This window comes from Bos indicus, chromosome 23 (assembly GCF_029378745.1).
Source record: "Bos indicus isolate NIAB-ARS_2022 breed Sahiwal x Tharparkar chromosome 23, NIAB-ARS_B.indTharparkar_mat_pri_1.0, whole genome shotgun sequence".
Lineage (NCBI taxonomy): Eukaryota > Metazoa > Chordata > Mammalia > Artiodactyla > Bovidae > Bos > Bos indicus.
In genome coordinates, this window is record NC_091782.1 from 44,980,059 (window position 1) to 46,133,491 (window position 1,153,433).

Below are 1,153,433 nucleotides of genomic sequence, written 5' to 3' on the forward strand. Positions count from 1 at the left end.
CCCGCCCCCTCGCAGCACCGCCCGCGCGCAGCGTCTCGCGCCGGCCCGGCCCGCCCGCAGGGAAACAGCCGCGAGAGCAGCGGCCGCGGCGGCCGGCACCGCGCTCTCATCCCCCGCCCCGCCTCGCTGCGGCCTCGGCGCCTTGTTCCGGGCCCGCGCTCCGGCTAACGTTCTCTCGCGGGCTCGGGGCCCGCCGCCCACCCACTGCCCCGGCTGCGAGCTCCCCAACCGTCGCGCTCCCTCCGTCTGGGCGCGCGGCCGGCCGCCTGCTTCCGGGGCGGGCGGACTGGGCGCCTGGTGCCGGCGGCCGCCGCCACAGCGCCCCCGGGAAGCGGAGGAGGAAGGAGAGAGGAGGCGAAGGCGGCCGCAGGCTGAGTCGCGGCCGGGATGTCCGGGCAGCCGCCGCCGCCGCCGCCGCCGCAGCCACAACAACAGCAGCAGCAGCAGCTCCCGCCGCCCCCGCCGGCGGCTGCGGCCCCCGTGCCCGGAGTCCTGCCGGCGCCCCCGGCCGTCAGCGCCGGCTCGTCTCCGGCCGGCTCGCCCGGCGGCGGCGGCGGCGGCGGCTTGGGGGCCGCGGCGGCCGCCCTGCTCCTGCACCCGCCGCCACCGCCGCCGCCGCCGCCGCCCCCGGCCACCGCGGCCCCGCCGCCGCCGCCGCCCCCACCCCCGCCGCCACCCGCTTCGGCGGCCGCCCCCGCCGGCGCGCCCCCCGCTCCCCCGGGCCTCTCCGCGGGCCCCGGCCCGGCCGGAGGCGCCCCGGCCCCGGCCCCGGCGGCGGGCGGCAGCGCCGCGGCGCCCTTCCCGCACGGGGACTCGGCCCTGAACGAGCAGGAGAAGGAGCTGCAGCGGCGGCTGAAGCGCCTTTACCCGGCTGTGGACGAGCAGGAGACGCCGCTGCCGCGGTCCTGGAGCCCGAAGGACAAGTTCAGCTACATCGGCCTGTCTCAGAACAACCTGCGGGTGCACTACAAAGGTGCGGGGCGTGCGGCGTGCGCAGGGAGCCGGGGCCCGCGGCCCGCCCGCCGCTCCGGGGCCGGGCTCGGGGTCCGCGGGGGGCGATCGCGGGAAGGGGGTGCTGAGGGTTAAGGCTCCCTGCGTGTAGAGTGGGAGCTGGTAATCCCAGGCCGGGAGCAGGACACCTCGGGGGAATCCAGGATGACAGGACATAACTCGCTTTCTGATTGCCTTTTGAGATAAATCGTCGGGCCGGGATGGAGGAAATCTGTGGGTTCTCAGTTGGGTTTACATTGTTCTCCAGGTGGTGGTGGGTCAGGCGCTGTCCTCTTACGTGGGGGGCAGTGGGAGGGGTGAAGAGAGGCACGATTCTGGGGTATTAATTTCTAATCAAGGGAGAGCAGGGATGTATGGGGGGAGGAGTGATCCGTGGGGGGTTTTGCCCCAAATTAGGCCAGAGATTGTCTAGGGGAGACGACAAAAGGACCGGCGACCGAAGTTTGTGTCCGTGTTATCTCCATAAAAGCAACTGGAGGGTGAGAGAGGTTGAAACCTCAGGAAGACGTGTTGTCTTGGGGGAGCAGAAACGTACCACTACCGATTGGAAAATGCCCTATATTTGTATGTTGGCGTTATATAAAGTCTCGTGGAAAACAGGAATTTTTTTTTTTAACACGTTTTTTAGTGTTTTAAAGAAAATTGGCTTCTGTTTTCCACCTGCAGTTAAAAAAAAAAAAAAAGGCCTTAGGCTAGTGCTCTTGTGTCCCTCCTCCCCTCACCTATCTCTCCTATGTAAAACAAAGCTCTAAGCAGATTAGTTGTATATAAAATTATTAATTGCCATGGGAATTTTTGAAATGTAGCCCAAATTAATAGCATGCATCAAGTTTACATGTCTGGGGGGGGGGGGGGGCGGAAATCAATCCATTATATCAGTCAATCTGAAAACAAATCCAGTTTTTTAGGCCCCAAACCTACTGCTTTTACATTCAAAGCAGCCTCATTTTTGATTGGCTTCAAAGGGAGGGTCTTACTCAGATCCTGGTGACATGGATATAGAGGGTGTAAACACTCATTGTGGTGAAATTCTTAAAGTTTACCGGACTGAAATTTGAGAAGAACCTTGATAAATAAGTTACTATTTAATCAGAAAGGAGAAACAACTACAGAAATCTTCCAAATGATTTGGCAGCAAAGAATATTCACAAAAATAGGCCTTGTTGAATATTTCTTCCTTTTATCCATAGATCCAGAGAAGAACTTTCAATTTTAAATGCTGTCTATGGCTCTTAGTCTAAGTGACTAAAAATTTCAAAATATCAGACCTTTGTTTTTTTATGTTAGGATATTTTATTAATACCCTCCTCTGAAGGCTATTATTTTTGTTTTGTGTGAACATTGCTGTAACGAAGTGTTCACTTCTGATCAGATTACCAGAATGCTTTTTGTTAGACTCGACAGAACTTGAAATTTTATGGTTGATGGTTGATAGTTAGCTTATAAAATCAGAGACAGAAGATACAGGGTATTATTGAACAAAGAATTCTAGCTTTCTGAATCCTGGCACGGTTTGTGATTTTAGGCATATTACCAGACAGGGCCTCAGTTTCTTCCTCTGAGTGGTGAGAGAGTTGAACTAGGGTTGGTAAGGAAATTTCCAGCTCTGAATTTCCATGGTATCTGAGATTTGTGATTATAGTTTATTTAGCACTGTAACATGCCTTGACTAGTTTTACTAACTCCTTTGACATAAAATTGTTGATTCAGGTCAGGGAAAAGTACAGCTTATGTGAAATTGGTTGGAGTTTGGAATATTTATGACACTGCTGTCTCAATTATTTTTCCTGTTGGCCTCTTTATTACTTTCTGTTGTGTAATACTAAGATTCACTTTCTGGAAACTTCACTGTTTTGTAAACATAAACCATTATTTTTGGAAAAAAAGATCTTGCTGTTGGGCATCCTTTGCGCTCCCTTTCTCTCTCTCTCCTTTGTCTCTCCCTCCTCCTTGTCACAAACACAGTCCCTTTCCCCACTCTGTCTCTCCCTTGGTATTTTAACGTGTGCATGTGTGTTTTCCCTGTTGTTTTCGTGTGTGCCTTCTGGGTGGACCACGCGAGAAGTTACTGGGCATCTTAGCAAAGGAGAGGTGTCATAGGCAGTGGTAATCAAACTTCAAGGCACAAAATAACATTGAAAACTACTGTTCATAAAGTATTTTTTGCATGCTGTAAAATTTCAAAAGATTGAACGCAGTTATTTTCCAGAATGGTGAGGATTTTCCCTACCTTTGAAAAAAGAGATTTCTTTTGCTCTGAATGTATTCTGGTTTGAAGATGTAGTTCTTCTCAATAGGAATTAACTCTTTGGAAGCTGTGGGGTTCCTTAAGTGATTTGAGGGAATTGATGTTAAACAATGCCAGCCATGCAAAGTTGATTAGATTGCAGGGGAATTGGGTGTGTTTACTCTTAAAATTTTTAAAAAGACTTCTTGTTTAGCAGTCATACCCCAACTGTTGAAATCCTTAAACATGACCCCTTTTATTTTTAAAATTCTTGTTAGCTTTGAATAAATAAAATATGACAAGTTTAGACCTAGTTATAATGCTACGTTTATTCCAGCTAAAGCATTTTAACAAATACGACAGTAGTTCTGACTGTTCTGGATGTTTCGGTTGCAGGTTGGATTTTTGTATTTGTGACGTTACCACAGTCTGGATACTTTGTGAAGCTTTCTGATACATACACCAAGAGCATCTTACTGGATTTGGGTAGAGTGGTAGAGCTCTCGTTTAATAAGATGCGAGGAAGTGGGAGCACCTGGAGGTGCCGCTGCCCACCACAGGCAGGCCAGGAGTGGAAACTCGTGTTCAGACTCTGAACTCACTGTTCTTCAGTGTGTACGAGACGTAACTGTCTCAACTAGACAAAATCCGGTGATCACATTTAGAGCTTTCTGGAGAACAGTTGACTTTGAAGAATAGTTGATGCTGAAAGTACTTCCTGTGGGGAAAGTGCTGCCGGGAGCACACTAATGCCATGGAAAAGTCCAGACACCTAGATTATACTGATTTAGGGCAGCTTAGAAGAAATGTGAAAGTTGGGAAGAATAGGAAGAAGTGAATAGTGAGTGTCACCTTCTAATTGAAGCGTTATTAACAGTAAGCAAAGTGAACTTTTGGTTGCCCGGCTCCCCTCCCCCTCAGTATCGCCAGTCAGCAGACCTCTAACACTCCCTAAATTTAATCGCCTATCTAATTTCTTGCACTTTAGGTAGAACAAATATCTCAACACATATTGGCTTGCTTCCCAATACAAATGTCTTTTGAGATTTATGGGAGGTGATACAGAAAATGTTCTTTAAAAATCAAGGAATTTAAAAACTGAGTTTTTCTCTCCAAAAAAAAAAAAACTTTCTTTACCAAAATTTTGCTTTAAGAATGCTAGTTGAGGGGACTTCCCTTTCCATTGCAGAGTTGGATCCCTAATCTGGGAGTTAAGATCCCAGATGCCTCAGGGCCAAAAAGCCAAAACATAAAGAGAAGCAACATTGTAACAAATTCAATGAAGACTTTAAAAATAGGTCCACATCAAAGAAAATCTGTTTGTTTTTTTTAAAGAGTACTTGTTGATAACTGCAAGAATTAAGCAATTCTGATAATAATATATATATTTTTTGTAGTGATGATTTATTAAGCAATTGATGTATATAGTGCTTGTTGAGAAGAAAATGGCACCCCACTCCAGTACTCTTGCCTGGAAAATCCCACGGACGGAGGAGCCTGGTGGGCTGCAGTCCATGGGGTTGCGAAAAGTCGGACACGACTGAAGTGACTTAGTAGCAGCAGCAGCAGCAGTGCTTGTCGTGTTTAGTCACTAAGTCATGTCTGACTCTTTTGCGACCCCGTGGACTGTATAACCCACCAGGCTCCTCTGTCCACAAGATTTCCAAGGCAAGAATACTGGAGTGGATTGTCATTTCTTTCTCCAGAACTACCCAACCCAGGGATTGAACCCACATCTCCTGTACTGCAGGCAGATTCTTTACCGCCGACCCACCTGGGAAGCCCAACTGTCTATTTATTTAGCAAGCTTTTAGTGAGTATTTACTTTGTGCCAGGTTCTGAGCACTCGAAGGTGAGTAAGACACCGTCTTTGAATTCAAAGCGCTCAGAGGGCTTTGCGCGGTGTGTATTGGGGACGTGTGTTACCCAGTGCTGTGGAAGATGCGAGGGGGTCCACTGCAGGCTGCATGGGCAGGGGTGAAGCTGGTGGCTGAGGGACAGCCTCTTGAAGGGGATGAGGCCAGTGGTCAGTCTTAAAAGATGGATATGATACAAGGGAGGAGGAGGGGCTGGACATTACAAGGGAAAAGGCATAAACGACAGTGTAGAGGCGAGAATGATTCTAAATGTTTGGATCTGCAAGCAATATGGGGTTGTTGGAATGTAAGTGTGTGACAAGGAACAGCTGGGAAAAGATCCAGCAGGGCCTTACAGAATATTTCATTGAGCTTGGATCTTATTTTGTAGGAGATGAAGAATCATCAGAGGATTTTAAATAGGAAGTGACTGGCTCGTTTTCATCTTTGTCAGATTACACAACTAATTGGAAGATGGATTCAGGGGCCATAAGATTGGAAGTAGCAGACTCATTCAGAAGGCTGTTGCAGACCATAGAAGAAATAAGGACCTGAATTGGTTGGTCAGTGTTGGGTGTAGAGAAAAAAAGACAACATACCTGTGATCTGTATTGAAGTCATCCTGGCAGGATATAATGGAGTGATTAAAAAAAAAAAATCAAGGCCAATGCTGGGTATATGGCCCTATTAGTTTTTTGCAGTGAATCGTGAAGTAAATGATGATGGCAAGGAAATATTACAGTATATTTAGAGATAAGTAAAAATGTGAACCTCAGCCATGTGATCTGACTTCTGCTTAAACCAGCAGAAGCCAAAGAAATAGCATTAAAGAAAGAACAGCTAGTGGTCTTCTGGAGTCAGTGAGGTGCAGTGTAAGCGCACAGCTGGAGCTCATGATTTTTCCCTTGATTGTAATGTTAAGGTGACTCAGCGACAGTGCTAGTTTCTGGTTGTTTTCTTCTTTTCCCTACTAGCTGGTTTATCCTTTTTCCTATTTTAAACTCCCAAGAGCCTTTTCAGGTTGGCCTAGCTAATGGCCCTCATTCCCAGTTGGACAGATCTTTTCATTATATGCTGTGGTGCGAATTGGTGGCCTTCTCGTGGGTGCTTGTCTGTGTTGAGTCACCTGTAGGGGTGTGATGGTTGTTACGAAATGTCCTCCTGGCACAAGGGGAGTGTGGGCCCCCCTTGTTTCAGTAGGGACAGCGTGTGGGGCAGTTTCTCCTCGGAAGGGCTGGCATTACCGCCATGGACGGGATCCTGGGGGAGAGGTCGAGGTCATGACCGACTGGGGAGCCACCGCTGGCTGGTGGTTGGAACTCAAGTGTCTGAGAGAGAAAGTAAAGTGAGAGGAGCAGTGGGCCGAGCGTGGAATCCTGAGCCAACAGCAACATTGAAAACTGGAGGGAGCCCAAGGAGGAGCAGTTAAGAGACACCTGCACAGAGGGGAGGGTTGTGTCACAGAAGCTGAGCAGAGGAGTGGAGTGTCAGAAATGAGGAAGTGAACTTTAGCGTCAAAGGCAACAGACGGGTTTAGTGAAATAGGCACAGGAGAGTTTCCACTGGATTTGGAAGTTAGATCACTGTGACCTTAGGCAGAGCAGTGTGAAGTGGGTGACGGGGGCAGGAATCAGGGTGAATAGAAGGGACCAAGCAGAAAGTATGGTGAATACAAATTATTCTTGAGGAATGTAGACGAGGAAAGAGATTAGGCAGTACCTGGAGGGGAATGGAGGATAGGGCCGATTTTTTGTTTTTTCTTTGTTGTGGCTGATATTGTGGCTCACTGATATTTGAAAATTAGCTTCTAACATCAGCATATACGATGAAAATCCACATAATTAAAATTATCCCTAAGAATCCTTTGGACAGTACTGTGTTAGAGACTACTGTGTCGTTTCTAAGTAGGTCTCATTTTAATCTGGTTGTGGGTATAAAACTGAAGTGACAAGTTAGGTGACAGTAGTAAATGTCTACAGGATTTAATGTGTTTTAACAAATAAGATAAATAGTAACAATACCTGGTATTATTACCTTAAAGTTAGGGGAGTAAGTTCATTATACTGGCCACCAACCCCAGTGCATCACTGACAATGGTTTATAACACAGAGGCATATGGTTTTATGAAACATGTATGCATTTTGGGGTCACTGTGCCCTTATAGCTTGAAGGGAAGGAGAAAGATGAAAATACGAGCTTGGGAGGCTGGCAGAGTGAGGACGTGGAGGGAGGAAAGTGGTTCAGAAGCTGAAGATGCTTGGCCTTGAAGAAGGGAGAAATACGTAGTGGCCCTTCGATAACAGTGAAAGAGGCCACCAGTTAGCAGTAAGGCAGCGGAGAGTAGAACGTAACCACGTATAACGGTGGAGCCCCACTTAAGTCCCGTTTTGTGAGACAGGAGGCGAGGCAGTTTGCTCACTGAATTCAGATAGAGGACTTAAAGCCTAAAGTGAACGGTGAGGGTGTGAGCCATGTCCCTCATTCTGAAGATGTCTGTGTGCTGTGGATATCGGTGGGGGTCCCTGCTGACATCATTTGTTCATAGAGGTGACTATTTGCAAGATGTTTGGACGTGTATTCGGCAAAGGCCAGCCGCCTGGTGCATGAGTGGGGAAGATGGCTTGTAACATTGACTTAGGCTGTGGTTTTGCTGCCTGTGATGGAAGGGTAGGCATGTGAGGGAAATCGAGACATTTGAGCGCTTTAAAATAATTACCATGTATATCGTCCTGAAAGAGGAAAAACAAACAAGGAAGAGTTCAGTGAGCCGAAGTTCCCTGGATTTTGAGTGCAGAAGTGAGTTCCTTAGGAAGGGGAGAGGATAGGAGGCTGTGTCCCGGGGAAGACGTCGACCTTGCCGCTGTAATGCCAGGATTCAGTTGCTGGGAAAACCTCACGTTTTCCACAGAATTGCACACTAAAAGTAACAGGGCTTTTGGGGAAAATAGGGCTGGGGCAGACCACTTAAAACCTGTGGAACTTTGTAACCAGAGCACTACAAAAATAACAGTTGTAATAAAATACAAGCCTGGTTAAATTCCCACTCCCATGTGTGCCTGATGTCACAGGCTGCTGATCCCTCCTGGCGTTCAACCCGTAGGCTTGGTCTTCCCTGTTAGCGATGTAAGTTCCTGTTTAATCAAAAGTAAGCAACTGGGGTTTCCCTGGTGGCTCAGTGGTGAGGAATCTGCCTGCCAATGCAGGAGACACGGGTTTGATCCCTGATCCAGGAAGACCCCACATGCCTTGAAGTAACTAAGCCTGTGCACTGCAACTCCCGAGCCTGTGCTCTGGAGCCCGGGAGCTGCAACTACTGGAGCCCGAATGCTCTGGCACCTGAGCTCAGCAGCAGGAGAAGCCACTGCGGTCAGAGGCCCTCTCACTGCCGTGAAGAGTGGCCCCCGCTCTCCGCAGCTAGGGAAAGCCTGCGCAGCAGTGTGGACCCGGCACAGCCAAAAATAAATAAATAAATAAAATTATCGTTTTTTAAGGTGAACCTTAATACATGCATTCCCCCCAAACCTCCAGTGTTTTATTTTGTACTGGGGTGTAGCCAGTTGACAGCGTTGTGATCGTTTCAGGTGACTGGCAAAGGGACTTGGCTGTCCATACACACGTGTCCATTCTCTCCCACCCCCTCCCATCCAGGCCTGCACGTCACGTTGAGCAGAGTTCCACGTGCTGCACAGGAGGTTCTTACTGGTTATCCGTTTTAAGTATCACAGTGTGTACATGAGCGTCCCGAAGTCCCTAACTATCCCACCCCTCATGCTGCAACCAGAAGTTTGTTTTCTGTCTTTCTGTTTTGTACGTAAGTTCGTTTGTATCATTTCTCTTTAGATTCCACATATAAGGGATGTCATTCAGTATTTCTCCTCCTCTGTTTGACTTACTTCACTTGGTATGACGCTCTTTGGGTCCTTCCATGTTGCTGCAGATGGCATTATTTCATTCTTTTTAATGGCAGAGTAATAGTCCATTGTATATATGTTCCACATCTTCTTTATCCTTTCCTCTGTCGATGGGCATTGAGGTTGCTTCCATGTCTTGGCTGTTGTAAACAGTGCTACAGTGAATACTGGGGTGCATGTTTTTCTTTTGGATCAGGTTTTTCTCTAGATCCATGCCCCTGAGTAGGATTGCAGGTCATATGATAGCTCTATTTAAGGAACTTCCATATTATTCTCCACAGTGGTGATACCAATTTACATTCCCACACAGTAGCAGGAAGGTTCCCTTCTCTCCACACCCTGTCCAGCATTTGTTATTTGTGGATTTTTTGATGTTAGCCATTCTGAGCAGTGTGATGTGATGTCTCATTGTAGTTTTGGTTTAGTACATATTTTTAAAAAATTGCTTGAGAGGAAGGTTGGGGGGATCACAGGATAGAATGTGAAATGTGACTTTAAAGCAGTCTAACTATACTGCAAATATATGAAGCAGTCTCAGGAAAGGAGGGAAAAGGTGCTGACAAGTTCCTGGAAATCAGTGGAGTCTATAAAACTAAAAAAGGTAAATGAAAGTAGATATGCGCCAAATTCTTGTTGATAAGCTGTACCTCGGGGATATGGGTCAACAGTTCTGATACTATTATCCACGTAAACTGGAATTTAACGAGTAAATCAATGGATGGTGGACAGTAGGAGCTAGGTTTCTCAGCATTGAAGTGGTTAGAATGATCCATGTGGTAATGGATTAGAGTTGGTTGTTTAATATTTACACAGATAATTACATAAATTATGTAGATGTGTATAGTGTGTATAGTGAAGTGAAAGTGTTAGTGTCCGACTCTGCGACTCTGTGGACTGTAGCCCGCCAGGCTCCTCGGTTCATGGGATTCTCCAGGCAAGAATACCGGAGTGGGTTGCCATTTCCTTCTCCCGGCGTCTTCCCAACCCAGAGATTGAACCCATGTCTTGCGTCTCCTGCGTTGGCAGGCGGATTCTTTACAATGTGCCTGGGAAGCCCAGTGAGCGTACCTAGTATCTAGACCTCGAGTTCGAATGCCATTTGTCCATAAAAGGAGTCAGGGCTCCTTAGAGAAATGACTGACTGTGGGACTGGGGCAGGAAGTCAGCCAGATGAGCTTCCAGCATCTGCAGAGCCAGAAAATAACAAACAAAAAATAAAAACACACAAATGGAGGTGTATCAGAGTGCCAGAGCAGCCAACTGAAAAAGCGCCCAGTGGCTGAACGGGGCATAGCTGAGTAGCAGAAGACATGAGCTGGCCCTGAACTGTCACCCGAAGTGTAAAATCAGTAGGCATGAGATGCGTGAGTCCATACGGATGTAAACAGGGAAGTATTGTAGCACTTTTGGTCTGTGCTGCTGTTGGATTTTTCCCAGATGGCTTAGTATGGTGGTTAGTATAGCAGTTTCTGAAGCCACCAAGCACCAGGGACAATAGGAATACACTTCTGTAGGAATCCCAGCTCTTTTGATTTAGGCCTTTTGTATATTGCTGAAATTTTCCCTTTAATTCATTAATGTACTGGGGAAAAGCTGTTATGAACCGAATGACTTCTTTATTATGCTGAGATCATTCCCATATTTATCAAGTGTATGTGAGCTAATTTGTATTCAAGAAATGTGTTCAGTAGCAAGACAGACTTTATTAGAATTGGATGTTTCTGCCGTGGAGTAGTTTCAGGTGATGTGTGAATCCAGAGCATGGCTCCAGGAAGAATGGTCAAAATTAGGGTGGAAGTCCATGGGGAAAAAAGAGGTCCAGGAATTGAAATGCAGAAACAATAAAATAATCACATGTGAGTGTTATGTGTGTGGATGTTGTATGGAGGTCCTGTAAACAAGGTTAGACTGAGTCTGAGAGATTAGAGAAAGAACCGTTGAGGAAGTAAAGCTTGAGCTGAGATAGAAAAGCTGAGAAGGAAGGGCACCACTCTCCAGTTTGAGGGAGTTGCCTGGGCACTGCCTGGCCTGGCCAGGGTGGCTGGAGCCAAAAGGAAGAGGTGGGAAACGCAGAGGGAGGGAGAGGTCAGACGGGGTTTTCAGGAAGTTTATCTTTTTCTCGGCTGAAAGGGAGGACGTTAGTTGTACTGGAGGCTAGTGGTTCAAGGAAGACTGAGGTATGTTTTCAGAACGGCACTTGGCTGCTCATTGGAGAGCCGCGGGTTCTAGGGATGGGGGCTTTATTCAGAACTGTCCAGTTAAATGCAGTCAGCAGATGGTGTGCAAGGGAGCCTTAGAATCCTGAAGCAACACATGTGTTTTCTTCTTGAACCATCTAGAAAACACTTAACCTTGAAGACTGTGGTTTTTAAAATGTGCACTTCGGTAGTGTGAGGTTGTATTTTGGTCACCACAAAATTTAAGGTAATATACTTCCGGCCAACAAATGTTATTAGAAACAGGCCCTTTGCTATGGTATTACTAGTCTCACCTAAAAATAGTATGCATCCTTTTAATCTTACATCTCGCCTTTCTCCTGGGTCTTTACCTTTTAAAGTTAATTTTAAAATGAAGCAAATCCTTTTAACCTTTACAGAATTTTTCTATAGTGTCTTGGTAAAACATAATGTACTAGTCTTGGAGACCTAAGATTGTGTAATTCTTTACAGTTATTTTTGCACGGTAGTAAAATGTAGGGGATTTAATTCAGACATGGATTTAATGCATGATTCTACCAATTTGGGGCAAGTTATATTACCTCTGTAAGAATTTCTTCATTTTTAAAAAATGAGGTTGTTGCTGCTGCTGCTGCTGTTGCTTCAGTCGTGTCCGACTCTGTGTGACCCCATAGACGGCAGCCCACCAGGCTCCCCCGTCCCTGGGATTCTCCAGGCAAGAACGCTGAAGTGGGTTGCCATTTCGGTCTCCAATGCATGAAAGTGGAAAGTGAAAGGGAAGTCGCTCAGTCGTCTCCGACTCTTAGCGACCCCATGGACTGCAGCCCACCAGGCTCCTCCGTTCATGGGATTTTCCAGGCAAGAGTATTGGAGTGGGGTGCCATTGCCTTCTCCAAAAATGAGGTTAAATTATACCTATTTCACAGATGTTGACCGAGAAAAAATCTATACAAAAGCACCTGATGCTTTGAGAGATTGTTTACGCTCAAATATTAGTTTTCTTTTTCTTTTCTCATAGAAGTAGCTTAAATAGGAGGTGAGAGTACTTGTGAAGTGATCCCAGAATGCCATGGTAACTAAATCCTTCCTGTGGGTTCAGGGCTCGCTCTGGATCAGGCTTCTTGAATTTAAATCCCAGCACAGATCCTGGTTTGGGACTCTCACTCAGCAGTGAGACCTGAGTTTCTTCCTTTGGCTTCCTCAAGTGTGAAATGGTAATAAATAGTACCTACTTCATGGGTTGTTTTGAATATTAAATGAGCTGATAAACACAGTGCTTTTATTTGCTTATTTACCATTTTCGGAATCGAAGTACAGTTAGTTTACATGGTGTGTGTGTCAGATGCAGCGTGGTAATTCAGTTACACACGCATATGGATTTTCTAGATTCTTTTCCATTGTAAGTTATTACAAGATACTGAGTATAGTTCTCTGTGCTGTGCAGTGGGTCCTTGTTTGTCTGTTTTATGTGCAGTAGTGTGTGTATGTTAATGTCAAACTCCTGACACACCCGCCCCAGCCCCATCCCTTTTGGTAACTGTAAGTTGTTTTCTGTGTCAGTACAGCGCTTTTAGAATGGTGCCTTTACATAGTATTAAATATACGTCATCTATTATCACATACTGTCATTAAGTATAGTTTCAGCTCCCTTATCCCTAAAAGTTTTGAGCACGTCTCTTCAGAAAAGCCAAAACCAAAATAAAGGCTGGTCGATTTAGGACTCCTGGGTTAATTGGGGTTTTCTTTAGATTTATTTTTAGCTGCCTCAATTCTAAAAATGCTTTTCCTTTACATGACCTTTTCCCAGGCAGCTCAATTATTTAAACATAATTTTACTGTAGAAGATGTTTTGCTGAAACCATAATTTATAAAATTTCAGTTTTTAAAAAGGGATTAGCATATCATTCTTCAGATTTGTGCTGTTATGTTTTTCTTCCACTTGAGTTCAGTTCAGTCGCTCAGTCGTGTCCGACTCTTCGCGACCCCATGAATCGCAGCACACCAGGCCTCCCTGTCCATCACCACCTCCTGGAGTTCGCTCAGACTCACGTCCATCGAGTCAGTGATGCCATCCAGCCATCTCATCCTCTGTCGTCCCCTTCTCCTCCTGCCCCCAATCCCTCCCAGCATCAGGGTCTTTTCCAGTGAGTCAACTCTTTGCATGAGGTGGCCAAAGTACTGGAGTTTCAGCTTTAACATCATTCCTTCCAAAGAAATCCCAGGGCTAATCTCCTTCAGAATGGACTGGTTGTGCTGTTACATTTTTCTTGCACTTAGCTCAGTGTAAATATTACCTACTTATGTTAAAGCAGTTTTATCAGCATCTGTACATTGCCACTTCCATTGTTATCTTCCTAGCTAAGTTTATCACCTCTCAGTTGTCCCCTGGGCTGAAAACTTGTGTCCATAATATGTATACTTAAGACCCCTATGAATGGTAGTAGACGAGAGTGGCTGAGTTCATCCAGCTTCTTTTAGGCCATGTGACCAAGTGCTAATTTGCACTGCAAGTGTACACTCAACTGTTTAATGATAGGACATGCATTGATAATTTGACAGAGCATATGGTAAGAAAAGATGTGATCTCATTGATGTGTGATGGTTATTGTATAGCCAATATAGTTTTTGACTTAAAAGAAGGGTTTAATTTTAAAACAATCATGTTAAATTTAAGAAGGGGAATTCTGCTACCCATGAAGGTAGTGGTATAGTGTGACTGAAAGATTAATGACTGTACTGGGTGAGGCATATCTAACTGGAACACCTGAGTAATGACTTAGCGCTTTATTTCTCATCAGCTCTTTTGGGGATTGTGGGGCTTGTCTCATTCACTCTGAGTACTTTCTGACATGCTGCTTCAGCTTCTGTCTGTACTCTTCTGGTGGTTTTATGGGCATATTTGGGCATATTTTGTCTTGCTCACATGGTTTTGTTCACAGGCTAGCTTTCAAGATAATTTGTGTCTTGGGTGATAGACATAGTGGGGGATGTGATATTAGTGAATAAAATTCTCTGTGATTAGATTGAGGAATAGCTAATATGTAAAAGTTTAAAAGCCATTGTCTGGTTTTGTCAGCAATAGTATGGTATATTCATTTCCTTTCTTAAAAAAGAAAAGACAACTGGAGGGCAGATATGCTTCTCGGTAGGCCGTGATTGACCACAGAGCTTTTATGGATCAGCCTCTGTATAGAATTAATGATCAAAATATGTCAAAGAACAGCTTTGTAAATTCTTAAAGTAAGAAAGCTGTTTCACCAATTCAGTCTAATTGTATATGTCAATGATATAGATGCTTCTGGTTTAAAAAGGTCATTTGGCAAAAATGTGTTGTTTAGGAATTTTACAAATGATATGCAAATTTAGATATAATAAAATGAATCTCATTCTCATCATGTTCTTAAAGTGTATCCTTTTGTCTCTTAAAAGTATTGTTTACCTTAAAATATTTTTTTTAATTTGCAAAAAGGATTACTAGGTTCAACGTGCTTATTAGATTCTGAAATTTCACCAAAACTAGTAACTGTGAAGAGTTCCATGTTTAACTTGTGCTGTTTTGCATATTGGATTAATTGTGATTAGTGTGGTACTGAATCTTTGATTATTTGTACTGATGAGAGTAGAAATGCATATATCCTTCAAAAGCTGTGTTCGTTCCTGAGTTAAGATTTTCGTTTGAATATCTGTCTTGATTGTCTTTCTTCCTGTTCCTGATGCAGGTCATGGCAAAACCCCAAAAGATGCGGCGTCAGTTCGTGCCACGCATCCAATACCAGCAGCCTGTGGGATTTATTACTTTGAAGTAAAAATAGTCAGTAAGGGAAGAGATGGGTAAGTGTAAATTTTGGTGGGAAAAATCTGTTTACGGGTAATTATTTTTGTTTTCATTCATAACCGTTTATGATATAATTGAGAAATTTGAATTTTTTGGAAAATTTTGGTAATTGAAAGAGTGGAATCTGAATAGTATAGCAGGTTTTATCTGGTTCTGCTTTAATACTCACTGAAGTTAACACTTGAGTTGATAAAATTACCAGATTTTTCTGGTAGGTTTCTTGTTAAAATGGAGAATTGGAATAAAACAATAGAAAGTTAATGACTCATTTTCCATGCCTTTCTTACACTGCCATTTTCTGAATTCCACTGAGAAGTTAAATCCTCTCAAAGATAGTTAACCAAAACCAAAAGGTGATTCACAGATATTTTATAGGGATAAAGACTCAGAATTTTAGGTTGAGGTCAGGGAAATGTATGTTAGTACACTCTCAGCTAGTTGCAAGGATTAAGATATAGTGTAGAAGGTTCCAGTTGACAACTTCATGTAGCTGCTGGAACTAACTTTTAAAGCCATTGTCTGGTTTTGCTTTTCAGCTTGGGCTCAGTGGTGTGTGGTGTGCACACAGCAGAGTACACACCTGTGATGTGTACACACAGTATACACACCACTCTGTGTGTGTATACACAGCAGAGTCACTTAGGGGACTAATAAAAATACAGTAGTTTGGGTCTTACCCCCAAAATTCCTTAATCAGTATTTTCAGGTGTAGACCTTGGACATGATGGACATTTTGAGGACACTTCACAGGGAATTTCGGTGCTTACCTCTCTCTGAATGAGAGCTGATTATATAGACTCATTGGATTGGTCCTGTGGTATTTCCTGATAAATTCATTGTGGTATCAGAGATCCTTTAAAACATCTCTAGAGTTGTTTGTCCAGCTCTCAAGGTGAAGTTACTAGAATGTGTAACTTTACCTGTATTCGGAGTGAATCATTTCACCCCTTTTAGTGCTTCTTAGGGAGAAGGCAATGGCACCCCACTCCAGTACTCTTGCCTGGAAAATCCCATGGACCGAGGAGCCTGGTAGGCTGCAGTCCATGGGGTCGCTAAGAGTCGGAGACGACTGAGCAACTTCACTTTCACTTTTCACTTTCATGCACTGGAGAAGGAAATGGCAACCCACTCCAGTGTTCTTGCCTGGAGAATCCCAGGGACGGGGGAGCCGGGTGGGCTGCCGTCTATGGGGTCGCACAGAGTTGGACACGACTGAAGTGACTTAGCAGCAGCAGCAGCAGCAGCAGTGCTTCTTAGGGTTTAATTGACTAAATAAGTGTGTTCAGTAGATTATTTTTCTTCATTTGCTGAACATTATCAACGTCAGCAATATGGAAAGTACAAAGTGAAGCCTTGGATTCGACAGTAACTTTTTAACTACTTCAGTTTTCCCAGGGTGATCAGGCCAAAGATAAAATCAGAGAAGCTAAGTGTAAAGTGGTTGAGAAACCCCAGATTGAAATGGCATGTAATGGTAACCATTGCTAGTTCTACTGCTGCATACTCACCCAGTTCTTTTATACTTCAAATTATATCATTAGCTCCGTAACACTGGTATTGCTCAGGATAATTCCCAGAATTCTCTTTACCTTTAATTCTACATACTCTGCATAAGCTTGACCTTATATTTTCATGGCTGCCAGTACCCTGACGAGTCTCAAATCTGAAACTGCATCTCAGGATATTCCCTTGAGCTCTGGACCAGATGTTTGTATTTGAATGTCCCATAGGCATTTAAATTTAGCTTATTTAAAATCTTTTTCTCAACCGTGGCCTGGCTCATGGTTTCACTGTTGCTAGAAACTTGCACATTTCCTGCCTTTAACTTTCTCTGTCCACGTCGACAGTCTCTGCCCGTCAGGTGTCGGTCCTTTGTGCCCTGAGGGACTGAGACGCCCCGGGCGCTCCCTGTTTCGCTCTCACTCCAGTCTATAACTCGTCCACCTTCCTCCTGATACAGAACTGAAGTGTCTGTCCCTCCCTTAAGATTGTTTAATACACTGGTTACTTTGAGAGTAAAATCTAAAACTTCTTAGGATCCTGCATGATGTATGACTAATGCCTTGCTGATTTTTTAGTCTCATCTTTCTGTGGCCAGAATTTCTTTCATTTTTACAACTAGGTATATTTTACATGTAATAAATCTTAAACTGTTTTAGCGTGCAGGTCTATGAGTTTTGACAGATCTGTACAGTCTTGTAACCATCACCACAATCAGTATATAAAACATTTCCATCACCCACCAATACCCAGATTCCTCCATATCCCTTTTCAGGCAACCTTTGCCCATCTCCAGCCCCTGGCAACCACTGATTTGTTTTCTTCCTTTATAGTTTGCTGTTTCTAGGATGGTATATACATGGAGTCATGTAGTGTAAAGAGTATAGTATCCTTTAAAGCCCGACATCTTTCACTTAGTATACTGCATATGAAATTCATCCCTATTGTTGTATGTCTTGGTAGATCGGTTCTTGTTATCGCTGGTTGTATGGAGGAACCAACCACAGTGTCCTTACTCACTCTTCAGTTGAAGGACATCAGATTATTTCCAGTTTTTTTGACAACTAGGAATATAGCCGCTAGAAACATTTATGTATCGGTTTTTGCATAACCGTGAGTTTTCACTTAACTTGGGTAAATACACAGGAATGGGATGGCTGGGTCGTTCGTTAAGTGTCTTTTTAACTTTGTAAGAAACTGCCAGGCTGTTTTGCAGTGTGGCTGTGCTGGCTGCCATGCCCACCAGCAGGGTGTGGAGTCCCGGGGGTGTGCCTCCTCAGAAGCCCTTGGTATTGTCAGGGTCATTTGTTTGTTTGTCTTGAATTTGCTGCCGTTCTAATAGGTACCTAGTGGTTTCTTGTGATTTTAACTGACCTTTCCCTGAGGACCAATGATGTTGAAGAATCACTAATTCTCATCTGCCCTGTTTTTTTTTTTAAACAAACTTAATAATTCTTTTAATTTTAAATTAATTTCTTGTCAACAACTATGGACATGGTTAAGCAAGGACGTAACGTATACTTAAGAATACTGAACTGACGAGCACAATTGAATGCAGTGCTTCTTAGGGCAAGTCTCATTTTAGCCTTCACCCTGATTAAATTTAAGGTCCTTATTTCTCCTCTCTTTCCTGAGCTACGGTGGGGGGGGGCTCAAAGTGGGGCACCCAGTTTCTCTCCATTCCCACTTTCCTGCCAGCTTGGGCTTCGAGAGGCAAGCCCCAGAAGACAGAAAGTAGGGTGTTAAACAGAGCCGAATCAATATAAAGTGACCTGACAGGAGAGGGATGGGATACACTTTAGGTTAGAAAATGTTACCTAACCAAACTGGGGTTCACTTGCCCAGCACCCAGCAATGCCAGACTGCCGACACCGGGTTGTGGTGAAGACCAGTGATGAGTGCGAGCACCAAGCCAGGAGGATGGGCGGCTTACGCCCCAAGACCAAACTCCGCATTGGCTTCCGGGGAGGTTTTCTAAAGGCAGCATTAGAGGTGAGGGCTCAGGGTGTATGCTCAGCCTGCGGGCTTTCTGCAGCTGTGCTGAGATAACGGATGATGCTTTGGGAATCTTAATCATCAGCCTTCTGGTTCCAGCCTGTCCAGGGTCAGCACATAGTCCCCATCCACCTCCTGGGAGGGCTGGGGGAGGTCTTAGTTTCCGCAGAACAACTCAGAGATACTCGTCAGATTGTTGTGTGTATCCCTTGAGGGAGACTGCGGCTCTGTTTTGTCACTGAACTAGCAAGCTGTCATTACTTTTTTTGAATGACCACTTTTTGTTTGTTTCTGCATTCCCTCACTTCCCTAATTAGTAACTGCTTGAATCTGCTCTTCGGAATTCAGGACACATGGAAGGGCTTTCGTGCCCGGGAAGACCTCACAAGGACCTCCTGGGTTTCAGTCTCCCTTTTTCTGATACGTCTCATTCTGGAGGGGAAGTGGGGAGAGAGGAGAAAGGGAATCAAGTTTTGGATAGAGCGGTTAACCATCAACCTGGCGAGAAAGTAAAAAAATGAATTTCTCTTGTCCCTTTCCCCATTTGCCAAGCTTATTAGCTAATTTAGTACTCTTCCGTTCCTAGTTTACAGGTACGTTATTTTGGTGGCACTTTCTCTTTTCCAAAATAAGATCGTGCCTTTATCTTGCTTCCTTTCCTTTGAGGGCAGGCAAGTTATAGGACCTATACTGCTGTAATTGTCACTTATTGATCCAAGGATAAGGGACTGTTTTATATTTCTGTATTCCAGGGCTTTATTTTTAGTGGGCCCTCATATGAATGAACAAATGGATAGATGAGAAACAGCACCTACCGCCTGTATCAGATCATATCAGTCGCTCAGTCGTGTCCGACTCTTCGCGACCCCATGAATCGCAACACACCAGGCCTCCCTGTCCATCACCAACTCCCGGAGTTCACTCAGACTCATGTCCATCAAGTTAGTGATGCCATCCAGCCATCTCATCCTCTGTCATCCCCTTCTCCTCTTGCCCCCAATCCCTCCCAGGATCAGAATCTTTTCCAGTGAGTCAACTCTTCGCATGAGGTGGCCAAAGTACTGGAGTTTCAGCTTTAGCATCATTCCTTCCAAAGAAATCCCAGGGCTGATCTCCTTCAGAAAGGACTGGTTGGATCTCCTTGCAGTCCAAGGGAGGACTCTCAAGAGTCTTCTCCAACACCACAGTTCAAAAGCATCAATTCTTCGGCACTCAGCCTTCTTCACAGTCCAACTCTCACAGCCATACATGACCACAGGAAAAACCATAGCCTTGACTAGATGGACCTTTGTTGGCAAAGTAATGTCTCTGCTTTTGAATATGCTATCTAGGTTGGTCATAACTTTCCTTCCAAGGAGTAAGCGTCTTTTAATTTCATGGCTGCAGTCACCATCTGCAGTGATTTTGGAGCCCAGAAAAATAAAGTCTGACACTGTTTCCACTGTTTCCCCATCTATTTCCCATGAAGTGATGAGACCGGATGCCATGATCTTCGTTTTCTGAATGTTGAGCTTTAAGCCAACTTTTTCACTCTCCACTTTCACTTTCATCAAGAGGCTTTTGAGTTCCTCTTCACTTTCTGCCATAAGGGTGGTGTCATCTGCATATCTGAGGTTATTGATATTTCTCCCAGCAATCTTGATTCCAGCTTGTGTTTCTTCCAGTCCGGCGTTTCTCATGATGTACTCTGCATAGAAGTTAAATAAGCAGGGTGACAATATACAGCCTTGACGTACTCCTTTTCCTATTTGGAACCAGTCTGTTGTTCCATGTCCAGTTCTAACTGTTGCTTCCTGACTTGCATACAGATTTCTCAAGAGGCAGGTCAGGTGGTCTGGTATTCCCATCTCTTTCAGAATTTTCCACAGTTTATTGTAATCCACACAGTCAAAGGCTTTGGCATAGTCAATAAGGCAGAAATAGATGTTTTTCTGGAACTCTCTTGCTTTTTCCATGATCCAGCGGATGTTGGCAATTTGATCTCTGGTTCCTCTGCCTTTTCTAAAACCGGCTTGAACATCAAGAAGTTCACGGTTTACATATTGCTGAAGCCTGGCTTGGAGAATTTTGAGCATTACTTTGCTAGCGTGTGAGATGAGTGCAATGGTGCGGTAGTTTGAGCATTCTTTGGCATTGCCCTTCTTTGGGATTGGAATGAAAACTTACCTTTTCCAGTCCTGTGGCCACTGCTGAGTTTTCCAAATTTGCTGGCATATCAAGTGCAGCACTTTCACAGCATCGTCTTTCAGGATTTGGAATAGCTCAACTGGAATTCCATCACCTCTACTAGCTTTGTTCATAGTGATGCTTTCCAAGGCCCACTTAACTTCATATTCCAGGATGTCTGGCTCTAGGTCAGTGATCACACCATCGTGATTATCTGGGTCGTGAAGATCTTTGTTGTACAGTTCTTCTGTGTATTCTTGCCGTCTCTTCTCAATATCTTCTGCTTCTGTTAGGTCCATACCATTTCTGTTCTTTATCGAGCCCATCTTTGCATGAAATGTTACTTTGGTATATCTGATTTTCTTGAAGAGATCTCTAGTCTTTCCCATTCTGTTGTTTTCCTCTATTTCTTTGCATTGATCGCTGAAGAAGGCTTTCTTATCTCTTCTTCTCCGCGAAAACCATTGGTTTTTTGGTCTGATTTTGTTTATTTCTGGTAATCTTTCTGACTGCAGTTTTAGGTCCAACCCAGTGCTTTTGGAAGCGAAGAACAAACAGTTCATTTATGGAACAAAAGCAAGTCATGTAGCTTATTTTGGCCAAGTAAGGTCTTTCTGGAGATACATTGAACTGTTATCAAGAGATACAAGAATTCCTTCCTAAAATCCTGACATTGTTGTGAAGATTTAACCAGAAAGAGCAGCTGTCAGTTTTCTTTCATTTGCAGTGATTTATGTTCATCTGAGAGTTTATTATATTTAATTTAAAATTGACTTTTTTTAAACAGTGTGTTTATCCAAGATAAATAAGTATTTGGATCCAAGACGGCAGTTTTCTTAAGAAAAATTGTCATTGTAGCAGGTTTTTTCATAAAGTGGCAGGAGTTGGGTATGAATTGCTCTTCGGTTTATTTGTAAAATGCGTGATTTCTAGGTTGCCTTGGAAAATTAGGACTATGACTGTGATGATTATGACTTGTATTTCTTCATTGCCTAAGAAGTGAGGCTTGAAGGAAGCTCCTCTTAGTGAATAAAACAATATGTTTTGCTTTCTGCCTTGGATTTTCATTTATTTTCAATTTCATTTAAATGTTTATTTTCATTTAAACGTAATTTTTTTTGTATGTTCAGCAAAATAAGCTTACTTTATTACGACAAAATCACCAGTCTAGATTGTTTAATTTAAAAATAAATTTCTAACACATTTTGCAACCAGAAAATTAAGTCACATTATCTGCATAAAATCATGTTTTAGGAGACATATTTAAAGGGTATATATTTACTTTATGTTCTTGTTAATTCTTATTGACACTCAAGATGAATTTTAATAGACTTTGTCTCATGAATGTACTTTCAGTTCAGGAATTTCATTCAGGTTTTAAATTATGCATACTAATAGAGGCAGTGGAGATAAAGTTAATTATAAATGTGAGAGATAATAAAATTTTTATTTGGAAATTTTTAGAATAATTTATTATGAGTGTGATATTTTTAGCTCTTCAAACAAAATATTGATGCCATTCTGCCAGTGTGATTCAGGAGAAATCAGCAAGTAATCCAGTCTCTGTTCTGTTCCTAAATTCTGCTGATAATAAAATGTAGTCTTCAGAACATTCCTTCTGTGCTTCCTGACTTTTCTGGATTATTTCCTGGGGGAGTAGAAAAGAAATCAAAGGTCTTTTTTCCCCACCTAGCTTTAAAAGGTCTTTTCTTCTAGTTTCTGTTGGTGATAGCAGTAAAGGGAAACGCAGATGGAAACTGTGAAAAAGACATCAAATGAGCGATATATTTATTAACATAGTGAATTTAATGAATTGGACAAGAGTGATATATGGTGTATCAGGCACTCTCAGCACCTGAGTGAGTTTAAATAAGAACTTATTTGTCTCTGCCTTCTCCCTGGATTCTAGTAGAGAGCCTGGCAGCAGAAGCCCAGTGAATGCCTTAAGTGAACCGAATGTGGGTTCCTGTCCTCAAGGAATACAGAGTTCAGTATATGGAGGGGACAGTGGTGCAGGGCAGGGAGCAGGTATGTGCGAATAACTCTAGATGAAGACATAATATATTAAGTACTTAAGGAATGAGCGACAATATGGGAAAACTGAGGAGATGATGATTCTAGCTCCAGGAAACAGATTTATAAAGGAAATAGTATTTGATAGGCCTTAGAAAATGAGTTAGAATTTGAGACACTTTGTTGGGGAAGAATATTCCAGACTGTGCCAAGTGGGAGGAATGGAACCATTTGGTGTCTTTGGCTGAGGTACCTGACCCAGTGTTGGTGGCGACTTGAGGGCTTATAGTGAAGAGTTTACAGAAGTGTGAGCAGAGTTGAAATCGGGTGTTGGAGAGCCTTGATGATAGCTCTGTGGGCGAATACTCTGTAGATAGAAGGGGGCCTTCAGCCTTCTTGAATCAGGCAGTGATATTTTATCTGTTTAGAAAAACAGTACTGGGTGGGGAGGGGATACAATGTGGAAAAGAGCCAGAGATGGGAGTGAGGCTCTGAGGGTGTTGCCTAGGATTGAATTGTGATAGAGGTTAAAAAAAATAGAGGAAGAAGAGGTAGTTCCCCTTGTTGGGCACCTCTTATGTACCAGCTACTGTGCTAGGAACCTAGGGTTTTCAAGGATGTGTTGGCCGAGACTGGGTCCCTGCCTTCCAGACATGTGTCGGTAAGATGAGAAATGAGCATGGCAACACATTATAACATTATAATAATAGCTGTATGAACAAAGTAGAGAAGTGTGGTGGAGAAAGTGACCAGCTCTGTTGGAAGATGGGGTGGCAATCAAGGAAGCCTCTAGAAAGTGTGCATGTAGTTACGGAAGAGGAAGAAAGCCGAACACAAGTCTCTCTCACTTCCCTGTCCTTCAGCCACCTGCTCACCCTCCTTAGACCGGTTTCCTAGGAATCCCTCCAGAGTTCGTCCCTGAGCAGAGTTTTCGAAGACAAATAGCTGCTTTAGAAGCTGATTTAGTTACTTTTGCTAAAATACAGTGAAGTACTTTGGGATTAGAAAGATGGAGATTTGGATATTGGCTCTGCCACTAACCAGGGCTTCCCTGGTGGCTCAGACAGTAAAGAATGCCTGCAACGTGAGAGGCCTGGGTTCGATCCCTGGGTAGGAAAGATCCCCTGGAGGAGGGCATGGCAACCCACTCTGGCCTGGAGAATCCCATGGACAGAGGAGCCAGCTGGCCTACAGTTAATGGGGTACAGAGGGTTGGATTCGCCTGAGCGACTACATCACTTTCGCTTTTCTGCCACTTACTAGCTCTGTGTCCTTGTACTTTTTGACAAACTTTTTTCCCCTTTTCTGTAAAATGGAAACAGTGCCAACCTCATAGGATTGTAAATAGTTCTGGTAAAGCAGCTATTGCAGTGCCTGCTGCAAATGCTTGATGCTGCTGTTGCCGATGGAGAAAGAGAAACACGAAGGTTTGTGGCAGTTTTAATGGGGAATGATAACGATTGGATTTGCATGTTGGGACAGTTCCTCTGATACAGAAAAGAGAGGTCTGAGAGACACAGGATCAGTTGGGCCATTATGATTTTGAATTGGCTTAATCTGTGTGGTGGCGTTAGTGACAAAAATAAATGGATTTGTTAGCTCTTTAGGACTTTAAAGAAAACGAAAAGGCTTGATTAGGAAGTGGGAATAGTAAGGGTAGCTGTTAAAAAGCAAAGAATGAAGGGTGGTGACTGGGACAGTCAATTAGATAGATGGTGCTGTGACTGAATATAATAAAGAATACTGGAGGGAAATGGAGCTTTGAAATTGCAGATAATGGGAACAGTGTGAGACATCCAGATGATGAATTAATAGTAGGGCTTTGACTAAAAATAAATGGGATTTAGGAGAGAGAAAAGCTGTCAGTGGATTTTGGAGTTATCAGAATGTAGGTTGTTGAAGCCATGAGGATTGATATGATCATCCAAGTATGTGGCGTAAAAAAGAGGAGGTTGGAGGATGGACATCTGAATCACCACATTTATAGGAAATGTAGAAGGGTGTTAATAGCTAAGAATTCTGAATAGGGATGGTCAGAGTCAGAACGAAGGTCGTGGAGAGTCCTGGGTGTTAGAAGCCAAGGAGGTCAGTTAAAAGGAGAACTGAAGTGTCTGCTGGTCGGTCACTGCGAAGGTGCTTAATCCTTGTTCTAGCAAATTCCTTAAAGTTGGGGTGGGAGTGAGTGCAGTGTGTTAGAAAGTTAGAGTATGGGACGGAGTTAATGGAGCCAGAGGGCTGCCTAGCTGTGTGGCTATTATGGGAAATAGTCATTTTCTGTCCCTTCAGAAAAATAGGAAGAAAATTACATCTTGTATAAATTCTATTAATGATTCAACTTGTTTCCTTCCAGTGTTTATATATACACTTTTATTACACAGCTCTAGTCTTCCTTAAACAGTTTTATAGCCTATTTTTATTATTGACTTACTTACTATGTATTTTTTAACCTACTTACAGGTGTAAGCCTTTTGCTATAAGATTAAAAGCTCTGGTCATCTTTCTTCTTTTTGCTTTATTTTTTTCCTGAAGTATCATCTATTTTGAAGTAGAATTAATGTGTCAAAAGAAGGAGTATGTACACTTTTAGATACATGATGCAATGGCCAAATTACTCTCTAGAAAAATGAGTTCAACTTCTGCTTGGGCAGGAGAAGCTTGGTCATATGTGTAAATTAAGGAGAGGGAATCACCGGGGAATCCAAGGCAAGTTGAGGAAACAAGCTCCTTTGCTGATGGAGTGGGGTTGAGGGGTTAAATATAAGTTAGGAATGTGGGCTGGAATATGCAGTTGATTAGAACAGAAACATCTCTGCTTTGGGGAGCCTGTCTTGACAGCCTTTGCACCTCCAAACTAGGTTAGACTCCTCTTTTATCTGATTACATAGCACTTCTACCCCCCGTCATAGCATTTCATCATATTCATAATTATTTATGTAAGGTCTGTCTTCCTTGTCAGAGTGTGGGCTCCACTAGAGCACAGACTTTTGTCTTTTTCACAACTTAATCTCTGTTGTCCCACACATAGTTACTTAGTAAATATACATTGATCAGAGAAGTAAAAATGTTGAACTGTGAGATCTAAAACCATGAATTTGTTGTGACAGCAATTTACATATGTAACATTATTTTTCACTCTGTACTCAGCTGGCCGGGGAGGAAAGTTGAATTGCATGATTGATGCAGAATGGAAAATTACAGTTTAGGAAGTTAGAAGAACAGTTGTAGTAGTTGAGGTTTACTGGTGAAGGAACTTTCAAACTGACAGTTTTAGTTCAGGCTGGGTGAAGGAGAAATGAAATCAGTAAAGAGCCAGCAGAAAAGTAGGCAGGATGGAGACATTTGAGGATTGCTGCTTCTCGTGAAGTTTGAGAAGAGGTGTGGTGGGATTTCTGTGGTGGGATTTCTGCGGTGGCGTTCCTGGAGCTGCCAGGCAGGGTGTGCCAGTGACAAAGGGCCTGCATGAGGAGGGGGAGGAGGGCTTTGGGGATGGTTTTTTCACTCGTGCGTCCTCAGTGCTCAGAACAGTGTCGGGCACAGAACAGGGGCCTGGGTGCAGGCGGCAGGAAGAACAGCTTTTCCTCTGCAGATCCCAGCCCTGTGGCACATGCAGAGTATAGCTGTTGGTGTTTATAAAATGGGACAAGGGGAAGCTTGGGTTTTGGATACTTCTTTCCCTACATTTTGAAACCACCAAAGATGCTTGGGAGCTGCATTTTTGATGGTGAGGAAGAAAGTGTTATTTAACAAGTGCCTAGTGAATGTGGGAAAAGTGCCCGAGAGATATATAACCACCACGTTTCTTAAATTATTCTTGAGTTGGTTATCTGTCTTCAGTGTTGTTGAAATCCCAAGTCAACTCTATGCCTGCTCCATCTCTTATTTTATGTCCAGCAAATGCATGTGGGTTTTTTTAAAGAACATTTTCTCCAGTGGTAAGGTAATGTATTCTTCCAAGGCGTGTGTGTGTGTGTGTGTGTGTGTGTGTGTGTGTGTGTGTATCATTGCATGCAGCATGTGGGATCTTAATTCCCTGATCAGGAATCAGACCTCCTCCTTGCATTGGAAGCCTATTGGAGTCTTAACCAGTGGACCACCAAGGAAGTCCCCTGCTAGTGTATTCTTATGCAAAAGAGAAAATCAGACAAATCCTGTGAAGGAGAAAAAAGCATAACTACTTTAAAGAGCATTTTCAGTCCTACCACTCATACTAAACTACAGTTGATATTTGGGGATATATTCGGATATATTCTGCCTTTTTTCCTTCTATTTAAACAAATTTTAACATTAGTCTAAGAATGAAAATTTGGTTTAAGATATATGCGAATCATGTATACCACTACCTATACTTAATATGAGTTTAATTAAAAATTGAGAGAAAATCCCCTTTTGATAGTGTCTTGAAGACACCCACAGTCTTTCAATATAGCATTAAGGTTGTATTTGTTGTTCGTGTTTGGTCCCTGAATCGTGTCTGACTCTTTGTGGCTCCATGACTGTAGCTCTCCAGGCAAGAACACTGGAGTGGGTTGCCATTTCCTTCTGCAGGGGATCTTCCCTACCCAGGGATCAAACCCAAGTCGCCTGCATTAACAGGCGGATTCTTGAGCACAGAGCCACCAGGGAAGCCTGTTAAGGTAGTATAGCTTTGTCGTAATGAATATGTTATTATTTAGTCATATTTCAGTTATACAGAATCAGAAAACAGTTTGTAACCAGTCCATTTATGTTTATTTCAGATATATTGCATGCTTGCTGTTTGCCTACTGCTGAAATCACTTACATAAAAGTAAATGTTCCAGAATAGAGAGACGTGATGTGTTAGTCTTGGACCTTCTGATTTTCTGTGGGTGATTTGGCACTTGGATAGGTTTTTTAGGAGGGCCAGTTGAGATGTTTAAAGTGATGACAGAGTAGTAACTGTTTGGGATAGAAGCAGAGGCTGGCAAGGAGTTGTCCCTCATCCTAGGGCTGCCCTCTCTGTGATTTAGATGGTGCGGAATCTCAGCAGCTTTCCTTGTGTCAAGAAAAGTTAATACAGTGAACACCCACATGCCACCTTAATTTTAGAGTTAGGATTTTGCTCTATTTGTTTTATCCCAGATCTGTCCATCCAGGAATACTTTTTTTTTTTTTTCCTAAATGCACTTCAAGGTCAGAGTTTCCAAACCAGTTTTAATTCTCCAATTTTACACTTGAATCTCTCTTTTCTTACTCTGAAAATCTTGTTTCTAATCCTATTGACATGATTTGCTTTGTCCTAGAACATAAGTATACATTTCTGAATGAACATACCAATACTGTTACTAAAAGAATGTTGAATACCACGTGGTTTTTTACAGTTTCACACCAACTGACATTTATTAGTTTCACTTGTTTACATTTGTCTTCATTTATAGGGATTGCTTTTTTCTTTTTGATTTTGGTTTAAATAACACATCTGAACATTTACATTGTTTGTTCACAAACTAAAACTGTACAAGAAGGCCCTTCACAGAAGGCCCCTTTACCCTGGTCTTCCCCCATAGGTAACCATTTTCACTGATTCTTGTTTTTTTCTATTATTTCCTTTTGAACTTACAAGCAAATATGCCAGAGAAGACTATGAACGGATCTCACAAGTCACTGGTGACACTAATTGCCTGTAGATATGGGGAAGTGGTTAGGTGGAAATAGGAGTGAAAGGAAACTGTAAACATTTTCGTCACATTTGAATTTTGGTTTTTTTATTATGATGTGGTCTGTTTGCCTTTTTTTTTTTCTTTTAAAGGTGGGGCATTAGTATATTTTTACGTTTAGAAAATTACTTTATAGTAATAGCTGTAGTCTCCTCTTTAAAGATATCCTCTGTTGTGAGCAGTGGTGAGCAGTAATGGAACTAATTACTAGCCTCTTTTGGATCTTCCCTTCCCGCTTTCCTAGAATCTTTTTGTTGAGTTTTTCGGATAACCACCCTTGAGGTTTCTTTGCTGAGGGGCAGGGTGGGAATCTTTCCAGTCCTCCTCTTTATTGATTGAAGTATAGTTGCTTTACAGTATTGTATTAGTTTCAGATGTACAACGTAGTGATGGAGTATTTTTATAGGTTATACTCCATTTAAATTACTATGAAATATTGGCTATACTTCCTCTGCTATACAGTATGTCCATGTGGCTTATTTAGTGTATACATAGTAGTTTATACCTCTTAATCCTCTACCTTTATCTTGTTTTCTGTATCTGTGAGTCTGTTTATGTTTTGTTATATTTATTCCAATAATATTTATGCCAAAGAATGCTCAAACTACCACACAATTGCACTTATCTCACACGCTAGTAAAGTAATGCTCAAAATTCTCCAAGCCAGGCTTCAGCAATATGTAAACCGTGAACTTCCTGATGTTCAAGCTGGTTTTAGAAAAGGCAGAGGAACCAGAGATCAAATTGCCAACATCTGCTGGATCATGGAAAAAGCAAGAGAGTTCCAGAAAAACATCTATTTCTGCCTTATTGACTATGCCAAAGCCTTTGACTGTGTGAATCACAATAAACTGTGGGAAATTCTGAAAGAGATGGAAATACCAGACTGCCTGACCTGCCTCTTGAGAAATCTGTGTGCAGGTCAGGAAGCAACAGTTAGAACTGGACATGGAACAACAGACTGGTTCCAAATAGGAAAAGGAGTACGTCAAGGTTGTATATTGTCACCCTGTTTATTTAACTTCTATGCAGAGTACGTCATGAGAAATGCTGGACTGGAAGAAACACAAGCTGGAATCAAGATTGCCGGGAGAAATATCAATAACCTCAGATATGCAGATGACACCACCCTTACGGCAGAAAGTGAAGAGGAACTCAAAAGCCTCTTGATGAAAGTGAAAGTGGAGAGTGAAAAAGTTGGCTTAAAGCTCAACATTCAGAAAACGAAGATCATGGCATCCAGTCCCATCACTTCATGGGAAATAGATGGGGAAACAGTGGAAACAGTGTCAGACTTTATTTTTCTGGGCTCCAAAATCACTGCAGATGGTGACTGCAGCCATGAAATTAAAAGACGCTTACTCCTTGGAAGGAAAGTTATGACCAACCTAGACAGCATATTCAAAAGCAGAGACATTACTTTGCCAACAAAGGTTCGTCTAGTCAAGGCTATGGTTTTTCCTGTGGTCATGTATGGCTGTGACAGTTGGACTGTGAAGAAGGCTGAGTGCCGAAGAATTGATGCTTTTGAACTGTGGTGTTGGAGAAGACTCTTGAGAGTCCCTTGGACTGCAAGGAGATCCAACCAGTCCTTTCTGAAGGAGATCAGCCCTGGGATTTCTTTGGAAGGAATGGTGCTAAAGCTGAAACTCCAGTACTTTGGCCACCTCATGCAAAGAGTTGACTCATTGGAAAAGACTCAGATGCTGGGAGGGATTGGGGGCAAGAGGAGAAGGGGACGACGGAGGATGAGATGGCTGGATGGCATCACTGACTTGATGGACGTGAGTCTGAGTGAACTCCGGGAGTTGGTGATGGACAGGGAGGCCTGGTGTGCTTGCGATTCATGGGGTCGCAAAAAGTCAGACACGACTGAGCGACTGGTCTGATATTTATTCCTTTTATATTTTAGATTCCATGTATAAGTGTAACATATAGTATTTGTTTTTCTTTGTCTGACTTATTTCGCTGAGCCTACTACTCCGCACGTCCTCCGTGTTGTTGCAAGGGGCAGAATTCTTGGCTGCATAGCGCTGTGTGTGTGTGTGTGAGATCACATCTTCATCTGTTTGTGTGACACTTAAGTTGCTTCCATACCTTGGCTGTTGGAAATAATGCTGCCGTGAACACTAGGGTGCATGTATCTTTTAAAATCAGTGTTTTCATTGTCTTCAGGAGTGGAATTGCTGGATCACATGGTACTCTGTTTTTAGAACTATTTTTAATTGACTACACCAATTTACATTCCCATGAACAGTGTACAAAGGTTCCCTTTGCTCCATGTCTTTGCTAGTATTTGTTATTTGGGGTCTTTGATGAGGGCTGTTCTGACAGGTGTGATGTGATAGCTCACTCTGGTTTTGACTGCTTTTCCCTGATGACTAACAGTGTGAAGAACCAGGTTTTGGGTTTTTTTTTTCCTCAGGTTTCCTGTTTTCAATTTCATTGATTTCTGCTCTGATTTTTATTATTTCTTCTCTTCCTAGGCTTTTATTTTTCTTAATTACTGATTTCCTAAGATAGAAGGATAAATTATTGATTTTAGATTATTATAATGTTCAGTACTATAGATTTTCCTGTAAGTACCTTTTTTAAGCTGCATCCCACAAATGTTGATAAGTTATGTTTTCATTTTTATTTAGTCTAAGATATTTTAAAATTTCTTTTGAGAAATCCTTTGTGACTTTAGCAGTGTGATGCTTCATCACTAAATAATTGGAGATTTTTCAGCTTTTGATATCTTGTTCAACTTCACTATTGGTTTCAGAGTATCCCTTGTATTATTTCAGTTTTTAAAATGTGAATCTGATCTTTCCTGGTCAATGTTTTTTGTGAACTTGAAAAGAATGTGTATTCTGATGTTTCTAGATGTGGATGTCAATGAAATCCAGTTGACTGATGGTGTTCTCTATATCCTTACTGGTTTTCCTCCTGCTGTCTGCCAATTACAGATGTCTCCAGTTATAATAGTGGATTTGACTGTTTTTCTGGGTAATTCTATCAGTTTTTGCCTCACATCTTTTGACATTTTGTTACTGGATGCATCAACATTAAGAATTGTTGTGCCTTCTTCAAGAATTGACACCCCACATAATGCTTCTCTTTATCCCTGATAATTTTCCTGGTTCTGAAATCCGCTTTGTTTGAAACTAGTATAACTAGTCCAGCTGTCCTTTGATTAGTATTAGCACAGTGTACCTCTCTGCATCCCTTCATGTTAATCTATCTGTGTCTTTATTATAAAATAGGTTTCTTGTAGACAGCACTGGTGGGTCTTATTCTCTTACTCAGTCCGTCAGTTTCTTTTGGTTGTTGTATTTAGGCCTCTCATGTTGAAAATGTTGTTATAGTTGGGGTGGTATCAGCCTTTACAGGTGACGCAGATGCTTTCTGACAGATTGTAACCAATCGCTCCTTCTCAGCAGTACCAGCTACGTCACCGCTGCTTTTCTGCTTGCTTCTGAGCACCCTTGACATAACGATACTGTACCCAGAAGCACGACCGTGTTCGCCAGACACATGAACTAACTTACGTGCCTGGACATGTGAACGCACGTTTGCATCTCAAAGTTCGCAGCTTGAAGATTCGTATGTAGGGGGCTTACTGCACATACTACCACTGTAAGCTTCTTGTCCATCGAGTCTTCTCACTCTGTCACTGCTGTTGAGTTTGAGCTTGTTTTTGTATGTCATGCAACACCTCAGACAGCTGCCAGCTGTCCTGGTTCACTCCTGGTTGTGAGCCACAGCTCTGCACATCTGGTGTTGCAAATCTCCCCTGTCCAATAACTCCTTCCACCACTTCGCAACTCACAAGCTTCAGTTCTATTTCACCAACTTCCCCAAGTAACCTTTAGGTCTTTCTAAGTGTAAGGTGCCGTATTTATTATAGTATTTATGTATTTATTGACAATTCAGCATGTGTAAAACCATTGTTATTGAATTTTGGTAGTTTTTAATTGGATTTTTACCTTTTTAAAAAAAGATAGGATGAAGTTTTTGAATGTTGTGCTCTTAAACCCATTTGCTCCTTAAGCACTGTGGTTTTTATTGCATGATGTTGTATACTGCAATGATTTTAAGGAACTCAGATGTCATGATAATAGCAGAACTGACTGTAATTGCTGTATCCCATATCTGCCCATTCCTCTGTCCACCCAGCCATCCATCTTATTTTTTAATGCATTTCGAAGTAAGCAGACTTACGTCCTAATGATTATGGCATGCGTAGCGTTAACTAGAGTTTGATACTTGCTTACTGCTCTTTTAAAAATTATCATAAAAGTTACGTACTGTGAAGTCTGAAGTGTACCATTTGATGAGTAGAAGTGTTTCCTCCTCCTCTTTCCCAGTTAGGCCGTGTCCTCACTGTCTCAGAAGTGCCATTGCTTTCCTTTTGCCAGTTCCAGAGCTTCATATACAGGCAGACTTTGGAGAAATGGCAGGTTCAGTTTCAGACCACCACAGTGAAGCAAATATCACAGTAAAGCAAGTCCCATGAATTTTTTGGTTTCCCAGTACAAATGAGTTATGTTAACATTACACTATCATCTGTTCATTGTGCAATACATAATGTCAAAAAAAAAAGTATATCCCTTAATTTAAAAGTACTTAATTGCTAAAAATGCTAATAATAATGGAAATGGTTGAAATATTACAAGAATTCCCAAAACGTGATAGAGACGCAAAGTGAGCGGATGCTGCTCGAAAGTCGGTGCTGACGGACCTTGTGGACGCAGGGTTGCCACAGACCTTCATTTGGTTGTTTTACAGCTGTATCTGTGAAGCTGAATAAAATGAGGTGTGTCTGCAAAAGGCGTCACAGAGCGTAGACCCTTTTGTCGATTTCTTTGATTCAGGATTGCATTTTTTAGGTCATCCGTGTTGTGTGTATCAGTACTTCATTTTCCATTTTATTTCTGAGTAGAACATGCCAGTTTGTGAATCCGTTCACTTGTTGATAGATACGTGGGCTGTTTGAGTTTTTCCTCTTTTGTGAAGAAAGTTCTCAGGAGCATGGTTAGACAAGTGTCTAGGCGCACGTGTTGCCTTCGTTTCTCTTCTGAGCGGAGCTGCAGGGTCTGGGGGTGAGCATCCACTCAGACGTACGAGAAACTGCCAGTCGTGTTCCCAAGGAGTTGCCCCATTGTACGTTCCCACCAGCAGTGTGTGAAAGTTATCCTTGTGCCAAGTTCTTGGCAGTGCTGGGGTGGCCGGTCTGAAACTGTCACCACCCTGCTGGCTGTGTGCTGGTGCCCCGTGGGGTTTAATTTCCCTTCTGTGGTGACCAGTAGTCACTGCAGTGCAGCGCTTCCACGTGCTTCGTGTTTATTTGCAGTTTTCTGTGATATTTTGTGAAGTGTCTATTGAAATCTTTTGTTCGTTTATAAAAATTAGATTGTCTTATGTCTTTGGGGCGAGTTTAATTTTGCTGATGTCTGACTTACGAGTTTGTTATTTTGTGCTTCTTGCTTTCTGTGTCCTAATAGGTATTTGCTTTATCCCCGTGTAAGTAAGATACTTTTACACGTTTTCTTTTAGAAGCTTTATACATTTAATCTTTGTGTTTAGGACTGTGATTCATTTTCAGTTGAGTTTTATGTATCGTGTGAGGTAGAGATCAATGTTGACTTTTCCAAATGGATACCAGTTCTGTCACTGTTGATGGAAAGACCTTCCTCATTCTTTGGGACTGTTTGGCACTCCTGTAAAAATGTTAAGTGATTGTCTAAGTGTGGGACTCTTTTGGGTCTCTTTCTGAATCCATTGCGTTGGTTTGTTTGTTGATTCTTAATGCCAGTACCACACTGTGGTGATTACTCAGGTTTATGCTAGGTGAATCTTGAGGTCAAATGATGTAAGTCCTCCGTCTGTATTCTCTTTCGTACTTTCTTTTGCACATTTTAGATCCTGTTTATTTCAAACGTTAGAATAAGCCTGTCGGTTTTATAGAAACCTCCTAGCATGAGTATAATTGGATTGCATTGACTCTAGAGATCAATTTGGAGAGAATTGTAGCCTTAATAATATTGAGTCTTCTAGTCCATAAATGTGATGTATCTCTCCATTTATTTACATCTTCTTTAATTTCCCCATCATTGTTTGGTAATTTTCAGCTGAGAAATTCTACATGTCTTTTGTTCAGTTCTTAAATGTTTTATGCTTTCTGGTCCTTTTGTAGATGTAATTGTTTTAAAATTTTATCTTTTTAGTGTTTGCTGCCAGTATATACAAATAGAGTAGATACTTTTATATAGTAATTCTGTATCGTGCACCTGTATTTAAATTCACTTATTAACTTTACTGATTATTTTGTGTTTATCTTTTGTTAAAGTAGTGTTATTTACAGATAAAGTCAGATTTATTTCTTCCCGTTTTTCTTCAATAGGATGTTTTTATTAGATGAATATATTTATGTCTGTATTTAGCTTTTAGCAATAAGCTATGCTGAACTCTAAAAATGTCATACCATTAATGTATGCAATATTTTTTAGTCAAATTAACCATTCATTTATTCATTCATTCGAAAATGTGTGTTGAGCACCTCCTGTGTGCCAGTCCTCCACTCTGCACGGAGAATAAAATGCTAATAGTCACAGTAACACAGTCCTTGTTATAAATTTGGCACACCTCTGAGTTGTTCCTTGTGTGTGAAAGCCAATGAGGTAGGTTTCGTTATCAACAGAATGTTAAAATGAGTAACTTGGCCAGTAAGTTCTCTTTACTCTTGACTAGGGGTCATGTTATACTGTGTCTTTATATGTCAGGTAATTTTGAATTGCATGTTGTAACTGGATTATAATTTTTAAAATTAACAATATTTTTTCAGTAAGTTTAATGACATTTCATAATTTTCTTTGCTAATTGTCATTTCTTTGTCGCACACATTTCCTTCTGGTTTCACTGGACTTCCTACTGAAGTCTGTTCTCAAATAGTTCTTTCGTGAGCATTTGTGGATAGTAGAGTTTTAGCTTTTTATGCCATAGAATGCCTTGTTTTGCCGTCATTCTTGGATGAGGCTTTACCTGGGATTAGGTGCTGGGTTGACAGTTCTTTACTCTAGGTGCTTTGTGCCGTTGTTTACTGTCACCAGCCGCTGCTGGAGAGCAGTCAGCTTTCGTTTTCATTGTCATTCCTTCTGACATGATCTGCCTCTCTCTTGGAAGCTTTTAGGATTTTGTTTGTATCGATAGTCTATAGTGTGTGTGTGGATCTATTTTTACCTTTCTCAGTGTGTGATGTGCACTTTCAACTTAACCAAAATATTTTTTAGTTGTGGGAAATCACTAGCTAAACTATCTCAGTAAATACTGGTGTTCCACTGTACTTTTTAATAATGGTGATTCCATTTTTTTTTCTTTAACATAATCCTAAATGTATGTATTTTTTAAATGCTTTTTTTTTTTAATCGTACTCTCCATTGATGTCTTCTAGAATGAATTCACATTCCAGTTGTGTATTTCGTTGGTCTTATGTACCTTTTTGAGGGGCTTCCTGTGTAGCTCAGCGGGTTAAGAACCTGCCGGTAGTGCAGGGGACTCTGTTTGATTCCTGGGTTGGAAAGTTCCCCTGGAGAAGGGATAGGCTACCCACTCCAGTGTTCTTGGGCTTCCCAGGTGGCTCAGACAGTAAAGAATCTGCCTGCACAAGAATATACAATGGAGAAAAGACAGTCTCTTTAACAAGTGGTGCTGGGAAAACTGGTCAACCACTTGTAAAAGAATGAATCTAGAACACTTTCTAACACCATACACAAAAATAAACTCAAAATGGATTAAAGATCTAAATGTAAGACCAGAAACTATGAAACTCCTAGAGGAAAACATAGGCAAAACACTCTCTGACATAAATCACAGCAGGATCCACCTCCTAAAGTAATAGAAATGAAAGCAAAAATAAACAAATTAAACTTAAAAACTTTTGCACAATGAAGGAAACTATAAGCAAGGTGAAAAGACAGCCTTCAGAATGGGAGAAGATAATAGCAAACGAAGCAACTGACAAAGAATTAATCTCAAAAATATACAGGCAGCTCATGCCGCTCAATTCCAGAAAAATAAATGACCCAATCAAAAAATGGGCCAAAGAACTAAACAGATATTTCTCCAAAGAAGACATACAGATGGCTAACAAACACATGAAAAGATGCTCAACATCACTCATTATCAGAGAAATGCAAATCAAAACCACAATGAGGTACCATCTCATGCCAGTCAGAATGGTTACTATCAAAAAGTCTACAAACAGTAAATGCTGGAGAAGGTGCGGGAGAAAAGGGAACCCTCTTACACTGTTGCTGGGAATGAAAACTAGTACAGCCACTATGGAGAACAGTGTGGAGACACCTTAAAAAACTGGAAATAGAACTGCCATACGACCCAGCAATCCCACTGCTGGGCATATACACTGAGGAAACCAGAATTGAAAGAGACACGTGTACCCCAGTGTTCATCAGAGCACTGTTTATAATAGCCAGGACATGGAAGCAACCAACCTAGATGTCCATCGGCAGACGAATGGATAAGAAAGCAGTGGTACATATACACAATGGAGTATTACTCAGCCATTAAAAAGAATACATTTGAATCAGTTCTAATGAGGTGGATGAAACTGGAGCCTATTATACAGAGTGAAGTAAGCCAGAAAGAGAAACACCAATACAGTATATTAACACATATATTAGAAAGATGGTAATGATGACCCTATATGCAGGACAGCAAAAGAGACACAGATGTAAAGAACAGACTTTTGGACTCTGTGGGAGAAGGAGAGGGTGGGATGATTTGCGAGAATAGCATTGAAACATGTATATTAGCATATATGAAACAGATCGCCAGTCCAGGTTTGATGCATGGAACAGGGTATTCAGGGCCGGTGCACTGGGATGACTCTGAGGGATGAGATGGGGAGGGAGGTGGGAGGGGGGTTCAGGATGGGGAACCCATGGCTGATTGATGTGAATGTATGGCAAAAATCACTACAGTATTGTAATTAGCCTCCAATTAAATAAATTTTCTAAAAAAAGAATCTGCCTGCTTTGTGGGAGACCGGGGTTCAATTCCTGGGTTGGAAAGATACCCTGGAGGAGGGCATGGCAACCCACTCCAGTATGCTTGCCTGGAGAATTCCCATGGACAGAGGAGCCTGGCGGGCTACAGATCATGGGGTCTCAAAGAGTCGGACACAGTCAAACATGGTACATTTTTGGTGTATTTTAGAATTTTGTTTTTGTGGCATTATTTTAATTAGGAAGGTAAACATTTTTCTTCACTTTGTTTATCTAGTTCTATACTTTTCTCTTTATTACAGTTTATAGTTGCTTTCTAACTCCTGGGCCCTCAGTCGAAAGCCTGGTCTGCATTAGGGTTTCCAGGTTCTTTATTCAGGGTGAGTGTTGCAGGGTGAGTCACAGATGGAGTCAGTAACTTTGTCCAGCTCTTAGCTGCTCCTTCTCCCTCCCCCTTAACTAGGCCACAGTGTCAGATGAGCTTTAGCCAAGGCCGCGGGTGGTATCTGTGTTTTCTTCCCTTCAGGAGGGGAGCCTCTTCCCTGTGGGCTCTAAGCAGTGAGCAGGGCTGATGATCCACTGTGGAGCCCTGTTAGCCTCGGTGCCTCAGGAGGAACTCCTCCCCATTCATGGGTGTCCGCAGGCCCAGAGCTGTCCCTGCTTACTTTGTGCTGCTTCTTGGAGGCTCTCTTGTAACTCACTACTTTCTTTAAACATAAATAATTACATTATATGCTGTATTTTCAACAGAGGGGCTGAATCAGAACACCAACTTATCGAGTCTCGACTAGACATCCAACACGTTTCTTCTTGTTTTGTCATTGTTGTGTCCCTGGACACACAACTCTTGTTGGTCATACTGCACTTGTGAATTCCATTATCTGTGAATGGTAATATCTAGTAGGACAGACACTAAGTTATCTTTTATTTAACTTTGTCTTGATCACAATTTTCTATTTTTACATAAGAACTTTAAAATCACCTTGTCTAGTTTTAAAAAGATAGACTCATTTGGAGTCTTATCTTGAACCTCAGTACACATATATATTGATTTTAGAAAGATTGCTATTCTTACACTGTTACGTTATCCAGATACTCAAATACTCGTTTATTATCACTTTTAAGATAGCACTTTTGAGCTTTACTTGAGCTCTTTATTCATACGTGCATGCTAAGTCCCTTCAGTTGTGTCCGACTCTTTGCAACCTTATGGATGTAGCCCGCCAGGCTCCTTTGTCCATTGGATTCTCCAGGCAAGAATTCTAGAGTGGGTTGCCATTTCCTTCTCCAGGGAATATTCCCGACCCAGGGATCGATCCCGTGTCTCTTAAGTCTCCTGCTTTGGCAGGCAGGTTCTTTACCACCAGCATCACCTGGGAAGCCTCCATCCTTAATGATACCCCTGTTTTATAGTGTCTGTGGTTATTATGATTGGTATCTATAGATTCTCCTTCCTTTCTCTAGCTGATTATTACTAGGAAAGAAATTAAAATATTTCTCTTACATTCAGTCATTTTCCAAAAGTGTATTAGTTGCTCAGTTGTGTCTAGCTCTTTGCGACCTCATGGACTGTAGCCTGTCAAGCTCCTCTATCCATGAAATTCTCCAGGCAAGAATACTGGAGTGGGTGTCTATTACCTTCTCCAGGGGGATCTTAAATTTTCCCAAAATACCTAGTTAATTCTAAAAACTTATATTCCATAGTTTCCGAGGTATATAATCAGAGCAACTACAATTAATATAATTTTATATCTTGTAATATTTATACTTATCTAGTTCTCTTATTAAACTAAAACCTCTAAGACAATGTTTAAAAGCTGTAGGCATCTCTGTGCCTGATTTTATCGGAAATGACTTAAGTGTTTCACTGTTGAACACCTTGCTTGTTGCGTTCAGTTCAGTTCAGTTCAGTCGCTCAGTCGTGTCCGACTCTTTGTGACCCCATGAATCGCAGCACGCCAGGCCTCCCTTAGATTTGGCAAAAAGTGTGTCTTATTTAGGTACTTCCCTTTTATTTTTATTTGAATTTTTATTAGGAGTGGTAGCTGAATTCATCAAATACCATTTTAAATCGTGCACAATTAGCAATTTAACTAATTGTTAACTAATGGACTCAGTTTGCTTTTTAAAGTTTTTTAAATGAATTGCATACCTTAATGATTACCTTTTGCTCTAGTATTTCTTTTGTAGAGATAATTTTGTTCTCGTGTTTTATACATTAATAATTAAGGCTTTCATGTTTAAGTCCATATCGTCAGTTTGCCTGAATACTTTCGGAAAACCAATACATAGTTACCCTGTAGCACATACTTTTTAGGATATTTAGGTATTGCAGATGCTCTTATCTGAATTGGATACTTTTTCAAATTTGTCTCCATGTCTTTGTTGAGGGAGGGGAGGAACTAGATTTTTACTGTGTCCTTTTAAAAGCCACATGCCCCGCTGTACTTTTTGTTAGAATTCTTAATTCCAAATATGTATGTGTAGATAAGTTGGAAAGATTTTTATAATTGTAAGAATACATAAGTAATTCTTTGGGTATGTTTATGAATGATGCTATAGGAATGTACTGTCAGTCTGGGTTTTGTTGTTGCTTAATATTGCCCTTTTTGCTTTTTCATGAATTCTAAGAATTTTTTTGTAGCTACCCTGTGCAGTTCATCTTGGGCTTAATTCTGATGATGTTTGGGAGTGTTTGGTAATTTATACATATATATAACTACAATCAGCTTTTCTTTCTTCCTTTTTTTTAAACAGTTACATGGGAATCGGTCTTTCTGCTCAAGGCGTGAACATGAACAGACTACCAGGTACACTTGTAATTGAATTACAGTGCGGTCTTATGGCTAACTCTGGCTAAAATGGCAAGTAATAACTCGAGATATTAAGTACATCAATCTTCTATATTTTTAATCGCTGTATGAGTTCAGAGTTGAAGCTAAATGGTTTTAATAAATTTTATGCTATTTTGCAAAATATGCCATGCCTCGTTTTGTTTTGCTTGTTTTTGTTTTGTGTGTTGGTATTTTGAACTTCTAGTACATAATGATATCAGCTACTTTAGATGTTTTAATTGGTTGGTTCTGTCTCCTACCCAACACATTCCTGACTTCTAGGAATTCCCCATTTTCAGTTGTTTAATACTCTGGGTATCTAGGCTGATGTTAAAAGTAAACGAAGGAGAAAAAAAGCAAAGGAAGGAAGGTGTGAAACACAGTGGTAGACTGTTTTCCTAAAACCATTAATTGTACCAAGTGATTCTTCGATTATATTTTCTGATGTTCTGCTTACTAATGTTAAAAATTAACTTTAGAGGAAACTGCTTGAAAATTGAGAGAAAAATCTTGTGTGTTATTTTAAACTCTGTGTGTGTTAAAACCAAATCAGAGCAAAATTCCTTCGGTCTGTTAGCAAAGGAAATATGCATGAGACTGCGTCTTGCTGTTTGTTTGCTTTTTCTGTTAAGAGTCCTCTCTGAGACATAGTTTAGCGTTCTGTGTGGCAGATTTACTTTTGTTAATGTTGTAAGCAGTGTTTTAATACAGAATTTATGTACTGTGATTGTTGAGAATTTAAATGTACTGTTGGAAATTTTACCTTTGGAAAGGGGAAATTTACAGAGGTTGTACTGTTCTTGCTTGTCTTATTATAAATTTGCTGAATAGTTCTAGTATGGGGCAACCTTACTTTTCACTGTAAATATACTGAAACTTTCTCTTTTAGGCTGGGATAAACATTCGTATGGTTACCATGGTGATGATGGACATTCATTTTGTTCTTCTGGAACGGGACAACCTTATGGACCAACTTTTACAACTGGTGACGTCATTGGCTGTTGTGTCAACCTTATCAACAACACCTGCTTCTACACCAAGAATGGACACAGTTTAGGTACTAAAGTAACCAGATGGGGTGCTTATGTACTTACAGCATGGTAGTAATGGTTATTATGTAATTCTCCTTTATGAGTAGATGCCTCTGGAGATTATTTCTTTGTTCTTTCTAGGTAGAAGCTGAGAAAATGGTGAAAATTTAAATCTGAAGTATTATGTAATGGGCACATATTCAATTAAAAATCTTAATTTTTTACGTTGAAGGCCACATGATATCACACCTGTGGGACTAACTAGAAATAACTGCATGCTCAGATATTTATTCTAATAGTGGAAATGCTGCATGCTTTCTGCTCTGCTTTGAATAAAGCCCTTCACAGTATGATCCAGTTTTCTAGATACCGAGTGCCGAGAAAAAAGCCGTCAGTTTTTAGTATAATATGAGGGTAATGACAGAGCATGGAAAAGCTTATGCTCCCAGCGAAATGAAGGGCATTGACATACTGAAAAATCAGGCCTGCTAACAAAAAATTAACAAAGATTGTAACTACAAGCTAGTTCTGCAAAAGGGAGCAGAACTAAAATGAGCAAATGATAACAAAACTTCTAAAAGACAGCTGGCAAATAGATAGATTAGTGAAAACATGAGAAAATCACTCCGCTGTAAGACTAACAGGAAATTAGGGGTTTTGGTTGAATATCTGTACTACTTCAGATTTAATACTTTTATGCTCCCTTTTCTTAGATTTTTTTTGTCTTTGTTTTGTATTAAAGTAAGTATAAAGGATAGCAAGGTTGATGCTTTAAAAAAAGTTTCATATTTTTAACTGTTTAGAACATTCTTGATTTATAGCAGGTTATTTCTGATGAGATAAAGTGAAAGAAGGCATCAACTAATCCCCAAAGGCAGAAGATTCAGTTTGCTTATAAACAGTATTTAAAAATTAAACTGCAGATAGTATGCTTAGACATATAATAAATATTCTTTAATATAGTGCAAAAACTATTCTGTAATTTAATAGTAGAGAATTCTAAATTTTGGGCTATGTTGGTAATAGTTATTTGGGTTTTTTAGTGTCTCGACATACTCCTTATATAATGTTACTGTCTTAGTCATAGTTAGTTACATTTGGCTTAAAACTTTTCCTTCTGATTATTACTGTTGATTCTGAAGTTCTGTGCTGGCTAACTTAAAAGCTCTCACAAGTCCACAGAGACTCTTAACATTCTTTTCAGTACAAGACTGTTGATAAAGGATGCCATGTATGGTGTGTGTATTTGTGATCTGATTGTTATTGGCAGACTGGTTTCCAGAAGGACACAGCCCTTCTAGTTTGTTGTTGCTCTTCAGGCTCTGTCTGAGTTGTCAAAGCAGTTAACTGGGATAGTCTTCATTGGCTTGGCTGCTTAAGGTATTTAAGATCTTAAACCAGAAGTCTGCCTTCAGGTAGGACCTTTGGTTCAGTAATGCAAAGATGACATTTTTAAAACCAAAATGAATTTTTTTATAGTTTGCAAAAACTTTATTTCAGAGAAGAAATTTTATTTTGGGACTTAAGAAGATCATAGGTGATGTGATATTATTTTTTTTCCTATTAGATTTTCACAAGCATTTACATTGAGATTTTTCTCTTGCGTAAGGAAGTTGTTTTTAAAATATGTTGTTGTTGTTCAGTCCCTAAGTTGTGTCCGACTCTTTGTGACCCCATGAACTGCAGCACATGGGATGCTGTTTAAGAACAAGGGTACTTGATGGAAGCATGTTCTAAAATTGTCAGTTTGAAACAGTTGGCATTATTCATTCATAAACCTAATATGTATTTGTCAAGCACATGGAGGGTCAGGATAGCAGCGGTCAGTATGGGAGTTCAGTTGTCTGGGTTTTTCTCCTGGCTTGGGCTTGTGACCTTAGGCGAGTTACTTACACATCTGTGTGCCTCAGATCATAAAACCAGATCGCTGTAACATGTGCCTGTTGAGGTTGCTGGGGTGGACTGAAGTGATGCACGTGAAGCTAAGTGATTGCCATACACTTAGTGAGTGCTCAGTAAGTGGTGTTCATTGTCGTTTGCCAGACTCTGGCCCAGGTGCTGGGGATGCAGTGAGCAAGAATTATTCCTCTGGAGCAGAGGTCAGCAAGCTATGATGGCCCACGGGCCAGATCAGTCTCGTGTCTGCTTTCTAAGTAAAGTGTCACTGAAACCCAGTCACCACCACCCCTACCCCTGGTTCATTTGCTTTCTGTATGTGGCTGCTGTCCTGCTACTGTAGCAGAATTAAGTAGTTGAAACAAGCCCAGAGAGCTGACCCCTTACAGAGTAATGTGTTTCTCTCTGGACCAGATTCTAGCATCTAGAAGATAAAATATTACTCAGCTACTTTTCCCTTGTATTTCGCAAAATGGATAATTTGTGCCCCAAAGCTTGGTACATGCTTAGTTTCTGTCTCATGGAGGTTTTCAAAATGTATATTTACTTACTGTATAAAGAGAAATGAAGGGGGTTTTGAGGAAATAATTAAAGGAGAAACATTTCAGTATGCAAGTTAATTCATTTGAATTTTTAAATTTTGTTATAATTCTTCAGTAGACAGTTACTTTTCTAAAAGTCTCTTGATAATCAGATTAGGAAATTGGGAAAAAATTGTTTTCTGTGTAAAACTTAAATAATTGTTCAGCTTGTTAAAGTGCCATTTTTGTGGTCTGAATATGTATAGGTTGTGTTTAATATATTTGACAGTGTTCAAAAGTGTTATTCTATAGAATTAAGTTGGATACTTCATTAGAGATTTTGGTAAAGTGAGGAAGGATCTCAGTAATTACTGACAAAAGTAAATTTTTGCTTAAACGATATAAATTTAGACAGTCTTTATCGATAGACATTTTTGAAGGAAAGTGATTAGGCTGCTGTTTTATGAAAGGTGGTAAAATTATATATGGTCATGTTTTATTTATTCTTGCTGTTTTCTTTGTTCTTTTTAGTTTTCTGAAATTTTTAGGATAAATTCTCACATTTGTTTGGCCCACAATCACTTTACTTTCTGTTTATTAATGAAACTAAAGGTAATCTGAACGTTTTCACTTTTGCCAAGTTAACATATGAGTTTACTGGTTTTTAAAAGTCATAAAAACAGTATTTTAATTACAAAGCACTATTTTTACATTTATTTCAAGGCATATATAGTAGAGATTTATAGTCAGTTTGCCTTTTAACTTTATTACTTTAATGAATAGAGTCAGATGTATTTTCTGAAGGCACAGCACAACGGTAGAGCTACAGACTCTCAACTGGGAAGAGACCTTAAAGATGATGTTTCAACAGGAGGGCCCTCATTATTTTAGGTGGTGATCATCACCATAGAGGGCGGGATGCTGGCATGGTTTGACTTTGTCTTAATGTGTGTTTAAACTGAAGAACTGCGATTAGCCAAGTCAGCAGTACCACCCCCTCCCATTATTATAGAGCTCAGTCTTTTTAAACATATGACTGAGGTCCTATAGAAATATCTGGTTTGTTTATTATCTTATTTTCAGCTAAGTAATTTATTTGAATATTTAAAGGGTGATTACATCATCACTTTGGGATGTCAGTAGATTTATTCCAGTGATGTTGCCATTGTTCAAATGTATTTGGTACATAACTGTTGAAATTACTGTCAGAGGGCATTTAAGAGAAATTTTCAACTGTTTGTATCTTTGTCCTTTGAAAGAGGAATTAATTTTGTTTTCTAGAGTAATCAAAACTTTGTATTTTTATGAGAATTTTTTAAAGTAAACAAAGCTACTATATTTTCTATTCACCCCTTTTTGTAACAGAAAATCTTTCCTTTTCCCTTAAAATTATTTAAAAGCTAAATCTAGGTAAGGAAGATTTAAATAACAAGGCCAGATAAAGCAGCTTAGGTGTCAGTCAGAAATTAAATGTAATTATTTTGCAACCAGTTTTCTTTTTCCTCACATAGCTTTGAATATTTATCTGAAACCATTTCAGAAATCCTGGAGGCAACTACCGTACCCCAGAAATAAAATTGGCGTGTCCCTAACAAGGGTCACGAGCTTGACACAGGATGGCATTCACTCAGACCTGCATAAGTGTTATTGAGAGAAAAATTAGTCTTGTTATTTTATATTTAGCTTTTTAATTTTTTCCTTCCTTTGCTGTATTTTCCCTTCTTTTTGGTGAGAAATTCAGCTTGTCACCATACTCTGCCTGAAAAACGACTTCTAACGCCATTTTCCTTTCCTTTTAGGTATCGCTTTCACCGACTTACCGGTAAGACAGACTTTCTTGTAAAAGTAGTTTTGTATTTTTAATTAAAAGAAGTATATAGAAACTAGTACTACTCACGTTTAAAACGCAGTCTTACTGATAATAAGTTTATAAGCCGTGCCGCACGTGCACCAGAGCGCCTTTCATGAGCTGCCATCGGTGCGGACCGGCAGAAAGTAAGCCGAGTTGCACTGGGCCCCGCTGCCCAGGGGAACTTAGCTGTGGCTGAGAACCAAATCGGACATGTTTGTTTAGAAGACACTTTTTAGTATCACTGTGGATTCGTTTGAAATATGTTTCTCTTTTATTGTTGGGCTTTTTAGTAAGTGGCTGTGTGACAGTCATTTACTAATTCAGCGTCTGTTGATGCCACTGTGTGGCGAGTTCTCTGCTTGCTTTTATTCAACAAAACAGATGGAGGTCTCTGTCCTTTCGGAGTATTCAAGTTGAGGACCTTAATAAATAATGCATTAAAAATATTTTTAAAAATTTAAATACTTTTTAAAGGAAGAAAACAGTAGTGCCTGAGAGGACCAAGGACAGAGCCCAGGTGGCACAGTTTGCTCACCGTTGTTCAAGGTAATTGCTGAGCAGAATCTTTGGAGGAAGCGAGGATACGGAGAACAAGAACGTTCCAGGCAGAGGGAGTAGTTAGGGGGCGGGCACTCAGGCAGGAGCGCGTGGGGCGTGTTTGAAGAGCGTGCAGGGAGGTAGAGAGACTGAGGCGGGCGGACTCAGACCCCAGGGTGGGGCGGAGTCAGACCCGAGGGCGGGGGCCGTTGTGAGCACCTGGGCATTGACTCTGAATGAAGGACGCTGACAGTGCAGAGGTTAGCTGTTGTGATACACCGGATGACAGAGAGACGGCAGCTGGGGGAGTAAAGACAGAAACAAGCCAACTGTGAGGGGCTGTTGCAGAAACTCAGGCAGGAGATGCTGGTGACTCAGCCTCTGGAGACGTAAGGAGTGGTTCCATTCCGGACGCCTTACATCCCAAATCTAAGCCTCTGTCAGTTGTAACATGCATCATATATAGCCCTAAAGGGAGTGGGGACTAATAAACTCTGATACAGTGCTTTCTTATCATTTAGGACTGATAGTTTATATTCACTGATCTCTTCAGATATTTAAATCTATTAATAAACTTTTGATCGGTATCACTTATTGTATGCCTGAAACAGAACTTTAAGAAGCAGTGACCAGTGAGTGGGGCAGGAGGAGGACTAAGAATTGGGTGTCCTCCTTCAGAGCCAACTGAAGAAGATCTGTCCGGAAGGAAGGAGAAGCCAGCGTGTCAGATGCCACTGTGATGTATTGCGTCACAGGGGCTGAGGATTGACCAGTGGGCTTATTGTCAGGGTTAGCAGGGTGTCTGCTAGCTGTTGAGAATGATACAGTAGCAAGAAAAACAGGGGATGTTGTATATCCAGAGGGAAAGTAGCCGTGATCCTGCCCTTGAATGGACAGGGGGTGATCCTGTGGGTGAGTGGAAAGGAGAGGCTTTTGAGAAGAGTGTCTGGTGGGGGCGGCTGGGTGTTGGTCCAGGTGCAGATACGAGGGCCCAGGTAGCTCAGTCTTGTTGCAGACGTTTTGCTCAGACTCTCCGAGTCACATGGATTTGGTGAAAGGGCGTATATAGCTGGTTTGATTTTTTTTTTTCTTCTTTCTTTCTTCTCCCAGTTTTTGTGGCTCTAAGCAAGTAAAATCAACTTGTCAGTTAGTAGATTTTGTTCCTTACTGACAGATAGTGGTGATCATTTAAAAAAGGCGTAGCTAGTTTTAGATATGTTGACTGTTTGGGGTTGCCTTCTGATTATTTTTTGTCCCATTTTAGAATCACCAGTTATATTTTTTGCCTTGTCTGTAATTAGCCAAGGGTGATGTTCATTTCTACCTCAGTGGGTAAAGTGGTGGTTAGGGTGGTGGTTGTAAGTTTTCTGTTAATAACACAGTGGTTCTGAGAGCTCTTTATTTTTGTGACTGTGAGATCTTCTGGGACTTCCACACACAACATATCATTCTTCTACTTAAAAAGGAAAGAAAGTTAGTCTTTCTCTTAGAGTCCCCACCACCTGTGATCCTTCACTAGACAGTCACAGCAGTCAGCCTCCGTGGAGGGGATGTTTACAGAAAAAAAGCTTACCTATTATGGAACCAGAGGGTGCTTTACATCTCTGAAAACTGGAGATGTTTTTCAAAATGATCATTCTTCCCCAGCTCACCTCACCATCTTTAGATATGATGATGGTGTTGAGTGTATGGCCTTCTAGATCTGTTTTAAACTTACGTTGGCCAGTGTGTCCGTGACTGTCGGCTGGAGGAAGGTGGGTCGTAGCTGAGGCACTGTTCCGGTAGCTTGCTTTTTTCACTTAGTGATGTGTGTTGTGCCTCTTTCTGCATCAGTGTACACGTTTTTAACGCTTTCTTTTTGCTTGTTTTTATAATATCTTATTGTAAGATGCACTGCAACGATTTAAAGATGTATGTTTTTGTGTATTTGACATTTATGAAAGGGGGTGTATCCTAGAAATCCATGGCCTGTCACAGTTTAATGGACAGTGTTTCTTAGACATGAAATGATGGTAGATCTTATAGTCAGTGCGGGCTGAGCTTCCCTGATTGTGGTATATAATACCACCTGTGAATGGACATTCTTTTTAATTTTTTATTTGCTATTAAAAATAATGCTGCAGGACATATATCTTTGCACATGTTTGTTTTTCTGTAGGATTAATTTCTTACAAGAAAAGGACTAATTATCAGCAAGGAAATTGAATCGGTAATTTCAAAATCAGACAAGAAAAAGAAATAAAAGCAATTCAAATTGGAAAGAAAGAAGTAAAGTAAAATTGTCTTGTCAGTCTTAATAGATTTTGCCAAATATCTTTCTTACAAGGTTATATTGGTTCATATTTCTATGTACAGTGAATGAGAGGGCTTATTTTCTCAGCCTTCATCAACACTGGGTGTTCTCAGCTTTTAAAATCTTAATCTGTTGTGCAAAATAATCTGCTTATTTTAATTTGCATTTAAGAAATTCAATTCATATCTCTTTATATTTTTAATCATCATCTTATGTTTCTTCAAATTGCCTGTGTATCTATTGCCAATTAAATTGTTTTTAACTAGTAATTTTGTTTGTCAGTTTTTTGTTTTGTATCGGGGTATAGCCAATTAGCAATGTTATGATAGTGTCAGGTACACAGCAGAAGGGGCTCAGCCGTACATATCCGTGTATCCTCTCTCCCCCCAAGCTCCCCTCAAATCCAGGCTGCCGCGTAACATTGAGCAGACGAACTAGTAGTCTTTGTTTTCCTATATTCTGAGATTATTTTTTCATATTTAGAATATTGGTCCTTATAATGTGTGGCAAATTTTTTTTTCTATAAATTTCATTTTTCTTGACATAAGAGTTTTTGGCTTAAAATACTTTTGTTTTAAACTATGTCGCAATTTTGTAATGGGCTTTAATGAAAAGAATACTGTCCTCGGAGTAGAGCCATGAGTTTCCCTTTCTGCGTGTCATTAACAAACTGGTGCTTTTGGAGACACTGTGCAAGCTCTTTAAATCTCCGTTTCTCATTGGTGAAATGAGAAGGTTATAATGAGTATCTCACTTGTCTTCACCGTAAAAGTCTATTAACTTGTGAGTTTTGTTGATTATTAAGACTCAGTACACGTGTGGGTGTTGTGTTACCACTTGTTCCCCTAAGCCAACGTGACTGTCTTTCCCAGTATATTACCACAGTACTCCTTCTGTTTCTGATTTGGGTTGTTTGATTGGTCACCTGAGTTTAAAAATACCTTCTTAGCTTTTTGCAGTGAAATCTATCTAAGCATCTTGTATTTACACACATTATATTCTCTTAATCTTTACCTGATTTTGTACTGAAAATACCTGTGATAATCATTAAAGCAAAGCAATAGGCATAAACACAGAGACTGAGGATGAAGTAGGCTTTGGAGTTACAGAAAGGTCCACTGAGCTTAGATTTTGGTGTTAATAAGCCTGTGTCCAGTCCCAGCTCTGCCGTGGTGTAGGACAACTGTGAGCACGTTAATTTACCCCGTCCTCAGTTCCTCTATCTTCATAATGCAGATAATCATAATGATGATGACTTAACAGGGTAATGACAGTGAGTAAACCTGGACCTTTAGAGGACGCTCAGTAACTTACTCTCCCTTCAGATGTGACAACAGTGATTGAGCTGACAGAAGGACTCCTGTATTTTTTGTACAGATTTTTGAAGCTGTTGAACTTGTTTCACCCTCAAGTCTTAGAGTATATCTTAGAGGAAATGCATTTCTTAATGAATTTGAATGTTTAAATCCTTTCTGGAGATGTGTGCATTTTATTTTTATGTAAAGAATCTCTATTCTTAAAGGCACTGTTTTGCTTATAATTAAGTTCTTATACCATTCCTTAATAAAGGCATCCCAGATGTAGAGAGAATAGAAATTAGTAAACTTAACATAGTGTATGCCCAGTTAGGATGTTCTTCTATGGTAATCAGCTTCCACGTGTACTTTCTAGAAGCGCATCGCAGTATCATACTTCAGAGGATAAATATGAGTTATGCTTGAATCTCTCTATTGTATGATATAATCTTTTTTTTTTTTTTCAATTTTTTAATTGAAGGATAATTGCTTTACAGAATTGTGTGGTTTTCTGTCATACATCAACAAGAGTCAGCCATAGGTACACCCATGTCCCCTCCCTCCCAGACCTTCGCCCATCTCCCTCTAGCCCACACTTCAGCCTGTTGAAGAGCCCCTGTTTCAGTTCCCTGCGTCTGTATGACATATTCCTAAGAGCAAGAATTTATTTATTAGAAGTACCTTCATTTATTAGATGTATAATGCCCTATGGTCTGAATAAATAAGTAGCTTAGGTTGCTGTGTATTTTTCTTGATCATTTGCTTTATTTCTTCCTCTATTAGTTTCTGATTGAGATCTTAAAATATTTGTGGAGCAAATTTGCAATTCTGTTATTTTAAAGGTAGCATTTGCAAGAATGAATTTTCTTTTTTAACATAAAAGGGATGGATATTTAGTGAACTGTGTTGTCTTACAGCCAAATTTATATCCTACCGTGGGGCTCCAGACACCAGGAGAAGTTGTTGATGCTAATTTTGGGCAGCACCCTTTCGTGTTCGATATAGAAGATTACATGCGGGAGTGGAGAACGAAGACACAGGCACAGATAGACCGCTTTCCTGTCGGAGACCGAGAGGGAGAGTGGCAGACCATGATCCAGAAGTGAGTGGGGAGGTGCGCAGGGACGTCTTCCAGAGTGCGCTTTTTATAAAACATTTCAGCCTTTCGGTGTGAAAGACTGTTTATCTATTCATATGTGTCCTAATGATCTTAATGTATTAATAATGCTTGATTTGGTGACACACGTCCCGAATTGTGTTTTAGTCTGATTTATTAATTTGCTGGAGGAAATAAAGTGACACTAGATCGCGTAGGTTAATTCATTTGCCAGCCTTAGTAATGGGACTTAACGGTTTCCATGAGTTACTTGATTCAGCTGTTAATAGCGCCAGTGCAGAAGATAAATTGAGAAAGAATTTAGATTGTAGAATTCACGTTGTGGTTTTGGCACATGAACTTCACTGTGTTGTTCAGCAGTGGTATAAACACTTAGGAGAAAAAATAGTTACTGTTCAATAAGAATGAACATCAGAATAACAGTGTATTTTACACCCCGGAATACAGACATGATGTGCTCATGGCACCTTTCAGGATTTAGCTAAATTTTTCCGGTGAATGGGTAACTATGTAAGAATAATATCAGCTATTTTTGTTTACTTGGATCCCTTTTTTTGTCTGACAAAAAATCTCCAGCCTAAAGAATTTTCAGAACTCCATTTACTTATTGTATATTCTGTTAGACATTTAAGAGGAAGTAAAGGGAATACAAATCACAGACAGTGAGTGTGGAGCTTAGATTCCGCAGTGCAGTGTAAATGCTTACGAGTCAGTGTAACAGGTGGACAGGCAGCAGCAGAGCAGATAGCGGGCGTTAGTGAAAGCACTGTACGTGGATGACCTTTGTCTCAGCTCACTCTTTACCCCCAGTTTACAATTTGTTTTATTAGGCAGCTTTTTATGAAAAAGTGGAATTTCAACATGGGAGTCAGCAGGAAAATACAAGCCCTGTGATAGTCACCTATTTTAGACTACGCCTTTGTTTGAAAGGCTCGAGATGACATGTGAATGTCAGTTGTACTGAATAACAGTAGCTCTTAAAACTCCAAATAATGCAGACTTCAAACTAAATACTGTTAAGTTTAAGTAGTCATTTTCACTATCATAATCTAACCCAAGAAAATTCAAGATACCCTCAGTCTGACACAGTTCATCTTAAATGTCTGTATAATTGAACAATCTTAAATTTGCAAATCTCGTAAAACTTGTCATGTTTTTTGGAGGAGATAATTTGGGGCAGGATGATGATTCGAGAACAAGCGTCCTCCCCGGAGCTGTTATCAGTCTCCACACCAGTGTTTCTGTCCTGCACAGTTGGAAGAGTGGTGGCTCTGACTCAGAATCCCCGGGTCACCATGAGTTAGCAGTGCGCGCTGGGCTGGACTGCTCTCTGGGGTCCCGTCCCTTAATGCTCTCCAGTGGTTCCCGCTGAGCATCCTGGCGGGTGGTTCCCGCTGAGCATCCTGGCAGGTGGTTCCCGCTGAGCATCCTGGCGGGTGGCTGTAGAGGAAGCATCACCTGTCTTAGTCCTGCGTCAGGGTTCAGGGAGAGCACCTCCCCTGCCCCATTCCTCACAAAATAGATCCTCACTGGGGGAAGTTCATGTTAAAACGTTCTCCCCTACCCTCTTAATCTAACATTTAGATGAAATAAAATGAAAAAAATCCGTTTGTTAGAAATCTCCCCGTGCCCGCTCAGTCCCCTTCCTGAACCACTGCTTCATACCATTTTCTGTTGGGCCCTTAGTAGCGCCAGATGGAGGCAGGTTCAAGAGTTGAATATTTATAGATATATTGGGTATTTCAGTTAATATTGTGTAGTCAACGGTTTTTCTAACATTTTGTCATTAGATCCAAATACCATACTTGTAAATACCACTTGGTTTTTAAACAATCAGTTTGCTCTTTGGAAGTGTCACTTACTCAGTCATATTTGAGGAATTCCTCTCCTGTGCTCGAACATACTACCTGATTTAGATTAGAAGGCTGACTCCTCACTGATTAATATTATCACCCTCATAGACTTTGTTCCGGAAGATTCTGTCTGTGGGGTCACCTTCGTGTTTTTTGGGTTCACACCTTGTGACCCGTTTTATGTAATTGGTGGACAGAACTGCAAAGAGTTAAACTACAGAGCAGGAAGAGTTAATCTATTTTTAAATTTTTTATTTTACAAAATGCCAGCACTTTACTAGGGTAAGTCATATGATACTGGTAAAATAGAAATTACGGTTAGTACGGTGGAGTAAGGGTGGGAAGCAATAGGGAAGGACCTGGGGATGATGGAGTGCTAAGAATCAAAGTTACTTCGTGTCCTGATTGTCTGGTAATACTTCCTTTTAGGCAGAGTAGACTCACTATAGCATTTGAAGTTATCTTTTTGGAAATAACTCTGTGAATAAGACAAAATGATGTTTTGAACTGATTTTGAACCTGAGGTAATTAAAGCCTTCATTGTTCCCAGGGCATAGATTGGTTTTGTAACATCAGGGTAGACCTTGTGTATGTAAATTGTAGTATGAAGCATGTATTCTCTTGACTAAAAGCTGTGTGTTTCTTCTTTTTAAGAATGGTTTCATCTTATCTAGTCCACCATGGGTACTGTGCCACAGCAGAGGCCTTTGCCAGATCTACAGACCAGACCGTTCTAGAAGAATTAGCTTCCATTAAAAATAGACAAAGTAAGGACCCGTGGTGCATGGCTAACACGTGTTTTCAGATTATAGGCTTGGTTACATTGACTTTTAGAAACCTGATTTTTTCATGAAAGTTTTTTTTTCAAATTTATTAATTTGAAATTATGCCTCTGAAATTGCCTTTTACTGACATTTTTGAAGGTTACCTTAAAAAATTCATGGGACTGTAGTAGTAGTCTGGATGTAGAAAGAATTGTGGTGAAATTTTTGTTAAAATGTTTGCCACTTTTTCTTTAAAAATGTTTTATTGAGCTTTCAGAAAGTAAACATTTAATAAGAAGTGTGTGTGTGTATGTTTTTCAACAGGTAAAGTAGTCCCATGATTATTAGATGTTAGTGGAGATGCTGTGTGAGATGTTTGCACTTAAATTGCTATCTAAATTTAAGATAGTATTGGTCTTAAGTATTTATTGCTTAGGTCCCAATGCTAGTGACCAGTGCTGTGGGGCCTGTTCCAACTGGGGCAAATCCACAGTTAGCTGTCCTCAAATCGGTGCTGTTAGTCCATCAGGGAGAGCGTGGCTTGATGAGGGTGTCAAGACAAAAACAAGACAAGAGGGATGCAAACAGAACTTTCATAGGTCAGATTGTTAGAAAACACTGATGACATTACATTGTAGCTGATGGTATGCTTGTCTTTTCTCACCACGTTGTATAGACTGTAGCAAACAGGAGATGTCTGCTCAATCTTTCCCTGTCCTCATCATCTAACCTTCGGGGCATGCTCATTCAGTGGCTGTTGAATTCAGATCTTACTCAAAGGCTAATTTTCATTTAGTACTGGGTTCAAAAGGCTATATAGTGTTTGATAAGACATTTTGAATATAACTTCTTTCATACCTCCTATGGTCTTTTCTTTAAAAACCACTTTATTGAGGTATGGTTGACATATGAAAAACTATGCCTATTTAGGATATATAGCCTGATGAGTTTGTATATATCCATGAGACCATCACCACAGTGTATATGGCATAATATACCCATCTTTTTCATCTTAGTGTTTAATACATCAGTATTGCTTAACAGCTGTTTTTCCTATATTACTTATATGTTTGAATTTTTTTAGTAGTTTATTAAAGTATTTGTTTTTCTAATAGATTATTTTGTCTGAAAATACTCCTTAAAATAGAAACTGAGTTAGAAAAATAAGTGCAGACTCATCACAATTTAAAGACTTTTTTTTACTAATTTTTTGAGGGTCTACTAAGTTTCCTTTTCTATTCTTAGAAAATTTATCTTTTGCTTTCTTTTTCTAAATAGGAATTCAGAAATTGGTGTTAGCAGGAAGAATGGGAGAAGCCATTGAAACAACACAACAGTTATATCCAAGTTTACTTGAAAGAAATCCCAATCTCCTTTTCACATTAAAGTGAGTTTAATAAATGTTATATTAATTATATATGTCGTTACATAACCAAAATTATTTTCTTGCTTTAATAGTTTTAATTTTTGTTTTACCTCGTTTCAGGTATTTAGATATAATTTTGTAATGAAGCACATTTAAGCAGCAGGTTGAGGAATACACTTTTGTGTTGAGGACTCTTAAGTAGAAGGCATTTTTCTACTTTCTGTTTGCTCTTCTATCATTCTATCCCTGTATTTAAAAAATGTGAAACTCTTACTTAGAAGATGGGTATCTATTTTTTCTCTTGTAAAATACCTTATAGTAAGTTTGCAGCATTTTTTAAAATTGCAGTAAAAATATATGTGAAAGTCGCTCAGTTGTGTCTGACTCTTTGTGACCCCATGGACTGTATAGTCCTGAATTCTCCAGGCCAGAATACTGGAGTGGGTAGCCTTTCCCTTCTCCAGGGATCTTCCCAACCCAGGAATCGAAACGGGGTCTCCCGCATTGCAGGTGGATTCTTTACCAACTGAGCTAACAGGGAAGCCCGGTAAAAATACACATATCATAAAGTCTGCCATTTTTACCTGTACAGTTTTCTGATACTCACTTTGTTTCTGGTACACTCACATTGTTCTTCAGCCACCGCCAGCCATCTGTTTCTAGAGCCTTTTCCATGATCTCAGTCTGAAACTTGGTACCTGTTGAACAGTGACTCTGCATTTCTCTCTCTTCCTCAGCTCCTGGCAACCACCATTCCACTGTCTGTCTCTGTACACTTGAATTGGAGTACTCTGAGTACTTCATGTAAATGGAATCATAAAATGTTTGTCCTTGGTCACCGCCTTACTTCCCTTAGCATCATGGGTGTTCACATCTGTGTCGGAGTTCCTGCTTTCATTCTTTTGCATATATGCTCAGAAGGGGATTGTTGAATATAGGATAATTCTGTGCTTAATTTTTTGAAAATTAGTCCTCACAATTCCATAGCCCTGTACAGTTTTCCATTCCTGCCAACAGTGGCAAGATTCTAGTGTTTCATCCTCACTTACACTTATTGTTTTCTGTTTCTTTCATTTTTTAAAAAATAAATAATAGCTATTTGGCTTTTTCTGTTGGTTGTATGAATCTTTGTTATCTTAAAATTCAGCTGTTATTAAGTTTAAGATTTAAACTTTTTAAGCATCAGAAATGCTAAAAAAATGATCAGAAATTGATCAGAAATGATCATAAAAATTGATCAGAAATGCTAAACCTGATGACAGACCTACTTTGCTTTAGAATAAAAGTTTGAATGTGGCCCGTTTGATTAAGAGGTTGCAGATGGGACTGGGGGTGAGGAAGTGTGGGGAGTAGGCCCTTATTTTGTGTGAAGGTAGGTGTGTACATAAAACTACATCAGGTACTTCTTAGGTACTATTTGATTTGCGTCCAAGTGCAAATATAATTTTGATTATTTTAGGTTAAAAAAAAATGAGGTCCATTTTGGTTTACTATAGCTACAGACAGATTTTCAGTTTCTTAGTAAATCTTGATTAAAGGTGATACAATGTCTTTGCATTATACTCTCATTTTTCAGGAAATTTTTAAATAATATTCTAAGCAGTACAGTATATGGAGCCACATTTAGCATTTTTAGTATACTATCTAAAGGCGAGACTTACTGATAAATGCAAATAACTAACGTATTTCCTGGTAGAAGTCTGTTGCTATTAGGTAACTAAACAGTGATCTGGAGATGATGTAAATACATTTCTGTTTTCTCTTTTTAGAGTGCGTCAGTTTATAGAAATGGTGAATGGTACCGATAGTGAAGTACGGTGTTTGGGAGGCCGAAGTCCGAAGTCTCAAGACAGTTACCCTGTTAGTCCTCGACCTTTCAGTAGTCCAAGTATGAGCCCCAGCCACGGGGTGAATATCCACAGTTTAGCATCGGGCAAAGGAAGTACTGCACATTTTTCTGGTGAGATTCAGTCTTACATTATCTTACAATTTTTACCCTTCTTCATGATTTTGAACAGAAATAAATTTTAGAAAAAATGTAGACATTTCTACCAGCCATTTTGTACATTTGTAATTTGATCTCAAGAGATTCTGAAAGAAAAATTGTGGGCGAGTCAGATTCATGTGTATTTGGTACCAGAAAGTAACTTCAAGATGAGCTGTTTCTAAGAGTGGCTTACTAACAGATCTCCCTAAATGAAGGGCAACGTTCGAGTTTTGTCTCTAGAAGTCAGATCAGAGGTATCTGGTAATGAGAAGGCAATGGTGTGTTTTAGTCAAGTATACATGTAAAGGCAGTGACGTGGCCATGGTGTCTGAAGCCCCCGACCCCACGCCCGGCTCCCGGCCGGGCTGCCTCTCCCTCCTCCCTTCCCAGCCCGGCTGCTGGCAAGAGTCAGGTCTGCCTATCTGCTTCCTCCTGGACTCACTGAGGCTTTTGGTGAGGCTTAATTAAAGTTCTCTCCCTTCTTGGCTTTTATGACATCTTCTGCAGATTTATTTCTGGTCCTTCTCAGTCTTTTTGCTCTGCTTGTCTCTTTCTGTTTTTCCCGAGGTCTTACCTTTCCTCTGTACGTTTAACTTCGTAAAACTCAACTCAAATACTGTTTCCTGTGCTTTCACAGAGTAGAGCAATACCTTTGCTGTTTCTTCCTCAACACAGCACCTTTCTGCGTTGCTGCCTCTCAGCTCGTTCACATCACCATCCTGCACAGCGTGTGGGGGTCTCACGTTTGTGTCCTCAGTCAGCGCCCCTCGGACACCGTGTGTCCTGTCAGGCTGGGACAGATCCTTGGTCTTGCTGTGTACTTACGTAAAACAGGGTTATGGTAACACTGGGCCTCATGGCAGGGATTAAATGAGATGCATAATTAAGCCTTCAATAAATACAGGAGAGGATTACAGCTCACAATTAAGTATCCTGATGTTCTTTCGAAGAAGTTTTCCACTTGTTTTCTATTTAAGTAGTCCACTGACTTTCCTACATTATAAAAGGTTTAAGTACATCATCAGAACATGGTAGATCTGTTGCAGCCTGATTTGTTTCTTTTTTTATAAAGCGTCATTTCTTCTTTTTTCCCCCAGGTTTTGACAACTGTAGTAACGGTGTGATATCTAACAAAGCACATCAGGCGTACTGCCACAGTAAGCACCAGCCGTGTGGTCTGAATGTACCAGAGCTGAACAGCTTAAACACGTCCAGGTCGCAGCAGGTCAGCAGCTTCACCAGGTAATGAGTCCCCTGGCGTTGGCATCACTGTGAGCAACCTCGGTTACGGGTGGCATCGTCTGAAATAATTTGGAAAAATGGAGTTAGATGGCCACAGTGGGGGTCTGCGGGAATGAAGGGGTGAGGAGTCAGTTCCCTGGTGCTGTCCCTTCCTCTGCGCCCCTCTCCCTCTGGAGGGGTGACGAGGGCAGAGCCAGGCTCTCTACTGCCTTCTTGCCAGCGCAGACCCCCACGGTGGCCACAGAAACGTCATTTGTTAATGTTTCCAAGTTAAGTCACTGTAGTGTATTTAAGCTCTGGAGTTGACATATGATACATATACAACTGTTTTTTTCTCAACTATTTTTTTCTCTTTGTGTGGGTTTTTCAGTGTGAGGAGTGTTTACTGAGTTGCAAATAACTAACTTTACATAAAATATTTGTTGATGAGAACCTACCTTTAATTTGAATAGCTTGCATATAGCAGATAGTTAAGTCGTTTAGTAAACATACAGCACAAGGAGAGGATTGAAAACTTGCTGGGTGTCAAACACTCTGCTGCTAGTGTGGTCTCCACTCGAAGAGCTTTGGGAGGAGAGATGTTCCCGTCATGGTACTCTGACATACTCAAGTTTCTATTCATGAAACCTAAAGGTTCATGAAATATAACCATTTGAATTAAATGCTAGTGTGTGAGGGCAAGTTCTTATGGATTTTTATCAATTTGATTGATGTTGGTTTGGTCTTAGAGCATGAATTGATGGGTCACACTGCGTTTTGGGGGAATATGCATCAGTGCAAAATTCTCCCATGGAAGGAGACAGCTCCTAATGTTTACAGTCTCAGTGTAAATATGATTCTGGAGAAGTGCATGTAAAAAATCTGTATTTACAAATTTGGAGATTAATCAGAATTTCCAGGTTATCTATTACAAATGACAAATATGTACTGAAATAATGGTATTATGTGGTACAGTTGTGAAATCCACAAAAATGATCCAAGAACAGCAGTAGGAAAAGGGATTGTCTTGCTGAGGAGGTTAGGGTAGGCAGTGGAGACGCCACACTAAAATATGAAATGAGAATATCATAGTAAAAATTTTGTATGGAGATGTAAACAATTAAGCCTTTAGTTCATCATATACTTTATAGTATTTATTAACAGTATTTTATGATTATTAGACGGTTCTACCATAGTTTGAAGGTAGGATTGCAGTTACTTTGTTGAGTTTTTCACTTAAATATTATGCTCATGGCAGGAAGTTGCTAAAGAGACCTGTAATTACCTGAGTTGAGGGAAGCAAGCTGAACGGAAGGGGTTGATGACATAGCATCCTCTTTTGGGTGCAGCTTAGAAGAAAGTAAGCTCTCAAACTGCCTTAAACTGTTAAGCAGTACCAGTTATTTTCTAGTTGGTAATGGCTTTCCTTGTGACAGTGTTGTGAAGTAGGCAAAGATGTATTAACCGACTATGAAAACCATTTTACAGATGTAGAGCTGAGTGCCAGAGAAGTAAATGGCTTTTTTTAAAGGTGAATAATTAGTAACTAGTAAGTTGCAGAACGATGACTACTTCCCAGGATGTCTGACCTCTAGACTCGCGCTTTCTTCATTAGACTCCCCGTGAGAAATGTTCTTCTTCCCACCTCCTTCTCCTCCATCCCAGATTCTACTCAAGCTGTAAAATTCTACTTCAGTTGTTAACCTCTTCCAGGATGATTTCTTATCAATTCTCAAATTTCATGAATATAACTACACAAGCTTTTCTAACTGACGGAGATGTGCTGGGGCCACGCCCTGTTCTTCTAGATCTCTGAGTGTCCTGTACCTTGATGGTCTTACGGACAGAAGTGTGTATGCACCCACTCACCCAGGCTGGAAACCAGTGGTTGCCTTTGCTGGCATTATGCATAAAGTGCAATTTTTGCTTCTCTGCATTCAATTTTGTTGTTGTTGTTTTCCTACAAATGAATATACATTGCTTTTTTAATGAGAAATAATCATTTTTATTTATTTAAATATTTTCTAAAGTTTCATCAAGTGTTTCCTTCTGGACTGTATAATCATTACCTAGATCTTCATAGGAGAAATCTGGAAGGTTAGATATTGTTGCTCGGGGTGTGGATGGAATGAAGGGCAAACGTTGGCAACCTCAGCGTGGCCACTTAGAGCTGTTGGCACGTGTTATTCATCCAGTCAGTGTGAAATGGCCTTAGGTATCTCCAAAACAGCATTTCAAAAATTCAGATTCTGCAGTATATTTAGAATCTTCAGCCAATAAGAAAGTCTGTCAGAGAAAAGTAGTGTTGGGATCTGAAAAGGGCTGAGGGGATGAGACTGAGTAGTCGTTTCTCGTGTTATCACTTAACCTTCGAGAAGGAGTATAATTTTGAGTAGTAAGGACAAATGCCCAAACGTCATTTGGGCAACACCAATGCCCAAACAAGCAGTCTTGCTCTAAAAGACTGTTAGAGAAAAAGTAGTCTAGAAGCAAGCTGAGTATGAGGGCAGGGAAGGAGGCGAAATGGGGTGGGTCCCAGGAGCAGGTTGTTTGGTCAGGGAGGTTTTTGCCTTACATGCTTGGGGCAGGGAGGGTGGTATTTTAGGGCAGGAGTTGATTAAATGAAGTGCAGATCTAATTCTGAAAGATAATGGGAAATATGTGCTGGAAAATGATTTCTCCATAGTGATAGGAAGTCTTAAAGCCACTGCATTTTAGTACATGTATCTTTTTCCTTCCTTATCTCCAGGACTACAAATTCGTTAAAAGTTAGCTGCATCTTTGGCTTTGAATACATTCAAGATTTAACTAAATACCTTTTTTCCAGATTGCTGTTGCCTTATGAAGTCAGTTTTATAAGTAGGCTCTGTAGTTGAGTACTAATTGATATTAAACTAAGCTGCAAGTGTGCTATTTCTAAAATTAGGTTTGTTTTTTCATTTTCAGTAATGATGTAGACATGGAAACAGATCACTACTCCAATGGAGTTGGAGAAACTTCATCCAATGGTTTCCTAAATGGTAGCTCTAAACATGACCACGAAATGGAAGATTGTGACACCGAAATGGGTCTGCAGTGATATTTCTTACATTTTTAATAAAAAATGATGACTACAAGGTTATGTTTTTACTTGTACTGATTCACAGCTGATGAACATAAATCAGATTTAAAGATGTGTGTGCCATTGGATTTGATAATAACATATTCTCTTAGAAGTCTCTGAGAGTGGATTGCTAGAGAGAGTAGTCTAATTTTTTAGTATCTGGCGTTTTCTTTGCTGAACTGTTTCTGCACAACTGCAGTGCTCTCAGTAGCGCAGCAGTGCGAACTTACTAGTGCTCACTGTCCTTTGAAAGGATTGGTAAGGCTGGAGATACAAAAAGTTTGTGTACCTATTTCAATATAGCCAATATAGATAGGCCACATGGGTAGAGATGATTTAATAAATTCTAATCAAATTTTCTTTAATTCATTTAACCTGAATATATGCGACTATTCATAGTTCAGTGCCTGGCAGGTAGTAGGTGCCTGTTTTGACACCCTCCCTTGGTTCCTTCCCCCTCAAAATTATGTGGCTGAGAAACATATTAGCATGCATAATTTTACTTTGTGGACAACTTGTGTAGTAAATTGTACCATAAAGTTAAATAAGCAGCAAACTTCCCCATCAATTGGAGAGTGAAAATTACTGAAGCTTATAAATTTTTATTTGATTTTATAATATTTTGATATTAAAGGGAATTTATTAAAATTGCTAGAAACTATTTTATAAATGCAAACTTAATATTACTTACACGACCACCTTGTTTAGGATCATGTGTTCCAATGTGTAATTCACTCTTTCAAGCAAGGAGTAGGACTGAAAGGCAGCCTCGTTTTACCCTATCAGATATTAGCAAGCAGCCTCAACATTCCAAGAATAGTTTGTGTCTAGGGATAAAGAGCAGGAGTTCTAGAGCCGGATCACCTGGATTTGAATTCTGCAACTGCCACTTACTAGCTGTGTAACCTTGGGTGAATTACTCAGGAGCTCTTTGCCTCAGTTTCTTCATCTGTAAAATGGGTGTAATGATAACTGCCTGTAAGTGCTTCATAAACATTAACTGTTACCGTCATGATTAGTGATTTATATATTGTTAACTAGTGATGTATACTTTTTGCATTGTTGATCAGTGATTATTGTCAGTCAAGATATATAAACTGAAAATTTTTTCCTAAAAGTAGTGTAATTAACCCTTTTGATTAGGTACAGTATCGTCTGTGTTTTTATTGGAGTCATTTAGATTATCTTACCTTCAAACTGTTCTATGTCAGTTAAAGTAGCCTGGGAAGTAGCTACTTTTTCCTTTTCTTTTTTTGCAGTGTTGCTATATTTTTAGAAAATTGTGCTTAATTTTTCATAACATTTTCTTTGAGACATGTACATCATAACACTGAAAGCTTGTCACCTGACTTTCAACTCCAAGCTAGATAGATATTGGATCCTAGACTCTTGAGCCCTAGAGAAAGTATTCCTTGTAGCTACAAGGTTCCGTATTATAATAAATTAAAAAGAAACCGCATATTTAGGTAAAATATTAGAAAGTAGTTACTATATGAAATGTTCAAAATGTTGTAAGCAATTTATGTTTGTTTCTCCATTGTATCCCAACTGTAAGGTAGTGAAATACCTGTTTGTTTTGCTTACAGAAGTTGATTCAAGCCAGTTAAGACGCCAGTTGTGTGGAGGAAGTCAAGCTGCCATAGAAAGAATGATTCACTTTGGAAGAGAGCTGCAAGCGATGAGTGAACAGCTGAGGAGAGAATGTGGCAAGAACACAGCAAATAAAAAAATGTTGAAGGTAAATTTGTTTTCCCTTGAAAAGCTGTAAATGTGTGGATGAAACTAGAATGTCGCTTTGTGAAACGCTGAGCAGGGCTGGGGTTACTGTTGGGAGGCTTGGACACGAGCCCCTGCCTGGCTTCCTGCCCAGTCGCGGGTGAAAAGGTGCGACGGGGTGAGGCGGCCAGGCTCTGCTGGAGAAAGCGCTGGACTTCAGGAAAACACGTAGGTTAGACCCCGGTTCTGCACTTCCCAGTGTCGTGCGCCTCTTATCAACTTGCTTTCTTAGTTTTATTTTCTCAGCTGTAAAATTGGCAGAGTTATTAGGAGAAATGTGAGAATGCTGATCAAACTATAAATGTGAGATATTTTGATTTTAGGAAACACTGCTTAGGGTTGCAGCCAACTGAAGGTACGATATGTGGCCTTTGTTTTGATGGTGGTTGGCGAAGGCTTGGCTCGTCTTCCACGAAGAGTGAAGACACATTCTCAGGTCTCCTCTGGATTGATGCTGTGCCGGGTGGTGATAACGGGCAAAATGGAAACACTTCAGTTAGCCACAGCTCTGTGTAGCAGCTGAAGATGGAGTTTCGCCTCCCTTAAGGCAGCACTGCAGTCAGCCGGGGATGAGTTTTCCCACAGTCACAGCAGTGCCCCCAGCCCTGTCGGCTGTGAGCAGGAACCTAGCCGTTGTGGCCGTGTGTTTTGTTTTGTTTGCCCTGCATCAGGTTGGGCTCGGTGTCAGTTTGTTAAAACACTTTCTTCTCAGTGTTTTGAAATAAGTCCAGAAACTGAAGGAGAAATGGCACGTGGTGGCCTTGACACCGAGACTTTGGGAACTGAAGGAGAGGGCGAGCCTCGGGGCTCCCGCCATCCCTCCCCGAGCTGAACCGAGAGGGCCGGTGAGCAACCGACTAGCACTAAGTGTGTGTAAAATCAGGGGGAAATAACCGTCCCGGCTTCCTGCACCAAGAGCTTTAGTACAGCACCTGTGTAGGCAGAGTGTACCTGTCTAGGAAGGTTCAAGAAGCCGCTTTTACACTTCTAGTAAAAAGGCACGCATAACTGGATTTATCCAGATTGCAAATTTTCATCAGTCTGTTAGGTTGGTGCAAAAGTAATTGTGGTTTTTCATTGTTGAACTTTGCCATGTAATACTGGAATACATTCTTAAATAAATGTGATTGTTATACATCATTTTAATGCGCATTTCTCACTTTGGTTTTTTTGCTAATTAATGATGTTAGACAAAAAGAAAATTCGAGCGATTTTTTTCTTTGAGTTCAAAATGGGTCATAAAGCAGTGGAAACAACTTGCAACACCAACAACCGCATTTGGCTCAGGAACTGCTCACGAACATACAGTGCAGTGGTGGTTCAAGAAGCCTTGCAAAGAAGACAAGAGCCTTGAAGATGAGGAGTGCAGTGAGCGGCCACTGGAAGTTGACAACGACCAGTTGAGAGCCATCATTGAAGCTGTTCCTCTTAAACTACATGAGAAGTTGCCAAAGAACTCAGCATCGATCATTCTATGTTCATGTGGCATATGAAGCAGATTGGAAAGGTGAAAAAGCTTGAAAAGCAGGTGCCTCTTGAGCTGACCGATAATCATAAAAATTTTCATTTTGAACTGTTGTCTTCTCTTCTTGTATTAAACAACAACGAACCATCTCTCGATCGAATTGTGATGCGACAAAAAGTGGATTTTATATAGGCAGCTGGAGACAACCAGTTCAGCGCTTGGACCAAGAAGAAGCTCCAAAGTGCTTCCGAAAGCCAAACTTGCCCCAGATAAAGGTCCCGGTCACTCTTTGGTGGTCTGCTGCCCATCTGATCCCCTGCAGCTTTCTGAGTCCTGGTGAAACTTACATCTGAGAAGTATGCTCAGCCAGTCGATGAGGTGCCCCAAAACTGCCACACCTGCAGCTGACATTGGTCAGCAGAATGGGCCCGTTCTTCTTGGTCAGCAGAATGGGCCCGTTCTTCTCTGTGACGACACCCGACCGCATGTTGCACAACTTAACACTTCAAAAGTTGAACAAGTTTGGCTACAAAGTTTTGCCTCATCTGCCGTCTTCACCTGACCTCTTGCCAGCCAACTACCGCAGCAAGCACCGCAGAAGCTTGCTGCGGGAAAATGCTTCCACAGCCAGCAGGAGGCAGAAGATGCTGTCCAAGAGTTTGTTGAATCCCAAAGCATGGATTTTTATGCTACAGGAATAAATGGGCTTAATTCTCGTTGGCAAAAATGTGTTGATTGTAGTGGTTCCTACTTTGATTAATAAAGATGTGTTTGAGCCTCGTTACAATGATTTAAAATTCACCATCCGAACCAGCAGTTACTTTTGTATCAACCTAATACAACTTTGTAGAATCTTTTCAGCTATCAACAGTGCTAAGAAACTTACTTCTTAGGCTTTATTATTGCTTCCTATATCCAAAGCTATCCATCTGGGAAACTTGTTTTAGGGCAGTGTTTCTCATCCTTTTTGGTATCTAAACCCTTTAAAACCGATTAAAGATTCCCAAAGGGCTTTTGTTTGTATGAGTTATATTTATTGATTTTTCTGTACTAGAAATTATTACTAAAATTATTAATTCACTTTAAAATAACAAATCATTACATGGGTATTTTTCATAAAAGTGTTACTTAATCTTTCTAAAATAAAACAATGAGAAGAGAGTAGCATTGCTTTACATTTTTGTAAATCTCTTTAATGCCAGGTTTAATAAAAGGTAAGCTGGATTCTCGTCCCTACTTCTGCATTCAGTCTTTTATGAACTCACACATCATGTCACCTCTGGAAAGCCCCACTGGGAGAGTTGTGAGGAAATAGGAGTGAGAAAAGAGCCAGTACTATCTTAGTTTAATATCATGAAAATAGTTTGGACCTCACAAGAGCCCATGAAAGGGTCTTGGACTCTGGTTGTCCCTGGAGAGAACTGATGTTTTAGGAGATATTTTGGAGATAGGAAATGTTTTTTTAAAAAGAACTCGTAGACATTTTTACACTAGGTCATCTGTTTTCTTGTTAAAACTTTATGCTAATTGAGTATCATTTTATGTAGTCCCTTTGAAAATTTAACATTTCACTCCATGGCTTATTCTTGATTGTAATTTGTGTGAAGCACAGAAAAGGGCATTACATGGCCTTTTCTCAGAGATACTCTTTGATTATATGTTGAATGAAGTAAAGAGGTAATTTATCATCTAAGGAACGCGGATGGCTTTGATTTTGCACCTCTGACTTCCGTGCAGATGCTGACTGCTGTCTCAGCGTTCTGAGCTGCTTCTCACCTTCCTCAGGCTTAATCTCCTCCCAGGTAGACGTCGACCCGAGTGACTGACCCAGTGGTGTCTCAGCACCTAGGGGACAGTGCTGGGGGATTAGTGTTGGAGGCGGACACAGAGAGGACTTTTGTTTGCCTTGGTTAAGAAGGATTAGAAATTAGTGCTTTTTTCTTTTATTTTTCACTTCAGGTCATGGGTAGCTGAAGTGGGTTTTTTTATCTTTAATTTTTTTTTTAATTTGCACAGACTTCTGAAGCATATATACGTATGTAGAGAGAGAGACAGTAAAAGCTGAGGTGAGGTTTACCTAAGTGGCATAGGGCCCCTGGTGTTCTGCTTCTCCTCAGTCGTGGAGTAGCAGGCACGTGGCAGACCCTTGGAGCAGCCCACCCCTGGGGCTCGGGCTGGGGGTTCCTGCTGCACCGGGGCTCGCTTGACCTTTTCCTCACTTTCTCAGTCTTCCTTTCCTGTTTTCCTGTTGTCTTTGTTTTTCTTGCTTACCTGCCTGAGTCTGCCAGTGGCTCCCAAGAGAGTGCCCTAAATTGTTCAACAGCTGTGTATTGAACCTTGCAGAGCGGAGGGTCAAGCGGGAGGGCTGGGTGGGTCAGGTTAGAATACTCAGCCCCAGTCTGCAAGTAGCTCTTAAATCTAGTAACTGAAGCAGAAATTGAATCATTTAGGCACATCCTACTGAGAAACTGCTACTGATTTTAAGCCAAATATAAGTACAGTTTGAGAATCCTACCTAAATGTCGTATTTCCCTCAGAAATTATTTCCACTGAGGTAATTTTTTTTTCTAAAATAAAAAGTAACCCATAATACCATGATATTTTACAGGTATTTTCAGTTTCCTGCCTTAAATGCATGGGCATATATTAATATTTTATCTGGTTGGTAATTGTGGTTATCCTATTTCGTGTTGCCCTTACTGTCATAACATGTGTTTCCAGCTCCCAGGTGGTCCTAGTGGTAAAGAACCAGCCTGCCAGTGCAGGAGTCACGGGTTCAGTCCTTGGGTCAGGAAGAGGCCCTGGAGGAGGGCATGGCAAGCCACTCCAGTGTTCTTTCCTGGAGAATCCCAGGGACAGAGGAGCCTGGCAGGCTACAGCCCAGGGGGCCCCAAAGAGTTGGGACACGACTGAGTGACTAACCAACTCCTGTTGCTATACTGGAAAGAATTGAAGTTTTCTAGGGTGTTTTAGGGTCTAAGCTCATACCCACGGCTCCCACCATCCAGGCCTTTTCTTTCCTCTCAGCCTGTGTCTGTGGCTGCTGCCTGTGACACAGCACACTCTGTTAGTAAGCAGTACCCCGCGCGTCACTGCTCACACAAGCTGCCTTCCTCCCAGGACTGCGAGTCCTTGGAACAGTGACGAGGCCCTGGTGATCCCTTTGTCCAGTAAATACTCATTCAACTGTACTGAAAATACGGGGCCAAAATCTTAGACTTTTTTGCTTGTAATATTTAGATTGGTAATTTAAAGAAACTGTTTTTACTAAAAGAAGTACAGGAAGTACTAGCTGTGTTGGTAACCTCTCATGGCCTTAGTTTGCTTCTAAGTGAAGTGAAGTGAAAGTCGTTCAGTCCGACTGTTTGCAACCCCATGGACTGACTGTACAGCTCGTGGAATCCTCCAGGCCAGAATACCGGAATGGGTAGCCTTGCCCTTCTCCAGGGCATCTTCCCAACCCAGGGATCGAACCCAGGTTTCCCACGTTGCAGATGGATTGTTTACCAGCTGAGCCACAAGGGAAGCTTCTGAGCCACAGTTTGCTTCTAAGATGGGCATAAACATCTGGCTCCTAAGGTTACTGTGAGGATTAAATGAGATGGTACACGCTAGCCCTTGAAACACTGCCTTGCACAGTGTTAGCGCACAGTAAGTTACTACCATCATGATCTTTTTCTGTTAATGTTTTAAATACCAGGAGGTGTAGACAGAATGGTCTTGATGGGAGATTTGGGACTGCAGCATCCCACCTTTTGGGGAGCAAGTCAGGATGTAGATTCAGGAGCATAGTCTTGTGCTTAAAGTTTTATGTAGTGATTATTCCTTGGACAGACTCTTTAGTCTTTTAAAATTTATCTGCGCTATAGGGATCGCAAAGATTTAGACACAACTGAGCAACTGAACTGAGCTGAATTGCACTGTAGGGGTGGCATTTCATGAGATGGATGTGGGTGGGGTGAATTAAGTCTTGAGCAAAGCTCGGTCTTTAGAAATAGTGATTGACCAGTTAGCTTCACAGGATAATCAGATATTAGTACTTTCTCCATGAATAAATTTGGATTGGGAGGGAACCAAAAACAATAGTAGCTTTGTGGGATGCAAAAGATACCTTAAGTACTGTGGAGCAGGCCTTGCAATCAACAGGTATGTGAAGCCTTTTTCCCCCCTTTGTATCTAGCACCTTGAGGACTGCAGGGGATCAGAATAGAATAAGTTCTTCAAAAGAACTTTCATTAATAGCCGGGGCAAGAGGTCTAATGTGAGTGAAATGCTCAGCCGTATAGAACAGTGGGTGGGGGAGCCTATGTATTCCTGTTGTCAACCCCAGACCACACAGCTCTGCTCAATGGGCAGTTCTCTAGTCGCCACAACACAGAGGCCAACTCGGATGAGAAAGGACAAGGACACACTTGACCAGGAAGCCTTCTCCCACTCGCAAGATGACTCAAGGGGTGCTGGGGCGGTGTCCCTGGGAAGATAGTATTCTTCAGGAATTTGTCTTCCACGTTTCAGTGACCGGCGTTTTGAGTGTTGTTACCTAATTCACTGATTGAGTTTCCTCAGCACTTGTCCACGTACCCCATGTGAGCCGGGAAGGTGTCCTATGTCTAACTGTCTATATCTGTATCATAATATTATTCTGCATTGGGGTATTGATTTCTGGCAAAACAGTAATTTATCATTCATTGAAAGATTAGCATGAACTGACATGACTGATTTCTTTAGCTCAGTGAGTCCTCATAAACTGAAATAGGACCTCTTAGAATCCCTGTGATGTGGGGGGGGTGCGCTCAGCTGTGTCCGACTCTTTGTGACCCCATGGACTATAGCCCTCCAGGCTCCTCTGTCCTTGCAATTATCCCAGCAAGTATACAGGTTGCCATTTCCTCCAGGGGATCTTCCTGACCCAGGGATTGAACTTGCAGCTTCTGTGGCTCCTGTGCCGGCAAGCGGATTCTTTACCACTGAGCCACCTGGGAAGCCCAATCCCCATTATACAGATAATGAAACCGATGCTTAGGAAGGTGGTTCTTGCCAAAGGCTACACTGGTGATGCAGCTCCACTCGAGGCCAGCGTCTGACACCGTTGTAGTTATATCCTCCCACAGAAGGACAAGAGCCATCAGCTGAAAAGATGCTGTATGTCAGTTACTTCAGGAGGGGCAGTCTGAAGATGGTTCTGAAGGGGAGCTGGTTGTTTTTTTGATCACTGAGTTTGAGAAGACGTCCAGTAAGATGTGTCCAGTTTCCCCCATCTATTTTTTTAAAAATATATGGCAGGTCATATCCTTTTGATGTCACAGTCGTATCAATGGTCATGAATTGTAAAGCATCTGAATGTTTTGTCTTTACCTTAAACAGTAGTAGCCCATTCCACAAGAATGAGTTTTTTCCGTTTTATTTCTGTCCTGTATGTTGTGTAGGTATAAGTGGTGGATGGTGAAAATGGGTGTTTGTAAAAAATAGGAAAACAGATTAGACTTTGCTGCATAATCTAGTTGTTAAAAAAGTCTCATATCACAGGGTAGATGACCTTAAGGGTTAATCCAGTGCCTTAAGGTGTACTCGTAGTCTCTCAAGTTGAAGCCATAGTGAGCACAGACACTGAACTATCTGACTTAATCAAATTGCTGTTTTCAACAGGATGCATTCAGTTTACTAGCCTATTCAGATCCTTGGAACAGCCCAGTTGGAAATCAGCTTGACCCAATTCAGAGAGAACCTGTGTGCTCAGCTCTTAACAGTGCAATATTAGGTAAGTGAAGCCAGAAAGCACAGCTTTAACTAGTCTCTTGAGTATTTGAGACGGTATTTGTGCTGGTATTTATCCTATGGTAAAATCTTAAGGGAAATGTTTTCTACATTAAAAAAAAAAAATTACCTCACAGTATAGAAAAATTCGTGTTATCTCAGTCCCAGATTAAATGGGTTCAGATGGAATAAAAACAGTACATTGGGGTGTATCTTGTGATGTCTAGAAAACAAGTGTCTGTGAGTGTGGACACAGCATTCCTGGCCTGAATTGCCTGTGCCCAAGCTCCCACCACGGTGAAGACACTGGCTCAGGGCCTCCCGGGGGCTCTTCAGTGCCGTCAGCCCCAGCTCTTGGAGACGCAGGCAATGTGCAGTAAAAGTTCAGATTTAACTACATGCCCTTACCAAGTGAAAAGGGGAGGGGAGGGGAGAGCAGCAATACGTAGGCTTAGCCAGGGGGAGCCCAAAGTGGGAGACGGGGACTTGCTGTCCCCTGACTGGTGGCCGTTCCTGTGAGCAGAGTGTGGTGCTTATAAACTGAACAGATGCTCTTTAAGTGAATTCAGTGACTGCACGTTTTATGCATTTATATATAAACTACATAGGGTTGATTATTTACATAAAAGGACATTTTAATATCTGGGCAATTTTTTCCAAAGGGAATTTGGATGAGGGTGACTTTTCACTTTCCATTTTAGAATGTAAGTCCTCAAGAAAAATGGGAGCTACCAGTTTAGTCTGTTGTGTGCTGTGTGGCCGTTCGGCTTGGGAGCTTTGAGGAACATGTGAGACACTCAGATGAGGGCAATGCACACACAGTCAGTGTAGGCCGGAGACTGGAGCGGAGGCAGGGCTTAGATGGCTGGAATGTAAAGGGAGCTATTTAGAGTTCTGACATGGGGGCCTTAATCTGCTTCTTTGCCCTTATAAAGTTCATTATTAATTAATTGTGTTGTGGCTTAATACTGAAGTTTTGGCATAGGAATTGGTATTGCGTTATAATTTTCTCAGATTTAGAATTTGTATATAATACTGTGAATTTTCTTTGGTTAATATGTTGTCTTTGGTTATACAAAATTAATTTAGTTCTACCGGTAAAAAATAAGTATACTCAGTAGCACTGCTAGGATTGTAGGGCAAATTATAGTTTGCTGTAACTGTCTTTTTGAAATGACTATATTATAGGTAATCATGAAGCCCTAATTGCTTTGTATCTGGGTAACACTCAGACTCGGAAAGAATTTTTGAGGAAAAGTGACCAGTTTTCATACGACAGTTAAGAATCTTGCATTCTCCAGGGGAATTAAAATTTCAAGTCAATTGCTTAAGACCATTATCCAGGATATATATATATATAGTGCCCTAAATTATGTGGCTCAACTATAAATAGTGCTTTAATTTATTAAATCTATACAATTCCTGCAAAAGAAAGGACAGGACTTGAACTGCTGTGGGTGTGTGTGTGCATGTTTATAAACACTGTGCTGTATTACAGAGCCTCACGTCTCAGCAGTGCTTCAAGTTAGAGTACTGGCATGTGATGCCTGCAAGTTCTGTATTCCAAAAAAATGTAAAGGACAGTTATAACCGCTGTGCCTTCCGGGGCCAAAATAAAACTGTGACAATGTGCTTACCAACCCAAAGAGCATTCACCACTGTGCCCTGAAGAGGGAGGAGTAGGCGGCCTCTGTTGGGCCGTATCCCCAGAAGAAGAACCCATCAGTGAAATTTCACTGAAAGCCTGGTGCCCTTTTCTCTGACCTTGATCAAACTTCTCTGACCTCTGGTGCCCTTTTGTTTGACCTTGATCAAACAGGAGAGAGACACTAAATGTGCCTTACTCCCCAGTGCAAACATTAGGTAAGCAATTACATCATTCCCATCATAGTAAATATGAAAGTAAAGGTTTTTGAATATCTAACAAAGTCTTAGTTCCGCAAGAACTTATTACTACTTGAAAACCCAGTGAGCACAGTACCTTGTCACAGTAATGTCCAAGGCACTGTTTGCTTAAAAACCACCTTTGCTGCTTAGCTTGTTAAGTACAGTGCAGGCATTGGTAATTTTGTAAGCAATGCAGTACTTTCCTGATTGAGATGCTGTTTAAAATGTCTTGCTAATTGCCATTTCCACTTTCAATCATTTTTCCTCAGAAACCCACAATCTGCCAAAGCAACCTCCACTCGCCCTAGCCATGGGACAGGCCACCCAGTGTCTGGGACTGATGGCTCGATCAGGAATCGGATCCTGTGCTTTTGCCACGGTGGACGACTACCTACATTAGCTATGCATTTTCGGAGCTCACACTTGCATTGTGGCGCATAGACGACATGGAAGTAGACCAGCTCTGCTGATTTGAAACTTAGATTTTTAATTATGTACTGGGGACAGGTTTTTGTCGCTTTACATTGCTTCCTAGTTTACAGCATGATGCAAATCATTTTCTAACTTAGTGTTAGGAGCAATTATTTTCCATCTTTAGCCTCTTAGTTGTCTAAGAGTTAAATATTACTGAATTCCAGACATTCAAATTGATCATCACAAATCCTCTAAAACAATTACCTAAAAGAAACCAAAAAGTCCTGCCTTCTTTGTTGGGGGGAGAGAGGGGGGAAGGAAACGGAACAAGTTGTGTTTGTGTTAGCATGTGGGTGATGTAAACTTCAAACTGGGAGGTATTCTGACCCCCGCTCCCATATAAGCATTCAATCAGTGTAACTTGCAAAATGCATAAACATCTGACAGTTTGAATTTATAGTGTTGATGGAAGAAATCATTTTTAATGTGTACTGTAAAACTTGAAATACTCAGGAGCTGAGTGGATATGTTTGTTGCTACTTACAATCCCGACCTGTTAGTCCCAGTAGTTTTGTTTTAACATGGTCTTTCTCAACTTTGTTTCTGTTTAACTACAGATGACTTCTGTTGTAGACTCACAAGTTGAACTGTTGTATTATAACAGTATTACATGTCAACAGTGTGGTTATGACCTTTATTTATATAAAAACCAAATATTTAGTCAATTTACTGTGTCTTAATTTAATCTTTGTACACCTTCCATTTTTAAGTGCTTAAAATGAGTACTATATTGCAATAAAAATGTAGTGATATAATTAACCAGCCATTAAAAATTTACTTCTACAGATACCAGAGTGTCAATTGAATTTATACATTAGGAACTTGCATACTTATGATTAATGTAAAGTTAGAACAAGTAAAATGAATGGTTGCTACTATAAATCTGAGCTCTGCAACCTAAGACTGCCTGGCATTTACAGGCCTCCCTGGATTAGGGCCAAACCTGATACGATAGGCGATATAGACAGCAGGCAATTAATCTTATTTTCATAATCGTCATGTGGCATGTGACTTGGCCACTTTTAAAGCAAACCCCCAAACTGGTTAAAAGTAAAATAGAAACAAGCTCTTCAATAGAATGACCATATCCTTTGGTTTGGCAAAGGTGTCTGTTGGCTGTACACCAAGTCTTAAGCCTTCTTTTAAAAGAACAGATTATCCACACTTAGACACTGTGCTCTTCCACATATTCTGTGAAATCTCGTCAGTGGCACCAAAACACCAGAGACAGACATATCCAAGAGCTTCAGTGAAGCTTTTACTGCCACACTGCGGGGTTGGGGGGGTGCGGAGGTGCCCTCCTGGTGTGGGTACTGCTTGTGGTCAATAAAATGGAAAAACAGAAAAATAAAGGAAAACAAGTCCTTTTAAACTGCTGCTTCCAGGATGCTCAAAGACTAGGAGGCTTATACGCCAGGTGGATGAAGTGTGACTAGGTGCTGCCCCTAAGAGACTTGAGATTCTTATAATGACTCTTCAGAAGGATTTATAAGTGATTTATTTTTTTTCCATAAAAATTACATTCTTTAAATAACTAAGTTCTATACATACAAAGTACTTGTTCTTCATCTAGCTTTGATTTACGTCTTAGGAGTTTTCATCTTTCTGACCATCCAGCGTTTTGTAAACCTCTTGGCATTTTGTTTTCTCTGAGATCCTAGAATAAAAGGTTTTGGGCAGTTAAGAATAAAGAAATAAAATTCCCAAGAAACAATTCACAGATTTTCTACATCGTTAAAAATTGGTACATGTACACACATACTGGGCTTCCCTGGTGGCTCAATGGTAGAAGAATCTGACTGCAATGCCAGAGACACGAGTTCAATCCCTGGGTCAGGAAGACCCCCTAGAGGAGGGCATAGCAACCCACTCCAGTGTTCTTGCCTGGAGAGTCCCATGGAGAGAGGAGCCTGCTGGGCTACAGGCCCTGGGGTCACAGGAGGTGGACACAGCACATGTGCACATACGTACTACACTGGCCTGCTCTCTGAGCAACTTTCAAACAGTAACAGAGCCACTGAAGAAAAAAAGATACACTATCTCCTTAACAAGAAACATTATTCAATAAGATAAAACTCAGATTCAAGAGAATAAAGCCAAATCTTACCCCAAGTATTATTCAAAAACTGGGCTGCAGCCTTTTTCATCGGTAACCTCTTATTTTCAAGAGACAGGAACTTGTTTACTAGGAAAGAGGATTATTTGTCTTTTTTTTTGTTTAATTCACAGAAAAGAAAGAAAAACAGTCTAAGGAAATTACCAGTAGTTCTGTTGGTTCCAGGACCATATAAACAATTTTGTATGAAGGCTTTGGCAGCTTCTTGCCTTGAATCCCTCAAATCTTGATCTTTTAGCCTTACAGCCATGTAGCTTTTATTCTGGCTGGCGATCAATACAAAAAGAGAAAACGAGGCCACACTTATTTTCAAAATAAAGTATTTCTGTTAGTTGATTCAAATAGTGGAGAAAAACCCCCAAATCCTAATTTTGTATAAGCACAGGTTAGATGATAAAATTATAGGGCTATTTTACAACTAATGTTTACGTTTTAGTAGAGCAAATACTTTTTAATATAAATACCCAAAATGTTCCACAGAGGATCCAATCTGAAACCGCTACTAATTGAGGTAATACCCCCCTCAAAGGTCACCTTTACATCCTACACACAAAGATGACTTCTTACCCAACAGTCTGTACTTTCTGCACTTTAGCTTTCTTAGAATCACTTCCTTTCTCTCGTTCTTCATTTTTCTTTTGCAAATTAACTAAAAAATTGAGTTAATACTTCTCATTAGCATTTGTGCACAAATAAATCAAGAATACATACTGGAGTTTACTTTAAATATCCACTACACATCAATTTGTATGTGATCGTACAAAATAAGCTAAAATTTAAGACTGTGCTCCCAGCGCAGGGGGCTCAGGTTCAATCCCTGCCGGGAGAACCAGATCCCACGTGCCAGAACTAAAGGATGTGCATGCCACAACTAAGACCCGGCAAGCCAGATAAATTATTTTTTTGAAAAAAAGAAACAAGCTAAAGCCCACCAGGCCTGTTTCCATGCTCCTTCTCAAGGGTAACAACATTTGCAAGTATCAGCAAATGCCCTTGACACTTAATGAGAGGTTACGTAAATAGTTCATACCTTCTTTCAACTTTCCCGGTGATTTCTTCACACTAAGGGAAGAAGAAGCAAAACACTGATTGGGATGGCCGAGAGCAACAAAGACTCAGGTTATCACAAAATTTCAGCTGGTTTCACAAATAAGATAACCCCCTTTTACTACCACCATTCTCAATTTTTATTGAGCATCCTTAAAGTCACTCCCCAATGTGCTGTCAACAACTCCCAATCAACAGACTATACTAGGCTAGGAGGATCAGAATTTCAAATCTGGAAGTATATTAGTAGGCTTCCAAAGACGCAGACTGTTGTGGTTGATGGAGTTAAAAGTATTTAAGAATTATGTAATACAGTATTTGAAATACGAAGTGAAAGGTGGTAGGCCTGCCTGCCTCACTTTATGTGGAGAGAGCGGAAAGGATTAATTGAACACTTCAGACACAACAATGGAGACAGACAATGGTAGTCTCAAAAAGTGTGGTCTAATGGAGAGAGAGTCAAAGGCCAGAACACAATGAGATGTCTATACAGAAGTGGAAAAGCTAAACCGCCGGGGCAGTGATGGGATAGAGGGAATAGGAAGGGACAGGTGACAACTTGGTTTTCAAAGATGAAAGGGACTTTGCCACCATGATGTATTCAGAAACTCAAAGAGTATTGAGTAACTCTTTGGAAAAGTTCTTCTACGGAAAAAGAACAACTGTTCTAGCAGGGCTAAGCTAAATTTAAAGCAGTAAGAGAAGACAAAGGGGAACAGGAAAAAAATAGCAAATATTTAATCTAAATTTAGTACAGTATAGAATCCTGATGCCATAGCACAGAGGAGAAAGAGGAGCTTTAAACATACGGTGGATGGCAAAGCTACTAAATGAAAAGAGGAACAAGGAGGGAAAAATTATGTGGCTCAGATGGTAAAGCGTCTGGCTACAATGTGGGAGTCCGGGGTTCGATCCCTGGGTCAGGAAGATGCCCTGGACAAGGAAATGGCAACCCACTCCAGTACTCTTGCCTGGAAAACCCCATGGAAACAGTCCACAGGGTCGCAAAGAGTCAGACAGGACTGAGTGACTTCACTTTAACAAGGAGGGAGAACTAGGTAAGGCAAGCACGGGACAAGCTGAGTTTTAGGAGCCTATGGATAACAGACCAGTACTCCACACCCCACTAAAGGATGAACTTCAAAACACTTTTATTCACACCCTCTATCCTGCCCCTAGTACACTGACAGTGGCCACAGTTTACTGTAGGAACTCACTGAGATCAGCAACTCAGAAGCTAGAGCTACCCATGGGAACAACAAAAATAAGAAACAGCCACAGACGGAAAATAAGTGGAACATTTCCCTCCACCTGTCCCACCAAATTCAAATATCTCCTAGTAGCTTTTTAATTTAGACTTTAAAACTTGAGTTCAGACAAATGTACCAAGACAGCATTAAAACACTGTATGTAAACAAGTAATAAAAGGAGACCCACCACTTACCTAGTTTGTGAAGCTGCAGTTAACTTCTCTAGAATAGTATCTGGAAGGAGTTTTCTTTTCTTTAAAGACGTTAAAAAAAAAATCAATAAAAAGTAAGCAACAGGACAACACGCCCTGAAGTGCTTTTGAAGTTACCATTTTAAGGACAGCCCTACCTCTAGGCAAATAAATGATCCGAACACTGCCCTCCACTACCTGTGAGCTGTGGGAAGACTGGGGCCCAAGCAACTCAGAGCCTACTCCTACTTCACTTGGAAGACGTGAAGGCTGGAAAGGGTGCCCGCTTTATTCCAACCCTCGGGTCACGTTATACACCGAGGGCAGTTCACAGGCACGTCCACCTGCGGCCAATCTCCGGAACAGCAGAGCGCGAACCAAGCATCCTGTGCGCGGCCCTCCGTTTACCCAGCGCTGCCTCCTCACAGAGACCCAGGTTCACATAAACCACCTCCGCCGCGCGTCAGAGGAGGGTCTGGCTCTACTTTACCTCTTTCCAACCCTATTCTAAACTGGTGGACAGCGAGGAACACTAGCACGCCGATGTCAGCGCTGTCGGAAGAGACCACCAGCGGGGCTCTCCTCCACCCCGGACCCCTGCAGCATTGAACTCTTCCCCGAGCCGGCCCGTGAAACGGCCCCCTCTTTGCAAACCTCTAACCTTCTGTTCGATGAACAGTTCCTCGCGCCGCTTCCTCTTCTCCTTCAGAAGCGCTTTGTCCCTGGAAGAGACCGCGACGAGTCAGGGCGGGCGGAAAAGAGAAGGGGGACGGTTAGGCGGCGCTTCTCCCCACCAGCTTGTCCCCCGGGGCTCCGAACCTGCGCACCGTCTCCCGAACTCGCCGCTCCTCCTCTTTTGCTTCGGCCTGGGCGCTGGCGAAAGTCAGCTCCTCCGGGGCCTCGTCGTCGAGCTCGTCGTTCCCCTCCTCGTCTTCCTCCAGCGGCTCGGCGGCCGCGCCGCTGCTGGGCTGCCCGAGCAGGAGCCCGTGCCCCGCCTCCTCTTCGGAAGCGGGCTGGCCCTCGTCCACCATCGCCGAGGCCGACGCCGGGGCGCGGGACGCGCGCGGCCTGAGCTGCACCATGACCCAAGCTGCGGGGACCCGGCGGCCGTCTTGACCTCTGACCCGGAAGCCCCACGCAAGCGGTCAGTGACGCAAAGGGCAGGCGCGGCCGGGGTCTGCCGCCCTCTGCAGGTTCGGAGGCCCCACCGCGCGGTACGAAGGCGCACGCGCAGAGCCGGGAAGTGGGGCGTGGCCTAAGGAAAGCGCCGGGCGTTCCCTTCCACCCTGCCCGGAGCCTGCGAGCCGCGGGCCAGGATGCCCGGTCCCCGCCCACGGTTACGAGAGCCGGTGGACTTGGGGGCTTGTTTCCAGGCAGGGCCGATCCGTGCTGCTGCCGCCTTAGCGGGGATGCCGAGAGCGTTGTTGCTTGGATCCCCGCGCTCCTCGGGGCGGGCTGGTGCGGGTCACGCCTCCCGGTGCCCAAGAACCCGAGGACCTCGAGCCCCTATCGCCCTGTCGCCGCCTCTTTCCGCTCAGAGAGCCGCTCAGTCGTATCCGACTCTGCGACCCCATGGACCGCAGCATGCCAAGCCTCCCTGTCCATCACCAGCTCCCAGAGTTTACTCAAATTCATGTCCATCGAGTCGGTGATGCCATCTAACCATCTCATCCTCTGTCGTCCCCTTCTCCTCCCGCCTTCAATCTTTATCAACATCAGGGTCTTTTCCAAGGAGTCAGTTCTTCGGATCTGGTGGCCAAGGGTAGCCAAAGTATTGAAGTTTCAGCTTCAGGATCAGTCCTTCCAATGAACACTCAGGACTGATTTCCTTTAGGATGGACTGGCTGGATCTCCTTGCAGTCCAAGGGACTCTCAAGAGTCTTCTCCAACACCACAGTTCAAAAGCATCAATTCTTCAGCGCTCAGCTTTCTTTGTGGTTCAACTCTCTCATCCATACACGACTCAGAGAGCCGCTGGGTCGAGCTAATAAATTCGGCTTCCTCCACTCCGCACTCCCTGTAAAAGTACCGTTTCTAAAGGAGGATGTGCGGCATAGCAGCGGGACCCCATGCCTTGCAGTCCTGTTGTCACTGAGGAGAAACAAGGTGGACAGACCCACACGTACATCGATCTTGGCACCAAGCGTGCGGTGTGACAACCTCGGCCGCCCTCTCGCAGGCATCCCTGCCCAGCCCTCGGCCGCTGCCTATTCTTTGTTCGCACAGACTCTCTCCCTCCAGACTGCCCCTCCCCGCCCCCCCCGCCCCGCCCCCCTTTAGAACGTGAGCTCAGTGAGAGCAGGGACCCCCGCTTCCCGCTGTGACCCCAGGATCTTGCCCAGTGACTGCCCGTTGCACCTCCACTAAGTGACCAAAACCCGGGCACCGTGTATTTTTATGCCCCGCTCCGCCCCACTACACCTATTTCATTTCTTAGCCTATGTGGCCATTCAGTAATCTTTGTGTTTATTTTCTCCCACCTGCTCAGCCAGTAAAGAAAACGCCTGCAATGCAGGAGACCCTGGTTTGATCCCTGGATTGGGAAGATCCCCTGGAGGAGGGCTTGGCAACCGACTCCAGTGTTCTTGCCTGGAGAATCCCATGGACAGAGGAGCCTGGTGGGCTACAGTCCATGGGGTCACAGAGTGGAACAGGACTGAGCAACTAAGCACACACCCATTACACAACAGCAAATGATTCATCATTCTCTGAACTGCCGCTGCTGCTAAGTCACTTCAGTAGTGTCTGACTCTGCAACCCCATAGACTGCAGCCCACCAGGCTTCTCTGTCCATGGGATTCTCCAGGGAAGAGTACTGGAGTGGGGTGCCATTGCCTTCTCTGCATTCTCTGAACAAACCAAGCTACTTCATGCTTACCTTGCAGTTGGACATGCTCTTGTACACAGTCCTCACTTGGAACTCCTATTTATAACTGAAAAACCCGCACCCAGGCTGACTTCCTCTCAAAGCCTTTCAAGCACCTTAATGTCCACCCCATCCCTACCCTGCTGCTGCTGCTAAGTCGCTTCAGTCATGTCCGACTCTGTGCGACCCCAGAGACAGCAGCCCACCAGGCTCCCCTGTCCCTGGGATTCTCCAGGCAAGAACACTGGAGTGGGTTGCCATTTCCTTCTCCAGTGTGTGAAAGTGAAGTCGCTCAGTCATGTTCGAGTCCTAGCGACCCCATGGACTGCAGCCTACCAGGCTCCTTCCTGCTACCGCTACTGCTAAGTTGTTCAGTCATGTCTGACTCTTTGCCACCCCATGGACCACAGCCTACCAGGCTCTTCCGTCCATGGGATTTTCCAGGCTAGAGTGCTGGAGTGGGGTGCCAGTGCCTTCTCCCAGGCTCCTCCCTACTCGTCTCTAATTGCGCTCTCCTGTGAATCTTTTGCTGTGACTGTAGCTTCCGTGATGTGTAACAGTTTCTGTGCCAGTGGTCCCAACCAAGTTCTTATGAACTCCTTGAAGGAAGGTCCAGGCCTCTTCTTAATCACTGTATTTCTAATGTCTATCATAGAGTAGATGTTCGATAAATATTAAATTGAATAATCCCTCAATGATTAAATGATCAAATATTAAATGAATAATCCCTACATAAATTTTGCAGTATTTTCAATTTGCTTTTCCTTTTCTCTTGGAAGCATCTCCTAGCTTAAAAACAAGAAGACCAAAACACAAACAAAAAGTATGAAACGGAACCAAAAAAAGCTACGGGAACCAATGGCCTAGTAGGAAGGGGTTTACAAAGGATAGTTCTGAAATATCTGGGCCTTGGTCAGATAGAAATTACAAATTAAAAATACAGTCAGGCTTCCTCCACCAGTGTACTGGCTTCCACCACTGCTAACACCAGGGCAATGTATATAGAATGCTCTTTTGAAAAGCTCAACAACAAACCTATTAGAAGGGAATGATGGTATATTAGGTACAAAGAAGTGTTAACTGTTAGTCGCTCAGTCGTGTCCGACTCTTTGTGACCCCGTGGACTGCAGCCCACCAGGCTCCTCTGTCCATGGGATTCTCCAGGCAAGAATGCTGGAGTGGGTTGCCATTCCCTTCTCCAGGGAATCTCCCCAACGTAGGGATTGAACCCAGGTTTCTTGTGTCTCCTGCATTGCAGGCAGATGGCAACCCACGCCAGTACTCTTGCCTGGAAAATCCCATGGACAGAGGAGCCTGGTAGGCTACAGTCCATGGGGTTGCAAAGGATCGGACACGACTGAGCGACTTCACTTCACTTCACTTCTCTACCATCTGAGTCACCAGAGAAGCCCCATTTTACATACCGAAAATACATTATAAGTCCCCTCCTACCCATGCAAAGGATCCTTGGCATTTATTAAAAGGTGTGACTTGCAAATGCAGCACAAACCTTTATGTCACCATGTGGCTTCTCCGAAAGCCAAGGGTGTGAGAGTAAATGCACTTTTGTAAGGGCCGGAAGTGATGTCACCCAGCTGCATAATCCCTGGGGAGCGCACCTGGTCTAAGGGAGTTAGATCTGTCCGACCTACCCACGCTGGGTACTGACAGCCACTCCCCACATGGGTCTCTGGTGCTTGCTGACAGCGGGGATCCCTGGATCTGCATTAGGTGGGGGGAGTTGAAGGGGGAGCTGTGTTCTTCCTACTTTACACAAAAGGTACTCTGAGCATACACTTTTTAAGTCCCATGGGAAAAACTCCCTTCCAGGTTCCGTGTCTGGGGAAGCTTGGCGGACCCCGCAGGGTGTGTAACAGTGAGATGTCCTTCCGTGTATATGATACTGAGAAGCAGCCCACCATCGTCTCTCCCTTTCCCCTCGGCTCTGCTCCATTTTAGGCAGCTTTAGCCCACCATCGTCTCTCCCTTTCCCCTCAGCTCTGCTCCGTTTTAGGCAGCTTTAGCCCACCATCGTCTCTCCCTTTCCCCTCGGCTCTGCTCCGTTTTAGGCAGCTTTAGCCCACCATCGTCTCTCCCTTTCCCCTCGGCTCTGCTCCGTTTTAGGCAGCTTTAGCCCACCATCGTCTCTCCCTTTCCCCTCGGCTCTGCTCAGTTTTAGGCAGCTTTGTTTGGTGCAGCTATATTTGTGTCATTCTTTTTTCTCATTCTGATTTTCTACCTTGCTGCTCATTCTCTCTTCCATCCTTGCATGAGTTCTTATTGTAAGCTATCCCCACCCCGAACTTGGAGTAAAGCAGTCAAACAGATAAACACTGAAAAGAAAATGTCCCAAACAAAGACAACTCTTGGGCTAACATTTTAGTACAATAAATTACCTGCATAGAGAGTGATTTTATTTTCCACCAAACCTTGCGCAACAATCAGAAATACCCACGTTTTACCCCTCTGTTTCTATCTTTGCCCAAATAGCAGAAACGCAATCAGGAGAATCACTTTGTTTTAGACAGTCTAATCACAAAGTTACCCAGTAACCAACCAAACACATCAGACTTATGTTCAGGATCAAAGAAAATAACAGGAACTGACTTCAGAAGTCCTGTGACTTCTCCTTCTAAACACGGTTACTACTGTTGCTTCCAAGTCCCCATCAACCATCAGCAGTTTGGATTCCAGCCCAGCAATCAAAAGATATTTTCAGACTTTCCAGTATTTGGCTCACCATCCACAAGACTGCCTCCCCTGCTGGTGGCTTGGTACTTAGATGCGCTGAGATTTCTTCCTTCCCCAGGATGGCTATGAAACAGTTTCAGTTTCATGAGGAGCGAGGGCTTCAGGAAGAGTCGTTCCACACGGCCCCTGGAAATGAAACCTGAAACAGAAGGACGAACACAGCAAAGTTATGAGCAAAATGAGCATTCTGCTTCAGCAAGTCAACTTTCTTAGTTACAGCCAGAATAAAATCCAGATTCTCATAGGAGTCTTAGGCATTTTGGAGCCCAGTTCTTTCATCGAGTTTCTGACATCGCCAAATGCAGACACTTCAGTATGGGTTGGCACCCTCATTCCCAAGGGAATTTGGGAAAGCAATTGCTTAGAATTTCAGTTCAGTTCGGTCACTCAGTTGCGTCTGACCCTTTGCGACCCAATGGACTGCGACACTCCAGACTTCCCTGTCCTTTACTATCTCCCAGAGCTTGCTAAAATTCATGTCCATCAAGTCAGTGATGTCATTCAACGATCTCATCCTCTGTCGTCCCCTTCTCCTCCTGCCCTCAATCTTTCCCAGCATCAGGGTCTTTTCCAGTAAATTAGTTCTTTGCATCAGGTGGCCAAAGTATTGGAGTTTCAGCTTCAACATCAGTCCTTCCAATGAATATTCAGGACTGATTTTCTTTAGGATGGACTGGTTGGATCTGCTTGCAGTCCAAGGGACTCTCAATAGTCTTCTCCAACACCACACTTCAAAAGCATCAATTCTTTGGGGCTCAGCTTTCTTTATATTCCAACTCTCACATCCATACATGACTACTGGAAAAACCATAGCTTTGACTAGACGGACCTTTGTTGGCTATGTTATGTCTCTGCTTTTTAATATGCTGTCTAGGTTGGTCATAACTTTCCTTCCAAGGAGTAAATGTCTTTTAATTTCATGGGTGCAGTCACCATCTGCAGTGATTTTGGAGCCCACAAAAATAAAGTCTGCCACTGTTTCCACTGTTTCCCCATCTATTTCCCATGAAGTGATGGGACCGGATGCCATGATCTTAGTTTTCTGAATGTTGGGTTTAGAATTTAGGTGCCTATAAATGAGAATTTTATTTTAAGGAGGAAGGAGAGACATGATTGTATTTTGTGACTGTTTTGCCAAACCCATAACTGTAAGTTTTATAAACTCTTACACAACTACATAAAAGCACCTTCACTGGTACTAAGGACAAGAGAAAATGAACCTCGTACACCAAGCAGACCATAAGGATCTTAACTGAGTCAGCTGGCTCACGCTAATCACTGAAATTCACAACTAGCCCTGACTTGTAGTTAAAAAGTAGGAAAAAGAGAAAGATCAAAGAAAGAAGAGGGAGAGAAAAGACGAAAAACCAATGATTTCTGCTTCCTTCAAGGGAAAATACTTATGACAGGAGGAAACAAAGAAACCAACTAATTCTACTGTGTTATTAATAAATGAAAACCAGCTGAGCATGATTTAAAATTAAAAAAAAAAAAGCATCTGGTCATATTACTTATTCTTGATACAACACAGATCAAGAATGTTCCCTCTGTGCCATGAATGGACGGCCTTGAGCAACTGGCATTTCTGATCCTTCTGCCTCCCCTCCCGCAGCCCCACCCCATCCCCACCACCCCCAGCACGAGGAAGGCTGCCCACTAGAAAGCTCCTCCCAGCACAGTCCCTTGAGGACTTACCAGGAAGCACAGCTAGGCAGAGAGCACTCAGGGACTTCCCTCGACTTGCACCTGTTCTTTTGTGCACCCCTATCCACATTCATCCTCCTCCCATTTACCAAAGCAAGCTGCACCTGACCTCACCCATCCCAAATCTTACATGGTGCCTCTTATCCCAGAATGTGAAAACTTAACCGGCTGCCAAACCAAGGGATGTTTGAAACACTGCTGTGGATCTGAGAAAACAAATGGTTTCTAAAGACTGGGTGATATATACAAACAGGGCCACTTCATTCTTGCTTCCAGTAAAACTGAAAGAGGCTCTTACAGAATTGCCAAACAGATCACTAAAGTTGATTCAGGAGGACTCTGGACATTTCAGCATATAAGATGGAAAGTGGTCCAAAATCTGAGTGGCCAGAACAAAATTCTTTCATGCCCGGGATTTATGTGGCCCAGGTTTCTGAGTATTTTATGTATGGTATTGTTGTTGTTCATTGCCAAGTCGTGTCCAACTCTGCGACCCCATGGACTGCAGCCTGCCAGGCTTCCCTGTCCTTCACCATCTCCCAGAGCCTGCTCAAACTCATGTCCATTGAGTCAGTGACGCCATCCAACCATGTGGTCCTCTGTCGTCCCCTTCTCCTCTTGCCTTCAATCTTTCCCAGCATCAGGGTCTTTTCCAATGAGTCAGCTGTTTGCATCAGGTGGCCGAAGCACCGGAGTTTCAGCTTTAGCATTAGTCCTTCCAATGAATATTCAGGACTGATTTCCTTTAACATGGACTAGTTTGATCCCCTGGCAGTCCAAGGGACTCTCAAGAGTCTTCTCCACACCACAGTTTGAAAGCATCAATTCTTTGGTGCTCTGCCTTCTTTATGGTCCAACTCTCACATCTGTACATGACTACTTAGTTTTTGCTTTTCTCTATAAAAAGAAAAAACTAAGAATTACAGTTGCCATTGAAAAGGTAAGTGTTTAGCTTGGAAAATCTGGGCTGCCACCCCTCAGACCAGAAATAGAGACACAGATACTCAAAACACAATTCCCCCCGCCCCACTCCAGGACAAGCTGCCAGGGTCACAGCAGCTCCCTTCTTCGAGCGACCTCTGCTTTGATGCTCACTAAGGAAGTCTGTCCTCTCAAGTCACATACTATCAGACACTTCACTGTTGGAAATGACGGCAGGAAAGAATGAAAGACTCCCGTGCCTGCAGGACCTCAGTCACTTGGCCACAGAGAAGCAGCCTGACTTCCAGCCCAGGCAAGGGGTGTCCGGGCCCAGTGTTTCACGTCCACCTCCAAGGTCACAGGACCCTGCAACCACATTGCAGCCAGAGTGGATCTAACCCCTCTCCACACACACGCACGCACACCCACACCCACACACACGCACACACACAGTCCTGCTAGCTGCTGAGTTGATCAAAAACGGCTTCACTGAAATTTCACCTAAACTCAACCCTCCTTCCACATCCTACAGTAACTCCATCTTTTCCTCTGTTTGGAACACGCAGCAGGGCTCTCTGGGGTCCCCTGCGCTGCGGTGATCAGGAAACTTGATCTTCCTAGGATACAGGTTTGTTTCCCACGACCACAGGCCTATTAGGGCTGCAGCATCATGAACCCTGCCTCCTTCTAATGCTGCGCAGTACTCAGAGTGGATATGTATATGTCTCTGTTAGTCACTCAGTCGTGTCCAGCTCTTTGCGACCCCGTGGACTGTAAGTCGCCAGGCTCCTCTGTCCACGAGATTTCCCAGGCAGGGATACTGGAGTGGGCTGCCATTCCTTTCTCCAGGGGATCTTCGCAACCCGGTAATCGAACCCAGGTCTCCTGCATTACCAGGCAGATTCTTTACTGTCTGAGCCACCAGGGAACCCAGTGGACACTTGAACTAATTAAAAAACCTCATGCTCCACGCATCTACTAAGAGATGCACTTCCTATAGTTTGACTTTTACGGGATTATTAACCGAAATGTATTATTTGTTGTTTTCAACAACTACAGACGATAAATTATGGCAGTGATAATTCCATCCAGAGGAGCTTTTCCGTGGAACAAGTTTTAAGAAAACTGAGAATAAATAATTCATATACTTTGAAGCAGAAGTATAAAAGGATAGTCAACAAAAGATTTTCAAGCATAAAAATACATTAGTAAAAATTTCTGTGGTAGAAATAGGATGGATGGGGATACAAGTTTAAAGAGAAAAAGAAAAAAATGTGAAGGTTCTCACTGTGAAAAACCCGCTTACATATTTGTTTTCTAAATAATGATGGTGGGTGTCAAGTTGCTGCGTCATTCAGATTCGACAGGATACAATTAAAACCAGGACAACAGCAGCTTTACTTTTAAATGTCGGTATTCTATTTCTAAGGCTTCATTGGTGGCTTAGTGGTAAAGAATCCGCCTGCTAATGCAGGAGACTCAGGATAGATCTTTGGGCCAGGAAGATCCCCTGGAGGACATAGCAACCCACTCCAGTGTTCCTGCCTGGAGAATCCCATGGACAGAGAAGCCTGATGGGCTACAGTCCATGGGGTCGCAAAGTCAGACTCGACAGAGCAACTAAACCACCACCAGCAGGAGGATTATGAGTATGATTTATGCAACAAAGGCGAGCCCCAATCTGCAGATTCCTACTCAAAGGCCTTTGGCTCTATCAAAAAAAAAAAAAAAAAGGAAATGAATGCCCATTTATGCTTTAAATGAAAATGAGATGCTTATGTGTCCTTTTTTCACTATTCTTGCTTTAAGTGACTGTTTCGGTTAAGGGCCAACTGGGGCCCCACTGCATGGACTAACAGGGTCCTACCAGCTACCTGACGATCTAGGCAGGCAGAGCACTGGCCTTCCCCATCAGATGCGGCCAACCGTAAATTACAAGTAACCTCTGCACCCTCTTGAGGAGTACAAACGTAAAGAAGAAACCATCTATGAAGCTGTTTTCTAGCTAAGAGTTCCTGAGACTTCTACACTCCGCCTGCAGGGCGCTGTCTCTGGGGACACGTGCCCCGCACACAGGTGACGTGCCCTCCACACACACTACTGACCACCTCCACCTCCTGGAGCCCCCTCCCCGCCCCTCTCCACACACACTGGCCCCTTGCTGTCCCTCGGGCCTCCTGGGCTGGCTGCCACCTGGGGCCTTTGCCCAGGTGGTCCTGGCACCTGGCAGGCTCTTGGCCCAGAGGTCTCCTCAGCGAACCACTCCTCCTCCTCAGTGTTGCCAGACCTCTTCTCTCTGAAACCCCCACCACCCACTGGATCCCTCGCCCGCCTGCTCCCCCTGCCCACTTCTACCTCTGCTTTTTCCCACAGCCGGATCCCACCTCTCATGGGCCACACAATTTGCATTTATTATCTTATCGTTCACTGTTTGCCCTTTGCGGCTAGGAGGCCATTTCACGTGGTAGGATTTTATTTTGTTTACTAATATATCCTATCCCAAGCACTCAGAACAGTATCAGCGGTAAAGAATCTTCCTGCCGATGCAGGAGACGCAGGTTCAATCCCTGGGTGGGGAAGATCCCTTGGAGAAGGAAATGGCAACCCACTCTAGTATTCCTGCCTGGAAAATTTCATGAACAGAGGAGCCTGAGCCTGGTGGGCGACAGTCCATGGGGTCGCAAAAGAGTTGGACACGTCTGAGTCACTAAACAAGAACAAAGTCTAGGACATAGTAGGTGCTAAATAAACACTTGTGGACTTGGACTAAATTCCAAAGTTTAGAGAAATGGAAAGCTGCACGACTGGGGGTTGCAGGGAGTGGGGGGCCCACTGTCCTTGGAAGGCCTTGCACACCAGTCCTTTGGGCGCACTAATCCCATTTCTGCTTCAACAAATACACAGATCCTTACATGCCAAAGACCCCTGGGGTTGAGAAACAGTCAAAACCCTGATGCCTAAATCCCCAAATACCTAGTCTAATGGTTTCTCAGAAAATCATCCAAGATAACCATCTGGGACAGGGGAAATGACAAAAAACAAAACAGGAACTAATTAACACCTTGAAAATATTAACACATTTCGATGGGAGGCAAATACCATGACTCTGTTTCTAAATTAGAATTGGGGCAAAGAATCCAAACAACTTGGGCAAGGTCGAAGGAGTCTTGCGAAATCCAAATTGAAAATGTAGGCAGAAATAAATAAATACATAAAATGCAGGCATCATTTCCTGCAACCTATTTAGGTAACAAATCAGGTGAAAAGGCAGTATTATTTCAATTTTCATTTTTGCTACTAACCTAGAGCTGGGGCTGGCAAAATGTTTTCTGTAAAGAGTCAGAGACTTAATGTTTCATCTTTGCAGGCCAGACAGTCTCTGCTGCAACTCCTTACTTCCATTGTTTAAGTGCAAAAGCAGCCACAGACAATATAGGAACATGTGGCTGTGGCTGGGTGCCAATAAAACTTTATTTACAAAAATGTAGTGGTTGAGTTCAGAGAAGGCAAAGGCACCCCACTCCAGTACTCTTGCCTGGAAAATCCATGGACAGAGGAGCCTGGTCAGCTACAGTCCACGACGTTGCAAAGAGTCGGACATGACTGAGCAACTTCACTTTCACTTTTCACTTTCATGCATTGGAGAAGGAAATGGCAACCCACTCCAGCGTTCTTGCCTGGAGAATCGCAGGGACGGCGGTGCCTGGTGGGCTGCCATCTGTGGGGTCGCACAGAGTCGGACACAACTGAATCGACTTAGCAGCAGCAGTGGGTGAATCTGGCCTACAGGCAGTACTTTGCTGACCTCTGACCTAGGCTAGAGTTCAGCCAACATCCGTTACATGTGAGATGTGAGAAATTTCGGCCTTTGTTAAGATGCATGTTTAAACCAGCTTCTCAGTCACTCTGGGTTTGGTTCCCTGTTTGAAAACCCAAGTAGGATGAGAAGATGACCACCCACGCCTCTTCTAAATGTCAGCTTTGATGATGCCCAGATAAAAGCATTGCTGGCTTCACTGGTCAGTTATACTCATCTGGGAAAATTCCCAGACGTGGTGGTACAGAGGGTCTTGGCTTCCAAAAAGGTCCACTGAGCATCTGTTGTGGTTCCTGCGGCTGGTGCTGTTCAGATCTGATCAAAGTCTCAGACCAGAAAGAGGCCTGTTTATTTGAACAGAGACACTGCAGGTTTTCAGGATGGGAAGCTGAAGAATTTTTGTTGAAGATGAGTAGCAGCTGAAGCAGGTTTGTGGTTTTGGGAGGCCCAACTTATGAAGTGATATCATTATACTCCAAGAATTTCGTCTGAACTTGCAGGGAAAACTGCCAAGTTCATTATCCTTTCACGTGAAGACGTACACAATGGATGAATATCAGAATCACCCAGGAAGCGTATAAAAGAGGGGGCCCAGGCTACACCTTACACCAGTTACATCAGAATCTCCTGAGTGGTACCGTCATCAGATTTAGAAAAAAAATTTTTTTAAGATTTTTTATATGTGGACCATTCTTAAAGTCTTCATTGAATTTGTTACAATATTGCTTCTGTTATGTTCTGGTTTTATGGCCAAGAGGCATGTGTGATCTCAGCTCCCCGACCAGGGTGGAACCCACACCCGCTGCACTGGAAGGCCAACTCTTAACCTCTGGACCACCAGGGAAGTTCCCAGTCATCAGATTTTTTAAAATACGTAGTTGAGGTAAAAGTCACTGACTTAGGTAATGACAAGATGCTTCAGTAACATTTTACATTTTACTTATTCATATTGATGTATTAGTTCATAGTGTACCTTATTCTGGAAAGGAAATGAGACTATTAAGAATATATAAACTACATTAAAAGGGAAGACAGAAAAGCAGGGGTGAAAAAAAGCAAGTAAAACAAAGGAGATGTAAACTAGAGCCTAGACTGAGACAACATGTGAATATCCTACGATAACCTGTACTTCCCACACAGATTTGCGGGGGCAGGATCAACATCATTAAATGGCCACAGGTACAAACATTCTTGGCAATAAGACCAGAGAGGATTTGCCCAGGGAGCCCCACGGAGAACAGCGGGTGACGGAGTTGTGTGTGGGTGTCTCCCTGGCTTGCGTGCTGAGTCTGCAGCTGACCGGCATCTAAATGCCATTACTATACTTAGCTTCAACGCATGAATAAGAGTAAAGTCTAAAGCATCAAAGAAGAACTTTCAAAATGTGAAAAACAAAAACCCTTTAGCAAACTCCCTGTAAAAAGACATGGCTACCTCAGTCTACAGTTAACGTGCTTTCTTCCATCAATCTACAACTAACACGTTGTTTTCTTCCCTCAAAGCAACTACAGACCAAATAAGAAAACACAAACTCTGTGTTACAAAACCAGGACAGCAGGTAAAATCTGCTTGGATGACCACGTCCAAACCCGCTCAGCGCTGTCCGCCTCCCACCCTGGTAACCCCGTACCTGAATCTTTCGGTGGCCGGGGTGGTTTCCATGTTGAATTCGGCCACTGGCACGCCGCGGGCTGACACTTGGGGGGCAAACATGGCCGCGGGATAGACCACGGAGGAAGTCCCCACCTACCGAGCAAACAGACGGAAGCGGACAAGCGACCACACGGTGGAGAAGCAGCGTCTTTGAAGAAAACCTTAACAGAAACTCAGACCAGTTTGTGGCTGCTGGTGTGAGGGAAGGTAAGCTGGGCGGGATAAATGGAGAATGTCTGGGGGACAAGAGGGGAGGGGGAGGCTCCCCTTTGGCTGATCCCTAGAATTTAGGAAGGATTTTTTTCATGTTTAGTCACCAAGTCATGTCTGATTCTTTGCAACCCCATGGACTGTAGCCCTCCTGTCTCCTCTGTCCATGGAATTTCCCAGCACGAATACTGGAGTGGGTTGCCATTTCCTTCTCCAGGGGATCTTCCCGACTCAGGGATCAAACCCACGTCTCCTGCCTTGGCAGGCAGGTTCTTTACCACCAGTTACCTGGTATGAAAAAGAGAGCTGAGCTCATGGCAAGAGTGGTAAAGAAATGATCTGATCATCACCCAAATTAGTTTTAGTTGTCTCTGCTCTTTGAAAAGATCAGGGAAGGCCGTGACTTACCACTAGACACAGGTCACAGAGGGCCAGCTCTTTGTCCACCTCCTCCAGGATGGCAGGGTCCAGGTTTTCTCCAAACCACACCACGTGAGGTCGCAGCAGGCCCCCACATCCTGCCTCTTCACACCTGTAAGAGTGTCATCCTTAACCCACTCCCAAGACCTACTCTTGAGAAGGCCTGCCTAGGTGGATCAGGGGAAATCATAAAGTCTCTATTGTGTCCGGATGCACTGGGGTGATTTGTTGGCGAATGTGTCTCAGCCAACCTTGAGAGACATAGCTTTCTCTTTCCCAGTTACTTCCTTCCACTCAGGCACAGCCGTGCTCACGGTTAGCTGGACCCAGGAGAACTACTGGACTCAGACTTGCCTTCAACACACAAACCACTTGCTAATGTCATCAATGACCTCCCTCATCTTCTCTCAAATTCACCTCTCTCTTGCCTTGTCGGTAGCCAAGTTCTCCTGTGTCAATTTCCCAAGATCTCTCGTCTTTCACTAGCTACTACCCTAGGTCATCTCTAGTCAACCTATTTATTTACGTTCTAAAATAATCTCCCTCAAACTCCATTTTCATCATATTAATTGCCTAATCAAGTTTATTTTAGATCAAAACTTTAGAATTTAGTCATGAAAACTTACTCTTTTAGGTCAAAACTCTGATTTTAGTAATGAAAATCCTTATTAAGAAAAATTCAAAAGGTTAAGTAAACCAGAGAAACGTTAGCATAATTGCTCCTTAGGGAGTAATAATGTACTTTCACACATTCAGTGCTCTGAGTAGCTCTGCAGCAAAGCAAGATGCTTCAAACTTGGTTCACTCTAGTGGTTCCATATTTATTTGGGCATGTGACATCTTTTTTCTCCGAGTAGTGCCTATCAACATCACGTGGATCTACTGCCTTATGAAACACTTTGGGGAAGGCCATTTTAAGGTCAAGTTTTGAAAAATTGACATAAAAATCTTTCCAGGGTTTTTTGCTATTGCTAATCTGCACAAATTCTGCTCGGTCCCATAACTTTACCTCTGTGAGACCTCCTACGGCCTCCATAGCCCTGGATTAGTAACACTGATGAGGAGGAGAAGGGGAGGAGGACAGTAGCTGAGGCTTCCCGACCAGTTAGGTCCGAGATGCCAGCCACTATGCTTCACACACGCCAGGGGAATGTGTACAGCACAGCAGCTTCTGAAACGTTCCAGACCTCAAATGATCCCACCACAACACAGAGGAGAAAGGGAAGGACAGATGAACTTCTCTTAAGCCTGGTTTGGTTCACCCTTTGTCCTTTCGCCCTTGACCTCATGGGTCAGGGCTGGTTTCTGCATTGGCATGTTTCAGAGGCATCTCACCAAGTGAACTTAGATTTTGACTCCTACTAATTTTCTTTTTTTTTCAAACTGGAGCACCAACACAGATCAAAGTCGTTTTACTCACCGGGGCAGTTTCTCCACTGGGATTCCGGCATCTTGAGTTTGGGGGTCTGGAGCCCTGAAGTAAGTAATATGAGAAAAGAAAAAATGTCACTGGTGTAATCAAAGAACATAGAAATAAAATAACCCATAAGATTGTCTTTGCCCGGCCATGTATGGCACAAAACTCCTGATGAATACACACTGGCTTATAAGAGGATGAGGAGGGTAGACACAAACGATTATCAGTGGTTCTACCTCAAGAGAGGGAATATGTATGGGAGAGCGGGGAGTAATACTGTTGTGCTAAGGAGAGTTTCATGATTTGCATCATATATGTCACTGCAATTTCAATCACCTGCAATGATATTATATTAATAAGTTACTTGTATGACTTATACCAATGGCTAGGTAGAATTTTTCTCAATATTTTGAGTCTACTCTTAATTTTTCCCCCAATTATAATATTTACAATAGTAAATGTTCACCATAGACACTTTGGAAAGTTCAGAAAGATATAAAAAAGAAATCAAAATTGCCATACTACTACTGTCCCTGTTAATATGTTGTTGATTTTCTTCTGGACGTTTATCTATATACAGATACATCAACATGGTGAGGGTGGATGTGTGTTTAAATACAAAGTTGGGATCATAATGTATAGAGTTAGAGCCTGTTATTTTCACTTATTTTAACCTGTGAGCAAAATATTTCCCTTACAATACAGCTGTACTGTCTCTAGCTTTATGTCTCATAAATATACATGGGAGTCATAGATAAATGTTCAATTTCTTCATGTTTATAGTCAACTGAAGAGACAAAACAACACACCTATTCCAGAGTGCAGTATAATTACCCTTTTCCTGATAAGGCTGGACAAATTGGACTCTTATAGTTCTCAGCCACAACTCCACAAGAGGTACATCGAGTTTTAAATAAGCTACCTGAAAAACACAAGTTGAACAAGACCGGAATTTAGTATAATCGGGAGCAACTGACTCCACGTCTAAAAGAATACAAAATGATTTCGTTTCTACACATCACTTTAACAAATGCACCCATCCCAGCTTTCATGGGAAACATCAAGGCATGCAGTGAGATGGAAAAAGCCAGAACACATGCCCTCCTGGACTTCGTAATCTGGAGAGGAGCAGGGACAGGAAGTAAGTTACTGCATGACCAAGGAGCTCTCTGATCACCCCAGTGTTCAGGTGGAATTCAAATGTGCAGCAGGGCAGAAGAAGCCAACCTAAACCTACGGGCAGGATTTCCTGAGAACATGCCTGACAGAGGCTAGTAGCTTGGGATATGTTTTACAAAATCTTAATTTTGACTTAGTAAAGCTTAAATCTTTTCTACAAAAGCAGCTCAATAAATAATCAACTAATAAATGAAGAAAATAATCATTAAAACTAGCAAAGACTTACTGAGCTTAACCCATAAAAGGTGACCTCAGTTCACCACATGGTCACCATGTGCCCAGCGCTGAGCAGGTCACATGGCAGGGGACACATGCTGGTCCATTCTCTCCAGGGCTCCGTCTTTGAGAAACCACCCCCTTCTCTGTCCCACGCCAAGTTGATGGAGCTGTCAGTCACGTTCCCCAAATACAAGCTGGGGCACAAATTCCAGACTGGTCTAAGTGTGGCATCCTGTCCTCCAGCAGGAGTGTTTGGTCAAAAAGGATAATGATGGTCAGGCCATCCAGAGATTTATTTTCTGAGGAGATGGTTAAACTGGAGGAAGGGAGCGTGCAGCCCCACTGGGTCACTGCTTCTGGAAATTCTGCAATTTGAAATGCATTTCTTTGGACTGAATTTTTGTAGAGTATTAAATGGCTTCTATGGATGGCTCAGCAGTAAAGAATTTACCTGCAATGCAGGAGATGCTGGTTCAGTCCCTGGGTCAGGATGATCCCCTAGAGAGGGAAATGGCAACCCATTCCAGTATTCTTGCCTGGGAAAGCCCACAGACAGAGGAGCCTGGTGGGCTACAGTCCAAACAGTAGCAAAGAGTTGGACACAACTGAGCGGCTCAACACAGCATCACAGACTATCAAATGCCCTTGGGAAGAAATTCTGGCATACCCATTTATGCTCTTGTGTAAACAAATTTATTTGATTTTCAGTGAGAAGAGGGAAGAGGAGGGTGTCAGTGAAAGCTGAGAAGGGAAACCAGAGGGACCCCAGACAAGCTCCTCGGTGTCACAGACCCAGTGGGCTCCCAAGAGGGAAGGTCACTAAGCTGGCAGCCCCCTTAAGGCTCCAGGGTGGAGGAGGAACACAGCCAGAGCAGACAGTGCCCATGGTGCAGGGTGGGACAGGGACAGTAAATGGATCTCCCAGGGATGCCAGGCCTTCACAGCCTGAATCCTGCTAGAGCCCCAGCCGTTCAATGGCTCAAACCTCCCACTTCCCGGCGCCCAGGTGGGGGTGGAGTGGGGGCCATCTGGGAGCACAGGGCCCCCTCAACAGGACCCCCAGGGAGGGGAGAGCACGCAGGGATGCAGACCTGCATGGCCAGGTGGTCTGCGCACCAGACCCCGGGGTCCTGGCACCATGCTGCTCTGACTCGGTGGACCCAGCTGGGCCCCAGCAGAACGTGTGTTTTCAAGTCTGGTTTCCCCTTCCCATGGAAGACTGAGGGCCTCTCACCATGGATTTCCAGAAGGTTCTTGGTGCCAGCCTTGCGGTGCAGCTCGTCGATGTTCTGGGTGATGACCACCACCTGTCGGCCCTGCCTGTGCAGCCGGGCCTGGCACTCGGCGATGGCCAGGTGCCCGGCGTTGGGCTCCGTGCTCTGCACCACCTCCCGCCGGTAGTGGTAGAACTCCCACACCTGGGACGGGTTCCGGGCGAAGGCCTGCGGGGTGGCCAGGTCCTGGGGGGCAGGCAGGAGGCGGGGGTCAGGGGGGAAAGAAGGGCTGATGCTCTGAAAGCCGGGCCGTGAGGGCACTGGACTTGGGTGGGAGGACACCCCCGTGCACCCTTGGCTGTGGGCAGGCAGGCACACAGTTCCGGGGGGGTGTCGAGGGAACACGTCCATGTAGGTTCACATGGGCGGGGCCCAGGGCTCCTAAGGAGCCCTGGAGAAATTAGGTTTAATTTCCCCAGCAAGATCGTAACCCGTCCCATCTTCCACTCAGGTGAGCTACAAACATAGAGCAACACATGGGAAGGTAACTTAGGCTGGAAGCCACGTTTTCATGGAGCTCCACGTGACATGATAGCTATCTCATTTATCCAGGAAGAAAAGTAAAATGCAAAACACCCAACTGAGCTATAATGGCCATAGTGGGAAAACTCGGTTTTTATAACTATAATTATAGGCGCACACACACATACAACTACACATTAAAAAAAATATACATTATAGTAATAGGATATATAAAATATACATTTTTAAAAGTACGATTCCTCCAAACTTCCCTGATGGTACAGTAGATAAGAATCCACCTGCCCAATGCAAGGGACATGGGTTTGATCCCTGATGAGGGAACAAAGATCCTGCCTGTGTACAGCGCAGCCAAGATAAATAAATAAAAATAAATACTTGACAAAATAAAGTAAAAAAAAAAAAAAGAAATGTTATACACCTTGACTGTGGTGGCAGTTGTACCACTATATATACATCTGTCAAAACTCACTGAACTGTACACTTAAAATTGGTGATGTTTATTGCATGTATGTCTCAATAAAAATTGAATTTTAAAAACTCCATGCCCCCAGAGAACTTATATTCTAATGACTTTTGTACAAAGTTTTGAGCATCAAGGCCTAAGCCTTTAACAACTCAAGACTGGTTTTCATTTTGAAAGTTCACAGGAACTTTTAAAAAATGTGTAATTCTTAATTTCAACATAAATAGAAAAGTAATGAATTATGCTAACCAAAGTGTCCCGGTTCCACTTTGGTTACCAGAGGAAATCCAATTGTTATCTGAATAAGGATAATCAATACACGCCGAGAAAGAAAGAAAAGAGACGGCTTTGCTGAGGTTTTAACCCTATGGACTTTGTGTCTATGCCAAAAAGAACAGGATAAAAGGGTCACAGTAAATTTCAAAACGTTCCCCTCTGATAGAGATTCTGAGTCAAACTGCTAAAAGGCTTCATTCAGAAAGAGCCTTTCAGAGTTCTGGAAACATTACCAACCTGGGCTTTCCATTTTCTCCAGTAACCTCCTGCTCCTCTGAACGTTGGAACCCCACTCTCAGCACTGATGCCAGCCCCGGAAATGACGACTATGTGCTTGGCTTTTGCAAAACACTTCCGGAAGTCAGCCATATCTAAAGAGAGGAAAGTCTTGGTCAATCCAGGGTTTCATTTGGACATTTACGTCCCAGTTCAAATGCCTGTATTTTGAAACTTGACCTTGCGTGAAATTATACTTTTAAGATAACCAAATAAAAATCTTCCCATGCAATGAAGATGGCCCTGTGCACCTAATATGTGAGAGTACAGTGTTTGCAGAAAGGGGTGGGGGTCTGGGGTGAACAGCCTGAGCTCTGAGCTCCACTCTGCCCACTCCCCCCGCAACCCACCATCTCCCATGAGTGGGATCCTATGTGAACCGCTGACCCTCTGCTGTCTGGGTCTCCTTAGCTGTTACACGTGCACAAGCATGCTTTCCCGAGAGAGCGGGGCTGCTGTGAGAATTAAAAAAGGCTTCCCAGGTGGTACAAAGGTAGAGAACCTGCCTGCCATGCAGGAGACGCAAGAGGCGTGGGTTCAATCCCTGGGTTTGGAAGATCCCCTGGAGAAGGAAATGGCAGCCTGCTCCAGTCTTCTTGGCTGGGAAATCCCATGGACAGAAGAACCTGGCAGGCTACAGTCCATGGGGTCGCAGAGTTGAAACTGACTGAGCGCGCACACGCGCACACACGCGCACACACACACACACACACACACACACACACAATGAGTGGGAATGTATCTTCCTTCTTAAAAGTAAAAGCAAGCTTGTGTGGTGTGAGGGCTGACCTCAGGCCCACTGGACCCCAAAAGTGTCCCTTCCTCCCCAAATTCACTTCCCTTGGAGGATCCTGCTAATTCCAGCTTCCCTCAGCATCACTACCAGGGTGAGGATGAGAGCCCCTCCCCATGAACAAATGCTCCATCCCGCTCTGGACACACTCTCCTTTACAGCTTAAGGGAGACTTGGTCTTTTTAACAAGATGGCCCCAGAGACCTGGGGTAACAGAAGGGGACTGAACGCACAGAATGACACGGCAGCAGGGAGTCGTGGTCACAGCCTGAAGCTTGCGCCCCAGGACACAAGGGCTGGCCCTCCATCTCCAGGCATCCTCCTGCCCAAGCTCAGACCCACAAGGGCGGGAGCTCGCCTTCCATGAGGGCTCCCTGTGTCCAGGCTCTGTGCCAAGCACTTGGGCATCACAAGGTGGCCTGAGCCAAATACCATCATCCCAGGATAAGGATGAAGAGCCAGACTGGGAACTGCAGTTGTCTCTCCTGGCAGCAGAGACTGGGTCCTGGCACAGCCTGTGGCTCCCGCTGTCCCGGGCACTGCAGCTCTGCAGCCCTTGTGCACGGGATAAGGAAAGGTTGTGTCCCAACCAGCCAGGCCTGAGTGGTTCACAAGCTGTGGGAGTCCCCCTCCACTCCCTGAGCCAGGAGAAGCCAGTGTGGACCAGCATTGCCTCTGGCTGGCCCAGACCACCCAGTCAGGGTCTGCCAGGCACAGGCCATCTTCCAGGTGCAGCCAATCTGTGCTAAGGCACTGAAGGTTTGAACAAGACCAGAAGCAGGTTCCTTGGTTGATGGAGCGGGCTCTCTGGTCTCCCCGGGAGACAGTGGCGACCAAGACTAACTAACTCTTGGACAAATCAAGAGCCCCTCAGACATGAAACCAGTGATGGAGAAAAGGAAGGAAGAGAGTGGGCTGCAGAGAGAGGTGATGTCACCATGTATGAAAGACCTACTTGAACTTGGACGAGCCATTGTTAGGCAAATCTTGGTTTGTGTGGAGATTGGAGACTTCAGTCCACAATACAGCTGGGAAAACAATCGGTTCCGGATGATCCAGAGAGGTGGCATCAGGTTTTCTGTGTTGCACTAACAATTGAGATGGACTTTAGAAAAACCACAAAACAAACAGAAACAATCAGAAAACACTCATATTTCTATAAATATATACACACACACACACACACACACACACGGGCTTCCCAGGTGGCACCAGTGGTAAAGAACAGGCCTGCCAATTCAGGAGCTATAAAGAGGTATGGGTTTGATCCCTGGGTCTGGAAGGTCCCTAGAGGAGGGCACAGCAACCCACTCTAGTATTCTTGCCTGGAGAATCCCCATGGACAGAGGAGCCTGGTGGGCTGCAGTCCAGTGGGTCACAAAGAGTCAGCCACAACTGAAGCGACTTAGCATGTGTATACACATACACACATATATAAAAGAATAGCCTTAACAAAAATGTTCAGTAGCAATCTTCATGGTTCACACAAACACCATCTAAACTGGCAATTTACAGTGTGTACTCTTAAGTGTGCTTGATCATGGAAAAAGTAAGAGAGTTCCAGAAAAACATCTATTTCTGCTTTATTGACTATGCCAAAGCCTTTGACTGTGTGGATTACAATAAACTGTGGGAAATTCTGAAAGAGATGGGAATACCAGACCACCTGACCGGCCTATTGAGAAACCTGTATGCAGGTCAGGAAGCAACAGTTAGAACTGGACATGGAACAACAGACTGGTTCCAAATAGGAAAAGGAGTACGTCAAGGGTGTATATTATCACCCTGATTATTTCACTTATATGCAGAGCACATCATGAGAAACACTAGACTGGAAGAAGCACAAGCTGGAATCAAGATTTCTGGGAGAAATATTAATAACCTCAGATATGCAGATGACACCACCCTTATGGCAGAAAGTGAAGAGGAACTCAAAAGCCTCTTGATGAAGGTGAAAGAGGAGAGTGAAAAAGTTGGCTTAAAGCTCAACATTCAGAAAACGAAGATCATGGCATCTGGTCCCATCACTTCATGGGAAATAGATGGGGAAACAGTGTCAGAGTTTATATTTTTGGGCTCCAAAATCACTGCAGATGGTGATTGCAGCCATGAAATTAAAAGACACTTACTCCTTGGAAGGAAAATTATGACCAACCTAGATAGCATATTCAAAACCAGAGATACTACTTTGCGAACAAAGGTCTGTCTAGTCAAGGCTATGGTCTTTCCAGTAGTCATGTATGGATGTGAGAGTTGGACTGTGAAGAAAGGTGAGCGCCGAAGAATTGATGCTTTTGAACTGTGATGTTGGAGAAGACTCTTAAGAGTCCCTTGGACTGCAAGGAGATCCAACCAGTCCATTCTAAACGAGATCAGTCCTGGGTGTTCTTTGGAAGGACTGATGCTAAAGCTGAAACTCCAGTACTTTGGCCACCTCATGCGAAGAGTTGACTCATTGGAAAAGACTCTGATGCTGGGAGGGATTGGGGGCAGGAGGAGAAGGGTATGACAGAGGATGAGATGCTGGATGGCATCACTGACTCGATGGACATGAGTTTGGGTGAACTCTGGGAGTTGGTGATGGACAGGGAGGCCTGGCGTGCTGCAGTTCATGGAGTCACAAAGAGTCGGACACGACTGAGCGACTGAACTGACTGACTGACTGACTGACTCTTAAGTGCTCTAAGGTGCCTGGAACAGTGGTTTACAAAGTATGGTTCCCAGACCAGCATCATCCCGAGATCTCATCAGAAATGTAAAGTCATAGGCTCCACTCCAGACCCACTGAAACAGGAACTCTTCAGGCAGGGCCCCCATCTGTCTCCAGGTGATTTTGATGAACACTCAAGTTTGAGAACCACAGCCTTAGAGGTTTAGGAAGGAGTTAGATGGGAGAATTCATTTGAAAAACAGGTTCTGATACTTTTAAAAAGGTATGAGAGCCACTGGCTTGACTTTGAGTCAAAATACAGTTTCTTTGAGAATGTAAATTCTAACTGAGATCTGAATGAGGCCGGAAAGATATGTATCATAACAACAAATAGGATTAAGATGAGATCATGTCAAAGAAATCTGTGAGTCTTAAAGCACATTGACTAAATCTTTATCTATCCCTAAGGAGTTAGACAGAGATAATGGAGAAAGACAAAGACACAGAGAAAGGCAATATTCAGATCCATGACATCAAAAGGGTAACTGACATATCTGACTTTTACCTAGTAGAAGAATGCAAATTGTTGGAAGAACTCAGGATTAAAGGTCTGTAGGTATAGGAAAAATAGAAAAATAACACATTTCCCAATATTTTACAATCCTTTTGGAGAACAACTTATCAAAATTACACATGCACTTTCCCTTTGACCTAGCAATCCCATCTGGACATTTTTACAACAGTGAGACTTGCACACATCCAACATGACATATCTACAGGGTTGTTCTTTAGACTATTGTGATTAATAGGAAGAGACTAGAACAACCTATGTGACCATCTACGGGGATGAGTTCAATAAACATGGACACATTCACAATGCACAGTGCAGTTGCTGTAAAAAAAGAATGCATGTATGATTCTGCCTGTATGACATTCTAGAGTGCAAAGAGTACTTATTTGCGTGTGTTTTAAAAAAAAATGGAAGAATTCCCAAGACATTAGTAACAAGAATGAGGATGAGAATCAGGATGTATGGAGACGAGAGTGGAAGCAAGGCTTTTCAGTAGCTGTGTTTCTATGCTATTTGCATTGTCCGGTGAAATGTGCTCTCCGGTGAAAGTCTAGGAACACACCTGCAGCTGAGCAAGTGCGAGGACGGAGGAGCTCAGTGAGGAGCTGCAGGCTTATTGGTGACGTTGGTGGTGGTGGCTTAGTTGATAAGTAGTGTGTCTTTTGCAACCTCATGGACTGTAGCCAGCCAGGCCCCTCTCTCCATGGGACTTCCTCGCAAGAATACTAGAGTGGGTTGTCATTTCCTCCTCCAGGGGATCTTTCCAACGTAGGGATGGAACCTGAATCTCCTGCATTGCAGGCACATTCTTTACCAGTGAGTCACCAGGGAAGCCCATCTTGATGAAGTTAGGACTCAGAAAAGGATTTGGGCTTGTGTTGGGTAAGGCTAGGGAGAGTCATGGAAGGAGGCTCTGATCTACGCTGGATGTTGTCTGGGAAGTTTCCTTTTATTGGATATTTCAGTGAACATGCTCTAAAGAGGAAGGAGTGAAGTAAAGCTTGAGCTGGGATTGGTCAAGGGGCAACAGGCCGTCCTATTAGCCAGCATAGGAGGGTGTTTTGTCATTTTTGTGGTTTACAGCAAGTTCTTATTTATATCTGGTTTCAGACCTAATTATGAAGTTGTCTTACTTTTGTCCTGCTTCATCATGATTACAGTGTAGCCTTGTTTGATGTTGGTGTCCTGTGAAATTATTTACGTTCAACAGGCCTAACAGATAGTGGCGGGTCAAAAGCTGGAAGCAAACCAAAGGCCTATCAATTTATGAATGGATAAACAAACTGTGGTTCATCCATAACAGGTATAGCTCATCACTGGATGTGTTTCATCCAGGGAAATACTATTCGGCCTTGTAGCTAAAAACTACAAGTTTAGTTTAACTAAAAGTGTAAGTTTTAGTTCTGTAGTTAAAACTTAAAAAGGTACTAAAACGCTGGAGTATTTCAAACTGCTGCTGACTGTCAACTGGAAATTAGATAAAATTCGAAATTGTAATATTAAATAAAAAACATTTACAAGACAAAAAAATCGAGTTTTTTGTGGGAATTGTTTTGCTAAATTTTCCATTAATTTACAAGATATTCTCCAAGTCTCTCAGTAAATGTGAAAACAAAGGAGAGGTTTAAAAAAAAAACTTTAAAAAAATAAAAAATAAACACCGTTTCAGAACTGTGCCACCTGAAATTTATCTCCACGGTTTGCAAACGCTCAGAAGTCTATTTTCAATATGCTTTGTTGCTGCTGTTTAGTCGCTCAGTCGCGTCTGACTCTTTTCAACCCCGTGGACTATAGCCAGCCGGGCTCCTCTGTCCATGGAATTCTCCAGCCAAGAATACTGGAATGGGCTGCCATTTCCTTCTCCAGGCTATCTTCCCAACCCAGGGATACAGCCAGCGTGTCCCGTATTGGCAGGCGGATTCTTTACCACTGTGCCACCTGGGAAACACTTTCAAGACGCTACTGCAAAGTATTCATCAGAAGAATCCTCTGTGTCAATATTTATGTGCTTTTCTGGGGGATCAGAGTGGGCAGTTCTAGCTGCCACAAACTCACAACCCAATTCAAATGCCAAAGCAAATACCCGGAGGGTAAGAAGGCCCCCGCTGTGCGGAGTCACAGGAGGAGGACATCAGTTTGTATGGTCCAAAAGCCCTCAGGGTGAAAAGTGCCCTGGGTAAAGCCTCCAATTATCCTGCCCTGATTTGACTCTCAGGTGGCAAGTAAGGCCTCAGGGAAGAAAATAAACTCATTCATTGTAGTCATTGGGAGCTTTCTGAGTGCAGAATAGGTTTCCAAACACTGATATTAGTCTGGGTGAATGGCAATCCTCACTTAACCAGGCTTTTTTCGGAAACCTGAAACTCACCTACCCAATTAGAAAGTCAGAAAAATGTCTCTATGTTCCCTGTTGAGAAAGGGGGCACCCCACCAATTCCTAAAAATACAATAATACAATACAATAAATGTAAGGTTATATGAGGAATTCGAGAGAAAAAGCATTTACAAAACATTAATTTAAAGTACATCGCCAGGGAACTACAAAAACTCCCACGGGTGTTCAATAAATACTTTTTGAACACCTATGAGCCAAACAAATGCAAAGTACCAGGCCCCAGCTATCAACACTGGGAGACTTACTTCCTCTCCCCAGTCCACCGCTGGCTCTTGTCTTGGTCACCAGCCGGCTCCACCGTGCTAAACCCAGCGGTCCACCTGGATCAGGTCCAGCCTCTGACCCCTTTGATCACCTCTCGGGGAACCACTCGCTGCTCCCGGTTTTCCTCCTACCTCGCTGGATCGCCCACCCTCCTGGGGCTTCACCACTGCACCCCGCCTCGGATGTCCAACACAAGGCTCCCAGTTCACAGTCAAGCCTCAACTCTTGAACGTTCCCCAAAAGCCTTAGGTCGCCATCCTCCTTGGCCCCCACTTCTCCCTTCGGCTCACGTCTCACACCCATACAACCCGATAAACCCCAGCAACTGTGTCCCAACCCGGCCGCGCCTCCCACGCCCATCACCCGGTCCAGGCCGCCCCATGTGCCACCCGGCCTGAAGCAGGGCCCGGAGGGCCTCTACTCAACGGGTCACCCTGCCCCGAGTCCCCCGGGCCACCCCCTCCTCCACGGCGGCCAGCAGGCCCATCAGCCCCGGGCGCTTGACTTTCCAACCTCGTTTCTGGTCCCCTCCCTCGCCTCTCCGGCCGCAGCTAGGCCCCCGCGCTGTGCCGGGAAGACCCCCGATCTCCGGCCTCCGCACGCATGTCTGCCGGGGGGTTTGGGGGCTGCCAGCTGGATCCACCCGAAGAAACGGGGTCCGCGTCCCCTTCCCTTCCTCGCCCTACCCCCTCGCCCTCCCCGTTCCCCACCCCACCTCCCCTTTCCACCCCCCCTTCCCCTTTGCCCCTTCGCCCCTTCGCCTCCCCCCAACCCTCGCGGACCCCGGAACCGGCCTATGCAATTGACCCGCGCATGCGCGCCGCGGTGGGCCGCCCCCGCCACCCCGCGCCCGCCCCGGGAGCCCCCCTAAACGGCGCCCACCCGGCCCCGCTGTGCTCGATCGCGACCCTCGGAGTCCAAGGAGGCGGCGGAGAGCACGGCCCGGCCTCGGCGCCCACGCACCTGTAGGAGGCGGGGACCGCGGTGGATCCCCGGCGCGGGGGCTGGACAACGAGCCTGGGGGCGGAGCGGCTCGAACCACCTGCTCGGGGCTGCAGCGGCCCCTATCGGAGGCCCACACCTGATCCGGCTCCCGAGCCCTGGAGGCCCTTCCCTGGGCCTGCTCGTCGCACAAGATTGTTTCTTTGCATTTCTTTCTTGGGGGGAGGGGCGGCGGGGGAAGGGACGGGCTGTTGCTTCGTCTTTGTGAGCTTCCCAGACGTGTCGTGAAAGACGTATGAGCTGCTTTCTTCTTTGAGACTGCAGCTGGACCGCACTACTTGGCCACAGAGCATGTGAAATATTGGGGTGGCTTTCCTCGAAACGCTATTTCCAATGAAGGTTAGCAGGGGTTCCCAGGCCTGCCCGCCAATGACGAGCGCTGATGCTGAGATCCTTTCCCTGCGTCGGAAGGGACCAGTTTCCAGGCCTCGAGTACTCTGTGATCTCCGTGGCTCCCCGGGTCTAATCGCCCTTAAAAGCAGTCATCTTTCTTTGTCTTTGATTCTGTCTTACCGCCAGAACTAATTTTCCGAGAATAGAATTGTTTCTGGACTGGCCAGAATCCTAAAGGGAGGTGGTCTGAGAACTTGGGTGCATAGAATGTGATGTTAGCATTTGTTTTTCCAACTCTGACCTCAACCACCCCCCTCAGTGTGACTGGAAGTCCCGTCCGGCAGGCAGGTTATATCAGTCTTCGGGAGCCCTATGGGGTCCAAGAAAATTGGAGAAGGGTCTTATGTCTGGCTGCTACTTTTTCTGTAACATGTATATGGCACTTTGTACCAGACACCTCTAAGTCTTAACCAGTTAAAATCTTCCCCACCCAATAAAAGATATACAGTTATTCCCACTTTATAAATAGGGAAACTGAGGCACAAGGCGGTCAAGTAACTAGTCAAGATAGGCTGTTGAATAGCAGAGCTGGGGTTTGAGCCTAAATGCTTTGGCTCCAGCCGCAGGGGTCTGCACCACTGTCTGTACTGCCTCTCATTGACATGTTAAGCTGCTTTTTGTGGTTTTGATGTTAGTCATCAGGTGTCAATCCTTGTCTTCATTCAGACACTGGGGGGAGGGAGGGCACACTGTTGGGGAAGCCCTGTGCCCATCACTGCAACCTTCCATGGCACCACCCACAGGTTGGATCCCTTCTGGGGCATCACACTCTATCAAGGCCCAGGGGTCACCATCCACAGCTACCCACTACATATCCCTTAAAACCACATACCTTCTTCCAGGCTTAGAAAAGCTGACTCTTCTGCCAATATCAGGCTGCTTTCTCTTCTTGAAACATCAACCACTATCCTTTCCATCCTTAGAGCAACTCAAGCTTAATTTCTTGATGGTCTTGTCCTTCCAAACCAAAGGACCTCTTTCCAGAATATTCGTTTTTCATTCCCTCAGTAGTAATGTTGCAGGGAAAAGTTATTTCTTACTCCATGCTGAGACTGTTTCTTTGATTTGCTTTTCGCTGCTTTTGTAATTGTAATTATACATAATGGGCTGCCTCAGAGAATCCTGCCCCTCTGCTACTGCTAAGTCATTTCAGTCGTGTCTGACTCTGTGCAACCCCAGAGACGGCAGCCCACCAGGCTCCCCCATCCCTGGGATTCTCCAGGCAAGAACACTGGAGTGGGTTGCCATTTCCTTCTCCAATGCATGAAAGTGAAAAGCGAAAGTGAAGTCGCTCAGTCGTGTCTGACCCTCAGCGACCCCATGGACTGCAGCCCACCAGGCTCCTCCATCCATGGGATTTACTGTAAACTAAAGTGCCTTTGTTTGGAACCCTGTCCACCTGTAGACTGCAGGATGGAAGAAATTAACACATCTCCTGCCTGAGGTTAGCCATTCTAGGAGATATTTGCTAGATTTATGGCCTTTTTACTTTGTTCATGCCTCTCCCCTCATCTCTGATCCATAAAAATACCTGGCATCCAGACCCCGTAAAGATGATCATTTTGAAACATTAGTCTACCATCTTCTTGGTCAGCTGAATAAAGTTGTAATTCCTTGCCTCAACACCTCCTCTCCAATCCATTGGCCTGTCGTGCAGCAGGCAGAGCAACCCTGGACCTGGTAACAGTAACTCCTTTCTCACCCTTCCAGTCTCAGCTCAGCCGTCACTTCCTCAAGGAGCCTTCTCTGACCCCATCTCCCCCTGCCTCCACTAGGTAGATCCCTTGTCCTGATGCAGGCTCGTAAAGCACCATAGCAGTTATCCCAATGAAGACTTCAAATGTATTTCTGTTCATTTGATTAAACTTTATCTGCCCACCAGGCTTGAGTTTCCCTGAAGTTTCCCTTTTGTCTCTGTGTGCTCACAGTGGAATTTCCAGTGATATTTCCCTCACGGTGCCTGATAGGAGATGCTCTATTTATGAATTCATTCAATATGTATTCAGTAAAAGAATGAGCAACCTCACAGGAAAAGCAGCCCAGAAGTGAGAGGATAACAGCTTGGCTATCTTTACCAAAATGAAGGTAAAACAAATAAATTTTCTTCCATGCTGCTTATGGGTCCCTAGCAGGACAAAACAATTACAAAAATACAGAAGCAAAAATGTTTATTAATAACTCACCCTATCTATAGAGGGTCTCCTGGCATAACCAGGTAGGAGATGTAAGAGTTTAGGAGCACATATACTGGGAGTTGGTACTGCCTCCTTCCTTTAGTGAAATGCAGACAGGCCAAGCTTTACCTCTGGAAAGACAGTCTCCCCTCCCCCGACTTTTCCCATCCTCTTGGGGCCACTCACTTTGCTGGCTGTCATGCTGCCCCTCGGGAGTGGACTGTCCTCTTTAAGCCTCTGATACAAATATAAACTTGGACATAAACCCCTAGGCTTGATGTCTTTCATTGGTTGATTGATTTTGACACACTAGGAGAAGGCTAAAACTTTCTAAGGGAGAATAAGAAGAAAATAAGAATCAAGATCACAAAACTACAAGAGACACAACACAATCCAGAAATTGTGCAAAAGCCCAGCCCCACTTGGTTCTATTCTATTTCCCAGCTCCAACTTGTGTCCATGAGACCATGCCAAGGTAACATCATCGCCACATGGCCACTCCCAACAACATGTTGGGTCCTTCTTGGAGGAAGGCAAGAGACCAAGGCCCTCTCTGCATAGCCCCGTAGGTTCTTTGGGTTCCAGTATGAGTTCTGATTGGGAAGCTAACACCAAGTGTGATCCTGTCCTAAGAGGGATCCACGCGCACAGCACTGTGGCTTATGGCTTTTACCCCCTGCAGCCGGTCGGTGCATCTGCATAGAATGTGAATGCATATATTACAGCAACCAAGCACACAACTCAGGCTGAAGAAGTAACATTGACAGGAGGAGCTGAACCGAGTGGTGGTTGACAGGAAATGGGGTGGCAGGTGTTTGCAGGTCTGCGGTAAGGAACACAAGGTAGTGAGCCCAAGGCTGCATCAGACAGTCTGGAGCAATGAGAAGGACAGTCTTTCAGGGCTGGAAGGTGGGCTGTGGAGGAGCTCATACCTGTATTCATAACACCCAAGAGTCTCGTCCTTTCTTTTGATGTTTAAACATCCAACATATTGTTGATTTTTTGGTGGGTGCAATAACTTTTATCTTTCTAAAGAAATTGAAAGAGTGACCACACTCATGCAAAGATAATTTCCCCATTGTGTCTTTTCCTTTCCACATTTATCTTAAGATATAGCTCTTCTTTCATGCCTCCATCCATCCTCAATTAGATGTCTGAATTCTCCATACTTATGAGTGCTTACTGCCGAATGGAAGGCTGTTCACACTTGTTGAGTAGGGGGAGGAGAGAGTTGAGTAGAGAAGGTCTGTGCTTGAGGATCTGTCTCTTCGGAGACCCCTCCACATTGCTACTTAGCCTTCTGATTCATTCTTTGTATCACTTCTTCGGTTTTCAAAGTCTGGTGTAGGTGCCTCTGCCTGCCATGCCTCCGTCCTCTAGTTGTCCTTTGGGAAACCAAGTAGCTTTGCATTTTCGCCTTCTGGAGCAAAGGCAAACTCTACCTCCCACCAAAACCTCTAAGGCAGGAGGATTCCCCCAACGTTAGAATGGGAAACAGACGCTGAGTGGCCAGAAAGAATGACACGTCCCCTGTGACAGTGGGTACTGTCTCTTTCAAGTGTTGTCTTAAACTGGCCTCTTTTGGTCTAGAGATGCTTCACATTCCAGTACAGGAAATTCTCCACATTTACTTCACAAGTGTTTCAGTTCAGTTCAGTTCAGTTCAGTCGCTCAGTCGTGTCCGACTCTTTGCGACCCCACAAATTGCAGCATGCCAGGCCTCCCTGTCCATCACCAACTCCCGGAGTTCACTCAGACTCACATCCATCGAGTCGGTGATGCCATCCAGCCATCTCATCCTCTGTCGTCCCCTTCTCCTCCTGCCCCCAATCCCTCCCAGAATCAGGGTCTTTTCCAATGAGTCAACTCTTCGCATGAGGTGGCCAAAGTACTGGAGTTTCAGCTTTAGCATCACAAGTGTTTACTACACGTCAAAACACTAAGATGCTTGACAAGATATTCACTTGTCTGCCCACCTCTTCTGCCACATGCTCCACTACAGTTTCTAGACAAACCTTTGTATGCTCCAAACCTGTTAGCATTTTCTGCTCTGACGTGTTTGAGAATAAAAGCTCTGCATTCTACCTAAACAACCAAAGGCAATGAGGAGGCCCCAGACTGTATGGCACAGAAAAAAGTCTTTGGGTCACGCCAGATCAGTACAGAACAGCCACAGGGAAATATGTAGAAACAAAGTTTGCAAGTGTCCATTACTTTGATCTAACTTCCCTTCGGCAAAAACTTTGTGGTGGAAAAGGTTTATCTTCTTTTGTCTAACTGTCACAGAACACCAGAATGGCACCTAAGTGGTTCATTTCCACTCTGGCAACTGGCTCTCGTGCTCAGCTTATGCTATCCGTATATTACTGCACAAGGGATTTTATAGTGTTTTATACATCCTAAGTGCTCTCCAATCATTAATAAGTTATTCCTTCCTGAATCTTCAGGTCAATGTTAACATCTTCTGTTTTAAGAGCAGCCACCTGGATGTAGAGAGTAAGTGCCTGGCCCAAGGTCAGGGGGTGAGGCACTGTCAAACCTGGGACTGTGTAATTTAATAGAAAAAGAATCCAACACTGTATCATTCATCAGAAGAAGGCTACACTTAACCCAGGCCACTTTAACAGTCAAAGGAGAGATGAATTAAGTGCTGAGCTGGTTTGTTTCAAAGCTTGCTTAGGGGAGTACCAGCCAGGTAAGGGTCACTTTGCTGTGATGGGACTTCTAAATCAATCCAGTTCAGCGCCTCGACCCGCAGACACTAAAACTGTCACTTGTGATGGCTCTCCCCGTGTTTTTAGGTATTCACAGTCATGTTCTAAAAATGACCTTCTGAGGGATTGATGGAAGAGGTGATTTAGATCCAAGGTCACTAAAATTGACAATAAAATATGGAATTTCAGCTTTATGTAGTAGTCATTTCTTAAAGGCTATGGGTAGCTGATATTCTATTTATTTTTTCTTACTAGTAGGGTCAATTTAAAATATATTTGGCAAGAATACTGTACTGTTTTGTAGGACTTTAGAGCAAGGGAAGGTTAAAAGCACTAAAAGGAATCTTCAGGCGTTGCCAGGCAAAATCGATAGCTGCTTCTTCTGGGCTTCAGCTTCAGAGGATTGCCTGTCTTCCAATTTTCCCTTCTTACATTCCTCTGAAAGGCCGAAGGAAAGCTCTAGAAGCGAATTCAAACTCAGTTTCCTTGACTTTCCAGAGATCCCTATAATTAAGCAACTGTGATTTAGTGAGAGAATCTAAGAAAAGGGATTCATTCTTCAGTCTCAGTAGGAAAAGCTTCTGCCTAAACTAACTTCTTTGTTCACTCTTGCCTCCGTCTTCGCAGGTACCTATGGATTGTCTCAGCTCTTCACTGTGAGTTATTTGTGAAGCAGCATGAAGCAGTTTTTCCAGAGAAAGCAAGTATGTGGCTATTTGATCCCGAGAAGGTGGAAACGGAGTCTGATAAGTGAATCACGGGGACCAGGGGGCTGGAAGAGGGTAGTCAGGCAGACTCGGGTCACATGTCCTCCCATGGCCCAGAGAGGTAGATCAGCCCATCTGAGTCACATGTACTAAATAAGAATGGAGGAGGATGACCACCAGCAGAAAATTAAAACGCTATTAGAAATCAAAGGAGAATTAGATGCTGGGCAGACAAAAACAACAGGTGGCACTACGGAAATTCATTTTATATATGAGGAAAATAAGGCTCAGAATGTTTAAGAAACTTAGTTAAGGCCATATAGGTAGTGGTTCATCCAGGCTTCAAACAGCTTTGGAATCAGACATGTTGGCTATGTGGTCTTGGTTAAGTTACTTAATTTTCTCTGAGCCTTGGTTTTTTCTTCTGTAAAGTGGGAATAATAATACATGTTTCATAAAATTAAATAACACATAAAGAATTAGTCAGGGCCCTTTGTACACAGAAAGCTGGTGGTAATAATACTAGTTACAATGTTATTACAATATTATAATTTTGGCCTATCTTCAGAGCCCATAACTATCACAAAATATGAGTAAAGTTTGACAAGAGTTATTAGTAAACTTAGAAATGTATAAATACTAATGTTTAAGGATCCCAAGACTTTTAAAATAAAGGTTAGAAGTTTAATTAATTCTGATTGCATTCTTTCTCCTGTTTTCTTGTGACCATCTTCTGGTGAAAATATTGCATATCTTTTTCCTGATTCCACTTTGAAACCTTTTAAAAACTAGGATCTTACTGCTCTGTTTATAAGCAGCCATAACCCCAGAGTGAAGGCACCGATCTCTTTTTGGCTTCTGTTGGGGATCCCTTTCACCTGTGACCAAGATTTCTGCACAGCTTCTAAGCTCGCTCAGTCTGCCCAGGCGGCTCAGTGGTAAAGAATCTGCTTGCCAATGTTGGAAATGTGGGTTGGATCCCTGGGTCTGGAAGATCCCCTAGAGATGGAAATGTCAACCCACTCCAGTATTCTTGCCGGGGAAATTCCATGGACAGAGGAGCTTGGTGGGCTACCATCCATGGGGTCACGAAGAGTTGGACATGACTGAGCGACTAAATGACAACAGGTTTTGAAACACTGGAAAAAGAAACTTCTGATGATTTAAAATTCAAACCACATACCATCCGTTTTGAAGTAAAACATCGGATGTCAGTCAAGACCCATCTTTTTTCCAATCTGCAGCTCTTTTATTGAAAAATAGTAGCGATAACCTCCACCATCTGACTGTGCTGTGCTGTGCTTAGTTGCCCAGTCATGTCTGACTCTTTGTGACTGTAAGAACTGTAGCCAAGCTTCTCTGTCCATGAGGATTCACCAGGCAAGAATACTGGAGTGGGTTGCCATGCCTTCCTCCAGGGGATCTTCCCAATGCAGTGGTCAAACCCAGGTCTTCCACATTGCGGGTGGGTTCTTTACCATCTGAGCCACAAGGGAAGCCCATCTGACTACTCAAATATAAAGTGACACAGAGACAAAGCTTATGACATGATCATTTTTATTAGTATGATTTTTTTTCTTGAGGGTATTTTAAGGACGGGGAATGCATGCCAGTCTCAGAATATATTTTAATCATTTTGAGAGTTATATAGAGTCATTAGGACACTCTTTACTATATCATCTTGCATCCATGACAAATATTTTCACTGCTTATGACAATCTGTTATTGTTGAAACTGGCTAAAATTCAATTTAATGCCAGCTTGTGAGCCAGACATCCTGGAATGTGAAGTCAAGTGGGCCTTAAGAAGCATCACTACGAACAAAGCTAGTGGAGGTGATGGAATTCCAGTTGAGCTATTTCAAATCCTGAAAGATGATGCTGTGAAAGTGCTGCACTCAATAAGCCAGCAAATTTGGAAAACTCAGCAGTGGCCACAGGACTGGAAAAGGTCAGTTTTCATTCCAATCCCATAGAAAGGCAAGGCCAAAGAATGCTCAAACTACCGCACAATTGCACTCATCTCATATGCTAGTAGAGTAATGCTCAAAATTCTCCAAGTCAGGCTTCAGCAATACATGAACCGTGAACTTCCAGATGTTCAAGCTGGTTTTAGAAAAGGCAGAGGACCCAGAGATCAAATTGCCAACATCTGTTAGATCATCGAAAAAGCAAGAGAGTTCCAGAAAAACATCTACTTCTGCTTTATGGACTGCCAAAGCCTTTGACTGTGTGAATCACCACAAACTGTAGAAAATTCTTCAAGAGGTGGGAGTACCAGACCACCTGACCTGCCTCTTGAGAAATCTGTATGCAGGTCAGGAAGCAACAGTTAGAACTGGACATGGAACAACAGACTGGTTCCAAATACGAAAAGGAGTACGTCAAGGCTGTATATTGTCACCCTGCTTATTTAACTGATATGCAGAGTACATCATGAGAAACACTGGGCTGGATGAAGCACAAGCTGGAATCAAGATTTCTGGGAGAAATATCAATAACCTCAGATATGCAGATGACACCACCCTTATGGCAGAAAGTGAAGAGGAACTCAAAAGCCTCTTGATGAAAGTGAAAGAAGAGAGTGAAAAAGTTGGCTTAAAGCTCAACATTCAGAAAACTAAGATCATGGCATCTGGTCCCATCACTTCATGGCAAATAGATGGGGAAACAGTGGAAACAGTGTCAGACTTAATTTGTGGGGGGGGGGGCTCCAAAATCACTGCAGATGGTGACTGCAGCCATGAAATTAAAAGATGCTTACTCCTTGGAAGGATAGTTATGATCAACCTAGACAGCATATTCAAAAGCAGAGACATTACTTTGCCAACAAAGGTCCGTCTAGTCAAGGCTGTGGTTTTTCCAGTGGTCATGTATGGATGTGAGAGTTGGACTGTGAAGAAAGCTGAGTGCCGAAGAATTGATGCTTTTGAAGTGTGGTGTTGGAGAAGACTCTGGAGAGTCCCTTGGACTGCAAGGAGATCCAACCACTCCATCCTAAAGGAGATCAGTCCTGGGTGTTCATTGGAAGGACTGATGTTGAAGCTGAAACTCCAATACTTTGGTCAACTGATGCAAAGAGCTGACTCATTTGAAAAGACCCTGATGCTGGGAAAGATTGAAGGCAGGAGGAGAAGGGGACGACAGAGGATGAGATGGTTGAATGGCATCACCGACTCAACAGACTTGAGTTTGGGTAAACTCCGGGAGTTGGTGATAGACAGGGAGGCCTGGCGTGCTGCCATCCGTGGGGTCTCAAAGAGTCAGACACGACTGAGCGACTGAAGTGAACTGTGAGCCACAGTTAGTGATTGTTCATGCCCGGCTTTCTTGGACTCGAGGGCTCAGCTCTGTCCCCAGGCAGCCCTGTTCCTTCTGGCCTTACACCTTTGACTTAGCCTGCAACTATGCCAGGGCAGAAAAGGTGCTTAAGGACCGTCTACACCACATCGCTGGGTGAGCCAAACTGCCGGTGAAAGTGCTAGCGGCTCTGAGCCCACCCCTAAGAGCTGTGGGGCAGGGGTGACCCAAGGACACAGACTTTTCTGTCTCAGCTTGGAGACTGTGCTTCAAGAGGGCCGGGAGCTCCCAGAAGGAAGAGACACAGAGATGATACAAGGGGTTAAAAAAAAAAAAAGTTATTAGCTCATTTAACTTGGAGAAAGGAAGCTGAGAATAGTTCTGATTTGTGATGTTAAATATCAGCTTTAACCCAGAAATATTTACCAAGAACCCACCGCACAACTGGGCTGGTGCTACTCCCGAGGAATCCTTGCCTGAAACAGTGTCCCGCTTGTTCTGTCTCCACTGAGGATGGAACAGAGGAAGCGGACCCCGTGGAAGAAGGGTTTCAAAGTAGCTGTGATGGAGCTTTTTGACATCACAAATGCTGCTGCTGCTGCTAAGTCGCTTCAGTCGTGTCCGACTCTGTGTGACCCCGTAGACGGGAGCCCACCGGGCTCCCGCATCCCTGGGATTCTCCAGGCAAGAACACTGGAGTAGGTTGCCATTTCCTTCTCCAATGCATGAAAGTGGAAAGTGAAAGTGAAGTCGCTCAGTCGTGTCTGACCCTCAAGGACCCATGGACTGCAGCCTTCCAGGCTCTTCCATCCATGGGATTTTCCAGGCAAGAGTACTGGAGTCGGGTGCCATTGCCTTCTCCGGACATCACATAATGAGTGTCCATTAAACCCAGGCTGGCTTGCCAGGGGGATGGCAAAGCCCAAAGCATGCCTGGGGCTGGCTTGCATGAATCAGTTCTGGCTCGGTTGAGATGCGAAGTTTACAGCCATCAATTGTCCAAGTAAGGCGAGGGTTGAGATCGGATGGTGTTGTTTTCTCTCTGTGTTATTTTGAAACTTCATTTTTATAAATACTACCAAGAAACCTCTCAGAAGAGTTAAAAACAGGTTACTTGGAGAAAAGAGAAGTGAGTAGCTAAACTTTACATGAAGGATGTTACAATGGAAAACACCCAGAGATTTAAATAAACATTTTCAAGTGTTATGAAAAAGGTATTCAAATGTTAAAGGAAATAGCAATCTGAGGACAATACTGAGACTATGACCAATGACAAAATATTTGCTGTCTAATTGTTCATTGCAATTGGTTAGAAAAAAATTACAACCCCAATAGATAATTGGATTAAAAATTCATTAAAAAGGTTTATATCTGGCCAACAAATGAATGAAAAAAATTTTTGACCTGATTCCTTATAAAGCAAAATTCAATATAAATAATGTACTATAAGTCAACTATAAAATGTACAATGTACTATAAAAAATCAACTATTTTTTCAATAATAATTTCCATTGCTGATGAGAAATTAAGTAGCCCATTTAGACATCAAGGTGACTCTTATAGGCAAGAGCTCCTTTCAAAACATTTTTAGTGGTTCTATTTCCATTTTTGGAAGTCTGTCCTTAAAAACATCTAAATCCAAAAATAGCTTTGCTCAAAGATATTCATTGCCTTATCCATAGTCACAAATAAAAGAAGTTTAGCATTACCCATAACCACAAGAAACTGGACATAACCCAAATGTCCAATGGTAGGTGAATGTTTCGTAAATTGGGATATAGCAACTCATAATGCTGGACAACAATGGAAGAGAAATTTTAAGTAGAGTTTTAACATGGAAAAGATCATGCTCAGTGTTAAGTGGAAACAGTAGGATATACCTTGTTTGGCTGTTTACTATGTGGTGAGTAACAGACTCAGTTTCTCATCCATAAAAGAGTAAGTAACAACAGTTATCTTCTTTGTCAGGTTTTTGACTGTTAAGTGGAATTATGTACATAAAGTGCTTAGCCCAGTGACTAGCAAATAGTAAATGCTCCGTAAATTATAGTTTTTATTTTTTGAACACAAGATATAACCTTGGGTTTAAAGAGTCATCATCACAAGATTTTAAGCCAAAATCTAAGCTTAGAATGAAACCTGGAAAGACATAGGTCAAAAGCAAGGGTCATCTCTGTAAGTATTCAATTATGGGTCAAATATAATTCAATTATTATTTTCTCTCCTTTTTACTTTTTTTGTATTTTGGAGTTCCTCCCCTTGGATATTGCTCCTACTTTTATAATGGATTAAAAAGCCAGTTTTTTTTAAAACTAATAATTTAGTAATGGAATACTACTCCGTCATAAAAAAGACTGAAATATTGCCATTTGGACAACATGGATAGACCTAGAGAATATTATACCAGGTGAAGTAAATCAGACACAGACAAAGATTATACACTATCACATGTATGTGGAATCTAAAAATAATACAGATGAATCTCTATACAAGACAGAAACAGGCTCACAGATAAAGAAAACCAACTTCTGGTTACCAAAGGGGAAAGGGACAGGGGTGGGATAGATTGGGAGTATAGAATTAACAGACACAAGTGAATTGAAGTGAAGTCGCTCAGTCGTGTCCGACTCTTTGCGACCCCATGGACTGTAGCCTACCAGGCTCCTCTGTCCATGGGATTTTCCAGGCAAGAGTACAGGAGTGGGTTTCCATTTCCTTCTCCAGGGACACAGACACAAACTACCATATATAAAATAGATCAGCAACAAGGATTCACTGTGTAGCACAGGGAACTATATTCAACATCTTATTATAATAGACAATGAAAAATATTCTAAAATATATATGTATATACCATATATAACTGAATCTCTTTTGCTGGACACCTAAAGCAAATGCAATATTGTTAATCAACTATACTTCAATTAAATAAATAACTTAGTTTGTAATACTTTCCAGAAAGAAATACAGTAAGTCACTAAAACTCGGAGAGAATTTACAGACATTAAATTTGGCTTTCCTGAACCAAAACTGCATGAATGGCCAGTGGGAACATCAGGTTGCCATTGCCTCCCACCCAGCCCCGCTCCTCAGTCTCCCCATTTTGTTGTTGAGACCATGCTAGGCCACATCTGAAGCTAACCGGTGTTTATAAAACTGTCTACCCGACTCCTCTTCTTATGTTTTGTTTCTTGCATTCTTTTCTCCAGCAATCAGAGAACTGCAAAGACAGATTTTCCATAAAGAGCCAAGTTTTTATACAACCAAAAGCCTGATTCATCTTGCTTGACTTAATGAATACCCGAATGGAGTTTTATTTTTAAATTCTCAAAAAACTCTGTTCTCTCTCCTTGAGTCAGCAATTAGTGGCTTTAAAAAAAAAAAAAAAAGTTTTTTCTATTCCTTAGGTTAAAAGTTAATCTAAGAAAGGAAAAGAACCTACCAGCAGTTTTTTCCCTAGGGACACGGAAGTATGTAATTTGGATGGCTAAGTGTTCGTGTTCTTTCTTTGGTACATACGCCAGCACGTGTGACGCACGGGTCCCTGGGGAGGGAAGGGAATGAGAGCTGGTTGTTGCAGAAGGAGCGATGACCCCTGAATGCTAATGCTCTGGTATTCATTTCAGGGACAACTGTGAATAGGACTCTGGATAAATATCCTCAGATAACCTCCCGCAAATTTATACACATCTCATAACCAGAACCTCCCCAACCCGTGTGCTTCCTTCCTCTCCTGCTCTTTTAAAAGCTGTTTGATTAACAGCCACGTCACACCATCCCCACCTTCTGCTGCCGGCTCCCTCCCATCCCCATCCCTGGGCCCTGCAAAGAAAGAGTCTCTTCATGAGACGTGCAGCTGCGTGGCTCCCAGGCAGGAAGGTGCAAGTCTGGCCTGAATGAGATGGATCGGGGCCCTCGGCACCCCCACCCCCAGCTCCTCAGGGCTGCTTTGTGAGGCTGGCTCTGCACTGGGGCTTTCCCAAAAAGAGGCTCAAGGCACAGCCAGGCCCTCACACATCCCTGAACTGAACATAAATGCTGTCTTATCTTGGCCGGTGCATCCTTGGTCTGCTTGCGAGCTATAGAAGAAAGCGAAGAGGAAAGAATGCTTGCGTCTCTGCTGTGAACGTGGGTAATGGGTCATGCTGAGATGTTAAAAATAAATGAATGTGCTCCCGTTCCGGGCACAGGATGTCAGGCAGGAGTCTTGAGCTTTATTTTCTGGGGAAGCTGAAAGGAAAAGGTTTGCCCTAGAGCAGGATTTCTCAGCCTTGGCACCACTGACTCTTTGGATCAGATAATTCTTTGTGGTGGGAGACTTTCCTGGGCATGTAGGATGTTTAACAGCATCCCTGGCCTCTACCATCCCAGTTGTCACAACCAAAAATGTCTCTAGACGTTGCCAGCACCATCCCCTGGCTGCCACCAGGTTACCAGATAAAATAGAATGCCCAGTGAAATGTGAATTTCAGATAAATAATGCAGTATTTGGAACTGACTTATACTGACAAATTATTTGTTGTTTATCCTGAAGTTCACATTTGACTGGGCACCCTGTGTGTTTAATTCACTAAATCTGGCAACCCTCCCTGGGGAACAAAAATCAAGCCCAGTTGAAAACCACTGCCTTGAAGATACCAGCCACTGGAGGCATAGTCTTGAGGCTTGGGGTTTTCATCAGGAACTGATTACTTGATCAATCTGGGCGCCTGAGAAGGAAATAGAAATCAATTACCACAGCACTCTGTTTACTATGTCAGAGGATAGGGGAGAATTCCACTCTTTCTTTTTAAGAAGTAGCATTAAAAACATCCCTACTTTCTTGCAAAATTAATTTCTCAGTAGAAGCAGTTTCCCAAAGAAACATGCACACAACTCATAGATTCTTGGGATTAACTGGTTCTCTCCCCTGATGAGGTTGACAACAAGACTTTCTCTGGCCTCTTTCAACACTCAGCTGTCGATGTCATCGGCAACATCAACACAATGTTTTCTTAAACATAATTTTTGCCTGGATAACTGCCCTAAGGACCACAGTTTTGCTTGGATTTTTGTGTGTGTTTATTTTTGCTTTGCCAGTGAGTAGGTGTGGGGCCAGGGCCACCCACAGCCTTGCCTCTGGTGAGCGCTTCTGAAAAGTGCTGTGATGGATGATGTTCCGGATATCCTGTAGGAACATAATCACTCCAGGCTGGCATTCCTAGGGAACAAATATCACTCCCATTTGAAAACCACTGCCTTGAAGATACCAGCAACTGGAGGCATAGTCTTGAGGCTTGGAGTTTTCATCGGGGAACTGATTACTTGATCAATCTGAGAGCCTGAGAAAGGAATAGAAATTAATTACCATGGCACTCTGTTTACTATCCTAGGGGGTAGGGGAGAATTCCACTCTTTCTTTTCAAGAAGTAACGTTAAAGACATCCCTACTTTCTTTACAGAAGAGCCATACCATTCCCTGGGAAGTCTGTCCATCTACTCAAGGCACCAAGATTCTCTCCAATTGGACCTGAGTAGAAGAAACTGGGGAAAGACTGTCATTTATTTTAAAATTAACCTAACGAATTTGAATTTCAGGCTTAACTTGAAAGGGCAAAAATATTTGATTAATCCCTTTGAACTTGAATTTTAAAATTTTAGATTTCAACTTCTTTGAGATTTTAACTTTCAGACTTCAGATCCATGGTGGACATTATGATAGGAGGAATGTGTTATTGGCATGTTTTTATCATTATGATACCGTTTGAGCTCATGATGGAGCCTCTAATAGATGACACTGAATGACCTGACTGATGACTTAGGACGGGAACTAGACCAGGGAAAGGAGTTTTTAGCTTTCCAGAATCTTGGAGTTAATTGGAGAGGGGAACAGGAAATGAATCTAGGTTTTATGAGATTCTAGGTTCAAAATCTAGGTTTTTTGATACTTATATAATATGTGACTCTTTTAAGAAAAAGAACAAAATTGTGAATATGAAATTATATGTGAAAGTATATATGTATTTAGAATGAGAAAAGAAATCATAAAAAATTATAATTTTAAAAAGCTTACAGGTACCTCAAATACCACAAATCCAGAAATCAACATTAACATTATTTTTAATCAGTTGCTTGATCCTATATATATATATATATATATAATAATTATTATTTTTTTTGCTACCTACTCTTTGTTTTCTCCACAATGTTTTCTAATATTTTGTGTAGCAAGAACAGAAAAGTAATCCAGTCTTTCTTCTGGCATGGTTAATTAAATTTTCCTCAGTTGCACATTTTTCCTCAGCAGTGAAGCATCATTTGGAGATGTAGAGCTTGACCTTGAATCATATCTAAAAAGGAGAATGCTTTCTGCAGGAACTGGGTTTCCCAAAGAAAAAGGCAAAGGGATGACTTCTAGAGTCACCGATCTGATGAGTGACCGCTCCTCCCCTGAGGATGAATGGGTGAGGGGAGAAATGGAAAAATCCCTCCTCTTAGAACCAGAAAAAATGGCAGTGTAATGAGTATTGTCCCCTACCTTCAGCTTTTTATTCCTGTAACCTGGAGGGCTTAACCATTCAGTCTATGATCACAAAGAGTGGGGTTGGCCCCCTTCAGAGAGAAGACCCAACTGATCAGGGAAGACCCACTCCCACCTTCCTTCCAAACCAATCCTTCCTCTTCTGTAGCTCCTCTGAGCAATGCTGGTGAGCAGCCTTGATTTTGTCCTCAGAAAAGTTCCCAAGTGGCTCAGAAGGGCAGAGGTAGACTGACCTTGAAGCTAACAAGATCTAAGCTCCAGGGTCCATCAGCTGTGCAGGTCTCTCTGGGGTCTCGTGTATTCTGTGGCGTCTGCAGTGGGATCTTTATTTGCCTTCTCAAAAACTAACAAAAATCTGGGCTTTGTATTACCCAAGGCATCTTTTTTGCTTTGGGTAAATTGGAAGATGTTACAGAATTAATAGAAAGACAATGCTTCTGACATGCCAAGTAGGATTATGCTTTGAGATTTCAGCCCTGGGAAGCAGGCTAGGGTCTTAACGGTTGACTTTCTCAGGGCCTTTATCCACCACCCTCTCCCCTCATCCTATGTCTTCTTCCTGCTAAATTCCTAGTGCTTTCATAGGTCCTGAGGTACTGGCTGGCACTCAGAGTGCAGTTGCGCATCAAAGGATACTATCAAGAGAAGGAAAAAACCACCCACAGAACGGGAGGAAATATTTGCAAATCGTGTATCTGATAAGGGATGGACGTCAGAATAATGTGTATAAATAATGTTCACAACAAAAAAGCAAAAGCAAAAAGCTTGCAAATAACTCAGTTAAAAAACGGGCCAAGAGGGAATTCCTTGGCGGTCTAGGACCTTCCAATAAGGGAGTTTGGGTTCAGCTCCTGGTCAGGAGCTGAGATCCCACCTGCCTCAGAACCAAAAAACCAAAACATAAAACAGAAGCAGTGTGGTAACAAATTCAATAAGGATTTTTAAAAAAATGGTTCACATCAAAAAATCTCTAAAAAAAAAAATAGGCAAAAGACTCAAAAAGACCCTAAAGAAGATACAGAAATGGCCAATGAGCAATGAAAAGATGCTCAACATCATTAGCCATTAGGGAAACACAAATCAGAACTACAATGAGACGTTACACCCATTGTGGTGACTATTATCAAAAAGCAAAATAACAAATCTTAGTGTGGTGTGGCGCTATCAGAGCACTCATACAGTGCTGATGGGAATGTGAAATGGTGCAGCCACTGAGGAAAACAAGTTTGCAGGTCTTCAAAGAGTTAAACACAGAATAATCACAGGACCCAGCAATTCTACTTCTGGGTAGATACCAAGAAAAAAAAAATGGAAAGAAGGGACTCAAATAGATATTACTATACCAATGTTCATTGGAGCATCATTCACAATATCTGAAAGATCAAAGCAAGTCAAGTGTTCATCCCCAGAGGAATCAATAAATAGCACAGTGGTGTAAACATACCACGGAACAGTATTCATCCATAATTAGGAAATTCTGGCACATGCTACAGTTTGGATGAACCTTGAATACGTTATACTCAGTGAAACAAACCAGAAACACAAAGGACGAATACTGCCTGAATCCATCAATAGGAGTTATCCAGACAGAGAGATTCCTAGAGACAGGAAGTCGAATACAGGTAATCAGGAGCTGAGGAAGGGGGCAACGGGAACTTGTTCCATGGATGTGGAGTTTCTGTCTGGTGATGATAAAGTTCTGGAGATGGACAGCAGTGATGATTTCACGACAATGTGAATGTACTTAATGCCAGAGAACTACCCACTTAAAATGGTTCAGTTCAGTTCAGTCGCTCAGTCATCTCCAACTCTTTGTGACCCCATGAATCGCAGCACGCCAGGCCTCCCTGTCCATCACCAACTCCCGGAGTTCACTGAGACTCACGTCCATCAGGTCAGTGATGCCATCCAGCCATCTCATCCTCTGTCATCCCCTTCTCCTCCTGCCCCCAATCCCTCCCAGCATCAGAGGCTTTTCCAATGAGTCAACTCTTTGCATGAGGTGGCCAAAGTACTGGAGTTTCAGCTTCAGCATCATTCCTTCCAAAGAAATCCCAGGACTGATCTCCTTCAGAATGGACTGGTTGGATCTCCTTGCAGTCCAAGGGACTCTCAAGAGTCTTCTCCAACACCACAGTTCAAAAGCATCAATTCTTCAGTGCTCAGCCTTCTTCACAGTCCAACTATCACATCCATACATGACCACAGGAAAAACCACAGCCTTGACTAGATGGACCTTTGTTGGCAAAGTAATGTCTTTGCTTTTCAATATGCTATCTAGGTTGGTCATACCTTTCCTTCCAAGGAGTAAGCTTCTTTTAATTTCATGGCTGCAATCACCATCTGCAGTGATTTTGGAGCCCAGAAAAATAAAGTCTGACACTGTTTCCACTATTTCCCCATCTATTTGCCATGAAGTGATGGGACCAGATGCCATGATCTTAGTTTTCTGAATGTTGAGCTTTAAGCCAACTTTTTCACTTTCCACTTTCACTTTCATCAAGAGGCTTTTGAGTTCCTCTTCACTTTCTGCCATAAGGGTGGTGTCATCTGTATATCTGAGGTTATTGAGATTTCTCCTGGCAATCTTGATTCCAGCTTGTGCTTCTTCCAGCCCAGCGTTTCTCATGATGTACTCTGCATATAAGTTAAACATGCAGGGTGACAATATATAGCCTTGACGTACTCCTTTTCCTATTTGGAACCACTCTGTTGTTCCATGTCCAGTTCTAACTGTTGCTTCCTGACCTGCATATAGGTTTCTCAAGAGGCAGGTCAGGTGGTCTGGTATTCCCATCTCTTTCAGAATTTTCCACAGTTTATTGTGATCCACACAGTCAAAGGCTTTGGCATAGTCAATAAAGCAGAAATAGATGTTTTCTGGAACTCTCTTGCTCTTTCCATGATCCAGCGGATGTTGGCAATTTGATCTCTGGTTCCTCTGCCTTTTCTTCCAGCTTGAATGGTTAGTGGTAAATTTCATGTTATGTATGTGTGTGTGCGTGCTAAGTCATTTCAGTCATGTTCTACTCTTTGCAACCCCATGAATTACAGCCCGTCAGGCTTCTCTGTCCAGGGGATTCTACAGGCAAGAATACTGGAGTGGATAGCCATGCCCTCCTCCAGGGGATTTTCCCGGCCCAGGAATCAAATAGGTGTCTCTTACGTCTCCCGAATTAGCAAGCAAGTTATTTACCCCTGAGCCACCTGGAAAGCCCATGTTATGTATATTATACCACAATTTAAAAATGAAAAATAAAAAAGATTCCGGAAGCCATCTGGAAACAAAAATCCAATCCTGTTGGTTCTATTTACGCCTCTTTCAAGTAGATGTGCTTTTTCCTTCCTTAAGGCTGCTGGGAAAGTCCAGCTCCCCCTCGTGTTTACCTAGATTATTGTAGTAGCCTCCTTGTCTGTCGCCAGATGTTCATTCTTACTCTTTCTAATCTGTTCTCCAAGGAGCAGCCACTTATTGTTTGTTGTTCAGTCGCTAAGTTGTGTCCGACTCTTTTGCAACCCCATGGACTGTAGTCTGCCAGGCACCACTGTCCTTGGGATTTCCCAGGCAAGAATACTGAAGACGGTTGCCAGAGGGGCCTTCAAAAGTATAAACCCAACTGGGTCAGCCCCCTGCCTACTAAGCCAGCACACGGGGGAAGGTTGGAGGATTTCAAGCAAAGGGGTACCATAACCACCTTTATACTGTTAAAAAACATTGGCTTCTGTGGCGGGGAAGCTGGATTTGTAAGAATTCAAGAGAAGAGGTTCTCAAACTTGAGGGTCACCAGCTGAAGGGCTTGTTAATACCCAGATAGCTGGGTCCCAGGGTTCTGATTCAGTAGGTCTGGTGTGGGGCATCCCAGGCTAGGGTGAGGAATCTGCATCTCTAATAAGCTTCCAGGTGATGCTCTGATCAAGTTGCTTCTGGTTGATTCCAAACCAGGGAACATACTTTGGGAGCCCCTGGCCTGGAGTGAACAAAGCAGGAGAACAAAGCTCTCTGTGGCCTGGCCCTCCTCTCCCTCAAAGAGACTGCTTATGGAAATTCTTCTATTTTCTTAGATGCCTCGTGTTCAGGACTTCATTCTCACAGTCCCATCTGCCTGGAACATTCTTCCTTTTCTCCCCTTTCCTTTCTCTCGGTACTCCCACTTTCTGCCTGGTTAACCATCATCCATCTTTCAAGAATCTGCTTATACAATGTGCGTGCCTTTTTTTTTTTTTTAAAGCAACTTTGAAATATAATTCACATATCATCTGGTTCACCCAATTAACACACACAGTTCATCAGTTTTTAGTATAGTCACAGATATGTGCAACTATTACCACAGTCAATTTCATTTAATTATTTTTTAACAGTAGAAGCATCCATTTTATTGCATGACAATTATAAAATACAAAATAAAAGAATAAAACCCAAAAATTATTATCATAAAAGTCAGAATAATGACACTTCTGAGAAAGTATGAGAATGTGATCAACATGGACGCAAAGGAGTCCCTAAAGTCCTGATAACATTTCTTTCTTACTGAACTACAGGTGATTTACAATATTGTGTTAGTTTCAGATATATAGTACAGTGATTCAGTTATATATATACCTGAAATACATGCAGCCTATAAGGGAAAATGTTGTAACCTATTACCTATAGGTTATAAGTTATGTTATATAGGTTTTATATATATATATATATATATATATATATATATATATATATATATAGGTTATAAGTTAAACCTATAAGGGAAAAAGGTCTTCCCTGATAGCTCAGTTGGTAAAGAGTCTGCCTGCAATGCAGGAGATCCCCTGGAGAAGAGAAAGGCTACCCATTCCAGTATTCTGGCCTGGAGAATTCCATGGACTAGAGTCCATGGGGTCACAAAGAGTCAGACACGACTGAGTGACTTTCTCTTTCACTATAAGGGAAAAGAATCTGAAAAAGAAATACATATTTATAAATATAAATATATATAATAAAAACAAATATAAATATATATTTTTCTTTTTCAGATTCTTTTCCCTTATAGATTATAACAAAATATTGAGTACAGTTCCCTGTGCTATAGAGTCGGTCCTTGTTTGTTATCTATTTTTATATATAGCAGTGTGTATATGTGAATTTATCCAAATTTATCCCTACCTCCTTACTCTTTGGCAATCATAAGCACGTTTTCTATGTCTGCGAGTCAGTTTTAGACTAAATAGAAATCTTGTACTCTTTAGCTATCACCTCCCTATCTCCCCTTCTTGCCCTCTAACCCCCAGTAGATCCAGGGAGGGGGTCTGGTAATTTGCATTTCCCCTGGGTGATTCTGTTACATAGCAAGTTGAGATTCTCTATTTAAACTAGTCTGTGAAGGCAAGAACCACACTTGTCTCCCCATTATTGTGTCCCTGCACCCAGAAGGGCAGGGCAATGGTACTGTGCATGGATTAACAATCAATGAATTTTGTTGAATAAAGAAGTGATGCAATTTGACCAAGGTCACATAACCAGGAGATGAAAGCTTAGAACCGTTGTGTTTTTGCCTTGTCTGGTTTATCATGTGAGGTTGGTAAGACTATCCCAGTCCATTCAACAAGCATCTGTTGAGGAATTACTACCTACTCAGCATTTTTCAAAATTTGGCCAAATGTTCTAGCTTTGGTAATAATCTGTGAGGCATCCATGGATAGCTCTTAAAGATAATTAGAAGCACTTGGAGTCCAAAAAGAATTGGGGAAAACTGGACTTTATTAAACACCAGGGGGAGCTTTGTTAAGAAAGTACGGAATAGCAGACCACATTGAAGGGCAAGTCACCCCAGCATAAGGCACTTATTATTTTTAAGAATAAATTTGTTCAAAGTTGCCGGTACTGAATTTTTTAATAGACAACCTTTTCCCCCACTAGACTTTATTATCAGGATATTTTCATTTCCTAGGCATAATAAAATCACTTAAGATTGAAACAAGTTTTTAAAGAACACATTTATGGAAAAACAATTTTATAATTTCCTGAAATAATAAAATTCAGTTAATCACAAAACAAATGCATGGTAGCTAGGGCTACTTCCGTTTTGCACAATAGTTTCAAGTTCTAAAAGGGAAAAAGTGAAAGATGAAACAAACACACTGTTCTTCCAGAATTCTGAGTGGTTGTGTGGAGTTCAAGAATTTCTATGTCAAGAATTACTAGAACGGTGATGCTTTTCTGATAAATCTTTGAGAATGTTAGAAGTCTAATCGAAAAAATACTAGGCACAGTAGAAGGAAACCACTCCTGTGAGTTTTATTAGCTTACTTTAGGGAAGGCAAAGGTTATCATTCTAGAGGAAACTGAGTTATGTGGAAGGGAGAACACACTGTTCATGGCCACGTTCATCATCTACTCATAAAGCCTCATTACTAAGGAAAAGCCTTCCTCAGTCATCCAACTTTAATGCAACAACACTACTTTAGTAGAAGTTCACACTCTTCTGCTTTATTGGAAGTAGATCTAATTCTGGGAAAGTGCCAATACTTTGCAGGTGTCCAACAAGCAGCAAATGAATATATGGAATCAGCCACAAGTTTTCTCTTGAACTTTCCAAGAGCTGTAATCGTGTTCAAAGGTTCAAAACCGTGTTCAAAACCTACCTGTTTTGCATGAATTGGTTGCTATTAAAGCAAGAAATGGACATGAGTCTCAGTGAACTCCGGGAGTTGGTGATGGACAGGGAGGCCTGGCATGCTGCGATTCATGGGGTCGCAAAGAGTCGGACATGACTGAGCAACTGATCTGATCTGATCTGAAAGCAAGAAAGATAATACAAAGCGAACACAAATTTAAAGCTACAAATGATGGACTTTCAGATCTAAGCCCAGTGTCCAGCCAGTCATTCTGGAAATATTACACTATTCAATAAGAAAAGGTTATTCTCGAAAATTTTAACTGTAAGTTGTTAATTTAAAAAGAGACTGAATGAATGGATGGATGGACTAAAGTGATTTTAGGCAGATTACTTAGCCCACCCATGCCTGTTCTCTGATTTTGAGCACGCAAATAGTAATAATACTTACCTTGCAAAGTTTCTGAGAGAGTTATGCATGCCCAGAGCTTTGCAGACGTGTGGCAAATATTCACTGTTCAACAAACGTTCATTAATATGTACATACACTTATTTCCTTTGATGTTCCGCTCCACAATCCTTTATCTGCAACTCCGCAAATCTCTGAAAATCCCAAATTTAGTGGTACAACCATGCCTGATGATGAAAGGCTGATCTGAGGCTTCTAGACCCATTTAGTGAAAATATTAATATGTTTCTCTGCTGCTACTATAATGTACATAAGTTTCTAAAATCTCGAAACTTCTCAATTCTAAGCTGCTTAGTCCCTCGAGGTTTCAAGTAAGTGGCTATGAGCCTCAAACATGATGCTAACACAATTCAGAGAAAAACCAACCAACCTCTGATTCACAACCTGGCTTTGAATCCAGGATTGGTCATAACTTTGCATCCTCGGGACAGCTACTTGACTTCTTTAAATCCTCAGTGGTTGGTGGATGGATAATTCCTTTTATTGCACAAGATGTGAAACTCCTCAAATTCCTGCACCTCCCCACTCCACCATGTATCTTTCTCTTTATTCATCCTCATGAACAACCCATTTTTAGAGACTGCTGCATGCCTGAGTTGTTCAAGGCCATCCTCCCCCTACACGCTTCACCAACTGAACCACAGGTGGATGGCATATGAGCCAAATGAGAAAGTTCTATGGAATTTCAAGAATTAAGAGAATGGTTCAGATGAAGGGTCTGGGTTGATTTGTCAGTATTTTTTTTTTTCTATTTGTCCTTCTCTGACCTTCTGCCATTAGCAATTGATGAGTTAACTTCCCAAAGGGCTGCTGAGCTACAGCATAATGCATAAGGGTATAAATGGTATAAATGCATAAAAGTATAAATGTCTAACAGTTTAAGGTGGTGCTGGTTTTACTTCACATATAAATTAGAAGGAGGAAAAAAAGTTTCACCTCCTATCATTATTAGCTCCAGAAATCAGAAATAGAAAGTTGGAGGATGTGGAGGAGGCAAGATTCAAGATGGGTTCATTGTCAATCAACCAACCAACCAACAAGTTTGCCTGAGCTCCGTGTGTTCCGCAGAAGCCAGTTCCCATCAGAGTTACAAATGAGAGTTTAGTAGTGAGCTCCGGTATGTGGGAACAGAGGAGAGGGACATCAAGTCCAGCTGGGGGTCCAGGGCTAGAAAGGTGGGCAAGAAGCCTTTCCAGTAGAGGTCACCGTGAGCTGGGTCCCAAGGTTAAGTGGCAACGAACCACATGAGGGCCTGGGGCATACAAGACAGACATTCTCAGTTAAACACGAAACAACTAGATTGGGAGGGAGGGATGGCTTCTTCCAGGGATTGCAGAACCTGAAATTCAAACCCTGGTTCCATTACTTCTTGACACAGGACCTTGAGAGGGGTAGGTGGGATCACGGCTCCCTAAAGACATCCCTGCTTAATATCTGTGTCCTGTGACTATGTTATCTTACCCGGCAAAAGGGACTTTGCAGATGTGATTAAGTTAAGGATCTTGAGACGGGAGATTATCCCGGATTATCCAGGGGTGCCCAATGTAATCACAAGGGTCCTTAGAAGGGGGAGCAGGAAATCAGAAAAGAGAGAAGGAAAGGTGATGATGGAAACACAGGTCAAGCGATACGGTCAGGAAGCAAGGAACACCGGCAGCCTCTAAAAGGCAGAAGAGGCCAGAAAAAGCAGCACCTCTGGAAAAAACGCTCTGCTCCTGATGTCTTGATTTTAAAACTGATTTTGGACTTCTGTCCTCTAGAAGGGAGGGTAATGAATTTGTGTAGTTTAAACCACTAGGTTTGTGGTAGTGTATTACACATAACAGTGTTTGATTAGCTCAGCTATACCCTTAAGTTAAATAACATAACAGAAAGTGCTTAGAACACTGCCTTGCATGTGACAAGTATTCAATGATTTTTTATCACACTAAGTTATTTTATTCAGTGTGAAATAAGGAGATACAGGAGCATTTTAACCAATAAAATGACATAAGCAGATTCCTATTGTGCGTGCATGATCAGTTGCTTTAGACTCTTTGCAACCCCATGAACTATTGCCCATCAGGCTCCTCTGCCCATGGGATTCCCCAGACAAGAACAGTGGAGTGGGTTACCGTGCCTTTCTCCAGGGGATCTTCCTGACACAGGGATGGAATTCATGACTCCTCCAACTCCTGCATTGCAGGCTGATTCTTTACCGCTGAGCCACCATTGGGGAAGCCCAAGATTTGCATCGTTGGCAGATCCAATGGGACAATGTGAAGAATGGGTTCATGGAGTAGGTGGAGGAGAGGGAAGGTCAGTGGCTGGAGGTCCAGTTAGAAGGATACAACCATAACCCTAGCCAGTGGCAACAAGGTAATATCTAAGGCAGCCTTTCCTCACCCCTCTATCTTGTTACCCCATTTAATTCTGAAATGCTCTTTATATATTGTAATCAACACAGCTAGCTCCCAACCCAGAATTTGCTCCCCTACACTTCCTTCCTGAAAAGAACCCGAATTTTGGTCCAATACATCCTCCCACACACCCCCTTGGGGCAGAGACTCCCTCCTCTTTGATCTAAAGTTAATTCCATTCCTCTCTGCTAGTCTTGGTTCTGGAATAGGCTGGTGACCCAATTATAGCTAATGAGATATGAGCGAAGGTTAGAGGGTGGTGGTTCTAGTGAAGGGTCTCTCTCTCCTTGGAGTGTCACAGGAGAAGAGCACTCTACTTCCTCTGGCTTTGGTAAAATCTGGATGTGGTGCCTGGGGCTGCTACAGTCATCTTGCTTCTGGCTTTAGGATAAAGCGAAATAAGGTGCTGGAGCAGAAAGATGGAAAAATCCCAGGTCCTTGATGACACTTTTGAACTGCCGATCATAAGTCCCTGGAGACTTCTCCAGAACGGAAATTAAGCCAGTTTCTTATACCCAATAGACAAAAACAGTTTGACACGCAGTCTGAGATGACTGTTTATATATTGATTACTGTCTCACCTGATAAGATGGCAAGCTTCTTAATGATGAAGTCCTTATGCCTGCAATCCCCTCCACTACCTCGATTGTGCTGGGCACATCATAGGTATACAATAAATATGTTTTATTTGACTTTTCAGTCAGACTTGGTGATTGTTGGACTATGAGATGTTGGGGAAAGGAGTCCAAGATGACTTCTTGGTTTCAGGCTCATGTAACCAGGCCAAAAGCCCTGCCATGAATAGAGCAATACTGGAAATGGAGCAGCCCAGACTTCTGACACCACTGGGCATTTTTCTAGGGACTTTTTTGGCCTCTACCTCCACCACATCCCTGGCTGTTACCATGGACGCTTTGTGAAAACAGTAAGGGAAAATAGGTAGGACCCCCAAGACCAAAACGAAGAGACACGGCTTGGCCATTTACAGTCCCTCGTCCCTCCTTTCGCCACACCTGTACTTAGGACTCGAGCATGTTTCCGAATGGGTCTTGTCCTGACCTGTCGTTTTGTAGAACCATCCTCCACTGGAGAGACACTCTTATCAAAACTCATCAGGTTTCTGATCTTCCAGGTGCCCTGGGAAAATCTAACAGGGGTAAGAAAACCGCCTTTTTTCACAATTTAAATAAAATCCATCTTCATCATCAAAAAAAGAGATACAATACAAAAACTCCCCTTCCAACCTGCCCTTTCCCATCACCACACAAAGGTTTGTGTTGCCACTCAAGCTTTGAGATTCTGAAATCTCCAAAACAGCTGGACCAGGTACTGGGAGGGCCTTAGGGTCTGGCCCCAAGCACTCCCTCTACAGTGGGTGTTTTGAATTCAGGCCTTGGAGGTTGCTTTCTGCTTTGACGCTTGTTTCTCTCTCCGTTTTCCTGGTTATCAGGAGAAAGTGCCTCCTCTCCTCTTTCCTGGGTAACACTTAGAGCTTCGGGGCCCTCCCACCTTCCCCTCCCTCCTCTCCTTCTCACCAGGAATCCTTAGCAGACTCGTGTCCACAGAGGCAACCAGGGGCCTGATGTCCCACGACGATGTAAACACAGCCAGTCTGGAAACTGATCTGGTCTCTGTTGCTTCCTTTCTCTTGAATTAAATTAAAAAAAATAAAGTGAGAGAGACGCCAAGGGTTAAGAGACAGGCGCAGAGAAGAAAAACAGCTCTTAAATGCTGCTTCGCTCATCCTTGAGAAGGTGGGGGAGACCGGGAAGAACGCTCCTTTGTTTAGGGGAAGCTAGGCTGGAAGACTCTGCTGAATGAACCCCGCGGGCCTGTCCTGGAGAGAAGAAACACAGGAGATGGTGATGCTCCCTTTAATATCTGGTCCACTTAAATAGGTGCGAGTTTTTGGCTGGGTTAAAGAGGCAGCCAACAGTCCCGGGGTGGGCGGGGCCAGACGAGAGCGGGCGGGGCCAGGATGAGACAGTGGGCGGGCCAGAAAATGAGTGGGCGGGGTCATGATGAGACGAGTGGGCGGGCCAGAAAGAGGAGCGGGCAGGGTCAGAATGAGATGAGTGGGCGGGCCAGAAAATGAGTGGGCGGGGTCAGGATGAGACGAGTGGGCGGGGTCAGGACGAGACGAGTGGGTCACTGGCTGATGCTCCTCACCTGTGTCCCCCGCCCCTTCGTCTTCTGCCCTCCTCTGCCGTGTGGTTGGGGGCATCTACAGGGCAGCCTCACCGAGGCCCCTCTGTCCCGGGGCTTCCTGAATTTTCTGCTAAGGGGAGACACCAGCAGGAGATGGAAGGGACCAGGCCGTCTCATGGGTGGCCGCAGCCCCCTCCCCGCCCCAGCGCTCCCTGCCTTCTGTTGACCCGGTCCCTCCACCATCAGCCCGCCAGTCCTAGAGGTGGTGACCGCTTCCGGCATCTGTTGTTTCCGGGGCCTCATCGCCCCACGCTGCTTCCTTTCATCCTGCCTGCCCTTCTGTAAATAGTCCCTCCATTACATTTTTTTCAGCTGAACACTCTGGATTGTGCCATCTGTTTCCTGCCAGGGCCTGGCTGATACTGTCAGTAAACCTTCTCTCCCTTAGGCTTAAAATAAGTTGGTGTGGCCTGTGTACCCAGAGTCAGTAGCTAACACCTGTAGCAACTGATTGCTTGTGGGCTGAATTTTTGGCTGTGCACCCCATCTGGCTCTACCTTTCCCATACTTCCTATTTGGGTCATTATCTGCTGATTAGGTAAAATTGTAGGTAGCTATAGGATAATGTGGTATGGTGTTTGACCTTGGGCAATGATGCAACTCTTTGTGCCTCAGTTTCCCTCATTCCTAAAAATGGGTATAATAATAGCATTGTCTTACAGGGTTTTCATGAGAGTTAACTAAATTTAAGTGAGTATGGCACATACGATAGGGCACAGCACAGAGTAAGTGCTCAATAATTGGGAACTATTTTTATTACCTTATTAGAGAAAGGATTTTACTTGGAATTAAATCATGAGGTTTGAATTCCAGTTCTGTCACTAAGAGGGTGACTTTGAAATGACCACTTAAACTCCTCAAGTTCAAGTTTTGAGTTCAGAGCATGGGATTCACAATAACTGCCTCACTCGATGGGAAAGGTTTTTGTAAACTTGAAAGAACTACACAGATATGAGGTTGTCTCACCACATGGTGGTAGAGGATTCCCTCTGTTATATGTGGGTCTTTGCTCTGGTCCATGGGTTACCGTCTTTCTAGGAGTGTTTCTCCAGAGAAAAATGGGTATTTGTTCCCCATCCAGTACTTGTGGGAACATAGTTTTATCCAGGGCTTCCTGCTGCTGCTGCTGCTAAGTCACTTCAGTTGTGTCTGACTCTGTGTGACCCCAGGGATGGCAGCCCACCCGTCCCTGGGGTTCTCCAGGCAAGAACACTGGAGTGGGTTGCCATTTCCTTCTCCAATGCATGAAAGTGAAAAGTGAAAGTGAAGTCGCTCAGTCGTCTCTGACTCTTAGCGACCCCATGGACTGCAGCCTACCAGGCTCCTCCGTCCATGGGATTTTCCAGGCAGGAGTACTGGAGTGGGGTGCCGTTGCCTTCTCCATCAGGGCTTCCTAGGAGGCCCTAATGATAAAGAACCCACCTGTCAATGCAGGAGACCTAAGAGATGTGGGTTCGATCCCCACGTTGGGAAGATCCCCTGGAGGAGGGCTGGCAACACACTCCAGTATTCTTGCCTGGAGAATCCCATGGACAGAGGAGCCTGGTTGGCTATAGTCCATGGGGTTGCAAAGAGTCGGACATGAGTTATATCTAAGGAAGAGAAGAGAAAGGCAGGGTGATGGTTATGGAGGGAATCTGTAAGGGGTATGGTGGTGTGTGTGTGTGCGCGCATGCGTGCACTCCTGTGGTACTTTTTCTGTTTTTCGAGGAGCCATATTCTTCAGGAGTCCAAGGCCAGCTCTCCTTGGCTAAGACTGAGGATGTGTCTGGAAACCTGAGTGACTAGGAAGGAAAAGGCCCAGAAAAGACATGAAATATTTGGCCATCAGGAGAGAGAGGGTGCAGTCTGGCTGGAATGGATCAGACTACAGGGACCACTGCTGGTTCCCCAAGGGTCCAGCCCAGTGGAACCCTGAGACCCCGTGGAAGCCTCAGGTGGTCACATGACACTGGAGTCTGCACTTTCTCTTCTCTGGGCCTGTCTCTACCAACCAGTCCTGATTTTGGACTCTGCTTAGCAGATAGACCCTGGTGCTGGGAAAGATTGAAGGCAGGAGGAGGGGACAACAGAGGATGAGAGGGTTGGATGGCATCACCGACTCAATGGACATGAGTTTGAGTAAATTCCAGGAGTTGGTGATGGACAGGGAGGCCTGGCGTGCTGCAGACTCTGGGGTCGCAAAGAGCTGGACATGACTGAGCGACTGAACTGAAGTAGCAGATAGATCCTCCCCTCTTCTCCTCAGAGTGGTCCTTTCTTGGTCTCAGGCATTTCTGGTACAAAAGTGCAGAATGATAATCGCTGTTACTTCGTCTGAGGTTGTCCCCTGACTCTGGGCCTGGACCACCTCCATGTAATATGCCCGGTGCTACTTGCTCTCGGTAGTTTCTGGAAAATCCTAGTAGCTCAGCATCAGCAGAGCCTGCATGGCTCCCCTGTGACCTTGCCGCTGCCTGTGGCTTTGCCTGAGGGCCGGCAAACTCCAGAGCTCACAGCCAGCCCTGCTGCCCTGACGCAAACGCTCCCCTGGCGGCAACCCAAAGGCTATTTCTGAGGCTCTCCCGGCATCTGTGTCCTGAGGGCTCATGTGCCAGCCGTTGAAGGACCCGCATTTCTCCGTCTCCAGGCTCTGCTTCCGTCTCCCGTTGTCCTCTTTTTCTGGCAAATGCGCTCGTCTGTGACTTTGACTTGGTCGCCCTGCAGTGATGGGTGTTTCTCTGCCCGGGCTTGGATATTTGTCGATGCTGTCAGACTGACCCACTCCTCCTTTGCAGAGGGTTTTGTTTTTGTTTGTTCAGTTGGCAGAGACTCCCGCAGGCACTGGGGTCCTGTCTCCTCGCTTGTCACGCAGCCCTGTGAGTCTACAGTGTTTGGGCTTCTCTGGTCAGGCCTGGGAGACCCATGGTGCCCACGCCCCTCCCAGCAGCCCAGGTAGACTCACCTGGGACCTTGCGACATCTCAGGGGAAGCTTGACTTTCGCCTTGCCCAGCCCACACCTCTCAGCACAGATAAGGACAGTCAGAGGTCTGGAATTCAGAACTGAAGCATCATATCAGGGCACCAGGTTGAAAAGGCTCTCGTTATCTGTCCAGATTTCCCACCAAACAACTTCCCTAAAAACGTGATTTCTACTTTCACTTAGAAATCATTTTGCTGAGTCCCATTCCTTAGCCTGCTTGGATCCCATTGATGAATTATTCGGGGAACAGAACAGATGGGAATTTCTTCCTTTCTGTCCACTTCAACAGGTTCTCTGACCTAGTTCTGCCTATACTGAAATAAACATAATGAATTTTTTTGTTTGCAGTTTCCAATATACAGTATGAGGTTTCTGAAAATGCCTATTCTTAAAGTATATTTATTATTAGGTGAAAAGGCTCCTGTTATTCTTCAAAAAAAAAAAAAGATCAAAGATCCTAAATACTTTGTTCTGGCTCTTTTTAAAAAAAAACAGATGAAGCCACTTAGCATTCCTTAGCTGAAACAGAAATGTAGTCAGAAGAAGCTGGTTGCAAATATTTGCATTTAGATACAATTTTAGTAGGAAGTATGTGGCTCAGCTGGTAAAGAATCTGCCAGCAATGCAGGAGAGCTGGGTTAGAACCCTAGGTTGGGAAGATACCCTGGAGAAGGGAAAGGCTACCCACTCCAGTATTCTGGCCTGGAGAATTCCATGGGTTGTATAGTCCATGGGGTCACAAATAGTTGGACATGACTGAGCGACTTTAACTTCATTTTATTCTAAACTTTTCCAAAGTGTGAGAACTACAGAAGCTAACAACGATATTGAATACATTTCAAATTTGTAACAGGGATTTACATGATAATGTGGTACATTATCTAGATCATTAGAAGGCAAATCTGAAAAACCTTCTTCAGCTACTGGGCTTTTTCAGTTGCAGGAAACCCTGAATCACATGCTCTGCTGGAGACACAGAATTTTTTTTGACAGCATTCTACCCACCATGTGATATGATGATCATTTTAATGAACTCCATGTCCTTGAGTCATATCTTAATGAGAACTTGCTGGCTAAATATGAAAAAGGAAGCTACAGATTAGAGCTGGACAGAAGTACTTAAAGAATTTCATTGTTAAAACATTCATCTTCCAAAGAATAAAAAGGTGTGTGAATTCTTCCAGTCACTATTGGGTTGGGACTCAGTAGCCTCATGAATATTTCTTTTAAGTAGCTCGTGATAGAAAATTTCAGATAATAATGTAATGAAATCCCACTTCTCCAGCACCTAGTTTCGACAGTTATCAACATTTTGCCAATCATATTTCATCTATCCTCCCTGGATTATTTTTTTAATTAAAAAATTGTTTTCGAGTATTTTAAAGTAAACTCGTTAATATAAAAGCTTGCATGATGATTAATTTTATGTGTCGGCTTAGATGGGTCACTGTATTAGTCTGCTAAGGCTACCATAAGAAAATACCAGAGTGAGTGGCTCAAACAGCAAAAGTTTATTCTCACAGTTGTGGAGGCTGAGTCCAACATCAAGGTGCCAGCAACAGAGGTTTGATGCTGAGGCCTCTTTTCTTGGCTTGCAGGCAGCAACCATCCTCCTGTGTGCTCATGTGACCTCTCCTCTGTGTGCACTTCATAAGGCCTGTAATCCTATTGATCCAGGCTCCACCCTTAATTTAACCGTAATTACCTTCTACAGTCCCTATCTCCAAATCCAGTTATGTTGGGGGTTAGAGTTTCAACATATGAATTTGGAAGATGGAGGATGGAGGACACAGGTCAGCTCCTAACAGCCACTGTACTCAGCACTTTGGTCAGATATTATTCCAGATGTTTCTGTGACTGTATTTTTCTAAACACGAATAGTATTTAAGTCTGCAGACTCAGAGTAAAGCAGATTGCCCTCCATAATGTGGACAGGCCTCATCCAATCAACTGAAGGCTTTAATAGAACAAAAACTGAATTAGAGTTCTTTGTTAAGCCCTGTGTTCTCATTTGGGGCTCAGACTATATGCTCATCTCTTAATAGAATATGGTGCATTGAATGGTCAGCTGGATTATTTGACAGTAGGCTTTGTTCCAATTCTCCTCACCCATTAAGCTTATGGGCATTTGCCTTCCTCTGTGGACCACTTTATAGGGAAGGGAGTACATTGACCAATAGACATGAATATTTCAGTTCTCCAGGCAGTTGCATTACTGACAAAATTATATATAGGCATTTTGATTTATACATCTGTTTTCCATGACTTTGGTCAATGTGAGTCAATCCCCAGAATCTGATTGGCTGAATAAAATGAAAGAAACTGAATTGCTTGATATTCTCAGGTCAAACTCTGGATTAACAACTCCACCAATATCCTGTCATTGAGGGAAGCCCTGCCTGCAAAGCCTGCCTACCTTTTTTCGAAGTAGCATGTTATTTTTGTCCTCTTGGGAAGAGAACCTTTCACCATCAAGAACACTGAAAGGAACATTAGCCTTGTTTTCTTTGATTCTAATCACTTTAACTTTTTCCCCCTCAAAGGCCTCTGCTGTGTGTACTGTGCCTTGCATTCTTCAACCTCATCGCCCCATGGTTCCACCTCAGAGACCCTGCCCTGCTGTTCCTTCAGTCTGGAGCCATCTACCACCTCAACACACCCGAACATAATTACCTTTTATTCGTTTTCCAGATCTCAGCTCAATTATCACCTTCTCGGGGAGATCGTCCCCAGTCCTTAGACTAGGTGATATCCTTCTGTTATATGCTCTCATGGCACACAACACCTTTCTTCCCTAACACCTGTCACTGTTTGTAATTAAACATTTATTTGTATAATTATTAGATTAGCGTTGAGAGATAAGGACCACTTCTGTTGTGCTTACCTTTGCGTCTTCTGTGCCCATCACCGGCCCAGGACAACAGTAGGTGCTGATTACCGACATCAGTGACTAAATGAATGACTGACGTCTCCCCAGGAGAGGACAATGATCCCAGCACTCTAGGAATCCAAGACACTTGGGCGCATATGATGGGTAACCTGCTTCACCCAGACTCCTTTCCTCACCTGCAGCTCAGCATTCCTCAAACCTGGACCAAGGCCAGACATCTACTAACATCCTCAGATTCACCAGTTGGCTTAACCATGGAGTGTAACCCTTCATCCTGGGTTAGTCAGGTGCTGTAGGCTGGTGTGGAGTGTGTTCTTGGGGGTACCCCTCCTCATGCAGTCTTGTATTCACGCCATATTGGTCCTGGTTTCTGACCAACTTCCCTCCTTAAACTCCAATTTTCTTCTGTGATGAGTTCAGTTCATTTCAGTTGCTCAGTCGTGTCCTACTCTTTGTGACCCCATGGACTGCAGCACGCCAGGCCTCCCTGTCCATCACCAACTCCCAGAGTTGTCCATTGAGTAGGTGATGCCATCCAGCCATCTCATCCTCTGTCGTCCCCTCCTTCTCCTGCCTTCAACTCTTCCCAGCATCAGGGTCTTTTCAAAAAAAGCACTCTGTGATGAGTGCTCTGCCCCAAATGCCAGCCCCCTTGATGCTCTGCTTAGCGTCCATAGTTCTGTCCCTCTAGGAGACTGGCCCACTGTCACGGGACTGGCCCATTGTCAAATCTGTCATGTACTGGCTCTGTGACCTTGAACATGCCATATCAGCTCTCTGAGCCTTAGTATCCTTAATGAAAATATGGGCCAACAGCCTGGTCTTCTGCAGTGCTGGAGGAACTAATTAGAAGAATACAGATAGCAATACTTCCTCACCGAAAGTAAAGAAGAGAACCTTGCAAGTCTGGATTTGGGGAGAGCATCTGTAAAAAGGAGACACTTCAGGTGAGATGGGAAGGATAAATAGGAGTTTCTGAAAGATATAAGGTGGCAATGATGACAGATTAATTCATTTCAATGAATATTTTGGGGAGCAATTGCTATTTCTCCAGAATTGGGTTATTAGTTTGGAGAATGCAAAAAAGGCATGATATGCTCCTGACTTGTGTTGCTGACGATTATGTTATGGTGACCACATATTCACACAGACCAGGGACTCTCAACCACAGTATTTTGTCTCTTAAGGAGAAAAATCTGGAGACATTTTTGCTTGTCATGCCTGGAGGAAAGAGATATGCTTATTGGATCTAGTGGGTAGAGGTCAAGGGTGCTGACAGACACCCTATACTGAGTTCACATCCTTGCGAAGGCTCTTAAACAATGGGCCATAAGGCCATTGTTTTTAAGGCCCTGGGGGTGGCTTCAAGGCTGAGATGTGAGATGAATCTTGAAAAATAAGTTGGATTTTAAGAAGTGGAAATGTCTGTAGCCTCCACTTTGGCACCTAGTGATGTGTATCATCGTGTTTTGGATAGTAGCTTTGGTGGGGTCAAACCAGGCACTCAGCGCGATGAAGGTTTGTGGCAATGACTGATCTGGCAGTATAGGCTGGTTAGCAGCACCCTTGACCTTACTGATCTTGGCAAGAAATTGCTTAAGGAACCTAAGGGGCACTGGTGAGTCCATTCTCTTACAGTCCTGCCAGAGAGTGAATTCCAAAAGCCCTGGGAAGAAAGACAGCTCTACTCTGAATAATCAAGTTGGCAGGGGACAGCCCAGTGGGCCTTGTAGTGTCCTTTGAAAAACTTCTTTGGTTTCCAACTTCATTTGTCTGTTTCTGCATGTCTTCAATATCAGGGAGAACAAAAACTCCAAACTCAGAAACTTTTTTTTAATCCTCAAATCTGCCCCACTTCTTGGTGGGGCTATGGCTGTACTGAAAATGTTTGCTTATTTGCTTAAGTTCATGGATGTGATATTGGTTTTGTATGGGGATCCTAGTATCTATTGGTTTTGTTTATTTGCGGGATTTTCCAGGCAATGATACTGGAATGGGTTGCCATTTCCTACTCCAGGGGATCTTCCCAACCGAGAGATGGAACCCACGTCTCCCGTGTCTCCTGCCTTGCAGGCAGGTTCTTTACCCACTGAGCATTCGGGGAAGCCCGTTTTATTGAAAACCCCAGGTCAGTACCAGGTCAGAAGCTGGCCAGCCCAGCTGTGGGTGATTTTGAGTGAGCAGCTGGAATTACTTTTCAGATATTTTGGCAACAGGGAAATCCCAAATGTATTTTGCCCCAAGCACTTTTACACTTATTTAAAAAAACATTTGTAGTGTAGAAATAAATTTAATCTCTGAACCCTTAATTACTTTAAACTTGACTCATTCAAACAGTGTTTATGTTTAAAAAGATGTTTTGTTCCAGGAAACCTGTAAGACATTAAAAATCCTACCCACTCTACTGTTGCCAGAAATAGAAAAAGCGTGACTGCCAAGAATAAATGAAACTGTACAACCACTTCGTAAAACTGTTCGGCATTATTTCACAAAATCGAACATTCATATAACCTATGACCCAGCAATTTATTCTTAGGTGTATACCTAACAGAAATCCCTGAAGGATATGCATTAAAAAAACATGTACCAGAGTGTTCAGATGAGCACAATTTCTAACAACTCCAAACTGTAAGCAGACCCAAATATCCATGAATAGTAGCATGAGCAGATAAATGGTTGTATAGTTATTTAATGGAATATTACACAGCAATCAAATAAGTGAACTACACCCTGGGTAACTCTCCAAGACAACATATTCAATAAAGGAAGTCATACCAAAAAATACACGTTATATTATTCCATTTATATAAAAAATTTTAAAACTAGCAAAACTAATCTTTGTTAGAGGTGAACTGTGGTTAGCTTTGGGGGGTGGGGGAGTGGTGATGGTGATAGAGAGGGTTAGCAGGGCCTTTCTGGGGTGCTGGTAACATTCTACTTATCAACCTGGCGGGTGTTACGTAGACAAGAGTACCTTGGCATAATGCACTACCCACTCTTGAGTAATGAACTTTTTAATACGTTTTTTTTTAAGTAAAAAATGCATTCTAAATCTCATAAGTTTTAATATCTTACAAACACAATCTAAATCTAAGAAAATATATTCTTTTCCCCCAAATCTTATTCCCACTGCTTTACCTAATTAGAAGGTAGTCTCCATTATAAGTAACTAAAGAGCCTCTTGATGAAAGTGAAAGAGGAGAGTAAAAAAGCTGGCTTAAAACTCAACATTCAAAAAACTAAGATCATGGCATCTGGTCCCATCACTTCATGGCAAATAGATGGGGAAATAATGGAAACAGTGAGAGACTTTATTTGGGGAGGCTCCAAAATCACTGCAGATGGTGACCGTAGCCATGAAATTAAAAGTCACTTGCTCCTTGGAAGAAAAGCTATGACCAACCTAGACAGCATATTAAAAAGCAGAGACATTACTTTGCCAACAAAGGTCCATCTAGTCAAAGCTATGGTTTTTGCAGTAGTCATATATGGATGTGAGAGTTGGACTATAAAGAAAGCTGAGTGCCGAAGAATTGATGCTTTTGAACTGTGGTGTTGGAGAAGACTCTTGAGAATCTCTTGGACTGAAAAGAGATCCAACCAGTCCATCTTAAAGGAAATCAGTCCTGACTATTCATTCGAAGGACTGATACTGAAGCTGAAACTCCAATACTTTGGCCAGCTGATGCAAAGAATTGACTTATTGGAAAAGACCCTGTTGCTGGGGAAGATTGAAGGCAGGAGGAGAAGGGAACAACAGAGGATGAGATGGTTAGATGGCATCACTGACTTGATGGGCATGAGTTTGAGCAGGCACTGGGAGTTGGTGAAGGACAGGGAAGCCTGGCGTGGTGTAGTCCATGAGGTTGCAAAGAGTCGAACATGACTGAGTGACTGAACTGAACTGAACTCCATTATAAACAACATAACTTGTATATTTGAATCATTTGGAATACCTAGAATGGATATCAGTATAACAGTTTAGGTTAGAATGAAAATAACCAGTTGGTCTTCTGATTATACAGTAGATAAAGAATCCCATAGGTCTCTTTACAGATAAACCACAGTTTTCTCATAATTCACTAAAAATTTCCATGTCTCTATTAGCTAAAGGAGAAGGCGATGGCAGCCCACTCCAGTACTCTTGCCTGGAAAATCCCATGGACGGAGGAGCCTGGTAGGCTGCAGTCCATGGGGTCGAGAAGAGTCGGACACAACTGAGCAACTTGACTTTCTTTTCACTTTTATGCATTGGAGAAGGAAATGGCAACCCACTCCAGTGTTCTTGCCTGGAGAATCCCAGGGACAGGGTGGGCCTCCTGGGCTGCCGTCTCTGGGGTCGCACAGAGTCGGACACGACTAAAGCGACTTAGCAGCAGCAGCATTAGCTAAAAAGGAAAAAAGGAAAAACGTTTCACTTAAAGAGAGCTCAGCTCTTTTCTAGTGTAATATAGCTTTCTGAATCTTCAAACAATTTTGACATGGGATTCAAACTCAAGCATAGGAACAGAAAACTTTCAAGTACGCAAATGAGCAGGTCAGGAAGCAACAGTTAGAACTGGACATGGAACAACAGACTGGTTCCAAATAGGAAAAGGAGTACGTCAAGGCTGTATATTATCACCCTGCTTATTTAACTTATATGCAGAGCACATCATGAGAAATGCTGGACTGGAAGAAGCACAAGCTGGAATCAAGATTACCAGGAGAAATCTCAATAACCTCAAATATACAGATGACACCACCCTTATGGCAGAAAGTGAAGAGGAACTTAAAAGCCTCTTGATGAAAGTGAAAGTGGAGAGTGATAAAGTTGGCTTAAAGCTCAACATTCAGAAAATGAAGATCATGGCTTCTGGTCCCATCACTTCATGGCAAATAGATGGGGAAACAGTGTCAGAGTTTATATTTTTGGGCTCCAAAATCACTGCAGATGGTGACTGCAGTCATGAAATTAAAAGACGCTTACTCCTTGGAAGGAAAGTTATGACCAACCTAGATAGCATATTCAAAAGCAGAGACATTACTTTGCCAACAAAGGTTCGTCTAGTCAAGGCTATGGTTTTTCCAGTGGTCATGTATGGATGTGAAAGTTGGACTGTGAAGAAGGCTGAGTGCCGAAGAATTGATGCTTTTGAACTGTGGTGTTAGAGAAGACCCTTGAGAGTCCCTTGGACTGCAAGGAGATCCAACCAGTCCATTCTGAAGGAGATCAGCCCTGGGATTTCTTTGGAAGGAAATGATGCTGAAGCTGAAACTCCAGTACGTTGGCCAGCTCATGCAAAGAGCTGACTCATTGGAAAAGCCTCTGATGCTGGGAGGGATTGGGGGCAGGAGGAGAAGGGGACGACAGAGGATGAGATGGCTGGATGGCATCACTGACCTGATGGACGTGAGTGTGAGTGAACTCCGGGAGTTGGTGATGGACAGGGAGGCCTGGTGTGCTGCGATTCATGGGGTTGCAAAGAGTCGGACACGACTGAGAGACTGAACTGAGCTGAACTGAGCTACATGCTCCTGCTTAGAACTGTTTGAGTTCTTTTTGAAAAAAATTATTTTATTAAAGTATAGTTGATTTACAATGTTGTGTTAGTTTATGTGAGTTCTTGAAGGATTAAAGCTACCCAGGTGTTCTTTTCAAAGCTCTATAGCATATTACGAATATTAATGGGATTGGCATGGCATCCATTATGGGCATATTTGGGTATTAGGTTTTCATGAAATGGATGTAACATTGTTCTCAGAGAAAAATGTGGTTGCCGAGTTTTGGAGCCAGTTTTCAAGGAGTGTTCTACTTTACAAAACCTACCCACAGGTATTATAAAGACCACGCTATAGTTAAAGGGAGTCACAGGGAATAAAAGAAAAGGCAGCCTCTGCCTTCTAGATCAGAGAAGGCAATGGCACCCTACTCCAGTACTCTTGCCTGGAAAATCCCATGGACAGAGGAGCCTGGTAGGCTGCAGTCCATGGGGTCGAGAAGAGTCAGACATGACTGAGTGACTTCACTTTCACTTTTCACTTTCATGCATTGGAGGAGGAAATGGCAACCCACTCCACTGTTCTTGCCTGGAGAATCTGAGGGATGGGGGAGCCTGGTGGGCTGCCGTCTATGGGGTCGCACAGAGTCGGACACGACTGAAGTGACTTAGCAGCAGCAGCAGCAGCCTTCTAGATCCTTCTAGATCCAGACTTGGACTGGTCTGTAGTTACACCCAAGTCTACTAACTTGTGTGGGCATTAAAAAAAAAATTCTATTGGACCAGTTACTTTTCAGTTTCTCTTCTTTTCCCCTAAGGCACAAGTACTTCTCCAACAGCCCAGGGCAGTACCTGACAGGCATTGATGGGCTCTTGGAATGAATGGGTACAAGACGACGAATACTATGCAAACTAGAGTGGGACCGTGGTCACTAACACAATCCTCACTTTTCAGAGGAGGCGGCAGTGCGCCCTTGCTGACAGTGACAGGTGGAGAAGACTGCAGGTCCTTCTCCATCTTGTCCCCTCTTTCTTACCCTCTGGCTGGTAAGATAGGGCTGGTCTTTGCTGCTCTGGGTTACAGAGCTTTGGGTAGGGAAGCTGATCTGAGAATTAGAGGCCATAACAGCAGCCTTCTTAAATCTTGTCACCCCACTGCCCACTTGTCCATGGCATAGCTGGCTTTTGAAATCTCTTACCTCCTCTTTCCATTCCCTAGGGCTCTACCCGAGCCTCTATTTCCAAAGCATGACGTTCAAGTTTCCTGATAGGGAAACTTGTTGCCGTCAGAGTCCCACGCTTGGGCTTCCCTGGTGGGCCAGTGGTTAAGAGTCTGCTTTTCGGAGGGATGACTCGAATTCTATTTGGAGGCTTCTTTGGGCTTGCCGGGTAGACATCACAAGCAATGCTCACCCTCCCAAGATGAAGAAATTTATGGACAAGATGTTATCATTGAAATTAAATGGTGGCAGACATGTCCAAGGGATATTGTGGGGACTTGACCCCTTTATGAATCTAATCTGTCTTGCAATGCAGGGGATATGGGTTCAATCCCTGGTCTGGAAAGATCCCACATGCCTCGGAGCAACTAAGCCCATGCGCCACAACTACTAAGCCCATGAGTTGCAAGTACTGAAACCTGAATGCCTAGGCCCCGCCGTGCTCCGCAACATGAGAAGCCACCACAATGAGAAGCTGGCGAGCCACAGCTAGAGAGTAGCAACACGACTGAGAGACTGAACTGAGCTGAACTGAGTACTTTCTCTGCAAGTAGAGAAAAGCCTTGTGCAGAGCAGTGAAGACCCAGTGAGGCCGTAACAAGAAAAAGTCCCACACTCATATCGCTACTGAGAGTCCTAAATAAACACTGGGGTTTCTATTTGACAGCTTATCTATCTCCATTCTTGTGTGTGTTTTCTCCCCAGGGTTGGACAGGTCCTAAGAGGCTTCAGCAGCTCCTCTGAACTATTCTGCTGCTGCTGCTGCTGAGTCGCTTCAGTCGTGTCCGACTCTGTGCGACCCCATAGATGGCAGCCCACCAGGCTCCCCCGTCCCTGGGATTCTCCAGGCAAGAACACTGGAGTGGGTTGTCATTTCCTTCTCCAATGCATGAAAGGGAAAAGTGAAAGTGAAGTCTCTCAGTCGTGTCCGACTCTTTGCGACCCCATGGATTGCAGCCTACCAGGCTCCTCCGTCCATGGGATTCTCCAGGCAAGAGTACTGGAGTGGGGTGCCATTGCTGGCTCTCTTTACAACATTCAACAAAAATGTGACCTCATTTATGTTTCTGCAGTGTAAGCAAGAAGAGGCAGGTTACCTCCTCGGCACTCAGCCCAGGCAAGACTCCTTTGCAAGTGGAAAATAACTGAAAATAAGAGTTAACCACAGAAGGAAGAATAGGTGAATGCCAACTCATTAACAATGAAACTGGTGCCTCTACTTCTGGAGCCTCTTGAGTAACAGGGTAATGCCACCACTGGGCAGACCCTTGCCTCCAGTCTAGGTGCCCAGCGGTCACTGGTTGACGAATCCTGCAGAGGTGGGTTGTGGTAACTTACACTGATGCCACCTTCGAGTCCTGGAGCATCCCGTGACTTCCATGAATGCAGGTCTCATTTCATAAAGGGGCCAGAATCTGGTTAACAGTTCTGGGTATCATCACAGAATATTTGAAATTAAAATATGTGGCTCCCAAGAAAAGAGGAAATTCTGTCCATATAAGGTGAAATAGGACCTGAGGACCACCCATATATATATGGCTTCCCTAGTGGCTTCTCTGGTGGCTCAGATGGGGAAGAATTTGCCTTCGGTTCAGGAAACTTGGGTTCGATTCCTAGGTGGGGAAGATCCCCTGCAGAAGGAAATGGCAACCCGCTCCAATACTCTTACCTGGAGAATTCCATGGACAGAGGAGTCTGGTGGGCTACAGTCCATGGGGTCGCAAAGAATCAGACACGACTGAGTAAATAACATATTCACATTCATATACATATTAATGGTATTCTTGGATTGATCCCTTGATTATTATGTAGTGTCCTTCCTTGTCTCTTGTAATAGTCTTTATTTTAAAGTCTATTTTGTCTGACATGAGTATTGCTACTCTAGCTTTCTTGTGATTTCCAAAACAAGAGGATTGGTTTGTGCCTATGATATACTAGATATTAAATAATTCTGTTGTCATCCCTGGGTGAGTGAATGGCCTTGGTTTCTCTCTACTCCCATTGTGCTTGAGTTGCATGACATGTCCTTTCTGCCATGATTGTCCCAGGCCACACTTTGTCCCTCTGTCTCTCTACCCAAGAACAATCCTTGGGTCTCCCAGCCCTTCAGGCCATGTACCTACAGGGCCAGAGTCTACATTATAGTATCTCTGCCCAGATATGCATTGTTCAAGGGCTTGATTTTTGGGTTCTATGCTCACTCACTAAGTCGTATTCAACTCTCTGTGACCCCATGGACTGTAGCCCACAAGGGTTATCTGCTCATGAGATTTTCCTGGCAAGTATACTGGAGTGGGTTGCCACTTCCTTCTCCATGTTGCCTGTAGTTCAGCTGGTAAAGAATCCACCTGCAATGCAGGTTTGATTCCTGGGTTGGGAAGATACCCTAGAGAAGGGATGGGTTACCTACTCCAGTATTTTTGGGCTTCCCTACTCCAGTAGAATTGCCTGGTGAATTCCATGGACTGAGAAGCCTGGCAGGCTACATACAGTCCATGGGGTCACAGAGAGGCACACACCACTGAGCAACTTTCTCTTTCTTTGATTAACAAATAGGAGAGAGAGGGATGTCCCTGGTGCTCCAGTGGTTAAGACTCCAGACTTCAATAAGCAGGGGGCGTGAGTTCGATCCCTGGTCAGGGAACTAAGATCCCGCATGCTGCGTGATGCAACCAAAAAGTAAAAAATTAAAAAAAAATAAATAGGAAAGACTTCTTTAAAATGAAGCATATATTGCTTTATGTGCTAACCCTTTAAACTAGAAACTGTTCCTAAAATTTGAGTTGCAAAGGCTACATCATTCTTTTCCCAATAGTATTTGCCTTCTGCCAGACTGTTACAAGGGTTATTTTTCTGGAGTGCTAATCTGCATATGTAAGCAGTGTGTTAATGATTTGGGACGATAAATAGTGTTCCTATGAACTTATTGATCTGTCTGGATAAAAGCAAACTGCATTCTTTCTGTTTATTTATGGAGCAATTACACCACCTGCCCCCCATGCCTTCTCATGTTGACCGAGAGAGCAGAAAGTTACACAGAAGGGCATTATTCCAGAGAAATCATGGGTGTGAAGAAGCAAAGGGCCCTGAGGGTTTTTACACATCAAGAAGAAAAGTTCTGTATTTTCCCCTTAACCTTGTGATGCCTAGGCCCCTGGGCATTACTTGAAAGCCATTCCTGCCCTTTAAACCCATTTCCATTCTCCAAGAGACACAGATTTGTTGATGGTGCTTTAAAGGGTGCCTGAGCTTCTCTTGCCTTGGTGAGAGACAAAAATAAGAAATCTGTTGTTTAATCACCTGAGTCACCTATGCTTTTTGGTATTTCAGAGCACTTGTAACTAATTAGACACGTTTAGTCACTTTCACTCACTTTTCAGGCTTCTTCCCTCAGTGAGTTCACTTACTCAGAGTTGGACCTGGAGATGAAAGAAATTTCTGAGCGTGTGACCAGACCTGTTAGGTCATTGAAATGTTTACATATTTTTCTTTTCTTTGTATTTTCCTTTTTTTCTTACCTTTAAAATAGACAGTAGAAAGTAGCAGATTTCTTTTAACTTCATAGGTGATGTCTTCTTAAAAATATGTAGTTGAATGCACAACAATCTGAATGTATTTAATTCCATTGAATTGTATACTTAATGATGGAAATGGAAAATTTTATGTGTATTTTACCCCAATGAAGATGAAGAATATATACATTTGCAGTGCTACTAGATATGCAATATTGTTTTGGCTTTTAAACATAACATTGTGCTATAATCATTTTTCCATGCCACTATATGATATAAGGGCAATGGCATCCCACTCCAGTACTCTTGCCTGGAGAATCCCATGGATGGAGGAGCCTGGTAGGCTGCAGTCCGTGGGGTCGCTAAGAGTTGGACACGACTGAGCGACTTCACTTTCTCTTTTCACTTTCATGCACTGGAGAAGGAAATGGCAACCCTCTCCAGTGTTCTTGCCTGGAGAATCCCAGGGACGGGGGAGCCTGGTGGGCTGCCGTCTATGGGGTTGCACAGAGTCGGACACGACTGAAGCGACTTAGCAGCAGCATATGATATAAGAACATTTTACTATCTATTTGGTTAATCTACTCACTCAACAAAAATTTCTTATGTATCAGTGAGGTACCAAGTACTGTTTAGGTCTTGAAAATATAGCAATAGATGAGACCACCAAGAGCCCTGGACCCCAAGAGTCTATATTCCAGGCAGGAGAGTCACGTAGTGGTCAAGAAAGCAAACTCCAGAAGTCTATGTACGTGGACGGATGGAATTAAGCACAGCAGTGTTGGAAAGCGGGCTTCCCCAAAGGCTCGGTGGTAAAGAATTCATCTGCAATTCAGGAGACACAGGAGATGCGGGTTTGATCCGGTTCAGGAAAATCCCCTGGAGGAGGAAATGGCATCCCACTCCAGTATTCTCCCTGGGAAATCCCATGGACAGAGGAGCCTGGTGGGCTACAGACCATGAGACCGCAGAGTCAGATGCAACTGAACAAGGCCTTTCTTTTCTTTCTCTGATTACTTAACAGATCAGAGGTGTCAAGAGTGGGAGGTTTGGGCCTTCCTGGTGCTATTGTTAGTCACTAAGTAGTGTCTGATTTTTTTGCGACCCCACAGACTGTAGCCCGCCAGGCTCCTCTCTCCATGGGATTTCCCAGGCAAGAATACTGGAGTGGGTTGCCATTTCCTTCTCCAGGGGATCTTCACAACCCAGGGATCAAACCTGCATCTCCTGCTTTGTAGGTGGATTCTTTACCGCTGAGCCACCTGGTCCATTTCAGGAGACCTGGGTTCGATCCCTGATCCAGGAGAATCCACAGGCCTCAGGGCAACTGGACTGGTGCACCACAACTATTGAGCTCGTGCTCTAGAGCCCGGGAACCACCGCCACTGAGCCCCTGAGCCCTAAAGCCCGAGCTCTGCAATAAGAGAAGCCACGGCAGTGAGAAGCCCGTGCAACTAACAAGGAGCTCCTGCTTGCTGAAACTAGAGAAAAGCCCTGGCAGCAATGAAGACCCAGCACGGCCAAAGGGAAATATAAATAAATAAATAAATAATTTTTTAAAGAAGAGGGGGAGAGTCAGTCCTGCTAGGAGGGGACTGTGGGCTTCCTGGGGTGGACAGTCCTGTCCCTGCCCTGCTCCCCAGGAGCAGCAGCGCCATGGGGCACCTCGCTCCTGGCCTGGATGGCAGCACTAGCAAAGCCCTTCTCCGGGGATCACTGGCTCTCTTTTAGGGGAACAGAAGAAAGACATCACCATCTTCTCTAGAGGCCCAAGGGCCCCGTTGTCGGGGGCAAAATAGAGATTGTTGTATTTAACCGTAGTTACAGCCCACCCAGGCTTAGCGGTTCCAATGCTATGATTTGTAGAATCAGGGGGTTTTAGTCAAATGCTCGCCTTTATGACCGCACTCAGGCAAATTACTTTTTTTTGTAGCGGTTTATTTATTTGTAATAATGGGGATAATTTTACTTATCTGAAAAAGCTCTGAGGAGTAAATGCATACAGCATGCTTAGTTTATGCCTCATATATAACAAACACCCAATAAACGGTAGCTATTAACAGTAACAATAGGACTTCCCTGGTGGTCCAGTGACTAAGATTCTCTGCTTCCAAAGCAGGAGGCCTGGATTTGATCCCTGGTCAGGGCATTAGATTCCATATGCTACAGCTAAGACCTGGCACAGCCAAATGAATAAAAATAAATATTTAAAACAATAACAATTCTCCCTCCCCTGAACTGAAAGTATAATGGTGACTAGGCATTTTAAAAGAGTTTACTAATGAAGATAAGTTTGGGAAAAACTTTCACCATGATACATATTAGAACTGTTTAGAATTGCTCTAGAATCGTTGGCGGTCATAACTATGCTAGTTTTTCAACTTGGCAAAGCTCTATTTCCACCAAGTGCAAAAGGATTTCATTCCACAAATACTAAGATTCATAAGGATATTGAGTATTTATGGATAACTCAGCTAAAAATAACCAAAGCCTGTTTCTACTTTGTATCAAAGAAATAAACAGATTTAAATAGCAAGGCTTTCTCTTTTTCATCAAAGTATTTCCAAAATTGTGGAAGTAAATAAACCAAATTATTTACAGGAGCTTTGTAAGGGTAGAGAGATTAAGGTGGATGTCACCCTGTTTCCTGAAATTTCTGTAATGTGTGTAAGTGATTTTTATAATGAAAACTATTTAAACTTATCATTAAAACTAAACTAATATGAGAAAAATTCCATTTCATAATCATGTGAGGGCTGCGAATAAAAAATAAATCCTTTCTATTTTTATTTATAAAAGAAGGTTTAGGATGCTCTGTTTGGAGTCACATGACAATCACGTGAAATTAAAATGGGCCTCAAATCTTCACCCAAATGCAAACAGTAGAGGCTGGCAGGTAATCCACGGATTGAGAGGAAAGAAAATTCTAGGTCTATTTTCAGAACTATTTTAAAATGTCAGGTTGTGTTGGGATTCAGGATCGAGGTGAGAGAGGATTTTGCGAGCAGATATGGAATAGCCAGAAGATGTTTTGGAGGGTATCATGGGTATAAGCATGGAGGTTCAAAGGTCAAAGGTCTGTGTTATCAGAAGCTCAGAATCGATGTGTGACCCTCCCAGCTCAGTACTGATCAAGCCTGCTGAGCTGGTGAGAAACAAACGTCCACCCAGCCTCTCCACTCTCCCAGGACAGGAAGTTGCCCCAACTGCTTCTCACGTACTTCCACATCCAGTTAGCAAGGATGCCCCGGAGATTTCATTCCCTAAGGAAACGGCAACCCACTCCAGTATTCTTGTGTGGGAAATCCCATGGACAGAGGAGCCAGGCAGGCTACAGTCCATGGGGTCACAAAGGAGTCAGACACGACTTAGTGACTAAACAACAATAGCTCCAAGTGCCCGGTTTTATCACAGGCACCTGTGGCTGCATCTCCAGCCCCCTGCCCGCTGCCTTCATTTAATCCCTTCCTTCACTCTCCCATGACTGCAGTGGTCTCCTTGCAGGGCTGTGATGAGTACAATCTACCCTCCACTACAGAGCCTTGAGCAACGGTTCTCAAATGCAATCTGACTGAGCACTGTCTGCTCGAAGTCTTTCAGTACTTCCGCATCACATCTTGGCCTCCTCCACACACCCTCCCATGTTGAGTTAGCTTGTTTTCCACCTCCCTCTGTCTGGAATCTCCTCCCCTCTTTCTTCTAGCTAACTCCAGCAAGTCTTTCAAAGCCTGGGTCCAGCCCACTCCCCTCTCTGCAAGTCTTCCAAGGCTTCCCAATCTGATTTCAAAGCCTTTCTCTGCTCCCAGGTGATCCTCTGTAGGCCCCTACCTTGGCCCTGGTGGCTATATTGCCATGTAATTCATGTTCCCAATCAACAGGCCACCAGGGGCAGGAGCATCACGGTCCTCAGCCTTACTTCCCCAGGGCCTGAACCATTCTTGCACATGGCACTTGGCACAGTTCTAAAGGGTTTATAAATACGAACTTACACAATCCTCATAATAGTACATGGTTATTAGAAGAACCATGAGTAAACATTTGTCCAACAAATATATATTGTCCAGCAGAGGCCAGATACAAATTTTAGGCACTGGGGGATTCAGCAATGAACAAGACACACAAGCTTCTAATCTCAGTGAGTTTAATAGTCTATTGAGACAAATGGATGATAAACAGATAAACAGGGATCTAATACAATGTGAGGTGGTGAGAGGAGCTAGAAAGTAAAATACAGCCAGACAAAGGGATGAAACGTGACAGAGCTCATCTTAGACAGGATGGTCAGGCAAGGCAACCGAGTAGGGGACATCTGAGAAGAGGCCTGGGTAAAGTCAGTGAGTGGGCCACACGGATATGTGGCAGAGTGGGGGGTGTGAGTGGGCAGAGGAATAGTGAATTCAAAGGCCTCGGGAAAGAGGACAGGCTATCTGTGGAGTGCACAGTGAGGCAGCGAGTGTGCTAGGGTGTAGGGTGTGGGGCAGAAACTGGCAGGAGAGAAATGAGGCAGGGGGGTTGGTGGGTGAGTCCGGTAGAGCTTTTCAGGCCATCCTGAGGCCATGGGAGATGTTGAGGCCATGGGAGATGTTAAGCCTGGTGGGAAACGATCTGACTCATCTTTGAAAAGATCACTCTGGCTGCTAAGTGGAGCATACAATGAGGAGCAAGAGCAGAAGCAGGTAGAGCATTGAGGAGGCAGATGGCGTGGTCCAGGTAGTGATGAGGAGGAGGAATCAGGTTCCCCATGATGGCAGAGGTGCGGTCAGACTCTGGAAGTGCTGTGCAAGAAGGGCAGACATGTGCTGATGCTTGGCTGTAGAGCATATAAGAGAGGAGTCCTGAATGGTTCCAAGGCTTTTGGCCAACTGGTGGGCTGGCAGTGCCATTTGTCGAGATGGGGATAATTGAAGGAGCAATAGTTTGGGAGGTGGGTTGGAAACGAAGCCTTCTGTTTTAGACCGTAAGCTTGAGTTGCCACCAGGATTCAGTTTTATCTTCTGTGAAATGGGGGTCGTGTTTATTTTACACGTTTCTTATGAGAATCAAATGTGATCATTTTCTTTTCATATCATGTAGATGGAAGGTTTATTTTTATTCACACGGCAGCTAGGGATAGACTTCCCTTTAAAAGAACAGAATCACAACTCTTTTTTATTGGCTAGATGTTGCTGCTCATGTACAAGCATCTCTCACATCACATCAAGGAACGATGTTGATAAAAGACCCACTCTCCACATTCATTTAACATTTATGTAGCGCTAAGGACTTTATAAAACTAGCTCATATAATCCTCCCAAATCCTTAGCAGTCTATACCATGATTACTCCCATTTCACAGAATCTGGCCCAGAGAGGTGAACTCGTTTGCTTCATAGCTAATTAATAGCCCAGCCAAGTGCCAACCCTATGCTCCAGTTCTGTTTCCAGCCCCAATGCCAAGCCCCATGTCCCCTGTTCCCTATGAGTGGTGCTATCTTTGATGAGTGACCTGGCCTCTGGGTACTGAGCTGCCAGGTCACTTAGTCTGTCTCCTGTCTAACCTCAATGCCTGCCCCTCTGCCCCCCGCCGTAGGCATGCCTGCCTCTGTTCTTGGAAAACCTCTGCTCTCAAGAAGCCTAACAGTATTGATGGCCACACCGCTTTCTGCTCAGCCGCCCCAGCCCTGTGGCCTGCGTGCATTTCTTCTAATGCCCTGAGGTCAGCCTCCTCCCTGCATTGTTACAAGCTTTTTTTTTTTTTTGGTATCCTGCTCTCTCCACCGCGCCCCGCCTCACTGCCAGTTGTTATAAGCTGTTTTTAAAGCTTCCGAGTATTATGCTTTTCACTCATGCGTTCAGGCGGACCTTGTGCCACGTTGAGTGCTGAAGATGAAATTGACAGGATGCCCGACCTTTCCAGAGACTTTGAACTAGAGGCCAGGTCCCATGCCTTTCAGCTTGAGTCAACCCTCCTAGGACCAGGTGGGCGCAAAGCGGGCATTCAGTGAGCATTCATTCATTCATTTACCAAATGTTTATGGAGCTCTTACTACGAGCCAGGCAGGCCGAGTGAGGGGTGTCGAAGATAGGGCAGGAAACCATTCATGCGCAAGGTCCCCACCGCTTGTGGGACGCAGGGTCAGCCTCGGCCTGCCCGCCACGGCTATTCCACGAGGGCTCGGGGAGGCAGCTGAGGGTTGAGGTGGGGGGACAAGCGAGTGGAGGGCCCGGAAAGTGATGGTGAAGGAGCCAAAGCGCAAGGCGAGAGGCTGGCGAGTCCTCTGGCCGAGCGACCCCCTCTTGTTTCCAAACCCAGAAGCGACATACACGTGCCGCAGCCGTTTCGGGGACCCCTTTCTCCACGGCGGGCCGCCGCCCCCCCTGGGAAGCAGAACTTATCAAGACGAGACTGTCTGGGAGGCAGGTGGCTGGACCTTGCGTGCGCGGCCTGGAGAGGGTGGTGCACGATCAGAGGCCCTCTTGGAGAGGAGAACGCCCCCGGCTCGCCGCCCAAGCTCCGGAGCCGGGATTCCAACTCCAGGCCTGTGGTTTACCTGTTGTGCAACCTTGCGCGAGTCCCTGAATCTTCCCAGGACTCAGTTACATCATCGGTTTTATGGGTTTCCCTATAACTTTAGGGTTGGTGTGGGGATTAAGGGAGCATGCGAGGAGAGCTTGTCCAGCGTCGTTCCCGTAGCGGAGGTAGTAATGACTCGCTGCTCACACCTGGCCGCCTCCCCTGGCCTCCCGCCGGGGCCCCGGCGCCCTCTGCTCTTTTCCAAGGCACCGACGACTAGCCTGATGGGGCGTGCCCTGCCTCGATACACTTATTTTGGCTTGTTCGGGGCGGGGTTTGGGAAGAGGCGAGGATAGGGTGAAGGAGGTGGCGGAGGGTGAAGAACGGGGAGATGAGAGAAGCTGGAGGCGAGCGAGGCGGGGCCGGGGAGGAGCCGCGCGGGTGCTGGCCAGGGCGCAGCGCGCACCCCGGGCCCTGGCGGCGCGGGGGCGGGGGCGGCGCGCGGCGGCCAATGGCGAGCGGCGCTGGGGCGGAGGCGGGGCAGGCACCCCCAGGGCCCCGCCTCCCCCGGCCGCTGACAGCCAAACTCACCAACTCCGCCCTCGCGCCCGCGGGAGCCGGGAACCCGGAGCCCGGCCCCGGCCGCCCGGCGAGCGAACATGGCAGCAGCATGAGAAGGCTGGCGCCGGGTAGTGGCCGCCGCCGCTCTGCCGTTCCGCATCCGCGCCCGGCGCCCTCCGAGCCTCCTGCTTAGCCGGCCTCCCGGTGGCCGCCGGTTTATTTCCTTTGGAGCGGCGGGCAGCGAGGACTGGGACCCCTACCCCCCCGCAGCCTGGCCGGTCCGGTCAAGGCTTGTGCGTGCAACTCGCCGGCTGCGGTAAACGACGCGCGCGGGGGAGAGAGCCGGTCCCGGCTGCGGCGGCGCGGGCGCGCGGGGATGAGCCGGCCATGGAGCGGCCTCGGCGGGGCGCACGCAACCGGCCCGCGCTGCCGAGGGGGAGCCGCCTGAGCCCGGGTTCCGCGGGGCTTCGGGGCCTCGGGCGCCCCGGCGGGGTGCCTGCCGCCGCCTCTGGGAAGGATCGGAGCCTCGCGTGGCGGACACTGCAGCGGTCACCGTGCTGAGACGCCCGAGCCCGCTGCTCCTGCAGCTCGGTGCGTTCTTGGGCACCCGGGCGCCCTGCCCAGTGCACGGTGGCTGGCGCACCGCGGCGAGCCGGGTGCCAGACTGTCTAGAGGGGTGTGTGTGTGTGTTTGTGTGTGGTGTGTGCGTGCGCGTGTTTGAACGGAGATCCCGAGCTAACGCCGAACCAGGCGGATCGGAGCAGCCATGCTTCCAGGGGTAGGCGTGTTCGGCACTAGCCTCACGGCCCGTGTCATCATCCCGCTGCTGAAAGACGAGGGCTTCGCGGTGAAGGCGCTGTGGGGCCGCACGCAGGAGGAAGCGGAGGAGCTGGCCAAGGAGATGAGCGTCCCCTTCTACACCAGCCGCATTGACGAAGTGCTGCTGCATCAGGACGTGGACTTGGTGTGCATCAACCTTCCGCCGCCCCTCACCAGGCAGATCGCCGTCAAGACTCTGGGTGAGCGACCCCTCCCCACCTCCCCCCAGCCCCTTCTCGCCTTCCCTCCCCCGCTGCTTTTCTCCCCCTCGCCCCGTCTTCATCCCGGAAGCTTACATGGTACCTACGGCGCCCCCGGGGACCCGAGATCCCACATCCCACTCGGAGCTTTCGCCTCCGTCATCCCTGGCCTTCCCCAAACCTACGCTTCCCTCCTCCCTTCTGGCACCGCTCGGGCGCGCTTTCCCACGTGCGTGGCGCGGAGGCTGGAGGAGGCGCGGGTTCCGGGGAAGTCGATCAGGCGGAGGAAATGCTTAGGACTGGGGATGAGCCGCTCGCAGGAAGACAAAACTAAGTCGCCAGCTGTGTGTGTAGCGCCCGAATGTGTGTGTGTGTGTGCGTGCGCGCCTGCGAGAGGCGGGTGCGCGCCCAGGAACGCCTGAATAAAGGGCCGCACACGTGTCTTGGGTTTTCCTGCGGGCAAATAGATTACCTGATTGTCAGCAGCTGTGGCGCCCTGCTAGCATAGTTTGTTTCTTTCTGCGGCGTTGTTAGTTTAGAGGGAGATTAGAGATGTGACAATCAGAGAATTATTTCGTCTTTGCTAGAATGGTCGGAGTGGTGGGATGGGGGTGGGGCGCGTATCTTTTAGGACGTCTGGGAGTTATTTGATAAAACCAGAAAGACTTAACTTTCAGGTGCTGCTGCCCAATAACTGACTTCTGCGCTGTTTTGGAGTAGGATCTTAGTAATTTAGGGCTTCCCAGCTGGCTCAGTGGTAAAGAATCCGCCTACCTATGCAGGAGACTTGGGTTCCATGGAGGAGGAAATGGCACCCCACTCCAGTATTCTTGCCTGGAAAATCCTTTGGACAGAGGACCCTGGTAGGATGCAGTCATTTCGGTTCAGTCGCTCAGTCGTGTCCGGCTCTTTCCGACCCCATGGACTGCAGCACGCCAGGCCTCCCTGTCCATCACCAACTCTCCGAGCTTGCTCAAATTCACGTCCATCCAGTCGGTGATGCCATCCGACCATCTCATCCTCTGTTGTCCCCTTCTTCTCCCGCCTTCAATCTTTCCTAGCATCAGGGTCTTTTCTAGTGAGTCAGTTCTTCACATCAGGTGGCCAAATCCACGGGATGGCAAAAGAGTCGGACAGGACTTAGCGACTCAACGGTAACAGCTTAGTAATTTAGGGATGAATGAATGCAGTAGTTCCAGAGGCTGCCAGTGTCACGTGGGAACATGCAATGGTCCCTCCTTAATTCCTGGCAAGAGTAGTTCCAGGACCTGGTGACAGGCATGTTGAGGATGAGCTTAACAGCCATCACCGCCGGTTGCCCCCACCTAGTCCAGGCAGACTGGACCATCTGCGAGCAGAGTATCAGAGTCCCTGCCATGCCCAGAGGAAGCAGTGCATGTTTTGTTGTCTATCAGCAGTTCTTACATGCACCTGGATGGTTGCTCACTCCTTGGTTGTTCAGTCGTGGCTGACTCTGTGCTCGCTCCTTCGGGCCTGAGAAAATGTCATTGCCCACCCTTGAAAGTTGGAATTTTTGTTGTTCAGGAAAAGAGACGCAGCTTAGAGCTCAGGACGCCACGTTAGGGAAGAGTTGGAGGAGAAGCCCTGGGAAGGAGCGGAGACAGCATCCAGAGACCAGTGGGAATTTATGCAATCTTGGAAAGAATGTTTTATTTTTAAAAACAGGCATGGACTTAGGGTTGGTGACATGTACATATATTTTAATTTTATCTTTCCAGAACTATGATCAGATGTAGAACACGCTATCCCTAGAAAACCACTTTTATCAGGCCATTCTTTTGTTGTCTCAGATGGTACATCTGATAGGATATCTAAGGAGGCTGTCCACGGCTGTCAGTTTTCACGTAAATTTTATTAAGCTTCTAACTTTTGTTGCCTGGTTTCTTTGGTTTTGAATGTAATGTCGTGGGGTTCTGGCCAATATTTCTTTTCTGTTTGATCTAATATATATGTTGGGTAGCTAGCCTCTGTGCTCACGATGGAGCTGTGCATATTCAACAGATGATAACTGTCTTATAGCATAAATCTGTAAGGGCAATGCATATAAAACAGATCCGTCTTGAGCCCTGTCTCTGCTCAAGGGCTTATGACTGATCACATCAGAAAGACCTTGTTGTAACACTGTTCCCCTGCCCCCCCCACCCCATGGCAGCTCAGCCCTGAAGGTCAGGCCCACAGAGCAACTGCAGAGCATGGCTCCTGGAGGGCAGCAGTTTGGGGAACAGGGATGTTCTGGTTTTCTGGCTTTGAGAGAAGTGGCACAGATGATACATTTCTGGATACTTCTGATCTTATTTTTAAAAATCCCTGTGATTTTTTTTTTCCTTAACAAGACAGACATGGGTTACCTTTTCAGAACGAAGTGTCAGAGGCGAAAGAAATAGACATGGTGTAATCATGCCTAAGGAATAGGGGTTTGTTCATATTTTCATGGTAAGTCTTGGCCATTTAAAATTCCTGATTTCACAGGTAATCAGACCACCTGCTTTTGATTGTAGGCAATGTGGAGACTCTGGATTTAGAGATGACTGGACTTGGGCTCATTCGAGGCTTCATCTTCACCGGAAAATCGCTAGACTTGACTCTTCTTTCCATTGTATCTGCGCATGCCCGATGGGTTGGTCATCTCGGTTTGCTGTGCTGTCACAGTTGGAGATTGAACGCATGCAACACAGGAAGTGACAAACCCCAAACAGTTATGGGGCCGGCCTGGCCATTGAGGGTTTGCAGATATTAGTGTTTGCCTGGAATTGAAACAAGCCAAGCTTGGTTGGTCCTGGCCTCCTCTTGTCCTTCTTTGAGTTGCTTGCCCAGCAATGGCAAGAGATCTGTGCCCTCCATCCATACTGGTCAGAGGTGAGGGGCGGTGGCCAGGATGGAGACACAAAACTTGTGATCGATTGAACCACAGCATCCTCCACTGATTTCCAAAAATGGCCTGAAATCCCTACCTTAGTGAACTTAGCATTTCTCTGTTGGAGACATTTTTCTACAATGTATAATTTCTACAGTGTCCGGGGCACAGTGTCTGGGGCTGCCTCTTGTCACATGCCTACTATGTGCAATGGGGTAGGTGCGGTCTATGACATGTTTTGTTTCATGACTAAAATAATCCTCTAGGATGACTGTTGGCCCTATTTTACAGACGAGGGTGGAGTCGAATTTTTCAAGGACATACAGCTAGAGATGTGAACCTACCGCTGTGCTTCCCCCACCTCCCCGGAAATAGTCATGCCTTCATCTCCCATCCCCTAAATGTGCTCCTTTGCCTCACTTCCTTCCTAGAGAGTGGCACCTTGTACCCCCATCAGGTGAGATGGTTGGCGTTATCCTTTATTTGTGTCTACCCCTCTGATGGAATCAGTTCCTAAATCTGGTTGATGCCGACTCCCCACTGTTCTCATGTCTGTTGCCTTGTCTACGTCATTGCTTCCCCCACAGAAGGAACTAGGCCCTTATCTCATCTGAATTAGGCTCCAGTCTGCCCACCTCCAGCCCTGCCTCTGTCCACCTTCCACGCTGCTGCTGGAATTACCTCGAAGAGTTGCAAACCTGCTCATGTTACTGCTCCCTGCTTTCATCACTTCTAGGAAAAGCCCCAGCTTCTTGGCACAGCAGGCAAGACCTCGCCTCTGTCCAGCCTCATGTCCTGCCGGTGGTTCTGGAACCCCACGCCCTGCAACTAAACCAAACTGCAGGTGTTTCCTGGAAAGACCCTTTTTTGTTCCTGCGTCCACGCCTCTGTCAGGAACTCCCTTCTGCCTCATGTGTGTGATGGATGCCTGTTTCACCCTTCCAGGTTCAGCCCCAGTGGTACCTCCTCCTCAAATCCTGCGCCTTCCTCAATCTTGACCCAACCCCAACTCCCCAAGTCTCAGCACCGTGTACCTCCATCTTTTCTTGCACTCACATTAAAGCATCTGTGTAAAGAGTAGATTTAATTCAGCTATTTTACGTAGGTTATATATTCAGATGGTACAAATTTCAAAAGCTCTAACACATTCAAAATAGTACACAATGAGGAGGAAGTGTCGCCTAGTCCCTGTCAACTGGTGGTAATCATGGTTATAAGTTTTTATGTCCCTTTTGAAGATTTTAAAAGTCTATACTGGACTTCCCAGGTGGCTCAGTGGTAAAGAGTCCACCTGCCAATGTAGAAGACACCAGTTCAGTCCCTGGGTGGGGAAGATCCCCTGGAGTAGGAAATGGCACCCCACTCCAGTATTCTTGCCTGGAAAATTCCATGGACAGAGGAGCCTAGTGGGCCACAGTCTATGGAGTCGCAAAGAGTCCGACACAACTGAGCAACTGAGCGTGCACACATACATACAGGTGTATGTGGAAAACTCAGAAGGTAAAAGTCCTGTTCTTCCTGTTTTTGGCTGCATGGCATTTCACTGTATAGATAAGCCAGAATTTATTTAAGCAGTTCCCCGTGACTCAACATTTCGGTTGTTTCCTACCTTTTGCGTATACAAATTTGTAATGAATAATCTAGCACATACAGCATTTTGCTTGCAGGCCAGTGTGCTCCAAGGATAAATCCATGGATTCTTTGTCAAAGGTGGTGATAATCTCTTTTATGTGTTTGCTTATTCTTCTATTTGCTACTTGTCTCCGCAGTTAGAATGTAAGTTCTTCGAGGTGGTAGGGCCTTTGTCTGCTTGACTCACCGGGTTGCCTTATCTCCCCTAGACAGTGCCAGGCACTGAGTCACATCATAGGCACGCTATAAATATTTCTTGATTGCCAAATGAATGCCTTTCATCGAATGAATGAATGCTCTGCTTATCAACAGGATGTGTCAGTAAATACAGAACATTTTTGTCCGGTGTGCAGTAGCCTGGTACCTTGCAAACATTAATTTGTGGTTGGGGATCTTGTCAAAATGCAGATTCCAGGGTGGGACCCAAGATGCAAAATTTCCATCCAGCTGTCAGGTGGCACATACACTGGAGCAGCCAGACACAGAAGTGTGACGGTTCTCTGCCTCTGGGAAAACAAGGCGTCCCCCACCATGAGTTGTTAAGCTGGCAGGGGAACTGTGTTAAAATACCTGTTGCCTTTATGTGTCACAAGATGACATCTGTGTCCACGGTCCCTGCCCTGATTTTTAGAGAAAACAGTGCAGGCTTCCTTGGGGAGGTCTCCCCCTGGGGTGGATGCTGCTTTGAATAAGGCTGTAGGGTTTCATTGAGCCTTGAACTTGCTTCACTCTGATCTTGCCCCAACTTGTTTGGCATCATTAGCTGTGGACTGGGAGCACTGTGTCCTTTTCTGCCCTACTTCACAGTGTCAGCAAATTGCTCAAGGTTGAGGAGGGCTGCGGGGACAGGCCTGAGAGAGTGGGGAGGAAACAGGGCCCCCTCGGTCACCGTTGCCACACGAGCAGAGATACGGCTGCAGATAACCACACGGTGTACTTGGAGTTGATAGTAACCGTTCTGAAACTCCAGCAAACCCTGCATTTCCTGTTCTTCCTTCAAGGTCTGTTCTCTGTCTATTCCTGTCTGAAGTCTGTAGTAAAGGCAATTGCATTTTTATCTGAGTGTCTGCCCCTGAGCACAGAGAGAAATTATTTCGGTCTATTGATTTGGTGTAGAGTTGAGAAAGCTCTGGGGCTTTATGTAAATGAAAGAAATGACTCTATTTACTGTTAGGAAAAGTCAAGCATCACCAGCCTCATTTCATCTAACTGAAATTAGGTTCAGGTGAATGATTGTTGATGGTATCTGGCTTTGCAAACGTACAAGTCTGCAGAAGTTTATTTTGGAGTGGGAAGAAGCCAAATGAAGAAGTTGGACATTTTGATAGCTGAAACTGGGAAAGAACCACCCCCCAAAAAAAAGTGAAAGTAAATAACGTGTTTTAAAGGTTTCACTGAGAAAGACATAGGCAATTAGTTCTCTATTTTGATTCAAGGACATCCTGATCCATCCAAGAGCCTTATGATTTAAGACGTGGTGATACATAAAAGTAACCAGCGTTGGGAAAGGTTGGCAGGTTGCAACCGTGTGGCTTTGGCAGAGGTAACACCCTTTGTGAGCCTCAGTTTTTTCATCAATAAAATGGAGTTAAGGATACTATCATACACAGTTTAAATGTGGGAGGCAAGATAAAGACCTAGTTCATGCTCACTGCCCCTCCCCACCCTCCTTTGTCTGCATCAGCTCAGTAAATGTTGGTTCTCCCTCTCCCCAGTGTGGTCAGTAATTTAGACAGTCCCAAGTGGTATTTCTGGAGATACTTTCCCCTTCATTTTCTGATGAGATGACTCCTTCCTGCTAGATTCAGAAAGTAGAGTTTGAAGTTTCCTTATTTTAAAAAGGGAATGTGTGTAAACTAGGCTTCCGATGGCGTCCATGCTGAAAATCCAGTCCTGGCTTCATAGATACGCGGTCTCCAAAGTGCTGATGGTGAGTTTCCAGGTACTCACCGTCCTCTGGGAAGATTTAGCATCACCTGTGGGAAGGATGCAGGGCACCTCGTGGAGCTCGGGGCAGGGATGTTGCTGGGTCTCCGTAGGTACCTGGAACCCACGAACTCCTGGAATTTCACCATTTTGAGTTCTGCTTTTCTCCGCGCGTCACCTCTATCAAGCGTCTCTCTCTCAGGCAGCCTCCTCTGCCTCCTGCGCCTGTGTGATGGGCGGAACACTGTCCACATGCAGCTCCCAAACAGAAAAATTACTTGTCTCGCTGCCTGATAAGGGCAGTCCTCCCTGCCCCCAGGTGTTCCTATTCCTGCCTGATGCTTTCTCCTGACCCAGCCTTTTTGGAGGTTCTCTCACAATGTGGGGGATACATCACAAAATGCTGCAGGGACCAGTCTATTGCAGGGCAGAGGTGGAGGGATTAAGAGTGGTCATTCTGAGCCAGTCCACACTGCACACAGGTGCTGATTATAAGAACACAGACTTGGCTAAAGATTTTACAGCTGCAGATATTTCTTGATGATAGAGGTTCTTTATCTACTTTGTGAAATTCCACATTTGGCATTTTGGTGGTGTTGAAATGACCATGGTAAAACAGTAGAGAGAAAAACGTATACGGGGATCAAATGATGCCAACCTTGTCATTATTACTAAATTTAGGAATGCACATGGGTTTTAAGTAGGTAACGGGAGAGTAGATGAACATGACCATCTCCATGGAGTTTTATGTGGGTTTGCAGGTCTTCATGGAGCACCTGTTGCATGATGTCTATCAGCAGAGGACCACCAGGAGGCAGAGACCCTTTGAGTTCAAGTATTAGCTTAAGGCCTCGAAGGAGTCAGGAAAGACTGAGGCCCTCGAGAAAGGAGCACTTCTGCTTTCAGACCGCTTTCCTCCTGGAAATGGCAACATCAGCTCTTCTCCAGTTTCCAGCCTGCTGTCCTGTCCTATAAACTTTAGAACTTGCCAGTCCTCTTCATGGCATGAGCCAATTCCTTAAAATTAAACCTCGCTCTCTATTTATCCATATTCTATTGATCCTGTTTCTCTGGAGAATCCTGACAAGTACAGATTTCGTCTGGACCAAGGCCACGTGGCCAGGGGAGCTGGGCAAGGAGACGCCTTGCAGACCTGGCCAGGACTGTGGGTCTAGAAAGACTAGGAGAAGCCACTCTGGGGGACTCAGCTGATAGGTGTGGGCCCCTGGGGGCTTCTCAGGTGATGCTAGTGGTAAAGAACCCGTTTGCTAATGCAGGGGACATAAAAGATGCAGATTTTATCCCTGGGTCGGAAAGATTCCCTGGAGGACAGCATGGCAACCCACTCCAGTATTCTTGCCTGGAGAGTCCCAGGGACAGAGGAGCCTGGCGGGCTACAGTCCACAGGGTCACAAAGAGTCGGACACGACTGAAGAGACTCAGGACACACGCACTCACTGAGCCTTGCTCGGAAGCTGGAAGATGTTGGGTGGTCATCCACCCACACAAAGGGGGGGTTCCTTTGTGTTTCGGGCTCAACCCAAAGGGAATGCTGTCAAAAGACTTTCCTGCACCCCCGCCTGGGAGTCTCATGGACCCCTCTCCCTGACAGCCCTCGACGTGTCAGCAGGGCTGCGGGGGAACTGGTCTCTCAGGCTTGGGCAAGTCTGGGATGCCTTGGGGTTTAGACTTTATTTAAAAAAGTGTTTATTTATTTGGCTGCACTGGGTCTTGGTTGCGTCATGCAGGATCCAGTTCCCCAACCAGAGATCAAACCCAGGGCTCCCTGCATTGGGAATGTGGAATCTTAGCCACTGGATCACCAGGGAAGCCTCTAGACTTGCCCTGAGAATTGTTAATGAGTATGAAAAATTGCGGAAAAGAAACTTTACATTAAATGATACGAATTGTTTTTTAAATTTCCAATTTCTGACTAGAATAGCCCTTAGGGTACTGAGATGCTCTCTTAGTTAGCTTTAATATCCATAAACTGAAACTATCCAGTTTTGAAGCCCCAAATTAAGTTGGTTTGCAGCTTTAGCATTACTTAAAAAAAAAAAAAGCAAAACAGCTTTACTGAGACATGCTTTATATTTAATCATAAGTTCACCGTTGTGAGTGATTTTATGATTTTTAGTAAACATAGGTGCTTGTGAAACTGTCACCACCAAAGGCTTCAAACACTTCCAACATCCCCCCACATTTCCTCATGCTTGTTTTTGGCCAATCCCCCTTTCCCATCCCTAGCACCAGGCAACCACTGATCTGCTAACACTTTGCCTTTCCTAGGAATTTCATATAAATGTAGTCTTTTAAGCCTGGCTTCTTTCACCTTGCATGTTTTTGATATTCATCATTCTGTTGCATGTATCAGGAGTTCATTGTTTTTTCTAATTGCCGAATGATATTTTATTATATACGTAGAAAACATTTTGTTTTATCCATTCATCATTTGATGGGTATTTGTATTGTTTCTAGTTTTTAGCTATTATAAATAATGCTGCAATGAACATTTGCATACGAGTCTTTTATAGACCCATGTTTTCATTTCTTTTGACTAGATATCTAGGAGTGAAATTTATGGCTTACCTGGTGGCTCAGACAGTAAAGGATCTGCCTGCAATGCAGAAGACCTGTGTTCCACTCCTGGGTCAGGCATATGCCCTGGAGAAGGGAATGGCAACCCCCTCCGGTGTTCTTGCCTGGGAAATCCCATGGACAGAGGAACCTGAAGGGCTGCAGTCCATGGGGTCTCAAAGAGTCAGACACCACTGAGTGTCTGACCAGGCATGCATGCATAGTACGTATATTTAACTTAAGAAACTGCCGAAGTATTTTCCAAGTAGCTGCACTATTTTATATTCCTACCAGCTATGTGGGAGAATTCTAATTTCCGTACATCATCACCAACACTTGATGTTGTCAGTCTTTCCACTTGTCGCTGTTACAGTTAGTGCACAATGGTATCTTGTGATTTTGATTTGCATTTTCCTAATGACTAATAATGCCCGGCACCTTTTCATGTGCTTATTAGTCAGTCATAGATTTTCTTTGGTGAAATGTCTATTCAGATCTCTTGACCATTTTTAAATTGGGTTGTTTGTCATCTTATTATTGAGGTGGAAGCAATGGTTTTATGATTTTCTTGTTAACTTAGGGGTAGGTTTTGGGTTTTAAATGCTACTCTTTATTTTTGATTTTGAAACTAGATACAGATGAACTAATTCTGCAACCCAAGTGAAATTAGCTTTGCCAAATATTCATTGAAATGGTTCATTATTTAAAACAGAGAGACAATCATGTGAGCAGATGCTGATGACAAGGGCTCCTGAGTTGCCCGGGGCCCTGATGGTACTCTAAACATCCTTTGAGGACCCTTCCCAATTCAAAGATTTTTCTTTTTTTTTTTTTTTTTGAGAGGTGCCCCAGGACCTTTCAATCATTTATTTTGCCCATTGTCTGGAGAGAGTCCTTCCCCCTTCCCCATTTCTATTTAATAAATGCCTTTGAATGCCTGTAGGTGTGGTGAGCAATACTCTAGATAGTAAGATACAATCTTTGTTCTTGAGAGAAGATAACCCTTCGCAAGGACACAGAAATGCAACGAAGTATGTGATTAAGTACAGAATGAATCGTTACCCTGCAGCAGCAGGAAGTGTTTGCTTCAGGCCCTTGAGTAACCCCAAAATATCAGCACCGGATTAAGGGCTGGCCACCTGGGTAGCTTGCCAGTGCCAGTCTATAAAGGGTGCTAGAAGAAAGGGGAAAAGCGGAGGAAGTGTTTGAAGAGGATTCTCTTCATAGAAAGTGTGGTGTGGGTGGAATGGGAGATGCGACGGTGAGACTTGGGAGGGACTTCCTCTCATCGGGGATGAAGTCCTGCTGTCTTCTAGAAGCACTGGCCCCAGTTCACTGATGAGCTTTTGTCTGGCTGAGGGAGGAGCTTGAGTTTGAGGTTAGAGATCAAATGCACGGGGCGGTGAGAATAGACCACACTGGTCCCCAGTGCCCTTCCCCTTGGGCAGCCTGGGTCCCCGAGGAGGTGGCCTTGCAGATAATGGATGCTGCCTGAGAGCTGAGAACTGCAGATTATTCCTGAGCGTGAGATGGTTTGGAAGAACCTTTGGAGGAGGTGGGGCTTATACTGGACGAAGAAGAGGGTGTTAGTTGCTCAGTTGTGTCTGACTCTTTGTGACCCCAAGGACTGTAGCCCGCCAGGCTTCTCTGTCCACGGGATTTCCCAGGCAAGAATGCTGGAGTGGGTTGCCATGCCCTCCTCCATGGGATCTTCCCGACCCAGGGATCAAACTGGGCCTCCTGCATTGCAGGCAGATTCATTACCGTCCGATGTAAATAACTAAAAGGAAGTTGTAGAATGCTCCATGATGTAAAATCCTCTTCAAGGAACCGCTTGGCTCTGTAGCAGCACTCTGGGAAAAATTGTTTCCTATGAATCAATTGCCTCGGAGAAAGAGTGGTTTAAAAATGTCCGGAATATAAAAAATTTTCTTACCTAGAATTAAATGTACATATAGTCAGCAAGTCTTCCCCTTGCACTGTCAGCAGTAAGTGCCTCTTGCCTCTGGCCCTCGGATCCCAAATAGTGACAGTCACAGATGATACAGCTCTGGGGGAGGCAGAGGAAGCAGCTTGGGGGGGCGTTGGGAAAAACCCCCTTGAGAGAGACCCAAGGGGTCTTAAGGGGTGTGAAGCCCCCGTAAGGGGTGTGAAGCAGCTGGAAGCCTTGTGAGGCCGGGTGCTCTCAGTGTGATGGGACTCTCTCTGTGATGGAGTGGGGCGGGGCCTTGCCGTGAGGGAGGGGAGGGTCAACAGAGGGGAAGATGGAGCTGGCCGAGCTCATCTTCTGGTTTTGTGCTTGTGTCCGATGGTGATGTCTTTCTTCTTCACTTTTTTTTTTAGCTCTAACTTGCTTTAGTTTTTATTTTTTTTAATTGGTATATAATTGCTGTTAGGGGTTCTGTTAATTTTCTGCTGTACAACCATGTGAATCAGCTGTATGTACACATCTATCCCTTCCCTCTTGACTTTCCCATCCCACCCATGTCCGTCATCACAGAGCACCAGGCTGAGCTCCCTGCACTGTATAGCAGCTTTGCACTAGCTGTGGGTTACACACGTGGTAGGTAGTGTATAGATGTCAGTGTTCTTTCTGCCCCTTATGGTTAAGAGCTTCCCTGGTGGCTCAGATGGTAAACCATCTGCCTACAATGCAGGAGACCCAGGTTCAATCCCTGGCTCGGGAAGATCCCCTGGAGAAGGCAATGGCACCACACTCTAGTACTCTTGCCTGGAAAATCCCATGGATGGAGGAGCCCGATGGGCTACAGTCCATGGAGCTGCAAGAGAGTCGGACATGACTGAGTGACTTCACTTTCTTTCTTTATGGCCCAAGGGGCGAGGCAGGCCTGGGGCTGTGAGTCACTGGGTGAGAAGGGATGAGTGATCTCCTTGGAGAAGGACACTTCAGTGCATGAGAGGTGGACAGGTGTCACAGGCTGTCACCTGTCAGCCTTAGGAGGTGAGAACCTCCTATGATGACCTACATAATGACCAGGCGGCAACTGCAGAGGAGTCGGCTGTCATGGGAGTTGATTTTACGGAGCAGCCCCAGTGGTGGGATGCACTGTTAATTCTTGACTGGGGACCCAGGAGGTCCTTGCTTGGTGGGTGCGCTGTCTGGCTAGGCTCTTAAAAGATGCCCAAATGTGAAACACTGTATATTCATTGCTCCGTTTCAAAAGGAAAAATTCTTTCCTTTTCTAAGTTTCTAAAAAAATCGTTGAATCTGGTGTCATCCTGTAGAAATTAAAGTGAGGTATCGGAATGCTTTTCTCATCAGTGGAAAAGTTGACTAGTTTTTTAAGAGGCTGCCTGTCCTCCTGTGTGGGGTTGAGTCTTGGCTTTTACTACATTTTACATGGCTGGGGCTCCTGCACTTTTCTGAGCCTCCGTTTCTTTATCTGTAAAACAGAGATGATAAACATACCTAACTCAGAAGGTCGTAGACTTAAACAGGGATTTGTTTAAAGTGGGTGCTCAAAAAGCATGGGAATCCTGCTTAATCAGGACTTAGGATGGTGAGTTAGTGTCCATTCATTCTTCCCTTGAGCCAGTCTTTATTGAGCACCAGCTGTATATCAGGTGGGGCTTCCCTGGTGGCTTCAGATGGTAAAGAATCAGCCTGCAATGCAGAAGGCCCAGGTTTGATCCCTGGCTTGGGAAGATCCTCTGGGGAAGGGAATGGCTACTGGCTCCAGTATTCTTGCCTGGAAAATCCCAGAGCTTGGTGGGCTAAGTCTATGGAGTTGCAGAGAATCACACATGACTGAGCAACTAACACTGTATACCAGGCACTCTCCAGATCTTTGCATTACTGTAGTCGCTAATCATACATGGCTCTTTAACTTTGTATAAATTAAAACTAAATAAAATAAAGAATCCGGGTCCTCAATTGCTGTAGCCACGTTTCAAGTGCTCAAAGGCCACCAGTGGTGGGATGCACCGCTGGAGGCTACCATATTGGACACTGCAGCATAGAACATTTCCATCATTGTAGAAACTTCTGTTGGACTGGAAAATTTGGCTGTGAGCAAAGCAGTCATTTATTCTTGATCTGAACAGGGATTTTTGAGAAATCCAAACTTTTGCATGTGTTTCCTTTTCTCCTAGGAATGAGGTGCTAATGATTAGTGGATGTTTAATGATGTGTAGGTACCACCTCCTACATTTGTTAGTAAGGACTCTGTTATTAATAAGAAGTACTGGGGTAAGTCTCCTAAAATCTTCTTTAGAGGTCAGAAATGGGCAACCAGAAGTAAGTGACATAACTCCCAGCCTTGGGGGTCCTCGCGGGGACTTTGGGTGGCAGGTGTCCCCAGAGGAGGCTGAGTGACACCAGAGCAGGAATGCAGGTTCCCCTCGACGCTTCCTTAAGCCTGTCAGCAACCCTCTGAGGTTTTTCTCGCCTTTGGCCAATGAAGAGCCCAAAGCACAAAGAAGCACAGGAGCTTTGGAGTCTGCATCTAGGGGTTGGGGGAGGGGCAAGATTGATGCCCCTCGATCTCGCGAGAACCCTGCGGGCAGGCCTGGGACTGGGTTGGGGAGCATCCTGCCTTCCCCCTCCACAGCCTCTGCTCTGCAGCTCTGGTGGGGACGTGGTTTCTGACTGTTCCTCCTCTCCCTGCTCCCTCTGTCCTATCTTCATCCAAGGGCAAAGGCTACACAAGCACTCAAGCAGATACGCCTCCACGAATAGGTTATTGCTATTTCAGTAATTTTTATTGCTTTCTTCCCCTTTCAAGTCCCATTAACTTTGTGAAAGCAATACCCATCTGTGTGAGCGTTCCTTGGGGAACCGGGACTGTGAAATTCCAACTAATTGGAGCTTGGAGGCAGCAGTGGGTGGCTTTGTGATGTCTCTTGACTCAAGTCAAGGGCGGCATCAGGATTTCAGATGACTTGTCGTTTAAATTTGTCATTGGCAGTGCCTCTCTTCTCCTACCTGACTATGAATAATCAAAAGTGGGTGGTAGGAAATTAGATTGTTTCCCTGCCCTTTTCCAGAGGCACTAGAGGAGAAAACAGGAGCTGTAAACATTTTGGGGGAAAATCCCCCCATGCCACACAGTCCTGTTTGTCTGAACTGTTCTCCTTCCAGCATCACCCACGTGGGACGTTTGTTTACACGGCACAGTGCAGTCTCAGAGAGGCCTGGGGAGAGGCTGAGAGCCCCTGGGGACATGGCCTGTCTGCCTTCACATGCACAGCTGTTCGCATCCACGGCGCAGAGGCAGCCCGGCTTTCCCGGGAGGCGGAGGTCCGTGCTTGTCTGCGGACCTGAGATGTAGCCGCAAGTGCTGGCCCCCGTGCAGCGGGCTGCCGTCCACAGCCTGCCCGCGTGCGGGTTCCATGGGGGATGTGTACCTGCCATCTGCTCTTCTCCTTTCCAGCCCCCATGACCCAGGATGATACCGAGAGACGCGCTCGACACTGACAGGTCCTTGCAGCGGCCACACCCTCCCACAGGGGTGCCGCACGTGGGCATACACCGGCTTTCAAACTAGTTTATGCTGTATTCACTATCCATCTATTGGATGCCTAGAATGTGTACGGCCTTGTTCTACGTCAGGGAGGGCGTTGAGAAGAGGCCGAAGACGTGTGAGATATGCTCGCTGTTCTGAAAAGAACATCTAAGGACTTTTCTAAGAACGTCTAGACTCTATCTAGAACCTACCCTCCCCTTTTGGAACGAGAGGAGGAACTGACATTTTCTCTTTTTGAAATTTAAAATGTTTTGTATTTTTTAAAATTGTGGTAAAGTATGATAACAGATTTGCAGGAGACTTGGAAAATACAGGACAAAGTTACGTATGAGGAGCTAACATGTTCTCAAGTACTTTGGACCAGGTCCAGGGCACAAGCGTCACTTCATTCCCACCTTAAAACCAGGCTTTCCGGTCGGGCATGTAATGTCTCCGTCTTAGAAGTGAGAAGTTGCACGGGAGAGAACTTGAACATCATGCCTCGTTCACTTACCTAGGACACATTTTTTTCCCCACACTTATCATCTAAAATAGGGAACTGACTTATAATTGATGTCAGGTCATAGTTTAATTGGCAGCAGCTTTTCTTTCTTGGTAATAATTAAAATCACCATTGGTCTTCGCGGCAGTGTCTTCGAGTCCGTGAAACAGGCTATTTTGTCAGGTTTCACCCAGCAGAGGAGAAGTGGAATCGCAATTCAGCGTGGGAGCGCCTGACTCCAAAGCTGGCGTATCTACCAACACAATGTGCTACCAAATCCACGTGCCGTATGCGCATAGGCCATAGGGCTTTCACAGACGAAGGATGAAAAGGGGGAAACGGTGACTAAATTGGAGCGCACGTCATCTGATTCCATCACTGTGGGGACAGTAGCTGGGGAGCTGCAGATGTTAAGCAGGATGCTGAGAGCCTGAGAAATGCTGGTTCCATTGTCTTCCCTTCTCTCCTGGTTATTTTTTATTGTTTAAAGAGGACAGAAATAAATGCAAATTCTGGCGTAGACAAGATGCAAACAGGAGTGCGTGGTCCTCCATCGGTTCCGTGTGCTCTGGGCTGAGGGCCATGTTTGCACCTGCGTGGACCCCCTGGGGGTGTGACTAGGGCTCACAGTGGCCTCTGCTGTCCTCGAGATGTCTGATAGGAGACTCGGGCCAGCTCCATCGCCTGCACGGCTGGATTCTGGGAAGCCCCCAAGTGCAGGCCTGTGTGTGTTTACCGTCGACACAGTGCTCTCTGGTCAGCACACTCAGGTATGAAGCGAGGGCTGTCAGAGTCCACGGCTGACCTGGATTCGGCGCCAAGGACTCGGGGGTGGAGGGAGAAACAGCCACTGCAGCTGCCACAGTTTGCAAGGCCCGGGCTTGGACTGCAAGGCCCCTGCCTGTTTAAACAATTCTGATCTCACGATGAGCGTAGACCAGGTCATTCTCCTGAGCAGCTGATGTGAAAAGCAGGGAGACAGGTGGGTGATTTGGTGTCTCCTGGGAGGCCCTGTGGAATGGTGGACAGAGACACTGATAGGCTTGGAGGGACCAATCCCCTAACACTCAAGGGAAACTGAGTCTCAGAGGAGTTGGAGCGGCTGATTGCTATTCTCACGGCTAATCGTTGACAGCTGAGTCAGGATGGAACCGGGGTCCCTAGAGGCTGTTCGTTTTACCTTATCAGACATTTAATCACTCCGGGCCTGTGTTTCTCCAACAATGAAAAAAAAATGGGAGATTGACTTCTGGTAAGCTCTCCGAAGGAAATAACTTCAAATAACAACTCTGAAAAAACCTGCACGCACAATAGGGTTCAGTGAAGCCTTATTTGTGTCATGAAACACTAGGAACAAACATAAATGTCCCAAAGTAGGAGAGCTGTTAGGTAAATATAGTTGATTAAATACTAAATAGCCTTTGGAATTATGTATGGGAAGACTATAGCAGCATGGGGAATTTTTTTGGTACAACCATAGGTAAAGAAAAAGGATATGAAAGTAATTGTATATGATGATGATAGCCTTGCTTAAAATACACACTGGCCCAGAAAATTAAAGCCTGGTAGGTAATCAGCCAAAATCCTAAGGATGGTTATTATGGGCTCATGGGATTGTGGATTTTTATTTCTTCTTTAAATTTTCAGTTTTTCAATGGTCTTAATAGAAAAAACTACATTGATTTTTTTTTTTTTTCTCCCCCCAGAGGAAAGAGACCATAACATGGGGAAGATGTTTGGCTGAATTGACTCTCCAGTTCTTATATTCTGTGATCCTTAAAATTTGGGACAGTTGTCCCCAGGCATGTGCAGACGTTTGTGATGTGTAAAAACTAGTGCAGCATTGTCCAAAGGGGAGAGATGGTCTTCCAGGAAGTGGAAGTGGATTGCTGCGGGCCTAAGAGCTCTGCTGTTGTTCAGGAAGGTAATCGGAAGTGACTCTGAATCTGGGGAGAAGCCACAGGCTCTTGGTTGTAGGGTGATTTCTTTGTAATTCTAACCGTGTGCAGCCAAATCCCAAACACTGTGGGAAAGAGCGGGGGCAGCTCCGTCGTTTTCGTCTTCCTGCTGACCTGGCCCCGGAATGGGAAGTGAAGCTCCTGTTGGCTTCAGCCTTCCAGAGAAACATAGAGGTGGTGCGGTGGAAATATTTCCAGTTTTCACTTCCCCTTTTCTTTGCAGAAGTCATGCCTTTTAGGCAAACCTGAGCTGGTGGAGCTGGTGCACAGCTTCAGAACCTTTGTTCTGGGAGCTTCATCGGGGTCTGTGGGAATCCCTTCTTGGGCTGTGGTTGGAGATGTGAGCAACCAGAGGGTGTTGGCCTGGGGGCCTGGACAGGTGATTCTTATCCCGACAGCACAACTAATTAGCTGTGACCTTAGGCAAGTGACGTCACCTCTCTAGACCTTTCATTACCTTCATGGTAAAATGCAGACGCTGGAGTCAGTTTATTAAATTCCCACCTGCAACACTTGCGTTCTAACAACTCACTGTAAAAGCTTGGCCCTGACCGGACAAAGTGATCTGTATCTGTGTTAGGTGCTCAGTCATGTCCAACTCTTTGTGACCCCATGGACTGCAGCCCTTCAGGTTCCTCTGTCCATGCGATTTCCCAGGCAAGAATACTGGAGTGGGTTGCCATTTCCTTCTCCAGGGGATCTTCCTGACCCAAGGTTCGAACCCGGGTCTCCTGCATTGCAGGCAGATTCTTTACCATCAGAGCCACAGGGAAGCCCAGTGACTTCCTGGTGGAAGTGATCTGGGTCTGGCAGATATTTTTAAGTGCTGTTTTATTCCTACTGTGGTCATGTGGTTGGTTACCCTGACCTGTTGTTGTTTTGTAATCTGTTAGACAAACACAGCTCTCTTTTATACCAGGAAGATAAAGTCTCCCCTTTATCTGCAAAGGAGGAAATGTGTTTTGGGGGGCAAAGTGACCTGACCGGGGTGGCCTAGTGGGAAGGCTATTTGCCTAGGTTTGTGTGTGTGCACGCGTGCGTGCCTGCCTGCCTGCCTGCCCACATGCATTGTGCCGTTGATGGTGTGGTTTTTTGTTTTTTTTTTCCTTTAATACCACTGCTGAGAGCTCATCTGCAGGGGTGGCTGCCACTACCAGCTGTCAAGCTAGTAATGCAGTGGGGTTTGGTATGATTTCTGAGCACAAATTTATCGACACAGTGGGTGTTTGGGGTTAGCTTTGTTTGCAGGTGCCTCATTAAGCAGATTGTCCTCCATGGCACTAAGGAAAGATGTAGTTTTGTGCAAGAAGAACTCTTGCATTGTCAGCAACAGATCAAAGACATATTCCATACTCCATCAAGCAGATTCATGTCTCTTCTCCAAAGACATATTCACTCCAGGTCAGAACTTGTTCGGGGGACAGCTTATAGGAGGCGGTGACAGGGAACGTCACCCTGTCACACGTGAGCAGTCGTCTGGATGCAGCCACTTTTCACGCGAGGGTCTTCCCGGGTTGGTGCCCGCTGCATATTAGGCACCCTTCCTAAAACATAAAGCATGTGATGGGAGTGACCTGGCGGAAAACTTGGTGTAACTGATCATAACCCTGGCAGGGGAGTTAGTGGGCTTTACCTGTTAGCATCAAGTTAAATGCAGAGAGGGTTTGAAAGGAAAAGAGCTCTGTTTACTCCCCCCATCTTTTCTCCCTGTTATCTCCTATCTTCAGATGAAAAATCCGTGCCATGGTAACACTGAGCAGCACAATAATATCAGCTTGTGCCTTCCACAGGAATTACATAAGCAAATAAGCAGGGGCCAGGAGAAGATCAAGGCACCAGTAGAGGTGGAATCTGTGTCCACATCGGACGTTTTGGGGTCACCCTAGCCCACGGTGGCTCCTGTCTTTCCCAGCACTAATTTTACACCTGTTTTCAGTGTTTGACAGTCATTAAAAATGGGAAGGGTTCCTAAGAGCCAGCCTGGACTGAGTGGTTCTTTGTGTTCATAGAACCTGTTCTTGCTGGTTCGCTTTCTAGAGGAGACGCTTGGTGTCGTGACAGCGTTGTCATTGGTTGTGTGTTGGACGACCTAGGTTTCGTTTAAAATTTGCTGAGAGTGCCTATGGATTTTTTCCCCTCTGTCCTTAACATTTTTAGGGACACAGGGAACTTTGGTGGGGTCCGACATTAACTTACTTTGTAGCTTGACCGTCTCTTCACTGGTCTCAATTTCTCTTATAAAATGAGGGGTTCATTTACAATGGTTCTCAAGCTTAGCCACACGGTAAGAACCCTTGGGAAGATTTTAAGCATCCTGATACCCAGCCTGCATCCCAGACCAATTACATCAGAATCTCTGAGGGTGGCAACTGAGTGTTGATATTTTCACAAGCTCCTTGGAGTTCAGGAGCTTTGTTCAGAAACAGTGCTTCTCAAACTTTAATGTGATATGAACCACCTGAGTATCTTTTCAAACTTTCAGATTCCAGTTCCCTAGGTCTGGGATGGGGATGATGCATTTCTTTTTTTTTTTTAAACTTTTCAAATTTGTTTGTTTTTGGTTGTGCTGGGTCTTCACTGCTGTGCCTGGGCTTTCTCTAGTTGCTGCGAGTGGGGGCTACTTTTCATTGCAGGCTTCTCATTGAGGTGGCTTCTCTTGTTGCAGAGCACAGGCTCTAGGCTCTTAGACTTCAGGATTTGTGATTTGTAGGCTCTAGAACACTGTCTCAGTTCAGTTGAGTCGCTCATTCGTGTCTGACTCTTTGCGAGCCCATGGACTGCAGCACACCAGGCCAACTCCTGGAGTTTACTCAAACTCATGTCCATTGAGTCGGTGATGCCATCTAGCCATCTCATCCTCTGTTGTCCCCTCCTCCTCCTGCCTTCAATCTTTCCCACCATCAGGGTATTTGAAATGAGTCAGTTCTTCGCATCAGGTGGCCAAAGTATTGGAGCTTCAGCTTCAACATCAGTCCTTCCAATGAACATTCAGGACTGACCTCCTTTAGGATGGACTGGTTGGATCTCCTTGTAGTCCAAGGGACTCTCAAGCGTCTTCTCCAACACCACAGGTCAAAAGCAAGAGCACTGGCTCAGTCACGTGTTTAGTTGCCCCTCGGCATGTGGCATCTCTCTGGATCAGAAATTGAACCCATGTCCCCTGCATTAGCGGGTGTATTCTTATCCAGGGGACCACCAGGGAAGCCTGGGATTCTGCATTTCTAACAAGTTTCCAGAGGGTGCTGATGCTGCCAGTTCGTGGACCAAACTTTGAATAACAAGATTCAGAACCTAAATCTTAATCATGGTACAAGGCACAAGAATTATGTTTGCAAAAATGTGGCACAAGGAATAGACTACAGAAACGAGCAAAGAAGCAGCAATCATTTTGGCAGAAGAAATCGGGGGTTGCTGCACAGAGGAGGTGGCATTTGAGAGAAGAGAATGCCTTGAACCGTGAGGAGGCTTTCTTGGGTAGAATATGAGTGTATGTTAGTCTGAGAAACTTGTTTCTCTAGAGAAGCAAACAGTAGGATGTGTGTTTGTGTGTGTATGTGCAGTTGCTGCTTGAACATCATGAGGTTTAAGGATAAAACCTCTCCACAGAGTCAAAAAAATCTGCATATAACTTATAGTCGGCCCTCCATATCCACAGTTCCTCTGTATCTACAGTTTTATCTGCATGGATTCAGCCAACAGTGGATTGTGTGGTACTGTAGTAGTGTCTATTGGGAAAAAACACAAAAACTGCCTGTAAGTGGACTCACACAGTTCAAACCTGTGATGATCAAGGGTCAACTGAATGTGTGTATGTATTTATGTATGTGTGTATATTCACATATGTATATATGAATGAGAGAGAGACTGATTTTAAGAAATGATCTTCTGCAGTTGTGAACACTGGTGAGTCTGAAACCTGCAGGGCCGGAGAGCAGGCTGGAGACCCAGAGAATAGCCAGTGTTGCAGTTCAAGTCTGAAGGCCATCTGGCAGAATTCCCTCTTTTTAAGGGGAGATCAATCTTTTTCTAGTAAAGGTCTTCAACTGATTAGACAAGGCCCACCCACATTGTGGAGAATATTGTGCTTTCCTCAGAGTCTGCTGATTTAAAATGTTAATCTCATCTAAAAAGTACCTTCTCAGAAACTTTTAGAATAATGTTTGTTCAGATAACGGGGTGTCGTTTCCTAGCCAAGTTGATGCATAAAGTTCACCACCCTGGTAAGGGAAAGTGAGTCACCCAGTCGTGTCTGACTCTTGCTGGCCCATGGACTGTAGTCCTCCAGGCTCCTCTGTCCATGGAATTCTCCAGGCCAGAATACTGGAGTGGGTTGCCATTTCCATTCTCCAGAGGATCTTCCCAACCCAGGGATTGAACCCAGGCCTCCTACATTGTGGGCAGATTCTTTAACATCTGAGCCACCAGGGAAGTCCAATGAGGGAAAGGGTATTCCAGTTTCTTTTGGCCTCTGGGGACAATAGAACTAACAGCTGAAGCAGGAGGAGTGCGTGGTCCAAGGCAGCAAGGGTGATTTCTGGACATTTCTTCATCTTTACTCTGTTCGGCTCTAGATATAGCAGAGCCAGACTTCACAAGCCACAGAATCAGTGTTGGCCAGGCTGTGGGTCTGTCTGCCCAGCCTCCCCTCTGCCTCTGCCCGTGTGTGGGTCCTGGAGCCCAGACAAGTGTCTCGGTCCTTCCAGTTGCCTGGCTCTGTGCCCAGGGGTAATGAATTAACAGGGAAGAGCACACAGGGGAAACCAGGTGTGCAAGAAAACCCACGTGTGACGCTATGGTGCAGACGCTCGGCCTCACTCCCTCGCGATTTGAGTCATCCTGGAAGAGGGGAAGGTGAGCGGGGGCAAAGACACACACACACAGAGTATCTATAGGCCAGGAGCACGCTCTGGTGCAGAGGGTCTGAGTTTTTCTGACCCTGACAACAGGAAGAAATATGTTGTACCTCATGGTCAAGTAGATACATAACTATGTTGTTCAGTTGCTCAGTCGTGTCCAACTCTTTGCGACCCCATGGACTGCAGCATGCCAGGCTTCCCTGTCCATCATCATCTCCCGGAGTTTGCTCAAACTCATGTCCATCGAGTCAGTGACGCCATCCAACCATCTCATCCTCTGTCGTCCCCTTAGATATGTAACTATAAATATATCGATATAGAGAACATGCGTGTATGTGTCTCAACAAAGTGGAATCAAGTTGAAACAGTTTTATCCCATGACGCTTCCCCTTATGTCACTGGCACATGATATTTTCTATTCTCTGCTGTTTCATGAAGAAGAAAAGCTGGTCTGTCCCACTGACCCAGTTTTACAGCGCTCGATAGAGGCACCTGCAGTAAAAGTGAGACCGAAACCCAGGTGGAATGGAAAGAGCTTGGGGAGTCTTGTGACCCAAAGGGATGCCGTCCAGTAGAGTTTCTGTGCTAATGGAAACATTACGTGCCGTCCCATGCGGCAGATGCTGGCCCCTTATGGCTTTTGAGCACATCAGATGCAGCCAGTGCAAATGAGACACTGAATTTTACATTTTATTCCACTTTAGTTAATTGAAATGAGAGTCGTCTTATGTAGCTGGTGGCTGTGGTGGTGGACAGCACAGATCTGGGGGACTGCCCTGCCCCTGCCTCTCACTAGCTCTGTGGCAGTGAGTCCCCATGGTCACCGTGACCCCAGGACACCCACCCCCACAGGCTGGCCACCTGCACCTTTCTGGAGTCTGGTGGTCAGGAGAGCCTGGCTTGATGGGGGCACACGGTTAATTAAGTGCCCAGGGCGGTGTTACAGATAACATGCTTTGCATTTTTAAATGGTCCTTAAGAGACCTTTCCCTTCTTCCCTTTCAGTTGCTTGATTGCTCACCTGTGTGACTTGTTGGTTTGAAAAGAGAGATGCTTTCTGCTTAATGAAATCTTAGCCCATCTTCACCGACTTGGTGGCATTTGCGACCTGAACACAAGGTGCTTTTCTTTCATTGCTTGCTTGCTTGACTTTCTTCTTCCCAAACAGGTGTAATAGCCCAAAGGAAGAGGCCAGTGGGAATTGGGAGGCAGAGGTTAACCATCAAACTGGGTTCTTTTGCTGTTGTGTGTAGTTTGCAAAGCTGGTGATGACATTTGAGGTTTGGTGGACAGATTTTGTTTAAATTCTAGCAGTTAGAATTGGAAAACATCCATTACTCCACTGACCTCAGGGCTCTGATGGAAAAGATTAGGGGACCCAGGAAAGGATAGGGGAAGGGTGACTTCATCCTCACTCTCCAAAAAGTTCTGGTAATCAGAACCAACTTTGACTGAGCTGGGGTTTGACAGGATACATATGTCAGCTTATTTTACTTCACAGAAACCAGTTTCTTCTCAAGCAGGGCCTCACAGTTGACCAGACTGAAGGTGAGTTGGGTGAGAAGCTCAAGCCTGTTGCTTACTGTTGAACCCAGAAGTGAGCTGAGATGCTCTGCCAATTCATTTTGGCTCCAATGGGAGGGGTACAAAGAGGAATAGAAATTTAAGTGCTAGTTGCTCAGTCGTGTCTGACTCTCTGTGACCCTTTGGACTGTAGCCTGCCAGGCTCCTCTGTCCACGGGATTTCCTAGGCAAGAATCCTGGAGTAGATTGCCATTTTTTTCCTCCAGGAGATCTTACTGACTCAGGGATTGAACCCAGGTCTTCTGCATTGCAGGCAGATTCTTTACTGTCTGAGCCACCATCAGTATAGAAATTCTAGGAAGAGCCTTAACTCAAGACATTTAAAAACTGGGGACAAAATAACCTGCCCCCCAGTTGGAATTATTGTAAATGGCCCAGGCCCCTAAGAGCTTTTATCTTATTTACTTGTTGGTAAATAATATAAATAATGTTTGCATTTTTAAATGGTCCTTAAGAGACCATTTATACAGAGACTCTCTGTATAAATAATGTTAAGAGTTAGTCGCTCAGTTATGTCCAACTCTTTGCGATCCCGTGGACTATTGCCCACAAGGCTCCTCTGTCCATGGAATCCTCCAGGCAAGAATGCTGGAGTGGATTGCCATGCCCTCCTCCAGGGGATCTTCCTGACCCTGGGATTGAACCTGGGTCTCCCCCACTGCACGCAGATTCTTTACCGTCTGAGCCACCAGGGTGTAGATAATGAGAGGAGTTTTAAACGGGTCCAACAATAGCAGTGAAGATGAGCGATGTCAGAATCCACTGCACGGAAATGCAGCCCTTTTTGTTAAAAGTACGTTTGTCATATGCCAGGCATCTCACTTAATTCTTAGCACTGCGTTTTGAAGAAATGATGGTTTTCATTTATAGATGGAGAAACAGAGGGGTTAAGTCACTTGCCCGATGTTACACAGCTAAGAATCGGCAGTCGGCACCTGAATCTGTGGTTGGGGCTTTAAGCTTCAGACCTGACAGGCTGAAGGTGGCCCCGCTGTGTCCCAGAATTTTGGTGACTCATTGGTACACACGGATGCCCCGATGGTGTACAAGAGGTGTCCTGGATGACCATCACTCCTGGAGCTGGCAAGACTGGTCCTCTGCTCACTGGCTGTCTTGGTGGAGACAGCCCGGCTCCCATATGTTTCTGAGAATAGCCGATTCTGGGGCGAGGTGGGGTGATGGACTTCTCTCTAAAGTCAGAGAGAGGGAACGCACAGTGAAGGAGAGCATGCACTCCATGCATACCAGATACGGTGGCGGGAGAGAGCCGCTGGCCCTCGTGGATTCAGCTGACAGGAAGCAACTGCCGAAGGAGGGCTGGCAGTTCGAGGGCAGAGTGGCACTGCCCTGCCCTGGAGGGTGGAAGGTGTGAGCTGACAGGGGATGGAAAAACAAGAGGGGGAGGCGGCCCTGGGTTGCTCACCGACCATGGCTGCGCTGGAGGAATCACAGCTGTGGTGGCTGACTCAGGAGACCCAGGGCGCTTTCCACGGCCTCGTGGCGAGGGTCTGTGACGGCAGGTGCTTCCTGCCCCCTCAGAACCGGGGCGTCCTCCCCCCTCCCCAGCAGCTCTGGCTCGGTGACACAAAGAGATACCAGCCTGCGGGGTGGGGGGCGAAGGGGGCTGCCTGTCGTCATCATCATGGGAGCAGCATTGAAGGAACCTGCCATGTACCTACAAGCTACTCAGCCAGCGGCTGCAAAGGAGACTCAGAGTGGGATGAGATGGAGCCCCTGCTTCCAAAGAACCAAGTTGGGAGATGAAAAATAGACTCTATACAAAAACAAAGGGCTTCCCTCATAGCTCAGTCGGTTGAGTCTGCCGGCAATGCAGGAGACCTGGGTTGGATTCCTGGGTGGGGAAGATCCCCTGGAGAAGGAAATGGCAACCCACTCCAGTATTCTTGCCCCGGAAATCCCATGGACAGAAGAGCCTGGTGGGCTACAGTCCATGGGGTTGCAAGAATCGGACACAACTGAGTGATTAAACCACCAAAACCATCACATACAAAAACAGGACAGAAAAAAAAAAAAGAACAAGACTGAAACTCAGAGACAAAATTTGAACTTGCCCTTTGGCCTCTAACACGGCTCTTCTGAGTTGCCTCTCAGCTTCAAGCATGGCACGTTTGAGGGGACTTGCTGTGCCCGATGGAATTTGTGACTCCTGGTGTACCCCTGACGTCCCTGGAACCCGTAGATGTGGGCGGCATCAGTGTCCCCCATCCAGAGAGGTGGGAAACGAAACCTAAGGCAGATTCTGGGCAAATTCCCAGGACTGATAGAGTTCCAATTTTCTTTCCAAAAACTCTTCATTCAACACTGGTCATCTGTGGCCTCTGGGGAGGCCCACTGGAATTGCTGAAGTTCAGCTCAGCGATAACTCAACAAAGGTTTATTTTGAATCTATTAGAAGCAAGGGAGTGGGGTCCCTGTCCTCCAAGAGCTTGCAGTCTCTTGGCTTCCAGGACGGGGTAGGCTGCTGGGAAGGAGAGAAGCCACCCCCAATTTGAACCACTCACCTCAGTCTGAGCTCCAGGAATCTCATCTGGTGCCTCTGCTGTTGCCTGGATAGAAAATGCGCCTTGCTTTTGACTGAAGGCCGTCGCTAAAGGAGCCCAAGCGGATGGTGCAAGAGCATTGAGGACAGGGCCCGCGAAAGCTCCGAGCTCCCTTTTCTAGCGACAGCCTCTTCCAAAGAACACACGTTGTAGAGTCCAGTTTAGAACTACGTTGAGGATGTCTTGCTGACCTTGAATCACAGCCAGCTGCAAGCATTTGTTACAGATGGTTGTTGACAGTGGGAAATACCTGCTCTCCATCAATAATCAATAATGCTCCTGGCATAAGGGAAGTATCAAGTGTCGCGTCATCCAGGCTCTAGTCCCAGCTCCAGCATTCCCTGGGCTTGTGCCTTTTTCTTTTTCTGTGTTAGTTTCTCAGAGTGTTTCTGTGGATCTGTTGGGGGTGCACGAAGGACTTGTTAAAAGTGGAGACCCTTGGGACTTCCCTGGTGGTTCAGTGGTTAAGAATCTGCCTGCCAGTGCAGTTGGTGTTCAGTTGCTCAGTCGTGTTGGACTCTCTGTGACCCTGTGGACTGCTGCACACCACGCTTCCCTGTCCTTCACCATCTCCCAGAGCTTGCTCAAACTCATGTCCATTGAGTCAATGATGCCATCCAACCATCTCATCCTCTGTCCTCCCCTTTTCCTCCTGCCTTCAGTCTTTCCCAGCATCAGGGTCTTTTCCAATGAGTTGGCTCTTTGCATCAGGTGGCCAAAGTATTGGAACTTCAGCTTCAGCATCAGTCCTTCCAATGAATATTCAGGACTGATTTCTTTTAGGATTGTCTGGTTAGATCTCCTTGAAATCCAAGGAACTCTCAAGAGTCTTCTCCAACACCACAGTTCAAAAGCATCAATTCTTTGGCTCTCAGCCTTTATAGTCCAACTCTCACATCTATATGTGACTACTGGATAAAACATAGCTTTGACTATACAGACCAATGTGCCAATATAGGGCACACACGTTTGATCCCTAGTCTGGGAAGATCCCATATGCCAAGGAGCCACTAAACCCGAGAGTCCCATGGCAGCTGTCCGAAAATGTCCACAGAAGGCTGACCAGGCAGATGTTACACGATGACCATCTGGGGGAGCAGGTGAGGCTGCCTGGGAGAGTCAGGGTCCCTTCCCCATGACAGCAGGTTCCAGTAGGCGGGTGGACAGACGCAGATGTGCAGAAAGGCCACGGGGCAGTTTGACCTCCTGTGCTCTTCCTGATCGAATGTGGTGCTTTGTGTGGGTGTCTGTGCTGAACGCCGGAGAAGGCAATGGCAACCCACTCCAGTACTCTTGCCTGGAAAATCCCAGGGACGGCAGAACCTGGTGGGCTGCCATCTATGGGGTCACACAGAGTTGGACTCGACTGAAGCGACTTAGCAGCAGCAGCTGTGGTGAACACAGCTGAGACGTTTCCGCACAGGCTTCCCTGCTTCCAGCAGGGTGCGAGGTGGCCCAGGCAGGGCCTTGATGACAGGCAGTTAGCGGGACCTCTGGTTTGTCTTGTTAGGGCTGAAGGAGACCTCTTTGTCTTCAGTTTCAGAAATTTCCCGTCAATCTGTGGGGCAGTATCATGAGGGTTTTCTCTTGACAAATAACCTGTGTTATCATCTCTGACATTTCTATAGCAATTTTCAGTCCAGAGACACGGCTGCCTACCTGTGGCAGCCTCACTGCCTGGGACGATTCTCCATGGCTTCTGTGAGCTGGGGCCACAGGAAACAAAACCCTGATGGGCGTCTGGAATTACCACAGTGATGTAGCGATAGGGACCTCTGAGAGAACCAACCCTCAGCATAAAACTCAGTCTGGATGGAGTCAGAAACCTGACCACCATCTCGGGGTGTACTTGCTCACTGCCAAGCTTCCAGAATCCCTAAGGATGCTGGCAGGGGCAGGGGCCTGGGTGGAAGGCGGGGTGGGGTGTGTGTGTGTGTGTGCAGGACCCCAGTGTGATGGGTGCACATGCCCAGAGATTCTGATCAGGGAGCCTCAGATGACTAAACCCTAAACTCCACTGGGAGCTGCAGTATCGGATGGTATAAAATCTCACCCCAGTGCACGGATACTCTACTCGAGGTTTCATGTCGGGGTAGCAGATAGGAGTGGCAACCAGAGAATGAAGCCAGGTCCTGGGGTCTCCCCATCTCCCTCTTCCCCCAACTCTGCTCTGGTGTCCCATGTGGGGGCCACCTCTGTCTCCGCCAGGCAACCCCCAGAGGGACCGGGAGGTGTCAGCATCTGTCCCCAGCTGTCATTTGTCACCTCTGAATCACCGCAGGCCGAGCTCCTTGGGAGGTGGAGAGTGAGGCAGTGTCTTATGCAGTGGCGAGGGAAGAGCTGCTTTGTGGCGGGGGGTGGGTGCGTGGGTGTGTACAACTACATGTGTTCATGGACGGGGTGGGTGTGGGTGAAGGGGTGAGTGTGCTATTGCTCATTCTGGGGAGCGACTGGGTAGCACAGAAATGTCTTCTCTTGGTTTGATTTTAGAAGAAGTAGTCACTGAGCGTCCAGGAAATAGGATTTAGGGACATGCCTGAGAACAAGAAACCCCACGAGCAACCTGTATCTGTTGCTCTCTGGTCCAGCATGCATGCGTCATGGCGTCAGTAACTGTTACTGCAGGACAGTCTCTGAGAACAAGACGTCAGCCTTGCTGGCTCCAGCCTCGTTTTATTAGCTTGATGGGCTTCTATTAGCTTCCCAGACCTGCCCTACCAAGGCTCAGCTGGGCGGTGTAAACAACAGAACGTAATTTTCTCACAGGCCTTAGAGGCTGGAAGGCTGAGATCAAAGGTGCTGGCAGGGCTGGTTGCTTCCAAGGGCCCCGGGGAGCACCCATTCCAGCCCTGTCCCCCAGCTTCTGGTGGGTTGCTGGCCATCTTTGTCATTCCTTGGCTTGGCGAGCATCCACCCATCTCCGCGTTCATGTTCAGCGGTGTTCTCCCTGCATGTGAGTCTGTGTCTAAATGTCCCCCTTTTGATCAGGACGCCAGTCATGTTGGAGTAGGGCCCCATTCAGTTACCCCATTTTAACGTGATGGTCTGTGAAGACCTCCCTCCCCAATAAAGTCACCTTCACAGGTACAGGGTTGGGACTGCGTCTTTTGTGGGTGGGGGGGGACACAGGTCAGCCCATAACAGGGGCAAAAGGGGTTTTGTGCTCACCTTACAGGCGAGGCCATGGGAATGTGTGTTATAGGATTTGATAGCCTGCGATTGACAGCTGCCACTTGGTAGCTGTGTGTTCCTGAGCAAGTTATTGGAGTTATTGGCTTGCTTCCTTTTAGTAAATTGGGCGACTTAAAAAAAAATGGTTGATGGATCAGATAAATTAATACACGTAAGGTTCTTTAAACAAGACTTGGTGCATTTGGTTTTCACTAAATATAAGTTGCTTCTGCTATTACCTCTGCTATTCACTTGCTTGTTTTAAAGTTGCAAGCCTTTTGTGTTTTTGAAGATGTTTTCAAAAGGGTGAATTGAAAGCGTTACAGATGTTAGCACCTGAATTTCTAGGTTCTCACATCTTCAGATGATGAAGTAATTGTCCCCTCCGGGGAGTTTGCAAGGATCCATTGTGTTTTGAATACTGAAAAAAAGCTGTCTTTGAAACTAGGTTTATTCACTTAACAAACATTTATTCAAGCCTTGCTATGCGCAGAACACTTTGCTACGTGCTAAGGTGGATAAAAACATAACTAAGACGCTATCTCTGGGTTTTAAGGAGCTTGTAGCCAGTGAGAGAGACACGGAGCAAGGTAGTCAGGCGGGTGGAGGCCTTCTGCAGAGCACTGTGCCTGGATTAACCAGGTTATCCACCCAGTGAGCTGATGAGGTGGATTCAGGATTATGGTCCCTAATCCTCAATTCTTGGGGGGGGGGGGGGGGGCGGAAAACAAAACCAAAAACTCAACTCCAAAAATCGAATGTTTTCTTCGGTTGGTGTAAACTCTCTTGATTACAGTACCTGAGCTGAACGAGTGTGAAGCAATTTGTTTATTTTCTCACATCATGTGCATATTTGCACGTTTCGCTGCAGGAAAGCATGGGGGTGATATATAACTTCCAGCAAACACATCATAGTACCTTTTTAAAATCTGGGAATCTGGGACCACAGATTTTGGGAAAGGACTGGTGGGCCTGTACAGTCAGACATTTTACAGACAAGGAATGCAGAGGGTTGGTTAACTGCGTGGTCAGGTCTGAAAACTCCAAAGGGATGCCGTCTGTCTTCAGCCTGGCTCCAGCACCCTGAGCTGCGGACCAGGCCCAGGGAGGTGCTGAGGGTAGATGTCTCACCCGACGGGCCCAGCCATCCCTACCCCTGGGTCTCCAGACGCCTTTCATCTGGACCGTTCCCACAGCCTTTCTTTATCATAGTGAAGGAGTGAAGTCTGGTCAGCTACCTGCATTCCTTAAGCCTGTGTTTCTTGCAGGTCCCAGAAACCAGCTCCAGGAGGGGATGTAACGGGGCTGGGGTGGGAGAGCTGTGATTTGGGGATACGGTGTCTGCGGAGCCCCAGACGGAGGGGCCATGGCTCAGTCTTGGGAAGGATTCCAGCCAGGGCCCTAGGGAGCTCTGTCTCATTTCCCATCGGAGCTTCTTTTTTGACTGTTGCTTTTCCTGTTTCCCAGTCTGCACATTAGAAAGCAGCTGCTACCCGAACCTGCCTTTGCTGTGTGGTTTAGTCACTCTGTTGTGTCAGACTTTTTTTGACTTCATGAACTGTAGCCCACCAGGCTCTTTGGTCCATGGAATTTCCCAGGCAAGCATACTGGAGTGGATTGCCGTTTCCTTCTTCAGGGGATCGTCCTGACCCAGGAATCTAACCCACGTCTCCTGCATCTCCTGCATTGCAGGCAGATTCTTTACCACTGAGCCACCATGCAAGTCCAAACCTGCCTTTCTATTACCTCCTCGATTTAAGAGAGTAGCCAGGCAGAGCTAGGGTCTCCTTAGTCTTCCTCACATTCCCATGTGTCTGCTTCTCTTCTGTGGGTGAGAATGAAGAATTGAGGTTTTAAGAAAACAGCACATAGGCGCCCTCCCTCCAGGTGGGTTTGACCTGGGATGATTATCAATGACCTTGGGGGACCACCCCCTGACCTTGCTCCTTACTGCTCCAGTCTAGTGTTGCCAGTCCCGTCGCTGATTTGTATTTCAGCTGCTTTGGGATGACAGTCTGTTTGCTTGGGGCCAAGGGACGCTGCTTGGCCTTTGGTTGCCCTTGACCCCCAAGCTCCTGGCCTCAAGCCGAGGAACCCCTGGAGCTGTCAAACCACTGCCTGCCTGATAGCTGCTTGGAGGGCTCCGCTGATTAAAATCTCAGGACACTTGCAGGCGGGCCTCATGTGGATGGGGATGCACTGGGCTCGATGAGCTGCATGTCCCGTGTTCACCAGGACTGAACTGCTAGGCAGCCATCCCAGACCTCCCCAGGCCCCGTCACACAGCCAGGCCGCTCCCTGGGCCCAGCCCTCCACGTTGCTCATCTGTTTCTCGTCTCTTCAGCCTGTGGGTCGTGGCTGAAGGCCATGGATCAGGGCCTGCTCAGTGTCAGAGGCCAGGAGAGTCTGGCAGAAGAAGACAGAGAGGCAGGCTTATTCTGGGCACTTACCCTCCCTAAGGGTCCCTTTCCTCATCTGTATCCTGAGGGGAATGAAGCAGTGTTCTTTCAGGGCCCTTCTGGTTCTGAGAAATTTTGTGATGTCCATCAAGGACTCTGGCCAGAGCTGCCAAGGCTGCACAAAGAGTGACCATCACAGCTGACGGAGGGGAAGGCCTGTGTGTGGAAGCAGCCGGCCTGCTGGTGTGAACCACATGGACACAAGGAGGGTGGGAACCTTAATAAGGAGGATCCCGGGTTGCTGGGGTCTGGGATGCACGTTCCTTGGGCCAAGTCTTGGTTTACTTGCTGCACAGGCCTGAGTCTGCTCCACGGAGAAGGGCCGGGTTGGGAGATTGACCCTTGGCCGGCATCTGGGAGCTTGACTGGTAAACAGTTCTCTGTGCTGTTATAAAACCTTCCCTAAGAAGTAATCAGAGCCCACTGCCTGTTTGTGCAAACAGTGTGGTTTATACTGAACACCAGCTTGTCTCCTGGAAGTCTGGGATGTTGGCACGTGCCAGGCAGAGGGTGCCTATGTGACCGGTCTCCAATAAAACCCTGCACACCGAGTCTCTGCTGGGTTTTCCTGCCTGTGGTCACAGTTGGCTGCTGGAGGAATCAAGGGCATCCCGTGTGGCTCCCCTGGGAGAGGACTCTTGGAGGCTTGAGCCTGGTGTCCCCCAGACGTCACTCCAAGTGCCTTTGCTTTTTGCTGGTTTTGCTTAGTACTCTTTCCCCGCAGCGGTGGGTATAACTATATGCTGAGCTCTGGGGATCTTCTACCAGTTCACCTCCTTCCAAGCCTGGGAGTGGCCTTGAGGAGTCCTGCACTCATAGACTTTAAAGTGATTGAAAGCCAGTGAAGGCAAGCCCCACACGGCAGTGTCGCCCCCAGTGTTAACTCATGGCATCTGGGTTCTGGGTTCCTCTGCTTGCCCTAAGAGGAGCTTCAGGTAAGTTAAAATCACTGAACATTGCCTCCTTAGCACTGATGTCCCCACCAGCCACACGGAGAATCTGGTCGTCGCCCTGTCCATGGAGAGGCCAGAGCACTTGTAGTCCAGGTGTGAAAAATCAGCTTGACTTTCCAGAATAAAGAGGGAATTTTCTGAAACAATTTGGCTGGCATGCCTGCTCATCGGGGCAACGCTGGCAGCAAGATTCTTTATCAAATAAGGTTATAGATTCTCTGGAGCCAAGTCAGGAAAGCCAGTTAGTCTGATATAAGTGAGAAAAAATTTATGGATGGGGGAAAGATCATTGGCGAGGAAATGCAAGGTCTTAACCTTAACATATTTAGACTGTTTATGTGAACTTTGAATAGAAGCCACATGGCTTTTCCTGAATGCTGTAGGAAAGCATTCTGTTGAGAATAGAGTTCTCTTCTGGGGAGGTCACGTCTTACAGCCTTTGTGGCAAGAACCGTAAGTGGAGGAGAGTATGAACTCTTGTGTTTGGCTGTCGTATCTTTCACGGGCCGTGAGAACCCAAGTCACAGATTTGTTTGTCTAAGCGTCTGTGTTTTCTGCTTGCAGGTGGCCTGGGTTGCCTGGTGGTTGGGTATTTGGCTCCCTAAGGGCAGAAGATCACTCTACCACGTTTCATGTTCCAACATTTAAAATTAGCCCCTGTGTCCAGAGCCCTTTTGGCTCTGTCTCTAGAGGCAGAGTTGGAAGTCAGCAGCTGCAGGCACAGAGTTGTCTCAGGAGGGACTCCAGGCCTCCAGCCCCTGGAGGGCAGTTACTAGAAGCATGGCCATCGGAGGCTGTGCTGAGAGCCTATAAATCCCCTGACAGTTCAGTGGGGTGAGATGCTGCCTTTACCTACATGTGGCCTAAGCGTGTTTCTCCTTATCCTTCAAGAGCCGCTGCAAGGCCCTGAATCCTGCAAAAGGCTGCCACAAATAACATGCGAGTAGGCAGACCTGCTCCTTGCGGCTTTGGTGAGGAAGTCTGAGTGTTGCTATGGCATTTGGAAACTTTTGTTTTCTTTTCAGAATTGTTCACAAGATCCCTCTTTGGTAGAAGACCAATAAGAACACCCTTTCCTTGGGGCTAAAATGGCAGAAAAGAAGGGAAACCGCTGGCCAGTGCTTTAACCGAGCATCTCCTTTGAGTGGAGAACTGGCTGTGTCACGTGCCTGCTGGGGTGGGCGACGGGCTCCGGGGAGACCAGTCTTCTCTGCCTTCTAGGGCTTCCCTTTGGGCTGAGTGAGGGGGCAGCCTTTGCCTGAGTGCAACGATTGGGCACTTGCAAAGCAAAAGTATCAATTAATGGAAAATACCTGTGTATGTGAACGCGTTCCCCTGAGTAGGATGGCTTGTAGCCAGAGTCAGGTGTGGCCAATTAGAAAAGTTGTTAAGAAAGACGTTTTTGAAGGAACCATTAAAACCATACCTTTATTCAGAGGCATCTCCTCTTTCCTGCTAGGCCAGCTTCCTTTCCTGCCTCTGTTCAGTTCAGTTCAGGCGCTCAGTCATGTCTGACTCTCTGTGACCCCATGGACTGCAGTACGCCAGGCCTCCCTGTCCATCACCAACTCCCGGAGTTTACCCAAACTCATGTCCATTGAGTCAGTGATGCCGTCCAACCCTCTGTTGTCCCCTTCTCCTCCCACCTTCAATCTTTCCCAGCATCAGGGTCTTTGCAAATGAGTCAGTTCTTCGCATCAGGTAGCCAAAGTATTGGAATTTCAGCTTCAACATCGGTCCTTTCAATGGCTGTTCAGGACTGATTTCCTTTAGGATGGACTGGTTGGATCTCTTTGCAGTCTAAGGGACTCTCAAGAGTCTTCTCCAACACCACAGTTCAAGTGCATCAATCCTTCGGCACCACAAGCCCCTCGGGCTCACACTCTTGAGACTTGGAAGTCACCCTAGGTATCTCTCTCCCTTATCCCCCCATATCCTACCAGTCACCCCAGAGTTTACTCTTCTATATGCTTCATTCATCTACCACACGTGGATCAACTTTGGTGACTTTAATCATTGATACAGTGCTTTCATCTGCCTCCCATGTCCCAGTTCTGCCAAGGGATCTGGTCGTGTCTCCTGTCTCCCCCACTAAACTGGGTCCAGCTGAGGGTCAGGCACTGCGTTTGGTTGTTATGTCTCTTTAGCCAATGTCAGTTGCAATGTCTGGAACATGGTCAAGCCTTTCTTGGCCTTTTGTGATGTGACATTTTAGAAGAATATGGTTTCTTCATCTTTAAAAAGAATGTCTCTCGTGTGGGGTTTGACTGGGTCTTCTCGTTGTTAAATTCAGGTTACACATTCTCAGTGGAATCAGGTCAGCAGATCTCTGTCCAGAGTTGGTGGTCTTAGTTTTGATCACCCGGTAAATGTGAACCCTGTGCGTTTCTTTGAATAAGGCCACCATACTCGCCTGGGTCCCTGGAGTGGTGCTGTGTTAAGCGATCAGACCTCACTGTGGTGTCCAGCCCGAGAGGCTTAGGAGGGACAAGGATGGACATGCAGACCATGCAACTCAGCCAGACGGACTGTGTCATGTGTGGCCTAAGGCTGCTGGTCTCTTAAAGATGAGACGTGCCGTCATTACATTGGGGCATCCTCTGGGCTGCAGCATTAGAGTGTTTCCTACTGAGTACATCTCTTGATTCTGCCGGAATAAGGGAGAAATGTTACCTTTCTTTTGAAAGCAAACTTGTTAGGGATAACAGAGAGGGCAGACCCAGCGGTCATTCCTGATGGTTCTGTAGGCAGAGGAATCGTCTGTGAGCTTCAGACTGTGGTTTTGAGAGGATCGAACCCAGGCACTGCCAGGGGACATGATCTGCTTGTCTTGGCCTTTGAGAAAAATGTCAAAGGAGAGTTTTGTTTTCCTAAATCGTTTGAATTCTATGGCTATTCTGGCAAGGCAGGTGGGTTTGGAGCTTGGCCATCTTAAATTCAGGGCCTGGTACAAGTGCAGAGCATTACCATAGGGATCAAACAGGGGGTTGTGACCGGGCAGTCTTGAGATCTCATTGAGACGCATATTAGCTCCTCGATATTCACATATGAATAAAGTGGTGCTCCATGAACCTCAGGAGATCTGGCCCTTTAGAGGGATGGTGTGACAAGAGCTTGGATGGCTGCCGGCTGTCTCTTCCACCAGAATTCTGCTTCCCTCCCCAGTCTCCCTCCATTTCGCCTTCTGCCAGAGGCTGAATGGCTTCTCTGCTGTGTTTAGTCCCCTCGCCGAGTGCAGAAGACAGGATGTCAGCACACAGCTGGTGAGATAAACGGGCTGTTCCAGGAGGACTGTTGTTTGTGTTATTAACTTAGTGACCTTTGGGGGAGGACCTCACTCAATAATTAGAGATTGCTTTCTATAGTGGAGCTGAGAAGATTCAAAGGTCAAGTCTTTGCCTCAAGTGTGAAATTGAAGAGAACTCTGAAACACTTGCCCCTTTGTCCTTGGAAACACGTGCATCTGTGATGAGGGCTGGATTTCATTTGAAAGACACCCATCGTTTACAGTGATCTCAGATTTGCTGTTTTCCAAGAAGCTTTTCACCAGAAGCCTCACTGGTTCAGAAAGAGGATGTCGAAGCCTGTAGGATGTGGAGGCAACAGGCATGCCGGGTGGACACAGGAGGAGAGTGGACACCCACGCTGGTGCCCACGGACCGGCGGGGCTGGAGGGGGTCTCGGAGTGCTTCAGGAAACTTGGGCTTTGGGTTCTTAGGTAGCTTGCCTGAGGTCACAGCGGGTAAAAACCTGCAATAGTTGGTGAGATAAACCTGGCTTCTCAGCCCTATGGAGTCTATGACACCATGGGCTTGGCTGGCTCCCCGTGAACAGGGCGCAGCATATGAACCCAGGAACGGGCAGTACTGGTCTGGGCTACATCCCCAACTCACCTCCTCATCCAAGGAGCTGACATCAAATGTGTTTCTCTTCAACACTGAATGCACATTGCTGCCCTCACTCTGGAGGAGGAGGGCTTAATGCTAAATGCTTACCATGCAATGAAATAATATCAACACTGGCCGTCGTGGATCCTGGAAGGACTTCCCTGTGATGGTCTGATTACTTTCTGAATAGCTGATGCAATCATCAGTGCATCAGGCCATATTCCACTCTTTATTCCTGTCCATCTGAAAATCCAGAAGATTGCCATGGTCCCCGTCGTCATATGGGGAAGATCTGTAGAGAGGAGAAGAGGAGAGAATGTTTTAAGAACAGGACCGATGGACGCTGGGACCGGTTTGGCAAAACTGAAGCTTTGTTAGAAGATGACATAAGCGCTTATTTTAAAGTATTTAAAGGGCTTTGCATTTTTTTAAAAAACGAAGTAGAGTTGTTTGGGTAATAACCCAAGGACTGTTGACATAGAAAGCTGTTCTCTAATTTAATAGGAAACAGATCTGGTTTTGATTTTTGAAAACATTTGTTGGTAGAATTGCTTCCAGAAGACCAAGCCAGTCCGGGGATGGGAAGAAGTCTGAGCTCTTGGATTTCTAGAAATGAGAAGAGCTGCCCAGGGAGAGCTCTGAGAGCAGATGTCTGAAGACTGATTGATTCCAGTCTAGGAGGGAGGCATGGTCCCAGGGAACTCATGTTAATCCTTCAGTTGGAAGGCCCAAAGCTGGATGGAAGACGTGGGCAGCCTGGATGGGAAGAGTCGATCTTGTTTAGATTTCTTGTGACGATTATTATTGTTACACATAATGGTCTTCATTTCACCATGGAGGCTTCCCTGGTGACTCAGATGGTAAAGAATCTGCAATGCAGTAGACCTGGGTTCAATCCCTGGGTCAGGAAGATCCCCTGGAGAAGGGAATGGCTACCCACACCAGTATTCTTGCCTGGAGAATGCCATGGACAGTGGAGCCTGATGGGCTGCAGTCCATGGGGTCTCAGAGTCAGACACGACTGAATGACAGACGCTTTCACCGTGGACAGTCCTACAGGAAAACAGGCTCTAGAATCAGAGAGAATGGAGTTTGGATCCTTCCTCCTCCATTTACTTGCCCTGGTGCTGTGGTTCTCAGTCTTGACTGTGTGTTAGAATTGCCTGGGTAGCTCTTAAAATTCTGGATACCCAGGGTACATCCTAGATCATAAATGGGCATGGAACACAGGCACAGATTTTTTTTTTCAAGTGTTCTTCTTCTCCCTGTCGTGGGTAGCCTTGTTGAGAACCATGGCTCAAATAAGACCGTGGAGAAGTTTAGAGCTAAGTAGCTTTGTTTCCTTGCCTATGAAATGGGGCTAACATTATCTAACATATATGGCTCCTGGGAAGATAAAGAGAGATAACACAGCCCAGTGCTCAACATATCACTGGAGCTCAGTAAAGGAAAACTTATATCACTAGCTCAGCCATTCTGCTTGCCAAGAGTACTCTTGAGATGCCGATGTGACATTTCTCGAATCCATAGAGGAAGGCTCAGAATGACAGGTCTTGCACTTATTTGAGACAGGCAGGTGTCCTCTAAGCTGGTAGTGGTCACTGGGGAGGGTTGAGCACCAGAGCCCCCTGGATTAGGTGTGCACAGGACAGCCGTACTTCCGTGGTCTGACTTTCTCAGACCTGCATGCACACCAGCTCCATTTGAAATCACAGAAACCCATATTCTTCTTTTATTTCCCATTGTTTATTCTCTTCCCTCCTCTCTGCCTCGGCATCATGATGACTGCTTAAGAACCAATCTTATGATGCGTTTGACTGGCGTCAGTCTCCAGAAGGCCAAATATGAGGCGAACATCTTAACCTCTTTAAGCGTTAGCTTCCTTAAGTGTGTCAGTCAGGCTGTGACTGTTAAACAGAGTTAAGCTCATACAAGGTTTTAGCGCAATGACTGGAAGTAACTTTTTGAAAAGTTGGAAATCGAGACTCCTTAGGGTGGATGTTCTGATGGGAGGGAGAGGTCCTCTTTGGAGAGGCGAAGGTGGTGGTGGTGGAGTTTGTAGCTATCCTGGAAGGTGATGAACTTAATACACAGGATAACTCTTTTCTGTTCTGCTCTTTGAAGAAAGATGCTCTGTACCAACCCACTCAGTCCATTTCATGACACACTATTGTGTTGTGCTCAGGTCTGGTTCTTCCAGAAAGTTCTGGGCAGAGAGCTGTTTTTAAGAAGCCCAGTGTCTGAGTTAGGGGCCCAGGGCAGCACCTGATTACATTTCTCGCCAAGCTTTTTGTATCAGCAGTACCTGAGTGACTCCAAGATCTTGGCCAGCAGGAAACACCCACCTTTCTGCTTGCTAGGACCATGGACTTTATCCCTTGTAGTGTCTGAAACCTTCCTCCTTTGCATCCCAGAGGCAGTTGGGCAGTTTTTGAAACATCAGCAAGCTAGCTGAATGTCCTGGTTGATGGTATGCGAAGGGACCAGCTCCCGAATGCAGCCACCCTTTCGTGTCGGGGCCATGCAGCCCTTTGGGAGTGCAGCGCCTGCCATGCAGGGATCAGCTTTCCCTACAGCCTTTTTGTCACTTCCCAGCCTAGGCCAGTGACTGGGAGGCGGGTTGTGGCCGGCCAGGGCCTCTCATTTTGCATGGAGATACCCCTGCTTTTGTTTCTTTCCTGGAATGAACAGACCCTCCCTCTGCCTCAGTCCCTCCTGGGTCTTTCCTCCGTGTTTCATTTGTGAAGCACCTGTGAGCACTTCTTTGTAAGGTCACATCTGGGCTCATGTTCTTAGGATCTTGTCTGGGTTTCTACTGAGCTGGCATCCCACACTCTTTACCAACCCACTCAGTCCATTTCATGATGCCCTATAGTGTTGTGCTTGGGTCTGGTTCTTCCAGAAAGTTCTGGGCAGAGAGCTGTTTCTAAGAAGCCCAGTGTCTGAGTGAGGGGCCCAGGGCAGCACCTGACTACATTTCTTCCCAAGTTTTTTGTATCAGCAGTACCCAAGTGGCTCCACCAGGGACCCTGGTGCTCATGAGCATGTTTGTCTCCACGTTTGGGATGATCGAGAAGATGGATGTCTTAACGTGGTGCTTGTGAGCCAGGTCAGGGAAAAAGCAGAGACGTGGACCTTGTGTATTAAGTAAATAATCGGAGAGTCCTCTGCTCCTGATGCTGGACGGCAGGGACCCTTTCAGCTCAGAGCTGTTGGAAGAGGCACGCATAGATGGTGCAGATAATGGAGAGCAGGGCCCCCCTCTCCCTGCCCCGGGAGGAGGCCGGGGGATTCCCTCAGAGAAAGTTCTAGGCACTTCTGTTGGATATACAGAGAGAATTCTGCTGGTTCATCAGCTTCTTGATTTAAACACTTGAGTCTTTTTTTCCTTTTCCTTGAAGTGGTCTCACACGTACTGGGTGTGAAAGGTGGGGGAAAGAAGAAGCCGGCGCTGTCTCCCTGGGTGCTGGAGATCAGAAGGTGACAGGAACGTGACAGCATCAAGTTCGCGCTTCCACCACTGGCCGCGGGCTCGGCACCTCCTCCCCCTCTGCTTTCGCACGCTCCCCACTTCCTCCCCAGCCCCCGGCTTTCACACCGCTCACTGATGAGTGTCACCCCGGACCGGGGCTCACCTTCTAGCCCAGGAGGTACTGAAACCAGAGCCAGGACGTTCAGCTGGGCTCGAGAGCTGGGGAAGGGACCAGCCGTCTACAGAGGCAGGGTGGGCTGGTTGCCTTCTAGCACTAAGACGAAAAGGGAGTTCAGCGCTGAAACTTGGCTGGTAGCAAGGGCAGCGCTCGGCCCGGCCGGAAGCTGTCATCAGCTTTCCATTGGGGACTGGTCATTGTTCTCTCTGGGCAGAGCTGAGCTCCAAGTATCGTGGTCCGTTCCCAGGCTTGGGGGCCGCAGCGTCCTGAGGCTCGTCTGGTGTCCAGAGATGGAGAGGTGCCCATCAAGGCCCCCAGCATCCCCGAGGTGCGTGGTCCAAGGGCTCCTGGCCCAGCAGGTGGTGGCACCTGCCTTCCTTTATTATCAAACGTGATGGTGACATCTGTGAAATGCAAGTAGCTCATGCATGTGTCAACTGAGTGTCCCAAGGACATCAGAGGAGTTTGCTAAGGAACAGTACTTTTTTTGTGTGTTGGAGTATCGCTGATTAACGATGTGATAGTTTCAGGTGAGCAGCGAAGGGACTGAGCCGTATACATGTATCCATTCTTCCCCAAACTCCCCTCCCATCCAGGCTGCCCTGTAACACTGAGCAGAGTGCCACGAGCTGTACAGTGGGTCCTGTTGGTTATCCATTTTAAATATAGCAGCGTGTACATGTCCATCCGAAACTCCCTACCTATCCCTTCCCCTGTTTTTCCCCCGGCAACCACAAGTTCATTCTCTAAGTCTGTCTCTTTCCGGAGTAACAGTACTGTTAAAAATCACGTTTTTAATCTTAGTTCAGTCTGGTCTGTTCACTCCCTTGAGCCTTGCAGTTTGTAATTTGGATTTTTTGCAGTTATCAGGTTTTCTGCATAAATGGCCAAAGCCTCCTCCTTGTACTTCCCAGGCCTGTTTTCTCTTCCAAGGCTTGAGGTTGTGGGAGACCCATGGCCTGGGTCCTGGGCGGCCCCCCAGAATGTAATGTCAGGATGATGAAGGCAAACTGGAGAATCTCCCTGTGCTGTGAGCCCCTGCTGTTGTGAGTGTGTTCTGTGGGTTCCCACATCACATGACGTCAGGGCCATTTCCAGCTTGCTGTGGTTTCAAACCCTGCTTTCCCAGGGTCTGCTCATCACAACAACTGCACAAAGTAAATATTCTCATCCTGCTTTGCAGGGGAGAAACCTGAGGCCCAGAGAGGGTAAATAACCTGCCCTGAGACATGGAATAAAAAGAAATTGTTGAACTTAAACCCCAGTCCCTGGCACCAATCTCCCCAGGAGACTCAGCCGCCATCCCCAGAGCAGGAGAAAGATCCAGAAAACTTGTTGCCTTCGGTGGAGGGCTCTTGGTCCCCTACTCGAGCTTACTTCCAGTCCCGTCAGCCTTGTCAGGTGGGGAGTGGTCCCTCCTGGGTCTGCCGTGCCCGTCCCCCCGGAGCTTTGGGGGCGCTCTCCTGCCTGCTCTGGGCTCTGGCTGTGACCTGCCCTCTTGCATGCCTGCAGGACATGAGCTGGATGTTCATTCAGCATCAAGAGGGGCAGTATGCAGCTTCCCATGCTCTAAAGGGGCAGACAGTGCCCCCGCGATCCTTGGCTGCTTCAGGAAGCCAGAGGAGAGGTGGCAGTCATTTTACTGGGAGCTGGCGGGTCTGTGTCTTACCCCTAGTTGGAGCTTCCTCACCACCTGTCACGCAGAGAACACAGTAGGAGCTGGGGAGGAGAGACCCGGGGTCTGCGGGACCCTGAGCCCCATCTGTGGCCGTTTCTGTGGCTTCCTGGTGCTCGTATCTCCTGTCTTGTAGGAGCAGGCAGGCCGGCCTGAGGCTTGCCTCTGTGTGGGCTTCTTGGTCCAGAACCCTCACACAGGAGGCAGGTGGGTAGGAGCCAGCCCGACTCAGCTGCCCCCCTCATCAGATGGCGCCCCTCAGACTCGGTGCCTGTGCCCACAGCTGTGTGAGTGCGGCGGCCCAGACCCTTTTCCTCATTTCCGAGAAGACGTGGTGAACATGGAGGTCTTTTTCATTTCAATTTCTAGAAGAGCCACATGGAGCCTCTTCCTAGTTGGCTTTCTGTTGGTAGGGGCCAGGGCGGGCGTGCTCAGGTTGGGTGTACTGGTCAGGAGAATGCATGGTGTGGAGATCCGCAAGCTTTCAGACCCAAACGAGGACTGCAGCCTAGTTTCTCTCTCTCGGAGCAGCCCCACAGGCTCACAATCTTCAGATGGTTTTTATCCATTTTGATTTTTTCCCCCAGATATTTTAAAATTGTGGTAAAATATGCATAATGTAAAAATTACCGTCTTAACCGATTTAAGTGTACTGTTCAGTGGTATTCACTACATTCATAATGTTGTACAACCATTACCACCAACCATCTCCAGAACTCTTTCATCTTGTAAAAGTAAAGCTCAGTTCAGTTCAGTTGCTCAGTCATGTCCAACTCTTTGTGACCCCGTGGACTGCAGCACGCCAGGCTTCCCTGTCCATCACCAACTCCCGCAGCTTGCTCAAACTCATATCCATCGAGTTGGTGATGCCATCCAACCATCTCATCTTCTGTCGTCCCCTTCTCCTCCCACCTTCAATCTTTCCCAGCCTCAGGGTCTTTTCCAGTGAGTCAGTTCTTCACATCAGGTGGCCAAAGTGTAGGAATTTCAGCTTCAGCATCAGTCCTTCCAATGAATATTCAGGGCTGATTTCCTTTAGGATTGACTGTTTTGATCTCCTTGCAGTTCAAGGGCCTCTCAAGAGTCTTCTCCAACACCACAGTTGAAAAACATCAATTCTTTGGTGCTCAGCTTTCTTTATAGTCCAACTCTCACATGTGTACATGAAAACCATAGAAACTACTAGAAAAACTATAGCTTTGACTAGACAGACCTTTGTTAACCAAGTAATGTCTCTTTTAATATGCTATCTAGGTTATTAAACTAAAGGTCTGCCCCTAGTAAACAGTAACTCTCCATTTCCCTCTCTCTCCAGCCCCTGGCAACTACCAGTCTACTTTTTCTCTGGTTTTGCCTACTTTAAGCACCTCACATAAGTGGAATTATATAACATTTGTGCTTTTGTGACAGGCTTACTTCACTTAGCAGGATGCCCTCCAGGTGCCTCCATGAGGGCAACTCATGCTGTAGCATGGGTCAGAATTCCATCTCTTTTTCAGACTAAATATTTCAGTGTGTGTATGTGTGTATATCACATTTTTTAATCTATTCAGCTATTGATAGGTATGTAGCTTGCTTGTACGTGCGAAATCAGTCTGTACAAGTCACTTCAGTTGTGTCTGACTCTCTGTGATCCTATAGGCCACAGCCCGCCAGGCTCCTCTGTCCATGGGATTCTCCAGGCAAGAATACTGGAGTGGGTTGCCATTTCCTTCTCCTGAAGAGCAACAGGTTGCTTGTACCTCTTATGAATAATGCTGCAGTGAAAGTCAACACGCAAATACCTCTTCAAGACCTGGTTTTCCATAAATTTGACTGTATACCCAGAAGTGGGTCACATGAGCTTCTGAGCCATTTTCTGCTCCTCTGAATCCTATATTAGCTCAGGTCTGGTGGAACATGAGTCTTAGAGTCATGGCCAACGGTCTGGCCCCTGACACCAGACTGCCTGCATTTTAATCTTGGCCCTGTCTCTTAAGAGTTCTGGGGCTTTTGGCAAGTGACTTAATCTTTCCAACCTCAGTTTTCCCATCTGTAACATGATGACAAGGGTAATATGTAACTCAGAGGGTTGTGAAGAGGACTGAATGTGTTAATATGTATCAAGTCCCAAGAATGCTGCTTGGCCTGTGGTAAGTTATTTAAGTTTTAGAGCTGCTATATTATTGTTATTATGCTTGTTATTAATATTATAATCTTCATACCAGTGTGCTCACAGGTAGTTCCCTAGATTGGATGGTTACATCTAAAACATTTAAAAAAGAAAAACTTTGTAAAACTTCAAAATGATGAAGATATATAAAAGGAAGACATTTTTCTAATGCTCTCTGAATTAATCAGAGGTGATCACAATTTTCCAGCAACTCAATGGTAAAGAATCCACTTGCAATGCAGGACACCCAGGTTTGATCCCTGGGTCGGGAAATACCCGACCTAAGAAATGGCAACCCACTCCAGTACTCTTGCCTGGAAAATCCCATGGACAGAGGAGCCTGGTGGGCTACAGTCCATGGGGCTGCAAAAGAGTCAAGCATGACTTAGGGACTAAAAAAAGGATCATAGTTCTTCTTCGTATTTCCTTCTATACATTTTCAAGACTGCTTTCAGCAGACCTGCTGTGAGGGGAATGGTGGCCCCTCAGACACCACTTTTTTGTGAGAATCACATTTGTTCCCATGCATGTGCTTCATCTAGGAGAATCTATATTTAAAACGGCATTAGATGTAGAGCAAATAGCCAGTTAAAGCAAGTTGAATGTAAACTAGTTCCTTGGGTAAAATCTCCAGTCACACTCATTCACACAGTACGCCCTGCGAGCTGACTGTCCGGAACTGTCAAATCAGGGAACGGTCTTCCCACCAGAGCACCTCCTGTTTCCACCAAGAAGAAAATTCTTGCTAAGAACCCTTGGCCTCTGGTTCTCTGAAGCTTTCAGGAAAGCCTTTTGTTTAAACAAAGGAACCAGCCCACTGGTATCTGGGTGAACACCTGCTTCCTTCTGAGATGGAAATGATCTGAATCGAAAGGAAGGTAGCTTTCTTTTCTCTTTCTGTGTTCACATCCACCTGGAACAGCACGTGACTTCCTTGTGGAAGGTCGCGGTGTAGATCTGGACATGTCGCTGCTTTTGGGGGAGCGTCTGCTTCTGTCCAGGGGAGGCATTTAAACTAAGTTCTGAGCAAGTAGGGAAGTGAGAGGATGAAGGGGGGTGTTTATTGGGTGGCTTCTGGGGTTGGAGCTGGGGAGGACATGGGGACTCTGTGATGTATCTTGGGGACACTGAGCATCACTTGCTAAACCACAGCACCCTCCTCTGTGTTGGGGGGTGGTCTCTCTGGTCCCTTCTAGCTATGACATTCTCTGCTGTCTTTTACGCTTCAGAGCATCTCACCGGGTGGCATGAGTTCCATGGACCTCTGGTTCCACCTGGGCTTTTCACAGCATCACAAACCATACAGATGAACTTAATGTTCTTCTTGTTGTCATTTCAACCTAAGGATTGAATCGCAGCCTTAAGTGCAGGAGGGCATGGTTAGTGAAAGTGGAGACTGTGCGTGTGTGTCTGTGCACTTGTGCGTTCAGCTGTGTGCTTGTGTGTATGTGTGCCGGTGTGTGATTGGCATGTTGGTGAGTAGGTCTCTGTGTATGTGTGCACATGTTCCTGTGTGTATGTGCAGAGGCGACGGAGGAGGGTCCCAGCCAATCCCTAGTTTTCTGAAAGCCTGTTGATTTGTGCTTTTCCTTCCTTGGGCAAGAATACTGGAGTAGGTAGCCATTCCCTTCTCCAGGGGGATCTTCCCAATCCAGGCATTGAACCCAGGTCTCCCACATTGCAGGCGGACTGTTTACCATCTGAACCACTGGGGAAGCCCATTTCTCCTCAAGGAAAGTATACCTTATAATTTCAGATTTTGCCCCCTGATATTTCCCAGAGGAAGAAACCTGTCGTTGATTGTCTCACTGCAGGTTGCTATGTCTGATTGGTTGACAGCCCTGGAGAAAGGCTATACTTACCTAGCAGACCTTCTGGACTCTCACTGGAGACCCTCTGCAGACAGGAAGGGCTTCTGACCCAGTAACCTAAATAGTCGCTCCTGTGACTTTCATCTCAGTAAAGGCACAAATGTGTTAGATGCTGAAAATGCCGATTGAATTGTGGAATGATTTTTTTTTTTAATCTGCCTCTCAGAGGGAAGGCTGAGAAAGACTGATAAGACAGCAGCACAGGTAGAAGGGACAGAGCTTGTGGGGGGACAGCCTTTTGTGCACTTGCAAATCTAGGGCTGGGGGAGGTAGGAGAAGATAGACGGGGCGTCTCTGAAAACACAGATGCATAGACTGTCTCCTGCTGAAGGGTAATTGTCTAGTTTTCTTTTCCTTGGATTTTTATAGGCATGTGACTGCACCAATATGGGGAGGGAAAAGAAAGCTTAAAGTATTCATCCTACAGTGTACCACACTTTATTTACTCACAATAAGATGTTATATATATATATATTCCTTATGGAGCACTTCCTGTGTGCCAGGCACTGGGCTAAGAACTTTTGTTTTTATGATTTTTGAAAAATGTTTCTTTTATATTAGTTAATGGGTGTTTTTATGTGTATTTGGTCACGTCCAACTCTTTAGACCCCATGGACTATGGCCTGCTCGGCAACTCTGTCCATGGGATTCTCCAGGCAAGAATACTGGAGTGGGTTGCCATTCCCTTCTCCAGGGGATCTTCCCAACCCAGGGATCAAACCCATGTCTCCTTTGGTCAGTGCAGGAGCATTCTTTACCAGTGAGTCACCTGGGAAGCCCTATTTTGAATTAGAGTATCATTGATTTACAATATTGTGTTAGTTTCAGGTGTATAGCAGAGTGATTCAGTTAGACATAGATTGTATCTATTCTTTTTCACAAGCTTTCCCCATTTGAGTCATTACAGAATACTGAGCAGAGTTCGCTGTTGGGCTAAGAATTTTATGTGCATTATCAGTCCTAGGTTGTTTCCAGCTTTTTTCTATTATAAATTGTACTTAGATGAATATTTAAGCAAAGAGCTTTTTGCCTGGTTTGTACATCCTGTTTAGAGTGAATTCTTCTAAACGCAATTACTGGGCATGGAATTTAAAAAACTACTCTTAAAACACACTGCTGTGTTGCTGTAGTGCGGTGTCACACTTCCACGTGGAGGAGGGTGGCCCCGTGCCTGCTTCCTCCTAAAGACTCGGAAAGTCAGCCCCTTTGTTGAAGGAGAGGTGTGTCAGCCTGCTGTGTAAACTCCTAAAAGTTTAGATACCTGACCAAGTTTATTCCAGACTTAGAGCGCGCAGCTCTTTAACTCCATTTCTGTGTGATACAAATCAGTGGCACGCGCTTCTCTGGTGGCCCAGTGGTTAAGAAGCTGCCTGCCAGTACAGGAGATGCGGGTTCAGTCCCTGGGTTGGGAAGATCCCCTGGAGAAGGAAATGCAACCTACTCCAGTATGCTTGCCTGGGAAAACCCCATGGACCGAGGTGTCTAGCGGGCTACAGTCCATGGGGTCACAAAGAGTGGACACCACTGAGTGACTGAGCACAGCCACGTTGGGACGAGAAAACACACACACCCTCGCTCTCACGGAGTTGGGATGTTGAGCCCCGGAGGCCCTGCCCCTCTGGGAAGTCAAGGTCCGATCTCACCCCCTTGGCCTCTCCCCTAGGCCTTGCAGCCGTGTTCCCTGCAGCTTGGTTGTGACCCTTCAAACGCAGGGCTGTGTGGGCAGACTGGAGGGTCTTTATTCGGAAACAGGTCTATGAACCCAGAGGATCCAACTGGCCTTGGGTTCTCCAGTAAAAAATGGTCTTTTCTTCATCCAGACCTAGTTTTTTTTTTTTTTTTTTAAAGATGTGGGTTCAGTTCCATGCAGGCCAGTAAGCCTTCTGCATGCTGGCTGCTGTCACTGGAGACGAGACAGCAGACAGACCAAGTCCTGCCCACTTGGAGCTGAGAGCTGCCAGTGGGGGAGGAGGAACCCCGAAGGGGTGATTGCAGCCCCTCAGCTGGGATGGGCGCCTTGTCTGAGATCAGAGCGGGGAGGGGTCAATGATGGGGCCATGGGGACGCGGGTGGGGCTGGCTCCCTTGGGCCCTCTGACCCTCGAGTGGAGATCTTCAGGAAGCCAGACCGGCGACTGCCTGGGTACGTTCACAGGTTGGATGCCGTGGATGGGGCACAGCCAGCACAGAGGGCTGGGAGCCAGTTTCAGATGCTCCGTGACAAGGGAGCCCAGGGGGCAACAAGGGAGAGAGCGGCGGGGAGAGTCAGAGGAAGGGGGTCAGCTCTGGGGGAGGGAGGTACCGTGGACACCCGGGAAGCCATGGCGAGGACTCAGATTCCGTGTTAGACGCGCTGCAAAGCCGCCGGAGGGTCAGGATGGTGATGTGACCTGGTGCCCTGCTTCACACCCTGGGTTAGCTGAGGGCAGGGGCGGAAGCAGGGAGAGTGACCGCTCCTGCCACGGTCCCGGGGCAGAGGATGGTGGCAGAGTGGGACGTGAGGAGTGGTCCCAGGCAGCACACCAAGGAGCGAGTTCAGACGTCACTTGCCTTCACTCCATCCCTCAGAGTAGACCTCCGGAAGCTTTCCCTCCCCGCCCCGGGGAAGAGCAGGAACTTCTAAAACTATCTGTTCCCTCTTCAGAATCATCATCTCCAAGCCTCAGCCACATTCCTTGCCTTTTGGAAGGACACCTTTCTCTCAAATTGTTACGAATCTTTCTTTCCAAGTTCTTTCTTCAACAGGAAATGCAGGAGAAGTCCAACATAGCAGCCCAGGCTTGAGCCTGAACCATCTGTCTGTTTCCCCCCATGCCAAGCCTTCTGCTGGATGGGAACTTAAGAAAACACCCCACAAAACCAGGAACCACCTGCCAGAGCTCCGTAACTATACAGTCCGGCCAGAAAACACACAACAGACAATCGTTGGGACGCATTTTGAATGCCCCGTGAGCTTCAGCACCTGTTGGGCTTCCTCCTAGGGCTCTGCATTATTGATGAGCTTAGTAGAAAGGGCTGAGAAACAGTTCCCGGTATTCAGGAAGATATAGAACAGGGCTCAGGAGACCTTGCTGTTCTTTCCAGCTCTGCCAGATGTGTGCCTTTTGAGCATCATCCTTGCCGGGTCTGCTCCTTCATCTTGAATAGGAGTCCTGGACAGCTTGGTTTCTAAGATACCTTTTGGCTTTAACATCTTTTGATTCCAAGGAAGCTTTGAATAAGAAACAAGAAGCGGTGGTGACTGATGAACCCAGTATTGTGGATTTAGGAGAGAGAGTCCTTCCAGTGGTGGTATGGGTTTGAATTTAGGCAAACTTCTCTGTGCCACTTTTTAGGACGTCCACATTAATAATTTTCAAGATGTCAGGGGCTGCCTGACTTGGCTTATTCTGTTAAAGGAAGGATGAGCAAACTGAAGACAAGGGTTAAAAAAAAATTAAATTTCTTCTGTGCTAGGGGAATCATCCACATGGCTGCATATTCCACAGAAAGACCTAATTTGATCAGCTCTGTGTCAGTCAGACTCTGTGTCTGGGTTGGACTTCTGCATCTCAGAAGAGAAATTAATGAGACAGGGATAATTATCCACCAAGAAGTGACAGTTTCCTGCAGTTCCAGCCTTCATTTTTTTTTTTTTTTCTGTCCATTTCCCTATTTTCTTGTTTATAGTCTTGCCTGTCTCCTGCAGTGGCTTTGGTGTGGATTTTAGAGTAGGTGAGTGGCTGGCTTCTAAAAACGACAGCCTTAGTCCAAGTCTGTGGCTGCAGCCAGATCAGGGAAGCCCGATTGATGCCTTTCTCTCTCCTTGCCTACAGGTCAGACCGTCCTGCCAGGCTCGAGAGGATGGGGGACCCAGGGCATTTGTAGGAAGTCCCTTTCTCTTCTCCCCTTGTTTTCATTTCCTCATTGTGCCTGCTGCTTACTGTTGTGAAATTCACCTGTACGTTGACAAGTGGGGTCCACCTCTTCCCCAACGCATCCTTACTAAAATGAGTGTGTGTGCTCTCCACTGAGGGTAGATTATACTCTTTCAACTTAATCATCTCCCAGCAGGCTCCCGAACCAGACACATGTTATTGTTTCAGCAATGATGTGGTGATGGATGGCATTATTCAAGCTGTGCGGGAAAGTACTCCATGTCCCAGGATTTCTTTACCTGCTGCATTTATGAGAAGCTGTCCCCGGGCTGACGGCTTTGTTGCTGTTTTGAGCTGACGGTGTCCTGGGTCTTTGACGGGCTGAGTATCGCCATCTGTACCAGTGGCATCGCTGAATTGGTAACAGCACTGGTACTTTGCGCCTCTAGGTTTGTCTCCTGGCTTTGTTCTTGGTTGTTGTTGATCAGTCATTAAATCATGTTCAACTCTTTGTGACCCCAAGAACTGCAGCATGCCAGGCTCCCCTGTCCTTCACTATCTCCCAGAGTTTGCTCAAATTCACATCCGTTGAGTCAGTGATGCTATCTAACCATCTCATCCTCTGCTGCCCCCTTCTTCCTTTGCCTTCAATCTTTCCCAGCATCAGGGCCTTTTCTAATGAATTGGTTCTTTTCATGAGGTGGCCAAAGTATTGGAGCTTCAGCATCAGTCCTTTCAATGAATATTCAGAGGTTGATTTCCTTTAGAATTGATTGGTTTGATCTCCTTTCAGTCCAAGGCACTCGCAAGAGTCTTCTCTAGCACTATAGTTCAAAAGCATCAATTCTTTGGCGCTCAGCCTTCTTTGTGGTCCAGCTCTCACATCCATACATGACTACTGGAAAAACAATAGCTTTGACTACATAGACCTTGGTCAGACTTGCTCTTGGAGCTGCCTTAAATCAGTTGGACTACTGGGCAGTTGTCAGGTTGTTTTGGAGACTATTTCTAGCCTCAGCCTTTGGCAGTAGGAATACCCAGCATGGAGTCCTAGAGTACGCTGGCGTGCAGGGTAACCTAGCCATGCTTCTTATTGAATACATTGTCCTTCAGAGTGTCACGTCTATAGTTGGTGCTTTATAAACAAGTTGACTAATTGAGTTAATCTTGTCCTTTGGTTAAATGACAATCGTGGAGATGATAATTACGATCGTGTAAGTCGTTGGAGAACTACTGCAGCGGTTGTGTCTGAGCTGGTTTCTCCCCTGGGCCCCATTCATCCTACCAGAGAAGCCTGACCGCTCTTGACTCTCATGTACATCTCCAGCCTGCCCACCTTTCTGTCCCATGGTACCCATCATTGCCGTGTTGCTTAGACAATGTACGTAAAACTCTTACTGCAAAGCCTGGCACATGTGGAGTACTCAATAATGGAGAGATAGAAATGTTTGCCGTGAATAATTGAAGAAGGTATAATACGGCTATTAAAACCTTTCAGAGCCTTCCCGTCGCCCTTAGGATCAGGACCAAACCTCCTTCTGAGGCCGACAGCTCCATCTGCAGCCCGCTCTCCCCCTTCACTTAGGGACGCTTTTCCTCTGTGATGACTTAACTTATTGGCCAGATTGACCTGTCATGCTTTGGACCTGCCACGCTTCCACACCCCAGGACCACCCTGTGTGCTGTCCCTCTTCTCTCACTTTTTCGCATCCTTAAGATTTTAGCTTAAATGTCACTTCAGCGAGGGCTTCCCTGGTCTCGCTGTTGACAGTACGTCCTCTCTCTTTATACTCTGTCACAAACTGCGTTTGATTACTTCCCAGACCTTCCACGACCTGAAATGCCATCTCTCTCTGTTTACTTGTTTCTCGACTGATGTCTCAGCGAGACCCTAAGTTCCGGGAGGAAGGACAGGCACATGTTTGCCTGGCACATGGCTGATGCTAGACACACAGGGTCAGTGTTTGTCGAATGAATGAATGAATAGAAAACTGAACACTGATCCTAATAAGCGTACAGATAACGATGCGAATGATGGGGTAGGCGAGTGGCCTTCATGTGCCAAACGCTAAACTGCGTGCTTTGTGTTCATCATCTTGTTTAGCCCTTTCCATGGTCCAAAACATCTTTCTTTGCCTGCTGAGGAAGTGAACCGTCAAAGTCACCTTGCCCAGATAGTGAAGCCAAACCACACAGGTTCTGCTCTGTTACTTAAAGCCACATCGTCCCCACTCCACTGTGGTCCCAGACGTGGGCAGATGCCCCGCCTCGAGGGAAGGTGAGGATGGGAAGCTGTCCCGGGTCTGCCTCTGCCTGCAGGGCTGCACCACCCCTGGTGGCATCCAGGTGCTGAGAGCTTTGGGTTGTGTTCTGAGCTTGGGTGGCCAACACGAGGTGGGTGGAGGGGGTGGGCTGACTCCACCATGCTGCCTTCATGTCCAGAGAGAGAACGCCCTCCCGCGGAGGGGATGTCAGGGATGAAGGTTCTCAGTGGGTGGAAGGGCAGGGCAGACAGGCTGCAAAGAAAGGTCACGTTTCCCGTAAGCAGGCATGTGCTAGAGCGATCTCGTGAGGAGACACCTGTGTTCAGGTTCTGGGAAGGGTGGAAGAGGGTTTGGGGATCAACTCTTAAGAGGACATGAGAAGGGAGGGTGTCTGGGTCCAGCCCCTGAGGCGTATTTTAAGTGTCCTTCCCAAGAAGGGCCACAGCGTGGGGGAGTGACCTGAATCCAGGCCGTGAAGAGCGAGTCCTTGTAGTAGACAGGTGGGCTCCTTCCCTGCTGCTGGGTGTCCTGGGACGTCGTCCCAGTGCCCTTTCCCTTCAAGGCTGAGTCTGTTCCCTGCTTGGACGCTGCAGCTGCTGGTCACCCTCGGGCACAGCAGGCGGCCTTCTGCTTCTAACCCTGTGAGCTGGGGTGACAGTGGCCGACACTCTGAGTTTCGGCCTTTTCTGGCTAACACCATATTCGTGGCATTCTAGGGCCTCTCCCTCCCTTGCCTTTTTTTTTTAAAACAAATTGAACTGTAGTTAATTTACAATATTATGTTACTTTCAGGTGTATGGCAAAGTGATTCAGTTATACATATATATTTATTCTTCTCCACAGTAGGTTATTATAAGAGACTGAATATAGTTCCCTGTGCTATTCAGTAGGTCCTTGTTGTTTATTTGATACCTAGTTGTGTGTCTGTTAATCCCAAGCTTCCCGGTTTATCCCTACCCGACTCCCTTTCCCCTCTGGTAACCCTGGTTTATCTTCTTGACTTGGTTTTCTATGTCTGTGAGTCTGTTTCTGTTACATAAATAACCTCCCTCCCTTGTCTTGTTTAAAATTAAAATTCCTTGCTCTTACTGAATCTGTCTCCTGCCTCAGACTGAATATCCTGATTGCTGGCATCAGCTGAGGGACACCGTGTACAAGTCCAGGCCCATGGTCTTGACAGCTGACGTGTATCAGGCACTTCCTGCGTGCCAGGCCCTCTCCACGACCACCAGTGACGTGGATGCTGTTTATCTGTCTCCATGGACAGCTGGGGTTGTGGAGGCCCCGGGGATCCTGTGAGAAGGGCCTGAGGTCACGCACATAGCGAGTGGCGATGCCGGGGTTTGCTCTCAGACTCACTTTCCCCGACCCCGTGCTGGGAAGGGTGTCGGGCCAGAGACAGCCATGACCACCCTGGGCTGCCAAACACCCCTCCCACCCCGTTTCAGAGCAGCAGCTCGGCTGGTCCGCCTGTCCTGTCTCTGCTGGCTAGCTGTGTTTAGCTGGGTGGATGTGCGGCGGGGCTGGCTGACTCGGGCGCTCTCCGAATTCTTAAGCACTGATGCCTGTGTCACGCGATCTGGGCCTCCATCCTGTGTGACCGCACTGCCATCTCCAGTCATTCCCAAATATGCACATGCCTTCTTCCTGTCCACAGGGCAAGATGCTAATGAACAGGGCCATGCTTTGTCTTTCTCTGCTAGTCTCCCTAGAGCCCCTGGCATATTAGAGCGTGCTTAGAAATGCTTCAGTGCCAGTTAGCCTGACCAGGGGACAGAGAAGACTCCTCTTAGGTGGAAGGCTTCTACAGGTAGACAAAAGTTGCATCGGACTGGTGTTAACAAGTCCAGTGGTATTAACAAGTTTTGGGACTGGTATTAACAAGTCCTTCTCTGTTTGTAGAACAAATGTGATTTGCTTTGGCAACTGTTAAGCAGAGGAAAACATCACCTGTAGACCCCAGAACCTGATTTCTGGGATGTTTTAGGGGCTGATCCATCTCATGCCTTCTCTTTTTTTAATTAAAAAAAAAACAAAATACTTATTTGGCCACACTGGGTCTTAGTTGTGGCATGCGAGACCTCATTTCCTGACCAGGGATGGAACCCTGGCCCCTGCATTGGGAGCGTGGAGTCTTAGCCACTAGACCACCAGGAAGGTCCCTCTTAGACCTTTCCTACTGGCCTCTTTGTAGTGAGCATCTTTGAGCTGCGTAATTCCCAAAGGCACTTCTGTTCTCAGTAATCTGTTCGAAAGACAGAGCCGAACTGAACTGGTTTGCTCAGCGGAGTCTTGGGGGCTGATCCGCCAGTTTGTTTGTTCGCTTCTGCAGTGGGTTGGTTCACCCACGTGGTTGTTTGAGGGGAGCGCAGGCTGTTGGACAGGCTGGGCGGTGGGAGCTGGTGTGGCCTTGGTGGGAGGGGACAGTTGCATGCTTCAGAGCGGTGTTTTCCTTCCCACCCCCAGTTTGGCCAAAGAATGCTCAGACATTCTTTTCAGGTTGCCTCACCCTTGGCTTACTTTGGATAACGAGAGTAAAGAGCTGAATTCCTGCCATGTGGGAGCTCCCAGCGCTTCTGGACTCAATGCCTCTGTGGGTACTTCCATTAGAAAATATTTTGATCATTTGTCCTGGACCAGACCTCTTCTTTTGATTATCCTTGGCTGACGAATGCATGGTTGTTACTCTTCATTGTCCTGGCAGATTCTGGCCAGGCTCATGTACCTTGATGGAAGGAGAGTGGAGACCACTGATAGCTAAACAGTCCCCAGCAAGCGGTGACCTACACCCCCCGCCGTCTGTCCCCGGGAAGATTTGTGAGCCTGAAAGTTTGCCTCTGGTTCCCTTCTCCAGTGTGTAAGGGTCAGGGCACCGCAGGCAAATGCCCCACCAAACCATGTGGCCGGAAACCTACGAGAGAGAAACCGTGCCAGGAGACAGCAGAACGTAGTCTCGGGGGCAGACTTTGGGGGAACGTGATGGCCAAGGCTAACGTGATGACAGAGCCTGGGGCGGGGGGGCTGTCAGCCTGGGTGCGCTCGGTGCTCTAGTGCAACTTCTTGCCCAGTTCAGATTTCCCTGGGCTTCTTGTGCCTACAGGGGCTGCCACTGAGGCTGCCAGGACTGACCAGTGCCCAGCAAACAGCGTGCTTGTCATAGCAACTGTGTCACATCCCTCAGATGCTACACTCTCTGAGGCAGACAGGATCCCAAGGGCTTCTCAGATGCGGATTTGGTGGCGGCCTTGCTCGGAGGAGCCCCCTTCACCTCTTCACTGTTGCAACTTTCATGCTTCAAAGAAAGGAGGCAGAAGTACTCAGATGTTGTGGGGCTCTGAGCTGTGTGAGCCCAGAAGAGGGGGTACGATGAGGGGAGTGGAAAGCAGACACGTTCTCGTAGATTGTGCATCCAAAGGCTGATTCTCTCATCCAAGGACTGGCAGCACTGGGATAAGACTAATAAGAGGTGGGGAGGGGCCGAATGTTAAAAATACTTTATATCTGATATCACCAATCAGATGCAATGCTGGCTCTGCTTCCACGTGGATTCACACGAGCTGAACATCAGTTCTGCTAAAATAATAGTCAACCTTTGTGTGTCTTAGTTTGCCAGGGTCGCCATGACAGAGTACCGCAGATGGAGTTGCTTCAGCAACATTTATTTCCTCACGGTCTGACGGCTATAAATCTGAGATCAAGGTGTTGGCATGGTTGGTTTCTTCTGAGGCCTCTGCCCTTGGCTTGTAGACAGCCACCTTCTCCCTGTGTCTTCATGTGGACTTCCTTCTTTACACATCTGTGTCCTAATCGCTCCATCTTTTAAGGGCACCAGTCATGCTGGGTTAGGGCCCACCCCCATGACTAATTACCTCTCAAAAGACCCTGTCTCCAAGTGCAGTCACATTCTGAGGTCCTGGGGGTGAGGACGTCCGTATCTGAATTTGCAGGGACACAGTTTGACCCATAACGCGCATTACGGGCTCCGTGATAATAGTGGTATTAGTGGTCCTTGTGGCCCTTCCTGGGTCCTGGAACTGTGCTCGGCACTCCTTGAGGACCTTCTCCTCTAATCCCTGCAATAGGTCTAAGGTAGCTATGAGTATTCACCCCATTTTACAGAGGAGGAAACAAGGGCACGAAGAACTTGAGAACGCAGCAGAGCCAGAACTGGGCATCCTGGTTCTAAAGTCCGTGTGCTGAGCGTCTCTGTGCGGCCTCGGAAACAAAGGCTTAGCCCACTTCTCTGACCAGAGGCTGTCGGGGGGAAGTCTCACTTTAATTTGTTGGGAGAAGAAAACGCCGAGATGTTCTTTCACCCGCACGCATGGTTCCTCCCGCAGGCTGGGAGGACAAGCCTTTGTCCGTGGGGCCATCTGCCAACCTTTCTGTGCAGCAGGAGGTCAGGGGAGAACCAGCAACCGGGGTGTCTGTGCATCCTCACCCCGTGGAGGACGAGGCGGGCCGACGGCCAGAGGCCAGCCCAGAGCTGCTATTTTCACAGCTGACTTCTCTGGTCCTAGGCGTCCCTTTGCCTGGAACCTTCCCTCTGTTGCTCCTTGTTCCTTCTGGCAGGGCTGGGAGGCAAGGCCAGCGGCTGAGAGGGCTACAGGTGAGCTTGGCTGTTGGGAGGGCCCTAGCTGTGCCTGGTGAGAGCTTGAGGCCTTACTGTGCTAGAGGGTACGAGGCCCTGGTTACTTTGAAAGCATTTCCACTGTCACCTTCAAGTCAAGGTGCTTTGAAGAAAGATGGGCGCTTAGTTGCCCAGACAGAGGGTGATGGGTGGGGTTGGGGGGTAGGTAAGGTTTTGGTTCTCAGTGTCAGGGCAGCCAGACATGTCTTTTCTTCCCACCCTTCTCTTCCTCCTTCACTCTTTCTCTCCTTTTTCACCCAGACTGGTCAGGCCTCCTCCAGTCTCTGCCGGGAGCCCCCTGACACGAATCCTGAGCTTTCACACTGTTCCCCACTTTCCTCCTGCCAGCATCCTTGGTGACCAGCACCCTCCTCTCCACCTTCCTTGTTACTGTCAGAATTTACCAGCACTGCGTACATGCTCCCTTCTTCAGAGGTCAGCTAATCCACCCAAATGCAGGGTGAACCACCCTGGGTATTAGAGCCTAGCCCTGGGGAACTGAATCCAGAGCACGCCTCCCTTATCTCGACCGAAGGGATGTCTCCAGAATGTCAGGGCAAAGAGTTCAGACCTCTTAGGCCCTGGGATTTTACTTGCCTGAGTTAACCTACCTTTTTAAAGATGGCTCAGTGGGTAAAGAATCCGCCTGCAATGCAGGAGACACAGTTTCGATCCCTGGGTCAGGAAGATCCCCTGGAGGAGGAAATGGCAACTCACTCCAGCATTGTGTGGAGAATCCCTTGGATAGAGGATCCTGGCAGACTATAGTCCAAAGGGTCACAAAAGAGTCGGATATGACTGAGTGACTAACCACACACCTGCCTTTCTGACGTCATCTGCCTCAGTTGGCCTTGGACGCCCATCCTGCCTTCAGAATCCTGCCGGGCTCAAAACGTGAATCTTTTCAGGAACTCAGCAGGTTCTGTTTCATTTCAGTTTCTTTCTTATCTGTCGAGTTCCAGTACTGGAATCCTCTTTACTAAAGCTGCTGTATGGTAAACTCACTCTTAAGCTACTTCTTACCTATAAATCTACCCCTCTTCCTACATAAAACCACTGGATAGCGGCCACATAACTTAGTGATGGGTGTTTGATGGGACTCAGAGTTTCATTTTCCTCTTCGGGTTTTTCTGGGCTGTTGACAAAAACAAATTAATAAATATGTGCCATTGCTCCAAAAGGCTTTAGAAAAGCCCCTGATGCTGGGAAAGATTGAAGGCAAAAGGCAATAAAGTCATCCCCAGATAAGCGAACATTTCAGTAAGCACATGTCTCAGCCCAACCGAGGTGGACACTGAAGACGCTGAAGGTGAAGAGCCCAAGGTCTGTGCCGGCCTCACGCTGTCTGCCGTTGATGACATCTCTTGTTTGCTTGTGGCAGGATTTCATTCCAATCCACTGTCCTACTTCCCTTCATTTCCTGAGTTACTCTTCTGAGCTCCTTCTCGTGGCCGCCTTCTCTTTCCTCCCTGCCAGGTTCACATGGGCAGACTCTCACAGGCAAATATAAACCTTTACTGGAAGAAAAAGTAACAGTAGACAAAATACCTTCTCGTCACAATTAACAGTGGTTTTTCTTCTTTTTTTTCTGTAAGCGAAATGTGCCCCTTATCAAACTTCTGCTTCAAACCAGAAGGAGAAACCAGAGGAAGCTGGCTTCGCTGCCCGAGATAAGGTGCTTGCTGTGTTGTGCAGCAGAAAATGTAATTAGGCACAAGCAGATGATGGGCCCTGCCTGCCTCCAGCCCGAGGAGGAAAGGCAGTTAACCTCCGCCTGCCTAACTGGGGCCCAAGGTCATGTTCAATTGTGTTCTGACTGGGCAGCTATTTCCCCAGCTGGAGAGCGAAACTGTCAGTTCAGAAACATTCTCCACCTGGAGACAAACGCTCCTGGGGGGCGCTTGGCGGCTCTCCCTTCTGTGGTGTCGGGTAGCGAAGGGCACGCTTCTCGCATACCTTCGCTGGATCACAGTTTATCTGGGAGCGAAGCCAAGCGCTCCATCCTTTGGGACCTGACCCAAGAAGAGAGCTTCTGTGAACTTCTGCTCTCTGGTTGGGCAATCTTGGAGAGTTGGTTGGGAGGGTGTGAGGAGGGAGGGAGTCGAGTCAGAGTCACCCTATCTATTTCATCACCAGCCACGTTAGACAAAGGGTTTGTGTCTGCAGTCCTCTCCTGGTGGAGGAGCTCAGTGACTCAGGAAAAGCTGTCTGACAAATCCTGTTGCAATAGCTTATCCTCTGAACCCCATTGGTTTCATCATAATTTTCCTCCAAATTAATGTCCTCCCAGTTTTCCTTTTGCTACATAGAGCCTCCTGGCTACACTGAAGGTATTTATACAAAACCCAACTTCTGCTTTGAGAAGGTTTTGATGCTAAGATAAGTCATCTGAACTTGGCCATCTTGGACAGTATTCTCAGCCATTGCAACAGGGTGTTGCAAAGACACTCCAAAGAGAGGAGACAAACGGCTTTGTTTTTAATATGATTCCTTATTCAAGTGTTTAAGTCAGTCTGGCCAAGAAGTGCTGCTCTGTGTCCAGCCTGGAGTAAGCAGCGTATAGAGGGAGGTGGAGACAAAAGTAAGTGAGGGAAAAAGATGTATCTTTGCATCCCAGGAGCCTGTAATCTTGTCAGGGATGTGGGATTCTTCAGCAGTAAGAGGTAGGAAGAGCCAGAGGCTGGCTTCTCAGAATGAGAGCCAAATAGTGGCTGTATGAGGGTTCTCTGGAGAATCAGAACTGATTGGAGATAGATTTATATCTGTGTCTATACCCATCTATATCTCATAGTATGGTGTAATTAGACAACGCCTTGTCTGTTTCCCCATTGACAGGATCACTTATTACACACCACTTTTATCTCCAGCTTCTGGAGATAAAAGCCCTGTCTCAGCCCATGGGTCTCAGCAAATATTATAGGTGTAGCACAGACTCCCGGTTATCCCTCCCCTCCCCCAAGTCAGTTCTCTCCTTCTTCTTTAGTCACAGAACCATCAACTTTTAGCCGGACCCATGGTTGCTGAGAGTTAAAAAAGAGATGGCTCATAGGAGATTAGGATACACAATTACAGAGGCTGAGTCCCAAAGCTGCAGTCAATAAGCTGGAAACCCAGCAGAGCCAATGATGTAGTTACAGTCCAAGTCCAGTGTAAGTTCTAGTCTGAAAGCCAACAGGCTTGAGATTCAAGAAAAGCTGATGATATGTGAGTCCAAAGGCAGGGAATGACTGAGGTCTCAGCTCAGAGAGTCAGGCAGGAGGAGATCCCTTTTATCCAGCATTCAGACTGAGGACTTCAGTTCATTAGATGAGGCCCACGCACATTAGGGAGGACAATCTACTTTGCCCAGTTCAGTTTAGAGGTTAATCTCATCCAGAAACACCGTTCCAGATACCTCAGAATAAACTTTGACCTCATATCTGGGTGCCCTGTGGCCCAGTCAAATTGACACATAAAATAACCATTGCTGTGGGGTTCTCTGTTTTAGGGGTATTGTCCTTTCTTTTCTTCAACAAATCTAAGCATGTAATTTTAGCTGCTGCTGCTGCTGCTAAGCCGTTTCAGTCGTGTCCGACTCTGTGCGACCCCATAGATGGCAGCCCACCAGGCTCCCCCGTCCCTGGGATTCTCCAGACAAGAGTACTGGAGTGGGGTGACATTGCCTTCTCTGGTAATTTTAGCTACCATAACCCAGTTTTCCAAAATAACAGTTTGTTCTTACACAGCAGCCCCTCTGAAAGAGGTCTGATGTTCCACACTGCCTCTGTCTTTTTGCACCACCATCCCTGGGGTGTTGTTTTTGGCTTCGTGGCCCAAGATGGCCTCACCTCTGTCAGTATTCACACAGGAAGGGGAGAGATGGAGAATTGCACCATGGGAAATTTATACTTTACTTCTACTCATATCCTATTGGCTGGAACTTAGTCACATGGCCAAGTTCCAATTTACTGTAAGGGATACTGGGAAACAGTTTTTATTCTTGGCAACAGAGGAGCCTGGCAGGCTACAGTCCATAGGGTTGCAAAGAGTTGGACATGACTAAGCACTGCACACAGGCTTTGCTGAGACCCCTGCTTGGGGCTGGAGATAGAGGGCTGAGTGAGATACAGTCCTGCCAGTGGTCAGTGGGGAGATAGAGCATGTTGTGTATTAAGTCCTGCCACAGGGGTAGACCCAGGCAACCCAGCTAGAACATGGCAGTCGAAGAATGCTTCCTAGTGAGCCGCTGCATGTCATTTTAAAGGGCAATTGTGTTAGGCCCGATGGGTTGAGAGTCCATTTTCTTAAACCCCAATTTCAGATGGATGTGTATTTTTCCCTTCTTTGCCAGTCAGAAGTCTGAATTCAGAAGGTGAGGTTCAGATTTTGGCATGTCATGTCAATGAGGGGATCAGAAATATTCCTGGACCCCCCGCATTGGTTTAGTCTGGGATGAGGGAGTTCTGCAGTCCCAGAAGGAATGCGGGCGTCCTCTCTGTGCATGGGGAGGCTCCTGCTGGCTTTGTGCAAGATGTCCTGTAAAGGGTTTCAGGGTGGGGGCTGGGGTAGGAGTGGTGGGAGTGAGAATTCTTACATAACGTGGTAAACAGACAGCAAGTGGACGCTTTGTTTTCCATTAGCCAGGGAGGCGTTTTGTTTCCACTAGAAATGGGAGCAGACGTGAAAGCAATTAGTGTTAGTGGCTTTACCGTGATGTCCCTGGAGCCAGCACAATCCTGGGGCCAGATGTCTGTGTTTTCCTGATTCCTTGTTCAGAGAACATTCGTGAGTTATTTCCGCCCCTGCCCAGCCCACCTCCTGCCAAAAAGACCCAAAATATCACAGTTGGGAGAACATAATATTCCTTGAAGAGCAGAGGCAGAAGGGCTGCTTTTGGAGCTAGAGAAGGTACCTCAGAAGCTGGGGAGGGGAGGTCAGGATCAGTAGGAAGATCCTCACCCCCGGGCTGTTCAGGCCACTGCTGAGTGGGGCCCCAAGCTTGAAGCAGAGATGGATAATAGGAGTGGTGATCGCTCAGCCTCACCTACTCTTCTTTGCTTTTCTTTCGACCCTGTCCCGTCCCACCCCCAACATGCATGGAGTTGTTTGTTTAGTTGCTAAGTCATCTGTGACTCTTCAGTGACCCTGTGGACTATAGCCTACCAGGCTCCTCTGTCCATGGGATTTCCCAGGCAAGAATACTGGAGTGGGTTACCATTTCCCTTCTCCAGGGGATCTTCCCAACCCAGGGATTGAACCCTGAATTGGCAGGTGGATTTTTTGCCACTGGGTCACCTGGGAAGCCCATGCATGGAGTATGGAGGATGGAAGTAGAAACCATAGCAGAAAAGAAAGCTCTGAATATCCTCTCTTCCCCTGTGCACTGGAATCATATGATCTCAGGTTCACTTCATCTCAAACTTCAACATGACCCTTGTCACCACCGTGACCACCAAAGCCCCCGAATCTGCCACTTAAATAGTTTCTAATGTTGAGGTTCTTTTCCTGTATAACCCCACTTCTTCCTTTAAGGTCTCACAGTGCATGGTTTGTCATTGGTTTTTCCAATTCGCAAGCCAATGACCATGTGTGGCTGCTGACTACTTGAAATGAAGCCATTCCACATGAAGATGTACTATAAATGTAAAATACACACCAGATTTCAGGCACTTCATTTGGAAGAAGAATATAAAACATGTTTCTTTTAAACTTTTTTCATGAGACTATTAGAAAATTTAAAATTCCACAAATGGCTTGCACTTATAACTTGTGTGATACTTCCATTGGGACAGGGCTGGTCTATGTTATCTTTTAAAATATTTCAGAAACATATTTTTAAGTTATTGAAAGTATTAGAACTTTAAAGTCTTCCAAAACTTTAAAAGTCTTTAAAAAAAAAAAAAAAAAGATGAGGCTCTCCAGACATTTGTAAGAAGAAAGTTGGACAGTCACCAAAAATTTCTCTGCATTTGAGATAGAGCATAGAAACTTAATCACCCTGAAGGACCAGACAGTGATGTAAACAAGTGAGATATGCCTGAGGTTGTGCAATAAAGGAGGGCTTCCCAGTGGCGCAGTGGTAAAGACTCGCCCTGTCAATGCAGAGACGCAAGAGATATGGGTTCAATCCCTGGGTCGGGAAGATCCCCTGGAGAAGGAAATGGCACAACCCACTCCAGTATTCTTGCCTGGGAAATCCCATGGACAGAGGAGCCTAGTGGGCTACAGTCTATGGGGTTGCAAAGAGTCAGACACAGCAGAGTGTGCACACACACATACATTAAGGAATGGTGGGGCTTGTGGTTCACTGGGATGAGGTACCTCATGTGAAAACATCCAGACTCAAAAATTGTAAGTGCTGGTTGCTCCATAGGCAATGTCTTCAGGTAGAATTTGGCTCAGAGGGCTCCAGGATGCTATTCTTGGGGCCTTTGAAACAAACTGTTTTACACTACAGATTCCATCAAAATTACCCATTGCGGAGAATTCAAACCAAGTTTTGTAAATTGGAATTTCTTTTTTAAATCTTGAAGTGGCCTTTTACATTTTGCACCCAAGTCCACATGTACACTCAGTAGCTTACATGTTCTTGTACCAAGAACACGGCTGACAGTGAACTCACATGGCCTGAGTTCATGTTTTGGGAGATGCCAGTGTTGCCTCATATAGTTTTTTTTTAACAACCCCATGAGGCTGATTGTATCTTCATTTTCAGTGAAATTCAGCCAAATTAAGCCAGCTGCTTGGCCATAACAAGGAAGTGGCAGAACCAAGGTTTAAGTCCATGGAGTGTGGATGCCATGGTCATATCCTGCTAACACAAGGGTTAGTTTTAGCTTTTATACGTAGGGCTTTGATTCATTTTGAGTTAATTTTTGCATGAGGTTAAAGTCCAACTTCATTCTTTTGGATAAGTATATCTAGTTTCAACATCACTTGTTGAAAAGACTGTTCTTTCCCCATTGAATGATTTTGGCACCATTGTTGAAAACCAGTTAACCATAAGTGTGAGGGTTTATTTCTGAATTCTCAATTCCATTTCATTGATCTGTTTGTCTGTCTTCATGACAGTACCACACCATCATCATTACTATAGTCGTAAGTTTAAAATCAGTGTGTATCTTCCAACTCCTTTTTTAAGATTGTTTTTGCTCTTCTGGGTGTATTTTCATATGAGTTTTAGGATCAGCTTATAAATTTGTAAAAAAAAAAAAAAAGAGGGAGATTTTGATACAAATTGTGTTGAACCTGTACATCAGTTTGAGTAGTATTGCATCTCAGTAATAATAGGTCTTCTGATCCATGAACATAGGATATCTTTCTAATTACATAAGTAATTTCTAATTTCTTTCAGTGTTTTTTTTTTTTTTTTGAGTTTTCAGAGTACAGGTTTTACATTTCTTAAATGTATTTCTAAGTATTTTATCCTTTTCAATGCTATTATTAAGACTTGTTTTTCTAATATAATATTCAGATCGTTCATTTTTCAGTAAAATTTTAACTATTTAAGTAGCATCCAAAGTACTGATATGACAGTCTACCTATAAATACCTAAGTTAGCATCTGTTAGTTCCCTCCTTCCCTCACTTTCCAATTAGCCACCAGGCCACTATTGGACTGATAATAATTAACAAGAATTGCTTGCTCTCATTTACTACACAACCCAGATTGATATTTCTTTGATTCTGTCTAGAACGTCTCCTCATGGCTGGCCTTTTCAAATCAGGATTCAAACAAGTCCTCCCCTTAAGACTGGCAATCGTGTCTTTCAAGTCTCCTTCATTCTCTAATGGCTCCCCTTTTCTCTCTTTCTGGAATTGAGGATTTAAGTCTAATTCAGGCACAGTGAGTCTCTGACCTTATACAAAGCTAACATCTACAGTCAGATGGTTGTTGTTTAGTCACTTACTCACGTCTGACTCTTTGTGACCCCATGGACTGGAGCCCACCAGGCTCCTCAGTCCATGGGAATTTCCCGGGCAAGAATACTGGAGCGAGTTACCATTTCCTTCTCTCAGGAATCTTCTCCACACAGGGATCAAACCTGCATCTCCTGCATTGGCAGGTGGATTCTTTTCCACTGAGCCACCAGGGAAGCCTAACATCTTCAGTCAAATAATCCTCATTAAATGGAATCAGAACCCTCCTGCTTCATTGCAGATAAAGAAATTTGAAACAGAATTATTTCCTCCGGCAGTAGGTCCATGGGTCTGCACAAGTGTGCGATGTTGTTGTTGGCTCTCCAAGCACCTGTTGAGAAATAATCCCCTACTGAAGGTACTGGACATACCACCATTGTTTGCTACCCCTCCCCCCATACTTGAGCAATAAAGACTAACTGTTCTAGGGGGTGATACAGAAGGCTGTTGCTCATCTCACTTTACTTATTAGGATAGAGAGTTAGATTCCCCTGCCCTGGGAAAGAGTTTCCTGCTCAGGGCCTCTTGTGTTCCCACTTCTCCTCCCTAGCCTCCAGTTACCAAATGTGGTTTTCTCTCTGTTCTTCCAAGTTTCTTGCCTTTTCTCATCATTTAAAATATTGGTCTAGAAGGGATTTCCCTGGTGGTCCAGTGGTTAAGAATCTGTCTTCTGATGCAGGTTCAATCCCTGGTCAGGGAACTAAGCTCTCATGTGCTCCGTGGCGTGGCCAAAAAGTAAAAATTAAAATATTGATCTGGGAGTAAGACACAAGTCTGCATTTAGGGTCAAAGCAGGGCTCACAAGTGGAAAAATCCCTTAAGAGTATGGCATGTGGCTAAAAAACCAGAATCCTGCGTTTGTGTTTTTCCATTGGCAGCACTCCATTCTGACCAAACGTGTGTGCTTTTAATCATTGTATGTTGGTGGATTACTCCTGACTCATACCATTCCTGTGGGGGAGCCATTAAAATATTCCCCCATCCAGAGTAGTCAGGCACCAGTCCATCAGCACAGAAGCCACCTTAGAGTTTGGCTGTGGAGCTGCCAAGCCTTCCACTTGCTGGACCTTCAGAAGGTGGGAAAGGGTGTGGTTGGGGAGATACTCAGAAGGTGGGAAAGGCTGCGGATGGGGAGATACTCAGAAATCTCAAGGCAGAGGCTAAATTTGAGTGACTGTGTGCTCAGTCATGTCCGACTCTTTGAGACCCCATGGACTGAAGCCCGCCAGGCTCCTCTGTCCAGGGAATTATCCAGGCAAGAATACTGGAGTGGGTTGCCTGGGGATCTTTCTGACCCAGAGGTCAAACCCTTGTCTCCTGTGTCTCCTGCATTGGTAGGTGGATTCTTTACCACCACACTACTTGGGAAGCCAACTGATAAATACATGTTTTAATTTTTTTCCACCTCTAATTGGCTGTGTACTGGCAAAATATTGGCCCCGGCATCATGGCCACTTCTGTGTCCTAGCTTGCGCTGTGTCTGTTGTAGAGCCTTCACTTTTTATCACGTCTTCACACGCTCTGCAGTACATTAGGAGACCAGAGGTCTCTCCTCTGCATGAAAATCTGCATTCTCACGGTTTCATAGATGATAATGCCTTTAGGGTGAAATTAAGCTTCTTAGTGATTACTTGATTTTCTGTGTAGAGGATTTTAGAAGAAAGAGAAATGATGCCTTGGCCTACCCAACAGGGAAAATGCCGAAGACATCACACACACATCCTTCTCTTTGTCCCTCTCTGTTTCTCTCTTTACTTAATGGATGTGTGCTTTACATTCAATAAAATGCATTCATCTTCAGTGTGTAGTTTGAGTTTTAATAAATGTATGTGCCTATGTAACACCACCCCAGTCTCAGAATATAGAATATTTCCATCACTCCAGAAAGCTTCAAGTGACCGTGGAGTCCATATTCTACCCTCCCAGCCCTAGCCTGGTACCCACTGCTTTGCTTTCTGTCATGCCAGCTTGCTTTGCCGATTGAACAGTCTCAGATAAATAGTCCTAGAGTGTGGACCCTTTTCCATCTAGCTTCTTCCACTCAGCCTAGTGTGTCTGACATTTCTCCATCTTTCTCCATGTCTTGGGAGCTCATTTGTTTTTTTGCTGAGTGGATTCCATTTTATGGGTGTACCACAATTTCTTTATCCATTCAGCCACTAATGGACATTGAGTCGTTTCCAGTTTGGGGCTTTTGTAAATAAAATTGCTATGAACGTTCATGTTCAGGTCTTTTGTGTTGCTAGATGGTTTTATTTCTCTTCGGTACATTCCTGGGAGTGGAGTTGCTGGGCTTTAGGATTGATGTATGTTTTACATTCTTAAAAAATCTGCTTGCTTTCCAAAGTGCCTGTGCAGCCCTTTTCTTTCAGATGCCTGGCATTATTACTCACTGGCTCATGCTTTGCGCTAGAAGAAATAAAGAGAATGAGCAGAGTCGACTAATGTCTGCCGCTTTTTTGTCAATGGAGAGATTTTTTAAAAAGACTCTGAGTCCCTGAATGCCCCTTGATGGTTCTTGTTCTGGGGCGCTGGTCTGAACTCTGGCTCATCTGAACCCTGGCTGGCAGGAAAGTGAGAAGTTTCCATTAACTGAGAAGCTGAAGAGGGCTAATGTTTTATATAGATATATGTGTGTATGTATATTTATATATATGTATATATAAATGCATACATATATATATAATGTATATTATATATAACACATAATATGTAATATTTAATATTATGTGTTATATATACTGTATATATTGGTGTTGGAGAAGACTCTTGAGAGTCCCTTGGACTGCAAGGAGATCCAACCAGTCCATTCTAAAGGAGATCAGCCCTGGGATTTCTTTGGAAGGAATGATGCTAAAGCTGAAACTCCAGTACTTTGGCTACCTCATGCGAAGAGTTAACTCATCGGAAAAGACCCTGATGCTGGGAGGGATTGGGGGCAAGAGGAGAAGGGGACGACAGAGGATGAGATGGCTGGATGGCATCACCGACTCGATGGACATGAGTCTGAGTGAACTCCGGGAGTTGGTGATGGACAGGGAGGCCTGGCGTGCTGCGATTCATGGGGTCGCAAAGAGTCAGACACGACTGAGCGACTGATCTGATCTAATCTGATCTGATATATACTATGTATTATATGTATAATAAATATTATATCACATAATTTATAACAATATAGTAGCTAGCATAATACAGCTAGTGGCTGCCTATGCCAGGAGTCAAACACAGCTGTGAAGACTCTAGTGCTGGCAGGTTTTCCTAAACCCAGCTTCTCGGACTTTCTTTAGAAATGTTTAAGAAAAGGGAATGCATCCTTAAGGAGACAGAGGGAGTACCTGGGGACGTGGTTTCTAGGGAGACATTTCTTCTTCTAAAAATTAATACAAAATGTGTATTTGTTTCCACATGTCTGTGTTTATTTTGATATAAGATATACTTAATATAAAAATGTTCATACCCCACCTCCCCCCACAAACGGTGCAGCCAGAACGCTCCAGGGAGAGGCACATGGGCCAGTGTGTCCTGGCACGTCCCCTGCGGGAGCCGCATCTTCTCGCTATGCGTCCCACTCAGGCTGAGTTGTGCTTTGGCCAAATGTGTTTCCTGTTCCCCACCTGCTCTCCTGGTCTGCCTTGTGGCTTCTGACGCGGCAGATGGAGGCGAACGTTTGCCCTGCCAGGTGCTGTCAAGGCCCGCAGTCTCTCCCAGGTCCCCTCTGGGTTTTGTCATCTGTTCTGCCTCCCAGCCTACAAGCTATGGCAGGGGCTGCCCCGAGATGATGGAGGGCCTGGGAAGTGAGGAAGTGAAAGCAGGCAGTGGCAGGGCGGGTGAATTTCTCACAAGGGGCTGGCTATCCTCCGGTGGAGAGCAGAGAGGCCTGAAGCCGGACGCCCCTCTTTCCCTTCGAGGCCGGCTTCTGCGGGGCCCACAGTCCCCAGTCACCGCTGGCTTCTCCCCTGGGGAATTATTCCTGGTCCGTGCCCCGAGCTGGTGACGTGATGGTCGCAGGCACCCTGGTCCTTGTCTCAGCGCTTTTCTCAGCGGGCCTCTCTGTGCTCTGAAGGTGGGGTCTCCCAGCGGATCACTGCACACCTGTGATCACTGCCCGTCTAGAGCATTTCCCCTCCTTCTGGGAGGTAACTGTCCCTTCCTCTGACATGAAACATCGGGCATGTGCTTCCTAAGGCTGCTGTAACAAAGAGTCCCAGGGACTCAAAACAATACGGAGTTACTCTCAGAAGTGAGACATCTGAATTCCAAGTGCTGACAGGGCTGCGTTCCTTCTAGAAGCTTCGGGGAGAATCCTTTTTTCCAGCTTCTAAATGCTGCCTTGGTCGTATTCTTTGGTAATGACTTTCTCACATCCCTCCAACCTCTTGATTCTGTGACATGTCTCCTACCACGCATTCTGATCTCTTTCCTCCTATGGATAAGGACCCTATGATGACATCAGGCCCACCTGGATAATCCAAGCTAGTTTCCCATCTCTAGATTCTTACCATTGTCCCATCTGTCAAGTCCCTTTTGCCATCCTATAAGGGAATGGTCATAGATGCTGGGGATTCAGATGTTGACCTTCAACCTATCACAACAGGAGACAGCATCTTTGGTACTAACTCCTGGGAAAGGCTACGTGTCCTGCTCCTGGTACACCCTGCAGACTCGCAGTGTGGCATGCACTTTGAGAGGACTGTTTGAAAGCAGGTGGCCACTCAGACTGGAGTTGACATCCTGACCTGTGACCTCTTGCAGGTGAAATAGACTGTCTCTGAGCCTCCACTTGCTCATCTGTAAAATGGAGGCAGTCGCCTAACTTTGCAGGGAAAAGTAAAGATAAGCATCTTTACTGTGGCCAGCAAACAGTAGGTGCTCAATAAAGGATGCTTAAAATCATTTGGAGAATTTCTAGTGAACTGCCTAGAACAGGGACCGATGCTGCTCCTCAGCTTGGTTTGCATGTTGAGGAGTTTCATAGGTGTGTCCGTCTGTGGTCATGAAAAACGTACTAAACATGTAAATGCTGTTCCCCAGGCTCCCGAGTTCTAAATCCACTTCTGCACGTTTGAAGCAGGCAGGCAATGGTGACACCCTAGGATGACCTTCCTGCGTTGCCCTCTGCCCGCCTTTACTCACCCTAGGGTCAGCAGCCGGCACATTTAGTCCCAGAGTCAAATTTTTCTAGAATAAATGAACCCCAAGTTTGGCCTGGAATTGTCCCACCGCACCCGCCCCCCCACCACCCCATGCCCAGATCCCAAGGGATAACGCAAGCCGGAGAGGGCCTGCCCAGGGAAGGTCCCACCACACCCCCACACCCCCACCCCCCCATGCCCAGATCCCGGGGATAACGCAAGCCGGAGAGGGCCTGCCCAGGGAAGGTCCCACCACACCCCCACACCCCCACCCCCCCATGCCCAGATCCCGGGGATAACGCAAGCCGGAGAGGGCCTGCCCAGGGAAGGTCCCACCACACCCCCACACCCCCACCCCCCCATGCCCAGATCCCAAGGGATAACGCAAGCCGGAGAGGGCCTGCCCAGGGAAGGTCCCCAGTTTCCCCTGCTTGTGACTGTGGCCTTGCTCAGCTGGGAGTGGCGCTGGCTGGTATTTACACCCAGAAGTTTCTTTTGGGGGAGCACAGCCTAGGGACCTCAGGATGGCTCCCCGCCATGGTGGTGGCTTCTGGGTTCTTTGTCGCTCATTCATGAGTGAAGACCGGCAGCCGGGCACTTTCCACGACTTATCTTTATTTGCTCCTCGGGGTATTACTGCCTGCATTTTACTGACGAGGAAGCTAAACTCCTGGGAGGCTGACGCTCTTATCTGAGTTTGCACAGCCACTAAAGGGCAGGCCTGGCATCTGCCCAATGCCTAAGCCCGTCAAGCCTGTAACACCGCTTGCAATCTGAATTTCTGGATAACTCCTGAATCTCTTCTATTACAGGGAAGGAAAAACAAAATTCTTCTATCAGAGGCCAGGCCATGATATATGAGTTTTATCAAGTGATTTATAGGCTCCTTATCACATGCCCCGTGCATCTTGGCAGAGGGCCATGCCCAAGGCCACGGCTGTGCCAACTGCTGGTGAGTCCCTATCGAATCTCTCCTGACCCTCCTTCTGGAGCTTAGGCCCCCACCTCCATCCAAAGGATATTGAAAGGGTTATTTTTTTTTTTCCTTTTCAAACAAAAATCCTAATTTTATCTAGTCCTCTTAAAATTTGTGATGCACTTAAAATTCAAAGAGAACAAAAGCCAATACTCTGAGAAGCCACCCTCCCATTTCCTGCCCACAGGCCCCCAGTGTTACTGGTCAGGGTTCCCTTCCAGAGATATTTTACATAAACACAAGCAAATATATATAGTTATCTATGTCTTTCTATACAGATGATATTATACCAGGCATATTTTTCTGCATCTTGTCCTTTTTCTATAACTTTCCATATCCTGCATGAAGAGCTGTCTCATTTTTATGTGAAATATAAAATTTACATAAAAATTGTGAAAAAGATCATGTTTAATGATAAAGTAAGTCTTTTAAAAATAGGCTACATGTTTATCAGTTAGCCAGCTAGCAAAATACCTATATATTATTCCTTTAAGAAACTGGCCAAGGAAATTCATGTACTATTTTGTAGAGTCCAAATTAATTGAATAAGTAATGATGCCCACAACACGAAAAAGTTGTTTTGAATCAATCTTTTTTAAAAAATTTGAAATTCAAGCAGCACAACTTGGTGCTTATTATTAAAAAGAAATGCTTCAGTAAGTTTTAGTGTCATTAGATTCCAGAGAAACAAGAGCGGGAGAAGATGGTGTTTGGGGGAGCCCCATTCTCCACCTGGATGGAGAGCTGTGATGCAGCTGTGTTCCCGCAGGGCTGCACAGGACTGGCCCATGGGGGCCTTTCCACAAGGATGCTGAGCCTTCCACTCTCCTTCCACAAGGACTATGGGCACAGAAAGCCCGTGTTGCTTCTTTTCTTGACTGAAAAGCTCTCTGACTTCTGTTCCTATTGGTGGCTCAGACGGTAAGAATCTACTTGCAATGTGGGAGACCTAGGTTCGATCCTTGGGTCAGGAAGATCCCCTGGAGAAGGAAATGGCAACCCACTCCAGTATTCTGGCCTGGAGAATCCCATGGACAGAGGAGCCTGGCAGGCTACAGTCCACGGGATCACAAAGAGTCAGACACGACTGAGTGACGAACACGCTCACCATTTTATCTACTCACCCCCTCCCCAGTATGAAATGAGTCAATTATCTGAGAGAACCTGGGGCAAAGTGCACTGATCAATGTCCACGCAAACATTAATAGCTCATAGAAGTACTGAATCAGAGAAACCTTTTGCTGATGGAGAGGGTGATTGCAGCTTCTACTTACTGTGTGCAGTGCCTGGGTAACAGGGTGCTTAATGTTTTAAAACCATCAAAACAGAACCACACGGCAGTACATGGGATGAGGGGTGGTGACTGGCACATTGAACCTCTGCTAGGACAGTGGGCAGTGAGGTCTGGGCTGGAGGTGAGGATGGAACACAGGGTTGAAACTGTTTTGTGTTTTTGACAAGCACTTCTTGCCCCTAGAATCCTTTTCTCTTGCTCAGCTTGGACATGAGGCTGAAGCCCCATCCCTCATTTTGTGGATGAGGAAGGAAATGCACAGGGGCTGGGCTGGGGTCTGGGAACAGGATCCACATGAAGTCTCCACCCACTCCTGTCCCCCACCTCGTACCCACAGACACTGACTACTCACCCCTGACAGCAAGGTGTGTGTGGAAGGGGACGCTGCCTGTGAAAGCCATCGGGCAGAGCAGCAGAAGGTGTTCGGTGAGAAGGGCTTTGTGGGGCTGGCACACTGGTGGGGGAGTGTGTGATAGCCCCCAAGAGTGGCTTCTGCCAGGTGAATGATGCTTCTGCTGGCTCTGGGTGGCAGGCGACAGCCCCGTGTCCCCCAAGGAGTACGAGGCTCCTCTGCAGTCTGGCTGGGGCCACTGCAAGTCAGGTCTCCAGACAGTGGCCCTGGAACTGCTGATTCTCTCCAGCACAAACACAATGCAAGTTTGTTTGTCTGAGCTTAAAAATGGGAATTGGGGTGAGATGGAGGCTCCCTGGACATCAACATAATGACCTTTTCGGGCCTGGGAATAAAAGGAGGACAGAGGTCCATAAACACAAAGCTCTTGTTTGAAAAAATTAAGGGATAATTGCGCAAACTCACTACCCTAAGGTAACTGATAAGAGTAGAGGCTTATAAACTGCTGTTTGATGGAAATGGGGCATGAAAAAAATCTAAAGGAGACGTCAGCTGCACAGATAGGGCAGAGATAACTAAGGAGGGAATAGTTCATGACTTTATTCTTGCATATTATTGTTTATTGTTATATTTGTTATTTATTATCATTCTGCCCTATGAGTGCTTTAACTTCACAGAGACCATTCTTCAGGCTTTAAGCCTTTGAAGAGGCTGAGTGGCTCTTGTTTTAGACACAGTTCTTTCCCTGCCCCTCACCTATATGACTCGGCTTAATACAGTTCTTCCCTCTCTTCTCTCACTCACTCACCCCCAACAGAAATTGACCTGCTTTCAAAAGTCACTCACCTGTTCAATGAGCTAACAGGACAGTTCACAAGTTCTACTCAGAAGCCCCTTGATGACTATTGAACCTTAATACACCTAAAGGAAAGAAAAATTCTGTTATTTCCTTTTCCAGCCTGGCAGGAATGCATGATTGGAGACTTCTCTGAGCCCCATCCCGCTATCTTCCTGTCTCTAGCACCAAGCAGGACTTAGCCACCCTTCCTTGTTGCAGAGTGATCGGTCTTAACAGAAGGTCCCCACCATCACCACTTGCCAGTTTTGTTGTTGTTCAGTCACTAAGGTGTGTCCAGCTCTTTGTGACCTTATGGACTGCAGCACGCCAGGCTTCCCTGTTCTTCACTATTTCCTGGTTTTGCTCAAACTCATGTCCATTGAGTCAGTGATGCCATCCAACCATCTCCATTCTCTGTCTCCTTCTCCTGTCCTCAGTCTTTCCCAGCATCAGGGTCTTTTCCAGTGAGTCAGCTCTTTGCATCAGGTGGCCAAAGTATTGGAGCTTCAGCTTTCAACATCTGTCCTTCTAATGAATATCCAGGGTTGATTTCCTTTAGGGTTGACTGGTCTGATCTCCTTGCAGTCCAAGTTTTAAAGACCATTTAAAGATAGTTCCATGCACTCCAAGGGGGCATTTTTAGCTTGCTGATGTCATCCACAGTTAGTTAGGACCAGAATCCTGTGGGAGTGAGTGCCTGGGTGGGTCCTCTCCTGCCGGGCCTCTCTGGAGATGCTGGCACGGGCCTGAGATGAGAATGTCAGGCTCACCGTGGGCCCACGCCTCCACCCCCACCCGTGAAGCGGCTGCAGCTGTTGCTAAGCAACCAGTTTATCTGCGCTGTCCTGGTCAGCAGATACAGAAGCAACTCCTGCTAGAGAGTTCCAGCTGGGAGACACCCAGGCGCTGGAACGTGAACTCTGCTAATGCCTACCACCTCTGACCCTCCCCTCTGTGCTGAGAGCCCCTCCTTCCTGGAGGTATGAGTTTGCCTTTGGAGACTGGAAAAAAAAAATGATCTAGATCATTGATGTGCTAATAGATTCAGCTTAAACTCAGAAGTTTAAAGTGATTTATACCTAAAGTTTATATCTTCATGTGTCTTCAAAACCCTTAAGAGGCAATTGATTGTATTACTCTGCATCAGAGAGTTCAGAAAATTGTGTTTATTCTCTAAGATCAAGAAGGTGCCACGCACGACTCTGCCCACCCCAGCTGGTGGCACCAGCTTGAAGTATCCGTAGCCCCCAGTTCACTCATGGTTCTCTGGACCTCTGTGGATCTTTAAGGGCTTCTTCAGGTCAGGTCCAGATTCTTCAGATTCAAACGTTTATGAGGATCAGGTACTAAAAAGTATCTACAGCGAGCCACTTCTATGCCAAGGAGAAGCCAAAGTATTGATAAGATGGCTTCTGCCTTTAAAGAACTTTTTTTTCCTTTTTCAAACTTTAGACTTCTTATTTTGTATCGGGGTTAGGTGATTAATAATGTAGTGGTTGTTTCAGGTGAACAGCAAAGGGACTCAGCCATGCATATGCGTATATCCATTCTCCCCAAGCCCCGCTCCCATCCGGGCTGCCACATAATACTGAGCAGAGTTCCATGTGCTATCCGGCAGGTCCTTATTGGTTTTCCATTTTGAATATAGCAGAGAACTTCTAATCACGGGTTGAGGAGGGACTATACAGAATGCTCTAGAACAAAAGTTCCCCAACGTTCTCCATTCATGGTGCCCTTAATGTCTCAGTAATTTTTTTCATGGTGCTCCTGGATCTGGCAATTCCATTTAGTAAGTCCAAATAATAAGACAGATTTGTCCCAGATACTTGAAAAAATAGCACCTAAATTGAAGGAATAAAAATATTTGCACTTCATTCTTAAATGATCAGATTCAGTTACACTGGGATCCGAGTGCATCAAACCACAGAAGCAGCTAGAACACTGCACCCTCATTTCCCAGCCTGCCCTGAGTTTTGCCTGATATTTCTGATTGTTTGTTTGGTTTTTATCACCGCGACTGCTGAAAGCCAAGCTTCACAGAGGTGGGAAGCTGTCGAAAGGCAGATAGTGTAATTCAGGATTGAAACTGTGAACCTTCTGAGGAGTAGCTCCCGCAGCGTCCAGCAGATGTCAAGTACCGTTACTGTGTTTTCCTCAAAAATTAAAAATACACTGCCGTTCCCCAGCAAGTTCAGTCTGGGACCACTGGATACCTTGGGTGCCGAGACATTCAGGCTGGGAACTATGGTTCTAAAGCACAGACACTAGTCGTGGAAACTATAAGACCAGGCAGAGCCTGGGCACCTCCTCCCATTGCTTCCTCAGGAAAGCCCTCAGTAAGTGTTCTTGGGTTAAATGAATAATTACATGAGAATCCATGACGACAACTGGATTCCTCTGCAGTCGTGTTTTACTGCCTATGAAGTTGGCTTTAGAATTATAATGTACTTTTGTTTTTCCTTTTTTTTCAGTTTATGAATTTTTTAATGTATTTATTTTAATTGAAGGATCATTGCTTTACACTATTATGCTGGTTTCTGCCATGCATCAACATGAATCAGCCATAGGTAGACATATGTCCCCTGCCTCTTGAAACTCCCTCCCGCTTCCCACCCCATCCCACCCTCTAGGTTGTCAGAGAGCCCAGTTTGAGTTCCCCGCGTCACGCAGCCAGTTCCCGCTGGGTCTTTAATATGTGGTAGTGTGCGTGTTTCTGTGCTACTCTCTCCCCTCCCCCGCCCCCACCTGCCCAGGCCCACGAGTCTGCTCTCTGGGTCTGTATCTCCTCTGCTGCCTGAGAACAGGTTCATCCGTACCATCTTTCTAAATTCCCGGTATGTGCGCTGCTTCTGCTGCTGCTGCTGCTAAGTCGCTTCAGTCGTGTCCGACTCTGTGCGACCCCATAGACAGCAGCCCACCAGGCTCCCCCGTCCCTGCGATTCTCAAGGCAAGAACACTGGAGTGGGTTGCCATTTCCTTCTCCAAAGCATGAAAGTGAAAAGTGAAAGTGAAGTTGCTCAGTCGTGTTGGACTCTTAGTGACCCCATGGACTGCAGCCCACCAGGCTCCTCCGTCCATGGGATTTTCCAGGCAAGAGTGCTGGAGTGGGGTGCCATTGCCCTCTCCGTGTATATGCACTAATATATGATATTTGTTTTTCACCTTCTGACTGACTTCACTCTGTATGTTAGGCTCTAGGTTCATCCACCTCATTAGCACTGACTCAACTGCATTCCTTCTTATGGCTGAGTAATATTCCATTGTATGTATGTACCACAGCTTCTTTATCCATTCATCTGTCGATGGACATCTAAGTTGCTTCCATGTCCTAGCTATTGTAGACAGTGCTGCAGTGAACACTGGGGTACACATGTCTTCTTCTGTTATACAGGGTATATGCCCTGTAAGTAATGGGATTGTTGGGTCATATGGTAGCTTTATTCCTAGTTTTTAAGGAATCTCCATACTGTCTTCCACAGTGGCTATATCAATTTACATTCCCACTAACAATGCAAGAGGGTTCCCTTTTCTCTGCATCCTCTCCCAGCATTTATTGTTTGTAGATTTTTTGGTGATGGCCTTTCTGACAGGTGTGAGGTGATATCTCATGCAATGTACTTTTTCAAGATGAGTCACAGGCACGAGGAGGGAACCAGAATATGGTTTGAATCCTGGCTTTACCACTTACTGGGGTGTGAATTTGGGCATCGACTCTTGAGGGTTTGGCTTTGTGGTTTGTGACATGGTGATGACGGTGACTCTCCAGGGCGTTGGGAGGAACTGACGAGCGCAGCTTCGCCTCACCAGGTGCTTTGTACCTCGTAATCCTTTCAATCAGTACGTGTAGTTGTTTCTATAGTCCTTCTTCCTGGGGTGGACAAGCAGACTTCAGTGTGATCAAGCATGACAAGCTTTTCTCAGGGTGAGGGGGGTGAGACTTGACTTGGAGGAGGGAAGGGAACAACCCACAGCTGTCTGCTCTCTAGGGGTCTTAACGACACCCTGCCCCACTGTGGAAAAGAGCGAACCAAGCCTGGGTCTCTGTCCCTGTTCTCTGTCTGCATCTGGCACATCTTTAGGGCTTCTGCTGTGTCTCAGCATCTGGGCATCCCCCCGCAGTCCGGTACAAGGCTGCTGAGTGGTCAGGTGTTCAGGAGCCCCAGGCCAGGCTTATTCCAGCTCTGTGCCCTGCAGAACCCTCTCTGGGGGTCAGTGAGAGTCCCTTCCACTCAGGAGCATCCACAGGATTATGGAGAGCCTTCAGAGCCTTTATCACCTGTACCCTTGCCTCCTTCAGGGTCTCACAGTGGAAGAGAGAGTATTAAGACTTGACTCAGCCCACTCTTTTTTCTGTAAAGTGAGGTTGTTTCCACCTGACATCACCAGGCAGCCCACGAAACTTCTAGCTTCTCAGGCTTTCAACTAGCATTGCTCAGGCAGACACAGACCCAGACGCACCCAGCTGGAAGTTGCTGCCAACTAGGCTTTTGCCTTTAAAAGAGTCTGCATTGTTTACAAGTTGTTGCCAAAACAAAACAACAAGACCTCCAAAGCTCTAAGACTCACCCTAGCCAGTACCTGGGCCTTTCAGCCACGGTTGGCTAAACCTGCTGAAACCTTCATAGGCTCAGTGCAGGGGGTTGTCGACTGGTCCAGAGATGAAAAATCGAACACTATCTCTTTAAGAGAAAAGGCTGGGGCAGGGAGGATGTGGCTGGCATCTGGGTTGCTCCAGGGTGGCCTGGATCTCTGTGCCCAATTAAGGGCGTTGTAAACTTTCCCCTGCCACCCTCACCCTCTCCAAGTCTTGCCCATTTCTAAGGTTCTGAGCTCTGTGGACAAGACCCTCATCCTAGTGATGATGGGAGCACAGATGCGTCCAAATATCAGCAGCAACCAAGGGTGAGGGGCGGTTCTCAGGAAAGAGGGGTTCTGATCCGCAGCCTAGATCACCGCTGAGCTTCAGTTATTTACAGGAGCAGCTGCTAAGGTGCTCAGCTGAATGTCTCACACTGGTTTTGCCTTTCCGTTTGCCTGTCCTTGCCTCCCTGGGCCTCACACATAGCCAGTAATGCCAGGGGTGTGCCCAGTGTCAAGTGAATCAGCACCCCAGCTGGTGCCTGTCAGCTCTGCCCTTTGTTTTCATTCACGAGAGCGCCCAGCATCCAGCCCCAGGATTCCAGGCAGAGAACGATGCAGCAGATTTGTTTTTTCAGGGGACACTTTTCTACTGCATCTCAGCAGTAACTTCATTCTTGAATTAGGTTTATTTCTTCCTGAAGACTTTCCTAAGTACTATTCATTTCCTATTCTCATCAGTCCTACCAAACTGGAAGGGCCAGATGATTGTTGTTGTTCAGTCACCAAGTCGTGTCCGACTCTTTATGACCCCATGGACTGCAGCACGCCAGGCCTCCCCTTCCCTCACCATCTCCCAAAGTTTGCCCAAGTTCATGGCCATTGAATTGGTGATGCCGTCCAACCATCTCATCATCTGTCACCCTCTTCTCCTTCTGCCTTCAACGGGGCCAGATATCTGCCCCATTTCAAGATGGTTTGCACATGGCATCAGGAACAAAGCCAGACTTAGGACCCATTTTGACTTCAAGTCTTGGCACCTTACGCACCCGCTTTGCTGCCCTGTACTTATCTCCCTGCCCACCCCATCTCTTTCAATTTTTGTTGCTTTCAGAGCTGACATGGGCAGCTTTTATCTGGATGCGTTATTAAATTCAGCTGACATTTATGAGCACTTTTCATGTGTCAGGATAGTACCTATCTGTCATTTCACGCTTAAGGCAGCCTTGTGAAGAAGGCGTGATTATTCCAATTTCATAATAAGGGAACTGAGCTCACTCAGTGTCAGATGGCTTGGGTCACACCGTTCCAAATGCCAGAATCTGAACTTCAGTCTGCATCCCCTGACCCCCATTCCACTTCCTCGCTCCAATAAATCACGTGGGATCTTGGGCTGCTTTATTTATAGATTCTCAGTGCTTCCTCTGCGCTGAAATCAATCTCAGAAAGAAGTCCAGAAAGCTTGTAAACCTGTTGTACTAGAGAAGCATGTTAACTGCCAACCACAGAAACTGCCTGGCTGATTTTATCAGAATGGAATTTTTCAAAAGGACATTAATGCATCACAGAAATGTTCAGGAGCCCGGGGAGACAGCCTTGGAAAACAAGAACAAAGACAGACTTTGGCAGCTGGAGTCGGTCCAGATGACACAGAGGAACCCCGCCAATGTGGATGGGCCTGGTTGCTTGCATTGATGCTGGTCCTGGGCTGCAGGGGCCATCATTGGCGTCACTGTCACTGCTTTGGAAGTTGAGGTTGCTATCCCTCCTGCTGGCCTGGACTCTCCACACTTCAGCTTCTTTGGGTCCCAGGCCCAGGTAGTATCCCTGGCTGGCCAAACCCAAGTGTGCCTGTGCTTTTGCTGCAAAGGCTGCTGGGAAACAACCCCCGGCTTGGCTTCCATAATGGGAAGATGCTCTGCTTCCTGCCAAGACGCCCAAAGTGGGAAATTTCCACGTGGAGCAGGCTGATGTGGGTGCATGACAGCCCCTGAACATCACAAATCTGTACCACTCCGCCCTAAACACACACAAACACCCTAGTTCATTCTAGATTACTTCTCTGTTTCTAATCCTCACTACCCTCCCCACCCCTTGTCACAGACTTGGTCTGAGACCTGGAAGAGTGCTTTGGGAAGTGGTTTGTTAATGATTATGCTGACCTGCTGGTTCTCAGCCCTGGCTCTGGATTGCCTTCTGGCTGTGGGAGGGGTTTCTTATCCTTGGTCCCAAGAGTAGAAACAGGAGCTCTTGAATTAAAGATGGTCCCACAGCTGACTTGTTCCCTCTGCTTCTGGCCGAAGGGTGAGATCCATTGTTTCAGGGTATTGAGCTGCTTTCCTTTCCTGGGCAGCTTTCTGGCTATATTTATTGTTTATTTCTGGAGGTGTTTATTCCTCCAAGGATCTGTGTTCCTGGGCTTCACAGCATGGCGGGAGTGTGGCCCCACAGTGGTTTGGCTGCTGCCTCTGTGTTTCTCAGGGCTGAAGTGTGTGGCAAGGCCCAGTGCTGCCCGGTCCCTCTGCCAAGATGTCAGGTGCTGCGTGCAGAAGGCTGGGGCCCTTTCCTTTGTTCAGTGTGGGAACCCAGTCACCACGTGGCCTGTTCCCTCAGCCTGTCTCCTCCTGATCATATTCCTTCAGTTGCTCTGCGAGTTCACTGCTGTCGACTAAAAAAAAAATAAATGTCCAACTGGAGAGTTGTGAGTTAAGCTTTGTTTGGGGCAAAATGAGGACTGCAGCCTGGGAGGCAGCATCTCAGAGGGCTCCGAGAGCCTGCTCCAAAGTGGCAGTGGGGGAAAGTCAATATATAAGGTTTTGGAGAAGGGGGAGTTCAATACCATGAAGCACTCATTTTACAAAAGGGTTTCTGTTAGTCATGAGGGTCTGATGTCACCATGAAGGGATTTAGTGCTTCTCTAGATATGAGGAGATGCAAGGATTGAGATCATACATCCAACTCTCTGAAGACCTGTGCTATCAGATTCCCTGGAGCACTAGCTCCTCCCTCCACCCTGAACTCCCTCAGGGCTTGTCGAAGGTCAACAGCTGTAGCAGCTGTTCAATCTCCGTAGAGGCAGATGGCAAATGCCTTTGTTGTTCAGTCCTTGGCAATGCTCTTGGTAAGTGCCATTTTGTAGTTGACACTGCCCAGGTGTATCTACCTGTCCAGGATGACAGTGGCTGTGGTCCTCCCAGGCGGGACCTCCAGCCCGCCCCCTCCAAGCAGTAACTGGCTTCTGCCATCCCCCCATTGCCTTTCCTGATGGCTTCTCAGCTCTGTGCTGGGCTCTAGCTGGGCCCAGAGGGCTTGGGCTTCTTTTCTCAACCCACCTGGTGCTCTGAAGTTCAGTCCTATAAAGCTGCTCCCACCCTCCCATTAGTAGCAATTCCCGACATGGAAAATAGAAGACATAGAGCCTTGGGATCACAGAACTGAATTTGCAGGCAGACCTGCCGTCTTTCTATGGTCTTGGGCAATCCCTTTTAGCCTCGGTCCTCTATTCTGGACAAATGGGGATAATGATGCCCGTGTGATGCTTAACTGAGCTGACGGGAAGCCTGAGCACCTGGTGGGTTCATAACTGTTACAGCTCTCCTTCCCTTCCTTGTGCTTTTTCCAGCCCCCCAGAGGCCAAGTCTGCCACCTTCCTGGCACTGTTCCTATTACCGCTGTCTACAGGGAGCCCTGAATTGAGGACACAATCTCCGTGGTAATGAGCAGACTAATAATAGATTGTAAAAAGCCTAGAGTAGCTCACCAAGTCCTATTTGATGAGTAAAAACTACCACAAGAGCATAAAAGCAAAGGGAGGTCTGGAAGGAATGTTGGCACGTGTCTGAAGCCCTTTGCTTGGAAAATACTTGAGAATCTTTCTCTACTTGGGTCTTTCTCGGGCTCGCAGGCAAATGAAGGACCTGGGATGGGGTCATTTGAGTATGACCTTTGCCCTGATCCGGGTGGACCTAATCTCATCACAGGAGTCCTTTAAGGACAGAGTTCCCTCTAGCTGGTGGCAGAAGGGGAAGCCAGAGAGATTCCAAGCGTGGGAAGAATTTCCTTCCACGTGATACTGTTTCTGGCCTGAAGATGGTGCCTCTAGAGGCTGCAAGGAAAGCAGCAGCGACCTCAGGCATGCAGCCCCAAGGAACTGAATTTGGCAGACAATCTGAGCTGGGAAGCCTGTTCTTTCCAGGAGCAGCCTTGTGAAACCCTAAGTAGAGACCCAGCTGCGCCCGCCTGGACTTCTGATCTAGAAAACTGTGAGACAGCAAGTGGGTGCTGCTTTCAGCTGCCACGTGTGTGGCCGTTTTTAGGGCAGCAGTAGAAAGCTAACAGAGCCACGCTGCGGGGACTGGTAGGGACTGTGGTCTATTGCACGTGCACGACCGCTGTTCACTCCAACCGCTTGTTGGTGTGCAGGAGACTCTGGGGGAAGAAATCCAGTGTTTCTGGATCTTTCTATCTTTAAAATAGTGTGAAGTATACTGTTTTTTTAAAGTAAAAAAAATCTGCTGGGTGAATATACCTATGATCCCTTCACTAAAGCATAACTCCTCTTAGATGGAAAGTGTTTGCTACTTTTTTTTTCTTTGAGAAGTTGCCTAGTTTAAAGTCTTGTCTTCCATTCATATACATATTACATATACAGTGAGGACAGTATTTCTCTGTAGTGTTGACTTGCTGTCAACAATTAGGGACTCAGGTTTTGTCGGGGACTCCGGGGGAGGTGGCTTTGGGAGCTAACAGGTATGTCCCACGCTTTTGGGTGTGTGGAGAGAACTCCCGCTATAATTAGGAGGAAGTACAGATTTCTTTATTTCTCTGCAGCTATCCAGATCGCCATTCTAAGCCCCATCTTTAGGGACGAAGGTAGGAAGTAGAATGATAGTGAATCTGGTCATCTCACCCAACCTGATCACTTATATTTTCTTTTAAGTACCTTGGTCTCTTTACACGAGTCTGGTGGCCCAGGAGTTCAGCACTCTGCCCTTTGCCCGCCACTAACTGCAGAATGTGACTGCTTCTATGGTGAAAGTGAGGCTTAGGTAACTGGCTGTTCCCTGGATCCAGATGGTGCCTCTGACTCCTGGCTTGTCCACGTGTGTGGTGGTGGTAGTGGTACAGGCCACGCCCCAGGGTAATAACCACTGACGTGCGGTACGTGTCATTTGGCTCTTTAGGACCAACACAGCAGGACCCACGGTCCTGGCCGTTTCCCTTTGTCCCCAAGTCCTGACCATTGCAGCCACTGCATCCAGCCCCAGACCTCTGTCCCCCCAGGGACCCTCTTACCACCTCCCTGCCCCCCTCACTTGGGTGTCTGCATGTGCCACCTCTAGGCAGGGAGGTTGGGAAACTTGCCTCTAGCCTAGAAGGTCTCTGGCTCCCACCTATCTACCTGCTGTTTCTAAACCTCTCCTCTTGGTCCCCTTGGGCTAGAAGTGGTGAGCTTTTCTTTTCTCTCCTGGGGATGTCCAGGCTGGAAGGAGCTAGAAGGAGCTGGCTAGAAACTTCCCAAGATTATCTCCTCAACCTGTATTAGCCATAGTATTGGTGTACATGTTCATGCTCAGTCCTGACTGAGGCTGAACTGATTGTGTCTGACTCTTTGTGACTCCATGGACTATACAGTCCATGGAATTCTCCAGTTCAGAATACTGGAGCAGATAGCCATTCCCTTCTCCAGGGGATCTTCCCAACCCAGGGATCAAACCCACATCTCCCACACTGCAGGCGGATTCTTTACCATGTGAGCCACCAGGGAAGCCCAAGAATACTGGAGTGGGTAGCCTAGTCCCTTCTCCAGTGGATCTTCCTGACTCAGGGATCAAACAGGGGTCTTCTGCATTGCAGGCGGATTCTTCACCAGCTGAGCTACCAGGAACCAATAAGGAAACCCCCAATTAGAAGTGTGTCAGGAGCGCTCTCCCTGTTGTGGGTATTATAGGAGCTATAATTAGAATATACCATTGTATGTGAAACCATCTGAGAAAATCTAACCCCTGACGGGTTCCTGTGCAAGAGGAAGACTGACGACAAGCCAGAGTACTGGGGGAAAGTCCATAAGAGGTTGGTGGAATGTGGGCTGGTCTGCAAGGGAAGGTTTTGTACAGAACAGCACTTGAACATCTAATTCAGTTCAGTATCAAGTCCCATCCATATTAACCCACACTGACCTCCTTTCGTTGGCTTCCCCCCACTCTTTCAGAGCCCACTGACAGCATCCTTGACAAAAGGAGCTGAAGACGCATCACCCTGACCCATTTCCATCTCAGGTTTGAAATTAGAAGTTGCTATGGGAGACTTTGAATTGTCACCCAGCTGGGCATTGGGCACCCCTGGCACCCCCACCACTGTTTCCCAGTTTCTGGTGCTCACCACAGCCAGTTGCACTACCTCCTGGGAGCTCCCTCTGTGGTGCCCTGGGCATTGCCCCTCTGTGACAGGCACACTGGGCCAGCCAGAATGGGAGCACGTGTCTGGGGATCAGATCCCAGCTGTCCTCACCATTGAGTTGCGGTGCCGCGGGCAAGTAGCTTCCCCTTGCAGAGGCTCGGTTTTCGCATCCGTGAGGTGGGGACAATGTGCGTTTCTGCCTTGTGGGGTTGTGTCCATGAAAAAAAAAAAGGAAGGGTGTGTAAAATACGTAGCCTCTTCTGGCACAGAGCCAGTGTTCCGTGAATGGTGGTGGTTGCTATTTTAAATTCTGTTGGGAGTATTGAGAATGCATCAGAATTGGGCTGTGAGTTAGGAAGTCGTTTGTCAGGAACTGTCATGGGGATTGAAGATGAAGGATTTAACCTCTCCAAGGGGGTTCTGCTCCCAATTTATACGGAGGAAGGCCCAGAGGGCAGAGTGGGGTTTAGATAGGTCATTTCAGCTGATGTGCATTCTCAGCGGAAAGAAAACGTGTGTGGGGGGTGAGGGGGGTAGAGATATGGCCGTAGGATGGGAATAAGGAAGAAAGGAAGGGACTGAGCTGGACTAAGTGGAGTGTCACAGTCAGAGGGTGAACCTGACCAAAGGCCCGTGTCTCTGGGTACAAGGAACGTAGGATTTCAAGTAGCCCTGTCTGTTCAGATACCTAGTTCGGTTGAAGCCAGAGATTTATCTTGGTCTTTAAAAACTTTTTCCTTCACTATAAACGTTAGCTCTGCTTGATTTCCTTTGAATTAGAGACCCTTTTAAGACTCCACTGACCCTCTTATTCAGAAAATTTAACATCAGGATACACACAATTTTTTGTAAGTAATCTAATTTTTGTGGTTTCTCAGACCCAGGTTAAACATATTTTATATTTTTTTAAACAGTGAAAATCTTGTTTAATTCAAATTGCATCTCAAAAGAATTTTTTTAAAAAACACTCTTGTTTTAGACCATTTTCTAAATGAGACCTGAAGCTGCTGAACAAACAGGTGAACTCTTACCTATGCTTCAGAACCCTGCCCAAATGTCCCCTCTCCAGCAGAGTTTTGTATCATATCCAAGTCAGTTGGGTAGCCCCTCCTTCTGCTCTCATTGTTCATCCCTCTATTAGACCCTATAATCTATTAGATCCCATAATCACTCATTTCCTGGTTGGTTTCTTCTTCTAAACTGTGAGCTCCTTTTCATCTTTTTTACTCTTTTTTTGTGTGTGCCTAACACAGAAATATTGAAGGAAAGGAATGTAAATGAAGAGAATGAGTTCCCCATTGGAAATGCAAGGAAAGCCCTCTCTTATCTTGTGTGAAGGGGAGAGAGAACTAGGAAGCCATATCCTATGGGACTTCTTGTGGGGGCTCTGCCAGCCTGTAGGACCAGCATCCACTCTGTCTTTCAGAAGATTAGGGGCTGTCAACAGAAGTGGAATCACCAGGAAGAACCGGTGGAAAAGGAGCACTGGCCTCAAAGATCATCGAAGATAAGGGAGTGTGTGATTGGAAATGTGCTGGGAGCGAGGGGTGTTTTGAAGTTCCAGGCTGACTGTGCTAAAGAAGGGCTCTAAGTGGCCGGGTGGCAGCGATTCTCTGGGGATCCAGGGATAACCTACCTGATCCAGGGCAGGAGAGCACAGCTGCTCTGTGGACAGAAGAAAGCATGTGTCTTTCCCCAGAAGTGTCAATGGGGAACCCCTTACTCCACTCCTGGGGGCAGGGTCCCTGGGATGGAGTATCAGCTCCCATAAAAACTCTGGTCTCTGGAAAGAGAGACAGGTGGGTTCACAGCCATAGTGTGGAGACCCTGGGCTTGGAGGGTGTGATGGCGCAGCTGCCTGAATTCTACTTTAGGGTCCTTTGGTTGGAAACTCCTTCCCTGTGGCACTGAGTCTTCCCAGGGCATGGATGTTTAGGATCAGTTACACAGCACACCTGGGGGCTTCCCAGGCAGCACTAGTGGTAAAGAATCCACTTTTGGATTCCACGCGAGGCAGGAGACGCAGGAGACTCGGGTTTGGTCCCTGATTCTGGAAGATTCCTTGGAGGAGGGCATGGCATCCCACTCCAGTATTCTTGTCTGGAGAATCCCATGGATAGGGGAGACTGGCCAGTTACAGTCCATAGGGTTGCAAAGAGTTGGCACGACTGAAGCGACTTAGCACACACGCACGCAGCACACTCTCAGCAGAAAAACTCTCCGTCTCCCCACGAAGGACTTCAGGATGGCGGTAAAACTCCCGCAATGATTTCATGTAAAGGCTCCTAACACAGAGCAGGCGCACTGCCTTGCACATGGTACCTTCACCTTCCAGAAATTTACCATCATCTCATTTTCTCCCCAGCTTTAGCTCCGTGACTTGGGTGAGAAGGCATTAATCTCACCACTTTAAGCACTGGGAGCTCTTACTTTATTTGCTGACAGAGGACCTTGAACTTCATAAAGTAAGTTGGTTCCAATCCGAAGGCTTCCAAAAGACCCAACTTAAGATCTTTGTCCTCATGGAAAGGGGCAGATGGTTTTCGTGGAGGTGGGTTAGGAAGACTTTCCCACAACATCCGGGCCGGTTGCTGTGTGTTTTCTGCCACCCACCAGAGTCACGTTGTACCCCCTGACAAATACAGCAAGGTTCTTAGACAGCTGCTTTTGGTGTCATCACAGGGCCCCATGTGGAGCGTGCTGAGCATGGGACCCTGGTATTGCTGGAGGGAACAGCAGGGTGACCACCGACTGCCATCGTCATGAGTGTCAAGAAAGCTCCCGCTGTTCCTTTACATCACTTTGAGCACAAATGTTGTTGTTCAGTCATGTCCGACTCTCTGCGACCTCATGGACTGCAACCCGCCAGGCTTCCCTGTCCTTCACCATCTCCTGGAGCTTGTTCAAACGCATGTCCGTCGAGTCAGTGATGCCATCCAACCATCTCATCCTCTGTGACCCCCTTCTCCTCCTGCCCTCACTCTTTCCCAGCATCAGGGTCTTTTTCAATGAGTTGGCTTATCATATCAGGTGGCCAAAGTATTGAGCTTCAGCTTCAGCATCAGTCCTTCCAGTGAGTATTCAGGGTTGAAACTCTTCCGCTGCTTGGCAAATGTCTGGGGTTTGGCCAAGTACACAGTGGTTTTCCTTGGGCACTCGGGATTGTCCCCAGTCTATTTCACATCGCCTGTTTATTCGGAGTGGAATCAGGTCCATGTGTTTCGAGTCCCTTTGTTTGATTCTCTGCTGCGTGATTTTTTTTTTTATGTTTGTTTTTGTTGTGGTAAAGCTCAATATAAAACATGTTATTTTAACCATATTTAACTGTACAGTTCAGTGGCGCTAAGTACATTCACATTATTGCACAACTCTCCTCATTATTCTCTCTCAAATTTTCCACTTTCTAAACTGAAACTCTGTCTCCAGTAAACATTGAGTCTTCATTCCCTCTCCCCACCCCTGGGGCCTCTGTCTGCTGCATGATTTTCTCTAAGATTGTTTGAGGCTCTAAAGTTTTGGATGTTTTGCTTTAGAAGGACACATCTCACCACAAGACAATAGGAACCCCAAACCTAAAGGAAATGTGTGTGTGTGTGTGTGTGTGGTGCTCTGAGAGACATGTGGATGCAGGGCTGTGGGGCCAGCCCTGCTGTCCTTCTGGTAAAGCTGTGTGCCCAGGAGTGCCAGATCATAGGCTGTCCTATTGAGGTTTACAAAGCGGAGACCAGGCGGGTGATTTTCCCTTTAGGAGTCAGCCATGGCTGCCTTGGCGGTGGGCAGCCTTTGAGGGCAGGCAGCCCTCTGCCTCTCCCTGACCTCCTCAGTTCCTGTCTCCCTGGGAAAATCTACTTACTTTCACAGCAAAGGAAGGTCAGAGCCTTGGGCTTAGGGAGGTGCCTCTACTTATTATTTCCTTTCTAACACGAAATGGGGAAGGCTTTTCTCTCAAGAGCCCACCCCAGCACTTTCTCTGGGAGTGGCAAGAAAGGCGAGGTGCTAAGTCATGAAAATCAGGAAGGCACCAGGGACCTACGGTATTTCTGGAGAACCAGACCCGAAGCCCAGGCTGACAAGGGTGATTTGGAGGGCAGGGACCTGTCTGCTTTCTTTGGGAAAAATTCCTACACACAGTGGCATCTGACACACCAGACTATGGGCTGTGCCACCCCTCTGCATAGATAACGCAGGCTCCCTTCACATGGCTCATGATTCTGGGGGTGAGAGGAATGCTCTGCGCCACATGGATGCACACACAGCACACACACACTACACAAACACACAGAGCGTGTGATGACTGCGAGTCCACGGTTAGAATGCTATTCTTTCAGCCTATGTCCTCGATTCTTGTTAAACTGCTAAGGACATTGGAGTTTCAGGTTCTGGGCATTTTGGAAGGGCAGACTTTGATGGGGAAGAAAAGAAGGCCAAGAAAACCTAAGGACTTTGTGGGGGGTGGGTCCCAGAGTGGACTTTTAAAAAGCCCCACCAAGAAGTAGAGTTGAGGAAAGATTGTGTAAAAGAGAAAAAATAAACTGTGCTTTATAGATATGTGAGGGGTCTGCTAGCTCTGAGTTAGGGGTTCCCTTTAAGTTGGAAGCAATATCTTATGTTTTTAAACAATACATTAATCCAGAAAAGAGCAGATATACGTATACATATAGCTGATGCCCTTTGTATAATAGAAACTAACACAACACTGTAAAGCAACTGTAGTCCAATAAAAAGAGCCCAGTATGTTATAAGGGTTTCCACAGGGCTTCCTGGGTAGCTTGGCTGGTAAAGAATCTGCCTGCAATGCAGGTTCAATCCCTGGGTCAGGATGATTCCCTGGAGAAGGGACTAGGCTACCCACTCCAGTATTCTTGGGCTTCCCTGGTGGCTCAGATGGTAAAGAATCCACCTGCAATGCAGGAGATCAGGGTTCAGTCCCTGGGTCGGAAAGATCCCCTGGAGGAGAGCGTGGCAACCCACTCCAATATTCTTGCCTGGAGAATCACATGGGCAAAAGAGCCTGGTGGGCTACAGTCCATGGGGTCGCAGAGAGTCAGACATGACTAAGCGACTAAGCACAGCACAGGAGTTATCTTATAACTTACGATGGAGATACCTATCCTGCAGAACCCTAGGGGGCCATCCATGAGCTAGGGACGTGGGTACAGTTTTGTGAATTGATCTTATTGAGAGAGTACATAGCCATCACCAGGATCATGAAGTCGGGAAAATGGGCGGGAAGACCTGGCAACAGAGCCTGAGCCTCAGCAGCATCACGAGTTCAGCGTCGGTGGGGCTTCTCCCAGCTCTCTGGGCACAACGGGGGCAGGTCCGAGAGCTCTGGGACCTTGGCTTTGAAGGGCCCTTCTGCCATCACATGAAGTCTTTATGACTCCTTTGGCCCTAAAAAAACCCAATGTTTCTCTGACCATAAAAATACAAACTTAGAAAATGGTAGTGAAGAAAATAAAGATCAGTCTTGATTGTATTAATTAATTAACCACCGTAAACATTTTGACGTATTCTCTTTTTTTTTTTGTCCTTTTAAGAGAGAGTTGAGATCATAGTATGTCTATGAATAGAGCCCTTTCACTTAACATGACCTCATAATCATCTTGCTTGTCACTAAAAAGTCTTTATGAGCATCGCTTTCAATGGTTGCACAATCTTCCATTATGCGGCTGTATTACAGCCTACTTACACATTCTTCTATCGTTGGGCACTTGCATTGTTGTTAGCTTTTCACTTTAATAAATAATGCAGTGAGAGTCATCTTTGGGCAAGAAACTGTGATCGCATTTTAGAAGATTTCTTTATGACAGATTCCTAGAAGTCTCTTCTGATTTTTGAAGATACAGTATTGTGTGCCAAGACGTTGCCAAGACCCATCTGTAAAGTGTGGACATTGAAAAGGACTGTAGGCAGAGACATGGAGCCAGGCAGCAATACTCACTGGTTTCCGGCACACACGTGCATGCTGCTAAAGTGCTGTGGGCATCGTGGAGACCTAAGAAATTAGAATGCCCAACCTTGTTCCTTGAGGAAGCTGCTGTCTCTTGTGGGATCACAATATAGTTAAACAGGCAAAGGAAGAGATGCCTGTGTCTCAGAATCTTGGGAGACCCACGCATGCATTTTTCTGGAAAGGGAGTCAATAGCTTTCATCAGTGTCTTTTCATCTACAGAGCTTCAAAGAATTACCCGTGAGTTGATTGCTTTGGGTATGTGGAGGGGAGTGGATTATTTTTCTCAATTTATGTTTTCTTTTACTATTTTATCTTATCATTCTTGTAGTAGAAAAGTCAGGTCAACTTCTTTTTTCATGTGTCATTAATATGACCGGTAGCTGAGAAGATGGCCATCAGGGATGGTTTTGCAGACCATGAGGTAGGGAGCGGCCACAGCCTGTGCCCAGCAGGTGTGAGGCAGATTTGGGCAACCTTTTGTCACCTGTACCTTTGTGGCCTGCTAATCTGTTTACATAGAAAGCTGCTCCTGCCAGCAGGAGCCCAGTGCCGATAGGATCATATTATCAGAACGCGATGTCACACAAGTGCACAGGACAACCCAGGCTTTCCTTATCCCTCTGCTGGAGCCTCAGTCTTCACCTGGTTGCTCAGACTTCAAGAAGCTTCTTGCTGCTCATTCACAGGCATCAGGACAGCCAGTCCAACTCTGCTAACGTAGAGGAGGCCAGGAGATGGGGCTGGTGTGTGGGCTCCATGCCTTTCACTTGGGGCCAGAATTTGATGTACACTTGGAGACTGACAGCCACCGGTTGTATTTATTTTCTCCCATCTGTGCCGGGCACTTCCATTGCTCCGCTTGCTCTTCCAGTGGGAAAATGAGAGTCCCACGTGCCGATAGCCTTGCCCAGGCATTTCCACCGGACAGACACTCACAGTCGTAGGTCTTCCACGGGACCCTCTTACCTCAGCTGGGGGGCAGTGTTCGTGGATTTTGTCAAGTCAGGTTCCCGTGGTCGAGACAGCCGGGTCTCATGGCACCATCTCCCCTGTGGCCTGTCCCCGTCTGTGGCTGGAGTGCTCCACAGTGGGGGTCGATGTGCGGGACATGACAGCATAGCAGAGACCTCGTAGAAGGCAAGGTGCCTTGTCTCAAGCTCCCCAATCTGGCTTGCTAACAAATCTGTATGATTTTTTAAATTATTAAATTATTACTTTATTTTTTTGAGTCCCACATGACTGTTTCTCCAGGTTCAGCTGAGTTTTTCTTCCCTGACTCTTTATCTTGGAGTAAATCCTCTTCTCCTTTCACTCTCCTAGCCTTTGATCCTTTGTCTTCTCTTGACCCAGAACAGCTTAGTTTCCTAAAGTGCATCCATCTCCCTGGAACTTACGTACCCAGTATAGTCATGGTGCAGACACGCTAAATCACTATAAGCGTAATTCTTACTTGGTCTCAACTCCATTGCCAGAGGTGCCAATACCCCCAGTCTCCAGGGCTGAGTCACCGCCCATGTCTCAGATATAAGGAATATCCGCTCTTCCCATAAGGAACTGGAAAACTAAACAAACACATCTGTGACTGCTGCCAGCCCTCACCCATAATGCAAAATAAACAAGAAAACACACAAAACATAATCCTTTGTTGGTGGTTGTAGGGGAGATAGGTAAAAACTTAGACTTTTGAAGTACGCGATTAAGAAATTCTTCCTCATACTTTATCAGACTTACATTGGCCATGATTTCATCTTTATTCCAGTTCTGTCCAGATAAAAATACTATTCTCTTCGCTACACATATTTTTAATAAAAATTATATTTTACAAATAAAAATATGTAAAACATTTCACATGTAAGATAACTTTTGACAAAGTATATTTGATATGTAAAACCTATATTGTGTACTTTAATAGAACATTTTATATTTAATATTTTAATTTTACAAATAAAACTATATATGAAATGTTACAGATTAATATAAATAAAATATTAAGTAAAACACCTGATATTGGCAAACATTTAAAAATATTTGTAAAATATAGGCTAGTTAAATGTATGAAAATAAATCTTAATATTTAAATCACTGTGATCAGATCAGTTCAGTTGCTTAGTCGTGTCCGACTCTTTGCAACCCCATGAATCGCAGCACGCCAGGCCTCCCTGTCCATCACCGACTCCTGGAGTTCACTGAGACTCACATCCATCGAGTCAGTGATGTCATCCAGCCATCTCATCCTCTGTCATCCCCTTCTCCTCTTGCCCCCAATCCCTCCCAGCATCAGAGTCTTTTCCAATGAGCCAACTCTTCACATGAGGTGGCCAAGTACTGGAGTCTCAGCTTTAGCATCATTCCTTCCAAAGAAATCCCAGGGCTGATCTCCTTCAGAATGGACTGGTTGGATCTCCTTGCAGTCCAAGGGACTCTCAAGAGTCTTCTCCAACACCACAGTTCAAAAGCATCAATTCTTCGGCACTCAGCCTTCTTCACAGTCCAACTCTCACATCCATACATGACCACAGGAAAAACCATAGCCTTGATTAGACGGACCTTTGTTGGCAAAATAATGTCTCTGGCTTTTGAATATGCTATCTAGGTTGGTCATAACTTTCCTACCAAGGAGTAAGCGTCTTTTAATTTCATGGCTGCAATCACCATCTGCAGTGATTTTGGAGCCCAGAAAAATAAAGTCTGACACTGTTTCCACTGTTTCCCCATCTATTTCCCATGAAGTGATGGGACCGCATGCCATGATCTTCGTTTTCTGAATGTTGAGCTTTAAGCCAACTTTTTCACTCTCCACTTTCACTTTCATCAAGAGGCTTTTGAGTTCCTCTTCACTTTCTGCCATAAGGGTGGTGTCATCTGCATATCCGAGGTCATTGATATTTCTCCTGGCAATCTTGACTCCAGCTTGTGTTTCTTCCAGTCCAGCATTTCTCATGATGTACTCTGCGTATAAGTTAAATAAACAGGGTGACAATATACAGCCTTGACGTACTCCTTTTCCTATTTGGAACCAGTCTGTTGTGACAGTTTAATACTAAAGTAATTCGACTTGAACATTTAAAGTAATGCTGAAATATATATCCTGCAACTTTACTATAATCATTGATTAGTTCTAGTAATTTTCTGGTGGAGTCTTTAGGGTTTTCTATGTAGAGGATCATGTCATCTGCAAACAGTGAGAGTTTTACTTCTTCTTTTCCAATCTGGATTCCTTTTATTTCTTTTTCTGCTCTGATTGCTGTGGCCAAAACTTCCAAAACTATGTTGAATTCAGTAATGGTGAAAGTGGGCACCCTTGTCTTGTTCCTGACTTTAGAGGAAATGCTTTCAATTTTTCACCATTGAGGATAATGTTTGCTGTGGGTTTGTCATATATAGCCTTTATTATGTTGAGGTATGTTCCTTCTATTCCTGCTTTCTGGAGAGTTCTTATCATAAATGGATGTTGAATTTTGTCAAAGGCTTTCTCTGCATCTATTGAGATAATCATATGGTTTTTATTTTTCAATTTGTTAATGTGGTGTATTACATTGACTGATTTGCAGATATTGAAGAATCCTTGCATCCCTGGGATAAAGCCCACTTGGTCATGGTATATGATCTTTTTAATGTGTTGTTGGATTCTGATTGCTAGAATTTTGTTAAGGATTTTTGCATCTATGTTCATCAGTGATATTGGCCTGTAGTTTTCTTTTTTTGTGGGATCTTTGTCAGGTTTTGGTATTAGGGTGATGGTGGCCTCATAGAATGAGTTTGGAAGTTTACCTTCCTCTGCAATTTTCTGGAAGAGTTTGAGCAGGATAGGTGTTAGCTCTTCTCTAAATTTTTGGTAGAATTCAGCTGTGAAGCCGTCTGGATATGGGCTTTTGTTTACTGGAAGATTTTTGATTACAGTTTCAATTTCCGTGCTTGTGATAGGTCTGTTAAGATTTTCTATTTCTTCCTGGTCCAGTTTTGGAAAGTTGTACTTTTCTAAGAATTTGTCCATTTCTTCCACGTTGTCCATTTTATTGGCATATAATTGTTGATAGTAGTCTCTTATGATCCTTTGTATTTCTGTGTTGTCTGTTGTGATCTCTCCATTTTCATTTCTAATTTTATTGATTTGATTTTTCTCCCTTTGTTTCTTGATGAGTCTGGCTAATGGTTTGTCAGTTTTATTTATCCTTTCAAAGAACCAGCTTTTGGCTTTGTTGATTTTTGCTATGGTCTCTTGTTTCTTTTGCATTTATTTCTGCCCTAATTTTTAAGATTTCTTTCCTTCTACTAACCCTGGGGTTCTTCATTTCTTTCTTTTCTAGTTGCTTTAGGTGTAGGGTTAGGTTATTTATTTGACTTTTTTCTTGTTTCTTGAGGTATGCCTGTATTGCTATGAACTTTCCCCTTATTTTTGTATAAATAAAAGGTGTAATAAGATTTTTTAAAATTATAATAAGAGTAGTTAGTCATACAGGGAGGTCAACCCCAGTGCTCTCTGTCAACCTAGGCGGGTGGGATGGGGTGGGAGGTGGGAGGGAGGTTCAAGAGGGAGGGGACATATGTATACCTACGGCTGATTCGTGTTGATATTTGGCAGAAACCAACACAACTGCTGTAAAGCAATTCTCCGCCAATTAAAAATAATAAAAATTTTAAAAGATAAATTTTTAAAAAGGATAATAGTAGCTCAGCTGGTAAAGAATCTGCCTGCAATGCAGGAGACCCCAGTTGGATTCCTGGGTGGGGAAGATCCCCTGGAGAAGGGATAGGCTACCCACTCCAGTATTCTTGGGCTTCCCTGGTGGCCCAGACGGTAAAGCATACGCCTGCAATGCGGGAGACCTGGGCCCGATCCCTGGGTCAGGAAGATTCCCCTGGAGGAGAGGATAGCAACCCACTCCAGTATATTTGCCTGGAGAATTCCATGGACAGAGGAGCCTGGCGGGCTACAGTCCATAGGGTGGCAAAGAGCCAGACACGACTGGGCAACTAAGTGTGCACACACAGTAGCAACTACCAAAAAAAAAAAAAAAAGAGTAGTCCCATTGGCTTCCTGGTTCATGACCAGGGATGGGGCGGCGGGGGGGGGGGGGGGGTGGGTTGGGGGGGAAGAGGGGGTTGGCGGTGGGGGGTGGGGGTAGAGGCCACAGCGCCCCCTGTCTGCCGCTCGGCGCCAGCGTCCTGATGTGCTGTTTGTCCTCCCTTGCAGGCATCGGCAAGAACGTCATCTGCGACCGCGCGGCCACGCCGCTGGACGCCTTCCGCATGATGTCGGCCGCCCACTACTACCCGAAGCTCATGAGCGTCATGGGCAACGTGCTGCGCTTCCTGCCGGCCTTCGTGCGCATGAAGCAGCTCATCGAGGAGGGCTACGTGGGCGAGCTGCTGGTGTGCGAGGTGCAGGTGCACAGCGGCAGCCTGCTGGGCAAGAAGTACAACTGGAGCTGCGACGACCTGATGGGCGGTGGCGGGCTGCACTCGGTGGGCACCTACATCATCGACCTGCTGACCTTCCTCACCGGTCAGAAGGCCGTCAAGGTCCACGGGCTGCTCAAGACCTTTGTGAAGCAGACCGACCACATTAAGGGCATCCGCCAGATCACCAGCGACGACTTCTGCACCTTCCAGATGGTGCTGGAGGGCGGGGTGTGCTGTACCGTCACCCTCAACTTCAACGTGCCCGGCGAGTTCAAGCAGGACGTGACCGTGGTGGGCTCGGCCGGGCGCCTCCTGGCCGTGGGCACGGACCTGTACGGCCAGCGCAACAGCGCCCCGGAGCAGGAGCTGCTGGTACAGGACGCCACGCCGGTCAGCAACTCCTTGCTGCCCGAGAAGGCCTTCAGCGACATCCCCTCACCCTACCTGCGCGGCACCATCAAGATGATGCAGGCCGTGCGCCAAGCCTTCCAGGACCAGGACGATCGGCGCACGTGGGACGGACGGCCGCTCACCATGGCTGCCACCTTCGACGACTGCCTGTATGCCCTGTGCGTGGTGGACACCATCAAACGGTCCAGCCAGACGGGCGAGTGGCAGAACATCGCGGTGATGACCGAGGAGCCCGAGCTGAGCCCTGCCTACCTGATCAGCGAGGCCATGCGGCGCAGCAGGATGTCCCTGTACTGCTAGCCCGGACTGGGGGAACCCGGACTAGGGGAACCCGGACTAGGGGAACCCGGACTGGGGGTACCCGGACTGGGGACCCGGCGTGACCCAGGCCTCCAGCCAGAGGATGGGGGTGGGGAACAGGCTGAGGGGTGGGGGTTGGGGGAAGGGAGAGGTAGCCTCAAGGAGTCTGGGGGCCGGGAAGTGGAAAGGGGCAGTGTGTGGGAATGGGGTCCGGGAGGCCGAGGCCCTACCGGGATGAGGGGCCCCAATCGAGACTGAGTTGGGAGGCTGCCTCTCCCTGCCCTTCAACTGTGAGCAGCCGGGAGGGATGGCTGGCCTCCGCACCACATCCATCGCGCCACCATCCCCCGACCCCCGCCCCCCAACCCCGTCTTGGCCTTCTTTGCAAGCCAAATGCCCCTGTGCAGTCAGGGCCCCTGAATCCAACAGGCGAGCACAGCGGGCAGGAGAAGGTGCATTGTTAGGTGGCCGCGCCAGCCTCTTGGTCTGGGGAGAGGCGGGGATCGGTGGCTAAAGAGAAAGTTCAGATTCCAGGAAGCCACTTACAGGGTCTACGGGGGATAAAGTACTTGGTAGCAAAGTATACAGCTTTCTTGAAGGTTGGGCCCCCGAAGCTGGAGGGAGGCGGTGTCTTCCTAATTGACTTATTGCCCTTTTCCTGGCCTGAGGCCAGGTCAAGGAGTGCGGGGAAGGGCCAGCCGAGAATCGCTTCCCTGGAGCCAAAAGGTGAGGGCAAGGGCACTGAAATAGACAAGGCAGAGAAGAAAATTTCCCTTTGCATGTGTCAGGATTAAAAGCCCACAAGGAGTCACCTTGTAACTATTTCTGATGCAGTATTGACATGGTCCTTTCAGGGACCGAGGAGACAGCAGGACGGAGGTGTGGGTTTGACCACAGGCTCCTGGGCTGTTGTCCAGGCCCCGGGGCAGCCGTGAGCCCCAGGCTCGCAGGGGCAAGTCCCCATCAGAAGGGAAAGTGAGCCAGCCCTGCACCTGTCTCTCCTGGCAAGCTGGGGAAGGGCTCCTAGGAGAGTCCCCCACTTTGTGGATTTTAAAAGGGAAGCCTTCAGGTTCACACAGATATAATCGTCTTCCCTTTGGGGGAGAAAAATGTCAAGGCTCTTTTCCTTATTTGGACCTTTGTTCTCTTGCATCAAAAAAGTGAAAACTTCTGACTAGGTATTAAAACAAAAGGACAATAAGGAACATTATATTCAGTATTTCTAAATGGGGTTTAGAACCCTCTGAGGTGTATAGTTTGCTTAGGCTTGAGAAAGCTAATGTAGGAGAAAACATCTTCTCCCTCCCCTGGTCTCCTATCCCTCTTAACGCCCTCTGCTTACTGAGCTTTTACTGGAGATGGCAAACTGCAGGCTTGGAGCAGGCGGTGCCAGAGGGAACGACCAGAGACAGACAGACACACACACACGTTTATAAATGCTCTCTACCACCATTGTCACTAAAATCCCTCTTGGGAATTCAGACCTGGTCTTGAAAGAAAGCTTAAGTCAAATACATTTTGAAAATGAGGACTTATCCTATTGTTTCCTTTTCTTAATTCTTCACCACACATAGGATATTTGTTGAGGTTGGCTGTTGAGAGGGTTACTTGTAAGTCTACAGAGTCTGTTCACAGTCACAGAAACCCGCTGTTGTCTTTGGCACACAAGTAACATTTGGAGTCTTTTCAGATGGCCCACAGTGGAACTGGAAGGGAATTTAAGGGGCTGAGAGTGCACCCCACGCTCTGAGCAGGCAAAGTCTCAAAATGAACTAACTGATCAGTTGCTCCTCCATCCTCATACGCTATGCATCCCAGACTGACCCTGAGTGCAGTGGCGCCATGTCCAAACATTCCCTGGGAATGTTGGTATTTTCTAGCACAGAGGAGTAGGAATTATCTTCCTAGAAAGAATTTCCCTGTTTCCTGGGCCTTCCTGCCATGTGGGAAGGTTAGTCGGCTACAACTCTCCATCACACGATTTGTTCCTTCTCCATTGACAGAATCAGCATGCCAGCTTTTGTAGCTAACAGCTCAAAACTAGAAGTTTGGTAGCATGGAAGTCTTTCAGTGAGAGTTTGAGTGGAAAGCCATGCCATGGACTTTTGGGGTTCAGATTCTCCTAAATTCTAAATTCCTCTCTGGATAAATAGCTTTTGTAGAAGCTGAGTAGAAAGAATTTTTTTTTTTCCTAGTTGGCCCAAAGGGGTGGGATCGAGGATGAAAAGAAAGGAAACTAGTGACCCTATGGGTCTCGTTTTTCTAAGTCATTTATAATCTAAGTAGAGCTGTTCCTGGGGGTTCAATTTTGCTTCTGTACTTTAAATACTTGGAAGTTCTTTCCCCCTCAAAGATCTCTGAGCTCTGTGATGAATATTTAGTGTCTAAAACAAAAATTCTCATTTGAGGCTGGGGTATATGGAAGAATATATATTCTTAAAAAGCAGCATGAAAAATAGTAAGTGTACTCAAATTTTATCTACTGAAATGCATGTGATAGGTAGATGCAGGAACAGGTGGAAGAAAAGGCCTAGGTGGTTTATTTTGTTAATAGAAAAGCTACAGTACATGGCTTCGTTAGTGCTCCTTTGGCCCCAGTCCTGTCACTTGCAAAGACTTTATTAGGAGCCACAATATAAAGTTGAAATCTCCAGCTCGCAACAACATTCTCTAGGACTTTGTCCCAGCCCAGCACCCCCAGCAGTACCCTCAGGGGACTGGGTATCCTTGGTTGGATTGGAGCTTAGATGAAGCTTCTGGAGTCATCCAGCCCCTCTCTCTGCCTTGTTGAATGTGTTTCAAGGGTCCAGCATCATGGAGGCTCCATTTCAGGATCATCATAGTTAGTCCCCACTCGCCTGGTTTGTCCCCATAATTGTTTTGGGGGGCCTCTGATAACTGGATGTTTGGCTCGTACCACTGCTGGCCTCAGAAGATGTTCCAGATTCTGAGAGAGGGTGTAAGGGGTGCTCACCTGGTGCCCACAAGTGTTTAGGAATGCTCTGTGCTTATTTGGAAGGTTTGGGTTCTCTGAGTTTTCTCCTGGAGAGCTGGTGACCCCTGTCAGCTCCCCCTATGACTCCTCTTCACCCCCCTGGGAGAGGTGCGGCAGGGGACCACAGGGCCTTCTCAGCCCACCTTGGGCCTCTCAGGGCAGTTTTGGCTGACTCCAGCTGAAGCGGAAGTTCTCCAGGCCCTTTTTCCCTCTGCAGAGAGCCATCTCAGTCCTCCCTGTGTGCCCACATTTCCTGATCATCTGCTGTGTTTAGGGTATTTTAAGTGTGGTGGTTTAGTTGCTCAGTCGTATCTAACTTTTGCAACCCTGTAGACTGTAGCCCACCAGGCTCCTCTGTCCATGGGATTTTCCAAGCAAGAATACTGGAATGGGTTGCCATTCCTTTCTCCAGGGGATCTTCCTGGCCCAGGGATTGAACCGGGGTCACCTGCATTGCAGGTGGATTCTTTGCCAACTGAGCCAAGTACATCCTCTTACTTAATCCATAAAACCACCCTATAGTTTTGGGGATTGTTAGTCCCATTTTACACATAAGAAAATTGAGGCTGAGAGGATGAGTCATCTGCCCAGGGTCACAAAACTGTGAAGTACAAGAGGGGTCACCTGAATCCAAAAACCTTCCTTCTCCAAACCTCATGGCTTCCCACGAAGGAAGGTGTGCTCTCTGCAGTTCTTTGCCGGGCAAGAAAGCTCTCCTTGTTGAACCCTGTCGGGGTCTGTGGGGCCACAGTGATTCGACACTCTGCCCTGCATGGGGCTCCCCTCTGCGGCTGTCAACACCTCCCCGTGGAGCCGGGTGTCACATTTGCTGTTCTGCCAGAAGTTTCCTTATAGAGCTGCAAATAGAAGAGTTGATTTTTCTTCCTCTTCCAAACTGGAAATACCACTCAGCTTCTTTTAAAATCAACTTCCTAAGTTGATTCTGATGGCAGGCGATGCAGCCAACCGCAGAGCTGGAGATTTTTAAGAAGTTGTTGGCTGATTGTTACAAGGTTGTGCTCTCGCTGGTCCTAATAACATAGGAAAATGTCTCTTCTCAGGGAGCGGGGCATTGACAGTGCATCTGACTTGGATGTTAGCTGTGCATGGCATTTGTACCTTTAGACTCTCTTAATTCTTGATCTTGTCTCATAGCCGCAGCTGTTGAATTGGACCTGTGGTCAAAGATGAGGTTTCTAATTGCATCGCTTTTATCCTGGTGGGTATGGTGGAATGGGGGAAATTCAGCATTGGTAAGGGTACCCTGGGGAGAAAGTAACTCCAGCTGCAGCTGAAGGGACTTCAGAGCCAATATATTCAGTAGTTCCTTTTGCATCCCCAAGAGGTTGTTGTCATTCAGTTGCTAAGTCGTGTCCAACTCTTTGCAACCCCATGGACTGCAGCACACCAGGCATCCCTGTCCTTAGCTATCTTCCTGAGTTTGCTCAAACTCATGTCTGTTGAGTTGATGATGCCATCCAATCATTTTGTCCTCAGGTCACCCCCTTTTTCCTCTGCCCTCAGTCTTTCCCAGCATCAGGGTCTTATCCAATGAGTCAGCTCTTCACATCAGGTGGCCATAGTGTTGGAGCTTCAGCACCAGTCCTTCCAATGAATATTCGGGGTAGATTTCCTTTAGGATCGACTGGTTGATCTCCTTGCTGTCCAAGGGACTCCCAAGAGTCTTCTCTAGCACCCCAAGAGGCTAAGTAATGCAAAAAAAAAAAAAAAAGGAACTGAATATGCCACTTCTCAGCCAGGACTGGAACCCCAGTTTTCTGACTCAGACCCATCCTGCCTCCCACAGCATCTCAGAGCTCTCAGGTGGGGAGAGGGAGGCCCACAGCGGTGACGTGACTTGCCCGAGGTCCCAGGGCTTGTTGGTAGAAGAGTTGAAGTGAGAACTGGGGCCTGCAGCTGCCTGTATTCCCTGAGCTCTTAAGCTGAATTCACTTAAAAAATTATGTCTCAAATGTAGTCTGAAGACTAGCTGTTTAGAATTTCCCATTGTGACTGTAATGTGCACAGTGGTCTAGAGTTTGTATTGTGTCTGGCGAGGATGGGGAATGTACGTTCAGATGCTCACCTCTGAGAGTCCCTGAGGCCCTCTCTCCTAGACCCCACCCCGTGGGTCCAGATCTAGGCCTTGACCAGCTTAGGACTCCTGTTCCACCACCATCTCTCCGTTTTCAGGCTTCCAAAGCCTGCAGGTCACGGGCCAGAGGCCACGACTCTGGAGAGTTTCTTTTTTTGAAATCAACTCTCAGAGCCCTGCACTTCAGTTCCCTTTTGGGGACAGCAAGACAGGTAATGTGACAATGCTTCTCTGCAGCCCCCAGGCGCCTGCCCAGCCTGCCGCAGCCCCGGCAGAAAAGCGCGCAGGGCAGTGCCCCTGGTTTGAGGGGACAACCCTGAACTGGCCTTTAGGACTTCTCCCAAGAGGAGTGCAAACCTTCAGTGCTGCTCTCAGAGGTGATGTGGTGTCGTCAGAGTTTGGAGGTGAAGTCAGTAAGCACCGCGGACCTGAGTGACCACACCAGTTTTAGCAGCAGAAGGCGGTGGCCTACTGACTCTCTCTCTGTTACATCACTGTTCCTATTTGCTGGAGCCCTTGAGAGGGCCACCCGAGCGTCTGGCTCTCAGTCAGGCTGCTACAGCATTGCACTACTGAATACTCTTGAATCCGTTGCCCTCGTCTGTCCACGGCAATAGTGAGTAGAGGGATGACCAGACCATGTCACGTGTAGGGGCTCCGTGCTTGGCGTGGCAGCCAAGCTTGCTGGGGTGGTGTGAACAGGGTCCCCGGAGCAACCCTGGTGTCCGCGGTCTTTCCCCGTCTGGGTCTCTGCTGTCCCCTGCAGCCATCACAAGGGCTATGTTGTTGTTGGCGGAGCCCTGAGGTTTCTCCCCATAAACCCGATGACTGCTTGGTAATTCTTGTCCGCGGCTGGGAAACAAAACCCAAGCTGGCGACCTACCCTGTTCCTTTGCTGCCCTTTTCTCTGTCCGGCATCCAGCCGTGTTTAGTATTCTGGCCCTGTGCCTTGCCCAGGGGAGGCAGAAGTTTCTAGTGATTATGGCTTTCCGTTTGTTGCCCGGTGCTTTTACTGTGTTTTATTTTTTAACCAAAATTGCATCTGTTTGGTTGTCAGTGTTGAGTATGTATTTATTGTGTTTTACAAACATGAGTATATATGTATGTATCTGTATAAAAACTTATCTATGAAAAGTCAAGGCATGTAAACTAGATATTTTAAAGAGCTATTTATCAAGGGAAAAAAGATGTGTGTTATAAAGTAAACAGAGTCTATATTTTATATATAATGTAGATAGCAAAACATAGCTTATAAATTATAGAAAGTTTGGGTTTTCTTTTTTTATTATTAAAGCAAAAAAAAAAAAAAAAAAAGACAATGAATGCAACTGTTCTTAGTGTTTTACAAGCTGAACTGCTGTGGGTGGTAGCCTTCCCTCCCAGGCCCTCGGGTTGAACAGTCTGTGCTCCGGGCCTGATGCCCGTGTTATGTCTGCGATGCTCTGGGGGCCACGGCTTACCATCACCCCGCCAGCTGACATGTGCCACTTGAAATGTGGCTTCCTGCTGTCCTCCCCAATTGACGTTGCTGGGATAAAGGAATGGAAGTAGCAAATAAAGATTGAAGAGAAGATGTAACTCCAGCTGCTTTACTGTTTATTAGACCCTGGTCTTCTTGCTGATGAGCTAGGTTCCTGGTCGAATTGTGGGATGTGAAGCAAGAATGGGGGTGGGAATGAGACGGTGCATCTGGGGTGTGGGGGTGTGTCTAGGCGGGGAGGAGGGGGTCTGTTCTGGTGTCAGCACCCATGAGGCTGAGCAGTGGAATCCACTCTGCTTTTTTAATGGTAGATGTATTGGAAGCTAGAACTGGAGGCACTTGGGAACATCTGGCTCAAATCCTGGTTCTAATTTTGAAAATGTGGACATGGAAGGGAAATAACCTGCCTAAGGCCACTCAGAGTGTGTGTGTGTGTGTGAGAAAGCCCAAACCAGGCAAACAAGATGACAACAGAGACCTTAGACTGGGGAGCAAATTTCAGGATTCTCTGGTATACCAAGATCTTAACCTAACACCTCCCACCAAGCTCTATAAGACACATTCAAACAGGCTCCGTTGACTCTTTACAAGAGCATCTTTGCTTTGTTCTTAGCAGCATTTAAGGGCCACCATTGTGGACTGAGGTCAGATGAATCTGAGATTTGTGTGGATGAGGTCTCCCGTGGATAGGCTGGTCTTTCCACCCTCTACTGTCTTAGAGAACACACAGGTAATTCTTCTGGTCCATGCTTTCCCTTCATGTAAAAACAGGAAATAGGAAGAAATATACAGAAGCTGAGATCTCATTGTTCATTTCTTATTGAGCAGGTCGTGATGTTAATGCATTCAGAACACAGCCCATCCTTTAAGACAAAAAGGTGCAGCAAATGCCTGTGTTCACATGGATCCTGACGATACACGTGTAACATCTCATACTTGGGACAGTGCAGTAAGTCTGAGCTCGGTTCTGAAGAAGGCAGTGAGAGGGGCTTCTTTATCAAAGCTGCAAGTGCCATGTGCCCAACTGTAAAATATTGTGCCATGGGGTCCAGTTCTCCAGTTCTTCTAGCCACATGGCCTGGGAACCAGCCCCTGGTGAAAGACTCCACACTCCTGAGCATTTATGTACATTTTCAATCCAAGAGCAAGTTGTTCCTTCACAGGTTTGGAATTTCTTTGTGATGCTGGTTTCTCTCAATATAAGCTTATTTCTTGTTACAGAAACGGGATTCTGCTGTGTCCTACTGAATCACAGGATGTGATCACAGTGCTTTCACAGTCTCTGGACTGTGGTTTAAAAAGAATAGTTGCAATTACATTGCAAGTCATTCAGGTTGTAGCTGATGGATCAAACAAAGAGCACTCTGTGTCCCCCTGTGCCTGTCGGCCTCCCCTCCCCCGCTGCCCCCCCCCACTTTGTTTTTACCTCCTGCTTCTTTTGTGTATTTTTAGTGCCTGTTGTGACAAGTTTGTGTGATACAACCTGAAACACAGAATGACTGCTACAATTGTTATGAGAATAAAATGCACATCTACCAAGTATGCAGAAGTTTGTATAGAAATGAAAAAATAACAATTCCAGCTCACTCTAAGTTGTATGCTCCCATTTTATCATCCTGTGTGCATGCCAAGTCGCTTCAGTTATGTCCAACTCTGTGCAACCCTATGGACTACAGCCCTCCAGGCTCCTCTGTCCATGGGGATTCTCCAGGCAAGAATACTGGAGTGGGTTGCCATGCCCTCCTCCAAGGGATCCTTCTGACCCAGGGATTGAACCCACATCCCTTAAGTCTCCTGCATTGGCAGGCGTGTTCTTTACCAGTAGCGCCACCTGGGAAGCCCTTTATCAACCCACACTTAGCCTTAATCTTGCCTAAGCAGAAAAGATCCCTCTGCCTAGATATTCCTAGCCAGTGCCTACATGCTCTGGTCAGTAGCAGCGCCCTCTGCTGGAAGGTTGGCCAGGAAGTGCAGGAACAGAAATGGAACCAGACACCACCTCATAGAGTTTGAGCCATGTCATGACCAATTAAGACAGCGTGACAGCTTACCTGAACCAAAACTTTGACAAAGAAGCTGATGTGAAACATTCAGAATTCTTTGGCTTGTTCATTCAAGTTCAGGTTTCCTTTGGAAGCCTATCTCTGAGTTTCCCACTGCTGGTGAATTCCTGAGAAGTGACTTGCACTAGGACAGCCATTGCAGGTTTGCTGTGGTCCAGGCACAGCTCTCAGGATGAACTCACATCTAAGCTGGTGGTTGGACTTCCTCCAGAAATACCCCAATGAAGGGAGCACCTTTCTGTCCTAAAGTTACACAGATTGTGATCACCTGGGGTCCAACCAGACTCTCCCTTTTAGCCACAAGGGAGGATGAAGGACTAACTTTAGGAGCGACTTCTTGGGCAGTTACAGATTCATTCCTTTCTTGATTGATGGTGTGTACCTGGATGGGGCTCAATCCCAGAATTACCGCCTGGGGTGTACACGTTCGGAAGTCCCATTGTCTCTGACCCATTCATCATTGGCCATCAGGGCCTTGGAAGAAGAATGCCCTAGGGAGGAAGAACCCTAAGAGGGCTGTGAGCAGCTGCAGTGGGTGTGGAGATGATGTCTACAAGCCCACGAGGCCCCAGGGAGTCCCCAGTCTGGCAATTTGCCCCCCAAAGTCACTACCTCCCTTTTAGAGTGCACTGAGGGGTCTAAATCAGGCAGAAGCCAGACCAAAGCTGTTTGAAGCTGCCTGGGGAATGGTGACTCATTCCAGACTCTTCAAAACCAGAGACCAAGCAGGCATAATAGCTGGTGAAACTACAGGCAGGGAAGCAAGGCCAGAGGGCCTGCTGTCTTTCCAGACCTACTGAGGCAGCTTGTCGGGGATGCGGTGGCTAACAGGTGAGCCTGGAGCACTGGTCCATTTAATGGTGCTGAACTCAGGGATCTGCCTTGGCACTCAGGTTCTGCTGTGAAGCAGAAGGAAGCCATCCTGGGACAAGCAGGTCTGCGTAGGCTGTGAGATGCTAAAAAGCCTGGATCACTGAGGAAGCAAGGGGGTGGGGACGTATGGGGAAAAAAGAGAAGGAACTGGGGTTATGGGATTGGCTGGGCAGCAGGGGGAATACAGGGCAGAAGCAAGAGTGGATACTGATGCCAAGCGTAAAAAGAGAGGAAGAGGGAAGAACTGGAGACGGGTCAGAGGCATGCATTTGAGATATGGAAAGTTCTGGAGATAAGTAAAGGGTACATGAGATATCTGAAACGCGGTTGCTCTGTGGCTGACAGGCCTGATCTGTGCTCTGAGAACAGCTTGGATGAGGAGGAGGACAGCGGATGAGAAAGCATGAGGGCGGAATTCTTACAGAACTTGGCAGCGTCCGGCTGACTCACTTCTGGAGCTGTGCATGGGGATCCAACAGTCAGCATTTGCTGGAACAATTTCCATACGCGCCTCTGTTAAGTGAGCACCGGACCCCAAATGCACCCTGCATCCCTTCCTCTGCTCATGTTGCTTCTCCTGTTTGCAATCCCCACGCCCCCCGCCTCAAACCTGAAGTTGTCAAGGATTCACCGGCTGCCATTTCACCCTGTCCTTTGACACATTCAGGAATCTTCCAGATAGCCTTTTTCTTTTCTGTTTTTTTCTGAACACACAGAATCTCACATCCCTCTTCAGCTTTCAGAGACCCTGCCCACCAGGCCATCACTACAACCTGCTTTCTCCTCTCCCGCTGGAGCTTTTCTGACGACAGTCTCCCGAGGGAGCAGGCTTGGTCCGGCAGGACTGATAGCCGTCAGCTGCACCCAGCCCTGGCCTCTGTTGTCTTGAGCCCCACCTCAGTCCTCAGATCTGTCCCGGGTCTCGTCATGTGGACATCCAGGCAAAGGCTGATTCCTTTCTCTCCTCCGGCTGTGTCTCAGCCCTTCCCAGCCTGCTCTCATTCCCCAGCTGGACTCTCTCCCTGTCCACTGAGCTCTCCCTTCATCCTTCAGTTGGGCCAGAGTCTTTGAATTTGGATAGAAAGAAAAAAAACCCAAACCAAATCAGCAAAATGCATCTTCATCTGCATTAACTCTAACTGAAACTTGGCATCTTCTTCAATTGTGGCATCAAATTCCAGTCGGATGAGCAGTGTCTGTGACTTTACCCCCACTAAGAACCACATATATCTTCAGATCTCATCATTGGCTTTTGCAGATATTTTGAAATACCATGTATACTTGTCACTTCTCTAATACTATGGAAATCATTAGACTATCACCAGATCTTTTAATTTATTAATAATACTTCAATAAAAAGCCCATACATTGGCCTATCACAAGTTTTAAAAATTGGGGGGATAACTATGACAACATAATTTGTTACTTTGTAGCCACAGGTACCTTATTTTACACATTCAAAAACATTATTCCGGGGGTTAAACACATTATCCCAAAAAGGGATCCATTGGCTTCACCAGATTGCCAAAGATACGCGAGACACGAAAACACTGAGAACCCCTGCGTGTGGCAGAAATAGCCTTGGCATGACCCTTATTCTCAACTATAAAATTTTTCCATGGTTATTGAATATGACTTAAACAATACACAATTAATTGAAAAGAGATGCTCTGAAATCTGAAGACCCCTTCTGGGTGTCCAAACCCTTGTCTTTAGGAAGTTCTTGCTTCAAAGCCCTGTTTCCCAAACAAAGCAGAGCATCAGAACCAGAAGGGTGCCCTGCACCAAAAACCACCTGAACTGATCTGGGGGCAGAAGAGATTTTTAAAAATGTGAATGACACAGCCATCTATTAAACAGCCCACTCTGTTCAAGGAGGTATTATACAATGAAAGTTAAAATCTGTTTCATCCCGGGCCCTCATTCCACTTTTTAGAGGTAACCCCCATTCACAGGGCTCCCCCAGTAGCTCAGTGGTAAAGAATCTGCCTGCCCATGCAGGGGACATGGGTTTGATCCCTGGGTCTGGAAGATCCCCTGGAGAAGGAAATGGCAATCCTTGCCAGTAATCTTGCCTGGAGAATCCCATGGACAGAGGAGCCTGGCAGGCTACAGTCCACAGGTTTGCAGAAGAGTTAGTCACGACTTAGCAAGTAAACAACAACAACCTATTCACAATTTATACCTTTCCCTGAAATTATCCCAACACACACCAATATTGTGTGTGCTATACACACGGTGGCATCTTGTTCTTTTTTTCTTAATGTATTTTTGACCTCTTTCCACAGTAGCCTGTATCATTGACTTCATTCTTTTTCATGGCTTTGTTGAAAAAATCTACATGAAAAATTCTAACTAAAAAATTTTAAGGCTCTGAAGACAGATGGTAATGGTTACATAATCATGCGAATTTCTGAGAACCACTGACCCACCCACTTAAAGATGGTACATTTCGTGTTTTGTTGGGGCTTCCCTGGTGGCTCAGTGGTAAAGTGCCCACCTGCCAATGCAAGGGGCATGGGTTCAATCCCTGGGTCAGGAAGGTCGTGTGGAGGAGGAAATGGCTACCCACTTCAATATTCTTGCCTGAAAAAATCTCATGGAGAGAAGAGCCTGGGGTCCATGGGCTCACAAAGAGTCAGACATGCCTGAGTGACTGGGTACAGCATGTATATTTAACCACAATATATAAAAAAAGGTTAAGCTCTGCAGGTAATGGAGCCGCAGGCCCCCAGTTCCTCCCCAACCTCCCCTCAGGTCAGCTAGCTCGACATCTTGGGAACGCCTCCTCTTTTTTGCCTCTTTGCTGCCATCCAGAGTCCCCTTGTCCCTATTTCTTTTCAGAAACAAAAGCTCCCTTTTCCACAGGTGCCTGTTACCAGAGTGAAAGTGGATGAAAGCTTCTCTCCTAATCCTGTCAGAAGTCAGCAGACAGCTGGCATGGCCACGGACAGTCCAGGCTCTGGTGGGGACCGAATCCTTTTCAGCTCTGGAATGCCTTTCATCCTCCGTGTTGAAAGCTTTGCGGAAATGAGGCCAGGGCTTGTGAAACAATTCAAGCCTGGTCGCAAACAACCCCTAGAGTCTACGCTAACGCTTCCTCGTATTTTTTTTCCAGTGGCGTTTTGACATCCTTCACCCAGCTAAAGGGTTCGGAAAAAAGCCTTTTCACGAGGAGCCTATTCAGATAAGTTCAGTTCAGTACAGTCACTCAGTCGTGTCCGACTCTGTGATCCCATGGACTGCAGCACGCCAGGCTTCCCTGTCCTTCACCAACTCCGGGAGCTTGCTCAAACTCATGTCCATCGAGTCAGTGATGCCATCCAACTAACTCATCCTCTGTCGTCCCCTTCTCCTCCTGCCTTCAATCTTTCCCAGCATCAGGGTCTTTTCCAACGAGCCGGTTCTTTGCATCAGGTGGCCAAAGTATCGGAGTTTCAGTTTTAGCGTCAGTCCTTCCAATGAATATTCAGGACTGATTTCCTTTAGGATGGACTGGTTGGATCTTCTTCCAGTCCAAGGGACTCTCAAGAGTCTTCTCCAACACCACAGTTCAAAAGCATCAATTCTTCGGCACTCAGCTTTCTTTATAGTCCAACTCTCACATCCATACATGACTACTGCAAAAACCATAGCCTTGACTAGATGGACCTTTGTTGGCAAAGTAATGTCTCTGCTTTTTAATATGCTGTCTAGGTTGGTCATAGCTTTTCTTCCAAGGAGCAAGCATCTTTTAATTTCATGGCTGCAGTCACCATCTGCAGTGATTTTGGAGGCTCCCAAAATAATCTCTGTTTCCATTGTTTTCCCATCTATTTGCCATGAAGTGATGGCACTGGATGCCATGATCTTAGTTTTACACGCCCTGAAATTCAGCAGCATGTGGGGGATCTGTAGGGTTTAAGGCACTCCCATTGATCCGTGGACGCTGGAGCAGTTAAGATCACAGGGAACAAGAGCTGGCCCAGAGCACAGCTTCATGGACCTGTCACTCCAGGCAGGTTCTCCCAGAAGGTCCATCCATCGGTGTGACATCAAGTCCGTGGGAAGTGTTGCCTTGGCTACAGACGGGGTAGGGTACCAAGGTACACAACTTATTTTAGTCACCTGGAGGAGTTACTGAGGCACCAGATTCTTGTCTCTCCCTGTGAAGGGATCCCTTAAACTCCCATTTTTATTGTAAAAGCCTCCATGCCTCCTTCCCACATTCAGGTGGCCTGGCTCTGGGAGTTTGACCCAGCCTCATCAGTAGGTCCTGCTGTGAGGTGACTCTAGTGAAGAGGAGGGTTTTCCCACTGCTCTGTCCCTCCCTGGAGGGCTTGACTGAGTTGCTGCAGACACCAGCATTTCAACATTTTGGAGAAGGAGGTTTTGGTTTGGTGAGGCATGGCCCTGAACTTGTAAGTTCATTGGAGATGCTTTTCAATTTTCAACTCCCTATGTCATTACTAACACCTGCTTCTCTGGAAGGTCTCATTGGGCATCACTCCACCCGATCACCACCCCCCCGATGCCCCCAGCACTGCGTGTCCACCCGTTCATGAACTCTGTTCCATGTGCCCCCTCTATCAGACTTTTACCAGCTCACACATCCTTTACATGAGTCACTGTGGCCTCGCCTGGTCCGGGCAGAGATCATCTTCAAGACAGAGGATCCATGGAGCCGCAGAGATCTGGCTGGAAGGCTGGCCCCATCCATGGTGTTTTCATCTCACTGCTGCCTTTCCTCTGAGATCAGATGGTTCTCAGACCTCTGTGACTGAGGTCCTGGCCATTACCCTATAAGGTGAAGTAAAGGAGTCAGGGCAAGCCCCACGGAGGTCAAAAGACATCCTCCTGGCAAGCTGGGGTTTTTGAGATAAAGCCCTTGCTCCCGGTTGCTGGCTTGCCTGGGTGCCTGATAATAGACCATTTCTATCCATTTTAGGACTATCTCCTGAAAATTAAATAGTTCTAGGATGAGTTTCAAGAGACTTAATTTGCAGCTAAGGAAAGAAATATAAACGGCATTCGATTCTGCTTTGTATGTTCTGGGTTGCTAGTTGGCAGCATTTTTCTGCAGGACTCCTGAGAGATGATACCACTACGATGGGAGCTCTGTGATCATTTTTGTTGGGATTTTAAATCAGAACCACCCTGTCCCTGTCCTGTGCTCCCTGAGCCTACTCTAGGGGGTACAACAGACTCTCTCAGGCTGGGGAGAGTTTGCAAAGTTACCTGTAGAGCAGTGGTTCTCAAAGTGTATTCCCTGACTCAGCAGCATCACAGGGTGGGAAGGGAGCTTGTTAAAAACACAACTCCTCAGTCCCATCCCAAACCCTAGAAACACTGGGCCCGAGCCCAGCAAGCCCTCCAGGCCAGTGTGGGGCATGCTCACTGCATTGCAGTCCTTGGTGACTCTTTGTTTTCCATTATCTCCATTAAGAATCATGGTTCTGGACAATGGGTCTCAGCCCTGGCTGCATCTTAGAATTACCTCCTGCCCCGCCCAACCCATCATCCCTAGGTTCTGATTTAACTCACCTGCCGGAGGACCCAATCACAGCTCTTCGAGTGATTCTAATGGCCAGCTGGGCCTCAAGAACCATTCCTGCTGTTCTCCTTGTAGATTTCAGCAGCCTTGTGGGTGACCACCTGTTTATTCCTCACGCCCTCCTCCCAGCACAGAAGGAATTCATTCCTTGTAATTCATCGTGATCACTCATCAGCCAAAGAGACAACAGGAGGTAAGACAGAGCATTGCCAGAAGGGGACACTTGGATTCCTAAGCCCTGCCCCACCTCACTTGCTGCTGGACTTCAGTAAAGTTAAATCATTTCATCTTTCTAGGGCTCAGTTCCCTCGTCTCTCAAACTAGGTTCAAAATTCCTTCCTTTCTTCAAGTCAGAGAGCTAGTTGATAGTCTCTTAAAGTCTTTCCCAGCTCCTCCTCCCCAAATTATCTTAGATTCTAAGGGCTTTTAAAAGGTTGGAACTGCTCTTCAGCATAGAATTGCTAATATTAATGTTTTGATTTTACTTCCTCCAGGATGAACCAACTCCAGATTGTGAGCTAGTCAATTGTGTGTTTTTGTAGTATTCACAAATATGAGTCAAGTCTAAAAGAACCTGTTACTCAGACAAACAGGTGCCAAAAAGGAAGCACTACAGTGATTTGCATTCTTTCTTTGCCCTGTAGTGCTCCAGTGGGCACTCAGAAGTCCATCTGGAGGGCAGCCCGCCTGCAGGTTCAGCCCAGCGCCCCCACGTTCACGGACCTCTGATTCTTTTCCCTTCTCCTCAGCTGCTCACCTTTCCTCCCGACTCCTTCTCCCAACCCCCACTTTTTTTTCCTGACTCTGCACAAATGGTACACCAACCAGCCTGCAATGAACCTTCACTGGGCTCGTCCACCCCACCGTGCTGATGTGAAACTCCTGTAAAAAACAACAAACAGCAGAGTGAGCCAGGGAGAGAGTGTTTCCTGAGTCAGCTGCTTATTTATTTACTTATTTTGGTATGCTCACTTTCTTCTTCCCAGAAAACAAGGTAAGTGTTTTCTCTCTCCCTCTCACCCTCCGTCCCGAACAGTGAGTGATGAGATTAGGAGGCTGAAGGAAGATGGGGAAATGGTTGCCAGGTGATACCAGTATATCAGCAGTTATATGTAAACAGTGGCAGAGCTGTACAAAACGGCCCTGGAGGAAGCCATCCACGAGGGGGTGTCTGGTGCCGCTGCCTGCCAGGCGCTGGCATTGGCTGTCATCCACTGCAGGAGCCGAGCTCTGTAGATGGCACGCACAGGGCAAGCGACCGTTTAGATATGCTCACTGAAATCAGGAGAAGAAACCCTTCTGTGTTGTTGCAGCGTCCTGCCAGTGCTGTCTGCTAAGGACACTCAGTATCATGCCAGAGAGCAAAATAAAAATGTTTACAGGGCTCAGCTCCATTGTCACAGAGCAGGCACTGAAAGGTGGATGTGGAGCTGAGAGGAGCTTCACTGACATCTCAGACTTGTGACCAATCATCTACGTGACATTGCCGCTTGGATGTCTGAGAGACATCTCAGAATCACTAGGTCCAAAGTTGACCGGTGTCCAGATCCTCCTCCCAAGCCTCTACCTGCCCTCTTCCCCATTCTTGCCGGTGCTCAGGCTCAAACCTCCAAGTCATTGCTGACTCTCACTTCTTGCAAATAATATGACGTGGATGGGTGTCTCTCTCTGCAAGTCCGGGCAGGTACTCCCGAGTCAAGGCAGAGCTGAGCATTTCCCCCCTTGATTTCCTTAAAGGAAGACGTCTGCCAGTGAACAAGGACGCTGCGTTTGCTCCCTCGTCCCCTCTAACACGCTCCATGGCCCCGTTTAAAAGTGTTATGTCTGCCTTAACCAGCTCTTGTTTGTCTCTGTTGTTGTTTTCCTCTGAGAAACGCCGCTTCTCCTAAAACTCTTCTCCCCCACATTCCTAGATAGCAACTTTTTGATGCTGAAGCTTGAAAGAGGCCAAGGGCTCTTCTTTCACCTGAAAAATCAAGTAGTTTTCATGATAGGTGACTAGTAATAAATCAGTGTGAAACCTGGTTATTTCATGGATGTCTGGATCTTTTGCTGTATCAAATGTACGTGTGAAAGATGCTTCAGCAATACCTAAGGGCAGGTGTTGAACAAAAAGATTCCACACGCCATCTGTTTCTTTATAATTGTGTGTTTTTCCTGGGTCATTATCATAAGTGGGGAGGATGCTGTTCCTCATTAATAAGACTTAATAATAAAAGTTTTATTGAGCTTTTTCTTCCCCCCTTCTCTCCATCTTCATTATTCTCCTCCCTCCTCTACTTCTACCTCCTCCTCCATTATATTTTAATCATGACCATCAGGGGCGCTGTTGGAGCATTTACCGGGATAACGCCTCCATGTTTTAACCCTTGTGCTGTGTGTTCATTTCCCCGGGTAAAAGGAACAGATCTAAAATCCTACAGACTTTTGTGCCTGTGTTAAGAACTCCACTGCTCTCATGCCGTCTTGTGGCAAAGAACCATTTTTTTTTTTTAATTCCTATCTGTTGTGGACTTATGTCTTCTCAAATGCAATAAATACGAGTTACTAGAAAATGAAATAAATATGAAATATAAAATAAAAATGAAATTAAAGACATAAATACAAGCCCTCAGTTTTTATTATTAGATTCAACAGGCATAAAATGACTCTCTCAAACTGGTGTCAGTGTCTGAGGGTATGCTCTGAATTTCTGTACTTACTGGGTTGCAGACCATCACACACAGTCTACAGACCAGCACTAGTCGGAGGACCACCCTTACAGTAACTCTGGCCCAGCAATCGTGTTACTGCCTTACAGGGTTTTAATAAGAAAGATCAAAAACACCTGCAAGTTCCTCCCCTTACCTTAAATCCAAACAGCTGACAAAAGCTATGCACCAAAGAGAGCGTGCACGCATGCACGCGCGCGCACACCCCCCCCACCCCCCCACGGGTTAACACAACATAGGTTAAGTGTGCGGACTCTAGAGCCAGATAGCAACCATTTACAAGTTGGATCCACTTGAATTTATTTCCTATAAGATATGGAAGGTAATAATACCAATTGCTTCCTTTTTTAAAGATACTAGTTATTGGCCATAGGATGCATACAGCTCTCAGAACATGAGGCACTCAATGCATTTAGCTATGATTCTTTTTACTTGAAGGAGTAAAGAGGTCTTTGTTGCCTTCCTCAATCTTTCCATTGACACGAAGATAGATCTGTGGTCTACCTGACAAGCGGGGGTCCATCTTGCCTTCCCCAGCCCCTGGAAAGCCAGACCTTGGTGGAAACCCAGCAGAATCCCAACAGCTGCTTAGGCATGAAGTTCCCCTCAGCTGAGTGAAAAGTATCCCAACCGCCTCCTCTTGCTGCCCTCTGCTGTTTCTACTGAGAATTGCACCGAGCAGAGTTTTCACTGCAGGAGACGAGCAACACCTCACCTCAAGTAGGGGGGAGTTGTCCTTCTGTACCTTGTGCAGGATTTGATTGAATGTCCTAAAGTTTGTTCTTCATGGTGCCTTTAACCTCATAGCTTTGCATTTTCATATGGAATGCAACCCACTCCAGTATTCTTGCCTGGAGAATCCCATGGACAGAGGAGCCTGGCGGGCTATAGTCCTTGGGGTTTCAAAGAGTTGGACAAGACTGAAGCGACTTAGCACGCACGCATAGAGTCTATAACTGCTTCTGGACTTTCCATCAAATGCAGACTTGTGCTGCCTCAAGCTCTGCCCATTTTCAAGCAAGGTGACCAGTTGGCCAACCTGCTCTTGGCTGACCCTCTCATTTCGCTTCTTCATGCCCCCGCATCCCACGTTTGCTCTCAAGCCCCAGGCTAGCTGTGGCCTCTCCGATCCTCTCAGCTGCTCTGCACCTCCAGAGAGAGGCCCTCCTGCCTCCAACTCTCTCCCTCTCCAGGTCTCTGACACCCATGGTTACCAAGTCTTTCTCATCTGGTCACCACTCCACCGGCCACACGTGGTTCCAGCTCTCGGACCTTCTCCATCTGACCCTTCCTGCCCTCAAGCCATATCTCTTGTGACACCCACACAGCTACCTCAGGTGTTAAGTCCTGCCCCCAAGGCCACCTCTGAAGCTGACTTCTGAAGCTGACCCTTTGTACCCGCTGCCAAAGACCCCTGATCATTACAAACTTCCCGACCCCCAATTAGGCAAAGACACCCACTCCCACAAACATTCTATAGCGCCTGAACCAATCAATCACCTAACGCCAACCTTCCAGCAGGAATTTTATTTGTCTTGAGGCTTTAAAACTTGGCTATTAACCCACGAAAACTGTCGACCCTCCTTGGTCCGTCGGGAGATTGGCTCACTGTGCTCGCAGTGCCCACGTTATCTCTGCTCTTTGTTCTTAATAAACTCACTCCCTTCTGAAATGCTCTGTATCTGGAAATTCTTTTCCAACCTGCACTGGGACTGACTCAACGTTAGGCCAGCTCCCATTCTCCACAGACACACCGTCATTTCCTTTGTGGTTAGTGGGTACTGTTTCGTCAAAAATACCCTCATTTCTACAAAAATACTACTCAGCTCAAATGTTCTTCCACCCACGGTGTCTTACCTACCACTGAAGGCAGCAGTGCTCAAGTGCTACGGCCTTTCTTCCATGCTACTCAGGCTGCCCTTATCAAACGCATGGTTACTTGGGTAAATTTCTTCTTAAACTATTTTTCTAACCAAACTTTTTGTTGAAATTTGGAGACTTAACCAAGAAAGTGATAAGATTAAAAATAATTTTGGGCCCTTTGCCTCCAACTGAGACACGGAACAAGGAGAACAGGTTTATCTCCCAGCCACGATCTTTTCTGACCACAGTGGTATGGAACTAGAAATCAATAACAAGAAGAAAACAGAAAAAAAAAAAAAGCACAGTTATATGGAAATTAAGCAACACACTCCTTAATAATCAATGAGTCAAAGAAGAACTCAAAAGGGAAATCAAGGAATATCTTGAAACACATGAAGATAAAAACAGCATACCAAAACCTATGAGATTCAACAAAAGTAGTTCTAATAAAGAAGTTTACACTGATGAAGGTCTACACTGAGAAAAAGAAAGATCTTAAATAAACAACCTAGTTTTACACCTAAGGGACTAGTGGAAAAAAAAAAAAAAAACACACCAAAAAACCAGACCAAATCCAAAGTTAACAGAAGAAAGGAAATAATAGAGATAAGAATAGAAATTAATGAAATGCTATGCTATGCTAAGTCACTTCAGTCGGGTCCGACTCTGTGTGACCCCATAGACGGCAGCCACCAGGCTCCCCCGTCCCTGGGATTCTCCAGGCAAGAACACTGGAGTGGGTTGCCATTTCCTTCTCCAATTAATGAAATAGAGACCAGAAAAACAGTAGAAAAGATCAATAAAACTAAGATCTATGTTTTTTTAAAGATAAAACCGCCAAAACTTTAGCTAGAATAACAGTAAAAGAGAGAAGACACAAATATTATAAAATCAGAAATGAAAGAGAATATGAACAATTATATGGCAACAAATTGGACAGCATAGAAGAAATGAATTCCTAGAGATATACAACCTACCAACCTACTGAAGCATAAAGAAAAAGAAAATCTGACTTTATGTGCCATCTTGACACAAAAGGGCCAAAGATTCATGCAAAATATAAAAGAGGGCAAAGGCCAAATAATCACCAGTGGTTAATAGATTATTTGTTAAATGAACCCATAGCAATATCTGACCTCTGACCAGGGATTTCCATATACCAGGACAGTACTGGAAGTCTATAATCACATCTATGTAATAATATGCTACATTTTGACAGGTAAAGTAATATCCCCTCCCTCTAACAGAACAGTTCTGTATACAGTTATATATCCAAAAAAAGGGTCATGAAACCACACCACCAGTGCCAAATGATGCAAGAATAAGATAGGCAGAAAAAGAACAAAAAAAATAAAGTAGGCTTTGTGTGTGTGTTAGTCGCTCAGTTGTGTCCGACTCTTTGCGACCCCATGGACTATAGCCACCAGGCTCCTCTGTCCACGGAATTCTCCAGGCAAGAATACTGGGGTGGGTTGCCATTTCCTACTCCTGGTGATCTTCCTGACCCAGGGATTGAACTCGGGTCTCCCGCATTGGCAGGTGGATTCTTTACTGTCTGAGCCACCAGTGAGGGAAAAGTAGACTTTATTAGAGGAAAATTTTACAAGTAGAAGATAGTGCAGTGTATGCAATCCTATTCCACAGTTTAGGTGAGGCTTAGAGTGAACAGGCGCTGCGGCCAAGACTGGAATCAAGTGAGGCGGGTGGGTGTGGGGAGCCGTGCCCTTAATTTTTCACAGATTTATAGTGATGGGGTTGGGGTGAAGCACAGATCTGCTCTGACACTAAGGGGAGCTCCCTGGGCAGATAGGGGAGCCTCCGGGCCCTTTAGCTGGTGTCTGCCTATGTAATTAGCTAACTCAGAACTGCTGAACAAATCTCCACGCAATAGCCAAAATGAAGGCAAAAATGAGCCTCCAGAACCATCCAGATTTGTCCCTCTTCAGATGTTTTGGAGACGTAATTTGATATGTCAATTACCTGAATTCATATGTTCACCAATCATGCTTTAATGGACTTTTTTTTTACTATGTTAATTTTGGTTACTGCTCAAAATGAAGACAGTTGTCTTAGAGCTATACCCTCACTGGGTCTCCATTGTCTTAGCTCTTAAAAAAAGAGGGGACAGGTGGTTGAGGTTGATGGTAACTGATAATTACTGCTCTACCACAGGTGAATTTAAAATGATGTGATGCCGTTCCTGAACACTTTCTGCTGCTTCCGTACCCTGAAGTCTTAACTCTCAGGCCCATCATATTGAATGGAACGGGCTGACCTCCAAGTCCCTTTTGATCTTGAAGCTGGATTGTTCTGTGCAATTATTTTCATCGTTTTAGTAAGAACAATTAACCACCAGAGGGCAGACAGGTTACAAGGCAGTAAGGGGTGAGGCTAGCAAGGGATCCATTCAAACGAAGTGCACCTGTGACTTTTAAAATTCTTCCAATCTCACAAAATCTTACCGCGTTGCTTGTGAAGATTAAGATCAGTGCAGCGGAAGAAAGGAAGAGTGGAGGTGAGTATGGGGAGCTTGAGATTCTGGTCATGGGTTTGCCATTTTGGGGTAGGGTGGTTGGCATGGGACTTTGGAGGGAACGTTTGATCAAAATTGAGGTGAGGGAACAGGCTGCTGTGGCTCTCTGGGGACACAGCATTTGCCCAAGGAAGAACGAACGCGAGAAGGTCCCCAGTATTCAATAGGGTAAGAGGAGGCAGATGCAGAGAAGACTGGTCTTTGCTCTGAGCCAAATGGGGACTAGCACAGGATACTGAGCAGAGGACGGTTGTTTTTAAAGGGTCACTCTGGCTGCCGGGTAAGAATAGCCTCCAAGAGACTTAGTTCCTATGTATGTGTATATGGTCAGTCGCTCAGTCATGTCCAACTGAGGCCCCATGGACTGTAGCCCGCCAGGCTCCTGTGTCCATGAAATTTTCCAAGCAATTAGACTGGAATAGGTTGCTGTTTCCTATTCTAGGGGATCTTCCCAACCTAGGGACTGAACCCGCATCTCCTGCAGCTCCTGCCTCAGCAGGCGGATCCTTTACCACTAGCGCCACCTGGGAAACCCATACATCCCGCTTATCAGCAAACAGCACAGCAAATAGACCATTCAAGGCTACCGGGTTCTGTCACTATTTAACTAATAGCAGATGATTCCCAGGCACCATGCCAAGCATCTTACATACCTTCTCATTTCATCCTTTCAATACCTCTATGATGTCATCACCACTGTCAGCTCTATTTTAAAGGTAAGAAAAAGAAGATTGTAAAAGTTAGTGACAGGTCCAAGGTTCAGACGAAGTACACGGAATTCTTAAAAGCTAAGACTTGAAGGAGCAAAGCTCCTTCTACTTGCTAATGTGAAGAAGCACTGCCTAAGCAAGGCTTAGGACCCCAGAGCTGAAGAACTGAAGATGGTGATGGTGGAGGGTGGAGCATCAGTGTTTGCATTCAATCATCACACGCTTCTTTAAAGTTCTATGTAGCCCTTACACTACAAGCTGGCTGACCCCGTAACTGGACTGACTTTTGTGTTGATGATTTGTAAGATGCCCTCTAGAGCTTCTAATCTAATCTTTTATCTAATCTTCCCTCCTAGCTGTCAGTAAAGAATCTTCCTGCAATGCAGGAGACCTGGGTTTGATTCCTGGGTCAGGAAGATTCCCTGGAGAAGGGAATGGCAACCCACTCCAGTATTCTTGCCTAGTGAATCCCATGGACAGAGGAGCCAGGTGGGCTACAGTCCATGGGGTTGCAAAGAGTCAGGCATGACTTAGCGACCAAACCACCTCTAGAGGGTGGCCCCTGTGTGCTCTGCTGTGTACATATTTGGGCTCTTAGGGAAGCAGCTCCCTTCGTGGGACTGACTCCTCTTTAGTAGTAATGAAGTCGCTCAGTCGTGTCCAACTCTCTGCGACCCCATGGACTGTAGCCTACCAGGCTCCTCAGTCCATGGAATTTTCCAGGCAAGAGTACTGGAGTGGGTTGCCATTTCCTTCTCCAGGGGATCTTCCCAACCCAGGGATCGAACCCAGGCCTCCTGCACTGCAGGCAGATGCTTTACTGTCTGAGCCCCCAGGGAAGCCTGACTCCTCTTTAGGTGGACTGAAATCATGGGTCAAATCTGTTTCACCTGTCTTCACTTTTCAAGGTTGTTTTAAGGCCTGTGCCTCCTCCGAGCATCACGTGGCCCAAATGATGACCTATTGAGGACGGGCAGGCATGTGGTCCTTCATGCATGCACAAGACTGCCAGTGCTCGGCTGTTAGAGGTTCCGCTCTGCCAACCATCAGTATTGCGGTGGTCCCTGGCGCAGCAGTCATCCTGAGTCTCAGTCCACAGGACCAGGTCCCCTGTTTAGGGGTCCTGAGGAGTCTGAGGGCTGGCTGGGTGCTGGGCACCTGGTTCCCTCAGAGATGATGGCTGGGCAGGGCCTGGGGACCTCGTCATGGGGGCAACATCGGCTGAAAGCTGCCCCCTTAGCTAGGCCGGGGGACTGGCAGGAGGACCCAGACTGGGTGCTAGACAAATGCTCCCAGGCAGGGTATACAACCTCGCTGGGACCCCCTCCTATTATCCAGGACCTGGACTTCAGAGGGCGAAAGTGGAGCCTTGGGACCTTGAACAAGAAAAATGCAGGGTAATGATGCTGCTTTACTTACGGGTCTTGTTACCTTTAAAAGTGTTATACCTTTAGATAAAAAGTTGTAGGACAGGGTAACTTTTGTTACCTACCTGATAGAGGTTTACAGGAACATCGAGACCTGACCTGCATGGACAACTGCAGGAACAAAGGATCCTACACCAAGAAGTTTTCCACAACGAGCCTCGTCCCTCCCTCACCTTCCCTCTAAAAGCGCTTTTTAAGGTATGAGCCACCTGTCTCTTTGCATGGCCCTGCAATAAACCTTTCTCTGCTTCAAACACTAAGATTTCTGTATTGTCTGGCCTCACTGTGTACTGTTGGGCACACGGACTTGTGTTCTAACATTAAGATGTTTGCCCGAGTTGTTTTTTAGGAACTTGGAGTCAGCTGTGTCTACTTCAAGCTGAGCTGGTTAAGACTGGATGGGACCACCGACCCTCCAACTGGGAATGTGTGAGTGTGTGCCCTGTGATTAAGGCCTATAGCTTAATTACACCTGGGCAGAATGACTGTCCCACACCTTTTCCCAATCACCTTTCCCTTCGTTCCCCAAGCCTCAGTCCACCTTGCCTCTTTATTTTTTAGCCCCCAGGCACCCCAAGCCTCTTGCTTTCAGGGAAGCAGTTTGAGACTGGTGCTCCCTCTCCCAGCTGCACACCTTGGTGTCTCAGCGTTTGGCTTGCTGAGTATTGAGCAAACCAAACGTGGCTTGGTAACAGTTCCTCTCAAACCCAAACAGTTAAAAAACCCACTCAGCGGGTGCTGCTTACAGGGGTGTCCCGGAAACCAGTTCTGGACTGTGACAAGGTAAGCAGAGAGAAAGTGTTTATGAACTTTAATAGCTATATTAAAGAGTAATTTTGTCTGTGGAGTCTAAAACGTTGGCGTTAGTTTACCTTGTTATCTTCATTTTTCATATAATTCACTTTTATAGTGTTTTATCTGAGAGCCAGAATATACAGACCGTGGTCCACCACATATAAAAGCAGAAGGAACCCCAACCTGCCTAGAAAAACCAGCCCCTTAACTACAACAAACCTAGGAAGTCAGCCTGACTGGTAGCTTTCCTTACAAGCCAGGAAGCTTAACAATAACTACTGTTAACAACTGACCTGGGCTTGATTAATAACTTACAGCTTCCCTAATCTGTATCCTTGCTTTCAATTTAGTACTAAGCAGGGAAAGCCAGTCGGTAAAGAATCTGCCTGCAGTACAGGAGACCCGGGTTCGATCCCTGGGTTGGGGAGAGCCCCTGGAGAAGGAAATGGCAACCCACTCCAGTATCCTTGCCTGGAAAATCTCATGGACAGAGGAGCCTGGTGGGCTGCAGCCCATGGGGTCGCAAAGAGTTGAGCACGACTGAGCGACTAACACTTACTTACTTAGGGAAAGCCAGGCGTGGCTAACGGGGGATCACACAGGAGGCCCGGCTTCTCATCTACTTGCAGCTCCCCCGTGCCTACAGCTTCCGACGAGAGCACACCTGGAGGCTTCCCCTTTTCCCACTATCAGCCTTTCCCCTCCTGCCTTTGTGTTTCTGCCAAAAGAGAAGCGGCAGTGGGGACGACTCTCTTGTACAGCAAATTCTCAGGAAGCTGCTTTGCACGTCTCATTTGGTGGGTCATTTTATTTCCAGATACAGGGAAGAAGGAGGTGACAACAAGGCAGGGGTCTGCAGCTGCAGACCCATTAAGGAGCACCATCCTGGGGCTCTGCGATCACCTCCAGCGCAGGGTTGGAAAGAAGCATCCCCGGCACGCACCGACCGGCACAGCGGGAGGAAGGTAGACGCCAGATTCTCCGGACTAGAAATGAGTCGGGGGAGCAGGGGGTACCGGGGCGGAGAACGGTGTAGCGGGCGAGGGGCTTGAGCTATTAGTCGGACTTGCACCTGCTCTTTCCCGGGTCTAGGACGCAGTCTACCGCCCTAAGGCTAGGAGGAGCGGCGGCGGTGCTCTCGGCGCACGCGCGCTCTCGGCACCGCCCCCTGACGCCGAGGTAACGTCACGTCCGGAACGGCGGCGGCGTTTTCGGCGCACGCGCACTCTCGGCACCTCCCCCTGACGTCGAGGTGACGTCACGCCCGGCGGCGGCGACGGCGGGGGTTGGGGGTTTTGTCTGTCTCCCTCCACCCGGCCGATCGGGGCCGGCGCCCTCAGGTCGCCGCTTGCCTGCCGGCCACTCAGCGTGCCGGGCTTGAGTTCCGCGGCCTCCCCGGACCTCTTAAGTCTCAACCCGGGTGTGGTTTTCTACTCCTAGAGGTGAAGCATGTTAGGGAGAGTGGGACCCGCGGACTTGGCCTAGGGTGTGTTTCTTCTCCTGTCAGGTGGGCGCTCCTGGGCGGGAAGGAAACTTAAAAATGATTTCTTCCTGGAGGACGCGTTCGCTGTTGCATTGCAGTCGGAGGATGGGGGTCCTTAAATGGCAGGCACCGGATCGCCTTGCAGCTGTTTGGATGCTGCTTTTAAATAAATCCCACCTCGTGTAGCGTTTTAATGCTTTGGAATTCTGCTCTTAAAAAAACACTCATTTGATAAAAGCTCAGAACCATTTAGACTTCCTCAACTTGCGCGCATGCCAAGTTGCTTCAACCGTGTCCGATTCTGTGCGACCCTGTGGCCTGTCGCCTGCCAGGTGATTCTCCAGGCAAGAACACTGGAGTGGGTTGCTGTTTCCCTCTACAGGGGAGCTTCCCGACCCAGGGATCGAACCTTCGTCTCTTACATCTGCATTGGCAGGCGGGTTTGTTTGTTTTGTTTTTTTGAATAACCACTAGCGCCTCCTGGGAAGCCCAATTTAAACGAACTCTGTTTTTTACTGTGCCCCAGGCGACTCAGTGGGTATCTTGTCAGTGAGGAAGAACTTGGCTGTCTAGCAATTCAACGCTCCCCTGGCCACATCTCAAAATTTCGTAAAACCTGAGGGTTATATTCTTTGCACCAGTGTTTTAAGCATTTGGGTCGTGCAGTGTTACACGTTTTGGAAACTGTTACATCCACTCTGTTCTTAAAACACAAACCTGATTTGACTATTTCTTGATAACTCCAATCTACTGAAGGTTATTGTGGAAGAACCTGGAGACCCCTGGACTTTTTGAGTTCTAATGTCAGATTTTAAGTTATTTTAAGTTATTTTGTCTCTAACTCTGTGGAATCACTTGTCAACCAGGCTGCATTCCTGCCCCTCTTCTGGTTTATAATTTAATGCTTAATCTGTTGTGGGTTTTGAATTTTGACAACTACGTTTGATAGAATTGTGTTTAAAAGAAAAGTGAGTGAGGAACTTAGGTTTTTTTTTTTTTTTTTTTACTCTTTTTATAACTTAGATTGTTTTACAAAACACCCATTTTAGAAAACACGGCTAAGCCAAAGAAAATTAAAATCATCTGGAATCCTGCTGCCTAAAGATAACTACTGTTAACATTTCAGAATAGTTTAATTTTTTTAAATACATACTATTTTTAAAACATAAACCAATTGTGTATATTTGGTAGTACCCTTTGTGTGACATTTTGTCTGTCTTCCTATTTCACTTTTTTCTTTGAACATGTTTAATGGCTGCAGAATATACCATTGTGCTAGGTTCTCTCCTAAGTTATGTAGGAATGCTAAGGTATGAACCTTGTGCCATCTATTTGAGCAGCTCGGGGGACTTCTGTTTCGTATCTTGGTTTTGGGCCAAGGTGCATAGGTGAGGTGGTACTAAGGTTGTGTAAACAGGAAGGTTTAATATTGGGTCCTATACACGGGCAGACCATTTATCATAGTGTATCAGATTCATGGAAGAGTTGGCGAAAATCATGGAATTTTTCTCAATTCTTATTTTTCGTTTCTAGGCTCACTTTTTTTTAGTCCCTATTCTGTCTCTCCAAGAATGAAACATGACTGAGGACTCCCAGAGAAACTTTCGTTCAGTATATTATGAAAAAGTGGGGTTTCGTGGAGTTGAAGAGAAGAAATCATTAGAAATTCTCCTAAAAGATGACCGTCTCGGTGAGTTTTATAAGTTAAACCTATTGGTTCTCAGTCATCCCAGATGTTCTGAAGTATTAACTTAAAGAGATGTCCAAGGACTTGAGCCCCTCGCCTTTTGCTGGCTTCCCTGGTGGCTTGCATGGTAGTCCAGCGCTTAAGATTTGGCCTTCCAATGCAGCGGTTGTGGGTTTGATCTGTAGTTTGGGGGGTTAGGATTCCATGTGCCTTGTGGCCAAAAAACCAAAACGTTTAAAAAAAAAAACAGAAGCAATATTGTACCAAATTTAAGAAAGACTTAAAATGTTAAAATTTCCAAAGGTATGTTACCAGCTGTATGTATATATATATATATGTATATGTATTTTAGTGATAGAATGATAGGAGAATGGTATATTTTGGGAGGAGCCAAGGACTTTTCAAGTTTATACTTAGTCGGAGTCAGACCTTTTTGAAAGGCCTCTTAAGTTAGTAATATTTTTTCTCTTATTAGACCCATATATTTTCTTAATTTTTAGAGGCATCATCCTAGCTTCTGGATAAATTTGTAGCAACTCTTGCCGTAATTTTCTTTTATGGAAATACTGAGACTGCATGATGGATTAACATTTTTATTTCTACTAAGCCAATCATAATAAGGTCTTTAATGTGTCTAATTAAAGTAGGATAAACTGAACCATAGTTAAAAACAGTAGTTTAAATGCATAGAGTGTTTTTAAAGTTTCAAAACCATTTCCCACCTGATCTTTGATCCTCACTATTCAGTCTGTGCTTTTTAAGTATTACAATTCTCACTTGACAAGTAGGGGAATTGAGGTCCAAGATGTGGTTGAATGTGGTTTATTGGTGAATATGGGAGTTTGCAGGCTGGCTGTGCTCCTTGCTAGTGATGTTAACTCAGTCCTGTCCCTTAATCTGGTCTGAGCTTCAGTTTCTGGATCTTTAAAACAATAACTACCCAACAAGCTTGTGGTGTGCATAAATGAAGTAAGTTCTATAAATGGTAAATACCACTGAGGTTATGGTGAATGTAGTAATAAGTATGCAAAGTACATCTCCTCCGCTGTGAAACACTGATTGTTTTTGAATAGCTAGTTGGAACACCTGGGCTGGAAATCAGTCTAGTGTTGCCTTTTCTGGATTTGCTGACTGTTCAGCAACCTTCCTCCAAAGAGATGTCTTTACTCTAATTTCAGTTTTAAAAGATAAAATGCGTTTTTACATATCACGATCAGCATGAAAAGCATCTAATTTTTTTTTTTTTTTTCCTTCCTCCAGATATCGAGAAACTTTGTACTTTCAGTCAGAGGTTCCCTCTCCCATCCATGTACCGTGCGTTGGTCTGGAAGGTGTTACTCGGTATGATTCCCAAGAGTTGGGAACTTTTATCTTCAAAAATGTCAAATTGATGGGGTCATTGGTATCTTATCAGTCAGAAAAATGATTTTTTTAGGATGTTTACTGGGCACTAACCTCAGAGCCTGAATCCCCACTCACTCTGGAAACTCTGGAAGAAGGTGACTTCAGCACAGAGCCCTGAGCGTCACTCTGAGAGCATCAGGGCAGCAGTTCCCAGCCTTTTTGGCACCAGGGACTGGTTTCATGGGAGACAGTTTTTTCCACAGACTGGGGTAGGAGGCTGGCCTCTTGATGATTCGGGTACGTTACTTTTATTGTGCACTTTATTTCTAATCGGATGCTGCCGCTGATCTGACAGAAGGTATGGGTCCACGGCCTGGAGGTTGGGGACCCCTGATATAGGGGCGTTAGAAGAGATAGTGAGGCAGACTTGTTTCCCTGAAACAAGTTATGGGAAGAGCACTGAGCTGGGAGAAAGGAGAACTGGTCTGAGCTTTACTGTCAACTGGGTCACCTTGAAGACACCAGTAGGCCTCTCTCTCTTTTTTTTTTTCTTTGCATCTATAAATGAGAATGTTGAGTTAATTAACTCCTAGGGTTGAGCTCTTGATTTGTTATTCTGTGACTTCCAGCTGCAGAGGTATAACTTCCTAATGAGTGCTATCAGAGTCAAAAAAGGAAGTGTTTGCTTTGAGAGTGTTTACTTTGTTGAAGCACAAATAACTTCCAATGAGGATGGCTGAGAGAGAAGGAAAAAATAACCTTGCTCGGTTTCTTGTGAAAGAAAAAGTATATTAGGTGCCTGAAGTGACTGGCAGCATCCCTTCTGAGCCAAGGATCCTTTTTTTTTTCCTGTTATCTCTGAGCCTGTTAACACCAAAAATACCCATCTATTACCACCCTCCTTTTCTTTCTTCAAAAAAAAAAAAAAAAAATCCTGAAATTCCCTTGTGAAGCAAGTATTAATATTCCAATTTTACCAATGGGGGAAAAAGACTGAGGCTAAATAATTTTCCTGAGGCCTTGTAGCCTGTAAATGGCAGAGCTCAGGTTTGTAGAAGCCTTTTGAAGTTAGGCTGGATTATAGACCTTGTTTTCTTTCCACGATGTACTGTATTTTCAGGACTTGAAAAACCCTTAGAACCAAGTCTGATGATGTAGTGAGGAGGCCGTGAGGGAATGCATGCCATGCTAGAGACCACTGACTGCACGGTGCCTTTTCTGTCGTGTATCTTGGCCGTCTTTGTACACTTACGTTTCTAATAGGTCACTGTGCGGTTAAAATATAGAGAATTTGTAAAAAAAGATCTCAGTTTTTCCCAGAGGATTTCTTAAATCTTAGTGTTTCCAGTATCCAGCAAAATAAATGCCTTCTAAGGGTGCCTTTTAGGTGGCAGAGCCTGTAGTGTTTATTTCTGCTGGGAAATAATGTGTCTTATTAACAAATAACGCCTGTGGATTCATGTGAGATGGACAGTAATACTTTGCAACTGAGCGCCAAGGCCTGTCAGGCTGCTCATCAACTCTTTTTTCCTGACTTGCTTTATTAGGTTCAGTTCAGTCACTCAGTCGTCGTGTCCGACTCTTTGCAACCCCATGGACTGCAGCACGCCAGGCCTCCCTGTCCATCACCAACTCCCAGAGTTTACTCAAACTCATGTCCATTGAGTCGGTGATGCCATCCAACCATCTCATCCTCTGTCGTCCCCTTCTTCTGCCTTCAGTCTTTCCCAGCATCAGGGTCTTTTCCAGTGAGTCAGCTCTTTGAATCAGGTGGCCAAAATATTGGAGTTTCAGCTTCAACATCAGTCCTTCCAGTGAACACTCAGGACTGATCTCCTTTAGGATGGACTGGTTGGATCTCCTAGCAGTCCAAGGGACTCTCAAGAGGTTAAGTCTTCCTTATTCTTTAGTTATGGTGCATGGGTTTAGTTGCCCTGTGGCTTGTGGGATCTTAGTTCACCGACCAGGGATCAAACCCGCATTCCCTGCATTGGAAAGTGATTCTTAACCACTGGACCACCAGGGATGTCCCATTTTCTTTGTTCCTGAGGTTAATGCACTGGAGATTTAGAGCTGCCTTGCTGTGTTGGAGTTCTGGTTCTAACATTAAACTGGCACCAAGCTCATCCAAGTTGTGTTTCCCAGAATGTTCTTTAGAATACTGGATCTGTAGCTGTTTGCACCAAAGAGAGCTCCATGATCAAATATACTAGCTAACACTTACAATAGCTTAGTATGTGCTATGTACTGTGAGTGTTTTATGTATATTAATTTGTTTATTCATCATTACAACTGTGTGACATGGGTGTTACTCTTCCCATTCTTTGGGTGGAAAAACTGAGGCACAGGAAGAGCAAGTACGTTGCTGAGGTTCACCCAGCCAGTTCACTGTAGATTCAAACCCGGGAACTTTGACTCTGGAGCTTGTGCTGCAAAACAGTTTCTTTAGGTTTAGTGAAGCCAGAATAAATAAAGATGTTTTTCTTTAGAGCAAAACTTAAAGCCTTAAATTCATTGTTGCCGCTTCACAAATCTGTTCAACTCTGGTACCCTTTTTATCATGGAGACCTCAAGGGCCCATGTTCTGTGGAGAACATTTGGGGAAATGTGTAACCATCCCATTTCCCGCCTCTGGCAGAGGAGGAGACAAGTGCCGGGAGAGATGTCAGAGAGTCTGGGTGTCCTCGTTGACTGAAGGCCCTTCCGCTGCTCTTTCCTCCGTGTTTTCTCCATGCCTTTGTTTGTTCTTGCCCCAAAGTCTAAATGTATTAATGAATATAGAATGGCATTGAAATGTAAGGTCTTTCATCAGTGAAAATTGGAGGTTTGTTCTCGTAAAGGTAGGGTATTTTGTGACCAAGTTTTAGTTGTTGGCAAAGGAAAGGATTTGACCAGTTGATGGTGGTTCTGAGATGAAGGGGCTTGTCAGCCAGGGCTGCCTTGAAACACCACAGACTGAGTGGCTTAAACAACAGTTTACATTCTCACAGTTGTGGAGGCTGGGAAGTCCAAAACCAAGGTGCTGGCTGATTTTGTTCCTGGTGAAGCGTCACCCCCTGGCTTGCAGGTGGCCATCTTCTGGCTATGTCTTTGCATGGCAGAGAGAGACAGCTCAGTTCAGTCGCTCAGTCCTGTCCAACTCTTTGCAACCCCACGGACTGCAGCACGCCAGGCCTCCGTGTCCATCACCAACTCCCAGAGTTCACTGAAACACGTCCATCGAGTCAGTGATGCCATCCAGCCATCTCATCCTCTGTCTTCCCCTTCTCCTCCTGCCTTCAGTCTTTCCCAGGATCAGGGTCTTTTCCAATGAGTCAACTCTTCGCGTGAGGTGGCCAAAGTATTGGAGTTTCAGCTTTAGCATCAGTCCTTCCAAAGAACACCCAGGACTGATCTCCTTTAGGATGGACTGGCTGGATCTCCTTGCAGTCCAAGGAACTCTCAAGAGTCTTCTCCAACACCACAGTTCAAAACCATCAATTCTTCGGTGCTCAGCTTTCTTTATTGTCCAACTCTCACATCCATACATGACTGCTAGAAAAACCATAGGTTTGACTAGATGGATCTTGTTGGCAGAATAATGTCTCTGCTTTTTGACAGAGAGCATGCTAATTCCTGTGTTCTTCATTTTCCTAAAAGGACACCAGCCCTATATGTATTAGGGCCTCACCTTGTGACCCCATTTAACCTTAATCATGTCCTAAAGGCCCTGCCTTTGGGGATGAGGGCTTCAGCATATGAACTGTGGGTGCAGGGGGACAATTAGCAGACAAGCACAGAAACTGGAGATAGGCTTCTAGGAGCTAAGGGTGGCCCCAGGATGACAATCGTAAACTTGAATTAAACCATACTAGTTACAATAATGATTTATCTTGAATTTATGGGGCATATTTATTCAAAGGCTTTATGATGTCATTTCATGCAAACATGGGCACAATAAAAGGCAGAAATGGTATGGACCTAACAGAAGCAGAAGATATAAGAAGAGGTGGCAAGAATACACAGAAGAACTATCCAAAAAAGATGTTCATGACCCAGATAACCACGATGGTGTGATCACTGACCTAGAGCCAGACATCCTCGGACGCGAAGTCAAGTGGGCCTTAGGAACCATCGCTGCAAACAAAGCTAATGGAGGTGATGGAATTCCAGTTGAGCTATTTCAAATCCTGAAAGATGATGCTGTGAAAGTACTGCACTTAATATTGGAAAACTCAGCAGTTGCCACAGGATTGGAAAAAGTCAGTTTTAACTCCAATCCCAAAGAATGCTCAAACTGCCACACAATGGCACTCATCTCACACACTAGCAAAGTAATGCTCAAAATTCTCCAGGCCAGGCTTCAACAATATGTGAACCGAGAACTTCCAGATGTTCCAGCTGGATTTAGAAAAGGCAGAGAAACCGAGATCAAATTGCCAACATCCGTTAGATCATCGAAAAAGCAAGAGAGTTCCAGAAAAACATCTACTTCTGCTTTATTGACTATGCTAAAGCCTTTGACTGTGTGGATCACAGCAAACTGTGAACAGTTCTTAAAGAGATGGGAATACCAGACCACCTGCCCTGCCTCCTGAGAAATCTGTATGTAGATCAAGAAGGAACAGTTAGAACTGGACATGGAATAACAGACTGGTTCCAAATCGGGAAAGGAGTATGTCAAGGCTGTGTATTGTCACCCTGCTTATTTAATTTATATGCACAGTACATCATGAGAAATACTGGGCTGGATGAAGCACAAGTTGGAATCAAGATTGCCAGGAGAAATATCAAGAACCTCAAATATACAGATGACACCACCCTTATGGCAGAAAGTGACGAAGAACTAAAGAGCCTCTAGATGAAAGTGAAAGAGGTGAGTGAAAAAGTTGGCTTAAAACTCAGCATTCAGAAAACCAAGATCATGGCATCTGGTCCTATTACTTCATGGGAAATAGATGGGGAAACGATGGAAACAGTGAGACTTTATTTTTGGAGGCTCCAAAATCACTGCAGATGGTGACTGCAGCCATGAAATTAAAAGATGCTTGCTCCTTGGAAGAAAAGTTATGACCAACATAGACAACATATTAAAAAGCAGAGACATTACTTTGTCAACAAAGGTCCGTCTAGTCAAGGCTATGGTTTTTCCAGTGGTCATGTATGGATATGAGAGTTGGACTATAAAGCTGAGTGCCGAAGAATTGATGCTTTTGAACCGTGGTGTTGGAGAAGACTCTTGAGAGTCCTTTGAACTGCAAGAAGATGAAACCGGTCCATCCTAAAGAAAATCAGTCCTGAATATTCATTGGAAGGACTGATGCTGAAACTGAAACCAATACTTTGACCACCTGATGCAAAAAACTGACTGATTGGAAAAGGCCCTGTTGCTGGGAAGGATTGAAGGTGGGAGGAGAAGGGGACGACAGAGGATGAGATGGTTGAATGGCATCACCAACTTGATGGACATGAGTTTGAGTAAGCTCTGGGAGTTGGTGATGGACAGGGAAGCCTGGCATTCCACAGTCCATGGGGTCGCATAGAGTCAGACTCAACTGAGTGACTGAACTGAATTGATGTCATTTCGTTTCTCATTGATATCAGCGATGCAGTTGCCATCCAGATATTGATTGTATTGATAGTTAAAATTTATTTTAGAGTAAATTTCTAAAACAATGTGTATAGTAACTAAATACTTGTGACTTCTACTCTAATTGTGGTAGACAGCATCTCACAGGATTCTTTCATAGAGGAGGGGTTCAGATCGGTGCCTCTGTGTTTTACTATCTTTATTTCCCCTCCCCCACCCCGGGTCTCTATAGGAATCTTGCCTCCGCACCATGAGTCGCACGTCCAGGTGATGACGTATCGCAAGGAGCAGTACTCTGATGTCCTTCACGCCTTGAAAGTCATCCGCTTCGTCAGTGATGCCACCCCTCAGAGTGAAGTCTATCTCTACATGCACCGCTTAGAGTCTGGGAAGTTGCCTCGAAGTCCCTCGTTTCCACTGGTCAGTGGTGCTTTTCTTTGACCCTTGGCTTGACTCTCGACTGCTCCGTTGGCCAGCCTTCGATCACGTCATGTTTTGCCTTTGAACCTTTCAGTGGCTCTTCTTTGTAGGATAAAAGCATAGCCCTGTACAATCTGACCCAGTCTCCCTAATTTTTTAAAATTTTATTTTGAAGAAGTGATTTCAAAAGTTACAGAAAAGTTGCAAGACTACTACCAATAATTCCCATTTAACCTTTATCACAGTTCCCTAGTCATTAACATTTTACCACATTTGCTTTGTCATTTTTCCTATATATGTATACCTGTTTTCCCCCCAAAGTATTTGAGAAGAAGATGTAAATGTGGCATCCCATTATTTCAGATTCTTGCAGTATATGCTTGCTAAAGATGAGAACACTTCGCTTGGTGACCGTAGTTCTGTCATCAACACCAAGAAGTTGACATTGATACAGTACTAACATCTAATCTTCACTCCATTTCCACTTGACCAGTTGTCCCAATGATGCCCTTTATCATAAACAATACAAGTTTTGCTTCAGAACTTATCAAACTTTCAGCCATTAGTTTTACCATTTGTTGATTTTTTAAAAAAATTTCCGTATGTTTAAACTCTTCAATTCAAAATCATTTTAGATGTAGAGAAAACTTACATAAAGAAAGAGTGGTGTTCCCATTTACCTTCACCTAGCATCCTCAAATGTTAGGTCTCAGTTGTACTCTGGTTATTTATCAAAACCAGAAAGCTAACATTCATCCAATGCCGTGAACCAATCTGTAGCTGTTTTGGAAATTTTGCTGACTCTCACACCAGTGTCCTTTTTCTGGCCCACGATCCAATCTGGGGTCCTGCATTGCTCTTATTCTTAGCTGCCTTTAGTCTGGATCAGTCCCTCGGTCTTCGTCTGTCTTTTATGACCTTGACAGTTTTGAAGAGTACTGGCCAGTAGTGTTTCTCATTTATTTCCTCCTGATTGAAGTCTAGTTGTGAATTTTTGGAAGGAAAACCACAGAAGTTGTGATACTGCTTTTGCTGCTTTGATCACTGGGTTAAGGCGATGTCTGGGAGGCTTCTCCTGCATGGTTGCTTTTTTTCTCTTTGTAATTAATAAGTAACTTGTCGGGGAGGTACTTTGAGGCTGTGTAAATATCAATCCTTAAATAGTTTTCACTCTGCTGATTGCCAAATGGTGACCTTCTGACTCCTTCATTCCTTCTGCGTTTATTAGATGGCTTTTTGATAAGGAAGAGTTTTCCCTTCTCTTTTATCCGTATGAATTTATAGATTTCTCTTTTATTCAGTGGCCTATAAGTCATTACTGCCACTATTTTGATGTTAAAGTTGTCCCAGATTGGGCTAGTGGGAGCCACTTCAGGCTGACTTCTGTTTCGTCTGGACAAGTTCCCAGCATTTTGAGCACTTCCTTACTTTCTGGAACAAAAAGATACTCTAGGTTCATCTTACACTCTTCCCCAAACCTGGAATAATCATCCTTTTATCTTTTTATTTTAATTTTTAAAAATTGTCATTGGAAACCAAGAACAGGGGCTAGATGTGCTCATTGTCCTTGGTCTGTCATTGCTTGTAGGCTCCCTCAGCAGACAGAGCTGGGAAGTATACACACACACATGCTTATCACTGTATTAAAAACCGTTGATGCTAATTAATGCTAGTTAATTAATGTTAATGCTAATACTGCCAGTAATCACAAGTTTATTCTCTCTCTCACCCTTTCTATACTTGCTGCTTCCTTCTCTGGCAGTTACAACGAAGCTAACGGAAAACCTCTTATTTGTATTTATTTCTTTGCTCGTTCCTCTGTCTGTAACCAACATGGTCAGCCACGTCTTTGGCCCCAGCCTGCAGGCCCCAGAGGCCTTGTGGTCATTGACTGCCTCTTGGCCTCAGCTTCACAGGCTCCAGCCTCCTTTGTAGGCTTGATCTTTCACAGACTGCTCGCTCTAGTTACTAGGATTGCTTATTGTTTATAAAGGGAAGAGAAGGGGAAAGTAGAGGAGGGCAGGCAAAGTAATGACTACAGCTCTTGGGTTTTGGCTGCAATTCACATAGGCATTTTAACTTTTGGCTAAAACAGAGTGAATTGTTATGAATAGGGATTTGTCTGCAAACTATGCTCTTCTATATTTTTTTCATGGTGGTTGTAGATTTCAACCTGCTAACAGCAGTGTGAAGCTTTGACTTATTCTTTCTCTCTTTTTAGAACATTTATTTTTATTTATTTGGCTATGCTGAGTCTTGGTTGTGGCATGTAGGATCTTGTTCCCCGAGCAGGGATTGAACCTGGGCCCCTTGCATTGGAAGAAGGAGTCTTAGCCACTGGACCACCAGGGAAGTCCCTTTTTCTTTAACTTTTTGAGATTGCTTTGGGTCCCATGGACAGATCTTAGGTTGTTCACTTTTATAAAGTTTATCAAGAAAGAACATCCCAGGAAATAGTTGGAACCCTTGAACGTCTTTAGATTTTATTTCTCATCAACAAAATGCAGTTAGTTGATGGTACTACACAAGTTCCCGAACTATGAAGTTAGGTTAGATTATCCATTAGCTCGAGGTCTAAATGTTTCCATTGGCCTTGGGCAGACACGCTGTCCCAGGTATTCATTTTGGGCGCGTGTCTCCTTGGCCTCCAAGCCCCAGTCAGCTGTGTTTTTCTTATCTTTTAATGAGACTGCGTAGCAGTGCAGTACCCACGGCTGGGAACATAGAAGCCGACTTCAGCTGAAGGGCGCTGGTCCTCCTAGCCGCGTCTCGGAGTAGCTGGGCGCAGCATTGAGCTGCTGGATTCAGGAGCACAGAGCCCAGGGCCAGGCAGGAGTCCACGAAAGGAGCCTTTCTGCTGCTCTTGACATGTGGAAACTTAATGAGTGGAAAGGAGGCCTAAAATGCAGTTCTTCTATTAAAATAGGAAGTTTGATTTAACTTGGGACTTCTTAGACGAGTAGAAAGAAACTTTTTCTTTTCAATGTTAAAATCCTTTAGCTGTTAAATCCTAGATGAAAACGTAAAGCTTTTGGTATAAGGAGCAGTGATTGAAAACAGATTTTTCAAGTGGATTCCAGTTTTTATGAGACTTCTTTCGAAATTTACTTGAAGGTTTACTTTCATGTTCTGAGTGTTGACAAAAGGCTTGAGAAATGCCATTCTTCTGATTCCTAAAATTCTGATTCTCAGGGCAGTTTTAGCTTTATATAGTGCTTAAAGATAGAGCAAAAATGTAAAGATCTGTATGAATGCTTTGGAATAAAGAAAATGCTTATTAGTCCTTTTGGGGTCATTTTTGCAAATTACCGTATTGACAATAATTGTCTCTAATTATTTGTGCTGTTTTATCACATCTGTTTGAAAGGAATTCTCTTCCAGCACTGAGAATACTTTTGGGTGGAAAGTCGTCCTTTGCTTCAGGTTTATGTTGACGCTTTGGGCTTAATGTTAGAAGCTGGGAAATCTGTGAATGTTCAGCCTGAAGCCTGAGTGTTCAGAAGCAACACTGCCTCAGATTCCCTGGTTACTATTCATCTCCCCTCGGTTGTCTTTTTAGTGATGGACTGGGTGCTTTTGGTCCCACTTTGATTTATTTTGGCTCCTTCAGAATTTAGGGAGTAAGGCTTCATTTTTATTAGAGAATCCTCTGTTTTTCTCTCTTGCCTCCTTGAGTTGTTATTAATTTTTCAGGAGCCAGAAGATGAAGTATTCCTTGCCATCGCGAAGGCCATGGAAGAGATGGTGGAAGATAGTGTCGACTGTTACTGGATCACGCGATGCTTCGTGAACCAGCTGAACAGCAAGTACCGGGACACTCTGCCCCAGCTGGTGAGGGGTGACGTTATGGCTGTTGTGGGCTGGGGCTGAGCAGTGGTGGTGGGGGTCCTCAGGAAATGCCCTTACCACCTGGTGGCACTACAGTTACGAGTGGACCCTCTGGCGGGGGTCAGCAGTAAGAGGCCAGGTAGTGAGTATCTCCAGCTTGTTGGGCCAGGTGGTCTCTGTGTGCCTGCTGCAATCACACAGCTTTCCAGGCGGCACAGTGGTGAAGAATCCACCTGCCGATGCAGGAGATGTGGGTTCAATCTCTGGCTTGGGAAGATCCCCCGGAGAAAGAGGTGGTCAACCCACTTCAGTAGTTTTCCCTGGGAAATCCCATGGACAGAGAAGCCTGGAGGGCTACATACAGTGCATGGGGTCACAGAGTCAGACACGACTAAGTGACCGAGCATATACACACACGCTGTTGTCACACAAAATAGTAACGCATAAATGCATGGTCATGGCTGGATTTGGCCATTGCAGGCTCACTCCAGCTCTATAGTATTCTCTATCTGATCTGGAATTATCTCTCAGTATTAAGGTTTAAGTTTGGCTGTATGTAACGGGAAGCCCAAACAGTAGACGCTTTACTGTCTTCTCATGTAAGCAGAAGTCCAGGGGCCAGGAGCCCAGGCTGGGCCGTCCCCGTCCTCCTGCTCCAGCGCTCCTAGGGGCAACTGTCCTCTCGTGATCACGTGATGGTGCTGGAGGGACAGCCCTCCATCTGTGCTCTGGGCAGGAAGGGAAGGTAGAGGAGGAAAGGTGCCAAGCCCGGCCAGCCTGCCTCCCTTGACGGACTTCCGTTCTGCATGACCGGAGTGAGGAGGGTGTCCCCAGGTTGCCCTGGTCTGCAGGGGAGCCTGGGGAATGTGGTTGGTTGGCTTTGAGCCGGGCATGCTGTGGTCTCACATTGGAACAGGGACTCTGTTCCTGAGGAAGGAGAAGGGAGTGGGCGTGAGCTGGGCAGCCGGTGGTCTGCCGCGCTGACTGGGCAGTCGGGAGAACCAGCACTTGACTCATCCTTGTATCGGGTCCTTTGCCATTCTCTCTCCTCAGTTTCCCCCCCATCGCCCCGCCATTTCTCTTTTTATAAAAACGAGTCTTTTTTCTTAAGTCATTGAACTGTCTCATTTGGAAATTCTGCTGAAAGCAGTAACCACGGTCCAGGGTGCAGGGTCAGGTGCGGGACACAGGCTGGCCGCGCCCTGGGGAGCCCCGCTGTACCCCTGCAGCGGGCCAGACCCTTCAGCCCTCAGCTTCCCTGAGCCCTGAACAGGAGTGCTTTTTATGTGTTTCCATTAGGTAAAGTTCGATTCTTAGATTTTAAAACTTAACTTCACTTAATCTCAATAAAGCATGGCATTGGAGCATATGTGGTTGGAATGTTAGCTGCCTAATTCAGTCAGGAGGTCCAAACTTGTACCGTGGTTTCATCAGCCTTTCTTAATATTGGAGTGAATGCAATCGCATAGTGATGGATTGTTTAAAAAATTCATTATTTTTAAGAACACAAGTAACAGATACATTCTGGGAGGATTAAATAATCCAAATGAATCCACAGTTGTCATCGACCTGCCCCCATGCTTCCCCGTCCCCCGCTTTCTAAGGTGTAAGCTTTGTCACCAGCTTGGTGTGTGTTCGTCTGGTCTTCAGTGCTGTGCCTGGACTTCCTCTAGTTGTGGCGAGCAGAGGCTCCTCTCTAGTTGTGGGGCTGGGACGTCTCATTGTGGTGGCTTCTCTTGCGGAGCACGGGCTTCCGCGGTTGTGGCGCTTGGGCCCTGGAGTACTGGCTCAGCGGTTTTGTCATGAGCTCGGTTGCTCTGTGGCGTGTGGAATCTCCAAGGACCAGGGTTGAACCTGTGTCCCCTGCCTTAGTGAGTGGGTTCTTAGCCACTGAACCATCCAGAAGTCCCTTGTCTAAATCATTTTATGTGCATCAGAGTGGGTGGGGGTGTGAGTGCATACCCGTGCACACGTGTGTGTGTGTGTATGTCTTATACGTATTTTTACATATATAATTTTTTAATGTATTATACTGTTCATACGGCCCCTGTGATTCTGTTTAAAACTTCATGTGGTGAAGTTTTTCCACATCACTACACATGGGTGGTTTTCAACCCTGACTTCCCGTTAGTACCACCTGAGAGTTCTCAACAATGACCAGAGCAGTGAAATCAGAGTCTCCCACGGTGGGGCCTCAGAATTCTAATTTTTTAAAACTCAGTGATTCTGAAATGAGGCTAGGGTTGAGAATCACTCATTTAGAACCACTTAAAAAATTCTCATGGGGTGGCAAAGAGTCGGACACAACTGAGCGACTGAACTGAACTGAAAAAGTTCTCATAGTCTTTCTTGTTAAGAATTTGCCCTAATTTAGTGCAATGGTTCCATGATGACAGCCCTCTCCATGTATGTGACATGTTCCCGTGTGTGTGTGTGTGTGTGTGTGCGCGCGCTTCTCTAGGGTGGGTTACCTACATGTTAAATGCTCTAATGCAACAGACATATTTCAATGTGTTAGCTACCAGGTTACTCACCCAGAAGTTGGACCAATTTTGCTTCCCCCACCAGTTTGAGATTTCCTGTTTTCCACCCCATTTCCAATAATAGGATCAATCTCTTAAAATTTTGCTGACCTGATACTGAAATGGTAGCCCGTTTTAATTTCCATTGCCTTCAATTTTGAGTGATGCTGAGCAGCTCTGGAGATAACGTTTATTGGTCATGTTTGTCTACCTTTCTATTTTGTTTGCATCTTTCCTCTTTGGGTAAGAATTATTGCTATATGCTGAATGTTTATGTAAGTTAAATATTTTCTCTGAAAATATTTCTTGCTGTTGTATAAAGATATGAAGGTGATACTATTGGTCTTATCAGTATTTCTTTTTTTTCTTTTGTATCTTAGTTAGAAAGGCCTTTCTAACTCCAAGATTTTTGTTTTAGAAAGCTTCTAGCTTTTAAAAATTTTTGAACATTTAAAATTTTAGTCCTTTAGCTGGTGAGGGGCTGAATCTTTGTGACTGGTATGAGATGCAGACATGACTCCGTTCCTTTTGTGGTGAACTGTAACGCAGCTTCAGCCAGCAAGCGCCCCACTGTCCCCTTCCCCCTCCCTGCTCTGGTTAAGCTCTAACAGCTTCGCGCAGTGATGTTAATCAGGTCAGTTGCTCAGTCGTGCCTGACTCTCTGCGACCCCGTGAACTGCAGCACTCCAGGCTTCCCTGTCCTTCACCATCTCCCAGAGTTTGCTTAAACTCATGTGCATTGAGTCAGTGATGCCATCCAACCATCTCCTCCTCTGTCGTCCCCTTCTCCTCCTGCCCTCAATCTTTCCCAGCATCAGGGTCTTTTCCAGTGAGTTGACTCTTCACATCAGGTGATCAAAGTATTGGACGTTCTGATGAATATTCAGGGTAGATTTCCTTTAGGACTGACTGGTTTGATCTCCTTGCAGTCCACGGGACTCTCAAGAGTTTTCCCCAACACCGCAGTTCTGTATCACTCTCTAAAAACGTATTGATATGTCATAGGTCAATAACGTTTGCGTAAGAAAAGATGTATTGGTGATGTCTCCAATCAATAATGTGTAAAGAAAAGAATTTTAGAACCAGCAAGATACTCAGTGTCCTTATGTCCCCTAAACCTTAATTTCATCATCATCAAAAAAGGGTTTTTCACAGGTACATTATTGTGTCTAGGACATAGTTTTTAATAGTTGCAAAAGTTCTTTTTAAAAGTTCAGAACGTATTAATGTAAGAAAAGCTACATTTCCTTTGTGTTGCTATTTCATGTAGCCATTAAGTGACTTAAAAAATCTTTTAATATTTTTTAAAAATTTATTTATTTGGCTGTGCAGGGTCTTTAGTTGTGGGGTTATGGGGTCTTTTAGAACTTTTTAGGAGATATTTTCATACCATTTTTTTTCCTGTCCTTATTTAGGTGGTTATATCCTTTTTCTCCTTAGTTTGTTAATGTTATTGCATTGTTTCTACACATAAATTTTCTTTCATTTCTTTTTTAAAAAATTGTTTGGCTGTGCCAGGCGTTGTGACGTGTGTGATTCTAGTTCCCTGACCAGGGATTGAACCCTGGCCCCCTGCATTGGAAGTGCAGTCTTAGCTGCTGGACTATCATGGAAGTCCCAACTTAAATGCTTAAAGTCGGGTTTTTTAAAAAAATTCTTTAGTTAAACCTTGTTAAATCTAGCTGAAAATTTTTGTTGCGCTTGTATAGATCTCTTCTGCCCAGCTTTTTGTTAGTTTCTGTAATCTTGTCTGTCATCTTTTCAGATTTTTGTGGTTTTTACCAAGTTTGTTATCGCAAAGCATATGTTGTTTCATAATCCTAGGGAAATGTGCATGTGCTGCACAGTGATAGACTTTTGACATCCAAAGAATATTTCTGGCGATGACGCCTTTATGCTGTAGTGTTTTGATTTATAGGAGAGGAGAGCTTTTCTCTCCATCAAGCTTCTGGAAGGTCTTTTTGATGAGGCCCCTGATTGTCAACGAAAGTGGAGGCCAGCTTCAGTAGTGTGACGTGGGAAGCCTCTGTTAATCTCTCTTCAGATCAGATTGTCTTTAAGCCATCTCAGTCTTTACTGTGTTCAGTCATTAAAGCTTTTTTTTTTTTTTCCTTGCCATTGACACAATTTTTAAAAGCTGTCCTAAAGAGAGGGTTTTTTTTTTTTCTCTTAACACTATTAGCAGCCTCTTTCTAAGTTGAGTATAAATTCCTCGGTTAAATCTCTTTTGTCAGATTTTGCCTTTTGTTGAGGTGTGCTTTCTTGTCTTTTTTTTTTTAAAGATCTATTCATTATGGCTGCGCCGGGTCTTGTTCCTGCACGCAGCTTTCACGAGCCGCAGTAAGCATGGCCCGCTCTCCGCTGCGCTGTGCAGGCTCCCCATTGTGGCAGCTTCTCTGGTTGCGGAGCACAGGCTCTAGGGTGCGTGGACTTCAGTAGTCGCAGCACGCCGGCTCAGTCGTCGTGGTGCTTGGGCTTAGCTGCCCCGCGGCATGTGGAATCTTTCCAGACCAGGGATCGAACCGTGTCCCCCGCATTAGCAAGTGAATTCTTTACCACTGAGCAACCAGGGAAGGCCACTTTATTTTCTTAAAGTAAGAACTGAAGGTCATGGAAATACTGGAAATAACCTAAATGTTTTACAGTAAAGTATAAAATTGTCTGCTTCCCAGGTGGCGCTAGTGGTAAAGAACCCGCCTGCCAATACGTGAGAAACATGAATTCAGTCCCTGGGCCGGGAAGATCCCCTGGAGGGAGGGCATGGCAACCCACTCCAGTATTCTTGCCTGGAAAATCCCGTGGACAGAGGACCCTGGTGGGCTACAGTCCATGGGGTCACAAGGAGTCAGACACAACTGAAGCAACTTAGTGTACACACAAAAATAATATCACATCTACCATTTACTGTGTCCTCAAAATTTCATGTAAATGTCATCTTCCACTAAAAGAAAAAAGCACACATGGATATGTATTTATACTCACCCTGTTAGATTTAGCTCTAGCATCTGATACACATTTCTCTTCACCCTGCTTTTTTTTTTAACCTGATACATGCTGGGGTTTCTTATGCCATGAGCAGTGTATAGAGACCTTCCTTATTCCTGTTCATGGCTGCATACCACTCCATCCTAGTTTCTTCAGCCCTTCCTTTAGTGTTAGCTGTTGGAGCTGTTTCCAGTCTTCTGCTGTTATGCGGTGTTACAGGTGAAAAGCTTTGTGCATGTATCCTTTAGTGTACTTGGGGGATAGACTCTCTAGAAACGAATTGACGAGATCACATGTTACTAAGTAACACGTCACTTAGTAGGTCTTTTCAGATTCCCCTCTGTAGCACTCATACCGCCCTTTTGCATCCTTGTGACCGACAGCTGCGCACCTGTCTCCCTGTAGCCTCGCTGACCTGATGTGTTCTTGCCAGCCTGATAGGTGAGAAGAGATGCCTCAGGACAGTGTTAGGTTGCATTTGTTTTGTTCTAGCCAGCTTGAGCATCTTTTTGTATGGGTTAGAGCCATTTGCATTTTCTCTTGTAGAGTTTTTGGCTTTTTTCTTTTTTAGAAGCTCCTTTGTGTAGGGCTGTTGACCCTTTAGGCAGGATCAGATATTACTCTGTGGTCCTTTTTGCCCAGCCAAGTCGTGTCCCTGCTCATCGTGGGCCAGCTCAATCGTCAGCTCTCCTGGGAAATTGGTTCTGGGTTAAGATTTCCGCCTGGATGTACCCAGCGTCTCGTGCTCATTCCCGTTGTAACTCTATTGCAGCGTGTTGTCGTCAGCCCTTTGCAGGTCTGTCCCAAGCAGGTTAGAAGCTCCTTGAAGGCAGGGACGCTGTCTTTACCTTTTACTCCCTTTCCTGTATGGAGCACAGTGTCTGGCTGCAGTGGACGTTGTAAGGGTCATGAATTGCCTCTTTGGTGGAAGTAGAGGTGCAGATATTAGGTTGGCTGAAAAGTTTGGGTTTTTCCGTAAGCCTGAACGAGCTTTTTGGCCAACCCAATATTTAGTTAAAAACAACAAAATATTTGCGTTTGCATGGGTGCTACATTGATCTGGTTGTGTCCTTCTGGATGGAGAGTGCAGGCTTGAGGGTTTGACCTGTAGGGTCCATGCTTTGCCAGAGGACCCTGGAAGTACAGCAGTCCCGCCTGGGAGCCAGCTCTGGTAGCTCCCAGCCTTCCGGTGTTGGCTGCTGTGGAACCTTCCATGGGAGAGGCCTCCAAATGGGGCCCCGGAGCTTTGTTCCCCTGTGTTCTTCCTGTCTGCCTGGAGTTCTCGTGCACATCTTGTTGGGGACAGTGCTCCTCCTCCGGACGCTCGTGTTGTCTGACCCTCCCTGCCAAGTGCAGTGTGCCCCACGGGGTCAGCGGCGGTATGACCGGTGACTGCTGGGCCCTGTTCACCTCCTCTTTCCCTAGTTCCCTCTCTGCACCTAGTCCCGCCCTGTGTCTTTGATCTTAGCCTGCTTCTTTCTGTGAACCTATAATCTCCTGCCCTGGAGTAGCCAGCACATGGACCTTTCTTGGCTCCCCATATCAACTGAATTTTGCTCTGGACTTTTGTCTTAGGTTGTTGGATCTGCTTAGCGCAATTAGGACTAACCAGCATGACTTAACTGTTCCATTTAGCCAGAGACTGCCCCAGAAAAACTGTTCCGTCCTGGATAGTTGGTTACTCTGGTTAGTGCTGACCTGGGAGACGGCAGCATCACCAGTGGCTTGAGTGAGTCTGAAGCTTTGTTTCCTACACTTCTTGCTTGCAGCACGTATACTTTTTCGTCATAGCCTGTAAGATATGGTAACATTAAGTCACAGGAAGTGAGTAATCTCTTCCCCTTCAATCATTAGCCAAAGGCTTTTGAACAATACCTGAATCTGGAAGATAGCCGACTGCTGAGTCACCTGAAGGCCTGCTGTGCAGTGTCCACACTTCCCTATGAGCTGTGGTTCAAGAAGTGCTTTGCCGGGTGCTTGCCCGAGTCCAGCTTACAGAGGCAAGTGTTTCTTTCAAATATGATTGAATGCACAGAGTCAGAAAAATCCTGTTTTTGTTGTTGTTTGTTTTTTTTTTAACGTGATCATCTCAGAATATAAATTTGCTTTAGAACCATGTAGTCATTTGATGCTAACTTCTCCAGGAGCTGACATAGCGACTGGTGATTCTGCTTATTATATATACAATTAGAAGTGTTAGAAATATTGAGTATTAAAATAAATATAAAAAATGTTAGGATATACTGTTAGAGAAATTGAAGGCCCTCAGTGTGTTAGATGCTGTTGAATATTCACATCTGAAGTAGTCTCCAGGAGTATATATGGATGTGGACTTTTCCAGAAATGGAGCAGATCCTGGAGAAAAACGTTTATTTCTTAGACCTCTTATGACATCATTAAACTAGCTGAAGGCTAGACTGGAGATTCAGACTCAGCTCTTCATCAATTTCAGACGTGTTACGGGTATTTTGGAGTCCCGTCCTGCTCCCTCCAGGACTTAACACTTGAGGAAAAAGGCCATACACAGAGTATTACAGGACAGTGCTTAGTAAGCATATTGAGAATGATACTGACTGTAAGAGCTATTGAAGTTATCAGAACAATGATTTTAGGGTATATTTAATCTAGAGTATATTTAATAGCTCCTTAATTATGGAATTTACTGGAAAATGAAACTGAATTTCATATTTCATTCCCCTTTTTGTTCTTGTTCCTTAGTCTGTAATGGTTATCTTAGCATTACAGAATGTTAGTAAACTTGAAGCTTTGGTTTTTAGGAATTTCCTGCCCTAAAATGTCAATTTTGAGATATTAATTGGAGGATGTCTTCCTGGAGGACAATGTCCTCATTAGCTCTTCTCTGAAGCTTATGCAGTCAGCCATCTGTCTCCACAGTTGCACATCTCTGGAGTTGGCCGATCCCAGATCCTGGGCTGTGTTTACACTTGTGGCTGGTCGAATCCTTGGTTATGTAATCTGTGGATGCAGGGGGCTGACTGCACCACCTCACTTTATATGAGGGACTTGAGCCTCCTCGGATCTTGGTATGCACAGCAAGTGAGCCCATGAACCACTTCCCTGGGGATACTGAGGGATGATGGTACCTAAAAGAAAATGTAATTTGATTTAATTTTGAAACTTGAGCTGTTTAGGTGTAAACATCAACTTCAGACTTGTAATTTGATTACATCTTTCTTTCATAGGATTTGGGATAAAGTTGTAAGTGGATCCTGTAAGATACTAGTTTTTGTAGCTGTGGAAATTCTTTTAACCTTTAAAATAAAAGTAATGGCGCTGAACAGTGCAGAGAAGATAACGAAGTTTCTGGAAAACGTAAGTGTGCTTTGCTTCACTTGAACTTTGAATCTAGAAAGGAGTTCAGTTTACAAGCCAGATTTTTCTATGGCATTAAATTATTTCAGAGACAATATAGTATATTTTTACATTATAAGAAATGATTTTCCCCAGTATAAGTTTCAGCTTGGTCTGTGGATTATAGTCCACATCCTTTGGGGGTCACTGGTCTGAGCAGCAGGTCTGTCTCCGTGAGTGTGTGTACCTGGGACCACAGTGGCCACTAGGAGGCCGTCGGGAAACGAGGAGGTGAGATCTGTCACTTTAGGGCGAGCGATCCCTGTTAGTGGAAAAGGAACGTTTTTGTGGATTTTGCTCGTAAGCCCTTTCATTTCTGTTCCTATATCTGGTGGAGTCCCAGCTGAATTTGTTAATGTGCTGAAGTGTAAACTTGAGCATGTTGAAAAAGGTCTGAATGAATCTGTTTTTCCCTATCTTTGTATCTTGGAATACCCTTAACCAGGCAAGAAGAGGTCAAAATAGACTTAGGCTTGACTGAATTTCACTGGACCCCAAATCTGTTTTAATGAGTCCGTGTTAACAGTTGAGCAGCGGCCTGGTAGACAAGTGCTCAGTGAGTGTGTGTTCGATCAAAGCGCCCTCTTGGTTGTAATGAATGGTGGCACGCACTGCCAGGGGCCCTGCTAAATACTTTTTTGTGAATTGCCTCCTGTAACCCTGTAAAGAGCCCTGTGAAGTGGGGCTATCATTTGCCCCATCTCAGATCTGGGGATCTGAACCCGGGGAGCTTAGGTAGCCTGCCCAGGGCTCCACAGGGAGTGGGCAGGGCAGGATCGGAACCCAGATGGGTGACACCGCACTCCTCACTGTGGCTGCGGGTGCCACATGGCACATCTGGCAGCAGCCGCCTATGTGATCGCTTTCTGAAAAGCAGCGAAAACTCCAGTGGACACGAGTTTTATGCCACAGTGAATGAGAGAGAGGCTGAAGTCAGAATCATGCCTTTCAGAGCCTGGTCTGCTTGTTCACAGATCCCCCAGGACAGCTCGGACGCGATCGTGAGCAAGGCCATCGACTTATGGCACAAACACTGCGGGACCCCGGTCCACTCTGCCTGAACTTCCCGACGTTGTGGACAGCAGCCAGGCCTGCTCAGCGCCTTTTCTTCCCCCTTGGGACATGACCTACTGAATTGATAATGGGGTTCTTGCTTTGGTGCTCGAAGTGTAATTGCTTTTCCAGTAAAATTGCTTAAGATAATGTCACTGTGGAGTCACTGTGTTGTGGAACGGCATCTTCTGGTTACACAGAAGTACAGGGCTCAACTCTGAATAGCATTTAGAAAAACGTTTATGGAGGTGTAGTCAGTTTACAATGTTGTGCTCGTTTCTGCTGTGTAGCAGTGGTTCGGTTGTATATACATATGTATCCTTTCTCGGAATCTTTTCCTTTATGATTTATCACACAATATTGAAGATAGTGCTATGCAATAGGACCTTCTTGTTCTGGATAGTAGTTTAAAAGGGTTGTTGGAAATAGCTCCCAGCTTGTAAAGCACTTGAGTCAGGGTGGGTGGGTGCGTCAGTGAGCTGTGTGTAACCAGGCCTGCCCTGCCGCGCTTTAATTAGCACCAAGCTAGTTGCTTTCTAAGGTCCATTTCTGGAACAAAGAACAACTTCCTTTTGTTGATGACTTTTGTTGCTGATGCAGTACCTGTCGAAATCTAAGCTGACTTTCTAAATCTTTGGAAATCTAAATCCACTTTCTGATACTTTTGCTAGATTGGTTTAAATAAAGGCCTTACTATGTTTTTTTTCCTCTTTGTGCCAGTTGGAAGAAATATTACTGAACATAAATGTGTCTACATTTACCTGCTGAGAGAGGACTTGTTGATGCTTTGCTGAAACCATGCTTTTTCCTGATGGGTCATTAGATGCAGGGTGGGCGTCAGAGGACTCTGCCACCCCCGCAGGCACGGTGGAAAGGGCAGGTTCTGGTATATAGCTGGGTGGGCGTCAGAGAGGACTCTGCCACCCCCGCAGGCATGGTGGAAAGGGGAGGGTTCTGGTATATAGCTGGGTGAGCGTCAGAGAGGACTCTGCCACCCCCGCGGGCACGGTGGAAAGGGGAGGGTTCCGGTATATAGCTGGGTGGGTGTCAGAGAGGACTCTGCCACCCCCACAGGCGCGGTGGAAAGGGCAGGCTCCAGTTAATAGCTTAACGCCTCCCCCACAGCCACGGTGTCCCCTGATGGTAACTTGTTGGTTGGACAGTTGCAGGCTTTGAGACGGGGCCCTTTGAGACTGACTCACTCGGCTGCCAGACCTGCAGGAGCCCGAGTGGTGAGCTGGGTTCTCCACCCCACAAGGAGGAGATGATGAAACTGTGGAGCCGTCACTCTGAGAGTTGAGTCCCTGCCTGACGTGTTCAGAGTGCACCAGAGTTGTTGAAACCGGGTGGTGCTTGTGACAGTAACATAGCCAAGAGTATTTAATTTCTTTTCTTTTGAACTTTTTATTTAGTGTTGGGGTATAGCCAGTTAATATTACGTTGTGACTGTTTCAGGTGAACAGCAAAGGGCCTCAGCCATACTTACACGTGTATCGACTCCCCGCAGCCTCTCTCCCATCCAGGCTGCCGTGTAACGCTGAGCAGAGTTCCCTGTGCTCTACACTAGGTCCTTGTTGGTCATCCAGTTCACATATAGCAGTGTGTGCATGTCCATCCCAAATGCCATACCTGTCCCTTCCTCCATCCTTATTCCCCTGGCAACCGTAAGTTCGTTTTATAAGTCTGTGAGTCTCAAGAGTATTTAATTTTCTAAAAACACTCATAAGAAAACTTCTTAAAGCAAACTCTGCTTACAGCTAATACTTTACATTTATCCAGCGATCGCCTCTGCCCCTGAAGAACTTTGACTCCAGTAGGGGACGTGAGCAAAAGTGCATGAGAAGGAGTTCCTGCCACCGTCATCTGCTGCCCAGTGAGTGAATGTGGGGCTTGAGTGAAACCCACGGAAAAGTCATAGACACTTCACTTCCGTCTTGTTCATGAGCCACGTACCATTACGAACCATATAAGTTTGTACAACTTTTCGGTAGAATAAAGATTATTAATAAAGTCGAGTGATATCAGTGAGTCCTGGCTCCAGAAAGGAGGAGGAGCGGTCTCCCCACAGGAGGGTGGTCAAGGTAAGTGCTCCTGCCACCTCCCGCCGCCGCGCTGGGAGAAGGGGGTGCAGGCCCTGCAGAGCAGGGGGGTGGCAGGGAAGAGGGTGCCTGGGGCTCCCGGGGAGGAGGGGGCTCCAGGGGCTGGGGTTCCTCTGAAAATTCTGGTGGGGGTCTCAACAAGTGGAAAGGGAAGACAACGGCCCTACTGCTAAGGGGTCAAAATTAAATGCTCTGTAAGTATATTCTGTAACCCTGTTTGGTAAAGCCTTGCCTGCTATATAGGGTGTCGTTTTGGGCTGTGGGGTTTGTTTTGTTGAGTCAATCGGATTATCAAGAGTTTTCCTTATTAGAAAGCAAAACGGCTCCCTCTGGAAACAGCAGAGTTTAAGGCCGACTAGAGGGGCACAGAGTCGGTGAGGATCCAACTTCCTTTTAATATCAGAATTTTATATTACTGAGGGCTCAGTATTTTGAAAATGTTTCTGTCCACTGCGTCCTGTGAGCAGCACAGCCCCCAGTGAAAACACCCATTGAAAATATCCCTCTGTTCTCTTTTTTCAAGACGTTTTGTCGAGATTGTGCAGAAACCTGGGGTTTTGGTTGTGACTAGTATGTGGGGTTTTCCCTCTGCCTTGGAAAACTGGGATTTAACATTATTACACTGAGTTCCTGCTTGGTCCCTCCTGCAGTGTCGCCTGAACACCTGGAGGTGTCCTCCAGGTCTGAGGTGGGGAACCGCTGGGGTGGGCGTGTGTGGCTTTTGCCTGATGACAAGGGGAACTGACAGATGGTACCTACGTGGGCATGTGTGTGTGTGTGTGTGTGTCTGACACCACTTCAGGAAATGAGGTCAGGGTTCATGAGAATAAAGGGCTTTTTTTGTTGTTGTTAATGGAAAGTTTGCCTGCAAACTGTCATAAACCCTCAAATCACATGGTGTGTGGAAGGAGCTCTGAGGCCTGCGTCCTCTTTCGCTCCAGGTGTGAGAAGCTGGCCTGGTCTTGAGTTGCTGAGTGTCCGCCCTCGACTCTGACCAGCCCGGTCATGTGGTCAGCAGGTCCCCCTGGGACTGTGGTTCAGTTCCCCACCCCCCAGAAAGTGTGGGACGTGGAAGGACGTCCGTGCAGGTGGGAGGGTAATGATGGAGCCTGCGTGCCCAGGACTAGGTCCCAAGTGGCAGCCTCTGCGGGTGGGTGGGCACCACCAGGTCTGGGCAGGAGTGGGGAGGGGGGCCTCGGGGAGGGGCAGGGGGTGTGATGGCCCGCCAGAGGTCCCAGAGAAGTAATTTTTGTCATCAGCTGGGTGTTCTGGAACTAGAAGGGCCAAAAGCCCCTTTTTTCTGCTTTGATGGGGAAGAGGGAGTTTTTGCAGCAGGACCTGGCGACCTTCCCTCTGGTGGATGGAACAAAGCCCTGTTCCTGCTTTAGAACCAGTGCCAAGTGAAACAGCCCGTGGCTGCTGGCTGGAGGCCAGGTAGAGGGGGGGTGGTGAAGGCAGTGGCCAGGAGAGCAGAGGGGAGGAACTGTCCGGGAGGCCTGCAGGCCAGGGTGGGGCCGCCTCTCGGCCTTCCTCAGCAGACCCTCCCTTTCCTCTCTGGTCTGCCAGCCTTGCCTTCTGGAGGTTGCAGAGTGAGTGGACAGTTCGTCACTAGCTGAGGTGACAATTCCTCACTCCTGGGAGCTGGCCTTATTGCAGGGCCACCACCTGGGGTGGGGGTGGAAAATGTGTTTGAGAGGACATGGGAAAAAATCCTTCTAGAAGCTTGTCCTGACCAAAGAGAACTCCCAGTAGAATATCAGTGTTCAGACCTCAAAATCATCCCTACAATGTAGGGATCACTTGGGAGTTTACCAGGAACTTATACACACATGATCGGGCCTGCTGGAGCTCACGCTGACCTCTGACCTCCCGTTTGAACTCTCTTTGGTCATCTCTCCCATCACCCTTCTTTCCCTGGAGTGTTAACAAGGAGCAGCCGGGTGTTGCTGGAAATGTTAGCACCTCTGCCTTAACCCCCTGCTGCCCTCTGGATTTAATGCCGAGAGGCTTGTGAGGGTGGCAGTGAGGAGGAGAGCTTTGGGTGGCTTGCTTCCCACTGTCAGAAGACAGCATCCTCACCTTCCATCTCTCCCCCTTGTGTTCTGTGTGGTTCACTGGTTCTGTTTGTTCTCATTCGATCGTGAAGTCCATTTGAGCACCCGCCCAATTAATGGCCCAAATACGAGCACCTTCCCAATTAGTGGCCCAGCTTAATTGCTGAGGAAGCCGTATCTGCTCCAGTGGAGCTCGTAAGCCCACGGGAAAGACAAACATGCAACAATACATGTTTTGTCTTCTTCGTCTTGAGGCCCTCTCACTCCTGAGCTGCCGCACAGGGTGGAGGTGGCCTGGGTTCGCCCAGAAGGTCCCGAGGAAAGTTACTCTGCGATGCATGGTTCTTCATTCCCTCCTCTTATCCGTAGACGAGGTAATGAAGGAGACTTGGCAGGGATGGGTGTTGGGGAGGCTCTGAACCTCTGCCCCAACTCATCAGTTCTGTGACCCAAGGAGACCACTCAGTCAGTGTCTGTATCCCCATCACCAAGCAGGAAAGTACTAGAATGGCTGAAGTCCTCACCTTGCTTGTGAGCATCAGATGAGTTTAATGTGAAAGCACTTCAAGGGGCACAGAGCCTTTTGACATTTTGAACAGCCTGGTTTATGAGAGCGTGGCTCAGGTTCCGCTTCCGTCTGCGTCGGCTCTGTGCTTCCGGGCCTGTCTCCGCTCTGCCCGCTCTGACACTCGTCCCCTCGTCCGTGTCCTGGCTGCAGGTGTCTTTTCCTGCCTCTGAGCTTCTGTAGTCTTTCACGCGTGGTTGGTCAGAAGTCTTTGGTTAGGTCTCGAACTTAGATTCTGCTCCACGTGGTTTCTCTCTAAAAAGCTGGCTTCTTGCTTGCAAAAGGGCTGTGTCCCCTTCTGCATACGTCTGCTTCACCTAGTGGAGTTCCTCATGGGTGTTTTCTCCCTGAGACCACTCTGTGTCCCCTCCCCCGAGTCCCCAGCAGCAGCAGGGCGTGCTGCTGTCCTTGTGGTTGGGAACAGTCTCCCCACTGCAGGGCTGCATCCTCCCATGTCTGTGATCCAGCTCAAGCACCCCCTCCCCCAGGAAGCCCTCCTGGCTCTCTGCCCCTTGGCTTCTGCCCCAGGCTTGTTTCCTTCCATGGTACCCTGTGCCCTTTACAGCACATTTAATACATTGATTTATTATAACCCGTGTATATCCCACACTTAGCTTCCCTACTGGCTCAGTTGGTCTGCAGTACAGGAGACTGCCTGCAGGAGACCCGGATTCAATCCCTGCGTCAGGAAGATCCCCTGGAGGTGGAAATGGCACCATACTCCAGTATTCTTGCCTGGAGAATCCCACGGACAGAGGAGCCTGCTGGGCTACAGTCTATGGGGTTGCAAGAGTCGGACAGGACTGAGCGGCTAAACCACCACCACATATCCCACACTAGCCCGTGAGCCCCTGGAGGGTACAGATTGTGTCTTTTCTTTTCCTTTGGTGCCATGCACATCTCAGCCTGCCTGGCCTTCCCCTGAGTGACCAGGTGAATACATGAATGCCTGGCTCCTCTGGTGACAAGTGACAGAATCTTGGTTCTGGAGCTAGCTCACTTAAGGGGCCTTGATTACAAGGCACAGGGGTGAGGCCCAGAACCTGCTGGAGTGGGGCAGGGACCTGGGACGGGACTCCAGCACACACTGGCTATGTGTGTGCTCACTTCTCTCTCCGCAGTTGAGATTACTCTGGTGGAAGATGCCTCCCCCTGCGGTCCTAAGTGTGTGGTACCGTCCAGCCTTGGAGACAGGATCTTGGCCCCAATTCATAAATCCCTGGGAAAGGGCCTGTCTCTGTCTTGGGCCTGGTGCTGGCTGTGGATCAGTCCTTCGTCACCATGGAGACAGACTCATAGCCACCAGGAGCCTCGGGTGTCCATGGTAGTGCAGGGGTTGTGAGTGAGGGACGCTGCCCGGGGCCACTGTGACAGGGAGACGCTCCTTGGCAAGTCTGCTGACCAGGCTGTGTGCCCTGCAGAGGTGCCAGGAGCGTACAGGCACCTTCCACTGTGAGCTGAGTCTGAGCAGTCTTCCTTCACTGCTTACTGCTGGGTTCTGCCAACCAGTCTGAGGGTGGCATAGTCAGCCCTCCCAGATGAGGTGGGCAGATTGGTAATAACCCCACAGGCAGCTTTGGGAAATAACGTCTGGCATGGCCAGGTGTTTCCTTGGGAACATCTATCAAGTCTAATTCTGGTGGTCTACAGGAAGTCGGCTTTGCCTGCCTCCTTCCCCTGCCCCTGAGTCCGGTTGGGGTGGGTGGTGAGAGTGGCTGGCAGCAACTGTGTTTATTGGCCTCTGATTGCTCAGGAGGAGGTATGTGGTGGTTTAGAGCATCTAGCATCTGGGTCTCTGGACCCAGATGGGCTCTGGCCAGACCTGGTGGCCCTTGGATGAACCTAATAAAGTCAGAGTTGGTGGCTGCTAAGGCCGACTGACTTCAGGATGAGGGTGGAGGGGGGTGGGTCGTGCTTAGACTTGAAGAATGCCAGCTGGAGGAAAGCCTGCCGGTCATCCGGTCGACTCCCATCCCTGATACGCAGATAAGAAAAGTGAGGTTCTGGGTGGTGACGGGGCGGCAGGGCAGGGGGGGCGGTGCGTGTTATGGAAGGTCCCCACTGGTAGCCGAGCAGCCTTTAGAAAGAAAGATCCCAGGCATCCGGGCTCCATCTCTGTCTAGAGTGTGCTTCATTGATGCAAGCTTCTCCCTCCTCCTACACACTGCCCCTGCCTGTCCTCTTAACACCCCTTCGGTGCCTTCTGGGTGGGCACCACGGGGCAGTCTCCTCCCGTGCAGCATGATAGTGACAGCAGCCACCTTACAGAACTGTTCAGAGCAGTAAGTGCAGAAGGACGCACAGGCCCTCGCCTAGTGTCTGCACACTAAGTGCTTACTAAATGATAGGTGTTACTGCGTCATGAGCATTCATAGTTAAAACGTGAGCTCTCGTTGGAGCGAGGTGACACTGTGACTTACAGTCTCACTAAACACTCAGCATCTTAGAGGTGATGCTTCCTGGGAAATGTTCTAGGAGATCAGAGGGCCCATTGCAAGATCTTTAAGTCATACGTTTGAGTGTGGCTTCTTAAACGTGCACGGGAACCCCCTGGGGCCCCTGTTAAAATCCCGATTCTGCTTTAGTAGCTCCGGGGTGGGGCTTGGGTCATGTGTTTCTAATATACTCCATGATGATACTGGTCCTTGGGGACCAGAGCTTGAGTAGTAAGGACCCCAGGGAGTGTAGATTTCAGGTTGCAGCTAGTCTGAGGCCTAACCCTGCTCGCTGAAGAAAGAAGCCACAGGCATGCTACCTGCCTGTGCCATTTCATCATTTTAGTCTGACTTCATTTCTAGGTGATGGGGATATTGCCAAAAGTTTATAAAGCACACGATCAAAATCTCAATATAATTCATCAAAATCTGAATTTCAGTACTGAGATGCAGATTTCCTCTGTGAATAGTTCCCTCTCCTTGCTGGGTCAGAAGTGATTTCACTCTAACCTTACCACAAATCAGTACCAAGAATAGCTCTGTGGCAGCCAACCAACCATATCCATCCTCCCCCTCCTTACTAACCAAACCTTAATTTCATTTGAGGCAGGAGTATATTAATAACACTTCATTTCCCAGTCTCTTGGGCAGAGAGGAATGCACAATAAGATAGAAGACAAAGTAATTAGTTAGGACTTACATAAAAGGTTTTTATTTAAGGCAGATTTAAAAGGTAACCTGTCTCAGCTGGCAGGTTACCTTTTCTTTTACTTCTGCCTGGAATACATAAATAATGACTGGCACTCCAGCAGCTATCTTGGAACATGAGGCAACCTCAAGGATGGAAGTCACAAGGTAAGGATGATGGTGCAAAAAAAATAGAGCTGTGCCACAAGCTCTTTCCTGTTTTACTCCAGACTTCTTTTATGTTAAAAACCAACCAAAAAAAAAAAACCCAGTTGTTTCAATGACTATTTGGCAGGTTTCTTATTGTGTGAAGGCTGCTGAACCCAATGTTAACCGACTCCACCAGAGCAGGTGCAGTTTAGCAGAGCAGTGCTGAGTTGTTTCAGTCATGTTCAACCCTTTGCGACCCCATGGACTGTAGCCCACCAGGCTCCTCTGTCCATGGGTATTTTCCAGGCAAGAATACTGGAGTGGGTTGCCATGCTCTCCTCTAGGGGATCTTCCTGACCCAGAGATCAAGCCCACGTCTCTTATGTCTCCTGCATTGGCAGGCAGGTTTCTTTACCACTAGCGCCACCTGGGAAGTCCTTCGCAGGGCAGACATGTGTTTAAATCTGTCTACAGCTGTCATCCTGAGCACCCTTCGTGGGATTCCCTAGTCATGTAGAGGCAAGGGAACTGGATTGAGGGTTAGAAACCCGGGGTGCTCAGCTCAGCTTTGCCATTTCCTAGTGGTTTGACCCTGTTCCTTCAACCTCAGTCCCCACACCTATAAAATGGAATGATGGATTAGAGAGTCCAATTTAGTGCGAGGTGTGGAACACATTCTGCTGGTGTTGGGGTAGAATGGGGCTCAAGGATGATGGGGAGGTTGCAAAGATGCTGGTGTGAGCAGCAAGGGGCCGTGGGGGGTGAAGCTTGGAGACAGGCACTGATGCCCGTCTCAGTGCTCCCATTAGAGGTGCTCCGAGGGTAGCAGAGCACCGCGGCTGCTTCTGGAACCAGAAGGGCTTGGACTCAGGGCTCGAGCAGCATCAGCGAGAGTCTGATTTTGTTCACAGGAAGGGTGACAGCAGAAGTAGCTTTCAGCTGGGCCTTGAGAAGCCTGCCTCAGCCTTCCTCTGCCAGCTCGTGACCTCTGAGCTGAGGCCTGCGAGGTGGCCCGGCATCATCTCTGTGCCCCCACTGCTTTGCAGTTGAAACCCAGATGACTGCACCCCAGCTCCTAGCTTGGAGCAGCTGGATGGGCTGGGGGGTCAGCGGTCAGTGTGCGTTGTCTCTCCTGGTGCCTGGAACCTACATGGAGGTGTTTCCAGCCACAGCACAGCTGTCCACTCCGCTTTCATCCGAATCGGAGCCCCTCTTTGCTGTGGATTTCTCTCAACCATCTTCCAGACCTGAAGCCGGCGCTCTGTCTTCCCCATCCCGGTTCCCTAGTTCAGCACCTGCTCCGTATCCACTCAGTGGGGCCAGCTGGTCCCGGGAGGGCACAGACCAGGTCCTGACAGTGAACAGAAACTATCGAGAGGCATCTTTTCTCCCAGCGCGGAGAGCAGAGGCGCAAATAGGAGTGCTCGGGGGGAACCTCTCACTTCTGGGTCCTGGGGGCAGGGGGGTCCACTCCTCTGACCAGCTGCTGCTGCTAAGTCGCTTCAGTCGTGGCCGACTCTGTGCGACCCCATAGACGGCAGCCCACCAGGCTCCCCCGTCCCTGGGATTCTCCAGGCAAGAACACTGCAGTAGGTTGCCATTTCCTTCTCCAGTGCATGAAAAGCGAAAGTGAAGTCGCTCAGTCGTATCTGACTCTTAGCGACCCCAAGCACTGTAGCCTACTAGGCTCCTCCGTCCATGGGATTTTCCAGGCAAGAGTACTGGAGTGGGGTGCCATGGTCTGAAATGCCTGCATTTCCTCACTGTGGCCTGTTCTAGATTTTTTAATTTGATATGATTGAAATAAGGTCTGTCTGGGCGGATATGGTACTCATGGTTAAGTTCCCTTGATCTGGGATGAGAACGGTAACCAGCACAGTATGTACTTAAAATCCCCTGCTCCTTTGTAAAACAATGTAATTGTAACTAAAGTTTTTAAGGGGACAGGGCTGTGTGCATGTGGGGATAGAAGGCAAGCAGGACAGGAAGGTATGGGACTCATGGCCAGTGTCCCCCACCCTAGCCCCAAGTCCCTTCTTCGGAAGCAGCTCAGACGTGAGTGTGGTGTTGCATGTATTTTCTGATGAAAGGGACACCACGGGGGTGTGTCCTGCCTGGCGTGGGGCTGTGATAGCCAGGTTTGGAGGAGAGAACTGAGGAAGACCCAAGACATTTAACCTGTGATGAGGGGCTTTTTCCTCTGTTGCCCTGGCTGGGAGGGTCTGGAGCAGAGAGGTGAGGCGGGAGCTGGTAGAGGTGACAGGAAGCATGTAAATGCTGGCTTGAAACAGTGTCCCTGCCACCCAGCATCAAGGCAGCACATAGTGTGTGAACGAGGCCAGCCCCCAAGGCCTTTTTATCCTTTTTGTGTTGTGTGGGGAGTTTCTGAGATAATTAGTTCATGTGTAAAACACTTTTATTTGTGAAGAGATGGGCTTGCCCTCTCCTGGGTGGAGACGGCTGAATCACAGGCCCTGTAAGGATGTACCCTCTTGGGGACCTGTGAGATGCCTGCTGGACAAGGTGTCAGTGACGACCATCCTGCTCCAGGCTGGTAGTATAAACAAACAGAAGGGAGTTTTCTCCCTCCCTTCCCTCATTTGGTCTTTGCTGTTTTTTTTTTAATTTAACAACAACAGCAATGACATGGTATCACCATGTGGGAAACAACCTCTGAGATCATGAGATGCAAAGTCTATTTGGAGAAAAGCAACGGGCGTGTGGAAGTCCAGCTCAGAGCAGTACGCGTCTTAGCTGGTTGTCACAGCCTGGGAGGAGAGTCGGTAAAATTCTGCTTTTGGAGTTTACTCTCCCTTTGTCTGCAAACGGGATTCGGGAGTTTGGCGTTAACCTGCGGTGTTGCCCCACGAATGGATGATCATGGCTTCCTATTATGAAATGAGAGCATTTTTTGATCAGTGGCACATAAAGAGCTGAACCGTTTTCTTTAAAATCAAGACTGGCACACAGGAGAGGGCCTGGCTGCCCACCCATGAGTGATTTAAGGGTCCGACGTGTTCCTCGGTGGAGCAGGCGGCACGCTGACCTTGTCCTGCCTTCGCCACAGCTCGAGGTGGACCCGTGCTGTGCAGGGGCCAGGGCCTCGTTCGATGTTAATTCCCTTGCAGGAAGTCATAAACACTGGCTGGCTGTCTCACCGGGGGAGGTCCCCACTGGTGGGCACACAGGCAGTGCACAGCAGCAGGGAGGGAGGGGCCGCGTTAAGGAAACAGTGTCTCCCTACCTGGCGGCTGGGAGGCAGTTGCATATCTTTCCTGGTCTGTGATGTCACCTGTGTCAGGGAACTGGGGTGATTGGACGGAAGCTGAGGAAGTGTGAACTCAGCAAAGTGGAGGTGAAGCAGTGTGTGCATTGGCCCAGCGGGGAGGGCGAGTGATGCTTTCGAGTCAAACACACTCGGCTTTGGAAGCCGCGAGGCATCGTGAGGATTAAGTAAAACCGTATGTGAACAGGGAGCTGAGCTCGGTGCTCTGTGATGACCTAGAGGGGAGGGATGGGGGTGGGAGGGAGGGGATATACATGTACCTATGGCTGATCTACGCTGTTGTACAGCAGAAACTAACACAAGTTGTAAAGGAGTTATATCCCAATAAGATAATAACACACAAAATTGTGCATGAAAATTGTGCAGTGTGGTGGAGCCAGAGGTGTAGTGAGTATATTTGGGAGCTGCGGGAGATGGTGGCAATCAGGAATCAAGCGCCCAGACAGTTGGAAACGAGGTACCACAGGGCACAACTCGTGGTGCACACGGCTTGTTGTTCTGTTGGTGGTGGTTATGCCTGAGTCGTCTGGCTCCTCGTTATGGTTCTGCAGTCACCAAAATGAGACCTCTCTTGGACTTCATTCAGGGAAGCTTCAGTCCACATCAACACCTGCCTCAAAGGTGAGTCACACAACCCATGGGGGTCAGCTCCCAGACCCCTAAGCAGAAGAACTGGCCACGCTGACTCCAAGGATGGTGGGCTGGAGATCAGGACTTTATTGCTAAGACAGCAGACCCCTGCAGACGTCAGACAGGAGAGTGGTGCCCAGAAGCTCGTGTTTGGCCAGGGGGCTGGCATCAGGACTGCAGACTGTGGCTGTGCACGCCCCGGCAGGTGAGGCCCTTAATCACAGAGCAGTGGAATAGCTTCTGGAACTAGTCAGCAGGTGTTCACGGTCCGCTGGAAGGTAATGCCATTCACTGAGAAAGGAAGGACGATAGGAGGAAGTGGCCTGGGGCAGGGAGGAGTGGGGTTTAGAAAGCAGGAAAACAGGAGCCTGGGACAAACGGAGTTAGAGGTGTTCTGAGACAGATGCCAAAAACAAGACCGGGAGCTGACTGTGGCTCAGATCATGAACTCCTTATTACCAAATTCAGACTTAAAATGAAGAAAGTAGGGAAAACCACTAGACCATTCAGGTATGACCTAAATCAAATCCCTTATGATTATACAGTGGAAGTGACAAATAGATTTAAGGGCCTAGATCTGATAGATAGACTGCCTGATGAACTATGGAATGAGGTTCATGACATTGTACAGGAGACAGGGATCAAGACCATCCCCATGGAAAAGAAATGCAAAAAAGCAAAATAGCTGTCTGGGGAGGCCTTACAAATAGCTGTGAAAAGAAGAGAAGCAAAAAGCAGAGGAGAAAAGGAAAGATATAAGCATCTGAATGCAGAGTTCCAAAGAATAGCAAGAAGAGATAAGAAAGCCTTCCTCAGCGATCAATGCAAAGAAATAGAGGAAAACAACAGAATGGGAAAGACTAGAGATCTCTTCAAGAAAATTAGGGATACCAAGGGAACATTTCATGCAAAGATGGGCTCAATAAAGGACAGAAATGGTATGGACCTAACAGAAGCAGAAGATATTAAGAAGAGGTGGCAAGAATACACAGAAGAACTGTACAAAAAAGATCTTCACGACCCAGATAATCACGATGGTGTGATCACTGACCTAGAGCCAGACATCCTGGAATGGAAAGTCAAGTGGGCCTTGGAAAGCATCACTATGAACAAAGCTGATGGAGGTGATGGAATTCCAGTGGAGCTATTTCAAATCCTGAAAGATGATGCTGTGAGAGTGCTGCACTCAATATGCCAGCAAATTTGGAAAACTCAGCAGTGGCCACAGGACTGGAAAAGGTCAGTTTTCATTCCAATCCCAAAGAAAGGCAATGCCAAAGAATGCTCAAACTACCACACAATTGCACTCATCTCACATGCTGGTAAAGTAGTGCTCAAAATTCTCCAAGCCAGGCTTCAGCAATACATGAACCGTGAACTTCCAGATGTTCAAGCTGGTTTTAGAAAAAGCAGAGGAACCAGAGATCAAGTTGCCAACATCTGTTGGATCATGGAAAAAGCAAGAGAGTTCCAGAAAAACATCTATTTCTGCTTTATTGACTATGCCAAAGCCTTTGACTGTGTAATCACAATAAACCGTGGAAAATTCTGAAAGAGATGGGAATACCAGACCACCTGACCTGCCTCTTGAGAAATCTGTATGCAGGTCAGGAAGCAACAGTTAGAACTGGACATGGAACAACAGACTGGTTCCAAATAGGAAAAGGAGTACGTCAAGGCTGTATATTGTCACCCTGCTTATTTAACTTATATGCAGAGTACATCATGAGAAATGCTGGACTGGAAGAAACACAAGCTGGAATCAAGATTTCCGGGAGAAATATCAGTAATCTCAGATATGCAGATGACACCACCCTTATGGCAGAAAGTGAAGAGGAACTAAAAGGCCTCTTGATGAAAGTGAAAGTGGAGAGTGAAAAAGTTGGCTTAAAGCTCAGCATTCAGAAAACGAAGATCACAGCATCCGGTCCCATCACTTCATGGGAAATAGATGGGGAAACAGTGGAAACAGCGTCAGACTTTATTTTTTTGGGCTCCAAAATCACTGCAGATGGTGACTGCAGCCATGAAATTAAAAGACGCTTACTCCTTGGAAGGAAAGTTATGACCAACCTAGATAGCATATTCAAAAGCAGAGACATTACTTTGCCAACAAAGGCCCGTCTAGTCAAGGCTGTGGTTTTTCCTGTGGTCATGTATGGCTGTGAGAGCTGGACTGTGAAGAAGGCTGAGCGCTGAAGAATTGATGCTTTTGAACTGTGGTGTTGGAGAAGACTCTTGAGAATACCTTGGACTGCAAGGAGATCCAACCAGTCCATTCTGAAGGAGATCAGACCTGGGTGTTCTTTGGAAGGAATGATGCTAAAGCTGAAACTCCAGTACTTTGGCCACTTCATGCGAAGAGTTGACTCATTGGAAAAGACCCTGATGCTGGGAGGGATTGGGGGCAGGAGGAGAAGGGGACGGCAGAGGATGAGATGGCTGGATGGCATCACTGACTCGATGGACGTGAGTTTGAGTGAACTCCGGGAGTTAGTGATGGACAGGGAGGCCTGGTGTGCTGCGATTCATGGGGTCGCAAAGAGTCGGACACGACTGAGCGACTGATCTGAACTGAGACAGATGCAGGCAGTGAACGTGAAAGTCACTCGGTTGTGTCCAACTCTCTGCGACTCCATGGAGTATACAGTCCATGGAATTCTCCAGGCCAGAATACTGGAGTGGGGTAGCTTTTCCCTTCTCCAGGGGATCTTCCCAACTTGCAGGTGGATTCTTTACCAGCTGAGCCACAAGGGAAGCCCCATGTCAAGCACTAGAGCTAGCATTTAAAGTTTTTTGGTGCTCTGTGCCAAGTTGCTTCAGTCCTGTCTGACTCTGGGCAGCCCTATGGACTATAGCCTGCCAGGCCCCTCTGTCCACGGCATTCTCCAGGTGAGTATACTGGAGTAGGTTGCTCTGCCCTCTTCCGGGGGGCCCTCCTGATCCAGAAATCGAACCTGGGCCTTTTACATCTACCTGCCTTGGCAGACACGTCTACCAGTTTCTTTACCACTGGCGTCCCCTGGGAAGCCCCTTGAAGTTTTTTTATGGAGAATCAATTCATTGGAAGATTATATAAGATGAAAAAATTAAGAAACTGTTCACATAAGAAGGCTCACTGGAAAAGTAGAATGTAAGTGTAAGCACGTTGGAATTAATAGTTTTGAAAAACAGAGATGGTAGAACTTGGTAGACAGTCAACCCCCCTGACTTCAGACTATACTACAAAGCTACAGCCATGAAGACAATGTGGTCTTGGAAACACATACAGACCAATGGAACAGGACAGAGAACCCAGAGATAAACCCATGCACCTGTGGGACCTTATTTTTGACAAAGGAGGCAAGAATATACACCAGGGCAGAGACACCTCTTCAATAAGTGGGCTGGGAAAACCAGACAGCTACGTGCAAAGGAATGAAATTAGATCATTCATAATGCCATACGAAAAGATAAACTCAAAATGGATTAAAGACCTAAATGTAAGACCAGAAACTATTAAACTCTTAGAAGAGAACACAGGCAGAACACTCAACGACATAAAGCAAGATCTTCTATGACCCACCTCCTAGAGTAATGGAAATAAAAACAAAAATAAACAAGTGGGACCTAATTAAAAGCTTTTGCACAGCAAAGGAAACTACAAACAAGGTGAAAAGACAGCCCTCAGAATGGGATAAAATAATAGCGAGGGAAACAGCTGACAAAGGATTAATTTCCAAATCATACAAGCAGCTTATACAACTCCATACCAGAAAAATAAACAACCCAATCAAAAAGTGGGAAAGGGACCTGAAGAGACATTTCTCTAGGGAAGACATACAGATGGCTAACAAGCACATGAAAAGATACTCAACATCACTTGTTATCAGAGAAATGCAAAGCAAAACTACAATGAGATACCACCTCACACCAGAAAGAATGCTGCTGCTGCTGCTGCTAAGTCGCTTCAGTCGTGTGCAACTCTGTGCAACCCCACAGACAGCCTCCTACCGGGCCCCTCTGTCCCTGGGATTCTCCAGGCAAGAACACTGGAGTGGGTTGCCATTTCCTTCTCCAATGCATGAAAATGAACAGTGAAAGTGAAGTCGCTCAGTCGTGTCCAACTCTTAGCGACCCCATGGACTGCAGCCTACCAGGCTCCTCCATCCATGGGATTTTCCAGGCAAGAGTACTGGAGTGGGGTGCCATTGCCTTCTCCAGTAAGAACAGCCATCATCAAAAAGTCTACAAACAATGCTGGAGAGGGTGTGGAGAAAAGGGAACACTCTTGCATTGCTGGTGGGAATATAAACTGATACAGCCACTATGGAAGACGGTATGGAGATTGCTTAAAAAGCTAGGAATAGAACCACCATATGACCCAGCATTCCCACTCCTAGGCGTATACCCCGAGGAAATCAAACCTGAAAAGGACACATGTACCCCAGTGTTCACTGCAGCAGTATTTACAATAGCCAGGACATGGAAGCAACCTAGACGTCCATCAGCAGATGAACATATAAAGAAGCTGTGGTACATATATATGATGGAATACTAGTCAGCCATAAAAAGGAACACATTTGAATCTGTTCTAATGAGGTGGACGAAACTAGAGCCCATTATAAAGAGTGAAGTAAGTCAGAAAGAGAAATATAAATACCGTATGCTGCTAAGTCGCTTCAGTTGTGTCCGACTCTGTGCGACCCCATAGACGGCAGCCCACCAGGCTCCGCTGTCCCTGGGATTCTCCAGGCAAGAACACTGGAGTGGGTTGCCATTTCCTTCTCCAGTGCATGAAAGTGAAAAGTGAAAGTGAAGTTGCTCAGTCGTGTCCAACTCTGAGCGACCCCATGGACTGCAGCCTACCAGGCTCCTCCATCCGTGGGATTTTCCAGGCAAGAATACTGGAGTGGGGTGCCATTGCCTTCTCCGAAATATCGTATACTGACACATATATATGGAATCTGAGAGATGGCACTGATGAATTTATTTTCAGGGCAGCAATGGAGAAACAGACATAGAGAGCAGACCTATGGACAAGGTGGGGGAGAGGAGGGAGAAGGGGAGATGTATGGAGAGAGTAATATAGAAATTTACAATACCATGTGTGAAACAGGTAAGCAATGGGAATTTGCTGTATGACTCAGGGAACTCAAACAGGGGCTCTGTGACAGGTGGGGTGGGGAGGGAGATGGGAAGGAGGGGACATGGGTGTACCTGTGGCTGATTCTTGTTGATGTATGACAGAAAACCACAAAATTCTGTAAAGCAATTATCCTTCGATTAAAATCTAATGGGAAACTACAGATAATTGTTTTTTGGTAGGTTTGCTTAGTGTTAGAAATTTTACATTATTTTGTAAGGAAGTCATAAACCACAGTTGCTAAATATAAAATCGTTTGAAATTTAAAATCTAAAGACTTTTTCTTTTTATAGTCAAGAGACTCATGTCTTTGAAGATTAATTAACTTTTGGTACCTCGCAACCTCCCAGTCGCTCCTCTTCCCTCTCCCCACTGGTAACTGCTGCTGCTACTTCACTTTAGTCGTGTCCGACTCTCTGTGATCCCAGAGATGGCAGCCCACCTAGTGTGCTAACTCACTTCCGTTAGCCTGTTCTCTGCTTCTGAGCCTGTTTGTGTTTTGTTTTATATATATATATATATTTAAGATTTTACATTAAGTCATAACATATATTTGTCTCTTATTTCATGTTACCTTTTGGGTCCATCCATCCATGTTGTTACAAATGGCAAAACTTCACTCTTTTTTTATGGCTAAGTAATAGACTGAGGAGCCGGGTGGGCTGCAGTCCATGGGGTCGCTAAGGGTTGGACACGACTGAGCGACTTCACTTTCGCTTTTCACTTTCATGCATTGGAGAAGGAAATGGCAACCCACTCCAGTGTTCTTGCCTGGAGAATCCCAGGGATGGGGGAGCCTGGTGGGCTGCCATCTATGGGGTCGCACAGAGTCAGACACGACTGAAGCGACTTAGCAGCAGCAGCAGTAGTCTATTATATATGTATACATATATAATATAAATATACATGTGTGTATATAAATATACACACATGTATGTATAACATACATATACATACATATTTACATATCATCTTTACCCATTCATCTATTGATGGATATTTACATCGCTTCCATATCTTTGCTATTGTTAATGATGCTGCTGTGAACATTGATTGGGGTACATGGATCTTTTCAAATTAGCATTTTCATTTTCTTCATATAATTATTTCATATAATTTCATATATGATAATTTCAATTTTATATGATATCAATTATTCCATTTCAATCATAGAATAATTCCATTTCAATCATATAATAATTTCAATTATTTCATATAATTCCCTACCTGGGAGTGGAATTGCTGTATCATATGGTAGTTACATTTTTAATTTTTTGAAGAACCTCCACACCACAACACAAAGTTATGGCATTTTTCCACAGTGACTGCTGCTGCTGCTAAGTTGCTTCAATTGTGTCCGACTCTGTGCGACCCCATAGACGGCAGCCCACCAGGCTCCCCTGTCCCTGGGATTCTCCAGGCAAGAACACTGGAGTCGATACACCAATTTAAATTTCCACCAACCATGGACTAGGGTTCCCTTTCCTCTACATGCTTGCCAACATTTGTTATTTGTGGCCTTTTTGATGATAGCCATTCTGACATGTGTGAGGGGATATTTCATTGTGTTTTTTATTTGCATTTCTCTGAGGATTAGCAATGCTGAGCATCTTTTCTTGTGCCTGTTGGGCATTTGTATGTCTTATTTAGAAAAATGCCTATTCAGCTTGTTTGCTCATCTTTTAATCGGGTGGTTTCATTGATACTGAGCTGTATGGACTGTGTACATATTTTGGATATTAACCCTGTACCAGTCATATCGTTTGCAAATACCCTCTCCCACTCCTTGCTTAGGTTGCCTTTTGCTTTGTCAGCGGTTTCCTTTGTTGTGTGAAAGCTTTTAAGCTTAATTGGGTCCCAGTGCTTTCTGTTTGCTTTTGTTTCCTTTGCCTTAGGAGATAGATCCAAAAAATAATGCCCATTTTATATTAAAGAGTGTTGTGCCTATGCTTTCTTCTAGTTTTACAGTTTCTGGTCTTACATTTAGGTTTTTTAATCGATTTTGAGTTTATCTTTGGAGGTAGTGTGAGCAAATGTTTTCATTTCATTCTTTTACATGCGGCCATCCTGTTTTCCCAGCACGGTTTACTGAAAGGACTGTCTTTTCCCTGCTGCATATTCTTGCCTCTTTTGTCAGAGATTGACCATAACGCATGGGTTTATTTCTGGGCTCTCTTTTCTGTGTCTGTTTTTGCGTCAGTCCCATGCCGTTTGGATTCCTGTAGCTTCGTAGTATATCCTGAGATCAGGGAGTGTGGTACCTCGAGCTCTGTTGTTCTTTCTCAAGGTTTCTTGGATTATTCAGGCTCTTTAATATTTCCATTCAAATTTCAGATTTTTTTCCAGTTCTGTGAAAACTGTCTTTGGTATTTTGATAATGATTGTATTTGATCTGTAGATTACCTTGGGTACTTTGATTATTTTAACAATGTACTTGCGGTCCATGAACACAGTATAATCTTTCCATCTGTTTGTGTCTTCAGTTTCTTTTTTCAGTGTTTTATGATTTTCCAAGTACATGTGTTTTACTTCCTTAGATCGGTTTGTTACTAGGTATTTTATTCCTTTTGATGCAATGGTAGATCGGATTGTTGTCTCAATTTCTCTTTGATAGTTTGTTGTTAGTGTATATAAATTCAGAAGATTTCTGTATATTGTACCCTGTAGCTTTATTGAATTCATTGATGAGTTGTAGTCATTTTTTTTTTTTGGTGGCATCTTTAGGATTTTCTAGGTATAGTGTCCTATCATCTGTAAAAGTTTACTGCTTCCTTTCCAATTTGGATTTCTTTAATCTTTATTGTCTGATTGCTTGGGTAGGACTTTCAATACTATGTTGAATAAAAATAGTCAGAGTGGGCATTCTTGTCTTGTTCCTGACCTTAGAGGAAATGCTTTCAGCTTTGGACTGTTGAGTATGATGTCAGCTGTGGATTTGTCATGTATATCCTTTATTATGTTGATGGAGAAGGCGATGGCACCCCACTCCAGTACTCTTGCCTGGAAAATCCCATGGATGGAGGAGCCTGGTAGGCTGCAGTCCATGGGGTCGCAAAGAGTTGGACACGACTGAGCGACTTCCCTTTCACTTTTCACTTTCTTGCATTGGAGAAGGAAATGGCAACCCACTCCAGTGTTCTTGCCTGGAGAATCCCAGGGGCGGGGGAGCCTGGTGGGCTGCCGTCTATGGGGTCACACAGAGTCGGACACGACTGAAGCGACTTAGCCCCTAGCCATGTTCCCTTTATGCACACTTTGAGAGTTTTTAATAATAAGTGAATGATGCAGAAGTAAATGGTGAATTTTATGCATCTATTGAGATCATATGATTTTTATTCAGTTTCTTGATTTTAGAATGAACAGTTTCCTGGTTGATTATAGGATCATCTATTGAGGTGATGATGTGATTTTTATTGAGTTTTCTAATTGATTTTAGGATGTTGAACCATTCCTGCATTCTTGGGATTCTTGCAAATCCCACTTGATCATGATGTATGATCCTTTTAATGTGTTACTGAATTCAGTTTGCTAATATTTTGTTGAGGATTTTTTGCATCTGTGTTCATCAGTGTTATTGGCCTGTACTTTTCTTTTTTGTGTGTGATATTTCTGGCTTTCATATTGGGATGATGCTGGCCTAATAGAAAGTTCAGAAGCATTCTTTCCTCTGCAATATTTTGGAAAATTTGAGAAGGATAGGTGTTAATTTTTCTCTAGATATTTGTAGAGTTATCTGGTCCTGGACTTTTGTTTACTTGGAGTTTATTACTCAATTTTATTTCTAATAATTGTTCTGTTCATATTTTCTATTTCTTGTTCATTATTAGAGTGCATATTTCTAGGGATTTGTCCATTTCTTCTAGTTATTTTATTGTCATGTAGTTGTTTGTAGTAATCTCTTAGGAGTATTTGCATTTTTGTCATATAGGTTGTAACTTCTCCTTTTTCATTTCCAATTGTAAAGTTTGGCTAAAGGTTTAGCCATTTTATCTTTCAAGGAACCAGCTGCTAGTTTCATTGGTCTTGTCTGTTGTAGTCGCTATTGATTTCTGCTCTGATCTTTGATTTTTTTTCCCTTCTACTAGCTTTGGGTTTTCTTTGTTCTTTTTCTGGTTCCTTTTGTGTAAGGCTAGGTTGTTTGAGATTTTTCTTTCTTGAGGTAGAGGTGTATCACTATAAACTTCCCTCTTATAACTGCTTTTGCTGTATCCCATAGATTCTGGATTGCTATATTTATGTTGGATTTGTCTTGGTAATTTTATTTGATTTTTTTCAGTGATCCACTGTTTAGTAGAATATTGTTTTAGACTCCACATATTTGTGTTTTTTTTGCATTTTTTTCTTGTAGTTGATTTATTTCATAACATTACGGTCAGAAAAAATGCTTGATATGAATTTCATTTTTCTTAAATTTATTGAAACTTATTTTGTGGCCAAGCATGTCATCTATCCTGGAAAATGGTCCATGTGCATTTTAAAAGAATGTGGATTCTGCTGCCTTTGGATGGCATCTATAAAGTCTTACCTGTTTTAATGTGTCATTTAAGGTCAGTGTTTCCTTATTTTCTTCTAAAAAATTTTTATTGGAATATAATTGCTTTACAATATTTTAGTTTCTGCTGTACAATGAAGTGAATCACTATATGTATACATGCATCCCCTCCTTCTTGGACCTCCCTCCCACCCCTCACCCCATCCCACCCATGCAGCTCATCACAGAACACCGAGCTGAACGTCCTCTCCTTTATAGCGGCTTCCACTGACACGTGGTAGTGTATATATTGTCAATCCTAATCTCCCAGTTCCTCCCACTCTCCTTTTCCCCTCCTGTCCACGTTGTTCTCTGTGTCTGCGTCGGTATTCCTGCCTTGGAAATAGGCTCATCTGTACAGCTTTACTAGATTCCACATATATGCATTCATGTGCAATATTTGTTATTCTCTTTGACTTACCTCACTGTGTGACAGGCTCTGGTTCCATCCACATCTCTACAAATGACCGTTTCATTTCTCTTAGTGGCTGAGTAATATTCCATTGTGCGTCTGTGCCACATCTTCTTGATCCATTCCCCTGTGGTTGGACATTCAGGTTGTTTCCGTGTCCTGGCTACTGTAAACAGTGCGGCAGGGAGAATTGGGGTCCATGTGTCCTTTTGAATTACGGTTTCTCAGGGTATGTGCCCAGAAGTGGGATTGCGGGGTCATATGGTGGTACTGTTTTTGTGCCAGTACCATACTGTCGTGATTACTCTACCTTTGTAGTGTAGTTTGAAGTTGGGGGTGCCTGATTACTCCAGATTACTGTAGCTATTCAGGGTCTTTTGTGTTTCTGTGCAAATTGTAAACATTTTTGTTCTAATTCTGTGAAGACTGTCATTTGTAATTTGATAGGAATTGCATTGAATCTGTGGAGAAGACAATGGCACCCCACTCCAGTACTCTTGCCTGGAAAATCCCATGGGTGGAGGAGCCTGGTGGGCTGCAGTCCATGGGGGTGCTAAGAGTCGGACACGACTGAGCAACGTCACTTTCACTTTTCACTTCCATGCATTGGAGAAGGAAATGGCAGCCCACTCCACTGTTCTTGCCTGGAGAATCCCAGGGACGGGGAGCCTGGTGGGCTGCCGTCTGTGGGGTCGCACAGAGTTGGACACGACTGAAGTGACTTAGCAGCATTGAATCTGTAGATTACCTTGGGTAGTATATTCATTTCCCCAATATTGATTCTTCCAATCCAAGAACACGGAATATTTCTCCATCCATTTGTGTCATCTTTTACTTATCAGTGTTCTATGGTTTTCTGAGTACAGGTCTTTTGCCTCCGTAGGTAGGTTTATTCCAAGGTATTGTTTTTGTTGCAGTGGTAAATGGGATTGTTTCCTTAATTTCTCTCTCTCATCTTTTGTTGTTAGTGTGTAGAAATGCATGAGGTTTCTGTGTGTGAATTTTGTATCCTGCAACTTTACCAAATTCATCGATTACCTCTAGTAGTCTTCTGGTGGCATCTTTAGGACTTTCTGTGCACAGTATGTCATCTGCAAACAGTGACAGTTTACTTCTTTTCTGATTTGTACTCCTTTTCTTTTTCTTCTCTGGCTGCTGTGGCTAGAACTTCCAAAACTACGTTGAGTAATAGTGGCGAGAGTAGACATCCTTATCTTATTCTTTAGAGGAAATGCTTTCAGTTTTTCACCATTGAGAATGATGTTTGCTGTGGGTTCGTCATAGATGGCCTTTATTATGTTGAGCTAGGTTCCTTCTATGCCCATTTTCTGAGGTTTTTTTTTAAATCATAAATGGGCTTTGAATCTTGCTAATAGCTTTTTCTGCATCTATTGAGATGATCATATGGTTTTTATTCTTTAACTTGTTAACATGGTGTATCACATTGATTTGCATATATTGAAGAATCCTTGCATCCTTGGGATAAATCCCACTTGATCATGCTGTATGATCACTTTAATATGTTGCTGGATTCGGTTGGCTAGTATTTTGCTGAGCACGTTCTTGTCTATGTTCTTCAGTGATATTGGTCTGTAATTTTCTGTGTGGTATCTTTGTCTGGTTTTGGTATTACAGTGATCATGGCCTTGTAAAATGAGCTTGGGAATGTTCCTTCCTCTGCAGTTTTTTGGAAGTGTTTCAGAAGGTCAGGTGTTAGCTGTTCTCTAAATGTTTGGTAGAATTTGCCTGTGAAGCCGTCTGGTCCTGGACATTTGTTTGTTGGAAGATTTTTAATTGCAGTTTGAATTTCATTACTTCTGATTGGTCTGTTTATAATTTCTTCTTAGTTCAGTCTAAGAACTTGTCCATTCCCTCCAGGTTGTCCGCTGTATGTGGCATGCAGCTGCTTTTGCAGTAGTCTCTTATGACCCTTTGTATTTCTGTGTTGTCAGTTGTGATTTTTTTTCACTTTTATTGATTTGTAGGCTTTTTTTTTTTGTTGGTGAGTCTGGCTAAAAGTTTATCAGTTTAATCTCAAAGAACCAGCTTTTAGTTTCATTGGTTTTTGCTATTTTTTTTCTATTTCATTTCTTTCTGCTCTGATTTTTATGATTTCTTTCCTTCTACTAACTTTGGGTGGGTATGTATTGTATTTATTGCTATTCTTTTAATCATTTTGAGGCATTTTCGTAGTTCTTTGTTCCTTCTTTTCCCTTGTGATTTGATGATTAGAGTTATGTTTGGATTCCTTTCTCTTCTGTGTGTATCTGTTATAGAGTTTTGGTTTTTGGTTACCATGTGGTTTACATATAGCAATCTATATGTATATAATTAAGTTGCTGATCTCTTAATTTCAAATACATTTTAACAGCCCAGCGGTTTTACTCCCCTCTCCCACATTTGCTGTTTTTTGCATCATATTTTACAACTTTTGTGTCCCCTTAACTACTTATTGCAAATATAGATGATTTTACTCCTAACACTTCTTTTAATCTTCCTGCTAGTTTTATATGTGGTTGATTCACTGACTTTACTATAAGTCACTGCCTTTACCAATGAGTTTTTCCTTTCTTAATTTTCATGTTTTTAGGTGTGGCTTTTTCTTTTTTGCTTAGAGAAGTCCTTTAACATTTCATATAAGATTGGTAGGGTGGTGCTGAACTCTTATCTTTTGCTTTTCTGTGTAACTTTTGATCTCTCCATCAAATCTGAATAAAAGCCTTGCTGGGTAGAGTATTCTTGGTTATAGATTTTTTTCCCTTTCATCACTTAAAAAATATTATGCCACTTCTCTTCTGGCATGCAGAGTTTTTGCTAAAAATTTAGCCAATAGCCACATGGGAATTCCCTTGTACATAACCTGTTTTATTCCTCTCCTTTTATATTCTCTAATTTTTGCTGTTTTAATTACAATATATCTTCATATGATCCTCTCTGGTTTGGTTCTGTTTGGAACTCTGTGCTTTTCGAAGGTAAGAGGCCTGTTTCCTTCCAGGTTAAGGAAGTTTTTAGTTATTATGTCTTCAAATATGTTCTCTGCCCACCCCACCCCCTTCCTTCTGTCATACAAATGTTAGCTTATTACTGACTGGGGGGGTTTTTGCAGAAACTAATGGCTGTGGCCAGTGATTTTTATCTTGGCCGGCCTCAAATTCTGTCGTCTCAGTGACGTTTTGTGGGTTGTTACATCTGACAGTTACACCTGGAAAGTCTCCCACACTATTCCATTTTCACTTTCTATATCAGAATCAATCACCTTTTTAGAATCCCACCAGGCTCCTCTGTCCGTGGGATTTCCCGGGTAAGAATACTCGTGTGGGTTGCTATTTCCTTCTCCAGAGGATCTTCCCAACCCAGGGACTGAACCCACGTTAACTGCTTGGCAGGTGGATTCTTTGCCACTGAGCCACCTGGGAAGACCCTCTGGGGGTATGGGTCTTGACTAAACCAGACTCTGTCCCTCCTAACCATCTTGTGCTTCTTTCTTTATATTTTAGTTGTAGAAGATCTTTTCCTTTAGATTCCAGTCTGTCTCACCAATAGTGGCTCTGTAAAGAGCTGCAATTTTTGGTGTGCCCATGGGAGGTGGTCAGGGTCTTCCTATTCCACCATTTGGCGAAGTCCTCAAGAGCTAACGTTTAGTAAGGCCTAACTCTTATGTCAGACACTGTGCTGAGCACTTTACACATGTTATTTAATCCTATCAGGCTTATAAAATAGGTGCCATCATTCCCATTTTAGAGATGAGAAAGCTGAGGCACAGTGAGATTAAGTAACTTGTCTGAAGTTGCTCAGCTGGTAAGCGCTGAAGAGCCAGGGTTTCTCCCAGGGCCTCAGTCTGACCCACGCTGCTGCTCTGTGACACCTGGACACCTGGGTCAGGAGCTCAGGGGGATCTGGGTTTTACCTGTAGATATGGAGTCATCTGAGGCTGGGATAGCACTGAGGCCTGGGGAGCCAGCCAGGGAGCATTCCGGGTGTCAAACTTGTCTTTGGGTGAATAATCAGGGGTAAGTGCCCGCATCACTGAGGTGCCCTTGAACTTGGGGTGCTGTAGGGGACAACAGACTGTATCTTAAGCATCACAGCTCAAAGCTCCAAGGCCCCTCCAGGGTCCTTGGCCCAGAGGAAGCGGGAAGCGGGACAGTGTAATATGGTTGAGAGCAGCTTTAGGACAAGCCCCCACGAAGACACCTGAGCGTGCAGGTCCCAGTGCCAAGCAGCCCCCCAGGAGCCCAGCTCCAGGCAGGGAGGCATGGCAGGTGTGGTGTCCAAGCTGTTCCCCAAGAGCCTTCCCCAGCAGGACTTACGCAGAGCTCACTGGTCCCCCCTAAGGACTAAGCGCTGTAAAAATTCAGGTAACCCGAATCTTAGCTGATGTCCTTGAGGATACTACAGGACCCGTAGAGTTCAGTGTCCCCACTTTCCACATGAGGATATTGAGGCCCAGAGAAATTAAGTGACTCGGCCAAAACTGTCCAGTTAGAGGTAATGGTGGGGCCATAATTTCTGTCCTATGATGACCAGAGGGTGGACACAGCAGGCCCTCTACCTATTGAGAATGTGTAGTCACGACCTTCTTTACTTCGTAAAGGGCCCTCTTCCTTCTGTCCTACAGGCCAAAGCCTGTTGGAGCTTTTCTTACTCTAGTCCTTTTGCTCCCCTAGGTAACTACCACCAAGTTCTGACTTGTTAAGGTCAGAGAATTCTGGAGTGAGGAAGACCACAGAATGACAGAGAAGCTCTTGGCCTGCAGTCCTTTCTGTAGACCACTCAGCACTGCTGTCTGCCAGGGCCTTGGCGTTCCTCTTCCCACACAGGTGAGGGCTTGTCCAGACCCCTGCCATGATCCCGCTGACCTCCAGCAGGACCTTGCCACTGCTGCTCAGCAAAGAAACGAGCAGTGTGCCTGTTCCCCCTGGCCCACTGAGGATGGAGGCTCCCAGGCAAAGGGAAGCCGGCTCCCTCTGGATGGATCGCCTAAGCCCTTGAAGTTGCTCAGAAGTGTGATGCCTAGGCCAGCGGCATCAGCATCTGCACTAGGAAAGGACGCCCCAGTGATCCCTGGCAGTGGCAGGGGGGACGGCACCATGCCAGGCCATCTTCCCCAAACCATCTTCCTTTGTTAGCAGACCAAGGGCATCCTGGGTAGTGTCACCACCTAAAACGCAGCCGGCAAGCCCTGCAGCCCTTTGTGCTTCCCCTAAAGCCTCCAGAAAGACACATTAGGACCAAAAGGTTAAGCGATAAAAGGTCTTGGCTTTTTTTACAGGATAAACACTCAGGTTGCTCAAGAAAGGACACAGATGTATATACTCTCAAGAGCAAAGTCATCTGGGGCTTTTGCTTGGGGACAGTAATTTATCATTCCCAGATTACTAAAGGACAGAAAACTGGAAATACATTTAGATATTCTTTAAAAGATGTTTAGAAGAAAAAAAAAAAAACTTTTGTGTGCTAGAACTTACCTAGAAAGTTCATCATGTATGTGCAGCATTCCTTCCCTTCCCCAGCAGTACCAGCTACATGAGGTGGTTCTGTGTTTTCATAACTCTTGTTCTTTTGCTGATGAGCTGACCTACCTCTCCCCCCAACCAATCTAATAAATTTTCGGTGGTTCCTGCTGGTTGTCAGTAAAAACACACAGGAGTCAAGGAAATGTTTTTTTTTAAGACTTTTTTTTTTGGTTTGTTTTTAAAGAAACTGCATACATCATCAGAGACAAACAATAATTTAAATACCATGCAGTTTCTGTCTGTACAAAACCTAGGCCATAGAGCTCCAGTTTAATTTGTATCCTATTTACATTGTCTTCCTCATACAGCCGTCGTCTGTTAAAGCAGAACACGGGAGCGCGCTCCGGTAAAAGACAAACTATGTACAGACACCCAGGAAGCAACCAGAGGAAAGAACCATGTGGGGGATCAACAGACAAATGGGAGGAAAAGTCGTCTAAGGTGACCTTCGCCCACTGACTGTGCACGGGGGGAGCCTGAAGTTCCATTCACCGAAGCACACAGCACGGTTTTCATTCGGCAAGTATAAATACACGTTCATAGGCAGGAGAAAAATAAGCTCAGAGATTTTCATCACATCCACCGTCACATCGTTTGGTTTCTCTAATCTGACATAAAGGCTAAAGTTTTACAGAGCTTTGAGGGCCTTTGGGGAGGAATAGGTCAGCGATTTCCAAGGAGCAGGTAGGCCCATGGCAGTCTCCTCAGTCCTGGATAGGGTGGGGACCTCGGGCAGTGTTTGACTGATCAGAGGGAAACGTTTTGATTTGAGAAATCTCAGGTTGTTCTTGTGCTAATGCAAATGACAAAAAGCTCAAACTAGCTTTTTCAGAAAAAAAGGCGCACTGTAAACCAGCCAGCCTACCTTTTTCCCACCTCACCCCCCACCGCCATATCAAATTGTCATTTTGGAAAGAAACACATTTTTTTTCAGTTGTTTTAACAATGTGGCAAAAAGGAAATTTGGATAGATTTCTGTAAACACCTCAAGATTTCAAGAAAGGAAAGACAGCAGAAGGTCCTTCCTGTGACCTACAGAGGTTGCTGAGCCACTTCCAATGGTCTCGGGAGAGCCCAGCTTGGGGCAGTGACACGGGAGGGGCACCCTTCAATTTGTAGGGAGTTACTTCCGGAAAAAGCTACTCTGCAGGAGCAGCAGAAACTGTGTTCAGTTTCTTTCACGTGCAAAGTGGCTGCAACAATGGGGCACTTGGGGTGGGAACCCGGAACCCCTGGCAGGCGGGCTGCAGGGAACTGGACTGAGGCATCATGTTCCCAAGACACTGAAAGGCCCGGAACCCAGGCCAGCAGAGAAGCCCCTGGCCTGTGTGGGAGGCGTCCAGGCAGGGGAATGAGGTCCCTTAGGACTCGCTCTTGGGCCAGGAGAAGGCTGACCATCATAACACTAGAAGCCCAGGCTCAGACCCTGGCCAAGGTGGGCACCTCCAGGAAAACGTGCCCATGTAGAGGGGTTACACGGAAGAGCCCCGCATCCTTCACCACACCATCTGCACATTCAAACGTCAGTAAGTCTTTTGGGAAGACACTGTTTACAGCCACGCTAAAATCCTGGCCACGTTTTCCCTGAACAACGCCTCTACTCACAGCGGTTAACTATCCGGATTCAACATTCAAAGAGAGGAAGGGGGTGACGCGTCCCAGGGCTGGGCGCCAGGCGCTGTGAGGAAAGCGTGTGCCAGCCTGGCACTGGCCAGTGGGCACCGCCTGGAACACCGCCGGAGCTCCCCTGCCAGGTGCATGGTGACACCACCCCGGGGAGCCATGAGGGCCAGCAGAGAAGGAGCCCGCCCTCACCTGTGGTGATGGCGGGGCAGCCCCAGGGTAATGTGATCCCACGCGGCTTGGGGTGGGAACTGGTTACCTCTTTTTTTTTTTTTTTTTTTTTGGTGAAGGCCAAGCTGGAATCCTTCTAAAGCCTGGGCCTGTGTGGTAGGGCTCCAGCCATCACCGGGAGAGCTGGTGGAACAACCAAGATCACAGCAGGAGGCCAGGCGGAGCTTCACAGCCATAGCCCGGAGGGGAAGGAAGTAGCTCGGGTGGCCTCCTACGGAGAGCGGTCAGGGTCTGGAGGGGTCCCTCCTCTGCCACACCCTGTCACTGTTCTCCTGTGATCACAGGTGAGGAGGATGGACAGAGATCCGACCTCTGTCACCCTCACCAGCCTCCAGAGGGGGAGGAGGGATGCTCCCTGGAGAAGCAGGTACCTCCTGGTGGGCGGGGCCGGTGCCTGCCCCGACGCTGGGGCTTCTGCACGGACACCTACGGGCGTGGCCAGCCTGGAAGGGTCTCTGGTAGTTGTGGAGGACCTGCTGGGGGCAGCCAGCCGTTCAGGAATGGATCCTGGCCTGGTCCTCAACTCAGAGGCCGTTAAAGGCCCGGCCACCCGGTCCCCAGCCCTGGGGTACATGCAGAGAGAATGAACATCAGCCAGGCGGTTGGTCACCCCAGCCTGGGTACCTTCCACAGCGGCATTACGATCGCACACATGATGCCACTCAGATAGCAGAGGCTGCTGGCATGCGTAAGATCCCCCGTGACTCTGGGCTCGTCTAACGACAGCCTTCCCCTGCGACACCAGAGCTTCCTGGAGGGCAGCTGGCTCGGCCCGAGGGGACAGGACAGGCACTCGTGCCTGCCTTCCGCACCTGGAGCGCACGCACTCTGAGGCCAGCCCGGCGACCACAGGCTCCCCGGGGAAGGGCTCTCCCCGTAGTTCACCGCGTGGGTGGTGCGGCCTCCTTCAGCAGCCTCCTCCGGTCGGGCGCCACCCCTGGGCCGCCTGCTTCTGCACAGTCGTCCCACGACAGATCCACCGGCTCGGTATTCTCTGGACTCAGGGGACAGACACTTTGGCGGTACAGGCTCGAGGGAGCCTCAGCGAACGCGGTACCTGCCGGCCTGAGGCCCAGGGCCGCTTTGAGCGCGGGCAAGTCTTCGGTGCCCCCGGCCCGGGACGGGGCACGGGCCCTTATCTTCGGCAGCGCCGGCAGCCATAACCATCGCGTTTTTGCAAGCAGAATCCTGTGTTTCCTTTTCTTTTTCTTCTTCTTTTTAAAAAAAGGCAGTTCATAAGATTTACATCATAATGGGGAAGTGAATAAATACCAGCACTTATGGTTCTTATAAATTTATGTTTTGAAGACAGCATAGCACTCAAGAGGAATTCGACTGTTAAGGTCGGTGAAACCTAGGAATACAAAACAACTCAGTCAGGACCCAGCGGCTGCCCATGGTGTCGGACCTGACAAGGCCAAGCTCTCCAGCCTCCATCCTTGTTTGTGACAGCCACAGGGAGGCTTAAATCTCCAACCAAAGGCAAATAAATCTCCACAGGACCCCTGGAGAACTTGAGGCCCATCCAGTGCACCCCTGGTTTTGGAGTTTAATCTGGAGCTCCCCAGGGGGGCCGCAGCCCAGGTAAGGAATCAGCAGCAAGGCGGGGACCCCCAAGCTCCTGTCCCCGAGTCAGGCACTCAACGTTCAACCAAGGAGAGAGGCAGGAGGAGGGAGCTGACAGCCTGTCACTAACCAGCCCCGTGACCTTGTGCAAGCCCCTCCAATCTGTCTGCTTCAGTTTCGCCAAGAAGCACCACACAGGACTGTCTGGAAAAAGGACACCGAACGGCAGGCGTGACCCCCACCTGGAAGTACCACGAGGATCTGGTACCCTGGCCTGGTTTGGTCTCTGCTGTAATCAGCAACGACCTTTCCTCCTCAGCTTATGTTTTCATAAATACCCATTCCGTCGTGGTCTGGCACTCAGCAGATCTTTAGGCTGCAGGCTCTGAGAAGGCTGCATTCAGCCCAGACCTCGCACACACTCCTCTACTTTCAGTAACCACGGTGGAACCTGGATCCCTCCACGTGGATCTTTCTTTTATCTTCCCCCCTCACCACACCCACCACTGCCCAGCACTTGTCCTCCAGAAATGGCGAGGATAGTTCAGTTCAGGGGTAAATATTATAATTTGAAGCGGGAAAGAAAAAAAAAAGAAACCTCTTGACACTAACCTTGTTAAATGCCTACTCAACTCGTGAACTTCCATTTCAGTGCTTTTAAATTCGTTCAGCTCCTTCCGAATGGCAGCCTAGAAGAAAGAGAAGCCCGTGAGTGTGCGGAGGAAGCAGACAGCTCACCTTCTATTTTATTCCTGAAAACGTCAGGAAACCTCTTCAACAAAGTCAGACAGGTGCGTAAAGTAGAGTCTCACCACTGGGAGAAAGAGTCACCCTGAGATACTCTTTAAAAAGTGGAAGTGTTAGTCACTCGGTTGTGTCCAACTCTTTACACCCCTGTGGACTGTAGCCCACCAGGCTCCTCCTCTGTCCATGGGATTTTCCAGGTAGGAATACTGGAGTGGGTAACCATTCCCTTCTCCAGGGGATCTGCCTGACTCAGGGATCGAACCCAGGTCTCCTGCATTGCAGGCAGATTCTTTACCATCTGAGCCACCAGGGAAGCCTCTTTAGAACCTACGAAGAATCCCCTCCCCCCCAAATCTAAGATACAAACAGTTCGATTTGGGGTTCTGCCCGGAGCTGTTCATCCGGGCAGCAAGAGGGCCCGTCCACCTGGCCCACATCCTGGGGTCCCTGGTGCACACTGAAAGGTCAGCCCCTGGTCTTGCTGTGGTGGATCTAAGCTCAGAATGCACAGTGACACCTCAGGATGGGTCCTTCCAGAGCTGGTGGGTCAGAATCCCCCAACCAAATTAAGGGAAGGAGTGTGGCCCGTCCCCGGAGCCTGCCTGCCAGGCCATCCGCCTCCAGTGCCCACCCGGGCACCTCAGCTCTGCTCCTGGGCTCTGCGCAGGCTCCCAGCAGCGTGCTAGAGACCCAGCGCTTGGTCGCGAGGCCTGGGCAGCCCTCCCCACCCCTCTCACTTTGTCGGCAGCGGTGAGGCGGGTCCAGGGCTTGTCGGCCCTGCGGTCATAGTCCTGAGCGTCGGCCACCTCCACATAGTCGCTGAAGCGGATAAGGATCTTCCTTTCCCGAAGCTCCTCCACTGTGGGCCTCTGGCTAAGCTGCGGGAGAGAGAGAGACATGGACGCGGTCAACCAGCCACGTTTTAGATCACTTGGTCCACCCGTGAGTGTACATGTGAGAACCCGAGGTGGAGAGGCGCAGCTGACGCATCACACACCAGTGAGGGCAGGGCCCCGGGGACCCAGGGCTCCGGATTCCTGGACCTGGGGCTTCTCCAGACTCTGTGAAGGAGTTGACTGTCTCGTGAGCCGCCTCCAGGACTATTCAGACAAGCGGCCAGGCTGCGGAACAACACTGCAGCGTGTCTCTCTGTGTGGGTGTGGTGGGTCTTCCCACATGTACCTGCCTTTCCCACCAGGTGAACCGAAACCGTACACAACAGGTTTGTATTATTCTGGATTCGTGAACTGACCTGTGTGTCAAATTTAGTGCTCTCTGCAAGATGGGTTTGTAATCTTTGTGTTTTAGACACAAAAAAGTACGTGCAAACTCTGGGGTGTGCAGGAATTAGGAGTGTGTTGATTTACGCGACCATGGAGACCCTGCCCCTCACTAGCTCAGTAGAAAGGTGCGCCCAAAGGCAGAGCGAGGCCGCGTTGATGCCGAGGAAGACTTGGGACGGGTTCTCTAGAGGAGTCTGCAGTGAAGGAATGAAGCAAGTGAGGCATTTCACCATCTCCCCTGTCACCTGCTGGCATCCTCCCTTTGAACTTTCACAACTCGAGGCCGACGTTTCTATTATCTCTTCCTGTCACTAGGTTTATTTCTTCTGGAGCAACACAGTTGCTCTCTCTCTAGGAGGCTGTCAATTCATGTTCAGCCAATGTTATTTAAAAGCAAATTTTCTCTAAGCCTTAGACTGTGTTTAATTCTATTAATAGAAGATGCGGTCAAATAGAATCTTAGCACAAAGGCCTATGAAACAAACACATGCAAGCAAATCCAAACCACCTCTGGATGTTCTGACTCTCTATCTTATGCAGCTGCCATACACCTTAGGCTGGTGCCAGAATGTTCCAGCTTGCTACCAACTGGCCTATAATGGAAGAACATAATTAGATGACTGCCTGGCCGGCACTGAACAGAAAGAATGGTGACACCGACTGCCAGGCTCCAGATGGGACCCAAGCAGCCTGCTGCTACCCCTCAGCCAAGGGAGGAGAGACCTGGGGATCACAGGTGTGTTGGGTGTGATTGGTCCCCAGTCTGGACGCTGCAGCTCCCCCTCCGAGTGGCTCCTGTCTCTCCTGGTTTCCCAGGCATTTTGGTGTCGGCGGTGGCCTCTTGCAGGAAACCCAGAGGTTTCCCGGGCTCGATGGTCAGGGTTTGCTGTCAGCAAAAATGGGGGTCTATCCTGACTCAGAAATGAGTGCAGGGAGCTTCATAGTGTCATTATAATACAAAGAGCCATTTACCATAATACGCTCAGTTGTGTCCTACTCTTTGCAACCTCATGGACTGTAGCCCACCAGGCTCCTCTGACCATGGGATTCTCCGAGCAGAATACTGGAGTCGGTAGCCATGCCCTCCTCCAGGGGATCTCCCCGACCTAGAGATCTAACCGGGTCTCCTGCATTGGCAGGTGGATTCTTTACCATCTGAGCCAATTGAGTACTTCATTATCATGATAAATGCCTGTCTGCATTATAAAGACTCCTACTCACAGCCCCAGTTTTTGTTTCCGATTGGTGAGGTTTACCCTGGGGTGCCAGACAAACAGTACCGTTTGTTCAGTGTGCCATGCAAGCATGGAATTTCTAATTTAAATTTCTGGAAATCATGGTCTGGATTTTGCTCATAGCCTGTCTATGGTAGAGTCTGGAGTGAACAGAAATCTAGAGATTGGCTCTGAAGGTAAGGGACTCTTTTTCATGCCTGAATCTGATGGGGATGAGGAACTGGGCCCAGGTGCTACCAGGGAATGAGCGAGGAGGGCCCTGGGTTTTCCTGCTGGGAGAGTCTGACTAACCACCACTGGGATTCAGTCATGAGCAAGGGCTCACAAGCCTAGCCATGTGGGCTGAGGAGAGGCGCTTTTGGCTCACGACTGGCTCTCACGACTGGCTCACTTCCAGGTAAAGTGAACCCAGGTTACCTGCCTGGATGCTAAGGAAACAGTCTCTGCAGCCAGAGTTGGTTTTCCAGGAATGACGGGCTGCAGAGGTTGGCAGCATTATGTTTCCATCTACGAAAGTGTCAGTTGCAAACGCTCAACAAAAGGGTACACGTCAAGACCCTAATCCCACTACTAATACAACCCGACCCAGGTAAAGTTCTTCCCTGCCTGCCTTCCAGCCAGCCTCCCTCCCTTCTTCTCATCCATCCATCAGGCTAGCTAGCAATTTTTTGGAAGTGGAAAACAGGCACCTACTAAAAGATGAAGCAATGATTTTTTAGGTTTGTCTCAATTTGGCAGAAGAGAATGCCTGGTCTGTGGCGATCAGCATCCGCTACTGTGTTTTCTTTTTCTCAGGTCTTGACAGAAGGATATGGAGGCAATCCTGGGGCTGAGGGAAGGTATGCCCGCCCCATCCTGCCCCCCGACCTCTGGCATCTGGTCTTGCTGCAATAAAGGCTCCTGAGGAGCAGAATGTGTCCAGGGCCAGGAGGTGGTACAGATTCCCTACCAGCTGCCAGGCCCCACACCTCTGTTCACAGAGCCAGATGTGAAAGCTACTTTCGGTCTCTCCCTTATAAAAAGCAGCCTAGCCCTTCCCTCAAGCTCATTATCTCTAATTCCCCGAGCCAGTCCCAGGGGATGGCAGATGCTGAAATTACAAGGCACTTTTCCTGGGAGAAGAGAGAGGTAACTGGGAGGAGGAAGAGGCATTTATCTTGAAGACTTGCAAGAACTATGGGTATTTGGGGACCCCACCCCCTCGCTCTCCCAGGGGAGATGGTGTGGGAGGAAACCCTTTTCTCTCACCCCTTCCTGCCAAATTATGCAGTTAGTCAAGTTTTCCCCTGCAAGATCATATACTTTTTTTTTTTTTTCCAAAGAGAATTAACTTCATGTCCAAATCTTTCCGTATTACTAGCTTTTAGCAAGAAACCCTCACGTTTAGGAGAATTGGGGGTGGGTACCAGCCGTCAACTCCCATGAACACTGCAAAAATCTGATTAAACGTTTGTTTCTGAAGGTCTAGACCTTTCTGTATCAGAAACATGGGGTCATTACCAGTCTCCTTTTGATACCCTCATCATTTCAAGGACCCACTTAGAACAATCTAATACACCTCTCCTGGTCCCCTTCGCTGCTCAGTCTCAGGAAACAGGGTGCCCTGCGTCCAAAGGCTAGGTGATCGTAAGGATGTAAGAACCAGACCTGGACCAGGGTGAGGGCACCTGGGTGAAGTGAGGGCCCGAGCTCTTGTTGTAGTTTCCCACCAGGGCACACCAGCTCGTCACCGGCTCTCAGGCCCTTGCTTATCTTACTCCTTTTAACTGGGATGGCCTTTGGCTTGTCACCAGATGTTTGGGGTGCTCCAAGGGGGAGAAAGCGTTGAGAAACAAATCATCACCTTAGTAACTGGTATGATATTTCAGGATCTCTGAATTTCTTCCGTTGCATAAAATGTCCATGGAGAAAAACCATTAATAAAAACTTTAAAAATTAATTTTGATGTGCCTCTGAACTGTCTTTAAGCTTTGAGTATCTTTCTCTCAAGATGGTCACTGTAGGAGAGTGATTAAAAACACTCTAGTCAGACAGAATAAAGTGTTTTCTGTGCCATCAATTATTAAATTTCTCAACATCCCCCAAGAATAGCCTCAAATAAAGAGCTTCGTATCAAAGAGGTTACTCCAAATTAGATCTGCCTGTGGGTCTACATTGCATTGCCAAGCCATCTATTTTGGGGGTTTTTATGGAAAAATATATGTAAATTCTATCTTCCTGAATTTTATCTAAGTGCTTTTCAAACATCTCCATTCGTTTATCAATATATTTGACATTTTCCTAATTAATTGGATTTAGCATAATAGTTCTTGGGTAGTAGGTCAGGAGCAGTATCGGGAGATAAGGAAAACTCGCATTTTCCAGGGTCATAGCAAATAACTGATACATTTTGAACTACTGATGTTGATAGTGAATTTCCACTTGAGAGATGGGATTACAGTGAATTTGTACCACAGAATATTTACTGTAACTGCAAATATAATACACCTGCCATCAAGTTGCTTGGAGGGGTAGGCCGCTGTCACAAAATGAAGCAACCTAGGATGTCACCAGCCACCAGGACCGAGGGTTGTGAAGCTGTGACCACTGGCCCCTGGAGAGTCGAGAGAGCCATGTGTCCTGACACCCGAGGAATGGAACCACTGATGTCACCTCCAACAGGCCAGGCAGTGGGCAAGGCCCACACCCAAGGGGCGGGCAGCCTCCTGTCCCAGCCCCGTTGGCACAGAGAACCCTCTCACCTTTCGAGTTAACCTCCTCTTGATCTCTCTCTTCTCCTCTTGTTCCTCTTGTTCATTCCGAGCTGAAAGAAATGAAGAAGCTTTAGGTTTTGGTTGCAGTGTCCCACAAGGATGCGCCCTCTGAACCTCCGCAGGTTCTAGGCCAAGCAGCTCACAGTCTCAGGAAGAGAGTTCCCCGCCCGGACCGCAGCCACCCTTCTGCTCCTGGGGACACTCTCCAAGTGCCTGCACTGTTTCAAACGGGTGAGCAGGTCGACCTTACTTCGCTTTCTTCACGTCACTTGGGGTTCCTTCCGAGTCTGCAGGCAGAGATGCTGGATCAGGAGGTGGGTCCTGAAAGAGTGGGTGCTGCTCACAATGACAGGCGCGTCCTCGGAGCGGGGAGGCGCCCTTCTCTGCACAAGACCTGGGCCTCGCTCAGCTCTGCCTCAGGCCTCACAGTGACCTAAGGGGTCTCATTATGAGGTGGTCCGGGGCACCCAGTGCCCCGCCTGGAAGGAACAGAGGCCAGACCCCCACAGAAACAACACGAGGCGCAGCTGACGCCAAACAGAGGCTGGATCTGCAAAACGCTCACCTTTCGCAAGCACTGATTCCATCAATTCTTTGACTCTTCCAAGAAGTCCACAGAGCACGTGGGCGGCCATAGTGTGGGGTACAACAGCCTGCATGTCGACTTCTAAGGAGCGTCTTAGAGCAGACTTGAGAGCTTAAACGTTCTCAGCACAATGTGGGGGGTGACTTAGCATTAGGTGTGTGCAGGTAAGAGGGTCTGGGGAAAGGAGCAGAGACGTGGTGGACAGAGAATGTGGGCACATCTAAGTAACCGGATGACGTGGGTACCTCACTTTCCTCCCAGGCCTTGGGATGGAAGGCCGGATCGCAGCCCAGTACTGTCTGACTCGAGGAAAACCATGAACATCAGACTGGGCCCAGTGCCCCTGCGTCTCGTCTACTGAACTGAGGATGACTTCAGACACAGGCCACCATGGAGACTTGACTCCGGCGCTGTCTGCATCGGGAGGGCCCGTTTGAAAGCACTGATGTAAATGATGTTTCCGTAGAGTCAGATCTTTAAAAGTGTGACCCCCTCGTGCCTAGAAGTGGGGTTCCCCCGCCCCTCCTTCCAGCAACCGCAACCCTGAGCCAATTCACACTGCAAGTGGCATTGCCTCCCACCAGGAGGAACAAGGATGAGTCAGAGCACGACTCAGGCCTTCGCGAGACACCCCCAGGGACACGCTGTGGCCACGCTGACCACCTATGAGGATCAGGATCGTGAACGGGGCAGCACCAGAAACGCCCACATCCGGCCCTCGGCTGAGGTCCCCAGGGGTCCCCGCGGTCCCAAACCCCACACCAGAGCGCCCTCCTTTGAATTGAAAGGTCCTCCCTCCCCTTCCAGAGTTCCTTTGAAAAATGTGAATTTCTTCAGGATTAAAAACCCATTCAACTAGTCAGCCATTACCACCTTTGTATGAATGAATCTCTCCGAGATAAACTGGGAGGCAGCCAGTTAGACCCAGAAGAAGGGTGTCCCCACCCCCACCACCGACAGTGCATTTGTGGATGGGAAGGAGGACAGACGGAAAGGTCTAGAGTGGATGGTGAGTGCCCAGGAGGCAGCTCGAGGGCACTGGGTTAAAATGGACAGACTCACAGCGTATTAGAGCCCGCAGCGGCCCAGGAGACCACCTAGGTTACTGCTCTTTGGCTTGGAAATTGACAGACAGGCCCAAGGGAACTGAGGGGCGAGCTGCACACTCCAGGGCTAATACGTTAGACACATGGTCCAGCTCTTTCTCTTGCTCAAACACACTGCCTCTTCCCAATCCGATTTTGCTTGGGGGCCAGCCCTTACTGGTTACTTGCCTCGGACTCCACTTGGGGGCCTCCTCATCCTACAGGCCCCCTCCTGGGCCATGAAAGTCAGCACCCTGCCCTCTCATCTCCTACATGTGTTCCTGAGGTCCCTCTGATGGGTGGGGGCCCCAACCTATCACCAGTGGCATCTAGACCTTTAGTTCAAAGCCATTTACAAAGTCAGGGTCATGAATTCTCAGGCAGTGGGTACCAAGACAACCCCATTAGGCAAGTGGAAAAAGGGAGACCAGGAAAAGACCTCGAGGTCATCACTGCCGCCACCACCAGACAGCTCATTGTGTGCTCAGACGGGCCTGATGTCTCACTGGCTGCCCCCAGTGGAGCAAGTACCACCCACAGGGCCGGGCAGGTGGGGGCTCTCAAAACTCCAGCACCGCCCCCAACCCCAGGCTGCCCACGCTGGTGGCCCACCCTCCTTCAAACTTAGAGACATGCTGCCTCCCGTGATTGAAAGCCCAGATGATAATTCTCAGAATACACCATTTGAGGGTATCTTCTGATGCCACAAAACAGTTTTTGTTTCACAATCACAATCGATTTTAAAAAAGAAAAAACCCTATTTCAGAAAACAAAGTTTCAGAATGTGGGAGAAAGCAAAGAACCAGCAGGAAAAATAAATCTCCTTTCCAAAAAGTTTTGAAACTGCAAAGTGACGACCCTGTTTGAATTTGGTCAGTGGTCCTTCAGTTTGCAGCTATTCAAACAGGACATGATGGAAGAGGCCAGAGAATGAAAGGGAACCATGGGAGTAGCTGGGCGCTCTTTGCTCCCCTGAACCTGAGCCCATAGGCTTACGCAACACAAGCAGCCACCTCTACGACCCCAGCATCTTTCTGGAGGGTGAGAAGAAAGCAACTTGAGGGCCTGCTCATCGTCTATCAGGGATCTGGGCAGATGAGACTCAGGAGCTGGTGCCTAGGGAGCCAGGTGAGCTGGGGACTCCCTGCCTTCTCTTTCCAAATCCTCTGTCCCCGCCGACAGAAGCACGCATCTTCTGAAACCTGAACAAGTCCCCAGAAGGGTTCAGCTTCTTCACAAGTAAGAGTCGGGTTAGGGACCGAGGTACAGTGTAACCCGCCAGAGCACAGTCCTTCAGCCAACCACCGAGGCGTGTGAGGCGGGTGGCGGGGCCGAGGAAGGAGCAAGCATGCTCACTGGATCTCTGAGTTTAGACATCAGTGGCCACCTGTTTGTTCTTCCCTCTGATGTGGACGATTTTTAGCGGGTCAGGTATCAAGTGGGGACAGAAAGGGAGACACAGAAGCCAAAAGTTTCCCCAACCAGGGAAGTCATCTGAAAGAGTTCTCAATCTGTTTCGGCTCAAAGTAAACTCTGGAGAAACTCTGAAAGGCACCCCTGGGTTAGGAAGAACATAATCATATACGCAACCTCCTAGAGATCTGGGGAATAGATGAGGTGCCCTGAGGCCCGAGGAAGGTCAGGGCTGAAGGTGCCACCCTGGAGGGGCGAGGGAGTGGCCATAGCCGAGAGCAAGGGGCAGGATGTGGGTGCAGGTACAGCGCGCAGGGGGGATGCTCTGGGCCACACCCCGCACCCCAACAACACAGCCTTCCCAGGGGAAACTCAACAGCCAGCCCCACGACACTGACCAAGTCGCAGGACCACAGTGAGGAAGGCAAGAAAAGTAAAATCAAGAACGCTTTTGTTTGGTTGTGGTGGAAATACCCAGTCACCCATGCAGAGGCCTCACGTGACTCGTGTGTGTGTGTCGGGGGGGGGCGGGTTGTGCGCGCTTTGTAAAACTGCATAGATCATATTTCTCTTCTGGAGAGAGAAAGGGATGGGTGTGTGGGGAGAAAGGGTCTGAATTAAACTAAAAACATCTGTTGACCATCTAGAGGGCAGTGCTGATGAGAGTATCCTGCAATGAAGCAGAGAGGTTTTATTTTTCAACTATTGAATATCTCCCCCCCTAAATTGAGGAATGCTGGTTTGTGTCTGTGAGATGATTTCTTTTAGCATTTTTAAAACAAATATTTTAAGCACCACATGGATTTTCTCTACACACTCAAATTATCTGTGTCCTAAACCAAACAAGAAGCTCGTTCATTTTTTTTCTGTCCACAGATGAGAGTGACAGTGAGACTTTCTGGAAAGACAGCTTCAGTAGCTACTCCAGCAGCTGGCTACGGGAGGCCCAAGACGAGGCCAGAAAGGATTTCCACTGGAAAATGCTTTCTTAGACTTTCAACTGACTGCTCAGAGGGAGGGGGGATTTTATCAGCAGCAGCCAGCTGCAGCAGAAAGTCATATCCTCTGGTTCTAGTTTTCAAATGGCTATCTGCCCTATTTTAGCCATCAGTATCATATTTGCGATTTCTAAGCCAATTTGACTTTAAAGGCAACCCCAGCTCTCATTTAACAAGAAGTTATCTTGCTTGAACTTTCCAGCTTCTCTGACTCTGCAGCCCACTCAAGGGCAGGCTTTTTCTTGGAGACCCTGAGCTCCTCATGAACCAAGTAGATTCGAAGTTGCTTTCTCTGTGAGGAGGCTGTCTCGGGGGGTCTAACACACAGGGGTGAAGCCTCCAGCACCAGTGAGAGTCTCGATCCTTTCCACACAAACACACGGGAGAAGTCCAGTGGCTTGCTGTGATATACCATAACCAAAGCGATCATGAAACCTCAGCGTTTGCCATGGGCTCTGTCACTTACGTTTCAAAATGTTCCTCTGCTCCAGCTCCTCCGCAGTCGGCCTCTGGCTCAGTCGCCTGCGGAAAAAATCCAGGCAAAGTTTTTGGACCATGTCATAGCCTCCCTGGGTCATTAATCTCCCCGGCCGTCGCAGATGCAGGAGGCAGAGGCAGAGGCTGGGGTGCCTGTTCCATCCTGTGCTCTCAGAGACTGACGCTCACCACCAACGTCGCCTCAGTTCCTCAATTTCAAGCCCAGGAAAGCCACTCGATGTGATGTCACGTGGAGCTGACCCTCCTCCCTCCGGCGGCCCCTCCCCTGCCCTGCTCCCCCGGCCTCCAGGCCCGTGAACTCTCATCACAGAAGTCTCATTCTTTCGCTGGGGCCTCCTAACTTTGAGATCATGGCCTCTGCCTTTCTCCCCTGACCCTGAGGCTAGAGCTTGCCTCTTGCCATGTCTGTGCAGACTCAAAGTACAAAGAGGCTCATGGCCCCGGGGAGTCGGGAGAGAGCAAGTCTGTCTGCAGAGAACAATAGCTGCTCTTCTGGTCCCCACCCATCGCCACCAGAGCCTCATTAGACACGGGATGACAGATGAAGAGGAAAAGGGATGACACTTGGTGCCGGCATGTAATTTAGCCATAGCAAGTGAGGCGTCACAGCCAGGATGTGAACTGGCTATGATGCAACAGCAGGGGGCGGGGTCGAGCAACAGGCGGGTACCACGCAGGACAGAGACTGGGAAGGACACCAGCGAGCAGACGCTACATGTTGTCAGAGGCGCTTTAGTGGATCTGACTCAAAGGCAAGGAACACAAAAGCAAAAGCAAGCGGGACTACCTCATCCTAGAAAGCTTCTGCACAGCCAAGGAAATCATCATCAAAACAAAGAGGCAACCTACTGAGTGGGAGAAGATAACTGCAGATCATATACCCGACAGGGGGTTAAAATCCAAAATATATCAAGATCTCATACACATCAACAACCAAAAAAACCAAACAACTTGATTAAAAAATGAGCAGAGGAGCTGAACAGACATTTTTCAAAGAAGACACAGGGATGGTCAGCAGGTGCATGAAAAGACGCTCAAATCCGTGACTACCAGGGAAAGGCAAATGAGAACCACAAGGAGGTAACACCTCACACACGTCTGGATGGCTGTCATCGAAGAGACCACATAAAGCAAATGCTGGCAACCGTGTGGAGGAAAGGGGTGGTGGCACCCTGTTGGTGGGAATGTAAACCAGGGCAGCCGTTATGCCAAACGGTATGGAGATTCCTCAAAAAGTCAAGAATGGAACTACCATACGACCCAGCTGTTCCACTCATGGGTCTTTGTCTGAAGAACACGAAAACACAAACTCAAAAAGATATCTGAGCCCCTACGGTCACTGCACTATTATTTACGGTAGCTAAGATATGGAGCCAACCTCAGCGTCCACTGATGGGCGACTGGATAAAGAAGATGTGGCGCATACACAGTGGAATATCATCCAACCATAAAAAGTATGAGACCCTGCATTCATGACATCATGAAGGCAGTATTCTAAGTGAAATGAGTCACACAAACACTGTATGATTTCACTCCTACGTGGAATCTAAAAGACTCCCAAACAAATGAACACACACAGTAAAACAAAAACAAACAGATACAGAGATCAGAATAATGGTTACCGGGGGGAGGGGACTGGGGGCGGGTAGCATGGGGGAAGGGGGTCAACTGTACTGTGACAGGTGGTCACTAGACTTGAGGTGGTGATCGCTCTGCAGTATATACAGATGTTGAATTATAATGCCGTTTGCCTGAAACTTACATTAAAAAAAAAAAAAAAGAAAGAGGAGGACTACATGTCCAGATGAAGTTCCAGGAAAGATCACACAATGGGCTTCAGCATCACAGATATGTTGGTATTTTTGAGACTCTTGGAAACTATTTAACAACCCTGCAAATAATTATTCAGTTTTCTGCTTCCCTCATCAGGATGAGGTGTGTGTGAGGTGAGAACTCTGTGGAAGGGGTCTGAGGCCCCCTGAGTCCTTCCAGTAGAACTAAGGGGTAGAAAACAGCGCTGTTCTAGCAGCAGAGGTCATAGTCCCTCCCGAAACATCAGCAACCGGTGTCTAGAGTTGGCAAGATGTTTACACCATGGGGGCTTCCCTGGTGGCTCAGGCAGTAAAGAATCCACCTGCAATGTAGGAGCCTGAGGTTCGATCCCTAGGTGGGGAAGAACCCCTGGAGGAGGGCATGGCAACCCACTCCAGTATTCTTGCCTGGAGAATTCCAGGGACAGAGGAGCCTGGCGGGCTACGCTCCATGGGGTCGCAAAGAGTCAGACATGACTGAGCGACTAACATTTTCACTTACATCTTGGACACTAAGAGCGACACAGATTCAAAATAAAGTCCATGGAGTTGCCAAGTATAACTGTTTTAAACCCAGTGCTCACTGACAGCTGATTCCATGATGCTCCGATATCACTGCCATGTAGGCTGCACACAGGGAGTGGGCCTCAATGCCAGAGAAAGGAGTTTTGATCGGATATCTGTCTTCAAGGTGCTTGGGAGGACCTTGGAGACAGCTGGAAATGGATAATCCCAAAGTGTTCTCAAATTTACAAGAACATTTTAGCATCTATTCTTCATTTTCTAAAACATCCCATGAAGGTATTATTTATCTGCACTGATAAAGGCCAGCTCCTCGAGGTTCTAAATTTGGACTCAACAGTCTTCCCGTCCTTTCTAAAACGGCATTCTCCAACTGCAGCGGGGGAAGCTGAGATTACACAAGTGAGCAAGTCAGTGTCACAGGTCTGGGATGTAACTCCTGACTCCACTTAGAATGAGCTTCTTAGAGGCTCTCCCTCACTTTTCTGTTTATCTTTCTGCCAAATACTAGTTTCTTTTGTAGGTATGCACAGCCACCTTTGTGGGACCGTTTTGGAAAACCAAGGTTTCACAGGAAGCTAGGGTTTGGGGATAGTCTGTTTTGAAGAAGCCCTTCCAGATTCAAGGTGGAGCTTGCACCTTAAAAGTGGGGGTCAGTGTTTTAGAATCTTACGCCCAGAAGTGTCTGCAGAAGGTTCGCTCACTGGCTTGTGCTACGCAGCCCATGTATCCCACGACCAGACGCCTTGCCTGGTTCTTTGCTGGCCTTTCTGCTTTTGTTTTTCTTATGCGTCATGTTTGGACGGGACGAAACAATGAGTGACTGAACTCTAACCAGAGAAAATTCTGCTATTAACTAGGCAGCCTTATCGTTAAATACACATGATTTCAAATGAGGCCCTCTATTTATGTTTCATTTCTCTTGAAAGGGTCTGAGAAAAATATCCAGGCTAATCACACACAGCTATAAAATGCAGCCAAGTCCTCCCAAAGGGCATGTGCTATAATTAGTTGTTTTGACTTTGAAAATGAGATTTGGTAGGAGAATGATATTGTGGCTTAATGACAAAGTGCTAAACAGCTCAGGAGTTAGGGGACCAGGGTTCTACTCCTGGCTCCGCACTGAACCCACCTGGACAAGGTAATGGACCCATTCAACTCTGTGTTTCTCTCTCTACAAACAATAGGAGTAACGGAATAAGCTAATGCTGACTTAACGCCTAAAATGTACAGGCAGGCTCTAAGAAGCATGCATACTAATTCATCTAATCTTCAGGTCAGCCCCTTGAGATAGCACCACCAGCATTTCCACTGTACAAAGCAGGAAACCGAGGCACAGAGAGCTGCATACCTTGCCCTGGCTGGGTGAGGGGATGAGCGTTTCAGATTTACAACATATCACACTGTTTGTTGTACAGAGAATGGGTTGGGAGATGCAAGAGGCAGTCTGAGTAGGAGCCCTGGAGGCTACTGCGCGCCTGGTATTGGATGATAGGCACTTGGGCTAGGCTATGGAGGTGGATGTGCAAGCTCTTTAGGAGTCTAGTTGACAGACCACAGAGACACAGCGTCTGTGGACACTGGGGAAGAAGGAGGTATACTGCCTAGCTCTCAAGTTCCATAACTTACACGGCTCGATGGATGGTTATGCCATTCACTGAGAAGGTGGGGAACACTGGAAGGAAACTGGGGCATTTGAGGATGGGGGGAAGGATAGAAAGGGACAATGAATCTGAGCTTAGACCTGTTGAGTCAGAATGATTGTGCAACGTCACAGTGGATGTGTCCAGTAGGCAGCTGGGTCTACTGAGCTCAGCGGAGAGGAGAGGGTCAGGCCAGCGGCAGAAATTTCTGGCTAGTCTGCATAACAGATACTCTCTGAAGCCAGGGGAATGGAGAGAGCACAGCATGAGAAGAGGAGAGGGCCTGGGATGAAGCCTATGGAATTCCAATAATTTAATGCTAAGATGAAGGAAGACAAACCTGCCAGGGAGTCTGAGGAGGGGCAGTGCACAGACGCAGGATGCAAACTAGAAGCCTGGCACCATGGAAGCGGAGGGAGGAGACGGGCATGGCCAACCAAGTGGCTGGCACGCCGAGAGGTCAGACGAGGCCTGAAGAGCCTGCCCTCGGGGCAGAGCACCAGGGAGGTGACGAGCAAGCTCACCCAGAGCTCTTTCGGGGGCGGTGGGGACAGGAGCCAGGCTGCAGTGGGTGAGAACAGCGGCGAGGAAACGGACCCAAGAGGCACGGGGGACTCTGCCACGAAGCCGGCTCTGAAGGGACCAGAGCTGGGAGGGGAAGCAGGCTCAGAGGAGGTTTATAGTCTCTAGTGACTAGAGGCTGCCGGTGTTTAATGGAAAGAATCCAGGTTAAGAGGGAGTGGTGGTGACAGTGAGAAGTTAAACATATAAGGAGGGAGAAGGCTCTATGGACAGCGCAGGAGTCCGGGAAGGCAGGAAGGGTTGGGGTTTTAGGGTCAGAAAAGACCTTATCTTTCAGGTGGAGGAGGGACAGCTCTCCGCTGTGGCAGCAGGATGTGGGAAGGAGTGTGATGTACGGAGGTTTGTATGTTTCGTATCAGAATTAAGGGCATTGCCAATTGACAGCTTTGACTTACTCTTTCAAGTTGGACTATAATAAGGATGACTTACAATAGTTTAAAATATTATTTTTCCTTGAAAGGTCTGTCTTTGAACAGAGCCAAACTCACAAAGCAAAGGGATAAAGTCCTAGTTTCAGAATTCATCATCGGAATTTTAGGGGAGTCCCCCGGGCAGCCCACCATCTTTACCAAGTAAAGCACCCATCTGCCTGGTTCCTCTTAAGACCAAGCTTGTGTAGAAGTGTTGGTTAGTAGCAGAGCACAATTACTGTGCTAATGAAGAGGTCAATTTTATGAATAATCCCGAGGAGCTAATTTCAAGAATAAAAGCAGAGATGCCCTCTGAATGCACTGAATCTCTTATACCATCCTCACCTTGGCAGTAGATTCAAGTAATTTTATCTGATTTTAGACTAACATTAAATTAAAATCCCTCCTGATATGTAGACATGACCCCTCATATGCTAGATGACACAGAAAAACTCCCATTTGGGGAGTTAAACTTTTATACAAAATGAATTATCCAAAACTCAAACTTTAATGTCCTTTTCAGTGATCTATTTAATCAGCTTTATTATATAGGTGACCCTGGTTTATACAACGTCTCTGAGCAGCAACACTGTTTCCACACCTCAGATGATTTCCTCTTTGCCACGGACCCCAGCTTAGAGATCTCCACTTACCGTGAACTGAAAAATCACCAAAAGAAAGTGAAAGTGACTCAGTCGTGTCCGACTCTTTGCGACCCCATGGAATTCTCCAGGCCAGAATACTGGAGTGGGTAGCCTTTCCCTTCTCCAGGGGATCTTCCCAACCCAGGGATCGAACCCAGGTCTCTCGCATTGCAGGCAGATTCTTTACCAGCTAAGCCACAAGAGAAACCCACTTGAAAAATCACTGATTCCCATTTAAATGTCACTTGCCATCCATTGCCATGTATGAGCCCTCTATTTTCCTTCAAAATGTAAGAAGGGATATTATTATTTTTTTATCAGTCTGAACAATTCCATCTTTATCACTAACCACAAGAGAAGAGCAAGCAAACTGACATTTTTCTGTGAAATAAACACACCCATCCCCAAACAAACGGCATTCGGTGTTGGCCTTGGAAGGAGGAGACTGCCAGCAAACAGTGGCGAGATGCTTTAATATATGCAGAGCAGCATGACAGCGTCCCCAGAGCAGTGACACGGGCCTTGGAGGTTTGGCCGGTCTGACGCCAGCAAGGGATCGTTCTGCCTCCCAGAGCTAATGAGTTTTCCACAGGCTTTGGAACGGCAAGGTCACAGCTTTCATTAGTCTTTACAACCGCTTATTGTTCTGCGGGCCCTGATTTTAAAGCCTGGATTTCTAAACCTGTATCTGCATTTCAGGGCTGGTGGGGAGCTGAATTGACTTTGGTTTCTTTGCCGCATCTCAGCAGCGGAGGGAGGCAGCTGCCTTTTCAGACGGATGGAAAGAGAAAAGGGCAGAGGTGCTTGTGGAGAAGGACAGAAAGCAGGGCCCTCTTTCCTGCGGCAGGAAGGAAGAGATGGGGTTTCCCAACAGAGGCCTGAGACGGGACACAGGACAAGTGGGGACAGGCGTGGTGGGGCCAGGGGCAGGGGAGAAGCTCTGAATCCTGTCCCCTCGGAATCTGTGTCTCTCGAAATCTTTCTCTAGCGCTTGTCAGCGCCATGTGGGCTGGGGCATTTCTGTCTGGGGCCTGGTCATCACTCCGTCCCCAGTTCCTAGGCGAGGACCGAGAACATATTAGGTGTTCATGTAGTCATTATTAAACCCAGATCCGCCCACACATGCTCCCTGGATGATGTCCTCAACACTCACGACTTCAGTTAGCATCCACATGCCAACGACTCCAGATTCGACGTCCCTAACCAGGTTTCTGAGCTCCAGATCACCTTTTCAATTATCATTTTAGATTCCAACAGGCCGTCAAAAGTAACGGGTCCCCAAAGAATTAATTTATCTTCCTTTTCTGGGCAGGTAGTTTTGCCAGCTGGACAAATTATTTTGTCCACCAATAAAATCCCCTCTCCCGCCACAGTGAGCTACCCAGGAAACCAGGAACTATCCCCTCTCTGCACTTCAGCCTTGGTGGCCACTCAAGCCCCAAGTCCAAACCATGTCTCATCCCATCCCACCATGGACCCTCTGGAAATCAGGCCACCATCTCATGCCGCCAGCCTGTCGAGAATGGCCTTTGTGAGGGGTAAATCTGATCACTCCACTCCCTGCGTGAAAGCTAGGCACGCCTTCTTGGAGTCTGAAGGAAGGACTCAGAACACGCAACGTCCCATAAAGTTCTTTGTGATCTTGCCACTTGCAGAGAATCTCCCCCATCCTGTCCTTTAGACATAACCACCTCCTCTTGGCTCCTTCCAGATTTGCATGCCTTTCCTTATGTTTGAACATTCTTTCTCTTCCTCTTTGTCTGGCTAACTGGCAGTAATCCCCAAGACTGCAGCTTAAACCTCAAATGTCACTTCCTCTGTTCACCAGCCTTTTGGTTAAGGTGCTTCCACGGCGTGTGACAATAGTCTTGCGCTTCCTGCTGTACCCTGGTACTGTGATTCTTCCGTTTATGCCCACCTTGTCCCCTGCAGTCCAGGGCTGAAGCTTTGGGAGGCAGGGCCACGTGTCCCACTCACCAGCTGGACTGCATCATGAGAGTATAACCTCGAAGGGGCACAGAAGCCCCCACTCAGAAGGGTCCTGTGCTAGATAGATGTGCAAGACAGACATAAGAATACAGACTTCTTCATCCAGTCATTCATTCACAAAATACCGTGGGTCCGGATTCCCCCAATGCTCTGCTTTGGTGGGCCTCAATATACAACATACACAACGCTTGGTTACTCTTCAAAGCGAGGTGACAGATGCAAAGCTGGAGATTGGCCTCGGCCTCGTGCCTGCTCTGATGAGACACCTGCGTGATTCCAGGACCCACAGGGGTCTGTGCAGCTCACGCTCTTTTCCTGTTCCCCCCCAAGGGCCCCCGTCATCTGGGGCCCATCAGCACCTCCTGGGGGGAGGCTGAAGGGCCTGGCTGACACAGAAGCTGAGAGGCAGGTGCCAAGCACCCCCGACCTCCTCTCTCTTCCTTCTCCAGGACCACAGCTATTTTCCTACCTCTCGGGGCCCCTTCGGAGCTCCTATTTCTGGAAAAAATCACAACGTGGGTTCAGATGAGATTTCATGCTGTTTAGAAACCTGGAGATGGAAACACAAAAACTCCCCAGGGAATCTCAAACGTTCAAGTGGAGGGGATTTCGGTCACCTGATTCTGCCCAGTCTTCTGTAATTCCCCCTTGGTTAAAAGTCTCACTTCCATACCGCTTCCTGGTCTGTGACACTACAATTTTAACGTATAGCTTCATTTTAAACCAATAGCTCTGTTGAATTAAAGACTGGTAAAGAATGTAGGTATTCTTATTAAATTATAAGTGCTTTCCTAAGGCTTGATAACATTTCACAAAATACATACAGCTTCCACATCTGCCTATCTTTTTCGACCTACCTCATATATATATATATATTTAGAGAGAAGAGAGAGGTGATGTGACAAAAAGACGCTCCACAACCCTGTCTTTTTTCTCCCAGCAGCATGGCAGATTTCAGGAATGTCTAACCACTTTGGATTTGCCTTTTTGCACTTTTTGAAAATCTATTTGCTAATTCACAAAGAATCAGAAAAGACAGAGTTCTAATCATATGTATGCATGTTCAGTCGCTCAGTCGTGTTCAACTCTTTGCCACCCCATGGACTGTAGCCCACTAGGCTCCTCTCTCTGTCCATGGGATTTCCTAGGCAAGAATACTGGAGTAGGTTGCCATTTCCTACTCCAGGGGATCTTCCCAACCCAGGGATTGAACCCATGTCTCCTGCCTCCTGCACTGGCAGACAGGTTCTTTACCACTGCACCACTTGGGAAGCCCAAGTTCTAATCAAGGAATGGGTTTATTTTTCTAGGAATGGATTACCAAATGGGAAAGGCAAAGAGGAAAGAGAATGCAAAATGGAATGTGATACGGTTGCTTCAACAGGCTTGACACTGACCATACAGGAGATGAATACCAACGCGTTTACTCATGTCTTGGCCTGCTCTACGCAGTGGATTGGGAGATAGATCACTTGTAAGAAGAGACTATATATATCCCATCTAGTATGTTCCCCAAAACAGACCATGAGTTCATAGCACATGTCGACCATAGCATCCTCAGCTCCCAGCCTGGGGGACAGCAGGCCTGTCTTTTCTCTCGCTCTCGTGTGTGTGTGTGTTACACACACATACACATGTCCTGTTTTTTTTTTTTCCTTGCATTCTGTCCACATCAGATATTCAGCATACACACATCACCCACACATGCCCCTTCCCTTGGACGTGTGAGAGCGGAGGGAAATCACAGGATCACAGCAGCACAAGCCCCCAGGCAGGGAGCGCCTCAACACCAGCAGGCCCGGGGGACCTGGACGGAATCCGCCAGCAGCTTTGCCCATGACTGCAGGTCTGTCACCGGAAGTGCCAGCAAAACCAGCTCCTGGGGCACAGAAGCGGCTCCCACGTCCATCCCGAGGGAACCGGCTGACGACGACCCTTCCCCTCAGGGAGGCATGATCTTCTCCTCCCAGCAGAGCCAGACCATGGCCAGCAGCCTGACCAGCATGTCTTTAAAGAGAGCTAGCTGTACTTTCTGAGCTTGTCTGGAAGCAGAATCCTATACACGGCGGACAGAAACACTCAGTCACTCAGAGCCCTGAAAGCCATCCTTCCTAGCCAGACCAGCGTCCCCAGAGAAGCAGGTGGAAGGCTCTCAACCAGAGCCAACCACAGTACCCTCTCCAGAAGACGGACATTCCTGACATTGTGTGTCTGTGTGTGTGCGTGTAGAATACAGATGTCTTTTCTTCATGCAGTAAGTGTTGTGTTTACACACATCCCGCACATCCACAGTTCTGAAATCTGCTGGGACCGCAGCCACAATATCCCTTCATACCTGTGTGATGCTCGGTTCGGGTACCACCCTGTCACCTGTCCTGAGGCTAGCGATGGGTGAGGCCAGTCCGGCACCCCAGGAGTCTGTGCTACTAGTTGACTTTCACTGGTGTCCCTCTCACTAGCCCCCAGCTCCTCCTGTGGGGCTTGGAGTTTAGCTACAACAGCGGAAACAAGAAGACACTCATCACCCCTGTTGACACTGATGTCCAAACTAGGCCGGCCTGGCAGGGCGTGTGGCCTTCCTTTCTTGAGGACAACACCCATCTTCTGCTATAAAATGATTCCCTCTGAACCCTGTGTGTGGGGCCAGCCCCTTCCACGCTGGCCACCAGTGGAGCGACACTGCTTTTGATGCTACCTGAGTGTCCTGGAAGTAGCTTTTCTTCTTGTTCCAGTAGGAAGTAGAATTTAAAAGAACGGACTTCATCCCTGGTATAATTTCTAGCATAATATGGTGCTTCAGGGGCTTCCCTTGTGGCTCAGCTGGTAAAGAATCCACCTGCAATGTGGGACACCTGGGTTGGGAAGATCCCCTGGAGAAGGGAAAGGCTGCTCCACTCCAGTATTCTGGCCTGGAGAATTCCATAGACTGTATAGTCCATGCGGTCACAAAGAGTTGGACACAACTGACCGACTTTCACGGTGCTTCAGACTTGGACAAGGTTGCATGAATCTACAGCTCCTTCATGGGAAACACCTGAGCATCCGAGTGATTCTGTTGACTGTGGGGTGAGAATCAGATTGCACAGGTTGTGGCCCCAAATGGCTACTACGTGTGATTGAAAACTGTCAAGAGGGAGCACAACGCAACAGAAATGAGATGGAGTGATGCTCGGAGGACGCGGCAGGCTCCACCGCACTCAGCTCCCTCGAACCTCAAGGAAGCACCTCCCGGGTCACTCAAGAGGGCGTGCCCAGGGCTTCCCTCAGACGGGATGTTGCCTGGGCTGTGTGGGGTGGAATATGCAGATGGCAGACTCATCGGTCCAACCAAATTTGGGGAGGGCAGCTCTGCAGAGTCGCATTTTAATGAACCTGTCTCAGCATCTTTCAAGAGGGAGCCTAATAAGTTATAACATGAAGATAAGCATCCCCCCATGGCTCAGTGGTAAAGAATCCACCTGCCAACGCAGAAGACATGGGTCTGCTCCCTGGCCCAGGAAGATCCCCTGGAGAAGGAAATGGTAACTCCCTCTAGTATTCTTGCCTGGGAAATCCCATGAACAGAGCAGCCTGGTGGGCTACAGTCCACGGGGTCGAAGAGTCAGACACGACTCCAGAGACTAAACAACAACCACACCAGGAATCACCACGTCCAAAGCAGGGCTGCGCTCACTGCGGGCACAATTCCCTCCGACATCCCGATTACCTGTCAGCCGTGTTTATCCGTCTGCCTACTTTTTTTCCCCAAAGGCACTAACGAGGCTGCCCGTTTTGAAGAACTATTGTTTTAATGGCTCGGTGGGCACAGAGCATAAAATTTTCATGATCACACTTCCTAAAATAGAAGCGCATTCACTTGTATTTCAAAGGAATTGCCTTCAGAATCAGAGGGAAAAGCGATTTTCCAGGGTTTGGGTCTTTGGATGGTGATTTTTCCTGTTTATATTCTGTCAAAAATTACCATTTAGTTATTAGCATATATGCAATTTTCAAGGCTATTATAAAAAATCTTTGCATTCGAAACCAAGAAGAGGGAAATGGATATAATGAAGATAAATAAAATGAATTACTCTTATTAGCATTTTGCATGAGAGGGTTTTTTTTTTTTTTTTTGCCAGTAAACAAAGACGGTGCGGGGACCCATGAAAAACTGGTATACTGCAAACATCTCAGTTGTAATCCACTTCTGCTATTTAAATATTCAGGATTACATGCCAGCACTAATAGGAGAGCTGCAGAAAAGTCACTGACAGCCAAACCGGTGGCCAGATTTGGTGGATGAGGCAGAAAGAGGGCTACACACCACGGAAATTATTCTGGAGACCAGAAATGCCAACTTCACCACTGAAGCAAAGAACAAAAAAATCTTCTTAAGTATAAATGACTAGAGCTTCATTTATCATCTGAATGCCAGAATCGCTAGAATAGACCAACCCCAAACTAAGGCATCAGAGAGAGAGTCTTCTCAAGTGCCGTCTCAGTCTTCAAAGTTACTAATGAGACTTTCCCAGCTGTGAGTAACTAGAAAGACAGGGACCTCTCTTTCACATGGGCACTTTATTCAAATGTTCCTTTAGCAACATGGGACAGACCAGGAAACGATGCCCGTGAAAGAAACCACCCGTGAGAGAATTCAAGGATTCCTTACTCATGGGCTTTTTGATTTCTGAAGATGTTTCTTAAGGATTTAATCCAAAACTTTTGAGTCATTTCTCTTTCAGACAGGAATTGAGAAAATCAGCTAAGGCCTATGACTTGTTTTACTTTCCAACAAATAACTGGCTTGTTTCTTCCAGTGAGAAGTGAATTCATTTCTCCTCTTCCTGATGGTATTAATTTTAGCACTGGCTGGGGTCAGAAGTCTTGGTTTCAGATCCCAGTATAACCAGATAACTATGTGAACTTGGCTAGCCCCTTAATTTCTTCTGATCTCAGTTTCTTTAACTGTAAAATGAAGGATGTTAGAGGTGGTGATATGTGAATGTCCATGGCAGCTCTAAAGTGCTCTAATTCTATTATTTCTTCACATCCAGAAAATGCAGTTTGAAAGGAGTGAAGAAACTCACAAACAGCCTCCTTGTGATACAGGTACAAAGCCCATTGTGGGAAAAAAATGAGGCTTGTTCTGCTTATTGGACTAGGAGAAGTGATGGGTGTATTGACGACGCCGTCCTCCCTGGCTATGGAGATGCTGGAGCCGTGGATTCTAGAAGCACGTGATGAATATACGGATAGAAGCTACCTGACCCATGTTAGGCTTTACTCCAGTGAAACACACACTTTTTATGGCTTGAACCACTGGAATTCAGGCTTTGTCTGGTAGGGCAGCTAGCATTACTTATTCTGAATAACAAGTCTAGCATAATACGGCATTCAGCTTCACAGTGAGAGAGAAGGGACTAGCATTCATTATCTACCTCAGTGTGGAGAATTACTCATCTAGTGCTCCTAGATGACGGTGAGCGGAAAGTCAGTCTTACAGGGAGAGAAACTAAGGCTCGCCAGGAACCTGACTAGTTAAAAGATGGAGCTGTCTCTCTCAGGCCTGACTTCACAGTCTTTGATTGCTCTCTACTGCACCACTGCTTCCCAGACTGCAGTGTGCACCAGAACCAAGCTTGTTAAAAAGCAGATTTCTGGGCCCCATCCTCTGATTCAGAGTCTGGGCGGACCCTGAAAACCTGCATTTTTCCAGGTGATGCTGGTGCGCCAGGGACCATGCTGTGGGAACCACGCACACTGCTTCTCACCCTGCATCAGGTACCAGTGCCTCAAGAGCCAAACCTCGACGTCCAGTGTTTCAGGTCTCCCTACTCATTTCAGGGAAGCCCCAAGAATCCTGGAGTTGCCATATCCTTCTCCAGGGGATCTTCCTGCCCAGGGATTGAATCTGGGTCTCCTGCGCTGGCAGGCAGATTCTTTACCATCCGGAGCCATCAAAGAAGCCCACTTATTATGGACAGAGCTACTGAAATGCAAGACAGAGCCCAGTTCAATCCAAGATGGAAGAACATCTCCTATTCCTTCTTCTTTCCATGGCTTATCTCTCCCGTGAGCACGATTGCTCCCATGAGCCTGAGCCACTGGTTCAGGACTCCACCCTCCCACACAATCCCCAACCACAGGCACCCACTGCTACACAAAAACGAAACCAAACTAAATGTTGTTCTCAGCATGTTGGCTTAAAATAGAAGGTTCTGGATTTGAAAGGTGTGTTTCTCTTTGCTGCTCACTATCTCTAAAGTTCACAGCTCAGTTTCCTCACCTACAAGAACAGAGTCCCAACTGCAGCCACCTTGGCAGGGTTGGGGAGAAGGCAGTCAGATGAAGTGCAGCTGGGAGAGCATTTTCTCAACAGCAAAGGCTCCAAAGTCTTAGACAATGTTATGTCAGGACCATCACCCCGAGAGGTCGTCTCTAAACATACATATCTCTTTCTTAGCCAAATATTCTGAGAAACAGGGTCTTTCTTTCTGACATTGGCTAAGATGAACGACAAACAAGAATCATCATTGCAGATGACCCTAGTCACGAGCAGGAGGAAAACCCGTGGAGAACTAAAAGCCCTTCCTTTATCTAACTTCCGGGTGAAGAGAAACCTCTTAGAATGCGGCCGTCAGCTGCCTATTTGAAATATCAACAAAATGCATATGACACCACTCTAATGGCAGAAGGCGAAGAGGAACTAAAGAGCTTCTTGATAAAGGTGAAAAAGGATAGTGAAAAACGCTGATTTAAAACTCAACATTCAAAAAACTAAGATCATGGCACCTGGTCTTATCACTTCATGGCAAATAGATGGAGAAAACGTGGGAACAGTGTCAGATTTCATTTTCTTGGGCTTCAAAATCAATGTGGATGGTGACTGCAGCCATGAAATTAAGACTCTTGCTCCTTGGAAGAATAGCTATGACAAACCTAGACAGTATATTAAAAAGCAGAGACATCACTTTGCTGACAAAGGTCCGTACTATAGACAAAGCTATGGTTTTTCCCGTAGTCATGTATGGGTGTGAGAGTTGGACCATACAGGCGGCTGAGTGTCAAAGAATTGATGCTTTTGAACTGCGGTGCTGGAGAAGACTCTTGAGAGTTCCTTGGACTGAGAGGAGATCAAACCAGTCAATCCTAAAGGAAATCAACCCTGAATATCATTGGAAGGACTGATGCTGAAGCTGAAGATCCAATCCTTTGGCCACCTGATGCAAAGAACTGACTCAATGCAAAAGACCCTGATGCTGGGAAAAATTGAGGGCAAGAGGAGAAGGGGATGACAGAAGATGGGATGGTTAGACGGCATCACCGACTCAATGGACATGAGTTTGAACAAGCTCAGGGAAGTAATGAAGGACAGAGAAGCTTGGCGTGCTGCAGTTCCTGGGGTCGCAGAGTCGGACACGACTGAGCGACTGAACAACAACAAAGCAGCCAACTCAGGACTCGCCCCTTCTCTGCTTGGTCTGCAGCTGAAGACAGCTGTACTCTTCCTGCCCCTCTATGCCCTGAATTTGAAAAGCCGCTAGAATAACCAGCCATTTAAAAAACATATTAAAAAAAACAACCACCAGGGACTTCCCCGGTGGTGCAGTGGTTAAGACTCTGAGCTTCCAATGCAATGACTCACACCTTCCAATGTGCAGGTTCAAGCCCTGGTCGGGGAACTAAGACCCCACGTGGTGCATGGTGTGGCCACCACCCCCACCACCCCCTCCCGCCACCCCGCACAAAAAAACAACAAAACAAACAGAAAAACCCAAGACTCCCCATCCTCCAATCATGGCCACTTTTAAAAAAAAAACCCTCTGCAAGTTTTAAACCCTAATTTGGATTCTATTTCTGCTGGACAAAAAGCAGCTCCCTGGTCCTACACACTTGCTATATTGCTGGAAATTGCACAGGTGACCAGGGCAGCTGCAAGTCCTAAGTGCAGAGCCCTGGAAGGGCCCTACAGACGTGGCTTTGTTCCTTGACATCCAGTGTGGAGCCTGCAAACTGAGTCCTCCCCTACACACACACACACAGGCACACACACACAGGCACACACAGGCACACTGTCAGGGCTCATCTCTGGCAACAGGATGGCAAGAACTCAGTCTTCACTGCATTTCTTAACAGCTGGAGGCTGAGACAAGAGGGCAAGGCTGCAGATGTCTCTGCAAGGCTCTGAGACACGTTCAGCAGCTGTGGGTCCCTGTGAGACCGGCTGGGACCTGCAACCCTGTAACCGAGCGCTTGCGCTTACACCTACACCTGGACAAACATCTCCTCCAGCAACAGCATACAAAGAAACTATGAGGGACTGAAAGTAACTGCACGCATGCTCAGTTGGGGCAACTGGGAACAAGCTACAAAGGGCCACAAATCAACCTCCATCTCAGAGGTGCTGGGAGCCCAAGCAGGGTCCTGGGCATGAGCCCTGCACACAGCACCACCAAGAGGGTAAGTAAACCACCTAAACCACTCCTCTCATCCAGCCTACCCTCATCCCATTTAAGGAACCAGCTCGGCCCCCACTTTGGCACCTGTTACTTGTTTTCGCTCCCATGGGTGCAGCGTGAGTCCCAGTAAAGCCTTGCCTGAACCTCTCATCTGGCCTCTTAATCGGCTTCTATTGATTACAGAATTCAAGGACCCAAGTTGGCGATATCTATGACAGGTGTGGCTTCCCTGGTGGCTCAACTGATAAAGAATGTGCCTGCAATGCGGGAGACCTGGGTTTGATCCCTGGGTTGGGAAGATCCCCTGGCAAAGGGAATGGCTATCCACTCCAGTATTCTGGCCTGGAGAATTCCATGGACCGTACAGTCTATGGGGTTGCAAAGAGTCAGACAAGACAGAGTGACTTTCACTTTTCATGATGGGTGTGGCTCACGCCTCAATGCCACAACCTCTACTCACAGGGTCCTGAAGTTTTATTCCACCTCCTCCCAACACACCTCACTTAAATCTTTCTCAGGACAATGTCTGAACCATTCATTGAAATTAACATAAAACCAATGTGCAGCTTCCCTTAACTTTCCATCGTCGGGTTGTGCTGTAGCCTTGACTCAACTCAGCACCTTTCAGAAGATGTCAGCCTTTCTGAAGGGCTTTTAGAGAAGATTGTCTACTTTGCACAGTGAGTTAATGGGAGGTGTCAAATGATCTGAAAGCAGCTGAGCTGCTCGAAGATTCCACGAGTTTGTTATGCAAATGCTGCAGGATTCAATAACTCCATTCCCATCATATTTTGCCCAGATTTAGCTTATTCCAATCACTCAGTTGCAGCTTGGTGGCTGGTATCTAATTTCAGTTTTGTTTAGAGGAGGGCTCAGAATCCACAGAAAAAGCCCACTAACCTGAGCCATTCCCACCCAGGCGTTGCAGATGTGAAGGCGAGCGGATATCCATGCCCTCTTCCCGCTCCCCTGTGGTCCCCTCTCCACTCTATCCCTCATCACAGCCCAAGTGGTGAAGAGGAGGATGCGACTGCTGCTGCAAGGCTGCAAGGCCAGATGCATGAGGAAGCTCCTTCAAAACTTCACTCAAGTCTAGTTTCCTCCCCTCTTTCTATCAAGTGATTCACAGGGATGTGTGTTTAGGGCACCCTCAAGTCAGCCAAAGTTGAACTGAATTCCTAGAGCCTTGGATTGTTATTCCTATTTTTAGAAAGTGTTTTTTTTTGCAACAGCAGAAATTACCTGGCCTGAGAAGGTGCCAGCTTACACTCGGCATCAGCCCTTAGGTCTGGGGGAGACGCCATTTGCCACCTTGGAACTAGACTCCTAATGCTGATTTTCCCAAACTGTAAACAGTATGCGAGCTCCAGTCAGAAGGCAGGATTTAATACTGCTTTTATTGCCTGTGCTACGAGCATGAAAAATGGATTTCAAGTTTCTCCCTTGAACATTATATGACGATTTAAAGCCGCACATAATCCTCTGTATATATTATTTTATATTCTGCCTGTAGTGTGAACTACTTAGGAGCATAAAATACAGATTTAGAATACTCTCTATTTCTAGCATATTAAATTCTACATAAGAGAAAATAACACGTTAGGTTTCATGGGAATGATCAGGGCGTCATTCCCCACCTCCCCTATCTCATTCCCCACGCCCCTGTCAGTGTTAAGACAACAGCTTTTTAAAAGAGAGCAAGGACTTCGCTGGTGGTCCAGTGGCTAAGACTCTGTGCTCCCAGGGCAGCGGGCCTGGGTTCAATCCCTGCTCTGGGAACCAGACCCCACATGCCACAACTAAAGATTCTGCAACGAAGATCAAAGATTCTGCACGCTGCAACCAAGACCTGGGGCAGCCAAATAAATAAATAAAAGGAAACAGTAAAAAAAGAGAGAGAGAGAGAGAGATGACAACGGTAAGTACCAAGCAGGAGGCAAGAGGGAGAATTCTGGTAATTTTCAAAGGGGGCTCCTACATCTGATGCCCCGTGATGCATGGTACTGGATCTCAGGCCGTAGGCACAGATTCAAACTGTCAACAATGACCGTGCTTTACCCTTAAATCCTTCTGATTCTGAGACTCATACACATTAAGGAAAAAAAGCAGCTACAGCTATTTCAACCAATTTCTTCATTCATCTTAATGTATTCTTCCACAGTCAATGACAAATATTCTGAAAACCAACTGACTACAAAGTCCTGAAAGACAGAGAGCTGAGTCAAAAGTTTTTTTTAGGGATACAGTGTATTTCTTTAATGATTAATCCCCATAACCCCATTCAAATTAATTGGGATCCTAGAAGATGCTAATTCCCAGTTGCTACAGATTTGGAACAATGAACTAGTTCATAACTGGGAAAGGAGTACGTCAAGGCTGTATATTGTCACCCTGTTTATTTAACTTATATGCAGAGTGCATCATGTGAAATGCCGGGCTGGATGAAGCACAAGCTGGAATCAAGATTGCTGGGAGAAATAGCAATAACCTCAGATATGCAGATGACACCACCTCAATGGCAGAAAGGAAGAGGAGCTAAAGAGCCTCTTGATGAGGGTGAAAGAGGAGAGTGAAAAAGTCTGGTTTAAAACTCAACATTCAAAAAACTAAGATCATGGCATCCAGTCCTATCACTTCAAGGCAAACAGATGGGTAAAAAATGGAAATAGACTATTTTCCTGGGCTCAAAAATCACTGTGGACAGTGTGGACTGCAGCTATGAAATTAAAAGACACTTGCTCCTTGGAAGAAAAGCTATGACAAAGCTAGACAGCATATTAAAAAGAAGTGAAAGTGAAAGTCACTCAGTCGCGTCCGACTCTTTGCAACCCCATGGTCTATACAGTCCATGGAACTCTCCAGGCTGGAATACTGGAGTGGGTAGCCTTTCCCTTCTCCAGGGGATCTTCCCAACCTAGGGATTGAACCCAGGTCTCCCACATTGTAGGCAGATTCTTTACCCAGCTGAGCCACAAGGGAAGCCCAAGAATACTGGAGTGGGTAGCCTATCCCTTCTCCAGCAGATCCTTCCGACGAATTGGGGTCTCCTGCATTGCAGGCAGATTCTTTACCAACTGAGCTATCAGGGAAGCCCATTAAAAAGCAGAGACATCACTTTACTGACAAAGGTCTGTCTAGTCAAAGCTATGGCTTTTTCCAGTAGTTACCTACGGATGTCAGATTTGGATAATAAAGAAGGCTAAGCACCAAAGAATTGATGCTTTTGAACTGTGGTGCTGCAGAAGATTCTTGAGAGTCCCTTGTACTGCAAGACCAAACCAGTCAATCCTAAAAGAAGTGAGTGAAAGTCACTCAGTTGCATCCAACTCTTTGTGACCCCATGGACTATACAGTCCATGACATTCTCCAGGCCAGAATACTGGAGTAGATAGCCTTTCCCTTCTCCAGGGGATCTTCCCAACCAAGGGATCACATCCAGGTCTCCTGCATTGCAGGCGGATTCTTTACCACTGAGCTATGAGGTAAGCCCATCCTCAAAGAAATCAGTCCTAAATCTTCATTGAAAGAACTGATGCTGAAGCTGAAGCACCAGTAGATTGGCCACCTGATTCGAAGAGCTAACTCATTGGAAAAGACTCTGATGCTGGGAAAGATTGAAGGCAGGAGGAGAAGGGAACAACAGAGGATGAGATGGTTGGATGGCATCACTGATTCAATGGACATGAGTCTGTGCAAACTCTAGGACATAGCAAAGCACAGGGAGGCCTGGCATGCTGCAGTCATGGGGTCGCCAAGAGTTGGACATGACTGAGTGACTGAACAACACAGACACACACATGTCCACATTTATCACACACTGAAGAATTCAATCTCATGTCATCAAAGTGTATAGCGCATGCCCATAGCATTTAGGACTATCCTGTAGACAGCAAAAACTATGATTTCCAGGTCAGAAATTAAATCCAGGGGCACAGGCTGAGACATGATCCTGGGGCTAAATTTAATCCATGCTCGGTCTGTACAATGTTAAAAAAATTTGAAATTTTCATTTAAAAAAAAATTCAGATGTTTTTTCATAATATCAGATAAATGGTTCTTCATTTCTCCACAACAACCAGGGGCTGAAGCTGAAGAGTGGCGACCCCTTTTGATAAAGGGTGGACTTTTCATCTCACCCCAGTTTCCAGCACACCTTGATAATATCAGAACTGCCTGCTTTCCTTATGCTCAATACCTACCTGGCTCTGGGCATGCATTTGAGTTTCTGGCTCCTTTTCTAGGTAGACACACTTTATGCTTCCCCAACTGGTATGGTTTGAATTGCATTTCCCCAAAATACAAATGCTGAGGTCCTGGGACTTCTCTAGTAGTCCAGTGGTTAAGATTCCACCCTGTAGTGCAGGGGACTCGGGTTCAATCCCTAGTCGGGGAACTAAGAGCCCACATACTGTGTAGCAATTAAGTCCACAGGCTACAACTACCGAGCCCAAGCACTCTGGAGCCCACGTGCCACAACTAGAGTCCCTGTGCTGCAACTGCTGAAGTACCGAGCCCACACACCACAACCAGAGACCGCAGGCTGCAACTGGAGAGTCTGTGTGCTGCAAGGGAAGATCCAGCACGAGGCAATGAAGATCCTGCATGCTGCGGCCGAGACCCAACGTGGCCAGATAAACACACTGAAAACACAGTATTGAGGTCCAGGTCCAATCTCCAATACCTCAGAGTGTGAGCTTATTTGGAGACAGGGTCTTTTAAGAGGTAATCAAGTTAACACAAGTTGACAAGGGTTGGGTCTGAATCTAAGATGACTGGTTTCCTTCTAAAAAGGCGAAATGTGGGGAGACACACACAGCAAGGAGAATGCTGATGGAAGATGAAGGCAGAGATCAGGATGCTACATCTACAAGCCAAGGAAGGCTAAAGACTGTCTGTGAACCACCAGAACCAGGGAGGGGTCTGGAACATTCTCCCCCACAGCCCTCAGAAGGAACCAACCCTGCTGACACTCTGATTTCAGACATGCAGTCTCCAGACGGTGAGACCATACGGTTCTGATGGGTAAGCCACTCAGCTAGTGGTACTTTGTTATGGCGGCCCTAGAAAGTGAATACTCTCAGTGGCTGAAATAAAGTCAGTATCTCCTTTGATCACTGGGAAGAAGCATAGGTGAGTGGCCTGAATCACCAGCTACTCTGGTCTAGGAAAAGCACATCACAGGGAGAAACATCCTTTCCAACCCAAGCAAGGTTTCCAAGGCTTCCCTAAATGGGTATTTCCTAATGGTGATATATTAAGGGTGAAGAGATGTTTTAGGGGAACAAGTGTCAGGGAGGCAGATTGCTCAAATCTTCATTTATTCTTGAGGTTAATTTCGTGCCTACGTATACTGCAAGGCATCTCCCATTTTATTCTCCTTCCCAGGCTTTTTCTTCCCCTATATGATCCAAAGCATGCAGAAGTGCTGGAGGGGACTGAGGAAGTGATCTCAGTTGGACAGCAATGGGCAGCTGGGTCTGAAAAGCTGGCTGTTCCTCAGAGGAGGCCCTGAGTAACTATGAACAGATCCTGTTTGAGTCTGAGCTCCTTTCTCTTAAAATCAGTAGTCCTTATACGAGGTACCTAGAACAGTCAAATTCACAGAGTCAGAAAGTACACTGGTAGACGCCAGGAGCAAGGGAGTAGGGGAGAATGGGGAGTTAGTTTTTAAAGGGGGTCAGAGTTTCAGTTTAGGAGGGTGAAAAAGTCAGGAGATGGATGATGGAGAGAGTTATACAACAATGTGAATGTACTTAGTGCCAGTTAAATATGGTTAAAATAATATGTTATATACTAAGTGACTTGTACCATAATAAAAAAATTTTTTTTTAAATAAGTAGTCTTGGTGACTTATGGAATGATTCACTTTCTAAAGGATGTTTCTGAAGCAAAAGAATGACTCCTTCAGGCATCAGACTTCTATTTGGTCCCTCAAAATCCTGTTCCAATGGGCCCGCGAACCGCCTTCTAGGTGGCGGAGGAGGGGAGGTTTACTTCAATCAACACTCCAAGCTGGCAAGTGAAGCAGGGCCAGATCAGCTGTCCTCTGGCTGATCAAGAGGTCACCCTCACTATAAACACAGAGAAGCATGGCTCCATATCTGATTTTTTAAATTACAATTTTTTGGGGGGCTGGAGTGGGGTAAGATGGATTTCAAATAAATAAAATGGAACTATGTGGGCTGACTACTAATCTTAGGGGAGTAAAAAGGTTGGTAAATGAAGGGAACTAAAGGTGGATTGGATAGCCAAGATCACGCAGGCTGACCACCTCCTAGGGTTCATGTTGAAGCGCCCAGACCCAGAGAGAAAGCAGTGGCACCTTGCATCTAGGGGGCTCTGGAGGGGTGAGGGAGTGTCCTGAGGTCTCTACATTTCCACGGACTAGAGGTTCCTGGAGAGAAAAAGACCTGCTCACGTGGCTATGAGACAGGACCCTCAGACCTGCGGATTTGAACCTTTCAGAGAACTCAATTTAATTTTTAAAGCACATACCTCTACATATGCCATTTCTTTATCTATAAATTATGTATAAGTACTACTGCATGATATATACGGAGAAGGCAATGGCAACCCACTCCAGTACTCTTGCCTGGAAAATCCCATGGACAGAGGAGCCTGGTAGGCTGCAGTCCATGGGGTCACAAAGAGTTGGCCATGACTGAAGCGACTTAGCAGCAGCAGCAGCAGCATGGTATATATTAATATTAATTATTATTATAATATATATTAATATATTATTATATATTATATATATTAATAATTTATTAATATAATATATTAATATTATACATTAATACAGACATGATTGACTCAAAAAAAGAATGATGTAAAATAAATTTAAGTTCCAGCTCTATTTCATCTACCACATACCCCAGTGGATGGCCATGTTGGCCCCCTGGTTCTCTGCACCTGGCTCGAGTCTGTATACATAAGGCAGAGCAACACATACCCAGCTGACTGTGTTCATGTCTGAAGGGCAGCCCACACCTCTCAAATAACGGTAAGTTGAAATAGTTATTCATTATCAAAGCATTCAAATGACTGAGGTTTAGGAGAGTCTGCCCAATAGCATCAATGAGAAAACATTTTTAGAAGAACACTATTTTTGCATTTTTAGGTAGAAACTCACGTGCAGATGTGAGAGTTGGACCATAAAGAAGGCTGAGTGCCAAAGAATTGATGCTTTTGAATTGTGGTGCTGGAGAAGACTCTAGAGAATCCCTTCAACTGCAAGGATATCAAACTAGTCAATCCAAAGGAAATCAATCCTGAATATTCATTGGAAGGACTGATGCTGAAGCTCCAGTGCTGTGGTCACCGGATGTGAAGAGCCACGTCACTGGAAAAGACCCTGATGCTGGGAAAGACTGAGGGCAGGAGGAGAAGGGGACGACAGAGGATGAGATGGTTGGATGGCATCACTGACTCAATGGACATGAATTCGAGCAAGCTCTGGGAGACAGTGAAGGACTGGGCAGCCTGGCGGGCTGCAGTCCACGGAGTTGCGAAGAGTCAAACGTGACTTAGTGAGTACACAACAACAGCGTTAACACTGGACGTCATTTTACTTGTTTCTGCTCCCTTCTCCCAATTTGGGATTATTCTTAGAGTGCCACCTTATATTTTTATGCTATTAAAACCATCAGGATAAAATTATGTTTTACATCGTGCTCACTCCATGAGGACCGCAAACACGGCCACAGGCTTTTCAAAGACAGTGAGATTTCGAGTGCACCTCAAACAGTCCAAGGGAGCCCCTGACCTACCTGGTGAGCTTGGTGCCAATCTGCTGCCGCAGCTCTAGTCGCTCCTCGTCCGTCTGCCGGGGAAGGATGTTCTTTTCTTCCAGCTCTCGCTTGGAGGGCCTATTGCTGAGTTTGATGGCTAAGGAGTCCTTCCTGCACACCTTCATGGCCAGGGAGCCTGCAGGAGGGCAGAGATGAGTTAATAAAGTCATCGCCAACCTGGGCTCCGGGCTCCCCCAGAGTCAGCTGTGGCCCACAGGGCACAAGACAGGGAGACGGATATAACAGCCCAACTCCTGAGAGTGGTCAAGACCTCAGCCAAAGGAGGAGAGTGACTGTATGTCACTTTCATGGTTTCTGCCATCAGCACGTCCTGTCTACCTCCCAGTGTGCCGGGCATGTGAGGAGCACACGGGCGACCTGTGATGGGATCTCTGCTTCCCCAGGAACTCCCCACCTGGTGGGAACACCGCAAAGGAGGGCAGACAGACTGTGGAGCATAAAACAGACCGCGAAGGATGGAGGACGAGGGGCTGGCACGTGCAGGATAAATGAGACCGACAGGCAGCCGGCTGGAGTGCACCTGCCTCTATGAAGGCTCAGAGGTGATGTGTGATAAGCCAGGGAATCACAGGAGACAAGAGAGATCAGCTACAGCGGGGCTGGGGGTGCGGAGCAAAGTAAGGCTGGGCAACGTGGGTCAGCGTGGGGTGGGAGGGAGAACAAATTCATGGAAAGGCAATATTCGGGCGCTGCTTTTCAACACAGGAGGTTCTGAGCACCTTCCATGAGGAATAAATCCATGCTTCTCAGCCAGGAGAGATTTTTGCCCCCCAGGGGACATTTGGCGAAGTCTAGAGACATTTTTGGTTGTCAAACTGGGGTCTGGTGGAGAGGCTGCTACTGGCATCCAGTGGGTAGAGGCTATTCAACATCCTACGACGCACAGGGCAGCTGCCATGACAATCAGTCATCTGGCCCAAGACGTCATGAGTGCTGAGGTTGTGAAACCCTGGTATAAATGCTCCATCATCTGGGCAGAAAGTGATGGGCAGAGGCTGGACAACATGGGCCTTTGGCTGCCCCTCCGTGGTTCTCTCCTTAATAGCAGGACTGTTTCCAGTGCTCAAGTTTAGTTCGCTACCTGAACCCCAGTATGTGAGGCAAGAGGAAAGGCCTGGGAAGCACCAAGTTTGGGGGATCCCTTTGGATTTTGCATAGTAAGTGCTTGTCTTCTTTCTTCTGCTGCTGGTTTTAGAACATGGGCTTTGGAGTAAGGCCCAGGCAGCTTCAGCTCTCAGCGCTGCCTCTTACAGAAGCTCTGGGCAAGATCCTGGCTGCTTCATTTCCTTCCGCACTACCCCCACCCCCCGGAAAATAGGGCAGGAATTTATGCCCCTGGGGGTTGTGAGATGTAGATAAGAATGAAATCTTAGCCTATTATCAGGCACACAGTAAAAGTTTGCTATTATTTAAGTTCATGCATTAAAAGTTGATAAAATATCAGTCAATATTCATTCAATTGAAACATTCATTTTTTGTAACCAGAATGACAGATTTTGAACTTTGCTTTCTTCATTTTTTGCCTTGTTTCTTAGGGCACTGAAAGGCCTTAAAGAAGAAATTTAAATTCAGTCTCTGAAGTGGTTGAGGTATGTTTAAAAATGAATTTGTTCCATATGCAACAGTTAGTACTTTAGTGTATTCTGTATACTGGAATTGAATTTTAAAGTGCTTCCTTCTCTTCACCCCCCTTTTTTTTTCTTTGGATGGGGGTTTCCCTGGTGGCCCAGATGGCAAAGAATCCACCTGCAATGAGGGAGGCCTGGGTTTGATCTCTGGGTTGGGAAGATCCCCTGGAGGAGGGCATGGCAACCCACTCCAGTATTGTTGCCTGGAGAATCCCCATGGACAGAGGAGCCTGGTGGGCTACAGTCCATGGGTCGAAAAGAGTCCGACACAACTGAGAGACTAAGCACAGAACTGCACATGGCATCCCACAGGAAGCCATCAGAGAAAGAAAGAACATCTAGCATGATGCTGTGGTTTCTAGAGTTCTGATGTTGTTCAGAAGACCGTTACCCTTTCATTTTACTAATGAAGAAATAACAACACTGGACCTCAGATTTGAATCCACAGAGGTGGGCAGCTCCTCGCTCCGGCCATGCCCCCGCCTGGCCATGCCCCCCCCCCATGCCCGCCACGCCCCAAGAGTTTAGAAGTACCTACTGGTATACAATGAAGTGTCGTCATCCTCGTCCTCTTCCTCCTCCTCCTCCTCTTCTCTTGTGTACAGGCAAGAAGAGTCTTCGTAGTCTGCTTCATGAGGCACGTTTTCTTTATTGTCATCACATTCAATCACAACAGTTGGCACTTGTCTGATTTCCGGAAGGCCCAGAGGTCCTGCTTTTGTGACACTGTCACCCGAGTGCAAACCAGAGCTGTGGTAAGAAGTAGAACAGGGGACCCGCTGCTCAGAGCTGTTTAAAAAGAAAGAAAAGAGGACATTCATTCTGGCTAAGGTGTCATATAAATGCATGGGAACCTTTTAAAACCCTGGCCGTCCTGCACTCAGAAGCGAAAGGTCTACGGGACAATTCGAGTCCCATTTCTCACCTACAGCTCGACGTGCTGGGACAGCAGAGCGACCTGGTGGTGGCAGCATCTGCTCTCTTCTGATGGCGGGCAGACTGTTAACTTTTCTGAGCCTCAGTTTCCTTGGATGAAACTGGGTAAATCCTATCTTTTCAGCAGGTCTGGTGCCTGTGCGTCCCACCGGCAGGGCCTCAAAGGAGCCCCACACTTGTTATTTCTAGAAAGGGCCCTCCAAGTGGTTTCTAGACATTGTCCATATCAGTCTGTTCTCCAGGACAGCTTTTGGAAACTCAGATGTGGCTATCTCATCTGTTAGAACCCTGAGTGTCTTCCTAATCTACAAAACCAGGGCTCCAAGACTGATACAGAAAAGTTGTCAAACATCCACACTGCAGGCTATACCAGTCATAGCAAAGAACTAAATTAACTGAAACATAGCTTCTTATTACATCTGGCCTCCACCTCTGATGGCCAAGGGCAGGAAGGGAAAAACCTTCTGGAATGGTGTCGTCGCTTATAAGACCTGCTCTAAATGAAAGGTCTCACTGCCAGAGGAGAGGGAAAACCATTAACCTGGAAGCAGCAGTTTAAACACAGCCCGACGTGCAATACCTCGTATCGTCTGTCCCAGCCCCGTCCCCCTACCTGTCCCCACACAAGTCACGTTGTTCACATGGTAAACAAGGTGAGATGTGCTCCCATCTTACCTTCACCTTGCTAATTTCTGTCGACCTTTCAATACTCGTCTTGGGCAACACTTTGCCCAGGTTCTCGGGAGATTCCACAATTTTGAAAACTGGGAACACCCATTTGCTTGTTATTTGGGGAGGAGTTGCCCCCGCCAGCCAAGTGCTAGACACCTCCAGGGGCAGGGACTGTGCCCTCTTCACATCTGCAGCAGGTGCCTGGCACCGTGGCTGACAGTAAATGGGCACTCAGTCCGTGCTGATTGTCTTTGCTGGGCTGGAATCCCTGACATAGGTGCATTTAAAATGGGTGATGAATCATACTCAGAAGTATTAGTGAAGAGATCAGTCTTTAATTTTCAGGGACTATTTTTAGTGTACTGCAGAGCTATACACGCCCCTGACCTGACTGGCACTTTTGGTAACGGCTTAACGACCGAGTCAAATATGTGCAAGAACTGAGGCAGAGAAGCAAAAAGCGAACATTTATTGAATGTGTCACCCACTGTGCTGCAAACTTCCACACCCAGTATCTCATCACATTGTTAATAACAACCCTGCAGGAGAGGTGTCAGTTATCCTCATTTTAATAAGCAGGAAATGGAGGCTCTGAGAGGGTAATTAATAAGCCCACGATGGCACAGGTGGTCAAGGAGCCAGTTAGAATTTGAACTTGCTCTGTTTCAATATGCTGTATCCAAACACTGAATTGTGATACTTGTAAGATTGTGTATTTTGGTTAAACACAAACCCTACTAACCATGCACACATGTGCATTCAAGGCGGAGGAAACATCATGCTTTGTCAACAACACGTGTACCAAGCAGGCATCGTGACTCTGTAAATGTTTTAGATGTTACTAACCAGGGTAAGTAATAGTGTCCCCTCTCCTGTCACGGTCAGGTCACAGGGCACTGAGTTTAAAGGATACGTCTTGGATGCTGGGTTTAGAATGGTCAGGATGGGGAAAGGACTCGAATGTTACCTACTGTCACAACGACCTTTGCACCAGAATGGCAGTGTTGAGAAGCTGTAACAGAGCCTCAAATCTTCACTATCCATTCCCCACTGCCCCCCCACCCACCGTGGTTGTGAGATCTTAGTTCCCTGACCAGGAATCAAACCCATGCCCCCTGCATTGGAAGCATGAAGTCTCAACCCCTGGACCACCAGGGGAGTACCAACTGTTCAGTTCTTTACAGAAAAAGTTTCCTGACCCCTGATCCAAATGAATATTTCTAACCTCTATCATAAGGGGACGACAGAGGATGAGATGGTTGGATGGCAGCACTGACTCGATGTACATGAGTTTGAGCAAGCTCTGGGAGTTGGTGATAGACAGGGAAGCCTGGTGTGCTGCAGTCCGTGGGGTCAAAAAGAGTCGGACATGACTGAGCGACTGAACTGAACTGATCATCCCTCACCCCTCAGCTTTTCTGTGTGAGCTACATTTGAAGTCCACAAGTTGTATGTTGACTTCCCTCGTGGCTCAGACCCCGATGCTGGGAAAGATTGAAGACAGGAGGAGAAGGGGACGACAAAGGATGAGATGGTTAGATGGCATCACTGACTCAATAGACATGAGTTTGAGTAAGCTCTGGGAGTTGGTGATGGACAGGGAAGCCTGGCGTGCTACAGTCCATGGGGTCACAGAGTCGGATAAGACTGAGCGACTGAACTGAACTGATGCTGAAGCTTCAATACTTTGGCCACCTGATGCGAAGAGCCAACTCACTGGAAAAGACAGTGATGCTGGGAAAGACTGAAGGCAAAAGGAGAAGGGGACGGCAGAGGATGAGATGGTTGGATAACACTGCCAACTCAATCGACGTGAATTTGAGCAAACTCTGGGAGATAGTGGAGGACAGAGGAGCCTGGTGGGCTATAGTCCACGGGGTCGCAGAGAGTCGGATGCGGCATAGTGACTGAACAAAAACAATAACAACAATTAAAACTTTTAAAAAGCTTGTCTTAAACTCCATTAAGGTACCACCAAGGATGTGTGCATATACATATATACACACATATATACATACACCATATTTTGATTAAATGTGTTGAGCTCGACCAGAGTCTCTCAACCTTGGCGTGGCTGACCTTTTGGACTGGGTCCTTCTTTGTGGCAGGGGGTTGTCCTGTGTGTTGTAGGATGTTTAGCAGCAAACCTGGTCTCTACTCACTAGATGCTAGTGGCATCTCCTCTGGTGGTGACAACCCCGAGTATCATCAGATATTGTCCAATGTCCTCTGGGGGGCAAAGCTGCCCATTTGGGAACTACTGACCTAGAGTATAGGGCTTCCCCGGTGGCTCAGATGGTAAAGAATCTCCTGCAATGTAGGACAGCTGGGTTTGACCCCTGGGTCTAGAGTATGCAGACAGCTCTGCTACCTGCTGCATCCTCAGAGTTGTACCGCGTGAGTCCCCTCTAATGCAGCCTGGGTATTAGTGCTCAGGAATCTGCAGTATTCGCTGAAGGGTGAACTGCTCAGATCCCTTGACCTGCTGTGTATCAGGCTGGCACTCTGAGGGCAGTACCAGCCCATCTGACATCGTGACAGTTCCGCTGAGTGCATTCTCTCTGCTCCTGCTGTGGTCCCAAAGCAGTTACCCTGTTAATACAGGCACTCTGAACCCATCTGAGGGAAGCAGCTTGGCTTGTTATGTGGCCCAGATGGGTGAGTTACAAAATGACACTCCAGCAGCCTGAAAGAGTCACCACACCTCCCAGAGTACCTCTCAACGTCCCCGAGGCAAAGCTGACTCATGTAAGCAGATCTATTCTAGACCACTCAGGTCAACACTCTTTGGGGATTAAGCACTGAGTTTGCTCAGAAGTCAAACGGATCTCATTTTGAAATAGAAATGCGTATTTTAAGTGCTGCTGCTGCTGCTAAGTTTGCTTTAGTTGTGTCCGATTCTGTGCGATCCCATAAACGGCAACCCACCAGGCTCCGCCGTCCCTGGGATTCTCCAAGCAAGAATACTGGAGTGGGTTGCCATTTCCTTCTCTAATGAATGAAAGTGAAAAGTGAAAGTGAAGTCACCCTGTCGTGTCCGACCCTCAGCGACCCCATGGACTGCAGCCTACCAGGCTCCTCCGTCCATGGGATTTTCCAGGCAGGAGTACTGTAGTGGGGTGCCATTGCCTTCTCCATTTTAAGTGCTAATGAAAGGTAAATGAAAAACACTTTTAAAATGTGTGCAGTATACTTATTTTCTCTAAAAGAATCATAATGGAAGTGATTCATGAGCAAGCTGGTTTGGTCAGACATTATACAGATTTTGGGCTTCCCCAGTGGCACAGATAGTAAAGAATCTGCCTGCAATGGGGGAGACCCGGGTTCGATCTCTGGGTGGGGAAGATCTGCTAGAGAAGGGATTGGTTACCCACTCCAGTATTCTTGCCTGGAGAATTCCATGGACAGAGGAGCCTGGCAGGCTACAGTCCATGGAGTCGCACAGAATTGGACACAACTGGGCGACTAATGGAGAAGGCAATGGCACCCCACTCCAGTACTTCTGCCTGGAGAATCCCATGGACGGAGGAGCCTGGTGGGCTGCCGTCTATGGGGTCGCTAAGAGTCGGGCACGACTGAGCGACTTCACTTTCACTTTTCACTTTCATGCATTGGAGAAGGAAATGGCAACCCACTCCAGTGTTCTTGCCTGGAGAATCCCACGGATGGGGGAGCCTGGTGGGCTGCCGTCTCTGGGGTCGCACAGAGTCGGACACGACTGAAGCGACTTAGCAGCAGGGCGACTAACACTTTGTAGCGGCTTTGAAATACACAGAATGCTTTGTTGTACTTGTGAAATTCTCTTGTTTAACCTGAATTTACATTCCATGGTGATAACATGGTAAAGTCAAAGTGAAGTCGCTCAGTCGTGTCTGACTCTTTGCGACCCCATGGACTGTAGCCTACCAGGCTCCTCCGTCCATGGGATTTTCTAGGCAAGAGTACTGGAGTGGATTGCCATTTCCTTCTCCAGGGGATCTTCCCAACCTAGGGATCGAACCTGGGTCTCCTGCATTGTAGACAGACGCTTTACTGTCTGAGCCACCAGGGAAGTCAACATGGTGAACACAGTGTCCTTAAAGTAGGTGAACACACACACAAGAAAAAAAATCACCCCTGGGTTGTGTTCACTGTTTCTCCTCCAGGCGGGCGATCAGGACCTAACCCTGGAGGTGACCATGGAGCCCTCACCCTGACCCCATAGCGGGAGTCTCCCTTACCCCTCCTGGACCACTGCCTGCAACGGTGATGAGAGCTGATGCTTTCAGTGCTCACACGGCACCAGGATAAATCCATGTAAGCCTCACAGCCACCCTGTGAGATCAGAATTACTGTTACACTCCCATTTTAGAGAGGGAACATGAGGCCGCCGGGCACGGTCACAGCGAGAGGGGTGCAGGCGTTACTGAACTCGGGCAGTAGGGCTTGTAGAGCCTGGTCTTGTAGTGATGTCACCTGGGCAGCAGCAGAGCCCTGCAGTGGCTTCAAGATTTACTTTTTCCAGAACTTTCTCTCCTTCTCACCACCACCCACACAACTCCTTGCTGCTGTCAGACAGGTCTGAACATGACATTCCCTCAATTAAAAGACCTTTCAAGGGTCTCATTGTCAACTGGACAAACCTCACCCTCTTTGGAATGGATGAGGAGGTGCCTTGCCATCTGCACCCCTCATTCCTTCCAATCTGATTTGTTACTGTTATTTACCATGCACCCTGAGTTCCAGCCACAGAGGCCTTTTGGCTTCTGAAGCATACTGTCCGGTTCTAAATGTTGCTTCTTGACCGGTATACAGATTTCTCAGGAGGCAGGTCAGGTGGTCTGGTATTCCCATCTCTTTAAGAATTTCCCACAGTTTATTGTGATCCACACAGTGAAAGGCATTGGCATAGTCAATAAAGAAGAGATAGCTGTTTTTCTGGAATTCTCTTGCTTTTTCTATTTTGTCAGTTAGAACGGGACATGGAACAATGGACTGGTTCTAAATTGAGAAAGGAGTATGTCAAGGCTGAATATTGTCACCCTGCTTATTTAACTTACATGTAGAGTACATCATGTGAAATGCCGGGCTGGATGAAGCACAAACTGGAATCAAGATTGCTGGGAGAAATACCAAGAACCTCAGATATGCAGATGACACTACCCTAATGGCAGAAAGGAAGAGGAACTGAAGAGCCTCTTGATGAAAGTGAAAGAGGAGACTGAAAAAGTTGGCTTAAAGCTCAACATTCAAAAAACTAAGATCGTGTCATCTGATCCCATCATTTCATGGCAAATAGATGGGGAAACAGTGGAAACAGTGACAGACTTTATTTTCTTGGGCTCCAAAATCACTGCAGATGGTGACTGCAGCCATGAAATTAAAAGACGCTCCTTGGAAGAAAAGCTATGACCAACCTAGACAGCATATTCAAAAGCAGAGACATTACTTTGCCAACAAACGCCCATCTAGTCAAAGCTATGGTTTTTCCAGTAGTCGTGTATGGATGTGAGAGTTGGACCATAAAGAAAGCTGAACACCAAAGAATTGATGCTTTTGAACTGTGGTGTAGGAGAAGACTCTTGAGAGTCCCTTGGACTACAAGGAGAGCCAACCAATCAATCCTAAAGGAAATCAGTCCTGAATATTCATTAGAAGGACTGATGCTGTAGTTGAAGCTCCAATACTTTGGCCACCTGATGTGAAGAACTGACTCATTGGAAAAGACCCAGAAAATGGGAAAGGTTGAAGGTAGGAGAAGGGGATGACAGAGGATGAGATGGTTGGATGGCATCACCGACTTGATGGACATGAGTTTGAGCAAGATCTGGGAACTGGTGAAGGGCAGGGAGGCCTGGTGAGCTGCAGTCCACGGGGTCACAAAGAGTCGGATAAGATTGAGCGACTGAACTGAACTGAAGCACACTTTGAGCTCTCCTGCCATCACTCCACCTCAGAACAAGCCCCTCAGAGTTTGGTTGCAGCAGCCCACCCAACCTCAGGGAGAGCCTTGATGCCATTCTTTTGAGCAGCCTTTCCTGATTTTTCAGTGGAAACCAGCCCCTTCTGCATCCACAGCCTCTGTTCCCACCTCTTTTCTAGCACCTGTCGGGTTATATTATAATCACATATCTAAGCATTTACTCCCTGCCCCCAATGACTACAAGCCTTTCAAAGACAGAGGCTGATTATCATTCTCTTCATATCCTAGCCTCGTTTTTGTCCACATTTTAAGAACTGATGGAAAAGTCAATCAAATATTTGAAGTCTCTAGGAGTCACAGTAGTCATAATACAGTTGCCATCATTTAATTCACTAAAATAATCATCCTCGACCCTTAGATAGTCTTCCTGTGTAGAGAAAGTGTCCTGTGAACAGAGAATTAAAGATGTGGAAATAGCGAACTAGGATTCTTAAGAAGGTAACGCAAAGAGATAAGGCAGAGAGATCTGTGCAAAGAAGAAGGCCAGGGTACCCAGGACAATGTGAGCATAGAAGCACAGAGAGCTTATGGCCACTGCATTTTTCCCAACTCTACGCTCACAGGCTCTCAGGCCCCTTCAGTAAGATTGTCCAGAGTCAGGCTGCATTGTATGGTGAGCTAGTTGGGCTAGAAGATTTCTTCTCATGTGACATTCTACAATAAATTTATATTAACACCTAAGGGCCTACATTATTCTCCAGGAGGAGGGGGGAAGAGATTCCGTTCCCTCATCTCGAAGGCTCCAAATGATGTAACTTTCCTGAGATGTGTTACGAGTAAGAAGAGATGCAGTGGGTTTCTTGGTGCCGCAGTGAGGATGCAGCTCCTGGAGGACGGAAGGGCATCACTATCGTAGGTGATGCTCACTCCCCCGCTTCACGCCTCCTCCAGTGTATGGATGTAAGTACACAGCATCTAACACATTCACTGGCGTATCACCTGCCTCCTCCAGAGAAAGGGAAGCCTGGGAGGATGTCCACTTTGTTTTGTCCTCACTTTCTCCCCAGACGATGGAAGTGCCTGAGTACTTTCCTTCATGAAACAACTGAATAAGCCAGAAGGAACAGCAGAAGTTTACCTAAATTAGGAGGCCTGCTATTCACAAGAGACACACGAAAATAAGATTCAGGAAGCTTGAGAGTAAAACAGCAGTCCTAAGTCAGTAAAAAGCAGGCATTGCAAACTCTCTTCGCCTTCTCTCTGTCCCCATGACATGTCAGGAAGTCCAAAGCTGTTTCTTCTCCCCTTGGTGCTGTCTCCATCCAAAACAACACTTAGCCAGTCTTCTTTTTGGAAAATCCAACTCTCTGTGTGGGCTCTACTAAAAGAAGTAGGACGACCCAGAGGGAGGGTATGGGGAGGGAGGAGGGAGGAGGGTACAGGATGGGGAACACATGTATACCTGTGGCGGATTCATTTTGATATTTGGCAAAACTAATACAATTATGTAAAGTTTAAAAGTAACATAAAAAAAAAAAAAAAGAAGTAGGGGGCTTCCCTGGTGGCTCAGTGGTAAAGCATCTGCCTGCAAATGCAGGAGATGCGGGTTCCATCCCTGGGTCGGGAAGATCCCCTGGAAAAGGAAACAACAACCCAGTCCAGTAAGTATTCTTGCCTGGGAAACCCCACAGACAGAGGAGCCTGGTGGGCTACAGTCTATGGGGTCGCAAAGAGTCAGACATGATTTAGTGACTGAACAACAACAAAATAGGAGACACGTAAATTGAGAACACAGGGAGCTTCCCTGATGGTCCAGTGGCTAAAACGTCACACTCCCAATACAGGGGGCCTGAGTTCAATCCCCGGTCAGGGAACTAAATCCCGCAGGCCACAACCAAGAGTTCTCGTGATGCAAGTACAGATCTCACATGGCGAAAGGAAGACTGAAGAGCCCGTGCGCCACAACCAAGACCTACTGCAGCCAAATTAAAAAAAGGCAAAGGACACAATGGCCCCCGTCAGGCCCCCAGCCCCCCTCACCACTTTTCCCTGTCATTTAAACAGTCACATGTTTCCAAGAAATCCACAGACTTTGAAAACTGAGACTGTTTCACCTTTCCTGTTCATGACTGGGTGAGGGAGAGGTAGCTTGTTTTTAATAATTCATTAAGAAATGCATGCCAAGACATCTGTGACAACCAGGGTCATTACACAGTTAGCCCCCTTTCAAGCCCCCCATAACCATCACTGTATCTCCATCACATGATAATAGGGAGATGCATATAGAGCACTGTGAATAATCCTGCGCGTGGGATTACCCGCCATCAAGCACTTTTGATACTCTCCTAGGAAATCAGGGGCAGGTTTTGAAATTAAAAATCACTGACTATTTTAAATCCTTTATCTTCCCTGAGAATACCTGGGAATCATTTCACTACTATTTTTAAAGAAAAACGTGTCATAAAGGGACACTGCTTTCTGGCATCTGATTTCATATGCAACCATTGTTAAAATGCAAAAGAAAAAAAAAAAAAAGATGACATTAACCTTCTGAAAGGACAGAGAAAATGTATTCCCCTCCAATAGGATGCTGAAAATGACATTAAACTTCAATAGGAATGGCTTTTGTCATTCAGACCGCACAGACTCATAAAGGGAGTTTTCAGAAGAGTTTTCAATAGGACGTTTCTTCTTGGAGCCCAAAAACGTGTGAGAAATTATGCTACAGATGGCAGTGCCTGAGGCTGGAAGATAAGAGAAGTAACCACTAACACCCTCAGTTCAGTTCACTTCAGTTCAGTCGCTCAGTCGTGTCCGACTCTTTGCGACCCCATGAACCGCAGCACGCCAGGCCTCCCTGTCCATCACCAACTCCTGGAGTTCACTCAGATTCTCGTCCATCGAGTCAGTGATGCCACCCAGCCATCTCATCCTCTGTCATCACCTTTTCCTCCTTCCCCCAATCCCTCCCAGCATCAGAGTCTTTTCCAATGAGTCAACTCTTCGCATGAGGTGGCCAAAGTACTGGAGTTTCAGCTTTAGCATCAGTCCTTCCAAAGAAATCCCAGGGCTGATTTCCTCTAGAATGGACTGGTTGGATCTCCTTGCAGTCCAAGGGACTCTCAAGAGTCTTCTCCAACACCATAGCTCAAAAGCATCAATTCTTCGGCGCTCAGCTTTCTTCACAGTTCAACTCTCACATCCATACGTGACCACAGGAAAAACCATAGCCTTGACTAGACGGACCTTTGTTGGCAAAGTAACGTCTCTGCTTTTGAATATGCTATCTAGGTTGGTCATAACTTTCCTTCTAAGGAGGAAGCGTCTTTTAATTTCATGGCTGCAGTCACCATCTACAGTGATTTTCGAGCCCCAAAAATAAAGTCTGACACTGTTTCCACTGTTTCCCCATCTATTTCCCATGAAGTGATGGGACCGGATGCCATGATCTTCGTTTTCTGAATGTTGAGCTTTAAGCCAACTTTTTCACTCTCCTCTTTTACTTTCATCAAGAGGCTTTTGAGTTCTTCTTCACTTTCTGCCATCAGGGTGATGTCATCTGCATATCTGAGGTTATTGATATTTCTCCCAGCAATCTTGATTCCAGCTTGTGCTTCTTCCAGCCCAGCGTTTCTAGAAAACAGTTTAATCAGCTTCCCCGGAGGAAAGCAAGCAGGCATTATGGTGCTTATCACAGCCTTCTAAGATAAGCAACTCCCCTGGAGATCTTGTGTTTCTGTGGGACTTTAGTCAGCAGGAAACGATGCCATTCTATATACAGAGCAGGAGACTGAGATTTCCTGAGTGGAGAATGTGTTTTCAGTCTTTTTTTCCAGAGGTGGTAATGAATGCAAATGAATGCATTTTATTTATTTATTTATTTATTTTTTTTTTTTTTATTTTTAAACTTTACATAATTGTATTAGTTTTGCCAAACATCAAAATAAATCCACCACAGGTATACATGTGTTCCCCATCCTGAACCCTCCTCCCTCCTCCCTCCCCATACCATCCCTCTGGGTCGTCCCAGTGCACTAGCCCCAAGCATCCAGTATCGTGCATCGAACCTGGACTGGCAACTCGTTTCTTACATGATATTTTACATGTTACAATGTCATTCTCCCAAATCTTCCCACCCTCTCCCTCTCCCACAGAGTCCATAAGACTGTTCTATACATCAGTGTCTCTTTTGCTGTCTCGTACACAGGGTTATTGTTACCATCTTTCTAAATTCCATATATATGTGTTAGAATACTGTATTTATGTTTTTCCTTCTGGCTTACTTCACTCTGTATAATAGGCTCCAGTTTCATCCACCTCATTAGAACTGATTCAAATGTATTCTTTTTAATGGCTGAGTATGCATTTACATCCCTTGTTCTGTCCTTCTAGGGACCAATGACTCACATTTCTGAGATGGTGTCTGGGGTCAGGATGTGGTGAATAGGACCGTATGACACACCCAGAGTCTGCCTGAGAGCATTCTCCATCTCTCACGGAGGAACCAGACAGCGTTGGTTCTTCCACATGACTTTGTCCCTAGACGTCAGCTTGTCTGGACGTGGGGTCAGGAGGGCAGGACCTGGAGTGAGGACCACATTTGGGTCCCAGCTGAGCCACTCATTAGTACAGCATCTTGCTTTTTCAGTTCCTCATCAGGTAAATGGAGAAATCCTTCTACCAAACTCACAGGCTGCTGCAACATCAGAGAGTAATGACTCGTAAACCTCAATATTGGTAGTTGCTGTTTCAGCAAGGGATGTACTTAAAGCTCAGCAATTTATCATAGACCAATCATTATGGATATTATCCATTAGTTTATTAAAATACTTCCTTTAGCCTTTTCAATATCTTTGGCCTGCACAGTCTTTCTAGATAAATGGTTTCCAAGAAGATCAAAGAATCGATACTTTTTCATCGGGCAAGGGAGGGATTTCTACTGATGCACACATAGGAAAATTCAGTGGCAGATTCTCTTCTGAAAAATATACTTCCTTTTTTAATCCCTTTAAGACTTCAAAACATGTTAATGAATCATCTAGTCTCATTTTAACCTTCCTCTGACCAGTTGGGTCACCAGCCTTGTAGGAAAGGATCTGTCTTGCTCAAAGTGACATTACCTTGCTCTGCAATCTCATCCTACCCCTTAAAATAGCAATTATAGTGCAAAACATTATCTACATGCAGCCACTTACAGATGATAAATATATGCTGTAAAACTGAAGTACTGGCCTAAAGTAAGAGATTGATAACTCTGGCCTCAAAGGGTCAGAGACAAATGTCTCACCAGAATTGCAGAAGATTTTGAAGAGATGGTCATCAGTGTAAGAAAGAGATGCTTTCCCTGGAAACACATTTCATTTGAAAATATATGCCATTTGCTAAACGATGAGCAAAATACCAAACTTCTTCAAATAAATGCCACTTCACAAATCAGATAACACGGGTATTCAGAGGTTCATTTTTGCTTGGTATCACGGCATATCTGCTCACCATCACATGAACACTCCGACTTGCAGGTGGAAACACTGACAGAAATCAGTGCAGTAATTATGTCAGACTGATACAGCCAGAAGAAACCCAAGGGCCCATCTAGTTCAGGACCAAGAGTTACTCTTTTCCCATGACCCTGGAGGCCACATAAAGAAAAGTAATTGTCACCTTGAAATGTTTTAATACTAAGATTATAAATGAACGGTGATCTTGAAGAGTCTATAGATGATGATAGAATAATAGAATTAGTGAAGATTGAAGGGATTTTTTTGGGGGGGGGGGGTGGTTACTGATTTCAATTTCTTCTGTCCAATATTGAAACTGTCCCTTTTTCAATAATCTGGACAGGTAGTAATGTAATCCCTAGCTAATGTATGCAGTACTCAGTATTTTACTGAGTAATAATTTTACATTATTACTGTCCTCATTAATAAGAGTTCAAGATGGTTCTGGAAGCCTTTCTGGGTCTGGTTGGTCATCGTTGGTCTGGACTATCTATATTAACACAGATAAACAACTTCTGGGAAAACCATTCCATTTCTAAAAATATTCACATTAGGGTTAATTTCATGACATAGAATTAGAGGGTTGACGGGGACATCAACAGACGATCTCACCTGCAGGGTTTTCCTTTATGAAGCACACGAGTAAACCACTTGGGACAGCGGCTGGCCTGATCTTTTAAAAAGATCTCCTGTATTCTCTGCAAAGGTTCCTAGGCTCTCCTTATCAGATGACAATCTTCTGTCATTTCCCTCATTCTCGATGACTGGTCCTCTAAGAACCTGCCGAATAACTATCAACTTCCTGCCTTTTCTTATTAAAAATCTCATCGCCCAGCTTGGAGTATCACTCCTTCCTTTAATCTGCCTAGAATATTCATTCTCTCATTCTTTTCCCCTCTTCTCCCGGTTCTTTCAGTCCCTTAGATTTCAGTTTAAATGCAGCTCTCCAGAGAAGCCCACCTGCCGACCCCCTGCCTGCTCCCCCGGACGCCCCCAGCTTCTGCACCCTTGCAGGTACTGGCCGGCCAGTGTGTGCTCCCAGCAGACTCCATGCCGCTCTGAGGGCAGCATCCTTTATGTTTCGTGCAGGGCTGTACCACCAGCAGGGCGGCAAGCTCTGAAGATTCTGAGGGTAAGGAGCTCCAGGAACACTGGAGGTGGAGGAGGGAGGGAAAGAGAGCAGAGCCGGGCGTAGTGACGGTCTGCCGTCCCTGACTCACTGGGCAGGCACGCCACGTGCCCCAGCAGCACCTCGCCATCCCCACCAGGGCAGGGGGGAACACTGGTGGGCAGCAGCAGTGGGAGTGGGGCCTCTCATACCACATACACCTCCATCCCCCCCCAGCTCCTCTGGGATGGGCTCAAGCTCTTTCCTTGTGGGCAGGAAAAGCAGCTGACAGCGAGGCTCTGGGCCAGGCTCCCGCCTCAGTCACTGTCGAAGAAAGAGGACTAGGACAGAAGGGGTGGACCTGGGAGGCAGCCACGCTGCTGTGGAAGGAGGCCCTGGGCCACCCTGTGGAGTCACCGTCAAAAACGATCTGACTCATTGGTGAAGAGAAAATAAATGAAGATGATCTAGCACTGGAAAACCAACCCAAAATTTCCAACAAGATTGGATCAATTTGCAATATGCCTTCTAGGGGCACTCAAGGTCAATTTTGTGTGTGGTAGGATTTTGCTTAACTTTCACCATCATTTATTTACAGACATTTGCTGTATGCTGTGTAATAAGACGACTGATGTGGACTGATCGTCATTTGTTCCTCACGAACAACCCTATTGAGGTTGGTGGTGTTATTATTAACCCTGTTCTAAAGATGAGGAATCAACGGCAAAAGGAAGTGTGATCTCTGAGACTGAAACCCTGGCATTTAGATTATGGAGTCCATGTACTTAGCCGTGATGCAGGGACCACCTCCAGCCTGGCCAAGCCGCCCAGTGACTTTGATAAACACAGAAGATGGTCTCCAGTTCCCTCCCCTAAATCTAGTGAGCCAGCACCACATCACTTTGCTTACAAAGATCCATCTAGTCAAAGCTCTGGTTTTTCCAGTAGTCATGTATGGATGTGAGAGCTGGACCATAAAGAAAGCTGAGTGCTAAAGAATGGATACTTTTGAACTGTGGTGTTGAACAAGACTCTTGAGAGTCCCTTAGACTGAAAGGAGATCAAACTAGTCAATCCTAAAGCAAATCAGCCCTAAATATTCATTGGAAGGACGGATGCCAAAGCTGAAGCTCCAATACTTTGGCTACCTGATGCCAATGAGCGGCTCAGTGGAAAAGACCGTAGAAAAGGCTGAGGGCAGGAGGAGAAAGAGGTGACGGAGGGTGAGATGATCAGATACCATCACTGACTCAATGGATATGAGTTTGGGCAAACTCTGGGAGATAGTGGAGAACGAGGAAGCCTGGCATGCTCAGTCCGTGGGGTCACAAAGAGTTGGATGTGACTTAGTGACTGAACAACCACCAAGCACTGTAACTAACTAAAATGACTTTAGTGTCATCAGGCATAGATTAGGGTAATGGTTAAGAATCTTCATTCACATCAAAACAGATTTGGAGTAATTTGCAGAGAATAAGATAGAAAAGGGTCTAGAAACCATCTCAATACATGATTGATGAAATTTTTAGCCTGAAAGGGACAAACCACTGGATAAAGGGAATATTATCTATCTTCAAAGATTTAAGTGTCTCTCATAGGAAAGGAAGATGAGAAATAAGACTGGGACAAGGGAATTATAAGAAGAAGAAAGAAATCTGCAGTAATCAGACCTTCTGGACAATGGGGTGAGTTATGCTGAAATACCTCCTTCTTCTGATCTCATCCACCTGCAAAACCCCAATATCTCCCTCCTTCCCCACTTGCTCTCTGATTCATTTCAATAAAGAACTTGATCTGGTGTAGGTCCAACAGACCTATTCATTGGGCTACATGTGACTGAAATATTCTACGAAGACACAGGGAAATCAGGAATATCTCGTAACTTATTGGTTAGTACTTCTAATGGAGACTTTTTAAATGGCATGCTTTAAGTGGAAATGTACCTAGCGACATCCTACTAGTATGCTGGGTGAGCATCTTTTTCAGGTGGTCAGATTTTTCCGGAAGAGATGCAAAAATGTTCTCGGGGTTACAGGAGATATGAGGAAATTGCATTCCCTGCCAGTGGTCTGTTTTTTTTTTTTTTTAATTTTTTGATGTGGGGCATTTTAAAAGTCTTTACTGAATCTGTTACAATAGTGGTTCTGTTTTATATGTTTCAGTTTTTGAGCCCAAGGCATGTGGGATCTTAACTCCCTGACCAGGAATCGAACCTGTACCCCCTGCATGCGAAGTCTCAACCACTGGATCACTAGTCTTCTTTACGAGAGCAGTTGCCAAACTGCTATGAAACTATCTACAAGTTTGGTCTCAATTTCTGTACAATTTCTGCAGATGGGCAGCGAGTTTGTGGACTACTCTTTTGAGTAGCTGGAACCCAGTCTTCCCTAGGTTCTTTGCTGATGTAAGTCTCCCCTAAGTGGTGTGAGGGTTAATATGATAATAAAGTATGTAAAATAAATGACTAAAAAATGCCATCCGAATTTTACATTATTATTGTCCTCATTAACAATAATAGCAGAAGTTGAGGGACTTCCCCGGTGGTCCAGTGGATAAGACTCCACACTTCCAATGCAGGGGGCCCAGGTTCGATCTTTGGTCAGGGAGGTAGATTCCACTTGTCACAACTAAAGATCCTGCAGGCTGCAACTAAGACCCAGTGTAGCCAAATAAATAAGTAAATACTTTAAAAACATGAGACACATTCATTAAAAAAAAAAAAAAAGAACAGTAGTTGAAATGCTGGCAATGGGCCAAATATAATTTTTTTTCCCCTGTGAGGGGTGATATTAATGTGAACCAATCAAGTCAGAATTCTCAGTGATAACCACTTCCCTGGGAGTCAATATCCCAAATATAGACTATTTGGCTGAGACAGAGGGAGGGAAAAAGCCACTGAGAGGCAGGAAAAACTGAGGAGTGGAAGTTGCTCAGTTGTGACCCATGGACTGTGGCTCCCCAGGCTCCTCTGTCCAGGGAATTCTCCAGGCAAGAATACCGGAGTGGGTTGCCAGTCCCGTCCCCTGGGGATCTTCCTGACCCAGGGACTGAACGGGGCTCTCCTGCACTGCAGGCAGACTCTTCACCGTCCAAGGTACCAGGGCAACTACAACAGAAAGCTCCCGACTGTGTCCATCTCGCCCCCAGCTCCTGCCTGGCGATTGGCCGGGCTCTCAAGGCTGAGGCTCAGTTGCAGCCTGTCTGCAGGACTAGGTGACTAGCCTGGGGCAGGCACTCGGGGCCCCAGCCCAGACACAGCCTCACGCGAGAACGCAACACTTTCTTCTGGTCACGCCACAGAACAAAGTCAGGCAACACGCCTTGGAACCACACTGGGAAACAGCCACCTCTTGGGCACAAGCGAGGTGGTATTTGAACACATTGCAGCTGCTGCTAAGTCGCTTCAGTCATGTCCGACTCTGGGCGACCCCATAGACGGCAGCCTACCAGGCTCCCCTGTCCCTGGGATTCTCCAGGCAAGAACACTGGAGTGGGTTGCCATTTCCTTCTCCAATGCATGAAAGTGAACAGTGAAAGTGAAGTCGCTCAGTCGTGTCCGACCCTTAGCGACCCCATGGACTGCAGCCTACCAGGCTCCTCCGTCCATGGGATTTTCCAGGCAAGAATACTGGAGTGGGGTGCCATTGCCTTCTCGCACACACACAAGCAATTCAGATCCAGCAGGAGAGCTCTCCCTGGGTGGTGGAGGGTTAGGGTCACTTCTACAGGCCTGTCCTTGGATTCCCCCTGGAGGCAGAATCTGATGAAAGAGAAGACTTCCGCGAGGTTGCAGGTACTTATTCAAGGCTCAGGCTCGTATAATCAGACTTCATCTGCTGCTTCCTCTATCAGTGAGAACAAGGTGTAGCTCTTCCCCTTTCTTTGCATTTCTAGCACTGCTCTAGCTGTGATCATCTTTTCTTATTCTATATCCGCATTGCTTTTCATATCATAAAAGTAATATACACAAAATCAAAAATTAAGCGGTACAGAAAGAGATGAAATATAAAAGTAAAAGATTTTCTCCCATCTCCCTGCCCTTGGGGTTACCACACTAATAATGATGTGCATACATTTCCAAAAAATGTTAATGCCTACAGAAGCACAATATGCACTATCCATCCATCCATGCATCTATTCACCTATCCACTCACCCCCCCCTCCCCACACACACACATACTATACCTCTTGATAAATGTGATTGTTCTAGTCTGGCAACTGGCAAGATGGTTTTTTCCTCCAAACTTCTTTTGACATTCAGATGTTGATCTGATTTCACTTTCAAGCCACCCTCCCCCTGATCTCCTGCCCTATGCTGGCAGGAGTGCCAGCCCTTGAGCTGGTCTTCCTACCCCTTGGCTGTGGTCAGATGCCCCAATCCCACTCGGCCACCCCAGACAAGCCCTCCCCCTCCCGCCCTCCCCCCTGCCCTCCCTCACCTTTCCAGCCTCTGCATGGTCATGGCCAGCGTTTTGTTCAACTCCTCGATCATCCTGCAGCCCGAGGGGTGCAGGGGCAGGGAGCCGGTGGTGGAGGGGAGGTGCTGGCCCAGGCTGCCATACTGCAGCTGATGCTGGATCTGGGAGGGCAGGACGGTGTGGTGGTGCTGGGCCCCACCCTGCGGGCCACTCTTCTGGGCAGCGTAGGATGCCAGGGAGAGCTCTGGCCCCCCCACAGGCATACAGATCATGACTTTCTTTGGAGGTAGCGGAGGCGACAGCTTCACTGGCAAGCAAGGCAATTTCACGGGGGCACCAGGATCTGCAGCGGAAGGAAGGCAAGAGGCAGACGTGAGTTCAGGGGCATCAGGACAAACCTGGAACACCACGGGTGCCCCCCTGGGCCCGTGGCCCTCGGGATGGGGCCCTGAGATGAAGTGCATCAACTGAAGAACCGGCAGGTGAGTGGCACTCAGCGCCCTGTGTGAGTGGCACTCAACCGCCGGCTCTCACTTCCTGCTCAAAGTGCGCTGGGACCCAGGTGGGGGGGCATGTGCCACCCCGCTGTCAGACTGAGGCTCACCAGTGGGAAGGGAGGACATGCTCTTCTGGGTATGGAAACCCAAGGATCTTAAAAGAGACCTTTTTTCAGGATATGTGCAATGCCGACAATTTTGGCACTGTAATGGGAAAATAGCCTCTTGGCTGGCACTTTCTAATAGGCATGGGATTAGAAGCCAGGCTGAGGTTCAAGTCCACTAAGAGCGTGTCCCTCCAGAGGTGACTGTAATGCTGCCAACCTTAATTCCCGCAGCTGGGGACAATCATCCCATGCTTTTTAGGATTCAAGGTCACAGAGCGTGACCAAGAAGCCCTGCTGCTCTGCTAAGACATCCCCTGAGCCTCAGTTTTCCCACCCATAGAAAGGGAGTACTGTCCACCCTCTAGGTCCATTATGAGAAGTAAATAGATTCACGTCTATACCATCTCCACGTGAGGGGATGAGAGGGTTGAGTCATCCCAGAGGAAAGGGCAGCTCTGCATAATCAATTCCTCCAAAGGACACTTTTTAAGAATTTTAAAAAACCCCCAAACAAGTTAGCAGAGGGCTTGAGTATAAAATATACCCAGTATAGCCCTTGATAGGTAATATCTACTTGCTTGCTTAGTCATGTCCGACTCTGCAACCGCATGGACTGTAGCCCACCAGGCTCCTCTGTCCATGGAATTTTCCAGGCAAGGATACTGGAGTGGGTTGCCATTATAGGTAACACATGTTATCTTAATTCATCCTGAAAAAAATATATACTAGGCTTCTCCTATGGGTTGTTGTGAGGGTCAGACAAGATAATGTGGACATTGCTTTATAAACTGCAAAGCATGACATATATCTGAGTCCTATCATGAAAGGATAGGACCCTGGCCGCCCCTGTGAGAGTCCACCTGGCCTGATCCTTCCCAGCCTGGGAGGCAGAAGATAGAAGCTGAGAAAGCAACAGAGTGCATGGTGTTTCATTATAAGTAGTTCAGTTCAGTTCAGTCGCTCAGTCGTGTCTGAGACTCCATGGACTGCAGCACACCAGGCTTCCCTGTCCATCACCATTATAAGTGACTTCCCGGACACCCACTGTACGTAAGTGGGTGAAAAAACCTGGTGATGGTGAATCAGGCAGCAGAGCACAGAGGTTTCCAAGGCACCATCCCACAAGTTTTCCAAGTCTGTAACATGGCCCTTTGGGGAGGGAAATGGCAAGGTCCTCCAGCTTCCAGTGTGCTATTCCAACGTGCGCAGCCCTGCATTAGTACTGAGACCCCGTGGGGAGGATGCAGAACCAGGCGTTAGAAAACCTGGATGCTCTGCTATTAACTGTGTGTGTGTGTGTGTGTGGGTAGTTGCTCAGTCATGTCTGACTCTTTTCGACCCCATAGACTGTAGCCCGCCAGGTTCCACTGTCCATGGGATTCTCCAGGCAAGAATACTGGAGTGGGTTGCCATGCCCTCCCCTCCAGGGGATCTTCCAGACCCAGGGATCGAACCCTGGTCTCCTGCACTGCAGGCAGATTCTTTACCATCTGAGCCACCAGGGAAGTGCTCTGCTATTAACTGGCTAAGAAATATATCTATGCTTCTTGGGACCCAGGCACTTTTATATCTAAAAATCCAGGGGTTAAAAATGCCTCCTTTATCTCGACAGCATCTCCCTGAACACGACACTTTGCATCTCTCTGATGCATGATATTCATGGGTGATGGGAGGCTACATAAGACCTCCTGCATTGGTAACAATAAATGGGGTACAGGCAAAGCTCTCTGCTTGCTGACTTAGAAATGGATGGGTCTTCTGCAGCCAGACTGATCGAGATGCAGTATATTCATAAATCTGTCTCCGCTGATGGAGTGCAAAGAGCAAAAACCAGTTCCAGAGAACAAGGAAAATAAACCCCAGCTATGTCACAGAGCTATAAAACCCAAGAGGACTGTATTTCCAAACGTGACACAGCTCTGGCTTATGACTTCAGACAAGAAAATGAAAACCCCAGATGACTTCTGTAGTGGATCCTGGCGTCAGAGCACTGCAGTCTATACACAGAACTAGTCTGGGCTAGTTCTGGGCTAAATGGATACACCCTGAGCCTCTCTCCTCACCTTTTCAGTTTGCACCAGCTGTAGCACCTACAGAGGCATTTGTAACTGTTTCTGTATCAGACAGTGTCATCAATGATAGTAGCACTTAGCATCCTAATGAACAAAAGTGATGTAAGAATTTCTCAGTCATTTGCCACCTGGTTCCAGTGAGTCAGAATCTCTGATCTCCTTTCGTGAATATAGGCATCCATTCAAAAACATGAAGAGTTTATAAGAAGCATATTTAAGTTTATAAGAAGTGTTCAGAGTCCAGTATCACAAACCAAAAGGCAGAGCACCAAAGAATTGATGCTTTCATTTACTGTGGTGCTGGAGAAGACTCTTGAGAGTCCCTTGGACTGCAAGGAGATCCAACCAGTCAATCCTAAAGGAAATCAGTCCTGAATATTCATTGGAAGGACTGAGGCTGAAGCTCCAATACTTTGGCCACCTGATGTGAAGAACTGACTCACTGGAAAAGACCCTGATGCTGGGAAAGATTGAGGAGAGAAGGAGAAGGGGGCGACAGAGGATGAGATGGTTCATGACATAGTTAACGACTCAACGAACATGAGTTTGAGCAAACAACGGGAGATAGAGAGGGACAGGGAGGCCTGGCGTGCTGCAGTCCATGGGGTTGCAAATGGTCACACATGACTGAGCAACTGGACAACATCACCAACTCCTGAATCAGATTCCCTGGGCTGCTAGAAGGGCTCCACTAATCCCTTTGGGCCACCTTAGGGATTGTAAGGTAGTCTGGCCCTTTTTTGGTCAAATGCCTGGAAAGGCAAAAATGTGTTGACTGACCCCTCATGGTGAGAGGGACAGAAGAGTAACAAGTGATAAGGTTTAAATGCCATCAGCCTGTGTAGGTCTCCTGAACCAGCCTAGCAGATGGACACCACAGTGGACACTTCACGTGGTGAGCACCAAGTCCAGAACCTGCCAAAATCCTAAAAGAAGGGCCATTATCACATAGGCACCCCAGACCCTGCCTTTGTTTCAGAGCCACTTTGCAAAGATACAATTTTGTTTTTAAGTGGATCCTTCCTGTCATCTCCCCAGGTGGCCTCGCTGAGATGCTGGCGACACTGGGCAGTGGAGGGGCTGTTCACCAGCCACCTGCGTCACTTGGGCATGTCAGCTCTCCTGCAACTATATTCGATCTTGTAAAAGTCAAATTACACGTCAGGAAAGTGCTCTCAAAGAGTCAGAACTGCAGATGTTTCTATAATCATGAGAACACACATTTATTCCTAAGATCAGTATTTTGTTAGAAATGATTTTTAAGTTATGGATAAAAACATATCCTCTGGTTTATTTTTGCACCAATGTTGACTTGTGCTATTGCTCCCAGGGAGACCAGGCAACGAGAGGGCCAGGAAATTGCTATCTGGGTGGTTGAACCCAAGCTTTCCACATGACAGGTGTAAAGGAAGGTGAGCGGGTCCGGAGGTGGACAGCAGAAAGGAGCCTGCATTGGATGTGCCCGCCAGGGAGGACTGCTGTTTGTGACCATCCAGGCAAAGGCTAGGAGGGAGTCAAATCAAAATTGCAAAGTCCTGGAAACAAACACACACATGCTGGTCTGGTTTCAGAACCCTGGAACCAGGGGTTCTCTCTGTGAGGTTCAAAGGCAGTAAATTTAGATCACAGACAACAAAAAACTGCATAGACTATCTCCCTATTAAGAGGTAGTACAGCAGAAAGTAACCCCATTCCCTGACAGCTCAGATGGTAAAGAATCCGCTTGCAATGCAGGAGATACAGGTTCGATCCTTGGGGCAGGAAGATCCCCTGGAGAAAGGAATAGCAACCCACTCCAGTATTCTTGTCTGGGAAATCCCATGTACAGAGGAGCCTGGTGGACCACAGTCCATGGGATCTCAAAGAGTTGGACATGACTGAACAACTGACTACAGACTACACATCAGAAACCAACATAACACTGTGAATCAATTATACTCCCAGTAAAAATATGTATTTGTGGATGGAAGATAAGATATCTGGGGTTTGATTCAAAATAATCCCATGGGAGAAGACTGTCAGAGGGTTAAAAGTGAAATAAGACTGGTCTAACCAAGGGGTACACAGAGGTTAACCATAATAATCTCTTTACCCATGTATATGTTTGGAAGTTTCCAGTATAGAAAAATTTTTAATAAAGAAAAAATAAACACTGCTTGGAACATGAAAAAAAAGAGGTAGTATATTCATGGTTGAACTAAGAAGTTCAAGCTAGATCCATGTTTTAAGAAGGAGAGATGGGGATGGCCACAGTTCATCTCTAACTCTCCATCCATCTGACGTACAATATTTATTCACCGTTTAAGGACATGCTCAGGTTTCTTGCATTTATAGTGATGGCGGTGGCTGGTCCAACCATCTGCAGAGCATCCCCACTCCCCCATGCGATTCCCAGTGTACTTGCTGACACCTAAGGCTGTACCGCAGGTTTGCCCGATGGATGACTCTGATGTTTAACTGCTGCTCTCAAAAGGGGTGGCTTTTCTACCTATGTTATCACATTTCCTTTATTTTTTTTTCACATTTCCTTTAAATACTACAGAACACATGAGAATTAGATTTCATTTTCAGCAGCACACAGAGATGGAGAACAATGTGCACAGATTCTCCTAAAGAAGAAAATAACCTGCTATGAACTCTTGGGCAAATGATCATCGAGCTCCTCCTTCAACACCTCTGCAATGGGGTGCTGTGCCTCTCACAGCCTCCTGTCCTGCTGCTGAGGGGCAGTGGCCAAGGACCCTCAGGGAACACAGCAGACCAAATCCCCACTCTGAAGGGAAACCTGCCGCTGGGACATTTGAACAATGTCCAAGAGGAAGATGCAAGGGCAGCAACTCTGTGTCCTCTTCATTTTCAGGGAGACACTGGATAGCCTCAGTCACATTCATCCATCCAGTTGGAAATCCACCCAACAGCAGCATCCATTTTATCCAAGCAACGTCAAGGAGACAGGCTTGGATGAAATCAAGCAATTGCAGCTAACGGTCCTCAAAAGATGTCCACTTCTTCCTCCAAAAAGTTGCATCCCTCACCACAGCTTTCAAGGTTCTCCAGTTTCCTTTCAACCCACTGCTGGCCTGATCTTTCTTGATTTCCCTAGCAGAATCGCACTTTCCTGACAAGCTGAGCCATTTGCCATGTCGTGAACACCCTATGCCTCGTATGCACGAGCCTCTCTGAACCCTGCTTCCTACTTCCTGGCAACCTCCCCTCCGATCCCTACTTGTCTTATTCATCTCTAAGGCCTGTCTTAAATACATCCTTTTCTACCATGCTTTTCCTGAGTCTTTCAAAAGGATTTGATCTCTTACTATTTGAATTTCTTTAGAACCATGTTTATACATCTTCGGATTAAACATTTTCTGTAGCTTACAACCATCTACAACTCTGAGAGCTGATAAGAGAACACTTTTTGTAAACTGTGTCAGGGTTGGAAGAGTACTTTGCTCATAGTGCAAAAAACACACAAAGTATAAGCACCATTCAGACATAACAAAAGACAGAAATCCACGCGAGCTACAACGTGGATGAACCCTGAGGATAACACGCTAAATGAAAAAAGCCAGCCACAGAAAGACAAATTGGGCTTCCCTGGTAGCTCAGATGGTAAAGAATTTGCCTGCAAGGCAGGCGACCCGGGTTCGATCCCTGGGTGAGGAAGATCCCCTGGAGAAGGAGATGGCAACCCATTCCAGTATTCTTGCCTGGAGAATCCCATGGACAGAAGCGCCTAGCAGGCTATAGTCCATGGGGTTGCAAAGTATTGGACACAACTGAGCAACTAACCGTAGTGAAATTCATAGAAACAAAGAGTAAAAAGGTGGTTACCAGGGTTAAGGAGAGATAAAGGGGACACTGTTTAATAGGCAGAATTTCAATTTCGCAAGATGAAGAAGTCCTGGAAATCCACTGTGCAATGTGATTATACATAACATTACTGACTGTACATTTTAAAATGGTTAAGGTGGTAAATTTTATATGTTTTCACCACAAAAAGAAAAGTGCCAAGTGAATTAAATCTGCACCCTAACAGCACTACCAAAAAACGAAAGGTACTCTGCTGCAATCTTTGCCTTGATCACAGAGGTCAGAGCAGAAAGCATCCTTTTAAACATGTTTTATCAATAGACAGTCCTTAGATTCACTAAGAAAAGAATTTCTGTATTTTGAGAAAAGACAACCAGGACCAGAATACTAGGGAGAAATGGGTATAAAGATTAAACTCAGGTAAATTTCCCATTTCTTCAAAGTATCAGTTATCCAGAGACTGTGAACCCTAAACTTCTTTAGGAGGCTTCTGAGTTACTATCCATTTTTTTCTGTTTAAAAGCACAGTTGAGGTCCAGGGTCCCGATGCTCTAATCATCCATTTTCTTGCACTTTCTGAATACAAAGCCAGGAAGGAAGGCAGGGACAGAGATGAAAGGAGCTGGGTGATTTGGGAGAGTTGGAGAGGAAGCTGAAAGAGAACAAGGAGGGTGGGACGGTATATTCTGGGGGAGAAATGGGGCCAGAGGGTCAGACAGCGACAGAGACACACGGTGAACTGACGGATCAGAATGTGATTATAGAAAACCCACGGTGGACACTCTCCTCAAAACTAGAAAGGCAGGCTCTAAATAGAAACACTGGTTCTACCTTGACAAGCCCTGGATAGAGGATTCTCATTAGACACCTGCTGGGGCTGAAAAAATACCACAGGGCCTGGACGCTGTCTGGCAGAGAAATCTGCAGCTACAAATACTTCGTAACATTGAAACTAGCAATCAACCAGTTCTGGTGATACAGTTAAGTTTCTCTGTATTCCAGGCTCTAAAGACAGTGCTACAAAGTCACATTAGCAGAAGGACTTGTTTTTGAGGCTCAGGAGGAGTTCCCTTTCTTTGCTGAATTGTGTTTCCAACGGTGGTCCAGTGCTTCCCACGCGATCGGCCCCATTCTTGATCCTCAGACTGTCTCGTTCTAGCCCGTGCTTTGAAACCAACTCGACTACTTTTTCTCTTTATAGTCAACTGCCTTTTAAAAGTTATTTTCAAAGGGCTGAATTTTTTTGTCTTTGAGTTATACAAAAAAAGCAGATTTTATAATTTGTTAAATAGATTAAAAAGCAAGGAAGCCAAACAAGCCAACCAAAACAAACAAAACCTGAAGAAGACTAATGACTTCATTGTCACAAATGTTAAGAACAGGTATCTTAGTGGAGATAGCGTAAACTAACGGTGACAAGTGAGGACTCTGGAATAAAACGAAACAGATAGAGTCCATCTAGCTATGTCACCATGACTAAGTTATTTAACTTCTCTGAATTTCATTTTCCTCCTATGAAAAAGAAAGAATAAAGATGCTAGTATTGTAAATTTTCCCAAAAATGGCACCTGCCATTATTACCTAAGTGTGATTGTCAGACTGTGAAGCTCAGCTAGCACATAAATTGATTATCCTTCATTGCAATGGCTCCTGTAGGGTACCTAATCACAGGTACCTTATGCAGAAGGAATAGATTATTCAGGCAATGTTTAACATTTGATTTCTGGAGCCAGGATGGCTGGAGAGGTGACTGACAAAGAAAAGTAGGAGACAATATTTTTTGCTTCTACCCCTCTTTTTTTCTGGGGTCAGCCATCCTTCTAAGAAGGATACATTTGGAAAATTATTCATCTCAGATCATATTGGTTACGCAACGAGCTCTGCTGGGCACTGTGTCCTTCCAGAAAGGAAAGGAAGTTAATGCCCAGCAATTCCTGATCCTATATTACATCCGCTGCATGCATACTGATGTTGGAGATAAGCTGGATGAGGATAACAACAAGAGAAGAAGAAAGATAGTTTGGGAGAGCAAGCGGGCTTCTATCTACTGGCTGAAGAACAGAGAAAATGCATGAGACAATCTCCAAGTTAATTATGGTTTTCCGGATTGAATGGAAACAAATGCCAAAGCAGAGGACTTTCTGCGTATCTCTCCCTGCATGTACCCAGCTGCAGTCCAAGTCCACGTTCATGCTTCCTCCAGCATCCACCGGACCATTAACCACTGTCACTTCCTATTAATCACGCATGGTGTCTTTCAAACTGTTGTCTGTTTCCTTTTAAACATGTCAACAGAACAACATACTGAGAACACGCTAAAACTCCTAAGTCTCAATTTAGAGTTCTGCTAGAATTCTCAGTTTATTAATTCCTTCTGACACGGCCCAGATGTCTCTAGAGTAATTAGTAACCGAACAGGGTTAATGTGGCTGCTTCGTGGTGATGCAGATTCACTGTGACGGATGGTTCACTTACAAAAACGAAGCAAGTTCAGTCAAGTTTAATCCCGAAGGGGAAGCACCACACTTGCCCCCTGTACACATCTGTGCCTATCTCGTCATCATCGTATTTAAGTGGCTACCAGGTACAATATGGTCAGAGATCATCAGCTTTCACATATTTTTTTAATCCATTTGGCCCAAGCTCTATGGAAGTGAGATGTACAGATAATGAGTAAAATTCACTCTCTCGGGGAAAGAACAAGGGGAGCCAAAGAGACAAGGCTAACAGAGCGAGAGAGTCCTGTAAATGCCAGGCTTGTGGCTGAAGTTCTTAATTAGGTAAATAAATTATAGGGCAGTGTTTGTTTTTTAAAAAAATACTGTCAATTCTTTTTATTTTTTTTTAAAGTCTTCTGGTGTGGGCCATGTTTAAAGTCTTAACTGAATTTGTTACAATATGACTTCTGTTTTTCATGTTTTGGTTTTTTGGCCAAGAGGCATGTGGGATCTTAGTTCCCTGACCAGGGATTGAACTCACACCCTGCGCCCTGGAAGGCAAAGTCTCAACCACTGGACCGCCAGGGAAGTCCCTGTTAATTCTTCTTTTAAAATGTCTTATCTACTCATCCATTCCGTCTCTTCCCACTGCCATCAGCTGATAATTTTAGCTTCTGTTTCAACAAATGGAGCGGCCTCTCAAAGTGTCTCCCTGCCTTAAATTGTTCGATTTAATTCAACTAATGCTTCTGGAGAATGAGGCGTAGAGGTGGCTTCACTGGCTTCTCGGTTCGGCTGTCAACCTCCTCTTCTTCTGGTTCATTTTACACAATGACCCAGGAATGTATTTTAAAGTCTAGTTTTCACCCTATCACTCACTCCCCAGCTCAAAATCCTCCAAAGGCCACCACTGCCTAAAATCAAAATTCTCACATGGTAGGTAGGAGTAAACCCTCTCTCTCAACACAGCCCAAGAAGGCCCCTCCATCCCAGCTCCGCCTTCTTGTCACTGGCCTGAAGCAGGGCCACCTCTGAGCCTTCCCTCATTCTCTTTAAGTCCCTCATGCCTTAAGGGTGGGCTCAAGTTTCAGGCTCTCCAGGAGCCTTTTTAGCAGACTGTGCTAAACGGCAAGGATTACACCTGATGGTAGTTATTCTGGCATTCTATTTCTGGAAATTTAATGAGGATATATTCATAATTGTATATATATCATATACATATATACTGAGCTGTCATATTTTGATACCTAGCACAGTATTCTGCCTACAGTTAGGTGTGCTGAATAAATATGTACTATATACAGGAGTTTACTTTTTTCAATATTTAAGCTTTCTCAAGGGAAACTTGGCCTCTCAGTCTTAAAATGTACACAGACCTTAAAAGTACATAATTTAGTTCTAGAATCAGAATGAGCAATTCTCATACCAGGAATAAGTGAGGAAAAACTCAGAAATGCTTATAAAAATACATGCACATTGTAGAGATATTGAGTTTTTTATAATAAGGAAGATAGAAACCCCTTAAGGGGTCCCTCATTTAATTGGGGTCCCCTACAATGTAGCTAACAAAATCACTTTGTGGAATATTTTAGTAACATGAGGACCAGTTCATAAGACATAAGTGAGGGCAAAGAAAAAGTAAACTAGCATTTCACTTTTTCTGTTAGATCAATGACAGACAGTGGTTATCTTTTCAGGGAGGCTTAAGAAGGCTCTTTTCCTTTGTGGTTTTCTCTGCATTTAAATTTGGGAACACTAAAGTGTTACTACTGTGTTGAGCGGTTTCTTTAATTGGAAACTTGCTCTTTTGAACCACAAACACTGACTTGGATGGGTATGTATTTTGATAGAGGAGCCTGACACAAACTTCTATTTGAATTATAACTAATAAGCCTCCGCGTTATGTGAGAGACGTCCTACGGCCATGGAAACAACAGTGATTGACTTAGGAATCGGGAAACAGGGTCTAATGTTGGCTTTACTGCAGAATTCCCGCCAGCCCTGGAAAAGTCACTTCTTTCCTTGAACCCCAGTTTTTTAATGATAAAATAAATGGATATTCTTGCACCCTCCTTCCATCTTACAAAAATATATAGGGATCAATTAGAAACTATTTATCAAAATAGCAAACATATAAAAAGGAAATCAGTCAGTATCATGTGGGATTATTATCAAGGTTGGAGAAACATCCCTCTGAAATCTTGAACCTCCGATTATACCACAACTTTAAACCACTAAGTGGTACCCGATTCATGTGCTAATGTACAGCGAAGTGCAATTCCACTAAATGCCCAATTTAATAACTGGAGGTGCATGTGTTACCTAACATTGAACAATGAATTTTAAAGTCATTTCAGGTAATTACAAAATATTGAACACAGTCCCCTGGGCTATATAGTAAATCCTTGATGCTTATCAAGCTTATCTATTTTCTGTAGAGGTTTGTATCTGTTAATCCCGTTGATAATCTGAAAATATATATATAACTGAATCATTTTGCCATACACCCGATTAAAACAGTATCATAAATCAACCACACTTCAATTAAAAAGCAGTCATTTTAGGACAACATTCCTCTTAAAAGTATTTTCCACAATATTTTGCAAATTACTATCTTTGCTCCCCCCCACTCCGCCAAAGAGAACAGCACAGGTATACATTTTAAAAGAAGAAATACACTGGGTTTCAGATGAAGTATTCAGAGACAAAAAATTGAATGCTTTAGCAAACTCATGATGAAGAGAACAGGTGCTCCTCTATCTCCACGAAGATTTGGACGGTGAATCTAACCCACCTAGACGGGCAAACACTCTTAGCCACATCAATGCCAATGGACATACTTACTGGTGCACACGACTGGAGGCCCTGAGCACGTGGCTGGCAGGTGTATACTGCATGCCTCGGAACACACACACACAAACCCAGGTCACAACGGCGTGTACCAAGACACACACAGAAACACCAAAGTGTCCCACAGGGCGACCTCGCCAAAGGTTCTCAGGTAAAAAGCAAGAAAGGATCCCGTGAAGGGAAGGCAGGGCGGCGGGCCCCCAGAAGGCGTGCTGACTCACCTGGTAAGTGGTTGCCAATCCTGGCAGTGGGTTTGGGAGGCAGGGCGGGGGGCTGCTTGAGGAGAGAGAGCTGCTTCACGGGGGTGTCCTCGTGGTCTCCGGGGGAAGCAGCAGGTTTTTTGGGGGGCAGGAACAGGACTGGTTTGGCTGAAGGATCTTGGGACAGGAGGGCTCCAGACTCACTGGCAGAGGGACTCTCTTCGGACACTGAGGGGACAACCACATGACACACGAGGACATTACACACACGCAGCGTGGGTGGGGCTGGCGGCAGCCGCGGGGGCGCAGCGCAGGCCAGCGACGCGGCAGAGCGTGCAGCGCGCATTCCGCGGGCGCGCCAACACCGACTCACGGACCACGGCGACAGGCAACAGATGGGCAGGCACAGAGGAGCGAGGACCAGGAACCCCTCTGAGCCTCCTTGGGGTGTGTTTGCCCTTTGCTCCCGGGTCTGAGGGCGGCCTAGGGGCTGACACTGGGCAGGCAACCCCCATATCCTGGGGCGGCTGCTCCTCCAGGTTCGGGGCCGTCCAAGCTGCGCATCAGTGTTCAGGGGGCGCTCTACAGTTTCAGGGGCACTGGCTCCTATTGGCTCCTATACACCTGGACAAGGTGAAGGATGCTCCAGATTAACATCCTTTTTGTTTTCTCTGCTCCTCTCTCCTACCCTCGCCAGAAGCATGGTTTTCTCGTTTGGATTCTGCCCATTCCTTATTGCTCCAGGCCTGCCTCTTCCTCTCCCCCTGGGGGTGGGGGGGCAGGACCCAGACCAGCTCCAGTTAAGAGCTGTCCTGGGTGGTAGCAGAGGTCCTCCCATCAGACTGGTGACCTAGCCGAAGACTGAAGGAGACTCTACGACTTCCCAAGGGTGACAGATCTCAGGACAACAAATCAAATCTGTCTGATCCCAATGTCACAAGGAAGGCTGGAGAGAAATCTCAATTTACGGCTTTAGTTGGAACAATCTCTCCAGCTGGGAGGGGGGGAGCTTGGGAGGGAAATGCAACTCAGATGCATACTCCCCCCTACCATCACTGCTCCAGTAAGAAAGCCTGTACAAGAGTACTCCCCTGCCTCCTCCTTCCTCCCTAATCCGGGCAGCAGTGTTCCTGACAGCATCAAAGCCTTGCACATCATCCGCAGGAGAACCAGGTTCTCCCCTGGCTCAAGGGATACTGGTGTTACCAGTGCTGGACATTGATGGAGCAGCGACTCACAGGGTCCCAAAGTGAAGCAGGGCACCGACTCTGAACCGCCATCACTCCCGCCTCCCGCCTGAGCTCCGTGTTGCAGACTTTGCACACGGTGTAGACAGAGGAAGGACGTGGCCTCCCTCCCCAGACTCCAGACATTGCCAGAGGTCCCTCCCCAGAGGCTGGTCTCCTGATAGCAAGGGCCTCTCCTTACTGGCTGTCGGGAGCGCGCCACCATCTGGCTAAAGAGGACCACTCTGCAGTCCTTCTGAGGGACTGAATATTGGCGACTCTGGACCAAAGAGGGAGTGATGGTCAGATGGCATCACAAATCACCTGTCAGCAGGCTACAACTTAACCGGTTAAGTTGTACAATTAATACATCAATTTTATACGGTAAACTGGTACAGTCTGCTAAAGTGATGTAACAGTTAACTGTTATATCGGGATGAGGATTCAAAGGCATACCCGGGCTTTGTGACCAGGTGACTTAGACATCCTGCAGAAGCATGGGGCTCAGCGTTAGCAGGAACGAATGTTAGAAAACAAAACGATGACGTTTTAAATCATCTATATTACAAAACAAGATCTATCTTCTTTAAAGAGATTTAGGTTTTAAAAGTGTTTTTAAAGATTGTAGAAAAATAAATGGATATTTCCTCCATATTTTTACACTCAGCATGTACTGGGTTGGCCGAAAACCTTGTTCAAGTTTTCTGTAACGTTTTATGGAAAAACCCAAAGGAACTTTCATGACCAACCCGATACTAAATCGGTCACTTCCATCCTCATTTCCAGGAGATCCTTATGTTCAGGGGGCTTCAGAACAGAAGCCCAAGTCCATCCAGGCTGAAGGCCCGCCACACCACATGCTGGGGACCAATTCAATGTCTATCAGGGGGCATTACCTGTCCCATCCATGATGTCAGCAGGCTGGAGCACCTCATATGAGCAGGGATCCCTGGGCATTGGGACTGGCTCCATTTCAGACAGGGCAGGCAGAGACAGCTGGCTGGAGCTCAGGGACTGCCCGTTTTCCAGGGAGTCATCTTCATTCGATATGGAGAGCTCCCCATCTGTTGGAGCGAGAAAGAGACCGCAGAGTTAGATACGCCTGCCTTGCAGGAAAGAGTGACATTTATAGCCTGCTACCTGAGTCTGGATGCTTTTGAACAATCTTCATCAAGACCAGACACAAAGTCTGCACTTGTTATTTTGCTTTTAAGGCATCTAACCACCAGGGAAACCATTTCCAATGATCTTCAGTAGTGTGCCTGTTTTCTCTCCATCGACAGATGAATGGATAAAAAAGATGTGCTGTGTGTGTGTATGTATGTATGTATGTATGTGTATATACATATGTATGGAATATTGTGAAACTGAAAAGTCACTCAGTCATGTCTGACTCTTTGCAACTCCATGAACTGTAGCCCGCCAGACTCCTCTGTCCATGGAATTTTCCAGGCCAGAATACTGGAGTGGGTAATCCATTCCCTTCTCTAGGGGATCTTCCCAACCCAGGGATCGAACCCAGATCTGCATTACAGACAGATTCTTTACTGTCTGAACCACCAGGAAGCCCATATGGAATATTACTCAGCCATAAAAAAGAATGCGGGAATGCCATACACAGCAACGTGAACCTAGAAAAAAACCCTAGAAATCATCACACTAGTTCAGTGAGCCAGACTGGGAAAGACAAGTATCATATGATATTGCTTATGTGGAATTAAAAAGAAAAAGATACGAATGAACTTTTTTTTTTTTAAATAAAACAGAGACTCACAGACATAGAATGCAAACTTATCGTTACCAAAGGAGAAAGGGAGCAGGGAGGAATACATTAGGAGGTTAGTATTAACATATACATTCTACTATATATAAAATATGTAAATAACAAACAAGAACCTACAGTATAGCACAGGCAACTATATTTTTGCAGTAAACTATAAGGGAAAAGAATCTGAAAAAGAGTGTATATATACACACACACACACACACACACATATATGTATAACTGACTATCTGTGCTGTATACCTGAAACTTACACAATATTGTTAATCAACTATACTTTAATTGAAAATTTAAAAACATTTACAAAAGTTTTAACATTTTAAAAGTGCTAAAAAATCATAATATACCATGTTTTATATTTGTTCTTTAAACAAAAATGAAAATCAAATTTTCTTCATAATTTTTGAAAACCTGGAAACACTAAGCAGGACTCAGAGATGGAAAACGAGGTCAGGAATTCCTACTTCTGGGAGCCAAAGGCTTCAAGCACTCAACAGCATGGGGACCTGGGACATCAAGGCACTAGGAAAGACTCACCCTGTCTTCTCGGCACCTCTGCCCACATCCAATCTCTCCAAGTAGACACGTTTAGGGGTCTCTGAGCTCCAGCTGCAGGGTTGCAGCGGCCCAGAGTCACTGGGAGGTGCCAGGATTCTCCTGGTGCCCATCACTGATTCTGCCGGGCAGGGTGTACGCTTTGATCTTGTCAAAGCTCAGCAAGACAAGGAGCAGCCAGTTAACAGCACGGTGGAGGATCAAAGTCTCCTACACAACGGCCGTTTGTCAAATCAAAACTCCCTGGGTGTGATTTCCTCCTAGCCCAGGGGAGTCCTAGATAGCTAGACATTAAAGTCAAATTAATTTTTAAAGAGGACTGAAAGCTGTTCCAGCCAGATGAATAAATATCCAGATGAAAGGCTCTAAGTTATGTTTGGGCAGAAACACAGAAATCAGCAAAGCAATTACCTGCCTTACAACGAGAAGACAGATGATTTACTTGAAGAAATACAACAGTGAAATGCCTCCATGGTTAATCATGGATAAATAAGCTTTTCCTTTTGCTGTGTTCCTCCCAAGGCTTTAATTTTCTACACAATGATGATACAGCAGCAAAAGATTCCTCTACCTACCCCCTTTCCTCCTCATTTAGAACTGGCCTGATGAAACGCATGCTCAACAGAGCAATTTATAAACTGACAGGCTTTAGGTAGCATATGGTTCAAGGACTTATGATATTTGACCTGAAATTTTATACACATAGAAAAAAAATATAATGTACACCAAAAAGTCATTTGAAGCAGATAATTTAAAGCACTAATTTTTGAAGACTGTGGGTTTATTTTTTCTTTCTTTTCACTTGGCCTTAAAATTTTTTTTTGTTAATTGGGCTTTTGTTTGCTGTTGGTCATGCTGCTTAGCATGTGCGATGTTAGTTCCCCAACCAGGGATGGAACCCATGCCCCGTGCAGTGGAAGTGCGGAGTCTTAGCCCCTAGATGGCCAGGAAAGCCCCTCATGTGGCCTTTTTATATGTCTCAAATGGAGGCAGTAGTCACTATAATCGTGATTAACAATACGGCTATGACGTCTCATTCCTAAGAGAAGAGCAGACTGCCAGGCCAAGGCTATCTGGGAAATACTCAGCTGAACTGAGAGTACCCAGGATGGGAAGAGCCGCGAGAGGTTGTGAGCGTTAACGCAGCACCATCCAGTAACGGACAGTCCCGGGTCCTTTACTTCGTCTTGTTCAAACCGACAACATGGGAAGCACCTCTGCTTCGGGTTCCCAGGTGGCGGAATAATGATGGCACTGCCGTCAGGTTTACTGCATCTCTGGGAAACCATTCTGATTTTGGATGTTCTGGCACCCCACTCCAGTACTCTTACCTGGAAAATCCCATGGACGGAGGAGCCTGGTAGGCTGCAGTCCATGGGGTCGCTAAGAGTCGGACACGACTGAGCGACTTCATTTTCACCTTTCACTTTCATGCACTGGAGAAGGAAATGGCAACCCACTCCAGTGTTCTTGCCTGGAGAATCCCAGGGACGGAGGAGCCTGGTGGGCTGCCGTCTACGGGGTCGCACAGAGTCGGACACGACTGAAGCGACTTAGCAGCAGCAGCAGCAGCAGTATAGTAAAAGTACTGGCTTAAAACAGCCAGAGGAGGAGGGGTTTCAGGGTTGTTGTCATATTTTGCTTCTTTGGGGCAAAGATGTGATGGAATGATCGCTACATATTTTAGCTACTTAGACTACTTACATCTAACAACTGTAGATGCAACATTAAGGGGAAGAAAAGACACCACAGCAGTAGCGCTAGAGGTCTTGGTGGTTATGGGGAAGCAGTATTGCTCACCCCTCTTGGGACACATCAACTCTCAAAAAATTTAGCTCCCTACGGGTTAAAAAGTACCTTTGCTAAATCACAAAGGCCCAAGTCATTTGGGAGAGGAAACAATCTGGTGAATTCCACCACCGCAACTTCTAAATACACATCTCATTAAAAAACAAAATTAGAAAAAAGGAGAAATATGACATGAATCATATTTCTACCCTAACAGAAAAGTTCTTTTTCCATACGTAGTTGTATGTATCAAATTTTATTTCGTCTTGTTTTTTAAATTTTATAAGCATTATAATTTGCATAGTTATCATCTTAATGATTATCTCTCTGTGGTTGGTCACAAAGGGATTTCGAATGCTTTATGCTGTACTCTTGCCTGGAAAATCCATGGACGGAGGAGCCTGGTGGGTTGCAGTCCATGGGGTCGCTAGGAGTCGGACACGACTGAGCGACTTCACTTTCACTTTTCTCTTTCATGCATTGGAGAAGGAAATGGCAAACCACTCCAGTGTTCTTGCCTGGAGAATCCCAGGGACGGCGGGGCCTGGTGGGCTGCCATCTATGGGGTCACACAGAGTCGGACACGACTGAAGAAACTTAGCAGCAGCAGCAGCAGCATGCTCTTATAAAAACAGAAATCTCTGCCGATTACCTTCTGGTATAAAACCTTCTCTGCAATTAGAATTCTCCCCTTTAGAAGAGAGTCCGATAAAGACATTTATGTGTATTAATATTTTAATGTCTACTGACACAGACCTGGATATCATTAAGTCATTTTTCTATAGGGTTTGTCAATTTACACAGCAGCAGATTTCTGGGCTTTTGGTCATTTCTTCAATATTAACATTGATAACCATGTTTTACCTATCGACATACCTACTTACCTACATATATATGCACACATCTGGTAGAAGTAAATTAAAACCATGCAATAAGTACAGATTCATTATTGATATCACTTATGACTAAGATAGATGATGACAAAAATTAAATCTGATTTGGATTCATATAATATGGGATTAAAAAGATGCTGCTGTTAAAGTAACAGTTATTTTTAAAATTCTTATGTTTTCAAATGCACACAAAAGGTAGAAGCATGAACGTAATGAACTCCATGTTCTCATCATCAAGCTATGAGGAATTAGCTGGGAATTCCGAATGCTTAGTAACTTCAAGGTTGATTCATCTAAAGACTAATTTATTGATGAATAGTTGATTCACAAGGTTGTATTAATTTCTACTGTAAAGTGATTCAGTTATTATATATAATATACATGCACATGTGCATATATACACATATATGTGTGGATATATATACACACACGTATGTGTATATATACACACACATGTATATATTCACACATGTATGTATAGATACACATACACAGGTGTATATACACACACATTCCTTTTTCATATTCTTTTCCATTATGGCTTAGCACAGAATACTGAATATAGTTCCCTGTGCTATTACACAGTAGGACCCTGTTGTCTATACATCTTATACATAATAGCTTGTATCTCTGAAGACTGTTTAGGCTCTCCATGTCTTTTTACTATTTACCAGTTCTGTTATCAGCAGATTACTGCTGCTGCTGCTGCTGCTAAGTCGCTTCAGTCGTGTCCGACTCTGTGCGACCCCATGGACTGCAGCCTACCAGGCTCCTCCGTCCATGGGATTTTCCAGGCAAGAATACTGGAGTTGGGTGCCACTGCCTTCTCCACAGCACATTACTAGCATTTTTAAAATAAACATCATTAGAAAAAACTGTTTTCCCTCCCAGGAAGAATTTAACTCTCCTGAATAAAATGAGTCTTACAGAATATTTCTACTTTCATCTATCAAGATCATCACAGTTTCTTAGGTATTTGCTCTTTTTGATACAATGGTAAGTGGAATTGCTTCCTGAATTTCTCTTTCTGATCTTCCATTGCACAGTCTCTTGTTAGTATGAATGAGCAAAAGCTCATTGAGTATTGGAAATCATTTTGACGTTTCACATACTGTAATTTTCAAAATGGTACAATTATCTTCAGGTATTAAGACAGTTCCTACTAGAATTAGCAAAGTGTGGAAAGGAGGAAGGGAGAAGGCAGGAGGAGACCAGACAGGTTAAGGCAGTGGTTCTCAAACTTTCATGGGCATCACAATTTCCTGGCGGGCAGTTAAAACACAGATGACAGGGCCTCACTCCCAGAGTCTCTGACTCATGAGGTTTGGCGTGGAACTGAGAACACACGTGTCTAATAAATTCTTGGGTGATGCCAAAGCTGCTTTTGCTGGTCAGGGTTCCACACTTTGAGAACTACTAGACTGGAGGGAAGGAACTGGACAAGCAAGAGAACCCAGAATAGCAACAGTGCCTTTTCATGATGAGGTTTAGGGCAGGAAATGTCGTTCATGGGGATAACACGTAACAGAGGCGGCTGGTTTAAATCTCAAAGAGAAAGCAGGAGGTTGCGTGGTCTAACCATGGATTACGAACTTGTCACGAAGGGAGATGGGACTGGAGAGGGCACCAGGGTGGGGAAGAAAAGTAAAAGATGAGCCAGGTGCAGACATGCCCAACGGGAGCATCCGGTCACAGAAGTGAAGAGAAAAGAATGCAGAAGAGAGTGCAAATCAGAGTCACGACAAATGGTGAGATGTAGAAAGCAATGGATTGAGATGGAGACCTGGCCAGTCACTGTCTTCTCTTCCTTGTGAGGCACAAGAATTGAAGATGCTGGTAAGTCAGGCTCACATCAAGTTAAGGAGAGTGCAGGGAGAGGTGCTGCTGTGCTGCTAAGTCGCTTCAGTCGTGTCCGACTCTGTGCGACCCCAGAGACGGCAGCCCACCAGGCTCCCCTGTCCCTGGGATTCTCCAGGCAAGAACACTGGAGTGGGTTGCCATTTCCTTCTCCAGTGCATGAAAGTGAAAGGTGAAAGTGAAGTCGCTCAGTCGTGTCCGACTCTTATCGACCCCATGGACTGCAGCCTACCAGGCTCCTCCATCCATGGGATTTTCCAGGCAAGAGTGCTGGAGTGGGGTGCCATTGCCTTCTCCCAAGGGAGAGGTGAGAGTGAATGAATTCATTCGACTGACAAACACCTACTGAGACCCTATCGTGAACAATGTGGGGTCACACCCACTGAGCCTCACAAACAGATCTGCTGTTAGCTCCTTAGGATACCTGGAGAAACGACTGTTAGGGCGGCTGCCTCCAAAGGCCTGGAGTTGAACCATATTCTGCCCTGCCCCTCCTGCCACAGGCCAGGCATTGTGCTAAATGCTGAGGAGGAAACAGACATCCCCTGGGGAAAGAGTGAGGCAAGACGGGGTGCAGAAATGCAGACAGGGAGGAATTTGGTGTACACGAGCTGGGGTGAAAGATGAGGAAAAGCGTGAGAAGTTAAGCCCTGAGAAACAGAAGAAGAAAAATGAGAGGCAAAGGAAGGGAGTAGATGTGTGTTTGGGACAGATGGAGATTCACCTCTTGTCTTGCATAAAATTTTTCTTAATGTTCTAAGAGTACAATCTACTGGTTGGTCAAAAAGTTCATTTGGGTTTTCCCATAAGATGGTATGTGAAACTGGGATGAACTCTGTGGCTAACCCAATATATAAAAGCTGTGTTCCAGAGAGTTGGCTTGAAAGATGTTTTTAAAAAAATATATTTTTTGTTCTAATTCAGTTTATTTAGGAATGACATCTACCTATAACCAGATGTTACCTATGTGACAATATTCCAAACAATTTTGTTGTTGTTGTTTGTTTTGCTTTAAGATACCCTCTGGTTTTAGGGTGACTGACATATATATATATACTCACAGACATATTTATTTATTTAGGGTGCATAAGAAGGAAGCCAGAAATGTATTAACTTACTCATAAACTTTTAGGTTTTTATTTTTTAAATTTTATTTTTAAACTTTACATAATTGTATTAGTTTTGCCAAATATCAAAATGAATCCATCACAGGTATACATGTGTTCCCCATCCTGAACCCTCCTCCCTCCTCCCTCCCCATACCATCCCTCTGGGTCGTCCCAGTGCACTAGCCCCAAGCATCCAGTATCGTGCATTGAACCTGGACTGGCATCTCGTTTCATACATGATATTTTACATGTTTCAATGCCATTCTCCCAAATCTTCCCACCCTCTCCTTCTCCCACAGAGTCCATAAGACTGTTCCATACATCAGTGTCTCTTTTGCTGTCTCGTACACAGGGTTATTGTTATTATCTTTCTAAATTCCATATATATGCGTTAGTATACTGTATTGGTGTTTTTCCTTCTGGCTTACTTCGCTCTGTATAATAGGCTCCAGTTTCATCCACCTCATTAGAACTGATTCAAATGAATTCTTCTTAATGGCTGAGTAATACTCCATTGTGTATATGTACCACAGCTTTCTTATCCATTCATCTGCTGATGGACATCTAGGTTGCTTCCATGTCCTGGCTATTATAAACAGTGCTGCGATGAACATTGGGGTACACGTGTCTCTTTCCCTTCTGGTTTCCTCAGTGTGTATGCCCAGCAATGGGATTGCTGGATCATAAGGCAGTTCTATTTCCAGTTTTTTAAGGAATCTCCACACTGTTCTCCATAGTGGCTGTACTAGTTTGCATTCCCACCAACAGTGTAAGAGGGTTCCCTTATCTCCACATCCTCTCCAACATTTATTATTTGTAGACTTTTGGATCGCAGCCATTCTGACTGGTGTGAAATGGTACCTCATAGTGGTCTTGATTTGCCTTTCTCTGATAATGAGTGATGTTGAGCATCTTTTCATGTGTTTTTTAGCCCTCTGTATGTCTTCTTTGGAGAAATGTCTATTTAGTTCTTTGGCCCATTTTTTGATTGGGTCATTTATTTTTCTGGAGTTGAGCTGTAGGAGTTGCTTGTATATTTTTGAGATTAGTTGTTTGTCAGTTGCTTCATTTGCTATTATTTTCTCCCATTCTGAAGGCTGTCTTTTCACCTTGCTGATAGTTTCCTTTGATGTGCAGAAGCTTTTAAGTTTAATTAGGTCCCATTTGTTTATTTTTGCTTTTATTTCCGATATTCTGGGAGGTGGGTCATAGAGGATCCTGCTGTGATGTATGTCAGAGAGTGTTTTGCCTATGTTCTCCTCTAGGAGTTTTATAGTTTCTGGTCTTATGTTTAGATCTTTAATCCATTTTGAGTTTATTTTTGTGTATGGTGTTAGAAAGTGTTCTAGTTTCATTCTTTTACAAGTGGTTGACCAGTTTTCCCAGCACCACTTGTTAAAGAGATTGTCTTTAATCCATTGTATATTCTTGCCTCCTTTGTCAAAGATAAGGTGTCCATTTGTGTGTGGATTTATCTCTGGGCTTTCTATTTTGTTCCATTGATCTATATTTCTGTCTTTGTGCCAGTACCATACTGTCTTGATAACTGTGGCTTTGTAGTAGAGCCTGAAGTCAGGTAGGTTGATTCCTCCAGTTCCATTCTTCTTTCTCAGGATTGCTTTGGCTATTCGAGGTTTTTTGTATTTCCATACAAATTGTGAAATTATTTGTTCTAGCTCTGTGAAGAATACTGTTGGTAGCTTGATAGGGATTGCATTGAATCTATAAATTGCTTTGGGTAGTATACTCATTTTCACTATATTGATTCTTCCAATCCATGAACATGGTATATTTCTCCATCTATTAGTGTCCTCTTTGATTTCTTTCACTGGTGTTTTATAGTTTTCTATATATAGGTCTTTAGTTTCTTTAGGTAGATATATTCCTAAGTGTTTTATTCTTTCTGTTGCAATGGTGAATGGAATTGTTTCCTTAATTTCTCTTTCTGTTTTCTCATTATTAGTGTATAGGAATGCAAGGGATTTCTGTGTGTTGATTTTATATCCTGCAACTTTACTATAGTCATTGATTAGTTCTAGTAATTTTTTGGTGGAGTCTTTAGGGTTTTCTATGTAGAGGATCATGTCATCTGCAAATAGTGAGAGTTTTACTTCTTCTTTTCCAATTTAGATTCCTTTTATTTCTTTTTCTGCTCTGACTGCTGTGGCCAAAACTTCCAAAACTATGTTGAATAGTAATGGTGAAAGTGGGCACCCTTGTCTTGTTCCTGACTTTAGAGGAAATGCTTTCAATTTTTCACCATTGAGGATAATGTTTGCTGTGGGTTTGTCATATATAGCCTTTATTATGTTGAGGTATGTTCCTTCTATTCCTGCTTTCTGGAGAGTTTTTATCATAAATGGATGTTGAATTTTGTCAAAGGCTTTCTCTGCATCTATTGAGATAATCATATGGTTTTTATTTTTCAATTTGTTAATGTGGTGTATTACATTGACTGATTTGCGGATATTGAAGAATCCTTGCATCCCTGGGATAAAGCCCACTTGGTCATGGTGTATGATCTTTTTAATGTGTTGTTGGGTTCTGATTGCTAGAATTTTGTTAAGGATTTTTGCATCTATGTTCATCAGTGATATTGGCCTGTAGTTTTCTTTTTTTGTGGGATCTTTGTCAGGTTTTGGTATTAGGGTGATGGTGGCCTCATAGAATGAGTTTGGAAGTTTACCTTCCTCTGCAATTTTCTGGACAAGTTTGAGCAGGATAGGTGTTAGCTCTTCTCTAAATTTTTGGTAGAATTCAGCTGTGAAGCCATCTGGACCTGGGCTTTTGTTTGCTGGAAGATTTTTGATTACAGTTTTAATTTCTGTGCTTGTGATGGGTCTGTTAAGATTTTCTATTTCTTCCTGGTCGAGTTTTGGAAAGTTGTACTTTTCTAAGAATTTGTCCATTTATTGGCATATAATTGTTGATAGTAGTCTCTGAGCGAACTTTTAGGTTTTTAATTTGCAAAATAAAACACTGTACAACCAGTATAAGGGAGAAAAACCAGCATGATGGGGAAATATGAACCAAACATAACTATAAAAGAATGGCTATTCCAAGTATGCGGAGTATTTGTACAAATAAATAACAATCAGTTCCAGGTGCCCCTCGTGAAATGCACAGTCTGGCTGGGAACGAAAGAAATGCAAGTGAAATGACCCTGTGGGTGACGCTGACCCCTAACCGTGTGCTTGAAACAATGTCAAGTGCAAAACCAGGAACGGAGAATGAGAGGCACGGGTTGATTACAATGCCCTCAAGAGGAAATATGCAGGCACGCTGCAAAGTTCTAAAGTGAGCTTGGCAAGATATGAGTAGAGCTTGCTGCTGCTGCTAAGTCGCTCCAGTCATATCCGACCCTGTACGACCCCATAGACGGCAGCCCACCAGGCTCCCCCATCCCCGGGATTCTCCAGGCAAGAACACTGGAGTGGGTTGCCATTTCCTTCTCCAATGCATGAAAGTGAAAAGTGAAAGGGAAGTCGCTCAGTTGTGTCTGACTCTTAGCGACCCCATGGACTGCAGCCCACCAGGCTTCTCGGTCCATGGGATTTTCCAAGCAAGAGTACTGGACTGGGTTGCCATTGCCTTCTCCATGAGTAGAGCTTAATGGTCATTAATTTTTTTTTTTTCCAATGGAGATGCTTACATGTACAAAAAAAATAACAAACACTGGCATGCTGCCTTGTTCAGTTACATGAAAACCTAATAATTTTTGTTGGCAAGGGAAAACCCCCTCCTTACTCCTCAGGTTTCTTGAATAGCTATTTTCTCTGAGCCCAACTTTTTACCCCTTCTCCACAGTTACTGCACTGCTAGGATGCAAATTCTGAATAAAAGACGTGCAGAAGAGGAGAACAATGAATGTCACGAAATCACGGTTACATTGATGCTTCCAGTAGAAGGAAAAATGATTATGTATGTGAAGCACCCTGTGAGAATTTTAGACTCAAAACATTAGGAAGTGTTAGCTACGCTGCATCCCCGTCGGTAACGCAATGTGTAGAATTCACACATGCAGACCTATGAAAATTCAAACGCGTTTGAATTTACTGGCAATCGCCAACAGCTATAATTAGAGCAAAAAGTGCAGCCACCTATGTTACAGCAAATAATCATCTTTGTGAAGACATGGAAGAAGAGCTCTACTGCAAGTATTTGCTAATTGTTTTTTCCCTTTGAGACACAGCTGCTGCTGTAGCTTTCAATACATGTCCTTTGACCAAAAAGGGCATCTCTGCTGAGTGGCTGATGGGGACCCCATAGAGCCGAAGTGACCAACAAGTGTCACTGGTGATGGGGAGCTATGAAACACGGACTTCATCTGATGTCTTTTTATTTTTTCTTTCTTGACGTTGATACACTTTTTCCATTAGAGTAGAAAAAAAGTTCATCCACTAAGGGGGCACTGCTGCTAAGTCCCTTCAGTTGTGTCCAACTCTGTGTGACCCCATAGATGGCAGCTCACCAGGCTCCCCCATCCCTGGGATTCTCCAGGCAGGAACAACGGAGTGGGTTGCCATTTCCTTCTCCAATGCATGACGGTGAAAAGTGAAAGTGAAGTCGTTCAGTCGTGTCTGACTCTTCTCGACCCCATGGACTGCAGCCCACCAGGCTCCTCCACCCATGGGATTTTCCAGGCAAGAGTAGTGGAGTTGGTTGCCATTGCCTTGCCACTGTTTAGTAACACACATAGGTGTCATTTCCACAATATAGACAGCTTTGAAAAGCTTCTGTTAATCCCAGTAATCTTCTAAATCACTGTCCTCAAAGCCACTGGCTGCTCTCATTGTCAGCCAAGTGATGTGCCATCAACCGCAGCTCTAAGGATTTCACTGAAAGATGAAAAGCTCTCAATCTAAGCTGGAAATGGCTCCATAGTCATTGGAGTTTGCTTGAATTCAAGGAGTTGAAGTCATTAAACTAAATGGTGCTACAGATATCATCGTGTAGAATTTTAAACATATATTGAAAGCAATACATTTCTATTAACTCTGGAGATTTACTAACAATACTTAATGTTTTTGAATCTTGGGCTTTGAAAAAGACAAACTGAGAGTCTTATTCACAAAAACTAAAACACAGTGTGTGTGTGTCTCTCTCACGTCTGGTACATTTTCTTTTCCAATGAAGAAAAGTCATTGTCAGAGTGTGATCGTGTGTCTAAAAGTATCTATATGCCACCAGAATTGTGAGCAGACATCGCAGGACTTTGTAGGATCACTAAACCTGTACTTTCGGAATCCACACCTCAGAGATTCTTCTAGTTTATCTTTCGTGTCTATTCGAGGCCAGAAGTCTTTGGATCATTCAGACTAGTTTATACGGAAGAACAAATGTGCAAGAGGTATGAGGTTTCTTTGCGTCTGACACAGGCATCTCGGTAACTCACAGAATCCTTTTGACGCTAATAGCTTGAAACCTACGCAAGATGGATTTCAATCTCAGAATGTAACTGATTCCGTGATACTGAGACTGGGTGACTTTAAACACAGAATGGAATGGTACATGTTTTCGTGCTTGGAGAATCACCTTACTTTTTAAAAAATAGCTGCTATTGTTCTGGATTTAATATCCTATTTTGATGCTAATATTTCCTGTCTTGTACAGAGGACTTTGCCGAAAACCCTGAAGTGTGTGAGTTGCAGTGACTTCCTACCACAAAAGTGGCGTTGACTAAAACAAGTGCGTAGCTTGTTTCAGTTGCACTTCCCGGTAGTTGTTCCCTGATGGATTTATCAGCGTTTTCTGCCTTTTACTGGACCACACAGTCAGCAAACCACAGCTCACATGGCTTCTTGGTGGCTTCCTCATTGCAAACACCTCCTCGTATCAAACCGTGGTGTCTGTCTCCCAGAGGTGTTTCTTTCATCTGCCTGGGTACAGTTATGCCTCCTCAGCAGTCTTTATACCCGAGCCCATCAGTTCTTTACATCATCTATCCTGATGAGGTATGATGGCTCTGACCACTATTTCCAGATAATGACTCTTGACTCCAAGGTTTGCAGCAGAAAGAGGATTTACCATCTTGCTATTCCTAGGCATTCTGATATCAAAAATGCAACTGGGGCAGAGACCGAATATAAAATGAATGGGATGACACAGTTTCTCTCCTATGCTATTACACAAGAGTGGAACTCTCACAGAATCATATATCGCTGTGCGGTGGGCCCTTCACAGTTAATAGCGAATCCAAGATTTTTTTAAAAAATCTTTAATGGCTAGAGTAGGAGAAGGAAAGTCATAGGGACTTGTCATTGCAAAATTTAAGCAGTTCTGTTTCTCTAGCTGAGCTGCTCTCCAACATACGGTTATGGTTTAAGTTAGTTAAAACTAAATAAAACCTAAAACGCAGTTCCTCGGTCAGCCTAACCACATCGGAGGTGCTCGATAACCACACGTGGCTGATGGCTGCGATGCTGGCTGGCAAAGATGACGGAACATTCCTGTTATTGCTGAAAATTCTACTGGACAGCCCCGCTCAAAATAGACTTAAAACTCACAATAATGGGCCTAGTGAAGTGAAGTCGCTCAGTCGTGTCCGACTCTTTGCAACCCCACAGACTGTAGCCTACCAGGCTCCTCCGTCCATGGGATTTTCCAGGCAAGAGTACTGGAGTGGGTTGCCATTTCCTTCTCCAGAGGATCTTCCCGACCCAGGGATCGAACCCTGGTCTCCCGCATTGTAGGCAGATGCTTTACCGTCTGAGCCACCAGGGAAGCCTAATGAATATGCAAAAATGAACCCATTACTGGAACTGGGAGATTCAGACGGCTTTGCTAACCTGGTCCATATCACAACAAATGGCCAGTTCAGTGGATATTTGCTTTAAAGAAGCTGCAGTGGTAGGAAGGAGGAGGCACAGGGAAGAAAGATGTCTCTGGGGCACATGTGGATGGTGGGACCCAGAGAGCAGCAAGACACAGCTCCAGAAGTGTGCATGGCCTGTGGAGGAGTCCTAAAGCCTCCTGACAGAATCTCAGCTCTTCTGGGTGGAAGCAGAGAGTCTAGACTTGGGTGAAGGGGAACCGGGAAAGAAAGACAGGCATCAAAGAACAGCAGAGGAGAAGTCCAGGTCACATGTCTGGTGGAGACCCTTGCTGACATTTACTGAGCGCTTTCTCTGGGCAGAAAAGGCCGTAAAGCCCAAACTGGATCATGTCCCCTGATCTTCCAGCAACCCTCTGGAAGGACAAGCAAGGGCAGAATGGAGTTGAAGAGTACGCATCCAGGGGTGTTCCCAGAGCCTCCAGGAGGACCAGCTGCTTGGTAACAGACTGTCTTCAAGCAAGCAGGCTGGAGGCTGGGAGCGATAAGAGAGGATGGAAGGCAAGCATGGCTTTGCTGGTTGGAGCCAACTAGGATCCTGGGGGTTCATTCAAGCAGAAACCAGAGTCCAGGGAGCTAAGAAGCTGCCCTGTACCTTCTACAGACAGAAGACAAGGGAGCTAGGACCAGCGCTTAGGGCTTCGAGGAGAATGTGGTTGTTTTACAGATATCTGTGTGGGACTAAAGGAGTATGTAAAGGCTGTATATTGTCATCCTGCTTATTTAACTTACATGCAGAGTACATCATGAGAAACGCTGGCCTGGAAGAAGCACAAGCTGGAGTCAAGATTGCCGGGAGAAATATCAATAACCTCAGAAATGCAGATGATAGCACCCTTATGGCAGAAAGTGACGAAGAACTAAAGAGCCTCTTGATGAAAGTAAAAGAGGAAAGTGAAAAAGTTGGCTTAAAGCTCAATATTCAGAAAATGAAGATCATGGCATCTGGTCCCATCACTTCATGGGAAATAGATGGGGAAACAGTGTCAGACTTTATCTTTTTGGGCTCCAAAATCACTGCAGATGGTGACTGCAGCCATAAAATTAAAAGACGCTTACTCCTTGGAAGGAAAGGTATAACTAACCTAGATAGCATATTCAAAAGCAGAGACATTACTTTGCCAACAAAGGTCCGTCTAGTCAAGGCTGTGGTTTTTCCATTATTCGTGTATGGATGTGAGAGTTGGACTGTGAAGACAGCTGAGTGCCGAAGAATTGATGCTTTTGAACTGTGGGGTTGGAAAAGACTCTTGAGAGTTCCTTGGATGCAAGGAGATCCAACCAGTCCATTCTAGAGGAGATCAATCCTGGGTGTTCTTTGGAAGGACTGATGCTAAAGCTGAAACTCCAGTACTTTGGCCACCTCATGCGAAGAGTTGACTCATTGGAAAAGACTCTGATGCTGGGAGGGATAGGGGGCAGGAGGAGAAGGGGATGACAGAGGATGAGATGGCTGGATGGCATCACTGACTCGATGGACGTGAGTCTGAGTGAACTCCGGGAGTTGGTGATGGACAGGGAGGCCTGGTGTGCTGCGATTCATGGGGTCTCAAAGAGTCGGACACGACTGAGCGAATGAATTGAACTGAACTAAGGCTTCAATACACCTGCAATTCAGGAGACCCAGGTTTGATCCCTGGGTCGGGAAGATTCCCTAGAGAAGGGAACGGCTGCCCACTCCCAGTACTGTTGCCTGGAGAATTCCATGAATTTCCTGGTGGGCTACAGTCCATGGGGTGGCAAACAGTCAGACACGACTGAGCGACTAACACTTTCACTTAAGGCTTCAGTGCCCCACCGACTTGCCTAACTCTACATGAGTCTTAGGCAAACGTATGAAGTCAGGAAAGCTTTTCTAAGAGTGACTAGCATCCCTTCTATTAGCTGTTACCTTCCAGAGTTTGACTTGTCTCCTCATTACAAACGTCAGTGCAGGTCAGTGGCTGTGGCATGATCAGGCATCAGAAGTGGGCAGGGATGCTTGTCATGCCCAGGGTACCGTGCCCTGCCCTGGCTTCATTGGTGGGGTCTGAGATAGGCAGTTGGAAGGGCGGTATTGTGGTGGGTCTTCCAAGGATAACGTATACTAGGTAGGAGCTGGAAACATCTGTCAAAATTAGGGGAAAAGGTAAGTAGTTATCTCTTAAGAATTCTGGTCAATGAGAAACGAGAGGAATTCTGAAGAACCTCTGGGGCAAGGTTTTCTTGCTCTTAGAAAGCAACACCAAGAAGGGAAACAGGCTTGCCTCTCCCCTCTGGACGTTGTGTCTGCATGTAATGCTGGACTTCCTGCAGCCACCTTGTTACCATGAGGGGTGAGAGCCTGAGGATGGCTTCTTTTTGCCAGGATATTGAGCTACTGAACTAACCAGTCCTGGTGCTGCCCCACCACTGGATTTTATGATGTGGAATTCATTCATTCACTCACTCACTCATTTATGCAATAAATAGTCAATGAGCACTGACAAATGCCAAGCACTGCTCAAAAGGCATGTGGGATAGTTTAGAGGATAAAACACAGGAAGATATTTGGCCTAAATTTTCTTACTAGTTTAGCCTCCTTGAATTGAGTTTTTTGTTTTCTGAAACCTTAAGAAACTTATGGTTTAAGAACCATTCGTTCTTAAGAGCCATGTTAACTTACACCCTGATGACTGCACACTGGCTTCACAGGGAGCTAAAGAGCCTACAATTAATAGCATAAAAATAATCAAAAGGACACACCTTATGTGATGTGTCTGTAATCGATACTTTGGAATCATTTTTCTCCCTGATCTGAACCACTGTCTCTTGGCTGCCATAATGCTACACATTTCTGGCTTACTTCCCATTTTCCTGTCCACTTTTTAGTTCTTAAGTACTTTCTTATTCCCAGGTCATTTTGTTTTAACTTCCAGATCACTCAGTGCTGGAGTACCGAGGGGTTTTCTATCAGGGGCACTTACTTTCTCATGCTACATCTTCTCGGAGAAATACCATCAATCCACATGTCTTCATGACCATGTATCCACGGACAATTCCAAACCTGCCATCTCCAACCCAGCTCTCCCTCTTGAGTTTCAAATCTGTACAGTGAGCACTCTGCTTAGACATCTGGATATCTCACACTCAGTGTGGTCAAACCATCGTGATATTCCCTTCTCTATACTTGCTTCTCTTCCGCTCCCAGCTTAGCAGACAGGCACCTGCCCTTCATCCCTGTCCACCAAGCCTCCAAGCCAGAGTGCTGAATGTTGGCCGCGCCTTCACCCTCGCCTTTACTGCCCAAACCTAAGTGGTCACGAGCCCTCCTGACTCCATCTCCTGTAATTCTCCAGCCTCTCCTCCCCTCTCTGCCATTCCTACCACCCTCATTCCTGCCCACCTGCCATCACATCATCTAAATCCCAGAGACAGTCCACTAGCTGGACTCTCTGACTCATGCCTTGGTCTCCCTCCAAGTCCTTCTCCCCCATAGGCACAATGATGAGGCTGCATATCCGATCATGCAGAAAACCCGTCCAGAACTCCTCACTGCTCTCAGGACAAAGAACAAACAGCTAACATCATTTTCCTGCCTGTAAGCTCTGCCCTGACTCCCCTGATCATACAGACATGCTCTCTCTTGCATTATCCCCAACCTGTGCCTCCCCATGTGTGGGTCCCTCTACTTAGAACATTCCCCCAACCCATCCCACTTTCTCCATGACAATCCTCACCATCCTTCAGGTTTCCTCGAAGACATCATGTCTTCCAAGATGCTATCCCTGAGTCTCCAGGCCTGGATAACGCGTCCAAGACACCCCACCCCCGAAACATCTTGTACTTTCCTCGTCGCATCCATCAAGCACCTGAACTCATTCTGGGACTATAAGTTCTATTAGTTAGGGGAGCTCACTTGCCCCTCCTGGTATTCATGATGCCCAGAATGATGCCTTCAACATAACAAGCATTCATTCAACAAACACACAAGAGATGAATCCACTTGCTGGGGAACGTCTGCTCACAGCTATAATAAAAACTACTTTATTAATTTTTTTTCACTTGGGATAGTGATTTCCCGAAAGAACAGTGATACCTGAAGGAGAATCTAGAGCACAATTTCTCTTCATTCTTTACCATTTAATCTGCTTTCCATTTACCCCACTGGGGCTACCCACTGCATTAGGTGCCAAGGTGCTACATAAATGATTTTACGTCACTGAGACCAAAGTAAACATCCTTTTCACTTTCACACTGTTACTCCAAATCACAGCTTCCAGAAGATGCCGTTTCTAGGTGAGACATCAGAAACAGCTAAAAATGTGACAAAATACCAGTGCCTCGGAAAGGCTGTGAAAAGCACTGCTTCCCGTAAACCTCACGGCTTTGTAAGTCTATGCGCCTGGGACGCCAGATAGACAACGAGGCTTAAGAGGCGCAAGCCGATGAATCCGTCTCCTCTGATACAGGAGAGAATTGTTATTTTTATTTTTAAAAGACGACGACCTTTTCATTTAAATACCAGGCTTTTTTGTCATGAATGCCTGAGAGTTGAGGGAAAAATATAGACTCCGCATAAAAGAGTCATCCATTTCAAGGAGGTTCTGTTTGTGTTGATAATTAAAAATAACACCTTCCAAAATGTTGCTCCAACTCGATGAAGGGGAAAAAAAGCACCTCAATGCACTTTATTATTTGCCGTGAAATGTTATCACTAATTCCCAGCACACAGGGGAAAGGGAAGACTCTCATCGGCACATGGTCGCTACTCCCCCTACACCGCGTCCCAACCTTCTTTCTGTGCTGGTGGGATTATGTATCTCCTCCCCCAAGTCTTGGTGTGACTGTAGCGAGCGGTCACCTAGTGACCAGGGACTGACTGCATCGGCCTCAACTCCATCCCTGCACACAGCCGCACATCCCAGCTCCCTGCTCCTGTTTGGGGATTGGATGCATGTAATATATGCATCCATTTCGTGGAGAGAGAGGGTCTTCTTTCCCTCTTCTCCCCTCCTGATCAGTGATACAAACTCACTGATTGAGTGAGTGAAACACACTCACCCATTACGAAGCACGTGACAGGACTGTGATAGAACTGAGGTTTCATCGCAAAACCCAGTGTTGAAAAATACAGAACGTTTGCCACTGTTATCCTGATGTTCTTTATATACAGCATCATGCTTATTTGTAGAGATCACCTGCAATAACCACTAGGAGCAGTATTTATCAGTATCCTCTGATAACCAATAGGTAATATATTACAAAGTTTTCTGTGTGTTCCTATAAATTCCAAGTGCTTCCCAAGAGGCTCAGTGGTAAAGAATCCGCCTGCCAATGCAGGAGATGCAGGTTCGATCTCTGGGGTTGGGAAGGTCACCTGGAGAAGGAAATGGTGATCCACTCCAGAATTCTTGCTTGGGAAATCCCAGAGACAGAGAAGCCTGGTGGGCTGTAGTCCATTGGGTTGCAAAGAGTTGGACATGACTTAGTGACTAAATAACAACAACATAAATTCCACACGAAGGACAGAAGGTCTTAGTAGAGTTTTTCAGAGTCTACATTCACTGGCTGTGAGCCCTTAGGCAAGGCTGTAACCTCACTGGGCCACAGCTGCTTCATTTCCACATTAGAAAAACAACAGAGGCCAGGCCAGCTGACCTCACAAGATCCTTGCTAAGTCTGAGAAAAATCAGTGCTATTTTACTAATGGCCAAACAGCTCACTGTTTTCAGGATATTCTTCTCCGTAACATTTAGAAGGCACTATTTGTATGAGGAGTGTTTGGCATCCATATACATGAATATAGGAGCATCCTTGGTAGCTCAGATGATAAAGAATCAGCCTGCAACGCAGGAGACTTCAGTTGGATCCCTGGGTCGGGAAGATCCCCTGGAGGAGGACATGGCAACCCAAACCAGTATTCTTGCCTAGAGAATCCCACAGTCACAAAGAATCAGATAATCAGACACGACTGAGAGACTAACTCTTTCTTTCTATACATGAATATACACCCAAGATGGTGTTTCCTATTTAAATAATTGGCAAAAAAGTTTCATGTATCATCAGTTCAGTTCAGTCGTGTCCAACTCTTTGCAACCCCATGGACTGCAGTACTCCAGGGCTCCCTGTCCGTCACCAACTCCTGGAGGTTACTCAAACTCATGTCCACCGAGTCAGTGATACCATCCAACCATCTCATTCTCTGTCGTCCCCTTCTCCTCCCTCCTTCCATCTTTCCCAGCATCAGGGTCTTTTCAAATGAGTCAGTTCTTCGCATCAGGTGGCCAAGGTATTGGAGTTTCAGCTTCAACATCAGTCCTTCCAATGAATAACAAGGGGGATTAGAGCTCTAGGGCTCTGGATTTTGCCCACACAGGTGAACAGACTAAGTTACATCAAGCTGGCATTTGTTGTTCTTTTCAGTAAACATGTACCGAGCATCGACTATGTCCCAGCACTGCTGCGGGCAGCAGGATGCCTATAAGGTCCATGAACAAATCAGACAGAGATCCTGTCCTGCCTGGTGGAGCTCACATTCCAGTGTGGAGAGACCGATGAGGAAAAGGCTAACACAATATATATGTAATTTATAGACTGCAGGCGATAATAGACAGAAGGGAAAAAAGAGAGAAAGAAAGAACACAGTGGTGCAGGGTCAGGGGACTATGGACCTATGGGAGGAGGTGACAATTTAAAATCCAGAGCTTCCAAGGAAGGTTTGTTGAGAAGGTGGCATCTGAGCCAAGAATTAAAAGAGCAGTGAACCACGTGGATGGATGTCTCGGGGAAGAGAATGCTGGGAAGACAGTGCAGCCAATGCCAATGTCAGGGGCTGGAAGCAGGTGAGATGTCACAAGAGGAAGTTATAAGGAGGTACCCCAGGAACTGAAGCAAACTTAGGGGCTGGAGGGCAGATCACAGAGGGTTTTGGAGGCTGCTAGAGAAACCTGGAACTTCTCTGAGTAGGGGGTGACATGTTTGGATTTACAGAGAGAAGCAAATGCAGCCCAGAGGCTTTACTGTACATACCAAGACAACTTAAGGGCTCAAGAATTCGTTTACACGTTGTTTAGAGTTAGTAGTAGGACCAATGCTCCTGTTTCACGGCATTTAGGTCTCTGTGTAAAACATCACCTCCTCCAGAGGGCCTCCATGATTGCGTTTATATAAAATCATGCCCCGCCCTGAGTTTATCTCCTTACACTACTGCTTTGTTTGCCTTCATAGCATTCATCACTCGTTGACAGTATATCATCAGTTCAGTTCAGTTGCTCAGTCGTGTCCGACTCTTTGCGACCCCATGAATCACAACACACCAGACCTCCCTGTCCATCGCCAACTCCTGGAGTTCACCCAGACTCACATCCATCAAGTCGGTGATGCCATCCAGCCATCTCATCCTCTGTCATCCCCTTCTCCTCCTGCCCCCAATCCCTCCCAGCATCAGAGTCTTTATCATATGCTTATTTAATTATTTCCTGACGCCTTTGGAAGAGTGTAAACTGAGAAGGTGAGGGTTTTACTCTTTTGGTTATCACTATAGCTTGATACCTGACCACCTGGCTCAGGGTGGGGAGTCAGTACCAATTTTCTGAATGAATGAACGTTCTAGGAGTCTAGGAGAACCCTTAAGTTCTCATTCAAAAAAAAAAATAGATTACGAAATTGGTGAATAGTTAAAAATAAGCTGTCTACAAAATGACAGGCTATTCTCCATCATTAGTTGGTTTCACATTTTTATTCCTCAGATTGATGATGGTTCACTGCAATGGTTACATTGTGCTTTTCACGAAATTGCTATATCCATATTGTGAGAAATGTGGGAAATGGAGGAAAAAGCATGTAACATTTTATGTTCCTACTCCATCATGATTAAACAGTTTAAAATTTTCTTCATAGTTTTCAAAGTTTGCGCATTTTTTATATGGCCTTGATAAATCCAGAGATCAAACACTTTTTTGATTTTTAAAGTTTTATCTGAACTTGCTTCTGAACTCTATACTTCCATGATTCAATAGGGAAACCAATAAAAAATATGAGCCATCCAGTGGCTCCTGCTCGTCACACCTGCATTCCATTAAATGAAGGATTCCTGAGCTAGTTTCTACAGATACTGAGGCAATCTCTGCTCTTCAATCCAAGCTCGCATTTTGCCTGACTTAAAGTTAGTGACCAGTTTGGAATTTTAGACTTCCCAGTGGCTCAGACGGGAAAGCATCTGCCTACAACGCGGGAGACCTGGGTTCAATCCCTGGGTTGGGAAGATCCCCTGGAGAAGGAAATGGCACCCCACTCCAGTATTCTTGCCTGGAAAATCCCATGGATGGAGGAACCTGGTGGGCTACAGTCCATGGGGTCACAAAGAGTCGGACATGACTGAGCGACATTTACTTTATTTATTTTTACTTGGGATTTTAACCTGCTAAGAAAAATATACTCCAGTATTATATATGCAGTATAAAAAGAATACTTCAGTATTCTTGCCTGGAAAATCCTATGGACAGAGGAGCCTGGTGGGCTGCAGTCCATGGGGTCGCAGTAGTCAGACACGATTTAGCGACTAAACCAACCAAGAATAAGATAAGGAATTTCTAGGAGAACTGTCAGAATAATCCAAAGTGTTAGTTGCTCAGTTGTGTTCAATTCTTTGCAACCCCATGGACCCCCTGCTAGGCTCCTCTATCCATGGAATTCTCCAGGCAAGAATACTGGCCTGGATTGCTATTCCCTTTTCCAGGAGATCTTCCTGATCCAGGGATAGACCTGGGTCTCCTGCATTGCAGGCGGATTCTTAACCATCTGAGCCACCAGGGAAGCCATAACAAAACCTCAGTAATTCTGAGTTCCCTCTGCCCAAACAGGTGCACTTCTCAGTTTATCTTTACACTTTCTATAGACAAGTAAGGCGTTATTAAGCAAAATCAGTAACAAAGAGCTGGAAGAGAAAAGCTCACCTACTAAAGACAAACTGCTTTCCGCATTAGCAATATCATATCCAAAACAGTGTAACTGCAGCGTGAACCCAGGCCGGCCCTGGCAGACGTGCTGGCAGTCACTTCAAACCACTGGGCAGCCGTCGGGGACTGAATCTCTGGTGGACAGCGCTTTGCTGCCAGATGACCAGACTCAGGTGCTAACACAGGAGGCGGTGCCAAATGAGGACTGACCAGCCAGGCGACGAGGAAGGATGGCGGAAAATCTATGAAATTAATCTCTGAAACGAACAACTTGGAAAAGGGTAAGAGGCTCTTGGCCCCTTGCTGTTCACTCCGGTTGTGGCAATCAAAGTTTGTCTGTTCTACTCCCTAGGCTCTCAGACACAGCCGCTGAGTGATGCTGTAGGAAAGGGAAGGCTGACGACAAGCATACGACGTGTTTAGAGGCTAAGAGGACGAGAGGGGAAGGATGAGAAGGCAATGAATCAGACATCGAGGGCCTGGGTTCTCGGCTACCCACATGGTAGGACAGTTGTGAAGGGGGCTGAAGATTCCTGAACATGAAAGGGGACAACGATGCCCCTTCGTAACACTGAAGGGGGCCTGAGCTAGGAAAAGGCATGTCAAGGGTATCAAAAAATACAAAGGATGATGACGATGAGATTACCACCAATAGAGGTTAAAAATTTCTCAAGGATTTATGGAATGACAGCCGCCAGTGCACTCTGCACTTTGTTACAGACGGAACTGCTTCCGTCCCCGCCGACGGTCCACATTTACATGTGAAGCCCAAACCCCCAGTGGGACTGTATTTGGAGATGAGGCTTTTAAGGAAGTAATGAGGTTAAATGAGGTCCGAAGGGTGGGCCCTGGTCCAACAGGACTGAGTTTCTTGTGAAAAGAGGAAGAGACGCCAGGACTGTGCACGCACGGAAGAAAGACCACGTGAGGTCACAGGGAGCCGGCAGCCGTCTGCAAGCTGACAGGCGGGCACATCAGAAACCAGCCCTGCTGGCACCTGGATCCTGGACTTCCAGCCTCCAAAACCACGGGGAAACGCATTTCTGTTGTTTAAGTCACCCAGCCTCTGGTATTTTGTTATGGCAGCTTTGGCAATCTAATTGCAGATATGTGATCTCATGTCATCCACATTATATTATCATCCACACTTTCAAATACAGAAACAGAAGCACCAGAGACGTTCAGCAAGTTGACTAAAGTTGCACAGCTCTTGGGAAGTGGAACTAGAACTGAATCCAAGCAACGATTTCAGGACTCACATTCCTTACAGCTGATGAAACAGAATACAAGGTCATGTGATTAATATCTACAGTGACAAAAAAAAAGAAAAACAACACTTTTATCAGAAAAATCTACAGTAAATACAATTTACTTTGCAATTTTACTTCTCTCCTTCTCATTGTTCAAACAGTAAGTATTCTGGTGAGTAAGCCTGTCTCAAGCTTCTCTATCTGAGGCTCGGGAGGTCTGGCAGCAAGCCTACGAGGTCCATGTTCTCCTGGAGTTTATGTGCCAGTGAGGAAGGCCAGTCAACCACCGAAAGGAAAAAAGCAGACACTGATAAGCGCAAAGACAAAAACGAAACCGGAAGTTGTGGTGACAGGTGGGGGCCAGACCGGTCCTTTTCTCCACAGCCAGTGAACGCGTGCTGTGAGATGACCTCAAACACGACCCAGTTCCTAATTCTGGGGCAGCTCCTAGTGTGGGCTGGCAGCCCCCAGACTCAATGCACCCCCCATTTCTTCCTCTATAAAGTGGGCCTTTTGCTCTAACGGTCTCAGTTCAGTTCAGTCGCTCAGTCGTGTCTGACTCTTTGCGACCCCATGGACTGCAGCACGCCAGGCCTCCATGTCCATCACCAACTCCTGGAGTTCACTCAGACTCATGTCCTTTGAGTCAGTGATGCCATCCAACCATCTCATCCTCTGTTGTCCCCTTCTCCTCCTGCCTTCCATCTTTCCCAGCATCAGGGTCTTTCTTCTCTAATGGTCTACCGCTTCCTTGATTAAGTCAGGAAGTTACTCAGGCAATATTTACCCTAACTCAGTTATTAAGCTGGAGAAGGCAATGGCAACCCACACCAGTACTCTTGCCTGGAAAATCCCGTGGACAGAGGAGCCTGGTGGGCTGCAGTCCATGGGGTTGCTGAGAGTCAGACATGACTGAGCGACTTCACTTTCACTTTTCACTTTCATGCACTGGAGAAGGAATGGCAACCCACTCCAGTGTTCTTGCCTGGAGAATCCCAGGGACGGGGGAGCCTGGTGGGCTGCTGTCTATGGGGTCGCACAGAGTCGGACATGACTGAAGCGCCTTAGCAGCAGCAGCAGCAGTTATTAAGCATAATGGAAATTATAAAGACTATAATAAAATGTATTCTCTCCTTTAGAGAATTCCTGAAGTTTTCCAGGGAGAGACATAAAGGTTGCAGGAACAACGGAGGAAAGGATCACTGAACTGGACTGAACAGGCTCTATTGCTGACAGTATTAGCCCTTGGATGCTGACTGTGGAATACCAGACCTGTAGTCAGACACTTCTCATCTTCACTGGGGAGGGAATGTGGAGAAAGGAGTTTGAGATGAAAGAGGGAAAGTTAAGATCAACAAAAGGGTGGGTCTGGGGGACCTTAAAGAAGGCGGTGCACTGAAGAATTGATGTTTTCAAATTGTGCTACTGGAGAAGACTCTTGAGAGTCCCTTGGACTGCAAGGAGATCAAACCAATCAATTCTAAAGGAAATCAACCCTGAATATTCATTGCAAAGACTGATGCTGAAGCTCCAATACTTTGGCCACCTGATGCAAAGAGCCAACTCATTGGAAAAGACCCTGATGTTGGGAAAGACTGAGGGCAAAACAAGAAGGCGACAGAGGATGAGATGCTTAGATAGCATCACTGACTCTTCAGACATGAGTTTGAGCAAACTCCTGGAGACAGTGAAGGACAGGGAAGGCTGGAGTGCTGCAGCCAATGGGGTTGCAAAGAGTTGGACATGACTGAGCGACTGAACAAAAACAGAAAGTAAGACGTAGGATAAAAGTGACAAAGTTATGGATTCTTTTTCTCTGGAGAGCCTAATCAGCCAAAGAAACTGTCTCTTGGCATGGCTTGCTCAGAAGTAGAAGGCTTGCATGGCTCACCCAGGAGGTGCCAGAAGGCTATGATACTTAATGAAGAATTAGTCACTCAGTCAAGTCCAACTCTTTGCTACCCCATGGACGGTAGCCTGTCAGACTCCTCTGTCCATGGAATTATCCAGGCAAACATACTAGAGTGGGTTGCCATTTCCTATGCCAGGGGATTGTCCTGACCCAGGGATTGAACCTGGGTCTTCTGCACTGCAGGCAGATTCTTTACCATCTGAGGCACCAACTAATCCAGGAAACATGAAATAATACAACTTCACACCCTACCAGTGAGTGGTGGTGCAGATTTTTTGTGTATTTAGTAAAATATACACGGGAAGATCATGTGTGTGTTTGGGGCTGTGGGTATAATTGTTGATAGGGTAGACTTGAACTCCTGGTTTGCCTGACCGAAAATATTCCAGAGGCCTTTGCAATACATTCATGATACATGACAACTTAATTTTATTCAATAAACTTTACTAATTCAGATTCACTTTTAAAAACCCTTAGATTTAGCTAATAATAAAGATTGAACTTTAAAATATGTTAAAAAATAGACTGGGTTTTATTTCATTAGTTTTAGAACACTCTAAATTGACACAGATTTTTCACTCTAATTGTTGCCTAGGAGATCTTATTATTACATACAAAGCCCTTACGACTTGCAGCATTTCAGAGTGGCAAAGTGTTCTAAAAATACTTTAAAAGTGCCATCTGGATGCTCCATGACAGGGGTGAATGAGGTGAGTTGTACCAGAGGAATAAGGACCAACTCACTGAGGACAGCAGAATCAGAGAAAAACACCCAGGTTAGAAACACACATGCCTTTTGGTGTCAGGACACAAACTCAGCACGCAGAAGACCTATGAAAATGTGGTGAACTGTCAGAATTACAAGATCACTTTGATGATTAGGGTGGATCTTTAAAGGAGTGTGTGTGATTTAATAATCTGGCCCAACAAACAACGCTGGCGTCAAACAGTAAGACCTGAAGAGTATGGACGACCGTAACAAAGCTGGAATAAGAGTTTGTCATTTCTCCTAAAGGACCTCCCTGGTGGCTCAGAGGTAAAGAATCTACTTGCCAACGCAGGATATACAGGTTTGATTCCTGGGTCGGGAGGATACCCAGGAGAAGGAAACAGCAACCTACTCCAGTATTCTTGCCTAGGAAATCCCACAGAGGGACCTGGTGGGCATCAGTCCATGCAGTCGCAAAGAGTCAGACACGACTGAGCGACTAAGCACAGCACAGAGACTAAACAACGTTTCTCGTAAAGTTTTAAGTGAAGGGTGATGAAGGGAAGGGTGGAGAGGAAGGAGGAGGGTTGGCGGGGGCCGGTGATGACTAGTAAATACGCTATGTAAACCACTGTGTACCTTTGTCTCTAAAGGCAGTAGTTCAACCAGCCAAAGACACGTGATAAATCACTGGTGAACGCTTGTGGACGCATTCACAGAGCATTTGTAATCATTGTAAATATTATCATTTGAAATCTCTTACGTGTACATTTATATTTTATCATTTTCTCCACTTTGATTCTCCTACTGCTGGGAGATGGACTGCCCAAAAAAAACTCTTCAGGATATTCTAGACGCTTGTGGATTTTTAACATTTGTCTTGGGAATCCCTGGTGCCTGAAAGAACCGAAGCAATTAAATTCACCCCAGCTGTGTGTGTCCAGACACCAACAGACTCACCCCCCGTACTGACACCATTCCTGGGGCCCCATCACCTTTCTTAGCATCCCGTGGTTTGATTCCAAAGCTGAGAAAAAGGGAGGGTTCACCTTCGCGACAACACCAATCACTTCAGTGCTGTCAGCTCCATTCTCTGATCTCTCCAGAAGTGTCTGGACTTTTACAGGTTCAGACTCTGGCAAAGCAATGCAGAGAACGAAATCCTACTCTGGGAAACACACACACAGAAATTCCAAGCATGGCTTCTTTCTGGCCCGTGGAGCCGGGAGTGGTCCCCTTACCTTTATCATAGATTTCCTTCAAGACCCCTCGTTTTATCAGCTCCTCTCTGCTTTGCCTCATGGATATTTTCCTTTCCAGGGCTGCAAGCAAAACACAGAGAAGCAGGTGTGAGTCAGTAACAAAGACAATTTAAAAAAAAAAAAAAAAAGCATATTTTAAGATGTGCTAAAATATAATGTATGGAAAGTGTCTGTAAATCATACTTGACTAATGTAAGCTAATGATACCAGTGAACAGCTACTATGATTGGCATCTTAATCTGCTTATTTCATTTCATCTTCAAGACAATCAAATTACCTATGATGTAGGCATTTTCCCTTTATTTAATTGTGATATATGGTTGAGGAAACTGTACCACAGGGCAGCTCAACCACCTCTCAGAACCACACTGGGAAGAGGATCTAGGATTCGAAGCCAGAAATGCTAACTTCATCCTTGGTTTAACTTCTGCATCACATAGCATCTTCTAGAGTGTGACCTTTCCTCAGAAAGGGATTCCTCAAAAGGGATTCCTCTTTGAATTACCTAGTTCATACAGATCATGTCTTATTGTCTTATTGAGGATTTAGTCCCTTCTCAACTATTAAAAAATAGTATGAAAACATCTCTTCTAAAGGTCCCTGGATTGGTACCCAGGTTCCCGAGGAGAGACTGTGGGGGCGGAGGGAGACCTCTGAAGGACACCCACCCATCTCTCTCGGCTCCCAGCGAGGAACGAAGGAATGGTTCAGTTCCCAAACGTCCCTCTACAAGGACCCAGCCACTCACCTGAGCCAGCTGCTCAGGCAGGTGGGGGCTGGAGAAGGGAAGAGGAAGCATTTCCTCGGATCAGTGGTGTGATGGAGGCAAGTCAAGTGGGAACAGAGCCTGCGAGTGGGGAAGGGGGGTAGGGCACAAAGGGCAGGCCCGTGGCTCCTGGCAGGACGGAGCTGGGTGGGGGGGGATTGGCAGAGCCGGTAGAGGAAACAAAGCTCTTCCAGCACTGACATCCAGGAAGCACTGAGAGGAGGAGGTGAGAAGTGGCTGTGGTCCCTTCGGTCAGCTTGAGATTCTTTGCATGCTTTGGTTACACAGTCATCCGGGGGCAGGGGGTGGGGGGGCGGTGGAAACATCATTTATAAAATATGAAAACAATTTTATGCAGATAAATTTAGGTACAGATAATTAAACACACACCTCTCAATCGAATTTAATGCAAAAAAAATACATGAGTAAGAACTAGAAAGAAAGCAAGGCAACAAGAATTGTGATTGAACTCTGTTACCCACTAGCTGTTCGATCTTCACCAAGTCACTCTGCCAGTCTGGAAAGACACTGATGCCTCCCCTGCTGCCATTTAACAGGTCCAGCCTGGGACCCGACAACTATATGACAGTAAAAAGCCCTCTGGGTTATCCTCAAGCATATCAGGACTGAAAATCCCTGATAATCCATTTTGAAACTTATTATTTTAAAAATGTACTCTAACACTCTCCCTTAGATTACAATGAATTCAGTGGTATGAGAAGGAAAAATAAATGTTAGCCCTGGCAGACAGCTTACTGAGAACATATTAATAAGAAGATAGATGTATATAAACCTACAGCCCCCAGAAGTGATGGCAGGAAGTCTGTACGGAAGGACAAAGGTTAGAGGTGCATGGGGAAACTATTGAGCAGTATTCGCTTTGGGAGGTGAAGGAGTTTTATGTCCTGAACCAAAGGACAAGATATGGTGGGAAGAGGGCAGAAAGTGCTCTTGTGCAGAAAGGGGATACCCGGGGAAGGGGAAGAGAAGTGTGTGCCATTAGGTCAGAAAGTTCTGCCTGATTTTAAAAAACATTTGCTCAGCAGCACAGTAGGAAAGACTGAATAGGCAAGATGAAGTGGGGGTTTTCAAGGTAAAAGTTTATTAGCCACCTTCCGGATGAATAAAGAAGTGTCACCCTGGCCTGAACCATGTAAATGAACAGATTTCCCTTCAACAAAACAAGTTTCCCAGGGGCTTTTCAAAACCATGGAGTAAAGTGGGTGAACCAGAGCCACAGACGGAAAGGAAGGTTCTGCAGGCAGGCGGGCAGAGCCCTGGACACAGAGGTCCGAGAGCTCCAGCACCAGCAGAATATGGACGCTCTCAGGCCAACCGCTATTATCTGGACTTCAGCTGTCTCTCCACACTCAGTCAACTACTGAGGACCAGCTGCCCACAGCGTAAGGGACTCCATCAGGGGCTGGGGATGATGGTAAGCAGAGCCTCTCCCTTCCAGAGATCATAGGCTAAGGTGCGATTCAGTCATCAAAGGAGATGCCACCTCATCCATGATTGCAAATTGAGATGGGCCTCAAAAGAAGACATGCATCAGAGCAGATGCTAAATAATCTCCTCCATGGGGGAGTTGGGGCTTCCCTGGTGGCTCAGCGGTAAAGAACCCGCCTGCCAATGCAGGAGACGCGGGTTCAATCCTGAGTTGAGAAGATCCCCTGGAGAAGGAAATGGCAACCCACTCCAGTATTCTTGCCTAGGAAATCCCATGGACAGAAGAGCCTGGTGGGTTACAGTCCATGGGGCTGCAAAAGAGTCAGACATGACTGAGTGCCTGAACAACAGCAACGACTGGGGAATAAGAGGAGGGTTTTCTGAGGAAGAGACCTCCGAGTTGGGTCTGAAAGCTGAATGTATGTTATCTTAGCTCAGGGCAGTCGGGGAGGAAATGGAAAACACTCCAGGCAGAGCAAGCTGGGGGGATCAGGGTGCCGTGGACAAGCAGAGAGGAAGCCGGTGTGACTGCACAGCCAACGCCAGTTGGAGGAATGATGGTTTGAGATGCAGTCAGTGGGGCAGGGGGCGCTGGGCCACGCAGGGCCTTCCTGACCACGTTCTTCTAAGGGAAATGTGAAGAAACCGATTGGGTTTGAGTTATTTGACAGACCAATGTCCACTTCAGCCTGGAGGATGGACTGGACGGAGGCCAGTTACTGGATGATTGCAGAAGCCTGGGCAGAAGATGAAGGCAGATACACAAGGATGCTGAAGATAAACATGGAGTTGTTAAGAAATGAAAAAAAAATAGTGACCACAAGAGCAAAAACATCAGTTAAAAACAAAAATAGTAAATCTAAGCAGATGATGATTAAACCTTAGGCCACAGTAAACGAGAGGGCAGCATTAAAATACAAGGATTAGATGTACAGCATATATCTAAAGATACATGGCGAAGATATCTAAAGATGTAAAGGTGAAGGGGCTTCCCCAGTGGCTCAGTGGTGAAGAATCTACCTGCGACACAGGAGATGCGGGTTTGATCCCTGGGTTGGGAGATTCCCTGGAGGAGGAAATGGCAATCTACTCCAGTATTCTTGCCAGAAAATCTGACAGACAGAGGAGCCTGGCGGACTACAGTCCCCAGTGTGGCAGAGAGTCAGATATGACTGAGCAACTGAGCACGAGCACGGGCACATAAGGGTGAATTTCTAAAACCAATCACTGTAACCTCTAACACAACAGAACCACAAAAGGAAAAGCAGGAGCTGACTTCCCCCACCAAAATGAAAATACAGGTTGCTGCTGCTGCTGCTTCTGTTAAGTCACTTCAGTCGTGGCCGACTCTGTGCGACCCCATAGATGGCAACCCACCAGGCTCCCCCGTCCCTGGGATTCTCCAGGCAAGAATGCTGGAGTGGGTTGCCATTTCCTTCTCCAATGCATGAAAGTGAAAAGTGAAAGTGAAGTCGCTCAGTCGTGTCCGACCCTCAGCGACCCCATGGACTGCAGCCCACCAGGCTCCTCCGTCCATGGGATTTTCCAGGCAAGAGTACTGGAGTGGGGTGCCATCGCCTTAGGTGGCAACAATGCAATTCCTTGGATCTTCAGAAAAGAACCAAATTTCTGGGCTGCAGTAATGCAATAAATGCAAAACACTGTAAAAGGCTTTCAACATAGTCCTGTGGCAACTGAAACACCAAAATACAGTTGCATAAACAAGCAAATGTGCAAATGCTAAAGCAGTGACATCCAGTCTAAAATTCCACACCAACACATGAAACAGCCTAAAGAGGAAAAGGGGGAAAATGACTGATTGGCTTTTATAGATCAACAAAGAACGAGAAGAATAGATCCAAACACCTTTTAAAAAGCTTCACATATCCCCTGTTTCTTGCCTGAAATGAGTGAGAGAAGGACTTCTCAGTTACTGTACCCAATACAGCTCCCAAAAACATATTAAAAGGTTAGCCCATCTAAGGAAAGCTCTCTAAGCTTGTCATTAAACAAAATATTAATGTAAAAGTCATCCAGGAAACCTTGAAGAGCATAGTTATCCTTGCATCTTTATCAACATCTACTGATCACGTCTTTTTATTTTCCATTTTTTTGATCTGTTGACGTGTTGGGGCCACGCTGATCCTAGAGTTGGCCCCTTGCAGGGAGCCTGCCTTTCCTGTGCAAACTGACCAATCCAGAGCCCCACCCTCAACCACCTCCTTCACAGAGTTCTTACAGAAAATAGGCCACTCTTCCTCTGCCCTAATCACCACAGGGCCAGGTACCAGACAACTGGAGACGCTCCTTAAGCCCCAGAGTCCACTATAACGATTCAAACCAGCCAGGTAGGCCCATTTACCCTGTCCTGCCCATTGCTTCTTGTGGAAACCATGAAAAAAGGCTCTTGCCCATGTTTTCCTCCCATTCTTTCTGTCTCCTGAACAACCCGCTTTGGCCCTCCATGGCCTGGCACGCCCTTTCTCTTGCAAGCTGTGAGGATAACAAACTCTTTTCAATGGCAATCGTCTCTTGATCTGTTGGCTTCACCATATCTGAATAATAAGAAAACCTACATTTAAAAACATACCTATCATTGCACTGGTTTGTAAACAAAGGTAAAAAACTAAGGTTATTATTTTCCACAGCTTTATGTTCCATTCTATTGCTCGGAAGTCTGTTTACAATTGAGTGAAAGATTTATAAGTAAGAAATCTGGTGAAAGAAAGACTCTCAACAGTAAATTCCATCAAAGCCCAGAGACCAACTCTGGTAACGGAATGACAGCAGTTTTAATCACTTTGGTAAACTTTTTTTGAGCCAGTACTGCAGTCTATGCCATGTTTACTAAAAGCCAGTTCCCCATCACCTCCAATTAATTTTTTCCCTATACATTCGGATTTGTGCTAAGCCAAGGAATCCTATGCTTCTTTGACATAGAAGAATTAAAACTGGCATCTTGGAAGGGCTTGTTCTTACTTAGCGAATGCCTGGGCTGGATAAATCTGTTAAAAATAGCTTGAACATTCTCTTTTTATTTTCTGCATGTGCACAAATGCATGTGTTTTTTTTTTTTTTTAATTTTTGGAAATAGATGAAGCATTTTAATAGTAAATAATTTAAGAAATAGAAAACAAACTTCTTTTCCATTGTCCCTCCTTCCAAACACCCAGCTCATCGCCTCTCACCACTGCCTTTCTTTGGTAATGTCCTTTTCTCTTTCCTCCGTCTCTCTCTGCTCCTTTCCCACATGCTCCCACACTATATAAATACAGTTTTTAAAACCACAAATGGGCTCATTCCGCTCACATTATTCCACAACTCTTTTTTTCTCCTCTCATTTATGAATATGTTTTGGAAATCTTCCCGTTGGTACATACAGAAAACACCTCATTCTTTTTGAGTACCGCCTACCATTACATGGATCTAAGTGCCAAATTCAGACTTAAACTGAAGAAAGTAGGGAAAACCACTAGACCATTCAGGTATGACCTAAATTAAATCCCTTACGATTATACAGTGGAAGTGACAAATAGATTCAAGGGATTAGATCTGATAGAGTGTCTGAAGAACTATGGATGGAAGTTCGTGACATTGTATAAGAGGCAGGGATCAAGACCATCCCCAAGGAAAAGAAATGTAAAAAGGCAAAATGGTTGTCTTAGGAGGCCTTACAAATAGCTGTGAATAGAAAGGAAGTGAAAAGCAAAGGAGGAAAGGAAAGATATACCCATTTGAATGCAGAGTTCCAAAGAATAGCAAGGAGAGATAAGAAAGCCTTCCTCAGCGATCAATGCAAAGAAATAGAGGAAAACAATAGAATGGGAAAGTCTAGAGATCTCTTCAAGAAAATTAGAGATACCAAGGGAACACTTCATGCAAAGATGGGCACAATAAAGGACAGAAATGGTATGGACCTAACAGAAGCAGAAGATATTAAGAGGTGGCAAGAATACACAGAAGAACTATACAAAAAAGATCTTCACGATCCAGATAATTGCAATGGTGTGATTACCAACCTAGAGCCAGACATCCTGGAATGTGAAGTCAAGTGGGCCTTAGGAAGCATCACTACCAACAAAGCTAGTGGAGGTGATGGAATTCCAGTTAAGCCATTTCAAATCCTAAAAGATGATGCTGTGAAAGTGCTGCACTCAATATGCCAGCAAATTTGGAAAACTCAGCAGTGGCCACAGGACTGGAAAAGGTCAGTTTTCAGTCCAATCCCAAAGAAAGGCAATGCCAAAGAATCTCAAACTACTGCACAGTTGCACTCATCTCACGGCAACCCACTCCAGCGTTCTTGCCTGGAGAATCCCAGGGACGGGGGAGCCTGGTGGGCTGCCATCTATGGGGTCGCACAGAGTCAGACACGACTGAAGTGACTTAGTAGTAGCAGTAGCAGCACATGCTAGCAAAATAATGCTCAAAATTGTCCAAGCCAGGCTTGAACAGTACATGAACCGTGAACTTCCAGATGTTCAAGCTGGTTTTAGAAAAGGCAGAGGAACCAGAGATCAAATTGCCAACATCCACTGTATCACAGAAAAAGCAAGAGAGCTCCAGAAAAATATCTATTTCTGCTTTATTGACTATGCCAAAGCCTTTGACTGTGTGGATCACAACAAACTGGAGAATTCTTAAAGAGATGGGAATACCATGAGAATACTTGAGAAATCTGTATGCAGGTCAGGAAGCAACAGTTAGAACTGGACATGGAACAACAAACTGATTCCAAATAGGGAAAGGAGTACATCAAGCCTGTATATTGTCACCCTGCTTATTTAACTTATATGCAGAGTATACCATGAGAAACACTGGGCTGAATGAAGCACAAGCTGGAATCAAGATTACCAAGAGAAATACCAATAACCTCAGGTATGCGGATGACATCACCTTTATGACAGAGAGAGAGGAACTAAAGAGCCTCTTGATGAAAGTGAAAGAGGAGAATGAAAAAGTTGGCTTAAAACTCAACATTCAGAAAACTAAGATCATGGCGTCTGGTCCCATCACTTCGTGGCAAATAAATGGGGAATCAGTGACAGACTTTATTTTTTGGTCTCCAAAATCACTGCAGAGGGTGACTATAGTCATGAAATCAAAAGACTCTTGCTCCTTTTGAAGAAAAGCTATGACCAACCTAGACAGCATATTGAAAAGCAGAGACTTTACTTTGCCAACAAAGGTCTGTCTAGTCAAAGCTATGGTTTTTCCAGTGGTCATGTATGGATGTGAGAGTTGGACTACAAAGAAAGCTGAGTGCCAAAGAATTGATGCTTTTGAACTATGGTGTTGAAGCAGACTCTTAAGAATCCCTTGGACTGCAAGGAGATCCAACCAGTCCATCCTAAAGGAAATCAGTCCTGAATATTCATTGCAAAGACTGATGTTGAAGCTGAAACTTCAATACTTTGGCCACCTAGTGCAAAGAACTGACTCATTGGAAAAGACCCAGAAAATGGGAAAGATTGAAGGCAGGAGGAGAAGGGGATGACAGAGGATGAGACGGTTGGATGGCATCACCGACTTGATGGACATGAGTTTGAGCAAGCTCCGGGAATTGGTGAAGTACAGGGAGGCCTGGCGTGCTGCAGTCCATGGGGTTGCAAAGAGTCGAACACGACTTCTTGACTGAACTGAAGTGGCAGAACTTATTTCACCATCTGAAACTGAAGAAGTTTAAGTTGCTTCACCTTTCGGGCCTATAAACTTTGCCACTGTGATTATATCTGTTCAGGCACCCACATGAACAGGCTTAAGAATTTTTCCAGTATGTATCACTAGACTTACTGGGCAGAGGGTGTTTTTGATGTGCTCCAGTACTGATGGAAGAAAGAAACTCTTATATTTCGTAAAATGAGGAAATGGGGAAAAAAGCAATATCAATTCTTTTTAGTCATCTGCTTCTTCTCAGAGTACCAGGGCAGGGAGCTATTCGTATAGTTCTCTAGGATAATTTATCTTTGTTGAATTCTCTGCGCAATTGCCTTAAATTACACTCTGTATGGGACAGAAGTTTGAAGGGGAAAAAACAATTGATAAATGATGAAATCTATAGTAGCCTACTGTGGAGCCTTATGCCTTCAGTGGTTAAAACAGTCAGCCTGCAAGTACTGGGTTAGCCAAAAAGTTCATTTGGGTTTTTCCGTAAGACAGTGTGGGGAAACCTGACTGAACTTTTTGGTTAATCCAGTAAAATCTGCAGCCTTTATCCCTTTAAAATTTGACAACTCCAGTGAAAGTGAATTTAGGCTAGAGATCTACAAGTAACAAATGGAATGAGCCTCCGGAACCTGGAATCTACCTCTACTTCCCCTATGACATCATAAAAAGGAGGATTATTAATATGATGCAACAACTACAGCCTAGAAAAACCCAACATGAAACAATAACCCACACTTACATTATTTCAACCTTCTTTAAGATGAAGAGACTCTCCAAGTTAAGTGTATACAAACAATATATAAAAGAGGAGAAAGAAAAGCAAAGATTTGGAGGAACAGGATAAACCCAGAGGTCTTCCATTTTGAAAGATTAGCGAGCCAATGCCAGTTACCTCTTATTTCATAAGACAATAAATGAGAAAAGCAACAACACTGTTGATCTAAGTGGAGTAGGAAATGGCAACCCACTCCAGTATTCTTGCCTGAAAAATTCCATGGTATACAGTGTGGTATACAGTCCATGGGTGGCCAGGAGTTGGATACAACTGAGCACGCATGTCAATCTAAACGCCGTGTTGAAGAAAGAAGTAAAAAAAAATTCAATCCTAAATGCTCAGTTTTTTTTTTTTTCTTTTTAATGAATCCGCCACAGGTATACCCGCGTTCCCCATCCTGAACCCTCCACCCTCCTCCCTCCCCTCTCCTCTCTCTGGGTCATCCCAGTGCACCAGCCCCAAGCATCCAGCACCGTGCATCAAACCTGGACTGGCGACTCGTTTCATACATGATATTATACATGTTTCAGTGCTATTTTCCCAAATCTCCCCACCTTCTCCTTCTCCCACAGAGTCCATAAGACTGATCTATACATTGGTGTCTCTTTTGCTGTCTCGTACACAGGGTTATTGTTTCCATCTTTCTAAATTCCATATATATGCGTTAGTATACTGTATTGGTGTTTTTCTTTCTGGCTTACTTCACTCTGTATAATAGGTTCCAGTTTCATCCATCTCATTAGAACTGATTCAAATGTATTCTTTTTAATGGCTGAGTAATACTCCATTGTGTATATGTACCACAGCTTTCTTATCCATTCATCTGCTGATGGACATCTAGGTTGCTTCCATGTCCTGGCTATTATAAACAGTGCTGCGATGAACACTGGGGTACACGTGTCTCTTTCCCTTCTGGTTTCCTCAGTGTGTATGCCCAGCAGTGGGATTGCTGGATCATAAGGCAGTTCTATTTCCAGTTTTTTAAGGAATCTCCACACTGTTCTCCATAGTGGCTGTACTAGTTTGCATTCCCACCAACAGTGTAAGAGGGTTCCCTTCTCTCCACACCCTCTCCAGCATTTATTGCTTGTAGACTTATGGATTGCAGCCATTCTGACTGGCGTGAAATGGTACCTCATAGTGGTTTTGATTTGCATTTCTCTGATAATGAGTGATGTTGAGCATCTTTTCATGTGTTTGTTAGCCCTCTGTATGTCTTCTTTGGAGAAATGTCTATTTAGTTCTTTGGCCCATTTTTTGATTGGGTCATTTATTTTTCTGGAGTTGAGCTGTAGGAGTTGCTTGTATATTTTTGAGATTAGTTGTTTGTCAGTTGCTTCATTTGCTATTATTTTCTCCCATTCTGAAGGCTGCCTTTTCACCTTGCTAATAGTTTCCCTTTGTTGTGCAGAAGCTTTTAAGTTTAATTAGGTCCCATTTGTTTATTTTTGCTTTTATTTCCAATATTCTAGAACAAATAATTTCACAATTTGTATGGAAATACAAAAAACCTCGAATAGCCAAAGCTATCTTGAGAAAGAAGAATGGAACTGGAGGAATCAACCTGCCTGACTTCAGGCTCTATTACAAAGCCACAGTTATCAAGACAGTATGGTACTGGCACAAAGACAGAAATATTGATCAATGGAACAAAATAGAAAGCCCAGAGATAAATCCACGCACATATGGACACCTTATCTTTGACAAAGGAGGCAAGAATATACAATGGATTAAAGACAATCTCTTTAACAAGTGGTGCTGGGAAAACTGGTCAACCACTTGTAAAAGAATGAAACTAGAACACTTTCTAACACCATACACAAAAATAAACTCAAAATGGATTAAAGATCTCAATGTAAGACCAGAAACTATAAAACTCCTAGAGGAGAACATAGGCAAAACACTCTCCGACATACATCACAGCAGGATCCTCTTTGACCCACCTCCCAGAATATTGGAAATAAATGCTTAGTTTTAGACAGAATGGTATGATAAACACACTCAAGAAGTTCTGTTAATCTAGAAGCAATCTGTGTAAGCACCAAATTTTTACCAACTCAGATGATTTCAGGAGTCCTATGCATATCTAGTACTTTGGCCACCTCATACGAAGAGTTGACTCATTGGAAAAGACTCTGATGCTGGGAGGGATTGGGGGCAAGAGGAGAAGGGGACGACAGAGGATGAGATGGCCGGATGGCATCACCAACTCGATGGACGTGAGTCTGAGTGAACTCCGGGAGTTGGTGATGGACAGGGAGGCCTGGTGTGCTGCGATTCATGGGGTTGCAAAGAGTCGGACATGACTGAGCGACTGATCTGATCTGATGCATATCTAAACATTCTGCTAAGTGTAGAGTCACTAGGCAAGAAGGTTTTCCCCTTGATTATCCATTGATTATCCAAAGAAAAGCTTACTGAACCTAATTCAAGATGAAAAACATCTTTGAAAATATTTCATAATTAACATCAAATGATCCTCAAAATCAGAGACTGAACAACAAGGTTTTACTGTAAAGCCCACGGAAGTAAATTCAATACCCTGTGATAAACCACAGAGGAAAAGAACATGAAAAAGAATGTGTGTGTGTGTATATATATATATAAATAAATGAATCTATATATATTATATATAATATATATATAAATGAATCACTTTGTTGTACAGCAGAAATCAACACAACATTGTCAATCAATTACACTTCAAAAAATTAAAAACAAAACAAAACAGAGGCACTGTTGAAACTCTTTTCCCTCTAAAGATCTAAAGCATGTGGAAATTCTACCTAAAGGGTAGAAACTAACATTTCAGTGTCTTCATCACGTAAGCACAGCTCCATATTTCCCCCCATTGTTACAATATGAACTTCAGCAAGGGCGCAAGCAGAGTGAGTACGTGAATGAAGTTCCTCGTTTCCAGTACAGCAACCCACCCACTGTACTTGGCCAACACTGGTAGCTGGCTTAGATCAACTCTTCACAGCCCGTGAGGCAGGAGATGAGATTGTCGGTTTACTGTTGCTTGTGATCACACCCAAGTCATCTAGATCGGCACTTCCCACAGTCTGTTCTGCAGAATAGTAACCCCCAGAGATGCCCTGTGGAAAGGGTTTGAGGACAGTAATTTTGGGAAATGCCATGTACCACTAGAGAACCATTGTATTCATTAGCAGGAGAGGACCTAAAGAAACCAGTTTAACCCAGTGTTTCTCTCAAATTCATTTGAACAATATAACCCTTTCGTAGAGGACCACGGGGACTTTTATTCCGAGGAAAATCTTTTGGGAAACACTGATCGAAATGTCAGGCTGGGACTTTCCTGGTGGTCCAGTGGATAAGAATCCGCCTTCCAAGGCAGTGGATGTGGGTTTGATCCCTAGTCAGGAAACTAAGGGGTTTCCCAGGTGGCTTAGTGGTAAAGATTTCGCCTGCCAATGCAGGAGCCGCAGGTGTGATCCCTGAGTCAGGAAGATCCCCTAGAGGAGGAAACGGCAACCCCCTCCAGTATTCTTGCTGGGATAATCCCGTAGACAGAGGAGCCTGGGCGGCTACAGTCCATGGGGTCACAAAGAGTCAGATGCGACTGAGCATGCATGCAGGGAACTAAGATCCCACATGCCAAGAGGCAACTGAGCCTGTGTGCCATAACTAGCGAGTCTGAACCACAGCGAAGGATCACCCACGATACAACGAAGATCCTTCATGCCACAGCTGGGACCCAATGCAGCCAAATAAATAAATATTAAAGAAAATAAAATAGATGCCAGGTTGCAGGAAGTGTATGTTGTAAAAAGGACCCAGGGAGGTCAGCTCCTCCAACACAGCAGGGACACAGAGGGGCCAAGATCTTTTACAAAGACCTTTCTGATCAAAGTCCGAGTCAAACAGAACTGAAAACCCGAAGTCCTGCCATATTAAATGAGCAAGGCATGACCAACCAGAAAGATCCGAACAGAGCAGAGTGACCAGCCATCCACCTGTTTGTCCTGCGGTCCTGGTGGGAATTTCAGTTGGGAGACATCCGTATTCCAGCGGTCCCCCTGGATGGGCAGCCCACTATCCATCCCCCAAATAAGTAAAGACTAGACATAGCCTTGATCAGCTCAATACTACAGAGTATCTGTCCAAAGTAACAGCTTGGCTTTGGACATAATTGGTTTTCTGACAGTAATGCACACTGGAATCAAGGAGCATGAAAGTTGGACATGTCATTAGCATAGACGAGGCGATTTATTCTCCTCTTACTGTCGGAGAAGTGCCTGCAGCCAGGCCCCACCATAGCCTTATCTACTGACGAAGTGTGGGAGAAAAAGGATCACAGACTTGTTTTTAAGCTGTAAGTTGTGTTTTTAACAGCATGTTTCTCATGGATCTTGATTTGGATCCTGGTTTGAACAAACTGGCTGTAAAAGTGTTTGGGGGAGTCAGCTGGGAAAATATGAATATTAGATGATATTGCATTGTACTTAGTCGCTCAGTCGTGTCCGACTCTTTGCGACCCCCATGGACTGTAGCCCACCAGGCTCCTCTGTCCATGGGATTCTCTAGGCAAGAATACTGGAGTGGGTTGCCATGGCCTCCTCCAGGTGATCTCCCCAACCCCAGGGAGTGAACCCAGGTCTCCCCCATTGCAGGGGGATTCGTCACCATCTGAGCCACCAGGGAAGTTCTAGATGCTATTAGGGAATTACTATTAGTTTTGCTACCTACGATAATGGTCTTGGAGTGATACGGGACATTTTCCTGAGTTTTTAGAGATGAATGATTAGAGATGTCTGTCATTTATTTTGATTTAAAAAAAAAACATGAATATGGCCATATCTTAGTAACTCTTGGGTGATGGCTATATAACTACACAATTGTACAATGATATCATATGATTCTCTCATGTTTCAAGATTCTCAAAATAAAAAGTTAACACACAAAAATGAACGAATCCTGCAAGTAATGCTGAGTTAAAAGAGCAAGACAAATGAGCACACACACTGTGATTCCATTTACATAAAGTTCAAATGCTGGAAAATGAAATGTGTGCTTTAGAGATGTATGTCTCTAAACTTCAAAACTACAAAGAAAGGCATGATGAAAATGCAGGATAGTGACCACGTTTGACGGGGAGGGAGACTGCAATCAGAAGGCACATTAAGGGATTCCCAGATGCTGTCTCTCTAGCTTTCTCTCTCTCTCTCTCTATATATATATATATACACACACACACAGAGAGAAAGACTTGGCAGCAGTTATATGACGTTCGCTTTAAAACCATCTGTTAAACTATATATTGAGGTTTAATGAATTTTCTCAATGTATGTTTTATTTTCCAAAGCAAAAACATTCAAAGGACCTTCTTACTAACTCTGCTTCTCTTTTTACGGATTCAATAGTCTCTGAAGGGGAATAAAAACCCTAGCCACCATATAATGCAATTATACAGCTGGCCAGAAGACTAGGAAGAAAAGGTGATCGTAAGACAATAAAAGCCACAAGTTCTTTCCTGGTCATTTTTTTAAATAGTTCAGATATCAACACAGAATGATTGCTCTTAATGCCTTCCAGTATCTGGATAGCAGGAGAGAGACCTTTAGTTTTCGGGGGAAGAAAGCTGATAGAAAGTTTTAGAGGTGAGTAGTTTTGCAGAACTAAGAATTCAGATTTTTGAAAATACGGTAGAGAGTTCCAGAAAAACATCTATTTCTGCTTTATTGACTATGCCAAAGCGTTTGACTGTGTGGATCACAATAAACTGTGGAAAATTCTGAAAGAGATGGGAATACCAGACCACCTGACCTGCCTCTTGAGAAATCTATATGCAGGTCAGGAAGCAACAGTTAGAACTGGACATGGAACAACAGACTGGTTCCAAATAGGAAAAGGAGTACGTCAAGGCTGTATATTGTCACCTTGCTTATTTAACTTATATGCAGAGTACATCATGAGAAACGCTGGGCTGGAAGAAACACAAGCTGGAGTCAAGATTGCTGAAAGAAGTATCAATAACCTCAGATATGCAGATGACACCACCCTTATGGCAGAAAGTGAAAAAGAACTAAAGAGCCTCTTGATGAAAGTGAAAATGGAGAGTGAAAAAGTTGGCTTAAAGCTCAACATTCAGAAAATGAAGATCATGGCATCTGGTCCCATCATTTCCTGGGAAATAGATGGGGAAACAGTGGAAACAGTGTCAGACTTTATCTTTTTGGGCTCCAAAATCACTGCAGATGGTGACTGCAGCCATGAAATTAAAAGACGCTTACTCCTTGGAAGGAAAGTTATGACCAACCTAGATAGCATATTCAAAAGCAGAGACATTACTTTGCCAACAAAGGTCCATCTAGTCAAGGCTATGGTTTTTCCAGTGGTCGTGTATGGATGTGGGAGTTGGACTGTGAAGAAAGCTGAGCACCGAAGAATTGATGCTTTTGAACTGTGGTGTTGGAGAAGACTCTTGAGAGTTCCTTGGACTGCAAGGAGATCCAACCAGTCCATTCTGAAGGATATTAGCCCTGGGATTTCTTTGGAGGGAATGATGCTAAAGCTGAAACTCCAGTACTCTGGCCACCTCACGCAAAGAGTTGACTCACTGGAAAAGACTCTGATGCTGGGAGGGATTGGGGGCAAGAGGAGAAGGGGACGACAGAGGATGAGATGGCTGGATGGCATCACTGACTCGATGGACGTGAGTCTGAGTGAACTCCAGGAGCTGGTGTTGGACAGGGAGGTCTGGCGTACTGCGATTCATGGAGTCGCAAAGAGTCAGACACGACTGAGTGACTGAACTTAACTGATTCTTGAGGTCCATCCTGGAAGCAACATGTAAGAAGCAATTTAGGGCAGTGTTGCAAGGCTCAGGCTCAAAGCTCTGGGGAGGGTGCTAAGGAAAGTTTGTTACAGTTTGCAGATTCCATGTGCTCTCTCTAGCTCTACTCCAATTTACAGAGAAAAAGTTCAGACCAAATTGTAACAGAATAACCATCAGTTTTGTCTTCTGAGATTTATAAGACAGCAGAAATAATTCTTTCTCCGTTTAAAACTAAGATCTGAAAAATAATGTATGTTAAGCCCTGTTTACAACCTTCACTTCATCCTTTCACCTATAGATCACCCACTATAAGGGATCTTTTTCATTAAATGTGGAAGAGGTGGCCCAACAGTGATCGAGAATGCAGTGGAATGAAAGTATTTATGTTAGAAATAAAGGTTTGATGCTTTAGGGTTTGTTTCTATTACTCAGAGGGAAGTATGTCCCAACATCTAATTTTTTTTGATTGTGTACAAAGCTACAATTCACATTTCCACCGGGTTCTCTGCTACCTCTAACACCTCCCTTGCCCTCCCAGGAATAAAAAGAAAATCCATTGATTTTGAGTTAGTTAAGTGAGTTTCTCTTCCAGATGTAGGGAGCATAATGCTGCACTGTATTTCATGCCAGGCACCTAATTATTATTGATCACTTTATGATTAAAGAGTACTGCCCAGCGCACTGAAGAAGGAAATCTGAAATTCTGCCCAGAATAGTTTAATACCCCCAGCAACCACCTGTTACCTAAAAGATAAGAGGGCACTTGTTCAAAGGGCTGTGTGGTGCCAAGTTAATGGAAATAGGTTTGCCTACTTCCCTGCTTGTTTTTCCACTCATGGTCTGATCAACTCTGATGCAATGAAGTTTCCAGAAGGCAGTGCTGAGATGTAAATCTTCCTTCTCTAATACTTTCTAAGACAGAGACGACAGTGTTAGTTGAGGGCTTTTATTTGTTCTTATTATCTAGTCAGAACTAAAGTCAACATTTTTGAACAAAAATTTTGAAAATACTATGTATAGTTATGTCAAATGTCTATTCAGATGAATATTTTGCCTGAAAGGGATATTTTTATGAAGACTCAATTTCTCCTTTCCATTGCCATGGTAACACTCACACTGTATAATATTAGGATACTCATTTCCATGTAGTACTTTATTGTAAGTCTCACAAAAACTCTAGAGACGTCGGACTATTATCACTATTTTGCAGATAAAGATGTTAAGCAACTTGCCCAAGGTGCAAAATTGCACTTGACCCCAAGTTGCACGGTTCCAGCGTGTGAAAGCTTAAGTGTGGTGTTGCACTGCCCATCCTAGGCTCTCAAAGCCAGGAATATGCCTGTCAACTTATCCAGACTATCCATAAACAAACAACTGAGTACAGACAGGCTACAGTGCATACATTAAAGAACAAAAGATGTAACATTTGCTCACTTCTGACCAAAACTTTGTCGCTTGTAAGATCATTTCTTGAATCATCTTATTAAAGCTTAGCTGTGATTTAATTGTCATCAAATGAGGTTTCACAAAAGAAGACAGAAGCATCCTGTCTTGCACATAAAACTCAATAAACTATGATTGTTTTTAGGATCCCGTTGAACTTTAGGAAAAAGTTAAACCAGCCAAAGGAAATACAGGGTCACACAAAAATTTATCATTTCACTCTTTTCTTTGATATGAGTATGATAAATGATGTTCGTGTTTAGGAAAGTCAGCATCTACTCAGTTACTTCTCATTGGTCACTTCTGATGGAGAGAACTATACAGGTAAGAAATGTGTGGATTTGCTATGTCCTTGAAAAACTGAGTTACATAAAGACTTTTATGCCAAAGCACAACAGAAATGCTCATGAAGAAGAAATGCATAATAATGACATGTATTAAATAAACAAAACCTTGCAAATATAAGAGAAAGTCGAAGTAACTTAGGACTCTCCCTTCCTATTCTGCACACCAAACGTACTTTCTCATTTCCATTTCAATCTTCTCCTCTTGCAAGGTAAGTTGCTTCACCCAGAAACAAACTGGGTTTGGCTACCCTTTTTCCAAGCATTCACCAGCTAATGATAAAAACCATATGGCCAAATAGCCATGACCTTCAAATGGGAGAAGAGAATTATTCTTCTGTATTAGGAGGGGGAAAAAAAAATCAACCTTCAGTACCTAGATACTATTCGCTTAAAAAAAATAAAAATCCCAGAATATCTGAATAGCAGGTGTGTGAATTGAACATTTACCCAGCAGCAAATGGAAAAACTGAAAAACATAAACACTGCCAAAAGAAGAAATCTCAAAATAAATGCAATGAAGAAGAAAGGTCCAGAAGCATGGGGCTATTCAGAGCTTTCCCTGAGGCTCTGCTTGTTCTTACAGACGCCGTTAGTCCCCCCCGTAATGATAAGCCAGTGAGATGCGACGAGCAGCACGGTGCGCCCTTAAATGAACACTCAGCCTTCTCCATTCATCTTTTGTGGCTGCAACTTCTGAGTTTTGTTTCTGATGGGTATTTTTGCACTCCTTTTGAAGTAACTGTTACATGCACAGTGAAAGCTGACGAACGAGCAACCTCTAATTCACCAATGAAAATAGCAGAATCCAATTTCCTTCTTTGCTTGGGACTGATTCTTTATGACATCATATGTGGATCTTTTTTTCCACATAACACTGTCTAGCAGTTTCTCATTACTAGGGATTGACTCTCAGTGATGAGCTGATTTGAGGAAATGTCTGGGCCAGGGCAGCAATTTATTTTTTATTATTTATTTTTATTTTATTAATTGGCTGCACCAGGTCTTAGTCGTGCCATGCAAACTCTTAGTTGCGGCATGAGAGATCTAGTTCCCTGACCAGGGATCAAACCCTGGCCCCCTGCATTAGAAGCGTGGAGTCTCAGCTCTTGGACCGCCAGGGAAGTCCCCTAGAATTCAGATTTAATGACTGTTAGTTCCATCTTCGGCTTCCCAGGTGGCGCTAGAGGTGAAGAACCTGTCTGCCAGAGCCAGAGACATAAGAGATGCCGGTTCGATCCCTGGGTCAGGAGATCCCCTGGAGGAGGGTTCCAGTATTTTTTGCCTGGAGAATTCCATGGACAGAGGAGCCTGGCGGGCTACAGTCCATAGGGTTGCAAAAAGTTGGACACAACTGAAATGACTTAGGATTACGCAGCACCATCTCAGCTTGAGTGAGCAAGCGGATGAAGTGTTTGATCACCGTGGTCCTGCCAGGAATCCAGCTGACCTCAACCGTGCTCACAGGCCAAGTAAATCATCAACCCCTTTTTCTTTCTTCCTCACAAACCCACAAAGTGGTTTCCCTGGCCTTGTCAGCAAGGTAATAGCAAATCTTGCCCAATGTTGTGTCTATACAATATTACAGGAGTGAGCGCTGAAAACAGGTCAGTCAGCTTGATTTGATTTCTTTCCCTATTAAAACATCCTGTCACCTGACAGAGCTAACGCGATAAATTAACCGCTGTGAAAGCACCAAGACAGAGCCGGAACAGAAACAGTCTGGACTTTGTCACACTTCTGTCAGAAGTCTTAGCTCAGGGACTCCATCAGCTTAGCCTTATTTAAGTTGTGGTAACATACATGTTACATACAATCGGCCATCATAACCACTTTCAAGGGTACAGTTCGGTAGTGTTAAGTATATTCACATGGCTGTGTGACCAATATTGTCATCTTGTGGAACTGAAACTCTGTACCCATTGAACAGTAACTCCCCTTTCTTCTCCCTGCTGCACAGCCCTTAGCAGCCAGCATTCTACTTTCTGTATCTGTCAGTCTGACTCCTCTGGGTACCTCGTATACATGAGATCAGACAACATGTCTTTTCTCTGTGACTGGTTTGTTTCACTTAGCAAGGTCCATCCACGATGTAGCATGTGACAGGACTTCTTTCTTACAGCTGAAAAAATATTCCCTTTTATTTGTATATGCAGTGCATTCTGTTTATCCGTTCATCTGTCGACAGGCCCTTGGCATTGCTTCCACTTCTTGGCTATGGTGAACAGCCCTGCCGTGAGCATGCGTGTGCAAACATCCTTTGAGATCTTGCTTTAGTTCTTGTGGGTGCATACCCAGAAGTGAATGCTGCGCCATGTGTGTGGTAGCTCTGTTTTCTATTTTTAGGAACCACCATACTATTTTCCAGAGTTACTGCACCATTTTACATCCCCACCCAAAGTGCACAGGGCTCCAATCTTTCCACATCCTCACCATTTTTGCTTTTTTAAATGTAGCCATCCGAATGGGTGTGAGGAGATGAGCTTAGTTTGAAGAGGTCAAAACTCAGGGGCAGGAAAATTATAAGAATCTAGTATCTAATATCTGGCTATGAGCTTAAATGCTTTTAAAAGCTGCCATTTATTCGCCTCAGGGCACAGAAATATTACAAGCCAAAGGCCTCCTTTGACCCTCTGGGATTATAAGACTTGATTTCGTTATAGAGGAAGAGTAAGGATACATTTTATGGAAAGGATGAATAAGAAGGAAGGTTATATTTTTCAGACACAGAGATAAAGGTTTCATTGTTATTGTCATTTTTATTTTCAAAATAGAAACTTATCCAGAAATTTCTTCACAATTCACGAAGGACAGTAACTTCACTGCAGATTCTTCTATCTCTCCACTGTGTGTGATGAAAGTCGTTATACAGAGTCAATGTTTCCAGTTTACGAGGAAACCTGGCTACTTGGTATGCACTTATTCTCTTTCTTTGAAACTTCTATGGGGCTTGAAACAATGCTGTCCACTCAACCTGAGTTCCTCAAATGAAAATTTAGGAGGAAATACAATTGCGTGCAAAGGTAGCAAGTACAGATTTTGTGAGGTTTTCAACTCTACACTTCAAACAGATGGAGAATATATTTATAATGAAAAAAGAATCTGTGATTATGTAAAACAGGTATTGACAAACTTTTTCTGTAAAGGGCCAGAGAGCCACTGTCTTTATGGAAACGATGATACTCAACTCTGTCACAGCGGCTCTAGACAGTATACAAATGAATAAGGCGGCTGTGTTCCAGTAAAGCTTTATCTACAAACACAGGACTGGAGATGGATTTTCCCTGTGGGTCATAGTTTGCTAACCCCTGCTCTAGAAGACCCAAGAAAAGGAACTTTACAGAGTTTTCCTGTCAGTTGAAAGAGGAAGAACAAATCTTCAAGCACTGTGGCAAAAAAAAAAAAAAAAAAAAAAAAAAGGACAAACAGCAAAAGAAACCTTGACAACATTTCTTTCAAAACTAAGTACAAACCTGTGGCTTTTCCATAAAAACTGTACCTCAGGGCTCCAACGTTACTTTCACACCTTGATCCTTGATCTAAAGAAGCTTATCGTACATGAGAATCGACATAACCTCAGATGTAGAAACCTGAAATCCTAAGTCGCTCAAAAGCTAGAGTTGAACTTTACAAAGAAGAAATGGTCTGATTCATCACAAGTCACTTAAATTCTTGCTGTCAGGAGAAGGAAATGACATTTTCCTCAGGAAATACAATTGGAGGCTCCCAGGTAACCACTGGAAGGGAACGCTGGACCATCCTCTCTCAGGTCCACCCATTTTCCCCTGGTTGGCCCAAAGTGGTGACGAAGACTCTCTCCTTGACCAAACGCAGGTCTAAGTCTAGAGGTTTTCTCTGAACCTCTTGCTGACCTGGCCTCCACCTTGGCCTGTGTGTTAGTCACTCAGTCGTGTCCAGCTCTTTGCGACCCCTGTGGACTGTATAGCCTATCAGGTTCCTCTGTCCATGGGATTTCCCAGGCAAGAATACTGCGGTGGGTTGCCATTTGCTTCTCCAGGGGATCTTCCCCACCCAGCAATCGAACTGGGTAGCCCTTATTGCAGGCGGATTCTTCACTGTCTGAGCCTCCAGGGAAGCCCCACCTTGGCCTATGCTATGCTATGCTAAGTCACTTCAGTCGTGTCCAACTCTGTGTGACCCCATAGATGGCAGCCCAACAGGCTCCCCCATCCCTGGGATTCTCCAGGCAAGAAGACTGGAGTGGGGTGCCATTTCCTTCTCCAATGCATGAAAGTTAAAAGTGAAAGTGAAGTCGCTCAGTTGTGTCCGATTCTTAGTGACCCCATGGACTGCAGCCTAACAGGCTCCTCCGTCCATGGGATTTTCCAAGCAAGAGTACCGGAGTGGGGTGCCATTGCCTTGGCCTGGAAGAACTCAATTTTCAACACAAACGATTCTGTCCACCCCGCCGCCCCCTCACACTAGGAGACTTGAAGAAACACACACTTTCCAGCAGCTCAAGGCGTTGTTCCTGGGGTGATGACTCTAGTCCCCCTAAAGTGCCTGACTGAAGCTCAATGCTGCCAAATGAAGGGACTGCTTGTTCCAGGCAAAATCCGACTTGGGCTCCTGGCTCCCTTTTCTTAGGGCATTTACTTTAGGGAACTGGCAGGAGTAGGTCTTTCTCTGTGCCTTCGAGACAGACACAGATGTACATGTGCCTTCTACAACCCAGGAGCGTCTTTCTCAGGAGTGTGGAAGCCATACCTTTGAAGCCTAATCATGAAAAACGACAGAACCCCTATCTCCAAGGCTCTGTGGAGGCTGGGAGCCAAACTTCAATAACAGCCTGCGAATAGACACAGACGGCCTGCTCACAGCGCTGACCAGCTCCAGGACCTTTAGCAAACCTAGTGTTTAAAGGCCTCCAGCCTTTTGTTTGCATGAAGCTGAGCTCAGGTCACACTGGGTACTACCACTGCAATAGTAAGGACTAACATCTGTCTCACTGCCTGTAACTAATGTCCAGCTTTCTCTGTGGCTATGGCTACTGCTCCACATTGCCTTCAAGAGACATGGTTCCATCTTTAATGCTCAGGCCCCAAGAAGGACAAAACTCCTTCCTCTTCTTTTTGTTAGCAGGTGGAAGACCCATCACCTCTTCAATCTCAAGGGGCCCAACCAGCTTCACAGGCGAATCCAAGAGACGTATTTTCCTCTCCCGCCACCTGGAGCCTGCTCTCCCCCTTTCAGGTTTCTAGAGAGACCGGCTTCCTTGTCCAGGTGGATGACAACAGGAACAGACTCACCAGTCCCCGTCCCCACATGCATGGACCACCTGTGCAGTATAACCATATCTCAGTACAGTACAGCATTGTAGAAGTCAAACCACAGGAATTACCAAATACAGAAACCAGACTTGCTTTATTTTTTATTCTGGACAAATAAGAGGAGGGGGAAAGGAATATGGATGACTTAATCCCAACAATTTAAACCTACCAGTGAGACAACTTTTGAAAGTACCACTGTATGTTGCACCTCTGAATTCAGATGGCTTGTGCCCAAATCTAGTTCACACGGTTATTCATTTACTCAGTCACCAAAAACTGAGTATCTTTATAGTTAAGGCACTGGACTAGCTTCAGATGGTAGGCGCATTCCATTAACATTCCTCAGTACACCTTGAAAAATTAGTTTTTGTCTTCTGTACTTTCTAAAGAAAAAACAAGAGTATATACACTGAGGTGCAGACACGTGTACCCCAATGCCAATGCAGCAGCATTTACAATAGCCAAGACATGAAAGCAACCTAAATGTCCATCAACAGATGAATGGATGAAGAAAATGTGGTACAAATACACAACAGACTATTGCTCAGCCATAAAAAAAGAATGAATTAATGCCATTCGTAGCAACATGGATGGAACGAGAAGTATCATGTTAAGCGAAGTAAGCCAGAAGGAGAAAGACAAATACCATGTGACATCACCTATATGTAGAATCTAAAAAAATAATACAAAAGAACTTATTTACAAAACAGAAGCAGATTCACAGACATGGAAAACAGACTTATGGTTACCAAAGGGGAAAACTGGAAGGGGAGGGATAAATTAGGAATTTGGGATTAACATAGACACACTACTATATATAAGATAGATCCTTGTTGGTTAACAAGGATCTACTGTATAACACAGGGAAGTATACTCAATATTTAGTAATAACCTATTACTGGAAAAAAATCTGAAAAAGAATATTTATATATATATATAAGAATACATATAAAACTGAATCATTTTGCTGCACAGCTGAAACTAACATAACATTGTAAATCAACTATACTTCAAAAAAAAAAGGCTCAGGGAACTCAAACCGGGGCTCTGGGACAACGTAGAGGGTTGGGATGGGGTGGGAGGTTCCAGAATGAGGGGACATACGTACACCTACGGCTGATTCATGTTGATGTATGGTAGACAGCAACACAATATTGAAAAACAATTATTCCTCAATTAAAAATAAATTAAGATAAAAGAAAAAAGAGAGCAGGACAAAACCAAGCCAAAATCTAACATCTCATACTTCCAGACTTTGCAACGAAGATTTCATATCTAGAGTGCCAAAGATTGTCCACTGATTACCTTGGCAGCCTCAAGTGCTAATTTTCTGTAGTGCTTCCAGAAGACAGTGATTCCCTTTTAATAAAATAGATTGTAATCGCATTACTACATCATCAGCCACAACAGATCTAACAAGCTGAGGAAGCTTTTAAACTATTTTAATTATCATTTTAAAGGCAGAATGCTACATGTTACCAAATTACATGAAGTTAAAATTCCACAAACATTTGAATATGCTTTTGAAATGGAAATATTAACTGACAGGATTTTAAAATAAACCTTGTTCTTGACTTAATTGAGAGTTATAGGAATTAAATGTAGCATCTACACAGCTTGTGACTAATGTCATTTTTAGAGAAATGCAAGGTGAAATACATCTCACTGAATGGGCTCAATCTCAATGGAAGATTCACCCCAACCAGAAGGCAGATTCTGCTTGGCCTTCCGTGCCCAGAGACTTCACAGGCTTCTACACTAACAGGAAGGACTGCCTAACCTCAACTGTCTGCTCTTCTTCAAGTCAGTGAGCAATTTTTGAATATTTTATCTGTGGATTTCATTCATCTTTTTTTCCAATAATGTTTCTTGGTATGTTTTGATTTTAGCCCATCCTATGTTCCAGGCATACAGGCAGGCATTGGAAACAGGGTGGAGAATAAGGCATCTAACCTGGTCTTAAGAATAGTGGCTGACCCTGCTCTGCCCAGGAATTCTGATTTTGGAACCCCAGTTTTAGTAACTGAGTCCTTTTCTCAGTTTCATCTTTGAACTCTGTTCTAAGGGACTAAGAGTCTGTTTCTTCCACTTTGGCTAAGTTGTTGTTGTTTTTCCCCTGAGTATTTCTGCTTGGGAATGCAATCCTGAGTTTGAATCAACAGGCCTGTTCCTATCTAACTGTATTCAGATAACTTTCCATTACCTTTTCATTCTCCAAGTGATGTAAGCGCCTAATTTCTTATATCAAATCTCTTCCTGCACTGAACTCAACTGATGCCCCAATCCTGATGGGGAGGTAAGGAAGGGGTCTGACTTTGGGCTGGGGGTGAGATAGGTTCGTCTTCTGAATGAGTTAGGATATCCCAATGAAAATTTCTTATGGTCAAATCAAACATACGCAAACTGGAGAAGTGACAAGAAATCTGAAGCAAAGGGACAACCAAACAAGTCTCAGTATAAAATCAAGGGAGAGAACAGGCTTCCCGGGGAAATGAAATTGGACGAGAAACCACAAAAGGACAATGAGTGAGCCTTAGAGACAGACACAGTGATGCAGCCGGAAAAAACACATTCAGAGAAGTGAGAGGGAGAAAGCAAAGCTGCTGGAAAGTGGGCAGTAACAAATTTTAGGTATTTTGAAAGTTATAAGTAAGAAGCAGTATTACTCTATTTCCCAGAGGTCCTCTATTTCATGTAAGGGTTGTGTAACTATTGTTTGACCAATACCTTAAAAGGATTTCCTATGTCGATCATAATCAAAGTAGAATTTTTACCTTCTTAAATATTCATGATAAAGTTACCCTCATTTCCTAATTTGCATAGCTGAGAGAAAAGCACTTTAACTTTACAAATAAGAAAATTACACCTTCAGAACTTATATGTATCCACCTATGAATAGGCTTCCCTTGTGGCTCAGATGTTAAAACATCTGCCTGCAATGCAGGAGACCTGGCTTCAATCCCTGGGTCGGAACGATCCCCTGGAGAAGGGGATGGCTACCCACTCCAGTCAATCCTAAAGGAAATCACTGGAATGATTCCTGAATACTCATTGGAAGGACTGATGCTGAAGGTGAAGCTCCAATACTCTGGCCACCTGATGTGAAGAGCCGACTGACTGGAAAAGACCCTGATGCTGGGAAAGACTGAGGTCAGGAGGAGGAGGGGGGCGACAGAGGATGAGATGGTTGGATGGTATTAGCGACTGAATGGACCTGAGTCTGGGCAAACTCTGGAAGATACTAAAGGACAGGGAAGACTCGTGTGCTGCAGTCCACGGGGTCACACTGAACTGGACACAACTTAGGGGCTGACAACGACCTGAGAGTGTTTTAATCACTAAGCTGTGTTGGACTTTGCACCCCCATGCACTGTAGCCTGCCAGGCTCCTCTGTCCATGGCATTCTCCAGGCAAATACTGGAGTGGGTTGCTATTTATTTCTCTAGGGGATCTTCCTGACCTAGAGATTGAACCCGGGTTTCCCGCACTGCAGGCAGATTCTTCACCATCTGTGCCACTGAGTATTAGCCTACAACTGATTTATTCAGTTACAGAGAAAATTCAGAGTCGCATTCTCCTACCAAGACCCCCCCAAAATAAGAAACTGACTTGAAGAGTAAAAAAGGTTAAAAAAAAAATCTAAGTCTCAGCTTACAAATTTGAGGTGGGAATTTTATAGAACTAGCTTAGAGCATACCAGGCTTTGGTCATTTAGAATACACCTAAAAGGTTATTTTCAAATGCACCTATCTAAAATCACAGGTTGGATGAATTTCCTAATGAGGTCATTAAACTATTTTCAAGTCTCATGTTGCCAGTTTATGAGAAGGTTCAGCTAAAATTTTAACTTGCCTCAATGGAATTGCAAAATTTATACTAGGCTCATGGTTGGCTCAGCAAAAATATGCAAGAAGGAAAAGGCTTTCAGGTTGTGAGCTGAAGCTGAATCTTCCATACCTGTCAATTCCTTCCCAGTTTAAAAAAACCACTGGAATAGCAGGCGAGCCAATTAAATGAGTATGAATCTGAAACTCAGGTAATATTTTTTTCTTTATACTGATGTATTTTAACTTAGAGAACTTTCACCTTTACTAATGATTTGAAACAAATTCAACGAATTGTCCTCCTCTCGAGAATCCAGGCATTACTTTGAAATAGTTGCTAGAGTTTTAAGTCACCACAGCATTCACAAATCTAAATTGAAGTCAACTTCCTAGCAGCAAGAAGCCAAAAAAACAATGCAGCCAGCAGAAAGGATGGCACAAATCCATGCATTAAAACTCACGGAGTTAAATCATTCTGAGGGCTCCCCAAGCTCCCACTCCCAGCTAGTTTACTTTAATTTTAGTTACAATCTGAATGGGCTTGGTAGTCTGGTTTTCTAGACCATAGAAACATAAATCAGAAAGCAAGAAGCAGCCAGATAGAAGTAGCATCATAGAGAGATGGAGATGGGGGAGGGGATTTTAAAGCAAAAAAGACCAAATGGTTCTACACCCTTTAACAGCCCCTGTGAGCATCATTATTCAGAGCATGCATAGTAAGAAATGTTTTAATAAGGACCCTGAAGCATCCTGAAGGTATAAAATTAGGTTTACTGTACTCTGAGGAGAAATGGGAAAGCACATATTTCAAAGAGAAATTGATTTTTTAAATTATTTAAGGCATCGAAGAGAGAGACTCTTTTGGTAAAATGACTAATACAGAACACCTAATTTCCTAATGCTTAACGAAGTGTTACATTATTTCCATAATGATGTCAACTGACATAAATCACATGGAGACAGGGTTGTGTACACAGCTCAATAAGGCTGTGGGCCTATACTTGGCTAAAAATACTGAAGAAATTAACAATGTAATAAAGGCATACTGATGTTATTGTTTTCTAAGTACTTCAACAACCTTAATCTGTATTTCTGAAGTTCAGAAAATACATATTACACCTTCAAAGTGACAAAGCCAGGACATGGTTCTAATTCTAGAGTATAATGCTTATCAAGCCTGCTGCTGCTGCTAAGTTGCTTCAGTCGTGTCTAACTCTGTGCAACCCCATAGATGGCAGCCCACCAGGCTCCCCTGTCCCTAGGATTCTCCAGGCAAGAACACTGGAGTGGGTTGCCATTTCCTTATCCAATGCATGAAAGTGAAAAGTGAAAGTGAAGTCGCTCAGTCGTGTCCGACTCTAGCAACCCCATGGACTGCAGCCTACCAGGCTCCTCCGTCCATGGGATTTTCCAGGCAAGAGTACTGGAGTCGGGTGCCATTGCCTTTCAAGCCTAGTTTGTTTAAATCTAGATTCCTAGAGGCCAGTGGGAATTAAAATTTCTGGGTGCTGTCACTAAAGCCATCTACCATTTAGAAAGTAAAAAGATACTTTGGGGGGATCCCACTGATCTCTGATTCTGAGGAATATCTTCTTTGGTCAAGCACAAAAGAATGCAAAAATGGCTCCAAATAAGCCATAATTTGTATAAGCCATTCAACCCAAAGATGGGACAAAGTCTAGCACAGGAAAAAAAAAAACAACCCTAAAACCATCACCTTCAAGCATAACGAATCATCCACACAATACATCAGAGGTACATCTACATATATATTCTCATACACATCCGTTACTTTCAATTTTTTCTATAGGTTATAAACTAGTGTATATATTTTCAAGTTGTATGCTGCTGCTGTTAAGTCGCTTCAGTCATATCCAACTCTGTGTGACCCCATAGACGGCAGCCCACCAGGCTCCCCCGTCCCTGGGATTTTCCAGGCAAAAATACTGGAGTGGGTTGCCATTTCCTTCTCCAATGCATGAAAGCGAAAAATGAAAGTGAAGTCGCTCAGTCGTGTCTGACTCTTCATGACCCCATGGACTGCAGCCCACCAGGCTCCCCTGTCCATGGGATTTTCTAGGCAAGAGTACTGGAGTGGGTCAAGTTGTGTGAATATATGACAAATATCAAAGAGCTAAGGAATCAAATATTTTTACAAGTGGATGAGAACTCAAGGACTTTCTAATCTTCTAAGAGACAGAAGCTGGAAGAGATTCCAGTGATGTATGCACTCAACATTCACAGTCAGTAACTAAATCCAAAAGCTGAACTCTAGGATACTTTCAGTCACATGGAGAATCAATATCAGGAAGATCAGATGCATGTCATACACAAACCTCTCTTACTTTGCATTTTCATTCCTTGAGTCTTATTCCCTCAAAACAGCCAGATACGCACTTCATATTGACCTTCTATCAAGGAGTCAGGTGGGAGAAATGGAAAAGGAAGAAGGATTTCCCAACGGCTAATAGTTTAAATTTCTGCAGGTAGTCAATATCTGCCAAAATTTAAAAACTTCTGGTCAGACAATTCACGTCTATAGTCAACTTCTATATGATTCTTTAGAAATAGTGTCAATTGTTTGCACTGTATAAAACATTAAAAAATATATACATCAATTTATACTTCAGCACCTACTAGAGAGAGAAAAGGCAAATAAGAATATTGACACTTATCTCCAACAATTCAAACTCAAATTCAGAAATACAGGTTGATGCATAAAGTTTTAACATTTGGTAAGGAATACAGATTTTGGAGCTCAACAGACCTGAGCTCAAAGTGCATTTCCACCGTTTACTAGCTGTGTGATCATAGACAATTATTGGGCCTCTCTGAGCCTCAGTTTCCTTGTTGGTAGATCAGAAATGATGATGTGTGCCACATAACGTGGCTCTGATGTTTAATGAGCAGGTAGATACCAAACACACGCTGGACATTTAGCTTAGATACTACAGTGGGTTACACATTTTGGTTCTAGGGCTAAAAGGCTTATTCAAGCCCATTCCAATCTTTAGTGGGAACCAGGCCTCAGTCTCTTGGTATAAACCAGTCACCCATTCTCTTACCTTGAAATCTAACCAGCATTTAACACACTTAAAATTAGCAAGTAGTCTTTTATAGGCATCCATGGTTATTTTCTTTCCTGCTCATTTGAAGAATTGAGTAGTTTCATTCCCTTTTTTTCCCTCTCCCTTTGCCTTTTTTTTTTTTTTTTAACCTCCCCCACCCTGCCCAAAACACTGATCTGGTACTTACTAGATTCAGTATACATTGATATTTATTATTACTTAAACATAAACACAATAATGTATCTTTACCATTTAGTAAATTGAGATAATTTCTAACTCACACACACATATAAACAGAGCTCAGTCATAGCATTATGCTCCTTTCGTGTCTTTTTTTCCTTCCTGCATGGTTATATGGTGGTATGAATTTCGAGAAGGAAGTCTTACTTGAATAAGAAAAATGTTTCTTAAACATTATTAAATTCATAATATTAGACATTAACCAGACACAGATGCAGAATCTGGACATTTTCCACATGGAAATATCGTCACATGAAAAGCATTTATTTAACCTGGACTATGTTCAATGTAGTATTTTTTAAAATACAAGAACTATGCCTCTAAATATTGGGATTTTTCTCATTTAAATCCTTAGCCACAGACTCAAATTTTGATGAACTTTTAGGAATGATATATTTCTCCCTTTGTTGGATGGAGATAGTCCTATGAATCCATAGGACTAGCAATTATAAATGATTTTTCAGTGGGTTACTTCCATTGACGGATGGAGATAGAAGATGAAGCCATAGGACTAGCCATTATAAATGATTTTTCAGTGGGTTTCTTCCATTGACAGTAACATTAAAAACGACTGAAAGGTGGATTTCCCCTGGTGGTCCGGTCAAGAAGAATCTGCCTGCCAATGCAGAGGACTCGGGTTCAACCCCTGGTCTGGGAAGATTCACATGTTACGAGGCAACTAAGCCTGTGCACCACAGCTACTGAAGCCCACCCGCCTGGAGCCCGTGCTCCACAACGAGAGAGGCCCCTGCAACGAGAAGCCGGGACACCGCCACAGAGGCAGTCCCTGCTCGCTGCAAGCTAAGAAACCGCACACAGCAACAAAGACCCAGCACAGCAAAAATAAATCATAAAAGTTTTAAAGAAAACTGCAAGGTAAACTAGAACACCTCAAAAAGCTGCCGGCCTTGAAAACAAGATAAAATCAAGGTATGAAGATAATCATCACAGAAAGACTGCCACTGAGGTTACCAGTTACTAAGAATACAAATACAAATCAGAGCAGAGCAAGTACATACGAATGTTCAAGAAGATTACGCCTAAAAGTACCTAAAACAACAATGGCAGCAGGAAGTAATTACAGTCAATGCCCATTATCTGCTATGTTCTCTAACACTGGTAAGAATACCGGATTAACGAACACTCAACCATTTCTCCCAGGAGAAACGCAGGGTTAGGTTCCTTCGGGCCTCGGGTCACAGTACTTTTGTCAAGGGCTCAACACATAATTTTGTTTCACACGTGTTTCTGTTTTTTTTTTTTTTTTTCTTTTTTCCTTCCCCAGTTTTATGGAGGTGTAATTGACAAATAAAATTTTAAGATATTTAAAGTGTACAAAGTGGTTGATAAGATATACAGATAGTGAGAAGATTTCTCCATTACATTAATGAACACGTCTATCACCTCACACATTTATTTCATGTTGTTGACTCATTAACCTTGAACTCTGCCAACAGCACTATGACCCTGAACAAAAGCTTACCAAACACATGCATTTCCTTCATATGGCACAGCACAACCTTCCTGCAGTAAGAAACACCAGACAGCGATTCAACACTGTGTGTGGGCATCATTTTAAACGGAGAAACCACCAACAAAAAAACCTGAAAACAGAAAAGACACGGCACCACGTAGACTGCAAAAGGGCACTTAGTCACCGTACGAGAACCGAAACAGGGTGGCCGAGGATTGCCTTGTTTCGTCTCAGCAAGGAAGGTGCACTTTGTCAGCGAGCTCACATTTTTCACTGCTCTGCAGATGTCTGCAGATGACTGCAAAAGTGTCACAACACTGATGTTGGGATTACAAGTAAATGTTAGCGAGCAGGTGAATTCGGAGACATCAAATCTGTGAACAGTTCTTAACTCTATTCTTGTTACAAATGAAGCCATGGTAGATTGATAATCAAATTGCCCTAGTGCCTTAGGAACAAGATTTGGAAGGAATTGTGCCTTTTTTTGTGTAAGACGAAGCCCAAATCTATACCCACATAAATATGAACACATGGCATCGGCAACCCAGATGCAGGATTACTTACTCATGGACGGTGTTACACTGATGCAAAAATAGAGAAATCCAGCTGTGGAGGCCAGGGTTTGAACATACGGAATTAGAATAAGATCAGTGACCTACACAGTAAGTGTCTGTCTGGCAGAAAGGAAATTCCTCAGGAATTGTCTGGTGGGTATAAAACTTAATACCACTGCTTCAGTGAAAATTGAGGCCAGAACCTTTAGAAAAACAAAGTCAAATTCTCAGTTTTCCTGGCTCATGCTGTCCATTATGGTAGCCCCTACCCACTCACCCCCAACCCCACACCCCCTGTAACTTTTTAAGTTCATAAAGTGAAGTGAAAGTCGCTCAGTCGTGTCTGACTCTTTGTGACCCCATGTTCTATACAGTCCAAGGAATTCTCCAGGCCAGAATACCAGAGTGGGTAGCCTATCCCTTCTCCAGGGGATCTTCCCAACCCAGGGATCGAACCCAGGTCTCCTGCAGTGCAGGCAGATTCTTTACCAGCTGAGCCACTAGGGAAGCCCAAGTTCATTAAAGTCAAACACAAAACAAACCCAGCTCCTCAGTCTTACTGCCCACATCTCCAGTGCTCTGTGGCTGGGGTCACATGTGCCCAGGGTCACTGTACTGAATGGAGCACAGTGAGGGGAGTATCAGGTGAGGGGCTTCAGGTGGAGACCCCTCTGTTTAGTGGAGGATCCCAGACTGTCCATATCTGGGAGCTTTCCCAAGGCCTGAACACATTCCCTAGTTAAGAGTCCTCTAGTCTTCTTGGAAAACACAAGCCTTGGCTGCTGGCATGCCTAGCTCTCAGGGCAGGGGTGGGAGAAAAGATGAGCTTCATCACAGGTCAGCAAGCAGTCATACATTATTCATTAGGGAGCCCCGCGACCCCAGTGGGCATGGCCCACGTGGACATAACCACATTGGTTCAAGCTCCACAATGGCTGAGCTCCACTTCTTTTGCCAGGATTTGAAGCAGGGAGCAGTTGCTTCTCTGCATGGGGTGAATGAGAGGATCCAGAGATTTAACCGCTTCTTACATGATCTTTTAAAGTATCCACCTTTTAAAGCCCCACCTGCACCCCCAACCCTGTCTTTAGAGCTGCCTGAAGCCTCTGGCTCCTGAAACTTTCTGGGTTTCTGTAGCATGAATTTTCTGGCCCATGGCTCCCAAACTGTGAAGAGTTAGTTTTCACCTTTCTGTGGTCTGTTCAGTCCGTTAATCCGCTTTTCAGCTTTGAAAGTTTTGCTGAATTTTATTTCTATTATTCTGCTGATATTTTCTTTGTCCTAGCAGCTTCATATGTCTATTGCCCCTTAATATCACTCACTGGTGTTTCAGGAGGGCGTGGTGACAAAGTCACGGATTCAGTCCACCATATTACCTGAATGCCCTTTAGGTGCGCTTCAAGATCTGGGTCTTGACGTGGACGAATATTTGTATCCCCTCCATCCCTCCGCAAGTTCATCAATGTGATGGTTTTTGGAGGTGGGCCTCTGGGAGGTAATGAGGAGTAGATGAGGTCATGTGGGCAGGGACAGTCCCCATGATGGGGTTAATGTCCTTACAAAAAGAGGCACCAGGAACTTTGTCGCGCTCTCTCCACCACGTGAGGACCCACTGAGAAGGTGGCCATCTGTAAGCCAGGAAGAGAGTCCTCATCAGAACCGAACCATGCTGGTACCCAGATCTCAGACTTCCAGCCTGCGGAACTGTGAGAAAATAAATTTCTGTCTGAGTCACCCAGTGTGTGACATTTTGTTACAGCAGCTGGAGCTGCCAAATACAAGATCCTGTCTTTAATCAAAAGGCCTCTCTAGATATACATGAGACAGTATTTGACTAAAAACTGAACTGCATTAGTGGCCACGAGGCACAGAGGGAACTGGAGTCCCAGTGACAATAAACTGACCAAGAGACCGAGTCATAAAGAGCCTGCACGCTGGACTAGGACGGACATGAGCTTGAATGGCCTCAAGCGGTTTCATTTCATAGAGAACACACAACTATTTCATTAAGAAAATACATGGTAACAGGCATTACAACTGCCTCTAATGAACTGAACCCCAGGGAATTCTACTGGTCAGGGAATTCCATGGGATGGGAAGCCATGCTCTGATTCTTCCAAGTTGGCTGGAGAAACCCGTGCCCAGCCATGCACACCTCCAGGTCCCAGTGGTAATGTGTCTGGTTAAAACTTGGGGAGAGGGAGACCTCACAGATGCTCACAAATGAGCTCTCTGTGGCTCAACACCCCCAGACCCTTTGACGAAAACCCTGCTCAGCCTTTTAAATCCTGGGGCATTTCCTTGGGTTATGTGAAGATGGGAGGACCGGTTCCCCTTCTTGAACCTGAGACAGTAAGCTCTCTTGCCCCTTTGAGACTTGGGCTGTCTGACCTTCAAGCACTGCCTTCATTGGCAAATCAGCAATTTACAACACTGCCCCTCAGGGCTGTCTGAGCCCCCCAGTCCCTGACCACATGCCACTGTGATGGCCTGAATGCAAAGTGACCTCTACCCAGCATGGGATGCAAGTAACAAAGAGGGTGTGACGAGGGCCAGCATTTCTAGCAACACATACAAATGTCATTCATAACTATTTTCTTGATTTCAACTTGATATTCTTTTACCTGTTTTAGAGGAATGGCTAGGGATGCTGGAACTCTTGTCAAAACTTCAGCGATGAACAACAAAACACCCACCTATGTCCAACCCTCCTCAAACCATCAAGGACAGACAGAGGTCAGCCAATGTGATGCTCCCCCACCAGAGCTGGCTGTAGGATTTAAATTTAAGTGGCCTTCCAGTTCTCATTTTAAGAGACACGCGCCCATTATAAGCGCCTAAATGTTTCCTGCTTTGCACCTGGGGAGAGAGAGGCACAAGCTATTAAGCTTCTCTCTCCTTGTCCTTCATTTATTTTCTGGTGACAGCCCCCTCCAGGGCTCACTATTCTTCCAATCATGAAAATATGCAGATTTGGATTCTCCCAACATCTTTAGAATGTTCCCACTACTAAATCTGATCCCTTGGGAGCTCAGCTGTACTCTGGCCACTCAAGAAAAAGGCAGTAAAGCTCTCTTCTAAATCATTATCCACACCCAGGATGTGGGGACAGGCTGAGTTGGCTTTAGGTGAAATTAAGTATCAAAACTACTTTTTTAGGTCCTTTTTTTCTCCTTCCAAGATCTGGGAGCCACTGTCCTCGGGCAGCTTGCTAAGTTCTTTATCTTTAGGTCACTCTTCCAATGTTCATCCCGTGAGTTGTTTCTTGAGAGGCCTAACCGTCACACTTCTGGCTTCTAAAGGAGTCTGTTCATTAAACAAGTGAAACAAACCAAAGCAAACTGCTGCTGTCTAATGAATACTTCTGGAGCACTGTGTAACTCACAGGTTCATTTTCAAAAGGGCTCAAGGCATGACCTTCACTGATGGAGTTGCTCAGCCTGGTGGGGACATCATTAGGCTGAAAGGATAAACGGTCTTCTCCAGGGGCCTTAAATCATGCCATATTCTCTCTTAAGAATGGTTCCTAACAGCATCTTCTAATTCCTCTCAGTGTAATTCTCCTTAGAAACCAAAGAAAAAATAAGAGATTTTAAAGGCATTTTAAAGTGGAGAAATTAGTACCACGTAGCCCCATCTAGGCTTCCCTGGTGGCTCAGGCCATAAAGAGCCTGCCTACAATGCCGGAGACCCGTGTTCACTCCCTGGGTCGGGAAGATCTCCTGGAGAAGGAAATGGTAACCCACTCCAGTATTCTTGCTTGGAAAATTCCATGGACAGAGGAGCCTGGAGGGCTACAATCCATGGGGTTACAGAGAGTTGGACATGACTGAGAAACTTCACTCACTCACTGAGCCCCATCTATGCATTCCCTGTCTTCAACAAGTGTCACTAAAATTCTTACCAGGTTGATAAACAAGTTAGCACATCTCTGGAGTAAAAGCCCCACACTTGAGTAGAGCAATAGTTTAACATGGTCAGGATGTCTTAACCTGTAAGCGCTATGTTGATATACATGAGTGTACAAGTTTTTAAAGCTTGCCTGCTTTTTTCTGACAATTATAAAGTTCTTTTTAGATCGTGGAGGAAGCTCATCACACCTTCTCTTCATTAGTCTAATTAGAGACGGAACTGGAATATGTATTTGGGGGTTAAATCAGTCTCAGGTCACGCAACTCTAATTAAAAGTAACTCATAAAAACACAAGGCACCGAGATGCAAAAAACAAGTCCTTATGCACTGAAACTCTTCAAAGGGATTTTTAAGGCATTATTTTAATTGTCACTGGATTTTTCTTTTTCTTTACTATTTAGAAAACGCTGGCAAACACTTGGACGGGAGATGAGTTCTTACGGAAGAGGGGTGGCCCCAGGGCTCTGGAACAGGCTGCTCCTCTATCACACTGAAGCAAACACACGATCACACCATAGACACACGGCAGGCCGTAACACTGCCTGTAACTTCTCTTACAACACTGACTCTGTATATGGATACATATATACACAGACACAAATGCAGATACATTCATAGATGCCCATGGGCTTCCCAGGTTGCGCTAGTGGTAAAGAACCCACCTGCAAATGTAGGTAGATGGAAGGGACTCGAGTTCCATCCCTGAGTCGGGAAAAACCCCTGGAGGAGGGCACGGCAACCCACTCCAGTATCCTTGCCTGAGCATCCCATGGATAGAGGAGCTTGGTGGGCTACAGTCCATGGGGTCTCACAGAGTCAGACACGACTTAAGTGACAGCATACGTGCACACAGAGGCACATACACACACATATATAGGCATGTGTGTGTGTTAGTTACTCAGTTGTGTCTAACTCTTTGTGACCCCATGGACTGCGGCCCGCCAGGCTTCTCCATCCATGGGATTTTCCAGGCAAAAAGACTGGAGTGGGTTGCCATTTCCTTCTCCAATGCAGGCATGTAAATATACATATTTAAAGCCCAGAGTTGCCTTGAACTTCATGCTGCTGGATATAAATCTGAATCCACTAAGTTCCCCACCACCCACTTCCTTCATCTGCTCACTGTGGAATCCGGTTCCTATGATCTCCATCACTTTATCCATAGCCTCATTCCAGGCAGCTCTGATTACCATCGTTTTCACACCCTGTCTAGACAGAAAGAGACATCCGACGTGTCTTCCTGTCCCCAGTCTCACCCATTCTCACCCTCACACTGCTGCCAGAATTATCTTTTAAAAATCACGTCAGACCACATAAAATACACCTCGAGCCCCTTTTGAATCTCCCCACTGCTTACAGAATAAATCGACATGCATCAGATTGACATATTAGGCCCTGTGCCATGGAACCTAAAGTTATAACTACAAACTGTTATACTGTATGTGAGGAGGGCAACCCACTCCAGTATTCTTGCCTTGGAGAATCCCCATGGACAGAGGAGCCTGCGGGCCACAGTCCAGGGGGTCACAAAGAGTTGGACACAACTGAGCGACTCAGCACAGCACATACTATAGGTGCATTACATAAAATCATAATTATTACATATCATATGATCAGTAAAGTAAGATCCATGATACATTAGAGTCCTGACTCTACAACAACTCTTTGAAGGAGGTACTATTATGTCCATCTTACTGATGGGGAAACAAGCACACAGAGGTTAAGTAACTTTCCGAAGGTCACCCAGCTATGAAGTGACAGAGCTGGGAGCTGAGCCCAGGCCATCCAGCTCTGGAGTCCGGGCTCTAACCACCACTCTCTCCTGGCTCCCCACCCCCCAGGTCTTCCTCTCGGCGCCTCCACCCCTAAGCCAGTCATTCTCTCTGAGCACAAGGATCTTCTCTGTTGGCACTGCCTCCCTCACCTGGGAAAACATCCAGTGTGAGTAAAATTTCTTTGGCCAGGCTCCCCCAGACCTGAGTTAGCCTCATCCTCTCCCACTGAGAGCTCCCCAGCTCCTCTGAACCTTCTCTGCTTCTGTCCTGCATTGCTGTCCACTGCACACCAGTCTGAACACCCCACAACGATCCGTCCTTTAGTCTGGGGGGAGCTTGACTTATTCTTTATCACTTGGAAGACTGGCTCTCAACTACTGGTTACTAATTTGAATTATAAAAAGGGGAAGAAATGGGATGACCTCACAGGCCACAATGCTGGGTAAGTTTTCTCCCAAAGCAGCAAATGCAGACTTTAAAGTCATGTGGATAACAAGTGCTACAGCAGTCCTGACAGAATGTGTCTTATCTTTCTTCCAGCCCTGACTGCCCCACAAATGACTGGATGGTGCCAGGGAGACAGGCCGGGCAGCATGTCCTGGGCTACCAAGGCCATCCGTGTCCTGCAGGGTTAAACAGATGCACACAGGAAGGCCACGCCACCCTCCCACATCCCTACCCCATGAGAACAGAAGCCAGCCAGCAGTCCCAACTCTGCGCTGAACACACTTCATGTTGGCATTTTCCTATGAACCCCCTACGTGAAGGAGCATCTCTTGTTTCTCAGAGGTGTGGGTGTAGCATGCCCCAATGGGGATACCTCATCACTCAGCTTTGCCGGGTTTCCCGTTTCCCTAGTTTGTGTAAATGGATTAATTTCCTTTCAGGAAAGGAGGCCAGAATAGAGGGAGGGAGGAAGAGGTTCTTTGAAAGCACTGGACTGCAGACCGGGAGAGGAGCCCTTTATTCTGTTTCTGCATTTAGCCTTTATATGTGGGAACAATTCTTGAAAGATCTGTACAGCCCTGAGGCACTGCCGGGGGCAAGTGCTTCCCCCACGGGGAACGGGAGAAAGAACCAAAACTAAACAGGAGCTAGGATTAGAGACGGGTCACGTGCCCTGGACCCCAAGCCGGTGTTAGCTGCGGACCGCGTGCACTGTGACTAAGCAACCTCCTCATCAAACCGAGGTGGGGTTTGACTTGGGTGCCTCCGTACAAGAAAGATCCTTCAGCACACATTCCCACTTGGGGTTTCTGTCTCTGAGTCTAGACTCCTGAGATGACACAGGCAATAGTGAGAGGGGAAATGAAAAACACAGGTCAGCTTTTCAGGGAAATGTCGGTTCTGCTGGAAGCGTTCCCGTAGCTCAGGGTGTGGTATTTGAGGTCACCGGCGCTAAAACTCTAGCACACGCAGGCATCTGAGACTTCTCTGTGGGAAGCAGAGACAAGAACGCAGCCAACCATGTGCTCCAAGCTGTTGCTCCCGCCTTGATCCAGGGGACCAGAGGAGCCACCGTGTGCATCAGACAGCATCAACTTCCTCTGATTTGAGGACCATTCACTTTAGCATAAGATAGGCAGGACTCTCCTGGAGCCTTCCAGTGTCAGGAGAAAAGTGACGGATGATCGTGAAACTGCTCATCTTTATCAATGAAAAAGCTCATCATTTCCGAAGTCAACCATTGTTTTCCAACCAGCATCCCAAGCTAAACCCAGTTTCCCAACCAGCAACCCGTCTCTAATCCCATCAGGTTATCACAGACACACTGCAGGACACTGGCCTTTCACTACAAGAGACGTTCTTCCTCCCACGCACAAGGCCCCATCTGCTGTCTTCTCCTATATGGATGATAAGCTGTGGAAGAATAAGGGATGTTGAAAAGAAGCACCTCACTTTGTTCATAGTGAGTCAGAAAAAAAAACAAAACAAAACAAAGAGAAAGCCTGAAAAGGGAAAGGAAGTTTCTTATAAACTCTCCAATAAGGGAGGAAGAACAATTTGTTCAGAGCCTATTTATGCTGTGTGTGTGTGTGTGTGTGCACGCGTGCGCGTGCGCTTAGTCATGTCTGCCTCTTTGCGACCCTATGGGCTGTAGCCGGTTAGACTCCCCTGGCCATGGAATTTTCCAGGCAAGAATACCGGAGTGGGTTGCCATTTCCTTCTCCAGAGGATCTTCCCCACCCAGGGATCGAGCCTGCGTCTCTCGCGTCTCCTGCATTGGCAGGTGGGTTCATTACCGCTGAGCCACCTGGGAAGCCCTATTTTGGGCCAGGTGCCTTTAGTTCACAGGTACCCTCACTACCACCATTATAAGTGCTCTAGCCCCCACTCTATGGACGGGGCATCTGAGGCTCAGCACTGCAGGAAAGGTGGGAGAAGACTGAGTCTAGGATGTGGCTGGCCAGAGGGGCAACCCTGGTGGTTCCAGCGCCAGTGCGTGGGTTCTTTGCTCTGTACCACTGTCCTCTCTGAGAATGGGCCCTGCTGGGGCATGTATCCAAGCAATGACCTTCTGGAGAAGTACGAAAAGCCACCAGGACTTGGGTAAAAAACCCAGGCAAGTGGCTTCTTGGGTTGTTGCTTCCATGAGGCCAAACGCCTCAGTTCCGGCCTTCCAGAAGAACGGAAAGGAGCCGCAGTGCTTGAGTGTGACTTATGGAGAACATGTAACTCTTCATCCACATTCAGGAAGCCTAGGTACTTCCGGCAAGAAAAATGGACAGAACAGAACAATCGATCATATCTTCAGTTCATTTTTTCTTTTCCATGTTAGGAAAGTTTAAAATACTTCTCTGCAGTTCTGATTCATAGAAACTGACTGAATATTGAATTTGATTCCGTCCAGCTTCGAGGGCCAGCACTGAGGGCTGCATCCTGGTTTAAGGAAGAGGGTAATATCAGAGTCTACACACAACATCAATATTTAAAATTCTCCTCCTGTTCATAAAAAAATCAAGCACTGAGTGGAGAGGCTCTGGTGTACACTAATTTATTTGAGACATCTGTTGAGTGCTTACCAGGTGCAAAGCTCTGTGTGAGCTGTTAAAAGGGTGAGGAGAAAAGGTAGGGAAAAAGAAAGTAGCTAAAAATGATTACAATACCCAAAGGGTGACAGAGGGTTAGAGTGCTAGAATCATCGATGAAAACAATCGAGAAGTGCTGTGATGTGTGTGGGCTAAGATTACAAGGTGATTTATGGAAAATTATGTTATATGCAATTTCAAAGCCCACCCCAGTAGGATTTCAAATACATTTGCACATTCACACATAGCCCATCTTCCCGACTAAAGACCACATTTTTGTTAAACTCACACACTAACTAGTCACCAAACAGATGCCAAATACAAGCTTGCTTGATTGCATCAAGCATGTCAGATGTGACTGGCATTCAAATTTTAGCCCTTTAAGAGCTAAGGATGTATTTTAATTTGATATTTAAACTGCCCTTTATTAACAGTCATCTGAGATTATTCAGATACCCATTTCACAAACACAGCCACGTGACATCAGTATGAAAGGAGAGATCATCTGAAAAAAAATGATCAGACCTGACACAAGACAGAAAGGTTATCAACTGAAACCAAACCCCAGACCCATTCAATATGGCACCCTGCTCGGGAAGGGGGTCAAGTCTGGAGAAACTAGATTAAGGGGTCTCCTGTCTTTGTAACTACAATTAACTAGTGACTTTTAATTTAAAGGAAACCCAAGAGATGGAGAAGAGTGGCTGGTTTCTGCAGAGAAATGTCAGCTGCTCTGAAAGAACATGGTGACCAACTTCTTCCATGGGGCACTGGGGCCCTTTGCTCAAAGCTCCCAGTGGAGCTTTGAACACAAGCTACCTGCTCTCCTTGCTTGGTCCTGCAACAAACCTTTCTCTGCTCCAAACCCTGTCTCAGTTTGCTTGATTTCACTGCGCTTTGGGCACATGAACCGTATTCAGTAACAGCAGTGTGACTTGGGACAAGTAATGTGATCTTTGTGCCCCTCGGTTTTCTTACCGGACGATAGGTATAATAATAGCTATTTGTTCCAAGGATGAAGTGAGATAATGCAAACAGTACCCTTACCTGTTTCTTACTATTATTCTCTCCTCCACAGAAGCTATAACTTTTGTATCTAGTCATTAAACAAATGTTTAATATTTTAACCTTATTTCAATTGCAAAAGGTCATGCATTTTAATAAAAGGTACATACAGCATGAATGTACTGCATATTACACAGAGCACATCTCTGTAACCACCACTTGGAAATAAGAAATAGAACCTTGTCAGCTCCACAGGAGATCCTCGCATGGCTCTCCCCCAGCCCAAATGCCTCTATGCTCCCTGAATATACATTTTCTAACTTACTACCATACTCTCTCAAGGTGGCCTTAACAGACTTAATGCACGGTAAGTGCTCAATAAATGTTGGTCACTGGTTTTTAAAGAAAATACAAGGTATGCTCAAGCAGTTTTCTGCTTCCTTCTATCTCATTCCAAAACTGCACTATGCAATGCCTCTCGCCCAGCCTGTCTCTGGACATAACCAGGCTGCATCTGTCATTCTGAATATGGCTTTCAGACTTCACAGCACGCCGGGTTTGTAAAACTGTATTAATTTAAAGCACATCCCTCCAATTTCAGTCTAGTTAAGTACTATCCTCAAGAGCAGCCATGAGGAAATGGAGTCTTAATGATTGCCTCTTGTTCATTGGATTTGTCCAGAACTTTTTCAGAAAAACCAGATAATTCCAGCAGCATTTTGAAAGAAAAAGGAGAAGAGATAATGTATCCAGAAAAGTCTGCCTGCGGTACACCAACCACACAGGGACCCATCTGATCACATACCCTGAGAGCTCCATGGTACACCAGCAGGTCTTTTTCTATTTATCGGAAGCAGAAGAATAATCAGGACTTAGTGGAGAAATTACTGTGCCTCTGCTGCTGTCACCGTGCTTGGTGAGCCTTTCAGATGAAATAGGTTCATAGCCTTGGGCCCAATTCTGAATTCAGCTGTAGCTGCAGAGTACAGTTCCATGTGAACTCGGGCCCAATGTCACCGAAACAACCCCTTCTCAAGGGTACACACTCATCTGCATCACCACACTCTCTGTCCCAAGCCACTTATGTTCAGCCCAAGTGCAAGTGCAGCTTGAAATGGGTGGACTAAAGCAATGGGCACAGGAGCTCCCAGTGCCCACACTGGCAACCCAGTTCAGTTCATTTGCTCAGTCGTGTCCGACTATTTGCATCCCCATGAACTGCAACATACCAGGCCTCCCTGTCCTTCACCAACTCCTGGAATTTACCCAAACTCATCACCATTGAGTCAGTGATGCCATCCAACCATCTCATCCTCTGTCATCCCCTTCTCCTCCCGCCTTCAATCTTTCCCAGAATCAGGGTCTTTTCCAATGAGTCAGTTCTTCACATCAGGTGGCCACAGTATTGCAGTTTCAGCTTCAGCATCAGTCCTTCCAATGAATATTTAGGACTGATTTCCTTCAGGATGGACTGGTTGGATCTCCTTGCAGTCCAAGGGACTCTCAAGAGTCTTCTCCAACACCACAGTTCAAAAGCATCAATTCTTCAACACTCAGCTTTCTTCACAATCCAACTCTCACACGACTACTGGAAAAACCATAGCTTTGACTAGACGGACCTTTGTTGGCAAAGTAATGTCTCTGCTTTTTAATATGCTGTCTAAGTTGGTCATAGCTTTTCTTCCAAGGAGCAAGCATCTTTTAATTTCATGGCTACAGTCACCATCTGCAGTGATTCTGGAGCTGCCAAAGAAATAAAGTCTGTCACTGTTTCCCCATCTATTTGCCATGAAGTGATGGGATCAGATGCCATGATCTTAGTTTTCTGAACGTTGACTTTTAAACCAACTTTTTCACTCTCCTCTTTCACTTTCATCAAGAGGCTCTTCAGTTCTTCTTCAGTTTCTGCCATAAGGGTGGTGTCATCTGCATATCTGAGGTTATGGATATTTCTCCTGGCAATCTTGATTCCAGCTTGTGATCCAGTAGCATTTCTCATGATATACTCTGCATATAAGTTAAATAAGCAGGGTGACAATATACAGACTTGACGTACTCCTTGGCACCCCAGTAACATGCCTTAATATTGGCTTTTCTTCCTCTCTGACTTTGCCTCATTTCTCAGCTCACCTCCCAAATAGAATACTTGCACCCAAACCCCTGCCTCAGGCTCTGCCTTCAGGTTATCCCCAACTAAGAAACGGGTGGAAGGGGAAAGGAGGAAAAGCGTCAAAGATATTCCTTTGTGGTGACAGAATCAAGTGCCATAGGACGGATACTTGGGCATGTGCAATGAAGTGGGGGAACTTTCTCAGTTCCACCTTTAACCAGCCTCGTGGCCTTACAGGGGTCACTGTAGGTTAAGTCAAGTATTAGGACAAGATCTTCCACCAAACAGATCTCCGGAAGCACACAAAAAAAACAACTCCAGGTAAACCTGTCTAGTGTCATGAGAACATTTAACTAAAAGGACTGACCAAGGAGCAAGCTTACATTAGAATCCCACACTGGCCCTAACCCAGGAGGCAAGCAAGCCTCCTTAGAAGTTCTGGCCATGGGGTTAGACACATCAGTCTGAATTTCAACTTTATCTTTTAGTCATTGGGTAATCTTAAAAAAGTTATTAAATCTCTTTAAGCTTCAGTTTTCTCATATGTAAAACAGGAATAGCATCTTCCTCACAGGACTAGCTGCAGAAGTTCCACGAGAATATATACAGGATTTACTTAGCACGTGTCTGGGATATAGTAAGTGGTTAATACACGTTCACAGTTATTATGGTGATGATGGTTTAGATTTATAACTTTTGGAGGAACTGAATTATAGCAGGGTTTCTCAACCTCAGCACTACTGACATTTTGAGGAACATCACTGCTTGTCAAGGGCTTGTGTTGCAGGATGTTTAGCAAGATTCCTGGCCTCTACCCATCAGATGCCAGACGCACCAATGCCTACCACCACCACCCTCTTGAACTGTGACAGTTAACAGTGTCTCCAGACGTTGCCAAGTGTCCCCTGGGGGCAAAAATGCCTTAGTTGAGAACCAGAGCTAGAGAAATTAGATTCTAATTCTACGTCTGTTGATTGGACTTCCCTGATGGTCCACTGGTTGGGAATCCGCCCGCCAATGCAGGAGATAGGGGATCGATCCCTGGTGTAGGGAGATTCCACGTGCGGCAGGCAGTGAAGCCCGTGCACCACAAATACTGAGCCTGCCTGTTGCAGCCACTGAAGCCCATGTGCCCTAGAGCCCGCGCTCTGCAACGAGAGGCCACTGCGATGGGAAGCCTGTGCACCGCAACTGGAGAGTAACCGCCACTCACTGAACTAGAGGAAGTCCAGTGCAGCAATAAAGACCCAGCACAGCCAAAAGTAAATTTAAAAAATAAACCTGTTGACTACTGATTATGAAATTTATCATGTAACAAAATGTCTTCTTGCTGTGTGTGGGGGTATATATATATATATGTTTGTTTCCTAACACTTTAGTGGTCAGCTTTCCAAATACTGTACAAATGTCAATTTTTATTGAAATAGAGCTGACATAAAACACTATAAGTAACAACATATAGATTTGATTATTCAGATTGCAATGTGACTGCCCTTGTAGCCTCAGCTAACAACAGTATCGAGTCACATCATTTCATTTGTTCTTGAGGTTGTTGCTTTGTTTAGCCATTAAGTCATGTCTGACTCTGCGACCCCATGGACTGCAGCCCGCCAGGCTCCTCTGTCCATGGGATTCTCCAGGCAAGAATACTGGAGTGGGTTGCCATGCCTTCCTCCAGGGGATCTTCCCAACCCAGGGGTCAAACCCGGGTCTCTTCTGTCTCCCGCATTGGCAGGTGGGTTCTTTACCACGAGTACCACCTGGGAACAACTAAGATCTGGTCTCTCGCATGTGTGTGAAGTCGCATCAGTTGTGTCTGACTCTTGCAACCCCATGCACCATACGCTTAGCAAGCTTAATGTTTATAATACATTTTAATACTACAGTACCTTGATTCTCTCATCCTCTAATAGGATATCATTTCCCAGGGGTAAGGGATTTAAGCAGATGCTCTAGATCAAGTCCAAAAGGAGTACCTGAGTCCGGAAAGACCGAGCAATTACTCTCGTGTACATATCAATACCAGGAGCTTTACGGATGAACACAGACCAGATGCTTTCCCCACTCCAGAGACTGCTGTGAGCTATCTCAAGGGAGCAAGAGGTTTTGGAAAGAACTGTAGTCTTTCCTGTTCTTGAGCTAATCCACCAGAGTAGCTAGAACAGGTCCTGGAAGAGGGAAGAGAAACTGAAGCCATCTTAGCTTCAGTTCCAATAGCTGATGGAACTATTGGGGCTTTCCTGGTGGCTTAGATGGTAAAGAATCTGCCCGCAATGCAGGAGACCCAGGTTTGATCCCTGGGTCCCAAAGACCTCCTGGAGAAGGGAACGGCAACCCACTCTGGTATTCTTGCCTGGAGAATCCCATGGACAGAGGAGCCTGGCGGGCTACTCATGGGGTCACAAAGAGTCAGACACAACTGAGTGACTAACAGTTTCACTTTAATTGAACTAGAGGGCGTGAAAGCCAAGCTTGGTGGTACCAGTTACCTCTGCCTGGGCTCAGCTACCTTCAGGATCAGACATTTGTGCTGTGTGTGGCTGTTAGTGTTTTTGTACATCTTTTTATTTCCATTTTGGATTTTCTTAATATTTTTGTTTTTCTAAAATTAATGGAGTTTTAAATTGCTTTTTATCTAGCTGAAACCTGGCTACTTACAGCTTCTCTTGCTCAAAACTTTTATAATTTCTAGTAATTAGTCTAGAAACTTCATGTCTGTATGTGTGCTTACCTAAACTATTGTATAATCTGCAAATAATGACAGTTTGCAGCCTGCTTATCCTCATAATTTTAATATAATATTCTTACTACAGTGACTGAGGCCACTGGCACAATGATGAAACAGAAGCCTGAACAGTGGGCATCCTTGCCTTTTTCCTGATTTTAAATGCTTTTTAACATTTCAGCAAAGGAGAAGCACATAATTGAATATGCAGAGAGTGGCTGTTTTCATTGTAAGACCTTCTCCACTATCTGATGCTTTAAAACATGGAGAGAACTTAACTTGATGGCATTTAAATTAATAAATGGCCAATAGGTATTATGCAAATTCAAGCATAGTAATAATAAAATAATGAATGTCCAGATGAATGACTTTTCAATAATAAGATATCAATTTTTACTTAAATGAAGATTTTTTAAAAAACATTTTAATATCCAGCACTAACAAGGTCATGGGGATATGTACAATCTCATATAGGGGTGCTGGGTTTAAGCTAAAATAACCTTTCTGGATGGCAATTACATAATCCATGCAAAGAACCATGCAAATATCTACTTCTTTTGACATAATTTCATTTTATCCTATGGAAATAAAAAATGTGCATTAATATTAAGTACCACAATTGGGGCCAATGTTCTTATGTAAATTATGGGGGATTCTTATGTAAATGATGGTATATCTATTAGAAAAACTGTTCTCCAGTCATTGAAAAGAGAATTTCTGAAAAGCATGGAAAATATTTCAAAATATAAAGGGAGAGAGAGAAAAAAATAGGATACAAAACTCTGCAGAAAGGGCAGAATTTCAGCTTTTAGTTAGACAAGACAGAAAAATCTAACTTGACCTTTGACAGTAAAAAACCGGAAATCTGCACGGAATTTATAAAATAAATGTTTCAGATAGTTAAAACACACTGACTGGGATCTATGAGAAAAGGAAAAAAATCCCAATGAGATGAGCCCTGTGATCTCCCCGGCTTCCTGTCTGGAAGCATTTTACATATGTGGTACTGAGATGTGGTGTCAAGTATTGCTCAGTGGTCCTGTTGAGTTGAAGAGACAGAAATTGAGGCAGCTGGAATATGGAATTAGAGTACCAGAGATGAAAGAACTACAGAGTAGAGGTGCAGAAATTTTCTTGAGTTTTTAGCTGATATTCAAAGCTTTGAGCAAACTACAATTTCTGGGGAAAGAAAAATTACTAGAAAACCAGATTCATTTAAATTCTGATTATTAAGAATAGGGAAAATTCATTGAACACTGGCCGCATTCTGTATATACTACATATATATGTATGTATACAGAAGGGCTAAACTAGCCCTGGAGGGGGAAAAAACACCCTAGAATCATCCAAAACAAACTGTGAAAACAAGCCATGGAAAAACTGTGCAAATGACTGCGAGCGAGAACAAAACTCAATACTCTGTAATGGAGTAAAACAAAATCCAGAGTCTACAACGTGATAACACAATGCTCAGTATTCAATCAAAAATTACTGGGCAAAAGAATAAGTGGGAAAAAGCAAAGTAAGGCCAGGAGAAAAATCAATCAACAGACACAGACCTAGAAATAATGGAGATAATGGGATTTACAGACAAGTACCCAGGTGATACTACTTGTAAAGAAGCCACCTGTCAAGGTAGGAGACATAAAAGACACAGGTTCGATTCCTGGGTTGAGAAGACCCCCCAGAGGAGGGCATAGCAACCCCCTCCAGGATTCCTGCCTGGAGAATCCCATGGATAGAGGAGCCTGGTGGGTTACAGTCCATAGGGTCATAAAGAGGCAGACATGCCTGAAGGACTCAGCACACGTGCACGAACTTAAAACAATTATTTTATTTACACCAAGAATTGAAAAGTATGAATATAAAAGAAACTGAGAAAAGAAAACTTAAGAACTAAAAAAGAACCAATAAAAACTTGTAAGTTAAAAATACTATATCTGAATGAAAAGTTTCACTGAGTGGCTTTAACAGAAGATTGAACAAATGCAGAAGAAAACATCAGTAAACTTGAAGACACAGAAATAGAAATTATCCAAACTGGAAAAAAAAGAAAAGAGATTAAAAAAAAAACTTGAACAGAGATTAGAAGTCCTATGGGGCAATTTGAAATGTCCTAGTATACATAAGAATTCCAAAAGAGAAAAATAAAGGAGAAGGCAGAGACAGTTTTTATAAAAATAAGGTTAAATTCTTCCAAATTTGATTTTAAAAACTATAAAATATTAAAAAACTCAACAGCCCATGCAGGGTAAGATAAGGTAACACCAATATACATCACAATCAAATTATTGAAAATTAATTATCAGGGTAAAGTCTTTTAAAAGTAGCCAACTAAGGAGATATATCACATACGGGCAAACAAAAATAAGAATAACCTCTTAACTTCTCACCGGAAACAATGCCATCTAGAATTAGACAATGGATTAATACCTTTAAATTAAAAAAAAGAAAAATATTCTACAGAACTGAAGGTAAAATAAATTTTCAGATAAGTAAAAGTCGTATAAATTCATTGCACGCAGGCCTCCACTATAAAACATATTAAAGGAAATTCTTCAGGATGAAGGAAATTAATATCAGACAAAAATTTAGATTTACACAAAAGAACAGAGTGGAAAAATGGAAAAGATTTCTTGTTCTCAGTTTTAAATTATTTAAAAGGTAAATACCTATGAAAAAGTAATAAAAATATGTTGTGAGGTTTATAATATATATAAGAATAAAATGTACTTCAACAAGAGCATTGTTGGAGGATTGAGGTGAGAAATGACAATTTACTGTTTTAAGGTTTTTACATTACACATAAAGTAACATAAAGGTAGTTTGTAAATATACTAAATCCTAGAGCATTCAAAAATAATAAACAAGGGAATATAGCTAGTCAGCAAAATTAATGTTAGAAACAAACTCAATCCAAAAAAAGGCATAAAAATGGGACAGAGAACAGATGGGAAAGCAGCAGCAAGAATGGTAGAGTAAATCCAACCATAACGATAATTCCACTAAAATAACATGCTAATTAAGAGGCAGAGACCCACTATACGCCATCAACTACAAACAAAACGCACTTTAAACATAAAGACAAAGATTGGCCAAAAGTAAAAAGAATGAAAGAAAGATATATTATTCAGACACAAATAGTAGGAAGCTGGAACAGCTACACTGCATCAGACAAATAACATCTGTGACAAGGAAGAGTGTCAGATACAAAGAATGCCGTTACATTACAATACGAGTCAACTTTTGAAGATGACATATTTAACAATCCTAAACAGCAGAGTTCCAAACTACATTCATCAAAAGTTGACACTATGATAGACAAATTCATAATTTTTTTGAAAATTTCAAAACTCTGGTGGCCTTATTTGCTAGAATAGTAGATTTACAAAACAAGCAAAATATGAACAACACCATCAACCAGCTTGACCTGTCATTTATAAGATGTTTTACCCCAGACTGCAAAATGCACATTCTTTTCAAGGGTATGTGAAACATTCTCCAAGATATTCTATATATGGTACTATAAAGCAAGTCTCAGTAAATGTAAATCAGCTGAACTCTGACAGAATGTGTTCTGTGATCACAATGAAACTAAATTTAGAGTCAAAACGAAAAATATTTTAAAGTAGTTTTTATACAAAATTAATACCAATATATATAACTGATAGGCCCAAGGAAAAAATCATAAGGAAAACAAGGAAACATTAGAAACTGGGTAACGATGAAAATATAGCCTATCAATCTTGTGGGATGCAGCTGACACAGTGCTTAAAGGGAAAAGAATAAAACTTAAAAAACTTAAATTATAGGAAAAAAATCAATGACATAAACTTCACATTTTAAAGGAACTGGGGGAGCAAAACTGAACTGAAAAAGTAGAGGAAAGAAAAGAATAAAGACTGGAAATCAGTGAGGAAAAAAATGAACAACAGACAAAAATCAAAACTAAAATCCAAATCTTTGAATAGACTGGTAAAATTGATAAGTCTCTAGTAAAACTGATTAAAAGAGAATTTTATAAGTTATCAATATCAGGGATGAAAGAAAAATTAAGGGACATCAGTACAGATACTATAGACATTAAAATACCAAAAGAATATTGTGACCAATTTTAGGCCAATAAATTCAACAACTTACATAAAACAGATAAACTGCTTGAAAGACCAGTCATAACATATAAGAAGAAAGGAAAAAATGCAAACAGCCCTATATCTATTAAAGATTGAATTTGAAACTGAAATCTTTCCTACAAAGAAAACTCTGGTCCAAATAGCTTTACCGCTGAATTCTCTAAGACATTTAAAGAGGAAATTAATAGCAATTAAAAAAAATTATAAAATAGAGAAGGAAACCTTTTTCAACTCATTTTACAAGATCAGCTCGACCCTGATAATAAAACCAAACAAAGACATTTCAGGAAAATTACAGACTAACATCTCTCAGGAACATAAACATGAAGATCCTTAGTAAGTACAGCAGTATCTAAAAAGTACGAGACAGCATGACCAAGTGATATTTATCTTAGGAAATGTGAGGCTGCTCTAACATTCAAAAGCCTTTAAACTGCAATCTGTTATCATATTAACAGAACAAAGAAGAAAAATCAAATAATTATCTCAAAAGATGAAAAAAAAGTGACAAGAAGCAGCATCCATTTATGATTTTTTAAAAAAGCTCACACAAAATTATGGATAGAAGGAAACTTCCCCAATAAAGGGCACTTTCTTGCCTGGAGAATCCCAGGGACGGGGAAGCCTGGTGTGCTGCCATCTATGGGGTCGCACAGAGTTGGACACAACTGAAGCGACTTAACAGCAGGAATAACTTACAGCTAACATCACAGTTAATAAAGACTAAACATATCTCCTCTAGCATCAGAAACAGACAAGGATGTCCACTGTCATAATATCCTAGGTAGCCAGTACCACAGAGGACAAAAAACTAAAAGGAGTACAGACTGGAAAGGAAGAAATAAACCTTATTTGCAGGTAATATGATTGTATATTTAGAATATCCCAAGGACAAGGTCAACGTGTAGAAATTATTTGCATTTCTGGCTTCCCTGGTGGCTCAGAGGTTAAAGCGTCTGCCTGCGATGTGGGAGACCTGGGTTCGAGCCCTGGGTCGGGAAGATGCCGTGGAGAAGGAAATGGCAACCCACTCCAGTATTCTTGCCTGGAGAATCCCATGGACGGAGGAGCCTGGTGGGCTACAATCCACGGGGTCGCACAGAATCAGACACGACTGAGTGACTTCACTTTCACTTTCATACTAAAAATAAATGGTTGGGAAATGAAGTTTCAAAAACATGATTTGCAACAGCATCAACATTAAGTACTTGGGGTAACTTAACAAACTATGAAAAAACTATAAATTAAGCTCCAGTACTGTATGTATATAAGAATATTTAGTGGTATTGTCATTGTGTGAGCAGGACCCTGCGGGGCTCCTGGGCATGGAAGCCTTTCCGTGTCCCCTGTTTCTTGTCTGCAGAGAATAGACTTCAGCCTCCACGATGTTCCTGGAGTTCCAAAGAGCAGGTTCAAACAGCTGTTATCAGGGAAGAGAGGACGCAGAGACAAGGGACGAGCAATGACAGCAAGGAGATCCAACCAGTCCATCCTAAAGGAAATCAACCCTGACTATTTGTTGGAAGAACTGATGCTGAAGCTGAAGCTCCAGTACTCTGGCCACCTGATGCGAAGAACTGACTCATTGGAAAAGACCCTGATGCTGGGAAAGACTGAAGGCAGGTGGAGAAGGGGACGACAGAGGATGAGATGGTTGGGTGGCATCACCGACTCAATGGACATGAGTTTGAGATAGTGAAGGACAGGGCAGCCTGGCGTGCTGCAGTCCACGGGGTTGCAGAGAGTCGGACATGACTGAGTGAACGAACAGCAACATGGGAGCCTGTGTGCTCAGTTGCTCAGTCACGTCCGACACTTTGCAGTCCCATGGACTATAGCCTGCCAGGCTCCTCTGCTCGTGGGACTTCCCAGGCAAGAATACTGGAGTGGGTTGCCACTTCCTATTCCAGGGAATCTTCCTGATCCAGGGATCAAACACATGTCTCCTGCATTGGTACGTGGATGCTTCACCACTGCCCCGCCTGGGAAGCCCTATTCCTCACAGAACCGTAGTCATAAGTGCTTTCCTGAGTTCTGTGAATCCTTCAGGAAAATTACTGAACTACAAAGGGGAACCCCTGGATTTGCAGGCACTCAGTCAAAAGTACAGGTGGTGGGTCCCACTTGCTGCCAGCCTCTGAAGTCAGGCCAACTGGGTGGATTTTGCCCTTAATTTGTGGGGTCAGAGGTAAGTTTGGGGGGTTCATTCAGACCCAAACTGGAGTACACTCAGTTCGTATCAGAATAGTTCAAACAGAATGGAAGAATCAAACAATGTCTGTGGAACTGGGGTGTGTGTGTATCTCCATTCAACAGCTGTTTACTAGAAGAGGGGCAACATCCAGAATTCCTCCAAGTTTACCCACTGGGCTGCGTTCATAACCCTTGTGCATACACGTGACTGTGGTGGGGGCAAACAGGCTAGGCTGAGAGGAACAGATCACTTTAGGAATGGTCCAACTGCTCTCCAAAACCACACTTCAGTAACAACTTTAACCTTCTCATACAATAAAAATCTATTCATTTGAATCACTAATTTGAAATTTGTAGAATATGGGCAAGATTTTGCTGTGATTTATCTTTGCTTAGCCAACACTTTTTTACAATTAAAAAAAGATAAGATACATCTTAGGGAGCATATTTAAGAAAAAAGTTATTTTTTGAAGCTGAAGTAATCTACTACAGCTATGCTAATTATAAATTAGCCTTTCCTGTAATAAAAAGATCCCCTAGACAACAATTAGAATGAAAAATGTGTATCAATTTAGAGCTTTCTAAAACTAGTGAAATAAAACCCAATCTATCTTTAATATATTTTAAAATTAAAATACAATCTTTATTTTTAGCCAAACCTTAGTGGGTTTTTAAAAAATTAATCTGAATCAGTAAAGTTTATTGCATAAAACTAACTTATCATATCATTAACGTTTTGGAAAGGTCCTTGGAATATTTTTGTTCAAGCAAAACAGAAGTTCAAGTGTTTCCTACTCAATGATCACACCCACCATCGAAAGAAAACACACACATGATCTTCCTACGTATATGTCACTAAATACACAAAAAAATCTGCTTTAAGATACATTTTTATGAGAAAGACAAATGAATGCTATAGAATACAGGAGACTAAAAGAGAACTATCAACTCAATTCAACTTGATGGCCTAGACAAAATCCAGAAAAGAAAATCAAATTAATGGAGAAGTAGCTGAATTTCAATAAACTGTAGGCTGATTAATAACATGACACCAATGTTAATATCCTCTCCCTGACTGTGTACTATGGTTATATAGAAAGTGAGTGAAAGTGTTATTCTCTCAGTTGTGTCTGACTCTCTGTGACCCTGTGGATTGTAGCCTGCCAGGCTCCTCTGTCCATGGACTGGGTAAGCCATTCCCTTCTCTGGGGATCTTCCTGACCCAGAGATTGAACCTGGGTCTCCCACATTGCGGGCAGATTCTTTACTGTCCGAGCCACTAGGGAAGCCCCATGGTTATATAAGATCCCAACAGTAAGTGAAGCGAGGAAGGATAAGATATAAGGAACTGCTGTGTGTGCTATTTTTGCAACTTTTCTAGAAGCCTAAAATTAGTTCAAAATTAAAAGTTCAAAGCAAAGAAGCATTTCCACCCCATATTAACATTTTTTACAGCTTAAAATGTTCAGTTGGTCTGGAACGAGAAAAATCCATTTTAGGAAGCTACTATAGGTCCTGGGGGTGTCAGAAAAATAACAGTAGTCCTGTAAATTGTATCACTTGCTATTTCTGCGATCTCGGGTTCACAGTGGTCACATCTAAATTATAATATGCAGCCAATTAGGTCTACTGCTTAACACTAATACGTTTGCCAGAAAAGTAATAAAATTAACAGCATGGCACTTTTTCCCAACAGGGCAAAATAATTTACATAGAATGTTTCCAAGCCATATGTGTGATAAACCTTAATAGGCAGAGTTAAGTAGAAATTAATGTGTTTTTTTTTTGTTTTGATGGTATCAAAAATGAATTCCAACCACATTTGAGCCTGGGCAGACTCAGCCGCTCCATGAAGACATAATATAGCACAGTGTGGACTGGCCTGCTCTGCGGAGAGAAGTTAAGGTCATGAGCTCGTTTAGCGAGTACCCTTCTTGGATAGAGGTTGACTGGCCAAAAACTAGGCAGTGGGTGTCCGTCCATCTGTCACTTTACAGATTGCTTTAAAAGGCACGGTTTGCTTATGAGTCATGTATAAGGAAACATCAATTACATTCTCTGGGTAGTATACACTGCTATTACATCAGGATGTTGTGTGAATTTTTCAAAATAGGTTTTTGCTGCTAAATGCAAATATACATATGGAAACTTTATTTTTCCCCTCCAACCCAATTCTGTGAAAACTCAAGGTTGCACTCAGTCTATCCAGACATCTACAACTTATGTGGCAACAGCTTTGGTTGCTCTGCAATGTTCTTAAGCCAAAAAAAAAAAAAATGAAAAAGAAAATATACATACTTCTTCATGTAAACACGGTGAATGAATAGGCTATGCTGTTAAATACTAAAATTCTCCCTGCTTTTCCATTTTAATTACAAAACCTACTGCAGAGATTACAGTTTTTATTCATTCCATTTTTGATCCTTTGAGAATAAGAAAATATTCCAAATTGCTGAACCATGGTTTTTCACACTGCAGATGACCCTCAGTACCAAACCCAGAAACTCCCATACTCCAAGCCAAGGAGAGCAGTTTTAATGAATCACTGGAACAATTCAGTCAATGTTGAATTCTGATGATTAGTTTGAGGCTTAATTGTACTTGCTTTTTCCTCCAGCCCAATCAATAGCTCCTTGCATAGGGCTTGTTAGAGGCTGCTTGTTAAAGACTTGGCAACTGTTTCACCCCCAGGGAAAACAAAGGAAAGTGCTAGTCTGATTGCAGAGGTGCAGGTCTGGGTCAATGAGCAATACCAATGTTTCCCCAGCTAGCCCGAGTTTGACAAGCATCCTCCAGCTGGTGTGGAAAGCCTTTGCAAAGGCTCTCTAGGGTATTGAGGGAGTGGACATCCACCTCTCTGAAACATGGTGGTATTAACCCATGGGCAGCAGGGAACCCCCTCCCCAAGAAAACTGAGCATTCTAAGCATCTGACTTTACCCAAGGAAGACCCTTCAAGGATAGGGTGGGCCTCCAGTGGGTTGAGAACTCTTCGTTGATTTTAAGCATCATCATTGAGCCTTACCATGGAGTTTGTGATTGGCATTCTTACTGTAAAAGTTAAGCGATGTGTTATTTATTTATTTATTTTTAAAAATCTCTTCAGAGATATCTTGTGTTTCCCCAGCTACTCAGATTTCTGGCAGTATACTTTCTGCATCTGGATATACAATATAGTTTCCTAGAGATCACCAGGAAATAGCATTGTTATTCAGTGAAGTGAAAGTGAACGTGTAAGTCGCTCAGTCGTGTCTGACTTTTTTCGACCCCATGGACTACAGGCCACGAGGCTCCTCTGTCCATGGGGATTCTCCAGGCAAGAAAACTGAAGCGGGTCTGCCATTTCTTTCTCCAGGGGATCTTCCCGACTCAGGGATCGAACCCGGGCTTCCTGCATGACAGGCAGATTCTTTACCATCTGAGCCACTGACAAACTCATCACTATTCAATACACTGTTTTAAATTCCATGCCCCCCATATTCTGAGCACACAACTCTGTGAGTTACATAACTGGAGGTTCTCTTAAGTTTTCTCAGCTCTTCCTCTTCCTCTTTTTAACACAAATGGATTGCAAAGGTAGCCAAAAGAATGGAGAGATGATAATTATGTATCAGTGGCTCCTGCTGTTGGCTAAACTAAACCAGCTCTACTCAAAGTGTGATCAGACCACCAGCAGCAGCAGCATCTGGAAGCTTTTAAACATGACCATATACAGGCCCTAGGTAGTATTTACTGAGTCAGGACCTTTAGTGGGTTGGGGGGTGATGAAGCCCAGGAACATGCATTTTAACAAGATCTTCAAAAGATTCAAATGTACACTAAAGTTTGAGAGGAACTGGGTTAAACAAGCTAGAACCATTGCAACTGCAATCTGTGAGGCATCTCTTCACCTACCCTTTTCTTTATCCCAGTGACCTGAGCCTTAGTAAGTAAGTGGGGAGATGTAAACAGCGCTCAAGCATGTTATCTTCTGCAGAGGCCTTCCCTACAATACACAGCTGCACAGAAAGTGCTGGACAACTGACGAGTTCAGTCTACAGAGGGTTTCACATATTGTAGAAGAACAATTATGTTAAAATACCAACCAGCTAGCTGGTTCACTATGTAGGATTTAAGAAGCTGAGAAAAAGGAATATTAAGAGTGCCTGCCACTGCAGAGTAGAAGAGGAATCAGTGAATAAATATACAGTGCATACATACGGGGCTAGGGTACAGGGACAGAGAGTTTTGAAGGTGTGTAGGTAGGCAATGGCACCCCACTCCAGCACTCTTGCCTGGAAAATCCCATGGACGGAGGAGCCTGGTGGGCTGCAGTCCATGGGGTCGCACAGAGTCAGACACGACTGAACGACTTCACTTTCACTTTTCACTTTCATACATTGGAGAAGGACATGGCAACCCACTCCAGTGTTCTTGCCTGGAGAATCCCAGGGACGGGGGAACCTGGTGGGCTGCCGTCTATGGAGTCGCACAGAGTCGGACACGACTGAAGCGACTTAGCAGCAGCAGCAGTAGCAGGTAGAACTGATAAAAGAATTTTCTCTCCAGCACTTTACAGAATAGTGTGTCTCCATAGTTTTGTGACTTATCTACCATAAGCAGACAATCTGTCAGGTTTCGGGCTTGGGAATTAAACCACTGGCCAGGTCTTTTATTGAGGCTGGTAGTTCTTTTTTGCAAATCCTAGAAAAACATTTTATTCCAAGATCCTGAGATTTCTAATGTGACTGTTCAGAGGTTAACATGGAATCTTGGCTCAATTACTTGTATTAAATGAGACAGGTGGAAAAAAGATTCAGAACAGAAGCAGTCTGAAATTTTCACAACCTTGCTTAATCAAGGAAAATGAAATATTCTGCTGGTGAGTGGCCTTGAGTGCAGTGGTATTGCCAGTGGCTTCAGTCGCCTCCATTAGTGTGTGTGTGTGTGTGTGTGTGTGTGTGTGTGTGTGTGTGTGTGTGTGTGTGTGTGCATGCGCGCGCACTAAGACGCTTCAGTCATGTCCCAACTCTTTGCAACCCTGTGAAATGTAGCATGCCAGACCCCTCTGTCCTTGGGATTCTCCAGGCAAGAATACTGCAGTGGCTTGCCATGTCCTCCTCCAGAGAATCTTCCCGATCCAGGGATGGAACCTGCGTCTCTTATGTCTCCTGCATTGGCAGGCAGATTCTTTACCACGAGCTCCATCTGGGAAATCCTGCATTAGTGTAGCTTCCTTTTATTAATTTTATTTCTATTCCCTCATCATCAGGATTTTATAGCACAATGTTCACTTGTTTAAATATAGTTGGTTTTTAGATAGAGTAAAACTGACCCTGGTTGTGACATTAAATCAGCCACCCTTCCTAATGTACCATCTTCTGTAAGACTGAGAAATTACAGGAGACATTCACTGGGGCAGGTGCTAATTTTCAAATGTCTGTTTTATTTCTTTTCCCAATTGAAAAAAAAAAACTATCATGATAAACTAAAAGCTGAAAAATGTGTTTACGCAGGAATAGCTTTTGTTGAAAGCTACTGGCATTTTACTGGGTCAATATACCTATGTTTGGATTTTAGCAGATAAGTTATCTTGCATGCCTATTTAGAAATCCTTCAACACTCTTCAGAGGCAGAAGGTAAAAGGGTTCGCATGTAATATATAAACAGATTATCTCTATCAGGAGTGATTTTTGATGAGAAGCAGGAACTCTCATGACTATACCTCAGACACAGCATCATGGGAACAGGACTTGTTCTGTCACCAGCAGCTGCAAAGGCTCCAGTGTGAACCCCTGGTGTCGAGGTCACTTCCGTGGCGATGTTTCTATTCATCACTCACTGATTCATTCAACAACTACCACTGGGCACCTATTACGTGCCAGGAACATCTAGGACTGAAGACACAGAGGGCCTGTAGCTTGTAGTCTTCTGGGGGTGACAACTGTTAGGTTATGAGAAGGGGAGACACGGCAGCAAACTGAAAAAGTTCCCTTGAAACAAAAAGCTATGATGAAGAGTTGTGATGGGGTGCCTGATGTAAGCTGGAGGGTATCTGAGTGAGGCACACGAGACAAGACTAAAGGGATACCTAAGAGCTCACTTGGATGAAGACCAGGACGACGTGTGCCAAGGTGATGGCAGAGAAACCAAGAGCACAGGGTAGGCTGTGTGGCCGCCGTGATCGAGTGAAGGGGTGCAGAAGGCTTGTGGGCATGGCGAGCTCAAGCAGGGCCTTCTGGCCACACCAGGACTTGGGTCTCTATAAGTGTATTAGAAGCTACCAAGATGTATTAAAGAGGGAATCTGACCATATTTTTACTTTTATACCATCGCTGTAGTTAGAGGGCAGAGTTGTTGTTCAGTCACTAAGTCTTATCCCATTCTTTGAGGACCCCATGAACTGCAGCATGTCAGGCTCTTCTGTCCTTCACCATCTCCTAGAGTTTGCTCAAACTCACATCCATTGAGTTGGTGATGCCATCCAACCATCTCATGCTCTGTCAGCCCGTTCTCCTCCTGCCCTCAGTCTTTCCCAGCATGAGTCTTTTCCAGTGAGCTGGCTCTTTGCATCAGGTGACCCAAGTACTGGAGCTTCACCTTCAGGGTCAGTCTTTCTAATGAATATTCAGGCTTGATTTCCTTCAGGGTTGACTGGTTTGGTCTCCGTGCCATCCGAGGGACTCTCAAGAGTCTTTTCCAACACAATTAGAAAGTATCAATTCCTCGGCGCTCAGCCTTCTTTATGGTCCCACTCTCACATCTGTATGTGACTACTGAAAAAAATCACGGCTTTGACTATATGGACCTGACTACTGAGTGCCAAGGTGTATGCAGAAATAGACCATAGGAGGCTATTGTGAAATTCCAGACAGAGAACAGTGGTTGGCCTAGGAAGCAGCCACTGGAACTAGATAAAAGTGAACATGACCTTCAAATAAATAGGAGCCGAAATCAACCGGATTTACAGACTGACAACGTGAGAGCATTGTACTTATTAATTCCCATCAACCTGGATACAATTTTCTTAGAAACAAATCCATCTGTAATAGGTACAATGCTGCCCATTCTCTATGGAAAACATAAAAAGAAATCCAGTAGAACATTTGGAGATTTAGAAACAGCATTCCTTGGCTAGAATCCCAGCAGAGCTCAGGGGAACTCAAATCGACCCCATCTGCAACCTTGTGGATTGCAAGGAGTTAATACCTTTGTTCTGGAAAAATGGTGTGTATGCCTCACTTGTCTAAATTTGCATCGATAGGAAACACAGTTTCGAAGTATGAATGCTAATGACAATGCAGAGGCTGTTTTTTCTGTGCATAATAGGACATTAGTTCTTCCCTACGCGTCTAAAACGTACGCTATCCTGCCTTTATCTGCCATCCCTGCTTTTTCCTTTGGAGCACAAATGCAAGAAAGGGTCTCTTCACTCATCCAGAGGTCACACGTGACATCAGGGAGCAACCACATGCCTCTTGAAACTATTCACAGAAGAGATCCAACCTCCTTGTTATGTTTCCTGGCACCTCTACCTCTGCACCCCTTCCCAAAAAGTAACATAAAATCTACACTTAATAAACAAATCTGTCACAACACTGACTTATACCCCAGATCAGAGTATTTTAGAAACAAGTAAAAATGAATAAGCTGTACAAACTTCAATTCTCTGGGTTTCGACACATCCTCATATCTTTGTACTTGTTCTTTTCCATGCAGTGATCATCTGTTTTTTTTTTTTTTTTTTCTTTTACAATGTCCACAACCTCACAAGTCTAATTACTAACATTAATTTACACCCACAGTGTCATCATTTGATTTGCTTTCCCAAGAAACTTCCTAAACAGGATCTGCCTATGTTAAAGAGTAAAAATGATGATACATACGTAGGCAGCCTTCTCTCCTCAGGCTCTGCTTTCTAAGGGCTGTCTAACGATTTCTAATAACCTGTGTACTCGAAGGATCTGACACACCAATCTCCAACCAGAAGAGGAATTTTGACTTTAGAGTCTTGTGAAGGAGCCCATCACTTATTTTCTCTTAGGCTAACAGCATTAATATCAGGGGAGTGGGAAAGACATGGCTATATTTATTTCTTTAACTTATCAATTGATTTCTATCCAGAAAAGCATGTTGGTAGAAAGAGAGGGAAATAAAAGTGGGGGTCAGAAACACTCTCATTTTAACCTCTGGAGGTAGCCTAATCCCCTGGCTGACTGTGGAGTGGCATAAAAAAACCTCAAACGTTCACATCATTTGTGGGGATGAGTTTTAAAACAGAGAGGGCACAAAGGAAAAGAATGTCACCGGCCTCTGTGATTATTTCAGACACTGGCTCCCAGAAGGCACACGGTTCAAAGAAAGGACATGCAGATCAGAAGAGTTGGCCCTTCTATTTACCTTTTGAGTTTCAAAACCTGTGATTGTTCCTACCCACTCAATTTCTTGTACTTACATGACTTAACGCTCAGACATGAAAGAAGATATGCCAATAGATAAAACCTAATTCTTGATAAGTCATCCAGTTACGATTTAAGTCTTTGATCTAACAGAAACTTCAATATGATCCGTTTCAACTGTTAACGTTTAGTATCAAGCATATTTCCAAGTTAAGTTCAAGGTCAGATCTTTTCCTCTACTGTTCACCTGCATCCTCCACGCACAGAAATCTTTGGATGACCTTCCCCCTTGGGGGTAGGTTTATTTATTTATTTATTAGTCTCTCTATTCCTGCATAGGAATGCCACAAAGTCAGGATATTCTGGAGACCCTGTACCTAGGATCTCCTGTTTATTCAATGACTAAAATAAACCAAAACCCAAAGAAGGCAGAGCCCATGCCTGATTAAACTTACACCCTGCAGACTTAGCAGAGCATCACCCAAACTGAGCCAGAGTGTCGAGGGTGCTATGAGGATTGCTCCTGACACATAACTTAGACCACTCGTGCTGAAATATGCTCAGTTCTTTGTTTGCTTATTTCAGGACTTCAACATATGAATTTGGAGGGACACAACATTCAGTCCACACGGAGAAGAGAGAAGGGATGAAACAACGCTGCAGACCTCTGTGGTACATAATTATCATCAGATGTATACAACTTTATACTCTCATCTGTGTCAAAACTCCGCAGTTGATTTGTGTTCTCCAATACACGTATCAAGTTGGTGCTTCATCTCTCTTATCTTTAGCTTTTTTTTCTGGGCTCCTTACCTCATCCTGATCCCTTCTCTAAACCACAAAGCTACATTACCATTTAAAAAATACAATCAGGGGAAAAAGTATGATGCAGTTAATATGTTTTAATTTTAAAATTAAAAGCTTGCTCAGCTAACTTGAATCCAGAATAAAAACAGCAGACCCTGCTGGAAGAATGGCTCTTCAAAATCAGATTCCGCCTTGCCCCCAAGCCTATTTACTGGGGCGTTTTATTTCCATTCTGGTTTTCAGTCCATGGTTTGTCCCTGCCTCACAGAAGTGCTATTCATCAGTGTAACATTAACAGAAGAACCTGACTGTTACAGACTACAGTCAGGATACTGACTGGAACACAGTCAGTGTTACAGACTGGAACACAGTTTAGCCACAACTGAATTAATTTGAGGCACAGAGACCCCTGTTTTTAGTCTGTTAGTTTAATGTCTTATTTCCACTAAGTTGGACAAATTAGCATTGAGGGTATAAAGTGAGGTCGCTCAGTTGTGTCCAACTCTTAGGACCCCATGGACTGTAGCCTACCAGGCTCCTCTGTCCATGGGATTTTCCAGGCAAGAATACTGGAGTGGGTTGCCATTTCCTTCTCCAGGGGATCTACCCGACCCAGGGATCGAACCCAGGTCTCCTGGATTGCAGGCAGATGCTTTACCCTCTAAGCCAGAGTAAACTCTTCACCATTGACAGTGTAACTGCTAATAACTAAACTGACCTAAAACACGCACGTTAACTGTGATCTCCCTGTCACAGTGCTGGGTGTGCTGTGCTGGCTGGAAGGGCAAACAGGGAAGTGTGTGCGTGTTGGGCGCTTAGTTAGGTCCGACTCTTTGTGACCCCATGGACTCTAGCCACCAGGCTCCTCTGTCCATGGGATTCTCCAGGCGAGAATACTGGAGTGGGTTGCCAGTTCCTTCTCCAGGGGATCTTCCCAACCCAGAGATCTGACCTGGGTATCCCACACTGCAGGCAGATTCTTTACCATCTGAGCCACCGAGATAAGGGGAATGAATGATTGTAACAATTGGGTATGGACCATTTCTAATAACTGGAAAGACAATTTGCTCACATAACTTTTAGCTTCACTGTTTATTTATGGACTTGGATACATTTGGTATTCTTCTGGCTAAATATACCTAGATACGAAACATTTTATTAAGCTGTTGCAAAAAATATATAAACATAAGACCATATGGCTGGCTCAGAAAATACCTCCTCTTTGTGATTCATATGAATATACTATGAAGTAAGTGTAATAAAAGCGAGCTGCTTTTGATTTCCTTATTAATATATCTCACCCAGAGTTCCACAAAAATCTCACAACATTGTTCAGCACTGTACCACCAGTTTCTAAATAACAAAGTAGATGCATATTGCTCAGTATTACCAAGCACTGTCAATCATAAAAAGGTAATCAAGCTCAGACAGACCCTGAGGGGTTCCCTAGGTTTATCACTCAGAGATACAAACAAGATCCTGGCTAAACCACCTCAGGCTAAAGGGTCTATTTTAAAGCTCAGCAGCTTTAAAAATAGGAGACTATTCCATAATTTCCTCTAGATTTCTATTTCTAAAGCCTTTTAAATATGGAAATGTTACTTCTCAGGTGAGTCTTCAGGCTGCAGTTTACCATTTTCTCAATGAAGGCAGAAACCGTTTGCCATATTCAGTGACAAAGCATCCAGCATCTCCACCATGGTTTGCCAACCAGTAGAGTTCATTTGTTCACTCAGTCATTCCTTTTCTTTCTCTCTCTACAACTTTATTAAAGTACAGTTGGTTTACAATGCTGTGTTAGTTTCAGGTATACAGCTCCAGATTCTTTTCCACTACAGGCTGTTAAAGATACTAGTTTCCCATGTGCTATACAGTAAATAGCACATTTTTATTTATTTGTATTTATTTATTTGTATTTGTCGGAGAAGGCAATGGCACCCCACTCCAGTACTCTTGCCTGGAAAATCCCATGGATGGAGGAGCCTTGGTAGGCTGCAATCCATGGGGTCGCTGAGTCAAACATGACAGCGACTTCACTTTCACTTTTCACTTTCATGCACTGGAGAAGGAAATGGCAACCCACTCCAGTGTTCTTGCCTGGAGAATCCCAGGGATGGTGGAGCCTTGTGGGCTGCCATCTATGGGGTCGCACAGAGTCGGACACGACTGATGTGACTTAGCAGCAGCAGCAGCATTTGTATTTGTATTTATTACAGTAAATATGTGTTGTTTATTTTATACTGGGGTGTGTAATAATTCCATAATCCTAATTTATCCTTCTTCCTTCCCTTCCCCCTTTGGTAATCACAAAACACGGAAGTAATCTAAATGTCCATCAACAGATGAATGGAGAAAGTAATATTCTACTGCATGTGTACACACACACACACACACACACACACACACACACAGGAATACTACTCAGCCATAAAAAAGAATGAAATATGCCATCTGCACAACAAGGATGGGCATAGAGATTATCATACTAAATGAAGTCAGTCAGGTAGAGAAAGACAAATATCTGTTATCACTAATATGTGGAATCTAAAAAAGTAATACAAATCATTTACAAAATAGACACAGACTCAAAGACATAGAGTTCCTTTTTGCTTCTTGCTCTACGAGGGGCTTCCTAGATCTCAGTTCAGTTTTTTCACACACCTCCCTACCCTCTCGAAGGTCTCATATAATTCTCCCCAGTAGACTGGAAGCTACTTAAGAGCAGGGACTGTATCTGCCTTGTTTACCTCTCTATTCCTAGCTCCTAACACAGGACCTAGCATATACCAAATTATTCAATAAATACTTGTTGAAAGAACAATCAATATAAAATGAAAAGAGATTCAAGCTATCTTCCTCCTTCTCTTCTCACTTGGCTAAAAATACACTCAGTGAACTACAGCTATAGCTTTCAAGAATGAGCAATAGCTCGTCTGTGATGCCAAGTTGGATCCAGTATAGGATCCACGGGGCATGTTACTCTGGAGGGCTCTCTGAAGGGATAAGATGGATTTTAAAAGACGTCAACAATGCAAAGCTATTTCCTTCCACTGTATTACTTGGTTTCTGGCATTTCAACCCATCTGATAGTTTACTGGTGCCCACTTCTGATTCTAAAAGACATAACCCATTCATCACATGGGAATTTATTATTTCACAATTAGGAGAAACTTAAATTATGTAGATGCTGCAGAGCATATGGGTGCATTTTCCTCTGCCCTTCCCACATGAGTCCCTTCCACTGTGGCTATAATATATAAATTTTATTCACTAGCAACATAGTTTTTGCTAAAAGCAAAACTATTTGTAAAGCATTCAGAAACTATAGTGATAGGCACTGAACACAGAGCTAGAAGGACAGGAATGAGAAATACACCATCTGGTCTCTGGAGAAAGACCTGGTTTTCTAATATGTGTTTAATGCTGACTGATTATATGACTACTGGCAAGTCAGTTCATTTCTCTGGCCTTGGTTTCCTCAGTTAATGAAAAGTTTGGGTAAGAAGGTCTCTTCAAGTTCTTACATGTTATGATTATACCTAAAACGATGGCAGTGCATTGAGTCAGAATTCTTCAAGAAACAAGTTGATGGATGCTTGTTGCAGGAAGCAGAGAAAGCCTGTCCTAAGCCTGGTGCCCAAGAAGAACAACTCTGCTCCTCCCAGGTAAGTTGTCTGGGCCAAGGGAGTATGTCCACCTGAAACCTGCATCACCATTTAAACCACACTCTGGATATTGGGTACTTAGGAGCATTTATTTCCTTGTCCAGATGGCCAAGTTCTTCTAGAAGATGGGTCTTGAACAGGTGTTCTGGTGGATGTCCACACATGTGCCTCAGAGGCTCCTTGTGGTTGGAGGGATGGGCCTTAGGTAGGAAGAGGAGTCAAACCAAGGGGGAGGGCAGCTGCATTTGCAGTCTTATCCAGTCCTGGAAAATTTCAGTGGAGGGCCTACTGGAGGTCACTTTATGATTGAACAGTGACCACGAAGGGAAAACAGATAGAAGGGATAAAGCAGCACCTTCCCTACCTGCTTGTGGAGAACCTAAAATAAATCACTCTGTTTTCTGGTCCTCTGAAGTTCTGTATAATCCGCTTACAAATATAATTGGCACCGTGTTTTCACAAGACTCTCTGTTAGGCTCAAGCGATGCAGAGTTGAATGGTGTCACGCTGCCCTGGCTCTGCGAGCACATGAGGAAGTATTTTATTATCTATTGTGTTGTGTCCTCTGTCCTCCTGCAGACAAGGCAGTCATTTCAATGTTGAGTTGAGCTTAGAGGCCTTTTTCAGGATTACTGTGGGGACAATGTTATGATATCCAAAAGGCTCAGAATCAAAGGTGGGCAAAGTTTGGGAGGAAAGACTGTTACACACAGAAAGTGGGGTCACGACAATGACTATCTGATCCATGTTTAGAAGACTCTGGAGAACAGACGTAGAGAGGAACTTTTCTAGATCTAAAAAGGCGAACTTGTTAAATAGGTGCTAGACAAAAGTAAGTAACATAGTGAAAGTGAAGTCGCTCAGTCACATCCGACTCTTTGCGACCTTGTGGACAGCAGCCTAACAGGCTCCCCCATCCATAGGATTTTCCAGGCAAGAGTACTGGAGTGGGGTGCCATTTCCTTCTCCAGGGGATCTTCCCAACCCAGGGATCGAACCCGGGTCTCCCACATTGTAGGCAGATGCTTTACCATCTGAGCCACCAGGGAAGTCATGAATAACACAGTCATTACTTTATAAAGGTTTGGGAATAAAATCAAAGGAGGAACCTGGAAACAGGTTATTTGTAAAGTCAGAAGATTCAGGTCCTTTAGGGGTGAACTAGAGAAGCAAAGTCGGACACAACTGAGCGACTGATCTGATCTGATCTGAGAGAAGCAACTATAGAAACCAGAATCACAGCTCCCAGTGGTTTTGAACCTTGCAAAGAAGAGAATCTTTTTAAAAATTATCATTGTATTCTCTTACTACTTTTAGCTGGTATGTATGACCTCTACTGATTACATAGTGATATTATATGACCTCTATTAAATACACACCTTATTAATCTTATATTCAGCAATCTTGCCAAATCTTCCAGTCAGTTCTGAGTTCTCTACAGAGTCTCTTGCACATAGATTCTCTGTAGAAATCATCATCTCATTTCTCTAGGTAGGATCCCTAGGCTAGGTTAAATAGAAGCAGTGAGAGTGAACAGTCTTCTCTTTCAGCTATTATCATAAAAAAATTCTTTCGGTGTTTCACCATTAGCATGGTGTGTTCGGTAGGTGCAGTTTACCAGGTTAAAAAAGTCAGCTTTTATTTGTAACATGCTACCTTTTTTCTTTCTTTAATATCATGAATAGATATTAAATTTTATCAAATGTTTTGCTTCGTCTTTTGAGATAATTATAAGATCTTCTTTTTAATATGGTCATATGACAAATTACATTAATACATGTTAACCAATGTATCTAATGTTAACCCATCCTGGGATAGATAAACCCTAGGATGTGATTTTTTTCCTCAATTACTGGATTTAGTTTGGTAATATTTATACCAAACTTTAATCTGGTAATATTTATTCCAAATAAAGTAAATTTAGTTACTTTAGTTTGCAAGTAAAGGTGACCTACAAATTTTCCTTTCTTACTTACAATGTGTTCTTAGCTCTGTTCATGATTATACTATGAAATGATTGGGAGCTTTATCTCCTTTCTATGTTCTAAAATAATTTGCAGTTGTTTCTTGAGAGTTTGGTAGAATTTATGTAAATAACCATCTAGGTCTAAAGATCTTTTCTGTATTTTAAAGAAAGGTAACTTTAAACTACTATATGTAACCTTTTAATTGTAACAAATTCAATAAAGACTTTAAAAATGGTCTACATAAAAAAATCTTTAAAGAACAAACCATTCTGTTTCCTCAGCAGTCAAAAGAAGATTACTGTAATCTAACTTTCTTTTTTAACTTTTAATTTTGTATTGGGGTACAGCCAATTAACAAACAATATTGTGATAGTCTCAGGTGAACAGCAAAAGGCCTCAGCCATACACATACATGTGTTCATTCTCCCCCAGACTACTGCATGAAATTTCTATCCAGAATATAAAAGCAATCTGAAAATTCAGTAATAGAAAAACAAACGGCACAAATGGTTAAAAGATTTGAACAAAGATATAAAAATGGTAAATAAGAAGATGCTTAACATCATTAACCAGGGAATGCAAATTTAAACCACAGTGAGATGTCATTCATGCCTATTAGAATGGCTTAAGCGAGAGAAGGGCTTCCCTGGAGGTTCAGACTATAAAGAATCTGCCTGCAGTGTAGGAGCCTCAGGTTTGATCCCTGGGTAGGGAAGATCCCCTGGAGAAGGAAATGGCAACCCACTCCAGTATTCTTGCTTGGAGAATCCCATGGATAGAGGAGCCTGTTGGGGCTACAGTCCATGGGGTCGCAAAGAGTCGGACATGACTCAGCGACTACCAAACAAAAGAATGGACAATACCAAGTGTCAGTGGCAATGCAAAGCAGCCAGAACCCATTGCTTTGCGAATGGTTAAGGCAAAATGGCACAGCCCCTTTAGAAAACAGGGTGGCAGTTTCATATGGCATTAAACGCACCCTTACATATGGCCCAGCAGCCTCACAGCCAGTGATTAGAAACATGTTTATATGCAATCGTCAAAAACTAGAAAAACAAAAACCAAAAGCCCTCCAGTTGGTTCAGTGAATAAAGTGTGGCAAAACCATGTAATGGAATACTGCTAATAAGAAAAACAAATCAGTGGTACACAGCACAACAGAAATGCATCCCAATGCATTTTGAAAAAGCTACAAACTTTCTGATTCTATTTATGTAACATTCTGGAAAGGCCAAAACCACGAGGACAGAAAACAAATCAACCATTACTGGGCCTTGGGTGGGAGAGAGAGTCGTCTAAAAAAGGGCAGGAGGAAAATTGTTAACAGCAATAAAGCTGCTCTATGTCTTCATTGTAATGGGGTTTATATTTCTATACATAGTTAACTGAACTCATTGACCTGTACATGAAAAAGGGTGAAACTTACTGTATGTAAACTGTATCTCAATAAAAAAAGTTTTAGAAAAGGATGATTTTTAAACCACTGATTTAATTTGGATACTGGTTATTTTGATAGTTTATTCAGATTTTCTATTTCTACTAGCTCCCATTTTGGTAATATATATTATCTTCTAGGAAGTCTCTTTAATTTAGGTTTAAAATTTTTGGTATGAAATAGTTCATTTTTTCTTCTGAATAAAAAGCTCTGTAGTTATGTCTTTTTTATTTCTGATTTTTTTTTAAATTTGTGTCTTTATTTTTATACAATTACTTTTGTTAGATTTTTATCTATTTCAGGTCTTTTGTTTTTAGGTTTTATAGATCTTTTTACTGTTTCATTGTTTTCTGATTCATTAACTTTGGCTCTTTTCAACCTTTCTTCTTTTCTAAAGTTTGCAATTAAGGTTATATATTTCCCTTTACTGCTTTAGCAATGTTTCACATATATCTGTCATGCAATATATTTTCAGTCAATTCTAAATATCTGGGATTCCCTGGTGGTTTAGATGGCAAAGAATCTGCCTGCAATGCAGGAGACCTGGGTTCAATCTCTTGGTTGGGAGATCCCCCGGAGAAGGGAATACGGCTACCTACTCCAGTATTCTTGCCTGGGAAATCTCATGGACAGAGGAGCTTGGTGGGCTACAGTCCATGGGTTTGCAAAGAGTCGGACACAACTGAGCAACTAACACAAGTATTTAATAGAGTATAATTTATTCTTTCATCTGTAAAATAAAATTTATTTAATCCAAAAAATATAACTCATAAAACATCTAATCCATAAAATAATCCATGAAATATATTAAATTTCAATTTCTAAACTTAAGATGGGCTTTGGCCATCTTATAGCTTGTTGATAGTGTATTTATTTTTATATCTTCCTAATGAACAGTTCCTTTCATCAGTACATAATGATCCAACTTTATACATGTTTCTTGACTTAAAATATTTTTGCCTGATATTAACGTATATAAATAAGCAGGGTGACAATATACAGCCTTGACTTACTCTTTTTCCTGTTTGGAACCAGTCTGTTGTTCCATGTCCAGTTCTAACTGTTGCTTCCTGACCTGCATATAGGTTTCTCAAGAGGCAGGTCAGGTGGTCTGGTATTCCCATCTCTTTCAGAATTTTCCACAGTTTATTGTGATCCACACAGTCAAAGGCTTTGGCACAGTCAATAAAGCAGAAATAGATGTTTTTCTGAAACTCTTTTCCTTTTTCCATCCAGCGGATGTTGGCAATTTGATCTCTGGTTTCTCTGCCTTTTCTAAAACCAGCTTGAACATCTGGAAGTTCATGGTTCATGTATTGCTGAAGCCTGGCTTGGAGAATTTTGAGCATTACTTTACTAGCATGTGAGATGAGTGCAATTGTGTGGTAGTTTGAGCATTCTTTGGCATTGCCTTTCTTAGGGATTGGAATGAAAACTGACCTTTTCCAGTCCTGTGGCCACTGCTGAGTTTTCCAAATTTGCTGGCATATTGAGTGCAACACTTTCACAGCATCATCTTTTAGGATTTGAAATAGCTCAACTGGAATTCCATCACCTCCACTAGCTTTGTTCGTAGTGATGCTTTCTAAGGCCCACTCAATAACCTCAGATATGCAGATGACACCACCCTTATGGCAGAAAGTGAAGAGGAACTAAAAAGCCTCTTGATGAAAGTGAAAGTGGAGAGTGAAAAAGTTGGCTTAAGGCTCAACATTCCGAAAACTAAGATCATGGCATCTGGTCCCATCACTTCATGGTAAATAGATGGGGAAACAGTGGAAACAGTGTCAGACTTTATTTTTGGGGGGCTCCAAAATCACTGCAGATGGTAACTGCAGCCATGAAATTAAAACACACTTACTCCTTGGAAGGAAAGTTATGACCAACCTAGATAGCATATTCAAAAGCAGAGACATTACTTTGCCAACAAAGGTCCGTCTAGTCAAGGCTATGGTTTTTCCAGTGGTCATGTATGGATGTCAAAGTTGGACTGTGAAGAAGGCTGAGCGCCGAAGAATTGATGCTTTTGAACCGTGGTGTTGGAGAAGACTCTTGAGAGTCCCTTGGACTGCAAGGAGATCCAACCAGTCCATCCTAAAGGAGATCAGTCCTGGGTGTTCTTTGGAAGGAATGATGCTAAAGATGAAACTCCAATACTTTGGCCACCTCATGCGAAGAGTTGACTCATTGGAAAAGACCCTGATGCTGGGAGGGATTGGGGGCAGGAGGAGAAGGGGACAACAGAGGATGAGATGGCTGGATGGCATCACCGACTCGATGGACATGAGTTTGAGTGAACTCCAGGAGTTGGTGATGGACAGGGAGGCCTGGCGTGCTGTGATTTACGGGGTCGCAAAGAGTCGGACACGACTGAGTGACTGAACTGAACTGAATGCATATAAGGGCTTCCCTAGTGGCTCAGACAGTACAGCGTCTGTCTGCAATGCAGGAGACCCGGGTTAAACATTCTTTTTAAAAAATAACCGATTGGTGTATCTTTTTGTGTCCTTTTATTATAAACTCTTTCATATCCTTATGTTTGAGGTATGTTTCATAAAGAACTTATATCTTGATTTTATTATATACTTTTTAGCAACCCCAACCTTTTAACTAGTATATATAGACCATTAACACAACTGAAATGACTTAGCAGCGGCAGCAAGCATAGACCATTAATGTTTACTATAATCACTGATATTTGGGCTCATTTCTACTCTTATTTGTACTAATTATCATGATTTTTCATTTTTCCTTCTTTATAACCTTCTTTTAGACCATGAGGTTTCTTTTATTTTTCTTTTTCCCTCTAAACGACTTTAAGCTGTGTATCTACTTCTATTCTTTTAATGGTTAGCCTTGAATATTTAATATGCTTACTTGACTTTGAAAGTTCAAAATAAATCCTTATCCTCGCCTTCCAAATAATATAGTGAGGTTAGACATCTTTACTCAGGTCTTATCATTCTGCTTTATATGCTGTTATCTAATATACAAGATATAGTAGACAGATTTTATTTTCTTGGGTTCCAAAATCACTGCTGATGGTGACTCTAGCCATTAAATTAAAAGACACTTGCTCCTCGGAAGGAAAGCTATGATAAACCTAGACAGTGTGTTAAAACACAGTGATATCACTTTGCCAACAAAGATCCATAGAGTCAAAAGCTATGGTTTTTCCAGTAATCATGTACGGATGTTGAGAGCTGGACCATAAAGAAGTCTGAGTGCCAAAGTACAGATGTTTTCAAATTGTGGTGTTAGAGAAGACTCTTGAAAGTCCTTTGGACTGCAAGGAGATCAAACCATTCAATCCGAAAGGAAATCAAACCCAAATATTGGAAGGACTGATCCTGAAGCTGAAGCTCCAATACGTTGGCCACCTGATGCAAAGAACCGACTCATCGGAAATGACGCTGTTGCTGGGAAAGATTGAAGGCAAAAAGAGAATGGGGCAGCAGAGGATGAGATAATATCACCGACTCAATGGACATGAATCTGAGCCAACTCCAGGAGACAGTGAAGGACAGGGAAGCCTGGCATGCTGCGGCCCATGGGTGTGCAAAGAGTCAAACACAACTCAGTGACTGAACAACACCAGCAACCTAGTATACTAGTTCTGCCTTTATCTAATTAACCCTCCAATGATTAATGATTTTTATTATTTTATTAACAATAGGCACTGAAAAGTGTTACCAATTTATTTGATCATTATTGCTTCCAACATTCTATTCTTTTACTTTCTTTTTCCTAAATTATATTTTTTTCATTTCTTTTGGGATTATCTGTTTGTGGTAAACTTTTTTTAGATTTTTCTCACTCCAAATATTTTCATTTCACTAGTTTACCCAAGTACAAAATTGCTGGTTAACAGTATTCCTCCTCAGGACTCTAAAGATACCATTGAAAACTTTATACTCTTAAGATACAATTTGCAATAGTCAGACATTTCCAGCATGTTGACGTAAAGCAAACTGATGCTTTCTGAGAGCCATCGGTGACTGGTGGTGGAGAAGGAAAAAGTGGAGAGGATGGCAGATGAAGAGGAAGGGAGGGAGGGAAAGAAGGGCAACCTTAGGACAAACAAGGCCAAGAGGCAGAATAATGTGGGGTGCATGACCGAGGGCTGTCAGCGGCATCCCCACAAGTCTGTGCCTGGCCTAAAACAGCTCTTTCTTGGCTCCTAAGGGTTCTTTTAAAATAACATCTGCTGTGGCTCAAAAGAAAAGGTGGTAAGAATGATCTTACCTGCAATTCTTTATGAATTGTTAGTTACTCTAGGAAAAGAACTGCAAGTACTTCAGGTGTTATCATTTTCCGGCATTCCCTGCAAGGGGAGCTACCTGCTGTAGCATTTACAGGGCCAAACCACGCTTCTTTTTGGCTTATTTACAGAAGTCTTCAGATAACATCATACAGCCTTTTCCAGCAATTATAGCCTGAAACAGTGGCTGGGGAGGGCGTTGTGCAGGAGAGATATTTTGCTAACAGAACGGGTAAATCCTCTGTTCTGTATCATTTCTCTTGTTACTATATTTGACTGCAACAGAAAACTTAATAAACTTTGACATGTTTTTTCCGTATGTGCTGATTTAAAACCAAAGAACATGAGGGCTGGCAGGGGCCTCAGGGACCATCTATTCTGAACCCTTCACTTTATGAACTCTTTCATCCAGGAAAAAAATATCTAATTCAGGAAGGAAAATGGGGATACACCAAGGACATCAAATACTGGCACAGCTTCACTCAGAATAATTACTGCTATATATATATTTTTAATTTTCAACACTTTTGGGGTACATGAAAAGAGCGACACTCAGGACTTTCTTACCCAGCTATTTTAAATACTGCACGCTATACCTATCCTCTCCTTGGGGGGAGAAATAATCCATTGCTGCTCAACACATTCTGATTTAATGTTGATGTAACAAATTGTCTGTACTCCCAGTGCTTGCTGTATTTTTCTAAAAATATTCTCATTTTTAGCTCAGCTTGAAAACTCCTCTGGTTTTCTATTAGTCCGGGAAGCAAGCCATTAAAAACTTTTTTCTTTCACAAAAAGTTCTAACCTAAGAGGACATAAAATTTAAGTGGAGACAGTTCTAACATCACTGAGCTACCCAATCCCTAATCCTTCCTTAGCCTCTTTCTACCAGGTTTTCTGTTGATGTTTTCTCTCTCGGGACACATTACTGTCCTCAAGGACAATATAAGGGAATTTGTTTTCAGACAGCATTTCTGGCTCCTGATCAAAAAGGTTTATTCCCAAGATAATTACTTCTAGACATCAGATATAGGCAGCGCACGGTGACGAAAACAGTGGGGGAAAAAAGCAGTTATCCTATTTCATTCACTGAGCATTTGAATTATTAGTTCTTAGAGGACTACCTGTATATTCAGAAGGTTATCTCATTCTAGAGGACTTCGCAGAAAGAAACCACAAGCACTAGACTTAGTTTAGCATCCTGAAAGGCTTATCCGTTTGGACCCTGAACACACCCCAGTTCCAACGAAGACTGTTGGTAAAATTTCCAATAAGGTTAATTTTACCAGTTAGCAGGTTCGTGCTTACTAAGACTGCAGGCTTATTACAGAGGTCTCTGGCCCACTCTTGTCCCACAGAACCTTAAATTCTAGCATTTTACCTACCTTTTAAAAAGGTCCCTAAAGAAAAGTGTTCAGTCTTCTAAATCAGGAGGGAAGGCTGTGTGGGCTCCAGTGGGGAGGAGGGCAGGGAAGGTCAGGATTCTCTGTGCAACGTCAAGACAGCTGGCGATGCAGCTGTTCTAACAGGACGGTTTCCATGGGTCACGTTTCTTACATAAAGCTGGATGCCAGAGAATATTTTAGCCTTCCAACACACAGATTCTGTTCTTGGCTAGAGTAATGGTGACAGGGAGAGAAACTGGTGAAATGATTTTCTTTATACTCAGAGAGAAGAATGCTCAGCTGCTGTCAAAATGGGAGAAGGCTTAGATGTAACAGATGCCTGGATGTGGTCCAAGCTAAGCCTCACATGTTGAAGACGAAGAGATAAGGTTCAGAGAGGTGAAGTCACTTGTCTATGGTCACACAGTTAATAACAGTTAGATCAGTGACCTTGCTAATATAGGGCATTGCTACTCTTTTTTTAACTTTTTATTTTGTATTGGGTTATATGGCACCCCACTCCAGTACTCTTGCCTGGAAAATCCCATGGACAGAGGAGCCTGGTGGGCTGCAGTCCATGGGGTCGCTAAGAGTCAGACACAACTGAGCGACTTCACTTTCACTTTTCACTTTCACGCACTGGAGAAGGAAATGGCAACCCACTCCAGTGCTCTTGCCTGGAGAATCCCAGGGACAGGGGAGCCTGGTGGGCTGCCGTCTCTGGGGTTGCACAGAGTCGGACACAACTGAAGCGACTTGGCAGCAGCAGCAGCAGCAGCATAGCTGATCGACAATATTGTGATAGTTTCACATGAACAGTGAAGAGACTCGGCTATACATAGACATGTAACCATTTTCCTCTAAGCTCCCCTCCCATCCAAGCTGCCATATAACATTGAGCAGAGTTCCCTGTGCTATATACACTAGGTCCTTGTTGGCTATCCATTCAGCACTGTTACCCTTAATAATCAATGTTTTAAAAAAGAGCAAATTAGTGCACACCATAATACTGGGATATAGTGCAACTTTCCCAAGGACTAATGGGAACCCCATAATTAGAGTACAACCAGGTCCTGAGCATTTCACTTGTCAAAAGTCTCTGGAGGTATGTTGCTGAAAACTATTGCTGGTGCAGAAGGAACTCGCCAAGCATTCGCTGGTTTGCAACCCCATTGTTGTGTATCTGTGCGTCTCCCGCAGGGAGAGGAGTGAAAAATTAATGAGAAGCTCAGAAAAGCTCATTTTCAGGGCTACAGAGATTGGAAGGGTAATGAAAATTGGAAGTGAAGGGAAAAGTTTAAGCTATCAGCCTCAAGCTCTGGCAAATCATACAAATGGAGAGTAAATGTAAATATACCAACAGAAAAATGGAAAACCACCAGAGTGTCATTTAGGGAAGGACTGGATTGGAATTACAAACACCCAGGGCAGAGCTCTTTGAGATTCATTCCTGGGTGTCCATCCATCTGAGATGCCCAAGCTTATGGCCATTGGACATACAGAGCACAGCCCTGGTCTCCTTGGGTCGGCGTTTCATGAGGAAGGACCATGAATGTTCATCCAAAGGTGTTTTTCCTCTGATCCTGCTTGGGCACAACAGCCTATAAGCCTGATGAGGATGAGGGTGAACTCGGGAAAACCAGGTACCTTAAAAACTTTTTGGAGGATTTTTTTTTCCTAACAAGGTGATATAATTCATTTTCCAAGGAGAAAAAAATCTGAGTTAAAAGCTATATGTGATTTTGTTGACAAAGTTTGATGTCCAAAGCAGAAAAAAATGGGCAGAAACCACTTCCTACTGGGACTGACTGTGGGGCTCTCTTTACACCTGAACACCCCAAGTCCTCCCAGCTGGGGCTCTGGTTCTCACCTGTCCTTTCCCTGGAGCAGTTTATTCCCAAGTGAGAATACTGCAGCTATCAGTCTTGTGCTCCTTACAATGAACTACTCTTCCTGGAGAAGGACTTGGACTGTCACTGCTCAGAAGGGTTTTAGAGCTGAGAAACCAGGAGGATGCTGGTTCATGGGAATAACTAACATTCTTCTGCTGAAGAGAAATATTTGCAAGCCCAGTAAGGAGTCGCCACGAGACCTCAGCTCTGACTGACATGGCCAAAAATAAAAAAATTCCCGCCAGTAATAACTTGCTCACAGACCTCCAGAAGAAGAGAAACCTGGTTATCCTTTGAGAGCAAGAAGGCCTTCATCTTATGCACTGTTGGTGTGGGTTTAATTGTTATTCCCACCCCCAACTCCAACCAAATGCACATGTCCAAGTCCTAACTCAGTATCTCAGAATGTGACATTATTTGGAAATAAGTCCATTAAAGATGTAACGAGTTAGATTAGGATGAGGAGATGCTGGAGGCAGGATGGGCCTCTAATCCCATCTACCCAGAGTCCTTGTAAATAGAGGAAATTTGTACACACACACACAGGGACAGCATCACATGAAGATGAAGCAGAGAACGGGGTGATGTATCTGTAAGCCAATGAATGACAAAGGTTGCCAGCAAACCACCAGGCCTAGAGGACAGGCAATAGGCCAGAGCCTCTTTCACAACCTTAGAAGGAACTGACCTTCTTGTTGGTTGTGTTGACACCTTGATCTCGGTCTTCCAACCCCTAGAACTGTAAGACCATAATTCTGTCATTTAAACTCACTTTGTTGTGGGAGCCCTAGTAAACACACACCACTGTCTTGTGCAATTAGAACTGTGCTCTCTTTCGAGACACAACAGAACCCAGCCTGGGCTCTGCACGGTCCCCGGAGATGGCCCCTCCTTCCTTGTGTGACGGGGGCCTCGAGGAGTCTGTTGAAAACAGAACGCCCAGGGACTTCCTCGGTGGTCCAGCGGCTCAGACTCCGTATTCCCAAAGCAGGGGACCCAGATTTGATCCCTGGTCAGGGAACTAGATGCCACATGCTGCAACTGAGACCCAGTGCAGCCAAATAAATATTAAAAAAAAAAAAAAAAGGCAATTGTTAACAAAACAAAAAAACCAGAATGCCCCGTCTCTCATCTCCTGAACTGAACTCTCACCCATTCCTGTTAAAAAAAAACAAAAGAAAACAAACAACGTAGTCATGAGTCACCCAGGGTCAAAGCTTCAGTGCTGCCTCTGATGGCTCCTCTCCCTCTCCCCCACATCCTGTCTCCCAAGTCTTGTCATTTCTACCTCCTCTGTGTCTCTCAAATCCCTCCTCTCCTTTTACCTCCTGATGCCACCACCCCATGCAGGCTCCAATTATCTCTTGACTAGCCTGTTACTAACTGGCCAGCCCTCACCAGGCTCTCGACTGTCCTGATTGGTTATATCTGTAACTGCCAGTGAGTCACTCAAAGGCCAGCTGTGATTATGTCACCTCCTTGCTCAAAAGTCAGCAAGGGAATAAAAGCTCAGCTCTGCAGTCTTGACTCTCTTCCACAATCTAATCTTAGCTACGTCCCAGCACCTGCCTATTATGAGCCCATGCTCCAACTAAGTCAAACTTCCAGAACGCACTTCTGATTTTCCACTGCAGTGCCTCTGTTTAATCCCATTTGCTCTGTTTGGAATATTCTCTCCCTTCATTCCCTCTATCCAAAGTCTAGCCACTGTTGAAGGACTGTGGCTGCACTGCTACGGTTAAGTTTTCAGGCTCTGGAGGATGAAGAGCCAGCTCGATCTTGGCCCCATACACACGGAGATGTGACATCAGCAAGATATTCAACTTCCTCCTGCTTCACTTTCCACAAATCCAAAATGAGGATGTAATGCCTCATGGGGCTACATCAAGAACTAAACAAGAAAATGCACAAAGCACATCTAGAATAGTAGCTAGCAGATTAAGTACTCACTGAAGTCCATCTAGGACTCACAAACACTTGGGTGGGAGTTAACGGTAATAGCATTCTCCCCTGACCTCGCGGAGCATTCCACTTCATCCGCTCCTGGGACACTGAAGTTTTATCGTTTCGTTCGGACCTGCCTCTCCACAACTTTGCAGCATTTCTTCCTGTATCTGGAAAATCTCTTCTCTCTTACAGAACTTCCACGCCAGTTCCAAAGTCCTTGAAGAATCTCTCTGTCTTCTTGGCTCCTCTGTGTTCAATTATAATTTCTCCTCCTGTACCAGTGGGGCGAGGCCTGAGTCTCTAGGGGTAGGAACCAGATTTTTCCATCTTTCTGTCCAAGTCAGCACTTCACAGTAAGTACAAAATAAATGCGCACAAAACAAACACAAGACCAGATGTTGGGCGCCTTGAAGAGTGAACATCCCAGCGGGCTGTTCTCCATCATACTCTTCTCGTGTAGCTGTCAGTGCTTACATTTTTAGATGTTACGTAAATGTGTGCCGCATACGTGCACACAGAGGTAAAGGGCTGAAATCACCCAAGTATTTCCCAATGGAAACTTCTGGTCATTTCCCCAAGCAGTAATTCTCAACTGGAACTAAATTAAGAGTCAAGGAACTACTTCTTTTGTGCTTCCAAACACTGTGTATATCTCATGATCACTAATCTGGCAGCCTTGGAATTACTGGTTGCCAATTCTCTTTCTTCCACAGGGTATGTTCAGCGTGGGCAGATTTTTGTCTTACTTAACTCTCAATTTTCTATGCCTGGCATTTAGGAGATCTTAGGTACGTATTTGTTGAACAAAGGAATTTTTCAGGAGAAACCTTAGCTATACAATGATGGGGCACCGTGAGCCATTGAGTGAAAGTGAAAGTCACTCAGTCATGTCCGACTCTTTGTGACCCCATGGACTATACAGTCTATGGAATTCTCCAGGCCAGAATACTGGAGGGGGTAGCCTTTCACTTCTCCAGGGGATCTTCCCAATCCAGGGATCAAACCCCGATCTCCCACATTGCAGGCAGATTGCTTACCAGCTGAGCCACAAGGGAAGCCCAAGAATACTGGAGTGGGTAGCCTACCCCTTCTCCAGCAGATCTTCCTGACCCAGGAATCGAACCAGGGTCTCCTGCATTGCAGGCGGATTCTTTACCAACTGAGCTATCAGGGAGGCCTGAGCCTGGACAGTCAAAAAAGAAAAATGACCCCATCCTTGTTTTCTTAAATACTCTATTGCTAAGCAGCTACACCTGGTCAGATACTTCTGTGATTTCCGTGACACAATTTTGAAGAGTGAAACTCTTAAGATTTATTTTTTTTATCTCGCTGGCCCTGGACCTAGCTTAACTTACAGTATTTTGTTTTCCAAGCTTGAAGTAGGCAGTCAGAGAGCGGAAAGACCCTTTGGCATACGACCTTGAGTTTATAAAGCTATGGGGCAGCCAGGAAGCTGAGGCTGGGAGCCTGCAGCTTGAGATGACAGAAGACAGATGTGAATGTGTCCTAGCCCATCTGTTGCCGGGGACTCGCAGCATGTCTGGAGGGGATAACTCTGTGGATTTCCCTTTCAGAGAGCAAAACCAGGCTTGATAAAGAGGAAGGAGGGGCTTCCCACCTTATGCGGTGGCCTCAGTGTGGCAGATGAAGGCTGAACAAATTATGCATCTGAAAAAGAGGCACTTGTTGGAACAGAGGCCAGAAATGACTTCAATCTCTTAACAAATAAAACTGTTTATAGGGACTGAACAAAAAGAATTTCAATTTGGTAACAATCAATGGTATCTATGGGTTCCCAGGGGCTCGGTGATAGAAGAATCTGCCTGTCAATGTAGGATTTGGTAGGAATTTGGTAGGAATATATCCTTTGTAATTATTCTCTGTAAAAGTAACACATACCTGTGGCAATCAATCAAATGCAAAAAAAGGAATACAACGAAATGCCAAGCTCGCCTCCTTCATCTAGCCACAAGATCCAGTTCTATTCCCCAAAGTCCATTACACTTCTGCTCCTTCCATATTTTTGGCAGAAAAATTTTTTATTCAGAAACCAACCTGTCTACATATAATCTATCCCTTAACAATACCGTATTGAATACTGAAAATTTGCTCACAGTAAATCTTTGGCACTGTCATCACACAAACAAAAAAATGGTAACTATGTGAGACAAGTTAACTAGCCTGATTGAAATAATCACCTCGTTACATGCGAATGTCGTACACCTTAAATATGTATAATTTTAAATCTTAAAAATAAAATCAAGATGAAATGTAGGGGCTTCCCAGGTGACATTAGTAGTAAAGAACCTGCCTGCCAACACAGTAGACACAGACACAGGTTTGATCTCTGGGATCCGGAAGATCCCCTGGAGGAGGAAATAGCAACCCACTTTCAGTATTCTTGCATGGGAAATCCCATGGACAGAGGCTCTGATGGCCTACAGTCCACAGAGTCGCAAAGAGTCAGACACAATGAAACACCTTAGCGAGCATGCAAGACAAAATGTAGAAGTGAAAAAACACAATAATCATGAATAAGATAATACACCTTTTGTTTGCATCTCACATGGCTTTCTGTACTTACCTGTACATCCTAAGGTTCCCTTCATATCTCTTCAGAGATGTGTTTGTGTGTGTGTGTGGCTCATTGGCACTTTTTGTAAAAAGACCATGATTTATATAACCAGCCCTCCACTGCAGGCTTTTGTCTTATTTCCGGTTTTCTGATATTATAAACAATCTGTAACAAACAACCTTACACATCCATCTTACTGCAAGCATACATGTGGGTTAAGCCCTTGAAAAAGTACAATTCCTCCTGTGCCTGCCCCTCCTCAGATCTGTAACTCTGTAGCATCTTCTGTCTGGAGTGTTCTTCCTTGCTTTACCATCTGGTAGGATGATGCATTGTAAGGTCTAGGGTAAGAATGTTTAAAACGTTGGCTACTGTTGCCAAACTGTCCTCTTAAAAGCTTGCACTGATTCATCCTTTCACCCACAGCGCATGGGAGTGTCTGTTTCATACTCTGCTCTCGCACCAGCTGACCCAGTGTGGTTCTCAATTTCTTCTCTTTGCCAAAATTATAAGTGAAAAATGGTAGTATCTCACTCATTTCAATGTGTGTTTCTTTAATTATGAGTAAGAGTGATATGCTTTTATATTTATGGGACATTTATACTCTTCTTTGATTTGCGAGTTACTTCCTTTGCCTAGTTTGTTAAGTTGAAAATACAAACTGTGTTTGAAACCCTGATTAAACCCTTTAATGGTGACCCATTGCCTACAGGATAAAGTCTGGAATCCCTATTATAACACAAAAGAGCCTGTGTTCTGGTCCCTCAGAAGCCGCCTCTCTCACGTACTTGCTCCTCTTGCCTAAAAACTGAAGATCTAGTAACACCCAAAGTGGGTGGATCTAGACCCACCCACTTGTGGGTCCAAACCTGTATCATATCTTCTTTGGTAAAGACTCCTGTGACTGGCTGAAGGAATTCCACTTTTCATACAATTCCCCTTAGATAAAGAACTATTATAAAACATCCAACTATTTCCTGGAGCATTATTTTTTCTTATTAATCCCATTATCAGAGACCATTTGTAAATAATGTGTCTGTCACAGTTTCTGAGGTTTATACTGGTAATATCCAAATATCTTCCAGCCAGCTCTCACTAGATTCTCACCAAAGTTCCATCATTCTGATGGGAAGACATGCAAGGCATGCACTCCACACACGAGTGCAGGGCAACATTCACACCAGGAGTGTAAAATTAACCATAAAAGAAACTGGTCCAAACAGAGGCCAAAGATCCCAACAGCTTACCCAAGGGCCACTCTGGACACACTGTCCCGTGCTGGAATATCCTAGATACACACCCTAGCCTACTCTTCCCTGCCTGATTTCTCCCTGACCACACTTAGAACTTAACACCCCTACACATCCTTATATTCCAGCCCTGCTGAGGGCAAAGTCATTACCCTTCACACCACATTACAACCTTTCTGGAATGCAAGAGACAAAAAATATTTACCCACAACACATTGAGCCCCAGAACCAATTCTCTACCCTAAAGAAAAAAGTACACAATACAGAAATGCTACACAAACAGATTTCGCTGGCAGGGTTATTTATAACAGCACACACTCAGGGAAATGTCTTACAGTCATCAGGAAGCCATCATAGCTATGAGCAAGAGTTCTACGATGACCCAACATTAAGTTTAAAAATTAAAATGAGAGTGGGATAAAAATTAACTCCATATTAGATTTTTTTTCTTTAACCTTCACATTCTATTGTTTTTTGCTTTAAGGATGTTGCCTGAAATACACATAACATTTTTTTCCATTCATATAGAGATAAAAAGTTGCAGCACAGAGAATAACATTTGTCCTGTTGGAGGTTTACAGGACCTATGTGGACAGCTGCAAGAACAAAGGATTCCCACACCAAGAAGTTTGGGACAACCAACCACAGCCCCCCCTCACCTTGCCTTTAAAAATGCTTTGCTGAAACCCTAAAAGAGTGTGAGGTCTGGGGGGGCATGAGCCACCCATTCTCCTTGAATGGCCCTGCAATAAACCTTTCTGTGCTCCAAAATCGTATGTTTCGGTTTGTCTGGCCTCACTGTGCGTTGGGCACATGAAATTGAGTTCGGTAACATTTATATTTTGATTTCATCTTTGTGAAGTTACTTTGAATGAATGTGAGCAGATACATATGTAAATGAACGTAACTGATAAGCATGTAGGATACAGGGTGAATTTTCAATTTTCAAACTTTAATGGAAATTTTTATTAAAAAAAAACTCTCAAGCTTATTTAGAATCTAGACACAAAATTATGACACTAATTTCCTTACATGGGGAGACAGTTTGTGATAATACCATAAGTCGACTCTTTTTAGAGATATTTATATATCTTCCATTAGCATTCAACACACAAGAGCCCACTGGTCTTTACAGAACAGCCAGCAACGGATGTGGCCATCAGGAAGGCCCGTTATCATGAGCACCTCTGTAAATACTGACCTGACCCAAATCTATCAAATGAAGTTTTAGTCATTCATGCAGCAGGCAAGAAGGATCCTCATCGTAATGGCAAATTTTCTGTTAATAAATCTTTCCAGTTGTCCATGCATGAAATAAGAGTTTTGTGCCATGGTGGAGAAATTGTATAATTTTTTTTCCCCATTTAGGAATACATTATTGTAAAATGATATTGTAAAATGCCAGTTCATAATCGCTTCATAGAATCTTCACAGAAACACCTGGAAATGTAATTAGCATGCTGTTCAAACTATTGCATTATACAAGCCCTTCCTGGAGGCTGGGAAGCATTCAAAGACCCTTTACACGGGCGCCCTTGACAGCCAGGTGCAGGGGTAGCAGGCAGCTTCCTACAACTGCGGAGCCTCTCACGGCTCCCAAGAAGCCAGGCACTATAAACCCCAGACCAACGAACAGTGCAGCCTTTCCAAGGACAGAGCAAGGCTGCTACGACCACAGAAGGGATATTCATTCTCTTTAGAAGCTCACACTGGGCTAACTGGAGGACAAAAATAGACGAAATGTTACAATAGTCTTCTTCTATGCTGAAACGACATCTGCATCTGAACATCATCGCCTCTCTTCCCTGACTTCTACCCCACAAAGCCCTCTCAGAGCGCTGCTGACTAATAACTCACTGGGACTAGACAGGGAAGTCCTCTGTGGCATCTGAGGTTATCACCCACAGCCTCCTTCCCCAGGTCAGACTCAAGGCAGGTTCTTGGAACACACTGCTTCCTTTCATTCACAGGATTTCATGAATAGTTAACACACGTTATAGTCTTGCAATGCCCCCACCCCAACTCACCCCTGAGCTGAGAGAGAGAAGGAAGACCTTTAAAACTGACCTTCAGAAACGATTCGATTCATGTGTGGGCTCCCCATCTATTTTCCCATTAAGGTTCTTTGAAATTTGTTTTAGTCAAACGAGCCCCAAATCATAATTGATCCACTGCGGAAGGTCATTCCTCTATTTCCTCTAACTGTACAAGGAAAACCAGCCCCAGTACAAATCAACCAACACATAAGAAGTCGTGTTCTTTTGAGACAAGTTAATATATATCATATAAGTATCATTCTCTGCTTAGGAATGCCAGCATTAATCACTAAATCACCAAGTCTTCTTTCTCACATTATTTTGTTTTCTTAATGGGTCCTGCTTCCTGAATTCAAGTGTGTTTAACACGTCTACCTAGATATACGTACATCTCAACCTTTTCACTCTTTTGACTGCTTCAAGTCACATGTAACAGTGATATTTCTGAGCAAAGAAAGCCTAGATGACTTCGGCATTAGATGGACTTGCATTCAAACCCTTTCAGTTCAGTTCAGTCACTCAGTCTTGTCTGACTCTTTGCAACCCCATGAATCGCAGCACTCCAGGCCTCCCTGTCCATCACCAACTTCCGGAGCTTACTCAAATTCATGTCCATTGAGTCGGTGATGCCATCCAACCATCTCATCCTCTGTCATCCCCTTCTCCTCCCGCCTTCAATCTTTCCCAGCATCAGGGTCTTTTCAAATTAGTCAGGTCTTCGCATCAGGTGGCCAAAGGATTGGGGTTTCAGCTTCAGCATCACCCCTTCCAAAGAATATTCAAGATTGACTTCCTTTAGGGTAGACTGGTTGGATCTCCTTGCAGTCCAAGAGACTCTCAAGAGTCTTTTCCAACACCCTTCAGGGGCTTTACCATTAACCAGCCAAGTGACCAGGGGAAGTCACTGACCCTAGGCCTCATATTATCTTTATCTTTAAAACAGGTATTAGCAGTAACTGCTCAGTAAGTGCTCAAACAGATATTAGGAGGAACTGCTGAGGCTGTAAGAGCTATATCACAGCTCGTTGAGTATTCGCCATGCAGTGGGCACTCAACTATCCTCTGCTACCACTGTTATTGCTAGTGCTAATACATTATTACCATGTTCATAGTGAATAAAAGTCCAAGGGGAAAAGGTTAAAGAATTCTGGGGAAACACAGAAGATGAAACACAGCAGGAAGGGAAACACAGCAGACCTCAGAGACATTGTGGGTTTGGTTCCACACCACCGCAATCAAGGGATTATCATGATAAAGCAAGCCACATGAATTTTTTTGGTTTCCAAGTGCATATAAAAGTTATGTTTACACTATATTGTGGTCTATTAAGTGTTCAATACCATTCTGTCTAGGAAACAACCTACATACCTTAAAGATACTTTATTGCTAATAAAACGCTATCATCTGAGTCTTCAGCAAGTTGTAGCATAACATCGAAGATTCTTGATCACTATAACAGATAAAAAAAGTTTGAAATACTGCACAAATGAGCAAAGTGTGACACAGAGATACAAAATGAGCAAATGCTATCAGAAAAATGGCGCCAATAAGACTTGCTCGATGCAGGGCTACCACAAACCTTCAATCTGCAGAAAATGCATCATCCTCAACGCACAATAAAGCAAAGCATGATGAAATGAGGCATATATTAAAGCGACCGTGCAGAAAGGAGACACACATTGTAATGGGAACAGATAAGGAACTAACATACAGGCTGGATGCAAATGTCCCCAAACTGAATGGTGATTCATCACATAGTCAAGGTACTTCTGGACTGGAAGCCTGATAGGGCAGAAATGAGGCATCTGGTGCCCATGTACTTATTTGGGAATAAAAGTGGGATGGTCCAGCTGAGGGCTGGCTTCATCAGGGTGGAGGCTGGACCTGCCCATGGAGATGTGAATCCAAGGAGCCAGCAAATGTCTGAGAAGGTAACTGAACTTAGGAGGCATCAGAGCTTCAGAGGGGACAAATGAGAGCTTCCAGAGGAAAGGATGAGGAGGGAATAGAGCTGAGGAAGGGGAATAAAGAAAGAAGAATGTTCTGAGCACAGACGGGAAGAGCTCAGGGCCAGTGGAGCACACTGTCTGGTCCAGCGAGAGGCTGCAGTAGAGCGTGAGATGCCTGGAGGGGCTGGAGGTGGGAAAAGCGTCCTTGCGCCTGCTGGCCCAGGAGCTGACGACAGGCACAGTCAAGCACTGTGGGGAGAGGCGCTGAAGGACGAGAGAATCCGTAATTAGTGGAAAAAACTGGCCCTGGGACAAAATTTCCAATCAAGACATTCAGCAGAAGTGCTGAAGAAAAGAGACACAGTTGAGGGCTGCAGACAGATACTGAACTCTGCAAAGATGCAGAGACTCCGTGACCACTGATGAATCCAACTGAACCGGCAGACGATGAGGGCCGTGTGCATGTTCTTAAGAGTTTCAGTCCAAGCGGCCCCTTCCACTCTCCCTTCAAGTTAACTGGCACGTCTGCTGTGTTTGCACAGCAGAACCGGTCTCAGGGCCTGTAGCTTCTGTCCAGGTGGCTTTGCACACAGTCACTATGCTCCCTGCCTTGCCTGGCACAGACCCACTTCACGCTTGCTGTCCTGGCTCAAGTAGTAATGACATCTCATTTTACTGTCAAAGATGTCCAGGTTTGGAAAATAAAGTACACGGTCGGTGTTCCTTCCTATGTCTTTGTCTACTTTTGAGCGTCTGGACTTGCCACAGAGATCTGATTTTCAGGAGATTACACCTTCATTGTTTTTTCCCCCAAGAGTACCTCATTATAATCAGTATTTCTGCCTGTGATGTAGCAGAGGAGAAACCGGATGAAGCACTTCCTCGGGGGCCATTGTGTGTGTTCACTTAATTGTAAATTCACAGAGAAGAGGAAATACTTGAGTGAACTAACCTGTGGGCACCTAGGAAAATGCGGGGTAAACTTCAGCTGTGTGGAACTGTACAAGGTGTCTGAAAGCAAACTCTTACACCCAGTACCCAGATAAACATTCCCTGGTGGTTCATCGGTAAAGAATCCTCCTGCCAACGCAGGAGATGAAAGAGATGTGGCTTCGATCACTAGGTGGGGAAGATATCCTGGAGAAGGAAATGGCAATCCACTCCAGTATTCTTGCCTGGGAAAACTCATGGACAGAGGAGCCTGGCAGGTTACAATCCATGGGGTCACCAAAGTTCAGACATGACTGAACACACACACACACACACACGTCTAAGAGGAGCTCATCATAACTGTCGTCTGACACATACACCGTTCAAAAGCTGAAACTATGAAATAACTATTTCATTACTCTTGGATGTTTCTTTGCTTTCTAAAGCACTTCTAGGAAAAAAAAAATAATGGCAGATAAAACTTACAAAATACTTAACTATGTTCAAGGTATTATCCTAAGAGCTTCCACAACTCCTTTTTCAATCTTCACAGCTTTATGAAGTGTTGGGTTTATTCCTATTTTAGCTGAGGGAACTGAGGTCAGAGACTACAAAGTACTTTCCTGAGACACCTGAGCAGAGAGGCTGCAGGGTCTGTGCCTTAACCACTGGTTCACACCGCCTCGTCACAGGGAACTCCGATTACCTTGCAAGTCAGTGGCCGGGCAGACGCCTCATCACAAATGCTGTGAAGCTTGTGTCCTTTCAGAATCAGTTCTGCCGATGTCCAGCCCTCAAACAAGCACTTGCTCCAGAAGCCAGGCTGTCAACGACTGCTCACCTAATCCAGGATCTTTTGTTTCTGTGTGCCCTATAGCAGAAAGATGCCATGTTCCAGGGCCAACAGAAATGCGATGGTTTTGAATGGTATTTGCTTGGAGCCAGTTCATTGTATTCTTTCTTAGTCAATAAACAAACAAACCATCTGCCATGTACATGACACTGAGCTAGATACTGTGCGATGCAAAGATGGGTAAGTTGTTAACCCCTGCCTCTAAGGGCATTCAAGAAAGAAATCATGATTTCCAGTGTCCGTGTTTATTGATGAGATTCTCTTCCTTCACATTTCAGCTTTCTAGAGATAAGTAGGAAAAGGAAAGGATCCTGTAACATCACTTTAGTGCAAATGAATGGTATGTTTTAGCATCTAAATTATGAGTTCCCATATTCATGGATCCAAAATGCAACGTAAGTGACAAGATGCCAGGCTTAAGTTCTTACCCTGCCATTTCTAACTGAAAAATATTTAGCTGCTTTAATCATCAGTTTCTCCACCTGCCAAATGGGCCTAATAACACCATGCAGGTCTGTTGTGAGAGTAAAGTAATATGGCATGGAAAGGGTCGTGCATATTTCACATTCCCAGAAAACCCAATAGATTATAACAATTTCCCTTGTTATCAACAAAACTGTTACAGCACATTATACATGGAAAGAAGGGAATAAGCAGCACTCGCAGTTTTCTTACACCTTGACAATGGAGGTTGCTGGCTTGCAAAAACGGCACCCCATGAACCATGCTCCTGGTACTCACACTCTTGCTTGGTTTGCTTCAACAAAGAGTCTGGGCTGCTCCGGTGACTTGTTTTTAAGCAACAGAACCCTGCAAATGTGATACTGGGCCAACTCTGGACAAGAGTCTTAACTGGCCTGGCAGCTTTTACTTTTGCATTCTTGGGGGCCCTGAATCACCCTGCTGGACAAACCACAGGAAGAGACCTCGTGGAATGGCTCTGTGAGGACCCAGAGAAGGAGGGAGGCCCCAGGAGCCTCCAGTCCCATCTGTCTGCAAACACGTGAGAGGCCCCAGGGCAGACTGACTGAAGAACCATCCAGCTGAGCCCAGTCACAGGATGTAATACAACTGAGTTCATTGCTTTAAGCCGCTAAGTTTTGGGGTGTTTCATTCCAAGCAACAGATAACCCAAGCAACAGTACTGCCCAGATAACCTGACCTATGAACTCTGATAAACTGAAGAGCAATCATGGAAGTCCTTCCAAGGCGGGGACCTTCTGGCTTATGCTTCAGTTGCTGCCCTCACCTCTCCACTTTCAGACTATTAGAGGACCTCAACAATACAGCTGGCCAGCCACTGCGCTTGGGTACCCACTATGTCAGGTGCTCTACCTAATGCTGGGGGTCAGAGGGGCAAAGGCAGGCAGGACTGCCATCATCAAAGACTTCACAGTCTTGACATGTAAGCAAAGCACGCTGCATAAAGTTCACTTCAACAGGAAACAATGATTTCTATACAGTCTCCACTCCAGGTGGGGGCTGATTTTCACAACCTTTAGCCTGTCCCTCCTAGAGTTGTCCTTTAAAAATAGGACCACTAAGTCTACTTTGCCTTCTAACCCCTAGATGTTCCCGCTCTGGGCCATGATGGGTACGCAGGAAAGAAGATTCTGTACCTGTCCATGCTCAGCCTTTTTTGTTGTTGTTCTTGAAGAAACTGAATTTTCCAGTCATACAAGGAGAACTGTGATCCAGCCAGGTGCTGAGAGCTACACAACTTGATGATTTCTTATTAAAATCAGATGCTCAATAGTGCTCTGATTATTTGCATGTTTGTTTTTCCTCGTCAGGAGACTTGTCGTCACTGAAAAATGTGTGGAGACACACTTAATCTGCCTCCACAGTCACTGCGCTGATGTTTCTGTTTCCCCTGGAATGCTAAAGCCACGTGAAGGCGAACTCTGCATCTTGACACAATCCAATCAATCTCAAAACACGCTTCCCTTAAGCTCATACCCCTTCTGGTGATTACTCTGTATTTCTCCTTCTCCCTTCTAGCCAAACTCCTTAAAAGAAGTCTGCTTCCTCAGTGCTCATTTACACCTTAACCATAAGCTTTCTAAACTCCAAGCCATATGGATTTTCTGAAACTGTTCTTCCCAAAGACACCAGTGATGAGTTGTCACTGAACCCAACAGGCACTTTTCAGTCCTGACTATCTCGTCAGGTCCTGGCAGACCGGAGCCCCCTCCTGTCTTGAGATCTGGACAAGGAAGCCAACAACCCCTCCTGTTTTCCTCCTAACTCCAGCGGGCCTCGTCTACCTTCTCCGTAGACTCCTCTGTCTGTGTTCCTGACTTACAGGTCAGGGGACCTCAGGGGGCTCTGAAAGCCCCTCTTTGCTTCCCATGGGACATTCTCCTTTGGACTTTTCATTCCATGGCTTCAACGAATATCCAGGTCCCACAACTTGCAGATCAGCATTTCCAGCCAGACCTCTCTTGATTCCAGTCCTCTGTATTCAGTATCTTCCATCTATATTTAATATCCCTCCAGCATGCCTCCAAATATATGCTCAATTTTCCCCATAAACACGATGTAGTAAGTGGTACCTCCATCCATCTGACTGGCATGTCATTGCTCAAGAGAAAAACCAGAGCATGCTCTTTACTCTTCCCTTACTCTTCACATCCAAGCTGTAATCAAGTCCTGCTCATTCTGTCTCCTAAATATCTCCAGCAACTGTCTTGGTTATCTTCATTTCTCGCTCACAGTATAATCAACCACCTGCTAACCACTTTCCTTGTTACCAGAACCAGAGACACTTCATATTCCTTTGGTTGTGACAGCAATGAGGTATCTTGATTCTCTCACAAGCAAATCTTCTGTCATTACAAACACAAATATATAGAAGAAGCTACATTAACAGCACTGGGTACCCCTGCAAACTTTCCCCATCATATAGAAAAGGAGCTTTCAAAAAGGCAGGTCTTCCGACAGCTTCCTGAGGATAATGCATCAGGAAAAAGCCTGATGAGAACTCCACGATGTTCTCATGAGAACCTCTAAGAGCAGACCTTTGCCCACCTCTTCTTCCTCATCTCTCACATGCTCTGAACACCTCTAAGCCAACAGTCCTTTCCCAACCACCACCTCTCTGCAAGCTGTAGACAGCCAATCTCTCCTGTCCTCTTTTCCAGGCTTCCTTCCACTGGGAGAGAAGATTCTCTCACCCCCATTGCCTAACCCCTTAGTTAAATGCCCCTTTCTCTAGGAAACCTTTCCTGGTAAGTTAAGAGTGCAGCTGGCTTTGTCTCCTTTGAGTTCCTGGAGCTCTTGTGTGTCTCCCATCACTTTCACTGGGCTGACCAAAAAGTTCATTTGGATTTTCCCATACCATATAATGCAAAAACTGGAATGGACTTTTTGGCCAACCCAATGCTCTGTTGTAATTATTGACTTCATTACTTGGTTTTCCCTTCAGGCCATAACCTTTGGGGGATGGGGGACTTTTCTGTCGTCACTGCTGCCTTCTTTAGGCACAGTGGCAGTGCTTGGTACATATACGTGGGTGCAACACGCCAAGCTGGTATTATTTCTAGACTTGCTGCGGTTTACAGAAGTCTGAAATTCTAACCTCTGGCCAGGCGGATAACATTACCTTGTCAGCTGGGAAAGCGCGGCTACAAGAGAACATTAAAGTTAGGGCACAAAGTCCTAAACCAGCTCTCTTCCAAGCACACATGTGTCTATTCATGATAACTGATGTTGTCTATCTATCAGTTTCAGCTCTCCACCTGAATGGGAAGGAAAAAAACTTCCAACTCAAGAGTGCCAGTGATGATCCAGAGGGTCTTCGTAGTGAACACAGCCAGTCTTGTGCCGGATCTGAGGCAATGATTCCACTTGTGAAAGGGATTTTCAGTTCTATGCCAGAAAAGGATGTCACGATAAGCCTGGAAGAAAAGTTTAGGGTTTCATTCTCTCTTCCAGGAATTGCAGGTGACCTAGGTCTTCCCTGGAGACTCAGATGGTAAAGAATCTGCCTACAACTCAGGAGACTGGGCTTCGATCCCTAGGTCAGGAAGATCCCCTGGAGAAGGGAATGGCAACCCACTCCAGTATTCTTGCCTGGAGAATTTCATGAACAGGGGAGCCTGGCAGGCTATAGTCCATGGGGTTGCAGAAGAGTCAGACACGACTGAGCAACTAACATTTTGCCTCAATCACACAGCATGCTAGGGATCCCTAATAGACAGGAATCAGCAAGGTGGGGCTAGCAGGGGGGCCAACTGTCCTGGATATCAGTGACAGACTCTCCCTTCAGAGCCAGGAAGCCAACACACCAGGTCCAAAGGCAGAATCCAGTTTACACTGTCTTCACTATCTTCCCTGGTGGCTCAGAGGCTGAAGCGTCTGCCTGCATGCAGGAGACCTGGGTTCGGTCCCTGGGTCAGGAAGATCCCCCTGGAGATGGAAATGGCAACCCATTCCAGTATTCTTGCCTGGAGAATCCCATGGACAGAGGAGCCTGGTAGGCTACAGTCCACGGGGTTGCAAAGAGTCAGACACGACTGAGTGACTTCACTTTTACTTTCACTATCTAAGCAGTTTTATTTGAAGAAGAACAATTCTAGAGACATGGGCTACCCAGGGAATCCTGAAGCTAATGGCTGCCAAAGATATCAGTAACTCTGCATGAATGGATGGAAGAAATAAAGGAAGTAGAGTCTGGCCCTGAGGGAAAGGGGCGACTAGAAAGTAGCTGAAGTAGGTACAAGCCAGGGTTCAGGGTTGGCTCCTGCTCTGGGGAGGGGCGGTGTGAGATAAGCAAAATCTACAGCTGGAGGGCAATCAGTCTGGGGACCTAATGAGAAGGCTGGAGCTCCGTGCTCACGTGAGTCCCTAAGCATCTCCTACCCACAGTTGTATTCATGTCATGCTATACAGAAAAACACTGGGCAAGTCATGCAGACTGTTCTTGGACCCTGTTATTAATATGAACGGAGCTCCCAACACATTTCAGGCCTGGCCCTTCAACACTGCTGGCAGTTGGGTGGGGCTGGAGCCAAGTAAGGCAGCGCTAGGGGTGAAAAAAACCCATCTGCCAGGAGACATAAGAGACGTGGGTTCAATCCCTGGGTTGGGAAGATTACCTGAAGAAGGAAATGGCAACCCATTCCAGTATTCTTGCCTGGAGAATCCCATGGACAGAGGAGCCTGGCGGGCTTACAGTCCATGGGGTTGCAGAAGAGTTGGACATGACTGAATGACTTAGTACTCACAGAGCAAACAAAACCCAGGGGTTGGTGCTCAGGCTCCCAACTGTGTGCCAGGCAGATGGACCGCCCATCACTTCTGCTTGAAAGTCGCTGCCTTGCTGCGACACAACTTGACCTGTGCTAGATGAGGGTTTGTTAATAGCTGGAGTAAATGTTTAAAAAGCAACCTTTGATTTTCTATGAATTAAACTGCAGTACTTTACTGGCCTGAAATTATTATGGGCTGAATCATCTCAACTGGAATAAAAGAAACAGAATCTTTCCAAGAACATATCAATGAACAATTAGTTGAACAGCAGAATCAAAGGACAGTTCCTTTCATTACTTGATTGAAAATAGGAAATTAAATCAGCACAAGATTTTGCGATAAGAGAGATACATAGGGTGTTTGCCCTACGTATGGGACAGGATCATTTCTCACACTCTAAATAACTTCCTGACCTATTCCTCCACCTCAGCCACCCACTTCCAAAGCTTTGGTCTGCATTTTGTCTCCATAACTTTGAAGATCGCAAGTTCAACAACGCGGTTCTGAACCCACAAGCTCCTGTCCTGCCAGCTTGCTTCTGGCAACCGATCCCACTGACCGTCTTAAAATTCTTTGACTTCTTTGGAACTTAAAGTCACTTTTTATTAGAGTTATTTCTTTTGTTTAAATTATGGAAATATCAAATATACTGAAAACTGTAGAGAATAACATTCACGAACCCACCACCCAGGATACACATTAATACTGGACCTTTTTGCCTCATATTGTTTAAAAGAAATAAAATGTTACAGTTTCTGTTGAAGTTATCAGGAATCCCTCCCATTCCCATTCACTGTTTTCAGGGCATATATACTGCTGTAAAAACTACAACGTATCTCACTCTGTCCATCCTTCTACAATTTGCTTCCTTCACTCATCAGCGTCTTCAAGATTTGATTTTTTAAAATTCCTTTCAACCCACTGGACCTCTCCTTTCCTATCCAATGTAAATTCTAGGAGCACATTGGAATGAATTGCATCCCCTCAAAAGATGTTCAAGACCTAACCTTCATCAATGAACCTTACTGGGAAATATGGTCTTTGCACACGTAACTAAGTTAAGGATCTCTGGATGCAGTCATCTGTCCTGGACAGTCGAAAGCATCAGTTCTTCCGCGCTCAGCCTTTTTATGGTCACACTTTCATATCCATACACGACTACAGGAAAAACCACAGCTTTGACAATGTGAACCTTTGTTGATGAAGTGATGTCTCTGCTTTTTAATATGCTGTCTAGGTTTGTTATAGCTTTTCTTCCAAGCAGCAAGCATCTTTTAATTTTGTGGCTACAGTCGATGCTTTTGAACTGTGATGTTGGAGAAGACCCTTGACAGTCCATTGGACTGTAAGGAGATCAAACCAATCAATACTAAAGGAAATCAACCCTGAATACTCATTGGAAGGACTGATGCTGAAGATCCAACAATTTGGTCACCTGATGTGAAGAGCTGATTCATTGCAAAAGATTCTGATGCTGAGAAAGATTGAGGGCAGGAGGAAAAAGGGAATGACAGAGAATAAGATGGCTGGATGGCATCACTGACTCAACGGACATGAGTTTGAGCAAGCTCCAGGAGATAGTGAAGGACAGGGAAACCTGGTGTGCTGCAGTCCATGGGGTCGCAAAGAGTTGGACATGACTGAGCGACTGAACAACAATCCTGGATATGGAATGGATTCTTCATGCAATGTCTCCTCTCTCCTCCTAAGAGAAAGGAGACTGAGATTTGAGACAGAGAAATCAGGTGGGATGAGGACCATGTGAAGACTGAGATTCAAGTCTGGCAGCTACAAGCCAGGAAACACTTAGGGTTGCCCAGTAGCTACCAGAAGCTACGAGAGGCATGGGATAATTCTCCCTCAAAGCTTCTGGGAAGAACCAACCTGCCAACACCTTGATATTGCACTTCTGGCTTCCAGAATTATGAGAGAAGAACTTTCTGCTCTTCTCAGCCTCCAAACTTGCAGTGATTTGTTACAGCAGCTGCAGGAAACTGACATAAATAATCCCCGTTGTCTATCTTGCCCTTTTATCCATCTGGCAAAACTCCAGCCATGGACAGACCCAGCTATCTGCTTTATGCATAGCTGTGCTCAGACAGCCATGCAGACTCATCACCATCGACCTGAATTGGGCCTAACTCTGCACATCTTCCTCATCTCCTCCCTGGTAGGAGATGATTTTATTTATCACCTAGGAAGACTCAGGGTCACTTCCAACTTCCTACCTGACCAGGAAACCAGGCCCTCTGATTCCCTTGCTTCACTGGAGGAGGCTGTTTAGCCCTTTGCAGATGCTAATTCTCCCATCGGTGCTCTATATCCCAACTACCTCTGTCATCTCAGCCCTCTTACCCTTTTGGTTTCATATTTTCTAACTCTTTCTACTGGATTCCTCACACTGGCTCCTCCTGCTTCTGTCCCCTTCATCATAAAACGCCAGCAACAAATTAGAAGGCACACACACAGTCCCTCCCAAGCAAAATGCACACGTACAAGCCCCTGAAGACACATTCGTGTCCTCCACCATCCATTCTGGTCTTGTCTCTCTTCTCCACTTGACAGCCAGACATTTTGAGAACTTATTCTTCCTTATTTCCTGCTAAATTCTCACTCCACACTCATTTGGCACCTACTCCCAAAGAATCCACCTCTCACTAACTTCAGTGAACTCTAGACGACCAGAATCACTGATGCCGACGGGCATTTTTCTGTACCTCTTTCACTTGACTTCTTCATGGCAATGAACAGAGGTCATCATTCCCCATGTCTTGAAACATTTCTTGTCTCTTGGCTCCTGTCTTCACATCCTTCTGGTTTTCCTCCTACATCTTTCTTCCTCCTTCACAGGTTCAGGCCACTCTGTCCAGTCACTAGCAATGACATTCTTCCTCTGTCTACAAGACAGTCTTCAGCCCATTTTCTTCCCTTTCCCTACTCACTCCCTTGCCAAGCTCACATATGGTCATCGCTCTAATCAACACGCGATCCCAAAGTAAATTCAGAGCAGACCTCTCCTCTGCCTTCTGTATATTCAATGCCAACACTGGGTATCACAAAGTTGACTCGAACAGAGACCTAAAATTAGAACCATTTCCCCTGCACTTCCCCGCCCTGCCTCCGCTCCTCCAAACCTGTCACTCTCCCAAAGGACTCATTTTTAAGGCCACGCCATATACCCTAGATCAACATTAGAGTGTCAGATGTGACACTTCTCTCTTCTTCTGCCAACTGATCTGTTGCTAATTCCTGTCACTAGTTTCTTATGACATCTCCTAAATCCACCCATTATTCTATCACCAAATATTAGTCCAACCTACCAGCACCTGCACAGCAACCTCCTAACTGGTTTTCCTGCAGCCACGCCCACTCTTGTCTAATTTTTCCTACAGGATACAGGACCAGCGAGGCTCCGGTCTCCGGTAACCATTCCAGCCTCAGTCCATCCCATATGCCTTGCTTTCCATTCTCTAGCCACTGATTTTTGCTTTCCTAGCTTGCTCACTCCTGCTCTGTCCACCACAGGACCTTTGCACATGTCATTTCTGCTACCTGGAATGCTAATTTTATAAATTTTTACTTCTCCTTCAGATCCCAGCTCACATTTCTCTCTCTCAGGAAAGTCTCCTTGCTCCCTGAAGCTCCCCCTCTCCACCATTCTTTTGAGTACCTTCCCTTCGCTGTCCTATCACAGGTGTGATCTTAACCGTAACCGTAACCTTTACTCTTGCAATTTGATTGTCTGCCTCTTCCAACGACACCACGCATGCCAAACCCACAAGATCTGGTTTCCGCTCACGCTCATACCCCACGGCCAGTGTCAGTATGTGGATGGCACTCAGGACAAGGTTTGTATTATTTTTTTTATTGTTGTTCAAGCCCTAGGGATGCAGGAAAGCTTTAGAAGCACAAAGGGAATTTTGGCACATGGTAGATTTCCAGGGCCAACTCCTGCAGCTTATGATTTTCTGTCAAGAGGAAACAAAACCGTAATTTGGTGGCATCTTCACAGTTTATTCCTGCCAGTTCTGCTTTTCTATAAATACAGTCCTCATTTTCAAGGGATCTGGAGAAGATGGCTGTGGTTGACTACTCTGGGGGAGGCCCTCTCGATTTCGGACAGGATGCTGTCACCTGTCTCTGCCCCTGGGGCAGGTGTGGGGTGTGTGCTGGACATCTGTTGCTGATTCTACAGAAGCTGGACCTGTCGGGCTGAGTGCATCACAGGACCTGGGCAGGGCACCTGAGGGCAGGCCGAAGGGCGTGTCAGGATCATCTCCACGAGGACCTGTGATGTGGTGTTCTATCCATTCCTGTTTTATTCCTACCCTCGTGTAACACCGGATGCTTCTGAGAGAAGCTCCCTGTCCTGTTGGGCTTTCACCACCATCCAAAGTTCAGTGCTGAAGACCTTTTAAGGACACCAGCCTTTAGCTTGGAATACAAAGACGTTTGAGCAGCATGGAACGTGGAGATAGGTCTTTGATAAACTCATGTAATTGCTGATGCCAAGACTGAGAAAATGTTGAGCTCATCATTTTCCAACGTGGTTCTCTTATTGCTAATATGGCTTACAAAGCCAGACTTCTGGATGCACCTTTGAAAATGCTGTATACACAGACACATGCATTCTGTAACTTGAGTTACAGGGAAACTACAGTATAGCTAATTCTGGCAAATTAGAAATGTAACTCACTGTGGAAATAACAATAGGCCAAGTATCCACTGTATTAATGTCCTTTTGTGTAATCAAGAAAGCACACAAGTTTAAATGCAAATACATAACATAAATGTAATATCTGGGCTTATTCTGTGTATTTAAAATTGTGGAAATTGTTTTACATATGAAAATACATTACATACACATATGTACACACACACACACAACAAATATTTGCATAATGGTTGAAATTGATCAACCAATTAACATTCCCACAATCAGTCAATTCTTTTGTATACTTGACGCTTAGCCACGCATAGTAAAGTCTGTACTTTAAAGTACTATTTGATCATACACACAATTTATCATGTTAAACATCCTTCAGTTGTCATTGTTTTCTCTGTGAAGTTAAGAACTAGCACAGGAAGTCTCTCCTTATTTACAAAAATCAGGAAAAATATTTCTGAATCCAGTTAAGAACAAAATATACTACAGTGCACACCACTGACTTAAACTAAAAACCAGATTAGCTGGTTACAGCATATAACCCATCCATTTATCATGGTTTACAGACAGCCCACAGCCTAGCTTCCATTTTCTCTAATTCAGGAGCTGACTGGCCTTTAAAATAAAGCCACACAGGGACTTCATTGGTAGTCCAGTGGCTAAGACGCCACGCTCCCAATGCAGGGGGGCGGGGGTCGATCCCTGGCCAGGAAACTAGATCTCACAGGCCACAACTAAGACCCCACACACTGCAGTGAAGACAGAAGGTCCCCCGTGCCATGACCAAAACTCGGCACAGCCAAACAATAAAATAAATATATTTTTAAAAAATAAGTAAAACACATGGAAATATTACATTCATCTGCCAAATGAATCAGTTTGGCCACTGAGGTCATAACAACTTGCTAAGATGAGTTAATACTAAGAAAGATTAAAGTTGCAATTTTGCCTATCTCAGGTCTTAATTCTTTCTCTCTAAAGTTTTAAATGAAAAAATTTTCAGACTTTAATGGTTCATGAGTAGTCTGATGCCACTGGATTTGCATCCATCAAAGGACAGGTTCTCTGATACCTTAAAGAAGTCAGCACAACGGTTCAGGTGCGTTTTTGCACAAGAAGCCTTGGAGCTTCGCCCCACGGTCTTGCCAAATGGACCAAGCCAAGCTCGTGACTGTCCAGAGGAAATGCATCCGCTACAGCATCATTCAGGAGTTCATGCTGATACATGGCCATTATTTAAATGTATTATATAGGATTGTTTCATTATAAGCTGTTTTCATAGCACAGTCAGGAGGACCACAAAGGAATCTGTGGAATCTTATTTTTTTCCAGTGCTTCCAGAACATTCCCTGTTTCTTTCCTGTTCACATCTGACCTCTCACTTTGCCTGAGAATATATTTCATTTATATTTCTGTTCTCCAGGCAATGCTCTGAGTGTCCTTTTCTGTTTCACTCTGGGGGGATATAGGAGAGTCATCCTTTTAGAGTTTTGCTTGCATGAAAACCTCTCAGAAGTGTTTAGAGATATGTAAATGACCTACACGCTTTATGATACCTTAATAAGCCTGTATAATGGAGAAAAAGCCAGGGAGAATGCATTCAGGTGAAGAGACTGTCAGCGGGGTGACAATTTAGAGATTCATGCAATTCACAGATTCATTCTAATCTCAGGAATGAACAAGTGATGGCAACAGGACATGGAGGCATCCATCTCAGAAACAAGCAGCAACTGGGGATGGCTACATGAACACTGGTACAGATTTCAAGACTTGGCAACTTTCCTATCTCTTTCTCTTTCATTCCTCAAAGCAACCAGCATGAAAATTCTCAGATCTGTAGACAAGGTACGAGAAGCAGATTGCCTACTTCACACTTTGGGAGTGAGCCACAGCGGGAAGAGGACCAAGAAAGAGAGAAAGTGATGATTCTGAGGAGGAGGGAGAACAGGACATGGGGTAAGAAGGAACTAAAAGCCCCAGAGTGGCCCTAGATGACCTGTGTACTTACGTTATCAAAATCAGAATGAAACAGAGAGAATGAATCTGCATGGTTCCTCCATCATCTCATCTCAAACCCAACACAGAGAAACCAGAACTCTTAGCATTTCTTTCCCTAGGCATTTCTCTGTGTAATACTCTTACCTATTAAAAAAAAAATGCACATAAAGTGCCACCAGGAACATCCTACTAATACATAGTCTCGTAAGGTACCATTCTCACCCCATCTCACAAACGAGAAAACTGGGGTGCAAGGTTCAATCAACCAAGGTCACGCAACTAACAAGTTTCAGAGCTGAACTTGAAGCTAGGTCATCTGACTCCAGAGTCAGGGCTCGTCAGACCCCAGCCATGCTGAGTGTACCCAGATTCCCTTGCTGTCGACTAGGCTATGAACTAGAGAGTTACCTTTGTCATTTTACAATGATGCTTCACTTATTCAAGATTTTTCCTCCATAAAAAAAAAAAAAACCTATTCCTATCTGCCAACAACCATATACAACTTACTTTCTGCTCTGTGTCGATTTTTAACCAGAGGAGGGAAAATAAGGATAAAAAATAAGAAATGGATTGTCAACGCTGGAATGAAAGCATTCAAGTATGGGCAAGGTGGAGTGCTAAGTTCAGATATTTATAGATCAAATCAAAGTGGTGGTTGTATAAACCGAAAAGCACCAACAAAAAGCCCGAGACTCGTGAAAACACATAGGATCTAAAAGCCATTTTCAATCACACTGAAGAATTATTCCACACGAGAGCAATTCCAAGGCTTGATTTTTTTCCCTTTGGTTCAGGCAGCCAACTGTAATTAAATTCTACTAACAAACCTACTGAGTTGAAGTCAACAGATGCCCAATGAAAAATCAAGGCAAACAAATAACCTTACCTGCAGACGTGTGTTTGAACTTTTCGCTTTTCTTCTTCCTCCATTTCCAAGGCTTGAAGATCCTCCCCAGGTTGGCAAACTTACTTCTCCTCCGGATGGGTGGGGTGTGGGTACCTGGGACGAGGGAGTCAGAACGCATGGCCGCCAGCCTCTCCACTTCCTCAGCTTGTTTTCCCGAGGAGGAGATGGAAAAAGGAGAAAGAAAAGTGTTAAAACGGGAGCCTCACAGATGGCCAACGTTTTCCATGGTTACAGATAACAGAAACCACGTGACCGAACTTCCGTTTCTCTTTTTGCCTTTTGGAATGGGAGTCATACCAACATGTTCTAAAGGCTGGTGACAGTCAGCCAAAGCCTAGGGGATCTGGAGCACCCAAAACGGATTTGGCCAACCTTAACCTAGGCTCGAGAAGGAGGACGAGGAGGAGCAGAGCCCTCCTGACACAGAGACTCCCAACAAGGCGAGGACAGGCCGTGAGAAGAGTCAGATGACAGTCAGTGTAACTACCGGTGCAGCACTTTCTCGAGTAAGACTTGGCAGACGCTATCACTACAACACCGTCTGCTGAGAAAAGAGGGAGAAAACATTTACCAACCGTCCATTCCAATGCCAACACGTTCCACCACCCACGACGCTCTTTCCTAGGATGATGCTTCACCCAGACGGGCAGAAGCACTAGACTCTACTGAATGAGTGGCTCCACCTTAAAATCCAATTGACTGTTTTCAGAATCACACTTCAGTAGATCTTATAATTGCTTTAATTCCTCTAGGTCTTTTTGTTCCTGGTACTTTGCTTTAATAAAAAATTCTTAGAAACTGAGAGTGGAGAGTGACATTAGGTACCATCTAGACTCATCCCACAGAGAAGGCAATGGCAACCCACTCCAGTACTCTTGCCTGGAAAATCCCATGGACAGAGGAGCCTGGTGGGCTGCTGTCTATGGGGTCGCATAGAGTTGGACATGACTGAGCGACTTCACTTTCACTTTTCACGCTTGGAGAAGGAAATGGCAACCCACTCCAGTGTTCTTGCCTGGAGAATCCCAGGGACGGTGGAGCCTGGTGGGCTGCCGTCTATGGGGTTGCAGAGTCGGACACGACTGAAGCGCCTTAGCAGCAGCAGCAGACTCATCCCAACAACTTGACATTTGAGGACATGAAGACCTTCAAACTCATAATGCCTCGGGGACCCTTTCTTAAGGGCCACAATCTCTCTTACTCCTTTTACCACTTGGGACAAAACTTTTCCAGTGTACTTGAGCATCCATAGATCTCAGGGAGGTAAAGAGAAGGTAACCTTGTTGGCAAAATCAAGGCAGGAGGGAGGGACCTGCCTTTCCAGAAAGTCCAGTTACATCTAGAGCTAAGGCCAACACAGAACCACTCTGCTGAGCCTCTAACATAATCCTTCAGAAAAACTCCTGGACTTCGCAACACAGGCTGATCTCTGAAGCTCGGTCTTACAGCCTGATGTTTTACCTGCTGTCATCCAGTATGGACTGAACTCAGGAGATTCAATTATTCAACAGAAAGAGAAAGAACAGCACTGAAACATACACACTGCCATGTGTGAAGCAGATACCCAGTGGGAATTGGCCATATGATACAGGGAGCTCAAAGGGGACATATGTATGCCTATTGGTGATTCATGTTGATGTACGGCAGAAACCAATACAATACTGTAAAGAGATTATCCTCCAATTTAAATAAAAACAGACCTATATATGGGACCTCAACCATGTGCCAGGCAGTGTGCGACAGTGACAGATGATGGCAGGTTGGTAAAGGCTGTGGGCAAGACTGAAAGGAAGTAGATGAATTTTAGAGACGTCTGGGAAGCCAAGTCAACAGGACCCAGGACTGATGGGTGGTTGAGGGGGAGGAGGCAGATCATTCCTGATGCCCCATGGATCATGTCAGTGGAATGGCCCCCTCCATTCATGGAATCAGGGAACACTGTGGGGCCATCAGTTTGGGGGACGGTGGTGAGCACTCAACAACTTGAACACATTGCATGGCGAAAGCACTTAACCCTTTGATTACAGGGTTCAGTGCATGGGGACCCCTCTCTTCCATCACTGTCTTACGTGACCACTTAATAGTGAGCCAGACACTGATCTTTCCTGGAACAGATACACCGAAGAACTGGACATGCTTGGGCAGAGTCTAGAGGAGGAGACAGTGGCATCAGTGTGGAAAATTCTGCTGTCAGAGGGAAACTGCCAAATTCAACAGAGGCAAAGAGGACAGAGGGGCGGACTCTTCTTCGTCACTGGAGAAGACCCCAGGGTGTGCCATCTGGGGCTGGATTTTAGAGAAGGAACCGTTCTCCCTACATGGGGAAGAAGAGAAGTGGATCTCTGGAAGGAGAAAGAGACCCAAAAGGAACAGAGCGGGCTGAAAGAATACGGCATTGCCTGGGAGCTGTAAGAAACCCAGGGAACCAGCGGAGTCAGCTACGCTGGGTGAGACGGGGAGTCAGTGCTGAGAGGCGGGCATGGGTCCAGAGCCAGACTCTGCAAGCCTTCGGAAAACTGGGTGTTTGGGTTTCATCCTATTTGCAGAGGGAGATGGACGGGAATCTGAAAATGGGAATTGACATTATTACGTTCAACGAATACTTCCGGAATGCTCACTGCGTACCAGACACTTGGGCTATGTCAGTTAACAGAAGATAAAAATACCGACTGACGGAGCTTACACTGGGGGTAGGGTGGAGAGCAGGCAACACACAGCAAAACCAAGTAAACCGCACTGCATGCTGGGAGACAGCCGCTTGAGGGAGAAAAGAAAAGGTAAGTACGACAAGTAAATGACATCAAGAGTGTCTAGGCTGGGGAGGGACTCAGCCTTAAATAGCCTGATTGAGAAGACATACGACCAGGACACAATCAGATTTGTTTCCGAGAAATATTATAGTGACAGCCAACGGCATCTTGAACTGGAGTGTGAACAGACAGGTGGTGGAGCGTAACAAAGGAGCCCACCAGACACATCTGGAGGGCAGTGACAGAAGGGGCACGGAGAAAAGACGTGATCCAGCAGAGAGAGAATCAGCACATCACGGTAATCTTCTAGATGCACATGGCGGAGGACAAGAGAGCAAGAACGAAGTTTTCGCTTCCCACGACCAGGGAGATAATGAAGACTTTACGTTTTAATGAACTCTGACTAGAAAGGAAAGAAGCAGAAAAGGATGGTTGCTCAAGGACAAGGGCTTTGAAACCAAATAATGAAGTCTTTTTTTTTTTTTTTTCTTTAGGGGGTTGGATTTTATTTCTTAAGCTCACGGAGAATTACTGAAGAAAGTTTGTCAGGAAGGGATGGGAAGACAGGATCACATTACTAGGCTGAGCAGCAAGCACTAGCGGAGAGCAATAGACTGAAGATGCTGGGAAGAGATTGAGAAGTTTGTGAAACAGGGTTCTTAGGGAGGAGAGGTGGGATCAAAAGTACTTACAGAAATCAGTCATCAAAGACTTTACTCTGAGTTATGAACATCTGAACCGAGGTCTGTGATCACAAATGGCACGGATCAGATGTGAGCCTCAGGAAGATGAATCTGGCAGCAATGGATAAAGTGGATTACTGGGGACTGAAGAGACAAAGATAAAGATGGAAGAGACTTTAAGTAAGTCTGGGCTACAGAGAGGCTGAGCAGACTGGTTTAAAAAAAAAAACAAAACTGCAATGAGGAACTAGAAGCCAAATAGAGCAAGTAAACAGCCTCTGGAGCAATACTGATTTTGGAAATTATTCTCTTTAAAGGCTACCAGCTGCTTGAGTTGGTACCCTCTTGAGTGTGCTAAGTCGCTTCTATCATGTCCGACTCTTTGCAACCCCCTGGACTGTAGCCCACCAGGCTTCTTGTCCATGGGATTCTCCAGGCAAGAATACTGGAGTGGGTTGCCATGCCCTCCCTCCTCCAAGGGATCTTCCCGACCCAGGGATCCAACCCGAGTCTCATGTCTCCTGCACTGCAGGTGGATTCTTTACCACTAGAACCATCTGAAGGCCCCCTCAACAACGCCGAACAGCTGGGAAGAGCCACATAGTGACAACTGTGGGAAGCCACAGCAAGGTTTTGAATTCAGGATGGAAACCAGCTCAAGACAGTCTGGTGACCTGATTCCCACAAGATCACTTTCTCTTTTGTAGCCATCACCTTTTGAAAACTTCTTACCTTAGTTGATAATCTCAGCTTGTCCAGATTCTGCACCTATCTTCCTAATCTAGTCTCCTGCCTTCAAACTTACATGTTACACTGTTGCTAGATTACTTTTCTCAGAAATTTCCCATGGCTCCCCATAACTTAGAGTAGAAAGTTCTAGTTTCTTGCTTTGCCCTTCAGGAATCTCCATCTGAGTTCCTGCCCAGAATGATCTTCTAGTACTTCTCTAAACAGAGTTTGCAGCCCAAATGAAACGCTGCCTGGACCCAACAGACTTGAGGAGTGGGAATCAAACCATTGAAATTATATGCAAAATTTCATGTCTATTTGAGTATCTGCATTTGGCTGGAGGAGTTCCCATCATTTGAGTCTCCAAACACTCTAAGACACAAAAGGTAAAAAATTTAAAGCATCCAGGGGCTTTCCCGGTGGCTCAGAAGTCCCTGGTCTGGGACGATCCCACATGACTCAGCAACTAAGCCAATGCACCACGATTACTGAGCTTGTGCTCTAGAGCTCGGGAGCTCCAACTACCAAGCCCACATACCACAGTTACTAGAGACCTAGAGTCTGTGCTCTGAAACAAGAGAAGACACTGCAAAGAGAAGCCTGCTCCCCGCAACTAGAGAAAAGCCCACACAGCGACTAAGACCCAGCACAGTTCAGTTCAGTCGCTCAGTCGTCTCCGACTCTTTGCGACCCCATGAATCGCAGCACGCCAGGCCTCCCTGTCCATCACCAACTCCCGGAGTTCACTCAAACTCACGTCCATCGACTCAGTGATGCCATCCAGCCATCTCATCCTCTGTCGTCCCCTTCTCCTCCTGCCCCCAATCCCTCCCAGCATCAGAGGCTTTTCCAATGAGTCAACACTTTGCATGAGGTGGCCAAAGTACTGGTGTTTCATCTTTAGCATCATTCCTGCCAAAGAAATCCCAGGGCTGATCTCCTTCAGAATGGACTGGTTGGATCTCCTTGCAGTCCAAGGGACTCTCAAGAGTCTTCTCCAACACCACAGTTCAAAAGCATCAATTCTTTGGCACTCAGCCTTCTTCACAGTCCAACTCTCACATCGATACATGACCACAGGAAAAACCATAGCCTTGACTAGACAGGCCTTGTGTTGGCAAAGTAATGTCTCTGCTTTTGAATATGCTATCTAGGTTGGTCATAACTTTCCTTCCAAGGAGGAAGCGTCTTTTAATTTCATGGCTGCAGTCACCATCTGTAGTGATTTTGGAGCCCAGAAAAATAAAGTCTGACACTGTTTCCACTGTTTCCCCATCTATTTCCCATAGAGTGATGGGACCGGATGCCATGATCTTCGTTTTCTGAATGTTGAGCTTTAAGCCAACTTTTTCACTCTCCACTTTCACTTTCATCAAGAGGCTTTTGAGTTCCTCTTCACTTTCTGCCATAAGGGTGGTGTCATCTGCATATCTGAGGTTATTGATATTGCTCCCGGCAATCTTGATTCCAGCTTGTGTTTCTTCCAGCCCAGCGTTTCTCATGATGTACTCTGCATAGAAGTTAAATAAGCAGGGTGACAGTATACAGCCTTGACGTTCTCCTTTTCCTATTTGGAACCAGTCTGTTTTTCCATGTCCAGTTCTAACTGTTGCTTTCTGACCTGCATACAAATTTCTCAAGAGGCAGGTCAGGTGGTCTGGTATTTCCATCTCTTGAAGAATTTTCCACAGTGGATCCACTGATCCACACAGTCAAAGGCTTTGGCATAGTCAATAAAGCAGAAATAGATGTTTTTCTGGAACTCTCTTGCCTTTTCCATGATCCAGCGGATGTTGGCAATTTGATCTCTGGTTCCTCTGCCTTTTCTAAAACCAGCTTGAACACCAGGAAGTTCACGGTTCATGTATTGCTGAAGCCTGGCTTGGAGAATTTTGAGCATTACTTTACTAGCGTGTGAGATGAGTGCAATTGTGCAGTAGTTTGAGCATTCTTTAGCATTGCCTTTCTTTGGGATTGGAATGAAAACTGACCTTTTCCAGTCCTGTGGCCACTGCTGAGTTTTCCAGATTTGCTGGCATATTGAGTGCAGTATTTTCACAGCATCATCTTTGAGGATTTGAAACAGCTCAACTGGAATTCCATCACCTCCACTAGCTTTGTTTGTAGTGACACTTTCTAAGGCCCACTTGACTTCACATTCCAGGATGTCTGGCTCTAGGTCAGTGATCACACCATCGTGATTATCTGGGTCATAAAGATCTTTTTTATACAGTTCTTCTATATATTCTTGCCACCTCTGCTTAATATCTTCTGCTTCTGTTAGGTCCATACCATTTCTGTCCTTTATCGAGCCCATCTTTGCATGAAATGTTCCCTTGGTATCTCTAACTTTCTTGAAGAGATCCCTAGTCTTTCCCATTCTGTTGTTTTCCTCTATTTCTTTGCATTGATCGCTGAAGAAGGCTTTCTTATCTCTTCTTGCTATTCTTTGGAACTCTGCATTCAGATGCTTATATCTTTCCTTTTCTCCTTTGCTTTTCGCTTCTCTTCTTTTCACAGCTATTTGTAAGGCCTCTCCAGACAGCCATTTTGCTTTTTTGCATTTCTTTTCCATGGGGATGGTCTTGATCCCTGTCTCCTGTACAATGTCACAAACCTCATTCCATAGTTCATCAGGCACTCTATCAGATCTAGGCCCTTAAATCTATTTCTCACTTCCACTGTATAATCATAAGGGATTTGATTTAGGTCATACGTGAATGATCTAGTGGTTTTCCCTACTTTCTTCAATTTAAGTCTGAATTTGGCAATAAGGAGTTCATGATCTGAGCCACAGTCAGCTCCTGGTCTTATTTTTGTTGACTGTATAGAGCTTCTCCATCTTTGGCTGCAAAGAATATAATCAACCTGATTTCGGTGTTGACCATCTGGTGATGTCCATGTATAGAGTCTTCTCTTGTGTTGTTGGAAGAGGGTGTTTGTTATGACCAGTGCATTTTTTTGGCAAAACTCTTTGCCCTGCTTCATTCCATATTCCAAGGCCAAATTTGCCTGTTACTCCAGGTGTTTCTTGACTTCCTACTTTGGCATTCCAGTCCCCTATAATGAAAAGGACATCTTTTTTGGGTGTTAGTTCTAAAAGGTCTTGTAGGTCTTCATAGAACGGTTCAACTTCAGCTTCTTCAGCGTTACTGGTTGGGGCATAGACTTAGATTACTGTGATACTGAGTGGTTTGCCTTGGAAACGAACAGAGATCATTTTGTCGTTTTTGAGATTGCATCCAAGTACTGCATTTTGGACTCTTGTTGACCATGATGGCTACTCCATTTCTTCTGAGGGATTCCAATTAGCCAACTTAAATCATCTTCTGCTAAGGAGTACAGGGAGAGGGTATACACTGAAACCAAAAAAAAACAAAAGCAAAAAAACCCAGATACGAGTTATTCAGGATTGCCACAGAGTTCGCTCTCATAGTTGGTGCTTCCTAATGGTCTGTTCAGCCAGTAAATGAATGACGGCACTGACCCCACTCATTCACACCATTTTGAGAGGTATGAAACTCAGCATCCCTATTTGACTCAGAAAAATGCACTGCGAGGACCAAAAAGCTCTTTCACAATCACAACTTCCAGAAATGAATTAAAATCATTCTGAAATTACCATGCTAAAATAATTATAAGAAATTAGGAGTGCCTTTGAAAAATTTAGAGTGGAAAAGAGCTGACAAACCATTACAAAGGCCTAATTATAACTCCATCTTTAAATGAATCCTTATGAAGTATATTATTAAACCCAAGATGTTTAGTCCTTAAGTCTGGAGTTTTTGAACAGATGGATTACTTTAACTGTTTATGTTCTAATCATCACATGACTTCTTCCCCCCGTTCATCTGATGGAAGGGGCTAGCTCTCAACCTGTTTTGCCCCTAGACAATGATCTTGGAAGGCCTGAAAGTGAAGAAAGAGACCAACTCTGAACACAGTTTGAAGAGGAAGAAAAACAAGAAAACAGAACACGGCTCAGAATACAGTGGCCTCTGTCCAGCCAACCCCAGGGACAGGAGCGAACAGGATGGAGCCGAGTAGGTGAGAAAGGTCTGTTTATGAAAACAGCCTTCTTTTGAAACACATCAAGAAAAGGCTGCTTCGCCCAAGCCCGCTGCTCTCAAAGGTGGCTTCCTCTTGCTGCTGAGAGAGGAGACAGCTGTCTGGAGAAAGTGCTCCATTGAGACACAAATCAGCTTGAATGTCAACGGCCAGAACTGAGAACACTGACCCCCGCAAGGTGGGAAGCTGGGCAGCTGAGCCCATTCAGAGGGAGGAGGGGAGGCCTGGATCTCTGGGGGTCTTCCCTGCGCATCTATCAAAGATCCCCTCCTAATAGACCAGGTGGGCTGGTCTCCCTTTCAGGGCATAACTGGGATGGATTGGCTTTATCAGACAGCGGGGCCTGTCTGGGAGGAGGTGGCTTTTCATTCTCTTTAGCAAAGCAGGAGACAAAACACTGATGGATGCATGATTTTAACACATTATTGACCAGGGGATTTTTGTAGAAGCTAATGCCTGTGGCTGGTGATTTGTTATGTAAGTGAATATTGATACAGTCCAGTCAAAAACGTTCAGGGTAACAAATACCTGAGCATTAACACCTCTCTGGTCAATAAGTTGTTAATTACCAAGAACCCAAGGAGCTGTGTCTGTGTGTGCTCTGAAGTCACACACCACCACCCCCACCAGCTCCCTGGGGTGGCCAGGCTGCTCCTGGTGGGCTCTTAGAACCTGCGGGGGGTGGGGCACAGCAGGGCACTTCAGCGGGCATTCCCTTACATTGGTTATTTCTTATGGTGGCTCAGCTTTCAAAAGGCTTATCCAAAGGAAGCACCAGCTTTGGCGTCCTGCTGGCCAGGAATGTGTTAGTCATTCAGGGTCCCCCTGAGAAGTCTGGACAGAAGGGAGCCACAGCGTCTGTGTTGTCTGATGTCTAGTCAACAGACAAGGCAGAAGGGCCAGGACATCTGGGGCCTCCACTCTAGATCTCTCCACATGCCAAGTGCTCTTGGGATTTCTGAACAACTTGAGAGGCTCCCAGGTTGGACTCTTGCTTCTCAACCCAAAGTGAACCCCAGAAGAGAATGCTTATGGAGCAGGATCCGGGAACATTCACTTCCCCTTCCAATAAGATTGCAAGGGGTTCTGTTTTCATGACATCTCACCAGCCTAGGAATGGGAGCCCAAGATAGGGGTGGAGAGCTGTCAGTCAAGTACACTGAGCTGCCCAGGGCACAAAACTGCCGCCTTTCTGCCTCAGGCAGGATGACCTTTGCTTACAGATGCAAAACAAGGTCACACAGGTCCCTGGCCAGTTAGGAAGTGCTCAACTACGACCGCTCTCCCCTTTTAAAAATGCAATTTCAGTTCCAAGAGACACCTTATCACATGGACATGGAGAATGGTTATGAAGCACCAGGCATAAGAGGGCCGAGGTTTCCCTTTTTCACTCAACTATCATAGCACAGTCTCCTTTAGAGGCCAGATCTCTTTTGAAGAGTTTCTGTCTAACCTAGCACTGATCTGTGTTAACTACCAGGTGTGTTTAAAAAAAACAAGAGTGATGCATTTTTATTCTAAAAATCAGGACCCACTGCCTAGTTCCAGGAGGTGCTGAACGGGAGGGCTAGACATTAGAGGGGGCGGCCATGAGGGTGAATGGAGGCTTCATTGCCCAGAAAAGGTTTAGGGGACACACAGGAGCCTGTAAGGGCTGGGAGGCAAAGCAGAACTGTCACATTGCCCCCGGAGAGCCTAAAGGGTTCAGTGCAAACACAAATGTGATTCCTGAAAACACGCCGGTGTTAACATCGCTGAGGACAAAGATCTGTGGTGTTCACACCTCTTCTCACTCTAGCCTTCCCTTGACTTTCACTGTCCTTACATGTTCTTCCACCCTCTATGTACTACCTGCCTCTTCCTCATCCCTCACCAGCAAGTCAAAAATGGATTCAACATTAGAATTAAGGTGCGAGCACTGATTCAGGCGTGTGCTGTATGCTTAGTCTCTCAGTCGTGTCTGACTCTTTGCAATCCCATGGACTGTAGCCCTGCTGGCTCCTCTGTCCATGAGGGTTCTCCAGGCAAGAATACTGGAGTGGGTTGCCATGCCCTCCTCCCAGGCATCTTCCCAACCCTGGGATCGAACCCAGGTCTCCTGCACTGCAGGTATATTCTTTACCATCTGAGCCACCAGGGAAGCCCATGAATACTGGAGTGGGTAGACTATTCCTTCTCCAGGGGATCTTCCTGACCCAGGAATCCAACTGGGGTCTCCTGCATTGCAGGCAGATTCTTAACCTGCTACGCTACTAGGCATGAGCACAGCTCCACTGAACAAAGGCTTTCTCTGTCTTAATCCAAAGGCTGGTTAATCTGAGTGATGCAGGCTCCAGTGAGGAGGGGACGGAGCTCTGGAGCCCCTTGGCTACTTAGACACACAGGTGGCTGCCTTCTCTACCTGGGACTCCCCAAAGGAAAAGCCAATCACATGGCCACAAACTTCACCCCAGCTCCAGGTGCAACCATCACACACCGCTCAGCCACTGTGCCTCTGGAAAGATAGAAAAATGTTCATATTCAGAAAGCAGCTAATCAATAATCCTGTTACAGGAAGGGTATTCTTCCCAAGGGAAGAACCAATAAGGGGTGCGCCTTACAGTCCTGAGGGCTAGAAGCAGATAGAAAAAGTCAATTAGGCTGCATGTGCTGCTGCTGCTGCTAAGTCACTTCAGTCGTCTCCAACTCTGTGTGACCCCATAGACAGCAGCCCACCAGGCTCCCCTGTCCCTGGGATTCTCCAGGCAAGAACACTGGAGTGGGTTGCCATTTTCCTTCTCCAATGCATGAAAGTGAAAAGTGAAAGTGAAGTCGTTCAGTCATGTCTGACTCTTAGCGACCCCATGGACTGCAGCCTACCAGGCTTCTCCATCCATGGGATTTTCCAGGCAAGAGTACTGGAGTGGGGTGCCATTGCCTTCTCCGAGGCTGCATGTACCCAGGCCAATAAAAAAAAAAAAGTGAAAGCCTGTCGCTAAACCGTGTCCAACTCCGTGTGATCCCATGGACTGCAGCCCACCAGGCTCCTTTGTTCATGGAATTTCCCAGGCCAGAATACTGGAGTGGGTTGCCACTTCCTTCGACCCAGAGTCTGAACCTAGATCTCTAGCTTGGGAGGTGGATTCTTTACCACTGAGCCAGCGCCAGGCACTGGCCAACTTCCTTTCTGGCTCCAGAGATTTCTGCCTGGCAGGGGGCTGTCCCACCCACTGGCGGGAGCTTGTCTTACAGGGCTTTCCCAGGCTTGCCACTGTCTTCAGCACTCTGAACAGCCACCCTTTACTGGCACCTTGGCAAAGGCACACCAGGACGCTATGACAACAGGAGGAGGAGAGAGGAGAATTCATGGATCTCGTGGGGCCAAAGATGACCCAAGACATGTTTGTGTTAATCTGCTCTTGAAGCAGTAGTTGAAATCCAAGAGCAAAAGGAGACTATCCCTAAATCCTAGGCCCAAAATGTACTTTTGAAGATGAAAAGAGGGTAGCTCTGCTGGTTCTGAACTTTAGAGGTCATTGTATAAGCAGCTATATGACTAACATGAACTCTGCAGACTCTGAACAGGATATGAGATCCTTGTAACAGGAAGAGAGATTTTAATCAGGAGGTGCTTCCGTAAGTATTGATGTGAATGACGACCATGACGATGATGATAATAGTATTATAACAGTGACCAGTTTTTAGACACAAAGTCAGCCAGGCACTTAACCTAAGCACTCGATACATAACACCTTACACAATCCTCACATTAATCTTATGAGTTACTGTTATTATTCAGTCTCCACTTTACAGGTGGGAAAATTGAGAAACTGATGAATAGGAAGATGTGATTGTCAGCAAAGAGAAAAAACCCAGGCCTTAAATGAAGATTTGTCTATTTTCAAGAATACCTTCCCACACTATGAAAATCTGGCTCTTCAAATCTCTATGTTAGTGACTAATGTAATAGGACTTCAGTGATGAGGGAGAAAACAAGCCTCTTTTTGAAAAGGCTACAAAACAGATGCCAGTATAAGTAAATCTAGACAGCATATTAAAAAGCAGACATTACTTTGCCAACAAAGGTCCGTCGAGTCAAAGCTATGGTTTTTCCAGTAGTCATGAGGAGTGAGAGTTGCACCATAAAGAAAGCTGAGTGCTGAAGAATTGATGCTTTAGTCCCTTGGACTGCAAGATCAAACCAGTCCATCCTAAAGGAAATCAGTCCTGAATATTCATTGGAAGGACTGATGCTGAAGCTGAAACTTCAATACTTTGGTCACTTGATCCCAAAGAACTGACTCAATGGGAAAGACCCTGACACTGGGAAAGACTGAAGGCAGGAGGAGAATGGGACGACAGAGGATGAGATGGCATCACTGACTAGACAGACGTGAGTTTGAGCAAGCTCCGGGAGTTGGTGATGGACAGGGAAGCCTGGAGTGCTGCAATCCATGGGGTCACAAAAAAGTCGGTCACAACTGAGCGACTGAGCTGAGCCAAAGAAAAGTGGTGTCATTGGTCTTATCCTAAAATGTCATAAAACGTACATATATATAAAATGCACATGCATATAATATAAGCAAACATGCCCTGGAGGATATCCACCCAAAGTCACTAGGACACGCAGAACCAGTAGGATGTTCTCCATGAAGCCCTTGTGCCCCAGGCTACAATTAGGAGCTCAGCAGGTGCCAGTGTGGCCTGAAATAGGCTCAGATCTGCTTTACTTAGAAAAGGCTATACACGTGTATGGTGGCAAGAATCTCAGTTTTGAAACCAGGAGGATGTGGGTTCAGATCTGCAATCTACTGCCTACTAGCTGTAAGATAAGGGTTCTTTTTGGCTTCTGGGCAGGAGGTCTGGGTTTCCTGATTTTTCTCCAGAGAATCACCTCTCCTCCACTTCCAGTCCTGGCAACTCAGGAAAGTGCTATCTCACTCCTGAGGCCAGAGGCAGGCACGTGACCCAGCGCCAGCCAATCAGAACACTGCATTCTCCACCCACCCTCCTACCGGTAGTCATTCATTCAAGGATGAGGAAGTTAGCCCTGCCAGGCAATAAGACTAAATTATGGATTTTGTTGGGGCTATTGATAGGCGTGTGCTCTCAACTGGGATTGCCTATTAGGCCCTAAGCCTGGTCAAAGCAGGGACCATAAATTTTAAATCCTTCTCTCAGACTTGGTTAAATATTAAAAAAAAAAAAAAAATCTAGGGCGCAATGGTAATTCATATGCTTTGGAAGAAAACAATTCTATTGAGTACTTTCTATTTTCAGAGTTCTGTGCTGAGAGGATATTCACATTCCAGGGCCACAGACAGTCAAGGGACAAAGAACACTGCTAACAGACTAAACAGGAGGGGAATTTAAATTTATAGAGGTGTTTCTATTCATTGAGATAGTAGATGTTATCCAAAAAATTCTTCCTGAGATAGTCAAAACAAAGTTCCTGTTTCATCTCCCAGTCAACCACCAAAGAATGTAACAACTACAAAAATTTATAACACATTCTATTGTTCCTTTAATCTACAAATTTGTGCTGGGAATGGAACCTCTGCACTTAAAAGAATTCTCAAGTCTTTTGTTAATACAAAGGGACAATCTAAATAATGTAAATTCTGTGCTTATCCTAAAACCTCAGATCCTTGAGTCCCATGCTCTTGAATAACTACATAATGCCTCTCACAGCTTTAAATTAGACCTCAACGAAACCTGGTTTCTCCTGCAGGGGTCAGCAAACTCTTTCTGTAAAGCCAAATCATAAATATGTATGTTCAGTGGCTCAGTCTGTCACGACTCCTTGTGACCCCAGCGACTCCAGCCGCCAGGGTCCTCTCTCTGTCCATGGGATTCTCCAGGCAGGAATACTGGAGTGGGTTGCCATGCCCTCCTCCAAGGGATCTTCCCAACCCAGGGACTGAACCTGTATCTTCTGTGTCTCCTGTACTGGCAAGCAGTTCTTTATCACTGTGCCACCTGGGAAGCTCCAATATGGGCCATTCGCTTCTGCTGCAAATACTCAATTCTGCTGCTGCACCATGAAAGCAGCCTCAAACAAATGTACACAAATGCACATGGCTGTGTTTCAAAGACTCTTATTTACCCAAACAGGCAGCCAGCCTTTGGGACCATGTCAACCCTTGCCCTATAGCATGGAGTTGCTGGTAATCTTTCCGCCATCTCGAAGGAAGAGCCCACCTGAGAATTGGCTCAATTCTCAGTCAACAGAGAAGAAAATAAAAGGTTGAGGGTGGTATTGCTCAGGTTAGCCCCTGAATCATTTGAGGCCCTGGATCCAGCCATGCCTGAAACCATTCTAAACCCAGACCAATGAATTATATGAACCAATGAATTATCCTTTTCACTTAAGCCAAGGTGGGTTTGGTTCACTTTCACTGGCAACCACAAGAGTTCTAACAAATTAACTGTGTGATCACCAGCTTGCTCTCCTATAAAACAAGGACAATATTGACTTGCAAGGATTAATAGGTATGTACTTAAAAGTCAGGCAGACCACCTGGCCAATGAGGGTTCCTCTAGGGCAATTCCTTACATCTTTACCCCAGGATGTTCCTTAAGGAATTAGATGGGTTTTTTTGTTTGTTTGTTTGTTTTTGAGTTTTGGAGGCTCTGAACTATGCTGAAACACTCCAGGCTGATGTAAGAATCAACTGAAGTACTAGTGCAATTTTTTAAATCACTGGTTTGCATCTTAAACCTGTTGAACCAGAATGTGAATGTACAATAAGCAGCCCAGGGATTTCTGATGCCAGGGTTCTGAGAATCACATGTGGAGAAACAGACTAGACAGGGAATTCCTACAGAAACCTAGAATCCTACTCCCATCTCCCCAGTTAAATCTATAGCCTTCAGGAGGCTGGCTAAGGAGGACCATCCCTAGTGCATAAAACTAAGTCATGCTTCAGTCCCATCAGCCAGCCCCCAAATCCTCAAATCACTAGGATTTTTTGCTTGCATACTAAGTCATGTCCAATTCTTTCTGACCCTATAAACCAGTCTGCTAAGCTCCTCTGTCCATGGGATTCTCCAGGCAAGAATACTTGAGTGGGTTGCCATGCTGTCCTCCAGGGGATCTTCCTAACCTAGGGGTCAAACTCATGTCTCTTATATCTCCTGCACTGGCAGGCAGCTTCTTTACCACCAGAACCACCCGGGAAGCCCAAGATGCTTAATGTTCATGGACTGCTTTATTCTTTCCAAGTGCTTGTACCTCTGTCATCTCATTAGAATTTCAAAACCTCCTTTTTATGCAGTTGGGGCACCAAATTTCCTAACTTTGTTTCCCTACAATGATGATTAAAATCTTATTTTCTCAAATATCACAATTTAGCCTGAGACCTAAGAAGGTCCATACCAAACATTTTAATCCTTTATTTCCCAAGCTTAATTTAATCACAAATATTGCTGTTTGGTGTTTCCTGGTGGATCAGGATTTCGGTCTCATCAGAGACTAATGTTCACAAGAACAAAATGTGCAAAATGCCAAGGCAGTGCCTTTTAAATGTCCCCTTTTATTGTTGCATGAAGTTAAGGCACTGAGGGGTCAACTGCCTTGCCCAGGATGCACCAGCTCAGAGGAATGAGAGTGGTCCAGGGCTTCTGAGTCTAGAGACGGTCAAGTGTCTTGCACATCTCTTATCTACTGGATGGCTCGAGAATGCTCAAGACCAGGCTGTGTAGGCTGTTGATTCATCTATTTTCAAACAGTCTTTCCGTCCATTAACACTGTCAAGGTTCACACACTTCTCGACATTTTTCCTCCCTAGAGCTCATTCTAAGATCGCATAAGAATAGTCACTCAGTCATTACTGAATATAGGATGACAGACAGCCTTAGGAGCCCTCACATTCCACTGAAAAGAACCGTTTCTTGAGTCTACTTTCTCTTACGCTCAGATTTCTCATTCTCTTCCTCTGATGATGTTAGTTTCCTTATTTGCCCCCCATTAGTTCAAAGACCAGCCTCTCAGTACCGTTTGTCATTTGGGCAGTGATTGTGTGAAACCTAAACGTTCCTCTGGAAAACACACTTTAGCAAGAATGTTGCTTCCTTGCTAAAATATGTTTTCATTCCCTTTCCTTGTGTGTGTAATTCCATCAGTAGCTCTAACTTGGGCCTTGACCATTATTCAGAAAGTAAGAAATTTTGCTTATATATTTTTTGAGACTTTCACAGGGAATTCTTACTTTCACTTGCTTCAGAAAACAGACAGTAAGCGCCGTTAGTCTTTTTTTCACAGGTAAACGTCCTATTTTGCTTGTCCTCAGTAATTAATTGGGGATCTTTTATTCTTCTTCTCCAAGAAAGACATTCCATTTTTGAAGAGATCTCAGCAAGAAAAGTCACTGGTTCATTTTCTCCCATAAGGTCAGAATTCACATTTAATTTAGTTTATTTTAAAATTCTTATTATTGTTTCATATGACTACATATATTGACCTCAGAGCCCTAGAATTTGGACTCTGAAACCACAGTCTAAGTGCCAGATATCAGTTTGCTTTGGGACAATGGGCAAGTTAATTAACCTCTCATAATTACATTTCCTTCATTGCAAAATGGGGATAATACCTACCTCTCTGGTTATACAATCGTTATATCGATACATATAATGAGTTTAACGTATTAAACTCTAGAATAATAACTGGCACTTACTGTGTGTTCATTACATACTTCTTAACTTCAAGTCTAGGGGTTTGAATGATTTCGAATGATTTGGTCTGCGACTCTCTGAATTCATTCTTGGCTCCACTGGAAACTCATCTGAAGGTGAGGAAAGGTGGAGGGCTGCTAGGTCTTAGCTGGAGGGTAGCAGAAAGCAGAGTTAATGACTATCAAACAGGACTCCTGATCTAGAACAAGGAAACTAACTGGACAGAGACAGGTCTAAGGGGAAAGCCTCAAGTTCCTCAAGTTGAATCATTAGAATTTTGACCTAGACTATGTCAACCATTCTCTCCCCAACCCCCACTTTACTTGCAATAAGTGATTTTAATTGATAAGCATTTTTTCAGTTTGCCTTTGAGGTTATATAATAAAACTTCTCATCACTAAATTAACTCTAATGGTGCTAGTCTCTCTCCCCTTTCCAAAGCTGTCTAGGCATTAAAGGATAAAGCATCAGGTCTGGGAAAGGAAAAAAGGGATGTCATCAGATACAGACCGAGCTCAGGCCTCTCTCCTGTCTGTCCCTTCTGGCACCAAGGCCCGTGAGCATGTGAAATTATGATGCATTAACTCAGCAAACATTCGTTACACATGCATCATGCAACTCAAGTCGTGGGATGGGGATTTAAGGAACGAGAAGATGAAGTTCCTACTCTTTAACACCCTAAAATGAAAAGTATCCCACAAAAGCAAACCCTATTCCATTTTTAGAGGAATCTGAAATTGATATGGACATATTAAAGCACATACAGAATCAGAGATAATAGAAATTCCTTGCTCTGTGTGACAGAATCATCTTAAAGGTCATTATTTCGTGCAAAAGTGTCATCTATTTCTGGACTCAAACTCAAAATACAAAAAGCAGAGCAACACTCACAGATAATTTCGGACCACCCTAGATTTTAACAGGAAAAAGGACTTACTTGCTTTTATCTGTACCCGAATCTCTGGGTACAACAAGCTACGGTATCATAGCCCTGCTATCTTTGCATTCGGTTTCTTATATGATCATGGCAACTAGTATCTGAATGGTACAGCCATTCCCTTAAATGCATGAGGCACCTCGGGCGGAATCCTTGTTATATTACAAATAAGTCAAAATAGTGAGGACCAGGCAGGTTAACGACACCAACTGCTGTCCCCACCGATCACTCTCCTGATTTATCAGACAGCATTCCTGGATAGAATGTCCAAGCATTCCCTGGACAGTGCATGAGTTCAGCAGATATCAGGCAACACTGATGAGACATTTTGCTGCAGAGCTAATCAAATATCAGTCTTGGATAGTCTGAAATTGATTCTGCAAGCATAGGAAAGCTTTTCCATTGAAATGCAAGATGTGTAGAAAAATTTGCACTTCCTGCTTCTGAACCTAACAAAACAGTGGAAAATCTTAACTGGTTTCAAGATCTTCTCATCCAAAATACAAAAATCTACCGTGTGCAAGAGGAGTTCATGGTCATTCTCACAGCAACAATTTGAACAACGTTTTATCATTTATTAAGCACTTGCCTTTTATCACATCATGTCCCTACAACAAGCCAACAAGAGGCAAAGTGAATATTTTATTGCCATTTCACAAAAGAGCAAATTGACAGTGGCAGAGATGGCTGGCTGCCTGGTCTCCCTTCCTCTTTAACGAAAGCATCTTGGGGTTCTGCCCAGCTGAAGACTGTTTCCTAGGCTCCTCTGAGGATAGGTGTCACTACATTATCAAGCTTTGACTTGCGCTATAAGCTAAAGTGTTGCGAGCAACTTCTGGGAAATCTGCTTGAAGGGAAGGGATGTGCCATTTCTTTGGTCCACTTTTCTCTTCATCCAATTTCATGAAGCAAAGATGTGATGACTGGAGCTTGGCAGCCGCTATGAAGACAAAGGCCACCTCCTCATAGTAATGAAGGAGCAGTAAGCTAGGTGGCACCATGGTCCTTAAAATCTTTGCAGAGCCATCATACATAGTAGCTTTGAACTGATTGCCTCTGCACTTTTCTGTAAGAGACACATAAGACCCGATCTTGTTTAGTCACTACTCTACCCCACTCCAGTACTCTTGCCTGGAAAATCCCATGGACGGAGGAGCCTGGTGGGCTGCAGTCCATGAGGCCGCTAAGAGTCGGACACGACTGAGCAACTTCACTTTCACTTTCACTCTTAGGCGTATCCTGCTTTTGATGATAAATTATATGGTAACATGATCTTGGCACCCCACTCCAGTACTCTTGCCTGGAAAATCCATGGACGGAGGAGCCTGGTGGGCTGCAGTCCATGAGGCCGCTAAGAGTTGGACACGACTGAGTGACTTCACTTTCACTTTTCACTTTCATGCATTGGAGAAGGAAATGGCGACCCACTCCAGTGTTCTTGCCTGGAGAATCCCAGGGATGGGGGAGCCTGGTGGGCTGCCGTCTATGGGATCGCACAGAGTCGGACACGACTGAAGAGACTTAGCAGCAGCAACATTGAGTTTATGTGTTTTATGCAGCTGAATCTAATCCCAATACAAAGAATAGCTTGCAGATGTTTATACAAACTATAGTGTTAAGTGGCAGAACATCAAGTGCTTACATACATGTTCTCATTCCACACTCTCTGGTGGACCAATTTTAGAACCTTTTATAACCTGTTTCTTGGTTTGTAAAGGAACCAAATCCTTTCATGATTTTTAACACTAATATTCATTTTCAAAAGCCAAACTAGGGACTTCCCTGGCAGTCCACTGGCTAAGATGCCATGCTCCCAATGCAGGGGGCATAGGTTCAATCCCTGGTCAGGGAACTATGATCCCACATGCTACCCAGTGTGACCAAAAATTAAAAAATGAATAAAAAATAAAAAGCCAAACTACAGGAATATGTTCTTCCTCCCTGCCCCTTTCCCTCTCTCTTCTATTGTATTTTTATGTCTCTCAGACTTTTTTATTTAAATCATTAGATTTCCCAGGGCTCAGCTCTCCCTAGACAATGTCACTTACTCTCGTGGCTTTAATTAGCATTGATAAGCTGAATATTTCTAAATTTATATTGCATCTGAGAAGGCTCTTCTAACAGACACCACATGTACTAGCTGTGTACCTCTGGCCAAGTTACTTAACTTCTCTGGGTCTCAGTTACCACATCTGTAAAATGGGGATAACAGCATCTACATCATTGGGTTATTGGGAAAACTCAATTATTTTACACAAACAAAAGGTCGTGAATGGCTCCTGAAGCTACCCTCTATTGTTACTATTCTTCCTCTCCAGATAATATTTCACAGGCCTTTAAGATGAATGATTCTTATCCTTGGTCTGATCATTCTTCAGTAATGGCAATGCCAGTCACCTAACTGCTCAGGGAGAAATCCATGAGTCAGCCTTGACACCAATGCTTCTGTCACCTCCCCCAGATCTAATTCATCACCAAAACAGGTCAAAACTACCTCTTAAATTATGTCTCCACTCTCCCCACCTTTCTCCTCAGGTCAGCCCATTTTCCACATCACCAGCTTCTGTGTTCTAATTCCCGCCCATCACCATCAGAGGTCCTTCACACAGCAGCCTGGGAAGCGCTCATAAACATCAATTAAAGCATGACACGGCTCTGCTCTAACCCCCAGCGAGTCATCCTGCTCTCAGGACAAGGCCCCAGTGTCTTCACATCAGCTCAGAGGGACCGTCCGCCCAGCTCACTACTGGCTCCAATCCTGCTCATCTTTTGTTTTCTTCAAACACAAGAAACACATCATTTCTGCATCAAGGCCTTTACACAGGCCATTGCCTCTGCCTGGGTGGGTACCTGCTGCACTTCTGAATGCCAGTTTCTCATTTAACAGGGAAGGCTGCGCCCCTTTCTGCCCATCTTCCCTCCTAACAGAACCCAGATCATCAAGCTCACCTGTCTATTCCTCTTCCACAAGACCACAAGCTTCCTGGAGGCTGGCCCCGCTTCCAGCATTAGTGGCTGGATCTCTGATCAGTTATTAAAGCGTGGGTAGCCCACCCGTATCTGGCCATTGAGCTTTGTAAGGGGTGCCTGTACAGGTGGTCAGGCTTCTAAGAACTGCTTCTTTGCTCCTAGAGAAAGACACCAGGAGGTGGTCCTATTTCTACCTCTGATCATCACGGGGTCAGAATGTAAGGCCTGAACGGTAATAGGTATCTCACAACCAGCCTGGGAATGGAGTCCTGAAGCAAAAGAGGGCAGAGGAGAGAACCTCAGGGCAATGGATTCGGGCTTGAGCCTGCCTCATGTAAGGATTTATGATGTTAGACAATAAATGATCTAATTATTTAAGGCCAAGATGTCCAGGGTCTTCCCTTATACTGCAGCCAGAAGCATCATAATTGACCTGTCCATACTAGAATCCTGGAGACCTGGGTTCAATCCCTGGATCTGGAAAAATCCCCTAGAGAAGGGAACAGCTACCCATTCCAGTATTCTTACCTGGAGAATCCCACGGACAGAGGAGCCTGGCAGGCTACAGTTCCTGAGGTTTCGAAGAGTCCAACACAGCTGAGCAACTAACATTTTCACTTTCACTTTTCCATACTAGATTGAGAGCAGGGACCATTTATGACACATAGGAAATGATCAATGAATAATTTGAGTGAATAAATGAATGAATGTTTCTCAGGAAAAGATAAGATAGGAAATATTATATATACCCAAACCAGAGTGTTTCCTGAAATGTTCAGAGTCAGGAAAAACAACTGTGGTTGAGACTCATTCTTTCTTTACTTGTAGGCAGAGCCATGGCTGGAGGTGGGGCTGTGGTGTAAGAGACCGTCCACCTCTAAGATGTAAGAAAGAAGTGACCTGGTGAATTCTCACATTTTCAGCAACTGAGAGAAGAGAGGTTTTCTTGTCTCTTAGAAGAGTTGTTTAGTCCTTAAGTGTTCTCCCAAATCTTCCTGAACTGAGACTTTGTTTCAACTCAGTCACTGCTTTTCACAAAAGTTTGTCCCATAGGCCAAATATAAATAAGAGATTTGCTGACCTAGATTGAGTTTCATACATTTTTGAAGGGTGACATCACAAGCTAAACTCCATTTCTCCATTTGCAACTCAACAGCATTAAAAACACAGTAACTCAAACGGTCCAACCAGGAGGGATTAACTAAATTAAGGGATAATCATTGACCAAACGACTGTGTGGCCACTAAATACAATGATGGACATCTCTAACTATCAACATGAAAACTGCCATAGTTTCTTGTTCAGTGGAAAATAAATTGCCAAATATTTTATATGGTATAATTCGATTTTTCTAAAAGAGAAGTTTTCCACTGAAAAATGGAAGTACAGTCTTTATAGACTAATAAAAAACCAAAGAACACACTGGCTGGTTAATAAGACATAGTTAAAACGAACTTTTGTCTTGGGGAAAATAATGTGTTTTTAATCTGAGCACTAAATTGACCACAAAAGCAAAGAGTAATTCAAATATATTCTAACTGTTATGCAAGGCTCAAAGCAAGCACTGCATGCATCCTTGGAAGGCTATAGGGGTGTGTATGTAAATAGGAATTGCCTGAGACCTGGGGCAGATCCACTAAGCCGAAAGAAATCTGACACCATGAAGTCAATATTTTCACAGGCTTTCTAACATTATTTGCTATTTGTTGAACTATCCTTCAAGAAACATTGAGGGTAATTTCTTCATCTATTTCCTGTCTCTTTGCTCCCCAGAAAAGTAAATGTTTTTGCCATTCATACTGGCTCAAATGCAAATGTAACTGTTCCCTTTTATGCTTATTTAAAAATTCAATGCAGTTACAGAATTGAATGGATCTGAGAAAGTCAACTCAGGAGGACAAGCCAGGTGAAAACAAAACTTATTTGCAAATGGAGAAGACTTAGGATATTTAAGTCTCACAAAGAAATCCTCTCTGTAACACTCAAGATACTCACAAGCACAACCCCAAAGCCAATAACAGGATTTTTAAAAAATATTATCAGGAGAACTCAGCTACATACCCACTGGGGGAAAAAAACAGCTGTTTATTTTTAGCTCTTTCTCAGCAATAACTGAACTCGTAAGATAAAATATGAGGGGAAGTGGTTTGGAGGGGAAAAAATTCTATTTTAAGGACTTTAACAAAAATTGGTTTCCCCATCAAACCACCTTTTATGAATTCAATTCACTAACATTTATCAAAAATCTGCACTCTCTGCAGCTTTGTGAATTAGACCAAGAGGAGTCTCTGCTCTTCAGACATACTTGCAATACTGTAAAACGCACAGGGTCATCTAATGACTTAGACAAGACATGGAGAAAACAATTTTCAGGTTTTCTTGAAGATAGGATCATGCAGAAATGTCAGCAGAAACATTTCTTGGGAGTATTTTTGCTCTCATATTCCGTATAAGGTACACACAATTTTATTAAAAAACAAACTATTAATACCACTTTGTTGGACATGAGGCAGGCATGAGCTCTATCTTTATAGCACCAAGAAAGTTCTTTTCTCAACAATTCAAATCGGACAAGTTGAAGACGAATAAAAGTCAGATTTATATGAATTAAGCTTCAAAACTTCTGACAGATTGAACCAATACCATATACAGGATTTTTCTATCTGGTTCTGGGCTTGACCAACGGTGTTCAGTGCAGAATGTATCTCTTTAATAAGTGGTAAATATAGGTGGTGCCAGTAGTAAAGAAGGCAATGGCACCCACTCCAGTCCTCTTGCCTGGAAAATCCCATGGATGGAGGAGCCTGGCAGGCTGCAGTCCATGGGGTCGCGAAGAGTCAGACATGACTGAGCGACTTCACTTTCACTTTTCACTTTCATGCATTGGAGAAGGAAATGGCAACCCACTCCAGTGTTCTTGCTTGGAGAATCCCAGGGACGGGGGAGCCTGGTGGGCTGCAGTCCATGGGGTGGCTAAGAGTTGGACATGACTGAGTGACTTCATTTTCACTTTTCACTTTCATGCATTGGAGAAGGAAATGGCAACCCACTCCAGTGTTCTTGCTTGGAGAATCCCAGGGACGGGGGAGCCTGGTGGGCTGCCATCTCGGGTCGCAGAGTTGGACTCGACTGAAGCGACTTAGCAGCAGCAGTAGTAAAGAACACGCCTGCCAATGCAGGGGACACAAGAAATGCAAGCTTGGTCCCTGGATCAGGAAGATCCCCTGGAGGAGGGCATGGCAACCCACTCCACATTCTTGTCTGGAGAATCCTATGGACAGAGGAGGCTAGCGGCTGCAGTCCATGGGGTCGCAAAGAGTTGGACATGACTGAAGTGACTCAGCCCAGCACAAACATAGATTAGGCCAGGAAAAATTTGACAAAATTATTCCCAAGCTATATAATGTCAGAAAAATTAATTCATGGGTAATTATTCTATAGTATTAGGTAAAAATAATGTATTCCTGAATTCCTTTAACCTGATGCTGAAATCTGATATTGCATTAAACTAGTAGACTATTCCATAGGTCCCAGAATAGCAGTACAGAAAACTATATACATGTTCTATCATAAATATTTTCAAGCCACAATCTTAAAACTGACACCTTTCTCAACATCCCCCTATAACATCCTATTACAGGTTAAACAACCTCATAATCATGTAGAACTTGGTGTAAGATTAAGAACTGCAAACAATGATTTCGTTTTTCTTGCCACCTTTGCTTGGGCAATGGTGAGTTAAAAAGAAAGCTGGTAGTTTTTGAAACTTATTTTAAAGACATGAGTAATGTCCACACATGGTATTCACCCTAAAAACAAATGAACCTGCTTCAGGTGATATAACCAACGTGCCAGAAATTACCTGGAAAGGTATCTTGGTAGACAGGTAAAACAATCCTTTTCTCACACACTCCAAAAGACCGTCCCCTCCCAGCCGCACATGAAGCGGACTAAACCTTAGCTTTAAGGCTTTACGTCAAAAGCTAGCACCAACATGGGGTGGGGGAGAGACCACAACATTGTACTGCTCTGCTTCTTTAAATGTCTTAATGAAATCTGTTACAATTAAACTAACGGTGGACTTCTATCACTCCAGGATACAGTAACATTCTATGTCCTTCACCTGTACAAAGTGCATGGATTTGCCTAAGCAGAAGACTGAATGTGAACAGGGAAACAATAAACGTATTCAAACTTTGTGTGTGCTCAGGCGAGTCCGACTTTTTGTGGCCCCGTGGACTGTAGCCCTCCAGGCTCCTCTGTCCATGGAATTTTCCAGGTAAGAATACTGGAATAACTGCCACTTCCTACTCCAGGGATTGTCCTGACCCAGATATGGAACGCAAGGCTCCTGTGTCTTCTGCACTGCCAGTCTGATTCTTTACCACTAGTGCCACCTGGGACGCCCCATTCCAACGTTAAGGGCCAAATGAGACAAACATCCGTAGGGACCATCACCGTATTTCCAAATTTAACATAATTTGCTGACGTGAGAATATTTGAAATTTAGACGATCCTGAGAAATCAGGCTTGTGTAGGAATAAGTTATTATTGCCTCGGTATGTTGGACCTTGATGTCTCTAGGCGCTGTTTAACCATCAGTCTACACTTGTGGTTCTCAGTTGGGGTGAGGGAAGGAGGGAGTTGGGGGAAGACATTGGTAATATCTGGGAGCTTTCTGGTTGTGACACTGGGGTCGGGCAGGGGGGTGTTACTGGCATCCAGTGGGTAGAGGCCAAGACGCTGCTAAACACCCTCCAATGCACAGGATAACCGCCCATAACGAAGAATTATGCGGCCCAAGTATCAGTGGTGCCAAGGTGGAGAAGCCCTGTTCCCTATAACTCAGAACACATGACTCAGAAGAAGCCAGGCCTGTCAACAAGCTCTGCCTTCACCTCTTGTACGTATTACTGTTGGGTTATTGGCTCAGCACATCCGTGCCTGTTCACTGGGAGTGCCCCCAATACGTAAAACAGACTGTGCTGCCGGACCAACAGACAGCCGTTTTGCTTGTTGTGACTTTTCTTGTTTGGCTATAATATAAACAGATGGTTTGGAAAAGCAAATGCCTTGACTGGTTTTAAAGTTCCTAGTTTATGAACAATGGATTCCACTTTAGGAAATCATTGATTAACAGAGCCAAGCAATTAATTGGCTCCAAATGTAAAAAAAAAGAAGTCATTTACGTATGCAGAATGCTAAGATCTCCCCCATCAGAATTCCTATTTGAGATTCAGCATGATTCCTAAGTAATTAGTGAGTTATTTTATATTCTTTTTCCTTCTTTTAATCTAAAATTTTTAAAACCTTACATTTTCAACTTTTCTTCTTATTAGCTACAGCATATCGAGTGCCACATCCCAGACACTGTGTAAATTATCACTACACATGAAGTCTGTACTTACAACAATCATTGTAGGTAGAAACTACAGATACCATTATTACTATTATTAAACTCCAGAAGTCTACAGACAGAAAAAGAGGGCTGCAAATAAAACATCTGACCACAGCACTCACAAGCATGAATTCATTTCTTACAATGCAGAGCAAGAAGAGAAAACCAGGAGGATATAAAGAATACTATCATAACTGCAATAACGGACACTACGTATTGAGTGCTCACTTACTGTATCTAGGATCAGTGCCAAATGCTTTATTTATACTATCTCATTTGACCCTCCCTCCAGTCCTAAGTAGTGGATGCTATCAGAGTCACCATTTTAGAGACGTAGAAATTGAGGCTCAATCTGAAGAAGACCCTCAGGAAGTGGCCCAGCTGGGAACTGGGCCCAGTCACACTTGAGAGTCTACACCAGGGGTTGGAAAACCATAACCCTTGGTTTAAGTCTGGGTTGCTGCCTGTCTTTGTCAATAAAATGTGACTTCGTTTATACATTGCCTACGACTTCACTTTCACTTTTCACTTTCATGCACTGGAGAAGGAAATGGGAATCCCAGGGACGGGGGAGCCTGGTGGGCTGCCATCTATGGGGTCACACAGAGTCAGACACAACTGAGGCGACTTAGCAGCAGCAGCTGCAGCATGGCTGCTCTGGGACTACCACAGCAGAGGCGAGGGGTTGCAACAGAGATCGTATGATGAAGGCCTAAAATGTTTACTGCCTGGCCCTTTATGGGAAAAGTTTGCCAACGCCATCTAAACTCTTCAACAGTAAGTCACATCAACTCAACATTTGTGCTCATACTCTGAGGCATGGAAGCCCTCTGCTTTCTACTGTCTAGGTAAGGAGCCTCCTTTCCTTTCTATAGGACCTTCTGGATCTGTTTTTGTAGCCATCCTGAAGGCTCATACTATGCTTTTCTTCAGGAAAAGAGTTTACTCGAATCATGGTAATGTTATGCCAAATGCAACTTATGAAATCTGATTTTCTCAGTCTGAAGTCATTAAAAAAAACAAAACAAAATTATTGATCTTTTACTGGGAACACATTATGTGCCAGGAATACAAAAACATATAAAACAGCATCTTGCCCTCAAGGAGCTCAGAGATGCGGGGAAAGAGGTTCACGGACAGCAGAGTGGCTTCCTGTGGACAAGGCTCTGGGCCCTGGGACTTCAAGGACAGGGTCTCTCTTCTTGGGCCAACCAAGGTCTCAAAAGGAAAACATTTGAAAACCCATTTCTTTTAAAGAAAAAAGGTCTCCGTTACAATAAATAACAGAACTAGGTCTGATTTGCCTAATAAGTAGAACTATCGTTCGGACACAGTGTGATAGAGATAAACAGGAAGTATAAGCTTAGCCTCTGCAGGTCACAGGTGAGAAAACCAAGCACATAAGTGTACCCAGTGATGAGAGGAGATAATGATGCCAAAAGGCCTAGCAGCTGAGTGTCAACAGTGTGCTCCAGAAGCTGCAAAGCTGAGTACTTGGTGACTGGCACATATTTGCCATATTTGTGGCAAGATATCGAAGCTTTCTAAGCCTCAGTTTCCTCATCTGGAAAATGGTGACTGCATTCAGAGGTCACCATGGGGAAAGAGCTGATGTATGGAAAGTGCAGAGAGCAGAGCCTAGATCGTTGTAGTGAGTATAACAGAAGTATGCACTACTATGAAAGCTAAAAATGAGGCATGGAGAAGTGTCAGTCGCTCAGTTGTGCCCAACTCTTTGTGACCCCGTGGACTGCAGCCTGCCAGGCTCCTCTGTTCGTGGAATTCTCCAGGCAAGAATACTGGAGTGGGTTGCCATTTCCTCCTCCAGGGGATCTTCCTGACCCAGGGATCAGACCCAGGGATCAAACCCATGTCTCCTGCATTGCCGGCATATTCTTTACCATCTGAGCCACCAAGGAAACCATGGAAATGAACGAAATGAACCAAAATCTTTAAGTGGGCCCATATTATACCCTGTTCTAAGATCCCAGCCTGACTTTCTATTACACTCAATGCCCTTCTCTGTTGCAGAGAAGGCAATGGTTTTCTAGGCTTTGTGTTAGACACTGTGGAGTAACTCTCTTCTTTATCCCTTCAGTCTTTATTTGCTACTGTCAAGAAACATCTCTGACGCCCCTTTCTGCTCCAGTCCTATTGCGACTACCCTCGGCCAAGTGCAGATCATCACAACTGTTCAGCACCACCCCACCCCACCTGCAACCCCTTTGCTCATGCCTGCTGCAGAGCTGCCGAGAAGGCAATGGCACCCACCTCCAGTACTCTTGCCTGGAAAATCCCATGGATGGAGGAGCCTGGAAGGCTGCAGTCCATGGGGTCGCTAAGAGTCGGACACACCTGAGCGACTTCACTTTCACGCACTGGAGAAGGAAATGGCAACCCACTCCAGTGATCTTGTCTGGATAATCCCAGGGACAGGGGAGCCTGTTGGGCTGCCGTCTATGGGGTCGCACAGAGTTGGACATAACTGCCGCGACTTAGCAGCAGCAGCTGCAGAGCTGATGCCAGGAGACAAACCAAAATACCCTTTCCATATGATCATCCTCTGCTGAAGAATCTACCATCATTCCGTGCAGCGCATCTGTGTAAGTCCAGACACTTCTGCCTGTCATTTATTAAATATATCTTAACTACCTTGTAATAAAAAAGAGACCTGATTTCAAATCCTAACCCCACCACTCACTACCGGTGAGACCAACCTGCTGCTTAATCCATTGGAGGCTGTCTTCTTTTCTGCCAAGCTGAGATAAACAGTACTTAACTCATGGGGCTCTTGAGAAGATTAAGCCCGCATTTCCCGTCACTGGTGCTGGGCTTGGCATACAGCAAGTGACTGAGATGTCCTTGTTATTATCTAGCAACGTATATGGAGAAGGCAATGGCAACCCACTCCAGTACTCTTGCCTGGAAAATCCCATGGGCGGAGGAGCCTGGTAGGCTACAGTCCATGGGGTCGCACAGAGTCAGACACGACTGAGCGACTTCACTTTCACTTTTCACTTTCATGCATTGGAGAAGGAAATGGCAACCCACTCCAGTACTCTTGCCTGGAGAATCCCAGGGACAGAGGAGCCTGTTGGGCTGCCACCTATGGGGTCGCACAGAATCAGACACGACTTGATGCGACTTAGCAGCAGCAATGTATATACTCACGCTTCCTTCCCCTCCTTGTTCCTGCTCTCTGAATCCTCCCACTTAGGATTTCTGCCTTCCTGACTTCTGCCAATCCACCAGCCCCCTTCACACAGATGCCCCTCCTGGGCTTTAGTCCACACTGATCTCAAGCTTTGGTGACCCCACTCAGTCTTAGTACCCCTCACACCCTGGCCCTTCATCAGTGATTCCTTTTTATTAAGATTTTTTACATGTGGACCATTTTTAAAGTCTCTATTGAATTTGTTACAATATTGCTATTTTTTTTTTTGCCTCTTAGGCATGTAAGGGTCCTAGGTCCCTGAACAGGGGAGCCCCCTGAATTACTGGAAGGCCATGTCTAAACCACTAGATCGCCAGAGAAGTCTCCTTAACCAGTGACTCTTAACCCAGGAGCAACTTTGCCCTCTTTCCCCCGGGGCTGGGGGGCAGACGTTTGGCACTGTCTGGAAACATTTTTGGTTGTCACAAGTGGGAAGTGGGTGTATGAAGGCTGTGTTTAAATATTTTCTGTATTAGATGATGCTCTGCCATCCTGGGGCCTGGAGAGACCGCCCCTCCCAGAACTAGCTAATTCCTAGAGATAGTAAGCAACTCGCCTGCCAGAGCACTTTTCCGAGGCAAACCTAGTACTCAAAAGCTTATCCCCCAACCCTCTCCTGGATCTAGCTCTCACACACCAAGTGAATATTTCCTCTGCCCTCAATCACCCCAGGGCCAGGTACTGAACATCTAGAGACCACCGTTATAACCATGAGCCAGTCAAAATCATTCAAACGAACCAATCCTAACCTCGCTCAAACTTACCTAGCTTGATTCGCCCGTTCTTTTCCAGCAAAAAGCAAATAAAGACTCTGGGCTGTAGTATCTCTGGGTCCTGCCTCCTGGCCCTCCCTGTGCGTCCCCGGGGACACCCCGCATGGTGTGTGGCATGCTGCTTGCTCTCAGCAACTCTAATACTCCGTTCTCTCAAACGCAGTTACCTTCTTGTCTGTCCTCCTACCAAATTAAAAGTCCCAGGTGCATCTGAAGATGTTAGTGATAGATGCTACTGGTACTTCGTGGACAAAGGTCAGCGTGTGTGTGCTCAGTCATGTCCGACTCTTTGCAATCCCGTGGACTGTAGCCGGCCGGGCTCCTCTGTCCATGGAATTCTCCAGGCAAGAATACTGGAGTGGGTTGCCATTTCCTTCTCTAGGGGAACTTCCCGACCCAGGGATTGAACCCACGCCTCCTGCTTGGCAGGCGGATTCTTTACCACTGAGCCACCTGGGAAGCCAGAACAGAGGTCAGAAATGCTGCTAAATATTCTACAGTGTATGGAATACCACTCCCCGCCCCCAACAAAGGCATATCCAGTCCAAAATGTCAGTAATCATGAGGCTGAGCAACGTGGACCTGAAATGTTCCACATATGGAGACCCAGATCTCTAGAAGCTTCAGCCCTGCCGCACGGTTCAACCTTATAGCCTAACTTGGGAAACTGAAAAGTACCTAATTGCTGGACTCATTGAAACGAAGGTATAATAACTTGCATTCATAGCTCTTTTAGTCAAAAATCACTGAATGATACATGTTCAGCAAAAGTGAAAGTATTTCTTTGCAGTTAACATGAAGCTTAATGCCAGTAGCTTCCGGTCAGAAAGAAAAATTCATGACCGAAACTCATTGTTCTGTAGGATTCTGTATCTTTCACAAGAGGGAAGCAATCCATCAATGTAGCATTTCTATGGGAAAATTCTGAAGCCACACAAGAATTCTTCTCTAGGACATTCATCACCTGTGATTCTCCCCACCCCACAAGGGAAAAAAAAAACACTGTATGATGAAATCAATCTGGGTAAATAAGTATAAACACTCTGTTCTTGAAGTTTCTCTAAGCACGTGGGCACATCAAGGCTCAGAGATTAAACCAATCTACTTAACTTTGTTCAGCTCAGTTTTTTTCCAAATTAGCTTGGTCTTGAAATTTTTTACATACCGTCTATTACCATCCCATGGAGCATGTGTTCTGTGGAACATATTCTGGAAAACATCTCATTAAAAGTGACAACAATTCCTAACACTGAAGGTCAGGACTTGAGTGCTAAAGTTTCTCACGCTGTAATCAGAGCTGCTTTGAGAAGTTCAATAGCAGAGGCGCGTGAGGCAGCCTCCTTTACAGGCAGAGGTCTTTGGCAGGAAGTTCAGTGGTTCTGCGGGTCTCTGTTGGAAGGGCACAGACCCTGGAATCTGGATGGACCGTAATTTCCAAATGGCAAGGGAGACCTTGTCTTTTCTGTCTTATTACCGTCTAAAAAGGACAGACCTCAGTATGTGTGTGCGCCAGGCAGAAAATGTATTATTTTCCCACAAGCGATACAGCTAATTTAAACTTTTGTGTGTCAGAAGAAGTGAATAAAATGGACCCTGCATGTCCGTAAGGAAGGAAAGGGAGTAAATTAAGAGCCAAGGCAAGGTACCAAGCACCCCGATTAACCCATCTACTTCCTGACTAGTCCATAATCCTCACTCTGACCGCTTTTTATCCCCAAGTCACAGGCATATTTGTGCACTTAAAAGTCTGTGATACCTACGGATTCAGCGGGACAGCAAAGGACTGCATTCTGAAGAGGCTCCTTCTCCCTAGGGGCCTTGGCCCACCCTCTCTGGCCTGACGGGAGAGCCTTGGTCTTTTGGGGGGACCAGCCGTGGGCAAGGTGCTGGGGTCTCTAGCCTAGCCTTAGGAGCCTGCTCTTCTGAAAGCGCAGTGCTCTGTGACCTGCAAGTCTGCAGAGGGCTCGGCTGGGTGTGCGGGAGGCCACGCACAGCCGGAAGCAGATGGCAGAGTCATCTGTTCATGGAGCTCAGGGAAGCCCTCTGCTCTTTCACCTTGAGAGAATGTGACAATGGTTCTCCCAGTCCCCCAAGCTCCTCAGCCTGTCTGGCTCCGCATCCTTCCACCAACCATCACCACGGCCCTCAGAGAGGAGAATACGAGGAGAAAAGACAGACGCAGGCCCTTCATCCCTTTTGAATGTGGGAGCTGGCACCATGGACTGAAAACCACAACACCGCCCCCCACCCCCGCCGTGTTTTCTATTCTTGAAAAATTTCCAAAAGCCTTCTGAAGATTCTCAAGACCCTCTGGAAGAACAAGCATGATCCGCCTCTCCTTTCCCCGCTTTCACAAGGAGCGAAACCAAGGTCAAGACTGAATTTGTTTGAGGCCAGTTTGTATCGAGGCTACTGGCACCAGGACTTAGGAGCTGGGTTCCCAGAGGGTGCTTTGTTTTCCTAACCCTCCCCTGGAGGCTGCTAATTCCTGCTGTCTGGTAAACACTGCCAGGAATTGCACTCTTAGGATTCTGCAATAAAAATAAGCCGTGTTTGCTTTCTAAAAGCATAGTGGAAACGGTCCCAGTTAAATCTCACAATAATTTATGGCTATGATATTTTCAAAGTAACTTTGTGTCATTTCATTCATGGTGAACTATGTACTTTGAGTGAGTCACACACTGACCCATCTACTTGTGGTTTAAATGCTAAGTGTCATTCCTATTTGGTCCTCAACATTTGCTTATAAATCTAATGGTGAATTTCAACAAGTTTCCATCAACAGTGTTAGAGACAGATACGTGCTCAGTCGTGTCCAGCTCTTTGGGACTCCATGGACTGTAGCCTGCCAGGCTCCTCTGTCTATAGGATTTTTCAGGCAAGAATACTGGAATGAGATGCCATTTCCTCCTCCAGAGGATCTTCCCAACCCAGGAATCAAACCCATGTCTCCTGAGCCTCCTGCATTGGCAGGAAGATTCTTTACCACTGAGCCGCCTGTTAGTTCAGTTCAGTCGCTCAGTCATGTCCAACTCTTTGCAACCCCATGGTTTGCAGCACGCCAGGCCTCCCTGTCCATCACCAAGTCCCGGAGTTCACTCAAACTCATGTCTATTGAGTTGGTGATGCCATCCAACCATCTCATCCTCTGTCCTCCCCTTCTCCTCCCACCTTCCATCTTTCCCAGCATCAGAGTCTTTTCAAATGAGTCAGTTCTTCACATCAGGTGGCCAAAGTACTGGAGCTGCCTGTTAGAGAGGAAGCAAAAAGGACTGGACACCTGGTCCAATTTCATTTTGAGCAGTTGTCTTTTTTTTACAGAGGTGACTATTAATGTCGACATGAGATTAAACATTCCTCTTGAAATAATCTGAAGCTAAAGAGTTTCTATTAGAACCCATTTATACATGATGCCATGCAAATCTTCACCCAATATGTACATTTTCCCCCAAATTAACTCTACCTTAGGGTGGACCATACACATACACACACGAAAGAAACCGATACCTTATCTGGTTATACCTTACTTATGTCAGAGGCTGCTCTATTAGCTGTTTCATCATCTTTATAAGATAAAGTTGAGCATATATAATGTCCCCAGTTATGAGTTGATGTTTATATTCTAAAAATGCAGTAATCACTTTACACTGTATCTCATCTAAATGGAGCAGAGAACAACTTTTAAACGGGAAAGCTTGGAGATTCCCTGGTGGTCCAGTGGCTGAGACTTTGCCTTTCAGTGTAGGGGGTGTGAGTTCCATCCCCGATTGGGGACCTAAGATCCCACATGCCTCGGGGTCAAAAAACCAAAACATAAGACAGAAGCAATACTGTCACAAATTCAATAAAGACTTTAAAAATGGTCATTATCAAAAAAATCTTAAAAAAAAAAATAAGTCCACTGGAAAGCTTTAGGACTCTAGGGCACTCTGTGAGAGGGTAGCCCCGTGCAAACCAAAGCCATCCCCCCTTTTATCTGGTTTATACATGAGGGTCTTCTAAGATACTCGCAAGTTTCTTCTTCCAAAGGGTAACTCTCGTCCTTATGTCCCTGGTCTTTACTTTTAGGTCTTGAATACAGATGCTCCTTTTCGTATGTATTGCCTCTTCTGTATTCTTGGAAAACGTTGAAAAACTGACCTAGGCACACAGCCCAATGACTACAACACTCGCCAGTAACCCATGTTACATCCATCGTCTGACCACAAGATACAGGCATTCCTGTTCATGATTCCGCCTCAAAGGCAGGGAAGAAGGATGGGAGGGGTCCCGTGGCTCATTACTTCTGCTCCCACTGCAAAGGGCGCTGTCAGCTGCAAATATGCAAACCTGCTCCTCTGTCTTCCGTTTTACTTCAGGCGGTGGCGTTCTGACCACAGGCTGCTTCTAGGGCATGAATAATTCATACCATGGCTAACTGGAAATTGTAGCATACTCTTCAATGTGGATACGCAAATAACAGGGCTCTGGGCCAGCAGAAAGGTTCATTGTGTGTTCATCTGGGGGACGATAAGCTTCTGTCTGGGGACTGTTTGGCTTCTTTAGGGACTCACGGATCAGTGAGTCACTGAGATTTGGAGAGTGCAAGTCTTGAATATGTAGCAAATCCATCATAGCACCCATAGCCAAGATCAGCTGCTGGAAACAGCCTTTCATCATGGGGAGTAGCCAAGTTCATCAGATGAGTAAGTTTCCAAACATATAAACATTAACCACAGTATCTGCTGCATACGGCAGACAAACACTTGCCCATAAACAGACTTAAGTCTCTCAAGAAATAACCCCCAATTCTGCTCTGTGGCCAGCTTGTCAGTGATGGACGGTCATTAACTATGTGGCAGATTGCATTCCTCGCTCTGTGCCAGGAAATCCTGGTGCCAACTCTCACTGAGAACACCTTCAGAATCTGGAGGTCTCACTACAGAGCAGCTCCCCAAAATTCCAGCCCAAACCAGGTATTGAGTGTGGTAGGCTGTGACACCCTTTTAAAAGTGGATTTCCTATCACTGGAAGGATTAAACCAGGCTTCACTTTTCCCTTTTCTTGCTTGTTCCTCTTTCTGCTCATAACCTTGGAGCAATACTACTGTTTAAGAAAGCCGCCTCAAGGGCAGCTGGTGCATCACTGAAGACTGTACTTGACGTAGCAGTCAAGACTGAACTTGACATAACACAAAACCTGAGATAAAGGGGCAAGGGAGGTATACGGTGACAGTCCTAAAAACGAAAACTGAAGAACGGAGCTTCATTCCCCTCCCAAGAGTCATCGCTGGGGTTACAGCTTGTTTAGAAGCTAATTATTTGATTTTATAATTACTTTTGTGGGTTGCAAAATAATTACCGTGGAGGCAAGTCTCCATGTGCCAAAATAGCAGAGGCGATTGTTCTAAAGTTCACACCGAAACAATAACAGCGTCAAGACAGCATGCTCTTAGGTGGGGATTAGAAATACATCCCCTTTGTCACATGCGCTTGCCTGAAGCCCACATAAAGGTCACGGTGGGGGTGGGGAGCGCAAAGATACTCCACAAACCCAATTCGGATGAGTTGTTTCTTTTTAGGTTGATTTTCATTTTAAACCTGTCCCTCTGCCTACACCAGGACATCACGGAGCCTTTGAAAAAGAGTAAAACTGCAGTTCTGGTAATGATATAGACAAGTGATCGAGTCCCTTTCAATCCTAAGATTAGACGTGTTGTTAAGATGGTCAATTGCAGTACTTCCGAATTACAGGAACGGGGATGTATCAGGCATCGGCAACATTCTTCTGATAAAGGCCAGAGCAAATATTTCAGGGTCTGCAGATCTCTGCTGCAGCTCCTCAACCCAGCAGCTGTGCAACAAAAGCTACTGTGGACAGCACATGCACAATCACGCATGGATGAGCTCCAACAAAATTTTATTTATGGACACCGACATCAGAATTTAGTGTAAGTGTCTTACATCATGGAATAGTCTTTTTCTTCTGATTTCTGTCAGTTGTTGTAATTGTAAAGAAACAAAGAAACCCTTCCTTCTCTGCTGTGAAAACAGAGGGCTCACAGACCACAGTTTACCAATCCCTGATGTAGTTGGGTTTCAGACAACTCAGCATCTTCAGGGAGGAGAAATAATGATCTCACAGGTGGAAGAAACCCGGGTCAGAGGTGACTCAAGAGCAGGTAGAGAACAGATATAATTATCTCTCTTAATAATCCTCCAGGGTGACTATCATCCAAAACACACATAACTTCCTCTTTTACTTTTCAATGAATTCAGTTTGTTTTCCATGTTCTTTTTCTTCCTGAATTTTCCAGAAGCAATCACGTTCACATTTCACTAATCACTTTAAGAAGTGAAACTTCACTGGCTAGAACAGTAGCCTCGTGTGTGTGTGTGTGTGTGTGTGTGTGTGTGTTTCTGTTAGTCCTTCAGTTATGCTTGACTCTTCGACCACATGGACTGTGGCCCACCAGGCTCCTCTATCCATGGGATTTCCCAAGCAAGAATACTGGAGTGGGTTGCTATTCCCTTCTGCAGGGGATCTTCCCGACCCAGGGACTGAACCCACGTCTCCTGCATTGGTAGGTGGGTTCTTTACCACTGAGCTAGGGAAGCCCAGTATCCTCTTAGAAGTTCACATCTCAGAAGGAGCCAACCAAGGCTGCAGAGGTGGAAGCAGAGGGCTAGCCCAAGTACAGCAGCATCAGCAGGTGATGTGGAGGAAGACATGACCACTGCTGTTTCCTCTTCCCTAAAATGAGCACAACAGGATTTCCAACCCTAAAATGTTCTCATGATTGCAAGGAAATAACGTGCAAACTTTAAAGTGTAACATAATGTATGTAAGTGTCTAGGTTTTCTCAACTTACTGGCTTTAAGCTGACTGAATCAACATTCTTCTTGACCACCAAATCTCACTTCCTCTCTTAATAATCCTCCAGAGTGACTATAATCCAAAACACACATAACAGCAACCATTGGAAAGATGTAGTAGAATAGGACTTAATCTTCACTGCTGTCGGGAATGTACAAGGGTGCAGTCACTTTGAAAAAGAAACGGGCAGTTCCTCAAGTGGCTAAATAAGGTGTTAACATATGATCCAGCAATTCTAGTCCTAGGCATATACTCAGAAGAAACGAAAACAGCCTCCGGCCGTATCAGCCTGAAGGCGCCCGATCTCGTCTGATCTCGGAAACGAAAACAGACGTCCACACCAAAACTTGTGTGTAATGTTCAAAGCAGAATTATTCATCACAGCCCAAAAATGGAGAGAACACAAATCACCATCCACTGACTGGTGAATAAGCAAAACGTGTCATATCTATACAATGATTCGGTGATAAAAAGAAATGAAGTGCTTATGCATGTTCCAGCATGGATGAACATGAAAATGTTATGCTAAGTGAAAGAAGTCAGTCAAAGAACTACATATTGCCTGATTCCATTCATATGAAATGTCCAGAATAGGGAAGGCTATAGAAACAAAAATAGATTAGTAGTTGCCTAAGGCTAGGGGAGACAAAATGACTGGAGAGATTCACTAAGGGGAGTAGGCTTTCTCTTGGCAGTAATGAAGATGTCTTAACACTGACTGCGGTGACAGAGAGCCACCTTGTGAATATACTGCTGCTGCTAAGTCACTCCAGTCATGTCCAACTCTGTGCGACCCCATAGATGGCAGCCCACCAGGCTCCCCCGTCCCTGGGATTCTCCAGGCAAGAACACTGGAGTGGGTTGCCATTTCCTTCTCCAGTGAGTGAAAGTGAAGTCGCTCAGTCGTGTCCGACTCTTAGCAACCCCAAGGACTGCAGCCCACCAGGCTCCTCCGCCCGTGGGATTTTCCAGGCATGAGTACTGGAGTGGGTTGCCATTGCCTTCTCCAAAAAGCCATCAAATTTTACACTTTAAATGGGTGAACTTTATGGTGTGTGAATCATATCTCAATAAAGCAACTAATACTCCAATGACATTTTTCACAGAAATAAAAAAAAAAAAATCCTGAAACATGTATGGGACCACAAAAGACCCCAAATAGCCAAAGCAATCTTGAGAAAGAGGAGCAAAATTGAAGGGACACTTCCTGATTTAAACCATATTACAAAGCTACGGTAATCAGAACAGTACAGTACTGTCACAAAAACAGACGCACAGATCAGTGGAACAGAACAGACAGCCAAGAAATAAATGCATGCATATTTGGTCAGTTAACTCATGACAAAGGAGCCAAGAGTATACGAGGAGGAAAGGGCAGTCTCTTCAATAAGTGGAAAACTGAACAGCTACATGCAAAAGAATGAAACTGAATCCCTGTTTTATGACCTACACAAAAATGAAATCTTCATGCCCCCTCTCTGCCATGTCTTAAAATTCTAAACACCTATTCATGTCCAAAACATTCTTACCATTAATATCAACTACAGAAATGAATGTTGGGGACTACCAAATAGGTTCTAAACCTTGCCCTCTCAATAAAGTCATATGTATATATTTTATCTATTGATCTTTTTTAAATCTCCTTTAGATATATGGGTATATTTTAAGCTATGCTGCTGCTGCTAAGTCGCTTCAGTCGTGTCCGACTCTGTGCAACCTCAGAGACGGCAGCCCACCAGACTCCCCCGTCCCTGGGATTCTCCAGGCAAGAACACTGGAGTGGGTTGCCATTTCCTTCTCCAATGCATGAAAGTGAAAAGTGAAAGGGAAGCCGCTCAGTTTGTCCAACTCCTAGTGACCCCATGGACTGCAGCCAACCAGGCTCCTCCATCCCTGGGATTTTCCAGGCAAGAGTACTGGAGTGGGGTGCCATTGCCTTCTCCGATTTTAAGCTATAGATTTTTACAAATATTTTAAAAATATCTTCTAAGCTGAGTGAATATTTACAGATGTCAGTGAGTCAGAAAGATATTAGAGCAGGAGAAATTAGCAAAACTACTTACAAGTTCAAAGTCATGCTGAAACTAAGGCAAACTGAATTGCTGGTACTTGAAACGTTTACTGGGCCTTTGTATTCATATACCAGAATAGCAGAGTCTTGGTCTTTTGACACTTGCTGCTCAAGGTCCTGAAATGGCCATTCTTGGTTATGATCGTCGGACCCAGGTCCCTTCTCGACCAGTCCCTGCTTAAGCTCTGCCGGCAACACCCTCATAAAACGTATACAAATTTGCTTCAGTATAATACAGGACTGGGGGAATATGTGAGGAATCTATACAGACCATTATCCTCTTCTGTCCACACTTGTATGTGTGCAATTTTTCATAATCGTTTTTAAAAAGGTAACTCCATCATGCTACCTCTGCTTAAAAATCCCTGTACTACCTTTAGTGTTGCTGACCTAAAACAAATAAGACTGCTGGTAACTTCTCCAGCAAAAAGATGGATTCAGTCAGGATCAGCAGAGAAATTCAACTGGAAGTCTACAACCCGTGAAAGTCCCAGAAAGGGGGCCACTTTTACAAAAGGGAAAAGGAAGTTGGGAGGACTTAGCCACAGAGTCCGTGGCTTTTCACTGGCTGAATCCCCGCCAGGAAAGAAGAGTCTGTCTTCTCCCTGTTGGGCTCTGCTATCCTCTCAGGGTGTGACAACTCCCCAGTTTGGTCTCCCAACTCTATTTCATTGAGACTTCTGTTTATTAATAAATATTTTTACAGTGCTCCCTGGATGAAATCTGAACTCCTTCGTAAATTGTACGAAGATTTTCCGGATTTCTCTCTTGCCCAAGTCAGGCCTGACACTCTCTACTTTCTGCCTCCAAAACAACACCTGCCCTTCACATACACTTTCAAAAACTTCTTTGCATCTGTCTGTCTACCTATTGGAGAAGGCAATGGCACCCCGCTCCAGTACTCTTGCCTGGAAAATCCCATGGACGGAGCAGCCTGGTAGGCTGCAGTCCATGGGGTCTCGAAGAATCAGAGACGACTGAGAGACTTCACTTTCACTTTTCACTTTCATGCATTGGAGAAGGAAATGGCAACCCACTCCAGTGTTCTTGCCTGGAGAATCCCAGGGACAGGGGAGCCTGGTGGGCTTCCGTCTATGGGGTCACACAGAGTCGGACACGACTGAAGCGACTTAGCAGCAGCAGTCTACCTATCTCCCTGTGCTACATTATAAGGTCTTTGAGCACAAAGACCATACTGTCTCACTGACTTTTATATTTTCAATGCTTAACCTGGCACATAAAAATGCTGCACAAATATATCACTGGGAAAAAATGAACTGCCCCAACATATGTTTCTGGACTACTGCATGTCATTTCTGCCACATTCCACTAATTCTACCTGTTGAACCTCTCCCTGTTTCTGAGTAAGTTATGCATGCATGTGTGCTAAGTCACATCAGTCGTGTTCAACCCTATGGACTGTAGCCTGGCAGGCTCCTCTGTCCATGGGATTCTCCAGGCAAGAATACTGGAGTGGATTGTGCTCTTCTGTAGTTTAAATCATTTGCACATTGTTTTCCTCACCGACATGCCCTTCCTTCTTTACCTGAGAAAACGCCTCCATTAGGTTCTTATCCAAATATCACCTCCTCCAGGAAGCCCGCCTGCCTTACTCACACAGTTAATGGCTTTCTCCAACTTAGCCGTTTATTTTCCTGTTGCAATAGCTGGTTATTGTACCTATTGGTATCTGAAAGGGTCCATCACTTTCAGCACACATACGCTGCTAATTTTATAACAAATGTTTAAGAGAATCAATCAATAGCTCAGTTGGAGGAATTCAGTCCACCCTCTGTATCACAGATGTAAAACCCACAGGTGTGGAAAGCAGATTGCATTTGTTGCCCTAGGCCATTTTATACAAGGTACTTGAGCATCCCTGGATTGTGGTACCCATGGAGGGTACCTGAAACCAATCCCCTGCAGATACTGAAGGATGACTGTGTATGATACTTAAACAGAATTTTAACAGCCCACCTTTGTTAGAATTTCCCTGCTTTGTACACCCCTTCCTAACACCCCACTAAGTCCTTTTTCACTTCTCTTCACTACTGTCTCAGCACATGCCTTTCTTTTCAGGGTTCCAGCCTTTATATAACCTGCCCAAGTTAGAGCCTTTCCCAGGCCCTCCCGACTTTAAGGAGGCAGATTCCCATCTCTACCCCTTGCTTCAGGCCATGCCTTCCAGAGCTCTCCCTTTGCCTCTGAGAGTCCTTCCGACCCATGTTGATAGAATTCTGCAATAACTACTTCATCCCGCTGTTCATATTTCCTCTTCAAGATCTCACCTTGCCTATTTTTTTGATTACTCTACTGACCAAAAAGTGCTCAGTCATTGTAAATTTAGACATAGGCATGAGCCCTTTCATCTAGAACAAGCGGGTCATGATTGTTAAAACTCTAAAACCACCACAGCAGAATAATTTTGAAGTGCACAACGCTGAAGGGGGCTCTTCTCCAATCTCACTTTTCCTTGCTTTTATTAGAAAGATACGTTTTCACTGTTAAATACAGAGTAGAATTGATGCTTTCATCTTGGACCCAATCCAGGGATGTTTAATTACAGAAGAGACCAAGGAACGCACAATAGCACGAGGAAAAATACAAGACAAAATTGAACTTGGCGGTAACAATAGAGATGATAGTAATCACAGCTAATATTTCTCCAGCACCTTCTCTCGCCAGGCACCATGCTAAGTGCTTCATACCAATTATCTCATTTAATCCTCACAACTCCATGCAGTAGATAGTAAGTATCATGGCATCCTAAAGTCACCCAGCTAGCAAGGGGAGGAGCCATCATTTGAAAACAGGCAGTGAGGTTCCAGGAGTCAGCTCTGGACCACTATTAGAAATTTCTTGCTTCATCAAGGGACAGGTACTGTTAGCAACCCCAACACCAAATGTTTGGATCTCGGGGGACTGCTCACCTCATCTTTATGCACCTCAGTTTCCTCATCCGCAAAAGGAAGGATTTGACCCACAAAAACTAGTAAATTACTGCTTTCCAAAAGGCTGTCTTACGGAATGAAACTTACAGAGTAACTCTGAAGTATTAGGACAAATTGTTTTTGTTTGTTTTAGAACAAATCGTTCTAAAAGTTCACACTGGAAGCCATTAGAAAACAAGTTAAATATTTCTAATCCCCAAAATAAAGTTTGGAAATTCATCTAGTAAGTGACTGGATTAGTGATTTTATGTACAAATATTTGAAGAATGGAAATCATATTTAGTGAAGTGAAAACAACCTTGAAATATTGATCCATCACATGTAAAAGGCACAGAGTAGCAGTTACAATCAATGTCTTGTTTCCAAATCTACTATTTATCATTTGATTGCTTTGTAAATAGGCCACTATAAGACAGAAGTTTCAAAATATTTTTTAAAACTCTTCAAAATGTTTTATTTCTATTGAAATTATCTTAATACACAATTATTAATGGCATAATTCTGTAATTCCTCACTAACAGACTCAAAAGGAATTCAAAGGAGAAAAGAAAAGATGTATAAAATTATATAGTATAGATCCTAGATTTCCCCCTAGAGTTTTTACCTATTTGTAAAATCAAATTCTCCTACTGACTTCCAATAGCTATGTCTCTTGGAGCTTTACAAAATACAAAACTTAAACTCATCTAAAAACTTCTCCCCCTCTATTCCTACTAATGACAGCCTAAGTAGGAAAAGCAGGTAAAATTAAATATGCTAGGGAACTGTACAATTCCTTTCAGCTCAGTATCTTAATAAACCTGGCTTATCGGGACTGTACATGTATATAACACAGGCACACACACATCACCGTACTTAATTTCCTACATTCGGTACAGGTGCCATAAAAAAAACAATCAACTTGAAGGCACAGTGGGAAGCACTCCAGTTTCAAAGACAGACAAGAAATTTGAATTTTTTCTACCATTCACCCACTTGTGGCCTTTACACCAAAGTACTATGGTAGCTTGTTTCCACATCTGAAAAATGGCTTCAGTATTGAACCAAAACAGCAAGAATGAAAGAAACACAAAATACCTTGGGCCATTAAAGGTGAACTACATTCTACAATTTTTAAAGTCATTTTCTATTTAATAATAAAGTCAGCCAAACATCTTTAGTTCTAGTCAGTGGATACCAGGAACTTAAAAAAAAAAAAAAAAAGACAAACTCTTTTAAGTAAAAGGGCAAGTGCTGAAATGCAATTTCACTTTTTATATATGTTCACTGAGACAGGGATCTTTTTTTCTTTTAAAGTTTATTCTCTATCAGCCAAAGAGTTTTATAGATTGTCTTTACACTGAGTTACAAAAATGTTTAAATATATCTTATATATGAGGAAGTTAAGATTGAGCCTCAGTGGACAATATCTCTATAAAATTCTCCCTGTGTAAAATTTCAGGTAAGGACTTTCCACTTGGACCAGAACTTTCCTTGGTGGCTACTAAATGACCTCCGTGGCGCTGGAGGAGAAACCAAACACATTTAGAGTGCTGGCCACAACACAGGCACACTCCACCATAAGAAATGTCCTCCTCTGTCGAGTCCTAGCAAATCTGTTGGCCTTACTACAGTCTTCACTACACACTTCCGTTAAAATAGCTGGCTCTTCCTGGCATGCACAAATAGATGACTCAAACTGAGAAACAGCTGCTGGAGAACTTCACTCGCAGAACCTCCACTCATGACGACGGATGATTCAAGGTCAGTCTCGGCAGAAAGTGAAATGTATCTGAACTTCCTTTCCTTCACAGTGGGCAGCGCTGCTTTGGGTTCTGGCACTTAAAGAAGGGTGAGGCTCCTGACCTCATTTTCTCAGTGACTAAAGAAGCACACCACACACACTGGAAAGCAGGATTAGCCGGGGGAGAACTTGGCAGAAATTAAGCACCCCTACATGAGGTTCCCCCTGCACAAGAATCCTTCGAAACGAAAGGCTTTAGTCCCATCAGGTGACGTGTGAACATCCCCAAAGACAGCTCCGTAACACATTCTGGAGCATCTGAGGTTGTGGAGATGACGCGTATTGTAAGCAGAAGCGTCGTGTTCATAACTACACACACGAACCCATACCCTTGAGTGTGGGTACAGACCTTTCCTTACTGCAGTAACATTCAGAGATCCCAATTTAAATCAATTCCCCAAGGCTGTGGAAGTATCCCATTTGGGAAGCAATTCCGTCAACAGAATGACTCATTTAATAAATATTTTAGCTTGCATCTCATTCTCTATTATAGTAGACAGTAAAAGACCGGCTTTAGATCATCTCACTAATCCATTTATATATCCCATAGGTGTCGTCAGCTTATAGAGTAGCCAAAGGACCCAACGCATGTCAGTGTGTGGATATCCTCCCGCAGACCTCCCAGGAGTGCTGCCTCCTGTGCTGTGTGCCTGCCTTTCTCCAGCATGGTTTTCCTCCTACCGCCATCCAGCACAGCCTCTCTTGCAGTTTCGTCAAAGAAAAGTATAATTACGTTAGCAGGACTCCTAATTTTGAAGAGACATTGGCCAAGCCAGTCACTTCATTACGCTGCACTTCAGAGGCCAGCAAGATACCAGAGAAGGCCCTAAGTAATAAGTGTTCTTACAAAGGGAACAAGCGAACCCCGCTTGGGGGTGGTAGCAGAAATCTGCCTGCCCAAGCAGGTGTGTGCAGCACCAGGCAATGAGCTTCAGCCTGGCCAATAGCTAATGCTTTCCCTGCAAAACCCCGCTGCCTGAAACTTTTTCCAGACCCTCCGGAGTCAGCTCTGTGAGCTGCTTCCAACTGCCTGGGAGATGCTGGACCGTTACACAGGCGCGCCCACAACTGCAGAGCTTTCTGCCCGTGCAGGGCTGTCCCTCCTGCTTGGCTCCTTCTGCCCAGAGTCGCTGAGGCCCGGTACCCTTTCACCGCCCCGCTCGGATCGGTTTGGGGGGCGCTCTTTAGCTCGAACAGGCTCACCTGGAGGAAGCCGCTGCCGTCCTTCCCCACCTCCCACATTCGGCCACTAGGCATCATTCCAGGAGGGAGCACCAGCGGCGCTCCAAAAACCACGGCCATGTTTTACTCCGAACGGACCTCATTCCACAACTCCACAAGTCTGCAGGGCGCAGGGCGCTGGGGCCGAGGCCAAACCACCTCTCCAGAGTCAACCCACCCGACGCCCACATCTGTAACGCTGCCCAGCAGAGCTCACATCCTCATAACGCAAGGGTGAGAGAACCCTAAGAAGCCCAGAAAGCTGGGAGAGCGGGTGAAATCGTCTCTTGAAAGCTAATAATGTTGCCCCTGATGAACCCCCTAAAGCCCCACCTTCCCCCAGAGTTGCCCCTTTAACGGTTTCAAACCCCTCGTTTGGGGGGAGCGTTTCCATCAATGGTCTCAGCACGGATGCGGTCCGGGTTTGGCTCTGGGCAGCGCTCCGCAAAGTGCCGGGTGGGCGGGCGTCACGCCCGGTTAGAAGGCGGATGTCCCCGCAGTTCTCCGGGTAGAGCCGCCTGCGGCGCCCCCAAACTGGGACCGGCAGGGCCGCCTCCTCTCCTCCCGCGTTCGCCGCCGCCCCGACGCGCCCCGACACTCACCGTCCCGGGCGTCCTCCCCACGACTGCAGTTGCTGCAAATGTGTTTGATCTCCTTGCCCAGTTGACAATGGATCGCAAAGGACACGTTGTTGTTGTTGTTGGGGGCGGGCTCCTTCAGGGGCTTCATCCTCAGCAAATAAAAAGCTTTCCTTTTGGGTCTCTGGGCGTTCGCGCCTGGCACCGCGCCCTCCCTGCAGCGCGGCGAGCGGAGCGCAAACCTCCCCGGCTCCGCGGCGCGCGTGGGCTCCGCCATCCGGTCCCCGGGCGCCCCGGGCCGGGCGCCGCTCCGGCCCCCGCGCGCTGCCCCTCGCGCCCCGCCGCCTGGCCAGCATGCCCCCGCCACGCCCCGCAACCCGCGTCTCAACAGCCGCTCGACCGCGGCAGGGCGGATCAGAAGAAGGCGCCGAGGGGGTCTTGACCTTGCCGACCTCCCCGCCCGAGCCAATCGGGATCCCGAGGCCGAAGGAGGGTTTCCAGAAAGCACTCCCCCGTCCCACCTGGGATGCTGCGCCCCCGCCTCCCTCGGGGCCTCACGCGCTCATCCTCGCCGGGCAGCCCCACCCCTCCGCGCGTCTCAGCACCAGCCACTGGAGCCTGCCGGGTTTTGCAGCTACCTTCACTCTCGAACTGCAGGGCAGAACGCCAACCTCCCCCGCCCCCCGTTTCCTCCAGCCTCTTGCTGCCTATTGAAAGCAAGATGGGCCACACCGAAGGCCGCTGTGTTGGGAGCCCTCGAGGTGCACGCGCCTCTCTGGGGCCAGAACACGTTACCATTCTCGGGCGGATCGGCCCCCACCAAGCCCTTGACTTTTCTCTGGAGTCGACAACCTGTTACAACGGAATTGATGTTTTCATGTTCAATACAAATTCCCCGACCTGAAGAGGGCCTTACACCCATGTCATTAAAACTTAAAGAGCGAAAAGGCACAGGAAAGGTTGCTTTTATCAATCCTCAGAAACAACAAGTTGCAACTTTGGGATCCTAGCTAATTTGGGTGAAGATTCTCCAGCTGAGTTAACACAGTTAATAAGGCTCAGCAAGGCAAATGACATCAACTTGAGATCTCTAAAGAACAGAACAGTATCTTCAAGAAGGCAAATCCATGGCTCAAGAATTGTAACAGCTACAAGTTTATCCAGCCTTTGTTTGATCTACCTGTTTGTTGTTGCTGTTTTTTAAATGACATTATATGGATACCATAATCCTGACTCCAGGATCATGAATCCTACCTCACCTTTTGCAGAGCTAATGCTAAGAGAAGCCTCACAGCACAGTCACCTTGTGTGTTTATTTTAAAAAGAGCCTTTCGACCCCCAGCGGAGAGATCCTGGTTTAGTAGCTCAGTGAAGGGACCGGGAATCTGAACTTTTACCAAGCTCCCAGGTGATCTCCATACAAAGCCTAAGTGGGCAAATGTTTTTACAGCCAGGTGTGTCTGACTCCAAGCTTGTTTTTCCCTCCATGCCCCATTCCCTGTGAGCCCTTGTCCTCTTTTCTGGCCAGTGAAAACAGTATCAGCTAAATCGTTATCACCACCCATTGTTTCCAAGAACTTCTCCAAAGTGAATTTCATAATACCCTGTGTCTTGCGCGCATGCTCAGTCACTTCGGTCGTGTCCGACTCTTGGCGACCCTATGGACTGTAACTCACCAGGCTCCTCTGTCCATGGGATTCTCCCGGCAAGAATACTGGACTGGGCTGCCATGCCCTCCTCCAAGGGATCTTCCCCAACCCAGGCAGGAATCGAACCCATGTGCTTCCTGTGGCTCCTGAACTGCAGGTGGGTTCTTTACCACTGGGCCACCGGGGAAGTCCTGCCCTGTTGTCTTACACCACCGCAAAAGACAGGTCACTGGGCAAATTCTCGACACATACAGCTCACCTCATGGGGAATAGGGTCCACCACCCACTGGGGATATTAAATTACTGTGTTATAAATATGCTTCTGATCACACCAGTTCTCCCACTCATTTATACTACTTCTCACATGCAAAGCATTCTGTCCAAGTCAGCATATTCCGAGCCTCATTTGCATTCTGTACTTAGGAGCACCAGGTGTCCAGCTGCCATGGTCTGCTCTAGAAGGAGATCTCAGGGAATCCTTAGTTGGAGTTCTGTTCTCTTTAATTATATCACAATCCAGTCTTCCCTAGTGCCCACTGAGGCTTTCAGGGACCCCTCCCTTCTCACCTGGATTACCAGTCAAGTCAGCTACAGGTAAATCTTAGTTTCTTTTCCTGTCATATTCACATCACGTGGTCCCTGGCTGACTAATAGCCTTATCTTGCTGCTGCTGCTAAGTCACTTTAGTCGTGTCCGACTCGGTGCGACCCATAGACGGCAGCCCAACAGGCCCCGCTATCCCTGGGATTCTCCAGGCAAGAATACTGGAATGGGTTGCCATTTCCTTCTCCAGTGCATGAAAGTGAAAAGTCAAAGTGAAGTTGCTCAGTTGTGTCCAACTCTTAGCGACCTTATGAACTGCAGCCTACCAGGCTCCTCCGTCCATGGGATTTTCCAGGCAAGAGTACTGGAGTGGGGTGCCATTGCCTTCTCCGAGGTGGCCAAAGGCTTTTCAGGTGGCTCAAAGACTGAAGACTGAAAGCGTTAGTCGCCCAGTCATGCCTGACTCTTTGCAACTCCATGGACTGTAGCCTACCAGGCTCCTCTGTCCATGGGATTTTCCAGACAAAGATACTGGAGGGGGTTGCCATTTCCTTCTCCAGGGGATCTTCCCAACCCAAGGATTGAACCCAGGTCTCCTGCACTGCAGGCAGATTCTTTACCAACTGAGCTCCAAGGGAAGCCCTTCCCAGGTGGCGATAGTGGTAAAAAAAAAAAAAAAACAACAACAACAACAAAAAACCTACCTGCCAATGCAAGAGACATAAGAGACATGGGTTTTATCCCTGGGTTGGGAAGATCCCCTGGAGGAGAGCATGGCAACTCCCTCCAGTATTCTTGCCTGGAGAATCCCACAGAGAGAGGAGCCTGGCAGGCTACGGTCCATGAGGCTGCAAAGAGTCGGACACGACTGACGTGACTAAATATGCACAGAGGTGGCCAAGGAGCCATTTGCTCTGCTGGAGGAGTGTATGAAGGAATTTATTGCATTGTGTTATGGGTCAATATTTGTTATTCCCTTTTTCAAATACTAGATCCCTCTCCCAAACTGTGTCACCTCTTTAAGTATCTTCTGAGCAAAAAACACAGCTTTTTAAAAAAATAAATTTTAAAAATTCCAAGCCTTTTCCACCTTACTCTCTGCCCACAGATCAGAATAACAGAGCTGCACAAACTCTACATGGTCTTATTAAAACAGTGAAGCCCATAGCAATCTTTTATTTGCCCACTGAATATGAAACAGACCCAAGAGCTCAAGTGTCCCTGTCTTAATTGACCAAGTTATCAGTACATTGTAGTAGAGAGAATACTGACATGACCGCCAGCTTGTCTCAGGGTGCTGCCCTGCAGCTGTGGGGGCTCTTTATTCAGGTTTAGCGTGTAGAGGCCTAAGGGGAGCCTCAGAGAGCTATTCCCTTGTTCAGTGGTTCCTTTTCCTAAACAGTCTACCCTGAGTTTGAGCTTCTAACTATGCTGGCCAATAATGGTGTCAACTAGCTGCACATGGCTATTTACACTTGAATAAATGGAATGAGATTAATTTTGGTGCCTCGGTTGCACTAGCCACACTTCAAGTGCCCGACAGTCACATGCGCACGGTGGCTACCGTATGAGACGACAGTGGTAGAACACTTTCATCTGTGCTGAAAGTTCCATCAGACCTTACTCTTCTCAGCAGGGGCTTCCCAGATGGCTCAGTGGGTAAAGAATCCGCCTGTGATGCAGGGGAGATGCAGGAAACCGGGTTCGATACCTGGGTGGGGAAGATCCCCTGGAGGAGGGCATGGCAACCCACTCGAGTTTTCCTGCAGAGAATCCCATGGACAGAGGAGCCTGGTGAGCTACATACAGTCCATGGGGTTGCAAAGAGTTGGACAGGACTGAAGAGACTGAGCATGCACTGCTCTTAGAAGATGTCTGAATGTTTGCGTCTCAGGCTGAATTTGGAAGCTGAGACGCACAGTCATTTATTGTTATAAGAGAAGGTGGGTAGAGAGGGGACTGGGATGGAATACACCTCGGTGCTGGCTGGAAGAAGATGCTGAGTGTGATGTCTGCTGGCACCCCCTTTCCTCTGGCCCCTGGCAGACAGCAGAACAGGTGTGCACACCCATCTGGCACTTTTCTAGATCCTGCTCTGTGCCCTGAATGCCACCTCCATGAAGCCGCCTTCTGACACCCAATACTCTAATATCCCTACAGCTCTTGATGCCAGGACACGTCTTATACAGAGTCTGTGTTTGCCTCATCACATAAGATGAACCTGTGTTTCATTATGATCCTTGTAATTATGGCTCAGCTCTATTGCTGCCTTTGATAATCATCTCCCTGCATTGTCAATGAGAGAAAATGATCATGCTACGGCATTCTTGGAAAAATAGATAGTATTGTGGGATTTCATTTTCTTACCCACTTTTAAGAGGAAGGAGAAAACCACTGAAGGGAAAGATAGTCCAGAGCATTTCTATCACTTACATCAGGGTATCTCAACACAGAGCCAGTGCAGCTTGAGTGAGATGTTCACCCAGATGATCTAAATGGGAAAGAAGAAATGCAGCCTGTCATGCTGTACCCCAGAATCTGCATTTGAACAGGACTGCCAGTGATTTGGGGGCACTTTAATGTTTGAGGAGCAGCAGCCTGGGAAGAGTATTAACTGCCTACCAGTGGAGAACACTCTTTGGTTCTGAAGAGAGCACCAGACAGGACCCTTGACCTTGCAGGGCTTAGAAGAGAAAGAAAAGTGAAAGTGAAGTCGCTCAGTCCTGTCCGACTCTTTTCGATCCCATGGACTGTAGCCCACCAGGCTCCTCTGTCCATGGGATTCTCCAGGGAAGAATACTGGAGTGTGTTGCCATTCCCCTCTCCAGGGATCTTCCTGACACCAGAGATCGAACCTGGATCTCCTGCATTGCAGGCAGATTCTTTACTGTCTGAGCCACCTGGGAAGCCCTAAGAGAAGAGAGGATGCTCTCAAAACACAGGCAGCTGAAAACACCTGTGTAGGCTTGTAATTCAGAGTAGCCATAGAGAAATACGCATTTGCTCTCTGAGTGGGAGGCGTGTGTAAAGGGAGTTCTGCAGTGATGAACGCGGCAGAGATGAACCTGACGGGAGAGAATTTCCCTGGGAAAGCTCATCTGCAGCCGCTGGGGGCAGAGAGGGGTGGGAGAGGTTGTGGCAGTGAGGAGAAAACAAGCTCATAGGCTAGAAGGAGTTCACGGTCAGCATGGGCATGGTCATCAGGCTGGTGGGAGAGTTACACCCAGCAAGGCAGGGCCTGAAGACTGAGCTTTCCAGGAGACGTCACCAGAATGATGATATGACGCAACTGCAGACATTGAAATTCCATGGCATCGCTTGGAACTGAGATTTTGTTCCGCTTTCTGCTTGTCTGTGCTCCATCCTACTTTGAACACTTAACAGCTCTTAGGCTCAAAGGAAGTCAGAATCAAAGTTAAGGGTAGAAATTTGGAAATGCTCATATAGTGCTTTACCTCTTATAAAAAAGAGAATCAAAATAGAAAACAGCAACGTTGATACAAAGCAAAGTGGCAGAATCATTCAGAGATGTACTTAGAAAAATAGTACAACACATATTTGATGTAAGAAAAGATTAAAAAATTTTTTTCTTCCTCAATTTTTTTCCTTTGGTTTAAACTCAACCTATTTGTTAAATTTTCTTCCTTTCTTGTTCCTATCTTCCCTATAGTGGATTGAATGGTGGCTCCCAGAAGATATGTCCATGTCAAGTTCCTGGAACCCTTGAATCGATGTTATTTAGAAAAGAGCTTCTTTGCAGATGTCATTAAGTTAAGGATCTGATGCTAAGGATATCTTTTTGAATTACCTGGGTGAATCCTAAGTCCAATGGCAAGCGTCCTTATAAAAGACACACAGAGGAGAGACAGAACTCTTTTCCCAAACAGCAACAGGACAAATGTCTGTTGTATGCCACTAACTTTCTGACAATTTATTACAGCGGCCCTAGAAATCTAATACACTCCCTAAGTGTTCACTCACATGTAAGAAGAGCCTCTATTATTTTTCTCACAGAACGGCATCTATTTTTTCTAAGTTTGATCTAAATGTGTACTAGGTTAAAGCCAGAATTGTAGGCTAATCTACAAAGTACACGTTTAAGAACGGCGTTAGAAATTCCTTCCAAATGGTTCACGAACCCAGAACCACGCGGCACTACTTCCATGCTTGCGTGTGTGTTGTTTTTGCTCTTGTGTTTTGTTTCCGTTTTGGCAGATGCTGGAATGGAAGCATGAAATGGAATGTGTCATTTCAGAGAGGGATACAGCTTCCAGGCTTTCTTATATTTAGCATGAAGCGTTTATATTCTGAGCAAGAAGACGTGATCAGAGCTTGCTGTGGGATGCTGTGGAAATTCTTTAGGCAATTCAGTCATGTATCAGCAGAGCTCACATGCAGCTCTTGTGCGCTGGCACAGCTGTATGGATTGTTTATGGCTGGCATCTGTTCTAATAGGCCTTTCTGACTCTTGCAACTCTAGTTATTAAATATTTTGAATGTCATTCCTGCAGATAAAGGTTAGAAACCAGCTGTACAATTGGCAAGCCTTGATTCTCCTCGTAGAAAGGCTTTCTACCACATGTTTTCCTTCAAAATGTGTTTTAGAACCCATAGCAAAAGTTATTTTGCCCCAAGCTTTTATCTTATTATTTCTTAATCCAACCTGACAGGTTTTTGGTAGAAGAGCCAGGGAGTGGTCATTGGACAGTAGGTTTGAAGAAACAATTTCACAGCTGTTTTTAGAACTAACATTCTTAAAAATATAGTTGAGACATCTGAATGATGTGAGCAGTTTTTTGGTGTGTTTTTTGTTTTAATTTTAGCTAAGAATTTGCCTTTTTCTTCCTCCTAAAACTTTGACTAGAAAGCAATTTTACTTTTAGGGTTGCAATAATTATGCTTACTAAGGGTTTGTTCTGTGCAAATTGTAAAAACACTTGGCAGATAACAATGTGATGGGAAGGGGTGATTGGAAGCAGTTACACAAAACAGGTAGAGAAATAGGTGACTGAGGGGAAACCATCTGAGCAAATTCCTGTAGCTTCTTGATAGCACTGTTGTTCTGGAATGTTTCTTTTCCTTCGTTACTATGAATGGGAAGAGGACTGGAGTGCTCCAGTTCCTTCGCCCAAATAACAGAATCTTCTCCATAACAGGCCGTGCTTTGTGGCCTGTGAATATAATTTTTGTGACTGTGATTAAAGACGGCAGGAAGTTTTCTGCAAAGTCTTGTCTGTGTCAAGCATCTTTAAAATCTCTATTGCCAATGGTCAAGGAAGGCTCTTAGTATAAATTTCAAAATCTGGGATCGAATATTCCTGCTTATATCCACGGTAAAAGAGAGGATAGATTTGGTAGAGGTTGTGGGTCGTTAAAGATTAGTAAATGAGAGGTCTCTTGTTCCAAACTATTTAGTTTCTTTACATTTCGCCTCAAATGACAAATCCTATTTAAATTGAGGTTTATAGCCTTATACACATATCCTTTGGAGAAGGAAATGGCAACCCACTCCAGTATTCTTGCTTGGAAAATCCCATGGACAGAGGAGCCTGGTAGGCTATAGTCCATGGGGTCGCAAAGAGTCAGACACGACTGAGCGACTTCACTTTCATGTCACACATATCCTTATGATTTCCTTTCTGAACCAGGTGAATCCTGGCAGATTTAGATATTTCTGGATATTTATTTTATAGTAATAAAAGCCCTAGAGAATAAAGACATTATAAATATAACATGGGTGTGTTTATATTTCAATGAAATAAAGTCCAGCAATAAAGAAATGACTGCCTAAATTATAGTAGGCATATAGCACAATGCCACTAAAGTAATGAGTTATATTTAAACAAGTTGACTTGGAAGGATTTCCACGATGCACTGTTAGTAAGAAAATTAACATTCAGAGAACTGACCATAATACTGTCTCATTTTTGTAAAACAGATATTGTAGGCATTAATATTGTTCTCCAAATATTTCTGATCTCCTATCTTCAGGTACGTGGTAGAGCTGCAGTCTGTACGTCTAGATCCCCTGGAGGTGGGTGGAACCAGGTGACCAACTCTGATCTATGTGTGATAAAACTGAAGTTCAAGGTGATGGCTGCTGCTTCCCTTTGGGTTCTGGAGTGAGCCAAACCCACCTGCTGACACACCAGGCTCACGTAGTTCGTGAAATGAACTTGTGTTGGTTTAAGCCACCGGAATCTTGGGGTTGTTTTTTATTTTTACTGAAGATTAATCTAGCCTATCAAGACTAATACATCAATGACAAATGTGTGTGTAGCTGTGTGGGGATGCATTTGTATATTATAGATCACCTTATTTAATCATCACAGCAACTCCATAAGATGGAACTATTATTTCCATTTTATGCTTCAGGAAACAGAAGCACAATACAATTAAGTAAATTCCCCGGGTTACGCAATTAGCATTCTGCCAAGTAGAAATCAGATCCAAAGTATGTTTAATGGCCAAGCTCACCTCTCCTCCTCCAACCATCCCACTGACATGCAGAGAACTGCTAGGCAGTTTTTCTTCAGAGGACCCTCAATACTATTTTAGGACAGAAGCATATGGCATCATGAAATCCAACCAAGAAAGGTTATGAGACTGTGGGCACAGGACACAGAAACCTTGCCTGCCGTGCAGAGCTTAGCTGCTGGTGGTAAAGAGAACAGGGGTAAAAATAGGATGCACAGAATCTTATCTATCATTTCTACTGGCACATTCATGCCCTTTCAATCTTGAAAACAGACGGCAGCTGATACTCACTGTTATCCTTTTAGGGCAGGATGGTATTAACAGTGTAGTGAGCCCCTCCGGGCTGTTTAACAAAAGCTCACGATCAGCTTAATGATAATTGGCCATTAGGACAGAGTCACAGTTGTGTTTGTACAGAGCAGATGCAGGAACAAGGTACCAGGATAACATACCACTGGCAAGAAATGCAGGTTGGCCCTTTATCCAAGTGGGAGAGCTTCAGTGATACGTGAAACATCACTGAGTGTGTGGCGGTAGCTGTGAGTAGCCAGTGATGGGGAGCTTGGAAGTGGGTATCACGGGTGTATAACTGTGTGACATGCAAATTACTTCTCCCACGGAAAAGAAGATGGTCTAATTCACTGAGGGAAGCGTTACAATACGCACTAAGATTAGTGAAGTGAATGATCAAAGGGATATCTTTGCTTCTAACAAGCCAGCTTGTACTCATCTTCCCAGTGCGCCAGGATCATGTTATCTCAGGAGTTCCAAAACAGTTTTGTTGTTTTTTTTTTTTTTTAGTAGTAGAGAAGCCTGCTGAAGAGGAAATTTTATTTCTATACATTTTATATCAATAGAGCTTTTTCTTTTGTGATGCATATTTTATCCATACAAATTATTGTATAATAACAACAGTTTGTTGCCATCTTACATGTAAGAGGGAATTTATTTACAGGAATGGAAGGGGAAATTAAAAAACTGAGAAGAGTCTAAAGAAAGGATCATATTACAGTGTGCTATTGGGAATTACTGGAGGAGGGCATGGCAACCATGCCAGCATTCTTGCCTGGAGAATCCCTGCGGACAGAGGAGCCTGGTGGGCTACAGTCCCTAGGGTTGCAAAAAGTGGGACATGATTAAGTGACTAAGCTCAGCAGAGCACAGCATTGGGACTTAAGAATAGAATAGATGCACAGTATATATAGATAAAGATATGCTTTAAAACCCATTCACTCAGTGTCACAATGATTATTTTGCCAGGGAAGACAGTCCATTGCAGGCAGGGAGGCAGAGAGGGACATATCACTTGGTGAGCTTCCAGTGTGTTTAAGAAACTCTGCTGGGCTTTTTACTGATGGGTATATTAAATGTTTATATATATGCATTTATTTGTAGAAACCCCAGTATTCTTGGCTGGAAAATTCCATGGACAGAGGAACCTGGTGGGCTGTACAGTCCACGGGGTCGCCAAGAGTTCGACACGACTGAGCAACTGAGCACACAAATATATTAAATATTATCTATGAAAATTATAGGTCACATAAATTATATATATGTATTTTTAACTAAAAAATTAGCATTGAGTCCTGACAATAATTCTAAAAGTTGAAGTGTTCTGACCACCACCTGACAAGAAGGCAGAGAGAGAAAGAAGTGGCCCAAAGCTGTTGGATGTGGACTAGGAAGAGTCCAGACCTGAAATGAAGGCAGATCTCCCCATTCAGAGACCAGTCATGCACCACGACTTCATGCTACTGTCCAGAAATTTGCACACAGGAGAGAGGCTATATTGAAGGTAAAAATATCTTTCTTGGAAGAAATTCCTGGAGGACTGCTTAAAGGATGAAGGGCAAACCTGTAACATTTACTAGGATCTACCGATTTACAAAGGAAGTAAATCTATCTTTCCATTTTATGGATTAAAAAAGAATTGCTGAAATGAACATTCTTTCAATATGTAAGTAATTTATTTTTAAGACCATGTAAAAATCATGCCTTTTTTTCCCCTTGAAACTCCACAGGTGAAAAAAAACAGAATTAAACATACCTTGACAAAAATGATCAGTGTTAAGCAAGCATGTGAGTTATGATCAAAAAAATCAAGGAGATATTCAGAATCTATGAATATTAAGTCAGTATATTTTTATATTTTACTAAACCTAATGAATAGAAATTATTTTAAATGAATTTTGCAAAAATTTTAAGTACATGAATTCCTTTTTTTCCCCACTCCCTTTCTCTTCCTTTTCCAAAATTGACAATATGTCAAGGGAGCCCTGGAGCTCTCAAGTTAGTTTTCCCTGATTTCAAGAAAACAATGACAGGGACTTTTCTGGAGGTTCGGTGGCTAAGTCTCTGCACTCCCCATGCAGGGAGGCCTGGGTTCGATTCCTGGTCAGGGAACTGGATCCCACCTGCCACAGCTAAGAGTTCACATGCTTCGTGCTGTGTCCAGTCGCTCAGTCGTGTCTGACTCTGTGACCCCATGGACAGTAGCCCACCAGGCTCTCTGTCCATTGGAATTCTCTAGGCAAGAATACTGGAGTGGGTTGCCATGCCCTTCTCCAGGGGATCTTCCTACCCCAGGGATGGAACCCATGTCTCCTGTCTGCATCTCTTGCATTGGCAGGTGGACTCTTTACCGCTGGAGTTCGCACGCCACAACTAGAAGAGTAAGGATCTCCCATGCTGCAACTATGACCCGGTACAGCCAAATCAATAAATACTTTTTAAAAAGAAAAATGGGCTTCCCTCATAGCTCAGTTGGTAAAGAATCCGCCTATATTGCAGGAGACCCTGGTTTGATTCCTGGGTCAGAAAGATCCCTTGGAAAAGGGATAGGCTACCCACTCCAGTATTCTTGGGCTTCCTTTGTGGCTCAAGCTGGTAAAGAATCTGCCCACAATACGGGAGACCTGAGTTTGATCCCTGGGTTGGGAAGATCCCCTGGAGAAGGGATAGGCTACCCACTCCAGTATTATGGCCTAGAGAATTCCATGGACTACACAGTGCAGCCAAATAAATAAATATTTTTCAAAAAGAAGAAGACAAGAAAATAACCATGTCTTCTCATACTTGTCCACCCTACCCCCCAAATCTGTCAATTCCTTAAAGGCAAAGAAGCCTTCTGCTTTTCTAAATCCTAACCTCAACTTTACCTTAAAAATAAACACTCTTGCTTTGCTTGCGAGAGAATGGTAGAGACATTGCTCTATAGCCTGCTTGATGTTCTACAATTCTCAGAAAAGCTCAAAGGTATCTAATGCATATGAATTGCAAACTTCAATCATACCGCTTTCCTGCTAATATATTCCTGAGCTCGTCATACAGAGCACACTAGCGTATTTGTATATTAGCATCTGATAATTTTGTTTTAAATGGTGCATATTAAGTCAACCTGTGTTCTTCAGAACATTTTGCATACAGTTTGGGAACTATTACCCATCATTCATTTAGAGTGAACGCCCAAGGCAAGCATTGGCAACCCTAAGGTTAGTTTCAGTCTTTTTTTAGCTTAGTTTTTGACAGCTGCATGTGATGAACCAATACCCAACATAGCTTCAGTCTTAGGGATCCTTTCCATCAGAGATAGGCTTTGTGATTTGTCTCACTGTGTTTTTAAGAATGAACATGAAATACACAAGGCTTACAGGAAATACTTTCTGCTTTAATTTTCCCTCAAGTTTTGATAATAAGGAGACATACAGATATTTCCACAAGTAATATTGGAATCAAAAGAGAGCTGAGCTTTTTTTCCTACAAATAAATATTGGCAACTAACAAGGAAAGTTAATAGAAATGTATAGAATGCTTTGTAGTGAATGGGGGTTCTGCTAAGCCAAGACAGAAACTGGATTGCTAACTAAAGCAGTGAGCATTTTTCCTTGACCTGAGACACTGTGTTGGTTTGCTAAAGATGAGCAATGTGCTGCTGTGTCCACCAAAATGACCTTAGCTCAAAATTGTATCAAAGAGGAGAGAGATCGGTAACCCAGGAAGGAGTGGGTCCATTATCCACAAATGTATAGTTTTGGACGTTAGTTAAATACAAGCGTAAATTTGATAATGTGAAGAGACAGCCCAGATTGCTGACATCACTAACTGTTGGAGCAAAGAAGGAATGAGTCAATAAAATCTTCATCTCAAACCAAGATTCATGCTACTCTCCACATTAATCACCTGTCAGGGTCACCTGGGAAAGACCCTGATGCTGGGAAAGGTTGAAGGCAAGAGAAGGGGATGACAGAGGATGAGATGGTTGGATGGCATCACTGACTCAATGGATGTGAGTCTGAGCAAGCTCCAAGAGATGATGAAGAACAGGGAAGCCTGATGTGCTGCAGTCCGTGGGGTCGCAAGGGGTTGGACTCAACTGAGCAACTGAACAAGTGTCCCCTGGACCACTTCTTCCGTGATGGTAGTTTTATAAATTAGAGAAATTATGCACAGACATTTTGATTTATATATGGCTCAGGCATGACATGAAGGATTAGAAAACAAACATTTCAGACCAAAGTCTGAGAGAAGACCAGAAACAAAAGCGCACTTCCCGAAAGTGAGGACTTCCTATTTAATGGATTTCACTAGACTGCCAAATTTTTCTTGAGAGATGGAATCTGAATCAAGAAAAGGAAGAGATTGTCCTTTTATGGCAGAAATCGTATTTCAGAACATTACAGATAATCCTTGAGAAAGACCTGGTGATGTTTATCTGAGCTATTGTAAGCTGTAGTGCTGGGGAAGGGGTATGAATCATTGGGGTGTACAGTCATATTCTGAAATTCAATAGCCTGAACTCAAACCATTCTTGTTGTCAACTCATGCAAACTGCAGCTCCTTCCCAGGTCCCCTGTTCCTCCCAGTGACCTGAACTGGAATCCTCTGTGTGATCTATGATCTTCATATTCCACATAGAGTGACCAAGGCTTACATTTTTGTCGTAATTCTCTCATCTATGATAAAAAAAAATCCCCAAAGTTGGGAGTAGAATGAAATGTACCCCACCACATTCTTCAGCAAATGAATTAAAGAGACTTCTTTTATTAATTAATTTTCATAATTAAGAACCCATCAAAATAATTTATTAAGCATGCAGCTTAGACAGTATATTAAAAAGTAGAGACATCACTTTGCTGACAAACCTCTGTATCACCAAAGCTATGTTTTTCCAGTAGTTATGTATGGATGTGAGAGTTGGACCATAAAGAAAGCTGAAGGCTGAAGAACTGATGCATTTGAACTGTGATGCTGGAGAAGACTCTTGAGAGTCCCTTAGACTGTAAGGAGATCAAACCAGCCAATCCTAAAGGAAATCAACCCTGAATATTCATTGGAAGGACTGATGTTGAAGCTCCAATACTTTGGCCACCTGATGCAAGGAGCTGACTCATTGGAAAACACCCTGATGTTGGGAAAGACTGAGGGCAGGAAAGGGGGGTGGACAGAGGATGAGATGGTTAGATAGCATCACCAACTCAATGGATATGAGTCTGAGCAAACTCTGGGACATAGTTTGGACTCTGGGAAGGCTGGTGTGCTGCAGTCTGTGGGGTCACAAAGAGTCGGACGTGACTTAGTGACTGAATAACAGCATTCAGCACACATCTATATATATCACAGTATGACTTTCATGAAATCTTCTACCAATGAACAACTTCTCTGGACACAGCCTTTCCCCAGATTCTTCCCTAAATCTGCCCTAGGAATCAGTTCTTCCAAAAAGCCAACTGAGTTAACTTGGGTTGCAAAGATGAAAACTTTCAGAGTGGTTTGTCCTCCAAGAGATCAATACATTCTTTGGTGGATAAAACGAAAGGATTGGACTAGTAGATGATTGCTAAGGTCATTCCAAAAATGTGGTTCTTGTACTCTGCTACTGCTACTGCTAAGTCACTTCAGTCGTGTCCGACTCTGTGTGACCCCATAGACGTCAGCCCACCAGGCTCTCCTGCCCCTGGGATTCTCCAGGCAAGAACACTGGAGTGGGTTGCCATTTCCTTCTCCAATGCATGAAAGTGAAAAAGTGAAAGTGAAGTCACTCAGTCATGTCCGACTCTTAGCAACCCCATGGACTGCAGCCCACCAGGCTCCTCCATCCATGGGATTTTCCAGGCAAGAATACTGGAGTGGGGTGCCATTGCCTTCTCCGTCTTGTACTCTGCTGCTGCTGCTGCTGCTGCTGCTGCTGCTGCTGCTGCTGCTAAGTCGCTCAGTCGTGTCCGACTCTGTGTGACCCCAGAGACGGCAGCCCACCAGGCTCTGCCATCCCTGGGATTCTCCAGGCAAGAACACTGGAGTGGGTTGCCATTAAATTGCAACAACCAGAAGAGTGTCTTGAGGAGGAAAGAAACATAAAGAACCAATTGTGTTCTTGATATAGAAGTAAGAGCTTTCAGTGAACATTTAAGCTTTCTAAGATATCAAATCTCAGCTGACAGCAAAGACAGGTCTGATCTGGAGGCACATCTTCTGTAGCCTTGTGTATCTCCTGCCACTTCGTGGTCAGCTGCTCCAGGGCACTCACAGCTCCCCCAGTTCCGTGCTGTCTCCTCCTGCTCCTGGACCTTGCCCTCCCCTTTCCGGGAGCCTCTTTCTCATTCTCCACATCACAGCATTCACAGTGCTCAGCACTCAGCCAGACAGAACTACCTGCTCATCGCTCAGTGCTTCCTCGGAAGCTACTGCTGATTGAATTCTCACTGTAACATCCAATAAATGTAAGTTCTTACTTGTGATGTAGTTCAAAGGTACAGAAAAAGATAATGGATACTATACTGTCCAAGTGTGCATCATTCAGGTTTTAAAATGTTAACACTCTATCCCAGGTGTCTTAGTGCTTTAAAAAGAATATAAAGGGATAAAAATTAGAGATATTGCAAAGACCATCAATCTTCCTCCCCACTCCATTTTTCCAGAGGCAACTACTATCCTGAAATTGATGTTTGTGTATCTCATCTATTTTTTATATTTTCACCATACATTTGCAAGTATTTTGCAATACTGATTTATGGGTTTCCAGGGTACATAAGGGGTTATCTCATTTTAAGAATCAGTTTGTAATATTCTGTATTTAACTCAACATTATGTTTTAGGATTGTTGCATGTGGATTCATGTACATCTACTCCATTCATATTTCCTGCTGGTATTCCAATGTTAAGATTATAGTTTATGAATCACTCATGAAAGATTATTTAGCTAGTATCTAAACTTTTGGCAATTAAAACAATTACAAACAATTGTTTGAATTACAAACAATTCTCCAGTGGGCATCCTGATAAAGTTCTCTTTTGTGCTCTTGTGCAAGTTTCTCTAGGAAATATAACTACAATTGGAATAGCTGTGTCATAGGATATGCACATCCTTAGCTCAACTAGATATTAACAGGTAATTCTCAAGATGATTGTAACAATTACCATCTCACCAACAGTATATGAGAGCTTCCATTTCCACATTATTGTCACTTGGTATTACCAATCTTTTGTTTTTCAGTATGCTGGTTGTGATTTAATCACTATATCCTGACTACCTGCTATGTATTCAGATTTCTTCTTCTGCAAATTGCTTGCTCATATTTTTGTCCATTTTGATCAGTTGTTTATGTTTTTTTTCTGTTTTTTGAGTTTTAAAGAAATTCTTTCCTATGATGAGGTTGTACAACTGTAACCTGTGTTCTCTTTAAAATTCATTTTATTTGGGCTTTCTACTTGTCTTTGTACTTCTTGGTCTCTGATTGATAGATTTTTCTTTATTCTTCTCCCTTTCTTTGGTTTGGAAGTTGTATGCTTTATTTCTATTTTCTTTATAGCAACCATTAAATATTTAATATATTCTGGTTTTACCTATCAGGCCAATATATCTATCAGGTTGATATATCCAGGTGGCTCAGCAGGTAAAGAATCTGCCTGCAATGCAGGAGACACAGGAGATGCGAGTGCCATCCCTAGATCTCCTGGAGTCGGAAGTGGCAACCCACTCCAATATTCTTGCCTGGGAAATCCCCTGGACAGAGGAGCCTGGCGGGCTCCAGTCCAGAAAGAATAGGACACAACTTAGCAACTAAATAACAGCAACAAACTGAAAAAATATCCAAGGCTTGACTCTGATCACCCCTCTCCATCTTCCATGTTATTAAAGCCTTGCTTTTACCTTGTTTATAATGCCCCTTATTTAAAACACATTCAGACATTCCAGCATTTTTGTTTTTGTTTCACTTTTACAAACATACTTGTCAACTTCACATCTGCTTCTTGAATTTCATTCTTTCTATCTTGGTTCAATTTCTTTCCTTCTGAATAATATGTGATTAGTTCATTTAGTAAAGGTCTATGAATAGTACACTCAGGGTCTGTCTGAAAACATCTTTAGTTCAACATCAATCTTGTATAATTGAATTATAATTATCCAAGAAATGCATGTAAATAGCTTACATTTTTAATGGTGCTAAATGCAGTCATCTCATTTCCCTGGAAATAACCATTTTCAACTTTTGAAAGTGAAAGTCGCTTAGTCATGTCCAGCTCTTTGCAACCCCATGGACTGTAGCCTGCCAGGCTCCCCTGTCCATGGGATTCTCCAGGCCAGAATACTGGAGTGGGTAGCCGTTCCCTTCTCCAGGGGATCTTCCCAACCCCGGGAGCAAACCCTGGTCTCCCACATCACTGGTGGATTCTTTACCATCTGAACCACTAGGGAAATTTTGGGGGAGAATTATCCCTTATGGTATTTACCTCCATGTTTTTAAATAGTGTGCTTATAATACTCTCTTAGTTCACTATAATATTTTTTATTAATGACCTACTATGGTAGACATCAATTAAATACTAATGGTTTATCTCAAAGATACAAAACCAGGGTTCTAAGAGTGAGAAAAGGGAGGAGTAAGGCAAAGAAGGATGGGAAGTGGTGTTAAATAACGCATTACCGCACTGGCTACTGCTTCCCAATAAGCCAAAGATAGTGCAGGTGGATCCCAGGTGAGTATGGAGAAATGGGGCTTTGGAACACTTCTTTGGGAAGAAGATGCCTGGTTCCCTCCTCTCCCAATTCCCATCTCTCAACTTTGCATGAATTTTCTCATCTGTAAAATCAGGGCTAGTAATAGTACCTACCACAGAGAGTCATTATGAACCTTGGATGAATTAAAAGATAGATAGAAAGATGGAAGTCGCTCAGTTGTGTCCAACTCTTTGCGACCCCATGGAATAGTCCATGGAATTCTCCAGGCCAGAATACTGGAGTGGGTATCCGTTCCCTTCTTCAGGGGAATCTTCCCAACCCAGGGATTGAACCCAGGTCTCCCACATTGCAGGCAGATTCTTTACCAGCTGAGTAACCAGGGAAGAGAAGCAATATGAAGTGAGCCTGGTATACAGTAAGGACTTAATAACAATTAGGTATTATTGCTATTTTCCATGTCTCTTAATATCATACTTTTCTTATTCCTCTGGGCTTCCTTCTGAGTGATTTCCTCAGATCCTTCAGTTTTTTAATTCTTTCTCTGGCTGTGTCCACTCTGCTGTTTAATCCAAACACTCAGGGCTTTCTGTCAGTGACTATATTGATCATTCACTTCTAGATGTTTTGTTTCCTTTTCTAGTCTGTCTTCTGTTTGCTTGTTTTTCATAGGGGTCTCTTCTTCCATGAGGGCTTCTATTATTTTATTTTCTTATTATAAGCATCTATATGCAGAGTACATAATGAGAAACGCTGGGCTGGAAGAAACACAAGCTGGAATCAAGATTGCCGGGAGAAATATCAATAACCTCAGATATGCAGATGACACTACCCTTATGGCAGAAAGTGAAGAGGAACTACAAAGCCTCTTGATGAAAGTGAAAGTGGAGAGTGAAAAAGTTGGCTTAAAGCTCAACATTCAGAAAACGAAGATCATGGCATCCAGTCCTATCACTTCATGGGAAATAGATGGGGAAACAGTGGAAACAGTGTCAGACTTTACTTTTCTGGGCTGCAGATGGTGACTGCAGCCATGAAATTAAAAGATGCTTACTCCTTGGAAGGAAAGTTATGACCAACCTAGATAGCATATTCAAAAGCAGAGACATTACTTTGCCAACAAAGGTCCATCTAGTCAAGGCTATGGTTTTTCCTGTGGTCATGTATGGATGTGAGAGTTGAACTGTGAAGAAGGCTGAGCACTGAAGAATTGATGCTTTTGAACTGTGGTGTTGGAGAAGACTCTTGAGAGTCCCTTGGACTGCAAGGAGATCCAACCAGTTCATTCTGAAGGAGATCAGCCCTGGGATTTCTTTGGAAGGAATGATGCTAAAGCTGAAACTCCAACACTTTGGCCACCTCATGCGAAGAGTTGACTCATTGGAAAAGACTCTGATGCTGGGAGGCATTGGGGGCAAGAGGAGAAGGGGACGACAGAGGATGAGGTGGCTGGATGGCATCACTGACTCCGATGGACGTGAGTCTGAGTGAACTCTGGGAGTTGGTGATGGACAGGGAGGCCTGGCATGCTGTGATTCATGGGGTCTCAAAGAGTCGGACACGACTGAGTGACTGATCTGACCTGATATTTTATAATAACCTTTAGATTTTTCTCTTATTTCTAGCTCTGCCTTTGCTGCATCTGCTGGTTTTCCTTACTGTGGTCTCTTTCTTCATGTGATTTGGAACTTGTCATTGTGAATTTATGCTCAACAGAATGGGTTTTCATTCCCTACAGAGTGGTTTTTCATTTGCTTCTATCAGTATCTCAGTGATTCCAACAGTCCAGGGAAAAAATGTTACATTCACTTTTGGTGCTGGGTTTCCTGAACCCTATCAGCAGGATATATTTGAATCCCACATAAAGAGTGGCACAGGCTTGCCACCTGAATTTCTCCCAGGGTCCTTCCTCTCTCTACTCACATCCTAAGGATGTAATTTTCTCACTACCTCCCTGCCCTTATAGGCAGAGTTTCCTTGTCTTTGTTTCCCTATTTCCCAGTTTAAGTGAGGCCAGACCCTTCACTTCCCTTCCCTTCAGCAGAGCCTTCCCTTCAGCAGAGTCTTAGCTCATTGCTTCAAGCAAAGCAAGGACACTTCTCATGTCCCTGAATTGGGCATTGAGACTCCAATCCTCAGCATCTAGGGTGTACATCCAGGTCAGGCATCCCAGAGGAACATCAGTGCGGCCAACTGTGCTGCTAGAAGTTCCAGTTAACTCTCTTCATCTTGTCTCCCTCACTGGTCAATAAGCATCTCTCAGGCAAGGACCCCAGTTTATCTCCCAATCCCTTTGCTCTGCTCTGCTCTCTCAGCTTCTAGTATAGTTCTGGCACCTGGTAAACAGGAGCTCAGTAAATATGGGATGGGTAAATGAGTGAATGAATGGCTATAATTTAGGTCAGTTTAACAGCTACATAAACATTTCCCACAACTTGTCTCTTGAAGCACAAGGTAGACCATTTCCAACACACAGATAAGAGACGTATCTGAGAATTCGGAGGACTGGAGACACTTGGAAACGTATGTGGCACTTCCTTGTCCTGATGGGATCTTCAACTAGCTGTCTTCCTCACTGTTTGAAACATTACTGAAATTAAATAACTGAAACTGTATTAAAACCCAAGAATAGCACTCAGGCACTAGATATATCTTCTGGCTACCTAGTTACATAGTGCACTGAAATGAGGCAAAAAGCTTTTTGGCAGTTTAATTAACATCTTTCCAGATCTTCAGTTTCTTTAAAATACCAGGATGCTTCATTTTTGAGCTGCTTACAGTGCAAGAGGAAGACACTCTGATTAGTCTTTCCCTATCTATCATTGAGAGGTTGAGGCGGGGAATTGGAACAGGGAGAAAGAGGGAAGAAAAGCCTTGTCCTTTATTAACCCAGAACATGTCTTTTTCTTGAATTTACATTTTGAATATGGTAAATAAAAATGCATGTGTTGTCAGCTAATTTTGGATGGCAAAAAATAGCAAAGGTAATTAGGGTAAAAAGACCTTTAATGATAGCAACACACACACACACACAGGAACATATGTGTGTTCCTGTTTCTTTCATGAAAAAGACCATGCATTCTGCTGTGAAATTTGCAAGGTTTATCACGTTAGTGTCAATACTTGATGTTTTTATTATCTGAGATCTTGAGAGCTTTTAATGAAGTGTGTGTAGAATTGTTCTAGTGATTCCCTTCCCTTGGCTCCAATATGATAGTTTAATCTAATTAAACTAAGTTCATTTCCTTCTCAGGCTCACCCTAGAGTGCTGGCCACTTTTGATAATATGCCTTGTCATCCAAGTCTCAGATTATTCCTCTGAGGCCAGCCAGCTCCATATGGCAACAAAATGCTGATGAAGTAGTTTGAATTCTGTAGTTATAGTTGTTTTTTTGTTTCGGTTTTTTAGAAGAAGAAAAAGATGTACAAACAGGGCTGTGTCAGAGAATAAACCAAAGAGCCAAACAGAATATTCATAATGAGATCAGAAGATTACTTTTCTCGATTGTTGGCCTCTTCAGAAAGTATTCTGTTGGGCAAGTATTTTTGTCATAATGGAAAGAGCTGTTGTGTTACTGGGCGCTGACTTACTGGTCAGCTCTGTAAGTGGATGATTTTCCCGTGTGGGGCAGGCATGTGAAGACAAATGCTATTGTCTAGCAAACCATGGCCATCCCTAGAGCGTGCAGGGTCCTTGTCTTAGAAACTATTGGAGTCACTCCAAATCAGCATGTCAGCACTGGTCTCATCTGATTCACAAAAGAAATAGCTGGCCAGGGAGAGTGATCTGCTAGATAGGCCACCCTTCTAAAACAAGGGACAAGCCACAGGGCCCACCACCCACCCATGAATGGGAGTGTTGAGCTCCTTGGGACATCTGGTCAACCTCACATGCCAGGCATATGGTGGGATGGAGTTTGAGGATTGGAAAATATACCAAAAAGGAAAAACAGGTGTCTAGGGCCACATGGATTCTGGCCTAGGTCCAGGGCTCCCCACTCAGATAGCTGCTACCCCTCCAGTCCCAGTTACCTAATGAGGTCTTAGAAAACATCAATAAAAATGCTTCAAGGAGGGGTCACGGGTAGGGGACTGAGGGGATTCTCCTAGGATGGAGGACGCGAGTCAAGAACCAGGAATTTCATCACTATAAAAAGCCCACACTCCTAATATTCCATCTAGCTGTTCTCGCAGACACTGGCATGACTGGCAGCTCAGAGGCCATCTCCCAGCTGAGACTTTCCTGCCCAGGTAGATAGTGATTCATTCGTCCCTCTGTGTTCCCACAGCATCTTCTTCATGCCTCAGCTATCAGTTGGCTCTGTGATAAGGGGTTCTCTCTCCCTCTCCCCTTGTAGGCTTGGAGACTCTGTGGAGAATAATTACATATTGTGTTTCTTTATGTCTACAGGGCCTGGACACCTGGATGAGCAGGGATGTTTGGAAAATGAAGGAATGAATGGCTTGTCCACCTGCCAGTCACCTCAGGTAGCGTGTATTCCATGTGCTGATTGCGAATTATGTATAGACACAAAACTATGGCAGGCATTGTGATGCTATGTTAAATATTTATACTAAGTGATTAAAAACAGGAGTTTCCTTTTTAGTCTTTACTGCAGCAGCAGGTTAAGCCACAAGCACGTTGTTCTAGGGTCTCAATATTCCTTAGTGGGCTGTGGGGAAGTTCAAACATGTATATGGGAGCTTTCCATACTAGTCACACTGATGGCATCTTGAATTTGAACCCTGCTTTCACATCCGTTATCTCTGTGATCCTCACAAAACCCTGTGAGATGGGTAGGCTTTTATTTCACAGGAAAAGAAAGCAAGACAGACGGATTAACTGATGCATCTCTGGTCCCCAAAATTTCCGACATGACTGTCTTGACCAACTTAGATCTTTTTCCCCACTATGCATTTGCTGTCCTGATGCTGGCCAAATCATTTAACCTCTCATTAATCTTTTTAGACTTCCTGTCTAAAAAGAGGGAAAATGTACTCTGTATAGTGGGGAGGTAAGATCGAGGAATTAAAGGGAGGCTTAAATACTTTGTAGATATTATTTTGTATCTTAGTGGTGGTGGTGGTGGTGGTTTAGTGCTAACTTGTGTCCGACTCTTTGCAACTCTGTGGACTGTAGCCCGCCAGGCTCCTCTGTCCATGGGGTTTTCCAGGCAAGAATACTAGAGTGAGGTGCCATGTCCTTTCAAAGGGATCTCCCCACCCCAGTGATTGAGCCATGTCTCCTGCTTCGCAGATGGATTCCTCCTGAGCCACCCGGGAAGCCTATCTTGGTGGTAGCTTTCTACAACTGTTTCATGGACATGAGATCCCAGGTGCCACAACTAAGTTCTGCTGCTGCTAAGTCGCTTCCGTCGTGTCCGACTCTGTGTGACCCCATCGACGGCAGCCCGCCGTCCCTGGGATTCTCCAGGCAAGAACACTGGAGTGGGCTGCCATCTCCTTCTCCAATGCATGAAAGTGAAAAGTGAAAGTGAAGTTGCTCAGTCGTGTCCGACTCTTAGCGACCTCATGGACTGCAGCCTACCAGGCTCCTCCATCCATGGGATTCTCCAGGCAAGAGTACTGGAGTGGGGTGCCATTGCCTTCTCTGACCTGGTGCAGACAAATAAATAAATATTAAAAAAAGAAAAAGAAAAAGACTAGACTTGGAGATATGCCCTGTTATCATATAGGTTTGCACTTTCCCATGGTCGTAGGCTAAGTGACGCTTTGCACCCTGGGCCACCAAAGGGCCTCAGCAGGAGAAAGAGTGGCTGACCCGATCCAGCACAATTGCTGAAAACATCCAGGACATTCAAGCTCACGTTCTGGGGATGGGTGTTGCCCCTTTCGTGTGACTGCAACACTATGACAATTTCCAGCAATCTTCAGGACTCTATCGTTCTGTTCTCCAGCGACAGCGCCGTGAGCCCTCTGCTCGCATTCCATCTCTAGCCAGTCTCCACCCATTAAGTCGATTTTTAATTTTAAAGCACGCTGTCCCTGCTGCTCCATTCCCGCTTCGGCCACTGTCATCGCCCGCGTGGAGCTTGTCTGTGCTTCTCCCACCCCTTCTCCCTGCACACTGCTGCCGAATGAGCCTTATTTGTTCAAGGACTATTTTTATCCCATCCTTCTCCTGCTCTAAAATCTCCCTTGGCTTACCCAATCAAGTCCAAACCCTGCCTTCTGGAACTAGAAGCTGTCTTAATCTGCTGTGAGTTCATCTATGTAGCCCAGATCTCATTATTTCCAAACAGAAACATTTGTCCTCATCACTTTGCTTTTGCTCACACTTCACCTTAGCCTAAAATGTCCTCTCCCCTGTTTTTTTTTTCCTCTGTCTAAACATTACCAATCTTTTCAAGATGAGCTCTGATTCCTTGACTTTCCATAAAGCCCATCATTCACATTCTGGTCCGCAATGCTCTTCTCTTATCTATATCATACGTGGATATAACATACTTTGAAGTTGAATCAAACACTGTTGTGAATCGTTCTCCATTTGTTTCACTTTACTTCCCTGGTGGCTCAGACGTTAAGGAGTCTGCCTGTAATGCGGGAGACCTCAGTTCAATCCCTGGGTTGGGAAGATCCTCTGGAGAAGGAAATGGGAACCCACTCTAGTATTCTTGCCTGGAAAATCCAATGGATGGAGGAGCCTGGTGGGCTACAGTCCATGGGGTTTCATTTGATAATTTGCTCTTCTTAAAAGGGCCTTTCTCATTTCTTATTTCCCTATAGAATAAAATCCAAATCTTTAGGAGTCTGGATCCTTCTTAACCCAGTTACAGCAGATCACTGACTGTGATCCAATATTCCAAACCACATTCCCTTAAAAATCATATATACAGATCAATTTTTTTTCTGAATGTGAAAACAGTACATTCTTATTATAGAAAATATGTAAAGGATGTGTATGTGCCTGCTAAGCTACTTCAGTCGTGTCCAACTCTTTGCAACTCTGGACTATAGCCCACCAGGCTCCTCTGTCCATGGGATTCTCCAGGCAAGAATACTGGAGTAGGTTGCTGTGCCATCTGCCAGGGGACCTATCCAACCCAGGGACCGAACCTGCATCTCCTGCAGCTCCTGGCTTGCAGGCAGATTCTTTACTGCTGAACCACTGGGGAAGCCCTTGTAAAGAATAGTCTTAAATAAAGAAGTAGGAAAAATCAACCCCTCAAAACCAGCCCCGTTTAGCACTCCCTCTGAAAGATACAGTCCTGATAGGTCCTCTCAAATGAGCGTGACTCAAGAACTGTCCAAATAACACCTCACCTGTGAAGCTCTCCTTAAGTCTTATCCTCACAGGCAAGACTAATCCTGCTTCCCCACCTCGATCTTCCATGGGTTTCTAACATACTGGCATCATGTTGTTCAACTCAAAGTGACTTGGCAGTTACTTGAACCCCATCTTTGGCGACCAGATGTGAAGAACAGACTCACTGGAAAAGATCCTGATTCTGGGGAAGACTGAGGGCAGGAGGAGAAGAGGACGACAGAGGATGAGATGGTTGGATGGCATCACCAACTCAATGGACATGAGTTTGAGTAAACTCCAGGAGATAGTGAAGGACAGGGCAGCCTGGTGTGCTGCATTCCATGGGGTCGCAAAGAGTCAGACATGACTGAGTGACTGAACAATGACAAAATTGTTTGCATCCCTGGAGTCCACTTTCCTGCATCTATTGGTCTCTTTTATCTTCCCAAATCTCAGTAAGCCTCTTTTCCTGATGGTCTTTGGAAAGAGATTAAATGTTGCTTATTAACTTTCAATATGATCACTACTTTTGATTTTGTCATTCTCATAGACACTAACCAGGTTATACCCTTCGTTTATAGAATATTAACTAAAATTAGTTTCTAAATATGCTTGCATATCTCTACAGAGGTGAATAGCATATTGAAAGATACTTTTTTGGAACACTGGGAGGACAGATCAGAAGTGAGCAATGACATGTTTCTAAGGTTAGATCTATGAACTTACATTCAATCCTGACATGGCATGGTCCTAACATTTGCCCTCCTCTCTCCATTACCACTATCCATACCCTTTGGCCATTTCAATCCAACCTAGATCAAATTTTTAGGTATTAAATTATCTCATATCCCCAGGCTCTTTCAGTATCCGAAATGCCTGTCCATTTACCTAAAGGGCCAAAACTCTTGATGATATGGCTCCAAACTGTTTATGTTTTTAATCTAAAATTTAGACATATTTCCATAGAAACTCTAGGTTCTACTTAACACTAGTCTCTTTTATGGGCTTCCCTGGTAGCTCAGAGGGTAAAGAATCTGCCTGAAATGTAAGAGACCAGTTCACCCCATGCACTTTCAAGGCCGTGGTTTTACTTTTGTAACTTCCTCTGCCTGGGATGTACCCACTGTCCCCTTCTTCTCCATGTATCCAAACTTTTCAAAACATCAAGACCCCATTGACATACCATCGCCTCCTTGAGTTAGGATAACTATACGCAAATGTTTCCCTTATTTAGCACTTCCTTCATCCTGCCTTGTGTTAGTTAGCTGGTGACATATTTGTCTCCCCTATTTGTTCATGATCTTTTTCAGAGCAGAAACCAGGCTTTCTTTCTCTCTGCTCAGTGCCTAAGATGGTTCCTTGCTGTGAGCACTAAATAAATTTGTATTTATTTGAAACCTCAAACTTGGAATATTGTTGAGGAAAAAACCCAACGGACTGGAGATTCGGGGGCATGAATTTTGTTCTTAGCTTCAGTAGTAACTGTCTTCTGATTGTGGGATCTTGGGACACCTTTTTTCTCAGCTGTAAAATCAAGAAATTGGTTCTCATGTTTCCCCAGTGGCTCATCGGGTAAGAAATCCACCTGCAATGCAGGAGACGTGGGAGACAGTGGGTTCAATTCCTGGGTCGAGAAGATCCCCTGGAGGAGGAAATGGCAAGCCACTCAGTATTCTCACCTGTGAAATCCCATCGACAGAGGAGCCTGGTGGGCTATAGTCCATGGGGTCACAAAGAGTTGGACACAACTGAGTGAGCACGTGCACACACACACACACACACACACACACATCTTTAGGGGTCCTAACTTTAGTGATCAAAGAAGAAATTTGAAACTCCTCATTTACACTGAATTTAAGATCTTCACTTACACTGTTCCTGGGAATATACCCTTAATTTGCTGCAGAGAGGAAGGAAGAACGTCTTTTGAGAGTCATCAGTTGAGCCTCTGGACAGATGAGAAAATAAAGGCTCTAACGGGTAAAATCTGGAGTTTGGGCCCAAACTGGTTGATTTCAATTCTACTGTTTTTTATTCAGGTAAACTCTCCCTTGAGACCAAACCTAAAAAAGGAACCTAGATAAATTAATATTTGAAATGAATAAATAACTGACAGGCCATAGAAAAGTCATCATTCATGCCTCAGAGGAAAGAACTAAAAATAGATTTAAGCAGTGGTTGGAAAAAGTTGTGTTGGGGAATGAAATCTAATCATTCCAGGAAGAAGAATACAAGGTGTGTGGTTTGCAAAAGCAGCAACATATAGCAAGAAGAGGCCAGATTACTGAGGGGAAGATGCACAAGGAAAAGGCTTAAGAATAAGGATGCTGGGGAAAACCTAGACACACAATATATAGAATAGATAACCAACAAAGACCTACTATATAGCACGGGGAACCATACTCAATATTTTGCAATAGCCTACTAGAGAAAAGAATCTGAAAACAGTAGATACATGTGTATGTATAATGGAATCACTTCTGTGTACTCGAACACAACGTTGTAAATCAACTATATTTTAATTAAAAAAAAAAAAAGAAAAAATAAGAACAGGGATGTTTAGACATGCCACTTAGATGAAATACACCTTTTCAGTCACCTCAATTTCAAGTCAATATGCTATCATTTAACCTCATTTCAAAGACAATCAAGGAAAGAGGCTTACTGACATTTGGAAAGAGAGAGGAGAGGCCAATTAGACGTAGGAACATGAACGCCAAGGATGCCAACAATTTGATGGGGGTCAAATAACTGCCAGATTGTTCTGACCTGGACAGGGCCCTGGGAGTAAAACACACAGAACTAAAAAAATATGTAGATAAACATATGTCAAGACAAGTTGAGGTCCATGATAGAGCTACCTGCTAACCGTCCATTTACACGTGGTTTACAAATAGCTGTGAAAAGAAGAGAAGCGAAAAGCAAAGGTGAAAAGGAAAGATACAAGCATCTGAATGCAGAGTTCCAAAGAATAGCAAGGAGAGATAAGAAAGCCTTCCTCAGCGATCAATGCAAAGAAATAGAGGAAAACAACATAATGGGAAAGACTAGAGATCTCTTCAAGAAAATCAGAGATACCAAAGGAACATTTCATGCAAAGATGGGCTCGATAAAGGACAGAAATGGTATGGACCTAACAGAAGCAGAAGATATTAAGAAGAGGTGGCAAGAATACACAGAAGAACTGTACAAAAAAGATCTTCACGACCCAGATAATCATGATGGTGTGATCACTCACCTAGAAACAGACATCCTGGAATGTGAAGTCAAGTGGGCCTTGGGAAGCATCACTCCGAACAAAGCTAGTGGAGGTGATGGAATTCCAGTTGAGCTATTCCAAATCCTGAAAGATCATGCTGTGAAAGTGCTGCACTCAATATGCCAGCAAATTTGAAAAACTCAGCAGTGGCCACAGGACTGGAAAAGGTCAGTTTTCATTCCAATCCCAAAGAAAGGAAATGCCAAAGAATGTTCAAACTACCGCACAATTGCACTCATCTCACACACTAGTAAAGTAATGCTCAAAATTCTCCAAGCCAGGCTTCAGCAATATGTGAACCATGAACTTTCTGATGTTCAAGCTGGTTTTAGAAAAGGCAGAGGAACCAGAGATCAAATTGCCAACATCCGCTGGATCTTGGAAAAAGCAAGAGAGTTCCAGAAAAACATCTATTTCTGCTTTATTGACTATGCCAAAGCCTTTGACTGTGTGGATCACAATAAACTGTGGAAAATTCTGAAAGACATGGGAATACCAGACCACCTGATCTGCCTCTTGAGAAATTTGTATGCAGGTCAGGAAGCAACAGTTAGAACTGGACATGGAACAACAGACTGGTTCCAAATAGGAAAAGGAGTACGTCAAGGCTGTATATTGTCACCCAGTTTATTTAACTTATATGCAGACTACATCATGAGAAACGCTGGACTGGAAGAAACACAAGCTGGAATCAAGATTGCTGGGAGAAATATCAATAACCTCAGATATGCAGATGACACTACCCTTATGGCAGAAAGTGAAGAGGAGCTACAAAGCCTCTTGATGAAAGTGAAAGTGGAGAGTGAAAAAGTTGGCTTAAAGCTCAACATTCAGAAAATGAAGATCATGGCATGCGGTCCCATCACTTCATGGGAAACAGATGGGGAAACAGTGGAAACAGTGTCAGACTTTATTTTTCTGGGCTCCAAAATCACTGCAGATGGTGATTGCAGCCATGAAATTAAAAGACGCTTACTCCTTGGAAGGAAAGTTATGACCAACCTAGATAGCATATTCAAAGGCAGAGACATTACTTTGCCAACAAAGGCCCGTCTAGTCAAGGCTATGGTTTTTCCAGTGGTCATGTATGGGTGTGAGAGTTGGACTGTGAAGAAGGCTGAGCACTGAAGAATTGATGCTTTTGAACTGTGGTGTTGGAGAAGACTCTTGAGAGTCCCTTGGACTGCAAGGAGATCCAACCAGTCCATTCTGAAGGAGATCAGCCCTGGGATTTCTTTGGAAGAAATTATTCTAAAGCTGAAACTCCAGTACTTTGGCCACCTCATGCGAAGAGTTGACTCATTGGAAAAGACTCTGATGCTGGGAGGGATTGGGGGCAGGAGGAGAAGGGGACGACAGAGGATGAGATGGCTGGATGGCATCACTGACTGGATGGAGGTGAGTCTGAGTGAACTGTGGGAGTTGGTGATGGACAGGGAGGCCTGGCGTGCTGCGATTCATGGGGTCGCAAAGAGTCGGACACGACTGAGCGACTGATCTGATCTGTACTCTGAAGTTCCCTCCTTCTGTAGTTCAGCAACTTTCTGGTTCAATCAGTTCACTGGTCATGAAATTCCCGAATGAGGACTGGAAGTGAACTTGGGTCAAGCCAGTTATCCCACAGCAAGATTCTAAACCGGAGAACTCCTAACCCTTTAATTGGGAGCATAATGTCTAGAAGTTAAATAATATGTGAAGAGAAGCATCTATGCCTGGAGATGCTTTGAATAATTTTTCCTACATAACCAAAAGAGCAATCTTTCCAAGGTGAGTTTTTTCCAGATGGCTTAGATTCTGTCAGGAGAAAGAAGGGATACATAAGTCATTTCTTTTAGTCTAGAGGTTTTCCTCCTCTTCAAGGGAAGAACCAGGAAGAGCCAAATCATGCATCAATAATAAGGCGTGGCTGAACAACTCGTCTTCATCTGCTTTGCAAGGGAGGCTGAGGTGGGGAGTAGCCTTGATGGTACAGTCTTTAGAATCCTCATTCAGATTACTTTTTTTATGAGTACTTTATGCAGTTAGAGTCACAAAACCTGCCTGAAAAATCACAGAGTTCTTGGCAATTCCAAAATTAGCCATGGAAAACGCCAAATACTGACACTATTTTCTAACTGTAGCTCTTATGCAGGCCCCACCGCTGCAGGCTGTGGCTGAGGACCCCAGTGTGTAACCTGCTGGGTAAGCGTTCCCACCAGTAACCTCGGGGGAAGCTGGCCAGGTTTCCGTCAAACAGAATGGAAGCACTTCCCCAGACATCTGTATAACCTGCCCACAGCTCAGAAAAACGGGAGGAGGAGTAGGTGGAGCTATGAATACTGATGCGCAAGTTTAATTTTAAAGAAACTGTGTAGGCAGATTCAGTCCTACATGGGAATTTCTGAAAAATTAAAATAAGACTAAGGAAAACTATTTTAAAGCATATAAATGACAGTAAGATGATCTCCTGGCCACCTTTATCTTTGGTCTGTACCGTGTCTCTAGGAAACAGTGAAAAGAATTTGTGTAAGACTTAGGAGACGGGAGTCTCAAATAGACAGCTTTCACAGAAAGAGACTCACAGACTTAGAGAATGAACTTATGGTTGCTGCAGGGGAAGGATGGGTGGAAGGGATAGTTAGGGATTTGGGGATGGATATGCATACTCTGCTATATTTAAAACGGATAACCAACAAGGACCTCCTGTATACCACAGGGAACTTTGCTCAATGTTATGTGGCAGCCTGGATGGAAGGGGAGTTTGGGGGAGAATGGATATATGCATATGAATGACTGTGTCCTTTCACTGTTCATCTGAAACTATCACAACACTGTTAATCAGCTACACCCCAGTAGCAAATAAAAAGTTTAAAAAAATAGGTAGTTTTCATCCACTCCAGTATTCTTGCCTGGGAAATCCCATGGACAGAGGACCCTGGTGGGCTGCAGCTCATGGAGGTCTCAAGGGTTGGACACGACCTAGCCACTAAACCACCACCACCACCCACAGACATGCGGTGGGTATTTTTTTTTTCCAATCTGCCCACTTCATCCCATCCCCCTGCCACCAGCACATCTAGAAGTCACTCTGTTTAGGACTCAGAAATGGCAAGTCCAAACTCACCACAGTTTCAGCCACTAATGCCTAACTACACGCTCAGTCTAATGTTTCCAGGGCACAACTGGATACACGGCAAGCACGGCATCATGCTCTCTGGTGGCAGAACCTGGGAAGGCTCATTCCCTCCCAGAGTGTACAATATTCAAATGATAAAGCAACCAGTAGAATAACCGCAGTGCAAAGAATGGCTATGATTAATTAGCATTGTAAGAAAGACCCGAACTGACTGTTACTAGAGGGAAAAGCCTGTGGCTTGGAGTACATAATCCACGGGGAAGGTCACACTTGGACCTGGGCCGGCAGTGTGGGAAGGAGGGCAAGGGGATTCTAAGTGTGGAGCAAAGTGTAAGCAAAAGCAGAGAGGTCGCCAGGCACAAGATATCCTCTTCTATCAGTTCACTCACTCAATCATGTCTGACTCTTTGTGACCCCACGGACTGCAACACGCCAGGCCTCCCTGTCCATCACCAACTCCCAGAGTTTACTCAAACTCATGTCCATCGAGTCAGTGATGAAATCCAGCCATCTCATCCTGTCGTCCCCTTATCCCGCCTTCAATCTTTCCCAGCATCAGGCTCTTTTCCAATGAGTCAGTTCTTCACATCAGGCGGCCAAAATACTGGAGTTTCAGCTTCAACATCAGTCCTTCCAATGAATATTCAGGACTGATTTCCTTTAGGATGGACTTAGGTTTGATGTCCTGGCAGTCCAAGTTACCACCCGGCTATGGTCAGTACCTGGCTCTGCTGCCCGGGGTACTGGGGTTAGAGGGAGGGTGAGACGGAGATGATGAACGGTCCACTCAGCCTGCTCACCGTAAGGCCTCTGAGGGGAAGGACATGACAGAGCAAAGAAAGTGAAAGAGGAAAATTGATGAACGCTTCTAGTCTTCATCTCACTTGCGCATGCACACACACACACACACACAATTTATGTTTTTTGTCTATAAGCTTGGAGAGTCCCCAGTGTTTTCACACTGTAACAAGAAACTCTGTTACAACGAGGACTTCTCCCACCTTCCTTTTGCTGTGACACAGAGCAACTCTCCACCATCTGACCAGGATACCATAATCACGTTACCATTTTACCAGCAGTCCACTGAACACTTCTTTCTATCTCGCCACTCGCGGCTAAGAAATCAAGCTAACTGTGAAATCATTTCACTCCTGGGCAAACAGAAAGGAACCACTTGGAAAGTTCTCCTCGGAAGGAGAAACAAGTCTGCAGTCAGTCATTTCCAGATCAGCTGTATTATTTAGCAAGGATTTGCTATATAGGATGGGCGAACTTTCACCCTTTGATTTGTCTTGGAGAGATTCAGAGTGTCTTACAAAACTGGCAGAATACACACTCTAACATGGGTTGGTGGGCTTTTTTGGTGGGGGTCATTTACTTGAAAGGACAACTGGCCGTCTTGGACCTCCTCCACGCACAAACATAGAAAGGGAAGGTTTCTTCAAACAACAATGCCTTGTGTGAGGCTCACGATGCTGCTCAACTTCAGTCAGCACAACACAGCGTAAGCAGGTGTAGCCAGGCTGGGTCCACTGCTGGTCTCTGGGCAGGCAGGTGGGCAGAGTCTCTCCCCACGTCCGAGGACCCACTGCCAGCTACGGAGCAGAGCTCAGGAGGGCCCCTGGACCCCGACGACTTCTCTCTCAAACACATGTGCACTCTGAGCTCCCAGAGGTAAGACACACGAGCTGCTCTGGATTCTTGGTTTGTGCCTAGCGCAATGGCACCCCACTCCAGTACCCCTGCCTGGAAAATCCCATGGACGGAGGAGCCTGGTAGGCTGCAGTCCATGGAGTCGCTAAAAGTCGGACACGACTGCACGACTTCACTTTCACTTTTCACTTTCATGCATTGGAGAAGGAAATGGTAACCCACTCCAGTGTTCTTGCCTGGAGAATCACAGGGACGGGTGGGCTGCCGTCTCTGGGGTCGCACAGAGTCGGACACGACTGAAGCGACAGCAGCAGCAGCAGCAGCGCAGCATCGCCACCTTGAGAGAGAGGCACTTACTGGATTCAGAAACACATTTGATGATTATCAGAGTGATTAGAAGGAACCAGGGCAAAGGGAGAAACTCAGGGGCAAGGAGAATTTCTCAAGTAGCAAAAAAAAAAAAAAAAAGGCTCAATCTCCGTCTTCGCCCACCTGCAGAAAGAGAAATACAGCATCCTTGGCCATGGCAGACCCCGGTCACCCAGGAACAAGGAGCTCCATGGCTGGGCTGGAGGTGGGGAGGGGAGATGGCCCTCTGTCTCACCATTCAGGTGAGATATCTCCAGTCCACTCTCTCCTTCAGCTTAACTCCTGTCCTCGAGCTTTGCAGGGGGCGAGATGGTGAAGCTCATAGGAGCACTCAGGTGTCCCAGAGTGAAGACCTGCGTGTGTAAAGGTGAGGGCAGGAGGGGCCACCTCTACTTGGAGGGAGGTCCTGGAGAGCCTCCACCAGCAGGTGATGTGGGAACAGGACAGGCAGGTATGGAAGAGAAGCTCCAGAACCCGACAGGCATGGGGGCAAGAGAGCCTGACCTGCTTCCGGAAGAGCGGACACTGCGGATGGCTGGAGAAAGTACGGGAGAGGCACGTGAGACTGGCTGGGACCTCGGACCCTTTGCTGCGGGGCCTGCATCTGGACAAACATCTCCTCCAGCAACCGAATGCAAGGAACCTACAAGGGACTAAAAATTACAGCACGCATGTGCAGTTGGGGCCCATTATGAATGCCAAGATACAAAAAGACCAAAAATCCAACTGACACTTCTGGGATTTGGGGAGCAAAAGCAGGGTCCTGTGCATGATCCCTGACACAGCACCACTGAGGGGTGGGCAGACCAAGTAAGCCACCCCTCCACCCCTACTGTCACCCCATTTAAGGGGCAAGCTCACCCCCATCTCAGGGAGCAAGCAAGAGAAACTATTGTTGGCTTTTGCTCCCCGTTGTGGCAGCATAAGTCTCAATACAGCCTTGCCTGAATGCCTCATTTTGATCTGTTATCAATTTCTATTGTCTAAGAACCTGGGTCAGTAACACAAGGGCTGGCTCCTTCTGAGGGCCTTGGTGCCTTTAAGGAATCGTGGCTTGTCTTTAAGATACTGGGGAGTCAGGGGAGCTTCACAGGAGAGTGTGACATGATTTGATTTAGATTTTGAAGACTTAGGCAGCCAGTGGGAGAAGGACCCCTGAGTGGATGCCAGGGGGGAACCAGGCAGGGCTGCTGGCATCAACCAGTAAGACAGAATATGGGCAGATTTCCTGAGGTAGAGGGGAACATCTTGGAGGATACCGGGACATACGGGCAGATATATCCTGAAGGTGATGATACGCTTAAATTAGGCACAGGCCCCTTCTGCAGCCCTGGGAAGAGACCCAGCAATATGTTCACAGGGAGATAGCATCTCCTCCATTACCCAAGTCAAACATTTTTGCATTTTTTTCTAAGAAATACCCCTTCAAAACAAGAGGTATCATTCAGACACAGGGAGACTGAGGTTCAAAAATGTTGAGGACAATGACATTGGAGCTGGTCAGGGAAAAAGAAGCAGGATCGACGATACAGAAATATCGCTTTTTTTAAACTAAATGTTGTATGGTATACAGTGGAGATCAAACAGAGACAAGGTCTAGAGAAGACGGTTTCAGTGAAACCAGCTCCTTCATCGATCTTAGCGGCGTGCTCCTTCAACCTCTGTCCTTACGTAACCGTCAATTATTTTGTTCTCAGGGTTAAACAGATTCCACGGCACAAATCCTTGCAGACCTTATCTGACTAGAGATTTCAGTGTTTGAGGTTTATCACCGTAAAGCCAAGGGCAACTTTATAACTTTCTTGGGGTGTGGGTGTGAAGCTATTAAATGTGGGGATAAGGTAAAAGAAAGAAATCCTAGATAGCTGTCCTTTCAATTTAAGCGTTTTGTTGTTTGAATGAACTTCGTGCGTGTGTGTGTGTGCGTATAAGAGAGAGAGAAGTGGGGAGGAGGAGGAGGAGAGAGAGAGAGGCATGTGGTAGAGTAGAAAGAACACTGGACAAAGTATCCGAATTTTGTTGTCCTTCAGTCCTGAAGTTGTATCCAATTCTTTGTGACCCCATGGACTGCAGCATGCCAGGCTTCCCTGTCCATCACCACCTCCCAGAGTTTGCTCAAACTCATGTCCATCGAGTCGGTGATGCTCCAACCATTTCATCCTCTGTCACCCAGTTCGCTTCCTGCCCGCATCTTTGCCAGCATCAGGGTCTTTTCCAGAGTTGGCTCTTCACATCAGGTGGCCACAGTATTGCAGCTGCAGCCTCAGTCCTTCAGAATACTTGGGTCTATAGGCTCAGTAATCCTGACGATGAATCTGTGAACTTTCAAGGTCTTGGTTTCTTCTTGAGTCAAATGAGAGGTTTGAATTAGGTGCTCTAGAAGGTCTGCTCTTATTCTAAGTTTCATGTAAGTCAAATTTTACCTAATATTCACCCAAGGAGTTTCACTTTTTAACCAGATTGACTATTTCCTTAAAGGGTTACACCTATACTTGGCTTTATCAGAATACTCAATATGCCGCTTGCATACTGCTTCTCAAAGGAAATCTAACAGTCAGCAATCCTGCTCTCTTGTGCTGAAATACAAAATGACTGAAGCTTAGGGATGCTTGGCCAGCCTCCCTCTTCTGTCACCTCCTCCCCTCATGATTGATTGCTAAGCCTCCTCTATGTTTCATAGATGTTGGCAAGTCAGGTTCTCAGAAATAAAGTTCAGAAGGGAAGAATGAATTGAATTATCCTATTCCTCCCATCCCACGTATTTCTAAGAGCGTGTCTGAATGCTGCAGCTCTTTAGGAAGCAATGGATGATCCCAGAATCAACTGGCCCATTTTACACAAAGCACTGGCTTCACACTAAAGGGAAGACCCACAGTACAGAAGGGAAGGCTCTTGGTCGCTGAACCTTTGATACTAAATAAGTAAAAACGAGTTCCTCGTTAGTTATGTTGTCACAGTATTATAACGCTTTGATGTTTTCCTTAAAAACGGGTAGGAGAGGAAATGTCACTGCAGATTTTCTATGTAAACAATATTAAAGCATCCATAATTTACTAACACACACCCTTTTCACTCTGGGTAGTATTCTGATGAGCTGTTCTTTAATGTTTCTGACTCTCTGTGACCCCAGGGACTGTAGCCCACCAGGCTCCTCTGTCCATGGAATTTTCCAGGTAAGAACACTGGAGCAGGTTGCTCCTTCCTTCTCCAGGGGATCTTCCTGACCCAGGGATCGAACCAGCATCTCTTGAGTCTCCTGTATTGGCAGGTGAATTCCTTACCACTGTGCCATCTGGGAAGCCCTCTTTAACGTTTAGCTCCAAATTTATTCTCTGGTGCCATGCTCACCTTGAAGGACATAGCATGCACACACTGCTAAACATCACAGAAACAATGGCTTGGAATCTCTGAAATCTTCATGGCAAGTTTAAAAGGAACCAAAATATCAGACCGGTGCTTTCTCTTTTCCCAGCTGACCGTTTCTTTCCCATGCTACCCCACTCCTCTCACACGCATTGTGACGTAGTCAGGACCCCACCCGTATCCTATTTCCATAATCAGAAAGCTTCTTGGGCACTGGGAATGCCAGCAACTGTACACAGAGGATTTTTTTTTCTGAATAAAGGAAAAAAGGAGCAAGAAGTGCTACAGAGACAAGATCTCAGACCGACGATGGAGACAGAGTCCACGAATATGCAGGTTCCATATTCTTCAACTGGAATAACTTGGAGGTGTGTGGCATACGGCAGTAACTGGCTTGATAGTAACTTTCATTGCCTTCCTTCTCTTTTCTGTCTTATTTCCCTACACCTCTACCAGTATTTCCTGAGTGCACCTCGCAAACTACTGGTACTCAGAATCTTATCTCTGGGTCAACTTCTTGGGATCCCCAGACCACGATCTAACCCATGGCTCCCATAACTACTAAATGTTCTGAGCTTCTGAGATATTAGAACTGAAAGGCACCTCACATCTTATTAGACTACCCTGATAGGTTTGGCTTTCATAAAAACAAAAACAAAAAAACTGAGGTGATCCAAGGTCACCTAAGCAGTCAATGGCAAACGGCAAATTACCTTGAGTCCCCCAGGAATCTATCGGAGAGTGAGGCTTAAACCTGGCTAAGGGTTCAGGACAGTTTGGAACCAAAATACTACTTTTAGCAGAAGTCTGTCATGGGATTTGAATTGAAGAGTAGAAAAAGTCCATGGTGATATGCTGACTATAAGAGACTCAAAAATTAAGAAGATAATGTATTCTGTGAAGATGACAGGAGTTATAGAGAAAGGCATCATTATTAGTCAGAGAGATGAGAATATATAGGAAAATCTTCCTAAAGCGCTAAAGGAACAACCCTACCCTCTTCAACTCCCAAATTCAAAATATGGTAAGGTTTCCCACCTTTGGGAGAACAACCCCTCCAAGCTCTGGACCGTTGCGTAGTAGTAGATAAACCCCCTTTTCTATACTCTACTTTCGGTCAGTCGGGGGAAGGTTTGGCTCTTTATCTTCTGTTGTAATTCGGTCCTGGACTTTGACAATTTCAGATGTTGCTGTTGGAAGTAAAAACTAGAGCAACATAGATACACAAAACCTTTAAAAAACAAGACCCTGACCTTTTAAAAAAGTGCCTTATGAAGCACATAGTTGTCTTAGATGACACTGTAGAAGAGAAAGCATGCCTCAAAAAAGTTTATGAGCAAGATAAGTACTCTGCCACACGTGCGTTTGTTCTCATTTGTCCCAACATCCACATTCCTTTAAAGTGAAATCTCTCCGAGGGCTTGACATATTAAAGTAATACTCAATTTATTGACTAATAATACAGCTTCAAAGGAAAGTAATATTCTTAATGGCACCTCATCCAGTCTATTATTTATTTTATTCCTCTAAAGTTTCAAGAGACAAATTGGAGACATACAATGAGTACTATTTGATTCAAGTCTTGATTTTGGTTGTTATGAATAGAGAGCAGCTTTTATGTTCAAGGTCAAAATATGGAAGGTTACATTTATTCCAAGACTTCTTTCAAACATAGGCTTCTAGAGTGGGAGTATGGTAGGCAGAATAATGCCCCTCCCAACTAAATTCACATTCTAGTCCCCCAGCCTGTGGATATGTTACCTTACACATGGAAGAGACTAGGGCTCTTGAGTTGAAGAGATTATCCTGGGTTATCCAGATGGGCAATGGAATCACAAGAGCCCTTATAAAAGGGACGCAAGAGGGTGAAGTCGGAGAGGAAGGCGAGGTGCTGACAAGCAGAAGTTGCAGGGATCCCATCACAAAGAAAGAGCCAGGGGCCAAGAACACTGGTCTCCAGAAGCCGGAAAACACAAGGGCCTGGATTCTCCCCAAGAGCCTCTAGAAGGAACCAAGCCTAACTTTAACCTATTGAGACTGATTTTGGTCCTCTGATCTCCAGAACTAGAAAAGTACAAATTTTTCTTTATACTTTTTAAAGAAAAGTGGTTTCTTTAAGCCACTAAATCTGTGGTGATCTGTTACAACAGCAACAAGAAACTAATCCAAGGGGCATGTGAAAGTATTAATGCTGGCCAGTCTACCGGAGGCTTCAATCCAAGCATCCTAACTGTCCCAATCTCAGGGCAGCAGCGGGGAACGGAAAGAGCAAAGCCTCAGATCAATCAGACAGCCCTTGAGTTCTGACCCTGGCTCTGCCACTTACTGTCTGTGTGCTTTGGGGAAGTTATTTCCCCTCTCTGAGCCATAACTGTTTCAGAGTTAAAGCAGTGGTTGTCTGCATTTCAGATCCGATCGAATTACATCTCTATAGCAACAGCAATAAATCATCCAGCTAGAGTAAAGGTACCAGTAGGTTGCCATGAGGTTTAAATGAAATGATGTGTCTAAAGGGCCTGTGCAGCGTTTATCGCCCAGCAGACGCTCGGCAGAGGCTAGATTTCTTAACCTCACCCCATCTTGCACAGCAGCGGTGTGTATAATCCTGCAGGGAGCTTGCTAAAATGCAGGTGGTGCATGAATCTACACCATCAATACCTTCCTGCCTCACCTGGGAAAGCATCAAATCTTCTTAGCAGGGTTTGTAAGATGCCTTTTTAACGGCTTTATTGAGACATAATTTATATACCCCAAAATCCGTGCATTTTAAGCATACAATTCAGTGACTTTCAGTGTATTTACAGAGCTGTACAACCATCACCACAATCTAATTTTTTAACATTTTCAACATCCTAAAAAGCAAACAAGCATCCATGTACCATCATTCCTTGTTCTCGCCCTGCCCTATACAACCACAATTTATATTTCCTCAGATGGATTCCAAATGCAGTTTGCCCTTGCTTCAAGAAAATACAAAATTTTAACAAATAGACACCCGTGAGCTTACTGACCATCACGTCAAAATTCCACATCAGCTTTTTTTTTTTCTCAAAAATGAAAACAGGGTCTACCTAAACAATTTCCCTGAAGGGAACTGGGTTTTATTGGTCAGAAACTCCAGTATTACCGGAAAACTGAAATTTAAAGGGTACACTTTCAAATCATGATTTTTAAGGATGTACAAATTTAAATGCTCCCCTTCTCCTCCTCAACCCCCACTACAAACCTCCAGTCTCAGTGGTGAGAAGACCCACTGTTATAGAGATGCATATCAGTTCACTTCAGTTCAGTCGCTCAGTCGTGTCCAACTCTTTGCGACCCCATGTATCGCAGCACACCAGGCCTTCCTGTCCATCACCAACTCCCGGAGTTCACTCAGACTCACGTCCATCGAGTCAGTAATGCCATCCAGCCATCTCATCCTCTGTTGTCCCCTTCTTCTCCTGCCCCCAATCCCTCCCAGCATCAGAGTCTTTTCCAATGAGTCAACTCTTCGCCTGACGTGGCCATACAAATGGACCCAAAGTCTGAGGCAGGGTGACAGGTGGGGCGGGAATCGGCTCCCCTAGTCTATGGAAGCTGACTCCCAGCCCCCTTTCCCTTCCCTCCATACTGCCTGGGTGTCTTCAGTGATCTGAGTGCCAGATCCTTTCCATTTTGCTTACCCCAGGCTTCCCTGGTGGCTCAGATGGTAAAGAGTCTGCCCGCTGTGCGGGAGACTCAGGTTCGATCCCTGGGTCGGGAAGATCCCCTGGAGGAGGAAATGGCAACCCACTCCAGGATTCTTGCCTGGAGAATTCTATGGATGGAGGAGCCTGGTGGGCTACAGTCCATGGGGTCATGGAGAGTCGGACACGACTGAGCGACTTCACTTCACTTCTTCCACCCAGGTTTCTAAGTGGTCTGGTGCATTGTTGCTGATGGGCGGCTAAAGCTGTCACCATGGGAGTGGGATCCTTGGGGATGAGGTTGGGCAGGAAGTTTCTCACCAGGACTGTAGGGTGTGTCATAAGTGACAGGGTGGCCAACCCTGCGTCTGTGACAGACTCTGAAATCTAAGTACTGACAGGAACACAGGTTAAGTGTGGTGTGCAAAGAGGCCAAGAGATGAGTTTCAGGCCCCAGGCTACTGGGAGCTGCAGGTGAGCACTGGAAATGCTATTGGAAATTAATGAACTCAGAAAAGAAGCAAGTGAAAGTGAGACAGGCTGGGACCTGAGACCCTTGGATGCAATGCTTCCAGGAGCAACAAAATACCAAGAAACTTTAAGGGACTAAAAATAACTGCTTGCATGGGCAGTTGGGTGGAATTATGGACAAAAAGAGGAAAAACCCAACTGCCACTTCTGAAAAGCCATACAAACGCAATAAGGAATGCGGTTGCCCTCCCTTCCCGAAGCAAGCAAGCAAGGGAAACTGTTATTTGTTCTGGAGCTCTCCTGATCAATTTCTGTTGATTGAGGAAGCTGAGAACCCTAGTCAGTAACAAAAAGGTTCCCAAAATACTTCCTCTCGCACTAGCCGGTTAGTGCTGCTCACCCAGGAACATGAGCGCATTGAGTTAACTCCAAGGGAAGAGCCCCTGGAGGAGGGCATGGCAACCTGCTCCAGGATTCTTGCCTGGAGAATCCCACGGACAGAGGAGCCCGGCGGGCTACAGTCCATGAGGTCACAGAGAGTCGGACATGAGCGAAGCGTCTGAGCGCACGCGCACACGGGCCAGGGTGGAGCGCACAGGGGCTCACTTCAGCGGATGCGCTGCACCGAAGAGCGTGAAGCATCTCTTCCTGCCTGTTCCAGCCACCTCCTTTCTGTTCCCGATCCTTCTACTGATTGTTACCACACAGTTTCAATTCATGGAGATATGGTTAAGAAGACAAGTTTTGCAATGATCATTGTTTCCTTCATTCTTAGATTCATGCCCATGAACTACTCACAGCATATAAAGGGCAACATTTATACGGCATCCAAAATCTTCATGCTTTATAAGCCTGTCATCATCATACTGCTGGCCAAAAAACTGAGGTGGGAGAAGCATGGCTTTGGGGAGGATTAATTTAACTTCTAAAACAGGCTGGGCACTTAGGTTCCCTTCTTTTGGGTTTAACATTTAAGTAGCTTGATATAGTTATTAGGCAAATTGCTTCTGTATCCATCTACCACAATAAACAAAGATATAGCCATTTCTATCTTGCCATAGTTATTTTATTTTTAATCATAAACGAAAAGAGAACTTCAGAAGAAACAGCACCTGTTGGCTAATTACTGTGAGGAAGAGAAGTTCAGCATCAACTAGGCTACAACTGAAATAATTGTATTTGGCAGGCAGTCTCCAACGTTTAAGTATACAAAATTTAATTACCCAGCCACAGATAGCACATTCAGCTACTTACGGGCACACTTTGAAAGTGACTCATCCAAAAAGATCCACTGGGGTGCAGTTATAACCAGAATCAGATGTTCCACAGAAGTCAGATTATGTTTATTTTATGCTGGGAGACAAGTGGATGGTAACATCTGCTCTTGACATCTTTAAAGCAAAATGTTCTGTGTGTGTGTGTAGGTACGTGTGTGCAGGGTTCTGAGTTCTCAAAGATATGTCTAAGTACTCAAGCATTTTTGTGGTGTATCAAGGCTGGTTGTACCCCTAGCTCACTTATAAGAGTAAATGAGGAAGTTAAACAATTTTTTAAATTAAAAAAAAAAAAAACCTGTGTGGAAGAAAAGTCAGTAAGAATGGAGAACCTCTGTGGGGGAGAGAATACAAGAGCAGTTGCTAAATTTTCAGAGCTAGATGCTAACTCTGTCTGTAGTCAACACAACAGGAATGTAAAGCATTTGGCTCTTTCTTTTATCAGCAACATAGAAACAGGCACTTCAGCCTCTTATTAGAGAAGTCAAGTATGAATTCACCGCAGTCTGATACTCACCAAAGACTCCAGCAAGGCATCTGACTTTGAGAGAGGTGGCCTAGAAAGAGGAACTCTGCTTTTCCAGGTGAGAGCATCTCAAAACTGGCTACAAATTTGAATCACCTGGGGTGCTTTAAAAACACCTATGCCTGAGTCCTAGCCAGCACGTCTGATTTAGAATTTTTCAAAGGCTTCCCTTGGTTGTGAACCACTACTCTAGAACCTTGCTTTTCCAGCATTAGCATCTTCTGGAAGACTGTTAGAAACGCAGTACCTCGAGTCCCGCTCTAGACCTGCCCAATCAGCGTTGGCTCTTAGTAAGATTCCCAGGTGATTCTAACGTATTTGGAAGCTCGAGAACCCCTTCTAGCAAGAAGGTTCTATGAGTTCTTTGTATTGTCAGCTCATCACAGAGTAGCACACCTCTCTGCTGAAATGCCTTCACTGAACCCAGCTTCTTGATTTGCCTGAAGATCAGTATAGTCAGTCTCCATTACACAATTCTCACTGAAGATGTTTTCCCCATGATATGCTCAATATACTTTAACCAATTGCATTTAACTATGCAATGAAAGTTCTCTTACATTTTAATGACAGAAAAAGCTCATGTCACCAGATGCGTTTAGTTCCTACTTACACATCATTTTAAAGCCTGAAGACATTCTAATCCACGAAAATCCCTGAAAACTGTAGGTATTCTGTATATGTTGGCTTGGTGGCACTTCTATTTTATAAACTAAATCTTGTGGAGGCCAATTACATAAACTACTTCATTTCTTCAGCCATGAACAATGGTCTACAGGAATTTACGTAGATAGTATCCTTGTTAAGTCCTTGAAACACATCCTCAAGTAACCGTTACTGGATGCACCTGCAATGGGCTCCACTTTCACTTCTGCTTTAATCTCTCCTTTCACTCAACACTCTTGGGCTCCAAAATCACTGCAGATGGTGACTGCAGTCATGAAATTAAAAGATGCTTGCTCCTTGGAAGAAAAGCTAGGATAAACCTAGACAGCATATTTAAAAGCAGAGACACTACTTTGCCAACAAAGGTCCGTCTAGTCAAGGCTATGGTTTTTCCAGTAGTCATGTATGGATGTGAGAGTTGGACAATGAAGAAAGCTGAGTGCCAAAGAATTGATGCTTTTGAAGTGTGGTGTTGGAAAAGACTCTTGAGAGTCCCTTGGACTGCAAGGAGATCCAACCAGTCCATCCTAAAGGAAACCAGTCCTGAATATTCATTGGAAGGACTGATGTTGAAGCTGAAACTTCGATACTTTGGCCACCTGATGTGAAGAACTGACTCATTGGAAAAGAGCCTGATGCTGGGAAAGATTGAAAGCAGGAAGAGAAGGGGAAGACAGAGGATGAGACAGTTGGATGGCATCACCAACTCGATGGACATGAGTTTGAGTAAGCTCTGGGAGTTGATGATGGACAGGGAAGCCTGGTGTGCCGCAGTACATAGGGTCGCAAAGAGTCGGACACGACTGAGTGACTGAACTGAATTGAACTTCCACTCAACGGTGAGCCAGTGGTGAGGACTGGGAAGAGTGTAATGGTTCTCCAAGTGGGGTCCCAAGACCAGCAGCATCAACTGGGCACTTGTAAGAAATACAAGTTGTCAGGTAACACACCCAGACCGACTGAATCAGAGACTCTAGGGCTGGAGCTCAGCGGGAAATCACTGAGACCCTCAGTGACTCTGACATATGGGTAGTCTGAGAACCACTGGGAGCAGTCAGTGTGAGGTGGGCTCAGAGAATCTTCATTTCTAACCATTTCCCACGTTAAACTGATCGGGAAACTTACTTTAAAAACCCACTGAGGAAGAGCAATGAGAGAAAAAAACCAGCATAAACATTATGTAAAGCCCCTCTAGGAGGCTTTAAAAAAAAAATTCTTGAGAATTTTAGTTTATTTTTTTAAAAACTTCAAAATAAAGAGAAAAAGTGTTTTCCTATTAATACATACAATGGCTCCTTTGAAGCTGCTGTTTTCTAAGAAATTCGACCTTCGGTTTTTAAGGACGAAGATCCTAATATAATTTTGGTAGAGAAGTTACCTCCTGAATTATCATTTAGCAAATGGGCTTCCCTTGTGGCTCAGACAGTAAAGAATCTGCCTGCAACGTAGGAGACCCAGGTTCGATTCCTGGGTCAGGAAGATCCCCGGGAGAAGGGAATGGCAGCCCACTCCAGTACTCTTGCCTGGAGAATCCCATGGACAGAGGAGCCTGGTGGGCTACAGTCTCTGGGATTGCAAAGAGTCGGACACGACTGAGCGACTAACACACAAATGGCATATGGTGAAATGGGCGTGAAAGAGAAGGAGTTTGAGTGGAAATCATGGAAGCCTACAGTCACCTTCCCTCTTCCCCTTGGGTTATCACCCCTGAAGGATTTCTTTATTTCTAGTGAGTGGAGACACCACACAGCACAGACTCCACAGAGGCAATATGGAGAGCTCTGCTCAGGCATCTGCTAGCTCTTGGCAAAACAGGGCTTCCTGTTTTCAAGATAATGTTTTAAAATGGCTCATAAAAGGTTTCTTGGACATAACCAGTCCCTGCAAAGCAATATTTTGATGATTAAACTATAAATAAATCAGAAACATATGGAGCTAATTTCCCTGGGGTTTGGCAAAACACTTTGGACTTTATTCCATCCAGAATATTTGAAGGATGGTTTCAAGTGTTCGTGGAATCAAACATGGCTGCATGTTTCCCCAGCTCCCTTTCACGCCCTGGCAGTTTAAGGACAGGACCAAGATTCCTTAAGGTTTCTTTGTCTTTGCCTTTGTTCTGAAATTACCAGATCTCAATACAAACACAGAATTTGCTCACCTAAGCGTCACAGTTGCCTGAGTATATAGCACAGTTCACCAGCAGCACTGCAACTCGCTCTCTCTGGGTTTCAGAACAGTTCAGGAGGTTTGTTTCTAATTTACAAAGGAAGGGTTTCAGACTTGAGTTATTTCAAAGAATAGCAGCTCCTTTGTAGGTGAACTCTTTCCCACTTACCTACAGAGATTCAAGCTACCTGTTCTTACAACCTCCAGCCTTTGAACTCTGAGCAGAAATGTTTTGATGGAGTTCACAGCCCTAGGGGGCATCTTCCGTGTGGCCAGAGAGAAAGCCCACCTTCTGGATATCTGAGGGTGCATTGTAGAAAGAGAGAATGAGCCCGAAGATTCTGACAGGAGTTTTTTTCCCTATTAGATGCTGTTAATATGTTTGCTTGTTTGTTTTTTAACATAATAAACAGCTCTGGCACTTTTTAAAAGAAAGATTCTGTTTTTGGAAACTATTCTATCTCCAGGCACAGTACTACTAGGAGTCCTGTGGAAATAACCCTTAATACCTAGGTGTTAAGGGAAGGGTATAATTTCTTAGTATCACAAGGACATAGGCAAGTGAGTCTTGGTGATACAGATTTGGGAAACTTAATGAGAGACTCTGTGTCTTTAAAAATGTTCAAAGGTATCTGATATCCAAGATGAAATGCAAAATAAGGAGTATGTCATTTTATGTCAGGTTATTCAAATCTAATACACAAACAGCATAATCATATTTCCTCTATTAATGAGAACATCTGTAAATAAACCACAACACTATTAGCGTGAAATGAAGAGAGTGATTAGAAGAACAATTCTTCCTTTTTAAATGGAAGTATAATTGACTTACAATATTATATTAGCTTCAGATGTGCAACATAGTGATTCAATACTTTTATACATTGCAAAACCACCACCAGGATAAGTCTGGTTACCATCTGTCACCATGCAATGTCATGACAATATCATTGACTATATGCCCCATGACTCATTTGGTTTATAATTGAAAGGGTGTACATTGCATCTTCCTCACCTTTTTCACTCACTGCCCCACTGCTCTGGCAACCACCAGTTTGTTCTCTGTATCTAGGAATCTGTTTCTGTTCTGTTGTGTCTGTTCATTTGTTTTTTAGATTCTACATGTAAGTGAAACCATGGGATATCTGTCTTTGTCTGACATTTCACTCAGCATAGTACCCTCTAGATCTATCCATGTTGTTACAGATGGCAAGATTTGATTCTTTTTTATGCCTGAGTAATATTCAGAGAATAATTCTTAAGTAACATATATTACATTCTAGGAAACCTTGAAATGTTCAAACTTTTAAAATTAAACAGCACAATGTAACATAAAGTGTTCAATTTCTGCACCTACCAAATAACTTTACCTCCTTGCAACATTAAAAAAAAAGAAGAAGAAAGAAAGAAATCTAAAAGCTAGAGAGAAGAAGAGCATTCTTGGGGGAGAGAAGAATTTGAGCAAAAAAACACGGAAAGTAGGAAACCATGCAGTGTAAAGATGGGATATTGGAAAAATTAAAATTAAAAAGAAGAAACTAGAGAACAGATAGGTACTATTAACATTAATGGAGCTCTTTCTCCAAGATCTTAAACTACAAAACTTGTCTCTGTAATTACAACTTCCAGGGTCACTCTGCCTGGCTCTGAAACCTCTGCTCTGTTTTTTATAAGCAGGGTGTCCTTGGGCAAGTGACTTTCCTTCTTTGAGCCTCACTGTACTTATCTGTTAAATGGGCATAATAATCTCTGTCTTATAAGGCTGTTGTAAGGATTCAATGAGATCATTTAGCTAGACCCTCTTAACAGTATCTGGAAAATAGTGAGTGCTTCAAACATAACTGGCATGTCTGTTTTCAAGCCCGATCTTTAATCCCAGTTCAAGAGATAGTGAAAGACAGGGAAGCCTGGTATGCTGCAGTCCATGGGGTCACGAAGAGTCGGACACAACTTAGCAACTGAACAACCACAATAATCACCACATTATTGTAAACTGGTTTTGTGCCTGCTACTACATAGCCTCTGACAAGGTCGTTATCTCTTCCAACCCCAGTTTGCATCTCTGTGGAAAAGTGATTCCCAGTGTCTTTCTGATATGTACAGTGGATCTATGAAGTCACTGTACATACTGAATTAGTGAAATGCTGAACTGCTGTTCCTAGGGGAGTATAGGGTTAGGTTCCTGAGAGGCTCCAGTTCCAATGTTTTCATCAACTGATCATTTATTCCTTGTCTTAGGTGTGTTTCTGTTTAAAGACCTCTTGTGTGTGTGCAAAGCCACTTCAGTCGTGTCTGACTCTTTGCGACCCGATGGACTACAGCACACCAGGCACCTCTGTCCATGGGATTATCCAAGCAAGAACACTAGAGTGGGTTGCCATTTCCTCCTCCAGGGGATCTTCCTGACCTAGAGATAGAACTGGTATCTCTTATGTGTCTCCTGCAGTGGCAGGCGGGCTCTTTACCACTAGCACCACCTATATTGTTGATCCATTAACTTTGAACTTGTGGCCAACACGACTATGACACATCTGAACAAGGCATATGTAACACACAGACTGTCTCCACAAAGCACATCACGGCCCTCGTGGGCTTAGGAACACTAGACACACTTCAGTACTACACATGGGGACTATTTTAAATAGCAAGATCCCCCCAAAAACCAACAAAAACAACAACAAAAAGCGTAGAGCATGAGCCTAAAGAGACCACAAAAATGACACTTGTTTACAGTATGAGCTGAAAAAAATGGCAGCTAAAGGGGCCGCTGCGAATGGGGAGGGGTGGGAGGGAGCACGCCCACCCTTATCTGTGTACATCTGTGAATCACCCACTCTTCCCTGACTTTCTGCTTCAATTCAGAAAAGGCATCAGTTCCCATCAGTTCCCATATGAGCTGGGCTCCATATCGCTTTCTCTGAAATCAAGGATCTGAAATTCAGAAAGGAAGTAATGTGTACATATCACTTACAAATCATCTTCCTCTCTACTCACAAATTCTGTTTGTAGGATAAATAAAGGTGTGTATGCACATGTGTGAACACTTCAGGCAATCACGTCACTGAATATCATGGTTCCTACTGAATGGGACCTGGGAAAGTTGGAGACTGATTAGGGAAATAGTGAAAAGTACACATGACCAGCTGGGCATAGTAGAAACCCAGGTGGCAGGATAAATCTTTGATTTCCTTAAAGAGACAGAACATTGAAAGGAAGTAGGATGCTGAGCCCGTGAAATGCCATAATACTTTTGACCTCAGAGGAGCATCCAATCCCAAACAATGTTAAATCCATCCTCCAAGATCAGCTGTCACTGTTGACATGTAGCCCTGCCAGTGACAATGGGCTAGTTCTTTACAGAACACTCAGGTGGAAGTGAACAACACAAGGTCCTCGTTCTCCCTCTTAGTTGAAATATGCCAGGGAGGGCCAGCTTCTCTTGACTCTTGGCCCTGGTCTACCAGGCTGTCTTCCAAGGCATGGTCCCCCTATGGGAATTAAGACATCATTTTCCTTTTGAAAGATGCCATCTTCTTTTATAAACCTGACAAATTCCTAGAACAAGAATATACCTTTTAATTGATAGGTGTTATGCAGATGGTGACTGCAGCCATGAAATTAAAAGACGCTTACTCCTTGGAAGGAAAGTTATGACCAACCTAGATAGCACATTCAAAAGCAGAGACATTACTTTGCAAACAAAGGTCCGTCTAGTCAAGGCTATGGTTTTTCCAGTGGTCGTGTATGGATGTGAGAGTTGGACAGTGAAGAAAGCTGAGCACTGAAGAATTGATGCTTTTGAACTGTGGTGTTGGAGAAGACTCTTGAGAGTCCCTTGGACTGCAAGGAGATCCAACCAGTCCATTCTAAAGGAGATTGGTCCTGGGTGTTCTTTGGAAGGAATGATGCTAAAGATGAAACTCCAATACTTTGGCCACCTCATGCGAAGAGTTGACTCATTGGAAAAGACTCTGATGCTGGGAGGGATTGGGGGCAGGAGGAGAAGGGGACAACGGAGGATGAGATGGCTGGATGGTATCACCGACTCGATGGACATGAGTTTGAGTGAACTCCTGGGAGTTGGTGATGGACAGGGAGGCCTGGCGTGCTGCAATTCATGGGGTCGCAAAGAGTCGGACATGACTGAGTGACTGAACTGAACTGAACTGAACTGATGGGGATGAATTCTGTTCCCCCCAAGTTAATATGTTGAAGCCCTAATCCCCAGTACCTCAGAATGTGACTGTATTTGGAGACGGGGCCTAGAAAGAGATAATCAAAACTAAATGAGATGAGAAGTCGTCTCTGGTGGTCCAGTAGTTAAAAATCCGCCTGCTAATGCCAGGTACATGGGTTCAATCCTTGGTCAGGGAACTAAGATCCCATATGCCTCGGGGCAACTAAGGCTGTGTCCTTAATGAAGATCCCTCGAGCGGCCACCAAGACCTGAGTCGTCAATCAATCAGGTCATACGGGTGGGGTCCAAATCCAATAGGATGCTGAGCGGGGGGTTGGGGCGGGGGCGCTGGGGGGAGCTTCCCAGGTGGCTCAGATGGTAAAGCATCTACCTGCAATGCAGGAGACCCGGGTTCAATCCCTGGGTCGGGAAGATCCCCCGGAGAAGGAAATGGCAACCCACTCCAGTACTCTTGCCTGGAAAATTCCATGGACGGAGGAGCCTGGTAAACAGCCCATAGGGTCGCAAAGAGTCAGACATGACTGAGCAACTTCACTTTCACTTTCCTGATAAGAGGAAAAGACACATGGGTGTTCACAGAGAGGAAAGGCTGCGTAGGGACCCAGCGAGACAGTGACCATTTTCAAGCCAAGAAGCGAGGTCTCAGGAAAAAACAACACTGCCAACATCTCGATGTTGGGCTTCTAGCCTCCAGGGCTGTGAGAAAATAAATTTCTGTTGTTTAAGCCATCCCAGCTAGTGGTATTTTGTTACAGAAGCCCTAGCAGACAAATACAGTGGTTACCGGTTATTCATTAGCTATGGATTATCTAAAGTGATTTTTCTTCTGCATTATTGAGAAGGAAACTCTGTTTCTTAGTAACACAGAAACTATATTAGGTGCTGCTCTATTCACATATTATTTTATTTACTCCCATACAACCTCCCAGGAAAGTGCTTCACTATCCCATTTTACAGAGGAAGAAACTAAACCTTAGAAAACTCAAGAAACTTGCCCAGGCTCACTCACTGAACAGGCGACAGAAATGGAGTGAGACCCAAGTCGATCTGAACACAAAAGTCTTATTCTTTTAACCAAAGCATCTATATTTCTTTGAGGACGAGATTTTCAAGAGTTCTCCAATTTTACATCTTCTGACCAGCTGTCCCATAAACTATTCAACTGTCCCAGAAGTGGACATCTGAACTGCAACTTGGCATCTGAACTGCATTTTCCAAACTGTCCTTATACTGAAAGCACTTTCTTACAAAAGTCCTTTATAAATCTACAAGCCCTGGTTCTTGGTGTGGAAAATGTTGTTTGTTGTTTAGTCGTGTCCGACTCTTTGTGATCCCATGGCCTGTAGCCCACCAGCCTCCTCTGTCCATGGGATTTCTCAGGCAAGAATACTGGAGTGGGTTGCCATTTCCTTCACCAAGGGATCTTCCACCCAGGGACTGAACTTGAGTCTCTTGCTTGGCAGGCAGATTCTAGCCTGTGAAAAAGTAGGCACTACAATTTAGGCAGATTACCAAATTTTAAAGAATTAGAGAAGAAAAATGCACTCAAAACTGAAACTATTCAGAGCATGGTGTTCTCTTCTGTGATTTGGAAGGCGCTGATGGCTCTTGCAGTGTCTGGAGGTCATCCTTAGCAAATTCCACCCTCATTATATTATTGAAGTGCAGAAATGCAGATTTCCAGCAAGTTTCAACCAAGAGAAATCTTGATAAAAAAGAACTCAGCGTGCTGACATTAATTATTTAAGTGGTGCTTTCTTGAGGGACTGCCATGGCTTGCATAAGTGGCTCCATAAGTTGTTTTCTTCTATTGTGAATATTTATAATATTATGCTATCGATCATATTTCCAAAGTGGGCTTTAATTAGAAACCTCATTATGCTACGCCGTTTGGCTTTGTTGTCATTGTTTAGTCTTGTTTGTTGAGCATCAGAAGATGGGTGTCAGGGCCACAACAGAGAGAGAAGTCTAGAAATTCATCATCAACTAAGTCTTTCGATTCCCAAATATGGTACATAATGTCAAAGATTTAAGAACCACTGGCTCGGGAAGGATGGTGTGGGATGAACTGAGAGAGGAACATTGAAATATACACATTACCATATGTAAAACAGCGTCAGTGGGAATTTGCTGTATGATGCAGGGAGCTCAAATCCAGTGCCCGGTGACAACTTAGAGGGGTGGGTGGGGTTGGAGGAGGTTGGGGTTCAAGAGGGAGGGGACATGTGTATACTTATGGCTGATTCATGTTGATGTATGGCAGAAACCAACACAATATTGTAATTTCCTCCAATTAAAAATAAATTTAAAAAAGAAACAACTGGCTCAAGATCTTTTTTATTCTAGTACCCGAATATCCTTTTGCAGTGATAATTGTTATCAGTCAGGGCTGCCATCTCTGGGGTCGCACAGAGTCGGACATGACTGAAGCAACTTAGCAGCAGCAGCAAGGAGTTTTTATATGATACACTCAAATCATATAATCTGCCCCAAACTAGGAGTAGGATGGAGAACTGGGGAAGGACAACAGAAACTTGATAACGTCTCCATAGGCATTATTCTAAGAACACTTTCCCTTTGGTTCTGACATTCGCATATTTGGCTTAGCGCATCTCCTGTGGTCAAACAAAATAGCAATTAGTGATGAACTCTTCCAAATTCACGCCCTGCCTATTACTCAGGTTCTCTAGAAGTCAGTGGGGTGTGGGGGGAGAAGATCTATTGTAGCATTTCTTATTCATAACAAGTGAGCTGTTATCAGTTTGCTTATTGATTTTTATCTCTATGCTGCAAACCTCAAAATGCCACAGCCCGAACTGGGATCCCACCAAACCTGTTCCTATACTCATCCTTTCATTTTCCCAGTCATCCTTCTTTTTGATCCTTGACAACCCTGCACCCACCTTCCTGGAATTAACTGCCGGTTCGATTTTTTTTTTCCTTTCCTGTCTCTTTAAATCAGAAACTTCCTGAGGTTCCTAAGCAGGCATCCAGGTCTCCCAGCAAGTCTCCATGGCAGTGAGATTTGCAAATGAATCCCCCCAGATCTGAGAAAACAGCAGCAGTTGTCTAATCAATCTCTGATTTCCAGGCATCTACCAGGGCACCAGTGGGTTCCAAGAGAGCCAATGAACCAAAGTCCGAGGATTGAAAAGCCCAATCAACTGATACTGGCAGCTCCAGAAAGGAGGAAGTCCCCAAACTGAAGAAAATATAAAACCAATACTAAATCCAATTAACAAACACACAAACGGCAATTAAATTATTTATGATTCAAATGCCTACCTCGAAGATTTCCCAAGCTCTCTGTTCACACATGTATCTTCCTCTGCTCTCTGCCTCCCCAAAGGCTGTGCTTTCTCAGCCTGAACAACAGCCTTCTCAAGAGTCAGGCTCTGAAATACACATGCTACACACGCCCAGACAGCCTTTCAGTGCCAGGCAGCCCCTTCTCCATTCTTCCCAGCCCCAGGCCAGCTCATGCCAGCTCCCAGACAGGCAGACCAACTCCTCCATGGGATGGAACTGGGGCAGGGGAAAAGATCAGACAGGAGTTGGGGATGAATTTAACTCATCAAAGACCGGGTAGCCACCCATCCAGGCAGGAAGGGTCCATCTTCATCCCTTTCCTAACCTTAAAACCCTCACAGACGGTTTCTCCAGCCTCCTTCAGATCCCAGAGCAAGTTAGCAGACTCCTCCTGGCTGGTTTCCTGCTCGCACCCAGACCGCTCCCAGGAGGCAGCCCCCAGCCCGTCGCAGATAGCTTCTTACCTTCGCAAAGCCCCGGTTCTTAAAAGCCTGGCTGGCCTCTCCAAGGAGTCCTGTGTTTTCCTTGACATGGGGAGCCACCAGTTTCAGAAACAGGGCACATTTCGAAATGAAACAGAAAGTAACCCGGTGATCCAGACCGGAGCCCCCGACCTGCACTTGGCTTTGGCTCTCCGCAGCCTCGGGAGGCCTGGGACTCTGCCAGCTCACCCAGCTGTTTCAGCTCAGAGAGAATTCAGAGGAAGCTGAAGCTTGGAAGTCTGGAACTCACAGCCTGGGCTCTGTTTTTTTCTTTTTTCAGAGTATTTGTTGAGCTTTTTAACATGCAGTTTGTCTCCTTCTGCAGGGAATTACTCAGTGAGCCTGTCACCTGACTCCCAGCGGCTCCATTATATAATTCAAACAGTGCCATTTGAGTTGTGATCAGAAATCCACACTCCTTCCTACCCCCACGACCTCCCTCTCCCTTCCTTGGAGCGGAGGGCAAGACGCTCAAAACACCAAACAAAGACGATCACCCTTTCTTGCAACTTCAGCAGAGCCACTGCATTTCTGTAGTGTATTTTTTTTATTTCCCCTGAGGTTTGAGTTTTCTTGGGCAGTATGTGTGCTAAGTCGCTTCAGTTTCGTTCAACTCCTTGTGACCCCCTGGACTGTAGCCCGCCAGGCTCCTCTATCCATGGGATTATCCAGGCAAGAATACTGGAATGGGTTGCCATTTCCTTCTCCAGGTTTAGGACTTTCTGAATGTCAATGCTGAGTTAGGGGATTTCTCAAAATGTAACATCTTGAGATGTAGCTGTAGCAGTATCCTTGATTTTCATTTAGGGTGGTGGTTTGTAGATTAGATGAATCAGTGAATGGATTTGCAAATGACAGAGCTCATCATCAGTTGAACAGCTTCACACAGATTTAATGACACCTGTGCAAATGAAATCCAAAACCTAGAATGTTTATTACTTTAGCCACAATATCTAAGTTCCTTGAAATCTCAAAGGGGTAGATTGAGTGGAGAGGTCTTTAGCGTCTTCAGCCAAAACCCTGCCCCGACCCTGATCATCAACATCCCTCCTCCAGCTACCTCAAAGAAGCATGACACCCAACTGAAAACTGCAAGCTTGATGTGCAAACACCACTTCATGGCCAAACCCCCAGCCTCTGCTATCAAGCACATGGAAATTCTTAAAGCCAGTCTATAGAAATTTTTGGAGCCAGCACTGTCCTGGGTGAAGGTAATGAAGATCGGTCCTAATTTCCCTTTCTTAGCATCAGTCATCTCTGTTCAGATGATGTGTATTGAGTGGCAAGTATGTTAAGACAGAATTGACCCAGGAATGAGGGATCTTTGAGAAACTTGGGGGGCATAAATGAGCATAACACTTCAAGTGTTCGTTGCTCAGTCATGTCCAAGTCTTTGCAACCCTATGGACTGTACCCCGCCAGGCTCCTCTGTCCATGGGATTTTCCAGGTGACCATACTGGAGTGGGATGCCATGCCCTTCTCCAACGGAGCTTCCCGACCCGATCAAACCTGGGTCTCCTGCATTGCATGCAAATTCTTTATCGTCTGAGTCACCAAATGATCAACATAAAAAAATAATAAATACTCCAACCTGTTTGCTTTTTCCTTGTCAAAGCCAGATGAACTGTATACAGTGGTGGCTCTGGGTTCCTAGTCTCCTCCTAGCCAGTGGAGACTTGTTGCTGAAGATGGGAAATGCTCCAAAAAGACTGTTAAAGTCTAGGGAACAAACGCTAACAAACGCTAACCTCCTTTTGGCTTTTCTTGGTCTGACCTCTTTTTTCCCTTTTGCATTTCCTCACTCCTATCGGCCAAAGGAACCTCCCCTGCCCTTCTTGCCTGCCTGCAACAGTGTATTAATAGTTGATACCACGGCTATACTAAACTATGTGACATTAGACTGATACTCTGTGCTAAGAATGGGACTTTCCCAGGTGGCTCAGTGGTAAAAGAATCCACCTGCCAATGCAGAAGACAGAGGAGATGCAGGTTTGACCCCTGGGTTGGGAAGATACCCTGGAGAAGGAAATGGCAACCCACTCACTCCAGTATTCCTGCCTGGAAAATCCCATGGACAAAGGAGCCTGGTGGGCTACAGTTCCCGGGGTCGCAAAGAGCTGGACACGACTGAGCATGCTCCTGCCCTAAGAATAGTTTGCAAAATTCTTTGTAACTACCCACATATCCCTCTGAAGTGGGCATGGGGTAATTATTCTTCTTTTCCAGACCCAAAGAAAGCCAGTGACATAGATGGAAATTAGAAGTCAATTTTCCTACACTCAGAGCTCTGTTTTGCAAAGGAAGACCCAGATATACATTAAAAAACAGAACCGTATAAACATGAATGACAGATTGATGTCTGTTTATATCTCTCCCTCCAGGTGTGGTAAATACAGAGTGGTGTGGCCGTTGCTATGGTAACTACTTGTTTATTAATGAGAATAAGGCTACATAGTAAAATATTAGAAAACATCAGGTGGTGAGGAAGAAGCAATAATGCAAAATAAATACTTGGTCTCTGTACAGTCCCTCAACACTGACACCACAAAACTCCAACTTCCTAGACCAGTGTTGTCCAACAGGAAAACAATGTGAGCTACATATGTAATTTAAAATTTTCTAGTTGTTGCATTTAAAAAGAAAAAAAACTAGTGAAACTGATTTTGGTAATATTATCAGCTTGACAAACACCAGCTGTCCAGCTGAGAGGCTCATTCTACCTCCTACTTCAAATCCAATATATTCAAAATATTATTTCAGCATGTAATATTATAAAATTATTAACAGAGCATTTATGTTCTTTACTTCAGACTAAGTCTCTGCACTCTGATATGAATTGTGTGTATTTTACACTCACATCACATCTCAATTCAGGGTAGTATCTACATCTCAAATGTTCAATAGCCACAAAGAGTCAGTGGTAACCACATTAGATGGCCAAACTTCAGACTATATGTGGTCATTTTGGCTTGAAATTTGTTCTCTGAGTACACATTTGTCTGTCACTACTTGGAACTTTTAGAAAAATGAACTGAATTCATTTGGCTCTAGCTTTATGGCATAATTCAAGTGATGTTCTCTTGGGTGGAGCAAGAAAATATCAAATAAGCTTGAAACTGAAGTAGTATTAAAGATTCAGCTTCTTTCATGCCACCAGAGGATCATGAAGATTAAAAAAAATAAATCTCAGGTTTATAAAAATTCCTTTCTTGGTTGGTCCCATTCGCCCAAATTACCCAGAACCGTGCTTGACTACACGTTTTCTGCCCTCTCCTCTCAGCACCCCTAACAGACCGCTCAGTCATAACAAGCCTACCTGTCACCTCTTCTCGAGTCTGGGGACCTCTGCCTGGTCTCCCTGCCTCCACTCTCCACCCATTACATTCATGTTCTCTCCTGCCTTCAGCACGAGCATGCGTTGAAAGCAGACGTTAATCATGGAGCTTCTCAACTTAAAGCTTTTAATAGCAACCTGTTACCTTTTGAATAAAATCCATACTCCTTGGCCTTACACACTAGGCAATCATCAGCTGGCCTTTGGGGAACTTTCTGGCCCATCTCCTGGCTACCCAATCTTTGATTTTACATTCGTGACTATACCATCATCTCCATGACTTTGTTTAAAGTCTGCTCCCTCTGCCTGGAATGTCCTTCCTTAAAATACCCACCCCTCACCAAACAGCAAAATCCTTCCAACCTAGTTCCAATATTTACTGTAGCTTTTTTTTTGGAGGTGGGGGAGGGTGCCCTATAGACATATAGGTTCTTAGTTCCTCAACCAGGGGTCAAACCTGTGCCCACTGTGGTGGAAGTGTGGAGTCTTAAACACTGGACCACCAGGGAAGCCCCGATTGCAGCTTTTCTTGCTCTTGTAAGCTTAACAGCCAACTCATCTATGTTCTCAGGCCACTTTTATAAATAATGTGCTATAACATTTATCATGTTCAATTATAATTATATGATAATGCTAGAAAAGGATTTCCCCAAGAAGGGGAACCACATACCATTTACTTTTGAGTTCACCTTAGGACATAACAGGATCTCAAGAAATGCCTAAGGAATTCCAATACTCTTTTCTTTCCAGCTCTCTTTCTTCTAATTGTCTAACCACTTGGTACAATTGGAACCAAGCCTTAATTTTTTAATAGCTGTGGTATCTTGAATGCCATTTCATTCAACAGGTGTTTTAAGGTCATTCTTATAAACTCTGGTTATGACAAGTAGATATACAGGTATGCCTCTAAAGAATCAAGATTACATACTTGTTTGTTAACTCCTTTGTCAACAGGCTAATGTCTGTGTCTTTGGTTTTACAGTTTCGGTCTCTCCATCTCTTCAAAGCTTTCAGTTGTTGGCAGGTTGGGGAAACAGAACACCTGTGTTTTGTGCAGAATAAGAGTACAGTGGCTTTATGAGTAAGGGCATAAGAAACACTGCCAAATCGATATCACAGGATGTGGCATTCAGTTTTGTCACTCAGAGAGTCATTTTTGGCTTTATGCCTGGCTCTCTAATGGTTTCCACACAATTAAACAAAGTTGTGGTTTAAAAAGTAGAGGAATCAACACCAAATGCTGCTAAGGACGTGGAGCCACCAGAACTCTCGTTCATTTCTCCTGGGACTGCAAAGTAGCACAGACACTTTGGAAGAGGGAGTTTAATGGTTGCTTTCAAAACTCTTGCCTTCAGCTCAGTTCAGTTCAGTCGCTCAGTTGTGTTCAACTCTTTGTAACCCCATGGACTGCAGCACACCAGGCTTCCCTGTCCATCACCAACTCCCAGAGTTTACTCAAACTCATGTCTGTTGCGTTGGTGATGCCATCCAACCATCTCATCTTCTGTCATCCCCTTCTCCTCCTGCCTTCAATCTTTCCCAGCATCAGGGTCTTTTCCAGTGAGTCAGTTCTTTGCATCAGGTGACCAAAGTATTGGAGTTTCAGCGTCAGCATCGGTCCTTCCAATGAATATTCAGGACTGATTTCCCTTAGGATGGACTGGTTGGATCTTCTTGCAGTCCAGGGGACTCTCAAGTGTCTTCTCCAATACTGCAGTTCAAAAGCATCAATTCTTTGGCACTCAGTTTTCTTTATAGTCCAACTCTCACATCCATACAGGACTACTGGAAAAAAACCATAGCTTTGACTAGATGGACATTTGTTGGCAAAGTAATGTCTCTGCTTTTTAATATGCTGTCTAGGTTGGTCATAGCTTTTCTTCCAAGGAGCAAGTGACTTGTAATTTCATGGCTGCAGTCACCATCTGTAGCGATTTTGGAGCCCAAGAAAATAAAGTCTGTCGCTGTTTCCACTGTTTCCCCATCTAGTTGCCATGAAGTGATGGGACTGGATGCCATGATCTTAGTTTTCTGAATGTTGAGTCAAATGCTGCTAAGGACGTGGAGCCACCAGAACTCTCGTTCATTGCTGCTGGGACTGCAAAGTGGCACAGACACTTTGGAAGACAGTTTGGTGGCTGCTTTCAAAACTAAACATACTCTTGCCTTACAATCCAGCAATTACACTCCAAGGCATTTACCCAAATGGACTGAAACCAAATCCACACAAAAACCTGCACATGGATGCTTAGAGTAATTTTATTCATAATTTCCAGAACTTGAAAGCAACCAAGATGTCCTTTGGGAGGTGAATGAATAAACTGTGGTGCATCCAGGTAATGGAATATTGTTCCATGCTAAAAAAGAATGAGCTGTGAAGCCACAAAAAGACAGGGAAGAACCTTAGAAGTCCATGACTAAGTGAAAGCAGTCAGTCCGAAAGACTCCATACGGCGTGATTCCAGCTATATGGCTTTCTGGGAAAGGCACAGCAATGATGACAGTAAGAAGATCAGTGGTTGCCAGCAGCTGGGAGGGCTGGAGGGATGAGTAAGTGGAGCGTGGGGAGATTTTTCAGGCAGTGAGACTGCTCCATATAATACGATAATGTAGGTCATTATACATTTGTCCCGACCCACAGAGCGGACAGCGCCAAGGATGAAACTTTATGTAAACTAGTTACTTTGGTGACAGAGATGTATCGACCATGTAGTACTGTGTCAATGTAGAGTCATCAGTTGTAACACGTGTAGCAGTGTGGTTCCTGATGCTAATTGTGGGGGAGGCTGTATGTGTGGGAGGCAGGGAGTATATGGGAATTCTCTACTTCCTGCTGGATTGTGCTGTGAGCTAAAACTGCTCTAAAATATAAATCTCTCTCTCTCTTTTTTTTTTTAATTGGAGGGACCAGAGAGTGGCTTGCCCGTGGGTGCCCAGGGACTCTGCTCACTGGCTTCTGGCTTGATGTACAAGTTGTTTTCCTGCTAGGTTGTCAGTTGCTCAGATTTATTCATTGCTTTCTCCACTTTGTTACCAACACATCACTAAATAAACGGCATGTACTTAGGGACTAATAAATTCTCATTTAAATGAAATGAAGGGAAAACACACTTAAGGCTTTGAATAATAAACACATATTTCCACCCACAGACACAGCATAATGGCCTTAGTGTCAACAGAAAAACTCTCACTGAGACGGTTTCTGGAGGCTCTGGAGCCTGGGACAGTCTCAGGAGGAGGGGTTTCCTTGGGAGGCCTGCTGGGGCTAGAAGAGCCGCTGAGATGGGAAAATTTAACTCTCTCACTTTGACTCAAGCCTGGACGTACTTTCTGTGCCCCCAGGGACCAGCCCTTGGTCACACAACCTGGCGGATTTACCAAGACGCTGCTCAGAGCAGGGCTAACACCATTGTGCAAAGTACTTGCCCCAGCGAGCCTGTTTCCTCATCTATAAGAGGGGGATGAGGATATTGTGGGTTATTGCGGGAGGTCATGTCTATAGTCACCCTGACGCGGAGTGATAGTGTCACCTGATGGGCTGTGCTTATTCTTAGTATTACATATTATTAGATATCACACAATACTGGTAAAACATTGGCGATGCCACGAGGGAGCTCAAATCATGACAGTGCCCATGTGAACCCCTCTTCTGCTATCTCACCACACTTTCTTTCTACTTAATTTGCTGTTGGCACATATGAAGATGGTGACTTTACTGGCTTTTATGACCTCTGTCTTCCTCCCTTCTTTGTTTCTTTTTTCTTCCTCTCCCACCTCTTCTTTTTCTTTCTCTTTTTCCCTTTATTATTTTTAAAGTGAGTTTATTTTGTCCCTTGCTATTCTTGGCCGGCCAACTAAGACTCTTTGTATCGAGGTCTTCTTGCCAAAGCCACATTAAGCTCCCCAGGTTGCTAAACTTAGGCCAGCCTGTCTCTGCTCTCTTGGAAGGCCTGCGATGCCATAAATAAGAGAGGGAGCAGGTCAAAGGGTGCTTGTTCACAGCAAAGGGGGCTGCTTCACACAGAGCTTCCCAGAAGGAAGACAGAGCCTGACAGGAAGAAGAGCTCAGACCTCAGGCATCATCTATATAACAGAGCAGTTAATACCCCTCTCCCTGCCAAGTCACGGCGACTGCCGATCTCAGAAGCCATCATTCAAATTGCTTTTTGGCCAGTTCAGCATTAGTGTCCCCATGACAGCTCTACTCTGGGAGAACAAGAGAAAAAGGCAGTTTCCCAGAGGAGAAGGCGGCTTCCTTTTCTTTCTATGAGATACATAGCCTTTATTTCTCTCCAAAGCACCATGTGGAAGTTCTGTGATGACCTGTGTCCAAGAAAGACACAAGAGGGGAGATGGGAAAACACAAATGGCCCTAATAATGGGCCAAGTGAGCAAGGTTTTGAAAGGCGGAGAATGCAGTGGAGACCAGCCCTGGGACTGAATTCTGGTCCTGCCCACTGCTCATTGGAGGCAAGTTAATTGGCCTCAGCTCTTCCTGCATGATATGCTAATAGTAATATTAAACTGGGGAGTGGGGAGTCTGGGGTGACTTTGTTAGCATCTGTCAGGTGGCCTGGTGTACAGCAGGTGGAGAATGACCTGGCCAGGTGCGTAGAGCCTCCATTCTTCATGCCCAGAGTGTAAAGAAACTCCAATGCCCCCTTTGCTAAAGTTCTTTGATGGAAGTTAAACGAAACCTCTAGCAAAGGGTAAACACCACGTGTGCGTGTCTTCCCACTTACAGCCCCACCCCTGGCCCCCCAATCCTCCATGCTGCAGACATTTTCCCCAAAGATGGACACAAGTGTGTCTCCCATCCCCCATACTTGTTTAGAGCCTCGCCACTCCCCTGTCAAGTGGTGGGATCAAATTCCTCTCCCTCCGAACCTGGGTGAGCTTGGAACCTGCTTGCAGCCTCTGCAGCAGAAGTCATTCTGTGGACCCCAGAGGCTAGGTCATAAAAGGCAACGTATTAGCTGGAATCCTTGCTCTTGAAGCTGGCAGGTAAGCAGCTTACTGCACTGCAGCTGCCATGTTAACGAGGAAGCCTGACCTGGTCCATGTGGAAAGACCACAGAGAGAGTTCCCAGACACCACCCTCCATGTCCATGTAACTGTCTGCAACCTCAAGAGAGACTTGGAGCCAAAACCACTCATCTGAGCCCTTGCTCAACTGCTGATCTATGTCAATGAAATGTAGATGATGAAACACAACAAAACCCAGTTGGGGGGCTTCCCCAGCAGTCCTGCAGTCAAGTCTCCACCCTTCCACTGCAGGCGGCATAAATTCGATCCCTGGTCAGGGAATTAAGATCCCACATGCCTCGTGGTGCAGCCAAACAAAAACAAAAAACCAACTGGAAGAGAATCGTAGCCTCTGTTACCTTCTCCTAGAGCACCATAAATGGGGTTTAAGGCTCAGACCTGGGGAACTGAGGAGAACCAGGGTTTAAATCGACTCTACTACTTCAGCTTGTGACCCTAACAAATCCACGTCTAAAAAAGTGATAAATATAATGCATAGGCCATAGGATTATTATCAGGGTAAATGAGGTGGTTCATGTCAAGTACTTAGCATCGTAACTGGCACAGAGCACACACATCTTAGACAGTCATTTGTCGTCACCCTTACCACCACCACCAACTCTGTTTCAATCATTACGATGGGTTTTGCTTCCAAGACATCCTAGCTGGCTGGAATATACCCACCTTTTCTTTAATCACACTTCCTTCTATTTAGACAAGTTTCCTTCAACCCATAATCTGTATTTGTCAGCCTTCATGCTAATGTCACAATCATGAGGAATTGTTTCAAAAAATCCAATCAGTCTTAGCTGCTTCATCTGGCTCACCCACAATCAGCCATCGCTTTGCCCTCAACGTGTTTGGCTGTCTTAGTCATCATCACGTATGAAAAGCCAAATATTCTGCAGCAGGAAGTCTGTTTTGACTAAGGATACAGAACCATCTATCTAAGTCTGTTGGGTCATTCAACTCAGCTTTTCCTTTAGTGATGTGGAAGGGCTCCTCAAGTACCTACAACGAGCCAACAGAGGAGAAAATTAAGGCTCAAGAAGATTGGAAACATTATAGCTTCATTGTTCATTCACTAACCTGAGTATTCATTTCATCATTCAACAAATAGCTATTTAAAAAAATCAAACAGCTATTAACAGCTTACTCTGTGCCAGCCTCTAGACATACAAACATGAACAGTCACACTACTTCTGATTTTTATTTTCTCCCAAATCATTAATTCGTCACTCATTCAAAAGTAAACATTTTGTTTTTCCATGTGTTTTTCCCCCCATAGTCTCTGCTGCTATGAAGCTTATAGTTTGGCCTGAAGGGCAGCCTAAAAACATGCAACATGCAACAACAGTAGCGTGTGCTAAGAGCTGTGTGAGGGGAAACAGAAAGCTGTGCTTACTGATAGGACTTAGTGTGAGGGAAAGCTTAGGGAGGGCTTCCTGGAGGAAGTGGTTTTATATGGGGACTGAAGGAAAGGTGGGAATTAGCCAGATGGAAGGTGGGCAGAAAAGGAGAGTGATGTAGGCAGGGTGAACTGCTTATGTGAAAGTCCTGAAACCAGAGTGAGTGTGGAAATGACTGACGGTCTAGAAAAAAAAATCTCAACCCAATATTCATCAGGAAGTCTTCAATATGGCTTTGAAATCCACTCCCAGAATTTTCATCTGTCCTCCAACTCTATCTGGCTTACAAAGTGCACGTTTAATAAATGCTTGGTGAATTGATATTTCCCTTATCATAATCCTTTTTTAAAATCTTTACTGAATTTGCTACAATATTGCTTCCATCTTATGTGACAGTTTTTTGGCTGTCAGGTATGTGGGATCTTAGTTCCCCAACCAGGATTGAACCGGCACTCCCTGTGTTGGAAGGCGAAGTCTTAACCACTGGACCTCCAGGGAAGTCCCACTCTTACCGTAAACTGGTAGAACTATTATTTTAGGGAGACAGATATTATTATTTTAGGGAGACACACACCCCAGCACTTTTAATAAATTCAAAATATTGGAGTTATTATCAGTTCACATAGTTTTTAAAAGCTCATGTTTATAGATGTCGTTATCTTAATTCTACTTTACTTTTTAATTAAAAAATAATTTTCTTAATTAACTCCTTTTCTGTTTAATCCTCTTTAGTATGTTTTCCATTTCCAGGCAGCCTGCTTTTGTGCTTTTGTCATTGAGCAAATAGGTAAAACTGTAACTGGGCAGATTGAACTAGACGCTTAGAACTGAGCGTATCTAAGAGCTCAGAAGTTGGCATCAGCCTGTCTTCTTAAAGCCACTACATTGGGACTTCTGCTGTCTATCGCTACCTTAATTCCTAGACACTGTGATGTCTACCTTTCTGTGGCTGCTCTCTGGTAATAAAAGGAGAGCTATCCCCTTTGTCATCTATAGAACAGAGGGTAATATCCCTTAATTAACGAAAGGAAGTGGTGCAGTGTACTGAGAACACTGCAATTGTTTCCAATGAATCCCACATGCAGTTTGGCAAAGTTAATAATCCATAAAATGACCTAGGATCTAAATGTGGAGAACAATCAGCTTTTATCAGTCATTTTTCTATATTTCCAGCACCAGCCAGAAAATTCCAAGGCCAGATGCATAGAAGGTCTACAGATTTACAATACCATATGTTCCTGAATATAATCTCAAATAGAAAAGAAACTTACACATGCCATTCAGATCTTACAAATTCCCCAATGTCTTACAATCTTGATAATTCACCACATATTGACAGATGTCAGCTCAGCTACCAATGGAGCAGTTATTTGACTGTTTATATCACTAGGCACCAAAGCAAACAAAAACATGAAGGTCATAGTCATGGAAGAGCATGGTATTTTTCCATCTGATACTTTTCCATCTGATATTTCTAAAACCTTCTAGGACAGAGAAGGTATCACATGTACCCATGAACACCTAAAAAATGTCTCATGGAGCATCTTAGCCCAGCTCCAGATCTTTTTTAAAGAAACTGGGGTAAAATACACATAACATCAAACTTACCATTTTAACCTCTTGAAGGTGAATACCTCAGTGCCTTTTAGTACATTCTCAAAGCTGTGCTACCATGACCTCTATCTATTTCAGTACTGCTGAAATAGTTTAATCAACCAAAAAGCAAACCCTGTACCCAATAATCACTCACTCCTCATTCCGCCCCCCACCCCGCCCAGTCCCTGGCAAGCACCAATCTACCTTTGTCTTTATGGACGTCTCCGCTCTGGACATCCCACGTACATCGAGTCATACACTGTGTGGCCACTTGTGTCTGGCTTCTTTCCCTCAGCATGAAGTTTTCCAGGTTCACCCATGCTGTAGCTTGTATTAGTGTCTTTTCTTTTTATGGGGGAGTAATACTCCATCACAGGGCTATACTACGTTCTGTTTATCCATTCGTCAGTTGATGAGTATCTGAAGCATTTCTAGAATTTGGCTGTTGTGAATAACATTCACAGCATTCAATGAGAATGCTGTTATTGAACATTCTCACACAAGTTTTTGTTTGAACACTTATTTTCCATTCTTTTGCGTCTCTACTTTGGACAAGAACTGGGAAGTCATATAAAAATTCTGTGTGTAACCTACTGCCACCTTACCTGCCTCCTGAGAAATCTGGATGCAGGTCAAGAAGCGACAGTTAGAACTGGACGTGGAACAACAGGCTGGTTCCAAATCAGGAAAGAAGTATGTCAAGGTTGTATATTGTCACCCTGCTTATTTAACTTATATGCAGAGTACATCATGAGAAATGCTGGACTGGATGAAGCATAAGCTGGAATCAAGATTGCCAGGAAAAATATCAATACCCTCAGATGTGCAGATGACACCACCCTTATGGCAGAAAGTGAAGAAGAACTAGAGAACCTCTTGATGAAAGTGAAAGAGAAGAGTGAAAAAGCTGGCTTAAAACTCAACATTCAAAAAACTAAGATCATGGCATCCAGTCCCATCACTTCATGGCAACTAGATGGGGAAACAATGGAAACAGTGACAAGACTTTATTTTTTGGGGCTCCAAAATCACTGTAGATGGTGACTGCAGCCATGAAATTAAGTCACTTGTTCCTTGGAAGAAAATCTATGACCAACCCAGATAGCATATTAAAAAGCAGAGACATTACTTTGCCAACAAAGGTCCATCTAGTCAAGGCTATGGTTTTTCCATAGCCTTGTATGGATGTGAGAGTTGGACCACAAAGAAAGCTGAGTGCAGAAGAACTGATGCTTTTGAACTGTGGTGTTGGAGAAGACTCTTGAGAGTCCCTTGGACAGCAAGGAGATCAATCAGTCAATCCTAAAGGAAATGAGTCCTGAATATTCATTGGAAGGACTGATGCTGACGCTGAAGCTCCAATACTTTGGCCACCTGATGTGAAGAACTGACTCATTGGAAAAGACCCTGATGCTGGGAAAGATTGAAGACAGGAGGAGAAGGGGACGGCGGAAGATGAAATGGTTAGATGGCATCACTGACTCAATGGATATGAGCTTGAGAAAGCTCCGGGAGTTGGTGAAGGACAGAGAAGCCTGGGGCTGCAGTCCATGGGATAACAGAGTCAGACACAACTGAGCGACCAAACTGAACTGAACTTACTGAGGAACACATAATAATTTTTTTGTGAATACTATCAGAATTCTACAAAGGTTGAATCAGGTTGGAAGGGAAAATTCACCCCTGATGAAATGCCCTGATGGAAGTGCAACAGGGCATTGGAATATACATGCTTACATCACAATGGGTCAGGAAGATGTCTGTAGGTATCTCATCTCTCTGCTGGCCCACACGCTACTTTTTTTTCAGTCAAGTTTTGTTGACAGGCCCTTGGGCACTGGAGTTGATAGGTCTCTTTCAGTACCAGGCATGTATGACCTAAACTTGTTCCTTAAATTCTAAGAGTTTCATCATTTGTAAGTGGAAGTAGGTGTAATCTACAATATGGTTATGATAACTTTAAATAAGGAGGTATATTTAAAAGACTTAGTATGGTGGTGGTTTAGTCGCTAAGTCATGTCCGACTCTTGTGACCCCATGGACTATATAGCCTCTGTCCATGGGATTCTCGAGGCAAGAATACTGGAGTGGAAGGAAATACTGCCATTTCCTTCTCCAGGGGATCTTCGGAGCCAGGGCGTGTATAGCATGTGTATTTCAGAGCCTGACTCTTGGGAAAGCTGTTGATCAGGCTGAGAAAGCACAGCCTTTGGGGAGGCAGAGAGCAGAGGAAGATACATGTGTGAGCAGAGAGCTTGGGAAATCTTCGAGGTAGGCATTTGAATCATAAATAATTTAATTGCCGTTTGTCTGTTCGTTGGATTTAGCCTTGGTCTTATATTTTGTTCAGTTTGGGGACTTCCTCCTTTCTGGAGCTGCCAGTATCAGTTGACTGGGTTTTTCAATCCTCGGACTTTGGTTCGTTGGCTCTCTTGAAACCCACTGGTGCCCTGGTAGATGCCTGGAAATCAGAGATTGATTAGACAACTGCTGCTGTTTTTTCAGGTCTGGGGGGATTCATTTGCAAATCTCACTGCCATGGAGACTTGCTGGGAGACCTGGATGCCTGCGGAGGTAGCCAGCTCTTAGAAACCTCAGGAAGTTTCTGATTTAAAGAGACAGGAAAGGAAAAAAAAAAAAAATCGAACCGGCAGTTAATTCCAGGAAGGTGGGTGCAGGGAAACGTTGTCAAGGATCAAAAAGAAGGATGACTGGGAAAATGAAAGGATGAGTAAAGGAACAGGTTTGGTGGCAAGATACCTAAGGTATCTTGATTGCAACCTTATTACCAGCAGTTCAAGTGTATATCACAAATATCAAGCAGAGAGACAGAAAGTGATGAGAGAGCAGAAGCGGCATCCAGGTCTCTGGCAACTCTAAAACTCACCTCTCCTTCTGTTTAAGGTCGGAAGTGCATCATGAATTCTAAACTGAGTTCAGATCAGCCATCTCTAAAGCAATTTTATCTCTACTGAATATTTCATCATCCGAAATAGAAACTCTTCCAGCCTATTACTCTGTTATGTAAATTGTTACTAAAGAAAAGTCGGGTGTTCCCAGGTGGTGGTAGTGGTCAAGAACCCGCCTGCTAATACAAGAGATGCAGGTTCGATCCCTGGGTCAGGAAATTCCCCCAGAGGAGGGCACAGCAACCGACTCCAGTATTCTTGCCTGGAGAATCCCATGGACAGAGGAGCCTGGCGGGCTACAGTCCATGGGGTCACACAGAGTCAGACGCGACTGAAGCGACTTAGCACACACACACAAAGTCACTCTAAAACATATATATTGAGGCTTCCAGGAGTTAGAATGCAAACCTCTTACAACTGTATCCTGTATGAGAAATTCATCTATTATCACCAAAAGATGAAAAAGGCAGTTTTATGAAGCCCGAACAGTTCCATTCTACACCATGAGTTACTTACTTGTGGTAGGAGCACATGTACCCAGAATCACTCCTTAATTAGTCTCAGCCTAAAACAGCGCTTGTTACATGTGAGACTTGAGTTGATGCAGTGGGGTGGGCTTATGCCATCATGTGGCAGAGACAGCCATGCTTCTCAGGCTTTATTTTTAAAGTTCCGGTAATTATAAACTTAAACCAACAGCAGAGGGGAAATGAATCATTGATTTGTCTCTCTTAAACAGTTTCTTTCCCACCAAAGTGTTTCCTTTTTTGTAGCATTTACCTAGCTTGCAAGGTGTTACTCTGTGTCCTGAGGACTTCAGCATCTGCACTTTGATCACAAATTGTATAGTAAATGTTCCGGGACAATATTGCCAGTCTAATTCATAATAAAATGGGAAAAGAAACCACACTCCTTTCATCCGGTACTTTGTTGATGTAAAACTTGAACAGGGAACAAGCAGCAATTTGGGGTAGAAGAAACAGTTCGGCACCCAACGTCAGGACACCAACTCCGGCCATCCCGCCTCTCACTCCCTGGGCCGTGGGTTTCTTCCATGCTTTCTCTGGTTGCACACCACTCTGAGATGCTGAAGCAGGACATAGATGGGCCCCAGGCTGAGCAGCTGGAGTTGTCTGCTACAGACAGATACTCCAAGATGAACCACATATTTCTCATTCTTGAAATCAAGGAGACCTTCTCAATATACATGTGCAGAAAGGCTCCTTGAAAATGGGGAGTGATGTCAAATGGGGAGTGATGTCAAACGGGGAGTGACGTCAAATGGGGAGTGATGTCCACCTACTTGGGTTTCCCAGGTGGTGCTAGTGGGAAAAAACCCATCTGCCAATGCAGGAAACATAAGAGACGTGGGTTCAGTCCCTGGGTTGGGAAGATGCCCCTGGAGGAGGGCATGCAACCCACTCCCGTACTCTTGCCTGGAGAATCCTACAGACAGAGGAGCCTGGTGGGCACAAAGAGTCGGACATGACTGAGCAGGCACACACACACAAGTCCATTAACAGGTGACTGGAGAGACAAATTGGGGTGTGTCCAATACAACAAAACACCACTCAGCAAGAACAGAGAACTGTCCGGACCTGCGACGTGGATGAATCCCAAACTAATTACGCTGAGTATAATTAGAAGCTAGACAAAAAAGAGTTCATACTGTAGGATTCCATTTGTACAAGATTGGAGAAAACGCAAGCTAATCTATAATGTCAGCAATCTGGTTGCTTGGAAATGGGAGTGTGGAGAGGGGTGGATGAGGGGGAGGTTAAAAGAAGGCACGAAGAAACTTAGGGCAGTGAGACTCACGTTCGTCATCTTGACCATATGATGGTTTTGTGCATATACACACATGCCAAAGATTCTCAAGTTGTATGCTTCAAATACGTGCAGTTTATTGTATACCAATTATAAACTCAATTCAGCTATTGCCAAAAAAATAAACCCCTCGAAACCTCAGGGGGCCTGGAGTTGAAACCCAACTTCATGATCTACTGTGTAACCCTGAGTGAGTTACTAACCTCATCTGTAGGAGGAGGGTGATAAGCATTTCTACCTCACAAGGCTGCTGTGAGGATTAAATGAGTTAATCTTTGGAAGGTACTTAATACAAACTAGCTCTTAGTGTTGTTTTCCGAGAACCACCAAGAAAGGATTCTGTTGTATCTTTAGCATCTCATTCCCGTAAGATTTGAATTCATTAGTCTACCTAAGGCATATTAAAGGCAGGCTCATTCGGGCAAATTTTTCAGATCTCTATTCAGCACTCACTGGGGAGCTTTTTCCAGACCACATTCTAATAAAAACACAACCTTCCCCAGTCACTCCTGAGACCCTCCCCTGGATTTCTTCTCCTCCCTGACACTTATCACCGTCTGACACTAGCTGATACGCTTCTTCGTTTATCTGTTTACTCTGTCTCGATCCACTGGAACACAAGTTCCCTGAGACCAGGCACTTCTTTTGGTTTTCTGACATAAAAGTCACTCAATAAGTATGTGTTGAGTGTTGAACAAGTGAATGACCGCATTATCTCCAAGTGCCTTCGCAGGTGATGGTAACAGGGAGGCGGGAGCTGGCCCCGTCACCACGGCACTGGGGACACTTGCAGAGGGCACACAGGTCCATGTCCCCTGTGACCGGTGCCGCGGGTCTAACCCCCAGAGAGAGCTGCGTCCAGGGAAGGTCTGAACTTGGTCAGATCAGTGAGGTCCTCATCTCGTGTCATTCCTGGCTCTGCAGGAGTAAGAGACTGCAGAGACCGATTAGGGTATTTGAAAGAATAAGATCAGGGCCTGGGACTGTTACTAAAATGATGAAGAATAGAAAGCTAAAGCTTTAGAAAGTTGCGAACATGTAGGCTTTGATGGGATCCATCCGTAGACTGTTTCTTGATTGTCAATAAGAAGACAAATTGGATTAAAATTGGGTCCAAGGTACAAAGTCACCCCTGCCTTCCAGGTGCCCTGTAAAGTGAAACCAACTGGGTTTCCCAAAGTGAAATCAGCTGGCTTCACTTTGGGAACTCAAGACCTGCCCAGACTGTCTTTCGTCCCCCTTCTTTAGAACTCCATGAATGCAAGTAATATAGCTAAGCCTCAGAGAAGTCAAGGGTTGACTGGCTTCCGTTTGCCTCTCTTGTCCTTCTGCTGCTGTGTGTCCTGCAAATGCTATTTCTGCAAGTTGGACACTTTCAGGGAGGTGTCAACATGGCATTAATATCAGTTCGTGTAGCATCTTCTAAAAAGACTCATCTAAACAACACTGAGGAAGGTATGCTTGGGTTTGCAATTGTGCTGCAGTCCATCCTCGTGTGGGTACATTTATCTGCTGCCTTTGTGTAAGTAGATCACAGAATGTATTCTGCCGTGAACTCTCTCCTTAGGAATCTCCAAACAAGGCCTCATAAATAAGGAGCACACGTTTCAATGCATACAAAAGACTTCTTGAATTAGCATTTGTCATCTTTTATGTTTTAATTATCTCATTTGATCTCTTTATTGTTGCAATTACATTCTAATTTTGCGTGCAGACACTCGAGTGCCTTGGGCTAGATTAATCAATTAATATTATAATAATTATGATAGCAATAGAAATATAAGTGGATAGGTCACTCCAGTAATTCCAGATCCACTTCTTGAACTCTGAATAAAGGGAATCTGGCTGTGGGAAATTTTTTCAGATTATTTTGAAGTCAAAAAAGCGAGATTTTTCCTTAAATCGTAAAGGCACATTAGAGGTCTGGATTATTTTTCTGGTTTTGTTTTAGTTCTAAGCCAACACTTTTTTTTTTTTTGGCTGAAAATATGCATAGTTCTTTAAGGAACAACACCACTGTCTCTTTGTCCTGTTTTCTATAACCCTGAGTCTGAATAACAAGGCAGAGGCTTTGACCAATGGCTCTCAAGGAACAGGGAGTGTGCGCAGGTGGTCAGACTTTGTTGTCGTTCAGTTGTGAAGTCATGACAGACCCTGCGACCCCACAGACTGCAGGATGCCAAGCTTCCTTTCCCTCACCATCTCCCAGAGTTTGCTCAAACTCATGCCCATTGAGGCAGTGATGCCATCCAACCATCTCATCCTTTGTCATCCCCTTCTCCTCCTAATATTGGGCTTCTCTGGTGGCTCAGAGGTTAAAGCATCTGCCTGCAATGCAGGAGATCTGGGTTCGGTTCCTGGGTCGGGAAGATCCCCTGGAGAAGGAAATGGCAACCCACTCCAGTATTCTTGCCTGGAGAATCCCAATTCGCATAGACGGAGGAGCCTGGTGGGCTATAGTCCATGGAGTCGCAAAGAGTTGGACATGACTGAGCGACTTCACTTTCTTTCTCCTCCTAAAGTCAGGAATTTAGGGTCTAGGAATAATTTTCTCAGACAAAATAAGGAGACTTATCGCAACCATGGGGTGACCTTTCGGTTCAGGGCATAATTCTAAGAGATTTCCAGAAACCCATTGCCTCTCATCAAGGCACACAGGCTGGCAGACACCACTGCAGGGCCCAACACAGAACTGAGTTCATTCTTGCAGCTTTGCAGGAACCCTATGGTTAGATGCAAGCAAAAGGAGGAAGACAGGGTCCTACGATCTTTTTCCATCCCAAGAAAGATTTCATCCTCCAGATTACTGCTCCTCTGTCAAACTATCCCCAAACCAAACACACACATACAGAGTTACCACATCTACACATTCACATGCAAACACATACATGCCATAAATCAGATAAGAAATCAATATCTGAGATGCTCCTTTGCCTCTGTCTGAAATTCTATAAGATCAGTAAATAGCATCCTGTGCTTTTGGTTATTATTTGTTCTCTAAACCATGGATGCATTTTGTTCACACATTGGATTGAAGTCACAGGTAACATTTACTGAGTCTTTGCTATGGTCCACACAGTGACTCTTATCTCATTTAATCCTTGTAGCAACCCTGTGAGGAAGCTGCTGCAGACAGGGAAACTGGGGGACAAGAGGGGTAGGTAACCTGGTGAGGTACGGATGGGTTTTGTACACCTTGAGGGTCCCGCAAAGAGCAGTCCAGACACACACAAGGCGACCAGCAGGAGACCATTGACTATAGGAAGCCATGTAACTACAGATATAATCAAGTTAAAATGAGGTCATTAGAGTGGGTCCTAATCCAGTCTGGTGTCCTAAAGGGAAAAGAAGAAAGCCAAAACAGGCATGTACAGCAGAGAGATAACTCGAGACCCACAGGGAGAAGGCCATGTGATCATGGAGTCAGACACTGCAGCGATCCACCTACAAGCCAAGGAACCCCAAGAGCGGCAATTTGCCACCAGCAGCTAGAAGAGGCAAGAAAATTTTCATCCTTAAATTCTTCAGTGAGAGAGCAAGGCCTTTCTGGCACCTTGATTTTGAACTTCAAGCCTCCAGAACTATGAGAATAAATTTCTGTGGTTTTAAGCCACCTAGTTTGTGGAAACCAATATATACACCCACCCATATTTTCACTTTTTATATAAGATCAAAGAGTAAAAGTCCTCTCTGACTTCTAAAATCCCCTTTACAGGGCTCATGCTGAGTAAAGAATTGCTCAGCTGCAGCTGGGGCCCCAGCAGGTGTGGGCTAATGTAGTTTATGTAGGAGCTCTCTTGAGGAGTCCATGGTTTCCAGGGAATGCAACTCTAGTTGAAGGATCCATTCAAGGTTTGGCACTGTTGATCCTGAAACTGAGCAGGAACCTGTGTGGCTCCTGGGCACAAAACCTTTCTGTATCCACATGTCTTGATTACAGGAAGTAGGCTTCATCCAGCCTCCCTTACCTTCCTGAGTTCCACTGAGCAAGTTCAATCAGCAGTTGTTAATTAGGAGCACCAAAGAATTGATGCTTTTGAACTGAAGTGTTGGAGAAGACTCTTGAGAGTCCCTTGGACTGCAAGGAGATCCAACCAGTCCATCCTAAAGGAAATCAGTCCTGAATATTCATTGGAAGGACTGATACTGAAGCTGAAGCTGCAATACCCTGGCCACCTGATGTGAAGAACCGACTCAGTGGAAAGGACCCTGATGCTGGGAAAGATTGAAAGCAGGAGGAGAAGGGGAAAACAGAGGATGAGATGGTTGGATGGAATCACCGACTCGATGGATATGAGTTTGAGTAGGCTCCAGGAGTTGGTGATGGACAGGGAAGGCTGGTGTGTTGCGATTCATGGGGTCGCAGAGTCGGACAGGACTGAGTGACTGAACTGAAATGAAATAGGGAAGGGAGGGGATGCAGAGACAAGGAACAGTCCAGAAACAGCAGTGCAGCCTTGGGGCAGGAGCCTCCCTCCCCCGAGGGATACACAGAACAATACCTTTGAGCTGTTTTACAGAAACCACCATCACGTGGATGAAATTAACCTTATCTACCCACAGCACATAAATCCCAGAACAGTTGGAACCAGGAGGTTGATGATGCTGACTCCTGATTTCCTCACCACCAGCCAATCAGAAGAATGTCCACGAGCTCATCACATCTCTGAACCATCCCTCTCCAACTCCTCACTACACCTCTCCAGGTGGGGACACACAGTTCTGAGTGCATTAACTGGCTGAGGCTGTCTTTGTCTTGCAGAGCAATAAAGTTAGTCTTTTCTATCAATACTTCACCCCAAACTCTGTCCCCAAGATTTAATTTGCTGTCTGAGTACAGAGGCTGGATTTGGCTTCAGTCCCATCCTTGCTTTATACACGTTCTCCAAAAGGGAAAAGTCTGGACCTTGTGAGAACTTGAAGATATTAAGGTGTGAATCTTGATCATGGGGAGAGAAGTTATCCCGAGGTGTAGTCGAGTATGGAAGATCCTGGCATGAACTTCATTTGTTGGCTCTTTCTGATTTGACTCAGGCGTTCCAGACACTGGCTTGTGCTGGTTCCTTAACAATCTTTACAGACCTTTAAGAAAAACAGCCCTTTGTGGAAAATAATTTTTTTTCATTCTGAGATTATGCCCTATTTTTAAAATATTAACGTGTCATTTGTTTTGTGAAGTGAAGGTGAATCTAAATAGTAAGGTTTGTTTTTTTTTTCTTTCAATATCCTTCCTGAACAAAATTAAGTTGGCATTTCTATGTCAATCCCTGTTTTAGTCCTCAGACTTGAACATGAATCAGAATTTTCTGGAGGCAAAGTTAGCACAGATTTCTGGGCCCCTATCCCCAGAATTCGTGATTCAGTAGTTCTAGGGGTTGGGCCTGGGATTGGCTTCTCTCAAAGTTTGCAGAGGACGCTGATATAGCTGGTATGGGGCCCAGAGAAAGGGATTCCAAGAGGGGAAGATGCCTATTGTCTGAGTGATGTCTGAATGCCAGGGTAGTGGCCTGGGTCCCAGCTCACTGAATCTCTCAGCCATGAAAGGCTGTGGTCACCATCGAAATGAGTGAGCAGCCCTCTCCTCTCTGTCCTCGCACACCCCTGCCCACCTCTGCTGGCCTGCGCTTGGCAGGAAGTATACCAGGGCAAGCCAGGATGCACACTCCTACGTCTTGGTGCTTATGTGAATCCATCTGTGTGGGATTCTACTTTGTGAATATCACCCCTATTTAACAGGAGTCTCTGGATGCTCACAGGAGTGTTTTCATTTCATTCATCCCTTTACTCATTCACCCATCAATCCAGCCTTTAAACATGTCCTCGGTGTTTACAATGTGCGTAGTTCTATGCTGTGTTGATTTAGATTCCACTTCCAGTCTTCTCCTGGATTTATCTGGGGTCTCTGGACATTTATACTACCTTGCTATGGTAGACACTGCTGAGCCCTTTCTTTAAGTAAGAGAATCCCCTGAGTTTAGTAGGACATACAGCCATTGTGCTCAACGTGAAGTTTGCCAACCTTCCATGTAGCTAGGTTTGACCTTGAGACTAAATTCAGGCCAAAAGAGGGATGAGTCAGAGTAATGTGTGTGGCTTTGGGGTTATCCTCTCTAATGAGAAAAGTGTTTCTCCAAACTTCCTCTCTCCTGCCCCACTGTCTGAAAAGTGACAGTGGCTAGAACAGCTCTGGAAGCCACAGACTGAAGATGGCAGAGCCACTGCCCCAGCCCTGGGCCACCCCTTCCTAGGCTGTTATGTTGTTGCTGTTGTTCAGTCGCTAGGTTGTGTCCAACTCTTTGCAACCCCACAAATGCAGCACACCAGGCTTCCCTGTCCTTCACTATCTCCCTCAGCTTGCTCAAACTCATGCCCATCGAGTCGGTGATGCCATCCAACCATCTCGTCCTCTGTCATCCCCTTCTCCTCCCACCTTCAATCCTTCCCAGCATCAGGGTCTTTTCCAATGAGTTGGCCCTTCACATCAGGTGGCCAAAGTATTGGAGCTTCAGCTTCAGCATGAGTTCTTCCAATGAATATTCAGGGTTGATTTGTCAAAAGCAGATTTCTATCTTGCTTAAGCCATTGTGTTTTGGGACCTCTTCATTACAGCAGCTTAGCCTTTACCTTAACTAATACAGTGGCGTTCATGACTGTCTTTAGCATTTGTCTGGATTCAAGATTCAGCTCAAACTTCTAGAGTCATGATACTGATACATCCTTTCTAATACCTAGTACTGGCCTTAAATTGGTATTTGTTTCCACTCCTTCCCATCAGAGTCCCAGATTGAGTTTTCTGTGTCTCCTCTGCGGTGACTTACAACCTAGAGGACTTGTCTGAGGGAAAAATAAATGTTGAAGGACAGATGTAGCTGGCAATCCTGATATATAAAAGCTGCTATAAGAATCCAAGCAAAGACAATGATTACCAAATACTTGAGTTACTGAGGCCCAATCAGCAGCTCTCTTTCTTTTTGTATAATCCTAAAGAAGCCCTCCAGACACACAAAGAAGCTCCATTTGAAGGGAGTGTTTGGAGTTTCATCCATTGATTAGAAAGCCTTTTATACTTGCAGCATTTTGGAGATAAAATATTTTATTTAAAAAACAAAAGGCTGTGCAAAAAAAAAAAAAAAAAATTTAAAGGGCGGCAAGAGCCATGCTGGTGACTCAAATGGCATTGTCCTTTGCGTCAACATTTTAAAACAATGATCACTCAGCCAAGAAGTGTCATGAAGGCATCTGTAGAAAATTAAAATGATTACTGCTGACAAGCTTGAATGAAGGAGCAATCTCAGTAGAGACTGATCCGTCAGAAACTATTCAAGAATATCATCTGGGGATCCTCGACGTGTTTTCCTAAACTAAGTCAATATAGTGAAGGAGTTGAAGAAGGCTCTGGCTGTGCATAAACAGTCCTCAAAAGAGGTGTGCTTGGCAGGTGTGTATGTGCTGTGACATGAGTCACTGGTCCTTCAGGCATGCCTGTCTCACACCGGAGAGTCACTGTGTCGCCTCAGTCTTTCTCGGATGAAGCCGCTGTCCTCCACATCCTTCCAATACAGGGACAGGGCATCCTTTGCAGATAATATTTTGGGTCCATACATCCTCTGGCTGGGAAATTTTATCAACACCACCCTTGCTACCAGTTAATCTGCATTGAGTGTTACAGTGGATATTGGGAGGATTGGAAGATCAGGAGTCAGGGACCCCACAGTAGAGCCCAAGTGGAGTTTCAGGCGTGGGCAACTTGCTAGGTGAATGCTCTCAGGAAAAAGACAGTGAGCAGGGGCTTGCCTGGTGGTTCAGACGGTAAAGAACCTGCCTGCAATGCGGGAGACCTGGGTTTGATCCCTGGGTCGGGAAGATCCCCTGGAGAAGGGAGTGACAAGCCACTCCAGTTCATGGACAGAGGAGCCTCATGGGCTACAGTCCATGGGGGTCACAAAGAGTCAGACACCACTGAGGGACTGAGGGGCAGGTTAGGGCTGGGAAAGGGTTAAATGCAAGGCTATGACCTCAGCTAGAGGGCAATGTCGTCCTGACCCATGACCCAGGAAGCTCTGAAGCATGGATTGCTCTGCAGAGTTGGTCCCACCTTTAGGCCAGGGGGCCAGCCCTTTGTCCCCTGGGCCAGTCATTCATTCACTGGCTGCCAGCTGCTCTGGGTGGGACATGAGTGGAGGGTGAGTGGGCATAACCTCCCAGATGAAGCCGGTCTGCATGGTTTAGGGCGGGTCTCCAGAGCAGTGCTTCTCACACTTTGCTACACATTGGACACTCCTGGAGATCTTTAAAAAAATAACCACTGTACTTCTTTCATAATCAGACCTCATGATTTAAAGTGCTTCCTCCTGAAACTCCCTGATGTCCTGCTCTGTTCCTGCAAGCCTCACACACCTTCCTTTGGGCAGCTGTTCTGCAGCCCTGCCTCAGACGGGGAAGACACATCAACTCCGCTCTCTTCCAGCCCCTCCGCCTCTCCTTGTTACAGGATCCATCACCCTCTATGGAAGAGGTCTTTCTACCCATCCACATTGCCCACTGGGCCGGGCTCTCCCTGAAGGATGTGGACAGTTTTAATGTGTCTCTCTCATGGCTCCTATCCCACTGCCCAGCACAGAGGACAGTGTTAGCATTTGCTACATGAATGAATGGATGGGCACAACTGCAGCACTTCAGATGGGTGGTACCGACACTAATGCTCCAGGGTCTCCAAGCAGGAAGTAATCCTTCAGGGATGGAGCAGGCTTTGAGGGAAAGGGGGAAATTAAACCAGGATTCTGAAGAAAAAAGAAAACCAAATCCCTGTAATTTCCTAGTTCTCCATCATTCTAGGACCCTGGGGGCTAATTTCGAGTCAGCTTTGGGGGTAGGTTGCAGGAAGGAAGGTGAAAGAACCAGGCATTTCGGTGCTGCTCTCTGCTGCCTGGCAGAAGCACTAACCATGGTTTTCAACACACGGAGAGAAAAGGGCTTTGGAAAGAGATCTTGTCCTTTCCCCATGGTCACCTGAAGATGATCACTCACCCATCAGTGGGCCTTCCTCTCAGGAGGCATCTGTCCTTCTCTTGCTCAACATATTAAAGAATTCTGGGTGAAACAGTGGTGTGTATGGGCACAGAGCCATCCCCCCAGCAGTGATCAATGGCTCTGAGGTCCCTCCTCATCTGAGCCTGACAGAGGGGCTCCGAAGTGTCCACAGAGCCTGCACGTGGCCAGGACTCGAATGAGAGCCAACATCCCTGCTGAGGTTCACGACTGGTGAGACAGAGATGATGCTCAAGGCAGGGACAGAGCAAGAGACACCTGCCGGCAGCATCAGAGGTCTCACTCTCTTAACCGGGAGATTTGCTAACCTGCCGGGATCACATTTCCTGGAGACGGCAAAGGCTGTGCAGAAAGGTTACATCTGCCTTCTTACAGGTGGGCTTCTGGATGTTGCTGGGTTTGCTTTTCACCACACTGCTCTCCACAAACACACTTTACATTCTCCAATGGTCCTGAGTCCCAGGCTTTGTCATCAGGGCATTTGGTGTGTGCATGCCAAGCTGTGATACAAGGTGATGTTAGTGGTAAAGAACCCACCTACCAATGCAGGAGACACAAGAGACATGGGTTTGATCCCTGGGTTGGGAAGATAGCCTGGAGGAGAAAATGGCAACCACACTCCAGTGCTCTTGCCTGGGAAATCCCATGGACAGAGGAGCCTGGCAGGCTACAGCCCATGGGGTTGCAAAGAGCTGGACCCTGCTGAGCACAGAATGGCACATCCATGATACAGTATATATGCATGCACCTGTTCTATCCACTGTGGCATTTAGGTCCAGAAGCAAGCCTGGACTCAAATCCTGGCTGTGTGACTAAGCAAACACTGAGTTTCTTTGAGTCCCAGTTTTATGGTCTCTATAATGGAAGTAATAATAGTATCTTCTTCATACTAAAAAGTGTGTTAACTAAGTGAGATTATCAAAGCGAAAACATTTAGAGTTGTTCCTACAACAGAAGAAGGGATTTAAAATGCCGATGAGTGGGACTTCCCCGGTGGTCCAGTGGCTAAGACTCCGTGCTCTCAGTGCAGGGGGCCCGGGTTCAATCCCTGGTCAGGGAACTAGATCCCACATGCCACAACTAAAGATTCCACATGCTGCAACTAAGAATTTGCATGTTATAACTAAAGAATGCCCGAATGCCACAACTAAGACCCGACACAGCCAAATAAATAAAAAAACTTTAAATGTTGATAGTATTTTTGTTATTGTTATGATTAACCTTACAAAATTGACAGCCTTTAAAAATCTATGCAAGAGATTGGACCATGCATTGAGGACAAAAATCAAAGTCTTGAGACCTAGTTCTAAAGAACTCATAGTCTAAAGGGGCAGACATATTGCAGAGCACTAAACAGAAGTTCCTGTTTGACGCTGGGTCACCACTAGCCTATATCGCACCTTTATGTGAATTAGAAAAATGGATGCTCCTTCCTGCCAGGCGACTGGACTTTAGACCCTTGCCCTCTTGACCAGGTGTCCTTGCTCAATGAGCAACCTTAACAACTGTACATAATGACTATGTATATATACATACAGGCTGGTTCCAAATAGGAAAAGGAATACGTCAAGGCTATATATTGTCACCCTGCTTATTTAACTTCTATGCACAGTACATCATGAGAAACGCTGGGCTGGAAGAAGCACAAGCTGGAATCAAGATTGCTGGGAGAAATATCAAGAACCTCAGATATGCAGATGACACTACCCTTATGGCAGAAAGTGAAGAGGAACTAAAAAGCCTCTTGATGAAAGTGAAAGTGGAGAGTGAAAAAGTTGGCTTAAAGCTCAACATTCAGAAAACAAAGATTATGGCATGTGGTCCCATCACTTCCTGGGAAATAGATGGGGAAACAGTGTCAGACTTTATTTTTTTGGGCTCCAAAATCACTGCAGATGGTGACTGCAGCCATGAAATTAAAAGATGCTTACTCCTTGGAAGGAAAGTTATGACCAACCTAGACAGCATATTCAAAAGCAGAGACATTACTTTGCCAACAAAAGTCCGTCTAGTCAAGGCTATGGTTTTTCCAGTGGTCATGTATGGATGTGAGGGTTGGACTGTGAAGAAAGCTGAGCACCGAAGAATTGATGCTTTTGAACTGTGGTGTTGGAGAAGACTCTTGAGAGTCCCTTGGACTGCAAGGAGATCCAACCAGTCCATCCTAAAGGAGATCAGCCCTGGGATTTCTTTGAAAGGAATGATGCTAAAGCTGAAACTCCAGTACTTTGGCCACCTCATGCGAAGAGTTGACTCATTGGAAAAGACTCTGATGCTGGGAGGGATTGGGGGCAGGAGGAGAAGGGGATGACAGAGGATGAGATGGCTGGATGGCATCACCAACTCAATGGATGTGAGTGTGAGTGAACTGCAGGAGATGGTGATGGACAGGGAGGCCTGGCGTGCTGCAATTCATGGGGTCTCAAAGAGTCAGACATGACTGAGTGACTGAACTGAACTGAACTGAACTGATATATATATATAGGCTTTGCCAGCAGCATTAGCATAACTGATTATTAGATTTGGGGGTAGGAAAAATAAAATAAATTTTCACAGGCATGGTGGTATCTGAGCTGCATCTTAAACAATGAGTAGATTTAACAGGGCTTGCAAAATTTGCTAGAAAGAGCATGGAAATAACAGCATAGAGGCATAGAGGACGTTGGTGACTTCCTAGGCTAGAAAGCCTCGTGGGACCAGAGTGTGAAGAGACTTGAATCTCACAAAAAAATGAGGTTTGTCTTTTGTCTCTAAGCACTGTGAGTTCATGATCAGCTCCGTGTGAGCACAGTGCGTGCTGGGTATTTGTGATATGGATTTGTGAACAGAGAGTAGAGAAGCCACTCTACAAATCCTGATAAGAGGAAAGACGGCCCAAAGCAGGTTGTGACGGAGAAGTAACCAAAGCCGGAAATGCTGAAAAGGAAGAATCTTCGGGATTTGGTAAGCAAATTTCTTTGGTGATAATGAATATGAAAACTAAGTCATCTAATCCAGAAGGCTTGATGGATGCAGGACAGGGCAGGAAGCAGCGGGGGCATGGATTAGGGGCAGGCAAGGACTTGGGTCTGGAGGAGTATAAAGTTTGAGGCACCTGTAGTAAATCCAAATGCAGATACCGATCTGGAAATCAGGTGAGGATCAGGGCATAGATTTGGAAGTCAGTTCAGGAGGCAGAACTGAAGCAATGAGAATAGATGAGATTCACCAGGGACAGTATACAATGAAAAGAGAAGATGATCCAAGACAATGTCTTAGAAACAGGAATAAAGGACTAGAAGGGAAAGAAAAGAGACAAAGTTGGGGAGGAAGTGGATCCAAAATGGTAGAGAAGATCCAGGAGAGAGATCAGAGGGATGAAAGACATCAAAGTGAACTCGAAGCTGGTGCACTGGGACAACCCAGAGGGATGGGATGGGGAGGGAGGTGGGAGGCGGGTTCAGGACGAGGGGACACATGTACACCCGTGGCTGATTCATGTCAATGAATGGCAAAAACCACCACAATATTGTAAAGTAATTAGTTTCCACTTAAAATAATAATAAAAAAGACTAGAATTTTTTTTTTTTAAGTGAAAGTGTTAGTCACTCAGTCATGTCCAACTCTTCGCAACCCCATGGACTGTAGCCCAGCAGACTCCTCTGTCAATGGGATTCTCCATGTAAGAATATTGGAGGGGATAGCCATACCCTTCTCCAAGGGATCTTTCCAACCCAGGGATTGAACTCTGGTCTCCTGCATTGCAGATGGATTCCTTATCATCTAAGCACCAGGGAAGCCCAGGGAAACTTTAATTCTAGAAGAAATTAGGCTGATAGGGTTAATAGCTGAAGAGTCCTAGCAGTATGGGGTCAGATAGCATTTAGAAATTCATGGGGACCCAACCAAAGATGCTTCAGGAATGAAGTAAGTCAGAAGCCACACTGCAGAGGGGATGACGTGAACTTAAGAGAAGAAAGTGGAGGAAGCAATACAGATGGTCTTTTCAAAGATATTAGTGAAGAAAGGAAAAAGAGACAGGCAACAATAGCTAGAAGGAAGGTAAGGTTTCTTAGGATGACTTTGAAGATAGAGACAGAGCGTCTCCTAGAAATGGATTATATATTTCTGCTCTGGGTGGCAGAGAAATGGGAGACCTTTTACTGGAAAGTGGAGAAACAGGTCGTTTTTTGGTTTACCTTTGGATTTCAAGTCTAGGCTTCTGTAATTCCCATGCAATTGCAAGACAAGATGCTATTTTCATGTGTTTTTCTAGTGGGAACAGTTGTCAGCCAACTCTAGGACTTTCGAAATCAACTATGAATTCTAAATTTTAAGGAGATTAGGGAAAATATACCAATATTTATTGCATATATGCTAAATCCTACTCCATGGGCTAGAATTTTTATGCACATTATCTAATATAGTCTTCAGAATCAAAATCTTCTATGGAGTAGGAATTTCCCTCTTAGAACAGGAGTTCATAACTTACAGATACATTTCATTAAACTTTCTGTGGACATGTATATGGTACTCAGAAGAATGCTCATAGCATTCACAAGATGACCAACAGGGTCCAGAAAACTTAGAAACTGTTGACTTATCCCAGAGTATAACATAATAATGAACATCATTTCTTCTTGTTTACACTGATATTCTTCTAGAGTAGCTACTATATCCTATACTCCCTTCTGTACCCTGCCTTCCACAGTCATGAGCAGTCAATACACTCTCACTGCTTACTGATTAATTAATAGACTCTCATGTTTACTCAAATATATTTATAATCTGTAGGAAAAAGAGAAAAATTTCACTGTCAACCTACAGCGGATATCACAATTTAACTGTGGTATATCAATGGGTTAGTTGAGGCCTCAATTGAAAGGTGATAAAGTTGTTGGGAGCTATCTGTGTTTGAAATTTGCATCACAAATTTCCTATGAGATATTTGACTGTATATAAAATAAAAATGACATCTGCCGTGCATCTGTATTAGTAGCTACTGCTAAGAAAGCATATGCCAAGATAAATAAGCAACTTAGATGATGGATCTGAAAGAGAATAAAACCCAGAGAAACAACTCATGCTGGCATAATGAGCTTCTCACAGATGACTTCCATCATAAATGGTACATTTTGAAGGGTAATACAAGAAAGAAATGGCTTGAAAATGTCTATTTCCATTGTGATCATCAACTTGTAATATAAATACATAATAAAAAGCACTTTTGCATTTTAAATATGGGTCCAAATGAGTATAAGCAACTGCTAAACATGATGACTTACTATAATTTAAGAATTTTCATTTCACTTTGTATCTCATTAAGAATTTATGGAAATTGGTGCATTGTCAAAAGCTTGGCAAATCAGTGTTAATGAGAAATTTAACAAGTTGAGTGTGGTTGTTTATAGAAACACACAATAAAACCAATAATGAAAACTTATATTTTTATTTGTTTATGGCTTAAATAACCTAAGTATGAATGTACACAGGTTGGTATATATGTGTGTATACTCATATATACATCTGTATCTATCCAAATCCATAAAAATATGTGTATATATATGTTTATATACATACACATAATCTAGAACATACAGTTTCAATAATCTACATTATTGGTCAATTTAACCTGAAGGAGAAATCTTTTATATATTCTAAAATACTTCCAAGAAAATAGAAACCATAATTTGTATTTGGTGATTATATCTTTCAAGATTGAATTAATAAATTAAAGAGGTGCTCCTTATTTAAAACATCTGGGGTGTAAAATTTAAGGAGGAACTCACTCTCCAATGGCAACTGACACAAACCTGAGAACTGGTGCCTCCTTAAATTTTGCACCCAAGATACCTCATCTGCCCCTGCTTAGTCCTGGTTTGGACCTTGGACAAGTTCCTTCATTTCTCTAAGCCTCTTCTGTAAAATGGATTAGTTAGCGCCAAACTCAAAATGCCAAACTTGATGTCAAACTCAAGGAGACATGGAATATTAGGAGTTTCTCTGCTTTAAGGAGAAAACACTGTTATCCCAAATTGGTAACAGTTAATATTAGGGATACTATTTTCAGGTTCCTTGGACTTGAAAACATAATTCTTCCCTCCTTAGATTTCATAACACGTCCAACAGGAAATCAACCCTGAATATTCACTGGAAGGACTGATGTTAAAGCTGAAGCTCCAATACTTGGCCTCCTGATGCGACTCATTGGAAAAGATCCTGATGCTGGGAAAGACTGAGGGCAGAGAAAAAGGGGGAAACAAGAGATGGTTGGCTGGCATCACCACCTCAATGGATGTGAGTTTGAGCAAACTCCGGGAGACAATGAAGGCCAGGGAAGCCTAGCATGCTGTAGTCTGTGGAGTCACAAAGAGTTGGGCATGATTTAGCAATTGAACAACCAATATGTTTTAGGCACTGGCCAGTCAAGATTTAGGGAGCCTGCTCACTGATGACACTGGAGCATGTTGTCTTATGCTCAGGATGACATCACATAAAATTAATAAAATCTTAAAGTACAGTCAGACACCCTCTATATGCCAATGGAGTAATAATAGATAAGCTGTGACAGCTCTCATAAAACACAGCTAATTTTATGTACAATAGCAGAGCAATGTCAACAAACACAATTATAAAAGCACTGCCAAAATCTCAGCTCAACTCCTTTCACTAAGTGGAGGTGTAATTATGTATAAAACAAACAGTGTTTGCAATTTAACGTTATGGATTTGTGCGCGTGAGGACAATGGCTACGGCGTGAAAAGTCCTTTTGGGCTGTTCAGCAGGATGATGGGGCATTTTCAAACATCAACCCTGTGTTTCCTTAGCGCCGTCTGACAGTTCCTAGATGAGGAGAGGAGGGGATTCTTGGCTGGGTCAAAAAGACAGCCTTCCCACTGAGACCCTGAACAAGTGCTGTCTGGTGGAAGCCACTCTGTGGTTTCTGGAAGAAGCGATTTTCCTGGACTGACTTATAAAAGTGGTCCACTGTGCAGTGCTCCCGTTTGGCCGGGGGTAACAGGGCACACAGCGAGAACATGGAAAGAAAGCTCTGAGCAGATGTGCTGTTCTCATCTTGTACCTGATCCTATCACAATGGGTGATGCTAAGCTTCATGCCCTACAAGGCGAGATCATGTTTTTGTAGTTATTTTTGCTTCCCCCATCAAGCACAAAATTGAATTCTATTTTTAGTGCTGCCATCAGAATAGTGACGCCTGGATTGCCGGTCACCTCCGCGTCCCTGAGGTCTGGGCTCCTGAACACTGGCTCAGTGGGTGAGGGTCAGTGTTGAAATGAGGGGCAACTGTCTTTCCTTTGTGGCTCTGTCCTTGGAGTTGACCAAAGGCAGCAAGTTCACAACGAGCACAGATGAGTCTGCCATGGCTCAGTCCCTCCTTAGGGTCGACCTGAAGGGTTGTAGGTCTGAAGGTGGGCTCCAACCTATCCTGTGCTGCACTGACCGAGAAAAACCCAGCCCTGCCACCCATCTCCAGGAGGCAAGTTCACTCAAGAGCACTTATAAGCGCTCTCATTCATAGGGAGGCTGATCTGAAAATAATACACTGGCATGCTACCTGAAGAACTATCCCTGGTCATGGATAAGGGCTGATTAAACCAATGTGAGGGTTAAGGAGGGAATCCATGTACAGCACCACGTTCCCGGCACACGCTTTTGTAAACTGAAGTCTAGTTTATTTTCGGTGTTGCGCTAGTTTCCGGTTACAGCAGAGGGATTCAGTCACACTCTCCAGGCAAGAATCCTGGAGCAGGTGGCCGTGCCCTCCTCCAGGGGGTCTGCCCGACCCAGGGATTGAACCCACGTCTCTTACATCTCTTGCATTGGCAGGCAGGTTCTTTCCATTAGCACCACCTTGGAAGCCCCATACACATATACATATGTATTTATCTATATTCTTTTTAAAAATTACTTTCCTTTATAGGTTGTTACAAGATAGTGAATATAGCTCCTATGCTATATAGTAAATCCTTGCTGTTTATCCAGTTTGTATATGGTAGGGCGTATCTGTTAATCCCATACTCCCAATTTATCCCTCCCCTCTCCCTTACCCTTTGGAAACCATAAGTTTGTTTTCTATGTCGGTGCATCTGTTTCTGTTCTGTAAATAAGTTCATCGGTACTACATATTTTTTAGATTTTTTTTAGATAATATCTGAGTGATATTATATAATATTTATCTTTCCTGTCTGCCTTACTTCACTTAGTATGATAGTCTCTGGATCCATACGTGTTGCTGCAAATGGCATTATTTTATTCTTTTTATGGCTGAGTAATATCATTGTACACACACACACACACATCTTTATACATATACACCACATCTTCTTTATCCATTCATCTATTGATTGACACTTAGGTTGCATCCATCTCTTGGCTATTGTAAACCTCTGGCACCCTTATTATTAGTGCAAGGTAGAATTATAATCACAATTGTACACTCTGCTGCTCATTGTCCACCTAAACGGAAAAAGGTAATAGAACTGAAACCACACCGTGGGGGAAGTGTCACCACAGCCTCTAAAGCTGATACGTTGAAAGTAAAACCACGAGTCGCTTTATCATTTTGACAATTTATTCTACTCAAGAGCCCAGGAACAGATGTATCCAAGTCTCCTGAGATTTATGAGTTATTAATCATTTTGAGTTAATAACTGTAAACTGACTGACTGACTATCAACATTATACTTTCATTAAGGGTGCATAGAAAGGAATGCCTAGCACTTTTATTTGGGCCTGTTATTTCCCCCACAAGATACATATCCTGACTCCATAAATGATATCGCTCTCCCAACTGCACAGACAGGGCAATGAACTTGTCATACAGACTCCTGATGCTCTTCTCATCATCTATTCATTCCCCATTCATCATCTACAAACATTTATTGAGTGGTCACTCTGCCCCAGTCACTGTAATAGGTGCCAGAGACAAAGAGCTGAATAAGAAACAGTCCCTGCCCTCTGGTTTGGAAACAGACGACAAAGGCTGACATGTAAATGGGTAATTTAAAATACTGCCTGTGAAGAAAGAAAAGGAGAGCAGAGGGAAATAAAAGGAGAGCAGAGGGAAATAAACAACTGGATGGTCCTGTTGTCTGGAAAGGTTTTTCTGAGAGTTGACATCTGAGCTGGAACTTAGAAGGATGAGTAGAAATTTTCCAGGGGAAGGAAGCAGGAGAGGAAATCCACACAGAGGTGGTGCCCTGTTATGAAGGAGAGCTGGGGAGATTCAGGGCTTGGTATGGAAAACTCAGTCTGATGAGAGAGGAAACGTGAGGCTGCCTGACATGAAGGCTGGGGATGACCTGATGACAAGAGAAGGAGTTTGGCAAAGGAGGGCCACGGGGGTAGTTTTTTTTTGGGGGGGTGGGGTGGGGTATACTATTTTATTAACATTTAAAGTTCAAGAGTTTCAAGTATATGCTAGCCTTGTGTTCAGATTTTTTTTTTTTTATGTTCAGATTTTTTAAGCCAAGATTAAAACAAAGCTTTAAGGGTGCAATGTATTGGACGAAGGTATATTAGCCAGCTAGACAACCTAAGCGGTGGAGTGACTGTTTAGGAGCACACGTACACGAAGGAGCCCTGGAACTGGAGGAAAAACCTGCCGTCAGTTCTTGGCTGTTGACAGAATCTCCCCTTGACTTCAGAGGTGACTTCAGAGTTGAGATGAACCCAGGAAGTCTGTCTGTGTACAAAACCCACTGAATTCAGGACCAACAGTAGCAGGATAGATTGGCCAAAGCCGATTCGGATTGTGGGGGCCCAGGGTTGGCTGGAGATTGGGAAATGTTGCAATCAGAAGTCCAGGATCAGTAGAGAGCAGCCATCTTCTGAAAATCACTGATTTCAAACAAGTTCCTGAGATGCTTTTCAGAAACAGGGCACAGAGGTAGTTTTTTTTTTTTTTAAGTTATTTGTTTCTTTTAAAGCGGTTTTGGGAAACTGAGTAAAAAGTACAGCAAATCTTCATATCCCCACCCCAGCACTTTTTCCTGTTTTTAACATCTGGCATCAGCCAATTCGCTGGAGAAGGGCTAGGCTACCCACTCCAGTATTCTTGGGCTTCCCTTGTGGCTCAGCTGGTAAAGAATCTGCCTGCCATGTAGGAGATCTGGGTTTGATCCCTGGGTTGGGAAGATCCCCTGGAGAAAGGAAAGGCTATCCACTCCAGTATTCTGGCCTAGAGAATTTCATGGGCTATATAGTCCATAGGGTTGCAAAGAGTCGGACACGACTCAGCGACTTTTACTTCACTCTCTATCAGCCAGTTAGGCACCAGAGGTTTGGAAGCAAGAGTGTAAGGATGCTTTTGTGATTTTAGGAAGACACCTTGTATCTGTGTGCTAACGGGACTGGAGTCAGGATGTACCAGTGGCAGGAACACCAGTCACAAGGCCATGACCAAGGTCCATGTAGGGTGAGGAGAGGATGAATCCAGGCGGAGGTGTCAGGGGTAAGAAGGAGGATGGATTTTATCCTGGAGACTTTTACCTGCTAAGCAGCTAGCAAGATGTGCCACCTGAATGTGAAGGAGTGAGTGGGAGGGGGGAGTCCAGTTCGGGCAACCATTCCAGCCATCCATGCGTTCCAGCCATCCATGCATTCCAGCCATCCATGCGTTCCAGCCATCCATGCATTCCAGCCATCCATGCATCGCCTCTGTGCTCCAGGTTCACCTCCAGTACTGGCCGCGGCAGAAGGAACTGGCCTCTGTCTGCACTGCTCCTTTAGCATGTGAGTGGAGGGTGCCGGATCGACACTGCAGGAAGAAGGAAGCTACTCTTCCTGATGTGATACGCTGAGCTGTGCTTTTTCTTCCTCTTATCACATGGCCGAGCCGTGGTACAGACGTATGGGGACATGCAATGGCTCCCTGCCCGAGATGCATGCCCGAGATATGCAGTCCCTGGCTTGATCTGGTATCATATTGCTGTGGTCCTCCCTATGCACGCATGACCACGCTCCGGGTCTCATGCTAGTCATGGTGCCCTGAATCTCTGTGATCTGCCATCAGACGGGGCGCCCCCACACCCCAGAGGGTGGATTCCTGCTGCCCAGTGACTGTCAACAAGCTCTGCCATGGACATCTAGTCAACTTCTCAATCACCCAGTGGGCTGCAACCACACCTTCTCCAGTGAGATCTGAAACCCAACCTAGGGAGGAAGACCTACTTCCAAATGTGTCCTTCTGTGCATACTCCACCCGCCCCTCCCCACCTGCCCCAGCCTTAAGTGCAATTCAGAGTCCTCTTTACATTTTATAATCGCTCAGAAGACTGCCTATAATGCAGCAGATGCAGGTTCGGTCCCTGGGTCGGGAAGATCCCCTGGAGAAGGAAATGGCAACTCACTCCAGTATTCTTACCTGGAGAATCCCATGGACAGAGGAATCTGGTGGGCTACAGTCCATGCGGTCACAAGAGTCAGACACGACTTAGCGACTAAACTACCACCACCTCTACCCGAGTTTAATAATTCTTACATCAAGCTTCCTCCCTTGAGTTACTCTGAGGATTTGTCTCGTGACTGGAATCCACCAGTGAGCCACTGAGTGGATGGTGGCCCTAAGGAGACCGAGGAAGAACAACACCTTTGGTAGTAAAGACAGTGAAGTCATATTTGCAGTTGCTGCATTTCAGGTGCTTGTGGGACTACCAGGTGGAAAAATCAAATGGCTGATGGGGACAGGAATCTAGAACTCAGGCAGATGTCTTGAGCACATATACAGTGGATGAAGTGAAATCATCCAAGACATGGAGAGTCTCAAAGGTCAGAAAGACCAAGAATGGAATCCTTAATTTTCCCAACGTCCAAGGATGAGGCAGAGCCAAAGAAGACTGAGGACCAGTCCTAGAGGAGGGAGGAGAACTGGCAGAAGCCAAGGAAGAAGGCTGTGATAAGATAACTCAGACCACTTAACAGAACCGGCTCGTTTTCAGAGCTTGCTTGGAAGTTCAGGATGTTCTCAGGAACAGCATCCCCGAGAGGGTCACAATGTGTAGCAGGTAAACCTGTCACCTCCGTGAACACCTCCCGCTTGCTAAGAGTGAAATGGCATCAAGAAATGCTGGCGTGTGGCTGCCTTTGCTTCACTGGGAACGCACCCACAGGCTCACAGGTCGCGGTGTCTCTGGACTCTAAACGTCACTCAGATCCCTTCGGGCCAGACGCCCTGAAAGCCCCTCTGACGCTGAGAAGGCAGAGGAAGGCGAAGCATTTTGCTCCTGCAGAGGTGGAGTTTAACAAGGACACCGGAAAGATAATTCCACCCCCTTAGGAGTTTCCTTGGACTTGAGGGCATGCAGGCTGGATCTGGAGCAGCTTGGGGCCCCTGGCATGATCTGAGAACTGTCTGATCGATCAGACGTTTCCTGGGGAGATGCGGCCTTAGATGGAAGCCGTTGGCATTTGATCAATGGCACCAAGTTCTAAGCTGCCTGGTGCCTAACTGGCAAACGGCTCTTGGATTTGTAACGAGAGGGTCTTGGAACTGTGAATACTAAAATTTGCATGCAGTTTTTGACATTTTATGTGCCCGTGGGACAGTGATAATTCATGGTCAATTTGCCCGGCAGCCTTGAGGCATCCTAAATCACCTGACAAATCTCTGGATCTAGCGCTGGTCTGTATTTCATATAGTCTCTTTCCATCGACAGCCAGGAAATCATCTTCTGTGCTCCTATGAGATGGGGCCATCTGATTGTTATGTTTTGGTCATATGTCTGCATCGGGTTTTTCTGAAGGACGTTCAGCACCTAACCTGATATGATAAACTGTGCTTCCCAGGGACTGGGTGGATAGATATGAAGCCTTTTGAAGTAGGATGGATCCATCCTATGAAACATATTTAAGATGACTCTAAATGCCATTTAAAAAAAAAACTGTCATTTCTTGACACACAGGACTAAACAGAAACTATCTGTTAGAGAAAGCCAGCTGTTGGGATGGGGAGGTTGACGGTGTGGCCGAGATGAGCTGGGCATGGACGCTGTCTTCTTCCCTAGCGTTTTCTTCCTTATATGGGCATTTCCTAACTTTATAGACACACGTAGAAACACATGTAGAAATGACAGCCGCTCTTGCTTGTACTCCAAAATCACTGCAGCCATGAAATTAAAAGATGCTTGCTCCTTGGAAGGAAAACTATGACAAGTCCAGACAGCATACTAAAAAGCAGAGACGTCATTTTACTAACAAAGGTCTGTATAGTCAAACCTACGGTTTTTCTGGTAGTCACGTATAGATGTGAGAGTTGGATCATAAAGAAGGCTGAGTGCCGAAGAACTGATGCTTTTCAACTGTGGTGTTGGAGAAGACTCTTGAGAGTCCCTTGGATGGCAAGGAAATCAAACTACTCAATCCTAAAGGAAATCAACCCTGAATATTCATCGGAAGAGCTAAGGCTAAAGCCGAAACGTCAATACTTTGGCCACTTGATGCAAAGGACTGACTCAATGGAAAAGACCTTGATGCTGGGAAAGATTGAGGAAAGAAGGAGAAGGGGGGAAAGAAGATAAGATGGTAGGACAGCATCAGCAACTCAGTGGACATGAATTTGAGCAAACTCTGAGAGAGTGCAGGACAGAGGAGCCTGGCGTGCTGCAGTCCATGGGGTCACAAAGAGTCAGACACAACTTAGTGACTGAACAACAACAACAACAAAAATTACAGCTGACAAAACCCTTTTCAAAACCGAACAGCAGATTCTCTCTTCGGATAACACAATCTATGTATGTACCACAAATAATGAAATAAAATCATTCACAGGGAACCTCTGATTACTTTTAGAAATGAGGTCCCCTAAAAGCCTGCCCTTGTCAACTCTTGAGAGTAAATGCTTGTTGGGGAAACACGAGACTCATAAAATGTCGCTTTGCCCTCATGGTACGCTTTCCTTTGACCTTCCTCTCTCATCTGTTGGTGTTCAGGCCGTTGAGTTAATAGAGCTATGAGGTGAGCATTTCCCAGCTGGGGGTGGAGAAGGTGAGTTGCCTTGAATCCTGTTGAGGTTACTGTGTGAACATGTTTGCAAAAGGGACAAAAACAGTAATAAAGGTGTCCACTCGAAACCCTTTGAGAAATAGCAAAACACCAAAGGCTGCTGTTTTTCAACTGGGATCCCGATGGGCTTTGTAGATTCTGTTTTTTAAACAACAACTTATTTGACCATCTCAGAGGCTCTGGACCTTGCATTTGAACTAAAATCAAACCAACCCACCAACCAAAAAACAATATAAAAGCAAATTTGTGTCTTTTCCCAGAAAAATAGCCGCATTATTATTTAACATACACTGCCCTCTAGCAGATGATTCAGTATCGCAAGCATTTTACTCAGAACGTTTTTCCTTACCAGCTCTCTGGCATACATATTACATCTGTATTGTAGACCTCGAGCTGTCTACAGTGCAGAAGAGAGTCTGCCCTCTTAGCTGGCCTGGGCTCCCAACTGCTCGGTACAAAGGCTGGACTATGCTCTAATCCACACAGAACTGAAGAGCAGATGGGCACATACTAAGGATGCAGGCCAAGTGAGATTAAGCAGCTCCACTCTATAGAACTCACTGCCATGACCATGTAAGGGCAGCTTGCCAGGGCAGGGCTGGATGGACACTGAAGAAAACTGGCATCTTAGGATGAAGGACTGGGAGGGATCACAAACAGTTGCTTGCTTTGTTAGAAGTGGGGGGCTTCACGGGGGTCCTGACAATGGGCATGCGTGAGTGGTGAGCTTAGATGCTACCGAGCCTAACTCCTGGGGAATTTCAAGTACGCACTGGGGATGTCTGAGGGATGCCCCCAGGTCTCAGCAGGATGACCAAGGTGCCCTCCTCTTGCTTTGGGCATTGGTCCGTTTGCAAAGTGACCCTCATGAAGACTCCTCACGGCAAATGCACTGAACAGTCACTGAACTTGGAGGCAATGCAGGGGTTACTGTACCTACATCGCACTATTACAGGTGAGCAAGTTCATTTCAGTTACTGGTGATACTAATTTCTTCAGTCTACTGATTCTGAAGATACTGCATCAGGCTCAATGCCATGCCCTGCGTATTTTTCAATCCACTTCCATGTTCAATTAACATGATTACAAAAGTAAATTTAAAACTAATTATGCCTGCATATAATTCCATCACTTACAACTCAGCATTTGCAGATACTGGAAGCCATAGCTATTATGACAATAGTTCCTAATAGTCTGGAAATGCGACTTAATTGCAGTTTAAGTTGACACCATGATATAAGTGGTGACACTGCTATCATTTCGGGATCATTACTCTGTGAGGAAGAACAGGGTGCGATCAAGTTATGGTAGAAGGGTCATGAGGTTGCGTCAATATCAAGACAGCAATGGAAGTGGTGAGGAGACGGGAAACAGTATGATGTGGAGCGGTTGAAACGGCTGCAGTCTAAGACATGAAAATCTTTCTGAAAATGCATTTTCCTGACATCCAGTTGGTGCTGGGTCCCCAGGATTTTACCTGTGTGATAAGCTGGGCCCTGCCTTGCCTCTCCATCCCCATTGCCCGGGTACTGCCATATATAGATCCTCCTGCCTTTCTCCCAGCCCTCCATCCCTTCTCTCTACACAACCATCTGTCACATTTTACTAAAGTGCAAATCTCACGGCATCATTTCTCTGCTAAAAGTCATTCAGCAGCTCTTTGTGACTTGAAAGGTAAGAGATTCTCACATTGTCAAGCACACCTATCAGGACCTTGGAAACGCTGCTTCCTTTGTATCGTGTAGCATCTCCTTCCTCCCTTTCCCACCACTCAGGTGTGGACTTGCAGCTGCATGAAAGCACTATCCTTAACCCCACCTGCCCCGACCTGGGGCTGCATTTGCCTGTGCACCTTCTGTGTGGAGAGGCGTGTGTGCTGAGTCACTCAGTCATGTCCCACTCTTTGTGACCCCATGGACTGCAGCCCCCCAGGCTCCTCTGTCCATGGGATTACCAGGCAAGAATACTGGAGTGGATTGCCATGCCCTGCTCCAGGGGATCTTCCCAACCCAGGGATTGAACCCGTGTCTCTTCTGTCTCCTGCACTGGCAGTTGGGTTCTTTACCATGAGCATCACCTGGGAAGCCACGTGGAAAGGCAGCCAGACTCTTTTCCCAGCCAATCCCCAGCCCATAGTCACCTGCCCAATTCTTATCTGCCCTTCAAGACTCAGTTCAAACTCATCTCCTTGCTGATGCCTTGCTTGACTCCTCCAGGAAGCGTTATCTCCTCCATCTTACTACCACAAAGCATCCTGTTTTTAATCTCTGCAGTTGCACTTATCATATTTTTAATTCATTTTAATTATTCATTATGTCCTTCACTAAACTATACACTGTTAAATACAGTCACCAATCTTTATGCCAGGACTCAGCTCACTGCTTGATCTATAGGCAGTCTCTATAGGATGTTCAATTCCATTTTTGATAAATAAAAATGCTGGTCTAAAGAAGAGATGGTCGAGGACCTGATAACTCTTGGAGTATCTGAAGGGTTGTCTTATAAAGAAGGATTTGGGCTCATTCTACCTGGTCCTGCGTGTGAAGCTTGGTCAGTGCATGGAAGATACCATGAGACAGACAGTGGATCAATATAAAGAAGAATATCCTGAATGTCACCTGCTCAAAGACAGAATCAGCTATCTCTTGAGACAGGGAATGAATATCTGACAGCTAAGACATTTAGGCTAAACTGGAAATTTTGTAAAAATTACTCAAGCACCAAGTGGATGAGCACACTTGCTGTGTTTTTATTTTTTGATATAATGATCAAAACATGGCATGGACGTTCCATTATCCAAGCTGTCTTTATCTCAAAGATACTAAAGCCATAAATGAAATTGTTGGGACCCAGATCTGTCTAGACCATTCACCTGAGATGCTTGATACTAATTACTGAATATTAAAGATATCAGTACTTGTTTTTACCAGGATATTCACTGAATACATGATGCCAATCCAGAAAGGTTTATAACATACTTTAACATTTAAGATTTTGATTTTTTTCAAAGGACATTTCTTGTTTACTGAGGTGTGGTCTACTGATTCTTGAAGATGGAAGTGAAAACAAAGTTTTCACTTTCCTAACTTGATTCGAAAATAGCATCAAGATTGTGGTTACAGTTCTTATTTTCAATTAATAGCCTGAATTTATTCAAATGTTATAAGAGTTCACCTGTATATTTTGAGAAATAATACTAATTTATACCATGAAGGTTCCAAAGACTTCATTACGGTTGTGAAAGATCCATTACTATGCAAGATTTCTTGTATTACATCATTTTATGCTGCTTTTATTTTTTTCTGCAGCAGTATAATGGATAAAATCATTATGGTGAATTTGAGATGCTGGATCATAATGGTAGTACGAAGCTAATTGATCATTTTTCCTCTTTTTATAAACTCCAGTTTTATTGCAGCAGCCAAACCTTATCCAGTCCCAAATTAAGCTTCTTTATATTATTACAACCACATAAGAACAAATTTCTATTACCTAAATAAAGCCCCAGAGGAAATTTGACTCACACTAGCTGGAAAGTATCCTTTTAAAGATGCCTATGGCTGCTTGAAACCTGATGTGCCTGAAAATTCATTTTGCCTGAAAATTAGGCAAAATCCTTCAAATTAAGCTCAGGACAAAGAAACTGGCTTTCTGAATGAAGTTTCTTGCATTACTGAACAGAACACTAATTGCGTCTTCCTGTTCTCTAGTCAGTCTAGGAATACACCACCATACTGGAGAAACATCTCTCAAGAATCTGAATCTGCCAGATCACCAAGCGGGCACCAGCCAGATGGTGGCATTTGATGTTTACTTCAGACCTATTGACCTCTAGGAATACATGACTCCTTTGTGCCACCACCGATGAGTCTGACCACAGTCCAACCAGCAAGAGAGATGTCCATCTCAAGTTCAGGGCAAGCACTCAACAGAAATGTATGAAAGTGACAGGATGCTAAGGCTTATTTTAGGGCTTCCCTGGTAGCTCAGCTGGTAAAGAATCCACCTGCAATCATAAGACTCCTGTTTGATTCCTGGGTCAGGAAGATCCCATGAAGGGATAGGCTATCCATTCCAGTATTCTTGGGCTTCCCCGGTGGCTCACATGGTAAAGAATCTGCCTGCAATGCAGGGGACCTGGGTTTGATCCCTGGGTTGGGAAGATTCCCTGGAGGAGGGCATGGCAACCCACTCCAGTATTCTTGCCTGGAGAATCCCATGGACCAAGGAGTGTGGTGCGCCTGAGCGACTAAGCACTGTGAGGCTTATCTTAGGAAAAGGTACTATGAAGATGTATTGGGATAGCTTGTGATTTTGGTAGGTATGTGGAGTGTTAAGTCCTTTTCACCTGTTTCTCAGTTTCTGTAAGGTTCTATGTGTCACTCATAAATCTGTTTTCTCATGTAGTGATTTGCAGTTCTTTGTACTTGCTTCTCCATCATACCACCATTAAAAATATTTATGCAACAAAGTCCAGACACTATTTTAAGTTGTATAACAGAAAGGTTTCACTGGGTCAACTAGTTAACTAGGTGAAATCCATACATGAAGAATGGAATCAGATGTATATTTTATACATGTAGCTCAGTCGGTAAAGAATCTGCTTGCAATGCAGGAGACCTGGGTTTGATTCCTTGGTTAGAAAGATCCCCTGAAGAAGGAAATGGCAACCTGCTCCAGTATTCTTGACTGGAGAATCCCATGGACGGAGGAGTCTGGTAGGCTACAGTCCATGAGATCACAAGAGTCGGACATGACTTAGTGACTAAACCACCACCACCACATATATTTTAAAGGTTACTCTCTATCTGTCTAGCATCTATCACCTATCTATAGTCTAATCTCCTTAAAAATGATCTTTTAAGGCTTAAATTGGAAAAATAGTGTCCAACTGGTCCCATTACCATTTCTAAAGAAGAATACACCAGCAGAAGGGATATAGTAGACGTGAACCTTAAAAAAAAAAAAAAAAAAAAAAAGAATTAAGAAAAGGAGAAATTGAGAGTTAAAGAAGGTTCCCTAACCAGATGGCTTAATGATCCAATCGATCCACAAAGAGGATAGAGAAGTATCAAACTGGTCTAGACTGACACTACTAACCATCAAGATTATCCTGGGAGTAGGTCTTGCTAATGTTTCATGCCCTCCGAGTGACACTGAAAGTAAAATTCGGCTTCTCCTAGAAATTTCCTCCGAGAGAAATCACTGACTATCCTTTCTCTTTGAAGGACCACTGCAAACAGCAGTACTGTTTCAAATATTAATTGAGGACTCACTTAACTCTGTACCAGTTTCCCAGACTAGAAGTTCATTTTAGATTGACATGTTGAATGTGGATATTGACTTATCTACTTCAGTATGAAGAACGGGTTTAATAAGGAGGAAAGGCTGAATTAGGATATCAGAAAAGTAGAACCATGGTCTGGATTAGAGATTATGAGAGTCTGTATACAGTAGAGGCAAAAAAGAGAGGATGAAACTGCAGGGTCAGGGGAGAAGGGTGGGGGCAGGTATTAAGAAGACAGAATTAGGAGGACTTGATCAGCATGGATATATACATGAATCAGGGTTTCAAGAAGACTCTCAGGTTTCTTCTGTGAGTTTGGTATTACCCAGATTTGGAGATACTGATAATGCTCGAATGTATTGGGGGAAAACAAAATTTGTGGATCCTCAAAGCTGAAGACTATACTTGGACCAAATTTGACTTTCCCAAGGTAGTTCTATCATGTTAGACATGAATGATTTTTAAACCGCAATAATTATGTGTTAGCTGCTCAGTCATTTCCAACTCTTTTTGACCCCATGGATTGTAGCCCACAAGGCCCCTGTCCGTGGAATTCTCCAGGCAAGAATACTGGAGTGGGTTGCCATTTCCTACTCCAGGGGATCTTCCTGACCCAGGGATTGAACCTGGGTCTCCTGTATTGCAGGCAGATTCTTTACTTTCTGAGCCACCAGGGAGTACAGAAATACAAATATATTAACAACCTTTCATAGAAGTTTTATATAATGAAGAGCACAAAAATAAAACTGTGTATAAGTTTCAACTTTATCTCTTTCCTTCCCACAGGTAATTAGGTTTGGTTTATTTATTTTTAATTTATAAAACCATACTTCTTTTTTTCTGATATGTTAGTTCTATGAACTACTAAGAATGTTCTCATTAAATAAATAACCAAAGAGTTTGTCATGTTATAGAAAAAGCCTATTGTTCACTGAAAACAAATGTGTCAGTAGCTGGAAGGATTTTCAAAAGGGAAGAAGTCCCACTAAGTGTAGGAAACGTGTCAATAGCTGGAAGGATTTTCAAAAGGGAAGAAGCCCCACTAAGTGCAGGAAACTTTTTATTGGATCTTTGTTTTTTACTTAGTGGAAATACTAACATTTTGGAGGCAGAACAAGAGAAACACTCTAATACCGTGGTCACCAGTAATGGTCATCTGTCAACTTGTCTTTCCCCAGGTCATTTCTCAAGGGAATTACCCTTTCCCCTTCATTCTGGTTCTGGCGGGTGGGTCCATCAAGGGTCCTATTTCACCACAGTGGTGGAGCCAAGGATAAGTCTGAAAACCTAATTTCCCTAGACACTGTGATTGGTTCAGAGTAGGCACATGACCTAACCAGGGCCAATCAGGGTTCTTTTGGGGACTTGGAAGTTTTCTGGAGAGAGTTTCTCTTTCAGAGACCATGAACTATATTTATCTAAGGGCTTTGGACCAGGCTTCCCTGGTGGCTCAGGCAGTGAAGAATCCACCTGCAATGTGGGAGACCCAGGTTCAATCCCAGGGTCTGGCAGATCCCCTGGAGAAGGAAATGACAACTCATTCTGGTATTCTTGCCTGGGAAATCCCATGGACAGAGGAGCCTGGAGGGCTACAGTCCATGGGGTTGCAAAGAGTCAGACACGACTGAGTGACTAGCACACCAACAACTCTCCCTCTGTGTAGACATACATTGCTAGGGAATAAAAGAAACTGAGAGATGAAGTGACCCAGACAGTCTTAATGATATCAATTGAGGGCCTGCATTCATCTTTGCGTGAACTATTACTGTTTCCTGAGCCAACAAATTCTCCCATTTTTTACAGTTTAGTTTGAATTTCAAAGCAAAGCATACTGGATACTTACATACCCTGCACCGAATTGTGTTTTTCAGCTGTCAAAGCTATAACATACAGATAATCTGAGGGAAGGAAAGGCCTTAGTGTATTACCAATAGCACTTCTAATTTATAGATCTGAAAGCATCGTCAAACATGTGAGGGAATAAAAAGGACCCCTGAGTAACCTAACAATATGATAAAAGGAAAAGAGAATGTGGAAACAGAATTTACGTGGATTTTAAGTTGATTACCAATTCTGCAATGCTTTGATGTCCTTCCCAATTCCTAAGTTCAATAATTTATGGTCAAACACCACTGAGCACGGGAAGTAATATTTATTTTTTAAATCATTCTGACTAAATGGTTAAAATCAGAGCTGTCAATAGGCCAAGTATCTGGGAATTGATTTTATACTCAGGACACAACTGACCTTTCCCCTCTTCCATGTCATATACAATCAATGAATTCTTGGCACATAAACGCTGTCTTCATTTGTCTATCAGATAAACAGAAGTATGGGAATAGAGTAAGAACAAAAAACAGTTTGCAAAGTCACTCTACCTGTGTTCTAGGACTTTGAAAGTTAGAAACAATAGAGTATAATAAGAGTGCATAAGAGTGTTAGTCACTCAGTCATGTCCGACTCCTTACGACCCCATGGACTGTAACCTGCCAGGTTCCTCTGTCCGTGGGATCTCCCAGGCAAGAATACTGGAGTGGGTTGCCATTCCCTTCTCCAGGGGATCTTCCCAGCCAACAGATTGAACCTGGGTCTCCTGCATTGCAGGCAGATTCTTTACCATCTGAGCCACCTGGGAAGCCCCAGAGACAATATTAGGAATCATTTGTTCAACTTTTAAAAACTATGTCAGGATATTGTCACACATATTTCCTAGGAAATTGAGTTAATGGGATGTTGTTGGGTAGGGACTTTCTAAATCCTTATTTTTCTACTGCTATCCCAAATGTATAACAGGTGTCCACAAAATTACATGAAAAACTTTAAAACAAAGCAATATTAATCCGTGGTTGTGATATGAAAACAACCAACTCTCCTTCCCACCTGTGCCACAAACATCCTGTCTTTGGACCTCTCTTCCCCGTTCAGATGACTTCCGTTCATCCCTATCGTCACCTCTGGATATGCTCTCAGAGCTTCCCCTTCCCTAATTCTGGGTCGGTGGTCCTTCCCCAGTGCTCACTGATGTGGGGACACATCACACACAACTCTCACTGTCCTTGGCTTTCTCTGCTAGACTGTAAGCCACGTGAGCCAAAGATTGTGTCAGACTGAGTTCTGGATCCCAGAAGAACAGCACAGTTCCTGGCACATACGTTCAATGAATTATGTGTTTGAATGAACACATGAACGCTGGCTCTGGCTCTAAAATCATCACTGAAGATCTTACTTAAAAGATATTCAACACACTATGTGCAAATGGATCTCACCATGAAACTGTGCTTAAATGGTTGTTTACCACCAAACCTCTGACTTACCAGAGTGTGAGGACATTAGGTCTTGATCACCTTTTAGTTCTGTAGTTATTAGCCCTGAATGGTCATTAGAATCCCCTGGGGAAACTTTAGAAACGTATAGATCCATTGTACTCATTTACACCAGGCTCCCTGGGGGTGAATACCAGGCATCAGAATTTTTCAACAGGTGGCTAAGTGATGTTAACCTTTAGCCAAGGGTTGAGACACGCTGAATTAGCTATTAGGTGGGAAGGCCCCCTACTATCCAATCTGCTTTCCTGTGACATTCCTGCTGTTTCTCTGGAGGTTACTGGGATCAGGGCCTAACAAAAGGCATGGACTGAGGGCTCACCATGTGCCAGGCACTTTCCATACATTATCTTCACCAAATCCCAACTGCTTCCATTTATATTAAGTAAATGAGGCTCAGGGGGTTACGGAGGAACACAACCTGAATTGGGATACCCTTTTCTCAAAAGCCAGACTATGTCCTTTATATAATAGTACATCATGCAGCTTGGATGGTATTCTGATTATGCTCAACAGAGAACTGGTCGCTGACCTCAGGTATATAATTGGTTCACCCTATAGGTAATGAGCTATTTATTCTTCCCTGGGTCAAAGAGGTGTCAGAAAAATGAAGATAGAAAGTTTGATGTTCAATGTGATTCTCATGCCAGCAAAACTACACTGATGGGCAGGTTCTTTAAAAGAAGCTGTACTTGAAAAAGTACAGCACCAGCAAAATAAAACCCAAGCTATGGCTTTTCTTCTTGACTTGCTAATTCCTGTGTATGTTTTATTCACTCAACAAACATAAATGAAATGTCTTCTTTGTTGCAGATGCCGTATTACATGCTGAGAATATAAAAAAAGAATAGCTTGATTATCTCCTCAGTCTTAAAATAAATGTAGGTATTCTATTAATCAACAAACTTTCCTTTTTTAAAAATACCTATCTGAAGGTTGAAAGCAAGATTTTATTCTTAAAAGTCTGAAGGCAGTTACCTCCTTCAAAAGATGCTAAATTATGAAAACATGTGGTGTCATCAGGAAATGAGAAGAAAACAAAAATCCATAGATATGACAACTGAATTCTTGACCTATTTAGAACTGTTTAGGAATGCTAATAGGCTGAAATCTCTCTTCATTCACTCCAGGCTTTTCACGCATTCTAAAACACAGCTGGGGAAAAAATATCACAGTGGCCAAAGATTTTAAAACTCTTTTGTTTTATATGAACTTTGGGGATAGCTGAATTTCTTTCCATTCATAAAATAATTAGAATTTTCATTTGTGGTTCAGAAAAACAGATGTGCTGAGTTAGAAGGGGGAAGCCACGTGCTCCCCTGGGGCCTAGGGAGCCCGTGCTTTAGAAAAAGGCATTGGGCAGCTTAGTGTACACAGTGTCCTTGTCCTTAAATAGCAAAGAGGAAGCAGGATCGAGGGAAGTAGGGAAGAGTCCAGTCCCATTACCCTTGTGGGGAAGTGAAACTCTCAGCTTTGCACTTGACCTTGGAAAGGGGTAACCTTTCATCGTGCTGAGCCGTTTGTAATGATGCTGCCCAAGGGAGGTACTGGCGACAAGAACGCTCACTTCCTGGCTGCTGGCTCGTGGCACAGCCTCCCCCTTGACTCAGCTCTCCAGGCAGTGGTGGTGACTGCCCTGTTCTAAGCTCCACCTGGTCCTGACTCACTGGAGCCTCACGGCGACCATGCAAGAGTCTCCACTTTACATACAAGGACCCCGAGGCACAGATGGGCAAAGGAATGTGCCCAAGAGCTGGGCGTGGATGGCAGGTGTTCTAGCTTCAGAGCCCACATACTTCACTCCAGCCTCCATCTCTTCCCACTAGGATCTCTGCTTCCTCTCGTGCATGGTCCCTTAGCCAACTTTGCCTCAAACCTGTGAACTGAGTGCATAGAAGCTGGGGCTCTTCAGAGCTGGTGGAAGAAAGTAGTCACAGAAGACCTACTTGGTCTGGAAAAACAGAGCCGTGGTCCTTAGGAAGCTCAGGGTTCTCCAGGGCTGGGCTGCTGGGGAGAGACCCACTGGGACAGGCAGTGGGTTTATTGGGTTCTCGTCAAAGCACAGAGGGTCCATTCTGTGTGGTGAGAAGACTCTGTGTTCCCCAGGCCAGATATGCCTTCTCAGTGAAAATAGGTTGATTGGACTATGTATGTCTTGAGAGGAAGAAGCTGATGCTGGGCAGAGAAGGTTGGGGTCTAAGCTCCTTGGCCTAGGCAGGCATGTGGAGAAATAATCTGTAGAGAAATAAGAGGGGCCCTGGGACATTTGCGACATGGCTGGGTGATGGAGCCGACACTGTTCACTAGAGGGGACTTTGAGGGGTGCGGGCGGTGGGAAGCCGTCAAATGGGAGTGAGGACAAGTCCTGCAAGATGGGAAGAAGATCATTAGTTAAACTGGCTTTTGTGTGAGGTTTCCCAGCCTCGGATCTACTGGCATTTGGGGTGGGGTGATTTTCTCTGTGTGTGGGGAATGTCCTGTGAAGTGCAGGGGATTTAACAGCATCCCGGGCTTCTCCCACCACCAAAAATGTCCCTGGATATTGCCAAATGTCCCCTGGGGGGAGTTCCATTCATGTCCCCCTCCCCACTTGTTGAAAACCACTTCCTTCCAGCCTAGACACTGGAGTGTAGTTTCCGGGGACTAGGTCCATCTGAGGTCCTGACAGTCTTTTTTCTCTCTTAGGCTGCGCAATAAGAAGCTTGATATAAAAATTCTTGAAACTTCCTGTTTATTTTTTCCCCTCCCTTCAATCCTTCATTCTTCCTTCCTTTGCATTGGCTCACCTCCCGCCTCTCATTTAACATATTATCATCTCTGGGGGAAGATTATAAGAGTAGATTCTTGTCCTTAGCCCTGGAGAGGGAAAGGGCAACCCACTCCAGGACTCTTGCCTGAAAAACCCCACACACAGCCCTGCGGGCTACCGTCCACGAGGCACAGAGTCAGACATGACTGAGCGACTGAGCATACTTGCCCTTAGGCCTCCTCGACTTTCTTCACTTCCTGTGAAGACAAGGTGCAGGGCTCTAAACCGAAATTACCTATAATCATGTTCTTGGTCCTGATGTGTAGATATTATTGCAAAGTGAAAGTGAAAGTTGCTCAGTCGTGTCTGAATCTTTACGACCCCATGGACTATACAGTCCATGGAATTCTCCAGGCCAGAACACTGGAGTGGGTAGCCTTTCCCTTCTCCAGGGGATCTTCCTGACCCAGGGATTGAACCCAGGTCTCCCTCAGTGCAGGCGGATTCTTAACCAGTTGAGCCACAAGGGATACCCAAAACTTCTCTTATAAACAGAAAACAGAACTTCCATTAGTTAGCTTCCCAGCTCGGAGTGTCAGGGTCTCCGAGAGTCCCCTTCTTTGCCTCACTCCTGACTCAACATCCTTTCTGTCTTTATTCATGCGAAAAATGAAGTGAAGGGGAGACACTGGCCTGGGCTCCTGCTGCCCTTCCCTCTGCCTGGAGAGGGCGAGCACTGCGCTTACTCTGCTTCTAAGCGCAGGGCAGCCTTCCGATGGCCGCCTTAATTAGCACGTCTCTTGTATTGCTCTTTGTAAAATAAGAGGAAAAAAAATAACAGTTTAAAGATAAAAGCAGGGGCTTCCTTGGCAGTCTAGTGGTTAAGACTCCGTGCTTTCACTGTGGGAAGTGCAGGGTTGACCCCTGCTCAGGGAACTAAGACCCTGCATGCCCCGTGGTGTGGCCAAAACAACAACAGAAAGATATGAATATATAAGTAAATAAAAATAGAAGATAATGTTTGTCTGAACAGTATAAGAAAAACACAGTAAAGCAGACTTACAGGTCAAGTTGGCAGGTAAAATGTTGAATTACAATGAAAAACACAGACAAGAGTTAGGAATGATTAACGAGAAGTAGATAAAGTAAGAACAAGGTGAAGAAGAGTCTATTTTTGGAGTCAAACATGAAAAACTGGCCTTCAACTGAAAAAAAATGATAAAATAGTAAAATAAGAAAAGATTGTATAAAAGGGCCAATAATATGAGTAACCAGGAAATCTAAAGGATGAAAGCCTTGTAGGTGAAAAGATGAGAAGTCAAAATAAGGTTAAAATGATAAGTCACTAGATAAAGTGATCAGAAACAAACAAACAAAACGGAAGAAATAAAGAATGAAGGGAAAGGAGTGCCCCAAAAGAATTAATAGAAAGTAGAACGGGGACTTCCTTGGTCCAGTGGCTAAGGCTGCACTCCCAGTGCAGGGGCCTGGGTTCAATTCCCGGTCAGGGAACTAGATGCCACCCGCCTCAACTCAGACTTCACATGACAACCAAGACCTGGCACAGCCGAATAAATAAATATTTCAAAAAAGAAAGTAAAAAAATGAACTAAGAGCAGAGAAAGGGGGAGGGATTAAGACAACACATTTTCAAAGGTCCAAGCAATTTAAGAGACTAGCAGTGAACTTTAAGAGAAAAAAAATCAAGTGGGTTGAAACTTGAAGCCAGGCAGCACCAGGTGACCAGAAGGTGGTCCTGCTGAGTCTGTCAGAGATGCGGCGGTCAGATCAAATATTTCCCAGAGAGTTGCTAGATCGGGCAACCAGTCCTCTAAGAGGGCAGCCAAGGAGAGGCCCCCGACTTGATTTTTCAGCTACCAAGGCAGAGGCCACTGTGATGAGAGGGTGAGGACTGTGTGCCCAGGGACAAGGGCTGTGTAGGGCCCCCTGGAAGCCCACACCTCTCAGCTGGAGGGACAGAAGGTGAGCTCTGGGGTGCAGACCAGGAAGGGGGCTTCCTGCACAAAGAGCTCGCTGGATGCCACAGGGCAGCAAGGTCTCCTGACTAAGGTGACATTGCACACTTTGCTCCCCCGGTTTTCAGCCACTCATTCTCATCTAGAAAGCCAGAGTTGATGTGAACCTAGAACCATGCTTTTCGGTGGGTCCTAGCCATTCCTTTGTTGTTTTCAGTCGCTCAGTCATGTCTGACTCTTGTGACTCCATGGATTGTAGCCCTCCAGGTTCCTCTGTCCATGCGATTTTCCAGGCAAGAATACTGGAGTGGGTTGCTATTTCCTTCTTCAGGGGATCTTCCTGACCCAGGGAGTAAACACGGGTCTCCTGCTTTGCAGGCGGATTCTTTACCACGGAGCCACCTGGGAAGCCCCAGGGAAGCCACCAATCAATCATTCCTTTTGGAGTCTTTTCCACTCGTAAGCTATTCTCAGTACATCCAGAAGAGGGCGCAGTCGTACACGCGTTTATCCCTAAGAAACACTAGCCCGCCTCCTTCCCTACTTGGTTGTTTAATAACTGTAGTGTCAGCATTTTATGACGAGTTGCAAGTATCTACATAGAGAAACACCTTTAATTACAATCTCGCCCACTTGGGCAAATTAAATGAAACATACTCGTTTGGCTATTTTAGCAGTTAATGGCATACAGACAAGATGAAAAATTACGTTAGGGTAACAGGAGAAGGATTGATTTGTCGTCTTTCTTCTGGGGTACTTTCATTTTTGTCTTTAAAATGATCCTTTCCATCAGGATTCCACACACTATCCCAGCACTAGGAAAGTAAAATAATGCTGCATTTATTCGTATGATATTTCTCCAGCAGTTACTGTACATCAGTCAGAGGACAGACTTTGTGCGGTGAATGAGATTAAGACTCTACCTTGGGACTTCCCTGGCAGTCCAGTTGTTAAGACTCCGCACTCCCAACGCAGGAGGTGGGGGGGCCGGGTTTGATCCCTGGTCAGGGAACTAGATCCCACAGGCTGTAACTAAGACCCAGCACAGCCAAAGAAATAAATAAATAACAATAAATATTCAAAAGTCAAGTGAAGGAAATTTTAAAAAAGACTCTATGGAATTTACACTCTTGTTGAAGTAAGAAGACGCAGAAAAAGAGCCCATTTCAGCTCAGTGTAATAGATGATGTGGTAGAATGGCGCATGCGCGCGCGGGGTGAACACAGCAGGTGAAGATCACAGCCTTGGGGAGGAGGGGAGGCTTCACTGGGGAGGCCACAGGTGAGGATATGTAGCCTGCAAGTAGGCAAAGCCCAGGATGGAAGGGGAGCTCTGCTGGAGGAGGTGTTTCAGGCCCAGGAATAGCAAATGCAAAGGGCTTGAGACGAAACACAGCAGGCAAGCGCCTGGGTCCCCAGCAGGAGGCAGAAGAGACGCAGGTGCGATCCCTGGGTCGGGAAGATCCCCTGGAGGAGGAAAGAGCAACCCACTCCAGTATCCTTGCTGGAGAATCCCATGGACACCGGACCCTGGCGGGCTACAGTCCACGGGGTTACAGTCACACATGACTGACGCGACTTAGCCCATGCACACACGAGACCCCAGAGAGCTCCCTCATCCCTTCCATCATGTGAAGTTGTTCTGAAAAGATGGCCATGCTGAGACCTGGGAGCAGGCTTCCACTAGATATGGAATCTGCCATCAGACTTGATCTTGAACTTCCCACCCTCCAAAGCTGTGAGAAATAAATTTCTGTTGTCTTATAAGCCATCCAACCTTGGTATTCTGTTATAGAGGGATGAATGGACTAAGATAGGAGCTAAAATAAAGAGAGGAGTTGTGTCTGAGACACTTAGGAAGTAGGCTTGACAGGAAGGGTGGTTTTGTCCTCAAGAATGATTGCCAGGTTTCTAGTGTGGCAAGTGGGCTCTTGGGGTCGTCCACTCACAGAGACAGGGGATGTGGAAGTGAGCGGGCAAGTCAAGTTTGGGACCTGCTGAGATCATGGGATCCAACGGATACATGGCTATGGGGCACAGGAAGATGATGAGGGCTGAAGGAGAGTCTGAGAGACATCAGCTCCCAGCTGGTATTTGGAGGTGTGTGTGGGGGAATGGAGCCTCCAGGCAGAGACCCTGCAGAGAGAAGAGAGAAGCGTGGAGGGCCAGTCATTGAGGAACCACACGATGCAGGGGGCATAAGGAGGCACAGGGGGGCAACAGAGGAAAGTGGGAAGGCAGGTCCTCAGAGAATGTCCTGAAGTTCAGAAAAGTGCTGTTTCAAGGGGAGAGCGGTCCACAGCGCTCGATGCACTGGAAAGTCGAGCAGTAAAGACCCCACAGTGCCTGCTCCATTGTGGAACAAGGACAGAAGGGGTGGTTTGGGTGGAGAGGACTTAGAGGGATGATAAAGCCCGAAGCCAGATTGAGGGTGTAGCTGATGAAGGGTGTAAGTGATGAAGGATGTAAGGGGGGGAGGTAGGCACAAAAAATTAGGTGAAGTGTGCGTGTGTGTGTGTGTCTGTCTGTCTTGGGTAGGGGTAGTTAGGCTGATAGCCCATGGCATTAGTAATAAGAGGATGGGGGATTGAAGGGGGCTTTATATTTAGCATAGGAGGGACCGGGCAAGTTTAATGCAAATCTTCTAGAAGAAAGGAGTCAAAGGAGAGGTTGTGAAATATTTTCCGAGTCCACTGTGTAGCAAAGGGACACAGAAACCATGGCTGGCATGACTTTCATTTATCATTCAGTTCAGTTAGAGGCTGTTCTCAGAAATGGCTCCTTTAAGAAGAATACACGTGATCATCTTGATTTGAGGACTTGTATCTGAATCCAGCTTTTCCACATCTGCTGTTCATCCCAGTGACTGGATTTAGGTGAAATTCACCATGACAGCCCACTGCTCAGGAAGGCACGGTGGGGCCTTACAGTTCAACATCAAGAAGGCATCAATAGAACTTTCTGCTACTTCCCTTTGAATTCTACCCTTAGCCCCCAGACAGGCTCAAAACTGACCTTTCCAATTCTCTAGAGTGATCTTCCCATCACTCCCCCAAAACACAAGAGTGATACTTAAAAGACAAGAAAGAACTGCAGAGATCAAAACCAACTGTGTAGGCACAAAAACATATACGGAGCTGTCGGTTTGCTGGAGTTTTAAAAATCGAGACTTTTATTCCCTAAAGAAATATGGTTAGAACTGTTTTCAGCACTGAAGAATGTTTCTCCACTGTTTGCTTTTATTTTTAACTACAGTCTCCCAGGGAGTACAGACGACCCCAGGGGACTCTCTGGCATTTTGTTGCCCCGTAAAGTGTTCATTGGACCTTGGGTGGAGCTGGGGGTGGGGTAGGTGACCTGAGCCTGCTCAGTTCAGAAAGGGACGCTCAGAAGTCTGGTACATGTAAAATAAGAACAAATAGTAATCAGGCCAAGAGAATTGTGCAAGGAATATGTGGTCCCTATTTCTAAGGAATCAGAGAGGAGAAATTTCCTCATAAATCTACCAAACGGTTCTAAACCAATTACAACCTTTGTGCCGCGTGCAGTTTCAGGGCAATTTCCTCTGCCTTGAGACTGCAGCCTGCGTGAATACTCATGTGAGTTACATGGATGACGTCTGCGGATGGGTTTACTATGTCACGGTGGAGAGATGCATTCTACATCTTTACCCACAAAGGGCCATGACTGCGGCGCGTGAAATCACTGTGGTACTGGAGGTCATCTAAGACGTATTTACTCATCTTGCATCATTAATATTCTGTTAATTCCCTTAAATACCTCTGAACGGCTCCAATTAACATGAGGATGTAGAACTTGCTGCCTTGTCTCTGAGGAATGAAAACGTCATGCCAGGTGGTCTGGCCTCATCTTCAGACACACACTTACCGAGGGCTGGGCTTCCTTTTATTAGGCCGTCTCCCCTCTCACGATGTCTCCCTGACATGAACTCTGCGGGTAACTCCATTTAAAGTACAGTTTTTCTCCACCCTGGCTGCACATTAGAATTACCTTGGAGTTTTGGAACATATACGAATAAGATCCACCTGAGACCAATTAAATCACCATCTCTGGGGACTGGGGGCTGGGCATTCTGAGACTTGAAAATCAAGGACTAAAGTTGTGAAAAAGATGCTCTCATGTTGATGGGGAGAGCTGCATGAACACAGACTCTCCTGAACTTGATGGAGGCTGGTTGGCTGAAGGACTCTTATCACCAACGAGTAAAACTCAAAACTGCACTGCTCTTGCTTATTATGGTTGTGCTCATAATAAAAATAAACATTATTAGATGAGAGTAAATAAATAGAGGGTTGCCCCCAAAGTAGGGAGAAGGCGATGGCACCCCACTCCAGTACTCTTGCCTAGAAAATCCCATGGACGGAGGAGCCTGGTAGGCTGCAGTCCATGGGGTCGCGAAGAGTTGGACACAACCGAGCGACTTCACTTTCACTTTTCACTTTCATGCATTGGAGAAGGAAATGCCAACCCACTCCAGCGTTCTTGCCTGGAGAATCCCAGGGACGGGGGAGCCTGGTGGGCTGCCGTCTATGGGGTCGCACAGAGTCGGACACGACTGAAGCGACTTAGCAGCAGCCCCAAAGTGGAAGGTTATATAGGTATTAAAAGTAATTATACAAATTGCTTATTCACTTTCACTTACTTAACAACTACTTTTGAGACCCTATTTTGTGTTAAATATTGTTCTAGACTCTAGCTATTGTAGCGAGCAAGAAAGAGGCATTAATAATTTTTAAAAAGGAGTATAAAAACAGCATTCACGTTATGATTCTATTGTGGCATATATGCATAAAAATACGGGAGATCTACATTAAAATGCTAATTGAGATAGCTTATCTCCATGTGATGGGATTAAAGATTTGATTTTCTTTCAGGTTTTGGATTTTTTCTATGTTGGGGATTTATCTCTTATGTAATTCATGTATATCAGGTATATTCCATTCTGTTTCTCAGCTCACGAATCTAATGGGAGCACGTTAATGACTTGTCACACAGCAAGACTCGTTCTGTAAAGTCGACAGCGAGGCTGGGCTGAGGTCAGCTAGAGTTTACAGAATTTTGATATCTCTTTAAACCTGATCATGCAAACCTAACTGCTGAGGTTTAAAGCATATTAAACAATAACTTCAATAATAATCATAGGCTTTCTGACTCTTTACCTTTATCAGCTTGCTTTTCTGTGCAAATGTCTGAGATACTAGAGGCTTAAAATACCTGTAATCTGCAATATTAAAAGGAGCCACAAGATGGCGATAACATTTAAAAAGTAAAAACTAAAGGGTTTTTCAGTGGAAATTCTGCAAGTCAGGAGTGGGAGATGTGTTCCCAGGCAAATTGCCATCAACATGAGCTAACTGTCCCATGTACTACCTTTCTGTCTGGGGTCTTCCCTCTCTTGCTCCAAGCTGGGCAGAGGGCACAGCTGGCCTCAAGTAACTAGGAAGGTGGGTTCTTGAATCTTCTCTGCCTGGAGCAAGGGGGTTGCTTTGAGGAATCTGGAGGGTCTTGTGACCTGATTTGGAAAGGGGTTTTAGCCTCGAGTGAGCTGCCTGTTAGAGAGGACCTCAGCTATTTTGTCCCCAAGGCTGGAGAAGATGGAAAGATTTCTCTAATCAGCCTGAGGCTGGAAAAAAGAGGCTGACCCTGGGTTGAAAGCTAATGGTGTTCTCATCACACAGGCTGCAGAGGCCCTGGGCACAGCAGGTCACAAGCAGGAGGGATGAGGGAGACCCAAAAACAGTTAAAAATTATGTACATAACGATGAAGGTTCCAAGGGCCATCTTGACATAACTACAACCTGTCCAGGGATCAGCAGACCAGTTTATGACATATCTCTCTACTTCTACATCTTACATATCTCTTAACTTTGGAGCCATTCTGTTGTTCATATCATCCTGGTAGCCATTCCTATGGAGAATCTGGAAAGGTAGGGAGAACAGGAGAACCTAAAAACAGCCATTTTCTACAGCTGACGAATCCAAGTTTGTTGAAAAATAACAGCAAAGTCACTGTATATCCCTGAGATAGACATAGATAGAAATACAGGTGTAGCCCCATCCGTCTAGCAAAATAGGCTTACTGATGGCCTGGGAGTTCAGAAAACCTTCCTTTCCTCCTCCTTGTCCCCTTACTGGTGGGAAGAGGACATTCCCACCCCACGGATTTTAACCTTGATGTTGCAACCTGCCTTGGACAATGAAATGTGGCTATGGCACGCACCTCGTGGAGGCACTTCAAGAGGCGTTGCATGTTTCTACTAGTCCTCTTTCTCTCTCTCAAAAGATCAGCAAAGCCCAGACACCTTCACCATGGGTTCTGCAATCAGAAGACACGGGGAACAGAGCTACAGCTTATAAGAGAGCCCACATGTAGAATGAGTGAGAAATAACTGTTTCAAGCCACTGAGATCTTGGCATTACTTGTTACTGCAGCCCAACTGACTAATACAAAGTCATTCTGGAGGAGTTCATTTTCTAGATAGCTAAAGGGTTTATTTCTTAGAGTGAAAACCTAATTAAAAACACACGTTTTATTCACAGCCTTCAAAAGGTGTCAAAGGGCTGAGTTAAAGAAAACTCCTTTTGTGAAAGCTTTGGGTTTTTAAACTAACTTATGATTAATTATAATGTGCTAACCTAGATATAGTTGATTAAAATTTTGATTTCTGTTCAAAACTTTCTATTAAATGAGAGATTTCTTGAGATTAGAAGTAGGGTAAGAGCCATCTCTGTCTCTCTGGCATCTAATTTAATGCCTGGCACATACTGGACCCCATACCTGTTAGTTAAAAGCACGAGCAAAGGGATGAAAGAATAATAATAAAGAGCTAATATCACGCTTTCAGTGCTGGAGAATTGCTTCCCTTTCAACTAGAAAGGACGGTGAGAGTCCTTTCAACTAGCAGTACAGGACGATGAGAGTCGGTGATGTAGTGGAGGAGAGAGGGCGGGGGTGCTGAGCTTTGCTGGTGGGTTTTGGATTAACAGAAAGACTTGGGGCAAGGAAGAACACAGCATGTAACTGCAGTGCACAGTTCTGAGGACTCAGCGGCTTCACTGTCTGCAGGCAATGGGCGTTCCGGCATGGAAGTCTCTTCCTTCTTCCTGTTGGTGCATGGTCAAAGAAGTCCAAGAGGAGAGGGACAGGTGGACATGAGCTTGGGGAGCCCAGGAGATGGCTTGATTTCCCAAACTTGGAATGGAGGAATGATTAAACCACAGGAAAACCCTGGGGAAATGATTTACGAAACAAACCCCATAGGAGGAGAGGCAAAGAGACAAGGAAAACGCATCCCGGCCATTTATAAAGCCAGACTACAATTTTAAGCCTTCAAGTGAAACAAAAAGGCAAAGCCCCAAACACTCCCATCCCAGCTTCCTAGGAAACCAATTTCCCAGATAATAGGAATCCTGTGATCAAAGGCAAACAGGCATTTCCCATCAAATGGGTCAAACTGCTTACATGAAACACCCAGATTCATAATTCTTCAGCATTCTGAGAGTCAGGGAGGGATTTGGACAGCTTGAAGGCAATCGTCCCCAAAATACTCCCCCAAACAGCACCAGATGAAATAGGCTGCTTGAGAGCAGGATGAAAGCATTTCTTTAGCACAGGGCTGTGTGGTCCTGACGCGAGGACATTCCAAGGAACCTCCCTGCACTCCACAGGGACGTGTGGTTCTCTCGTGCCGTCTGTGACACTAGCGGTCACCGCAGATTTGCACTGTCCCCAGGTGAGTTGAAGGATGCTCCTATGCATCCCTCAGGACCAATGCTTAGTTACCAAGGGAAACCCAGTGGCTCCTTTATCCATCACTTTTGTTATAATATGTCAAATCATCCTGTAATTAATTATGTATGATTAGTCTTTTCTTGGGCTTCCCTGCTAGGTCAGCTGGGAAAGAATCCACCTACAATGCGGGAGACCTGGGTTCGATCCCTGGGTCAGGAAGATCCCCCAGAGGAGGGCATGGCAACCCACTCCAGTATTCTTGCCTGGAGAATCCCATGGACAGAGGAGCCTGGTGGGCTACAGTCCATGGGGTCGCTGAGAGTCAGACATGACTGAAGTGACTAAGCACAGCACAGCAGAGTCTTTTTTAAAAAAATGAAACCGAGTTACTAGAGAACAGGGATTTGTGTGTGTGTGTGGGGTGTGTGTGTGTGTGTGTGTTGGTGTGTGTGTGTGTTGGTGGGTGTGTGTCTGTCTGTACTCGTGTAATGTGCAGTGTAATACGTAGTGTGCATAGTGCCTGGAGATAAGAGGTCCTCAGTGATGCTGAATGAATGAATGAATGATACATTGGTGCCATTTTGAGGTATATGAATTTCCAAGAATTCAACAATCTAATTCTGTAACTTTCTGGAATGAGTCATGAGGCTCATCTCTGTGTGCATATGATCCCTTTAATGAATGTTGTGCTAATTCACAAATGTATAAAAGGAAATGGAAATGAAAATAAGACCCATAGTGATTTCTATCTGTCTGGGCATAGCACTGTGCCAGGTCCCGGAAGGTAAAGATGTCTGGCATAGGTCCCTGCCTGGAAATGCTCACGATCAGCCAAGAGAATGCGTGCAGCTGAAAACAGAGACACTGACCTTACAAGACAGGCCATGATGGGGCCAAAGGGCGGGTACAAATGAAGAGATAAAGATGAGATTTAGGGGGAAAGCGAAGGGAGGAGGAGAAGATAGGGAAGCAGAGAGAAAGAGTGGGACGGGCTCGCCATCAAGATGCCATAATCCACCAGGTCTAACACCCCAGCTTCATCAACCTGAGCCAGGGCTGTCCTTGTAGGCAGGGAGGGGCAGCAGGAAATGGACCACCTTTGAGAGCAAGGAACTCTGAGAACTCAAATCCCTGGGGGTCTGGAGTTTGGGGCATATTTTTTCTCTGTTGTGCATTTTTTTTTTTTTTTTTTTAAGATTCTGTACTTAAAAAAAAAAAGCCTGAAATTCTTGTTTTGGTTTATCTGAGAATGCAGGCTCCTGAGCTGGCACTCCCTCAGGCAGGGGCTGGAGTGGGTGTCCTCGGTCAGGCTCCATCTCCGTAACTGATCTGGGTAACTGGGAGGACCCCACGGTCGGCGGAGCTGGATCCCTGCCCCTGGGGCAGCAGCCTCCCGCAGGAGTCATTAATGCTCCCGCTGCAAATTTGCAGGAGGCTGCTGGGGAGCCATCAATCACCTCTCAGAGGGCGCTCACAAAGCTGTCCTGGTCCTTCTGGGATAAGAAATCGCTTCTAGGCTTTTCTACACCAGCTCGCATCCACTTAGAACATAACGCTAAGGGCCTGACAGTGCCTTACGGCATATTATTTTTCCACTGAACCTATGTAAAAACCTTTCAAGGAAGGTAAGAGACCGGAAACCATCCTGTTTTCCAGAATGGATGGCCACAGCTCCGGGAGCCTGAGGAGCTTGCATCCACCAGGAAATGCTGGCAAGAGTCCTGGTATTTCTTTTTCCTTTCTTTATTTTGACTATTTTCTTTTTTCTTGAATTGTTTTCTCACTCTGCTCCTGAGGCCTGATTTTGTCCCCTAATTTTAAGCAGATGAAAATGTTGCTTTCCATACAGCAAAGGCTGTGGTTAGCATTTGCTTTTATGTATCTTCATATTTCTTTTCAGAGGTCTGACTCTATGGTAACGGGACCAGTCTCCACAAGTCATAAACAGGTCACGACGTGGGTTTTGGTAGTCAGTTTCATGGACCCGCTCAGTCTGTCTGCCTCCCCCGTGGGGAGACATCCTCTTCTTATTGCTGTCCCTTTCTCTCAAGCATCTTCAGTCTGTGGGGAGACATCCTCTTCTTATCGCTGTCCCTTTCTCTTAAGCATCTTCAGTCTGTCCCTTTTCATGCCCAATTCTCTCCTGTCTAGGTACTTCTGTTTTCTCTTACAGTTTTCTCCCACAAAGCTACTATCTATCTTTTCAACCCTGTTTCCCATTCAAGGATTCCCAGGGATTGGCAGGTAGCAGGACCTGCCTCCCTTCATCACACTTGTCTCCCCCCGACTCAGGTGTGTGTGCACCAGTCAGTGGAGCCCCAGCCCCCAGGAAATGCCTCGTTCTTACAATTCATTTTCTGTGACACCTCTGCAGCATTTGACCATGTTGAATTTTGTATCTTTTTGGTGGAGAGGGGGAACATACTGGGTCCTGGGTCTGCAGGACACTTCTGTATCTTGCTTCTTTTCCTCTCTCTCTGATGTTCGACTCTGTTCTGACGTCATCCCTGCCTCCCGCATCGCATCATGGATATTTCCAAGGGATTGGATTGTAACCATCTGCTATTCCCTCTCTTCCCCCTCTGCCTACACCCAACACTGTAGTTACACGTACTCATTTACTCACATGTTTGTTGTTGTTGTTCAGTCACTCAGTTGTGTTCAAGTTTTTGTGACCCCATGGACTGCAGCACACCAGGCCTCCCTGTCCATCACCAACTGCCGGAGCTTGTTTAAACTCATGTCCATTGAGTTGGTGATGCCATTCAACCATTTCATTCTCTGTCATCCCCTTCTCCTCCTGCTTTCAATCTTTCCCAGCATCAGGGTCTTTTCCAATGAGTCGGTTCTTCACATCAAGTGGCCAAAATATCGGAGCTTCAGCTTCAGCATCTGTCCTTCCAATGAATACTCAGGATTGATTTCCTTTAGGATTGACTGGTTTGATCTCCTTGCTGTCCAAGGGACTCTCAAGAGTCTTCTCCAACATCACAGTTCAAAAGCATCAATTCTTCAGTACTCAGTCTTCTTTATGGTCCAGCTGTCATATCCATTCACGACTATTGGAAAAACCAGAGCTTTGACTATATGGACTTTGTTAGCCAAGTGAAGTCTCTCCTTTTTAATATGCTGTCTAGGTTTAACAGTGTTTAATATTGTTTACACTCACAATTACACAATTGCACTCATCTCACATGCTATCAAAGAAATGCTCAAAATTCTCCAAGCCAGACTTCAATAGTATGTGAAAACCATGAATTTCCAGATGTTCAAGCTGGATTTAGAAAAGGCAGAGAAACCAGAGATCAAATTGCCAACATTCATTGGATCATCGAAAAAGCAAAAGAGTTCCAGAAAAACATCTACTTCTGTTTTATTGACTATGCCAAGCCTTTGACTGTGTGGATCACAATAAACTATGGAAAATTCTTCAAGAGTTGGGAGTACCAGACCACTTGACCTGTCTCCTGAGAAATCTGTATGCAGGTCAAGAAGCAACAGTTAGAGCTGGACATGGAACAACAGACTGGTTCCAAATCAAGAAAGGAGTACATCAAGGCTGTATATCGTCTCCCTGCTTATTTAACTTACACGCAGAGAATGAGAAATGCTGGACTGGATGAGGCACAGGCTGGAATCAAGATTGCCGGGAGAAATATCAATAACCTTAGATATGCAGATGACACCACCCTTATGGCAGAAAGTGAAGAGGAACTCAAAAGCCTCTTGATGAAAGTGAAAGAGGAGAGTGAAAAAGTTGGCTTAAAGCTCAACATTCAGAAAACGAAGATCGTGGCATCTGGTCCCATCACTTCATGGCAAATAGATGGGGAAACAGTGGAAACAGTGCCAGACTTTATTTTTTTGGGCTCCAAAATCACTGCAGATGGTGACTGCAGCCATGAAATTAAAAGACACTTGCTCCTTGGAAGAAAAGCTATGACCAACCTAGACAGCATATTAAAAAGCAGAGACATTACTTTGCCAACAAAAGTCTGTCCAGTCAAAGCTATGGTTTTTCCAGTAGTCATGTATGGATGTGAGAGTTGGACTATAAAGAAAGCTGAGCGCTGAAGAATTGATGCTTTTGAACTGTGGTATTGGAGAAGACTCTTGAAAGTCCCCTGGACTTCAAGGAGATCCATCCAGTCCATTCTAAAGGAAATCAGTCCTGAATATTCATTGGAAGAACTGATACTGAAGCTGAAATTCCAATACTGTGGCCACCTGATGCGAAGAACTGACTCATATGAAAAGACTCTGATTCTGGGAAAGATTGAAGTTGGGAGGAGAAGGGGATGACAGAGGATGAGATGGTTGGATGGCATCACCAACTCAATGGACATGAGTTTGAGCAAGCTCTGGCATTTGGTGATGGACAGGGAGGCCTGGTGTGCTGCAGTCCATGGGGTCACAAAGAGTCGGACACGACTGAAGGACTGAACCGAACTGAATACTATTTACTAAGAATCCTGAGTCTCGTTGCCTCCCAGACTCCTCTCTAGGCCCTGGATGCAGTGGGGACGGGACTGAGCCTGCTGCATGGAGCTCACACTCTCCTGGGGCCGCAGACTGTGGACAAGTAAACAGACATGTGGCAGCCGGCGAGAGTCCTGAGCTGAGTCAAGCAGGTAACGGGGGAGAGAGACGGGACTGCTCTCCCACCTTCGGGCCAGGGAGGGCTCCTCACATCTGAGCTGAGCCACAAGTGATAAAGGAGCCGTGGGCATCTCCAGGGGAAGGAGGTGGAGCAAGGACAGATGACATCTGTACAGATGAGCCCGAACCAGGGCCACGGTTCATTCCCTCCCTCCGTGCCTCCCGCTGCCTCTCGGCTGTCCCTGCTGTCACTGCAGGTGCCGCTTGTCTGGGACCAAGTCAACTCTGCCCAAGAACGGGCGCTCTCTCTCCTGATTCCTGTGTCTCTTCTTCTAGAGCCAGTCCGGCTGGTCACTGAGGAGTCACCCAGTAGAGACCACCGCCCTCTCTCTAGTATTCAGTGTCAGTAAGCGTCCCCAGCGCCCTCTGCTTCCTCACCCTCCACCAGTCCATGCAGTCCCCTGACGCCAGGTTCCTTCCTACACAGTTCGGCCCGCGACCACAGGCAGACGAGTAAGCACCGTCTACCATGAACTCAACAGTATTCCAGGCATGGGTGGGCACTTTGCACACACTGGCTCATACCACCCACAAGGCGGTCTGAACGGCTCTCTTTTACAGATGGAGAAACTGAGGCTTAATAGCCCCTAGATCACAGCCTTCTCTATGTCTTTTCTTTTTTTAAAAAAATAATCCTCATGGAAAAGACCACATTTCCTAGCTGACAAATAAAGGCCCCCAATTCCCTATTGAACCACAGCTCTCCCACTCTTCTCAACATGAAATCTCTGACCCTCCTAATCAATAAATCTATTTCTCTTTCTTCTGTCATGTTTTCTTGCCGTGCCTTCCGTGTCTGACACGCTTTGCCCTTCTCACTTTGCTTGTTCACATCTTTCCTCCTCTTCCCTCCTCTCTTCAGTGATACTTTCTCCACTCACTTAGGCCACAAAAGGGGAACCAGTTTTATCAGCTGTTGATTGCACATAAATTTCCTCACAGTAACTGTGAGCAGACCCGTCAAGACAGAGCATGACGCGTGGAAATGTGAACTCTGCAGACAGTCTCGGGGTTTGAATCCCAGATCTGTCCCTGAGGGGCTGCACGATCTCTGGGCTCCATTTCCTCATCTATAACCTAGAGCTGATGCTGGCAGTCCCACCTCAAATGGTGTGATCAGGTTAAATCGGCGAATGCACAGAACCATGTGGTTAGTCTGGCACAGAGTGTGTGCTCAGTGTTTGCATCCCAGACTAGCATGGTATTTGGGGGATAATGTGGCCTCAATGAATATCTTTTCAATATTGCTTCATTCAAATCAATAAATATACACTTGTGTGTGTGTTTTGTCACTTAGTAGTGTTCAACTCTTTGCAGCCCCACGGACTGTAGCTCTCCAGGCTCCTCTGTCCATGGGATTTCCCAGGCAAGAAGTGGGTTGCCATGCCCTCCTCCAAGGGATCTTCCCAACCCAGGGCTTGTCCCAGCATCTCTTACATCTCCTGAATTGGCAGGTGGGTTCTTTATCCCTCGTGCCCCCTGGGGGCAGTCTTCTAACTATTAGTACTATGAAAATGGAGAGAAGTATAAGAACAGAAGAATTGACACAGGGAACCAGAATCATCACCCACTATTCATGGATGAAGTGGGAGAGTAACGTGGGGACTGTGGGTTCTAATCCTGATGCTTTACCTCTGTGTCGCTTGGTTTTCCCGTCTGAAAATTGGGGACAATAATAGTATCTGCTTCAGAGAGTTCCTGTGAGGACCTGGTGACGATGATAAGTGTAAAATACTTCATGCTCAGTGATCACTGGTTCTCGTATCACTGTGGCTGAGCCAGCCCCGCACACGTCTCTGACACAGAGGTTCTGAGGGCAGGGTCACAGGTCAGACTTGGAGGAAGTCAGGAGGAAGGAAAGAATTAGAAGCTTCTGGAGGAACCCAGGGGGTTCTGGGCACCGGGGAAAAGTGAGGGGAGGATGCAGGAAGGAGCCTGCCCGTCACTTGACTCAGAGCTTCCTTGCATGGCTTACGTTCAAGTGTGCTGAGAAGCCTTGGACAAGGACACTCCTCTCAACCCCGCCCTCCTGCTCAATTTCCACCTTCAACTGGATGAAAGAGACCTGGACCTCTCCCCAGAGAACTTAACCCTCTCCGGGTCTCTCCTCTCCCACCTGCCCACCGCCACGGCCTTGTTTCTGATCTGTAGTTCAAGTTTCTTGTTCAGACGATCACTCCAGATCCCGACACTCTGTATGGCCTCCAGCCACGCCTCCGTAATCCTCTCTACACTTGAGTAAAGTTAACCTGTGCGAAAAACCTGACTGCAAGCAAGAACTGTATTAAAATATTGAAACCGTGAACCACCGCACGGCGTCTCCAGACTGTTATTAATAACAACCCCCAGCTGTTGATGACGACTCATGTCATCTCAATGCTGTCGATACAAGAAGAGGCAGAGGTGAAATTTCAAGTGGATGAAAGACTGAGTGCACAGAGCCATAAATTCCAAACAAGTCCATGGAAAACAGTGCATCTGAATCTGTCTCAAACCTCTTTAACCACCACCTCCTGTTTTAGACAGTGGTTCTAAAGGATAATATATAATACTTTCAGGACCCAGGGAAGTTAAAAGGGAGAGAAGACTGTGAAATGAAGCTGAGCAGTACCCGTGTGGTTTAAATATTTCAGAAGTGATTCAGTTCTCAGGGGCTTCCTCTAACATCCCCAGGCAACCACGTCACGGCTGAGTTCCAACTGCACTTGTACTCGTTGGCTCCCCACTCAGCCCCTGGTTACACACAGTATCCCACGTGGAAGTTAGCTCGAGTCCTGTCCGTGCAAGATGGTAAGTTCCCCAAGGACGGGAGACTTACTTTCTTGTTCTGGCTCTCCTGTCCAGTGCCCTGTGACCCTCAGTCGTATCTGACTCTGTGTGACCCTATGGACTACAGCCTATGAGGCTCCTCTGTCCACGGGATTCTCCAAGCAAGAATACTGGTGTGGGTTGCCATGCCCTCCTCCAGGGGATCCTCCCAATCTAGGACTGAACCTGAGTCTCTTATCTAACCTGCATTGGCAGGTGGGTTCCTTACCACCAGCACTGCCTGGGAAGCCCATGGTAAACAGCAGAGGTCGTTCATAAATCTCTATAATGGTGGTTTCCAATCTCAGCCCAGAAAACAGAAGAGCAACTGAGCAGCACTAGGGGCTGTACTTAAAGGTCAAGTTGGACCAGCCGCTCCTGTTACTGACTGGTCAAGCACAAGATAATAAATGGATGGTTTCTATTCATTGGGGCAGCACAGAACATTGAAAAAAGCCCTTGACTTGGGATCAGAAGGCTGAGTTTGACCCTTGGCTCTGTGTGGCTCTGGGGGATCTTGGCTAAATCCACTAGACTCTGCTCTTAGAGCTAGAAGGGGCCTCAGCAGTCATGGCGCGGATATTGAGGTGGTGAGTTGAGGTGACTTGCCAGACATAACTGAGTTAGTGACAGAGTGGGGACTCTCACTCTTGGCTCTTGGCTCAGGGCTCTTAGAAAACCAAGAACCATTTGGAGTCTTGACAAGGGATAAATAATTTTTCCAGATAAATTGTAACACGCACTGAGCACACTAAAGTCCATGTGTAAACGTTTGTGGGAATTCAGTCCTTATGCTTCTGAGTCATTTGGTATTAAATCATCTACATGCTATTCTTCTGAGAGCTATTGATGTCCAAAGTGCCCTTTAAGCTTGGTTCTTTACTTAAGTCTTTTTTTTCTTTCTTTTTTGATGAGAAAATAGGAAGCTCTCTGCCAGGAATAAACACATTTGAATGCCAGATGACTTAAATTTTTCTTTCAGAATTAATATCTGCCAAATCTGAGTTAGTTCTAATGCTCTATTTTAAAACAAAAGGAGGGTAGGGGTTGTTCCCAACTTCAACCATCAGAACATCAAGCTGAAATAAGTAAAGCGTAACTTAAGTCATTTGAGTAAATGTTCTTATTTTAGTGTAATGTTTATAAGGATTTTGGAAAGGGGCATGCCTGGAGAATCCCCATGGACAGAGGAGCCTGGTAGGCTACAGACAATGGGGTCGCAGAGAGTCGGACACGACTGAGTGACTAAGCACAGCACAGGTAGATATAAGCATTGTAATTCTGCTTGTTACGGTTCAAAGTAGAGACCCACTGGATTTGCTTTTCCACTGGTTTACAAGAGGTCCTTTTACTTTGATACTACATTTGGGGAAATGTTTGGGCACCATATTATTGCAGCCAAGAGAGGGATGTAGATGGGTGGTCCAGTGGGGATGAAGTGCATCTGTGGGGTAGGGGCTTATGTGACCCACAAATGAGATCTTTAGCCAAAAAGGAACAGAAGTGGAAAGAATGGATGCAGGCACAGGGTACTCCAGCATAGCTTTGTTTTCAGCATGAAGAAAGACATGATTAATGACCACTGCTTTCTAAAATTCTTCTAATAGTTTAAACTGTAGTTACTGAAACAGAGCTTTGCATCTCAGTGAACTGCAGTGAGTCAGTTGTATCCAGAACTGAGGCCAGCTCTGTCCACAGCCTCAACTCTCAGATGCTTTCTGATGGACTGTCCTTCCAGAAGAACAAGCCCTGAGAATCCTGAGCCTCTCTAGACCTTTGCTACTCAGAGTGTCTCCAATTGTCTATCAATGTTGGCATCACCTGGAAGCTTCTTAGAAATTCAGAATTTTAGGTCCACTAAAGGTCCGTCTAGTCAAGGCTATGGTTTTTCCAGTGGTCATGTATGGATGTGAGAGTTGGACTGCAAAGAAGGCTGAGCACCAAAGAACTGATGCTTTTGAACTGTGGTGTTGGAGAAGACTCTTGAGAGTCCCTTGGACTGCAAGGAGATCCAACCAGCCCATTCTGAAGGAGATCAGCCCTGGGATTTCTTTGGAAGGAATGATGCTAAAGCTGAAACTCCAGTACTTTGGCCACCTCATGCGAAGAGTTGACTCAATGGAAAAGACTCTGATGCTGGGAGGGATTGAGGGCAGGAGGAAAAGGGGATGACAGAGGATGAGATGGCTGGATGGCATCACTGACTCGATGGACGTGAGTCTGAGTGAACTCTGGGAGTTGGTGATGGACAGGGAGGCCTGGCATGCTGCAATTCACGGGGTCGCAAAGAGTCGGACACGACTGAGAGACTGAACTGAACTGAGCGCTATTGAATCAGAATCTGCATTTAGACAAGACTGCCAAGTGATTTGGGCTTCTCTCGTTGGAAAAGACCCTGATGCTGGGAAGGACAGAAGGCAAAAGGAGAAGAGGGTGGCAGAGGAAGAGATGGTTAGATAGCATCACTGACTAAATGGACATGAATTTGCACAAACTCCAGGAGATAGTGAAGGACAGACAGGGAATCCTGGCATGCCGCAGTCCCTGGTGTTGTAGAGTTGGACACGATTTAGCAACCGAACAACAAAAAACAACCCAAGTGATTTATATGCACGTTAAAGTTGGAGAAATACTATCCTGGAAAAGAGGTGGGGAAACTATTTCTGTAAAGGACCAGATAGTAAACATTTCAGGCTTTGCACACCAGAAGGTCTCTGATGCAAATGCTCAACTCTGTCATCACAGTACAAACAAATTGGAGTGGCTTTGTTCCCATCCACGTTATTTACAACACCAGGTGGGGGCTGGATTTGGCCTGGGGGACTGAGAGTCACAGGCATATGTTGTCACAAGCAAAACAGAAGAGCACGTCTCTTCCCTTCTTTGTCTGTTCTTACTCTCTGCCTATGCGGCCCCACTTCCCTCTCCCTAAATAACCTCCTCTCTTCCCTTGATTCCATTCTGTTTCACTGACTGGGGAATTCCTACCCATGTTCAAGGCTCATTCCACACACTACCTCTTCTTTAGGCTTCTATTCTGTGCTTCCTCAGAGTTAACTGGTCCTCCTTTATGTTTCAAAAACCCTTTACAGGAGCTTCTAATGCTGTGCTTATACTTAACAAAGAAACTTTTTTCCCTTCCACTAACTTCCAAGCTGCTTAAATACTCTGTGTGCATCTATTGGTTCACTTGCCTTTCCTGCCCCTGAAATGTACCCTCTTTGAACAGGCACTGTGTTGTGTTTCTGTTTGCACATCTGGTGCCCAGCACAGTGATATGTATACTTGGTCATTAAGTCGTGTCTGACTCTCTGTGGCCCATGGACTGTAACATGCCAGGCTCCTCTGTCCAGGGGACTCTCCAGGCAAGAATACTGGAGTGGGCTGCCATGCCCTCCCCCAGGGGATCTTACCCCCCCAGGGATCGAACCTGAGTCTCCTATTTCCTTCTTGCAGGCAGACTCTTCACCACTAGCAGCACCTGGAAGCCCACAGTGATAGAATGTGTACCAGATAAATATGCATTACTTTCTTATCTCTGACCTACACTGGTCTTACTTTAAGAAATGCATTTAGAATTAAAGGGAAAAACTGACCTAGAAGAACTGCACAATCATGGGAGTGCTGAGCACTGAAGATGCAAAGCCGTGTATCTTCACAGCCCACCTCGGGAAAGCTGTGGTCCTGCCCACCTCGAGGTTGATGGATTGAGATTTTTCCATCAGCCGTTATGGGAAAATCCAAACGAACTTTTTGGCCAACCCAATACTTGGATCCAGCACATCTAAAGAAACCACAGTGAAGAACAAGAATGATAAAGGACTTCAGAGGCATCTTCACAGCATCAGGGAAAGAAGTTGAGCTAAGAGAGTCACAGGATTGAAACAAATCAGGTTCACAATTCTTTAATGTATAATAGGGGCTTCTCCTTTGTAAGGATTAAAATACTCACATCTTGTGTCCCCCTACTCTCTTCCTTGTATCAAGATCCTGGGAGAACTGAGTAACTAAGATGCTGCTGCATGGACATGAAATGAGAAAGAAAAGTGAAAAGGTAGGGGTGTGGGTGTGTGTATGTGTGTGTAATATAACCTCTTTACAAAACTTTTTATCATGGAGATGTTCAAACATCCAGTAAAAGTGGAATAAATAGTATAAAAAGCATGCCCATCATTCACTTACAACAATGCTTTCCAAACTTTTTTTCATCCCTCTACTTTTAAAAAGATTTAGGATCCTTAAATCCTAGCTACCATGTCACATATCACTAATATTAATACTACAGTGAGAACCTTTAACAGATAAGTTTTCTCTTATTAATAATGTACCCGCAACACCCTTATGTATCTCCTAGCTCTGTCCAATGATAAAGCTTAGAAACGATGAAGATCCAGTAGTAACAAGCACCCCTAGCATCCAGATTGTGGTTTTTAAAATCACTTCCCACTTAAAACGGGGTGAGGGCTCCCTGGAGAGATGGATGACACTGGGCCCAAGATGGGAAATGTACAAACGAGCTATGAACATCTTACTGTGCCAGAAAAGCAAGGATGCTATCAGACTACCGGAGCCAATTCCAAAAGCCCAGGAGCTAACCTGAAGGGCGTCCTACCGGCCAAACATGACACAGTTTGAGCCTCAAAAGGAATGATGACAGCAGTGAATTAAAACACGCTTGGTATGTTAAAACCCATGTGATCATAATGGTACAAAAACTCACTGGTCACCAGCTCATTATTCTGACTACTTCCCCAGTAGCTCAGCTGGTGAAGAATCCACCTGCAATGCAGGGGACCCTGGTTTGATTCCTGGGTCGGGAAGATCTGCTGGAGAACGGATAGGCTACCCACTTCAGTATTCTTGGGCTTTCCTGGTGGCTTAGCTGGTAAAGAATCTGCCTGCAATGTGGGAGATCTGCGTTCAATCCCTGGGTTGGGAAGATCCCCCTGGAGAAGGGAATGGCTACCCACTCCAGTGTTCTGGCCTGGAGAAGTCCATGGACTATTCCATGGGGTTGCAAAGAGTCAGACACGACTGAGAAACTTTCACTTTCATAAATGAAAAATAATGAATCATATCACCTGCCTTTCATACATCCTGAAATTATATTTTGGGGTAACCAAATGTTTGATGAGGGAACAAGAATCATTAATGGCTGTTAAAATACTTAGATGTAACTTTGATGAATAACTTCAGAATGGATGACAATACCTAATAATACCTGACAACATCAGGCTGACAGTACCTGAGCCAATTAATCAATCTTAACATCACTAGAAGTGGGACAAGCAAGTATTCTATGACTACCCACGAAGTACTCTTTGGCAAAGGACTGAGCCTAAATCTAATCGAGCCTGTTTACAGGAGATGTGGGGAACAAAGCAACATGTTAACTGATACTATGGGGCTGAAATGAACTAAATCTAGCATGTGGGGAATTCTACAGATGAAACGACCTGATTAGTTCCACAATGAATGCAATGATAAAGAGGGGATCTTAGGGATGAAATGGGACTTATACACCAAAGGCAATGCGAGATTTTTTTTTTTTTATCTTTTTGTTTGTTTTGGGTGTTTTTTAGAATAAATCAACAGCAAAAACAAAATTTGTAAGGCAGTTAGGACATTTAAACACAGTGAAGAGTCTGAGGCATTTTGCTGGGGGAGGCCCGAGGCATGTAAATGCCGGAGTCCGGTGGTATCAGATCTATAGACTCACGGGCAGACGTGCACTGGCTCCTGGAGCTGAGTGAACGCTGACCAATTCTTCATCTGTCCCCTTTCACTTGAATCTGGCTTCCCAGCCTCCATCAGGATGCTGTTCTTCTTTGTCAGGCTTCAGCTTTGGCAGTGGCTGTCATGTGTCTTTGACTCCTCTCTGGAATGAGTCAATGTGGGTCTCTGCATTTCAACCACATATTTACTGACAGTCTCCGATGACTTTTGGGACCTCTTCACAAACCTAAGTTCATTCCTTATGGATGATAATTACAGTTCTGTTCCTAAGATGGTAATTTTATTTCCTGGGTCTAAGAACTCCTTTTCCTCAGGTACAGATATTAGCAGTGGGTTTGATAGTGAATTGGTAAAGAAAATCACTTCAATAAAGATCTTTAGAAGCTGATAAAAGCTACCTTCCAACTCTCCCATCATGAAACGAACACGCGTTGCTCTTTACTTTCAGATGGAAAGGAATGTGTATGTGAAGAGGTTGTAGGTGTTATGAGGATGGGGTTCCGAAGCCTTGATGTACTCAGAAGGGGAGGCCTTGTGCTTCCCCATGCAAAGAAGGAGAAAGAGAAGAATGCATGTGTGTGTGTGTGTGTGTGTGAATTACAGAGGTACCTGCTGTAGACCTGCCAAGTAAAATTCCCAAGGAATCAGGCTCCAGTGTGTTTTCTGGATGATCATCACTTTAAACTTTCCAGAGGCTGACATTTTCTAATAAAAATCATTCTACCAAGTCCCTCTCCAAAAAGGGGATTGATAAAACCCTATTGATGAAACATGTAATCATACAATAACGAATCTTCCATTTAGATGAATTGAATCAGGCTGAACGGCAACACGCTGAGTAAAAAGGGAGAAAAAGAAAGCGCAAAGCATTCCAAACAAGATACACATTTCTCTGAAAGCAGTATGTCAACGAATCTCTTTGAATTGATAGAGCAATGTGTTATTACACCTACACACACTGCCACAGTCTCTGACATCTTATTGAAGAAAATGTGTATGTTTTCTTTGAGCCAATTAGGGATGCTGTTGATGCATGGGACGTGTCGCAGTTTTTGCTATGCCTCTCTTCAGCTACGGCGATCATTCAGCCAGCTAATTTGCTTTCCCCCTTTCATTCTATCCAACGAAATGTCCTGAGGGTCTGTTACTGGCACTTGGCCAGATGCTCCAGGGGCATATAAATTATCAGACTATAAAATAAGGTCATACATGGCCATGTCTTAGTCATCTTATAGTCCCAGCCCCTAGGACAATCCTTAGCACAGAGGAGGAGCTCAGGGACTTTTTGTTAAATGAATCTGAGGCATTGCAGCCATGTTCCCCTTTCCAAGCTTGTGTATGTGCAGAAGAGATACAAGAATGCATAAAATTAGTAAAATAGAATATACTAAATCCTCCAAGCAAATAAGTAAGAAGAGCCACAGATAGAGAAGGTGAAAGGGGAAATTTTGATCCTAAAGAACTCATGCACGTGGTAAAATTTCAAGAACAGAAGGTATGAAGGGCATTTTAACAGAGTGAACATTATTAACAAAGGCACCATAGCTGGCAGGAAGGAGGAGGACAGGTTTGCTATACAGCGAAGAGTCCAGTTTAGTTGTCCTGAAGGCATAGGGCTGAAACTCAGGTAGTTTCAGGGGATGGGAGTTAGGACCAACCGGTGGAATTGCGGTAGGACCATCACTGTGGTATAAGAGGAGGAGGTGGGGCTAAACAAGAAGAGAGAGCAACAGGAGTGGGAGGTGGGCTGGGCTCTGGGGCAGAGGCGCAGGGGGCTGCAGACAGGGCTGGATTATCCGAGAAATGTGCAAAGGATGGAAATAGGGCTGGACAACCAGGGAGAGGGACAAGGGCTTGAGATGGGGCTGGGACATTAGGGGGGGGAGATAAGGTAAAGGTGTAGGGGGTGGGAAACAGGACTAGGTGGTTAGGTAGAGGTCCTGAGAATATGAGACTGGCCTGCACTATTAGGCATATGGCGCAGGGCTGGGAAATTAGTAGTAGTAGTAGTGAAAGTCGCTCAGTCATGTCTGACTCTGCGAGCCCATGGACTATACAGTCCATGGAATTCTCTAGGCCAGAATACTGGAGTGGGTAGCCTTTTCCTTCTCCGTGGGATCTTCCCAAACCAGGGATCGAAGCCAGGTCTCCCTCATTGCAGGCAGATTCATTACCAACTGAGCCACAAGGGAAGCCCGCTGGGAAATTAGGTGGAGACAGATAAGAGAAGGACCCGAAGGTCACAGTAAATTTGCTCCTCATTCTGGACGCCCCGGGGAAGTGCTGTCAGCTACAGATCGGGACTAGATCACACCCTGTGAGTCTCTCTCCTGGCTCAGAGTGATGACAGCTGAACCACAGTCACGGCTTCAGATCTGAAGGAGGTGGATGTGGATCTGAAGGAGATGTGGGTGGCGCTGGGAAGGGGCTTGCATGAAGAAGGGAGTAGGCTGGAACCTTCTATGACTATATCATAAATTCATGGCACACATTACTCAAGACCTGGATCTTAATAGGAGGCATGTTCTAGGCTACTTTCCCTTTAGAGAGGTTCTAGAAGGCAATGGCAACCCACTCCAGTACCCTTGCATGGAAAATCCCATGGACGGAGGAGCCTGGTAGGCTGCAGTCCATGGGGTCGCTCAGAGTCAGACACGACTGAGCGACTTCACTTTCACTTTTCACTTTCATGCATTAGAGAAGGAAATGGCAACCCACTCCAGTGTTCTTGCCTGGAGAATCCCAGGGACGGGGGAGCCTGGTGGGCTGCCGTCTATGGGGTTGCACAGAGTCAGACACGACTGAAGCGACTTAGCAGCAGCAGCAGCAGATAGTCTGTGGGCAGGACTGAGGTGCCTGGCCTTCAGTGAGGGGCCCCTGAGAGATGCTCATTTCTCACTGCTCTAAATGGACAGGATGCCTGCCTAGGGTCTGGATCCTGGGCACGTCTTACACTGTCCTTGTGTTTCCATCCACCGTTTCTAACTCTCCGCATGGTCCTCCGGGGACAGAGCAGGACATGTGCTTCTTGCTATTTTTAGGATGGTAAGAAAGAACGTGATAGCTTTCTTCTCTTTTTCCTCCCCTGCTGCCTTCTCTCCCTTTCAAGCTGTATTTCTATTCCGTGCATCCATTATCTGCCCTGGTGCTATGTTGGTGAAAACTGGTGAGAACGTCCTCACCCACATGTCTTGTTGACTACAGCCTGCCCCCACTCCCTCAGGGTTTCATGGCTCCTCTCCTCCACCTCTCTATTGAGTTTGCCACCTCCAGAAATGTCTTTTCATACAGAATACAACTTCAGAATGTAGATTCTGTTAGCAGCATGAAAAAAAAAGAAAAAAAAGATGGTTATCATTCTTTGAGGAATTATAGAGATGAGGAAATGTTCCAGGGGTCCTCTCTTGCACATGGTCAGCATATAAACTTATTCCCACCAAATCTGCCATCTGAGATGGGAGCATTTGCTGCTGTGGGCTGTGTGAAAATGTTAGTCTGAAAACAAGAGGGCCTGGCATACAGACTCTGCCCTGCTTTAAATTCCACATGAATCATGGGCCAGTTCTTCGTCCTCCTCCTTCTTCTTTAATTCCTCTAATAATCTAGCTAAATCAAGCAAGAAACAAAAGGAGTGGAAAAAAACAAAACAAAACCCTGTATCTCTGTTTTTCCCTTTTTGCAATGCAGGTAACTATGACTCCAAAGCTCTTACTGTGGATAATGACTGTGAATTCAAGTTTTGTGAGGAGCTCCTCTGTGCCAGGCATTGGAAAAGGGCTGAGATAACGGCGTCTTGAGGGATCTTGCTGCGGTTAAAATTCTAACTCCTCCATTTCCTAGTAGCTTGTTCAACAACACAGTAATTAACCTCTGGTACTGGTCAGTTGCCCTCTTTGTACCTCAGTGTCCTCATCTATGAAGTGGGGACAATGACCAAGCTGGAATCATTACTGTTCCCGTGAGGATAAGTGACTTAATGCATGTTAAGCGCTTAGAATTGATGCTTTCGAATTGTGGTGCTGGAGAAGACTCTTGAGAGTCCCTTGGACTGCAAGGAGATCAAATTAGCCAATCCTAAAGGAAATCAACCCTGAATACTCTTTGGGAGGACTGATGCTGAAGTTGAAGCTTCAATACTTTGGCCACCTGATGTGAAGAACTGACTCATTGGAAAAGACCCTGATGCTGGGAAAGATTGAAGGCAAAAAAGGAGAAGGGGGTGGCAGAGGATAGGATGGTTGGATGGCATCACTAACTCAATGTACATGAGTTTGAGCAAACTCCAGGAGATAGTGAAGGACAGTGGAGCCTGGCGTGCTGCAGTCCATGGGATTGCAAAGATTCTGACACAACTTAGTGACTGAACAACAACAAGCACTTCAAAGAGAGCATGGCAAAATGGAAGGCTCAGTAAGTATCTGCTAAATGACTTTTCATCTAATCCTCGGAAAAGCCTGACCTGTTAGGTATTGTTACTTCCGGTTTGCAATGAGCCTGGGGAGATTTGGCTTTCCTCTGGCCCCTGGAAGAAGCCAGCACCACAGACCCCAGCAGACATATGGGGTAGAGCATGCCCATATGAGTGGAGAGCTGCACACAGGATATGGGACCTACATTTGGATCCTGTCCTCCAGACTGAAGACCAGAGGGCCACCAGTTCAAATGCCCAGACTTATGGCCAGAGGGAGCCCTGGACCAACAGGATATGGGACCTACACTTGGATCCTGTCCTCCAGACTGAAGACAAGAGGGCCACCAGTTCAAATGCCCAGACTTACGGCCAGAGGGAGCCCTGGACCAAACACGCTGCAAACTGCCCCCTCCTGGGGGTCTGATTTTGATTTTGTTTTTCCACCAGTCCCTGAAGCAGCTTAGTAGCCTTGCAGTTGCACTGTTGGTAATATGTGAGTCCAGACAAGCCGTGAAATCATCCCTAGATTCTCCTCTCATTTCACGTATAAAAGCTGGCGGTTAAATTAGATTACTGTTGTTTAAGATGTGTCCATCTCTGTCTTTACAGACCCCATGGACTGTAGCCCACCAGGCTCCTCTGTCCATGAGATTCTGCAGGCAAGAATATTCAAGTAGGTTGCCATTTCAAGAACTCTCCCCCTATAGAATTCTCTCCCAGGGATCTTCCCGGCCCAGGGATCGAACTGGATTACCTACTCCTCCAGCCTGTTACTTACATAAGTCAAGGTCAGTACTTCCTTCCGGTTGACATCCTGTCTACCCTGCCCAGAAGGGCTGTCCCCACAGAGGTCATCCGTCATCCCCAGAAGAGAGGACATTTGTGTCCAGGTCTCGCTCGCTCTCCTTTCTTCTCTCTCTTATATTTTTCTCTTTCTATCTCTGCATCTCTTTCTTTCTCTTTATCACTCTCTGTATCTTTATTTTCCCTGTTTTCTGTCTCTACCCTTTTTTGTTCTCTCTCTGTGTATCTTTCTCTTTTGCTGTTTTCCCTCTCTGTGTCTCCATGTTTCTCCTCTCTCTTTCTGTATCTTCTCCCGTGTTCCTCTCTCTTTTTCCCGATACCTCTGTATCTGTCTCCTATGTTCTCTCTCTCCGCTACCAGTTCCTAACCATTAGCTACACTCAAGATTCATTAAACACCACAGGCAGTGGTGGGGATGGTGGGGAGAGGAGAAACAATAGCCTTCTGCAAAGTGGGACTGAAGCCCAGGAACCCATGAGGGACCATATGTTTCCTTTGAAAGGTCTATTTTAGCTCAACAGCAATGAAAAGCAGAAAGACTAGTTCGGTACCCACGACCACTTGACTCTCGAGCATACAGGGCTGCAGAAAACACCTCCATCTATTGTTGGTGGCTCGTGTCTGTCACCAAAGCTCAGAGTCTCTTCTCAGCAAGGCAACTTGCAGAATGTTTTACTTGCAGAGGGAAGTTAGGTGCCCTGCGGGGGCTCCTTAGCCTTCATGAACACAAATGGAACATTCCGAATGTGCCTCTTCAATTGCCCCAGCTCAACCTGCAGAAACGTGGCAGGTGTGTGGGAGGCAAGAAGCTAAACAGGCTGAGCCTTTCAGGCAGCAATTCTTTCAGCAAGAAAGAATAGCAGTCCTGGGCTGTAGGGAGAGAATTCTTGAAACTTTTCCACTCTCTCTTGGGGAGAAAGGAACTGATGAGAGAACTTCAGAGGTGCAGGGAACCAGTCCTTCATGGAGGATGAGGGTGACAGAGAGTGGAAGAGGTTAAAATAGCCCAAGAGTGAACACTGAAATGCAAGCAAAATATTTTTCTAATTTCTTCCCTTCCTAGGAAAAGCTCAGGTTTTACAACACATGAAATCTGCTGGCCTGATACACCATTTGTTCTAGATGAGAAGAAGTGAGAAGCTTTGAAGTCTGCGGTCACGAACCCCACCCTCAGCTTGAATTACTCAGGCATAGCAAGAGTACACACTCCCCGTGTATTTATCACAAGGTTTCTTCCCCCAAACAGTTGCTTAGGCTGAAACTTGCTGGGTACAGTGCCTATTCACAGATGACATAAAGCAGAATTGAAAGAGCTGTGTATCTCCTTCATTCAATCGGAAAGAGAGTAACTCAGAGCCCCCGACCCCGCCCTGCCTCAATTTTCCCAAGAGTGCCTTTCTTAGGGTGACGCTACAGGAGAGAAGGGGCAAAAACTAAAGGACCGAAGGAAGGGCCCGGAGTTCAAGTTCTCCCACTGAACTTCATTACTGGGTCATTTGCATTCCTTAGGCAATAGGATCATAAGGTTTTATAGCTGCAGGAAAACAAAATAGCAAACTTCCCATGCCCAAAATTGCTCCCCCGCAATCTAACCCCACAAGGCTATTTGTGGGGACAATTTAACAAGGTCTCTGAAAGTGGAACCATCCTAGGGAAATCAAGGAGTCAAAAACTTGAATTTTATATCTTTGCAAACTATGATATTTTAATTGTACTGATAATCAGAGAACGAGGACTCTGCTTTCACAATGGCACTTCACAACAGCTAAGACTACCAAGCAACAACTGCCTGCAGGAACAGCATGCGAAGGTGCCCATTAGAGAGCAAAAACCCAGGGGGCTGAAAGTGAAAAAAACCTGGAGAAGAGGGACTGTCTATTCACACGTGGACCCATTAAGCAACTGCATGGTATTGCAACAATAGCGTCACCCTGGAGTCCAGTCGGAAGGCAGCAGGAATGACCTTGCTGGTATTTGTCGAATCAGTTCATCGGTACTGAAGGATATTGTCCTGCTGCCATGACACCATCGTCAAAGGGTTTCACCCGTCCACAGCAGCGATACTGGTATAATGGTGGGATCAGTCGTTGTTATCCTCCCTTCTCCCCACCCTCCCCAAGGTCACTGGCAAGCTTCTGTTAGTATGACCAACCTTCCTAGTCTGCCTGGGCTGAGGGGTTTCTTGGGATGCGCGCACTTTGAAAAGCCTCCAGAACTGTAAGAAGCAAATGTCTGTTGTTTGATGCACCGATCTGTGTGCCAGCCCTGGGCTGACGGACACACGTGCAGCCTCCAGACCAGCTCAGGCTCGTCTGTTCTCTTCTGTGGAGAACAGGATGTCCAGTTGTCTTGCAGATATGGCAGAGCCAAAACTGCAAGTGGTAAGCAGGGTATGGCCGGAGGAGGGAAGCTTCAAGTAACACTCAGAATCCACAGTTCATGCCCACAGAACCAGGAAAACTGGAGCAAGACCCTGAACGCTTTCAGAAACTAGGCTCTATTATCCAGAAGATCCAGGGCTGAAATCCACCATCCCATACCTCACTGGCCAAGTTTAAAGCTCTCCATTCAAAACTTGCCCTGCATTTCTGCATACCAGCCTGTCCTCCCTAACTCATAAATATGTGACTGAATTCCAGATCCAAAAGACAGACTTGAGTCCTGCCTATCTCCTTGGCAGGAGACCTTGCAATAAAACTTCTTTTCCTAAAAGCCAGTGCAATAGGGTTGGCATCTAAGTGATTTGAATGCAAGCCCTGCTGGGTAACCCATACGGTACAGGTTCCACGTTCATAACTTCTCTACCTACACTGGATGTTAGTAAATGACGCTGACAGTGTTAAAACTTTAGACTTCATGAAGCCCTTTCATGGATTATTAAGAGTCTCCATTTAATGGTTAAAAAAATGGGGTTCTTAGAGCTGAATGACTTGATCAAGGACACAGATGATAAGGGGTAGCTCTAGGGTGGAACCCATGACTTTAGAAGCAAAGGTCACTGTTCCATCTACCATAAGAGCTGTTTCAGTTGCATATGGTAAAAAATGTATATTAGTGTCTATTATATACTAGTGTTGATATGATTGATATGTATATATATGTGTGTAGCATTTATGTAAAGTATAATTATATATACATTCATATATATTTACAAATGTGTATTTGTATGCACATATTACATATTTTGGAGAAGGCAATGGCACCCCACTCTAGTACTCTTGCCTGGAAAATCCCATGGATGGAGGAGCCTGGTGGGCTGCAGTCAATGGGGTCGCTAAGAGTTGGACACGACTGAGCGACTTCGCTGTCACTTTTCACTTTCATGCATTGGAGAAGGAAATGGCAACCCACTCCAGTGTTCTTGCCTGGAGAATCCCAGGGATGGGGGAACCTGGTGGGCTGCCGTCTATGGGGTTGCGTAGAGTCGGACATGACTGAAGCAACTTAGCATTACATATTTATTTCAAATTGATTTAATCAAAGTTAGCTATTATGGTATAGGGCCAGTTTTTGGCTCTGGTCAAAATGTGCATTTGAATTCTGGCTTGCCATGAAAGATGATGTTAGTTCTCATACTTATTATGTGTACATTGAAGAGGATGGTTAATTGTGGGTTTAAAGACAAGGTAAAGAAAACAACTGGGAAGGAAAGCTTTTATAAACTGCACTTTTATAACTGACTTAATAAAACAAGGGCTTCCCTGTGGCTCAGATGGTAAAAAGTCTGCCTGCAATGCAGGAGACCCGGGTTCGATCCCTGGGAAGGGAAGATCCCCTGGAGAAGAAAATGGCAACCCAGTCCAGTACTCTTGCCTGGAGAATTCCATGGACTGAGGAGCCTAGTGGGCTACCGTCTATGGAGTCGCAAAGAGTCGTACACGACTGAGTGACTTCACTTTCACTTTTAATTATCAAAAAGGGCAACTGTATGTATGTCCTTTGCATACAGCACAGATCCCCTATTCTCTTTCAATGCTCTTATTCCATTCACAAAATAGCTCATTTGTCTAGAACAGTGCAGCGAGGGGAACTCACTGGGTAAAATGCTTGCTCAGCTTCTCTGCTTCTTCATTTCATCTCCATGTATATTTTACTACAAGTGGCTAAAATGCTTCTTTCAACTTGAGGTTTGTGCATCAGCCGTTCTAGGCTCAGGAAGACTGGAAGTTGGCCTTATTATCATTGTTTTCCTGTGTTGGTTTAACAGGAGCCGTGAGCAGTCCAAATGAGATCCTCATCAGCAGGTCACAAAGCACACTGCATTTCCTCTCCTGCACACAAGAGCTCGGTGACCATTTTTCAGCCTCTACATGAGGGACTCGTCTCTAAAGAAGTCAGAGCCACAACATTTACTCAATGGGCAGGTTCCTGAAGCTCAAGAAGTTCAATGTGAGATAGACTGCGCCCACCAACTTCATTTTTAAGCTCCTTGTTGCTATTTAGTCACTTTACACGATCAAAAATGTTGATGTTTTGAAAATTCATTTCTAATAAGTTGGGGAGGTAGTTTTCAGTCACCAGAATGTCAAAAGTATGTGTCATGTTTGGGGAAGAGAGGCATGGCCCCCTGTGATGGGCTTCTGTGGGCCACATGTGCAGGGCAACTCTTTTTGTGAGTGACCTGGAACTATAAATGTACTTTATAATGCTACCTTCCTCGTCCAGCAAAACTGGTATCCTTTATGTAATACACCAACATCTGATCTTGTGATTGTCAAGCAATCCTTATATCATAACCTTGGGAGAATGGTGCACTTAAGATACGATTCCTAACCCACAGTCAAGAATTTTTATAGAAAACTCAATGGTGCCTTAGTGATTGTTGATATCTCCTAGCTCTCAAAGCTGGATCTAATAATACCAGCAACTTTTAAAAGGGTCTGTCGAGAATTACTATCTGTTGTCCTCATGTATTAGACTCTGTGTTAGTTAATAATGGTGAACACATTGGTTCTGGGCAAGAGTACAGAGAAATGGTTGATGGGGCACCATCCATAAACAAGAGGAGAGCTCAATCAGCATTCGTGGGACAAGCGGGCTACTTGGGTGATGCTCTCATTCAAAGCCCTGCTCCCTAAGAATGAACTCTGCACCTGTGGTTCTTAAAGTGTGTTGGTTGCTGCTGTAAACCCTAGATTGCTATTGCCTCACTGCCCCTGGACTTTTATGCCTACATAAAACCCATCATAGCATTGGATTTAGATACCATTTAGTACAACACTACTACTGAATTCATAAAGTATGCTTGAAATATACAAGCCATGGCAGTGCCTCACCAATATATATCAAGCAGGAAGGAAAAGCTCTAAATCACAATATAAACTGTGTGTGTGTGTGTGTGTGTGTGTGTATTCAGTTGTGTCCAACTCTTTGGGACCTCATGGACTGTAGCCTGCCAGGCTCCTCTGTCCACGGGATTCTCCAGGCAAGAATCCTGGAGTGGGTTGCCATTTCTTTCTCCAATATAAACAGTGAAGATTCACCATATACAATACATATATTGGTTGTAGATACTATTCGCTGATGTAAAGCAGGCATGAGACAGCTTTTTAATGGTTATATCTCAAGTGCTATATATTTCTGTAGGCAAAAAAGTAGGTGCAAGAACCAAAAAAATAATAGCCAATAACTTATGACAGTATTCTCGCCACCTCTTCTTAATATCTTCTGCTTCTGTTAAGTTCATACCATTTCTGTCCTTTATTGAGCCCATCTTTGCATGAAATGTTCCCTTGGTATCTCTGATTTTCTTGAAGAGATCTTTAATCTTTCCCATTCTATTGTTTTCCTCTATTTCTTTGCATTGATCGCTGAGGAAGGTTTTCTTATCTGTCCTTGCTATTTTTGGAACTCTGCATTCAAATGGGTATATCTTTTCTTTTCTCCTTTGCTTTTCGCTTCCCTTCTTTTCACAGCTATTTGTAAGTCCTACTCAGACAGTCATTTTGCTTTTTTGCATTTCTTTTTCTTGGGGATGGTCTTGATTCCTGTCTCCTGTACAATGTCACAAACCTCCATCCGTAGTTTATCAGGCACTCTGTCTATCATATCTGGTCCCTTAACTCTATTTCTCACTTCTACGTATAGTCATAAGGGATTTGATTTAGCTCATACCTGAATGGTCTAGTGGTTTTCTCCACTGTTTTCAATTTCGGTCTGAATTTGGCAATAAGGAGTTCATGATGCAAATAAGAATAAGAAGAGGTAGCAAGAATACACAGAAGAACTGTACAAAAAAGATCTTCACAACCCAGATAATCATGATGGTGTGATCACTCACTTAGGCCAGACATCCTGGAATGTGAAGTCAAGTGGGCCTTAGAAAGAATCACTATGAACAAAGCTAGTGGAGGTGATAGAATTCCAGTTTAGCTATTCCAAATCCTGAAAGATGATGCTATGCAAGTGCTGCACTCAATATGCCAGCAAATTTGGAAAACTCAGCAGTGGTCACAGGACTGGAAACGGTCAGTTTTCATTCCAATTCCAAAGAAAGGCAATGCCAAAGAATGCTCAAACTACCACACAATAGCACTCATCTCACACGCTAGTAAAGTAATGCTCAAAATTCTCCAAGCCAGGCTTCAGCAATACGTGAACTGTGAACTTGCAGATGTTCAAGCTGGTTTTAGAAAAGGTAGAGGAACCAGAGACCAAATTGCCAACATCCGCTGGATCATCGAAAAAGCAAGAGATTTCCAGAAAAACATCTGTTTCTACTTTATTGACTATGCCAAAGCCTTTGACTCTGTGGATCACAATAAACTGTGGAAAATTCTGAAAGAGATAGGCATACCAGACCACTTGACTTGCCTCTTGAGAAACCTGTATGCAGGTCAGGAAGCAACAGTTAGAACTGGACATGGAACAACAGACTGGTTCCAAATAGGAAAAGGAGTTCGTCAAGGCTGTATATTGTCACCCTGCTTATTTAACTTATATGGAGAGTACATCATGAGAAACACTGGGCTGGAAGAAGTACAAGCTGGAATCAAGATTGCTGGGAGAAATATCAATAACCTCAGATATGCAGATGACACCACCCTTATGGCAGAAAGTGAAGAAGAACTAAAGAGCCTCTTGATGAAAGTGAAAGAGGAGAGTGAAAAAGTTGGCTTAAAGCTCAACATTCAGAAAAGTAAGATCATGTCATCCAGTCCCATCACTTCATGGCAGATAGATGGGGAAACAGTGGAAACAGTGTCAGACTGTATTTTGGGGGGCTCCAAAATCACTGCATATGGTGACTGCAGCCATGAAATTAAAAGATGCTTACTACTTGGAAGGAAAGTTATGACCAACCTAGACAGTATATTAAAAAGCAGAGACATTACTTTGCCAACAAAGGTCCGTCTAGTCAAGGCTATGGTTTTTCTAGTGGTCCTGTATGGATGTGAGAGTTGGACTATAAAGAAAGCTGAGAGTTGAAGAATTGATGCTTTTGAACTGTGGTGTTGGAGAAGACTCCTGAGAGTCTCTTGGACTGCAAGGAGATTCAACCAGTCCATCCTAAAGGAGACCAGTCCTGGGTGTTCATTGGAAGGACTGATGCTGAAGCTGAGACTCCAATACTTTGGCCACCTCATGCGAAGAGCTGACTCATTGGAAAAGACCCTGATGCTGGGAAAGATTGAGGGCAGGAGGAGAAGGGGAAGACAGAGGATGAGATGGTTGGATGGCATCACAGACTCAATGGACATGAGTTTGGGTAAACTCCGCGAGTTGGTGATGGACAGGGAGGCCTGGAGTGCCGCGGTTCATGGGGCCGCAAAGAGTCGGACATGACTGAGCGACTGAACTGAACTGAACTGTGAGAGTAGTGTCTAAAACCAGCAATTATTTTCCTCAGTGTTCCTGTTTCTTGCCGCATCCTATTAAGTCTTTCTTGTAAAGGTGTTTGCAGTTAATAAAGTTCTTGCAGCATGTTTTTATTATTTCATGGGACATTGTACACTTTGTCTGTAACACCATGGGTTTTAGAGTAGCCACCCCATAAAGTTGTCTGTGAAGCTGATTTGTTGTGTGATCTTGAATAAATTATTAAAATTTTCTACGCTTCGTTTCCCTCTTTTATAAAATTGGGAAAATACTATCTGCATTTTAACCCAGAAGAAACGAACAAACTACATAAAGACACTGAATAAAAGGGTGCACATCCAGGACTCCCCTGTCAGTCCCTCGGTTAGGATGGTACGCTTCCAGTGCAAGGGGTATGTGTTCGATCCCTGCTCAGGGAACTATGATCCCTGCTCAGGGAACTACGATCCCACATATCTTGCACTGTGGCCAAACACTTTTTTAAAAAAGGATGCACGACAAGCACTTAGTTCATATCTTGATAGCTAGACTTGGATTTCCAAACCTAGCCACATACTTAAGAGGCACAGAGGGACTGTATTGTCATCATTATCATTGCTATGCTGACGGATAAGAAATCAAGGTGTCAGGTGCAATTATCCAATTCTCTAGGCAGTTACTGGTTTATGCGTAAATTAACACATAATTTTTTGATTTATATACTTCAGCCTTCTCAGAGTACAAACAGCAGGTATCGGTTTCCTGGACTCTGATGGGAATAAGGACTGTGACCGGAGAGAATTTCTAAGCCTGTAATGGTAACAGTGACATGCAGACTGTTGGAGAATTTATCAGTATTGTTGTTGCCCTCTAAGGCCCTTTAGAAACTCCTCCCAGACTTCCTAAGCTCACTATGTGCCTCCCATGCCAACTTCTATAACCTCTGTTATTTTAACTCTCATATTGAAAGGTAATTGTGTATCTGCGTCTTCGCTCTACTGTATATGTATTGAGAAAAGCCTATATCTTTTCATCTTTGCCTCTCAAATGCCTAGAACAGCAGCTGCATGGAAGAAGCACTCAATATTTGTCTGTTGAATGACTGAAATGACCTGACCAAGATTACAGAGAATAAATGATGAATTCAGGACTTAAACCCATATCTTGTGACTACAAATCCCTTATATTGTTTCTGTGGACTTTAGCTAAAGCAGGGTGATTGAGTCCCATGTCTTAAGAGTGGGAGATTCTACCTACTCCTCATAGAAATTAATCCCAGTAAAGGACAGAAAGATACAGCCTAGGCTTGACAATATTAAAACCCCCAAACTACAAACTCATATTGTTAGCAGATTCAGTATGATTTTTTTTTATATCACCAGCTGAGTACTATTCTTACCTAGGAAAATGTCAGTGTGTAAGAGTGTGTGTGTGTGTGTGTGTGTGTGTGCGTGCGCACACATGCCCATGCGCAACTACATTAATCTGGCTCCAAGTGCTCTAAGTGTAATTTATAGTTCTTTCTCTTATGATAACATTTGACCTAATTTTTGTCTAAGCAATAAATTCCCAACTAACAGTGGCCCTATAGGCAGGAAATAGCTAACAGAGCAAAGAAATACATTTTTTGAATAAAATCAGTGTTTCGTCTTCCTCATACACAGAACTACTCATTGAGAATAGGAGACTGTTTCCAGGTTCTGTGTTTCAGAAACATACTTCGCTCAGTTGGCTCCTAGGTCTGTCTGAAAAACAATATTCCTCAAACAGACGAATTCTCAGTTTCAACAGAGAATGAAAACGGCTCAATTTTCATAGGCTGAGAAGGATTGTGAGGTTTCATTACTCCCAGAAGGCCCTTTCCTGAGGTCCCACTGCTTAGGAGAGCAAGTTCTCTGGTTACTAGTGAAGATGAGACTGCTCACGGCCCTTGGGGCTTATTTCTCATATAAACACAGCATTCTGTTGAGAGCTTGTCCAACCGTGTGCCCTGCTCTTTCTTAGATGCTCCCATGAACTGGACGAGGCAAACAGCCAAGCAGGTGGAAGGTGGGGTCGATAGAATAAAACCCCAGCAGGAGACGGGATCCTGGTAGTCACAGGAACATCTCTTGCACATCTGGGCAATCGGAAAGGAAGACTTGCATTTGTTGTGTGGGTTTCTTTTTAAGATAATTCAAGAATGAGTGAACTTTTGAATTAAACCTAAGTAGATGGTGACTTACTGAGTTGAAAATACTGAGCAGTTATACTCCCCTGGGGATCCAAGAAGATAGGGCAGTAGTTGAACTCAGATTAGCTGAGCTTTTCCACTAATAGCTTCGCATCAAACCCTCATCATTAGGGATACATATTACCTTTAGCCACACTCTTAATCCAGTTTAGCAGCTTTTGATTGTGACTATTCATTCCAAGCTTTACTAAGTGCTGGTCTGTAAGGCTCTGGAATTCGGAGAAATCAAGAATCTACCGTAAACCACTCTGCCAGGAAGCAGCCAAAGTGATAAATGTGTAACTTGTATCTTCATGATCATGTCACCACTGTTCTCGTGTCACTTTCAGATTCTGAGCCAAACTTTAAAAAATTAGGTATTCAGGAAGCCCTTGGACAGATGCCATCCATCACACAGTGACACTTCCACAGGTTCACAACAAGCACTCTTTCATGATTTGATAGAAAGAAGGAAAATGATAACAGGGTACAAATATCCTTTGAGACAAACAGGTCAACCCAAAATACATCCTACTAGCCTGACCTACTACCCTACATCTGAGGAAATGAAATTAAAAAAAAAAAAGAAGAAGCATACACTCTTCCATGGCAAATCTTTAGGTGGATTTTGGAGGATCCTTGCATTTGGTTGCTCTTTGGAGAAATGGGTTATTCAGATATTTATGGTCCTATTTTAAATGAATTGATTAAAGTAACATGTTGTTATTTTCCCTCAAAACACTGCCATTATTTCAGAAAAAAAAAAGTTAAATCTCCTAAGACACTAAAGGTCTTCCATGGCATGACTCTAAGTTACTTTTGGGTTTCTACTATATCTTTATATTGGAGAAGGACCCTCTACAGTATTCTTGCCTGGGAAATTCCATGGAGAGAGGAGCTTGGCGGGCTACAGTCTCTGGGTTCACAACAAGTCGGACATGGCTTAACGACTAAAAAACAACATATGTTTACATGCACCCAGTCTTACAGAGAAGTCAATGCACCTAGTTCCATACACATGCCCTATAAGCTTTGGTTCCTGATGTCATCCCAATGTTCATGTACCAAACATCTGTCCATTGACATCATGTTCATTCTGGAAAGTCTTACTTAAACACTTTCTCTTATTTGAAATTAATCTCAACTTAGCATTAAAAAAAAGTCATCTTGGAGACTTCCCTGATGGTTCAGTGGCTAAGACTCCATCCTACCAGTGCAAGGGGCCCAGGGTTTGATTCCTGGTCGGGGAATTAGATCCCACATGCCACAACTAAGAGTTCACATGCCTCATCTAAAGATCCCACATGCAGCAACAAAGATCAAAGATCCTGTGTGCTGCAACTAAGACCCGAGAAAACTAGGCAAATATAAAAAAAGGAGTCATCATGAGTCACTACTGGTGACACCCAATAGCAGTTAACAAGTAGCTCTTATCTCCTACAGCAAATCTATCAACGTCTTTTGCCTGCCTAGGTGTTGTGTTGGGGATTCTGAAACTGCCCACCAGTGGGAAAAAAACAAAGTTAGTGGTTAATTAATAATGTCTGCAAGGGACACTGGAACGGGGCAGCCATAGTCTTGCCATTTCTGCAACAGACAAATCCTGAAAGACGATGCTGTGAAAGTGCTACACTCAATATGCCAGCAAATTTTGAAAACTCAGCAGTGGCCACAGGACTGGAAAAGGTCAGTTTTCATTCCAATCCCAAAGAAAGGCAATGCCAAAGAATGCTCAAACTACCACACAATTGCACTCATCTCACATGCTAGTAAAGTAATGCTCAAAATTCTCCAAGTCAGACTTCAGCAATACATTAACCGTGAACTTGCAGATGTTCAAGCTGGTTTTAGAAAAGGCAGAGGAACCAGAGATCAAATTGCCAACATCCGCTGGATCATGGAAAAAGCAAGAGTTCCAGAAAAACATTTTCTGCTTTATTGACTATGCCAAAGCCTTTGACTGTGTGGATCACAATAAACTGTGGAAAATTCTGAAAGACATGGGAATACCAGACCACCTGACCTGCCTCTTGAGAAACCTGTATGCAGGTCAGGAAGCAACAGTTAGAACTGGACATGGAACAACAGACTGGTTCCAAATAGGAAAAGGAGTTCGTCAAGACTGTATATTGTCACCCTGTTTATTTAACTTCTATGCAGAGTACATCATGAGAAATGCTGGACTGGAAGAAACACAAGCTGGAATCAAGATTGCTGGGAGAAATATCAATAACCTCAGATATGCAGATGACACCACCCTTATGGCAGAAAGTGAAGAGGAACTAAAAAGCCTCTTGATGAAGGTGAAAGAGGAGAGTGAAAAAGTTGGCTTAAAGCTCAACATTCAGAAAATGAAGATCATGGCATCCAGTCCCATCATTTCATGGGAAATAGATGGGGAAACAGTGGAAACAGTGTCAGACTTTATTTTTCTGGGCTCCAAAATCACTGCAGATGGTGAACTGCAGCCATGAAATTAAAAGACGCTTACTTCTTGGAAGGAAAGTTATGACCAACCTAGATAGCATATTCAAAAGCAGAGACATTACTTTGCCAACAAAGGTTCATCTAGTCAAGGCTATGGTTTTTCCTGTGGTCATGTATGGATGTGAGAGTTGGACTGTGAAGAAGGCTGAGCACTGAAGAATTGATACTTTTGAACTGTGGTGTTAGAGAAGACTCTTGAGAGTCCCTGGGACTGCAAGGAGATCCAACCAGTCCATTCTGAAGGAGATCAGCCCTGGGATTTCTTTGGAAGGAATGATGCTAAAGCTGAAACTCCAGTACTTTGGCCACCTCATGCAAAGAGTTGACTCCTTGGAAAAGACCCTGAAGCTGGGAAGGACTGAAGGCAGGAAGAGAAGGGGATGACCGAGGAAGAGATGGTTGGATAGCATCACCGACTCAATGGACATGGATTTGAGCAAGCTCTGGGAGTTGGTGATGGACAGGGAAGCCTGGCGTGCTGCAGTCCATGGGGTCACAGAGTCAGACGTGACTGTGTGACTGAACTGAACTGAACAGACTCTCCTATATTCTTTCTCTTCAGATCTTACCTATAATCCATATCTCCACTGGGTTTTGCCTGCAGCCCTTCTCCACAGGGGATCACAGACCATCTCTCATTATCTTCAACAACCCCCACCCCAATCTCAGGGCGCCTCCCCTTCCTGGAAGGTAGGGGCCTGTGCCCTTACAGAAACGTGCCTGTTGGTCTGGCTGACTGTGTCACCTACGTGGGACCTCACTACAGCTAAACCTAAGTCCACAGGGGCTTGTTGTTGAGTCTTACAGAACCACCAACAATGGGGCAGGGCCCTCCTAACTGGTTCATCCTCTTACACACTCCCAAGGAGCATCTGTTGTTGCCCACAACCTGGAGGAACTGTAGCATGTAACTCAGTGGTCACCTCTGCCACACCTGGGACTTCCTGCTGGAAGATGCAGCATCCACCTCACTTTACAGAGGATTACATTGTAGGATAACTTATATGCAGAGTACATCATGAGAAACGCTGGGCTGGAGGAAGCACAAGCTGGAATCAAGATTGCCGGGAGAAACATCAATAACCTCACATATGCAGATGACACCACCCTTATGGCAGAAAGTGAAGAAGAACTAAGGAGCCTCTTGATGAAAGTGAAAGAGGAAGGTGAAAAAATTGGCTTAAAGCTCAGTATTCAGAACAGTAAGATCATGGCATCTTGGAAAATAGATGGGGAAACAGTGAAAACAGTGGCTGACTTTATTTTTCTGGGCTCCAGAATCACTGCAGATGGTGACTGCAGCCATGAAATTAAAAGACGCTTGCTCCTTGGAAAAAAAGTTATGACCAACCTAGACAGCATATTCAAAAGCAGAGACATTACTTTGCCATCAAATGTCTGTCTAGTCAAGACTATGGTTTTTCCAGTAGTCAGGTATGGATGTGAGAGTTGGACTATAAAGAAAGCTGAGTGTTGAAGAACTGATGATTTTGAACTGTGGTATTGGAGAAGACTCTTGAGAATCCCTTGGACTGCAAGGAGATCCAACCAGACCCTCCTAAAGGAGATCAGTCCTGGGTGTTCATTGGAAGGACTGATGCTAAAGCTGAAACTCCAATATTTTGCGCACCTGATAGGAAGAGCTGACTCATTTGAAAAGACCCTGATGCTGGGAAAGATTGAAGGCAGGAGGAGAAGGGGATGACAGAGGATGAGATGGTTGGATGGCATCACCAACTCAATGGACATGAGTTTGGGTAAACTCCGAGAGTTGGTGATGGACAGGGAGGCCTGGTGTGCTGCAGTCCATGGGGTCACAAAGAGTTGAGTACAACTGAGTGACTGAACTGAACTGAACATTGTAGGCACCGTCTGCAAAGTGATGTGAGTTGTAGTAAAGAAGCATATTCCCTGTCTTGGAAATCTTAGCCAGAACACTCACTGATAATTGGAGGGCAGTCAGATTAAATGTGCTTTGAGATGTTAAAAAAAAAAAATCTCCATTTCCTTGGCATTTTAGTGGTTTTAGTGAATGTCTTTTGACTTTTCCTTTAGCTATTAATCCAGAATCTTATTGCACTTTCTTTACAAAACATTTTTTTTTTTTTTTTTGCTTCCTTTAAAGTGAGGTGGATTTCTTTCTCAGGAGAGTTCATAAAAGTGTTTTCTGATAGAAAGCAGAAAGCCATTTGAAAATAAGTTTGGAAGCAGAAATCTAGCTATTTTCCTCATTTCTGCTGAACTTCACAGGTCTGGTTTTCAGAGTGATCAGTTACACTGAATGTTTATAAGGATGTGGAAAAGAAAGCTATTAAATGTCATTTAAAGTGAGATAATCCTCAGGCGTGTGGCAAACCAATTGTCTTAAGAGACCTTTTATTAAACTCCACCATCACTCTCCTTTCTAAATGAACTGCTATTAAATTTCCAAATCAATGTCTCTACCAGTTGCATTACATTTTTAATGGAAATGAATTGACACCTTGATTCAGTCCAATGGAGCCTGAACTAGCTTGGGGAAAGGAGATGGTAGAAGAAAAGAAAAACGAGACTGCTCTTATGTGTATTTGGCTCAGCTGGTAAAGAATCTGCCGGCAATGCAGGAGACCTTGGTTCAATTTCTGGTTCGGGAAGATCCCCTGGAGCAGGGAATAGCTACCCACTCCAGTTTTCTGGCCTGAAGAATTCCATGGACTATATAGTCCATGGGGTCACAAAGAGTCGAACATGACTGAGCGACTTTCACTTTCAAAATTGTATATGAGACAGTTAGATAGCATCACTGACTCAATGGACATGAATCTGAGCAAACTGTGGGAGGTGGTGAAGGACAGAGAAGCCTGGTGTGCTGCAGCCCATGGGGTCACAACGAGTTGGACACGGCTTAGTGACTGAACAACAACAAAATCTTATGTATTTAAAACACATGTATGTACATCTATGTATAAGACCACACACAGAAAAAGGACACAGCATTATCTTCATCAGTGAGAGATCACAGTTATAGATAAACATGTGAACAACAAGCCTGGTACCTGTGTGAGTGGGTAGCTGTACACTGTTTATAACCAATATGTGCTATTGGTTTAGCTTAAAGATGAAAGTGAAAGCGAAAGTCACCCAGTCGTGTCTGGCTGTTTGTGACCTCATGGACTATCCAGTCCATGGAATTCTCCAGGCCAGAATACTGGAGTGGGTAACCTTTCCCTTCTCCAGGGGATCTTCCCAACCCAGGGATTGAACCCAAGTCTCCTGCATTGCAGGTGGATTCTGTACCAGCTGAGCCACAAGGAAAGCCCAGCTTAAAGTTATGAGTGGATTAATGAAAATACAGGTGTGCTGCTTTAAGGATAATAATTATTAAGGATAATTTATTGTACTTTTCTTCCTTTTGTATACAATGTATGTATAATAGCATCATCCAATGATTAGCTGTTATTCCCGGGAAGTGTTCTCCTATCCCCATTAGGATGAGAAGATATATCAAAGTTCAAATAAAAGGTAATGTAGAGAAAATAGTGAATACTATTTTCAAAACCTCAGATAAATGTTGTCATAGAGGAATATTAAAGAATGCAACTTTGTTCCTTTAAAACCTCACTTCAATTATTTAAAATCAATTTTAGAAGGAAATATCTCCAAATATATTAGCTATTTCCCTGCCTTTGAAAACAGAATACACACCCTGAATATAAAGTAGCGCCTTAAAAGCAGTTTCTTACCATGATAATCTGCCACTGAAACATCTTGGGACAGACTTCGTAATTTTTCCTCTTATACTACATTCTCTCAGATTGATGTTCTCATTGAGGTTTTATGCTTGTTTTCATCATTTTACTGTTTCCTTCTTGCCAGGCTAGTAAACCCTGGCCATTATCAGTATCAATACTAACACTGATACCAATAACCACGTATGTTAGAACTGTACATAAGAGTAATATATCATGATGGAGTACTGAGAAGTACTTAATATGACTAAGATACATGAGCTTTGTGTCATCAAGTTTGGCTACTAAAAGCTCTTTATTCTTTTCTTGGTTTTTGACTCATCAATTTGTCATAGATAAAGTTGCTTTATGTTTGATTTCTAAACAGTTGAGGGGCTATTATTTTTTCATAGCTCTTTATCTATATTTGTTAATATACACACATATATCTTTGCAACCCAGTGGACTGTAGCCCACCATGCTCCTCTGTCCATGGGATTTTCCAGGCAAGAGTACTGGAGTAGGTTGCCATTTCCTTTGCCAGAGGATCTTTCCGACCCAGGGATTGAACCCAGGTCTCCTGCATTGTAAGCAAGACGCTTTACCGTCTGAGCCACCAGGAAAGTCCTATACATGTATATAGCTGAAGTTAAAAATGTCTTCACTTAACGTGATTATACCAGAATTATCTACAACTGTGCAGATTATGCAGCAACATAAAATTCTTATGATGGAACATTATCTTAAAAAAAGAAAGCAAGATGCTGAGTGGTATACAAACTATAACAGGAATTATCAAAAATTCTCTAAGGCTGTGGAAAAAAGGCCAAAGAGAAATAAGTGAAAAGAGGCATCCATTATTAGGTTAGGGTGATGGCATCATACTTTTCTATATTTCCAAAATTTCTGCAGGGTTCTACGCTCAGTCACTCAGTCATGTTTGCATATTGTGACCCCATGGACTGTAGCCTGCCAGGCTCCTCTGTCCATGGGATTCTCCAGACAAGAAGACTGGCATTAGCATTGCTAAATTAATTAAAGAAGGAGGTCATCATCGTGAGGTGGTTCTCATACCTTAGCAGCCTAACTAAACAAATGAAACCTAAGCCCAAAGTGCGTCACTGGGATGACCCAGAGGGATGGGATGGGGAGGGAGGTGGGAAGGGGGTTCAGGATGGGGAACGCATGTACACCCATGGCTGATTCATGTCAATGTATGGCAAAACCACTACAATATTGTAAAGTAATTAGCCTCCAATTAAAATAAATAAATTAAAAAAAATTCTTTTAAAGAAAAAAAAAAAAAGAACTGGAAACCAAAGGACGACCAATCACAAACAGCCAACCAGGCTTTCTCAAACAAAGCAACTGCTAAAGCTGTAGCCAATCAAATACTTCCTTGCTTTGCTTCCGCCTGTTTTCTATAAAAGTCTTGCCCCTACCTCCCGTCGCAGAGTGGCCTAACCACTTCTGGTTTGGCACTGCCCAATTCAAATCAAGTTTTGCTCAAAAACAAAACAAAACAAAAAAAAACTCTTAAAATTTTTCAGAGGCTTCAGTTTATCTTTCAAGAATATCATTTCAAAAGTTAACAAGCAAAGGTATAACAGAAAAGCCCAGCAAGGGGGCCCACAGTTCTGCCACACCCCCCTCACCGGACACTTGGTTTTCGTCAGTAAGCATCAGTGCATGCCTTGCAGCTCTGAATCTTGGACCCAAGGTCTACCCAAGGCTTTGCTAGAGAAAGCATCCTCCCATTAGGTTCATTTACCTAGCAACAGGGATCCCTACAATGTGAAAGGGAATTGGGCTTATTAGCGAACAGAGTCCTTAGCACTCTTTTTATTTGTTTTAATTTCTGGCAGTTAGTGAGGGATCTCTTTAGTGAGAAACCTATATGCAGGTCAGGAAACAACAGTTAGAACTGGACATGGAACAACAGACTGGTTCCAAACAGGAAGAGGAGTACGTCAAGGCTGTGTATTGTCACCTTGCTAATTTAACTTATATGCAGAGTACATCATGAGAAACGCTGGGCTGGAGGAAGCACAAGCTGGAATCAAGACTGCCGGGAGAAATATCAATCACCTCAGATATGCAGATGACACCACCCTTATGGCAGAAAGTGAAGAGGAACTCAAAAGCCTCTTGATTAAAGTGAAAGATGAGAGTGAAAAAGTTGGCTTAAAGCTCAACATTCAGAAAACGAAGATCATGGTATCTGGTCCCATCACTTCATGGGAAATAGATGGGGAAACAGTGTCAGACTTTATTTTTCTGGGCTCCAAAATCACTGCAGATGGTGACTGCAGCCATGAAATTAAAAGATGCTTACTCCTTAGAAGGAAAGTTATGACCAACCTAGATAGCATATTCAAAAGCAGAGACATTACTTTGCCAACAAAGGTTCATCTAGTCAAGGCTATGGTTTTTCCAGTGGTCACGTATGGATGTAAGAGTTGGACTGTGAAGAAAGCCGAGTGTTGAAGAATTGATGCTTTTGAACTGTGGTGTTGGAGAAGACTTTTGGACTGCAAGGAAGTCCAACCAGTCCATCCTAAAGGAGATAAGTCCTGGGTGTTCATTGGAAGGACTGATGCTAAAGCTGAAACTCCAATACTTTGGCCACCTGATGCGAAGAGTTGACTCATTGGAAAAGACCCTGATGCTGAGAGGGATTGAGGGCAGGAGGAGAAGGGGACGACAGAGGATGAGATGGCTGGATGGCATCACCATCTTGATGGACGTGAGTCTGAGTGAACTCCGGGAGTTGGTGATGGACAGGGAGGCCTGGCGTACTACAATTCATGGGGTTGCAAAGAGTAGGACACGACTGAGTGACTGAACTGAACTGAACTGAGGGATCTTAGTTCTCCCACCAGCGATGGAACCCAGGCCACAGCTGTGTAAGCACCAAGTCCTAACCACTAGATTGTCAGGGAATTCCCAACTATCACTATTTTTGAAGAATATTTGCAATATAATCCCAAGTGGAGTATCTTCTGGCACCAAATTAAAATTTTCCATTTCCTTAACACTTAAGAATACATTTCGCATTTAAGATCTTAACCATTTAAGATCCCCGTCTCAATTGTGAACATTTATCAGTCCATCCCCTTAGCATGCGTTAATTAAGCTCTTACTGTGTGCCAGGCAGCACAGCACACACACTGAACAATACTCAAATAGCAACACAGGGCTAAATTCATCCTTCTGTATAAAAGTCTTCATTCCACAGTTTAGGCCTCAGTTTTGTTTTGTAAAAAATAGCTTCAACGTGGGCTTCGGTCCTCTCCTTTCCATAGTTCTCCCTTTTGCTATCTGCTAACAAGTTACATTTTGGAGAAGGCGATGGCACCCCATTCCAGTACTCTTGCCTGGAAAATCCCATGGATGGAGGAGCCTGGTAGGCTGCAGTCCATGGGGTCACTAGAGTCGGACACAACTGAGCGATTCCACTTTGACTTTTCACTTTCATGCATTGGAGAAGGAAATGGCAACCCACTCCAGTGTTCTTGCCTGGAGAATCCCAGGGACGGGGGAGCCTGGTGGGCTGCCGTCTCTGGGGTTGCACAGAGTCAGACACGACTGAAGCGACTTAGCAGCAGCAGCAGCAGCAGTAGCAAGCTACATTTAAACTCTTCACCTGTGGGCTTGATTTTGGAATAAGTAGAAAAGAGAGAGACAGACTTTCCACAGACAGATGAGGTCTGCTCACAATTAATTGCTTACTTTGTTGGAAGAAATTTTAAGGACAATACAAGTGCTCTCTTGAAGAAGTCAAAGTGACTCTTGCAGACTAAGAGAACTCTGCCTTCTGGTGAAGCAAATGGCCTATTAAAAGGAATAAGATAACGTTTATTGCAAGGATGCGTGTGAACAATTCCATATCAGAGCCAAGAGAAAGAACTCAGTAAGTTGCAAAGATCTAGTATTCAGGCATGAGGAGAGCATGCTAAACAGATGCACTAACCCCAGCAATTATCTTCCTTTCAGAAGCATTTTTTTTTTGGTAAACAGTACACAAAAGCCATATATATGATAATAATCTCAGCACATTAGACCTTCTCCATGCTGAATAGAAATACTAATTCCCGAGGTGAAATAGCTGCTGGGCTGTGGATGACAATACTGCCATCTGATGCTACAAAGCTGCAGAAGTGATGCTCAGCATTAAGGGGGATTTTTCACACTGATAGCTTTGCAGTCCACTCCATTTTCCCTGCAAAAGGATGAGCAAGCACCTGGCAGCAGAGACTCAACTGCAAAGGAGAGAGTGGGGAAGGACCTAGAAAAGATCTGAGGGCATATGTGATGGGAAGAGCTATGCAGCATGGGAGCTGGTCAAGAAGAAAGGAGACTAAAATAACTTGGGGTATTTCTGCGCTTTCCCTAATAGAGATCATGCAAAGATGTATAAACACATCAAGCACATAATCAAACTGTAAATAAAAAATCACAGTTTTGAGAAAGATTCCCAGATGCAGCTGTATGTAAATATGCACAAATACACACACACATGTCACACATACAACATTATGGTTTTATTTAATGTTTTTTTCTTAAAAATCTTATCCTAGGAGAGAATTGAGACAAAACAGGTGTCCCCTTTTCTGTAACCGTTTGTGGTTGCCTGGCAGGGGAAGGGGCTCAAGTCTTGAGTGTAGTTACTTATTTCCACCAATAGAGGGCAAACCATTTCCCCTCCGGTGCCTTAACTGTGGTCCCAATGCCCTCATCAAGCCACTTTCCCCCTGATTTTTCCAGGAGTATTTCTGCTGCGTTTTTTTCCCTCTCTTTCACATTGCTTCTTTCCTCAAGTATTTATTGAACCATCTCAGGCTCCAGAAGGCTGATATATAGTACTGCACATCGCTCTACATTAGGGTTTTGCGTATATTAATAAATTCTATCATTTGTTGAGCCTGCTTATCAATATATGAACGGAGAGGAAGGGGCTGGCCTATACGCTTCACCTCTGCCCTCAGTGTTTAGAACAATGTCTGGAGTGTCGTAAAGGGCGCTGAGACCTGTTGCTTTTGTTGCTGTATCAGTCTCTTGGCAACCTCATGGACTGTAGCCCACCAGCGCTCCCTGTCCTTCATTATCTGCTCCAGAAATGATGAAGCAGCTGGGCCAAAGCAGAAACAACATTCAGCTGCGGCTGTGTCTGGTGAGGAAAGTAAGTCCAGTGCTATAAAGAACAACACTCCTAACCTGGAATGTTAGGTCTGTGATTCGAGGCAAACTGGATGTGGTCAAGCAGGAGATGGGAAGATTGAACATCGACATTTTAGGAAGCAGTGAACGGGACAGGAATGGGCAAATTTAATTCAGGTGACCACTAGATCTACTACTGTGGACAAGAATCCTTTAGAAGAAATGGAGTAGCCCTCACAGTCAACGAAAGAATTGGGAATGCAGTACTTGAGTGCAACTTCAAAAACAACAGAACGATCTCAGTTCGTTTCCAAAGCAAACCATTCAACATTATAGTAATGCAAGCCTGTGCCCCAACCACTGACACCAAAGAAGCTAAAGTCGATCAGTTCTATGAAGACCTAGGACATCTTTTAGAACTAACACCAAAAAAAAAAAAAAAAAATGTCCTTTTCATCACAGGTGATTGGAATGCAAAAGTAGGATGTCAAGAGATACCTGAAATAACAGTCAGATTTTGCCCTGGAGCACAGAATGAAGCAGGGCGAAGGCTAGCAGAGTTTTGTCAAGAGAACACACTGGTCATGGCAAATACCCTTTACCAACAACCCAAGAGACAACTCTACACATGCACATCACCAGATGGTCAATAGCAAAATCAGATTGGTTATGTTCTTTGCAGCCAAAGAAGGAGAAGCTCTATACAGTCAGTAAAAACAAGACCTGGAGCTGACTGTGGCTCAGTCATAAGCTTCCTATTGCAAAATTCAGGCTTAAATTGAAGAAAGCAGGGAAAACCAATAGGCCATTTTGGTATGATCTAAGTCAGATCCCTGATGATTATGCAGTGGAGGTGACGAATAGGTTCAAGAGATTAGATCTGGTAGACAGAGTGCCTGAAGAACTATGGATAGAGGTTCGTAACACTGTACAGGAGGCAGTGACCAAAACCATCCCCAAGAAAAAGAAATGGAAGAAGGCAAAGTGATTGAAGAGGCTTTACAAATAGCTGAGGAAAGAAGAGAAGTTAAGGAAGAAAGGAAAAGATACACCCAAGTGAATACAGAGTTCTAGAGTATAGCAAGGAGAGATAAGAAGGTCTTCTTAAATGAACAATGCAAAGAAATAAAGGAAAACAATAGAATGGGAAAGACTAGAAATCTCTTTAAGAAAATTGGAGATACCAAAGGAACATTTAACGCAAGGATGGGCACTATAAAGACAGAAACGTTAAGGACCTAACAGAAGCAAAAGAGATTAAGAAGAGGTGGCAAGAATACACAGAAGAAATTTACGAAAGAGTTTTCAATGACATGGATAACCACAATGGTGTGGTCATTCACCTAGAGCTAGATGTCCTGGAGTGTGAAGTCAAGCGGGTCTTAGGAAGTGTTACTACACAAAGCTAGTGGAGGTGATAGAATTCCAGCTGAGCTATTTAAAATCCTAAAAGATGATGCTGTTAAAGTGCTGCACTCAAAATGTCAGCAGATTTGGAAAACTCAAAGTGGCCACAGGACTGGAAAAGATCAGTGTTCATTCAGTCTCAAAGAAGGGCAATGCCAAAGAATGTTCATACTACCATACAATTGCGCTCATTTCACATGCTAGAAAGGTTATGTTCAAAATCCTTCAAGACAGGCTTTAACAGTACGTGAACCAAGACCTGTGCATTTGCCTATACGATTGTATTATCACTAATCCTCATAGATGCAGAGTTGACTTTTATAGTCAGATTTTTAATCTCATTTTACATACAAGGAATCTGGGATTCAGAGACACCACCAACTTTGCACAGGGTCACACAGCTATTGAGGACAGAACTGCTTTTCAGACATACAGATCTTTGACTTTGAAACACGTTTAATTTCTACTACAATATACTTATTCAAAGAAAGAAGGGGCTTTTATGACCATAGAATATCTTATACAAATATAAATATCAAGTTGCCCTCTAAATGAAGGACAAAGGGAACTTTGCCTATTGGTTGTCCTACAGGTGTCATACCCAGTATGGAACCTGTTACCTGTATTACCTCCTCCACTCAGTGTCAGGTCTTTGTTAACCATCTTCTGAATGTCTGCAAATCTCAGATGCCCTGCTAGGACTGAAATCCTTAATCTTATTCTCATTGGCATTGGAAAGTAGTTGCGAATTTATGATGCATGGCAACTCCTCAGGCTTCAAAAGATGTAGGTGTTTCTAAATAAATCCCGCTGAATGTGAGTCTATGTGTGTGTGTGTGTAAGTAACTGCTGTCCTCCACTCTCCTTGCTCTGCTCTCCCCCCTGCTACCTCCCCACCTCACAGCATCTTCACCAAATTCTATGGCTTTGCATTTGTGCTCCCTCTTTTCTTCTAGGCATCCCTAAAATTGTCATTGGAACAGAAGCAGTGAAAAGAAGATGATCCAAAAGACTAGCAAAATCAAACTTTGCTGTCCAAATTCCCAGAGCTAAAATTCCTGAGATGAGCTACAGAACAGACTTTTATTGTAATGTCTTCAAAGACTCAAACTAATTTTGCTCTTGGCGAGTAACAGGAAAGTTTTGAATATTCTTTTTGCTATAGGGGATTTTTAACAAAAGAAAGGGTGCCACCAGCTCCAACTTCAAGATATGTGGACCATCAAAATATCACCTTAAACTCTTTCTACATTTCAGTGACCAAAAGCCCCTGAAAACGTTTATTTGAGATAGCATATAAAGAGGAGCTGCTGCTGCTGCTAAGTCGCTTTAGTCGTGTCTGACTCAGTGCAACCCCATAGATGGCAGCCCACCAGGCTCCCCGTCCCTGGGATTTTCCAGGCAAGAACACTGGAGTGGGTTGCCATTTCCTTCTCCAATGCATGGAAGTGAAAAGTGAAAGCAAAGTTGCTCAGTCGTGTCCGACTCTTCGAGACCCCATGGAGGAGCCTACCAGGCTCCTCCGTCTATGGGATTTTCCAGGCAAGAGTACTGGAGTGGGTTGCCACTGCCTTCTCCGATATAAAGAGGAGAAGATACATCAAATTGTAACCCAGAAAACATATACAACTATGTGCTAGTTGTACACCTTATGGTACACTGTGAAAGTGAAAGTTGCTCAGTTGTGTCTGACTCTTTGCAAACCCATGAACTGTCGCCTGCCAGGCTCCTCTGTCCACGGAATTCTCCAGGCCAGAATACTGGAGTGGACAGTCATCCCCTTCTCCAGGGGATCTTCTTAACCCAGGGACTGAACCCAGGTCTACACGGCAGGCAGATTCTTTACGGTCTGAGCCACCAGGAAAGGCCTATGGTACACTGAAGTTCCTTAAATTGTCAATAAGTACAGTATATTAATGTTGACTTTTGAAAAATTCAGAGAAATACCTTTACTGTTTAAATGCACTTATTAAAATGTGTTTTACTATTTAAAATTATCTCAAGCATTTAAAAGTAAATCCCTTCCATTTAACAGATCATCATTAATTAATGACAATGAACCACTGTCAGCCTCAAATAGCCCCCTCCTTGCAATAGTGTCCTTACAAGAAAATGGGACACACTTCTTATAATCTACTTCCCTCAATAACATGGGCAAAGCTGAATCCTGTTTGTGTAGTATATAATACTAAGAAACGTGATGTTCATATGTCATGACATTATGCTTTAAATAATTAACTAAACCTGAATAAAGAAAATTGATTATCGGCTTATTTTCAGAAATTTTTCAATTACACAATTACATTTAAGGGTAGAACACTGAACAAACAGCATTTTTCCTAGTCAAATATAGTTTTTATTGCTGTTATTTTACATACGTGCTTTTATTTTTTATTTGTATATTTCTCTTGTTAAAGGGTAGAAAAAGAGTTGTCAGACACCATTGACTGAGCACACAGCCTACACACATGCTTATCACAGAATAAAACTTATTTCTAGTAGCATAAAAATAACCACTCATGATTGCTTAGATGCCAGAAATATGAAGTAGACTGTCAATAATGGTGGTGGTGGTTTAGTCGCTAACTTGTGTCTGAGTCTTGTGACCTCATGGACTGTAGCCTGCTGGGCTCCTCTGTCTGTGGGATTTCCCAGGCAAGAATACTGGAGTGGGTTGCCCTTTCCTTCTCCAGGGGATCTTCCGGACCCAGGGATTGAGTCTGTATCTCCTGCATTGCAGGCAGATTCTTTACCTACTGAGCCACCAGGAAATAATAAGAGATTCTAAAGAGAACTTTTTTATTTTTAAAATAAAGGTTTAAGAAGCCCTCAGGCAACTGAAATAAGCTGCTTAATTAAGTGATAATATCAGGAAAAAGAACATGGTCAGAGTCTAATGACTCCCACAAGAGATTCACCAGGTACAGCCAGATAATTCCCAAAATGAATTTTGGTATAAAATTGAGCTGTTTACAGGACTCCTTCTTGGCCATTTCTATTTAATTCTTTAAATAGAGTACTTATTTTTAAAACCATCATTTTGAGTCTCCCTTTTTGGGAGTTGGATGGCTACAGTAAACAATGAAATGCTAAATCATCCATTTTGGTTAACACGTCTTCCCAAGCATGATGGAAATTTGATTTTAATCTCGTCATCAGCAGATCAAAATTAATCTTATTAGCCTAGTCCTATAACAAAAAGGAGAATTTTGATATCTGATGCTCTCATATATATCATGCTCTGCTTGTAAGGAAAGCGCGCAGAGATGTGAAACTGTTAAGTTGAGCCTGTTTTAATTTTAATGATAGTCTCCTAGAAGTTGGCAAGTTCAAAGTAAGTAGCCTGTCCTATCATTCTAGGAAAATATAGCAGGGGTGCGTTCTTGATCTTCAGTAGGATGACAGCGTGCAGCAAAGGAGAGCAACAAGGAGGTAACACACTGGCCTCATGCAAAGTGGGGTCAGTGCCTCATCTGACAACATACATGTCTGACCTTGACTGTGTCACGTGACTTCTCCAAATTTCAGTTTCCTTCTCTCATACCTCAAAGACTTGTAAGGATTAAATGACGCAACTACATTTAAGAGCTTAACACAGAGCCAACTATGCAACAGACAGTAAAACAACAAAGTTCGTTCTCATCATATTTCTCAGTATAATTCACTCTGGTGAAGCCAGGGTACCCTCGCCTAAGTGTCACCTGTTGCAGGTCTTGTCTGAGCATGGCTGAGCGAAGGACCATGCCATCCACTCAGTAAGTTCAGCTGCAGAGCCTGCAGCGTTATTTCCTTACCAACTCAATGCAACAGCATGTATTAAATGATTCCTGCATGCACAGTGCTCTTTTCATAGCATAGATAACACCTCTGGAAAAATTTTTTAAGGCAAAAAGAAATGGTCACTGCCTTTGAAGATACATAAACTTGTGAGTGGAGGGTACAGACTTCTGTATTTTATTTTGGGGCAGAAATAGTGATATAGAAAATATAAGCAAGGGTATAGACAACCCGTGCCTATATTACTCATTGTGTGTGTGTGCTAAGTTGCATTAGTTGTGTCCAACTCCTTGCGGCCCTAGGGGTCCTCTTTCCATGTGGTTCTCCAGGAAAGAATATGGAAGTGGGAAGCCATGTCTTTCTCCAGGGGATCTTCTCAATGCAGGGACTGAACCCACATCTCTTACATCTCCTGCATTGGCAGGTGGATTCTTTACCACTAGTGCCACCTGGGAAACCCATGTGACTCATTAATACAGAGGATTTCTCTCAACTCTGCATTCTAAGGGAGTCTAGAAAGTTCCCTTGCTGTTGATACACTATTGTTTCTCTCTGTGGCTGAGGAAGCAGGTCCAAGCAGCAGTGCGGAGGTCTCTTTGCATGTTCAGCTGTCTGAAAGTCTGCTTCTGCAAGGCAGTCCCTGGACATAAGCTTTCCTGGCCCCTTTCTCATGCACAAAAGCTTCTTCTCTGTTAGGCTTAGATTGGGAGCATGATGGAGCAAGTTCATGGAATGAACAGCCAGTATTTAAAGAAAACAGATTAGACATGCCAAAATAATCGCTTGACTAAAATCAGTTCTTCTGCATTTTTAGATCAATTTCTATAAAGGTCTATACCATGCATTCATGAAGGAATTAACAAAAAGAACAGAACACAAGAATTTAAAAATAATGTTTTAAGCTAGTGAGACAGAACCAGATCTCCGTGAAGTCTCCTACAGGACACCCACACAGAAACTGTGTGTGTGATTTCTCATCAATATATATACATAACTCCTCTACTTTGGGGCTGGGAGTGAACTCTGGTAACAAAAGTCTCAGGTAATGATCCCTTGTTCTTGCTTGGTAGTTGAATTGCACCTACATTCTTGCCAAAGACCTTTAATGTTTCCTTTTGCACAGCCTACCCTCACCACACCTGACTGAGGTGAACCACCCAGGATACTGCTAGCTGGTCTTACTTCTTTCATTTCAGTTTCATGAGATGAGCATCATGTGACAGGGGTTGCTCAGTAGTAAGGAACCCACCTGCCACTGCAGGAGACACAAGAAGCGAGGATGTAATCCCTGGGTCGGGAAGATCCCCTGGAGAAGGAAACAGTAACCCACTCCAGTATTCTTGCCTGGGAAGTCCTGTGGACAGAGGGGCCTGGCAGGCTTTTGTCAACTGTACCCGACTTTGGTATCAGGTGGGGAGGCTGAGGCCAGGTCTAAGTGTAACCTGAGTGCACACCCTTTGGGCCACTGGGACAAGGTAGAAGAGCCCATAGGACCCATGAAGTATATCAGTCAGTTCAGTTCAGTCGCTCAGCTGTGTTTGACTCTTTGTGACCCCATGGACTGCAGCACGCCAGGCTTCCCTATCTATTACCACCTCCCGGAGCTTACTCAAACTCATGTCCATGGAATCAGTGATGCCATCCAATCATCTCATCCTCTGTCATCCCCTTCTCCTCCCACCTTCAATCTTTCCCAGTATCAGGGTCTTTTCCAATGAGTCAGTTCTTCACATCAGGTGGCCAAAGTATTGGAACTTCAGCTTCAGCATCAGTCCTTCCAATGAATATTCAGGACTGATTTCTTTTAGGATTGTCTGGTTGGATCTCCTTGAAGTCCAAGGAACTCTCAAGAGTCTTCTCTAACACCATAGTTCAAAAGCATCAATTCTTCAGCTCTCAGCTTTTGAGAGGAGCCAAAAAGGGCCCCAGCTACTCTGCTTGCTGACTCTTACTGAATCCTACTAAGGACTTCAGATGCGGTCCTAGCCCATTCCCTACTGGCTGACTCTGACAGAAGGGGTACCAGCTTGCTGATGCCAGGGTTCACATTCTCAGCAGCCAGGATGGGGTGAGAGTCAGAGCAAGGGCTGACATCATTCCTTGGCCACAGGCACAACTCTTATCCACTTTCAACAAGACAGTCCTATAACATTTTGAAGAGAATATTTGGGTCCACCTTCAATCTTCTTGATTGTATCTTAAAGCTCTTGGTTTTTCACAGCCAGTTCTGAGGTTCTGAGATTGGACTTTTCTGTGGTTAGAATCCAGGCCCTGGCACTTCCTTGACATGTGATCTTAATCTCTCTAAGGCTCCATTTCTGCATTTGTGAAATAGGGTTAATGATAGTTCCTTTCTCACAGGGTTGTATTAAGTTGCATATACAAAGCAATTCAGAATAACTGGCATGTGATAAATACGCAGTAAATGTTAGCCATCACTGTCATCAGCAGCAGCGGCAGCCTCATAATTATTAAAATCCCTACCATCTTTGGATGACTCTGGTGCCCAGAGACTGCAAAGACCAGAGATGCAGGTAGGCCACACCAAGCATGGCCAAACCACCCAGGATTGCTAATCCCTGCACTGGTGCCGTTCTGCCTTACGCTGGGGTTTGTGGTTATTTTTAACCACATTTAGGAGAATTAAATCCACAGCCGTTTCTAGGCTATTTAGTAGAATTATTTTTCTAGTGCCCGTGTTTCATAAGCGCTTTTGTACTCATTGATTTAGACTCGCAATTATTTTCTGAACACACTCCAGCAAAATGGCATCAAAAGCATAAACAAACAGGAGAAAACAAAAGGCCTTTTGTTTTATGAAATTTTACTTAACTATTAATTTTACTGAATACAATTTCACTTGTTAGAAAACACTGATTTTAATATTTTCCATTGCAGGTTGTCTTTTTCTATCTCATGAAATTCTAAAGTACTGTCTAGTCACTTAGACAAAGAAGGTTTTGATGAACAGCCAGAAGTCATGGTCTCCTCACCTAAGAATCAAAAAAAGGAAGAAATGCTATGATAGGCAAGGAGGAATTGGGTATTGCACACTGTAGTGGGCAAACCCTGATTCATGCCTTCTTGTTTTCACACCCTGTGTGATCCCTTCCCCAGAGTGTGAGCAGGAACTGTGACTTGTTTTTCCTCAATAGAACATAGCTGAGGTGACGGGATGTCGTTTCTGTGATTGGGAAACATGGGGAGATTCTCACCCTTGCTGGTTCGATAAAGTATATAAACTTTGTTGGGGTGGCCCACATGGCAAAGAACTGGGGGTGCCCTCTGGGAACTAAGAACTGAGGATCTGTCCGTCAACAGCTAGTAAAGATCTGAGCCTTTCAGTTGTACGACTACAAGGAACTGAGCTCTGCTAACAACCACATGAGCTTGGAAGTGGATCCTTCCACGGTCAAGCCTTCAGATGAGACTGTGGCCTTGGCCAACACGTGATTGCAGCTTTGTGAAACCCTGCAGCAGAGGACCCAGCTAAGCCAGGCCTGGGCTCCTGACTACAGAAACTGTGAGATAATAAGTGTGTGGAGTTTTTTAAATTCAGTTCTATTGTTTATGGGAGTATCATTGATTTACAGTGCTGTGTTAGTTTCAGATGTACAGCAAAGCGATTTAGTCATGGCTGACTCTATGCAACCCTATGAACTGGAGCCCTCAAGGCTCCTCATCCATGGATTCTTCAGCCAAGAACACTGGAGTGGGTTGCCAAGCCACTCAATTATACATATACATATATCCACTCTTTTTCAGATTCTTTTCTCATATAGGTTATTACAGAATATTGAGTAGAGTTCCCTGTGCTATACAGTAGGTCCTTATTGATTTTTAATTCACACTAAAAGTTGTGTTACTTTGGCCACCTGAAGCAAAGAACTGACTCCTTAGAAAAGCCCTTGATGCTGGAAAAGATTGAAGGCAGGAGGAGAAGGGGATGACAGAAAATGAGATGGTTGGATGGCATCACCAACTCATGGACATGAGTATGAGCAAGCTCTGGGAGTTGGTGATGGACAGGGAAGCCTGGTGTGCTGCGGTCCATGAGGTCACCAAGAGTCAGACAAGACTGAGCAACTGAACTGAAAAGTTGTATCACAGCTTAACTTGAAATTTTTCTTTTTAAAATTTTGTTAATTTCTATTTATTTCTTTTTTTAAATTGGAGTACAATTGCTTTACAATGTTGTGTTAGTTTCTGTTGTAGAATACCATGAATCAGCTTGATTGGATTGGGATTGATGGGATTGATTGGATTGGATTTAATTTTTTATTTAAGTTGACTGATTTTATTTGGTTTGGTTTAGTTGGATTTGGTTTGATTTTATGTATTCAGTTTGATTTGACTGGATAGTAAATAGGCCTTTAGTGATGTGGTGGTGAGTTGTGGGGGAGGGAAGGCATTCTGTGGACCTATGATGAGGACTCAATCTTTAGTGAGCTCATGCTTTTGGACTGAATTTCACAAATTTCTGTGTTTTTTCCCTCCCCCTTCAGGTGAGACAGGATGGCTAGATTACACTGGAGTTGGGAACAGGCATACATACCTCAGAGACATTATGGGTTTGGTTGCAGACTACTGCAATAGAGCAGATATTTTAATAAAATAGTCACATGAATTCTTTTGGCTTCTCAGTGCATATGGAAGTTATATTATACATATATCCCCTCCCTGTGTGCTGTTTTAAGCCACTAAGTTTGAGATAATATTGCTATGCAGCTCCAGGTGACTAAGACTGACATCTATTAGTGCCAGTCACTGGATTGTTACTTTCACATATATAGCTTCACGGTACTCCCAATAATTCTGGGAATATGGCTTATTCATAATTTTAGAGAGAGAAAATTGACATTTGGGGATGCTAAATAACTTTCCTAGGGCTACTCAGCTATCCTGAGCTAGGGTTATAATTCATAGAGAGAAAGAGATTTGTGTGATTTGTTTGTCTTTTTTATTTTGATCAAAATGTGCTAAGTTAGGTAAGGGGTGTCTCTTACTTTTATTCTTCATAAGTAAAGTGAAAAGGATTTTAAAATATCTGTTCCATTAGAACTAGTAGGACTGATGAGATAACGCTTTCAAGAAACTCCTTGCTCCCTGGAGTAAAACTTGTAAATGCAGTTAATATTTGAAATAACTTTAAAAATGTTAAATTATAAGTGAACTACTGAGGAAGTACTTGCTTTCTGAGAACATTTATTTCTTCTTTGTAACTAAAAGATGGTGACTTAACAAGAATGTAATTTAGACTCTAGCAATATTACACAGAAAGTATTTCAACTATCATTTCTAGGAATGGACATGGAAAATAAATGAGTCCTTTTCTGACACACAGAACTTCTTTTTATCATTCTTTATGGCATTTGCTCTGGAAAATTTGCAAAAATGATTGCTTATTTAGTACTCGAGGATACTTCTTTACCTTTCCATTCTCTAAATATTGTTGGAGACTTTCTACTCTTATATTTAGCCTAAAATCTTGCACATTGAGCTAACATTATTGGGTTCCAATAAAGGGACAGAGAAATAGATAAGAGCCGGACAACTAGGACTCAAAAGGAAAAAAGGTTTTGACTTTACTTTTTAAAATTCACCAAACTGTGTTGCCGGAAGTATCCAGATAAATCACCTGGTCAATGGAGGAAAGTAAGATATGAATAGAATCATTCAGTAGAATGTAAATATAATATTTATCCTATCTGCCTTACAGGGTGTTGATATCATAAGAAGAAGCTATGTTAAAGAATAAAAAAGTAAAGTGAAAATGTTAGTCACCTAGTCATGTATGACTCTTTGCGATCCCATGGACTATAGCCCACCATGTCCATGGGATTCTCCAGGCAAGAATACGGGAGTGGGTAGCCAGTCCCTCCTCCACGGGACCTTCTCTGACCGAGGGAGGAACCCAGGTCTCCTGTACTGCAGGCAGATTCTTTTCTGTCTGAGCCACCAGGGAAGCCCATGGTAAAGAATAAACCACTATACAAAACAGTGTGTTTTAAATACTCAATCTCTCCCCCATCATGTATCTTTAAAGTGGGGATCTATAAAATTTTTATATCATTAGTTGGCTGGAAGAGATTTTTTTCATCTTCATAGCCTTTTGAAACTTTTGAATTTTGAATGATAAGAATGTCAGGTCTGTTCAAAAATAAGTAAATAGCATCCCAATGTTCACTGCAGCACCATTTGTACAATAGCCAGGACATGGAAACCACATGCCACATAAACATCCACCAACAGAGGAATATACACGATGGAATAGTATGTATTGTTTGTGTGCATGCTCAGCTGTTGTATGGACTGTAGCCCATCAGGCTCCTCTGTCCATGGAATTTCCCAGGCAAGAATATAGGAGTGGGTTTCCATTTCCTCCTCCAAGGGAGCTTCCTGACCCAGGGATCCCATTCAAGTCTCTTGCATCTCCTGCATTGGCAGGAGAATTCTTTACCACTGTGCAATCTGAATATTACTCAGCCATAAAATGGAACAAAACTGTGCCATTTGCAGAGAGATGGGTAGACCTAGAGACTGTCACTCAGAGTGAAGTAAGTCAAAAAGAGAAAAACAAATATTGTATGTTGTTGTTGTTTAGTCGCTAAGTCTTGTTTGACTCTTTGAAACCCCATGAACTGCAGCATGCTAGGCTTCCCTGTCCTTGACTATCTCCTGGAGTTTGCTCAGACTCATGTCCATTGAGTCAGTGATGTTATCTAACCATCTCATCTTCTGTGTATTGACACATATATGTGGAATCTAGAACAATGGTACAGATGAACCTATTTGCAAAGCAGAAATAGGGACACAGACATAGAGAACAAATATATGGACACCAAGGAACCAAGGAAGGGAGATAGAGGTTAGATGAACTGAGAAATTGGGATTGACATATATGCACTAATGAGCTTCCCTGGTGGCTCAGAGGTTAAAGCGTCTGCCTCCAATGCGGGAGACCTGGGTTCGATCCCTGGGTTGGGAAGATCCCCTGGAGAAGGAAATGGTAACCCATTCCAGTATTCTTGCCTGGAGAATCCCATGGACAGAGAAGCCTGGTAGGCTACAGTCCACGGGGTCGCAAACAGTTGGACATGACTGAGCAACTTACTTTCACTTTCATGTATAAAATAGATAATTAAGGAGAACTTACTGTACAGCAAAGGGAACTCTACTCAATGCTCCGTGGTGACAAAGAGGGGATATATGTATAGATATAACTGATTTACTTTGCTGTACAGCAGAAACTAACCTAACATTATAAAGCAAATAAACTCCAATAAAAAAATAAGTAAGCAAAATGAAAGCCAATAAAAGTTTAAAAGAATGTTTCCTCCAGTTCCTTCCTTGAGGCTTGGCAGGCTGAAATAGTCACCTCCTAGATAGAGGGTAAGATAACCTAGCAGTTCAAACCTCCTCTACCTTATACTTGCCTGTCCCCAGAGTCTCATGCCTCTTGCTCTGACACCAACATCTCCAGAACTGTTTCATTTTCCTTTGGCCAGATTCCTTCGATGGGTTGAAAAGAAGAAACGTCTTCATCGTTCGGCCTGACCTGCTCTACCCAGCCCGACTTCTCACTCCTCTAACAGGCGTACTCTTCCTTCCAGCACCCACTCCAATCAGGCTCTCCTCTGCCCACAGATTTTCTTCACTGAGTTTGCTCTCCTACCCGCCCCACCCCCAACTCCCAGCTCTTCACATGTCCTCTAGACCCAAGCTTCATGTCATCCGCAGAGCTTTTCCCCCTAACTCACCACTCCCTATTTCTGAATTCCCTTGATTGCTAGCTGGTAATGAGGCAATGGGAAATCATTTCACCTTTTTGAGGATCAAGATCTTTGGGAAGCTGGTATTTGAAGAAATGGAGATGCTTCCTCTGCTGATAGCCCATCATTCTGTACTAGGATGCTCTAAGTTGTCCTAGCAACCGATTAGAAACCAGTCAGTGTAAGGAGCTTGATTCAATCTATTTGCTTCCAAGTGGAAAACTTTATGACTAGGACATTCTGACTCATTCTGTGGTCTTATGTATTATCCATTGTGCCAATGGCCCCTTAATTGTTCTGACTCATTCTGAAAACAATATTAAGAGAACCATTTATTTTGACTTCCAATTTTATAATCTCATTTCCTCATGGCTCTGACCATCATATTCCTAAAGCAAGGATAAGCTCTGAACTATGTTAGTATTATGTTTTGCTTGAATTACTAATGTTTTTGTTTCCATCCATTATTCTAGTTATCTGGATTTAAGAGTGTACTGACAATGTTTTTTTACATCTGTGTGAATTCTCTGTCTGAATCAGATGCCATTTGCATCTGGTCTGTTCCTGGGTGCTTGAGAGGTATGCGTACATGCTGTCACTCAGTCATGTCCAACTCTTGAGAACCCGTAGACTGTAGCCTGCCAGGCCCCTCTGTCCAGGCCCCTCTGCCTGGGTTTCCCAGTTAAGAATACTGGAGTGTGTTGCCATTTCCTTCTCCAGAGGATCTTCCTGACCCAGGCATGGAACCCGCATCTTTTCTGTCTCCTTGATTGGCAAGCAGATTCTTTACCACTGAGTCCCCTGGGAAGTCCCTAATTTGCAGATAGCTATATGTGATCTAAAGGTGTAAGTTACATTAAGACACCTTATGCCCTCTATTTTAACTTCTGGCTTAACACAATCCCATCTCTCCATGATTTTAAACCCACGTAACTCTGCCCAACCTGCAGAGGGTTCAATTTATAGAACCAGATGTCACTAGGTCAGGCCTCTTCAGGGAAGAAGTTTGAGATGTTTCTTCTAGTATCTATGGTTCTACTACACCAATCAATTCCCAGAGCTGTCTAAAATAAATTAATTCAGCCAAAGGGAGCATATTTTATTCTCTCAAGTGCTTAAAAAATACTAATAGAGCACATGCTATGTGCTAGGCACTGTTCTAGTCATACATCAATGGAAAAAAAAAAGCAAATACTTCATTTCTGGGTAGATGGAAATAAAAGAGGCAAACAAGTGGATACATACAAAAATATGATGCTAAAGCTGTGGTGGAACTAAAGCCAGATGACCAAGTGGACAGTGACTAGGGGATACAGTCAGGATGCGTGGATTAAGAAAGGCTCTTTGAGGAGAGTGAGCAGAATTCAGGCTGTGACCTGAGACACAAGATGGACCCAGGCATGTGATGTTCGGGGAAGATTATTCCAGATAGAAGAAGCCATTCCTGAAAAAGCCCTATGCTGAGGATGAGCGCAGTGTGTTTGAGAAAAAAACAGAAAAAAAGCCAGAACAACCAGGCCAGGTGAAAAAGGGCAGGAGAGCAGGAAGAGAGGGAGGCAGGGAGCCGGTCGCTCAGGATCTTTTAGGCAGTCTAAGGACTTGGGACTTTATCTCAAGTTAGCAAGAGGCCATTAGAGGATCTTTACATAAAAGTGCTCACTCTAGTTACCATATAGTGAATAGATTGTGTGTGAAGTTGTCTCTGTGTGTGTGTGTGTGCACACAAGAGTAGAGGCAGAAGATCAGTAAATAATTCAGAGGAGAAAGATGGTATTTTCAAACACGATGATAATGGTGAAGATGGAGAGAAGAAGACACATTGAGATGTTGTTATTCAAGTAAGAGAAGTTCCTAGAATAGGGATTATCTGGTATATCAAAAGGCATCTTAGATGTGCCTAGCTTTAACACGCATAAAAGAAAGCAAAAAACCAAAGAGCATATGGAGGGTTCCTTTACAGCAGCATTTTCAAGGTAGAAGAGATCTCAAGTCACTTAACAGATGAAAATACATTGATCCTTATACATAGACAACTTCTTTGCTGCTGCTGCTGCTGCTGCTAAGTAGCTTCAGTCGTGTCCGACTCTGTGCGACCCCATAGACGGCAGCCCATCAGGCTCCCCGGTCCCTGGGATTCTCCAGGCAAGAACACTGGAGTGGGTTGCCATTTCCTTCTCCAACAACTTCTTTAAGGACATACAATTAAGTGACTCCAGAACAAAGACTACACCTCCTCGTAATCTCTCTTTCTCACCATATACAGGCTCATTGCTAATTTGGAATTCTTCATTTGTATCACTATACAGAAGTTGATATTATAAAGCTGCAAGTTACTTAAAGAAAATCTCAGAAAGACCATTTATATATAAGCACCTCATATGTTCTAAGACCTTGATCGGTTGTGATCAAAAAGAAGCCAAATTTCTTTGCTCAGAGAGAGAACGTACTTTAGCATTTAGCATAGTCAGAGATCTGCCTATCTTTCTACATCCCTGCGTCTATTTCTGGTACTTCTGTGTGCCTGAAAACAAGAGAATTTTATTGGTCTAATAAAACGAATTTTGTGTATTCTCTTCAACTTTCTGGAAGCATTTGAGAAGGATTAATATTAATTCTTCTTTACATGTATGGTAGAATTCACTGACTCAGTGAACATGAGCTTGAGCAAGCTCCAGGAGTTGGTGACAGACAGGGAAGCCTGGCATGCTGCAGTCCACTGGGTCACAAAGAGTCGGACACGACTGAGTGACTGAACTGAGAACTCACCAGTGAAACCATCTAGTTCTGGGCTTTTCTTTGTTCAGAAGTTTTAATTACTGATTCAATCTCCATCTCCTCATTCATTAATTTTAGATTTAATGAATCTGTTTAGATTTTTTATTTCTTCATGATTCAGTCTTGGTAGGCTGCATATTTCTAGGAATGTACCCATTTCTTCTAGGTTTTCCAGTTTGCTAGGAGGATTACATGTAATTACTGTGAGAGCATTAAATATTGATGGCTTTAAATCATATGGTGGTTGCCAATCTTATGTCAAAGGATACGACAGAATGTAGAATAAATCCAGACCCTAAGAGATGAGAAACACTTCAAACCACATCTGGAGCAGCCAATGTGAATTTAAACAAGGGGCAGACATCTGATCTGTGTCTCTGTACCCAGTTATGGATATAAGGTTAGTTTTGAGATGACAGACAAAAGCTTCCTCCTATTTTAAGGATCTCATCACCAAAGTGCAAGCCATGTAAATCTGTATGTGAACTTTCTGGATGATTCTCATTTTGGTACCATGACACTCTCTATTCCCTAACAAACTTCATGTTTATAAATTGCAAAGACTGCATTCCTAAGTGTTCACATAGTTTTACAAAATGCACCATAACTTTATTTGCTCATGTATTGAGTTATTCGGTGGATATTTGCTAAGCACCTACTATGAGCAGTGTAATAGATTTTTAATCAGAATATATGAAGAAACATTTCAACTTTATTTCCTTTCTCTGGAGGAAACTCATATATAACAGTTCTTTTATATCTTCATAAGATTAGGTTTGAAAAATTTAAACTTTTTAAACTGCTGCTTATGCCTTAGAAGAAATAAGTGATCAGTTGGTATACACTGCTATAGGTGATAATATTTGGCGGCCTAAAATCCATGCTTTTTGTTTTTCAGTTTTTGTCCTTTCTCTTTGTGTGTCTCTATCTCTGTTTCTCCATCAATTCATTATTTTTATTTACATATTCAACACAGAAATGACCAATATCAGCTTTAAATATGTTGATCCCCAAAAGCAGAAATGTAAAGAAGCAAGTATCTTACTATCAATACCTTTTTTACAGGTTCTTTTTTTCTAAGACCAGTGAATTCTGTTTTGAAGGCAATCTACAAAGAGAATAGAGTAAGATTCTAGGAAACCTGGTCAGGAATGTATCAAACTTAGAGTTTTTAGTTTATTTCCAGTTTTTAGATTCAGTCATTTCTGAAATAAATAAATGGTGTGTCTTAGATTGAATGAATGAAGGACACCTTTAATTTTCTTTTATAATCTTTTATTCATCTCACTCACACCACTCATAAAACTAGAGCCCAAATCAAGATCTCTTCTGGGCCATTGTAAAGAGTCTCTACACCTTAAACTCATTCTTCTATTACTTCATTCCCCAGGCCATTAACCCAGGCTTGCAGATTAATTTTTCTGAAGTATAGCACTAATATTATCACCCATCTACTCAAACACTTCCAAATTCATTCTCATTACCTCCTAAATCAAGCACAGAACTCCTCGGTCTTGTACTTAAAGCTATAATGTAGTCCCAAATTCTTCTATTAAACCTGCTAAGAATCTCTCAAAGCTATATTAGGCCAAAATTCAACTGCATGTAAATAGTTCTCTCCACTCCAAGAAAGGCACCACCAGAAGAGCTTTTTCTCCAATCCATAAATTTGTGTTTTACCTTTTTTTTTTTTTTTTCCAGAAGCCTATCTCATACTCCTTTAAATCAGGCATTGTCTTGCCTGGCCTCTGTAATGACTCCCCCTAACTAAAGGCTGCCATGTAGGTCTTGCCTCTATTCCAAATTGCTTTTTAAAAGGACTTGCACCTTTTACAATAGAGCATTATTTTATCCCCCAAATGAAGTTTCTTTTGTTGCTCTTTTGCTCATTACAAAAGCAATGCATTTCCATTACAGTAAAATTGGAAAACAAAGATAAAGGAACCCTGGGAATTAGAAATCACCCATAACCCTACTTTTCCAGAGATAGCTACAGTTGAATTCTCGTGTATTTCCTTCTCCTTTTGTAAGAATATTACTCTTTACAAAGTTCTCAAATGTAGATTTAAGGTAATACTAAGACACCAATGGTTACAAATAAAAGAAATAAAAATGAACAGGAACTCCAGCATAGAGTACCCATGATTATCTACTTCTCCTGGCTATTTTCTTATAAAAAGAACACATCCCCATAATTTTACATCTTTTTATGCAAATTAAATTTACTTCAATCTCTAGGTTTTCTCAAGTGCAATGGTTTTGTGCTGAATACATACAAATATGCTACAGAAAATGTACATCAGTTCTACTAACATGTAAGTAGGTAACTGTAAAAACTCAGTGGCAAATCCTAATTAGTAGGAGAATAGAGAAACATAATGTTCTACTTTAAGCTGAGAATTTCATGATGTTCTATAAATAAATCGTTGGGACTCACTGGCATCATATGTAGCAAAATCACAGAATGACAACTCTATTGCCTACCCACTCAGTCAACAGTGATTGGCTAAAAAGTAACTGAAGCCCATGGCTGGTTACTTCTTTGTATAGATAATTCTAGCTCTGATTAACCTGACAAGCACATTCCAAAATTAAGTTTTCTGCTGGAAAAAAGACATTAAACAATTGTTTGAAACCAAAATGACTGACGAGTACCAAAAACGTCTGATTATTACATCATAATAGATTCTAACTATTCTATTTATTGCAAGACCTGCTCCCTCACAGAAGACAGAAAATAGAGGTCTTTTTACTTTGATATTGTCATACAGTGTGGATGGAAGGTTATATTAGAATCCACTTCTGCCTCTTTTATATCATTGGTATGCTTGCTGAGGGCTAGTCTTCTCAGGAAGGGTGGACAGTTTTAAGCTGGCTTTTGCTTCCATGAAAATACTGTATTTTGGCAGCTTCAGGATTATTTCAGTCATAAAAATCAGGTTCTGTTAATTCTAGTAAATCGGATCTTCATCTATGAAGGTATTTATGTTGTGTTTCATGTGAATGAAAGTACCTTTACTGTCTGACTATTGACACTGACATGCAGTCATTTCCAATTAATTCCAAGAGCAAGATTTTCCTCATGGATGCTCTCATTTCTGTGCACATATCTTAAATAATCAGAGCTAAGTTAGAACAAATGGAATCTTTGAGTTAGAGGGCCTTTGTGTAGGCTCTAGGAGGATCCACAAAAATCTCCAAAATCACAAATAAAATTTAATGTTAAGAATCTTGGTGTGCTGTTCTTGGGAAGGGGTCTATAGCTTTCGTCAATTTCTTGAGTCTGTAACCCCAAAATGTCTAAGAACCTTTGCACTACATTAAATACAAGTGACTGAGTCTGCTTTCATGTTTATGCAGTAAAGTTACAGCAGCTATTTGGATAGTACTTTCTAAAGTGATTAATCAAAAGATAGGAAAAGTTTTTCAAGAAAAAATGTAGGCATTTTAGCCTATAACATTATTTCAAGATGTGGCAGTTTCCTACATAATTGATAGCTTAGTTGCCATCAGTTTTATGACCATGAAGAGTTAAGGCAGATGACAAGTGGTGAAATGTAGGTGTCCCACAGAACTGCCTTTAAATAGCTGTTTATTAGAATATAATTGGGCTTCCCTGTTGGCTCAGTGGTAAAGAGTCTGCCTGCCAATGCAGGGGACGCGAGTTCCATCCCCTAGAGAGGAAGATGGCAACCCACTTCAGTATTCTTGCCTGGGAAATCCCATGGAAAGAGGAGCCTGGCAGGTTGCAAAAGAGTTGACAAGACTTAGTGACTCGGCACAGCACTTACATATTTGCATATATAGTGAAATGATCGCCGCAGTAAGCCTAGTTAACCTCCATCACTATACAGAGTTACAATATTTTTTCTTGTAATGAGAATTTTTAAGACCTACATTCTTAGCAACTTTCAAACATACAATACAGTATTGTGAACTACAGTCACCATGACGTACATTATATTCCCAGGCCATATTCATTTATAACTGGAAGGTTATACCTTTCGACTACCTTCACCCACCTCCCATCCCTACCACTGGTAACCACCAATCTGTTCTCTGTATCTATGAGGTTGGTTTTGTTTTGTTATTATAGATTCCACAGCATGCCATTTTTAAGGCTGTTAAAATAATTAGTCCAAAGGAACTTCTTGATACTTATGTCAGGATGTTATGGAGAAAGCTGGTCACTGCATCAGAGTGAGCTCATTTCAATGAAAAGCCCCAGGAGAAATTCCCACTTGACCTTTGTTTCAAGATTAATTTTCCTTAACTGAGTCATTATTTCCTTCATATTGATTTATGAACACTGAGAGTTGTGCAAACCTGGAAGTTCTCTAGCATAGTATGTTTAAGATGTATTGCAGGTGATTTTGATTAGTAATATTAATGCAATGAAGTTTATAAATTATGTACTTAATAAATAAGTTAGAGAAGATTTAATGATATCCTATATCACAATCATTTAAAATTCCTATATATTTTCTTCTTGAGTGACAGAGAGAATAAATAACAGATAGCAAACCGGCTACCACTGGGTTCATCTTTCCTATAAGTGGGGCTTCCCGGGTGGCGCTAGTGGTAAAGAACATGGCTGTCAGTGCAGGAGACATAAGAGACGTGGGTTCGACCCCTGGGTCAGGAAGATCCCCTGGAGAAGGGCACGGCAACGCACCCCAGTATTCTTCCCTGGGAAATCCCATGGACATGAAGCCTGGCGGGCTACAGTCCACAGGGTTGCAAAGAGTTGACACAACTGAAGTGATTTAGCTTGCTCTCTAAGTTGATGCAGAGAATACATTGGGAATGTTACTAAATCTGATCAATTTCCCATTTTTCTAGCCAAATACTTAACAGTCACCAGCAGAGGTCACAGAGGTAGTAGGGGGAATGGAGCCCAGATTCAAGCCCTGCTACCCTGGTTCCCGAACTTGTGCTATCCACTATGGTATGTGATTAATTGAAATACACATGGACACAGCATGTATATTAATGCTAATATTCTGAAATATCAAAATTCAAGTATATTAATAGACTCCCTTATTACATGACCAAGGAGGAATTCAGTGTGCAATGAAAAAGGGCCAGGAAACAGGACAGCGTCATCTATTTCCTGTCCAGCCACAGGTCTGCTTTCACTACCCCTCCAAACCTTCTGAATTCCATCCATAAACCTTCTTCTTCCAGAGGAGTAGACTGAGAATGAAAAGTATTTTATATGGTTTATTTCTTCTTTAATAGTATGCAAATATATAATCCCATTAGGGATACCAGGCAGGCAACAGAATTTTCCTTTCCCTGGAAGGAAAAATGAATAACTTTTGCTCAACTTATATTCTGTGGGTTAACTTTTCACTTCCTTTTCCTTGGAAAGAAAATCTGACAAAGGTATTTCAGGAATGCATCAAATGAATAGTCATGCCCCAACGAAGCAGCAAATGACCCCAGTAGGTAATGGATTTACCTTGTATTTGTCTGCAAAATAAGGAAAGAAAACAGATATGATGAATGAACATTAAGTAAAAGCTTCTAAAGTAGTGAGAAACGATTTTGATGTATTGTAATAGCAGTCAAAAGCCTTGCCAGAACCAAAATAGAGAATGAACCTTGGAGTTTCAGCTGAGAAAGAGATTTTATAAAACTCAATTACTGTAAGTCAATACAACACCGTGATCTGCAAATGAAAGTGGGTCAGCCTGCCTCCAGGAAGTCCACACACATCTCCAGTCTTTCAAAAACCAGCAGGACAGATTCGTCCAAATCCAGAGGTGCACTCACCATGCCCATAGTAACCAACAAATAAAGTTAACTCAATTTTTTTTCCCCCAGGTTACTCAAAAACTTCCATGCTTCTTATTGGTATTTGAACTAGTGGAACATTTCTTATATTTTATTATTTTTAAACTCATTGCTGACTTAAGGAATGGATGCTTTCAAAATTAACTTCTTGGGTTCACTGTGCTGATTTTGGGATTCCCAGGTGGCTCAGTGGTAAAAGTTCACCTACCAACGCAGGAGACACAGGACACATGAATTTGATCCTGGGGTTGGGAAGATCACCTGGAGAAGGACATGGCAAGCCATTCCAGTATTCTTACTGGAAAAATCCCATGGACAAAGGAGCCTGGCAGGCTACAGTCCATGGGGTCACAGAGGCAGACATGACTAAGCATGCACACAACTTGCTAATTGTAATTAAGTTCACTTAAAATACCAAGTGCTTCACATGTGTCATCAACTCTTCTAAGCACTTTAAATGTTTGAACTTATTCCTCTCCCAAATCTTATGAAAAAGTGACATTATTCCTTCCATTTTGTGAAATGAACAATCTAAGCCCAGAGAACATAAATAACTTGCCCAAGGTCATATTAAAGTCAGTAGGTGACAGAACCTGTACAATTAGGTAGTGTCCTAATTGTGATCAGATATGAGGTTATCTGTATGCAGGTCAGGGAGCAACAGTTAGAACTGGACACGGAACAACAGACTGGTTCCAACTAGGAAAAGGAGTACATCAAGGCTGTATATTGTCACCCTGCTTATTTAACTTCTATGCAGAGTACATCATGAGAAATGCTGGGCTGGATGAAGCACAAGCTGGAATCAAGATTGCCGGGAGAAATATCAATAACCTCATATATGCAGATGACACCACCCTTATGGCAGAAAGTGAAGAAGAACTAAAGAGCCTCTTGATGAAAGTGAAAGATGAGAGTGAAAAAGTTGGCTTAATGCTCAACATTCAGAAAACTAAGATCATGGCATCCAGTCCCATCACTTCATGGCAAATAGATGGGGAAACATTGGAAACAGTGGCTGACTATTTTTGGGGGCTCCAAAATCACTGCAGATGGTGATTGCAGCCATGAAATTAAAAGATGCTTACTCCTTGGAAGGAAAGTTATGACCAAGCTAGATAGCATATTAAAAAGCAGAGACATTACTTTACCAACAAAGGTCCATCTAGTCAAGGCTATGGTTTTTCCAATAGTCATGTATGGATGTGAGAGTTGGACTATAAAGAAAGCTGAACGCTGAAGAATTGATGCTTTGAACTGTAGTGTTAGAGAAGACTCTTGAGAGTCCCTTGGACTGCAAGAAGATCAGTCCTGAGTGTTCACTGGAAAGACTGATGCTGAAGCTGAAGCTCCAATACTTTGGCCACCTGATGCAAAGAGCCGACTCATTTGAAGAGTCAAATGAGTCTTTCCCTGATGCTGGGAAAGATTGAAGGTAGGAGGAGAACGGGACAACAGAGGATAAGAAGGTTGGATGGCATCACCAACTCAATGGACATGAGTTTGGGTAAACTCCAGGATTTGGTGATGGACAGGGAGGCCTGGTGTGCTGTAGTCCATGGGGTCGCTAAGAGTCGGACACGACTGAGTGACTGAACTGATAAGGCAATCAGATACAAGCCTATCTGACGGGACTCAGAGATGCCCATTATCATAATATTGTTCAGTAAATCCACTGCCAAGTCACCATGAGGTTTCTTTGTTGATGAGCCACTCCTATCCCCGACGGAAATGTTATTGTTAAAGAAGGACTTGAGGGTGACATTAGAAGGCACTCCCCTCCCCACCCCACAATCGCTCTTGCAAATGTTCTCTGTGGATTCATGCTCATCTACCTCCTCAGAGGTAACAAACAAAGCAAACATATCTTTTTCTCACTTAAACCTTGAAATAGTCTCTATTCTAGAATTAGAATGTCTGGTCTGGTCTATTATCCACACGCTGAACATTAGTTGAAGTCAAAGCTATGGGCCAGGGCTGTTGCAGATGAGAAGCCTATCCTGGGGAACAGAGGCTTATCTATTTTTCTTTTCTGAGTTGAGTTTTTGGTGATGATAATCATTTTCTCATAGACAGTTTATACAGGTAGTTCTCATATTGTAGCATTTCATTTCCTATTCTTAATTGAAAGAAGTACATAAGAATATATTTTTAAGTTTAAAAAAATAAAGAATTCAAATATTAAATGTTTAGATCTTTGAATGGGCTTCCCTCATAGCTCAGTTGGTAAAGAATCTACCTGCAATGCAAGAGACCCCAGTTCAATTCCTGGGTAGGGAAGATCTCCCAGAGAAGGGATACGGTACCCAGTCCAGTATTCTTGGGCTTCCCTTGTGGCTCAGCTGGTAAAGAATCCACCTGCAATGAAGGAGACCTGGGTTCGATCCCTGGGTTGGGAAGACCCCCTGGAGACTGGAAAGGCTACCCATTCCAGTTTTCTGGCCTGGAGAATTCCATGGACTGTATAGTCAGTCGGACATGACTGAGTGACTTTCACTTTCACTTTGTAGATCTTTGATCTCAAATTAATTTCAATTTTCCCCTGCCAAAGTGGAAGCTGTTCCTTTGGAAATCTCTCTGGCAAACAACCCTTCTTGTAAGGGTATGGTACTCAAAGATTGAAGTGGAGGTAGGGGAAGGAATGGAGGAAAGGAAAAGCATATGTATGAGGATTAGAGGGGTATTGTATAAAATGTCTCTTTGTTCTGAAACAGGTTTTTATTGTCTTTGGAAACATTAAGAATACTTGTTTGCTGATGACATCCTGACAGAGTGAACTTGATCCTGTGTGCCAAAAGGGTAGGGAGATATAACAGGTAATTTACCCTCACAGGAAATACTCATCCCTACCCCATCCCCTCAGATATTTAGGTCTCATTGCTTGCTTGCTTTCCCATATCTGAAACAAGTATGGCCAACGTGTAGAGTGGTTACCCAAGAAACGAGCTGCTGCAAGTTTAGGCAGCAACTGAAAGCAAGTAATCTGTCATCTGGATAATTAGTCTCTAAATAAACCGAAAGTTCTGACACTATGAAAATCCCAAGAATACACTGAAAATACCAAAAGGCAGTAATGGTGTGTGAAAAATCATCATCTTTAGACCACTACATGAGTATGACTAAACTTCTCCTTCTCTGTTGATAAGAGAAATCACATTACCACCATATTTTAGGCATACACACATACATACACACAAGGACACACACACACACACACACACACACACACACACACACGTGCTTGTCTCACTTCTTTTCTTCCTTCTTCGGTATAAATTATGAGTGTCTCCTGAGTCACTGTGGTTTTTGTTTTTGTATTTTCTCATGGCTAAACCCAGTGGGAACACCCGAAGCCCTTTGACACTTTGGTAACACACCCTTCTGACTACCCTTGTTTGTTAATAGGATTGGGATGATTTTTAAAAACAGCAACAATAACAAATCAAAGCCTCTTTGGGGGCTGTGGCTATGGCGATCTATAAAGACAAAAACAGGTTATTGCTTCTGAAAAATTGTACAATAGGGTTGTGAGGCTAGAAAAAAGCTGTCAGACATGATTTCCCTGGACAATGACACACAGAGAGATGTCTCTAAATCATGATGTAATATAACACAAGGACCCAAGAACAAACGTGTCCTGTCTAAGAGTAATCACTCTCCCCTGGGCAGTGAGCTTAATCAGGCTTTATCTCTCCTTGACAGGAAACCCAAGGCACACACCCACAGAGTTTAATTATATAAGTCTAGAAGACTAAAGAGAATGACTGAATTTACCTTAGAGAGAACTCCAGACTAAGAGAGGGATAAAATGTTTAAGAGATGACATCCATTCTTTGAAAAGAATGGTCTGATGAGACATCTCTCATAAGACAGTAAGTGTTTCATCTCTCTTTTGAATATAGCAAGTGCTATCAAGTATATTAAGAAGCTGACAGCTTCTTTATGTAAATGCCAATGTTCATGAATCTCTAAGTTAGAAACCATTTAGTTGCAATTCTGCATTGATATGGAGCCATTTAAGGTAGCATTGGTGGAAGGTTCTAGAATATAATAATATTTAGGTTGTTTACATTCCCAATAGGACCCACCCTCAGGGGTGAAGAGACGTGCTCACTCAACTTTCTTTTGTCCTAGCCACACTGGAGAGATTCTTCCCCTTGGACACTGAGCACTGGCTCATGACAACTGATGTACACAAGAAGGGAACTAACTTTACTCATGGAAACCTTACATTTCTTGCAGAAAGGCTCTGCGTATTGTTAGGTAATAGAAGTAGGCTCAGCCAGAAAAGAGACAAAGGGACAAAAGAGACAAGAAGACAAATGAAGAAAAATAAATAAATGAAGGACAATTAAAGGAATTTCTCATTTATTACTTCCCCTAAAAACTGGTATCCTGTTTGGGATGTGAGCTGAAGTTTCTGGAATTTGAAGAAGGCTGAGTGCCGAAGAATTGATGCTTTTGAACTGTGGTGTTGGAGAAGACTCTTGAGAGTCCCTTGGACTGCAAGGAGATCCAACCAGTCCATTCTGAAGGAGATCAGCTCTGGGATTTCTTTGGAAGGAATGATGCTAAAGCTGAAACTCCAGTACTTTGGCCACCTCATGTGAAGAGTTGACTCACTGGAAAAGACTGATGCTGGGAGGGATTGGGGGCAGGAGGAGAAGGGGATGACAGAGGATGAGATGGCTGGATGGCATCACTGACGCAATGGATGTGAGTCTGAGTGAACTCCGGGAGTTGGTGATGGACAGGGAGGCCTGGTGTGCTGCGATTCATGGGGTCGCAAAGAGTCGGACACGACTGAGCGACTGATCTGGTCTGATCTGATCTGGGAGAAGGTGAAGTTGAGTAGATTGTTTTTGCATCTCTGCCTCCTCCTTCCCACACAACTGCCAACCTACACTCAGCAAAAAGGAGAGAATTATTTTCTTTCTTTTCTAAACCACAAGGAGTTAAGAGCAATTTCACTAAACCTGGGAACAGATTAATTTGTCACATTCGCTGTTCAGTAGCAGTGACCTGGCTTTAGGGCGAATGATCAGAATAGGTACGTTCTCTCAAGGTGTAGGAAGATCCAAGTGGAGAAAATTCTAGAAAGTACATACAGTTTTCAATGGGTTTCCCTGGGGTCTTCATGGTAAAGAATCTGCCTGCCAATGCAGGAGATGCAGATTCAACCCCTGGAAGCTCCCCTGGAGAAGGAAATAGCAACCCACTCCAGTATTGTTGCCTGGGAAATCCCATGGACAGAGGAGCCTGGTGGGTTATAGTCCATGGGGTCACAAAGAGTCAGACACGACTGAGTGACTAAGCAACAGCAACAACAAAACAGTTCTCAGTTGAGAAGGGAATCTTGGATAGCATGAGGGGAGAGGCAACCCTGGGACATATGAATAGAGAAAAAAGAAATTCTGGTCACTAAGGAAAGCTACTCTTTAAATTTCCCTTGAGAGGCTTTGGAGAGAAAAAGCAGCGTCTGTAGGTTGTTAAAATTTTTCTGACATTGCAAACAAAGCTTGGTGGCCCTCCTATTGCATGGGTGATGTGTCTGTGTTGAATTATAATTCAAAGCAAAGCAATTAGAACAGATTCCTTGAGCTTGATTTTTAATTGTCTGCATGGGAGACTGTATCATTACAATGACAGTTGGTACCATGACAGATAAACACAAAGTACTGAAGCTCAAAATTAATCTTTTCATTTTGTCACAGAGGAATTTGCAACTATGCTCAATGCATGTCAAGTGTGTTGTGTTTTGAGACAAACTTAATGGAGGGTATCTCACAAAGGACCAAGGATTTGGGCTCTGGGTTACATAAAGCAGCCATGGCAACTCAGGTCACTAACAGAGGGGGATTAGTATGCTCGGAAGTGGAACGATGAAAGTATATTTGTCTCAAGGGACACCCTTCAAGAGTTTGACTAATTCTGCACAGGATGGCTTTTTTTCACCATTTGTAGATCATCTGGGGGGTGACAGCTTCCTCTGGGAGGCAATACACAAAATGACAGAGTCAAAAAGAGTCTTGAAGAGTTCAGTTGTATCCGTCTCTTTGAGACCCGATGGACTGTAGCCTGCCAGGCTCCACTGTCCATGGGATTTCCCAGGCAAGAACACTGGACTGGGTTGCCAATTTCTTCTCCAGGGAATCATCCTGACCCAAGGATCAAACCCAGGTCTCCTGCACCTCCTGCGTGGGCAGGCAGATTCTTTACCACTGCGCCACTTGGGACGCCCATGGTGGTCAAAGACTCATTTATAGGTTGGGAAACTGAGGGGGAAGGGACTTAACCAAGTTCACACAAAACTATGCAAAGCCTGAATTGTACCAAAAAAACAAATCCAATAGCTCCCAATTCATCCCCCTTTCCAGAATTGAATAAGGATGCAAAACTTCAGTTACACAAGATAAATAAGATGTGTAAGTTCTAGAGATCTACTGTTCAGACTGGTACCCACAGCTATCCACACTGTAACTTTGAATAGTTACTAGTAGAGGAACTCTATAGTGGGAAGAAGAAAAACAAACATGAATCTAGTTCATGACCCCAAGGTTAAGAAGGCCACCCTTCAGCTCTCAGAACTTGTGTTTGGAACCCATATCCCAGAGCAAATACAGACAGCACACATCTATAAAAAATAAAACCAAGTTTCACTGAAGTGCAGTTTATAACTATTTAGCCATTTATTGAAAAACAAAATAATCAGGGCCCTCCTGTTTTCATCTCTGTGCACTGTTAATACCCAAACTCCACCAAGTTTTACATTTTTTAAATACGCGTATTTATTTTTACTATTTCCTAGTTGACAAAGCTTCACAACCAATTAGAGAAATAAATCAGCCTAATGAATTAATGATTAAAATCCGCCTCAGACACAGTGGCCTTTGTGAAGCTCGAGCATATTTAAAGCACCCCTTTTCCAATAGTTTAAAGAAACCGTGAGGAGGCATTCTTCCCTACTGATCATCAGGTGATGACGGAAAACTGCTTCAGGCTTCAACTGGATGAAACTCCAATTACACAGCACTGGAGGGTTACGAGAATTTCTGCAATCTTATCAGTATCTGTAGTGAGACCTAAGGCATGTGATTTCAAACAAGCAAAACTACGAGCAAGCATCTGTTTAGCCCACTCTATAATGCCAGGCTGTATCACTCAAGTCAGCAGGTAATGGAGACAGACGTGGATGGGAGGAAAGGATCCCGCAGAGGGCGGGGTTGGACGAGCTACAGACATGCAGGAGCTGGCAAGAGAGACAGCTTGGGGCAATGAAGGCTCGCTGTGCTTGGGGTCAGGAACTGGGGTCCTAGACCTGGTTGGCTGGTTTGCTCACTTTATAAATGTGGGCTGGACAAGACTTCTTTGAACTTTAGCTTCCAGGCTGTAAAATAGGGATAATAATACCTATATTTCAAGGCTGTTACAGTGTTAGTTGCTCTGTCATGTCTGACTCTTGACTCATGGACAGTAGCCCACCAAGTTTCTCTGTCCATGCGATTCTCCAGGCAAGGATACTGGAGTGGGTAGCCATTCCCTTCTCCAAGGGATCTTCCTGACCTGGGGATCGAACCCTGGTCTCCCACACTGCAGGGCTGTTACAAGGACTCCATAAGGTTGCATATGGAAAGTGGCCGGCACAGCATCTAGTGCATTGTTAGTACTCAAAAATGGTAGCACTTTAGCCATCCAAAGGAATGAAGCATCGATACCTTGTGGATGAAGCTTGAAAACATTATACTAAATGAAAGAAGCCAGACACAAAGGGTCAGATATTGCATGATTCCATTGATATGAAATGTCCAGAACAGCCAAAGCCATAGAGACAGGAAGCAGAACAGTGGTTGCTGAAGGGCGGGGGTACTGCTTAAGGGGCACAAGGTTTTCTCTTAGAGCCATGAAAATCTTTTGGAACTAGATAAAGGTGGTGGTTGCATAGCATCGTGAGTGGACTAAATGCTACTGAATTGTATATTTTGAAATGGTTATTTTTATCTTGTGTGCATATGTGAAAAATAAAAATTAATCAATGTTTATTAATAAAAAAAAATTAGTGATTGCTCATCTGTTCCCCCCACACACTGTAGACCAGTTTTCTCTTTGAGGAAAAAAGGAAGGGCCATGGATCTCTATGGTTCCTTACAGTTCTGGCATTTTTCTGATTCAGTATGTTCTTAATGAAGTCCTTCTATGAGTTAAGTCCTGAACTGGCTGCCATGGAGACATAAAGAAAAAATAAAAGATGGCACCTGCCTTCAGAAAGGGTACTGCTAAGTAGGCAGAAAGAGACAGGCTCATGAGTCATTTAAACAAGGGTACCCAATAAAGTCCCTTTACTTTGCCAACAAAGGTTCATACAAAGCTATGGTTTTTCCAGTAGTCACATATGGATGTGAGAGTTGGACCATCAAGAAGACTGAGCACCAAATAACCGATGCTTTTAAACTGTGGTGTTGGAGAAGACTCCTGAGAGTCCCTTGGACAGCAAGGAGATCAAACCAGTCAATCCTAAAGGAAATCAGCCCTGAATATTCATTAGAAGGACTGGTGCTGAAGCTGAAGTTCCAGTACTTTGGCCACCTGATGCACAGAGCCAACTTGTTGGAAAGGACACTGATGCTGGGAGAGACTGACGGCGGGAGAAAGGGGCGAGGATGGGATGGTTGGATGGCATCACTGACTCAACGGACATGAATTGGAGCAAGCTCAGGGAGATAGTGAAGGACAGGGAAGCCTGGTGTGCTGTAGTCCACGGGGTTCGCAAGGAGTTGGACATGACTGAGCAATTGAACAACAATACCTGATAAAGTCAGAACCAGACCAGGGCTCATTAGAGGAAGTGATAGGTATAGGGCAGGATGACAGGGAGAGAATGGAGGGCAGTGTGGGGCGTATTTAGTCTAGGGCCCCAAACTGGAGATGATTTGGTCCAGACAGGCATGAGAAGTCAGAGACAAATTATGTGATATTCTTCCAGTATTGCGGGCTTCCCTGGCGGTTAAGATGGTACAGAATTTGCTTGCAACACAGGAGACCCAGGTTCGATCCCTGAGTTGGGAAGATTCCCTGGAGAGGGAAATGGCAACCCACTCCAGCACTCTTGCCTAGGACATCCCATGGACAGAGGAGCCTGGCGGGTACAGTCCATGGACAAGAGAGGCAGACATACTGCCTGACTGAGCACAAAGCCCAAACCCCCAGGGCGTCAGGTCTTTGGGAAGAGCAATGTGAGCTATTTGGGGGGAAAACTACGCAGTTGCAGGGACAAGATTAAATTGTCGTAAATTAGGCAGAAGTTTGGCCTTTTTTAAAAAAATTAAATATCAATGAGGAAAAATGAGTCTATAAATTCCCAGATTTTGAAATACGTGTACCTTATAAAGAGAGAAATAATCTGAGGAAACATTTCACTTTTAACCCAGATAGATTTCATTTGATTAGTCCTAGTCCATACCCTTCAAAACTGAATCTATATAAGACTTCAAAGAATTCTTGAGAAGCAAATATGACTGGTCAGGCAATGGAAGCAGGCTGTCTAAATACAGGTTTTAAGTAAATCCAGTTCATTTATTCGGAGAAGGCAGTGGCACCCCACTCCAGTACTCTTGCCTGGAAAATCCCATGGATGGAGGAGCCTGGTAGGCTCCAGTCCATGGGGTTGCTAAGAGTTGGGCACGACTGAGCAACTTTACTTTCACTTTTCACTTTCATGCATTGGAGAAGGAAATGGCAACCCACTCCAGTGTTCTTGCCTGGAGAATCCCAGGGACGGGGGAGTCTGGTGGGCTGCCGTCTATGGGGTCGCACAGAGTCAGACACAACTGAAGCGACTTAGCAGCAGCAGCAGCAGTTCATTTATTCCATATTTCATCTCTTGGTATTAGGGTCCCAGACCACTTTCTTTCCATGGGTGAGGTCTTGGGCTTGAATACCAAGAAGATAGGAATTATTTTAATATATTCTTACCATTAGTCAGAAGAATAATCATCATACTGTTGACTAGCCATGAAAGACAATGTTTGATAAACTTCATTATTTTGTGAGGATGGAGGAAAAGTTCTAATCCATAGGCCTTTCCATCTGTATCTGATCTTATAAGAACAATTGAGGTATAAAGCTTATTTAAAGCATTTTTTTTCCTCCAGGAAAGACATCTGTCCTCATATCTACCATCTGATTTGTCTGTATTACTTCCCTGGAAGTAAAGAGAAGTTTTTACAAATGGAGAAATTAAAATGTTCCATTGTATAAAAAAATCGAATGTAAAGAAGATAAATCTCAGTTCCTGCAACAGTTTTGTTTTGTTCTGAGTAGGGTGGACACATATGTTTTATGTCTCATGCCAACTCGGATTAATGGACAATGGCTGCCAGGAGTATTGTGTGGAGGAAAATTGGGGTTTCATCAAGGTTACTCAGGGCAAACTGCTGAGATTCAGGAGCGGTGCCTGCTTGGGTGTGGAATATATATTGTTCCTGCACAGGGAGGGGGTTTTCCTTCTTTTCATGTGAAAGAATCTAATTATCAACGAAAGCTTTTATTTTCTTATTGCTAATGCAATCCCTGTTCATTGTGGAAAGTTAGAAAATATAACTAAGACAGCAGAAACCGCCGTTCTATCACCCAGAGGTATGACAACAACACAGATAGATATCCTCTCCCCTTCTTCTGTCTACACATTATTTTCTAAAGAAGAGGTTGTGCTCATGTAGTTCTGCAGCCTCATGTTTTAGCCTTGATCATACCTCATGATAGCTCAGTTGGTAAAGAATCCACCTCCAATGCAGGAGACCATGGTTCAGTTCCTGGGTTGGGAAGATCCCCTGGAGAAGGGAAAGGCTATCCACTCCAGTATTCTGGCCTGGGGAATTCCATGGACTGTACAGTCCATGGGGTCGCAGAGTTGGACACGACTGAGTGACTTTCACTTTCACTATACCTCATGAAAATCTTTCCATGTCATTTAAAATATCCTCCCTGTTTTCTATCGTATCAGTCAACCACTCTTATTGCATATTATGATGGTCTCTAATATTAATAATCCCAACTCCATGAAACTTACGTAGCTACATCTTTATTACATCAGGATAAATTTTCATGAATGGAATTACTATATTAAAGAGAGCGCAAATTGGTTTTGATATATATTGATGAATAGCCCTCCTGAAATGCTATAAAAATGTATTCTCCATCAACATTTTAAAAGCCGAAAGTATAGTTTAAATGTGCCCAAAGACTGGATAAGAATACTAAGATTTAAGAGACTGACAAAGAACAGTGTCATATAGCAATTAGCTGTCTAAAACTGGTTTCTGTATACGCGGTTACAATGAATCGTTTTAATGTCATGTTTGGAAATATGCGGGTAACAAAATACTTTTTTAAAAAACACAAAGATATAATGGAGGAGTTAGCTGCTTGTCATGAATCTTTGGACTCTTTAAGTGGGTCAGGACTTGGTACTGAGCTCCACTTTGAGATGCCTCAGAGACAGTAAGAAAAATTTCCTACAAATAGGAAAGGCAGAGCTCTGTATTGAGACCCCTGCTTTCCATATGACCTGGTATATAAATTAAAACCAAACTAAACCTACTAAAATTATGGAAACACTTTCGCAGCCTCAATGGAAAATTCAGTCACTGAAGAGTATACTTGTAGACTATAAATCTCCTTAAAATAACTGAGGCTGAAGTGTAAATATCTACCATATTTACCCTTCCCAGAACAATTCAACAAACTCCACTGGGCATCCAAATTATGCCCAACACAGTGGATGTTCAAACATGTGGACTCTTCAAACATGGTCTCACCCATTAAAGCTTGTCACAAGGCTACTGGGAGAACATTCCTTGGTGGCTCAGACCACTAAGATCTTTACCATCAGGTAAAGATCTGCCTGCAATGTGAGAGACCTGGATTCAATCCCTGAGTCGGGAAGATCCTCTGTAGAAGGGCATGGCAACTCACTCCAGTATTCTTGCCTGGAGAATTCCATGGACAGAGGAATCTGGTGGACTCCAGTCCGTGGGGTCTCAAAGAGTCAGACACAACCAAGCAACTAACACTTCACATAAATATTTGGGGACTCAGAGTAACAAGTACAAGAACAGACGTAAAATATAAGACACAGGGATGAATGGAAACAACATGCTAAAACCTGTGGATCGTTAGTGAAGGCTTTAAAAAGGATAGATGGTTTAAGACAGATTCCTGAGGAAGACTGTGTGGGTATGAGATTTTTGATCAGAGTTTTTGCCTGTTCTTTGTAAGGATTTCACATGTCTCTGTTCTAGCCAGTCTGCTGACAAAGTAAAATATCTGAAATCACACAGATCAGTGGCATCTGGATACACAGTATCCATTTTTTCTCAGCTCCTTGTGTTTCCCTGGGTTGACACAAAAGTTAACATGGACAATCAAGCTCTCCAATGCACACCAGTATCTTTCTTGGTTTGAAATTCTCCAGAGAAACACTATTTTACCTCTTTCATGTTATCAGCCTGGGAGAAGAAAAGAAACTGGCATCAATAAATATTCTGATTTTTCTTTTCTAGTTGCTATCACACATACACAATCACTTTTAAAAGATACGGTTAAAAATCCAAATGTTAAAATTTACTCATCCGTTCACGGGCCACTCATTGGGTATCCACTCTGTGTGAAATTTTTTAAAAAGCCCATCTCTACAGGATAATTAAGCTTTGGAAAACCTATGACAGCACACATGAGCTACAACATCATCTTTCAGAATCAGACTCTTCATGTTTTGAGAAAAAAGAGATTTGTTTGCCAAAATACTGTAGCATAGAAGAAAAAAACAAGAATCTTTGTGTTTTTAACCACAACAGCTGCTTTGAAAAAAAAAGTCATCATAAAAATAGTTAAGCAGGGGATGGTAATTACTCAACTTGTCATCTGATTGCTAGATTAAAAAACTCCAGATTTGTAATTGCAGTTATCATGCAAACAAATTCACAGTTCTGAAAATATGTCCCACTGGCTATGTTTTTTAAGGACAGTCACGTTGCTCAGGGAATTTGATGTGTGGGAAGTATTTGAATCATCCTAAAGATTGAATTTATAGTTATTACTTGTTCAAATGTATAATGCAGACCTGACTTACAGGATTTGTTGACTAAATAACACTCTATGAAAGTAAGATTTCTAGTATTAAAATATGGTGTGTGTGTATACACACACACAAACACACACACACACACAACACACACACCATTAAAAAAATCCTTTTGGCATGCTGCACAGCATGTGGGATCTTAGTTCTCCAACCAGGAAGCAAACCTGTGGTCCCTGCATTGGCAGCACAAAGTCTTACCGCTGGGCCATGAGGAAAGTCCCCACAAGTCATATTTTTAAAAAGACATAAAAATCCAATTAGCATCATTTAAAATATTCCATTAGCCACATTTCTGCTATATAACAGATCATATGTCTATATTCCATTATACAAACATTCAGAAGATGTGAGGTGATGTCTTCCAGGGGTCCTCAATGTTGAGGACCAGTTCTGAGCTTCGAGGATCCGTAAAAAGTGGACAGGAGGAGAGTGCAGTCAACGTCAAGCTGCATCTCAGAAAACTGCTCTCACTGGAGTGCTGAGATTAGCGTCTTGGATCTGAGAGTGCAGCTCTATTCAGTACCCACAGGACCCAGAGGGGAGTAACTCATGGATAAAAGGAGAGCTGAGGATGCTTGCATAAACACTCAGCCACTGCCTACCGGGGACAAGTTCACGCTGCAGTGAGTGTTGACCTGAGCTATTCTGAGTCTGTGCATGTGTGCTAAGTCACTTCGGTCGTGTCCGACTCTGTCTGACCCCACAGAATGTAGCCGACCAGGCTCCTCTGTCCATGGGATTCTTCAGGCAAGAATACTGGAGAGGGTTGTCATGCCTTCCTCCAGGGAGTCTTCCCAACCCAGGGACTGAACCCCCGTCTCTTACATCTCCTGCATTGGCAGGTGGGTTCTTTACCACTAGTGCCACCTGGGAAGCCATTCTCAGTCTCTGAATTTCTTTGAGTGACCTGCCAGCATGTCCAGAATTCCAAAGCGCTGCAAACACAAGAAGGGTGAGCACCACTGGAGCTAATCTTTTAAGGGGGTCACAGGAGGTTTGTGTTGAAGCGTGGCTGAGTTTCATCAGTGCAGCCTGCAGAACCTGAACGAGGGTCTTGACCTCCCTTGGGCCAGGCATCTTCATTTGCTAGATGGTGATTTGTATCTCCTTTCTCAGAGCTTTTAAAAATTAAAGCACTATTTCTAAAGTACTGGATATAGAGTACATACTCTGTGACTTTTCTAATTTAGAACTCATTATCTTGAATTCTTTTTGATCAATCATTAGAAAAGCCAATTTGCCACTACTTTAACAGCCCAGTCAATCTCGAACAAAGAAACAAACCAAAGCAAAATTTTCAGCAACTTATGACTTCATTTGAAATTATGGAGTGGTTATCATCACCTGTGTGACATTGTTAGATCCTACTACCTTCTGCCTTTTATTTTTCTATCCCCCCAATTCTTCTCCCCAACTGAGAAAACTGGGCCTGTATTAGCTTATGTTAAACGTGCAGGCACAGTCATAGTGACTCAGCCTTATGAGTGAACAGTACTTTAAGTGAATCAGTAAATATTAACTGTACAAAATGGAATAGTAAGAGTTTGAATCACAGATGTAGACAATTGGATTAATTTAGATGTACTAGTTTTAATATTTAAATTTCATGCCCGTCAGGGAAATTTTCTGTCTCCAGACACCCCTCTGGATAAAACAACTGTGAAAATAGCAATGGTAGCTGTGGACTTCGTGGGGAATAAGGCACATTCTGAAAACACAGCTTCTTGTCCCTGACTCAACTGTGCAGTGGAATTTTTTTTCCCCAGAGATCAAACAGTCCAAATGGTCTGAAGTCAATACCCCAGTAATAGACAGGCCTCTCATAATTGAATAAGCATGTGAGATTAAAGACTGGATTTATTTTATTAGAAAATTAAAGCTACCCTGCCAAATTTTAAGTGGTATTTCATTTCTCCTGATACTCTTCCAGATTCTGATGAATTATATCATTCACTAATTAGAAAAGGTTTATTCATTGCTTTCAATTCTATTTTTAAAAAACAGAAAACAAATGACAAAATAACTAGGCAAGGCAAAGTAGAAAACACACACAGAGACGCACACAGGCACACACACGAGCTCTCTCTATCCTTGAGCTCAGACTCTGCCAGAGGAGACCCAACACGTGCACATGACTGAGAACAAGGAAAGGTGTGGAAATGATACAATAGACACAAGAGGCGGTTGTGTGAGCAGGGCAGAGAATCAGAGACAACTTCATAGAAGAGTTCATATTTCAGCAATTTTTCGAAAGACAGAACATTTTAGCCAGGAGAGGAGGAAACGGCATTTCGTGTTTTAAAAATGTTAGCAGGCATCAGAATCACCTGGAGTGCTTATTAAAGCGCTGGACCTTATAAAAGCTGGACCTTATTAAAGCTGGACCTTATCCTCAGAGTTTCTGACCCAGCAAGTGTGAGGTCGGCCTGAGAATCTGCATCTGCAACAGGTTCTCGGGGGCTGCTGGAGCTGCTGGTCCTGACACAGCATTGGGGTGACCACAGTGTAGGCAGAAGCACCGCGATGGCTCAGGTGGAAAACACTCGGGGAATGGTGGGTTGTCTGTGTTAGCCGGTGTGGGGCATAGTACATGCAGATGGTTGAGGTCAGAAGGCTAAAGGCATTGGGACTTCCCTGGTGGTCCAGTGGCTAAGACTCCAAGCTCCCAAAGCAGGGGGCCCAGGTTCGATCCCTGTTAGGGAAATAAAGATTCCTGCCCCAACTAAAAATCCCCATATGCCTCAACTAGAGATTCTACATGCTGCAACTAAAGACCTCACATGCCGCAGCTAAGAGCCAGCACAGCCAAATAAATATTGTTAAAAATCTTAAAAAAAAAAAAAAAAAAGTAGAAGGCATTGAATGCTCTGAGGGCCCACTGAAGGTTTTTGAGCATGGGATAGGCATGGCCATCTCCCATTTCTTATAAAGGAAGAAAGAGCCATTCTTTATATATGGTAGGTTCTAGAAAGAGCTTGTAGGAGAGATTAAAGGGAGAAAGTGGGGGACAGAGGCTTGAACTAGGAGCTGGAGACTGAAAGAAAAAGGGAAGGGGTATCAGAGACATGACAGAGCATCTCCTACCTGTTTGCTACTGATACAGTATGTGGCATGAAAGAAAAAAGGGGCATTAAGACTTCCTTCTAGATGTAGCATCTGAATGACGGCAAGACAACGGAGCTCTCATGAGACTGGAACAGGAGCGTCTACAATAGAGAGTATGGCAGACTCGGAGAAGATTGAGCCCCACGTAGCTTATAAAATGCAGACCGGGAACTCCAGAGATATATATTTGGGGGGCAGGTTCTAGAGAGCCTTGAGACTGGACAAAAGTGCGAATAAAGGAAATACACATGGGGAATAGGGCCAAGTAAACAACCTGGAGACGTATTTAGAATCCCATGAAGAATGCCACGGACAGCGGAGCCTGGCCGGCTACACTCCATGGGGTCGCAGAGTCGGACACGACTCAGCGACTTCACTTTCACTTTCAGATGTATTTAGAAGGAGGCCGGGAGAGGAGACTGGGAAACTGGGATTTGGGAAGCAGGAGATGGAGAGGAACACAGCATTACAAAGCCAAGAAGTGGAACTGTAGTCAATAAATGCTGCTAATCTTCAGTTCAGTCACTCAGTGGTGTCCGACTCTGCGACCCCATGGACTGCAGCACGCCAGGCTTCCCTGTCCATCACCAGCTCCCGGAGCTCACTCAAACTCATGTCCATCACGTCGGTGATTAGAGAGAAGCAAAGGAGAGGCCATTCACGTTGACAGTCAGTCACTGGTGTCTCTCAGAGAATGGCACCGTGGGTCAGAACCTGGGGACTGAGGTACAGACGGGAGGTGACCACGGGGCACTGCTGAGGGCCGCAGAGGGCTGTTTGAGAGAACGTGAGCCAGAATTTCAAGCAACACAAGCGTTTCATGCTTTCAGAAAAATGAAATTTTGAGGCCTTCTGACCTCAAGCAGATCAGATCACCTAAGAAGAGATTTATTCAGCAAAGAAGTTGAAGAGTTCGACACCCCCAAAAGCACTGTTAAATAACTTCCCTATAATGTGTTAATTGATGAATTCCACGTGTCATAATTTTAAGAGCACAGATGAATCATTTTCTTCTTCAAGATAAAATTTTCTGACTTAACAAGATAGCTTAATAGATTTACCCTCAAATTTACCCTAAAATGTTAAAAAAACCCAAACAATCCATGAGTAACCAAAAGGAAAAATTCTTCTTCCATACCTCAGTTGAGGATAAGAGGGGTGATATTGTGAACAGCATATGATGCAGTGATTGTTGTTACTGTCCAATGCTTAAGCAGTAATCGCATAAATTAGGCTACTATTTTTGGATAAATGTCCTGTGAAGGTGGCGGACCTGGTCAGAGTTAGTAGCGCAGGTGCAAGGGAGGAAGGGAAGACATAGGAAGACAGGCCAACCCTGTAAATCCCACCGCACCCCTCCCAGCTCTGAGGTTCCACTCCTGGCTCCAGGTACCAGAGTTCCGTGATCAAATAATGGGACCCAACAAGCTCAACGGAGCACAGATAAGACAGCGCAGCTTATCAACAGTTCACAATACAGAAGCTTTGAAAGGACAGCCTGATATTTAACATGTGTGCTCATCTTTAAAACATTATGGAATGTCTCTACCTCCCTAAAAAAGCCACATGTATAAGATATCTTCACATACTTTTTATTTTGTCACTCTTATCATCCAAGAGCAGAGAATGGATGTAACTGATCTTCTTTTTGAGAAGGGCGTCGGGGGTGGGGTGGGGAGGGGTGGGCGGGAGATTCGTGGTCACTTAAAAAATTTCTCCTCTCAGAACAGAGAGATGAAAATCTCATGTGTGATGGGGCTTCTCACTGGGGAGGTCATCAAGTTTAGAGACGTCGTCAATTCCTGTGTGGTCAAACATAAGATCTCATATTTCACTGATTTTACTATATGCAGTTAAAAAAAAAAAACATTTTAACACTTGAGAAAGCAGGATCCATCTTATAATTGAGCTGATTAAGAAGCTTGTGTCATGGTTTAATTGGTTTTTTTCCTTTCTTTTTTTGGTGCACATAAAATAATGGTACATCCTACAGCTGATGGCATTGTAGATTGAGTGAAACAAAATAAATGTTTTCCAAATTTCCTGGAATCATCTGGATCAGGCAGGTCATCTCTACTATTGCTCTTTTTTTGATGCTTGTGGGTACATTTCTTTAAAAATTTTTTTTTGCTTCTTGTTCAGCTTCTATTTTAGCCTAGTTATATATTCCATTTTCCAGCACATAAAAATGATTAATTTTGTGTGCACTTTTGGTTCCTAAGACCGGTTTTTTTTTCATTTATATTATCGTAAATTGCTAATGAGGACTACAAACTAATGAGCACTATAAACTAATGAGCACTGAAAATATTTATGTTTTTCAATAAATCAGTTGGCTGGAAATAGAAGAGTAAGGGTAGAAGTCTGCATCTACTCATTAATGTTGGCCTTGTGTTTGTTGTTTAGTTGCTCAGTCGTGTCTGACTCTTTTGAGACCCCGTGGACTGTAGCCCACCGGGCTCCTTCTGTCCATGGGATTTTGCAGGCAAGAATATCAGAGTGGGCTGCCATTCCCTTCTCTAGAGGATCTTCCAGACCCAGGCATCGAACCCATGTCTCCTTCATTGGCAGGTGGATTCTTTACCTCTGAGGCACCAGGGAATCCCATTAACTGGCTATATACATTTTACCATGATTACATAAAATAATGCATAACTCAATTTTCCCATGATCTTAAAGGTTGTATATATCCAAAGGGTTGCATGAGGTTAAAGTCATACCAGAACCTAGAAATGCTATTGTCTCTACCCAGTTCTGTCAAGTTGAATCCAGTGAGGCTACCAATACGGTATAAGCAACACTAAGCCAGGATATCAAAAGACTGGATTGACAGTTTATGAAGTCACTTCTTGGAAGCTAGTTCTTGATTTATATAAGTACAGATACTGGCTTAAGTGTTGCAAAAGAATCTTCTAGTCTAGCATTCTAGGATATTAGGAAAGAACTGAGGCAGACTTTCTACTTTGCTCAGTAAGTGAAAGTCGCTTAGTTGTGTCCAACTCTTTGCGACCCCAAGGATTATACAGTCCGTGCAATTCTCCAGGCCAGAGTACTGGAGTGGGTAGCTGTTCCCTTCCCAACCCAGGGACTGAACCCAGATCTCATGCATTGCATGCGGTTTCTTTACCAGCTGAGCCACAAGGGAAGCCCAAAAATACTGAAGTGGGTAGCCTATCCCTTCTTCAGATCTTCCCGACCCAGGGTCTCCTGCGTTGTAGGCAGATTCTTTACCAACTGAGCTATCAAGGACAATAAAGTTTTATTAAATAAAATAAATGTCTTGTGAATGGACATTCGCAGGAGGTTTTTCTTGTTTGTTTTTTTTTTTTTTTTTCTCATTTCCCCAGTTTAATTTAGCCTTATTAATTCCAACTGAATCTCCAGATGATCTCTAAGATGCCTTACAGTTTTAAAACTCCAGGATTCTGCTAAGTGCTTCCTTCCTAAACTTCTACAGACTTCTTAGCTCCTTTTTTGCTATTCATTCTTCCCTCTTCTGCCATCCATGCCCTGGCACAGCTGTCAGCCAAGCAGTGTGGATACCCTGTTTTCTTTTATTTTTCTTTCTCACATGTGAACCCCTGTAAGTACTTTTGTGGCCTCATGCTGAACTCATTCTCCTTTGCCTACACATTCTCACATATACTTGGGAAGGTGAAATCTGTCACCATCTCGTCCAAGAGGGCGTCGGCTCCAACCCTGCAGACTAGACCATCAGTCCCTCGGCCCTGCTGACCTTCTCACTAATACGACATCCACAACTGAGTTTTATCACCAAATTAGACTGTGTTTTCCTGTATTTCATTTGTACCCATCTCTTCAGGTTTTTGTACATTCTCCCCACTAGACTATTATCAGACTATATTAATATACTCAAAATCCTTCTCCAAATTACTTCACTAATACAAAGTATTAAGTCACATCTTTACACTTATTAAGTCACACCATCACACTTGTTGTTAGCTTCGGTATCTTGAATACAACATTCAAATGCCCTAACGAATCCCAATACATAATCACTGTATGTTATCTTCCCAATAGTTTCACCTTATTTTTTAAAACAAATACACTCAAAACTGAATTGTGGTGGAAGGCCCCCGAGGAAATGAACTACTCTAATTGACTTTTAAGCTTTAACTCAGTATTTTCTAGATCAAAAAGCACCTTTTGTTATGACTGCCCTAATGAGTTACAATATTAAAATTAGGAATCACTCTGTTGAAGTTAAGAGGGAAAAAAAAAATGGCACACAATGAGACATAAAATCAGTTTGTTCATCTTGAACCTAAGAAATCTTTGCACAAAATACCAAAAGGGTCAAGTCAGTCTCCCTGCACTTATTCCCCACTAGACAGGGAAGCCATGGGGTTGCAAAGAGTCAGACACAACTTAGTACTGAACAGCAACAACATCCTTCTTAGGTTGTAGCTTTTTGCTGAGATGTCCAGACTATGAGGTTTTTCTCTTGCACACATTGAATGATATCTCTGGATTTAAAAAATTGATGCCAGGAAATTATATCTCTTAAAACTCATTCCAAACAAAGAAAAGAATAAACAACCAGGCTGGAGATGGTAAAGTTATGGAGTTTAAATTTTTTCTTTGTCACTGCTTCTTTCTTCCTTCTCGATGGAGTAATGGAAAGAACATAGGGTTGGAGAAGAAACATAGGGTTGGGTCAGAAGACCCTGGGTTCTAGGGATGTGTCTATTGTTTATTTATTTTGGCATCAAGGTTTTCATAGATTAAATGGAAATAAGAATATTTTAAAACTTGCACACAGTATTGATGGAAACAGTAAAGGCAATATTGTATGTGGAAAATTTTGGTCAACTGCAAAATAGTATACCATGCTCTACAGCATTAGAACATAAGCTCTGAATTATTATTACTGTTATTACTAGAATCATCTTCAGCTACCTTTCTTCTATGCCTTTGACTATAAATGGCCACTTGGATAAAAGTCTGCCCACAAGCAATTCTATCAAAACCCCTTTCCTTTATTATTTTCAAGATCATATTAACATCAGGTTAACCTGATGACAAAAACATTGACACTAGATGGTCATAAAGTCTAACTACACAGCTGTACAGCCTGGCCAGGACCATCAAGATAACTGACATATCAGAAATTTGTAACTTGTCGATTTCTAGTAATGAATCTGAGTTACATGATGTAGGTGCTTCTTTATGGGTCTCTTTTCCACTCCCAGAAGAAATACAGTTAGGTTTTTTCCCTTCCTGTGGAATCCCACAGAAGTATTAGGGCACGTAGGATTATGAAATGCCTTTTTTATTATGGGCTTCCCAGGTGGCTTCAGATGGTAGGAAATCTGCCTGCAATGTGGGAGACTGGGGTTCATTCCCTGGGTTGGGAAGATCCCATGAAGAAGGGAATGCAACCCACTCCAGCATTCTTCCCTGGAGAATTCCATGGACAGAGGAGCCTGGTAGGTTACAGTCCATGGGGTTGCAAAGAGTTGGATACAATTGAGGGACTAACACTTCCACTTTTTTTATATAGCAAGAAGACAACACAGTTATTTTTCACCCAGAAAAAAATCATGAAAAAATCTAATGTTTTGTATGTCCAGTAATTGGTTCTAGCTTCGAAAGCTGACAATTGTCCAATTTACATCTGTATTTTGATTTTGGTGGTATTACACAAGACATTACATGAAAAGATGTGAAGGTGAATTCTTTCCAGATGAGTGTCATCTATAGCGTAACTCCAGCTTAATGCTTGGCCTCAGCTTTCATCACACTCCAACATTTGGAAAACATGCTTTCCGTACATCATGATGAAATACTGCACTGGTGGAGATCCTTTTATAAATCTTTTATGCAATTGACTTAATGAAGTGAATCACACATACCAAACATGTTCCCAAGAAAGGTCAAATTTAAAAATGGATATTGTTTTTCCCAAAGTAACTATGGTAGAATATGACATTTAGAAGGTGTCACTCAGCCTTTTCATACAATTTGACATAATCTTAAATCAGTGAAATGCTCCAAGTTGCTACCTGGAGACCTTCACAAAGGAAAGAAAAGAGAACAATTTTAGAGCAGAAAGAAATTGAATAATTTTCTGAGTGGGACTGGCGGAATTTATTTTTGGAAAGAAGAACCAACCAGAATAAAAGAAGAAAGAGATCAAAGACTGCCACTCTACAGATTCAGGAAAGGGTCATAAACTGTTGACATTTTGAGACCACGTGAATTTGTTCTAAACACTGTGCATGATACATTTGCTACTCAGGTATCAAAAATTACAAGAGAAAGGTATCCTTTGAAAATTAGCCCAGCATTAAAAACATCTTCCTTAGTTTTACACTGATCTTTTAGGTGACCACCCAGAGCGTACAGGACAAGTCTCCACTCCATTAGTTAGACAGCAGGATATGTAATCTTTATGAAAAACTTCGAGATGTGAACAGTCAGCGTGGTCACCTCAGCACTGGCTTTAAGTTGGTCACTTGTGATATAATGCTTTATTTACTTTAGATTTAAGGAGTGATATGCTTCCCTGGTGGCTCAGTGGTAAAGAGCCTGCCAATGCAAGGGATGAAGGTTTGATCCCTGGGTCAGGAAGATCCCTTGGAAAAGGAAATGGCAACCCACTCCAGTATTGTTGCCTGGGAAACCCCATGGACAGAGGAGCTTGGCGGGCTACCATCCATGGGGTCACAGAATCAGACATGCTGTTCAGTCTCTCAGTTGTGTCCGACTCTTTGTGACCCCATGGGCTGCAGCATGGCAGGCTTCCCTGTCCTTTATCATCTCCCGGAGTCAGACATGACTTAGCAACTAAACACACACCACCAACAATCTGGAGGGTGACCCAAGCCTAGAATGCCAATATTTCCAATTACGTTCCAATATTCAGTGACTTTGTTTGTTTTGACCACACTGCTGGCATGTGGCATCTTGGTTACCTGAGCAGGATGGAACAATTTTAGAGTGAAAAGAATCTGGAAATTAGAATAGAAAGGTATGTTTCTCAAGTAGAATCTTCAACCTCATCCACTTCATTGTATCACTTGCATCCGTTATATATGGCAGCTCTCCCTGATCCCCTCGCTTGCTTTTTTCAAAAAACATCCACTGAAACCTCACAACGTTAAGTAAACTATGCATTTTAAATCTTTAGATTCCCAAGGAACAGATGTATGTATATTGGAATTCTTCTAATTTAAAATATTCTTTATTGAATTAAGTTTACAGAATGGCCAAGAAGCATTTGGAAATCTTTAATGAATTTTGAAAACAATAATTTATGTTTCTTCATAAATGTGAAGATTCATTTTTCTAAAATGTAAGTTCTGGCTAAGAGAAGACAAGCTTTCTATCAAGAATTTTCCCTGAAGAAAATTCTCACTCTTTTACTGAGAGAAAAAACAAAAAAAAATTCAACACAATGGGCTAATTTAGTTTGCCCTTTTGAAAATGGAGGAATAAAAATATATAAAATAAACTTCAGAAATCATGATGTAACTCTCCATACCAATCAACTGACCTCCCGTATTATTTAATTTATAAGGACACAGCAAAAAATTGACAAGCTATGTTGCTACCTCCCCTCTCATCACCCACATCAAGTATGAGGACCCATTAATCACACTTCCCACTTTTACATGGGCAGTTTTGTTACAGTCCTGTGATTTCCAATTCATTTGTGAATCAAATTGTCCTGCCCCAAGAGTGCTAAATCACAGGCAGTTTGTGTTCAAAATGTCTTTATCCTTTTAACATGAGTTAATGTTTCCTGGAAAGGTTAACAAAACTGAAATGCAAGATAACAGTTGTCATTAGCATCCTTAATTGACACAGCTAGTTACCTGGGAATGGAGATCAGTGCTAAGTAGTTCGTTCTGGGCTGTAAAGTAGTAGTCTCATTTGTTAACATTTTGATTGTTTTTTTTAAGATTTTTTTTTTTTAAATGTGACCATTTTCAAAGTCTTTGTTGAGTTTGTTACAGCATTGCTTCTGTTTCATGTTTTGGGTTTTTGGCCGGAGGCATATGGGATCCCAGCTTCCCAACCAGGGATTGAACCCCCACCCCCACACTGGAAGGCGAAATCTTAGCCACTGGACCAGCAGCCACGTCCTTACATCTTGACTATTAACTAGGGTTTCTCTGTTCTAAGTAAAATAATCCTTTCCATTATTGTCTACTTTGTATTCTTGATCCTTGCTACGCAAAAGAGGAGTTTCAATAGACAGTGGTACCAATATCTCATAGCAGCTTGTTAGAAATGCAGAATCTCAGGCCCACCTCAGACCGAGAAAGTTAGAATCTGCATTTAAACAAGATCTTCAGGTTATCTGTGTGCTTGTGAAAGTTTGCGAAGCAAAAGTCTACCTAGAGCTTTTGTGACAGGCTCCTAAGTGATGGCCCTTCCTTCACAAACCTCCTGCACAGTGATCTTTGTAAATTACAGGTCTGGTTACATAATTCTCCTGCTTCAACATGCCAAGCCCATTTCCATAGCCTGGTTACACTTCTGGTTCCTGCCTTCCTCTCTTATCCTTCCTTTCTCTCTCCCCCACCATCCCTCTCCTTCACATCCAAACCCAATTACTCAAGGGTCCAGGAGAGTAGCCACCAGCCACATACGGCTATTGAGCATGAGTGTAAAATGAGAGGTGCTGTATATAAGTGGGAAATACACACTGATTTCAAAAGCTTAGTATGGGGAAAACAATGTAAAATAGCACTTTAAACTTTTACATTGATGACATGTTGACATGATACAACTGTAGATACATATCTACATAAAATACAGCATCAAAATTAATTTCCACTGTTCCTTTTGCTTTTTTAAAATGTGGCTTCTAGAAAATTTTAAATGTCACTCATTTCTACTGAACAGCACCGCTCTATGCCCAACACACTCAGGCTTGTGACCTGCACGGACAACTCCCCTGATTTGGAATTTCCTCCCTGACCCTGTCTGCCTGGAAAATGCCTTCCTGTTTAAATCCTCCTCTGAGTTCCCTGACACTTCATTTCAGGATAAATCAAGGAGGCACTGAGCACTTCTGCAGTAACTCACTGTAGCTGCTAAGTCACTTCAGTCGTGTCCGACTCTGTGCAACCCCATAGACGGCAGCCCACCAGGCTCCCCCATCCCTGGGATTCTCCAGGCAAGAACACTGGAGTGGGTTGCCATGTCCTTCTCCAATGCATGAAAGTGAAAAGTGAAAGGGAAGTCACTCAGTCGTGTCTGACTCTTCGTGACCCCATGGACTGCAGCCCACCAGGCTCCTCCGTCCATGGGATTTTCCAGGCAAGAGGACTGGAGTGGGGTGCCATTGCTTTCTCCAACTCACTGTAGAGTTTTATCAAATTGTATAAAATCACTGACATCTCTTCACAGTGTGGTCTCTCTTACCAGACTGGTTGATCTCTGAATTAAAGGAGAGGGGTGTCTCATGTTTGAAGGCCTACTATGTGTGAAGGGAACTAGGCATTTTACAAAGTGTCATGTGCCATTTTGTCCTCACAAGTAGGCTAAGCGGAGTGAGGCTCAGAGAGCTGAAGTTATTTTTCTAAGGTCACACAGCTAGCCCAAGGCTCTCAACTTCGAATTGCACCCTTTCCATCGTATATCTCTTTGTACCTCCAGGACTTAGGACAGTACCCAGCATTTTGTTGGTGGACAGAAAATACTTTTGTCCAGTATTTAAATAAGATAAGTTTATTTCTAGTTCACATGAATTCACACATTTTATCCTTAACTCGATTCATAGAACTGTTCAACTTTTACGAACCAGTCCATCCTAAAGGAAATCAGCCCTGGGATTTCTTTGGAAGGAATGATGCTAAAGCTGAAACTCCAGTACTTTGGCCACCTCATGCAAAGAGTTGACTCATTGGAAAAGACTGATGCTGGGAGGGATTGGGGGCAGGAGGAGAAGGGGACAACAGAGGATGAGATGGCTGGATGGCATCACTGACTCAATGGACATGGGTTTGGGTGAACTCCGGGAGTTGGTGATGGACAGGGAGGCCTGGTGAGCTGTGATTCATGGGGTTGCAAAGAGTTGGACACGACTGAGTGACTGAACTGAACTGAACTGATCGTTACTCAAATTACTAACACCAATAGGTTAGTTTGGGAGGAAGCTTTGGGAAAATGATATTGACTATATAGGAAATTTGATGATTCATTACAGAAAACAGAAATATATTTCTGAATATACCTTAGAAAAGCTGAGTATACCTGAGTATACCTTAGAAAAGCTGATTTACACTATTCATTTCTTTTTCCTTTGCCTTTGGAAAATAGAGTATTATGGTTGAAACACCACTAAGTTGGTAATCACTGATCCCGGATTCTGATGTGGCTGCTAATTTAACTTTAAAGTTAGTTGTGTGTGTGTGTGTGTGTGTGTGTGTGTGTGCGCACGTGCGCGTGTGTTCAGTCGTGTCCGATTCTTTGCAACCCCATGGATTGCAGCCCACCAGGCTCCTCTGTCCATGGGATTCTCCAGGCAATAATACTGGAGTGGGTTGCCATTTCCTACTCCAGGGGATCTTCCTGACCCCGGTTTCGAATCCATGTCTCTCGTGTCTCCTGCATTTGCAGTCAGATTCTTTACCACTGGTGCCCTCTGGGAAGTCCCTTAAGTTGTATACCACTAACTTAACTTTGAAAAGCCATCCACCTAATGGGTTTGGGTTCTTACATGATACAATCAGAGTTTGGAGCACTAGGTATCTTCCAGCCCAAAAGTTCATAAAAATTTTATTTTCCCTGTGATTTTGTATTTTTTTTGAATCCTGAAGCATACAAATGACATTATATTGAATTTGCTTGTGTTCACCTGTTACACAAAAAGGATAAAGAAAAAGATACAAGAACCAAAATTTTGCAATATCTTATTGAGGTAAGCCTTGTCCCTTTCCAAATAGCTTTCTTCAAAAAATACCAATGACAGAAAACAAACAAATCTGAATAATGAAAAAATTACAGGCAAAACCTTGAAGTTACAAGATTTTTTAACTCAACAAAACTCTAGAGTCAGTATTGGTGGGAAAGGATGCCAACTCTCACATGAGAGTTGCCAAGTTGACATATGTTCAATTTTGATTATAAAACACTCATAAAACACTGATTAATAATCTCTTATCAGAGAACTTAAGAAATAGCACAACAGAGAATGAAGCACCCCGTGGGAATGATACCTGATAACTGTCTTTTCATTTATTTTTTTTTAATATGGGCAAGAGTTAGTTGATAACGACCTTGATCATGATCTCAGGGTAGAAACACAAATTTAAAGATAAAATGACAAGTCTCACAAATTTGTCTAGCAGCAAGAAAAGTCTAAAACCTAAGCAACATCTTTGACTAGGAGGGAGCTTGCCAAAAATAGCAAACATGTAGGTGTAAAGATAGAAAAGCTTCAGAATTCCTTTGATTACTCCTTGGGGCAGGGGGGGAGCTTTTTGAGATACAAATAAAGTAGGAATATCAAGCTTTGGGAATGCACAGCTCTATTTAACATCCCTAATTCTTAAATTCCATCTTAATGAAGTCTAAAAAGCCTCAGAGTCCAAAAGAATCCTCGCTTGAGCTACATATTCAGGATACTAAACAGAAATCGGAACAGTACGATTATAAGAGACTAATTTCGAAGACACAAAAACATTGACATTTTCACAACCATAGATATAGCTTGAAATATATGGGCATAAGTGCCTGCAGTGCTGTATTTATGTTTTCTTGGTAATAAAAACGATTCCATGGATTTAAATTTTTTCAGGATGATGGCAGAATTCTTCATTCTTCTTTTTCTAACCTTAACCTATGATGCAAATATATTCATACTTGTAGTTAAATGTGTAAATATACACATTTATATATATATATGTCTACCTCCACTTTCATATACACATGTACATTTACACATGTATGTTAATATCTCCTTTGGATCTCTGCTCAAATGTCACATTATCAGAGAGGCCTTCTTTGACTCCACCCCTTCATTAAATGTTACCTGTTTTTACCCCGTTGCTTTCTTCTTTTTTATTTTTCAGCAGGAGAAATATTTACTTTAGTAGAAAAGTACGTTGTGTTTTTTTAAAATTTTCATTGGAGGGTAGCTGACTTCCACGTCGTGTTGGTTTCCGTTGTACACAATAGTGAATCAGCTACATGTACATCTATCCCATCCTTTCTATACCTCTTGCTTTATTTGTTCATTTATTTATTTATCTTTTTGTGACACTTAGCACCACCAGCACAATATGGAGCATATTACGCTTTTCCTACTGGGGTGTAACTCCCAGGAGAGGAGCAGTTTTTCGGTCTTGGTCATCACTACACCCAGAACAGAAGGCGGACACAGAGGTCTTCAGCAAACATCCACTGAAGGAACGAGTACGGAAGCTGCTTATTCTGTGTGTGGCGTTATGCTAGTTGTTCTACACAACAACTTTTGGTTTTATTTAATCTTCTGAAAAGATTATGACCTTGAGGTGTTATTACCTTCTTTTTAGAAGTGATAGAAAGAGGAAGGAACTTTCCCAAGCACATCCCAGCGGCCAGTGCATGCAACCACTCAACTCTTCTGCATCCCTCCTTGGCCCCTTTGCTAAGGCCACGTGCGTGCACCTTCCACATGAAAGGGTCCAGGACGGGACAAGGACTATGAAAGGAGAATGGGGTTAAGTCATCAGTGACTTTGGAGGGAAACCAGAAGAGACAGTCCTGCAGGCCAGGCACCTGGGGGGAGTTTGCCAATGGAAGGTGGGAAGCGGAGAACGGCGGGCTCCTAATGTCTCAGACAGTGCTGACAGGTCTAAAAAACTAGAGGTAGGAACTGACCTTTATTTAGGTTCAATAAGATGGAAGGTCTTGGTGGTCTCGGCAAAAGCAAAATCTAGGAGATGTGAAGGCAAGAATGTTCACCAGGTGACTCAGGAGGAAATGAGAACAGAGGGACTGGGGACTTAAGTATTAATGAAGAAGAGCCAAGGAACGATTGTTTGTATCATCCAGAGAACATCGACAGAAAAGTAACACAGCCATTCAGTTCCCCACTTCTTCCTTTCTATTCCAGATACTCACTTGTACACTTAAAATTGTGAACTTTACTGTGTATAAATCATAACTCAGTAAGTCTGGCCCCTCACAAAAACAAACCATATAAAGTATGAGACTTAACTATTCACATGGCATTTAAAATCTGAACATCTGCTCTGTTCTTACTAACGAAAGCAGAGATGCTCTTGCTGGTGAAAAATACTTAGCTCTAAGGCAGGCACAGCACTACAGGGTGTATAATTGAATGTGGAAAATAAAATGATTTGAAAATTACATTACTCATTTTGTGAGGATTAAGAATAAAGTTCGATTGCAATATTTCTAAAAATCCAAAGAACTGTATAAAAATAATTGCTTTGCATGCATCAAAAATACTAAGATCAAGAAAGGCAAGGAAAAGCAGAAAAAAAAAAAAAACCCTTCACGTTAAAGGAGACTACAGAGACAAGAAAACCAAAAATATCTGATTCTAGATTGAATGCGAAACAACAACAAAAAGTAGATAGCTATAAATAACAGTATTGGGATAACTGGCCACATTCGAATTTTCAGTATAGATTAGATAAAGAGTATAGTATCAATGTTATATTTTCTGGATTTTGATAATTGCATTGTGATCATGTACGTGAATTTTCTTGTTCTCAGGGAAAAAAAAAGTGGAAGAAAGAAATATTTTGTAAAAAAATACTCTCCAGTTTCTATCTTTTTTCAAAGGCCAACTCATGTTGCCCCTCTTGTCCCTAAAGATGTGTTTTTGCATTTTTCCCTATGCCCTCAAAGCAGCATTTAATCAAATTCTACTTCACCATTGTTACTTTACTCTTTTCTCATATGTCTTATCTGTCTGAAAATTATTAGCTCCTGAAAGACTGAAGGAAGGTTTAAATATTTTTGGTGTTCTTATAAATGAGTACTAGAATATCATCAACACAATGGGCACCTGTCAAGGCCTTGGCTGCTGTTCTCTGCCACATTAATTTATATTCCCTGATAAGTTAACCAATTCCTCACTTTATTAGTATTTTGCTAGGTAAGAATAATACGTACAGAATTAATATTGGTATCTCATTCCATGTCAAAATCAGAACAGTGTATCAACATGAAGTAAAATTTCATAAATAATCAGAGCCTGATATATCCTTAGTGTCTTGATGGAATTCTCTCACTCGTTATATTTTCCTCCTCTCCTTTGACCATGAAGTTCTCACTAAAAATATGAAATTTCATACATCATTGCCAGGTCAATGAGGGGCCTCCCAGTTGGCTCAACGGTAAAGAATTTGCCTGCCAATTGCAGGAGACGCAGGAGATGCAGGTTTGATCTCTGGGTTGGAAGGATCCCCTGGAGAAGGAAATGGCAACCCCCTCCAGTATTCTTACTTGGAGAATCCCATGGACAGAGGAGCCTGGTGGGCTGCAGTCCATGGGGTCACAGAGTCGGACACAACTGAGCATGCGCACATGCATGCATGCACACCTGCGTGTGTACACACACACACAACACACACACAATCCCTAACACATGCATGCATGCACACCTGCACTCATGCACACACACACACACACAATCCCTAACAGTAGCTCTGATAAGACAATAGTCCTCTCTTGCCCATCCTTTCTAGATTTTTCTTCTGAAAACAAGCAGGAGCTTCATTCCTGCAAAGTCCACATCTTGCTAAATGGTGCAAATTTTCAAAAGAATCACCGGTACTTACACCAGTGGATGTAGCAGGGAAGGTGGGGAGGTAAGACTTGGCTGTAACAGTGAGGAGTTTCTCTCGTTTGTTTTGTCTCATCTGCTGTTAATGGACCCAGATGCCCTCTTGAAACCCCAGGCCAGGCCAGGGCAGAGGTGGCAGCTGGGGGCTCTGAAGTTTGCTCCCTTATTCATCCTGAGGTTCCGGTCTAGAAAAGTCACTCTGGGTACAGAACTGCAATTGATGAAAGCCCTGGGACCCTCAAAAGGGACAACAACCCAGCCTTGTTCCTGCTGTGATAGCCTGATGGGCCATTGAGTCTGAGCAGCATCTGCCGGCCTAGTGATAAATCACAAATAAACTGAGCTTTTGCTCACTGCCTTCTGAACCTTTGTGTAAAACCAAGTTGTAATAAACTCCCCAAATACATCTCTGTTCTTTGCTTCAGTATTCTGGGAAACTATTTACTCAGGAAATAGTGTATCTTTTCCATCTTCGTCTTAGATATTTAAGATTCATTCCACCTAAGACCTTTTTGCTTTTCACATTCAAGTCATGGGAGAATACTGGTGTCTTTTTCAAAGGAAGTCTTTTTTGGGACTTCCCTGGCAGTCCAGTGGTTAAGACTCAGCACTTCACTGCATGGAGCATGGATCTTTAGGGAACTAAAGATCCCGCATGCTGCACTGTGCAACCATAAAAAGTATTTTTCTACAAAGTTTAACTGCACTGAATTGAAGTAAAAATTCAAAATGCTTACACTTTACAACTGCTTTTAATCTCATACCTGAATTCTAAACTATAATAATAGTAACAAATTCTAACTCAAAAATTCAAGGTCATTAGTAGAGTGAAACTGACAAATTGTTCCAGTCTCGCATCTAAAGTTGGCTGAACCCTTGATTCATGGCTTCCCAAGTGGCTCAGTGGTAAAGAATCTGCCTGCCAATGCAAGAGATGCAGGTTTGATTTCTGGGTTGGCAAGATCCCCTGGAGGAGGAAATGGCAAGCCACTCCAGTATTCTTGCCTGGAAAATCCCATGGACAGAGGAGCCTGGTAGCCTCCAGTCCATGGGGTCACAAAAAGTCAGACACAACTTAGCAACTAAGCACCCAGGCAAGCACAAACCCTTGATTCAACCTTATATTTTCTCATATCACAGTCTCCTCGGCTGTAAAATAAAGGCGTGATCTCTAAGCTCCCTTCTATCCTAATGATTGATAAGGACTCTCCACCAAATTACCTCTTTTTCAGTAAATTGAAAAATCATCCTGATTTTCAATGGTTCAGTTCAGTCAATCAGTCATGTCCGACTCCCCGAGACCCCATGAACCGCAGCACGCCAGGCTTCCCTGTCCATCACCAACTCCCAGAGCTTGCTCAAACTCATGTCCATTGAGTTGGTGATGCCATCATAATGGAAATATTTTCCTTGGTAGTGGTACTTCGCTCATAACAGCTGATTTCCTAACTTTTCTGAATTTATATAAAACTTATAATTTTCCTGCAGTTGTAAAGTTAGTGCGTAGAGTCTGTCCCACCCTCTGTTTCCCTAAACTCACTGCCATGGGTGATTTGACTTGACAGATTCAAAACATGTAATTTCATAGATGGAATATTTTTATACATGGCCATCATTTCCAGTGTGGCCTTTTTCTGCCACTGGGGCTTAGCTAAGTGCTTCTAAAGTGGGAGGAAAAAACAAACAAAATAACTACTTTTATCAAGACTGATGATGGTGGGCACCGACGGGCATGCTCTTCTGCTCAGGAACCGGCTGTCACTTTGAACTCAGCTCCAGAATAGCAATTTCCAGACCAGCGACTTCCAGGATACTTCAGTATTCCACATACCGTGGCAGGGGAGTCTGACAGCTAACACTAGTCCCAACAAACCTGAAGCACGTGTGCACAGCCACTAACAATTGACACTTTCCAGAAACAGGGAGTTCAGTTTTTCCCCTTTTTATTCTTCTTTGTGCTCTGTTAAGTCACATCGGACTCTTTGTGACCCCAAGGACTGCAGCCCACCAGGCGCCTCTATCCATGGGATTTCCCAGGCAAGAATAGTGGAGTGGGTTGCCATTTCCTCCTCTAGGGGATCTTACCAACCCAGGGATTGAATTGTGTCTCCTGCACTGTAGGTGGATTCTTTACTGCTAAGTCACCGGTATTCTCCCTACTTGAATACTGATTTCCGAACCTTAGACTGGATCTTGTTGCAAACTCACACTCTGGACTGTTTCAAGCCTTATATTTGATGTTTTGAAATTAATTATTAACAAACACCAGAATTTATATTAAGAATTATTTTATTATTCAAGAGTCACTTTAACCTGTAACTTATATAATATTGTATATGATGACACCACCCTTATGGCACAAAGTGAAGAGGAACTAAAAAGCCTCTTGATGAAAGTGAAAGAGGAGACTGAAAAAGTTGGCTTAAAGCTCAACATTCAGAAAACTAAGATCATGGCATCTGGTCCCATCACTTCATGGGAAATAGATGGGGAAACAGTAGAAACAGTGTCAAACTTTATTTTTGGGGGGCTCCAAAATCACCACAGATGGTGATTGCAGCCATGAAATTAAAAGATGCTTACTCCTTGGAAGGAAAGTTATGACCAACCTAGATGGCATATTCAAAAGCAGAGAGATTACCTTGCCAACAAAGGTCCGTCTAGTTAAGGCTATGGTTTTTCCAGTAGTCATGTATGGATGTGAGAGTTGGACTGGGAAGAAAGCTGAGCGCCAAAGAATTGATGCTTTTGAACTGTGGTGTTGGAGAAGACTCTTGAGAGTCCCTTGGACTGCAAGGAGATCCAACCAGTCCATTCTAAAGGAGATCAGCCCTGGGTGTTCTTTGGAAGGAATGATGCTAAAGCTGAAACTCCAGTACTTTGGCCACCTCATGCAAAGAGTTGACTCATTGGAAAAGACTGTGATGCTGGGAGGGATTGAGGGCAGGAGGCGAAGGGGATGACAGAGGATGAGATGGCTGGATGGCATCACCGACTCGATGGACGTGAGTCTGGGTGAACTCTGGGAGTTGGTGATGGACAGGGAGGCCTGGCATGGTGCGATTCATGGGACACACTGAGCGACTGAACTAAACTGAACTGATACGTCAATTAAAGATATTAATAAAGTATATTTGTAGAACAAAAAGAGACATCTTAGAAAGCTCTATTTATAATGCTGGCAAACACACACACACCCAAACACACACACAAAATAGAAGCTCTTGGTTTTGGGTGACCATCAGCTTAAGGGTAGCATAAGAAGATCAGTCACATTCCTTAATGATAGAAGCTTGTGTTAAGACACTAAAGGCCATGTGCTCAGAACATTATGACAAAGGTCCTATTTATTGCAAGAATATGTAGTCTCTCTCGTCACCATGTTGATATGCTAATATTTTGAGTTCCCATAGGTAAAGGCAAAAATTGCATTAAGAAGAAAAGGTTTTAATTGCCCTTCAACTAGTGGTTTTGAAATCTCAAAACTACTATGCCGTTATGAGCACAACACAACCCTTGACTTTGGAAGGGCTGTTTTGTTAAGAAAGAACTACTTTCAGGAATGTTAGAATAGACATCAGCAATAGAATGAGTACAATCAGTGAAATATACCCCCACTACATGCAGAATATGTTTCATGAGAAACGCTGGGCTGGAAGATGCATAAGCTGGAATCAAGATTGTTGGGAGAAATATCAATAACCTCAGATATGCAGATGACACCACCCTTATGGCAGAAAGTGAAGAAGAACTAAAGAGCCTCTTGATGAAAGTGAAAGAGGAGAGTGAAAAAGTTGGCTTAAAGCTCAACATTCAGAAAACGAAGATCATGGCATCTGGTCCCATCACTTCATGGGAAATAGATGGGGAAACAGTGGGAACAGTGTCAGATTTTATTTTTTGGGGCTCCAAAATCACTGCAGATGGTGATTGCAGCCATGAAATTAAAAGACGCTTACTCCTTGGGAGGAAAGTTATGACCAAGCTAGATAGCATATTAAAACGCAGAGACATTACTTTGCCAGCAAAGGTCCATCTAGTCAAGGCTATGGTTTTTCCAGTGGTCATGTATGGATGTGAGAGTTGGACTGTGAAGAAAGCTGAGTGCCAAAGAATTGATGCCTTTGAACTGTGGTGTTGGAGAAGACTCTTGAGAGTCCCTTGGACTGCAAGGATATCCAACCAGTCCATCCTAAAGGAGATCAGTCCTGGGTGTTCATTGGAAGGACTGATACTGAAGCTGAAACTCCAGTACTTTGGCCACCTCATGCGAAGAGTTGACTCATTAGAAAAGACCCTGATGCTGGGAGGGATTGGGGGCAGGAGGAGAAGGGGATTACAGAGGATGAGATGGCTGGATGGCATCACTTACTCGATCGACATGAGTCTGAGTGAACTCCGGGAGTTGGTGATGGACAGGGAGGCCTGGCGTGCTGCGATTCGTGGGGTCGCAAAGAGTCGGACACAACTGAGCAACTGAACTGAACTGATCCTGCACAGAATAGAAACTCAATGGACATTTGTTGAATGAATGAGTCAATAAATAAAGCCATGAAGAATGATTAGTGGATAAAAAACATAAATGAAAATGGTATAAATAATATGTTATGTAAAGATATGTACTCAGTTGTGTCCAACTCTTTGCATCCCCATGGACTGGGGCCCACCAGGCTCCTCTGTCCATGGAATTTTCCAGGCAAGAATGCTGGAGTGGGTTGCCATTTCCTTCTTCATGTATACCTATACATATAAAACATAATATAAATGAATAAAACCATATTGGCAAATGTAAAAACAATTTACTCTGGAAAAAAAAAAGTGTATTAAGACCTAGGCGATCAGGTCTGCTTTAAGGACTTTTTCTCTTGACGTCCACATCCTGAAAAACTTCCAAGTGAGTTCTGCAGTGTCATAGAGTCTTGGCTCAATAGTAAATGTACTGTTGCTTCAAACACGAGGGATGAAACCTGAATCTCCCTCCCCTTTTTCTGCTGCATCCAGAGCCCAGCCCAGCAGGTGTGCAGTGATCTGGTCAACCCTGTACTGCCAATGTATGTTGCTTCCAGAAAGCCAGGAATAAGACATAACTGTGAACAAAGGTTTTCTTCCTGAGCAAAACAGAGAAAAAACTACCCTTATATGTCAGTCTAATACACACACATATGTATTATGCTGCTTAACACCTCTCTATGGAATAGTAGTTGAGACAAAGGGAGGGGGTGGATCCTGCAGCCTCTGCTATTTAATGGCAACATACTCAGTTATACTTGGTGAGGTTCAGTACTTGTCTCTGTATCAGCTCTGGTTAAAATACATTTTTTTTCCACGGGTATGTACTATATTTTTTCTTTGAACATAAACTCTAGGAGAAATTTTTGTTTTCTCTTTTTCTTTATAAATATATGAATGTGTGTATGTTTACATCATAATAATGTGCATTTGTATGTGTCATTTATGTGTGTGTGTATATGTGTGTGTATGTGTGTGTGTGTATATGTGTGTGTGTATGTGTGTGTGTATATGTGTGTGTGTGTACATGTCATCATGTATGTGTGTGTGTATATAAATATGTGTATATATAGCCTTGTGTGTTTGTGTCCTATAAAAGATATCAAGCAAATACAACACTAATTGATCTCTTGTGTTGATTTTTCCTTTTTCTGATTTTCTAGGGTAATTGCCCAAACAACTGCTATTTATTATTAGATTATTTTATTTATTTAACATGATATAGTAGAAAAAGGTGGACTAAAAGTCAGATAACCTGAACTTGAGTCCTATATCTGGCTTTTGGGCTTGTCATTTAATCCCAACTCTTTAATTTCTTCCTTGTGAGAAATGAGATAGTAATTTACAATGTTTGTATACAGTTAGAAATACATGTAAAGCATTTAGCATGCAATAAATGTTCATTGTGATGACAACTGTGTTTTTATGATTGCCTTTCTCCACGATTTGATCAAAAGCTCCTTGAGGATAAAAAATGCAATTTTGAAATCCACCATAGATTTGTTTACCAAAGCAGGAAGCACATGCTGGTACTCTATAAATGTGAGTGTATTACACTGAACTACAAGGTAAGTGTAAAGATAAAGCACTGTCCTAAGGACATAATCAAAGCCCATTCCCACTCTCTATGGCTTTGTTATCTCACATTTTCACCTTCTGAGCACAAGAGCAAATAAGTATGTCTTTAACAACGGCAGCCATGAAATTAAAAGATGCTTGCTGCTTGGAAGAAAAGCTATGACCAACCAAGACAGCATATTAAAAAGCAGAGACATTACTTTGCCAACAAAGGTCCATCTAGTCAAGGCTATGGTTTTTCCAGTAGTCACGCATGGATGTGAGAGTTGGACCATAAAGAAAGCTGAATGCCGAAGAATTGATGCTTTTGAACTGTGGTGTTGGAGAAGACTCTTGAGAGTCCCTTGGACTACAAGGAGATCCAACCAGTCCATCCTAAAGGAAATCAGTCCTGAATATTCATTGGAAGGACTGATGCTGAAGCTGAAGCTCCAATACTTGGCCACTGGATGCGAAGAGCCAACTTGTTGGAAAAGAACCAGATGCTGGGAAAGATTGAAGGCAAGAAGAGAAGGGGACAACAGAGGATAAGATGGTTTGATGGCCTCACTGACTCGATGGACATGAGTTTGAGCAAGCTCTGGGAGTTGGTGATGAACAGGGAAGCCTGGCGTATTGCAGTCCATGGGGTCGCAAAGAGTTGGACATGACCAAGGGACTGAATTGAACTGAAGCACACTGAAAAATTATTGTTACTATATATAATTCTCATACTTTGAACCTACACTAATCAAAAGGTGGATCTGATCTCTGTAAATGTGAGGCATTGATCCACACACACTTTGATCAGTGTCTTCCTAATTACCTGTCAGGATGCACAACATGAAAAAAATCTGCATTTGGTGCAACCCACCAGAGCAATGGATGCAAAGAGATAACAGACAACACTGTGACCTGAAACCAGGCTTCCTGACATTAAAAAGGAATAATATCCAAGCAAAGCAACAGGCTTTAACAGCCTTTGCTTTTCAGTCCACAGCTCAGACATTCTCATAAGTCATATAAACTCTGTGTTTCATCTACTTCACCTAAAACACGGCTTCCCCTGGTGGCTCAGATAGTAAAGAATCCATCTGTAATGCAGGATTTGATCCCTGGGTTGGGAAGATCCCCTGGAGAAGGGAATGGCAACCCACTCCAGTATTCTTGTCTGGAAAATAACATGGACAGAGGAGCCTGGCTGGCTACGGTCGATGGGGTCACAAAGAGTTGGACACAACTGAGAGACAAACACTTTAAAACATGGCTACAGTAAGTATCGGAGAAGGCCCTGGCACCCCACTCCAGTACTCTTGTCTGGAAACTCCCATGGATGGAGGAGCCTGGTGGGCTGCAGTCCATGGGGTCGCTAGGAGTCAGACACGACTGAGAGACTTCACTTTCACTTTTCACTTTCATGCATTGGAGGAGGAAATGGCAACCCACTCCAGTGTTCTTGCCTGGAGAATCCCAGGGACGGCGGAGCCTGGTGCGCTGCCGTCTATGGGGTCGCGCAGAGTCGGACACGACTGAGATGACTTAGCACAGTAAGTATGGGGGAGCCACAGTTCATATGAAACATTCAGAGCTGATTTTTTGCAAATATTTACTATGACTTGACTCCAAAAATGAAACAAGTTGAGCACAAATATTTATTTATTTTTCCCTCTCTATCTCCCAGTTGAGTTTCCAGCTGGCTATACATCTCATAAAAGAATAGACACTAAGATAATTACAATGTCTATTGAATAATTTTTCTTTTGGATAGCTACATGGCCCCTCATTTCCTATCATCAGGGTGCCATCCAGAATCATTATTTTCTGTTTTCGGATACTCTGCCTGTCTAATTAATAGTACTTCTCTCTGTAAATTCTACTGCTGGCCACTCTCCAGCCTTGTGGAACATTCCCTAAAGGCTACACACATCTCCTCTCAGTTCTAGTAAATTGTTATTACTGCTTTTCCTGTAATTATCCCACGTGCATCACAGTTCAAGAAAAGCAAAATATGCTAGATTTACAGACTCAGGTGGAAAAAATTTGTCTGTCAATATTTTTAGGAAAAACCTTAGCCATATCCTCAAATAGATATCACAAATCCATATGCAAACACTAGAAACAGTCTTAGAAACTGGATTAGACACACATGCTGATTGTATTTCGTCCTTATGAATACAGTCATCCTATGGTTTGACACTTTACTGGACGGGTCAGTCATGGCACTTGCCACATCTAATGTGCTTTCTGAGGACATCAGTTGCTTCCCTGCCCTGCTGGGGAAAGCAGCCATAGCAGTACTCTGTGCAGGAGTTCACGTTTGGTGCCATGATTCAACCCTCCAGATCTAACGAATTGGACCAAGAAGAGGCGAGTGATGGCCAAATCCTAGGTTGACCAGAAACCTATGAAATGGAGTCAGTTTGCACTCCAGTATCTCAGGGCTTATCCATTTAAATTCATATATCTTTTTAGAGTTTCGGGGATCCCTTTCCAAAACTTTTGTTCAGATGTGTTTAGATGACTTTAAGATAGCTTCAACGGATGCGTGCAAACTCCAGGAAGGCAGCAACACAAAAGTGCCTGCCTTGAGTGTGCAGGAGCCTGTGGTTGTTTATTTGCTTGACCCAAGCAAGACACTATGCATGCAACTGAAAGTATTCGGAATATAGTCAAGGCTTTGACTCTAGGTAGAAGGCAGCTCCTAGTGCTCTGCACTCTTGCAGGGATCTGAAGGATTTACCCTGTGATAAATGGCTATAATCCACTAAGTAAAATTGAGTCCACATAATTCAGCTGGGTCTGAAGCTCAGAGAAGAGAGGATTTACTATATAAACTCACAATCACATATCAGCAATTATCTGTTTCTGTGTATCAGGCCCTGGTGCTCATATATAAAGCTGCCACTGCAGCATGTTTAAGCACGTGCTCGCACACACACAAAATGAAATGGTTTCTCTCTCTCCTCTCTCTCCCCATCACCCCTCTCCCATTCAAAATGGAATGCTTCCTCTGCTCTATCTTCTAGATATTGGGCCCTTATTAGGAATATGTCTATTAAATATGTTAAATATTTAAATAACATTTTTAAATTTTTAATATTTAAAAAATACTTCTACAGTCAGCTTCTTGAAATCCTTAATCTTCCTAAACTTCCTGATTTCTACTTCCCGGTGTCATTGGAGGGTCCTCTGCCATAGTTTTTTAATACATTTCTCTTTTCCCTCTTCACTGGGCTGGAGCAGGCTGGGAACACAAGTGGGCTTGCACATTGAGAACTGAGCTGTAAATCTCTCTTTAAAGCTCAGTGAGTAACAGTCAAGATAACAGTATTACATAATTCTCCATGAAGTATTCCTGTTTGAAATGCAGTGTCCCAGGTGGCTCAGTTGAAAAGAACCCACCTGCCAATGCAGGAGACATGGGTTCAATCCCTGGGCCAGGAAGATCCCCTGGAGAAGGAAATGGCAACCCACTCCAGTATTCTTGCCAGGAAAATCCCACGGATAAAGGAGCCTGGCAGGCTACAGTCCATGAGGTTGCAAAGAGTTGGACATAGCTGAATGACTGAGCACAGCACATTTGTATAAAGAGGACTTTAAATTTCCCAGTGGCTCCTCAGGTAAAGAACCTGCCTGCAATCCAGGAGACACAGGAGACATGAGTTTGATCCCAGGGTCGGGAAGACCATCTAGAGGAGGGTGTGGCAACCCACTCCAGTATTCTTGCCTGGAGAATCCCATGGACAGAAGAGCCTACTGGGCTATGGTCCATGGGGTTGCAAAGAGTTGGACACAACTGAAGTGACTGAGCACACACACACACGTGTGTATATATATATATACATAGAGAGAGAGCGCGTGTACAAATGAGAGAAAAAAATATATATCTGTATTGCTTCTGGGAAACACTGTCATAGAAGATAGTAAAACATTAGTTTCTAGACCCGATTATATAGTAAATTCCAATGTGTGGAAGGGGGTTCCCCCACACCAACAAGCAATGCTTGGATACCAGCTGGGTGCTGGGTGTCCTACAATTTACTCCAGGGAGGAATATCAGATCCCATGAGCTAAGGGCTCAGACTTACAAGACTGTCCCTCCTCCCCTGTGTCCCACCAACTTCAGAGGGAGTTGCAAGGCCAGGTTGTCACCTGTGTGTCAGACTGACCGGCTACAGATTGGAGTTCAACAACCCCCTCTTTGGGTTCAATTAATTTGCTAGAGAGGGTCACAGAATTTAGAAGTATTTTACTTACTGGATTACCAGTTTATTATAAAAGGTGGTTATAGGGCTTCCCTGGTGGCTCAGGGGTAAAGAATCTGCCTGCCAACGCAGGAGACAGGTTCGATCCCTGATCCAGGAAGATCGCGCATGCTCGGAGTGACTAAGCTCATGCACAACTACTCAGCCTGTGTTCTAGAGCCAGGGAACTGCAACCCCTGAAGCCCGAGTGCCCTAGAGTCTGTGCTCTGCAACAGGAGACTGCCCACTGCAACAAAGAGTAGCCCCCACTCACCGCAACCAGAGAACAGCCCGCACGGCAACAAAGCCCCCGCACAGCCAAAACTAGCCAAATAAAATTATAAAATAAAAAAGGACGTGATAAAGGATGCAGATGAACATTCAGATGAAGAGACTAAAGGGCAAGGTATGTGGGAAAGGGTATGGAGCTCCCAAGCTCCATCTGAGTTTGCCAGTCTTCCCAAAATCTCCGCCCTCCCCAAGTCTCCTCCAACCTGGAAGCTCTCTGATCTCTCTCCTTTTTAATTTCTTTGTTTTTTGATAGGCAGAGTGAGTTTGTTAGCATAGGCTGCTTGTGAGAGAAACAGGTGGGCTAGCAAGGAGTACAGCAGCCACAAAAACCAAAGGGGTTATCTTTTTGAGTTTTTATACAGGCTTCATTGCATAGGCTTGATTGACTAAATTGTTGGCCACTGATGGATCCAACATGTCTCCCACCCTTCTCCCCTTCCCAGAAATGGGACTGAGCCTTTAAATGCATGGCTCTCTTGGCAACTCCCACCCTTAGGTTAAACTAAAGACTTTCCAGAAGTCACCTAATTAACATAACAATATAACAAAAAATATTTTTTTTGCTTTTATCATAGGAAATTTCAAGGGTTTTAGCAACTATGAACCAAAAATCTTGAACAAAGACTAAATATATATATGAGAAATATATTTTGGCCATCTGAATGGCTGAATATATATTTCTTATAAATCATAAGATAACAGACATCAAGAAAATAGTCTTTTCAATAAATAAAAAGCAACCATGAAGGTGTGGGGGACTTATAATTAGGGTGGACTTCTTAGTCAATTATATCAAAGGGGAAAAAAATTGGAAGAATGCAATGAAATTAGGGAATTAGCAGAAATGAAAATCATGGTTAGAGGTGTCTTTATTTAAGATGAGGCTCTGTGCGTGCTAAGTCGCTTCCATCACGTCTGACTCTTTGCGACCCCATGGACTGTAGCCCACCAGGCTTCTTTGTCCATGGGATTTCCCAGGCAAGAATACTGGAGTGGGTTGCCATGCCCTTCTCCAGGGGATCTTCCAGACCCAAGGACTGAACCCATGTCTCTGGCATCTCCTGCATTAGCAGGTGGGTTCTTTACCACTAGCCCCACCTGGGAAGCTAGATGAGGTTACCAGGAATAATTTCCTGAGGGAAACTGCATGGATTATCTCCCAGGGCATTTGCTTTAATTAACTGAAGTAAATACAACATTACAAAGAAGGTTTAGCTTAGCTGATGAGTCAATCTGAGAGTCAGGATTTCTTTCTTTGGAAAAGAAAAAGAGGATTCTGGCTTCCTTAGGGTTCTAATATGCTGGGTCTGCCATGTACAGTTTGCAGGTTGCTGGAGCAAGAAGGCAGGGAGCCACAGGGCGGATCCTGGTGAAATCCTGCCTGGCCCCTGGGGCTAAGGCCCTGCTTGAGGGTGTGTCGGCTGGGAGGGGCATCTAGTTCTAATTCGCACAAAGGAACAATGTGGGTTAGTAGTGAACCTACAATACACTATGTGGAAAAATCAAATTGCATTTAAATGCTTTATAATATGACACTGAATTTCAAACGTTTATGCTATTTTTACAGAGACTATCCTTTCACACAGTACAGGTTCAAAAAACAAAAAAACAGGCCCAAAGTGGAATCACTTCTGCTAAGCCCCACATCAGCAAACCAAGACTTAACACCTAATCTAACTGCAATTTCAACTTCTCCCAGAAATGGAAGCTTTAACCAGACAATCTTGAATTTTCTGGTCTGCACTAGTGAGGTAATCTTCCTGACTGACCCCCTTCTTGTCCCGCAAAGAAAGATGAGGGAATCTACTCTTTCCCTGCCCCTTTGTGGCGATAAAAGTGTCCATTTTTAAACAGCTTTTTAGAGCTCCCTTTGTTTGCTAGATGGGATGTGCCTGACTCACAAATTGTTGAATAAAGCCAGTTAGATCTTCAAACTTACTCAGTGGAATTTTGTATTTTTAACACTATCTTCTAGGTAACTGGTTTCAGTCAGATGTCTGTGCTCATGGGGAATGGGAATTAGGGAGCTCTTGGACATGTTTTTAAGATTCTGCAAATTTTCTGCAGGAACTGGTTTGATTTCATGGTGGCTCAGAGAGTAAAGAATCTGCCTGCAAAACAGGAGACCAGTTTGATCCCTGGGTTGGGAAGATTCCCTGGAGAAGGAAATGGCGACATACTCTAGTATTCTTGCCTGGAAAATCCCATGGCCAGAGGAGCCTGGCAGTCTACAGTCCATGAGATCACAAAGAGTCAGACACGACTGAGCGATAATACTTTCACTGTCACACTTTGACTCAGGTGACAGTCTAAAAAATAATACACTCTCTTTTGCGATAGGAACAAGTGATACTAAAGAGGACTCGAGATGAACCCAATAAACCAAGGGCTTATGTGCACCAAGTGAATCCACAGAAGAAATGGAGGCCTTACTTTGTTATATCAAAAACTATCACCTGGCCCTTGCAATACCTGCTGCTGCTGCTCAGTCGCTTCAGTCGTGGCCGACTCTGTGCGACCCCACAGACGGCAGCCCACCAGGCTCCCCCATCCCTGGGATTCTCCAGGCAAGAACACTGGAGTGGGTTGCCATTTCCTTCTCCAATGCATGAAAGTGAAAAGTGAAAGGGAAGTCGCTCAGTCGTGTCCGATGCTCAGCGACCCCATGGACTGCAGCCCACCAGGCTCCTCCACCCATGGGATTTCCCAGGCAAGAGTACTGGAGTGGGGTGCCATTGCCTTCTCCTTGCAATACCTAGGGATGCTGAAATCAAAATTCCCATTGCCATAAGAGTTGATACCATATTCACATTTTGAATGGTAATTTAATTTCAGCCCAACAACATGTTTTGCCACATTAAATTAGTTTTGTTAATTTGCTTTTAATTGATTTTGTAACCTCTACTTGATTATTAATTTGTTTTGATTTTATGGTTAGACAAGGGCTCTGAGTGTAAGGAGTTTATAACCAGGTTTGCATTATGTACAGATTTAACATGGTATTATGTTGCATGTGTACATAATAAAAATAATTTAAGTCATTTTCAGGGGTCCAGTAATATTTTTTTCTTTTAAAATGATCTATACATTACTCAACCCAGAGAAACCCCTTTACACCTTCAATACTCCTCCCAATGGGAACACAGAGTTACGACAGATAGTCATCCCATCCATGTGTGTGTACCAGGCATTAACTGTAGTCTGAATAAATCTCAGAGATGTCCTTGTTATTATTCCTCAGATGTGTGCAAATACCACTGTTTTGAATGAAGTACAAAAATGTTTGAGTATTACTCAGTTCTTCATCATTTCCACTGATCAATGGATACTGAACACAAATCTTATATACATCTTTACAGTGGTGGCAGGGGAGACTTTGAAAATTTCTAACTTTAAAAGTGAGTGTTTCTATTAAAATGAAAATTATTATTTTGGGAGCCCATTGGCTATTTTGTGGAAAGAGCATGGGTCATAATTTTATTTTCTAATAAAAGTGATATTTTCCAACAGGCTGTATCATGTAAATGACCCATCCTGGTTTTCTTCCTTTTCTAAAGAATCTAGGAATCTTTGATATTATTCTACACTCCAACATCTTATTGCCTTAACCTATGTGTGAGCGGAAAGAAGGAGGTAAAAACCAATTTGCTGATATAACTAGTGCTTGACATTTCTTATGCTCTTAAGTTAGTGAAGACAGTGTGAATGATTAATGAAAATAAAAACAAACTTTAAAGTAATATGTCCACTTTGTTAAAATAACTCTATTTAATGGTTGGGCAGGATTTTATTCACACTGTGTGAAAATGGAGCAGAAGAACTGATTTTAATATACACAAAGCATCTCTGATTTTCCCTAGAACCGGAGCTGACACCTGCCCAGTGACAACTGCTGTTTGATGCTTTTCAAAGCTGAGTGCGAATCTTTTCGGGATGGGGGTGTGGACATGCCAGGACCACTGGGAGGGTCAGGGGGACAAGATCCAGCACCTGCTTTATCAGAGGCTGCTGAAAGCAGCGATTCAGGTTTTTCAGAGTAAGCTTTTTCAGCTCAAGTAGAAAGATTGTTTTCTTATTTCAGACTAACTGAAATCTGTAAATAGTAATGAGGCATTTGTTAAGACAACAGAAGAAATTCTCACTTTTTCCTTCAATCTATAAGTAAACAGGAAAAGGAAAATAAAGACAGTGTTGGCTATGTAACCAATATTGTCTTCTGTTGATGGGGATGTGTATAGCCAAAATAAGTAAACATTTATAGCCAAATTTGGAGAAAAATACTCTTTTTTGGTTAAAATACTGCATATGCATTTTAAAGAAAAAGATCTTTAGGCAACAAACAGCCCTTTTAAAAAACAATTTGCATGCATCACTTGAGTGTTTTGACTAAGGTGACCTTTAAGATTTTAAGAGCCGTTAGAACAGAGAATATGAATGTCTTTCTACCTTCTAGAATAATGCCTGGCATAGACTGAGCATGCAATAAGTAACTGTTGGAGTAATTATTTTTAATTATTTATTTTTAATTGCTTTAACATAAACATTGATGAATGGTTTCTTGTCCCAAGAATCTATGAAAATAGCTGAAAATCTCTTGTCTTCTATCAGATCTAGAGGTAGGTCAGCCTGGTGATACAGTATATTCTAGTCAAAACCATTGGCAGGAGAAAATCTTAGACTCTGAGGTCTTAAAATACCAAGCTTCTAAAAAATTTGCTAGAGTAAGAGCAAAAGAAAACCACCTGCTCCTGAACTCCCACGTGTACAAACTACATTCCATCCCGCTTTGCATCTCACACGAACCTGCATATTTTCTCCACCACAGAAGATTAAAAAAAAAAACCCACACATTGAATTTTATTTTAATTTGTCATTTGGCAATCACAAAAAAGCAACATATCCCAGAACTAGCCTTTATTATCATAATGCAAATTTATGCTGTGAGTGGTACTATGAAGTCACATTAGGTCCCATGCAGTCACATTAATCATGTATGATTAATGAATTCACTGAACAGAAATAGATTTATGTCCTCATATTGTATTTGGTACATTACTAGCTAGCTATGTGGCAACAGCTGGCCAACACCAACTTCCTCTAAATAAATGGTGTGGTTTTTTTTAATTTAAAAAAAGACCACTAATTTGGAAAGATTTTGTGCATTCCAATGTTCACAGCAGCATTATTTACAATTACAAGATAAGGAAACAAGCTAAATGTCCATCAAAGGATGAATAAAGAAAGTATGGGGGTTGTGTGTGTGTGTGTATACACACATACAATGGAATATTACTCAGTTTAAAAAAAAAAAAAAGAACAAAATTCTGTCATAGCAACATGGACAGACCTGGAAGTAACATAAATCAGACAGAGAAAAAGCAATACTGTATGACATCACTTATTTGGGGCTTTCCTGGTCGCTCGGATGGTAAAGAATCCACCTGCAATGCAAGAGACCTGGCTTCGATCCCTGGGTTGGGAAGATCCCCTGGAGGAGGGCATGGCAACCCACCCCAGTATTCTTGCCTGGAGAGTCCCATGGACAAAGGAAGCTGGCGGGCTACAGTCCATAGTGCCGCAAAGAGCCAGACACGACTGAGCGACTAAGCACACATCACTTATATGTAGAATCTAAAAAATACAGCAAACTAGTGAGTATAATAAAAAAGTAGCAGACCCACCGATACAGAGGAAAAAACAGTGGTTACCAGTCGGGGTGGGGAACAATACAGAGGTGGGGAAGTAGGAGGAATAAACTACTGGATGTAAAACAGGCTTCGGGAGATAAGGGATTAGTACAACGCAGGCATTAACCAATATTTTGTGATAACTGTAAACGGAAAGTAACCTTTAAAAATTATATAAAATTAAAAATTTTTTTTTAAGTTTTAAAAATTAAGGTATTTATTGTAACTTTTCAAAATACGAAGCATCATTTCATTAGGGGTGTTTTTTGGGAGCAGAACATTGATTTACCCTAGGGTTACAAACATTAGGAAACTGGTGTTTGAAAAGTTGAATAAGATGTGATATATGATAGTATGGGGGTTCCTGGGTAAATAATGCATCAAAAAGTTTAAGAGACTAGGTTTGTCCTGGAGAGGACACTGAATGAAATCCCTGAACACTTCTCTTGCTCATTATTATTTTATTTATTTTTATTTTTTATCACACCAGCGTGGCATCCTAACCACCGGACCACCAGGAAATTCTCTCTTGTTCATCTTTTTATAACAGGCTACCTGGGCTAGTGAGGATCTTAGAGGCTCTTGCCTGGCACTCTCATCCCTTCAGCATGCCCTAAAAGGAAAGTCTCCTTGGAGACTTGGAGAAAGTCATGGGTCCTTCAGTTGTAGACAGACTCTAACAGTGACTCAGGAACTTAGCAACCCTGCCCTCACTGGGAAAAGACTTTGATTTTGACGTCAAGGCCAGCAACCTCTCTCTAGGAGCCTCCACTAAAACTGACTATATGTCTGTGTCTGCAGGTGAGATGTTGCATTTCAATATGCCACAGATACCTAACTGCTCAAAGAATTATATTCAAATCTCTGTGAAGTGTCAGGGAACTACAGACATGCCCCGGGGTCTCCAGGAGTTTACATAGCAGTAGATAAGATAATAGAATAAAATAGGATAAGACCTGACAGTGCTTTGTAAAGTGTAGGGGGTTATGCTGACATTCATCATGAATGTTACATAAAAGGTAGCTAATAATACCAAATATATACATAAATATAAGACAGAGTATTTCCAGTACAAAAATACGTATCCAACCTCATCTATAAGAAATGATGCTGTCTCAAATATTAAATTTTATTAATTCTCTCACCTTCCAGTTGAATCTTTTTCTTTTTACCCACCACTGCTTTGTCTTGTCCTTTACTTATATCTATACTCTTTAATTTCCCAGAGTAATGAAAGTCTTGGGCAAAAATTCTGAGAGGAAAACGGTTTTTGTGTTTAGCATGCAATTATCCAATCAATGCAAAATGAATGACAAGTATGTTCTAGCCTAGAAACGGAAAGAAGAAAAATGAACTCCCCAAACAAAAAGATATCTGACTCTCAGAATGGGATAAAATTGGATGTTTTAGTTAAAGTTTGCTATTTTTAAGTATTGTATGAGAAGTAGATATTCTGGCAAAGTGAAAAGTCCATGTGGTCTAAAGATTTTTTAAAATGTCAAGTTGATGCCTGAAGCAAATATTCATAGCTCAGATATTATGAGATCTGTGAAATCTGAGGTTTTATATTAGAATTGAGATAGGAGTTTAACTGACAGCCTTCTGGTTCTACTGCACATGGTTCTTAGGGCTAGTTTGAAATGTGCTGTTTTTCAAGTATCTGATTTAAACTAGGTAATAGAATGAATCCCTGGGTCGGGAAGATCCACTGGAGAAAGAAATGGCCCACTCCAGTATTCTTGCCTGGGAAACCCCCTGTGCAGAGGAGCCTGGAGGCCCACAGTCCATGGGGTTGCAGAAGTGTAGGACACGACATACTGACTAAAGAACAACACAGAATTAATAAAATTGTATTCTTTGTTCCTCTAAAAAGGTGAAAAAATTGTGTAAGTCTGAAAAACACACTAGTGATTGAAATGAGCCTAAGTGGCACAAGTTATGTTCACCAGAAGTTAATTGGGGAAAGTAGAGCTATTTTTCACAGCACTCAAGTATTAGCTGATGCAGAGTATACAAATATATATACAAGGGTCAACTCCTAGATACAAAACACCATTAAGAAATCTTAGCATAAAACAGAATTTGGCTGAGATAACCAGTCTTTTTATTTGCAGATGTAAGCACCTTTTAACACCTACCCCCCAGCTTCATTTCAGGAAAATGAAAACAGAAGCCACCACCACGAAAGACTGCTGCTGCTGCTGCTAAGTCGCTCAGTCGTGTCCAACCTTAGTGACCCCATGGGCTGCAGCCCGCCAGGCTCCTCCGTCCATGGGATTTTCCAGGCAAGAGTGCTGGAGTGGGGTGCCATTGCCTTCTCCAACATGAAAGACTATGTACTTTCAAAATCTACTAACAAGAGGCTTCCGAGAGGCTTCCGCTGTATTCAATCAGTTCACCAGATTTTAAAGCTCTTTTTATTACTTTGAAGTGAAGTGAAGTGAAGTGAGTCGCTCAGTTGTGTCTGACTCTTTGTGACCCTATGGACTATACAGTCCATGGAATTCTCCAGGCCAGAATACTGGAGTGGGTAGCCTCCTCCAGGGGATCTTTCCAACCCAGGGATCAAACCCAGGTCTCCCACATTGCAGGCGGATTCTTTACCAACTGAGCTATCAGGGAAGCCCAGGGCAGATTTTCTTACTCAAAGGTCTCTTTCTTATCACAGCCATACTGTATCTTTATATAAATGTCTGGAAACCCTACTAGGTTTGGTACAAGTTTAAATTAAAAATGGGACTTGAAAATAGAGTCCATTTGCTATGATCTGTAATCAGTTTTAACACTTTTCTGAGCTTAAATGACACATCCGAGTACACACAGAGCTTTAAATACGTTTGGGTGGGGGGTGGGGAGCATGCTTTACCCAATATAAACCAATATATACCTTTTAATTTAAGAGTGAAGGTAGGATGTTATTTTTGATCAACAACTAGTTACTCGGGAAGAGTTGATTTCACACTTAAGTCTAATTAGTATATTTACTTGGTATTTGAGAATGATGAGACCACCCCCAAGCACCATTTACTCCACTGAAAATAAGTCAAAACACTACAGAAGGAGAGCATATGGTCCAAGTACCATGGTAGAGAAAATGTTACTTAACAGACGAATGCAGGAGAAAGGCCAGTGAGTAGAGAAAACTGGGCACAAAATACTTGTTACACTTTCAAGTAAAACCAGATAAAAGAAGAGAAGGAATATATCTATTGAATCACAATACTTTTAATAGGTTCATTATTGTTAGATTCACTTCACAAAATCTGCTTTCTCCCCTAATGAAATGTGTCTATACGCCTATTTGCAAATGTATTCAGAAATTAGATCTGAAGTTGATGCACACATAATTAATGTTGTTTGAATAATTCTGTGACAAAAATCAGCATGTGAACCTACATATCGTGAATTAGCATCTGGACTATGCTCTGCGCTGTGGGAACACAGTTGCTTCTTTGGGGAGCTTGTAACCTAACCAGAGAAATCAGATTAGCTACACTTCTATGCATAAATGGAAAATGAAACCAAATCTCTCTGACGTTCACTCCACTCTAGCTAGCTAGGGGACTTGTTCTCACCTTTCTTTATTGGCTAATACCCTTGAATGATGAAATCAGCGTCCAGTGCCTCCAGATTTCTACCCTGTTCACTCTTACAGTAACTGGGCTTCTACCTCTTGATCAACAACCTCTGATAAAGGCAGCAAAGGAAAGAACCAGTCAGTCCTCCCTGGGTCACTCTGCTACTGCATGTGAACCTGTTGGCCACTGTATTTCCCTAGAAAACCCTCTCTCCCCTGGCTTCCTCTTGATGCCTCTCTGCCTGGGTCCTACGGTCCTCCTCAAATGCTAGTCTGGCTCCTATTTTCTCTGCACCCCTTTGAAAATGGATGTTCCTTGGGGGTGTGTTGCCAAGTCTCTTCTGTCTCTAACTGCAGTTTCCCTAGCATAAGGCTCCCTTATGTTCTGCCAGGTCATACAGAAAAGGTATGTTCTGCCAGGTCAATACAGAAAAGGCTGGTAATGGAAGTAACTAAACTTATGGTGCTAATCAATTCACAATATATACCTGTATCAGATCATTGCGTTGTACACCTGAAACTAATACAATGGAGTTGTTGTTCAGTCACTAAGTCGTGTTCGACTCTTTGTGTCCCCATGGACCACAGCACATCAGACTTCCCTGTCCACTATCTCCCGGAATTTGCTCAAATTCATGTACACTGAGTCAGTGATGTCATTCAACCATCTTGATCTCTCTCATCCCCTTCTTCTCCTGCCCTCAATCTTTCCCAGCATCAGGGTCTCTTCCAGTGAGTCAGCTCTTTGCATTAGGTAGCCAAAGTGTTGGAGCTTCAGCTTCAGTATCAGTCTTTCCAGTGAATATTCAGTCCAGAATGGTGAGGGTACCCAGATTTTGGCACAACGCAATCACTGAGGAGACACTGAATAAGAATCTTTGACCTGAGAGTTCTTTCCCACCGATGACTTTAGTAAATATGAACACTTCTCTCTAGCTCCTGATCAGTGTATTCACTTCTTAAGGGGTCATCCACTAGGGTGTCACACAGGCACCCTCCCCACTCCCCCCATGTATGCAAAAGCCCCTTAGCCTATCCCATGAGTGTCTGCCCAATGTCTGTTCCCTGAACTGGTGAACAGAACTTAGTAGGTCAAGGGAGAAACTTAAAAGGGTCTCCATTCCTCTTCCTATAGTTCTGTAGTCAACTGGTTACTAAGGTCTGGCTATTCTATCTTTTAAAATATCTTGATTGTAAAATTAGTGTTCCATCCCTGCTATTACTGCCCCAGCTCAGGCCTCTATCATATTCTGCCAAACTTTTAAGATAAACTAAGTACCTCCCAGCCTCCAGTATTCACCTTCGCCAGCCCATCGTCCTCACTGTGGTTGAGTATCACAGGGAGCGCAGCATTCTTTGACCCTACCCAGGTTCCCCTCAGCAATTTCCTGCTCACACAATATGCTCCCGTCCCATCTGTTTTCTTGCTCTTAGTGGTGTGAGCACACAATGTGCCTTCATGTCTCCACGCTCATTCTTTCCTCTGTCTTCCTGGGGCACACTGCTCTTGAGCCCTACTCAAGCACCACCTTCTCCGTGAGCCCCGCTGGGTCCCAAGGCTCTGCCGGCTGAGATCCCTATTCCTGCTGACTGTTAGGGCACTTGTTACTTCACAGTCTCCTCCCACAGCTGCCTTCTCTCTAGTCTGTTGTCTGTAATAGCAGAGATACCCTGTTCAACACTGCAAATCATATATCGTCATTTAAAGATGGAACCTAAAAAGCAAATGTGCTTTGTAGAGATGGATTCCTCTGATTAGAAGCTCTTCAGTTCCTGAAACCTTTCCCCAGATGCCTCCAAGGTTTCATCCATGAAAAATCCTCCTCCTCCTCCGAGGATCACCCCAAGTGATCTCCTCAATGAGGGTTCCCCAACTCTCCCAGGCAGGGCTGGTCTTCACTGTCTGTGTCTAAACTATGACACTGCCCTTTGCATTGAAACCATCTGTTTACTACTCCTCTACCCAAGCAGACTTGAACTCCTAAGAGCTAGGGGTTTGTTCCTACCTATCTTTTTGTTCCAAGTGTTCAGCCCGGGGTCCGGGTGTGGGGGATGCAAAACCGAGGTAGGGTGGAAAACAGCTGTATTAACACCTGGAACACTGGCTCCACTATCACCCCAATGGGATAATTGTGAAACCAAGTTTAAGAGTCTCCACAGTGGGAGGACACACCAAGGAGGCTTTCCAAATGAAAGGGCAAGAGGACTAAGTCGTCACTGACTCATACCCTGCTTCCCACGTCTTGCGGCATTTCAAATTGCATAATCATCTCAAGCAGTTAGAATTATAAGTGACTAAACACTGGTATATCACATTTTTTTACCTGCCTACTGAGTTAAATACTTAGCCCCATAAATTGCTTAAGTTACCTAAAAGAGGCTTGAATCTTGAATCTCCTTAGTCACAGCCTGCGCAATGGCTTGGGGCAGGTTGCCTTAGCTGAGAGACTCAAACTAGGGGGTTACAGAGGTTTTCCTCTGAGCCTCTAAGCAGATCTGTGCAGAACAGGGAGCAAAGCAAAAGCAGCAACTCACAGAGGGATCTCACAGCTGAGCCAGCTGGGCTCCGTGTGCCTCTCCCAGCAGGTGCTGAGTCTCTCTCAGCAGGTGCAAAGCTTATTTGCATCCTGGGCTGGGCCTGCAGTCCCCACTAATAATACCAGTGAACATTTGCCAAGTGCTTACTAGGTATCAGAAACTCTTTCAGAACTTTACTCCTATTGCCTTATCTAATCCTCAAAACTGTAAAAATAGATGCTATAATTATCATCTCTGATTTACTGAAAAGCAAGAAAGGCATAGACGGGTTCAGCAACTAACTCAAGTGTTAGCTGTTCAGTCGTGTCCAACTCTATATGACCCCAAGGACTGTAGCTCGCCAGGCTCCTCTCTGTCCATGGAATTTTCCAGGCAAGAATACTGGAGTGGGTAGCCATTCCCTTCTGCAGGGGATCTTCTCAACCCAGGAATCAAACCCAGGTCTCCTGTATTGCAGGCAGATTCTTTACCATCTGAGCCACCAGGGAAGCCCCAACTAACTCAAGGTCCCATTCTTAGTAAGGGCTAGAACGGGAGGCACACTCAGGGAGTCCCACTCCACAGCCTGTGATCTAAGCCAATGACGCCAACCAAGACCAAGATGGGAACTCATTGCTTTCTCAAAGAGAAGGCGAAAAGAAAGTTTTTGGCCATCCATACAAATTCATCCTACCAAGATCTTAAACACGGAAAAATCCTATCTCTTCTCAGGATATTTTTCCCAGAAGGGTTTGATGGTGATAGTTGTTCTTCCCAGGATCTGTTCCCTAAAAGGGGTCTGATAGCATTCTAAGTAATTTGTTTCTATAGAAAGAAACTCTATTGTACCAAGTCACATAAAATTTGTCAAAAATCAGGTAATTACAGTTCCCACTTGATGTATGTATTGTTCAAACCCACCAGGTCTCCCTCTTTATATCAAAGAAAATTACTAAGCCCATTATGTGATAATTTTTGTCCACATAACATTTACATTTTCTGCTTGATTTATGTATTCAGCTAGAATATGTTTAAGTAATTCAAATAGGATTTCTTAATGCTTTTTAAGTTTGTCTTATCATTTTTCCTGGAATCTTCCATCCTTTGGCCACTTTCCTAATTAATAACCTCTCATTTCAAATCCCTTTATACATTTTCTTCTATATATCAGAATGGTCAGAAATGACCCAGAGAGCCTTAAAACACACCAAGAGAGCACATGTTCTCATTTATTACCATATACTCGGAGAAGGTGATGGCACCCCACTCCAGTATTCTTGCCCGGAAAATCCCATGGATGGAGGAGCCTGGTGGGCTGCAGTCCATGGGGTCGCTAAGAGTTGGACACGACTGAGAGACTTCACTTTCACTTTTCACTTTCATGCATTGGAGAAGGAAATGGCAACCCACTCCAGTGTTCTTGCCTGGAGAATCCCAGGGACGGGGGAGCCTGGTGGGCTGCATCTATGGGGTCGCACAGAGTCGGGCACGACTGAAGCGACTTAGCAGCAACAGCAGCATTACCATATACTGCCCTGATGCACAGATTCCAAGGTTCTGCTTTGGTTTCTAAGTGTATGTATGCATATTCCTTTATGACTGTCATTGAATCACACTGTAAAAAGAAGAGTGTAAATGGGTTTCTCAAGTCCCTACCACAAGACAGGTGCTCCTCTGGGAGGTTCATTTCATTTACAGCTGCATTTACTATCCATTAACAACTATTACAAAAACAATAAAAAAGCTTTCTCTCCACTGCTTGAAAATACATGTGAGCTGCAGAAACCAAAATACAATTTTAAAAGTGTCTCTTTGGAAAGCCTGCATGTGATGACTTAAAAAAAATTTTTTTGTTGGAGTTTAGAAATTGTGCTAAGGACAGTAAGGCTGGGAGAATTCTAAATAGCTGCTGCCTCTTGCTTCAAGATGCACCTTTCCAGTTGGCAAGGCTAGTATGAGGACATTATAACTGATTCACCACTAATTTAATTGAGATTAGATTCCCAATCTAATGTATTATAGTAACTGTGAAAATGCTGCATTGCTGACCACTTGATCTTACTATTAAGTGGACTGCAAAAAGAAATCCACTTTCTTCTTCGTAAGTGTCCAAATGACAAAGTGATAAAATATGTTCTTTGAAAAACTGTTAAACTGTATCATAAATATATCTATTTTAAAGATGAAAGCATATTTTCAGCAGACATATCTGTAGCTCTCATCTTAGCCATATCGATTTTTCTATATTAAAATAACAGAGAAGCAATAATATAGTAATTTCACCTATCAACATGTTCCTAGAGCCCCTGAAGTAAATAAATATTTGAATGTTAAGTTGTCAGATTAAACTGAGCAAGCAAAACCAGCCTGATACTTTTCCTTTGATATTTTTAGCATTTAATAAAACATGCCTCAACCACTTATATATTATACCTAGATGGTACTTAAAGTATGCCAATCAAATATTAGGCTCAACTCTGTGAATTGAACAGTGGTGTGCTTGTTTAGCATTGGTGTAAATGTTTAACAACCGGCTCTCTCAAGAAAGTTCCTTAGAGAGAACTTTTTCTTAATTAATGTCCTTAGTAATTTGTAGTAATGCTTGCTGATTTCCAATACTCCCTCCAGGGTTGATTTCAAATTATAGATATGATGTCACTGAACACGGAGTTGAGAAGGGTGTCCCCCAGTTGGCTCTTATGACCCTATATGAGCTGTAACTAAGCTACTAGTTTTAAATGTCTAGATTTCAATGAATTTCCCTTTCTCTGTCTTTTTTTCTCTCTCTGGGGACCACAGAGTTCTCTGGGACATAATTTTCCCAACTTCAAGATATATTAATTAAAACAAACAATATCTAAACTGAGTCCAATGCTAAACAGCAAGCATTCAGGTGCAAATAAGGGAGACACAGTTCCTCCTCTTAGGAAGCTTGGAGGCTGGTGGATGTCAATGTTCCTACAGATGGACAGAGCTGTTGATGAAACTGTTCAATCTATATTGAGCCTGTGTTGAATGTTTGTCATATTGCTATTTAACGAAACAAGTTATAATAAACCATAACAAGCCATCCCTTCTTCTTCTAAAATTTTGTCCAGGTTTGAGAAGGGGGCTTTGTAAATCTAATAAAATATCTATCACTGTGATACAACATAGAGATTTTATGTTAATTAAACTGAGAGTGTTTCTTGTTTGAAATGTTTGAAAGGTGTTTACTGAGTACCTACTGTGCCAGGCACTTTGCTTTATATCCCCTTTCATGTAGTTTTCACATAATTTCTCAGTCATTCTGAGAAATCAGTATTCCTGTTGTATAGGTGGAAATGGCAAACCACTCCAGCATTCTTGCCTGGGAAGTCCATGGACAGGAGAGCCTGGAAGGCTGCAGTCCATGGGGTTGCAAAGGGCTGAAGTTCATAAACATAATAAATTTGCCCTAAAATTGCCCAACAGAGTCCGAATTCATACCCAGGTCTGCCTGACACAAGTCCATGGTTATTCCTCTACACACAATGTTTCCAGAGCTGTCAGAAGGGTCATGACCTCTGATCTGACCAGAGATTTTCCCACAGGAGCCAATACTTCTCAGACGTTTTTCTCCTTCCACGTTTGATGATGTGTTACAAATCTGTAGGTCCTCAGGGAGATTTATCCCTGGGAAGATCAGAGCTCTGCCTTTTCCTTGCCACCATATTTCCTCATCTGCTCCTAACTATATGACCTCTAGACCTTCATCCCAGGGACACATTTTAACACTAGACAGAGTGAGGAATGTAATGGCTGAGCAAGGAATGTAATGGGTGAAATTATGTGAACCTACAGTCTTGAAACTGTTTTTCTCTGGGGAAGAAGATAATGAACCCCAGCAACAGATTTATGGAAACTGGGGCTTCATGGGAAAAAAAAATGTATGTTTTTATGAACTCATATAAATAACACAATCATTTTTCTTTTTGCACGAAAGAGCAAGCACGAGAGATGAAAGGAATTATAATTTTAAAAAGACACTAGCATGCACTCAAGATTCACTGCTGTTATGGACCGGAGTTGAGGTTTCTAGAGATTGACAGAGAACAAAGTCCACTAAGAACCAGCAACTGGAAAGAGAATTACACCACCTTTAATATACAACAGTGCTTAGTGTTTTTGCCCAATTGCAGTGAATGCACTACATATTTGATTCAAATCCCGGGGACAGAGGAGTCTGGTGGGCTACAGTCCATGGGTTCGCAGAGAATCAGACACAGTGGAGCAACTAACACTTTCACTTTTCAATAGCAACCATAACATGCTTCTCATTTTTCCCCAGTTTTGAATGATGCATCGTGGCTGCAGGAAACTTTTCATTTGAACATTACATCTGTTTCTCTACTTGATCCCTTTCTAGCCTTTATTATAAGTGATTTCTTCTCAAAACCAGTATCACCACTTAAACTTGTCTGAGATAATAAAGTTAATATGAATCCTTACTGGTTTGAGTCTTGGTATAAAGTTAAAGGGCTTCCCAGGTGGCTCAGTGGTAAAGAATACGCCTGCCAATGCAGGTGCTGCAGGAGACAAGGGTTTTATCCCTAGGCCAGGAAGATACTGCGGAGAAGGAAATGGCAACCCAGTATTCAGGGTAACTCCAGTATTCCTGCCTGGAGAATCCCATGGACAGAGAAGTCTGGTAGGCTGCAGTCCATAGGGCCTCAAAGAGTTGGACACGACTGAGCGACTGAGCCCGCACACGTGAAGCTAAAAGGAATCACATCTTTCACAATTGGACTTTTTTCCCCCAACAATATATTTGTATCTATTATTAATTAATGATATATTTTTATGCATTGTATTCTTTTTTCCACTCTCTGGGCCTTGCCACCAAATATCTTAGCTATCAAAGTACCACGACGGTTGAATTTAAATGAAATAGCCAACTAATACTTTTGAATGAATCATGCACAATTTTTCAAATAAGTCAGTGATACATTGAAAATGTATTCATATTTGTGTACAAAGTGCCTGCTTACAGTTTCTCTTTAGACAAATCACCTCTGATAAATGAAGTTGACGACACGGCACTGAGAGAGAACTAACAGTGTGCCTGGTTGAGTGATTATACCAGCCTTTCCTGTGTTGGCTAAATTCAGTCATTGTTTCTTTCCACTTCAATATTTCCACTTCAGTGTCTTTAATAAGCGGAATCAAGGAGGAGAGGGAATGCAGATCCTAGCAGCTATAACTCTGCTGAATTGTTCCTGTAACTGGGTTTATGAAAGGACTCTGTAGATGATATATTTCTTTACGAGGTAACTTTACAGCAGAAATTGTTCATACAGATCATATTATATGAGCTGTAACCGAGAGGCCAATGAAGTGAGTTTAAGGCTGATTTGAGCTTACTTTGGCTTGACCTGGTATTATTTTTATGGATGGTTCTAGTTGGTCTGAGACTTAACACACACTTGTTTATGTGGTTTTGCCATTCACAAGACAAGCGGTGACATGGTTTGACTCAGACCTGGGGACGAGAAAAATAAGAGTATCTTTTCTATTTTGAAAAATGTAAGTGTGCTTAAGATACCCAAAAGGAATATGATCTGAACTATAGATTCAAGCATATGAATAAACTGAAAAACAAAGAAGAATTTTTGAATTAACTAAACAAACCAAGCGTTACTTACAGTGACGGTTGACCATGCTGTCTCATGTTTGCCTCATAAAATAGGGAGGGTTTTGTGGTGAGAACTGAGTGGCACACGGGGTAATAAGGACCATTTTGGTTAAAAACATCAGAATCCACACTCGTGATTTATTCCTGCATATTTAGAAAGAACTACTTACATGAACAGATAAAAGAAAACTATTTTGCAACTTGAAGAAAAGATTTAGTCACTGGGAAGTTTTACAGAATTGTAATAATATATCAAGCATTTAATTTGCTTAAATCTATTAGCTAAATATCTTTCATGTCAAAATACAGTAAAATACACTCATCAAAGTCACATGGTATCATAAATTACATATAAAGGGAAATCTATGATTAACCAAACTTTGGTGTGCTCTGCATTACCCATCATAGCCCCAGACCCAGATATGAGCTGAAAAACTTTGCTTCTATATGAATAAAATCCATAGCTTAGACAGAGCCCCCAAGCTGCAAAAGTTGAAGACAAAAACAAATAAAAAAAGCCTTGTCACTCCTAATTTTGTTTCTGCCTGTTCTGTTTCCATCGAACAAACTAAACTCGCAGAAATTGTTTCCAGAACAACTTGAGAAGTTTCCTTATATGTAGGGCAGCTCTGAGCCGTATGCCAAAACTGCTGGTAGAAGTCACTTTTCCTATTGAAAATTTGCTTCTTAGCTGATTACCATCAGCGTCATGACCAGATATAGCAAGGATGTTGCTGGAAAGCAGTGTGATGTGAGGTCTGTAGTGAACACAGGGCAGCTGGCTCCACAGCTGTGCAAACTCTAATTGTATGGTTGGAGTGGGAGGTAATGAATTGCCCTAGACTTCCACAGATACGCTGGGGACATTTAACCCTCTCTCTCTGAGATGAGGGTTCTTCCTTGAAACCTCTGGTTCTGTTTTTTAAGGCCAAAACACACAAGTAGGACATTTAGTTGGGAGAAGAGTGAGAACGTGAAGAAGAGGGGAGAGGAGATTGTGAAAGAAGAGCTATTTGAGAGTTGAAGGCTGAAGGCTGGGGCTTGCAGAATGGTAAAGAACCTCCCTGTCACGCAGAAGATACGAGTTCGATCCCTGGGTCAGGGAGATCCCTTGGAGGAAGGAATGGCAATCCACTCCATTATTCTGGCCTGGAAAATCCCATGAACAGAGAAGACTGGTGGGCTACAGACCACGGGGTCACAAAGAATCAGACATGACTTAGCAACTGAACAACTACTGAAGGCTGAGTCTGCTGAATACTCCGCCTGGCATTGGCTAGTACAGCTAGTGTGCAGTACAGTTACTTGTAGCTTGAATATGATAAGTACCTTCTCGAGGACTGTGGTCAAGTAGGAAGTTGAAGTTAGCCTTGAACTACACTAAGACGTACTGCATTTTGGACTCTTCTGTTGACTATGATGGCTAGTCCATTTCTTCTAAGGGATTCTTGCCCACAGTAGTAGGTATAATGGTCATCTGAGTTAAATTCACCCATTCCAGTCCATTTTAGTTCACTGATTCCTAGAATGTCGACGTTCACTCTTGCCATCTCCTGTTTGATCACTTCCAATTTGCCTTGATTCATGGGCCTAACATTCCAGGTTCCTATGCAATATTGCTCTTTACAGCATCGGACCTTGCTTCTATCACCAGTCACATCCACTGGGTGTTGTTTTTGCTTTGGCTCTGTCTCTTCATTCTTTCTGGAGTTATTTCTCTACTGATCTCCAGTAGCATATTGGGCACCTACCAATCTGGGGATTTCATCTTTCAGTGTCCTATCTTTTTGCCTTTTCATACTGTTCATGGGGTTCTCAAGGCAGAAATACTGAAGTGGTTTGCCATTCCCTTCTCCAGTGGACCACATTTTGTCTGAACTCTTCACCATGACACATCCGACTTGGGTGGCCCTACACGGCATGGCTCATAGTTTCATTGAATTAGACAAGGCTGTTTTCTGTGATTGTGGTTTTCAGTCTGTTTGCCCTCTGATGGAAAAGGATAAGAGGCTTTTGAAAGCTTCCTGATGGGATAGACTGACTGAGGGGGATACAGGGTCTTGTTCTGATGGGCAGGGCCATGCTCAGTAAATCTTTAATCCAATTTTCTGTTGATGGGTGGAGCTGTGTTCCCTCCCTGCTATTTGAAGTGAAGTGAAGTCACTCAGTCCTGTCTGACTCTTTGCAACCCCATGGACAGTAGCCAACCAGGCTCCTCCATCCATGGAATTTTCCAGGCAAGAATACTGGAGTGGGTTGCCATTTCCTGGTATTTACCTGGGGCCAAACTATGGTTGAGGTAATGAAGATAATGGTGACCTCCCTCAAAAGATCCCATCTGCTACAGTCCGTGCCCACAACCCTGCAGCAGGCCACCACCGACCCATGGCTTCACTGGAGACTCCCAGACACCTACAGGCAAGTCCGGGACAGTTTCCTGTGGGGTCATGGTTCCTTTCTCCTGGGTCCTGGTACACAAGGTTCTGTTGTGCCCTCCAAGAGTCTGTTTCCCAGTCCTGTGTAAGTTCTGGCAGCTCTATGGTATGGGTTAATGGCAACCTCCTCCAAGACCCTGATGCTGGGAAAGATTGAAGGTGGGAGAAGGGGATGACAGAGGATGAAATGGTTGGATGGCATCATGGACTCAATGGACATGAGTTCAAGTAAACTCTGGGGGTTGGTGATGGACAGGGAAGCCTGGTGTGCTGCAGTTCATGGGGGTCACAAAGAGTCCGACATGACTGAACTACTGAACTGAACCGAACCCTAAGAAATGAAAAACTCTTGCAATTCACAAACGCTTGTAAAAATTCAAGCACTTTGTTTCTTATGAATGGATAATAATATCCTAGGGGGACCACATTTCATACAATAATGAGATTGACAGTGGAGGCATGAACATAATAGCCTCCGTCTATAAACAGGTAGATGCTGTATTCAGTTCCTCTAGACCACGAGGCTGTAGTAGTTGAATATTTGGCCATGACAGAGGCAACATTTTAGATTAGAATTAGTCTATTTCTCGCATTTCTATTCCTGCGCTAGAGCTAGACATTTAAACTGTCCCATTCACCCAGACTTCATCTGCTCCTTGCCTTTTTATAGCATAGAGCTACTGGCAAGGCATTCTCACATTTGGTCCTCAAAGTAACAGTGAAAATTAGACAGTGTTACCCCTGTCTTACAGGTCCTGACGATTCAGCTCATAAGGAGCAGACCAGATACTGAAACAAGCAAATCTTCAAACCCATCACAACACCCTTGTGTTGATTACTCAGATGAGAAGGTTTTCCTCTGACTCTCAAAAGTCAAGATTCTATGATTTTTGGTGTACTCCACTGACCTACATGGGTGGCTTTTTCAAAATGAGTAGTTTTGTTTTCTTTCTCTCCCTCTCTGTCTCACTCCTTTCCCCCCCATGTATATCTTTCTCTGATCTTCTTTTTTCTCTTTCCCTCACAACATCTCCTCCAAGTTCAGAGGATTCTTGGAAAGTCCAGTAGGTTTTTCCTAGGTGACCATTTCCATGTGGTCATTTGTAAAATACATTTCAAAGATGATCCATTCAACTCTACTCAGAGGACAGACAATTTTTAATGAAATTTCCTTAACTTTCAGAGTTTGAGGGTGACATTTTTTCTCATCTGGGGCAAGTCCCATTAATTCTGTAGTGTAACCAAGAAGGAATGAATGGACTAAAATTTAGTTAGGAAAATTTGTTCCTTATGTGAGACTTTCTGAATCTGTAGCTCATCTGGTCTTCTAAGATGTAGTACCTAAAGGGGCATCTGGTCTTGTACAATGTGGTACCTAGAGAGGCATCTTTGGTTTTTTTTTTGGTAGTATTTTAGAAGACTAGAACACAGGTAAGGCAGAACAGAGAAACATATGGAATAAAGGAGCTCATTCTTCACTTTGTGCAGTGAATAATCACTATGTGGCAGGAATTATTCTGTTCTTCCACGTTTAATAAGTTAAATACTCTTTAAAACAAACCTCCCATGTGGTCAACATTGTTAGTCCCATTTCACAGGTGAGAAAATTGAGGCAGGGTGAGGTTAAATGTCTTGCTCAAGGCCACACAACTAGTAAGTGATAAGTAGGGATGTGAATCCCAAAATTCTAGTTCCAGAATATAGCCCCAGCTGCTGCTGCTGCTGCTAAGTCACTTCAGTCGTGTCCGACTCTGTGCGACCCCAGAGACGGCAGCCCACCAAGCTCCCCGTCCCTGGGATTCTCCAGGCAAGAACACTGGAATGGGTTGCCATTTCCTTCTCCAATGCAAGAAAGTGAAAAGTGAAAGTGAAGTCGCTCAGTCGTGTCCAACTCCTAGCAACCCCATGGACTGCAGCCTACCAGGCTCCTCCGTCCATGGGATTTTCCAGGCAAGAGTACTGGAGAGGGGTGCCATTGCCTTCTCCATATAGCCCCAGAGCCACTACTAAATATTTTTTTTCTCACTGCTTCTCTCTCTACCTATGTAGAGCTCCATTGTGACTTTGGTAGTTCCTAGACATGAGTTTGAGAAACTCCAGGAGAAGGTGAAGAACAGGGAAGCCTGGTGTGCTGTAGTCCATACGGTCACAAAGAGCTGGACACAACTGAGTGACTGAGTAACAAAAGCATGTTTGTCTTTGTAGGCTCCTTTAACCACAAAAATTTTTTAAACTATATTTTAATAAATGTTACAACATATTTATATGTATTGGTATAAAGAAAGGGAAAGTGAAGTGTCTTAGTCGTGTCTGACTCTTTGCCACCCTACAGACTGTAGCCTACCAGGCTCCTCCGTCCATGGAATTTTCCAGGCAAGAGTACTGGAGTGGGTTGCCATTTCCTTCTCCAGGGGATTTTCCTGACCCAGGGATCGAACCCGGGTCTTCGGCATTGCAGGCAGACACTTTACCATCTGAGCTATCTGGGAATAAAGACATATGTACAACAGCCTAGATTAAACTTACTTTTTCTTCTGAGTTTAAAAGAAATTAAAGCATTTTCAAGGGCCTCTAAATGCATCTTGAGTCTGAGCTGTGTCTGCAGTGTCCAAGAGCTAAGTTGGTACTGACCTTGGGAGTTTTCTTGTTTCCCTTGACATACCTCCAGGTAAGAGAATGAATTGCCCATACTCTTACGGGATAGTGGAAGTACTAAAGAGGGATTTCCTTGCAAAAGCTTTTTCTGAGTTCAGAGATCACTCCTAGAAAACGATCAATTAAGGAATTTTTTAAAACTGAAGGTTATATTATACAATCATTTAGATGGCATAAAAGGAGAATTTTCATAACAATAATAAGTTAGAATAAAAAGGCATGGGAAGGGATGAAACAGAAAACATCCATCAGAGTACATATGGGACTTATAAGGTACTTTGAGGAACATTTTGGAGCTTCCCTGGTGGCTCAGACAGTAAAGAATCCACCTGCAATGCAGGAGATCTGGGATCAATCCCTGGATTGGGAAGATCCCCTTAGAAAAGGGAACAGCTACCCACTCCCGTATTCTGGCCTGGAGAATTCCATGGACAGAGGAGCTTGGCAGGCTACAGTCCATGGGGTCACAAAGAGTAGGACACGACTGAGTGACTTTCACTTTCTTTCTTTAAGGACCATTGTGTTCCAATTTTTGATACGTATGTGAGGCTATATGAAGTACACTTTTTATAGTGAATCCCAGCCAAACATTTTTTAAAATACTGAGCTAGGATGCATGCCTAGTTCCACTTCTTTCTTTCCCTCAGCCATGTTCAGCTTTCAATGGAACCTCAAAGCAAAGCTGATAACATAAGCTTGCTCTCTTGTAATAAATCATGGCTATTAAAAATATAGATTTTGATGCCATATAAAACATGATCTGAATTCCAGTTCTTCCTCTATTCCCCTTATTCGCTTCATTACCTTTGCTAAGTTATTTAAGCTCTTTGTGACTTAGTCCCCACATGGATAAAATAAGAAGAGCAACAATCATGCCAATCTCATAGGGTTATTATAAAAAGATAAGTGAGAAAATGCTGACAAAGTCCTCTGCAAGGGCTCTATGTATGTTGACAGCTCAATTATTTATTTCTGGACTAGACCTTATTTGAACCTTAGGCTTGTATAACTGCTTATTGGATCCCTCCACTTGGATGTCTGGTTGACACCTCACACTTGCCAAGTCTGTCTCTGAATTCTCGATCACCGCCCACCCACCCGCCACCCACCACAACCATGCCCCTAAATGGTCCTTCTATCCTTCTGGTTGCTCAAGCCAAACCTTGAGGTACTCTTTGCTCCTCTCTTCTCACAGCCCACATTCAATCCACCACGGAAGCCTATTGGCTGTACCTTCAAATACATACAGAATCTGACTATTTCTCACTGCTTCTGCTGTTCCATGCTGCTGAGACAGCACCATCTCTGGATTGCCGCAGGGCTTCCCAACCAACTCCCTGTGTCCTCCTTGCCCCACTGCAGCCTATCCTTAACACAGCAGCCCCAGGGAACCTTCTAAAATCTATTTCAGATCATGTTACTCTTGTGCTCAAATCCCTGCCTTGTACCACATTTCAGCAAGAGAGGGCAGTGGCCCACAGGACCCTCTGTAATCTGGTCCCCATTCGTTCCCTCCGACCGCTTGATTCACTCCTCTGCAGCCACACTGGGCCCCTTGCCAGGTCCTAAACGCACTTGATTTAGGGCTTTAGCACTGGCTTTCCCTCCGCTCTCTCTGCCTTGCCTTCTACCCCATATTCACACTGCTCATGTTCCTCTTCTTCGGAGAACTTTGTTCGCATTTCCTCTTCTCAATGTTGCTTATCCTGCAATCCAGCCCTTTCTTTGCTCCCATGTGCCTAACACTCTTATTCTGCTGTATTTATTTTTGCCTTATCAGTTAACCTATGAAATACTATACAATGTACTTACCTATTGTACTATTTATTGTCCATAACTCACTTTGAGAAATGAAAATTCATGAGGATAAGAAGTTTCTGTTTTAATCAATAATGTATCCCAAGGGTCTAAAATATTGTCTTAACTTCTAAATTAATATTTGTCAAATGAATGAATACTATATATTATTATTTCATCTCACCTTCCTCCATCCTCCCCCCCAATCCCCCACCCCTAAAACAGGGCCCAGATGGAATAAGGGATAAATTCAAACATAGTAAAGTTTCTTTTATATTTTTAATTAAGCCATGATGGCATCTTAAACCAACTTGTTGTCCTCTGATTGATAAACATTCAGAAATAATGAGCTCTCTATGTCTCCAAGTGTGTGCTCAGTTGCTCAGTCCTGACCAACTCTTTTGTGACCCCATGGACTGTAGCCCACCAGGCTCCTCTGTCCATAGGATTTTTCAGGCAAGAATACTGGGGTGTGTTGCCATTTTCTATTCCAGAGGATCTTATCAACCCAGGGATTGAACCTGCCTCTCCACATCTGTGGTTGGTTGAATTCATCAGATGCAGAACCATGGATACAAAAGGTCAACTATATACTGAAGCCTCATGTCTACAATTACAGCCCAGGTATTTACTATTCAAAGATGTGTTACTGTGTTGTAAGTAGAAGGTACACAAATGTGAAAAGATCAATAGGAAACCTACAGGCTTTTACACAAGACTTGCCATCATAAATGTTAAATAACCACGAGCATGAGATTATTCCTGGTGCCCTCTGATAACTTGAATAGAAAATCATGTGAATGAATCCATCATCATTCAAAAGGCCATAAAACTGATTTTGTCTTTTATTTTAACCATCCTTCATTATATAAAAGACTTATAAATTAAAGCAATTAAAATGTCAAAATGGCCCCAACCCCCCACCAATCATATTCACTTCATCACTGACTAAAGTGGATGGGGAGAGTTATGAAACAAAATATAAAAATTCTAGAATATTTCTTGTATCATGCAATGAGGAAAAACTGATATCTATTATTTGTTCCTTCAGGCCCTCTTCCACTGGCTATAATGTATGTCTCCTTTTTTGTCTTATTAAGTCAAAGAGGAAAAATAGCTCTATAACTTATCATCTCTCTCTACTTGAATTTTAGTTGTTTTACTTGTACAATAAATAATGATGATGAATTAAAGTTGCATATATTAAAGAATAATTTTATAAGTAACTTTAAAATATCTTTAATCAGTATGAAAAGGTATGCATAAAATCTGTCTGTGCACATATTCTGACCAATAGTTTATCTGCCCCTGTCAGCTTACATGCCTGTGAAAAAAAACAAAACAAAGTTCTTCACAGTTCATGGTCAAGTTTTATAACAATGCTGAGAAGTTAGGAATTCCAAAAGGGTACATTTCGCCTTGACTGAATCCTGCCATTTAGCTAGTCTGCATATATATTTCCCTTCCCTGGTAATTTAAAAGGATAAAGGGAAAATATAGATCTTATAGGTATACTTATTTCATTTTAATTACAAAACAACAGGCTACAAGACTTAAAATGCCAACTGGGAACTGGGTTAATATTTAGTTTTCTGACTGTCCATTTATTGTTAAGATTTCTCGAATTCTATATTCAATCATACAACAAATACTTATAGAGCACCAATTCTGTTAAGGATTCTAATCCCTGAATATTCAAATTAAAAATATTTTATTAATATGGTGCATGTAAATATGCCTTCTGGCAATTCTTAGTTATTACCAAAAAGTTATTTTAAATCTTTATAATATATACTATTATTTTAGTTAAACTTATTTTAATAACTTAGCTTTGATCAAATGTTTTAATTCATATTGAAAATTGGGCTCTTCTATATGTTTTATACCCTAGAGAAGGAAATAGCAACCTGCTTCAGTATTCCTGCTGGGAAAATACCATGGACAGAGGAGTCTGGTGGGCTACAGTCCATGGGGTTACAAAGAGTCAGACATGACTTAGTGACTAAACCACCACCCCCGTATGTTTCATACCATAAATAAGACTATGCATAAAATCAGTGTCATAGTATGTATTCATTAGTACAGACAGAAGTACTAGTTAGTACACACAATTTTTTAAGATAGGATGGGACTTCTGAGATTTAAGTTCAGTTCAGTTCAGTCGCTCAGTCATGTCCAACTCTTTGCAACCTCATGGACTGTAGCACACCAGGCTTCCCTGTCCATCACCAACTCCCGGAGCTTAAACTCATGTCCATTCAGTCGGTGATGCCATCCAACCACCTCATCCTCTGTTATCCCCTTCTCCTCCTGCTTTCAATCTTTCCCAGCATCAGGGGCTTTTCCAATGATCAGTTCTTTGCATCAGGTGGCCAAAGTATTGGAATTTTAGCTTCAGTATCAGTCCTTCCAATGAATATTTAGGACTGATTTCCTTTAAGATTGGCTGGTTTGATCTCCTTGCAGTCCAAGGAGTCTAGCTTTAAGTCTAGTTTAGTCTAGATTTAGAGTTGAGTGAGTCAAACTCAGAAAGGTTAAATGACTTGCCTACAGTTTTAGAGGAAGAGAGGCAGTAGAATCAAGTTCTTCTGACTCTTGATTCTAATTTTTCATATAAAACACAACTCCATCACCTTCCATGAAATTTAAATAAATAGGCATATACAGATAAACCAAACAAGAAACTTAGAATTCAGTGCTAATAGCAAATAGTAAAAAATGCTATTATTTTTTTTAACAATTTTTACATATTAAAATAATAAAACATATTAATTTTTTTAACAATGCCCAGATCAAAAGATCCTAAGACAATTTAACCATGCAACTCATATTCTGTATATGAGTTATCTCATAAATGTATGAATTGCTGTTGAAACAATCATTTGGTAAGCAGCCAAGCTAAATATTTACGGCAAAGAGTTTCCCATTTCCTCTTGGCATTAATTACTCACTTTTCTGTGCTTTGTATATTTTATTTATGTTACCTGGAGTGGTCTTCATTAGTACCACCTTAATGCATGACATAGTGAGATTACCAGGTTAGCTAGTTTTCCCAATGACGCAGAAAGAGGGCAGACACTCAGAAAGCCCCACAATCGAGGCCACTGGTCAGTTATCTGGTTAGCCACTTGGATTCTGGCTGTGAAGTGAAATGTTAGTCACTCAGTTATGTCCGACTCTTTGCAACTGCATGGACTGCAGACCGGGCTCCTCTGTCCATGGGATTCTCCAGGCAAGAATACTGGAGTGGGTAGCCATTACCTTCTCCAGGGGATCTCCCTGATCCAGGGATTAAACCCCAGTCTCCTTCAGTGCAGGTGGATTCTTTACCATCTGACCCACCAGGGAAGCCCCTAATGAATGCTAAAAGCAATACTTTAAAGGAGATTTGGGGCCTACCAAATAAAAGTCAGGCCCACATGATCTGCTTTCAGTTTGGAATCAGTAAGAGAAATAATGTGAGGGATACATACATTGTCATTCTTCAGGGAAAGCTTGAAGGGGATGTCTACCAAGACCTTTACACTGGTGAAATAATCTTGGTTCAGCATGGCAATATTCACAATTTTGCCTAGAGACAGTCCTCATGGCTAAAGGATAATAGCACATTCTGGGATGCCACTTCTCAATATCAAAGACATTTATACTTCAGCTAAAGGATAAAGGTTCTTCCTCCTCAAGAAAGGTAGGAAAGGGATCTCAGCTTAAACTGTAACATACTGACCCATCCCCTCCTGCTGGTAGTCAGAAAAAGCTAAGTTTGATTACAGTTTTCTTCTGGGCCTGAAATAGTGGAGGAGATCAATGGAAGTCAAAAATGACTGTCCCTGGCTTTAGTTCCTAACATCAGAAACTAGAACAGATCTCAGCCTTCCAAAGAGGATAAGCATTCTGAGGTTGCCCGTGCGATTAATTTAAAATCTCCTCCATACATACAAAGCAATTCTGCAATGTCAACAGAGGTTAAACGTACTTATGATTAGAGAAGTACTTATTTTCCTAAATAGTGCAGAATACTGGTTTGTGTTTTAAACAATCCTAAACCATCAGGATGACTAGCTTTCCTTCTTTTGACATCCTTTATAGAAGTTTTAGATGTGGTTAAATCTTTTATCATAATATTTTCATTCATTTTGGTGTGTAACTATGGAGAACCTTTCCATTTCAGTATCTTCTATGTATCAAACATTCTTTTATACATTGCTAATACAGAGATAAATAAATACAATAGAATAAACTGGCCCAAAGAAAAATATCTGTCAGATGAGCTGCAGCTCTACATTGCATTCATTTCATTGCAGTGAATCAATGACCTCACAAGGCAGAGCAAGTTCTTAGAAGCTAAATGTCAGTAATGTTCATTGCTGAGTGAGAACACAATTAGAAATACTTGCTACTAATAGTGTGAACATACTCTTCTGTTACACGATGTCCTTTTAACACATTTTAATTTCTCAGGAAAAAACTTCTTCCAGGGTTTTAAATGAGGTCTAATGTGTCTGGGTTACTTTCAGCAAATACATTGGCTTAATTCTCTCTAACATACTATCTTCAGCAAACAAGCATCTATCAAGGTCTGTGTAATATACTAAATGCTAAATAGAAGTTAAAACCTACAAAAGGGGCTGTTTTAGAAAAATAAAGTCATGGTTCAGAAAAATTTTTGTTCTCTACACTCTCAATTTAGGCTGAATCTTGAAATTAGCATCTTCATAAAGTACTGAAAGACCCACATTTTGGTGCTATTCTTTGACTGACTTGGGACTGTAGGTGAGGGATTATATCTTTCACTCATGCTGTGAAGTTATTTCTGAAATGATATTATTAAGTACCATCAGGGACAAGGTGTAGTTGAAGGAATGCTTAAGAATTTAATCAGTATTTAAAATGCCCCAGTCTACTTAATCTGGCAAGTGTACACATTAGTTTTAAGGGATTTGGTCCCCAAATGATTTCATGATATCCAAGTAAAATGAATATGTGTATATTTATTTCCTTGAGTGATTACTAAGCCTCTCAAATATTAAATGTGGACTTATATAAAATGAGTAGGTGTAAGAAGGCGAATCCTAAAGACAAATAGTTTAAACCAATGAAGAATTTCTCTGGAAAGAATAAAGAGTAAGTGACTAGGGGTAGGAGAGGAGCAGGAAGGAAGGGCGGATGAAAGCGTCCTCGCCTAATCGTTTATAAATTGTTGTTAAGAGACAAAATTCTCTCTATGCCCAGATTATGTAATTTATCCAAAGTGTGCAGGCTCTTCTGTTCAGCAGTGCTGATAACGACCCTAATAGTTTAATTACAACTTGCTGCTCAAGGAGATAAACAAGGCTGTTTGCTTTTTAAGCCAGGGGTTACAATTACTTTTAAGGGAGGGGGAAAGGAGCATCTGTGAGTAGATCTTATTGTGTCAGGAAAGCAACCTCAAACCAGCTGGAAAACAAAGCCCTGGGAGTGAGCAGCCGCCACAAAATTAGAGCAAAACCTCCCGATCTGAGCAGTGGAGCAGTAGGCGGGAGGCGTAGTAAACAGGCGTTGCAGGTAGGTGGGCAGGGATAGAAAAGTTTTTGGAGGCCCGTCAGTGAGCACTTTCCCTGGGATTCCATCACCAAAGGACTGAGCACCGCCACCCTCCACCCCCCTCAGCTGTCCAGCTCATTGTCAGGTGTCTGTCACACAGCCCTCAGCTTCAGCACCACCAAGAGGACAGCTCCCCAACCAAAGAACACAGCCCTCAGCAACCGCCCTCCCTCATTGACAAACATCCTTCCCACCACATTTCTTTCTTACTGTTGTCTTTCTTGACACTGTGCTTTTAAGGGTATTTTCTAAAGGACATTTGGAAGGGACTGGGAGCTTGTTTGGCCTGTTTATTTCCAGATGAAAAGGAGACGAGTCCTCTCTGAAAAGTCCAATCTTTTCATTGGCTTCCAGAGCAATTTAACCAGAATAAAAGACTGCAAGTCACTGGCTTGAATCTGGTGGCAGAATGGTTCAGCCTAAGCCAGCACTAACAGAAACTTGAAACTCTTTTTTCAAGCTTTGTTTTGTTGTAAAAGCACCAGTAGTAGGTGAACAACCTTTATTAAGTGTCTCCTTAGCCCCTTTCCTTCTCTGCTAAGCCAAAGATGTTCAGGGAATATACCGGAGTTTGGTAAAAAAAAAAAAAAAAAAAAAAGAAGGAGTGATCCTTAATATCGCTGGGTTGGAAACAACCTTGATCCTAAAAGGAACTCTTCTCAGTCCTTTCCAAGAACTCTCACAGTCATATTCTGAATCTAGAACATACAAGTGAAGGATTAATAGTTCCAATGGAGACCACAGGCTACTACTGTATGTCACAAAAACTATCAAAGCTTCCTCCAATGAAGTCTTCTTTCCCCCAGTCACAAATCCATAGGCAAACATTCCAGAAGTGACAAGAAAACAAAGGGTTAAAAAAAACAAACAAACCCCAAATCACCAAAATAGGAAAAGTTACACTCCAAAGAAGTTGGCTACTTTGGCACACTCAGTTACCATCCCACCAGTCATAGGATATGGTTCTTTAGCAAATACATCTCATTTCTCTATGTAGAGCTTTCTCCTTCATTCAGACTTCTCAGTAGTGAGTAAAATAGTCATTATTTGAATTTTCTCTTTGCTCCAGCATGCACATACACACATATATTTTGCTTGATTCAGTTCCATTTTCAAGGGTTTAGTTTCCTAAAGAAAAAGATATCCTTTTCTTCTTAAACTTATTTTGAAGGAGGATTTTCAGGAAAATGCCCACTCTTTTTGCATTGGAGTTGCTATAATAGTAAGGAATTCTAGAAAGGAAGAGACACAAACTTGGGGGGCGGGAGGCAGGGGGACTTAGCAGTCTTTTAGAAAAGTTAGTGGTGAACAACTTCCTCCCGGTGACAGGGACCCTGTACTAGGATAGGAGGGGGCAAGGGCGGTCTGCCCCTGAATCTGGAGCAACAGCAGCATCAGTGGAGACAGCGGACACTGATGTGTCCTTTCAGGCAACCCTGACAGGTCTCAGCGGACACAGTTTGACTCCTTGAATCCCTCAGTCCTTTCTGTGGCTCCTTTCTTCCTTCTTTCCTCCTTCCTCCCTTCCTTTTCCTTCCCATCCTTCCTGTATCCGCCTCTCTTCTCCTCCCCATGCTTCTTTCCCTCCCTCCTCCACCTCAGTTGCCCTTTTCACTTAATCCCATCTGGGCCACCTTGGGTACCAGTCCCACTGACAGCTTCCCATCACCCCACGTGTATCCCACAGACCATCTTATTACTATCATCACGATGGTTGCTTGCCAACTGCTGGGTCCGGTTCCCAGCTGTTAAACCCCACCCCCTCCTCTCTCCTCACTCCAAAGCCGCAGCAGTGGTATCAACCCAGCAGAATCACCAGAGTCTGAATGGCACCAACAAGTTCCACCCGCGGTAGCAGCCCCACCAGCAAACCACACCGGCGGAGCCTTGCCAGCCCCCTCCGCCCACAGCCGGCGGCGCTCGGGCAGGCTGACCCCGCGCTCCAGGCTACGCCTACGATCATTGTTATCGGTGACAGCACTCTCCTCTCTTCAAGGAAGGGGGAAGCCCGGCGAGTGATTCCCCGGCGGATGCAGGGATCCACGCGCTACCCTCCCCCACCTCCGCAAAACACACACACACACACACACACACACACACACACACACCTCCTCACCCGGCACACAAAGAGAGCGAGTGCGCGCCGGGGACCAGCTGGGTAGGAAGTGGGGCGGGGTGGGGTACCAAAGGAGGGGCTGGGGGCTGAGCCAGCCGGGGAGGAGGGCAGGAAGCGGGGTGGGGGAGAGAGCGGGGCACGCGCTCCGTCCTCACCTGCCCCCAGGTTAAAGGAGATCCTGGCCTCGGCGAGGTACGGCGTGTCGCTCTTGGAGCGGACTCTTCTGATGGGCCGCCGGTCTATATCGTCCTCCGAAGATGCCGCCATTAAGGTGGGAGGCAGGAGCAGGGTCGCCCGGCGAGCTGAGAGGGAGAAGGAGATGGAGAGAGAGAGGGAGAGAGGCGGAAAAGGGGAGGGGGGGAAGGAAGAGGCTCGCACACAGGGAAGGGGGGAGGGGAGAGGGGGATGGGAGAGGGAGGGAAAGGGGACGGGGAGGGGGGGGAAAGAGGGAAAAAAGAAAAAAGAAAAGGAGAGAGAAAGAAAGAGAGCAAAAGAGAGAAAAGGGTGAAGGGAGAGAAAGAAAACCCGTTAAGGATTTGTGGACTGGAGCAGAGATCATGCTCTCCCTGGCTGGCGCTCGCCCCCACCCCGCCCCCCCTCACCCCCAGCTCCTCTCCCAGCCCCAGGGCCAGCGGGTTGGTGCTGCAGACGGACGGCCACCCCGCCTCCTGCCTGCAGCCCCGGGTTGCAGCTCTTGGCCCAGAGAGGCGGATGCGAAAGGGAGGACTCCAAAGATGCCCAGTCAGCACTGTGTCCTCTCCCGCCAAATGCACTTACCCATGCTTCTCAAGTGCACACGAGGGTCTCCTTAACCCCCAGGATCGTCTGGTCCAAGGATGCCCAACCAGACAGCCCAGCTTCAGCTTCCCTTGCATGCCATTATTAGTCCTGGGGTGCAAGCCTAGTCCCAGTTGGTCAGGGAAGAGAACAGGCTGGAGTACCCCTGTGCCCCTTTTCCCCAACTCTGGAGCTCAGATAGAGATGGAACCAGATGTAGAAGCATGTACAACTTTAGAGGCAGGTTGCCTGTAAAGTTTCTAGATTTGCTATTTTGAATGTAGACTAGTATGTGCTTAGGTGCTCAGTGGTGTCCAACTCTTTGCGACCCCATGGACTGCAGCCTGCCAGACTCCTCTGTCAATGGGATTCTCCAGGCAAGAATACTGGCGTGGGTTGCCATGCCCTCCTCCCGGGGATCTTCCCAACCCAGGGATCCAACCCAGGTCACCCACACTGCAGTTGAATTCTTTACCATCTGAGCCACCAGGGAAGACTAGGTATATTCACCAAGAATTGAGTGGCTTTTCTTTTTTTTTTTTAATGTGGACCATTTTTAAAGTCTTTATTGAATTTGTTATAATATTGCTTCTGTTTTATGTTTTGGCTTTTTGACTGCCGGGAATTTGGGATCTTAGCTCTCCCACCAGGGATCAAATCTGCACCCTGTACTTGGTAGGCAAAGTCTTAACCACTGGCTTGCCAGTGAAGTCCCCCAGCAGCTCTCTTAGCACTACTGATTTTGGGGATATGTTCATCTCTATGGAAGTACCCATTCATTTTCACCTTCAAGTTTTGATTTGGTGATTTACAGCATGCACAGTGGTCTTTGGATTGGGCCTGTAGTCTCTGTAACTCTGTATCGTTGTTTTTGAAGGACAGGCTGAAGATCAAGGGCACCTCATATTTCTTTGAATGTCTGCACTGCAACCTTCCCATGTTATATAGTAGGAACAGCTAGAAAGGTTTCTGGAGTGTGCGTCAGAATGGTTTTGATGCTCCTACTGAACCTATTGACGGGCTCAACTCTTTGATGTTTGTCTTCTGGCAGCTTCAGTCACCTGGTCTTTTGTGGCCAGATGTTGCCACATTTCTTTCTAACAGGAGCCCACCTGGAGTACACAGATAAATGTTACCTTCATTCCCTTCCTGCTACAAAGGAAATCTCAGTGTCAAGTCATGCCCTTCAGTCTCAGAGGATGAAGTGCCGCTTCAGCGCTGCAAAACTTCCCTCTCCACTTCAGCTGTCAGTTCTAACTCTTATCCTGTATCCTTGCGCCCACCCTAGACTCTTCAGTCTCTTCACATTGGTCTCTTACTTCACACATAGGTAGTAACTCTTCATCTGCTGTCTCCTTGATGCTTCTTCAGTCTCCACCATACGGTTTCTCTCCCCGTCTATTTAACCTTCCCATGGAACTCTTGGCCCCAGAGTCTCCATTTTTCACTCCTAATCCCCTCCTTGTATCCCTACCTCTACTTTTTATTCCCACCACTCAGTCACCGTTACTTTAAAGGTCACCAATAGCCTTCCCCATTTCTTTCCCGAGTAATGTATCCTTCTTGAAATAATCCTTTCCTTTGGCCTCCCTGTACTAGACTACCTTCCTAATCACTGAATTTCTCATAGTTAGCCAACTTCCAGCATTTACTTTTAAATTACTTATCCTGGCTTTCAGGGCCCTTTACAACCTGATTCCCATCTGTCTTTCCTAACTCGTCTCCCATGGTTTCCCTCCAGTCTGTTCAGAGTTGTCCCCACAAGTCTGACTCGTTTCTTCATCTGCACCTTTCCTTGTGTTGTATACCACAAATTTCTTCCCAATGAGCTTTCCATTTCTCCCTCAGGAGTGTGAGATGACTGGCCCACTAGTCTTTGGCATGAATCCAGTACAGAGTAGATGCCCAAAAGGAGAGAAGAGGGAAGCAAAGAGTAAAGGAGAGTTGTACAACTAATGGGTCGATGAGTAGCTGAAATGGGGACAAAATCCATTTCTACCTGGTTTCAAATCCTGTACTTTAACCAGTATATTGATTTGCTAAGTGTATATATAATATATATTTTGGTTGACTATCCACATTTTAAATTCATTTTTCTATGATATTTGTCTCCTTATTATGTCCCATTTGTCTCTGTTAAACATAGACTAAAAATGGATGCCTCCCATCCCAGGAGGCACAACAGGGGTGTTTGGCTCATGAAATGAACAATGAAGGTTAATGCTTTTAGATGACTAATCAGGCTGCAAACCAATATCATGATCACAACATTTAGGTTCAAGCTCTTGAGGAAGTGCAAAAGTAAGGAAACACACTGTGTGAACTACACACTGTATAACTATGCCTGCATGCAGAGTTGCTTCAGTTGTGTCCGATTTGTTGTGACCCTATGGACTGTAGCCCGCCAGGCTCCTCAGCCCATGGCATTCTCCAGGCAAGAATACTGGAGTGGGCTGCCATTTTCTACTCCAGGGGATCTTCTCAACCCATACCTCTCTTTGAATGAATGCAGTGCTATTATTATTATTATTATTATTCTGCCTGCGCCACATGGCATGAGAGGGGCCTTACTTCCTTAACCAGGGATAGAACTTGTGCCCCCTGCAGTAGAAGCCCTGAATCTTAACCACTGGAGCACCAGGAAAATCCCTAATGCAGAGCTGTTTGATTATTCAAAAAGTTTGGGATTCCCCATGCTCTCGACTTTTCATTCATCAGCATTGCCATTATCAAAAAACAATCAAGTCATCTTCAGCTTTCTAGTCTTTTCTAGTCTTAGCTTTCTCTGTTTCTTAGATATTACTTAATAATGGTTCTTGACATCAAGAAATACATCTTTGAATTTCTGCTTCTTATTCATGTTTCAGAGGATTAGGAATGTAATATTGCTACTATCTTAAGTTTACTTTTCTTCACAAGAGTTTAAATGTTCTTTTATATTATCTCTATCATGTGGACCAGTATTATTAAAATAATTCTAGATAGATATACTTTTTACAAAAGGGACATTAAAATGCTACATCCATCTGCATGCACATGTTCTTCAATTATTTTATGACATTTTCATTTCTGACTATTTTCTTCCATTGTTTGGCTTCCAAAGTTTGCTGTCTTCTTTGTCTCGTCTATGTTTTCCCATTATCTTTTTTCACTTTGCCTCTTTTATTTCCTCCCGTCTTTTGAGGGAAGAAATCCTTTTAACAAGTCCCTTACAAAGTCAATCCCAGCTCATGTATCTCTCTCTTATCCTGTATGAAGGATTCACTCCTCTATGAGGGCTCATTCCAGTGTTTCCACAGTTTTCGTTCTCTGTGAATCCTTTCACAAACATGACTCTTGTCATAAAATATCTGACTGACTAACGTCAGGGGAAGAGCCCTGGGGTGTGCACTGGGGGTGGTGGGTGTTGCCCCCAGTCCGGCCACTACTGCAGTGAGCACCACTGGGCATTCACTGTCACCTCAGCCATAGAAGTGCAAGGGTCGTCTGGCGCAAAAACAGACACACAGGTCGATGGAACAGAATAGAGCCCCAGAAATGGACCCACACTTACACAGTCAATTAATCTATGACAAAAGAGGCAAGAGTATACAATGAGGGAAAGCCAGCCCCTTTAAGCAGTGCTGCTGGGAAAACTTGAGAGCACCTGCAAAAGAATCAAACTGGACTACTTTCTCATATTATCTATAATAATAAACCCAAGATGGATTAAAGGCTTAAATCTAAGACCTGAAACCATAAAACTCCCAGAATAAAACATAGGAGGTATGGCCTTTGACATCAGTCTCAGCAATATTTTTTTGGATATGTCTCCTCAGGCAAGGGAATGAAAACAGAAATAAACAAATGGGATGGCACCGAACCAAGAAGCTTTTGTACTGTGAGGGAAACTATCAACAAAACGAAAGGCAGGCTACTGAATGGGAAAAGACATTTGCAAATGATGTGTCTGATAATGGTCCCAAATATACAAAAAGCTCATATATCTCAACATAAAAAATAATCAACTCAATTAAAAAATAAGCAGAAGATGTAAACAGGTATTTTTCCAAAGTCATACAAATGGCCAGTAGGCCCATGGAAAGATGCTTAGTATTAGCAATCATTATGGCAATGCAAGTCCAAATCACAGTGGGATAGCACTTCACGCCTGGCAGAGTGGTTTTTACTGGGGAGACAACAAATAGCAAGTTTTAGGAGAGGATATGGAACAGTGTGAAGGTTCCTCAGAAAACCGTAAATAGAACCAGCGCACAACACAGCAATTCCACTCCCGGGCACTTGTCTGAAGAAGACAAAAACATGGATTTGAGGGGATATGTCCAACCCTACGTTCACGGCAGCGTTGTTTACAGTGTGAAGAATATGGGAACAGTCTGGGTGCCCATCGGTGGATGAATGGACCGAGAAAATGTGGTATATGTATAGTTAGTGGAATTCCACCCAGTCATGAAGAAGAATGAGCTCTTCCCATCTGTGACAACGTGGACGGACCCTGGCAGGGATGAAGAAAGATAGAGACCGTGTGATCTCACTTACACGTGGAATCTAAAAAGCAGAAGAAATGAACAAACTTAAGAAAATGGAAGTGGAGATGTGGATGCTGAGAACAGAGAGGTCGTGGCTTGTGGAAAGGGATGGCGGGTGAGAGAGGTGGGTGAGGAGATTAAGAGGTACAAACCTCCAGTCACAAAATAAATGAGGCAGAGTAAGAAATGTGCATTGCGGGGACTATAGTCAGTAACTGTGTAATACCTTTGTATGGTGACATACTGTGAACAGACTTATCCGTGGGAACCATTTTGAAATGTATAGCAATGTGGAATCACTATGCTATACACCAGGAACTAACGGTGTTGTGAGAGTGAAGTCACTCAGCCGTGTCCGACTCTTTGCGACCCCTTGGACTGTAGCCTACCAGGCTCCCCTGTCCAGGGGATTTTCCAGGCAAGAGTACTGGAGTGGGTTGCCATTTCCTTCTCTAACAGTGTTGTAGGTTAATTATATTTCACAAATAAACAAATGAACTCATAGAAAAAGAGATCAGATTTGTGGTTACCAGCAGTGGGAGTGGGAGAGGTTATTGAATGGAGGTAGTCAGAAGACACATTTCAAGTCATAAGATAAAAAGTACTAGGGATGTAATAGACAACATGAGAAATATAATTAACATTGCTAGAGCTCATATATGAAAGTTGTAAAGAAGTAAAGTCTGAGTTCCCATCACAAGGAAAACAATTCTTCCTAATATATATACTTTTGTACTCCTCTCTGGATAGAGCAATTGACCCTTCTGTCAATAAACAGATAGGTTAGGGACTTTAGAGATAGGACAGCAAATGATAATCCAATGAGGTCAACAGGTGAATCTGCATAAAAGTACATAAATATTCTTTGTACTATTTTATTTTTGCAAATTTTCTGTAAGTTTTACATAATTTCTAATAAAAATTTAAAAGTACTAGTAAAAATGTTTCCTTATTTCTATTTGCAAGTTTGCAAGGATTAGAGATGACATCCCATCATTACTTTAATCTTTCTGAAAAGTTATCATGTCAGCCATTCCCACAGGCTGCAGATGAATACAGTAATGATCTTAAGGGTAATCGATTCTACATTTATGCTAGAGGTGTTTGAATTTTTGTTAAAAAATTTATTCTAGAATAGCATTGTCAAACAGATGAAAGAATCGGGGCTGCATAGATTAAGTATACATGTTACACTATTTTGTGTATCTAACACAAGTTAGATATATAAGAACCTTTATACCTCGCAATTAAACCCAGTTAAAATCAGTGTGATGTCACTAAGTAGAGTGATGGTACTGAAAATCATTTATGTAGAAAATGCAAAATGCCAATAATGAAGATGAATGTTATTAACTACAATATCAAGCCAATAAGATTGCAGCAGTAACTTGCATAGGTTTTAAATAGGCTTAACACCAATGTACCAAAAAGGCTTTTGTGCTTTTTAATGAAGCTAAATTTAGTATGTAGCTGCTGAGATATTTTTTCTTTTCTATACATATGTATGCTTTGCTAGATAACCAAGAATCTGAGGAGCTGTTATTGGCACATCTTAGAGCTCTCCGCTTCAACTTGTAATTAAAGGAGCTGTCCATTCTGCATAGTTCTGCTATTTATTCCTATTTCTATGTGGCTAATTTTGTGGGGCCCACAAAGGAGAGGGTATGGGTGCCTAGTTTTTCCCACTGCTTCCCAGCATTCTGTCTCCTTGGTATTCAGTGTTGTGCAACTTCGAGCAGGGGTACACTATTCACATCACAGCCCCATGTAAGTAGAATTATGGAATTGTGAAGGGCACAGCTTGTGTGGCCATACCCCAAAGGTGCTGCTGCTGCTGCTAAGTCGCTTCAGTCGTGTCCGACTCTGTGCGACCCCATAGACGGCAGCCCACCAGGCTCTGCTGTTCCTGGGATTCTCCAGGCAAGAACACTGGAGTGGGTTGCCATTTCCTTCTCCAATGCATGAAAGTGAAAAGGGAAAGTGAAGTCGCTCAGTCATGTCTGACTCTTAGCGACCCCATGGACTGCAGCCTACCAGGCTCCTCCATCCATGGGATTTTCCAGGCAGGAGAACTGGAGTGGGGTGCCATCGCCTTCTCTGATGGTGGTGGCTTCCCAAAGAGATGGTTCCATGTCTGGGCATTCAGACCAGCCCTGTTCCCTGTAGCCTCATGGGTCTCACATTGACTTTGCTCTGACTCTTCCTTTAGGGCTTCAGTACCTGGGTCTGATGTCTGGATAAAGATGAATACAATACTATTTAATACTATTGAATAGCTACCATAACATTGCATAGTGGTTTCTCCCCTGGAAGGACTAATATTTTGGTTTATATAAAATTGTGCATTGTTCTAAAACTACTTAAAAGATATCAGATCATATCAGTCACTCAGTCGTGTGCGACTCTTTGCGACCCCATGAATCGCAGCACGCCAGGCCTCCCTGTCCATCACCAACTCCCGGAGTTCTCTCAGACTCACGTCCATCGAGTCAGTGATGCCATCCAGCCATCTCATCCTCTGTCGTCCCCTTCTCCTCTTGCCCCCAATCCCTCCCAGCATTAGAGTCTTTTCCAATGAGTCAACTCTTCGCGTGAGGTGGCCAAAATACTGGAGTTTCAGCTTTAGCATCATTCCTTCCAAAGAAAGCCCAGGGCTGATTTCCTTCAAATGGACTGGTTGGATCTCCTTGCAGTCCAAGGAACTCTCAAGAGTCTTCTCCAACACCACAGTTCAAAAGCATCAATTCTTTGGCGCTCAGCCTTCTTCACAGTCCAACTCTCACATCCATACATGACCACTGGAAAAACCATAGCCTTGACTAGACGGACCTTTGTTGGCAAAGTAATGTCTCTGCGTTTTAATATGCTATCTAGGTGGGTCATAACTTTCCTTCCAAGGAGTAAGCATCTTTTAATTTCATGGCTGCAGTCACCATCTGCAGTGATTTTGGAGCCCAGAAAAATAAACTCTGACACTGTTTCCACTGTTCCCCCATCTATTTCCCATGAAGTGATGGGACCGGATGCCATGATCTTCATTTTCTGAATGTTGAGCTTTAAGCCAACTTTTTCACTCTCCACTTTCACTTTCATCAAGAGGCTTTTGAGTTCCTCTTCACTTTCTGCCATAATGGTGGTGTCATCTGCATATCTGAGGTTATTGATATTTCTCCCAGCAATCTTGTTTCCAGTTTGTGTTTCTTCTAGTCCAGCGTTTCTCATGATGTACTCTGCATATAAGTTAAATAAACAGGGTGACAATATACAGCCTTGACGTACTCCTTTTCCTATCTGGAACCAGTCTGTTGTTCCATGTCTAGTTCTAACTGTTTCCTGACCTGCGTACAGATTTCTCAAGAGGCAGGTCAGGTGGTCTGGTATTCCCATCTCTTTCAGAATTTTCCACAGTTTATTGTGATCCACACAGTCAAAGGCTTTGGCATAGTCAATAAAGCAGAAATAGATGTTTTTCTGGAACTCTCTTGCTTTTTCCATGATCCAGCGGATGTTGGCAATTTGATCTCTGGTTCCTCTGCCTTTTCTAAAACCAGCTTGAACATCTGCAAGTTCACGGTTCACATATTGCTGAAGCCTGGCTTGGAGAATTTTGAGCATTACTTTACTAGCATGTGAGATGAGTGCAATTGTGTGGTAGTTTGAGCATTCTTTGGCATTGCCTTTCTTTGGGATTGGAATGAAAACTGACCTTTTCCAGTCCTGTTGCCACTGCTGAGTTTTCCAAATTTGCTGGCATGTTGACAACTAAAGAGTCCGAAATGCAGTACTTGGATGCAGTCTCAAAAACAACAGAATGATCTCTGTTCGTTTCCAAGGCAAACCATTCAATATCACAGTAATCCAAGTCTATGCCCCAACCAGTAACGCTGAAGAAGCTGAAGTGGAACGGTTCTATGAAGACCTACAAGACCTTTTAGAACTAACACCCAAAAAAGGTGTCCTTTTCATTATAGGTGACTGGAATGCAAAAGTAGGAAGTCAAGAAACACCTGGAGTAACAGGCAAATTTGGCCTTGGAATACGGAATGAAGCAGGGCAAAGACTAATAGAGTTTTGCCAAGAAAATGCACTGGTCATAACAAACACCCTCTTCCAACAACACAAGAGAAGACTCTATACATGGACATCACCAGATGGTCAACACCGAAATCAGATGGATTACATTCTTTTAAGCCAAAGATAGAGAAGCTCTATACAGTCAGCAAAAACAAGACCAGGAGCTGACTGTGGCTCAGACCATGAACTCGTTATTGCCAAATTCAGACTTAAATTGAAGAAAGTAGGGAAAACCATTCAGGTATGACCTAAATCAAATCCCTTATGATTATACAATGTAAGTGAGAAATAGTTTTAAGGGCTGATAGATAGAGTGCCTGATGAACTATGGAATGAGGTTCATGACATTGTACAGGAGACAGGGATCAAAACCATCCCCATGGAAAAGAAATGCAAAAAAGCAAAATGGCTGTCTGGGGAGGACTTACAAATAGCTGTGAAAAGAAGAGAAGCGAAAAGCAAAGGCGAAAAGGAAAGATAAACATCTGAATGCAGAGTTCCAAAGAATAGCAAGAAGAGATAAGAAAGCCTTCTTCAGCGATCAATGCAAAGAAATAGAGGAAAACAACAGAATGGGAAAGACTAGGGATCTCGTCAAGAAAATCAGAGATACCAAAGGAATATTTCATGCAAAGATGGGCTCGATAAAGGACAGAAATGGTATGGACCTAACAGAAGCAGAAGATATTAAGAAGAGATGGCAAGAATACACAGAAGAACTGTACAAAAAAGATCTTCATGACCCAGATAATCACGATGGTGTGATCACTGACCTAGAGCCAGACATGCTGGAATGTGAAGTCAAGTGGGCCTTAGAAAGCATCACTACGAACAAAGCTAGTGGAGGTGATAGAATTCCAGTTGAGCTATTCCAAATCCTGAAAGATGATGCTGTGAAAGTGCTTAAAAGATATAAGATATACTAAATAAAAACTGTTCGAGTATAGGAACCATGTCCTCTGTGTTTTGGAGACGTTTTCTGCTTCCCCGAATACGTGTATGGTGTGATAGCCAGCCTCCAGATGGCTCCTAGGGATCCCCAACGCTTGGCATTCACATCCACGCCCTCCCACACTCAATCAGTGCTGGTCTCTGTGACCATTAGAATATGGTGGAAGCGATGGTGTATCAGGAAATGCATTGCAACTTCTGTCTTGCTTTCTTTTGGAGTCTTGGGAGAAGCCAGGTGCAGTGTCACAGGGACACCCAAAAAGCCAGTGAATAGGCTCATGTGGCAAGAAACTGAGGCCTCCTGCCAAGTGCCATCTGCATGAGCCATCTTCAAAGCCCCAGAGAAGCCCTGGGACTGATGATGACTGCAACCCTGACCAGCATCCTGACTCTGAGCCACAACAACCCAACTAAGACATTCTTGAGTTTCTGACCTACAGAAACTATGAGATAATAAATGTTTGCTGTTTTAAGTCACTACATTTTGGGGTAACATGATATGCAGCACTAGATAAGTAATACACATGGGTTCTCAGTGGACTGAGAGCACAATTCATGAGTGCTTCGATGCCATCTGTGGCTACCAGAAATCCCAAACCTTAAACAGTTTGATGGATTAATTGGCAAATTGTAAGACAGAAGATTCAAACAGAAATTAGGAAAACAGTATCAAATGTCAGTTCAAATTTTCCCACTGGAAAGCCTTTCATTTCCTTCTCTTCAATCATCGCCTGTTGAAACTCTGCCCATCTTTTACGGCTCAAATGTTTTTATTTCCACCCCAAATCTAGCATCAATGTGAGAATGTGGCATTTTCCACTCTATCTCTACCTGTGGCACTTTGTAATTTGTATGACTGTGTAAATAATGTGGATGCTATTTTCCTTCCAGACAGTATGAAATAAAAGTTAACTAGCTACACAGGCTTTGAGGTTTATACCCCAATTCCATACTTAATAGTTGAATGATTTCATGTAAGTCACTTGTCCCCTGTATATCTGTAAGATGGACCTTACATAGTACCTACATCTTAGGGTTGCTATGAGGATTTAAACATGTAATCTATGTAAAGTCTTCAGCAAAAGAAATTCCCAATAAACATTCATCATATTAAAACTATTATTCCTAGCCAGCTCCAAGTAAAGCTTGTCACTGTGAAATTAAACCTTGGCATAGTTCCCAAGCTGAATGCTTATTAGATCGTGGAAAAAAGTTAGTGAGCTCTCCAAGCTTTAGTTTCCTTATATGTAAACTAGAAATAAAATAAACTCACTGGGCCTTGGGAGGATAAAACATTATATAACAAATGTAAAACACCGAACACAGAGCCTGACAAATGGTAGGCGGGCAACAAATGTTCATTGCTTCCTTTCCTCTCAGTTTCTTAAAGTAGATACTGAGCAGGGTGGCTGGGGGCTGGCTGCTAAACATGCTAGATGCAAAAGGGAAAATGTGTTTCAGGCCTGGTATGTTGAATTGAGTCGGACATAAACCTAAACAGCTTTGTGTTGTTGAACATGCCTGGTTAAGACATACAAGTCACTTTCCCCATCTTATTTAATAGCACAGGTAATGTTAAACCTTATTTATTTTTACGTTACTTTCATTTATTTGTATTTCCTACATGGTCAGTTTTCAGTAGTTGCTGTAATTAATGACATAATCTGAGATCTAAAGATTCTAATATTTCTAATTCATGTTCAGTGAATGAAAGGGTGACATACACTTGGACATACCTTTGTGTGGAAACTACTGGCCTTGGTCACTTGCAAAGTGATCTTAGGGGCAAAGACAATGGGTCTGAGGTCCACTGGAGCCCCACGCACAGTAACAGGATGTAGATGTACAGGCGTCAGACTAGCCAGTAGGAGACCAGGTTCCAGCCCCAGATGTGCCACCATCTTGCTGTCTGTTTTAGATAAATTATTTTTTTCCAGAAGGGCAGGCTGTTGCAGGGGAAAGTGAGTCAGTGTTCACATTTGAATCCTCACTCTGCCTCTTCAGATTTGATAATTCCACTGAGCTTTAGTTTCTAAGAAATTGGGGGCAGTCATGTCTAACTCATAGCTTTGTGATTTTGAATGAAATAAACACATGTAGCTTCTAGTACACGGTAGGTATTTAATAAACAAATGCTTGCTTTTCTTTTCTTCTCTGACCCTCAGTTTCATCATCTGTAAAATGGGCCAGTTGAATTAAGTTACTGCTGGTTCTAATGTTCTGTTACTGTAGGAACTACACTATTAAATGGCACTTGCTATTTGAATGCAGTGAAGTGCTTTATCTAGCTATAATAAGAACAAAAGCATTTGTGGTAGTGTGGAGAAGGGAAAACCCAAAAATTCCTAAATGTATGTGTCTAAGAAGGCCTGCCCAGTACAGATTCAGTAATTATTTAATTTGCATTCTGTTGTGTCTACAGATGGGCAGATGATAGCAATCAAATCATAGGGTATTAGTCAGAGACTCTGTATAGTAAATAGTAGCAGAACAGATCCAGTAACATCAAGCCAGTTGGCAAAGTCACCCTTTGGGCAAAAACAATGTGTGGTTGGTTGACCTTTTCCTCTTTTTTTCCCCCAAATCATGTCCTGATTATTTCCTAAGTTAGTTAGAATCAACCACCCCAAGACATAAATTATTTACTTATTTTAAATTAAGATAGAGAAAATGAAAGGTAATCAATTCAAGGAGCTTGATTTAGGTTGAAAAAATATGTGTGTGCATGAGTCTGTGTGCCCATGTATATAAAAAGAGTGTGAGAACATTCAGTCTTATACAGCTTATAAAGAGGGCTTATTTTTATTAATAGATGATGGGCTAATTGAGTTTTTTGTGTGTGTTTTGTTGTTCACCTAACTTTTCTGTAATTACTATATGCTACGGGTTACAGTCCATAGGGTGGCAAAGAGTCAGACATGACTGAAGTGACTCAGCATGCAAGCACCTTGGTAGTAGAGGGAAAATGAGTTCTAAGTATAACAAGAAGCTTAGGAGACTTAGGGGACTTAGGCGGGCTCCCCAGGTGGCACTACTGGTAAACAATCCGCCTGCCAATGCGGGAGAACTAAGAGGTGTAGTTTCCATCCCTGGGTGGGGAAGATCCCCTGAAAAAGTGAATGGCACCCCACTTTAGTATTCTTGCCTGGGAAATCCCATGGACAGAGGAGCCTGGAGGGCTACAGTCCATGGGGCCACGAAGGGTCGGACACGACTGAAGCGACCTAGCGTATGGGGACTTAGGCAGATTTCCTCCCTCTTCTCCACCCATCCCTGCAATTCAACCTAAAGGTCAGAGGACCTCACCATCCCCTTGTGACAATTCCCCAAGTAAATAAGGCAAAAATTCACTTTAAGAAACCGAACCTAAGGGTCTAGGTTCACAGAATGTTGCCACATTTGTATCTTGTAACACTGATGCATTCTACCATTTGAAATCCATGAACATCTTTGCATCCTTGTACCACTGCTCCTGGAAGTCTTCCCTACTGCTGCCATGGACACCAGTATCCTACAGGAGGTAGTAGGAAGAGTCACAGGGCTCAGGATTATCATTCTAGCTCCATTCCTAGTAGCTGTGTGGGTTTGGGAAGTGACTTGATGATTGGAACCATGGGTTACTTCACCAGTAACATGGGGATAATAACAAGTATGTCACAAGTTTCCTATTCCAGGAATAACTGAGACCATAAATACCAAGTCCCTGGCGCTGAAAATGTGGGTCTGCTTTTCACTGTCATTTCCTCTTGTAACTTCTGGGTACACGTGTGTCCAGATTACTGAGGAAGCATAGGATATGGGGTTAGTGTAAAAAGTCAGCTGTCTGGGATGATGTGTGAAGTGGGATCTTGCTTTCCAAAGACAAGGATTAAGCTGGACTAAGCCAAGTAATATTTTCTCCACTTGTGACCTATCAAATTTAGTCATCAAATACTGCATTATCAACTAAAAGGAACAGAAGATCTTACTGTGTAAGTTCAAAAGAAAAGTAAGGTCTGTTTTTAACTAACTGTAGCTGAATCTCTTTTTTTCTTCCTTTGCAACATTCTGTGACAGCCTATATTTCTCTAAAATGATAGAGCTGCATTGAGACTTTTTTTTTTAACAAACTTGTTTTCTTTAGATGCTCTGATAAGTGTTAACTCGGAATTTTCTTCTTATAAAAACACAAGCCTGAATTTGAATAATATTGCTAACTTCAGACATTTGGTTCATGTAAATATTTCAGATGGACTATTAATTTTAAGTACTAGGGAGAAAATATTGTATTTACAGGGAAAACTTCTAATTTAGAAAATAAATGTTTCCTTTAAATAACCTCCCAATCCTTCAAATAATATGAAAGGAAAATTAAAGGCCTAAAGGAACTACACATTCTGAGGCAGTTGTAAAACATGTTAGTGAAATTATTTTAGGAATTACCTAGGTACATAAAATGTTTTAGATGGTTTTCCAAACTTTATAGAACCACCCTGGAATCCCTCCCTCTCCATCTTTACACTCTTCCCTTATCTTCTTTCTTAGTGAACAGCTTCATTATCCATCCAATGAGGATGACAGTTAATCCGCCTTTGCATGCTTAGGAATTCCAAACCTGATATTGAATCCCTAAGGATATCTAATGCAGAGGAGATCTGTTGTCAGATCTGTTTTTATCTTTTCTTGGACACTAACTTAGAATCACATCTTTCTCCCCACGTATGCGCGCACACGTGCACACACACACAGCCCTCTCATTTGGATACCCTCATCTGTGCTAACAAAACTCCCAGTGTTCAGATTCTCTTAGCATTTATCTTTCAGGACTGAAATCACTGCTTTATCTGCCTCTGTATTAGACAGCTAGCTACATGAGGCCAGGGGATGTGTCTGTTGAGCTCGAATCCCCAGCTATAGTTAGTGTTCCAAAAACAGTGAATTTTGGATAAATATAATCGAATTTTTATTGCATTTCATTCATTTACCTCTCTAGGCTCCATTTTCCTTATTTATGAAAGTAAAGAATTAGACTAGTCAAATTCTATACCCCATAATGTTTGTATTAAAAGCATCTGAGAGCTGCCAAAATAAAACAAAACCACCCCTTAACATAGGAAAACTCATATTATCTCACTTGACTCTCAAAGATTCTGATCTGTATACTTGGGCAAGGGCTGTAGAATTTGCTTCTGAAATGTAACAAGGTTTGGAATCTGGAAGCTCTGAGCTCTAGACATCATTCAAATGTTCTGTGCTTCCTACAGAAGAGATGCTAAATTTCTGAATCTGTTGTTTAAGGTCTCTTTCTTTGAACTCTGCTTTGTTTTCCAGTCTCGGGTATCACCTTCACCTTGCATCTTCTGATCCAGTCGCACTGAATTGCTTACAGAAAGACCTATCCCTGCTGGCTTTTTGTGCAAGGAATGCACCACTGTTGTGCTGACTGAAGCATGAAGTTTAGGTACAAACTCTTCCAAAAACATTTCTCTGATACTTTCTCTTCCCTTTTAGACCCTTTATTTTGCTTCTATAAAGGTATTTTTTATTGTACTATATCATCTTTGAGCTTCTTGAAGACACAGAACAGTTATTCAACTAGTGCTCTTTCCTTATTGTGGCAAATTATTCCTTAAACAAGTATTCACTGAGAATCTGTTATCTAAATTTACATCATTTTATACTCATACTAATAATATTGCAAGCATTGTTAATATCTTGCAAATGGGGAAACAAAGGCTTATAGAGGTTCAGTCACTTGAATAACCAGCCTCATGGCTGTTTACTAGTTGGAACTGAATTAGCTTCCAGGACTTTCTGATGTTACTTTCTTCACGTTACCATGTTTTCTTAAGGGAACAAAAGAATGAAGAGAAATATGATTTGAAGTAGATTCTCTCAAATCTATTTCCTTATTCCTAAGTAAATGCTGACTCATTTTTAAAATTGAGGTGACATTGGTTCATGACATTATATAAGTTTTGTGGCTGCAATATTATATTTCCACTTCTTTATACACTCTAGAGTATTCACCACGAAAAGTTTGGTTTCCATTTATCACCGTACAGTCAACACCCTTTATGCATTTCAGCCTCCCTAAAATTGATTCATTCAGATCACCTCTTAGAAGCCACATTTGGATAAACTAGAGTTTCCTGTAAACTCAGAGGAAATCAGTACAGTTTAGCCAATGTTGTTGTTGGTTTTTTAAATTTATTTATTTATTTTAATTGGAGGCTAATTACTTTTTACGATACTGTGGTGGTTTTTGCCATACTTTGACGTTAATCAGCCACGGGTATACATGTGTGCCCCATCCCGAAACCCCCTCCCACCTTCCTTCCTATCTCATCCCTCTAGCCAATGTTTTAAGAGAGTTTGCAGGAAAAAAATTCTCAGTAGTAAAATCATAAAGAGGATTCCTTTGGGATTTGTTAGTAACTTAATTTAAAAATTGAAGTTTTATGCTTTTCTTGTTCTTGTGTTTTAAGGCTGTTCCACCCTGCCAAGAAGGCTTCCCTGGTGGCTCATATGGTAAAGAAACTGCCTGCAATGCAGGCGACCCTGGGTCAGGAATATCCCCTGGAGAAGGGAATAGCTACTCACTCCAGTCTTCTTGTCTGGAGAATTACATGGACAGAGGAGCCTAGTGGGCTACAGTTCTCGGTGTTGCAAAGAGCCAGACACAACTGAGCGACATACTTTCACTTCTTTCACCTCACGTTCACCTTGCCAAGGGCTTGGAAATTTGAATTAGGAATAAATGGTGGTAGAGAAGATCAGAGATGGCATGAAGGTTTTTCTTGGGGAGCTTCAGGCCCTGCCACTTTCCTCTAAAGCTTGACAAGACGAAAAGATAATTAACATGAGAGCTAATATTTATTAAATGCATATTAGGTACTTGACATTTTGCTTAGTGTTTTATATTTATTTGTTGAGGGTTTCCAAATGTTAGTCATTTCTATATCACTTGTATGGATTTTGCAAGCTCTAAGTGTCACCTACACTATTATTTACTTAATGTTTTTCCTTCAATGGACTTTACTCATTTTTTCCCCCTTTTGTTCTAAGCCATGCCATGCTCAGTGACGTCAGTAACGTTTGACTCTTGCGACCCCATGGACTGTAGCCCACCAGGCTCCTCTGTCCATGGAATCTTTTAGGCAAGAACACTGGCGTGGGTTGCCATGCCCTCCTCCAGGGGATCTTCCCGACTCAGGGATCAAACATTCACCTCCTCTGTCTCTGGCACTGCAGGCAGATTCTTTATTGCTGAGACACCTGGGAAGCCCTTAATTCTAAGCAATAGTCCACAAATATGAAGTCTGTTACATATTTCTATATTCAATTAGTTTTCAATTTACATCTTTTCTAAAACACAATAAAATGAATTTTAAAAAGTGCAAGTGTTACCTGAAAAGCATATTGGACCACAGTTTGGGAAACACTTTGTTTCATTTAAACCCTCAAAAGAACCCTTTGCGTTGAGAACTTATTATCTTTTGCATTCAAAAGGGAAAAGTGAGGCAAAAAGAGTAAATAACTTGCCTAATATTATAAGCTGAAAAGTGAAAATCACAGTCTGAACTCAGATCTGTGTTATTCCACAACCCAAGCCCTAAAATATTATGACATTCTTCTCCAGCCTTGGGAAAGATTTCAGTCATACCTCCACAATTTTGCATATGCCATGACTGTAATTTTGTAAAAATATGAATGTGCTTGAAATTGAAAGTAAAATAAAAAATTAAAATAGATGTGTGGGGTTGATTTTCCTTTCCATTTCCCCCCAAACACCTTAATATTTTACCCTTGCTTTGCTTTTGGGTTTCCCAGGTGGTGCTGGTGGCAAAGAACCCCCCTGCTGGTTCAGGAGATGCAAGAGACGTGGGTCTGATCTTCCTGTGGGAAGATCCCCTGGGGGAGGAAGTGGTAACCCATTCTAGGATTCTTGCCTGGAGAATCCCATGAACAGAGGAGCCTGACAGGCTACAGTCCACAGGGTCACAAAGAGTGGGACACGACTGAGCGTCTGAGTACGTTTTGCTTTTATGATTGAAAAAAGGTACAGAGATCTCTAAGACAATCTCTCTGATCGGCCCTAACATTTCAGAGGTCCGATTTAATACCAATATTCATCCAGCAGTAGTAGTTGCTCAGTCGGGTCGGACTATCTGTGACCCCATGGACTCTAGCCCACCAGGCTCCTCAATCCGTGTATAATTGTGTGGGTCTGATTGTTTATTAAAATTTTCTCAAAAATATTAAAAATGGTATTTATTGTCCATGAGCTGATTTTGATGCTTTAGGCTCTCTGTCCTTGCTTCTGCTGGCTCAGTTAGAGAGGGTGGTACTGAAAGTTTTTAGGAACAGATTTGTTTGAGTAATGAGGAGTGAGAATTTTTTCCAAGCACCTGTGAATTGTTTATGCTAATTGGGTCATAACTGATGCTGCCTGTGTGTGGGCTGCGTCTTTAGTCCACTCTCTATATGCTGTATGTGAAAGCAGGCGTTATTAATCGAGCAGTTATTTTACTGTATTTTCGTATGACTTTCTTCCTCTCTGTGTCTCATCCTCTCATCTTCTCTTTTGCCTCTTGTCCTTATGCCCTACTTACGAGCCCTGAATCACAGTATGTGACAAAGCAGGTGCTTGCTGGGGGCAAAGGCACAGAAAGCAATGGAAAGCCATGTGCATGTAAACGGACGGCACCGAGAAGCTACTTTGTGTGCAGAGAAATGTCCTGTTCAAGGGCACACCCAGAAACGGGAGCTTGGGCTTCACGGTCATCTATATATGCACAGAATTGGCAGGCTGGCTATCTCCACAATATCTTCCTTCTCGATCTGCGTTCACCCTCTCCTTCATAATGTTCCCTGCATTAAACACAGGTTTGGAGAGCCTGAATGCGAGCAATTACAGGTCTAAAATGGAGTGTGTGGGAGGTTAAGAGGGAAGGCTTGGTAGTTAGCTTGTCACCCATGAGTGAAGCACAGCAGGCTGCTTCCTGGCTAGAGCTACAGAGAGAAAAAAACAACCAGAAAAATGCCCCAAACTGAGTATTTGTTGAGGGCAATGACTTCAGCATCATAAAAACAAGGCTGGAAACTACATAAGAAAACTGTCGCCTGAAGCACCTCTCAGAGACAAGGGTCTGAAAAGTAGTCTGATGACACGTTAACTACTTGGTTAAGGACATCCCCACAAAGACAGAAAAGATGCAGCCCGTTTTGCTGTGCTGGCCCTAGCAGAGCTCTGAGGGGCAGATGGGTGAATGGAAACGGTTAGGTCCAGCTGGGAGCTGTGCCCTCAGCAAGGACACAGCTGCTTTAGAATCACTGTTTTTGCCTCAGTCCTTAAAGAGCGAATTATGAGCTACGTGTAAGAAAGTTTCAGGGGACGGACGTGGAGAAGGAATATAACCTGCTCAGGTGTCTGGCTCCAATGTAGGGCTTAGGTGGGTATCCACGGCCACCTTCCAGGAGCGTGAACGGCAGCCAGCTTGAGGATTAAGCATTCCCAAGTATAAGGACTTGCCTAGGTAGTAAAGGTCTGAAGAAGGAAGGAGAAAGGAATCTCAACTAAAGGACAGCCCAGAGCTAGTTTCTGGAACGTGTTCAGAGCAGTTTTTGACTTGATCTCAAGTAAGTTCATCAGAGTAAATGTTGAGGGGTTCAAGCCTTCCTTTTATTTTTAGGCAAAATAAAAACTCAGCCTTCACAGACTATTGTATATTAAAAAGTCCTTCTAAGAAGGATACTATTCAGGAACCCCTGGAAATCGATTTTAAAAGGTTAATTCTTTTCAATAGTGCACCAACTCCCTCCTGCTGTATTTTCTGTTTGCTTTTGCTTTTTCCCCCCCTGCTTTATAGAAGGTACATCAGAGTTGATGACTTTCTTCCATTTCCTGCTTCTCTATGTATTTGAAAATTAATTTTGCCTGTCCCTCCCCTCAGCCTTAAGCAGAGTCTCTATTTCCAACTAAAGATTTTAATTATTTAAAGGTCTTAGGGAGTTTTTATTTTCTCTATCATGAATTGTCAAAAGTCCTTTCCTTGAATCCCAAGTTTCTCTTTGTAACGCAGATTTAAGCATTTTCATTCCTTTAGTTCCACCGAGACCTTTAGTAAATCTTAATACTTCCACTGTATATCAAGGATGGTACTAGGCATCCAGAATATGGTATTTAAGATCACCACCATCTATGTAGGTAACAGGCACCTAATAACAAAACAAGAGTTTCAGTAACTAATCAATAATAACAATGTACCAAGCACTTCATAAGCACACCTCCTTCATTCTCAGAAACCCCTATGAATGTGGATCTAGTATTATATGCATTTTGATTAGGACCCTGAGGCTTAGAGAAGTAAAGCCATCTACATGAACTCATGCATCTAGTAAGTGGTGGAAGCAGAATAATATAATATGCTAGTGGCTAGAATATAAGCTAATCAGAATATTATGGGAGAAAGTCCTGGAAAAGTCAGGCAAGACATCACAGAGGAGGCGACATTGGAGCTGGGTCATAAACACCAGGAAAGAAAATAGCAGGCACTGGGGAATTCCCTGGCTGTCCAGTGGTTAGGACTCTTATGCTTTCTCTGCCAAGGGTGCATGTTCAATCCCTGGTCAGGGAACTAAGATCCCACACAAAAAAAAGAGAAAGAGAAAGAAAGAAAGAAAATAGCATGAACACTTTCTATGTAGATGACTGTTGTTAACAATTTGCAAACAACTGAGTGCAATCAAATGTCTTTTGTCTCTTGGGGCCACGTGAAGAAGTCCCAGGGGCTCAGACTTTAGGTTTACAGTACATTAAACTCAAAGCTAAAGACTGAAAAAGACTTCCCTCATAGCTCAGTTGGTAACGAATCCACCTGCAATGCAGGAGACGTGGGTTTAATCCCTGGGTCGGAAGATCCCCTGAAGAAGGGAATGGCAACCCACTCCAGTATCCTTGCCTGGAGAATCCCATGGACAGAGGAGCCTGGCGGGCTACAGTCCATGGGGTCGCTCAGAGTTGGACACGACCGAGCGACTAAACCACCAAAGACTAAAAAACCAGCTGTTCTGGCAGATTTCACAGGGTGGAGAAAAGAGGAGCTGGAAGCTAGTTGGGGTGGGGGACAGGGCGGGAAATGGTGGAGAGAGGGGGTTTTAGATGAGTTTCTGACTTAGCTGCTCACCGGGGCATTCATCAGTTGTCAAAACTGGCGTTTTCCTTTGTCGAACAAGACAATGTAGACGACAGAAAAGATGCATTAGGATGAAGTAATGACTACAGCACCTGGTTCCAGTGCCAGGAGTGATTTAAAATGATAAAAGAGGGGGCAATTGTGAGCAGGAGTCATAAATTTGATCGTCTAGTAACATTAGACAAATGGCTGCCTTTTTATGTATTTTCCCTTTTGAATGTCATTTAAACACCCAAAGATATTGATGGTCTTGGAGGAAAGAACCTGAACACAGTAGAGAGGGCATGATTGGTGTGGTAAGAAGAGACCTACTGCTCCATCCAGGAGGTCTTTGGTCTCCTCCACCTTCTCAGGATGAGCTCTGTGATCTGGGCATGTGGCTGAACCACTCTGAGCTTCCCCATCTTCAGAGGTGTGACTTGGTCACAAACGTTATGTTTACTGCCTGTGGGGTTGTTGGAGTCAGATATCCTTGAATTCAGCCTCTGACTACGCTATGATTTAAATTTTGAAAGTCAAAGTGTTAGTTGCTTAGTCGGGTCCGACTCTTTTTGACACCATGGACTGTAGCTCCCCAGGCTCCTCTGTCCTTGGCATTCTCCAGGCAAGAATACTGGAGTGGGTAGCCATTCCCTTCTCCAGGGAATTTAAATGACAGTCTTTTCTAATCTGTGAAATGAGCATTATAACTCCTCTTTTGCTAAATTTCTTTGAGGATTCACAGATACAATGAATACACAGAGTGCAGCACTGATGCGTAGTCCAGTCTTTAAAAAAAAAAAAGCCCACTTGCACCTTTCCAATGGTTTGGATTTCTTTAAAGGGAAAGACATAGATAAAGATACTCAGGCAAGAATAGCTGCATGATTGTGCTGAAACCTCCTTTCCTGTAAAATGGGAGGTCAGAAGTTCACAGCCCCGGTTGCACATTTGAATCACCCGGCATAATTTGATAGATTCCCAAGTGTGGGACTCACACCAAGGATTCTGACTTAATTGGTTTTGTCCCAGGACTCCAGCCTTGAGGCCACAGAAGCTTACCAGGTGTTTCTAATGTGCTCCAGGTTCAATCATTGCCTCTCACACTTTAGCATAAATTGCCTCGCTATCTTGTTAACTTTAGATTCCGATTCTCTAGGTCTAGGATGTCTGAAATTCTGGCATTCTTAACAAGTTCCCTGATGACACAGAGGCTGCTAGTCTGGAGCTGAGCTGAGTGATTAATGCTTCATAACGCTAGTTCTCAACCTTCAGGGTTCACCAGAATAACCCAGCGGCTTGTGTAAAATGTGGCACTGGGACCTGGGTCGGGCCCTTACCAATTCTGGATTACTTGGTTTAGGGCAAGGGTAGAGAAAAATCACTGAACTATAGTGCTCATTTCAACCTAAAATCCTGTGATGCCAATTTTGTGATTTTATGATTTCCCTCCCAGCTTAGGTAAAAAAAAAAGTATGACTCTGAAGCTGAGTGTGTGGGAGATCATTGTCAGAAGCATGAAAGACGGGTGATTGCAAGTTACGTGATGTCAGGATGTGACTGGTCTTGATATCACGTGCATCTTCAGCCTCCACAATTTTCCCTTTGTGTTAATGGGGACTTTTGCAGGACTCCCTGTGTGAGCCGTATTTACTGTTGAAGAAGCATCACAGGTGAACCGGGAGGGCATCCTTCACTGGCGGGAGATGAACAGGATGACTCTGGACTTTTTTTCTGCTCCTTGTTAACACATCATGGTTTCTACAGCAGAATCCCTCAGGAGAAGCGAGCTCATCTTCCCTACCCAGAGATCAAACCAAGGGAATAATGGAGATGGGGGGAAATAACAAGCCTGCTTTATTCAGCAGAGCAGAGGACTGGCTTTTAAAAAACTCTCTGGGAATTTCAGCAGAATCTGTCCCAGAACAGATCTTAGATCATTTTTCTCTTTTTCTTATCTTTCTGGATTCCTCTTGCTTTTAGTAGCTCAAAATATCCTCTACCCAGGGACAGGCTTTTTGCCCCTTTCCAAGAGAAAGTGAAAAACAACCTCGATGGGGTCACAAACATTGCAATTCTCGTTGTTGCTTTGGATAACCATTCTTCATGTGATTAATATAGAAGGGCTGTTTCCCCAAAAGTTTATGAATTTGTACCCCAACTGATGCAAGGAAAGTAATGTGTGGAAAATGAAATTATTTTCTTGGTTTCCCCTTTAAAATACTTACACCTGTCCTTGATCAGTCTATTGACAAGTCTGCATTGCCTCAAGAATGCACAACCCAGTAAAAGGCAATAATCATACATCAGTTTAGCCAACCAAATCCTAAGTCGTCCACATTCCAGGTACTTAATACAGTATTTCCATGTGGGCCTTCTTTATAGAAGAGGGTATCCAGTGGGGGCTGCTCGACCTCACTAACATCCCCCTGAGGCTGGGCTGGGCTGGGCTGGCCGTGAGAAAGCTGCTGTGTGCTGCATTGTAGCAGCAGCAAAAGGCCCTGATTGCTCCACATGCCTTTCTCAAGAGCCAGCCACCGTCCTGCCCTCCTTTCCCTGGTCCTGCGGGCCTTGCCATTGGCTTTCGACATCCACTCTACCACCTGTGCATTTGGTTCAGAAAGGGAAGGTGTAAGCCCCGGTCCTCAGCCCTCTGCACACTCACTGGAGTCCCTTCTTCGGGCTGAGGGCCTTGTGGTCCAGGGAGGTGGTGCCTGTGCTGAGCGGAAGGAAGCTGCTGTGAGGGAGCTGGAAAAATGCAGTGACAAGTCACAGTGGCAGCAAGTCACTCCCCAGCCAGGAGACCCTGGGGATGATTAGTCCTAGGCGATGGGGCTCTGGGGAAGCTGTTGGGAGAGGGGTTCTCAGTTTTAAAGTGAAAGGAAGGATAGAAGTTTCTCTTGGTACTCCCTGTTTTTCAGTTTTGCCCCAAAATTTACTTAAAATTGACTTTTTGTGTGTGTGCTAAAAAAAATAGGAGGTTCAGTCTTATCAGGTAGCACTTTTGTTTGTAAGGCAGTGGCTTCCCTTCAAATCTCAGAGAAGGGACAGCCTTTTGCAAAGATGTTTATTTTATTGCTTTGCTCATGTATGGTGTTTCCCATGTGGCAGTTGAAAGCATTTTCAAATCTTACCTCATTAGTGCTCTTAACAACTCATGACTTGGGCCTATGCATGACTGAAGGGCTGAACAACAACACTGTTCCCATTTTTCAGGGGAGGACATTGAAAGTCAAAGAGGTTAGTTTTCCCAGGTTGACTGTGGCAGACCCAGGGTTTGAACCTCGGCAGTCAGGGTCTGGTTGTAACCACTGTGTCATCCTCCCTCTAATGGTGAGGAAAGTGGCCCCGTTCTGGGGTGGAAGGAGAGAAATCAGACAGGATGGACTGGTTCTTAAATGTTGGTCCTCAGAATAGTGGGATATCTGGGTAATCATCATTGGACCTCTTACTTAAAATGCAAACTCCTAGGTCTTATACTCGGATTTCTGATTCAAGAAGTCAGGGGGTTTATGAAAAACCCACCTGGATGTTGTTTAGGGAGCCCCCACTCTTACTACAGATCCACAACTCCTTCATTGGAATATCATTCTGATTATCCCCAAATGAACGTCCTATCAGGCAGCCGAGGCAGCTTACGCTACCACCTCCCATGCACTTTCCAGCCTTTCCAGCTCTGGTGTCTAAACCACAGTCACCGATGGTGACAGTTCTGACCACTCCACCCCCGGCTCCATCTGCCGACAACCACCAGGCTGCCTTGAGTCCTCTGAGCCTCCCACACCCTGACTGCTTTCCTTCCGTCAATGCCTGGAGCCCACGGCTCTTAAAGGCTTAAACCGTGGCTCCTGCAAGGCAAAATGGGCATCTTTAGTATCTGTGATTTGCTCCCTTCTCTGCTCTGTTAACAGAAGTGCAGCTCAGGTGCATGACCCCCAAGCACCAGCATTATTCTCCTGTTCAAATGGAGTGGACAGATGCAGCAGTGTTTCAACACAGAACCAGAGATGGGATGGAGCCCTGCCTCAGCTCCCCCGTTTCTTCTGGCCTCCGTCTGCATCTGCTCCTAGCAGCTTCTTCCAGACCCAGAAGGCGCTGGAGGATCTGGCCAGCATCTCAGGCTTCTGCTAACTCAGTAACATTCTCATGTCTCTTTCAGTGGCTGAGAGGAGCGATGCTGACTACACGTACCCACAGGGATGAGAAGAATTAGCTGTTGCTGATGTGCATACTGACCCAAGCCCATCAACCAGATAATTACCAGTCTCTGTTGCCTTTAAGACTGGATCCTATCCAGGAAAATGGAAGCAGAGAAGGAGGAGGCTTGCAAGCCACTGAAGTTGCTGTGAGAATTTGGCGTGAGAGCCAGGCAAAACCAAATCAGAAGAGACAACTGGGAAACCCAAGGCAGAAGTCAGCAGGGCCCTGTGTGAAGTGCCCATTAGCACGTAGCAGTGAAAGATGCCAGCTTTGTCAAAACAGCATCTATCCTTTTTAGTTCTCCCTCGTGACTTCCAAGAATTCAACTACTTCTCTATTTAAGGATATGGACATTGCCTTTCTCTCTGTGTTACTTGTACCATTTGGGATATGCCCATGCTCAGGTTTCCTGATTACCTTAAATAGTCCACGGAAAAGGGAAAATAGGCTTTAAAAAACTCTCCTGCCTGTCGGGAGAGCCCATGTAATCCCCCAGCCTCATTCTGTACTTCAGTGTGCACGCACAAGTTTCTAAGTGCACCCTGGAACAGAAGAACAAGCAAAGTGGAGCCTAATTGACCATCTTAAAATCTATAATTTAAATGTATACATCAGCCACACTTCACAACAGGCAAGTTCCTTTGTGTTCCCCAAGGACACTGCTGATTGCTCGAGTCTGTGATTGAATTCATCTAAAATAGATCAGGATGCTGTTTGTAGGAGTTCAAAGCCTCTCTCAGGAGCCTCTCACCCAGCTGGATTTCAGACAGAGAGGTCAGGGTGCCCTGGGTCTTCTCCAGTTCAGAGGCTGAAAACTCCACCTTTTCCTGGGGCTAAAAGCATCCTTGAAGTCTTTCAATCTTACACTTTGGTTGCAACGAGGTGGGGGCATCATTTTCTAACATAGCTTTCCAAGGGGCATTTGTACAAAAGCTGGGTAGGTTGCTTTTGAACCAAATCAAGAAGTTTAGGTTAATTCATTTTGCTGTATGCCTGCCTCCATGCCAGAAACAGCTCGGTAGGGGTTGCCAACTGAGAAATCCCAGTTGTTGAATTCCTGCAGCAGAGCTTACACTGCTACAGGCCACAGGGCATTGTTAATATAAAACCAACATGCAAATGAGAGGAGTTTCCTGTCTTTAATTACCTTGAGCTCCTTGGCTGTAGAAGAATCTCTGAGCCGACTCAACATCCAAGAGTCTAGGAGCAGACTCCACATCCAGAAAATAATCCATTTTGGGATAATCCATGCTTGATGTTCCAGAAACAAGAGTTTTAAGGCAAAATAGTCACTTGTATTGCCTATGGGAGAGAAAAAAAAATCCACAATACTTTAGACTGTCAAATATGATTTGGAGATAAGAAATATCCCATTAAACATGCCATTATTTGACTGACATTTCCAGTTTTAAATCCATCTGTCAACAGAGCTTTCCTACTGTATAAGAAAATGAAGCATTTCACCAACATTTATTAAAAGTAATATATTCTACTCAGAAAATACAAGTGATCCAGGCTAAAGAGAGATAACATACCAGTTTTTCTTTGCTGTGTATTAACTGGAAAATAAGCTTTTAAATTTTCATGCTGTTTTCAAAAGGTCTGATAAATGACATCATTAAGTATCAGCTGTTCTGAACATTGATCCTTAATTGATCCAGGGACTTACAATCCCCCTTGAGCAGTGAGCACTAACCTGGGAATCAGAGCCTCCACTTACAGATGCCTTGCATTTATGACACATGCTAACATGTTTGCTGTAAAAATGCCTTGCGTTCCTTCCTTGTAGTGATTTCCTCCAGCACGTTTTATAAAGTGCTAAAGACCATCACCTGCTTGCCTCTGACACAGGCTGCTTATGAAAAAGAAATCTGGTTTGCCAAGCACCAGCAATTATTTCCGAATTGCAATGATCCCCATAATATTATCATGCCTGTCAGGAAGCTAATATATTTCATTAAAAAAAAAAAAAAAAAAGCCTGTTAGGTTCTTTCTAGCATATGTAGTCTTTCTCAGATACTTGCACAAACGTAGTATCTATTTCTGCAGGATGTTTTTGGAAAGAAGTAACAAGACCAAGTCATTAAAATCAAACTCAGAAGGATAATCTAATTCGTTTTTCTTTCTAACAGTGCATATTTTAAGAAGCCAAATCTGCTAGAAGGAAACTTTTAAAAATATCCAAAAGCTACCCCAACAGCAAATCATACTTACTGCAAAAAAAGAGGAAAAAAAAAAAATCAAGGGTTAACTGCCGGCAGTAAGAGCAATTTCAGTCAGAGTGTCTTTGATCTCACTAAATATTCCCGGTGAAAGTAAACAATTTTGATTGTTTGATTAGATCGGCAATGAATAACATATACCCAACTGCTGGACTTCTTTATCAGATAAAATGGCCAGAGCATGTTACCTTAGCAACGGAAGGTGACGCCAGCCCCAGCCTCTTTGTATCCTCCACTGCGAAGGAAGAAAATGACCAGCTTCCCGTGTAAAACTTTGGCAGAAAACCATCACCATCAAAATCTACATGTCACCATCACACGGGTCCAATACCCCATCTCTCCCTCCCCATCTCCACCCCCATCGCCACCCCCGGCCACCGCCACTCATCCTCAGGCAGAGAACTGTCATAGTCATTTTAAAAAATGGTTTTGGTTTAATTATTTTTAGAGCTTCAAGCTCCAGTTTTATTTGCAATTACAACAGGAATACACGGTTAAACAGTTAATATGGTAGAAAAGTTGTCGGGGTACCAGTCCTTACCCTAATGCTGGCTGAGGGTGGTGGGGACAGGCCATCTTAGCTGGCATCTGTTAAACATTCCCCTGTTATAATTAATACATGGATCAGTCACCAGCATCTAGGCTGAAAATAACTCTCTTCCTTCTTCGAATCAGTCACTGCAAGAGGCTTGAAAAGCTGTCTGAAATTTCCTAGGTTTTGCAAGCTGCATTGTAATGTAAATCTTTTGGGAGATTTTCCCCCCTCCAAAAGGTAAATGAAACCCCCGAAAGATAAATGAAAGGAAGAGTCTTGAAGTTAGCAGATACTCACCAGCACTTGTTGGCCCCTTTCGACAGGACACGGCTGAGCATAAAACGAAGCTATGCAACGCTGCTGAGCCCAGAAGCCCAAATGAACAGCTTCTAATTTTCCCTTCAATCTCAATTCAAGAGCACCGAGCAGAGGCAAGTGAGGGATCTGCCCGTTTTATATTGTGATGAAATGCAACCCCTAAGACGAGATCTGAGGGGAGCTGCTCTTTAGAACACATTAGACTGCTAATTTAAGAAAACTGAAAGGTTTTGTTTTACTGTCTTTTATGTGTTCTCTCTGCTACCCCCTCAGTTTAATTTGCATTTAAAATTGCGCTCGCTCACGTCTCCTCAGTTCTCCAAGGTGTGGAGTACTTTCTAATCAGGACAGGCTGCTTGGGTAGGGTTTGGTGCAACGTCACTTTTATTCTGAGCTCCAGAACAAGGTGGGTAATTATAATTGCGGGCTGTTTTCTGGGGTAAAGTAAAGAGTGAATGCTTGATTTCACCCCCCTCCCTCTTTCCTGGCCTTTCTTCCTCTTCCACTTCTGATTGTTTGGTCAGATTTCCCACTGGCATAATGTCAGTTTGCCTAAATGCAATCTTTTCTGTCTGAATGTAACAAAATAAACATAACAGCAAAAAGAAACTTTGTTTTGATACCTGAGCTTATTCTGGTGATACAGCCTCCCTACCAAACCTCAGTAAGGATTTTTAGGCACAACACTTTGCGATCTGCTCATCAAAGCCATAATGGTAGTCAAATACAAGATCTCTAGTGGGTTCTCCATGACCCTCTTGTACCCTTTGTTGACAAGCAGAATTAGCAATAAGTGTGATGTGGTATGTACATATTGGATTGAGAAAAGAGAAGCTGCATTTAAGAAGTTACTTGAGGTTTAATAAAATGGGTATTCCCACAAATTTAAAACAAATCAAACAAGAAAAGAAGCCTTTGGAGGATGACCACCAGATTCCCTTCTCCCATACCCACAGCTCCATGGGCTACTCCTAAGACAAACCTGAACATCTCCTTCGGTATGTCTTATGGGTTTTCCCACCCAATGAGAGCAAGTCAGACACCAACCTGGTGCTGCAGAGTTAAGTCTGATTGATGAGAGAGGAAGCTGAAGCTACCAATCATACACCCTTACAGAGAAAGCAGACTTCGGACTCAGAATTCTCAGAGCTTTGCCCAGACCCAAAGACTAATTTCCCTAAGGTTATATTTCTGTTCAGCCCCCAGTGGAGGCATGTTGAACACTTGACATTTACGAGAGGAGAAAGCTGTCTTCTGGCTCCTTAGCTCCCAGTGAGATGTGGGCGACAGGTTCTGAACTCTATTGTGAGTCTACAGAAACTGTGATGACTCAGCGGTGAGAGAGAGTGTGTGTGTGTGCGCGCACACAATCCACTGCTGGTGAGCACAAATGAATACATGATTGAAAAGGAGATGATAAACTGGAAACTTGAAAAACAGAGTTCAACCCTGGGGGTTGGAGGATGGGTTTGGAATCAGTCGTTTCTAGAGAGTGGACCAAGAAAGGGAATTTGAAGTCTTACAAAATGGACATATAGTGTGAAAGGACCATGCTTTAAGAAAACTCTGAAAATTTTGACTTAAATGTATTTGGGAAGGGATGATTGATTATTCACTTGCAAAAGGGACTTCATTTTACCAGGTTGACTAGAGAACGACTGAGTTCTCTAACATGCCATGACCAAGTTCTGAAATAGGTTTTCAATAAATGATTTTACTCTCTGGGGAGCATAGCTGCAGATCACGTGTAAGAATAGCTGTGCAAGGCATTATTTTTAAAGGTGGGGAAGTACTGTAATGTTCAAAAGTCAATGTCAAAATCCGATCAGCTCAGGTCTGTTTTATAACTTTCATCTGCTCAAAAGCAGCACTTACAATGGCCCATTGTTCTGAGACATAATAGAACCAGACAGAGAAGAAGGCAAGGTTAGAGCAAGTATTCAGAATAACTCTTATGTAGCACTGAATGATTCAACCCAAAACATCCTTGAGATGTCAACTCTAGAAGTTAACTCAGACAATACTAACAGATCTTGGTGAGCTAGAGATAAAAAATTATATATATAAAAAAAAGCTAGAGTTGGGACTACCCTCGTGGTCCAGTGGTTAAGAAAATATGCTTCTAATGCTAGGAGCAGGGGTCGATCCTTCTTTGGGGAACTAAGATCCCACATACTGCTTGGTGTGGCCAAAAAAATTAAAAAATAAAAAGCCAGAGTTACATCTTTTACACTGATGGCATTGCAATATGAAATTTTAGCACTGTAAGGCTGAAATAAATAATATAGTGTTATTTAAAATACTGATTTGGCAGAGATGTTTCTACTTCTCTATTGAGTAGGTGGTAAGAATAGGTGTGGACGTGTTCTATACACAAAAGAAGGGTTTGATTAAAAAGGGAGGCGTATTTCAAGATGGAATCTGATCCGTAAGGGTACCTAGCTGGTATCAATTTACCTCTGAGGTGTACTTATTTATACGATTGGATAGCATAAGACCCAAACAATCTAGGAGAGAAGTTCACATGATCTGCAGTTAGACAGTTTGTTCCTTTCATATCATCCAAATAATGAGCATCAGTGTCAGCCTGGGTTTACTCTGTTTGCTAAGAAATAAAGAAGTTTGTGTTATTGACAATTTTATGATTTTTCATTCTTGTTTAATTGCTTTACCATATTCCAGTTCAGTTCAATTCAGTCGCTCAGTCATGTCCGACTCTTTGCTACCCCATGAATCGCAGCACGCCAGGCCTCCCTGTCCATCACCAACTCCCGGAGTTCACTCAGACTCACGTCCATCAAGTCAGTGATGCCATCCAGCCATCTCATCCTCTGTCGTCCCCTTCTCCTCCTGCCCCCAATCCCTCCCAGCATCAGTCTTTTCCAATGAGTCAACTCTTCGCATGAGGTGGCCAAAGTACTGGAGTTTCAGCTTTAGCATCATTCCTTCCAAAGAAATCCCAGGGCTGATCTCCTTCAGAATGGACTGGTTGGATCTCCTTGCAGTCCAAGGGACTCTCAAGAGTCTTCTCCAACACCACAGTTCAAAAGCATCAATTCTTCGGCGCTCAGCCTTCTTCACAGTCCAACTCTTACATCCATACATGACCACTGGAAAAACCATAGTCCTCCAGAGATCTCCAGAAAACCTTTTTATGTTGGACTGCACGAAATTCTGCCTACTACCTGCATGAAATCTCGGGAAAGTTTCTCTTTTCCCAACAGACCCAACTAACTTTAAAAATACTAGAAGCTCTCAAAATGTGGGGATATTTTGGATCCCTTGGGGGTGCTAGTCTGAAGATCTTCGGTTAAGTACTAGCTCACTAAACAAAGGAAGCCTGTTCAGTCGCTTCAATCCTGGCTGACTTCTGCAATCTATGGACTATTGTCCACCAGGCTCCTCTGTCCATGGGATTCTTCAGGCAAGAATCCTGGAGTGGGTTGCCTACAGGAAGGAGACATAGGAGACTGGGGGTCCAATTTCTGGGTCAGGAAGATCCCCTGGAGGAGGAAATGGCAGCACACTCCAGGATTCTTGCCTGGAGAATCCCATGGACAGAGGAGCCTGGCGGGCTACAGTCCATGAGGTCACAAAAGAGTCGGACACAAGTAAAGTGACTCAAGTACTTCAGTACTGAAGTACTCGTCACTAAATAAATATATGTAAGAAATAATATATTCACTTATCTTGCAGATAGTTGACCTGAGAATAATATATTCAATAGCAGTGTTTTCTCTTTGCTTGGCAAGTCACTCTCATCTCCTCATCCAACACTCAAAAGAAATCTTTCCTTCTTTCCTCAATAAAGCTTGTCATTAGATGGTAGGAGTACTGCAAACACTTTATCTGGGGCTTTATTTTTATTCAGATCTCTCTGGGGAAGGAAGCACTTTCAGCCATCATCAAGTACTTTTATTGATACTTTAGTATAAATTAATTTCAAATCTTTTCTTGTGAAAAGGTTTTGATGATAGTTGGAAAGCTAAAGAAAACTGGGAGGGTTGGAAAAGCAGACTGAGGTGGGATAAAGTCTTACAGGGAGGAGGAGCCTAATTTTATTTCATGTAGTCATGTAGTCATGTTTTGAGGGCTTACTTATATATAAGATGGCAGGTATTCGGCTGGAAAAAAGGAACATTAAATCTGTAAACACTTCAATTTGGACCAGGGCTTGAAACTGCCTTAAAGGACCAGAGGCAGACTCTAAAATCTTATTTCAAGAACATCAGGTGAAAGGAGTTTCCCCTTTGGGCCATCCTTGGCTAGCAGGAAAATTCTTCAAAACAAAATCCTACAAGCTTCTGCTTCTGAAACTGCATTCAAGAGAGAGACCCTAGGAGAAAGCCCACACTGGCCAACATGGTGAAGGCTGGAGCCAAGAGGAGTGAAGGAGCCTTTGGTTCTACCAGCTGCCCGCTTCTGAAAATGTCCTTTCCCCTCTTTTAACACTTTATACAAGGGTCAGTTCACAGAGTGAAGAACAAGAGTTCAAAATGTCATCCTTCCGTCTGCCAACTGGATTCTAGTAAGCTGACCTTGCTTATAATGTGGAAATTTCTTGGTTTGGCAGAAAGAATACTCATAAATTATGTCTCTATCTCAGTGTTTATCTAATTGACCTGGAAATAGGAAAATGAAGAAATGCTGAGTTGGGGGATGAGGGGTTCTCAAGCAATGCTCTGCTGAGTATAATTCTCAAAATCCCTAAATATGAAGACGGGAAAATGGCCAACGAGAAATGTGCTGACAGTGGCAGCTCCTTTTTAAAAAAGCTCAAGTGTGATGATGTATAATAATGATATCTGACTTCATTCCCTCTGGTGAGAAAATCACATTGCCCTCAGTTCTTTATGTGTGTGTTATTTGTGCAGTTTGTTTCAGCTTTCCTGGAGGGAGCTGAAAAAATTAATCACAATTTCAACTGCATTTTCCTAGTCCTCCTAAAAATCCAGATTGCTGCTGTTGTTTAGTCTCTAAGTCATGTCTGACTCTTTCTGACCCCATGGACTGCAACCCACCAGGTTTACTGTCCATGGAATTTTCCAGGCAAGAATATTGGAGTGGGTTGCCATTTGCTCCTCCAGGGGATCCTCCTCACCAAGGGATTGAACCTGTGTCTTACCAAGTGCCTATTATAAACTGAAGTAAATTTTACTTATTGACATGAAGTATCTCCTTAATAAATTATCCAACGAAACAGTAAGCTGGAAAGTCATTGGGTATAGTAGGGTGCCATCAATACAAAACTGTATTTATATATGTAATAAGACTGCCCAGAAAGACAGAGCTTCAAAGTCCTGGTAGCAGTATCTCTAAATGCTTTCCTCTTTAGATATGTTTAAACTCTTTGAATTTTCTATAGGCATCACATGGCATTATCTTAGAAGAAATAACAAACAAAAACAAAATGAATCAAGACAGGTCCATCCACCTTCTTCCCCTGCGTATATCGCAACCTGAAAAATATCCCAAAAATGTTCAAGAAAGAAAGAATGATTTCTGAGGGCCATAGTCTTATAGACCTTACACAGAAGATATGACCCCTGAACTTCCAGAACACATTTAGGAAAATAGATTGGCTATAGCAGTGGGAACCCTCAGGCAGTGAATTGTATCAAAAGAGTATAAGTTATTTTTAGGCCTTTGTGAGATCATCTTTACAACCCCACATTACTGTGCACAGTGAAGTCTGACAATAGATACATTAGAGAGATAAGCGTAGAGGTAGATATAGAGATTAGAAAGAGACAGAGATGGAGACAAGGATAGGGCTAGAGATACAGAAGAAAACGACCAGGCTTAGTGGTGACTTTGAACTACCTTTGTCCTGTTCCCAAATGTGAAGGTCAAAAAACCAGTTTTAGTCAGAGGAAATTTGGTAACAGTTTCATTCCTTTCAGGTCTTGAATACACTCATAAATTCTACAGCCAGGTCTACGTGCTTAAATATTAATACTAAAGGTTTTCCTTATGCATGGGGCATGTGATGTGTATCTTTGTATAAAAATATTATTCATGATACAGTCTCTGGGCTAATTTCAGAGTTAAATTTCTTTAGTCTCTGCATCACCTGAAGTCACTGAGGAGCATCATAGTTTCGGAATCAAGTTTCCATGTCAGCATTCACTGCTGCTCCTAGTGAACAGAGGACAATAGAAACTCACCTGCTCCGTGATGCTCTTAAAAGAGGCGTGATGGTGGGTAGGGGCTTGCTTCTGAAACAAAGAGAATCTTATTGGTATTCACTGAGTTATAATTTCTCACAGGCATTAATAATATATGGGGAAATGTCATATTCAGCCTCACAACACTCATTGCTGCATAATAAACACCAAAGAAATGTTATACAGGAGATGATGCAGTGAAAGAGCAGTGAAAGGATTGGCTTGGAAATCCAGGTTTTGCTGCTTCCAAGCAGCAAGCTCACCTCTTTAGTCCTCAGGTTCCAGCTCTGTAGAACCTGGAATAAAAATAAGAATCAAAGGAGAAAATCTATGTAGACAACACAGTACCTAACACACAAGAAGTATTTAGGTTAGATATTATTTTTAAATGTGTTTAACAGCTTACAAATGCAAGGAGTTGTGGGAGTAGGGTACTCCACCCTGACTGCATCTGTTGCACGTATCAGTTGGAATATTACCTCTGTCGTTTTGATTGCAAGTAAGCTCCTGATCCTATGAGATCCCATGGTATTTTGTCTAGATTTCCAACTTGCATTACAGTTAATTTTGTATATGTGACAATTATTTTTTTATCAATAAATAAATTTCTTTAAAAGAATATGTTAACTGGGATTTCTTTGGAAGGAATGATGCTAAAGCTGAAACTCCAGTACTTTGGCCACCTGATGTGAAGAGCTGACTCATTGGAAAAGACCCTGATGCTGGGAAAGACTGAAGGCAGGAGGAGACGGGGACGACAGAGCATGAGATGACTGGATGGCATCACCAACTTGATGGACATGAGTTTGGGTGAACTCTGGGAGTTGGTGATGGACAGGGAGGCCTGGCGTGCTGAGATTTATGGGGTCACAAAGAGTCAGACACGACTGAGCGACTGAACTGAAGTGACATTACCAACAGTTTTAGAGTGGTTAGCTCTAGAACCAGGAATGAAACACTGTTAGCCATTATGTATGTCTGTGTATTTTCTCTTCACATTTCTTAAATCACAAATAAAAACATACAAGATACTACAGTGAAAATACAATTAGAGTTTCTCTCAAATAAATTAAAAGAGTGCACGGTCTGGGGAAAACCGAAGCCCAGCCTACTGGCTTACAAAGGGGACATGTTATAAAACTGGCGTCCAAGTTTAGCAGTTGGCCAGTGTCTCCACCCATCCCACTTCACTGCCCTCTTTGGTTGTGTTCTTCCCCAGAGCCCTAAGCTTCTCACCCACCCTATTAATTATTAGGATTAATGTCTAAAATGGCTTAATGTCGAAAATAGTACGTACCCCCCCCACCTCCAAAGTATTAGGTATTATGATTATTTTCCCTCAGAGAGCTGATGGCTCTTAGTGGGCTTTTTAATGCATGTTCTTTTTCTGGACAGTCATGCAAAGTAGGGAGCCTTGAAGACCCATGTCAAGACAGCATTTATTATTCTTTTTACCCCTCTGCTTTCCTTAGAGAAGTTGGCAGCAGGAATTACAAACTAGGATAGAACTTTGTCTACTGTTTTTCATAAGCTCATCTTCACTTTCCTCAGCCAAATGAAGCGTGGATGCCAGGCGCAGGTCAGACACTTTGTCCACTAGGTACTTCAGAGCCCAGCAAATGTTTCTGTTCTTCCAGGACTGGGTCACAGTTGTTGTCTGATCCGAGCGTTCAGTCACTCTGTGTTTATTCACAACTGTTTATCAGCAGATAGTTATTAATCATTCACTACATGCCAGGCATTGCGTGAGTTGCTGCGGGTACAGTAATGGACTAGACCAACTTCCCAAGAAGATTACAAGTTAGCTGAACTCAAATTCTCCCAACTTTTTTCATATCAAAGTGTGTACTGAAATGATCATGTTCGTAATTGAGCAGGTGTGTCCAGAGGCAGCATCAGGGGCCCAACATGGTATGCCAGTTGGGAAGCTTTATGTAAGATGCTCAACTTAAATAAAAGATTGTTGGGGTATAGTTGACTTCCAGTGTTGTGTTAGTTTCTGCTGTACAGCAAAGTGAACCAGTTATGCATATACATATGTCCCCCTTTTTAAAAAGGTTATTTTCCCATACAGCTCATTACAGACTATTGAATAGAGTTCCCTGTATTATACAGTAGATTCCTATTAGATTGGGCTTCCCTGGTGGCTCAGCAGTAAAGAATTTGCCTGCAATGCAGGAGACACAGGAGACATGGGCTTGATCCCTGGGTCAGGATGATTACTTGGAGGAGCAAATGGCAACCCACTCCTGTATTCTTTCCAGGAAATTCCCATGGACAGAGGAGCCTGGTGGGCTACAGTCCAAAGTGTCACAAAGAGTCGGACATGACTGATGACTGAGCGCCCAGTTTCAATCCCAATCTTGCAATTTGTCTCCCCCACTGTATCCCTTAGTAACCAGGTTTGTTTTCTATGTCTGTCTGTTTCTGTTTTGTAAATAAGTTCATTTGTAACCTTTTTATTTATGTTCCACATACATGTAATATCGTATGATATTTGCTGTGTCTGACTTACTTCACTCACTGTGACAATCTGTAGTTCCATCCATGTTGCTGCAAATGGTATTATTTTGTTCTTTTTTTATAATCTGTCCTTGTATACATGTACCACATCTTCTTTATCCAGTCCTCTAATGATGGACTTTTAGGTTGCTTCCATGTCCTGGCTGTTGTAAACAGTGCTGCAATGAACGTTGGGGTGCATCTCTCTTTTTCAATTATGATTTTCTCCAGGTCAACTTTTAATGTATTTAATTTCTCCATAGTTTTTTGACTTAGATGAATAGTACAATACAGTGTCCCATTGGAGGTAGTGGGAAGGGAGGAGTAGATACTTGGTGCAGTGTTAAAAGCTGAATCTGCAGGTTGGTACTTGCTGTCAGAACTTTGAATTAGCAAAGAAAAGCATTAGAGGGCTAACTGGTAGAGGAAACAAAAGTGGCAGGGATGGGGTGCCCATTGTTGTAAACAATGTGTAAAATAGTTTCAAGACTCACTAGTTTTAAACCAATTATTTGGTTTTTAAATATTCTCCCACCACAGTTTAATGATAATTAACTTGGTTGAGTTACATCTGTTACAGATTCTCATATATTTCACAAATCCCTTCTGGAGAAGAAAATATCAAAACTACATTGTGTTTCCCTGGTTTGGAAGTTGTGGGGCCCAAGATAATGGAAAAGTCCATGTTCTTTAGTTGTTTGGGCCTTGAAAGTGACATTTTTTTTTTCAGGTTACTGTAACCTCCTTTGGCAGAGTAAACATTTGGTTGCATTTTTAAAAGCTGGTAGCAGTGAACAGCAAGAATCCAGTCACATTTTTTAACGTAGCTCCAGAGGAACTATGGTTTAAAATCGAAAGTCTTCTATTCCTATGGCAACCACCAGAAGTGTTCAGCTAATGCTACGTGCTATGTACATTAAGCCACGTACTGTGCACCTCCCCCACCTTCTACTGCCTCCTCCCCCTGCGAATTCATCCTGAACTTCACTAAACTGTCTACCTTGAAAAAGGCTCTTTTCCAGACTCAGAGCTGCTTTCCAACATGCAAGCAATCAAGCCCATGAAATCTAAAAGGGAAGACTCCTGCCAGAGGAAACCTTTATAAACCCAGAGGGGAAATGTACCCCAAAATAGAGACACCGTCTGCTTGCCTGATTTGACAGGTTTGAGAGCTCCTTGTTTGAAAGCCAGACGTGAATCTGTGAAGAGATTCCCTTGAGTTACAACCCTTTTTTGGGAGCAGCTACCATGAAGATAACATATGTGGTGAGACGGAGCCAAAACGCACCCACTGGGCAGCCGCGCAGTGCTGGGAGCGCTTCTAACACGTTCTCAGGAAGCTGGAGCGGTTAGTCACGGGGACGGAGGAAGAGCCCTCTGTGGCGCCTGTCTCATGGAGCAGGGGGCTGACTGTCACCCTTACTGCCTGCTCTCCAAGGAGGACTCCAGGGTTCTGCTCTCCTGAAGGGCTTGTTCTTCTAAAGAGTGAGAACCCAAAGCTGGGGATTCAAGATGCAAAGGTCAAGTCAAGGCAGGCTGAATCTTGGCTGAGTGTTTTTAAAATTTGAAGAGAAAAAAAAAACATTTTTAGGCGGAAATGGCCTGGGATGTCTTGCATACAGTCTTAGAGTCTAAGATATGGACCAAATACGGACGAGTCATTCACTTCTATTCCTTGGGGAAGGTTCAGAGGGACATTCTGGATCAGAATGAAGCATGAGGCCCCGATTGGCTTCCCTCTAAAGGCTATCGTTGTCCCTCTGCCCCCCATGTTTCCTCAATCAGGATGCTTGCTTAGTGGGGAGTTGGGTTAAGGCTCTGTGGGACACTCAGATGTTGATACCGGATCGGCTGCTCTGAGATGTCAGATGTGGTGCTTATCAGCTCCAGGCTGTTCTTCCCCTCACTTGAAGATGGAGATGCTAAACTATTAGTCTCTAAGTCGCAAGTTATCATATTGCTTAAAAAGTGTAGTGTTTCCAGAGCTAAAGTCAATAGAACTGGGGTCTGATTAAAGCTGACTTTTTTGTTTGGTAAAGAGGAACCAAGATATTTAGAAGTGGGGACATAACGGTGAGTCTTGCTCCTCAACGTGTGTCTTTACATGAGCAGCATCAGCAGTACCTGGGCCTCCGGAAAGTGTAGAATTTTGGCCTCCACTCTAGAGCAACTGTTTCAGAATCTCCGTTTTAACAAGATCTTCATCTGGGGCTGTTGAGAACCACTGCCGTAGAGTACTTAAGAGGCTGTGTTTCTAGTGATAAATATGTTGACAGCAAGGTGAACTGTTTCCAGTTCCATGATCCACCCTCTTCTCACCCCTGTCTCTTAGTCCCACTTAACAGATGAGAAAACCAAGATGCAAAGAGATGATGTAACTTGCCTTTTTTGTTGTTGTTGCTCAGTCACTCAGTCGCGTCCGACTCTTTGCAACCCCATGGACTGCAGCATGCCAGGCTTCCTGTCCTTCACCATCTCCTAGAGTTTGCTCAAACTCACGTCCATCGAGTCAGTGGTGCCATCCAGCTATCTCGTCCTCTGTGGTCCCCTTCTCCTGCCTTCAATCTTTCCTAGCATCAGAGTCTTTTCCAACTTGCCTACAGCCACACAATAAATAAGCTATTAAGTGATGAAACCAAGACAAATTTAAGGTAGACTTGCCTGTATAGCCAGTCAGCTAACAGGGGGATGGAGTGTCCACTAGACCTTCTTCAATGGTCTACCTTAAATACCCCTTGTTTATTAACAGACTCTTCTGGTATAGAAACCCTTTGTCAGATCTTACTCATCTTCCAACTTGACAATAGCATTTTTCAGTTTAAAAATCATCACAAATGACTTTTATGACAGTAAATCAGAGGTGAGATTATTACTTAATTTTATAGAAGGGATCAGACTCAAAGCCTAGAGAACTAAACTGACTTGTCTGAGCTAATAAGTCACAGGGCCCATGGACATTTGGGTGCCATGCCCAGTGTTACAGTATTGCCTTCAGACTGTGCTTGATTTAGAATATTTACTGTCTTGCTTACTTGCTTATCTGTGTTTGTGCTAACTTCAAAGATCAGAACAATAGATAGTGCCTTCTTGGTGATGTTCTTTTAAAATTAAATATCAATTGTGATATACATAAAATAGGGCTTCCCTGGTTGGCTCAGACCAGGTAAAGAATCTGACTGCAAAGTAGTAGGAGACCTGGGTTTGATCCCTGGATCAGGAAGATCCCCTGGAAAGGGGAATGGATACTCACTCCAGTATTCCTGCCTGGAGAATCCCATGGACAGAGGAGCCTGGCGGGCTACAGTCCATGTGTCACAAAGAGACGGACATGATTGAGCAACTAACACACACACACACACACACACACACACACTGTAAAACATGAAATTCATGGAATAAATGCTGGCTTTCCTTTCAAAAATTCCAGCACTCTTAAATGGGATATTAATGTGAATTAATCTATTGAGTATTCACTTATTAAATATTGAACTATTATTAGGTTAAACAATATGAAATTGATGATATTGAACCTCTTTAGATCTGTGAAAGCATCAAGCATTGATGAGTTACCTTGAGAAATGATTAAAAGATCATTGCATTCAAAGAATTCATAGCCTATTAAAGTGAACTGACTCAAAAATGTGATTAATATGATTGTTCTATGGTACAGACAGGTACATGGTACTTTGGGGGCAAACAGAATGGAGGGATTAACTTTGCATCAGGAGGAATTTTACTGACTGCTATTCATCAGTAGGGGTACATGTTTTGACAGAATAATCTACATATTCTTTTCTGGGCTCTCAAATTCATTTTGAAGGTGACACCTGATGCAAAGAGCTGACTCATTGAAAAAGACCCTGATTCTGGGAAACATTGAGGACAAGAGGAGAAGGGGGCAGCAGGGGATGAGATGGTCGGATGGTTATCACCGACTCAATGAACATGAGTTTGAGTAAACTCACAGTGAAGGACAGGGAAGCCTAGCATGCTGCCGTCCATAGGGTCACAAAAAGTCAGACACGACTTAACGACTGAACAATAACAGAATTCATTTTGAAGATGATATCATCAACAACCTTATGCAGAATGATAGAGGAGAATTACCTAGGAATGTTTTCATCATTTTCTCATCAAAAACTTTATTCTTCTGTCCTTTTAAAAAAAAATTCATTTGGAAGTCCTTTAGTTTTCAGCAAGGAGACTGTCATCTAATGGTTCACACAGAACCAAGCAATGATGTTGTGCTGTGGCAATCAGCTCTGTAGAGTCACACCCGGATCCCAGGTGCAGAGGCCTCTTCTAATTACCTGGGATTATTATAATAACTCCCAAATTATATTTCTTGGGAGATAACTATAGCCTTTCTTTATGCCCCTATTTTAGCCATGCACAGGGTTTTACATTTGTTGGTGCCAACAGGTCTTTTAATCCTTGCAAAGAACTTCCCTCTTGTAAAATTACATGAAGAAAAATAAGCTGAAGAGAATACATTCTAAACATTGAAAAGTTTTAAACACCTACTCACCTTTTAAAAAAAAGAAAGCAATTACACAGCAAACCTGCTGATGTCACTTTTCATGAATGTTGACGCATTTAGGTTGTCAATTCTATTTCTGTTCACTTAACCATAGCCTCCGATTTCCACTTATAGAATTTAGCTTGGAAATTGGGCTTTGTTCAAACTGTGATGGCTGAAAAGCCATGGAAAGCATGATACACTAAAAATACTCTTGAAACCACCTCACCTTTTTTGGACAGATCTTGAGCTGCTTTTATGATGATAAGCATGGCACTTTTATCTGTGGCTAATTGTGGAATGAAGGCTACAGAGACAAGCAACTGTATTACTTAATAATAATAAAAAAAAAAACCCACCATTTGTGCATTAGAATTCATCCTAATGCACAAGTATTTATTTTTCCTATTTGCCAAATTGACATCTCTTAACTCTTTTGCTCTCTAGGGCAGCTAAGCAATCAGTTCAAGTTTAAACAAATGTTTATTGAATGAAGCAAACAAAAACTGAATTCTTTGAGTCAAAGAAGGCAACATTAATGACCATTTAATGTTACCCTTTCATTTTACAATTTCTGTAGTTGATTCAAGGATTTGTGTTTAACCAACAAACTAGAGAGTTATTTTCTTAGTGCAGAGGTGGGTAGGGGACTCTAGGTCCATTTAAAAAAAAGCTTCCTAAAACAATAATGGCAATTCAAAATTTAAAGGGATTTAGCAGAGACACGGAAGAGGAAATTTGACCAACTAACCTTGGCCTTTCTCTCTCTGAATCACTCAGCTATGTCCGACTCTTTACAACCAGAGGGATTGTAGCCCAGCCAGGCTCCTCTGTTTATAGAGTTCTCCTGACATGAATACTTTTGTGACCCCATGGATTATTGCCCACCAGGCTCCTCTGTTCAGGGAGTTCTCCAGCGAGAGTACTGGACTGGGTTGCCACTCTCTTCCCCAGGGGATCTTCCTGATACAGGAATCGAACCCAGGTCTCCTACAATGCAGGCAGATTCTTTACCATCTGAGCCACAAGGGAAGCTCATCTTGGGCTTTAGAGAGTGTTTAAGAGCAGGTGATGTTTGACTTATGTTAACAACTGAGCAGGAATTAAGTGGGGAGATAAAGAGAAAAGGGTTGTAAGGCAGAGGCGGAAGCCTGAGAAGGGCCTGGGAACAAAGATGAGCCTAGCGAATTTCAGGAAGAATAAGAGGGAGCGAGATTCCACCAGAGGACAGGTTCAGGTCTCAGAAGAGAAGGATAAAGAGAGGTAAGCAGAAGCTGCACCCTGAAGGATGGTCTTCACTCTCCAGCCCAGAGGCAGGGAATCCTGCTAAGAAGCAGCTGACAAAGTCCAGGCAAACCCTGATGAGGGCTTGACTTAGGACAGTGGAATTCAGTTGGAATCACTTTGAAATTAAAATCTGAAATTCAAGAGTAGGCATTTAAAATGGAAAGAAGAAATTTGGTTCTAAAGGGAGAGGTCACAGCTATAGATATGGATTCTCACTCAGCATCTTTAGAAGATGAAGCAGTGAGAATGAGGGGTTCACTTAGGAGATGAAGTATTCCACAGCCCAGGCCTCGAATCCCCCAGCACTGGTTGGAAATGCAGAATCAGGCCCCACCCCAGACCGACTGCATTAGAATCTGCATTTCACTTTGATTCACATATGAGATCCATGCACATAAAGTTTAAAATTCTGTTTCATAAGTTAGTTGACCAAGATCCTGCCATTGCACAGATCATGGATCATTTTTAGAAGATAATTGGACAGATCTGGACAAACCTAACCCCAGTATTCCCTAAATTGCACAAACAGTAGTTTAAACCCTGGCTGCACATTAAAGGACACCTCGTAACTTAAAAATATACTGAAGCTCAGACTTCTCCCCTAGAGATTCTGATTTGTTCTGGGGTGAGGCCCAGGTATTAGTAGTTTAAAACTCCCCAGGTGGTTCTAACATATAACTAGGGAAAAGCATACTCATGCTAAGAAGTCTTAAAGGGAAGCAAAAATCTAAATTCAATCAATAGGATTTTTTAAAATAATGAGATATAATGCTAGGAATGTATGATTAATAGAAGCCTTAGTTGCTCTGCAGCGGGTGGTATGAAGGTAATTTCTGGAAGGTATGACTGATGACATAAAAGATAGCATATTCTTTAAGAAATCTTTTGAGTTCTTATCAAGCTCTTGCAAGAGTTGACATAGAAAACTTACACACTTTTTTAAAGTTACTAGAGACAGAATAAAAACTTGTTAAAGTAGTTTGGGAGACAGGGAAGGAGTAAGAAATCATGAGGAGGGGTTTTTTCTCTTACTGATAAAGAGCTGTATGCCTCAATTTGCTAAACTTGAAATGATGGCATTTTGTAAGACTGAAAGACTTCGTGTAGGTGTAAGTAGAATGTCAAGGATGAGTCAAAGATTAATACCTAAATTATAGAGTATGATGCGAATTTTATGCCTCTGCCTTGGAAATCAAGTTGGGGGAGAAGGAAGTATTGACTGATTTTGAAAGTACTACTTCTCTTGGGTTATAATTTAATCAGATGGATCATACTCAATTCTGAGAATGGAGAAAGACTTAAGCCATGTATTTTTAAATAGTTCTGCAAGTTCTGTCAAGCATATAGCTTATCCATTGGCAGGCTAGCTCCAACTGTGCAAAAAGATTTCAAAAGTTTGGCAGTTCCTTATCTCAGAATGCATTGCTCACTAATCAGGATAAGATTTTTCCAAATGCCCAAATCATGCTTTGATTATAGTGGTAATCTCAAAAGTGACCTACCAGTATAATGATTCTTTATGAAACGCTTTATAGACTATCTGCAATTTTTTGTTAAGAACTGCTTGTTAAATCCTTCAAATTACCCTGGGTACCTTTGGATGGTATGAAAGAATTTCAAGAACACTCTCTCTGTCCTTAAGGAGCTTAAACATTCAATAAAAACTATCAAGAGTTGTGCATCTAGGGAAAAGAGTTTATTTTCAAGGTATAATAAAATTGCACTTAAAAGCTGAGAATCTGTAAAGTCATAAAGTACAAGGTTCTAAAAACTGAGTGACAGCAATAATACTGGGAATGCAAAATAGCTCCAGATGGTGCAATATTTTAAAGAAATCATTATATCAGCTTAAGGACACAGAATACTGGCTTGAGAAGTTATATTATCCTATAATTCTCTTTAACTTAGAACATAGGCATAATTACCTGCTCACTCCAATTCTTGTAATAGGGTAGATACAATCATTGTTGTTTTTCTCACCTGAACCATTTAATTTTGCAAAGATCTAAAGGGAGCCAATTCTGTAATATCAACCCTGCACCCTCTCTGTTCCCTGGTATTTTGTGAAGGTGAATGCTGCTGTTAAGTCGCTTCAGTTTTGTCCAACTCTGTGTGACCCCATAGATGGCAGCCCACCAGGCTCCCCCGTCCCTGGGATTCTCCAGGCAAGAACACTGGAGTGGGTTGCCATTGCCTTCTCCAATGCATGAACGTGAAAAGTGAAAGTGAAGTCGCTCAGTCGTGTCCGACCCTCAGCGACCCCATGGACTGCAGCCTACCAGGCTCCTCCATCCATGGGATTTTCCAGGCAAGAGTACTGGAGTGGGGAGCCATCGCCTTCTCCGTTGTGAGGGTGAATAGGAGTGAATTTATTTACTTTAGAAGTGAATAGGCTATTGCAAACAGAAGAGAGTTAAATGTATAATAGACATACATTCTATCATATGATATGTATGATAGACTAAAATTACATGATCACTCTGTGCTCCACTTTCAAATAAATCCATTTCATTTCATTCTCAGAAAAATCCTTTTGGGTGATTTACAGGTCAGACTTGACAGGTTAAAAAAAAATGAAGCTCAGCGAGATAAAATTACTTGCCTAAAACCACTCAAGGGAGACTTTTAAAACCTGTTTTTTAACCTGAATTCCATAAAGGAGATAACATTTGCTCCCTGGGTTGTAGAACATTGCTACATGATTGAAATGCAAAAAAGTGAATCAACTTTCAAAGGAACCCAAGTGTGGTTCAGGGTTCTCATCTTAGCAACTCTCCTTGGGTCTTCCATCTCAAGTTTTAAGAGTCATAATGATGGTCCCTGATTCAGATTTTGGCTTGGCCACTTATTAGTTCTGTGACTTTGGGCAAGTCAAATAATATTTCTTATTTAACCTCTTTTTACTTCCTTATGAAAAGAACTAATGATATTAATAGCTTCAACCTCAAATGTATGTTGTGAGAATTAAGTGAGCAATACACAGGAAGTGCTTAGAACAGTACCAGGCATGTGGCAAATAGTAAATATTAGTTGTTTTTATCTTCATGATTTTCAAATTTTGATCTCCAAACCAACTAGCTCTCCTAAGCTGTACACTCATATGTCTTCCTGGTGCTGCTAGTGAGGGCATTTTCCTGGATAGTCACAGACCTCTCAAACTCATCATGTCCAAAGTAGAACTCACCTTTGACTTAATACAACGAGGTTGTCACAATGAGTGGTGAATAAGCACGTCATCATCCAGGGAATCTCATCCAGAAAGTTGAGAGGACTCCTAAATTCCCGAATTATCTCTTTTATACTTTCTGTTCCCAATGCCACATCTTTTTTGCTTATTTGAACAGGTTTCTAATGGTCTCTGGGAATTAAGGCATCTCTCCCTCAACATAAATTCTTAAAATTCAAATAGCAGGCCATTCACTCGCTTGAAATCCATCACTAATATGTACCCAATCTGCAGGGTGTGTCTGTCGCTCCTTTCTCACCATAGTTAACAAAGCCACCTTCTGCTCCAGCCTCACTTCTCAAATGTACCAGATGTTGTAGCCACATGGTCTTCTTCTGAAATTTTCTGTAGATTCTCTTTCCTGAGGGCCATTGCAAATGTTTTTCAAACTCAGAATAGGCTTTCCTCATCATGGTGAAGAAATATTTTCATCCAAAAGGTTGAGAAACAATGATTATTTGAATACATTTTAAAAAATTCAAGAATATGAAATCAAATTCAATATAATGACTTTTGGAGGAGCTGAAGATTTGCCAATAGTGGGTATACATAATTCACATAGGAGATGCTTTGCAAAGAGAGTAGAAATTGTTATTACTAACAGCTTTCTAAGTAGAAACTAGTATAATCCTTTGGATGATAAGAAAACAATAATCAGACAAAGTCTCTTTGTCAAAGAATTATGAACCCTGAAACAAACCCAAACCTTAAGCATTAAACTGATGTCACTACCATGGTAAGGACAAAACATTCGTGCATAACTAAAATATGTCAGTCTCTCCTTTTCACCTGGGTGTCTTGCAAAACCTGATATTAGTTTTTACACTGGTTTCACTGGCATTGATTCAAACTACATGAATGTCTATAAGCACCCTCCTAGAAAATTACCCCCTAGTCTCTAGAGAGGGACCACTTGGATTTGATCTTGAAAGAGACTATTAGGGAAAATGACAATTGACACATCAACAGGAGAAAAAGAAAAATTGTTTTTAAAAAATCCAGAAAAGGGTGATTATACCAAAAATTTTGAGGAAGAGAAGAAGCAAAGTTCTAAGCATTCCAGTAAGTGGTTGAGTGAAATATTTTGCATGCACAAATTCAGTAACAGGTCATCTGTGCTGGGTCAATCTGTCTTTTCATACACAGCTTGTGAGTGTAAACCTAGGTCATTCAAAATGTGCTTCCTTTCAGAGTCTTCTGTCTTAAACAGCCCCCAGTTAAGAAGTCATCTGAAACCTTCAAAACAAAGATTTGGGCCTTGCTTAGGAACAGTGATCTTTGGCGAGTCCTTCTTTCTTCAGGATGCAGTTCACACTTGCTAGTATGGCACGCAGGACCTCTAGATTATTTCCTTTTAGAGTTTTCCTATGCCGTTGCATCTCCACAAACATCACAAACATTGTCAGAGCAGTATCTCTGGTTTCTAGAGCCATATTGTTTCTCCTGCCTGCCTGCCTTTGTATGTGCTTTCCTTCTGCCCAGAGTACTCTTCTCTCCTCAAATAAATCGTTCATCCTTACACACTCTTACGATTCTTAAAGACTGAGTTAACCTCCTGCTGTGTTTCCATCTCTGATCCCCCACATAATAATAATCCATGTTTCCATTGTAGATAGACTCTACTGTAATGATGAAGATGATGATGGCAATGTTAGCAAGTATTTCGTCCTAAACTGTGGGCTTTTTGCCATGAGGACTGTTTCCTTCTTTTCTTTATTCTCAATTTCTAATTCAAGATCTCAGCCATAAAACTGTCTATAGAATGAATGAAGAAAGAAAGCATCATGGCATTTGCTGCATATTTGCCTTTTAGATGGCCTGTATTAAGAATTGCCTTTAAGATATATGGTAGGCTTTCAAGTGTTATTCCACTTATGATGGTCATCAATCCAAATACATGTCTGATAGCATGGTTATAGCACGTCTGATGCATTATCTTGTCTGTCTTGTGTGCAATTTATGCTTGGTCCCAATGTTTGGCTAAAGCTCCTGTCATCATGGTGCAAGTTTTCCTGCGGTTTGCACCTTTCTTTTCCATCTCTCCATCAGCACTGAACACAACGGTATAAAGATGCCTTCTCCTCCACAGCCAGGCTCTGCACAACCTCTGGGGAACCAAGGTTCAGCTGTGTGGGGTCACTTGTCAAACTTTTAGGGTAATTTCCACAGAGGATTGGAAATAAAAGGGACTCATGGACTGCCACCCAAGACAGGATCCCCAGATTCTGCTGACCTAATATAACTTATATAATCAGATAAACTAGAAAAATATTGATGATAAGTTTGTTAGTAGAACTATATGAAAAAAAAATCTTATAGCAAGAAGAATACATACAAAAAGGAAAATAGCTTGGCTGCAGTGATGCAGTAGTTATTTACAGATGACTGTGAAACAGCATATTTGTTTTTTAAGCTGGTTAACCTTTAACAGAAAGAAAGAAAGATGCTCACAGTTGTAGCATCACACAATGTGCTAGAGCTTCCAAGAGGGGAGATGCAGACTTCTTCCCTCTGGGCCTTACGAAGCGCTCTCCCCCTCTTACCTCCCCATCTGAAGCCTAAGCAATCTTTGTAGCCATTTAAGCAAGCAAGCAAACAAAAAAAGGAGTGAAAAGTTTCCCTGAGGGCAAGGTAATGAGAGATGCAATCATTCTGATCTAATTTTTCAGACATTTTAAGTCTTTCCTGGTGGGTCAGATGGTAAAGAATTTGCCTGCCATGTGGGAGATCTGGGTTTGATCCTTGGGTTGGGAAGATCCCCTAGAGAAGGAAATGACAACCCACTGCAGTATTCTTCCCATGGACAGAGGAGTCCGGCAGGCTACAGTCCATGGGATCGCAAGAGTCGGATGTGACTTAGCAACTAAACCTCAGCTGCTGCTGCTAAGTCGCTTCAGTCGTGTCCGACTCTGTGCGACCCCACAGCCCACCAGGCTCCCCCGTCCCTGGGATTCTCCAGGCAAGAAGACTGGAGTGGGTTGCCATTTCCTTCTCCAATGCGTGAAAGTGAAAAGGGAAAGTGAAGTTGCTCGGTTGTGTCTGACTCTTCACAACCCCATGCACTGCAGCTTACCAGGCTCCTCTGCCCATGGGATTTTCCAGGCAAGACCATTATAAAGATAAAAGATACCTCTGGAAGCCAAATTTATGTTTATTTTTAAGTCTTTACAGTGCATCTTGCTATTGATCAAATCTTTGTTCTAACAAGCTGAAGAGAAATAATGGTGAAAATTTTGAGCCATAAGAAGGAAGAAAAACACACTTTTCAGTGAAAGTATATCACATCTATCCTGGCTACTGGTCTCTTTGGGGCATTTTAGTAGAATATCACATAAGTAATGCTGTTCTGTACTTACAGTGATGGGTTTATAACTTGAACGTTTCACTATTTGTTGTAAAATTTCATCTTTCTGCAAATAGGTTTTAGATTTGAGCAATGACTAAGGCAAATGGATACATGAACAATTTGCAGGTAGATCACATTTTATGTCTTAGTTTAAAAATCACCAAAGGCTCTTTCTATGAAAAGTGTCTTTAGTGGCAATCAGAAGCACAAACTGGACTGGCATCCTAGCTTAGGCGCTGATTGATGGTAAGTTATTGTCTTACTACCTTCTGAACCACTTTCTCTTCAGTTACAGGGAGCATGAGGTTCTCTGGCATTATTTGTTCTCTCCTCCCCCACCACCCAACCCCAACCTCTGTCCCATGTACTCAAGAGTGGGCTTGTGCCATGAGCTTACTTAGACTCAAATCATCCTTTGTACACCCAAAGATTCATTAAAACCTTCTGCTAAGTAGTGGTCCCTCTGCTCCAGGCTCATCATGCTTGCTCCTTCCTTCAATTTTTAAAAGTGGAAGAGTGTAATATAAACATTTCCTAGCTAATAAGATTATTAAAAACCAATCTTTTCCTTCTTCCACTCAACCAACACAGAAAAATGGATGTCAGATCCCATCTTTTCCCAGTTCCCTCCTCTTACAGTGGATGAAGTGCCCCTCCTCTAATCTAGGCTTTTCTCTCTCAATCCTGTCCCCTTTCATCTCCCCAGTGACTTCAATCTGTCAATCATCCCTCTTCTCTGCTCTAGCTTCTCTTCTGATATACTTTCAAATTTATAGAAATGTGGTAGGAACAGTATGCAATTGTTTACATTTTGCCCCATCTGCTCCTCTCTCTCTTTTTCATAAGGAATCTCAATTCATCAGGAATCATTTCAGATACACTGGAGCAATACCATACTTCTTTTCTCCTAAATACTGCAGGGTATATTTCCTCAGACATTCTCTGACTTAACCACAGTTTGATGATCAAAATCATGAAGTCTAACACTGAGAACACCACCATTACTTAATCCATGATCCATATTCACATTCCATCAATTTTCCTAATAAAATCCTTTATCAATTCAGTCCAGTTCAGTCGCTCAGTCGTGTCCGACTCTTTGTGACCCCCTGAATCACAGCACACCAGGCCTCCCTGTCCATCACCAACTCCCGGAGCTCACTCAGACTTACGTCCATCGAGTCAGTGATGCCATCCAGCCATCTCATCCTCTGTCATCCCCTTCTCCTCCTGCCCCCAATCCCTCCCAGCATCACAGTCTTTTCCAATGAGTCAACTCTTTGCATGAGGTGGCCAAAGTACTGGAGTTTCAGCTTTAGCATCATTCCTTCCAAAGAAATCCCAGGGCTGATCTCCTTGCAGTCCAAGGGACTCTCAAGAGTCTTCTCCAACACCACAGTTCAAAAGCATCAATTCTTTGGCGCTCAGCCTTCATCACAGTCCAACTCTCACATCCATACACGACCATAGGAAAAACCATAGCCTTGACTAGACGAATCTTTGTTGGCAAAGTAATGTCTCTGCTTTTGAATATGCTATCTAGGTTGGTCATAACTTACCTTCCAAGGAGTAAGAGTCTTTTAATTTCATGGCTGCAGTCACCATCTGCAGTGATTTTGGAGCCCAAAAAAATAAAGTCTGACTCTGTTTCCACTGTTTCCCCATCTATTTCCCAAAGCCTTTATAGCTATATTCTTTTCCTGGTCTAGGATCCAATCTCAGATGACTTTCACATTTAGTTGTTATACCTCTTTAGTCTTCTTAACCTGGAACAGTTCCTCACCCATTTTTATCTTTCTTGAGCTTGACAGTTTCATAAAATAAGCATCAGTTTTTAGAATGTCCTTTAATTTGAATTTTTCAGTTATTTCCATATTATTTGAAATCCGTTTATCAGGAGGTCCATGATACTGGTTTGTCCCAATATTGGTAGTATTAACTTGGCTAAGTGGTATTTCCCATATTTCTCCACTGTAAAGGTATTACTTGTCCCTTTGTAATTTATAAGTTATCTGTGGGGAGACAGTTTGAGAGCAGGCTATATTTGACTCATGAATTTTAGCATCCTGTTATTTCCATTCCATAGAAAATTGCCTATTTTCTCACTCTTATTTTCTATCCATGTGGACTTATGGATTTTACTTTTAAAAATGGTTTACTATTTCTATCATGATTTATTTTAATGCTCAAATTTTCAAGACTTGGTCACTGGCAGTCTCTTATATCTTTAACCCTTTCTGCTTACCGTTTTCCACCAGCATTTAAACCTATTTAACTCTTTCTAGACATACTTCTCTTTTACCATGTCTGTGTTTGCTTTCCCCATTTCTTTCTTTCTCATTCACTCTTCACCCTACTACAGTCTATCATTCCAATGAAACTGTCTCATTAAGGCAAAAATGACTAAGTTGAGAAAATTTAGAAATACTCATTTTCAATAACACCTCTTCTCTTCTCTCTCTCTCCACCCCTTTCCACTTTTTTGGCCATACCATGCAGCATGTGGGATCTTAGTTCCTTCCCCAGGGATCAAACCTGTACCCCTTGCAGCAGAAGCTCCAAGTCTTAACCACTGGACTTGGCAACTAAGCAACAGTAACAAATATAAACAGTAATTTAGATAGTGTTATGGATTATTGTGGACTTCCTGGTCGTTCAGATGGTAAAGAATCTGTCTGCAATGCAGGAGACCCACCAGGTTCAATCCCTGGGTCGGTAAGATCCCTGCAGAATGAAATGGCAACCCATTCCAGTATTCTTGCCTGGAAAAATCCATGGACAAAGGAGCCTGGTGGGCCACAGTCCAGGGGGTTGCAAACAGTTGGACACTACTGAGCAAATAACATTCTTACTGCACCTTTTTAGTGTTCTGAGCTCCTTTTTCTACCAGTCCCTTAAGTGTTGGAGTTTCTCATAGCCCTTTGCTCTTCTAACTTTATGGATTCTCTAGGTCCCTGTAGAAGTTTGTATACAATTTTAGTATATGTGCTGCTGAAGCAAGCACAGGAGCTTGTATACAGTCTCACATCTTTCATTACCACCTGCTGCTGCTGCTAAGTTGCTTCAGTTGTGTCCGACTCTGTGGAATCCCGTAGACGGCAGCCCACTAGGCTCCCCCTGTCCCTGGGATTCTCCAGGCAAGAACACTGGAGTGGGTTGCCATTTCCTTCTCCAATGCATGAAACTGAAAAGTGAAAGTGAAGCCACTCAGTCATGTCTGACTCCTATCGACCCTATGGACCGCAGCCTACCAGGCTCCTCCGTCCATGGGATTTTCCAGGCAAGAGTACTGGAGTGGGGTGCCATTGCCTTCTCCGCATTACCACCTAGATTCTGCTTACTCCAAATTCTGTATTTCCAACAATGACCTGCTTCTTGAGCCTCAGATGTATGTATATCCACTTTCCAGCTGGATAGACCCTTGGGGCATCTTCCAGGCCCTTCACATTCAAAATATTCAGAATGAAGCCGAATCTTCCTTCTGTATATTGACACCAAATTAAATCTCAGAGACAGAATTTTGTGTAAAGTAGAAAAGAACAGCTTTATTGCTTTGTCAGGCAAAGGGGCCACAGCTGGCTGGTGGCAGTTTGGTTGTTAAGTTGTATCTGACTCTTGTTACTCCATGGACTGTAGCCTGCCGGGCTTCTCTGTCCATGGAATTCTCCAGGCAAGAAAACTGGAGTGGGTTGCCATTTCCTTCTCCAGAGGATCTTCCTGACCCAGGAATCGAACCCAGATCTCCTGCATTGCAGGCAGATTCTTTACCCACTGAGCTACGAGGGAAGCTATGCCCTCAAAACTGTGTCCCAACCTGGAGGAGTTGTAAGGAGCTCTATAGTAATGTTTCAAAGAGGACATGATCAGCTCGTGGACATTATTCTGACTGGCTGGTGGTGAGGTAAGTGGAAGTCAGGATCACCAACCATCCTACTGTTAACTTCTCCCACCTGGAGGGGGTTTCAGTAGCTACAAAACAACTCAAAGAGATTGTTATTGTATTCCTTGAGGAGGAACCAGGGCACTGCCCCAAGGCTGCTCTATTGTTTCTTTTGGCTGCTCCTATCTATTCTCTACATCCCTTCCCTTCCCTAGTTAGCAGCTGTTTGAACCTCTGGTTGGAACTCAGGAAAGAGCCTGGAGGCTGAATGAAGCCTATTTCCCGTAATCAAGAAATGGGGGACACAGAAAGGTTTTTGTATCCAGGAGCCCCACAGAGTCCTGCTTGTCATCAAGAATAAAATTAATCATCCCACTGCATAAACAACTTCCTTCCCCTCGTACCCTGGTCAGTAACAAGTACCATACTTATCGGTTTGCTCAAGCCATAAGTCTCTTGTTTCTTCTTTCTCATCTAAAGCAAACTAGTCCTTGTCCCCTAAGTATTTATCAAGTTTTCAATTTCTCTCTGCTCCATTCTCTATCCTAAAACAGACCGTCATCATCTATTTCCTTTTTTGCTCAGTCGCTTCAGTCGTGTGACTTTTTGCGACCCTATGGACTGTAGCCTGCCAGGATCCACTGCCTGGGAATTTCCTGGGAAGAATACAGGAGTGGGTTGCCATGATCTTCCTGACCCAGGAATTGAACCTGTGTCTCCTGCATTGCAGGCAGATTCTTTACACAGATGGCCTTCCCAGAAGGCCATCTGTTTCCTAGAATCCTGCACTATCTTCCCCAAGCCATTCCCCTGATCTCTAGAATTGCTGTCTACAGACATATATTGAATTGTGATAGGTAAGATAGAAGCATTTCTTCCTGTTTCTCCCTTTCCTTCCTTTTATTCTCTGAGACTGAGGACTAGATCCGGGTTGGAAGGAAGTTTAAAACACAGGTGGAGCTGCAGTTTTATGAAATTCTGTCACCAGAGGAGCATATCTTTAAGTTAAAGTAAGTCAGCTTAACTTAAAAAAAAAAATGTTTTCAGAAGCTGTGGAGAAAAAAATTTACAAATGGGCTATATTATATATTGACCTCATTTGCTTTTAGGACAATAATTAAATCTGTTTTAAGTACATTAATTGTTGACTAATAGATCAACAGTGGTAGACTTGAACAGCTGGGTGACATTCAGGTAACTGTTACCAAGCCCAGGCTTGTTCTGCTTGCCACACAACAGACCAATAAACCTCAAGTTGTTGGAAGAAGGAATAACGACTTTATAATCAGAAAGCTAGCAGGTCGAAAAGATGACAAATTAGCCTCTCAAAAAACCTTCTCTTCTTCAGAATTTGGGCTTTTATATACAAGGAGGGGGAGGGGTCCAGTGTGGCACCAACCAATGGCTGAGCAGGACGGTTAACGGTCGCTGGTGGACCGTTGCTCACTAACGGTTGCTTGCTTGGGGGAGGGGCCCCGGGAGGGGCCCCCTGTGGTACCAATAGATGGCGGAGCGGCAGCTCCTGCCTGTATCGCCCCTATTACACCCTGAGTAGAAAGGTGTGACAAGGCTACCCAGGTGGCGCAGTGGTAAAGGGTCTGCCGGCCAATGCGAGAGGCAGACAAGACTCGGGTTTGATCCCTGGGTTGGGAAGATCCCCTGGAGGAGGAAATGGCAACCCACCCCAGTATTCTTGTCTGGAGAAACCCATGGACAGAGGAGCCTGGTGGGCTACAGTCCATGGGGTCGAGAAGAGTAGGAAGTGACTGAACTCACTCACTCACTCATTCACTCACTCACTCACTCACACACACACACACAGCTGTGAAATCTGAAGAGGTACTGGGTGCTCTAGCAACTTCATCCTCTAGCTCTTCTTTTCTGCCAGTTTACTGCCGTATTTTAAGTTTGTTTTTTTTTTTTTAAAGGCAAAGTTACAATTAGCTAACTATTCTCCATCATTCATTCATTAACCATGTTCATGAGATTTGACTATCATAAATCAGGGACTTTCTTCTCAAAGTTGTCCTCTGTATTTCTTTTGTCAACTTAAAAAAAAAAAAAGTGCACAGCATGAGATTTAGGTTTTATTTGGGGCAAAAATGAAGACCATATCCTGGGAGACAGCATTTCAGAATAGCTCTGAGAACATGGTCCAAGGAGGTAGTGGGGGGAGGTTAATAATATCTGGTTTTGGTGAAGGGGGAATACATGCAATCAAGCACATATTTTTGCAGAAGGATTCTGCTAGTCATGAGGAGCAGACATCACCATGAAGGTATTTAGTGCTTTTCTAGAGGTAAGGAGATGTAAGAATTGGACTCATAAAATCATGTCTAACTATATGAAGACCTATCCTTCAAGTTTTTCCAAAGCCCAGAGTGCCTCATATCTGCTCTCTACCCACCCTGAACTCTCTTCAGGGGATGTTGAAGGTCAGCAATTGCAGAAGCTCATGAGTTAATCCTTGTAGAGGGAGATGGCAGGTGCCCTCATGAAAGTGAAAGTCACTCAGTCATGTCCAACTCTTTGTGACCCTATGGTCTGTCCATGGAATTCTCCAGCCCAGAATACTGGAGCTGGTTGCCATTCCCTTCTCCGGGGGATTTTCCTGACTCGGGGATCAAACTGGGGTCTCCTGCATTGCAGGCAGATTCTTTACCATCTGAGCTACCAGGGAAACCTGGCAAATACCCTTGGCAAGTACCAAGTTGAAGTTGACACGTTCCCACTCTTTGCCCTTCTTCCATGAATACCACCTTTCTTCCATTTCTGCCTCTTCCACCCCTTGGTTTCAATTTCTCCTCTTCTTTCCTCTTACCTCAGCTCTCTTTCACCTCACATTCTTCACTATGCATTGGATTGGCCACAAAATTCATTTGGGTTTTTCTGTCAGCTCTTACAGAAAACTTGAATGAACTTTATAGGCAACCCAATATTTCTTGATTTTTTTTCAATTTATCTCCAGAGTACTAGGTTTTCTCCTATTTAAAAAATGTTCAGGGCTTCCCTGGTGGCTCAGTGCTGAAGAGTCTGCCTACCAGTGCAGAAGACACAGGTTCAATCCCTCATCTGGAAAGATCCCACATCGAGCCTGTGCTCTAGAGCCTGGAAGCCACAACCACTGAAGTCTGGAAGCCTGAACCCTGTGCTCCACAAGAGAAACCAGCACGAGAAGCCTGCACATCACCACTAGGGAGTGGCCCCTGCTCACCGCAACTAGAGAAAGAAGTCCACGCACCAACCAAGACCCCACACGGCCAAAAAATAAATTTTTAGAAATTATAAAAAACTTTCACCATTCACAGCCCTTTTGTTCTTATTGCCTATCATATCTCTTCCTAATCCCTGCTCCTATTCCTTCCCCTGCCTCATATTCCACTCAAGTCGTTCTCACTAAAATCCCCATAGAAGCGGAATTCATGGCTTAACTGCATTATGGTCCACTTTAACTCTTCCGCACTTCCACTCCATTTGGGGGTGTTTTCTTAGGGTTGCTACTATGACTATTGCTGCTTCCTCTGATGGGACACTCAACAGGCGGGCCCATCACCTTCCAGCACTCTGGCCGCCCTCTTACATTTGTGTGCCAGGAAGGGAAGAAGGCCTTCAAGACAGGGCTACGCTTCCACGTTTTACAGTTGAAGGGGAAATCACAGACCTCTTAAACCTCGGTGGAGGATGATACTCTACTCTATTTGCCTTGTTCATCCTTCCTCTGCACAGCGTTTCCAGCCTCTTTTAAACCACCCTGTGGACGCAGTGCCTGAATTCACCATTGAGCAGAGACCTCCCCCTCTTTCCTAGACTGGACACTGGGGGGCCAAGGTCCTGTCACTTCTGGAACTGTGGGTTGGCATGGCCTCCCTGGCACTTAGTCATCCAATCTGGGCTTCCCACAGTTAGAAGACAGCAGGGATTGGGGTGGAAGTTGGGGAGGTGTGTGTGTGGCGGAGGGGAATGATCATGATTTAATTGCTGCCTGGAACACCCTCACTGGTGGTGGGATTGCTCTGAGTCTCTACACAGCTTGATCTTGTGCCAGGAGATCCCACTGGGCACCATGCTGCTCTTTGCTGTACCAGCAAAGAAAACCAGAGGGGTTGATATTTCTTCTCCTTCTTAACCCACTAGGACCTGAGCCAAGAAAGTGGGGGAAAAAAAAAACAAATTTAGAAACATTTTTTTTTTCTCCCTGGGGACATTCATTTCACGTATAAATTTTTCTGCATTTCTTAATCAAGTGGCATGTGATGTCCATTTAGAGTTGCCCCTTGCTCAGTTTGCGATCTCATGCAATTCCTGACAGAGGAGAACAAGTCTACAAACCAGATGGAGAAATAGAAGAATGCTGTCCTGAAGCCAGGGGGTGTGCTGAGCATCAGGAGAATAAAGTCTGGGACTTCCCTGGTGGTGCAGGGGTTAAGCTTCCATGCTTCCAATACAGGGGGCATGAGCTTGATCCCTGATCAGGGAACTAAGATTCCTACATGCTATACGTGGCCAGGAAAAATAAATAAATGCAAATAAAAGAAAATAAATTTCAACATAGCAAAACACTGAGAAGCTGCCTGTGCTTTGTAATTTTGTCACGACTCCCAGAAAGACAGCAAGAGGGGTCCCGGCTGGACTGTCCCACACAGTCCTTAGGAGTTCACCCTACATTGTCCTGGCATCCAAGAAGGGAAAACAATTTTTTTAATCACCAAATTCCTCAAGTAGCGTCTTCGCCTTTGTTTCAGGATTTTAAAATCCTGGGTTTCAAGGTCAATAGATTAATAGTCCCAACTAATGTGCTGCAAATCTGCAATTAAAAAAAAAATTATCCGTCTCCTGTGACTGGTGTCTACTAGCCTATCACTTAGTATCCTTCCCTGGCTTTTTCACTGGAGATCCAAATGTTTATTTTGAAAGCTGCTCAGAAAAAGAGGGCAGAAGTGAAGATGACTCTTATTGTCAAACATCAGTTGGTGTGAGAGCATCTATAAATTTCTCTCAAAACAGAAAGTGAAGAAAAAAGTACAGGAGTGTGAGGCATCCGAACGTATCTTAAGTGTAATATTGATAGAAAAAGGGATGTTTGCTTCTGTTAATTTCTTGTCAAACACACTTCTCTCTCCTCCCTTTTACTCTAGCTTCTTAATTCATGTTTATACGGTGTATCTGGGACCATAATCTGAGTTCTTTGCAAGTTCCAAAATATTTGTTGTCCTTATACAGGAAAGACAGCTTGGGTGGGTCTGTAATTCTTGGGTCATGCTCTTAGGTAGGCGGAGAGTATGCAAAGCCATTAAACATAGCAGGATATGCAGAGACCAGGATATAAACCTAAAAGCCTTTTTATATGGCCTGGGTTTTCTGTAACTGCCTCTTTGCCTGGGTTTCATGGAAAACTCTCTATGGGAGATGTCTTAGTAGAGAACCAAAGGCCACTGGCCCAGTGATCTGCTTCATAGCAATGCTGACTGCAGAAATCAGAGTGGACACATGGCTGGCTGCTGTATTTTAATCAACCTTGTGAGGCACTTGCTTAACCATCCACATCGGTCATCCAGCTTGATCCATTTTAAGAACACCTGCTACTGGCCAGGTCTCATTATCTGAGGGAAGGTGAAGGTCAGGGATCATGGGATGGCTCTGATGGGGCTGCAGATGGCTGGCAGACAGGACATTGCCAACTCTGAGAAGGTGGTTTTACATCAGCTCCCAAGACTGGTCCTGCTCAATCATCCACGTGCTCTCCACCCCCACCAGCCCAGCTCCTTGGAAGAACTGACTTTACCCTTGCAGGCAGTGCTCAGTTTTCTGAAGGTTTGCTTCTAGCCTTCTTCCCCACACACTGACGCACTGTCATATTCAGTGACTCTTTTCCATTTTTCTGATCGGCTATATCATATACGCCCTCATTTTAAACCTCATACATTCCTGAATGTTTTACCTGGGGGTCCTGTATAGTTTTGTTGTTCAGTCTCTAAGTCGTGTCTGACTCACTCTTTCGTGACCCCATGGACTGTAGCCCGCCAGATTCCTCTGTCTGTGGAATTTTCCAGGCAAGAACACTGGAGTGGATTGCCATTTCCTTCTCCAGGGCATCTTCCTGACTCAGGGATCGAACCCACATGCCCTGCATTATAGGTGGACCCAGACCTGCCCAGCACAGAATCTTCAGGCACTTAACTCTCGATGCACCTGAGCTCCACCCGGGTATTGGCTCCATTACAGTTAAACTCCGCTGGTCCCACACTGACATCATCTTCTTTGCACCCTGTATTTTCCCTAGGTTGACAGTATCTCCTAGGCAACAAAACGTGGGAGCCTCATTAACTGCTCCATCCTCTAAGTCTCCCATAGAAAAGAAATCTCTAAACCCCATCAGTTTTTCACTTTATTACTGTTTCTCATGCTATCACATTTTGTCACCTGACCAGCCCTATCCTAGGACAGATACACTCTGGCAGGGAATATCGTACCAGCTCCACGATCACTTTGCCAGTCTTGGGCATTCTTCCCTCGCAAATTCATCTTTTGCAAAGCCAGTGGGGTGATCTATCCAAAATATTAAGCCGACTGTGTCATTCCACACCTCGGAGTCTTTTGCTGGGTTCCCAGGACCTGCAGGTGAATCCAGAACTCCTTAAGGTGGAACAGGTGTCCCACTGCATCCGGCCCCATGCTCCCTCCAGCATCTGCTTCTGTATCTCATACTGAAATGACACTGGTGGTTTCTGAACTCACAGACCATGCCTTGCTTTCCCGGGTTTGCTCACGCTATTCATCTGCCTGCACGGTTTTCTTCCTTATTCTCCTCATCCTTTAAGAGAGGCTTCAAGTCCTACCTCCTTGGGAAGTCTACATAAATTCACCCTCGCTGCTGCTCACATCCACTCTGGTAGGTGACGGGATCTCTTGCATGCGTGCCTGCTAAGTCGCTTCAGTCGTGTCTAATTCTGTGCAACCCTGTGGACCGTGGCCCGCCAGGCTCCTCTATCCATGGGATTCTCCAAGCAAGAATGCTGCAGTGGGTAGCTCTGCCCTCCTCCAGAGGATCTTCCCATCCCAGAATCGGAGCCTCTTATGTCTCCTGCATTGGGAGGCAAGTTCTTTACCACTAGCGCCACCTGGGAAGCCCCATGAGATTTCTGGGGTTCCCATAACTTGTTTTCTCCCCTCTACTTAAACTGACAATAAGGCCCTGGGCCTTTTACGTCTCTCCTCCACTAGGCTTTGAGTTCCCTGAGGTCAGATTCTGTTACTTTCATCTGCACAACCAAGCACAGTGCCTAAGGGAGCACGCTCTCCGCTGATTGTTGAAAGACCAGCTTACTCAGTATCTCTAGCTTTTAGTTTTCTTGGGTAAATCAAGATGTAGGAAAGAATAGGAAAGACAGAAAAGAAGAATTTCACTGGAACTGTCTCGTTCTGCCTGACCCACAGCAAGCCAAAATGCTGAGACCCCGAGGCTTAAAACAAAGAGCTCGATTCCTAAGGCAGCGAAGCTAGAAGACTTAGCTTATTACTTACCTCATTCTCATTACTTAGGAGACCATTCCTCCAATCCACTTCATGGAAGGTAAGGGGCTGGGGGTATTTACAGATGAATAATAAAGGAGCCGGGCAGTCTCAGACGTGGACAGCTTGGGGAATGTGGGGACTGTGGGGAAGTGTGATGGCAAAAAGGTATGGTCATCCTAGTTCTATGCAGGCATAATTGGGCTACGGGCCTCTCCACGTTCTTAGGGTGGAGTTTTTGGCCCTCTGATGGAGAAAATCTGACCTTCATGCATGCCCGGTTGGAGAGTCTGTGATCCTATCCAGTCTGAACTGGCTGAGCCTGAACTAGATGCAGCTGACTCCAAGTTCTTAGAAAACACTTGGGGAAAACATGCCATTTGAAGGGCATGCGAGTCTTAAAAAAAAAAAAAAAACACCCAAAAAAACAAACAAAAAAAACCAAACAAACAACAACCTTGATTACTCAGGTGAAATTGATTTGACTAATTATTACCCACAGTTTCAAGAACACATCATTTATATTTGCTACACCTGACTGTAAGTGTAATTGCTTAAGAGAAACACAAGTGAGGGGGTAACACAAGATTGAAAGCAGGAGGAAAGGGGACGACAGAGGATGAGATGGTTGGATGGCATCACCGACTGGATGGACATGAGCTTGAGGAAGCTCTGGGAGTAGGTGATGGACAGGGAAGCCTGGTATGTTGCAGTCCATGGGGTCGCAATGAGTCAGACACGACTGAGTGGCTGAACTGAACACAAGGTGGGTATTGAAGGTAGCAGGGATGGGAGATGGGCAGGAGAGAGGTCAGGATAAAGCACTAGGAGGACCTAACATTAAAGCGGGGGCTTGAGGAAAGGGAGCAAGAGGTCTGGCTAGTAAAAATGGGCTCTGGAGCACCATCTAATGGTGCTCTTTTGTTTATAATAAAACAAGCAGCGTTACAAACACAGTTAACAACAACAAAACCCACTGAGTCCTTGCTTATTCCAGCAATGGTCATGTATCAGCCAGTGAAGTACTGGGTTCTTATCTAGGGCAAGCAGTTTAGAGAGGGAATTACCATGAAAGGAGAGAGAAAAATGGTAGCAAAGTGCCCTAGGAAGAGAGTCACACTCTTAGATGGAAGGCTGTCCCTACCAGTTATTACTCGGTAGGGAACAAGCTCGCTCACTTCAGGCCATAAGCCAGTCCTGCTTGCTCTCTGGATGGTGTCAGTGACTCAGCACCTTGCAATAAGCAAGGAGCCACCACCCATCAAAAGTACAAAATGAGATTCTCTCCAGGGAACCTATGCAGTCCTCTCACAGCCCATGGACCCCGAGGCCATCAGCTCCCCTGGCTTAGTTCTGTTAAGGAGAAGTTTTCCAAAAGCAGAAGTCATTGGAAAGGAAGGGAAATCTTATTCCAAGCAAGGAATATCAGGGGGCTTGAAACTGGAAGAGGGTAGGTAACAAGCCATTGGTGGAGCGTAAGAATAATGGGAGATGCCACTGAAACGTTATGTTAAGTGAACTGGTATGATATTTGAACTCTGGGTTTTTCCTCCAATGCTATGTGTGGGTAAAAGCTGTCTGGGTAAAAGGCCAGAACTGGATGCTGAAGTCTCACTGCAGTTGAGTCAGATAAGGACGTGACTATCACCACCGATAAAGCAATCTATGCCACAGGTTGGGTACCTGCTGGCCCAGCGCTGCAACTGGTGCCCCTTTGTGCGTTAGCCACTGTGGTCCCTGCAAATGCAGAGCAACTGCTGCCATCGCCAGAGGCGCCCTGCGTGGACATCTTTTCATCTTTAGCTCCTCATTCCTGCTTGAGTGGGTGCCTTTGATGGTTCAAGCTTTGGGTGTGTGACAGGCTTTCTGCCAAGGGAGCCTGGCAAAACAAACATTGCCCGTTTTCAGCTTTTACTTTGCCTCTCAGAGAGCTTATCTGGTGGGGGTTTCCCCAAACACAGACGGAACTAGGCAGCTTAAATTTTTTTTTTAAAAGACAAATTCCAACATACTATTATTTGAATCAAACTTTTCAGTTGTAATTATTCATTTCCTTACTAAAGTAAGATTAGAATTGAAAGTAATACATATCAATTACACACTAACTCAATAATATTACAAGCTAATTTTAGTTTTACAGTCAAAGCAATTGCTAACCTCAGAATAGATTTTTTTTCCTACAAATTTTCACTTAAAAATCAGTTTGGAGCTCTTATTTTCCCCAAAGAAATAATTTTTTTCACATATAGTTTTCTGGGCCAGGAAACAGACTTCAGTTTAACTCCACATGTATCAAGGGCAACAGAAAGAGGGAGGGATATAACAATGAACTTACATGTCCATTGTTTTTTCCAATGCACATTTCCTTCTCTTTTTTGCAGTAGCTTCTGAATGCATTTTATGCAATATGATTGGGGCTGCTGCTGCTGCTAAGTCGCTTCAGTTGTGTCCTACTCTGTGGGACCCCAGGCAAGAACACAGGAGTGGGTTGCCATTTCCTTCTCCAATGCATGAAAGTGAAAAGTGAAAGGGAAGTCACTCAGTCGTGTCTGACTCCTAGCAACCCTACCAGGCTCCTCCATCCATGGGATTTTCCAGGCAAGAATACTGGAGTGGGGTGCCATTGCCTTCTCCATGATTGGGGCTAGAATCCTCAAATTCATTGCATGTTATAAGATACTTGTCTTTATACAGAAAGACAGCTTAGCAGGGTCTGCAATTCTTGACTCATACTTTTTTCCTTTGAGGACTTTAGGGCAGAACTCCGTGTTCTAACCCTGTAGCAAAGTTTGAGACCAGTCTAATTCTTTTTCTCTTAACATTTTTACTTGCATGTTAAAAGATTCTTTATCTTTGAGGTCCAATAATATTACCAATTGTTTATCCAGTGTTGGCTACATCAACTTTCTTCCTTCACCCTCAAATTACCTTTCATGTTTTCCTCCTCTTCTTCAGAAGGAAAAGTGAAGCTAAGTTGTGGGTATCCAGCCCTGTCCCCTTCACCTACTCTTGGATCTTGTCCGTTTAGTTACACTCACCTGACTTGTCCATATCCTCTTCTCTGTGGGGGCCCCTTTCTCCTGAGTCATCAGGCTGTCTTCTCCACATCATTAAAAATGACATTTTCTCTGACCCCGATAAACCTGCAAGCTTCTGCCTTTTCCCCTCCCTTTGCATCACCACCAAACTCATTAGAAGAAAAATGTACAATCGTTATCTAAATAATGAGACCTTGCAACTCATTTATCCAATCCATAAATGACGAACATATGAAGAAGGAAAAAACCCAATATGTTGCAGAGGAAGGACTGTTTTGCTTCAGAAGCATCCTTCAGCATTTACATTTGTAAAATCTGTTGGAGGACATGGAAGGTAACTCAAAAAATAACCAGCTAAATTAAGGCCGCCAAACACCTTACGTTCTACTTTTACACCTTTCTCCCCTGCATAACTGAAAATTTCTTCATTAAACTGGAGCTTCCTTAAAGTTCAGGATTCCCCAAGCTCCTAACACGCTGCTCACTCTACTTGTGTAGGATTTTGTGTCTGAATCATCACAGATATTTATTCAAAATTCAGACCTACCCCAGAATTCTCTGTGGCCAATCCACTTCAATTAGCTTGAAGTCAGCTGACCTACTAGGTGAAAAATAAACAATGAGCATACGAGGACGGAAAAAAGCAATATATTGCGGAGGAAAGCCCTGCTTTGCTACAAAAACATCCTCCAGTAATTACATTGGTAAAATCTGTTGGGGAATGTGGGAGATAAATGAAAAAATAAGCAGTTATTTATTTGGAGTTATCCAACTCCATTCTACCCCATCTCCACTTGCTTTTCCACTTTCCTTCTCCAGGGCAAGTCAACCCCAAGGGTTGTCGCCTTGTTCCAGGCAGGTGACTCCCAGAGTCCTATCTCTGACCATTCACACAACACCTTCTCTATTTTTTGGCCTGATATCCTTATATGGGGGTCCTAAATTTCAGTATGTCAAAATTTCAACCTCAAACTCATACAAAACCAGTTTCTACCTTCCTGCCTTTTTTTTTTTATACTTTTAAGTGAAATATAGTTGAATTACCATGTGTTAATTACTGCTGTACAGGAAAGTGACTCAATTATACATACATATATATCTCTACCTATATATGTATATATTATTTTTCTTTCTTTGGGGGCTTCCCAGGTGGCGCAGTGGTAAACAAACCCACCTGCCAATGCAGGAGATGGAGATGCAGTTTCAACCCCTGGCTCAGGAAGGTTCCCTGGAATAGGAAATAGCAACCCACTCCAATATTCTTGCCTGGAAAATACCATAGACAGAGGAGCCTGGTGGGCTACAGTCCATGGGGTCGCAAAGAGTCAGACACGACTGAGCATGCAGGCACTACATCTTTATCCATTCATCTGTTGTCTATCTCCCTCTTGACTCCTCTATTTTCATGACCATTTTTACTAGCCTCATGATTACGCAAGCTCCTGCCTTCTTCCAATGTGTCTCTTAATACAGTTATTTGCCAGGTTATTATCTTCCACTTTTTTAATAGCCCTCAAATCACTTTCCTCCCTCCCATTCTCCTAGACATCATGAGGCTTTAGGTCCTTATTTCTCCTTGGCTTAGATATTAAAGTAGCATTTCCTGCCAATCCACCTTCCCAACATTGCATATACATTGCTGTCAGAATAATCTTCTCAAAAACACTGTGGCTCTCTATTGCCACCAAATGAAAAAGAAAAGCAGAAAACAAAAGCAACAACAAAATGAAAGCTTTCTCTGGTTTTTAAGGGATTCTGCAATATATTATTTTATTGTTCTATCTATCATGCACTCTAAAGCAAACTATATTCCGTGTTCCTGCTCCTCCCCTGAGCAAGGGTCTGTGTCAGGAATGCATTCTATAGAGTGTTTAGAGAGAAAGTGCTCTTCAGTGCTCAAGACTAACATCACCTTATCAAAACCTTTCTTGATCTCCTCAGCTGGATGTGTGAGCTTTTCCTTTGAGCTGTCTTAGAACATTATTAGGACTCTTCTTGTGACATTTATCTGTTAAAAATATATTCTGGTAATGAAAGGAACTGTGATATCTCACACAGGGGGCTGGTGTTCCTGAACCCAGGAGTCACATCTGATATATGCCTACATTGGCCATGATACTTCTCCCTGAGTACACATATGTGTCTGTTAGAACCAAAGTGAGAAAACACACATCTCTCTTCAAACCATTGTTTTTAAAGAAGCAAAAATACTACATACTCAGGGTCATTTTTAAAAAGATTGTTACCTAGTATTTTAAAGAGATTGTTCCAGTTTCCTTTGAGAGTTACACTTGGACTATTTAAGGATATTTTTTGTTTGTTTCTGTCTTCTCTGCGTGAATTGTGTATTCAAAGACAGGTGGAATGGAGGAAGCCAAAGTGAGCTAACTCAGCCAACACTGGCAGCTGTCTGTCGCTGGAACTTGTTGCCCTGAAAGAGGAAGTTGTTTTTCCGCATTGCACCAGAAAAATAGCAATGCAAACACACTTGATGGGAGGGCTATTCCAGACATAGGAAATTACTAGAGGGAATATTTTTCCTTTGCATCCTTTCCTGATGGTCCTAAGAATAATGAGATCATTTGAAAAGAGAATGAAAGAGAAATTTCTGTAATTTGGCAAAACTAATACAATTACGTAAAGTTTAAAAATAAAATAAAATTTTAAAAAATGAAAATAAAATATTTTAGAAAAGTCTATTCAGTTGCTGACAACAAGGGTAGTAATGAAATTCATTAATATTCAGGTATCCCAAACACAAGACATACTTCTCAGATTTCCAGAGAAAAAACCTCAGCTTTCATTTTAGTAAGGTTAGAGTACAATTTGGACAAACCCACATTTTCCCAATAAATACAATAAAGCTCCAAATGCCCCTCTTTGTTGTTGAGTTGTTAAGTGTTCGGCTGCGACCCTGTGGACTGTAGCACATCAGGGTTCCCTGTCCTTCGTTATCTCCCAGAGTTTGCTCAAATGCCATGTCCATTGAGTCAGTGATGACATCCAACCATCTCATCCTCTGTCAACTCTTTCTCCTCCTGCCTTCAATCTTTCCCAGCATCAGGGTCTTTTCCAATGAGTTGGCTCTTCACATCAGGTAGCCAAAATATTGGATCTTCAGCTTCAATATCAGTCCTTCCAATGAATATTCAGGGTTTATTTGCTTTAGGGTTGTTTTGTAAACAATCTTTCAGATTGTTTCTCAAGTAGATATAGGCTATTTGTACACTTAGACATGGGCTTCTAACATAAATTGGATTAAAACTCCATTTAAAAGAGTTTCCTTTTTTTTGACACGAAACTTTAGCTTTATAACATGTAGGACATTTTTGAACATTTCAACTTTCTGAAAAAATTGAAAGAATTTTGCAACAAATGCTGATATGCATCAAGACTCTACCATTAACTGTTACTATATTCACGTTATCACCTATCCATTCTTCTGAAAAATGGATCCTTGGAAGAAAAGCTGTGACAAACTTAGACAGCATATTAAAAAGCAGAGACATTATTTTGCCAACAAAGGTCCATATAGTCAAAGCTATGATTCTTCCAGTATTCATGTATGGATGTGAGAGTTGGACCATAAAGAAGGCTGAATGCCAAAGAATTGATGCTTTTGAACTATGGTGTTGGAGAAGACTCTTGAGAGTCTCTTCGACTGCCAGGAGATCCAACCAGTCCATCCTAAAGGAAATCAGTCATGAATATTTGTTGGAAGGACTGATGCTGAAGCTCCAATACTTTGGTCACCTGATGTGAAAAGCTGATTCATTAGAAAAGACCCTGATACTGGGAAAGATTGAAGACAGAAGGGATGACAGAGGATGAGATGGTTGGATGGCATCACTGACTCAGTGGACATGTGTTTGAACAAGCTCCAGGAAATGGTGAAGGATAGGGAAGCCTGATGTGCTACAGTCCATGGGGTCGCAAAGAGTCGGATACAACTGAGCAACTGAACAACAATCCATTCTTCTAACCTTCTAGAATACCCACCCCCCCCCCCATAGAAAGCTCCTTCTTGCCTTTTCTTGTGCATCCCACCCCCTCTCCACAAAGGCAGACTTTAGAGTTTCACCCACCTTAGATTTAAAATTCACATTTAAATGTCTCTTAAGTACTTCTTGACTGCTTACATCATTTTGAAGTAGTTAGAAATTCACATGAGCCCTTTAATTTTAAAGTTAATCTGTGTAATGAATATTCTGCTTTCTAGACAAAAAAAAAATTCAGAACCCACATTTCATGAAGAATCATGTCTTTAGATAGAACATGTCTGGGTGGCATTTAGCATCATCATTTTGGGTGAGTTCATCTCTTTAGGGGTCAGGTCTTCATTTGTTCAATGGAGTTACAAATACCAACTCTACACTCACCTCAGAACTGTTGTGAAGGTGAGAGAAGCAGCAGTTAAAATTTCCATAGAGACGTACAGTATTCATACCTCTGTAATCAGACGAGTTGCACTTTGCAGGTGCAGCCTTGGAGAGCCATGCTTTTCTAAACAAACATTATAAGCCTTATTTCTGAGAAAATTTGGTAGAATCCCATCATTGGCTCAGTGTGCTATAGTTCCATTTTTCTCATTAAAGACATTCAAATTCTCACACTGACAAAGCATGTCACTATTTTCGGCAGTGGCCTTTAATAATAATCTGCTTATTTTTAGTGCACTCTACTAATTCAAATCAATTTTATTTTTTTATTGTTAATTAGATGGGGATTCAAGAATAAAAGAACGTTAAGGCTTTCCCCCTATATCCTAGTTACAGGCCATTTCTGAATTCTTGCTTCAATGCCAACAAAAAGAACTGACAGCTGATCTTTGTGATTCAAAGCAATTTCCACCCTGCTAAATTATTCTGGGTGTCAAGCACATGAAGCATCTCAGATAAAAGTTGTTAGAAAATGAGTAATATAATCATTTTGTGTAAATATCTAAATAAGTAGCTTTGATTAATTTTTTATTTCTCAAGTGAATATTCTGTTGGTGGTCCATATCTATGTATAATTATGAATTCTACAGCAGTGATTTCAATCTTGAGATCTTCAATATGAAAGTTAAATTAACTCAGATGAAAACTTAATGAATTTTACTGTTTGAAGATCATAGAGTTCATTAGGATGGAGAAAACTGAAAACAACCGAAATATCCAGCCATGGAGAAGGATGAAGTAATTTATGGCATATCACACAATAGGATATGCTATTGCCAGCACATTCAGAGTTGCCAACCTATGTGTAATTTTCTTACAAGTTAGTGTAGAAAAAGAGAATATGCATCATAATATTAACACTGGTTAGGGCAGGATCATGGTATTATAGTGTATTAAGATATTTGATGATCAAATTTCTTTCTTAAACTGGAAGCAGTGACAGACTTTATTTTTTGGGGCTCCAAAATCACTGCAGATGGTGACTGCAGCTATGAAATTAAAGGATGCTTGCTCTTTGGAAGAAAAGTTATGACCAACCTAGACAGCATATTAAAAAGCAGAAACATTACTTTGCTAACAAAGGTCTGTTTAGTCAAAGCTATGCTTTTCTCCAGTAGTTATGTATAGATGTGAGAGTTGGATTATAAAGAAAGCTGAGCACTGAAGAATTGATGCTTTTGAACTGTGATGTTGGAGAAGACTCTTGAGAGTCCCTTGGACTGCAAGGAGATCCAACCAGTCCATCCTAAAGGAAATCAGTCGTGAATATTCATTGGAAGGACCGATGCTGAAGCTGAAGCTCTAATACTTTGGCCACCTGATGCGAAGAACTGACTCATTTGAAAAGTCACTGATGCTGGGAAAGATTGAAGGCAGGAGGAGAAGGGGACATCAGAGGATGAGATGATTGGATGGCATCACCAACTCAATGGACATGAGTTTGAGTAAACTCTGGGAGTTGGTGATGGACAGGGAGGCCTGGCGGGCTGCAGTCCACGGGGTTGTGAAGAGTCGGACACGACTGAGAGACTGAACTGAACTGAACTGAAGATATTTGATGATCAAATTTCTTTCTTAAACTACTTTATTTCTCTCAAGTTAACTACAATGCTTGCAATAAACTGTGCTTTGTACTAGAAATATTCCAGTATTTTTTTTCCTTAAACTGTGAGCTCTTATTTAAAAATACAAACATTATAGACATGCATAACTTAGAAAATTGGAGAAGGCGATGGCACCTCACTCCAGTACTCTTGCCTGGAAAATCCCATGGACGGAGAAGCCTGGTAGGCTACAGTCCATGAGGTTGCGAAGAGTCGGACACAACTGAAGCGACTTAGCAGCAGCAACTTAGAAAATAAAAAAATCTTATAATCTGGTATTTCAGAGACAATGGCTATGTTTTTCATACACACACACACACACACATCACATCACATAAAGGTTAGGAATATGGAATTAGTCATACCTGAGTTTGATTCCAACTATGCTGTGTGGTCTTAGGAAAATTATGTAATCACTTTAGGCCTTATTTTTTTCATGTGTGAAATAAAGATAATGATAGTAAGACATTTCATAAACTGCCTAACATTATTTATTTAACAAATATTAGTTTGCATATACATATATACAGTTTTGCTTTGGCTCCATCCCTTCATTCTTTCTGGAGTTATTTCTCCACTGATCTCCAGTAGCATATTGGGCACCTACTGACCTGGGGAGTTTCTCTTTCAGTATCCTATCATTTTGCCTTTTCATACTGTTCATGGAGTTCTCAAGGCAAGAATACTGAAGTGGTTTGCCATTCCCTTCTCCAGTGGATCACATTCTGTCAGATCTCTCCACCATGACCTGCCCATCTTGGGTTGCCCCACGGGCTTGGCTTAGTTTCATTGAGTTAGACAAGGCTGTGGTCCTAGTGTGATTAGATTGACTAGTTTTCTGTGAGTATGGTTTCAGTGTGTTTGCCCTCTGACGCCCTTTTGCAACATCTACCGTCTTACTTGGGTTTCTCTTACCTTGGGCGTGGGGTATCTCTTCATGGCTGCTCTAGCAAACTATGCCAAAGCCTTTGACTGTGTGGATCACAATAAACTGTGGAAAATTCTTCAAGAGATGGGAATACCAGACCACCTGACCTGCCTCTTGAGAAACCTGTATGCAGGTCAGGAAGCAACAGTTAGAACTGGACATGGAACAACAGACTGGTTCCAAATAGGAAAAGGAGTACGTCAAGGCTGTATATTGTCACCCTGTTTATTTAACTTATATGCAGAGTACATCATGAGAAATGCTGGACTGGAAGAAACACAAGCTGGAATCAAGATTGCTGGGAGAAATCTCAATAACCTCAGATATTCAGATGACACCACCCTTATGGCAGAAAGTGAAGAGGAACTCAAAAGCCTCTTGATGAAAGTGAAAGTGGAGAGTGAAAAAGTTGGCTTAAAGCTCAATGTTCAGAAAACAAAGATCATGGCATCCGGTCCCATCACTTCATGGGAAATAGATGGGGGAACAGTGGAAACAGTGTCAGACTTTTTTGGGGGGGCTCCAAAATCACTGCAGATGGTGACTGCAGCCATGAAATTAAAAGACGCTTACTCCTTGGAAGGAAAGTTATGACCAACCTAGATAGCATATTCAAAAGCAGAGACATTACTTTGCCAACAAAGGTTCGTCTAGTCAAGGCTATGGTTTTTCCTGTGATCGTGTATGGATGTGAGAGTTGGACTGTGATGAAGGCTGAGCGCCAAAGAATTGATGCTTTTGAACTGTGGTGTTGGAGAAGACTCTTGAGAGTCCCTTGGACTGCAAGGAGATCCAACCAGTCCATTCTGAAGGAGATCAGCCCTGGGATTTCTTTGGAAGGAATGATGCTAAGGCTGAAACTCCAGTGCTTTGGCCACCTCATGCAAAGAGTTGACTCATTGGAAAAGACTGTGATGCTGGGAGGGATTGGGGGCAGGAGGAGAAGGGGACGACAGAGGATGAGATGGCTGGATGGCATCACTGACTCGATGGACGTGAGTCTGAGTGAACTCCGGGAGTTGGTGATGGACAGGGAGGCCTGGTGTGCTGCGATTCATGGGGTCACAAAGAGTCGGACACGACTGATCAACTGATCTGATCTGATCTGATATACATTTTTAAAATAGAGATGGAATATTTCACATGCTGTTTTTTTAAAATCTTCTTCTCCTATACATATATCTTGGACAATCAGTTCAGCTCAGTTGCTCAGTCGTGTCTGACTCTTTGTGACCTCATGGACTGCAGCACACCAGGCTTCCCTGTCCACCATCTCCCAGAGCTTGCTCAAAGTTGTGTCCACTGATTCCATTACACCATCCAACCATCTTATCCTCTGTCGTCCCCTTCTCCTCTTGACCTCAATCTTTCCCCGCCAGCATCGGGATCTTGTTCAGTGAGTCTGCTCTTCAAATCAGGTGGCCAAAGTATTGGAACTTCAGCTAGAGGTAGAGGAGAAATAAAAGAAAATCAAATAGAAAAGCAAGATCAGGTCAGGGAGGAAGAAGAATGGTGAACAGGAATCAAAAGACTTAATGTAAATGCTGGATTTACCTTTAACTAGCTTTGGCCTTGGGCTGATCTGTCACACTCTGTCTCAATTTTCTTTCAGCTTTAAGATCCTGTAATTTATTCTTTATTAGGTTAAAAACCTAGGATTCATGTATTTATGAATACTTGTTGAGATGTTATTTTCAAATGTGCCTGGCACTTCTTGGAAATCCCCACCCTGAAGTGGTAACACAGAACTTTCAGGTAAGGTGGTCTTTAGTTTCCGATTTCTCATGTAAATATTACAGTCTTTAGACATCCTAACTAGAGCTGGCTGTTTGCATCTCTGAATTGGAACTTCGTATGTTCTGGAGGATGGATTTGTCCAGGGCATGGTTTGCAGCAAGGAGTTTGGGTTAGTTCTTGCTCTAAGTCAACTCCTTCTCAGCCCCTCATTTCTCCTCTGAATGTGGATCTTTTCTGTTTAACCTTCTGTGATTCTCTAAACCTCCATTCAGTTTCACATTTGATCAATCAGCAGAGAAAATCAGGAACATAGCATTCTCCAGGTCAGTGATTTGCAAGCTTTAATGCATCTAAAAATCACCTGAGATCTTAGTAACAGCAGGTCTGAAGTGGGACCCATACCTCTGCTTTTCTAATAAGCCTCAGGTAAGAACTAGGCTGCTGTCTCACAAACCACTTTAAGTAACAAGGAGCTAAGTCAGTCTAGAAAGGAAGTGAGAACAAGGTGTTCCTTAAGCAGAATAGCCTACTGGAGCATTCTTGCCAAAACTGGTCAAATTCAACTAAGTGAGCAGTAACAGGTCAAAAATATAATCAGTTCCTTTCTTGTCCTTCACCTTGCCCTGGAGCATTTTTCCCTCTCCCAGGCAAAATGACTCAATACTCAAAGGCTCCTGCTGTCTTAAATCTCAAGGTGGGTAATCAAGAATGAGGTTTTAAGCAATCAGCAGTAGAGAGAAAAAATAGCGGAAAAAACGAAACACCCACACATTGAGAACAGAGAAATCGAGAAATCACTCTGAGGGACCAAAAAACCCAAAATGTATCCTTTGCTTCTACAGTTCCCAAACTTTAATTTTTAAATTTCTCCCCAATTTTAAATTAATAACATGCTTATCATTAATAATTTGACCAGCAATGAAAACGATAACATAAAAATTACCTAAAATCCTTATTTTTACATATAACTACTGCCAATATATTGGAAAACATACTTCTATGTCAGTCTGACTGTACACACGCACACCCTATTTAATTTTACATAATTAAATGTATTACAAATTGTCTATTTTTACAAAATAAATTTACCCATTACTGTCTTACTGCTAGTACTTTATTGAATAAATTTGAAGTATAACATTGGGTAAATTTAAGCTGAACACATATTATTTTGATATTTATATATTATAATAATTACTGATGTAGCAATATTTATCACATTACATAATTATAGTACAATATTATTATCTATATTCATTAGAGTGTGCATTAGACCTCTATAGCTTATTCACCACACATTCAAAGTCAGTTTGTACCCCTAAATACCATCACTTTTACTACTGTCCCCCTCCACTCTCCATCCCCTAGTACCATGTTACTCTGTTTTTTATAGATTTAACTTTCTGATATTCCACATGTAAGTGATGTCATACAGTGCTTGTGTGTCTCTGTCTGAATTATCTTCTTTAGCATAATGTGCACAAGCTTCATCTGCGATGTGGCAAATGGGAGAATATCTTCCTTTCTCAAGGCTGAATGATATTCCATTGTATATACATTCCACATCTTTTTTATCCATTGATTCACTGATAGATTTGGGTTGTTTCATATTTTGCCTATTGTGAATAATATTGTGATAAACATAGATGTGTATATATCTCATCGAAATCCTGTTTCCATTTGCTTTGGGTATATAGAAGTGGAATTGCTGAGGAATCTTCACATTGTTTTCCATAGTGATTGGGCCAACTTACATCTCCACTGACAATGTATAAGGGTGTCTGTTTGATCACATCTTCGACAAGGACCTGTTGTCTCTTTCTTCTTGATAATAGTCATCCTAATAGTCAGCAATAGTACTTTAAATCAGTTCAGTTCAGTTCAGTTGCTCAGTCATGTATGACTCTTTGTGACCCCATGGACTGCAGCACGCCAGGCTTCCCTGTCCATCACCAACTCCCGGAGCTTGCTGAAACTTGTGTCCATTGAGTTGGTGATGCTATCCAAACACCTCACACTCTGTTGTCTCCTTCTCCTGCCTTCAATCTTTCTTTAAATAGCTGTTTTAAATAGTTGTTTAGTACTTTAAATAGCTGTTTTAAAATTCCTAGTATTGATGCAAGCGGAGAAGACAATGGCAACCCACTCCAGTACTCTTGCCTGGAAAATCCCATGGATGGAGGAGCCTGGTAGGCTGCAGTCCATGGAGTCGTGAAGAGTCAGACACGACTGAGTGATTTCACTTTCACTTTTCACTTTCATGCATTGGAGAAGGAAATGGCAACCCACTCCAGTGTTCTTGCCTGGAGAATCCCAGGGACGGGGGAGCCTGGTGGGCTGCCGTCTATGGGGTCACACAGAGTTGGACACGACTGAAGCAACATAGCAGTAGCAGCAGCACTGATGCAAGAGAAGCATGTTTTTCTTTTTTTAAATTAGGATATACTTTAAAAGAATATTTTATTAATGTTATAACCTTACTAATTACATATGTTCAAACAATATCAGTCATCACAGAGCAGAAAGCAAGCTATCACTCCAAATTTGACTGTCTGGAGTACCTTCTTTAATATTAGGTGAGTAGCATTCCTGAACATTTTTCTATGTGTATATGCACAGTTTAAAACATAGCCAAATAAAAAAATAATTTTTATAAAAATGAGATTATGATATGTATACTATTTTAATTAGAACATTCCAAGTTGAATTATAGTATAATAGGGGCGAAACAAACTGAAGTCAAAGTTATGGAACCAATTCTATAGACTCTGATTTCTCAACCTATTGCAATATTCTTGCCTAGGAAATCCCATGGAAGAGGAGCCTGGTGGGATACAGTCCATGGGGTCAAAAAAGAGTTGGACATAACTTATTGACTAAACAACAATCCAGTATCTACTACTTAAGTTTCTATAGGAACTTGGGCAAGTTACATAATATTTCTGTGTCTCAGATTTCTGATCTGTAAAACAGGATTTATAGTCCCGAAATCACATGACATTATCAGGATAAAAAGAGATAATATAAATAAAACATTCTGAATGGTTCCTAGAATATAGTGATTCATAAATATCAGTTATTTTTATATTAGCTCAACTATATAGATTTATTTTATGAAAAACTGGTTAATGAATATCAGAGATAGTAATCATGTTTTGGGGTTAGGTTCCATTAAAAAAAATTTCATAGCTTTTTCCTATGAAACGTGGAGAAATGTATCATTTTTTTCTCCCTCCTTCCATTACAGTCTGACCTCCATTTTATTATAGTCATTTAGCTAATGGTTTTAACATCTGGATTCTGTTCTACACGCATAACTCTAATAGTTGTCTCTCTTTCTGAGACTTTATTTTGACTCTTCTTCTGATTGCATGAACTTCACTTTGGAGTAATTGCTTTTAGCAAAGTCCTATAGGTCCGCTGCCCGCTTATCAACATGGCAGTGTTAGCTGCTCAGTCGTTTCCAACTCTTGCGACCCCATGGACTGTAACCCGCCAGGTTCCTCTGTCCATGGGATTCTCCAGGCAAGAATACTGGAGTGGGTAGCCGTTCCCTTTTCCAGGGGATCTTGCCGACCCAGGGATCAAACCTGGGTCTCCTGCTTTGTAGGTGGATTCTATACTGTCTGCAAGAATGCCTGTCTCTTAGTTTAATTCTTGAGCAAAAATGTAGGCTGAGTAGTATATTCTTCAGTAATACTTATCCTCTGATTTTTTTTTAAATTTTTATTTATTTATTTAGGCTGTGCTGGGTCTACACTGCTTTGCTCGGGCTTTCTCTAGTTGTGGCAAGTGGGGGTTCCTGTTCCTCATGGTGTTCAGGCTTCTCACTGTGGTGACTTCTCTTGTTGTGGAGCACAGGCTTTAGGGTGCACAGACTTCAGCAGTTGGGGCGTGTGTGGTCAGTAGTGGCGGCTTGCAGGCTCTAGGGCACAGGTACAGGGGTTGCGGTGCATAGGCTTAGTTGCCATGTAGCACGTAGGATCTTCCCGGATCAGGGATTGACCCCATGTCCCCTGTACTGGCAGGCAAATTCTTATCTACTGTGCCACCAGGGAAGTCCTCTGATTTTTAGAAATGTTTTTATATCATCCTCTGGAATTTAATAGCAGTGAAGCCAACAGCTTCCATCTTCCTAGACAGTTTTTATGTTTTAAACATACACACTTTTTCTCGAATCCATTGTGACTGGGTATTCCTATGACATGCAGACAAAACTGTCCTATACAAGGTTAAATCACTTTTTCTATCCACCAGCATTTTATGAGCACCCATTTCCCCACACTATTGCTGACACTGAATATTGTCAGTCTTCTAAACATTTTTTCAATCTAGAGGACAAAATTGATATCTCATTGTTTTAAATTTTAGTTTTCATTGCTGATGAGGTTGACCCACTTTGCATACACTCATATCATTTTTTGTTTTTGACTTAAGGATTGATATCTATTCAAATTCTAGGAGATAGTGAAGGACAGGGAAGCCTAGCATGCTGCGGTCCATGGGGTTGCAAAGAGTTGGCCATGACTGAGCAACTAAACAGCAACAACCATCAATTACATATTTTCTATTGGTTTGTCTTTAGGGCCTAGCAAACACTAGGATTTTCAGGAGCAGTCTACGTTGGTTCTTTTTCTCTTTTTGTGTTTCTTAAGGCTGAGGCAAGCATATGGTAATTTTGGTGTTCATTAACACCTTTACCAGCCAGTAGATTGAAGGAAGAAGAGAAGATGAACTCCAGTCCATCCATCTGTGGTCTTGTTGCACGAATCTCACCACCCTCGCATGCATTGCTAAAGAACTTTTTGAATTCATAGTGCAAAGTAGAGTTGCTTCTCAAATGGTTCTGAAAATGGTTCTTATGCAATCCAAGTGAAATGCTCAAGTGAAAAGAGTAGAGACCAAAAGTAAAATAAAGTATCCCTCTCACGGAGTAAACACAGTGCATATGTGTGCTTGTTACAGCTACAGGCGTGTTTAAAAACAATACATACTTAAAAAAAACATACTAGAAAGCACTGCTTTCTGATGCCATGTGCAGTGGATAATACGTTTGATGCTAATGAATATATACAGGCTTTGTTATTCAGTTGCTAAGTCACGTCTGACTCTTTGTGACCCCATGGACTGTAGCATACCAGGCTCCTCTGTCCTCCACCATCCCCCCGGAGTCTGATCGAATTCATGACCCCTGAGTGAGTGATGCTATCTAACCACCTCATCCTCTGCCTCCCCCTTCTGTTTTTGTCTTCAATCTTTCCCAACATCAGGGTCTTTTCCAATGAGTTGGCTCTTGGTATCAGGTGGCCAAAATATTGGAGCTTCAGCTTCAGCATCAGTCCTTCCAATGAATATTCAGAATAGATTTCCTTTAGGATTGACTGGTTTGATCTCCTTGTAGTCCAAGGGACTCTCAAGAGTCTTCTCCGGCACCACAGTTTGAAAGCAATGATTCTTTGGCACTTAGCCTTCTTTATGGACCAACTCTCACAAAGTAATAAATATGGTTCTTTGTATTCTGAAGTTCCTATTTATAGTCTAACTTCCTTATTCATGGCCTCTTTCCCCTCCAGCCTTAGCTGCTGCTAAGTCACTTCAGTTGTGTCCGACTCTGTGTGACCCCATAGACGGCAGCCCACCAGGCTCCCCTGTCCCTGGGATAGAATCCCAGCCTTAGCTAGACCTAGTTAATTCAATTTTCAGAGCAGAGAGATACACCTCTTTTCTTCAAGCTGTTATATCTTTTTATTTTTATTATGTTGAACCAGGGGAGGATGGGGAAGGCACTCAGTACTTCAGAGTCTGGGAGGCTGTCTTTTCATTTATAGAGAAAACAAAAAAAGTGAAGTTTTATTCTTTTTTAATTTTGGTATTTAAATTTGTGATAAAGATGGCTATTCATAGGCTATTTTGGCTTTAGAAACTGTGAATTTTTCTATTATGTAAGTTTTCAAGTATCTACTGAGTTCTTGCAAGGTTTCTATAGAATCATAGCACTGCAGAGCTGGAAGGGATTTTTACAGTCCCTCTAGAAAAATTCATTACCCATTGTAAGAATCCTTTATGTGTACATACTTCAGTCAACTTTATGGACTGTAGCCTGCCAGGCTCCTCTGTCCATGGGAATCTCCAGGCATGAATACTGGAATGGGTTGCTGTTTCCTTCTCCGGGGATCTTCCTGACCCAGAGGTTGAACCCTTGTCTCTTGCGTTTCCCGCATTGGCAGGTGGGTTCTTTACCACTGGCACCACCTGGGAAACCCTACAAATCCTTCATAGAACATCACTATTAGGTGATGATCTGACTTTGGCTTGAACACCTGCAGTGATGGGAGCTCATTTTAGCTAAAAGCAGATGGTTTCACCATCTCATGCTGGTCAGAATGGCTGCCATCAAAAAGTCTACAAACAATAAATGCTGGAGAGGGTGTGGAGAAAAGGGAACCCTTTTACACTGTTGGGAAGCAAACTAGTACAGCCACTATGGAGAACAGTGTGGAGATTCCTTAAAAAACTGAAAATGGAACTGCCATATGACCCAGCAATCCCACTGCTGGGCATACACACTGAGGAAACCAGAATCGAAAGAGACTTTTGTACCCCAGTGTTCATCAGAGAACTTTTTACAATAGCTAGGACATGGAAGCAACCTAGATGTCCATCAGCAGATGAATGGATAAGAAAGTTGTGGCACATATACACAATGAATATTACTCAGTTATTAAAAAGAACACATTTGAATCAGTTCTAATGAGGTGGATGAAACTGGAGCCTATTATACAGGTGAAGTAAGTCAGAAAGAAAAACACTGATATGGTGTATTAATGCATGTACACAGAATTTAGAAAGATGGCAATGATGACCCTACATGTGGGACAGCAAAAGAGACACAGATGTAAAGAACAGACTTTTGGACTCTGTGGGAGAGGGCAAGGGTGGGATGATTTGACAGAATAACATTGAAACATGTATATTATCATATGTGAAATAAATGACCAGTCCAAATTTGATGCATGAAACAGGGGACTCAAAGCCGTTGCACTGGGACAACCCAGAAGGATGGGATGGGGAGGGAGTTGGGAAGGGGTTTCAGGATGGGGGACACATGTATACCTGTGGCTGATTCATGTTAATGTATGGCAAAAACCACCACAATATTGTAAAGCAATTACCCTGAGAAACACTGGGCTGGAGGAAGCATAGGCTAGAGTAACGACTGCCAGGAGAAATATCAATAACCTCAGATATACAGATGACACCACCCTTATGGCAGAAAGTGAAGAAGAACTAAAGACTCTCTTGATGAAGGTGAAAGAGGAGAGTGAAAAAGTTGGCTTAAAGCTCAATATTCAGAAAACTAAGATCATGGCATACAGTCCCATCACGTCATGGTAAATAGATGGAGAAACAGTGGAAACAGTGGCTGACTTTATTTTTCTGGGCTCCAAAATCACTGCAGATAGTGACTGCAGCCATGAAATTAAAAGATACTTATTCCTTGGAAGGAAAGTTATGACCAACCTGGACAGCATATTGAAAAGCAGAGACATTACTTTGTCAACACAGGTCTGTCTAGTCAAGGCTATGGTTTTTCCAGTGGTCATGTATAGATGTGAGAGTTGGACTGTGAAGACAGCTGAGCACCGAATGATGCTTTTGAACTGTGGTGTTGGAGAAGACTCTTGAGAATCCCTTGGACTGCAAGGAGATCCAACCAGTCCATCCTAAAGGAGATCAGTCCTGGGTGTTCATTGGAAGGACTGATGTTGAAGCTGAAACTCCAATACTTTGACTACCTCATGTGAAGAGCTGACTCATTTGAAAAGACCCTGATGCTGGGAAAGATCGAGGGCAGGAGGAGAAGGGGACGAAAGAGGGTGAGATGGTTGGATGGCATCACTGACTCAATGTACATGGGTTTGAGTGAACTCTGGGAGTTGGTGACAGACAGGGAGGCCTGGTGTGCTTCAGTCCTTGGGGTCGTGAAGAGTCGGACACGACTGAGCAACTGAACTGAACTGAATAAAATAAATAATTAAAAAAATAAAAGCAGATGATTTCATAAATTGAACAAATGTACATTATAGCAATTTATTTTTCCTTCCAGTAATATTCCTTGTTGAATCCTAATATTACCCTCTGGAGCAACTAATCTGTTCACTCTTTCAACATGTTGCTATAGTTCAGTTGCTAAGATGTGTCCAACTCTTTGTGGCCTCATGGACTCTAGCCCACCAAGCTCCTCTGTCCATGGGTTTTCTCAAGCACAGATACTGGAGTGGGTTGCTGTGCCATCCTCCAGGGGATCTTCCTGACCCAGGGATCGAACCTGTGACTCCTACATTGCAGGTATATTCTTTACTGCTGAGCCACCGGGGAAGCCCCCTGCCAACATGACAGATGGTCAAAATTTTGAAGCTCATTATTGCATATCCATTCAGTCTTCCATTTCCAAGGTTAATTACTACAAGCTTGTTCTGTCAGTCCTTGTGACTCTGGCTTCCAGATTGCGCTCTTCTGGCAATGATACTTTATATGCACTTCTGTTATTAATGTCATCTTACAGAGAACTATCCTATTCTGAGACCCATGCGCCCAGACACAACCTAAAGAGCACAAAATCTTGAAATACTAAGACCTTGTCTAGAATCCTGGTGGTTAGAGATGGAAGATGGAAGTAGCTGTAGAGAATGATTAATGACCTAATGTTTCAAAGGAAGACATTGCGATCCAGAGAAATAATACTACTTGTCAAAGGGTCATCAAATAGTTAAGCGGCAGAATCAAAGTGACGATCGGATGACTGGAAGTGCAAAATTAAGCCTAGAGATCCCAGTGGTAAGTGCATTCTTTTGTTTTTAAATTGAAGTATGGTTGATCTGGGCTTCCCAGGTGGCAGTAGTAGTAAATTGCCTGCCTGCCAATGCAAGAGACTTTAGAAATGCTGGTTTGATACCTGGGTTGGGAAGATTCCCTGGAGAAGGGAATGGCTACCCACTCCAGTATTCTTGCCTGGAGAATCCCATGGACAGAGGAGCCTGGCGGGCTAGAGTCCAAAGGGTTGCAAAGAGTTGGACACGGCTGAGGCAACTTTGCACAGCACATAGTTGATTTACAATGTTTTGTTAGTTTGAGGTGTTACAGCAAAGTAATTCAAATATTTATGTACATACATATGTATATTCTTTTTTGAATTTTTTTCTTTTATAGGTTGTGCTTCTGTAAATTCTGCTCAAGTTCCATGTCCTTTTTTCTTTTTCTTTTAATATTTTTAATAGACACATACCAGCTCTTTATCACTTAACATCACTTTGGGGAAGTCATATTTGTTGTAAATATTTTTCTCAAAAAATTTTTCTGATATTTTGGATATTCAAACATTTAAATTTTGTATAGTCATACTTTTCAGTCTTTCCATTTGAATTCTGTTTTTCAGCAACCACACCATAGAGGAGTCAGAAATGTTCTTATATTAAACACAGGTAGAAAGGAGAAGCTTTCACTTGCCTCAGGTGAAAATATTTGCAGTGACAAATATTTTAGTTACCTTTTGAATAAGATATGAGTGATAGTTTTTAAAAAGAGAAATGTGGAAAAGAAAAGATGTTAAATGGTATTTTGGCATAAACCACTCCTTATAAACAAGGAATACAGATAAGGGGGTGGGAGGCTACGGTTGGAGCATACCTGTTTAAGATCAGATGCTTGAAAACTCACCTGAATGGGTCCCAGGGAACTATTACCAGTGTATATGGACCTCGTCATCAGAGTGATATTTGGATATTGCTAACATTACTCCTTCCAAGAAGCTAATATAAGAAGAATAACAGTGAACCTGAATTTCAGAGATTATTGAGCAAACCATGACCTAAGTTTGAGCAAGCAGCCCGTGATGTGTTGTTCAGGAATTGAAGATGATATATTAATGGTGCCGAGTGCGTTAGAGTGAATGTGACCACAGAGATCTTTCTAATCTGTGTGTGAGCACCGCCTACTGGCCACGGTTGGACCCTGGAAAAGGATGAAGGCATCAGTCCACACTCAAAATATCATAGTCTTTAAAGTAGTAGGGCTTTCTGCAGATTATAGTGATGACTCACTGATGCAAGATATTTTTTCTTTGAAAGTATCTTGAAATACAAGGTTTTAGAATCATTTTTGTAAAGTGGAGCACTTGTAGAGAAAAGTTATTCTCATGAACTGTTTGCAGGAGCATAGATTGGTTTTATCTTTAGGAAGTACACTTTAGTAATGTATATCAAAGATGGAACTCCCAAATTCTATTGTTAGGAATTTATCCTAAGTAAGTAATCAGAAAATTTAATAGAGATATATTGCAAGGGTCTTCTTCGGAGCATTCAGAAGTAAAAAATGATGAGGGGAAAAAGCAAACTACACCCCATCTCTGTGAAGAGATCAGTTATAACATCTATGGAACACTATGCAGCCATAAAAAGGATGTATGTGTTTTTACATGTATGCCTATAAAAAGATACCTATGATTTTTCACTGGGTGACCAAGGCTAATCTTTAACAGCCCCTAATGTGCTGCAGACTTGGAGTCAAGGCCACCTCATTTCGCATGCTGACTTTGCCACCTCTTAGCATTTGGCTTTGGGAAAGCTGAAGTTTGTTTGTTTGTTTGTTTTTGCTTGTTATTGTTGTTTTCAAAGTTCCTTCATCTCTAAATTGGAAATAACAGTACTTACCTTTTGAATGGCTTTTAGAGTTAGAAGCTTTTAAAGTTCTGAAGCACACTGCACCTAAGATAAAGTCAGTTATTCTCACTGTACTTTTGTGTTCACATATAAAGTTCATGTTTATATGTCTAACTATAAACAGAAGCCCAGAAGGATATACCAACATGACGGTAAAAGGTACTTCACAATGTTAGGATTAAATGTAGCTTTTCTACATTTTCTTTATACCTTTTTATACCTTTTAATTTTTACTTTGAATATGAATTACATATAAAATAATCAAAGCTATTTCTATACCAAAAAAGAAAAGTAACCTTCTTTTACTGCAAGAACAGTAGGATATTGTTAACAGCATGCTTGTTTACCTGAAAATGATCCAGTTGGATATTCCATATTGTATTTAGGATATCATATCATAATAGGCTTGGTCAATGGCCTTTGTGTTTACTGAAAATCTTACTTTTCTACTGAAATTCTTATTTTTCTAGCATGAAGTAGCCATAACAATTGGGGAAACGAATTCTCCAAAGGAATACTTTCCTTGTAATCTGTATGTTTTAAAACAAGAGTAAAACATGTATTGTTGATGTGCATGCGATTATTATAATAATGAAATCCAATCGAACACTATTTATACATATTCTTCTGTCATCTGCCATTCACAGAGAGGAAAAGATAAAGGAAGAGAAGGAAAGAGGTCATACATGCTTAAATGATTTGATTTAAAAAAATTTTTTTATTGTGGTAAAAGTCACATAATATAAAACATGCTGTTTTAACCACATTTAATTGTACAGTTTAGTGGTGCTAAGTATACTCACATTGCTGTGATTATACTTAAAACTCTCATCCTTATCCATCTCCCCAATTTTTCACTTTCCTAAATGAAGCTCTGTTCCCATTAAACACTAAGTCTCCATTCCCTCCCTCCTCACCCCTGGCCCCTGGCACCTACTAGTGTATTTTTCTGACTCTGTGAATTTGACCATTCTAGGTACCTCATAGCAATGAAATCAAACAGTATTTGTCTGCACCTAATGCATATTGAAATTTAAATGACTGATTTTTATCCTCAGTGTTATCTCATTTGGATTTTGATGTCAGAGTGTTAACATAAGAAATTATTTTAACATGAAGTTCCCAAGGTTTCATCTGTGTTTCTCTAAAACGTCCTATTTCACAATACTCACTTAGCAAATCTTACTGTCTGCACATTCCCTCACACTCAAACTTGGCAGCAAGAAGCAATTTCTTCCAAGATTACCCTTTGTAAAAAAACTGTGCTTTTACAACCCGAAGGACAATCCATTCATAAAATTATTAACCATCTTAAGGATCAGTATCACAATTGGGTTTCTATGATTATTAAAGTTCATGGTGGAACATGAACTTACCCATTTGACGGTATGCAAGAATTCATTTTGTTTCCCATCAAGCAAATTATCCTGACTATCCAGGTTAGGTGGCAAAATGACTGTCTCAGTCATCTAATAGTCTCCTTCCTTGAGCCCCTTTAAATAATTAATAGGAGCTTGCATGGCCACTGGGAACTACGGATTTGGTATAAGATCTGAAGAATTTATGTGAGAGGTGGTGAAATAGACCCAGACTGATGAGAGCTATAAAGAGTGATCCACACCACTCCTCCCATAAAAGGGCAATGTTCCCAGGTGTGAGTAGAAGAGATCCTGACAAACACTGGCTAGCCTCCAAAAAACTCAGAGAAGCAAGGCTTGGACACAAGAACGATCTATTTGGCAGGATTTGCATCCCACCAGTTAAGCTCCATTGTAGGATGTCAAATGGACATCATCAGCTCATGTGTCAGCTCCATTTATACTGACTGCCCCTTTGAGAAAAGCTTAGAGCTGTTATTGGGATGAGCAGTAGGTTTGGCAGATAAAATACAGGAGACACAATTAAAACTGAATTTCAGATAAACAGTGAATGGTGTTTTAGTATAAGTCAGTTCCAAGTTTACTCAGGACATAGTAATATTGCAAAATGATGTGTTCTTTGTTCAAAGTTAACTGGGCATCTTCTATTATTTTATTTCCATATCTGGAAACCATATGGAGTAGCAAAGAACACACTAATCATTGGTTTTGTCTGCCATGATTATTGAAAACTAAGCACTCGTAAGGAGATGCAGGGTTTCCTACTGTGTAGTGCCTATCCATAACACATGGAGAAATGACATGGACACAAGTGATGGTGGGGGCTGCTGTGGTGTGCACATTTTGCACCCCTGCCCCCCAGCCAGTACTCAGGACAGCTCAACCAACAGTGTAAATGTATTCGAAAAGCCTTACTTACTCTCCTTGTTTACCGGAACCCAAAGAATTATCAACAAGGACACAGAACATATCTCTCACAAGCCATCTTCATGTTGACCTGACTATAACTCTCATGGGCAGCAATAAGGTGCTTCTGGACAATTTGTATATCACATATCCTGGCAAAGATAAAACATTTATTTTAGGTTAAGCCATATAAAACTGCCATGTTCGTACATTTCAAAATGGTTAGAATCAGGGTCTTCATAGGTGGTCCAGTGGCTGAGACTCTGTGCTCCAGACGCGAGAGGCCGGGTTAGGTCCCTGGTCAGAGAACCGCATTCCACACGTGTTCACGTGTGCACGGTTAAATAAATGTCAAATAATAAAGACCTGGCAGTGTCAAATAAGTAAATCGTTTTTTTTTTGTTTTTTTTTTTAAATGGCTAGATTCCTAGCAATTTTAAATGTGAACAGCTCTGAAGAATCAAAGCGAATGCTTCCCTCTGAAACAGACTTGCCTCAGGAGACAGCAGGGGAAAAAAGTTCAATGGTTCCTACTGTGCTTTGTGAGCCTCAAGATAATTTGCATTAAGAATTCAAAATAAGTAGTCATGAAGTTCTAAAATCAGAGTGGTATATATAGAGATGTAAAAACAAGTGTTTAATAAAAACCATGATGTCTACAATGAATAGTAGATTGGATATGGAAAAAATAAGCTTTCTGAACTGGAAGAGAAACTCAAGAGTTTTTCCTGAAATTAGATATTAAGACTATTCCTGGAAGTATAGAGATAAAAATGGAAGGGAGGAGGAAAAGGAAAAGGGGAGCAAGGCAAAGCATAATTAGGATGCTTCTGCTCTCACATTGACGCAGAACTGAATTTCTGAGGAGAGGCTGCTGCTGCTGAACCCAAAGGGGTGATCAAAGAAGAGAAAAGAACATTTTCCAGAACGCTGGAGCCTGCAGATGAGAAGAACTCACCACGTACCGATGATAAACAATGCAGACCCCTACTGGTATTTTATGCACAAAGGTGATGAAAGACGCACTTGAGTCTCTGCCAGGCTAGCCAACTGAGCAAGAAATCAACATAGAGAATTGGAAAATGTGAAAGAAACAAGAAATGGTAATGTCTGCAGGCACTGAAACTATCTAATCCTAGAGAGACCTCTACCTTACAGAAGTATGTGCATACAAGTTAATAAAAAAGGTCAGAAGTTCCTAACAGGGGAACTATATACTATTAAAACATTAATAATTAAGTAACTTATTGAATAACAATTGCGTAAAAGTAAGGCTGCGTCTAAAATTGCAGATTATATCAAGGATAGGAGGAGGTAACTCTCATATTTTTCATCTCAACCAGGAGTAATTGAAAGATGTTTTTCCTTTTCAATGTTAACTTTACAGTGTAGAGAAAAAAAAATTAAAAATAAATGTGGTCACTAAGAAAACACAAATGAGCAATATAAAGACAAAGTACAAGAGAAAGAGAGAGAGACTAAAAGACTAAAACAGAAAAAGAAATAGCAATGGGGAAACAGGCTAGAAGGGTAAATGGTTTTAATGCCTTGTTAAGTCTCTCCAATTAGATGGAAAATAAAATCCAGAATCAAATTATGTGGAGCATTGAAGCCATAGATTTAAAGTAGTAGGACATGGCTAAGTCAAAAATAAAAGTAATGGACAATAATTTGGAGGGGTAAATGTCCACCTAGTCAAGGCTATGGTTTTTCCTGTGGTCATGTATGGATGTGAGAGTTGGACTGTGAAGAAGGCTGAGCTCCGAAGAATGGATGCTTTTGAACTGTGGTGTTGGAGAAGACTCTTGAGAGTCCCTTGAACTGCAAGGAGATCCAACCAGCCCATTCTGAAGGAGATCAGCCCTGGGATTTCTTTGGAAGGAATGATGCTAAAGCTGAAACTCCAGTACTTTGGCCACCTCATGCGAAGAGTTGACTCATTGGAAAAGACTCTGATGCTGGGAGGGATTGGGGGCAGGAGGAGAAGGGGATGACAGAGGATGAGATGGCTGGATGGCCTCACTGACTCGATGGACGTGAGTCTGAGTGAACTCCGGGAGTTGGTGATGGACAGGGAGGCCTGGCGTGCTGCGATTCATGGGGTCGCAAAGAGTCGGACACGACTGAGCAACTGATCTGATCTGATCTGATCTGATACACATATGGAGCTTCCCAGGTGACTCAGTGGTAAAGAATCAGCCTGCCAATGCAAGAGATGCAGGTGGGAAAGATCGCCTGAAGTAGAAAATGGCAACCCACTCCAGGATTCTTGCCTGAAGAATCCCATGGAGAGGAGCCTGGCGGGCTGTAGTTCATAGAGTTGCTAAGAGTTGGGCATAACTAAGCGCGTGCACGTGCACACACACACACACACACACACACACACACACTCTTGCACATATAGATACATATATTAGGAAAGATACAAGCCAGGTATTATTAGTGGTTATCTCAGGGTGTAGATTAATGTGAGCTTTTCTTCTGCAACGTTTCTTCTTTGTATTTATTGATATTTGCTGATTTTTTCCACAGTGACATGTTCTCTTTTATCATTCAAAACACTTATGGTTACCTCTACTTAAAAAATTAATGAATTTAAAGAATAAGAATAAGCCAATCTCAACATTGCCACATTTGTAAGGTGTTACTTTCTTTAATATATAAGTTAAGTTTTCAAATCAGAGAGAAAAAAAAGATGAATGGTTGTTTTAAAATTTGGGTAAATGGATAGTTTAAAGCAGAAATGCAAATGTTCAATGATTTTGTGTATTATGATTTCGGTTTTTAAACACATGCATGTCATGGTGGTATAGTCACTAAATCATGTACGACCTCTTGCGACCCCATGGACTGCAGCCCACCAGGCTCCTCTGTCCATGGGGATTCTCCAAGCAGGAATACTGGAGTGGGTTGCCATTTCCTTCTCTAGGGGAACTTCCTATCCCAGGAATTGAACCTGGGTCTCCTACATTACAGATGGATTCTTTACCGACTGAGCTACGAGGGAACATGCATATATATGCATTGCTAAAAGCCTTGAAAGGAATGTTTTAAGATGTTCACAATGGTTCTGTTAATTAGCCTCTGTATATCTATCTGTGTTCTCTAGAAATGAGCATGTATTATCTGTATAATCATAATATACTGTGAAAGAAAATAATCTCTCAAAGGACAAGAGAAAAAAAAATAAGAGCAATGTGTCCTACAACTGAAAGTAAGTTTGTGGAATTTGAACAAACTTGCTCAAAGCTAGAGAAAGATTAGATCTGGGATTGCTCCCATTCCTTTAGGATGTTCATCCGCCTTTCCCATCCCAGCCAAAGCCTCCATGAATGCCAGCTGGGCAGGAGCCTGGCTTCGTCTACCAGTTGAACAATTCGCAGTAGAAGTGAGATTAGAGGCCTGATGTGCTCTGAAACTTAAGCAGAATAGATCAGATCGTATTATTTGGAAGAATCTCTAGGAAGGCACATTCAATTTCTGATGCCTTCCCGAGAGGTACTCTTCTTGGAGCTTTAAAATGATCTTGCATTTTGCATCTCCTGTTAAAATCTTTTAATGTCTCTATTCAGAGACACCCTGGAGAAGAAAGTGGCGACCCACTCCAGTATTCTTGCCGGGAGAATTCTGTAGACAGAGGAGCCTGGCAGACTACAGTCCATGGGGTCGTAGAGAGTTGGACACAACTAAGCCGCTAACACATTCAGAGACAAGATTATCATCGGCATCTCTCCCTAGGGCTGACTGAAGTTCCCAGGTGTCTACACGACAATGAGAATGCAGTAGCAATTGAAAGGAAAACCGTTCCTATCAAACCGTGGCACTGGGTCTATCTTTTAGGAGTGGCAGACCCTGCGTGACCCTTCTCTGCGTGTACATGCCTTTCACCATGGGAAGCGGCAGGCCCTATATCCAAACCCACTACCAGGAATTCCAGGTTCAGATGAAGACATTTTTCTGTTTTTATAAATAGCTAATTGAGAGCCTCAAATCTAGAGCTGTATATCTGTCTCTCCCCCAAAAGATTCACCAGCACAGATGGCAAATAAGCCAAAGATAGATGTATCTGAGTCCTAAAGAAAGAAATGAGATTTCTCGAGCTACTTCCATTTCTGCAGCAGGCATTACTAGAACCAGTTCTGTATTCCCTGCAAGCTCCTACAGAGCCTGGAGGTACAGGAGGACATGAGCAAAAGTCATGCACAGATCCTTTAAAATGGACACTGCTTTTTTCTAGGTCTCTGTAAAAATCTTAATACACAACATGGATAATTAGGTAATCAAATTCGGACACTATCCTAGGCAGTTCTCAGTTTAGAGCACAGATGTCCAGATGTGCCTCGACCAGAACAGGAGGCCAGTCGTCTGTCAGCAGCCAGACGGGACAGCCAGAAGGGACAGAAAGACAACATCCCAGGTTTCGGAGAAGGTCGGGAAACATTTCCACAAGAGCAACAGTTGAGTAAAAAACAGAAGCAGGCGTAACTTAGCATTTAAGGAGCATCTTGTAATTCATAATATTTCACAGATATATTTCAGCTCCACCAGTACTTGTGAAGAAGGCTGAACTGGAAGTCTTCCTTTCCAATCCGCAGATATGAAAATTTACTCAGAGAGGCTAAGTGACTTGCCCAACGTCACACAGTTAGTATATGTTGGAACTTCAACTTCTTTCTGTTACCTGAGAGTCATCATTCCTTTGCTAATTTTTGGTCTCTCTCCAGCTGGAAGATACTGAAATTGCTCATTAGGATTTCATCACTTTAGCTGGAGACTGCTGCTGCTGCTTAAATACCTCTACAGACGCCTATATGATTGCACAGGGATATGATATCAAATAACAGAAGAATAAGACCTTTTGGGGCCTTTAGCTTAGATATCCTACCACGATTATAAAGATTTCTTTTCAGATTTGTGTTTTGTCTTTACAGTTCTTAGTTTCTTTGCAATCTCAATTTATAAAGCCATGCTTGTTTTAAATATGAATACAAATCCATAATTACATTCAAGAAGATGTACCGTATTTTATCCCAAGACTGCATACTCTGGCAGACCAAATATGCCCATAGGATTGAAGGTACCCACACATGAGAAGCTCAGACATTGTTTTCTTGTTAAAATTCAGCTATCACTTTATGGGGACATACACTCAGATAAAAGGAGGTTGGGATTAATACACCAATTTCAGTAGTTATTTCTAAAGCAGACTTGGATGGGTTAAATCAGGTAGGTGTACAGACACAGTTTTCTCTGTAAGACTGGAGAGAAGATGGGAGGTGGGATGGAGGATGCTAAGAAACAGATTGGGTAACTGGACTCATGATTTTCTCTAAAGCCAGCCCTGAGTACATGTCCCTGGTAAGCAGGACTCAAGAGAAAAAGATGTTCAAACACCTTGATCCATGTAAAAATAACTTTACCTACAAGTTATAGAAAGATGAAAAAATGAAATCACATCCTCAAGCATTTAAAAGAAATTGTAGTATTAAGATACATAAAACCTGCGCTGCCTTATCTGTGGCAACCCACTCCAATACTCTTGCCTGGAAAATCCCATGGACGGTGGAGCCTGGTAGGCTGCAGTCCACGGGGTCGCTAAGAGTCGGACACAACTGAGTGACTTCACTCTCACTTTTCACTTTCCTGCATTGGAGAAGGAAATGGCAACCCACTCCAGTGTTCTTGCCTGGAGAATCCCAGGGACGGGGGAGCCTCGTGGGCTGCCGTCTATGGGGTCACACAGAGTTGGACACGACTGAAGTGACTTAGCAGCAGTAGCAGCCTTATCTGTAGTAACAGATGTAAGAGACAGGCACATATTAATTCATAATTTATACTATAACTGTTCCCTTGACTGAAACTGATTGTTGCTAGCATATTTTAAATAATCATGACAACCAAGACAAATAAAAATCAGACTACTTAGACTTTTATCGTATAAAGTATATATTTTTTAAAAAATTACAGTCTCAGTATCACTTTGTTGTTATTTAGTTGCTCAGTTGTGTCCAACTCTCTGAGACCACATGAACTGTAGCACTCCAGGCTTCCCTGTCTTTCACCATCTCCCAGAGCTTGCTCAAACTCATGTCCACTAAGCTGGTGATGCCATCCACCAATCTCATCCTCTGTCATCCCCTTCTTATCTTGCCTTCAATCTTTCCCAGCATCAGGGTCTTGTCCAATGGGTTGGATCTTTGCATCAGGTGGCCAAAGTATTGGAGCTTCAACCTCAGCATCAGTCCTTCCAATGAATATTCAGGATTGATTTCCTTTATGATTGACTGGTTTGATCTCTGTGCAGTCCAGGGGACTCTCAAGAGTCTTCTCCAACACCACAGTTCAAAAGCACCAATTCTTCAGCGCTCAGCCTTCTTTATGGTCCAACTCTCACATCCATACATGACTACTGGAAAAACCAGAACTTTGACTAGATGGACCTTTGTTGGCAAAGTAATGTCTCTGCTTTTTAATACGCTGTCTAGTTTTGTCATAGCTTTTCTTCCAAGGAGTAAGCGTCTTTTAATTTCATGGCTGCAGTCACCATCTGCAGTAATTTTGGAGCCCAAGAAAATAAAGTCTGACACTGTTTCTACTGTTTCCCTATCTATTTGCCATGAAGTAATGGGACCAGATGCCATGATCTTAGTTTTTTGAATGTTGAATTTTAAGTCAGCTTTTTCACTCTCCTCTTTCACCTTCATCAAGAGGCTCCCTAGTTGCTCTTCACTTTCTGCCATAAGGGTGGTGTCATCTGCGTATCTGAGGTTACTGATATTTCTCCTGGCCATCTTGATTCCAGCTTGTGCTTTATCCAGCCCAGCATTTCACATGATGTACTCTGCTTAGAAGTTAAATAAGCAGTATACAGTATCACTTAGAAGCCTACAAGAAGCTACTGTAGTTAGCCCTGGGGTTCTCTTTTTCTTGTTGATACCATAGGATTAGAGCAATAAAACATTATTTTGTCATTATGCATGGATTTTATATTTGGGTTTTTTTTGGGGGGGTGTTTAAAAGTACTAAAAATCTCATCCTTTGGAAGGTGAACATATCCTTTTCTGACAACAGTGATCTAGGGCAAAAAATAGCACCACCATATTGTAACAAAATACTGCCCCTTTTACTCTTCGCAAGTCGTCTCCTCTCCTCTCTCATAACTCCCACCGACGTGGGAATCCTCAGAGCAGTGATCACCCCTCAAAGGCAGTGTTCTGATGACCCACCCTAAGACTTGTCTGGTCTTCGAAGAGTGAGGCAGGACACAGACTCCACAGAGTCAGAACACAGCAGGCATCCTCCCGTCCCCTCATTTCCTACTCTCTTGCTGCCCATGACAAAAGCGGCACCTGTGCCATAGATGCCGACTCAAGATCCTGCTGAGCTGTTGATTCCTGTCCAAGGTGTCTACCCTGAACCCTGAAACTGCCTTTTCTCAAGAAAGTTGATGCCTGACGGCAGAGGCCACTGATGGCCACCCTCAGCTACATGAATGAAGTGATAGCAGTAACAATAATAATAACAGAGATAACTAGCATGTATAAAGCATGGGCTATACTGGGCACTGTTACGCCTGCTTTATATTATCAACTGTTTAGTCTTTGTGATAACCCAGTATGGTGGTCCTCGTGTTTCTTGTTTCTCTGGCATCATTGGTTCCAATACTGCTGATAACTTTCTTCTTCATTTTGGAGGGAAATTTTGCAGCAATTGCTGTCTTGGGTTTTGTTGTTATCTTCATTTCAGTCCCTCTGTTCTAAGGGAACAGAGTTGGAAGATAATTTTATCCCTCTTAGACTCAGGATTTTCTTTCCATTTCTCATGAATCAAAGTTGTCTGCCTGGAATTTAAGAGTGGAATATCCCCTCCAGGGTTTTTCACAGATCCTGAACCCCAGTACTCCTGCTACATAGTAATAAGGAAGGAAAACTGTAGTACTAGCTGGAGAAGGTGTTGGTGCTTATTCAAGAACAAGGAACCTCCTATAATTCCCCATCTTGAGACTCATCACACTTTTATAGTAATTACTTGCTTAGTGTATACTTTACTGTTGGACTGTAAGTACTTCCACATGAATGAAACAAGAGTAATAACATAATAACAGAGATAACTAGCATTTATACAGCATGGGCTGTACTGGATACTGTTATGCCTACTTTATATTAACAACTTGTTTTGTCTTTGTAATAACTCAATGTTGCCAATTGCAAATGAGGAAACTGAGGCACAGAGCGATTCAATTAGTAAGTGCTACAGCCAGAGCCAGAGTCTCAGTTTAATCAAATGAAAATAAGTCGTTAGCTGAAACCTTAACCTTCCCAGGGTAAAAGTCACATTATTTCTTGATTTCTTATCATTCTAAAGAACAACATAGTAAAAATGTCCACACATAGAGGTCAATTAATTTAAAAATTGCTTAAAAAATAGGAATTCTTTCATTCGAACCCTAGCTGATTGGGACTTTTTGTTCATTATTGTTTGATTGCATTAAATATGATATATTTAATTTTCATAAATGTGTATATATGTAAATTTCTGAATCCTTCTTTGGGTAGATGCAATCCAAATCCATTGCAATTGACCTCATGCTGCTAACATCTTCCGATTATGGTCACGATGGCAACTATTACAGATTGTCTTATACAGCATGCTTACAGAGAACGGTGTATATTTATGCTATAGAATCACTTCCACATTTCCCCAAATCAATTCGACATTCGTTTGCTGGGAGCTCACCGGGCCCAAGAATTAGTGTCAGGCACCTCCTTGTGCAAGGTGCCTTTGTAAGGCCATGCAGGCTGGCTGGCTGCAATGAAGCTGAATCCTCCCAGAGTCTGCAGGCTGTGTTGTTATTATCAGGATGCAAAAGGCAAGCTCATTCTCAAATTATTCCTTGGACCATTTGTCTCAAGTAGATAAAGGTTAAAATGTTCTTACATCTCAGTTGGAAAGCCTCTTTTTCTTTGATTGCCTCAGATGTGGAATAGTTTACTACCAGTCCCCATCTCCTGTTCCCCTGCTGGGGTTCTGAACTCCATCAGATAATATTTGTAAAGCACTTTGTGCTCAGAAGAAAGGCCACACTTAGAAGGGTAAGCATTATCCACCTGACTGCGCCCAGGGCAAACGTTGTCATCGGCCAAGCTTTCTTCTGCCCTCATACGCCATGTACCAAAGGCATACGTAATAATGAGAAACTCACTTTTCAAGCTCAAGCACAAAGGAATAAAGCAACCGTTGTGCCCAATGGAGCCTTGGAAGGCATGTGAAATAAAGCAGAAAGCAGAGGTTAGTTTTGCAAATTGTTAGAAAAAATCATCAGACCACAGTATTCATGATAGGCAGTAAATCGCATTGGCCTTATCCAGGCTGACAAAGTATGCTTCTAACTCTCCACATGTTGCCTTTGCAAACAGTTTCCCTTTCTCTGCTCTGTTGAACTGGAGATTAAAAGAATCAATAAGATAACTGTTCAACCTCTTTTTGGATTTTAATGAATGACAATCACAAGACCATCATATCGCTATATCATTAACCACTTTTAAGAGTTCAACACATTTTTATTATGAACGATATTTTTATTATCATTCATCGCATACGTTCCTGAGATACAGACGTGAATAAAACGATGAGCGACTTCATTTATTAAATAAACAGACATAAACTGAGCAATTTAATGGCTTCAATTATTTTCATAGCCAAGCAATATTATCTGTAGCATGAGAAATGGGTTTTCAATTGGCCATTAGTACAACTTTAAAACTATGTGCTGTGCTTTCTATGGTGTCTGGCACATAGAATGTGTTCAAAAACACTAACTTCTTTGGTTTCTTCTAAAAAATTGGAATCTTTGTCAGGAGCTCTCTGAGCAGACTTTCTTTTAAATCATTCTACCTCCAGCATTCAGCACAATTTCTGGCAAGAGGTAGATGATCCATAATATTTGCAGACTGAGTGAGCCTGTCACAGAGTGGTAAATGGACATTCAAATGGTTTCCTAGCGCAGCTTACAGTGAGAACCTAACCAATAAGGTAAAGCACAGGAAAGCAAAATATATGGAATTTCTTTTAGTTCTGAGCCATCTTGTTATTATTTTTCAGTTATTATTTTATGGCTGTGGTTGCTAATGGATATTTCATCTCTTTTTAATGTTGATGAAATAAATCTAAATTTTCTTTAAAATGAGTACCAACAAAGGCATATTGTAACAGCTTTATTGAAATATAATTCATATTCTATACCATTCACACATTTATAGTACACAATTCCATGTCTTTTAGTGTATTTAAAGCATTCTGTAGCCATCACCACAGTCAATTGTGAAACACTGTCATCACTCCAAAAAAGACATCACAGGCCTCTTAGCCATCACTGCAGGGCTTGCTGCCTATCTCCCCTAGCTCTGTGCACCCACGATCCTGCTTTCTGTACCTATAGATTTGGCTCTTCTAGACATTTCATATACATGGAACTATTCTGGGCCTGACTCCTTCTATTAATACTGAGCGTAATATTTCCAAAGTTTATCCTTGTGGTAGCATGTGCTGGTACCTCATTTCTTTTTATTGCTGAATAATATTCCATTGCATGAATATGCCACATTAAAAAAAATATCCATTCATCAGCTGATGGGCAGTTGGATTGTTTCCACTTTTTGGTTATTAGAATAGACCATGCTGCTGTGAACATTAGTGTATAAGTGTTGTGTGGACATACTTTATTTTCTCACCCAGGAGTGGAAGGCATACTTATAAATACGAAGAAGGCGAAACAAGTGAAACAAACACCACATCCATTCATTTACTAGAGGAGATGGGAGAATTTTAGGCAGAGGAGAAGCTGCATTGACTAGGAGTCGTCAGGAGCCCAGGCACTAACTCTAATGAGGCACGTGACTCACTAATGAGGCACATGACTGGAAGGAAAGACGTCACCTCTGCTTTCTTGTGCGTAAGTGGTTGGGCCCTTACCTTTATCTCAAAGGTCAGCTTGCATTGCAGGGATTCAAAAAATCTAATGTAACAGGGGCCTGGAGTTAGATTTAGTTGAAATTCAAGGCAAAATCCAAAAGTACTAGGTCAAGAAAAATGAAAAAAAAATAGTGAATATGAAGAATGTAACAGATAAAAATACTCCCTCCTTGCCTTTAGGAATAAATAAAGGTTTTATCAGAAAGAAGGAAAAAAGTATATTCTGATCATCTTAATAAGGGCTACCCAAGTGGTTTAGTGCTAAAGAATTCACTTGCAATGCAGGAGACACGGGTTCAATCCCTGGGTCAGGAAGATCCTCCAGACTAGGAAATGGCAACCCATTCCAGTGTTCTTGCCTGGGAAATCCCATGGACATGGGAACATGGCAGGCTACAGTCCATGGGGTCACAAAGAGTTGAACATGACTGAGTGATAGCATGCACGCATGCATCTTTATAAAGCAGTGATAAATGACTAAAGAGAATTAAGTAAATATTGATGCATAAAAATAAAAGTCTTGCTTGTTAAACAGCACTATAAGAAATGCAGATAAAAATTGTATTTGCAAACCTACCTTTTTTTAATCTAACAAAACTCTTTCTTTAATTACAAAGAAAAAAGAACACTTTATGAAAACAATTGAATATATAATAACTATCTCTAAGAAGGGGCTATTCAAGAAGTGTCTTATGATTTTATGAGGAAATGTCGAAAATTTAAAAACATCCACGTGTAATATTTCCTTTGTTCACATTATGTAGAGACTATATCCAAGATCCCAGCAAAAGATGGCAAACAAATGGATTATCCATGCCTTTCTTACTCTTTCCTCTTAATTAAAAGCTGTCTTCACCCAGGGGTTTCCCCTCACCCTTTCTATTCTTCAATTTCACTTAATATTTTTTAACTTATTAAAATGTGGATAAGCAGAAATATAATAGAACCTGTATTTATTAGATGAGAATATAGAAAAGTGGTTAGACAGATTTCTGTTTAAAAAAAATTATGCTTAGTCAACGGTATAAATTAACATCCTCATGCCTACAGCATATGCCTTTTTCTTCCCATGTGCTCAGAAATAGGCCATCTTTGGAAGGTATGGGGGTGCTTTTCTTTCCCATATAGGTTCCAGGCATTGCCTAAGTGACTTGCCTATCAGTCTAGTAAGAAGAGAGTGAGATGGTCTCACTGCCATATTTATCCAAGCCTTAATGCTTCCCTGTCTTTAACACTCATACACACACACACACACACACACACACACACACACACACACACACACCCTCTGGGTAAAAAGAAGTGGCAGATGGGGGACATGAAAGACGAGGGTTGAAGAGGGTGAAGGTAATTCCACCCCTCTGCCTGTGTGCTGTGCTCACCCCAGGTCGGCTCAGTCTTGATTTTCGCAGTTCACGAGTCGCACCTTCTTTGCTTTCGCCTTTCCCTCTCACATCACCCAGCGGCCTCCGTGGGTCATTGCCTCAAGCTGTCTGGTCACTTGAGACAGTCAAGTTAAGGTAGATGGGAAGTGGGGCTGGGAAAGCTGATCCAAATCCAGAGTGCTTTAAGCATAATTTTTGGGACTACTTTTTTTTCATTTTTTAACACCAAAACATATGGCATTAGTTTCCTGAGAAACCAGGCATTTGGAAAGAATGATTTTGATATGAGGTTTTTAGCCTATCCAGAATAAATTTCAATCTTTTTCAAGCTTTCTTTCTATTCAAAACACATATTTTTTTAAAAACTGAAAAAAGTGAAAAATATTCATGTTAATCAACAGTGGGATGGATAGATAATGGTATATTTTTATAACTGAAAGCTATTGCAATGAAAATGTGACATTGAGTCAAAGAATTCAGACACAAAATAACACATACTGATGATTGTACTTAAATAAAATTAAAAAAAAAAAAAGACTTGTAATGCATACTTAGATGGTTAAGCTATAATGAAAAACCAGGAAAGTGATTGCCATAAATCCCAGGATGATGGTTTCCTTTGCAGAGGAGAAAGTGGACAGTGATTGGGAAATGGTATGAAGGTGCTTTCTAGGGTTTTAAAATCTTCTCTGTTTTGACTAAGGAGGTAGTAACATAAGTATTTGTTGTGATAATTCCTTGAAGGTATAAGGAAGTTATAATTCCTTGGGGGTATAAGATAAGAAAGAAAACAAAACATGCATTCACTACTATTTGGAATAGGGTGTGTGTGTGTGCACGCGTGTGCTCACATGCTCTCACTCAGTTGTGTCCGATTCCTTGTGACAACATGGACTGTAGCCCGCCAGGCTCCTCTGTCCATGGGATCTTCCAGGCAAGAATACTGGAGTGGGTTGTCATTTCCTTCTCCAGGGGATCTTCCTGATCCAGGGATCTAACCTGCGTCTCCTGCATTGCAGGCAGATTCTCTACCGCTGAGCCACCAGGGAAGCCCATTTTATATGTTACAGGTACACAAATAATTCACAATTTTGAAAAGTTATATTCCACTTATTATTATTAGAAAATGTTGGCTGTATTTGCTGTGTGTGGTACAATATATCCTTATTTTATCCTAATCCTAATTTTATCCTTATTTTATACCTAATCCTTATTTTATCCTAATCCTAATTTTATCCTTATTTTACACCTAATAGTTGGTACCCTTGAAAGAGAAGTTGAGATTGCCTTTGAAAATTGGTAGGTTTTCAAAATAAGGTGATAGAGAACAAAAGAGACTTTTAGCTAATGGAACAGAATGAGGAAAAGCCTGAAATAGGAAAACTTCAGTTATCTCTTGGGTCAAAGTGATAGTGTAGTTTATGTGGAACATAGGTTAGGAAGCAATAGGAGGTAAGATTGAATACCTGTACAAAGAGTTTGGAGTTTATTCTGAGACCGAGGTTCTCATACGGTAAGGTATACCAGAATCCCCAGCAGGGCTGTTAAAACAGATTCCTGGGCCCGAGCTCCTGAGTGTTAGATTCAGTAGGTCTGGGGTAGGGCCTGAGGACCTGCATCTCTAGCAAGGTCTCAGGTGGTGTTGAGCTGCTGGTTCAGGGACTGAATCCTGGGAGGACAATGGGAAGCTGGAACTAGACCCAGCGTGAGCAAATGAGGCTAAACAAGGGGATGGTAACAAATGTGCAAAGGATGAAACCGACAGAAGACCCTTCAAGGAGGTGAGATGAACGCGAGCTAACCAAGAAAGTTGATGTACAGTGTGGGAAACTGTTTCTGGCTCACTTTCCCTCCATCCCTTCCCTACTTCTCTCTGTGTTTCTATTTCTCTCATATTTATTGGTTAAATCATTGTCGCCTTTCTAAGTCCTCTAGCTGAACTACCTTATGAAAGGTGACTGCATGTCTTCGGGCTTCAATTTTCTTGACTTTAAAATGTGGGAGTTGAATTAAACCCATGCTTTCCATTCCTTTTATTTTTTAAAAGAAACAGAATAAGTTGGACTGTGTGCTTAAATTGGCCTAGGCCTTCTCTGTATCTGTTTAAGATGTAAAGGGCTTCTAGGAGCAGAGTTTGGAAACCACTGTGGTTTTCAGGCCTGGCATAAATATAATTTCTGAATTATACTTATGAACTGATAGAATTCTTATCTAAAAAAGACTATAAGTCAGAGATTCTGGGTGCTCAGATAAAAGCTTCAGAAAAAACTGGCCTAGTGTATTAATTATAAAATAAACAGATTGCAGCATTTCCTAAAATAGATATTGCTTTGGTGTTATTTATACCTATGGAGAGTTAGAAAGAAAGGGGGGAATATTTAGGTCAGAGCCACACTGATAGTTAATTTCCAAAAGGTTAAGTAATTGATCATCAGTTCATCTCTACTTGATCAGAAAATTAGTCTAAACAGGTTTTATATTTTTTAAATGGAGATTTAGGTTAACTTTTAGATTTACTTTGAAAACAACTTTCTGCACCATGTCTTTGGAAATGAGAGGCTTTTTAAAAGCCTTCATTTATTTTTTAACTGAAGGATAATTGCTTCACAATATTGTGTTGAGAGCTTCTTAATACTTACTTGTATGTTTTAATTAGCAATTGAATATTTGACTCTTTTTACCAGTGTCTTGATCTTTGATTTTTTTTCTGCCATCATAGCTTGATATAATTTAGCTCTTTGTCTTCAAAAAGAAATACTGAAAAATTAGTGTAATATTTGTTACTTTATTTTTGATTAATAGAAAGCACTGGTCTCCTGGGCACACTGACGACAGTTATCGTAGTAAATGCCCAGGAAAGCAGTTACTGAACACAAGTTAATTGCCTCTAACACCAAAGCTGAATTTGGGTGCCAGTCGTCTCTTTTAGAACTGTAGCTCTTTTCATGATAGAAAAGTACTTTAGCAATAACAAGTTTCAACAGAAGCAGTGGATGCGTGGGAGGAAATTGAAAACAGGGAGAGGAATAACATTTTATTGTGGGTGGTTTTTTCCCTTTCCCCCTACATGATGTCAGTTCTGTACGAACTTAATGGCAGCACATTACCTTTCCTTTGCGGGTTTTCATATCTTTTAAAACCCACCTGCTTGCTAATGTCAGTTCTCCTTTTTTTTAAAAAAGAACACTTGTGAAGACTTTGTGATGCTTACTTGAAAATGTTCAAGTTCGCTAAGTTCATACGGGGGCAAGTGAAACTTGATCCTAGAGTTTGGCCAAAGAGATCATCTCAAACTGGGTACATCTTGCATCATGAGAGAATTCTTAGAAATATAGGATTATTATCCTTTTCAAAAGAGCCCAGTGATGACAACAATTATTAGCCACAAAGGGGATTTGAAGGAGCAGTTCTTTACTTAAAACTATTCATGTTGTAAAGAAGAAGCTGAGTGTTAAGTAACTTCCAGGGGTCACTTACAGTCACACAACTAATTAATGACAGAAGTAGAACACTAACCTTCTAACCAGAATTCTCTGTCATCATACGCCCAAAGCAACTGAAAGATGGGGCACACTGCTGTATCCTTTTAACATGCGCTCATGCTGATAAGACACAGATCACCGAGAAAAGATGGGGAAGGACTCTGTTGCGTATGGCACAGTGTTTCATAAATATGGCATTTACCCAGTTTTGTTCCTTTGTCTAAGTGTCACCCATCTTCCAGCAGCTGTCAGACTTAATTGCTCTCTAATGCCTTCAGGTAGTTGCGTTTTACATTTTGTTCAGAGTTGATAGTTACTGTCTGTGCATGGAATGGGCTGGTAGGAGCAACGTGGCTGTTACCAGAAGTGGAGCCTTCTCGGTCCCTGAGGTTTTGCATTGTGTACACCCGTTACCGTTCATCCGAAACAAGATATAGAGAACTTCCGACTCCACAGAGCTTTTCTTTCTGTCAATTCAGTTCAGTTCAGTCGCTCCGTTGTGTCCGATTCTTTGCAACCCCATGGACTGCAGCACACCAGGCCTCCCTGTCCATCATCAACTCCCGGAGTTTACTCAAACTCATGTGCATTGAGTTGGTGATGCTATCCAACCATCTTATCCTCTGTCATCCCCTTCTCCTCCTGCTCTCAACCTTTCCCTGCATCAGGGTCTTTTCAAATGAGTCAGCTCTTCGCATGAGGTGGCCAAAGGATTGGAGTTTCAGCTTCAACATCAGTCCTTCCAATGAACACTCAAGACTGATCTCCTTTAGGATGGAGTGGTTGGATCTCCTTGCAGTTCAAGCGACTCTCAAGAGTCTTTTCCAACACCATAGTTTAAAAGCATCAATTCTTCGGAGCTCAGCTTTCTTTATAGTCCAACTCTCACATCCATACGTGACTACTGGAAAAACCATAGCCTTGACTAGACAGACCTTTGTCTCTGCTCTTTAATATGCTGTCTAGGTTGGTCATAACTTTTCTTTCAAGGAGTAAGTGTCTTTTAACTTCAGGGCTGCAGTCACCAACTGCAGTGATTTTGGAGCCCCCAAAAATAAAGACAGCCACTGTTTCCACTGTTTCCCCATCTATTTCCCATGAAATGATGGGACCAGATGCCATGATCTTCGTTTTCTGAATGTTGGGCTTTAAGCCAACTTTTTCACTCTCCTCTTTCGGTTTCATCAAGAGGCTCTTTAGTTCCTCTTCACTTTCTGCCATAAGGGTGGTGTCGTCTGAATATCTGAAGTTATTGATATTTCTCCCAGCAATCTTGATTCCAGCTTGTGCTTCATCCAGTGTTTCTCATGATGTACTCTGCATATAAGTTAAATAAGCAGGATGACAATATACAGCCTTGACATACTCCTTTTCCTATTTGGAACCAGTCTGTTGTTCCATGTCCAGTTCTAACTGTTGCTTCTTGACCTTCATACAGGTTTCTCAAGAGGCAGATCAGGTGGTCTGGTATTCCCATCTCTTTCAGAATTTTCCACAGTTTATTGTGATCCACATAGTCAAAGGCTTTGGTATAGCCAATAAAGCAGAAATAGATGTTTTTCTGGAATTCTCTTGCTTTTTCAGTCCTTTCTGTGCAAGTTCAGCTCTCCTCTCCAGCACTACCTCATTCCTGGAGCCCGTGAGTAATTATGTCTGAGTATGAATCTCTTATACATGGAGACACAGCACCTGTAGTCATTCTTGCCCAGCTTCATTCAGTAAAACACTGAGGTCCATCCAGGCTGCTGTGTGCATCAGCAGCTCTTTTCTTTTTGTGCTAATTACTATTCTGTTCTATGGGTGTGCCACAGCCTGTGTGTCCATTTCCTTGTCAAGGAGCACTTGGGTTGTTTTCAGGTTTTGGCTCTTATGATTAAAACCGCTATGATTATTCTTATACAAGTCAGTCTTTATCTGGGCATAGTTTTCATTTCTCTTATGTAAGTACATAGGATAGGAGTTGCTGTTTTTCAAAGTACCACTTATTAAACACTCCATCAGCACTCGATGAGTAGTCCAGAGGCTCCGCAACCTTGCCAGCACCTCGTGTTATTGTAATTTAATTTTAGCTATTCTAATGAGTGTGAAGTGAGGCTCTATTGATTCTGAACTACATCTTAGTGATGGCTAATGATGATGGAAATTTTTTCATGTGCTTATTATCTACTTGTATATCTTCTTGGAAAAGATGTCTATTCAAAACATTTCCCAGTATGGGAAGATTTGGGAGAATGGCATTGAAACATGTAAAATATCATGTAGGAAACGAGTTGCCAGTCCAGGTTCGATGCACGATGCTGGATGCTTGGGGCTGGTGCACTGGACGGCCCAGAGGGATGGTATGGGGAGGGAGGAGGGAGGAGGGTTCGGGATGGGGAACACATGTATACCTGTGGCGGATTCATTATCATATTTGACAAAACTAATACAATTATGTAAAGTTTAAAAATAAAATAAAATTAGAAAAAAATAAAAAAAAAAAAAAAGAAAGAAAAAGAAAAAAAAAAAAAAAAAAACAAAACTTTTACCAGTATTCATTGCGTTTTTAAAATTAGTTATTTGTAGTCATTTAAAACTACATGTTGTATATGTGTCCTTGGTCAGATGTGTTTTACAAGCACTTTTCCCTCAGTCTGTGGTGTGTCTATTTATTTTCTTAATGGAGTTTTCAAGTAATAAAATATTTTCAATTTTAATAAAAAGTCCAATTTATCAGTTTTTTTCTTTCATGGCAATGCTTTTTAAATTCTATTAAAAAATTTGCCTAAGGTTCATTTCTAATTATACCATTGAAGATTAGTAGGCTTTAAAATATTTTTTCCTTCCTTGAAGCTTTGAAACTTTGCATGTTGTCTTTTTAACCAGTGAAAATGTTTTTTGAGATAAAATGGAATATGTTTTTTGCAGATTTTTAGGGTTTTGGGTGAGACAAATGAAAAATTAAATGATGTTTATGCAGTGACTTGCATGAAAAGATATTTAATAGATGCTACTTACACTCCCAGTAGCAAACGTCATCCAGTGGATTTAAAATTTTTGACTTATCGCTGCACAAGTACGTGTTGATGTGCTTAGACTAGTCCAGGAGCACTGATGTGTGCAGCTCTCGTGCCGAGGCCTGCAGGGCTTAGCACCGAGTCTTACAGACACACCAACTCTGCCGAAACATATGCAGAGGTACCTCACATTTGCTCTTGCTTAAAAGATAACAACACGTTTGCATCAATGACATTAGTGTCCAAATAAAATAGTAGTCCCTAACTTTATATTCTTACTGAATAATTAGCCTCTTAACCCAATAAAGTAGCCAAACAACATCCAATTAAAAGTACTTTATGGGATAAGCCGTGGGAACAAAAAGTACCTTCTGGTATAGTTAGGGAGTTTGGGATGGACGTGTACACACTGCTGTATTTAAAATGAATAACCAACAAGGACCTACCGTATGGTGCATGAAACTCTGCTCAGTGTTATGCGGCAGCTTGGATGGGAGGGAGGTTTGGGGGGATGGATGCATGTATGTGTATGGCTGAGTCCCTTTGCTGTTCACCTGCAACTCCCGTCACACTGTCAGTTGGCTGCATCCCAACACAAAATGAAAAGTTTAAAGTTTGAAAAAAAGTACCTCATGTAGATTGAATAATAGATGAAATTCTAAATGTGCCAAATTGGGATCTGCCCAGTGGGTGATGCAAATTCGCATTTGCCAAGACTGCATTGTAGTTCACAAGGTTGATTTTAAGCACGATTCTTGCAGACTGACTTTGTCCCCATGAGCTCTGCTTTCTACAGTGCCTATGTGACTTGCATGCGCACACACACACACACACACACACAAACACACTCTCCACCAGGGCCATTTGGAAATGTACCTGAGATGCAATGAGCTACAGCAGAGTCACTCTGGTTTAGGACAGTGTCAACCTTTGCAAAGCCTCAGTCACATGGTTTCCCGGCCTCACTGTGCCAGCTGGATTTGAAAGAAGCATTTCGCTCTTGAAGTATTTGATTCATCATAATTCTCAGTCTTTTTCTACTTGTGTTTTCAGCAAAATCTTCTTCTCCTATTCTATCTTCTGTAGTCTTAGAACACTCTCAGTAATGGTTAAAGATGTAGTCTCGGTACTTCTTGCAAATTATCTCTAGATTCCCATACAGTAATGCTAGGTATAGATTCTTATACCCATTTTACAATTAAGAAGTTCAGATTCAGTATTCTATAATAACCTAAATGGGAAAAGAATTTGAAAAAGGATGGATATGTGTATTTGTATAACTGAATCACCTTGCTGTACCCCTGAAACTATTAATAATACAATGTTGTTAATCGACTGTGTGTATGTGCACTCATTTGCTAAATCATGTCTGACTCTTTGAGACCCCACGGACTGTAGCCTGCCAGGCTCTTCTGTCCAGGGGATTTTCCAGGCAAGAATACTGGAGTGGGTTGCATTTCCTCCTCCAGAGTAAAATAAAAATTTAAAAAAGAAATTACCAAAGCTACCCAGCTGTTAAGTGGCTGTTTGGGAATACACACTTCAGTTTGTCTGTCTGCAAAGCATATGTCTTTCCCACTGCACACCATGCCATTTCCCTGGTTCAAGGGCAACATAACATTTACTACAGTGGAAGGAAATTCCAGAGTTTAAACTATTGTCAAGATAAGTCACTTATGTAGTCTTATATTAGTCAACTTGACAAGTTATAAACAGCTTCATAGATACTTCCTGTTGTCTCTCTATGGTAAACTTTGACATACACATTTACAATTTGTCTTTCTGGACAATACCATGTCTCTTCTCCAAGGGGAGATTTAGATATGTCACTAAGTCCTTTCTAGTGAAACAATGAAGAAAGTCACTTTTAGTTTGATTTATGCAGGGTTGGATTGAAAATATTGGGCAAAGGGCTGGATTTTCTTTGTTTAGGCTATCTTTGGTTGAGCACGTAGGGACAGAAATTTAAAAATACACAGACACACACATACATAAAAACCCAGAAATGGCTAGAAGAAACAAGAATGTCTTCTAGTTTGGTTTCTTTTCTCAAGTTGATTATTTGTGACTAGCAGTCTACAGATGAAGAATTTTAATGATCAGAACCTAGAAGTATGCATTGTGCTATTCTGAGCCCGTTTCATTAAAATACAAGCTTGCTGGAGGCACGAAGAAGAAGTTTTTGTTGTTTAAGATAGCATACAATATTGATAATCTCTTCAAAGGCCCTCAAAATTACCATTTAACTCAGAGAATTTTATATCCTGATACCAGAAGATATGGTGATACTTTTCTCTTTTATTTTATTTTAATTTTTTACAAATAAAACACAACAACACACACTGTCCGTGTGTCCTTTCTTTCTGCGCCCTGTCAGGAAATTAGCTAATGTTCTTGGAATGTGCAGTCTTTCACTGCTCAAGGTTTTTGTTTTCCATCCTTTTACAGAAAGGATTGTTCTTAGCATCCTACCAGGGGCACATCAATAGAGTCACCAACACAACTGGTGGATATTTTCTGTTATGTTGACGGAACAGTGTGCCAAAAAATTCTCCGGCTTCTTCGTGTAATACTGCAGGTGTCATCTACATCTTTTAAACGTGAAATAGATATTTCATTATCATCAGGCTTGTTATGAATACCAACAAATGGTAACTCAAGTTCTGCCCCAGAAAACTATATTTCGGGATGACTTTCTCACACAAAGTGTTTTTCTTTGCTTAATATTTAAATCAAGATTCCTGGCTTTAGTACCTCTGTCATATGTATTTGCATTATTGTTTATCATTTAAGTATTTAAAGAATCCACATGCGATGCAGGATACCCTGTTTCTATCACTAGGTTGGGAAGATCCCCTGGAGAAGGGATAGGCTACCCACTCCAGTTTTCTTGGGCTTGCCTGGTGGCTCAGATGGTAAAGAATCTGCCTGCAATGTGGGAGACCTGGGTTCAATCCCTGGGTTGGGAAGATCCCCTGGAGAAGGGAAAGGCTACCCACTCCAGTATTCTTGCCTGGAGAATTCCATGGACAGAGGAGCTTGCCAGGTTATAGTCCATGGTGTCACAAAGAATTAGATATGACTGAGTGACTTTCACTTTTCACATCATAGGTTTAGCAAGCTATCCTTATTGAGAATGTCATCAGATACCTAGGGACACAAAAGAGCCAGTAGATCAGAATAAATTCTTCATCCAAAATCCAGTCTTGCTTCAGCTAGACCAATACTTAGTGATCCTTCCCTTTCCTAGAAGCGAAACTTGGTGAGGCGGTTAAATAAAAATATTCAAAATCATAAAAATAAACATAAATTTTATGTTTGTTCTGTTCACAGATCATCTGTGCTACACTCCAGCATTTTAAGTCTATATCCATGTAGGAAATGGGTGAGGAAGATGGGCAGTCAACTGGGAAATTTAATGAATAGAAATAAAACATATAACTATAGGTTTAAAAATAATTCAGTGGTTGTTCTGCTACCAGGATAATGATTCTGGGACATATATTTCTTTCTTTTTTTAAAAAATAATAAAGCATTCCTTTACTTTTCCGCTTCACTCTTCAGAGATAGCCCCCATTACCAGATCAACCTGTATTTGAATTCTGTTTTTAGGGAAGAAGCATTCTGCTGTGTGTCTGTCCTGCTGATATGAGGATGATTAAAAGCTTGGCAACTGGACACACACGGCAAGGACAAATTGATGAGGGCTCCGATAGAGAACGTGTGTTGAAATGCATTCTTTTCTTGGTGGAGTCACAAGATGCTCCTTCGTCCTTTGCCTAAACCAGTGGGGCATATATTTCTTGTGGAAAATAAAGAGGAGAAGTAAATATGTGTATTTATTTCTGTATCTGTGTATAAATGGATATGTATACGAACTGTGACAGAATCAGGAGAGAGGGGGCTTCCCTGGTGGCTCAGTGATAAAGAATCCACCTGCCATGCAGAAGGCCAGGGTGCGATCCCTGCGTTGGGAAGATCCCCTGGAGAAGGAAATGGCAACCCACTCCAGTATTCTAGCCTGGAGAATCCCATGGACAGAGGAGCCTGGTGGGCTACTGTCCATGGGGTTGCAAAGAGTCAGACATGACTGAAATGATTAAGCAGCAGCAGCAGCAGGAGAGACGAAAGGGCCAGATGAGAAGGGAGACAGGTGTTAGTATGACCAAACCAGTGAGGCTGAATTTTTTCTTTCTCTTTCTTGTTGCCTTAGCTCGTTCTTGGCTCTGAGTTGCTGAGGCCCTTGTTTCGTGAGTTCTAATATTGTGATATTTCAGTACAGTGTGGCGTATGACAAACACGTCTTGACTTGTGACTAGACGGATTGCTGAAGAGGACTTCTGATAAGGGGCTTTCCTGCATTCTGAGAAAGTCAGCACTGCCCATCAGCACAGCCAAGGTTCTCAAGGACACTGGCCTTGGCTCATGGGATCTACAGTAGAGGCTGGTGCTTCCAACCCATCCTTAGTCAGAGCAGGCAATTCTGTCCTCCCACCTTTTTTTTTTTTTTTTTTTTTTTTACTGATAATACATTCCTTCCCCTTCAGACACTTCATCTTCAGATTTTGAGAACTTCTGCCCACTTTAACTCCCATCAATCAGATGTTACATAACAGCACCGTGTTCTCTTCCCAAAATGAAATCTATTCTTCAGAACAGCTATAAGTGGCTCAGGCTCAGAAAGAAAGTGGATGTTAAATGTGATTTGTCATATCCTAGGAACAACTAGACTTTCCGAAGGAATAATTGTAGCTGGATGTAAATGGAAGATTGAAGTGGAGGAAGTCTACAATTTCGTAGACAAAAGAAAGAGAAATTGCCCTTCTTCTGGGAACTCATATTCAAAAGGATCCTTAAAAATGGAAGACCTCATGCGAAAATGCAAATCCCTCCAAAATTCTACCAGATCTTTTGTAGTTCTGTTAATTAAACTCATGTGGTAGGGCTGAGGCTATGAGAATTCTCATAATTAACTTCAAGCGCTTTGAAATTTGGATGCTTTAAAATGTGTAAGGTGGTTTTCTAAGTTAATTTGAAAATGGAACTGTCTTCCTCCTCCACCCCTCAATTCCTATTATGAGATATGTATTAATGAGAGTTGAATCTTAAATGATGGCATTATTGCGTCATCCCAGATGGCGCTAGTGGTAAAGACCCCATCTGCCAATGACGAAGATAGAAGAGACACAGGTTCAATCTGCGGGTTGAGAAGATCCCTGGAGGAGGAAAATTGCAACCCACTCCAGTATTCTTGCCTGGAAAATCCCACGGAAGAGGAGCCTGGCGGGAGACAGTCTATGGGGACAGTCTATGGGTTCACAAAGGGTCAGACACAGCTGAAGCAACTCAGCATGCCTGTGGGAATCATTATCATGTGACCCATGCATGTTGGTTTTTGCGAGGTGTGCCCTCTGGTAAGTAGTGTCCAGTTTGTTCTTTGGTCACCAACCATGATTGAATAGAAGACAGTTTTTACTGGACACTAGGTGGCAGCAAACTGTTGAGCTAAACAATTAGCCGAAGGACAAGGACGCTCAAACCTCTTCATGGTTTTCAAAGGGAGGTGATGCAAATGGGTATGGGTGAAACTGAATGGTATGGAAGAACAAGCTTGCTTGCAAGTTTCAAAGGCGTAACTCTTAACTGTTGTCTCTCCCAGTATTTTCTGAAGCTTCTTGAAGCTTCATCGACTTACCTTCACACTATATGTGTGTATGCAAGGGTTAGTGTGTTAAGTGTTAGTCACTGAGTCATGTCCCACTCTTTGTGACCCCATGGACTGTAGCGCACAAGGATCCTCTGTCCATGGGATTCTCCAGGCAAGAGCACGGGAGTGGGTAGCCATTCCCTTCTCCAGGGGTCACACTATATAGGGCAGAATTATACACCCAAAAGACTAACCCTAATGAATGCCACATTCAGTTTCATTATTTCTCTGGAGTCAAAAATAGATATCCATGAAATTAAAAGATGCTTGTTCCTTAAAAGAAAAGCTATGACCAACCTAGACAGCATATTATAAAGCAGAGACATTACTTTGCCAACAAAAGTCCGTCTAATCAAAGCTGTGGTTTTCCTAGCAGTCATGTGGATGTGAGAGTTGGACTATAAAGAAAGCTGAGTGCCGAAAAATTGTTTCTTTTGAACTGTGGTGTTGGAGAAGACTCTTGAGAGTCCCTTGGACTGCAAGGAGATCCAACCAGTCCATCCTAAAGGAAATCAGTCCTGAATATTTATTGGAAGGACTGACACTGAAGCTGAAGCTCCAATATTTTGGCCACATGATGCAAAGATCTAACTCACTGGACAAGTCCCTGATGCTGGGAAATATTGAAGAGAGGAGGAAAAGGAGATGACAGAGGATGAGATGGTTGGATTGCATCGCTGACTCGATGGACATGAGTTTGAGCAACTTTAGGAGTTGGTGATGAACAGGGAAGCCTGGAATGCTACAGTCCATGGGGTTGCAAAGAGTTGGACATGACTGAGCAACTGAACTGAACTGAACTGTAATATCTTAGCTTCTGTCTGTCATGAGAGGTTGTCTTTAAATCTGTGTCACCAATTAATCTCTTTTAGTTGTTTTAAGTGGTAATATGTAAATCATTACTAGAAATATAGAAAAAAATATATGTCAGCCCAATGCTTAGTACAAATGCTTAAAAAAATAAATATAACCTGTTCAACTGTGTACAAATCACCACTCAATGATGGCTAAGAATATTAATTGCCTGTGAAAGATGATTAGATTGTCAATAGAGTTTTAAATGTAAAACAAATAAAAAGTGAATCAATAAAATTTGACAATGAGAAATCAGACTACAGAAGTAGATAACATTCTAATTATCAACTTGTGTATTTACCTATAGATCATTTTTGTAATATTTCTTTGTAAAGTGTCCCATTGTATTTTATATGCTCATAATTGGCTTCTTACTCCAAGAATAAGAATGGACATAAATGATGCTAAATATAAACCCTATAAAGAAACAAAATTCTCAATGATGGAACCCAATGTTTCAGGAAAATTCCAGTGACATTGTATTTATAGTGATTCCTCTACGTACTATTACCAAAGCAAGTTGTTATAAAAAGAAATTTGAAGTTTTGTGAATTGATTTTAAGGCTTTTAGATTGAATTAGGGTGGAGGAAATTCTAAATTTCTTCCAAGTATCAATAGTTCTTTGTGGTAAGGTCATTAGCTTGTCAACTAGACACCATTAAAAGTCTTGACAAGATGAGAAACAAGAGATAATTATACTTTGCATGGGAAGCTAGATGTATTCTTTAGTTTCATATAGTCATGAAATAAAAATGATCAAAGGATGGATGTTGTATCAGAGTGCTAACATTCTCTTTGGAAATCTGACTTCTGTAGACTAGACTTATATTGCCAATCTTCTACAAGACAAAATGGGATCTGACAAAATATTTTTCTGACTTGTGAACTTAGTTATATGAAAATTTATGTAAAGGCATAAAAATTACCATTTGACTTGCTTATTTAATGCCTTGCTTTCTAGAAAGCTGTAAGTTTGAGAGTCGAATTACCCAGAAAATGAGTGAGATATGGCTGCTGAATTAAACAAAGCAAATCTTAAATGACTGATTTAGACGATTTTGAAGTCTGAAATTTGCTTTAACATTGATTTTTTTTTTAATCATAGGAGAGTACTTTTCTCTTTCAATACTGGGATCTACTCTTGGCTAACATCTTCCAGCCCATAAGAGAGAATTCTTTTGTATCTTAAGAGATACACATGCCTTATTCTGCTTTAGTGTAAGAGGGTCTGTTTCTTCTGCTATCAGAAAAGGAAAGGTTATCTATAAAGCCAGAAAACACTAAATGGTGGAAATTCTTTGTACTCACATCTACTTTAGTATTCTTCTTTTAGGACATTTGTCCCTCCTCAAATCCCCAACCGAGTAAGAGGCTCCTTGAGGGCAGGGACCGTGCTGTCCTTCATCTCTCCATGTCCCTTTCTGTTTAGCACAGAGTCTGACACTCAGACCATTTTAATTAAATGTGAGTGAATGACTCCCATGGCTCAGTAGTAACAGACAGAAACCCAGTCAGAAGTGAGAGTGTGCTGGTATTCATAAGGGATTCTTGAAATCATCAGGAGGGTAAGTTCCTATTGGGCTTCCCAGATGGCTCAGGGATAAAGGATCCATCTGAGGTGCAAGACACAGGGGTCCAATATCTGGGTTGGGAAGATGACCAGGAGTAGGGAATGGCGACCTGCTGCAGTACGCTTGCCTGGAGAATCCCATGGAGAGAGAAGCCTGGCAGGCTACCGTCCAGGGGTCACAAGCAGAACCGGATATGACTTGGCGATCGAACAACAACAAAAACAATGCAGTTCCCAGGAATCAATCAGTCGATTCAACTAAACTCTGCATTTTTTTCCATTTAGTCAACTTCTTTATTTTGAGTTTACAAGCAAAATGGTAAGATGGTGCAAGTAGTGGCCTTGAATTTGTTTTTTGTTTTTTTTCCCCCCAGAATGGAAAATTTGATGCCACTAGAGGTCACTCCAGTCATTAGCAACAGAATGATTAGCATGGTCTTTGTCTACGGGTAAAGCAGCTCTTGTAAAGCCCTTAACATTTCCCGTCAGCAGGAGTTGAGTAAAAATTGAACACTCACAAATGGTCGGGGCAAACATGATGATTTGTTCTGTCTCTCTTCCCCATCACGGTTTACCTTCCTCTGTATCATTTCTTTTGGCTCCAGCTGGAGACCGGCTAGCCAATAATAACCAGGTTGTTTATTGCATGCATATTATGTGTCAGGCAATGTTTTAAGCACGCTGCAGCACTTAACAGCAATCCCATGAGGTCAGTACTGTACTGTCACCAATTTACAGAAGGTAAGCTCGGGACTGAGAGATGTCATTTATCTCATGACGGGCAGAGCTGGGATTCAAACAAATGCCCATACATTTAACACTAATCTGATGCCATTGGCAGCGGCGGAGTATGTCTGCCTCTCCTTTCCACTTAAACAACAGGTTTCAATGTCAGAACAGGAGAAAAGCTTCGGAATACATATATGTGGCAGCAGAAATACATTGACAGCATAGCAGCATATATTCTGACAATATATTCAGCATATATTCTAGCATTCTTCAAATTATTGTATAGGTCAGGCAAATAACTAGTGTGAGGAGGTATTGTGTGTGTGTGTGTGTGTGTGTGTGTGTGTGTGTGCACGTGCTTGGGAGGGAAGTTGATTTAGGGGAGAGCATGAAAAACAAATCTTTCAAGTTAATGGTCGGATTTGCTGTTCAACATAGTAGAAAAGGCCAGCCCAGCAGATCCATGAGTTTATCATTTCAGAGTGATTTATCAAAAAGGAAAATAGGGATTTCCCTGGTGGTCCAGTGGCTAAGAGTCCACACTCCCAGTGCAGGGGTTCAGTTCCTGATTGGGGGAACTAAGATCCAACATGCTACACTAAGATCTGATGCAGTTAAATAGGTAAATAAATAATGTTTTAAAAAGGAAAAAGAAAACAGGTTTTTTTCAATCTGCCATTGAAGGAAATATCCCTGCTTCTGAGCTGCAGCTGGGAATGTATCAAAAGCTAAAGAAAGTACCTTTTAAGAATATCTTTGACAATTTGGAGTGAGACCTGGGACTCTGATTTAAGCCCTGTCCTACATAAAAGAGTATCTTGTAGGCTAAACAAGGCATTTAATCGTCAAGAATGATGATATCTATGTGTTTATATAATACCTGTCCCCATGGCACACCCAACTCAATAGATGAAGACATGGGGACAGAGGGAGTTTAAAGACATTTTCCTCAGCTCCCCAAGCAAATGAACACCGAGTGTAGAATCCCCAGCCCTTGAATTTCCACTCAATTCTTGGGTTAATGGGACCCTGTTTTATGCTCGTTTGCACTGAGCTTGGAAATCTTCCTTGCTGAATTTTCTTACAGGATCCCTTTTTACCCAAGGTGACAAAGGCTTCCAGTTTACCCTAACCAGGCAGATATCTTAACCTCATAATGCAATCTTCAGGAAAACCCCCTCTGCTTTCACTCGGAGCCCCATAAAAATCAGTAATCAGGAATGCTCCTCATTTAGGCAATCGCCACAGTTGGCACCTGTACTGGCGTGTGCCTTTGGAATGGAAAGTCAGGATGGTTTCAAAGTTCCATATACAATAACAGGAAAAAAATTAAACAAAGGAACATTTTAAGCAGCAGTCCCCACCTCTGAGCTGTTTCTTTCCTATCTCAGCCAAAGCGCTGCATACTTAAATTCCCCTGAGAGTAGACAAGACTATAAAACCGACATTTGAGGTTTTCTTTGCCCCACAGCTGAGGAAATACAAATTGTTATAAACTTTCTCTTCTAGCATAACTTGCTGCCTTTCAAAACACTCTAGAATGGCAAGTAGAGACAGTTGAAAAGGAGGAAAAAACTGAGCTCCAATCTATTTATCTCACACCCTTTAGTATGAGAAGTGATGTTTTCTGGAAATATTTTAAAACAGCATTTGCATTTCTGGTCAGCCATCACATTTTAGCTTTAACACATACGGGACAGTAAAAGTAGCAGGTTAAAAACTATTTCTAACTTCATGGATGGGGAAGTAGGATTTAAGGAGGAAGGAGCCTGGTAATACATTGTGTCGTGAAGTGTTAGTCACTCAGTTGTGTGTGACTCTTTGTGATCCCATGGACTGTAGCCCACCAGATTCCTCTGTCCATGGAATTTTCCAGACAAGAATACTGGAGTGGGTTGCTATTTCCTCCTCCAGGGAATCTTCCCGACCCTGGAGTCAATCCCAAGTCTCTTGCATTGCAAGCTGATTATGGCAATCTATTAGATGAGTGCTTTATTTGTTGTTAAAACTCCAGAGCCTTTCTCTACTTTTATTATGAAAAATTTATTATTTCACTACTCTTATTATGAAAGTACCATGACTGGAGCTTACTGTGATCAAACAGGCACTGTTTATGATAGAAATTTCTCTGGAGAAGAAATTGTAAGGACCTGAACTTAGCTGCATGACAACTTCTCCAGGCATTGGTTTCTTCATTTGTAAAACCTAGGTAATAATACCATATTAATTGTTCCTTTCTCATAAAACATTTCATCTCATAGCTATTTTGTCAGGATGAAGTGAGCTTTTTAAAGTAATATAAGACGCAAATTTTTAATTATATCCTTCAATGAAAGCCTTTAAAAATTCTCTATTTGTATATACCAGTCAGAAATACGTATTCTAATGCAGAAGAAGAGATCATGTTACATTATTTGCCTTAAGTTCCCCACAAGTATCATACCAGTTGAATTATAACTGCCAGTACATTCTTCGGTTTGCCACAGCAAAAGCCACACTCTTAACTTTGATTCCTTTCTCTCTTTCACAACCCAAGTTCATGCCAATAGGAAATCCTGTGGGCACTCCTTACAAAATGTACCCAGAGTCCAACCACTGCTCACTGCCTCCATTGCTACCTGCTTAAGGCACTACCTGCATTATTGCACCTTTTAAACCACAAGCCTATAGAAAAGTCACAAGTGCATTGCAAAGACTTTTGTTCCCTGGTGCTATTTGAGAATCTGTTGCTGACCTCATGCCTGACAACCCTAGAATAATTTAGTGTATCTTTTCTACAAACAATACATTTTCCTATGTAACCGCAATATAATCATCCAAACCAGGAGATGACCCTTGGTACATTAGTGCCACGTTGGTTCTAAATGCCTCTACATGGGCAGGTTCTCTACCGACTGATCTGCGAGGGAAGCCCCTCTGCAGGGGCATGCCCTCAAAAATCTATCCTCAACAACAGCCAGAGGATACCTTTAAGATGGAAGTCTGATCACGTTCCTCTTCTGCTTGAAGTTCCCCAGGCCCTCCCCATCACCCTCAAAGAAACAGATCTTTTCAATGGGTTGGTTACAAGGCTCTGTGCATCTGGCTTCCTGCTAACTCCATGACGTTCTTCTGCTCGCTGGCCTCCCTGGCCTTTTGCTGTTCCTTGAATGCACAGTTGGGCTCCCACCTCATGTCCTTCACAACCTGAGCCCTCTGCCTGGACGTTCTTCCTCCAAGCATCCTCATGTTCACACCTCATCTCTTCCACCTTCTCAAGCATTTTTCCAAATGCCACTCCCTCTGTGAGGTCTTCTCTGAGCATCATCTTCGAAATAGGAATCCACCTCTCACCTGACTTTCTTCCCTCCTTATTTATTTTCACTACTAGCCTACTGCCTTCTCATCTTCTAATATACCCTTTACTTCCTTCTTTTGTTTGCTTGCTTTTCTCTCCCTGCCATCAAATGTCAGCTCTTAAAAGGAAGACATTTTTTTCTCTGTGCTCTCTGCTCATCCTTGTACTTAGAATAGTGCTCCCCTCATAGTAGGTATTCAATCACTGTTTGCTGAATGAATGAATAACACAGGAGCAGTGCAAGTACCTTGACCTCACAGTGGTGTGGCTTCTCCTAAGAACCAAAGCAACCACTGTTTCACTTACCACACTTAATCCACAGTCTCTTTATGAGGCAGATGTTTTTTACCCTGTGTTATTGGAGAATATGAAGGCCAGGTGGCTGTCTTCCTCTAAGTCACATAAGCAGTTAGAGAGGAACTCCGATGAGAGACCTAAGTTCCTTCCAACTTTCTCCATGTCCTTCATTCCACCATCTCCCCAAAAGAACAGGGTAATTTTTCAAGTTGAGCTGGTACCTTTTTGTGTGCATCACATTCTTTTCCCATGAAAGCTACAGCTTCCACACTATATTATAAAACAAGCGCTTAAAGGAATTTTATCCAGAATTTATCCAGGAAATTTATTTATTTATTTATTTTAATCCAGGAAATTTAAATTCTTTATAAACCAGTGTTATTTGCACAGGCACGTGTCTTACTATACTTTTCTTAACTGCTGCTGCTGCTGCTGCTAAGTCGCTTCAGTTGTGTCTGACTCTGTGCGACCCCATAGACGGCAGCCCACCAGGCTCCCCCATCCCTGGGATTCTCCAGGCAAGAACACTGGAGTGGGTTGCCATTTCCTTCTCCAATGCATGAAAGTGAAAAGTGAAAGTGAAGTCTCTCAGTCGTGTCCGACTCTCTGCGACCCCACGGATTGCAGCCTACCAGGCTCCTCCATGCACAGGATTCTCCAGGCAAGAGTACTGGAGTGGGTTGCCACTGCCTTCTCCCTTTCTTAACTGATACATAGTAAATGCTCAGTTGGGTTTTCCAATGCCTGCAATTAGAGCAAAATAGATCTCCCTGGGTTTGAGGCTATATCTTCATTTCAATTTCCATTTTAGGAAAGAGAAAGTTCTTTAGATCTCATAAGAACCTTCATATTTGGATTGATCTTCAGAAAGATCTTTTGATTGAACAAGTCCATGAAGCGCAATAAATTCATTACTATTCTGTATGCCACAATAAATCACCTCTCAGGAAACCAATCACTCAGGTAACTGTGGCCCTTTTTAAAATGTTGCAGTTTATGGGACAGCCCTAGAGATATTCTGTTTATCCAGCTTTGAGAATGATAGTAAGACTGAACACTGTGAAGATGTCCAGGAATGGTGCCTATCATGAGGTAAAAGAGATGCTGTTTTTTCCTGCTGCAATTCCCGGGGCAGCTTTTAGAAAACAAAGGCATCAGCTGTGTGGATTCTGTGGCGAAGCAATGGTGAAAGAAATGATTCACAGAGTCGTGGTGGGACAGACACAGACTTTCAGAGTTTATCAGCTTTCTTTCTTTCCCTTCCTGCAGGATGGTAACACTTCTTACTACACGGTATAGAGGATGGCTCACTGGCTCTAAGTGTTCTAGGTCATGGTTTTTCCAGTTGTGACATGACCTATGCATGCCATGCATGCTTAGGACCTTAGTTTCCCAGGAAGAATCATATGACCATGAAACAATCTGGTAAGGGCTGTAGGTAGTGGAATGAGTTAAGTATTGTAGAGAAGGAACTGTAATTAACTTGTCTGGAGGTAAGTTTTTATAGGGTGAGAATCTGGAGGAATATCAGGAAATGTTTTAGAGAGGATGTATTTTTTTTTTTTTGTATTTTGCAGAGCAAGTATAATTTTTCCAGGTTGAGAAATTCAAGACAGATATTCTAGGTTCAAATTTAAGCAGAAGCAAAGGCATGAGGTGTGAAAATCATGGCATGGTTGAAAAACTTCACCAAGTTTTTGGAAGATAAAGAAGGGGAGGAGAATTAGAAAAATAGATTGGGACAGATCTCAAAAGATTTTCTGTGTGACAAGGAGAACTTTCAAAGGGAACAAAATAGGATTTATCACTTAGAAAGATCACTCTGGCAAAGTGTGGAAGAAGAATTAGAGGGTCGTCAGAATAGAGACAAAGAGATGCATTAAGAGGTTTTCATTCTAACTCAGGTGAGAAACAAGGCTGGCATACACTGAACAGTGACAATAAGTTGGATGTTGAGAGGTTAGAATTGATAAATACCAGGAAGGAAGGTCTAACAGGGACTTCACTGGTGGTCCAGGGGATAAGACTTCTCTTCCAAGGCAGGGGAGAAGGCTTTGATCCCTGGTCAGGGAGCTAAGATTCTGCATGCCTCCAGGCCAAAAAAATCAAAACATAAAACAGAAGCAATATTGTAACAAATTCAATAAAAACTGAAAAAGAAAAATCTAACAACTTTCTGTTGCTTGAGCATGGGAATTCAGAGACAATAAACCCTAAAAGTAAATAAAATTACTTGGAAAGCTAATGGAATTAGAAACAAGTCAAGAGCTGAACTCCAGAGTCTACAAACTTTTAAAGGGGCAAAGAATGACCATACATCTAGAAGAAATATTTAGATGGGGAAGAGAACTAGTAAGGAATTAATATTTTAGAAGAGAGAGCATTGCAAGAGGGAAGAGATGATTGCATTTTGAGAAGAGTTCACTGACTCATCAATGAGGAGATTAATAAAACAATTTAAGAACAAGTAGAGGCTGCTGTCCATGGGGTCACAAAGAGTCGGACATGACTGAGCGACTGAACTGAAGTGAGAGGAACAACAGACTGGAATTGTCTTTAAAATGTGTGTGTGTGTGTGTGTGTGTGTGTGTTTGCTTTCTAAGAGGGAGAAGAGCTGAACTTTTTTCATGCTAAACTAGGGTGAGGGGGGAAGGTGGAGATACAGGAGAAAATAGTATCTGTCATATGTTCCAGATGAGGTATGAAGGGTCCAGGTCTCAGTGATTTACAGAAAGCTTTGGAGAGATTAATACCTTTTTATATAAGACAACATGACAGGGTGGAAGTGGGAAGGAATTGATAGTAATAGACAGAAACTAAAGAATTTCCTGAATTTATTTCTTCAGAAAAAGCAGACTGGGTCATGTCCTGACAATCAGTAGTTATGGCGCAGTGTTGAAGGCTCCAGGAGACCAAAAGCAAGGAGCTACTCTGAGGAAGCGTCAAAGAACTGCAGGCAGTACTTGAGCATCTATTGGGCTGGACTGACCACAAACAACCGTATTTGGCTACACACTACTGCTGCTCTTGTGAATCCTTATTTACTCCTCAAAGCTCAGTTTTGATGTAATTTCCTCTGGGATATCATTTGTGTTAAAGGCCATCCATAGGTCTTGTTCAATTTTGAAACCCTAGATTTCAGTTCAGTGCTTGGAACATAATAGGTGTTTAACACAGGTTTGTTGGGTGAATGGGTATTGTGTGGCCTTGCATGAGCTCATGCCTAGAACGGCCAGAGCCAGTTCAGATCAGAGTTATTTATATTTTTTAAAATTAGTACTTTCTGGCGCACAATTGCTTTACAATGTTGTGTTGGTTTCTACTGTACAGCAAAGAGAACTGGTTGGGTGTATACCTATATCCCCTCTTTTTTTAGATTCCCTTCCCATTTACATCACCACAGAATGCTGAGTAGGGTTCCTTGGGTTGCACAATGGGTTCTGATTAATTATCTATTTTATACATAGTATTAATAGATCAGATGTCAGATCAAAGTTTTCAATCAGTGAAATTAATCTTCATGTTCTCATCTTCCCACTTCTCTACTATCATGTTCTGCCTCCTGCCATCTTTGCCTCTCTTCCTCCTCTACATCTCACACTCATCAGTAGCTGTCTACTCTTCTGAAAAAGTCACCCTTGCTCTCGGGTGACTATATACTCATTTCTACCAAGACACCACTTCAAAATTAATCCAGATGTCAACAACACTTAAAATGAAGAGTGCATTTGCTTTAAAAAGGGGAAAGAGTGACTGCTGTCTAGAGAAGCAAATAAGCTGGAATATTAAAGAGAAAACCCAGTCCCAACGCGTGGAAGCCTTCTCTCCGGGTGACTCCCCTTTGGCCTCTCTGCTAATAAGCTCAGCTAGTTTCTTCAGAGGAAAGTCACCATCACCACCTTTTCCATTATGGGAATGAGCCAACCTCACCCATCATTTGGAAAAGGAATGGAAAAGATAGACACTTGGCACACTGCCTTAATACAGATTGAACAAGTATGTATACGGTGGACATCCATCCTGTAAAACACAGATTGTACACCTCTCTTCCCTGATCCAAGTTAAACTCTGTCATTACCTTTTATCTTACTGAAAAGTTTCCACTTCCCAAGTTATTAATAATTACTATGACATTTATTAGAGTCTGTGTGACAGGGAGAAATTCTTGTAGGTTTCCCTGTTTTTCTCCTAGATGTTCATAAGTTTGAATACTGGTAAACATTCTTTTTCATGAAATAGCAAGGGGTAGCCTAATATGCAGAGAAGGTGATGGCACCCCACTCCAGTACTCTTGTCTGGAAAATCCCATGGACGGAGGAGCCTGGTGGAATGCAGTCCATGGGATCTCGAAGTCCATGGGGTCACTAAGAGTCAGACATGACTGAGCAACTTCACTTTCACTTTTCAGTTTCATGCGTTGGAGAAGGAAATGGCAACCTACTCCAGTGTTCTTGCCTGGAGAATCCCAGGGACAGGGGAGCCTGGTGGGCTGCCATCTATGGGGTCGCACAGAGTCGGACACAACTGAAGCGACTTAGCAGCAGCAGCCTAATATATGACTTCATGACTCTCATCTTTTTCTGAGCTGGGATTAAAAGGAAGAACTGAATTCCCTATGAAGAAAAATGACAGCCGTAAAACCAAGAAAAATGAAGACATCATTGATAATGTTCAGAGAGCCATTAGAGTTGGCAAGAATTTACTTGAACTTGGGTGGTATGAGTCTTTTTGCTGCCAAAGATGTTTCTTGGATATAAAAGCAGAATTTTAGAGTATTTGAGTGATCCTCCTATGCCCAGAGTTTAAAATACCTGGAGCTAGTAAATAAATTCTCCCTTTTATAGCCAAACCATAATTTCATTGCAGTTATTCATTTTGACTCCCATGAATAAATTAACAAATACCATTTTTTTTTTTCTCACCTAGGACTGTCTGATTCCAAAGTTGGGAAACTGGGCATTTCTTCCTATTTATTATCTTGAGTGAAGTTAGATTGCTTCTCTCCTAGTGACTCCCACATTCATGCTTCTTCTAGGATGTTGAGATATACCCAAGGTTGGGTTTGCCTGAGCAACACTGAAACCAGATCATTTGAATCCTATTTTTTCCCCAAGCGTTTCCTACCTGGTCCCATTCCTTACCTCCTCATCCACAAATCCACAAAGATACTGCACCTGCAGATCCCAGTCAGATCTTACCCATACCAATTCAGGCACTGTTTGTAAAGAAAAAATGCAAGAAGAAAAATGAAACAACCACCTCAATAATTTGTAGTTTTCCAGTTTCTGTGTGATCCTTCTTCCTCTGTTTTATCTCTCTGTCCTTTCTCTGTTTTTCTATAAGCTATTATTTACTACAGGGTTATATGCAAATTGAGATTTTTGAAAGAAAAAGATAAACAAAAGCTTTGTCACTTGGTCCTCTTAGGACAGGGTTTGCAAAACAATGACATAAGAGCTGAGACCAGGTAGGAGAAAGAGCCTCTAGGGACCACTTTGCAGAACTGAAACATGCTGGGGATGGTCTGGGTTTCGCCTTCTGTGGTCATCACACCTAAAAATAGTTTTCTTTTGTTAATAAAATTGGAGAATGTTGATAAATTCAGTTGAAAGTGTCAAAAGAGGAAGGCTCATGAATTAGAGCATTCCATTAACTACCAAAGCCACAGGAATGCATGTTGGGAAATAGCAAGAACTAAGGTCTGTGATGAGAAATACTAAGCCCTAAGGTCTGTGATGAAAAAGGAAGCTTCCAACCTCCTCTCCACAGATAAGGCAGAGGGCTCCACATGGACCCCTCTTAATGTCCAAATCAACCCTGATAATCCAGTTCCCAGGTCTCTTTATTTTACTCATATAGGATGAAAAGGGAACTGATGTGAAAGAAATCCCAGGTACATACTTTAGAAGCTCAGAACAGAAGAAAAATCGGTCAAGGAAATAATTGCTACCCACATTCTATTTCTTTTTTGATCTAAACGAACACACAAATCATTCTCCTCCTCCTCCCTTTTCACTTCTCTTCCTTCCCCTTCCTCCTTCCTTCTCCCCCTGCTCCTTCGTCTGTTTCTGTCTCTCTCTGATGGTTTAACTTTTCCCTCCATTCCAAGCCCCAGAGTCTTCCATTTCACAATGTCTTTCTGGATGAGCCCTCCAACTCTCACAGCAGCATGAGATCTTTTCCTTTATGTATAGAGTGACCATATATTTTATTGTCAAATTGGGACACTTCTGGGAGCAAAAGGGGGTGCCATGACTAGTTACTCTGGAACAGAAGACATGGCTGAGGCTCTAGCAGGCCTAGTGGGGCGCAGTCACCCTACTTTCAGGGGTCTATTTAGGTGATGTGCTGTTTTACATTTGCTGACAGGCTGCTTTTGGAATCTTTCTCAAGTTGCTTCTTGCGGGCCGATTGGTTGAAAACTCGGTGGCTCCTCTTCTGCTAGTATTCTTTCTCACAGAACTCATAGTATCACAGCCAAGGCATGTCATTTGTCCAGGTCAGGGGAAAGCATTTAAAACATCTCTCCTGAAAGATGTGTATGCAGAAAGGCTGAAATCTGAAAAAAATGGATAGGTGTACATAAAAAGAAATCTCTCACACACTGGCCTGTTTGATTCTGGTACCTGCTCTTTTTTTTGGGGGGGGGGTCCTCTGAAATTGGAGGATTCTCTCTGCTTTTCTGTGTATCTAGATAGAACTTCAGATAACATAAATCGATTGAAGCTGCATTGTGGTGGTGGTGCTGCTGCTGCTGCTGCTAAGTCGCTTCAGTCGTGTCCGACTCTGTGCGACCCCATAGACAGCAGCCCACCAGGCTCCCCTGTCCCTGGGATTCTCCAGGCAAGAACACTGGAGTGGGTTGCCATTTCCTTCTCCAATGCATGAAGGTGAAAAGTGAAAGTGAAGTCGCTCAGTCGTGTCCGACTCTTCGCGACCCCATGGACTGCAGCCTACAAGGCTCCTCCATCCATGGGATTTTCCAGGCAAGAGTACTGGAGTGGGGTGCCATCGCCTTCTCTGGTGGTGGCGCTTGTGGCAAAGAATCCACATGCTCATGCTAAAGCAGGAGATACAAGAGATGCAGATACAATCCCTGGGTTGGGAAGATCCTGGGAGGAGGAAATGGCAACCCACTCCAGCCTTCTTGCCTGGAGAATTCCATAGACAGAGGACTCAGTCCATGGGGTTGCAGTTAGTCAGACATGACTGAGCACATGTGAAATATACAGCATGTACAAAAGGGTATAAAAGCTTTAGGTTCAGTTTAAAGAATAACAAAAGGAGTGGCCATGTACCTATCAGCTATAGCATGAAATAAAATACCACCAGTATTTGAAAACTACCCCCTTCACCCAGTATATCTCAGGGATCATGTCTTCCCCCATCCCCTTGTCAGAGACGACTGTGCTCTTCACTTTCTTGTTAATTATTTCCAGCTTCGTTTTATAGTTTTACACATGTGTATGCATCCCTAAACAAAATCTCGCTTGTTTGGTGTCAGATGGTACTTTCATGTCATAAGGAAAGAAAACACTGTCATTCTTCCTAGTATGGGAACAAACTGTACTTTTTAGGGGGAAAAACTGAAATATGATGTGCTTTCCAAATACTTAACCGAGGAGAACGTCAATACATGTGGAAGGGAAGACCTTCAGGGAGAAACCCCAGCACTTGCCTTCCCCTTCCCAGGCTGCCTTTGTGTTCCATTTCCTTCTATTTTGTGATTAAATTCCAGCCTTCCATTATTCAGAATTTACATGAACAACTAATGTCACCAGGGAAGTGGTGACTGTTGTGGAATTTCCAACCCGTGGCAATTTTGCAGGCAGAGGCAGGACTTGGAGAAATCACCCACCAAGTGAAGCATGTCGACAATGGTACCCACTAAATTTCTGTCCTCTTACCCCCAAGACCTCCCTGGGAAGCTAATGGCCTCTGTCGGTCTGTATCATCTCATCATACCAAAACTTTAAACTCATTATTTGCATTGATTAACTTTAAGACAGGGCTTTTAACCATTTCCTACCGTAATGGTCCAGTGGCTAAAAATAAGGTATCTGGGGAGTCTTTGGACATGAACAAGCTGAAGTAAGCATAGATTTACTTACTTTTATTGTGAATAGTATCTCATATACACAGAAGTGTCTCAAATACATCTGTATGATAGAGGATATCAATAAAGTGAATTTCTGCCTACATACCACTCAGCTTTAAAAATAGAGCATAACCTATAGCTTAAATCTTTCTACAGAGACTTCAAAAATTGCTTCTGCAACATTTTATCCTAAATCTGCTGCTTCTCTTCACAGTTTTGCCTGCATATGTGCGTAGTCGCTAATTGTGTCTGACTCTTTGCAACCCCCTAGATTATAGCCCACCAGGCTCCTCTGTCCATGGGATTTCCCAGGCAAGAATACTAGAGTGGGTTGCCATGTCCTTTAACAGAGAATCTTCCCAACCAGGGATCAAACCTGTGTCTCCTGCATTGGCAGATGGATTCTTTACCCCTGCGCCATTCCTAAGCAAACTATAGTTTGACTTTACTTTGGGGGGAGTTTATATAAATAAGCTATTATATTTTCCTAGAATTTAATCCTTTTGCTCAAAACTGTGTTTTAAGAATTCATCCTCAATAATGCTGTGTCTGTACCTCATGATTTTTGCTCTTTGTACTGTTTCATTACATGGATTTATTTACTCTGCTTTTGACAGACAATTGAATTTATCCATTCTGCTTTATTCATTCTTATTTTGATCGACACAGTTGTTTTTTTTTTTTTTTTTTTCTAGTTTGGGACTACTGCAAAGAGCACTGATATGATTATGGGAACTTGTCTTCTGGTGTACATGTGTATGAGTCTCTGAACTTGAATTCCACCTAGAAATGAAATTGCAGAGTCATAAGCCATAGTATGCAAATTTCTAGGCAATTCCGAAGCGTTTCCCAAAGTAGTGGTTAGGGTTAAATCCCGACCAGATGTGGATGAGAGTTCTCATTGCTCAACATCCTCTTTTAACATACTATTTCACCATTTTCCCCCCAATCTGATGCATTGTGATCTTATCTTCTTATTTCAGTTATTACTGAAGAAACTGAGCATCCTCTCATTTATTATTATAAGCTTTATGTGTTTCCTTTTGTTTGTAATTTCTTTTTTGGTCTTTCGTCTATTTTTCTATTGGGTTGTTTCTCTTTTTCTTACTGATTGGAGCTCTTAAATATCGAAGTTGGTATAGTGATAAGCAATAATTTTAGCTATTGATATATAGTTTATTTTTATAAATTATATGAAAGGTAATTATCTTTCCTTACTCCATATCTAATTATTTCACTCTTTTTGGTGGGCTCATTTGACAAAGAACAGTTCTTAATTTTAAAGTCACTAAATTCTTCAACCTTTTTCTTTAGAATTTGTGCATTTTGAGTTTAGTTTCTAGATAACTCTTACAGTCTCTTCTTGGAACTGCATAGTTCTGACTCCCACATTTATTTACTTATTCCTTTTTCAATTTGAGTTTTGTAGATAGTGTAAAGAGGGGGTGAATTTCAATTTATAAAATTTGAATGTAGTAGATATTGAACAGTTCACCTTTTCCTCACTTATTTCAAATACAATCTCTGTCATAAATCAAGTGTTCAAATTCAAGTGACTGTATTTCTAAATTCTCTGTTCTATCCTTTTGTCTGTTTATCAATTAATGTGCAGTATCACACTAATCACATGATTAGTATCATGTCAATTATTATAGTAAAATAAGTCTTGATATCTAATAAGACAAGTTCCTTCTTACTTTGTTTCCTTCGGAGTATATTGGCTATCCATTACCTTTTTATTCTTTTGTATGAATTTTGAAATCAGCTTGCCATATTTCATGAATAACATTTCAAAACTGGTATTCTATTTACCACTTAGATCTACATGAGTAGAATTGACAACTTTATGATATGACTCTTCTTATCCAAGACATAGTGTATTTTTCCATTAGTCGAGTTCTTTAGTGAACTTAAAAAGCTTTCTAATTATGCATGCCTTGTATAACTTTTGTTAGATTTATTCCCATGTGTTTATGCACTTTATACACCTTGTTGCTTTTGCAAGACACATTTTAAATTATATTTTGTTTCCGAACTTTTTCAATATCTAGAAATGCAGTGGATTTTGTTTGCCAATTGATTCGTTGCTAATTTTTAGAATAAATGTAAATAATGCATCTTTTGATATTTTGGGTTTCTCTGTAGATAATATCATCTATAAATAATGAGAGATTGGCTCCTGTCTTTGAAATTCTTGAAATATTTATTTGTTTTCATTTTACTCTAATGATTGGGACTTCCACTACAATGTGGAAAAAATGTGACAGTAGTGCTCATTCCTGTCTTATTCATGATTAAAAAAAAATATTTTCAAGCTTATACTATTTTGAATGATGTTTGCTCTAGAGGTTTATAGGTCTTCTTTATCAAGTTGAAAACATTCTATTTTTACTTTGCCAAAAGTTTTATCATGAATGGTTATTGAATTTTACTGGATCATTTTGCTACCATGGGTATAATTATGTGGTTTGTCTCCTTTCACTTGGTAATGTAGTGAATTATAATAGTTCTGACCTGTAATTTTCCTATTTTATTTTGCCCTTAGCTAAATTTTATATCGAGGCTGTGTAGTCTTGTGAAATATTTTGGGAATTATTCCATCTTTTTCTATTCCCTAGAAAAGTAGGTGTGAGAAATTTTTGATAGAATTCACAAGTAAAATAATCTTGCATGTTATTTCTTTTGTACTACAGATTTAATTACATTTTTTAATTTGTAGGGAATTTCTATTTCATCTTGAGTCATTTTTATACATTATGTTTCTTAAAAATTTATGTATTTCATCAATTTATAAACTTATTGGCCTAAAGTTGTTTGTAGTATTTTCTTATTTCTTTTTACATGTCTGTGGGAAAAGTATTTATTTCCCCCTTTTAATGCTGTTTGCATATTCTCTTCTTATGTTTCTTAATAAATCTGTCTTTTAAAAAAAAGACTTTTATCTTTTTGAGTATTTATATGAAATTTTACCTTCTGTTTCTATACTTATTTTGTTTATCTGTTTTTCTCCTTTCTTTGGGTTTATTCTGTTTCTTTTCTAATTTCTAAGAATGGATAGTGAACTCATTTAATTTTAAACCTTCTTCTTTAAAAAAAAAATCCTTTTCCTCTTTTCTAATGTAAGAATTGTAGACTATATTTTTCCTTGTAAAAACTTTTTTGCACTCCACATATTTTGTATTAGTTTATACAATGTATAGTGTTTTTGTTAACTGCATAAATACTGAATAAATAGAGCAATTACCTGACATTTTATTTACATGATCTGACAATGTGTTGAGAGCATTTCAGGCACAGAACACGGCTTTCATAATTTCTGATGTATATGCTTGTCTTAACCAAGATAAATAAGATAACCTACCCCAAATAAATCGCTCCATAATTTCCTTCCTCTTTTAAGTATGCATATCTTAACAGGGTGAAAAATAAAATTACACAGTTAAAAGCAGAAAATGTTTCTACAAAGGGCCAGTGATCTTTTGCATTTTTGCCACCTAAAACATAGTAATCTGAAGGTTTTCTTCCCCACTAGGCACCCCTACCCTTGCCTTCAGGCTCCTCAAGGAGTCCTATTCTTAGAGCCCAAGAGCTTGATTTGTTATCTTGTCCCTTTAAAATTTGTTTTAATACTTAAGCCTTCATGGCTCTGTACCTTCAGCAAGTCTCAGTTTCCTTATTTGTGAAATAAACATCATAATATCAGTCCCGGTATTTTTCTGAGGATTTAATGAATGTGGAAGCACGTTTTAAAAAGTGCTAAGCAAGTGTAAGTCACTATTTCTCTTCCTACGGCAGGATGAATCTTCAAATTTTTATCCCTCAGTTCTTTACTCATCTGTGCCTTTTCCTACTTCTCTAGGAAGCCTTTAAGCTCTCTATAGAATCTTCTGTTCTAGAAGCCACATGTTACAGAGCTTATCTTTAAAGATGTGAAATCCCTTAGAGGCCATATATTCAAAGCTCCTCCATTTGCAGATGAAAAAACAAAGGTGTTTTAGTCCAGGGAATGCTTATCCCAGTGCCTGTAAACAGCAGAGGTGAAATTCCCTAGTGATTCGTGCCAGAACCAAAACCAGAATGAAGATCTCAAGACTTCTGGTCTTGTGTTTCCTATTATATTCTCACCTGATGAGTGCCACTTCTCATTTTTATTTAGTTTTGAGTGTTTCCACCAGTAATTAGCCACCACTTAAGAGGCAGTTATGCTCTCCCCACTACATCTGATAATGGCCCTCTAGGAACTACTTGAAAAAATTCAGTTTTACCAAAAGACTTAAAGATAGCTGTGTGATTTTTGCCCAAAGCATACTCATTTATTTAAAGATGAATCTCAAGCTGCCTATTTAAAAATAAAGTGAAATTTATTTCAACAAAGTACAACTCTCCATTGGGAAACCAGATATCTAAAACAAGTATCGCCATCCATAACATGGGGCTGGATGAGAAGTGCCTCAGTGCGGTCCAGTTGTTTTCCTACCCTGGATGAAACAAGCCCTGTGGCAAGTCACTTAACATACACACTTCGAGGCCTCATTAACTGGCTTCCCAGGTGGCTTAGGGGTAACGAACCCTCCTGCCGAAGCAGGAGATGTAGGTCATGCAGGTTCGAATCCCTGGGTCTGGAAGATCCTTGGGGGAGGAAATGGAGCCCACTCCAGTACTCTTGCCTGGAAAATCCCATAGACAGAGGAGCCTGGCGGGCTACAGTCCATGGGAGTTGCAGAGACGGACAAAACTTAGTGACTTAGCGAACACTCAGGCTTCATTGCGTTTATACTGATTGATTTGACAGAGACAATCACCCACCGAGGTTGACTCGGTCCTTTGTGTGTAAGAACATCAGTGCTCTCATGTTTCCTCTTAAGGTGCCATGACATTGGTGCACAGCATGTGACTCGCTCCAGAACATTCATTGTGCCTGGAGAGCAGTGGGTGCTCCTAGTTGAAAGGATGCAGTCCGGACAATGTGATAGCTACAGCGTCCTTAACAACAGGGGCTATGGATTATCACGTGTTCAACGGGCTTCAGCATCCTTCACCGAGAGGGAGCTAGAGGCAGTCTGGTCAGTCCTGTCTAGTTGGGCGGCTGCAGTGAGATGTGGTGGGGTTGTGAGTGAGGGTGACCAGCCACACGGCTGCCTCTGCACTGGGTGTCCTGAGCAGCGTGGGCGGCCTCTGTCCCCTCCTGCAGCCCTGAGCCCAGCGGCACCGGGAATCTCTATTCGCTGCAGAGAAATCAAAGAATTCCAGAGCGAGGCCCTGGAATGCCTGGCTGCCTCCCAGCTCTCTCACGAAGAAGTAAATCCCATTGTTGTCTCCCTCTCCTTTCCGCACTCTGGGAATCGGCACTAGCGTAGCCCAGCACCTTTCTCCCTCCAAGGAGAAGCCTCGGCTGTATCAGGAAGCACAGCAAATCTTATAACATCAACTTAGAGCGCTGCCCACATTTTATCTTCCACCCTCGCACCCGTCTCTCCCATGGGGGGGCGGGGAGGGGGCTGTGGGCTTCGTGACTTTCTCCACACGCTGGCCTGTCGCGTGGTCCCTGCTGTCGGGGACTCTTTGAACCGAGCCCAAGCCCGTGTCCGAGAAGGGCTTGTGATGGATCCCCGGTGCCGTCCTGAGCAGACCGGGATATCGCACCTCTAACTGGAGGGCCTGGTAAACAATACAGCGTGTACTCGGCTTCATAAACACTCGGCGTTGTTACAAAGGGCCTTGCAAACTCTGTGTGATAGGACTTGACCTTAAAAGCTATAGACAATCTCTCGGAGCACAGACGGTTTCATAAAGTACAATCACTTCCTGGAATTCTTGGGCCAGTGCAGTCGGAGCCGTGCAAATCCTGTTTTGCTTGCATTACTTCCTGCATGTGAATATCATCAGTCTAGCAGGACCGTAACCATGGCACTTGTAAATAGCCGAGGGGCGACTTCTGATAACGGGCGTACAGTTTTAAGAAGTTTTTTTTTTTTTTTAAGACAAGCCTGAATCGTACCTCACAAATGCCATATGGCAACAACAAAGTTGACAAATTGCCATTTCAAAAATGTATGTGTTCAGACCCAGATATGTGTTTAAATCACCAAAGGAAGCAAACTAGATTCCCATAGTATTGAGAGTATATCATGGGTTGTTTTCATTTGTTATAATGTGTGCTAAATCACTTCAGTTGTGTCCGACTCTTTGTGACCCTATGGACCATAGCCAACAGGCTCCTCTGTCCATGGGATTCTCCAGGCGAAAATACTGGAGTGGGTTGCCATTTCCTCCTCCAGGGGATCTTTCCGATCCAGGGATTGAACCCACGCCTTTTAACGTCTCTTGCATTGGCAGGTGGGTTCTTTACACTAGAGCCAGCTGGGAAGCCCTTTGTTACAATGTAAATTTATATAAATCCTTAAGTGGTGAGCAGAGATGGACACTGACCAGAATCGTAACTGATCCTTTCCACAGTAGGGTTCCTTTTTCTAGTGAACAGGTTTGTAAATTTTAACTGTTTGGCTCTTAGTTTCTCAAATCAGTACTAAGAAGGAAAAACATGAATGCTACCCCTTGAAATACTCATTTTGAAACTCTGACTCTTCAGAAACTTGACACCACTGCTGGGCAGTTCTGCTCCGACTTTGTTTGGTATCGACGTGTGTGTGCGTGTGCACGTGCACACTCATGCTCAGCTGTCCGACTCTTTGTGACCCCATAGGCTGTAGCCCGCCAAGCTCCTCTGTCTGTGGGATTTTCCAGGGAAGAATACTGGAGTGGGGTGCCATTTCATTTTCCAGGGGATCTTTCCCACCCAGGGATGGAACCCATGTCTCTTGTGTCTTCTGCATTGGCAGGCGGATTCTTTACCATTGCACCACTTGTGAAGCCCACTTTTACACCATCTCAATCCACGGAGATGGTATAAAAGTAGAGAGAGACCAAAGCAGGCTACTTTAACCTCCACAGAAAATCCAAAGTTATATTTGCTGTAAATGCCTCAGTATTTAAAATGGGGACCTGCTGAACCAATCTTGATTCTTTAGCCTTTGTTACATGATTGAAATGTTTACTGAGCTAACATTGTTAAGTTAAAATTTTAACAGATACAAAACATGATGGGTATTGGACAGATGTTGACAAAAGTGTTTAAGTTTCCAACAAAGATTTCCTTAGAGAGAAATAAAGAGAAGAGGAGCTTGTAAGACTCTCGGTTATGTTTTCATAGATGCTGTTTGATTTTTTTAATACCTAAAATTCTAAATTATTTCTCAAATAAGTCGTGGATGGAATAATGTACAACATGGGGACTATAGTTGAGAATATGGTGTTGTACAATACAGTTGAAAGTTGCTAAGAGAGATCTTAAAAGGTTTCATCACAAGAAGAAAAAAGCTTTAGTAAGGATGTGTAGTGATGGATGTTAATTAAATTTACCATGGGGATGATTTCATAAAATATATAAATATCATTATGTTGTGCATTTGAAACTAATCTAATGCTGTATGTCGATTAACCTCATGGAGGAGCAACAAAAATTTTAATTATTTCTATTTCTAAATTTCAAATTAAAATCAGTAATATCTGACCAATATTTTCACATAAGTATTAAGGATCGTTTGACGTCTTTAGATAAAAATAAAATCTTTATTTTTCTTATGCATTATACATAGTAAGTGCTAAAAATCTTAGGATGGTAATTAACAAAATACTTCCATTTTAATCCTTCATCTTAAAAAAAATTAGCACCAGTATTTTCAATGTGTTGATTTGCTCAAGATATATCTTAGAATAATGATCTGCTTTCATACCCTCAGTTTCTCTGAAGTTATTATGGACTTCTGGTGTTATCTTATAAAATCTTTCATAAGTTGCTTCTATAAAGTAAACAAGACTCAGAAAGCTCTTGTCTAAAGCCACACAGCTCACAAGCAGCAGAGTCAGGATTTGCGTCCAGGTGTTCATGGCTTCAAAACAATTTTATTTAACCCAACAATGCAACTGCACTGACGACAGTCATCAGACAAAAATATTCTGAAGAATTCTGGAGAAATAGGAAAGAGTCAGACAAAACTGATACACGTGGGGGGAAGAGGCTGTGAGTTCGGAACAGGAAATACATGGGATGCTTTCGTCATGAAGCAATACAATTTCAGCTTGACTTTCCTTCTTCATTGTCCTTCCTCATTGTCTAGCTTATAATGTGGTCATGGTTATGTCCAGTGGCTACATTCCTGAATATGTATTCGGTTTCCTCATGGGAGGCAAGTCATTCCTGATTGACTTAGATGGAGAAATAAATGCCAAAGGTTCTCCAAACATCAGTACCAAGGAGGCAAGAACCCATTTTTATTCATTTTTTTCTTAAACTTTTTATTTTGGAGCATAGCCAATTAACAATGTTATGATACTTAAGAAAAGGGTGTTAGTTTTAGGTGATATATTGTGATATATTACAGTAACTATATTGTAATCATTTTAGGTAGACAGCAAAGGGACTCAGCTGTACATAAATACCTATCCATTCTCTCCCCAACTCCCCTCCCATCCAGGCTACCACATAATACCAAGCAGAGTTCCCTGTGCTACATAGTAGGACCTCGTTGGTTATCCATTTTAAATATAGCAGGGTGTACACGTCAATCCCAAACTCCCCTAAACTATCCTTCGCCCTCTTCTCCCCTCCGCCAGGCAACCGTAAGTTCATTCTCTAAGCTTGTGAGTCTATTTCAGAACATCCATTTTAAAATGGATGTATCTAACGGTGTCACCTACATGAGCTGGTGATCTGATGCTAGTTCTCAAAGGATGTGACTTCTCTTTATGCTATTAGAAGCTCCCCCTGCCTTACAGGCCAGGTAAAGAACACTTTCCCAGCAGCCAGAGGGCTGGGACACCGTGTCTTGGTACATCCTGTTGGTAAAATCCACTCAATGGAGTCTTGTTACCATGTTGCCTGCCACCCAATAATGGCACACCGAATTTGGTCCTCTGATAAGCATGAGTAACTTCCTCTATGGCCAAAGGGAGGTACATAACATGACTTTGGAGCCAGGCTTGGCTTTATATATTGTATTTACTTTGCAGAATTCATTTACGGGCATAGGCAGGGAGACAAAACACCTCCTTTTCATGAGGGTCCCAGAGGGAGAGCAGGCGCACAATGTCGCTTCATACCTCGCAAACAATACAGCACAGAAGACTCCTTCTAGCATAATAAACAGCCCACAGTCTACAGTCTCCGTGTTTTTGGTATTGACAATGCTTTTTAAAGTTAGATCAAAAAGGTACTTGGGCTTTTTTTTAAAAAAACTTGGTGTCTGTCTGAACAGGGCAAAAATTCTGCCCAACTGTTAGATGAAACAGACCTGAAAAATCTGATGATCAAAAGAAGTTGTACTTCCAGCATTTTGAGGGCAATTCTCCTTGAGAGCTATGAGGTAGAAAGAAATTTTAGGTTTTCATTGTATCCATTGGGTTATACGACGTCACTTTTCTTTTGGTGATTTCACTATGCTTGGTAAGAATAGAGACCAATTCAACAAAGAAATGAAAGTTTTCAGAGTATCCCTGGAGAGATCTCAGATTTGCAGTCTCAATTAACTATTAACTCATAATAAACTATACATAATACTTTTAATAGGATTTTTAAGACTTTTTTTGAAAGATGAGAAGTGATTGGCTCTTCTCTTTGAAAAGAAAACAAGCATCAAGAGGAAATGAAAGCCAGATATGAGAGAAATATCAAAATGTTTTTAAAAGTCAGCCTGTCTCACTTTTTTTGTCTGTCCCTCTTTATGAAATTTTTTGAAAATCTATGATAGAAAAATTTCCCTAAAATTTAAATATCATTGAATTCAGAAATAGGAACAAGGGCACTCCCAGTCCTAAGGGTTCATCTACAATTGTCAATGTGTAGACATGTGTCTTTCTATTTAGAAAAAAAAAAAAAAAAAGAAACTTTCTTAAAACAGGATCTATTTATATTTATTAAAAATTCATTTACCAAAAGTATGTGCTATTACTCCTAGAGTAGTAATGAGTAAGGGAAAGTAATTTGGGTCTGGTACAGTCAACATGGAGATCACTGTCTGGAAAAAAAAGTTAGGGAATAAGCACATGCATGACCTGGACACAAATCCAAAGAGATAAATTCCAAATGACATATATGAAGTGCTAAGGGAGGTCCCATTTTAATATTAATAGACCTAAATGAGGCTACCAACACACAGTTTCCTCAGATGTCAAAGTGTTTCAATCCATCAGTATCTCTTGCACAGAATTCCCAAGATACTTGCTTTAGTAAGTTCAGTTCAGTTCAGTTCAGTCGCTCAGTCGTGTCTGACTCTTTGTGACCCCATGATCTGCAGCACACCAGGCCTCCCTATTCATCGCCAACTCCAGGAGTTTACTCAAACTCATGTCCAGTGAGTCGGTGATGCCATCCAACCATCTCATCCTCTGTCATCCCCTTCTCCTCCTGCCTTCAATCTTTTCCTGCATCAGGGTCTTTTCCAATGAGTCAGCTCTTCGCATCAGGTGGCCAAAATATTGGAGTTTCAGCTTCAACATCAGTCCTTCCAATGAACATTCAGGACTGATTTCCTTTAGGATGAACTGGTTGGATCTCCTTGCAGTCTGAGGGACTCTCAAGAGTCTTCTCCAATACCACAGTTCAAAAGCATCAATTCTTTGGCACTCAGCTTTCTTTATAGTCCAACTCTCACATCCTGCTTGCAAAAACAACCAAGATTCATTTTAAATATGGCTTCTTTCCTCATTCATAATTGGCAATGTGGAGCATTTTACATAGACTGCTTCTGAGAAATCCATTTTGCCCCAATTCAAGGAAGATGGAGTCCATGTTGTAGGCAAGTTGTGTCTGGATAAGCTCGATGAGTTTTCATGCAAATACATTGTTCCCAAAAGGCTCATAATAGGAAATCTTTTATTTCAGCCGCCAGAAATACTTCATTGATATCATGGTTGTTAAAGAACCATTTGGACAGCTGTGATCCTGACTCATAAAGGTCACTAATATCCAAGTACCTTGCAAGAGTCGTTTCCAACCATCCTTATGATCAGCCAGAGCATCATCGCAATTCCCCGAGATGGATGACTGAAGTTCAGAGGCAGACCCAGGCCTTCTGAGAAAAGCTAACCTCAGCAGGGTGTTTCTCCTAAGGTAGGTGGGGAAGAAGCGTTATCTGGTTTTCCCACAGCACTGATCAACTCAACCCACACAAAAACAGAAACTTTCCACGGTTTGCAAGCTGTGGCATATTTTATCAATGTGTCTGCCCTCAGTAAGTTTTTCCAAGGGTAGGGAAAAAACACAGAGAGAGTTTCTTTCTTCTTTCTTTCCTCCTTCCCCCCCTCCTTCCCCCCCTCCTTCCCCCCCTCCTTCCCCCCCTCCTTCCCCCCCTCCTTCCCCCCCCTCCTTCCCCCCCTCCTTCCCCTCTCTCTTTCTTCCTTGTACAATTTTTCTGAAGGCACAGGCAAACACTCTGTGAAAATCATAGTTGGGCCTTGTTAGCATCATTTCACTGCAGAAATAGAGACTGTGTTACCTTCCAAGGTGAGGAGCAGTCAGCACGAAGAAGCTGCTCCACCGCCTGTCTTCTAAGAGGTTTCATCCCCTCGGGGGCAAGATCTTTCTTAGAAAGTCAAAGCGTGAGATGGCAATCTCTACAGCTGTTAGAATTTGGGGGAAAAAACAATAGTAGTTGGACCTCAAAACATATGTGTATATTTTAATTCTGAGATTTTGAAGAAGAAAGGGAATGTTTCCAAATTTTCAGCATTTATTGCTCCCCAAATGGTAATTATAGAATAAGTGATGATTTATCAGTGCTAAGATTAGAGTCACCCCAAGCAAGTGCAAAAAAGTAGATGGAGATTCATAAGACAGATGTTCTTTGAGATAATTCCTACCAATGACCACAGATTTGGGCTTAATCCAAAGAGCAGTCATAAACAGACTCGGAATTCGATAACTGAAACTGGGGACAATGGAAGGATTATGAATATTCTGGCGTATCATCTTTTATCTGAAAGGCTTTAGATAGTACTAATTTTTTCTTTAAGAACAATAGATAATAATGGTGACTCATTTGATTCTCTTGGTCACTTCAAATAAATGTAGCAGTCAAAAATAGCTCTTGTAATTTCATGGTGACCAAGTCTATTCTATATGCTTTCATTAATGCAATTGCTATTTGCAGGCTAACAAATTGTACCCAGCTCCCCTGGGCTTTGTTTTTCTTTGAACAACATTCAGAACAAGAAAATACAAATATCACTGCTGAGTGATGGACTGGATTTAGTCTGGGCTGATTCAGGCCTGGGCGATGGCTCTAAAATTCTTGCCTATGAGTCTGAACTTGTGAGTCACTGAAAATCAGCATTGCTAGGGTGCTATATGCTGGCATAGTGCAAACTTAAAGCCATTCTAGGACCCAGAGCAAGAAAATATTATGCTCTAGGTTGCCTGGGAAATGAGTACACTTCAAAATGCCTAGACATGTACCTTAAAAGGGGAGGGGTCTTCAAGCTTCTTAATACCACCAACTCTTCTGCTGCTATTTTTAAACATTTAATGGAAGTTGTGTTTTATATTTTCAACTTTTTATTTTGCACTAGTTGCTAAGTCACTTCAGTCGTGTCCGACCCTGTGCGACCCCATAGACGGCAGCCCACCAGGCTCCCCCGTCCCTGGGATTCTCCAGGCAAAAACACTGGAGTGGGTTGCCATTTCCTTCTCCAATGCATGAAAGGGAAAGGTGAAAGTGAAGTCGCTCTGTCGTGTCCGACTCTTTGCCACCCCCTGGTCTGCAGCCTACCAGGCTCCTCCATCCATGGGATTTTCCAGGCAAGAGTACTGGAGTGGGTGCCATTGCCTTCTCCATTTTGCACTAGAGTATAGCCAAATAACATTGTTTGATAGTTTCAGGGGGACGGCAAAGGGACCCAGCCATACGAATACATGTATCCATTCTCTCCCAAACTCCCCTCCTATCCAGGCTACCACCCTGAGCAGAGTTCCCTGTGCTCTACAATAGGTCCAAACTGGTTACCCATTTAAAATATAGAAGTGTGTGCATTTATTGCTGGTGAGAAATGAAAATTGATTGATATTTCTGTTTTTTTTTTTTAAATCAAATTGACAGCTGATTTTTAGTTTAATAGCAATAGAGTGAGAATTGCCATGAAGATAAAATATTGGACTCAAAGTATAGTTTAGGTAATTAATTTAAATTCTCTTGACTTCATTTTTTAAAATCTGAGGTAATTTTGTCATTTTTACTTAATAGACATCTTAGAAGTTTGTGGTATATGGTATAAGTTACACTCGAATAACCTTACCTACACCGTCAAAATCTTGCATGTACACATTTCAGAAATATTCAAGAGTTTGGTGTCAACTCTGTGTGGTTTTTTCTGTTTGTTTGTTTAGCAGCAGTTCTTACCAAGAAACATATCAAGCATGAAATTTACTTCTAAAAAGTTCAATTCCTTGTTCAGTCAATGAATTATTAGATTAAGTCGCCTATCTGAGGCAGATATGCTCAGAAATTACTTACTTCACAGGGTCCTGGAGAAGGAAGCATAACATAGGTTTGCCTTGAAAAAAGGAGGCACCTCAATTTGTCAGCCTAGAATCCTGCACAAATTTTACACTAAATGAATATGTACATGGTTAAGGTTTCATTCTTTCTCTGTTGAATCGGTTTCTCCTGTACTGTGCTTAGTCGCTCAGCTGTGTCTGAGCCTGCCAGGCTCCTCTGTCCATGGGGATTCTCCAGGCAAGAATACTGGAGTGGATTGTCATGCCCTCCTCCAGGGGACCTTCCCAACCCAGGGATTGAATCCAGGTCTCCCACGTTGCAGACAGATTCTGTACCATCTGAGCCACCAGGGAAGCCCAGCATTAAAAACCAACCCTGAATATCCAGGAGGACCTAACAGCCTATGTTACTCAGTGCCACCTCTCATGATAGAATACACGGTATTTTGTGACCATAGGGAGATTACAGAGCTATTTTTTTTTGTCCTCCTTCTTGTCTTCTTCCTTCCTTTAGTTTTTTTTTGGCGGGGTGGGGGGGCGGTGGGGGCAGTTAACTGAATGGTGATATAAAGATGGGGTAATTTTAAGACACTTTCAGAACCTTTTTCTCTTAGTATCTGAGGCAAAGAAGCAGCCCTGTTTTTGTCTAAAGAGTGTGGGTTAGCAGCTCCAACCTGCCCCAGGGCAAGGAATGAAGGACGAGAGATCGGCAGCTGCAGAGAGCACTTGGACTCACCCAGGAGGGGCAAAATGCTCCTGTGAATTCCTTCAGATCACTGAAGCTGCCTGTCAGATTGAATCTGAGTGTTCTGGCTCATCAATCAGAGCCTCAGGGCAGCCCCTGTTGCCAGAGTCCTGCGTCACCCAGAGCCACAGCACCAGGGAGGCCGGGCCCCCGACTGTGAAGAGTGTCAGTGGGTCTCAGTCCCCAAAAGTCGAGCATGCCCTGCGGTGGACGGCCTCCTGGAAGGGGAGACTCTGGGAGGTAACGGGCATTAGAAAAAGAGAAAGGAAAGAGGCAGCCGAGAAAGGAGGAAGAGACGGGTGTGAGCAGAGGCGATTAAAAAAAATAGCTGGACATTTTGTCTTAGGAATGAAACCCATTCTCATGCCAGCCCTCTAAGACTTTTTTTTTTCCAAACTTTAAACTTTTTATTTTGTATTGGGGTAGAGAAGGAAATGGCAACCCACTCCAGTATTCCTGCCTGGAGAATCCCATGAACAGAGGACCCCGGTGGGCTACAGTCCAGGGGGTCACAAAGAGTCAGATGTGGCTTAGGAGCTGAGCAGCAGCGTAGCTGATCAACAGTGTTGTGGCAGCTTCAGGTGAGCAGCGAAAGGACTCAGCCACATGTGTACATGCATCTGTTCTCCTCCAAACCCCGGTCCGAACCAGGCTGACACAAAACACTGAGCAAAGTTCCCTGTGCTATGCAATAGGTCCTTGTTGGTTATCTGTTTTACATATAGCAGTGTGTACATGACCTTCCCAAACTCTCTGACGGTCCCTTTCCCCTGGCAACCATAAGTTTGTTTTCTAAGTCTGTGTGTCTCTTTCTGTTTTGTAAGTTCATTTGTATCCTTTCTTTTTAGATTCCACATATAAGGGATGTCATGTGACATTTCTCCTTCTCTGTCTGGCCAGTCCCCTAAGATTCATTCATTCAAGTATCACGGTACTTCTGCTGCCAAAGCAGAGCTTCTGCAAACAGTTATATAATGTATGTCTTGATCTGGGGGTCTGCATTGGAGGGCAGGGGGTGTATCACCCAGAGTAATTCTCCCCATGACTTGCCCATGAAAGTGCTTGTTCTTAAAAGTTGCATCTTGAACAAACGCTCGTGAGGATTAAAGAAATACGTTTATGTCTCCTGAGGACCGGGCCAACAAAGGTCCGTCTAATCAAGGCTATGGTTTTTCCAGTGGTCATGTATGGATGTGAGAGTTGGACTGTGAAGAAAGCTGAGTGCCGAAGAATTGATGCTTTTGAGCTGTGGTGTTGGAGAAGACTCTTGAGAGTCCCTTGGACTGCAAGGAAATCAAACCAGTCCATCCTGAAGGAAATCAGTCCTGAATATTCATTGGAGCGACTGATACTGAAGCTGAAACTCCAGTACTTTGGCCACCTCATGTGAAGAGTTGACTCATTGGAAGACCTTGAAGCTGGGAGGGATTGGGGGCAGGAGGAGAAGGGGATGGCAGAGGATGAGATGGCTGGATGGCATCACCGACTCGATGGACATGAGTTTGGGTAAACTCTGGGAGTTGGTGATGGACAGAGAGGCCTGGCATGCTGGGGTTCATGGGGTCGCAAAGAATTGGACACGACTGAACGACTGAACTGAACTGAGGACTGGGATGGCCATTCCCATGGGAAAGGAGAGCAGCACACACAAGCTTGTTTTTAAAAAGAACTTAATAATTTTAAGGGCTTCCCTGGAGGCCCAGTGGTTAAGAATCTGCCTTGCAATCCAGGGGATGCAGGTTCAATCCCTGGGTGGGGAACTAAGATCCCACATGTTGTAATGTAACAATTAGAGGAGCATCACGAACAAGACTCAGCACAGCTAAATGAATAATTCAAATTCATTTGTTTAAAAGAAAATACAGTATTTATAACAGAAAGTAATGAATGATATTTATTTTAAAAAATAGAACTTAATAATTTTAAAAAGGGTAAAGATCTCAGTCAAGGTTAGTCACCTAAATTGTGGGAGCCTTAAACCAACACCAACAACATAATGCTGATAATGATTTATCAGCATAATGCTGATAACAATCCACACTTATATCTACACATTCACGTAGTACACATATGAACATATATACATATACACATGTGTATATATATATGCACATGTAGTATATATAGATATACTGCTGCTGCTAAGTCACTTCAGTCGTGTCCGACTCTGTGCAACCCCATAGACAGCAGCCCACCAGGCTTCCCGTCCCTGGGATTCTCCAGGCAAGAACACTGGAGTGGGTTGCCATTTCCTTCTCCAATGCACGAAAGTGAAAAGTGAAAGGGAAGTTGCTCAGTCGTGTCTGACTCTGTGTGACCCCATGGACTGCAGCCCACCAGGCTCCTCCGTCCATGGGATCCTATACACATACATGCATATATATGCACATACATATATAATACACATAATATACTTACTTAACCAGAATCATGACATTTTTCTTCTTATTAAAATCTTTGAGATAGATGAAAAATTGAGTAATAGATTATTAAGAGCTCCAGGTCTGGTAACTTCTTGAAACTAGTGTGTAAAAATATGTAATCAGGCATGTTTTTTCAATCACACATGCCTTCTATCCCCATTTAATAATAAAAATAGATCAAGACTAAATTCTATTAGCAAATCACGGTTATTTAGTTTCATTTGTGTGTTACATGTACTAGTCAGAAGAATAATAAGATTTCAGGAGATTTGGTAGAATATTCAAAATTTTTGAAATCACCAATTCAGTTAGAGAATTCCACAAGCGTGAGTTCTTACACGAACTTGAAAGTACAAAGATTAATGACCTAAGCATTTCAGGTTTAGCTTTAAGTCTAAAAGTGGAAAGAGACCCACCCATAATTAATGAAGTAATGGTGACTTAGAGAAAAGAACTACATCAGTTTTAAAAAACGTAACTCAGGATTCACCTATTCAAGAAAACTTGGTTTACGAAATCCAAATGTTAAAAAACAAAACAAAACATCAGAGCTTGATGTTTCACCAGATTCCTTAACTTTATAAATAGTTTCAACATGGGATTAAAATAAATATTAACTGATCTCACTCATTTACTTAGAAGATGATTCAATTTTCAGAAATGATCTACTCTCAAACCCGAGGAATATCACAACTCTGTGGTACAAGTTCTATCCGGAAATGCTGAAAATTCAGTTTTCCAAAAGATGCAATATAATCAGTCTTTGAAGTTATCCTAGAATAGAAGATAGCAAAACTTTCAAAATTTAAAGATGGAAGCCAATTTCTAACCCCCTTTTATATAACAAATATAGAATTAGGGCGGGGAAGAATTATATCAGCTGTTTTAATAGAAGAGGCAAGAAGGAATAATTTGAATCTTATTTTAATTCTGTGCCATCTATGTGCTGATGCCCACCATTTAAATATTTTTGGCCATTTTTTCCCTGAGTTTGACCTTGTATATACAAAGGCCAACTTTCATTTATCTCCACTTGGATGTCTCATAGGAATTTCACAGGTAATATCCCCAAATTATTGAGTTCTTACTTATCCAGAATGCTGCAAGAGCTTCCTAAATCGTATTCTTATTTTCAATTTGACTCTCTCATTTTCTGTTTTCCAGGTGGCAACCAGAGAGATCTCAAAAATCCTTGAGTAACTTCCTATTTTACTTGACATAAAGCCTTATCACCTTCCACGCTCAGTCCCTTCAGCCATGTCTGACTCTTTGTGACCCTCTGGACTATAGCCAGCTCTGCCCTTCTGTCCATGGGATTCTCTAGACAAGAATAATAGAATGGGTTGCCATGCCCTCTTCCAGGGGATCTTCCTAACCCAAGGATTGAACCTGTGTTCCCTGTGTCTCCCAATTGCATGCAGATTCTTTACCCACTGAGACACCTAGGTAACCCTTATCACCTTAAAATGACTTATATACAGGGTGACGATCTGTCTTGGTTTGCCAAACACAATTCTGTTCATATCAATTGGCTATGTTTTTGTAAAGACCATTCACTTCATTCCAAAGTGTCCCTGTTTGGATGATACGTTTTGATGACTTTAAGGTCCTGCATGATTTGGCATCTGCCCCCTCTTCGACTTTAAGTCACACTGTCCTGGGCCTTGCTCATGCTACTCCAGCCACATGAATCATTGTCTTTCAGCCCCTTAAATATGGCAAGGTCCTCACTAACTCAAGGGCTTCCCAGGTGGCGCTAGTGGTAAAGAACCCACCTGCCAATGCAGGAGACATAGGAGATGTGAGTTCGATCCCTGAGTTGGGAAGATCCTCTGGAGAAGGAAATGGCAACCCATTCCAATATTCTTACCTGGAGAGTCCCATGGACAGAGGAGCCTGGTGGGCTACAGTCCATGGGGTGGTGAAAGAGTCGGACACGACTGAAGCGACTTAGCATGTTTTTACTAACTCAAGGTCTACACACTTCACTTTCTCTTTTCATTTTTTCAGTTTCAGCTTAAATACCATACTTGAAGGGACTCCTTCCCTGATTATCCAACCTGTCAAAAGAAGATTGTCCCCTTCTAAACACCTCCGACCTCTGTTCTTTCCCCTAGTAATACACATGAATATTTACAAGTATACATTTATCTGCATATTTTTTCAGTCTTTTTCAGTACAACACAGTTTTCTTCATAGAAAAGTTTCTCCAAACGGGAAGAGAACATGTCTGTTTTCTTTCATCTTTGAAAACTGTATCTAGTCCAATGCCTGAGACACAGTGAGATCTCAGTATTTGTTTTAATGGATGTTTGGGTGAATAAGTACATGAAATGGATGATCTGTGATCATCACTTAGGAGAAGTTAAGACTGATTCAACTTTGGGAGCAATGGGAAGAAAACCAGACACATAAAATGAAAGCTTCTTAAAAATCAGTCATAGACTTACCTTTGATTTGTGAACAATTACCAATTATCTTGAAGCACTGAGGTAGGGACTGAGGTTCAGCTCAGTTCAGTTCAGTTCAGTCGCTCAGTCGTGTCGGACTCTTTGCGACCCCATGAATTGCAGCACGCCAGGCCTCCCTGTCCATCACCAACTTCCGGAGTTCACTCAAATGCACGTCCATCAAGTCGGTGATGCCATCCAGCCATCTCATCCTCTGTCGTCCCCTTCTCCTCCTGCCCCCAATCCCTCCCAGCATCGGAGACTTTTCCAATGATTCAACTCTTCACATGAGGTGGCCAAAGTATTGGAGTTTCAGCTTTAGCATCATTCATTCCAAAGGAATCCCAGGGCTGATCTCCTTTAGAATGGACTGGTTGGATCTCCTTGCAGTCCAAGGGACTCAAGAGTCTTCTCCAACACCGCAGTTCAAAAGCATCAATTCTTCGGTGCTCAGCTTTCTTCACAGTCCAACTCTCACAGGACCACAGGAAAAACCATAGCCTTGACTAGACGGACCTTTGTTGGCAAAGTAATGTCTCTGCTTACAAAAGTGAATAAAATACAGTATCTTCTTCAGGAGTTGACAAGCCTTTTGAAGCGATAAACACAAGTTTGTTCAGCACAATTTGGAGCACAGAAAAGAAATAACCTAATACTGACTAGAATTTGAGGAATCCTTTCTCAAGGAGGTGGCTCCAGAATTGATCAGGTCAGATGTAGATCAAATGTAACACTATTATTTTTAAAATAAATCATGAATGAATAAATGCTTTAAATAGGTGAGTGAACATCTGTGTGTTAAGGAGATAGCATTATAACCTTTAGATGGAAAGTTTACAAAGTTTCTGGTCACAGGACCACTTTACACTGTTAAAACTGACTGTGGGTCCCTAAGAACTTTAGATTATATAGGGTACTTCAGTCTGTATCTTCTATTAGAAATTACAGCTCAGGCATCTAAACTCTTCACCCATTCACTTAAGAAAAACAATAAATGTATCATATGTCAACACAGATAACCTATTTTTATGAAAAACAGCTGTATGTTTCAAAACAAGAATAAAATTCGCTAAGAATGTGGCGTTGCTTTACATTTTTGCAGGTCTTTTCTCTGGCTTAAGAGAAGACAGCTGGGTTCTCACAGATGTTTCTGCATTCCATCTGCTGGATTAGGTTGATTTTTTGAAGTGTATGAAGAAATTCCAGCCTTACAGAGATAAATCTTTGAAAAGGTGAGGACTTCACAAACCACCTGAAAGAGAACTGGTTCTGAGACTACAGCCTCCCTTTGGATTTTGGCTGGTAAGCGTGAAACAAAGAAGTGACTTGACCTGATTTGTGTTTTAGATAAATTAGTTTAGAAGCTGTGTGGCCAATAAACTTGAATGAGTGAGGCCAGGTATTCGGAGACTAGTCCATGGAGAAGTGTAATGGACATGAAAGGGTCAAGTCGCTCTCAGTTGTTGTAAGTGAGGGAAAGAAGAGGCTGAGCACATGGAGGTGGAGCGCAGATTTCTTTGGGGAATGACAGAGATTTTAATGTTGCCACCAGCTGACTAAAGATGGTGTTTGGAAGATGAAATCTTTGTGAGGTGGAGGAAGGAGTGAAAGGGAGGAATAAGGAGACAGGGATTGACACATATTCATTGACTGATCCTATGGATAAAATAGATACCTATGAAAACTTATGGGATAGCACAGCAAAGTCTACATGATACCCTGTGGCGGCCTGAATGGGAAGGAAGTCCAAAAGGGAGTGGGTGTAGGTGCAAGCTTAACCGATTCATTTCATTGTAAGCAGAAACGAACACAACACTGCGAGGCAACTATACTCCAATAAAAACTAATTTATAAAAGTACTTTGTGAATGTGCTGAGTGTAAGGTTGTGTGGAGCATCCAGATAAAGGTGTGGGGAAGACATTGTATCATGTGAGTCTGAAATACAGGCGAAATGCTCCTGGTGGAGACAGGCAACTGCAAATGGTCAGTTACTTAGTGGAGGCTAAGTATTAGAGAATGGAGTGATTTTTCTAAAAAAAACAAAAAAAACAAAAAAAAAAACAAGCAGATTGGGAGGAGTGAGCAAGAACGGACACCAGGAAATTAGCAAGGTTAAGGCAATGGCACCCCACTCCAGTACTCTTGCCTGGAAAATCCCATGGACGGAGGAGCCTGGTAGGCTGCAGTCCAGGGGGTCGATGAGGGTCGGACACAACTGAGCGACTTCACTTTCACTTTTCCCTTTCATGCATTGGAGAAGGAAATGGCAACCCACTCCAGTGTTCTTGCCTGGAGAATCCCAGGGACGGGAAGCCTGGTGGGGTCGCACAGAGTCGGACACGACTAAAGCGACGCAGCAGCAGCAGGGCTGGTTGGGCATAGAGAATCTCACAAAGTGTCCAAGAATGAGAATCGTCAGGCAGGTGTGGTGTAACTAAAACTGTGAGCGTGGAAAGTTCATGAAAGCCCTGACAATAGGTCAACTACGGTGGAAAGACTGAGATAATAACAGAGACATGGTTATTGGTGTTCTGAGGACAGACTTAGTGGAGTGGGTTGGAGAACAATGTCATTTTAGATCTCAGCTGTTTGAAGAGCAAATTGGGGTGCAAGTAGAATGAGCTTACATATGGAAGAATGTAACCTTTCTTAAGACTTTGGTTGAGAATAAAATGAAGAACAATGCTATCAAACAGAGAGCCAAGAGAGTCCTTCTGATTAGTATAGAAGAGATTGTATTTGCTTATGGGGTGAGGCAATGAAGCTAGTTGAGGCAAATGTTGCAGACATGTGCCATTAATCATTATAGAATATTCAGGAGGATAAAGGAAAATATATTATCAAGAGAGCAAGGAGAATATCTTTCCATTTCTCGCTTTCTCTAAGACATTGCAGAATATGGATGTTTCAGAGAAAATACAAAGTTGTGAGGACTAAGAAATTCAGCAACAACTTATTTGTGTAGTTACCAATGGTTAATAACTTTTCTACATTTACTAACATGGGATGAAAAACAAGAAATATATACTCCACCCCCAAAAGGATGGACAAGACCAGTGAATAGAATAGAGAAGAAAAGACAAAGATAGGGTAGATTAGAAACTCTTTCCACGCCCCACTGATTATAAGGCACATCTGAGGTTAGCCATGATACAAGTGGTGCCAGTGGTAAAGAATCTGCCTGCCAGTTCAGGAGATGCAAGAGATGCAGGCTCGATCCCTGGGTTGGGAAGATCCCCTGGAGGAGGAAATGGTAACCCACTCAATATTCTTGCCTGGGGGATTCCACTGACAGAGGAGCCTGGCAGCCTGCAGTCCACGGAGCCACAAAGAGTTGGACATGACTGAGCACAAAATGGCAGAGCCGTAATACAATGCACCTATGTAGAGTCAGCTGCGTACAGTTCTCATGACAGAAAGCAAGTGAGATTTTTCTCAACGAATCCTTTCAGTGTCCTCAAAAAGATCTGAGTTAAAAAAAAAAAAAAAAAAAACCTTTTAGGGAATTTTTCTATATTGTGTTCCTTGGAACATTAGTGTTGTTTGAAATGTTAATAAATCATTAAAAATAAGAGGGTGGTGGTCTTCAGGCAAATCCATTTGGAAAACATCTAGTTAAAGCCAAGCAGATTTCTTAACAGAAAGACTTCTCAGAATCATTACTATAGTTACATGCATTGGGAGTTATTCAAGTGAGGGATACAGTAGACACCATTTCCCAAATGTAATCATTGTTCTCATTGAACTATTGTTTTCATTAAACACTTACTGACTTCTTGCCAGAAACTGGTGTGTTTGGGAAACACTGCTCTAAGGTATTGTTAAAGTCAGTAGTGTCTACCTGATTAATTGGGGTCATGATTCTTGTGTCTAGAATAGTTAAATTGATAAGATACCCTTTTTAAACTTTTTATTTTATATTCAAGCATAGCCAGTTAACAATGTTGTGATAATTTCAGATGGACAGCAGAGGGACTTAGCCATACAAAGATTTGGAGAAGGAAATGGCAACCCACTCCAGTATTCTTGCCTGGAGAATCCCATAGACAGAGGAGCCTGGCAGGCCATGGTCCATGGGGTCTCAGAGAGTCAGACACGACTGAAGCGACTAAGCACGCATGCAGACATGTACACACTGCTGAATTTAAAACGGATCATTGACAAGGATCTACTGTATGGCACAGGGAACTCCGCTCAGTGTTATGTAGAATGGATACCCCTTTTTTTTAAAAGCCATTAACACAGCCCTGTGATTTCTAGATTTGGTGTTATTGATGTTCTGGTTTTGATTTTGTAACACCTACTCACTTCTCAAAAATAGTCCATGGGCACAGTGGACTCCCAAAAACAATGTTTTGATTGACGGCTTTCTATTTTAGAGTTTTAAAGTAATTTTGCTTTTGACATCCAATGGGAAGAGAAAACCAGAAGAAGGCATCATCAGTGTTTGTGCCCCAGGAAAACATGCGTCCACGAAGATCCACGGACAGACCGACGATTGCATTGCTCGTCCAATGAGTGTTTTGTCATTTGATTCCAATAAGAACCAGATGAGCTTGTGGAAAATGCTGCATCTTGATTTTTCTTAAGCTCATGATAGCCCTTTATAAGAAGAATATCACAGGGCTTTTGTTCATTCCGAATGTTTTTGATTCCAATTCAGTCTAGATGCTGTGGAAATTGCAGAGTAAAAGGCACGGTCCTGGCTTGCATAAGGTTACAGCTGGCTTCAGTAGATGAGAGAATAAATGGAAAAAGTAAAATAATATAAGAATTAAAATACGTTGCACTTTAAATATAAAGAATCATAGGAGAGCATATGATTAGTTGAAATCTAAAGATAGTAGACAAGGAGACAAGGTAGTATGTAAGTGCATATATGTGCATGAATTGAATTATCACCCACACATATATGTCTTCTGAGGAACATGTGATACCCAGTATGACAGTCAGCTTCTACTGTTCTAGGATGCTAAAGAGAGTGTTGAAACACATTCTTTTTCCACAAGTCAAGTAACGGCTGAGAGCACAGCAGTACACGAGCGTCTCTGGAACACCCCAACCTCCACCTCCATTGACTTGGATCTCAAAAGGTTTAGGTTCAGGTCTGGACTACTAAAGGAGAGGCTCCATCCTGCAACCTGGATCTCAAGAATCTGATCTGACACCCAAACCAGACATCTGGTAAGAGCCAGGCATTCCTGACATGATTGCTTGATGAATCATTTTCAGAACTCTCAGATTTGTGAAGGGCACTGCTTTATTTTCATTCTCATTTTTTTTCCAGCTAGAAAAGCTTCCTGGCATTGCTCTTCCTGTAAAAACATGATTAATATTCAGACCTAGATTAGATCCGAATTTCTATAGAGGGCAATGAACAGGTTGTTTTGTTCTTTCTCTCCAGCTGAGAACTCAGGGAATAAACGTCATTTAATGATTCTTAGTGGCTTTGTCCACTGTGTTACAGACTTCACAGGGATGTGCCCTATGCTTTCAATGCAAACTCGCACTCTAAATCCCTTATGAAATGAGCCAATAAGAATATATATTAGAGAAATTTTGGGCTAGTGAGAGTTGAAAGATTGTAGTTTTCAACCAGCAGCTCAATTTGATAGCTCTTCACCCTACACAAGCTGCTAGCATTTATTAAAATGTGTAAAAATTTGGGATGGAGAGTTTCTAATTGGGCTAAAATTCCTAGATATATTGGAATTAGATATGCAGGGTATTGAGGCTTATTCAGAACATGATGGGTCTAGACAGAAGTGAAAAACTAAAAGGAACTAATATATGAAAGAATACTGTTCACTGATGTATATGTCAGGCATCTACTTTCAATAAAATATTATCTATTGTGATTTTAGTAGCAAAGATCATTCCCTCCTGAGAAATCTGTATGCAGGTCAAGAAACAACAGTTAGAACTGGACATGGAACAACAGACTGCTTCCAAATAGGAAAAGGAGTACTACGTCAAGGCTGTATATTGTCACCCTGCTTATTTAATTTATATGCAGAGTACATCATGAGAAATGCTGGACTGGATGAAGCACAAGCTGGAATCAAGATTGCCCAGAGAAATATCAATAACCTCAGATATGCAGATGACACCACCCTATGGCAGAAAGTGAAGAACTAAAGAGTCTCTTGATGAAAGTGAAAGAGGAGAGTGAAAAAGGTGGCTTAAAACTCAACATTCAGAAAACGAAGATCATGGCATCTGGTCCCATCACTTCATGGGAAATAGATGGAGAAACAATGGAAACAGTGAGAGATTTTATTTTTGGGGGCTCCAAAACCACTGCAGATGGTGACTGCAGCCATGAAATTAAAAGAGGCTTGCTTCTTGGAATAAAAGCTATGGCCAACCTAGAGAGCATATTAAAAAGCAGAGACATTACTTAGCCAACAAAGGTCTGTCTAATCAAAGCTATGGTTTTTCCAGTAGTCATGTATGGATGTGAGAGTTGGACTATAAAGAAAGCTGAATGCCGAAGAATTGATGCTTTTGAACTGTGGTGTTGGAGAAGACTCTTGAGAATCCCTTGGACTGTAAGGGGATCCAACCAGTCCATCCTAAAGGAAATCAGTCGTGAATATTCACTGGAAAGACTGATGCTGAAGCTGAAACTCCAATACTTTGATCACCTGATGAGAAGAACTGATTTCTTGGAAAAGACCCTGACGCTGGGAAAGATTGAAGGCAGGAGGAGAAGGGATGACAGAGGAGGAGATGGTTGGATGGTATCACTGACTCTATGGACATGAACTTGAGTAATCTCTGGGAGTTAGTGATGGACAGGGAAGCCTGGTATGCTGAAGTCCATGGGGTCGCAAAGAGTTGGACACGACTGAGTGACTGAACTGAACTGAACTCATCATTCCCTGACCACAGTGAAGCTATATCCTATAGATACATAGCACTTTATTGTGATTCATATTTTATTTCTTGGGTTTATTTTCATGTACTTTTGCCTGGAAAATTCCATGGACAGAGGAGGCTGGTGAGCTAGAGTCCATGAGGTGGCAAAGAGTCAGACATGACTGAGCCTACATGCACACACAATCAGGATAGATTGCCTACCGGCTACACAGCTGCCTTCTTAATTATTAGCTTGTCAAAAACCAGATCCATTTTACCATTACTGGAAGGAAGATGATATGGGACTGGGGGTTAGGAAAATTCAATTGCAGAACATTAGCTGCTTCTAATATTAAGTACCCTGCTTTAAACAATGAAATCACACAATGGTTTCTTGACTTTTAAGGTTGTCCATTAGGTATTTACAATTTTTTCTCTGGAAATAAAGATTTAACATTTTTACATGCTTCCTTACCTGTTTATTTTACTTTGCCAACAAAGGTCTGCATAATCAAAGCTATGGTTTTTCCAATAGTCATGTATGGATGTTGAACCATAAAGAAGGCTGAGAGCTGAAGAATTGATGCTTTTGAACTGTGGTGTTGGAGAAGTCTCTTGAGAGTCCTTTGGGCTGCAAAGAGATCAAACCTGTCCATCCTAAAGGAAATCAGTCCTGAATATTCATTGGAAGGACTGATGCTGAAGTTCCAATACTTTGGCCACCTGGTGCGAAGAGCCGACTCATTAGAAAGCAACCTGATGCTGGGAAGAATTGAAGGCAGGAGGAGAAGGGGATGATAGAGGACAAGACGGTTGGGTGGCATCACCAACTCAATGGACATGAGTTTGAGCAAGCTCCAGGAGATGGTGATGGACTGGGAAGCCTGGTGTGCTGCAGTCCATGGGGTCCCAAAGAGCTGGACACAACTGAGCAACTGAACAATAACCACCCTTTTAATATGTTGTCTAGGTTTGTCATAGCTTTTCTTCCACAATATATTAATTCCTGCCCTCTTCCTACTTATCAGTGACTGAACTATGTAGAGTATTATGAATGTACTTTTGTTTTTTGTATATCTGATCATTTTTACTGGAGTTCATTGTTGTTTTACTTTTTGGTTATCTATGCAGGTAATACAAAGTCATTGCCAAACACACCCAATAAAAGAGTAAAACCCCTTTTCATGTACTCAGATAGTCAGTTGAGCCTCTCAGTTCCATCTTTTTCTTTGAGTCAGTGCTTTTGAAACCTTCTTCTTGCTTCATTCTGGACAGATTGCCCTCCAGGTCTGCTGCAAAACCATATACTTGGAATATTCTTCCTCTGTGATAAGAATATCTTTCCTTTATCTTATATGTTGGAATCCCTGTTTCCTAGATCCCACATCTTCCTCCCTCCTTGGATACCTGCTTCTTTAGTAATTCCTCTAATGAGTTTCTATGAATCACTCTAGAAAGTTCAGCCTAGAATAGAACCTGGCATATTATAGCCTGTAGACCAAATTCATGGCCTGTTTTGTATAATCCATGAGCTAAAAATGTTTTTTTTTTTTTGCATATAAAAAATGTGGCTAAAAATTCAAACAAAAAAACAACAAAGAATAGTACATGGCAGAGATGACATATGAGCCATAGAGTCTAAAATATTTACTATCTTATTCTTTATAAGTGTGGGTGGCCATCATTTGATTCATTGATGGCCAAGATGTATCAACGATGCAGAGAAAGGGTGAATTTGCTCTCTCTGTTGGAGCAGAGACCTCCATCTTCTTTTGCCCTTGGACACGAACATGCCTTAGTTTTCAAGCCTTAAGACTCAAACTGAGACTTATGCCATCAGCTCCTTTGGTTTCCGGGACTTTGGACTTGGACTGAATGATGTCACCAGCTCTTCTGGTTCTCCAGTTTGCAGACAGCAGTTTGGAAACCTCTCATCTTTCATAATTGTGTAAGCCAATTCCTGTAATAACTATCCTATTGGGTCTGTTTCTCAAGAACTCTGACAGATACGTAAAGTTATTCACTGCCTTTGCCGTGTTACCTAACAGTATAGAACCTTGTCCTCTGTGATCCCAAACTACTCCTCCTTACTTATATACCATTTACCCTCATTACTTTTTTGTTCTTTCTTGTGTATTTTAACAAAATTAGAAATTATTATTGTTATTTCATGCAAGATCACTGCTTGTGTAAGTTGCTCATATACTTTATCAATTTCTTTACTCATCCTTTCTTTCTTCCATATATGATTGCTTCCTCTTGCCTAGAACTTTCTCGATATTTTATTAAATATTATTAATGGAAAATGCTCTCGGTTTAGTGTTGCCTACAAATATCATTACTAGATAGTTTTTCTGGGTATACAGTTTTAGATCAATAATTGTATTTGCATAGCCCTTCAATACCATTCAAGCTGTTTAGGCTTCTATCATTGCCAATGAGATATGAGTTGTTTATTTGTCAATATTGTGTTTTCTCTTAGACAAAATTTCAGATTATTATAGTCTCCAGTGTTTGTCAGTTTTACTATGGTGAGTATAATTGCAGATGTTTTTATTCATCTTACATAGGATTCTTTGGACTAAGCTGGAAGTGCAAAATTGGGTAGCAAACATACATATGTGCCAGAATGTGGTTATGAATTCTTCAGGGAGATTTTTTTTTCCCTTCTGTCCAATGCCAAGTTCAGAACAGACACATTTCCTCAAGGTCTCCTTTTATATGGGAATGAATATGCCCTGATATGTCAGGTTCCAGTACTTCTTTGCTGACTATTGGCTACTTCATTTATGTGTAAAAGTCATCTTTTCTTAAATGTTGGTGCGTGCACTCCAGTACCAGAAATGGTTGTTTTGTTCTTAGTAGCCAGCTCCTTGAAAATTAGAGCACAAGACCTTTGAAAGCTGATCTGAGGCACATGTAGCTCAGGCAAGTATTAGCTTTGCCGGACGACATTCAGTCACATCCTTCCCCATGGAAATGACCTTCCTTTTTTTCGTTGGATGTTTTATGAAACATGAAACAACCGGGTCACAAGGACAGTTCTAGAGAGCATTGTCATCAGTTTGAGCTATCGCTATTGAAACAGCTTCCAACCACCAACATCTTTGAGGTGAGACGTGTGAGGACAGTGGGCCAGGCTTTCCTTTTTTCCTGCTGGTATTTGTTTTTGCCTCTGACGGTATTCCCTGCTCAGTAATATATGCTTTGACTTTATGACCTGTCTTCCTGCAATAATTCTTTGGTGGAAAAATCCAGTAATACAGCCAAGAGTTAGTTCTTCCTCTGGCCCCACGTGCCTGGCCCAGAGATCACAGTTTTTTGGGTTAACAGACACATCTAGCTGGGTTACTGTGTTAGTTATTCAGGACGTTTTTCCCCAATGCTGGTTCGGTGGAGCATCATTCTGTTTCCAAGTTCAAGAATTTGGTTAATTTATGGATAGTGGAGGATGAATATAACCTGACATGAATAACGACCAAAGAGCTGGTATACCAACTTCTACATTTTTGCAGTACAAGGCAAGGTAATCGTGCTGTGCAAAAGCAAAAGCAGAATTGAAGAACGCAAGATTTATTCTTTCAAGGGGTAGAGAAATCTTTTGGCTAAAATTATCACAGAGACTCTAACGGAGATAATCAAATATTGTGAAGACAAAAAATCGCTCTTGCTTGTTTGCTTTACTTGGGACTTTTGATGTAGTGTATAGAATGATATAAGGCATTAGACTGTGTCAAGAGGATCCATGAGCACGTTCCTATTTGGTTTTGTATTATCTATGAGTCTTCAGCATATGTCTTGGTTCCTGCATATATAATATTGTCAATTTTAGAGTATTTAAGAATTAAGTTTGACCTTCATGCACTGACACCTTTATGGGAATCTAAAATGTAAAGTGGTGCAACTATTATTAAAAACAATATAATAGTCCTTTAAAAATGAAAACTGAAACTGCCATATGATCCAGTACTCTTACTTCTGGGTGTACATCCAGAATAATTGAAAGCAAGATCTTGAAGAGATAGATGTATACCCATGTTATAGTATCACTATTCACAATAGCTCAGAATGGAAGTAACCCAGCACTTACCAACGAATGAACAGAAACAACGTGAGGGACTTCCCTGGTCATCCAGTATCAGTGTTAGTCATGTGTCAGCCAAGCTTAGGGACTAGGACATTCGACATTCCAGCAGAGGGTAAAATGTTCTTTCTTGTTTCCAGTTCATCTTCCATCTTTGGATTTAATGAGATGGGGAGCAAGTTTTCAGTATGAAAGTTCTTAGGTTTTCCCTAACCTCCAGAGTTTGAAAGAGAGCACGTGTTTCAGAGGACTTTGGGAACTCTGGCTCCTAACTCACTGCTCTTAGTAACTCCTAAAACATCCCATAGCAGTTGGCTGCTATGCCTATCCCATGGTTGTCCCAGAAACGATAACTCTTGCACAATAGACGTGTTCCTGAAAAGTTGCATGTAATCTAAACCATATTTACATGCTAGACCAAAATTTAAAGGAATCTTATGGTGAATCTGTCATTACTGCAAATAATTGGCCTCTCCTGCAATGTATGTATTTGGAAAACAGATTTTCTGATATCAGAATTTATATATAGTGAGATTTACCTGCCTATGGCTTATGGTACTTTAAGCTTCCTTTTACTAAATGATAAGACTGAGTTCCCTCAGTCTGGGGAGTGACAATACTTTTTATAAATAGTAAAGAGAGGGCTTCCCAGGTGGTGCTAGTGGTAAAGAATCTGCCTGCCAATGTAGGGGGTGCAGGAGACTAGGATTCCATCTCTGAGTTTGGAAAATTCCCTGGAGGAAGAAAGGGCAACCCACGCCAATATTCTTGCCTGAAAAATTCCATGGAGAGAGATCCTGGCCTTCTCAGTCCATGGGGTTGCAAAGAGTTGGACATGACTGAGCACTCACAGTGGTGAAACCAAAGAATCAAAACACCAAAAATTTAGTAAGATGATGCTTTTTCATTAACAAAAGGCTGAATCTGGTGATCACAATAGAGCATCTGTGAAGGGCTCATTTAGCCATACTTTTTTTGTGTTTGAAAACAGAATTAAGTCAAACCACATCACTGCATACTAGAAATTTTTGAAAACACAGTGGAACATTCCAAGATAAAATATTAGGTCATTTCAGGGCTTGAGGTGGGGTGCAGTGAGCTACATTGGTCCTCAGATTATTCTTTTTTTGAGAGCTAAAATATATGTTTGAGTAGGAAGAACATGAGAAACTGTATCAGGAATCCATAGATCAGTCATTCAATAAGTATTGTGTGCCTACTGTATGCTTGGCACTGCGTTAAATCTGGAGATAATGGTAGAAAAAAACAGACAAATATCCTGCCTGCATGGAGCCCACAATCTTGACTGTAAACCTTGCTCTGATCTACTAAGAGAAGTAAAGTGAAAGTCACTCAGTGGTGTCCAAACCTTTGCAACCCCATGGACTATACAGTCCATGGAATTCTCCAGGCCAGAGTACTGGAGTGGGTACCCTTTCCCTTCTCCAGGGGATCTTCCCAACCCAGGGATTGAACCCAGGTCTCCCACATTGCAGGTGGATTCTTTACCAGCTGAGCCGCAAGGGAACTGATCTAAACTAGGGGAGGGTGATTTTGATCTAGTCATTGATCTATCTGGTCCTTGGTTTGCTCGTTTGTAAAATGAAGTTGTCAGATTAGATGACCTTTCTCTGTCTTTTACAGCTCAAGATTCTTTGTCTTTGATTATTTAATCACAGACTCTTTCTTTGATAATGCAAAAGATCTAGAAGTCCAGAGCTTCTAGTTTTAGGGTACCAGACTACTTGCAAAGGGGAGACTGAGAAATTGATGGTAGCACTACATTTCTACAGGCAAGACAGTGTTTAATTGTGGTTGAGTGATTAATATAATATTAATATAATAAATAATATCTTATTATTTAAGATAATACACAAACGGAACACAAACCAAGGCTGTAGTCCCAGCCATCTTCTTAGCACTGCTGTTTCTTTCTACCCTCCTTTTCTTTATTCCCATTTAGTACGTGAAACAACTAAATTTGAGAAGATTAACACTAGCAAAGTCAGAGCTACTTTGGAGCAGGAGAAAAATGAACTCGTTCAGCTCCATTTGGGGGATAGAGTGGGAAGAAATGGGGGTGTGCTCCAACTTCAGAGTCCATTAGCATAGAGAGAGGGAAAGCCAACACACCCCGACTCTGTGTGATCTCAAGAACCGTTCCAACCCGGGACAAGAGCAGGAGGCCTAGGAAATTTCAAACAGGGACAGCACTTTTCCTTCCTGATGTCCTCAGTAACGTCAAGCTAAAGAGACCGGAAAGAATCTTCTGAACCCAGACGCCCTTTATGTTGGTAGTCATAATGCCGTCCAATTTTATCCTAGTTGGAGGAGAACTTCTCTGGTTTTTTCAAGACTGCAGGAAGGTGATAATGAGGATGGTAATTACATCCTTAACCATTTATTTTTGGTGTTGGGAAAGGCTCCCTGTTTCAAATCTCCTCCTCTTTTGTTGATTCCCATTCTGTAATTCCCTTCTATTTTCTCCTTCTGCCATTTGCTTTACCACCTGAAGAAAAAGGAACCCACCATACCCTTCCTCTCTAGTTAAGCACTGGACATGGTTCTTTGGAAAAAGTACCACAACTGTGTATTGTTAACCTAGAGACAGCATGGAATTCATTGTAAACTCCAAATGATTTTCTTCTGTCCTGTGATTTTTCTCTTTGTGTGCATTGCCTGGAACATGTCCGTAAATTCTTCACTAAATTCCTCTCCCACATTGAGTAAAGTCATCCTGAATTTTAATTTTCTCTGGGTCAGCCTGGGGTCATCTATTAACTTAATGAACTCAAATATGTTCTTGGTGCCATCCCTGAGTTGTTGCTGAAAATATGAAACCCCTACAGACCTAGGACCTACCCAATAGATATCACTCCTTCACATTATCACATTTCCTTCCTGGACTCATTTGCACTTTATAGCTCTCTTGTTTAGGAATTGCATTGCTAGTCCCTAAGGCTCTGGACATCTGTTTTCTTAACATTAATTTCATGTTCCTTTTCTTGTCCCCCAGGTCCTTCTTGCAAAGGATACGCCTTGACACCAGGGAGCACAGTCCTTAGGATGGGCGTGATGGTTTGAAAACGCTTATTTTTAATTATTTCAAAGGTTTTGTGCAAACTTCTTTAAATCTGTGCAAATATCACTGGTTTGCAGAGATTCGCTTGGGACTTGTTATGGAGCCTGCTAACAGTTTCTGCATAGAAAAAGAACATTGGGTTATGTTTGTGTCTCTTAAAATCCAAAAGGATGAATCAGCTCTACATAATATTTAATAAAAACAGCGACTCACTAAAGAGTGGTTACTTCTAGGCAATACTGTCTGGAAAATCATTTTGCCTTTTGCCAATTGAAACAAAACGCTTTGTTTTAGACAGTGGCTCCATTCTGTCCCTTTGGTCAAAGCTTAGCAAGCTGACAAGTATCAGACGGGTCAGAAGACAACAGTAAATTATCTAGTTCCCAGTTGGGCAGATGGTGCTTTGGATGACTTGAACGGGCTGCCTAACCTGTGAATACCTGCTGCCCATTTTGATAGCAATGGAGAGACTTCTGATGAATTCCTCTCAATTTCGCGCCAGACTTAGAACTCAAATAGAAGTCCTACATGTACTTCAGCTGGTCCTTCTTTAAAGGTTGTTCGAAACCAGTTTATAGGAAACTTGCATGCAGACTTGAAGGTATGGGAACCGAGGCACAGAGAAACTCAACAATGATTTAAGTACATCCAATGAGTTATCAGGTAACCTAGGAAATAATGGGCTTCCCTGGTGGCTCAGATGGTAAAGAATCTGCCTGCAGTGTGAGAGACCCAGGTTCATTCCCTGGGTCGGGAAGATCCCCTGGAGAAGGGGACCGCTATCTGCTCCAGTATTCTTGCCTGGAGAATCCCACGGACAGAAGAGCTTGGCCAACTATAGTCCATGGGGTCGCAAAGAGTCGGACACGACTGACTGACTAACACTAGGAAATAAATACGGAGAAGGCAATGGCACCCCACTCCAGTACTCTTGCCTGGAAAATCCCTTGGACAGAGGAGCCTGGTAGGCTGCAGTCCATGGAGTCGCTAGGAGTCGGACATGACTGAGCGACTTCAACTTCACTTTTCACTTTCATGTATTGGAGAAGGAAATGGCAACCCACTCCAGTGTTCTTGCCTGGAGAATCCCAGGGACGGGAAGCCTGGTGGGCTGCCGTCTATGGGGTCGCACAGAGTCAGACACGACTGAAGCGACTTAGCAGTAGCAGCAGCAGGAAATAAATACAAGTTTCTTGCCTCATAATCCACAGTTTACCATCTCACTGACTTAGGGTGTCAGTGAGAGAGGTATATCAGGGTTCAGATCCCAACTATCACTTGAAGATAACGTGACCTTAGATAACACATTTCTCTGAATTTGTTTCCTTATCAATTAAATTGTAATTAACCCTCCCTCAGAGAGTTGGCATGGAGACCAACAAAGAAATGATGTACCTTGAGGACAGTGTGTGGAACACAGCTGGGTGCACAAAAATGGTAGCGATTCCATCAACACTCCTTTTTACATATTTTTTCAGTGATTTCCTTTAAAAATTAAATATATAAATAAAGAAACTCCAAGCATCACTAATTTTTAGGTGTCTAATGCTACATACCGGAGAAGGCAATGGCTCCCCACTCCAGTACTCTTGCCTGGAAAATCCCATGGATGGAGGAGCCTGGTAGGCTGCAGTCCATGGGGTCGCTAGAGTCGGACACGACTGAGCGACTTCGCTTTCACTTTTCACTTTCATGCGTTGGAGAAGGGAATGGCATCCCACTCCAGTGTTCTTGCCTGGAGAATCCCAGGGGCGGGGGAGCCTGGTGGGCTGCCGTCTATGGGGTCGCACAGAGTCGGACACGACGGAAGCGACTTAGCAGCAGCAATGCTACATACACCAAGGAGACGGGGGCTGTTGAGCTGGGGACCTTGCAGAGAGAAACGGAGACCTTGATCTTGGACCCAAATGCGAGCCTAATTCAGAGTGGATGTGAGAAAGCAAAGCCTCCGGTGTCTCCCTCTTTCTCTGTCTTTGTCTTTTTGTCTTTTCCCTCATATTCTCATATCCTAAGTTTCCAGTCGCTACTCACTGCTGACATTCTATTGTCATACTTAGTTTTCTTGATTTTTTTCTCCCATCATATATATTCATTATATATGCTTTACATGTCTGAACTCTTTTCCAGTTTTTGTTCATTCTCTGTAAATATATTAAGCCATAAATGGTGAGATCATGATACTGGGATTCCATATCCTAGAAAAATATTTCACACTTTCTTGATATAAAGAATCATCTTATTAGCAATTTGTATTCCTGGGCTATAATCCATATTGAATGAGTCAATCTGAAGTGAGGGATAGGTGAGCAAGTGTGAGAATTTATACTTAAAAAAAATGCCCCCAAATAATCCTTCTGATCTAATATACTTGTGGCCAGGTGACTTTACACAGTTTCCTGGACCCAGACAGCCATCACTAACATCATGAGCCAGAAAGAGCTGGGTGAGAAAGTGTGTTCTTTAATGCACACCCTATGGTTTTTTGTTTGGAGGAATCATCTTATTTTTTGTACAGTATGTTATGAAAGCTTTACAATATACACCTGGTAATACTCGAAAGATTTTATTTTTTACACTTGAAATTCTTTTAGATTCTTATTAAAGAAGGTGCATTTAAACCATAAAAGCCAACCAAGTATTTTTCTTACATTCTGATTGGTCCTTTACTTGTTGCTGTATTTGTTCAATTTAAGACGGTTTTTCCAATTGCTGGCTTCCATCTTGGTCTCTGTCTTCTCTAGGGAAGACACAAGTTAAAACGCGGTGGGTCCCAGTAAATTTACGACTTCATTGTCCTTTAGCTTTGTGACTAAAAATCCACTGGATAATGATGATTTTCATAAAGAGACACTATCTCCTTAGAGGTGTATTCAAAGATCTTTTGAGAAGCTGTCCATCACCTTTTTTTTCAGGCACATAAAAGATCCTGAATATTTTGTAAAGTTAGTTTCCTTGCTTCGTGAGAGATCCAAAATTTTCACACCCAACTTTGAGGGGGGAAAAAGATAACTCCAATTTAAATCAGTTAGAGTGGATTTTGAGAGACGGCCTGCACTATGTGGAACCTGTTTTCACCCTAAATAAGCACCTTCGATGGTTGACTAAAGCTCATCTTGTCAGTGAGAGGTACTGAACCTCAAAAAGGAAGCCCCCACTCAGCTGCTTTTGACGACAGATAATTAAGAAGAGTGCATTAAAGGCCATTGTGGGTAAATTGATAAGGGTCAGTGCAGAGAAGCAGCCTCACATGGAAGCAAGCCAGCCTGTTTAGCCAACATGAGCTATGTTAACCACATACTGTTCTGCTGGGAGAGCCAGAACAAAAGAGGCGCCCGCCCCGTGGGGCCGACCACACACACCTGGGATGCCCTGTCGGCAGCTCAAGGAGATTCCATTCACACGTGTCACCACAGAAAGAGCTTTAACTTCTAAACATTTCTAGAAGTCAGCGCATGCCATTTACTCCAGCGGGAATGGCAGTCAGCCATACTGGAGAATATTAAACAGTTCTTTCCAGTCTCAACAGTGCCTTATTGTCTCAGCATAAAAACATTCGTTTAAATATTAAACAGTGAAATCTCGCCTGGTCATTAAACCCCGTAAGGAAAAAGAACACGACGGAAACTGGTTAATATAATAATCTTAGACTTTGGCCAAGTGAGTGGCTAGAATGTCATTTGTCTTGGTGGCATGTCACCCACCCAGAGGAAGCTCTGGACATCACAATCCCAGTTTCATTCTCAGACAATGTTTACAATGCTCTTGTGATACGTGCTTTTCTTCGCATAAAACGTGCAGATGCTGAGCACAATCGTTTTCAGTTTTCTCAAAGGCTGCCTTAAGGAACAGTGAGACAGGCTTCTTAATTTCCTTTTTTTTTTTTTTGAACAATATTGTGATCTAATGCAATTAATTATTTAATAAATTGCTGCCAACTTTATTTTTTTTAATTAATTTTTATTGGAGTACAGGGCTCCCCTGGTCACTCAGATGGTAAAGAATCTGCCTCCAGTGCAGGAGACCAGGGTTTAGCCTTTCAGTTGCGAATATACCCCGGACAAAGAAATGGAAACCCACTCCAGTATTCTTGCCTGGAGAATTCTATGGACAGAGGAGCCTGGCAGGCTACAGTCCATGGGGTGGCAAAAAGTCAGACACAACTGAACAGCTAACACACGTAGTTGCTTAACAATGTTCTGTTAGTTTCTACTGTACAGCAAAATGAATCGGCTACACGTACGTGTGTGTCCCCTCTTTTTTGGATTTTCTTCCCCTTCAGGTCATCACAGAGGATCGAGTAGCCTCCATTGTTATACAGTAGGCTCTCATTAGTTGGGATTCTTAATTTCTATTGACCAGGCACAGTGTTTGATCTGGGAAAGAGAGATTAAAAGTGCTTCTTAAATCATATGTAACTCAGTCAAAAGTTATCAGGATGCTTTTAATGGAAAATTCAGTTCCATTCCAAAGTATTAGTGGATATCCACAACGAGCTTATCTTCTGCTTAACAGGGAGTAGGGAAGTTCGGAAGGTATGGAAGAAGTCTTCTCTAACACACATGCCACATATTATCTGACCAGAGGAGATGACACCTTGGTTAATGTGTCATCCTAATCCTAATGAGTTTTTCCTGAAATGGCTTTACTAACGTGGCTTTCCACCCCTGTACTCATCCCTGTACATTCCCGAGAGTCTTTCAACTGCTTCTGTCAAATACAATATTGGAAAGAAAGATGCCAGGCTGTGCTTTTCAATCAGTGACCTACCCAGATTTCTGACTCTTTCCCCCAGATTTGTGGTACTCTCTGTAGAATGAGATACTGTCACCAGTTCCCTGGTAAAAACTTGATGGTTTCTTTAAACACCTTAAAAGTAGTCATTCAATGGATAGTATATAGAGGGGATGGTTATTTTGTTAAAAGTGCTTGATATTTTTGCATTGGAATGTGATTGTTTGGATTTAATATGAACATATTTTTCTAGCTAGCTGTCAAATTACATTTGATAATAGCCTGTCCGCAGTGGTGTGAATTTATTTTGTGATGCAAATGAGGTTTGATGCCCCAGTCTCCTTCATTTAAGCGGTGATTTACGGAGTACCTGCCATGTGACAAGCACAGTCCCAGGAATGAACTCTGACAAAAACCAGAGGTCTCAGGAGAGTGTGGCATCATGGAAACCAAAGGAAGAAGGGATGTCAAAGAGGATAGAGCAGGTATCAGTACACCAGATGCTGCTGCTAGTAAATCATGGAGTGTGGGGATTAAGAGTTGAATATGGATTGAATGACAAGGTTATTGCTGTTCCTTTGAGAACAACTTTAGTAGAACAAGCAGTTGGAGTGGCAGTTGGGAGGGTGAAGACCTGATGTGAAAAAATTTTAAAGGGAACAGAAAAGAGAAATTGAAGAAAGTTCTGAAGGCATTTTACTTTAAGGAGACATTAAGAAGCAGGGCCGTAAAGAGAAAGTTTAGTCAAGAAAACAGATTTTTGTGTGTGTGTTTTTGTTTTGTTTGTTTTAAGATGAGAGAAAATGAAAGCATGTTTGTAAGCCGATGGGAATTAATCAGTAGAAAAAGAAAGATGGTGCAGGAGAGGAACAATTGACTTTTGTTCCTTGTATGATTGCTTGCAGATTCAGAGGGAGAAAAATGCAAAAATGATCTAATAAACTAAGAAGGAGAGATACAGTGCTTATCACAAAACCATAGCAAGCAACTGAAGTTGTACAGAGGATTGTAAAGCAAAATTAAAACGTAAACCGTGTTTTATTATGAATAAATCTGAGTCCACAACCAGTATGCAGCTTTTAACTGCGACAAACGGAGCTATGCTCTAGAGATTGTAAGGAATACAATAGATTACAATACAGTACAATATTCTCACAAGATTTTATTTATCCAGGATGTTTGGGGAATGGGATGTTTTGGCTAAGAGAATTGTACTAAGTTTACCCAAAGTGGATTTGAATGGTGTGAAAGATACTGAATTCTAACACTTCACCAAATAGACTTGGATCTTTTATGATTTAGATGATACCTTAAGAAGTTGCAGTGGGTCTCAGGATTAATATTATGAACACCTTGATATATTGAGTGTGTATAATACAGAGGCAGACAGATTCATTTACACTAACACTTTTATACTAATCTGTAAAAGGCCAGATAGTAGATAATTTCAGCTTTGCAGGACACGGGGTCTCCATCATTATAGCTTTACTGTAACCGTAGACAATACACAAAGGAATGAGTGTATTCTGATAAAATTTTATTTACAAAGGCAGACAAAGACTGGACTTGGACCATGGGCTGTAGTTTTCCAACCCCTGCTCTGGAAGATGACAAAAAAAATTCCTTAATGTTCAGTTCAGTTCAGTTCAGTTGCTCAGTCGTGTCCGACTCTTTGTGGCCCCATGAATCACAGCATGCCAGGCCTCTCTGTCCATCACCAACTCCTGGAGTTTACTCAAACTCATGTGCATCGAGTCGGTGATGCCATCCAGCCATCTCATCCTCTGTCATCCCCTTCTCCTCCTGCCCCCAATCCCTCCCAGCATCAGAGTCTTTTCCAATGAGTCAACTCTTCACATGAGGTGGCCAAAGTATTGGAGTTTCAGCCTTAGCATCAGTCATTCCAATGAACACCCAGGACTGATCTCTTTTAGGATGGACTGGTTGAATCTCCTTGCAGTCCAAGGGACTCTTGAGAAGACTCTCAAGAGTCTTCTCCAACACCCCAGTTCAAAAGCATCAATTCTTTGGCACTCAGCTTTCTTCACAGTCCAACTCTCACATCCATACATGACCACTGGAAAAACCATAGCCTTGACTAGACAGACCTTTGTTGGCAAAGTAATGTCTCAGCTTTTCAGTATGCTATCTAGGTTGGTCATAACTTTCCTTCCAAGGAGTAAGCATCTTTTAATTTCATGGCTGCAATCACCATCTGACCCTGTTTCCACTGTTTCCCCATCTATTTCCCATGAAATGATAGGACCAGATGCCATGATCTTCGTTTTCTGAATGTTGAGCTTTAAGCCAACTTTTTCACTCTCCTCTTTCACTTTCATCAAGAGGCTTTTGAGTTCCTCTTCACTTTCTGCCATAAGGGTGGTGTCATCTGCATATCTGAAGTTATTGATATTTCTCCCAGCAATATTGATTCCAGCTTGTGCTTCTTCCAGCACACCGTTTCTCATGATCTACTCTGCATAGAAGTTAAATAAGCAGGGTGACAATATACAGCCTTGACGTACTCCTCTTTCTATTTGGAACCAGTCTGTTGTTCCATGTCCAGTTCTAACTGTTGCTTCCTGACCTGCATACAGGTTTCTCAAGAGGCAGGTCAGGTGGTCTGGTATTCCCATCTCTTTCAGAATTTTCCACAGTTTACTGTGATCCACAGAGTGAAAGGCTTCGGCATAGTCAATAAAGCAGAAATAGATGTTTTTCTGGAACTCTCTTGCTTTTTCGATGATCCAGTGGATGTTGGCAATTTGATCTCTGGTTCCTCTGCCTTTTCTAAAACCAGCTTGAACATCTGCAAGTTCATGGTTCATGTATTGCTGAAGCCTATGTTATATTATGGTTAAAGCTTCACATCCTTGGGGAGCCTTTGGCGTCACACCTATTTGGAAGTTGTACATCTGACGTAAGTAAATCCCTGACATGAAAGAGTGAGTGAGTGAAAGTGTTAGTCACTCAGTAGTGTCCAGCTCTTTTCAACTCCATGGACTGTAGCCCACCAGGCTCCTCTGTTCATGGAATTCTTAAGAATACTGGAGAGGGTAGCCATTCCTTTCTCCAGGAGGTCTTCCTGACCCAGGGATTGAACCTGGGTCTCCCGCATTGTAGGCGGATTTCTTTTACTGTCTGAGACACCAAGGAAGAGTATTACAGGTTTTAGGGCCAGTGAAAGGTGATTTGGGATGATCTCAAGCAAGTTGCTTAATCTCTTTAGGTCTTAGGTTTCTCATCTGTAAAATGGGGATTAAGATCTCTTTCATGAGGTGTTTTGAAGAGTTATGAGGGTTTTTTTTTTTTTGGTCATTGTTGAATGTTTATTTTACCTACATCACCTTGTTTTCCTGGATGCTGGCTCTTTGCCATTCATGTTGAACATGAAATTTTTCTCTTAGAATTTTTCTAATGTCTGTTACTTGGATGCTACAGAGGTGGAGGTTTATTGCAGATCTCTTAGAAAAGATATATCACTCCAACTCCACCTTCCATCTCCCCAAACCTCTTCATTTTATCTTGATCGTCTAGATCTAATGAAAAATTTTAGTCTTAGTGTGGAAGTTTCTCACAGTTAGTGACAATGTCTCTGAGAGAGTTTGGTCAGCTTGAGTTCTTGGGTTCACCTGCATGGCAAACTATTAAACTCAAAATCCACATTCAGGGTCTTCCTTTGAGCCACTGTGTTGAGATGTGGCAACTTGAGATGGAGCCAAGGGGTAGGGGAGCCTGTTTGTAAAAGTGACACTGGTAAGTTGTGTGAATTATGCTGTCTTCTTTGCACTTGGATCTGTCTGGACATAAAACACTTGACAAATGAATGTTCACATTCTCATGGCTTCTAGAGTATCTGGAGATTGGGTGAGCCACATGTTGCCCAGCTGGAGAGGACCTGACACATCTTGGTCTAACTTAACTCTACCAAGTGCTGGAGACCATGGGGAGAATGAGTCCCAATAGGGAAAACCCAACTTCGCTTTCATTTCTATGTCAGGTACCCACCCCATTCAGCACTGAGAGTCCCTGCCACTCAGGGAACAAACGGGTAATCCCCTTGAACTCACTGGGCCCATAATGAGTCATATCTAGAAAACAGTTACTTTAAGCCAGGATACAATTTATAAGATGCTATAGAAAATGCTATTTTTTCCCCCATGTTACACATAAGGGAACTGAAGTACAGAGACATTCATTATCTTTCCATGTTAAGGAACACTTTGATTACCTCCTGTTTATGATCATACCTTTGAGGTCATTACACCTAGTGGGTCAGTTGCTTCCTCTTGAATTCTGTTGTGCTTGAGATTTCATTATAACTGACTGTTACCTTGGGTTTAGTATAGTGTCTGCTGCTTGTTAAGGGTTCTGTCAACTTTTGATGAGTACATGTAAGAGTTGTTTGGTCGCTAAGTCATGTCTGACACTTTTTTGACCCCATGGACTCTAGCCCACCAGGCTCCTCTGTCCATGGGATTTCCCAGGCAAGACTACTAAAGTAGGTAGCCATTTCCTTCACCAGGGGAATCTGCCCAACTCAGGGATTGAACCTGCATCTTCTGCATTGGCAGGCAGATTCTTTACCACTGGGCCACCTGTGAAGCTCCATATATAAGAATAAATGTCATCAATGATATTAAGTAAAAGTAGCCATGCAAGAAGAGGTGGCTGAGATCATATTTAAAATAAAGAAGAATACTTGTCTTAAACTCATCAAGATGCGTACATTAAGTGTACAGATTTTTGGCATGCCCGCCATACCTCAATAAAAATAAAGAGGAGCCATTTCCCCAAGGAGACTCATTGGTAAATAGTACATTTTATTTCAGTTGTGTTCAGCACTTCTCAATCCCACCCATGGCAAAACTCTATTACAAAATAAACAAACTCAGAAAATGGCAAAAAATAGCAAGAAGAGGGGCTAGTAGGGACAGAGGGAAGAAATTACCCCAAGCCTTTTTGTGTTGTTCTTTCCTCTTTAATTCACTCATTTTTTCCGAGTTATTTCTCCTTCTAAGCAAATGAACAAAGAGGCTCATCGCATTTCCCTCCTGTTGTTACTTATCTAGATGGGTGGTAAGTCCATTGGATAGAGGTCCTGTCTACACTCTACAAACCTTTCAAAAATATTTACATTATAAGTGGGGGCCAATCCCTGTTCACAAGCCTGACCCACCAGAGGAAAAAATGCAGAGTCTGTAAGAACCAACCAGCCTCCTCCACATGTGCTCAGGTTAGACTTTTCATCCTGACACCAGACCACAAAGGACAGAGCGCCCAGAAGCTTCCTGGAAATTGGGCAGCACTGAGATGACCTTGAGTCAGTGTTGCCTTGGAGACCGTTGCAATGTGTTGGAATCAGCCGTGGGGCTGCGTCTCTGCTGGGGGTTGACCTTGCCAAAGGGAAGGGCAAGGTCAAAAGGCTCAGAAGAAACATTTCTGTGTGGCATATTAATTTGGGAAAATATGTTTACACATTAAGCCTCTTTTTTTTTTTGGTGTTTCCATTTTCCAACTAAATGATCTCCTCTAAGTTACAGCACAGTTACTCCTGCTCTCGAGAAGTTTTATACTATGCCAGATGGGAAGGGCAGCTGTGACTGAAAACAATATTTCCATGTCTGTGAGTTAGGCATTAGAGATATGATCGGATGTCAAGGAGAGAACGTAGCTTGCCTTTCATGCCAAACCAAGACGGATGTTTTCTATCCTTTCCTTCTACACGATGAAAAGAAGACTGGGGACTTCCTTGGTGGTCCAGTGGTTAAGACTTCATCTGCCAATGCAGGGGATGCAGGTTCGATCCCTGGCCAGGGAGTTCTAAGATCCCACATGCCAAAAAACCAAAACATAAAAGAGAAACAATATTGTAATAAATTCAGTAAAGAACTTCAAAAACTGTCCACATCAAAAAAAGAAAAAAGAAAACCAAACTGAATCTCAGCACAGTCATACTGCTGTTGGATCTAAAATTCTACTTCCTGTTCCCCTGCCTCAAATGAAACCTTGGAAATCACAGTCTCGCTAGTTGTAAGTGGACACTTGGATGCTTATTATTTATTCTTAAACATCATTCTTACTCTAAGAGGAACACTTTGCCTCCCAGTCGTTGCAGATGGAATTCCTGAAGGGGACATTCTTCCATTCTTCTCTTCCTACAGGCGTAAACATTCAGCATTTTAAACTTGAAACATACAATGTTATCTACTCCTGGTGTCTTATGTAACTTTTCAGGAATGTTGCAAGACTTTCCGGGCTTCAGTGAGGTTGGGATGGGGAAAGGAGAGAAAGGGGGAAGGTATGGGGGGAGAAAAAAAAATCAAATGTTTCCATACATCATGGTACTGGCTGTTTGTGACAAGAAGTTATTGCAATTAAGATACAAGCCGGATGTGTGGGCTAAACACTCAGCTGATATCACAGGCATTTATTGATAATGAAGACTTGGAGGAAGGGAACTGGAAAATTGCTGTCTTTAGTGGTTTCCGAGGCAAGAGGACAAACCATATGGATTAATCAAAAAATTACTTCACCTTATCTAGGAGAAGAGAAAACTGTTTATTTTACTGCAAAAGGAATGTTTCTGTCAAGTTTGAAGTGTCAATCTTCTAGGTTTGGGCTTTACATTGTACAGTTCACTGTATAAGCACATTGTCCAGCTTTAAGCAATTTGGAGTTGCGGAATGACCTGGCAAACAGTCCCAGCTATAAGCAACAGGAGAAAAACATTCCAGTGAGCTTACCTCCAGAAAGTCTTGGCTACCTGGGCCACTTTAACCCAACTAAACCTGAATTTACCTATCAGGAGAATAGGTAAATATCCCTTGAGACTTAACTCAAGCGAAATGGGTTTCACTTGAAATCATGCTACTTTCATGCAAGACATCGTCAGGGAAAAGCCCAAAGAAAAATGTTCCCGAACATCCTTTGGAAATGCAGTGCTAAGTTAAGGGAATAATTAGTGAAAATCAGAACCCTTAAGAGACTAATTTAAAAGTGAAATATAAGAATAGAGTATCTTAGATAGACGCTCAGCAGAGAGTAAAAAAATATCTGGAAATATTAATATCATGTACAGAAAAACAGAACGACAGAGTCGAGAAAGAGCGTGAAACTTTCCAGAGGGCTAAACTTCAAGATCGTTTATAAAAAATGCTAAATGGTGCATGTGAAATGGGCTTTCATAATTAAACCATATCTTCTTTGCCTTCCTAAAGAAGGCACTTTGGACATTTCCACATTTCAGATTTTTCTTGACTGAGCATGTTGGTCTGTTCAGTATATCATCATTTATGGCATGAATAAGAAAATCAGGTTACTTATCACCAATAAAACAAAAATTGGATGAAGATGGTTCCTTCAAGGGTGCTGACGTTTATGAAAAATGTTGGCCTTCTGGGTTATTGAATTATTCCACACATGGTTTCATGATTAGAAGAATGGGGCAATATCTCATTGGGATTTTTATCAAACTCTAAATAGCCCAAATCTAGTATGCATCAGCTCAAATACTCTTTAGAAATCACTCAAGTAACTTGTTTGGGTTAGAACAAATCCAAAGTTACAGACAGAATTTCAGAAAGACCTTCCAAACTAACTGAAGGTCAGGAAATTTAGATGAGTGGTCCCAGCTCTAAAGATTTATAAAATTTTAACATCAATTCTGGGGCTTCTCTGGTAGTAAAGAATCTGCCTGCAATATAGGAGGCCTGGGTTCAATCCCTGGGTCAGGAAGATACCCTGGAAAAGGAAATGGCAACCCACTCCTGTATTCTTGCCTAGAGATTTCCATGGACAGAGGAATGTCAATTCTACTTGCAGTAAAGCCTATGTTAAATTTACCTGAGTCCGAAAAGTATGATGCCCACTTAGAATATGAAATGCATATCTATCAGAAATAAATAGTTAAGCTCTCCAGGTGTCTGGAGAACTCACAGGAAGGCACTCAGGAGAGAGGACTTGTTAGTACCACCCGCTCTTTGTGAAGGATGGATTGTTCTCCTCCAGCATTGCTTTCCCTCTTTCCATCAACAAGTTCTCATCAGGTAACCAGATATGGTATTCTGTATCTGACAAACAATCAGCAGAAACAGGTTTGTGCAATAGACGCATATGAAGAAAATAACTTTCTTGGATATAAAGAGATTCATGTGTGCTGTAGACCAATCAAAAGACCCGATAAGTGGGACACGGAATCTTAATGCAGCTGCATTCTGTGAGGCACTCTGTTTCCCTGGCAACAGCAGCTCTGCGGATACCAACCTTAGGTTCCCTTTAACGTTACAGAGAACACATAAGCGACCGCAGAAGGGCTTTTATCTGAGTGTTTACAAAAATCTTCCTATAGTTTGCCCTCTTTCAGGGGAAGAAAGAGAACAAGATTGATAACATTTCCTAGATATGGAACACATAATGACACAGTTAGAGGCTATTATCCCACTGTGTCTCTTCTCGTATTCCTAGAGTGTCTTCAGAGGGTTCTTACGGAAGTTCCCCAAATTAAATTACCATTAAATGGGCTAACCCACTAGTGAGACCCATGCCACTGGCCATTTACACATGTGTATGTGGTGAAGATCTGCCTGCAAATGCAGGAGATGAGGGAGATGTGGCTTCAATCCCTGAATCAGGAAGATCCCCTGGAGGAGGAAATGGCAATCCAATCCAGTATTCTTGCCTGGAGAATCCCACGGACAAAGGAGCCTGGTGGGCTACAGTCCATGGGGTCGCAAAGAGTCGGACATGACTGAGCATCCATGCATGTATGCCAACTGGCCCAGAGATAGGAATATACGGACTTCTTGGGTGGCTCTAGTGGAAAAGACTCCTCCTGCCAATACAGGGTACATGAGACATGGGTTCGATCTCTGAGTCAGAAAGATCCTCTGGAGGAGGGTATGGCAGACCACTCCAGTGTTTTTGCCTGGAAAATCCCATGGACAGAGAAGCCTGGTAGGCTACACTCTGTGGGGTCAAAAGAGTGTCAGACGTGACAGAGCCTGAACACAGGACATGCTTTTCAAGAAATAGAGGGCAGGGGAGATTCTGCAGCTGCCCAATCAGGGTATTACTTCCTCTTTTACACTTAACACAATTTCCAGAAAAGAAGCGAATGTCATTAATGTGCTCCTCTTCGATTCTTCCCACTCAACCTCACCTTACTGGGCAAATGCCACTACTCAGAATCACACCAGCAGCATGAGCTTTGCTTGCCTTCTTAACCCCTAGTCTGGGGTAATCTGTCCTCTTGCCTTTCGTTTATTCTCTGCAGAATAAATTACACCTGTGGTTATTTATTTACTTTTTTTGTGGCTCATAGAATAGCAGAATAGGAAGTGGCCTTAGATACTATCTACTCCAATATTGTAACCTAACTATGCTATAACTCCTTTACCATCAATCACTCGGGGTGACATAGAACTGTAGCATGTTCCTACCAATGACAGGGAGACTATTTCCACGTTTAGCAATTTTAATTTTAAGAGAGGTGTTCCGTGTATCTAAGCTCAATCCTCTGAAACTACTCTTTCTTTCAGAGCAGATTTTTAAAAATTAATTTTTCTTGGAGTATAGTTGATTTACAATGTTGTGTTATTTTCTGCTATACAGCGCAGTGAATCAGTTATACATATGTCCATTCTTTTTTAGATTCTTTTCCTATATAGGCTATTATAAAGTACTGAGTAGAGTTCTCTGTGCCATGCGGTAGATTTTTATTAGTTATCTATAATAGTGTATATATACAATCTCCCAATTTATCCCTCCCTCCTCACTTCCCCCTTGGTAATCTTGTTTTCTACATCTGTGACTTTATTTGTGTTTTGTAGATAGGTTCATTTGTACAATACTTTTAGTATTACATGTAAGTGATATCATATGGTGTTTGTCTTTGTATGACTTACTTCACTCAACATGACAATCTCTAGGTTCATCTGTGCAAAGTCAAAGTGTTAGTCAGTCGGTAGTGGGACTGACTGCTGGACCCCATGGACTGTAGCCTGCCAGGCTCCTCTGTCCATGGGATTTCCCAGGCAAGAATACTGGAATGGGTTGACATTTCCTTCTGCAGGGATCTTTCTGACCCATGACCGAACCTGTGTCTCCTGCATTGGCAGTTGAATTCTTTACCACTGAGCCAGCTGGGAAGCCCTGTCTACAGTTAGTAGCATTCAAATGTTTACATTATTTAACATGCCTTGAAAGAGGGCGTAATGGATCAACATCTTGTTTTTTCTCCATATGAAATACATCAGGAGGAAAAACAAAGGTTGATGTCTACAAACCGTGAAATCCTTAGTAACAAACATTTTATACTAAGAATATATGGACCTCTGATGTGGAGATACAGTTAAGAACTAAAAGGTCAAATGTATAAGAATGAGTTGACTCCCTAAAGTAGAGCAGAAAAACTAGAAACCTCAGCAGATATCCAAGATTGGAATCAGAGTGATTCTACTCCATTTCTGTGCAGTCTGGGCTTGAAGCCAAACTCAAAACAATTGTAATCTCAGAAAGTCCCACCCTGAAAGAAAGGTCGAATTTTCCTCTGGAGAATGACTAAGTCTGAAGATGTGGGAGGATTGACAGGCCATTTAAAAATAGATCTTGTTGGTTTGGTCACCCCATCTTTATAGGCATCAATGGTCTTTGTAATTCCAATGAAAATTCCACATAGTAGCCAAACTGGACAATGTATTGTCCAAAAAAAGCTTCCAGAAATGAACTGTGGGTATGCAATCTCTCCCATATCTTATGGGAAAGTTTAACAACGTTACCTTTTCATCTTTACCTGAGTCACTGACTCAAGCAGAGAGGCCCCCCAGCAAGGACATGCACGACAAGGATACACACAGGAAGACACACATTTCTATTCATGTCCAAAACAGAAGACAGCATGATGGAAAACAACGCCTTCCAGGGATGCCTGTTTTTTATTTTGATTTTGTATTTTGATTTTGTATTTATTTTATTTATTTGCATTTATTATTACTTTCATTTCTGGTTATAGTTTAGGAGAAATTTTTTTTCGTTTAAGCATTTGTTATGCAGAATTGCATAGGGGGCTTCCCAGGTCGCGTTAGTGGTAAAGAACCTGCCTGCCTGCAGGTTCGATCCCTGGATTGGGAGGCTCCCCTGGAGTAGGAAGTGGCAACCCACTCCAGTATTTTTGCCTGGAAAATTTCTTGGACAGAGGAGCCTGGTAGGCTATAGTTCTTGGGACTGCAAAGAGTCGGACATGGTTGAGCAATTGAGCACATGGAGAATTGCTATTTACCAAAGATAAAAGAAAAAAATGGAAACATTCATTAAAAAAAAAAATCTTTATGATGACCTTAGATTGGAGGATTTATTTTTGATGATTTTTAAGAATAGACATTGCACCTATCTTGGTTTGGTTTCTAAGAAACCGATTCTACAAAATCATGAGAAAGTCAGAAGAACAGTTAAGTGGGTATTCTTACTTTGTGAAATTGTGGTTATTTATTTAGTAGTTAACATCTGTCTTACAATTTTCCCAGGATGGTTGTTAATATGAAATCAGATGACATATGAAAAGCACCTTTGCAAATTAAAAGTGCTATAAAAATGTGCTATTATGGAAGCTTCCCTATAACAGGCTATTAATTTGACATGGCATAAAAGTGAAGTTTACTACAAAACAGAAATTTGAATAGCAATCTTTGAAATCCATTTCCAGAATGATTGTGAGACCAGACTTTCAAAATCCTTTCAGGTGGAAATGTATTAAAGAAAAAATAAATTTTCTATTATAACATAAAATACATGTTCTATTATGTTCTTCTTTCCCATCTTTATTTCACGAGCAAAGTTAGAATATCTCTGAAGGTTTACCGGTACAAAAGTCACTAATGGATAGCCACTAAAACTGAATTGATAAAGACCAATCTCTCTTAGAGTGATAGTATTAGTGTGGATTTCCAACCTATTCCCCTCTCCATTTGTCATTCATTCATTCAGAAATATTTTTATTTCATAGAATTGACTTCCTTGTAAGTCCTCAACATTAAATATTATCTCCTTTCACTTAAGAAAGAGGAAATACAGTGTCCTCAGCCAACAGATAGTTACACAATAAAAATTCAACTTTAAAAAAAATCAACAAGGCATTGGTAACAGGGGGGAAAATGGGTCTCTAGATGTTTTGAGAATGTAATGGGATTCAGTGAAGGAAACATTTTTTTCCTGTGTCATTTTGTACTTTTTAAAGCTATTTTAAAGAAAAATTGAACTTAAAGAACAGAGAATTTCAATAACCTCCCTCTCAGCTGTGCTCGTTCCCCCTATTATTCACATTTTGATTATTGTGGTGCATTTGTTATAACTGATGACAATATTGACACATTCTGTTAAGTCCACTGTTTACATTAGCGTCACTCTGTGTTTATTGTTGACAAACGTATAATGACGTATACCCACCATTACGATATGACGCAGGAGAGATTCACTGACGCCCAAAGTTTCTCCATGTTCCAACTTTTCATCCTTCTGTCCCCACTAACCCCAGGCAACCACATCTTTATATCATTGCCATAGTTTTTATTTTCCATAATGTCATAGAGTTGGAATTGTGTAGTATGTAGCCTGTTTAGACTGACTTTTTCACTTAGCAATATGCATTTAAATTTCCACTGTGTCTATCCAGGGTTTGATAACATTAATTTTCATCACTGAATAATATTGCATTATATGGATATAACATGGTTTATTTTTCCATTTGCCATCTTGGCTATTTCCAATTTTTAGCAATTATGAATAAAGTTACTATAGACATCTGTGTACAGGTTTTTATGTGGACATAAGTTTTCAATTCATTTGAGTAAAGACTTAGGAGTAACATTGTTGAATCATATGATAAGACTGTGTTTAGATTTGTGAGATACTGTCTAACTGTCTTCTAAAGTGGCTATATGGGGAAAATATTTTTAAACTATTTTTGGAAGCAGCAAAATAATGTACATCACACGATAGGAACTCATTCATCATTAATATATTATACAATATTAGAAATAAATTATATAATAGAAAAGAGCTTGATTTTTTCCTTATATTAAAGGAAAGCCTAGTACTAATCACATATGAAAAAGAGACAAATATATATTATCTTAATTTGTTACATAATCTTCAATTTAACCAATAGTTTCCATGCATTTCTAGTCCTAGAATGGTGCCTGACACAAAGCTAGCAAATGATAAGTGACTGTATTTGCAATACACATATATTATTAAATATATGTATATAAATATATTATCCTATGTCCTTCCTGAATCTCAAAGTCCTTTAGCCTCAAATAAAAGCCTCCCAAAGAGCCCCCTTCCATTGTCATGACATCAGCACTATCTCTGCCAAAAAGCCAGGAGAATGCTGTGTGTACAGGTGATGCACGCTATGCTGTTCATCTGTGGTTTGGCTGGATCCAGATGCTTGACCTAAGGTAACATCACTCATGTGACTGATTCCTTTGTTGCTGTAGGGATCAATCTTTTGAGTTGTCACAGTAGGCAGCAGCCTCCGCTGCTTTCCAAACTCAACTACTATACTATCCCCTCTATAACCCCCATCCCTTCCATACTTCTTGGGAGTAGAACTTCCTTTCTTTCTCCATTTCTTCCATCTTGACTTCTTTCTTAGTCAGTTGAATGGAGCTTAGTAGGATGCTGCTGCTGCTGCTAGACATAAATAAGACACTGCTGTGTCATAGAGAAGGATAAACACATAGCTAGAAAAGCGCAGGACCATGTGTGAAGTGAGATATGTGACCAAAAATACATTCAGATCACACATGAAGGTGGGGCAAGATGGAGTTGAGCCTGGGGCTGCGGAAGGTAAGAGTGAGTAAAAAGTGAGTCCTCCTGATTAGCGTATCCTGCAGCAGTAGTTAAAAGTAGCCGAAAGATATAGTGATGTGAAGGAAGTGAAGAACATTTTAGAATGTTCTCACATGGCCTTCCCAAAGAGTGAGCACAGGTGGAGCCCACTGAGGCTGGCAGGATGTCTGATGGTGACCCCTATACTTTGAGATGTGCAACTGTCCACGTGTGAGGGTAACTTACTCTCTAACTTTCTAAATAGCTATTCAGCTATTCTGAATAGCTCAGAACACTGGATTGTGGCAATCAATGGCTGGAAATCTAAACTAAAAAGAAAGAAATAGTCTTGGTTCTTCAAATGGAAGAATCAAATCAGTGCTTTAGATTCCTGGACCAGCACGAATAGCATCACTAGGACCTTGTTATAAATGCAAATAGCTGGGCTCCACCCCGGATTTTCTGGATCTGAGACTTGGAGGTAGGGCCCAGCAACATGTTTTAACAAGTTCCCCAGGGACTTCTGACACCTGCTAAAAGTTTTGGAATTGCTGCCTTAGACAACTGTAGTTGTCCATGTAGGGAAGACTGAAATATTAATCAAGGTTTTATTTATAACTTTAATAAACCAGATTCTAGCTAAAGAAGAAACATATGTAAATCTATGCATGCACACTTTCAGGATTTTAACTCAACTGGTGCTAGGTAATATATTGATAGTTAAACTAAACTAATGCTAAGGCTTCACTTTGTTGAGATAAAGCAAATCCTCTGGACCTATGCAAGAGTATAAAAAGCATAATAAAGGTGACTGTTCTGTAAAAATTTATAGTGCTTTATTTACCCATGCTGACACGTCAGTTGTAAATGTTTATAGCCTTTAGAGACCGCATGAGAAAGTACACCGTTCTGCGTGACATAACAGTCATCAAGGCTTGAGAAATGCTGGCTGGCAGGGGCTAGGGGCTCACTGCAATAAAGGCAGTTGGGGCGGGGGGTGGGGGGAGGCTCGGGGCCAGGCCGTATTGATAAATATTTACAAGCAAATCACTGAAGAATGAGAGGGGGTCTATTATAGTCGAAAGGCGACAGGTCACTTTTGAATAGTGGCATCTGAAACTGGAAACAAATTTGTTGCTGAAATACAAATTGGAGGAAATTGCTTTTGTGGGAAAACATTTCCTCTCCTCAGTGGGTTTCTCTTTTGTGTTCTGCCTGTTCTACTCGTGGAATTTCAGAGGCAACTGGAATCTCCTGATAGGGGACTGGCTACTGTTCAAGCTCCACACTGTGGCCTTAAGAGAGGTGCTTTGCCCCCCGGGTCTGCTTTTTCCCATTAGAGATGGTTACTTTACCACCCAACTCTCTCTCAAGATCTTCAGTAAGAGAGCTGTAAGATTCAGTAAGAGAGCTCTCTCTCTTAAGATCTGTTGTAAGATCTTCAGTTGATTGTTTCTAAACACAGAGCATTAGAAAAAAGTTCAGCCTGATGAGTTCACGACAGTCCTCCCAATCTTCCCCTTCTCTCCTCATGATGAGCTCAAAATTCTGAGGATTTTAAATCCTGTCTCTGAAGTTGGTGAGGTCAGGAATATTTTTCATCGCATAAGAGAGTTTGTGTCTCTGAAAAGTATGAACAACAGGAAACAAAGACAGCTGTCCTTTTCTTGAAATAATACTGAGCACAGGTTGGTATCTTGCATGGGGACTTTTGAAAAAATACCCACTGAGTTCAGCTCCTTGGAAGTTATCATTCGAGGTCACTGGAGCAGAGCTTGGAGTGACATCTCAGGGTGAGGAGGAATGGAAAGGTGTGAGACCACTGTCTTCACCTTGTATGCAGGGCGGTGACTGTCTGCAGGGGTAGACCATCCACCATTGCAGTCAGTGCCCTGGGGGACCTCAGCACACACACATGGAAAGTTGGGATCTTTGGGGAGGTTCAAGACAACAGAGTTTACTGCCCAGGGCTGACAATGACATGTCATGTTGTTAGGAGACGGCAAGAGCCAGGGGCCCATCCTGTACCAACATGGAGGTTGCAACCCCTTGGAAATTGTCCATCAGCTGTGGGTTGGAGAAGTGAGAAGGAGAGATTCATTTCCCCACCCTAGTCCAGGCTCACATTTTCACTTTGTCCTGGTTTCCAAAAGTTATGCAACGCACATGCACAGGACTAGTAAGTGACAGATTAGACTTTGAATCCAAGTCTGTCTTATTCCAAGTATTAGTCACTCAGTTGTGTCTGACTCTGTGACTCCATGGACTCTAGCCCACCAGGCTCCTCTGTCTGTGGGATTTCCCAGGCAAGAATACTGGAGTGGGTAGACATTTTTTTCTCTAGGGGATCTTCCCAACCCAGGGATTGAACTCAGGTCTCCTGCATTGCAGGCAGACTTTTTACCATCTGAGCCACCAGGGAAGCCCTGCCTTACTCCAAAGCTCCTGCTTTTAACAACAGTTATATTTAGGGCATTGTATTGGATTCTAGAAAGTATACAGGTAAGAACAAATTGCAGTTCCTTACATTAGAGAGCTTAAAATGATGAACAAATTACAACCTCTGCCCATCACATAAAATATAGGTGGAAGAGGTAAAAGTAAGTAAAAAGCAATACAGTGTAACAAAGGCAAGTAAATTTCCATGCTGTGTGACAAATGCCCAGACAGAAATAAGCATCGGGTACTGTGGAAGAATAGACGTAGGGGCATCTAAGCTTTTGGAAGTCAGGGAAGGCTTCTTGGTGCTAATCTAACTGATAAAATGGATAAAACTAACTAGTATAAGGGTAACAGAAACAAGGTCTGGTGACATAGAGTGTGTTTGGGGAAGACAAGTAGTTCAGCGTGTCTCCAGCTTGGAAATGAGATCTGGGTTTTGAGGAAAGGATGGTAAAAAAAGCTGGACACAGCATGAATGGCCCTAGAGAGTGCTATACTGCATGAAGTGAGTCACACAGAGAAGGAGAAATGTTGTTTGACATCCCTTACATGTGTAATCTAAAAAGAAATGATACAAATGCACTTACAAAGCAGAAAGAGACTCACAGACTTAGAAAATGAATTTATGGTTACTGGAGTGGGGGGCAGGAAGGGATAGTTAGGGAGCTGGGGATGGACATGTACACACTGCTATATTTAAAATGGGTAACCAAAAAGGACTTATTTGTACAGCACATGGAACTGTGCTCAGTGTCGTAGCAGCCTGGATAAGAGGGGAGTTGTGGGGAGAAAGGGTACATGCGTATGCATGGCTGAGTCCCGTTGTGTCCGCTTGAAACTGCTACATTGTTAATCGGTGATAGCTCAGTGAAAATAGAAGGTTTAATGTTTGGAAACAAAAGAACAGCTGGACAAGTGGCAGTCACTGTTTGAAACAGAGGAAAGAGAATCACTGAGACATTTTAAGGAGGAAAATGATACAATAAGATTTACACCTGGAGGAAATCATTCTGATGATCAGCATAGCAAACTGAATTCAGCTTCTATTTATCTGCCAGTCTCCAAATCCATGAACCAGCCAGAAAGATGATAGGAGAATAGATCGATAATAACATTAGGAAACCAAGAACAGTATCACTGGTAAGCCTGAGAGTTTGAGGAATTCATAGACAGTAGAAAGTGTCAGGAAAACGTACTTTCCTAGAGAAGTTGGAGCAGCTTTGGGGAACTCCTGAGTCAAAGGACCCAGGGAGACAGCCTCACAGAGCTCACCTAAGAGCTGTGATCAAGGCCTCTGAGACTTGGTCCCCGACCTGGTCCTTTCTCATTTGGGCAGCAGGTGAACAGTCATGGCGTGTTCGCCATGCTAAACCAGTGGAGGCGGTCCCTGCCGGCAGGAAGATAGAGACCTTGACCTCTCAAAGGGGCAGGGCTCTTTCTCCTCCTGGCTTCCTTCACTTAGCAAAACGCCTCCAGATTCATCCACACTGTCACAAAGGATTTCTTTCTTTTTTATGGTGCATAATGTTCCTCTGTGTGTGTGTGTTTATGGCTGAATAATATTTCACTGTACACACACACACACACACACGTATACGTAGATACATACTACATTTTCTTTATCTGCTCATTCATTAAGGACAGATTGTTTCCATATCTAGTTTTATGAAAAATCCCACAATAAACATAGGGGTGCAGATATTTCTTCAAGATTCTGACTTCAATTCTTTCAGATATATATTCAACAGTGGGATTGCTAGGTCTTATGGTAGTTCAATTTTTAATTTTTTTTTTGAGGAACCACCATACTGCTTTTCATAATGACTGCAGTTAATTATATGATGTAGAGTACTTGAAGGTTGTTAAGATTACATCTTAAGCATTCTCATCACACACAAAAAAAGTGTTACAAAAAAGTAATAAAGTAAATAAATTTTAAAAAATTATGATGTTAACTACTGAGGTGATGGCTATGTTAATTATTTTGATCTTTGTAATCATTTTACAGTGTACATGTATCAAATCATCACACCATACATTTTCAGTTCAGTTCAGTCACTCAGTCGTGTCCAACTCTTTGATACCCCATGAAGCACGCCAGGCCTCCCTGTCCATCACCAACTCCTGGAGTTTACCAAAACTCATGTCCATTGAGTGGGTGATGCCATCCAGCCATCTCATCCTCTGTTGTCCCCTTCTCCTCCTGACCCTAATCCCTCTCAGCATCAGGGTCTTTTCCAATGAGTCAACTCTTCGCAAAAGGTGGCCAAAGTATTAGAGTTTCAGCTTCAGCATCAGTCCTTCCAATGAACACCCAGGACTGATCTCCTTTAGGATGGACTGGTTGGACATCCTTGCAGTCCAAGGGACTCTCAAGAGTCTTCTCCAACACCACAGTTCAAAAGCATCAATTCTTCTGGGCTCAGCTTTTTTCACAGTCCAACTCTCACATCCATACATGACCACTGTAAAAACCATAGCCTTGACTAGATGGACCTTTGTTGGGAAAGTAATATCTCTGATTTTTAGTATGCTATCTAGGTTGGTCATAACTTTCCTTCCAAGGAGTAAGCATCTTTTAATTTCATGGCTGCAATCACCATCTGCAGTGATTCTTGAGCCCCCCAAAATAAAGTCTGACCCTGTTTCCACTGTTTTCCCATCTATTTCCCATGAAGTGATGGGACCAGATGCCATGATCTTCGTTTTCTGAATGTTGAGCTTTAAGCCAAATTTTTCACTCTCCTCTTTCACTTTCATCAAGAGGCTTTTTAGTTCCTCTTCACTTTCTGCCATAAGGGTGATGTCATTTGCATATCTGAGGTTATTGATATTTCTCCCGGCAATCTTGATTCCAGCTTGTGCTTCTTCCAGCCCAGCGTTTCTCATGATGTACTCTGCATATAAGTTAAATAAGCAGGGTGCCAATACACAGCCTTGAGATACTCCTTTCCCAATTTGGAACCAGTCTGTTGTTCCATGTCCTGTTCTAACTGATGCTTCCTGACCTGCATATAGATTTCTCAAGAGGCAGGTCAGGTGGTCTTGTATTCCTATCTCTTTCAGAATTTTCCACAGTTTATTGTGATCCACACAGTCAAAGGCTTTGGCATAGTCAATAAAGCAGAAATAGATGTTTTTTTGGAACTCTCTTGCTTTTTCGATGATCCAGAGGATGTTGGCAATTTGATCTCTGGTTCCTCTGCCTTTTCTAAAAGCAGCTTGAACATCTGCAAGTTCACAGTTCACATATTGCTGAAGCCTGGCTTGGAGAATTTTGAGCATTACTTTACTAGTGTGTGAGATGAGTGCAATTGTGCGGTAGTTTGAGCATTCTTTGGCATTGCCTTTCTTACCATACATTTTAAATATATACAATTTTACTCGTGAATTATTCCTCAAGAAAAGATAGGGTTCTTTAACACGTTTTTGTAGTTAACATTATTCTTCCCCCTTTTCCCTTTCTTAATTTCTTTTTCCTTCATTTATTTTTTCAGCACACTTTAACCATGATGCACTTTTTGCCATCATCCAGTCCTCACCAAAAGCAGCTGCTGATAGCTCAAAAGGAGCCAAGCAGGGACTCTCAAACATGAAGCATAAAACATTAAGCTATTTGGAAAGAAACAATAAAGATCTAAGATTAAAAAATAGACTAAATATTAAAACATAAACTTAAAAACTTTCCCAAACAGCAAAAATGACTAATTAGAAAATGTTTTGAAAGAAAAAAATTCCGTTTGTAATAGCAAAAACAAAACCAGAAGACTGAGTAATATATCCAAGAAATGTCCAAGAAACCATATAAAACAAAAACATAAAAATGTAGGAAGGGGTATTTAAAAAGACCTAAATAAAGTCAAATCGTGTTTGAAAAAGTGAACAATTTTAAATTAGAAGCCAATACATAATGTTTGTCTCCCAGAGAAGCCCTGAATATAAGATAACTTTTAGTTACTTTGTCTTTTATTAGCAATGTTTGGGCACTTTCATTTTATCTTTTTTAAATACTATTTTTAAAGCAACAACAGAGATAAGAAAATATCCTTTACTCTTGCAAATATTTTTAGCATGGTCTTGTTTAGTTACTAAGTCTGACTCTTTGCCACCCCATGAACTGTAGCCCACAATGCTCCTCTGCCCAGGGGATTTTCCAGGCAAGAATACTGGAATTTCCTTCTCCAGGGAACCTTTCCAAACCAAGACTCGAACCCACCTCTTCTGCATTTGCAGGCAGATTCCCACCTGGGAAGCCCTAAAGAATCTTAAAATGGACAAAAAAAAGTATGTATTGTCCAAATACAGAAATAGAGATACTGTCAATAATATAGCATGTTTAATATCTCTGAAATTATTAGTTAAAACAATAAATGTCATAGTTTACCATCATAATTCAAAGCATTTAAAAGGTAAATGGCCTTCCCAGTGGTGCTAGTGGTAAAGAACATGCCTGCCAATGCAGGAGACATGAGATGTGGGTTCCATCCCTGGGTCAGGAAGATCCCCTAGAGAGGCAGGGCATAGCGACCCATTCCACTATTCTTGTCTGGAGAATCCCATGGGCAAAGGAGCCTAATGGGCTACAGTCCTTAGGGTTGCAAAAAGTCTCACACAACTGAAGCGACTTAACATGCACACATGCAAAATATAAACAAAATTGGTTGTAGAAACAGGCAGTTTTGATGAAATTTCTAACAGGTGAAGAATTTTTATAATATTGTTGTTCAGTCGCTCAGTCATGTCCAACTCTATACAACCCCATGGACTGCAGCACACCAGGCTTCCCTGTCTTTCACTATCTCCAGGAGTTTGCTCAAACTCATGTCTGCTGAATCGATGGTGTCTTCTAATCATCTCACCCTCTGTTGCCCCCTTCTCCATCTGCCCTTAATCTTTCCCAGCATTAGGGTCTATTCCAGTGAGTCAGCTCTTTGTATCAGGTGACCAAAGTATTGGAGCTTTAGCTTCAGCATCAGTCCTTCCAATGAATATTCAGGGTTGATTTCCTTTAGGATTGACTGGTTGGATCTCCTTGCAGTCCAAGGGACTCTCAAGAATCTCCTATCAAATGAGAGGATTCATACTCTTTCCTCAGCATTCTACTTTTAGGCAGTCTACTCTATAGAAATAGGTCAGCTACACAAATGCAGCATTTTTAAATTTTAATTTAAAATTTTATCTATTTATTTTTCTGGCTATGCCACACACTTGTGAGATCTTAGTTCCCCAACCAGAGATTGAACCCCGGCCTCTGCAGTGAAAGCATGGAGTCCTAAACACTGGACTACCAAGGAATTCCCACTGCAGCATTTTTTAAAACAGCAAAGAACTATAAAAAGCTTTAATGTCTATTGATAAGTGAATCACAGTATATTCCTTCTATGAAATATTTTACAATAGTTAAACAAGATAAGGTAGACTTTATATACCTAAATGGAAAATTCTCCAGAACACATTTTTAGGGGGAAAACCAAGCTGCAGGATAATACACGTGTTTTTGTGAGCAATAAGAAAGGAAGAGATGTATGGAGGTGTGTGTGTCTGTGTGCATTAGGAGGCTAGAGGGAAACTAGAAATTTAGTCTAGAGAAAATGTAGGGAAGTGACATTGGAAGGAGGGCAGGAAGGAGATGTTTGGATAATTTGATACCTGAATTTTCTACATTAAAATATAAATTTATATATTTATACGTAATATTGGGTTGGCCAAAAGTTTTGTTTGAGTTTTTCCATAACATCTTAAAGAAAAACTCAAATGAACCTTTTGGCCAACCCAGTATATAATACCTAATTGTAAAACTAAACGATTTTAGTGAAGAATCATGGTCAAGGCATTTGTATGGATTGGGGGTTGCAGCGGGGTGATATGGGTAAGCAAAACCAGAAGCAAGGAGACCATTTAGAAAAGTAGCTCAAAGCTGAATTGAGAGAGAGTTTCCCCCTAGGCTGGGAGGTTGGTTGGGGAAGGTTATTTCTCAAAACAGACAAATTCTAAAGTCAGGACAAAGGCAATATTGAAAGGCAGAGGCAGCTGAGGATGAGATGGTTAGATAGCATCACAAACTCTATGGACGTGAATTTGAGCAAACACCAGGCTATATCTGAGGACAGAAGAGCCTGGCATGCTGCAGTCCATGGGGTTGCCAAGAGTCAGACATGACTTAGCGACTGAAGAGCAACAACAATATTGAAAGGACTTGGTGATTATTATATCCAGGTGGACTCGGGGTCAAGTTTGATTCCAGCTTTCTTGAACCTCCCTCTGTGCCACCTAACGACCTCACACATTTCCCATCCTACATTCCCTCCCCAGGGGTAATACTATGAATGGTTTATTATGAACCTCTGCAGACTTTGACTTTAATTTCTCCGCATTTTAACACAAACACACACCATTTTATTCCCTTCTTTCTTCCCTCTTTATTTTTCCTTCCTCTCTTCCTCTATTTTCTTTATTTCTTTATTTTCTCTCTCTTTTTTCTTAATGAGGTTTATACTTCATGTGTTATCCTGCAAGCTGATTTTTCACTTAACAAGATGTGTTGGAAAATGTTATCTAACCATCCATCCATCCATTTATGCTTTGAGTTCAGAGAAGAAGGCCAAAACAAGCACCACCACCACCGCCCATGAATACTTGCTGCCATGGATCCAGCAAGGACCCTTGCCTTGGCATTTACTGTGAAGCGAGGAAGGGAGGAGCAGCTAAAACTCACAAATATGATTTAGTGGCCACACCAAGAAGCCTGTGTGAAAGAGTTGTGGGAAATTCTGAATGTGGTTTATCATTTGTTGTCAGGGGATTATTTTCACTGTCAGAAAATGCAAAACACTCAACAACTGTGCCCCTACACCACACAGTCTTCTACGCTGTCTGCAGAAGTACTTCATTTCCCATTTACTCAACTAGAGAATTATTACACAGGATTTTCCAGTGTTAGTTCAACTTCCCTTGATGATGGTGGGAAGAAGACACATTTGATTCTCTCTGGGAGTGTTCATTTGCTTTAAGGGTGATCTATTTTAATTTTAAGGAAATCACAGTACTTCATTGATCTTACACCATTTGTGGAGTAAAGTTATTTTTTCATTTCATTGCATCATATACTTTTGATCTCCAAAATGATAACAATCTTTATATTTTACGTTTGAGCATAGTTTATCTTTCTTTGACTGTCTCTGCATTTATAATTTGAATGTTATTAAGGGTAATATGATGTCATATACCCTTCTGATTTCTTTCCATTTGTGATGTTTCAATCTTCTAAATTTTTGTGCTTGCCTTTTTCAGTCTTTCCTACATATTTCTAGTTTCTGATCGAGTTAATGAGAAATTATAATTTCCAATTTGTTTGAATTTCTTGTTAATGAGCTGTCAATATCCTGAGCAGTTAACCAAATGAGAGCACAAAAAATGAGATCTTATGAGAATTATTTGGATGCTGTTCAAAGTCTCTTTTATCCCCAAATCCTGAAATGAGGAGCTATAAGCAGGACAGTTGATGATAAGAAGGAGTTGATCATTGAATACTGGAGTTGGCTGTATTTACCAACATTGATGTAATATGTATAAGTTTCATGCCTAATGTACATTGATAATGATAAGAAAGTGAAAGTCACTCAGTCATGTCCGACTCTTTGTGATCTCTTTATACAGTCCATGGAATTCTCCTGGCCAGAATACTGGAGTGAGTAGCCTTTCCCTTCTCCAGGGGATCTTCCCAACCCAGGGATCAAACCCAAGTCTCCCACATTAGAGGTGGATTCTTTATCAGCTGAGCCACAAGGGAAGCCCAAGAATACTGGAGTGGGTAGCCTATCCTTTACTCCAGCAGCTCTTCCTGACTCAGGAATCAAACTGGTGTCTCCTGCATTGCAGGCAGATTCTTTACCAACTGAGCTATCAGGGAAGCCCCAATAATGATAAAGTAAAGTTATATTTCCTAAGAAAGTCACTTCTAAATATTCTCTCATGAATTGGTTGGGGAAAAGGGCATATGAATTATGCAAAGACTGAAAAATAAAATCATTATGTAGATTTTGAGTTGAGAAGCCCTACCATATCTTCCTTTTCCTTGTATGTCATATCTTTTTATAAAATCTTCTTACCAATGAAATTGATACACACTAGAATCTAATGAAGTGTTAAGTATTATATCATTGAGAAAACAATACTATTAAAGCATATTTAATCTAATGCCTTTGATGATGGTTATAATAAATATATTTATATTTTTCATGAGTAACTTTAATCATCCTTTGATGATTAAATCCACTAATAATAGGTAAAGTTGGTTACCAAGGTAACAAAGAAGCTTAAAATCTAGATGGGGTTGAATGGGTTTGGGGGAACTAATATTGAACATCTGCTCTAATCTAGGCACCACAAATTTATATAATTTATCCAATTTAGCCCTCATGGCTGCCTTGGATGGTCGGAACCACTAGCCTCATTTGTATTTATGAAGAAACTAAGGTTAGAGAATTGAAATACCATTCCCAAGATTACATAGCTATGATGAGAGGTCAGCCCTAGGCTTACATCACTTGAGAAACTAAAGTCATCTTTTGCTTAGCATCCTAGAAAATTATTAGGAATAAATTTTATATCAAAGATATTTTAGCATCTTAGTTATCAGGAGAGCATTTCTCAAAGTAAATTCTAATCTAGTCAAGTTAATTCTATTTCACACAAAAACATGTACTTTTTGTAGATAATGTGGAAATAAAGTCTTGAGGGGAGGGAAAGGAAGACAGTTATCTGCCTTGAAATGTTGATGAAGCCAGTATTTTATAGCCCTAAAAAAATGTGTATCTAGCTACTTCAATTAATTTAGTTGCTTCATGTTATACAATCCCTCCATTGAGCTCTATCTTAGTACACTTAAGAAACTCAATCTGGAAGTCACATAGTTGCTTTTAGAATTAGAGTGTAGGATTCCTCCACAAGGGTTTAGGGAAGACTGGGTGTGTGACATTCTTACGAGGTGTCCTTCCCTTCTCCCTAATCTTTTCATCCCGCCCCTGTGGTAACATGTGAAATGATTAAATACTATCTGTGCTCTCAATACCATAAATCTTCAGATAAATAGCACTGAGCTTAGCAAAGACAAATAGCAGCATTCTTGAGTAGTTTTTTAGTAATGGTCCTACTGTTGCTAAACCATTTGCTTGTCATTCTTTTAGCTCAAAGGCATAATTTAATTGAAATACAGAGTCAACGAGTGAACTTAGTGAATGCGTCTTTAACTGGAAGAACTGTGGTCCTATAACCAGCTTCCTGCGTCCCACTGGGCAAGAATTTTACGGTCTTTTGTAACTCACTCAGTGTTCTTGATAGGGCCTTATTTCATTGCCGTAGGAATCAAGGGTTCTTAAGGAACAATGGCTCACTATTTGAAGGACATAAAAAGGCAACTTTGTGACATCTTTACGATGAAATGCGAATGTCTCTTGTAGACTGTAAGCTATACAATTAGATTTACTCCAAGGAAAGCAACTTTACACTGTTTCCAATGTATCATTTATGACCTCTAATAATATTCTTTCTTAAAAGGATGTGTCCTTGAATCCTCGAATAGTCACCATCTGTATTTCAAAAACACATATAGGTGGAATCTAGAATAATGGCACAGATGAAACTATTAGCAGGACAGAAACAGAGACGCACACGTAGACAACAGACGTGTGGACACACTTGGGGGGGAGGGGGGGCTGGCGCCTGGGATGAACTGGGAGACTGAGATAGACACACACACAGCTCAGTTCAGTCCAGCTGCTCAGTTGTGTCCAACTCTTTGCGACCCCAAGGACCACAGCACACCAGGCCTCCCTGTCCATCACCAACTCCTGGAGTTTACTCAGACTCAAGTCCATTGAGTCGGTGATGCCATCCAGCCATCTCATCCTCTGTCGTTCCCTTCTCCTCCCGCCTTCAATCTTTCCCAGCATCAGGGTCTTTTCAAATGAGTCAGCTCTTTGCATGAGGTGGCCAAAGTATTGGAATTTCAGCTTAACATAAGTCCTTCCAATGAACACTCAGGACTGATCTCCTTTAGGATGGACTAGTTGGATCTCCTTGCAATCCAAGGGACTCTCAAGAGTCTTCTCCAACACCACAGTTCAAAAGCATCAATTCTTCGGCACTAGGGTTTCTTTATAGTCCAACTCTCACATCCATACATGACTACTGGAAAAACCATAGCCTTGACTAGACAGACCTTTGTTGGCAAAGTAATGTCTCTGCTTTTGAATATGCTGTCTAGGTTGGTCATAACTTTCCTTCCAAGGAGTATGAGTCTTTTAGTTTCATGGCCGCAGTCACCATCTGCAGTGATTTCGGAGCCCCCTAAAAGAAAGTCAGCCACTGTTTCCACTGTTTCCCCATCTATTTGCCATGAAATGATGGGACTGGATGCCACGATCTTAATTTTCTGAATGTTGAGCTTTAAGCCAACTTTTTCACTCTCCTCTTTCATTTTCATCAAGAGACTCTTTATATGCATACTGCTGCTGCTGCTAAGTCGTTTCAGTCGTGTCCGACTCTGTGCGACCCCATAGATGGCAGCCCACCAGGCTCCCCCGTCCCTGGGATTCTCCAGGCAAGGACACTGGAGTGGGTTGCCATTTCCTTCTCCAATGCATGAAAGTGTAAAGTGAAAGTGAAGTTGCTCAGTCGTGTCCGACTCTTAGCGACCCCATGGACTGCAGCCTACCAGGCTCCTCCATCCATGGGATTTTCCAGGTAAGAATACTGGAGTGGGATGCCATTGCCTTCTCCGTATATACATACTACCATGTGTAAGACAGATAGCTACTGGGAAGCTGCTGTGTAGAGCAGGGGGCTCAGTTCCGTGGTGACCTAGAGGGGTGAGGTGGGCTGGGTGGGTGGGAAGAAGGCACAGGAAAGAGGGGGTATATGTACACATGTAGCAGGATCATATTCTGCTGATTCACTTTGTTGTACAGCAGAAACTAACACAGTATTATATAGCAACTCTACCACAGTCAAAAATTTAAAAAATAAAAACAAATGAATAAAAACTCTACTGTAAACAATTTGGGTTTAAAAATATAATAAAGCTCGATGGATATTCATTACTGTGTATAACTATAAATGTTCGCTGAGGCCTCCTGAACAAGAAGTTCATGGCAGAATACAGGGAAGAAGTTAGATTTTAGGAGCTTTCTTTTTTTTTTTTCTCCTAAGTGTGTGTGAATATGCTTTAATAGTCATCATCCTGGCGGGCAGAGCTTATAACGTTCATGACATCCCCGAGTGACCTCAGCTCACACAGATATTGTACGTTCCACAAGCGGCTAGGAAGTGGCAGTCCCATTGATAAGCTTCCCCAGTTCACAGAAATCGAGCCATAACATTCCCATTAACTTTGTTTGGAGCAATGATTAATGATAAAGGGTAGAGACAAATCCAAGTTAATATAGATAGGGAACTGTTATTTTCCTCATCCTCCGAAATTTGGCTATCATTGGATAAACATTCCTCTGTGGAAGCTTTTCTTTTTCCCTCAGGCTGGCATGCCAGCAATGCGATGGACACTCTATAGAAGGATAAATCGGGAGTTTGGGATTAACATGCACACCACTATATATAAAATAATCAACAAGGACCTAATGTAGAGCAGAGGGAACTGTACTCAATATTCTGTAATAACTTATGTGGGAAAAGAATCTGAAAGAGAATGGATATATGTATTTGTACAACAGAATCACTTCACTGTATACTGGAAATTAATGCCGCTTCACGGGCTTCCCAGGTGGTACTAGTGGAAAAGAACCTGCCTGCACAGGAGACCTAAGAGAGGTAGGTTTGATCCCTGGGTCAGGAAGATCCTCTGGAGGAGGGCATGGCAACCCACTTCAGTTTTCATGCCTGGAGCATCCCATGGACAGAGTCCATGGGGTCACAAAGAGTCGAACATGACTGAAGCGACTTAGCTCACAGATAGTGCCATGTTATCAATCCACTCTACTCCAATATGAGATAAAAATTTAAGTAAACATTTTAAAAAGAATGATAAATAAAATATAGTATGATGGGAGTTTTTAAGAGACAGATATAGAATCTATGAGAAGGCAATGGCAACCCACTCCAGTGTTCTTGCCTGGAGAATCCCAGGGACGGGGGAGCCTGGTGGGCTGCCGTCTTTGGGGTCGCACAGAGTCGGACATGACTGAAGTGACTTAGCAGCAGCAGCAGCATAGAATCTATCTTCGCCTGACTCAATGCTCTCAACCCTCCAAAACGGTCTCTCCTCTGCAAAATGATCACCTCAATTTCCCCAATATCCACCTTCAATTTCACATACTTTGAACTCACACAGTTTCTTAGCTTCCCTAGAATAAAAATACAAAGAGGATGGTAGGAATTTATAACAGTTCCCACATGGTGATATCCTAAAATTGCCTCCAAGGGAGCAGACCAGCCCAATGACTGGCCAGGAGTGCCCCAGAGAAATCACCTACCAGGGAAGCCCAGCCTGACTTTCAGCCATGAGCACTCTGACATCAGGTTTTGTTAATGCAGTGACAGCAGGCAGATTTGGACGAACCAAGGCAGAATATCATCCATATGTTTTCAGTGTGTTAATTTGCAGTGAGAAATAATCTGTCATAGACCTGAAATACTCATGCTAGCATCTTTAGTGAAATTACTCCCTGAAGTCAGACCTACATGGGGAGACAAATCACAATCAGCATTCTCTTGGACTCAGAACATGAGGAGCTCAAAGAACTGTGGGTTAAAATATATCAAGCTCTCAATAAGGTGGTGGGGGAGAGTCTGAGCTTAGTAAGGACGTCAGTATTTAATGATACACTTATTGAGAAGACTCCCTAGTTTTGCTGAGGCATAAAACTTGAATTACATTTAATTGGGCAATTGCTTTCTGGTTATAGCACATAGAATATTGTCAAGACTCAATTTCAACTAAAAGATAATTCCTGTGCAAATAGAAAGGTTTTCAAATTGTCCGCAATTATATAGGAAAAATAAAATAAAAATATAAATCAAATCTACGAGGCTCCGACAAATCAGAAGTTAACCGCAAAAGGTAGGCCAAGCCAGTTGACTGAGTGCTGCTCTCACAAGAGCAGAGCATCGACTGTAATTCCCTACTTTATAGCCTCCTGACTCTGCATAAAGGAGAGACAATATCATCGGATCTCCATTCCCCTGTTGACTGGAGAGACCAAGTCCTAGAAATGCCACATGCCAATGCAAATAAATATAATAATAAATAAAAATCATGGTTTTCATGCTCTATTGCTTCTTTCCCCACATACCCTCACCATTATGGGATTTGATGGGTACATGCGTGCTCAGTCGCTCAGTCGTCTCCAACTCTTGCGACCCCATGGACTGCAGCCCACCAGACTCCTCTGTCCATGGGATCTTCTAGGCAAGAATCCTGGGTTGGGTTGCCACTTCCTTCTCTGGGGGATCTTCCTGACCCAGTAAATGGAATTGAGTCTCCCATGTCTCCTGCATTGGCAGGTGGGTTCTTTACCACTGAGCCACCTGGGAAGCCCCACGGGATCTGATAGGTGGTTTCAATAGGTATATTCATCTTGCCAAATAATATAGGGAAATAACAGAAAATGTTTAGCCTAAAGGGCACTTCCCCAGAAGGTAATGACCTAGAGGTAAACTTTAGCGTTGCTCTTGCACTTTACATCATGTGTAATTCATGTTAAAAATAAAAAAGCTTGCTCCCTGAAGATGTTGTGTAGAACAAGTCACTGCAGGCAGCCCAATCGTGGGTACTTCTTTCTAAGGTAAGATCGGGCACATGAAGTGTCAGAAGCTGGAAATGGGTTTTATGCTCATTCTCTCCACATGCTTATTCACATATATGGGAAATTCTCCTTAGCCACTGCCAAAAGACTTTTCTAAAATGTTTAGTAATGCCCGGTTGCTTAGAGACATTTTATTTCAAAATAAACACTGCTGCCTTGTCCAAAATGTATACACAGTGCACTCAATATCGATTTTTGGCGTCCTACAAACCTCCAAGGTTGACATTGCAAGGCCTGCTTCAAATGCACTTTTGGCAAAACCACATCTTAATTATTTCTGAAAGAGGGACATGTCAGTAATGCACATTCTGTCTAAAAAATACCCTAAGAATATAAAGACCTTTCTCCTGACACTATTCTAGGACTGCTATTTTGAGCTGGAGGAGGTGTATAAGAACTCTGAACCATACACAGCAATGAACCGCCCTTCAGGGTCTCGCTCCCCCTGTCGCTTATAGGACTTGTCCAACACGTGTACACACTGCACTCATTGCCAAAGGAGGAAAACTTCCTGTTCTTTCTTGTAATCAGCATCGCCACTGATAATAACCTGGGATTATTGTACCCCTCTTGCACTGTATGAAAAGGTGCCCGAGGAGCCCTGCACAGAACTGACAAGTCTGTGTCTTGACAACCAGAAACAGATTTTAAAGTAAACACAGAATGTCTGAAGAGAAGCCATATAAGTCAGTCTGGGGACGGGACAGTGTCTGGGAACATTTATCATGGTTTGGACACAAGAAAATACCAATTTGAATATTTCTACCAATTCCTCTTTTGGTTCAGCTATGGAAGGACAGTGTGGGGCATTAAAACGGCAGTTATGCAAAGCAAACTGAGCTGGATGGACTCACAGTTCAGTCTTTAGGTCACCCCTGCCACTCCTGTTTATCTCACATACTATGCCGGATGAAAAGCAGAGAGACTGTTTACAACTTATCTCAGTTGAGATAATTTGTCTTGACACCAAATGCAATTTTACAATTGTGATGCTTCTCAGGCATCTCCTCTGGGTTTTTTCACCACTTTTGCCCATCCCTTTTTGGAAATCTTTTTTGGGGACTGAGAATAAAGATCTCATTAGCTTCAAACATGATTTCTCTGTTGGCTGCAGACTTTTTTCTTCTTTCACTTCCAATGAAATATAAATTTCAAGGATAGCAAAAATCTGAGTACTCTGTGTTCATCTCTGAGCCCCGTGGTCTCATGTTGTTAGACTTCAAAATAGCCTAAAAAATTACATAATATGAAATCTCTGGCTGATTCAGAAACCAAATAAGCTTATCTCCCAAACAGAAAAGGCACATCAATTTGTGATCACGGATGGTTGCCTGACTCTCTGGGATTTCTACCTTCAAGGCTCATGCCTGGTTAACTAACAGTGGAGACCTATAATTTATCTGATGCTCAATTTTTCTTTTCTCATCTTCTGTTCTGAAAGTTTCCCAGTTTTCTTTTTGACAAAAAGAGAATAATTTTAGAGTTCGTGCTTGTATCAATGTGTTTCTAATTTACTGATTTTAATTTGATTCTCTCTTTTTTAACCTTTGTAACTTAAGCATGCCATTTCTATGTTTTAAACAATAGCCTTCCTTTCATTTGCCTGCTTACATCACAAATGTCAGAAATAAAAAGTCACTGGTAACACCAAGCCATGGCTAAACAGAGTTCATGTAACTGGTTTGTTTTACATTCACAAAATGCAAATTTATCTCAAATTTACTTTCCACTTGAGTTTGAGTGTTCAACAATTCTGGAAGTATTGCTGTGTTATGGTCTTGTTGTCTCTGTATGAAATAATTATAATCAAATTAGGTGATGGGGGAATACTTGAAGTGAGGTGGTGATATGATCAGCCTCCTGAATCAGGTTGAACAGAATTAGGATACCTGCTCTTGTATTTATTCTCTACATGACTTTGTGCAAGTCACTGAACTCTGAGCCTCAGTTTTCTCCTCTGATCAGTGGATAAAATCATGTGTTCTGTATCTGTTAAAGAGCATTGGCAGGAATCATCTCTTCACATAGTGACACTGTGTGTTAATGTAAAAGGATAAAGGCATCTTTCAGGTAATGCTTGATGAAACTCAAATACACGATTAAGGTCAAATTAAAGTTGAACAGCCTTCTTTATTGCAGAACTTCTTGCTATGTTGATACAATAACATGAATCTCCAGAGGAGGTGTGGAGAACACAGCATTATCCTGACTTAGGGCTTCCCTGGTGACCTAGACAGTAAAGAATCCACCTGCAATGCAGGAGACATGGGTTTGATCTTTGGGTTGGGAAGATCCCGTGGAGAAGGAAATGGCAACCCACTCCAGTATTCTTACCTGGAGAGTCCCACAGACAGAGGAGCCCGGTAGGCTACAGTCCATGGGGTCATAAAGAGTCAGACACAGCTGAACGACAAACACTATTACTTTTCATCCTGACTTATTTGGAGGCCCACAGGGTCTATATTCAGAAGAGTGTATCCCCCTTCCTAATGTGGCTGTGGCTGTGATAATGAAAGTGAAGTAAAGTCACTCGGTCATGTCCCACTCTTTGCGACCCCATGGACTGTAGCCCACCAGGCTCCTCCATCCATGGAATTTTCTAGGCAAGAGTACTGGAGTGGGTTGCCATTTCCTTCTCCAGGGGATCTTCCCAACCCAGGGATCAAACCTGGGTCTCCCGCATTGTGGGAAGACGCTTTACTGTCTGAGCCACCAGGGAATGATAATGAACCATAATAATGCACATCAAACGTTTAGCTCAGTATCTCCTGCATAATAAGGGCTAACAATTAATTGACCACAGCTGTCTGTGTTGCTATGTTGAATTGTCACCACAGCAATCCTTAGAGGTAGGAGGTATCTCACTCTTCTCTAGAACCTAGAGATATTGACCAAATGCCCAGGGTTATATGCCAAGAAATTGACAAATGTGGGGTTTTTTGACACCAAAGCTTCTGTCTGATCACACTATAATACACGCCGTTTCCCTGGCTCCTATGTCTCTTTAGCTGGCCCTGTGACCAATGCTGTGCCATCATTTGAGCTTTGGTCAGGGTTGGCATCAAAGTCAAGGTCCCCTGGAAGAGCATTGTGTTTTTTTAGACTTTATCCAGAAACGTTATTAGACAACTCCAGGCCCCACATTCACTCAGCCATCTTTTACCCTTCAACAAATACATATTAAGTTCTTACTGGATACCAAGTGCTCTAGGTAATGTGGATACACACAGCAGTGAATAAAGACAAAACCCCTGAGCTCACGGAGCTCATACTCTACTGTGAGAGACCCAAACAAGTAACAAGTAAAATACACAAAGATCACGGTAATAGGTGCTATGTTGAAAAAGGAAGCGGGGAAAAGGTACAGAGTGCTTTTTTTGCGGGGTGGGGGAGTGGTGGTGGTTGCCATTCTAAGTAGGATTGTAACAGGGAAGCCCAGGTGAGACTTGTGCAAAGATCTGCAGGGACAGAGCGGGGGCCGTGATACCATTTAGAGGTGGAACTCAGGGCTGAGGGAACCATCAGTCGAAAGATTCTGAGGTGGGAGCAAGTACAGTGTGTTCAGTTCAGTTCAGTTCAGTCATTCAGTTGTGTCCAACTCTTTGAGACCCCATGGACCGCAGCACGCCAGGCCTCCCTGTCCATCACCAACTCCCGAAGTTTACTCAAACTCATCTCCGTGGAGTTGGTGATGCTATCCAACCATCTCATCCTCTGTCGCCACATTCTCCTCCTGCCTTCAATCAATCTGTCCCAGCATCAGGGTCTTTTCAAATGAGTCAGCTCTTCGCATCAGGTGGCCTAACTATTGGAGTTTCAGCTTCAACATCAGTCCTTCCAATGAACACTCAAGGAGCTGCAAATTTCTCTCCCTAATTCGATTTCAAAGTGATGCAAAAACATGTGGTCAGGCAGATACTGTTCAGCCCAGCTCATAAACCTACCTTCTGCTTGAAAGTGAAAGAACCACGCCATCACATTTATTCTTTACCTAGAGGAGAGATCTTGCTTAGAAACATAAGTTTTATAACTAATGAAAAAAATTCTAAATGCAAAACAATTGTGATTTTTTTTTTTAATGTGGCTGTATTTCAGGGTTTCTGGTATGCTCAAATACCACAGAATTCTCCAAAGTTCATGGTGATTAATATCACTTATGAAAGTATTTGCAAACTGTTATGTAAATATTCAATATAAGGGATTATTTTTATTCTTAAAGAATGAACTCTAAAAAATTGCCTGCAATGTTACTGTGGCTATAAATTCGAATATTTTTAAAGTCCTAGCATTTATTAGTAAAGATGTCATTCTCCATTTTGTCTTACAAATATATCTCAATAGTTTGTCTTTAACACATGGTCTCTTTCAGTTCAGTTCAGCTCAGTTCAGTTGCTCAGTCATGTCCGACTGTTTGCCGCCCCATGAACCGCAGCATGCCAGGCCTCCCTGTCCATCACCAACTCCCGGAGTCCACCCAAACCCATGTCCATTGAGTCAGTGATGCCATCCAACCATCTCATCCTCCATTGTCCCCTTCTCCTCCTGCCTTCAATCTTTCCCAGCATCAGGGTCTTTTCAAATGAGTCAGCTCTTCACATCAGGTGGCCAAAGGATTTACCATCGTGTAAATTTTCATAGGACAATGTTTCAATTAAAGAAAACTAAGTACATTTTCTTGTTTACTTTCATAAACTTCTGTTGGGGTATAAATTGGTACAACTTTCTATTAAACAGTTTGGCAATATGCACCAAGAATTCTCAAAAAACATATTTCTTTGACCTCGTAATTTCACTACTAAGGATCTTGAGAATATCATAAGTCTAATAAGGAGAGACACATTTGCAAGGGCATTTTACCCAGAATTATTTAGTTAAAAAAACCTGCAAACAACCTTGATGGGCCAATTATGATATATTCATATAAAATGGATCCATTTGTGAAAATAATCTTTGCATAGTATTTTAATAGCATAGGAACTTGCTTATGACAAAGTTAAGAGGAATAAAAACAGGATGCAAAATTGTGGATAAATGTTGTCTGATGTAGGTAAAACATAAAATGCAAATACAGCTAAATGTTAGCAGTGGCTGAACCTGAGTTTGGGGATTTGAGGGCATTACTTTGCATCTTTGCAGTTCCCTAATGTTTATAACAATAATGCATTCAGCAATTTCACCCTCTGGTATTCAGTCTCGGTAACATTTCACAACTGTTGACATAACCACATATTAAAAATTCTTTTCTCTGTGCCTGGTCAACAACGGATGACATCAGTGATGTCTTAGCAAACAAGGAAACTTCTAGTCACTTGTCATAATTAAAAAGATGAAAACCATCCCCAGAAAAGAACCTTCTCATTACAACCTAAAGAATCCCTCAGTATACTTATTTCGATACCAATATGTGCTTTGAAGATGTGTTTTGAGACTTTTGTGTTTCAAATGACTTACTGGCTTTCCAACCTCACTCTCCTGTCTCTTTCAAAGCTACTAAAGATCAACTTTAAAATGAAACACATGCACTCTCTCTGTTTGCTGTTACAACATAACTTGAGAAAGTTTGGGGAAGTATATTGAAATAGGTCAGCTAGCTCTTGTAACTGAACTATAAAATATGTGATAAGCAAATATGCCTTGGATTAAACTTAGAAAGGGATCTCCTTGCATGTTCAAAGGGAAGATCCCATAGAAGGCTACTGGCTGCTCTTTTATCTTCTAGTCTTTGAGAGCATATGAACTGCAGTATCTCAGTGTCTGCTGGAAATTAACTCCAACTGCTTGTAGCCTGGCCCTTGCCTTGTTTCAAATTCATTCTCTAGAATGTTCTTAGAGAGAAGTGTCTCCACATGACCAAGGCTGAATGGCTACACTCTTAGCAATAATGTCTCTTCTGTTAACTTGTCATTTTTTACCATTTTCTGGAATACTGACAAATTGCCTCCCTTGCCAGAAATAGAAGCAACAATGTAAGTCACTCAGTCAAGACCATGCAACAGACAGTAATTTATATGTCTTTAACAGTATGCGCTACATGCCTTCAAAAAAAATCTACTATTCAGTTCTTATCTGGCAGACTACAGAAATAGGAGTTTCGTTTCCTGTTATTGCAGTACTTGTGGAGTTGGAGAAATGCTCTTGATTTCCTTTCATAAAGTTTTCTTTCTGAAACAATCAGGATTGTAGTAAACACTGACCCAGAAAAGAGGGTTCATTTCATGGATTTCCAGTAATGCTCATACTCTGAGTATTGTTTTTGTCATACAAGATATGAAATTTTAATTATTAATGTCACAGGGATGTTTCATTTGTTCCTAATATTTTCATCGAATATTTCCCATATCCCGAGCACTGCTGTGTTCTTGGAAAAACAGGTGGGCAATGCCACACTTTCTGAGCCCACTGCCTCCACGATGAAGTTGATCAGTTTAGAAAAGACTTAACTAAATTGCCTTACACTGTGAAGTAATCCTGAGGTACAGTTTCCTACAATCTGAAGGTGCTGAAGAGTTTTAGGCTTTCCTACTAAACACGAGCATTGTGTTTATTCTTGATGGGGTTACACCCACCTGATCATTGTTTGTTTTCCTTGGCACTCAGAGTTTTCCCTTTTAGTCTCTTAAGTCTCTCAAAAAGTTATAGGAATCCTACTGGAAAGCTCGAGCCACCTCTTGTTTTAGTCTTAACATCCTTGACATCTCTTAGTAGACCTGGCAGGTTTCCATGGTTCTATGAGATTTCAGATCTGTTAACTAGCTGCAAAGGCTGAAACTCCCTCATGATCTACCTGATCTGGTTTGAAGTTTTATCATCCCCAATTGCATTTCTCCCTCTGCTTGTGCTTTTTTTTTTTTTTTAAATTATATATTATGTTTTGGCTGTGCTGGGGTCTCCATCGCTTCCCGTGGGCTTTCTCTAGTTGCGGAGAGTGGGGGCACCTCTCTAGTTGTGGTTGAGGGCTTCTCACTGTGGTGGCTTCTCTTGCTGCAGAGCCTGGGCCTAGGATGCGCAGGCTTTAGTCGCTGTGGTTTGTGGACTCGGTAGCTGTGGATCCCGGACTCCAGAGCACAGGCTCAGTAGTGGTGGCACAAGGGTTTAGTTTCATGTGGGATCTTCCAGGACCAGGGATCAAACCCATGCCTCCTGCATTGGCAGGCAGATTCTTCCCCACTGAACCACCAGAGAAACCCTCTGCTTGTACTTAATGTCGAGATGTTTATGAGTACTTTGCCAAAGCTTTGCCACTCTGCTTTCAGCTAATTTCTCTTTTCCTTTTTACATTCCTTACAATTTCACCATCTTATACAAATATCCCCTCAGCCAAGGGACCACATCTTTTCTAACACGATGTTTGGTGTGTGTTTTCTTTGATGGCAGTAGAGCTCAGGTAACAGGAAAATATTAAAGATAATACTCATTTTACTGGGGGGGAAAATCCATGAGATTTCTTCCCTCCAAATCATACATTTACAATGTAGAACCTCCCTTTTGCTGCTAATGTTCCAATCGTCATGTCAGAATTAGTCCCATCCACTGGTTTGAAATTCAAGCCAGTCACATCTGTCTTGCTACTGCTGCTGTTCCCCTAACCCTTGTTTTCTAGAGCTCCAGTCCTGACTTTCTTTCTGGGGAGCAGTGGGGGGTGGGGGGTGGGGTGGGTAATCAAATCCCCATCTTGATAACCAGTCTGTTAATCCTAGGGTTTCTGAGGATAGGGTCTTGCCTAGACTTCATGGATCCTGACAGGAAATAGCCGAGTCCTTTTCAAGGTCTCAAGCCCCAGACCAAACCACACAAATGGGTCCCAGGGGCCAGCCTGGGATCCTTGCCTGAATGGCACCCTCTTTTGCTATAGGGCTCCACCTGCTGGTCTGCACTGCTTCCTGTCACCTGTGGCCATCACTGCCCACTTTCCACTCGGGCCCATCCATGGACACGTCCAGCCATCAGGTTCGGATCCTCCTCTCGGAGTGCCAACTGAGTCTGGCTTTCTGAAAGCCCTACCGTGGCTGTGGGAGTCACTCTCAGAGTGTGGTGGTGGTTCAGTCACTAAGCAGTGTCCGATTCTTGTGACTCCAAAGACCGTAGTCTGCCAGGCTCCTCTGTCCATGGGATTTTCCAGGCAAGAATACTGGAGTGGGTTGCCATTTCCTTCTCCAGGGGATCTTCCCCACCCAGGGATCGAACCTGGGTCTCCTGCACTGCAGGCAGATTCCGGAGCTACCAGGGAAGATAGAACTACCAGGAAGAAAGAGCTACCAGGGAAGTCCAAAGTACATGATTTATCTTTGTGGTATGAAGGTGAGCCTGGCCCTAAAACTCTCCCACTGATGAACCACTGCCCCCAAATTCGCACCATTAAAGTCTTTGGGGGTAACACATGCATGCTCAGTCACGTCAGACTTTTTACAACTCCATGGACTACAGCTTGCCAGGCTCCTCTGTCCATGGGATTTTTCAGACGACAATACTGGAGTGGGTTGCCATTTTGTTCTCCAGGGGAATCTTCCCGATCAGGGGATTGAACTGGTGTCCTCTGAGTCTCCTGCATTGGCAGGGTGTGTTCTTTACCACTGAGCCACCTGGGAAGCTGAGATCCTCAAATATTAATCTTTAGAAAAGGCTGTTTTGGGATGAAGTATTATATGAGCTCTGATTAATTCAGGCCATTAGAATGAGTTTTCAATAAAAAATTATAATTTTAAAATTTAAAGAATTTTCTTTGAATATGAAACTAAAACCTTTCCAATATTTTATCTTAAAATATCCTTTTTGTAAAATTTTGGTGATACTGGTATTTTGAAAGGTTCTTAACCAATCAAAATAAAATGCTTAAAAACCCTAAACCAGCCTTTATTTGTTCTCTTCTCTTTTCTCTTCTCTCCCCTTCTCCCCTCCACTCCCTTCATCACTCACACCTTCCACTCCCTCCTCCTCTCTCTTTCACTTACCAGTCTATAAAACCTCAAATTCTGAAAGCCACAAGATTAAGGGATATCTTTTTTAAACATCATTAGTGTCTTGTCTGGTAACAAATAATGCTCAGATTAGTTCATATTAGTCATCAGTTCTCCTGAAGGTCTTTAGAGTTTAAAGCATAGTGTAGACCATTTTGGAAAGGAGAGAGGGTGCATTACTCAGGAGAGAGGGTGCATTACTCGGGTGCAGGACATCAGGGCGACGGCTAGGGATGTATATGCGCTTTGGTGGACAGTGGGTAGAAAGGGAAAGAAAACAGGACCACAGAAAAAAGAGATGGAGCCCCCAAATGCAATGTACCTGAGTTCACAATCTTATCCAGGACCAGACCAACCGGAAAAGTATGATGAAATTACTTGAAATTGAGTGTGTTCAAAATTCAATCCATAGCTCCTCTCTCCAATTCACACAATGACTCATGCCAGCCTCATTCAGGACTGTCAACTTCTTCTTTTTAGAGAAGCTAATGTCTCCTTCAATGAAGTCCCTATGAGAGTCTTCCCATGTACAGTGAATGCCCATTTCTCTGTATCTCTAATACCCCCATAGGGAATCACCGACCCCCCACCCCCACCCCGATCTTTAATGGTACCTTTCAGTCCAAGGGATTTAGGGGAGCCCCAAATCTCTATCTTTGCCCAACTACCCACTAGCCTTAGAACTGGACACTTGACTCAGTTCTAACCACACAGAAGCAATCAATCTTGCCGGCCACAAAGATGGATGGGTGTGTGATCCAATCCAAGCTCATCTGAGCCCTCCCTTGAGCCTTCCGGAGCTCTTGAATGAGATGGTATCTCTTTCTCTGAGATCACGAGTTCAGAGGTCTGTGTAGACTCAGGCTTGCTGGGGACCGGTCTGTGACCGGACGCGTAGACCAGGGTGGTGCACTGGTGAGGACAGCCTTCAAATCCAGAGTTCAGTCATGTCTAGACGTCTAGGAAATTCTTTTTCTCTTATTAAGTCAGATTGAGTTAGGCTTCCGCCCCTTATTACCAGAGGCCACAGAGGAATGTCCAGTTTTGGTATGAGGGCCTTTCCTCTGAGAGAAAGGGAAGTGTGCCTGACATCTTTGGGATCTCAGGGAAGACGGTCGATTCAGATTCTTTCATCTGTTTCTTTAGCACATTCACCTCCTTGGAGTCCCATGAGGAGAGAGACTAGGAAGCAGAGTGGAGAGAAACAGGTCTCTCCCTAGGGACACCTTCCGTTTTCACTGGTGTCTGGTTTAATCATAATGGAGAATCGTATCAGGGCCAGTAACTCGGAGGACCTGTTAGAAAGCTGGCCATGACAAAGACTAGACAGGGACTGTTACTGTTTTATTCTCCTCCTCTCTAGATTATTTATACTTCACTGAGGGCTGAGAGGCTATACTCTCCTTGCTAATTTCCAAATCCCGTACTGGAATGTGCCCAGCCCGCTCTTGGAGATTTCCCTGGGAAGGCTGAGGAGCCATTGTCAGAGACAAGACCCTGTTCTAATAGAATTCAGAGTTGGAACAGTTCTCTTCCCACTGACAGTTGTCTCTCAGTAAACAGGCAGGACAGCTCCAGACTGCAGATGCCTTGGTGGCTTGAAACTTGGAACGCATGTTACTGAAACATTCCAGTGAATCTTTATGGGCTCTACCATCCCCACAAAGAATAAGTCTTAACCACAATAAAATGTATCCTCACATCAAAAATTTCTCAAATGCTTTGCCCAAGATCAAAAGTGAAAACAGGGCTTCCCTGGTGACTCAGTGGTAAAGAATCCGCCTGCCAATGCAGGAGACATGGGTTCAATCCCTGGTCCAGGAAGATCCCACATGCCACAGAGCATGTGAGCCTGAGAACCACAACAGCTGAGCCTGTGCAGTAGAGCCTGGGAGCCGCAACTACTGATGCCTATACATGCCTAGAGCCTGTGCTCCTCAACAAGAAAAGCCACTGCAATGAGAAGCTCGAGCATCACAACTGGAGAGGAGCCCCCACTTTCTGCAACTAGAGAAAAGCCTGCACAGCAACAAAGACCCAGCACAAAAATAAATAATAAAAGAAAATTTTTTTAGTGAAAACAAAAAAACATCCCTGAAGGAAAAGGTGAATCATATGGCCTAAGACGAGGATATTGTTTCTTGGTGTCCACCTCCAACATATGGTAATTTTCAATGACTAACAAATGAAATGACTAAGAAGGAGATGGAAAATTGTTTACTCCTGGTAGCAGGGGACAGAGCTCTGTTTACTAAAATTCTTTAAAAAGGACATCAGGCTGTTTTCGCAATGAGAAAAACTTCACTTGGAAAGGAAAGCAGCTATAATTCTGAAATCTAGAACGTAAACACAAATGCACAATCAAAACAGAACATTAGAATAAAATGTGTAAATGGCTTCCCAAAGAGAAGCTAGCCTCTACTCATTCATGCAAGAAAATCTTTGCTTGAATCTGACATTATTTAGGGACCTGCTAACAAGGTGGTGATGGGAAGAGGAAGAAGTTGGAGGGGAAGATAAAAATGAGGAAAAACTTCAGAACTCTTAGTATTATTGACTATGGAGAGCATTTTTGTTAATACAAGATAATATTTTATCTAGAAATTAAAAGCTTGAAAGCGTAATCCTCAAAATATTACCTTGATTCACTCTGCTGCTAATAATGCCTAGAAAACGTTTCAATGATAGAAATAAATTAGAAGTAATAATAACAGATCTGGACTGATTTGGACTCAGGGTTTTTTGTTTGTTTGTTTGTTTGGCTATACAATATTTTTTCTATTTAAAAGTTTCAGGTGTACAGCATTATAATTCAGCATCTGTATATACAACAAAGTAACCATTGCCACAAGTCTAGTTACCATCCACACAATAACGTTGACTCCCTTCACCCACTTAGTTCACCCCTCAACCCTCCCCTTGTGGTAACCACTAATCTTTTCTCTATATCTATGAATCTGCTTTTGTTTTATATTATTGCTTCTTTATGTTTCACACATGAGTGAAATCCTAATGGTATTTGTATTTGTCTGACTTATTTCACTAAACATTATACCTTCAGTGTCCACTCATGTAGTTGCAAATGGCAGGATTTCATCATTTTTATGGTTGAATAATATTCCCTGGCATATAGACCACATCTTCTTTATCCACTGATGAATGTTTAGGTTGTTTCTACATCTTGGCTCTTTTTAATGATATTACAACAAACATAGGGCGGCACATGTCTTTTCAAATTAGTGTTTTCAAGTTCTTTGGACAAATACCCAAAAGAGAATTGCAGGGTCATATCGTATTTCTCGGAGAAGGCAATGGCACCCCACTCCAGTACTCCTGCCTAGAAAATCCCATGGACGGAGGAGCCTGGTGGGCTGCAGTCCATGGGGTCGCGTAGAGTCGGACACGACTGAGCGACTTCACTTTCACTTTTCACTTTCATGCATTGGAGAAGGAAATGGCAACCCACTCCAGTGTTATTGCCTGGAGAATCCCAGGGACCGGGGAGCCTGGTAGGCTGCCCTCTATGGGGTCGCACAGAGTTGGACACGACTGAAGCGACTGAGCAGCATCGTATTTCTAAATTTTCTGACTCATCTCCATACTGTTTTCCATAACAGCTGTACCAATTTACAGTTTCACCAATAGTGTTTTAGGGGTTCCTTTTCTCCACTTCCTCTCTAATACTTACTATTTCTTATCTTTTCAATCATAGCCATTTTAACAAGTGTGAGGTGATATCTCATTGTAGTTTTGATCTATATTTCCCTAATAATTAGTGATGTTGAGCATCTTTTCATGTGCCTGTTGGCCATTTGTATGTGTTCTTTGGAAAAATAGCTATTCAGATTCTGCCAATTTTTGATCCAGGTGCTTACTTTTTTTGTTGCTATTGAGTTGTGTGCATTCTTTATTTATTCTTGATATTAACCCATATCAAGGATATATTCACAAATATCTTCTCCTATTCCATAGGTTACCTTTTTGTTTTGATGATGGTTTCTTTCACTGAAACCAGAAAGAAAAACAAACAAACAAACAAACTGGGTCTCCCAGGGCTCCCTCTAACTTGAATTGCATATTTGGTAAATAGCACCATTACTGAAATCTAACATCTGGGCCTTGGAAAGTCCAAATCTTCATACTGAACATCTGACTTCAGTACATACCTATTTTCATTTCACAGGCTTCAACTTTAACATTATAGACAGTATCTCACACTTATCTCTCTGCCAATCTTCTTTTTCCAAACTAATTATTTTTTTCCAAGCCCTTTTCATGAGCAGCTTATTTTCTGCTGAAGCTCCTAAAAAAGACAGGGTTATGTCTTCTCATCATGGAACCACAACACCGTGATAGGAGAAAACAGAAAATTCAGTCATTGTGTTTCCCTTGTCAGATTTCTTCCTGTGTTACATTTGTTAAAACTCTGGGAGTCAGTAACCATTCCCTTTCCCAACAAACGGCCCCTTTAAAATACAACAAAACAAAGCTATAATTCAAGCTAAGACAGTTACAGAGATGAAAATGAGAGAGCATGCTTGAGGATTGATGTAAAGAATTACTCTATTTCTTAAGTTCTCAGAGGAGAGATGTATGTATGTTCCTCCTTGTTTCTTTGCCACAGAATTTTCACTGTCTGTACAAAGTCTAGAAATATTTTTCTTCCATTCTCAATCATCTTGCGCTTCTGATTCTTCAAAATGTGTTGCCCCTGACTGCTCTGTAGACATCAGAATTGTGCCCCTGGCTATGAGAGTGTATCTACATAAACCAAATTCAAGATTGAGATTAGAGGAAAAGAAAAGACTGAAGATTCCTCCAGCACTGTCAACAGGTTTGAGGGAAGGAGGTGGTTGGTGTGTGTAGGTAGATGCAGTCTTCTTTATCTTTAATCATGCATTTTCACGGCTATCACACTGTCGGGAAAGAGAATCTGTTGATGTTGCCTTTGACGGTAGGAGAAATGGAAATACAGGAAGATAAAGTTATTTGGCTCAGTTTCATAAAGCAAATTTACCATGGCATGCTTCTCAGCTAAACCTGTTTTCAAAGTCCTCACACTCTTTTTTTTTTTTTCTTACCTGCATCAATAGAAATGATCATATGTTCCTTTTGGCTTGGGAAACGTAGTGGAATTTGATGAGGAAGAAAGCTGACATAATTATGTATGGTTATCAAGCTTCCAAAGTAAATGAAACCCTGCAAGTAAATAAAAAGTTAACTCAGAACAAACTTAAAAGGGTTTGGGTTTTATAACTTCACTGACCAGCTTGGACGGTCACCTGACTGCCCAAAGAACTGCTTACTTTTCAGAATATTTTCATACTTGTAAAATTTGATAATGTATCACTGTCGGGTCTAATTTTCTTTCCTGTTCTAAGAAGAAAGATCAGTCCCCTCCTTCTTATTGAATTTGAAAAATAAATAACCACAGCAGTATCTCAACAGACTTAATGTGTTTACTGCTGCTGCTGCTGCTAAGTCGCTTCAGTCGTGTCCGACTCTGTGCGACCCCATAGACGGCAGCCCACCAGGCTCCCCCGTCCCTGGGATTCTCCAGGCAAGAACACTGGAGTGGGTTGCCATTTCCTTCTCCAATGCATGAAAGTGAAAAGTGAAAGTGAAGTCGCTCAGTTGTGTCTGACTCTTCACAACCCCATGGACTGCAGCCTACCAGGCTCCTCCGTCCATGGGATTTTCCAGGCAAGAGCACTTGGCACTAAAGAATGTGAAATTACTGAGCAACACATCATGGGGGGAGGGGAAGACCAGTTTGTTTTGTTTGATAAACTAACTTCTACTCTATCTGCTGAAAAGATGGTTATTGAAAGTTGTGTATCTTGGTCATGAGCACAGACCTAAAACTTTATCAGGACGAAATAAAACTGCTTAAAGTTGTAGTTGATGAAATAACTTTTACCTGCGTAGGGCAACTGCTTCCAAGAAAAAGTCAAATGTTTGAACTTCCCATCCTTTTGTTATTAGGGAAGAAGGAAACATTTCACAGAGAGAAACTGCTCTGTTGAATATTGAAAGAATTTAAAACAAAAATATCCGTATTGACAGAATTATAGATACAGAATTATAGATTAGAAAATATTTACCCCTTTTTTTCATAGTTAAAGGGAAAAAGTCATTTTTCCAATATCAGTGATTCAAGTGCATCAAACATAAGATAGGAAAAGTTCTTTCTATTCCCTTCAAAAGCTAAGAATATTTTCTTTAAAATGTAGCCTAGGATAGTGGCTGCCAGGGCCTGGAGAGTGCAGGAAATAGGGAGATTTGGGGCAAAAAATGCAACAAAAAGTTGTAGTTATGCAAAATCAGTAAGTTCTGGAGACCTAAGATACAGCATGGTGACTGTCATTAACAATACTCTATTATATTCTTGAATGGGTTGCATTTCCTTCTCTGGGGGATCTACCTGACCCAGGGACTGAACCCATATCTCTTACATCTCCTGCATTGGCAGGGGGGTTCTTTACCACTACTGACACCTGGGGAGCCCCTGAAATTTGCTGAGCAATCATATATGTTCTCACCACACACACACACACAAATGGTAACTATGTGAGGTGATGGATATGTTAGTTAGCTTGATTGCAATGTCTACATATCACAATGTCTACATACAGCAAAACATGACATTGTTCACATTAAATATATATAAATTTGTTTGTCAGTTTGAAAAAGCTGAAAAAAATTAAAAATAATAAAAATAAGATGCAACTTAACCTTTTATGATGAATGAGACTGAGTAAGGAAATGTTAAGGGAGAACTTTGAAACAAATTATCCCTGAATTTCTAATGTATAGATGACTCATCTGTGATGAAAGTTAATTACTATTATTAATTATAATTATGACTTTGAGGCAGTGTTTTGAGAATCTTCCAGGGCTTTCTGATTCTGACAGCACCTGTCAGAGGGAAGTACTGGGGAGGAACTTGTCTCCAAGGCAGAAAGAATTTCTGGGATTTGTCAGAGGTCACATAGTCCCAGAGGGAACTGGAAGGTCATCCATAATTTCTCTCCAAGCCACCCTCAACTCATCTGTGGATGTAGATTCGGTCGCAGAGGAGAGGTGAGGTCAGCAGACTAGAGCCACAATAGGATTCCTACAGATACCAGACCTACGACCCAGAATGCAGTTTTCTGCCAAAAATATCAGCTTGTAGATGCATTATCTCAAAGAAGAGCTGATGTCTGCAGGTGACCTGTGGCTTGAAGATGAAACTGGAAAGTTGAACTATTGCATTAAGAAAAAGAACCTAAGAACTCATATGGGATTCCCTGACGAGGAAGCTCCCTGATTTAAGTCCCAATCTATAAAACACAAGGGAAGCCTGAATATGCCCCCCCCCCCCCCAGTCTGACATGACTGATTATTAAGTTCAAGTTCTGTGAATTAAAGAACAACCAACTGTGTTGATGGTGGTCTTGGTCCACCACCAATCACTGTGCTCCCAATAAAATGCTCTTATCAAAAGACTGTTGCACCTAAAGCATTTTCACCAAAATAGAACTGTGCCTTTCTCAGTCTCCCATAAAGACAAAGAGACATGAAGTTACAACAGGCCAAACCAAAGACAAGCCTGAGACTCTACCTCTTTCCATCTTAGCCCAGGAAAAAGGTAAGAAAAATCACATGCCCAGGCTCATGGCAGAGCAGTGATGTAATAATAAGAATAACAACAAAAGCAATAACAGCAATAATATCTATCATTTAGTATCAATACTGAGACCAGAATGGAAGATTTCTTGTAAGCCTCACAAGTACAGTCTCATTTGTACCGAGGTGGAAGGTGTGTAGCTTTCCTAAGCTACAAAATTACAAAGCTCAGAACATGACCCACCCAGGTCTTCTGTACCTAATTTGATCCCCTTGCTCTTTTCATCCCATAGACTGATACTGGAAACAAACCCTTAGAGAGAAGAGGAATCTTTGTGATTCTTGTCTGGATATGAAAGGTTGAGGAAATATACTGCTGATGCTTGGACAGCAAGAGTTTGAACTGCATGGGTTCAAAACTCCACTTACATGTGGATTTTTTTCAATAAATATATTAGAACATTTTTTGGAGATTTGCAACAATCTGAAAAAAACACAGATGAATGGAATAGCCTAGGAATATAAAAAAATTAAGATAAAGTTGGATATTACATGAAGACATAAAATATCTGTACTAGACACTAGTATAGTTTACCTTACTTGTTCCTTTGAGACACATTCTGAAGATATCTGCTAAAATAATTTTCAACAAATGTAATTCGTGTCTTAACAGATTCTTACTCCAAGGACAACCCTGGCCTCCTACTCCCCATAAGAATAAAGCCAAGGTCTAGGTCATGAAGCTATCTATTTCCCTGCCTTTTCCCCAGTTCTCACTTCCCTCTATGATCTGTATGCTTTTTCCAACAAAGCTTCCTTCAAAAGCCACTCTCATGAAGCTCTAGTCCAATGACTAATATGAAGCAAAATGTTAATAATTAGACTTTAATTCTCACTATCCCTTCCTACCCCTAATCGGTTAACATGCTAATGATTAGTAGAGCTTCTCCATGAAACACCATCCTCAATAAAACTATGACTTGCTCTCTTTCATCGTCTTCAAAATTCAAACATTTCCATCAGTTCTTACTTCAATTAGAGTAAAATGTTTACCACCTGCCAGGGTTTTGGAGCCCTCCATGGTTTTAATGGGCTTCCCTGAGGGCTCAGATGTTAAAGAATCTGCCTGCAGTGCAGGAGATGCAGGACCCTTGAGTTGGGAAGACTCCCTAGAGAAGGGCATGGCAACCCACTTCAGTATTCTTGCCTGAAGAATTCCATGGACAGGGCCACCTGGCGGGTAACAGTCCACGGACTTGTGAAAAGTTGGACATGACTGAGCAACTAACACTTCCACTTTCACTCTTGATTTCCTACTTCTGTATTCTAATCCCCTATAACGAAAAGGACATCTTTCTGTTGGTGTTAATTCTAGAAGGTCTTGTAGGTATTCATAGAACCGTTTAACTTCAGCTTCTTCAGCATTAATGGTTGGGGCATAGACTTGTATTACTGTGATGTTGAATGGTTTGCTTTGACGAACCCAGATCATTCTGTCATAGAATGGATTACATAGGTCAAGGGGAATACCAAATGGCAATCCATTGGAGTTTTATTCTGATGAAAAGATTAAAAGGATGTGGTATTAGAATACTACTTAGAATGGATTTGGTATTTTGAAGCTCTGAAAGCATTCCTTTGGCAGATATTTTCTTCTAAGGGGAAGTAAAATTGCCTGCAGTGGACTCCTTGTCCAAATAACGCCAAGTGTCAACGAGGGAGGAAGAGAACAGTGAGGTTTCTTTAGGTCAGGAAGAGTAGAAAGAACTTCTTCTGTTGGGTAAAGCATTCACCCATTGTGATAGAATTCGTAGTAACTGATTGATTTTCATAGGCAAGACAAATTCCTTCTGCCTCCAGCAGCTAGTCAAATTACCTTAATATTTTTAAAGTTCATGGCTCTAAAGAATTAACCTACAACAGGAACAACCAAAGGTGTTTTCTCCAATGTGCAAAGGACTCCAATTTTGCAAACTGTTACTCTTCTTGTCCCTAATACATATACTGCATTTTCTACCTCTTTGCTCTTGTCTGAGATGTGGTGGTGGTGGTGGTGGTGTAGTCACTCAATCGTGTCTGACTCTTGCGACCCCATGAACTGTAGCCCGTCCAGCTCCTCTGTCCATGGGATTCTCCATGCAAGAATACTGGAGTGGGTTGCCATTTCCTTCTCCAGGGGATCTTCCTGACCTGTATCTGTCTTTTATGCATTTCCAGTCTTCACTCAACTTTCAAAGAGTAAATTGATTTCACCTTCTTCCATGACCACCCCAGGTTCAGGGGTCTCGCCTTCTGCAAGTTTTACAGCCCTCATTCTTTTGAATATTCACTATTTACTCACCCCCTGGTTGTATTTCTATGTGTATTCCATGAACCTCCTTAACTCTAAATATCTGTAAGTTCCTTTAGGAAGCAGAACTCCTTTGCTTTCTTTTTCTGGAATCACTAATTACTTATTAGAATTTTTTTCTGTGGGCTAGATTCGTATTTTTAAAAGATAGCAAAGTCCCACTGGTGACCCCAAGGACCTGGCAGTCTGTTTTAGAGATGAATAAATTGAGGCTCAGTATGTGGACTATGATCATGCAAAATTCAATAGAAGAGTCTTGAGTGTGCAAACGTTGCCCTTCTCATCTTTATCTTAACTTTCTACCCTCCGCATGACCCTCATGACAGTTTGAGTCACAGTTTTTCTGCCTCTAAATGTCTTTGGTCTCTGGTCTGTGCATTAGTTTGCTAAATCTGCTGTAACTAATTACAGCAAATGGAATGGCTAAAACAACAGAAATGTATATTCTCAGTTCTGGAGGCTAGAAGTCCAAGATCAAGGTGCTGGCAGGGTTGCCTTCTTCCGAGGCCTCTCTCCTCAGTTTGTAAACAATGGCCTTCTCTCTCTGTTTTCTCATCCCCTGTCTTTAAGTGTCTTGTGTCTGACTTTCCTCCTCTTACAAGGACACTCGGGCTTCCCTTGTGGCTCAGCGGGTAAAGAATCCACCTGCAATGCGGAAGACCTGGGTTTGATCCCTGGGTTGGGAAGATCCCCTGGAGAAGGGAAAGGCTACCCAGTCCAGCATTCTGGCCTGGAGAATTCCATGGACTGTATAGTCCATGGGGTCATAAAGAGTCAGACACAACTGAGTGACTTTCACTATAAGAACACCAGTCATATTGGATTAGATTAGCTCCCCCCACCCCACCCCAAAAGCCTCATTTTAACTTAATTTCTTCTGGGAAGATACTGTCTCCTAATGTGGTCACATTCTGGGATACTGAGCTTCCCTAGTGGCTCAGATGGTAAAGACTCTGCCTGCCATACAGGAGACCCAGGTTCAGTCCCAGGGTCAGGAAGATCCCCTGGAAAAGGGAATGGCTTCCCTCTCTAGTATTCTTGACTGGAGAATCCCAGGGAAGGAGGAGCCTGGTGGGCTGCAGTCCTTGGGGTCACAAAGAGTCAGACACGACTGAGTGACTAACACTAGATTCTAGGGCTGCAGTGCATGAACTGAGGGGTGGGGCTGGGAACCACTGTGTTCATAATAGTCCCCTTTCTTCTTTTCTTTTTGCTTCCACTTTGTGGTGGAGGTTTCCTACAGCTATTAAAATTAATCTGAACTACACATATTAGGCCCTCTCCTTTGAAGTCAGATCAGTATCAATACTCAATACTCTGTTATAACCTATGTGTGATGAGACTCTAAAAAGGAGTGGATATATGTGTCTACATAGCTGATTCACTTTGCTGTACAGCAGAAAATAACATTGGAAATCAACTATATGCCAATAAATAGTAATTAGGAAAAGCCAACCTGTGAGAGTTCTGCCCGTGTAATTGTCCTATGTTTCTTCTGTCTTGCAAAAGCCCCTTTAAACATTTATGTTGACTAAAAATTTGTTTAAATCATTCGAGCCTAGAACCTAATGCTCTTTCACAGAGAAACCAGTATTTTTGCAAGATCTGAATGAACCATTTTTAGCAAAAAAAAAAAAAAGAGAGAGAAATAAACAGAAAAAAAGAGTTAACTTTCTCAACAAATTGTATTTTTAAAAAAAGAGAGAGAAGGAAAATAGGTTCTTCACAATCTAATAGAAACAGCAGTGCCATGACAGTTTTGGAAGTTCTCTGACATTTTTCATTTCTACTGAGGCTCCACCCACTCTCTTATTCACAGAGTTCTCAATGCCAAGGAGCTACGCCACTGCCATTCCCAATACTGGGTCTGGCCCCAAAGGAGATCAAGTTACACTTGGTTTTTCTTCATAGCTAAGTTTTTGGTGAGGCATCAGGCAATTGCCAAGACATGTCAGAAAATATCTGTCTGGTTACCTAAGCCTACACTTGATCAGGCAGTGCAATAGAACATCAAGAGCTTTCTGATGAAATGATGCAACAAATAGATTTCACCCAAAGGTGATGGAGGGTAAAATCTGTGGATTAAAATAGGTGGAACGCATGACTCTGAGTCTTAAATATTAGACCTTTGAGCAATTAAGTTGCATTTAGTTATATTTTTCACCCCGTATAACCTCAAAGGACATTATTGTAACTGGGTGCATTTTACTTTCCATCTTAATTATCCTTCCTTGCTTAGGGCATGGAGCTGTCTTGTTCTATCCAGAAGGCCACCACGACAGTTGGGCAGGCAGTTTTTGACACGTGGAACACGTGAAATAATTTTACTTTGATGGGTACTCTTAGTAATGGGTCAAACAAAAAATATTTCCTCTGAAATCTTATCTGTAAGTGACATCAATTATTTTTTTTCAAATCGTATTTCCAGGAAGAATGAATTACACCAGTTTCACAGCTGACTTTTCATCCTAAAAGATCACTAGTGAAATATTCTTGAAACTATGAATAGTTATTTTTGGAGATAATAGAGGGAAGAAGGGAGATGACACACACTCTGAAAATCCCTTCTGCACATTGGCTTTCATCTTCTTATGATGAATGTTCCCTAAGCAAGTAACCTGCCAGCAGAAGACCACTCCAGGCATTCTCAAGCTTGAGAAATTGATGCAAAACAGGAGAGGACTAGCTGTTGACCTTTTTTTCAGGTTCCTGATCATTGTATTAACACAAGGAGGCTTGGGATCCAACATCAGATAACAGAAAAGGGTGGAGATCGCAAGCCTGCATATTAAGAAGGTGAAACCTTTCTTTGCTGGATGATATCCTGCTTGGGAGAAGTACGCTTCATGGCAGCGTTCGTAGTTACAAGCGAGGGACGTCACTGGGGGTCCAGTGGTTAAGACTTCACCTTCCAATGCAGAAGTTTCGGGTTTGATCTCTGGGAGGGGACCTACGATTCCATAGGCCACACGGCCAAAAAACCAAAACATGAAAGAGAAGCAATTCTGTAACAAGTTCAATAAAGACTAAAAATGGTGCACATCAAAAAAAATTAAAATAGTTAGGAGTGACCAGTATTAACTGAGCCTCTCCTTGGTTACTTGTGTTGCTCATATAGCCATCAACCAGTTCCCCTTTGTCTTCCTGAGCCAGCAGGAGAGAGGTGGTAAACAGAGAGTGTGTGTGGTTCTGGGGAGAGTTCCTCCCGGTTAAATCCAGTGCTTCATGTGGGAGCCATATTCCACTTAAGCAATGTCATTAGGGCTTCCCAAGTGGGGAAGTGGTAAAGAATCTGCCTGCCTATTCAGAAGACGTGAGTTCTATCCCTGGGTCGGGAAGGTCCCCTGCAGGAGGAAATGGCAACCCACACCAGTACTCTTGCCTGGAGAATCCCATGGACACAGGAGCCTGGCAGGCTACAGTCTACAGGGTCACAAAGAGTCAGATATGACTGAGCACAGCACAGCAGTGATGTTACCTAACCTCCATTAGAATGCTTCCTTCTACTCCTATTTATCAGTGCTTGGAGGTCCTATTTACAACCCTCTGCAGTTGTTTCATGACCAAAATCTTCTAATGAGGGGAGAGAGAGGAAAAAATAGCATTCACATAATTCACTGCACTTTTCAGGACTGAATGGGACTCTCTTGCTACCCAGCCTGCTTCTCTGAATTGCCTTAAGAATGGTCTCACCAACACTCTCTTCATCCACGTGGGAGAGGCTCCAAAAAACCAGGTCAGGAAAATAGCCTCCAACATGTGGCTATAAATAAGGTAACGCTGAGGCACAGGCCTATTTACTGGCTCATTGCGCGGACTTACCCACGGAGGCCCTCACCCGCCATGCCCCTAAGCCCCTCCCAGTTATCTCTGGGATTCCCCTGGTGCTTCTCGTCTGTGCTCAGCCGCCGAGGGACCTCTTCTGTTTGTCCACACAGGCCTGGGCGATGTCTCCACCTACCTCTGCATTCGGATCCACCGCCAGGGTATAAATCCCGAGCTTCTCCCGGCTGCGGGCCTGTGGGCACCCGTACCGTGGTGTTTGTGTCCCGCCTGTAAACAAAGAGAGGCCTCTCCTCGCTCTGTGCTGTGTGCCGTGCTCAGTCGCTTCAGTCATGTCCAGCTCTTTTTGACCCTGTGGACTATAGCCCGCCCCATGGACTGTAGGCCATCAGGCTCCTCTGTCCATGAGATTCTTCAGGCAAGAATACTGAAGTGGGTTGCCCTGCCTCCTCCAGGGACTCTTCCAGACCCAAGGATAGAACCTGCATCTCTTACCTCTCCTGCCTTGGCAGGTGGGTTCTTTACCTCGGGGGCCACCTGGGAAGCCCCCTCCTCATTCTGTTTCTGCCCTAACATGTGCTGTCCTTTGTCACCGAGGGGCTTCCCTTGTGGCTCAGCTGGTAAAGGATCCCCTGCAATGCAGGAGACCTGGGTTCGATCCCTGGGTTGGGAAGATCCCCTGCAGAAGGGAAAGGTTACCCACTCCAATATTCTGGACTGGAGAATTCCATGGACTACAGCCCACGGGGCCACAAAGAGTCGGACACAACTGAGCAACTTTTACTTTGTCGCTGAGGCCTCGAAGCACTTCTACAAGAGCATCCATTTCTCTCAATTCCCCTTTCAGTTTCTGTATTCAGTTCCTCTTTTTTTAAATAATAAATAAATAAATAAAATTCAGTTCCTTTTGTGAGAAAGGGCTTACCTACTCCTCAGGCCCCAGACTCCTGCCACCAGCTTTCCCTCACCTCTAACTCCAGGCTTTTTTGTGCAAATCTCCTCAAACATCCTTCCTTTCCATGCAAATCAATATGCAAACAGACCTGGAGGCTTCTTCTCTACCAGCAGTTCAACATTCCTGATGGTAATCATTTGAGTACAGCATCCCTGAAACCTGAAATGGTATTTGGTAATTAATTCTTGTGTCTTTTACAATCACCACCACAGAGCTGGGAATGGCAGTCAAACAGGAGACCTAGAAAATGCCTGTTGACTGATGGTGGGTCACAGTCACTCAGTCGTGTCCGACTCTTTGCGACCCCATGGACTATAGCCTGCCAGGCTCCTCTGTCCATGGATTTCTCCAGCAAGGATACTGGAGTGGGTTGCCAAGCCCTTATCCAGGGGAACTTCCTGACCCAAGGATCAAGCCCAGGTATCCTTCATCGCAGGTGGATTCTTTACCATCTGAGCCTCCAGGGAAGCCGTTGACTGATTATGTTTGTCAATTAATGCCTCTCTTGCTATGAATGACCAGCTGTGGAAGCTGGAGGCCAGATCTCAGTTATAAAACTCTACACACCTAACTTAAACGCCGATGGAACAAAAACGTATCAGGTCATTTCACTGTTTCTGGAGAACAGAGTGAACTTGCCTGAATCAGTGTGACACAGAAGAGCTCTCAGTCACTGATATGAATACTGGGTTGCTGGCTGGTGTATAAAATCTTAGCTAGTGTTTCTCCCCCAGTCCAAGTCATCTGAGTCATTGCGGTTGTACTGGGTAAGGCATCCCGATTTGGAGATGCCTGCTTGCCTCTTCGTGTACAGGCAAGCACTCACTAGTTGTCTCATCTCCCTCAGAAAAAGCATTTCATTTGGGCGTTGGGACTAAATATGAGCCAGAGGGAGCCTTCTGATAGCCGTTACATGGGCTTCAGCTGTCTAAGGACTTTGGGAGCAGCTAATTGTTAATGAGTCAGGAGGTTGCCAGGGCAACCAGCAAACTGCTCTTTCTGGTAAGCTCTGCCTCAAGTCCAAGAGGGGTTATGAAAGAGTTGCAGCTTAGAGAAGGAAGGTTTTCCCCTTTCCCTGATGTTTATAGAAAAGTTTTATGATGTTAAAGCTTTTCTACTCATCCAAGGAGAGAAATCTGAGATAGCTAAAAAGTTCTAATCTGAATTATTTGGAAATAAGAGAAATGGAAGCAGAACATATTAAACAAGATGATACAGGATAGGAAAAAGTTAAGCCAAAGACAAAAAGAAACATTCCCTTCATGTGGAGCCTTTAGGAACACATGGCCATGAATTCATAGGAGTGAAGAGAATTTATTTGAAAGCTTTTTGTAGCTACTTCGTTCAATCTAGGAGATGACTACAATTCTGTTGAATAAGTGTAATACAGTGAAGAATATTAGAATAAAGTATGAAGAGATCTCTTGAGTCTCCATCTGATTGTGTAAACAGAATGCTAAGAGGAAATCCACCTTGCCCAATAGTCAGCAAAGGACGTCATCCAGTGACAGGTGTCAGAAGAACCAGTGCCCCGTGTGGCTTTGGATCACTTGGTTTTCTTTGTCAGTATATGGAAAGGTGCGGAATATATGTGAGAATGAGGTTTCTTTTCAAAAATGTTTTAGAACTATGCTGCTTAAGATGGTTGAATATTAAGTTACAGTCTTTTATGGCATTTAACAAGCCAGGAAGTCTGTCTTATTGCTAAGGTGTTAACTAAACATGTAGGGTATTGATTTACTCTCACAGACAACACGCACACTCAGAGATGATGCTCTGAGTTATTAATGGGCCATGACTTCTTTTGCTTCTCCTTCTTCATCCCACGTTTGACCATTTAGATCTCAGCAGCCCCCTTCCTGAGGCAGAGGCCGATGGGCAAGTCTGCACAGACAGGTATGAGAGGCAGGTGGCATCTTCCGCAGATGGAGCTTCCATTGAAAACTTCCCCTGAAGGAGGTGCTGGCTTTTCTGTCAGTTGTGTGTCTTCCTCACTTCTATTCTCTGGTTTGATAATTTCACCTCTGTGCTCCTTAGTCAGTTGAAGCAAGAGATACAACCTAAAAGAGTTGGAGAGTAATTTATAAAGCACAAGCTATATACCAGACACTATTGCTGGTCCTGGGGATACACTAATGAACAACACAGCTTAGATATCACTTATTACATTATCTTAATTTATTACCTATTTAGCCATACAATTAAAAGTATGCATGCATGCATGCTAAGTCGCTTCAGTTGGGTCCGACTCTGTGTGACTCCATAGACAGCAGCCCACCAGGCTCCTCTGTCTACAGGATTCTCCAGGCAAGAACACTGGAGTGGGTTGCCATTTCCTTCTCCAATGCATGAAAGTGAAAAGTGAAAGTGAAGTCACTCAGTAGTGTCCGACTCTTAGCGACCCCATGGACTGCAGCCCACCAGGCTCCTCTGTTTATGGGATTTTCCAGGCATTAAAAGCATACACGTGTATAAAAATGAGTGTATATTCAGCAAATTGCAAGGCAGAAAAAATTCACAAAGGTTAGGATGATAGAAAAAAATTAGAAAGGACAAGATTGATAGATCTGACTATGTAAGAAATTTAAAATTCTCTTCGTTCAAAAATTAATCAAAATTCAGCCATATTTCAAATTCAGTTATTCAATAAATAAGTGGTGAATTTCATTATTTTATAAAGACCACATAAATTTTATAAGAAATATCAATGAAAATTCAATGAAAACATGCAAAGAATATGAACAACACTTTATAAGATAGAACTATAACCAGTTCACAAATGTGGGAAACCACTTCCTTTCACTATAAAGAGACGAATTGAAAAAAGAAAGGAATTAAATATTTTTCACCTATAAAATTAAGTCTTTATGGTAATACTGACAAATACTAGCAAGGATACATAAGAAAGAACAGTTTAACTTTTATCGTTGTTGTTAGTTATGTAGCTTATTATTGTCTATATTCCAGCTGTAATTGCTCCTTGGCAAAGGCTTTTGCTTTTGCATTAAATCGAATTCAAAGTGGCTGTTTTTGTACCCAAGAATTTTGGCCGTGCATGGCAAAATCAGCACAGTGTAATGAAGGGCACCTGGAGCTCCTGGAAGGCCTTTTACTGCCTTTCGCTTACTTTTGAATAGGCTTGTTTCCTCTTCACAGAAATGTACACGCACATGGAAGAGATCCTGAAGATAATGCATTCCTGAAGATAAAAGAAAACAATATATTCACAATCCACATTTTGTGTTTCTGAAGATTTCTATTTCATGTCCAGCTGGAGACGGAAGAAAGAAGGGCCTTTAACCTGTCACTGATGGTTAGCAGTTTCTAGTAGGGGGATCCCAATCTCGATGTCTGTAAGAGCTCTGCTACCAGTGCCTGGGGGCTCCTCAGGCTGCACATGCGTGACTTTCCTGCTCACCCAGCCTCCTCCTGGTCTGGAGAGTGGTGCCTTGGAAGATCACGTGGCGTGTTCCGAGCGGGTTGTGTCCTGAGAGTCCCATTGGAAATACCCTCCCCCTCGCCCCCGCCAAAAGACTTTTGCCCTTATAAGATCTGCTATATGTTTCTCATTTGCACATAAGAACGATTTTTTAAAGAGTGGTTTTGAAATGTCGTTTGAAATATCTGCTTTATTCTGATGAAAGTTGTTAAGAGCTTTGCTGGATACCATTTAGTGAGAGGCAAGTTGACTTTGGCAAAGAGTTAGGATTGGACTGGTTGGGAAGTGGTATTTCCTGGAAACTTCTACAATGATCCATTTGGTCTTCATAATAAACAAGAGAGACCAATTTACTTACCTAAGAAGATTTTACAGTGCCGTATAAAATATACATTCAGCACATGGAGAACAATTCTTTTACTAGGAAACAAAAATACCTACCAGATGTAAAGTTCCATCATTTCCCTTTAGGATTTCTCTTTCCATCTGCCATCAAACTTGGATGGCCAATGATCTTTGCATTTTCAGCCAGGGAAACAATTTCTGTACGTGATGTGAATATGTTGTCCCTTGAGGGAAATTTATATGTTGAGCAGTTATTCCTAGAGAGAAAAGGCAAAGCTGCTTCTGGACGGTCAGTGTGAGCATCAGGTGTACCATTTCTAGCCATGGGACTTACATTGAGTCATTTAACTGTTCTGAACCATGCACTTTCAGTTGTAAATTGGGAAGAATCATCTCTGCCTTACAGAGATATTATAAAGGTTAGAGATAGCACATAAAAAGCACCGTAGTGGGTATTCCAGACATTCTTATTGCTTTCCTTATCATTAAATGTGACTGAAACCGAAAGAATATCTCTTATGGGAAATGGCACAGTATCATGATATGTATATGAGGGAGATTCTTTGAAGCAGGTAACGTCTCAAGTTTCTTCCAATTCTGCTGTACAAAGGGGTTTGTTGGCAGGAATCTGAGATCTACAGTCTCTATTTTTTCAGGTGTAGGACGCTGGATAAGTCACTTACTCTCTTTGGGCCTCAATTTTCTTTCCTGCGACAACAGAAACCAGTGTTACGAAAGTGCTTTGTAAACCATGAAATAGAATGGTGACCACGAGCGGGAGAAGATTATGGCACGTTTATTAAGAATTAACATCTAGTGTCAGGGATCACCTGTGTCCTTCTAGTTCCTGAAGCATCTAACATAGTGAATTTGCACACACGAGATGAAATTATTACTGAAGATGTCCTCGGGCAGCTCTGAGTGAGCCTTATTTTTAGATCCTTGGATTTTATCAGTCAGTCAGTTGTCCCTGCCTGAAGGGAATGCTCCATCTTATTCTTTTGCTGACTGTGTATAACTTTTTTTTAGATAAAGAGAATACTGTACATATTTCAAATTCACATACTTTCACTGTTTTAGCTGTAAGGCATTTGGCTAATGTTTTGCAGCACTGCTTACGATGTGTAAGCAACTTCACTTGCTCTTATCTTTTGAGTTTCCATGACTAACACTAGGTATGTGCTAAAACTTTGCATTTTTCATCAAAACTGGTGCTGCCAACATTTAATACCAGGCCAGTTCTGTTCACAGAAGTGTCTGTATCTGCAGAGCGCAAAACTAATTCAGCTGGCATGGACACTGGAAAAGCAAACACTATACCTTTCCACTAAGTTGAATTTTATATTTCAAATCATCTTTATTTTACTGCAACCTGAGACTTTTGTCTACTCTAGTTGAATTGCTCACAGAAAATACTCCTTTAAAAAGTAGCCCTGAGCACTTAAGTTCTGGTTTCTCGGCTCACCTTAAGCCTAGTGTAAGTAAGCCTAAGGCGCTCGCAGAGAATTGGGAAGTTAATTCAAGTGGAAAAATGAATTTGAAGATGGAACAGATAAAATGCGTGAAAAAGTACCATGAAGAACTTAGCGTATCTAGTTAAGACAGTAAATTCTTGAAGATTATTTACTTCCCAGTAAAGAGCAGCCATATTCTTTTATTCTCTTTTCTTATTGACATAAATTTCCAAGAAACTCTAATGTGGGTTTTGCATGCTTTTCTCTAATATTGCATGTTTGTGCAATTTTTGGCTGTCATTTGAGAGAACAATATTAATACTTTCAGTTTCTAAAAATCACCCCTATGAAGTTGTGCCTCATAGTGTTATACACTATAGTGAAAGCAAGCTAAAAGAAAATACATAATGGTATTTTGGTGAGGCAGAATGTTGCCTCCTCATTTAAAATATGTTTACAAAGAATAAATGATTACATCAGAAAACATTTATATTGAATAAAAATAGATGGATGGGAAAGGATTAGTATAAAATCATCTGAATTTTCTATATATAAGTGTGTGTGTATATATACACACAGAGAGAGTGCACATTCTACATACGTGTATATTTGTGTATATATGTGCATGTATAATAGGAATACATATATAGAAAAAAGTTTAGAGGAAAATCAGTACAAATAACATTATAGTTGTTTTTGCTGAGCTGTATTAGATCTGTGTTTATCTACACATTTCTAGATGGTTAAGGCAATGGCACCCCACTCCAGTACTTTTGCCTAGAAAATCCCATGGACGGAGGAGCCTGGTGGGCTGCAGTCCATGGGGTCGCTAGAGTCTGATACAACTGAGCGACTTCACTTTCACTTTTCACTTTCATGCATTGGAGAAGGAATTGGCAACCCACTCCAGCGTTCTTGCCTGGAGAATCCCAGGGACGGGGGAGCCTGGTGGGCTGCCGTCTCTGGGATCGCACAGAGTTGGACACGACTGAAGCGACTTAGCAGCAGCAGCAGCAAGCCTATACAGAGATTGTAAATGTGTTATTTCATTCATTTATATGTGCCTGCATTTATTCTGCTTTACTGTGAAAAGGATTCAAAGTGGCTAGTTTTAGGTCACTAAAAGAATCTAAAATTGAGCAAATTGAACACCAAAAAACTAAAATGTTTCACAAACTAAAAAAAAAAATTTCATAGTTTCAATGACCACCATCTAAATCCCCTCCTTCAGCACACACACACACACATGGAGCACACACACATAGCACACACACACACACACACACACACACACATGTGCAATGCACATACGCACACATGTGCACACACACGCACACACACACACACACGCACATGTACACACAGCATACACAATCACATGTACTTTCAAGGAACAAGCAATCCTCCATTCTACCACTGATAGATGGAGAATTCATATAAGTTCAAATATGAATTAGAGAAACATTTTTGTGCTCTATGATGACCTAAATGGAAAAGAAATCCAAAAAAGAGGGGATACATATGTATGTATAGCTGGGTTTCCCTGGTGGCTCAGCAGAAAAGAATCCACCTGCAAAACAGGAGATGTGGGTTCTATCCCTGGGTCAGGAAGATCCCCTGGAGAAAGAAATGGCAACCCATTCCAGTATTCTTGCCTGGGAAATCCCATGGACAGAGGAACCTGGGTGGGCTACCGTCCATGGGGTTGCAAGTGTCGGACACGACTTGGCAACTAAACCACTAAGCACAGCTGATTCACTCTGCTGTGTAGTAGAAAGTAACACAACATTGTAAAGCAACTGTACTCCAATAAAAAAGTAAAAAAAAAATTTAAATAAAAAAAACAAGATAACAAAAACAAAATAAAGAAACCCTAAAATGTATTTTATTATTTTCATGTATATAAAGAAATGCAGGCAAATCTAGCAAAATATTTCCAGGTAGATGTTTTATTCTTGTTGAAAGAAAATCAGACCAGTTTAGCAGGATTTATTCGCTTTCAAACAATGGCTGTGTCTTCAAAATTCTTCCTTCAAGTAAATTCACTATTTCTTTATCTTACTCTTAAAGTCTATTTAGCAAACCTTCTATTCATGGAGTGAAAAGTTAAACTCCAGCGAGACCTGAATTTTCATAGTCGCCAAATAACTGAAATTCAACACAGAGACCCACACAGAAATGTTATACAAAGAAGCAGACAACGTGATCACAGCTATGACTGAGAAGACAGAGCGCGCATGGCATACAAAGTACTGGGTGACAGTTTGAATTACAAAGTCGTACTACTTTGAAAAGTAGATTGAAAAAGCAAATAGCAAAACAAACAAGCAGGCACCGCTCTTTTCAGTGTGAGGAACACTAGGCTCTGAGCTAGAAGCGGAAAACACACAGCAGAGAGAGGTTATCTGCAACGTATTAAGACTAAGATGTCTTCATTGACTCCTGCACTGAAATGACAGATGAGAACGCAGCCTGTGTACAAACGATGAAATGCCCTTAATCCCTGTCTCGCAAAACGATCACCTCACTACAACTGCCAGGTTAACAGACAAGGCCTTGGAATTCCCTAGTGAAAGCAAACTTTCCCAACCCACAGCTGAGGAAAAGAAAACCATATATTCTAGTCCCTCTAAACACTCACAGAAAACTATGGAAAACTTAAACAAGAGCAGAGACTAATTAATTAATGAAATCCAAAGGTGTCCAGGAATATGTCAGCATGATTCTTTGCAACCCCACGGTCTTTCCAAGAGATTTTCCAGGCAAGAATACTGGAGTGGGTTGCCATTCCCTTCTCCAGGGGATCGTCCTGACCCAGGGATCGAACCTGGGTCTTCTGCATTGCAGGCAGATTCTTTACCATTGGATCCACCAGGGAAGCCCGGGATTTTCCAGGCAAGAGTACTGGAGTGGGGTGCCATCGCCTTCTCCGATGATTAAGCAACAGTATTGGAAATAGCAAAATCATATATTAGGAAACGTGACGGGTCCTCCTGATGGTACTCTACCATGGAGACCCTCGTGTGTGTTAGTCACTCAGTCATGTCTGACTCTTTGTGCCTCCATGGGCTGTAGCCTGCCAGGCTCCTCTGTTCATGGGATTCTTCAGGCAAGAATACTAGAGTGGGTTGCCATTCTCTTCTCCAGTGGATTCTTCATACCCAGGGATCAGACCCAGGTCTCCGGCATTGCAGGCAAATTCTTTACGATCTGAGCCACTAGGCTAGGTCTGTGTATAATATGCCACCGTTTACCACTTTGGATTCTGACCCATGCTCTTGTTTAGCATATGAGTGCATGAGTGCAGTGGCAAATTGATTGGAGACTGATCAATCATTCATCTCGCCGACCATTCAGTGGAAATGAATTTACTTATACATTTTTGACAATTCTAATTGCATACCTTTAATTGTACAAGGTGATGAGTTGATAGACATTAGGGAAAGATTACCAAGATCAATATAATTAACACATCCATCATCTCACATACCTAGTTTTGTGTGTGTGTGTGTATTTGATGAGAATGCTTCAGATTTATTCTCAGCAACTTTCCTTATCTTTTTCGGCCTTGAAGCATGCAGAATCTTCCCCACCTAGGGGTCTAACCTGTGCCTCCTGCATTGGGAGTGCAGAGTCTTATCCCCTGGACCACTGGGGAAGTCCCAACTCTCAGAAACTTTCAAGGTTTCATTCCTGGTCAGGGAAGCAGATACCACATGTTGAAACTAAGAACCTGGTACAGCCAAATAAATAAATAAATGTGCTGTGCTGTGCTTAGACACTCAGTTGTGTGGATTTCTTGTGTCTTCATGGACTGCAGCCTCCAGGCTCCTCTGTCCATGGGGATTCTCAGGGAAGAATAGTGGAGAATATCCCTTCTCCAGGGGACCTTCCCCACCCAGGGATCAAAATGGGGTCTCCTGCATTGCAGGCAGATTCTTTACCAGCTAAGCTGCCAGGAGAGCCCAGATGAATAAATTTTTAAATTTTAATTTTAATTCAAAAAAGAACTTTCAGGTTTACAGTATCATGTTAACTATAGTCATCATACTGTACATTAGATCCTCAGAACTTATTCTTATAACTGGAAATGTGTGCCCTTTGACCTGTATCACTCCATGTCCCCATCCCCCAGTCTTTATCTTTCTGGCTTATTTCATTGAGCATGTGAATGTAGTGTCCTCCATTTTATAGTAAGTGGCAAGATTCCTTTTCTTTTACTGAATAACATTCCACCGTGTGGGTGTGTGTTCATGTTTTCTTTATCATTTAGGTAATTTCCATATCTTGGCTCTTGTGAATAATGTTGTAGTGAACATGCGTGTGCAGATATCTTGTCTGACTCTTTGTGACTCTGTACAGTCCATGTAATTCTCCAGGCAAGAATTCTGGAGTGGGTTGCCATTCCCTTCTCCAGGGGCTCTTCCCTACCCAGGGATCAAACGAGGTCAATTATCCATTCCCATTATAATGGCTGTCCAAACTAGACTGAATGAAAACTTATCAGAATAAGGATCTATGCATGAGTGTTGTCCCATAGCAGGCAAGAAAGAGTGCAAGAGATCTGCTGCAGACCCAACTAGCAGACCAGGTTCCATGGAAGAGTCTGTGTATCTGGCTTTGGAGAAGCATTTGAAAAATCGGGAGCAGGAAAAGACTCGAGTGAGAACCTATGCTTCCCTGGAGAGTAAGTCTTCATGCTGTCTGACCATCAAGAAGCGATTTCTTTCTGCTCAGAACCACAGGACAAGACAAATAGCCCTTCTGGCTTACTGAGAGCAGTCAAAGGAGCCACAGAAAAGACCACAGAGATCTGAACATCAGTACATGGCTGCCAAGTACCCGAGGTCAAGCTGCTTAGTACAGAATCTGCTCAGGCAGCCCGTGGAGCCAGAGTCTGCTCAGTGGGGCTGGGGACTAGAAAAAAAAAGACAGACTAAAAGTTACGAGGATGGACCTGGAGAGAATTAGGAATTTGATGAGTGAAGTCATAAGCTGTGTTCAGGGTGGAATTCCTCAGAGGCTGTTAAGTTAGGAACCTCCCTTTTCAGGGCCAAAAAAATAAGAGTAGCCTTCAGTGAGAACTGGAATGCTGTCTGTGGCAGAATCAGGACTAACACGGAACAACGCAGCGCTCACAGAATGGCACCAGGTAACAGCATAGCACTGTTCCCGGGGAGGAGAGTGCATGATGACGCTGAAAACATCACATTTCCAGCCTGTTCAGAGGGTGCAGAGAGCTTCGACATCAAGACGGTAAGAACTAGACAAGTACCCCAGAGGTTCAGTTCAGTTCAGTCATGTTTGATTCTTTGTGACCCCATGAACTGCAGCACACCAGGCTTCCCTGTCCATCACCAACTCCTGGAGCTTGCTCAATCTCATGTCCATTGAGTCGGTGATGCCATCCAACCATCTCACTCTCTGTCGTCCCCTTCTCCTCCTGCCTTCAATCTTTCCCAGCATCAGGGTCTTTTCAAATGAATCAGTTCTTTTCATCAGGTAGCCAAAGTATTGGAGCTTCAGCTTCAGCATCAGTCCTTCCAATGAATATTCAGGACTGATTTTCTTTAGGATTGACTGCTTTGATCTTCTTGCAGTCCAAGGGACTCTCAAGAGCCTTCTCCAACACCACAGTTCAAAGCATCAATTCTTCGCACCTCAGTTTTCTTTATGGTCCAACTCTCACATCTATCCATACATGACTACTGGAAAAACCATAGGTTTGATTAAACGGACCTTTGTTGGCAAAGTAATGTCTCTGCTTTTTGAATATGCTGTCTAGGTTTGTCATAGCTTTTCTTCCAAGGAGTAAGCTTCTTCTAATTTCATGGCTGCTGTCATCATCTGCAGTGATTTTGGAGCCCAAGAAAATGAAGTAGAGGTAGGGAGGCAAAATCAAAGCACTGTCATCAAAGAAACACATTAGCAACTCCAACATCTTGGTGCGCTTGCCAGAAGGACTCCCTTCTTAGTGAGAAGAGATGGTATGTGGAAAGGAGAAAAGGAAGGAATGGGGGAACGTGAGATGAAAGTCACAGGTAAGTAGCTGGCATTATATACAATGACTATAACCCAGCACTGTAAGAGGAAAGCTTCCTGAGTTGAGAATACCCTGTGTGGTCCAGCAGTTAGAGCACTGATGCTTCCTGGCAGGTTGCCATGGAAACAACACCTGATAGGATGATGGACCCGTGGAGCCCGAGCAGATGCTACCACGAATCTGGAATTTCCAGTTCCACATGCCAGAAATCTGCAAATCCCATTCCAGAGCTGCTGTCCCCTAAAATTACACCCAATGCTCACCCTCTCAGGATCTCACCTTCTTCTTTATAAAAAATGCAAGTCCAGGATAATGATGAGACTCACACAAGCAATGGGGTTTCATTAAGAGGAAAAATAAAGCATACAACCTTTATAATCAGGTTAGTATTTAAAGAAAACCTCTTGAAATGGGTCAACTGATCTATTACAATCCAGGGAGGCCAAAGACATTTTATTTCCTACAGGTCCGATTTCGTCCAATGCTTCACGTGCAGAGACTCTAGTGTTAGAATCTCCTGACTTTTAACTAATTTACTCGGAAGATTGAAATACTATATTATTTTTCATTTCCAATGCACGATTCACATTGGCTCCTCATTACATCTAATCACACAACGAATTAAGTAAGGAAAAGAGTCTCCAAGCACGGACGACAGCTGATGGGAGAGATAATGGCGTAAGAGACCAGAAAGGCAGCTTCGGTGAGGGTAGGAGTTTTAGTATTTTCCAAATCTGTCAGCCTCACAATAACGGTTGAGTCATGACTTCACTTCAATTACTTCACAAAAGAAAGAAAATTATACGTGACAGTCGACCACGAACACCCTAGAGCTGCTAAATCTGCAAAAAGAAAGGGCAGGGATTGTACACTTTATCCGTAATGTGGTGAAGAGCACCCCGTTGTTTGAAAGGCAGGTGTGAGGTGTGTTCTCTGTGTGTGTGTGTGTGTGTGTGTGAGAGAGAGAGAGAGAGAGAAAGAGAGAGACAGACATGGAAAGAGAGAGAAGAGAGACGAGACAAAAGGGATAAACAGAGAACGGATAGAACCAAGAGAGGGACGCAGAAGTAAAAACAGTCAATTCTAGTGACATCGAAATACTCTGATGGTCACTAATGGTTTCTATGTCGTCCTGCTAATTCAGGGGAAATGTTGGTAACAGTAACAATGATAATTATTATTACATGAACAGACAAATGGCTGGACGTTGGATAAATAGAAGTCTGAGACGGTAGGTGTTTGCCTCTCTGGCAAGGTGAATAAAGTGCTGAGGGAATTCGGGTGTCCACAGTCTGCAAACTATGGAGCAGTTAGTTTTCCTTTCGGAAGAATGAAGATCTAGTTCAGGCAAACTCAGTTACACGAACAGGAGTTCCCATTTCTGTGACAATGCCTGCTACCAACTCGTGGCTCGATAAATACCTTCTATCATGAATCCCTAAACTAGAGGGAGGCTTCAGCCTGATTCTTCCCTATCTGGTGGGAGGGCTCTTAGCCCAGTGACATGCTTGATGCTTACTCACTTGCCCTGTTCTTTCTTTAGCATCCAGCTTAAAATCACCCAAGGGCAGACTTGCTCTTCCCAAGCCAGGAATGACAGAGCTCATGTTAGTTAGGTGAAGTGAAATGTGTCAAGGGCCTTATTCAGGCTCCAGGAAAATCCCTGGAGAGCCTCTCAGATTTTAAGAGCAAAATATCCTTCCAGCTCAGGAATGTGCACTGGGACCAGTGGAGGGAGGTGGGGGCGGGGGCGGGGGGAGTTTTCCTCGTGATCTCTAAGTTCTCCCAAGGCTTTTGTCTCTGCTCCAGGCATCTGACAGCCAGCTCCTATGGTGAAAATAGACAAATATTCACTCCTTCAATGGATGTACTTTCCTTCCATTTACTGCTTGACTGTTTTGTTTTTGTTTCGCCAATTTCAGACTCAATTGACTCAACTGAAAAATAAAGTAATCCATATGAGAGAGCTGAATATTCAATTACAGGAAAAGTAATGAGCTTAAAATACTTGATTACTAATTTGATGTTGGGCAATGTGTGTTTCCCCCACTCTTCAAGTGTACAACCCTGTGTCACACAGATATAGACTGCCTCATACTCAGTTGTAGACATGGACGAAAGTTAGGACCATGATGAACACCACAGTAGACAGGAGGATTCTAATTTAGGGACATCTTAGAAATGATGACAAGCTGCTGCTGCTGCTGCTAAGTCGCTTCAGTCGTGTCCAACTCTGTGCGACCCCATAGATGGCAGCCCACCAGGCTCCCCTGTCCCTGGGATTCTCCAGGCAGGAACACTGGAGTGGGTGATGACAAGCTAACCTAAAGGAAAGACAGCTATAATGCTCTTCTAAAGGAAGGAATTTCTTTGCTTAGAAATAATGGGAAAAGTCACAAAGAAGGGTGAGATCTGACATGGTGGAAAATTTGAAAAAATAAAACCATAACAAAATCAATAACCACACAGGAGACTGTAAACTGCGCAACAGCGTGACAAAGAGCTAATATCAATATCCTCAATTGATAAAATATGCCTAAAATAAATTTTAGTAAGCAACTGAGAAGGCAGAGGCATGTGTGTATGTGTGTGTTTGTAACTATCATTGGTTGGTAACATGGGATTCAAAATGCTGCTGCTGCTGCCAAGTCGCTTCAGTCGTGTCTGACTCTGTGCGATTTTACATATTGACAGGCTTTTAGTACTTTCATTTTCCCACTCTGCAGATTTCCTTTCACACCTTCACCCCTCCAGTCATGACTCCTACACCCCTGTCCTTGCCTCACTCTCATGAATGGCTTTGCCTCACACATTACAGAGGAAATTCAATGAACCCCCATTAGCAAATTCTAACATATTTGTTTTCCAGAAAGGACTTTAAATATTTTCTCCTTTAGGTTTCAATGACTCCTAACCTCAGCTATGTTTTATTTTTTATTTTTAAATCAATTTTTATTGAAGTATAGTTGCTTTACAAGGTTGTGTTCGTTTCTCTTATACAACAAAAATGAATCAACTATGCTCGAGAATCTTCCTTCATATTGGATTTTAAGAGCTGATAAAGCACCTAAAAAAGCACCATGTTGCCTCTTCCTAGTCTATTAGTTAGAAACATGCTTTAATTTATTAATATGTGTTGAATAATAATATGAGATGCCAACTGTATATGATATATGCACATTAATTTTTATACACAGGATCTCAATTCTCATGATAGTTCTCATTATGCACCCGGGATGGTTTTTAAAAGCCAGCAAAAATATAGTTTATCTATGTAGAGACACCAGCAATTTACTTTTTCATATTAATGAAATTCATATAAGTATCATTAGTGATGAGTAAATTATACCAGCATGCCTTCATGGTGCCATAGTTAAGATCCAATGTTCCACTGGGACTTTCTGTGCTTTATAGAGGGTCATTTATCTATTTTTTTTTCAGGGACTATATATGTAAGCTGAGGGTTCATCTTGTCTCTGAAAATAGAAAATGATGCATTGCTGCATTTCAGTTTTATTCCCTTTAGAGATGGTAATCCCCCACTGGAAAACAGTGTGTGTTTGGTTTGGAGCAATTAAAACTGATGTCTGAGTTCCAAGTTTAAGAGAATGAACAATTTTTTAAGCCTATAGTCATTTGAATTGGTGGAAGTAACCGACATTGTGTTAAAAGATATAATTTTTCAGGTATAACTGGCTAAAATAAATGAACACAGCCAAGTTAGAAATAAATGAACAAATTCTTTTGAGAAGATTGAATTACAAACCCATGAAGTAGATCAGAAGTAGGGATACTTTTCTTTAAATGAACCTCCCTTTTGTGAGGTTTCTTTCTTACTTGTGCCTTGATGCTCCAGGAGACCACACAGGTGGAACCAATACAAGATGGGTGGCAAGGTTACACAAATCAGCCAGGTCACCATACAGGTCGCATCCTTCGGCCAGAAGGAATCCACTCCCCTGCTATCTTGTTAAGATGCTCTGATACAAGAAATTCCTTATTCATAGTGAGGCAGAGCTGCCACCCAGGACCTTCTAGATAGTTCCTCAAATTCTCTGAAATAATGGTACCTGCTCTCTTAGCTCAAGCTGCTGGGAAAAAATACCATAGACTGGGTGCTTTAAACAACAGACTTCTATTTTCTCACAATTCCGGAATTTAAGACATCCAAGGTCAAGGCACCAGCAGATTGAGTTCTCAGTGAGGACTTTCTTCCTGGCTTACAGACGGACACCTCTCACCATGTCCTCACCATGTCCTCATGTCCACCTTTCCTTGGTGGGCACTTGGGAAAGAGGGCTCACGTGTCTTCCTCTTTCTGTTTATTGTTTAGTTGCTCAGTCATCTTCAGTCTTTTGTGACCCCATGGATGTACACCAGGCTGCTCTGTCCATGAGATTTCCCAGGCAAGAATACTGGAGTGGGTTGCCATTTCCTTCTCCAGGGGATCTTCCCAACCCAGGGATCAAACCCTCATCTCCTGAATACCCTGCATTGGCAGGCAGATTCTTTATTGTTGTGCCACCAGGGAAGCCCTTCTTTCTCTTTTTATAACAGCACTAATCCCATGATGAGAGTGCCACACTCATGACCTCATCTAACCCAATTACCAAAAAGGTGTACTTCCCCAATGGTCCAGTGGTTGAGAACTCATCCCTGGTTGGGGAATTAAGATTCCATGGACAGCTAACCCTGCACACCACAACTATTGAGCCCTCGTACTCAAGAATCCACGCTCTGCAACATGACAAAGCCAGCGAATCACAATAGAGAGTCCATGCACTGCAGTGAAGACCCAGCACAGCCAAAATAAATAAACCCAATTACCTCCTGAAGGTCCCACCTCCCAGTACCATAACATTGAGGGCTAGGGCTTCAACTTATGAATTTGAGGGGACATAAACATTTAGTCCCAGAGAAGGTGATGGCACCCCACTCCAGTACTCTTGCCTGGAAAATCCCATGGACGGAGGAGCCTGGTAGGCTGCAGTCCATGGGGTTGTTATGAGTCGGGCACGACTGAGCAACTTCACTTTCACTGTTCACTTTCCTGCATTGGAGAAGGAAATGGCAACCCACTCCAGTGTTCTTGCCTGAAGAATCCCAGGGATGGAGGAGCCTGGTGGGCTGCCGTCTATGGGGTCGCACAGAGTCAGACACGACTGAAGCGACTTAGCAGCAGCAGCAGCAAACATTTAGTCCATAAACCTATCATCTGCCAGATAATTTTCATACCAGTCTGTTAATCCCCTTAGGACATAGGATTATTCTTATTTTATAGACATTGTAAATTATTATTCTCCCTTTATATATCATGAAATTAAATTTCTGATAAGGTAAAAGATTATTCAGCTCCACACAACTAGAAAATGATGTGACAAATCCAGTTCTGATTGCTAAACTAAATGTTCTAAATGAACTTAAAACTTCACCATTCCAGTTTCTAAATACACTTCATATGGTCAATGTCCCCTTAAAACATCCTACCAGGAACTGAGCACACAACTCCAAGAAAGCTCTGACTAAGATCTGGATGGGACCAAAATGTACCTTGTTACAAATGTTATACCTCTTTTAATAGAGGATAAATGTGACTGGCTAAGAGGGCATCGGAAGATGAGATGGCTGGATGGTATCACTGATGTAATGGACGTGAACTTGGGCAAAATTTGGGAGGTGCTGAGGGACAGAGAGGTCTGGTATGTTGCAGTCCTTGGGTTTGCAGAGTCGGACATGACTGGGTGACTGAAAAACACCAACAAAATGTGAATGAGTTGTGCAGCAGGCAGTATGCAGCTGTCCATAAGCATATTACATGATTTTGCCAAATGCCTTGCTAAAATTTGATATCCAAATTTTATAAGAATCTTTTAGGTATCTACACTAAGCTTATTGGCTAACTCTATCATTATCAAGGCTTCCCTGCTGGTTCAGCGGTAAAGAATCCATCTGTCAATGCAGGAGATTCAGGAGATGTGGGTTTGATCCCTGGGTCAGGGAGATCCCCTGGAGAAGGAAATGGCAACCCACTCCAATATTCTTGCCTAGGAAATCCCATGGACAGAGGAGACTAGTGGGCTGCAGCCTATGGGATCACAAGAGTCAGATATAACTTAGCGACTAAAACAACATTATCAAACAAAATTAAGTTCGTTTTTCACTTTTTTGGTAGTTAGGCAAGATTCATTTTATTATCTGTCTCATCTTAGAACTCAAACTGTGTCGCTATACACAAATCATTTTCACCCTGGGAAGAGTCATCTTTCTAACACTAGAGATAGTATACATTCTGCTGCTCATCTTCATAGACAGGAGTGATCAAACAGGGGGAGACGTAGGCGACAAAAACATTTCAACAGTTGAGTCAACAACGCAAAGGTTTTTGAGCAGAAAAAAAAAATGTCACGGTGTTTTGTTTTAGAAAGATGACTGATAAAAACAAAAATTACTGCTTTTAAGTTGTCATGAGCCTTTGGCTTAATCCAAAAGCTACAATCCTACGTCAAAAGAGTAACTTCATACTCAAAGAAGAACCATAAGGATCATTTTCTCAAATAAGTCATTTGTTTACTGGAAACTATTTTGGCAAGAAAAGAGAAATTATTGCACTTATTCACAGAGGCCTAAAGAAAAGTCCTAACTAGTGGACTAACATCTCACAAGTTAAAACCAGCGTCTGCAAGATACTCCCTATCTCAACTAGTGACAGTGAAATTAATCTTGAGATAAAGTTAATGGGTATGGTGTAGATATTTGCAAATTATCAAAACAAAATAAATGAATCCTACAGGAGTTCTCACTGTGTATCAGATTCTAATAAATCAGTGCCGTGACATGAAAGCTACTCCAGTGAAGTCAATCTGTCTATATAATGTAATTACACCAAAAAAAAAAAAAAAAAAAGAAAGAAAGAAAAAATATATTGTACTTATGTGCCAGTCCCAAAATTCACTCCAGAAAAATCCATCTCACAAAGTTAACCCCAGGGACATCTTCTGCATTCACATGACATAGACAATGTGCTTTGAAATCTACAAGGGGATGACAATGGGATAAAGATCAGTCCCTTAAAAAGAGAATGAAAACAATCCAAGAATTAGATGTCATATTGCCAATCGTGCAAATGACTCCTTCGGAGTTAACGTGCCGCCTGTCAGCATCATTGACCCAGAGTGCATTGTCTGAAAACTCAGTCTGGCTGTTCTGTTCTGAAGGAACAGGAAACTCTTCAGCAGTTTGCCCTATAGGGTATCTTGATAACATCAGCACACAGAACATTGAGCACACGCCTCCCGGTCACATATACACACCCCAGATGAAAAGGTGACGAAGGCAGGCATTCTTCTGTGTTCTCATCAACAACAAAGAGACATGCATAAGCAGCAGCAGCAGAAGGATAACTCTGGCTACGGGATTTTACAGGGCAGTGGGAGAAAGCAGCCTGTTTTCACTACAGTCAGAAGAAACCAAGTCATGAGGAGCCTTGACAAGTTGCAAAGCCCGGTCTATCACCATGCCGCCCTCTGTCCCTGGCTGCTTCTTCACAATTCTTTCCTCTAGTGAAAAAATAAAGCCCATAAAATAGACATTTTGAGGGTAATTCCCATTCTTTCTCTAATAAAATAGTAAGGAGACACTGCTAATGTTCAGAGAAACACATAAGAAGTGAAGATCTAAAAAAGAAAAGCATAAAATAAAAACCTCTATAAATTACCTACAAATCACCACTAACTTTGAATAATATGTGGCTGTCTATTGTATTCCCTTAAGTGAAAGATATCCTTGCCCTGCTGCCTGAACTGAAGCAGAAATAGAGCAGTATTGTGGGAGGCAGACCCTTTGTGTTCCTTAAACTACAGATGCATTATGCAACCTCTGATTCTGTTTTCACATGAAATTCCCCATGCTTGTGTTCAAATGTTCCTCTTGTTTCAATGATATCAGTTAAGCCAGTATTAGCTTATCTTATGCAGAAGGCAATGGCAACCCACTCCAGTACTCTTGCCTGGAAAATCACATGGATGGAGGAGCCTGGTAGGCTGCAGTCCATGGGTTCACAAAGAGTCAGACACGACTGAGCGACTTCACTTTCACTTTTCACTTTCCTGCATTGGAGAAGGAAATGGCAACCCGCTCCAGTGTTCTTGCCTGGAGAATCTCAGGGATGGGGGAGCCTGGTGGGCTGCCGTCTATGGGGTCGTACAGAGTCAGACACGACTGAAGCAACTCAGCAGCAGCAGCAGCTTATCTTAACTTGATTACGTCTGCAAAGACCCTATTTCCAAATAAGGTTATGTTCACAGGTTCTAGAGGTTAGGACTTCAATATGCTTTTTGGAGGGTGGACACAATTCAACCCATATCAATATTCATTGAAATCACTCAAAAGCCAGTTAGCAGTATTGCTATAACCCTTCGCAAGCTTACCAGAGTACGTATTTTTGTATCAGGACCATGGACAGTAGCTCATGTGCCTTCCACCACCTCCCCTATCCCACCCCAATATTAGTTGTACATATACCTATAGAGAGAAATGCCTTGCACTAAGCAAACTTTATCAAGGGACTATTATATTGCTCATTTAACTACTTCTCAACTTGTATTCTGTAAGTCAGTTTATCTCACTGTAACTTTGCCTGGTATGGTGTAAAGATTATAGTCGTGGAGAACAGTTCGTTGGCTTATAAAGGCTGCTACTATCTTTCTTTAATCTTTAAAGTTCTATCTTCACTGTAAAATGAACCTAAATGCTCAGCTTAGTGAATGATGATATGATAGGGGAAAATGGCACTTACGATGTAAACTTATTCAGAACATGGGTGTTCCAGAAAAATCATGAAATTATCATATGACACCTAAGCTATAAAACTTACATTTATGTTGCTTTTCTAGGATGAAATGTGTTAAAGCAATGCATAAAGAAGTATAAAGGGATCAGAATCAATATCATATTACAGCAGAATGGGAGGATGGGAATAGGAAGGGAAAAGGAAGTGGGTAGAGTGGCCATATCAAAGGGGGCTAGGCCTCTTCTGTGGAGCCTAGACTTTGGAGAAACCTTTAGGCAGAAGGGTGATCTGGTTAAATTTGCATTTTACTGAGATAATCTGTTGATTGTGAAAAGGATGGATACGAGGTTGGTAAGATGAGAGGCAGACAGAGACATGTAATTAGGACAATGATTACAAAAACAGGAGAATGAAGTGGATTAAAAAAAAAAAAATGTTTAGAAGATGGAATCCGTGAGTCCTAGTTACTTAGGTACCAGAGCTTCCAATATGACTTGAGTGACTTAAAATAGGAATTGGCTTTGCTGGGGGAGAGGAGGGCAGCAAATGTTCTTCTGATAAGTTACATTTGAATTGCCTTTTGGAATTCGAAGCCTGTATCCCCGTAGGCTGGGCTCCAAATGTATTGCGTCTTTCCTAAATCCCTCATATCAGTGCTTCCCACTGTTCTTTCACTGTTCCGTTATGAACTCTGTGAAGGTTATCTGCCCAGGTCCAACCTTGGGTTACTTAGAGCCTGAGAAAGTGCTTGCTTGCAAACCGTTTCTGGTACCACCCCCCATCCTTAACTGCTTTAGGTAGAAGGGTTGAAGAATTCATTTTTAACACTGGTGGATTCTCATTGTTTTCATTAAGAGGAACTTGCAGATCTAGGACAAGGACTTTCTTCTAAGGGCTGCAGACAAAGAGAAAGGCTGAGGGCACTGGGCTTCCTACACTTACCAAGTTACTGTTAATGACGGCATTTAAATGCATGTTTCCTTGACACACTCTATATGCATGTTGTGACTGCAGGTTGTTTGTTTTCCTCTGAATGTCGGAGATGAGGGTGCCCCTGACAGAGTAGGGCAGGGTCTGGTGCCTCTCTAAGGACGACGTAACAGCTTAAAATGGCAACCTACGCATTATGAGATTTACATTTGACAGTCGTGTGTTATCCTGGAAATGCCCACCCAGGCAGACACCTAACACTCAGATACAAACAATCAAGGTTGCCATGATGAGACAGATGGCTGTGTAGGTGGAGATCAGGCTTCCTGGTGATTAACATTCCCACCCTCTCATCTCCACGTATTGGTGGGGAGAATGGAAATTATAAGTAGAGACCATCTCTATTTTTAGATCTTCCCATTCTAAGAGTGAAAGCAAAAAAAGGGTTTTTCATGCATTTTACTATTAGAAGATACGACGGAAACCATCTGGTTTTATACCTTTATTTTAAATATGGAGAATCTGAACCAAAAAAACAGAATGAAGTTCAAGGTAGAAACAAAGTTCTAATCAGAATCCAATTCCTTTGGTTTATAGAGCATATCTCTTTCCACTTTACCCAATTATTGATACTTCTTATGGCTTCTATCCTCTCGTAGTTGGATACAGGGCAATATTAGTCAGGAGTACCTCATCTGGTTATTTTAATAAGCAATTATACACTATATTAAGGAAGATCATTGCAATGAATCCTTAGTTTAGGGAATTCCTCAATGACTTAAGTTTTTATTATTAAAATCCAGTTTTCCAGATAACTAAAGCTATGCCTCATTTTAACACTTTAACATTTTCCTTTTGGATCATTTTAATATGTAAATCTAGATTCAATTTAATTGTAATACATATTTTCATGTCCTCTTGTTGGATTTAAAACATTATTCCCTGTAAAATACTTAGTTTATGAACCACTTACCCATATATGGCTTTTTTTACCACTGGTATTGCACAAATAATTTTACTCTCAAGATAACTAGAAAACAAATATTAAGAGTTTAAGTGGCTTGTCCCAAGTGATATTGTTAGGACTTCAACTCCCAACTGTCATTCTTTGAGAAAGTCCTGCTTCTATATGATGGACACTTTGGTTTTTTTCCCTGAGAGAATCAGTTATAATTGATAATTGATATGTATACATTTTAAGTTGCTTCACTTCAGTTCAGTTCAGTTCAGTTCAGTCGCTCAGTCGTGTCCAACTCTTTGCAACCCCAAGATCACAGCATGCCAGGCCTCCCTGTCCATCACCAACTCCCGGAGTTTATCCAAACTCATGTCCATCGAGTTGGTGATACCATCCAGCCATCCCATCCTCTGTCATCCCCTTCTCCTCCTGCCCCCAATCCCTCCCAGAATCAGGGTCTTTTCCAATGAGTCAACTCTTCTAATGAGGTGGCCAAAGTATTAGAGTTTATCAGTCCTTAATATCAGCCTCATTATCAGTCCTTTCAACGAACACCCAGGACTGGTCTCCTTTAGGGTGGACTGGTTGGATCTCCTTGCAGTCCAAGGGATTCTGAAGAGTCTCCTCCAATACCACAGTTCAAAAGCATCAATTCTTCGGTGCTCAGCTTTCTTCACAGTCCAACTCTCACATCCATAAGTGACCACTGGAAAAACCATAGCCTTGACTAGATGGACCTTTGTTGGCAAATATTTCTGCTTTTGAATATGCTATCTAGGTTGGTCATAACTTTCCTTCCAAGGAGTAAGCGTCTTTTAATTTCATGGCTGCAGTCACCATCTGCAGTGATTTTGGAGCCCCCAAAAATAAAGTCTGACACTGTTTCCACTGTTTCCCCATCTATTTCCCATGAAATGATGCCATGATCTTCGTTTTCTGAACGTTGAACTTTTTCACTCTCCTCTTTCACTTTCATCAAGAGGCTTTTGAGTTCCTCTTCACTTTATGCCATAAGGGTGGTGTCATCTGCATATCTGAGGTTATTGAGATTTCTCCTGGCAATCTTGATTCCAGCTTGTGCTTCTTCCAGCCCAGCATTTCTCATGATGTACTCTGCATAGAAGTTAAATAAGCAGGGTGACAATATACAGCCTTGACGTACTCCTTTTCCTATTTGGAACCAGTCTGTTGTTCCATGTCCAGTTCTAACTGTTGCTTCCTGACCTGCATACAGGTTTCTCAAGAGGCAGGTCAGGTGGTCTGGTATCCCCATCTCTTTCAGAATTTTCCACAGTTTATTGTGATCCATGCAGTCAAGGCTTTGGCATAGTCAATAAAGCAGAAATAGATGTTTTTCTGGAACTCTCTTGCTTTTTCGATGATCCAGCAGATGTTGGCAATTTGATCTATGGTTCCTCTGCCTTTCCTAAAACCAGCTTGAATATCTGGAAGTTCACGTATTGCTGAAGCCTGGCTAGGAGAATTTTGAGCATTACGTTACTAGCGTGTGAGATGAGTGCAATTGTGCGGTAGTTTGAGCATTCTTTGGCATTGCCTTTCTTTGGGATTGGAATGAAAACTGACCTTTTCCAGTTCTGTGGCCACTGCTGAGTTTTCCAAATTTGCTGGCATATTGAGTGCAGCACTTTCACAGCATCATCTTTCAGGATTTGGAATAGCTCCACTGGAATTCCACCACTTCCACTAGCTTTGTTTGTATTGATGCTTCCTAAGGCCGACTTGACTTCACATTCCAGGATGTCTGGCTCTAGGTGAGTGATCAAACTATCGTGATTATCTGGGTCGTGAAGATCTTTTTTCTACAATTCTTCTGTGTATTCTTGCCACCTCTTCTTAATATCTTTTGCTTCTGTTAGGTCCATACCATTTCTGTCCTTTATCGAGCCCATCTTTGCATGAAATGTTCCCTTGGTATCTCTAATTTTCTTGAAGAGATCCCTAGTCTTTCCCATTCTGTTGTTTTCCTCTATTTCTTTGCATTGATCACTGAGGAAGGCTTTCTTATCTCTCCTTGCTATTCTTTGGAACTCTGCATTCAGATGCTTATATTTTTCCTTTCCTCCTTTGCTTTTCGCTTCTCTTCTTTTCACAGCTATTTTTAAGGTCTCCTCAGACAGCCATTTTGCTTTTTTGCATTTCTTTTCCATGGGGATGGTCTTGATCCCTGTCTCCTGTACAATGTCACGAACCTCCGTCCATAATTCATCAGGCACTCTGTCTATCAGATCTAGTCCCTTAAATCTATTTCTCATTTCCACTGTATAATCATAAGGGATTTGATTTAGGTCATACCTGAATGGTCTAGTGGTTTTCCCTACTTTCTTCAATTTAAGTCTAAATTTGGCAATAAGGAGCTCATGATGTGAGCCACAGTCAGCTCCCGGTCTTGTTTTTGCTGACTGTATAGAGCTTCTCCATCTTTGGCTGCAAAGAATATAATCAATCTGATTTTGGTGTTGACCTTATGGTGATGTCCATGTGTAGAATCTTCTCTTGTGTTGTTGGAAGAGAGTGTTTGCTATGACCAGTGCGTTCTCTTGGCAAAACTCTATTAGCCTTTGCCCTGCTTCATTCCGTATTCCAAGGCCAAATTTGCCTGTTACTCCAGGTGTTTCTTGACTTCCTACTTTTGCATTCCAGTACCCTATAATGAAAAGGACATCTTTTTTGGGTTAGTTCTAAAAGGTCTTGTAGGTCCTCATAGAACCATTCAACTTCAGCCTCTTCAGCATTACTGGTTGGAACATAGACTTGAATCACTGTGATATTGAATGGTTTGCCTTGGAAATGAACAGAGATCATTCTCTCATTTTTGAGATTGCATCCAAGTACTGCATTTCAGACTCTTTTGTTGACCATGATGGCTACTCCTTTTCTTCTATGGGATTCCTGCCCGCAGTAGTAGATATAATGGTCATCTGAGTTAAATTCACCCGTTCCAGTCCATTTTAGTTTGCTGATTCCCTGAATCATTCACATTCACTCTTGCCATCTCCTGTTTGACCACTTCCAATTTGCCTTGATTCATGGACCTAACATTCCAGGTTCCTATGCAATATTGCTCTTACAGCATCAGACCTTGCTTCTATCACCAGTCACATCCACAAGTGGGTATTGTTTTTGCTTTGGCTCCATCCCTTCATTCTTTCTGGAGTTATTTCTCCACTGATCTCCAGTAGCATATTGGGCACCTACCAACCTGGGGAGTTCATCTTTCAGCATCCTATCATTTTGCCTTTTCATACTGTTCATGGGGTTCCCAAGGCAAGAATACTGAAGTGGTTTGCCATTTCCTTCTCCAGTGGACCACATTCTGTCAGATCTCTCCACCATGACCCACCCATCTTGGGTGGCCCCACCCAAGACATCCCACAACTGAGTTGCTTGAGTTGTGTCCAATTCTGCAACCCTTTGGACTATAGCCTGCCAGGCTTCTCTGTCCATGGGATTCTCCAAGCAACAATAGTGGAGTGGGTTGCTCTGTCTCTCTCCAGGGAATTTTCCTGACCCAGGATCAAACCCACATCTCTATGTCTCCTGCATTGGCAGGCGTATCTTTACCACTAGTGCCACCTAGGATGCCCTGATAATTGATATAACTTGATAAAATTCTGCAGTATATCAAGATGATCCAGGATTGCTCAGAGATATAAGGATATTTACACCAGACTTTTGTGCTTTTTGATATATGCACTTTTAAAACAAATTTGCTATCTTCTTACCTTTGGGTATGGCTTATGCAATTAAGTAATAATCTTCTTGCCAATGCAAGAGATGTGGGTTCAATCTCCCCACTTCACAGCTGCTGTGAATAATGTTATGGGCTGAATTATAGCACCTAAAATTTATGTATTGAAGTTCTAACCCATAGTACCTCAGAACATGATTATATTTGAACATAAGGCCTTTAAAGAGGTGATTAAATTAAATGAGGTCCTAAGGGTGAGTGCTAATCCATTATGACTGGTGTTCTTATAAAAAGAGGAAATTTACCCAGGCATGCACACACACCCCCTGAGGAAAGACCATGTATGGACAAAGAAAAAAGACAGCCATCTGCAAGCCAAAGGAAAATTTCTCAGAATGAATGAAATCAACTCTGATCTTGGACTTTACAGCTTCCAGAACCAGGCTATAAATACATTTCTTTTGCTTAATTCATCTTTCGTTTAATCAGTCATTAGTACTTGTTATGGCAGCCCTAGCTCACTAATATGAACAAGAAACAGAAAATCGGTAATTTTTCGAATAAACTACAAACAACTAGATCTTGAAGGGGGGCTTGTCACTGAGTGGTGCTCTTGAGTTTAGTGCATGGTGATATCGATTTTTAGCTGGAGGTTACACACTTGTCTTGTTTTGTGAATTCAAGCTATCAAATAGGTGCGTTCATAGTTCCCCAAACAAGGAGTTATAAAGTGCATACTAAGTGGTCCTTTTTTAAAAAACTCTCCATTTAATTTTCAGAGACATATAGAACAAAATGCAATTATTGGAGGACAATTGCTCTATAATATTGTGTTGGCCTCTGCCATACATCAACGTGAATCAGCCACAGGTTTACATAAGTCCTGTTGCTCCTAAATACCCCTCCCATTCCCCACCCCTCGAGGCTGTCGCAGAGCGCTGGGCTGAGCTCCTTGCGTGTGTGGTACGGCAAACGCCCACTGGTTATCTGTTTTACATACGGTCACGTATACGCTTCCACGCTGCTCTCCATTCATCCCGCCCTCTCCTTCCCCAGCGTGTCCACAAGTCTGTTCCCTGTGTCTGCGTCTCCATTGCTGCCCTGCAAATGGTTCATTGGCACCATCTTCCTAGATTCCATACACACGCATTCATATACGATATTTGTCTTTCTCTTTCTGACTTACTTCACTTTGTAGAAGAGGCTCTAGGTTCATCCACCTCATTAGGACTGACTCAAAAGCACTCTTTTTTTTTTAATGGCTGAGAGTATTCCATTGTCCAAATAGTTCTTTAAATAAAAAAGATTTTTAGCTTAATTAGACTGTTGTTTTGATATGATCTCCTGGTCCCTTTAAAACACAGTTGAATATCCCAAACCTTCACCTTCTCACACTCTTTCAAGAACATAGCGGTGCTAGATATAGTGCCTGCATAGATTTTATTTTTTCTTTCCTTCTCCCAGACTTCACAGGTAGTTACAAGCATCATCCTCTCACGATTCCTAATGCCTGAGGTTCCAGTGACTGTAGAAATGAAATCTTCGGAAGTTCAGAAATGCTGACTAAAGTTCACTTGCCAGGGAGCTCGCACTTCCTTTCCGCCCCAGGACTGCTTCAGTATTTTGGATGGAAATCAGAGCCGTTTATGCAGCAAGGGAAGAACAAGTGCAGTAAGTGTATTTCTGTAGTAGTAACGTCGACCATTAAATAGACCGTAGCAGACAGGAAAGTCTATATGGATTTCAAAAATAGCACCCATCTGTCGGTGAGCTGCTAAAAAAAAAGAAAATGGATGTTAGACCTTGGAACATAGCCCTGGAAGCAAAATCTGACTTAAATTCTGGAAAAGTTATAGAGGAGCTCTGCAGAGAATTACAAAAACATGTACCTTTTGCATTCCAAGAATAATAACCGGGACAGAGAGACACTCAGTGCCAAGTTTCACATTTAAAACAAGCAGCAAGCATAGAGTTGAGAGTTGAACTTCGGCCCTTCCCAGGTGGAATGCTGGTAAAACATCCTTCCTAGGTTCAAAGGGCAGCGCTTACAAAGGCATCTTGACAAGACAAGCCAGGCACGCAACCATCTGCTCGGGACAAATAAATCAAGCATAAATGAATAAAGAAAATAGTTTAGATGTCTCTATCTATATATCTGTCTACCTCAGCATATTGATATACATGCATATGCATTGTGGAATATGAAAATCAAGGGCAAAACCCTAAGAAAACATATTGGCTGGGTTTAACTAAGTCAAAGGCATTCTTTGGGGGGAAATAGATAACCCCGTGATGTTTTATCAGAAATGAATTGCCATCATATTCCTATTCCTGGCAATTTAGAAAAAAGATTTCATTTAATGTCTGTTTTGTAAAGGACATGTCGCAAAAAAAATAGTGTTCAAGATGTGGGTCCAAGTAATTTGCAAATCCAAACTTCCTTCAATTTTGTTATCTCTCACCTCCATATACAGAAAAAGGAAGCACCGTATCTATTTTATGAAGTGTAAAGATGGCTGAGGATAAAATATCAGAATTTGCATGTTTATGCCTAATTATTCAAAGCTTTTTGCTGTGGCAGACATCCAGGTAAAAATTATTTGGCTGTTTTACCATGCAATGGAAAACTAGGATGAAGTATTAATATCATTTTCTAATGGAATAACATGTCAGGTTGAGAGAATACCTTTAAAAGCAAATTCACAAAAGAAATTCTCATGTCTCCCACGTGGTCACAACATGTATGAGAAGTTACAGCAAAGTAGAGCATAATACATACAGTTCTTGCTTTTGAAAACTTCACAGATAGGTATGAACATTCCGTACAGGAATACATAATAGAAAAGGGATAATGATCAGGCTTCAGATGTAAGACAATCAGGTATTATGGTCTGAATACCTAAACTCTCTTATCATAGGCAGTCTGGACTATTGGGACTTTGTATGTCTTGGTAAAAATCCAATTATGATATTTATCAGCTGAGAGAAATACAGACCATATTTATTCTGTTCACTATAGTGTCTTCTGCTCTGGGCACATATCCTGGCACTGGAAAGATTCACAATAAATATCATTGGAATGAATGGAAATAGATCCTGGGACATAAAATATACAGCTGAATTACTGATACCATTGGTTAGAAAATGTGGACTGAAAAAGTAGAATAGCTCATGAGATGCTATCTCTGTTGGGAGACAATTTTCCATAGGTCTCTCACATGAGAACAGAGGCCTTCATTCTAAATTCTCTCTTCAAGAATCCACACAACAAAAGAGAAAGAAGTAGTATTTCCCTCCACAGAAAAAGGCAAATATACTTACTGCTCATGATAAAAGTTTTGGTTTTCTTAAGCTCGGGGTTGGCCTAAAACACAACCCCCTGCTTGTGTAGGTATCATCAGGCCCTGTTTATTGCCCTCTAAGAACTGAGGTGTGGAGGACTTCTTTGGTGGTCCAGCGGTTAAGAATCTGCCTGCTAACGCAGGGAACACTGGTTCAATCCCTGGTCTGCGAAGATAACACGTGCCGTGGAGCACCTAAAGCCGTGCACCACAGCTACGGATCCTGTGCGCTGCAACTGCTGAAGTGACTACTGAAGCCTGAGCGCCCAGAAGCCACAGAAACGAGAAGCCCACGCACCACAGCGAGAGCATAGCCCTCAGCTGCTGCAACCAGAGAAAGCCCGGGCGCAGCAACAGAGGCCCAGTGCAGCCAGTCAAAAAAAATTTTTTTAATTAAAAAAAGAATTGGTGTGTGGGGAATGAGCACTAAAAGGATGATACCCTAGGAGCAGCAAATTAACCTTTGTCTGACTCAGAAGTCTCAGATCTCCGGTCAGCATCCATGAAACAAAGGCAGACTACCTACCTAGTTAACCTGCAAGAAGGGTGAAATCTCAAACCCTTCACAGTTTTGACAGTTTCCTATGCAAAGAAGATAATGAAGTTTCCTATTCACAGAAAGAAAATTTCACTTCCTTCTAGGAAACAATGACAATAAGAAAAAACTCTGACAAGAAGAGGAAAAAAAAAAAAAAACCTGGATAAACTATAATAACAGAAATTTCCTTGTGGTCCTGAGGGAGCTAAAGGTTCAAGGCAACCTGACATCTAAGTAGAAACAGACCCTCCAAAGACACAGAATATGCACATTGGCTAAGAAACTTATGGCTGAAACAATTTCCAACATACAAAAAGTTATCAAACCACAGATCCAGGAATCTCAAAGAACCTTAAGCAAAATAGCCACTGAGCCTCCTACACATACACACATACCTACATACATCAGCCGCAAACTTCTGGAAGCCAAGGCAAGCAGCAAGCCAGAGAAAAAGATGCATTCCAAACAGAGGAACAAGGACGAGAAACACCAGACACTTCTTGTCAGAAACAGGGCAAACCCGAGATGTGGAGTAAAATCTCTGAATGCTCGAAAGAAAAAAGCAAACAACTGTCAATCTAGAATTCTTTACCAAGTGAAAATGTCTCAAAAATGAAGGCAAAGTGAAGATTTTTCAAGCAAGCAAAAACAGAGATTTCATTTTTAGCAAACCTGGAAAATAAGACATGTTAAAAAATACTATTCAATAACCTATATGGGAAAAGAATCTGAAAAACAACGTGTGTGTGGATGTATACAGGCTTCCCAGTGGTGCTAGGGGTAAAGAACTTGCCTGCCGATGAAGGGGATATAAGGACACAGGTTCAATCCCTGGATCGAGAAGATCCCCTGGAGGAGGGCATGGCAACCCACTCCAGTATTCTACCTGGAGAATGCCATGGACAGAGGAGTCTGGTGGGCTACAGTCCATGGGGTCGCAAAGAGTCAGACATGACTAAAGCAACTTAGCGTGTACATATACACACTCACTTTGCTTACACCTGAAACTAATAAAACATTGTAAATCAACTATGCTTCGATAGATTTTTTAAAAAGAATGTTATTCAAGTAAAATAAATATGATAGCAGACAGAAATTTAGGTTAAAATAGAGACTTTAAGATTTCCAGGACCTGTTAAAATGAAAGCTAATGTCAGCCCAACTAATCTAATTGCCATCTATAGAACATCCTATCCAACAACAGAACAATGTAAATTATTTTCAAAGACATAAACATAGGTCATATTATAAGCTATAAAACACATTTAAAGGACAAGAAGGCATACTGAATATTTTTTTTACACAATGCAATTAAACTAGAAATTAAAAATAGAAGAATTCCCAATTGTTAATTGAAAGTTAAACAACACCAGTAGGTAGCTAATGGGTCAATGAAGAATTTATAAGGGAAAATAGAAAATATTTTGAACTGAATGAGCATGACAACACAATATATCAAAATATAGGTATTACAACTGAAGCAGTGCTTAAGGGGAATTTGAGGTGCATTCTGTCCCTATTGGAGAAGGCAATGGCACCCCACTCCAGTACTCTTACCTGGAAAATCCCATGGACGGAGGAGCCTGGTAGGCTGCAGTCCCTGGGGTCGCTGCAAGTCAGACATGACTAAGCAGCTTCACTTTCACTTTTCACTTTCATGCACTGGAGAAGGCAATGGCAACCCACTCCAGTGTTCTTGCCTGGAGAATCCCAGGGACAGGGGAGCCTGGTGGGCTGTCGCCTATAGGGTTGCACAGAGTCGGACACTACTGAAGTGACTTAGCAGCAGCAGCAGCTATCCCTATTAGAAAACAAGAAAGGTTTTTAAATCAATAATCTAAGCTTTCATCAAATAACAACGAAGTCAGAGTATTTTAAGGCATTTTAACTTTTAATTGTTAAAAGTCTTTATAGAGGTATAACTTATAAATATAGCATACCAATCTTAAATATACATACAGCTCAACAAAACTTTTATGTAAGTACTCACCCATGTAAATGCTGCCAACATCAAGAGATACTTGATGTATCTCCCCACCTAGATACTGACAGACATAGAAATGTAATCAATACAAAGTCAGAGCATTCAAACATCAATTTGAAAAGATTTATACAGTCATTTCACCACGTGTCTAAATTCTTCAGTTTAATTAGGTAGTACTGAAACATTTTCTTCAAAGTAAACAGACTACTTGAAATTATATGGAGTCATTTGTTATCAAAGACTCAGCTTCCAAAACATTGACCATTTCAAGAAACATCCTCATTTAGGCAATACAAAATTTGTCCTAAGAAACTTTGGAGCTAGTGAAACCTGGGTTCAAATAACATCCCTGACTGAGTAATATTCCATTGTATATATGTAACACATCTTCTTTATCCATTTTTCTGTTGCTGGACATTTAGGTTGCTTCCATGTCCTGGCTATTGTAAATGTGTTGCTATGAACACTGGGGTACATGTGTCTTTTGGAACTATGCTTTTCTCTGTGTATGTGCCCAAGAGTGGGATTGTTGGGTCAAATGGTAGTTCTGGGCTTCCTGGTGGCTCAAATGGTAAAGAATCTGCCTGCCAATGCAGAAGAACTGGGTTCGATCCCTGGGTCAGGAAGATCCCCTGGAGAAGGGAATGGCAAACCACTTCAGTAGTCTTGCCCAGAGAACCCCTTGGTAGATCTTTAAGGAACCTCTATATTGCTTTCCATAGTGGCTGGACAGTAGACACTAACACAATATTGTAAAGCAACTATACTCCAAGAAAAATAATTTAAAAAATAACATCCCTGACATTTAATTGCTAGGTCTCTTACCCAAGCCTCCGATGGTCTTCCACCTACCTAGTAGACTTGCTATGAAAATAGAATGAGACAGCAGATTCAAAATGCTCAGGGAGTGTTCCACACATACAGCTGTTACCAGCATTAATATAAACCCTATTTTTATGGAGTTATTGATCCACCATTGTTATTTTTGTTGCTTCTCCATCTAGCAGATACTTACTGATCATATGTGTGCATGCTCAGTTGTGTTTGATTCTTCTGCCATCCCATGGACTATAGCCCACTAGACTCCTCTATCCATGGAATTCTCCAGACAAGAATATTGGAATGGGTTGCCATTTCCTTCTCCAGGGGATCTTCCTGACCCAGAGATCGAGTTGGCGTTGCCCTCACTGGCAGGTGGATTCTTTACCACTGACCCACTGGAGAAGCCCAGTACTGATCGTGAGTCTGTGCTTGGGTGTCAGGTATGACAAGGCATGGGTGTCACCATGCCTTGGTCATCATGCCACCAAATCAAGGCATAGGTGTCAGGAATCTAAGACTTGATCAGGCCTTGGAAGCAGGGGATGAAGCCTTTCTGTTCAAGTTTCCTAGTGTATGCATCAAAATGTCCTCAGATGGCCTTGGGCTCTTTGAAATGACTGTAGAATCTCATTATGGAACAAATCTCCGAAGCATGCCAAGAACAGCCTCCTTTATCCCTGCTGGGCTATGCCGAGCCCAGCCCAGGGTACCACTAACAGCACTGAAGCATTGGTTGAGGAAGGGGTTTTCTGTAATGTGTTCAGACAGAAAGCCTGAGTTACTGCCGGCCACCTACCCCTTATAATAGGATTACTTATCATACATTAAAATGGGAATAAATAATGAGGCAAGTTAAGGCTCTTCTAGGAATGCATCTCTCTCTGTCTCTTTTTTTTCAGCCAGGCCATGCAGCATGTGGGGTCTTAGTTCCCCAACCAGGGATCGAACCCGCACCCCCTGCATTGGAAGCACGGAGTTTTAACCACTGGACTACCAGGGAAGTCTCTGAATGTATCTCATTTTAAACTAATAAAATCTATGTAAACTCAAATCAAATTTGCCAGCTGAGGAAAAAGCAGGCTGTTTCTAGGGATTGTTTAAAATATATTTTATGTATTATTCCAAGTGAGACTTGCTCTTGCTAGATCTTGTTTTCTTCTACACCCACTCTGAGTGCTTCCGCCAAAAAGGAAGCAGTTGCAAGTTGTGAACATAGCAACCAGATTTCACATCCTCTACGTTTATCTACATCAGACTTACTCAGAGAAACATGGTGCTGGTAATGGCTTGACAGGTACATTTTCGACGTGGCCTCAAGGGGCCCAGTTGGCTGGAGGGGGTTGTGATGTTTATACAGAGGAGGAGAGATACCCATGACTTCACGGTGTTCATCTAACACAACAGTCAGCATGGCAATGGTCCCTTTTCCACACTGCAAGTTAAATTGAAAACATAAACCTGGTGGGCTGTTATTTGCAAAATTCTGTTCTACATGCTCAAGGAATATGAAGACATATTTGTGCTCAAGAAGCCCAAACAGTTTAGCTGAGTAGACTGAACATGTAAACATAAAAAACTTAACTAACAAGGCAGAGCAGTTCATAGCAAACCCTAGATTCACAATCAAGAGAATAGAAGTTGTAGATATCATCAAAAGGAAAGAGAACTCTGAGTTGGAAAAAGATATCCCCCAAATATCAAGGCCAGAGTTGGATTTTATAGATGGGATGACAGAGAGGTTTAAGAAGAGAATTCAGAAGGAAGTAGCAGTTTTAATTAAGGCAAAGGTTAGGAATGAACTAGCCTGATTTATGTCCACTCTTCACATACATTCCGTAAACTTGCATAGCTTCCAGGTCTTTGCATATATTCCATTTGTTTGCACACATTCCAAGCTCATTTTTAACATTCCATTCACAAGACTTCATTTAATTGATACATTTTATTTACATCCAGACTCATTCCAATAGGGACTTGAAGTAGCTAACATTCATTTTATATGAATAACAACACTAGACAGAATTGTTACTCTCTAGTTCCTAAAGATAAAGAAAGGGTAAGTTACTTGTTCCAGGTCACACAGAGCTGGAATTGGAAACTAGACTTTAAGGTGAACTGGGTCTGTGAAAATAAGACCATCTTCTCTTTTTTTGCACTCCTCTCATCTCTGCATACTAAGCTTCAAATGGAAGCTAAAGAACAGATCAAGTTCGCCCTCCCAAGGTCACACCAGACTGTGGAGGATCTTGAAAGACAAGTAGAACACTTCTTCTTGTAAATGAAAGGAAATAACTACCATCATAGACCCTCAGCAGGAGGGACATAATTAAAGTGTTTAAGAAGATGGTGAGGATGAACTGGAAAGCTGTAAAAAAGAGTAATTGGCAGGCAGATGGAAGACTCAGAGAGGGCTATGAAAAGGCTGGTAATAATAATAAGGCCCAATGCTGATAACATTGTAAAGGTGACAGGACTACTCTAAGTGTTTACATGTGTCAACTCGTTTAATTCTCTAACAAGTCTGTAAGACAGATATATCTCTACCTGCCTGATGAGGTAAAGGAGACACAGAGAGATGGTGTGAGTTAGTCAAAGTCACATAGTAAAGAGCAGAGCTCGAATCGAAAGATAGGTGGCCCACCTCCAGAGCCTGTACTGTCATCTCCATTGTGTGCTAACACACAGTATTGGCTATTAAAGGCCTGGCCACAGTGACAGCAATGGGAAAAAAAAAAAAAAGAGATAGACATGAGAGGCATTGCAAAAAGGACATATGCAGTTGGTTGTATAAATAATAGTAGTTGAGAGAAAGAATGAAAACTTAAAGATAGTGCTGTGGTTCAGCACGTTTCCCAATGACAAAGATGCTAACTCCAGAAAAGGAGCCAGGATTGTGAACCAAGATGGTGAGGTCCATTTCAGAACATGTCCAGGGTCACAGTGGTGAAGTGTGACATGAAGCGGAGCTATTCAGAAGGCTGTTGGAAACAGTTAAGCTCAGAATACCAGTGGGGATAGTGGAGGGAGAAGCATGGTCAGATGTGATCACAGATTTGGGGCTTGTGAGGCTGTGGATGTTTGACTGAGATCCCAGAGAGAAAGCATAAATCAGAATACCTGAAGACCAAGGTTTAAAATATGGAAAGAGCCCATAGGGAAAGATGCAGAACCAGGGAAAGAAAAAAAAAAAAAAAGACCAAATTAACTTCGTGCAGACAGGAGAGAGCCTCACAACAGAGGATGTCAGCAACAGTCAAATGTCAGAAACGGCAAAGAGGATGAGAGGGTGGCAAGCACGCCAAGTGCATCATGTCTGCGTTACTAAAGGCTTCGGAATAATAGCTCCAGAAAGGTAGAATCTGAAGTCACATATTAGGGGGATTATAGAAGTGAAGAGGCCAAGAATGAAACAGAGAAATTGTCATAATAATAATGAGGGATTGAGACTCAGAATGAACTTGTGGTTGCCGGGGGAAGGATGGGGGAAAGGATAGTTAGGGGGTTTGGTATGGACATGCACACACTCAGATCAGATCAGATCAGTTGCTCAGTAGTGTCCAACTCTTTGCGACCCCATGAATCACAGCACACCAGGCCTCCCTGTCCATCACCAACTCCCGGAGTTCACTCAGACTCACGTCCATCGAGTCAGTGATACCATCCAGCCATCTCATCCTCTGTCGTCCCCTTCTCCTCCTGCCCCCAATCCCTCCCAGCATCAGAGTCTTTTCCAATGAGTCAACTCTTCGCATGAGGTGGCCAAAGTACTGGAGTTTCAGCTTTAGCATCATTCCTTCCAAAGAAATCCCAGGGCTGATCTTCAGAATGGACTGGTTGGATCTCCTTGCAGTCCAAGGGACTCTCTGCTATATTTAAAATGGATAACCAACAAGGACCTACTGTAGAGCACAGGGAACTCTGCTCGATATTGTGTGGCAGCCTGGATGGGAGGGCTTTGAGGAGAATGGATGAATGTGTATGTATGACTGAGTCCCTTTGCTGTTCACCTGAAACTACCACAGCATTGTTGATCAGCTGTGTGTTTGTGTGTGTGTGTTAGTCACTTCGTCGTGTCCGACTCTTTGCGACCCCATGGACTGTAGCCCGCCAGTCTCTTCTGCCCATGAAATACTCCAGGCAAGAATATTGGAGGGGGTTGCCAGTTCCTGCTCCAAATCAGCTATACCTCAATACAAAATGAAAAAAAATTGTTAAAAAGATAATGAGTAATTGTTCTCTTGTGCATCACAATGTAAAATAGCAGAGTCCTTGGCCATCACGTCAGGTGGAAAGAAGCATAAATGTGAGGACTTTCTGAGGATACAAGGTTACGAGATAATTCTAAAGGTAAAAGGTAACCCACTACCACCATCAATTAACTCAAACTGAATCTACGTTCATGCTGTTACATTCGGCTGGGGGTGAGATTGATGCCAACACGGAGCACTGCCCAAAGCAGCAGGGATGGGTGACTTCAAGCTCAAGGATGTAGCTATTGCATTTTCCCGTCTCACTCCTGGGCTCCCTACAGAATTGTTAGGTAGATAGAATAGGGAAAAGGAGTCCAAAATGGCGGTGGCTAAAAGACAAGGAAGGTCCGAGGACCAGAGTGAAGACTTCAGGCAGAACAAACGGAACAAACAGCACTCCTGGCTAAGCCCAATTTGCATAGGGCAGGCCCAGGTGGAGGAAAAAACATAAAAGGAGGAGCCAAAGCGCTTTCTCTCGGACTCTCTCTCCCTCTGTGTGTGCTCTTCTCTGTCTCTCTCTGTCTTTCTCTCTCTCTCTCACTTTCCTGCTATCTTCTAAATAAAATAGAGCTGTAACACTGATTTGCCTAAGAGCTGTAGCACGGTTTGTCCAAGACCTGAGAGCTGTGACGCGCTGAGGGCTTTAATGTCCGTGGCTCCAAATCTTTGTTGTGACGAGACAAAGAACCGAGGAGCATATGCTCGCGTGACATCTATGGTGCCGTGACTCGGGTATAACCTGGCTGAAACAACCTCTACGTGGAAGAGGCCAAGCACAGCTGGAGCCCAACTCAGCGAAGCTCCCGCGCTAGAAGCGGAAGGCGAAGAAACCCAGCGCAGGGGAAGGCCCATCGTGCTGGAAACCCGGACAGCGAAAAACGAACTCAGCAGGAAGCTCACAAGGCCTGGTCTCAGATTCCAGAAGACGTCTGGTTAAGGTAAGAGGTCCTCGCTCCTATGGCTGGAGGGACCTTTACAATCTCTCGTTTCTTGTTTCCTCGAACCTCCCGCAAACAGGCGGGTGGAAGGGGCACAACTGAGGGACTCTGGAGAGGCTGCTCCTCAGCATGTCCCAAGGGCGCTATCTGCTGAGCCCCAGTAGCTGTTACCCAAGCCGGTGGGGGTTCTTCTGTCCTTTCTCTTCTCTGTGCCAAAGATCAGACCAATGAAACTGTGAGCACCGGTCAGATATTTAGCAAATTTTCCAGCGGGCTATGAAGGGGATTCCTTGGCAGGTTTTTCCCACTGCTTTTTCCTCCTGTCCTTCAGCTCTCTCCCGGGACTCAAGCCCAGCCAAAACTAGTGAAACTCAGGCTCTGATGTCTCATTGCAAAAATTCATTGAGAGACAAAGAGGTAGATTTGTTAGGATCCAGAGAGAAGCCACTCTTCAGGGTGTGAACCATTGCCGAGGGCAAGGGCTGCGGCCATGGAATTAGGCCTGGCTAGGTTTTGTGAGGGGATGGAATTCATATGCTAATGAGTGAGAGGATCATCCCAGCCATTGGGGAAGCACCCACTTCTCCCTCTTCTGACCTTGTGCCTTGGAGCCGTCTTGCCACCTCTGGGTGCGTCTGTTGGCTTATAGATTGGGGATTAAGGTTTTCTTGAAGTTGACTTGTCATCTTGGACCCAATTGATTTTAATTGGTTTATGTCATTCTTTCAAAGTTTGTGCTCAGCCCCCTTCCCTCCTGTTTCATGCCTTGGGAGGGAAATACTCTATAATATCCAACCCCTAATCCTACTCACTACTGGTCACACTGGAGATCTTGGGGACACCCAAACTCCAGTCCGAGGGGTCCCAGGAGGTCATCACGCCTTGACCTGCCTAGGGATTGGTCTTTGAAAGGTTGTCACGCCTCAACCTGTTCGGGGATCCTCTAGTCCCAGGGGTCCCAGGAGGTCGTCATGCCTCGACCTGCCCAGGGACCCAATTCTTGGGAGGCCGTCACACCTCGACCTGCCCGGGGATTCGATCTCTAGGAGGCTGTCACGCCTCAGTCTGCCTGGGGATCTTCACCCTGACCCCGGGATGCCTGGCTCTCAGGTTGCAACAGTTCTGGGTAGGATGAACTTACATCATATCTATTCCCATCCACAGTGGGCAATACAAACCTCTTAATTCTACCCAGCATTGGTCACACCGGAGATCTTGGGGACGCCCAAACTCCAATCCGGGAGGTCCCAGGAGGTCATCACACCTTGACCTGCCTAGGGATCGGTCTTTGAAAGGTTGTCACGCCTCAACCTGTTTGGGGATCCTTTAGTCCCAGGGGTCCCAGGAGGTCATCACGCCTCGACCTGCCCAGGGACCCAATCCTCGGGAGGCCGTCACACCTCGACCTGCCCGGGGATTCGATCTCTAGGAGGCTGTCATGCCTCAGTCTGCCTGGGGATCTGCACCCTGACCTGGGGATGCCTGACTGTCAGGTTGCAATAGTTCTGGGTAGGATGAACTTACATCATATCTATTCCCGTCCACGGTGGGCTAACTAGCAATGAGTTACAAATCTCTTAATTCTACCCAGCACTGGTCACACTGGAGATCTTGGGGACGCCCAAACTCCAGTCCGGGGGGTCCCAGGAGGTCATCACGCCTTGACCTGCCTAGGGATTGGTCTTCAAAAGGTTGTCACACCTCAACCTGTTCGGGGATCCTCTAGTCCCAGGGGTCCCAGGAGGTCGTCATGCCTCAACCTGCCCAGAGACCCAATCCTCGGGAGGCCGTCACACCTCGACCTGCCCGGGGATTCGATCTCTAGGAGGCTGTCACGCCTCAGTCTGCCTGGGGATCTGCACCCTGACCCGGGGACGCCTGGCTCTCAGGTTGCAACAGTTCTGGGTAGGATAAGCTTTAGAAAGACTCACCCCTAAGGAAGTCCACCCAGGGAAACATAAAAAAAGCCTATTACTTGTGGGACTGTGCCCAGTCTCAGCAATAACTCAGGAGCCCAGTGAGAACCCCATTGCCTTTCTGGAGAGGCTAAAAGAGGCCATCCAAAAGTTTACCAACCTGGACTTAGACTCTTATGAGGGACGGGTGATTTTAAAGGACAAATTCCTGTCCCAATGTGCATCAGATATCAGAATTAAGTTACAGCAACTACAACAGCAGAACCCTGCTGCCTCTTTAGATGAGATGGTCCAGACAGCCACCAATACCTTTTATAACAGACAACAGGAGAAGGAGGCCAAGGCCCAGGAGGAGAGAAAGAAAGAGACAAGGCATGCCCAGATGCTGGCCGCCCTCCACAGAAGCCCTATGGCAAACCCCGAGTCCTTGAGGGACAAGGCACGAGACAGATGCCTGATCTGTAGACAGGTGGGGCATTGGGCCAGAGAGTGTCCAAACCGTGACAAGTCTCCTAGAATGGCTTGTCACAAATGCCATCAACTGGGACATTGGGCGGCACTCTGCCCTCGGGACCCAAGAGCCTCAAGGTCAAGCGCCAAGCCTACCCTCACGATGGTTCAAGAGGACTGAAGCGGCCCGCTGCAGCCAGCCCGCTGTCACAGATAACCATCACGGGGCTGGAGCCAAGGGTGCAACTGGATGTGGCAGGTAGGTCCAAGAATTTCTTGGTTGACATAGGGGCTACCTACTCTGTCTTGATCTCCTACTCCGGAGCCTTCTCCTCCCAAACCTGTACCATTTTGGGTGCTACAGAAAAAGAAACTACTAAAAGATTCACCCGAGCACTTCTTTGTTGCTGGGATGGACAAATATTTTCCCACCAGTTTCTGGTGGTCCCTGAGTGTCCTACTCCCTTATTGGGAAGAGATATACTCACTAAACTGGGGACCACCCTTGTGGTGGTAAGTTTTTCAGCCCCCAGAGCTCTACAGCTCCTGGTTACTACTGAAGAACCCATTACACCTTCAATAGAGAGGGATCAAAAACTATGGGAAGACAAAATTAACCCCCAGGTGTGGGACCAGGGGATTCCTGGGCGAGCCCACCAAGCTGAACCGGTCATCATTGTCCTCCGAGATCCCACTCGGTTTCCTAACTGGAAACAATATCCTCTCAAAAGAGAGGCTTGGGAGGGACTACAGCCTTTAATAAATAAATTCCTTACTTGTGGGCTATTGGTCCCTACCAGTTCGCCATGTAACACCCCAATCCTCTCAGTAAAGAAAAAAGATGGAACCTGGCGAATGGTTCAAGATCTCTGGATTATAAATGAAGCTGTAGTCCCCCTCCATCCCACAGTACCCAATCCCTATGTAATCTTGGGAGAAATCCCACCCAGTGCCAAATGGTTTACAGTCTTGGATCTCAAAGATGCATTTTTTTTGCATACCACTGGCTAAAGAATCCCAATACCTTTTTGCCTTTGAGTGGGAGGCCCCAGGAGAAAAACACCAACAGATGACTTGGACAGTATTACCTCAGGGGTTCAGGGATAGCCCCCACCTGTTTGGACAGGCCCTTAGCCAGGATCTCCTAGATCTGGACCTGGGACCTAATGGGAAAATATTGCAATACGTAGATGACCTACTAATCTGCTCTCCAGATGAGAAAAGTGCCCAACAACATGCAATTCAGGTTCTAAACTTCTTGACAGAAAGGGGATATAAAGTCTCCCGTGCTAAGGCACAGATGGTCGAGACAAAGGTCACTTACCTGGGAGTTCAGATTACACACGGGTCCAGGAGGCTGTCCTCTGATCGGATACAAGGAATTCTCCAGTTGCCCTTCCCCACGACTCGAAAACAATTGCAAGCTTTCCTGGGGCTAACTGGTTATTGTAGAATCTGGATACCCAATTATGGTCTAATTGCCCAGCCCTTATATGAAAGCTTAAAGGGACGAGATGATTCAATCCCACTGATGTGGGGAACTCCTCAAAAGGAGGCAGAGGCTACACTAAAACAGGCCTTAACTCAGGCGCCTGCCTTGAGGTTGCCAGACCCAGAAAAAGCATTCCAACTTTATGTCCATGAAAGAGAGGGAATAGCCTTGGGAGTGTTAACTCAAAGGTTGGGATCTGAGCCCCAGCCTGTAGCTTACTTATCCAAGAGTCTCGATCCAACTTCTCGAGGTTGGCCCCCCTGCCTTCGAAATCTTGCAGCTATTGCAATCATGATAGAAGATGTTTTAAAACTCTCCTTTGGGGGCAAACTAACTATTTTTATCAGCCACCAAGTAAAACAACTCCTAAATGGGAGAGGCCACTTATGGATGTCTGATCAAAGAATCCTCAGCTATCAAGTAATGCTGATGGAAAATCCAGGCCTCACTATATCCCCTTGTGAGGTTCTTAACCCAACCACCCTCCTACCTACCCCCGAGGGCTCTCTCCCGTTTCACTCTTGTCTAGAAACCTTGGACCACTGGACAAAACCCCGAGAGGGATTGTCAGAAGATCCTCTGACCAATCCTGAGGAAATCTGGTACACTGATGGAAGCAGCTTGTCTTGGATGGAAAAAGAAGAGCCGGGTATGCAGTAGTCTCCAATTTTGAGACCATAGAGGCTAAGCCTCTGCCACCAGGTACTTCAGCCCAATTAGCTGAGCTCATAGCCCTGACTCGAGCTTTAGAGCTGGGAAAAGGAAAAAGAATAGCCATTTACACTGACTCCAAGTATGCCTTTCTGGTGCTACATGCACATGCGGCTGTTTGGAAAGAAAGGGGCCACTTGACCACCCGAGGGTCCCCAAACAAATATGGTGATCAGATTCTTCGACTCTTGGAGGCAGTCCATCTGCCCACTGAGGTTTCAGTCTCCCACTGTAAAGGACACCAAAAAGGGAACACAGAAGTGGCACGAGGGAACCAAGCAGCTGATCAGGCAGCTAGGAGAGCAGCATTACAGAACCAAGACCTAATAGGGATTGTCACCTTAGTTCCACAGACTAATTTGCCAGAAACTCCTTCATATACTGAAGGTAAAACTCTTAAAGCTAAGAGCGAGGGCTTTCAAGAAGATCATATGAGGTGGTTCCAAAAGGAGGGACTCCTTTTTCTGCCTGAAAACCTCCAATGGAAGTTGGTTAACTCCTTACATGCCACTACTCATTTAGGAGAAAAGGCCCTCCAAATATTACTAGAAAGGTCCTTCAGAGGAACAGGCCTCCAAACAACTATAAGACAGGTGGTCTCCTCTTGTCCCATTTGCCAAATAAACCCTCAAGGAGCTCAAAGACCCCAGCTGGCCCAGCCCATCCAACGACGTGGGCCTACCCAGGAGAGGACTGGCAGATGGACTTCATCCAGATGCCAGTTTCTCAAGGGTATAAATACCTATTAGTCATGATAGATACATTCACAGGATGGTTTGAAGGCTTTCCCACCTGGACTGAGAAGGCTAAGGAGGTGGTAAAAAAACTGCTCCATGAAATCATTCCAAGATTTGGTCTGCCCAGGTCATTACAAAGTGACAATGGGACATCATTTACTTCTAGGGTCACCCAAGGAGTCTCAAAAACATTGGGCATTACTTATTATCTCCATTGTGCCTGGAGGCCTCAATCTTCAGGAAAAGTAGAGAAAGAGCCAATCAATTCTTAAAATCAGCAATAAAAAAGATAACCCAGGAGACCTCCCTGGGATGGAAGGAGGCTTTACCAATAGCTCTCCTCCACACCCGCATTGCCCCTTAGGAACAGGTTGGTCTTAGTCCTTATGAGATGCTATATGGGAGACCTTTTGTTTATGTCAATGACCTCTTCCTAGATCTAGAGGTTCAGACCCTCCAATCTTATACCATGGCCACTGGGAAATTCCAACAGGATGTACGCTTGTGGGGTATGAACCAGGACCCAAAAGATTCTAAAGAGTCACCACTATATGCTCCAGGAACTCAAGTCCTAATTAAAGTCTGGAAAGATGGGTCCCCAAAGGCTTAACTCCAGCCCACATGGAAAGGCCCCTACCCTGTAATACTTTCTACCCCCACAGCAGTCAAGGTACCAGGACATGACTCCTAGATTCACTATTCACAAGTCAAGCCATGGAAGAAAACAGAAGAGGACACTTAATACACCTGTGAGCCCCTGGGAGATCTCAGATACCTATTCAGAACTACCAATGAGTGTCATTCTAATGAACACACCCAAAACCTGGTTTCTGGGGATAAGATTTCTCAGGATAACTCTAAGGAGCCAACACAGCTTGACAGAGACTGTACTCCAAAACAGACAGGAGATAGATCTTCTGATCCCTGAACAAGGAGGGACTTGAGCCATCCTGGCGATGTGAATTTAAAATTGACCAATGTCCCTACTAGTCCTCGTTATGCTATATTTATGATGCCTATGATTATTCCATGCACTGTCAATTGTCTAACCTGTTTGTCTCTGCCCAGGTCAACCAGCTACAACATGCAGTGCCAGTTCAACAAAGATATAAAACTACAGCTCACCACGGAAAATATCACACACCCTTGGACATCGCTATAAGGACTCTGAGGCTTGAGACTAGCAAGACGGGGAGGCCCAATACCCCTCACTGCCCCAGCTCAACAGGATGTAGCCAGAAAGACCTCGACACCCCTATTCCCAAAGAATTGGGCCTCCCATCTCTTGAGGGGGGAATGTTAGGTATGTAGAATAGGGAAAAGGAGTCCAAAATGGTGGTGGCTAAAAGACAAGGAAGGTCCGAGGACCAGAGTGAAGACTTCAGGCAGAACAAACAGAACAAACAGCACTCCTGGCTAAGCCCAATTTGCATAGGGCAGGCCCAGGTGGAGGAAAAAAAACATATAAAAGGAGGAGCCAAAGCGCTTTCTCTCGGACTCTCTCTCCCGCGTGCGTGCGCTCTTTTCTCTCTCTCTCTCTTTCTCTTTCTCTCTCTCTCTCTCACTTTCCTGCTATCTTCTAAATAAAATAGAGCTGTAACACCGATTTGCTTAAGAGCTGTAACACGGTTTGTCCAAGACTCGAGAGCTGTGATATGCCGAGGGCTTTAATGTCCGTTGCTCCAAATCTTTGTTGTGACGAGACAAAGAACCGAGGAACATACGCTCGCGTGACAGAATGAACCCATTTTCCTCTATGACCCCAGCTACTACCTGTAATCATCCAGCTCTCAAATCCCCTCTCCCCTGGTCCAGGTACCTGTTCTTACGTGCTTATCAGGCACCTCAAACTGGAGGTACCACTGGCACTTTGCTGGGGTCCAGCCCCTGTGGATCCAGGGAATTTGAAGCGGGGACGGCGTCAGCGAGGATCAGGAAACAATTGCTTAATTAAACATTAAGGATATAAAGAGTGGTTAAATAAGGATAGTTCAGTGAGGAAATTCAGTGGAGAAAAGAGGCTGAATAATTCAGCCAGAAGGAGAGAGAAAGAATGACATGGGGAGACCAAGTTTCAGTGAACAAGGCCTGCACTTTATTTTCCAAAGTAGTTTTATTACCTTAAGTTATGCATAGAGGATAATGGGGGAAGGGATAGAGTCATGCAGTAAGCCAGGCTTTCTTCCTGAAAACTTATCATATGCAAAAGTTTAGGTGATTTGCATCATCTTCTGGCCCAGAGGCCTGTTAACATTTTAAGAAACTTATTTTTCTCTATAGGTGATTATTCTAAAGTCAGGCACCACCCTCCAAAAGCATTAGATAAAGTTGCATTCCTACAGGGCAAAGGTGTGGTGGACTATAACAAGAAAAAGAATTAACTCAAGGGTCCAAGGTTACAAACACTAAAGCTACTACTTACACCAATTATATTAATCAATACACTGCCAGGGACACAGCAGGTAAGGGATATGGAGACTTAGCAGCAAACATTGGCCCAACAAGTGAAAAACCCTTCACCAATACAATTTCTAATCAATCTTTTAACTGCTCAAAGGAATCTGTATTCAGACAGTTTAGAACATCTCATACCTTTCACAGCTGGGAGACTCTGAGCAATCACATGTGGCCGGAAAAACCTATTCAGGCAGGCTAGAGGACTTCCAAAGGAGTTTGTAGGTTGAAACACTGTCACACCCAGGAACTTAATTAACTGGAGCTGTAAGTTAACTCTTTTTTTTTCAGAGAGAGGTAGTGGGGGACAGCCCCCCGTAAAGTCAGAGGTGTAGGTGAGAGCACAAAGCAGAAAGTAGGCAGACTCTGGTTTTGGGGGTAGATGCTCAAGAATTTCCAGGGGGACTCCTGAGGCTCGATCCCGCCTTTGCGTATGCCGAGCCTCCTTCCTCATGACCTTTGCCATGGGTGGAGCTCCTGCTCCCGGCATCTCCCCCTTTTTTATTTCTTAAAACAGCCAGATGCAACTCATCATTCAGACGTGAGCTTCTGAATGTTCTGCCGAAGAATCCTGACAATACAAGGAAGAATGCGGGATCGAGCCTCCTTCTTCATGACCTTTGTCATGGGTGGAGCTCCTGCTCCCGGCAGCACTTCAAATTCGTAATGTCCAGAACTGAACTAACCATTTTACCTCTAAACCTGCACCCCATGTCATTTCTCCCATCAAATGGAATGACAGTCAGCGGTGCCCCAGGCAGAAAGCTTCCTCTCCCTACAGTGATCACCACATCCTGAGCCTGCTCCTGCCATTTGCCCCCATGGCCTCTGCTTTGGTCCTGGCATTGCTCATGCCCTGCCCACGTCTATTCAGCCTCTAGGCACATCCTGATTGAGCACTTACTATGCCAGGCACTCTGCTATGACTTAAGAGATACAGGGAAGAAAAAAACCAAAGCTCCTGACTTCATGGAGTTTAACATTCTAATAAGGAGACAGATACTAAACAAAATAATATAAAATATTAAGTAGGACTTCCCTGGTGGTGGTTGAGAACCTGCCAATGCAGGAGACATGGGTTCAATCCCTGGTCAAGGAAAGATTCCACAGGCTGTGGGGCAGCTAAGCCTGTGCTCCACACCTACCAAGCCTGTGGTCTACAGCCCATGAGCTGCAGCTACTGAGCTCATGTGATGCAACTGCTGAAGCGTACACACCCTTGAGCCCGTGCTCTGCACCAAGCGAAGCCACTGAAGTGAGAAGCCCTCTCGGCACAACTCGGCACAACTAGAGAAAGGCCATGGGCAACAGTAAAGACCAGTGCAGCCATGGAGTGACGGGAAGTGCAAGTTGCTCAGTGGTGTCCTACTCTTTGCAATACCATGGACCATACAGTCCATGGAATTCTCCAGGCTGGAGTGGGTAGCATTTCCTTCTCCAGGTGGTTTTCCTAGCCCAGGGATTGAACCCAGCTCTCCTGCATTGCAGGCAGATCCTTTACCAGCTGAGCCACAAGGGGAGCCCAAGAATACTGGAGTCAGGTAGCTTATTCCTTCTCCAGGGGATCTTCCCGACCCAGGAATTGAAGCAGGGTCTCTTGCATTGCAGGCAGATTCTTTACCAGCTGAGCTATCAGGCAAGCCCAGTGCAGCCATAAATAAGATTTTTAAATATATATATGTATTATATATTTTATATTATAAAATATTATATATATATATATATATATATAAGTGCTTAAGAGACAAAACAGGGGGTGGTAAGAGGGAAAAATAATGGCCAGGGGAAATTGTGGAGCCTGAATAAAATAGAGAGACATGTTACTGACTGGTGGTAAAGCATTATAACCAAAAGGTAAGCAACATGGATGTCCTGAGGCAGGGAACCAATGGGTGAGTTCAGACCAACAAGCAGGTCAGTATGGACAGAGGAGACAGGGAGGAGAGGAAGGTCAAAAAGAATCTGGAAGGCAGCCAGGGACTTCACTGTGGATAGCCTTGGGCCATGATGGGGAATTAGAGCATGAAGGAAAGCCATCAGAATATCCTAAGAAAAATCAATCATAAATGTAGAGTTTTAAAGGGCAACTCCAGATGATGAGTGTAAAACAGACTCCAGAAAGGCAGGGAGCATGGGATAATCAGTTAGGAAGCTATTCTAATAGTCAAAGCAAAAGATACGGAGCTTTTGACTAAAGGTAAAGGTTGTAAGAAGTGCTCCGATTCTGGCTGTTTGGAAAGCAGATTAGTAGGACGCGCAGATGGAGTGGATGGAGAGTGGGAGAGGAAGAAGGTTCTAGAATAATTCCTAGGTTCAGTCTGAGCTTCTAGGTGAAGTGGGTGCTCTTTACTGAGATGGGCATTTAGGAGGATGAAGACAAGGAACCCGTGGTTAGGTGTGGTGGCGGTGAAGACGCTGAGACCCCGGCAGGTGTCATTTCAGTGGAGCGGGAGGAAAGCCTGGCTGGGATTGAATAAACAGAGCCCAGACGTCTCTTCCTCTGAAAAGTTCTGCCGACATCAGAAACGTCACTTCTCCCTGCACCAGGCACACCAGGAGTGCACACACCTAACATACCCATACACACTTATATCATGCCCACTCATTCCACACCTATACACTTCACTCACACACGCAACTCACAACACAAACCCAACCACACTCACATACATGGACAGCACATACATGCTTACATACATATCATGTGCAACCACGCCATGCACACACACACACACACACACACACACACACACATTTCACTCCCTATGAACTAGACCCCCTTCTACCATGCTACCTGAGCTCTTGGGTTTGTTTGTTTGTTTTTTTTTTTTTTTGCCTTGTGGTTGTTCTTCAGTTGCTAAGTCATGTCTGACTTTGCAACCCCATAAACTGCAGCACGCCAGGCTTTCCTGTCCTTCATCATCTCCTGGAGTTTGCTCAGACTCATGTCCATTGAGTCAGTGAGGCCATCCAAGCATTTTTGCCTTAAGTCACTTAATTTACTACTGGTTGCCCACCCCCAAGGTGGCTTGGTCTTTTGCTCTAGGAAGCTCCATTCACACAAACTGGAGTGCTACCTTTGGGGCCCAGCAGTGCAAGTTTCTGCCTCCGTATGCCCATCTGCAAACTGAAGAGAGAGCCGAGTGTTATTCATTGATATGCTCACCTCCTGGCCAATGTGGGAACCTAGGAGACGTTTGTAAATGATTGTTAAAGAAAAGATTATTAGACAGACTTGCCACAGTCCACATTCCTCCCTCTACCCCCTCAGTTCAGTTCAGTTCAGTTCAGCCGCTCAGTCGTGTCCGACTCTTTGCAACCCCATGAATCGCAGCATGCCAGGCCTCCCTGTCCATCACTAACTCCCGGAGTTCACTCAGACTCACGTCTACCCCCTCAACATTCTCTAAATGTGGATCCTAAAGTGCAAACAATAATATCATATTGATGAAAGTGAAAGTCACTCAGTGGTGTCCGACTCTTTGCTACCCCATGGACTATACAGTCCATGGAATTCTCCAGGCCAGAATACTAGAGTGGGTAGCCTTTCCCTTCTCCAGGGGATCTTCCCAACCCAGGGATCGAACACAGGTCTCCCACATTGCAGGCAGATTCCTTACCAGCTGAGCCACAAGGGCAGTCCAAAAACACTGGTGTGGGCAGCCTATCCCTTCTTTGGGGGATCTTCCCAACCCAGGGATTGAACCCAAACCTCCCGTATTGCAGGCAGATCATATTGATGTATACACTGCTATATTTAAAATAAAATGCCTTTCCATAAAAACCAATAATATAAAATTCATCAAGCAAAAATATTTACAGCACCATTTTTTTTCTTTTTGCCTATTATAGGCACCAAAAAACATGCTTTCACATTGTTCATTCATTGACTTTACAAGTTGGAGCAGTACTTGAGGATCAATAAGATTTTAGAAATGCAGTTATAAATTTCAATCCAAATCTAACCAGAGAGGACAAATAATTCAGTGAAATATCCACCAGTGCTCAAAGCGGATGCATTCAAATATATTCACTATAAATCCAGTATTAGTAGGCCAACCTACACTTTAAAAAATATATTTATTTATTTACTATCTGGTTTTGGCTGTGTTGGGTCTTAGTTGCCAGGGGCAGGTGGGATCTTAGTTCCCTGACCAGGGATTGGACCAGCGTTTTCCGCACTGGGAGGTGGACTCTCAGCCACTGGACCACCGGGGAAGTCCTCACCCTCCGCTTTTGAATAATAAAAAAGTGGGGTTGGGGGAGTGCATTTTTGGTCACTGAAATTCTACAGGCACTTCATTTCTGGTATAAAAGAGATGGCAAGAACATATACTCTGGCAAAGAATGACTTAAGAGCACCCATAACAGATGTGACTATGTGATAGACGGCAGTCCCCAGTAGTCTTCTGAAGTCTCAACATGCACACACATCTCCAGAAGCTCTTGTTAAAATTCAGATTTCTGTTCAGTAGGTCTGGAGTGGAGCCTGAGATTCTGCATTTTTAACAAATTCCAAGGTGATATTGATGATGCTGGTCTACGGGCCACAAGACTTCACAGAAAAAGCTCTAAGTAAAGTTCGTTCTTACTCCCTATCTACACTGAATTGCCATGTTTATTACACACAGAATCTGCTTTAACAAACTGGTGTTAGTTTTCACACCTGACATCACTTTAAAACCACCAACTTGAAGGGGGTGTGTGTGCAAGGGACAGATTTCCCCAAGTTACCACAGATGAGGCAAAGAGATCTCCTCTAAGGAAGCACATTTGTTAGGGAAGAGTGACTTCAATTCCTCCAGAGTCAGAGGCACCGTCTTTGTAAAAGTTGTCCCTGGCCAGGACCGACTCTAACCACATTTCATGCCTAACACTATAAGCATTTTTTCCTTAATAAGTGAACTTGGCAATGAAGACAGCATCCTCGGTGTGATTTCCAGAGCTCCTTGGCTTAAGCCAAGCTAAAGTCAGCTCTGATGTGTTGTTACATTCCCTACTGAATTAAAATAGAATTTAACAAGGGATGGGTAGAGATCGACTCAGGCAGAAACATGAAGCAAAGAAAGAACCTGAACCCTAAGTAAGAACCGTAAGTAAGAACTAGTAGTCCATGAGGGCAGAGTTACAGAGCCGAGCAGCAGTAGTGGTTGAGAAAGAAGTGAAGGGAAATGACAGTAACTCTGTACCATAGAGATATTAACAATACCTACCTTACTGAGCTGCTCTGAGAATCAAGCTGGATGAAGTTATTGAAAAATGCATCAACCATTTTAAAGAACTAGACAGATGTTTACAGGTTTTGTAAGATCATCATCATTTACAAATTGTTCTTTTATATTCAGGGTACTTCAAGGCATAAAGCTTGATCATAGATATGCAATTGGGCTTCCCAGGGGGCTCAGTGGGAAAGACTCCACCTGCCAATGCAGGAGATGAGGTTCGATTCCTAGGTTGGGAAGATTATCTGGAGAAGAAAATGGCAACCTGCTCCAGTTTCTTGCCTGGGAAATCCCATGGACAGAGGAGGTCGGTGGGCTACAGTCCATGGGGTTGCAAAAAGTTGGATACACTTAACACACACATGCATGGCTCCTATAAACTTCATTCTAGCTCCTCCTGGAATACCTACCTGCATAGCTGTCTGCAGCGGGGCTGGTGTTTGGGAAGTGGTAGCAGCTTCTATTGGAGAAGGCAATGGCACCCCACTCCAGTACTTTTGCTAGAAAATCCCATGGATGGAGGAGCCTGGTAGGCTGCAGTCCATGGGGTCACTAGAGTCGGACTCGACTGAGCAACTTCACTTTCACTTCTCACTTTCATGTATTGGAGAAGGAAATGGCAACCCACTCCAGTGTTCTTGCCTGGAGAATCCCAGGGACCGGGGAGCCTGGTGGGCTGCCGTCTATGGGGTCGCACAGTGTCGGACACGACTGAAGCGACTTAGCAGCAGCAGCAGCTACTATGCTAAGAGCTAAAATTGACTGAAATTAACCACAATTTACCATCTAAGTCTTCCTCTGGAGGTTCCACGCCTTCAGTAGACTCCACAGTTCCAAAACAGTTACATCAGACTGATTCTGCCAGTACAGCTATTGTCTAGCTGGGGAGAGAATGTCCTCGCAGAACTCCAGGAATAACTATTCTTATAACCACAGAGTCCGAATCTCCAAGTTCCCACATATATTTCCTGGCAAGTGAAAGCCTTACTTTATGGAAATGGGGACTGAGAAACAAATTGAATTAAGGTTAGCCATCGAGAGAAAATATTCAAAATCTTCCCTTAAAAAGTCTAATTTTTCTTCCTCATTAATAAAAAAAGTTGCTATACATTCTTCAAGACATAACTGCAGTTTACATTAATCACAGGCATTTTAAGAGCCTGGCCCTGAGATAAAATATCTGCACAGGTAAAATAAAAAGAAAATATGCTTGCATTTTTATCAAATAGTAAATCATTATGGGGAATGGTTTTCATAACATTCACTTTAAAACTTGATCACTAAACTAGAAGTGTTTTGATCCAACTGGGTATATTAAGTAGATAGAGTGGGTATGAACCTTGTTATAGAGAACAGACCCAAGCCACCAATAAGAGTTATTAAGGTATGTCTTTCTCCACTTTAAAGTTCAATTTGATCTTCTCTTTATATGTCAAATTAGGGACTACTTGTACAAAATAGGATGATTTTGATTATGTCATTAAAAAAAGAGAATCTTTATTGTGTGAAAAATTATACCTGTTTTCACCAGGGCGTGGTGGTGGTCAGTGCGCTCTGAGTGTCTTAGATCTGGCTATTCAGCCTCTGCTGACATTCAGTCCTCGTCATCTCCTCAAGCACTGGGTGGCTTGAACATCTGTCATTGCTATGGGTTAATCTTTTGTTTTTGTGATTTATTGTTTGGTAGTAAAATTTTATAAACTCTCATAATTGTAAGTTCTTCAAGGATAAGAATTATGACTTCCACTTCCTGTACAAAAGTCCCACAATACCAAATAACAATCAACATAAAAGATGGTGTTGACCAAATTACTCATCTGGGGATGAAATTAGATACCTGGTTACTGCATCTATGAAAATAATATTTATTTCAGCTTCTTGATAATAGTTCATTACAATTTTCTTGTGCTTTATTTCTTCCTCTTTCTGATGACTTAAGTCAAGCATCTATAATTAAAATGTTAGTAAAGAAAAAGAAAGCATTCCAAGTAACAGAGCATGCAGCATTATGTAGATAAACATACTGGAATAACCGACTAGAATTTATTTAGTTTTTATTAGGTGATTTGCATCATTTTAACACAGCTTTGGCTCAGTCTGATTAATATGATCGGTTCCCCTTTCTCTTCATTCTAAGGAAGAGAGGTTATAAAACAGAGACACCTAACTAGTTTTCTTAAGGGACATATGAGAAAATAGTTATTGAAGTCCTAATGGCCCATTTGGCTTGCTTTCAAGTCCACACAGTCTCCTTTTACATTCTTACATTTTTCTTATTTCCACAAATCAGTTGCTGAATTCATCATGGGTTACATGGAAGCTACTGTTGTCATAGTTTTGTGTTCATGTTTGCAAGTCAGTTTTGAGATCCTTGATAAAAGGTACCATCACAAGCTCAAAATATTTTTCTTTCATTACAAGGCAACACAAATAAAAATTGTTCCAGAGTCACAAAGATTATAACATAAAGGAGGTATTAATAAGCTCCCCAATAGGGGAAAAAAGAATCGATGGAAGGGCAAATCTGTTGCCTTCAGGTTTCACTGAGAGTCTCACATTCAATTTCAAAAGGGATTTGCATATTAAAAACAAGCAGAAAGTCACATTTTTGGCAAATGTGAAGAAATTCAAATCCCGAACAGTGGTCAAAATTCTGCATTCACAAAAGCTGAGTGGGCTCTCAACTTGGCCAACATGTGATTTCAGCCCCTTTCAAAGAGAGAAAAAAAATGCTTTAAAAGGCTAAAAAGCAAAAGCATCTTGGACATTAAATATTTTTTCCCCCCAAAATAAAGACTCTGATGAGTTATGTGTGAAGGAATCAGAAACACATGGATAAAGCTTTACTTAAAACAAACATAGGTTTAAGCGTGGAGAGAAAGCCATAAGCAGTCTGCTAAGAGCTTCTTTCAATCACAAATATTTGCAAACAGGGTTGACTTTTCCAGCACATCACAGATTTTCTATGTCTAGTGTGATGGCATCATTCACTGGAAATTGCCATTTACCTCGTATTTTTCTGGCCCCTATATGGCTGCCATTCGCTCTCTATTGCTCATCTTCCCCAAATTGCAATTGTCTAGGCCACACAAATGCAGCCTCACACAGAGCAGGCAGGCAGCCCCATGCTTTTGGATTTGAGGAATGTTCTGTGCCTGAACAATACCTAGAAACTTTACCAGGTGCATCTTAATAAGCACTGTTTCCAGAATGGCCATCTCAGGATGCTTTCTGATCCTTCTCCAGCCACTTTGGCTAAATTGGTTTCATGTGCCATTCACTCTAGATTTGTGGCAGGCTGGTTTTTCTCTGGCCGTGGGTGACATTTTCCTGGCCCGGCAATCACATGCCTAGGAGGTTTCTACTCTTGCATGAAGGCAAATTCCGGCCAAAGGAGCCTGGCTGACATGCTGGAGGCTCAAATCCTCCAGACACACAGGGTGTAGATGGGGAACAACTGGCGCCATGCTGCGCGTTCCCACCCATCTGCAGCGTTTCCAGCACATGAGGGTGAGTCAAAGGTCTTCCCTCTGTTTTCAACAAGTGAAACTGGGTCTCCAGCATCTAAATGCTGCTGTTGGAGCTCAGCTCATGGAGAAAATGGGAAAAACTGGAATATAATAATCTAAGTTACATAATTAAAGCAATGGGTCTCTAACTTGACTGTGTATTAATATAGCCTAGGAAGCTTAAAAAAAAAATTCTTATGTCTGGGTCCCATGAACCACAGATTCAGATAGAATTGGCACAGTATGTAACCTGAAGGTCTAGATTCTTTAAAGTTCTCTAGATGATTCTTAGATATGCAGCCAAGGTAGAGAATCTCTCAACTAGGGCTTCAGGGTTGATTATCATGGTGAAGATAAGTATTGGTGTAGAAGCATGGTACTCAAACCTGGCTGTATATTAGAATCACCTGTGGTGATTTTGGGGCTTCCCAGGTGGCACTGAGACAAAAACTAAGATCATGGCATCCGGTCCCATCACTTCATGGCAAACAGATGGGGAAACAATGGAAACAGCGATAGACTTTATTTTCTTGGGCTTCAAAATCACTGCAGATGTTGACTGCAGCCATGAAATTAAAAGACGCTTGCTCATTGGAAGAAAAACTATGACCATACTAGACAGCATATTAAAAAGCAGAGACATTACTTTGCCAACAAAGATCCATCTAGTCAAAGCTATGGTTTTTCCAGTAGTCATGTATGGATGTGAGAGTTGGACCATAAAGAAAACTGAGCGCCAAAGAACTGATGCTTTTGAACTGTGGTGTTGGAGAAGTTCAGAGTCCCTTGGACCTTAAGGAGATCCAACCAGTCCATCCTAAAGGAAATCAGTCCTGAATATTCATTGGAAGAACTGATGCTGTAGCTGAAACGCCAATACTTTGGCCACCTGATGCGAAGAACTGACTCATGTGAAAAGACCAGGATGCTGGGAAAGATTGACGACGGGAGGAGAAGGGGATGAAAAAGGATGAGATGGTTGGATGGCATCACTGACTTGATGGACATGAGTCTGAGTAAACTCCAGCAGTTGGTGATGGACAGGGAAGCCTGACGTGCTGCAGTGCATGGGGTCGCAGAGTTGGACACAACTGAGCGACTGAGCTGACTGAACTGAGGTGGCACTAGTGGTAAAGAACCCGAGTGCCAACGCAGGAGACATAAGAGACCGGGTTCAATCCCTGGATTGGGAAGGTCTCCTGGAGGAGGGCACAGCAGCTCACTCTAGTATTCCTGCCTGGAGAATCCCCTGAACAGAGGAGCCTGGCGAGCTACAGTCCATAGGGTTGCAAAGAGTTGGACACAACTGAAGCAACTTAGCAAGCGGTGATTTTTAAACTATAATACTAATGGGCACTCCTGAAATTTCTGTTTAGTTATGTAACATTTACTATGGTCTAAGCTCTGTGGTGGACTTCCCAGCTGGTGTAGTGGTAAAGAATCTGCCTGCCAATGCAGGTGACGCAAGAGATGCAGGTTTGATCCCTGAGCTAGGAAGATTACTTGGAGAAGGAGATGGCAGTCCCCTCCCATGGGCAGAAATTCCCATGGACAGAGGAGCCTGATGGGCTGTAGTCCGTGGGGTCAGGAAGAGCTGGATACGACTGAGCAACTGAGCACACAGGCACGCAGGCTCGCACACACACACACACACACACACAAGCTCTCTTCTAAATGTGAGGTATACACACACAAAACATTATCTACTTAAGTGTTTTCTTAGCTGTTGGTCTGAGCTCTTCTAAGTGGATATACGTATATCTTTGCAAAAAGCCTATGAGCTAGGTGCTTGTAGTATCTACCTCCAAAATGGCCCCCAATGATCTTTACTTCCTGACAGAAGGGTGTAGTCTCCTTCCAAACTGAATAGGGTTGGTCTGTGTGACCCACAGAACACTGTATGAGGGGTGGTGTACGCCCTTAAGGCTAGGTCCTAAAATGCACGGCAAGTTCCGCCTTGGTCTCTTGGGTCGTTTTCTTTGGAGGAAGTCAGGTAGCAAGCCGTGTGGACTCTCTAGCAGTTCCTAGAGTTCTCTACTTTGTGGAGAAAAGCTGAAGCTCCCTGCCAACAATAAGCACCATTTTGTGATTTCATGTGAGCAAACCACCTTGGAAGTAGCTCTTCCAGCCCTAACCAAGCCATCACAAGACTGTTGCCTAAATCCTGGCTTAGAGAAACCCTGAGCTGAAACTGCCCAACCAAGCTTCTCCTGCATTCCCACCCAGAAAAACTGAGAGAGATCTTAAGGCATGAGAGCTTCGGGTGACTCAGGCAGCACTGATACGAGGCCATTATTATTCCTACTTTATAGCTGAAGAAACCGAGTCATGGAGAAGTGAAGTAACTTAAGAGTACACAGCTAGAGAGAATATATTTGGAAACTAAATTAGGTAGTTTATCCCCAAAATCTATGCTCTTGAAAATGATGCAAGGAAGTCACCCATGCATGTGTTAGGTAATACCTGTAGGAGAAGAAGGGAAAATGGCAATGATAAGCCAAAAAAGTTGACTCATGTGAATACCTGACATATTTTATATGCTTTATCCACTGTTTCAAAAGTATTAGACCATCGAAATCCTATCCTTCTGATAGTCACTCTACACTTTCCATTATTTCTTTCAGCACATGGCTTTGAAGGAGCTCTCAGAGCATCGTCCACTCCAGCCCTTTGAACTTATGACCAGTACTCCAAAATACAGACTGTAGAGTCTATGTTCAGATGGATCAACAAATATTTCCTCATATTTAAATTCTTTTCCACTTTAAGTTAAATCTTCATTTACGTTTTTGCAATCTTTGAGAACTAAGCTGTGGTTTATATTTTAAAGAGGTCTTTTCCATGTGGTTGAGGGGAAGTCCAGATGTTTAAGAGGCAGAAAGCCTTCAGCTCAGTCTTTGCTGTGTGGCTTTGGGCAAGCTACTGGGTGCTCGGGTGTCACTCTTAGGGATGCTGATTCAACTGTCCTGGGAGGAAGCCTAGGTATGAGTTTTTTTCAAGCTCCCCACTCCAGGATTCTTGCCTGGGAAATCCCATGGACAGAGGAGCCTGGTGAGCTACAGGCTCACCTGTTGCCAAAAAGCTGGACATGACTTAGCGACTAACCAACAGCATAGAATGTATAGGGCTTCCCAGGTGGCTCAGGTGGTAAAGAATCTGCGTGCAACGCAGGAGACCTGGGTTTGATCCCTGGGTTGGGAAGATGCCCTGGAGAAGGGCATGGCAACCCATTCCAGTATTCTTGCCTGGGAAATCCCATGGACAGAGGAGTCTGGTTGGTTACAGTCCATAGGGTTGCAAAGAGTTGGACACAACTTGGCAGCTAAACAAAAACACAGGCTGTACAACACCACGTGTATAAACTGTGGACTTTGGATGATAACAGCACATCAATGTAATCATGAACTGTAACAGACATACCACTCTGGTGAGGATGGTTGATGATGGGGGAAGTTGTTACAGTAGGTGATGAGGACGAGAGGCACGTGGGAAATCCCTGTGCCCTCTGCTCAGTTTGGCTGGGAACTTAAAACAGCTCTAAAAATATTAAGTTTACTTGAGGAAAAGAGTAGATGGATTAGAAAGTAGATTTAAAATTGCTTGAAGTTTAAAGATGAAACATTAGACTTAAATAGAACATCAGCCATCTGATGAGCTTCTTGGGATTATACTCCCTGATCATGAATAAATAATTTACTTTTCTCTCCATTAGAAGTGACTTCTTGGAGATATAAATTTTAGATTCAAGCTTATTTGCATTTGGGCATCAGGAGACATGTATTCATGTCCTAGGGGATGTCATTAAAAACTACCATAAATTGGGAAATCTATTCTCTCACAGTTCTTGGGGATTTTTTTTAAGATTATTTTTTATGTCGATCATTTTCAAAGTCTTTATTGAATTTGTGACAATATTGTTTCTGTTTTATGTTTTGGGTTTTTGGCTTTGAGGCATGTGGGATCCTACCTCCCTGATCAGGGATCAAACACACACCCTCTGCACTGCAAGGCAAAGTCTTAACCACTGACTGCCAGGGAAGTCCCTCTCTCAGTTCTTGAGGCTTGAAGTCGACAACCAGTGTGTCAACCGAGTCATGCTCTGAGGGGAGGATCTGTCCTTACCTCCTCCATTTTCCTTAGCCTCAGGCTTTCCTTGGCTGGTGGCTAGATAGTTCCCTCTTCACATGGCTGTCTTGTTACAACAATACTGGTCATATTGAATTAGGAGCACATTATACTTCAATATCAGAGAAGGCAATGGCACCCCACTCCAGTACTCTTGCCTGGAAAATCCCATGTACGAAGGGGCATGGTGGGCTGCAGTCCACGGGGTCGCTAGAAGTCGGACACGACTGAACAACTTCACTTTCATTTTTCACTTTCATGCAATGGAGAAGGAAATGGCAACCCACTCCAGTATTCTTGCCTGGAGAATCCCAGGGACGGGGGAGCCTGATGGGCCGCCGTCTATGGGGTTGCACAGACTGAAGTGACTTGGCAGCAGCAGCAGCATACTCCAACATGACTTCCACTTAATTACAGCTGCACCAATCCTAATTCCAAATAATGTCACATTCTGAGAAACTAAGGGTTAAGACAGCAGGGGTGTCAGGGGCGGGGGGCGATTCAGCCCATCATGAGAAGAAAGATACACCGAAGAGACGTGGGACTAGGTGTCTGTCCAGAGATGCCCTCAGTTGTTTCCAGTCTGGACAGTAGTTAGCCCAGCTATTAAAAGGCATCCAATTCCTTTCATAAGAGCATGATATCAGTAGTTGTAAGCTAACATCGCTAATATCTAGGCTAATATCACTTTGGATTTTTGGCATCTTTGAATCCTCACTTAATTAGATGAGAGAGTGGGACCACACACCCACTTTAACTGCAAATCAAACAAAGAAAATCCCTACCCTGATGCTATTTAAAAACACGAGTGACTGACACACATCACTAGTGTCTCTGTCATGTTGCAAACTTTCTTTCTGTACTACACAACCTCCTAGCAAGCCTAAAAGCTTTCATACAGATGAAGCCACTTTTGTAAATTAATAACAGATTTAAAAAGAAAGCTTTTAAATATACAAGTCCTACTCTAGTCCCCTTCCAGAGAATAGAGTCACTTTGAACTTGTTCCTAATCTGAAGGACCCATCAGGCCAGCACAAAATGGGTATTATTTTTGGCTACTGCGGTGTGGATGTTTATCCATCCCATACAAAGTTAAAATGACCTGCATATACTTTTGAGAATGCCAAGAATGATTGTCTGGCTGAATGAGAATGAGCGCAATGTTTCAGAAAACACATTGAGACCCAATACGTTTTAAAAGCTCCTTTCTTCAGATATGAGTAGAGGCTTCTAGATAAACAGTCTTACTGAATCTTCTCAAGATACTATTGTGCCAAAATAATCAACAGATATTTAGGAACTAGGAAGAAAGGAGATGTAAAAAATGATTTAAGAAGAAGAAAAGAAGGAAGAGGAAAAGGAGGGAGAGGTTGAGGAGACAAAATATAAACAGCATATAATAGGTATAGACTCACAGGGGTTCAGAAATAGTTATGAGACAAACTTTAAAATAGTCATGCTGACTATGTTCAAGTGATTAAAAGACAAGATCGAGAATTTCAGCAGAGAAGTGGAAAATGCTGTTGATTATAAAATATTCTTTTGCAAAGTATTGCAAAATATTATTTACTATAAAGCCAACTAGTATGATTGGAAATAAAATACATTCTCTGCCTTTAAGCTGTGTCACGCAAATAGAAAATATCACAAGAGCAAGAATAAATGAACCTCTTTCACCATATGCGAATTTTTCCCCACCCTTGAATTCTCCCAAACCATGCCAAATGTTTGCTTCATAATTAGATTATAATTAGTTTATTAAAATGTAGGTTTTTCTTGTAGTTTCTGTCAAGCTTTTTGTTTTGCTTTTATTGGAAAAAGAAATGTAAACCACCTTTATTACTGATACATGAATGAGATGGCCCAATTTCTTAATTACATCATTCTGTTAAATGCATAATATTTTCATTTTGAAAACTGCTTTCTCTGAAGAACAGCTACTCATGTTCACACTTGGACTTAGTCTTTTCTTTGCTGCGTGGTTACCACCCAGGAATTCTACCATGTACTGACTTAGTTCCTTTCTCTTTTCAACTCCATGTCCTTTTTTATATTCTTCCCTCGTTTTGCTACTTTATTCTCATTACAACAGTGGTGTCTGGGAGATAAACTTCCTATCTGTGCATTTCTGAAAATGCAGAATGCGTACATCCATAATCGTCTCATTATTTATTCTATTACATACTATTCTGATTTTGGTTTTGCTTTTTCCCCCCCTGTTTATACACTTAATGTGGATACTGATAATATTACAATTTTTTCCTCTTAGATTATTTTTTTCCTTCATCTTCTCTTTTTTCCATTTTTGGAATTTTTATCAAACAGATGTTAGATATATTAAATTCATTTTTCAAATCTTCTAATTTATTTTATTTTACATTTAATTGTTATTGAAGAACAATTGATTTGCAATGTTATGTTAATTACCGATGTGCAGCAAAGTGATTCGGTTATGCATATATAAATACATTCTTTTTTGTATTCCTTTTAATTATGGTTTATCGCAGGATATTGATTATAGCTCCCTGCTATAGTTCCAGCCACGTTGTTTGCCATTCTATATACAACAGCTCGCATCTGCTCATCCCAACCTCCCAATCATCCCTCTGTTTCAAAAAGAAAAACATTTGGAAGTTGGCTTGCTAACAATGGCATCTTAAAGGATCAATAGTCAGAAAACAGGTGCCTCCAGACTGCCTTGATAATGTTAAGTTACAAATATGAAAAAAATGTTTCAAAAGTCTAGTTTCACTTTAGGATCTAATTTTCACACTGATTTTAATGTAAAATTATTTCCAGATACATTAAGATATATTTATGACAGTTCTATGCGTACAGTTTCCTTAATCATATAAATAATCTCCCCATCTATCCTCCTAGACAAACTTTAGAGGTCGAGGGTTTTTCTTAATGGACACAAATAGACATGATGATTCACAAAATCTAGGTAAATTATTTTAATTTTGGCCAGTAAGACCCATTTCTCATCGTTTTAAAAGACTTATGATCCCAACTGTCTGATTATAATTATCAAAAATTTGACTGAAAATACTGAAGCTTATTAAGAGTACTTAGTTAAAGGAGGGAGCTAATAGCAGTGGATTTCAAAGAACAGAAACTGGTCCTCTCTTGCCTCAGCTATAAAACATCCCACCGTCCTGCCCCAGGTACTACTCCATTAGTTGCTAAGTAGGTGTCTCTAGAGTTAGTCTTGTACCTTCCCATCCATTCCCTTCTTAAGTCACCAGAGTAGTTCTTTCTACTTGAAAACCTGAATCCTTTCTGTGAAGGAGGAGAGTCACACACCAGATACTGAACAAAGTGTAAACCTTTGTGTTAGACCAGTAGTTCTCAGACTCTAGCATGCATCGGGTTCATGGGCAGGGTTTTTTAAAACACATATAGGTATCCTTCTATCCCCCAACCTCAAATTCCTGATTCATTGGTCTGGGACAGAGTCAAGAATTTGCATTTCTAATACGTCCTAAGGTGATTCTGGTGTTACTGATAAGGGATTGCATTCTAAGAACCAGGGCATCCGCGTTCTACCAATGTGACAGATTGGAGAGTAGCTGAATTTGAAACACTGCCCCTGAGTTCCCAGTTGTTGTCATTGTTCAGTCACTAAGTCGTGTCTGACTCTTTGTGACCCCATGGTCTGCAGCACACCAGGCCTCCCTGACCCTCGCTGTTGCCCGGAGTTCGTCCAAGTTGATGTCCCTTGAGTTGGTGATGCTCAAGGGTGATCCAACCATCTCATCCTGAGTTCCCACACAGGGTAATAAAATCCTAGTAGGCCATTGGATAGACAGGTTAGGAGCTAGAGCACAGGTCTTTTTTAAAAAAACAAAGCAAAATGCAAGCTGTCAGATTCCTAGTTATTGAATGGTTCTTTTACTCCTTAAAGCTTTTAGAATTAAGCTAGCAAACAATCCATGGCAGTCACCACAAGTTTAAGGAAGTTTTGGGTTAAATATAAGACGACACCACTGAGAATGAGATAATTTTATCTCCCTACTTCCTTCTCTAACGGGATTGAAAGAAAATATCCTCTTACACTAGGAGTGAAAGGCCTTATCCAGCTGGGGCTTCTCCAGCTTTCTTCAGGATTGTATAGGAGTCAGCCATCCATCTTATTTTTATAGATTCTTCTGTCTAAATGTCAAGGCCATCACCTGGCCACATCTTAGCTACTGATTTGCTATTGATCTGCTTGTGTCTGCTGTCCTCCATTCTACTCCAGGTAGGGAGGGTTTTTTGTTTGCTTGCTTCCTTTGAATGTTGCTTTCTATTTCTTTATTTGATTAAGTGATTGTTTCTCACTGGCCATGAACAAATTGGCCCCTTTTCCACGTTTGTTGCCATCAAGCTCTTCCAGAATGGAATCCACCTCAAAGATCACATCTTTGATACTTTCTCCCGAACATTCCCCCGTGGTTCTGATTCCCATTTGTGTATCTCCTACCCTAAGTGTTATGACTCCGAATCACTCAAGTTCCATCTTTTGCTTTTCCATCACTAGTAGGCGTCTTCTTTCCCTACCAAGATGGAAAGCTCTTTGAGGGTCTGGAAAAAACTTACTTCCTAATATACAAAAGAGTAATTTAATTAGCACTAGGCTGAGTACATGCTCTACAAATAATTGTAAACTTTAAAAATTTTCCCCAAGTGGATGAGGCTGGGTGCTTCTTGTGTATTAATTTTGCTTCCTTCTGCCTCCTTCAAAATGTAAAGACAAAAAAAAGTGATTGAAACTCAACTACCTAGAGAACAAATTAAGTGGGAAGCTTATCTTTTCAATTCTAATAAAATGTTTAAAATAATTAATATGCCAAGCAAAACCCATTATTCTGTCATGAAACTAGTTTATAATATTTGGTTTCTAAACAATACTTTTTATTATTAAAGATGTTTGCAAGAAAAAGAAATCTTGTACCAAAAATGTATATAAGTATCATAGAGAAGCTATTTTACTTTCAAAATAAGAGACTAAGTACAATTTTGCTCATCTATTTGATTTTAACAGAATGTCAGTCACATTCTGTCACTGAATCTGGATTATTTAAGAGTCACTGGAATTTTATGCTAATAGAAAATATGCCACATATGGTGAACAGAAAATGGAGGAACTTTCTGTTTACCAAATGTTACAAAATGCAGAAATGCAGTCCAATCCCTTAAACCCTGCTTATTGTTCACATTGTATTAGAAGGAATCACACTAGCTATTCTCAACAATTTCAAAATGTCGCAATCATCATCCCTTTGATGATACTGACCTAGAGTTTCTAAGGCATTCATTTGCCTCCAGCTGTTTATTCTTATTTGGTGACTGTTAGGTTGAAAATACTTAAGCTTAAATTGAGTGAGTTATACCAAGATGTTGAAACATTACTATGATTCTTGAAGATATGTGTTGTCAATAAACAATTCTGTCCTTTCTCCATCAATTTCACCTTTCTGAATTCTAGATGTTCTATAAATCTACTCCTGGATTGTCTTCTATTTTTTTTTGTCTATTTTTGTGACCTTCTGAGAGACATAGGAAACAATAAATAACTTACTATTTTAGGCTGATTTCTGATTAACCACAAATATATAATTAAATGGAAGCAGTGAAAACACACAGGTCAAAAACTTCTTCAATAGGACACTTCAAACCCCACTTATGTAATGAAAGCTTTCTTTAACCTCACAGCCTGGGGTGTTCTCTGCTAGACCTTAAGCCCCACATTTCTAGCAAAGAGTTTTGGGCAGTATTTTGATATTTAAAAACTAATTTTCTATCTTCCTGTGACTTGCTTCTTTATATATATATATAAATTTATTCATTTTAATTGGAGGCTAATTACTTTACAATATTGTATTGGTTTTGCCATACATTGACATGAATCCACCACAGGTATACATGTGTTCCCCATCCTGAACCCCCCTCCCAAATCCCTCCCCATCCCATCCCTCTGGGTCATCCCAGTGCACCAGCCCCGAGCACCCTGTCCCATGCATTGAACCTGGACTGGCGATTCATTTCACATATGAGAATATACATGTTTCAATGTCATTCTCCCAAATCATCCCACCCTCGGCCTTTCCAACAGAATTCAAAAGACTGTTCTATACATCTGTGTCTCTTTTGCTGTATCTCATACAGGGTCATTGTTACCATCTTTCTAAATTCCATATATATGTGTTAATATACTGTAGTGGTGGAGAAGGCAATGGCACCCCACTCCAGTACTCCTGCCTGGAAAATCCCATGGACGGAGGAGCCTGGTAGGCTGCAGACCATGGGGTGGCAAAGAGTCGGACACGACAGAGCGACTTCACTTTCACTTTTCCCTTTCATGCATTGGAGAAGGAAATGGCAACCCACTCCAGTATTCTTGCCTGGAGAATCCCAGGGACGGGGGAGCCTGCTGGGCCACCGTCTATGGGGTCACACAGAGTCAGACACGACTGAAGCGACTTAGCAGTAGCAGCATACTATAGTGGTGTTTTTCTTTCTGGCTTACTTCGCTCTGTATAATAGGCTCCAGTTCCATCCACCTCATTAGAACTGCTTCAAATGTATTCTTTTTAATGGCTGAGTAATACTCCATTGTGCATATGTACACTGCTTTCTTATCCATTCGTCTGCTGATGGACATCTAGGTTGCTTCCATGTCCTGGCTATTGTAAACGGTGCTGCGATGAACACTGGGGTACACATGTCTCTTTCAATTCTGGTTTCCTCAGTCTGTATGCCCAGCAGTGGGATTGCTGGGTCGTATGGCAGTTCTATTTCATATTTCAATTCATTGACGGCATGGGAGATGCCTTTAATTTCCTACTATAATAAAATGCTTAGTATAGTACTTGATACATTGTACTCACATAATATAAAGTTGTGGGGGGGGGGTTGTAAGATTTTTTTAATGTGGACCATTTTTAAAGTTTTTATTGAATTTGTTACAACATTGTTTCTGCTTCATATTTTGGGTTTTTGGCCATGAGGCATGTAGGATCTTAGCTTCCTTACCAGGGAAAAAAACCTGCACTTTCTGCATCAGAAAATAGAGTCTTAACACCGGACTGCCAGGGAAGTCATTATACACACGTAATTAATACAATTGAGTAGAGGGTCAAAAAGAAGAGTTTTGTTTCAGCCAATAGACATGCCTACAGATGGACATGTAACTTGAAATTTATTTAATTTAATTACATGTTAAATAAATAGGAGTTGCTCTTATTTAAAGAAGTAATAGAAAAATTGATCTTAGAGTTGGTATTTAAAAGCCATATAGTGTAGTTTCCAACCCACATAAACATACACCTCAAGAATGTTCTTATAAATGGGCATTGAGTCTCTTGAAAATCTCCAGTGAAAGAAAAAAAGCTATGACACCAGAGTCTGAAACATTTCTAATATTTCATAAAGCAAAGTATCATTTTTAACCAACCTTTTAGAAAAGAATGAGGCTTCCCTTGTGGCCCAACTGGTGAAGAATCCACCTGCAATGCGGGAGACCTGGGTTCGATCCCTGGGTTGGGAAGATCCCCTGGTGAAGGGAAAGGCTACCCATTCCAGTGTTCTGGCCTGGAGAATTCCATGGACTGTATAGTCCATGGGGTCACAAAGAGTCGGACACAACTGAGCGACTTTCACTTTCACTTAGAAAAGAATCTAACGGACTTCTCTGGAGGCCCAGTGGTTTAAGACTTCACGTTCTAATATAGGGCGTATAGGTTCGATCCCTGGTCGGGGGGCAAGAATGCCAAATGCCTCGTGGCCAAGAAACTAAAGCACAAAACAGAAGCAATATTGTAGCAAATTCAATAAAGACTTTTAAAAAATGGTCCACATCAAAAAAATCATTAAAAAAAATAGAAAAGAATTTGAATTTCTAACACCTTTATTTAAATCCACTCCTTCTTGAATCACAGACAACATTGTACTTGCTCACGTGATTCTCAGTCAAATAGATTTCCCTTAAACACTGAGATAGTTCAAAAGTCTTTTTGAGCAACCAGAGATTTATAGCCGCCAGTCAGTCGTGTGAGAATTAGCCAGCTCTAAGACAATATCTACAACAACCCACTAAGTGCCCGTGGCCTCCAGAAATGAAGGAACAATGTCCTCTCTTGGCAAGGAGTCTTGAGGAGCTCCATGGAGCCACAGGTAGAATGCAAATCTGGAAAATTGTGCTGCCAACTTGCTTCAGCTGGAGAAAAATCTGTCGTTAGATGCTTATCAGACATCCTTTTATTGTCTCCGTAACAATGGAGAGCAGTTCCACAAGCAGTCATTTTGCATGCCCTTCTCAGCAGAACAGAGGTTGCCAAATAATAAAAAGAAGAATACAGTAATGCACAATGGGAGGGTCCCCAGCAGGAAGGCGATGGGGAGGTACCAGGGTCAGGATGAAACTGGGCGGGGTGGGCGGGGTCAGTGATAAAGATGCTATCTAGTCTGCGCCCACCTTACTTCCTCTCTGCGTCTTAAATCACTTGAAGGAAGATCCATTTTAAATGTGCTGCATTGAGGACAATGATTCAGCCCGAAAGGCTTTTTTTCATTGGTATTATTGTTTGGGCTAACAATTTGCTTACAGGAATCTTGCTCCAACCGTAGCTATTTTTTATGACAGCTTGTCAGGAAAGCTGAAAGAGGAAAAGTGGAGCCTGAGGAGGGTAAAAAGGAAAAACCTCTCAAACGGGGATGAGTCTTGGTTTTGATACCTGTGTGCTGCTAATGCTTCAAGACCTCTCTTCCCACTTTGTCCTCATGCTGTCAGTGACTGGATCCCCTCGCAGCTCATTTATAACAAGATGCTCTGAAGGCTTCTCGTGTGGTTCCCTGGGGGTCCTCAGGTCATTCTGACCAGCCAGCCAGCTTCAAATCTCATCCTACCAAGCGAAGGACAGGCTCAGGCACAATAACAATGTGCTTCGGTACGGTACCTCATCGCCAGCATCGTCTACATAGGCATTGCATGAATGTCCATCTTTCCTGCTCTGCTGTCACCAAGAGAGTCACTTACTCTCAGTGGTCACAGGAATAGAAAGCACGTCACACCTGGCTACCAATTTAAGGATTTTTTTAAATCAATTGGGCAAATAGACTAATTATTTGTTTTTACTGTGTTTTATCAGAGGAAATTCTTCAGCTGTTTTCAAGTAATATTCTTTATGCACGCTAAGGGCTGGGCCCTGAAGTAAAAAGATTAATAAGTTGGTCTCATGCCCGAGTGGACTACCGTGCTTCCCTCAGAAAGAGCCAGCTTCACTGTCAGGGGGCAAGTGCTGAGATGCTGGATTCTCACTGGGGGTTGCAGGAGAGACAGGTAGGCAGCCAGGCTGTGCTGCCTCAGGGATGACTCCCTGTAGCTGACGCCTCTCTTTCTCCATCCCCGTGGACACAGGATTAAGGACAAAGGAAACAGAAGCTCTAATAGGAGATACAGTAATTTTGTTTTTACTTAGTAAAACAGTATTTCGTATCTTAGCCCTCCTGTTTATTCATTTATTTTTTTAACATTAATTGTATATGGTATTTTTTTGTTTTGTTTTGCTTTACGATGTTGAGTTAGTTTCTGCTGTACAACAAAGTGAAGTAGCTCTGTGTGTACATGTATCCCCTCTCTCCTGCGCCTCCCTCCCAGCCCTGCACCCCACGCCTCTAGGTCATTCACAGAGCACCACGCTGAGCTCCCCGTGCTACACAGGAACTTCCTGCCAGCTATCTATTTTATGTATGGTAGTGTATCGGCTGCTTATCATCCTGATCATAACTTCTCTCCTTCCTCTTGGGTCTCTTTCCTTGTGGATGGCTTGTTGCTTTCTTCTCTGCTCATCTGACTCTGAATCACAAGGGCTGAGATGAAATAAGACAGCAAAAGTACCATGTTCCATTCAGGTAACTTTGGGCAGCTCAGATTTATGCCTTAGGAGGTTTCCTTTCCTTTGAGGTGTACATTTCTGTCCTTTTCTCACCAAGGACAGTGTGCAGTGGCTTAGAGATATATTGTGGATGAGAAAGATGAGTGCAACCACGGCTAGAGTGGGACAGAGTCACAGAATTTGGAATATTGACCGGTTCCTCTTGGAAGCATGACTTTCCACATCCCAGGTATTGTCACATCTACTGACGGTTTGTCCCAAAGGCGAGAATCTAAACAGCCGTGTTGCAAATTCTGCTTCTAATGCTACTTAACAAGCACGTGGGACACCATCCTTTGGGACCCTGTTGGTAAGTGGTTTGTTGATTTACTTCCATCTTCTTCAGGTGCAAGTGAGAACTGAAAGAGTGTCAGGGCTCCGGCGATGCTCAGGGGTGCTGCCAAGATGTCAGGAGTAGACATGAGAGTCCTTTTCCCTCCCCTGTCCTACTTGGCTAGTGTGAGTGGAAGAAGGGGGTGTGGAAGGGTGTTGGTAGCACTGGAAGTTGATGTCTCAAAGAGATATTGCAATGGATCGAATGTTTGTGTCCCTCCCAAAATGAATGTTCATTGGAAAAGACCCTGATCCTGGGAATGATTGAGGGCAGGAGGAGAAGGTGACAGAGGATGAGATGGTTGGATGATATCACCGACTCAGTGGACATGAGTTTGAGCAAACTCCGGGAGATAGTGAAGGACAGGGAAGCCTGGCATGCTGCAGTCCATAGGATCACAAAGAGTTGGACATAACTCAGGGACTGAACAACTACAAAATTAATATGTTGAAAGCCTAATCCCATTGTGATGGTATTAATATTTGGAGGTAGGACCTTTGGGGTAATTAGATCATGAGGATGGAGCCCCCATGAACGGGACTAACACACTTATAAGGAGAGGCCACAGGGCTGGCTAGCCTTCTTTCCGCTATGTGAGGGTGCAACAAGGAGTGGGCAGTCAGCAAACAGGAATCAGGCTCTTCTGAGACCAGGATCTGCCAACACCTTGATCTTGGACCTCCCAACCTCTAGGACTATGAGAAGTAAATCCTGTTGCTTAAAAGCCACTCAGTCTATGGTATTCTGTTAGAGCAGCCTGAGTAAGACAGAGACGGACAGGGAAATGGGAGCATCGATGTCAGACATCGAGTGGAGCTCCACGAAGCCTGAGGCCCATGCTGTCCTGAGCTCCAGAAGGCACTGCCACACCTGGACTCTTTCTTGGATGCCGTGTGATCCTGCCTCTTCTAATTTTGTATGTATCTCTAGAATTAAACCATTATCTCATCCCTGCCTAGTCTCAGTGACCAAAGGGGAGGCAACGGGCTAAGAGGATGAAATATACCTAGATGGTCCCACGTTGACTTTGGGGCCCCACAGAAGACTCCAGAAATGACCAGGAACTGAGTCTAGCAGGAAAGACAGATTCATAAACACACAGTTGTAATATTAACGTGTGATCTGGACTAAGGCACCCCTTAGCCGATGGAGCTGTGACTGAAATGTATGTTGCCTTCATAGCATTTTGTGGATTAACTTTATATTAGCTGATTGAATATGGCCTCAAGGTTTTTCATTCTTTTTCTCTTTCTCTTTCCTTTTTTGTTTTTAGTATTGCATGCTGGGGGTTTCCTTCCCTGGTGACTCGGGGTAAAGAATCTGCCTGCCGTCACAGGAGACACAAGAGACATGGGTTTGATCCCGGGGTCGGGAAGCTCCCCTGGAGGAGGGCATAACAATCCACTTCAGCATTCTTGCCGAGATAATCCTATGAACAGAGGAGCCTGGTGGGCTATCGTCCATGGGGTTGCAAAGAGTCAGACACAACTGAGTGCGCGCGCGCGCGCACACACACACACACACACACATACACGTTGTGTTCTAAGAGAGAATTTGGTTCTTGGCTTGGGGCACTGGTTGACACAGGACACAAACCCAGATTAGTAGGTAGGGTACACGGTGAACCCAGCCAGACGTTAACTGTGTCAGAAGAGCAGACGAAGGAAGGAAATGCACTGGGTCTACACTTTTCTCTTCTGAACCAAGACAACCACGTAAGACCTAGGAGGGTTCCTAGAGGTAAGCCCCTGTCCTGGGGTCCCTAAATGCCTGAAGTGACGAAAGATGGCCTGCTATTACTTCATTGTGCTTCACTGTTATCATTTCATCTTATAAATAAACAAAGAAAACCAGAAGCCTCACCTACGGACAGTATTCAAAATTTAGCCCTAATCCTTTGCTCCTCAGGCCTTGGAGTGGAGCAGTTGTAGGGGCTCAAGAGTGATTTCCATGTGCAAGCACTCTTCTAAATGTCTTTGTACAATACTTTTACCTGGAACTCTCCTGAAAGATGGTACCATTTTTATTACACCCATTTTATAGATGAGGAAAACTGAGGCATGGCTCTTTTAGGCCACTTGCCCAAGGACTTTCTTATAGCCAGGAGAATATAAGAAATAGCAGAGGCACTTCCGCATTGGCCTAACTTCTTCCCTGGGGAATAAAAAAAAAAAAATCCGAATTCTTTGTTGGAAGTCCTCCGGCAGACAGTTGGCAGTAGCCATGGATGGTTTCCAGCTTGAATTCACGCCTTTCAACCATTGCCCCTGCAGCGGGTCTTATCTGAGGAAGGACCAACCGTGTGATTTCAGAGAATTTGGAAAATCCCCCCAGTCCCCAAAGTGTTGCTCCCTCTCTGCCAGGGGACACTACCTGCTCTGTGTCAGTTGAGGGCAGCATGAGAGTGACAATTCCATTCAGAAAGGTAGCGGTCAACCTCAGTCTAGATCAAATGTCAGGCAGCAATCGGCACACTTTCTAAAGCAAGCTTGTGGGCTAAGTCGCTTCAGTCGTGTGCGACGCTGCGACCCCATGAACTGTAGTCCGCAAGGCTCCTCTGCCCATGGGATTCTCTCAGCAAGGATACTGGAGTGGGTAGCCATGCCACCCTCCAGGGGATCTCCCCAACCCCGGGATCGAACCCATGTCTCTTGTGTCTCCTGCTTTGGCAGGAGGGTTCTTTACCACTAGCTCCATCTGAGAAGCCCAAAGCTAGTTTGGGGACAAAGAATTAAGAAGACTCAAGAAGCTCAGAGGGCTTTCCTGGTATCTCAGATAGTAAAGCATCTGCCTACAATGCGGAAGACCCGGATTCAATCCCTGGGTCGGAAAGATCCCCTGGAGAAGGAAATGGCAATCCACTCCAGTATTCTTGCCTGGAAAATCCCATGGACCAAGGAGCCTATAAGCTACAGTCCATGGGGTCGCAAAGAGTTGGACACGACTAAGTGATTTCACTTTTCAAGAAGCTCAAAACGGTGTAGAAAAGATAGCCCAGAGGGCAGGAGCCAGAAGACAAACCTCACCGATGTCCAAGAGGGCCAAGGCCTGGCTCATGCTGACCAGATGGCCTCAGAAGTTGCGGGGCCCCTGCAGAGGCAGGAGTGACCAGGGGCGTCCCCGTCTGGTAGTCCTACTTAGCCTCAGGGCCTGGCCCAGCCACACAGCTAGAGCCTCAGCCGATTGCCGTCTCAGCGCCTGCAAGGTCCTGAGGCTGCCAGGTCACTGCTACCACTCCACCGTCCTCTGTCCCTGGAGGGAGCCATCCGAATTGTCAGGGCCAGATTACATCTGACAAGCCAAACCATTTTTAAGGGGAGGGGGTCATGCAAAGCCCTTTCAGATGTTGGAATTAATACCCTCCACCCCACTGCATAAATCACAGCTAATTCTCAAACACTCTGAAGGCCCAGGCATCACTGTGCCTGTTTACTAGTTAGGATTCCTAGGTTTTTCTTCTTGGGCCTAGTTAGGAATTATCTCACAAGCACTAATTCCCTGAAGATAAAGGCTATTAGAAAGATTCCAACATCTTCTCTTTGTTTTTAAAACTCTAAAGCTCCCCCTTTATTTCTTTGGCCTACAGATGCAGAGCAACTGAAAAAGGAAATTAATTTCTCAGAGATGAGAGATGGCTGTTAAGAAACCAAGAAAATGAAAAATCACCAGGAAGAACAAAGAATGAAAACATTGGCATGGAATATTCTCCACAACCAGTCTTCTATTTCTGTTACTACTCTTCCTTGAGCAGGAAGAGGGCGATAGTAACAGAGGAAGGGGGTGGGGGGGGGGGGGGGAGAAGAAGAAAAGGGAGAAAAACTTTCTAGATTTTTGGATATTCCAGAAAAAGCTCTTGATCCATCCTCTGGTCCTGGCAGAGGCCCTGGTAAACCAGTTAACCAGATTCTTACTCATTTCCTCAGTTTATATTGATTAAGACTTCCCTAGAGATTTACCTTGCTGTTCAGTGGTTAAGACTTTGCCTTCCAATGCAGATGGTACCGGTTTGATCCCTGGTCAGGGAACTAAGATTCCACATCCCGTGTTTTTTTGGCCAAAAAGCCGAAACATAAAACAGAAGTAATATTGTAACAAATTGAATGAAGACTTTAAAAAATACGGTCTACATTAGATTTTTTTTTTTTAAAAAAGAATCCCTTAAACCCACAGTGATCAAAAGGGTTGACCTGGGACATGGGTGGCCCTCAGAGAGAATGCTGATTCTAAATGCTATTTGCTGTTGTTTGGTCACTAAGTCATGTCCGACTCTACTGCTAGCTGATGGGTTGTAGCCCGCCAGTCTTCTCTGTCCATGAGATTTCTCAGGCAAGAATACTGGAGTGGTTGCCATTTCCTCCTCCAGAAGATCTTTCCAACCCAGGGGTTGAATGTACATTTCCTGTGGTTTCTGGATTGTAGATGGAGTCATTATCGCTGAGCCACCAGGGAAGCCCCGAACCTAAATGAGTCCTTCCCTGAATTCTTACAGGCAGGCGACAACCAGGCGGCAGTACAAGGCCATAGGTTCCCATTTTGTGTAGAGCCAATCTGCTAGGTTAATGGTCAAAAGTTATACAAGCTGCACAATCATAATCCAAGAATAGCCTATTACTGGATCTTCTGAAAATTCTGACCTCACACCCACGCACACACACAAAATGGAGCCTCATGGCAGCACTGCCCAGGCCCTGTGACGGGCGCACATGCTGCTCTCTGAAATTCCACAGTTTCTGAGAAGGTGACTTTCACAACAGTGCCTCATCATTTTTGTTTTGGTTGGTTGGAGTTTCTAATGGCTATCAATCTTGCTCTTCAGTGATAAATTACTCTCGGTCCAGCGATATTATTATCCTAGCTTGATGTAATTTATTTGATTAACCCTGTAATGTGGAGTGATGCATTTTTGCATGAAGTTTATTTTTGCCCTATAATTTCCTAGTTGCTAAACTAAGACACATGTGTGTTCTGGTTCAAATATGACTCTCCCACACCCGTGTGTGAGAGCAAATGTAAGCCCCGAACTCGACTCGAATGGTATCACCTCCAGGTATGATGTGTCTTCTATGCATTTGTTCTAAGTCATTGGCAACTTACTAACAAGATAAATGTAATAACACTACCGGGTTAGTTTAGGTTTACTCGACGTGCTTTACAACTCTCAGTCCTGCGTATAAGCTCATGTGATCTTCACATACAGTAAGTACTTCTGACATACTGCCACAACTTTCAGTCCTGCGTATAAGCTCATGTGATCTTCACATACAGTAAGTACTTCTGACATACTGCCAGCAATGATTTTACCGCAATGTATTTCATTTTGCTTCTCTCTAAATTGATACAACCGGTGGAAAGTAGATAGGGTAGGTCATGGAGATTTTCCCTGCTTAACTGGCCTTTCATCTTAAGAATGCTTGAGACTTATTGCCTTCAGGTAGTCTAGAAGAAAACATTAAAAAAAAAAAAAAAGAATCTTGTGCTTGAGGAAGTATACAATAAACCCAAAGGACTGGAAACACTACATGTAACACATCTTCAGAGTATGGTCCTCTCTGTTTTCACCATTGCAGCCCCTTGTAAGGTCTAGAGTGCCACCCTATGTCTTCAGCTTTCTGGGCCTACTTCAGAAGCACAGTGAGGAAAGAAATCAGACTTTAAATAGTACTTCTGTCTCACGACAAAAGCAATGAATGTCCCTTTTCAAATTTTTCAAAAGTACAGTAAAATCCAAAGACAAAAGTATCAACAGCCCAAGGACTTCCCCGGCAGTCCAGTGGTTAAGACTGCGCTTCCCCTGCAGAGGCCGTGGGTTTGATGCCTGGTTGGAGAAGTAAGATCCTGCATGCTTTGTGGTGTGGGCAAAAAAAAAAAAAAAAAAAATATATATATATATATATATCAATGGCCCAGTCGTTTTGCCACCCACCCTTAATATATTGGAATATTTAATATGTCTTCATTTTAAGCAAATATAGGTATAAATGTAGATTCTTATTACAAACTTAGAATCATTCTGTATAGTTTTCCTGAGCAGTGTATCAAGAACATTTTCCAGGTTTATCATTTTTTTTTCTTTTTTCCTAAAACACCATTTTAATCATTCTAAAATAAACATATTTATTTTAGAAAAATATTTATATATATAAATATACTGCCATTTATTTAAACAGTTCCCCAGGTCCAGGATCGTGTTGTTATAAAAAAAATGTCGTGCCATCGTTGCAGCTAAATCTTTGCCCTTATCTAGATTTTCTTCATGATTAATTTCTACAACCTGGGATCACTGAGTTAAAAGTCATGAATATTCACTAACTTTTGAAACCTGTACTCAAATACCTTCAGAAAAGGAACCAGTCCTTTTCTGTACTTTAGAGAGAAATATGGGATGTCGAGTGGCAGAAAGCCCAGTTTCCGGGCTCCCTTGGAAAGTTTGTCCTATGGCTGGGCTGCGGAAGAACTTGCCAGCCTGCTTTGTGAAGGCGGCTCTAAATAGTCGTACCATGACCTTGAACTATGGAAGGACTGCCTTTGGTGCAGACCCATTGTTGGGAATCTAGAAGGCAGTGGGAAGGGTACCGGCCTGGAGACAGGATGTCTGAGTTCAGGTTCTGAGCCACACGTTAAACAGGTGACAAAACTGAGCAAATAATCTAATATCCTTTACCTGTAAACTGAAAGATTTGTTCTAATTGATCTCTATAATGTCTTATAACTCAAAAAGTACAAAATTCTGTCATATGTTTATCAAATCATTGATCTCTTCACTATGGAAACTGTGAACTGTGGACTTGGTCTCTGGGAAAGTTCCAAGTCGGGGTCCCCTAAGATTGATGACCATAAGAGAGGACACACAATGACCTTCAGGGGGATAAAAGATGTTTCATGTTTCATGAACATTACATGAATTTTATCACCTCCAATTGGTGATACTGAGAAATAACCAGATTTTGGAGCCTTATTAAAAAACAGCTGTGTCACCTGTATGGAATTCCTCCATTATGGGACACTCTGAAAACTACTGCTTGTAAACACTTTATGCTACAGGATAATGACCTGAAGCACAGGTGGGAAGAGAGATTCCGTTCAGGCCAGTGAGTTGTCCCAAGGGGGCAGCCAACTTACTCACCCTAAACAGAGGCACCACATTCTTCAATTTTTCAACTGGAAAACAGCCCAGAAATGGTACAGCCTCTTAGCCAGATTGGAGTGGAAGTCAGAAGGAGGTGAATGTGAATTGAGATCAACTTTTATTCTTTGCTATCTGTGCTAACTTATTATTCTCACCAAATACGTAGGCTCTAAAGACAAAGATGCAACCTGCCAAGAGTTGGAGAGGCAGGTTGACTCGTCATCTGTCACTTGGCTTATTCTGGATTTCAGCTTCCCAAATTAAGAAGAAGGGAAAACTGTTTAATTGTCTTTAACCATGAGAGCTATCATTTATTGTGAGCTTACTACATCCTAGAGCCTGGACTAATTACTTTCCAACATTAGCTGATATGGTGAAAACAACTCTATGTGCAAAGCCCAACTGCCCTAATTTTAAAGACAAGGCAACTGGGCAGAAAGATGCTAAATAATTTTCCCAAAGTCCTACATGTAGGGAATGGTGGACTTTGGATCCCAGATGCAGGTCTGACTTCAAAGTCAATAATCAGTTTACAAAGATTTTAAATAGAAAATAAAAGGGATTTATAAGAGAGGAAAGTGCTACCAATTTCAAGGCAAAAGATATTGGAGTCTATAAATGAAACAATATATTCTAATTAGTTCTGCAATACTTATTATTCTGGTTTATCTGCAAGAGTCTTATTGTGCTTCAGCCAGACATTAAATTTGTTTTATATTAAATAAAAATTTCCCATTAAATAAATATGAAAATGATTTTCATGTCAGTATATAATATTAAAAACATTTAACCCTTAAGGTAACGTGTGATCCCTTAGGTCAATATTTCTCAAAATGTTCAAGCTTTATGCACAGTTAGGAATAAATTTTATATTGTAATTTAGTATGTATTCCCACCCATACATATACAAAGCAAAATTTCATGAATAGGTATGTCTTCTTACTACACAAAATATGCCATGTTTTCTATTTTGTTTTATTTTATTTTTTACTGCTATTTGTGATGTAATAAACCTATTCATGATCTACCAGTGGGACCTGTAGTTTGACATACCTCCCTACACACTAAACATTCAGTTAATAGTGAACATTTGCTTAAGGCTGAGTGGCTGATTCTTTCATTATCTCCTCTGCCCTCCATTCCCTCCTTCTCTGATGCTCACCCTCCAAGAGAAGACTCCAATGCTTCATATCAAATATTTTAATTTTTCAAGACTCTCTTTCGCTTTCTACTCCAAGGGAAGTCTGCCCTCTAATGATACAAAAGCACTATTGATCTCAAAGACTCATCTAAAGAGTGAACAAAAAAAAGGAAATTCTGAATGTAAGATGGTTGAAAAGGACCTTAATGTTCACTTAGTTGACATTTCTTGTTTGGAACTAAGAGCAACTGGGAGGCCCAGAGGCATCTGCCCCATAGACCCAGGTGCCGTGGCTGCAGGTGAGAAAAGGGTACCATCTACATCCCAGTGTGGACGAGGAGGATGTTCTCTGGACCCCAGACCTGTCTGAGAGCCAGGAGCATCTAATGAGGAGAAGTAAGGACAGTTACACACCAAAGTCCATGCCTGATGGAAACCAAAATCTAATGCATACTTTAAGAAAGCTCTCTTAATTTGGACTTATGGGAGGAAAACAGGAGGATGCATTTCAATTTAATACTGAATCTTTTGATCAAAGCTTTTAATATATCTGATAATTCTTCTAAGGGACTTCAAGAAATAGTTTGCTTTGTTGCCGTGGAAACAATAGCAACAGAAGACTTCCTCTTCCCTTCACTGAGGAAGGGCCAAAGTGGAGGCAGCATGGAAGCAAGGGCCTAATTTTCCTCATCTTTCTAATTGCATTGTGTGGTTGTGCTGAGTCGCTCAGTTGTGTCTGACTCTTTGTGACCCTGTGGACTGTAGCCTGCCAGGCTCCTCTGTCCGTGGGATTTTCCAGGCAAGAATCCTGGAGTGTGTTGCCATTTCCTCCTCCGGGAATCTTCCCACAGGGATTGAACCTGCATCTCCTGTTTCTCCTGCATTGCAGGTGGATTCTTTATCCACGGAACCATCAAGGGAATGTGTTGCTAAAGTACACTGTCCCTATTCTTTTTGCCAGCTTCAGTCAGTCAGTTCAGTCGCTGTCATGTCTGATTCTTTTCGACCCCATGGACTGTAGCATGCCAGGCTTCCCTGTCCATCACCAACTCCTGCAGCTTGCTCAAACTCATGTCCATAAAGTCAGCGATGCCATCCAACCATCTCATCCTTTGTCGTCCCCTTCTCCTCCTGCCCTCAATCTTTCCCAGCATCAGGGTCTTTTCCAATAAGTCAGATCTTTGCATCAGGTGGTCAAAGTATTGGAGTTTCAGCTTCAGCATCAGTCAGATTATAATTTTTTTACTTGTCTGTAGTTCTTAAACAACTACATCACCTTGTTCGATGAACACAACCAGGTCCATCTTATTAATCATTATATTCCCAGTGCTTAAGCAGGTTTTTCTGGGAATGAATGAATGAATATTTAACAGGCCAATACTGTGCCATATGTTTTTGGAAATGGTGGTGGTGGCTTAGCCTCTGAGTCATGTCTGACTCTTGTGACACCATGAAATGTAGCCCGTCAGGCTCCTCTGTCCATGGGATTTCCCAGGCAAGAATACTGGAGTGGGTTGCCATTTCCTACTCCAGGGGATCTTCCTGACCCAGGGATTGAACTCTTATCTCCTTGGCAGGCAGATTCTTTACCTCTGAGACATCAGGGAAGTCCTGTATTTGGAAATAGCCACCTGTTATTTCCTACTTGTCCTTCACAATCCAACTTAAATATCATCTTTTGTATAAAAAGATCCTCAACTTGCTCAGAAAGAATCAGAAATTGCTCTTCTGGGCTGCTTTTCCACTTTGTATTAATATAAGCCATGCTTATAGCCACCAGATTATTCAGGCATCTTTGTTCTACCATTTAACATCGAGAAGAATAGAACAAAAGTATAATTTGATCTGACAACAAAGGAATGATGCAATAATACAAGTTGAGTGCAGAAGGGCAGAATAAATGGCTTGGAGCTATCATAAGCAAAAAAATCCAACAAAACAAGAAAATACAGTGTGTAAAGATTAAAAAAAAAGAATAATTGTCAAATATAAGCCGTGCTGAGTCTGAATGCAGAATTCAGAAGTCACCCTATAAATCTAGAAAGCTAGCAATTCAGATCCAGCCCCAGTTTCTATTCAACTTGCTTTTCTCTGGAGTCACTGGGTTGCATGGTGTCTGAGAACGACTCTGAGGAGAATCTCTTTCATGTTTGTGTCGATGTATGTTTATGTGTACAGCGGGCAGTACCGTTTAGGTGGGACAGCCAGGAACTATCCCCTCAAAAACATTTTCAAAATAATCATAAAAACTCTCCTGGGATCCACTCAGCTGTTCTTATTTGTGGTTGGAACAATGGACCTTCTCAAAACAGATTTTATCAGCTGCCCTACTCACAGCAGGTATGGGGACATGTCTAAATTATTTGGGGGGAAGCGGGAGCTACCCAGTCCAATCCCGGTAGGACTGGCTAAACCGAGAAATAGTCCATTGTGAGCAACTACAGTAAGGCTCACCTCCCTCAGCCCTGGCAGGGCAAGGGCTTGCCCAGCCCCCTGCCAGACAGCGTCTTAGAAAGGCGAAAGGAATTCGGTATTATCAATGTGCTGGTTTATCAGATATGAATTCATTTGTTTTTCTCGAAATGACTTATCAGCCTGCGCAGAGCTGGCTGACCAACGTGTGAATTGTGCTCCCACCTCGGGCTTCTGAGTTCCTCAGAACCCAAGAATGTTTTATCTCTCTGTTTGGTTCCCCTGTTTGTGGTTTTTTTTTTTTAACTTCTTACCTATTGAGGTGCATTTCTGGGTCAGGATTCCTGTAAAGACACTAGGAAATTAGTGCTGCTGCAGGAAATGCCCAGCGTAGGCTGTCCGGGGGCCAGGGTTTCGGGTAGCAAGTCAGCTCTCGTGGGAAAAGAGCGGACAGTAGGAAGTAAGATGGATTGCCTGGAGTTGGCTCCTGGGCTGAGCCTCGGGGTCCTTCTTTGTGGGACCAATACCCCCCTCCCCTTCTCTGTGCACAATGGAAAATGTCTAACAGAAAAGACTGCAGCCTGTGTGCCAAACCAACACACCAGGAAAAAAAGGGAGCTTCCTTCAGCCTAATCCCATTACCTGCCTCACCTTACCTCTGGGGGTCCTGCATGTCCCACAGGGCTTGACATGGAGCAGTCTGACCAGGGCTTGTCCCTTCCAGACTCTTTGACGTCTGTCATCGGTTCACCTTGTTCTGTGTTTCCAAGACATCCTCTCACCTTACACCTTTCTGGGCCCCAAGGTCAATCTGTAGAAGTCGTCACCGTGACCTGCACACAGATGTGTGAGGGGAGGCTTCATTCAGAAAAGCCTGACTTGTTTCCAACCCCTTGAACAAGGGCTTCCCAGGTGGCGCCAGTGGTAAAGAACCCACTTGCTATGCAGGAGACATAAGGGACGCAGGTTCAATTGCTGAGTCGGGAAGGTCCCCTGGAGGGGGAAATGGCAACCCACTCCAGTATTCTTGCAGGGAGAATCCCATGGACAGAGAGGAGCCTAGCGGGCTATAGTCCATGGGGTCACAAAGAGTCGGGCACAACTGAAGCAACTTAGCATGTGAGCACAATTTAAAGTTCCAGAAATCTCTCTACAGGTGAAATAAATGATAAGGGCTGCCAATTTAGATTGCTTACTAGAAACATTTAGCGGTTAGAGGAGAAATAGAAGTCCTTCATTTTTGTGGTTCTTGCTTTAGTCTACATCGTTGTAATTCTACATTCCTTTTTGTATTTCTAAGACTTACATTTGCACAAACATGACACATCTCCTGCGAGGGAGACCTGAAATTGAACCTGAGAGGAGATTGTCAGAAATTGTTGTTACCCACAGAAACTCTTTCTCACCAGCATGGCCCCTGTGGTTTGCAGCAACAATGTTGGTGAGGGTCATAGAATTACAAGGACGCCTCTGAGGCCAAGGCTAGACGCGCACTATCTAAGCAAGTTTATTCAGCCTTTCTTATGAAAACTTCCCAAGGAAGTGACTCCACAGACCTCCATAATGAGGTCTTACTGGAGTGTGGTGTCTGAGAATGGCAGTGAAGCGAGGAATTCAGAGTCAAGGTCAGGACTAGCGAGTGGGACACCAGGGTAGGAGTGTCCTCTTGGTTTAAAGCCAGCAGGAGCCAGGTGTGGGAACTCAGGTGGTCAAAGTCAACGGCCTACAGCAGTTCTGAGAGGTCAGAACAGGAAAGAAAAGCAGGGATCCGAGGTCATCAGTCACAGATTATTGGGAGGACAGGGAGCTGAGGTTCAGGCAGGGGAAATGCTGAAAAGCTAAGAAGAAAGTCAGGTAAGACCACCTGCCAGTAGATAATGCCGATATAACTGATGCTTAGACAGGGTCAAGCACAAACAGGGGTTGCCTGTATGGCCTGGGTGTGCGACTCTGGTTAGCATGTTCAGGGGAGCTATTTCCCTGGAACTACCTGGTGAAGACAAGGACCCTAACTTTAGGCATTCTTACAAGCATCAAACCTCTCCAGAAATACAAAAACCACCTCACCTCCTTCAGCCTCTGTTTCCATTTCTCTAAACTACCGAAGTCATTAACACCAAATCCTGTCCTGATTAGATTTTTCTAGAATGGCTGCTATCCAAGTTCACGACACCCTCTTAGTCCATGAAACTGTGAAACTGAAAAACTCAACAGGGAAGATACCAAGTTCTCTTAGCTGCAGCCAAGCTCCCCACCCCCACCTTAAAATTCGGAATCAATTTGTTTTCTTGAAGTTCATTTTTAAAACAAGCTACATTTCTAGGAAGGGCAAGGTGCTTCCTCTGCAAACCCAGCCAAACTTAAGTAGTCTCTTCTGACTTGGAGGTTGAAAAACCATCAGTGTAGATTTAGGAAAAAGCATGGGCCTTTATAAACCATATTTTAAAAATATATTTTAACATGTGATAATTCTCTACACAGCCAAAAATTAAATTTGCTATTGGTTTTTGCTACTTCCTGAAAAGGGGTAAAAATGAAGAAAAAAATCCTGCATGTGGCTTTCAGCCACTAAAATATAAAGAAATCTCAGTTATTTTGTATATGTTTTGATCAAAGGAGAGATACGTGTTGTGTTAAAGAATTCAATGACTTTTTCCTGTGAGGTTTTAAAGTCCTTGAAAATAATTTAGAGGCTTTCTACATGACTCAGGATAAATGTGGAGACCTTGGAAAACACTGGTAATTAGTGCTGCCGGAGGCTGTCCAGGGGCCAGTGTGTCGGGCAGGATTTCTGGTCTCATAGGAAAACACTGGACAATTAGAAGTGAGATGAATTGCCTGAAGATGGCTCCCGAGGCTGAGTGTCTGGGGCCCTTCCTCCTGAAGCCATTGTCTCATTGTGTTTTGGCTGTCTCTGGGCACCAGCTTGAAGACAGGGCCAGGGCCAGCTGTCTCGCGTGCTAAGCCAACATAGAATCAATCACTATGCCCTAATTCTCACGTTCATTGGAGCATTCGTCACTCTTACGGCACTTCTTTCTATGTCTGTCCTTAACTTGTGTCTCTCACATCACTCCATGCTTCTGGAAGTATCTGGTAACTGGGTTAGTTCTATTATGTAGAGTTCAATGTTGTCTACAGGATAAAACTGAAACCTCTTCCTTTGGCATTCTAGGCCTGCTTCCTCTGCTAAACTAATCTCACTGTGTATGTACCACACAAACTAATTGCTATACCCGGAACACATCCAATATATCTCCATACCTGGGTCTTTACTCCTATCTCTACCCAGCTGCTGCTGCTGCTGCTGCTGCTGCTGCTGCTAAGTCACTTCAGTCGTGTCTGACTCTGTGCGACCCCACAGACGGCAGCCCACCAGGCTCCCCTGTCCCCGGGATTCCATCTTCTCCAGTTACTGAAATCCCACTCATTTCTCAATACATAGATTAAATCCAACTTCCACCAGGAAATCTATTCAGAAGTTCATGAGAACTTATCATCTATGTCCCACCTGCTGGGCATTTATTGTCCCATGTTAATGTTTCAACTAAATTGTATATTGTTTCCTCACCTACATATTAAGGTTCTTAGGGACAGAGACTAGGTCTGAATTTTTAAATCAACCTTTCATTTATCAGCTGAGCTATTCACCTATCTAAGAAGCTTTTACTGAGCATCTAATACGGGCAAGTGGCATGTTGTAAGGAAAGAAAGATCCATTAGATATAGCCCTTAATTTCAAGGGTCTTCAAATGAATAAGAGAGCTCTTTCCATATAACAAAGTTAAAAACCTAACAAAGATTATTGATTGATGACCATTGAAAGAAGTTGTATTTCATGATTAACAAAGAATGTAGAAGTATCTTGCATCAGAATCATAGAGACAAGATCCCATTTTTGAAATTTAATACATGTATGACATCATAAAAGATTAATTTCGGCCAACCCAGCAAGACGATCAAAAGAGACTGTGTATCCTGTAACTAGTGTCTCTACCTGGGAACAGTCAGAAATAAGTGAAGCCTGTTAGCAGGGCATTGAGAACTTGACATACTTGTTCTGTAAGAGCTGCTGAAAGATGAGGTGCTTGGCAGGAACCTCTTCAGGGCAGAAGGAAAGCAACTGCTTGGCTCCTGTTGCAGTATCTCAGTTGTGTCCTGGAAATGTGTGACCTCAGGAATGTCCTGTGAGATGATAACTGGGGCACAACCTCTGTCCTGAAGGCCTTCCTTGCTGATAAAACAGTGGTAAGAACAGGGCAGAGGAAATAACTTAGAAGCACCATCGGCCCCATGGGTTCTGATTTCCTCCGTTACCTTGAGGCCAGAATTAGCTTGATTCCTAAGAGAAGAGAATATCAGTGCTGTCAGCTCCCTTAAAAATGAACATTTTCTGAGAAGATTGGTAATAACTCTGATTGTATTTCTGCAGATGGTCTTTACTTATGATAAAACCCTGCTTTTTGATCATCCCCTCAGTCCTCTCCCCTTCCAAAAGGTAGATTATTCCATACTGATACAAAGGAAAGGAAAGGAAAGTCACTCAGTCGTGTCCGACTCTTTGCGACCCCAAGATTATTCCATAGGAATGAAATTGTTCCCAATACTCACGGCTTTCTGAAGTCGATGTTACCCTAACACTGCATCTCTTCTCTACTGCTTTCCCTAACATGTGTTTTTCCCTCAGTGGGGTCACATTGCTTCCTAGATTATCCCATGGCATCTCTACAATTTAATTTTTCCAAAAATCTGGTGTCCTGATGATGCTTCGGGTATTTTCCTTCTAGTTCCTTTACTTGGGCAATAGAAAATCAATAAAATCATTCCTTTGAATTCCAATTCTGCATCCATGAACTTACCTTCTGTAAGGACTCTGAGTAGAAAATGCTTAGAAAGGATCTGAGCATTTTTTAAAATAAATATTCTAAGAAACAAATATATTGAAAGAGAATTCTTCTAAATATATTTCTTGGAATTTTAAAAATACGTAGGTCTCCCATGTTAAATACTGTATTTGCTGAAAGCCCAAATTATTTCTGGTGAAATCCTTTGTTCTCATCTCAAATATGATGCATCAAAACAACAGTATTGATCCCTTCCAAGGAGTCCTAGTCCTTGAGTGAACCAAACCTCCCTTTCCATATATTATAAAACTATAATTGTTACATTGTATTATAGTTAAATAATCCCCTGGAGGAAGGCATGGCAACACACTCCAGTATTCTGGCCTGGGGAATCCCATGGACAGAGGAGCCTGGCGGGCTATAGTCCATGGGGTCACAAAGAGTCTGACATGACTGAAGCTACTTAGGGCGCACGCACTGTTAAATGATAATTAAAATGTCATTGAACTAACTTTAAGGGCAACGAACTATATATATATGTGTGTGTGTGTGTGTGTGTGTGTGTGTATTTATTTATTCAACAAACATTTATTAAGACTCAGTATGTGCCAATGTCTAGGCATTTGAGATAAATTAAAAGTTCTGCCCTAATGGAATTTACTTTGCCCTAGAGGAGGATAGACATAAAACAGATAAATAAGATAGTATATTGGATGGTGATAAGTGTCTAGGAGATAAATAAAGCAAGAGAAAAGGATGGGAGCAAATCTGGTTGGTTGATGAAGGCCTCACTAAGAACGTGATAACTGAGAAAAGACCCAACTAGGTCAACGCATTAACTATGTGAAAATCCTGAAGCGACGAAAGCCCGAGGGAGGAGCTGCCTGCCACAAGTGAAGAGCAAGGGGCCAGTGAGGGTGCAGCAGAGTCCAGGAAGGTGAGGAGAACTGTGGTTGATGAGGCGAGAAGGGAGAGTGGTGGGATGTAATCGGCACGGCTTTGATGGCCTTTGGGGGTGTCAAGCTGGGAAGGCAGCAGGAAGTGTGGAACAGAGGTCTCTGCTCGGCCTTGGTTGGTGTTCAGTCATGTCTGACTCTTCATTTCATGGTATTGCAAGGTTGAGATGAAGTTGGCCTGACTGGCATTTCCCACTTAGAGAGGAAAAGCAAAATGGAGATGCCACTGAAATTAGAAGACATTCTAAAGAGAAAAATCACGGGAAAGAAGACAAAGAAAATTCCTTTTTACTTATTGTACAACAATTTTTAAATGTTCCTAATATAAGTTTGTGTGAGAGCATCCTGCTATTTCTTCTTCATCTCAAAGACCCCACTTCTAACATCTCTTTTGGCCATTTATTCCTATTTATACAAAAAGTACTAAACAAATCCATCTATATATGCACAGTTCATTATTTTAAAAATATACATTTATATCTACATCACTGTGACTATAAAGTATAAATTTTAAAGGAATAAAATTAAAATCAAATATATTCTTAAAGTAATTTTTATTTCTTATTGGTACTACTTTGTTATATTTTGTTCTCTATTTATTAATAGTACCAAATAGTTTTTCGTTGTTGTTTAGTCACTAAATCGGAGAAGGCGATGGCACCCCACTTCAGTACTCTTCCTGGAAAATCCCATGGACGGAGGAGCCTGGTAGGCTGCAGTCCATGGGGTCGTGAAGAGTCGGACACAGCAGAGCGACTCCACTTTCACTTTTCACTTTCATGCATTGGAGAAGGAAATGGCAACCCACTCCAGTGTTCTTGCCTGGAGAATCCCAGGGATGGGGGAACCTGGTGGGCTGCCATCTATGGGGTCACACAGAGTCTGACACAACTGAAGCGACTTAGCAGCAGCAGTCACTCAATCTTGTCTGACTCTTTTGTGACCCCGTGGACTGTAGGCCTCCAGTTTCCTCTGTCCATGGGCTTTCTCCAGAAAGAATATTGGATTGTGTTGCCATTTCCTTCACTGGGGTTGGGGGGCAGGTAGTCTTCTTGACCCAGGGATGCAACCTGCATCTCCTGCATTGGCAGGTGGGTTCTTTACCACTGAGCCACCAGGGAAGCCCCTACCAAATAATTTTTAGCTTCCACTTAAAATATTATTAATAATGTTTGAATTTTTTAAAAACATCTTTCTAATTGCAATGGTTGATACAAACTGAGGTTGAGGGCTGAAGTCCAGAAGCAGAGCTGGCCTAGAATGGAGGCCAGCCTTTAACATCCAGGCCTGGCTCCCAGTGGGGTGAGAGGCATGGTGAGTGAGGTTGGTGGGGCGGGGGTGAGGGGGGTGCTGTTAAGGCAGTGTGAGATGAGACACTCCAGGTACCTTTCAGACTGCTCTGTGCAAGAAGGAACTGGACTAGAGAACTAAAAGGGACCATTAAAAAAACAAAACTGGGAACTGCCGTGCCAACTGCTGAGAGAACAAGGAGAAACTAAGAACTCAAAACAGCTTGGTGTCCCAGGAACAAAATATGAGGGTGTTACCCGTCCAGTTCAGTGAGCTGAACAGAAAATGAACCGAAAAGCAGTGCGGGTCATGGCGACATGGCTGAGAGAGAACGCCAGGAGTGAGGGAGCCCTGGGGGAAGCGGAAGACCAGAGACCAGCAGGAAGGGGCGGGGAAAGGCGGCCATCTTTAAAGGTAGACGGACACGGAAACGCCTCCGAGGAAAGTTCTCTAAGGAGCCTGGGCTTCCGGTGACCTGCTAGCAGGCACGAAACTGTAGATTTCTGTTCTATGGCTGCTATTTATCAGCTGTTGTGGCTTAGGAAACTTCTTCAATAAGGGTTTTCTGTGAGAAGTTACTCTGGCTTTTCAGAAGAACTAGTAGAGAAACTTGATGAGTCTGTAAACTTCTCTCTCTTTCCTTCTTAATTTAAATGTAGGATGGAAGCAGATACCACCTTTAGTCTAGCCTAGATTTCAGAACTCTGGAGACAGTCTAGCATGGGGGTTAGAAGCATGCATGTATCTTGGGGCCAACAGACCCAAGTTCAAACTATTCACCAGACCTGAGATTGAGGCCCGGGTGATCTCGCTAATCTTCAGTTTTCTCAACAGTAGAATGGAAATTGTAATGGCATACAACTCTTAAAATAATTGGAAACTCTAAATGATAAAATACCCTCAGTAAACCTAGGATATTAACCATGTGGATCATACAAAACACCAGTAAATTGAAAGGAGGCAGCCCAGATAAGGAATAAATGTACAAATATGGCAAAACAGACTTTAAACAGTGCCAAGTAAGGACAGCCCCAGAAAGTTAACGATGCAGACTGAGTGAGCTAGGAACCTGGGAATCTATGCTGCTGGTTCTCTATACACAGCAAAAGATCCACTGTACTCATTAAGCATCCATCTTAATCGTCTTCAGGGCAGACTCCTAAAATGCTCTTCCTCTTTTCAACAGTTCAACTAAAGCAGTCACAAATAGGCTCTAGTATAAGGAGGAGGCATAGAGCACAAATTATGTTTGGGGAAGAACAGAATTCACCCACTGCCAGCCCCTGAACTAGTGCACGCTGAGAGTGCCCACAGGTTTGTGCATATCTATGCTCTTAAGTACATAACCTTCGTGTGTGTGTGTGTGTGTGTGTGTGTGTGTGTGTGTGTTGGTGGGAGGTAAGCACATTTCAGAAAGCATCTTTAATAATATTGTTTTATAACCTGGAATAATCCAGGTAAACGTAATCCCTGATGAAGGTAAAATAGGATTTTATAATCTCCACAGGACAATCTTAGACTCCCTCTGATAGGTTAAAAATTAGTAACTAGGGGGCTTTCTTGGTGGTCCAGTGGTTAAGAATCTGCCTGCCAATGCAGGAGACATCTGCCAATGCAGGTTCGATCCCCAGCCCGGGAAGATTCCACATGCTGCCCATGGGCCACAGCTACCAAAGCCCATGCGCCTAGAACCTGTGCTCCACAATGAGAAGCCCACACCCAACTAGAGAGCAACTCCCACTTGCTGCAACTAGAGAAATCCTGCAAGCAGCAATGAAGACCCAGGCACCATAAATAAATTAATTAATAAAAAATAAATGTAAATGATGGATCTTAAAAAAAAATAATAACTCAGTGGATAAGAATAGCTGTGAACTTCCAGGGAACGGATGAAATACCAGCAAGTAGATGAGTTCCCTATAATTTATGAATTCAAGACAGAAATCTGAGTTATTAATAGTTTCCATTAGAATTCAATTTTCCACGGTTCTCTAAACTTTGAAGAATTTACGATGCTGGTTTCACAATGTTTCATTTCGCTGTTATTACCATCAGTTTACATTTGTGTTTTGTTGTGAGTACGTTTATTTTCTGAGCCCCTACTTAGAGTGAAAATGGTGTTAATAATTTCCCAAAGACTTGTCCTCTCATGGAGCAGTGTGTGTGTATGTGTGAAAGAAAGACGAGGTGCTGGCTGTTTTTTCAAGACTCCAGTTTAACTCTGTATGCATAGGTTATAATGAATATACAAAGTTGTATGTACTTTGTTAAAATAAATTTGAAGGGGATCAATGGAAAAACATTCCGAATTTTACTGGAGTCTTAAAAATACATATTAGTTTCCATTGTACAGGGAGCTCCTGCTTCTTACTATCTGCCTTTCTTGTGAATTCTCAAACCTGATAAAAATCAGAAGCTTGTGATTCTCAAGGGTCCCCCCAGGACAAATGGACAGGTCCTGAAAGAAACCAAGAGAGGATTTTTATAAAAGTCAGAGTACATTTAAAATAATTAAAAATAGGGTTTTTGGAGAACTAGACGTGTAGAGAATAATTATTTTGCCCAATGGTAGAAACAGAGACCAAGACAAGACTTAAACATGTCATTGTGCTTGGTCCAGTACTACAGATCATAAACATCTGCTTCTTGCAGAAAACATGAGATGAGCCCCTCACATGTTGCTACAGTTTACAAGAGCTCCCTTCTTATTTATCATTTCTGAAAAAGGATTATGTTGACCAAAGTGAGAAGTAGGCAGTGCTACAAAAGCTAAAGAGAGGATTAAGATGATTTGAAACTTAGATGCCTAGAATTTTTATATTCTATACAAATTTAAATAAAAATAAGAGTCACCACACTTGGAGCTCCACGAAATACTGGTGCTGAGGATGAAGGCGAAAGTAGTATTGTGTTGTTTCCGATTCCAGCATATGAACACTTGCAACGTTATTGTCTCTACTTACAGTAGACACCATTAAAATTCTGACCTCAGCATCCAAGCCCCCAGGAGAAGGCATGGTTGAATAAAGGCTTTTTTATGAAAATACAGGAATTTCCTAATTATGTTGGTTATTTTATCTCAACACCTGGGAAATGACCCTAACCTAAACAAATTGGTAAAAGGAGCCAACAAGCAACTGCAGTTGGCAGGAAAGTGACGCTGATTACAAAATTCAGACCTGGATTTCGGCGGTGAATTTGGACACGCCCACAAGGAAAGTAGGGCTTCCCTTGTGGCTCAGCTGGTAAAGAATCCGCCTGCAATGCAGGAGACCTGGGTTCGATCCCTGGGATGGGAAGATCCCCTGGAGAAGGCACAGGCTACCCACTCCAGTATTCTGGCCTGGAGAACTCCATGGATTGTATAGTCCATGGGGTTGCAATGAGTCAAATATGGCTGAGCAACTTTCGCTGTTCACAAGGAAACTGGGGAGGGGAAGGGAAAGGGACATTACCATTGGAGGTCTGGCTCCTGGAATGATTCGGGTGTCCCATCCCCAGGCCAGACCAGCCTGGCGAGCTGCACGAAGAGAAGGATGCCCCAGTCATGGACAAAACTCTATCAGCTGGATGGCATGAAGCCACAGCCCTTGCTGCGGCCAGCTCAGCACTTCAGGAAAGGTTCTGCGACGTGCGGTGATGCTGAGAGCAAGAGCCAGGGTACACTGGTCTACCTCCAGCTGCTTTGTTCAAACAGACTGGGGAGGCTTTCCAGATGTGCAGAAAGCTGGTTATGCTTCACACAGAGAACTCTTTACGTCTTCGTAGCTCATTCATGAAGACCCCCTCAGAGAGAGGAGGAAGGCCCGGATCCTTCAACACTCTTATAAGACATGTATCCATGTCTTATACGGACACTATGTGTCTGTATCTTGTAAGCATCCCCAACAGCCTCCTTTGATGTCTGTCTGGCATGACGACAAGTTTAAGAGAGACAGAAAGCACTCCAAATGTTGGACCTGAAAGGACGCTTGTCCTGAAAGACAAGAGAAGAATGGAGACCAAGGTGTCGGCCCGCCTCTTCCACAGGGTCCTTTCCTAGAGGCACAGGGCAAATGTTGGTGGACAAAATGCCTAGGAGCTTTAGGTGGCGGAGGAACAGGGAATCCCTGAAAGAGAAAGAAGCTGGCTGGCGTGGAAAGAAGACAGCGATGACATCAGTTTTGCATTTTGGAACCTCCGCCTCAGCAAGCAGAAGTGTGTACATCCTTTTGCAGAATTTGCATGAAAAAATGGCAACTGAACATGTGAAGACAGAAACCACCCATCTCAGCCCCACAATACCGTCTCCATTTGGCAAGGGTCTGCATCAGGGTGCCTGCCCAGCTATGCTCAAGGCTCACAACCTGCTTTGCAAATCAGTGACTTTCCCAGCGTCTTGTCAGCCAAGTGGAGTCCTACGTTCTCTTCCCTAAGTAACAAATCATCTCCAAACTTCTGCTAACCTTAAAGAGCTTACGGTTTACTTAAGAGTACAAATGTGCACCCAAATCTGGCAGACTATCACAGGTGTTATGACAGAGAACCGTGGCTCTTTAACCCAGATCCTAATGTGAACTCCAGACTTCGATATTCAGCTTTCTACGTGAGATCTTCACTGAGACACTGAGTGTGCAGCTCAAGTTTACTACGCTCCTCATTCCCTCCCAGAGCTGCTCCTCCTGCTGGATTCCACATGGCAGGAAATAGCAACCCCAGCCTCCCCAGTCGCTCAACCTAAAACTTTGAAATCATTTTTAATTTGCTCTCTCTCTCGCACTATCCACCTCCCTCACAGCTAACCTCTTAATAGATCTGTGGACTCTATTTTCAGAATGCATCCTAAATTCCAGCACTTCTCAGCACGTCCATTGCTGGAACCCAGGTAGACATCACCATGATCTTTTTCTGGTTCCTGCGACACCCTGTATCTGGCTTCTTTGTTTCTACCTTAGCTCTCAGCACAGATCCACGGTGATCCTCTTAAAACATGTCAAATCACGTTAGTGTTACACTTGAAACCCCGACAGTTTCACCATCAGGTCCAGTTTTTCACATATTATCCCCATACAGTGGAGATAGAATACTAACATTCAGTGGATTAGGTAATACTCGGTTCATTAAAAGAGCCGCATAACCATTTCATCTCCCATGATCAGGCATAAACTGGAATTGCTTTTTAAATGAAGATTTGTTGCCAGAGAAGGATACACACATGTTCAGTCCCTTCAGTTGTGTCTGACTGTGTGTGACCCCATGGCCTGTAGCCCACCAGGCTCCTCTGTCCATGGGATTCTCCAGGCTAGAATACTGAAGTGGGTTGCCATTTCCTCCTCCACAGGATCTGAAGTGAGGGAAAATCTCCAACGTACTTAAGGGAAAAAATTTTACAAAATGTAACCTTGGGGCTTCCCTAGTGGTCCAGTGGTTAAGAATCCGCCTTGTAATGCAAAGGACACCTATTTGATCCCTGGTCATGGAAGAGCCCCGGAGAAGGCAATGGCACCCCATTCCAGTACTCTTGCCTGGAAAATCCCATGGACGGAGGAGCCTGGTAGGCTACAGTCCATGGGTTCGCTAAGTGTCGGACATGACTGAGCAACTTCACTTTCACTTTTCATTTGCATGCATTGGAGAAGGAAATGGCAACCCACTCCAGTGTTCTTGCCTGGAGAATCCCAGGGACAGGGGAGCCTGGTGGGCTGCCGTCTATGTGGCCGCATAGAGTCGGACATGACTGAAGTGACTTAGCAGCAGCAGCAGCATGAAAGATCCCAGGTACTGTGGAGGAACTAAGCCTGTGCACCACAAGTACTGAGCTCACCCTCTGCAACTACTGAAGCCCATGAGCCTAGAGCCCGTGTTCTGCAATAAGAGAGGCCACCACAATGAGAAGCCCACACCCTGCAATTAAAGAGCAGCTCCCACTCACGGAAACTAGAGAAAAACTGCATGTTCAGCAGCAAAGACCCACCACAGCCAATAAATAAATAAATAAACCTTAAAAAAAAAAGTCACCCTAGATTTCCAGACTGCATTAAGCTATGATTTAAAAGCAAGTGAAAAATGAAGAAATTTTCTTTTGTAAGTAGATACAGTGACTAAGGGAGGATGGACCCTTGTTCATTAAACAAGGAAAGAAAAGAGTGAACACTAAAGGAAATAGTAAGCTCCAAAGGCAACAGAGTGGCATAAAATCATGGCAAGTATAAGGAAATGCTCAATGGAAACATAAATAATGTTGGCAACACTTTTTTCTTTTGTATTTAAAATGCACTGAACCTAAGACATACATCGGGCCTCCCTGGTGGCTCAGATGGTAAAGAATCTCCTGCAGGGCTGGAGACTCAGATTCAATGCCTGCAGCGTGGGAGACCCCAATTCAATTCAATTCCAGGGGTCAGGAAGATCCCCTGGAGAGGGCAATGGCTACCCACTCCAGTATTCTTGCCTGGAGAATTCCACGGACGGTGGAGCCTGGCAAGCTATAGTCCGTGTTGTTGAAAAGAGTTGGGCATGACTGAGTGGCTAAACAATTGAGGGGGAAAAGTTAGAGCATGCCTCAGAAGCTTCTGTTCTTTAGGGAGGAGTGTAAGGATACTGAGTAATGGTTTGTTTTGCCTTGTGTGGCCTTTTTTGCATACATGACAACGTTTATTTTATTTACGAAAATTGCATGTGTTTAAGATGTACAACGTGATTTGATACACATATGCATAATGAAATAATTATCAAGGTAATTAACATTGGTATCTTTTTTGTATGTGATGAGAGCACCTGAGATCTACTCTCAGTAAATGTTCGGCATTCAATGAGATATTATTTACTATAGTCTCCAGGCTGTACATGATATCTCTAGACTTACTCCTCCTACATAAGTGCCACCTTCTACCCTTTGATCAACATCCCTCCATTTCCCCTGCTTCCCAGTCTCTGGTAACCACCATTCTACTCTCTGCTTCTATGTATTAAGTTTCTTTAGATTGCACATGCAGATGAGATAATGCAGCCTTTTGTCTTTCTGTGTCTGGTTAATTTCATTTAGCCTAACATCTTCCAGAATTCATCCATGTTGTTGTAAATGGCATAATATCCATTTTGAAGGCTGAATAATATTCCATGGTATAAATGCGGCACAGTTTCTTTATCCATTTATCTGTCATTGGACACAGACTATTTCCCAATCTTGGCTATTGTGAATAATGCTGCAATGCACATGAGGGCATGAGAGTGGAGATGTCTCTTTAAGATGCTAATTTCATTTCCTTTTGGTATATATCCAGAAGAGGGACTGCTGGACCATATCGTAGTTCTATATTTAGCTTTCTGAGGAATCTCCATTGTTTTCCATAATTGCTACAACAATTTAAATTCCTACCAGCATACAAGATTCCATTTTCCTTCACATACTCACCAATACTTTTTTTTTTACTTCATTAGAAAATTAAACTAAGCATGGAGGTAAGATTTAAGAATGACCATTGACAGGATTAGATTATAAAAATTAAAATATCTTTTCTTTATGTTGGTGAATAGTTATGGAGAGAAAAGCTCCTTGGAGGTAGTTAGAATGGTTCTTATTGTAACAATTAACAATAAAAGCATTAGTATAACAAAGATCAAAGTAAATTTAAAAATTAAAGGGAGAGAATTAAGCAGTAGAGGTGAAACTGTAATGAGTTTGTAAATAAGAGAAAAACAAAACGAAAACTAAAAACAGATCAAACAGGTAAAATGTCATAAGTAGGTAAAAATAATAATTAAAAGGGATACAGTACAGGGTTAGCTGAAAGACTCCAACTAGAGAGTTGTAAAAATTGCTAGATATCTCATATTTATTGAGTGCCTGTTTTGTCTCAATCACCATATAACAACTTTACATGTGATTACAAAGACATTGTCATTTTATTCTTCATCTCAAGGTGAAAGGGTTTAATATTCCAATATTCAGTGTAATATCTGCTATAGGCTTTTTTTCCTGTAGACATTTTTAAAAATCAGATTAAGGAAATTCTTTTTTATTTCCTGTTTTTAGAGCTTCTGTTAGATGCTTTTTTTCTTATACGTGTTATGATAATCATTGATTTTCTCAGTGCTAATATGGTGAAAAATCCAACTTAGTATGGTATATTATCCTTTACAATATCAATAAAATAAAATAGAGTTTGTTTCACTAAATTTTTAAAGGAACATTACATATATCTTCCTGAGAGCTATTGGTCTATAATAATCCTTTCTTGTAATGTCCTGGTAGGTTTTAAAACCAATGCTATGCCACGTCTTGAAGAGTGTAAGTGTTCCTTCTCTTGCTTTCCTATCCTTTAAAATGGGATATAATTTCAGAGAGTGATATGTACAGACATTGACTATTCTGTTTGACAGGTTTTGACAACTGTGTGTACCCAAAACACGATATAAACATTGCATCAGTCTAGTAATTCCTCCCCATTTACTCCCACCCAGATGAAGGTTATTTTGTACCCTCAGCATTTGTTATTCTTTATTTCCTCTAACATTTCCATGTTTCCATCTGGAATCCCTTTTTGTTTTGTGTCTGAAGGATTGGACTTAATGCCCTTTAGTTTTTCCTTTGGTGCAGCCTGTTTTTCACTAATTATCCAACTGTTTGCCTGAAAACGTATGTATTTCACCTTCATTTTTGAAGAAAGTTTTTTTCTGCATGTTAATTTTTTTTTCTGAATTTAAATTGGCTATTGTTTTCCTTCAATGCTTGAAAAAATATTGTAGTTATTAAATCATGAGGGAACTGTTGCATCAGTAGACAAATCAATAGAATATAATAGGAAATCTAGATATAAATGCAAAGAGGTAGCTACTGGTAGTATGTGATAAAATTAGTATTTTAAATTCATGAGGAAAAAATACAGGTCATTAAGTTATGATGTTGAAACAACTAGAGAAATTTGGAAAAAGAGTAACATTTCATCCATGCCTTTTACCTTATATCAAAATTAATTCCAGGCTTATCACAGATTTAAACATAAAAATCAAAAGACAATACTAAAAGAAAAGAGAAGATTTAAAATACATACTCCTTAGAGTTAAATTGAAGTTAAATTCAGACTTAAATTGAAGAAAGTAGGGAAAACCACTAGACCATTCAGGTATGACCTAAATCAAATCCCTTATGATTATACAGTGGAAATGAGAAATAGATTTAAGGGACTAGATCTGATAGATAGAGTGCCTGATGAACTATGGATGGAGGTTCATGACATTGTACAGGAGACAGGGATCAAGACCAGCCCCATGGAAAAGAAATGCAAAAAAGCAAAATGGCTGTCTGAGGAGGCCTTACCAATAGCTGTGAAAAGAAGAGAAGCCAAAAGCAAAGGAGGAAAGGAAAGATATAAGCATCTGAATGCAGAGTTCCAAAGAATAGCAAGAAGAGATAAGAAAGCCTTCCTCAGTGACCAAGGCAAAGAAATAGAGGAAAACAACAGAATGGGAAAGACTAGAGATCCCTTCAAGAAAATAAGAGATACCAAGGGAACATTTCATGCAAAGATGGGCTCGATAAAGGAAAGATATGGTATGGACCTAACAGAAGCAGAAGGGATTAAGAAGAGGTGGCAAGAATACACAGAAGAACTGTACAAAGAAGATCTTCATGACCCAGGTAATCACAATGGTGTGATCACTCAACTAGAGCCAGACATCCTAGAATGTGAAGTCAAGTGGGCCTTAGAAAACATCACTATGAACAAAGCTAGTTGAGGTGATGGAATTCCAGTTGAGCTATTTCAAATCCTGAAAGATGATGCTGTGAAAGTGCTGCACTCAATATGCCAGCAAATTTGGACAACTCAGCAGTGGCCACAGGACTGGAAAAGGTCAGTTTTCATTCCAATCCCAAAGAAAGGCAATGCCAAATAATGCTCAAACTACCATACAATTGCACTCATTTCACATGCTAGTAAAGTAATGCTCAAAATTCACCAAGCCAGGCTTCAGCAGTAAGTGAACCGTGAACTTCCAGATGTTCAAGCTGGTTTTAGAAAAGGCAGAGGACCCAGAGATCAAATTGCCAACATCCACTGGATCATGGAAAAAGCAAGAGAGTTCCAGAAAAACATCTATTTCTGCTTTATTGACTATGCTAAAGCCTTTGACTGTGTGGATCACAATGAACTGTGGGAAATTCTGAAACAGATGGGAATACCAGACCACCTGACCTGCCTCTTGAGAAACCTATATGCAGGTCAGGAAGCAGCAGTTAGAACTGGACATGGAACAACACTCTGGTTCCAAATAGGAAAAGGAGTACATCAAGGCTGTATATTGGCACCCTGCTTATTTAACTTATATGCAGAATACATCATGAGAAACGCTGGGCTGGAAGAAGCACAAGCTGGAATCAAGATTGCCGGGAGGAATATCAATAACCTCAGATATGCAGATGACACCACCCTTATGGCAGAAAGTGAAGAAGAACTAAAAAACCTCTTGATGAAAGTGAAAGAGGAGAGTGAAAAAGTTGGCTTAAAGCTCAACATTCAGAAAACTAAGATCATGGCATCTGGTCCCATCATTTCATGGCAAATAGATGGGGAAACAGTGGAAACAGTGTCAGACTTTATTTTGGGGGGCTCCAAAATCACTACAGATGGTGACTGCAGCCATGAAATTAAAAGACGCTTACTCCTTGGAGGGAAAGTTATGACCAACCTAGATAGCATATTCAAAAGCAGAGACATTACTTTGCCAACAAAAGTCCGTCTAGTCAAGGCTATGGTTTTTCCAGTAGTCATGTATGGATGTAAGAGTTGAACTGTGAAGAAAGCTGAGCGCCGAAGAATTGATGCTTTTGAACTGTGGTGTTGGAGAAGACTCTTGAGAGTCCCTTGGACTGCAAGGAGATCCAACCAGTCCATCCTAAAGGAGATCAGCCCTGGGAGTTCTTTGGAAGGAATGATGCTAAAGCTGAAACTCCAGTACTTTGGCCACCTCATGCGAAGAGTTGACTCATTGGAAAAGACACTGATGCTGGGAGGGATTGGGGGCAAGAGGAGAAGGGGACGACAGAGGATGAGATGGCTGGATGGCATCACTGACTCGATGGACCTCAGTTTGAGTGAACTCTGGGAGTTGGTGATGGACAGGGAGGCCTGGTGTGCTGCAATTCATGGGGTCGCAAAGAGTCAGACACAACCGAGCGACTGAACTGAACTGAACTGAACTCCTTAGAGTAAAGAGGGCTAAGCCCAAGTTGCTCAATCGTGTCTGACTCTTTGCAACCCCAGGGACTATACAGTCCATGGAATTCTCCAGGCCAGGATACTGCAGTAGGCAGTCTTTCCCTTCTCCAGGGGATCTTCCCAACCCAGAGATCGAACCCAGGTCTCCCACATTTAGGGCTGATTCTTTACCAACTGAGCCACAAGGGAAGCCCAAAGAGGGCTAAGTATACATCAAAATCCATATTGAATTAGAAGCCATAAAAGAAAATGTCAACAAATTTGAAAAGTTTTGCCTGGTAAATGATGATAAGTTAAAAGTCTCAAAATGCACCAAATTAAGAAATTCAGGGATTTCCCTGGAAGTCCAGTAGTTAAGGCTCCTCATGTCCAATGCAGGGAGTGTGTGGGTTTGATCCCGGGTCAGGGAACTAAGATCCCACATGTTTTGCAGTGTAACCAAAAAATAAAAATAAAAAAAGAAAGAGTACTGGTATTACATGAAGTAAAGAGCTAATTCTCCTAACATAGACTTCCCTGGTGGTCCAGTGGTTAAGACTATGCTTCCAATACAGGGGTCAGGGGTTTGATCCCTGGTCAGGGAGCTAAAATCCCACATGCCACAGAGCCTAGAAAAAAAAATCCTATAAATGAATATGACAAATATCAATAGTTAAATGGAAAAAATATACAAGTAATCAGTCACTGCAGATTCTTTTTTTTAATTTATTTAATTGGAGGATAATTACTTTACAATATTGTATTGGTTTTGCCATACATCAACATTCTTAAACATATGTTGTTTAGAGATTAGGTCATGTCCGACTCTTTGTGACCCCATGGACTGCAGCACACCAGGCTTCCCTGTCCCTCACCACCTCCCGGAGTTTGCTCAAACTCAGGTCCATTGAATCAGTGATGCCATCCAACCATCTCATCCTCTGTCGTCCCCTTCTCCTCTGCCTTCAATCTTTCCCAGCATCAGGGTCTTTTCCAATGAGTTAGCTGAAAAGATGTTTATCTTCACTTGCAATAACAGGAATGCAAATATAAACTTCACTGACATACCATTTTCAACTTTCTTGTTTACAAGGACCAATTCGTTTACTTACACATAAGCTGGTGAAAATGTCAAGAAATAAGCACTTTTATTGTTTTGGGGAGTATAAACTGGTACAACTTCCGTGGAGGGAATGACTAAGATCATTTTCTCATTCCACAGATATGTATTAGGAATATCATTATGCTATTGGGACCAGGGATGTTCTTAGAGATCTTATATTTAGCTAAGAAAATACTAATTAAGTAAGCAGCTATAATAAAGTAATACATTTAATGAGAGAGCCGTAACTGGATGTCAGGAAGAGTATTCCAAGAGAAACAATGTGTAAGTTGAATCCTGAAAAGAGGATATTAGTTGAAAATACAGATTACTTCTCTACCCTTCTCTGCCTTGCTGTGTGTCAGACAGTCACATCTCCTACACCTCTTATCCTGTGGCTGCAATAAGAAGCCAGGTGGGGAGCCAAAGCAGTTCAGTTCAGTCGCTCAGTCGTGGCTGACACTTTGTGACCCATGGACTGCAGCATGCCAGGCTTCCCTGTCCATCACCAACTCCCAGAGCTTGCTTAAACTCATGTCCATAGAGTCGGTGATGCCATCCAACCATCTCATCCTCTGTCATCCCCTTTTCCTCCCGCCTTCAATCTTTCCCAGCATCAGGGTCTTTTCCAAGAAGTCAGTTATTCACATCAGGTGGCCAAATTATTAGAGTTTCAGCTTCAGTATCAATCCTTCCAATGAATATTCAGGATTGATTTTCTTTAGGATTGACTGGTTTGATCTTCTTGCAGTCCAAGGGACTCTCAAGAGTCTTTTCTAGCACCACAGTTCAAAAGCATCAATTCTTCAGCACTCAGCTTTCTTTATAGTCCAACTCTCACAACCATACATGACTATTGGAAAAACCATAGCTTTGACTAGATGGACCTTTGTCAGTAAAGTAATGTCTCTGCTTTTTAATATGCTGTCTAGGTTGGTCATAGCTTTTCTTCCAAGGAGCAAGCGTCTTTTAATTTCATGGCTACAGTCTCCATCTGCAGTGAATTTGAAGCCCCCCCAAAAAAAGTCTCTCACTATTTCCACTGTTTCCCCATCTATATGACATGAAGTGATGAGACCAGATGCCATGATCTTAGTTTTCTGAATGTTGAGTTTTAAGCCACCTTTTTTACTCTCTTCTTTCACTTTCATCAAGAGGCTCTTCAGTTCTTCTTCGCTTTCTGCCATAAAGGTGGTGTCATCTGCATATCTGAGGTTATTGATATTTCTCCTGGCAAATCTTGATTCCAGCTTGTGCTTTATACAGCCCAGCATTTCTCATGATGTACTCTGCATATAAATTAAATAAGCAGAGTGACAATATACAGCCTTGATGTACTCCTTTCCCAACTTGGAACCAGTCTGTTGTTCCATGTCCAGTTCTAACTGTTGCTTCCTGACCTGCATACAGATTTCTCAAAAGGCAGGTCAGGTGGCCTAGTATTCCCATCTTTTGAAAAATTTTCCGCAATTTGTTGTGATTCACACAGTCAAAGGCTTTGACGAAGTCAATAAAACAGAAATAGATGTTTTTCCAGAACTCTCTAGCTTTTTTGATGATCCAGTGGATGCTAGCAATTTGATCTGATTCCTCTGCCTTTTCTAAAACCAGCTTGAACATCTGGAAGTTCAAGGTTCACGTACTGTTGAAGCCTGGCTGGAGAATTTTGAGCATTACTTTGCTAACGTGTGAGATGAGTGCAATTGTATGGTAGTCTGAGCATTATTTGGCATTGCCTTTCTTTGGGATTGGAATGAAAACTGACCTTTTCCAGTCCTGTGGCCACTGCTGAGTTGTCCAAATTTGCTGGCATATTGAGTGCAGCACTTTCACAGCATCATCTTTCAGGATTTGAAATAGCTCAACTGGAATTCCATCACCTCCACTAGCTTTGTTCGTAGTGATGCTTCCTAAGGCCCACTTGACATTGCATTCCAGGATGTCTGGCTCTAGGTGAGAGATCACACCATCATAGTTATCTAGGTCATGAAGTTCTTTTTTATACAGTTCTTCTGTTTATCCTTGTTACCTCTTCTTAATCCCTTCTGCTTCTGTTAGGTCCATACCATTTCTGTCCTTTATTGTGCCCATCTTTGCATGAAATGTTCCTGTGGTATCTCTAATTTTCTTGAAGAGATCTCTAGTCTTTCCCATTCTATTATTTTCCTCTATTTCTTTGCACTGATCGCTGAGGAAGGCTTTCTTATCTCTCCTTGTTATTCTTTGGAACTCTACATTCAAATGGGTATATATTTCCTTTCCTCCTTTGCCTTCAGCTTCTCTTCTTTTCTCAGCTATTTGTAAGGCATCCTCAGACAACAATTTTGCCTTTTTTCATTTCTTTTTCTTCAGGATGGTCTTGATCACTGCCTCCTGTATAATGTCATGAACCCATAGTTCTTCAGGAACTCTGTGTATCAGATCTAATCCCATGAATCTATTTGTCACTTCCACTGTGTAATTGTAAGGGACTTAATTAAGGTCATACCTGATGGTCTAGTGGTTTTCCCTACTTTCTTCAAGTCTGAATTTTGCAATAAGGAGTTCATGATCTGAGCCACAATCAGCTCCCGGGCTTGTTTTTGCTGACTGCTTCTCCATTTTTGGCTGCAAAGAACAGAATCTATGTGATTTTGGTATTGACCATCTGATGATGTCCATGTATAGAGTCTTCTCTTGTGTTGTTGGAAGAGGGTGTTTGCTATGACCAGCACGTACTCTTGGCAAAACTCTGTTAGCCTTTGCCCTGCTTCATTTGTACTCCAAGGCCAAATTTGCCTGTTACTCCAGGTATCTCTCGAATTCCTACTTTTACATTCCAGTCCCCAGATGGCAAGGAGAGAGGGAAAAAGCTTGATATTTGCCCCCACCTCCTTTTTCTTTCATAAGTTTCCAAGCAAGAGCTGCCTCTCCTCCATAGCTCCAGGTCTCACAAGATGTCTCCTCTCTCAGCTTCTGCTCATATTTTAGCATCTGCTTGGTTTCTGAGATCAAAGAATAGCATCTTCTCCTTTGGTTGCCTCCAGGCATAAGGATGGTAACTATTTCTTCTTCTTGGCAGCCTCTGACTTGTGTCACCTCCTCTGCTTGCTTCCTCAGTTCTTCCACCATGTCTGTGACCAATTCCCTATATTAAATTTCTTTCTGTCTGAAACTTCAGTGGTTTTTCATTTCCCTGAGTGGACCTTGACTGGTATACAAGAGAAGGAGGGCTACTGCTGCAAAGAGGATACACAACACCATAAAAGTAAGTCTAGATAGAGGAATAGAAAAAGAGAAATAGGATGGAGGGAGGGGTGGGAAAAGAGAAGTGATATGATTCAAAGTCAAGTTTTTCAGGTGGGATTTTCTTTTTTTTCAGGAGTATCACCCTAGGGGGTAGACGGGAAGACAGGGTCCAGTCCGTGGACTGCAGTGGTCATTTAGGCAAATAATGATGGTAGCGTGAAAGGAGATGGTAGCAGTGGAGATCGGGCATGAATGGGCCTGAAGAACACAGTAAGCCCCCTACGTACGAACCTTCAGGTTTCAAGCTCTCAAAGACACAAACGTGCATCTGCACGTCCGATCATGTGAGTTCACGTGTCTGGTGTACACTGTCGAGTGTGTGCGTCCTCTGCAAGTCGCTGTGCTTTTGTGTACTTTACTGAACAGTGCTGTGTATAGCTCAGTAGTGCAGTGTCTTTATTTCAAGCCCAGGATGTCCAGAAGCAAGGGGAAAAGCAGCTGTGATGTAGCTGATACCAGTGTACTTTTTCAAGATACAGTACTGTTAGATTTAAAATGTCTTCTTTAGTTACTGTGTTTGTCTCCTATGTATAATTTGTGTGCAAAGTATTATACACCTATTACAGCACAGTAGTATGTAGCCGACTGTGTTAGTTGGGAACTTTGTTGGATTTATAAACAAATTGATGCTGAAGCTCCAGTACTTTAGCCACCTGATGAGAAGAGCCAACTCTGGAAAAGACCCTGATGCTGGGAAAGATTGAGGGCAGGAGAAGGGGGCGATGGAGGAGGAGGTGGTTGGATGGCAGCATCCGCACCATGGACATGAGTTTGCGCAAACTCCAGGAGACGGTGAAGGACAGGGAAGCCTGGAGTGCTGCCATCCATGGGGTTGCTGAGAGCTGGAGGGAAGTGAGTGACTGAACAGCAGTGAACACGTTGGACTTCTGAACATGCTGTCAGAATGGAACTCATTTGTATGTAGAGGACTTATTGTTTTTAGGAATAAGAATGAGTACAACTTGGTGCTTAATTGAATAGACGGAGAGAGAGAAAGGAATGCAAAACCACTCCCTTTTCCCTCCATTCTCTGATCTGATTACACAGACAGTGTTACAGAACAAGCATTTTTTTCAGCACTCTTATTCGGGGATTCCTCACTGAGTTATTCGAAACCTGCCCTAATAAATCAGGTGAAACATTAGGGTATTTCCACATGCATTTTCAAGTCTTTCATACCTGGGATCCTGTGAGAGGTTATCAACCTAATACCTGCTGGACACGTGAGGTAGGTTGGTGCTACCTTGCCAGAGATAAATGAAGCCTCTGTTTGGGCCACTGGTTTATTGAGGTTAGTCATACAAAGGGATCCTTGTACAATCCAGACATATCCATAATAAGGAAAATGCCAAAGTCACTACTACAAAGTTCAATTAAAAAATTTATTGCTGCTTGTCCTAACCAGCGTCTAATCATTTATTGAAATTATTCTGGGAAATTGGAGTAAGTAAAAAAAAATTTTTTTAATAAAAAAATAAACAAAAGTAGATAAGAGTGATTCACATTGCAGTTAAGAAAGGAAGGAAAGGGTCACTCTAAAGAGAATAGGCTATAAATCTTCATCAAGCTTCTAAAGTTTGAAAGGTGAAGGTTTGTTGTTTACAATTTGTCTCCCTTTCATAATGAACTGTTGGAAAGAAGTCGTTTGGAAGGGTGAAGGAAGGACAGGGAGGAGTGGTCAGAAACCATAGAAGTCCTGATTTCCCACTGTGAAGCAGCTAGAATTTTTCCCCATCCTGAAGGCTCTTGAGGGTCCTGCAGTCCACTTCCTGCAGTGATAATGCAGTGGGATATTCAAGAACAACTCTGGAGTCATGCTGCAGGGAGTTCAAATCCCACCTCCACAGTCTGGGATTAGCATCAAGCTACTACGACCACTAATGGGTCAATTTCCTTAACGTCTCTCTTCCTCAGCATCCTCGTCTGTAACATGAGATGTCAGTAGCAAGATTAGTAAATGATTCCATATCCAATGGCATCAAAAGGAATAAAATAATAGGAATAAACTTAATCAAGGAGGCAAGGACTTGTACCCTGAAAACTACAAAAAAAAAAGCTGAAAGAAATTAAAGACAAAAATAAATCAATGACATTCTGTGTTCAAGGCTTGGAAGACAATATTGTTACTATGTCAGTACTACCCAAAGTGACCTACAAACTCTATGCAATTCCTATCAAACTCCCTGTGACCTTTTTTTTTTTTTTGCAGACTTAGAAAAATTCATCCTAAACTTCATATGGACTCTCAAGGAACCCCTGAATAACCAACCAAAACCATCTTGAAAGAAGAATGAAGTTGGGGATCTCATACTTCCCATATAAAGACAAACACTTGAAAGTGAAAGTACCAGTTTAGTCGTGTCCGACTCTTTGGGACCCCATGGACTGTAGTCCACCAGGCTCCTCTGTCCGTGGGATTTTCCAGGCAAGAAGACTGGAGTGGTACTAACAATAGTGTGGTAGTCCATGGGGTCGCACAGAGTCGGACACAACTGAAGCGACTTAGCAGCAGCAGCAGCATAAAGACAAACATTTAGAGCAACGCAGTTGAGTTGAAAACCTAGAAATCAACCTTGGAAAACAGGGTCAACGACTTTTGACAAGGATTCCAAGACCATTCAATGGAGAAAGGACTGTCTCTTCAACAACTGGTATTGGGAAAACTGAATGTCTGCACGCAAAAGAATGAAGCTGGACCCTTACCTTACATCCTAAACAAAAATTAACACAAAATGGATCAAAGACCTAAATGTAAGAGCTAAAACTATTAGAAGAATAGCAAGATTAAATGCATCTGAAGCCTGGAACCAAGCAAATGGTGCAATCTCTGCAAAAATCAAGTATGCACAGCCCCATCAGGCACAGACATCGGTTTGCCCTATTGAGCCATGCAGTGCGAGAAGGGCTTGTCAGAAACCAAACCAAAAAACTGAAAAAATAAAGTGGAGGAGGATAAAGACAAAGAGGCCACTAAAGTTACCCTAAGAATTGAATCAAATATTATAGTTCATGAAGAGTTGGAAGTCCCTCCACACATTGGAATAAATTCCAGTGAAGGGACATTTGCTACTCAACAAGACAATCCAGGATCTCTTTTAAGCTCTAATTCCTTCTCTATGTTTCTTCATAGTTATCTGCCTCTCTACAGCATCTACTGTTTGGGAGAGTTTCACTCTCCCTCAAGACAACTTTAACATGTATTTGGAAATATTTATCATGAATCTTTGGAAAGCCATCTCCCCAGTCTTAGTCAGGAGGCAGACTCAGCTCAAAGCAGATGAGGACTGTTGGACAAAGCTGCTGAAAAGAAAGTTAACACACAATGAACCTATTTTATTGAAGGTACAAGGAAAATAAGAGTCCTCCTGCACTCTGTATATCCCAGAAAATAGAGCTTTGTGTGAATAATTGATTGATAAATCAAAGAATGCAAGAAGGGCAACCAGCGTAAGGAGTACAGAACCATACAGAAAATAGTCATTTACATTCCAAGCAAAGAAAAAAATTAAGTTAGACAGGTCTTAATATCTTTGTTTTAAGTGTCCAAAGGATTGTTGCAGAGAAGAAGGAGTCTTTCATTTTTAAAGTTACAAATTGAACCATAAAGGATATGAAATGGCCAGAAGAAGGATCCATCATATATGTTGTTTTAGAGATGGCAACTAAGATAAAATGTGCAGAAGTTAGAGTATTATAGACAGAGGCTCAAATTAAGGAAATTCTATTTTAAAATTAGAACCAAGAAAGAAAAATTTCCCCCGAAGCTCAAGCTCTCCCTTCTTTGCAAGGCCTGTAGCTCTGTTCTCTAAATAGCCTGCGTCGGGTGAGACCATCCACGTAGTATCCAGCACTGAGATGCTAGGACCATTGCTGTCTCACAAGGCAGCTTCTTCAGGTTTCAGAGCAATGTGAGACACTGCATCCTTTTTTTAAACTGAAGTAGAGTTGATTTACAATGTGCTAATTTCAGGGGTACAGCCAAGTGATTCAGTAATACATATATATCCTTTTTCAGATTCTTTTGCCATATTATTACAAAATATTGAGTACAGTTTCCTGTGCTATACAGTAGATCCTTGTTGGTTATCTACTTTATCTACAGTAGTTTTTAAAGTGAAAGTGAAGTTGCTCAGTCGTGTCTGACTCTTTGTGACTCCTATGGACTGCAGCCTGCCAGGCTCCTCCATCCATGGGATTTTCCAGGCAAGAATACTGGAGTGGGTTGCCATTTCCTTCTCCAGGGGATCTTCCCAACCCAGGGATCAAACCCGGGTCTCCTGTGTTACGGGCAGATTCTTAACCAGATGGCTCAGACAGTAAAGATTCTGCCTGCAATGTGGGAGACCTGGGTTCAATCCCTGGGTCGGGAAGATCCCCTGGAGAAGAGAAAGGGTACCCACTCCAGTATCCTGGCCTGGAGAATTCCATGGACTGCATAGTCCTTGGGGTTGCAAAGAGTCGGACATGATTGAACGACTTTCAGTGTGTATAAGTTACTCCCAAATTCCTAATTTATCCCCTCACCCCCACCACATTTCCCCTTCCGTACCCATACGTTTGTTTTCTATGCCTGTGAGTCTACTTCTGTTTCGTAAATAAGGCCATTTGTATCATTGTATTCTGATGAAACTCTTGTTCCTCAAAGATTATCTTGGATCATATGCATTGTTTATACAAAGATTATCTTGGATCCCACAGGGAATGATTTTCATCCCCTTCTCCTAGGATTCAGAAACAAACGGCTGAAGGACAAATAAAGAAACTTCCTTTGGCACACTTCTATTCTTATCAATTTGTATTTTTGCTGTATAGATTTCTAGTCACTACTCACATAGAACAACTCAGCTCCAGACATCATTTCATGGCAAATAGATGGGGAAACAATGGAAACAGTAACAGACTTTATTCTCTTGGGCTCCAAAATCACTGCAGATGGTGACTACAGTCATGAATTGCATAAAGGATGCTTGCTCCTTGGAAGAAAAGCTATGACCAACCTAGACAGCACATTAAAAAAAGCAGAGACATTACCTTGGCAACAAAGGTCCATCTAGTCAAAGCTATGATTTTTCCAGTAGTCATATATGGATGTGAGAGATGGGCCATAAAGAAAGCTGAGCACTGAAGAATTGATGCTTTTGAACTGTGATGCTGGAGAAGACTCTTGAGAGTCCCCTGGACTGCAAGGAGATCCAACCAGTCCATCCTAAAGGAAATTAGTCCCAAATATTCATTGGAAGGACTGATACTGAGGCTGAAACTCCACTACTTTGGCTACCTGATGTGAAGAACTGTCTCACTGGAAAAGACCTTGATTCTGGGAAAGACTGAAGGTAGGAGGAGAAGGGGATGACAGAGGATGAGATGGTTGGATGGCATCACCAACTCGATGGACATGAGTTTGAGCAACTCCAGGAGTTGGTGATGGACAGGGAAGCCTGGCGTGCTGCAGTCCATGGGGCTGGACAGAGGGCTGGACAAAGTCGGACATAACTGAGCAACTGAACTGAACTGACTCAGACATGAGACTTCCAGACCCTGGAAATGTGAGTGAGAGATGTACAATCTTTTTTACCAAAAGTTTCCTTTGCCACACGTGGATCAAATTAAATAATATTGTACTACTGATTCAAGCAATGTCACCAAATTCATAGATGGTCCCTGTCCTGTCCCTAAATCACCCCAACACCTTCTGGCCGCATCCCTGTTTATTGTTCTGAAATGTGCAATGTGGAAAAGGTGGCATCAGTAACCCTCCTCCGTGCACACAGCCCATGGGCATTCTCAGCACCAAGGAGAAGGTCAAAGATAATCACCAATTTTTCTAAATGAAAACCTAAATAAGCACTTAGGACAAACGCAAACACTTCATTACCCTCAGAATATATATGTCTGAAACAGACTGCTGATTCTGTCATGTCCCATTCAGAAAAATTAAGGAAAACATAATATGTAAGTCCATTGCTGTGAGTCTAGGAAGAGGGAAACCATGTTGCTGGGTAGACTGCAGTCTCGGGTGGAACCGGAGACACTCTGGTCCTTTTCCCCTACCCCACCTTCCCAAGCCAAGGTTGCTCAATGACTGTAGGCAACTCCTCCCCCTTTGCCTTAGTTTTTCTCAAGGATAACAGAGAAAATAATAGCCCTCTCTTCCTATGGATGTTCCCTTGCAGTATTTGCTAACCAGTCAAATCTTTAGGTGATGGGTCCTTTAATTCCTCTGGTTAAAGCTAACTTATAGAACTGTAACATTTTCCCCCATTTTTATGGTACAAGACTGAAATATTTACACCTTAACTCATCTGTGTTTTGTCCAGCTCTCTGTAACTCTGCAGGGCCTCAAGTTCAAATTATAGGAAATATTACTAATGCTGAAAACATGGGCTTGAGCAGAGTTTATGCCAAATGGTGATGCTACTGATTTCTTTTGGAAGCTCTCAACAGAAACAGGTTGGTTTTAAGAAAATAGTTGGAAGAAGTTCGATTGTACTCTTTGTAGATAGTGTTGTTACTTTACTCTGATTGGGTTACTGTTATAAGCATTTTAGCCATATCCTTTCTATTGTAACTGTCAGTAATACATTAAAAAGACATATGTGTTAGACCATCGGGGAAAAAAAAAAAGGAGAGAGAGACTGGATACATTTTCTATCTCTTCTCTTAATCCCACCAAATGGCTTTAGTTGGGCTCCCTGGAGTCCTTTACCTCATGTGCACACGGCCTTAGTATTACCTCTAACCTCTGCACCACCCACGAGAAATCAGTACGCCTTTCTGTGTTTCCATGAATTAAACTGAAAACGAGGGTTTCAACAGGGTTCCTGGTATGCTTGCCGTCTAAGTCTCAGATTTGGCAAAAGGCAACGTGCTGCCGCCCGTAGTGAGCTGAGGCCTCTGATACGGTATCAGGTTCATAAAGACCTAGCTCCAAGGTCACCTCAATTTCTGAGACGTTTATGGCATTTCTCTGTTGATTATTTACCCTGGGCGCTATCTTAAGAGCTGCAGTGACCTGCAGAGGTAATACTGGCAAACTGATGATTCAACCTTTTGTCGGAATAAGGTGCTCTAGGCAATGCGGTACATTTTCCTCGTGTTTTCACTCAAGCTCGGTTTTTAAGAAGGGATCTTAAGTGAGACCCTGCTTCTTCAGTCAAAGTAAAACACGCTCATAGATACACTCTACTCACTCATGGAAAACGCTGGGCAGTTCTCACTTCTGCTTCTTGTCTCACTGGAAATAGAAAAAGGGATCTAACTGAGCAGGCTCCCCTGCTGTCATTCATTCAACAAGTATCCATCAGCTCCCTTCTCTGTGCTGAACACTGTGCTACAGGCTGAGTAGAGTCTATATAGAACAGATAGTTCCTGGCTTCCTGACCCTTACACCACTCGGTGTGCATGTGCGCTAAGCTGTTTCAGTCATGTGCAACTCTTTGTGACCTTAGGGACTGTAGCCCTCCAGGCTCCTCTGTCCATGGGATTTCCCAGTCATGAATACTGGAATGGGTTGCAAAAAAGATCCCCTCCTCCAGGGGATCTTTCCAACCCAGGGATCGAACCCACATCTGTTGCATCTGCTATGTTGGCAGGCCGGTTCTTTACCACTAGGGCTACCTGGGAAGCACCCCCACTACACCACTGGGAGGGACCCTTCTGAAAACAGGAAAACAAATAAGTATTAACTGATAATTCTAAGAGGTAAGCAAGCAGAATATAGTGCTAGAGAATTATAGAGAAATAAGGTAGAGTTTACTCCATGTTAGGTGGTCAGCGAAAACCTGAAGGAACTTTAATGCTTGGTACTCAAAGTGTGATCTGCAGGCAAGCACAGTGACATTCCCTGGGAAATTTAGGAAAATGTAGACTCCTAGCCCCCAACCTCAGAGCCACTGAACCAAAAGCTGCATTTTTAACAATCAGGGTACTTGTTTTCATATTAAAGTTGAGGAGCATTGTCAAAGCACTGGTTCCAACCTTGAGAGCACACTGGAATCTGCTGGAATCAATCACACTGGAATCATAACTTTAGAAAATTAAGATGTCTGGGTCTCTCTTCCCCGGAGAAGAGTTTGGGATGAGCTGTAATATGGGCCTCAGGATTATTTTTAAGTTCCCCAGAAGATTCTGAAATGCAACAAAATTTGAGAATCAAATGAGTCAATCAAATGTGCTTTAGCACGGTGCCTGGCCCACTGTAGGTACTTGATAAATACTTGGGAATCAGTGCTCGATTCTTTAGTTTTCTCAGAGATTCCCTCCAGAGCCTGCAGGCGAGCACAAATGTTACCCTCCTCTGACTTTGTGCTTTAGAAGAGCCACTGTCCCCAGATACATGAAGCCAGACCCGCTAAACCAGTTGGAAAAATGAATTCAAGCACAAGTATCCCAGAGCCATCAAACTCTTCCCAATGCTGCATAACTATTCATTTGGGGCATTTTTTGGTGAAATCACAGGAGTCATAAGGGATCATCTTTCTAGTAGGAGAACACAGGTGAGGAAATGCAATCCTGGGTAGCACTGAGCATAATTTTTCCAATTCTCTGCACAAATGAGTGGGGAGAGCCCACACCAGAGAAAAACCTCTTCAGGCCAGTCTGGTAACATTCTTGGCTAATGATCTCGGAACAGAATGTCCCTACACTGGCATTATCAGGGAAGACTTGAGGGAGGGGAGGTGTGAAGAGGGTACAGACTGTAATCAAACCAAAGATGTACAAGATACACAGCTGTGGGGAAGCCCCTGGGTACATTCTGCACCTGAGGGAGGTAAGATGTACCCAGCCAGCAATGCGTATGTTGGTGAGCACAACAGAGCCCCCCATGTCAAGGACGATTTGGTGACCAGGGACACAGTCAGCCTTCCATTCTCCCAGAATTGCCCAGACACCAGGGAGACTTGAAGCACACAGACAAACCCCTGAACTTGCCACAGGAGGTTGCAAAAGGTTTTCTAGCAAATAAACTTACTTTATTTCCTCCCTGTGGGTGTCCTAGGCTTTCAAGATCTCTTTTGAATAATGCTCTTCCAGGCAAAGGACAGGCAGGCAAGTTGGGTAATAATATCAGCTGACAGCGTGGAGGAAAGGGACAAGAAGGAAATTTCGGTGACACACATCTGGCTCTAAGGACTTCCTCAACCTCATGGGGGAAACAAAAGGTTTCGATTGCGAACATAAAATAAGCAAAATCCCGACATAGAGGAGATACCACAAGCCCCAGAAATAGTTGGTTTAACCCTTTCAGGCTTTTCAAGAAACTACTGAGTCAGCAGAATAAACACATTTCCAGCTGGGGGCTGCCCACTGTACTGGTATCCACTAGATAAGGTCCCCGTGCTTTCGGGAACATGAACATGCTTAAACTCTGGGTCTAAGCAGAGTTGAAAATGACATAGGCAGAGAAATATGTGAATACGTTACTTCCTCAGAGATAAATGTCTTTGAAAACAGGAATGTAGAAATCTAATGTGGGCAGAGTAATACCAAGGAAACGGCATATTCTTTGAGAGTAAATCATTTCCTGTAATGTAAATAATTCAGATCCAGTGAGCTTGGTTTGTGAGTTTCCTAATGAACTGGCATATCTAGTTCTTCCAGTGGCTGTGTGTACATGGTACCAAACCACAAGTTCAGCCTCACGGGCTACAGCTCTTGGCCCATTCCACACCTGCACCTGCACCTGGTAGCTAAGAGACCAAAAAAAGAAAAAGAAAGAGAGAAACTCTAACACGCTGCCTGGGCCCACAGTGCGCTGCTGACCACCAACCCCCGGCTGGGTCTCACTGCTGCCCAGCGGGCACTCTACACGCTCACACCCCGTTTCCTCTCCATCATGCTTGCTGACTGTTCCCCACCTTCTCTCCCCTGAATCCTTCCTCTCTCTTCCTTATTCATCGCCCTAAGCTGAGACCTGCAAGGAGATCCAACCAGTCCATTCTGAAGGAGATCAGCCCTGGGATTTCTTTGGAAGGACTGATGCTAAAGCTGAAACTCCAGTACTTTGGCCATCTCATGCGAAGAGTTGACTCATTGGAAAAGACTCTGATGCTGGGAGGGATTGGGGACAGGAGGAGAAGGGGAGGACAGAGGATGAGATGGCTGGATGGCATCACGGACTTGATGGACGTGAGTCTGAGTGAACTCCGGGAGTTGGTGACGGACAGGGAGGCCTGGAGTGTTGTGATTCACGGGGTCGCAAAGAGTCGGACATGACTGAGCGACTGAACTGAACTGAACTGAAGCTGATACCTACTTTGCTTCTTTTTTTTTTTTTTTCTACTTTGCTTCTTTTTCAAAGTTAATTTTTGTTGGCATATAGTTGCTTTAGAGTGTTGTGTTAGTGTCTTCTGCATAGCAAAGTGAATCAGCTATATGTAGCCATATATCCCCTCTGTTTTGAATTTTCTTCCCATTTAGATCACCACAGAGCACTGAGTAGAGTTCCCTGTGCTGTATAGCGGGCTCTCGCTGGTTATCTATTTTATGCATAGTCTCAATTA

The 1,153,433-nt window shown here is 43.6% G+C and overlaps 6 protein-coding genes and 3 long non-coding RNA genes across 27 annotated transcripts; 6 read left to right on the top strand and 3 right to left on the bottom strand.

Moving 5' to 3' along the window:
• The first annotated feature begins 253 nt into the window (after positions 1–253).
• Positions 254–73,187, top strand: RANBP9 (RAN binding protein 9). 2 transcript variants are annotated; one of them, XM_070778370.1, is made up of 14 exons: positions 256–973; positions 14,902–15,013; positions 40,132–40,184; positions 41,098–41,265; positions 45,456–45,478; positions 50,551–50,735; positions 53,258–53,370; positions 54,646–54,754; positions 56,503–56,693; positions 57,818–57,962; positions 60,888–61,009; positions 62,631–62,782; positions 69,932–70,043; positions 72,196–73,187. In XM_070778370.1, the coding sequence occupies exons 1-14, from the start codon at positions 388–390 to the stop codon at positions 72,324–72,326; spliced, it is 2,202 nt and encodes a 733-aa protein (XP_070634471.1). In that variant the 5' UTR covers positions 256–387; the 3' UTR covers positions 72,327–73,187. The 2 variants fall into 2 exon arrangements, with proteins under 2 accessions (XP_070634472.1, XP_070634471.1); XM_070778371.1 differs by lacking the exon at positions 69,932–70,043 and having other exon boundaries at positions 254–973.
• Positions 45,485–48,607, top strand: LOC139179084 (uncharacterized). The gene is made up of 2 exons (XR_011563493.1): positions 45,485–46,054; positions 48,204–48,607. It is a non-coding gene; the product is annotated as an uncharacterized lncRNA (long non-coding RNA).
• Positions 73,188–73,880: 693 nt separating the features above from the next.
• On the bottom strand, positions 73,881–79,202 carry NOL7 (nucleolar protein 7). Of its 2 annotated transcripts, XM_019985924.2 has the most exons (8): positions 77,824–79,183; positions 77,666–77,726; positions 77,008–77,066; positions 75,547–75,578; positions 75,084–75,165; positions 74,661–74,782; positions 74,508–74,585; positions 73,881–74,057 (listed from the first exon to the last, which is right to left on the bottom strand). In XM_019985924.2, the coding sequence occupies exons 1-8, from the start codon at positions 78,084–78,086 to the stop codon at positions 73,981–73,983; spliced, it is 774 nt and encodes a 257-aa protein (XP_019841483.2). In that variant the 5' UTR covers positions 78,087–79,183; the 3' UTR covers positions 73,881–73,980. The 2 variants fall into 2 exon arrangements, with proteins under 2 accessions (XP_019841483.2, XP_070634473.1); XM_070778372.1 differs by lacking the exon at positions 74,508–74,585 and having other exon boundaries at positions 77,824–79,202.
• Positions 79,203–82,262: 3,060 nt separating this feature from the next.
• Positions 82,263–104,674, bottom strand: SIRT5 (sirtuin 5). Of its 6 annotated transcripts, none has more exons than XM_019986121.2 (9): positions 104,570–104,674; positions 98,682–98,814; positions 96,895–97,028; positions 95,396–95,621; positions 93,598–93,685; positions 92,767–92,820; positions 91,335–91,458; positions 90,694–90,809; positions 82,263–82,760 (listed from the first exon to the last, which is right to left on the bottom strand). In XM_019986121.2, exons 2-9 carry the CDS (start codon positions 98,794–98,796, stop codon positions 82,685–82,687), a joined length of 933 nt encoding a protein of 310 aa, XP_019841680.2. In that variant the 5' UTR covers positions 98,797–98,814; positions 104,570–104,674; the 3' UTR covers positions 82,263–82,684. The 6 variants fall into 6 exon arrangements, with proteins under 6 accessions (XP_019841680.2, XP_019841678.2, XP_019841679.2 ...); XM_019986119.2 differs by having other exon boundaries at positions 98,682–98,831; XM_019986120.2 differs by lacking the exon at positions 104,570–104,674 and adding an exon at positions 103,588–104,287.
• A 50,554-nt stretch (positions 104,675–155,228) lies between these two features.
• Positions 155,229–258,928, top strand: GFOD1 (Gfo/Idh/MocA-like oxidoreductase domain containing 1). Of its 2 annotated transcripts, none has more exons than XM_070778375.1 (2): positions 155,229–156,218; positions 251,341–258,928. In XM_070778375.1, exons 1-2 carry the CDS (start codon positions 155,966–155,968, stop codon positions 252,258–252,260), a joined length of 1,173 nt encoding a protein of 390 aa, XP_070634476.1. In that variant the 5' UTR covers positions 155,229–155,965; the 3' UTR covers positions 252,261–258,928. The 2 variants fall into 2 exon arrangements, with proteins under 2 accessions (XP_070634476.1, XP_070634477.1); XM_070778376.1 differs by lacking the exon at positions 155,229–156,218 and adding an exon at positions 240,774–246,383.
• A 17,661-nt stretch (positions 258,929–276,589) lies between these two features.
• Positions 276,590–278,316, top strand: LOC139179087 (uncharacterized). Its single transcript, XR_011563495.1, has 3 exons — positions 276,590–276,972; positions 277,259–277,326; positions 278,156–278,316. It is a non-coding gene; the product is annotated as an uncharacterized lncRNA (long non-coding RNA).
• Positions 278,317–278,583: 267 nt separating this feature from the next.
• Positions 278,584–301,756, top strand: TBC1D7 (TBC1 domain family member 7). 3 transcript variants are annotated; one of them, XM_019986257.2, is made up of 8 exons: positions 278,584–278,845; positions 280,355–280,511; positions 281,769–281,849; positions 287,654–287,841; positions 291,535–291,672; positions 299,031–299,176; positions 300,380–300,509; positions 301,523–301,756. In XM_019986257.2, the coding sequence occupies exons 2-8, from the start codon at positions 280,400–280,402 to the stop codon at positions 301,607–301,609; spliced, it is 882 nt and encodes a 293-aa protein (XP_019841816.1). In that variant the 5' UTR covers positions 278,584–278,845; positions 280,355–280,399; the 3' UTR covers positions 301,610–301,756. The 3 variants fall into 3 exon arrangements, with proteins under 3 accessions (XP_019841816.1, XP_019841817.1, XP_019841818.1); XM_019986258.2 differs by having other exon boundaries at positions 278,584–278,824; XM_019986259.2 differs by having other exon boundaries at positions 278,584–278,780.
• Positions 301,757–329,234: 27,478 nt separating this feature from the next.
• On the bottom strand, positions 329,235–851,081 carry PHACTR1 (phosphatase and actin regulator 1). Of its 8 annotated transcripts, XM_070778378.1 has the most exons (14): positions 850,979–851,081; positions 824,300–824,446; positions 529,898–530,062; positions 429,169–429,249; positions 401,218–401,385; positions 399,117–399,323; positions 387,143–387,464; positions 369,126–369,376; positions 366,918–367,074; positions 343,078–343,133; positions 338,518–338,579; positions 333,996–334,136; positions 333,124–333,200; positions 329,235–332,299 (listed from the first exon to the last, which is right to left on the bottom strand). In XM_070778378.1, exons 1-14 carry the CDS (start codon positions 851,079–851,081, stop codon positions 332,284–332,286), a joined length of 1,953 nt encoding a protein of 650 aa, XP_070634479.1. In that variant the 3' UTR covers positions 329,235–332,283. The 8 variants fall into 8 exon arrangements, with proteins under 8 accessions (XP_070634479.1, XP_070634481.1, XP_019841690.2 ...); XM_070778380.1 differs by lacking the exon at positions 399,117–399,323; XM_019986131.2 differs by lacking the exons at positions 824,300–824,446; positions 850,979–851,081 and adding an exon at positions 628,939–629,239.
• On the top strand, positions 824,325–853,515 carry LOC139179089 (uncharacterized). 2 transcript variants are annotated; one of them, XR_011563498.1, is made up of 3 exons: positions 824,325–824,415; positions 839,786–839,915; positions 849,791–850,954. It is a non-coding gene; the product is annotated as an uncharacterized lncRNA (long non-coding RNA). The 2 variants fall into 2 exon arrangements; XR_011563497.1 differs by lacking the exon at positions 839,786–839,915 and having other exon boundaries at positions 824,326–824,415; positions 849,791–853,515.
• The last annotated feature ends 299,918 nt before the right edge of the window (positions 853,516–1,153,433 follow it).

What these genes read in the sequence shown, in the direction of transcription:
- RANBP9 (XM_070778370.1), top strand. Translation starts at nt 388, where the DNA reads ATGTCCGGGCAGCCGCCGCCGCCGCCGCCGCCGCAGCCACAACAACAG. An exon ending in CCTGCGGGTGCACTACAAAG is followed by an intron (nt 974 to 14,901) that starts GTGCGGGGCGTG and finishes TTCCTGATGCAG; the next exon opens with GTCATGGCAAAACCCCAAAA. An exon ending in CAAATAAAAAAATGTTGAAG is followed by an intron (nt 62,783 to 69,931) that starts GTAAATTTGTTT and finishes TGTTTTCAACAG; the next exon opens with GATGCATTCAGTTTACTAGC.
- NOL7 (XM_019985924.2), bottom strand. Translation starts at nt 78,086, where the DNA reads ATGGTGCAGCTCAGGCCGCGCGCGTCCCGCGCCCCGGCGTCGGCCTCG. An exon ending in CAGAAAGTACAGACTGTTGG is followed by an intron (nt 74,783 to 75,083) that starts GTAAGAAGTCAT and finishes ATTGATCGCCAG; the next exon opens with CCAGAATAAAAGCTACATGG. An exon ending in GTTTTTGAATAATACTTGGG is followed by an intron (nt 74,058 to 74,507) that starts GTAAGATTTGGC and finishes CTTTTATTCTAG; the next exon opens with GATCTCAGAGAAAACAAAAT.
- SIRT5 (XM_019986121.2), bottom strand. Translation starts at nt 98,796, where the DNA reads ATGCCACCTCTCTGGATCATCCGGAACCGATTGTTTTCCCAGCTGTAT. An exon ending in CCAGCCTTATCAGGAAAAGG is followed by an intron (nt 92,821 to 93,597) that starts GTAATTATACTG and finishes TACTTACTTCAG; the next exon opens with GGCTCCAGACCCCCAAACTC. An exon ending in CCGGCCACCGAAAGATTCAG is followed by an intron (nt 82,761 to 90,693) that starts GTACGGGGTTAC and finishes CTTCTGTTTCAG; the next exon opens with GTTTCATTTCCAGGGGCCGT.
- GFOD1 (XM_070778375.1), top strand. Translation starts at nt 155,966, where the DNA reads ATGCTTCCAGGGGTAGGCGTGTTCGGCACTAGCCTCACGGCCCGTGTC. An exon ending in GATCGCCGTCAAGACTCTGG is followed by an intron (nt 156,219 to 251,340) that starts GTGAGCGACCCC and finishes CCTCCCTTGCAG; the next exon opens with GCATCGGCAAGAACGTCATC.
- TBC1D7 (XM_019986257.2), top strand. Translation starts at nt 280,400, where the DNA reads ATGACTGAGGACTCCCAGAGAAACTTTCGTTCAGTATATTATGAAAAA. An exon ending in GAAGTCCCTCGTTTCCACTG is followed by an intron (nt 287,842 to 291,534) that starts GTCAGTGGTGCT and finishes TTAATTTTTCAG; the next exon opens with GAGCCAGAAGATGAAGTATT. An exon ending in CCCGAGTCCAGCTTACAGAG is followed by an intron (nt 299,177 to 300,379) that starts GCAAGTGTTTCT and finishes TTTCTTTCATAG; the next exon opens with GATTTGGGATAAAGTTGTAA.
- PHACTR1 (XM_019986130.2), bottom strand. Translation starts at nt 575,828, where the DNA reads ATGGCGGAGCCCACGCGCGCCGCGGAGCCGGGGAGGTTTGCGCTCCGC. An exon ending in TGGGGAGGACGCCCGGGACG is followed by an intron (nt 530,063 to 575,575) that starts GTGAGTGTCGGG and finishes CGGGAAAACAAG; the next exon opens with CTGAGGAAGTGGAGAGGCTG. An exon ending in ATTGGCACCAAGCTCACCAG is followed by an intron (nt 343,134 to 366,917) that starts GTAGGTCAGGGG and finishes TTTTTTCCGCAG; the next exon opens with GCGACTGAGCCAGAGGCCGA.